The 1153433-nt window shown below is 42.0% G+C and overlaps 3 protein-coding genes, 2 long non-coding RNA genes, 2 other non-coding genes and 5 pseudogenes across 12 annotated transcripts; 4 read left to right on the top strand and 8 right to left on the bottom strand.

Moving 5' to 3' along the window:
• Positions 1 to 63381: 63381 nt before the first annotated feature.
• Positions 63382 to 66076, bottom strand: LOC143675604 (asparagine--tRNA ligase, cytoplasmic-like; annotated as a pseudogene).
• A 227455-nt stretch (positions 66077 to 293531) lies between these two features.
• On the bottom strand, positions 293532 to 346542 carry DDX1 (DEAD-box helicase 1). 3 transcript variants are annotated; one of them, XM_077153241.1, is made up of 27 exons: positions 346371 to 346520; positions 345201 to 345357; positions 344112 to 344163; positions 343732 to 343795; positions 342842 to 342871; positions 342139 to 342235; positions 337273 to 337320; positions 334660 to 334743; positions 334382 to 334461; positions 333746 to 333826; positions 333099 to 333171; positions 331362 to 331438; positions 330496 to 330610; positions 330135 to 330273; positions 325344 to 325404; positions 320544 to 320642; positions 319532 to 319621; positions 318467 to 318655; positions 313465 to 313516; positions 306937 to 307083; positions 297396 to 297487; positions 296046 to 296118; positions 295846 to 295918; positions 295707 to 295749; positions 294845 to 294940; positions 294541 to 294661; positions 293532 to 293866 (listed from the first exon to the last, which is right to left on the bottom strand). In XM_077153241.1, the coding sequence occupies exons 3-27, from the start codon at positions 344159 to 344161 to the stop codon at positions 293736 to 293738; spliced, it is 2205 nt and encodes a 734-aa protein (XP_077009356.1). In that variant the 5' UTR covers positions 344162 to 344163; positions 345201 to 345357; positions 346371 to 346520; the 3' UTR covers positions 293532 to 293735. The 3 variants fall into 3 exon arrangements, with proteins under 3 accessions (XP_077009356.1, XP_077009355.1, XP_077009358.1); XM_077153240.1 differs by lacking the exon at positions 345201 to 345357 and having other exon boundaries at positions 346371 to 346542; XM_077153243.1 differs by lacking the exons at positions 343732 to 343795; positions 345201 to 345357 and having other exon boundaries at positions 346371 to 346516.
• A 62-nt stretch (positions 346543 to 346604) lies between these two features.
• LOC143677377 (uncharacterized) lies at positions 346605 to 349086 on the top strand. The gene is made up of 2 exons (XR_013172548.1): positions 346605 to 347252; positions 348342 to 349086. It is a non-coding gene; the product is annotated as an uncharacterized LOC143677377 (long non-coding RNA).
• Positions 349087 to 357663: 8577 nt separating this feature from the next.
• On the bottom strand, positions 357664 to 360312 carry LOC143677373 (vacuolar protein sorting-associated protein 26A). 2 transcript variants are annotated; one of them, XR_013172546.1, is made up of 2 exons: positions 359209 to 360312; positions 357664 to 358381 (listed from the first exon to the last, which is right to left on the bottom strand). XR_013172546.1 is itself a non-coding variant. In XM_077153239.1 (2 exons), the coding sequence occupies exon 1, from the start codon at positions 360279 to 360281 to the stop codon at positions 359298 to 359300; it is 984 nt and encodes a 327-aa protein (XP_077009354.1). In that variant the 5' UTR covers positions 360282 to 360312; the 3' UTR covers positions 357664 to 358381; positions 359287 to 359297. The 2 variants fall into 2 exon arrangements, 1 of the variants encoding a protein (XP_077009354.1); XM_077153239.1 differs by having other exon boundaries at positions 359287 to 360312.
• A 13766-nt stretch (positions 360313 to 374078) lies between these two features.
• NBAS (NBAS subunit of NRZ tethering complex) lies at positions 374079 to 959614 on the top strand. 3 transcript variants are annotated; one of them, XM_077153235.1, is made up of 52 exons: positions 374080 to 374388; positions 375792 to 375846; positions 377273 to 377309; positions 379621 to 379698; positions 380039 to 380086; positions 380688 to 380731; positions 394354 to 394487; positions 397961 to 398094; positions 399410 to 399508; positions 446761 to 446899; positions 481053 to 481121; positions 503496 to 503624; positions 524939 to 525002; positions 526788 to 526981; positions 532681 to 532938; positions 533651 to 533776; positions 537190 to 537341; positions 538255 to 538395; positions 538701 to 538779; positions 550030 to 550134; positions 550498 to 550634; positions 571265 to 571348; positions 580716 to 580869; positions 611174 to 611359; positions 612812 to 612985; positions 629977 to 630110; positions 634278 to 634340; positions 636723 to 636845; positions 651176 to 651278; positions 654326 to 654555; positions 658393 to 658505; positions 666093 to 666206; positions 674266 to 674379; positions 676110 to 676267; positions 677271 to 677360; positions 695917 to 696084; positions 699098 to 699211; positions 699470 to 699590; positions 721004 to 721080; positions 721924 to 722061; positions 755361 to 755590; positions 769279 to 769389; positions 803180 to 803430; positions 804170 to 804504; positions 869266 to 869484; positions 872992 to 873194; positions 875306 to 875395; positions 891982 to 892177; positions 925905 to 926044; positions 931418 to 931562; positions 936064 to 936192; positions 959207 to 959614. In XM_077153235.1, exons 1-52 carry the CDS (start codon positions 374266 to 374268, stop codon positions 959480 to 959482), a joined length of 7128 nt encoding a protein of 2375 aa, XP_077009350.1. In that variant the 5' UTR covers positions 374080 to 374265; the 3' UTR covers positions 959483 to 959614. The 3 variants fall into 3 exon arrangements, with proteins under 3 accessions (XP_077009351.1, XP_077009350.1, XP_077009352.1); XM_077153236.1 differs by lacking the exon at positions 666093 to 666206 and having other exon boundaries at positions 374079 to 374388; XM_077153237.1 differs by lacking the exons at positions 374080 to 374388; positions 375792 to 375846; positions 377273 to 377309; ... (9 more) ...; positions 524939 to 525002; positions 526788 to 526981 and adding an exon at positions 531789 to 531902.
• Positions 403311 to 404197, bottom strand: LOC143676735 (homeobox protein OTX2 pseudogene; annotated as a pseudogene).
• LOC143677376 (uncharacterized) lies at positions 520358 to 531698 on the bottom strand. The gene is made up of 2 exons (XR_013172547.1): positions 531541 to 531698; positions 520358 to 520561 (listed from the first exon to the last, which is right to left on the bottom strand). It is a non-coding gene; the product is annotated as an uncharacterized LOC143677376 (long non-coding RNA).
• Positions 601117 to 603076, bottom strand: LOC143676132 (centrosomal protein of 76 kDa pseudogene; annotated as a pseudogene).
• Positions 630117 to 632693, top strand: LOC143677375 (ATP synthase F(0) complex subunit g, mitochondrial pseudogene; annotated as a pseudogene).
• Positions 635866 to 636658, top strand: LOC143677374 (large ribosomal subunit protein uL6 pseudogene; annotated as a pseudogene).
• LOC143678451 (U6 spliceosomal RNA) lies at positions 654643 to 654749 on the bottom strand. Its single transcript, XR_013173261.1, has one exon. It is a non-coding gene; the product is annotated as a U6 spliceosomal RNA (small nuclear RNA).
• A 177236-nt stretch (positions 959615 to 1136850) lies between the features above and the next one.
• Positions 1136851 to 1136921, bottom strand: TRNAG-ACC (transfer RNA glycine (anticodon ACC)). The gene has a single exon. It is a non-coding gene; the product is annotated as a tRNA-Gly (tRNA).
• Between the last annotated feature and the right edge of the window lie 16512 nt (positions 1136922 to 1153433).

Raw genomic sequence — 1153433 nt, 5'->3', positions numbered from 1 at the left:
CCTTAATTTACTATCACAACCACCGTTACCCACCCTGTGTCCTTTTTTTCTTGAGTTACAAATCCAGAATATGTACTAGAAATGTGTAATTATTTTAAAAATCTAACTACTTTCAGTAAAAACAAACAAAAACATCTCTATCAAACTTTCACTGGAAAATGGGAAGGCAGGGTTTTTTCTATGTTAAAATGAAAAAAAGAATGCTTTGCAGGAATGCAATGTTTTTAGCTTTTTCAATGGTCAATTACAGAAGCCCCTACTTCTAAAATCTGGGGTCCCAAGCAGATATTACTTTGTTTCTTGAGTAAGGCATCATCTTTTTTACACTTTAACATATGTATCTTTTTTACACTTTAACATACGCTATGTAGTCCATTAACCAAAGATGACTTGCTGTCAGTCAGTAGGAAGGTGATTTTTGCAAAAGGAATGTGTCATGCTGACACTTGGACTTCATTGTTGCAGCTGGAAAATGGCCATGAGTAGAGCAGAAAAGCAAAAGGAAAAACGTAGATTCTCCAGGAAAGCAAAACTGTGGCTGGGATTCCTGCCCTAGGCACTGCCAGGAAAAGCAACTGGATTTGGTTCTCATTTGTTCTGACCTGATGTCTCGATTTCCATATTTTACTCTTATTTCCATGGTGTTTGTGTCACAGAGGTGTCCCAGATGCTGGCAGCCCGCCATCAGAGTCCAGGTATCATCCTGTTGATGCCTTGAGTTGGACATTTTCACAGCCTAAGAAAGTCCTGGGGGCCAGGGTCCAAAATCTGAACGACCTCTGAAGGCTGTAGGCAGCTGGCAGTGGCCTCTACTGCATACCCATCCAATCTCTCTGCTTCCGGCCTGTGCCCAAATGTCTTCTCCTTCCAACAGCTTCTCCGTGAGCTGGAGTGGGGGGTCTCCTTGTGTCCTTCTCATCTTTATTGCCTGCTCAGTAGGAAGCTCTACAAGCAATAAGGTTTTTTTTTGTCATTGTGGTAATGCAAGGTGTGCTCCCTTGGCAATGGTTTAACATAGTTCACAAGAGTAATTGTGAAAACCTTGTGTCTGATGCTCCTTTTTATCTATCGCATGGACAGATGAATAAACACATAGGGATTAAAAATAAATAATGATGGGGGAACAAATGTCAAGATAAATTTAGTAGATTGAAATGCCAGTGATCAATGAAAGGGAGTGATAAGGGCTATAGAAAAAAAATAGGGGCTTAAATATATTGTGTAGATGGAAATACTAGCAATCAATGAAAGGGAGGGGTAAGGAATATGGTATGTATGAGGTTATTTTTCTTTTTTCTTTTTATTTCTTTTTCTGGATTAATTCAAATGTTCTAAGAAATGATCATGGTGATGAATATACAACTATGTGATGATATTATGAGTTACTGATTATATACCAAGAATGGAATGATTATATGGTAAGAATGTTCGTTTTTGTATGTTGTTATGCATAAAAAAAAATAGTCCACAAGATAAGATAACAAGAGGAGGCAGTTTTTTCTGGGGGGGAGGGGGGCTGTTCCTGCCCCAAAGGACGCCAATGATGGGCCAGCACCCTGCCATCCGTTCCCAGTCTCTGGCGTCTGCATTCTTTGGGTCCCCCACACCACTCCCGCCCCCATTTCGTAGCTGGGCCACTGTCTCCAACAACAGCCCGAGAATCTGAGTTCCAAAGACGTGAGGCCTGTCGCCCTGCGAGACTGAGATAGTAAGTGGCTTCAGTGGGCTCCGAGGAGAGGTGGGGTGGAGAGCTGCGGCCGCCCCCTTTCCCATGCCTGCGTTTGGACTGCCCCCTCCCCCCATCCACAACCGCCCTGGGGAGACACCCATGCCCTGCTGGGTCAGAGGTTGAGGCCTGGGTGGAAAAGATCCCATCAGGGCTGGGACCCAGGGCTGGCGAATGGGCCCCATTTGCAGAATCAAGCAGACCCCGAGTCATGGGTGGGTCCCAGCTGCCGCTCCCCCCAGCCAGGCACAGACCGTGCACCCACGGAGGGAAAGGCCGAGTGGGCTCCTATGCAGTAGGAAACCCTCAGTGCGTCCAGTGCCCTGACCGCTGCAGGGTTCGTCGGGCTCTCGTCCCTCCTTGGGACCCCTCCTTCCCAACCCTTGTGGAATGAGGAGCTCGGATCCCTAAGGTGTGAGCCTAAAACGTCTGCACGCTCGTCCACCCCAGCACCCTGGAGCTCAAGGCCCGGGCCTCTCCCACTGCCGGAGGCAAATGGAAGCCTGGGGTCTGCACTGCTGACCAGCCCCAGCTCCCTGAGGTTGCCCATGTCAAGTGCTGCTCTGAGCAGCAGGCTGCAGAGGCCCCTCTTCACCCTCGGGGTCTCCCCTGGGGCCCGGCCCGCAGACCCACCCATTCCTGCAGTCTCATCCGGGCTGGAACGACCCCGCCCTCTGTCCTGTCTCTAGGTGCGTGTGTGTCTGTCTGTCTCCCTTCTTCCGTCCCCCTGCTGCTCTCTGGCGGAGTTCCCTTTTCTTCAGCCTGTCTCTGACTCTGTCTCTGACTCTCCAGACATGGGTCCAACTGCCACCCACAGGCTCGGTGGCTCTCCTCCACCTGTCTGCTTGCGCCCTGGGTGCCGTCTGCTCGCAGGTCTGCCTGTCAGGGGCTCTGAGCTCTGGCTGCCGTGGGTGCGCTTGTGGGAAAGGAGCTGAGTGCTGACAACTGGCCGACAGCTGGTCCCAGCCGGAGACAGCTCGGGCGGGCGTGGGCGTGGGAGCCGCAGTTCAGGGGGCAGCAGGGGCGGGGCTGCTGCATAGGGTACACAGGGCAGAGCCCCCACCCGCCGCCCCGGCCAGCACCTGGGGACAGCCCCAGTCCCTGCTCAGTGCTGGGCAGGCCCGTCCGAGGCCAAGGCAGCCGCCTCCCCGGCCAGCTCTGCGGGAGTGTAGACTGCCTGGTGGGCTCGTAGAGGGTGGGGAGGACGCGCGGGGGCACGCCCCAAGGGTGCTGCCTCTGCAAGCGCGTCGAGCTAGAGTGTGCAAGCACAAAGACTGCACAAGGATGCTGCCCCCGCTAGAAGGCAGAGGGCCTCTTAGGAGGGTCAGCGGATGCTATAGAAACAATGCTTATTACTACTGCCCCCTGGACAGCAAAACCTTCATTTTACCCATTTTGAACAGAAAGAACGCTAAATTGTGCTGCAAACACTGATTTCTTAACCGGGGACATGAAATGTAATTAAACCTAGGACCTACGCTGCTCCTGGAAGGGGCGGGGTGCCCACAGGGCTGGGATCCCGGCTCCCAGGGCCCTCTCTGAAGTTCCCGGGGTCTGGGCCTCTGCCTCCTCTTCCCTCCCCCAGACTCATGGCCCACCTGCCCGGCCTGTGGGGTCTTTTCCTCTGGCTCGCTGTTGCCAAAGTTCATGAATCCGAAAACCAGCGAGGCAGAGCAGGCTCTAGAGAAAATAGAGGACATGGCATTTGGGGGGTCTGCCTGGTGGCTGCCGATTGCTCAGAGGCTCCTGTCTTCGCATTTACCTGCTCTGGGCTGATGCATTCCCCCCAGCTCCCGCCCCCTGCCAGCGACCTTGGGAACAAGTGTCAGCACAGTCTGGCTCACTCTGGCACAGCTGGTGTTGGAAAGGGACAAGGAGGCATCAAGCGAACTCTTTAAAATCACAGGCGTGTGCCTAGAACTTTAGGAAGGCTCCCCACTGCCTTTGGCAAATCCGACAGCTTTCCCTGCCCACCAGCCTCCAGGCCGCCCAGCAGTCCTCCGGCCCCCAGCTCTGACCCTCCCCAGCTGGCCACACACCCCCGGCTGACGTCGCACCCCCACTGACCACGTGCTTCCACTGACCACACGCCCCCACTGGCCATGCAACCCCACTAGCCATGCACCCCCACTGGCCACATGCCCCCTCCCCTCCCCTTACCTCATGCCCCCTCCCTTACTCTTCCCTAATGCCCCCTCCTCTCCACTTCCTTCACTCCCTCACTGACCATGCACCCCTGGTTGACTGTGCACCCCCACTGACCATGCACTCCTCCCCTCCACTCCCTTCACGCCTTCATTGTCTATGCACCCCTGGCTGACCGTGCACTCCTCCCCTCCACTTTCTTCGTGCCCTCACTGACCATGCATCCTAGCCAGCCTTGCACCTCCCCTCCCCTTCCCTCCAGCCTTCCTTGCTCTCCCACCACAGGTCTTTGCACACCTGAGTCCACGTCCCTCAAATGCACTCTCCTCCTCAGGCCCAGCACCTCCCAAGGCCTCTCACCTCTGCGATGGAAAGTCAGCTCCCTTTATTAGCACTATCACAACTGGGAATGATTCTGGGTCCTTTCCCTTCGCCGCCTGCCCCCTCCCCGCACTAGACTGCACTTATGGAGAATAGCGGACATGTCCGTTTGGCTCACTACCTCCTCCCCGGCATCCAGCATAGCCCCTATTACCCCACAGGCGTGCCATGAACACGTGTGGGCAGAGTGAATTATTAAAAAGCAGTGTGCACCTCAGAAGGCCGTCTCACAAAGCACGGCCGCTTTCCGGAACGTTGGAAAGGGAGGGCGCGTGCCCCCATCTGCTGAGGTCCTTCTCGCCCACCTTGCAGAGGAGACAGAGCAGCTGGTTTCTCTCCTTCAAAGGGGTGTGATCCAGCCGATCTGGCTGCACGGAATATGACCCCCAAATGTGGGAGCACCAGGCAGCCGTTTGCTCTGCTTCCTTACCCGGGGGGCCGGGAATTGGATGGGGCACACTTGGGGACAGCTTGTCTCTGCTCGGCAACCCTTGGAGCCTCATCTGGAACACGCAGGCTTTGGGGATGGGATCGCCCATCACCCAAAGGCTTGCTCACTGGCCCACCCGGAGGTGGGTGCCTCGTCACGAGCTTCTCGGCGTGGGTTCTCCACGTGGGCTCCAGCACAGCGCAGCGGCTGCACTTGGAGACAAGCATCCTACGAGATCCTGGTAGGAACTGCCCTGCCTTTTATGAATCAGCCCTGGAGAGCACACAGTTTCACTGCTGCCTTATTCTACTCTGCAGGACAGTCACAAAGTCCCATCCACGTGCCAGGAGAGGGGAATGGACTTTACCTCTTGATAAGGAGTGGAAAGTTCTGGAAGGCCATTGAGACTGAAAGTACTTCTGTGGCCACTTTTGGAAAATACAGTTGGCTGCAAAGAGATAATAACTAGCCATGATCGCGGGTGAGCAGGGGCACTGAGATGCTCCAGCCCCTCCCTATAAGAGTAAGTGGGGCAACCTGCAACAGTCCTAGTGGGTATAAGGCAGAGAGCCAGGGAAAGCCACTTCAGTCTGACCACCTACTCACATAACAGGCCCTGGGCAGATACTTTGCATGTGTTGTGTTGATTAATGAGACAACATTTGTCAAGACTTTCACAGCTTACAAAGCATTTTTACACGTGATATTTAAAACTTCTCATTACCAACTGCCCAGCCCTGAAATCCCAGCTTCACACATGAGAAAACTGCGATTCAGAGCGAGGCCGGGAGGCCCACCCAGTTCACAGAGCTTGCACACGAGGCGCCTGCCGGGGCGTGTGACATTCGGTGTCCTTGAGGCCCCTGCCCCATGGCAGCTCTGATGACAGACACACACGAACAGGGGGTTCAGAGGCTCTGAGGAAAGAGGTTGACAGTTCAGTATCAGTTTGCACGTTGCAGCTGGTGTGAGAGCAGCACTTTGCTCCTGGGAAGCCCCTGTGATCTCTCTCAGACCCCCCCACCCCCCACCCCCAGCAGCTTCTGCAGTGCCCTCCTAAAGCAGCCATTCCAGCTTGGCCTCTGAATCAAATCATGACATGCTTCGGTCCGCAGAGCCGGGCACATGTTCTCCCAAGCGTGATTTCAAAAGGCCCTGGGTCTCCATACGCTCGAGTGAGATGAGGGAGATGAGAAGGTCACGGCCGGTGGGAGGGTCACGGCAGGTAGGGCTATCACCTGCAGCAGCGTCAGCTGGCCTCGGAGGAAACAGGGACGAGAAAGTCTGCTCTGCTGCCATGCATGGCTCCTGGGAGAGGGAGAGCAGGAGGTGGAAAACAAGGTCCTTGACTTTCAAGGCCCTTGCACGCCACAAGTGAACCCCTGGAAAAACCCACCCTCTTATTCTGGGTACCAACTCATGACTGTGCCACTGATGGGAAACCTGCATGTGTTGTTCTGATAGAGGTAGCTACCGCAGCAAATCAGCCAAAAACGCACACACCTCGAAGGACGTAAAAGTGTCTCTTATTTTCATTCATGGGCAGTGCAGAATGCGTGCGCCAGTGACTTCTCCAAGCACAGATTCGAGGCCCCCTCGGTGGCTGCTCCATCTTCAGCACAGGGTTTCAAAATGCTCAACTGGATCAAGCCAGTAGAAGGGGCACAATAGCAGGAAGGGGTGTGAAATTAGGAAGGGGCATCCGCCCCTGACTCACTGGGCCCAGAGGGGACCCTCGTCCTATCCTGTCCACTCTCATTCCTTCGGCCAGGGCAGCACGGCCAGGCAGCCCTATCACCAGGCAAGGGGGCTTGGGGGACGCAAAGGCAACTTTGAACAGCTTCCCTCCTGCCTCTGTCACTCTTTTACACACATATGTGTCTGCATACACATATGTGCACACACGTGTACGCATACACACACAGAGGCACACACATGCACTCACTTTTGGCACTCTAATGGTCAAAGGTTACAACCCTAGTGGGCCCCGGTCCACTCTAACCTTCCTGAGCTCGTCCGCCTGAGTCTGAGACCCTGACATGTTGCTCCCTAGAAGATGTCGGTGGCAGGTGGCCTGCTGGTGTCCCCTTCCCAGAGGCAGGACATAGAAGCCGACCCCAAAAGGCCTCTTGACTTGCAATCTAGGGACATGCCAGGAGCCACGCCATCCAGTGGTCTGACCCAGTTTTCTGGCTCCCTAAAGCGTTCTGTGAATATGGGTTATTCTCAGTACCAGCTGCAAGGAAGGCCCAAGGAACTGGGCCTGTTTCTTCTTTGGTCAGCATAGGAGACAGGCAAGGGAGAGGCGGGCACCCAGCTGGGGCTCGGCCCCTGGAGGCCGAGGTTTGAGGGACAGGGGCTGCAGCAGGTAGCTGTTCTCCTGGCAACACGGCCAAGGGGGTCGGCAGAGCCAAAGTCCCCATAGAGAAGGAGAAGTCAGAAGTCCAAGAAGCCAGAATCTGGGGACCCGAGGAGGAAGAGAGGACAGGAGGGAGGTCTGGGGAGGGGCATGGGAAGCCACAGGCAGGGGATCTGAACAGGTAAGAGGAAAAAACGGGGACGGTTGGGGGCAGCAGGACAGGGCTGCTCTGGGTTTGTGGCCAGGCCATGGGCATTTCAGCTTGACCAGTGACCAGGGATGGACTCGGCCAGTGTGAAGGAAGTGGGGCCTCCCAGGGGGCCAGGGCCGTGAGGCAATCTTCTGAGGTCGAGAGTCCCCTGGTCCCTCTCCCACACCCAGAGCCTGCCCCCTGTCCTGGGCCCAGCCCCTGCTGGTCCATGCCTGCTACGGCACCAGGAAAACGGGCATTTCAGTCCTTAAAATAAACACGGAAACCTGAAATGATCCACGCATGTCCGGTGTCTCATACACACCGAAAGAAGCGTATTTGGGGCTTATGGAATAGTAAAAGAGGCTGAAGAAAATGCTCCCCACACAAGGAGTTTAAATTCCCAAATGGCAGAGCAGATCTAGTGCATTTATTATTTATAACGCACTCAGAAGGTATCAGGTGCTGAATAAAATATAAAATCTTAGAGTACACCACTCTAGCTTTGCACGTTAAAGCGAAGATAGTTACTTCTTCTGCATCTAGAAGGGAAGATAATGGATTCCTGCTTTTGTGAAAGTATGAACACTTTATTTCTCAGGGAAAACAAAGCCCCGGTCACTGACTTCCACCCCTTCCGTGACAGACGGCAGCGAGTACTCTCCCTGGCCGTCTGTGGCCACGGCTTCCAGTGAAGGCCCGTGATGGACTGCAGCCCTTGGGAAACTCGCTTCTGTGGACCTCAGTGTTCTTGTCTGTGAAATGGGCCAATCGTGCCTGGGCTGTGGTGGCAGCTGAGGACAGTGGACGGGCATGCTGTGTCAGCTGAGGCTGGTTTGGGCTGAGTCGTGTCTGCTGCGCCAGCAGGTCCCCGGGGGACAGCCCCACCTGTACCGCCTGGGCCCCCCACCTTACCACCTGGGCCCCCCACCCCCACCGCCTGGACCCCCACCTCCACCACCTGGGCCCCCCACCCCCATTGCCTGGGCCACCTACCCCCTCCACCTGGTCCCCCCATCCCTACCTCTGGGCACCCCACCCCCTCCTCCTGGACCCCCCCTTCCGCCTGGACCCCTCACCCCTCCGCCTGGACCCCCACCCCCACCACCTGGGCCCCCACCCCTACTTCTGGGTCCCCCACCCCCACTGCCTGCACACCCCACCCTTACCACCTGGGCCCCCCATCCCTACCTCTGAACACCCCCCCACCGCCTGCACCCCCCCACCCCCACCTCTGGACCCCCCACTCCCACCGCCAGCCACCTTGGTTCCAGAGCCAACATGTCAGCAGCAGCAAAAGGTCCCAGGACCCTGAGCAGTGATTCCGTGAGAGCATCAAATAGCCAGTCAACACTCCACGCTCAGTGGCCCACAAAGGTTTCTTGTTCTTTTTCAAAATGTACTATTTGTTTAGTTGGATCATGAAACAAATCATACACTGCGATGGGTTGTTGCTTATATGTACTACAAATGAATTCTTAAAGTTTGTGAGAGCTTTTAACTCTCCTTTTTATGAGAGTATTTTTATTCTCTCTATGATGCTTTTTGAGTAGGAGTTTTACATTTTAATATAGTTATATTATTTATCTTTTTCCTTAAGATTTGTACATTTTGTGAGTCCTACAAGAAGTCTATTCTTTCTTTGAGATCAAAAATATGTTCTCTTTTATACTGTATTCTAAGTAGTTCATAGTTTTATCATTGATTTCTATATATGGAGTGGTGTAGAGGATCTAACACCACCTTTTGTCATATTTTCCCAACATCATTTATCAAAATTCCATCTTTCCCCTTCCGACTTGCAATGCCAGCACTGTCGCAATCAGGCTCTGTAAACATGCAGGCTGTTTCTGTGCTTGCTGGCCTGCCTTCTGGTCAGTCTGACTATCTCACACCGACATTACACCCTCCTGGTGGCCACGGCTTTGCAATAATTCTTTTTTTTTAGCTTATACTTTTTTTTTATTGATATAACAACGTACAAGCACATACATTCTTAACACACCAACACACCAACAGTCACAATCAATGGCTCACAGTATCATCACATAGTTGTATGTTATCACCATGATCATTTTTTACATTTGCATTACTTCAGAAAAAGAAATAAAAAGATGAAAGAAAAAGATAAAACTCATACATACCATCCCCCTTGCCCCCCATTGACCACTAGTATTCCCATCTATCCAAAGTATATCTTTTTTAATTTTAACATTTGTTCCCCCTATTATTTATTTTATTTTTTGATCCATATGTTTTACTCATCTGTCCACACTATAGATAAAAAGAGCATTAGACACAAGGTTTTCACAATCACACAGTCACATTGCAAAAGCCATATCATTATACAATCATCTTAAAGACACATCACATGGCTACTAGAACATAGCTCTACAGTTTCCGGCAATTCTCTCTAGCCTAATACACCTTAATCTAAAAAGGGGATAACTATAGAATGTGTAATAACCTCCAGGATAACCTCTCGAGTCTGTTTGGAATCTCTCAGCCATTGACATTTCATTTTGTCTCATTTCTCTCTTTCTCCTTTCAGTTGAGAAGGTTTTCACAATCCCTTGATGCTGAGTCCCAGCTCATTCTAGGATTTCTGTCCCACATTGCCAGGAAGGTCCACGCCACTGGGAATCATGTCCCACCCAGAGAGGTCATGTTGGCTGAGAGAGAGATAGGCCATATCTGAGCAACAAAAGAGGTTCTCTGGGGGGTGATTTGTAGGCCTAATTTTAAGTAGGCTTAGCCTATCCATTGCGGGGATGTTTCATATGAACAAACCCCCAGATTGAAGGCTCAGCCTACTGATTTAGTTTCCCCACTGCTTGCAAGAATATCAGGAGTTCTACAAATGAGAAAGTTGAATTTTCCCCCTTTCTCACCATTCCCCCAAGTAGCTTTACAAATACTTTTTTATTCACTGTCCAAATCACTTTGGGATTTATTGGACCATCACTCTGGACAAAAACTACAAAATCTCATGTCCTAGTCAAGGTTCCATGTACTTACAGTGTTCAATTAAACTGTCCATATAAGTTATATTAGGAAATGCACTAGTCAAAATATAATATAAATTTTGTACCAAATAAACATTTTTTGCTTTAGTCTCACACATAAGTTAAATTTTTAAAATATGAATTACCATCTATTTTCAACACCCTGCAATGTTGACATTCTTTTGTTCTTCCTCATGCAAAAGCATTTTTGAATTTGTACATTTAGTCACTATCATTGTGCACTCTAGGCATTCCTAGATTATAACATCTCAGTCTTTATTATCTATCTTTTCTTCTGGTTTCATTTGTGCCCCCAGCCCTCCTCCCTCAATCATTCTCACATTCAGCTTCATTCAGTGTACTAGCATTGTTGTGCTACAATTAGGAAGTATTGTGCTATCCATTTCTGAATTTTTACAATCAGTCCTGTTGCACAATCTGCATCCCTTCAGCTCCAATTATCCAATCCCTACCTTATTTTTATCTCCTGATGGTCTCTGTTCCCAAATGAAGTTCTCCAAGTTCATTCACTAATGTCAGTTCATATCAGTGAGACCATATAGTGTTTGTCCTTTTGTTTCCAGCTAATCTCACTCAGCATAATGTCCTCAAGATCCAGCCATGTTGTTCCATGCTTTATGACTTTATTCTGTCTTACAGCTACATAATATTCCATCATATTATATACCAGCACTTGTCACTTTCTGTTTTATTGAATTTGGTCATTCTGGTGGGTGTGAGATGATATCTCATTGTGGTTTTGATTTGCGTTTCCTTAATAGTCAGGGAAGTTGAGCATCTTTTCATGTGCCTTTTACCCATTTGTATTCTCTCTTCTGAGAAGTGTTTGTTCATGTCATTTGCTTATTTTGTAATTGGGTTGTTTGTCTTTTTGTTGTTGGGTTGAACAATCTCTTTGTATATTCTGGATACTAGACTCTTATCTGATATATCATTTCCAAATATTATCTTCCATTGTGTAAGCTGTCTTTTTATTTTCTTGACAAAGTTCTTCAATAGTTCCCATTTATCTATTTCTTTATTCAATGCTCATGCTTTGGGTGTAAGATCTAGGAAACTGCCTCCTATTTCAAGATTTATATTTCCCTACATCTTCTTCTAAAAGTTTTGTGATCTTAGATCTAATGTTTAGGTCTTTGATCTATTTTGAGTTTATTTTTGTATACAGTGTGAGATATGGATCCTCTTTCATTCTTTCGCATGTGGGTAGCCAGTTCTCCAAGCACCATTTATTGAAGAGACTGTTCTGTCCCAAGTGAGTTAGCCTGACTGCCTTATCAAAGATCAATTGTCCATAGATGAGAGGGTCTATATCTGAACACTCTATTCAATTCCATTGGTCAGTATATCTATCTTTATGCCAGTACCATGCCGTTTAGACCACTGTAGTTTCGTAATATGCCTTAAAGTCAGGTAGTGTGAGACCTCCAACTTCATTTTTTTCCTCAGGATATTTTTAACTATTTGGGGCACCCTGCCCTTCCAGAAAAATTTGGTTATTGATTTTTATACTTCTGGAAGTAAGTTTTTGGGATTTTAATTGGTATTGCATTGAATCTATAAATCAATTTAGGTAGAATTGACATTTTAATTACATTTAGTCTTCCAATCCATGAACATAGTATGCCCTTCCATTTATTTATTTAGGTCCTCTGTGATTTCTTTTGGCAATTTCTTATAGTTTTCTTTGTACAGGTCTTTTGTATACTTAGTTAAAATTACACCCCTAAATATTTTATTTTTTGGTTGCAGTTGTAAATGGAATTTTTTTCTTGATTTCCTCCTCAGATTTCTCATTACTAGTGTATTGAAACACTACAGATTTTTCTTTATTTTTTTTTTTTTTTTTTTTTTAAAGAGGGAGGAAGGGAAGGAAAGACAGAGAGAAGGAAGGAAGGAAGGGAGGAAGAAAGGGAAACATCTTTAAACATTTTCTTGTTTTATTGTATTTTGTTTGTTTGTTACATGGGCTGGGGCCGGGAATCGAACCGAGGTCCTCCGGCATAGCAGGCAAGCACTTTGCCCGCTGAGCCACCGCGGCCCGCCCCAGATTTTTGAGTATTGATCTTGTAACCTGCCACTTTGCTGTACTCATTTATTAACTCTAGTAGTTTTGCTTTGGCTATTTCAGGGTTTTCAGCATATAGTATCATATCATCTGCAAACAGTGAGAGTTCTACTTCTTCCTTTCCAATTTTGATGCCTTATTGTTCTAGTTTGCTAGCTGCTGAATGTAATGGCTTTTAAAAGGGGAATTTAATAAGATGCTAGTTTAATAAGTTCTAAGGCCAAGAAAATGTCCCAATTAAAACAAGTCTGTAGAAATGTCCAACCAAAGGCATCCAGGGAAAGATACCTTGGTTCAAGAAGGCCCATGAAGTTCAGGGTTTCTCTCTCAGGTGAGAAGGCACATGGCAAACACAGTCAGGGCTTGTCTCTCATCTGGAAGGGCACATGGTGAACACAGCATCATCTGCTAGCTTTCTCTCCGGGCTTCTGGTTTCATGAAGCTCCCTGGGAGACGTTATCCTTCTTCATCTCCAAAGGTCGCTGGCTGGTGGACTTTTACTTCTCATGGCTATGTCATTCTGCTCTGCTCTCTCTAAACCTCCTTCATTCACGAAATGTTTCCTCTTTCATAGGACTCCAGTAACTTATCAAGACCCACCCAAATGGGTGGAGACATGTCATCACCTAATCCAGCCTAACAACCACTCTTGATTAAATCAGATCTCCAGGGAGATGATCTGATTACAGTTCCAAGCATACAGTATTGAATAGGGATTATTCTGCCTTTATGAAATGGGGTTTAGATTAAAACATGGCTTTTCTAGGGGACATACATCCTTTCAAACCAGCATACTTGTCTTTCTTTTTCTTGGCTAATTGCTCTGGCTAGAACTTCCAACACAATGTTGAATAACAATGGTGATAGTGAGCATCCTTGTCTTGTTCCTGATCTTAGGGGGGAAGTTTTCAGTTTTTCCCCATTGAGGATGATGTTAGCTGTGGGTTTTTCATATATTCTCTTTATCATGTTGAGGAAGTGCCTTTCTATTCCTATCCTTTGAAATGTTTTCAACAGGAAAGGATGTTGAATTTTGTCAAATGCCTTTTCTGCATCAATTGCAATGATCATGTGGTTTTTCTGCTTTGATTTTTTGGTATGGTGTATTACTTTAATTGATTTTCTTATGTTGAACCATCCTTGCATACCTGGGATGAATCCTACTTGGTCATGGTGCATAATTCTTTTAACGTGCTGCTAGATTCGATTTGCAAGAATTTTGTTGAGGAGTTTTGCATCTATATTAATAAGAGACATTGGCCTGTGGTTTTCTTTTTTTCTTTTTTTTTTTTGTAATATCTTTGTCTGGCTTTGGTAGGAGGGTGATGTTGGCTTCATAGAATGAGTTAGGTAGCTTTCCTTCTTCTTCAATTTTTTTTTGAAAAGTTTGAGTAGGACTGGTACTAATTCTTTCTTGAATGTTTGGTGGAATTCACATGTGAAGCCATCTGGTCCTGGCCTTTTCTTTTTGGGGAACTTCTTAATAACTGATTCAATTACTTTACTTGTGATTGGTTTGTTGAGGTCATCTATTTCTTCTCGAGTCAATGTTGGTTGTTCATGCCTTTCTAAGAAGTTGTCCATTTCATCTACATTGTCAAATTTATTAGCATAAAGTTGTTCGTAGTACCCTCTCATTACTTCCTTTATTTCTGTGGGGTCAGGACTTATGTCTCCTCTCACATTTCTGATTTTATTTATTTGCATTCTTTCTCATCTTCTTCTTGTCAACCTCACTAAGGGTTCATTAATCTTATTGATTTTCTTCTAGAACCAACTTCTGGTTTTGCTGATTTTCTTGATTGTTTTCATGTATTTATTTCTGCTCTAATTCATTATTTCTTTCCTTTTGCTTGTTTTGGGGTTAGTTTGCTGTTCTTTCTCTAGTCCGTCCAAGTGGCCAGTTAATTCCTTGATTTTTGCTCTTTCTTTTTTATGATGTAGGCATTTAGGGCAATAAATTTCCCTCTTAGCAATGCATTTGCTGCATAAATTTTGATACATCGTGTTTTCATTTTCATTTGCCTCAAGATATTTACTGATTTCTCTTGTAATTTCTTCTTTGACCCACTAGTTGTTTAAGAGTGTGTTGTTGAGCCTCCATATATTTGTGAATTTTCTGGCACTCTGCCTATTATTGATTTCCAACTTCGTTCCTTTATGATCTGAGAAAGTGTTTTGTATGATTTCAATCTTTTTAAATTTATTGAGCTTGATTTGTGACCCAGAATATGGTCTATTCTTGAGAGCAATCCATGAGCACTTGAGAAAAGGTGTAACCTGCTGTTGTGGGGTGTAAGGCTCTATAAATATCTGTTAAGTCTAGCTCATTTATTGCATTATTCAAATTCTCTGTTTCTTGATTGATCCTCTGTCTAGATGTTCTGTCCATTGATGAGAGTGGAGAATTGAAGTCTCCAACTATTATGGTGGATGTGTCTAGTTCTCTTTTTAGTGTTTGCCTCATGTATTTTGGAGCACTTTGGTTTTGTGCATATATATTTATAATTGTTACGTCCTCTTGTTGAATTGTTCTTTATTAATACATAGTGTCCTTGTCTCTTTTAATTGTTTTACACTTGAAGTCTAATTTGTTGGATATTAGTGTAGCTATTCCTACTCTTTTTTCATTGTTACTTGCATGAAATATCTTTTCCCAATCTTTCACTTTCAACCTATGTTAATCCTTGGGTCTAAAATGCATTTCCTGTAGACAGCATATAGATGGGTCCTGTTTTTTAATCCATTCTGCCAGTCTATGTTTTTTCATTGGGGAATTTAATCCATTAACATTTAGTTTTATTACTGTATGGGTATTACTTTCTTTTACCATTTTGCCTTTTGGATTTTATATGTCATATCTAATTTTTCTTCTTTTTACCTTTACTGATAGTCTTCATTTCTATACTCTTCTCCACATCTTTCTCTCCTGTCTTTTCCTATCTGTCTCTAGTGCCCCCTTTAGTATTTCTTGCAGAGCCAGTCTTTTGGTCACAAATTCTTTCAGTGATCTTTTGTCTGAAAATGTTTTAATTTCTCCCTCATTTTTGAAGGACAATTTTACTGGATATAGAATTCTTGGTTAGCAGTTTTTCTCTTTTAGTAATTTAAATATATCATCCCACTGTCTTCCTGCCTCCATGCTTTCTGCTGAGAAATTTATGTATAGTCTTATTGGGCTTCCCTTGTATGTGATGGAGTGCTTTTCTCTTGCTGCTTTCAAGATACTCTCTTTCTCTTTGACATTTGACATTCTGATTAGTAAGTATCTTGGAGTATGTGTATTTGGATCTATTCTGTTTAGAATATGCTGCACTTCTTGGATCTGTAATTTTAAGCCCTTTATAAGAGTTGGAAAATTTTCAGTGATAATTTCCCGCATTTGTTCTTCTCCTCCTTTTCCCTTCTCTTCTCCTTCTGGGATACCCGCAACATGTATATTCATGCACTTCATGTTGTCATTCAATTCCCTGGGTCCCTGCTCATGTTTTTCCATTCTTTTCCCTGTATTTTCTTTTGCTTGTCAGATTTCAGATGTCCTGTCTTCCAGTTCACTAATCCTATTTTCTGCCTGTTTCATTGTTTTCTTTTTCATCTCTTCTACTGTGCCTTTCATTCCCATAAGTTTTGTGATTTGTTTTTTCAGACTTTAAATTGCTTCTTTTTGTTTGTCCCTTACCTTCTTTATAGCCTCCCTCAATTCATTGATTTGATTTTTGATGAGATTTTCCATGTCTGTTTTTTTCAACTCCTGTATCTCATTTGAATTGTTGGTTTGTTACTTTGGGCCATATCTTCGATTTTACTAGTATGATTCGTTATTTTTTTAATGTTGTCTAAACATTCAATTTCCTTAATTAGTTTATTCTGGAGATTTTTTTCAGTTTTTTAACTAGAACTTTCTTGCTGAATGACTTTGTTGTCTAACTGTTCTTTGACATTCAGTTCAGCTTATTCTAGATCTTTAACATAGGTTTTGTTTAACAGATCAGAATTTTTCAGGTCTGATTTTATTGTTTCTTGCTCTGCCTGTATGGTGCCTTTTTTTTCCCCTGTAGAAGGGTCTAATTAGATGTTATAGACCCTAGTCAGATTTTCCCAGACCAGACTGGCCTCCTCTCAGGAGGAAAGAGTCACCTGTATCTGTTTTCCCTGAGGGTGAGATCCAGCACGTTGAAAAACTTCCCTATGAAGTCTCTAGATTCTGTGTTTTCCTATCCTGCCCAGTATGTGGCTTTGTCTGCCTGCAGGTCCCACCATCATAAAGTGATGCAGTACCTTTAAATTTAGCAGACTGTCCCTGCTGGGGTGTGGTTGAGACAGAGGAGAGGTTGAAGGCTGGTCTTAACTGCTTCACTTTTCCAGTCCCTGGAATCTGAATTCCTTGAGGGAGGGATTCCACCTGAGCTGGGCCCACTCCTCTCCTGGGGAAGGCACAGCCTCCAGGGAATTAACTCCTTTCACCTGACCAGCTTTTTTAATCTCTCAAACAAGCTTAATTCTGCCCTTGCTTGGAGCAGTTGGAGCCTGAGAAGCCTTGAAATTGTATCCAAAGAGTAGTGAAGCCATAGAAACATAGCCACACACACACAAAAAAAGAAAATAAAATCCTTTTCAGAGCAGGAGCCCCATACCTCAGGTTTGCCAATCAAGGGCTTAAGTTGGTACGTTGCTCTGTGTATTCTAGGTCCCTTGTGCCCCCTTTTCTCCTTCAGGGCCCAGACCTTTTCAAGTATTTTGGGCTGTCCAATGCAGAAAAACCTGTTTTGTTTTTCTTTTTCCATCAGCCCTGCCCCCTGTGCACTGGGGCAAAAACCAGCAACCTCAACTTTTACTCGAGGTTCAGCTGAGCTGTGGGTCAATCTTTAGTAGTCAGAATTTGTTCATTAATTCCGTATTGGAGCTTAGTGGAGCTCAGCCCCTGCTGCTGGTAAAGTCTCTTTCCTTTCCCCTTTGGGAAGCAGCAGACTGTGGGGGAGGGACGCTGGCTCTGCAGCTTGGGGGACTCACGATTTTGGGAGCTCTTAGTTCGTCCAGCTTATCCAGACTGGGGTACGCTGTGTGTCTGGTCACTGATGTGGCCCCAGCAGCTGTTCTGTCCTGGTCCTGGCTATTTGCTAGCTGCTCTGGAGAATGAACTAATCCCACACCTCAGTAAGCCTCCCTCCTTTTTTTGTACTAATTCTTGATATTTGGTAAGCCATGCCAAATCCCTAACTCTGTTCTGCATCTGCAGGACTATCTGGGTATTTTTAACTGTTTTTTGTTCCATATGCATTCTAGAATCAAATCCTGCTCTGAAATGAAGACAATTTCTACCTCTCTGTGTGTCACAGGGATTTAGTCAAATGATGTGTGTAAAGTCTGTGCTGCCATTAATGGAGTGACTTTGGAGAAAGTCCTTTTTCTCCCTGGGCCTGCTCTCAACGTGAGATGACAGTCCAATCTTCCCAGTTTTGTGGGAATGTGGGCAAAAGGAGAGGCATGAGAATGCTTCCAAACTGTCAGGTGCATCATAACTTTGGATTACTTTTCCAAGAATTATCAAGCAGTTATTGAGCTGATCACAAAGCCTTCGGATGGGTGATAACTGACACCGATGACTTCACCTAATGCTGTGCAAACTTAGGGAATTTTAGGTGTCTCATTCTTGAGGTTGTTCCCTTAAAAGGTGTTTTCTAGAGTGCACGGGTGGTAGAATGGTTACCTTTCATGCCAGAGACCCGGGTTCGATTCCCGACACATGCACCCCACCCCAGGACAAAAAAAAAAAAAAACATTTTCTAGCTTCATTGATACATGAAGGCCTTTGCATGCGTGTGTTTGTTTTAAAAACACCATACACTCCATCCAAAGTGTACAATCAGTGGCTCTCAGTGCAAACACACAGCTGTGCTTTCAACACCACATTCAATTTTAGAACATTTTCGTGCTCTGAAAAGAAAAAGTCCATACTCCTTACACCCTGATGGTACTGACACTCAGCTTTGGTGCGGTGCCTCTGTTACGATAGCTGCAAGAACATGAGAATATTATTGCTAACTATAGTCCATGGTTTACATTAGGTGTATTCCCCCCCATACCACCCTATTATTAACACCTTGTATTTGTGACATGCATTTGTTCTAGTTTATGAGAGAACATTCTTCTTTCTGTACTACTAACCCCTTTCATCGTCCATGACAGGATTCCCTGTGATAGGCGTACAGTCTCCTGTTTCATCACCCAGCACATCTTCTGGTGATATGTGTGACCCTAAACCTCCCCTTTCAACCACAGACACACACACGATCCTGCAGTGTGTACCACCACCTTTGTCCAATTCCAGACATTTACAATCAACCTTAATTAAACATTCTGTACAAATTAAGCATCGGTTCCCCATTTCCTATCCTCATTCTATCTTCTGTCTAGACATTAACTCCATGAGTTTGCTCATTATATTGAGCTCATATTAGTGAAATCATACTATATTTGCCCTTTTATGTCTGGCTTCTTTCACTCAACAGAATATCTGCCAGGTTCATCCATGTTGTCCCCTGTATCAGGACGTCATTCCTCTTTGTGGCTGAATATTACTCCAATGCATGTAATATACCACATTATGTCTATCTATTTATCAGTTGATGGATGCTTGAGCTGCTTCCATCTTTTGGCAATTGTGAATAATGCTGCTATGAGCATTGATGGCATACACAAACAAAATGTCAGTTTGCATCCTTGCTTTCAGTTCTCCTGAAAACTGAAATCTCCTGAAATCTCTAGTAGCGGGATTGCTGGATCATTTGGAGGTTCTATACTTAGCTTCCTGAGGAATAACCAAATTTCATCCACAGTGGCTGCCCCTACTTTCTGCATTCCCACCATCAGAGAATAAATATTCCTATTTCTCCACATCCTTTCCAACCCTTGTAGTTTTCTGTTCATTTAATAGCAACACCGTAGTGTGTGTGAAATGATATGCAATAGCGGTTTTTGATCTGCCTTTCTCCAACAGCTGGTGAAGTTGAGTATCCTTTCATGTGTTTTTTTACCTGCACATGTTTTTTTATTCTAATCACACTCATGCTTACCTCACTGAGATTGTATGGAAGGAGTGGTTCCAAATGCACTGAGCTGTAACTGCAGGAATTTGGGTACCAGAAAAACTAGATAAGGGGGCACAATTGACTTTGCTTCCCAATTCCAGCTGCCCTTGAGATGCTTTGAAGCATGGCCAGCAGCCTGCAGTTCCTATGCCTCCTGACCAGGCACCTGCTCCTTCCCCTGGACTGACCTCTCGGCTGGAGACAGCGAGGCCGCTTGGATATTTGCCTGCAGAGCCTTCTGAAGCTGTTGGTTTGTCGTGCTCCTGCTGCTCCTCAGCCAGTCCTGGAACAGCCCTGGGGAAAAGGAGGCAGAAGAACGTGGAGTTAGGGATTGAAGAGCCTGATTCCACACCCAGCTCGTCCCCTTCTGCATGGTGTGGCCGTGGGCACATCGTCTCTACTCTCTGCTGCATTTTCCCAAATGGGAAAATACCCCTTACCTTCTGCGAGGACAAGCGGTCAAGCACAGGGCGCCTAGCACAGTGCCTGGGGTGCTCTGGATGGTCATTTTGGCCACACACACACACAGAGTAAGTGTGATTGAATCATTGAATGAGGGAGGGAAAGTGTGAGGGTTGATTTGGTGATGGTGCTAAGTAGTGGTCAATTGTCTAGTGGTGCGAACACTGTGATATGTGTACAAGGGGCATTTGCAGTGGGAGATGAAGCTGGAAGGGAATATTAAGATCAAATTTGAGGAGACTCGAATGGTAGGCTTACAGATTCGGATTTTATTCTGGTGGGGTCTGACTCAGCAAAGTCCCTCTCCACCACTTAGCTTTCTAGCTAAGACCTTGGACACTGTCAGAGGTGCCTACAGTTAGGTCCAAGCATCTCAGGAATTCACTCCAGTCTGCCTCCCATTCTCGAACTTTCCAGCTCATGCTGGGGTTTAACTTCACTTATTGCTTTAAGTCTGATTATCCTTCAAATGGACTCACCATGCTGAATGATGCCTGGCTTTCATTGATTTGCATCACCCTTGAATTGGGCCTCACTTCTTATCAGCAAAGCCTGTGGGCATATCCTGTTCTTTCCCAACCCACTCATCTCCTGGGACCTAGTTTTTCCATCCCAGGGCTCTTTCCTGCCTGGGGGAGAGGTGGAGAGTAGGCCTTGGGAAGCCCAGGGTGATTATCTGATGTGATTGAGAGGAGTGAATAGTCTATTCAGACATCCAGGAAGAAATTAATCAGCTGTATTGATTGGTGTGGGAAGGGGGAGGTACAAAACGGGAAGGTTCCTTGTGTGTGTGCTGCAGAGAGTACACGTGGGCTGACGTCATCCCCAGTCCATCAGGGAGCTGGAAGAGGAGAGGCTTGTCTAGCCAAGTTCTCTTGGTCACTAGAATCTGAACTTCTATTGTCTAGGGGTTCAGCTTGTCCAGATATATCTTAAGATCTGAAGACAGAGATTTACTTTTGTGGGGCCTGAAGCTTTTGCAATTTGGGAGATCCTTTTTAAGAAAAATAATATAACATTTACAAATAAAAATATTATGTACGAAAGTGCATATTTACTCTGAAGGAGAAAGGAAATCACAGCAAATTGCAAATCATAAAAGTATTAAAATATCACAAAATCCAGAAAAATAACTTAATATGCTTTATTAATTAATTGATTCACAACCTTCACAATACCTGTTTTAAAATACCCTTAGTTTGCATCCTCTTCATATTTCAATGATTTACTAATATTTTCTATTGAGGGAAATATTATATATACAATTGATCAAACTCCAGGTTTTTTATTGCCGATTTAGAATAGTTTCTTTCAGCTTCACAGCTGAGTTACAGAAGTCATGTAAAGTTTTAAGCAAGGTTGGAAAGCCTCTACCTACTTTTTTCATATGTTGATCTATTATAAATATATTTGCTATTGGTGGTGCTGCAACAGACTTGAGACCTCTAAACAGAAGAGTTCTGATGAAATTTTATTTCGTGCAATTTCTATTGAGAAGAAGGGAAAAAAGTATAGGTGAACTTATAATGGGTAGGCTGCATTATCTAGAATATAGCTGATGGGAAAAATTCCATTTTGCTGAGGCATCAATGAGAACTCGCCTATAATTTCACACGGTGCTAATTGGAAGAGTTTCCCACAGACTAGTTCGGGGCTCTGCATATATCAAACCTTTTTTTTTTTTTTTTAACATCACCAGCTACAACTTATGATGTTGCACAGATATGTACATATCATGATGGAACCTCTGGCACGCTGGATGTCAGAAGGCGGCATGAGTTTGCACAGTGGTGATGACAGGATGGCTAACCGTAACTCACTATACCCAGAAGTGACCCCAAGCCATGTCATGTTTTTCTACTACACCTAACTGTATCCTCCATGCAACCTCTTAACCCACAGTCACACCAGTACCATCTAACACAAGGAAAATACGATGGCAGGGAAGTGGATGTGAAAAGTCTAACGGCATTAGTAACAGACAAGGGTTAATAGATCTTTTTTTTGAAAAATGTTACCAAAACACATAACCATGCCAGTACCTTCTTAGGCCTAGGAAAAGGCTGGGAAAGAGAGACCCTAAAGCTCCAGCTCAAGCCTGCCTCTGCCGCAGAGGTTCCTTCTTCACTTCAGCACTCTGCAAAATGACTGAGAAGGACTTTTCCATGCCATTGAGTGAGATTCACTGAGAGTCTGATTCTTGTCGTATCTGGGCAGCTCAAGAACTCACATCCAAGATCACGCTCACCTTCACATGTTTGGTAAATAGAGGCTGGCTGTTGGCTGAGAGATAGTGGCAGCTGAGGGTGTGGGATGTCTCCCTTCTCTCCACATGGCCTCTGCACTGGCTGCTTCAGCTTTCTCATGGCAAAAGAGTTGGCTTGTGAGAGTGAATATCCCAGGAGAGAAAGCGAGGCAGAGCTCATGCCAACATTTCGAACATGCTTCAGAAAGCATACATTGTCACTTTCACTATATTCCATCGGTCAGAGCAGCCACAAAAGCCCACCAGGTTGGAAGGGAGGGCACTCCACCCCATCGCTCAGCTACACTGCGAGAAGAGCACGCGAGATGGGAAATGCTACGGCCACCTTAGGCAAGTGCAATGCGACACATTTCTCCCACGGGCCATAACAATTCACTACCAACCTACGTGCAAAATATGCTCATCCCCTCCCCGCAAGCCCCCAGATGTCACCCCATTATGCCATCCGCTTGAAATCGATGGTCTCGTCATGTAAACCAGACCCAGGTACAGACGCATTCTCAAGTGCAGTCTCCTCAGTTCTCCTTGGGCATCACTTCTCTTGATTTGAGGATTCGTAAATTGCAGAAAGAAGCTTCCTGACTCCCCTGCAGCCAGCATGTAATTGGGACAGGTGTAGGACCCTACAATGAAGGCTTCCGCTCAAAACGGGTAGAAAATGAGAGCCACACAGCAGCCACTGGTTTCTGAAACTCAGATGGGTACACGTTGCCAATTCCTTGAGGAGTGATCAGTTTTATTACCTGGGAAAGATTCTCCCTGGTTTTGGCTCTACCTTCTGAATCATTTTTCTCTTTCTATAATGTATAACCTGTTTGCATATGGGTAGTTTTCTCAGCCTGTTTTCAAGCAATGGAAGTTCAGAGATCTATAACGTTTTATTTTGTACTATCTCTTGTCTTTTTCAGTCCAGACTGATAAAATTCTTTTATAACTTTGTGGATTTTTTATAAATCAATTTATGATCCACACCATTAGACAAAAGCCATGCTGGCATATCTCCTGGAGATAAGCTTTTCTTTGCCTTGGGCTCTTTGTGGGGCTGCAGGGAGATAGCCCCATCAACATTTTCAGAAGCACATTTGTTCAACACAGAGAAACTTCCTAGGCCTTTGGTGTGCTCGAAGGGGTCCATGGGGCTCCACCTTAAATCTGTCTGGGGTCTCAACAAAGGGTTTGGAGCCACCCCCATGGCTTTATTTTTTAAAAATTTATTCTGTTCTTATTAGAGAAGTGTGGGCTTACAGAACAAACATGCATAAGACACAGGATTTCCATACACTACCCCACTATTGAACTCTTTTTACAATTGATCATAGCACTTTTCTTTAAAGTTGAGAAATCCTCACACACATCCATTCCATACTCGGTGTACAATCAATGGCTCACAATATCATCACATAGTTGTGTATTCATCACCATGATTGTTTCTTAGAACATTTGCATCACTCCAGAAAAAGAAATAAAAAGAAAAGAAAAAACACATACATCCCATACCCTTTACCTCTCCCTTTCATTGACACTAGTGTTCCCATCTACCCAATTTATTTTACCATTTGTCCTCCCTATAATTTTTTTTAATCCATATGTTTTACTCATCTGTCCATACCCTAGTTAAAAGGAGCCCCAGACACAAAGTTTTCACGATCATACAATTACATTGTAAATGTTATATTTTTATACAATCATTTTTAAGACTCTAGGCTACTGGAACACAGCTCAACAGTTTCAGGTACTTCCCTCTAGCCACTCAATAACCATAAACTAAAAAGGTATATCTCTATATAATGCAAAAGATTAACCTCCAGGATAACCTCTCAATTCCACTTGAAATCTCTCAGCCACTGAAACTTTATTTTGTCTCATTTCTCTCCTCTCTTGTTTCGTCAAGAAGACTTTCTCAATTTATTGATACTGGGTCCCAGCTTATCCCTGGATTTCTGTCCCACATTGCCAGGGAGATTTACACCCCTGGGAGCCATGTCCCACATAGGAAGGAAAGCAGTGAGTTCAATTGCCAAGTTGGCTTAGATCAAGAGGCCACATCTGAGCAACACAAGAGGGTCTCTGGGGGTGACTTTTAGTCCTAATTATAAGTAGGCTTAGCCTCTCCTTTGCAGGAATAAATTTCATAGGGGAGAACCCCAAGATCAAAGGCTCAGTCTATTGATCTTGTTGTCCCCACTGCTTGCAAGAATATCAGAAATTCTCCAAATAGGGAGGTTGAACATTTCCTCTTTTCTTCCCATTACCCCAAGGACACTTTGCAAACACTTCTTTATTCACTGCCCAAATCGCTCTGGAATTTATTGGGCCATCACACTAACCTGGACAAACCTACAAAATCTCTCGCTTATTCAAGATTCCATGTACTTATGGTGTTCAACTCAGCTGATCATACAAGTTAAATTAGGAAACGCACTACGCAAAATATAAATTTTGCACCGAATAAACATCTCTCCGTTTAGTCTCACACAGAAGTTGAAGTTTTAAAATGTCGACAATATCACCCTTTGCCCAGTCTTCTGATATACCTTAGCCCTATCCATTCATATCTCTACTCGATGTCTCATCATCTTTCCAACTTTTTAAACAGTTCCTGTGTGAGGTGCTACTGACTTTCACAGCTTCAGAGCTCTAACTCTGGGTCTCAGGTTGTCACATATACACCCGAAGTTTCTGGGAAAGACTATGTTATATACAAACAGCCCAGTATCTCAGAATTTAGAATTAACAGGTAACTGCTGTAAGAGCTTACAATCTAAGATGCTTTACAATAAGCCCCAACCTGAAAACCCATGCTTTAGACTTCCGTTCAACAAATTTTTATATTATCAGCAGCCCATATGATTGAGGAATAATAATGTTTGTCTTTTTGTTCCTGACATTTCATTCAACCTACAACTCTTTAGATTCGTTCACCCAGTTGGTTGCCTCACAACTTCATTCTTTCTTGCAGCTACTCAGTAGTCCATTGTATGCAAACACCACAGTCTCTCTTTCTGTTCCTCAGTCATCCTACCCTGAGGCCATCTCCACCCACTGTGGATGGGAACACTGCCGCCAGAAACACCATTCATGTCCCCACACTCAGTTCCTCCAGGTCTACACTAAGCAACGGCGGTTCAAGATCATCTGGCAAACCCACCCCTGGCCTTGTGTGGAGCCACCAGGCTGCCCTCTGAGGACCTGCACCTCTCACCTCCCTACCGACAGTGAACAGGTACGTCTCTTTCTGCACATTTTGTCTAGCACTTGTCTCTGTTCATTTTTAAACAGTTTTGTTCACACATCCTACAATGCATCCTAAGTGTATAGGCATGCCTTTGCCACCATACGCTATCTGAAGACATTTCCTTTTCTTCCACAAAGAATCCATACCCCTTTCCTGATCCCCCACCTGCTGACATTTAGTTTTGGCGTAATGCCCTTGTTACATTTGGTGGAAGCATATCACAATGTTACTGTTGACTATAGACCCTAGCTTGCCTTGACTCAACTTTTTCCCATATACAATCTATTTTCAACATCCTGCAAGACTGACATTCATTTGTTCTCCCTCATGCAAAATATTTTTTAATTTGTGCATTGAATCACCATCATTGTACACTCTAGGCATTCCTAAATTATACCAGCTCAGTCACTTCTTTCCTTCTGGTTTCATAGGTTCCCCCAGCCCTTCTCCCTCTATCATACTCACTTTCAGCTTCATTCAGTGTACTTACATCATTGTGCCACAGTCAGGTAGTATTGTGCTATCCATATCTGGATTTTTACAATCAGTCCTGCTGCAAATATGTATTCCATCAGCACCAACTGCCCAATCTCTATCCTATTTCTATCTCCTGTTAACCCGTGTTCTTAACTGAAATTCTCCAAGTTCATTCATTAATGTTAGTTCATATTAGTGAAGCCATATAGTATTTATCCTTTTGTTTCTGGCTAATTTCACTCAGCATAATGTCCTCAGGGTCCATCCATGTTGTTACATACTTAATAACTTTATTCTGTCTTACACTGCATAATAGTCCATCATATGCATATACAACAGCTCATTTCGTCACTCATTCGTTGATGGACATTTGGGCTATTTCCATCTCTTGGCAATAGTAAATAATGCTGCTATAAAAATCGGTGCGCCAATGTCCGTTTGTGTCCTTGCCCTCATGTCCTCTGAGTAGATACCTAGCAATGGTATTACGGGGTCATATGGCGATTCTATACTTAGCTCCCTGAGGAACCACCAAACTGCCTTCCAAAGTGGATATACCATTTGACATTCCCACCAACAGTGGATAAGTGTTCCTCTTTCTCCACATCCTCTCCAGCACTCGTCATTTTTTGTTTTATTGATAATGTCCATTCTGGTGTGTGTGAGATGATATCTCTTTGTGGTTTTGATTTGCATTTCCCTAATAGCCAGGGATGTTGAGCAGCTTTTCATGTGCCTTTTAGCCATTTGTATTTCATCTTCTGAGAAGTGTCTTTTCATATCTTCTGCCCATTTTTTAATTGAGTTGTTTGTCTTTTTGTTGTTGAGTTGAAGAATCTTTTTATATATTCTGGATACTAAATGCTCATCTGATATATGGTTTCCTTGACAAAGTTCGTTGATGCACAAAAGTGTTTAATCTTGAAGGGTTCCTATCTATCTATTTCTTTCTTCAATGCTTGTGCTTTGGGTGTAAGATCTAAGAAAGTGCCTCTTAGTACAAATTTTATGAGATATTTCTCTACATTTCTTTCTAAAAGTTTATGGTCTTAGCTCTAATGATTAGCTCTTTGATCCATTTTGAGTTAACTTTTGTATAAGGTATGAGATATGGATCCTCTTTCATTCTTTTGCGTGTGGATATCCAGTTCTCCAGAAGAGAGAGGTGAGTTGGCTTGACTGCCTTATCAAAGATCAGTTGTCCATAGATAAGAGGCTCTAAATCTGAACACTACTCAATTCCATTGGTCAGCATATCTATCTTTATGCCAGTACCATGCTGTTTTGACCACTGTAGCTTCATAATATGCTTTAAAGTCAGGTAGTGTGAGACCTCTCACTTTATTTTTCTTTCTCAAGCTATTCTTAGCTATTCGGCACCTGCCCTTCCAAATAAATTTAGTTATTGGTTTTTCTATTTCTGCAAAGTACATTTTTGGGCTTTTAATTGGTGTTGCATTGAATTTATAAGTGAATTTGGGTAAATTTGACACCTTAGCTGTATTTAGTTTTCTCAGATGATAGTGCATTTTAATCACTGTCTATTTATTGTCCTATTAAAGCCCATGGTATAACTTAGGGTTCACCATTTATGTAGTATAGTTCCATGGATCTTTTAGAATTTATATTGTATTACCATATAGGCAATCTAGTATCTTCCTTCTCCACCGCATTCAGATTTATATTTCAGTCTGTTAACTGCATTTCCAATGTTGTGTTGTGGTCACCACCGACTATTACTAAAACATGTCCAACATTCCAAACAGGAATCCTGTACATTCTAAACCTTAACTTCCCATTCCCTATCCCTGCCTCTACCCATCTCCTGGTCACCTACATTCTAGATTCTTACTCCCCGTGTTTGCTTATTCATTTTCCACTAATTTTTATAAAACATGGGTAAAATGCAAAAACTGCTCTTTAGACAAAATCCTTTGACTTCATTTTTAAAACATATTTTCCTGACTCTTAAGATCTGATCTAGGCATGGAAGCCATTTCTTTCTCTTTTTTTTAAAAAATAATTAATTATTTATTTATGATACGTAACCACATTCAAACATTCTTATCATATGCTCATTCTGTTCTTGTTATATAATCAATAACTCACACTATCATCACATAGTTGCATATTCATCCTCATGATCATTTCTTAGAACATTTGCATCAATTCAGAAAAATAAAAAAAATTCATACATACCACCCCCCTTACCCCTCCCCTTCACTGATCACCAGCATTTAAATCTACTAAATGTATTTTAACATTGTTCCCCTTATTATTTCTTTATTTTTAATCCATATGTTTTACCTGTCCATTGATAAGGCAGACAAAAGGAGCATCAGACACAAGGATCTCACAACCATACAGTCACACTGTGACAGCCATATCATCATACAATTATCTGGAAGCCATTTCTTAATTTGAGAATCATCTGCCATATGGACAGACTGGGAGTGGGAAATAGTTTTATTTTCAAACACAGTGAGTCCTGATCCCTTTTATATTTAAGCAGTCATCTGTTATTTACCTCTCTGCTCTTTCATTTTGTTATAGGACACTTGAAGAAATGAGCCTTCATGGCTCTCAATCTGTCTTGATCTCTGTGCTGCATTCTACATCATTTCTTTATATTCTAAGGCACCAATTTTCCCATTGGACTTTTGCCCACTCTGTAACTTCACAGAACTGGACTCCTATAGCATGTACTTTTTTGTGTCTGGATTCTCTCCTACTCAGTATAACAATTTTGAGATTCACCGTCGTTACTGCCCATGTCAATGTGTACATACCTTTTGTGTACATACCACAATTTGTTTAACTGCTTTCCTGTTTTTGACCGACAATTGCTTCCCCCCACCAACCCAGTTTGTTATTATGATGAATAAAGTTGCTTTGAATATCATTTGCAAGTCTCTTTTTGTGAATATTTGATTTCGTTTTTCTTGGGTAGTTACCTAAGAGTGGAATCACTGCATCAAAAGGCAAGTTGATGTTTGATTTTACAAGAACAAGCCCAACTATTTTCCAAAGTGTTTGTCCCATTTTACACTAATGTTTTTAAAAATATTTTGCCCATTCTACTTAATTTTTAGAAGTATCTCATTGTGGTTTAATCTGGAACTCCCCAATGATTAAAAATACATCTTTTTTTAATGTGCATATTAGCCATCTTCGTGAAAAGCTGCAGAAATTTTCTCCCTGTCCTTCCATTTAAAAAGGAACATGTTAAACATGTTTTTGAAAACATTCCATCACGATCACTTCACCCTGACACATTATCATTTATTTATATGTTAATTTTGTCTTGTCTACCAGAAGACTTGGCCACTTCGTTAAGTGCTTCAAAGCCAGTACCTAGAACGCTATCTGGCACCCGATCAGCACTGAATAACTATCTCTTCAAATGAATGAATAAAGTCCAATCCTTCCTTTCTCAATAGAATAATGCAGACTAAACTGAAATTTTATTTTGAGACTATATATGTCAGCTTTGTCCTCTGATATCCAGAATGAAGTGTTGGAATACCTGCCTAGAAAAAGGGATTTGAAAGAATTGCCTGTGCGAAAGCAACATTGGATTCTTACAAGTATAAAGAAAATGCTTCAGGAAAATTGTATCACTTTATTGAGATCTGAGGGCTATTTATTGTCATCAACCATTTTTCTTCTGGCCTGTTGAGCTTTTTTTTTTTAAGAGAAGTTGAGCACACTTCCTTCCCTAGAGTCACCCAATGAGTGAAGAGCCACAGGCACAGCCCTGAACAAGGAAAGTAATTTCTGAAAGAGGAAAAGGACGCTGTGTCACTCTTAGAGTTCTCTTGTCTTGACTTGGAATAATTTGATGACAGAATAAAATTGTTAGGGTTTACCCCTTAGATCGTAATCATGCTTGTTTTGAAGTGATTGGGAGAGAGGGTCAAGTATCCTAATACACAGTCTCTCAATCTATAGATCCAGCAATGTCCTTGAGTCACGTGGGAAGATGTGATTGCCTTTCCATTGGGGTCATAGCGTAAACTGTGGCTGAACCAGGTGCTGCTTCACCAGCTCGGTGAGTCCTTGGTGATTGACCCACACGGTCAAGAACTCCATTTGTCCTGTCTAGCCAGCCTGGGCTTCTGTCCTTGTGGGATCTCTGTAGGGTTCGTTTAACTTGGTACTCAATAACTTGGTTGAGTCTACAGCTTGAGCTATGAATGGCGATGCTTACACCTTTCTTAAAAATATTTGTACATTTGTCTACATGTGTAATACATGCTAAATTACAAATGAAATAACATATGCCTATCTACAAAATGGTTCCAACAGATTAGGGCATGGCAATGTCCTTCCAGCTTCAGAATTGCTTCCTGTGCAGGATTGCTGTCCACCTGCATGGTGCCCGCTGGAGTCTACACAGTGTGAGTGGCACCGGGTACAACTGTGTGGCTTGGTTGCCCAGAGGGTCACCTCTCTCTGGAAACTACTTTTCATCCTTGTCTGGCCAACAGCTTTCCAGTGTCAGTGCTGACAAGCTCCCTGTGGCATGCTCTCATATTCTCCATTTGCAAATGCTCAAAGATCAGTCTTTGAGAACAGATATCTTCCACCCAAACCATGGAGTGTAGCTTTTTCTCCGTTGCTTTGGCTGTGGATGTTCTATTGATCTCAGGATCTGATAACACTGTTAAAATCCAGTTGGACTTGTCATCATTGCTTCTGTGTGAACTATTACACTGTTACCTGGGGCTCTAACTGGGAGAAAGAATCTTCCAGGCTGCATCCTACCTGGAATATATCTCTCCTTAGTTACTCTTAAATCACCAGTTGTTTACAAAGTTTTACTTAAAAACTTCGGGCCACTGGCTATAGTTTTGCTATTTAATAGGTGAGTTATATTTACAAACCAAGTTAAATTTACAAACCAGACATGCCTCCCTTAGCATCTAATTTGTTAATATTTTTTATTAACATAATATTTGTTCATTTGTGCTTGCCATAATTTGTTGATTTTTTTAACTGAATTAAAATAGAAAAATTTAAAGCTAGGATAATAAAAAGATCATGGTTGACCTGTATTGGTTTTAGAGTAGAAACAATAGATCGATGCACATTGAATTAAGTGCTACATGATTTATTTGCTCCAGATGAACAACTAAACAAACATCCTCTCAGTTTGCATTTAATAGAAATCCCTAGGAAATTGATTGAAGTTTTACCTTAAAGATTTTCCTTCTGATCAGCAGGACTGTAGGATCTTAGAAGAATTCCCTGAATTGTGGAGATGCACTTCCTTGGAAATTTTTCACAACAGAAAAGCAATGACATGCTTTGAGTGGTTTGGCCACTTTTGCAAATGGTGAAATTTTGTTTTATTTTGATCATTCTGTTCTACATATATAATCAGTAATTCACAATATCATCACATAGTTGCAATTCATCGTCATGATCATTTCTTGGAGCATTTGCATCTATTCAGAAAAAGAAATAAAAAGAAAACAGAAAAAAATTCATACATACCATACCCCTTACCACTCCCTTTCATTGATCACTAGCAATGGTGAAAAATTTTGTTGATCACTAATAGAATAATTTATTAATATTTAATTTGAATGGCATTTTGCAGTTTAACTTGTCATCACGTAAAGCATATCATCTGAGCCTCACATTATTCTTAAAGCTATGTGGCTTTTTTTCATTTCCACTTTAAAGACAAGAGAAATTGAGTCTCAGAGACAGAAAACAGTTTGCCCACCTTCTCCCGGCTGGCAGGTGTCCCCATTCTAAGGCAGTATTCTTTCCACTACAACATACCGCCATTCAACGCTGTGAATGAAAATGGAATGATTCACATTAGCAGCCCGTTAATGCATATGCTGGGTGTCATATAGGTATTTGAAGGTCAGAGGTAGAAAGTAGAATATGACATCCCTCAAGGAATGCAGGGTCCCAGGGTGGATGCTGAGGTGGAAAACCAGTTACTGCACTGAGCGAGAAGCCCCTGGTGGAAATGAGTGCAGCTGCTGCGGGAAACACAGAAGACAATAATGGATGGTGGGGCAGGTCACAGCAAACCTCTGCACACAACGCCTTCCTTCCTCCTTCCACCTTCCTCTTCTTATCTCTTTAGAGCCTTAAGCACATAGCATGTGCTCAGAAAATATTTACTGGACGTAGAGATGGCCATATTGAACATGAGAAAGAATGAAGAAGATGACTCTCAGGTACCGGCGTGGGTAGTTATATCCCGAAGCTTTCCTGGCAGAGGAATCAGCATCCCACTGTGCCGTGAGGGGTCACCTGCTGTCTATCCAGTCTGTGTTTACTGGGACAGTGGGGGGTGGTTTTCACATCCTCCGGCAATCAGCAGAGCCATTTAACTGGGGAGGCACAGTTCTCTGGAACCCGCTTCCATGAGAATCAAGCCTCAGAAAAACACCGGTGTTTATTTGTCTCTTTGCATTGGCTTAAAATTACACTGCCTTTCTGTTCCCAGAGTGCGGTTCTTGAGGAACGATCTGTTCCTGAGAGATTCGTTGAGGACACCGAGTGCCAGGCCACATGCTAATTAAGGCTTGTCACGTACCATAATGGCACCTAGGCAGTACACCAATTAACGGTTACTTTAATTATGCCACTTACATGAAATTAATGAAGAGTTCAGCTGATAAGAAATAAAAACCTGTACATTAGAGCCACACAGAGCATTTGTCAAGTTTCTAATGGAGAAGCCTTTGAGAAATCTGTTCCTCCCCATTGCTTAGTTAAAAAAAATTTTTTTTTCAGGGAGGAGGTTGGGAGAGTGGCTTTTTGTAAAATGTGCAGGCAACATATGGACAAAGAGGACTATTCTTTGTAGTTGGAAGGCTGAAAGCACAGGATTTAATGTCTGAGACACCGAGTTCAAATCCTACATCTGCACCCTTCCAGCTGTGCTCTTGGCAACTAGGAATAGAAGAGAACTGCGTCCACCTGACAAAGGGCATCTACAGGAAACTGACAGCTAACATCAGACTGAGTGCTTCCCGCTAAAATCAGAAACAAGTCTACTCTCACCACTTCTATTTAACTCTATACACTGGGGTTTATAGCTAGTGCAGTGAGGCAAGGAAACAAAAAAGGCATCCAGATCAGAAAGGAAGAACTGAAGCTGTCTTTACCTACAGATAACATAATCATCTATATAGAACAGTCAATGGAATCCATAAAAACCTGCCAGAACTAACAAGTGAGCTTTTCAAGGTTGTGGAATATAAGATCGACATACAAAAATTGATTGCATCTCTAGATACCTTAGGCAATTTTTTTTTTTTTACATGGGCAGGCACCGGGAATCAAACCCAGGTCCACGGGCATGGCAGGCAAGCACTCTTACCTGCTGAGCCACCGTGGCCCACCCTCTTAGGCAATTTTTGAACCTCATTGAGTCAGTTTTCTTATCTATAAATTGGTGATGCAATCATATGGTTTACAGAGTTGCTCTTAGACTTAAGAAAGTATAGAATCGTAGGACAAGGTTCAATAAATGTTGAGTCAATCCCATTTTTGGGGTATACCAGATGGTGCTGCCAATGAACCTAGCTTGGTAGCTTACCTCCCAGACAAGCATGAAAGAATCAATGGCACACTAGAGGGGAGCTGTTCATCCCGGATAACACCTAGGGGGCCTTCTAAAGCTGGAAATCATGCAGATGGACTAACTGCTGATAGAAGTCCCCGTTTGAGAGCCCAAACTACCTAAATTTGCTCACTCTCCCTCTCATCTATATCCCTCTGCTTGTTCCAGTTTTCTTACTTCATGCTTGGACTTTCATAACCACTTCCTAAAAAGTCTTCCAGTTTCTGCTTCTTTGTTTTCGTTTTTAATTATTTATTTTTTATGGATATATATTATAGATTTGCATACCGTGTAACCATCCAAAGTGTACAAAGTGTTCACAGTGTCGTCTTATACCAGCTTCTGCTCGTGCACTTCTTCGGTCCGACCAATCCAGAGCTGCCAGAGCGGTCTCTTTAAAATGCAAATCTGAGCTCCACTATTGAAGCTCTTAGGGTACTCCACTGCACTAAGAACTAAGTCCAAGCTAAGCTAAGCCTCTGCACATATTTAGGCACTTCTTGGACTGAACCACTTACCTTTTTCCCAAAACACCAAGAGTGTTCTTGCCTCCTCCTCCATCTCTTCCTGCTTCCCAGAATCCCCCCAATTTTACTCTCCATCCCTGCCAACCCTGCCCCAACCATTCTACCAGCTGGATTCCAAAGAAAGTTGTCCATCCCTCTAACTTGGCACTCATCACATTTCATCTTCTGTTTACCCATCTTTGAGCAACTTGAGGACAGTCATACACTATTTGTCTCTGCAGAGGGCTTTGTGAATGTTTGCTGAAGATGTTTGGAATCCTTCTTTGCTTCCTGGCATGTCCCTTTCACTCCATCCAGTCCTGACAGGCCCTCCTTTCTGCATGAGGGCCACGCTCCTGCCCATCAAACCCTCTTATTTCTCCAGCCCAGCTGGAATAGCACCCCTTTCAGGAATCCCTCCCTGCTCCTTCTCTCCCTAGGGTTTGTGGTGGCCCATTTGGCTGTCTGGATTGTTCAGAACGGCTTCCTGGTTTTAGTCTTGGATTTCTGTTCTCCTCTTAGCCCCAGCTTACCAGCCTTGTCTGATATTCAGAATCACCCAGGGCACCTGTTAACAGCACAGACTCTTAGACCCTTTTTGGAGATGCTGATTCCCTGGCTCTGAGTTGGACCCAGAAGTGGAAATGAGTGTCCAGTGATTTGGGTCACTGGGAGGCTTGGGAAATGCAGCGTGACATTTGGACCGGCCAGGTAAGCTCGTCAGTCTCAGACGAGGGGCGAGTCATGCACTGTGATCTTTTCCTTCCACCGGGACTTCCAGATCTCAGGTGACTCCAGTTTCTCCATTTCTGAAGCCAGCAGGGGCTTAGGTTTCACAGTGTGTGCGCTTCTGCTCTAGCCGGCTGGTTCTAGGGATGTCGGGCACAGAGATGGGAGAGGAGGCGACTCTGCCTCGGGGAGAGACCATGGTTTGAGGGGAAGCCACTCTCATCCCAAATATCACCCGGAAGATAAACACCTGTGAGTAGCTAAGGGAAAAAATACATAAATGCTAATGTGTGGGGTTTTTTGTAGCAACGTCTATAAAACACAGAATTCCCATTTTAACCATGTCCATGCCTACAGCTCAGTGGTATAAACTGCATTTGCAATATTATACTACCAACACCACCCCTACTACCAAAACTTTCTCATCAACCTAAACAGTAACTCTGTACCCACTGAGCGCTCACTCACCCTTCCCACCCCCCAGTCCCTGGGAACCTGTAATCCACTCTCTGTCTCCATGTATCTGTGTATTCCAGGTATTCACACAGCTGCAATCATACAACGTCTGTCCTTCTGTACCTGGCGTATTTATTTACTCAACATAATGTCACATGCATCATGATGAATTGCATTTCTACGGATGAATAATATTCCACTGTATTTTCATCATCTATTCATCTGTTGAGGGACCCTTTCCAACTTCATTCTTTTGTGGTCAGAGAAGATGCTTAGTATGATTTCAATCTTTTTATAATTTATTGGGACTTTGTTTTGTTTCCTGTTCTGGAGAATGACCCTTGTGCACTTGACATGAATGCGTATTCTGTATTATTGGGTGAAGTTTTCTACATGTTTGTAGGTCTGGTTGGTTTGTAGTATTGTTGAAGCCCTCTATTCCTTATCAGTCACCTTTCTAGATGTTCTATCCATTATTACAAGTGGTATATTGAGGTCTCCTAGATTAATGCAAAAACTTCTATTTCTCCCTTTATTTCTGTCAATGTTTGCTTCATATATTTTGAGGGTTTATTTCTGAGCTCTCAGTCTGATTCCATTGGTCTATATGTCTGTTCTTGTGCCAAGACCATGTTGTTTTGATTACCGTTGCTTTGTAAAAGTTTTAAGATCAGTAAATGTGGGTCCTCCAACTTCATCCTTCTTTTTCAAGATGGTTCTGGCTATTCAGGCCCCTTTATGCTTCCATGTAAATTTGATGATTGACTTTTCCATTTCTGCAAATAAGGTTGTTGGCATTTTGATTGGGATTGCATTGAACCTGTAAATTGTTTTTGGTTAAATTAATGTCTTAACATTATTTAGTCTTCCAATCCATTTATTTAGGTCTTCTTTAATTTCTGTTAGCAATGTTTTGTAGTTTTCTGCATACAAGTCCTTTACTACCTTGACTAATTTTATTCCCAGACACTTGATTCTTTTAGTGACTTGTTTGATTCTATTTCATAATTGAAATTCTCATTTTGGTTATGCATCATTTTCCTGATATCCTTTGGTTCTTTGTCCACATTTTCCTTCAGCTTTTTTTAAAAAATGCTTTTATTGACAAATCTTCACACACATACTGTCCAAACATGGTATACAATATCCTTTAGCTTCTTGAGCATTTTTAAGACCGCTTTTTTAATATATTCAATGTCTTGTCTTCTTCATTAATAGTTTCTGTAACTTTCATTCTTTTGAACATGCCAACTATTCCTGATTCATCATATGCATTGTGAATTGAATCAGCAGTTATCTCAACGTGCGGGCTGATGGAAGCGGCGCGTGAGCGTGATCGATGGGGACCCCGGTTTCCACGGGAACCGAGGAGGGAGGCGAGTCTGATGGGCAGACTAGTGGGCCGGGGCGGAGCTTCAAGGTGCCGGCAGGGGACCCCCAAGTGCAGGCCCGGAAGCAGGGTGGCAGCGAGCGGGCGCAGGTGGGGAGAGAGGATGACCGCAGCCTCCACGTCTGCAGCTCAAACCTTCGTCCTGGGCCAGGGCCCTTGCGGGAAGCCAGGCCATCCCGGAGGCTGGATTTCTGCACCCGACGGCGCCTCCAATGCCAGTGCTCCCAGGCCCCCGGCCGACCCCCGAGTACACTGGGGGCCCAGCAGAGAGGGAAGAGACCGGGACCCGAGGTGTGTGGCTCGGGCCAGCCTCTGGGAGACCCTCCCCCGCCCTGCCACGGGCTCCCTGCCTGAGCTAAGGTGGGAACCAAGCCTACCATGGCTGGCAGCAGGGCCCCTGCCGCTGCCTCTGGGCAGACCCCTTCACCCCTCCAAAGGGGGCTTCCCAGCCCTGAACTGTGCATGGTCCAGGGTCCCTCCAGCCCCGCCCCTAGGACCATGATATTGCCCCAGGTGCAGCCATCTAACAGGGCTTCGGCCGGCAAGGAGGGCCCCTGGATGTTGGGGTGACCTCCAGCAGTGCAGTAAGGGCGGGGCATACACGGGGTGCCCTTGCCGTGACCTCAACGCCCCTCTCTTTTTGTGGGAGGCTCGGGCTGGCAGCATGCTTCCATGGGCCCAGCCCTTCCTGGGCACTGTTCTCACCCCAGGCAGCTGGAGCGAGGGTTCGGGGTCCCAGGCCCCACCGCGGGCCGCAGGCCAGGGTGCCTGAGCTGTGTCCCAAGGCTCCACCTCCGTTCCACGCCGTAGCTGCGCTCGGAGCCCGACTCCTGCTCCCCAGCCCAGGGGTCCCGACCCAGGGGGCCTCTCCCTGACCTCAGGCTGGGGTTGGGGTCCCCAGAGCCGGCTCTCCAGCCACACTGCCACCCAGTTCACCCACACGGCCTGGAGCCTGGCTGGTTAAGCGACTGGCAAGGGTGCTGAGTGACCCTCTGTGCCAGGGCTGGAGGCTGATTTCATTTGAGCCCCGCGCACAGCCGCCGGCCTGGGGAATGAAGGCTGAGAGGTGCACGCCGCCAGGGCCAGAGGCCCTGAAATCAGGCTTCAGCATAGGGCCGGCTTGGGACCCCCGATCGCTGGCCTCGGGGGGTTCCTGTGGAGGCCGCCCCCCCTTGGCAGCAGAGGCCCGGCTTTCCACCATCAATCAGTCTCCAGGCGGGCGGAATCATGGCCTGGAGGCATCGTGTGAGGACGCACCAGGGCACGGCGCAAGCAAGGGTCAGAGCTGGGAGGGACCCAAGGAGTGACCCGCAGCCCAGTCCCCGCAGACACAGGGACTGAGGCGGGAGCGGGCCACGGCGCTTCAGGGCTCTCGCGGGGTTTGGGCTGCCGGGTGGTGGCTGCAGAGCCGGAGAGGAAGCCCTCGGGATCTCTGCTTGGCTATAAACCTCTGGAGGGTGAAGTGAAGTGAGAGTGCTCCGATACCGCTGTCCCCAGTAAGCCTGGCGGCTGGGGGTCTCACAACAATGACATGGAGGGAAAAACCCAGAAAAGCACATGCAGTGTGCCCCACTTACACACGGGTGGAAAGCGGGAAGAGAACTGTGGTTTTAGAAGTAAGGCAGCAGTCACCCTGGTGGGAAGGTGCGGCTGGGGGAAGCAGAGAGATGCTGCTGGGTGCGGAGAGGTGGGGGGAGCTCGGGGGGGGGCTGCAGGGTGCAGCAAAGTGGGGGGAGCAGAGGGGGACAGCAGGATGCAGCGAGGTGGGGGTAGCAGAAGGGAACTGTGGGGTGCGGTGAGGTTGGGGAGCAGAGGGGAGCTGCGGGGTGCGGCGAGGTGGGGGAGCAGAGGGGAGCTGCGGGGTGTAGCGAAGTGGGGGGAGCGGAGGGGGCTGCGGGGTGCAGCAAGGTCCCAGTTCTTTCCCTGGTTCCCGGGTGTGTTTACTTTGTGAAAATGGATTGAGCTGTACACGTACGAGTTGTATACCTTTCGGTATGTATGTTATTCTTCAATAAAAAGCCTTTACAAATCTGAAAGCTGGAAGAGACCATATTTTTTGGCAAATATTTACTGGATCCTTGCCCTGTTCTGACCCTCTGCTGGGTGCTGGGGCGGGTGGGGGAGAAACCAGTCCTTCCCCACAGGGGGGTCCGGGAAGTGGGGAGAGGCTGAGCAGTATGGCATGTGCTCCACAGGGGGCGAGGCCAGGGCTGGGGGCGCCGGAAGGCTCCCGGAGGGAGAGGCCCACCCTGAGTGTCTGGATGTGACGTTTCCGTGGGAGCAAGGAAGGGGGAGAAGTTCTTGGCCCTGGAACGGCTCTACAAGTTCCTGAGGCACAGGGCGCAGGGGGCACCCGGGTAAGCCATGCCCCATGATTGGCGGTTTGCTATTAGCCCTCCAGGTGAGAGGCAGGTGGGTGGGAGAGGGCCGCGTGGGCCAGGACCCCCACACCTTGATGGGGGTCTCCCAGTGCCCACCCGGAGCTCCAGCCGAGAGCACCAGAGTTGGAATCACAGAGGGTGTCAGAGTGAGAGCAGAGCCTGTCCGGGTAAGATGCTGATGAGGTGTCAGGAGGAGGGTCCCTGGGTGGAGACCGGTGCCCTCTCTATGGGCAACTGGTTGGGAGTGTCCCGGTCCAGGAGAAGGTCCGGTGGCTGGGCCAGGGTGCTGGCAGCGGGTGGGGAGAGGTGCCACCTCCTGAGGTCCCAGAGGAGCAGATCTGGAAATAAGCCAATGAGCTTGAAGAGCTGGCAGAAGGAACAACACATGACGGTGTACCCTGGGCAGCAGGACCCTTGATGAGAGTGACCAGGACAGGGTGTGGGCTGGAGAGAGGGGCGACGGCACTTCTCAGGGAGCATGTGCCAGCAGGTGAGAGGGACACGTGGAGGACGGAGCCTCCCCGCATGCGGGCTGGAGGCAGAGCTTAGAATAAGGGCCGGGATAGAAGAACTTAAATAACTCACACAGAAAATCCTGACGCAGAACTGCCACCAAGTCATGGCGGTTGTCACCTCACCCCTGCTCTCCACTGAAGACTGCATAGCAGAGGAACTTTCCTTTACTATTGTCCATCTAATGAGGCATTTCCTAGGCATTTCCAAGCACATGTGGTCTTTGAAGATCATCCAGAAAATCTTGGAACTGTCCAAGGTGTGAACCTAGAGAGGAGCTGGGGACTGGAAAGAAATCTGTCTGCTGGGGCTCCAGGACGCGACCCAGGCATGGGTGTCAAGGCGGCTGGAACTTGTCAGACCTACACTCCACAGTCCGTGAGCCCTGGCCACCCGTCTGGGGTAGATGCTTTGCGCCGGCTCTGGGTGTGACCCTCAGGGGTACCAGAGACTCCCAACCCAGCAGACCCAAAGCGGGAGAGGGTTTAGACATCACCTCTTCCAACTCCCTTCTTTTCTATCTGGGGAAACTGAGGTCACTCACACGCCGCCCTGAAGATATTTACATGGAAGCAGCATGAAAGTCCAGAGGTCTCCAAGTTCCAGTTCAGAACATCGGCTAATGTGTCACTGGCTCTCCCAAGCCTCTGGCTTTCCCCAGGTAAAAGCGTCCAGTGTTCAGAAGACCCAACCAGGCCAGCATGCGCTCTGCCAATCATCCTTTGCTTTACATCCTGCACCTTCTCCCCAGTTGCATTAGGTATATGTGAGATGGGAAAACACTTTCCCATATGGTTCTCACACCTGAGGCTTTGATGGATGGATGGTGAACTGGGCGTTTCCTCAATTTTGGGGCCAGCAAAAGCCCTCTGAGCCCCAGGCCCATGCAGGGCCCTGGGCTGGGGATGGAAGCAGACACCATGCAATGGGCTAAGACACGGACACCATGCAATGAGCTAAGACACGGACACCATGCAATGGGCTAAGACACGGACACCATGCAATGGGCTAAGACACGGACACCATGCAATGAGCTAAGACACGGACACCATGCAATGGGCTAAGACACGGACACCATGCAATGGGCTAAGACACGGACACCATGCAATGGGCTAAGACACGGACACCATGCAATGGGCTAAAACACAGGCACCATGCAATGGGCTAAAACACAGGCACCATGCAATGGGCTGAAACACGGGCACCATGCAATGGGCTAAGACGCAGACACCATGCAATGGGCTAAGACATGGACACCATGCAATGGGCTAAGACACAGACACCATGCAATGGGTTAAAACACGGACACCATGCAATGGGCTAAAACACAGGCACCATGCAATGGGCTAAAACACGGGCACCATGCAATGGGCTGGAACACGGACACCATGCAATGGGCTAAGATGCAGACACCATGCAATGGGCTAAGACGCAGACACCATGCAATGGGCTAAGACGCAGACACCATGCAATGGGCTAAGACATGGACACCATGCAATGGGCTAAGACGCAGACACCATGCAATGGGCTAAGACACGGACACCATGCAATGGGCTAAGACGCAGACACCATACAATGGGCTGGAACACAGGCACCATGCAGTGGGTTAAAACACAGAGCATGGGCACATCCATCAACTAATTATTTTTCTTTACATTTTTTTAAATTTGGGGCACAATTCACATCCAGTAAACTGCATTATTTTAAAAATACATATTTTTAATTGACAATTCTTCACACACATACAGTCCATCCATGGTGTACAATCAACGGTTCACAATATCACACAGTTGTGTAAAAAATGCATTCTTTTTGATAGACACTTTTGAGTTTTGACAAATGTATACAGTGTGTAATCACCACCAAAATGAGGATGTTGAATCATTCCATCACCTCCAAAATTACCCCGTGCCCCTTCGTACCCAACTCCTCTCTGCACTCCCAGTCCTTGGGCACCACTGAGCGCCCTCGGAGCCTGTGCTTTGTCTTTTCCAGAATATCACAGACTCCGTTTAACGAATGTACCATTCGAAGTTCATTTGGGTTACTTTTAGTTTGGGGTGATTGTTTATTGCCTACGTTAAAGCCCTCTGACAGGTTTTTGTGACAATGTTAATATTCATTTATTCTGTATGAGAACCTGGGAGTGAGGTTGTTGGGTCATGTTTGCAGTTATAAGAAAACGCCAACGGTGGAGTTATATAGAGAAGATAGGGTTTAACAAATAAGCATGATTGCTGAATCATTAAATTGATATCTCTTTTAGTCTCCAGTATCTTAGAGCAGGTGGAAGTAAAAACCTAAAATGTGGAATTGTAACCCATACCAAACTCTGAAATCTGTTCTACAACGAATTGTTGTGCTGTACTTTGAAATTTATTGCTTTTTTGTATACATGTTATTTTTCACGAAAAAGAAAAAAATTCAATTGTGATGATAAAAAGTATTTATTCCTTCTAGCCTCCTATATTCTGGAGCAGCTAGAAGGAAAAATATGAGAGGATGGTATGGTAGCCCATGACAAACTCTGGGATTTGTCCTGTAACTACTTGTTGAAGAGTGCTTTGAAAACTACTGCTTTTTTCTTTCTTTGTTTTGTATATGTCTTATATTATACAATTAAAAAAGTTGAAAAAAAATTCTACACACACACAAGAAAGTGCCAAACTTTTTTTCAAGGTGGTGAGGTAGGCATTACCATCATGTGCATTTTTCAAACATTTTTTTAAACTAATTTTTAAATTTTTTTTAAATACCAAAAAAACACCAAAAAATGCAAACATTCGTAATTTTTGATCATTCTGTTCTACATATATAATCAGTAATTCACAATATCATCACATAGTTGCATATTCATCATCATGATCATTTCTTGGAACATTTGCGTCTATTCAGAAAAAGAAATAAAAAGAAAACAGAAAAAAGTTCATACATACCATACCCCCACCCCTCCCCCTCACTGATCACCAGCATTTCACTCTAAATTTATTTTAACATTGTCAAACATTTTTTTATTGTGAAATATTGCATATATACAAAAAGGCAATAAATTTCAAAGTATATTGTAACACGTAGTTATAGAACAAATTTCATAAGTTTGGTATGGGTTACAATTCCACAGCTTCAGGTTTTTCCTTCTAGCTGTTTCAAGTCACTGGAGACCGAAAGAAATATCAATCTAATGATTCAGCAATTATCCTCATTTATTAAATCCTATCTTCTTTGGTGTAACTCCACCTTCTCCTTTGATTCTTCTCCCACTTTTTAGGGGTATTTGGGCCACGCCCATTCGAACTTCCTCATGTTGGAAAAGGCTGTTGATAATATGGGATAGGGTGAAGAAACTAGCTGATGTTCTGGAGAGGCTGGCTCCTCTGGGTTTCAGGACTTACCAGGCCTAGGAACCCATTTGGAGGTTGGAGGTTTCTGGAAAGTAATCCTAGTGAGTGAAACTTTTGTAGAATCTCAGATAGAGCCCAAGTGTTCTTTAGGGCTAACAAGAATGGTTTTGGTTGAGTTTTGGCAAACTGTGGTAATTAGAAATTTCTAGCTGAAGCTTCCATAAGAGTTGCCTCCAGAATAGCCTCTTGACTCTATTTGAATGCTCTTGGCCACTGATACCTTATTCTGTTACATTTCTTTTCCCGCTTTTGGTCAGGAAGGCATTGTCAGTCCCACGGGCCAGGACCAGGCTCATCCCCGGGAGGCATGTGCCCCACATGCATTTTACAGATGCGGAGACGGAGGCACAGATGGAGCAGGTGACATGGCTGTGACCACACTCGGTGGCGCAGCATCCATCACGATGTATTCAAGGCCCTCTGGGTGGGTGTCCAGGGCTCCTGCTCAGTGTCAAGTGGGGACAGTTCCCTAGGCCATGGGGAGGGCTGAGAGAAATAGAGGAGAGGAGAAGAGAAGAGAAGAAAGCAGAGGAGAGCAGAAGAGAGGACAGGACAGTGGAGGGGAGGGGAGGAGAGAAGAGGAGAAGCAATCAGAGAAAGAAAAGCTCTGCTCCTTCGGGTGCCTCATGAGGGTCTCGACAGAAGTGGGGGTTGAGCCAGCCTACTGAAAGACAGAATGAGGAAAGCATGTCAGGCATGGGAAGGCGCGAGCCGCTGTGCAGAGACAAGCAGGCAGGAGCCCTGTATGTGATGCGCGCCATCCGGTGAGGCTCAGAAAGACGTGACGCTGAAGAGGTGAGCTGGGTCCAGACAAAGAGGCATTCATATAATAGCAGAGCAGGGAATGTAAAGGGGAGCTGCCTGGTTTGGAGACTTATAACTGCACCTCCGTGCTCTGTAAATGGAGATGCTGCCCCTTGTGGGGCTGAGGGGGTGAAAGGCTCTAGGGCGCATGAGACTGTTACCACCAGGACACACCAAAGACAGCGTGGGACTCGTACCTGCACCCAGTCCGCATTCTGCGATCGGCGAATGGAAGGAGAGATTACTTACCCATGAGCACGGCCTCCTTCCGATCGTGGCTGTAATCTGGGCTGTTAGAGACTCAGCCCCTGGCGAGGCACTGGCCCTCGTCAGCCACCAGCCAGTGTGTCCCTGGGGCAGGGGGGTCGCAGCCCGCAGGGGAGGAGGGGGCACAGCCAGCGCTGCAAGCAGACGTCGGTGGCAGAGGGGAGGGAGGGGAGAGCTGAGGCCCGGGGGTCTTCGGCAGTACCCTTCTCCTGTGGGTCTCTGTGGAGGGAGGGGTCTCGATGCAGCACAATGCTGCCGGTACCCCAGATCCCCACCTGGCTGGACACTCTAGTCCTGTCCTAACACCCAGCCTGGCGCTGGGGCCTCTGGCTCATTGGGCACGCAGCAGTCCAGCTACAGGGCACAGGGGCAGCCCGTCTCCCAAGACCCCTATGCCCATCCTCCGCCTGCAGCTTCCTGACTCTAAGCCCAGGCTCACACTGTTTCTTCTGCCTGGGCTTTCATTTTCCAAAATTGCCTGATGAAGCCCCCATATTCTTCAAGGGCTGGCTTACATCCCACCCCTTCTGAAAAGCTTTCCCAGGCCAGGCCCCATCAGAATTCACCTCTCCTCACCGGGTGCTCCAAGGCCCTGCTCAGGAACCTCCCTGCAGCAAGGCTTTGCAGGCCCAAGGGAGCACTTCCTGGGAGCACTGGCTCGGGAGCACTCCCCTGGAGTATTCACCTGGGAGCACTCACCCAGGAGCACTCACCCCGGAGCACTTAGGCAGAGTCCATGCAGCAGTCATCCCCAGGTAGCATCCCCCAAACAGGATTTTTGGGGCCAGACATTGGGGGCTCATATCCCAGCTCTCCTTCTCAAGGGCTGGGCCTCAGTTGCCTTGTTTTTGAAACAGGCCATGATACCCACCCCCAGGACAGCCCTTGTGCATCACTCATGCGCCACTCACGCGTCCTAATAAGGGGAACTGGCTGCTGCACTGCTGGTGTCGGTGCTGCCCTCACCTACTCCTGTTTCTTCACATGTAAAAGCAGCATCCTCTTTACCAAATGCCTCAAATGCTTTGAAGACTGGGTGGGAACGAATGCTCCGTGGCAACTTTCTTTATAAAACACCATCCCCCCCCAACTCTTTTTTTTTTTTTTTTGGTGTATAAAAGAAGCCCTTAATTCCTCCACATGCTTCCCCATCTGTTCCCCCGAATGTGATAATTAGGACACGAAGCCGCCACTCTGCAATGTGAGAACCCCGCCTGCCCAGCCCCTCTCAAGCGGCAGAAGCGGGGCAGGCCCGCGTGCTCAGACCGCCCCCTCCCGTCAGAGCGCCCCCTCCCCCGCCCCGGGAGCCCTGCCCCAGAGTGCCCGTGGGTCGCAAACCATGGCCTTCTCGCCGAGGCGCGGGCACCAAATGCCAGAATCCCAGGAGAGCTGCACTGAAGGGGGCTCAGAGACCTCCCTCCCTATGGGGTTCCCCCCCCCCCCCATGTTCTCCCAAATGTCTAGCGTGGGGAGTGGGACGAGTCCCACTTAAGGTTAGAAAACGGCGGTGAAGACGGGGCGGGGGTGGGGCACATGGCCCCGCCCTCCGTGGGCTGAGGGGCCGCGCTGGTCTCCAGCAGCGAAGGGCACGGACCTGGGATTTGGGCTCTTTACTATCAACTCAAAACGTTCGTGCAGCCGGCTCTGCCTCCTGTCCTCTCACCTGTCTCCACGTGGCAGAGTCCAAGCCTGCTGGAGTTCGGGCCCCTCCCCTCCAAAGCACAGCCGGGAGACAGGGATGCGGTGAGTGTCGTTTATTTGGGAAAGGAGCCTGGCAGGCTGGAGTAAGGAAGACACAGCTCAGAGGAAAAGGTAAATCAATTAGTCAATCAGGTGTGCCAATGAGCTGCTTTCCCCTGTGGCACACCTGATTGGCACACCTCATCCAATCAGTGGAGACACTGAGCAAGAGAGAGCACGCAGGATAGGAAGCTGCAGCCTTGTGCAATCTAGTCTCAAAGGGACACCATCTCCTATACACACATGCGTATACACACATGCATATATACACACGCACACACATACACACACATATCTGAGATGAGATAGGAATTGGCTCACAGGACCATGGAGATGGGCAAGTCTGAATTCTGTAGCACAGGCTACCTGTCAGGAATGCCGATGAAGCTGATGATGAATTCCCCAGGAGAAGCTGGCTAGCTGAAGTAGAAATAGAAATTCTTCTTTCTGACTGCTGAAATCATCAATTCTCCCTTCGAGGTCTCCATTGATTGGATGAGGAGATTCCTCTCGTTGCTGAAAGCAATTTCCTTTGTTGGTTGTAGATGCAATCAGCCATAGATGCAATCACCTGACTGATGATTTAAATCCATGAAATACCCTCACAGCAACAGGCCAGTGCCTGCTGGCCAGACTGCTGGGCACCGTCACCTGGCCGAGGTGACACGTGGAGTCAACCAGCACAGCAGCGCTACAAGAGGACAGGGTTCACGGAGCCATCTCAACAGCCCTGTTTGTCTTTCTCCATGATCCTTCCTCCCAGGGTACCTTCCGGGGCCATGGAGCAGCAGCATGAGTCCTGAATTCTGTGACTCGAAAGACCTGGGTTTGTATCCCAGGAGGCTTTGAGGAGGTCAGTCTGAGCCTCAGTTTTCTCATCTATAAAATGGGGCTTAATACAACTGTCCTGACCCCTGACCCGACCTGGTAAAGCTGCTGTGAAGACCAAATGGAAAAATGGGTAGGCAAGCATTTCCTACATGCAAATTTCTGAAGTAGGAGAAGGTAGATACAGATGGGAAGTTTACTTCAAATGAGGAGGCCTAACGGCAGACCGAGAACATATTCACATGCATCTCTGTTTCTGCAGCCCTGCTCTGCCGGTGGACAGTGGACGGGTCGGGACAGCAGGCCCCTGCCCCTCCTGCCAATACGTCACACGTGGACGTCAGAACCAGGCCTTTACTTTGATCCTTTTCACTAAAATTCCCAAACCAGAGAGTCTGACAAGCTAACTTTTAGACGGGTGAGGAAAGTATACATACATTTGCATTGTCATCCAGACTCTCCACAAAGCCGTTTTCTGAATTTTTAAAAAAAGGAAGTGATTATTTTTTAAAAAGTTAAGCATTATGATCAGAAACCCAAAACTGTTAAAAAAAAAAAAACAATGAAAGAAACTGCTCCGATAATAAATCTCTTTTTAAATAATGAAAGAAATATTTCAATATAAAAACAGTAAATGTGTATAAAACACAGTGAGATGAATAGGAGATAAAATCAACTGTGAACCTTTTAGTAAATTTCATAAAAGTGTGAATTTGATGAGTCTGGTTTGAAAACACTTTATGAAATGTGGAAAAAAAAAACCCCATGTGAGTATGTAAGAAAACTATAAAATGGCTGATGCCAGAATTAAATGGGAAAACTGAAGAAGGAAATTCTCTCGTGTTCCTCCACGAGGCCTGCCCGGATCTGAGAGGTTTCCCTCCCTTTCGCGCCTGCCCCGTACTTGTCCCAACAGCCTGTCTTGGGAGAAACGAAATCCACCATTAATAACCCACAACCGACCAATTAGGTGCCGCTGCAGAGCTGAAATTAGCTGAGATTTTAGATGTTCCAGTTCGGTTTAGGAAACAAACGAGACCAGAAAACCCCATTTTGCGTAATGAGACACATTTAACATCATTAGTGGCAATTAAGATAGCGCGTTAATGACTCTGTTTACCTCAGTGAGAAAGCAGGCAGGGTGGAGGTGGGGTCCGGAGGCGGGAGAGATTGCCCTCCTCTCCCCAGAGGGGATGTTGGAAAGTGGAAGGGGCTCAGGGAGCAGCAGGTCCAGACGAGGAAATGGGGCTCAAAGCACAGAAGTACTTACCTGCCCCCGTGCGAACCCTACTCTGAGGCCCTTCCCGCTTCCCCCAGCTGCCTCGGTGGCAGAATGCATGCACGGGCAAACCTCGGAGGTAATCATGCGTCCCGTCAGTGGCCACCTAGCCCAGCCTGACAGGCCAGCTTTCCTGGAGAGCCTGCACTAGCCCCACTTCTCAGATGAGGAAACTGAGACTGGGAGAAGCGAGATATTTTCTCCCAGCAGCCCAGGCTTCGAGCCCTACTCTGTGCTCTGTGCATTTCGTCTCCTGCCCCAAAGGTCACCTAGCCCAATGCCTCCCCGCACGCCCATACAACCACCTCCTAAGTCTCCTGGAGGAGGTGTGGAGAGGGGAGACAGGGCTCAGAGAGCACTTTGGGCCTGATGTGGCCTCCCGCCTCTGCCTGGGCTGCCTGACACTTCTTGTAGCTGCCGGGTTGGGAAGGGGGTCAGCTGTGGCCTTCCTGAGCTCAGGGATGGGAAGACAACAGGGAGATAATTAAGGGGCAGGGAGTAGCTGGAGTAGCTGGGAATTTGAAGGGAGTAGCTGGGAATTTGAAACCACTTTTCCTGAACATCTGGGTGCCGGGCCCTAAGGGTTGAAAACCCAGGACATTCCAGGCATGGGGCCCACACAGCACCCAGAAGCAGGATGGGGTGAGGCTGGGGGCTCTGGGAACCTCAAATGTTTGCCTCAGGGCCTATCTCCAGCCCACTGTGCAATGGGGTGTGAAGCGATGCAGCCCTTCGTACGACACCAGACCAATGTCCAGATCCTTTTAGCATCGCATCCTAACACCACGTGACCCAATTTTATAGGTGGAGGAAGAGACTTGGAAAGTGGGGCAAGTGATTTGCTCTAAGGCCCGTGCAAACCCGAGTGAACTAGCCAAGCCTGATTCTTTCTGTTTCTGGTCCAATGATCATGATCATTTTCTCTCCGGCGCCTCGAGCTCCTGCCTGTCATGCGAGTTTGGACATGTGTCTGCCGTCCCCAGCTCTCCCCACCTCCAGCCCCCGCCCCCACCCCTCGAGACGGAACTCCTTATTGTCCCAGAACGAGTGTCGGGTCGCGGCTGACAGCCGAGCTCCCGTGCTTGTTGTGTGCACAGCAGCCCAGGTCAGCACATGTGTTCCAGCCACTTCCACCCCCACCCCCTCCCCAGCACCCACAGGGAATTCTGCGAAGATAATCATCTCCAACTGGGGTTTTGCTCTGTCCTCTGGTAAGACAAGCTCCCCTTTAGAATAATAAGGTTGTGCTATTGAAGGCTGGCTGGGAAATATTTTTCAAACAAGCAATTCGCGTATGTGTTTCACATATGCCGCTCATTAAGGTTTTAAGACCTTTTGGTCTTCACAATAAAGCTTGTTTTCTTAAAGGCTGAAGTCAGCAGGCTCTCCATTAGTACCTGCACCCTGCTACCCTCTTCAGATGGGACCGAGATCCTGGGAAGTGCTGAAAGGGGATCAAAGGAGCCCACGGCTCCTCGCCCAGTGGAGGAAGGCATGGTGACCCCTGAAGTCTCCGTCCCACCAAGAGCGGGGGGTCCTCCTGCCCCATTCCCCTTCGTGCACAGGCCCCCTGGTTTAGAATACAAAGCTGCATCTTCCTTTCAGGGATTCTCCACGTAGGCAGCACTTAAGACGCACCAGGGGACAGTTAAAAAACCGCTTTTGCCTGGTGCCCAGAAATCCTGACTCAGTGGCTCTGAGCTGGGTCCCTGGCACTGTCCAGCCAGGGCTGAGAACGTGGTCACCTCGGGGTTGGTGAGGCAGGGCTGCGGGGAGTGAGGGCAAATGGGTATCTTCTCCCGGTTCTAGAGATGGGAAAAACAAGGTCCCATGAGCAGATACCATGTGGCTGAAAGCAGCCAGGACTTGGACCTGAGACCGGTCCTGGTAAAGGTGACGGCTGCCTTTTATGCAGCTTTGTGCACCATCGACCAGACCCAGAAATCAGAATTATGCTCTCCACTTTGCAGAGGGAGAAACCGAGCCTCTGAGAGTTTGAGCACACTATCTAACGCCCCACCAGATACAAGGAGCTGATTCCAAGGCTTGGGGCAAACAGGTAAACTGGGGCACAGGGACTTGGCCATCAGGCTCCTACCTCTGGGCCATGTGTCCTTTCAGGCCCATTCTTAAAGACTCTCTGAGGTGTTCTAAGGATCTTATGCAGAAAGGAGCCACAAGTTCCATGGACTGGCCCCTGACGTGTGCCAGACGCTCTGCTGTTTCCCTACTGTTTTTTGCATGGGCAGCACCAGGAACTGAACCAGGGTCTCCGGCAAAGCAGGCAACAATTCTGCCACTGTGCCACCATTGCCTGCCCTGTTTTCCCTACTCTTTTCGGGGTGTTGGGGGGTACATGGTCCGGAAAGCAAACTGGGGTGTCTTCCCATAACTTATAAGCATCACTGTCCCCATTTTAAAGGCAAGGGAACTGAGGCACGGAGTTGTTGAATGGTCTGCTCAAGGTCCTGTCGCTGGCATATGTGGGAGTCCAGTGAGCCCTCCCCATGCCCACAGGCCTGCCCCTGTGGTCAGGACGGCACGCGTAGCCTGCCCAGGCCCAGGAGGGGCTCCCAGCCGACGGGGAAGCAGGAGGACAATCAAAGGGGGAACCACTTTCACTGCCTTGGCTGGATGTCACTGTTTTTGAAGTCACTGTCAGACTGGTCCTAGGGCATTCTCATTTGTTAGGTTTACACGAGGACCCCACTAAAAGTGGGCTCCTGCTTTAGCTATGAATTAAGGACTTCATTCTTTTTCAACGTATTTCACTCAAACCGTTCATTGCATCTGAGTGTGTTCTCACTGTGGCCCGGGGGTCAGGCCAGGGTGGAAAACCACGACTCAAAGCAAGCCCTGCCCAGGTCAGGGGAGCGGGGTCAGACCCATGGCATGACTTGGACGGGTCCCTTGACTTCCAAGAGTCTCAGTTCTTACCCAAATGGGGGACTGTGATCTCTCTACCCTAGTCTCTTCAGGTTGCTATGAGACTCAGGATGAGAGGACGAAGATAAAGCATTGTGAACCACAAAGGGTTCTGCAAATTGGAAGGTGTGTTGCTAAGGAAAGTATTGCTATTAAAAAATGAAAATTGTTTCCCCGCTATAGTGTGAAATGTGCATCACTATTCTCTGGGAAAAAGTGATCGACAATTGAGGGCAAAATACATATTTGCTCGGCAACCCCAGAATCCATTCTTTCCATGCCTGAGATCCTACTGTGTCTGGGGCAGATGGTGACCAGACAATGGCTTGTGAGAGACGAGGTTGAACCAGATGAAGACCACAGCAGAGGGAAGAGAAGAATGTTTGTGGGTGTCCAGAGCACCCAGAGGTGGCGAGGGGCGGTGAGCAGCTTCCTGGCAGAGATGGGATCTGGACTGGTCAAGAGAGCACTTTCCTCCTATTCGCCCTTGTCCTCAGCCTTCACCTTCACCCAGGGCGCCCCCTGCAAGGTGACCCTGGCAGCTCTCAGACAGGACAGCAGCCGGGGTGCCAGCGGAGAGGCCTTTGGTCTGGAAGATGTGCGCGGGCATGACGGGAGGACTTGGCTCACAGCCAGCTCTGTGCGTGCACCCCAGGAACCCCTCACGAGGGGGCCTCTCATCTCAGGCCCTCAGGTGGCCGTCCCCAGTATTCGCTCACTCATCCGTCCATACAACTACCCTTCTCTCCTGCCCGCAGGTGCCATTGAGTCGTGCATGTCTGACCAGATGCCGTCCTCGCACTCTGCAGTCAGCAGGCGTGGGTGGCGCCAACACCTGGGGTTCACCTCTCTCCTTCAACAGCATGTCGCCAAGGACCTAGCTGGCCAGCGCCTCGTGTACCGTAGGGCTCTTCAAAAGCCAGCAGAAGTTCAGTGCCCCACTGCCCCGCGGTCCGTTCCTCGATCCAGATCACCTCATCGGAGAAAGGGCCATTCACCCCTGGCAGACGTTACGACTCAACGAATGGACATAAGATGCACCGTCTTTTCCAAGTCTGTGCACATGCAGTGTAAACTCCAGATTCATGTAGCTGTTAGGGCCAGAGGGCTGACGGGGCCAACTCCCGTCCTGCTGATGAGAAAACCAAGGCGTGAAGAGTGGACAGTGAAGTGCTGGGTCACTGCGAGGAAATCCAGTGGCTGGTCTGCGCCCAGGTTAAAATATGGTTTAGGACATGCCAAATGAGCGTGGGCAAATTCCCTTCCGACCTCATGTTCTTATCTACAAAAGGGAAAGTTTGCTATTGCTGTCTCACTGTCCGTCCACCGTATTTTCTAGGTTTCTGTACAAAACAAAGACCACCTGCTTCCTGCTTAGAATGGAATGAGTGCATTGGTGGATTCTGCTAAACCACAGGGCCGCTGCAGCTTGGAACCTCAGGTGGGCTGGCCTGGGGCCCTGTGTCAGGCTGAAAGCACAGGACTTCCACCGTCAGAAGCCATGGCCCGTGGCACCCTTCAGAGTCATGGCGTGTCCGAGTTTGACCCCAAGGCATCCACGGGCTAGGAAAGCAGCCCTACAGGGATTCCTGGTCCTAAGAGACTGCAGGCCACCCTCGCAGCATCCAGCACCCACTCTCTGGGACTCTTTTTTTTGCTTGCTTTTTGCATGGGCAGGCACCATGAATTGAACCCAGGTCTCTGGTAAACAATGGGACTCTCTTCTATGACAAGGAAATGGATTTCTGAGTCAACCCCTGGTTCGTGTGGTCTGCAGGCATCCCACTCCTCGAGCCGAGCCGCCATTCCTTCCAGCAGCACCAGGGGCTGGATGCTGTTTGAGATGCTTTAGGAGATGCACAGAAACCCAGATTGACCAGCCACGGGACAAAAAGCCCATGGAGGACGGGACTGTGCCTCCACCATAAAAACTGTTCACTGGGCGGGTTACCCATTCGGGACCTCCTTACGGGGTGTGGGTCCCTGTCCAAGCCTCACTTTTTGTATGTTTAAAGTGAGAAAACTAGTGGCACTGACCTGAAATGACTCTTGGGAAGGCGCGACCAGAAAAGCTAAGTGAAAGAGGCACGTCGCAAACCCCAGGGACCCCAGCGCCGGCTCTTGTCAGTGCCACGTGGCCTGAGAGCAGGTGGAAGGGCAGAGATGCATGGAGCCGGCTCTCAGAAGCAACGCTGGAGAAGACACAGCGAGGGTCCCGAAGCCAAGCCCAGCTGCCAGCTCCTTTGCTTGTTGCCTTTTCGGTGGAAAAACTGGGGCCAATGAGAGCCACTCACCCAAGAATTTTGGAGCAAAACGAACCTCCCCCTTCTGGGCTTGGTGTGGGTGCTAGACCCACCTCCAGAGCCTTTACAGTGCGCTGGGGGTTTTCCATGCCTGATCCCACTTGATTAGTAATTTGAAGATGAAGAACTGCCGTCCCACGGCTATTTAGGCTCTGGAATCCCGGGCTCTGGGAGGGCTCAGGTCAAAGGCTTTTCCCATTATTAAAGTGTCCAAAATGACAGAAAGCTCCAGCCCCGCTGCCTGACCCCCCTCCACCTCTGCCTCGCCCCCCGCGTGCCCCAGCCGGCTGGCTTATTCAAATAAACAGTCTCGGGACCCAACGGAGCTCCTCCGAAGCTGCAGCAGAGACCCTAATTGTAGTTCAATGAGTCATGGGCCTGCTCTCATCTGGGCTGTGGGCTGAAGCCATCTCATGTGCTCCTGCTGGCCAGAGACTGTGGCCACTGGGTGCCCTGCTCAGAATAGATGTTACCTGGCCCTGGGAGAGGGGTTGCCAGTGCTCCCTCCCCACGTCACCCCCACCCTGAGCGCATACACCCTCTGCAGAAGAAATCATGGATGTGAATGCTCGCTTGTCTTTAAGGATTCCCCTGCCCCGTGAGGAAGAAATGAAGGAAGGGCGGGGGGCACAGGTGCTTGGGGGCTGGAGGGGAGGCCCCCAACCTGGCTCCACCTGGGGTTACGGGAAGAGCTGCTGGCACAAGGTTCCCGGAGGAAGGGCTGTGGGGCAGCTGCCCAGGGACAGAACCCAGCACCAGCCCCTCGGCCAGGCGTCCCCACATCGCGGGGACCGGAAAGGGCTTCAGCCATCAATCAGCACAGACTTTCGAGGCCAGAAGTCCAGAACTGAGGCATCAGCAAAGGGAGGTTTTCTCCCAGCGACAGCAGCATCCTGGAGCTGGCCCCCGGCACCCAGGGGGTTCCTACTTTGTTCCGTCGTGCGGCCTCAGGGCACATTGCACTGTCCTCTCCTTTCTCCTCGGGGTTTGTTAACTTCCATCCTCTCCCAGTGTCCCACATCCTTTGCTTACAAGGACTTCAGCTCAGGGCCTGAATTTCCAAACTTGAAATTCTCTTGGTCACAGAGAAAGGCAAATTTTAAGCGACTTGTTAAGCGTTAAGGCTTCCTCTGCAAACAGGAAGTCGCCCAGCCCGGGAGGCCCTCCCGCTGTGTCCTGGCCCAGCAGTTGCTTTTCTCCCTTCAGGTTCCAGCCTCAGGGGATCAGGAAAGAGAATGGGGTGGGGGGAGATCATTGACTGAATGCGGGCGTGCTAACGACAGCCCGTTTTACCATTTTGATCGATAATTGTTGTTCTGGAGGAAACTCAGACATAGGAGGGCGGTGACTTGGCCGGGGGCACACAGCTGGACAGCGGTGGCCTGTCTACATCAGCAGCTCGTTCCTCACTGGCTGGTCACTTCGCCAGGGCTGGCGGGGGGCCAGGTGCCATCAGGTGCTGGGGGTCGGCAGGGGACACACAGGGATCCGCTGCCCGGAGATGAGACTCCAGCCGGGAGACAGGCTGTGCACACCGTGTAAGACCGAAAGCCATGCCTGCCCTCCGGCACGCACACCCTCGCAGCACACACGTGTGGCCTCCCCGGGCTCCCTGGGCCCCCCTCTTTTCCAGGGGCCTGGCCGTTCAGGCTCCATCGTGCCCTCCATAAACCCAAACTGCTCCTTTGGGGGTTCGCACCATCCCCACAGAGGCAGTCAGGGCTTCAAAGAAGAGCTCTGTTCTCTCCCGACGCCTGCAGAGCAGCTGTTCCAGGCAGCCCTGGAATTCTCCCCAAACAAGGCGGCCCCTGGGCTCCCCTGTCCTTCCTGGAGGTACCCTCTGAAGTTCCTGGCGAGGAAGTTCTGGTTCAGATACGGGTTACCCAAATAGCCGCGGCTGCTCCCAGGGTGGGGGGAGATTTACAGGAAGCAGGGAGGGGTGGCACTTCCAGGAGCCATAAATCTCCCGCCTGAGGCCGGGAAGGAGCGAGCAGCCGGCGGTAAATCAACTGCCCTGAGCACCGGAGCCTCGGCACGTGGAGGCCAGGCCTGGGAGGGAAGGAAGGAAGTCGCTGTCAGGCCTGGGGAATGATGGGGACGGACGCCGGACCCTGAGCCTTGGATTCCCTGTGGACCAAAGACGTTGCTTGTTTTTAGTCCTTCCTCTGGGGTCTTGTCCGCAGACGCTTCTGTCCCCGGGAGTGAGTAGCCGAGGCTCGGTGGACGGACTGCTGGGCAACGGCGGTTTTCCTGGGGTTCTCCTGGGGGGCGTCCCACCCTGGGGGCTGCTGTCTCCCAGCTCCTTCTCCTCATTCTGCCTGTTCCTGTCCAGAGCCCTCAAACCCATTTGTTCTCCCAATTTCCCTCAGGTTTACTTCCTTCATGGACTTACGTCTGTCCGAAATGATCTTGTTTGTTTGATCACGCGCTGACCGCCTGTGTGTCCCCACTATGGCAGCACCACCGGAGCTGGCTTCCCATCACTGCCTCCCCGCTACCTGGCAAGGGTTTTGGCATAGACGAAATGCTCCATAAATATTTATGGAATGGCAGAATTGATGAATAAATAGACGCCTAGAAGTCACCGGCCCTCGTCTTCGTCTTGCATCATGAATGGCAAAGACACAGGTGGTGGGGACGTGCACACAGCCCGAGTACACAGGATGCTGGGAGAGGTCTCCCTGGAAGTGTCCACCCACCTAGCGCACACCCCAGACCATTAGCACGGACTTCCCTAGCACCAAAGCCACGGGTGACGTGCAAGGGCAGAGCGGCTGCACCAGCTCACTGACTCTCAAATTCGATTCCTGTTCCAAGTCGTGCTGCTCGTCCAGGCAAAGCCCATAGCTATGTTTTTCGGGATGGAACGACCCAAAGTCAAAGAAGACAAGCAGAGAAACAGCGGCTTGGGAACTCCCCTTCGCTGGCTTGCCTCCGCCGCAGCCGGATGATTTAGCACTGTGAAGAGGTGGCCACTTCCAGGAAAAGCCTCGGACTCCACTTCCTGTCCCTCCAGCTCAGTCAGATGGCATCCAAAAGGCAACCCTTGAGAAGCCTGAGTCCAGTCCAGACCTGCGGCGTTTGCTCAAGGTGGCTGGGCCGGGAGAAGCAGGAGGAGTCTCCCCACAGGTGGAAGCCTTCCACCCGCACAGCAGCAGCTTGGAAAGGTGAGAGGCCCCGAGCACCAAGAAAGCAGAGCCCTCCAGAAAGCAAGGGGTATGGCTGAGCTATCAAAATGGACAAACCTCAGCCAAGGGACCAGACTCTGAGACTGCACGAGACTTGGAGGGCATCTTGCCAAATCCCATAGATATTTGTACCGCCTCTGTTTTTGGCCTTTCTTTCCATGAGGGTCGCCTGGAATCAGCTTGAACCATCTCAGCCAGCAGACTGGGCATGTTGGAGAGCTCTGAGATACCCATGAGTTCCTGATATTCAACCAAAGCCTGGCTCTCACGGCCTCCCAACCACAGGTCTTAGTTTGGCCCCTGAGAACCACAATTTTATCTTATGTTAGAGTTGAGGCAACAGAAGGAAGAAAACTTGCTCAGATCACTCCACAAATTCAAGGCAGACCTGGGCACAGAAACCAGCTCCCCTTATACCAAGGTCGGGTCCTTCCGGTTTCGTTTTGTCAAATCTGTTTACAAAAGAGAAAAACCAACGGAGTTGTATTTCTTCCAACTTGGTTTTGAATCTCTGAAGATTTCCTGGTGAGACAGAAGGCACGTGGGAGGCTGGAGGAGGGGCTGTGCTGCCATGGCGATGGGAGGTGTCAGGGAAATGTGACAGGAGGAAATGCATTTGCACAGAATGAAATCGGGGGAGAGGGAGCAATTTTCAAAACTCCCAGCAATTAGGGAAAAAAGGCATCTCAGGAAATAAAAAATAACCCTTGCAGGCATGTTCCTTCAGAGCGTGTACAAGAAGCCCACACATCTATTACGTAAAGTAAATAGTCTCGTTACCTGATTTTCTGCATAATTGATGGGCATATCAACATAATCACTCCGGTATTCATTAACTGATCTTGAAAACTAGTTTTAACACTTGCCATGCACACCCCCAAAATAATGCAAGAAAGCCAGACCCCTCTGGAAGGAATTTATTTCCATGCACCCCAAACGGGTCTGCACAGATAGTAGTTCCCTTGGAAAACTGCTTGTCTTGCTCGGTGATGTTTGTGTCTGCCCCTCTGCACCACACAGGACGAACCCACCCTGTCTCCTGTCAGGCTGCCAAGGCTTCCTGCCGAATGCGCAGAGACCTGCTGCCCCAGGGCGCTGGGGAAGGGAGCGAAGGGAAGGTTCCAAGGGGCGGGGTCCCCTCCCCGAGACAGGGTGATGTCCTCCCTCCCTGGAGCCAGGCAGACCTGGGTTCTAACCCCAGCCCTGCCGCTTCCTTGTTGCGTGACCTCAGTTCCAGCCCTTCCATGACATGGGCCAAGGGTGGTGCGAGCTCATGAGCGTGTGCACGTGGAGAACTTCACAAGGGGCCAAACCCACAGCCACACCTGAGAGATAAGCCATGGCCGCGGGTGTGTGCGGACGCCCCCTTTCCCCCAAGCACCCCAGGCTCTGCGGAGGGACGGTTGTCACAGAGTGTCACGTGCTCAGTGAAGGACCACGAACTGGGAGGAGAAGCCCGTCATTACCTCGGGGAGGGGGAGTCAGGGCGGGTCCCACGGAGGTGGCTGTGCCACATGGGAATTGGAAGGATGAACGTGAGGAAGGTGAGGCAATCCAGGCAGGGGGTGGTGCTGCGTGCACACAGCCTGAGGGAGGGGACGGCGGCCCACGCGGGCACCCCGGAACTGGGCCAGGCTCTTCCTTAGAGAGAGGAGAGAAGGCTGGACTCACGCCGCCCAGGGGCCAGAGATGACAGGCTGGGGGTGTGCATCCACTCTGCAGGGCCTGGCCTCCGCACCCCTGGGGACCCCTCCCCCACACCCCGGCTCCTGCTCTGAGGGTCAGCCTGGCTTTGCCCAGAGACGAGCTCCAGGGGCCCGAATTAAGGGCCTGGCTGAGCAGCAAAGCAAACAGAAACTTGGGCCCTGGAACCAAGGATTCAAGCACAAATAGGGAAACTGAGGCCAGAGGTGGGGGCTCTGGAATGCGGCCCCTGAGGTGCAGGCGGCAGGTCCAGGTAGGAAGTGGAACCCGCGTCCCGCCTCCCCGGCCACGTGCTGCCCAGGTCCAGGAGACGCCGGTCGCACTGCCCAAGGTAGGGGTGTGCAGCCCCGGAAGCAGCCCCGCTCCCAGCTGCCCAGGCAGTTAACAAAGGGCTCTCTCTGGGAGATGCCAACATCGTGCGGACCTGGCCTGATTTTGTGACGTCTCATCTGGTGTCAAAGCCGTGGTAGGCTGAGAGCTCATGTGGCCTGAGTCAGCACCGGGCGCCCGCGTGGAGCCCAGACCCAGCCCGACCCCGTCCCGGGCCGGCAATGCTAACCCCATACTCTCTGAAACGGCCCCCGCCAAGCCAGGCCAAGCACCCCCAATTCTGAAACAGCCGTTGCTAATCCACTGATTCCAAATGCATGCATCCTGCAACAGGCCTGCTGCAAGGAGGCCGAGGGTCCTGGCACAGAGGCCGCCTCAGCTCCGGCCCTACTGAGTTGCATCCCGACGAGAAGCCCGAGGCCAGAGAGGCACACAGCCACCGGCAGCTGCAGAGCCAGGACCCTGGTCTGGACTTCCGGTCCGGGGCCCTTCCCCAACCCCTCCGGACGCCTCGCAGGCCCCCTCCTCCTCGCACATGGCCACTGCCTTGAAGACAGCAGCAGAGTAACCGCCTTGTCTGAGGGTCGAGGAGTCTCCCAGGAGTCTCCCAACCTCGCCGAGTCATGCTGCCGCCATTCATTCCCTTGTCGCTCACAGACAAAGTGTGCTCCGTTGCCCAGCTCCTCCACTCAGGGGGGCGCTTCCTCTGCGTCCTGTCCAGTGGGCCCTGGGAGGAGGCGTGGGCACGTCCGCTTGGAGAATGAGGATCCGAGGCTCAGAGTGGGTGGCTGTCCTCGGAGGACACACAGCCACCGCGGCAGGTCCCCGATGCTGGAAGCCAAGTAGACGGAGGAAAACCTCAGCGCTTGTGTCACCTCTTCCTTCGCCCTTGGACTCGTCTCCTAGGATTCAGAGTATGAATTCTTCCTTCAAAATATCCTGCTCACATGTGCCGCCCGACTTCTGCAACTGTGCAGTTTGAAAACAATATGAAAATCAGCATTTCATCAAGATGTAAAGCTGCTTAAGCAAGATCTAAAGTCCCTCAAATTACCCCTCCAGGATCAAGTGGAACAAAAGATGCCTGAATTTCAGCATTTGCTTATAAAAAACTGAAATCTACATCCACGAATCTCTGGAACCTAAGCCCAAGCAGAGGCAACTGAGGGACTCTGTACCCTGTGAGCTTTTCAGAGCAGAACGCACCTCAGTGCAATAGTGCAGCGAGCTGGGCTGCTGTGTGGCCCCAGGCACATGCCTTGCCCTCTCTGGGCCAAGCTTTGCCATCACCCCTTGAGGAGGCTGGATCAGTGCCTTCTGTTCTCCCCAGCCCTGACAACTGTGAATCCACTTATGAACTAATGTGTGCTTGGAGCGGTCAGGCCTCCCCTGCGGGCATCTCGTGGTGGCCCTACTCCAGCCGCTCCTCTTCCTGGGGATTCCATCCTACGCGCATCCACGGGGCTGAAATCTGGGCCCAGGGTGGGCTGATGGCCAGTGACCTGGGGATGCCAGCGCAGGTCACACCCACAGCCATCCCCGGCCTACGGGGCCCTCCCTGTGGGGACGGAGCTCCATGGTCTCTGCAGACCCCAACCTCTCCGACCTCTCTGTGATCTGCAGCCCGAGGCCCCTTCCTCTCCGGAGGGTCGGATACGTCACCCAGGATTTGGAGGAGGGAGGGAAGTGGCATTCCAGCATCTTGCCAGGGCCAGGAGATCACCCTGAGGACCCAGGGAAGGGGCTCTGACCCTGAAAGCAAGGCTCCACAGAGCCTGCCCCTTCTGGAAGCCAGCGCTGGAAGCTAGGTCTCCCGCTTTCCACCCCGCAGCACAGGGCAGTGGCGTCCACGGCACGCGACCGTTTCCAGGATCTGCGTTGGATGACGTGTGTAAAGCACAGGGGGGACCCCAGAGTTGTGTACTGAATTGAGACGGAGGCTGGCACTTGCTAACCAACACTTGAGGAGCACACTAAATTGAAGGCAAGGTCTCCTCGTCCTTTACCCCTTTTCTTTTCTCCTCCTCGCCTCTGTCAGCACCTGCGAGCTCAGAGCAAGTGGGAGGTGGGTGAGTTTTCTCTGTGGGAACAGGCCTCTCGTGCCTGGAGTGTGCAGCCTCCAGGACCCCGTGTACACAAAACAGCCTGTTTGTTTGCTTAAATATTTGTATCAAGAAATGTCCACACACATACGGCCAAGAATATCATGCAATCAGTGGCTCACAATATCATCACATAGTTGTACAGTCTTCACCATGATCAACTTCAGAACATTTGTATCACTACGGAAAAAGAAATAAAAAGAAAAAAGAACTCATACATCCCACACCCCTTACCCCTCCCTCTCATTGACCCACAGTGGTTCAATATACTCAAATTTTACTTTTTATCTCCCCCTATTAATTTTATTTATTATCCTTATTTACTTTTTTCTTTTTTTACTCATCTGTGTGGGTAAAAGGAGCATCAGATACAAGGTTTTCATAATCATACAGTCACACTGTAAAAGCTGTGCAGGTATATGGTTTTCTTCAAGAATCTAAGCTCTTGGAACACAGTTCAACAGTTTTGTGTACTTCTCTCCAGCCACTCCAACATACCATAAAAAAAAGGGCTATCTATATAATACATGAGAATAACCTTCAGGATAACCTCTCAACTCTGTTTGGAATCTCTCAGCCACTGACACTTAATCTTGTCTCATTTCTCTCTTCCCCCTTTTGGTCAAGAAGGTTTTCTCAATCCATTGATGTTGAGTCCCAGCTCATCCTAGGATTTCTGTCCCATGTTGCCAGGGAGGTCCACACCCCTGGGAATCATGTCCCACATAGACAGGGGAAAGGCAGTGAGTTTGTTTGCCGTGTTGACTGAGAGAGAGAGGCCACATCTGAGCAACAAAAGAGGTTCTCTTGGGAGTGAGTCTTAGGCTTAATTTTAAGTAAGCTTAGCTTATCCCTTGTGGGTATAAGTTTCATATGTACAAACCCCAAGAGTGAGGGTTTGGCCTATTGATTTTGTTGTCCTCTCTGCTTGTGAGAATATCAGGCCTTCTCCAAATGGGGAAGTGGAATTTTCCCTTTTTCTAACCATTCCCCCAAGGGGACTTTGCAAACACTTTTTAAAAAAATGATTATTGTGGTAACAGATATAAAACGTAACATTTCCCCTTTAATCATGTGCAAGTTCAGTGAAGTTAATTTCACTCACAATATTGTAATACTGTCACCACCATCTTTTTCCATCACAAACAGCAGCTCTGAACTCATTAAACACCAGTTGCCCCTTCTCCAACCCACCCCTCACCCCTGTAACCTATAATCTTCTTTCTGTCACTATAGATTTGCATATTCTTAACATTTAATGTAAGTGAGATCATACAATATCTGTCCTTTTGCATCTGGCTGATTACACTCAACATGATGTCTCTAAAACTCATCCATACAGTCACATGCATCAGAACTTCTTTCTTTGTTAAGGCTGAATAATATTCCATTGTGTGCATATACCACATTTTGTTTATCCATTCATCCACTGAGGGGTATTTGCATTGCTTCCACCTTTTGGCTATTGTAAATAATGCTGCTATGAACACTGGGGTACAGAAATCTGTCTGAGTCCCTACTTTCAGTTTTGGAAGTATATACTTAAAAGTGGGGTTGTCGGGTCATACAATGATTCTGTGGGTAACTTTCTGAGGTACCACCATCTGTGGCTTTACCATTTTACATTCCCACCAACATGGCCAATGTTTCTCCGTGTCCTTGCCAGCACTTGCTATTTTCTGCTTTTTTTTTTTTAACAATAGCCATTCTGGTAGGTATGAAGCGGTATCTCACTGTGTGTGTTTTTTATTTTACATGTGTCCATTTATTGATTACTGGAAATACAGCCTCTTGAGAATACATGACATGCATTTTTGGGAGGGAGAAATTAACCAAATCTGAAAAGAAATCATTCGATAAGCCTGCTGCGAGTTAATAAGTGACATAGATTAGATCTGAGGACAGGGTGAGGACAACTCAGGCACTTACAGTTGTCATTAAGGTCCAGCTACAAATTATTTAAAAACTCATTTACATGGGGCAGGCCACGGTGGCTCGGGCCTGAGGACCCGGGTTCGATTCCCGGTGCCTGCCCATGTAAAAAAAAAAACCTCATTTACTCTTAATTACTTAGGAAGGTCAGTCTGCCTCTTTAGCATAAACCAATCTAGGAGAGATGTGACTCATTAACTGCTAAAAAAGAATCATGCTCTTACTTTAAATTTTTGAAGACAATGCCATTTTTACAAATTCTTCTGTATTACTTATATGCTTTAGAATTATAAGCAGCTAAACAGGTTTAGAAAAGATCAATAATCGTTGCAAAAGACTATTAATTTGATCCAAGGATCTACTGTTGAATTATATCCAGTTCTAAAATTAGCAAATTTTCACACCTATATTATCAATTTTTCCCCAAGATTTTTTTTTTTTTTTTGGCATGAGCAGGCTCTGGAAATCAAACCCAGATCTGTGGCATGGCACGCGAGGATTCTGCCACGGAACCACCATCACACTGCCTTCCCCAAGATTTTTAACTCATTGACAGAATAAAATGGTATAAATTAAATTCCGGTTACACTTAAAAGGACAGAAAGATTAGGTTATTAGGATGCCTTAGTGCATCATTTAAAACTGTTTAATTAAAATAACATGGAGTATCTATATAGTGAAGTGCTGAAAAGAATCCGTATCTGCAGGGCTACATGCCAAAACTTTTTAATGGATTTTGTTTTCTTAAAATGACAACATCAGGAGGATGCAATGCTCGTTCAGGTGTAGAATTCTTGCCTGCCATGCAGGAGACCCGGGTTCAATTCCCTGTCCATGCACTTCCCCCCAAAACAAACAAAACAAACAAAAAAACTCAACAAATGGTGCTGCAATAGCAGGATAACTCACATGGAAAAATAATGAAATACGACTCCGCCATACAGCATACAAAAAAAAAGACAACATCAATATCACTTGATGTTCAAGTGATTTGCACTACTTTTTATGGTAGCAGGGATAGAAAACAGAAGAAGAAAGCTGAAAGTTATACCCCAATGGAGCAGTAAAAGAAGGAAGATTTTGACGTTATTTTTAAGAGGCAGCCAGCTCATTTCATGAACCGTGTTCTTTCCTAATGCTTCAGGAGGACGGGTCATGGCTTGCAGTGCTGGACACATCGAGGCTATAAGCACAGCTCTCTGATGTGATACCTATTCGAATCCAAGTCAAGAATCGTTCCAAGCCTAAGCCGTATCCTCCATGAGAACATATCCTCTCTGATCTATGTACCAGTAATAGGGTGTGGGGTAATCCCTTCCCTTTTATAGCCTGCCAGCATTCCTTCGCTATCCCAGGTGTGCACTGAGCCTCCCACAATCTCACCAGCATCGGGCATCGGTACGCCAACAGGCTCGGTGAGACGGAGTCCTCAGGACGTCACCACATACAGGATTTGCTTCTACAGGAAATCAGTGCAACAAGGTTGGCCCATTAATGGTGTCTACCATCAATCTCTCAGGAGATGTCTTCTCCAGATTCATAGAACGTTCCACCCTCTTTCTTTACACTGTGTTCTTTTAGCCACACAATGGCTTTTGGCCGGATCTGCCATCTTTCAGTAATTCGCCTGGATGACCAACACAAAGGGGGAGAGGAGAGGCAGCTGTTGCATGTTTTCTAGGCCTTTCAGGAAACATGGAGCTGCTCCTCTGGCCACATTCGTGCAAATCTACAGGAAAGGCAATATCGTAGACGTCAAGGGAATGGGTACGGTTCAAAAAGGAATGCCCACAGATGTTACCGCGGCAGACCTGGGCAGGTCTGTGATGGTACCCAGCATGCTGTTGGCTTTGCTGTGAACAAACAAGTGGAGGGCAGAATTCTTGCCAAGAGAATTTATGTGCATAGCGAGCACGTGAAGCACTCTAAGAGCCGAGACGACTTCCTGAAACGTGTAAAGGAAAATGATCAGGAACAAAAGGAAGCTAAAGAGAAAGACCCCTGGGCTCAGCTGACGCTCCAGCCTGCCCCACCCTGGGAAGCACACTTGGTGAGAACCAGTGGAAAGGAGCCTCGGCTTTGGAGCCTATTCCCTCTGAATTCATGGCATAAGAGGTGTAAAACAAATAAAATACCGGTGGATTGAAAAGATGCTCGTTGCAGGTGATGTCAAGGCTCTATCTACCACGCACAAACCACGTCCTCCTGTCGGTTCAGAAGCCCCTCGAAGGCCGGGAAAGGCCCTCTGCTTCAGTGTGAGTGTGTTCTGCCAGGTGCCAGCGTGTCCTGGGCTGATGAGCTCCGTAGGACGGGGTGATGCAGAACGCATGGTCCAGAGCTGGGAGGGAGGTCTCTAGGTGCAGCTGAAAGGACTGAGTCAAAACGTGTCCTCCCCAAACAGTCACACTTGAAAAGTGTAACGCCACCTTCCACTTGTGTGTGCACTGATGTCGGAGGGGTAGCTTCCTAGCATCCCCTATCACAGAAGTGGTCTCTACAGCACCTGGTGACCGAGGGCTGCGCTTTTAAGATTTTGGACATGTTTTCTCCTCTGTAGTTAAGTGGGGCATCATCATCAGGCTCTTTTTTTTGTCCCAGCTGCTTGAGAGAATATCAGGAACTCTCCAAATGGGGAAGTTTAGTATTTCCTCCTTTCCTCCCAGGGTTCCCAGGGGACCTTGCAAATATTTCTTCATTCACTGCCCAAATTACTCGGGGATATATCGGAATACCACGCTAACCTGGACAAGCAAACAAAAGCTCACACCCTCGTCACGACCCCATGGACCCATCAGCATCGGAGTCTTTGCCCCTCCAGCAGCGCCAACCCGATTAGTGCCCGGAAGTCACACTCAGCTCCCAGCCCCCTGGAGCCTGTCTGCCCTCTGGCGTGAGATTTAGAGCTCCATACACAGGGACACTGCTCTCAGAGGACAGAACCAGCCTGTCGTAATGCTGTCACAGCTCGTCCGACACGGCCCACTGCATGAACCCCTACCATCCTGCACCACCAAAACCTTTACATTCTTTCCTTGCCTGTGCAGCCTGTCGGCCCAGTCAAACACCTTTACTCTTTGGCCCCTGTGGGCTCCTAATGCATCAGTCTTCACACATTTTGGCTCTGGATAACTTGGATCTTTTTTTTTTTTAATATTTTATTATCAAATCTTCACATGCATGCAGTCCATATATGGTGTATAATCAATGGCTCACAATATCATCACTTAGTTGTATATTCATCACCATGATCATTTTTAGAATATTTGCATCACTTCAGAAAAAGAAATAAAAAGAAAAAGCTCATATATCCCATGTCCCTTACTCCTCCCTCTCATTGACCAGCAGTATTTCTATCTACTCAATGTATTTTACCCATTATCTTCCCTATTATTTGTGTATTGTTTATTAGATTATTTTAAATGGTAATCTTCTTTGCTGCTTCCAGTTTCCTTTCTCTTCACAAATTGTCTTCTGCCTCTTTCTTTTCCCGGTATTGACTCTTCATTTGTTCCCTATGCCACATTTAAAAAAATATTCTTCACCTGTGATTTGGAAATAACATCCCACCTTGCATTTTGCTTTTGTGAATCTACATAAATGGTAGGGAACGGTTCTTTTCTTACAGGCAGCAAAGCCTGTAGACCTATTTTATTTTTTATTTTATTTATTTATTTATTTAGCTTTTAAAACAGGGGATTTATTTTAAGATACAAGTTTACAGTTCTAAGGCTGTGAAATTGTCCAAATTAAAAAAAACTGTAGACCTATTTTCAAGGGTTTCTCTTTGTTCCATCACTGGTAGCATCATTTCTTTCTCCGTCCGAGACACGCAGTTCTCCTGGCAGCATCCCGGGGGGAGCCTGGTCACCTCCAAGGACCTCGTCTTCCACGCCCCCACGGCCTCGTCAGCCACCTCACCGTGGTTTTAGATGATATTTCCCTAATGGCTAATGATGTTGACAAATAGCTTTGTTTTTTTATGTTTTTTTTTGCATGGGCAGGCTCCGGGAATCGAACCTGGGTCTCCAGCGTGGCAGGCGAGAACTCTGCCATTGAGCCACCAGTGCATTGCCCAATAGCTTTGGTTTTGAGCCATTTTAGGTGACTCCAGGCAAGTCACTGATTCTAGTTAAGGTGCCGAACCCACTTGTTCAGGGGACTGATGACAAGGCCAGGACAGTACCCTCGCCGGGTGGCTGTGGCAGTAGAGGACTTGAAAGAGACGACTCGGGAAGTCACGGCCAGGCCAGGCTCATCTAAAGCAGCAGTCCCTTCCTCTCTGGGGCATGTAGGCTCCAGGGGAGGGGCAGGGGATGTGGGGAGAGAGCTGCAGCCCTGGAGGTGGCCACAGAGGAGACCTGAGACCTCACCTGGCCCACCTGTCCACCCTAGGTGCCCGCTGGCATTATTTAGACAGGATCTAAGCATGTCTTTATATCCTAATCCCTTTCCACATTTTCAGAGAGTATTTCTCTGTTGGTTCTCAGCAGCAGACAGTTTGCCCTTACTCTGTGCTGGACTGTGGGCTAAGAACTTGAGGCTGGGGACAGAAGGCAATAGTCCCTGCCCTCTAGAAGCCCCCAGCCTGGATTCCTCAGTGCTGCTTATTCACGGGCTCTGTGGAAGGCACAGACACCGCTGTGCTGCAGGGCAGAGCTTTTCTCCTGGGGTAGGGCCAGGTGCAATGGAGCACCAGAGCCGAAGGTTGACAAAGAAAAATACCTCAAAGCCCGGCCCTTCCCACACCCCTACGAGGGCTGGCCTGAGGGCCTGGGCAAGTCCCCAACACACTTGAGGGGTGAGGAAGGGGGCAGGTAGGCTGACAAACCCTAGCAACTAAAGCAGCCACAGGATTTTCCCCGGCAAGGGCAGAGAGACATGGGTGGAAGTCAGGGATTCAAGAAGCTGGGTTTTAGGAAGAGATTGAAATTGCTTTATTATAGAAGGATTTCCGGAGGCTCTGCCAGGTGTTACGAATGCAATCTCCCTTCGCTCAGACCCTGAAGTCAAGATCTCATTGGTTTTAAATTATGGTGCCTGTGGGCTGTGGGTCGTTGGATGAAAGGTGGCATGCAGACAGGTTTCCAGGGGCCCTTGGCCATGGACAGGTGGCATGGTTTGCCTTAAGCTCAAGTATAGCTAAATGCATTTCCCCCCAACCCCCAAATACGAGCCCTAAAAGCAGGATTCTTGCCTTACTGTTTTGAACCCTCATTCCCAATAGAAGTTCAAAAAGTGTTGTGTTTATTTGCTTTCTTTTGTTTTACTATTTTTACTGAGAATTCTTCACACACACACAGTCCATCCACTGTTCACAATTCATGGCTCACAGTATCATCACATAGCTGTGTTTTCATCACCATGATTATTTTTAGAACATTTGCATCACTCCAGAAAAACAAATAAAAAGAAAAATTTATACATTCCATACCCCTTACCCCTCTCTTTGACCACTAGTAATTCAATCTACCTGTTTTTTTATTACCCCTTAACACCCTCCCCCATTATTTATTTATTTTTATCATTATTTTTTTACTCATCTGTCCATACCCTGGATAAAAGGAACATCAGACATAAGGTTTTCACAATGACACAGTCACATTGTAAAAGCTGTATAGTTATACACTCTTCAAGAATCAAGGCTACTAGAACACAGCTCAACAGTTTTCAGGTGCTTCTCTCCAGCCACTCCAATACACCATAAACCAAAAAGGGATTTCTATGTAAGGCATAAGAATAACCTCCAGGATAACCTCTCGACTCTGTGTGAAATCTCTCAGCCACTGAAACTTTATTTTGTCTCATTTCTCCTTCCCCTTTTGGACAAGAAGGCTTTCTCATCACAGGGTGCCGGGTCCCGGCTCATGCTGGGAGTCATGTCCCACATAGAAGGGGGAGGGCAGTGAGTTCACCTGCTGAGTTGACTTAGAAAGGCCACAAGTGAGCAAGAAAAGAGGTTCTCTGGGGGTGACTTTTAGGCATAATTGTAAGTAGGCTTAGCCTCTGCTTTGCAGGGATAAGTTTCACAGGGAAGAACCCCAAGATAGAGGGCTCAGCCTAGTGAATTGGTTGCCCCCACTGCTTGTGAGAATATCAGGAATTCCCTAGATGGGGAAGTTGAATATTTTCTCCTTTCTCCCCAGTCCCCCAAACAGACTTTGCTGATCCTTTTTATTCTCTGCCCAAATGACTCTGGTATATATCAGGGCATCGCACAGTAACCTGTGCAAACCAACAAAATTTCACGCCCTATTCAAGATTCCACGTAATTATGGTGTTCGAATAAATTGACCATACAAATTAAATTAGATAATGCGCTACCCAAAATAAAAATTTTGCGCCAAATAAACACGTCTCCCTTTGGTCTCACACTGAAGTTGAAGTTTTAAATAAGGACCACATCATCCTTTACCCTGAGTTCTGAGTTACCTTAGTCCTATCTAGATCAGCTTCCTTCACTTCTCTAACTGAAGTCAGATCATTTTTTCAACTTTTTAAACAGTTGCTAAATGGGGAGAGAGCTGGAGGGAGAGGGGCCAGGGAGCCCACTGGGATAGCGGCCGCAGAGGGAGGGCACACCTAAGGGTTCAGGTCCCTCGACCCGCCCTGTGGAGATGTCCTGTTACCTCCCTGGACACATGTGCAGCCAGGGTCCCATCAACTCTTTCCTTCTATTGAGACGGGGGCAAGGCTATGCCGCATTGGAGAGAGGTGTGCCCAGGAAGGCCTCGGGCAGAGCCCCGGATGGGAGCAGACCCCGCTCCCCAGGGGACCCCTCTATGCCCCAGCTGGGGCCTCTCTCGCTCCCCTTCCTTCTGGCGAAGAGGCAGCTGAGCGCCCAAGCGTGGCTGCAGGCCTGCTTTCCCCAGCAAAGCAGTGATTTCCTCCAGCACTTCCCCGAGTCCTCAAAGAAGGGCAATTTGAGGAAGCGGACCTGCTGGGTAACAGATCTCTCTGTCAACACGACGAGGGCAAGAGAGGCCGGGCAGTTACCAGCAACAGCTCTGCCACCCCAGCCTCAGCGCCGAGTTGCCACAGACCCTGAGTTAAAAGTAGCAGCTCCTTTTTGGCTCTCAGCAAATGAGTAGGAATGCCTTCTGACGGGGCCCTGGGTGGGGGCAGCTCCCGGCAGTCTGGAAGTGGCCCTGGCTGCCCCGTCCCCTCAGCCCCGGCCTCCAGGGCAATTCCCCTCAGCCCCCCCCCCCCCTTCCCCAGGACCCCTGCGCCTGGCCCACGCCCCAATCCCAGCCCACCCGGGAATTGTGTCCAAGCTCAGCGGCACCTCGAACAGGCGGGGGTCCCCCAAGGCGGGTGCTGTCAGGACAGCCACAGCCTGGGCCCTCCAGTGGTGCCCGAAAATAAACCAATATGCCTTAAATGAACTTTGTCTTTCTTTTGTCCCCCACCCAGCCCCCCACCCCCACCCCCACCCCCATGGAGAAGCATTTATTGCCTGAGAGTGACATACAGAAAATTAGACTTATAAACTGTGCTTAAAACGTTGTAGTTTCCAACTTTTTTTAAGGCGAATCTTAATGCTAACAGGTGGTGAGATGTGTGTCTTGACTCGAGAGGGTGTTTTTCCTTTTCTAATTAGCATGCGGTGACACCACAGAAAGCATTTGTGGCGGGGGGGTCCTTGCACGCACTGGGAAGAGGGACGGCTTGAGGGTTCACGGCACCGTCTTCCTACAGGGACTGAGCCGACACCTCACGTCCAGCCCACCAAGGGGGCCGGAGGAGCCCTTCTGCAAAACCCACAGCAGAGGCTTGTGCGGCTTTGGAGGTTTCCCTTTCCGTACCGGCTCTAGCACTCTGGCCTTCCAGAACTGTCCAGCCGAGTCTGCTGCTCTAGTCAGGAAACGTCCGGGTGTTTCCCGCGGCCACTGCCTCCTCTAGGCAGCTGCTCCCCAGCTGCACCTGCCCTCCGGACCCCCCACTCTGGGGGCCTGACCGCTGAGGGCCTCTGGACTGTGGGTGGCAGCTGTGCCCGCAGACACGCTCTCTGCAGAGTTGCTACAAGAAGGGCTCGTGCACGCAGCTGGGAAACACGCTGCTCGAGGCGGGGACTGGAGCCTATGGCCCCTGCGCCGTCCCTGGCACCGCCACGGGGACACAGTGGACACTGCCTCCACGGCTGGGTTTGCGCCTGTCCCCATCGGGGGGAACGATGGTGTCTTGTGGGAGAAGGAAGGGGAGAGGACAGCCCTCACGGCTCCCTGGAGGAGCTCGAGGCTCACGTCCTGTTGTCTTCAAGAACGGGAATAAAACACGTGAACTCTCCCCATCTGTGGAACAGACTGGCCATTGTCCCCAACTGTGCTGGTCTGAATCTGTGGTGGACCCCAGAAAAGCCATGCCCTTGGATCCTCACTCAATATTGCTGGGTGGGAGCATTTTGATTATTTCCATGAAGATGTGACCCACCCAATTGTAGGTGGTAACTTTTAATTAGATGATTTCCATGGAGGTGAGTCTCCACCCACTGAAGGTGGAGTTGCTTGCTGGAATCCTTTAAAAGAAGAAACATTTTGGAGAGAGCCCTTTTTTTTTGGTAAAGCCACGAGAAAGCCAGCAGATGCCACCACGTTAGCCATGTGCCCTTCCAGCTGAGAGAAATGTTGAACGTCGTTGGCCTTCTTGAACCAAGGTATTTTTCCCTGGATGCCTTAAATTGGACATTTCTATAACCTTGTTTTAATTGGGACATTTTCTACCCCTTAGAACTGTAAACTAGCAACTCATTAAATTCCCCCTTTTAAAAGCCATTCTGTTTCTGGTATACTGCATTCTGGCAGCTAGCAAACTAGAGCACCCACCCTTCGCCTTTCCCTCCTAGGCACACAGTATTCCCTATTTCCAGCCTCCCTCGCCATCAACTGTGGCCATGGGAGCTGGCCTGCCCGACAGAACAGGCATAGACAGGCGAGTTGTCACCTCCAGCCCTGGCTTGCAAGACACCCCTACCCCGTGCTCCCCAAGGCTCTCCCTCCTCCCAGTAGAGGTGGGGGGCTCCGTGGTACCCTAAGGCTCCAGAGGAGGCTGGTGGATTTCAAATGGAGCTGACTCCCAGGGACATCTGGCCATGCCTGGAGACACTGTCGCTGGCATCTCATGGGTAGAGGATGCTGCTAAACCCTCCCACCCAAGGCGCCCCCACAACAAAGACTCATCAGATCCAAAGGGCCCGTGGAGCCCGGCTGAGAAACCTGGCTACGGTGGAAGGAGCTGCAGCCTCTGAATGACAGAGGATGCTCGCCAGTCTGCGCTGGTCTGCGTGGGAGACACAGTAAACCTTTATTGCATTAAGCCACTGAAGTTTGGGGGTCCATTAGAGCAGCCAGCCTGCGAGGACGCCAAACTGGCCATCCCTGAGGTGGGAGGGGGGTCTGTACGACACTCCCCTGAATCGGAATCCGCTTCTCATCTCTGCTCCTTACCACGCTCCAAAACCTTCAAGCGGCCGCTGCACCCCACTTCGAAGACCTTATTTGAGCCCGTGGGTGCCAGCTGAACCTGAAGGCAGACGCGATGTCAGTCAGTACCAGTCCTTCTGCAAATGCCTGTGGGAGGTGCCGCAGGCCGTATCAAGACCAGGTGGGAGCAGCCACGAGAGACCTGCTTTCTCACTCGTCTGCCCGCAGCTTCCATGGAGGGAGCTCACACCAGCCACAGGCAGCGTGATCCTGTGAATGCAATTAATGCTGCTGGACTGTGCTTGAGCACGGTTCAAGGGGGGAGCTTTCAGTTGTATTTGTTACCATGGTAAAAAAAGGAAAAAAACAGAAGCAATCAGAAAGCACCCCTGACGCACGCCTACCATCTTCATACCTTTTTGGATGTATAACCCAAATACCCACTTCTGTCCTCTTCCACCGTGTACCAGAGCCCTCCCCCTCTCATGTATTCTGCGTCCTTTTCCCAGCAATTTTCTCCTCTCCTGCATCATAATTTTTCTCTCTTAATTGGAATATTTGCATCTGAATTCAAACTTACTATATTTTCCATCTGGAAAAGAAAATGATCTGGTTCTACAGCCTCTTTAGCTATCCCTCCACTTCTCTGCTTGCCTTTACGGCGAAACTCTGTGAAAGGGTTTCCCGTAGTTATTTTCTCCAATCTTATTCTTACTCTCTCTCTTTTACTTTTTTTTTTTTTTTTTTTGGCATGTGCAGGCTCCGGGAATTGAACCTGGGTCTTTGACATGGCAGGTGAGAACTCTGCCACTGAGCCACCATTGCACCACTCTGTCTCTTTTACTCTTTATTATTTTTGAAAGGGTTGAATTTCTGTTGTTGTATTGAAAATAAGATTAACTGTATAAAAATATGATAGACGTTCCATTTTAGGAGGAATCCCCCTCCTTTGCTAAAAGCGAAATATTTGTAACTTTCCATTCTCTCTTACACTCACTTCAATCAGCGTTTTGATTTCATAATGACTCCACCCAAACAGCTAATGCCAAGGTCAACAACAGCCTCCAGGCTGCTAAACCCAAGGGTCAGTTCTCAGATCTCTGCATGCTTCACCCATCGCAGCCACGGTTGTGGCTTCTCCTTCCTGAAGCATGTTAGTCGCTGGACACCGCTTTCCCTTACTCACTTTCTACCTCTCGGGATGCTCCTTTTAAACCCTGGGGTCAGCTATTCCCAACTGCTTGACCTCCAAACAATGCACTGCTCCCAGGCTCAGCTCTTAACCCTCTTTGAAGAAATTTCAACCCAGCAGCAAGCCTTCAAATATATCCACCTGCTGCTGCTCATTCCTGAACTTCAAGCTCAAAACCGCTAAATGGAAATCTTACGAGCAGCTCCAGTGTCCCAGGTCCAAACCCACTCCACCCTTAGTCTCCCCCATGCCCCCAAGTCGTTCAGACAATGCAGCAAAATAATCAAACCCGTGCTTTAGAAAGACCACTCTGAAGCCACAAAATAAAGAAAAAGAGAAAAAAGTGCTATTCTCCAGAATGTTTGATGCTTTGAGTTCTGACACGTCCACAGGACTTTATTAGGCTCCCCATTTTCCGTGGGCCTCCGAGGAAGGGTGTTCTAGTTTGCTAGCTGCTGGAATGCGTATACCAGAAACGAAATGGCTTTTAAAAAGGGGAATTTAATGAGTTGCTAGTTTACAGTTCTAAGGCCGAGAAAATGTCCCAATTACAACAAGTCTATAGAAATGTCCAGTCACAAGCATCCAGGGAAAAGATACCTTGGTTCAAGATGGCCGATGAAGTTCAGGGTTTCTCTCTCAAGTGAGAAGGCACATGGTGAACACAGTCAGGGCTTCTCTCTCAGCTGGAAGGGCAAATGGCGACCATGGCATCATCTGCTAGCTTTCTCTCCTGGCCTCCTATTTCATGAAGCTCCCCGGGAGGCATCTTCCTTCTTCATCTCCAAAGATCACTGGCTGAGGGACTCTCTGCTTCGTAGTGTCACTCTCTCTGAATCTCTCTGAATCTATTTCTCCAAAATGTTTCCTCTTTTATAGGACTCCAGTAAACCAATCAATACCCACCCAAATGGGTGGAGGCATGTTGTCCCTTAATCCAGTTTAACAACCACTCTTGACTAAGCCACATCAACCAGGGAGATGATCTCATTACAGTTTCAAATATACAGTATTGAATAGGGATGATTCTACCTTTATGAAATGGGACTTATATTAAAACATGGCTTTTCTTAGGGGGCATACTTCCTTTCAAACCAGCACAAAGGGTGAGGAGCAAAACACTTATGGAGAACACCACTCCCTGTCCACACACTTACATCTGGTTCGCCTCCCCATCCCATGCACGTGGAAAGCAGCACGGCTTTAGGGAAGTCGTGCAACCGGTCTAGCCGAAGAAAGGTGGTGGAGGGACGTGTCACGTGCGAGCCGAAGCGTCCACAAGCTGGCGTGCAGGAATGAGCCTGGCACCGCTTGTAGAGATGGGGGTCATCAGGGGGCAGAAAGGGTCTTGGTCCCTGAGTCTGCATGGCTGTGTAAGCTGTGCACCATCCGGGGACAGTTTTGAGAGTTAAATGATGCGAGGCTGGCAGGGGTAGAGTGGGCAGCCCCAGAGAAGCTGAGGAAGCACAGGGGAGCCTTCGACCTGCCCTGGACTCAGGATAAGTGACTCCGTTAGGCAACACCGCTGAACTTTCGGGTTCTATCTGTTGAGGCAGCTAGGGAATCCTTGCCCTGGTTAGCACCCACACAGTGTCACACGTCCTGGGAGACAGGTATTCTCTCCCCAGGCTGATGCCAGAGGAGCATAGCGTTGGGTGGTCACCCCGCCCAAGGTCACAAAACTAGTCCGAAATCCAGCTTTGTCTGGTCCCAAAGTTCATCCCCTTCCTACACCTCGCGCTACCATCATTGCTGCCGAGCGAGGACTCCCTAACTCCCAAAGGACTCCAGGAGAGGAGGCCATCGTTTTAAAGTGGCATGTCTGCTGCTACCCACTGCTACTTACCCCTAGGAAGGCAGCGTCCCGGCTTCACCTTTCACCTGCAGGGTTCTGAAAGGAAGTGCCCAGATTTCTTTTCCTTTTTTTTTTTTCTCTTAAGATCAAACAGCCCTCCGTCGGTGACTTTAACTTATTTATGGGTTTGATTCTTTTCCCCAGGATCATTTCCTTTCCACTCCTGCCGGAAGCCCCGGTCTGCACTCCTCCCGAGGTATCAATAAAACAAGTCAGACAGTGGCAAGTGTGCTGGGAAGTTCTTGGCTGCTGCTGATGAATTTGGCTTGTGCTGGGAGCAGATGTTCGCATCCAGATCCCAGACAGTTGCCGGCCCTTTCACATCTGTTCTGTTTTCAGAGGACAGAGTCGATTTCCAGCTCAAATGAAAGAGGAGGAGTCAGGATTCGTCCCCACTACTGTGCGCCTGTGCTCAGGACATGCTGAGCTCTGCTGGCTGAGCAGACCAGCCCCATGCCCAGCCCAGGGCCCACTACGCCACACGGGGTTGAGAGTTTCCAGCACTTTCTGGGGTGGGGATTGTTAAATTACTGCTGCAAGCCCACTGTACATGGTCTCTTTTGTAGCACAAGTTAACACACTCTCAATATCTTTTGCCATTTCGTAGAGTTCTAAATTGAGAAACAAAACAGAACAAAAACAACTCAATGGAGAACTTTCAGAAAAGTATGTAGTCAGAGCACACTCTTCAGATCTTTTTGTTTTAATATGTATACCGTTTGTTTTTGTAATTTATAAGACTTGCAAATTACAGAAAAGTAAAACTTTGTCTCAGAACAAATCCAACAAATTAAATTGAGACAATAATCCTAATTTCTGAAGGCTTTCTTTTTAATTCCTTTTATTGCATAGTATAATATTTATACAAAGCAAAGAAATAAAGAGGCATAGTTTTCAAAGCACTCTTCAACAAGCAGTTACAGGACAGACCCCAGAGTTTGTCATGGGTTATCATACGATCCTCCCATATTTTTCCTTCTAGCTGCTCCAGAATAAAGGAGGCTAAAGGGCTTAAGTAGTTTTTTATCATCACAATTGACTTTTTTCCTTCATTTTTTTGTGAAAAATAACATACATACAAAAAAAGCTATAAATTTCAAAGCACAGCACCATAATTAGTTGTAGAACACATTTCAGATTTTGACATGGGTTACAGTTTCACAATTTTGGGTTTTTACTTCTAGCAGCTCTAAAATGCTATAGACTAAAAGAGATATCAATTTTAATGATTCATATTCATTTGCTAAGTCCTATCGTCTATGTATAATTCTACCATCACCTTTGATCTTTCCATCCCTCTCTTTAGGGGTGTTTGGGCTATAGAAGTTCTAAAGTTTTGATATTGGAAGGTCCTGTCACTAATATGGGGTAGGGAGATGGAACTATCTGATGTTCTGGAGAGGCTGGGCTAGGTTTCAGGACTTATCTGAATCAGGGACCCATCTGGAGGTGGTAGGTTTCTGGAAAGTATGTAGTACATGGAACCCTTGTGGAATCTTATATATTTCCTAGGTGTTCTTTAGGATTGGCTGGAATGGTCCTGGTTGAGGGCTGACAGGTTATGACAAGTAGCAAGGTCTACCTGAAGCTTGTGTAAGAGCAACCTCCAGAGTAGCCTCTCGACTCTATTTCAACCCTCTCTACCATTGATACTTTATTAATTACACTTCTTTTCCCCCTTTCAGTCAGGATGGAATTGATGATCTCACAGTGCCAAGTCTGGATTCATCCCTGGGAGTCATCTCCCAAGTCGCCAGGGAGACTTTCACCCCTGGATGTCGTGTCCCACGTCGGGGGGAGAGCAATGATTTCTTCACGTCTTCTGTAGCCAAGATTCTGGTCCCCAACAGGGCAAAACTGCACAACTAACTCCTCTCAGGGCACGTGGCCCTGGCGAGGATCTTGCCACCCACTGCCCTACGTCCACCACATTGGCTGATATGGATGTTCAGCTTTTCCCCAGGTGTCTGGGTAGACAGCTTTCCCTTCTAGTGTAACCCATCAAGTCATTCCTCCTCGGTCTCTCATTTGCCCATTATCTTGTTCCAGACAGGAAGGTGACCTGTGGCAGGACCGGGCTGCGGTGGGAGGTCCCGGGAGAGAGAGCAGTTGAGAGAGAGCTCGTTCATGCACGAGCTTGGGGAAGAAAACCGAACGCCAGGCGGCCCTGATGCAGAGTCATGTAAAGGGTAATCCGGCACAAGGCAGCAGGGCAGAAAGTGGAGGAGCCGCGGCAGGAGCTGGGAGGGGGAGGGAGAGAGAAAGTAGGAGAAACACCCCTGACCAACAGCCAGGAGGCCATGCGTCTCGGGCCAGCTTTGCGCGACCCGGTGCTCTGCCTTGGCCAAGTCACCCACACCGGCCGAGACCGAGTTTCTTCAGCTGGAGAAGATGTTCACAGAGAAGATGCCTTCTGGGTGGGCCACGGTGGCTCAGCAGGTAAGAATGCTTGCCTGCCAAGCCCGAGGACCCGGGTTCGATTCCTGGTGCCTGCCCATGTAAAAAAAAAAAAAAGCATAGAGAAGATACCTTCTGCTCTGTTTTCTCAGAAGCTGGTTGTGAAAATCGAATGACCTGATAGGAGAGGAACAGACTTGTTAGTGGTAGCTCTATTCGAATGTCTAGGTCATTTTACTATTATTTCTGGGTCACTCTAAGAGTTTGGGGAGACTTTTGGGTCTGGTGAATGCATTGGGACTTGTTTTCTAGCTGCTGGAATGCAATATACCAGAAATGAAATGGCTTTTACAAAGGGGAATTTAATAAATTGCTAGTTTACAGTTCTAAGGCCGAGAAAATGTCCCAGTTAAAGGAAGTCTATAGAAATGTCCAAATTAAGGCATCCAGGAAAAGATACCTTGGTTCAAGAAGGCCGATGACGTTCAGAGTTTCTCTCTCGGCTAGAAGGGCACATGGCAAAGTCCGCTAGCTTTCTCTTCCAGCTTCTCGTTTCATGAAGCTAACCGGGACGTGTTTTCCTTCTTCATCTCCAAAGGCTGAGTGGGTTCTCCTCATGACTTTCATCACTCTGTCGTCATTCTCTGCTCTCTCAGAATATCCCGTCATTCTTTTTTATAGGATTCCAGTCATCTAATCCAGTCCCGTGTAGAATGGGTGGAGACACGTCTCCATCTAATCAACTTTAATGCCCAGTATTGATTGAGTCACATCTCCGTGGAGATAACCCAATCAAGTTTCCAACCTGTAGTACTGAATAGGGATTAAGAGAAATGGTTGCTCCCACAAGACTGATTAGGGCTAAAACAAGGCTTTTCTAGGGTACATAAATCCTTTCAAACCAGTACAGGGCTGAGTCACCTGTATTTTGGTCTTTGTGCGTGTGCATGAGTGCATGTGCACAGACATTAATTTTTCAGCTCTGCTCAAAGCTTGGGTCAGCAAGGGTTTGGGTCCTGAGCAAGGATGGGCTGGGAGCCTGGGGCTGGAGGCCCTTTAGGATGAATGGAGCCTGAAGAACAGCCTTCCTTCCGGCTTGGCTTACAGCAGCCCCAAGGCCTGTGGCTGTGTGCCCGGGGCCTGCGGTTCTCCCCTGCCCCTCTCCACCCTTCTTTGTGGTTGACTCCCGGCCGTGACTGCCCTCTCTGCAGAGCCAGCTCCTTGGCATGTGGCCCCCGCGGGTTCCAGGTGTGCTGCGGGGCATCTGTGCCTGTGACCCTGCCCAGGGCCAAGCTGTCTCCACAGGCTCCATTTCTAAAGCACCCCCAGCTCCCATCCCCAGAGTTCGCCCAAGCTCGGGAAGGCTCAGCCCTCAAGCGCACCCTGGGGCAGCTGCTGGCCTATGCCACCTTCAGGCAGCGCTCAGCTGCTGGAGTCCGGAGGGAACCCACCGGGCGGGCTGCGGGTCCACAGAGCCTCCTCCCTGCCACGCGCCGGCCTGGGACCCTGGGAGGCATGGGGCGCTCCTCTCCTGGTATGGGCACAGCCTCGCTTCACCACCCTGGCACCCCGGGTGCCCCCAAGGCTGCTGTCCCTTGGTGCCCTGGAGGACATGTGGCACAGGAGGGCAACCGTATCCTGTTTGCAAATCCCAGGAACTACCTGGGGTCTGGGGAGGTGTGGGCCCCAGACCTGCTGCTGGCCCTTGCCTCACCCTGGCCAAGTCCTGTCAACCCTCCAAGCCTCTGGGTGCCTACCTGAAAAATAGGGTGTTCATTTCCGCCTCTCAAGATGGCGTGCAGAACCTCACTGGCCGAGGCTGAGGCAGCGCCCGTGCCGTGCTCGTGAGCTGTGCAGGGGGCCACCTTGAAGCAGGGCTATTAGCCCTCGGCCCGCCCTGCCCTGGGGGTGCTCGGGAGGTGGGCATGGTGGCTGCAGCGCGCACGCGGAAGCCCTTCACCCGTGCAAGTCTTCCCACAGCTTGGCGTGCTTCCTCAGGACATCGAGCAGTCACTGAAATGATTCTGAAGCCCTGGTCTTGCTCTCTTTGGGGTGCAGGGTGGAGGCAGTGCAGGGGCCTCATGCAGAGGGTCCCACGTGGGAATCAAGCACTCTCATGCGGTGGGCTTCCCCTCAGAGTGCAATTTCCCAGGCTCAGTGAACCCACGAAGGCCTCACACGCGTGTGTTTCTGATTCTGGCACATGTGCTGACATCACCGAAATGGCGCGCCTGGGTGAAGTGTCACACCACCAGGAGAGCACGAAGGCAGGGATTTGGGTGCCAGAAACAGAGGACAGTGTGGTCTGGGCTGACCTTGCGCCTGAGCCCACCCCCAGCCTGTGGCCCCTGTGTCCTCACCTGGCCTGCTGTCCCTCCAGGGCCGGCTAAGACGCCCCGGCTCGGGGCCCGGGGACGGGCCTGCCCGCAGAGCCCTCGGAACAGTCCACATGTCATCTCGCCAGGAACTGCAGGGTGGGAGGCAAACCTGGGGTGGGAGTAAACGGCCTGGATTTGAGACTGGCTGGGCCCCTCCTGGGCTCTGTGACGGTGGCTGCTGCCTCCCCTCCTGTGTGGCCAGGATGGGCGGGCTGGGTGGCAAGCGTGCACACACCTCCTGACGTGTGTGCATTTCTGCATGCACAGCACCCAGCGCCTCCCATTGCAGCTGTGCTCACGGCTGCCGTGCCTCGGCACCCAGGGCAGACGCAGGCAGAAGGAGCTCAGGTCAGCAGGACGGAGGCGGCTACGGTACTCACACTTCTGACCTGAGAGGACACCAAGCCCGACCCGGAGCCACGACCCATAGGTGTGGGGCTGGGGGATGTGGAGGGAGGAAGGCACCACAGCCTGGGGGGCATCTCCAAGGACGGGAAGGGTTGCCCCAGCCTGGGGAGAGGAAGGAGCAGAGGCTCAGGACACTGGCTGTGTGTCCCCCTCTGCGGGGAGCCCTCTCTCCTTTCTTCTCCCAGGACCCCTCGCTCATCCCCTGGCCTAAGCCAGGGGTTCTCCCCAGGAAGCCTCCTCTGCCCCCAGACAGCCGCGGGGGTTCCCTCATAGCTCCACTAGCTGCAATGAAACCGGCTCAGCCCGCGCTGCCTGCTGGGGGCCAAGATGGACAGCAGAGCCACCAAGGGGCCCCTCACTCGGTCAACTGGGACAATGGTGGCCAGAGAGGGAAGTGGTCACGTGGGGCTGGGTGGCAGTCCACAGTGGGGCTCAGCCACGTGGGGCCAGGGTTTCCTCCCCACGGGAGCCGGGGCTGGACGGGGACGGGCACGCAGAACCTGGTGCAGCGGGGGCGCTGTCCACACACTCCGGCCAGATCAGCTCCTGCCTGGTCCCCTGGGGCTGCCGGGGCTAATGGCACAGCCTGGTGGCTTCAAAGGGCAAGAGGTCATCGCTGACAGTTCTGATGCTGGAGCTCGTGCACCGAGGGCCAGCAGGACCTCCTCAGGCCTGGGGCTTTCTACTCCTTTTGCCTCTGGATGCTCCAGGTGCCCTTCACCTCCTTGGCTCCGGGCCACAGCTCCCGTTCTGCCTCTGTTGCCCCCTTCTCTCCTCCCTGCCTCTCCCCTCCTCCCTGCCCCTGTCCTCCTCCTTGTCCCTCCTCTCCTCCCTGCCCCTCCCCTCCTCCCTGCCCCTCCCTGCCTCTCCCCTCCTCCCTGCCCCTGCCCTTCTCCTTGTCCCTCCTCCCCTCCCTGCCCCTCCCCTCCTCCCTGCCCCTCCTCTCCTTCCTGTCCCTCCCCTCCTCCTTGTCCCTCCCCTCCTCCCTGCCCCTCGCCTCCTCCCTGCCCCTCCCCTCCTCCCTGCCCCTCACCTCCTCCCTGCCCCTCCCCTCCTCCCTGCCCCTCCCCTCCTCCCTGCTTCTCCCCTCCTCCCTGCCTCTGCCCTCCTCCTTGTCCCTCCTCCCCTCCCTGCCCCTCCCCTCCTCCTTGCCCCTCCTCTCCTCCCTGTCCCTCCCCTCCTCCCTGCCCCTCCCCTCCTCCCTGTCCCTCCTCTCTTCCCTGCCCCTCCTCTTCTCCATGCACCTCTTTCAAGGACCCCTGTTGCTGGATTTGGGGCCCACCCTGCTCTTCCAGGATGAGCTCATTTTGAGATCCCAAATTTAATTATGTCTGCAAAGACTCTTTTTTCCAAATAAGGTTACATTTCCAGATTCCAGGGGTCAGGAGGTGGACCACTTTTGGGGGGCCACCATGCGACCCCGTACAATTTTCCTCAAATGCCTGCCCACCCGCCCTTCCCTCCCCAGCCAAGAACAGCGTTTGGTTCAAAAGTGTCAGGGCTTCCCTCTCGTTCCTCCTCTGCCTCTCTCGTCCCTTCTCCCTTTCCTTCTTATACCCTTCCACCACTGTTCATTCAGTGCCCAGGCAAGGACCAGCAAGTCTCAGATGAATCAGGAAATCCTTGTCTTCAGGAAGTTCACAATCTAACGGAGAAAACAACATGTAAACAAGTCCTGCCATCCAGTGTTTCGTGCTGTAATAGAAGGAGACTGTGGAAGCAGAGGGGAAAGCACGTAACCCAAGCCAGGCAGGGGTGCAGGTAAGCTGGAGGACTTCCTGGAGGAGGTACTGTCTAAGCTGAGTCTGGGGGAGTGGTTGGGATCTCTCAGACGGCAGAGAGGAGAAGCTGGGGAAGGACACTCCAGGGAGAGAGAAGGGAGGGTGCCAAGCGTTATTGGGGTGTGAAGGGCTGTGGAATGGGGCGGAGACGAAGGGTCCAGCTGGAGAGCAGATGCGCAGGGAAAAGCAGAACCAGGGGAGCCTTGGGAGGGCTCCCGGGTCGCAGCCTGAGGGTCACGCAGGGCAGAAAGCTGAGTGCGGCCCGGGGGGAGGGGCCACCCAGGCTTCAGGTGGGGGAGGCCGCAGATTCTTTCTGTAGAAGATCACGCGGTTGCTAGCAGAGGGGGGTGGAGAGCCAGCCCCAAGGCTATGACTCCCCAGGAGTAAGCTCTGAGGGCCTGGCCGGGCCAGTGGAGTGTGGTGAATGAGAGGCAAATGGTGGGTGCTGGAGGGGAGGGGGTGGTCTCTGCAGAGAGACCTGTCCCAGGTGACGGCAGGCTGGCAGTTCCACAAGACAAGGAGACCCTTCCTGGGTGACCCCCACTGCAGAGGGAGCTGGCTGTTTGGGGGCCCTGACAATCACCCCATTTGCTCCTGCTTACCTGGCATTCCCCTGAGAACCAGGCACCCCACCTTTCAGGGCGGTGCACAGGTGCCTGTGGCATCTGATGCCGGTGACAGGGCTTGGTCCAGGTGGGAAGGCTGATGCAGCATCCTTTAGAGTCCCTCTGCCCTACCTGGAGCAACCAAGGAAGACTTCCTGAAGGAGGCGCTGTGGCAGCAGAGGCCTGGGGAGGGGCGAGACCCCTCAGCAGTTTTTGGGGGAAGGAGCGCTGAGGCTCACGTAAAGACAGCTATTTCATCTTCAGTAAAATGGGAGGAACGACTCCTTCACTTTTGGCCTGAGAACGCTCAGTGGTACGAAGCTGTTGCAGAATTCTTCTCTGCTCTCCAAGATGGACCCGCAGAATCAGGGCTGCAGGGGCTCACAGGCGAGAGGGCTATGACTGCCAGAGCAGTCCAGGAGGGCTTCACGGGGGAAGAAAGGTCCGCACGAGGGAAAAGGCTGGCGGGCGTGGAGCCCAGCGAGGGCCACGTGGACCACAGGCAGGGGGCCGCCTTTCTCCAGGGAATGCAGTCCAGCCTCTCCTCACCCCCTGCTTGCTTTGCATTTCCAGGTCTGTGATTTCCTAATTTACTTGGCTTGAAATTTGTGTCAAACTATTTTTTCCCCCCAGGTGTGACTGAAATCAAACCTCTCATGCTTGTTCCTTCCTGAGGGAAATTAAAGGTGATTTCGGCAGGAAGATCACAGATTTCCAGAAGGGGCCCCCGCGTGCGCTTGGAGCCCGCCCAGCGGCTGGAGTTCGTGGTGACCGCGCCAGCTGCAGCTGGTTAGGGTTTCCGTGCCTCCGGCCGCCAGAGCTGGGGTGACAGCTCTCGTGGGGGCTCGACCGGGTAAAGGGGTGCTGGACGGGGTGGAGCCAGGGCCTGGGGAAGGCCCCTGCATGCAGCCTCTGCCCGGAAGTCAGCAGAAGGTCAAGGCGAGTGCCTGGGTGGAGATCTCAGGTCCCGAGGCCTCCTGGCGCTTGTGAAAGGGCTCCCGGAAAAGCGTTCCCCTCCTTCCCTCCCCTGTGGCCCCGGGCAGTCGCATGGCCTCTTCTCTACTTGTGGGATAGGAATGGCACCTCCCAGAGGGCAGCGACGGTCACACCGAGGCAGAGGTGTCCGTGGCGCACCCCGGGCTGGCTTGTCGTGGCCACCCAGACGCTGCTGGGACCTCCGCTCAGACCCAGAGGAGCTGCATTATGTTCCTGCTAGAGAAAGTATAAGCGTACAGAAAAACCATGCAGAAAACACAGTTCTTGTACCGCCCCCCATTATTTGTTCATCTCTTTCTCCACATTTTCTCCAGCATTTCTTTATCTCTATTAATTTTTTTCCCTTTTCTCTTTTTTGGGGGTGCATGGTCCAGGAATCGAACCCAGGTCTCCTTCATAAGAGGCCGGCATTCTAACCTCTGAACCACCCACGTACCCGATTCACTCTGTTCATTTTTAAACAATTTCATTCATACATCAGACAGTTCAGTCTCAGTAAAGAGACATGCCCTCGCCACCATAATCTATATGAAGACATTTCCTTTTCTTCCCCATGGAATCCATAACCCTCCCCCATCTCCCCTGCTTGTTGACGTTGAATTTTGGCTCAATGCCTTCTTTAACTTCAGAGGAGGCGTATGATAATGTCACTGTTGATTACAGACCCTAGCCTGCATTGTTTATACCTTGCCCTGTGCCATCCATTTTCAACACCCTGCACTGCTGGCATTCATCTGTTCTCCCCCAGCAAAAATGTTTTTATATTTGTTCATTTAATCACTGTTGTCCACACTATGTATTCCTAAGTTATACCATCTCAGTCATTATCCTCTATCTTTCCTTCTGGTTTCGTATGTGCCCCCAGCCCTTCTCACTCAAACGTACCCACATTCAGCTTCACTCAGTGTACTCATATTATTGTGCTGCAGTCAGGTAGTATTGTGCTATCCGTTTTGAATTTTACATTCTTGTGACATGATCTGTATCCCTTCAGCATCAAATGCCCAATCTCGACCCTCTTTGCATCTCCTGATAACCTGTGTCCTTAACTCACAAATTTCATTCATTAATATCAGTTCATATTAATGAGACCATACAGTATTTGTCCTTTTGTTCCTGGTTAATTTCACTCAGTATAATGTCCTCAAGGTCTACCCATATTGTTACATGCTTCATAACTTTATTCCGGCTTACAGCTGCATAATATTCCATCGTATGTATATACCACAGCTTGTTTAGCCACTCATCTGTTGATGGACATTTTGGCTGTTCCCATATCTTTGCAGTTGTAAATAATGCTGCTATAAATGCTGGTGTGCAAATGTCCTTTTGTGTCCTTGTGCTCATGACCTCTGAGTAGATACCTAGCAATGGTAGAACCGCCAAACTGCCTTCCACAGCGGCTGTGCCATTTGACATTCCCACCAACAGTGTTTGTGGCTCTTTCTCCACATCTTCTCCAGCACTGCCATTTTCTGTTCTATTGATAATGGCCATTCTGGTGGGTGTGAGATATGTCATTGTGGTTATGATTTGCATTTCCCTAATAGCCAGGGAAGTTGAACATCTTTTCATGTGCCTTTTAGCCATTTGCATTTCCTCTTCCGAAAAGTGTCTGTTCATGTCTTTTACTCATTTTTAAAATTGGGTTGTCTTTTTGTTGTTGAAGAATTGCTTTTATATATTCTGGATTGAAGAATTTATTTATATATTCTGGATATTAAACCCTTATCTGATATGTGGTTTCCAAATATTGTCTCCCATTGCTTAGGCTGCCTTTTTACTTTCCTGAAAAAGTTGTTTGATACACAAAAATGTTTAATTTTGAGGAGATCCCATTTATCTATTGCTTTTTTCACTGCTCATGCTTTGGGTTAAAGGTCTAGGAAACCACCTCCTATTACAAGAGTTGTAAGATATTTCCCTACATTTTCTTCTAAGAGTTTTATGGTCTTAACTCTAATGTTTAGGTCTTTGGTTCATTTTGAGATAATTTTTGCACAGAGTGTAAGATATGGGTCCTCTTTCATTCTTTTGCATATGGATATCCAGTTCTCCAAACACCATTTATTGTACAAGCTGCTCTGTCCCAGTTGGGTTGGCTTGACCACCTTATCAAACATCAATTCCATAGATGGGTCTATATCTGAACACTATTCAATTCCATTGGTCGGTGTGTTTGCCTTTATGCCAGTACCATGCTGTTTTGACCACTGTAGCTTCATAATAATGCTCCCAGTCAGATAGTGTGAGACCTCCAACTTCGTTTATCTTTCTCAAAATATTTTTAGCAATTCAGGGCACCCTGCCCTTCCAGATGAATTCAGTTATTGGTTTTTCTATTTCTGCAAAGTAAGTTGTTGGACTTTTAACTGGCATTGCATTAAATTTATAAATCAATTTGGGTAGAATTGACGTCTTAACTATATTTAGTCTTCCAATACATGAGCACAGTATGCCCTTCCATTTATTTGAGTCTTTCACGATTTCTTTTAGCAATTTCCTACAGTTTTCTGTGTACAGGTCTTTTATAACCTTAGCTAAATTTATTCCTAAATATTTTATTCTTTTGGTTGCTATTGTAAAAGGCATTTTTTCTTGATTTCCCGCTCAGATTGCTCATCACTAGTGTGTAGAAACACACCTGATTTGGGGGTTTGATCCTGTGCCCTGATGCTTTGCTGTGCTCATTTATCAGCTCTAGTAGCTTTGCTGTGGATTTTTCTGGATCTTTGACATCATGTCATCTGTAAGCAGTGAGAGTTTTACTTCTTCCTTTCTGATTTGGATGCCTTGTATTTCTTTTTCTTGTCTAATTGCTCTGGCGAGGACTTCCAGCACAATGTTGAATAACAGTGGTGATAGCGGGCATCCTTGTTTTGTTCCTGATCTTAAGGGAAAGTTTTCAGTTTTCCTCCATTGAGGATGATGTTAGCTGTGGGTTTTTCATATATTCCCTTTATCATTTTGAAGAAGTTGCCTTCTATTCCTATCCTTTGAAGTGTTTTCATCAAGAAAAGATGTTGAATCTTGTCAAATGCCTTTCCTGCATCAATGGAGATGATCATGTGGTTTTTCTGCCTTGATTTATTGATATGATTTATTACATTAATTGATTTTCTTGTGTTGAACCAGCCTTGCATACCTGGAATAAATTCCACTTGGTCATGGTGTATAATTCTTTTAATGTGCTGCTGGATTCAACCTGCAAGTATTTTGTTGATGATTTTTGCATCTATAGTCACGGTCTGTAAACTTTATTTTCTTTCAGTATGTTTGTTTGGCTTTGGTATGAGGGTGGTATTGGCTTCATACAATGAGTTAGGAAGCTTTCCCTCCTCTTCAAAGTTTTTGAAGAGTTTGAGCAGGATTGGTTCTAATTCTTTCTTCAATGTTTGATAGAATTCACATGAGAAGCCATCTGGTCCTAGACATTTTTTGGGGGGAGCTTCTTAACAACTGATTCAATCTCTTTACTTATGATTGGTTTGTTGAGCTCATCCATTTCTTTTGAAATCAATGTTGGTTGTTCATGCCTTTCTAGGAAGTTGTCCATTTCATCTATGTTGTCTAGTTTATTAGCATATAGTTGCTCATAGTATCCTCTCATTACCTCCTCTATTTTTGTGAGGCCAGTGATTATTTCCTCTCTTCCATTTCTGATTTTGTTTATTTGCATGCTCTCTCTTTTTTATTGTCAGCCCAACCAAGAGCCCGTTGATTTTGTTGATTTTCTTAAAGAACCAATTTCTGGTTTTGTTGACACTCTCAATTGTTTTTATATTTTCAATTTCATTTATTTCTGCTCTGATCTTTGTATATTCTTTTTTTCATTTGCTTTGGGGTCAGTTTGCTGTTCTTTTTCTAGTCCTTCCAAGTGAACAGTTAATTCCTTGATTTTTGGCTCCTTTCTTTCTTTCTTTCTTCCTTCCTTCCTTCTTTCCTTTCTCCCTCCCTCCCTCCCTCCCTCCTTCCCTCCCTCCCTCCCTTTTTTTCTGAGCAAGCACCAAGAATTGAACCCAGGTCTCTGGCATGGTATGCAAGAATTCTGCCTGTTGAGCCACCATGGCCCTCCCTCTTTCTTCTTTTTTGATACAGATATTTAAGGCAATAAATTTCCCTCTCAGCACTTCCATTACTGCATCCATACATTTTGATATGTTGTGTTTTCATTTCCATTTGCCTCAAGATATTTACTGATTTCTCTTGTAATTTCTTCCTTGACTTACTTGTTTAAGAGTGTGTTGTTTAGTCTCCATATATTTATGAATTTTCAGGCAGTCTGACTGTTATTCATTCCCAACTTTATTCCATTATGATCCAAGAAAGTGTTTCGTATAATTTCAATCTTTAAATTTATTGAGCCAACATATGATCTATCCTTGAGAATGATCCATGAGCACTTAAGAAAAATGTGTATCTGGCCATTGTGGGGTTCTGTAAATGTCTGTTAAGTCTAGTCTATATCGTATTATTTAAAAATACTGTTTCCTTATTGATCCTCTGTCTAGATGGTTTATCCATTGATGAGAGCTCTCATACCAAAGCCAGACAAACATACTGAAAGAAAAGAAAGTTACAGACCATGACTATAGGTGCAAAAATCATCAACAAAATACTTGCAAATTGAATCCAGTAGCACATTAAAAGAATAGTCTCCAGCTATTATGGTAGAGGTGTCTACTTGTCCCTTCATTGTTATCAGAGTTTGCTTCATGTATTTTGGAGCACTCTGGCTTGATGCATAAACATTTATGATTGTCATGTCTTCTTGTTGAATTGTTCCTTTTATTAATACATAGTGTACTTCTTTGCCTCTTTTAATTGTTTTACATTTGAAGTCTAATTTGTCAGATATTTGTATAGCTACCCTTGCTTTTTTCTGTTTGTTGTTTGAATGTAATATCTTTTCCCAACCTTTTGCTTTCAACCTATTTTTGTCCTTGGGTCTAAAGTGAGTCTCCTGTAGACAACACATATATAGGTGCTGTTTTTAAATCCATTCTGCCAGTCTATGTCTTTTAATAGGGGAGTTTAATCCATTAATATTTAATGTTATTACTGTAAAGGCAGTACTTTCTTCTACCATTTTGTTTTTTGGATTTTATATGTTTAGTTTGCAAGCTACTAGAATGCAAAATAACAGAATTGGAATGACTTTTTAAAAGGGCCATTTATTAAGTTGCAGGTTTACAGCTGTGAGGCCATGAAAATTTCCAAATTAAGGTACCAACAAGAGGTTCCCCTCACTCAAGAAAGGCTGATGAAGTTTGGGGTTTCTCTTTCAGCTGGAGGGCACATGGCAACATCTGCTAGCTTTCTCTCCTGGCTTCTTGTTTCACAAGGCTCTCCCAGGGGTATTTTCCTTCTTCATCTCCAAAGGTCTCTGGCTGCATGTGCATCTTGTTTTGGTGACTCTGTTGGTTCTGATGGTTCTAAAGCTTTTTCCAAAATGATTCCCTCTTAAAGGGCTCCAGTAAGCAACCCCATCTTGAATGGGTGGAGACATATCTCCATGGAAACCATCTAAGCAAAGAATACCACCTACAACTCGAAATAAAAACATTTCACCTAGCAATATTGAATGAGGGCTAAAGGACATGGCTTTTTTGCAGTGGACAATAGCTTCAAATCAGCACATATGTCATATCTAATTTTTTTCCTCTTTTTACTTTTATTGAGAGTATTCATTTCTACACTCTTCCCCACACTTCTCTCTCCTGCCTTTTTCTATCTGCCTGTAGTTGTCCCTTTGATATTTCTTGTAAAGCCAGTCTCTTGGTCACAAATTTTCTCAGTGATTTTTTTGTCTGAAAATATTTTAACCTACCTCTCATATTTGAACGACAGTTTTGTTGGGTATAGAATTCTTGGTTGGCAGTTTTTATCTTTCAGAATCTTAAATATATCATACTACTACCTTCTCACCTCCATGGTTTCTGCTCAGAAATCCACACATAATTTTATTGAGGTTCTCTTGTATGTGATGGATTGCTTTTCTCTTGCTGCTTTCAAATTCTTTTTTTGTCTTTGACATTTGACAATTTGATTAATAAGTGTCTAAGAGTATGTCTGTTTGGATTTATTCTGTTTGGGGTACACTGCACTTCTTGGATCTGTGATTTTATGTCTTTCATAAGAGATGGGAAATTTTCAGTGATTATTTCCTCCATTAATCTTTCTCCTCTTTATCCCTTCTCTTCTCCTTCTGGGACACCCATATAAATTTGTGCACTTTATGTTGTCATCCAATTCTCTGAGACCCTGCTCATATTTTTCCATTACTTTCCTTGTATTTTCTTTTGTATGTTGGATTTCAGATGTCCAGTCCTCTAGTTCACTAATCCTTTCTTCTTCTGCCTCTTCTATTCTATTGTAGGTTTCCATTCTTTTTTCCCCATCTTTTCTATTGTGACTTTCATTACCGTAAGTTCTGAAATTTGTTTTTTCAAACTTTCAAGTTCTTCTTTATGTTCACCTAATATCTTCTTTTTGTCCTCCTTCAACTGGCATAAAGCACTGTTCACCAGGCCTTTTCACACCACATGATGCCCTTCCTTCAGAATCCCCCCCAAGCCCTCCTGTCACCCAAAGGAAACTTGAGGAAATATATTCTGCAAGGGGTGCCATAAAGAGGGGGCCTCTAACCCAGACTCCCATTAACAAATTTGCTTCAGACACACAGCTAGGCCAATCTCTCCCTGTTGCCACTTCTTGCTCCCAGCTTTCACCCAGCATTATCCATCCTCTCTTTGCTCCTGGTGTCTTCCAATAGGCTCCTCTCAGCTCTCCACTGGGGCAGGCTGCTGCAGTGGTCATGGACACGGTGGGTTGGATGCCCACTGAACCACCTAGCCCTCAGAACTCAAGTCATTGCTGGTTTCAGCTGTCAGGAGGGCTGCCTTATGCTTAAGGGGGCATAAACCCTGCTAATGCAGAGGTCTGGAAGCTTCAGGGAAGAAGGCCCCAGCTTGTCACAAGGCATGGCTTTCAGCAGTTGGAATGGCCCGACATCAGATGGGCTTCCTCAGGGACAAGCAAGCTTCCTGCTCCTAGAAGCATAAAAGCAGGACCTGGGTGATTCCTTGATAAGAATGCTGCTGAGGGCCTTCACCAAAAGGGGAAAGAGAGAAATGAGACAAAATAAAGTTTCAGTGGCTGGGAGATTTCAAACAGAGGCAAGAGGTTACCCTGGAGGTAATTTTTATACATTCTATAGATATCCTTTTTTAGTTTATGGTATATTGGAGTGGCTGGAGGGAAGTACCTGAAACTGTTGCACTGTGTTCCAGTAGCCTAGATCCTTTTTTTTTTTTTTTTTTTTACATGGGCAGGCACTGGGAATCGAACCTGGGTCTTCTGGCATGGCAGGCGAGCATTCTTGCCTGCTGAGCCACTGTGGCCTGCCCAGTAGCCTAGATTCTTGAAGAAGATTGTATAAAGATATAACTTTTACAGTATGACTTGTGATTGTGAAAACCTGTGTCTGATACTCCTTTTATCCAGGGTATAGACAGATAAGTAAAAAAATAAGGATAAATAATTAATATGGGGGATAAAGAGCAAAGAATTGGGTATATTGAAATACTAGTGGTGAATGAGAAGGAGGGGTATGGGATATGGTATGTATGAGGATTTTTGTTATTTTTTCTAATTTCTTTTCTGGAATGATGCCAATGTTCTAAAAAATGATCATGGTATGAACACATAACTATGTGATGATATTGTGAGCCATTGATTGTACATCATGTATGGATGGTATGTGTGTGAAAATTTCTCAATAGAAATACTTTTTTAAAAATAAGGGTGCTGCCGAGGGACTTGGCACCAGCTAGAGGGTACAGGGCTGCCTCCAAGGATGTCGCATCCTCCAATATCTGACTCATCTGGTTTGCACCAAAAGAATTCCTGCACTTGCTCCTGCCCTGAAGCCCACATTTTGATTGCTCCTGAACCACCACCTTCTATATTTTGTTATTTTTATTTTAATTCCTGCCAAGCCCTTCTCTTCTTACACCTGAGGCCATTCTTCTCTCCCAGCTGTGGGCAGGAAAGAGCTCCCTGGGTGCAGCCCAAGGCCGAGCATGGATGGCCGACACTTGAGTTGTGTGTCTTGTCCAGATGCTCTCCCTGGCCGCAGCGTGGGCCTGGGTTCTGCCTCAGGATGTGTGGCTCCTCCATTTCAACATTTGTATTCATCAGGGTTCTCTAAAGAAACAAAACTGACAGGAGATATCTGCAAATATGAGATTTATAAATGTGTCTCATGCAACCATGGGAATGCAAGAGTTCCAAGTCTGTAGGCCATGCCATGAAGCTGGCAGCTCCAATGAAGGGTGTTGATGACCTCCCCGGGAGAGGCTTGCAGGCTGAAGAACAGTGAAAACTCTCTCTTCTTCCTTAAATATCTGCAACTGATTTACTGATTAGATTCTCTTATTTGAGGAGATGTGCCCTTAGTTGATTGTAGATGCAATCAGCAACAGCTGCAATCAGCTGACTGGTGATTTAATATGCCAACCTTCCAGCTGACTTACCAGCCATGAAATATCTTTGCAGCAATGGTCAGTCCAGTGCTTGCCTGACCAGACAACTGGACATCATCACTTGGCCAAGTTGACAGCCAAACCGAACCACCACGGCCCACCCCTTGTCAACTTGGCAGCTATACATATCAACTGGAAACATGCTTAATACCTAAAAACACAACAAAAATCTCTAAAGAACACAACAAATATATGCCATGCCTAACAATATTCAACTGTCCTGTGTAAAGCCAGAAACAACTAAATTTCTCCAGAATTGGGTGCAAGTCCTTAGGTGACATCCAGTCTTGAACTTGATATACTATAACATGAACAATACAATTTATTTCATACGATGAGAAGAAAACAAGACATTTGTTGCATATACAAATAAACTATACGTAAACCAAAACAAGGAGGAAATATTCATACCATTACAGTCCTCATTTCAGAAACTTGTCACGTGGTCGTAACAAGTGACCATCTTCCATTACCCATTCCATGCTTCCATTATCCTCAGCAAGCACTTCAGCTGGCCATGGTTCTTTGCCAGGTGGTGTGAACCAAACCTTCATTCCTGAAGTTTCTGGGCCATTGGTAGTCCTGCCTGGATTGGGTTGTTGCAGTTTTCTGTTGACTTTAATCACAGGGTATGGTAGTACTAAAAGACACCCTAGGGGATCTCCTTAATTCCAGGAAATCTCTTCTTTGCTTCCACTGTGTAGTTGCAGACCTATTTCCCCTTCATAGTCAGGGTCAATCACACTGGCTAGTTCAGTATTCCTTTTTCTTGCCTGTTGATTCAGTGGCACGAGAAGCTTAAAGTGGCCAGGTGGCAGTCTTAACCTCCTGTTCAGTGGAATCATTGTTGTGTCTCCTGGTGAAAGCACTCCTGCTTTTGGAACTAAGACGTGTAGACTAGCAGAGCCTAAGGTTTCAGGGACAGGAAGCAAAGGTTTTCCTAGTGGACCACTAGGGGTGATGGTAAGTGCTGTCACCCCTTGATTCTTGGACCCGTCAATCCTGGCTATGGGAGAAGCAGCACCATACAGCAGACGCTGATTCAGAGCACACACAGTCTCCTGGAGAACGTTACCCCAGCCCTGCAAGGTACTTCCACCTAATTGGCACCAAAATTGGGTCTTCAAAAGGTCATTCCACCATTCCATCAACTCAGCTGCCTCTTGATTATGGGGCAAGGGTCAGACCAGAGAATTCTATGAGCATGTGCCCATTTCCACACTTCATTTGCTGTGAAATGGGTTCCTTGATCAGAAGCAATGCTGTGTGGAATACCATGACGATGGATAAGGTGTTCTGTAAGTCTACAGATGGTAGCTTTGATGGAAGCATTGCATGCAGCAAAGGCAAACCCATATCCAGAGCACGTGTCTATTCTAGTGAGAACAAATCACTGCCCCTTCCATAATGGAAGAGGTTTAATGTAATCAGCTTGCCCCCAGGTAGCAGGCTGGTCACCTCGGGGAATGGTGTCTTATTTGGGACTGGGGGGTGAGTCTCTGCTGCTGGCAGACTGGGCACCCAAGAGTGGCTGTAGGCAGGCTGGCCTAGGTGAGTGGAAGTCCATGTGGCTGAGCCCACACATAACCTCATCCCTACAGCATCATCACACACCTTTAATATTCTTCTTATTTCTGTTCAATTTATAAATTGGAAAACTCATGCAGTTCTTTGGAATATACGGTACCTCCTCATGGGTCACACTTTGTACTTCACCTTTTGGGGCCTGTTGGGACTTTAGTTATAGGTCTTCAAGAAAAGAAGGGATGTGGTGGTGGGTCATGAAAAGAATTAGAAGTGTCTTTCAAGCGAGTGACCTCAGGGCCTTACATTGCAGTTTCACCTGGAGAAACAGGATTCATCACTCTAGACAGAGGAGTGAGGGCTTTCCCTGATGGGAGGTGGTTACAGGTTTGGCAGGCACTAAGGGCTAATCTCTTTAGGGGTATTTGGATGGCAGCCTCCTCAGGGTAGACTGGAGGCTGGAAGCTCTTTCCTCGGGGCAAGCTGGAGATGTGGTAACTAGCTCCTCAGGACAGCGCCTTACAGGTTTCTCTAGCAGAAACTCAGCAGCATCCAGGTTTCCATGTCCCCACTGTCATCATTAACCCATATGTCCCCATATCCCAGGTTTCAGGATCCCACTCCTTTCCAATCAATGCCCTCACTTTAATAGCAGGCAACCTGCAAGGTTGAGATTTTTTATTTATGTTGTAGATCTGCTACTCACACAACAAGACTCAGGGTCTGGTTTTCAGAGATCTCAAGTCTGCAGCCACAGGAAATAAAATGTTCTTTCAGGGCACACATAGAAACGTGAACAATTTCATACAGCATTCAAGTTTCAAATTTGAAGACTTCAGCTCATCCTTTTCCCTCATAACTGTATCCAGCATATCTGCGAACAATCAGCCAATGTCATTATACCGCTTAACTCCACAGAACCCCATTAAGATGTCAAAAACACTGTCACCCAGAGCCTTGCCTCATGTAAGTGTACAATTAGCAGAATCCATCTAATGGTGATATTTTGCATATCTCTCTTTCCAACTCACCCCATGACTGTCAGTGCCATCTTGATTATTGGAAACAAAGTCATTAGTGCCTCTGTGTCTAATCAGAGTAGAAAACCAATTGCAAAAACCCATTTTTAAGAGTCTGTTTCTCAAGAACAACTCCCTATATCAAGTTGTATTAGTCAAGATTCTCTCGAGAAATAGAACCAATAGAAGATATCTGCAAATATGAGATTTATAATAGTGTCTCATGCAATCATTGGGATGCAGGAGTCTCAAATTCATAGGGCAGGCTGCGAGGTGGCAACTCCAATGAAAGGTCTTGACAAACTCCACAGGAGAGGCTGGCTGACTGAAGAAGCAGTGAAAATTCTCTTCTCCCTTAAAAGCTTCCAACTGATCAGATCAAATTCAACTGATTAGATTCCTTTGTTTGTAGGAGACATGCCTCTTAGTTGATCATAGATGTAATCAACCATAGCTGCAATCAACTGACTGATGATTTAACAAACCGGCCTTCTGGTTTATCAACCAGCCATGAATTATACTTGCAGCAATGGACAGGCCAGTGCTTACCTGGCCAGACAACTAGGCACCATCACCAGGACAAGTTGACACCAGAACCTACCATCACAGTGCTCCTCTAAGAAAAAGCTTCATCTGTCAAGTAAAAGAGAATGAGCTCACCCCAAAATGAATGGCCAGCTTCCTGCCCTTTGCAAAGGCCTCATGTGCAGAGGAGAGAGCCTCTGATTTGGTACCAGGTCTTGAGTTTAAGTATTGCACCTCTGCACGCTCTCCCCATGCCATCCTTGCACACTCCTCTCCCCAAGTGCAAAGCGAGTTAAAGCAGCGAAGAGAAGGCTTCTCAGACCGAAGCAGCATTGGAGTCTCCTGGGGGCCTCTGGAGAGGTGGGTTCCAATTCCACAGGCCCAGGGTGGGCCTGAGAGGTTGCATTTCTGCCCAGCCGCTGGTGGGTGGCCCATGGGCTGGGACCAACATGTGGAGAGGTGGTAGTGGGGGCGAGTGGGGCTCCGCAGTCACGGTGCCCCAGCTAGGACCCCACTGAGTCATGTGGTGGTTTGTGCAACTTGAGAAAAGCTGGTCAGATGTACTGTGCCTCAGTTTCCCCATTGTGAAATGGAGATGCTATGGTAACTGCCACGTAAAACTACTGTCAGGTACTGCTAGTTTCGTACTTCACATGCCTGTTCACCCAGCTGTTGTCAGCCTGCATGCCTTCCTATAAATGCCAGAGGTGTGGTATTTAATTCCTGTACAGCTGCCTTCTCAGACTTGGGTTAGGAGGATTTGAATGAAACGGTTCAACTAATGATAGAGTTAAGACCAGGTTAGAGGCTGTGTAAACCCTCTACCGAGACTGCCTCACACTTAAGTGAGTTCACCCAGATTAACTGAGCTAACCCAGAAAGAACGCTTAGGACTAACATGCAGCGTTGTTGTTTGCTTGCTATTCAACACACAGACAAGTTAAGCACAAGGCCTCGCTCTGGCACATACTAGCTGCTCAGTAAATAAGACATCAAAAAGCAGGTGTGGGTGAAGCCGTGGATAGCTGGCTTGTTTGGGGAATGACTTCACAAATTAAGTGATTCCGGGCATGTAAAGGACGTCAGGGAGTCCGGCCAACTAGAGGTCAAGGACACTGAAAGTCACCCGGCCCAGCCTCCCTGATTCAGGCTGTCGACGGCAGCGAAGAGAGGCTGGCTCACGAGAGGGCTCCTGGCTCCAGGACACTAACAGCTGCATCTCCCGGTGCCCAGGGCTTCCTGGGCTGGGCTTTGCTCAAATCTGCAAAACCAGCCTCATCGTTGTGCAGGGGGCAGCATGGAAATGCTCAATCCGGCAGGTTTCTTGAAGTACGTCTCCTGCCCTGCTCAGCTGGAGCTTCTTGAGAGTCTCTGTCCTCCTGGCTGGCAGCTGTTTTATGTGCTCACCTGGGCTGGCACCCCGGGGAAACAGGGTCCCGGGTCTCCGTCGTCTTTGCCTGCACAAGCCTGACAGGCAGGACGCCGGGACGGGGGACAGAGGAAGTGAAGACGGGCCCAGCTGCCAGCCTGCAGTTGGGCAGCAACGAAGAGCTGGGGGACACTGCTGGAGGGCATGTCCACTTCAGCCAGCATTATGAGACCCCGGAGAGAGGAAAGCTGGGGGCCCTTTGCTCCCCAGGCACAACAACCATTCCTGCTTTCTAGATAGTGCTTCTGGGCGGGCTGTCCTCTCTGTGTGCCCAGCCGCCCGCCGGTGACACGGACCTGATGGCATGACATGGGGGGGACACTATTGGGAGGACGTGGAGCCAAGTTACGGGGTGCCCGCCATGAACCTGGGGCCCTCCCCGGCCAGCCTCCTGCCCCCCGAAGAGGCCCTGATGATGGCGGTGGTGACAGTATCGTTGGGCTCATTTCCCAACTGGCTGTCTGGGTTGTCACAGGTGGTGGATGACAGAGGCATGGCCAGGGCCTCGGAGTCCAGACCCGGCCCCATGGCAGCCCTTCCCCTGCCCCTCCACGGGCTGGGACAGCAGATGTCCCCTGCATAGAGCAGGCCCAGCGTGCCGCGGCCACTATCTGTGACCTCAGCCCCTGCACCGAGGAAGAAAATACAGGTCTCCCCGGCCCCGTGGGGACTTGACTGTCATCCTGTGTGTTGTGGACTGGCCTGTCTCCCCCAGACAGGTCATGCCTCAGCCCCGGCTGTGCATGGACCCTCTGCAGACAGAGCCTTCAAAGGAGGGGCTACGTTGAGGTGAGGCCACACGGGATCGGGGTGGCCTCCATCCAGTGTGACCGGACTCCTCAGGAGTAGAGGAAACTTGGGCACAGCTGGAGCAGGAGGCAGATGGGCAGACAGACAGCCTTGGGATGGAGGTGGAGATGCAGGTGCTGGCAGGCCAGATCCGAAGGCAGCAGACCCCAGGGCAAGCACAGCCCTGCCACCCCTCCTTGCTGTCCAAGTGGCCTCCAAAACAGGGCAAAGGCCACTTCCTGCCATTGAAGCCCCCTCCTGGGCTGTGGGAGTGGGGGTCCCCAACACTGCGCATCCCTCATCCTTCCCCCTGGGGGGTGCAGCAGAAAGTGGTTTATGGGTGGGCAGCCAAGAGGGGTGTCCTTCCCTGCAGGGGCACGGTGAGAGCTGCACGGCTCCCCAGGCTGGCTCAGCCATGGATCGAGGGCCTTGGTGGGACACCTGCTCCCCCGCCCCACCAAGGACCTGCCTCCCTCTCCCGGTCCCGACCCTCCCTGCCCACCCCTAGGACCCAGCATTCTAGCCGGGGCTTCTGCAAACTCAGTCCCAAGCTCCCAGAACACCAGGCCCTGGGAGAAGCATCTTCAGCTGAGAGTTGAGCCTGGAATGGGGAGGAGGTGCCGAGCTGGGCAGGTGGAGGTTGGCAAGATAGAGCAACAGCCATGCTCTAGGCCATCCCTCCCCAAGAAGGTGGAGGTCCTCTGCACCCCCAGGGTTCTCCTGCCTGTGACCCCTGCAAGAGTGAGCTGGTTGCTGTTCCCCTGAGGTGACGGGAGCCAGAGAAGCACCTCACTCCCCCACTGATGCTCAAGCCTGGAGGTTCCCGGGCCACCAGGGTCCACCACAGCCCCAGCACGGGGAGCCAAACAAGGCACATCAGAGAGGGGCAGAGACCCCCAGTGCCCAGAGCCGCTGCCGAGGGCAGGATCTGGAGCTGACCCCAGGATTCCCCACTCCTGAGTCTGGAGTTTTCTACCTGAACCTCAGCCTCTCCTGCTGATGTGCAAATGCCCAGCTCACGTGGACAGAACAGATTTCCTCAGTTCCTGTCTGGGACCTTGGTCCCACTCGCTGCTCTGTCCTGATGTCCCCACGAGCCCCACTGCCATGCCCCGTGCTTTCGACAATACGCAGGACAGAAATGAGATTTGGGCTCACACTGGACCACACTCACGCTACACAATTAGAGTCACAGGCAGAGCTTTCCCACATGTGCACACACGCACGCACAAGCACACACACACACATATGCATGCACACACAGGTACACACACGTGCATGCACACATGCACACACACACATACTCACACACACGCAACGATGAAGAACTGGGACAATTGACCAGATATTCATGCACGTCCTTGCCATCAGGCTGTATGATGCTTTCCAGAACATTCCGACTATGCCAGTCCCACTACTAGGCTCCCAGGTAGAGTGGTAAACCCTGTGGGCTCCTCACGTGAGGCTGACCTCAGCTGGTTGGGTCTGTTAGAAACACAAACGAATGATTTGATCAGATTAGGAGAGGGGTTGGCAAATTGTTTCCCACAGGTACAGATGGTAAATATTTTAGGTTTCATGAGCTTCATGGTCTCTGAAGCAACTTCTCAACCCTGCCATTGTAGCATGAAAACAGCCCCAGATCACAGGCAAACAAATGGAACATGGTTGTCTTCCAATAAAACTTTATTTACAAAAATAGGTAGTGGGTTGGACTTGGCCACGGGCCATGGTTTGCTGATCCCAGACTGAGAAGATCGGTTGTTCAATACGTGTTTTAGAAATATAAAAGAAAGGGGAGTAATTAGCACTGAATGGAAAGTCTTCTAGGGCAGGACGTTCGACAGGCAGAAGCTGGAGAAAAGGGCAGTGGAGGACTCTGCAGCCTGGAAATCAGCCTCAGGAAGGCCTGAAGGTGAAGTTGTGTTCAGGGAATGTTCTAGCTTGAATTGTGCTACGGTGGCAGGGGGTGGGGGCGGGGTAGGCAGCCAGCAACTGAATTTGGGGCCAGATGAGAAGGACCTCGGCAGGCCAGGCAAGGAGTCTGGAGGCACAGCTGAGTGGTGGGAGGCTGCATGCGGCGAGCGGCTGCTGGTGGGGTAAGAGCTGGGCCCATCTGGTGAAATCCCCATTCACCTATCATTCTCCCGCAGGGCGGCATGGAAACGCGCTGTCAGGGAGTCTGAAACTCAAGATTTACACCACGTCCCGATACTTTCTAAAGTCACAGCACCTCTCTGGGCCCCTCGGACACGAAGTGCCACCGCTTACTTCCTTGGCTCCTGGGAGGGTTGTGAGAGGAAAGGCAGTGCTCTGGGTTGTGAAGCACACGTCTGCACACGCATCTAACATTTGTCTTCGCTGGAGAGTCTGTAGTTACTTATTGAGCACCAAGTCTCAACTTGTGTTCTTTATGCACACCATCTTATTTAAACCCGAAAGCCATCCGGTCAGACAGTTATTGTTACTATCACCATTTAACAAAGAGATGAGTGGAGGAAGTCTGATTTTGTAATGCCTTCTGCATGCACGCTGCACTGGCCTAGATAGGAGGCAGCCAGGCTCTGGAAAGCCTCTGCTCCTGGAGGCTGAGTTTTCCATTTGCCAGATGGGAACGTGGGGAATCCCAGCAGGGAACAGAGCCTGGCAGGTCCTGTGGGCTCCATGAAAAGATTGCTGATGAACGAACACATGCAAATGCCCGGCGGCCTCGGGTCCCGGACCCAGCAGTAGGAGCTCTGCAAACCTCTTGGGCCTCTTTCCCTAGAAACCTCTGTCAAGGAGGTTCACTTCCATATGGCTACAATTGGCCCTTGGAGGAAACTTCACCCAAGGAGATGAGCCAGCTTCCTCCTCTCCCAGCCAAGGGTTCCGATTAGAACCAGCCCCTGCAGTGGGGCATCCAAGGCAGGGGCGAGGTAGAGATGAAGGACCCATCCTGGCAGGCACATGTAGAGCTATTCAGGGGCCTCCTGCATGGGAGGTGGTCTCCTCAGGGCGTAGGGACCACAGACCTGGAAACGAACTAAAGGCATGTCTGTTGGGAGCCCATTGCTAGTAGGGGCTCCAAGCAGTCGCCTGCGCGCCCGGAACAAGGGAGGCTGTGTGTGTAGCGAGTCGGGTGCAGACCTTCCATGACAAGCAGCAGGAGCCACAGCCTCTGGCCAGGGAAGGGCAGCGTGGGGGTGTGGGGCCAGAACAGAAAGAAGGGCCATTTCTGACCCAATCAAGTCTTGGAGGGAGTTGATATTCAGGTTGCTGAGGGGCTGAGGGTACAAAATGTCAGGATATTGGATGCCAAGAGTTTCCTAACACTCAGATCACACAATCAGCTCCCTCTGCTTGAAAGAACCTGGGGTTCAGCTCTCGTCTCCAGCTCCCTATTGGTAATCAAACCCCTCCTTATAACCACATATGGGCTATCGTGGCTCACATACTGCCAGAACCACGAGTTTACTGTGCCCCAAACCAGGATATAGGGTGCTTCAACATTTAGAATTTACTTACTGATAATAAGACATTATTTTGTTTCTGGGGCCTCCATCCCCTGGCCTCTGAGGCACCACAGGTAATGCATTTGTTCAGTGAATGTTCTACAGACATTGATCCAACACAGATAGATGAAGGAAGGATGGATGGACAGACGGATGGATGGATGGATGGATGGACGGACGGACAGACGGACAGATGGATGGATGGATGGATGGAAAGACGGACAGACGGATGGATGGATGGATGGATGGATGATGGATGGATGATGGATGGATGGAAGAAGGATAGATGGATGAAGAAAGGATGGATGGACAGATGGATGGATGGATGGATGAATGGATGGATGTCTGAGGCACCACAGGGAATGCATTTGTTTAGTGAATGCTCTACAGACCTCTACCCAACACAGATAGATGAAAGAAGGATGGATGGGCAGATGATGGCTGGCTGGCTGGCTGAATGATGGATGGATGATGGGTGGATGGAAGAAGGATAGATGGATGAAGGAAAGATGGATGGACAGATGGAAAGATGGATGATGGATGGATGGAAGAAGGATGGATGGATGAAGGAAGGATGGACAGACAGATGGATGGATGAAGGATAGATGATGGATGGATGGAAGAAGGATGGATGGATGAAGGAAGGTTGGATGGATGGGTACAGATCAGATTGAATGAATAGTCTGTGTGAGGCACAGAAAACAAAAACTGAGAGAATAAAAAGACACATGAGGCAAGGTTCCTGCTTTCAAGAATTAGGCAGCATGTTCTTCACAAGAAAAAGCTAACCTGTTTGTGCTTTCTTATGCCTAAATCACCCCCCGATCAACCTTTAATAGCCAGGACAAATGCCACTTTCTTGTGGAACCTCCCAGGGGAAAAAGAAATGACAGCTAGGTTAGGGAAAGGGCAGGAATGAATTGAATCTGGGAAAGAACTGCACTTGGGAGAAAAGGGGTCACCAGCAAAGCTCCTCCAAAAGGAATTGTTTGGATTGGGGCACACTCAAGTCCTAATCCCTGGTCCCACTAGTGTCAACTAATTTGGAAAGAGGGTCTCTGAAGATGTGATCAGTTAAGATGAGGCCAGCTAGATTAGAGTGGGCCCTGACCCACCGTGACTGGTGTCCCTCAGGAAAAGGGGGATTTGGACACAGACACAGAGGGAAAATGACCACACGAAGATGGGGGCAGAGTTTAGGGTTACGCTGATGCAAGCCAAGGCTCGACAACCTTCAGAGACTGGAAGAGGCAAGGGAAGGTGCTCCGCCGTGGGCTCCAGAGGGAGCTTGGCTGTGCTGACACCTTTACTTTGGGCTTCTGGCTGCAGGAATGTTCCAGCATCCCTGCTACGGTGGCTCTGTTGTTATCCTGTGTCCATCTTCCCTCAAGGCAATGCAAGGCCTGCCTGAGCTTCCTGGAGGGCAGGGCTGGGAGAGTGCTCTTTCCTTTCCTTCCTTTTTATCTTAAATTCCTAGAGTATGGAATGTGATAGAATCTTCCGCATCACAGAACTCCTCCCTTCTGGGTAGAGGAAGCCCAGAGAGGTCAGGAGACTGGCCCAAGGGCACACAGTAGGTCACAACAGCTAGAACCCAAAGAATGTGACTTTGGGAAAGATTCTCCAACCATGATGTCTATCCTTTTCTTGACAGCAAAGACTGGAAATGTGGTAGGAACAGGAAGTGGCTGTGAGCAGTGTGTGAGTGTGCCACTAAGGAGGACAAGTGTGGGGGGCAGGCAATGGTGGTGCAGTGGCAGAATTCTTGCCTGCTATGCTGGAGACCCAGGTTTGATGGTCCAATTCCATGCCAAAAAAAGAAAATGGATAGTCACAGGGTATTTCATCCAGATCGACACAATTGTTGGAATATGCAAGCAAGCTTTTTTAAAAATTACTTCTTCTGTCCCGACACATTTGAGGGGCACGAGGTGCTCTCCCAGGGGTATCCCTGACCCCTCGACAAGCATCCCATGTGATCAGAACAAACCAGTGGAAGGGTGCACGGGCTGCAATCAAGACACTGAGGAAGGGGGACGTGAGAAGCTGCGGGTCGGTGGAGCCCTCAGCTCCAAGGAAGCGGAGAGCAGGCCGAGAAGTGCCTGGCAGGCTGCCACCCCATTCGGGGAGGAGACTCCCTGCCTCCCCCCGACAAGGGCACCCCACGTCTTCATGCCCCAACAAGCCATCCCATGGTGGGCCTGGCATCTGCCCTGAGCGTAGGGCCTGGGAAAAAAGGAAGTCTTCTTCTTGCAACCAAGACTCAGAAGCCCCTCGATGTGTCACCCCAGCCAGCCCACTGGTCCTTAAATGACACAGTCACAGCCTGTGCCCACCCCTAGGTACGGGAACCCACCACCCTTCAAAGCCACTTTATCTGGCTTTTAGATTCAAGTGGATTTCTGATATTGAATTGGAATCTTATAACAACTTTCGTCTTTTGGGGGACAAACAAGATGCTCATAATCTTCAGGGCGGAGGTGATTCTTTTCAGTCCTAATCATAGAGAGAGCCTCAAAGTAGGAAAAGAACAAGTGTCTCAAGGCTGGCGAAAGGTACACGAGAGCTAAACCATCTTGGACGAGAAGCTAGCGGACTAAGGGTCTGGCACCACTGTTTCGTGGGCCCATCGCTTCCTCTCTCCAGGTCTTAGTTTCCACCTCTGAAAAAGAGGGTTAATTTGTGCCTCTTTCTCGGGGCTGTTGGGATGAGTGCATAGAGTCAGGGGCAAGACGGCACTTTGAAAGTAAGAAGTACTTTTAACTATGATGTGTGTCGTTACTAATATTGATTATTGTCATCGGTCTTTGTGGTAGTGGAAATAATTATAATAATGCACCCACCAGAAAGTTTCTATCCAACTCCTGGGAGTAACTGACAATACCAGGACAGGCTGAACTTTCAACCGGCAGTTACAGGAAGAGGGTGAGAAGCTCCAGCCCTGGGAAGATTTTCCCGACGGAATTTCCTCTGAAGGAGCAGGCTCGCTGGTGTAGTGAGCTCCCCGTCACCGGCCCTATCCAAGCAGCCTCTGGAGAAGCCTTTGTCTCCGATGCCACAGGGAGGAGCCTGTCTCAGGAGAGGAGGTTTGGCTGGCTGGAGGCTGAACTGGGGAATTCTGGGCACATTTCCAGCTTTGGAGGGGGTGAGCCTGAAACGCTTATCCCATTGCTTTCATGTCCACATCCACCCACCCCGGCAAAAAGGGGGTGCCACTTGAAAACCAAAGCCTGGGTTTCTGCAGGGTCCCACATACCCAGCTCCTCCTCTCTCCCTGGCCAGGAAAGGGTGTCTTGCCCCGGCCCGCCTTCCTGGGTAGGATCCAGCTGAGACACAGGGGTGGTCAGGCCCCCCCCAACCCCAGGCAAAGCAGCCCAGGCTGACTTCCTCGGTGCTATCTCCTTCCATCTGTAAACAGCAGCCAGCCCTCCCCAGGGCGGCCCCCACCTCACACGCGGGGTGACAGCGTGTTTGGACATTCAGGGACCCTCTCCCAGCCGCCTTTGTTCTCCAGGCTTAATGAAGGGGCTGCTAAAATCCCGGGTGCCAGATAAGATGACAGGGCAGTCTTTTAGGGTTATGGATGGTACACAGAGGTGACAGGACGAATTCCTGGGAGCAACAGTCTGGGGGCACTGCCTGCCTCCAAAGCTGCAGTCGGCGCAACTGGCACAAGTGCGGTCCTTGGGGTCTCCTAACAAGCATGTCTAACTCACGCCAAAAGATCGGGAGTGGGCAGGCATTTGGGGGGTGGGGGGTGGAATGGACACGAAGCCAAAGCTCAAACACAGCCAGGAGTGGCCATGCCCACCTTCAGCTGAATTCCTTCTAGACCGCGGGCCCCCTCGCCTTTCTCCCGTATTCCCGAGATCTACATTGTATGCTGTACATTTTAGTTCACAAAGTGCTCGTGTTGCCTTGCCTTGGCGTGCACAACTCCTTGGTGTGACGTTGTCTTTGAGCTTGGGCTAAACCCCTGAACGCCCCGTGCCTCGGTGCTCTTCGCTGGTTCCATGGAAAGTCTCAGCAGGCCGTGGTCGGCCGGCCAGGAGACGGCGTTTGGGAAATGCCAGTAAACGGCTGCCTTCCAAATGGGAGCTGGCATTTCTCTCCCTGTGGAGCGGCAGCTCAGGGAGGGCCGGGCCTCCTCTGCTCTGCTCACTGCTGCTCCTGACACCTCGAAACCCCAGGCACTGCGAGAGGTGCACAGTGCCCTTTTGTAGGCTGAGTGAATAACCAACGCAGGGACTCGAGGATCCTCAAGCTCCCCAGGGCGGTCCTGGAGTAGCTTAGGTTCCGATGCAGCAGGAAGAGCCCCACGAGGCCGTCGTTCTGGCTCAGAGGGCTTTGCACCCCGCAGTGCCTCCCGAGAGCTCTGGCCTTGGAAGGACGCCTGGCCTGGCTGTTCCTGGCAGCTCTGCCCAATCCCTGGCCTGGCCACACACCTGCTGCCACTCAGCTCCTCCAGGCCAGGTGCTAGGTCCCCACTGCTTCCACACCCCAGGCAGGCCTGCACGCGCACCATTTCAACAGGACCCCAGTACACATGCGTGTATACACGTGTGCACACATATGCACAATCACACACCCACATAATCATATGTGTGCATGCATGTGTATACAACAAACACATGCAAACCCCTCCCCCCACCAAGTATCGGCTGCTCAGGTCTGTCCAGTCTCCAGGGGTCCCTCAGGCTCTTCTCCTGCCCCAGCTGCCCTAGTGCTGGGGAGCAACCCCCCTTCTCCACCCTCAAAGACCAAACAACGACAACGGCCAAACAGCACCAGCGTTGGAGGATGACAAGACAGTCAAATTGGGGGCGAATGACACCGTTTTTTAATCTTCAAAGGTAAGCCATCTCTTTCTAGCCCTCTGCATTTTCCCAGTATCCTGCTCTCCCTTAGAGCTTATTGACATCCTTTTCAGATAAGACAAGCCAACTGAGCTGATGGACAGCCATTCCACGGCCAATGGCCAGGCGTGGAGTTGCTTTTCCCCCATTACTGGGAGGCCTCCAGTGGCCTGGGGAGAGCCCACCGGGGCAGCACAGGGGTAGACCAGGCGGCCATGGGCCCAGAGGCAGACAAAGGGCCGCTGGCCGCATCGGAGGGGCCGGGGTCAGCCTGATGTATTATGTAGCAGAAAACAGACGGTGACAGAGAACAATAAACACAGGCCTGAGAGGAACCTTCCGGCAACTGCCCTGTGGGTGGAGAAATGCCGCCCGGCCGCCATCCTCTCACCCAGGCACCCACTCAGGGACGTCCCCAGTTCTGCCCTCCGCCCATTGCCACACCCCGGGTCCCATCCTCTGCCTGAGCCTCTGGCGCTGGGTCCTGGCACCCCAAGCCCTCTGGGCACACTGGGGAGATTTATCGTCCTAAAGTACACCTGAGACCTTGGCCACTGCCTCTCCCAGGCCCTTGCTGGCCCCAGGTGGCCTTGTGTGTGTGGTGGGGGGGACGCTGGCTGCACAGGTTGGACCCCAAGGCCTGCCTCCCCAGGCTCACCCTCTCCCCACTGCTGCTTTCTCTTCTACACGCGCTCTGTCACCAGCCACCCGGCACGTGCTGGGCGCACTTGCCACCTTCCTGCCTCCATGCCTTCCCTCCCACCGTCCCCACTGATGCAGATGCCCCTACCTCTTCGTCCTTCTTCATCCACAAATCTCTCCAAGTTCCACCAGAAAACTCCGCCAGGCTTGATTATTTCTTCCTCCGGAGCACGTCACCCGCGCCTTCCCTGTCTGATTGGCTCTTGAATGTCCGTCCCTGTGTCACCCTCGGCTGCCTGAGCTGAGCACTGGGGCTTAGCCCTGGCCGAGCAGGCCCAGAGCCACAGGGGATGGAGGCATGCGGAGTGTCAAGGCGTGTCAAGGCCTCAGAGGGGCAAGCTGCCCACAGCCCGCCGTGCTGTCTTGTTGTCCAGAAAAGTACCAATGCAAAGAGCGATGAGCAAAGGGAACTAAGGAAAACCTGGGGTGCTCTGGGGGGCTCTGGAGTAGCTTCGCTGCTGAGAGGAGAGGGGTGGCTGCAGAGGAGCTGAGCGGACAGGAGGGAAGGCGGGGAGCAGAGGCGAGAGGGCAGGACGGGCTGAGCGGTGGCCACGACTTATCAATAACTTCACACGAAAGGAAAAGAAGTTGGCGAGTTAATGAGAGACAGGTGTTTGCTTGCTTCTTCTGTATTTTGCTTCATTCCAAACAATAGCGTTGAGAAAAATGAAAGTTCAGCCCAGAACAATCAAGGCAGTTCACATGAGGCTGAGGCATCGTGCACACAGCGTGGTGCACAGCAGGGAAGCAAATAGCAGGACTGTCTAGAAGCAGAGGGAAAGTGCCAGGACACCGCTCCCTGTTGGTCAGCACTGCAGGCTCGAGGCCCCAGCGTGTGGAAAGAACCCCTGCAGGCAGACAGTCCCTGCCACGCGCTCCACAGCAGGCCCTGAATCCCGGGTCAGACCAGTCCTGGGAAACGGGTCCTTCCACTCAGCACAGGGCTGCACTTTCCTGGCCGTGGGTGCCAGGCTGTGCCCCTCCTGCACAGGCAGCTGCCTGGTGGAGCTCACTGGCTCCTCGCCACGGGCCTGCAGGAGAGCCAGGTAGGGGGCAGCGGGGGTTGCCTGCAGGTCGCTGGACCCTGCAAACAGAGCAGGCATGCGTGCTGCCGCCTAGTACTCTGCCCTCCCCAGAACAATATGCAAAGAACTTTCTGGCTGAGAGTTGACCCAACGCTCAGGCTCTGCTCTCCCAGTATTGTTTACTTGGGTCAGAAAATCAGATAACTGGCCAGCAGGGCAGGGCAAGGGTGTGTTCCCAGTACCTGGGCTCTCAGCTGCTTGGGGGGGGCAGGGCCAGGCTCAGGAAGGAGTCAGCATACAGGGGACAGACCTCAGGTGCAGTGCCGCCACCCCGAAAGCCGAGTGTTGATGGGAAGGCTTCCCTGGGAAGCTGCCGGGACTTCCTGCGTAAGGGCTCCAGAGGGAGACTACACTCGGATGAAATTGTTGAACTTTTTTCTTTTCCAGGAACATCTGAACCCCAGTCTCTTTCGGACCCAGCCAGCTGCAGGAACCCAAAGTCCCAGCTTCTCAGATTCAAGACTTGCCTTCCAGGGCTGGCACCTTTGGCGGAGTCTCTGGGGGAATTAAAGTACACACATGGCCAAAAGGCAATTCACTGGTCCCCTGTCACTCTTCCATTGCTGCTCAAACAGATCCAGCCAACTCGGGGCGCCTTCCTTTCCAGTCCCACAAAGCACAAATTCATAGTGTAGTGTGCTCCTTCCTTCTACTGCTGGGCATTTTGCCATTCCCGACTTCCACGCTACACCCCTGTGACTCAGGGACCTCCAACCCCACACACTGAGTACTAGCATTGCCAACAGCACATCCCAGACACAGTCCACTGTGGGGGTTCTCAGGACAGGACAGCAGAGAGACTCGGGTGGAGAGGTGCTGGCCTGCAAGCTGTGAGCAGGCACCGAGACATTCTCCATGGGCTTAGGTGTAAGTCCTCAGTTGCCAGGCTGTCGTAGATTTAAAGCACGCACTTTTTGAGCATGTTGTGTGCCCAGGTACTGGTGACCATAGCGGAGCAGAGAGCACTCAGTACGCGGGCTGTGTGCATGGAGAGGGGATGCCGACCCCGTGGCCAGCAGCCCCCATGCTCGCCCACAAGTCCCAGGCTTTGCTGCTTCATCTGGAAAATAGAATCAATAATGAGAGTCTATACTGAGTACTTACCCCATGCCAGCGGCTCCCCACGTAGCACCCCCACTCCCCTGGCAGCACCCCTTTACAGTGCTGTCATCACCACCACAGGTACCAACGAGACGTGAGCTGTCTCACCCGCCATGAGGAGGTGCGGGCAGGGCTGGGGCTTGGACGCACTTTCAATACCGATCTGTAGCCCATGCATGTTCAGCAATGCGGAAAGTTCCCTCTCATTGGCTTGTTTATTTTTGTTTTGATTTGTTTTTCTGCACGGGCAGACACTGGGAATCGAACCCGGGTCTCTGGCACGGCAGGCGAGAACTCTGCCACTGCGCCACCATCGCACCGCCCACTGGTTTGTTTTGGAGAATTCCATGGCATGAGGAAAAAATGCCAGACGCATCGTAAGGTGTTGGTCAAATGTAATTAGTGTTTAAATTGTATTGGAAAACAAAGGCTGACAAGAGTAAATATTGAGGAGGAAGTGGCATTTCTACCATGCTTTTAATTTGGGATAATTTCTGAAGAGCACACTGGGGTATAATTCACATACCATCTGCTCACCCGTTGGTGCACAGTCCCGTGGCTTGTAGTAGATTTAGAGTGGTATGTCATCTCCACCAGGTTTTAGAACATTTTCATCACCCCAAAAAGAAGGGGGTGCAAGGGTAGTTCAGTGGTAGAATTCTCGTCTGCCATGCGGGACACCCGGGTTTGATTCCCAGCCCATGCCCTTCCCCCCCAAAAAAAGATCAACAAATGGTGCTGCAATGTCGGAATACTCACATGGAAAAAGAATGAAATGTGACCCCACCATGCAGCACACACAAAAAGAAACCCACTCCCCTGCGGGGGGACTGCCCTTATCGTCCTCCCCCTGGCCTCTAGACAAACACACTGATCCACTTTTGTTCTGAGCAAGTTGCCGATCTCACACACACGGCATCACCCGTGTGGCCTCTGGTCTGGCTTGTTCCACTGGGTGTCAACATTCTCAAGGCCCATCGCTGCCGTCGCTCTTTCCAGTTCTCTCTGCGTGCTGCTGAGCCACGTTCCTTCCTCGGCCCTACCTCGCTTTGTTCATCCAGGCATCAGTTGAACGCACATTTGAGTTGTTCCCACTTTTTGACTGTTAGGATATATGCATCCTTTTGGGAGGTGTCTACTCTGTGTAACCATGCCACCGGGCATATCTGGGACATTCCCGCCATCCCGGACAGCCGACGCATGCCCTCTTCTGCCCAATCCCTCCCCCGCCCAGGGCAGCTCTCGGTGGGGGTGCTGGCACCCCGAACCCCATCACGTGCATGTCCTTCCCGGTGACAACGCCCACGGGGCGGGGCCGGCTCCTCGCACCCAGCACTGCAGCCGCCACCTGCACCCGCGTCATGCCTGTGGGTCACTGGCTTACCAGGGGATTTTGAAAACTGAACAGTACTTCAGCAGCAGGTGACCCAGGAGGGTGAGGACACGCCGGGAGCAGGGCAGAGGCTACGGGGGGGTGAGAGGGAAGGCAGGCTGTGTCAGGAGCAGCCGCCACTCGAGTGGTCAGGGTGGGTGGCTTGGGGAGCTCTGGCTGAAAGCGAGGGGGCCAAGGGACAGGGCCAGCGCCAGGCTGAGCTGGGCGTACACGAGGGCTGCAGAAGAGGTCCCAGCCGTGCTACGGGGTGAGGACCTGTCCTCGCAGGGCCTGTCTCAGCCGTTGTCCCCTGACCCTGCGAGGCGGCCGAGCACCTTTGACAGGTGAGACCTGGAAGCTGGGGGGCGGGGGAAGGGCTCCTCCCAGCACACAGTACAAACTCTTCTCTCCAGACCTCCCCAGGGCCCCTTCCTCGGTTTGCAAGCCACTGCCTCAGTTTCCCTTCTGGACCCTTGCTCAGTGGTGCACCCCACAAAAGAGACGGCCAGCTTCACTCCTGCTCCTGGGGTGTGTGAGCCTGCAGCGTGTGTGAATGGTGAATGTGAAGCAGGCACGGGCACACCTGGACACTGTGGTGGCCACGTGAGGGGCCGCCCGGCCAGCGTAGACCCTCCCTCATGGGGTCAGGTCTGCGGCTGCTCAATTCCTCTGGGAAGGCAGGGACTGTCCCTTCGAGGTGAGGAAACTCCTCCACCCAGCCGAGACCACCTGTCTCCCCAGGGTGCCCCCTGCAGCACAGGGGGCTGCCCAGGACACTGACCACCTGCCTGCAAGGAGCTGAGGGCCGGGCCAGGGGTCACAGACACCCCTGGAAGCAAGCCCACACCGGACGCAAACATTTTCTTTGCAAGGCCCCACGCAGGCACCCCCTTCACCGAGATGCAAGGCCTGCAGGGACCCTCGCCCAACATGGAGAGATGCCAACCACGTGGACACTACTCTCAGGGAGGGGAGCTCTTGGCGCAGTCCGAGCATCCCATGGGCAGGACAGTGGTGCCTGCAGGGCTCCCAGCTGGGGAGGCATCAGGGTCGGCATTGCGGGCAGGACCCCGGCTCCTGAGGCTCCTCTGCATAAGAAGCCAGGAGCACCCCCACACTTCCTCCGGGGTGCCCAGCTCAGCCAGCTCCTGGCAGGGGACTCTCTTCCACTAAGCCACCCTTTCTCCAGCTGTGGCCTGCTTTACCCCAGCCCCTCGGACAGGGACACAGAGGGGAGCGGGTGGCATGGGGCATTTTTGCCATGCAAGGATCTTTTTTGTTGTCATTATTTTTACTGGAAAATCTTCACAAACATAGAGTCCCTACATGGTGTACAATCAATGGCTCACGATGTCATCGCATAGTTGTGTATTCATCACCATGATCTTTTTTTAGAACCTTTGCATCACTCCAGAAAAAGAAAAAAGAAAAATCTCATAGATGCCATCCCGCTTACCCCTCCCTCTCATTGATTACTAGTATTTCCATCTACTCAATTTATTTTGCCCTTTATCCCCCTATTATTTATTTATTTATTATCCATATTTTTTTACTCATCTGCCCATACCCTGGATAAAAGGAGCATCAGACACAAGGTTTTCACAACTACACAGTCACATTGTGAAAGCTTTATCATTATACAATCATCTTCAAGAATCAAGGCTGCTGGAACACAGCTCTAAGTTTCAGTTATTTCCCTCCATTCACTCCAATACACCATAAACTAAAAAGGGGTCATCTATATAATGCATAAGAATAACCTCCAGGAGAACCTCTCGACTGTTTGAGATCTCTCAGCCACTAACACTTTATTTTGTCTCATTTCTCTCTTCTCCCTTTTTAATCAAGTAGACTTACTTAATCCCTTGATACTGGGTCCCAGCTCATCTGGGAGTTCTGTCCCATGGTGCCAGGAAGACTTACACCCCTGGGGGTTCATGCAAGGAACTTGATGCTTTGAGGGGACCCCGGTGAGACCCTGCCTGCCCTGGAGAGCCGCAGAGAAGGCCCGTGCGGGCTGCAGCAGCCTCAGACCCGTGGTGCACTGTCTCACTCTCAACCTCATTCCCAAAGCCAGAGCTGCTGGGCTGGGCTGCAGGCACCTGTGCAGACCCCACCTCAGCACTCCCGCCAAGACCTTGACGCAGAGCAGTTTGGTAGCTTGCTGAAAGCGGTGCATGGAACCTTCCAGCCCAGGCTGAGCAGGCAAGTGCAGAGGGGCTGAGGGCTGGAGAGGGGAGGCCGGGGGTCTGCTCTGCCCCCACTGCCCCTGCCTCACCTTGTGCTCCATGTGGCCACTGAGCACAAAGCCTGGCAGTGCGGCCGCACATGGCCACCTGGCTGTCCCCGCTCTTATTTTACAGTCATGCTCGTAGGTTATCCCATAGCTTCCACCTCTGGCTTTGAAGTTCTTCACCTGCAAATTAAGGGGTGGGATTCCAGGATCCCACCAGCCTTTCCAGCCCAGTTTCCTGCTTCTTCGATTTTGTAAGCCTAAAATGCCTGGAGCTTACTTAATAGGTCTCTGAGTTTGAGTTCCGGCTTCCCCATGGAGATAGCTGTGGACATTCTCGTAAACCCTCAGGACTGCAGGATTCCCTGTCTAACAGGTGGGAGGGATCCCAGCAGAACCTTCCCCAGCAGGACGGCTGCGAGATTAAATGAGGTGGGTTCTAAAGGGCTGGCGCCAGGCTTGGCACGTGGCAGAGCTGGAGAGGTAGAACTGGCTGGCCTCTCCTCCCCCTGCCCTCATTTTCATTCTGGCCAGGCTCTGTTCCAGGGAAGCCTGGGAAGCGAAGGGCAGCAGTTCCTCCTACACGACGCTCGCGTTTGCAAACCCGAAGGGATGCGTGGAGGGGAAGGGCGGGCAGCAGTCGGCTGGGGCTGATGGGAGGGGAAGAGGCGGAAATGACCCCGGTGAGATTGCATCTGCTGAGCGCCACTTCGGGCTTGGGCCAGCGCCTTCCTGCTCCTTAACATCCGGAACCTGTGCAGGCAGGTGTTCTCGCCCCTGATGGCACACGCAGACAGTGAGGAGCAAGCGGGGAGCCAAAGACCCCTCGACTGCCAGCGAGCAAGGAGGAGGGCAGACTGCTTCTGGACAGCAGCCCGTTAACACTCATCACCAGTAAAGCCGGCAGTTTTCAAATGGCCAGACCCTGGAGGCCCCTGGTGGAGGCTGGAACTGCCTGATTCATTGCCTCAGTCCTGCCTCATTGCCTCAGCCCTGCCTCAGCCCTGCCTCCGCGTGTTCAGACACAGCCGAAGAGGAGCTGGAGGGGGCGGGAGGGGGCTTTGAAGTCTTGCAGACTTTCTCTGTCTCTCTCTTTCTCAGTCCAGAGACCTGCCCCTGCTTCCTGAATTGCACACAGGATCACACACTGCACCGGTCAACAGATAACTATAAACCTTTTTTTTTTTTGCCTGAACAGGCACCGGGAATCGAACCCAGGTCTCTGGCATGGCAGGTGAGAGCTCTGCCTGCTGAGCCACTGTGGCCTGCTCCAGACAGTCGTAAACTTTTATTTTGTTCATCCTCATTTTACAAAGCAGTTCTTGTGGCTGTTCTGTGCTCTCACCTAGGACTGAGAACTCTAGAGCCATTCCTTTCACACAATGCAATGTGTCATGTGGGCATTACCTGCCAAGGTCTCTTCTGGGCTCCCAGATTAAGCCAGCAAAAACCAAAAAGACAGACAAAAATGGACACATTCTCTGCTCGAATGGAGATTGCACTCTAGAAGAGAACTAAACTAGTACCTGTGGGATGCATCTCCGATGCATCAGATGGTGATCAGAGCTTTAGAGAAAAATAAACCTAGGTAAGAGGTGGTGAGGGAGGCTCGCGCAGAGGGGAGGTAGTGGCCGCATGGACGGCTGGGCCAGGGCCCCCTGCTCCAAGGACGTGGGCTTGCCCAGGACCGTGTGGTGTTAGCCCGGGAAGGCCATGCCAAATCGGGACAACCGGTCACCCCGAGAGCAGCAAGTGCAAAGCCCTGAGTCAGGGGTGGGCTTGGTCTCCAGGGGCAGCCAGGAGGCTGGGGAGATGGAGTGGAGGGAGCAAGGCCGAGAGCTGAAGGCGGCCAGGTAGAGGGCCGAGGCAGGACTGAAGAGGCTGGGGTGGGCTCCTCTCCTTCAAGTCCTCAGCATGCAGTAAGCTCCCCACGATCTAAGGGGCGGAGGCAGGGATTCAATGAGACGCGTACAGGGAGAACAACTGTCTTCTAGTGGACATCTGCATGCACCTCGAAACACCCCTAGAGTAGGTACCACAGCCGTCCTGGTTTTCCAGGAGAGGAGACCAAGAGAGGGGTTCAGGTACCAGCTCACACTCTCCTGGTGATGGGGCCACCCCTTTCTGGGGCCAGAATTCTCCCTAGCACCCCACTCCACTGCTCAGCCCTCACAGGCACGCTGGGTTCCTGAGACTCCGGCAGAACCGTGCAGCCTCCCCATTTTACAGGTGGGAAACCGAGGCTCTGGCTGGGAGGGGCGGGTGTGAGGTCACACACTGGGGAGCTCATTCAGGCAGGAACTGGCCGAGGAGCCCTTCTGATGCGCCCCCCAAGCTTGCCCCCTTCCACCATGACGTAGACTAACAGACCACTTCTCATGGCAGTCTTCTCTCGGGGTGGGGGGTGGGGTGTCCCAGGATCTCACGAGTCTTTCCTAACCCCGACTTTTTGGTTATTTGATTTTGTAATTGTAGCAGCCCTGGGGGTGACTCTCCAGGTTCCCGGGGACCTGGCTTCCCTGTTTCCTGCAGAGATAGCTTTCAGCGAGCTCTCAGATCCTTGGAGCCGCAGGCTTCCCTGCATCGTGCAGCTGAGACCCAGGCCCCCCACCCCAGGCTGGCACCTTCCTCTCCCCTCTGCCACCCAGGAGGCCACGGGGTCAGCGCCATCGGCACTGGGGGTGGGGGTGGGGGGTTCCCCAGGGAGCTCGCCTGGGCAGCCTTCCCTCCCCCAGGCTCCATGACTCTGCTGCTTCTACCCCAAGGGAGGGAGAGAATTATTTGTTTTTCCTGTTGCCCTGATTTATGGGCCACTTTGTTCTTTATCTATTTGCACAAGCCCGGTAAAGTGACCGGTTCCTTCCCAGAGGTCAGAGATTCTGTCAACACCTCAGGGTCACAGGTCAGCCAACCTGCCCCAGGCGGAAGGGGTTATAGGAGGTCACCTGGGAATGGGCCAGAAGATACCGACTTTGCTCAGACTAGATGGCTCCACCTCGGCCTCCTGAAGGCAGAGGGGAAGGAAGCACAGAGCAGCTCCTCGTGCCGGGTTCTGAGCTGGGTCCCCCTCACCCCATTTCTAACCTGAGCCCTGCCAGGAGGGTGTCAGGGTCTCCATTTTACCCAGGTGGAAACTGAGGTGTGGAGTGATGGGTGGCATGTCCAACACGAAACAGGCAGAAGAGGCACCGCTGGGCTCAACGTCAGGCTCCTGGACGCCAGCCCAGCCTCCTCCACCCTGCCCGCTCCAGCCCCAGGTAAATGGGCCATGAGGAATTCCCTGATCAGGACCGAGCTGGGCCTCTTCTACCTGGGGACTCCAGTCAGAAAGGCCAGCCTGGCTCATTGTCCTCCTCTCATCCTCCGCTCTGTCAGGAACCCCCATCTCCTCCTCCCCCCAGACCTCTCTGTGTCCTGCTCTGTTACAGGGTCTCTGGGTTGTGTCAATACGAAGGTCAGAGAGGGATAAACCAAAGCTTCTCCCTGGACAGACTTCACCCCAGACATGTGCAGGCAAGGTGGAACCCCCCGACCAACCTTGCTGAGCCCCAGTGGAGTGCTGCAGAGTAAGGAAGAGCAGTGGCTGGGCACATCCGGAGCTCCCTGAGAATGGCAGATGTCTCCCTAACGGCATGTGACCGTGGAAAGCTCCAGTCCTGTGCCTGAGTCTCCTCCATCAGGGCCACAGCGACTTCCCAGAGGTCGACTGAGGGTCTGATGGAGCAAGGCAGGCCAGTGCTCAGGGAACGGTAGGGAATGTCCATCTGCTCATTTCACAGAAATAGACCTTAGACCGTGCAGCAAAGAGGGGCAAAACCAGCAACACCTCAATGTGGTGCCACCAGAGAGCCCAGGAGCCCAGAGCTAAAAAGCGTTCCCTGTCTAACGCACGCCAGCATCATTGCTGTCTTCTCTTGCTCTGCAAACCTACCCGAAAATGGACTCCCCATGGACTCGCAGGAAGCTTTGGAAATCTGTCAGAAGAATCTGCCCAGCCAGCCAGTACTAGCCCAATGCAATCCAGTCTATTCCAACGCTTTCCAGTCAACCCACTGGCAGAGCCAGTTCAACTCATCAAACCCAACATAAACCACTAAATTCATGGCAAATAAAATGACAACTCAATTCAATTCAACCCATGCCAGCCCAATATTTCCATCTCAACTCAACAGATTTCATCATATTCCAATTAACACCCCAAACAATCCATCTGACGTAAGCCAATCCAGCGAATCCAACTCACCCTGGTGAGAACAAATACTCCAATCCTGCTAACCCAACTCAACTAATTCATACCGATGCGCAGGCAAATGTCCCTAGCAAATGCTGCAAGATAAAAATAAGAGAATCAAGTCTAGAGAAAATGGCACCTTCTGAAGTTTCCAAGCATGCCACTTCCAACCACTTTCTTAGATCCGTCTTCCTTGAGTTCACACTGCCTGTGTCCTCATTCCAGCTGCCACCGGAACCTCTCCTCCTCTTTCTCCTCACTTCCATGTCACCTTCGGTCTCTAAGCAGTCCTCTCCTCCTACAAGGAAAACTTCCCAGGAGATTTCAGTCACTGTTTCTCGTTTCATCTTTTCCCTTGGAGATACTTAGAGCCCTCCTAGCCCAAGAAGAAGCACTGCTTATACTCTATAACTCCTTTTATTTTTTTGTAAATGAGATCTTCCCCAGTTACAGTGCAGACTTCTGGAAACAAGGATCAGTGTGACAGTAAATTCTGCATAAGCCATTTAGTGATTTGGGGGAATTTTATTGGCAATTTAAACATGTACATTTTTTACTCTGCATGTAGTCTTTGCTTTGAGACTCCAAAATGATGAAATTCTACTGGAATTCTTTTACCTTACTCTCGCTCACCTCCCATTCATTCCCCACACTGTAGATAGATTATTTTGAGAAACTGCTCCTCCAGCTTTAAAATCCACGTGTACCTCCCACGTCCCTTGGAATCACTTGTGAGGTCCTTCACGGCATGCCCCCACCTCACTGCATCGACCTTGGCTTCCTCCACCCTTTTCTCAGCCTTTGTATTTGCTGTGACCAAAACATCACTCCCGTGATGGAAAGGTCATCTGTCCCTCCCGTTCTTCCAGTTTCTTCTCTTGTTTAAGATCTTAGCTGAAGAGTCACTTATTTTGGGAGGACTTCCACTTAGACAGTGCTTTAGTTTGCTAAGGTTGCCAGGATGCAAAACATCAGAGATGGACTGGCTTTTATAAAGGGAATTTATTTACTTACAAATTTACAGTTCCTCAGAGAAAAGGCAGGTAGTTTTCATCTGGGTTTCTCTGTCACATGGGAAGGCACACAGTGATCTCTGCTGGACTTCTCTCCTGGCTTCTGGATTCCAACGGCTCTCCCCAGGGTGATTCCTTCTGCATCTCCAAATGTATAATCCTGAGCTACTAAGCTCTCTTCTGACCTCTGCTTTTTCTTTCTTTTTTTTTTTTTAAACTTTTTTATTGTATAATATAACATGCATAAAAAGCAAAGAAAGAAAAAAAGCGATAGTTTTCAAAGCACTCTTCAACAAGTGGTTACAGGACAGATCCCAGGGTTTGTCATGGGCTACCGTACGATTCTCTCAGGTTTTTCCTTCTAGCTGCTTCAGAATATAGGAAGCTAGAGGGCATAAATAATTTTTTATCATCACAATTAACTTTTTTTTCTTTTTTGTAAAAAATAATGTATATACAAAAAGGCAATAAATTTCAAAGCACAGCACCACAATTAGTCGTAGAACATATTTCAGAGTTTGGCATGGGTTATAATTCGACAATTTTAGGTTTTTATTTCTAGTTGCTCTGAGATCCTGGAGACTAAAAAAGATATGAATTTAATGATTCAGCATTCATATTCATTTGTTAAATCCTATCTTCTCTGTATAACTCCACTATCACCTTTGATCTTTCTCCTACTCTTTAGGGGTATTTGTACAACAGCCATTCTAACTTTCTCATGTTGGAAGGGATTATCAGTAATATGGGATGGGGGATAGAACTAGCTGATGTTCTGGAGAGGCTGGGCCCTCTAGGGTACAGGGACCCATCTGGAGGTTGTAGGTTTCTGGAAAGTTACTCAAGTGCATGGAACCCTTGTGGAAGCTTATATATTGCCCTAGGTGTTCCTTAGGATTGGCTGGAATGGTCCTGGTTGGGGGTTGGCAGGTTATGATAGGTAGCAAGGTCTACCTGAAGCTTCTGTAAGAGCAACCTCCAGAGTAGCCTCTCAACTCTATTTGAACTCTCTCTGCCATTACTAGTACCCTTCTTTTCCCCCTTTTGGTCAGGATGGAACTGTTGATCCCATGGTGCCATGGCTGAACTCATCCCTGAGAGTCCTCTCCCATGTCGCCAAGGAGACTTCCACCCCTGGATCTGACCTCTATCTTTTAAGCCTCAATCGCTGGGGAAGGCACTCCCCTTAGCTGACCTCAGATGCAATTATTCACAGATGAAATTCACAGGCTGAATTTCAACAGAACAACTGGGCACCAGCATGTGGCCAAATTGACACCTGAACCTAACTACTACAGACCAGTTTCCCTTGCGATTTATCCCCACATCACCCTATCCTTACCAATTTTACTGCAATTTCTTATTTAATGACCTTTCCCCTATAGATGCAAATTCCAAAACAGCGAGAACTGCAACTGACTCCTTTTCCCTGGCACATCCTGTACACACCACAGATGTTGAACGAATGAGATAATTTCTATCACCTCTGACTTATTTATGAAAATGTCTCCATTTCACTTACTTGTTCAGTTTCATTTATTTTCTCAACAAAATTCTGTGAACACATTCCACACGCCAGATTCTGCCAAGAGTGATGAAATAAGATTTCCACCTCTTCGCGTTTGCTTAGAGCTATGTACGTCTGTAAAAGGAGCTTCCTATTTATTCAGATAGTAAGCTGAGTGCTTACTATTCCCCTGGGCTCTGTGTCTAGGCAGTGAGGACGCAGAGGGGATGAAGATACTGGCATTGCCTTCTAACATTTCTCTACCCACAGGGGAAAACAGACAAGTAGCAAACAAAGAGTCCTGATGAAGAAGCCAAGCAATGTGATGGGAGGAGGTTGGCTCTGTGAGGCTCAGAGGAAGAGCTGATTAGCTTGGACTGGATGGTAGGCAGCTTGGAGTCAGGCAAGGCTTCACAGAGGGAGAAACACTTAAAGGCTTTGGAGAATGCATAGGAGTTTGTTAGGCTGCCAAGGGTACAAGAACACTCCAGGTGAATGGAGAGTGGCCTGCGAAGGTTCTGGGCTGCGACACATGATGACGGTGATGCTGGGAACAGAGCGCAGAGTGCAAGAGAGAGAAAGGAGAGCAGCAGCGAAGACTGAGCTCCCATGAAGAAACAATGACTTCTGGGGGCGCAGTTCACCCTGGGCAGAGCCCAGTGCTGATCTATCGTCAGGAGGGTCTTGAGGGGAGGGGGATGGCTCTCGTAACAAAGAGACTCTCATGGTAGATGACAGATGGAGATTCCAGCCCAGGTTTTCCTGAGCCCAGAGAACAAGCTCTTTCCCCTACATTGTGATTTTCAGGGAAATCCCTGGCAACTATCAACCTATCTGGGCTTTGAAAGGTGAGTTTAGAAGCTTTTTATATTGTTTTTGAGCAAAGTTTCATTTTATGGAGGCTACTTCCAACTATGCTAAGTGAAGATCTGAGGCAATTATCCAGATAATTAATGTCACAAACACTCCCACGATATATTTTTCCTCTCAATTATTAGCATATTTCAGGTGTAAAGTGGTGGAGTTTGTGTCTAAATTATTTGGTTAATTGTCTTGCAGGTGTAGACCCATTCTTGGAGGGAGGAGCTGCCAAATCTCTGTGCCCAGCCCCCAGCCCCAGGCAGCTTGGCACAGGGAGACCCCTATGAGCAAGCCATTCGGTTAGAAGTAACAGTTGTTGTTATTTGAGAACATGAGTTGTTGGGAAATTGGCACGTGCACAAAAGCGGGAAATGTGCCCCGGGAACCGCCTTTGTGGACAGGCAGCACCAATGCGCTCCTGGTCATCACTTCACAACTGGCCTGGTAGGGAATCCGGCCCACGGAAATTAATACATTAGAGAATGTTTAAACATCAGAGAGGGAAGAGCTCTTGAAATCATCTAAGCAAACACCCCCCATTTCTAGAAGGGTCTGCCAGGCCAGAGGAGGCAGCCCCTTACCTGGGAATCACACCACAGGCAAAAGCAGAGGGAGCTGCAAACCAAGCTGACCTTCGTCTACCTGCCACCATGCGGAATCTTGTTTTTCTTTTTTTTACAGTGATGTTGTTGCTTTTTAAAATATTTTTATTGACAAAACAACATACAAGTGCAAACATTCTTAGCATATGAGCGCTCCATATTGGTGTACAATCAATGGATCACAATATCATCACATAGTTGTGTATTCATCACCATGATCATTTCTTAGAACATTTGCATCACTCCAGAAAAAGAAACAAAAAAAAAGATAAGACTCATACATATCACCCCTTATCCCTCCCCCTCATTGATATTTCCATCTGCCCAATATATTTTAACCTTTGTTCCCTCTTTTTTTTTCTATACCCCTTACCACTCCTTTTCATTGATCACTTGTATTTCAGTCTACTCAATTTATTTTAACATTTTCCCCCTATTATTTGTTTATTTTTAATCCATAGGTTTTACTCATCTGTCCATACCATAGATAAAAGGAGCATCAGACACAAGTTTTTCACAATCACACAGTCACATTGTGAAAGCTCTATCATTATACAATCATCTTCAAGAAACATGGCTACTGGAACACAGCTCTGCATTTTCAGACAGTTCCCTCCAGCCTCTCCACTATACCTTAACTAAAAAGGTGATATCTACACAACGTGTAAGAATAACCTCCAGGATAACCTCTTGACTCTGTTTGAAATCTCTCAGTCACTGACACTTTATTTTGTCTCATTTCTCTTTTCTGCCTTTCAGTCAGAAGGTTTTTCTCAACCCCTTGGTGCTGAGTCCCAGCCCATTCTAGGATTTCTGTCCCACGTTGCCAGGGAGGTTTACACACCCGGGAGCCATGTTCCATGTAGAGAGGAGGAGGGCAGTGAATTACCATGCTGAGTCTTACTCTCTCCTTTTGGCTCCTGTCACCTTCTCCTCCCCTGTGCCTTCCTGACCCTGCCCTACAAGCCCTCCATGAGGAGCAGAAGGGAAGGGATCATATCCAGACCTGATTCTCGAGCTTAGGTCCTCACATTCTTTTGGGTATCGTCAATGAGCCGGACATCGAATCTCCCAGAGGTGGACCTCATCTCCATTTTAGAGATAAGGGAAACTGAGGCTCAGAAAAGCCAGGCAGCTTTAGACAGAGCCCCCAGGTAGCAACTAGAACCCAAGTATGGTCAACGTGAAAGCTCCCACATCACTGGTTTTGCCACATGGCCTCCATTATGTTTGACGGCAACAAGGTGGAGTAGCATGCAGCAAGATTAGGAGAGGACACAGGGGGCAGGGATGGGACTCAAAGGAGTATCCCTGGCTCTGTCAAAAGTCACCATGTGGCCTTGGGAAAGTCCCTTCCTATCTCCAGGACAGTTTTCCACCTTTAAAATGATGTCTTTGGACAAGATACTCAAGTGTCCTCTGACTCCATTACTCAAGTCTTCCCTCCTAAAAATGACACTCTTTTCTGGGACCCTGAGGCAGTTTTAGGTTGATTGTGGTGGTTTGAAGTTGTATGTACCCTAGAAACACATGTTCTTAAATCTAATCCATGCCTGTGGGTGTAAATCCATTTGAAGTGGGACTTTTTGATGAGGTCACTTCAGATAAGGTGTAGCCCATCATTCAGGATGGGTCTTAACCCTCTTACTGTAGTCCTTTATAAGGAGAATGAAGAGAGAGAGAGAGAAAGAGAAGCTGAAATCAACAAAACTGGAAGAGAAGGGTGAGACCAGCAGTTGCCGCCATGTGCCTCACCATATGGCAAAGGAGCCCAGGATCACCAGCAGCCCGTCGTCAGGTTGAAAACATTGCCTCAGTGATGCCTTGATTTGGCCATTTTTTTGGCCTTGAAACATGAGTGACTAAATTCCCATTGTTTAACCTGATCTCTTTCATAATATTTGCTCTGAGCAGCCTAAACAACTAACTCATTGATTTAGTCCATCATTCCACATTCACCCCACAGATATTTACTGGGGACATACAACATGCCAGATAATGTAAGATTTTGCACCTACAAGCTCAGTTACTCCTCCTAATATTCTTATCTCACTTGAAGGAGAGAAAATTGAGATTTTAATTGGCCAGGCAGCTTGCCCACAGCTATCCAGCCAGGCTGCAGAAGGTCCCGGACTGGGGTGGACATCTTGTGACTCCAAATTCATGGCTCTTTCCCGCAAACCAGAGGGCCTTTCCAGGCTCGCTGCCCAAAGCACCTACCGGAGTGTCCTCATGGCCCAGCAGCTGAGCAGACGGCCTCACCTGGGGGGCAGGCCCCAGGCGCACAGGCTGACCTCTCCTTAGCCAGGGAGCCTTCCTCCCCAAGGCTACCGCAGTCCAGGTCATCAAGCCGGCCCCGGTATCCGGCCCCACGTCTGTGCGCTGGGGCAGAGTCTTTGCAGTGCTGACCCAGGGTCAGCCGAGAACCCACAGCCAGAGACGCTGCAGGCTGTGCCTCAGAGAAATGCACGCCAGCGTCCCCGCGGAGGCAAACAGACGCTCCCTGATGCAGGGCTCCCTGGAGAGAGAAGGGGCCTCCTTGAATTCTGCCACCCGCATACTGCACTCCCACACACGCCTTTCCGGGAGAAGCACAAACAAGAGGCAAATTCAGTTCAAGCACAATAAACGCACAAAAACATGTACCATTGCCACATTTCTGATCACAAATGGTAATTCCCCGTGCTCCTCTGACCTGGTCCCAGATCAAGCATTTGCTAAACGGGCAAAGCTGGTTCTGAGAAAAGCCCTGTGTCTTTCTGGGCTCTGATCTCTATGCACTGGAAGGAGGTTTGGATTAGCATCCAAATTCCTGTGGGCAAGACCAGCTTGCATTCCTGACCTCCATGACCTTCGGCAAGTCCTGTCCTCTCTCCGGATCTCAGCTTCTTCATCTAAACAAGAGCCTGGCAAGCTCTGTCCTGCCTACTTTCCTGAGCTACGTGAGGACCAAAGTGCAACTGAGCTGGGTTTGGAGCATGGATTCCAGCTCCGAAGCTGGTCCTTTCTGCACGATGCTGCTTTCTGTTCCTCCTTTGGGATGTCAAGGGTCACAGTGGGTACCCAGTAAAGCTGTTGAGTGGACCTTTGTCTTTTTTTCTTTGGCAAAATATCTGAAACCCCTTTCAATGTGCAAACTGTGATTCATGTCAATCCTCTAGGAGTCTTGGCAGGAGACAGCTCTTCTGAAAATGACTGATCCTACTTTTCCCATCTGCCTTTCAGCTGGAGCACGAGCTTCTGTCCTGGGCTCGACCAGTCAGCTGCACCTGCCTCGATTTCACTCAGGGCCAGTGACAAGGGAAGCGGGGACACTCTTGGTGGTAGTTGGGCATATGGAGAGGGAGGGGACAGTAGCGGCAGCAGATGGAGCCCCAGGGGTAGGTGGCAGTGACAACTCAGCCAGTGGCTGTGGCTGTTTCGAGAGTCCAGCGCCCGGGGCTGGGAGTATCAGTAGCACAAGCGAAGGGATCTACTGCTCGATGGAGGAGGCGCTGGGGTCCTCACCCTGCAACTGGACAATCTGACTCCACCCTGGGCCTCAGTCTCCAGCCCTCTTGGACTCTGAGCTGCCCTTTTCGCAACTCCGCTTTTATATGCATTTCAGCCAGCATCACCTCAATTGCTGGCAATTAAGAACTCTGACTGATAAAAATGCTGACCAATTGACCATTTCCCAAAAAAGGCTGAAGTTTTGGATTCCAGTCATGGTCTTGTTCCTGACCAACTGTGTGACTTAGTCTGCGACTCTCGGAGCCTTTCCTTCCTCTGCAAAGTGGAAGCGCTGATACCTGCGCTTGGCATTGCGCAAAAGAGGAAGGAGAGGACATAGGTGACAGCTCCTGGCACTGAGCACGCCGCATGAAAGGGATTGAGGAATTGTCTTTCCCTTCCCTCCCTGCCTCCCCGGGGGAGCTAGCAGACCTTCCGGACGAGGTTAGATAGAAACGGTGCCAGCCCATCCTTTATGAGGGCTTAAAGTGTGAATCTATTCTGAAAGGCTCGGATTTTCCAAACTCATCCCCCTGCTCGCAGGGCTCCCCATGTCTGGACAACCCACTCTGCATGCCGCAACCAGCACACACCCTGACCGCCCTACTTTTCCAACCCTTACTTCTTTATTCTTATTTTTTTTAATTTTAACTATTTTTACTGACAAACCTTCACACATAGTCCATACAATAAGTACAATCAGTGGCTCACAACATCATCACTTAGTTGTATATTCATAACCATGATCATTTTTAGAACATTTGCATCACTCCAGAAAAAGAAATAAAGAGAAAAAAACTCATGTATCCTATATCCCTTACCCCTCTAGTATTGACCACTGGTATTTCAATCTACCCAATTTATTTTACCCCTTATCCTGCTAGTATTTATTTTTTACGCATACTTTTTTGCTCATCTGTCCATACCCTTGTCCCCTAATTCTTGCCCCATCTCTTGCCCAATCTCTCTCAGCAGATCTTATGCTTTCTTTCCTCCAAGCCCTCACTCACAGCTGTCCACCATCTGCCGCTCCCTCCCTCCTCTTTATTTCCTAAACCCGATGCATCGATGCATCGTCTCTCCTCCCAGATCTTCCTGGCCTTCTCCCACCTGCACGAACTTTTCCCTCCACCTAACTGAACCCTCTCTCAGAAGCAACAGCTTTCATTCTTCCTGCAGGTGAAGGGATTAAACTAGAACTCCAGTTTGCTTATTGTCTTTGTGACATTACAGAAATGTTGCAGTCTTGTTGCTTACTGTTTTGGTTTGCTGAAACTGCCAGAATGCAAAATTCCAGAAATGGATTAGCTTTTATAAAAGGATTTATGAAGTTGCAAGTTTACAGGTCTAAGGCTATAAAAATGTCCAAACTAAGGCACCCAGACAATGATACCTTGATTCATGAAAGGCTGATGGCATCTGGGACACCTCTTCCTACTGGGAAGGCATGTGGTTGGCATCTGCTGGTGCTTTGGCTTCTGGTTTCAAACAGCTCCCCCAGGTGCCTTTTCTTTCAGCGTCTCCAAGCATCTCAGTCTGTCTGGGCTCTGAAGCTTTTTCCAGAATGATTTCCCCTTAAAGGGCTCCGGGAAGCAGATTAAGACCCACCTTGAATGGGCAGAGATGCATCTCTGTGAAAACCACTTAATAAAAAGGTCCCACCCACAACTGGGTGGGTCATATCTCCATGGAAACATGTAGTCTAAGAGGTCCCACCCACACAGGTCTGCCCCCCGAGATTGGATTAGGATAAAGAGCATGGCTTTTCGGGGGGCACACAGCAGTTTCAAACCAGCATACTTTATCGCACAATTTCTCCACTCTATACAAATTGCTGTTTCTTAAAAAAAAGATGAAGACCATTTTAGTGGGGAGGAAACAATCATTGCCTACAGATAATTAAGCATCTATTTTAGTGCCAGAGAAGGGAACAGGCTGAGGAAGTTGACAAAGATAATTCCACAAACAAACAAATGCCTCGTCTAACTTTCTCTTCAATTGCCAGCACTTCGCATTTTTCTCCTTCCTCTATGGAAAATGAGCTCTGCCAGCCTAGTTGATGTCAGGCCTTGAAGCAGTCAAAGTCACAGAGCATGGAGGGGTCCTGGGGTGCCATCCAGCCTGAGTCCTTACTGTACAGAAGAGGAGATTGCAGTCCCAGAGGGCCACTGCCTTCCAGAAGCCACTGGCCGGTGTCTCAGCAGAAAGAGCCCTTCTTTGTCCCCAGGCGCCCTCAGAGCCCTGGACCACTGGCTTCTGCCCTTGGGGGCCCTGTGCCTCTGGGTGCTGCTGCACTGGGCAGGGACACCCACAGAGAGGCCTTTAGTCTGAGCCTGAAGCTTCGGGGAGTGGCAAGGTCAGAATCGCATTTGAAAACTATTCTTGCTCAATGGCTTGTCTGGCGAATTTCACATCCAGAGCTCATCAGTTTTTTAAAACACCCCCTCCCCCAGACAGCCAATTTATGTTCAGTGCTAATCAAATGTGAGTTGGTATCATCATGTTTCCTTGAGGAGTTCTTCAGTTTTAAAATACACAATTAACAATGTACAAAGAAAAATGCATTCTACTTTTAAAGATTCTACACAAATTCCGTAACATGCTTTATATGCAGACTAAAATTTGCACTTATCGAACAAAAGTATTACACCCCAAAGTTCACACTGCTTTACTGTTTTACATTTTAAACAAACAAGCAGAAAAACTGTGTTCACATGAATGATAAAATGAAGAACCCAGGATTCATTTCTCCATATCTACAACAAGGATGTTGCTGGTGATTTCAAATCCGTGGTTAGACAGAGTGGCATGTGGCACATGGGGCCGGGAGAGAGGAGCTGAGCCAAAACGAGTTCCAATGACACTGCACCATTAGGAACTTGCTCACAGAAGCAGCACATTCAGCTCAGTCCTGAGTGCAGGGAGCCAGCTTGTACTCAGACGTTTGCCACATCTGTGTAGAGCACAATGTTTACCAAAGGATAAGCTATTGCTAAAAACCTATCATCTCTGTCTATCATCTCTCCATCCATCTATCATCTATCATATCTATCTATGTACCTGTCTGTCTATCTATCTATCTCTACATCCACAGTAACTCCAGCTACTGCAGGCAAAAAGGATGAAATCCAGCAAGGAGGCCATTGCAGTAATTCAGGTGAGATGAAGGCCCACGTTAGAGAAGGGGATTATTCGCAGACCTAGAAGTTCATGATCCATCTCAAACTTCTCCCCACTTCCCATATACATTAGGATCCCTCATACCCCCAACATTCCCCTGCCTTCATTTTTGCCCTTGCCATTCCTTTTGTCTGCAATGGCCTAACAAACTCTTATTCATCCTTTACAGTCTGAGTCAAATATCACCTCCTCTGAGAAGACTTCCCTGATTGTACCAGGTCAAAGAATGGTGCTTTTGCTCTCTGGGCTCCCACAGCACCCTGGAGCACTTTGATTACCCCACACTCATCACACTGGATTGTAATTTCCTGTGTAATTGTTCGCCTTTCCCATAATCTGTGTATTCCCTCTGGGTACGAGCACCCAACACGATCCTTGGCAGATAGTATGTTCTTAGTTTGTTTCATAAACAAATGCAGTCAGTTAAACATTTTTCAGATTTTTGTCTTGTTCTACAGTCCTAGAGTCCAGATGTGTGTCCAGTGGATCTACCGTCACATTTCCATCCTGCCTGAGGCATTGGAAAGTAAGTGAGCCCAGGCGTCAATTTGCTTTTCCCCCTCTAGACTCTCAGGGTAACCTCCCTTCTGTCCTGGTATTCCTGGAACACGTGAGCAAGAGAGATTTCTGTGCATGCAGGTGCACCCCAACCCACCCTCAGGCTGTGTCTCTAAGGGACTGCTCTCGGGGCCCCTCCAAGGGGGAGGGCTGCAGCTTTCAGATGCATGGCAGGGCCCCCCCCCCGCCGCCCCCACCGTGGAAGTGGCCTGTCTCGCTGCAGACTCTTCCCACCCGCAGGTGTGCACTGTGGAGAAATGCCCTCGTGGAGCCGACCCGAGGCCAGGAGCCAGGCACACAGATCCCACGGGCTCGCCGTCCCCGTGTACCTGCTCCAGGAGCATGTGCCAGCTACCCTCCAGAGAGGAAATGAGAGCCTTCGCCTAAAGAATCCGGCAGGTGCCAGACCCTCAGTAACATCACCTCTCCAAACAGCGTCAGTTTATAAATCCATCCCAAAGCATCAGTTAGGCACCGCGCAGCAGTGTTCTTTCAGTGATGGGCAAAGCTTCGGCAAAGCAATGGTAAAGGAAAAGCAATCGAGGTGACTGTCCATGACAGCATAATCTAAGCAGAAGAGGGGTGCTCTCAAAACCAGACCTCTCGGTTAAACCACACACAAAAAATCAATTAAATAAAAAACCAACAAAAAACAAAGTATAAAAATAATTGAAAGGACGGTGCAACTGTGACTCAGCGGCAGAATTCTCGCCTGTCGTGCTGGAACCCAGGTTCAATTCCTGGTGTCTGCCTAGGCCAAAAAATAAAAAAATAAAAATAAATAAATAAATTGAAAAAAAGATTAAACCATGAGTTAATTTTTTTTAAGACACAGATTTTATTCTAGAAAGGAGAAAATATACAGCATTAATAGACCAAGCATATGGATTCTGGAATACTAAATTAAGTTCTTTCTTTCTTGGGTAACAATTATATACATGGGTAAGAATTATATCCATGGCAAAATTGTTAGTGTTTTGCATCATGTCAAAAATAGACCAGTATTTTAGCCTGCGTGCTCCCTAACTTTTATCTAAAACTATAATTTTTGGACTTTCTATAAAAGTTACTTTTCAAATAATTCATTCATTATAATAATTGAGAGTAGTAACGTGAGGCTCCGAATACCTCATTCAGCCAAGCAGTGAAGGCAACAGACTTTTTCTTTAAACCTGCTCTGCTGCCTGAGTTTTTAGATACTAAAATAACCCCTTCTCATTTCTGCAGGGGAACCCCAAAGAACGCAGCATTTCTTGGCCATCACCACGAGATCCAGGCTGAATCTTCTGTTCTTCAGCGTTCAGACAAATGCCCTGGACCTGTACTCATGCTGGTGGTGACAGCCTTGCTCTCAGTGAGAAACCGCCAGCACAGGTGAGGGCAGCTGGAAGCCATCCTGGGTGTAGGAAGTACTGCTTGGGGCCTCTAGAAATACCGCAGGGATTAACGGGCTGAGGATGTCTGCCTTTTCTTTGACCCCAGCAGTTGTTAGGCAGGTGGTGAACACTTTAGATAGAGAAGACAACTCCTCACAGCACGATTGTCATCTGAGAAAGGGTTCTGCTCCTTTCTATGGCTGTCACTTCCTGTTTCCCGCCATGGAGAACCAATGCTGCTATTTTATGGACCAGTTTAATTGAGCAGGTAGTCAGTTCTGCTGGGCTCCAGATTGCAAATGCATGGATATCCTCCAATGAATTTGTATTGACTTGCTCCGTACTTTCTCCCAACTGCTTTTCTCCTTCTTCTTCTGCTGATGGCTTGGTGAGAGATGCCCTGATCCATTCATCGGTGATATTTCTTGCCCTGGTCAGCAACTCTGGTTTGGAGGATCTGTGTGGCTGGGAAAACAGCTCTGTTATCTCTCTGGTAAAGTCTTCATCCTCTCCATGACTAGGCTACCCCTGCCCTAAACTATTTTTGTTAAATCTGCACCCTCATATCCCAGGTCAACAGAAAGAGAAAGGGCCAGGACAGAGTGGCAGCCATGCTTCTGTCCATCCTGTGACACAGGCTTCCTACCAGGGGCCTTAAACAGCAGGGAAAGCACGTGCATCCGAAGCCATGAGCGATGTCAGCTTATCGAGATGGCAGAATGACTCGCTTCAGGGCTGTGCCCCCAGAGCAGCTGTGACCAACCAACAAAACTGGTGGGAAGATCTTTTCAAAGTCCCAGAAAACAGTCAAAGGACTGCAGTGACAGGCGATGATTTTTGTAACTGTCCTGGAAGTGTGAAAACATTTCAAAGTTTACTTAAAAAGATATTTTCGAGAAGGTGAGAAGACAAACTACAGAATGGGAGAAACTACCTGCAAATCCTGTACCTGAAAAGGGCCTAATGTCCAGACTCTAAGAAGAATTCTTACAACTCAACCATAAAACAAAACAAATAAGAAAAGGGTGTTTTCGTTTGCTAATGTTGCCAGAATGCAATATGCCAGAAATACTTTGGCTTTTATGAAGGGGATTTATTTTTTTTTATTAATTTTTAATTTTTTTCAAAAAATAGCAACAAACAAATGCAAACATGCTTAGCTTATGATCATTCTGTTCTACATATATAATCAGTAATTCACAATATCGTCATATAGTTGCACAGTCATCATCATGATACTTTCTTAGAACATTTGCATCAATTCAGAAATAGAAATAAAGACAACAGAAAAAAATTCATACGTACCATACCCCTTACCCCTCCCTTTCATTGATCACTAGCATTTCAATCTAAATTTATTTTAGCATTTGTTCCCCCTATTATTTATTTTTATTCCATATGTTCTACTCATTTGTTGATAAGGTAGATAAAAGGAGGATCAGACAAAAGGTTTTCACAATCACACAGTCACATTGTGAAAGCTATATCATTACACAATCATCATCAAAAAACATGGCTACTGGAACACAGCTCCACATTTTCAGGCAGTTCCCTCCAGCCTCTCTATTACATCTTGACTAACAAGGTGATATCTATTTAATGTGTAAGAATAACTTCCAGAATAACCTCTCGACTCTGTTTGGAATCTCTCAGCCATTGACACTTTATTTTGTCTCATTTCACTCTTCCTCGTTTTGGTAGGGAAGGTTTTCTCAATCCCTTGATGCTGAGTCTCAGCTCATTCTAGGATTTCTGTCCCCAAGAAGGTCCACAACCTTGGAAGTCATGTCCCATGTAGACAGGGGGAGCGCAGTGAGTTTGCTTGTTCTGTTGGCTGGAGAGAGAGGCCACATCTGAGCAACAAAAGAGGTTCTCTTGGGGGTGACTTTTTGGTCTAATTTTAAGTAGGCTTGACCTATCCTTTGTGGGGTTAAGTTTCATATGAACAAACCCCAAGACTGGGGGCTCAGCCTATAGCTCTGGTTATCCACACTGCTTGTGAGAATATCAAAAATTCAACTTGGGGAAGTTGAGTTTTCCCGCTTCTAAAAGGGATTTATTAAGTTACGAGTTTATAGTTCAAAGACCATAAAAATGTCCAAACTAAAGGCACCCAGAGAAAGTTACCTTGATTCAAGAAAGGCTGATGGGTCCAGAATACCTCTGTAAGCTGGGAAGGCACATGGCTGGCATCTGTTAGCATTTTCTCCTGGTTTCTGGTTTCAAACAGCTTCCCCAGAGGCATTTTCTTTCTACATCTCCACATGTCTGTGTCTGTGCTTTCTCCAAAATGTCTCCCTTTTTAAAGCACTCTAGTAAATTAGTCAAGACCCACTTTGAATGGGCGGAGTCACATCTCCATCAAATCAAAAGGTGACACTCACAATTGAACATGTCACATCTCCATGGAAACAAAATAATCAAATTTCCAGTCTAAATAATAGTCCTGGCCCCACAAAATTGGATTAGAAAAGAATATGTCTTTTCTGGAATACATAACCATTTCAAACCAGTGCATTCCACCCTCTGGACCCCCAAAAGACACGTTCTTTCCATATACAAAATACATTCATTCCATCACAATATTATAAAACCCTTAAGCCATCTCAGTAACAATACAAATAAAATACAAAGTCAGAAATAGTACAAAATCTCATCAAAGTCAGTTACAGGCATGGTCTGTCCTAAGGCATAAATTTTCCTCTGGCTGTTGACTGTGAAACTGAGAACAAGTTACCTGCTGCCAATACACAAAGGAGGGACAGTCATAGGTTACAGGTTCTCATTGCCATAGGGAGAAATTGGAAGGAGCATAGGGGTCACTGGACCCAAACAGTTCTGAAAATTAGCAGAACAAACTCCAGTAGATTTCAAAGTCTGAGAATCACTTATCCTTAGGGCTTGATACAGTGGCAGTCCCACCCTCTCTAAGGGCTTACACATCAGCCCCGTTCTCTCCAAACATTGGAATGAAAGTTGCAGCACTGGGGGGCATTGGGTAAAACTTTTCTTCTGCTCCACTCTCTCCAAGCATCTCGGTGGCACCCAGACTCTCTGCCATCTTCAGGGCACACATTCAACCCCTTCAGAAGAGTGGGGTGATGGCCAAGCACCCCCAATCTCAAGGAATGTGCTCCACCATCTCCAAGGCCTGGGATACCAGAACTCTTCCTGAACTTTGAGGAAGAAGAACTGCCCTCTGCCGCTGGGACAAACTCACCTCCTCCATACTTACAGGTGGACCTGCTTTCCTGGCCTGAGATTTCTTGAGTTTCATGGTTCTTCTTTTGAAATAATTTTCCCTTCAATTGTCCTTTTTCTGTCCCTTTTAGTCCAGACTGGCAGTGGTTTCATTTATATAGGTCTCACAGGAAACTTGTTGATTTTCCATGCAGTATAGACAGATCACATCCTTGAGATAATATGACCTTCCATAAATACCTTCTGGATAGCTCCATTTCCAACTCTGGCTTTTTCTGAAATGGTTGAGTGGTTCCACGTTTGGTTATATCCTCATGTGGGGCACTATTCTCTGGAGTCTCCCTTTCTGAAAGCCCAGAATTTTCCAGTCATCAATTTCTGTTTTCTTTGTACCCAAGAGTTCAGTTCTTAGCTTATCCCTTTCCTGTCACATTTTACTATCAGCTGCAGGGAGCAAGCAGGCTACATTTTTACATTGAGTTTGGAAATTTTCTCAGCTAAGTATCCCAGGTCATCCCCTTTAAATTCTAACTTCAATCCAACAGCAGTATTCAATTTTGCCAAATTCTCTGCCACTTTAAAACACAGATCACTTTTCACTCAGTTTGTAATGATACATTCCTCATTTCTGTCTAAACCCTCGTTGGGGGCATCTTTGAAGTCCACATTTCTACCAAATCTTTGAAAGCAATTCAGGCCTTTTCTATCAAGAATTGTGATGTACAATTCTTCCAGAATCTTTCCCTTATCCAAGTAAAGAGTCATTCTAACATGTTTGGTATTTGCAAACTGCAGTATCCCATTTCTCTGGTTCCAAAATCTGTTTTAGTTTTCTAATGCTTCCAGAAGGCAATACATCAAGATGGGTTGGCTTTTATAAAGGGGATTTATTAAGTTACAAGTTTAAATTCTAAGATCATAAACACGTCCAAACTAAGGCATCCAGAGAAAGATTCCTTGACTTAAGAAAGGCTGATTGGTAAAGGGCACTTCTGTCAGCTAGGAAGGCATGTGTCTGATGTCTGCTGGTTCTTTGGCTTCTGGTTTCAAACAGCTTCCTTGAGGGTGTTTTATTTCTGCATCTCCAAACGTCTCTGTCTTTGTCAGCTAGGAAGCAACTGTGCTTTCTCCAAAATGTCTCCCCTTTTAAAACTCCCCAGGAAACTAATCATGACCCACTTTGAATGAGTGGAATCACATCTCCTTCTAATCAAGAGCTCACACGACAATTGGATGGGTCACTCTCCACGGAAACAATTGAATCAAAGTTTCCACCCTAAACAATGTTCTGACCTCACAAGATTGGATTAGGAAAAGAACATGGTTCTTCTGGAGTACATAACATACTCAAACCAGCACCATGGCCAGAAGACTTAGATATTTCTTTAAAGAAGATATACAAATAACCAACAAGCACGTGAACATATGCTCAACATCCCTCGTCATCAGAGATGTGAAAATCAAAACCACAATGAGATGCCACTTTACACCCACGAGGATGGCCACAGTAAAAAAAGGAAAATAACAAGTGTTGACAAGGATGTGGAGAAATTGGAACCCTGTGCACTGCTGATGGGAATGTAAAATGGTGCAGCTGCAGTGTAAACAGTCTGGCGGTTCCTCAGAAAGCTAAACCTAGAATTGCCATATGACCCAGCAATTCCACTCCTAGGTATATACTTAAAATAACAGGAAACAGGTACTCAGATACCTGTACTGACTGGATAGACAGATGTGGTACACATATACCCAGTGGAATATTACTCAGCCTTGGAAAGGAATGAAGACTGACACATGCTGCATTGTGGGTGAACCTTGAAAATATGACACCAAGTGACAGAAGTCAGATACTCAAGGTCATGTACTGTATTTGGAACACCCAGAGAAATAGAAAGCAGGTCCCAGGGGCTGCTGGGCAGGGGAATGGGGAGTCACAGCTCAATGGGTGGGGGGTTTTGTTTTGGAAAGGTGGAAAGGTTTTGGAACAAGACCGATAGGGTAGTGCTCACACAACACTGTAAATGCACCAAGTGCCTCTGAACTGTTCACTCCAAGATGGCTAATTTTGTGCTTTGTGAATTTCACCTCGTTTTTAAAACAGAAGTGGCAAACCATGTCAAGGGCTTCCTGTGGGAGAAAGAAGTGAGGTGAGGGGCATACAGGTATTCTCTTTTTTAATAGAGCATTCTAGAACAATAAAAAAAATCATGGCCTCTGAATGACTGTATCAATTCTCAGGTTTGTATTGACTGACTCCCTGAAGTCAGGAAGCTGGCAAACGCAAAAATAGTGAAACAGAATTAAACCATCACTAAAAGGAGCTCCCTGGTTTCCTCTGGGCTGACACTTACAGAGGTTGAAACTGACCAACGACACAGAAGTGTTTCAAGTCATTTGCTCTTGGCTGGAAGGTTTCGGAAGGGTCTACCGTGAACTAAGCACTTATAGATGTTAAGCTGTGGGGTTAGCAGCATTTGTGGTGGGTGCCTGTGCAAACTCCTGCTCAAGAAAAGAGCTGCTGTTGCAGCTGAGACACACTGGGAGCTTACCTTGTGCCAGCCACTGACATTCTCACATCGAATCTTTTTAAAAATGCTGTTGCACAGATGAGGAAACTGAGGCACGGAGAGGAAGGTGAGGCCGCCATGGACGGGCTCCCCTGCTCAGCCCGAGACCCACTGCCGCATTTAACCACCATCGCGACGTGCGGCCCTGTGCCCCATGCCCGTTTTTAAGATGAAGGATGTGAGGAAACGGACGTTAAGAAATGGGCGCAGGGCCACGGTGGCTCAGCAGGCAAGAATGCTTGCCTGCGATGCCAGAGGACCCGGGTTCGATTCCCGGTGCCTGTCCATGTAAAAAAAAAAAAAAAGAAAAGAAATGGGCGCAAGGTCCCACAGCAGCAAGCACAGAGCTGCCAACCCAAGTGTGTGCCACGGCAAAGCCTGAGAGATCTGAGACCAGGAGACCTCTCGAGACACTGCCCTCCAGCCCCGTGTTTTCACAACCAGGGCGCCTGGGACCCAGAGGGGTCTTGCAAAGTGAGTGGCGGAAGGCAGGCTTCTGAGACACCCACCGTTCAGTGCTGTCTCCATGGCAGCAGTCTTCTCAGGGCTCCTGCTCTCTGCGGCCTCCTTCCAGCCGTGGCCCTCAGGGTCCGACATGGACCATCTCGGTCGGTCCTCAGGACACCCAATATTAGCTGCCTCTTCTGTGAATAGTCTCGGCCACACTTCCAGAAAGACGCTCTGCTCTGTACTTGGAGTTCGTAAAGAGGCGTGTTGCCTCCTGAGGGAGCCAGGCTGCAGTCACCAGAACAGAACAATTTTCCCATCCGATGCCTATTTGTTGACTGCCTTCCAGGTGCAGAGACCACCACCCCCTGCCCCCATGCCAGGTGCAGCGTAGGGTGCTGCAGCCATGACGCAGGACACATCCCGTGCAACCACGTCCCTAAATTCCCTCCTGACACGGACGTGCCACAGGCCTGCGGTTAGGAACACGATGGGTAATCGCTTGTGAGGTGCTTTAATTTTCATGAATTCTGTGCACCCTCACTAGTTCACTTGATTTTCCAATAACTTTATAAACTGTTGTGTTAGTTCTTCCCTTTGCAGAGAGGTGAAGTGGCAGCTCCAACCCTGGGGGCCCGTCCATGCTGACCTCTAGGCTCCTTGGGGACCTCCCCAGCTGCTCCACTTTGGACAAGCCAGGTAGTCCCTTTGACCTTCCACATTCCTGTCTGCAGTGGAGATAGGGAACACTATCTCCTGTGATGCTGGGGTGTGCTGGGACACAGCCAGGAGCCAGCCCACTGCCAGGTGCCAAAGAGGTCCCCAGGAAAGGCAGTGCATGTTATTTCTGATCTGAATGCTCCCTGAGTCAGAGCAGAGGGGGAGGCAAGCTCCCCAGTGTTCCCCAAGGGGTGGCTGGAAGGAGACCTGTGTTTCCATGGTGGGTGGCCTGGCCCAGCCATTGTGGGGGGATGTCACCATACCTGCATACCCAACCACGCATCACCCCTGCCTCGGGGTGAAGGGAGCTGGCCTGGGCCAGACACCCCCATACCGTCCCCAGCTTCCTCCATCGGGACCCCATGCCTCTCGGGGGAGTTGCTTGCACACATCTCCCCCACCCAGTGCCCCGCACAGGCACCTGTCAGCTGTGCTTGGCATTGCACACCAGCTCCGAGCCCCCTGTCCCGGGTTCCCCAGTCCCATCCAGGGAGCACCCCAACATAGAGGAAGGGCCAAGCACCCGGCTCCTGTGGGCCCTGCTTTCATGGCCTCAGGGCTCCCCCAACCCTCTCCCTGAGTAAATCTTCCCTCCCAGTGCCTCCGTGTGTGCATCTGCACCCTGGGGTGGAACTGGCAGCTCTCTGGGCTGCTGTGAAGGTGCAAACACAGGCATAATTAAGGATGCCCGGCCCCCGGAGGCGCCCAATCAGGGCCATCCATTAAGAGTAAGGAGAGGACCCTGGCCTCGGCCTAAGACCCTGGACCGGACATGCCTCGTCTCCTGCCCCATTCCACTCCCTCTCTGCGTCACCCCACACTGGGCCCCAGCCGTCCACAGTACACCCTCCAGCACACCCCAGCTAGCCGCCACTTCCTTAATGTCCCAGCCCCTCTGAGCTCCGTCGGGCAAGGCCGCCTCCACGTGCCACCCCCTACCACCCCAGGACCTGGTGCCATGTGTGTCGCAGGTCTTGGCTGCTCCCCACTGCCCACCCACCCTTGGGCTGCAGTCCCTAGGCCATAGTTCATAAACATTTGGGTCTCAGGAACTCCTTACCCTTTAAAATATTGAAGTCTGCTTGCATGGGTCATTTTAGACGCCATCCATTGCTGCACAGAAAATCACTCCAAGATTCAGTGGCATCAAGCAGCACCCCCAGGTTGTCTCACAACTTTCAGCTAGTTGTCTTCCACGAGGCTGGTAACCATCTCCTCCAAAGGCTCACTGGGGAAAAGGCCCCCCCAAAGCCCCTGTGCATGCCACCAGCCTGTCTGGCCCCTGCGGCTGGATGCAGGCTCTGGCCTGGCAGCCACTCCATGGGGCAGCTGGTATCTCGCAGGGAGAACCACAGTAAATGATGCCCAATGCCTCAGATTCCAAATCCCCAAATCTGGAGGACTTCAGGCTGATGCAGTTTACGCATTAGCATCTCCAGGAAAAGGAGTGGGGATCAAGACAAGGAGGGGTGCTCCTCGGAGAAGTTAAATTCTCCCGAGTTCAGCCATAGCTCCAGGCTGGGCTGGGTGGCCTCTGAGCTCCTCGAAGCCTGGGTCAGGAACCAGGATGCAGGGACACGATGGGCATCCATGCAGGCAGGAGCACACTCTTGGAAGCTTGCCTGAGAACGTGTCTCAAGTCTCCACAACTTGGAGAAGCTACCTCATCTCTCTATGCCTCATCTTCATCTGTCACGCATTTGCATCCTTTCCATGAGTATTCCAGAGGTTCATAGTTTAGAAGGAAGAGAAACAATGAGCTCCTGAGCTTAGAACACATGAGGGGAGCTGGGTGCTGGGAAGACAAAGCAGGGCAAAGGGGATGGGGAATGGGCACAGCGGGTATGATGGAAAAGATGGTCTGGACAGACCTCCAGCAGGCAGTGTGAACGAAGAGCATGTGATGGTCTTGCCTCTGCCTGGGGACATGGGGTGGGCACCAAAGGACACAAATGGGACCCAACCCCCCATCTATTCAGAGAACGCCACATAAGATGCCTGACAGGGGCAGCAGCTATGTGCTTACCAAATGCTCACTGGGCAGAGGGGGGGCGGTGCCACTGTCACTAGCCTGCTGGGTGGGTGAGGTCCTTGGGGCATCCAGATGTCCCCCTCTCCTCCAGGGCCACGTGTAGCCCCTTAGCACACAGTGACGGCTCCTGCAGGGGCCACTGCATCTTCCAAGGCCTCCAGCCCACGCCCTGCTCACAGGCCACACAAGGCTTTATCTGCTGCTTCATGCACCCCATTGTGCCATTTTGAAGCTATAATGAACCACAGAAAAGCAAAGTTCCTTAGCCCTCATTCAATATTGCTGGGTGGGAGTTTTTTGATGATCCATGGAGATGTGATTCACCCAATTGTGGGTGGTAACTTTTGAGTTGATGGTTTCCATAGAGATGTGTCTCCACCCATTCAAGGTGGGGTTGCTTACTGGAGCTCTTTAAAAGGAAACAATTTTAGAAAAAGCTTTAGAGCCATCAGAACCATCAGAGCAGACAGAACCCTGGGAAAGCCATGGGAAAAGCCTGGAGAGAAAGCTAGCAGACATGGCCACATGCCTTTCCAGCTGAGAGACAAACCTGAACTTCATCGGCCTTCTCGAACCAAGGTATCTTTCCCTGGATGCCTTAATCTGGACATTTTTGTAGCCTTAGAACCGTAAACTTGCAACTTAATAAATTCCCGTTTTCAAGAGCCGTTCTGTTTCTGGCATATCACATTCTGGCAGCCTGCAAACTAACACATCCAGCTTTGTGGGTGCTGGCCATGTACCCACACCCCCTGCAGTCCCCCCCAAAGACGTTCCCAGTGCTCGCTCTGTCAGCCAGTGTGTGCTGCAAGCCGCAGTGGACGCCTCTTCTGAGCTCCTTCGTTTTACCACTAAGGACACGAGGCCCAGGGAGGGGAAGGGGCAGAAGCTGCAGAGACACAGCCAAAGAGGGAGATACACATAGCAGATACGCGGGGTGGCAGCAGGGACGAGGCCACACCTGACCGCCCCTCGGCTGCAGCGGCACTGGAACGTGCTGTCACAGGCAGCAGGGGGCATTGCCCTCCGGCCCAGATGCACGGTTCCTGGGGTGGACCCAGACCCCGGAGCCTCACCCACTTGGGCCCCTGCTCATCATGGCTTCTCCTGTGTTGGCTGTCCATCCTGCGGCCAGGAAACACACACTTCACACTTAGCCGAAAGGGACAGAAGAACTCAGGGGGCAAAGCAGAAGTCAAATTGTCATATTTTTCTAAATAAGAATGTGCTGAGTTGTTGCCAGAGATTTAAAAAATGACAAGAATGGATACTGTGTATTTTGCTGCTGGAGAACAAAAATATATTTTTTGGAAGGTGTCCTGAAGCTACTCCCCGCATGACACATCAGGAAACAAGGCGTCCCAGTGAATGTCCTCGTGGCACTGAGAGACAGAAGGAAGCGAAGGCCAGAAGGCTGCAGGTCTGGCACAGGGTCTGGGAGCCCCATGGCCTTGCCCATGAGCCTGGGCCCCCTGAAAGTGTCTCTCTGCTCCTGTCTGCAAATTTCCTGGCCCCAGAAAGCTCGGGGAACTGGGGTTTATCCTCTGAAGTATCCTTCAGGGCACGCGGATATGAGCTCTGATCATGGATATGTGCACCCCAAGAAAGGAGGGGGAAGCAGAGAGTGACACCTGCAATGGGGAGGCCCCCAGACCCAATGGACCCTTCCCTGTGGTGGGCAGCCAGCCACATGCTTTCCAACCAAGTGTTGCATCCCAGATGAGGCTCTCGGGGCAGAGATGAGCTGCTGGCTTTTTTTTTTTTTTTTTTTTTTTCAGTTTCTTTTTTTTATTAATTAAAGAAAAAAAGAAATTAACACAACATTTAGAAATCATTCCATTCTACATATGCAATCAGTAATTCTTAACATCATCACATAGATGCATGATCATCATTTCTTAGTACATTTGCATCGATTTAGGAAAAGAACTAGCAAAACAACAGAAAAAGATATAGAATGTTAATATAGAGAAAAAAATAAAAATAATAATAATAGTAAAAAAAAGACACAAACAAACAAACAAACAGACAAATAAAAAAAAAACCTATAGCTCAGATGCAGCTTCATTCAGTGTTTTAACATGATTACTTTACAATTAGGTATTATTGTGCTGTCCATTTTTGAGTTTTTGTATCTAGTCCTGTTACACCGTCTGTATCCCTTCAACTCCAATTGCCCATTATCTTACCCTGTTTCTACCTCCTGCTGGACTCTGTTACCAATGACATATTCCAAATTTATTCTTGAATGTCTGTTCACATCAGTGGGACCATACAGTATTTGTCCTTCAGTTTTTGGCTAGACTCACTTAGCATAATGTTCTCTAGGTCCATCCATGTTATTACATGCTTCATAAGTTTATTCTGTCTTAAAGCTGCATAATATTCCATCGTATGTATATACCACAGTTTGTTTAGCCACTCCTCTGTTGATGGACATTTTGGCTGTTTTCATCTCTTTGCAATTGTAAATAACGTTGCTATAAACATTGGTGTGCAAATCTCCGTTTGTGTCTTTGCCCTTAAGTCCTTTGAGTAGATACCTAGCAATGGTATTGCTGGGTCGTATGGCAATTCTATATTCAGCTTTTTGAGGAACTGCCAAACTGCCTTCCACAGTGGTTGCACCATTTGACATTCCCACCAACAGTGGATAAGTGTGCCTCTTTCTCCGCATCCTCTCCAGCACTTGTCATTTTCTGTTTTGTTGATAATGGCCATTCTGGTGGGTGTGAGATGATATCTCATTGTGGTTTTGATTTGCATTTCTCTAATGGCCAGGGACATTGAGCATCTCTTCATGTGCCTTTTGGCCATTTGTATTTCCTCTTCTGGTAGGTGTCTGTTCAAGTCTTTTTCCCATTTTGTAATTGGGTTGGCTGTTTTTTTGTTGTTGAGTTGGACAATCTCTTTATAAATTCTGGATACTAGACCTTTATCTGATGTGTCGTTTCCGAATATTGTCTCCCATTGTGTAGGCTGTCTTTCTACTTTCTTGATGAAGTTCTTTGATGCACAAAAGTGTTTAATTTTGAGGAGCTCCCATTTATTTATTTCCTTCTTCAGTGCTCTTGCTTTAGGTTTAAGGTCCATAAAACCGCTTCCAATTGTAAGTTTCAAAAGATATCTCCCTACATTTTCCTCTAACTGTTTTATGGTCTTAGACCTAATGTTTAGATCTTTGATCCATTTTGAGTTCACTTTTGTGTAGGGTGTGAGATACAGGTCTTCTTTCATTCTTTTGCATATGGATATCCAGTTCTCTAGGCACCATTTATTGAAGAGACTGTTCTGTCCCAGGTGAGTTGGCTTGACTGCCTTATCAAAGATCAAATGTCCATAGATGAGAGGGTCTATATCTGAGCACTCTATTCAATTCCATTGGTCGATATATCTATCTTTATGCAATACCATGTTGTTTTGACCACTGTGGCTTCATAATATGCCTTAAAGTCTGGCAGCGTGAGACCTCCAGCTTCGTTTTTTTCCCTCAAGATACTTTTAGCAATTCGGGGCACCCTGCCCTTCCAGATAAATTTGCTTATTGGTTTTTCTATTTCTGAAAAGTAAGTTGTTGGGATTTTGACTGGTATTACGTTGAATCTGTAAATCAATTTAGGTAAGATTGACATCTTAACTATATTTAGTCTTCCAATCCATGAACACGGTATGCCCTTCCATCTATTTAGGTCTTCTGTGATTTCTTTTAACAGTTTTTTGTAGTTTTCTTTGTATAGGTTTTTTTGTCTCTTTAGTTATATTTATTCCTAGGTATTTTATTCTTTTAGTTGAAATTGTAAATGGGATTCGTTTCTTTATTTCCCCCTCAGCTTGTTCATTACTAGTGTATAGAAATGCTACAGATTTTTGAATGTTGATCTTGTAACCTGCTACTTTGCTGTACTCATTTATTAGCTCTAGTAGTTTTGTTGTGGATTTTTCTGGGTTTTCAACGTATAGTATCATATTGTCTGCAAACAGTGATAGTTTTACTTCTTCCTTTCCAATTTTGATGCCTTGTATTTCTTTTTCTTGTCTAATTGCTCTGGCTAGAACCTCCAACACGATGTTGAATAATAGCAGTGATAGTGGACATCCTTGTCTTGTTCCTGATCTTAGGGGGAAAGTTTTCAATTTTTCCCCATTGAGGATGATATTAGCTGTGGGTTTTTCATATATTTCCTCTATCATTTTAAGGAAGTTCCCTTGTATTCCTATCTTTTGAAGTGTTTTCAACAGGAAAGGATGTTGAATCTTGTCAAATGCCTTCTCTGCATCAATTGAGATGATCATGTGATTTTTCTGCTTTGATTTGTTGATATGGTGTATTACATTAATTGATTTTCTTATGTTGAAACATCCTTGCATACCTGGGATGAATCCTACTTGGTCATGATGTATAATTCTTTTAATGTGTTGTTGGATTCGATTTGCTAGAATTTTGTTGAAGATTTTTGCATCTATATTCATTAGAGAGATTGGCCTGTAGTTTTCTTTTTTTGTAATATCTTTGCCTGGTTTTGGTATGAGGGTGATGTTGGCTTCATAGAATGAATTAGGTAGCTTTCCCTCCGCTTCGATTTTTTTGAAGAGTTTGAGGAGAGTTGGTACTAATTCTTTCTGGAATGTTTGATAAAATTCACATGTGAAGCCGTCTGGTCCTGGACTTTTCTTTTTAGGAAGCTCTTGAATGACTGATTCAATTTCTTTACTTGTGATTGGTTTGTTGAGGTCATCTATTTCTTCTTGAGTCAAAGTTGGTTGTTCATGTCTTTCCAGGAACCCATCCATTTCATCTAACTTCTTGTATTTATTAGCGTAAAGTTGTTCATAGTATCCTGTTATTACCTCCTTTATTTCTGTGAGGTCAGTGGTTATGTCTCCTCTTCCATTTCTGATCTTATTTATTTGCGTCCTCTCTCTTCTTCTTTTTGTCAGTCTTGCTAAGGGCCCATCAATCGTATTGATTTTCTCATAGAACCAACTTCTGGTCTTATTGATTTTCTCTATTGTTTTCATGTTTTCAATTTCATTTATTTCTGCTCTAATCTTTGTTATTTCTTTCCTTTTGCTTGCCTTGGGATTAGTTTGCTGTTCTTTCTCCAGTTCTTCCAAGTGGACAGTTAATTCCTGCATTTTTGCCTTTTCTTCTTTTCTGATATAGGCATTTAGGGCAATAAATTTCCCTCTTAGCACTGCCTTTGCTGCGTCCCATAAGTTTTGATATGTTGTGTTTTCGTTTTCATTCACCTCGAGGTCTCTACTAATTTCTCTTGCAATTTCTTCTTTGACCCACTCGTTGTTTAAGAGTGTGTTGTTGAGCCTCCACGTATTTGTGAATTTTCTGGCACTCCGCCTATTATTGATTTCCAACTTCATTCTTTTATGATCCGAGAAAATGTTGTGTATGATTTCAATCTTTTTAAATGTGTTAAGACTTGCTTTGTGACCCAGCATATGGTCTATCTTTGAGAATGATCCATGAGCACTTGAGAAAAAGGTGTATCCTGCTGTTGTGGGATGTAATGTCCTATAAATGTCTGTTAAGTCTAGCTCATGTATAGTAATATTCAGATTCTCTATTTCTTTATTGATCCTCTGTTTAGATGTTCTGTCCATTGATGAGAGTGGTGAATTGAAGTCTCCAACTATTATGGTATATGTGTCTATTTCCCTTTTCAGTGTTTGCAGTGTATTCCTCACGTATTTTTGGGCATTCTGGTTCAGTGCATAAATATTTATGATTGTTATGTCTTCTTGTTTAATTGTTCCTTTTATTAGTAGATAGTGTCCTTTTTTGTCTCTTTTAACTGTTTTACATTTGAAGTCAAATTTGTTGGATATTAGTATAGCTACTCCTGCTCTTTTCTGGTTGTTATTTGCATGAAATATCTTTTCCCAACCTTTCACTTTCAGCCTATGTTTATCTTTGGGTCTAAGATGTGGTTCCCGTAGACAGCATATAGAAGGATCCTGTTTTTCAATCCATTCTGCCAGTCTATGTCTTTTGATTGGGGAATTCAGTCCATTAGCATTTAGTGCTATTACTGTTTGGATAATATTTTCCTCTACCATTTTGCCTCTTGTATTGTATATATCATATCTGACTTTCCTTCTTTCTACACTCTTCTCCATACCTCTCTCTTTGTGTCTCTATGTGTCTTTTCATATCTGACTCTAGTGCTCCCTTTAGTATTTCTTGCAGTGCTGGTCTCTTGGTCACAAATTCTCTCAGTGACTTTTTGTCTGAGAATGTTTTAATTTATCCCTCATTTTTTAAGGACAATTTTGCTGGATATAGAAGTCTTGGTTGGCAGTTTTTCTCTTTTAGTAATTTAAATATATCATCCCTCTGTCTTCTAGCTTCCATGGTTTCTGCTGAGAAATCTACACATAGTCTTATTGGGTTTCCCTTGTATGTGATGGATTGTTTTTCTCTTGCTGCTTTCAAGATCCTCTCTTTCTCTTGGACCTCTGACATTCTAACTAGTAAGTGTCTTGGAGAATGCCTATTTGGGTCTATTCTCTTTGGGGTGCGCTGCACTTCTTGGATCTGTAATTTTAGGTCTTTCATAAGAGTTGGGAAATTTTCAGTGATAATTTCTTCCATTAGTTTTTCTCCTCCTTTTCCCTTCTCTTCTCCTTCTGGGACACCCACAACACGTATATTTGTGTGCTTCATATTGTCATTCAGTTCCCTGATCCCCTGTTCAAATTTTTCCATTCTTTTCCCTATAGTTTCTGTTTCTTTTTGGAATTCAGATGTTCCATCCTCCAATTCACTAATTCTAGCTTCTGTCTCTTTAAATCTACCATTGTAGGTATATATTGTTTTTTCCAGCTTTTCTACTTTGTCCTTCACTCCCATAAGTTCTGTGATTTGTTTTTTCAGTTCTTCTATTTCTTCTTTTTGTTCAACCCATGTCTTCTTCATGTCCTCCCTCAATTTATCGATTTGGTTCTTGAAGAGGTTTTCCATTTCTGTTCGTATATTCAGCATTAGTTGTCTCAGCTCCTGTATCTCATTTGAACTATTGGTTTGTTCCTTTGACTGGGCCATATTTTCAATTTTCTGAGCGTGATCCATTATCTTCTGCTGGCGTCTCGGCATTTAATCAGATTTCCCTGGGTGTAAGACCCCGCAGGTTGAAAGATTTTTCTGTGAAATCTCTGGGCTCTGTTTTTCTTATCCTGCCCAGTAGGTGGCGCTCTTGGCACTCATCTGTCTCGGGTCCCACCAGTAAAAGATGCTGTGGCCCCTTTGACTTTGGAAAACTCTTGCTGTAGTGGGGGCTCGCCAGCTGAAGCGGCTTGGGGGAACGCCTGTCCAAATTTCCCAGCCGGCCCGGGGCGCCAAGTGTGACGAGGGGGCGCCAGCCACCACGGCATGGGGAAGTGTCTATCCACCGTTCCCAGCCGGACTGGGAAGCCACGTGTTTGGAAGGGACCCCGGTCACCGTTCTCCGCGGCTTGGGGATCTCCGATCCAATTCTCCCAGCTGGTCCGGGGGGCCATGCGTTGGGGGCGGGCGCCAGCCGCTGTGGCTTGAGGGGACTGCCTGTCCAATTGTCCCAGCCAGCCCGGGAAGGAGGGAGGGAGGGACTCCGGCTGCCTGCCGCCCCGGCCCGGGGAAGCTCGCGCCCCTTGGTGATCTCACCGCAGCGGGTTCTCCCAGCCAGTCAACCATTCCAGAATGGGGTACGCTGTCTTCTTGGTCTCTGTTGTGGCTCCGGGAACTGTTCTGTATCATTTCTACTTCCCTAGTAGTTGTTCTGGAGGAGGAACTAAGACCCGCGCGTCTTACTAAGCCGCCATCTTCTCCGGAAGTCCCCCAGCTGCTGGCTTTTACAGAGAGAAACCGAGGCTCCTGGTGCCTCATTCTGCTCTCCCTCCAGCACCACTCGTGCCCACCCACGGGGGACAAAGAGGCAGGAGCCCTGCCTCTCGGAGCACACAGCCTGGGTTCAGGGGGACACCCTTCCCCCACCACCAATCAGTGCTTCCTGGGGCCACTGCCTGCTTTGCAGAGAGGTGATCTCCTGCTCCCCAGATAGTAGGCCCACCCAGGACTTTTGGGGTACAGGGAATGGGAGAGAGCTTAGGGGAAAGGGAGTAGAAAAGAGGCTGCTGTTCTTGGTGGGAAAAAGATTGGCCGTCTCACGCCTGAGGGTGGAGACATGCGGAAAGCCAATGTTCTTTCTTTGGTCCTAAATCAACCTCTAGCTCTTTGGTGCTGCCCAAAGCTCAACCAGAACTGCTGGAAATGGGGTTTTCCCTGCAAGCCCAGAGGCCAAGGCAATGACCACAGCTCCTGATTCTGCCCTCTCACCACATACCGGGGACTGCCGGGGCTGCACAGTCAGTGTCTTCGGTTATATCTGCAGCTATAACCTGTGTCTTTGTGATCAGCCTCACCGCACCTTATGAGGTTGATTTTGTCCTCATTTTACAGATAAAGAAATGGGGGTTAGAAGGAGGAGCATCCCACACCCATCATAGGTCCGCTCATTTAGCCGTAGGCACATTACAAAGTGAAACGTGCCCACCCTATTTTGCTCCTTTTTGAGGCCAGTGAACACCTTTCCTACAGTCCCTTCCTGTTCTCCAGCAAGTGAAATGAGTAAACTGTTCCATGAAGGTGAATCTTGCAGGTGACTGAACTTTTCCATTTCAGACGATAAGCTTTCTATATTTTTAGCCACTTGGTTTGGAAATACAAATGAGATGAAAAGCAAAGTACACAGTCGTGGCCGACTTTGGCTGTGTGCCTCCAGCTCCCACAGGGGCAGACTCACCTATCAGCATCCGCTGGGGACCCGACATTGCTCGGGCCAGCAGCCCCTGCCTGTGCCAAATGGCCCCAATCTGCTTTTCCAGAGCGTAATTCTGTTTTCTTTCCTGTAACCTCTCTCTCCGGGTTTCTCAGCTTCATCTCTCAGGGATCTCTCAGGGTATCCCCAGTGCCTCTAAACCCCTCTTCATGCTCACAAAGGAAGAGCTTATGTTTTCCAGAAGGAGCCAGAGAGTCAACCTGATTAAGTCAGTGATTCTCATGTCACACACAATTCTAAGCCTCAAACCCTGACAAATGAGCCTGAGGTTAGCCTGTTTCCACTACACAGGGAAGTGCCTTGAGCTTTATGGGAGTTATTTTTATTGCTAGGCTGGGGCATTTTCTGCTTGTTTTGGGGGTTTGGGTTATGCTGTAGAGTTGAGAGTTTCATCAATCTGACCCTCAGCCGAGCAGAGTGCTGATAAAATTTTGTGCCTTACAAATTGCACTCCTGGCTGGGTAGAAATGGGAACCCCAAGCATGTCAGGTTGGCACTCATTGTGCCCAAGATGGAGATGGGCTCAGGCTCTGATGGGAGGCAGAGTTGGGTGTGAAAGGCAAGGCTGCCCCAGGGAAGCCAAGCCAGACAACAGACACTCCAAGGAGGACAGCAAGGAGCAGGCAAAGGGGATGACCTCTGGGAAGAGGAGACCAAAGCAAGAGTGAGTTTCTGGGAATCTCTCTGTTGGGCTCCAGCTCGCCAGGGAATGCTGTCCCACGAAGCCCCTGGTGTAGCAGAAGGGCTGTGCGACACCACAGGTGCCCTGGCACACCGAGCGCAGGTGGCCCAACATTACAGCACCTCGTAAAGAACAACAGGCTTTACACGTACGTCCAGTATCCACCTAAAGGCGAAGTGTACTCAGAAAGCCTGCAAAAGGGTAAGCTCAGTGTCCAGGGGGATTTCCCAGGCTGTACTCCATGAGCAAACAGCTCAGCTCTAGCCTTAGCTCACATACACTTTACTGCAAAACAGAAATCCTGCAACTCACCAGAGCCACCCTCCTAAAAAGGCAGTTTCCTTGAGCGTACCCCTTGGAGAGCACCATACCACCTCCATACCTCATCCCGAACAGCTTGTCAGAGCACCCCTTATTCCACCTCTTCCTTGAAGGGAGTCCCAGTGAATACAAATAGCTCCATTTCATCACATTGTCTGTGTTTATAAGCCCTTTATAAATTGGTCCACGGCTAGTCCCTAGTGCTCTCCAGCTCTCCCACCCTTCATCCCGCTTGGTTGTGGGAGCCAAGTGCAAAGTCTAGTGTCTCCTTAAGTGCTTCCCACGCTTGCACACATGTGTACACACGTGCACTCATACGTCAGTACACATACACACACACTTTCTAGAGTCTATTCCCAAATGTTTGAGCTAAAAGAATCTCATAAAATTATTTTATTCCAATCTCCCATTTTACAGCAAAAGGCACACAATCTCCAACAGGTCCAGAAATGCATCCGAGGTCATACCCAGGAAATGGCAGAGCTGGGGGCTGAGCCCAGGTTCATCTGTGTTAGAAACCCTCACTGTCCCTTAGCGTCACTGGCCACATCTTGGGCGATGGGCAGGCACGGAAGAGCGGTTAGTGTCCTGTTCTCACAGCACCTAGGACACAGAAGGTCACCTCCCGTGATGCTAGGTGGATTGGGTGTGTTGAGGGAAGTGAGCCTGGCTGGGTCTGCAGAGCTGGAGCCCGTCAGTGCCTGCTCCCTTCGATCAAGCCCCATCTTGGATGCTGAGTCAGGCAGGGGCCAGGAGACCTAGCTATGGGAAGCGGGAAGCAGTAGGGCGGAGGTGGAGGGGTTTACATGCAGAAGTACCCCAAACAGAAAACAAGCCAGAAAGAAGTGTATTTTGGTTCAAGCAGATAAGAGTTTAATAGTGACCCACCCATTTCAGGGTGGCAGGAGGATGTTACAGGGGAAATCTGAGACCTGAGGTTGACTAGAAAACGTCAGGGCAAGATCTCTTCCCATCCCCCGATTTCACGGCACCTCGAGAAGCGAGGCCATGATTCATGGCACCCAAGCTGGGCCAGCCTCTCCAGGGGAAGGAAACTCATGTTTCCAAAAGACCCTTTGCACTAGGATTCATGCCTAGTCTTCGTCTACCTATGTACATATCTTATCGAATGTCACACTGACCTGGGATGGGCCCTTTCAGCTCCTCTTTTCATATAGGGAAACTGAGGCTGGAAGAGCCCAGGGAGGGTCAGAGCCTGGATTCCAGCCAAGGCCAGCCTGAGTCCTCTGTGTGTACTTCCTTCCGTGGGCTCCACAGGCAGCTGGCCCTGAGCTGCCTCCGAGTGAGTCCTCAGGGCTCCTAAACGGAGGAACTGGAAACTGAGTCATCTGTGTGCAGCCAGGACCTGATTACAGCTGGGCTAAGTTTAGATTTCCTCACAATTGCTCGTCTGAATATAGAACAGCCCTGGAGGATCATGCTGGCAAATGTTCTGTTTTTGTTTGATTTGACCAGAAAAAGGAAGAAAGAGAGGAGATGAGGTGATGGGCCATCTCCATCCACCCAACACTTGGCTCCTCCCCAGGCTGCAGGAGGTGCTGATGGGGGCAGCGCTGAGAATTCCAGGGGCTTTCCCAGTTGATATTCAGGGAAATATGTGGTCTTTGGCTTCGGTATTGGAGAAAAATAGAACCTCCCTTTGTTAGGGGCTCTGAAGTCTCTGGAGCATGGTGAGTACATCCAGGCCAGCCAGGTATGGCAGGCCAGCCAGGTGTGCTAGCCAGCCAGGTGTGCCAGGGTAGCCAGGTATGTCAGGACAGCCAGGTGTGCCAGAGCAGCCAGGTGTGCTCAGCAGGAGAGCTGGCCCCCAGCCACTCCCACCAACCCCCATGCACATGTAGACCCCGTCGGTCACCCCCTACCCCAAGCTCCTGCAGGACCCCTCCCGAGACAGCCAGCAGACTGCGGTGCTTGCACAGTGGGTGTTTTAGATATTGCAAAAAACAATGAAAATGATCAATGTAGCGCTGCTGAGAATATCAGATTGTAAAGCAGTGTGTATATGCAGGCAAGTGGTCCTCACGGAAAGCAGGTGTCGCCACGTTCTTGGGGTATGACACACGGGGAAGCAAGGCCTGCACTTCCACGGTGAGGTGGCCCTAAGCCCTCCCTAACTACTTGTAACCGAGCCTCATCTCTTCCCCACAGCATCATGTGTGACCTTGGGGGGGAGGAGGTCACGGCCTGCCTCTGCCTCATTTGTTTCATCTGTAAAATGGAAATAAATACCTGCTTCAGGGGATTGGCCTGCAGATTAACCAGCTGAGTCGGGCTCTCCAGGGCGTTTGCAGCTGCATTTCTGTGACAAGGACTAAAAGGCATGAAAATGAAACCACACGGAGGGGCCAAACCAAGGACCCCGAGGGCAACAATAATCAAGGAGAAATGGGTGCCGCTTCATGGAAACCCGAGCCCTGTGGCAGCCTTGTCTGGCCAGCACCCAGGGTGTGGACAGGCCGGTGGCCGTGGGCCTTGTATCTGAGCTCCAAGAACCCAGGGGAGCCTCGGCCCTTGGCTGAGCTGACAGGGCCTGGGCTGGGCCCACGTCGGCCTCGGTGAAGGTGGAGGGGCATCAGAGAGAAACAGCCACGACAGGCAACCAGGGTAACACCATGCTACAGCCTAGGAAACTGAGGCTCAGAGAGCCCGAATCCAGGGCGCCGGGTCCCGTGGCCGACGAGGGGGTGGGAATCCACCCGGACTCCAGCTTTTGCCCTGTGCTGGGCAGCGCAGAAGCACAGGCTCTGAGGGAGTAAATGGCAAGGAGTTCCCAGCTTCTGATACTTTTCAAAGGCCTTTGGAGAAGGAGAGAACAGGATGGGGACTGCTTGTCCAGGGCCTCCCATTCACCAGCCCCTGCGAGGGCCTGGGGTGAGCCACGGGGTTCCCTGAGACCCACGGAGTGGCCTTCAGACGCCACCTCTGCTTTCTCCCTCGGGCAGCAGGTATGGGAGAGAACACCTCATGGTGAGCAAGAGGCCAGTGGCCGTGGGTCTAGCTGTCTTTGCTCATAAATCCATGATGTGCCCTGAACCCAGTGCCCTCAGCCACCAAATTAAAAGGCTGGAGGAGGTGACGCCACGGGCTCCCGTGAAGCTGGAGAGCTCAGCTTCCACAGAAAGTCCCCGGATCTCATCTCCATGTGGGCGGGTTTGGGGGTCTCTAGCTTTGATCCATCCCCTCCTCCTGCACCCCTCTTCTCTCACCCCATCCAGTGAAAGGAAGCAGCCAAAGCCCCCGCTCATCCAGGTGCAGTCCTCTCCTTTCCTCACCTGCATGTGATTAAAGGGACGATAACATTCCCTGGGCCGGGATGGGGCAGGGCCCCTGCGCTGCAGGCCAGGCGCCCTCTGCAACCCTTAGCCGGCCGTCCATCACTGCTCCGGGCACATCTGCACCCCCATTCGAGGAATGCTAGGAATCCCCCCCAAACGCGGCAGCCCCTCCTCCTGCAAACTGCTCCCTCCCCACGAGGCATCCGTCACCCAGGCCTTTCAGGAACGCGCCAGCTCCTGGCACCGCCAGGCCCGGAGCTCGGCTGATCCCTCGGCACATCCATCACTCGGCTCCAGGGAGAGACCTGTCCCGACCTGCGAGGGGCCCAGACTATGACGGGGGAAATGGGGAGGTGGCCGAGCAGGACACACCCGGAGCTCCTGCCAGAGAGCTTGCCATGCCTGTTGGCAAAGGTCTCATACTTCTAGCAAAGCTGACACCAGGGAGCGTGGCTCATTCAATGGGGAAAAAGGTTAAAGGGCTGGCCTACTTGATGCTGCCGGATGTTTTCAGTAGCTGGACATGGGCTTCTCTCTCTAAAAAGGCAAAAGGCAAGTTCACTTCGGTCTCAGGTCACCTACAGCAGTCCACAAGGCCGGAGGGCACACGGTGGCCTGAGAAGCCCCTCGAGCCATCCCTTCCACTGGGCAGACATTGGGAAGTCTGTGCCTCTCAGTCCAGGCACCCAACCCCTTCCCTCCCCTCTGTGCGGAGCCTTACCCAGGGACACGCACCCCTGCCACCTGCGTGTCCACCCACTGGGTAGGACCCTGCAAAGGTCATAGCACACGCCCAGTAAGCCGCATGGCGGTCCCACACCCACCGTTGACCAGACACGTCTCAGAGACTGCCAGCAGTGACCGCTTAAATTATGTCCCAAGGAGTTCCGTCCAAGAGAAATTGAGAAAAGTCAGCAAAAATGATGGAGAGTTTGCAGACCCTAAAAGAACAGATCAGGTTTCTTTCACACCTAAACATTGGAATATTTCCTTTCTTTATGTCAGTGGCTATTTTACGGCTGGAGAGCCAAGCACAGTAGACTATTCTCATTTTGTAGGCACCATGCTAGAGATAGAGCCTGCTGCAGTGAGCTAGATACAGTCTCCTCTCTTAAGGAGATGGGTGCACAGACAGGCAGTTACTGAACAGGGTGAAAAGTTCTGTGATGGCCTGAGCACAAGGTTGGGAAAGGTATACAACCCAGACTGGTCAAGAGGGAGGTATTCCAGGAAGGCTTCCTGAAGGAGGGTACATCTAAGCTAAACCCTGTGGGAAGGCAGGAGTAAGCCAGGCAAAAGTTATCCGGGTAGAAGGAACAGAGAGGCACATAGAACTGTCCATTGCTCAAAAGAGGGCTCTCAAAAGGCAAAGTGTCAGCCTCCACGGCAAGTCCACTGTGGGCAGGTGGATATCCAGGGAGCTGGCTCAACCCTCCTGCTCCCCATGCCTCCCCAACCCCCACCCCCACCCCATCCCCCGTGGAGTTAAGTGGCCACGAGCACAACCCTGGACACAAATCACCAAAATGCACAAGGCTCTCTGGGCCTGTCCCGCCTCGGGCAGGAATGCAGGAAGGGCGGAGGAGTTAATTTTAGATTGTATTGTCAGGCCAGTCCTGGCAGAGCTGGGAAGGGCCTCTGGCCCCGAGGCCTGGGGAGGATGTGGACTTTGGAAGGAGGCCAGGGCAGCCGCGGGAGGTCTTCCCAAGCAGGGCCCTTCCTCAGTGGGGGCAGGACACTTGGGTGTGTGTGGCTGGGGAGTGGAGGGTGGCACCCCAGGTCCAGCTCTGCGCAGGCCTAGGACACCCCTTGCCCATGTCACCGACACTGAGGACCCCCCACTTACTGACAGGGTGCACGTCAGTGGGCAACAGAACAGGCCACAGGGCGTGGACGGGAATGCAAGGGACCCTGCACTGAGTCACGCGGCAGAGGCAGGGCTGGGTGGTGGCCGGGGCGGCTTGGGGCGCGGCAGGCTGGCTTCCCAGCATCCCCGGGCAGGAGCCGTGTGAGCTCGGGCAAGGCCCCCGACCGCGGGGTGCCTGTGTGAACTCACCTGTGGAATGAGAGCCCAGGTGTGGCGTGCACCTCGTGGGAGAGCATGCGGCGTGAGCGAGGGCCTCCAGGTAAAGGGCTTGCAGAGTGAGTGCCCCAAAAATGTCAGCCGTGTTCATCTTGTTCTTAAAAAGACACAAGCAGGGAATCCTGAATCCTGAGCTGTGGTCTCAGGGCCGGCCTCTTCCCATCTCTAGGGCTGTATTTCATTATCTGAAAAATAAAAAGGTTTGGGCCAAATCAGTAGCTCTTCCCCAGAGGCAGGGGCAGGAGGTGATTCTTCAAACTGATTTTTCAGGCATCTGATGGGAGTCATAACACATGGAAATGGTTTGGAAGTGGAAAGCGGGGGGGGGGGGGGGGGGGGGGGGGGGGGGGGGGGGGTAGAAGAAAGAGGTGGGGGTGGGGGAGAGAAGGAGGAGGAGGAAGAAAAGTTTGAGAATCTCCTGGACGATCTGGAGCATTTTGAGGGAAGAGGGTTGGCGTGGTCCGAGCAGCGCCGAGCTCTTGCATGCTCTGTGACTCTTCCATGGGGTGGCCCATCCCCAAGGCCTCACTGTTTGCACATCTGGGTGCAGCAGTGAAGCTCCCCCACCCGTGGTGAGATGCTCCTGTGGACGTTGAGGGGAGCTGCAACGTCCTCACACCAGTGACCTACGGTCCCAAGAAGTGGGATGCGGGGACCCAGGGAAACTGCCAATGTTTCTGAGCCCCCGGTGGGCTCCTGGCCTGTGCAGGGACTGCATCTCTGCCTTCTTCCAGCCCTTTTCACCCTTCTGACCCCGAAATAGCCTCAAGGTTCATTCAGGTGTGGTCTCCCCGGGATCACCTTCTCCAATCCCTGACCCCAACCCCTGCTACAGCATGCCTCTCTCAAAGGCAGAGGTCCAGTAGAGACGCTCCCATGAGAACCCAGCCCTTCCTTCTGTGTGGGAGGAACCCCCTTTCCAGATGAGGTTTGGATTTCCCACGCTTGACCAGTCTGTTCTCAAAGCCCGTCGTGTGATGAGCCACTTCGACAGTGGAGACCTCACGGCGTGGATGCATCCAGGCCCCAAGAGACGTGGGTTCAGCCAGTGGGCAGTGGGCACAGGTATGTCATATGTAAGAGGCAAATGAGGTCCCAGGTCTAAGTATTATGGCATAAGCAGACCAGAGTCTCCCACTGAAGGCAACTGCAAGATCTGGTCAGAATGCACGGCCCAATTTCAAAGGAGACCTCAAAATTCATCCCACAGTAATACGTAGGACTTGGCAGATGGAAAATCAGCAAGGATAAAGAATTGAACAGAACCATCGACCAACTAGGCGTACCTGACATTGTGAGCAGTCAACCAGCCATCGTGTGCACATTCATTCCAGGTGTGCATGGAACACCACCAAGATACACTATATCTTGGGTCATTAAACAAAAAAAAAACAAGCTCAACAAATACAGGAGAATTGACATTGTGCAAGGTATGTTCTCTGATCATAAGATACACTATATCTTGGGTCATTAAAAAAAAAACAAGCTCAACAAATACAGGAGAATTGACATTGTGCAAGGTATGTTCTCTGATCATAACAGAATTAAAGTAGAAATCTATAACAAATAAAACAAGAAAATCTCCAACCACTTGAAAATTAACAGTATACTTCTAAGTTATCCGTGGTCAATGAGGAAGTCTCAAAGGAGATTAGAAACTATTTTGAACTGAACATAAATTAAACTACCACATATCAAAATTTATGGTATGCAGCTAAAGCATGCTTAGCAGAAAACTCATATCATCAAATGTTTGTATAAGAAAAACCTCAATTCCATAACCTAAACTTCTACTTTAAGAAACTAGAAAAAGTGTGGGAGGCAACTCCCAGGGATGAGCCTGGCCCTGACATCAAGTAATCAACAACTCCATCTTGACCAAAAGGGGGAAAGGAAGTATGACAAATAGGTATCAGTGGCTGTGAGAGTTCAAATAGAGTCGAGAGGCTACTCTGGAGGTCACTCTTACACAAGCCTCAGTTAGACATTGATCCCTATCATAGCTTGCCAAACCAACCCCTAAAAAAACATTCCCGCCAATCCTAAAGAACACCTGGGGCAATATGTAAGAGTCTACAAAAGTTCCATGCATAGGGTAACTTTCCAGAAACCTACAACCTCCAGATGGAAGAGATAAGTCCTAAAGTCTAGAGGATGCAGCCTCTCCAGAACATCAGATAGTCCCATCCCCCTATCCTATATTATTGACAGTTCTTCCCAACATGAAAAAGTTAGAATGGGTATAGCCCAAATACCCCTAAAGAGTGGGAGAAAGATCAAAAGTAATGATGGAGATATACAGAGAAAGTAGGGTTTAACAAACACGTATGATTACTGAATCATTCTATTGATATTTGTTTTAGTCTCCAGTACCTCAGGGCAGCTAGAAGTGAAAACTAAAATCTGTGGAATTGTAACCCATACCAAACTAATTGCTGTAATGTGCCTTGAAATTTATTGCTTTTTTGTAGATATGTTATTTTTCACAAAAAAAGAAAAGATTTCTTCTAGCCTCCAGTGTTTTGGAGCAGCTTGAAGGAAAAATATGGAATATTGGAATGGTAACCCATAAGAGACTCTGAAATCTGTAACTACTTGTTGAAGTGTACTTTGAAAATCATTGCTTTTTCTTTCTTTTCTTTGTATAGATGTTATATTTAACAATAAAAAAGATTTTAAAAAAGAAGAGCAAAGTAAACCCAAAACAAGCAGAAGGAAGGAAATAAATATAAGAATAGAAACCAACAGAGTTGAAAACAGATCAATAATGAAGATCATTGAAACTGGGTCATTTAAAGGATTACTACAATTGACAAACCTTTACCAAGAAGAGCAACCTCAACATATTCGGAATCCTTTGTTTCCATTTCAACAGTGTCCAGAGCATCTTCACTGGAGGTAGTTTTCATCTCAAGAAACCACGTTCTCTGCTCAACCATAGGAAACAACTCATCCTTTCAGGTTTTCAATTTATAAAAAAAATGCGATATCTGCCAAGTGCAATAAAACAACGTATGCCCGTGCAGTGAAAGACTCAATGCTTTCCTGCCGAGATGGGGGATAAGGCGAGGATGCCCGGCCCCCTGGTCCTATTGAACACCGCACTGGAAATCCTCGTCAGCCCAGGCGGCGCTCGAGTCCATGTGTCAGCTGTGCCCAGGAGTGTTTCCAGCTGTTTGGTCAAACAAGCACGGGCCTGATTGTTACTTGGAGGGTATTTTGTTGGTTTAATAATCAGTAAGTTGATTGTATCTATGGGTGGTGATACCTACAACAAACAAAGGAGGTACCTTTAGCAATGAGAGACATCTCATCCAATCAGCTGAGGCCTTGAAGGGAGAACTCATGATTTCAGCAGGAGAATTTTCATTACTACTTCCACTGGCCAGCTTCTCCCCGGGAATTCCTCAAAAATCCTCATCAGTTCCCAGCTTGTGGGTGTCCTTCAGAATTCAGACTTGCCAATTTCTATAATAATTGTCATAACATTTGCGAGATTTTCCCCAGTTCATTTTCTTTGGGGAATAGTGACTAATTCAGATTTTGTTACCAAAAGTGTTTATTGAAAAACAGAATCTTAAAGGATGAGATTCCTGAATTGATCCTGTGTTGTTTTTCAGAATTGATTCTTCAGTCTGATTAGATGAAAAGCTGCTAATCTACTCTATTTCCAATGATGGAGATGGCACTGATGGTCCATGGAGTGAATTGGCAAGAGAGGTACATAAACTATCACCTTGGGTGCTTCTACTCAAATGCTTATAAGAGGCAGGACTCTGGGTGCCTTAAAAGAGTTTTGTGGAGTTAAAAAGTATAATGATGTCGGGACTTCCTGGAAGATGGCGGCTTAGTAAGACGCGCAGATCTTAGTTTCTTCTCCAGGACACCTACTAGGGGAGTAGAAACGATACAGAAAGCGCCCAAAGCCACAACAGAGATAAAAAAGACAGCGTACCCCATCCTGGAACGGCTGGCTGGCTGAGAGAAGCAGCTCGGGTGAGATCGCCGAGGCGCGCGGGCCTTACCGGGCGGGGTGGCAAGCGGCCGGAGTTACTCCCTTCCCCCTTCCCGGGCCGGCTGGGAGAATTGGAGAGGTGGTCCCCTGAAACCAAGGCGACTGGCGCCCACACCACGCGCAGCCCCCGGACCAACTGAGAGAATTGGATCGGAAACCCCCAGGCCGCGGAGAACGGTGACCCCGTGACCCCCGGGGAACGTGCACTCTCTCGGGTGGGCCGCTGTCGCTGGCGCCCTCCCGCCACGCTTGTTGCCCAGGGCTGACTAGGAAATTCGGACGGGCTCTTTCCCTGGCTGCGGCGACCAGCAACCCTCCCTGCGTTCGGACCCCAGGCCGGCTCAAGCCGCTTCGGCTAGCGAACCCCCAGGACGGCGAGAGTTTTCCAAAGTTTAAGGTCCCACAGCACCTTTTACTGGTGGGACCCGCAGACAAACGTGTGCCACGAGCGCCACCTACTGGGCAGGATAAGAAAAACAGAACCCAGAGATTTCACAGAAAAATCTTCCAAACTTTTGGATCCAATACCCAGGGAAATCTGTCTAAATGCGCAGACGCCAACAGAAGATAACGGATCACGCTCAAATAATTGAAAATATGGCCCAGTCAAAGGAACAAACCAATAGTTCAAATGAGATACAGGAGCTGAGACAACTAATGCTAAATATACGAACAGAAATGGAAAACCTCTTCAAAAACGAAATTGATAAATTGAGGGAGGACATGAAGAAGACATGGGCTGAACATAAAGAAGAAATAGAAAAACTGAAAAAGCAAATCACAGAACTTATGGAAGTGAAGGACAAAGTAGAAAAGATAGAAAAAACAATGGATACCTACAATGATAGATTCAAAGAGACAGAAGATAGAATTAGTGATTTGGAGGATGGAACATCTGAATTCCAAAAAGAAACAGAAACTATCAGGAAAAGAATGGAAAAATTTGAACAGGGTATCAGGGAACTCAAGGACAATATGAACCGCACAAATATACATGTTGTGGGTGTCCCAGAAGGAGAAGAGAAGGGAAAAGGAGGAGAAAAACTAATGGAAGAAATTTTCACTGAAAATTTCCCAACTCTTATGAAAGACCTAAAATTACAGATCCAAGAAGTGCAGCACACCCCAAAGAGATTAGACCCAAATAGGCGTTCTCCAAGACACTTACTAGTTAGAATGTCAGAGGTCAAAGAGAAAGAGAGGATCTTGAAAGCAGCAAGAGAAAAACAATCCATCACATACAAGGGAAACCCAATAAGACTATGTGTAGATTTCTCAGCAGAAACCATGGAGGCTAGAAGACAGTGGGATGATATATTTAAACTACTAAAAGAGAAAAACTGCCAGCCAAGATTCCTATATCCAGCAAAATTGTCCTTCAAAAATGAGGGAGAAATTAAAACATTCTCAGACAAAAAGTCACTGAGAGAATTTGTGACCAAGAGACCAGCTCTGCAAGAAATACTAAAGGGAGCACTAGAGTCAGAACCGAAAAGACAGAAGAGAGAGGTATGGAGAAGAGTGTAGAAAGAAGGAAAGTCAGATATGATATATATATAATACAAAAGGCAAAATGGCAGAGGAAAATATTATCCAAACAGTAATAACACTAAATGTTAATGGACTGAATTCCCCAATCAAAAGACATAGATTTGCAGAATGGATTAAAAAACAGGATCCTTCTATATGCTGTCTACAGGAAACACATCTTAGACCCAAAGATAAACATAGGTTGAAAGTGAAAGGTTGGGAAAAGATATTTCATGCAAATAACAACCAGAAAAGAGCAGGAGTGGCTATACTAATATCCAACAAGTTAGACTTCAAATGTAAAACAGTTAAAAGAGACAAAGAAGGACACTATATACTAATAAAAGGAACAATTAAACAAGAAGACATAACAATCATAAATATTTATGCACCGAACCAGAATGCCCCTAAATACGTGAGGAATACACTGCAAACACTGAAAAGGGAAATAGACACAAATACCATAATTGTTGGAGACTTCAATTCACCACTCTCATCAATGGACAGAACATCTAGACAGAGGATCAATAAAGAAATAGAGAATCTGAATATTACCATAAATGAGCTAGACTTAACAGACATTTATAGGACATTACATCCCACAACAGCAGGATACACCTTTTTCTCAAGTGCTCATGGATCATTCTCAAAGATAGACCATATGCTGGGTCACAAAGCAAGTCTTAACAAATTTAAAAAGATTGAAATCATACACAACAGTTTCTCGGATCATAAAGGAATGAAGTTGGAAATCAATAATAGGCAGAATGCCAGAAAATTCACAAATACCTGGAGGCTCAACAACACACTCTTAAACAATGAGTGGGTCAAAGAAGAAATTGCAAGAGAAATTAGTAAATACCTCGAGGCAAATGAAAATGAAAACACAACATATCAAAACTTATGGGATGCAGCAAAGGCAGTGCTAAGAGGGAAATTTATTGCCCTAAATGCCTATATCAGAAAAGAAGAAAAGGCAAAAATGCAGGAATTAACTGTTCAATTGGAAGAACTGGAGAAAAAACAGCAAACTAATCCCAAAGCAAGCAAAAGGAAAGAAATAACAAAGATCAGAGCAGAAATAAATGAAATTGAAAATATGAAAACAGTAGAGAAAATCAATAAGACCAGAAGTTGGTTCTATGAGAAAATCAATAAGATTGATGGGCCCCTATCAAGATTGACAAAAAGAAGAAGAGAGAGGATGCAAATAAATAAGATCAGAAATGGAAGAGGAGACATAACTACTGACCTCACAGAAATAAAGGAGGTAATAACAGGATACTATGAACAACTTTACGCTAATAAATACAACAATTTAGAGGAAATGGACGGGTTCCTGGAAAGACATGAACAACCAACTTTGACTCAAGAAGACATAGATGACCTCAACAAACCAATCACAAGTAAAGAAATTGAATTAGTCATTCAAAAGCTTCCTAAAAAGAAAAGTCCAGGACCAGATGGCTTCACATGTGAATTCTACCAAACGTTCCAGAAAGAATTAGTACCAATTCTTTTCAAACTCTTCAAAAAAATCGAAGTGGAGGGAAAACTACCTAATTCATTCTATGAAGCCAACATCACCCTCATACCAAAACCAGGCAAAGATATTACAAAAAAAGAAAACTACAGACCAATCTCTCTAATGAATACAGATGCAAAAATCCTCAACAAAATTCTAGCAAATCGTATCCAACAACACATTAAAAGAATTATACATCATGACCAAGTAGGATTCATCCCAGGTATGCAAGGATGGTTCAACATAAGAAAATCAATTAATGTAATACACCATATCAACAAATCAAAGCAGAAAAATCACATGATCATCTCAATTGATGCAGAGAAGGCATTCGACAAGATTCAACATCCTTTCCTGTTGAAAACACTTCAAAAGATAGGAATACAAGGGAACTTCCTTAAAATGATAGAGGGAATATATGAAAAACCCACAGCTAATATCATCCTCAATGGGGAAAAATTGAAAACTTTCCCCCTAAGATCAGGAACAAGACAAGGATGTCCACTATCAACACTATTATTCAACATCGTGTTGGAGGTTCTAGCCAGAGCAATTAGACAAGAAAAAGAAATACAAGGCATCAAAATTGGAAAGGAAGAAGTAAAACTATCACTGTTTGCAGACGATATGATACTATATGTCGAAAACCCGGAAAAATCCACAACAAAACTACTAGAGCTAATAAATGAGTACAGCAAAGTAGCAGGTTACAAGATCAACATTCAAAAATCTGTAGCATTTCTATACACTAGTAATGAACAAGCTGAGGGGGAAATCAAGAAACGAATCCCATTTACAATTGCAACTAAAAGAATAAAATACCTAGGAATAAATTTAACTAAAGAGACAAAAAAACTATATAAAGAAAACTACAAAAAACTGCTAAAAGAAATCACAGAAGACCTAAATAGATGGAAGGGCATACCGTGTTCATGGATTGGAAGACTAAATATAGTTAAGATGTCAATCCTACCTAAATTGATTTACAGATTCAATGCAATACCAATCAAAATCCCAACAACTTATTTTTCAGAAATAGAAAAACCAATAAGCAAATTTATCTGGAAGGGCAGGGTGCCCCGAATTGCTAAAAACATCTTGAGGAAAAAAAACGAAGCTGGAGGTCTAGCGATGCCGGACTTTAAGGCATATTATGAAGCCACAGTGGTCAAAACAGCATGGTATTGGCATAAAGATAGATATATCGACCAATGGAATCGAATAGAGTGCTCAGATATAGACCCTCTCATCTATGGACATTTGATCTTTGATAAGGCAGTCAAGCCAACTCACCTGGGACAGAGCAGTCTCTTCAATAAATGGTGCCTAGAGAACTGGATATCCATATGCAAAAGAATGAAAGAAGACCCATCTCTCACACCCTATACAAAAGTTAACTCAAAATGGATCAAAGATCTAAACATTAGGTCTAAGACCATAAAACAGTTAGAGGAAAATGTTGGGAGATATCTTATGGATCTTACAATTGGAGGCGGTTTTATGGACCTTAAACCTAAAGCAAGAGCACTGAAGAAGGAAATAAATAAATGGGAACTCCTCAAAATTAAACACTTTTGTGCATCAAAGAACTTCATCAAGAAAGTAGAAAGACAGCCTTCACAATGGGAGACAATATTTGGAAATGATATATCAGATAAAGGTCTAGTATCCAGAATTTATAAAGAGATTGTTCATCTCAACAACAAAAAGACAGCCAACCCAATTACAAAATGGGAAAAAGACTTGAACAGACACCTCTCAGAAGAGGAAATACGGATGGCCAAGAGGCACATGAAGAGATGCTCAATGTCCCTGGCCATTAGAGAAATGCAAATCAAAACCACAATGAGATATCATCTCACACCCACCAGAATGGCCATTATCAACAAAACAGAAAATGACAAGTGCTGGAGAGGATGCGGAGAAAGAGGCACACTTATCCACTGTTGGTGGGAATGTCAAAGGGTGCAACCACTGTGGAAGGCAGTTTGGCGGTTCCTCAAAAAGCTGAATATAGAATTGCCATACGACCCAGCAATACCATTGCTAGGTATCTACTCAAAGGACTTAAGGGCAAAGACACAAACGGACATTTGCACACCAATGTTTATAGCAGCATTATTTACAATTGCAAAGAGATGGAAACAGCCAAAATCTCCATCAACAGAAGAGTGGCTAAACAAACTGTGGTATATACATACGATGGAATATTATGCAGCTTTAAGACAAGATAAACTTATGAACCATGTAATAACATGGATGGACCTAGAGAATATTATGCTGAGTGAATCCAGCCAAAAACTAAAGGACAAATACTGTATGGTCCCACTGATGTGAACGGACATTCGAGAATAAACTTGAAATATGTCATTGGTAACAGAGTTCAGCAGGAGTTAGAAACAGGGTAAGACAATGGGTAATTGAAGCTGAAGGGATACAGACTGTGCAACAGGACTAGATACAAAAACTCAAAAATGGACAGCACAATACTACCTAATTGTAAAGTAATCATGTTAAAACACTGAATGAAGCTGCATCTGAGCTATAGGTTTTTGTTTTGTTTTGTTTTGATTTTACTATTATTACTTTTATTTTTTTCTCTATATTAACATTCTATATCTTTTTCGGTTATGTTGCTAGTTCTTCTAAACCAATGCAAATGTACTAAGAAATGATGATCATGCATCTATGTGATGATGTTAAGAATTAATGATTGTATATGTAAAAAAAAAAAGTATAATGATGTCAGCTGGTTGCTCTTAAATATGCTAGGTACAGTTGTTAAAGAAAGGGATGAGTTCAACACTTCGAATTTATAGCTTGAAACCGTGTGAAAGAGTGTGAGGTTAGGTCTCTGATTTGAGATCTTTCTTCTTTGCAATGTCTGTGAATCTATAACTATTTCAAAATTAAAAGTTTAAAAAAATCCTACTAAAGGAATGAAAAGAAAAAGCCCAGACTAGCCTGGAAAAATAGTGCAAGTCACATATCTGAAAAGGGACTTTCATCTCACTATACTGGGAACTCTCAGAAGATAACAAGAACACAAACAACCCAATGGATGAAAGGATTTGAACACATATTTCACCAAAGGACATCTGAATCGCCAACACCGAAGTGAAGACGGCCAACATCAGCAGCTATCAGGGAAGTGCGAATTAAAACCACACTCAGACCCACTGTCTACCAGTCATGAAGTGTCGTCATTGGTGAGGGTGGGAAGGAACTGCATTCCCAAACACTTCCTGTAGAAACGAAAATGGTACAACCACTGGGGAAAGTCACCTGTCCATTTTTCAAAAGTGAAACACGTACCTTGCAGCAGAGCCAGACATTCCACGTCCCGTTATTTATTCAGGAGAAGTCAGAGCGTTTGTCCACACTGAGACTCACACAGCACTGCTTGCAGCAGATCTATGTGTAGTCATTAAAAATAAAAAACAGTATGGCATGTTCACAGAATGAAGCATTTTGCATCTGTTCTAGTTTGCTAGCTGCCAGAATGCAATATACCAGAAACAGAATGGCATTTAAATAGGGGAATTTAATAAATTGCTGGTTTACACTTCTAAGGCTGAGAAAATGTTCCAATTAAAACAAGTCTATAGAAATGTCCAATCAAAGGCATCCAGGGAAAGATACCTTGGTCCAAGAAGGCCGATGATATTCAGGGTTTCTCTCTCAAGTGGAAAGGCACATGGTGAACGCAGTCAGGGTTTCTCTCTCGGCTGGAAGAAGCACGTGGTGAGCCAGGCATCATCTGCTACTTTCTCTCCTGGCTTCCTGTTTCATGAAGTTCCCCGGAGGTGTTTCTCTTCTTCATTTCCACAGGTCGCTGGCTCATGGACTCTCTGCTTCGTAGTGCTGCTTTTTCGGAATCTCCCATTCTCCAAAATGTTTCCTCTTTTATCAGACTCCAATAAACCAGTCAAGACCCACCCAAATGGGTGGAGACATGTCATCACCTAATCCAGTTTAACAACCACTCTTGCCTAAATCACATCATCCAGGGAGATGATCTGATTACAGCTTCAAACATACAGTATTGAATAGGGATTATTCTGCCATTTTACAAAATGGGATTTTGAGTAAAACATGACTTTTCTAGGGGGCATACATCCTTTCAAACCAGCACAGCATCCAAAAAATAAAATGAAGAATATCTCTAGGAAATGGTATGTAATGAATTCCAGATACAGTGTTAAGTTGAAAACCAAGGAGTATAAATGAAAATATAATAACATGCTTATATTCATATAAGAAAAAAGGGAAATAAAGATAAAGAAATGTACTTATTTTTGTAAAAAGGAAATAGGGGGCAGGCCATGGTGGCTCAGCAGGCAAGAACTCTTGCCTGGAATGCCAGAGGACCCGGGTTCGATTCCCAGTGCCTGCCCATGTATTAAAAAAAAAAAAGGAAATAGGAGTTATAGATTAGACATTCATTAAAATGGTTACCTAAATGGGAACGATGGGAACAAGATGAAAATAAAACTTTTCTGGTTTCACTTTTCGTATAATTTTGGCTTTTCAACCAAGAAAATGTTTTACATATTCAAAAAATAGTGTTTAATAAAAATAAGGTAAAAAAACATGCAAAAGCTAGAAATAATCCCAACGTCCATCCACAGGCCACAGACAAATTCTGGTGCAGAAATACAGTAAATACCACACAGTGAAAATAAAGGAATCGTACCAGCAACAGCAGGGATGACTCTCAGAATAATGATGAGCAAAAGAAGTCACAGAAAAAATACTGTGTGATTCAATTTATATAAAACTCTAGAAAATGCAAATTAATCTGTAAGGATCAGGAAGTGCGAGGGTAGATCAGTGGGAGAATTCTCGCCTGCCATGCAGGGGACCTGGATTCAATTCCCAGTCCATGCACTTCTCAAAAAACAAACAGACACGCAAAACAAATGAACAAAAGCAAACAAAAAAAAATCCACCAAATGGTGCCGCAATAACTGGATACTCACAAGGAAAAATAATGAAATGTGACCCTCCAAATCAAAAGCCCTTCAGTGGTGGTCTGGGGGAGGGGGATTGGGGGGGGGTGTGAATTTGAAAGCTACTGGAATGTGGTATACCAGAACTTGAGTGGCCTTTAAAAAGGGGAAATCAATAAGACAGGCACCAAGAAGAGGTCACCTTCACTCAAGAAAGACCCATGGGTCAGGAACACGTCTGTCAGCTGGGCAGTCCCGTGGCTGGCACCTGCTGGTCCCTTGCTCCTGGGCTCCGTTGCTTTCAGCCTCTGTCCCTGTAGGGGTTCCTCCCTTGGCTTCTCCAGGGCTGGCTTTCTTCTCTTGGCTTCTCTTGGCTCTCTCCAGGTTCTGACTTGCTTAACATCTCATGGCGATGTTAAGCTGGGCTCCAAGCATCTCCAAACACCTGTGTCTCTGTTATCCGCATGTTCACATCCATGTCAGCTCTGCTGTGAAGGTTCTGTCAGGTCTGAGGCTTCTGTTGTTCCTGTCATTTCCATGGTTCCTTTCGTTTCTGTCTCCAAAATGCTTCCTCTTTCAAAGGATTCGGGTAGACTTATCAAGGCTCACCTGAAAGGCTGGAGTCCCATCTCCCCCTGAGCAGAGGTGACACCCACAAGTGGACAAGTCACATCCCTGCGAAGATAATCTAATCAAGAGCTTCTGCATACAATATTGAATCAACATGAAAAGGAACGTCTGCCCTACATGGTTGAATCAGGATTAAAACATGGCTTTTCTGGGGTACATCACATTTTCAAACCAGCACAGGAGGGAAACTAGGTAGTGATTGCAAAAGCTCTTTGGGATCCTGTGGGGTGACAGATGTGTTAAATGTCTTGAGTGGGGGGCTGGTTTTACAGGTATGTAAATACGCCATGAACTTGCCAGATGAAGGGGAAAGGTGGAGAGAAGGCAGCTCCAAGAACCGCTTCCCCCACCAGAACAACTGGTCAAGAGGCAGGAACTGTCTGAATCACTACCTGGAAACTCTGGAGTCCAGTAGAGCCCTGCACCCACAAAAGAGCGGGTAACACGTGTTCCATGCCAATGCAAGGTGTAATAATAGCGTGAGATATGAGAACTGTATGAGATATATTTATTTATGAGAGATATAAAATCTTTTATGCATGATTTTATGTAAACCCACAACTTCTCTAATAAAAAACTGATGAAATTATTCACTCTAAGCATGTGCCATTCTTGTATGTCAGCTAAGCCTCAATAAGACTCTTTAAGATATATTTTTTAATTAAATACTTAAAAACAATGGGCAAAAGACTCTGAACAGACAACTCACTAGCTAATGAAAAGAGGCTCACCACCACTAGCTGTGAGAGAAATGCAAATGGAACCCACCTTGGGGTACGACTACACACATATTAGAATGCTAAAATGGAAAATGCTGGCAAGGATGCAGGGCGACTAAAATTTCATATATTGCTGAAAGTGATGCGAAATGGTGCAACCACTCTGGAAAACAGTTTGGCAGTTTCCTGTAAGGTTAACCTGTACTTACCGGTCTCCCTGGGGTATGCTCTCCTGGGGCTTCACTCTAAACAATGAAAACTTCTGCTCACACAGAAGCCTGTGCATGAACTTCAGAGCAGCTCATTTCAAATCACCCCACAGCAGAAACAAGCCAAACGTCCTTCCATAGGTAGATAGATAAACTGTGGGCCCTTCCGTGGAGAATTCAGTAAGAGAAACGGAGGGAAACTGATGCACACAGAGGTTTGGACAAACCCTAGAGGTAGAATGCTGCATGACAGAAGCCAGTCTCGACAGGCTGCAGTTGATAAGATTCTATTTATAGGAGATTCCCCAAAAGACAAAACGAAGTGACAGAGAACAGATGGGTGTTTTCCAGGAGTTGTGGGTAGGGTGAGGGCATGGTGGCCGCATGGAACTCTAAAAGGGTAGGCACAGGAGGGTGTTTGGTGGGTTGGAGGAACTGCTCTGTGTTCCAATTAGACTAATAGCTAGGCAGATCTTGAAGTGTGTTAAAATACACAGAACTGCACACACACACAAAGTCAACATACTGTATGGTCTATAAAAAATAAAATAAAACTGGCTCTGCCTCCCAGCTTGCTGAGTGACCACCCCATGCCTCCAAGGTTTCAACAGATCTCACCAAATCCCATCTCCAGTGGAACCTGCCGTGGAAACGACAATGTTTATGCTTCACACATTTGCTGGGGATAAGGGCTACTTAACAAAGGGGGACCTGAGAGTACTCATGGAAAAGGTTTTCCCAGGAATTTTGGAAGATCAAAAAAGACCCTCGGGCTGGACAAAATAATGAAGGATCTGGACCAGTGTTGAGATGGCCAAGTGAGCTTCCAGAGGTCCCTCTCTCTAATGGCTGGGCTCACCAGTGCGTGCAGTGACTATTCTGAAGTACACAGGAAGCAGAAGGGAAAGACGGAGGCAGAATTGAGGAATTGATTCTCCCCACCCTCAGAAGAATTACCCCAAGAGCCACTTAAGGAATCTGCCCCACAGCTTCCCTCTGCATAAGGATTTCAAAACAGTTTGGATCCTTAGAAAACGTGCAAATAAAATCCAACTCCCATTTGACAAGCTGCAGAAGAAAAGTCAATTAAATGCCAGATAAGCTTTTAATTTTTGTATTGTTGTATCCTCTTGCCCTGAATAAACCGATTTCTTTTCTAATATCTAAATAAATGAATAAATGAATGAATAAATTAAAATAATTGAAAATTGGATGATACTAAAACAACAAGCAAGTGGAGAGGACAGGGCTTTCCCCTTGTGATGGGGTGAGCCCCTCAGCTACTTCATCTGTGAGCACACATGGCCTGGAAGCCCCTCTGGCTTACCTGAGAACCTGTGGGAGGTACAGGAGAAAGGAGAAGAGATGTCGGATTCGATTGGGCAGGAGGGAGGAGGCCTGGTGGGAAGGAGCAAGTAGAGGACACTCGCCAGAAAGAATATTCTGGGTGCACCCAAAGACCCTCTGAAGGGACAGGCCTCCAGCCAGGGGCTTTACACGCACCATGCCATTTAATCCACACAATCACCCAGAGAAGATGGAGACAGGTGCAGAAACTTACAGGTGTGGAAATTGTACTTCAACCTGGGGAAGCCCTGGGCCCAAGTCCCCACGGCCAGCAAGTGGCAGCTCAGGGATTTGAACCACCACAGGATTCCAGAGGTTATGCCTTTTTCTCTGCAAAGTGATTACTAGAGCTGGCTGCACATACAATCCCATGAGACCTTTTAAAAATGCCCATTTCAGCCTTCTTGACCAAAAGAGGGAAGAAAAATGAGACAAAATAAAGTCCCAGTGGCTGAAAGAGTTTAAACAGAGTCGAGAGGCTATCCTGGAGGTTATTCTTATGCATTATATAGATATCCTTTTTTGGTTTATGGTGTATTGAAGAGGCTGGAGGGAAGTACTTGAAACTGTAGAGCTGTGTTCCTATAGCTGTGTTTCTTGAAGACGATTGTATAATGATATAGATTTTACAATGTGACTGTGTGATTGTGAAAACCTTGTGTCTGATGCTCCTTTCATCCAGAGTATGGACAGATGAGTAAAAAAAAAATGGATAAAAACAAATAAATAAATATTAGGGGGGATAGTGAGTAAAATAAAATGGGTAGATTGAAATACTAGTGGTCAATGAGAGGGAAGGGAAAGGGGTATGGGGTGTATGAGTTTTTTCTCTACTTTTTATTTCTTTTTCTGGAGTGATGCAAAAGTTCTAAAAATGATCATGGTGATGAATACACAACTATGTGATGATACTGTGAGCCACTGATTATGCACCATGTATGGACTGTATGTGTGTGAAGATTTGTCAATAAAAACATATTTTTAAAAGCCTATTTCAGAGCTACACTCTAGGCCTTCTAAAAGAGAACTACCAGGCAGGGGACCTAGAAATGAGTCTTTCTAAATTTCTGGGTGATTCTGATGTGCCTGGCAGTTTTATAAAGACCGGAGCTTGTGGGCCACTGCTTTTGGGTCCACTTTCCCACTTGACTAATTCACATCTAAATCCCAGGCCAAATGCCCCCTCCTGCCTTGTGGCTGACAAATCTCACACCACTTCTGCCCCAAATGCCACAGCCCCTGCTCAGAAGAAGTCCACTTGTATAGTAGCTATACAAGTCACTTAATTGTGTAAATCTGGTAAGGATCAAATGCCGTATAAATATGGAATGCTTTCTGAGGCTCTACTCAATTCAATCCTTCGTGAAGCCCCTACTGACCACTAGCCCCAGGCCACATGTCTTGCTAGGCACAGGGTGCAGAGGTCATTAACCCAGAGTCCCTGTCTTTACGACCTTGAAGGACACACATCTCTCCTCCACAGACACCTCCAGAACCTCTTGTGTCTTCTACCTTCAACTGAAAGCCTCTAGGCTTGTCAGCATGGGGAAAGGGTACAGAAGATGGAAATGGCACAGGAGCTGCTGTTGTGGCCAGGCCAGGAAGGAGCCACCATGCTCCTCTGACTCGAGCTCTATCCTGTGTCCCTGCCTTGTTGAGAAGGAGGCAGGGAAACATCCAGATGTGTGCCTGAAGAGAAGAGGCAATGGTGATGGTTGGTTGGTGCCCTCTTAAATTACCTAGGGTCCTCTAGAGAAACAGAATCAGCAGGAGATGTCTGTAAATATAAAATTTCTAAAAGTCTCATGTAATTGTGAAGATGTAGAGTCCAAGGTCTGTAGGGCAGGCCACAAGCTGGCAGCTCCAATGAAGGTCCTCAATGAACCCCCAGGAGAGTCTGGTTGGCTGAAGCAGGAAGAGGGATTGTCTCTTCTAAATCCTCCTTAAGAGCCTTCTGGTGATTAGATGAAGCATCATTCATTGTAGAAGACACTCTCCTTCGGTGATTGCAATCAGCTATAGAAGCTGCCAATGTGGTCATGATTTAAGTCCATGAAATGTTGCCATAGCAACAGACAGGCCAGCACTAGTACACCCAGACAACTGGGCACCATCACCTGGCCACGTTGATGCAGGAACCTGACCATGACACCACTGCAGCAGAGGCTGGGTCCCCAGCCACGGGGCTCAGGTAAGTCATGGTCCAACTACCTCCCACTCAACTCCTGCAGCTGCCTTAGGCCATGCAATTGCCAGGGAGCCCCTTCCCCATGTCCCACCCCCATCCACTCCCCAAATATCCTCTTATCCTTAAGGAGACTGCTGTGGTGAAATGAAGTCCATTGAAATCGCAGAAAGAGAACCTGACTTGCATTTTCATCCAGCACAAAGAGGAAATAACATTTTTCCAGCCGGAAAAGTATCCTGTGATATATCAGTTGCTTCTCTAAGGTGAGGTTCCCCAGCCCACCAGAGCTGCCACCAAGCTGCCTCCACCGTGACCCCAAGTCTCCCAAGCCCGCCCCTTCCCTTGCCTGTACCTATGACAAGGGAGCCTTTGTCACAGACGGGCCAGCTGACCCAGGCCTGGGGAGGGGCCCTGGCCCCCTGTTGGGGAGAGGAAGCCTCTGCCCTCTGCCCTGAAGTCTGGTGCCATCTTCTTCCACCTGGCCCTACACAGCCAGACCAGGAATGGGGAACCGAGTGGAATCGGGCAGGCACCTCTGGAAAAGGTGACACAAGACAGGGCCATCAAGTAGCTCCAAATCTGAATTTGTTCCCCAGCAACATCACCCATGAGGTGGGAAACTCAGAACAATTTGCTTCAACTCTACGAACCTCAGTTTCCTCATCTGCAAAGTGGGTTAGAGTAAGACCCAACTGAGGAGCTGTGCCCATTGCCTCACGCCAGTGCCTGAGTGGTGTCACTGTGGCCGCCTCCCTCCAGCAAACTCCTTGCTTACTCCTGCTGAGGTAGTTAGGTTCAGGTGTCACCTTGGCCAGGTGAAAGTGCCTCCTTCTATTGTTGTGGACATGAACCAATGGCATGTGAACCTCATCTGTCACTGATTGCATCTGCAGTCAACTAGGAGGCATGCCTGCTGCAATGAATGATGTTTGACCTAATTGGCTGGTGCTTAAATGAGAGACTCAACGTAGCACAGCCCAAGCAGCTCAGCATACCTTATCTCAGCACTGGCAGCTCAGCCCAGTCCTTTGGAGATACAGAAAGGAGTCACCCCAGGAAAGTTGTTGGATACCCAGAGACCTGGAAAGAAGGGCAGCAGAGATCACCCTGTGCCTTCCCATGTAAGAAAGAACCTCAGTTGAAAGTTAGCTGCCTTTCCTCCGAAGAACTATACATCAACTAAATAAATCCCCTTTTATTAAAGCCAATCCGTCTCTGGTGTAGTGCATTCTGGCAGCTAGCAAACTAGAGCACCTGCGTTCATTCATTCATACACCTCTCATCAAGCAGGTCCAAAGCACCTAACATGGGCTGGGATAAGTGCTCAGCCTTGGAGTGTTTTCAGTCCCAGCCTCACAGGGCAAACAAGCCCATAAACAGTCACTACAATGCAGAGTGCCACGCCCTGTGACAGCATCTCGTCTCGGGGCTTAGGAGGCAGAGGAAGCGGAGAACAAGAACCTGTCTGGGGGAGGCAAGGGCGGGTCTTCTGAGCAGTTCTCTCAACGTGTCCTGCTCTCAGGTAGGCACTGTGGGGAATAGGGGCTTCCTGGACAAAAAAAAAACATGTGCAGAGACACGGCGTGGAGAGAGCATGGTACGTTTGCGTGGCGATAAGCTCACAATAGCCGGGACATAGAGAGGATGGGAATGGGGCAGGAGTGAGGGTGCCAGTCCAGAACCCCAAGGGACGAGTGACCCTGGACCTCGCGGTTCACACCAAGGGCTGTGAACTTGACCGGGAAGCAGGGAGGCACCCTGCAAAGGCATGAGCAGGCCAGCCACAAGATCAGATTTGCTTTTCAGAGAGGTCACCCGGCAGCCAGAGGGGACCCTGGGGGCCAAAGGGAGGAGCCTGGGGACGGGAGGGCTCTTGAGGAAGGCGTTTCAACAATGTGTGTGTGTGTGGGGGGGGGTATAGTGACATTTGGGCTGGGGAGAAGGGGATCGATTGGAAATGCTTCTCAATCCAGAGCAGTCTTGCCTTCTGCCACCTCCAGCGGTGTCTGCTGCAGCTCCTCGGGGAAATAACCTGCAACCGTGGGAAACTTCGCGCTTGGCATCACCCACCTGTTATGAGTCATGTAGTCTTCCTCGAGCGAGGCCATGAGTGAAAGTGTACGTGTAATCCCAAGAGGCTGTTTGGATTTTCCACCTTGCACATACCTGCTGGGATCCAGCTCCTTTGGAAAATTACGAAGCACATAAGCACTGGGTCAATTTCCAGGCCACAGTGTTTCCCGGCAGCCCTGAACTCATGGATTTTCTTCTCATTTGCTTCTACGCAGATGGTCCAGGAGTCTGTATCAGGAGAGGCGCCTAAGAACAGCCAGGTCCCCCCAGGAGTGCAGGTGTGTGTGTCTAACCCAGCCCCAATCCTCCTCCTTGACCTTGGGCATATGGAGAATTCCAGATTCCCTGGGCCTCAGTCTCCCATTGTGGAAGCGGGGATATGCCCAGCTACTCCCTCGGTCTGTTTCCCTGCCACAGAGGGGTCTGCTAAGTGACCAGCCCAGGACAAACGAACGGTGAAGGAACTGCCAATGCAGAGCAGTGACTTTCTCTCTGGCTGTCCACATGCAGAGGCTGGACAGGTCCTTGGAACCTGCTGGGGACTCTGACCTGGACAGAGCTGCCTCAGCCTACAGACATCCAACAACAGGCGGCTGCTCTAAAGCGGTTTCCCTCTGCCTTCCGGGGAAGCAAAAGCAGCCAGATGCATGCTTCAAAAATAAACCAGGCAGAGAAAAGAAGCAGAGAATCATGCATTTGCTTCCAAGCTGGTCTGAAATATTTGAAATGCGTAGAGTCTCAAATCTGTCAGGAATCAGCAGAGCTCTTAGAAGGTTTGTTTCAACATTTGGGGTGAGAAACAAAGGGGTCTGAATCTGTTCTTTAAAACTTCCCTGCAGCATTAGCCATGTTCTTCCATCAAAAGCCAAAGTCCAAGGACTACATGGGGTAGCAGCTTCCCTCCCGGGGGGCCCAACAGTGGGGCATCTGAAACCACTCAAAGCTTTCTGCTGTTTGCTTTACAATGACTGTGAAGAGAGGGTTTGCTCTGTACCCATATGAAAAGAGATCTTTGTTTTAAGCACATATTGTTTAGTGGTTTACACCACCCAACGGAGCCAGGCTGCCTGCAATTGAGCTGCTGCTGCCACTTCTTACTGGTGACCCTGGGCCCACTGACCTCCCTGTGCCTCAGCTGAAGACTCAGTACCTGTGAGGTGTAACGCCCGGTTCATGGCAGGTGCTATAAAAGTGCTGGTAAATTTGAAATGAACGGTGGGAAATCGGTCTTTAAGCTCCTGTGAGTACTATGAAAGTGGCTGTAAAGTCAGTAAAGTCAGAATTAAAGGTGGGAAATCAGCCTTTTAGAAGCATTCACTTGCATGCAATGAACTTTTTTTTACATATCAGTTCAATCAAACCATTGGTATAGGCTCCGTGCAGGTCTCTTAAGACGAAGTGTGACTGTCCAGGGTTGGGGTGCTGTGACTTGAATCAACAGCCCAAATGCATGCACAACCCCCAACGCCATCCAGCGCCCCCAGTTTTACCTGATGATAGCGTTTTCCTGGGACTCTCAGTTAACACGCAGGTTCTCATTTTCCCAACACGAAAGGTCTGACCAGGTTTTATTCTCACCCAAGCCTGGGAAGAGCTAATTCACGTGGGACTCCCTCCCACTCAGCAGGAATAATAGGGTTTGGCAGCTTTCCTGGTGCCAATATTTTGTCTACTCCTTCTCCTGTCCAACTGTCCAACACCCAATTACAGTACTTCCATGCACACACACACACACACACACACACACACACACACACACACACACACACACACACACCCTGGGAGATGCGGGATGAGAAGGCCTGGAGAAATCTGGAGAAAGCAGGTCATGGAGCCTTCCTGGTGCCCGTGGGCCCCCTTCTCCCCTGCACAACCAACCACAGCCCCCTGTAAGTGAGGCTCAAACCGTTCCTGGTTCAGGAATGAGAGGAGGATGTTGACAAGAAAGGCTCGCAAGCTTTTCCCATTTTCCTTTTCTTCTCTAAGACATTCTGCAAAGTAAGAGGCCAATCTGGACCATCGCCAATTGGAGAAGGTTAAGGGCGATGGTGTGGCCGGAGGTCCTGAGCTGCAGCAGAAGCAGCCTCCCCGGGCTGGTTTGGGGACGCAGGGTCTGGCCCCATGTCTCATTCCAGTCCCAGGCCCATGACAGTTCCCCGTCTGCAAAACGGGCTGATAGCCATGCGTGTCTCCCACCAAGGCAGCACCTGCAGGGCCCGAGGATGACTGAGAGGTTGAGATCGCCTGAGAATGACATCATGCAGTCACACAGGTGGCGCTGGAACCGGGCCAAGTGGACAGGCCACCCAGACAGGCGACCAGCAGCTGTCTCCCTCTGGCATGTGAGAAACGGACTCCGAGGAGAGGAGGCAAGTGGTCCCCAGGGGCCAGCTGAGCTGTGCCTGCAGAAACCCTGCTTCCTCTCCAGAGTGTGGAGGGGACAGGCAGCAGGCAGGCCTCCCAGGGGACACGAGACCAGGGGGACATGGTTTCTTTATGCAAACCATGGGCTTCCTGGACTGTTTCTTTTCTAGCCTTGTTAGAGAAGCCAAGATGAACTCCGTCCAGACTCTTCATTCATTCATTCATGCATTCATTCATTCTCCCAGCCAAGTATAAGAGGTGCCAGGGTTGGGTACAGAAACAAATAAGACCCTGACTCTGAATTCCAGGGAACCATGGCCTCTTGGAGGGAGCAACTCAAACACACACAACTCAGGAGCACAGAGTACAAGGGTATCGGCGGAGAATTAGCTTCCGGCACACTCAGGAGACTCCAGAGGAAGGGACCGGAGGTTGCCTGTGCCAGGGGCACCATCATTTGGGGACAAGGAGGGAAGTAGAGGACAGAGGTTCCGGAAGGCAGAAGAAAGGCGACGGATGGATCAAAGAGAGTCAGAAGGTGGAAGGCTGGGAAAGGGTGGGTGAGGGGCCAGAGCACAACCTCTAGAGAGGAGAGAAGCCCCTAGAAGTAGGTCACTGGCCTCAGAGCAGGTAACCAGGAAGTAGCACAGCCCACGAGAAGAATCCCACCCTTCCAGGGCTCCAGGCAGGTCATCTTGAAAGTGACATTTTCTAAAGTTTGCTTCTCCGAGAGGAAAAGAAGCAATAAGACTGATTTGTAGTGTCCACACGTACCTCTTGTGGAGTGCTTGGCTGCTCTCCTCCATCCCCACCCGTGCCTGGCCAAGAGCTGCATTGAGGGAGCAGAGGGGGCACCAGCCTAGCACACCTGCACTCTAGGCCCAGCTCTGGCACCTGCCCGCTGTGTGACCCTGGTCAACTCGCCTCCCCTCTCTGATGCCAAGTTGTCTTATCTGTGAAATACAAATGGTAACCTCTGTCCTACATAAAATACTCTGCAACTCAGCTGAGAGGATGAGCACTTAATGCATGGTAAGCTGTAAGGTACTGTGCAGCCTGAGGGATGGCCTCCAATGAAAGTCATGAGTCTGTCCTTGGCAGGGGACACTGACCAGTCAACCAGGGATCCCAGGACTGTGTGCTAAGTACTGTGGCAGCAGAGAGACCCCAAAGCCAGACAGGGCAGAGAGGCAGGGCATTGGGGGGTTCTCGGAAGAGGTGATACTAAGTGGGGTTCCCAGGACCTGTAGGAAATAAGCAGGTATAACGAAAGGTGGTGGCCCAGGCAGAGGACACTCCCACAAGGTACAAAGGCCAACACCACCCAAGAAGGTCATGGGTGAAACAGGTGGGCAGGCAAGTCCCTCAGATTCCCAGTGTGGGGAGCTTGGAATTTAGCCCCTAGCCGAGCAGGGAGCCCTGGCAGACTGCCACGGTCACTGTCAGGTTTGGAGAAGAGCTTCCCAAGAGGGACACGGGTGTCCAAGAGACTGATCCCTCCAGCCTCAGGCAGCCAGGCGAGGACTGGCACCTCCCGAGTCGCTCCCCTCCTGGAACCCCGCTGGGGAGCACAGGATTAGCAAGACCCTGCGGCAGCATGGAAGCAGGGCTGGGCAGTGAGCAGGGAGGCAGGAGCGGTGCCTGCCCGGCATGGGGCGCCCTCCCTGGCACCACGGAGGACATCGGTAAATACTGAACAAATGACAAAGGCCAGAGAGACCTGTTAGCAGCCGCAGCTCAGCCCCTGAAGACGGTTCCCGGCATGGCCACAAGCCGACTCTCAGCCCGGCATGGAGCTCCCAAGCCCCACGCATCTGCTTTGCTGCACCCGAGATCGCCCCTCTCTCCAGCCACGGATGCAGCCGTCCCTGAAGGGCCCCAGAGCCGGGACGGCTGCTGGCCTGCTGCCAAACCACAGCAACCGGCACCTGCCACCAGCCTGGACGTGCGTCCTGGAACTGGTCCCCACCACACAGCTGGGAAAGAGTGAGTCTGCAGTGTCTTCTCTCCTCATTACACCAGGCATGGCCTGCACCTTACAAGGCAGCCAACTCTGTGAGGGTGCTGCAGGGAGCTCCCACACCCCTGAGACAAGGGGATGGGAACAATCTCAGAGGTCCTCTTGCTTCAGCCTTCTGTGTGCTGGAGGAGCTGAAACTCTGGGGCTCCACTGCCTGGGTCACATCTCTGGGGCCCTGTGTGCCTTGGTTTCTCCATCTGTATACTGGGGATGATAATCCTAATCACCTGATAGCAACTGAGAAAATCGAGGTAATTACTGTCAAGTGCACATGGCACATGGTCACACCTAAGAAACATTAGCTCCAACAAGTGCTTGGTTAGCATGACTGTGACTAGTAGAGAAATCCCTCCTGGCCTCCTCCAACCACCTGCCTCCAGCGATCCTTGGCATCAGAAGAGGCCAATCCTCATCCAAGCTCCAACCCTGCTTTCTTTTGGACCCGGACGAACACAGCTGCTCAGATCTTCAGTCAGGCTCATGGCCCGCCTCACCTCTGGGAAGTGCATCTTCACGCCTGCAGAAGTCTTTGAAGGAAATATCTTGATGTCCCCACCTTCTCCAGCCCTGCTGAAAACGCAGCAGCTTTCAGAGCACACAGAGTCAGGTCTCCCCTCCCCTGTTCTAGATGCTGCCTCTCTAGTGATGTGGCCTGAAATCCCAACAGCCAACCGGACACCGTCCTGGCATGGCCGGCACTCAGAACTGAGCTGGCTCCCAGCTAGAACCTTCCAGGCCCTCATACACCATGCCCCTCACCACCCAGTCTGGGCCTGCGCAGTTGGACTTTTTAGACCCCAAGGCAAGACTTCACGCTCAGTGCGCTGGCTTTCACCGCATCGGCTCTGGCCCAACTTTCACCAAGCGTCATCCCTTTGCTGCCCTGCGGCTGTTCTCGGCCTTCAGTGCGTCCCCGTTGGCACAGGTGACCACTGTCACCTGACCCAGCCGCACACCGCTTTCCCATCCTTGTGGGAGGCCCAGGGAGGCCCCAGGTCTGCCATAATGTCCAGGAATCTGTGCAAAGGCTCCAGAGGGAAGAGGCGGCTCTGGCAGAGCGTAGGTGGCCTATTGGGAGTCGGGGTCCATCCCCCTGAACCCTGACATTGAGTGTGACCTTGAACGAGTATCCACTCCCCTGGACCCCCATCTATGAGACCTGCTATCGCAGGCCCTGCCTCCACCCCACAGTTCATCATCCCTCTGAATCACTCTTCAGTCCAGAGCTCGCCCAGCAGCCCCAAAGGCTCAGGACTCAAAGGGGCCCTCCTTCCCGTGACCAGGTGAGGGCACGTGCTCTAAGCGCTCCAGTCCCCGGGGCTGTGGTGGTGCCTGCGTTCCCTCTCTGGCTACCTCCGGCTCCTACTCTCACCGCCTCTACCACAGGATCTTAGCACGGCCTGGCACGCAGGCCTCCATAACCCTCGCCCCACCCTCTCTCAACGTGTTTACGTCCTCACCAACCAGAAAGATGTCGTTGAAGAGCATAATTTGTATTTTTCATTGTGAATACAATCGGTATCTTCCACATACTTTTAAAAAAATTATTTATTTTTAATTGTGGTAAAACACATAAAAATCATTTCAACCACTTTAAGTGGACAATTCTTTGACAGTAAATATGGTGACAATACTGTATAACTTTCACCTCTATTTACAGATATTTTCGTCAGTTAATTGCTGTCGCTTTGTTGTAAGTTTTAAAATCAAGGAGTTAAGTCCTCCAACTTTCTTCTCTCACAATATATTCTGGCTACCGGGACACCTTGCCTTTCCCTCTGAAATGCGAGGGCCAGCCTCTCCGTCCCTGCAGTGAAGGCGGCTGAAGTCTGATGAGCGTCGTGTTGACTCGGCAGGTAGCTTTAGGCCCCGTAGACTTTTCAATGTCATTAATGCAGGATGTCCTTCCATCCTTCCATTTCTTGAGGCTTTTTAATTTCTTAAGCAATGTTTGGTATTTCCAGTGTACAAGGCTTTCCTTGGTTAAATTCATCCATAGGAGTTTGTTTTTTAGCTGTTATTATAAATGGAATTGTCTTCTTGATTTCCTTTTTCAGTTGTTCATCACCGGTATGTGACAAACACAGCAGACCTCTGCATGCTCATGCTGCAGCTCTCATGTGTTAGTTCTAGCAGCGTTCTTGCGGACTCTTTGGGATTTTCTATCTGTAGGGCATATGCATGGCACAATCCCCCAACAAAGAAGGTCAACAGAGCTGAAGCTGAGAAACCTTAAATCAAAATGATGATACTGTGAATTAGTACATAGAGCAGATGCTTCTATAGCCACCGTGTCCGTAACCCTCACAACCAGCCCAGAAAGAAATGAAGGTGACTCCAATTTTAATTATGAGAAAACTAATCATTGGGGATGTTTAGTGGTCCCCGAGTTTATAAGCTGAAGGAACCAAATTTCAATCTCAGCCTGCTCGAGGCCAAAGCCCCTGCTCCTTCTACACGCCTTTCTGCCTCCCCAAGGTGGACACAGAAATGGGGCATTTCTTAGGGGGACTTGGCCTTTCTTAGGGGGTGTTCTAGTTGACCAGCTGCCGGAATGCAATATACCAGAAACGGAATGGCTTTTAAAAGGGGGAATTTAATAGGTTGCTAATTTACAGTTCTAAGGCTGAGAAAATGTCCCAAGTACAACAAGTCTATAGAAATGTCCAATCAAAGACATCCAGGGAAAGATACCTTGTTTCAAGAAGGCCGATGAAGTTTAGGGTTTCTTTCTCAAATGAGAAGGCACACTGCGAACACAGTCAGGGCTTCTCTCTCGGCTGGAAGGGCACATGGCAAATACGGCATCGTCATCTGCTAGCTTTCTCTCCTGGCTTCTGGTTTCATGAAGCTCCCCGGGAAGCGTTTTCCTTCTTCATCTCCAAAGGTTGCTTGCTCGTGGACTCTCTGCATCTCATGGCTACATTGTGCTGCTCTCGCTGAATCTCTTTCTCCAAAATGTTTCCTCTTTTATAGGACTCCAATAAACCAATCAAGACCCACTCAAATGGCTGGAGACATGTCATCCCCTAATCCAGTTTAACAACCATTCTTGACTAAATCACATCATCCAGGGAGATGATCTCATTACAGTTTCTTTTATAAGACTCCAATCTTCATCTCCGAAGGTCGCTGGTTTGTGGACTCTGCTTCCCTTAATTCATTTAAAAAACCATTCCAATATGTTTGGTATTTGCAAACTGCAACAGCAGCATCCCACTCTCCGGTAGGGTCATGGCCTTTTTTAGGGGGTTGCAACCTTTCTTAAGGGGTCATGGCCTTTCTTAGGGGAATTTGGCCTTTCTTAGGGGGTCGCAGCCTTTCTTAGGGGGACCCAGCCTTTCTTAGGGGGACCCAACAACTATGCTCTTGGAGGAAGGAGTTAAGCAGAGCAGACGGGGCATCTCCTACCCCAGGATGTGCCAGTCCCTGGCGTGCCCCCGGGGCAGCTTCCCGGGAGCATCTGCGTTGGCTTCTCCGGCCCTACTCTGACCCCACAGCCCAGCCCCTGCGCCAGCTCTGTGCTCGCGGTGGAGGAGGGCTTGTCCGAAGGCTGCCGTGTGGGTCTTGCACACAGCGTCCCAATCCTGAGCCTCGTCGTGGCTATGCGTGAATAAAGCACTCTCCACCCGCACTGCCTTGCTTCATTTCCTGCACACGCAGCCCTCCTCTTGAGAATGTCGTGGCGACGAAACGCTGGGGCGTGAACTAAATCCCTCTCTCCCTTCTACCCTGTTTGTCCGCTGGGAACGGGAGGCGGAGGATGGAGCGGTCCACCCCGTTCTCCCCACAGAGGCATTCCCCAGCCCGGAAATTGTGTAAATTCCACAGGTGACCACTGAAAAGGAGGGTCTGAGCCTGCTGGCCTTGGGGAATTCTAAGTTTCTCATGTCCAGTCCCAAAATAAACACGCGTCTGAGTTCAAAGAGGGGAGCCCGCCCCCAAGGAGAGCGCGCGGAGCTCGTGGCCCCGGAGCTGAGGGTGCAGCGGCACAGCGAGCAGAGCGGCTCCGCCGGCCCGGTTCCCACGCGAGCAGCGAGAGGGGAATGTGGGAGGCCCTACGTGGCCGAGGATCCAGCAAACCCTAAATATGGGACCCCTAGCTGAGGCCCCCACGTAGAGGCAGGGGGGACACAGGCCTGCCTGCTCCAAATCAGGCTCCCAGAGGACCCCGGGTACTGCTGCCTGCAGCAGGCTGTGCCCAGGGCGGGCCTGGGTTCCCCACAGTCTGAGTACCGAGTACGGAGTACTGAGTACTGAGGGCCTCCTCGCACTCTCGAAGTCACAGTCTGGAGGGTGAATCACGGGACCCATCCAACAGAACACACGGCCTGGACACTGAGGCGGCCAATGCCACAACCTGTCAAGTCTCACACCACTACCGCTGGGGGCCTCACACAGCAGCGAGGGAGCCTGCCGCCCGAAATCACCTCAGCCCAAAACATGCATCTTTTGGCTGCTCCAAACTGGGCAGAACTGCCCTACAGTCTCCTTAGCACAGCCTCAAGACCCTCCATTTCTGTCCGTGACCAACTTTCCAAACTTCTACCAGCCTCCTTTCCCCTATCCCTAAGCAACCAGTGACAAAAAAAAAAAGGCATCACCCCCCCATCTTGCCTTAGAGTGGAGAAGCGAGCTGATGACTGGTGGGCATCCAGAGAGCAAACAAGGAAAGCAGTGCACCCTGGGAATCATCGTGGAAGCTTGAGAATCACCTACATTTAATTTCATTTTCTTCTCAGCAGACTCCCTGCCTGGGATGTCAATGAGATTCAGCAGAAGAAAGGAAACTATGCTGAAGGTGGATGTTCCATAAAGTAGTTTGGCTTCCCCTAATAGGCAAGTTGGAAAAAATGGGTGGAAACAAAGATCACCTGCTAAGGAACAAAAGGAAACCCACCCAAGGCTGGCTAGTTCTCTACAATGAATCAGCTAGTACATGCCCAGGAATGGGGCACTGGGCTGGACGAACATGTGGTGCAGCCCAGCTGGGGAGGCGGCACCCTTGAGTGACAATGAAGCAGGGCCTCGTGAGGACCTGCAAAGCTGGGTGATGGGACTCCCCTGACAGGGTCCAGCACAGCAGCCAGAGGTGGGAAAGCCCCCTCCTTGGTCCAGTCCTAGATGCTGAGAATGAGATAAGGGGATGGACTCAGGAGCTTTTGTCAGCACAAGTTCAAAGTGGGCCAGCAGCGAGGTGATTTCCAGTAAGTGAAGGTGAGCAAGTGCTGCACTGATAAAACCACAAGGCCAAGACTGGGGGAAGAGACTGCCCTGGCTGACACAGGTTGGCCAGGTCACAGCTGTGGTAAGGGACCCACAGCATGGCCTGGCCGCATGCAGAGCTAAGAGCACTTCCCCCAGAGAAGAAAAAGGAAATGGGGTACATGTGGCAGGACCTATCTGCTGGGAAGCAGGAACCCTCAGGGGCAAGGTGAATGAAATATAAAAGGGGAGTGTTTTAGCTCAGTGTAAAAGAAGGAGGTCTGGACACTTGGAATGGTCCACTTGGAGAGGTGGTGAGCTCCCTGTCCCCAGAGGGTAACCAAGCCACCTAAGTTGCCGGGGGAGGGGACTTCCAACAGCTTGCCCTGGTGCAGAGTGATTGGATGGACCAAACAGTGATTGGATGGACCCTCAGGTGGGTGAGCAGGTCCCTCCTGACCCAGGCCCCCAGCCCCCTCTGCCAGAGGGTCTCCCCTCTGCCTGGCCAGCACAGGGAAGGGGGAGTCTCACTGACTCCTCATCTGCCCCCGGGATACCAAGATCGCCTTAAAGGGGAAGGCAGGTTGCAAAGATGGAATTAATAACAGGAACGTGCTTGGAAAGAAATGTCCAAGGCCCACGCAGAGGCGAGGGTTGTCTTTAATTCCAGGCCCAGGTGGAAGTCTCGCGGCGAGCGTGACATTCTCATCATAACAATTCTGACAAGAGAAGGACCCCCCAAAGAATCAGGCTCCGGACCTTTCAAGGAAAAGACATGGAAGTCTTCAAAGAGAGATAAAGTAATTTGTATTTATATGAAGTCAGCAAATTCTCTTTTCTCCCCTCCCATGTTCCCACAATGTAGGCTGTTAAAAGAACCATATTACAAAACAAACCACTCTAAATAGAGAGAGGAAATCAATCCCAGTTTAGACCTTGTTTAAAGAAATCACTTCAAATCCCACACAAGAAAAACATACACCGGGTCTGATAAATACTCGGGAAGTCGGCGGGGCTGGGGGAGCCTGAGGCCATCTGGGATGGAAACCTAAACACATGCGTGGGGAGGGGGCCTGTGGCCATCTCAGGGGCCTTGGGGGCAGCCGGGGGGGGGGGGGGGTGGCTGGTGGGAGAGGCCCTGGCTCTGTCCAAGCCGGGCGGACCCCAGGGCGGCGAAACTCCCCAGGAGAGGGGAGGCACACCTGGGAGGGCGGTGTGGGAGGCAGTACCTGCCTGGGTCCTGGACCTGGATACGGAAGGTGGTCACAGCCTCCGGGGGCTTGCACAACTCCAGAAGGATGGCCAAACTGCAGGCCAGGGAGCCCCGAAGTGGTGGCTACTCTGACCTGGCACGAGACCAAATGCAGGTGAAGGTCCAGCCCCTGGACCACTCCAGTGGGAAATGGTGGGTGCTGAGCCAACAGGCGTCCCTTTTCTGAGCTTTTCCTACATGGTTCTTCTCCATGTGGCTCCATCTGTGTGGGCCCAGTCCCTGGACCACCCTTTCCAGCCCCCATAGCTTTCAGTCCCACTGACCTCCCTCCTTTCTCCATTTCTCCCTCAGCTTTGTCCTGGTCCCACGGTTCTCTGCTTGGAAAATCTCTCTCTTCTCATCTTAACCGGTTCCTCCCGGGCCTGTGGAGCCTGAGACACAGCCCCAGGCAGCAGGCTGGCCTCTCTGGACCTCCGTGTTGGTGTCACAGCCCGGCCCACTGTCTTTGCCCAGGGCTGCAGGGGCTGGGGGCACAGAAGGTGTCTCCGCTCAGCGCTCCCTCGGAGCTCCCCACAGAGGCTGGCAGACAGTGGGAAGACGGAGGCAGGAGACGGTGAGGGTGGGGAGGCTGAGGGAGAGGTGTGGGGTGACACGCAGAGCAGAGGCCACAGTGGAAGCAAGAGCTGGCGCCGGTAGCCCCGCAGTACCCTGCAACCATCCTCAGTCCCCAGCTGCCCTCCCCCACCCAAACAGCCCACTACTAAATCTCATATTGGGACCTGTCCTCTGCCCACCTTGTCCTATTCCTCCAGGAAAGCTTCCCGATGCCTTGGCCTCACCTTCCTCGCATGTGACGCGGCTCCTCTCCTGCTGCCACTTGGCATGGTCACAAACCAGGCATGTTCTGGCTTAGGCTCTCCTCAAAGATTTCCAAGGAGCCCCTGCAGAGAGCTCTGACCCCTGTGCACCCCGAGATTCTTGGTGGGAAGCATTCTCGCCAGCAGGGAAGGAGGAGGGGTGGACCCCTGCCCATGCCCGGACAACAGGTCTCTGGGCAGATGGCAGAGTCGCTTTCCTGACTCTCCGCAGGCTCCGTGTGGTTCCCAAACATGCCCGACTTAGCAGCAGCCGCCCTGTGCGCCCTCCGCCCAGGAATACGAGAGAGTCCTAATCTGGAGCCCAGGGTGGTGCGCCCAGTTGGCCACAGAAAGCTCTAAGACGAGCAGTTGGATTCCTGCTAGCACATCCTGATCATGTCTCCATTTTAGAATCGATTGCTCTTGTACATGCACAGTCCCTCTGTCACTAGAAATATTTATTTATTTAGCTTTCGGCTGAGTTATGTGTGAAACTGGAAAGACTGCTGTGCTGCAAAGGACTGGGAAAGTTCCTGGCATATGGTGGATCCCCAAATATTTGCTGAAGGAGAGAAATGAATGAATGAATGAATGAATGAATGAATGGATGGATGAGACCCTCCCCCGGGCTATGCTAGCCATGCTCCACCCCAGCACCCTGTGCTCCCTACAGCCTGACCCCTCCGGAGGTCCTCAAATGCACTCAGCTTCCTCCACTGGCCTGTGAGCACCACGAGACCAGGCATCAGCAGTGGCCGATGCAGAAGTAATTGCCTAAATAGCTCATGAACGGGTCCAGGCAGGACAGGGAGGAGATGTCTGAACCTGAATCCTGGTCCCACCAGTCACTGGGAGACCCATGCCCTCGGGCCTCGCCCCACTAGGCGTCTCTTTCCTCACCTGTAAGATGAGGTGCGGATCTCTGAAACCCCATCCCTGACACCTCCACGGCAGCGCTGAACCCATTTTATTGCGATCATTTGTTCATCCATTTGTCTCTCCTTTGAGACCGTGAGCTGCTCAGGGTCAAGGGCCATGGGGCTGTACCCCCATGTACCCCCAAAGGGCACGCCCTTCGTGGACAAAGCAGCTCCGGGTCAAATCTTGTCCTCCTTGCATCTGAGTAGGAACCTGCACTCAAACGAAAATTTCTGCGCCAAGACCTGCACTTGGCCCTGGGGAGAGAGAGATGGAAGTGGCTGTTCTTAGTCCTTAGCAGCCTCCCAGTCCGCGGAGAAAGGCAGAAGGTCACGTGATGGAGGGCTAGCTGTGTAATAAGAAGGGCCAGTGCTCCCGCCCGAGAGAACCCTGTCTTGCTCCTGAAAGTTTCAGGAGGAAAAAAACTATCTTTTGCACTTGAAAACTGCAGAGAGAAAAATAGTTTGCACTTGTACAAAGCTCTCTGGGTTTAACAGGTCCTTGCAATGCCTTCCCGGGTGGAAAGTTCATGCTCTAAAAAGCTGAGCTAGGGTTGGGTCTGACCCCTCCTTTCCCATGGCGGCTGATTTCCTTCCCAGACCCAGGGATGGAGGAGGCAGCCAGGAGGGGCTCCGTGCAGGAGGACGGGTGCTGGTGAATTGTGAGACCTTCCCAGGCGGCCTCTCCCTAGAAAGAGGGAGCAGGAGAAGACTTTTTTAGATTCCCAGATGGCTCACAGAACCAGGAGGAAGGAAGGTCACAAAGCCCCTCACTCCTGCTGATCCGTGGGTCCAGAGCCCGCTCAGATGTCTGGCGTCAGGGAGGGTGCATGGGTGGGCTCAGCAGCAAAACCCACTTTAGTCAGTTTGGGGAGACTTCATGGCAAGAAGTCAGAAGTTTCATAGAATGGACAGGAGACTGGGGAGCCAGCAGGAGCCCAGGGAGCCCCAGGGCCCAGGAAGCAGGGGGTGGGGTATGCAGCACCTCCCTCCTGGCCCCCCTTCACCCACCCCTGTGACTCTCGTCTGCTCCTGCAGGAGACCCCAGGGATTCCCGGTCCTAGCGACAGCGCCTGCTTCCCTGCTTCCACTGCACTGGGAAGGGCAGAGGAGAAGCCGCTCTTGAGCTTCCATGGTGGAAGGTAGAAGGTGAGCTTGGATGTAGCCTTCCACCAACACCACACACCCAGGGACAGCAGCTCCCCAGGAGGAAATTGGGGTGCTCCCAGGAATGGGACAAGGATGCCGGCAGTGAAAAATGTCCAGGAATGACTGGCCTTTCTGTGCTCCAGCCGGTGTTGAGAAGTCTGAGATTCTGACGTCCATCCGTGGTGGCGACAAGAGTCGCTCACGAAGTTGAAGAAGTGAACCAATAAATAAATAGATCTGTAAAGTGGAGCTAATAATAGTTCCCCCCTCAGAGTATTGTGAGTGTTAAATGAGAAAATATGTGAAAAGAGCAGAGGGAAGCATCCAGCACAAGCAAGCACTGAATAAAGGCTAAGAATTCATACTGAATTTAGTTCATCAGTTCCGCCCCAGTGTGGTGTGCACACAATGCAGGCAGACGAGGCACCAGAAAAGGAGCTCAACCAATTGATGTTTATTAAGTGGGGAAAGAAGAGTGTCCGATGTCACGCCCATCAGTCTGGCAGGAATTAAAAGTCTGATGACACCAAGTGTCACTGATGGTGCAGAGCTAGGAAAACTGACATATCCTGCTGTAAATGCACGCAACCATTTTGGAGAGCGATTTGGTGATAGTCAAGCTGAAGGTGGATATACTCCACTCCTATATATATATATATATTTATAAAGCATATATATATACTTTTTAAATTCACAAATGTACAACTTAAGATATGTAAGATTTACAAAGCAATTTGGTTTGGGGAGGAAATCTCCAATATATGAAAAACTGTACTGCAGTAACTTGAAAAATGAATAAACTAAAGCCCATATCTGAGCACAAATGAATCACACAAACAATTTAAAATTACTTCCTTCAAGACCTTTCTGCCTGAGGCAACTGGTTAAGAAATGATCACATATAATCATGGCTATTTTCTTGTTTTTCAAGAAGAAAGGGCAGTGTATTTCAGGCTTTCCATGAATTCAGAAAAAGCCACTCACTCTCCATAATGAATTGTCAAGGTTTCTAGATAACATTTACAACTTAGAGACAAAAGCCACCAACAAATGTGATTGCCTCCTGCGATTGTAGGTCAATCTTGCAGCAGCAGGGACGGGTATGCCTCCGTCTTCTGCAGGAAGCACCGCTGTGTGACCTGGAGACTGGCGGCTCCACCGCGAGCGTCCCTGAGCTGGCCACCCCAGCTCCCTCCCAGACCCGGGGGACAGTTCTAGTAGAGCATCAGCAAAGCTTGTCAACCTTCTCTACCCCTAAACCACCCCCATTCCTCGGGGGCTCGGCCCTGAAGTGTCTCAGCTCTGAGAGTCTGGCCACGCACTTCACAGCAAGTCACACCCCCTCGTGTCCTCTGTCCAGCTCAGATGGCCGTGCAGGGCAGGCAGCGACGAGGCCAAGATGGCGTCAGTGTGGACACAGTTCCGCATGGAGTCTGCAGGGCGGTGAAGGGCAGCTAGCTCGCCCGTACGAGGGGCGCTACTGGAGTGCACCCATGTGTCTGCCACGGAGGAACTCTGGCGGGCTCAAGCAGAACTGTTTCCAGAGGAACTGGAGTAGGTGCATTGAGCTGACAATTTCCAGAATTCCCCAGGTTTTGTAGGTGTTGGAGGCTTGCATATGCTGATACCTCTGATTGGAAGGCCAGGAAAGGAAAGTACTGTGGCCCAACTGTTGTCTCATGTTCATCGTTCAATTCAGCTCAATACATGTTTTGTCCAGGGTGTCTCCCTGACCCCTGCTCTTTGAGTGCTCTGTCCTCTCCTTCCCTGGACACATCACCTCCATCACGACAAAGGGCCCTGGGGCATCTCCATGCTAAATCCTTGTTGAATGCTTTTGCTAGAAAATTAGGGAGGGAATTTGACGTTACTTGGTGACCATCCAATCACCCAGTTAATAAGTGTCCTCTCAACTCAGCAGGACTGGTCTTGCATAAAGAAAAACAAACCATTGGTTTCGACCTAAAAACCTAAAGTAAATGATGGGTGGGAGACCAAGCACAAACGTGAAAGTAGGTGGCTTAGAAGAGCCCAGAATCAAGGTTCATAACCTGAATTCTTTAAGAATCAGCTGGAAAAATATGTGTAGGTTCTCTGCATAACAAAAGGGTCCATGTACATATGCACATTGTCCAAAGGCCAGTGGTTACCAGTAGGGCCACCAGCCCAGGGAAGCACACCCGGGCCAGGCTTAGCGGCCTTTGAAACAGAGTCCAGCGTCCCACGAAGCAGCACAGCCCCAGCCTCCTGGGTTCCCAAGGAGCATGGGCTGGAAATTCCAACCACGGACACTAAGCTGGTGGGCATTGGGTGCTAAAGAGCGGTGGTGCCAGAGCAGGTGAGAATGTTGCAGCTAGTACATCCCAAATCCCTGGGTCTGCTCCTATGGCCACCCCTTACTCCCAACCCCAAGAAACCGGAGTAGCAAATTGAGCCCTAGGAATGAAGAGTCCCTCTGGCCCTGCCCCCAGCTCTCTAAGCATCACCCCTAGAGTCCCAGGACAGGTTCTTCCAGAACCACTTAACGTGCAACAAAAATGATTGCCACTGAAAGATTAACCGTGTCTCCTCACTCGTGTGAGTTGCACACTCATGGTGACCCTGTGTTTTTATAGTATCCCGGGGTCACAGACGAGCTAACTGGAGTCCAGAAATGTGTTTTCCCTCACACAGGGAGATGGAACCCCCCCAAGGGCTAACGCTGGTCCCCGCCCCCCTGTCCAGCCGCAGCTCTGACCCGCAGCGTGGCCTTGAAGCATGGTTCCCACAGACGCCCTCAGAACCCACACTCATCTCTCCCTCAGATTCACAAGTTGCTTCAAAGAAAGTTAAACGAGGACAATAACGCTTCCCAGCTTCCTTCGCTGAGGTGTTTTAAGGACCTGCTGAGAAAATATGTGTGACAGTTCTTTGAAAAGCACAGAGTGCTGCAGAAACACGAGACGCAGTTGCAGCCGCACGTCTGCTGGGTGGGGGGCTGCGCGGCCCTTTTCCCGCGGACTGCGGAGGAGAAGGAGCAGGCCCCTTCCCCAGGGCCACCGCCAGCCGCAAGCACGAGAAAATCCTCCGCAGAGCCAGCTCCAGGCTAAATGGGGAGAACTGCCTGGAAGGGGCCCTGTTTTCCTCCTGCCCGCCCCTCCCCCGTGCGGGCGCTCATTTCGCTCTAGAAGTGGAAACTGAATCACCGCACTGCAGGATGGAAAATGGAAATGAGCATCTGCGCGAGGTCGGGACCCAGCCCCGGCACCCCCGGATAGGAAGAAGGCACGCCCAGCCCTCTACCAGGGGCCTACTCGGACCCTAGACGGGAGAGCCCACTCCGTGCGCAAACCTCACCCTAAAGGAGAGAGAGGAGGAAGAAAACCCGGATGTGCCTCTCTAAACAGGGATGTCAGCTCAGGAAGGAGGGGCTGTGCAGCTGCCCTTCTGGGGGCTCTCGACGGCGCAGGGATTGTTTAAAGTCTGTTGTAAACACAGGCCCGGAGCAGGGGTGCGTCGGGGAGGGGCACACACTGCAGAGGCCGCCCAGGCCGCCCTGGTGCAGCCGCCGTTCTGCTCCTGTGCGCTGGCAGGGCGGCCGGGGCTCTGCAGCTCACAGCCTAGCGGGGGCCAGGTGGGCTCACCCCCAGGGAAATGTGGCCCCGCGCCCGGGGCGGGCCGTGGGAGCAGGGGCAGGCAGGGCTGCTGCGAGGGAGCTGAGGTGCTGCGGTGCTCAGGCCGTGGCCCCAGGAGCAGGCACTGGCACCCCATCAGGGCTCAGGCTCCAAGTGGACACCATGCTGGCCTTGACCACAGCCGACCAGCAGAGCGTGCAGTCAGAGCAGCCTGTGTGCCCCTGGCCTAGAGAGCCAAGTGGGGGACACAAAGATGCCCAGGGGACAGGAATTCCTTCTCAAGCCACAGCTCTGACCAGCCTATTCCCAGCTGGGCAGCGGCTGGGCTCCTATGCCCCTCCACGTCTGAGGGAAGCTCTAGGGGGCTGGGAAGAGAGAAGGAAGGCATGCAGAGGGGGACACCCATGGCGGGAGCCATCCGATGTGGTGGGAAGGCAGAGCTGGACAAATGCACATCCATCCTGGCTCCTAGCGTGCTCGCCGGGGACTGCAAGCCACTCAGCCACGGAGCCTTCACTTCCACCCGGTGAACTGGGCGTGAAACACCTGAAGTGGAGAGGCGTCTTCAGGGCAGGACAGCCCGTTGTAGATTCAGTCAGTCTACTCAAAGCTCACTCGCCTTCTGCCCTGGAGACGCTCGGGCTTAGTAAGAAAAAGAAGATCAAGACATAACTATATTTTTGCTAATTAAAAAGTGCATATTCAGATGAGAGTAGCACTGGTGCTGTTGAGAAGTTCGGTGGTGGCTGTTCCTGTAAACTAAGATTCACAGAAGATGCTGGGAAGGGGAAGGGATCTGGGATGTAGTTTTTTTCTTTTTATTTCTTTTTCTGGAGTGATGCAAAAGTTCTAAAAATGATCATGGTGTAAATACACAACTATGGGATGATATTGTGAACCACTGGTTGTATACTGTGGATGGACTCTATGTGTGTGAAGATTTTTCAGTAAATAAATATATCAAGTGCATATTATATTATATATTATAAAGTACTGTGTATTATAAAGCACTTAGTACCTTAATGGACAAGTACGCATGAAAAGCAATCACTTAAGGCAATTCCAGTTGATGCATTGGCATGTTTTCTTCTAGTTTTTAAATGTATTTTTTGTGAGTGGCTGTCCATTATTGCATATTAGTTTTCAGGTATTGCGATGACAATTTGCCACAAACTTGGTAGCTTAAAACAGTACACATTTACCCTCCGCAGTTTGGGAAGTCTGAATTTCCCCAGTGAGTTCTTCTGGCTTCTCTGCTAGGGGCCTCACAACCCAAAGGCAAGGTGTCGGCCAGCTGTGCTCTCCTCCAGGGCTCTGGGGAGACCCCCCTGCCCGGCTCACTCAGCCTGTTGGCAGGACTCAGCCCTCGAAGTTGTAGGGCTGAGGACCTGTTTCCTTGCTTGCTGTCAGCCGGGACTGCTCGCCACTCCGAGTACCTGCCTGTGCCCCCTATGTCTTTTAAAGCCAAAAAGGACATGCCAAATCCATCCCAGGCTTCCCATCTCTGACTTTTCCCTCTGCTCTGGCTGCACAGCACTTTCTGCTTCTGAAGGGCTCGGCTGGGTGGCTGAGGCCTACCGAGATGCCCTCCAATGCAGGTTCCAAAGGATTATGTATCATAGAAAAGCCATGTTTTAATCCTGACCCAGTCCTGTGGGAGCAGCCTTTTCTTTTAATCCTAATTCAATAAAATATTGAGAACTTTGATTAGATTGTCTCCAAGCCAATGAGACATGCCCAGTTGTGGGTGTGGCCTTTTGATTAGATGGAGATGTGACTCTATCATTCAAGGTGGGTCTTGATTAGTTTCCTGGAAACCTTTAAAGAGAAAACATTTTAGAGAGAGCCAGGAAACACAGAGCCAACAGAAATTTCAGAGGAGAGCTGACACAGATGCTGACACTCGGAGAACAGAGATGCTGGGAGCCCAGCAGACGTTGCCATGAGATGTTAAGCAAGCCGGAACCTGGAGAGAGCCAAGGAAGGTCAAGAGATGAAAGCCAGCTCTAGAGAAGCAAAGTGAGGAACCCCCACAGGAACAGAGGCTGAAAGCAGTGGAGCCCAGGAGCAAGGGACCAGCAGATGCCAGCCACGTGACTCCCCAGCTGACAGAGCTGCTCCAGGCCCATCAGCTTCCTTGAATTAAGGTGTCTCTCCTTGCATGCCTTAGTTTGGACATTTTTATAGGCTTGGAAGTATAAACTTGTAACTTATTAGTTTCCCCTTTTTAAAAGCCACTCCAGCTCTGGTATATCACATTCCTGCAGTTGCGAACTTCCCCTCTACCTTGAAACGGAGTCGGGCCTCAGGAGCAGCGTAGGGCCACAGTCCTGGGGCTGGCTTAGATCCCACCCCCACCACGTGTCCTGCCCTGTTTTCACCCCTTCCTTGCCCCACACCACAGCGGCAGCCAGCGTCGCTCATCGTCATCACTTCCCACTCCGGCTACTCCTGGCTGTTTGGACCGTCCCTGGTTCTGGCTGGTCAGTTCTGGCTGAACCGTTCTTTACTCTTTGACCATCTGCCCAGCTGCTGACGACAAGGAGCCTTTTCTCCGTCAGTGCCATTCTTTGCACGCATTGAACCACTGCTTAAGATTCCTTTCAAGGATATAGCATCATCTATTTAATAGTTTTGCCAACAGCTGCAATGTAAAGAGGACAGATTTGATTCAAGAGGGCTAATCAGCCACTGGCACAAGGAATAGGAAAACCAGCTTGGTGTCCCGTGTGATTGCCCTGTCACACGTGGGACGGCTGCTGGCAGGGAGGCGGGACAGCGGCTGCAGAGAGTGCGGGTGGGGGGGCTCCAGCAGGAACACGGGTGGGAGAAACGTTAGCCTACTCCCAGCTCTACTGGGCACTGCGCCCAGTCAGCCTTCAGTTATTACCCAGCAAATACTGAACACCTGTCGTGTCCTCAGCATGACTCTGGCCCCTGGGGGTACAGAGAAATAAGGGTCTTCCTTCAAGGAGCCCACAGCTTAGTAAATAAGGGAAACACGCACACAGAAGGGAAAGCCCAAGTCTGGGTCCTCCGAAGAGGCTTCACACGGGCTGCCCTGGAGGAACAGGGGAGGGGCTGTGGGGCTTCCAGGGACAGAGGGCGGACCGAAGGCAGAGGAGAAAGCCTGTTCCCGGCACATCTTGCCCACGAACCCAGGACAGCCAGTTTCCTCCTGAGGGGGTGAGACTGGCTGAGAGCAGGTGAGAGGGCCGGTGAGAGGGCAGGTGAGAGGGCAGGTGAGAGGGCAGGTGAGATGGCAGGTGAGAGGGCCGGCACAGCCAGCCTCCCCGGCCACATGTGGAGGGCGCTGTGGAGGGGAAGGTGCTGCAGAGGGCGAAGCTGCTGAGACCCTGATGAAATGGCCAGGTGCGGCGTGAGCGTCCTGACCTGGGTTGGGAGCAGAGAGGGGCCGGGGAGAGGTTTGAAAGAGGCGTTTGCCGAGGCGGGGCCTGATGGTGTGCGATGGGGAAGGAGGTGTCTGGAATGATGCCCAGATTTCTGCTCATCAGACGACAGATTATTCTAAGGGTCCCCAACTTCGAGAAGAGGAACGTGCAGCCATGGCTTAGCTTAACCCGAGGGGAGGCTTCAGTTCCTCCCAGAACCAGGAGCAGCTGTGGCTCAGGCTGCCGGGATGGGTTTGGCCTCCGGACTCTGGCTGCGTCCTCTAGTGACCACAGTGGCCGTCTCTGTCCCGAAAGGGGAAGCTGAGAGCATCACTGCCATATGCCCTCTACGCCCCTTGGGAAGAAAAAGCCAGTGAGTATTTCCTTAATCACAACAGCTCCTGCCTTGGGAGCTGCCAGGAAATTCCAGCAGGAAACTCCCATTTGGAAGTGTTTTGTTTGGATTGGAGCATGTTTATTCCCTCCAAGGGCAGCGTGCTGGCCGGTCGGGGTGGGGGGGCTGTGCCTGGAGCTGGGGGTGGAGGACCCCGGCCACGCCCGAGGGCAGGAGGGGCCAGGCCACCCTGCAATGCAGGGAGAATGCTGGGCCCAGGGAGGCAGAGGCAAGTGGGAGGGCATAAGGTCCGCCTGGAAGTGTCCAAGACTGTCACCCCAAGTGGGCTCCGGGATCCAGGACCAGCCGCTTCAAGGAGTCCCAGCTGCCTTTTAATTTGGCTTGGGGATTCCTGCACCCAGATGGGCTCGGTTCCTGAGCCGCTGTTCCAAGCTGCCGTTTGGGCTGATATTTACTTTACAGGGGAGATCCAAGGGCCATGAGTCAGCACCAGCCCGTGTTTCGCATGCTCACACTTAAAAGTGCTTCCCAAACCAACTCCGCCTCAGTTTCCAGGAAAGCCATACCCAGGGCCAGAAGAGTGTTCCAAGTGCAAGACCGAATGGCCATGCCACCCCTCCCTTCCCCGCTGCCCTGGGGAGACCGAGGGGACCCTGGATGAGGGTTCAGGGTTGCCGTGCGGGGACTTTTCTCAGAGAACCCTCCGTCCCATCCGGGAGAGCAGAGGCTGTCAGCCCTCCCAGGACTGCACAGGCCTCCCAAGTTTCTCCTTCCATGGGCATTTTAAATGGGTCTTTAGAAGCCACGTCTTCTGGGAGAGCGCGGTCCATGCTGGGAGAGCAGCCTTCAAGGTGCTGTGCCCACCTCATCCCAGGTGTGGGAGCGCGAACCAGCCCCCCTTCACAGGTTGGGGTCTAGCGTCCAGCATGAAAAGGGTCAAATCCACCACCAGAACTCTCTTCTCTCAACACCCCAAGATTTCAAAATGGTCCCTGAAACTCAGTGAGCTCTAATCTGCCACTCCGGTGGGTCCACTGTAGCAGAGCCTCAGAGAATGCACTGCCCCTTGCCAGCGGCACTTTGGTGTTATCAGGGAGACACGTCCGCCCTCACAGTCCAAAGGGAGGAGACCTCCCACCCACCGGGCCCCCAGGGTCCTGCTTTCCAGGGCTGGCAGCGGGGCTCAGCTCTGCGGATAACAACCATTGTGCCACGTGCACAAGGGGCTTTTCAAAGCTCTTACCTCCCGGAAATCTCAAGGCAATTTTGGCAGGTAGTTCAGGCAAAATGATAATCCCATTTTATAGATGATTAAAGGGCAGTGGGTGAACCCCACTTGCTCAGAGTTGCTCAGCTAACAAGAGCTGGGCTTGAATGGAAGCCTCTGTGGTAATGCTCCTGGCGCTCTCTCCAGCACCCTGGCTGCCCTTCTGGAGTGAAGTGGGACAAGAATACAGTGGGGAGGCAGACAGGGATCTTGTCCTTAAAACCGTTTTTTCTAAGCGGAGGTAAATGTTGTCAGAAAACATGTTTTCCATTGACTACCTAGACAGCTGCCTCAATGGCTAAGTAAGTATCTGCTTAATTGAATGAAGCCCATTAAAAAGCAATTAACACTTTAGTGACTTCATTAATCAGATGGATGCTATCTCAGGTCGGTTCTTGCTTTATAGTTAATTGAGCTTTTCATGCTTTGTGTCAATTGATTCAATTCCATTGACAGCTACTCAGTGAGGTTTATCATGTCAAGCTCTGTCCCAAGAGCTGGAGAAACAGAAATGAATAAATGAAACCCTGCATCTGCCCTCAAGATCCAGGGGTGGGGACAGGCAGGTGACAAGCCTATTACAATATATAGTTCAACAGCACCAATATGAAGAAGGGGTGGTGAGCACACAACGAGGGAAACAGCGAAGTCTTTGGGCCAAAACACTCAGGTGGCATTTCTCCAGGAAGTGACATCGGAGCTGGACTTTTAGGGTCAAACTAGAGTTCACCAGACGGATGAGAAAATGGCCCCATTGTTGGCACGTGCAAAGGTCCAGAGGTAGTGGAATGTTTGTCACCGAGTTACCTTTATTGTTTCAGCTGCAGGTAAAGGAAGATCCAACTAAAGATGGCCATGCCTGAGGACAGGAGGGGCCAGGTCACCCTGCAAGGCGGGGAGAATGCCGAGCCCAGGGGGGCGGAGGCAAATGGGGGGGCATAAGGTCCTCCTGGAAGTGTCCAAGACCATCACCCCAAGTGGGCTCCGGGATCCAGGACCAGCCGCTTCAAGAAGCCCCAGCTGCCTTTTAATTTGGCTTGGGAATTCCTGCACCCCAAAGAGCTCAGTACCAATTCCTGAGACACCGGGGTTTCAAAGAGAGACGGAGTTTACTACTACACACGTAATAGGAGAGCATACGGCCTTATGGCACAGAATCTGTCTCCTCGAACTGCAGTAATTTGGGTATTTTTATTAGAAAAAAAGTTGGGCAGTGTTTCAGATAATGGACACAGTGGTCCCAGATGATGTAAGTAGAGGTGTTCTGACTATTGGGCATGCGCAGGTTGATTACATGCTTAGTCACTGAGTGCATGAAGGAAAGTGGAGAAATGAGGCCTGGGGACTTGTAGGCTAAAGTCTAAGCTATTGCGCATGTCAAGAGGACCCACTTAGGTTAAATCCTGTCTCACTCATCAAGATAATTTGGGACTTGGGGTAGGTTAGTTCTGGGCGGAACCAAGACCCTTCATTAGCAATAGGGACTATTTTTAATGATTACAAGACTCTAAATTTGAAAAAACAGATACCTAGGTACGAATGAAGGTTAGCCACAAAGGTTTTACCATCACAGGGGCAGAAGATAAGGGCTATACAACCACTATCAGAGATCAAGGCAGCCGGATTACAATTCAGAGATTTCAGGTATTTCCCTCTCTACTCTGACATGCCAGAAAGCAAAAAGGAATATTTATATAATGATTCATAATCAAAATCATTCCCTAAATCCTGATTTCTTGGTTATAAGACCACTTGCTCCAAATGGCACGGACACACAAAGGTCCATGAGCCCGTGATGTGCACAAGAAGCAGCATTTCTTGGGGCTTCACGGTTTATTTGTTACCACAGCAGAGCCTGGCCTATCCTGATGAATACACTGGTCAAAGCAAAGCAAAATGAACAAACACACACAAAGGCACTGCTTAAATGAGAGGTAAGGTGGTTATAAAGACGGTAGGCTGTGGAGCCATACAAAGCGGAAGTTGAGTCCTGGCATTGTGTGGACTTGGGAAAACTGTTTTGCACCTCTGAACCCCAATCCCTTCTACTTAAAATCAGGTATAAACACCTCTGTTTCAGAATTGTTACTGTGAGGTTGAAGTGAGAGCAGGTCTGAAAAACTCTTGGCACATGGGAGACACTAAAGTTTTAAAATACAGACTTGTTTTCTGAGACTCAGGGATTGTCAGACCTGGGCACAGGCTTCTCTGGGGATGGCCAAGACTGAAACAGAGTGAAAAGAATGTAAGGCTTTCCTCCAGTGAGAAGGTCCCCTTGGTGGCCACTCAAGCCTCCCTGGGCTTCAACACCCATCTCTCTCCCAGTATGCTACGGTTATGGTCCCTTCTTTGCATCACTCGACTTCTTGCTTCTGTCAGCACGTCTCCTCTTTATGCCTTTAACCTTGTAGAAAGGGCCCCTGTGATTGCACTGGACCCACCCAGATGATTTCCACACTTCAGGAAGATTTCCCCATTTCAGGATCCCTCAACTTAATCACACCTGAAAAGTCTTTTTTGACAGATAAGGTAACATACCTGTAGGTTCTGGGGACAGGTCATAGACATCCTGGGGGGTGGGGGTTGTATCCATTATTCAGTCTCCCCAGCATCTGCATGTGGAAAGCGTGTCCTTGGGTTGCCACCACACTTGGAATTAAATCCAAACTCTGCGTACCGTGGCCTGCAGTCCTTGCCCCTGCCTTCCTTTCCAAACCCATTTACTAGTCCTCTTTCCATTGGTTCAAGCCATACCCACCTTTCCATTTCTCTAATAACTTAAGGGTCTTGGCCTACCAGGTGGCCTGAGAACACTTTGCCTCAAATCTTTGTATCACTGGCTTTTTTTTGCCAATGGCCTTCAACCCAAACACCACCTCTTGGCGAGGCCTTCACTGACAACCCAGACTAAATGAGCCATCCCCCTTACTGCCATTTTCCTGTTTTGTTTTCTTCATAGCACCTATCATGACTTTCTTACTTATTTTTGTGTTTGCCTCTTATCATCTGTCTACATTGATTAGGTTGGGCGCTTCCCATGAGTACAGACCATAAGATACAGATGAGTATCTTATTTTCTACCCAGCACCCCTAACCCCCCAAACAAACCAGGCATATACTTGGAGAGCAATAATTAACTATCAAATAAATGAATATGCATGAACAGTTCTAGACAAGTAAGCAGCATGCATCAGGGAAGGTCTGTCAGGAGAAAAGAGAGCCCTGCAGCAGACCTGAAGTTCAGAATTAAATGCTCCTTCCTGCGAGGACTGGAAAGACGAAGGCAAGGCGCAGAAATACAGTAGAGCCATCACTATCACACTGTCATACTGGGTGATTATTAATGCTGTGAGGAGCTACAGTTTAGCTGCACACACTGAGTACCCATTATGCGTCAGGACCACCAGAGCAACCTATACTATTCACAAGAGTCTATGGCTATTATTCCTACTTTTCAGTGGCGAAAACTGAGACTCAGCCAGATTTAAGTAGTCTTCAGAATGTCACACATCTAAGAACAACAGAACATGATTTAACCCCAGGTCGTCTGAATGCTTGTCCACTGTGATGAATTACCTCAACACACCAGAAGACCAGGTGTGATTTAAATGGAGGTCATCATGGAAAATGCCCAATATGGGAGTGGGCTGTGGAATACAAAATAGAAGCATGTCTCTGAACTGGCAAGCAAGAGGCTTATTACAGAAGCCACTCAAGTGTGACAGCTTCAGTTTCTCAACTGATATGTCAGACCACACCTTGAACCTTCCTTATGCCACTAAATGTAAATTACCATATCACGAAGATTTTTGTCAAAACTAAGCACATGTCCTGTCATGGGAGTTTTGCCAGAGAGAATTTTGAGCTGTGCAGGTGTCTGATACAGAGTTGAGTAAAATATAATTTGATGCTAGAAAAGAACAAGGGGAATTCTAGTTGATGAAGATGACAGTATAAGATACTCCAGGATTCTGTTTCCCCCCAGAATATTTGAATAACTAGCAGAAACTGATAAAGCCATCTTCCCCAAAACTGGAGAAAGAGTTAAATGGTTGCAGTAACTGGGTTAGTGCTGAAAAAGGGAAACATAGATGTGTCGGTTTGAAACTGTTGTGGACCTCAGAAAAGCCATGTTCTTTAATCCTCATTCAATATTGTTGGGTGGGATCTTTTTGATTAAGTTGCTTCCATGGAGATGTGACCCACCCGATGGTGGGTGGGGCCTTTTGATTAGTTGGTTTCCATCAAGATGTGTCTCTACCAATTCTAGGTGGGGTTCCTTACTGGAGTCCTTTAAGACAATCATTTTGGAAAATGCTTCAGAGTTGAAAGAGCTGAAATAGAGAAATTTGGAGACATAGAAAGAAAATGTCTCCTGGGAAGCCATCTGAAGAAGCTAGGAAAAAAGCTAGCAGGTGCTGCCGTGTGCCTTCCCTGCTGATAGAGAAACCCCAAATATCATCAGCCCTTTCTTGAGTCAAGTTATCTTTCTCTGGGTGCCTTAGTTTGGACTTTTGTACGGCCTTAGAACTATAAACTTGCAACTTAATGAATTCCCTTTATAAAAGCCAAACCATTTCTGGCATATTGCATTCCAGCAGCATTAACAAACTAAAACAGCAGCTTAAAACTGCTTCTGGTGCTCCAACATATTTCCCTGACAGCTCTGGGACTAAATCCCAGAGTTACACATGAGCATATTAAAATATACATGTACAACAAAAGATTACAAGACAAATAAAGATACAGGAAGTGACCTATCCAAAGAAACAAGATCAAACTTCAGAAACCATCAATGAAGAATACTAGATTTTAGACATACCAGACAAAGACTTTCGAAAAAATCATCTTTAATATGCTCAAAGGGATAAAGGAAAACATGGAAGAAGAAATAAAGAATTTCAGAAAAATGATGAATGAACAATATGAGAATCTCAGTAGACAGAAATATTTTAAAGAAATCAAACAAAAACACTGGAGTTGAAGACCATACTAACTGAAATAAAAATGTATCGATAGGTTTGAACAACAAATTAGAGCTGGAATAATAAAAAATAAGAGAACTGAAAATTAAGACAATTGAATGATTCAAGCTGAGAGGTAGAAAGAAATAAGAATGAAAAAAAATAAATGAAAAGTAAGAGAATTGTGGCACCCCATCAAGCAAAGTAACATGGGAGTCCCGGAAAGAAAACAGAGAAAGGGAAAGAAAGAATATTCAAAGAAATAATGACACAAAAATATCAAATTTAGTAAAAGATGTGATTATACACATTCAGAAGTCCAATGAACCCCAAATAGGATAAATTCGAAGAGAACCATGCCCATACACATAGTTGTCCAACCCTCAAATGCCAAGGCCAAAGAGAAGTGTAAAGAAAGCTGCAAGAGAAAAGCAATATGATAGGAACAAGAAAGTCACAGTAAGATTAAATATTGATTTAGCATCAGAAACCATAGAAGCATGAAGGCAGTGGGATGAAATATTTAAAGTACTGAGAGAAAACAATTGCCAGCTATGCCAGTTTGAAACCATTGTGTACCCCAGAAAAGCCATGTTCTTTATCTTGGTTTAATATTGTAGGGCGGAGTCACTTACTAGAGTCCTTTAATAGGGAAACATTTTGGAAATAAGCTTCAGAGCCAACAGGAGACCCAGACATTAAGGAGATGCAGAAAGGAAATGCCCCTGGGGAAGCTGTTTGAAATTAGGAGCCAAAGACTCCAGCAGATGCTAACCACTTGCTTTCCCAGCTGACAGAGGCATTCCGGACCCATCGGCCTTGGTTGACCCAAGGTATCTCTCTCTGGATGCCTAAGTTTGGACATTTTTCTGGTCTTAGAACCGTAAATTTGCAACATAATGAATTCCCCCTTTAAAAGCCATTCCATTTCTGGTATATTGCATTCCAGCAGCTTTAGCAAACCAGACCACCAGTCAATAATTCCATATCCTGCAAAACAACCTTTTAAAATGAGGACAAGATTAAGATATTCCCAGATAAACTAAAGCTGGGTGAATTCATCACGACTAGAACAGCCCTACATGCAATGCTAAAGGGAATTCTTCAGTTTGAAAGGAAAGGTCTCCAGTAAAGATAACCATATGGGTAATTATAAATGGCAGTATTATTGTATTGTAATTTTTGGTATGGAACTCAACTTTTTACTTCTTACAGCTTTTAAATCACAAATGCACAAAAATAATGACAAATCTATGGTTGTGGACATGCAATGTATAAAAACATAAATTGTAGCAAGTACAACAAAAAAGGTGGGGGAATGGAGGGATATAGGAATGGTGTTTGTACATGCTATTGGTAGTTACCAACTAAAGTTAAATTGGTAGCAAATAAGACATGATAGTTATAGATTTATGATGTTAAATTTAAGCCCCATGTAATCACTTAGAAGATATCTGAAAATATATACAGAAGAAAATGAGAAATGACTCAACAAAGTACACTACCAAAAAATAAAATAAATATAAAAGTAGTCACTAATGGAAGAATTGGGGGACAAAAAAGGTGCAAGACTTACAAAGACTAAAACTGATAAATATTTCACTGGATTGACAAAAAAAAAAAAAGAAGATGCAAATAACTAAAATCAGAAATGAAAGTGGGGTTGTTATCGCTTGCAAGCTGCGGGAATGCGATATACCAGAAACAGAATGGCTTTTAAAAAGGGGAGTTGATTAAGTTGCAAGTTTACAGTTCTAAGGCTGTGAAAATGTCCAAATTAAGGCACCAACAGGAGTTGACCTTCACTCAAGAAAAGCTGATGAAGTTTGCAGTTTTTGTCTCAGGTGGAAGGGCACATGGCAAAGTCTGAGCCTTCTCTCCCAGGTTCTTGTTTCATGAAGTTCCTCCAGAGGTATTTAACTTCTTCATCTCCAAAGTCTCTGGCTGTTTGGGCTCTCATGGCTCTTGTTAAAATGGTTCCTTCTGAAAGGGCTCCAGTAAGCAGCCCCACCTTGAATGGGTGAAGACACATCTCCATGGAAACCACCTAATCAAATGTTACTACCCACAACTGAATGAGGATTAAAGGACATGGCTTTTCTGGGAGCCACAATAGCTTCAAACCAGCACAGGAATCATTATGACCAACCCTGCAGAAATAAAGAAGGACTTTAGGGTGGGCAACGGTGGCTCAATGGCAGAGTACTTGCCTGCCATGCCGGAGACCCAGGTTCAATTCCCAGTACCTGCCCATGCAAAAAAAAAAGTAATAATAATAATAATAGAGGACTATAAAAGAATACTGTGAACAATTGTATGTCAACGTATTAGATAACCTAGATAAAATGGACAAATTCTTAGAAACACATGCACTACCCATATTGACTCAAAATGAAATATATCTCAATAGACCAGTAACCAGAAAAGAGATCGAATCAGTCATCAAAAATATCCCCCAAAAAGAAAATTCCAGGACCAGATCGCTACACTTGTGAATTTTACCAAACATTTCAAGAAAAATTAACACCAACCCTGCTTAAACTCTTCCAAATAATTGAAGAGAAGGAAACACTTCTTAAATTGTTCTGGGAGGCCAGCATCATCTCAATACCAAAGCCAGATAAAAACACCACAGGAAAGAAAAATTACAGACCAGTATCTGTTATGCATATAGACACAAAATTCCTCAACAACATACTAGCAAACTGAATCCCACAGCACATTAAAAGAATTGTACACCAAGACCAAATGAGATTTATTCCAGGAATGAAAGGAAGGTTCAACATAAGAAAATGAATAAATGTAATATACCACATTAATATAATGAAGAAATTTAAAAAAAAAACATGTGATCATTTCAATTGAGGCAGAAAAAGCATTTGACAAAATCCAGCACCCCTTCTTGATAAAACTCTCAGAAAACTAGAAATAGAAGGAAACTTCTTCAACATTTTAAAGGCTATTTGTGAAAAACCTACAGTTAACATCTTATACTCCATAGTGAGAGATTGAAAGCGTTCCCTCTAAGATCAGGAGAAGACAAGGATGCCCACAGTTGTTATGCAGCATTGTCCTAGAAGTTCTAGCCAGCTATTAGGAAGGAAATAGAAATAAAAGGCCTCCAAATTGGACAGAGAGAAGTAAAACTTTCCCTATTTGCAGATGGAATGATCCTACATAAAGAAAATCCTGAAAACTCCACCACAAAGTTACTAGAGCTAATATACAAATTCAGCAAAGCGGTGAGAAACAAGGTGAAAACCCCCAAATCAGTAGTGTTTCTATACACCAGTAACGCAGCATTAACAAACAGACCCCCCACCTTCTAAACAAAGGACCATCTCTCACGCGAGCGCCTCGTGCATTGCGGCGCAGCTCTGCCCCACGTGACTGTCACTTGAGGAACCAGGAGATGGAGCGACCTCTGCTTGGGCATAGCTTGGAGGAAGGAGCTCATTGCATGGCACACACTGGATAGCCAGGATGTCACTCAGGTGACACACGTCCCTTCCACTCACACATCATTGGCAAAGCAAGGACCCCTGGCCAGGGAAGGTAGCGAACATATAAGGATGATAACAGCAATCTTCAATACTTTTGGAAAAAACAAGTTTTGGGAGGCGCTCGCTGGCTCGCTTACCGTGGGATAAGCACACGTATTCATGCACATCCACACGTGTGTACAGAAGGTTTTAGAACCTGGCCGGTGCCTGTGGTGGCTCCGTCCTTGGAGCTTCTTGTTTCTTTACCCACTTCTGCCCTTTCATTCCCTTTGCCTCTCTCTCTTTCCAGCTGCAGCTTTCTGATGATCACTGGTGGTTCACAGTCTAGTCGATCCAGAGATTCAGAACATCAGAGCACATCCTGACAGACCAGCTGAGAGTCTAACTTCACCCCCACGCAGTGCGGCTTCAGGGAGGTCCTTTGTCATCTCTGAGCAGCCGATTTACCAGATTAAAATAGAGTCATAAGATGCAGCTCACACACTTGTTGTCAAGATCGATCAAGATAAGCTATGCAGAGTCCTAGGAGAATACCAGGAATTTAGTAAGGGCCCATTCAATGCAAGATAATATCCCCATGATTAAAATATTAATGAGTATAAAAGTAGAGCTGGAATCTTCTCTGTAATATTTCTGCATATTTTAATCTAATCTTTGATTGCTTACTTCTAGGAGCAGAACATTCTCTATTTTTCAAGCCTCCCTTTCTTAGAGAGCTCCAAATCTGGCAGTGTCCTTCCTAAATTGTACCAGCAGCTGAGGCCACACAGAGCAAGGGAAATATTTCTCTGATACAGTGACGCTCGAGGTGTGAGAAGACGGAAAATCCCCTCTTCCTCCAGCTGTTCATCCTGGACTTGCTGAGAGACCCCAGCTTGCTCTTATCCTTGTATCTTAGCATCCTGCCCTTGGCCTCCCCAACCCTGTTAGTCATTCACTCTTCAACAAATCACTAAAGAGGACCATGCATCCATCCCCACCTAGCCGTGATAGGTGGGCTCATGTCCAAGAAGACCTTCGATGCATGGACTCTCTTCCAGAAGAGATGACCATGGCAGGACATGGCTCCTCACTGGCCGAGCTCCTACCTCTGCCCAGCCCACGCCAGGAGCCGGTCACCAGGAAGCCATCAGATCTCTCCTCACAGATCTTTCAGCCCAGCAGGGGGTGAAAAAAGCCATATCGTTGCACATCTATGAAGAGGAAATGCTTGATTTAGTTTAAATGAATAAGAAAATACCTATAAGTCAGCCACCACGTGCAGGGCTCTGTGCCAATCAATCACCCAGAGCTGAATGGACATAACAATGAAGCCGAGGGTCATAGTTGCCCGGGGAGTGTGGTGGGTTGACTGGTCCTCGCCCCACTCCAAGGATGCGCCCATGTCCTAATGCCTGGAATTGTGACCTCATTTGGAAAAGGGGTCTTTGCAGATGTCGCTATTTAGGGACCTAGAGATGAGACCATCCTGGAATGTCCAGGTGGGCTTTAACCCAGTGGCCAGCGTCCTCACAGGAGACAGCCAGAGGAGAGACACAGGGGCAGGAGGAAATGTGGTGTGGGGACGAGGCAGGGATTGGAGTGATGCCGCCACAAGCCAGGGAAGGCTTGGAGCCAGCAGACTGGAGAGGCCAGGAGGGGACCTCCCCTCGAGCCTGCAGAGGGACATGGCCCTGCAGACACATTGGTTTCAGGCTTCCGGCCCCCAGAACTGGGCACCGTTACATTTCTATTGTTTTCAGCCACTGGGCTATGAGAATTTATTATGGCAGCCACAGAAAACTAGCACGGAGATGAGGGCGGGTACATGTGAAAAGAAACCCAGCAAGAGGAGACAATGCATGACAGGAACCCAGTGAGTGAACGGTCAAGATGACCCAGATGAGAAGATGCACACGGTTGTCTGGGGAGGCCTGGAGAGCTTCCTGAAAGAGGTGGGCCCGTGCTGTGGAGAAAGGGCAGCAGCCTTGCAGGATAAGATGTGGCCTCCAGTCCTGTGAGGTCAATGGGAGGCCCACAGTCTTGGGCAGATCTCCTCCCCAGTCACGGTTATGCCCGTGCTGGAACGTAGGCTGCTCCAGGCTGGGAACAAGGCCAAATGAGGGCATTGGCCCAAAGGAGTTTTGAAATCTAGAAAGCGTTATTTAAATGCTGAGAGAAGCAAGGTGATGATGGTGTTGGTTACCTAGCAGGCATCGCTAAAGATGGAAGCAGGATGGGTAAAGGGGCAGGGCGGAGGTGCTAGAGGTTGTAGCTAAGGCAAAGGCAGAGGGGGGAGGTAACTGTGGGATGGCACAGCAGGGTGTTGTCAGGAGTGGTAGTGGGGGTCATATTTGTAAATATGCTAAAATCTGTAAAATCATGTTAATAGTGATGATCGTGGTAGCGGTGGAAGCAGTAGAGACCCTAATGGCATTCAGAAGCCAACAAAGCAGCAGCTGGGTCCCTTCCAGAACTGCCCATGTCTCTCCCATCCTTAGATCTGGATACTAATTTTAAGTGCTTCATAGATCAGCGCACTCTTCCTTTTGGAAACCTTACCTGTTTTAATTTCCCAGCTGAGAAAACAAATCCCACTGCGTGGGTTGTTTAACAATGGGAATTTATCAGCTTACAGTTTCAGAGGCTAGAAGGCTTGCTGCCTTCTGGCTGGCTGCAGGCAATCTTTGGAGTTCCTTGGCTTTTCTGTTACATGATGGCATCTTCTCCTTTCTCTTTGGGGCTCCACTGACTTCCAGCTTCTGAATGCACCCCCCCCCCCCCCCCCCGCCGGCTTCTTCCAAGTCCGATTTCCTTTTCTTAGAAAGCCTGTAGCTGTTTTGGATTAAGATCCACCCTCATTCGGTTTGGGGACACCTTAGCTCATAACATCTTCAAAGGTCTTATTTGTAAATGGGTTCACACCCACAGGACCTGCCGGTGGGGCCTGGCAGCCCATTTGTGGGGTCATGGTTCAATTCCTAAAAACATGCTGTTGGAAAGAAACTGCTTGATTTAACTCACAATAAGGAAACGTTCAATCGAGTGTAAGTTTATAATTCTAAAGGAGTTGCAGCTGACTAGTTGAAAAGCTTTGTAGATGTTCAATTAAATACTGATTAAATTCAATTTTGCTATTTTCTTTATATAGTTTGGTGCAAATACATTTTTTTCAGATCTCAAACATTTCAATAGGCCCTTAAAAAGCATACAGAGCGAAGACACTTGCTGTGGTGGGATGGCAAAGCAGCCTCGGTTCTGGTTCCTTGCACACCCACCCAGGGATTGATGTGAGGATGTGGCAAGAGGTGAGTCTCAGACACATGTTGGACAAAGGACCAGGCTAGTTTTGTACCCTCTCTCCACTTACACAAAAGGCCCAGAAATGCCACACACACACATGCACACAATGCATGCACACACACATGCTCATGTGCACACACACATGCACATGCACCCACACACATGCACACGTGCACACACTCCACATGCACATGCACATGCACATCCCTGCACCCATGTATGCACGCACATGCACACATATGTATGCATGCACACACATGCGCATGTGCACACATGCGCATGCACCCACATACATGTACACTCATAGCAGACACTCCACATGCACATCCATGCACACATGTTTGTACACATACATGCACTCATGCACACAAAATGTATGCACAGACACGCATGCACCCACACACATGCGTACACTCCACATGCACATGCACACCCCTGCACCCATGAATGCACACATGCATGCACACATGCACACACATGCATGCATACATGCATGCACCTACATACATGTGCACGCATGCATACATCCCACATGCACATCCCTGCACACATGTATGTGCGCACATGTGCACTGCACATGCACCCACACATATGTTTACACACGTGCACATAATGCACCCCACACATGTACACACATGCGCACACTCCACATGCACATCCCTGCACACATGTATGCACACACACACATGCACATGCCACACATGCACATGCACTCTTGCAGGTCCAGAGGTTAGGAGACCTAAATGAAGCCTGCCGCCACCTGTGACTGGCACACCAGGCTTTCCAGAGACAGGGGGCATCAGAGCCCAGCTCTAATGACACAGGCCTGCTGAAGGCACCCACAGCACCATGGACCATAGCATTTTCCTTGAAAAACAACACAAATTTTTTTAAAGGAGATGCAACAGAAGGACAAATGACAAGGGGTAGCAAGAAGTCCTACTCTCTGCCCCTGAGCAGATGTTTCTGGGATGCCCTGCTGGGAAACACCCCTGAGCTTGGAGGCCAGTTCCCAGAGGGGGTCTCAAAAGTTTGGGGGTCTTGGGAAGTGAAGGTCATGACAAAGGCATGAAAGAATCGGGAGCTGTCAGCTTCAAGAAGGTGCAAGGGCTTCCTGAGAGATTTGCAAACTCGCCCGTCTCATATGGCCTGGAGTGCTCTCATGCAAGGGCAAGTGGAACACATCTCAGTAGCTGGCGTGGGCTGGTATCTCGGGTCTGGAAAGAGTAAGAGTAAAGACTTGCCAATGGTTCCAAGTCTGCTGCGAGGGAAAGCCCCAAATGCTGAGCATGGCACTTATAAAAATGTTGTTAAATTAAGCTTTCATGAGGGGCCTCCACCTTACTCTCCTGCCTCAGCTCCTTTATCTCAATCTCTTGGAGCTCTTCATTCCTTCCAACTCACCCTGCCTGCACATGCCACCTGTTTCTGTCTGTATTGCTCAGCTCCACTTCTGGACCAACCTAATGTGTCAGGGTACCTCCTCTTGGAAGTCCACTGTGATTTCCTGAGGCAGGACTGGTCAGACCTTCTGCTGGGCCCCCATCACATCTTAGGCATCTTTACATCATTGTGCTTATTTTGTTGAATTGCAACTTTCCATTCACATGTCTGTCTCCATCACGGATGGGTGATCTCATCCAAACAGAATGTTTTATTCATTTAATTATCCTCACCACCATACCTGGTACTTGCCTTCCAATGAGTTCACAGTGACTACATGAGGAGTTAGTGAATAGGGAATATATTAACTTATTAATACATGAAAACATAAATGAATCACTGAAAGAATGAGTGGAGGAGCAATTACTTCAAAAAGGATGCCACCTTTTGCTATTAAATTCCCCATGCACACCTGGGCCTGTAAAGAGGGGAGGGGACTGTCCTTGCCTGGGAAGTGACTGCTCTGGGCTGCGGAACGGCTTTGCGGCTTCCCCTGACCCTAGCCACATACTGCAGACTGTGTGGCTGCTTCATTACTTTGTGCTTAAGGAAATGCCACGCAGCTCTGCACTTGCCTTTTCAAATTTCACAAGTTCTAAATTCTCTCCCAGAGTGTTGGTTTTTGGTTGTTTTTTTTTAAAATAGAAATGAAAGTAATATTGGGTGGTGGGGTGTAAGAGAGACTTTCCAGCCAGCCACCTATGAGTACGCCCTGGACAATGAGGGGCCGGGGCTGCCCATTGGACCCATTACCCATTGGTCACAGAGTCTTTTCCGTAATTGAAGCCCGAGTCTTTCAATGGGTGGTGTGTATTCAGGAGCCCCAGACTTAGAGACCAGCTAGATGAGGATTTATGTTCTAGCTTTGCCACGTACAAGCTTGGGCCAGTGCCTTCCTTCCTGGGAGCCCGGGGTGGGGGAGCGCTGGTTCTCCTCTGTGAGCACTGGAGGACTTCCTTCCTCCACCCTCTTCCGTGCAGCCAGCCCAGCCCAGAGCCCACACCCAGTGAGGGCCACGGAGCGAGAGGATGGGTGAATGGAGTATCAGCCACTCATTGGCCTGTTTCAGCTGAGAACTGGGACCCCTCCTTCCCAGGTGTGAGGACTGCTGAATGAGAAGGAGAGTCCTGTGGTCTGAGTTGGAAGGCGGGCTCCAGTGTACAAGCCACCGGTTTACAAGGATGGTGAATAAATCACCCCTCACCCAAGCAGCCGGGACCCACCCAGGGCCAGAGCTTTGGGGCCTATAGGCCGGCTCTCCACTGAGCAAGGGATCCACAACAGCCGGGCCCTGTCACCCCATCCCCCCTACTGCACATCTAGGCCATGCCATGAGTGCCCAGGACCCTGGAACTCCACCCGAATCATACTGAGCCATTCCAGGGTCCATTCTTCCAAAGGCTGACCTAAGACACGGGTTCCTAGGTCTCCAGGGTGGAGAAGAGTCATCAGGATGCAGAGCTGGGGCTGCGAGCCAGGACGGAGTGGAACGATTCAGAGGCAGGGGCAGGGGCAGGGCACGGGCCTACCCTGAAACGCTGCCTCCAGCTGCCCAAATGCCAGAGGAGGCACGATTTGCAAAGCTCTCCCACCCCCCTCCTCTCCTCACTCCAGAGGCTGGTGCAGAGAGGCGGCTGCCACCTCCCAGGCAGCCAGCGCTTGCTAAGCAACCAGGAGCTCTTCTGTGCTTTCCCTCTGGAGCAGAGCTCTCTGGTTGCCATGGAAGCCGTTTTCTAACACTCTTTCCTGCCAGCCATCAGGGCTTTCTTGTCAGAGCGCAGGGCCTCGTGCGGTCCAGCCCTGGGGAGGGCACGCTCATAAGCAGGCAGGGGGCGTGGTGGAGCTGCAACACGCCGGAGAGGCTGCCCCCGGTGCAGGAGAACCTCTCCCTGGTGACTCTGCCAGCCCTGCACACCCAGAGTTGTCCTCTGGCTCTCCCCGCTGAGACCCTTGGCTCCTGGCCCTCTGTCCTTCCTGCCCAGGCCCACTCCTTCACCTGCGGCTTCATCCAGCCTGTCAATGACGCTGGAGCACCAGGCCTGTCACTCGGTGGAGCTGGAGGATGAAAACAAGCAGCTCTTCTCCACTAGGCCTCCAGGTGAAGCGTCCTCAGGGGCCAACCCTGCTGGCCTGGGCCACCCTGTCCCTGTCCTCCACGTTGGCCCCTCTGCTATCAAAGTGGCACGTGGGCCACGGCCCTAGCGGACAGGGCTCAGCGGACTCCAGTCTGAAGCAGACCCACCTCGCTGGGCGACTGGGGGCCAGCACCCCCTTCCCTAAGGAAGAGCACATGCCTGGTGGCACGAAGGCTGGTCCCTGGAGGACAAGGAGGAGAGGACACGTGAGCACATACCGCTGCACCTCCTCCACCCAGGATGGGAGGAAAATGTGGGGGAAGGAGACCTGGAAAGGAGCTTCTAGAAAGCCTGCCCTGGCCCAAGGGAGGGGCTCTCGCCACCTGCAAGCTCTGTGACCTTGGGCAGACAGCCTCCCTGCTCTGGGGCTCGGTTTCCCTGTCCTGAGCATAGCGATGAGAGCTGAGGGAGGAGCTCATCACTCATGACACAGGGAGCACAGCACGAACGTGTGTCCTGCCTTGGCCAGCTGAGTTCTGTCCTGTGTGTAAGGGTGGGCCCTGTGGTCAGCGTGGGGGGCGGGACAGGGGCATGGAGCTGTGCGTGATGACAATGTGTGGTGACCTCGTCCATGAAAGCACCTGATGACAGCACATGGTGGCCTTATCTGTGACAGCACATGACAACAGCACATGGCGGCCTTATCTGTGACAGCACATGATGACAGCGCATGACAACAGTGCATGGCAGCCTCGTCCATGACAGCATGTGAAGACAGCACATGGCGGCCTCGTCCGTGACAGTGTGTGACGACAGCATGTGATGGCCTCATCCGTGACAGTCTGTGGGGACAGCACGTGGAGGCCTCATCCGTGACAACACATGATGACAGCAGTGAACAAAAGCTGAGGGAGTTCATCACCACAAGACCTGCCTTACATGCAATGCTGAAGGACATAAGAACAGACAGTGGTTCAAAGAAATAAAGACTTCCGGTAAAGGTAAACATTTGGGTAATTGTAAATGTTAGTCGTTATTGTATTGTGTACAATACTTCCTACAGGTGCTAAAATACAAATGCATGAAAAATAATAACTCTATGGTTTGGATATACAATGTACAGAGATATAAGAGACAAAATGTACAAAAATACGTGGGGGGATGACAGGTGTGCCAGTGTGAAAGGATCACGTGCCCTAGAAAAGCCACGTTTTAGTCCTGATCTGCCTTGTGCAGACAGTGGCTTATTTTAGTCCCTATCCAGTACTGCAGGTTGGAAGCTTGATTCGATTATATCCCTGGAGATGTGACTCACCTAACTGTGGGCATTAACCTCTGATTAGAAGGAGATGTGACTCCATCCTTTTGAGGAGTCTTGATTAGTTTATGGAATCCTTTAAGAAGGAACCATTTTGGAAAATGCTTCAGAGCCACAAGAACCCCGAGAGCCCACACAGCAAGAGAGCTTGGGAGATGAAGAAGGAAAACACCCCTGGGGGAGCTTCATGAACCAAGAAGCCTGGAGAGGAAGCTAGCAGACGTCACCATGTTCACCATGTGCCTTTCCAGTTGAGAGAGAAACCCTGAACTTCATTGGCCTTCTTGAACCAAGGTATTTGTTCCTGGATGCCTTAGATTGGACATTTCTATAGCCCTGCTGTAATTTGGGTATTTTCACAGCTTTAGAAGTGTAAACTTGCAAGTTAACAAATACCCCTTTTTAAAAGCTAGCTGTTCTGATTCTTGTATGTTGCATTCCAGCAGCTAGCAAACTAGAAGAGGGGGGTAAAGAAACAGCACATGTATATGTGTAGGCTATTGAAGTTATTTTGTTATCAAACCAAATATGATTGCTTTATATTATTTAAGATGTTAAATTTTTTATTGATATATATTATATATTCGCATACCATGTAACCATCCAAAGTGTGCAATCAATGGTTCATAATCTCATCATATAGCTGTGCATTGATCATTACAACCAACTTTTTAAAAATTTTTTGTGAAAAATAACATATATTCAAAAAAGCAATACATTTCAAAGCACATCACAACATCTAGCTGTAGAACAGATTTCAGAGTTTGACATGGGTTACAATTCCACAATTTTAGGTGTTTACTTCCAGTTGCTCTAAGATACTGGGACTAAAAGAGATATCAATATAATGATTCAGCAACCACACTCACTAGTTAAACCCTACCTTCTCCGTATAACTCCACCACCTTCTTGGATCTTTCTCCCACTTTTCAGGGTATTTGGAGTATAATGCCCTAGGTGTTCTTTAGGATTGGCAGGAATGATTTTGGTTGGGGTTTAGCACGCTATCATAGGTAGCAGTGTCTAACTGAAACTTGCATAAGAGTAACCTCCAGTGCAGCCTCTCAGCTCTATTTGACTCTCTCAGCCACTGACACACCATTAGTTGCACTTCCTTTCCCCCTTTTGGTCAGGAGGGCACCATTGATCCCATGATGCCAGGGTCAGACCCATCCCCGGGAGTCATCTCCCACGTCGCCAGGGAGACCTCCACCCCTGGATGGCTTGTCCCCCAGAGGGGGAGGGCAATGATTTCACTTGCAAAATTGAGCTTAGAGAGAGAGGCAATAGGATGTTAAATATTAACCCCAGGGTAACCACAAGGAAAATAGATGAAAAAATATATATATCAAGATAAAAAACAGAAGGCACTTGATATGGTACAAGACAAAAAAATCAAATAAGTAGAAAAGAAAGCATTAGTGGAAGAACTGAGGGACAAAAAGATAAAAGCCAAAAACAGTTTCATGGGACAAAGATAGCCCTAATATGCTGATAAATGAGTCAATTCAAAACGAAGACATAACAATTATAAACATACATGTACCTACAGCAGAACCCAAAAATACATTAAACAAATACTGACAGATTTAAAAGGAGATATTGCAGTTCTACATTAATAGAAGATTTTAATGCACCACTCTCAAAAAGAAAAGAAACATATAGAGAGAAGAGCAATAAGAAAATACAAGATTTAAACAATCCCTCAACCAGCTCCAGTTAACAGACACGCATAGAATACTTCACGCAACAATAGCAGAGCACATTTCTCTCGAGGGCCTGGGTCCTTCTCCAAGAGAGACCACATCTCAGGTCACAAAACAAATCTCAGCGAATTCAAAAAAATATGTAAAGCATACAATGTATCTTCTCTTACCACAACAGAATGAAGCTGGAAATAAAAGAGGAAGAAATGGAAGATTTACAAATATATGGAAATGAAACAATGTACTGTTAAACAACCAAAGGATTAAGGAGGAAATCACAAGGGAAATTAGGAGATATCCTGAGACAAATGAAAACCAAAATGCCACATAACAAAACTTAGTAGAGGCAGCAAAGGCAGTGCAGAGAGGGAAATGTATAGTTCCATATGTTTACATTAAAAATGAAAAAAGATTTCAAGTCAGATACCCAACTTCAAAATTTGAAGTAGAAGATAAGAGCAAACTAAACCCAAAGCAAATAGAAGGAAGGAAACAACAAAGATTAGAGTGTAGATAAATGAAATGGAAAACCAAAAAAAAAGAATCAACAGCAAGATCAATAGAATCAACAAAACCAAAAACTGGTTCTCTGAAAAGATCAATAAAATCGACATTCAGCAAGACTGATGAAGAAAAACAGAGACAGGACACAAGTAATGAAAATCAGAAATGAAAAGAAGACATCACTTCCAACCCCAGTGAAATAAAAAGGACGGGAAGAGGATTCTAGGAGCAACTGCACACCCATAAATTAAATAACCTAGATGGAGGAACATTTTTAGAAACACACAGACTACACTGAATCGAGAAGAAATAGAAGATCTTGACAAGCCAATTGTTAATAAAGAGATTGAATTAGTCATCAAAACCTCCCAACAAAATGCGACAAAATGCCCCTCCATAAATTATGGACAACAGTTAATGGTACTACTTTAATAATTTTTTCCATTAGTTGTAATAAATATAACTACTGTTAAAAAAAAAAAAAAGAATTACAAAAAAAGTGCTATCATCAATTGTAACAAATTTTCCACACCAAAGCAAGTGTCGGTTGTGGAAAGGTGTGAGAATCCTGTATTTTAGACATGATTGTTCTGTAAAATCCACAACTTTTCTAATAAAAAAATAAAAATTAAAAAATTAAAAACTCCCAACAAAGAAAAGCATAGCACCCGATGGTTTCCCAGGGGAATTTTACCAAATATTCCAAGAAGAATTAACACCAATTCTGTTCAAACTCTTCCAAAAATCTGAAGAGCAGGGTACACCCCTGAATTCAATCTATGAGGTCAACATCGCTGTTTTGGTTTGCTCATGCTTCTGGAATGCAATGCACCAGAAATGGTTTGGCTTTTATAAAGGCAATTCATTAAGTTACAAGTTAAATTCTAAGGCCATAAAAATGTCCAAATTCAGGCATCAACAAGAGGATACCTTCACCCAGGAAAGACTGATCATGTCCAGGCTTTCTCTGCAGCATGGGAAGGCACCTGGCTGTGTTTGCTGGACTTTTGCTTCCGGGTTTTGTTGCTTTCAGCCCCTGGTTCCAGTGGTTTCCTCTCTGAGCTTCTGTCTGTCTGCAAGCACCTGAAGTCTCTGTTCTCTGTATCAACTCTAACTCTCCCCCCACCCTCTCTCAGCTCTTTCAAGGACTTCGGAAAGCTATCTAAGACCCACCTTGACGGGGGGGGGTTCACTGCTCCATGAAAATAATCTAATCAAAGGATCCCACCCAAATAATAGGTCTGCCCTTACAAGGTTAGATTAGGATTAAAAGAACATGTCCCTTCTAGGGTACCTGAGAGTTTCAAACCAGCACAATCACTCTCATACCAAAGCCAGTTAAAGATATCACAAGAAACGAAAATTATATCTCTATATCTCTTATGAATATGGATTCAAATATCCTCACAAAATACTGGCAAACTGAATTCAGCATTACATTAACTGAACCCAACACCACGTAACAGAATGAAGGGGGTAAAACTGTGTGATCATCTGAAAAGACATTTGACAAAATCCAGAACCCCACCTTGATAAAAACACTTCTTGGATGTGTTAAAGGGCATATATGAAAAACCCAAAGCTAACATCCTACTTAATGGTGACAGACTGAAGCTTTCCTTCTAAGACTGAGAACAAGACAAGGATGCCCACTGTCACCACTGCTATTCAATATGGTACTGGAAGTTCTTGCCAGGGCATTAGGCAAGAAAAAGAAATAAAAGTTATCCATATCAGAAAAGGAGAAATAAAACTTTCCCTACTTGCCGATGATATGATTCTATATGCAGATTCCTGAAAAATCCACAGTAAAAGCTCCTAGAAATAATATAGGAATTCAGCAAATTGTCAATGTGGTGGTTCAAAGCTGTCTTGAATGTGCTCTTAAAGTTAACCCATTCTGGTAGGAGTGAAACCATAAGTAGGATCTTTTGATGAGGCTACTTCAGGTGAAGTGTGACCTACCTCATTCAGGATGGATTTTAATCCTCATACTAGAGGCCTTTATAAGAAAATGAAATTCAGACAAAGAGAGAGAGGCATGGATGCAAAAAGCTCAAATCAGTGAAACCCATATGAGAAGGGAGAGACAAGTAGAGGTCACCGTGTGCCTAGCCACGTGGCAGAAGAGCCAAGAATTGCTGGAAGCAGGTCTTCAGGAAGAGAGCATCGCCTTGATGATGACTTGATTTGGAAATTTCCTCAGCCTCAAAACTGCAAGCTAGTAATTCCCATTGTTCAAGCAGAATCATTTCAGTGCAAGAAACTAAAACAGGAGGGGTGTAAGATCAATAACCAAAAATCAGAAGCGTTTCTATACGAAAGCAATGAACAATAGGAATAAGAAGTAAAAAAAATCCATTTACAATAGAAATTAAAAGGATCAAATATCTTGGAATAAATCCAACCAAGGATGCAAAGGACTTATACACAGAAAACCACAAATCATTGCAAGACAAACCAAAGAAGACCTAAACAAATGGAAATACATTCCGTTTTATTATTAATATGTATTAATATTGACTAAATATTGTTAATATGTCAGTCATACCCAAAGTGACTTATATAGTCAACACAATTACAGTCAAAATTCTAACAACCTTCTTTGCAAAATTAGAAAAGCCAGTCATCAAATTTACATGGAATGACAGGGGCCTCAAATATCCAAAACCATCTTGAAAAAGAATGAAGTTGGAGGACTCACATTTTCCAGTCAATGTTATTACAAAGCCACAATAATCAAAACAGCATGATACAGCCATATCGACCAAAGGAATCAGATTGAGAGCTCAGAAATCAAACCTCACATTTATGGCCAACCGATTTTTTTTTTTAATTCGGATGCATGGCCCAGGAATTGGACTGAATCTCCCGCATGGCAGGCATCTTGCTGCACTGGACCACCCACACACCCTGTGGCCAACTGATTTTTGACAAGGAGAAACAGACCACTCAATTGGGAAAGAAAATTTCTTCAACAAATGGTGCTGGAAAACTGGGTCGCCATCTGCACAAGAAAGGAGACTCCCTACCTCGTACCTTATACAAAAATAAGAATGGATAAAAGACCTAAATTTAAGAGCCAAAACTATCAATCTCTTAGAATAAGATGTAGGGAAGCATCTTCAGGATCTTCTGTTATACACCCAAATACAAGCAAGAAAAGAAAAAAATAATAATTGGGACTTCCTCAAAATTAAAAACATTTGTACACCAAAGGACTTTATCATGAAAGTAAAATGGTAGCCCACTCAGTGGGAAAAATATTTGGAAACCACATATATGATGAAGGTTTAATATCCAGAATATATAAAGCAATCCTTCAACTTAACAACAAATCCACAATAAAATCTCCTAGAAATAATATAGGAATTCAGCAAATTGTCAGTGTGGTGGTTTAAAGCTGTCTTCGAACAGTTCAACAACAAAAAGACAAAGACTTGAATAGACTTTTCTCCAAAGAAGATGTGCACATGACTAAAAAGCACATGAAAAGATGTTCAACATCATTAGCAGGGAAATACAAATCAAAACCACTTAGAGATACCATTTCTCATCCACTAGAATGGCTACTATTTAAAAAATGCACACACACTGAAAATGACAAGTGTTGGAGAAGATGTGTAGAAATATGAATACTCACTTATTACTGGTGGCAATGTAAAATGGTGTGGCCCCCATAGAAAAAAGTTTTGTAGTTTCTCAGAAAGTTGAGGTTAAATTACCATATGACACAGAAATCTTACTATACACCAAAAGAATTTAAAGCAGGGACTTGAGCAGATATTTTCACATTGAAATTCATAGTGGGATTATTCACAATTGCCAAAAAAAGGAAACAACCCAAGGGTCCATCAACTGAAGAATGGATAAACAAAATGTGTTTCATACTTACAATGGAATATTTTTCAGCCATAAAAAGGAGTGGTCTGTTACACATGACAGCATGGATGAACCTTGAGGACATGATGTTGAGTGAAATAAGTCAGACAGAAAAGTAAAAATATTGTATGATCTCACTATCATGAAATCAAATAAGCAAACTCATAGAGTCAGAATCTAGAAGGTAGGTTACCAGGGCATGGGATGGGGATAGGGGATGGGAAGTTAAGGCTGAAAATGTGCAGAGTTATTTGAAGTGACGGAAATGATTTGGAAATGGATGGTGGTGATGGTGGCACAATGTTGTGAACATAACTAACAGCACATAAATATATATTTGAATGTGATTAAAAGAGGAAATGTTAGGTTGTATATAGGGTAACAGAATAAATTTAAAAAAAAATCCATGGAACTTCACTATACAAACAGTGAATCCTAAGTTAACCCATGAACTACATTACTAGCATAATTATAAATATGTGTTTTCATTAATTATAACAAGTGTACCTCACCAATGCAAGGTGTTAATGATAGAGTGGCCGTGCCAGTATGAAACTGTTGTGTGTCCTGGAAAAGCCACATTCTTTAATCTTCATTCAATACTGTTGGATGGGATCTTTTGATTAAGTTGTTTCCATGGAGATGTGACCCACCCAGTTGTGGGTGGTGCCTTTTGATAAGGTGGTTTCCATGGAGATGTGTCTCCACCCATTCAAGGTGGGGTTGCCTACTGGAGCCCTATAAGAGGGAACCATTTTGGAAAAAGCTTCAGAACACAGAGCCCACACAAAGACCTTTGGAGATACAGAAGGAAAACGCCTCTGGGGAAACCTTATAAAAAAGAAGCCTGGAGAGAAAGCTAGCAGATGTCTCCATGTGCCTTCCCAGCTGACAAAGGTCTTCAGAAGCCAAAGACCCTATGAGATGCCAGCCACATGCCTTCCCAGCTGACAGAGGTGTGCTCGATGGCATCAGCCTTTCTTGAGTGAAGATAACTTCTTGTTGGTGCCTTAATTTGGACATTTTCATGACCTAGAATTGTAGGCTTGTAATTAAATAAGTCCGTTTTTTAAAAGCTGCCCTGGAAAATAACACACACACAAAAAATCAAAATTAAATAAATAAAAACCACTCCGTTTCTGGTATATTGCATTCTGGCAGTTTTAGCAAACTAAAACAGTGGTACGTGGGAATCCTGGATTTTATGTGTGGTTGTTCTGCAAACTCACAACTTCTCTGATTTAAAAAAAAATTTTTTTAATGAAGAAAGAGCTGGAAGACCCAAAGCAGGTGAAACCCGGCTCCCCGGGTGTTGGTTCTCAGGCTCTATGCCTGCCCCCAGAGATGGGTGCCAGCAGGAGGACAGATGTCCAGTGCATTTCCAGCAGGGAGCCACATTAATCAGTCATTTCCTTCTGGCTCATTGACAATTTGGCCAAAAGTGCCTGTTAAGAATCAGTTTTCCTTCTTAAAAGCAGAATCAGAATTTTCAAGTGAGAGGTACCTTCGTTCAATAAACGAAACAAAACACAGCAATTGTAAAGTGGTGCAGTTACAGTAACAAGGACAATCGTGACTGACTTCTCAAAAGTCAGAGTTCATTGTTAAAAATTTGTTTTGAATTTGAGACTGAAAAGCTTTGTGTGGAGAAATTACAACAAACATAGCCTTCAAAAGATTTCTTCATTTTAGAAGAAACAACTCCTTTTCTCGATTCCTCAGAAACCCAAGTGAATATTTGAAAATGTACTTTTTTAAGACCCAGCTTCCTCCTGAGAATCCAAGGAACTCCACGCTGAGAAGCCCCAAGGACTTCGAAGCCCCGGATTCCAGATGGTTCTGTGCTCCTCCCCACAGTGAAATGCGCAGGGGCCCCTGGAAATGCACAGGACAGCTGTCCTTCCCCTGGCACCCATCCCTGGGGGACAGGCACAGAGCCCCAGAACCAACACCCAAGGAGCCGGATTTCACCCAAGGAGTGACTTCTGGCTCTTCATTTTTTTAAAATACAGTTTTATTAAGATACACTCACACACCATACAAACCATCGGAAATACACAATCACTGGCTCACAGTATCATCACGTAGTTGTGTATACATCCCTATGATCAATTTTGGAACTTTGAAGTTCTGTAAACACTTCTTTGTGAGATGTGAATGTTAATAGTTCTCACTCTGCAGGGGTACTACGAGGATAAATGACACAATTCATGCAAACCTTTAAAATAGCACCTGGGCTTTCAGGAAAAACCATGGACTCTATGGATCACTGGAAAAAGAGAAGTTCCCAGGCACCAGATCTGGTGAAAAATCCATGAAATGGTATCCCTAGCTAAGCATGAGCTCTCTCCAAACCTTGGAACTGGGCATGAGGGCATCTGCACCAGCCTGACAACCTGTAAGTATTTTAGTTTGTAAAAGCTGCCAGAATGTGATATACTTGAAACAGAATGGTTTTTTAAAAGAGGAATTTATTAAGTTTGCGAGTTTACAGTTCTAAGGCTGTGAAAATGTCCAAACTAAGGCAAGGCTATGAAAATGTCCAGATGAAGGCATCCAGGGAAAGAGACCTTGATTCAAGAAAGCTAAGGATGTTCAGGGTTTCTCTATCAGCTAGAAAAGCACATGGTGACATCTGCTAGCTTTCTCTCCAGGAATCTTCCATAGCTTCCCCAGGGCTGTGTCCGTTCTGTTGGCTCGGAGGATTCTGGTGGCTCTAAAGCTTTTTCCAAAATGGTTCCCTCTTAAAGGGCTCCCGAAAGCAACCCTTCCTTGTATGGGTGGAGACACAGCTCCATGGAAACCATCTAATCAAAAGTTACCACCCACAACTGGGTGGGTCACATCTCCATGGAAACAATCATAAACCTCCCACCCAGCAATATTGAATGAAGATGAAAGAGCTTGGCTTTTCTGGGTCCACACAAGATTCAAACGGGCCCCCAGGGTCTCAGGTAGCCCTGCATGCCTCTGCTGCCCCCCCACCCTGAGGGCTCCGGCCCCCCTTCCTCCTAGCCCGAGCTCACAGTTTCAGGACCGTTTCCCCCCATCCCAGCCCGCCCCACCCTGGTTCTTCCTCCCCAATTTCAGCTCAGCTCATCAAAAGCTCTCTGTTGGGACTTCCGGAGAAGATGGCGGCTTAGTAAGACGCGCGGGTCTTAGTTCCTCCTCCAGAAAAGCAACTAAAGAAACAGAAACAATACGAAACAGCTCCCGGAGTCACGACAGAGACCAAAAAGACAGCGTACCCCATTCTGGAACAGCTGAACGGGCAGGGAGAATCTGCTGCGGTGAGCTACCCGAGGGGCGCGCGTTTTCCCGGCCGGGGCGGCTGGCGACTGGGGTCCCCTCCACGCACGTGGCTCACCGGCCTGACTGGGAACGTTGGATAGCAGGGCCCTCCCGTCACGCTTGGCGTTTCGGGCCAGCTGGGCAATTAGGACCGGCACTCTCCCAAGCCGCGGTGGCCAGCGACCCCCACCTCCACGCGTGGTTTCCCGGGCTGACTGCGGTGCAGACAGACGAGCGCCACGAGCGCCACCTACTGGGCAGGAAAAGAAAAACAGAGCCCAGAGATTTCACAGAAAAAGCTTTCAACCAGCTGCGTAACACACCCAGGGAAATCTGATCAAATGCCCAGACACCAGCAGAAAATAATGGATGACGCTCGGAAAATTGAAGATATGGCCCAGTCAAAGGAACAAACCAATAGTTCAAATGAGATACAGGAGCTGAGACAACTAATGCTGAATATACGAACAGAAATGGAAAAATTCTTCAAAAACCAAATCAATAAATTGAGGGAGGACATGAAGAAGACATGGGCTGAACAAAAAGAATAGAAAATCTGAAAAAACAAATCACAGAACTTATGGGAGTGAAGGACAAAGAAGAAAAAATGGAAAAAACAATGGATACCTACAATGGTAGATCTAAAGAGGCAGAAGCTACAATTAGTGAACTGGAGGATGGAACATCTGAATTCCAAAAAGAAACAGAAACTATAGGGAAAAGAATGGAAAAACTTGAGCAGGGGATCAGGGAACTGAATGACAATATGAAGCGCACAAATATACGTGTTGTGGGTGTCCCAGAAGGAGAAGAGAAGGGAAAAGGAGGAGAAAAACTAATGGAAGAAATTATCACTGAAAATTTCCCAACTCTTATGAAAGACCTAAATTTACAGATCCAAGAAGTGCAGCGCACCCCAAAGAGAATAGACCCAAATAGGCGTTCTCCAAGACACTTACTAGTTAGAATGTCAGAGGTCAAAGAGAAAGAGAGGATCTTGAAAGCAGCAAGAGAAAAACAATCTGTCACATACAAGGGAAACCCAATAAGACTATGTGTAGATTTCTCAGCAGAAACCATGGAAGCTAGAAGACAGTGGGATGATATATTTAAATTACTAAAAGAGAAAAACTGCCAACCAAGACTCCTATATCCAGCAAAATTGTCCTTCAAAAATGAAGGAGAAATTAAAACATTTATAGACAAAAAGTCACTGAGAGAATTTGTGACCAAGAGACCAGCTCTGCAAGAAATACTAAAGGGAGCACTAGAGTCAGATACGAAAAGACAGAAGAGAGAGGTATGGAGTAAAGTGTAGAAAGAAGGAAAATCAGATATGATATATATAATACAAAAGCCAAAATGGTAGAGGAAAATATTATCCAAACAGTAATAATACTAAAAGTTAATGGACTGAATTTCCCAATCAAAAGACATAGAATGGCAGAATGGATTACGACCCAGCAATACCACTGCTAAGTATCTACTCAAGGGACTTAAGGGCAAAGACACAGACGGACATTTGCACACCAGTGTTTATAGCAGCATTATCTACAATTGCAAAGAGATGGAAACAGCCAAAATGTTCATCAACAGACGAGTGGCTAAACAAACTGTGGCGTATACCTACGATGGAATATTATGCAGCTTTAAGACAGACTAAACTTATGAAGCATGTAATAACATGGATGGACCTAGAGAACATTATGCTGAGTGAGTCTAGCCCAAAACTAAAGGACAAATACTGTAAGGTCCCACTGATGTGAACCGACATTTGAGAATCAGCTTGGAATATATCATTGGTAACAGAGACCAGCAGGAGTTAGAAACAGGGTAAGATAATGGGTAATTGGAGCTGAAGGGATACAGACTGTGCAACAGGACTAGATACAAAAACTCAAAAATGGACAGCACAATAATACCTAAGTGTAATGTAACTATGTTGGAACACTGAATGAAGCTGCACCTGAAATATGGTTTTTTTTTTGTTTGTTTGTGTGTTTGTATCTTTTGTTTTTGTTTTTTTCTTTTTCCTTTATATATATATATATATTATTAGTATTATTATTTTAATTCTCTTCTCTATATTAACATTCTATATTTTTTTCTGCTGTTTTGCTAGTTCTTTTCCTAAATCGATGCAAATGTACTAAGAAATGATGATCATACATCTATGTGATGATACTAAGAATTACTGAGTGCATTTGTAGAATGGAATGATTTCTAAATGTTGTGTTAATTTCTTTTCTTTTTTTTGATTAATAAAAAAATTAAAAAAAAAAAAAAAAAAAAAAGCTCTCTGTTGGCTGCTAGCTGCAGGAGGAGCCCCTGTGCCAGTCCAGGCCCTGAATTTGAGTCCTTAGGTTCACTGCTCGGGGACTAAGCCCTCGGCTGCCAGCGGTGTCTGTGTAACTTCAGCCTACAAGGAGCGGAGGGTGGCAACCTCTTGGGGGCGGGTGCTGTAGGATCCTAGTCTTGAAGCTTTGTTCACAAATTCCTGGCAGGCTCATTTGAGAGACCGGAGGGGAAGAAGATTGGATCTGGAGGCAGCTGGAAGCGCTCCCCGACCCCTCCCTGCCTTCGCTCCCTGTCTGCCGGGCTCCAGCTCTGCAGACGCATCCACTGCGCCCCAGGAGAAGAGCTGGAGCGTCCAGGCAGCTTCTGGCCCTCTTCAAATCATATTTAAGGACTTGTATTGCATCAGCTTCGCCAAGGTGGAAGGCATCTCCCAGAATCTCCTTCCCTATGTGCTCCTAATTTAGGGCTGGCTAAGAGGAGAAATGTGGGCAGGATTTGGAAAGAGGCCATGAAAGCACCGCTGTGGCTTTTATTTGTGCTGCGGGGGTGGGGTCTGACTGCAGCTCCCTCGCCTCTCACCAGCGCTCATGCTCCCCGCAGGCGAGGGGGGCGGTGGGCTCCCTGCACTCCTGCCCCCCAGCTTTCCAGCTGTAGCCTCTGCAGACCCTGGGCCAGCTCTGGGGTGAGGACCACCAGCCTATCCTGGGGTGGGGGACAGGGGCAACAGACACGCATGTGACTTGTCCTTGGCCTGCTGATTTCAAGACCAGCTTCTTACGTGACCTTGGAGGGGATGCTTAACCAGCTCCCACTGTCACACAGTCTAAGTTAAGTTTTTAGAAAATCCTTTCTCTGTATCATTCATCGGGGGTCTACTTTTCTGTTGAACCCATAACTGATACAGTCAGTCCAGTGACGTGACTAAGGAAGTGACTTCTGGAGCCAGCCACCCACCCCTGTCACAGCCTAGCTATGCTAGGCCCTGGGTCGCTGTCTCACTCTGGGACTCAGTTTCCTCATCTGAAAAACGGGAATAGTAATATTGTAGCTACCTCAGAAGAAGTGCTTGGAATCACATTTCCCACCTAGGAGATGCTCCGTGAGCATCACGATTATCGTCTTTCCAGTTTGGCTTTTAGAGAATCGTGGTGAGATTGGTGCAGTACTGCGTTCAGAAGTCAGGGAAGGGAGACTCGGCTGAGAAGCAGCCGCACCTGCGCCAATGCCAGGTCGGTTGGTTCCCAACGGCCTGGGGCAGGGACCCGCTCACCCTCCCACGTCTTGACTCTCATCCTTTTGGGAAAGGCTTCTCTTTGGAAAGCTTCCGCTTCTCTCACTTCATAAGAACCCTTAATCATTTCAATCAAGAATGGAAATAGTCAACCACTTAGGCCTCTTTAGACAGATTCAAAGATCTTGCAGAAAAGATAATTTCCCCCTCGGTACTGAATCCTTTTCTGAATAGAGTAAAACTTCACTCATGACTAATCTGGAATTTCAATTAATCAACAAGTATTTATTCAGCACTCTTCTGTGTCCACTGTTGCGCTAAATGCCGAGGGATAAGCGGGCACCTGTGCTGGAATGGGAGATCCCATGACTCGAATTCAAAAGATGGACTCTGCAGCGTGGAAATGGGGCACCCTGCAAAGGACAGTGCATTGGGACCTGTGCCGGCTTGATGGTGGCTCCAAGCAGACATGTCACACCCTAATGCCTGGCCCTGGAAACGTGACCCAGTTTAGAGACAGGGTTTTTGCAGCTGGACTTGAGCTAAGAATCTTGAGATGAGAGTGTCTGGATTGCTGCTCTATATCCAGCCCCCAGTGGAGAAGGGAGACGACCTGGGGTGGGTGGGCTGTGGGGACAGGAGAAGAGGCGGAGGCACACAGCCACAGGCCGAGAAACACCGGAGCGGCCAGGTATGGAGGTGTCTTCCCGAGGCCTTCGGAGAAGCCCGGCCCTGCCCACACCTGCATCCAGGTTTCCAGCCTTGAGAACTGGGTGAGAATAACTCTTGGTTGTTTGGAGCCACCAGGGGTGTGCTATCTGTTATAGCAGTCCTGGGGACTCACACACGCTATCTATTGCTGCATAACACACGTCCAGACTCGGGGGCTGAAGGCCGTGGAAGTTTATGCCCTCAGTCCTGCATGTGGGGTGCCCAGGAGCAGCAGGGTTGCTTCTCTGCTCAGGTCCACAAGGTGGAGTTCAAGACCTGCCCAGCTCGGCTCCCATGGGGAGTTTGAGGTCCACTTCTGGGCTCAAGTGATCAGGGTAGAACTCAGGTCCTGTGGTGGTGGGACTGAAGTCCCCGACTCCTGGGGGCTGTCAGCCAGGGGCCCTCTCAGCTCCCAGAGGCCATTTGCCCCCAGCAGTGGAAGCCTGTCTCCACACCTTGAATCCCTAGAGGTCTCTGACCTCCAGACCAAGATTGAAGGAATCTTTGGGCTGACTCCACTCCTCTTGCTTAGTCAACTATGCAAACTCCATTTCCAGAGTCTCAGCAGGGACCTGGGGGCTTGGCAGGGGACCCCTCCAGACTCCGCCTTCCATACACACACTCGTCCAGATTTGAGATTGGATAACAGATGGGGGCATGGGGTCATGAAAATGCCAATGTAGTTAATGCCACTCAATTGTCCATTTAAAAGTGTTTAAAATAGGAAGTTTTGATATATATATGTTACCACAATAAAAAGTTTGAAAGAAAAGATTAAATGTGATAATGGTTGTAAAATTGTCTTAAAAATAATGATACAAATATGAAAGATTCCTAGTTTCAAAAAATCCAAACTTATTTTAAATTTTAAAAAAAAAGGAAATTCAAAGGGCAAAGACCCCAGTCTCTGGAAGAGATGTAAAAGCCTAGATGGGAAAAAGGCCAGAGTGAGAGCCCAAAAAAGACCACAAAGATGGACTGAAACTGTAACAAAAGTTAAAGCCAGGAACTGGTCTGAATGTCTCAACTAAGTCCTCATGGCAACCCCATAAGTTGCCACTCCCATTAGCTCCTTTATAAATAACAAAGTGGAGATGCAGGGAAGTTAAGGAATGTGCCCAAGGCAGCACACATGGGGTAAGGAGTAAAACTAGGAGTTAAAACCAAGCAGCGAGCTTCCAGGAAGATGGCAGACCCGAGTGGAGTGAGTTCACTCGTGCTCCATGAAATAAGATAGAAGATGGGGAGAAAAGGTCCAGGACTGCAGGTCCCAGGTAGACCTGGCTGCAGCTGCCCCTGGTGAAACAGCCGCCCTGCCCAAGCAGGCCCCTTGTTGACACACAGACCTTCAGTCCTCCAGCCTGGTAGGGTGGGACTGAGGGAGAGCGAGACTCTAGTGTGCCATCTGCTAGTCAGATATGGGTAGGAGTTGAGGTTGGGTTTCCTGAGTGGTAGTCAGCCTTTCTGCCACTGGACTACCTGTGCACCCTGGCCTACCTCATACCAGAGCCTCAAGCTGAACTGTATCCCCTACACAAGATCTGGACCTTGATTGGGCAAAGAATACCAACAAACAAAGGGTAAAAGGAAATGTTCAGCAAACACTAAACAAATACAAAACTTTAGAAGAATGAAACAAACCAACTTGCATAATAACCATATCAAGATAAATGCCCAGAACACAACGGAAATTCACAAAGCATATGAAGATCCAAGCAGAACTGGCTCAGCCAAACGACCAATTCAAAATTCCAAAGGGGACACAGAATATGGAACAAGTACTCGGGGATATTTATAAATAAATAAAGGATATCAGGAAGCCACTAGAAGAGCATAACAAAGAATTTGAGAGGTTAAATAGAAAAATGGTAGATCTCACAGAAATGAAATATACAATAGACCAAATAAAAAATATACTGGAGATACATGAAAGCAGATTTGAAGAAGCAGAAGGATGATAAGTGAGCTAGAAGATAGAACAATAGAACTAGAGCACATGAAAGAACAAATGTCAAGAAAGGATCTTAGGGAAATGATGGACAATAAGAGGTGTAAAAATATAAGAATTATTGGTGTCTCAGAAGGAGAAAAGAAGAGCAAAGCGTTGGGAAAGTTAGTTGAAAATATAATTGGATAAAATTTCCCAACCCTTATAAAAGACATGAATATGCACATCAAAGAGGCCCAGTGAACTCCAAATAGAATAAATCTGAACAAGCTCACTCCAAGATACATGCTGATCAGACTGTCAGGTGTTGAAAAGAAACAGAAAGTCCTGAAATCAGCACAGGAAAAACAATCTACTACATACAAGGGAAAACACATAAGACTGACTTTGGACTACTCAGCAGGCACCATGGAAGCAAGAGGGCAGTGGCATGATATTTTCAAGATCCTGAATGAGAAAGGCTTTCAGCCAAGAGTTCTTTATCCAGCCAAGTTATCCTTCAAAATTTAGGGGGAGATTAAAGTCTTCAAAGATAAAGAAAGACTGAGAGAACTAGTCAATAAGAGACTAGCTCTACAAGAAATATTAAAGGAAGCCCTGTCAGCTGATAAAAAAAGACAGGAGAGGAAGGTCTGGAAGGAAGTACAAAATTGAAGAATATGAGTAAAGCTGATTTAAAGGAAAGAGAGAGAGAAGGAAAGTAATATACAGATCTGACAGATAAAAACTAAAGGACAAGATAGTAGAATCAAGAACTACTCTTACAGTAAATACTTTGAATGTTAATGGATGAAACTCACCAATTAAAAAACAATTCACTGACAGAATGGATTAAAAAACACAATCCTTCTATATGCTGTTTACAAGAGACACATCTTAGACTCAAGGACCCAGTTAGATCGAAAGTGAAAGGTTGGATAAAGATCTTCTATGCAAGTTATAATCAAAAGAAAGCAGGAGCAGCCATGCTAATATCAGACAAAAAAGACTTTAAATGTAAAGAAATCATAAAAGACAAAGAAGGACATTATATATTAATAAAAGGGACAATTTACCAGGAAGAAATAACAATCATAAATGTGTATGCTCCCAATCAAGGAGCTCCAAAGAACATGAGGCACATATTAGAAAAACTGAAGGGAGTTATAGACATATCAACAGCAATAGTGGGAGACTTCAATACACCACTCTCTGCTATAAATAGAACAACAACACAGAGGACCAACAAGGAAATAGAGAACCTAAATAATAAGATAAATGAATTAGATCTAATAAACATATTTAGATCATCATATCCCAAAGCACCAGAATACATATTCTTTTCTAGTACACATGGAACCTTCTCCAGGATAGAACATATACTGGGACATAAACTGAGTCTCTATAAATTTAATAAGATTGAAATTACCCAAAACACTTTCTCTGACCACAATGGAACAAAGTTGGCGATTAATAATCACCAAAAAAACAGAGTTTGCACAAATATATGGAGAATAAACAGCATACTCTTAAATAATCAGTGGGTCAAGGAAGAAATTACTAGAGAAATCAATAAATATCTGGAGATGAATGATAATGAGAATACAACATACCAAAACTTATGGGATGTGGCAAAGGCAGCACTGAGAGGGAAGTTTATTGTCCCAAATGCTTATATTTAAGAAAGAAGAACAAGGGTGGGCAATGGTGCCTCAGTGGCAGAGTTCTTGCTGGCCATGCTGGAGATCCAGGTTCAATTCCCAGAGCTTGCCTGTGCAAAAAAAAAAAAAAAAAACAAACCAAGAGTGAGCAAAACTTGAGGATTTAACTGCTCACCTGGGGAATTTAGAGAAAGAACAGCAAACTAATCCCAAGGCAAATAAAAGAAGAGAAATAAAAAAGGCTAGAAGCAGAAATAAACAAACCAGAAAACAATAAAACAACAGAAAGAATCAACAAAACTAAAAGTTGGTTCTCTAAGAAAATTAATAAAATTGATGTTCCCTTAACTAGACTAACAAAGAAGAAAAGAGAGAGGACACAAATAAATAAAATCATAAATGAGAGAGGTGTTGTTACAACAGATCATGAAGAAATTTTTAAAATCATAAGAGATTATGATTAAGGGTTATGATTAAGGGTTTGTTGTATGCCAACAAACTAAATAACTTAGATAAAATGGTCAGATTCCTAGAAACACATAAGAGATTATGATAAGAGATAAGAGATTATGATTAAGGATTATGATTAAGGGTTTGTTGTATGCCAACAAACTAAATAACTTAGATAAAATGGTCAAATTCCTAGAAACACATGAATTACCTATAACTTGAAAAGTAATAGAAGATCTCAACAAACCAATTACAAGAAATTCAATCAGTCATCAAAAATCTTCCCACAAAAAAGCCCAGGGCTTGATGGTTTCACAGGAGAATTTTATCAAACTTTTCAAAAAGAACTGACACAAATCCTGCTCAAATTCTTCAAAAAATTGAGGAAAAAAGAATGCTACCTAACTCATTTTATGACATTAACATCACTCTAATACCAAAATCAGATAAAGATGATACAAGAAAAGAAAACTACAGATCAATCTCCCTAATCAACATAGATGCAAAAATTATTCACAAAATACTAGCAAATTATATCCACTGCCACATCAAAAGAATTATGTGTCATGATCAACTGGGATTCATACCAAGAATGCAAGGATGGCTCAACGTAAGAAAATCAGTCAATGTAATTCAGCACATTAACAAATCGAAAGGGAAAAATCACATGATAATATCAATTGATGCAGTCAACAAAATCCAGCATCCTTTCCTGATAAAAACGCTTCAGAAGTTAGGCATTGAAGAAAACTTTCTCAATATCATAAAGGGCATATATGAAAAACCCATAGCCAGCATCATACTTAATGGTGAGAAATTAAAAGGGTTCCCCTTGAGATTGGGAACAAGTCAAGGATGCCCACTGTCACCACTTTTGCTCACATTGTATTAGAAGTCCTAGCCAGAGCAATTAGATAAGATAAAGAAATAAAAGGCATCCAAATAGGAAGGGAAGAAGTAAAACTTTCATTATTTGCAGATGACCTGATCCTATACTTAGAAAATCCTGAGACATCTACAATAAAACTACTTGAGCTAATAAACAAAGTCAACAAAGTGGCAGAAATACAAGATTAATGTACAAAAGTCAGTAATGTTTCTATACACAAGCAATGACCTCTCTGAGGTTGACAACTAAGGGAAAAATTCCATTCAGAATAGCAACCAGAAGAATTAGCTTTCTAGGAATAAGCCTAACCAGGGACGTCAGAAACTTAGTCACAGAAAATTACAAAAAAATATGAAAAGAAATAAAATATAATCTAAATAGATGGAAAGATATTCCATACTCATGGATAGGAAAGTTGAATATCATCCAAATGTCAATTCTAGCCAAACTGACCTACAGATTCAATGCAATACCAGTAAAAATCCCAACAATCTACTTTGAAGACTTGGAAAAACTGGTTATCAAATTTATACAGCTGGGAAGGAGACCTTGAATAACTAAAGATATCCTAAAAGCGAACTGGGAGACCCATCACTTCCTGACTTTAAGGCTTCCTGTAGAGCCACAGCGGTCAAAGCAGCACAGTACCAGTACAAAGACAGAAGGACTCACCGCTGCACTCAGAATCAAGAGCACAGAAATTGACCACCAAATTTATGGACATTTGATCTTAAATAAGGCCCCTGAATCCACTAAACAGGGACAGAATAGTCTTTTCAATAAATGGGTATGGGAGAACTGGATTTCAATATCCAAAAGAATGAAAGTGGATCCCTACCTTACACCCTATACAAAAATTAATCCAAAGTGGATCAAAGACCTAAACGTAAGAGCCACTACCATAAAACCATTTGAAAAAAATGTAGGGAGACATTTCAAATCTAGTAATAAGAGGTAGCTTCTTAAACTTTACACCTAAAGCACAAGTTGTGAAAGAAAAAATAGATAAACAGGAACTCCTTCAGATCAAGAGCTTCTGTGCCTCAAAGGGCTTCGTTAAAAAGCTGAAGAGGCAGCCAACTCCATGGGAGAAAATATTTGGAAACCACATATGACAACACGGATGAAACTTGAGGACATAATGCTAAGTGAAATAAGTTGGACACAAAAGGACAGATACGGTATAATTCCATTACTATGACTCTGATAAAAGCCATGGTGTGTAGAAGCAGCTAGAAGGAAAAATCTGAGTTGAGGGCATGGTAGCCCCATGACAAACTCTGGAAACTGATCTGTAGCTGCTTGTTGAAGTGTGCTTTGAAAATTATTGCTTTTTTTCTTTCTTTTCTTTGTAAAAAATGGTTTAAAAAAAAGCTATAGCCAGTTATAGTAATATTAGATAAAATAAATTCCTGAAATAAAAAATTTGAAAATATTTAGTATCATACATTACAATCCCACTGACAGCTACCCCTGCCTCCTTTCCTTTCCAAACACGTAATGTTCACCTTCTTTAAAAGTTGTGTACATACTAGGGACCCTCTCCCCACTCTCTAGCCTCATGCTATCTCTGGGTATCCAATATTTTACATTTTACAACCCTGGGTCTACACATTCTAGTTAGTTCGTCTTCGTGAAGTCGTACAGTTATGTGTCTTTTTTTGTGTCTGACATCTCCGGAGTGTGCAATCTCAACAGCTCTGCTGTGGCTGCCGCTCGCCAAGGGAAAAGGAATTGCAGGTGGAGCTGTAGGTGCTGGGGTGGGACGCAGCCAGCAGGCATAGGGGGCCCTGTGGGGGTTGAGAGAGCAAGGTGCGGAGAGGGAGAGGGGTGGGGGGCACCGATCGAGGGGTCCAGCCACCTCCCCCGTGGGCAGACATGTCTGAGTGCCACTTCCTGTAGCTGTAGGCCTGACACGGGCTGACTCAGCCTGGATGGAACAAAGCTCTTTGTGTGGCTATGGCCAGGCAGCCCAGAGGCCACAGGAGTCCTAAGAAGCCAACTCCATGTCAAGCCAGTTTCACTCCCAGGACATGAAAGCATTCAGGCCCCTGGACATGACGGCTATGTGGCCAGCTGGTGTTGCCAGCTCCCCTGGGGGACTCCAGAGCAGTGTCGCTCTTCTAACAAGGGGACTTTGAGAGATGGGGACCTCACTCTGCGGCCATGGGACCTCTGGCTAGGAGGGTTTATCTCAGAACGTGGCCCCTGGGCGCAAGGAAACCCACTTGTGCCATGGAGAGTCCCTGCTGTGGGAGAGACCACCCTTAGTGCCGCCCGGCCAGCAGGCCAAGGAGACCTGCTAAGGCAGCGGTCGGCTCTGTTCCACCAGCCCTCTGCCTCTTCCCCTGTGGCCCAGAGATCAACCACCCTGCTGGGCCCACCCAACACAGACATGAGTCCCTGTTACGCGGCTAGGTTTGCAGGTGGCTGGTTATACCTGTCACTGGAAGTGGGGTGGTGCCATCAAAAAACCTAACAGTGTGACACTGGTTTTGGGGCCAGGCTGCTAGGGGGGCTCAGGGAGGGTGTGAGTGAAAGCCTCAAGGGCTTGGAAAGAGCTCTGACAAGGACTTCCAGGAGAGTGATGAGGAAGTTACTAGAAGCCTGAGGAAATAGGGTCCTTGCTGCATCGTGGTGGAGAGTTTGGCCGTGCTGTGGCCCGCAGTGATAGGGAAACCAGGAAGGAACCTCATAAACTCAGTGATCTAGGTAACGGGAGTTCCAGGGAAAACAGGAACGTGCCACCTGGTGTCTTCCTGCGGGCTGTGGTAGGACGTGGATGGAGACACACAAGCTAAAGAAGCCAGGCTTGCTGGGTTAAAATATAAAAGGGTTTTTCATTCCCAGACTTTCTAGATGGCAAACAATTCTCAAATGAAGAACCCAGCCATCAGGGACTGTTGCCAGCTTCTGTCAGGCAGTGCCTCTGGGCTCTGCTAAAGCCAGTCTTTATGTCTGGGGAGCTCTTCCCAGCCCTGCCCAGCTAACCCTATCCACCCTTCAGAATTCTTCTTAAAATAACGTGTGAGGGCTGCGGGACTTCTGGAGAAGATGGCGGCTTAGTAAGACACGTGGGTCTTAGTTCCTCCTCCAGAACAGCTACTAGGGGAGTAGAAACGATACAGAACAGCTCCCAGAGCCATGACAGAGATCAAGAAGACAGCGTACGCCATTCTGGAACAGCTGACTGGCTGGGAGAAACCGTTCCGGTGAGATCGTCAAGGGGCGCGGGCCTCCCCGGGCCAGGGCGGCAGGCGGCTGGAGTCCCTCCCTCCCTCCTTTCCGGGCTGGCTGGGACAATTGGACAGGCTGTCCCCTCAAGCCGTGGCGGTGTTGCCCCCCCACCACGCGTGGCCCCCCAGACCAGCTGGAAGAATTGGATCGGAGATCCCCAGGCCGTGGAGAATGGTGACCGGGGTCCCTTCCAAACACGTGGCTTCCCGGTCCGGCTGGGAACGGTGCACTCCCCCGGGCCGCAGCGGCTGGTGCCCTCCCGCCACGCTTGGTGCCACAGGCCCTGCTGGGAGATTTGGAAGGGTGCTCTCCCGGGCTGCGGCGACCAGCGACCCTCCCCACGTTCAGATCCCCGGGCCGGCTGGAGATTCGGATTGGCACTCCTCCAAGCCGCTTCGGCTGGTGAACCTCCCCCACGGCGAGAGTTTTCCAAAGTTAAAGGACCCACAGCACCTTTTACTGGTAGGACCCGCAGACAAACGAGTGCCACGAGCGCCACCTACTGGGCAGGATAAGAAAAACAGAACCCAGAGATTTCACAGAAAAATCTTTCAACCTGTTGGGTCCAACATTCAGGGAAATCTGATTAAATGCCCAGACGCCAGCAGAAGATAATGGATCACACTCAGAAAATTGAAAATATGGCCTAGTCAAAGGAACAAACCAATATTTCAAATGAGATACAGGAACTGAGACAACTAATGCTGAATATACAAACAGAAATGGAAAACCTCTTCAAAAACGAAATCGATAAATTGAGGGAGAACATGAAGAAGACATGGGCTGAACAAAAAGAAGAAATAGAAAAACTGAAAAAACAAATCACAGAACTTATGGAAGTGAAGGACAAAGTAGAAAAGATGGAAAAAACAATGGATACCTACAATGATAGATTTAAAGAGACAGAAGATAGAATTATTGATTTGGAGGATGGAACATCGGAATTCAAAAAAGAAACAGAAACTATAGGGAAAAGAATGGAAAAACTTGAGCAGGGGATCAGGGAACTGAATGACAATATGAAGCGCACAAATATACGTGTTGTGGGTGTCCCAGAAGGAGAAGAGAAGGGAAAAGGAGGAGAAAAACTAATGGAAGAAATTATCACTGAAAATTTCCCAACTCTTATGAAAGACACAAAATTACAGATCCAAGAAGTGCAGCACACCCCAAAGAGAATAGACCCAAAGAGGCGTTCTCCAAGACACTTACTAGTTAGAATGTCAGAGGTCAAAGAGAAAGAGAGGATCTTGAAAGCAGCAAGAGAAAAACAATCCATCACATACAAGGGAAACCCAATAAGACTATGTGTAGATTTCTCAGCAGAAACCACAGAAGCTAGAAGACAGTGGGATGATATATTTAAATTACTAAAACAGAAAAACTGCCAACCAAGACTTCTATATCCAACAAAATTGTCCTTCAAAAATGAGGGAGAAATTAAAACATTTTCAGACAAAAAGTCACTGAGAGAATTTGTGACCAAGAGACCAGCACTGCAAGAAATACTAAAGGGAGCACTAGAGTCAGATACAAAAAGACAGAAGAGAGAGGTATGGAGAAGAGTGTAAAAAGAAGGAAAATCAGATATGATGTACATAATATAAAAGGCAAAATGGTAGAAGAAAGTACTACCTGTGCAGTAATAACACCAAATGTTAATGGACTGAATTCCCCAATCAAAAGACATAGACTGGCAGAATGGATTAAAAAACAGGATCCTTCTATATGCTGTCTACAGGAAGCACATCTTAGACCCAAAGATAAACATAGGTTGAAAGGGAAAGGGTGGGAAAAGATATTTCATGCAAATAACAACCAGAAAAGAGCAGGAGTAGCTATACTAATATCCAACAAATTAGACTTCAAATGTAAAACAGTTAAAAGAGACAAAGAAGGACACTATCTACTAATAAAAGGAACAATTAAACAAGAAGACAATCATAAATATTTATGCAATGAACCAGAATGCCCCTAAATACGTGAGGAATACACTGCAAACACTGAAAAGGGAAATAGACACATATACCATAATAGTTGGAGACTTCAATTCACCACTCTCATCAATGGACAGAACATCTAAACAGAGGATCAATAAAGAAATAGAGAATCTGAATATTACTATAAATGAGCTAGACTTAACAGACATTTATAGGACATTACACCCCACAACAGCAGGATACACCTTTTTCTCAAGTGCTCATGGATCATTCTCAAATATAGACCATATGCTGGGTCATAAAGCAAGTCTTAACAAATTTAAACAGATTGAAATCATACACAACACTTTCTTGAATCATAAAGGAATGAAGTTGGAAATCAATAATAGATGGAGTGCCAGAAAATTCACAAATACGTGGAGGCTCAACAACACACTCTTAAACAACGAGTGGGTCAAAGAAGAAATTGCAAGAGAAATTAGTAGATACCTCGAGGTGAATGAAAACGAAAACACAACATATCAAAACTTCTGGGACGCAGCAAAGGCAGTGCTAAGAGGGAAATTATTGCCCTAAATGCCTATATCAGAAAAGAAGAAAAAGCAAAAATTCAGGAATTAACTTTCCACTTGGAAGAACTGGAGAAAGAACAGCAAACTAATCCCAAAGCAAGAAAAATGAAAGAAATAACAAAGATTAGAGCAGAAATAAATGAAATTGAAAACATGAAAACAATAGAGAAAATCAATAAGACCAGAAGTTGGTTCTATGAGAAAATCAATACGATTGATGGGCCCTTAGCAAGATTGACAAAAAGAAGAAGAGAGAGGATGCAAATAAATAAGATCAGAAATGGAAGAGGAGACATAACTACTGACCTCACAGAAATAAAGGAGATAATAACAGGATACTATGAACAACTTTACACTAATAAATACAACAATTTAGAGGAAATGGACGGGTTCCTGGAAAGACATGAACAACCAACTTTGACTCAAGAAGAAATAGATGACCTCAACAAACCAATCACAAGTAAAGAAATTGAATCAGTCATTCAAAAGCTTCCTAAAAAGAAAAGTCCAGGACCAGACGGCTTCACATGTGAATTTTATCAAACATTCCAGAAAGAATTAGTACCAACTCTCCTCAAACTCTTCAAAAAAATCGAAGTGGAGGGAAAACTACCTAATTCATTCTATGAAGCCAACATCACCCTCATACCAAAACCAGGCAAAGATATTACAAAAAAAGAAAACTACAGACCGATCTCTCTAATAAATATAGATGCAAAAATCTTCAATAAAATTCTAGCAAATCGTATCCAACAACACATTAAAAGAATTATACATCATGACCAAGTAGGATTCATCCCAGGTATGCAAGGATGGTTCAACATAAGAAAATCAATTAATGTAATACACCATATCAACAAATCAAAGCAGAAAAATCACATGATCATCTCAATTGATGCAGAGAAGGCATTTGACAAGATTCCACATCATTTCCTGTTGACAACACTTCAAAAGATAGGAATACAAGGGAACTTCCTTAAAATGAGAGAGGGAATATATGAAAAACCGACAGCTAATATCATCCTCAATGGGGAAAAATTGAAAACTTTTCCCCTAAGATCAGGAACAAGACAAGGATGTCCATTATCACCACTATTATTCAACATTGTGTTGGAGGTTCTAGCCAGAGCAATTAGACAAGAAAAAGAAATACAAGGCATCAAAATTGGAAAGGAAGAAGTAAAACTATCACTGTTTGCAGACGATATGATACTATACGTCGAAAACCCGGAAAAATCCACAACAAAACTACTAGAGCTAATAAATGAGTACAGCAAAGTAGCAGGTTACAAGATCAACATTCAAAAATCTGTAGCATTTCTATACACTAGTAATGAACAAGCTGAGGGGGAAATCAAGAAACGAACCCCATTTACAATTGCAACTAAAAGAATAAAATACCTAGGAATAAATTTAACTAAAGAGACAAAAAAACTATATAAAGAAAACTACAAAAAACTCTTAAAAGAAATCACAGAAGACCTAAATAGATGGAAGGGCATACCATGTTCATAGATTGGAAGACTAAATATAGTTAAGATGTCAATCCTACCTAAATTGATTTACAGATTCAATGCAATACCAATCAAAATCCCAACAGCTTACTTTTCAGAAATAGAAAAACCAATAAGCAAATTTATCTGGAAGGTTAGGGTGCCCTGAATTGCTAAAAGTATCTTGAGGAAAAAAAACGAAGCTGGAGGTCTCGCGCTGCCAGACTTTAAGGCATATTATGAAGCCACAGTGGTCAAAACAGCATGGTATTGGCATAAAGATAGATATAGCGACCAATGGAATCGAATAGAGTTCTCAGATATAGACCCTCTCATCTATGGACATTTGATCTTTGATAAGGCAGTCAAGCCAACTCACCTGGGACAGAACAGTCTCTTCAATAAATGGTGCCTAGAGAACTGGATATCCACATGCAAAAGAATGAAAGAAGACCTGTATCCCACACCCTATACAAAAGTTAACTCAAAATGGATCAAAGATCTAAGCATTAGGTCTAAGACCATAAAACAGTTAGAGGAAAATGTAGGGAGATATCTTATGAAACTTAAAATTGGAGGTGGTTTTATGGACCTTAAACCTAAAGCAAGAGCACTGAAGAAGGAAATGAATAAATGGGAGCTCCTCAAAATTAAACACTTTTGTGCATCAAAGAACTTCATCAAGAAAGTAGAAAGACAGCCTTCACAATGGGAGACAATATTTGGAAATGACATATCAGATAAAGGTCTAGTATCCAGAATTTATAAAGAGATTGTCCAACTCAACAACAAAAAGACAGCCAACCCAATTACAAAATGGGAAAAAGACTTGAACAGACACCTCTCAGAAGAGGAAATACAAATAGCCAAAAGGCACATGAAGAGATGCTCAATGTCCCTGGCCATTAGAGAAATGCAAATCAAAACCACAATGAGATATCATCTCACACGCACCAGAATGGCCATTATCAACAAAACAGAAAATGACAAGTGCTGGAGAGGATGTGGAGAAAGAGGCACACTTATCCACTGTTGGTGGGAATGTCAAATGGTGCAACCACTGTGGAAGGCAGTTTGGCGGTTCCTCAAAAAGCTGAATATAGAATTGCCATACGACCCAGCAATACCATTGCTAGGTATCTACTCAAAGGACTTAAGGGCAAAGACACAAATGGACATTTGCACACCATTGTTTATAGCAGCATTATTTACAATTGCAAAGAGATGGAAACAGCCAAAATGTCCATCAACAGACGAGTGGCTAAACAAACTGTGGTATATACATACGATGGAATATTATGCAGCTTTAAGACAGGATAAACTTATGAAGCATGTAATAACATGGATGGACCTAGAGAACATTATGCTGAGTGAGTCTAGCCAAAAACTAAAGGACAAATACTGTATGGTCCCACTGATGTGAACCGACATTCGAGAATCAACTTGGAATATGTCATTGGTAACAGAGTTCAGCAGGAGTTAGAAACAGGGTAAGATAATGGGTAATTGGAGCTGAAGGGATACAGACTGTGCAACAGGACTAGATACAAAAACTCAAAAATGGTCAGCACAATAATACCTAATTGTAAAGTAATCATGTTAAAACACTGAATGTTTTAACTGTTGGTGGGAATGTCAAATGGTGCAACCACTGTGGAAGGCAGTTTGGCGGTTCCTCAAAAAGCTGAATATAGAATTGCCATACGACCCAGCAATACCATTACTAGGTATCTACTCAAAGGACTTAAGGGCAAAGACACAAATGGACATTTGCACACCATTGTTTATAGCAGCATTATTTACAATTGCAAAGAGATGGAAACAGCCAAAATGTCCATCAACAGACGAGTGGCTAAACAAACTGTGGTATATACATACGATGGAATATTATGCAGCTTTAAGACAGGATAAACTTATGAAGCATGTAATAACATGGATGGACCTAGAGAACATTATGCTGAGTGAGTCTAGCCAAAAACTAAAGGACAAATACTGTATGGTCCCACTGATGTGAACCGACATTCGAGAATCAACTTGGAATATGTCATTGGTAACAGAGTCCAGCAGGAGTTAGAAACAGGGTAAGATAATGGGTAATTGGAGCTGAAGGGATACAGACTGTGCAACAGGACTAGATACAAAAACTCAAAAATGGACAGCACAATAATACCTAATTGTAAAGTAATCATGTTAAAACACTGAATGAAGCTGCATCTGAGCTAAAATAAATAAATAAATAAAATAATAACGTGCAATACCAGTTGAACCCCTTCCTGTCATCACAGAGACGTGGAACCAGGGCTCGGAAAGTTTGAGGCACTTGCCCAGCATCTTCACTAGGAACTGGCACAGTCATGTACAAAATGGAGAAGCCAAAGCCTATGTGAAGCTGCCTACTCCATTCTTTTGAGATTTAATAATGTAAAAAATGATACAGTAAGTATAATTAACTTTTTAATGCATCTTGCAGGTTCCCAGGGGGCTCAGTTATGTCCATAATGTTTATGGTTTATTTTTGCATGGACAGGCACCAGGAATCGAACCCAGGTCTCCAGCATGGCAGGTGAGAACTCTGCCTGCTGAGCCGCCATGGCCTGCCTTTTTAAATGTATTTTTAAAGCAGGAAGCAAAGATAACAAAATGTTTGGATTTGGTAGAGTTGACTAGTGGATAAATATTTGTTTGTGTAAGTATAGTTACCAAAAAAATCTTCCCAACTTTTTTTTTTTTTTGCTAAGACAATTGACTTTAATAAAGCCTATGGAATCAGCTCTAACATATTTCATGTTCAAATTATTTAACTCAAAGATTATAGGATAGTTTACAAATGTAATTTCTTGCTTTTTTGTATGCAAGTAATCTTAAGAAGTCAGTTATAGTATAACACAAATATTTTAATTCTCCCTTTCTGAAATGCTATTTTCTTTTTCATATTTTCACTTCTGGCCTGGTTCATAAATTTTTCATAAATTCAATTGTGGCATAAGTTCCAGTTCAAATTCTACTATTTGCACTTATATCTCATTAGCACTTTCAGTCTGAAGATTATGATGTGAATAATTCTCATTATTATTTTTAATGGCTATAGTATACTATAATTATTTAGCAATTCTCCTACTATGGCTCACTTCATTTCCAGCGTTTTGTTCTCATGGAAACACTTTCATAAACATCTTTATGAATACAATTTTTTATTTCTTTTGAGATATCTATATCAATATAGTCTATAAAGTATATCATACTATTCTCAGATTAGTATTATGTCAATTTATAATGGACAAGTGCATATTTTCCCTTGCTCCATCCATACTGAATATTTTTGTTTGTGCATTGCTTGTTGTTTTGTTTGCTAAAGCTAACAAAATGCAATATACCATAAATGAACTGACTTTCAACAATGGGGATGTATTAGCTTACAAGTTTACAGTTCTAAGGCCATGAAAATATCCAAATGAAGACATCGACAGGATGATGCCAGGTCTCTGAAGACAGGCTACTGGCGATCTTGGGCTTGTCTGTCACACAGTGACGTCTGCTGGTCCTTCTCTTCCAGGTCTCCTTCCTTCAGCTTCTGACTTCAGTGGCTTCCTCTCTTTGCTTCTCTGCCTTTCTCTCTTTTAGTGTCTGTCTATCTGAGCTTCGGGTGCTGGGTGGGAATCTTTTTCCTGTGTCTCACCCTCTTATAAAAGACTCTAGTAAGAGGATTAAGACTCACCTTGAATGGGCTGGGCCGCATCTCAACTGAAGCAACCTGATCCAAAGGTCCCACCCACAACAGGGCTACACCCACAGGAAAGGGCTAAAAGAACAAGATCCTGGGTTCAATTCCCGACCATGCGCTCCCCAAACAAGCAAACAAATGAAAATTCAGAAAACCGTGCTGTAATAAGAGGCCACTCACATGGAAAAAATAGGAAATGTCACCCACCTCATATGCATATGGGAAAAAAAAAAAACATGATCTTTTCTGGGCTACGAACAGCTTCAATCCATCACACTAATATAGCAATTTCTTCCATCTTTGGTAAACCTGCTTAAACAGTGTGGGTTCAAGAAATGTTTTAGGGGGCCAATTACCCATAAGTGAATGAAGGGATTTCATAACTGGCAGATTATGCAAATTAACAAGGAAAGAAGTCCCAGCTTTTTCTATTTCCACCATTTTGGATTCTTTAGTCTCCACACACCGTCCTCGCACGATGGTGCAGTCGCCCACTTCTGCCTCTTCTTGGCACGGGTGGGAAGCTAGCTGGAGCTGGAAGAATGGGAGGAGAAGGTCTGACGGGAAAGTCCAGACGCAGGGTGGGGGGTCCTCACAGAAAGGGCAGAGCTCTGCTTACAGACGACCTGCAGCAGCCTTTTCGTGTGTTCATGGGAGTAGGATTCAATTTAATTGAGAGTAAGAGTGGCTTACTTCAACAGACAGATATTTTATAAGAATATCCTTCCTGATTTCTGGGAAGATGGCAGGATAGCATGAGCTGAGTTTATTCCTGCTCCATGGAACAACTAGAGAGATGATAGAAAAATGACCAAAGACAGCAGTTCCGGGGTATGAGTGACCTGAGAGGGTTTCTATACTATCCGGGGTGGGGGGGGGGGGGGAGAAATCACGATTAAGATGATGCAATGAGTTTACGCACATCTGGGTTGGCCGTGTCCCCTGGGGAGACCATCCCTCTCAGCGCCATAGCTGGGAGCTCCCGAGGGGAACCCGGAAGCCAGCAGACTTGGTTTCCCTGCACACAGAGACCTGTGGGGCCCAGTCCCTGCCCCCTACCCCCAAGGCAGGCTGCTGTGGGTTCCTGGTTTGGGGAGAGCCTGGGAGGCCCTCTCTTTAGGAGGAGGGGTGGACATAGAGCTGAGTGGATTTGACCACTGGCTGGTGAAAGAGATGCCCCAAGTCCTGCTGCCTCCATGCTCTCTCCATGGGGCCCTGAGGGTTCACAGCATGCCTGGGTGGAGAGGTGGATGGGGCACTGAGCTGCACTGCCCCATGGGGCACTCCCAGGCTGCCTGTGGACAGGAGCAGCTCAAACTCTCAGCCCCACAGTTCAAGGCCATTTCATGCGGGAGCCTGGGGCCCACCAAACCCACCGTGCCCACACTGGATTTTCCACCAAGCTGCATACTGCTCCCCTCCAGCCCTGGGGTTGGTGACTCTTAGCACACAGAGACCTGTAGACCTGGCTGGACTTGCACCGGTTGGGTCCCAGCTAAACTGACTGAGGTAGTCACAGAGAGGCAGGTCTGAGGGGAAGAGGGGACCCAAGAGCACCATCTGCTGGGAAGATGCCAGTAAGTGCAGTCTGGCAAACTGCCTTTCTCCCTAGCTTTTAGCATATCTTCAAGTAGAACTGTACCTTCTGCTTGAGGTCTGGTGGGGGATTATTGACAAACCAAGTACAAAAGGAGACCATCAGCACAAACATGAAGAACAAGAAAATCTTACTCAAGCAAAGGAAATCAACTTTCAAAATAACCTTATAAAGATAATCAATTTGAAGGCAGTAGAAAACCACAAAGCACATGAAGATGCAAAAAAATACAGACCAGCCAAATGACCAAATTAAAACACCAGAGGAGACACAGAACTTGAAACAATTAATCAAAGATGTTCACACAAACCTCATGAATGAGTTCAATCAGTTGGCTAAAGAGACAAAAGATATCAGGAAGACACTAGAAGAGCATAAAGAAGAATTTGAAAGAATAAATAGAAAAATAGCAGATCTTGCTGAAATGAAAGATACTGTAGATCAAATTAAAAATATGAGAGACACAACAACAAATTTTAAAAAGCTGAAGAAAGAGCACGTGAACTAGAGGACAGGAAGACTGAATTCCAATGTGTGAAAGAACAAATGGCAAAAAAGGTAGAAAATTTTGAATTGGATCTTAGGGAAATGATGGAAAACATAAAGCACACAAATGAAAGAATCATTTGTGTCCCAGAAGGAGAAGAGAAGAGTAAAGGGCTAGGAAGCATATTTGAAGACATAATTGAAGAAAACGTCCCAACCCTTATAAAAGACCTAGAAATGCAATTCAAGGAAACCCAATGAACTCCAAATAGAATAAATCCAAGTATACTCACTCCAAGTAACAAACTAATCAAACTGTCCAATACTGAAGAGAAGCAGAAAATCCTGAAAGCAGCAAGAGAAAATGGTTCAGTACATCCAAGGGAATCACAAAAGACTCAGTTCAGATTTTTCAATAGGCACCACAGAGATCAGAAGGCAGTAGTATGACATATTTAAGATTCTGAAAGAGAAAAATTGCCAGCCAAGAATTCTTTACCCAGCCAAGTTTTACTTCAAAGTGAGGCAGAGATTAAAATTTTCATAGATGAACAAATGCTGAGAGAATTTGTTAGCAAGAGACCAGCCCCACAAGAAATACTAAAGGGAGTTCTGTTGGCTGAAAAAAAAAAAAAAAACAGGAGAGAAAGGTCTGCAGGAAGGCACAGAATTAAAGAATATCAGTAAGGGTAACTTAAAGGATAAGAACAAAGGGAAAAAATAGATCTAATGAATAGAAACCAAAGGATAAGAAGATATATTCAAGAACTGCCTTTGCAGTATTAACTTTGAACGTTAACAGACTAAACTACCAATTAAAAGATATAAATTGGCAGAATGGATTTTAAAATATGATCCATCTATATGCTGTTTAAAAGGGAATCATCTTTAGACCCAAAGACACAAATAGAATGAAAGTGAAAGGCTGGAAAAAGAAGTTCTACTCAAACTGAAACCAATAGGAAGCAGAAGTCGCTATACTAATATCAGACAAAATAGACTTTAAATGCAAAGAAGTCATAAGAGACAAGGAAGGAAACTACATATTAATAAAAGGGACAATTCACCAAAAGGAAATAACAATCATAAATGTTTATGCACCCAATCAAGGAGCTCCAAAAGCACATGAGATAAACATGGGCAAAACTGAAGGGAATGATAGATATTTCAACAATAATACTGGGAGATTTCAACACACCACTCTCTTCTGTAGATAGAATAATCAGACAAAGGATTAATGAGGAAACAGAAAGCCTAAACCATATGAAAAATGACGTATAACCAACAGACATATATAGATCATTATGCCCCTAAATACCAGGATATATATTCTTCTCTAGTGCTCGTGGAACATTCTCCAGGACTGTATTAGTTAGGGTTCTCTGGAGAAACAGAATCAACAGGAAATATTCGTAAACAAAAAATTTATGAAAGTGTCTCACGTAACCATGGGAACACAGAGTCCAAAATCCACAGGGCAGGCTGTGAAGCCGACGATTCCGATGGAGGGTCTGGATGAACTCCACAGGAGAGGCTCTCCAGTCGAAGCAGGAAGAAAGCCTGTCTCTTCTGAATCCTCCTTAAAAGGCTTCCAGTGATTAGACTGAGCATCACTCATTGCAGAAGACACTCCCTTTGGCTGATTACAAATGGAGTCAGCTGTGGATGCAGCTGACATGATCATGATCTAATTCTATGAAATGTCCTCATTGCTACAGACAGGCCAGCACTTGTCCAACCAGACAAACAGATACCACCACTTGGCCAAGTTGACACATGAACCTGACCATGACAAGGATATATCATACGTTGTGGCACAAAGCAGGTCTTAATAAATTTTAAAAGATTGAAATTATTCATAGTACTTTCTCTGACCATAATGGAATGAAGCTGGAAATCAGTAACCAAAGAACAGGAACTTTAACAAATATATGGAGATTAAATAACATACTCTTAATCAGTAGGCCAAAGAGGAAATTGCTAGAGAAATAGGTATATATCTGGAAATAAATGAAAATGAGAGTACAACAAATCAGAACTTATGGGATGTGGCAAAGGCAGTGCTGACAGGAAATTTTATTGCCCTAAATGCCTTGTTAAAAAAGAAGAAACTTTTTAGAAGAAAGAACAAAAATCATGGAGTTAACCCCCAACCTGGGGGAACTACAGAAATAACACCAAACTAACCCCAAAGCAAAAAGAAGAAGAGAAATAACAAAAATTTAAGCATTGGAGAAGAACAACAACAACAAAAAAAAAACAATAGAAAGAATCAATAAAACCAAAGTTGGTTCTTTGAGAAAATCAATAAAATCAATGGATCCTTAGCTAGGTTGGCAAAGAAAAAAAGAGAGGTTACAAATAAATAAAATCAAAAATGAGAGAAGGGTCATTACCAGGGACCCTGAAGAAATAAAATAATAATAATAAGAGGATACTGTGGACAACTATATGCAACAAGCTAGACAAGTTAGATGAGATGGACAAATTCCTAGAAACACACAAACAATCTACACTGACTCGAGAAGAAAAAGAAGACCTCAACAAATCAATCACAAGTAAAGAGATTCACTCAGTCATTAAAAATCTTCCTACAGAGAAAAGCCAAGGCCAGATGGCTTCACAGGGGAATTTTAACAAATGTTCCAAAAAGAAATAGCACCATTCCTACTCAAACTCATCCCAAAATTTGAGGAAAAAAGAACACCACCCAAGTCATTTTATGAGGCTAACATCAACCTAATACCAAAACCAGATAAAGATACTGCAAGAAAGGAAAAAAAACTACAGGTCAATCTCCCTAAGATGCAAAAAGTCTCAACAAAATACTTGCAAATCAAGTCCAGTGGCACATTAAAATAATTATACATCATGACCAAGTGGGGTTTATTCCAAGCACTCAAGGGTGGTTCAACACAAGAAATTCAATCAATATATCAAATTATATATTAATATATTCAATACAATATATTAACAAGGTGAAAGGGAAAAATCACAAGATTATCTCAATTGAAGCCAAAAAAGCATTTGACAAAATTCAGCATCCCTTTCTCATAAAAACACTTCAAAAGGTAGGAATCAAAGGAAACTTCCTCAATATGATAAAGGGCACATATGAAAAACCCACTCCAGCATCATTCTCAATGGTGAGAGACTCCTTTCCTGAGATTGGGAAAGAGACAAGGATGCCCACTGTCATCACTATTATTCAAAATTGTGCTAGAAGTTTTAGCTAGAGCAATCAGGCAGGAAAAAGAAATAAAAAGCATCCAAATGGGAAAGGAAGTAGTAAAACTTTTATTATTTGCAGATGATATGATCTTGTACTTGGAAAACCTTGAGGAATCTATGACAAAGCTTCTTGAACTTTGAATAAACAAATTCAGCAAAGTACAGAAAGACAGAATACAAGATTAATGCGCAAAGATCAGTAATGTTTCTGTACACAAACAGTGACCTAACTGAGGAGACAATTAAGGGAAAAAACTCCATTCAAAATAGCAACTAAAAGAATCAAGTACCTAGGAATAAATTTAACAGGGGGTATAAAGGATCAGTACATTGAAAACTACAAAACATGGTTAAAAGAAATGAGAGAAGAGCTAAATAGCTGAAAGGGCATTCTGTGTCCACGGAAAAGAAGGTTAAACGTTTTGAAGATGCCAATTCTACCTAAATTGATTTACAGATTCAATGCAATACCAATCAAAATTCCAACAACCTACTTTGAAGACTTGGAACAGCTAGTTATCAAATTTATTTGGAAGGGAAAGGGACCCTGATTAGCAAAAAAAAAAAAAATCCTAAAAAAGAAGAATGAGGTGGGAGGACTTATGCTTCCTGATTTTAAAGCTTATTATAAAGGCACAGTGGTCAAAACAGCTTGGTATTGGCACAAAGATAGATATATTGATCAATGGAACTGAATTGAGACTTCAAAAATAGACCACCAGATTTATGGTCAATTAATTGATGGTCAACAAGGCCCCCAAATCCACTGAACTGGGACAGCATCGTCTTCTGAATAAATGGGCCTGGGACAACTGGGTATCCACAGACAAAGGAATGAAAGAAAACCTTTACCTCACATCCTATCCAAAAAATTAACTCAACGTGGATCAAAGACCTAAGTGTGTAGAGCCAGTTCCATAAAAATCCTAGAAGGAGATATAGGGAGACATCTTCCTGACCTAGTAGTAAGAGATAGCTTCTCAGACCTTATACCCAACATACAAGCAATGAAAGAAAAAATGTACATAAATGGGAACTCCTCAAAATCAAATGCTTCTGTGCCTCAAAGGACTTTGTCAAAAAGGTGAAGAAGCAGCCAACTCAATGGGAGAAAACATTTGGAAACCATACATCTGATAAGGTGTACAATATATATACAATACGTCTTTATACAATATATATAAAGAAATTACACAACACAACAACAAAAGAACAAACAGCCTAATTTTAAAATGGGCAAAAGATATGAATAGACATTTTTCCAGAGGAAATACAAATGGCTAAAAAGCACATGAAAAGATGCTCATCTTCATTAGCTATAAGGGAAATGCAAATGAAAACCACAATGAGATATCACATCACACCTACAAGAATGGCTACCATTAAACAAACAAGAAGCTACAAATGTTGAAGAACATGTGAAGAAATCAGAATACTTATTCACTGCTGATGGGAATGTACAGTGGTACAGCTGCTGTGGAAGACAGTCTGGTGGTTCCTTAGAAAATGAAATATCAAGTTTTCCTATAACCCAGCAATACCACTACTTGGTAAATACCCAGAAGAGCTGAAAGCAGTGTTACAAACAGATATTTGCACACCAATGTTCATAGTGGCCTTAGTCACAATTGCCAAAAGATGGAAACAATTCAAGTGCCTATCAACAGATGAGTGGATAAACAAAATGTGGTATATACATACAATGGAATACTATGCAGCAGTAAGAAGAGATGAGGTCCTGAAGCATATGACAATGTGGATGAGCCTTTAAGACATGATGCTGAAGGAAATAAGCCAGACACAAAAGGATAGATGCTGTATGATTTTGCTTATATGAATCCCCTGGAAAATGTAAACTCAGAATCTTAAAAATGTAGAATACAGGGAACTTAGAGATGAAAACTAGAGAATGGGAAACAGTTACCTAATAGGTACAAACTAGTTAATGAGATTGAACTTAAACGTATGGGAATGGATAAAGGTGATGGCAGTGAATTAGTGGGTTTATAGTAACAATGCCATATTGAAGGTGAATATGATCAGAAGGGGGTGTTTAGAACCTTATACCTTACTGATTAGCACTACAGATATAAAATAAACAGAAAGATTCAAGTGCTAGAGAAAATGTGGAAAATGAGGTTTACCTATTCAATATTAGTAGGGTAGCAGAATGGGGCAGACCCTTTAAACAATTACGTAGTTGATCCACAGGAAGCTAAATATAGGGTCGTCATGTGAATAGACAGTCCATTACTGGGAATATACTCAAAAGAACTGAAAGCAGAGACTTGAATAGACATTTTCACACTGATTTTTATGGCCTCATTATACATGCTATATCCAATGGATGGAGGTGGCCAAAGGGTACACTGACTGAGAAGCAGAAGGGCAAATTGTGGTGTCTACATATAATAGAATATTGTACAGCTACAGAAAGGAATGCAATCATGAGACATGCAAAGAGGCAAATGAACCATGAGGACATTATGCTGAGAAAAATAAGCCAGAAACAAAAGGACAGCTATTGTATTGTTTCTTTTAGAAAATACTTATAAGAAAATTGGAACCTAGATTCTAAGTTCTTACAGCAGTCACATTTATCCCTGAGCTTTAAGTGTTATTTCTAGATTCTGAGATACTGTGCTAAATGTACGTAACACACCTAAGATCAAAGTTGGAGTTCTGCAGCTCTGAAAGTCAGCATTGCTCCATACAGCAACCATTAAGGAAGCTGAAAAAGAAAACAGGCTTCAATTAGAGATAAGAACAAAGCTAATCTGCTTGAGATTAAGTTGAATCAGAATACAGAGTAAGGGATGTTATTGTCTGTATTCTAGAACTTTATCTACTGTATGAGACCAAAGGAAGAGAGATTTATTTTGTCCAAAACCTAAATTTTCTGTAGCACACAATCTTAACCTGTCTGTCCAGCTCAGTTAAACAACCTAAATACATGGAGTTTAGAACTGGGAATGAGGTCTTGTAATTCTGAATAGCTTAATGTAATAATCAGGTACATCCCAGAGTATGTTGTGCAAATAATTAAAAATTATTGGTAAAAGTCCCTTGAAGGACTGGAGAAAAAAAATGAAGCTATTAAACTTTCCTGCCTGGGAAATCCTTGATATTTTCTCAAGTATTAGAGATTGCCAAGTTAATAGGCCAAGTCCTTGAAACTTATTTCTGTAATGGAGAAGCTAAGCCTACCTATAATTATGCCTAAGAGTTACTTCCAGAGAACCTCTTTTGTTGCTCAGATGTGGCCTTTTTTTCTCTAAGCCCAAATTGCAAGTAAAATCATTACACTCCTCCTTATGGGGGACATGATGTCCAGGGGTGAAAGTCTCCCTGACAATGTAGGACATGACTCCTAGGGCTAAGCCTGGCCCTGGCACCATGGGATCAACAAAGCTTACCTGACCAAAAGAGGAAAAGAAATGTAGCAACATAAGGTATCAGTGGCTAAGAGATTTCAAGTAGAGTCAAGAAGCTATTCTGGAGGTTACTGTTATGCAAGCTTCAGCACAGTATGCCATGCTCCAACCAACAGTACTCCAGTAAACCCTAAAGAATACTCAGGACTCTGTCTGAGACTATATAAAAGTTTCACTCACTAAGTTTATTTTTCAGAAAACTAAAACCTCCAGATGATTCCTAGGCCAGACAAGGCCTGAAACCCAGACTTACCAATCTCTCCAAGAGCATCAGCCAGTGGCATCCCCTACCCCATAATGCCAGTACCCCTTTTCAACATGAAGTGAGAGTGGTCATTGCCAAAATATCCCTAAAGATTGGGAGAAGGAGTTGTAACAGAGAAGATAGGATTTAACGAGTGAGTATGATTGCTGAATCGTTACTTCTTTTTAGTCTCCAGTGTCTTGGAGCAGCTAGAAAGAAATACCTAAAATTGTGGAACTGTAACCCATCCAAACTTTGAAAATTGTTCTATAACTAATTGTTAATATGTACTTTGAAATTGATTGGTTTTTTTGTATACATGTTATATTTCACAGTAAAAAAAGTTTTAAAAAAAGCACCAAATATATCATTTCTGACACTGAAAGAAGGTTTGATCTGTTGTTCCCCCCACAATACTATCAAAAAATTCTCAAACTCATTTTAAATAAATAAAATATTTTTATTCATGATACTGCTACTGAATTGAGCTTTGTTTTTCAAAAAATATTAAAGAAAGCTCCCCCCACACACACCTAAATTCTTCTCACTAACTATTTTCAGGAAGGAAAGGGATGGAATTGCTATGACTTCAGAATCAGGCAAGGGCCCCAAGGGTGGGCTGCAGCTTCCCAGCCCTGGGGCGAAGCAGGCAGAGGGATGGGGGAATCCGGGCCTGAGTGGTGCATGCCCAGGGTGTGTCTGAGGGCTGAGAGCACCAGCCTGAGCGTGTGGAGCCCAGGTTCCAGCACCCACCCCGGCCTCACCTTGCTTGGGGTTGGGTAAGTCACTTCCCTGCCCTGGGCTTTAGTTTCTGCAGAAGTAAACCACAGTTGGTGACTACTGCCTTGCCTTCTTCCCTGGATGATATGCTTGGAAATGTTTTGTTAACCCAAGGAGTAAGTAGCATAAAATAGGAATGATGAGGGTGATGTTTCCATATTTATTCGGAAAACCAAAATGCCAAGGTTTTTTGTCCATAAAACGAAAACAATTGAACAACTAAAATCTTTGTTTTTGTGTTTTTGACAGCCCATCACCCATTGTTAATAGACCACAGAGTCTCCTGGACACACTTCAGTTTGGTGGTGTCCGAGTTCTCCGATCCTGCCCCCAGCCTGGGAGGCCGTCAGCAAGGACACAGAGGGTTCACAGTCAACTGTCCTTTACTATTCAGTCACTTTTTCGGAGATAAATTGGCATTTTCACATCACAACCTGATAAGACTGATAGGGTCTCTTTTCCTCCCTTGTTCCTCATCCTCTACCATCACCAAGGCCAGAAGACTGAGAAGCAATTAAGAGGAAAGTGGCCCAACGTTGAAACCCTGGGTCAGAGGAGGCAGCTGAGGACCTGGGAGGGACACCATGGCCTGTTAGAAGCACATTAAATCCAACTCATCACACATCCACTGGGGCCCACAAAAGATATTGAAGTCATTAGGATCTGAGCGAAAACATCTCCTGATAGGCAAAGGTATAGTCCGAGTATTTTTTTCTATCTCCTAAGTGGACCCCTTTGTCAAAACAAAATGCTTCTCATCACTACTCCTGCGTCACTGAAATTGTTGTAGGAATTTTGGTGTTATTAAATGTAGTGCTGTTCAAGACAATATAGATGGGTCATTTCTGGAATGAACAAAATCACTCGGCAGTTTCAGGCACTAAGAAAGAGGTCAGTTGTTCTTTTTAAAAAAAAAAAAAAAACCTCAAAGAGCTCATAAAAGCTCATAATCCATTGGAAAACCCAAGAAAATAAATGGTTACATTATGTTATGCTTGCATAGAGTGCTGAGGAAACCGCAGGCAATTCTTATTGTATGGAGGTGGTATGGAGGGTTATTGGAAAAGCACCAAGAGAAGGTGTATCAGTTGGCTAATGCTGCTGGAATGCAATATACCAGAAATGGAATGGCTTTTAAAAAGGGGATTTATTAAGTTACAAGTTTACAGTTCTAAAGCTGTAAAAATGTCAAAACTAAGGCAACCAGAGAAAAATACTTTGACTTAAGAAAGGCTGGTGTCTGTCACATGGGGAGGCACATGGCTGGCATCTGCCGGTCCTTGTTCCCAGTTCCATTGCTTCCAGCTTCTGATGCCACTGGTTTCCTTTATAAGCATCTGTGGCCCTTCGCTTAACAAATCTGGGACACAAGTCTGGGTTCTGGCTTGCTTAGCATCTCTTGGGGAGGCATCTGGTGAAGTCTGCTGGGCTGCTGGTCTCTGCATCTCCAAACATCCATGTCTAGATGTCTGCACTCTCTGTTAGCACTCCAAGCATCTCCACGTGTCTGCATCGCTGTTGGCTCTCAAGCAACTGTGTTTTCTCCAAAATATTTCCTATTTTAGAGGACTCTGGTAAACTAATCAGGACTCACCTTGAATGGGTGGAGTCACATCTCCATCTAATCAAAAGGTCACACCCACAATTGAGAGGATCAGTCTCCAGGGAGACAAATCTAATCAAAGATTTCCACCTGCAATATTGAATTAGGATTAAAGGACATGGCTTTTCTGGGGTATGCAACACCTTCAAACCAACAAAGAAGGTGATATTTAGGCTGGACTTTAAAACACAGCTCAGCATCTGCTAATGATGCACGAGAGCAAGGAGGGTTTTCCACACAGAGGATACAGTACCAGCAAAGGCACAGAGGACTGGACACGTATGGGCCACTGAAGCAAGAACGGTATGTGTGAGGTGTGTGGGATGGGGGAGTAAGTCGGGAAAGCCTCCATAGTGCTGCAGTGACAAACACCTCCCAAATCTCAGTCACATGTAACATCGGGAACTGGACAGGTTACCTATCCATCTCAGTCAACTATGGCTCTTCTCATCAGTTCAGTCCAGGACCCTGGCTAAAGGGGCAGCCTCTGTCTAGTCCAGTGGCCGCTAGCTATGGTTGGCTGTTTAAATGTAAATCCAAGTCAACTGAAGTTAAATACAATCTAAAACTCAGTTTTCCCGTTGCGCTGACCGCATTTCCATTTTCCACGGTTACATGTGGCTGCCATATTGAACAACACAGGTGTCCTAAAACGTTTCCATCATCGCAGGAAGTCCTGTGGACAGCCCAGTCTATACAGAGGTTTGCAAACTATGGCCCATGGGCCAAATTCAAAGCCTATTTTTCTAAGCAAAGTTGTATTGGAATGGTCGAGCTCATTCATGTATATATACTGCCTATGGCTGCTCTTAGAGAACAGCAACAGGGTTGAGTCACTGTGACAAAGCTGAAGAGGTTTGCAGGAAAAGTCTCAATGCCTGGATTAGGTCACTGCAACGGTTATTGTGGTGGGGTGGAGGAACCCAGTCCCAGCCCACATGCTACCTCTGCTCACAACTCACTGGCCAAAACAAGTTCTGGACTTGTTTAAATGTAAATCCAAGTCAACTGAAGTTAAGACATACAGACAGAAGGTGCAGCATTTTCCATTTGCCTGGAAGGAGGGGAACTGGAAACCTGGGCGCGCTGAGGACCACCTCAGTGGGACGTGCTGGGCACAGGGCGAAGGGCCCAGAAGTGTGAAGCTCATACTAGAGGGACGGGGCGTTATCAGAGCTTTCTGATGATGAAAGGGGTCAGTGCTGGAAGGTAGAGAAGGAAATGGCAGGAGGTGCTAGAGAGACAGGTGAGGGCACCAGTCCATGAGCTTCCATGGGGTTGGGTGCTTTCAGAGGGTTACTTGGTAGTTACCTTCCAAGGTAGCAGCCGTAACGTGGCAGTAGCCCCTTCCCAGGGCACCCAAGTATGGACAGCAAATATTGGCACGAGCGCTTCCTTCTCCTGTGCCTGGCGCTCTAAGGCCCTGCGCATGGTGACTCATTTATCCCCCGTAGACCTGAGAGTGGAAACCATTTTATTGCCTCTTTTCTGCCTGAAGAAACTGAGGTATGGAGAGATACATAACCCGCCATGGTCACGGCACAAGTAGGTGGCGATCCAAGACTTCAAACCCACGTGCCGGCTGCTCCAAGGACCCTGCCCCCAGCACGGAGGCCACCTGAAGCCTCCGGCTGGCTGCCCCGCAGCCCCGACCCGGCTCTGCAGACTGCGGAAAACCACGCGGATTTATGGGCTCCGCGGACTGCTGCCTGTTACACTCCCAAAAGCACATGGAGTGACTTTGTCTGGAAATGTTTTACAAGCCCCAATTACACCTCCTACATTCCCTCCGCAGCACAGCCCAGGTCCTGGCCAGGACCTTAAAAGAAGTTTTTCTTCTTTCTAAAGCCTCTTAACTCTCGGCCCCCCGAGAGGGCCGCTGCTCCCCGAGTCTGGGAAAAGCCAAGCTCCCGTTCCAGCCCACGGGGAGTTTTTAGACGGACCGTCATGTCTCAATCCTGCGCTTGCTCTTTTCACGAGACTCTTTAATTAGGTTCAGAAACATGTTTATGGTCCTGAGAAGCAGCCCGTATTATATTAGGGAAGTTCAAAGCCCGCTTCCCCCGGGCACTAGCAGAACATTTCAGCCAACTCAGGGGCCTGGCCCCCCGCCAGCTCTGAACAAAATCAGACAGTGGGCACCGCCCGCCGCCCGCTGCCCGGCTGCGCAGCCTCGGGCACACGTGGGATCCAGGCTGGGCAGCCCCTACGTCCACCCACCCTGACCCTCTGCTTACCCCGAGCCGCCCTGGGCTTGCCTGGCCTCGCGGGGCCTCTGCACCCTAAATAAGCAATGGGCTCTACTGCTAAGGCCTGTGCGGGTGGGTTCCCAGCCACTGCTCCCTTCCTCTGGCCGTCCTCTCCGGCGTCCAGCGGAGCTGTGTCCTTAGAAAAGGCGGCCACTGATGTGGGTGGGGGCTGGTCCCTGCCGCCCGGAGCTGCACTGCTGGACCAACGCCCCCAGCCCCTGCTGAGACCTGGGCTTCATCAGGAGGCGAGAAAACCCCACGGGGCCAGGAAATGCAGCCTTGCTCTGAGGAGCACCCCGCAGGAGCCCCCACCCCGCAGGAGCCCCCCTCACCCCACGGGAGCTCCCCCACCCCACGGGAGCTCCCACCCCACGGGAGCCCCCCACCCCACGGGGGCGCCCCCACCCCACGGGGGCGCCCCCACCCCACGGGAGCACCCCCACCCCACGGGAGCCCCCCCCACGGGAGGCCCCCACCCCACGGGAGCACCCCCCACCCCACGGGAGCCCCCACCCCACAGGCGCCCCCACCCCACGGGAGCCCCCCACTCCACGGGAGCCCCCCACTCCACGGGAGCCCCCCACCCCACAGGAGCCCCCACCCCGCAGGAGCCACCCCTACCTCGCAGGAGCCCCCCCACCCCACAGGTGCCCCCACCCCGGCCTCACGATTCACAGCCGGGTCGCAGCGCCCACTCGCTTCCCGGAAGGCATGTGGCCCTTCTGCCTGCGCAGGAGGAGACGGAGGCCGGCGAGGAGAGAACCGCCTGGGGCGCGGTCCGGTGCCGCACAGAGCCCAGCCGGGGGGAAGCCGAGGGCCTTCGGCCCGGCGGGCAGCACCCAGAGCCCAACACTGGCGGCGCCTCCCGCCCATCCCTGCGCCCGCCTGGGGCTTTCCCTCCGCCTCCGGCTGCTGCTCCCGGGCCGCCCCCTGCCCCCCGGCACAGGTCACACGGCCGTCACCGGGCCTCTGGGTCTTCCCCCAAAACCCACGATGCCACCGGACTGCGAGAGAAGCCGCAGGCGAGCCCCAGCTGAGGGCACCCTCCGGAAGCCTGGCCTGACCCCAAACAATGACAATCGGAGACACGTGGCACCCCAGGGCGCTGAAGGAGACGTGAAGAGGAGTGTGGTGGGGGGCGGGGGGAAACCCAAGAGCACAGGAAGGGCACTGGGTCCAAACGCGGGAAAGCAAGTGGCGCAGGGGCTCTGGCCAGGATGCTGTGACACGTTCCGCCCAGACGCAGGAAAGTGACAACAGGGACCCTGGGTGGGCGTGGGAAACTCTGAACTATCAGCACAATTTTTCTGTTCTAAGAAATAAGGTCTATTCTTTGAAAAAAAATTAATAAAGAAACATTTTTTTTTATCTCAGACAAAAACAAAAATTACGCAGCCAGCTACCACCCTGGTCCAGGGGCCTTTTGTGCGACTCCGCCCTCAAGCACTCTGGGGGAGACGCTGGTTCTCGGTGCTGGGAGCACCCCGTGAACCAGGGGTCACAGGAGCGCGTGGCCCACGCTTGGAGCTGAGAATTGAGGGCCCTGCTTGCCCGTGGAGGGGGCCGGCCCTGGGCAGGGCAGCGCTGCCAGGTGGGGCCTGGATGTGAGGGACACAGAGGGGTAAAGTGCTGGCACTGCCCGCCCCGCGAGACCCTGTCCACCACGCGGTCCCCTGGGCCCCCAGGCCTGGGTCTTCAGCGTGCCTGATCTCAGGGTCCAGCCGCCCGTGGGGGGGAGCCCTGCATGGATGAGGAGCAGCCCCTGCGCGCACGAGCCCTTGGGTGCACGAACCCCTGGGTGGATGAGCCCCTGCGTGGACTAGAATCGTGTGGGCAATCCGCTGTGTGGAGAAAACCCTGGGTGGATGATAAACTATGTGGACCAGCCCCTAGGTGGACAAGCGGCTAATGGACAAGCCCCTGGGTTGACCAGCTTCTGGGTGGACCAGCCTCTGGGTGGACCAGTCCCTGAACGGACAAGTCCCTGGGTGGTCCAGCCCCTAGGTTCATGTGAACCAGCCCCTGCTAGCACCAGCTGGGCAGAGACGCACCAGGAGCCCTTCCCAGGGAACCTGCTCTTTCTCTAAGGCAGGTGCACAGGGCTGAGTGTTCCTCCCTCATGGCTCATGCCTCTTTTCTTTCTATGCCAGTGGCTTCACTTCACTTATACGCCCCACAATGCCCCATGGGGAGTGTGCAAGCCCAGGGCTGGGGCACTCTCAGGGTGGCGGACCCCACGTCTTCTGGTGACTGTGGCAGAACCATTCCTGGGATGGCTTTAACTAGCCGCAGCTCCTGGTTCCCCTGGAGGCCACGGGTCCCACCGGGCAGCACCACCCAACCTCGGCCTCCTCACATGGCCGTCCTCTCTCTGCCCGCCTGTGCCCAGAGTTCTCCTCTGCAGCAGGACGCCCGGCCTGCCCCCTTCCTCCAGTCTGAGACCCTGTTCAGGGGCCCGAGCACCAAACAGGGCCCTCGAGACCACTCGAGGCCACTCGAGGCCACAGGCTGGGGCTCAGTGCCTTTTTTGGGGAGGACACATCCGGTACGTAACAGTCACCATGGCCAGTTTTAGAATGTTTCCATCACCCCACAAGGAAATCCCCAACCCTCCAGCAGCCTCCCCGTTCTCCTAGCCCCCCACCCCCCACCCCCCACCCCCGCCCGGCCCTCGTGAACCACGACTCCTGTCCCTAGGCACCCACCTGTTCGAGACATTTCACATTATCAAAATCCTGTGGAGGGGGTTTTGTGACTGCTCCTCTCCCTCGGCACCCCATTTCCAGGGTCCCCCCACGCCGAAGCCCGGGCCTCTTGCCTCTCTCTGCACTCCCTGCCCCCCATTTCCCACACCCCCTCCCTGCTCTCAGGGGGGCGGTGGCCGCTGGCTCCCCGCTGTCCAGGCTCCCCGGCCCAGGTTCCCCCTCCCCCTGGAATGCTCCACTTAATCGGGGGCAGCCCAGCCCCAGCCCACCGCCTCCTACCCCAGGAAACACACATCTTCGTCCTGGCCATGATCTGAAAGGTTTTAAGACAAACTGACTTGCTGCTGACAGCCCTAATTCCTTTCTTCCTCTCCCGTGCTCCTGTCTCTTCTCTCTCTCTTTTTTTTTCTCACTGGCAAGAGTTTTTAGATGCTGCGCGTCCAGGCTGTCTGCCCTTGCCCTCCAGATGTCACCTCGGAATGGCGAGTGACGTTAAGCGCTTACGGACTCCAACTCGGTTCCAACTGCTCTTGCAGTATGTCATCTCCACGCCTCAGGGTTTGCATTTTATAAGCAAGGACGCTGAGGCTCGCAGAGATGCTGGATTTCCCAAGGCCACTCACCAGTGCAAGGCAGAGGCAGGATTTGAACTCCTGGCTCTGTGGCTGCTTCTGCCTTGCCCCTGGGACCAAATTCCATGACCAGCCAGCCGTGGCTCTGCCAATTTCTTCCAGGGCCTCAGCCAAGGCGGGGACACCACGGGCTCCGCAGCAGCGCAGGCGCCTGGAAGTTCCATCAAGGCCAGCTCGGAGTTCTCCCCGGCCTCTGCGAAGGAAAGAACACAGAGGGACGTGTTTAAAGAGCTTTCTAGAACCTTGTTAATAGCCATTTATGACAACCGTCATCGGTATGCTCACTGCTTCTCTCTCCACCCTCCTCCCGTGGCTCCAAAGCCTCAACAAGCACTTCCAAGCTCCACCACGTCACATCAGAGTCACTTCGCAGTTAGGAGAGCCACATTCCCCAATACATCCCTGCTAAACCCCCAAACCCTCATTTTCCACCTCTCAACATCTCTCCAAAGAGGAGGACTGAATGAAAATATTCACCAGCTGGAGCTAAGCACTGGGGAGCTACCGGAATATAGGATGGGGTGAGAGAAGAGGGCTGGGCAGTGCAGCCCCTAAACACCAGCCAAGGAGCCGAGGTTGTATCCTGGCAGCCCTGCAGAGCAAGGAAAGACCCCACAGGGTCCACGGGGTGAGCAGACCTGCTCGCTCGGTCAGAAAGCATGCATTTTACGGATCCGGGTCTGCGCAGTAGCTGGTGAGAGGCCTGCAGGGTGGACTGGGAACATGAAGCACACCGCGAACACACAGCTGCTGCTGCGGGTAGCAAAAGGGGCGCCACAGTGAACACGCTCAAATTCCAGGGAGCCAGGACAGGGAGGCTCTCCACCGGGCTATGAGACCTGCCTGAGTCTAGCTCTCAGCAACCCAAGAAGCCAACAGGGACGGGAAGGGGGGAGGAGGAGAGGGGAGGGAGCAGCCCCAGAAGTGGGCTGGCAGGTCAAGTCGACAGAGGCAGCGTGGAGCCTCGGGTGGGGCGGCTTCCAGATCAGGGACGTCTGCTGTGACGACTGGACAGCCAGTCACTTGTCAGCACTCGCGGTCTGGCGGATAGGGGCTTGGCGTGTCTTGACCAGACAGTCTCAGGAGCCCTGGGGCTGACGGCTGGACTGGGGCTGAGGGACCCACCATCCAGGCGGCCCCCTGCACATTTGGCCGCTCCATTGCACGTGCCCCCGCGGGGCTGCTGACCTGTCCTCTCAGCACGACACCTGCCAGCGCAGAGGCAATGACTCAGAGGCCAGCGCACACCTGCGGTGCTTTCCCAAAGCCTCGTGCCGGCACTTCCACCACAGCTGTCAACCACATCCGGCCGGTTCTGATCCGCTGTGGGAGGGGACGACCCGAGAGGTAGGGCTTGGCGGGGCCCTCCTGGAGGCTGGTCACCGCTAAGCGTGTTTAGCAGGCCCTGGCCAAGCATTAGGAAAGCGCCGACACTGGTGAGAACCTGTGATACCTGTCACCTCAGTGACACTTCAGCAGCTCCAGCAGGCACAGGGCCAGCACTCACTGAAAAGGGCTGGGTGAACAACCCCGAGACACAGATGTGATCACCCAGAACTTGCCACACCCCAGCCCCCTTTATTTGTGATGAATAAGAAAACTGAGGCCCAGAGCTGTCAAGCCACTTGCCCAAAGTCACACAGCCAAGGTGGATGCACTGAGTTCAAGGCCAGGCAGGTCTGGCTTCAAAGCCAGGGCGCTGGCAACCCGCTGGGCTGTCTGGGTAGACCTGGTGTCATTGGAGAGGACGGTTCCCTACCTCTCAGAGCCAGGTCTCCAGCGTATGGGACCCCAGGAGGACTCTTTTTGAGGGGGAAAGCTAAGGCACCACAGGCTGGGGTATCTCCCCCAGGCAGCCAGGCTGGGTGCCCTGAGCAGACCAGGGAAGGCATTAAGTCACCTGTCTGAACATTTCCACCTCGTCTGACCTCAGCAGGTACTCCTGATCCTCCCCCTCAGGAAATATTTCCACCTCTGTCTGACCTCAGCAGGTACTCCTGACCCGCCCCTCAGGAAATATTTCCACCTCTGTCTGACCTCAGCAGGTACTCCTGACCCTCCCCCTCAGGAACTTCTGGTCAGAGCCAGAGTCCCCAGTAAGACCAAGAGGAAGGACAAGGCTCGGAGGACGGCCTGAGCCCCGACTTCAGTGGAACCTTCCTTCCCAGTGGGGCCTGGACCCCAGTTCTTATTGTACCCTCGCAGAACCTTCCAGGCCAGACATCTGGCAGCACGAAGACGTCTTACAGCCCCATCTCCAACGGCACCCCTGAGCTACCACCCAGCTCAGTCCAGGAGACCCTTCCTCACGGAGCCATGGAGGGAGCATGGGTGGGGGGGTCATACTACCCGGGGCTCTGCTCGCGTCTCCGATCGTGCCCCACACAGGCAGGCTCAGGTCCTACTCCTGGCCCTGGGAATGGGAGCTCATTCCCACTGGGGTCTAGAAGAGCCCGTGCCTTAAGCTGAGGCCAAACTGAATGAGGTAGAGCCCTTAAAAGCACAGGAAAGTTCTACACAGTAGGAGACAGAAGGAAATGGACGAGCAGGTGATGGGGGCGGGAATGAGCTATGGGTGGGTTGCTGGCAGGTCACCACTGGAACTTTTCGGACGTCAAAGAAAGCGTGATCAGACGTCCAGCACCTAGGCCTGCTTTTTAAGTCCCCAGTGTGGGGTTTGTCACAGCAGCCCTCGGGGAATAAGCCATGGATTTGCTGTAGCTTGGAGAGGAGGGTGACTGCTGAGCTGCAGTGGCCTTATCTTTCAGACTAGCCGGCAGTTTAAAGGACCTGCCATCTCAATCTCCATGGGGGGCAGGGGCCCTGACGCCTACTCCCAGCGCCCCTCCCTTGTTGGTGTAAGACTAGGAGCTCCAGGGTCCCCGGCTGGGCTCAGGGAGTGAGGCTGTGATTTTGCCCTCCTGCCTCCTGCCCATCCCTGGGGCCGAGTGGCTTCTAGCCCCTACGGCTCCAGCATGAGGCATCATGACCTCTCAGGCATGGGCAGAGGGAGCCGCCTCTCACCCGCCACCCTGCAGCGCACAGCTTCTCACACCCTGCTCGCTCCTCAGAGCCGCCTCCCCTTCTCCAACCACGCAGGTCAGACTCTGATTTGCAAACAAGCGCTTGCGTCCAGGTCCCCTGGTCTGGGGTGTCCTTCCCCGCTCCTCTGAGCCGTTCACACCGATTTTCAGGACAGCTCACATGCCCGAGTGCCCCTCCACACTGCCCCGGCGCACCTGCCTCTCTTCCCACTTCGCACGCGGAAACCGTCCGTGTCCGTGTCTGCTCATCTCCCAGCACCCAAGGAGCTGGGCTGTCTCCTCCATTTCCCTGGGGCTAGGCGTGTAGCTCGTGTCCAGCAGGCCCTCACACGGCCAGTGAAAGAAGGAGTGATTGGCCTGTTTCTGCGGGTGTAAGGCACTGCAGGGAGACGCCGTAACTGTTTCTGCCGGTGCAAGGCACTGCAGGGAGACAGCGTAACTGACAACCACAGACATGAAAGCTGAGGACCCGGCCCTTGGCAAGGAAGTGGGGCATGAAGCGCACCTCCACTAGTGGGCGTTGGCAGTCCAGGTGGGGGGAAGGGACTTAGGCAGCAAAGAGGTTCGCACCCCAGGCAGTGAGCCAGCTCCCCAACGAGCAAGCACCCAGACGCGGGGGAGGAGCCCAACCTGCAGACCAGGCGGTCCAGGGATGCTTCCCGGAGGAGGTGGCGCTTGGGATGAATTGCAGAGATTTTTAAAGAGATATCTCAGGCACAGGAACCAGAACGAACACAGCAGAGATACAGGAAAATGACTTCAGAAACTGTCCCAAGAAAGCAAAAAAAAAAAAAAAAAAGAGATGTAACCTGCCTGAGCAGAGCGTTCTGTGAGCAGGGAAGCTCTTGTGGGGCTTTTCATGTATTGGAAATGTTGGGTTTTATTCCAAGAAAGTACGCACAGCCTGATCCAAGGCCACCCCCACCAGGCCTGCCCCCAACTGTCTGACGTTCCATTGCTCAAACCCAGCAGTTAAGCAAATTGTCTCCTTAATACTTTGATTTCAGTTTAGTTTGAGATGTTTTCTGCTTAAAATTCTTCAGTACTTTTTACTAACGGAGGGACGGTGGCTGGGGTGGAAAGCGAATGAGCCAGGCTGACTTGGGTTCGAAGCCCGACCCCACCCCTGTCCAGTGGAGGAGCTGCCCTGAGCACCGTGTGATAAAGCCGTCATGCCCGCTGTCCCTGCTGACCCTGCCTGGAGCAGGTTGCGTGCCAGGGACTGTTCTGGTCACTCTACAGCAGCCTCATACCGGAATCCCCGTCCTGCATACAGGGAAACTGACGCACAGAGGAGGACGCGCGTTCCAAATACATGGCAGTGTTGGGATTGGAACCCAAGACTCCGTGGTCTGCTCACTGAGACATTCTCTGAGCTTCACCGGCCTCGTGTAACATGTGGAGAATAATCGACAGCTGTCCGCTGCTGCTCTTACACGACCTGAAGTCGTACAGCACCCTGAATGGACCTGCAGGAGTGAGCCAGAGCCCCGTTCACGTTTCCAGGAGCCTCACCCTCTGTTATTTTAATGTGAGTCAGGCCCAACTGCAGCATGAGCAGACTTTCCAGGGTAATTCACCCTTTGCATTTGTTTTAAATATTTTTTCTTCTTGAGAATGTTTCTAAGGAACCATTCTGTGCATTTACCTATTTCTCGCTCCCCACAGATTCTTTTCTTCTCCCGTCAACTGTTCTGACATGCAGCCTTTGGTAGGCAGGCGTGCAGACAGCTGCTGCCTTGGAGAGTGCCGGCCCGGAAGCTCTGTGCTCCTGTCCCCTCTCGGAGGCCGGAGAGCTTCGTGGGCCTGGCCTTAGACTAATGAAGACCAGAGTTCTGCTGTGAGCACTTGCAGAGGGGATGGAAAGTTCACACTGAGACCACCAAGTCTTTTCATTCCAGATCTTAACCCCTTGGCCCCCGGCGCAGAGGAGAATGGAGCTGAGTTTGCCAGGCATCTGAGTCTCTTGCAGGCAAAGACACGTTCCTTCCACGCTTGGAATTTGATGTCTGCAAAATAATAAACATAAAACTAGGTAGCACTTTTTCTCCCCGCCTGCTATGTGCTGCACACTGGCTGAGATGGCTCCCACAGACACTGTCATTGAATATTATGTCCTCACATGGTCTGCTCTATGGGGCCCCCACCCCACCCCACCCCACCCAGTTTGTTTGTTTTTTTTTCAGAACCTTCACTTTTTTTTAAATTAAACTGTTTTGGAACAATGAAAAAAATATTACATTCTCCCCACTCTCCACAGGGACTAAGCCCTGATCCTGCCCCCCGCCCCAGCCCCATTTCACACGTGAGGAGAGGGGTGTCTCTGCCTTTGGTGACCCTATAAGAGAGCAGCACCTGGTGCTGCCTCAGGAAATGCTCCAGGAAGTGGGGGAATCGCTCCCAGAGACAAACACGGTGCTGCGAGCTGTACTCCTACCAGCACGAGGTGGCAATGCTCAGCCACCCGGGGCCCAGGACACGTGAGCACGGGGATGCACGGGGGTCTTCCCTGTCTGCCTCGCCTGCTCCCCAGGGCGGCTGTGTCTCCACCACCAGGGTACGGGCAGATGGAGGCCAAACCTGGGCGTTTTAATTCACCATCATGGAGTACCTACTGTGTGCCTAGCGCAGTGCTCTCTGCGTATCATCTACCTTGTGAGGTTTCAGATGAAGACAATGAAACTCAAAGAGCTGACACTGCAGAATCTGTCTGCTGCTTGCTGCTGTGTTTCCAGGACCACTTGTTGAATCTATGAAAGAATGAATGCATGAATGAATGAACAAAGGAACTGAGCCGAATGAGCAGTCAGCTGGCAGTGTGGGAACTCGAAGTCGCTGAGAGCAGCTCTCTCCCAGGGCACCCAGTACAGACGATGTGGAGATGGCTGAGCAGACCACCCTTTCGAAGGACATAAGATGAGCCGATCAGCCTCATGGGAAGCTCATGGTCTTGTCTTGGCAGGAGCACTAGGCTAGAGCTCGGACGACCCAGGCCCGGCTCCACCGTGGCCATGGCCTGGCGGGCTCAGTTGGACAGGTCTGTTTCCCTGTGGCATCCTCAGTTTACCCTCCTACAAAATGGAACTCTAGTGCCTGCCTGTTCCCATCCAGGGTTACGAGGGTGGATGAAGTAAGGTGTGGAAGGGGTTGGAAGGGTAGTCCCACGCCCGTCAATCCTGTCCCCTCTGTGTCTCTATCTTCCCATCTGGTTGAGTGTGCAGTGGGCACTGCCATCTCACAGGCCAGGATTGTGGTCAGCAGGAGTTTCACACTGCAAAACCCCGGGGGCTCCATGTATCCCATAGCCTATGTGAATGCACACACGCACACACGTACTACACACACACACAGAATTGGCCAGTGCCCAGAACCTGGCCATTCTAGACCAAGGCCTATTTGGGGAAGGCCATGTACTCAGTGTAATGCCAAGCGAGGAGTGAGGAGATACCCCGTGCCCCCAGGAGCTCTCAGAGACGGGGTGCAGACTTGCAGAGTGGAATTGGTGGCACCTTCCTTCACCCTTCTTCCTGCAGATCTTCCAAGAGACCAGCAGACCAGAGGCGGCGAAGATTCCTGCCCTGAGAAAGTCTGGACTGGTGCTCTCCGGCCTCCGAGCCCTGGGCTCAGCCCTGCTCTTCTCCTCTGACGGCAGGTGGGTCCTTGGATCAGTGGGAGGGTGGGGAGATTCTAAGGAGAGGTCTTCAGCTGGGCCCCTGGTTCTGCCCACCCAGCCCTACCTCGGTTCCTGGCACACTGCAGTGTGGGACAAGGGGGTCTGAGAGCAGGGGGAACCACCCCCCAGAGTCATTAGACTCATGGGATAACCACTCAGGGCCAAACCTGGGGCCGAGGCTCCCCACCTCCTGCCTTTCTACCACCCTGCAAGGCTCCCTCTGGCTGTGCAGCCACTGGGCTTGGCAGGGGCACCCAGGAAAGAAATCTCAGCCGGGCTCAAAACACCCAGACAAACGAAAACGACTCCCAGCCCTTCCCTTGGGTAGGATGATTGGAATCTGGAGAAAGACGGGAAGCTGCATTTGTTCTTGAATGTCTGGCAACACCCCGTTCGCCAGGGAAGTCCCGGCCCCCACCGTGCGCCCTGGGAGGCCTGGGCTGGGTGCCCAGACACCGCACATCCCTTCTTCGGTGGGGCACTGACTGTACCCGGCTCTTTCCACGCGCCCCACCCCCGGCTCTAAGGTCTCGGCGGAAGAGGAAGAGCCGCGCATCCTGCCAGGCGCTTCGGGGTCCTGCCGGCCTGCGCGCGCCTCTGCTCGGCAGGGGGGGCGGACGCCCGGGGAGGGCGGTAGGCGCGGCCCGGGGCTCGCTGGGCTCGGCTCCGCGTGCCTGGCAGCCTGGCACGCGGCGAGGGCAGGCGGCTGTCGCCCGCCCAGGGCTGCGCGGCACCGAGGCCGTGGCACGCGGGGATCCCCCTCTGGCCGGTGGCGGCCCTGGCGCCGGGTGCCGCGGCCCTTCCCGAGCGCCTTCCAGGAAGCGGAGTTGACCGCGCGCGAGCTCTGCTGCCGGCCGCCGCCCCTGCGGGACGACGCGGGGCCCGCTGCGCCCCAGCCCGGCTGGCCTCCTCCGGGGAGCCCCTGTCCCTGCGCGCCCAGCCGGACCCTGACCCTCGGGGGCCCGCGGAGAGCGGGGTGTTGGCCGCCAGGCGGGGCCGCAAAGCAGAACCAGATGGGGAGCCCATTACCGCTCTACAAAGGAGGTGGCCCCGCTAATAAACGTATTTACTGGGTTAAATAAATACGCGGAGGGCTGTTAAAAGCCTGGCCCTGTGACTCCGAGTCACCGACATTTTTCACTTGTCAGAAAGGGGCTTTGGGAAGCTTTCAGGCGGCCTGCCTTCCTGCCCGTGTTTACACGTCCACTCTCCCCAGCACCGAGAAGAAAGGGCCTTTGTCCAGAGCGGGAGGGGGGGGGGGGGCTCCAAGCGGGCAGGGGGCACCCGCAGACCGCGTGGGCCGGGCGCCCTAAGGGTGCCGTGAGGAAATGCGACCGCCCTAGGGAAGCGTCTTCCAAGGAAGAGTCTGCCCAGATCTTAAAAGCAGCATTTCTCCAAACTGACACTGCAGTAGTTTTGAATTTTCATTGCTAAATCCTTAAAAATATATTTATATAGATATATATAAATACATACACATATATATAGTAGAAACAAAATTTACCATTCTAACAATTTTAAAGTATACAATTTAGTGGCATTTGGTATATTTGTACAACCACCATCCCCATCTAGTTCAAAACATTTTCATCACCCCTGTGCCCGCTTTGGGAGGGACACTCCTCATTTCTCCCATTCCCAGCCCCCGGCAACCACCAATCTGCATCTCTTTGGGTTCGGCTATTCTGGACTTCCTATAAATGGAATTATGCAATGTGCAGCCTTCTGTTGTCTCTGCGTCTGTCTCCTCCACTGTGAGTGTGTTTTCCAGGGTCAGCCGTGTGGCTGCATGCTTCAGGACTCCCTTCTTTTAATGGCGGGTAAGAGCCCGTTGTGCGGCCCTACCCCATTTTATTTAGCCAGTCATCGGTTGATGGACACTGGCACCAGAGCACAAAAGCCTTTTGACCATTTTGCGCAGTGAAGCCAGAAACATTCACGTACAAGGTTATGTTTGAACACCTGTTTTCAATTTGGGGGTACACACCTAGGACTGGAATTGCTGGATTGTGTAATTATTCCATGTTAAACTTCTGAGAAATTCCAAACTGTTTGCTGTATCCTTTTGGGCCTGGTAGGAAGTGGAGGCATGCAGAGACATTTTTTCATTCAACATTTCAAATTCTGATAGGACGGTGAGTCCACGCTACAAGGACAAGAGAGGAAAGGAAGGCCAGCATCTGACAAGGAACGTCCGTGAAATGCATGTCAGCGCACCCAATTCCCACAGTCCGCCGAGGTAGGAACTTCTGTCCTCATCTCACAGGTGAAGGAAGCAAGGGACAGCAGGAAACAGAGGCAGCAGGGATCCTTCAGACCGAGAAATCTGTTATTCTTTCCACTTCTCCAGTGATTTGAGAATTTAGAACTGGCAGGAGCTCCCAGCGTCCCAGAAAGATCTCAGCAAGGCGGTAAATTAATTTCTCTAAAAACCACGGCTCAGCTAAGGGCAGGCCAGCCCTGTTCTGCCGTGCATCCCAGGGAGGCCACAGGAGAGGGGACCCAGGGGCTTGCGGGGGCGTCCAGGCTGTCACCCGCACAGGCACACGCATACACACACCCATGGGCAGCTGCTCTTAACCAAAACGGTTTACCTTCCTCCAAGAGGGGATGTTATGACATGGAAAGAGTATTTGTTGATTCTAGAGAGCAGGGCAAATTTTGCATGCATTCTCCAGGGCTCCTTGTTGTCTGTACACGGCATTGCTTGCAGAGCCTTTTGATGGGATAAGCTACCAAAATCAAGCATTAGGTTATCATTTCCATTTTCTGCTCTGCTATATTATTTGCTTTATCTTCTCATCTAGATTTTGTTGTCATACCCCAGGTAATTTCTTTCAGTTGAATTTAACTCCAAGTTTTGTTTTCTCTTTAATTGAATCCTCCAGCTTCTTGCATGTCAACGACGTCACCCCCTAAATGCCTCTCTATGCCTCTAGGGATAATACTTTATCTCTCTAGCCACCCATCAGTTTCTATGGTCTGACACGTGCAACAGAGACAGGAGATGAAGCCCCAGTTTGGGCATCGTGGGATCTGGGCTTCAAAACTCAACTCCACGGGCAGGGTGCTTAAGCCAACCACGTAGACTCACTTGCCTCCATTTCTTCACCTGTGACAATAATGTAAATCATGCAGGCTTGTTATGATAATTGAATTGATTAGTGCATTTGCTAAAAGCCCAACACATAGCTCGCCTCTTAGCTCGGTGTTAAGTATGCAACATTCCATTTTCTCCCTTATTTGGTGGGGGTGGGGGGGGTGGGGAGGTGGGGGAACAGGGCAAAGAAAAAAACAACAAAATATTTTGAATTGAATTTATCCAATAAAATCTGGGACACATTGCCCCTGTATATATGCACAGAGATCACAATCTTTATTAAGATATTACAGCTCCATTATAAACTAACCCTACTGTAGCCCAGATTATAAGTAGTCAAAGACGTGGGTAAGCAGCCAGTTAGGAGTCTGGCCAACTGAATAAATTGAGAATTCAAAAAAATTCAGGGCTGCCTTCTATCCATAGGTGCATGTAGGTGAGAAAGAAAACCGTCCAGGGCTTCTGGGCTGGAAGCAACCTTCTAGCTTGGGTACACATTATTTAACTCCTCTTGGTGGGGTGAACTAGTGAGGTTTCTGAGGCACACGACTTCCTTTGGGAATAGAAAAAGGGAAATGGCAGGAAAGGCCTTTTTAGATAATGAACAGAAGTTTCCCATCAACCTGATGCGTGTCAGATTCTCCAAAGATGAGCTGCGGACAGCAACTCCCTTCTTTCAAGTCCTGTTTACGGTTGGTTAAGTAAGCAGCAGGGTGATCTGTCACCTCTCCTCTGCAGCCCTTGAGAGGAGAGGGCAACAAGCCAACGCTGACGTGAAATGATTTGGACAGTAAGTAAATAAATCCCACCTTGATAAGCTGGGATCTGTGGCTGCTCTCCCACGGGCCCTAAACATTTTGATTAAGGACTGATGAGGGCTTCCCAGGGGGAGGCCAGAGGCTCCTCTTCCCCGGAGGTCTCTGCAGACAGAGCCATGTCTCAGCTGCGGGGAATGGTTTCGGTAGAAGGGGTCAGCGGGGAAGGGGACGAACTGGATGACCTTTTCAGGTCTCTTCCACAGTATCCAATTCCCATCAAGGCAACTTAGTGGACCTTGGAGTCTGGTGGAGTGGAGGACTTGCCCCACGCGGTGTTGGGTCAGTGCGTGGATGGCTGGATGGCTGCGAGGGTGGTGGAGGGAGGGAGCCCCAGGGTCGCTTTGCCCAACAAGTTCTCACAACCCTAATGACATGATAGACCCGCTGTCCAAAAGGCAGATGTCACAACATCAACACAACATCACTACTCTTGTGGGAATGACGTATCTCTTCCTGTCTGGAAAATCTCCTCTGTTCTTGATGGAAACATTTTTTTTAATGAGACGTGGAAATATTTAATTATGTTCAGCCCTCCCTAGGTTTATGCCTACTTCCCAATCACTAAACAGTCTAAAACATTGTCCCAAACCAAGAAGCCACTTCCCTTAAAATGCCCCAGACTGAAATGCCTGAAACTATTGAACTGTAATCCAATAGCCTTGAATCTTGTAGATGATTGAATAACGATAGAGCTTTTGAGGTGTGACCTTGTGACTGTGAAAACCGTATCCAGTCTGTGGACAGATTGAGTAAGAAAATAAAGACAATGAACAAACAAATAATAGGGAGGGCCGGGGGGATAGGATGCTTTGGGTGTTCTTTTTTACTTTTATTCTTTTTTATTTTTATTTTTTGAATAATGAAGATGTTCAAAAATCGATTGTGATGATGAATACACAGCTATAGGACACTGCAAACCACAATTATATAATTTGGATGATTACATGGTATGGGAATATATAATATGTCTCAATAAAATTGCATTTTAAAGAAAGCCCCAGCTAGCAACTTGTATTCTTTTGGTGTTTTGAACTCTTCCAAGCTCTGCCCCGCTTTGTGTCCCGCACGAAGCTGAGAGCTGCCCTTTGACACTCCGGTTAGCAGCGTGCGCAGTTCCCGAGACAGCCAACTGCCTGGACTAGACCCTGGCTTTACACTTACCGACGCTTAAGATCCCGGGCAGGTTATTTAAGTGCTCTGTGCCTCAGTTTCCTCATCTGGGGGAATGATCATAATATCTAATTTACAGGGTGGACTCAAAGTCCCAGTGAATCAATCCGTGTAAAGCACTTGGGACAGTGAAGATTTCTTCTTATTCCTGGAACTCATGGGAGATTTAAAAGGAAGGTAAACAGGTGAGACTGTTCCCACGCGTCAGGTGAAGAGGCTGGAGATTCCCCGGGTCATACTGCAAGGCACAGCTAAGGGCAGGTGAGAGCCCAAGGGTCTTCTCCGTCCCAGTCCAGGCTTTCCCACCACAACAAAGACACTGGATTCATGTTCAACTGCCATGGGTTACGACTTGAAATTCGATATTAAGTGTGATAACTGGGGTCCAAAGTTAATTATTACTGAAAATCCAAAGGGAACTTTGCTTGAAAATGAGAATTTCAGCTTTCTCGTGGACACAGAGCAGAGACCCACAGGTGGGCCTCATTGAGCAGAATGGAGGGGTCCCCGCTCCCTCCTCTTCCTCTCCTGTCGGGAGTTTGAGTACAACAGTGCTTTTTACTTTTTGTTTGTTTGCTTGGTTTTTTCAACTCTTGTTTTCATTAACCAGAAATTTATTTACTTTTCAGAAAATGAAGTTTAGTTTCTTTGGATTTTATAGTGTTGAAATGGAGGAAAATAGGGGAAAAACAAAAGAAGAAAATTAACAGTAGGGCTATCCAAAATTCTACCACTCAGAGATGATCATAGTTTTGGTGTATTACTTTCATATCTGTTTTTCCACGCATCTGAGGAGCATATATATATTTCTTTTTCTTTTACATAATTCAGATCTTACAGATAATTACCTTGGTGTTTGCGGTAGTGTTTTTAGGGTGGTGGGGTTGTTTATGTAACGTGTTACAAGAATTCTGTTCATTCATCTTTCCATCGCTTTGGAAGCTAACTCTTCATAGTACAAATTAAATAACAGGGCACAGTGGCCAAAGGAAGCTCTGCTAGGGGTTGTCCTGGTACTTGGGTTTGGTACTTGCTAGCCGTAGCAGAGTACTTAAATGTGTGTCTCGATTTCCTTTGGGGAAGGCAGGGGTAACAGGAGCTCACGCCTCACAGGGTTGACACGAGAACTGAATGGTTGGTGTGTGTAAAGTTCTTAGAATAGGGCCTGACGTACAACAAGCCTCAGTAAATGTTCGCTGGAAGCAGTGGTGGGATCCACTTGGAACTGGGTGTTTTCATTTTGTTAGTCCGGACTGGAGCTCCATGCCATGTAGGGTTTTGGTTGCAAACAACAGACACCAGGCTAATTTAAACAGAAAAATAATTTAAAAGGATATTGAGCAGGAGGGCTGTCTTCCCATAGGAAGGACACGCAAATAGGAAGGACATTGGAATAACCACACAACCCTTGCCTGAGTGTCTGCTATGCTCTGGGCACTATGGCTGCTGTAGACACCACGAGAATTTCATTCATCCTCGTGGAAGTCAGTGTTCGGGCTTGTTCTCCTTCTGCATGGTGGGAAACTGAGTTGAGTCCCAGAAGGATGAAATGACGTACCCAACTCTACCAAGATTCAAACCCGCATCTGACCAACTCAATGGTATAGCCTTTTCCATTCATTCACTCGTCCGCTATTGTAGAGTGCCCTCTGTGTGTCGGGCCAGCGTCTGTCTGGTGAGCGCAAGCATAGCCCCAGGCCTTGTGGAACTCACAGTCTAGTGGGAGGGAAAGATGTTAATCGAATTATCATATCTGCAGCTGTGATGGGAGCACTGAAAGGTGCGTGGTGCTCTGAGAATCTGTCTTGAGGATTTGACCTTGAAAGAAAGGTCATTACTCTGAACTGAGCAAAGCTTGAACTGAGGTGGGAAGAGTGAGTGGAGTTAATGGGCAGAGGCTGAGGTGAAGGGGTGGGAGAGGGGTGGGGAGGAGTGATTCAGGCAGAGAAAATAGCAAAGGCTCTTTGGGAGAAGGAAACATGGGGCTGTGGGAAACTGACAGATGCCAAGGGGTGTATTTGAAATGGGGAAGTGAGAAGGCAGCTGTGGTGAGAGGTGAGATGTGAGAGAGGAAGGGGCCAGGCCATGCAAGTCTCTGAGAGCAATTAAGGAGCTTTGACTTTTCCCTAAGATCAGTGGAAGTCATTAAATAATTGAAAACAGGATAATTAGATTTCGTTTCAAAGCGATCACTCTCCTTTCAATGGGGAGAATATACTGGGCTGGGCTGGGAGCAAATGTAGACAGTTTCACCAGTCAGGAAGCTAGAGCAATAGCCCAGGCTGGTGCTGATGGCATCTTGGACCGTGGTTTTGGTGGATATGGAGAGATGTAGACAGACCTGGGAGAAGTTTCCGGAGCTTGGTGACGGGTTGACTATAAAAAGAGAGGACAGGGACTTCAGGGATGATTCCAAGGCTCTAGTTTGTGCCACTCAGGCAATGATGGTGCCATTCACTGATGTGAATATTGGGAAACATAAGATTTGAGAAAGGTGGTCATCAGTTCAACTTTTGGACAACTTATGTGCGAGGTGCCTTTAAACACAGGAAAGATGTTAGGCAGTAAGGTAGGGAAGTCTGCAGTTCATAAGAGATGTTCGGGCTGGATGTATATGAATGGGCATCATCTGTGTATACTGGTAAATGGACATGCGTTATTCATTACTCATGTTTGGAAAATCTCTCATCTTATGAAGCAAAGCCCATCTCCCACTGCAGGAGCTGAAGAGACCAGCTTCAGAGCCAACCCTCAACAACTTCGCTCTAGGGCCATATTTCCCAGGACTTCCATGGTACCACAAGTTCCTGATTGGATTAGTTTCTTCTACCAAGCAGGGGCAAGTCTTTTCCCTATTTTATAATGAGGCTAAGCAAAACGAGGCTCAAGGGTCAAAAAGAGAGTCTGTATGCTGTTTGCCAAAGAGAAGGAGAAGTCAGGCGGAGCTGGCCCTGCGGCACTGGAGAAGCCCTCTTGCTGCCCAGGGCTCACCTTTGCTCCACCCTACTTGAGGTCATGGACCTCAGAGGTATCTCCAAGGCCCCTCCACCTCTAAGGGTCCCCGGTCGGCCCTTGTCCTTAGAGCTCTGGGACCTGGCAGCCAGAACATGTCCTGGGTGATTGAGATAAGGGAATTATCCTACTGGGATGAGAAAGCAGTTTTTATTTTCTAGCCCTGAATAATTGAGATTGTTCTTCCCCAAAGCTATAAATATGTTCCTCAAAATAGCAAGGAGTTGAAAGAAAGTGAGCACATCAGCAAATCTAAAACAAATTCCCTCCCCCCACCTTTTTTTTCCCTCATTAACAGTAGGATTTTTTTTAACTTAAATTTTTCTTCAGTATGAACTTTGCTTCATTTTGCTTATCTAGACTAATGTAATAAAATAATCCCAGGGGGGTGGAACGGTTGCCGATAATTGAGACAAAACAGAAGCCATTTGGGGCCTGGGAGGTTTCTCCTGGATAATAGACCGGCACCGGCCAAGGGAAGTTTCAGCAACAGTGGACACGTTCTGTCCTGCCAGCCACCTCCGACATGGAACACTTGCAATGTGGCTCATCCAATTGAGGAATTCATTTTAAAATTTCCATGAATATAAATTTAAATGTAAACAGCTACTCGTTACTGTAGTGGCCAGGGCCGAAGGTATTTGTACCTGGGCCTTCCCTACAGGGGCCACGCCTGCCACACAAACCGGGAGCCACAGGTAAGGCTGCATCTCCGGAAGCTAATCTCTGGAGCTTGCTTCAGGAGGGAAGACTGGGGAAGGGGGAAAAGCACCCCCTTTCCAGGGCTGTGTGTGGGTTTATTAATTGTCTACATGATTGCTTTTGTAAGGGGACTCCCTCTCTGAACCCAGAATTAGGAGCTCTGAATTTGAAGCCATTTATTAGGCTTAAATTTATGTGGTGTGAAATCTGTTAGATCATTTGCTCGTCAGTAGGGTGTCTAGAAGAAAGGCCCATCTGCAAAGGGTTTTCACGGTGAGGTCACTGGTGTAATCAGAAACATACCACGCCTGGCCTCCAGCGAAACGTGGTGTGCTTTCAAGTAAATTTCGATTTTGCAAAGTGGCCTTTTGAAGACCTCGCTATTGGTAACATTTCCTCTCTCAGCGAAAAAAAAAAAAAGAGACCAATTATTTTTCACTATTTCGACTTAAAGACAGACCGGTGTCCCCAAAGCCCTGCCCTCCCTCCGCCACCGCCCCCCTCCCCCGGCCCCCTCCCTCCACCCACGTCGCTGCGCCCTAAGCACGCCTGCGTCTGTCTCCCTGCATACCTGGGCCGGGCAGTAGCCCCGGGTCTATCCTTCCCTCTGAATTGCTCCTCGTGGAGCCGGCAGCGAGATATTTCTAAAAGAGGAAGGTGGACATGTCCCGCTGTTGGTTAAACCCACGTGGGGGCCCCGTTGTCTGGGATGGCGGCCCCAGCTCTGAGCAGGCAGCCCCAGCGCTGGGGCGGCACGTCCGTGTCCGCTGCCCAGGTCCGCGTGTGGGTGCTGCGGTGCCACCTCCAGGCCTCCGCTCCCCGCAGCCTCCCCGGGTCCTGCCAGCTCCAAGCCCATGTCCCCGGGCCAGGGTAGAGAGCTGAGTGTGACCGGAGGCGAGGACCAGGCCATGGCCCAAGGTGGCCGGAGTAGGGTGAGGCGAGGGCCACGGGGAGACAGGCACCAGAAATAAGGGAATCTCGGGTGCCAAGGGCGTAAAAGTCAGGCTCTCGCAGGGGCGGGGGTCCATCGGCATGACGAAGCTTCACCCTGATAAAGGGAAGAGCCAGCCCGAGAGGGGTTTTATTCCTATTGCTTACTTGTTTTTGGAAACTGTCAAAAATGTTCAAGGTAGAGAAAACAGCATCATGAACTTCTAGGCTTCGACACAGGTTAGCTGATTCTAGAACATTCTCTTCATCCGTGGAGGGCAAGGGCGTACGCTAGTAATAACCATGGGTGCTGGGCAGCTGTGCCCTCCCAGCCTCACCCCCCCGACCCATGCCTTCCCCTGGGGCTTCTGCAGGGCTCAGGAAACTGCCGCCAAGGACTGGGGGCCACGCAGCCTGGGACGTGAGCCCTGTGCCCTGAGAGGCTCCTGCCGGCTCAGGGACGCCACAAGGACCAGCTTTCCATGGCTCTTGAGGGTGGGGGTGTGCTAAGGGCCCCAAGGCTGTGAGAAGCCCGGGGGCCTGGACCAGGCATGTGCTGCTGGCCTGGTGCTTACAGGGCCGTGAGTCTCCAGAGAGGACTCAGGCCGTGGGCCCTGCAGAATGGAGGGGATGGGCCTGGGGCCAGTCAGGCCCGGGCAGCGAGAAGGGACGCCACCTCTGCGGGCACCCCAGCAGGGGGCAGGGGTGAGGGGGAAGTGGCAGGGGCAGGGGTGGAGGTGAGAGTTAGGGGCCAGTCAGGGGAAGGGGGGCAGGGGGCAAGGGCAGGGTCGGGGAGAGGGACAGGGGTGAGGGAACAGGGGAGAGGGAACAGGGTGAGGGGCAGGGGCAGGGAACCCAGGGGAGAGGGGTGAAGAGATGAAACCCCTGAGACCTGGCAACCGTGGTCAGCCAACGCTCCCTCCCATCGAACCTCCGGAATCCAGCCCTGCACCCCCCGTGGCGACCCTTTAATGGCGACCACCTGGCACCTGCCATTTGGTGGCCTGACACTGGCCAGGCCTCCTCGGGCACCTTTCATGTGACATTCCTTCCCCCGCGGCTGCACAGAGCGGGCGGCCCCTGCCTGTGGCGCTGGGAGATGAGAAGCAGGCCCTGGGGGTGGGGAAGAGGCAGTGGGGACAGCCCAGCCTCCAGGGCAGTGCGGGCCCCTCAGAGCCAGGGGCTCCCTCAGAGCCAGAGACTCCCTCAGACCCCAGAGGCTCCCTCAGACCCAGGGGCTCCCTCAGACCGCAGAGACTCCCTCAGACCCCAGAGACTCCCTCAGACCCAGGGGCTCCCACAGACCCCAGGGGGCTCCCACAGACCCAGGGGCTCCCACAGCTTCCCCAGGGGTTCCCTCAGACTCAGGGGCTCCCACAGACCCAGAGGCTCCCACAGTACCCTGGGGGCTCCCACAAACCCCATAGGTTCCCACAATCCCCAAAGGGCTCGCACAGACTTCAAGGGGCTCCCACAGTCCCCAAGGCCTTCTTCAGACCCCAGAACCTCCCTCAGAGCTCCCACAGACCCTGTGTGCTCCTGCTTCTGTGGGGCACAGAGGGGCTGGCTCCCCAGTGTTTACTCGGCAATCCCGGAGCCCGCCAAGGCTGTGCATCCTGGCCGTCAGAGCTGCAGCCACAGTGGTCACCCGATGCCATCCTCACCCCCAGCTCCTCGGGTCACTGGCAGGGGCTGTCAGCCTGCCCTGGGCTGCCTGGAACCCTTGAAGAGTCTCCACATCTCAAAGGGTGTGCAGAACCATTCATTCTCCGCCTCTGGAAACCACGAGGGAACAGCATTCGGCATCATGGCCAGTGGAGAACTGCTCCAGGTCGGCAGGTGACCCCCTACATAGGTCTCGTACAGCCAAGTGACCTTGAGGCTGGAGGAAGAGGGAACTGGGGTTGAGCGGCCAGGCTCCAGCCTGGGCCCTGGCACTCACCAGCCAAGCTTCTTGGCCTAATGGGCATTCTCTGACTCCTCTCTGATGGGTGAGTGAGCCATCTCTACTCTGCAGAGGGTTTTGGCGTTTAGATGAGACGAGGCTGCAAAAGTGCCTCGTGGAGGCCCAAGCAGAGCAGGGCCCAGGTGGAGAAGGGCCTGAATGGAGAAGGGCACTCCCGAGCCTCGGCCCAATTCCAGCTGTCCCCTGCACGTGGACTCAGCCTCATCATCCCAGCATTGCAAGTGGAAAAGCTCCTAGCGGAAATGAAACAGCTTGCCCAGCCCACTGAAGCCACCCGGCCACCCAGGCAGGGGCAGGGTGCATTGACTCTGGCCTTGCTTGGCTCTCACTGGCCCGCTGTGGAAATGCTCATCCTCACAGGAGCCCACCGCAGGGCCTGGATGCAGGAGAATCCAAGCCGGCAAGACAGGCCTGGGCAGACTCGGGGTGCAGAGTCCCCTCGTCCCCAGGGCCGCGCGGTGGGGGGCCAGCCGGGGGTGCAGGGTGTCCGTGGGCAGCTGTGAGCTGGCCGGACGTTTGAGCCGGTCCTCTTTGAGGGGTGATGTATGCTGCTCGTCTCTCCCGGGGTGCCCCACCTGACTGCTTAGCCCAGCTGGGCGTGGCCTGTGGCAGCTGGGCACTGGGCGGGGCTGCCCTATGGCCAGGAGGCCAAGTCTGCTCATCTGCCTGCCGTTTCCAGGGTGGAGGGGACCCAGGAGCTCAAAACCAGGCCCCAAGGTCCGAAGCCCAGGCCTGGAACTTGCCAGCCACCTAACCCAGGGTGTGTCAGGGAACTGCTCTGAGCCCCCTTCTCCCTATTTGTAAAGTGGAGGTGATAGGACCTGCTTTAAAGAGATTTGGGATAGTAAAAATAGCTAATGAGCCTGGAGTTCATGGTTTATGGTTGGCACGCAATAAAATGTACCTAGAGTTTCTTATTTAGTCGGAAAACCTGGCCCATGACACCTGCGGCGTCCTGGAGAGGACGTCGGTCAGCACTTAATTCAAGTTGCCCTCCGGACCTGAAGCGAGGCTTCCGGGGGCTTTTCCACGTGGCAAGCCAGTGATGCCAACATGGAGGGTCTCAGCAGCCGGCGAGCCCAGGGCAGGGGCTGAGGGCAGGGTTCGAGCGGGGGGCCGGGGACCTGAGCTCCGCTGCTGGCTCTGCCTCCCACCTGCTGTGCCCCTCAGCCTCGTCGGCCCCCACCTCTTGCAGGAAGGTGGGTGAGGAAGGGGTGGGAGGCGAGGCTGAAGAGAAGCCCGCCATGCCTGGAGCATGTAAATCACTGCATGATGCCCAAGAGATTTAGGGGAGCGGCAAGAGCATGTCACTGAGGAAGGCTGGGGAGTGGGCCGGGGGTGCCGTCTGGGAAGTCAGATACCAGAGCGCGCCAGGCCTGAGCACAGAGACTCCTCGTTCGCTCACACCAGGTCAATGCCATCTGCAGGCCTGGCCCGGCCTCAGCTCACTGAACCAGAGCCCCCTTCTGGCCCCCCAGTCTGGTGTTCCAGCTTTTTGTGCTTTCCTGTGGGTGGCTGATGTCCCTGGCCTTGTCCCTTCTGCCTGGAGCACCCTTGGAGATGAGAAAACGGAGGGAAAGACCATGTGCCTCCTTTCGGGCTCAGTGAAGGGCTAAGCACAGTGGGTACTGGGTGGCTGAGCAGGCCACGGAGGGAGTGTGCAGCTGAGCTGGGGGAGACAGGGCTGCAAATAGAAGGAAGGGAGGCAGTACAAGAGAGGGCAGAGCCTGCAACGCACCCGAGAGCAAGGAGGCGACCTCGGCCTCGGGGGGCAGGAGGGGCACAGGCCACAGTTCCTGGCACTTCCTACTTCCCGTCTCTCTGCTGAGGCCGCAGCTGTGGCCCTGCTCACAGCACATCCCAATTCTCAGGGCCAGCCAACTGCCAGCACCTCCTCGACAGAGGGGCACTGGACTGCAAAGTCAGACGATCCTTCATGAGTGGACAACACAGGGCACTGGGGCAGAGGACCGGAGCTGCTGCGTGGAGGCAAAACAGGTGAGCCACCGATTCGGGGTCTGGAAACCAAGTATTGCCCAAGAAGAAAGAAAGAAAAAAAAAAAGCAGCAGTTGAGCTTCTCCCAAGGCTGGACACTCACCAACCCTCAGAGCAGCCGAGACCACGTCCACAGAAGGCAATGTCCACTCGGGGCAGGGGCTTCCTGCTTCCGTCCCGACCGGCCGCCCCACCCCGCTCCCTGGCTGGCCCTGGGTCCATCTTGGATAGTCCTGAGCACACGTGGGGCCAAGCGAGCAGGTCATGGGCCCTGGCAGGCGAGTGGGAGGAGAGTGGGAAGGGCACCTCAGGCCTGGGACAGGGCCACAGGGCCCATTTCTGAGGGACGTCGGGGGGGCAGAGTCCCATGTGTTTAGCCCCAAGGACAGCTGGGGGCAGCGCAGGGATGCAGGAACCCGTCTCGGCATGACCTGACCTTAATCTGTGGTGGTCCGAGCTGGACCAGCAGTGGCGACCCCCTGGAGAGGCTTCCCATCCCCGCAGTAGGCAACGGGATGCCCAGTGCCTCAGGCAGGCAGGAGAGGCTGGGCCTGCGTGGGGTGGGGTGACCACGCTGCCCCTCCTTCGTCCTTGAGGCCCTGTCGTTGCGAGGATCCTCCAGCTGTGAAAGTCTCGATTCCAGTGTACGCTGGACCCATCTGGATAGGGGGAGGCGACAGTGGTGGGTTCTCACTCAGCAAAATGGATCTGCTCATTTGTTGAATGCTTTGGGCCGCCGTCACCGTGGAAACACGCCCTCTGACCACACCTGCCCAGGTCCTGGGTCCTCTGCAAGAGGAAGCATTTTCTCAGGGTCCTCGCCAGGCACCGTGTTCCTGGTCTGAGGGCACCCCGGGACAGGCCCTGGGCCTGGCACTGCATGGGGGCCAGTGGCAGAGCCGTTGGTGTTGGCCAGAGACAACCGTGCCTGGCCTGCAGGGCCCCAGGTGGGCCCTCCTCAGGGCAGGAGGGAGCCAGGTGCCCCCAGAAGACAGGGCCACCCAGGAATGTTAACAAGGGCTGCCGGCAGGCAGGACCACTGCAGTGGCTGTCGGCCCTCTGCCACCAGCCTCGTCTCTCCTCCGAGGGTGCTCGGCATTCCCCCAAAAGACACCTCCCCACACCTACCCTGAGTCACAGGGAGCTGCACCCAGGGCACAGCGTCCCTCCAGGGAAGGACTGTGTGTCCCCCGGGGGGAGCAGCTGAGCCACAAGCATGGCGGCGGGAAGCTACATGACCTCTGCTGCCTGTCCCTGCCGACATCCAAGCCCTTCTCTGCGGACAGTGGTTCTCAGCTTTGAATTTAGGGAATTGAGACCCAAAACATGATATGTGGTTTGGCTTCAGGTCTTCAATGGACCAAACTCATAAGAGACAAGAGGTGCCCTAGGTGGGTAGCATAAAGCTTTTCAGAAAATTTCGTTCAGTGAACAGGTGGGAAGCAGGTGGTGGCCAGGCCGCTTTCCCATTCTCCAGGTTCTAAAGCCCATTTCACTCACCTCATCAAGCAGAAGCCCACGGCGGAGGCCTCCGCAGCTCATTCCGCCTCCCAGGGCCACGTGGTCGTGCAGCCCTGCAGCACCGGCCATTCCTGATGGCAGCGTGGCTCCTCCTCCACCCGCCGTGCGGGAGCATGCCCTCATGCGGTCACCACCCACAGGTCCTGGGTGATACATGTGTCCTTGGTGGATGTACTCAGATTAGAGGTTCCGCTTAATTTGTCCCCAGGGAAAATTCCAAATCCTGAAGAATCCCATGTGTGGGATGAGTCACCCACGCAGGCTCAAATTGTCACTTGGTCCGAAGAGACTTGGTGCTTATTTAACAGCCTCTCTTCCCTCCAAACTGGGTCCTGCTTCTATCTTGCTCACCACCGTGTCTCCACCGTGTAACACATTTTTTAAAAGTCTGTACTCATCTCTCCAAACATATCAACCAGTTCCATTCCTCTAACCCCGTAATGTCAACACCCTTCCTTTCCAAAATGAAGAAGTTAAAATGGTCATTGCCCAGATATCCTTGAAGACTGATATCAAGTGAGAGGGAGGAGGTGTAACTGAGAAGTTAGGACTTAACAAATGATTATGACCACAGACTCATTGCATAGATATTTTCTTTTTAGTTTCTTTTTAGTTTCTAGTGTATCAGAATAGCCAGAAGGAAATACTGGAGACTGCTGAGCTGTGACCCAGCAGCCCTGATCTTTGAGAATGACTGCACAGCTATAGAAAAGAACGTCCACCGTGTTTGTGTAGGTCTGCCTCTAGAGGCTTATTCTGCCCACTGGACTGCGTTCTCAGCCCTAACGGCACTACACTGCCTTAGCTGACTCACCTTTACTGCATATCTTTAAAGTGGGTAGAATGCAATACTAGGGGTCAACAAGGGGAGTGGGGATGAGGGGTATGGGATGTTTGGGATTTTCTTTTTATTTCTTTTTCTGGAGTAATGCAAATGTTCCAGGATTGATCATGGTGATGAATGTACAACCATGCAATGATACTGTAAACCATTGACTGTATGCTTTGGATGGATTGTATGAATATATCTCAGTAAAATTACATTTGGAGAAAAAAAAAGAAAGCCTGTTCTGAACGACTGAATGAATGGTAGGACCTTTAATGACACATATGAGTTTGAATTTTAGGAGGCCACATAAGCATGGGGGGCCATTCATCTCACTGATTCTTAGAAACACACCTGGGGACAGCCAGGTGAAGGCAGAGGTCCAGGATGTGAAAACATGACGGCGTGTCGGCTGTGCTGGTCCTCATGACTGCTTCTCAGCTGGACACCACCCTCAGCCCCACCCCAACCTCTGAGCACTGTGCTCAAAACGAACCTCAGAAAGGAGGTGAAGTGTCATCGTGCACACTCCAAAGGGTGTCGAGTGCTGCACATTGCTCTTGAAAAGGCAGACGAACTTCACTTTTCCCATCTCTTCTCTGACTCTCTGGAGTTGAAACAAATTTGTGGGTACACCCCTGCACTCAGGGAAATGGTTTCCAGCAGGCTGAGGACAGAGTCATCATTTACCCACTCAAGGATGGTGCACTGAGCATGCAACCGGGCACTGGCTGACTGTGGTCACCCTGGAGGATAGCTCAGCTCTGTCCAGCCAGGCCAGCCCTATGCCACCAAGCCAGGGACAGAATGGGATCCTGCTGTGGGATGCTGGGAGGTGGCAGTGATTGGCAAAAAAGCAAATACTCTGCAGTCAAAGAAACCAGGGCTCAAATCACAACTTGACACTCACTAGCTGTGGATTACCTAGGCTCTTTAAAACACATTTGCATCAGCAAATGTCCACAATACCCTCATGTTTCTCAAGACCTGCCTGTTATGGATATTTGTTGTTTGACCTCTCAGTCTTCATAACCCTTTCTTCTAAATACAGCTTCCAAGTGTCCTTGGAGAAATGTCCCTCTTCCTTCCTCATCCCATTAGAACTGGATGGGCTGCCCTCCCAGCTCTAGGATGGAACTAGCATATACCCAGGCCTTGGTCAAAGGTTCCCCAAATCCCCAGCCACAGAGATTGGTCACAAGTAGGCAGATGATCCAAACTGTTCAAACTGTCCTAAGGCACTCTGGGTCCCGTGCAACAATAGCTGTTTTTACTGGACAGGGAGGCCCTGAGTCTGGAACTGTCAAAGGTCACTTATGTAGCCAAAGAAAGAAGCCAGTGCAAGACGGCAGCAGGGTCAAGGGATGGAGAGAAACTGAGTCCCACTGTGTCATGAGCACCCTCGGATTAAGTCCTGTCTGAGGCCACTTGCAGTCTTGGCATCTCACTTACAGAAGCCAATGCATAACGTATGTATGTGTGTACGTACATAGGTATGTATTGCTTAAGCCAGTTTAAATTCAATTTTATGTCACTAGCAATCTAAAGATTCCTAACTGATGCATATCAAAGTCTCTCACTTTCTTTCTATAGCATTTGAAGGAAGTAAGAATTGCTCTGAAGGTATTTCCAAGGATTTTTTTTTATTATGGTGCATAGTGGCATAGACGGCTAGGTCTATGCAACTGATGAGGTAAATCGACATTCCAATCTCAAAAGACAAACAACTACTTATCTGTCAGGACTCGCCACTGTCCTCTCTACCTAGAAGCCTTCCTTAGACCCTGGGGCTGGGCTTTGGGTTCTCTATGTTCCCTCAATCGTCACACTTGACTCTGCCTTGTCCTTCTCTGTCTGCTTGTCCATCACTCCACTGTGCCACTATGCACCCTGGAGAGCTCGTGCAGGAAAGGGCGTGGGGTATTGTCTGTGTTTGCCTGGCCCTCAGTCCAGGGCCTGGACAGGCAGTGAGGAAGCCTGAGATAAGGCATCACCACATTTTATAGTGCTATTTAGGGAAAGTAGTCATTTTTTTTTCCTAATTGCAAAATGAAATTTTGGATCTATACTCAGCATTTTGAAAAATGCAGGTGTGTCAGATATTCTGGTGGCATAACAGAGGAGGTATAGAAAAAGTTGATCAAGATACAAGTGCCACTTCATCATTTCACTGAAAAAATAGTTGAACTCTTTTACCATATAGAAATTGGAAGTGGTCCATTTTAAAGTTAAAATTAGGGGTGCAAGGGTAGTTCAGTGACAGACTTCTCTTGGCCAGCTGGGAGACCCGGGTTCAATTCCCAGCGCATGGACTTCAAAAAAGAAAAAAAAGTCCACAAATGGTGCTGCAATAATGGGATAGTCACATAGAAAAAGAATGAATTGTGACCTCCACCATAAAAGCATATAAAAAAGCAAAAAAAAGTTAGAATTAACTTATATTTCCTTGTCTTTAATTCAGGTCCCTTTACTCCCGTCCCCATCACTTCTTCCCCCGAAAGCAGGCGGGCAGCTCTGGGCAGTGGAGACGTTCCCATGTGAGTGTCAGAAGGCTGAGAGAAGGAGCAGGCCTTCCTCCCACTGAGCAGAAGTGAATGGCTGTGTCTCTAGCAAACTTTTCCTCCAGCTCACATTCCCCATGGGTGGTGAGGCAGAAAATTCATAAGAACAAAGCTCTTGCCCTAAAAAGATGGGGTGTTTTATTTCATTTTAGGGTCAGTTCCACATTTGGGGCTTCCAGTAGAGTCAGCTTTATATTAAAAAGGAGCTGCTGCATACCAATCAGGGAAAAAGAACCACACACATGGATGTGCACAGTACTCCCCCTTCCTCTAACATGTTTCCATGGGAAATGCACACACAAAAAGCAGGCCCTAAAGGTGCAGGGTGTGGCAGGAAAAGCACTGGGCTTGAGGGTCCAAGAAACTGGATTCCCACTTCTATTAGCTGTGACTCCTTGGACAACTTCTGACGGCCTCACTTACTCCTTCTGTAAAACGGGTAGATAGCCTGTGCCCTGCCTTCCTCATACAGTGATTGTGAGGCACTCTGTCGACTCCCCTGCCCCCCAGGCCACGTCTCCCCAGCCTGAACGTGTGGGAGCATTCTGGAAGAGTCCAGCTGGCGTCACCTTCTCCTGCAGCCATTCATACACACCAACATGCACTGGGGTTAGAGCCAACATTCTTTATCCTTCACTCCTCATGAAATGTCAGAAAGCTAGAGTCCCAGGAAGCCAGGTCAGGCTCCACTAGGGTGCTACTCCATCAGCCTTAGACAAGAGCTGGCACCTTGGGTTCTCTGGGATCAGTGTTTCCTTTGAGCAAGACCAGGCCCTCCCCACCAGGCATGGTAACCGGCGCCCAGGGCTTAGGACGCAAGAGAGGTAGACGTGCACCCCGGCGCCAGGTCAAGGTGATGGGGTGTCTCACTCCAGTCAGAAGCCCTGCCGCTCCCTGCTCCAGGGTAACAAATTCAGTCTCGGGGCTTGAGGTATAACATGGCTCTTATCTGGGCCAGATCCTTGAAGCTGAAGGGTTTATTTTTAAGGACAAGCAGTTTGTTGTTTTCAGCTTTTCTCATCAGAAATAGTGCAATTCAGCTCAATCTGCATTGGAAGCATAATTTATCATCCCACAGATGGCTGACTACAAGCGGGGAGGAGGTTGACGTTTCACTTGAGTCTCAGCGAGCATTCCCTGAGCTCCTGCGTGTGCCAGCAGAGCGAAGCTGGGCAGCCAGGTGAGTGGGGCGGGCTCCTGGGCCTGGAGACACTGATCTGGGTGGGCAGGCACATCTGGGCTTTGACAGCACACAGCCCCACTTTGGAATCCTGGCTCTACACTTACTATTGTAGTCACCTTGGGAAAATTACCCCACCTCTTTTCTAGCTGAACGTTTTGTCAATTTGATTGATTTTTCTTTTAAACCAACTCTTGGTTCTGTTGATTTTATTGTTTTTCTATTCCCTTTTCATTAACTTTCATTCTATTCTTCCTTCCTTCTGTCTGCTTTGGGTTTAGTCTGCTCTCTTTTTTTATCTAGTGTCTCAGATAGAAGGTTAGGTTACTGATTTGAGATCTTTCTTCCTTTTCAATATAGGCATTTACTGCTATAAATTTCCCTCTAAGCACTCTTTTGCCTGCATCCCATTAAGTTTTGGCATGCTGTGTTTTAATTTTTGTTCATTTCAAAGTATTTTGTAATTTCCCTGGTGATTTCTTTGAACCATTGGTTATTTAGGGATGTGTTGTTTTTCCACATATTTGTGAGCTTCTTAAAGTTCTGTTATGGAATGCAAATTTTGCTCCACTGTGTTCTGAGAACATACTTTATATCATTTCAATCTTTTCATATGTATTGAGGTTTATTTTATGATCTAGCCTATGGTCTGTCCTGGAGAATGCTCCACATGCACTTGGGAAGAGTGCTATAGATGCCTGTTTGATTTTTTTATCCGTTATCAAAAGTGGGGTATTGACGTCTCCTATTGTTGTTGAACTGTTACCTCACTCCTTCGAACCTCTGCTTTGCAGAGGAGAGAATGCAAAGCCTTGCAGCGCAGTCTGCCACGCAGGGTCTCATAATCAATTTACAAAGCATAGGACAGTGGAGGCAAGGAACACTTCCCCTACAGTAACCAGGTAGTTCTGGACTAAGCCACTACACTTTTGGTTTCAGCATAATAAACCCATCTCAGAGAGATGGATGAGACTCAGTGCCTGCTTACTTTCGAGGCCTCGTTTTCAGGATTTGCAAATCTCCTGTCCAAAGATAAAAACTGTCTAATTCAAATTTCTCATCCTAATTTTGCTGATGCTTAAAATTCCTTCACAATAACTTCTTGTGATAATCCATCCATCTCTCCATCCTTCCAAATCAGCAAATGTTTACTAAGTCACCTTCTCTGAGGGTACTGAAACTGGACCTGCCCTACTGAGCAATAGACACTAATATATAAACAGGTAGATAAAATATAAGGAGAGGACTGCTACAAATTAAAGGAACAAGAAGCTTGGAGAACAAAGAAGGATGGGACCTGTCAGGTGGGGGAAAGAGGAGGCCAAGAAGCTTCCCAACAAATGTTAACAAAACTGAAACAATCCTCTCAGGTGGGAGGGGACCCAGGGGAGGGAAACAAGGCAAACAAGAGGATGTTACACAAAATGAGTCATCCAGTCTCAAATAACCAAGAATTGCAAAGGCAGAAAGTTCTTGGCTTGAAATTTTGCCAACTCCAAAGCTGCAAAAATAACCATGATGAACACACATATTTCTGCACAAGTGTTGGTCCACTAGAACCCTGAAATCTCAGCCTCATGAAATTGGAACTTCAGACTCCAGATGCTCAGGACACTTAGGGTTTGGTCAAGGTTTCCCTGAAGGAGCTTAAAGTTGTCTTTTCCCACTGAAAGTACCCCTGGTCTTCCACCCTGTCCTAGCTAGATGAGACCATGGAATAACAATTCCTGCCCTGAGGTTATGGAATGCAAATTACTACCTGAGGTTAGTAGTCACTAGGGGATTTTCTGTTTTGGATCTCAATCTGCACAGAAGAATTTTTGTTTCTGTCAGATAAGTTGATAGACCCTTTCCATAGCACCAAAAAATAAGTCGATCAATAAAATTTGTTATATACCCACTACAAGGAAAGAAATAGGAAGTGTAGCCCAGAAACCCTTCACTGGAAGAGGCATTGATCCACCTGGAAACTTAGAGAGGGAAAAAAAGAATATGAAATAGCTTTAAAAAATGAAAGGGCTACATTGTGAAGCACAAGGGTAAGTCAACATGTGTGTGCTGGGAGGCTCCCCGGAGGCAGAGCTGTCGAGCAGAAGGCATGGACCCTGGGCCCAACAGACTCAACTGCAAGACTTTGACTTGACCTCTCTGGGCTTCAGCTCCCTCATCTGCAAGGTCCACACACAATCGCTGCAGCAAGAACCAACAGGATGCAGTCGGAAGTGCCGGCCGCATGACAGTCATGTGACCTTACATAGGTCTCCAGCCTCCTGGTGCCTGGGCCTCCTCGTGTGTGAACAAGGACATGAGGAGGACCTAGCTCCCAGCTGGCTCTGATGGGCGAACTCTTGGAAAGATGCCTGGCACACAGCGGGGAGTTAATAAGGGTTAGCTACTGCTGCTGCCTGTGGCGAGCTGAGGCTCACTGGCTTGAGGAGTCAGAGAAGTGGGACCAAGTCTTAGAGAACATGAAGTGCCTGAGTCAGTCTGGACTTCATTAAGGCAATAAGGGCCCACTGCAGATTCTTGGATGGGGGTGGACATGAATTAATTATACATTTAAAATGGTGGATGCTAAATGAATTCTTGCCGTAGCTTTAGATTATACCTTAAGAGACTGATCTTGAATACTGGCTTAAGCGTCCACCTGCTCCCATCCCCAAGACGGTATTCTTTGGAAAAAAGTAGAAAACACAGGACAGATCCCACCTGGTCAACTTCCCAGATATCTCTCAGTTAAAAGCTGCATGAATTCATGTGGCCAGCAGGGAGGCCCTGGGAGAATGTCCCTGGGGATGCCCGATCATCCCGGCTGTTCTGAAGTGAGCCAGCTCATTGTCTAAGCCCACACTTCCTGCCCTCACCCCCATACATACTCACACAGAGGCAGGCAATGTCGACTGGGGACCATTCCACAAATCTCTAACATGCTTTCAAAGGGCAATGCCATAATTCCCTGGATCAGCTGTCAGTGGCAGGAAGACTAGTGGGCGTCAGTGATTTGTTAACATGATAATCCACCCCGTATCATTCAGATTTGGGCTTTGAGAGACAGGCAGAATCAAAGGAAATGACTGAAAAAAAAGCATTCTTAGTTCTGGAGATGTTAATGAGAATGGCAATTAGCATAAAGAGCAAATTTTACATGTGTGGAAGTTCTTTGTACAAATTCCCAAATGCCGGGTCCACGAGAAAGCTGGGTGGTGGTCTTTAAGTGCTGTGGGGCAGGCATGTAGGGCCAGCTCATTAAAAAAAAAGTCCTAAGGCATATTTCTTGGCCTTCAGGATCCAGGAAAAAAGAACCAGAGCCTCTGACAGACGCACTGGGAAATAATTTCTTTGAATCCGTGATGTGACTAAGAGAAAAAAAGGAAGTCAGGTAATCCTTAACTGACCCCCAGCGGTCAAGTGACACCAGCACAAGTGTTGCACTGTCTGTAGGTTTTCACAATGTGACATTAGCGCCACCTGGTGTGCTCAACTGGGAAACGATAAACCACAAAGCTGGCATGGGTGGGCCTATTGCATCTGTTATTTGTAGCAAAGTATTGCCTTGGTACTGGATTATGAGCCAGCCACAGTAGGAAAATAAATAATAAAATTTAAGGATGGAAGCATATGATGGAATTTGTACTATAGCAATAGAACATCAACATTTTAAGTGATTTAGTTTTTAACAGTATGTGTATAATCCAATGTCTCCAGACCCTAGCCTCTAAGAACCAAGCAAAATACCCCGAGCTTCCAGCCTGGGTGACTGAAGATTCATCGATTCCTTTCCAAATAGATACAAGAACTCTTGGGAGTGCTTACTAACCCTGACCGTCACCAAGTCTGGTTGTCACTCTTCTGACATTTGTAGTTTAGACCCGTTTTAGGAAGCTTTCTTGTCTCCCCTGCAAATATGTCACATTTTCCGGACTCCAACACCACTTTGTCCAAGCACAGAGAGAGCCCGCCGTTTAATACCTAAGCCATTCTAATAGACCTAGTTGCTAAGCTAGGTAGCAAACATTGTAGAAAAAGAAGACTAAAAGTCATCATCAGACTGTTTCATCTCAACTGGCCCCATCCCTAAAAGCCGTCTCTCCAGACTCCAACCTTGATCTTACTAATTCCCACTCTAATCAGGGTTTTAAGTCTCAGATTCCCGAGACCTTAACGAGCACACACACAGAAACACAGACACACACACAAAACTGAAAAGTCCATAACATCTAATCATGACCCCAGAGAGTTGTATTCTCTGGTTGCCTCTTCAAAGTCCTACTCTGACGGGAACAAACATCTGTCCTTTGATTGGGATTTGATTTAAGGAAACACTTAACAGCCAACCAGAGACTTTTCTGGTATACGAGGCGATATAAAATATCGGGTTGACCCAATAACTTCCAGAGGCCTATAAATTGCAATCTTTTAAATATAAACAAAGTGGAAATGTCTAAAACAAAAAAAAAATAGATAGACCAAATAGTTTTTTAAAAACTAAAGCATCCTTGAAAGATGTCTAAATCCCCAGTGACTGTTTTTAAGGAAACTAAACTCAGCTAGCTAAAAAATTTATTTAAAAAATAATCTTATTAGTTTATACATCTATGTATCCATCCTTAAAAATGACATATGATGCACTTATCAACGTCCCCCTGCAATAACCTCTGCTGCATAGTGTTCTAGCAAGGGTTCCAGCTTCAGCCTCAACTGTATTTAAACTTAAGACATCCATTGGGTTGGCTGGGCACATGAAGAGGACACACATGGACTTGAGACAGGACCAAGAACCTGTCAGGCTCCATCGGCAATCACAGCAGCATATTAGATCTCCTGGGGCACCCAGCCCCTACCCAGAACATTTAGGTCCGAACATCTGCAGGTGAGGCTCAGGCACTAATATTTCCTGTTAAAGCTCCATAGGCGAGCCTACTGTACAGCCAGGGTTGAGAACCAAGGCGGGAAATCTTCGATACAAAAGCAGTGGACCAGCCCTGTGGAAGGGACCAGTGGTTCTAGGACAACATACATATGCCCTCAGACCTTTTGAGTCCTCTTGCCTAAATCTTAGAGTAAACCATGACAGTGAGAATTAAAGCTAGAAAAGCCTCTTCTCTATTTTCCCAAATGGTGCACGGAGGACCCTCTGCATTGTAATCACTGAGGAATTTACTAAAATGCAGACTCTTGGATTCCAACATGGGCCCAAGGCTATCTGCACTGACTTGGCTAATGAGAAGTCAGTACTTACTAGAATTAAACCCAGGCTCCCCTGACTGATAGTTCTTTCAAATTCCCCATACTTTCGATCACTAAGAATGGAATCCCTATCAGGAAAAACTAGAACTTTAGATGATTTTAAATGAAGGTAACTATTTTAAGCAACAGAACAGAAACAGTAAAAGTTCCCCTTCCACTCCTCTCACCAAAAGAATTTTTATCAACTACTTTGGAGAAGTAATGTAGTATCCCTCCCTTTTCTTCCTGTTCCACAATACTTTTCCCTTCTGACAAAAATTCCTTTTCCCCCTATAAAGTCATTTGAAATAAATTCCTGGGAATATTTTAGAAATTATCATCTTTAAGGAAATGATAAAGTTATTGAAAAGTTTCCCAGATCTCATTTACATTTATTTACCTATGTTATATTTCTATGACATTATTAGTCATAGAAATATGACTTAATGCTTTTGCCCATGTAGAACTGACTGGGAATCAACTTTTTTTTTTTTTAAATCTGGGCAGTTCTGAAACTGCAACCAACCTTATCTAAAACCATCCATAATATAATATGATGGCAAAGGGGGACAGAGGTGGGATGGAAAAGTTAACATCTAAGATGTTAAAGATATACGATCACTTCTCGTCAGCACTAATTCACATATAGTAAGAAGAAACTATAGGAAACAAACAAAAAGCAACAGTTATACTTGTCTTTAAAATATATTAAAGAATTCTTCCTATATTGCCAGTGTAAATGTCAACCTGTAAAAGAAGGAAATCTAGTGATGCTGACCTTTAAAAGTGTCCATCCTCTTTAATTCAGTAAATGATTGAGAAATCAGTCTGATAGAGAACAAAGATGCTCACTGCAGCATTACATGTAATACAGAAAAGGTAAATGGTCTAAATACTATGGGCATGAGCATCTCCCAACTACTGGACCACATGCTGAATGCTTAGCATAATCCTGAACGGTGTGAATTATTTCCACCATTTCTATAAATAGAAACTAGAGATATTAAGACTCTTGTCTTCAGTTATACTTCAAGTATGGGTTAAAGATGGAATTTGAATCCAGGCCTAACTTGTCTGAAATTCACATTCCGTTCAGTTGCCCTCAATGTTCACAAGCAGTAAGACTGCAATGGTTAGATAAATCATATTAAACTCAATATTAATGCAGCCATTAAAGTATTTACCACTTATATTAAATGAAGATACAAAATTGAATATATAGAAGGGTCTAAACTACATAACTAGTGCCTGCCTGCCCATGCAAATAAACTACATACCCAAAAATTTACACACAAAAAGTAAACCACAACATTAGCAGTGGCTGTCTCTGGGAGTGGGACAGTAACAAGTAGAGGGAAAATTTCTCTAATCCAAAGTCCCCCAATTTTTGTTTATAATAGGAAAAGGTACATTATGAATGAGATACAGAAGGGTACTGGCAATATTATAACCAAGGCAACTAGTTAGAGTCCTTTAGATTCCAGTTTTGTTAAGGCAAAGAGAGCATCTGACCTTTTTATTTGGTTTCTTATGCTTTTACAAATGAGTCTGTCCGAGTAAGGGGTTCAGAGTATCTTCCACATTAGCAACATAGTGACTACAAAACCTGAGTTAAAGCAGCTCACTTGAATTCATTAAAATTGGAAACTAAAGAAAAAAGTAAAAAAATCCGCAAATGCAAAACTACTGCAGTCACTATGCATGAAATGTATAATTCTAGCAATCAAAGTTTGAAGTTGGCTTCAAAGAGAATGGTTAGTAAATTAAAGACTATTTTAGGTAAGGTGCTATGACTCGTGAAGACTTCAGGCCATGTCTATCATGTGCTGAAGCTGGGGAAAGGCATGGATTTCCACTTGGTGAGGGGGAACCAACACAGGAACTACAGCCATGAGATCAGTGAATACCCTGAAAACTTCTCACCCTATAAAGGACAAAGCTATGAGTCAGAAATACAACCATTTGATGGTTGCTCTTTAACATTTTCTGGACTTGTGCTTCCTATTGGTTGGGGTGGAGGCTAAACTTCTAGAACAGAGGCCTAAACACACAGAGTGGAGAAGCATGGGTTTCTCTAACAGCGAACCCAAAGCAGGTGGGCAGCTCTTTCACAAGATCATCTAGCTCCTTTGCCATCCTCTAGGTATTGCACTTTCCTAACTGTGGCTCACTGACAATCCCACATCCACACTCTAGCCTGAGAGACAAGGGAAAAGGATAGGAAGGACGTAACCCAGCATCTTATCACTTCTGTTCACATCCCACTGACCAGAATCGAGTCTGCAGCTGGGCAATCCAGCACTACCTCAAATGCAGGAGGTTCAATTACCAAAGAATTGGGAAGATGGGTGGCAAACAGCATCTCTCAGGACTCAGTGATGTGATCTTCATCACACCGTAACAATTCTTCACACCTTTAGCATAATATAGAGTTCAAAGATTTGAATCTGGAAGCAGGGTGAAGAATTAAGGGAAGCACTAATGGTGATGGGGGAGAAAGGAAGGACAAGTCAGATCTCTCAGCAATCCCTTTGCTGATTTGGTCATGTGACTTCCTCTGTTGGAAACTCTGCCTCCTGGTATTTCCAGGTGGACAACCATTTAAAGAAGGGAAACTGAACAATCTCCTCCACAGTCACCCATCTTTACCCAGCACTCCTCTCCGGCCTACCCATTTGGACCTGAGAATCATCTTCCAAAAGTAGAAAAAACTACAACTAGTAAACCCAAGTTTTATTTCTGGTCTAACCAGAAGCCACGTGAACTTGTACTCCTGTGTGCCTTTTAAAACAAGGACATGAACAGGATGACCATGAAGATCCTTTCCAGCTCCAATATCCAAACAGTCTGAATCGGACTCTTTTCCAGGCTTTCATATCAATTAAGAATACATTTCTAAACTGTGTTCCAGAGGCATTGCTTCTTGAAGATGATTGTATAATGATACAGTTTTCACATTGTGACTGATTGTGAAAACCTCTGTCTAATGCCTGTTTTATATAGGATATGGACTAATGAGTAAAATACACAGAAAAAAAGAAATAATAGGGGAACAAAAGTTAAATTGGATAGATGGAAATACCAATTGTCAATGAGAGGGAGGGATAAGGGATATGGTATATATGAGTTTTTTCTTTTTTCTTTTTCTGGAGTGATGCAAATGTTCAAAAAAATTACCATGGTGATGAATACACAACTATGTGATGATATTGTGAGCCACAAACCATACACCATGTATGAAATGTTTGTATTAGCAATGTTTGCATATTAAGTAAAAACAAACAAAAAAACAAAACTCATTTCTAAAGCATCAGTTAATGTATTTGATTGCTATTGGCACCTTTCTTTGAGATTTGTTAAAAGCAAACCAAAGAAAGAGGTCTAGAGATAACGGAAAGAACTATATCCTCATAATCATTTATCTTAAGGAAACTAAAGAAAGAAAAAAAAATTTCCTCAAAGAAACCGCATTACAAAACAAGAGTCACAAGGCACAGAAGAACAACCAGTTGTATGTATTTAAATTTTCTGTTCTTCTAGTATTTTGGGCATAAGTCATTATTTAAGGAAATATATGCCAATAAACTGAGCTTAAGTTTGATTTTTTTAAGGACTTAGAGGAACAGCAGAATAGTTTTTATCTTTATAGGCATGTAAACTCTGTAAAGGTTTTTAAAAGAAAGGTCATCCTCAATGCAAATGTTCCAAGAAATGATCATGATGATGAATTTGCAACTATGTGATGATATTGTGAATTACTGATTATATACGTAGAACAGAATGATCAAAAATTACGAATGTTTGCGTTTGGTGTTTTTTTGGCATTTAAAAAAAATTAAAAATTAATAAGAAAAAAAATAAAAGAAAGGTCATCTTCAAAGATACAACTTCACTGTCACCATCACCAAAATCAGTCATCAATCCTTAGACATGGAACTTTTTCAAACTCACTAAAAAATCCAGGCTTCCAAACTAACCAGTCCTTCTACCTCAGGATCATCCAATTTCCTTTCATATTAGGACTCTCCTCCAGCTTCAATATATGAGGCTCTCACATACTTAGCATAATACAGAGTTATAACCAACTGAAGTTAGTCTCCATTTAGAAACATTCCCAAGGAAAAAGTCTATTCTTGGGATATTCGCTAGTGGTTCCAAAGCTGTTCTGCCAAGTTCATATACTCATGAACTCTACTTTATACACCCTTAGCATTCTTAAAAACAAACAAAACAAAAAATTCTCAAGATATGCTTAAAACAAAACACAAACCTACATGAAAATATAGTCATCAAATTTATTATTGTCATTAGGCTGCAATTTTATGAAGAATTCTTAAAACTAATCTTTCTTGACATGCAAGAGTTAGCATTAATAGCTTAAGTTACTATAAATACTGCTGCTTGGAAGCAGTACAACTGTTTTAGAGTTTTAAGACTAGAGACTTGTACTACATGAGTCTAATTTAGTGCATCTTAAAATCAGAAGGTTCTGAACAGCTGGTTAGGAAGGTAGCCAAGATGCAGGAAAGATGTCTGTGCCTCCTTTTCAAGGGCAGCCAATTCTTGAACCGTAGGTGCCAAAATATCCACATGGCCTTTATAATTTCCACCTGCATCACACACACAAATTACAAAGTAATGTAAATTATATGCTTGAAATAACATGTCAACAATACTTTGGCTCAATTATTTCAGTTTAAACACTGCTTCTAGAAATAATAATGTACTACTGGACAAGTTACTTCTAAAACTTTGAGCTTTAAAATGCTAAATCGATTATTTCAATATAAATGAAAGATCAGGCCTTACCAACAGCTGTCCCTATTCTTCTACCCATCCTTCACTACCCTCTCCTTAGCTGGAGACCACTAGTTTATCCTGAACCTTTAAAATGTCCAGAACAAGTTAGAGCAGTGCATTCCAGGCAGGGAAAAGAGTATGTGGAAGCCCCAGCTCATTTATCATTGCTCTGATTTTTCTTCTAAGCCTCTGCTCAAAATTACCATTATATCCTTCTTAAAAATTTCATAAAACATTCAACTATTCCTAAGACATTAAAACCTCAAAAAAAGTAGCTAAGCTGTTGCTCTGCATTCACATACACATCATGCAATAAAAATAACGTGAGACAGTATGGACCAAGTGCTCTAAGCGTAACAAGGAAGGACCAAGTAACAAACTAATAATACACACTTAAAATAAAATTGCATTGCTGTCTTCTTAATCTAAAGCTCAAAAGGCAAATTTGCTTTTAAAATAAAATTTTAAAAAATTAAAAGCTTACCACCAATAGCCCTTTTTTGACCATAGGTAACTTTCCCATCAAACTCATCCACTGGTACCTTTATATCTGGCTCAACCTGAGAAATGGTACAGTTCAGGTGTTCTTCTATCTCAGACAGCAACTAAGAAAGGGAGAGGAAATTAAAGTAGTTTCAAATAAAAATTTCACTTTCACAGAGTTGCATTTTAACAGCATTAAATAAAACCACGAAGGCTACAATAGTTAGTGTGGAAATAATTTCTTAATTAAGCAGTTACTTAACCAATTTTAACAGGCTTTTTGTCAGTCTTATCTAAAGTCTTACTTGCATCTCATTGTACCATATAGTACAGCCACCATCTTCCTTGAGTCTTGTGTTGTAACACCCCTTTCCACGGCTGCTACACACATGATACCAAACCTAAATGAAAGAAGGAAAAAATAAAGCATCTTATGGAGATGGAATCCTGTTACATATATCTTTATTCTAAACTTTTATTTTTTATCCTTAATGTAAAAGAAAAATAGATTACATATATGGTACATCATCCAATTACCCTTTATCTAGGAGTAAATAGGTCTTCTGAATGAGTTCTTTTTGAGAATAATATAAAAAATTATTTTTTCTAAAATCAGTGACACTTTTAGGAGGGGATTCTCAGATGAAACAAGGATAAGAAAGTAAATACTATAGAATGCCATATTAAAGGTTAGTACTAAAAATAAAGTGCATGCAATAAAATGGTTTAGTCCTCAAAAAAAAAAAAAAGGCAAACATCTTCTATAAAAGAATAATAAAGCAAACAAAGCAAATTTGACAATTGGTTAATTTGGGTAATGGATATATAAGAATTCTTTATTCTTTCAACTTTTCTCTGTATCTGTAATTATTCTATACAAGTAAGTATTACATATATCTTCTATACCACAATGCCAGAGATGATTTAAATAGTTTTTTGGTGGTAATGGTTACATTAAAGCTACTGGGAAAAACTGCATTTTACATTTTTTCTCTCTAAACTTCATCCTATGGAGAAAATCACTATAGAGAAAAAGAAGCCATAAACACTCATTTATATTCCATATGCAACTGAATTCAATTTAAATGGAAAAATCAAACTCTTTTATTTCTAACATCTAAAATCACAATATACACAGTGAATATAACAGAGCACTGAAAACATTACCTTCTCTTTTTCTGTTGCCACCAGGGAAATGGCCAGACCCATTCTGAAAGATTTTTAAATTCTTTATTAGACTTTACTTCTGAAGTATATAGCATTAAAATTGAAAAAAAGAAAATAGAAAAAAGAAATACAGTAGTACCTTTCAGCTCTTCCAACCCTGCCAATTCGATGTACATAGTTTTGTTTTTCATCAGGCAGAGTGACATTTATAACTGTAAATAAAAACAATTTTTAACAATTGACATTAGTTTCTAAATCCATAATATTTCAAATTTATTACATGGCTTTACTTAAGGTTCCATAAAATTGAAACTGCAGGCATAGAAAGATTCTTTTTACCATAAGGAACACCATGGATATCAATTCCTCTAGCAGCCACATCTGTGCAAATCAAGAATCTTACATCTCCTTTCTTAAGAGAAAAATGAGAAAGGAATTTGTTAGTACACATAGTAAAAATCTGACACAAATCCTATCCTTCCACTAAATGGGACCTCTAATAACCAACATGTTACTATTAGATTAGAGGTCCAGATACCCATAATTAACTGGACTGAGTACTGAATTTAATTTTAAGTTATGACCTGCTAAGAAATGTCTGTTAAGGTGAATAAATTGAATTCATTTTTGCTTTACTTTTTCTTACAACAAAAACATTTCTTAAATCATTCCTAACATTTGACTATACCTTTAGAAATCCTAACTGGTTACTAAAGAGAAGGACAGAATAAAACATAAAAACATAAACATTATCTTAATGCTTATAATAAACAAATTTGTAATACTAGGTATTTTACATTGAAGTTATGCCTTTTGTAACATAAGACAAAATACTAAAGAGGAGGAAACAGGGACTGAGCCCCTGGTAGTCACCAAAGAAATACAAATTAGCCTGCCAATGTCATTTATGCCCCGAGGAGCAAAGTTAGAAATTTAAGGGAGGGGAGAAGAGCATACTGACTTTGGCCTGGTATGACACTCATGATGATGAAATAGGGTGGCACACATGCTGAAATAGCCCATGAAGTGAGTTTGAACACTCATCAATTATACCCAGCATGGAAACATAATCCAAGGTCTCTTAAGTACTACTTCTTACCTTTTTTTCACAATGTAGGACCCAAAGAATATGGTATTTGCACTATACACTGTAAATTCCTTGTAAATCAATAAGACTGCTTGAAGACAGAGGCACTGGCCTTGAGCTCCAAATGGCTCACACCCTACCTACCTACACAGCTGGATATATAACTGTGCGCTAAAAGCACATAAGTGGAAAGGTCTGCCCCAAACATAAATGTCTCTTAACTTTACAAAACCATACTCTGATACCTGTTTTAAATTAGTCTACAAGTTTTCTATAAGTATTACGACAAAACCTGCAAAAGGGTTTAACTATCCAATGATGATACCCCTAAAAATTTAACTGAAGGAATTCAACGGAAACTTTCTTATATTGAAAATTTTTATTACAGTAATGTTATGAGGCTACAGAATGCATAATTTACCATTAGAATGTCAAAGAGACCTAATCCCTGCAACAATGAAAATATAGCAGTTAAGGTGGAAATATTTTGAAATTTCTAGGACACTTTAAAGTGCAAATTATTGCCTACTTTTAATCAGTTCGCTAGAATCAGTTCTATCCTCTTAAGTATTAAGGAAATGAAGCCTACTAAGCATGAGTACCTTAAATCTTTCCAAGTTTTGCTTCCTCTCATGAGGTTTTCTGTCACCATGAAGACAGACACATGAGTACTGGTGCCCTTTTTTATCAGGTCCTGGTGAAAAGCACATTGAACATTCACTTAAAAAACAACATGCCTAAGATTACATCAACAAGCCAGTGAAATTCAGACCACACTACTACCTCACAACTCTATGGAAATCTCTTGCCATAAACCATGGTTAACACAATTTTCATCATAGAAGAAACGTCATTAACATTGCGCAGGTTCGAATCTGTTGTACCCCAGAAAAGCCATGTCCTTTAATCCTCATTCAATATTGCTGAGTGGGAGCTTTTTGATTGTTTTCATGGAGATGTGACTCATCCAAATGTGGGTGATAACTTTGGATTAGATGGTTTCCATGGAGGTGCGTCTCCATCCCTTCAAGAGCGGGTTTGCTTACTGGAGCCCTTTAAGAGGGAACTTTTTTAGAAAAAGCTTTAGAGCCCATGCAGTCAGAGACCTTTGGAGATGGAGAAGGAAAACACCCCTGGAGGAGCCTCAGGAAACAAGAAACCTGGAGAGAATGCTAGCAGATGTTGCCATGTTCACAATGTGCCTTGCCAGTTGAGAGAAACCCTGATCATTAGCCTCCTCAAACCAAGGTATCTTTAGGCCTTAGACTGAACAATTCTATACCCCTGCTTTAATTTGGACATTTACACAGCCTTAGAATTGTGAACTTGCAACATACTAAATTTCCCTTTTTAAAAGCCATTTCATCTCTGCTACATCACATTCCAGCAGCTTTCAAACTAGAAAAAACATGAACTCCATGAATCTTGAACAAAGCATGAGACCTCGTTGGTTTGTCCAGCTTAGTGTGAAGCCCTGATATATCCCAAAGTAATTTTGGCAGAGAATGAAAGTATTTACAAACCGGGGAAAAAGGAAGAAATATTAAATTTCCCCATCTGGGGAATTCCTGACATTCTCACAAGCAGTGGGGACAACCAATTCAATAGGCTAGGCCCTCGATCTTGGCACTTGCTCCTATGAAGGTTATTCCTGCAAAGGAGAAGCGAAGCCTACTGATAACTATGCCTAAGAGTCACCCAGAGAACCTCTTCTGTTGCTCAAATGTGGCCACTCTCTCTAAGCCAACTTCGCAGGTGAACTCACTGCCGTCCCCGCTATGTGGGACATGACTCCCAGGGATGACCTGGGACCTGGCAGTTTCAGTGGCTGAGAGATTTCAAACAGCATCAAATGGTTATCCTGGAGGTTATTCTTATACATTACACAGATAACCCTTTTCAGTTAATGGTGCATTGAAGTGGCTAGAGGAAGTACGTGAAACTGCTGAACTGTGTTCCAGTAGTCTTGATTGTTGAAGAAAACTGTAATTATATATGTTTTACAATGTGACTGTGCGCTTGTGAAAACCTTGCATCTGCAGCTCCTTATGACTAAAAAAAAAGGAATAGGGCAAGATAAATGATAAAAATAGGGTAGACTAAAATACTATGGGTCAATAAGAGGGAGGAGTAAAAGGTATGGGATGTATCAGCTCTTTTTAACTTTTTATTTCTTTTTCTGGAGTAATGCATTTCTAAAAATGATCATGGTGAAGAATATGCAACTATGTGATGATACTGTAAGCCACTGGTTGTATAATATGGTTGGACTGTATGTGTGTGGATATATCTCAATAAAAGTATTTAAAAAAAAAGAACTCCATGGAGCATTAAAATTTATTTTTTTTAATGGATTTACTTTTGGCATCTTAACTACATTTAGCCTTCCTATCCGTGAGCAGGGAAAATCTTTCCACCTATTTAGATGTCCTTTGACTTCTTTTAACAATGTTATGTAGTTTTCTGTGTACAAGTCGTTTACATTCCTAGCTAAATTCATTCCTAAGTATTTGATTCTTTTAGTTGCTATTTGGAATGGAATTTTTTCCTTAACTGACTCCTCAGGTAGCTCATTGCCTGTGTATAAAAATGTTGCTGATTTTTGCACATTAATTTTATATCCCACCACCTTGCTGAATTTGTTTATTAGCTCAAGTAACTTTTTGCTGTAGATTTCTCAGGATCTTCCAAGTATACTATCATATCATCTGGAAATAATGAGTTTTACTTCTTCCTCTCCAATTTGGATACCTTTTCTTTGTCCTGCCTGATTGCTCTAGCTAGAACTTCTAGCACAATGTCGAATAATAGTGGTGACAGTGGGTATCCTTGTCTTGGACCTGATCTTAGGGGGAAGGCTTTCAATCTCACTCCATTGAGTGCGATGCTGGCTATTGGTTTTTCATATATTCCCTTTATCGTATTGAGGTAATTACCTTTGATTCCTATCTTTTGGAATTTTTTTTTTAATTTTTTATTAATTAAAAAAATAAAGAAACAAAATAAAACAACATACATAATCAGTAATTCACAATATCACTTAGTCGCATATTCATCATGTCTTAGAACATTTGCATTAATTCAGAAAAAGAAATAAAAAACAATAGAAAAAGAAATAAAATGAACATAGGAAAGAAAAAAAAAAAGATTATATCTACCATACCCCTTACCCCTTGCTTTCATTGATCACTAGTATTTAAACTAAATTTATTTTAGCATTTGTTCCCCCTATTATTTATTTTTATTCCATCTGTTCTACTCCTTTGTTGACAAGGTAGATAAAAGGAGCATCAGACACAAAGTTTTCACAATCACACAGTCACATTGTGACAGCTGTATCATTATTCAATCATCCTCAGGAAACATGGCTACTGGAACATAGCTCTACATTTTCAGGCAGTTAGTTCCCTCCAGCCTCTCCATTACATCTTGGATAACAAGATGATATTTACTTAATGCATAAGAATAACCTCCAGGATAACCTCTCGACTCTGTCTGGAATCTCTCAGCCATTGACACTTTGTCTCATTTCACTCTTTTCCCCCTTTTGGTCGAGAAGGTTTTCTCAATCCCTTGATGCTAAGTCGCAGCTCATTCTAGGGTTTTTCTCAATCCCTTGATGCTGAGCCTCCGTTCATTCCAAGATCTCTGTCCAACGTTGCCAGGAAGATCCACCCCCCTGGGAGTCATGTCCCACGTAGAGAGGGGTAGGGTGGTGAGATTGCTCATTGTGTTGGCTGGAGAGAGGGGCCACATCTGAGCAACAAAAGAGGCTCTCTTGGGGGTGACTCGTAGGCCTAAATTTTAAGTAGACTTGACCTATCCTTTGTGGGGTTAAGTTTCATATGAACAACCCCCAAGACTGGGGGCTCTGCCTATAGCTCTGGTTGTCCACACTGCTTGTGAGAATATCAAGAATTCAACTTGGGGAAGCTGAATTTCTCCCTGTTCTCACCACTCCCAGAAGGGGGCTTTGCAGATACTTTTCCACTCACTGATCTTAATCACTCTGGGATTCATTGGGGCATCATTCTGGACAAACCAGCAAAATCTCATGTCCTACCTGAGATTCCAAGTACTTATGGCGTTCAGTCAAACTATCTACATAAGTGATATTAGGAAATGCACTAGTCAAAATATAAATTTTGTAACTAACAAACATTTTTTGCTTTAGTCTCACAGGTGACATTTTAAAATATTAATTACCACCTGTTTTCAGTATCCTGCAATAATGACATTCCTTTGTTCTTCCTCGTGCAAAAACATTTTTAAAATTGTACCTTGTATATTTCACTATTATTATACACTCTAGGCATTCCTAGATTATATCACCTCAATCTTTAACATCTATCTTTCTTTCTGATTTCATTTATGTCCCCAGCCCTGCTCCCTCTATCATTCTCACATGCAGCTTCATTCAGTGTTTTAACATAATTATATTACGGTTAGGTAGTACTGTGCTGTCCATTTCTGAGTTTTTGTATCCAGTCCTGTTGCACAGTCTGTATCCCTTCAGCTCCAATTACTTAATATCTTACCCTATTTCTACCTCCTGATGGTCTCTGTTATGAACAAAATATTCCAAGTTTATTCACTAATGTCAGTGCATATCAATGAGACCATACAGTATTTGTCCTTTAGTTTTTGGCTAGTCTCACTCAGCATAATGTTCTCAAGGTCTAGCCATGTTGTTACATACTTCATAAGTTTTTGGAATGTTTTTATCAGAAAAGGATGCTGTGTTTTGTCAAATGCTTTTTCAGCATCAATCGAGATGATCATATGATTTTTCCCTTTTGATTTGTTAATGTGCTGTATTACATTAATTGATTTACTTATGTTGAACCATCCTTGCATTCCTTGTATAAACCCCACTTAGTCATGGCTTTTAATGTGTTGTTGGATTCCATTTGCTAATATTTTATTGAGGATTTTCGCACCTGTGTCCATTAGGGAGATTGGCCTGTAGTTTTCCTTTCTTACAGCATCTTTACCTGGTTTTGATATTAAAATGATATTAGCGTCGGTAGTTTCTTTCTCCTCAATTCTTTGGAAAAGTTTGAGCAGGATTGGTATTAGTTCTTTCTGAAATGTTTGATAAACTATCCCTATGAAGCCATCTGGTCCTCAACTTTTCTTTGTAGGAAGATTTTTGATGACTGATTGAATCTCTTGTGATTAGTTTGTTGAGATCTTCTATTTCTTCCTGAGTCAGTGTAGTTTGTTTGTGTGTCTCCAGGGATTTGTCCATTTCATCTAAGTTGTCTAGTTTGTTGGCATATAGTTGTTCATAGTATCCTCTTATGATTTCTTTTATTTCTCCAGGGTCTGTGGTTACACACCCTTTCTCTTTTCTGATTTTGTTTATTTGCATTCTTTTTTTCTTTGTCCATCTTGCTAGTGGCCCATCAATTTTATTGATTTCCTCAAAGAACAAACTTCTGGTTTTATTGATTCTTTCTATTCTTTTTTTCTCCCATTCATTAATCTCTGCTTTAATTTTTGTTATTTCTTTTCTCCTAGTTTGCTGTTCTTTCTCAAGTTCCTCCAAGTTTATTGTTAAGTCTTCAATTTTTGCTCTTTCTTGTTTTTAAATATAGGCATTTACAGCCATAAATTTCCCTCTCAGCACAGCCTTTGCCACATCCCATGAGTTCTGATAAGTTGTATTCTCCTTCTCATTCGTCTCCAGATAGCTGCTAATTACTCTAGCAATTTCTTCTTTGACCCACTGGTTGTTTAAGAGTGTGCTATTTAATTTCCACATATTTGTGAATGCTCTCATTCTTGGTGGTTATTGAGATCCAGTTTCATCCCACTGTGAGCAGAAAAAGTGTTTTGAATAATTTCAATATTTTTAAATTTATAAAGACCTGGTTTGTGTCCCAGCATATGATCTATCCTGGAGAATGCTCCATGAGCACTAGAGAAAACTGTATATCCTTGTGTTTTGGGGTGCAATGACCTATATATATCTGTTAGGTCTAATTCATTTATCAAGTAATTTAACTTCTCTATTTCCTTGTTAATCTTCTGTCTGGTTATTCTATCTATAGAGGAGTGGCGTATTGAAGTCTCCTACTATTACTGTTGAAACATCTATTACTCCCTTCAGTTCTGCCAATGTCTATGTCATTTACTTTGGAGCTTTAATTGGTATACTTTTCAGAACATTTTAGAATTCACCCTCACCTATCTGCAGGAGCAATAAATAAGTATGCCAACAAAAATGCATAATAAGAGGAAAATATGTTTACACCAGAAATGTTACCCATCACAATTAAAACTAAGAATAAATTAAGAATATTTGTGTTTCTTTCTTGTAATTTTTTTAATAAAAAAATTAAAAAAAAAAACTAAGAATAAAAAAGCAGGCAAAACATGCCCTCGATCATGAGGCTTACTCTTGTGAAGCTTATGTAGACAGCAGAGAAGCTTATACTACCTATAGGCATGCCTAAGAGTTACTTCGATGTAGCCTCAGTCTCTCTAAGCCCAACTCTGCAAGTGAAATCATTGCCCTCCCCCTTACATGGGACATGACATCCAGGGGTGAAAGCCTCCTTGGTGAGTGATGTGGGAGATGACTCCCAGGGGTGAATCCAGCCCTAGCATCAGGGGATCAACAACTCCATCCTGACCAAAAGGGAATAAAGTATCAGTGGCAGAGAGAGTTCAAATAGGTTCAAATAGAGTCAAGAGGCTACTCTGGAGGTTGCTCTTAAGCAAATTTCAGTTAGACATTACTACCTATCATAACCTGCCATTCCGGCCAATCCTAAACAATCAGGACCATTCCAGTCAACCCTAAAGAACACCTCGGGCAATATAGAAGATTCCACAAGGGTTCCATGCACTAAGCACCTTTCCAGAAACTTGTAATATCTAGATGGGTCCCTGATCCAGATAAGCCCTGAAACCTAGAGGGCCCAGCCTCTCCAGAACATCAGATAGTTTCATCTCCTTATCCGTTATTAGTGACAGACCCTTCCAATATGAAAAAGTTAGAATGGCCATAGCCCAAACATCCCTAAAGAGAGGGATGGAAAGATCAAACATGATGGTGGAATTACAGAGTGAAGACAGGATTTAACAATTGAATACGAATGCTGAATCATTAAAATTATATCTTAGTCTCCAGTATCTTAGAGCTGCTAAAAGTAAAAACCTAAAATTGTGGAATTGTAACCCATGCCAAACTCTGAAATATGTTCTACAACTAACTGTGGTGTTGGGCTTTGAAATTTATTGCTTTTTTGTATGTATGTTATTTTTCACAAAACAAGAAGGGAAAAAAGTCGATTATGATAAAAAAAAAAAAATTTAAGCCTTCTAGCCTCCTATATCCTGGAGCAGCAAGAAGGGAAAATCTGAGAGGATCGTATGGTAGTCCATGACAAATTCTGGGATCTGTCCCGTACTACTTGTTGAAGAGTGCTTTGAAAACTATTGCTTTTTAATTTCTTTGCTCTGTACAGATGTTATACTACACAATAAAAAAGCTAAAAAAAAAAAAAAAAAAACCAAACAGGCAAAAGAGATTATTCTTGGAAGAACGAAAATAGCTATCGTGAAGTTCATGTAAGGACTAAAACACCATGTCCCATGGGGCTGTCCTCCTAGAGATTTTTGAGGTAACTTACTTATCTGGTCTCTAGGCCCAAAACATACCAGAGGCAGCAAATCAGAAGGATGGAAAGGTGGTAATATAGAAGGAGGTGTGATGACTGCCCACCCTAAAAAAGCAACTCTTCAATAGACAGTGACAATTCACAGTAAGGGCAAACAGCCTTCTAGAACTGAACACGCCCCCTGTAGGTACCACCATGACAGAGTGCAGAATAAAAATGATGCTACTTAAATTATTTCCTATAGTGAATCAAATTAAAAGAATTCAAGTAAATATAATATATTTTGGAAGATAACTAGCCAGAATGGCTAATAAAATAATTAATTATGCAGGGGTAGAAATAGGAGCTGACCAGAATTTCCAGAGGTATACCACTGAAATTTTATCACATCCCAGATTCAAATGTTTTTAGAAAAGTGGGTGAGTGGAGTCCTTTATTCCCCTCTCTTAAACCCCTGAGACCTGGCATACACTGTGCTGTTTTAGTTCTCTAGGCAAAGGTAATCAGAATATTTAGAGAAGGAATGTAAATGGAATTAAGGAATATGGCTTCACTTCACCATGTAATCAAATCCTTTCAAAAACAGGAGAGACAGGGAGAAAATGCTTATCACAAAACAGTCACTGTTAACTAAAACCAAGTAATAGTATCTGCCAGACCTTGATAAAAAAATTTTTTGAAACATTCAGTGAAATAAAGCATTAACAACTACTAATGAAGTTTTTAATTGTTCTAATTTTCTTTATTCTTTGGAATTTTCTATCTCCTTGATCTACATTAATTAGAAGAAAAATGTGTTAAAGTGTTCCCCCTCTGTGATAAGGGATTTGTATGTATTACCTTGTATATATGTCATCTTTACTTATATTTTTCCAACATTTATTATGAATATTTCAAACACATACCAGAAATGAACAGTTTTAACAATGAACTGTCCACCCACCACCAAGATTCTACCATTAACATTTTAATACATTTAATACTTTATCACCTCTCTCTCTCTATCCTTCCATTAGCTCTTTATATTTGATATAATTCAATGTAAATCACAGTATCAGTACATAGTTCAACATGTACATCATGAAGTAAAATTCAGTATTTTTTTGGTTTTTCTTTTGAGGTAAAATTTGCTTGCAAGGAAATGCACAATCTTAAGCCCACACATTTGCTGAGCTTTGACAAATAAACACTTCTGCGTAACCCAAACCTCTGTTAAGATAAAACATTATTTATATAAAAACAGAGAAAATTAAAATCACTACAAAAAGTACCACACCTATTTCCAATCACTACTCCCACCCTCCCAGGGGCAACCAGTTTTGAATTTTTCTTTTCCTCCATAGATTAGTTTTGATTGTTCTAGAACTTCATAAAAATGGAATATACAGTATATGCTCATTTGTAAGGATTCTTTCACTCAGCATAACGCTTCTGAGATTCATTCATGGTTGCTGTGTGTTTCAATAATCTGTTCCATTTTTACTGCTGAGTAGTATTCCACTGCATAAATATGGCACAGTTTATTTAGCCATTTTCCTACTAAAGGACACGAGGTTGTTTTCAGTTTGGGGCTATTATAAATAAAGCTGCTACGAACATTCTTGACACATCTTTGTCAATACATGTTTTCATTTATCTTGGGGAAATACTTAGGGGTTAAACTGAAAGTCCATAAAATAGGTATACATTTAATTCATAAAACTCTGTAAGACCTTTTACCAAAGTGGTTGTGCCATTTACAGTTTTACCAAATACGTATCAGTTTTCCAGCTGCTTCACATCCTCACCAAAATTTGGCATTGTCACTTTTTTTATTTAGCCACCCCAAAGAGTATATAGTGGCGTATCATTGTGATTTTATTCTGCATTTCTTTAATGACTGATAATGTTGAATATCTTTTGATGTTAATTTATATGTCTGAAGTTATATTATAGGGAACATACAAAAAAGAGTTACCTAAGTGTGTGGATGCATCTATGTGTGTAATTTTTCATTACTTTTCCTTTCAATCTTTCTATGTTCTCAATTTTTAGGTATGTCTCTTTTAAATGGCTTATAGCTAGTTGTTATCCAGTGCAACACTATGACATTTAACAGAAGACATCAGGCCACTTATATTAATAGTGTTTACTCATATTCAGGATTTCCCCACCATCTATTTTACTTTGTAATTTCCAACTATTTTGCATTTAGGTGTACATATGTGTATATTTAAACTCTTTCTTTCTTAGCCTTACTTACATTACCCTTGAAAATTTAACATTAAATTTAAGCAAAAACTTTTCTTGCAAATGATATACAGGATTCATCTTCACTGTAATAAAAATGTACTATGTGGAAAATCCGCTCCTTGTTTTTCCTAGGCCTTACTGTATGGCAAAGTAATAGATAAACACAGAAACAGTACTCCATCATCTCTTAAGTACATGCATTCTAGACTACATCAGCACAAGACCAATAATCTACTAAATGAGGAAATAAACACAATCTATTTCAAGCAAAAAAAATTACCTCCTCCTTGTTGCATAAAATACTGCTCCAAGTTATCACAGTCGATTTTAGTTCTACAGAAGATGATTGCTTGATCCATTTTGTGTTCCTTGATTGCCCGGACAGTGTACTCCCCTTTCAGGATTTTAATAGCTTCAGACCACATCTCTGGAATACCACCACAACCACCACCACAACAACAAAAACAAAAACAAAAAAACAGAATTTCAGTATGATGTTGCCATAAAAACACATATTTATAGTCCTATGCTTATGGCTTAATTATCCCCCAAAAATTCTGCTTTAATACAACCACTGGGGACTCCTAAAACTATAACAAGGCCTAAGAATTGTTTCCTGGAAACCTCTTTAGTTGCTCAAATGTGGCCTTTCTCTCTCTCTAACCCTAACTCCACAAGCAAAATCATTTTCCTCTCCCCTATGTAAGACATGACATTCAGGGGGTAAAAATCTCCCTGACAATGTTGAGCATGACTTCTGGGGACAAGTCCAGCCCTGGAACCATGGGATCAACAATGCTTCCTGGCAAAAAGGGGGAAAAGAAGTGTAATAAAATAAGGCATCAGTAGCTAAGAGAGCTCAAATAGAGTCAAGAGGCTATTCTGGAGGCTATTCTTATGCAAACTTCAGTTAGATAGTGCTAATTGTCATGGTTTACTAAACCCCAACCAACATTACTCCTGTTAACTCTTAAGAACACCAAGGGCTCTAAATGAGACCATAAAATTTTCATGTCCTAAGTCTGCTTTCCTGGAACCTATAATTTCCAGAGGGTTTCTAGCCTAGATAAAGTCTAAAACATGGAGGGAATAGTCCCTCCAAGACTGACAATTAAATACACGCCCCTATTCTTTAGTGTTGACACACTTTCTCAACATGAGAAAGTCAGAACAGGCATTGCTAAAGATTCCTCTAAATTGGAAGAAGGATCAAAGGAGGAGGAGGTACAACAGAGAAAAACAGAATTTAACAAATGAGTATAACTGCTGAATTACTATATTGATACTGTTTCTAGCCTCCAGTGTTTTGGAGAAGCTAGAAGGAAAAATCTGAAATAGTGGAAAGGTAACTCAAAAAAAAATCTGAAATCTGTTCTGTAACTACTTGAAGTACACTTTAAAAATCATTGTTTTTTCTCTCTTTTCTTTGTATTTGTCATATTTCACAATAAAAAAATGTTTAAAAAAATTGATAAACAGACCTGATTGTAGGTCAACTGATATGGAGTCATAAGACGCTCTAGGGTCTTATTCTCCCACAGAATCTCTGAACAACTAGGAAAAACTGGCAGAGTCATCTTGCTCAAAACTCCAGAAGACAGTTAAAGGTTTGCAGTAACTGGGTGAGAACCCAACAAGAAAATACAACTTTAAAAAATGGTATGAGGAACTGGCGGTGCCTTTGCTTGCCCCTCCAGAGCATGGTATAGAGCCAGCCTGCACATCCATTGTAGGTCTCTGGCCTTGCTGTGGAGGGAGAAGAGTGATCCCTATGTGCAAACTGTGGTGCCTGTATGTCTGTGTCAAGTAATCAGGTGGCAGTCTGGAAGACCGAACCAGGAAGTTTCTTTCTGGTTTGCCCTCTCAGAACTTGTCCTGTGGGCATAAGCAGCTTGGGGCAGCTAAAGGAGTAAATGAAACAATTAAATCAAAACAACCTGGGAAAAGGATTACCTGCTTCAAGTCATACAACAGAGCACCCTAGAGTTTGTGCATAAGTGTGTGTGTGGAGGGAGTGGGTGGTCTACTTCATAAGGAATAGAAGGAACAATCCTATAAATGGGGGAGTTTCTAAGGCCACAAGGGCATGCCCAGGACAAGATACATACTCAGAAAAGACTGAAAAGGACCCTGTGTTTTCACTCCGGCTGATCTTCAGGTGGAGGGCTAGGCTCTAAAGAAGAACACCAGCCAACACAGAGCAAATCTGCAAGACTTTTGCTAGCTCCTGGCACTCAAGGAAATTTATGTCCTATTACTAGCTGTGAACAAACTTAAGGAACAGAGGGCTAAGGTACTAAATCCCAGAGTCAACACATCAAAATATTAAAATGTATAGTTGGCAACAAAAGATTACAAGACAAAGAAAGAAACAGAAAATGATGACTATCCAAAGAAGCAAGAAAAAAATTCATAAAACACTGACAAAGACAAGATTTTAAACACAATCAGAAAGACTTTTAAAAAATGATCTTTAACATGTTCAAAGAGCCTTTTAAGGGGAAAAAGAGAAAGAACTAAGGAGATCAGAAAAATGATGAATGACAAATATGAGAATCTCAATAAAGAGATAGAACAAAACAGAAATACTAGAGTTGAAGACCACACTAACTGAAATAAAAAATTCCCTAGAAGGAATTTCAAAAGCAGCTGAGAGATGGCAGAAGAAAGAACCAGTTAAGATCAAACACAAAACAAAGCTGGAAATGATTTTCAGCTAAGGAACAGGAAAAAAAATAATGGAAAAATGTGAACAGAGCATAAGAAATGGGAGACCATCAAGCTTACCAATATTTGCATTATAGGAGTCACAGAAGGAATATTCAAAGAAATAACATTTAATGAAACTTATAAGTATACAAGAAACCCACCCAGCTTGAGAACCACAACCAGACATCCTGTTTGACAGGATGCAAACTGTCAACAGAAGACTTTAATAAACAACAATGAATAATGGATAAAGCATCTAGAGAGAAGATCAGTAAGGAAACAGAAGACTTGAATGATACTATAGACCAACTAGACTTAACAGACATATACAGAACATTTCACCCAACAGCAGCAAAATACACATTTTTCTCTAACACCTATATCCTTTCTCTAGGATAGGCCATACTTTAGGCCACAAAACAAGTATCAATCAAAAATACTGAAATCAAACAATGTATCTTCTCCAACCACAACAGAATGAAACCAGATATTAATAAAAGAACAAGAACTGGAAAATTCACAAATATGTGCAATTAGTGCACTTTTAAACAACCAATGGGTCAAAGAATAAATCCAAAGGGAAATTAGGAAATATCTTAAGGCAAATATAAATAAAAAGTCAACATACGAAAATTTAGGGAATGTAGAACTTGAAGGAGAGGAGCCAACTAAACTTAAAGCAAGCAAAAGGAACCAAATAACAAAGATTAGAACAGAAAAAAGTTAAATAGAAAAAGAATAGATAACAAAAGCAAAAATTACTTCTTTGAAAAGATCAACAAACCTTTAGCTAGAGGGACAAAGCAAAAGAGGGACACAAATAATTAAAAGCAGAAATGAAAGGGGAGACATTAGCAATGACCCCAAAGAAATAAAAAGAATTATAAAAGGATACTATGTACAAATGTAGGCCAACAAATTAGACTACCCAGATGAAATGGACAGATTCCTAGAAGTACAAAAGTACCTACATTAACTCAAGGAAAAACAAAAGGTCTCAACAACCAATATAGAGATTGAAACAGTCATCAAAACCTTCCAGCAAAGAAAAGCCCAGGAGTAAATGGCCTCACTAATGAATTTTACCGAACATTCCAAGAAGATTAACACCAATCCTTCTCAAACTCTTCCCAAAAAACTGAAGAGAACACTTCCTCATTCTATGAGGCCACCATCATGCTAATACCAAGGCCAGAGAGCACACAGGCATATGCGAAAGAATGAAGATGGACCCTATGTCACTATATAAAAAAATCAATTCAGGGTGGTGTGTTGGTGGGCTCAGTGGCAGAATTCTCGCCTGCCATACCAGAGACCTGGGTTTGATTCCCAGTGTCTGCCCATGCAAAAAAAAAAAAAAAAAATCAATTCAAAATGGATCAAAAATTTTAATGTAAGAATCAAAATTACAGTCCACTCCTAAAAGAAAACACAGGAAACATCTTCAGAACCTTGTGTTAGGCAATAGTTTCCTAGACTTTACACCAAAAGCATGGGCAACAAAATAAAAATGGATAAATGCAACCTAGTCAAAATCTGAAACTTTTGTGCATCAAATGACTTTATCAAGTTTTGTTGTTTGTTTTGTGTTGGAAGAAATGAGGATGCTCTTATCTTGATGGTAGTGGTGAATACATGACCATGTGATTATACCAAGAGCCACTGGCTGTATATACGGCATAGAAAGTATGGTGTGTGAATAAAACTGTTAAAAAAACAACATGAAAGCATCTGCGGTGGGAGATTAGGGGCATGCTAGAATTCTCTGCATGGGTTTTGAATTGTTCTTGCAACTGTCCTGTAAGTTTGAAATTATTACAAAATTAAAAGTTAAAAAAAGTGACTATCATGAAAGTAAAAAGACAACCTAAGGAACAGGAGAAAATACTTTAAAACCACATATCTGATAAAGGTTTAACATACAGAATATATTAAAAATCCTACAACTCAATAACAGAAAGAAAAATGACCCAATTAAAAAATTCAACTTCCAGAAGTGGAGATTTCTTGATATTCTCACAAGCAGTGGGGACAACCAAAGCTATAGGTTGAACCCCCAATCTTGGGGTTTGTTTATAAGAAACTTAACCCCACAAAGGATAGGCTAAGCCTACTTAAAATTAGGCATAAGAGTCATCCCTAGAGGACCTCTTTTGTTGCTCAGATGTGGCCTCTCTCTCAGGCAACACAACAAGCAAACTCACTGCACTCCCCCTTCTCTACATGGGACATGACTCCCAGGGATGTGGACCTTCCTGGTAATATGGGACAGAAATCCTAGAATGAACTGGGGCTCAGCCTCAAGGGATTGAGAAAACCTTCTCGACCAAAAGGGGGAAGAGAGAAATGAGACAAAGTGTCAATGGCTGAGAGATTTAAAACAGAGTCAAGAGGTTATTCTTACCCATTAAATAGATACCACCTTTTTTAGTTAAGGTGTAACAGAGAGGCTGGAGGGAACTGTCTGAAAATGCAGAGCTGTGCTCCAGTATCCATACTTCTTGAAGATGATTGAATAATTGATATAGCTTTGTGAAAACCTTGTGTTTGATGCTCCTTTTATCTACCTTATGGACAGATGAGTAAAACATATGGATTAAAAATGAATAAATAGGGGGAACAAATGTTAAATTTAGTAGATTGAAATGCTAGTGATCAATGAAACGGAGGGGTATGGGGTATAGTATGTACAAATTTTTTTCTGTTTTCTTTTTATTTCTTTTTCTGAATTGATGCAAATGTTCTAAGAAATTATCATGATGATGAATATGCAACTATGTGATGAAAAAAAGTGTTATTTTATGTTGATTGGTTTTATTAACAAAATTTAAAACGAAAAATGGGAAAAAGATTTGAACAGACATTTCTCCAAACAAAAAATATAAATGGATGAAAAGAACATGAAAAGATATACAATATTATTAGCCATTAGGGAAATGCAAATCAAAACCACAAGATTTCACACCCACTAAAATTTTTCTTAAATATTGTTTACTTTTTTTTTTTCAAAGGGCAGGCACTGGAAATCAAACCCAGGTCTCTGGCATGGCAGGCGAGAATTCTGCCACTGAGCCCACCAACACACCACCCCAAATATTGTGTAAAAGGACAAATTTTAGGTTGTATATATATTACCAGAATAAAAATTTCAAAAAAAAAAACCAGAACCATGTAACATAAACAGCCTAATGTAATCTATGGACAGTTAATAGTACAAGTACAATAAAAAATTTGATAAACAACTATTTGAAGATCATTTTGGTATCTTCTGTAAAGTTCTAACTAAAGGCATTTTCCTTTGTTACCCAATATTCCTTAAATGAAGAAACTACACAACATTTGTCCTGGAACTCAGGACCCTGTATAAAGTCTCTCAGAGAAATTTGCTGGTTTCTTGTGATCATTGAGAATTATATAGTTCAAAGTATTTTTGAGAGATGCCAGGAGACTAATAGCTAAATTCAGTGATAAATTATAGACTAATTCCTTTAGGTTGACCTGTTATCAGCTTTTTCCCCACTTGTGTGTGTGTGTGTGTGTGTGTGTGTGTGTGTGTGTGTGTAGGTACTTTCAATCTTCCTGCCCTAATTTTTGTAAGTCATCTCAAATCCTTCATGTGAGTAGACAGGGCATAAATTCAATGAAAGAATACAATTCCTTTTCAAAATCATTTAACACAGACTTTTCTCCCCCAAATGTATTTAATATATCAGAATTGAGTGTGCAAGTATTTAATATTTTACATGGACAGCAAAAGGAAACATTAGAGCATGATTCTGATTTGAGGGCCACCTGTGGGCAAGTGGTAGGAAAATAAATGACTCTGATGAATCCAGGCCAGTGGCTCCACCAGAGACAGAGTTAGCAAGATCAAAGTCACACATCTTGTTTGCGCACAGCTCTTAGAGACAGCCAGGTCCATGAGCTTCTCCCCCAGACACCTGTTCAGAGGTAACAGAATCCACTGCAGCAGAACTAGGCACATCCCAGACGCTCTAGGCTCTGGCACCCTTGTGCACTGGTGAAGCATGTAAGAAGAGCTGGAAGAGTAGGGGTTCTCAACCTTCCTCTTATGTCAACATAGATTCTTATAACTTACCTGGACTGTTAGCACCAGGTCTTGTGTTATCTTTTGCATGTACTTCATCAGTCTACCAAAAGTAAAGGAGAAAGATGGGTTGAGGATGATTAAGTAATGATGCAGAACAAGTGTCATTTCTTTTTAAAGGGAGAATTATATCTATTTTTAGACTATTTCAGATACATCTTGGCAAAATCATTCTTTAGGTTTAAGAATAATCTTAAATTGTAGGTGTAGGACTAATCAATTTTAAACGTAATAAAAATGCAAAGGTCGACTTCCGGGTCAAGATGGCGGCTTAACAACGTGCACATTTTAGGTCGTCCTCCAGAACAACTACTAAATAACCAGAAACAGTACAGAACAGCTCCCGGAGCCATGATAGTGACCGGACACACAGCGTACCCGTCTGGACCAGCTGAACCGGCTGAGAGCACCCCCCCAGAACCGTGAGTTCCCAAAGCTAGCGCCCCTCCCCCACAGGCCGCTTTCCAGAGGGGAAAGGAAAGGACTTTACCAGCAGCAGGGACTGGGCACAATCAAACGCCAATTGTGGAACTTATTAACAAATTCTGACTACTAAAAATAGGTCCCCAGCTTAGGTGAACCTGATCATACTGGAGGTTGCTCATTTTTGCCCCGGCGCCAAGGGGGCAGGACTGACAGAAAAAGTGGGGGGAAAAAAAAAGAAGGAAACAGGTTTTTGTGGCCATGTATCTACAAAGGCTTGACTGCCTCTGCATACAGCAGCAGGACTTTTCAGGCTGCAACTGCCCCAGGCATAGGCAGAAGTGAGCTCTTTTGGGGGCTTATCTGGAGCTGGTGCCTTCCCCAGGGGAGGGGTGAAGCCCCACCCAGGTGGAATTCCTCCATCAAGGAATTTGAAGCCATTAAAACCAGCCTACAACCTCTCCTCTGTCTCCACCACGCCCCCAGCAGGGAAGAGTCTGCCAGAGTTAAAGGTACCGCATCATCTTATGCTGGTGGAGCCTGCAGTCAGACAAGTGTCACATACTGGGCAGGATAAGAAAAACAGAGTCCAGAGACTTCACAGGAAAGTCTTTCAACCTGCTGGGTCTCACCCTCAGGGAAAACTGACCCAGGGGACTCTTTCCTCCTGATAGGAGGCCAGTTTGGTCTGGGAAAAACTGGCTGGGGTATATAATATCTAAGTAGACCCTCCTAAGTGTGTGTGGGGGAAAGGCACCACGCAAGCAGGGCAAGAAACAAGAAAAAGAGCTGAAAAATACTCCTCTGTTAAACAAAACTTAAGCTAAAGGTGCAGATAAAGCTGAACGGAATGTCAAAGAACAGATAGACAACAAATTCATTCAGCAAGAAAAGCCTAGATAAAAGAAGTGAAGGCAATCTCCAGAATAAACTAATTAAGGTAATTAAATGCCTAGATGCCAGCAAAAAATAACAAATCACACTAGGAAAACTGAAGATATGGCCCAGTCAAAGGAACAAACCAACAATTCAAATGACATACAGGAGCTGAAACAATTAATTCAGAATGTACGAACAGACATGGAAAACCTCATCAAAAACCAAATCAATGAATTGAGGGAGGATATGAAGAAGGCAAGGAAAGAACAAAAAGAAGAAACTGAAAGTTTGAAAAAACAAATCACAGAACTTACGGGAATGAAAGACACAGTAGAAGAGATGAAAAAAGCAATGGAAACCTACAATGGTAGATTTCGAGAGACAGAACACAGGACTTCTGAACTGGAGGATGGAACATCTGAAATTCGACAAGAAACAGAAACTATAGGAAAAAATATGAGCAGGGACTCAGGGACTTGAAAGACAATATGAAGCACACGAATATACGTGTTGTGGGTGTCCCAGAAGGAGAAGAGAAGGGAAAAGGAGGAGAAAAACTAATGGAAGAAATTATCACTGAAAATTTCCCAACTCTTATGAAAGACGTAAAATTACAGATCCAAGAAGTGCAGCATACCACTGCACATATTCACTGCAAAGAGAATAGATCCAAATAGACATACTCCTACTGATTGCATATGTAGAATGGAATGATTTCTAAATGTTGTGTTAATTTCTTTTTTCTTTAATTAATAAAAAAAAAGACATACTCCAAGACATTTAATAATCAGAATGTCAGAGGTCAAAGAGAAAGAGAGGATCTTGAAAGCAGCAAGAGAAAAGCAATCCATCACATACAAGGGAAGCCCAATAAGACTATGTGCAGATCTCTCAGCAGAAACCATGGAGGCGAGAAGACAGTGGGATGATATATTTAAATTATTAAAAGAGAAAACTGCCAACCAAGAATTCTATATCCAGCAAAATTGTCCTTCAAAAATGAGAGAGAAATTAAAACATTTTCAGACAAAAAATCACTGAGAGAATTTGTGACCAAGAGACCAGCTCTGCAAGAAATACTAAAGGGAACACTACAGACAGATACGAAGACAGAAGAGAGAGGTGTGGAGAAGAGTGTAGAAAGGAAGACTATGAGTAAAGGTAAAAAGAAGGAAAATGAGATATGACATATAAAATCCAGAAGGCAAAACAGTAGAAGAAAGTACTACCCATGCAGTAATAACACTGAATGTTAATGGATTAAACTCTTCAATCAAAAGACATAGTCTGGCAGAATGGATTAAAAAACAGGACCCATCTATATGCTGTCTCTACTCAAAGGACACAAGGCCAAGGACACAAATGGACACTTACACAACAATGTTTATAGCAGCATTATTAACAATTACCAAGAGATGGAAACAGCCAAAATGTCCATCAACAAACAGTTGGCTAAACAAGCTGTGACATTTACATAAGACAGAATATTATGCAGCTGTAAAACAGAATAAAGTTATGAAATATGTAACAACATGAATGGACCTTAAGGACATTATGCTGAGTGTGATTAGCCAGAAACAAAAGGACAAATACTGTATGGTCTCACTGACATGAACTGACATTAGTGAATAAACTTGGAATATTTCCTTGGTAACAGAGACCATCAGGAGATAGAAATATGGTAAAATATTGGGTAATTGGAGCTGGAGGGATACAGATTGTGCAACAGGACTGAATATAAAAACTCAGAAATGGACAGCACAATATTACCTAACTGTAATACAATTATGTTAAAACACTGAATGAAGCTGCATATGAGAATGATAGAGGGAGGAAGGCTGGGGCATAAATGAAATCACAAAGAAAGATAGACGATAAAGATTGAGATGGTGTAATCTAGGAATGCCTAGAGTGCATAATGATAATAACTAAATGTACAAATTTAAAAAATGTTTTTGTATGAGGAAGAACAAAAGAATGTCATTACTGCAGTGTGCTGAAAATAGATGGTACTTAATATTTTAAAATTTCAACTAATGTGTGACACTAAGGCAAAAAATGTTTATTTGGTACAAATCTATACTTTGACTAGTGCATCTCCTAATATAACTTATGTAGATAGTTGACTGAACACCTTAAGTACGTGGAACTTTGTATAGGACATGAGATTTTGTTGGTTTGTCCAGGTGATGCCCTGATGAATCCCAGAGTGATTTGATCAGTGAGTGGAAAAGTATTTGCAAAGTCCCCTTTGGGGAATGGTGAGAATGGGGGAAAACTCAATTTCCCCAAGTTGAATTCTTGATATTCTCACAAGCAGTGTGAACAACCAAAGCTATAGGCTGAGCCCCCAGTCTTGGGGTTTGTTCATATGAAACTTAACCCCACAGGGGATAGGTCAAGCCTACTTAAAATTAAGCATAAGAGTCACCCCAAGAGAACCTCTTTTGTTGCTCAGATGTGGCCTCTCTCTCCAACCAACACAGCAAGCAGACTCATCCCCCCACCCACCTCTACGTGGCACATGACTCCCGGGGGGTGGATCTTTCTGGCAGCATGGGACAGAAATACCAGAATGAGCTGAGATTCAGCATCAAGGGATTGAGAAAAACTCTAGAATGAGCTGAGACCCAGCATCAAGAGATTGAGAAAACCTTCTCGACCAAAAGGGGGAAGAGTGAAATGAGACAAAGTGTCAATGGCTGAGAGATTCCAAACAGAGTCGAGAGGTTATTCTGGAGGTTATTCTTACACATTAAGTAGATATCACCCTGTTATCCAAGATGTAATGGAGAGGCTGGAGGGAACTGCCTGAAAATGTAGAGCTGTGTTCCAGTAGCCATGTTTCTTGATGATGATTGTATAATGATATAGCTTTCACAATGTGACTGTGTGATTGTGAAAACCTTGTGTCTGATGCTCCTTTTATCTACTTTGTCAAGAGATGAGAGGAACATATGGAATAAAAATAAATAATAGGGGGAACAAATGTTAAAATAGATTTAGTTTGAAATGCTAGTGATCAATGAAAGGAGTATGGCCTGTAAAATTGTTTTTCTGTTTGTTATATTTTTCTGTTGTCTTTTTATTTCTTTTTCTGAATTGATGCTAATGCTCTGGGAAATGATCATGATGATGAATATACAACTATGTGATGATATTGTGACTTGCTGAGTGTATGTGTTGGGAATGTTTGTTTCTTGTAATTTTTTAAATAAAAAATTGAAAAAAAAATGCAAAGGTCATTTTTCAGAGTATTGTGCATTTATAACAAACATAACCCTATTTACAGAAAGGTAAATCCAATGGTGGGGAAATGACAAAAAACAGCCACATGAAACTGTTAAAGGAGAACAAGGTACATCAAGAAGATGCTTTAGTTCCTATTAAAATGCTACTAAAAATAGAAATAATCATATCTGAAATTAGAACTTTACATAGATAATGCTATCGATAAAATTTTATCAAGGAAGCTGATCACAGAAGTAATTTTATATGGAGAACAGAACAAAAAGTGGAGTCCATCACTTATTCAGTGCTTTAAAGGTCTAAGCTTTCACAGCCGACACACTGTATTTCTTTTTCCTTTGGTACAATATTGGATTACTTTAGGCATCACTACGAGCTCAAGATTAAGGTTGTATTGAGTTGATTCATTTCCACACCAACATCAATGTCATAAGGCACTTACCCTAATGTGGTTTTTCCCAAGCCTCTCCCAGAGCCTGTCTGCTTTGGGGTTCACCGGGACAACAACATGGTGTACAGTGTCTGGAACAGAGTCTTCTCCTTTCAAGTCCACCCACGTGGGAAAATGCATTATCTTCTCAGACAGTTTCTTTACATCAAAAGAATGCAAGGTTGCAGAGCAAACAATAACCTAAGAATATGAAAATCAAAATTTAAACTTTTATTTTAATAATAATTATTATAAAACACTAATACTGATATAGCACCTGGGCACAAAGTATCCTAAATCTGGAATCTAAAGACCAGTTCATTACCTGTTCTTTGTAGTACTAACTAGCAATGTGATTTTGTGTAACCTGTTCTCTCTGAGCTTCAGTCCCCTACTGTCACACAGAAATCATGTCACCTATTCTTCAAGGTCCCATGAAAACTAAGACGATAGTTCATCATAATTACATGTAACCCCTTCTCTTAAAAGACTCTCCATCTGGGTGGGTCACGGTGGCTCAGCAGTTAAGAATGCTTCCCTGCCAAGCCCGAGGACCCAGGTTCGATTCCCGGTGCCTGCCCATGTAAAAAAAAAAAATGAAAAAAAAAGAAAAGACTCTCCATCTCTAACTCTTCCTAAGAAAAAAGGATAAGATAAATAAGAACAATATTTTAAGAATAATTACTTAGAAAGCAACTGTTTGCCAGCGGCTCAAGGTATTTCCCCCCTAAACAGGAAGTAGTACTAATAATCCAGAATATAAACCCTTAGGTGTTCTACGGGGAAAAAACGTAAAACTAAGAATTTTTCTACTTATAGCCTACTGTACCTCTGAAGCAATTTCTTCCTCCTTTAATTCCAAGAGAGTATTTAAGATTTTTTTCTTTGTACGTACATTTTAATCAGGTAATAAAGAAATGTTTTATACAGTAGCTAACATAATCAGAAGACATTAAAACAAAAATATTTCATACTGCTCGTAAACCTAAATACCTGAAACAAAAATATTTCATACTGCTTGTAAACCTAAATACCTGATTTCTACATGCATTTTAAGGGACATTCATCATGTTATACCTGAAGTCTTTTCCCATCAGATGTAATCTGAGGAATCTGATTGTGGATCCTGTTTATAAAATCGGAATAGCCTTGAGAAAGAAGTCCATCCTGCATAAAAAGCAAAGAAGAACAATTTTTTTAAATCAGTATTTAAAACTTTCTTTTCTAAATCAAACGTTAAATGTTAAGGAAACAAAGTCATACGTCTACATAACCTCATACTTTCAAAAAAATTAATTTCTATTGGATATTTAAAAACAAGTTAAGGGCGGGCCAAGGTGGCTCAGCAGGCAGAGTTCTTGACTGCCATGCCAGAGACCTGAGTTCGATTCTTGGTGCCTCCCCATGCAAAAAGAAAAAAAGGAAAATAAAAAAGTTAAAATTTCAACTTTAAATTCCCTGTGACTAAAATATGAAAAAACTGTCAATAAACAATCCAGAAACCATAGACAAAATTCCAAAATGGCTTCTATCAACATTACTTCAGCTAATACCACCTATCATATATACTTAATATAAAAAAAAAAAATCAGTGCTAGTTTAACCCATTTTGAAAATAATTTGGAACAATGTCTCAGAAGTCTTAAATACATTAATATCTTTCTGGGTAGTCCACATTTGCAACTCTGATATAAAAAAATTATTTGTAATGTAGAAAAAAATGAGTTACAAAGCTATTTGGAATGAAAAACAAAAACAAAACTACATTTCTAGTAACGAGGATAGTTATATAAAAGAGGAAGTAGCTATATGATAGACTATAGATGACCTTTAAAAATTGTTTACAAAAACTCTTTCGAGACCTGAAAGAATACTATGCTATTACATTAAAAAAATTTTTTTTCTGGGTGGTGCAGCCTGCCATGCTGAAGACCTGCATTCAATTCCCAGAGCCTGCCCATGCCGCCTAAAAAAAAAAGATTTTTCCAGATTCCTCATAGCTTGATTTCAGCTACATAAAACAATATATAAATATTAAAAAAGGTGAAAAATATACCACACTGGTAACAGTGATTATATTTCAACATACAGCTTCATCCAGGACCAGGAATCTAACTTGAGATAAGTTCAGCTTTCCAGTTGACACCAAATCATCTAGTCTTCCTGGTGTGCCTACAACTATATCTACCTGAAAAATATCAAAAGAAACATCTGAAACTGAAAAACGATTATAATCACCTTTAAACAGCAACCAACAAATGTTTAGTATAATAAAAATATGCTTACTGATGTAGTCAACTCTGAATTCTATAATTATGTAAAAAAGGAATTATAGAAAATACCATACATTGCATTTAATTTGAAATTAATGCCAAGATTTCTGCAAATGAATTTTGACATCCTTAACTGTTATATATGGTCTGATATGTAAAATTTGTATTTGAAGCAAAAACTTGGTGAATTTACATGAACTCTAAAATTAAACAAGGATTTAAAACTCACTAATAAGCTGTGTGACACTGATTTAATGTCTTCTAGCCTCAGTTTCCTCATTCTGCAAATGCAGTAATACCGTCTATTCTCTAAGAGTGATGTGATAATTACGAGATAAACTGCATAAAGTACTTTAAAGCCAAGAGTTCCAGGTACTCAATAAATTTGATTATAATTAATGATAATGATGATTTGACTGTTCAGGAAAATAGTAAAAATACTATTTGTCATGTGCTTATAATGAATAGGCACCAAGACAAGCATTTAACAAGTACTGTATCATTTCATACTACAACTAAGGTAAATAATTATTATCATTATCCCTAATTTTAGATGAGGAAACTGAGAGTGGTCAACTTACAAGGATTCAAACTACACAGCTGGTAAGTTAACAAACTGGGATTCAAACTCAGGGTCCAAACAGGAGAAAAAAATCTAATCCAAATTAGAGCAAGTTTTGTTAAGCTTTTTTTTAATAAAAATTTTAAACACATACAAAAGTAAATGGTACAACAAAATCCCATGCCAGTTTCAACAATTAACACCATTTTTCTACCCAAATTTTTTAATCAAGTTCACAATATGGTGATCAGGAATATGGGCTTAGGAAGCAGCTTGAACTATGAGTTATATGATCTTGAGTAACTTACTTAATATTCAGTGTTAGCCCTTTTTCTAATCTGTAAAACTAGGGAAGAATACCATCTCAGAGGGCTATTGTGAGAACTGAAGAAAATGTATGTGAAACATTTAGCAGAGTCCATTTCTAGAAAGCACTAAAAAGATGGTCTTTATAAAATAAAATGTAAAATTTGCCACTTCAGCCTTTTTTTAAGTGTACAGTTCAGTCATATTACATTCACAATGGTGTATAATCATTATACTATCTATTTCCAAAATTTTTCATTATCCCAAACAGAATCTCTATTCATCAAGCAGGAACTACATATTCCCTTTTCCTTCCAGCTCCTGGTAACCTCTAGCTGCCTTCTGTCTCAATCAATTTGTTTATCATATAAGTAGAATCATACAGTATTTGTTCTTTTGAGTCTGGCCTATTTCACTTCGCATATTTTCAAAGTTCATCCATGCACCATGTATCATAACTTCCATGCAGCATTTATCCAAACTTCATTCCCTTTGACAGCCAAATAATATTCCATGGTATGTATATAACACATTTTTGTTTATATATTCATCCATTAGTGGTTACCTGGATTTTTCCCACCCTTTGGCTGTTGTGACTAATGCTACTTATGGACACTGGTGTCTATGGATCTGTTCGAGTGCCTGTTTTCAACTCCTTTGGGTATATGCCTAGGAGTGGAATTGCTGGGTCATATTTTATGTTAACTTTTTCAGGATCCACCAAACTGTCTTCCTTAGAGGCTTGATCATTTTACATTCTCACTAGCAAAAGATGATGTTGCCAATTTCTTACCATCACTTACTATCTTCCCTTTTATTAAATTATGGCCATCCTAATAGGTATGAGGTGATAGTTCATTATGGTTTATTTTAGTTTTTGTTTCTGAACGGGCAGGCATTGGGAATCAAACCAGGGTCTCCAGCATGGCAGACGAGAACTCTGCCACTGAGCCACTGTCGCACCGCCCTCATTATGGTTTTGATTTGCATTTCTCTGACTAATGATTTTAGCATCTTTGTGTTGTTGTTGGCTATTTAGCTATCTTTTTTGAAGAAACATCTATTCAAGTCCTTTGTCCATTTTTAATAAGATTACTATCTTTTTGTTGAAGCTTATTTTTAAAGATGTAAATGGGTATGTATGTGAGCACAAATAACATACTATATAAAGTCATTCAATAAATTAAACAACTCAAAATTTCTACTCTTTACTGTTAGGCATAAAAAACAATCACAACCATGTATGATTTTTTAAACCTATTCGATGATCCTTTTAGTCTATCCTAGACTGGGATATCCTAAACTAAAATGTATAATCTTTTCAGTCTATCCTAGACTACAAACATAAGCATAGTTTCTCCTAACAAATGTTTCCCTCTAGTCTTATTACTTCAATATCTCACCCCTTGACAAAAACAGAACACTGTGCTAAAGGGACTTTAGATTTGGTCCAATAAGAGGCATTTATATTCCCATTAAAAAAATAGAGATTCTTAAGGTTTCATTTGTACTGATAAACAGAAAGTCACAGTCTAATCTACAGAAACTGTCTGGAAATGTAAAGACAGAACCTATTCAATATACTGAGCCTATATACCTAGTAGTAAGACAGATGCTGCAAAACAACAATAAACAAAAGATTCTGATTCTGTAAGATATAATGTCTCTTTAACAGGGAATTCTGTCCAACCATGTGAGTTTCCTTCCTCCTCAATTTCAGTAGGTAAAGTCAGCATGAAAATAGACATAGGGTCTCTTGAGTTTATAAAACAAAACAAAATTTAAAAAGTGGGTTAGACTGGAAAAGCTTCAGAGAACTCTTTTCATGACTTGTACAGCACTAACCACTCCATCAGGCATCAGCTGCAGGCAGTATATAACACCGCATGCATACGATTTAAAAATTGAAAGATTCTATTCTCTCAGGCCAAAGCTCTCTTCTACCCTAGCGTAAGGCACAAAACAGGGCTAAGAAGGGCTTATTAGATAGTGGAAGATAATGAAAAGAGAATTGTAAGATGAAAAGAAGCAGAAAGGGAACATATTATAATCCTTAAGAAAATAATAGAATTGAATCTTGCCAAGAAAGCTATGGAATAACATTGCCTTCACTTTGCCATGAGCTTCAGCCATTACCAAGCTTTGAGATATAACTGAAGAAAGCACATCTAATTCCTTAAAAGCTCTGTAGATGGAAAATCTGAGTTGAAAAACAATATAAATGGGAAAAATGGGTCTGTTTGAAGAATCAATATTAGGAATGAACTGATTAAAACCGTTTTACAACCACTACAATAAAATAAATACAACCTTCTAAGTGAAAACATCAAAGCAACATTACTCAGCTGAGGATAATAACTACAGTAATATTAATCTCAATTCATAATACCTTGCTCTCTAAATGTCATACCGGGTCAAATCTAAAGTTCATTCAGCAAAAAATTTAGTTTGATAGAGGCACCAATGGAATTCTGGGGAAGACAGAGCTGTCTACAATGAATAAGTATCAGGTAGTAGACTTACAGGAAAAAACATTTAGGAAAGGAATGAAAGGGAAATTTGTAAGGAAAAAGTTATTTCATATATAGAACGTACTTTATGAAATCCTACTTTTATATAACACGCATTTAGATTCACAGAATTGCTGAACATAGGAAAGTTAAAATTTCCCAAACTTCTTCCCCAATAACAGGGATCACAGAGCCTTATCTTTGCCCTGCATAACTGCAGGTCTGAGCACAAGCCTTTGTCCCTTTGCATATATCTGAACACACCTCCCTTCTAACTGGACCCCCTATTTTCAGGCTTATCATCTTTAAGGGTCACTGAAACCATTATCCTTCTGTAATGGTTTGAAGCTATTATGTACACCAGAAAAGCCAAGACCTTTATTCCTCATTCAATACTGGTAGGTGGGATCTTTCTTATTGTTTCCATGGAGATGTTACCCACCCAATTGTGGGTGGTAACTTTTAATTTGATGGTTTCCATGGAGATGTGCCTCTACCTATTCAAGGTGAGACTGAACACTGGAGCCCTTTAAAAAGGAATCTCTCTGGAAAAAGCTCTAAAGCCAACAGAGCCCACACAGCCAGAGACCTGTGAAGATGAAGAAAGAAAATACCCTCAGGGATGACATTTGAAACAAGAAGCCAGAGACCCCAGCAGATGTCCGCCATGTGCCTTTCCAGCTGACAGAAGTGTTCTGGACCCATCAGCCTTTCTTGAATCAAGATATCTTTCCCTGGATGCCTTAGTTTGGACAGTTTCATGGCCTTAAAACTGTACTTGCAACTCAATAAATTCCCCCTTTCAAAGGGAATTTCTGATATACTGCACTCCATTTCTGATATACTGCATTCCAGCAACTTTTACAAACTAAAACACCTTTTATGCAATCCACTGTATCTCCATTCCTATTCTTAACTCCAATTTCTTCTTTTTCATTTATTTCCAAAACAAATTACTCTTAATTCATAAAATCTAGAAGAAAATTCCCAGGTCTTCAAAGAGTAAGTAAAAATAGCCCATGTATGCTGGAATTTTATAAGAACAGCTTCAAAGAGACTACTGTTCTATATAATTCTGGGGAAAGGAAAGGTGTACTTTAAAGATGTATTTGAACAAATATATACTTTTCTGACCTACTAATTTCAGTCCCATTTAATTTTTCTTGAAACACAACAGAACATACTGTCTAAACACAACAACCCATAACGTTACCTTTAAACTTAAAAGCACAACTTACCCCATTATCCAAAACAGAAAGCTGATCCCGTGCTGCAACACCTCCAATTATCAGAAGTTCCCTGAAAATAAATATCAGACATTGTAAATATTTTCTACATTATAAGAACTAAAGTCTACTTCACAATGTTTGAACTGTAACCATTTCTTTTAGGTGGAAATTAAGGTTGAGTATGTAATCGAGAAAGAATCCACAACAAAGTAAGCTGAAGAAGGTTGAAAACAAAACAGTTTATTCTCAGTAGACATATATGAAGCTAGAATTAAGTAAAGTAACTGAAGAGAATGCGAAAGCCTAGAACAGAGAAAATTATTCCTCACCTGCATACCCTTTTATATTAGGACATATTCGACATTCTCTAAAACCTATAGGTTTCAACTTACCTTTCAGACAAACAAGCATATAATGTGTATAAAATATTTCTAAAAAAGTGTATGCAAAAAAAAAACAAACAGCAAAACAAAAAAAAATCGCCACCAGGAAGAATAAACAGAAATTTGGGGATGGTGGAAAAGACTTACTTTTTGTAGAAAACCCTCCTGTGTTGTTTGAATATTTTTATTTCAAACACTTCTAAACTTTTTTTTTGGTTAAAAAAAATTGTCTCATGCCAAGATAATTCAATGCAGCACATTAAGAATAAAGAATACTCTTTTCAACAAATGATGCTGGAAAAAGAGGATGTGCACTTGCCAAAAAAAAAAAAAAGACTTTTACCCCTTCTTCACACATACACATTTAACATACACATATACAACTGACTCAAAATGAATCAAAGGGGGTGCAATGGTAATTCAGTAGAAGAATTTCCACCTGCCCTGAGGGACCTGGGTTCAATTCCCGACCCATGCCCTTCCCCCCACCCCCCCCCCAAATTCAACTATTGGTGCTGCAATAACAGGACAGTCATATGGGAAAAGAATGAAATGTGATCCCCACCATACAGTAGACACACACAAAAATTCACATCTTCAACATTAAAAAAAAAAAGGATAACAGGCCTAAATATGAGACATAAAGTATAAAACTCTTAAAAGCAAACACCAACATAAATTTTCATCACCTTGGGTTTGGATACAACAAACACAATCAACAAAAGAAAAATAATTGGTCTTCAAAATTAAAAACTTTTGTGCTTCAAAACATACATCAGGAAAATGAAAGCAAAATTTACAATAGCTACAAATAGCTCATAAAAAAATATAAAAGGAAAAAGAAAATGAAAGGACAGCCACAGAATGGGGGAAGATATTTACCAATCAGTTCCTAGATCAGTCCTACCTAGGTAGGGACTTGTCCAGAATACATAAAGAACTCTTACAACTCGACCATAAAAAGACAATCACCAAAGGGAAAAATGGGCAAGGATTTCAAGAAGATATTTCTCCAAAGATGAAATATAATGGCTAGTAAGTACATGAAAAAATGTCCAACATAATTAGCTATTTGGGAAATGCAAGTTAAAATCACAATGAAGATACAACTTCATATACATCTACTAGAATGGCTAGAATCCAAAACAAACAAACAAAAAAGAAAGTAACAAACACTGTCAAGAATGTGGAGAAATAGGGTGGTGCGACAGTGGCTCAGTGGCAGACTTCTTGCCTGCCGTGCCGGACACTCAGGTTCGATTTCCGGTGCCCGCCCATACAAAAAAAAAAAGGAATGTGGAGAAATAGGTATCCTTCTACATTGTTGATGGGGATGTAAAATGGTTCAGTTAGTGTGGAAAACTGGCAGCACCTCAAAATGTTAAACATGAAGTTACTAGATGACCCACTAATTCTACTCCTACATATATAACCAAGAGAAATGAAAACGTGTTCATATAAAAACTCACACACAAATTCATAGTATAACAGTCAAAAAGCAGAATCAACTCAACTATTCAAATACTAATGGATAAACAAAATGAGGTGTAGCCATACAATATAATACATTTCAGCAACAAAAAGGAATGAAGTACCAATACAGGCTACAACATAGACGAACCTTGAAAACTTAATGCTAAGTGAAAGACGGTCGCCACAAAAGCCCATATAGTGTATGACTCCATTTATATAAGAAGTAGATTAGTGATTGCCTAGAAATGGGAGGGTTGGAAGGAAATGGGGAATGACTGCTAATAGGTTACAAGGTTTCTTTTGGGGACATTCTTTTGGGGACAAAAGAATGTCCTAAAATTTATTTTGGTGATGGCGACAGAAATATGTGAAAATACCAAAAACTAAAAATAATAACAATAATAACAACAACTGTACACTTCAAAGGATGAATTGTGTCATATTTGAATATCTCAATAAAGCTGTTTGTGAAAAAAGACTGTCATCTCTATAAATAACAGACAAAATTACTTCCTCAGGCAGCCATAAAACCTTCAATCAAAATTATCTCCAAGTATTTTACTTTATTAAATTTATTCTTATTTGATAAGTCATTTTAAAACCACTGGAAAACTCTAATTAAGAGGATTACATGTCAACACTGCAATTATTTAATATCATAAATTTAAGAGGCCCCTTTGAGTCTTATAATTCTGTGACTCTGACTAAAGATAGGCTTCATGGTTGCCTACCATTGTCTTACGCAATTTAGAAAGCAAAACTAAATAAAATAAAAAGCTTTCTTATCTATGAATGTCCATCATCTCAACATATGCCTATCACCCACCTATCACCCTAGAACCATCATATTTCCCAAATCCAGCAGTACCAGATGCAACTGGCTACATAAGAACCACCTAGGTGAGCTTCTTTTCTTTCTTTACAAAGCAAAAAAGGCTCTAATTCCTGTTACCTGGAAATTCTGACTAGGTATATTTGGGGAAGGGAAACAATAAATTTAAATTTTTTAATAAATTCTAACTTCCCAGGTTTGACAATTATTGTCCTAAATCTATCATCTCTTCTCCTATAATACTTTACTCTTGCCCACATTCCTGATCAGATATGTTCATGCCTATACATTTAGCAAAAGGTAAATACACATACACATGACAATCTACGTTGTATGCAAAGCCCTGTTCAGGTATATAAAAGAACAGTCTCTTACTTGAGGGGTGTAAAATGATTAGAAAGACTAAAACTATTTGTATTTTTAAAGATGAACAATGATACAGGACAGTATGCAAGCATGAAGCACTGGTGCACACAGTGGTATGAGAGGGAAGAGAGGCTGGGCTGGGACACTAGGTCAGCGTCACAGAGAGATTAGGACTTGAGGTGGGTTTAAAAGAAGGAAAAGGTTCATTTTTACTGAACGCCATGAGTAACCCACAATTTTACCATTTTAACAAATAAATTGATTTTCTTGTTTCTTTTCCCCTTTCAGTCCTTGTTCATAAACATGCTAGTTTTAACATAATTAAAGCAGAAAAATCTATTCATATTAGCACTCCGCATTTTGAAGATTTCTGAGTCTCTCACACTGAGCAGATATCCTGGATGCTGTCTCTCTCTTTGGCACAGTATACCCACTCCCAACTTAATTCCGGGAAAGCAAATAACTACATCTCATTGTTGTATCCCTGGTGCCTCTATGACTTCACACCTAACAGGTATTCAAATATTTCTTGAATGAGTGGCATGCATGAATCCTCAAAACAAGTTAGAAATTATTTTACCAAAAAAAAATAAATTATCCCTGAATAAATTTCTTCAACATGTAAATTCAACACTAAGATGGGCCTTCAACAGTATCAAAAATCCAAACCTTCTGGAGTTAGATTCAGGGTGATTGTTGCAGAACTTTATGAAGATATTAAAAACCACTGAATTGTACTTTTAAAGGGTATATTTTGTGTCACGTGAATTATACTTGATAATAAAAATAATTTGGAGAAAAAGTAATAAAAATTGGCGGGCCGCGGTGGCTCAGCGGGCAAAGTGCTTGCCTGCTATGCCGGAGGACCTCGGTTCGATTCCCGGCCCCAGCCCATGTAACAAAAAACGGAAAAACAAAATACAATAAAACAAGAAAATGTTTAAAGATGTTTCCCTTTCTTCCTTCCTTCCTTCCTTCTATCCTTCCTTCCTTCTCTCTGTCTTTCCTTTAAAAAAAAAAAAAAAAAAAAGTAATAAAAATTAAATGTTCAAAGCCACTAACAGAGTAGTTTCCTTAAATGGTATGATTTCCTTCAAATTAAAAGGGATTGTTACTGAGCAAGAAGTCGCACCAGATCACTAACTTCTGGTGTGCCCCCATGCCCCCCACAACGGCAAAAAGCCCCATAACTTGATAGTGAACAGTCTAAATGTCAAATGTTAGAAAAACACTACTTTGAGGCAGTCTAGAATCAACCTGGCCTTGTTTACAAACAAGCTGGAAATGGAGCCACACATTTTCTACGTAGAGAAGTGATGAAATGAACCTAACACTGAATGAAATGCTCCCTTAAAAAACTTAACTTTTACTCTGATACTGTTTCACAAACCATGACTCTTTGTATAAGAAACACAGGAAAAAAATCTCAATTTGTATTTTTTAAAAAAAAAATCAGATATCACCAAATAGAGTTTTATATAAAAACTAATTTATATCAAAGTTGAATACATGCATATACTCACACATGCACGTGTGTGTATACACAATGAATTTCTACTTCATTTTTTTCTACCTAATCTTCTTCCAAACACCTCACACCAGGCAGTGTGTGAGAATTCTCGCCTGCTGAACCAGAGACCGGGTTCAATTCCTGGAGCCTGCCCGTGTCCAAACACACAAACAACAACATAAAAAACACCTCACACCTAAGAACAACAGGTATTTAAGCAAAAAAGGAAGCTTTACCTTAATTTAGGATTATCAATATATTTCTTAAACTGCTTGACGTTATTCAAGGTTTGTTCGGCTAACTCTCGAGAGGGTTCAACAATGAGAGCTTTTGGAGCATTGGGGAGAAACTTTGTTTGTGCCACCTGTGCATTACCTAAAAGGAAGAAAAAAGATGAAAATATTCAAATCACACCCCAATATACTCTTAGTTGTAAAACTGGAGTGCAAATATTTCAATATGAAAATTTTAATAATAGCCAGCAAGTAAAGTGGGAGGTTAGGAAGATAAATCTAACTAAATTCTCTATAAGAAGCCTTACACTGGAAGTTTTCACCAATGCCTCATTCTAGAATTCCTTATCCAATCAGTTAATACCTGTGTGCTGTGATTTGACAACATAACTATCCGGTGCCTTGGAAAGTGCAACAAAACCATCTTTTGGTGGAAACTTAAATTCCTCTTCACCGAAGTTAAATTTTAGTTCAGCATTCTAGTATCAAATAAAGGAGAAAAGTAAAATTCTTATCCCAAATAATTCACAAATAGCAAGCTAACCAATACAAAATAATGCAGGTCAAAGTAACTAACAATCAAACAAAATTTTTCAAAATAGACGTTTTTCTTTTCTCCTTGGGAACATTTATTGAACAAGGACAATTCCAGATGGATGGGATCCAAACCCAGGGACAGTCATCAACCATCTGTGACCGTGGAAAGGGTTCAGTATGCCATCTGGCCATCAGCACAAGGCCCCAGCCAAGACCAACCCCTCTCCTAGCTGCACCATCTCCACCTCCAGGCTTTGCAGGTTTCAGCCAGAGAGAGACGGTAAGAGGTGGTTCAATCTGACGGATAATAGGATGGCTTGTATATACACTGAACCAGATCTTTTAGTGGAATGTCCCCAACCAGGCAGGGCCAATGATCAGTCCCTGGACATGAGGGGCAGCAACACCCGGCTGGGCATGGTCACTAGCCACAAGTACTCTGCCCCATGTGACGATGAGGGAACCAGGCAGAATAGATGCTGTATGCCACCAGAGTATACTGCTAGGGCCACAGCTATAGCTTTATAACAGCAAAAGCAGCAGCCAAAGGAAGAGGCACATAAGGCAAGGTCTGGGTGGGTCTTAACACAAGCATCACCCTCCTGGAACAGCAGCCACACACTGCGGCTTCAAGTGCATGTAACTGGACTCAATCTGCAGCCACCGCCCCTCTCAAATTAGATTTTTAATTACCTTCAAAACACAGGCAGGAAAGAGAGCTTGGTTCTTCATATGCTGGGGAATTTCAAAAGCCAGACCAAGGTCTTTTCCTTTAAAGAAAAAAATAAAAGAGAAAGAGTAAGGGAGAGAGAGAAAATCAAGAGAACAGAAAAGTATGTCTACGTGATCACACCATCAAATTTACCAGCCTACCTGAATTCAAGCTTTCCCTCCTGTTACCGTAGATAAATTATGGTGCTTCCTATCTAAGACTAACTTCACGTTTTTTTAACTGTATGCCTGAAAATTGTCCCCTCTTCAACATTTTTAACCTTTCCCTTCTACTTGCTCACTGCCATCAGCATGCAAACTCACTATAATAGCAGCTTCCATATTAAAACACAGATATACCTCCCCTGAATACACACCCCCTCCATTTAATGTTCCATTTTCTTCTCCTTTTTATAGTAAAACTCCCTGAGTTTTCATTTTCATTGTATCCACTTCTCATCCCATTTCATGCTGAACAGATTTCCAATTAGGCTTCCCAATCTAACCCCTCACTCCACCAAAAAGCTTTTTGTCAATCCCATCAATGATCTTCATTTGGTGAATCTAATGATTGATTTTCAGTCCTCATCTCTAGACTAGACCCATCAGCAGCACTGCTCACAATTTCCCTGGAACATTTTTTTCACCTGGTCTACAGGACCCCATCCTCTCCATTCTCCATCTACCACAATGGGTTTCCTCCTCTTTCTCCACTGCCAGATTCTTCTCAATCTGCTCACTTCTAACCACAGGAAACACCAGGCCTCTGATCTCTTCTGTTCTTTATCTACTCTCATTCCCTAGGTGATTTCATCCAATTCTATGGTTTTAAATATCATCTATCATCTCTTGACTTCTAAAATTTTATTTCTAGCCCTGAACTCTTCCCTCACCTCCTGACTTGCACATTTAGCTCCTTACTTCATTTCATCACTTAGCTGTCAGAGTATCTCAAACCAGAATCGAATTCCTAGCTGCCAAATGGCACCACCACCACCACCCAAGCCCGAGTCTATTTTCAACACACCACCAGAATGATCCATCTTAAAGTTAAATTCAAGTGATGGTACTCCTCTGCCCAAAAACCTAATAGCTTCCCATCTCACTCAAAGACCAAAGTTTTATCATGGCTTACAAGGCCCTCCATTACATGGCCTTACCACCCCACTGACCTCATCCTCTACCACCCTCCCACCCCATGCTCTCTGTGCTCCAGACACACTGATCTCTTTACTGTAATACATGAAGCATGTTTCCACCTCAAGACCATTCATTCACTGTTTCCTTTGACTGAAATGTTCTTCAAAGAAATCTGCATGATCCATCACCCAACTCATTCAGATTTCACTCAAGTGTACCCTTAGCGGAGAAGCCATCACTGACCACCTTATATAAAATAGCAGACTCCAGATTACGCTCTCCCCACTCCCTCACTCTGCTCTATCCTGTCTTGCACAACACTTGTTAACACCTAACTTACGATTTGCTGTGTCTCCCCCAACCATATGTAAGCCTGACAGGAAAAGGTGTTGGTCTACTTCGTTTCCTACTCTTCTGTATCTCCAGCATCTACAAGGGTGCCCAGCACATAGCAAATGCTCACTAAATATTTGTTCAAAAGAAAGGCAGGGAGGGAAGGAGAGAGAATTGAAGGGGGGTAGGAGGCGTAAAAAAACACAACTGCTGAATATCATGTAAGAAGGTCTACAGAAAATTTACCATTTTTGGAGAACTTGACATGCCCTTTATCTATATCTAGGTAACATCCAATGGTATCATGCATAGTGAATTCCTAGAAAACCAGAAAATCAAGTGCTGTTAAAAGAAGCAAAATCTTAAAAGTTCAACTATAGTTGCCTTAAAGGAATGTCTTAGTTTCCCTGCAGCTATAATACAGGTGTTAAAATGACTTTATAGGATACCATAAATATCTGTTAGGCTTTTTAGTCAACATGGTATGAGGGTCATATGCATTTCTATATATTTAGGCACACCAGATCAACTATATTCAAATTTACCAAGATAAAAAACAAAAAAAGAAACCAGAATAACAAATCTATTCAAGTCAAAGCCAAATTCAAAGCGGGGTGAAAGAGAAGACAAAGTAATATAGTTTGGAAGGGCTAATAAATAGCATAAAAGAAATACTACTACTACTACTACTACTACTACATATTTATCAACTTTTATCACATTACTTCACTGAAGCCCAAATCTGAACTTTCTGTGGAACATACACAGAAAACCCACTTTGTCATTAGAATATTTCAACATCCTCAGTCATGCCATGAATGACCAAATAGGAACACACAAAAAACTAATCATAAACATAATGCTATATTTAAAGTAAAAATATAATAGCTTACCTCTCCATAATTATCGAATTGTTTATTATGGGATTTTTTTCCTGTTCCACCAAAGCCAAATCCAAACTTGTCAGTGCCTAGGTTTTAGAAAGCATTTTACTTAAGAGTTAAGAGTAAATATAAAATTAAAAGCCCTTAAAAAGAATAATTTTATTTACAATATATTACAAACTCACCAATTCAAGAAACCAGAGAAAAAATTTCATGTAAGTTTCCAAGCAGCACAAATGACTGAACTGTGTTCAGCCTACGGACACTATGTGATGTTATGGACACAACTGAGACTGCACCCCACCCTTTGCTCTGGCCACTAAGAAATTCAGATGCAAATTTACAATAACTTCAAGTATGTACACAGCTTTCCAGTATTCTGTTGTATGTGTTCGCATACTAATGTTACTGTAGCTTCATTCATATTCTTAAATCTTACTGCCCCTTATACTGTTATATGTATTTTTTTATGAGCTGCTTCTAGTATTTGTTGGAATAGGATGGAGAATAGACAAATAATGTTAATTCCACGGCCATAAAATATAAACTTTGTAGTAGTTAAATTTGCATTGCAATCCAAAATAAAATGTCAACAATCCAAAATGTAAATCAATAAATTCAGTTATTTTAGAGACGCTTACCTAGGTCTAAAGAAGCCTGCATCGTAGACCACCCAACTCGACATAAACCTTGATCATGACAGGATACTTCATAGTAGTGTTTTCCTATAAAGGCAAAACACTTTGAGATTTACATAAATTATTTCGCATAAATGAGTCATTCATTTACCATGTAACCGCTTTTAAAAACCTTTTCAGATCTTCAACTTAAAGCTATATAATACAAATAACTGCATATAAATAAGTTCACATAAATAATACATTACATCAAAGTTTATACAAGTACAAATGCTACTCACATACCTTTCATTAGTCCTTTAGTAGCTCTACATCCATGCCATTCCTTTACTTCTCTGCTTTGACAACAAAGACCATCAGACCCAATTGCTGGATTTGAGAAAAAATACAGAAAAAGAAGTCAGTATAGATTTTATAAATCTTGCATTCTGAAATAAGCATCATTCCATCTCACTAAGCGGTTAATACTCTCATCACTTGTTTCAACACTGTAGAAACGGAGACTTGCTCATTCCTCAACAGTAGCAGTATTTCACCATAAATAATGGCCCTTGTCCATCCCCTGCATGCTCGTGGCCACATTGGGCCTGGTTTCTATACTGTTAACTGTTAACCAGGATAAGATTCTACAGCAACAAGTCTAGTCAAGGAATCAATACAGCCCTAACCTAACCTGCATTTAACAGCAGCTGTGTCACCAATGCAAATGTATTTAGACAACTCTGTTCTCAGAGTCTTTTAAAGAAATGTGTATTCAAGGATGATACTGCACCTATTTCTCAGTATTTGCTGCTTTGATTTTATGCATAACTTAGAGCTGAGTGACCACCACATTAAAAGTTAAAAGGAACTGTCTCTGTTATGTTCCCTAATCCATGGATCTAGAAACCACATTGGCAAAAGAATGATGTTCTTACTATGTGCTAATATTAGGACTCTAAAAAGTGAGGTTCTGTATCATTTATTTATCAAGCTCAGTCCCCATGATATCAACACGGTAGGTGCTTATTGACTTTAAGAAAAGCAATTAGCTTTGGTCACTCCTGGAAAGAAACTATAAATTCCGTTCTACTTCATGTTTGCAACTCAAATTCAGCACCTGAATGTAAAATTTTCAAAAAAAGCAACTTTTCTTTTTTTTTTTTTTTTTTTTTTTTTTTTTTTTTTTTTATAAAGGAAAGACAGAGAGAAGGAAGGAAGGATAGAAGGAAGGAAGGAAGGAAGAAAGGGAAACATTTTTAAACATTTTCTTGTTTTTATTGTAATCTGTTTCTCCGTTTTTGTTACATGGGCTGGGGCCGGGAATCGAACCGAGGTCCTCCGGCATAGCAGGCAAGCACTTTGCCCGCTGAGCCACCGCGGCCCGCCAAAAAAAAGCAACTTTTCTTAATTAAAAACAACTCACCACACACTTCACTTATCAAAGATAAAATTATTTATTCAAAGTATGAATTCTTACTAATGGGTACCACATTATATAAAATTGAACCTCTTTTAACATTCTTTATCCATGGCAAGTCCCTAAAACTTTCAAATTTCAAATACTTTATGCATATAAACAGATATAATTTTTAAAATATAAATTAGATATTGTGGAGAAAAGTGATCTTTTTTTTCTGCATGATCTCTCACGTCTACAACTATATTTTTCTGCACGGTTTCTCTTGTTCATCAATGTATGACGAAAATGCTATCAATTCAACTCTATAGCTCTGACTCAGTTTTTGTGATGTCTGCACAAAAGTCCTTGGATGCACCCTAATGTTTGTTAACCATTCTTCTAGCAACTGTATCACTTTATTGGCAGTTTTTTTTTAATTTTTAAAATTTTTTTATTTTTTTAAACATAACAACAAACAAAAACATTCTTACCATATTGTTGGCAGTTTTTATCTCTACAAAAAATGTTGCCAACAAACATTTTTATACTTCTATCCTTGTATACTGGTGCTTTTATTCCAATGGGCAAGCCCCTCCAGGAATATTTCTTTTTAACTTGATAAGGTAATGCCAAACTGCTTTTCAGAAATAATAATTCATATTTCCATGGGCAAAATCTATTTTATTCTTTTGATTTCTTACCAACTGGATGCTTATAAAACGGTATCTCACTGTAACATTTCCTTCTCCCTACCTTTTTACTGAGTTTGATCTTTGCAAGTCTACTGGCTATTTGAATTTGCTCTTTTGTGAATGACCTATTCATATCCTTTGCCCATACTTCTCACTGGATGTTTATTTCTTATCAAAACAGATGATAACTTATCTGTTAACAACATCAAAATTTTACCAGTTTAAAAGGATTCTTAATCTTTTAACAGCATTACAAATATTCTTTCTTATCTATTATTTGCCTACTGTTTTTTTAAAAAAATATTTTTCCTCATAATTATTCTTCAATTTTATACAAATGTACCCTCTCTTATAATTTCTGAGTTTCCTTCTGGGTTAGCAAAGGTCCTCCATTCCTAAATTGTATATGTAGTTTTCTATATTTTAAAATTTATTTTTTTTGTTTATCTTAAACCTCAAATATATCCGGAATTTATTTCTAATTGTAGTGTGAGATAGAAGTCCCTTTATATTGTTCCAGATGGATCAACTGTATCAGGACCCTTAACTAAATAAATCATCCTTTTCCCTCTGAAATGAAATGCAGTGTTTTCCCTGTATATTAACTTCTTGTATATACTAGATGTTATTTCCACTATATCCCACTCAGCTATTTGTCTATTTTTATATCAATACTACATTATTTGATTGCAGTGACTACACCCTAATATCTGGTAAATTGAGTATTCCTTTACTATCCTTTTCATAGTTTCTTTATATTCGCAAACATTATTCAAGACAAATTTCTGAATTACAATATCACTTGGTAAAAATCTATTTACTTACCAAAAGCAGATCCTCTATCATACGGGTTCATTTGCCATTTGTTGAGCACTAACAGAATGAAATAAGAAAAATGACATACATGTCAAATTAAAAATTCTCTATAAAACTATGCAAATATTTTGTATTTTATATAATCCCTTAATTCTCCTTGATTCGATATGGTTCTAAACATTATTTGGAATATACAACTATAACTCTTGCTGTTTTTATTAAGGGGAAAAATGATACTGAAAACTGAAACAATATGCCAAAGATGATAATCACTAGCCCACCTGAGCCACAAACCGCACCTCTTCACTTGTTTCATGAGTTTTGTATGAGGTGACAACGATCTTTGTCATATCCCTGGGGCAGTGATAAAATGAAATGTGGGTGGCTAAACAAGCTAAGATCATTTTGGAAACAATCAACCTGCAACATTTCAAGGTCTAATCAACTATATTTTTTACCACTATTAGAAGAAAAGCAAGTCTTTTATCTTAATTCAATATTACACTCAAAAGTCACAAATTTTTTTTCCTCATTTATATGGGATCGGCACTTTCCTTTTCTGAAATATGTTAAAAGTCTATGGATAGGTTTGTCCAGAGAGATGTCCTGATAAATCCCAGAGTGATTTGAACAGTGAATAAAAAAGTATTTGCAAAGTCTCCTTCGGGAAATGGTGAGAACGGGGGAAAATTCAACTTCCCCAAGTTGAATTCTTGATAGTCTCACAAGCAGTGTAGACAACCAAAGCTATAAGCTGAGTCCCCAGTCTTGGGGTTTGTTCATATGAAACTTAACCCCACAAAGGATAGGTCAACCCTACTTAAAATTAGGCCTAAGAGTCACCCCCAAGAGAACCTCTTTTGTTGCTCAGATGTGGCCTCTCTCTCCAGCCAACACAACAGGCAAACTCACCACCCTCCCCGTCTGCGTAGGACATGACTCCCAGGGGTGTGGACCTTCCCGGCAATGTCGGACAGAAATCCTAGAATGAGCTCAGACTCAGCATCAAGTGATTGAGAAAACCTTCTCGACCAAAAGGGAGAAGAGTGAAACGAGACAAAGTGTCAATGGCTGAGAGATTTCAGAGTCGAGAGGTTATCCTGGAGATTATTCTTACACATTAAGTAGATATCACCTTGTTATCCAAGATGTAATGGAGAGGCTGGAGGGAACTGCCTGAAAATGTGGAGCTGTGTTCCAGTAGCCATGTTTCTTGAAGATGACTATATAATGATATAGCTTTCACAATGTGACTGTGTAATTGTAAAAACTTTGTGTCTGATGCTCCTATTATCTACCTTGTCAAGAGACGAACTAGAACATATGGAATAAAAATAAATAATAGGGGGAACAAATGTTAAAATAAATTTAGTTTGAAACACTAGTGATCAATGAAAGAGAGGGGTAAGGGGGATGGTACGTATAAATTTTTTTTGTTTTCGTTTTATTTCTTTTTCTGAATAGATGCAAATGTTTCAAGAAATGATCATGACGATGAAGATACAACTATGTGATGATATTGTGGATTATTGATTATATATAGTATAATGGAATGATCAAAAATAGAAATGTTTGCATTTGCTTGGTGTTTTGTTGGTATTAAAAAAATAAAATTAAAAAAAAAAGTCTATGGATAATCAAGGAACTGTTAATAGCCAAAGAGAATCCTACTTGTTTCCTAGCCTAACTTCTCACCTAAAGCAAACTGTTCCTGGGCAAAAGATATTCATCGTCCACCTAGACATTTTGAACGACAGACAATTTTCTTTTGAGGTTCTCCCTTCTATTGTTGGGTCAATCTAGCTATTAGGAAGTATTTTAAGTTAAAAAGACATCTTCATCTAGATTATTTCCTCTCCAGAGCCCTTTTATGATTTAACAGTTATCATATCTCCTTTTTTTTCGAACCCCTATTCTATGCATAAATATCTAGTTTCTTTATTCCTCTTAGGACATGATTTTTAATCCTACTCTCTTTTGGACATATTCTCCTTTGTCACCATCTCTCAAAAAAGATGGCATATAAGAATTCCATATATTAATTGTAAAAATATTTGTATCTTTATATTTTCCTGAAATCAGGAAAATATTTAGTAACATGTCATTATTATAGCAATGCAGATATTTGTAAGACTTTCTACTTGATATTTTGAGAACAATCACAGTTTTGACAGATGATCAAATTATATCTAAGTTAGTATTTAATACTTAGAATTTAAGAATTTTGCTATCTGAATCTGTAGATTTTTTCCTTGTTGCCTTAATTTTAAATTGGTTTATGAAACTTACTGCACAAACACAGGCTTCACAATGATTATATGGATACTTTATTTAAATACATCTATGGTTAAGCTAAGATGTCCATTTTTGGTGGTTCTAAGTGTATTGTTTGTTTTCTTAAAAAACAATATATAATGAAAAAATTAAAAAATAAATAAAAGATGGCATATAGCCACAAATTATGAAACTGATTTTAGACCAGTCCACATAGTCTAAAACTTGTTTACATTCCATTATCTACCTCACAATTTAGTTACAAATGAGTTCATTCTATGACTTGTGTGTACAATGTTACTTTCAAACTGAGAACAAAAATGGTTGATATGCCAAGTTCACTCCACTTAAACAATTGCTATTTTGTCACAATCCTGTTTTATATCATGAAACAAAGTGACTTAAAATATGGACTTGCTTTGTTAAAAATATAACAAAACCATAAAGTAATCAAGATAGAACAGAATTTAGAAACAATTTAACAGAAATAACACAATGAGGTTCATGGTAGAGACAGTACCAGATCACTATCAAAAGGACCATTCTCCATGTAGAGAAACTCTAAACTTTACACTTTGCATCCCAACTTCTCGGCTCCTATCTTTTCTGAAGAGGAAAAAGTACGTGTCTCTTCCCTATGTTAGGAAATACGTTCCACCCCCATGGATTTCTACCCATCAATTATTTGTAAAACCTTTCCTAAATGATGATGGTGGCCTGAACTTAGGTGATAAGAGTGGGACGGATAGACGTGGACGAGAGTAAAAAGAAGTCAAATAGGAAAAGAAATTAAAAAGTACACATGGAGCATAGTACTTAGGTAGTGTAAGGGAAGGCTCCTAATGCACTGGATGGCGATTAAGTCTCTAAATTACAGTATGTGTACAAACAACAATGATGTATTGCCTACGGTGTATTAGTAGGGGAGACTGTTAGCTTTAGGTGGCACTCTCTACAGCGGGATGACGTGTGCTGAACTCTATGGGAAGCTACCCTAGGTCTACAGGCTAGAGAAGCCCCTGTAGAGGTGTATGACCTAATGAGACAATGATGGCTAGAGAAGCCTTATGAGAGGCCATCATTTGCCCAAATACTGGTGTCTGGAAACAGGATATTAGAAAAACAAAACACCTACGTGAATACCACATTTTATGAAGTTTACCTATGTAAGACAGATTCTCTGATGAAGAAGCAGCCTAAAACAGACCACGTTCATCGGCAGTCTGCTTCCCCTTCACAGAAAGAGACCCCTGATACATGCCAAGGAAACAAGCAAGCCTCTGCCTAGGAGATGCGCTACAGATGTGCATATATTGCTGTGTGTCTGGAACCTAGCCCATAAAACCCCAGTGTGTGGATCTAAAGTACACTCCTATAGGAGTGTACATACTGCTTTGAGTAAGAATATACTGAAATCAGAATGCCTGTTTGTAGTTTCAGTGCAACAATATATTTTTCTAAAAATGGAGACTTTGTTATGGAGGTGTGAAAGTACAATTACTGTAATGCACAAATTCACTGGCCTATATATTTCTGATATTTACCTTTATATTGAATGTTTTGAAATGTTTCACTGTGTAAAGAAATAAAATGTTGTTAATGAACCTAACAATGACCTAATGTTAGAAGGGAGAGAAAAATGAGGGAATTTTAATTATTCTAACAAGTCATTAGTTAACAGTTAAAAGACTGAAGAATCCAAGCGATGTGACAGAAATTCCTATCACCAACTTTTCTTTCATCTGTAGAAGTTAGGTAGGTCAATTTCATTTGGTCATATGATAACTCTGGCATGTTTTTCCAAAGCCCACATATCAATCCAGGCATGAAGTTCATTTCTTAAAAGGCTAAAACCAGGGTGGTGCAAGGGTAGCTCAGTGGTAGAATTCTCACCTGCCAGGCAGGAGTGCCGGGTTCAATTCCTGGACTCTGAACTTCCCAAACAAACAAACAAAAAGCCTAAAAACCCTTAGAGACGTATAAATAAGTTCCAAAAGATAAATCAGTGGGATTTAATTATAGTTTCTCTAGTAACATTATGTATATTAAGAAATAAAAATAGAAAACCTGAAGTTATATTTGGGTGACACTGTGACTTTTATCATACCAAATTACCATCCCCATATGCATTGCACATTGTAAAAAGTTTTAGTTTTGATCAGCTGGGAATTTTCCATTTATGCCGTAGGTGAGGTTGCACTGAGATAATATAGTAAGTGAATAAATGTCTTGCCTACCACAAAAAAAAAAACCAAACAAATCTTTCCTAAATACCTTGCAAAACTGTGTACCAATTTACTTTTAATATTAGGCAGAAAAAATTATCAGGTTAAGAAAAACACTCAAATAACTAAATATAATCTCCAAAATGTCAGAATTGAACATTTGCACCAGTGTTTCTCAAAGAGAATGAGCCGGACAACCCTTCATTGTTTAAGATCTGAATGGCATTTAGCATCTCTCACCCTTAGGGCACCAAATGCCAATAGGATACTGTAGCTATTGACAATAAAAATGCACAGCCATCCCTCACATTTCTAAATGCTAGGGAAGAGAATCACTCATTTATACAAGAGGAAAATATTACTATATAAAAATTACCTGAAGCACCAGTTTTAATAGTTGTTTTTCCTTTTTTGCCTTCCTGTTGGTCTTTCAAAGTTTCATAAACTATCTGGATAACAGGAATACTGAAAGCCTATTAAAGAAAGAAACAAAAGTTCTCTATATTAATATAATGATACTTTATAACTGAAATAAATGGCAAAAAAAGTTTTACATGTATATACATTAAATAATTACCCATATTCTACTTTGTTATTCCAATTTCATTTTCCTAAACACAAAATAGCAGCAAAATGATAGAGGTGATGGAAAAAAAAAAAACAGGAACCAGATAACAGTCCAAAGTAATAAACAGTGCAGACTTATAAAATGAACCTAAACTAAAGAGAAAAAATATCTAGCTTTTTTAGACAAACTAATCTTGAGATTAGGCTAACAGTAGACTAACCTCCAGAATTTCTTTTAGTATGATAGCTGTTGAATTACAATTCCGAAAGTACAGTAAAGATACTGTAACTCATTTTACAAAACCAGTTCAGAGCTACATTCTTAAAGCAACAGTCTTTCTTAGATCTTACTTCAGAATAACTGGCAACAACAACAAAAATTTACCCCTAGCGGCAAGTAATCAATTCTTTACAGACAGGAGGCAGTTGTTTTACTAAATATTTCAAAGTATACTGCTCAAAACTGCTTTGAAATTCAATTATTTTACAAAACAAATCAATTTGTTACTTACACCAGTTTTCCCACTTCCTGTTTCTGCAGCCTATGTAAAAAAAGAAAAATTTAAATTGGCAATTAAAATCAAATTAACATGACACAATGTAGAAATTTTTAACACTTAACTAGTATATTTTCATACTGCTTCAAGATTACCCAGATTTCCTCAATCAACTTTCACTATTGCTAATCCTGACAATTTTCTCTCCTTCCCTCAAGAATCTGCCGTTTTTTCTTTCCATTACTACCATTTAAGTTTAGACCCTCATCATGCGCATCATCTGCATGAAAGCATCCTAACGGTATCTAATCCCTCAGAACTATATTATAAGCTGCTACCAAATTAGTCTTCATAAAACAATTTAACCATGTAATTTCCCCCATTTAAAAAGCTTCCAGTACCTACTACTGCTAAAAAATACATAATTCTTTAACATGACATAGGGCCCAAATAATCTAAGCCAGTATGTACTTTCCATTTTATATTAAATTATACCTCCCCAATCACATACATATTTTATGCCATAATCTAACTGAACTAACTACTCTGAATCATCCTGCATTCTCCCATTCACTTTTATTCATGCTCTTTCTGTAGAGTACCTAGACTTTTCCTCTAAAATCTTCCCTTATTAAAAATCTACTTTCTCTAGGCAGAGTCCTTTATGATTCCTCAAGCAGAAAGATACCTGGACCCTTACTCGAAGCTTCTCAAGGCCAAAGACATGTCATGTCTTATTGACCTTATATTGCCCACAGCTTCAACCTAGTACTTTAAATACAGTATATATCACAAATGTTTGTGAATAAATAAAATTATTTTGGTGAAGATATCCTTTTTAAGTCTATAGAGTTCTAAAAATAAGCCTCAGACAGCCCCAAGCTATCTCACCAAATTTAACATACCATGAGCACATCACCTCCTCCTAGGATCAATGGGATAGATTCAGCCTGGATATCAGTTGGGAGACTAAAAGAATCATATTTTTAAGAATTTTAATGAATAAAAAAATATAGAGACATTAAAATAAATTACCTAAGCAAATGAAGTCATGTGAAACTATAAGCTTAAAAGGACATTTGATTTGATAAATACAACCAATCTTTTTAAACTAGGAATAGATCAAAGTTTCAGAAGCAAACTTCTATCATTCAAGGGAATCATAAGAAAAAACAAATTTCACTTACTCATCTAGACTTACCTCCCAAAATCTGATAAAAACATTAACAACTGCTTAAATCATAAAAACAACTATCACAGGTACATTCAAGTTTCATGTACTTACAGCCAATCCATCTCTTCCACAGCTTGTGCAATTTCAGGCATAACACCCATCTCTGAAAATGAAAAAAAAAATTAAAAATTAAAAACACATATTAAATCTAATACAAATCATAATGCTCTTAAAATTACTGTTCACAGACAGGGGAAAGGCTTTGAAGTATAGTTTTGGCTTATACAGTACCTACTAAGTGTGGCATCATTGAAAAGAGCCTAAGCTGTGGAGAAAGAGCTTCAAAACAAGCTCTTGCTTACAAATTACTGCAGTCTGACACTGCTTGCAAAACAGCCACCAGTGAGTATTTTTAGCAAATTTCAGACAATGTTATTCCATTCTGGTCATATTCTCTGCATGTTATCTTTTCTTTAAGTATAACATTTTAACACATAAGAGAAAAAGAATAATATTCATGAGCTCTTTATTTAAATCTACTTTAGTTTTTAATTCATATCAGACTATTCTTCCAGTCCTTTATTCTACTACTCCTGAAATCTGTACACAATCCCAAAGAGATTAACCTATAAAATGACAACCTAGAACTCCTCTACAGATCTTGGCTCCAAAATATTGCTTTAGGAAAGAACTGGGAAAACAGAAAACAAAACCCAGCAATCACTCAAGTATATTTCCCCTTGACTCCTATTCTAAGATGCAACCAAAATGGTCAGAAATCGTCCCTCATGACTAGAAATTTGGAATTTCTAATATTCTTAATAATCTTATGGCAGAAAAAAGGAGAACACAAAACACTGTAATATGTGAAGTCATCTTAATAGGTTAAGAACCCTAAAAAGCAGTAGGGGCCTTGCAGATGCCACCGTATGCAGCAGCCCCACTCCCCTGCAGTCATGATCAATCCCAGTGTGCTGCCCACCAGCCCTTGGGCCACAGCTCCTTCAAGCTGTTTGAAGACAAAGTTCCAAAGAGAGCTAAAATTTTCATACTTTGGGCGCCTGGGAGAAAGGATTTGACTATAAGGGTTCCTGCTGTCACAGATTTATTCCTCACAGTCATCACCACACTGGCGGCAAGGCCACCTACGGGGAGAAGTTTGGCAATGATAACATCATACTGAAGCATACAGGTTCTGACCTCTTGTCCATGGCCAAAGCTGGACTCAACACAAACAAATACCGGGTTTTTTTTCTTTCATCTGCACTGCTAAGACTGAGTGGTTGGATGGAAACACAGGGTCTTTGACAAGATGAAAGAGGCATGGTCATCATGGAGGCCATGGAGTGCTCTGGGTCTAGGAATAGCCAGAACAGCAATATGATCATTACTGCCAGCTGTGGACAAGTCTAAAATTTTATTTGTTTTGTCTTAACCGCTGGAATGTACATTCCTTCTGTTTATAGCTCAGAGGAGCTACCTGCCCCGGTCTGTTTCAAGTATTCTAATAATATTTGTGCTCTCCCTGCAGTTTTTTGGGTTCTACATTATCTTTCCCTTCCAGTCTAGCTGGATCGCAGAGTTAAGTTTAAGATTATGAAATAAAAACTTAACCACAAAAAGATGGTAGGCCTAACCTGATACATTTATTGGTATATAAATTCATCAAACTTAGAATTCTCAAGACTACAACTTAATAAAATCGTAGATGCCTAAAGAAATTATGATAAAGAAAGGGGAGAAACGACAACGGTGGGGTTAGAGAAGCCACTTCAAACCTTGTTTGTAATAAAGAAAGGCACATAAACAATTTTCGAAACTTCTGCTGGGTTAGCGTGCATCTGCATGAAAAAGCTTCACCTTCAGGCTCAATAGCGAACGCTGATGGTGACAGAACTGCGTTTAAGTAGTGAATACAAACCGGATTTAGGCACAAGACTTTCCTTTGTGGTGCACCCTACAGGCTCGGTAGAGGGCCGTGACCACCCCCACCGGCCCCTCCACCGCCCGCTGGCGCTCAGCGCGGCCCACCTCGGCCGCAAGCGGAACCAGGGCCCAAGGGCTGCGCCACGTCAGCGGGCTGGCGGCCCGGGCGGCCCCGGCCACCGCCTACCGCGTCCCGCCCGCGGGTCTCAGGGCAAGAAAGCCAGCGGAGGCCGCAGAAAGGAGGCCGCAGAGGGCTGTTTCCGGCTTCTCTGCGACCCACGCCGCGCTGCCCGGACCGCCCCGGCTGCCGCCAGAGTCCAGCGCGGGGCCGTAGGGCTCGGACGGGGCGCGGCCTACACGCCACACGGCCCCGGTCCGCTCGCGTCCAGCCCCCCAGGGCCCGACGGCCCCCGGCGCCTCCCGCCCCCACCCCCACGGACACACCCGAGAAGGCCGCCATCTTCGCCCGTCCTTCGCGCCGCCACTCGCTCGCCGCCGCAAACTCCCAAGGGACAGCGCGGTTCCGGCCCGCGGCGCTCGAGGTACGGGCGGGCGCCCAGCCAGGGGAAAAGGGTTCCGAGGGAGGAAAGGCCCGCCCCTCGGGCTGCCGCGCACGCGCACGCGCACCCGAGGCCGGGCGCCCTGGGGGCGGGGCCCCGCCGACGAGCGTCACCGTGAGGCGCGCGCCCGGGAGCACGGGTGTGGACGCTGCGCGGATGCCGAAGCGCCGGTTTTGTGGTTGGGGCTGACCGCGTGGCTGCCACGACCTCGCCCAGGCGGCCGGGCTTCGGGCGTGCGGGTGACCTGCGAGGGTTTCTGGACTCGTTGCGCCGAGAACTGTGTGGCGAGTGCCTGGCGCCCGCGGCGCGTTTCCTAGGAATCCGTGACTGAAGTCGCTGCGCACCGAGGCCCGTGCACCTCCCGCATTTGCTGTGGCCGTTTTAGCCTCCGAGCTTCCAGCACGGAGCGCGCAGAGGCTCCCCGCCCGTGGGCACCGGCTCGCTCACGTTGCAGGCCCGGAGGGAGGCCGGAGCGCGGCGTTCGGAGTCCACCCCTGCCCCGCGGCGGCGCGCACGGGCCCTGCCCCACCTTCCTTTCCGGGCCCTGGCACCTCCTCTCCTTGTTCCGCCCACCTGGATTTCATTCTGCTCGGCAAGGACTCCAGGAATAGGAAGAAGACCCATCCTGGGCTGCACTGTGGCTGAAGGAGACGCATCGGAAGGGCATACGTACAGTGGGGTCAGACCCGCATAGCGGATTCACAGTGAGGCCATGCCTCTCCCGGGCACACGCGGCCCCAGACCCTAGTAGCACTGATCATTTCAGGTTTGTTTGATTCCCTGCAGTTTTGATTCCCTTCTCTTTGAAAAGAGAGAGGAAAAGTATATGAACAATGACTCCTCCAACAAGTCTGTTCCACCTCTGTTGGGAATACTTCCCAAGTGGGGATTAGAATCCCTTTACAGATAAGCAAAGAAAGGTTCAGGAAAGTTAAGTAACTGATGTGCTTCATGGCAGGTGGAGTTTGCTCTGTACCATCTGCAGCCTGCCACTGGATGTCATGGAGAAGATGTGGCTGTAAAGGGCAGGGTTAAAAATATCCAGATGCACACCATGCCGGAGACCCGAGTTTGATTCCCGGTGCCTGCCCTGGCAAAATATATATATATATATATATATATATATATATATATATATCCAGACTCCCTGGGTTGGAATTCTAGCCCTGCCTCTTGCTGTTTGTGTGACCATTTTCTGGACTTCAGCTTACTCTTCTGTAAAATAGTAATAAATAATAGTACCTATCTCAGAGGACTGTTAGGTGCACCTAGAACCATGCATAGCTCACAGGGACACTATATAGAGTGCCAGCTCTATTATTATTAGACATGTCTCAGAGCTGTCCTGATATGCCAGAGGCCAAGGACAGTACTTTCAGGCCCGCAGTTGCACAACTCCAGGGGTAGCTGTTCACATGGCATTCTATATTCTTATTATATTTTATTTAAATGATACCGGAGAGCTATGCAATGTAGCAGTTCTGGTGGATGCCAAGTACCCACATTCCAAAGGAGGTTCAAGACCGTATGTTATGCAGGACTTGCAAAAAGTATGTGTGAAATTTGGTTTTGCGCCTTTTGATTACTTTCTTAAAGGTTTGAAAAGAGTGAAGGAGCAAGTCGAGAGGATTTCTCTGGAGAAGGTTGTTGAAGCACTATGGCGTTTTCACGGTGTGAAGAAACCAATGAGAGCTTTTCATCTCCAGATTTTAGGAAGCATAAGGACTAGTATGACAAGCTGTGGCTAGAAAGGTCCCAGGCAGCAAGGCAGGAAGGGGGGAGGGCGGGCTGCTGTGGGAGCAAACTGCATTCCCACCAACTGTGGGGGGGAAACTGATTTTCTTCTCCTCCCCAGGAGCCAAGTGGACGTGTGAAGGAGAGAGTGAGCCTGGAGCTTTCTTCAAAGGCAGTGTGTTCAAGAGAGCTGTCTGGAGAAGCTAACTGATCCAGCAGATAGCAGACTCCTAAATAACCCTGTTGTTTCATGACTATCAACTGAAGGAGAGCTATCACCTGCCTCATGCAAGTCACACTTGAAGATTAGCAGCAGAATACCCTCCAAGAGAACCACAAAAAGTCCCTGCTCAGCTTTGACCACCTTCAAGCCAGAGAACAGCAGTCACATCCCTCAGTGCTGGGGACAGGAAGCTGGGAAGGCCAGACTTGCCTCTACTCTGTCCCTGCGTCCGCACCCCCTCCCCCAGGGCCCTCCTCGGGGTCAGAACAAACAGCTCAGAAGAGAAGAGCAGAGAGAGGAGGAACTGACCACACCCTTCACCTCACCTCAAGCTTCCAGCTTGGAATGGGCCAGCCTGGGTAGGGAGCAAGCTATACTATTGCTTAAAGTTGTGAATTGTGCTCATTACACTAGACTTTGTAGTTTAATTTCCACATAAGGCTAGAATTGTGGCGAAAGTAATCAGACAACTTTTGTTTTCTGAGAATGACCGGAGAAGCTCTGAAACACACTAAAATCTTCCTCTAGGACAGAGAAAGAAAGAGTCCAGAGTCTGGGGAATGAGTCAAGCTTTCTGTGTGTACCCTCTCAAGCCCAGCTCATTTAATCTATTGCTCAAATGAATATAAATACATAATTGTTATGTGTGTGTGTGTACACGTGTGCTGTAATTCACGGGTAATAATGTGATCTTTGGAAGGCAGGGCAAGTCAAGGCAGGGAAATGGCAAGCAATCTCCACCCAACCAAGAAATGGAGGGTGGGTGACTCTCAGACCTCTGTCCTCCTGCTCGAGTTTCCTCAGGCTTATTATATGGGCATCAATTAATGGGACATTCCTGGAATTCCTGCCCAGTCCCAGAAACCCAGTGATGGAGGCATCTAGGCTGGAGGTCAGGTACCACCAGGTGGCGCGAAGCCACAGCTGAGACATGAGAAAATTAGACCGGACTCAGAAAATCTCCAGTACGGGCTTTCTCCACTAACCTTACAATAACCCCACATGTCATGCAGTCAGATGCTTGGGACCCTATTTTTTATTTCATGATGGAATTTTACTGCATTATCCATGCACCCAGGGAGATTGTGCTAGGTATTTTCAAGTAAGTTGTACCCCACTGCTGAGAAAATAGTTTTTCAACTGCTACAAGAAGCCTTAGAAAAGTGCCCATCAGAATCCAGGGCAGTGAAGGGAAGATGTGCCTTGAGAAGGACTCTGTAGATTGGCTACCCAAAAGCCACACAAAGTCCCATTTCCACTTGTCCTTCTCTATTATAGAGGCTGAGAAGAAAACGAACAAACCAAACCTCACTTTTCCAGACTCCTTGTGGAGACAGCCTACCATGAGACCAGGTTGGGGCTCCCAGGAACACTTAACTCGTTTTTCCTCTTCTTCCTCCTGGAGCCCAACACTAGAAGGGCGATAATCAACTTGCAACCTTGAAGATGGAAGCTTCCTACTAAGGATTTGAAGCAGAAACATGGAAGGAGACTGGCTCCTTGATGGTGAATCTGAGCTAAGGTACCAGCCCGGGTTTATCTACCCCTAGACTTCTTGAGGTGTGAAAAGCCTTAACTTAGATATGCCACTGATCAGTTCTCTCTTGCTTGAAGCCCAGCACACTTCCAAATGGGTACAGAAAAGAAAGGCTCTGAAACGCACCTCATTACAGCGTTTGTATAATGAATCATCAGAGAAACAAACAAAAATGCTAAAATAGAGCAACCCGCAAACTATTGTGGCTACAAGAGGAGACATCCTTGAAGGCACCATCAAAAACTGTCCTTGAATATACAGGCATTTTCTCACGACTAAAAATGGAGATGAAGTGTGCCACATCCATTGGGGGATGTGACCCTACACCCAGCCTGTGGAATGTAAGTCAAATCAGGTTGTTTGCTTTGTCCTTTCAGTCCTATCCCAGCTCCGTCTGGGACCAGATAAAGCAGATTATCTAGTTCCTGAGGATCCAGCCACCAAGAAGAAGGAAACAGTAAGGAGAGACATTCTCTTCCTCTGAAACATGTTGATTAGAAAATACAACAGTTTCACTATATAAACTCCTCCAAGTCCTTCCTTACAATTCATGGTACAAACCCTCCCATCATTTCACACCATAGCGAACATCTTCACCCTCCTCAATTGCTGTCCACGAAGTTTTCCTTGAGCTGATGTCCCTCAGATGTACATGTTAGGAGAATAGAGGACTCAGAAGAATTTGCTCTGTGTGCTGGTTTGAAAGGATGTATTATCCCCTAGAAAAGCCATGTTTTAATCTAAACCCCATTTCATAAAGGCAGAATAATCCCTATTCAAATCTGTATGTTTAAAACTGTGATCAGATCATCTCCCTGAAGATGTGATTTAATCAAGAGTGGTTGTTAAACTGGATTAGGTGATGACATATCTCCACCCATTTGGGTGGGTCTTGATAAATTTCTGAAGTCCTATAGAGGAGGAAACATTTTGGAGAATGAAAGTGATTCAGAGAGAGCAGAGCAGAATGACATAGCCACGAGAAGCAGAGTCTACCAGCCAGCGACCTTTGTAGATGGAAAAGGAAAATGCCTCCCGGGGAGCTTCATGAAACAGGAAGCCAGGAGAAGAATCTAGCAGATCATGCCATTCCAGCCGAGAGAGAAACTGTGACTGTTCACCATGTGCCTTCTAACTTGAGAGAGAAACCCTGAACTTCATCGACCTTCTTGAACCAAGTTATCTTTCACTGTATGGATGCCTTTGGACATTTCTATAGACCTGCTCTAATTGGGACATTTTCTTGGCGTTAGAACTGTAAACTAGCAACTTATTAAGTTTCCCCTTTTAAAAGCCATTCTGTTTCTGGTATATTGCATTCCGGCAGCCAGCAAACTACAACACTCTGGATACAGAATTCTGCTATGAGTGGGCTTGCTACAGCCAACCTTCCCCTTTGACTTGGTTCTTAGTTAGCAAGACCCTGAGTCCACCTCCTTAGGACAGTTTACACTGGTCTTCCATGTCCAGGCTCTTGTTTACTTCTAGCTTTCTTACCTATTACACCAAGTTGTTTCTCACTACTGTGGATTTTCTCTGCCTAGAATATCCTTCCCCTTTTAGTTTTTACTGTCTTTTGTTGCATAAAAACTAGCCCCCAAATTAGTGACTTAATACAACAACCAATGTATTTGCTCATGATTTCGCGGGTTGGGAATTTGAGCAGAGCTTAACTGGGTGTTTCTCCTGCGTCATGTGGCAGTACTGGGGTTATTCACTCAGCTACATTCAGCTGGTTGTTGGACTGGGCCTGAAGATCTGAGAATATGTCACTGCCATGTGTGGGGCCTCGGCACTCTCATATATAGTCTTGCTCTCCACATGGCCAGCTTGGACATTTGCACAGTATGGTAGCCCCAGGGAATACAGACTTCTCGCGTGGTAGTTGGGTTCCTACAGGATGTGTTCCAAGAAAAGAAGGCAGATGTTGCATAATCTCTTAAACCAGACTTAGAAGTTGCACAGTGTCATTTCTGTCACATTATGTTAGTCAAGATGAAACAGGACTAGCTTGGATTCATGAATCTATTGTTAAGATTCAGCTAAGCTGGTAACTTGTGTCAAATCCTGTTTATTGCCAATCCTCATGTAGCAAATACTGCTAGTTTGCCCAAATATTTTTTTCTATTTTTCCATAAATCCTTGACTCTTAGCTGTCCATAAGACTGCCAGGAATAAAGACTCTAGCTCCCAGCCCCCAGTAATCAGTTGTGGCTGCATGCCTGCGTTCTGACCAACACCGTGTGTACAGAAGTATCGTGTGACTTCTGAGAAGTTTCCTAAAGGGAGGTGGAATACACTTCTTGCTCCTCCTCCTCCTGGAAGGAATAGGGATATAATGGCTAGAGTTCGACTGGCCCTATTGAACGATGAGAAGAGTATCATATATGAGGGTGGTGGAACAGTAAGAAAGGACCCCAAGTCACTGACACCATGGAGCACCATACCCACAAAAACTGTCTCTCTATAGTTCTTACATGAGAGATAAGTAAATATCTGTCTTCTTTTGTTTGGGATTTTCTGTCTCATGCAGCCAAATCTAATTCTAATTTATATATTCCCATTAGTTATCTATTGCTGTAAAACAAATTGCCCCCAAATTCAGTGCTTCTGTGGGACAAGAATTCAGGAGCAGTTCAGCTGAGTGGTTCTTCTCAGAGCCACTCCTGCAACTGCCAGCGGGTCTGCTGCCTGTAGTGCAGTTGTCTGCAGCTTACGGGGCTGGAGGGTTAGCTCCTGAAGAGAATTCACTCACATAGCTAGCAGGTCCATGCTGGCCTTCGTGGGAACCCCTGCCTTCCCTACATGAACTTCCTCAAGGGCTGCTTGAATGTTCTCATGATGAGGCAGCTGGTTCCCCACTCCCCCACCCCAATCCCCAAGGCAAGCAATCCTGGAAAACAATGCAGAATGAGTGATGTCTTTCATGGGTATCAATCCTGCAATGTCTTGTTGCTCACAGGATTCAGCCTGTGGAAACACGATGTAAAGGTCTGATGCCAGGAGGCAAGGATCACTTGGGGGTCATCTTTGTGCGCTCTCCCACACCCCCTGCCTCACTAAGAGACTGCTGGATCCATTCAAGGAGCAGGTGGTGATTCCTTGATCTCAGGAGGATGCATGGCCATACAGTACCCTCTGGAATAAGCCACGTTCCTTCTAGACCAGTCATTTTTGGCATATAATTTCTTAGCTTAGCTTTCCCTGTTTTTCACAATTATCTGATTCAGAGCAGTTTAAGGCCAGGGAGGCTCACATTTAAGCATCCTCTTTTTTCCCTGAATTTCCTACAGCTTCTGAGCTGAGCAACACTCATTGAATTTTATGCCTCTGTCAAAATAAACTGTCAGAAACTGGCCCAGATCTACTGGAATGCAACATGCCTCTCCCTGCCCTGGCAGTCACCCGACAGTGCAGGGACCGCAGGCCCCCTGCACACAGACATAAATCCAGAGATCTATCACTCCGTAGCCCCTGAGGAAGTGGCCACCAAGTCCATCACTCCAGATAGATGGGGAGGGGGAGCAAAGGGCAATCTGGATGAGTCTCAGAGGGACTATAAAACAGAGAAGAGATCTCCCTGGCCATGTCAGCCTCGTTATAAACAATGTGGGCAGGGGCACGATTTATGCCTGGTGCCACCTGGCTGGTGGGTGAGACCCCGTCCCCCCATCCTGCCGTCCTGGTCATTTCCCATCCTCCCCGATGCTGGTGGCTCTTGGGGAAGTGGTGCTGCACCTGGAGCCAGAGCAGGAGGTCATGGGCTGTTAAAAACAGACTGTTCGCCAGCTGCCTAGCATCTGCCAGGGGCCCAGGCTCCATCTTCCGGGGTGGGGTGGGGTGGGGGGTGTGGGGAAGAGCCATTTGATACTGCACACAGGGTACAGGCTTGCGTTCTCAGCCTTCCTCCCCCGTGCTCACTTCTCTGTGCCTCCTGCTGTCTGTGAAACGGATCACAGTGTCTTTTATTAACAAGGCCCACGATTTCTTTAGCAGGCTGAAACACAGCAACTGGCTATATTTAAAATAGGGAGCAGGCGATAAAAGGGATGGCCAAGGATTCTTCAAGATGCATAGAGAAAATAATTCTGAATATAGACTCATACACTGCTTGGCCTTAAGCTCCTATGATGTTACAGTAATAAAAATGGGAATTCACAAAGGCTGTTTCGAGTATAGCTCTGAATAGTGATGTTCCAGTTACTACAGATGCAAAACAAATTTCCTAAAGCTTAGCAGCATAAAACATATCTTTACTAACAAAAAATGAAAACATAAAAAATAAATAAAACATATCTTTACTATGCCCCGGGCCTTTGTGGGTGAGAAGGAAAGGGCTTATCCCTGCCCCACAGTGTCCAGAGCCTCAGCGGACAGGCTTGAGTGCTGAGACTGAGGTCACCTGCAAGCTCCCTCCCCTACGTGGCTGGCAGGTGGTACTCATGTCCCTGAGCCCATACCTTGGCTGTCGTCAGCTGTGCCAGCTGTGGTCTCCCCAGGGCTCTGTCACAATGTGTGTTTGTGTTCCGAAGGCGGGCTTCCCAAAGGCCTTGTGACCTCTAATGCAAGTGTTGGAAATCAAGCAGTGCCTCTTCTTTCCGCTTTATAAATTATGGCAGTGACAAAATTCTGCCCAGGTTTGAGGGAAAGGATCTCGGACCCTACCTCTTAGAGAGAGTTTTAGTTTGTAAAGCTGCTGGGATGCAACATGCCAGAAATGGAACGGCTTAGAAAAGAGAATTTATTAAGTTGCAAGTTTATAGTTCTACAGCCATGAAAATGTCCAAGGCACCAACAAGGGTAACCTCCTCACTCAAGAAAGGCTGATGCTGTCCAGAACCCCTCTGTCAGCTGGGAAGGCACCTGGCTGGTGTCTGCTGGAGTCTTTGGCTTGTGGACACCTCTGTCAGCTGGGAGGGCATGTGGTGATGTCTGCTAGCTATCTCTACCAGCTTCTGCAGTGGCTTTCCCCTGGGGAAATGGTACAAAGGGCAATGCCAGGACATCATTAGAAAAGCATGTGGGACTGGATATGAATTGTGCCATCTGCACGAAGTACAGTCTGCCAAAGCAAACAGATGTTAACTCTGCTGACTTGAAAGCACGTCTTCCTGGGGAAGAAATGGAAACATTTACTGAGACCTGTGGGTGAACAATGCACCATATATTACTCATTTTCTATGGCTGGTCCTTTTTTTAAAAAACTCTTTCACAAGGTTCCCTTATTTACTATTCACCCAAGAAAACTTCCTAAGTGCCTCCTATGTGCCAAAGACCTTGATAGTGTGGTTGAAACATGAATACGATACACTTGTTTGCTTTCAAGATGATTGAAGTCTTTCAACTGAGGCTAAATCTAAGCACATAATTATTATATAAGGCAGAAATGAGGTGGTACTCATATTTTCAGAGTGTCATGGAAATTCAGAGTTAACACCAAAATGCTGACCCAGGCTAGAAGGGCCATGGAAGTATTTTTTTTTTTAAGAGGAGGTAATATCTGATATCTTAAGTGAATTTTAAAAGGTGGATTAAACTGAACCAGATGAAGAAGGACTTATAAAGATTTTGGGGCACGAAAGGAGGGGAAGCTTTCTAAGTGGAGAGGAGAGCATGAGAGTAGCAGAGGGGGAGACACAGGGTGGTGAGCCTGGTGTATTGGTCACTCTTACTCTAGAACGAATTACCCTGCATCCTGGCAGCTAAAACAACATACGCTATGTCAGGGCCACTCCTGAGAGGTTTGTCAAGGGAAGGGAGGAAAAGGAGTTACACGACTTGACTTTTGTTTCTAATCCGAAATTTTTGGATTTTCACACTATCTGCATTTAATATTTTGTTGTTTAATACTATATCCTTGACTTCAGTTAATTGTAACATGCTATACTGTTATAATGTGAGCAGACTTTAATTTCTGTTGTATATCTGATGAGGGTTTGGACTTTTCCTTAAATTCCTTTTCCAATTAGTAATCATGAGGTCCAATACAACATTCAAATTAAAATGAATGAATTAAATAAGATTTCAGAATAGAGAGAAAAAGAAACCATACAGTGTGTCATACCGTTTCAGGGGTTCAGAAATCCAGGAGAGCCTTAATTAGGTAGTTCTGGCCCAGACTCTCTCATGAGGCCCCGGTCAAGCAGTCAGCCAGGGCTGCACTGTCTGAAGGGTCACCTATGGCTGAAGGACCCCCTTCCAAGGTGGCTCATTCCCACACCTGGCACGTCAGGGCCACTTGTCGTCAGGGGCCTTCACCACCTGTACCCGCCCATATGGTGTTGGGTGTCCTCGCACATGGCAGCTGTCTGCACTTGGGGCGACAGGTCCGAGAGAATGGCTTAACTTCTGAAGTCACAGGATCACCCTGGTCACACAGTTCCGGCCGATTTAACGTGGGAGGGAACTGCACAAAGGCAGGAGGAGCCCCAGGAGGCCGAGGCTGGCGGGGGCCACCCTGGAGTTGCTTACCACACCTGGGAATATCAAATACTTCAGTTTCTCCGATGGAAAATCCAAATCACAGAATAGACGGAGATAAGACCGAAGAGTTCCGACGTAGGCTAGGTCAGAGAGGACCTTGTATGCCCGATTCAGAAGCTGGGTTATTAAACTCATGGTAGATGAGTGGTTTTCAGGCTTCAGTGTGCAGCTGAATCACCTGGATGGCTTTTAAAAATCCGGACATGGAGTCCTCCTCTGGGGTTCCGATCAGGAGGTCTGGTGCCAAGCCAACCATTTGTGGTCCCCACAAGTTCTCAGGTCATGCTGGCGCTGCTGGTCTGAGGACCCCATTTTGAGAACCATTGCAGTGGGCAAGGCAGATTTTATGCCAGTGAGCTGACCAGATTTTCATTTTATATGACTCTTTGTAGTGATTGCTTGAAGAATAGATTGCATGGTCACCATCAACAGACTACCGCAGCAGCACAAATATGATGTAGCTGAACCTTGAATTAGGGCAAAGAAAGTCTGTCTGCCAGGACAGGAAAGGACAAGCAAGAGGAATACTGTTCGATTAGCGTGGTTTGATAATCCACTGGATGTGGCTAACGAGGAGCAAATGAGCAGGAGAAAGGCAGCAGCACAGCTCCCAGGTTTCTAATGGGGACAACGGGATGTGTTGTGCAAACATCATCAGAAAAGACTGAAGAAGGGCCAGCAGGTTGACGGGACAGGTGCATGTGGGATTTGGTGTGAACATAGGACTGTGAAACCACTGGTATGTGAGACTGAAGCTTAGATTAGGTACTTTGGGTGGAGCGAATGATTTGAGAGTCATCAGCGAATAGGTGGAGGTTGAGACCCTGGCACTGAAGGGTTCAACAAGAGGGTGTGGTGGGAGAATGGCAGGAGCCTAGAAGGAGTGGAAAGAAACCACCTGGGGATCCATTAAGACTGTAGACTCTGATGCAGCAGGTCTGGGGTGGGACCTGAGATCCCACGTCTCTACAAGCACTTAGTGGCACCAAAGTTGCTGGTCTGAGCTCCACTTTTGGAGTTACAATACCCTGGCGTTCAGGGAGAAAGGACTTTAAGAAGACAGATGTGACTATAAGGACTCTTGGAAGAGTGTGTTATCCCAGAAGCCAAGAGAATAGAAATTTCAGAAGTTTGCATGATTATTTGTGCAAAATGCTTGGACAGTTTAAATGGGAAGTGAATACTTTTTTTTTTTTTTTTTTTTTGAGAACAAAGCTATTTTAATCATTCAAAGAGCAAGCTCAGTATGTTTCAATTTATTTTTTACACGTCATGGTTGCACAATTTGAGGCTGGTTAAATACAAATAGTTTTCAAAATTTCTTTGAATATTTTTAATTACTACATGTAAAGTGATCACGAAAATATTTGGCATTAAGTTTTAAAATTCTGAACAGGCACTTACATGAAGGGAAATGTTACCATTCACAGATGTCTATATTTAAAATAGATGCTCCAGCATAGAACTTTTTGCCAATAGAGAAGTTGTTTATCGGCCATTTTATCAAAGTGCCATTGTAGTAAAACAGGTTAAGGAAATTAATTTGGATTATTTAGCTTACTCAAAGTATTACCTGACAAGGTTTACTCTGAAGTGTATAAAAAATATTGGTACAAAAACCAATGAGCCATAAATGAAAGTAGTTTCCACACAGCAGGCTTTGTTTTGGTATCTGCATCCCACATTTACTGCATTTGAGATCAGATCCCATGCACAGAATCAGATGACTGCAACCTTCTTTTTCAGAGACGTTGAATAAATGACTTGAATTTAATGTTAAAAAAATTAAAACAGGTGGAAAGATTTAAATTTGAGGTTGAACTAACCAATGTTCCAGTTTAACAAACATGAAATTGTCCAGATCTGGAAAATACATGCTTCACATATGCTCCTGAGTCCCCCATCCCAAAATTTTCACCTGAAATGTGAAGAGAATAAATTTGTGAGGCCAAGAAAATAGTGCATATATGGCAAAAAGATTCCTTAAATTAAAAAAATACACATACACATTTCAGAGTATTTATGGAAAAATTACACAGTTTAACAAATTTTAAAACACCAACATAGGGTCAATTCCACATTACAGAAAACATATAGTGGCAATACTGAAAAGTAGCAGAATGGTTACTTTTGGGGGAAAAAAAAAGACAATGATTACAGTAACATGCCACATATTCCCTTGAAAAAAAAATTTAATATTCATATGACAGAAGACTTCTAAGAGGATACAAATTCAGGAAGCCATGGAATGGTAGACTCAGAGGCACCTACAATTCAACACTTCACTTATGTGTTTCTCAAAGTTATGTAAAAACAATTTAGTTGTTTTAAAAAATTGAGATGCTGTTTTAAATCTCTGCACAATATAAGGGCTATTCAGGTTTTCTCATTTTACTTGGACATAAAATATGTTTCTGCATGAAAAGAGTAAGTACTCATTCGCATGAAAAGGGAGAAAAATATTTATAATCAACACTAAGCAGAAAGAAAGCAAAATTATAAATAGCCAGCCTACTCAGAGGAAGATCTTTAATATTTATGCTTAAGTATATGAGTGCTTATCATCAAATCAAAGTGCAGTTAATTAAAAAAAAAAAAAAGGAGGCAGCTTAAGAAAGTTCCAGTGTCTCAAAGAAAGCACTTTTTAAAATGTATATACACGAAGAACATTTAGTTATATCATAAAATATATGCAGCACTGTAGGATAAAGGAAGACTATTATAAATGGAGTTTTTGCCTTTTACCCCTACATGCCGCAACCATCTTCAACCTGCTGAACTTAATCTCAATAGTTACAGGAGTTTTTTGTTTTTCTTTCTTACTCCCATTCAGTTCACATTTCAGGCTGTTCAGCAGATGCCTGTGATTCTGGAGATTCAAATCGCTGGTGAAAGTTTGTTCTCTGTTTCCTCAGTTTTTCAGGTGCTTTTCTCCATAAAATGATCTCCTGCTGCTTGAAGTACCTTCTGTCTTCCTCATCAACAAGGACTAGATTCAAAAAGTACCTTACTGAAAATTTTTTGTTCACATCTCTCATTGTTGGAGTTGGGTCATATCCCGCTAAAAATAGTCTTATTGGAATTGATTCACCTTTTACTGGTGCACCATCCATTATTTCATATTTGGCAATTGTTTCTGTTTCTGTTGTTGTACTAGGTCCAATCCCTGTGATCTCTTTTTTGATCAGCTGTAACTCCATATGTTGGATTTTTATTCTTACTAATAAAAAGTAAATTTTTCCAACAATCACATCCTTTAAATGATACTTTGATTTATTATATTCAAATTCTATGTGTAGACAATCTTCAATGCCCACTTCCATTTTAATAGAATTATTTACATCAGGATAGGTGGCAAGCTGGTGAACAATAAGATCATACTCTTTTACCAAGTCTGTCAGTCTTCTTACTATTGTCACTTTAAGAAAATACCTCAAGCGAACATTGGCACCAATATAAGATTCATATGGCTTTTCAACTTGCATGAATTCAAAGTCATAACTTCTGCTCTGAGTCAGTTCTCCAGGCAAGGCCAATTCTTTCACTAGGTTTACAAATTCATGAGTATTACTCTTGTCATTGAAAAGTTCAATTTGACCTACAAATTCAATTCTAATTCCTTGGTGCTCTAGCCTCTTCCCAGGTTGCTTAAAGGCTAGGTTTACCTTTCCTGAAACAGATTCTCCATCATAGAAAAGATAGTGTTTTTCTACTTTCCCATCTTCAGTTTTCATTTCTGCCATTTTCCTGGTTTCCCCATCATTAAGGACAACATCGATCTCACAAATTGGACCAAAAAAGCCTCCAAGAAAACTCATTGTCAGCGCCGCCGCGTCCCCCCCACTTCACTCCTCTTCCCTCAGGAGAACTCCCAGTCCCGGCTCCCACCGCCCCAGCGCCCCGTCACGTGACCCGGGCGGAAGTGAATACTTTTAATGAGTAGATCGTTATCATGAGAAATTTGGATAAGGAGGTGAAGGGAAATTGAATGGAACTTAGGGATGGGTGTGGGGTCAAGAGATGGTGTTATTTCTTAATCACAAAAAAAACTTTAGCATAGTTACCGGCTGGGGGCAGTAATCAGGAAAGAGGGAGCTGTGGGAGGGGATGAGGGTACCAAAGATGAAACCCTGCTTTAGAGACGGAAGAAGGTGTTAAGATAAGTGAGGGAGAAAGACCTCTCCTCTCTTAGCCCCAAAGAGCTGGAAGAGGCAGTGAGGTGCGCCTCTACTAGTTGGCCTGGGTCGGAAGTAGTCTCGGAGAGGCATAGACCTGCCCTGGGGTCAGCATGCCGTGATAACCAGGCCCTATTGTACGGCTTTAAATTCATTCTTATCTACATTAAAGTTCCAGGGTCCATGGTTTAAACACTAAATTATAAATGTGCTGTTAAAAAATTTCTTCCAAATAAGTGACAATGAAGACATAGCACATATTCTTTCTATTAAACATGTTAAAATTTAGGGAGAAACAATGTTACTGACATCTACAGAAAAATAAATTTCAAGGGGAAAATGACTTAAGTTTGAAATGCAGATTCCTGAGCTGCACTCCAGATGTAGTGAACCAAAAATCTCTAGGGCATTTGGAAGGCTGGGGGGAGGGGCTGTCCCAGCCTCAGTGCTCCCCCACTGACCCTGCTCTCTGCCCTCCAGGGGCCTGTCTCCCTCCGAGGCCTCTCCCCCTGGCCTCTCTCTCTCCAGGAGGGTGGCCTGGCCTTATTCCTGTCAGCTCAGGAATCCACAAGGAGGAAACAGAAGCTGCCAGACCTTCCTAATGCCTGGGCTGGAAGAAAAGCAATCACGCCCAGACCCAGCCCCTGCTCAAGGGAGGAGCAACAGCTTCACACCTTGATAGGAGGAACACGTGCATACAGGGAGAGGTGGATGTTGTGGGGCCATCTCTGGAGTGGACATAGGACTCTGTAGAGAGGCTGAAATGCTTGAAGTTCTTAGGTCTAGACTTCCTTTCTGTTCGTGGTGCCCATTGCAAACCAACAGCATTCTTTCTATACCTGCTTGCCCTCTCCCCCAGTTTTCACATTAGAAACCTTGCCTAACATAAGCTAAAATGACAAGAAGACACGCTCGCCTCAACCACTTGTTTAAAGAAACTTGTCAGCTGCACATTGTACTTGATTGCTTAGGCCAGTCATCTTCAAGTAGATCAGAATTACTACAGAGAGCTCATCCAAGGTGGATAGCTCAGGCATCTTGGTTCCCTCCATCTGAAGGGAGACCCAGGAATCCACACTTAAAACATGTTCCCTAAGTGATTATAATGCAGGTTAATCCATGGAGAGATTATTTTAGAATAGATTATTATTTTAGGGCTTGCCAACTGAGTCATGTTGATTTAGTGGTTTTCTTCTAACCTGGCTATATTAATCAGGGTTCTCTAGAGAAACAGGAGATACCTCATAAATATGAGATTTATAATGGTGTCTCATGCAACCATGGGAATGGAAGAGTCTAAAATCCACAGGGTAGGTTGTAAAGTTGGCAGCAGCTCCCATGGAGGGTCTAGATGAACTCCACAGAGGAGGCTCACTGGCTGAAGAAGCAATGAAAGAGTCTCTTTTCTGCCTCAAAAGTCTTCAATGGATTGGATTATCTCATTGTGGGATGCACACCTTAGTTGATCGCAGATGCAATCAATTGACTGATGACTTAATATCCAGCCTTCCAGATTATTACCCAGTCACAAAATATCCTTGCAGCAACTGAGCAGATAATTGGGCATCATCACTTGGCCAAGTTGACACCAAAACCTAACCATCACAGTCTTATCTTCTACTCTTGAATGCTGATCCACTTTAGATCCCATTTTTGATGAAGAATCTAAGGCATAGAGAGATTAAGTCATTTGTCAGTAACAGCTGTGATTCCATCTCAGGTCTCTCTGGCTTAGTCTGTGCCAGAGGAAGGGGAGGAAACTGGAAAACTGTGCAAGTCAAATCCTGGGGAGATAAGACATGACATTTTAGAGATGTGCACTTGACTTCAAAACTACCGATTTTCTCTCTCAGATTTAAAGTAATTTCTAGAGCAATTTCTAACACAATGATACATGTAATTTAACATACTTTTTTTCTTAAATGGTTATTTAATTTTGATAGAGATTTGTGCCTCCCCTTAAATGCCTCTAATTTTCTTTTAGTAAATTCCTTCAGGGCTTAATTAGGTTGCAGGATTTCTCTTTTACTCACTTATCTCTTGCCTGTATCAGAATATAACAATCAAAAATTTTAAAAACAACTTCAAGAGTTTAACATTAGGTATACATTTTTATCTAAAAAGAAACCTAGAATGATAAGGGCTTCAATAGAAAACAATTTAGTGAAATTTCACTGAAGATCTAAGACTGTTAATAAGACTTAAGCATTCCTCTTTAATATTTAATATTAAATTTAATAATTCCTCTTTAAATACCTCTTAATCTTTGGTGTCTGATCTTGATGCTTTAGTAGCTTCTGCATTTTCATTTAGTACTTTGTGCTATCAAAACACATTATTAATTCTTCATCAGCTTCACTGAATCCTTGTTCTATTGGTTAATATTTCCATTGCAGTTATTTATTAAAGGAAAATGGAGGACAAACTGAAGGACTTGGCCGTAATTCAGTACAGTAGTAGGAAAAAAATCATAGCTCATGAATAGTCTGCTGTTCTAGTTTGCAAGCTGCCAGAATGCAATACACCAGAAATGGAATGGCTTTTAAAAGGGGGAATTTAATAAACTGCAAGTTTACAGTTCTAAAGCTGTAAAAATGTCCAAATTAAAGCAAGGCTATAGAAATGTCCAATCTAAGGCATCCAGGGAAAGATACAGGAAAGCCCATGACATTTAGGATTTCTCTCTCAACTGGAAAGGCACATGGCAGACATGGTGACGTCTGCTAGCTTTCGCTCCAGGATTCTTGTTTCATGAAGCTTCCCTGGAGCATTTGACTTCTTCATCTCCAAAGGTCTCTGCATGGGCTCTTGTGGTTCTCTTGACTCTGAAGATTTTTCCAAAATATTTCCTCTTTTAAAGGATTCCAGTAAACTAATCAAGAACCACCTGGAATGGGTGGAGTCACAACTCCCTCTAATCAAAGGTTAATACCCACAATTGGGCATGTCACATCCCCCTGGAGTTAATCTAATCAAGTGTCCAACCACAGTACTGAATAGGGATTAAAAGAAAAGGCTGCCTCTGCAAGGCAGATCAAGGTCAAAACATGGCTTTTCTAGGGCACATAATTCTTTCAAACCAGCACACCTGTTTACTGAGAAAAATTCTCCTTGAACCTGTACGATTTTGCTGGAGAAAAGAAATGATTTTTAGAAGTTATGAACTCTCTTTTAAGCAAAAAGGGTTAATGCATAACAGCCCCAACACAACTGTGAAAAACTCACAGTCAATAAAAATTTATTCTGGGTTTAAAATTGTGGAATTGTAACCCATACCAAACTCTGAAATCTGGCCTACAACTAATTGTTGTGCTGTGTATTGAAATTTATATATACGTTATTTTTCACAAAAAAGTGATGATAAAAAATATATATATTCCTTCTAGCCTCCTATATTCAGGAGCAGTTAGAAGGAAAAACCTGAGGTGATGGTATTGTAGCCCATGACAAACTCTGGGATTTGTCCTGTAACTACTTGTTGAAGAGTGCTTTGAAAACTACTGCTTTCTTCTTTCTTTGCTTTGCATATATGTTATATTATACAATTTAAAAAGTTTAAAAAAAAATTATTCAGGGCTCATCTTCCAGCTGGGCTTGCAGAGGTAAGAAGCCATTGTCCTGACCACAAAGAATTACAGTATTTTGATTTTGTAGTTGGCTTCTGAATTTTTGAATTATTGGTGTCATTAGCGACCCTGTGGTAGTTACCGTAAGAGGAATAACTGATTTCACTGGCTTTTGCTCCCAGCTGGTGACACAAGGTCCTCAGTCATTTGTAAACTCCTCTACCAGATGTTTCTGGGTGTCCCTGGAGCAGGCACATGTATGTTTGCAAACAAGGTCATTCCTTCTGGCTGCAGACCCACTTCTTCCTTTGGAGCCACTGTTGACCTTTCGCCTGTGGTCTGCTGAGCTCCTTGTGACTGAAGCAGGGACAAAGCCTTCCCACTTTGCGTTTTACCTCTTATGGGTTTAGAGTATTTAATTTCAAGCAATTTGTCAGACAAGACTCCCATACACATCAAGAGTGCAATCTAAAATATAAAAATAAAATGCAACTTTTTAAGTCAATGGATGAGTTTGTATGAAAGCAAAGGAAATCCTTAGAGACTCAGAAATAGGCAGGGGGCTCCATGGACAAAAGCAAGCATTTAAATCACTGGCAGCTTTAGGGGCATTTACCTATTCAGATGGCCAGAGCTTTGATTTCAGGGCTGAAAATAGTGATAGAGTTGAAGGTAGAGGCTGGGATGAAGCCTTGGACCTGTGCAGGAAAAGAAATTGGATCACCAATCACCCCTATATGAAGTTAGAACCTGCAAAAAGCAACACGATTAGTAAAAGTTTCCTGTAGGAGAAGCAGACAGCAGATAATCTTGTCTGCTCAGCCTTAAATCTGAGTGGAGATAAATAATCTCCTTTGAGAATTTGTGGCCACATATTGACCCTTTTGTAAGTTTGGGGCCTGAGTTTACATAATTTGCTTGGTACAAAAAAATTCAAAATTGTAACTGGAAATGGACCTAAGTTTTGCAGGTACCCTGCAAAGTAAAGGCAAGTTCACCCAGAGAGAAGGCACCCTCCACATGAGAATACAAAATATTCTTACAGATGGGATTCTAAAGCATATGCATCAATAACACACACACAAACACAAAACACTGCACATAGAAGTAAGCCATCATGGGCAAGAGTCAGCAGAAAAAAGCAAATATCTTCAAACACTTCAGGTATTATAAATATCAGGTACAAAATATAAATTCACCCCTTCTTAACATGAAAAAGTTAGAGTGGGCATTGCCCAAAGATCCCCTATAGATTGGGAGAAGATTAAAGGAGAAGAAGGAGGTATAACAGAGAAAATGGGATTTAACAAATGCGTACAGCTGCTGAATCACTCACTATATTAATATTTCTTCTAACCTTCAGTGTTTTGGAGCAGCTAGAAGGAAGAATGTGAGATGGTGGAATAGTAGCCCATGATAAACTCTGGAATCTGTTCTGCAACTACTTATTGATATGTGTTTTGAAAATTGTTGCCTTTTTCTTTCTTTGCTTTGTATATATGTTATATTTTACAATAAAAAGTATTTAAAAATATAAATTATGTTTGTAAGGAGGAACTGAAATACAAGAAGTAAGAAACTAACAAAAATGACCAGCATATCTGGTTTCTAAGAAAGAACTTCTGGCAGTAAAAAAAATCATATAATTGAAATGAAAAAGAATGACAGTTTAAATATGAAGCTGAAAATTCAATTAGTGAAATGGAAGATAGATCTGAAAAAAATCACACCAAATACAAAACCAAAAGGCAAAGAGGTTCAAGTATGAGAGGGAGGTTATGACATATGGGGGATAAAATAGTCCTTCACAGGTCTAAAGCCAATGGTGAACAAAGAATATTTGAAGAACTTAATACTGACAATTTTCATTAAGTGATGAAAACAAGTGAAGGGAAAAGGAAATAAATTATATTCAAACTTCTGAAATTTACTCTTTATAAAACAATGAGAGGCAGGGCATGGTGTCTCAACAGGCAGAGTTCTTGCCTGCTGTGCCGGAGACGTGGGTTCGATTCTCGGTGCCTGTCTGTCATGGTCAGGTTCATGTGTCAACTTGGCCAAGGGGTGGTACCTGTTTGTCTGGTTGGCAAGTGCTGGCTTGTCTGTTGCAATGATGACATTTCATAGAATTAGATCATGATCATGTCAGCTGCATCCATAGCTGATTCCATTTGTAATCAATCAAAGCGGAGTGTCTTCTTCAATAAGTGAAGCTTAATCTAATCGCTGGAAGCCTTTTAAGGAGGATTCAGAAGAGACAGGCTCTCTTCCTGTTTCAGCTGGCGAGCCTCTCCTGTGGAGTTCATCCAGACCCTCCATCGGAGTCATCGGCTTCACAGCCTGCCCTGCAGATTTTGGATCTACGTTCCCGCGGTCACGTGAGACACTTTTATAAATTTTATATTTGTGAGTGTTCCCTGTTGATTCTGTTTCTCTAGAGAACCCTAACTAACACACTGTCCACGAAAAAAAAAAAAAGAAAAGTAAAGATAAAACAAGGGGAGGTTGGAAAAGAGAATGGTGTGCATGTGTGTGTGTGTGTGTGCAGTTGTACATGCACACGTATATGTGAGTGCTGTGTTAGCATCACGATTATTGCATTACCTTGTTCTAATGGGAGAACTATCTCTTCACTCTAGGTTATATTTGCTTATTTGTTCTGTCCTTCCATGCATCAAATTGATGAAGTTTTCCTTATTTCCTTTGTCCCATCCTATGGTTTGGAAGATAGAGGTTGTGTTTCTATTCTTTCCTTTTTAATTGTATAATTAATAATATATGTTTTGAATAAAATCCAATTTAGTTATCTCAATCCTCCAAATCACGAAGGGTTTTATCACTGAACCCCCCACTCCCATATTCCTTGTTTGTACTATCTGGAATTGCAAATTTACCATGTTTTCCAATACTTTGAGAGTTCTCATAGATATCAAAGTCAGAAGAATTTTACTATGAACACTTGTGACCACCACCGAGATTCTATTATTGACATTTTTCTATACTTGCTTTATCATATATTCCTCTATTTGTATATCCCCCAACCCATTCATTGTTCCATTTTATTTTTTGATGCACTGCAAAGTAAATTGCAGAGCATCTACCCTTGTAGATCAATCCACTTATCAATCCACTTATCTGTCAAACCATCTATCAGTCTATCAATTCATTTTATGAACACTTGAGTGTGTGTGGTATACATCATGCTCCTTGAACACTTAACACTCCCTGTATATGTCTAAGAACAAGGAAATTCACTTCCATAATCACCTTTTGTACAATTAACAAGTTCAAGAAATAAAATATTGATATAAAGCTTATTGCCTATATTCCAATTTTTCCATTTGCCTCTAGAATGCCCTTTTGAGCCTTTTGTCCTCCATTATTAGAGTCCATCTGGGACCTTGTATTGCATTTAATTGTCATTGCCTTTGTAGTTGCCCATTCTTTTCTTTTTTATTTATTGTGGGAACATACATACATACATACAAACATAAACTTCCCCATCTCAACCATTTCCAAGCACACCATTCAGTGGAATTAATCACATTCACAACATTTTGTGCCCTTATCATCTTCAAGTTATTGATAAAACCGCCCATCTCCCCAAACAGAAACCCCACTTCCGACATGCATTAACTCTCCATTGCCCCTACCCCCATCCCTGGCAACACATATTCAAATTTCTGTCTCTACAAGTTTGTGTATTCTCCGATACCTTTTTCATAGTTACCATAGAAGTTAAATTGAACATCTTCAGTCTATATCACTCTTGTTTGTTTTGATACCAACTTAACTTCAAGAAAATACACAAAGTATGTTCCTACATCTCTCTACACCCCACCTTTCTGCAGTTCTTGTCACAAATTATATATTTAGACGTTTTGAGTCCAAAACCACTGATTTTATACATTTGCCTTTTAGGTCCTGTAGGAAGTAAAAAGTGGATTTGCACATCAAAAGTATAATATTATCGGCATGTATATTTACCCATGTCGTTACCGTTCCTGAAGATCTTTGTGTCTTCATGCAGCTTTGATCTACTGTCCAGTGTCCTTTCCTTTCAACTTGCAGAACTCTCTTTAGCATCTCTTGTGGGGCCAGTCTAGTGGTGACAAATTCCCTCAGCTTTTGTGTCTTTGGGAGTGTCTTAATCTCTTATTCCTTTTTGAAAGCAGTTTCGCTGACTATAGAATACTTGACTGCCAAATTTTTGCTTTCAGCACTTTAAATATGTCATCCCATTGCCTTCTTGCCTCCATAGTTTCCAATGAGAAATAGCGCTTACACTTAGAGGCTCCCTTGTATGTGACATATTGCTTCTCTCTTGCGGCTTTCAGAATTCTCTCTTTATCATTGGCACACAACAGTTTGATTATAATATGCAACAGTGTGAGCATATTTAAATTTATCCTGTTTGGAGTTTGTTGAGCATCTTGGATGTGTATTTTCATGTTTCTCTCTCACTAAATTTGGTAAATTTTCAGCTGCTCTTCCTTCAAATATTCTCTCTTCCCTTTTCTCTGTTTCTTTTTCTGGGACTGTCATAATGGATATGTTGATATGCTTGATGATATCCCATAGGTTCTTTAGGCTTTGTTCACCTTTCTTCATTCTTTCTTCTATTTTGCTCCTCAGACTGGATGGTTTCAATTGTCTTATTTTCAGGTTCTTTGATTCTTTCTTCTGCCAGCTCCAATCTGCTGTTGAACCCCTCTAAGGACTCATTTGAAGGTTGTAGATTTTGTAGAGTTACCCTAGTGCATGGAAACTTTGTAGAATCTTCTATAATGTCCTAGGTATTCTTTAGGATTGGCAGGAACGGTTTTGGTTGGGGTTTGGCAAGTTATGATAGGTAGCAATGTCTAACTGAAGCATGTGTAAGAGTGACCTCCAGAGTAACTTCTCTACTCTATTTGAACTCTCTCATCCACTGATATCCTATTTGTTATTCTTCTTTTCCCACTTTTGGTCAGGATGGCATCATCAATCCCACAGGTTTATCCCTGGGGGTCATCTCCCACGCCTCCAGGGACACTTTCACTCCTGGATGTCATGTCTCACATAGTGGGGAGGGCAAAGTTTTCACTTGCAGAGTTGGGCTTAGAGAGAGAAAGACCACATCTGAGCAACAAAATAGATCCTCCGGAGGTGACTCTTCCGCATGCCTATAGGTAGTCCAAGTTTCTCTGCTATATACATAAGCTTCACAAGAGCAAGTCTCAAGATTAAGGGCTTGGCCTATTGATTTGGGTGTCTATAATGTTTGACACAGTATCTGCATTTTCCCTAGTGGTAAAGATTAATAGTTCCATAATTTTCCTCCCATCCCTCAGGGAACTTTGTTAATACTTTTTGATTATCTCTTCAGTATACTCTGGGGTGTATCCAGGCATAACATCAAACCATACAGGATTAAAGGCCCTCATTCTTATTCTGGTCTCCCCATGTTTGCATTGTATAAATGATCTATCCAGACAGGTTGAGTTAGATTATGTGCTACAGAAAACCTAGGTTCTGGACATAATAAAACTTTCTTCCTTTGGTCTTAAAGAGTAGGTGAGGTTCTAAAATACAGGCAGTGTCTTCCTTATTCCCGCAACCTGATTTACCTTAATCCCAACCCGATCAGCTTCATTCTTTTCGATAAATACCAGGTTATACATATATAAAACAGCCCTCAAAATCCAGAAATAACAATAATCACTTTATCAATGGTTTTGAAAGCTTTCTCCCCTTGCCTGAGCCATTACTTCCTATTTCTTTGTGTACTCTGTAATGTTTTGTTGGAACTTGGACATCTTCAAATTTTAACAGGTTATCACTGGAATTTAGACTTTTTGAGTTTAGAGAATAGCTACAGGCCAAAGGGTGGGTCTTTGCCATCATTTCTGCGTGCGCCTCTTGTCTCGGGCATGTGCGCCATCCCTATGAGTGTCCCTTCTACACAGATACAAATATCCCCTTGTCCCTGGGAATGTTTCCTCACAGTCCAGGGCAGTGTGTGTCCTGGAGCAGGCAGAGCCTTACCCCAACTAGCCAGGACTTGATGGCCCCTTCCTCCCCCTCCCTGTCCAGGAGCCCTGTGGACTGCCTTCCCCCTGCAGGGCAACTTTGACACGGAGAGCCTGCAGTGAACATCCTGATCCTGCTGCCCCTCAGGCTGCTGCCAGTCAGAGTGAGCCACACACACTTACATGCACAAGGTTACTCTGCTCCCTCCAGAAGGGGATCGGGGACCGCAGTGGGCCAGCCAGGGCAACAGGTGTCACATGGTTCACAGAAAAATCATGCGGAAAATAGTCACCATATACACCCCCTGCCCTGGTATTAACACCTTGCACCAGTCTGGCACATGCCACAATTGATGAAAGAATATTATCACAGTTGCATGTTTAACTCTTTCTTGACTCTGCACTTGCTCTGTGTTTGCAAGCCTTCAACTATTTTCTGGAGCTTTGAGAAAGACATTTCTGCCAGTTCTTGCTGGTTGTTCCTACCTTTGTTTTTAAACAGCACAAAAGGCTAGTTTCACTTTTAAGCCAATAATCGATTAATTTACAGATGTATTTACTTTATTTTAGTCAGTTTCTTTCCTTGGCTGCGTATTGCTGCTGCTTTTTTGCATTTGTCATTGTGTATGCCACTGGTCGGTCCTGTTCCCCAAGTTGCTGCTCCATATGATTTGTAGGGAAATTGAGGGGTGGGGCAGATAGTGCATTTGAATTGTCTAGCAAATTAGAATGAATGAGTTTTAAGTAAAGGGCTGGAAATTCTTTCTAGGCTAATACCATATGTGAACTTTATGTTACCTGTTTTGGCTACCAGGAAATATAGGAGTGTTAAAGTATTTATGGAGGGATTGACTGGGATTTTCTGGGGGAATTACAGTGCTTTCTACTGTAAATTGCTCTTGATATTATGTTATTTTTATGATTAAAAATCATACTCTTCATAAAGGACCAGTGCAACATAAAATCAGTAAAAATCTATGGCATCTATAATAAATAGCATTTAAGTATCCAAATTCAATCTTATTAGGTAGTTTCATATTTAAAATGAAACAACTTCATATAATTAACTAATGTCTTTGGACTCTAATGTGTGGAGGGATGAAAAGGTTAAATGCTGACTCATTAATGACTTTTGACTTAATGTGCTTTTCAGTTGATAGGAGATAAAATGCAGAGCTTGTACAAATGATAGCTCTACATGGAAGAACCGAGCAGAGAAAAACAATTTTAATGGCTCCATTCCTTCATGTCAGCTATTATGTACTTTTTGTCTAATTTTAAACTAGAAATGGCCGTGGCCTTGAGCAATGTGAACGAGAAGTGTATTTTAGCTCAGATGAGGCACACTTGATATGCTGAGTGTAGGAAGACATGGGAACATTTGTTTATTTTTTCCATCCTCTCCTTACAAGCTATAAAACATCAGACTACTACTCTTTAAAAATGGTAATTCACAGAACCCATTAATAATCTAACACTAGGCAAAACGTGTGTTTTGATTTTGGTGTTACTATTACCAGGGTGTGACCTTGGTTGAGTCACATGATGATTCAGAGCCTCATCTGTGCATATTTAGGGATATTAACACTTTCCTTTCAGTACAGTAGAGATTAGGTTTCATAAAGTAGGGGCATGGGACTAGGAGCACAGTAGATACACAAAATGCACCTATTATTATTACCAGTACTGTATCTATTTTGGAATTGTCTAAATTTTTAAATCAGTCACCTTACATTCCTTCCCTTCAAACTTTTCTGGATTTTACGTATGGTGAGAAGGCTTAACAACCTGCCCATGTGCTCAGAGCATCTCTGGGAGTAGAAGCTTCCTTCCAAGGATTTGTTCCATACTAAATGCACGGTCACTCTCCAAACAGTGTAGTGCTTTCCGTGACTTTAGAACACAAGCCTCCCAGAGGTCAGCCCGGCATGGTCTGACGTTTCCTGTTCTGTTATACAGACAACTGGTAAATCTGGTAAGAGTGAGGACGAATAAAGCAATTATCATAGCGTGACAATGGTAAAAGAAAAAGCAACATGCTTAGTTTCATAGGGCTGCCGTAACAAAGTTCCAATGTGGTGGATTAAACCAAGAGAAATTTATTGTCTCAAGGTTCTGGAGCCAGAACTCTGAAGTAAAGGTGCAGGGGAGAATTCTTCTTTGCCTCTACTCATGTTTGCCTGCATGGCATTCCTGTGCTTGCAGATTCTCCAGTCTCTGCCTCTGAGTTCATGAGGTCCCCTTCCCTTGTGTGTCTGTCTCTTCTCTCCCTATAAGGACACCGGTCATCATGGATGAAGGCCTCACCCTCCTCTAGTATGACCTCATCTTAACTTATTACATCTGCAAATATCTTATTTCCAAATAAAGTCACATTCATAGGTTCAGGGGTTGGGACTACAGCATGTCTTTTGGGGGGCATAATCCAACCCAAAACACACTGCATCTGTCACGGCCCCCTGCATATCATCCATGACTTATGGCCAGCTTGGCCAGCTACCCCTGGCTGCGGTTGTGTTGATCTGGTGGCAAAGAGAAGCAAAGAAGCAGAAACGCAATCAGAAATTCTACATGAGAAAGAATGAGAAAGGGAATAGCAGTAAAAAGGCAATGGCACTTGCTATGCACAATGGGTGGGGGCAGTAGTCCTTGTGGCACACCTCCACGCCTTGGCTTTCCTACTGCTTTGTGGGCTCTGCCCTACAACGTGACAAGTGCTGCCTGGGTTGGGGGGCTTGCTGGCATGTGGGGTGCAAAAAGGAGATGGAAGGTGTTTGCAGTTGGGGGCTTGATAAAAAGACAAAGCTACTGGAAGGAGAGATGCTTTGGGGAGACGATGTAAGAACAATTTGGAGAAGTCTTTTATTTATTCAACAAACATATTTTTTCCCTCTTCTCTGTGCCAGGCAGCGATCTAAACTCTGGAGATACCGCAGTGAACCAGACAGACAGAACTGCGCCTTGGGGGGACTTAAATCTTAGTGAGTGAGGACAGACAATAAACAAATACAATAAAATAGGAAATTACATACCATTTTAGATGATGGAGACAGTTGTGAAAAAAATAGAATAGTTAAGGGGGGTCTGGAATGCTGGATTTGGGGGAAGGGATTGCACATTTAAAAAGGAGCACTTGGGCAGGCTCAGAGGGAAGGTGACACTTGAAGTGGCTCTCGGAGGTGAGGGCGGAGTCCTGCAGAAGCATGGGAAAAAGCTTGGAGCCTGGGGAGCGCCCAGCCCAGCCCCGAAGTAGGCACGCATCGGGTCCTGGAGCGACCGCAGGGAGGCCCGCGTGCGGCCGGCGGCGCGGGAGCAGGAGGCGAGGTCCGAGGCGGTGTGGCGGCTGACCGGGCGCTCGCGGCCGTGCACTCCCGGAGCCGGAGTCCGGAGAGGCTCCTGCGGACAGCTCCCTCGCGAGGCGGACGGCTCTCGTGCTTCCAGGGGCTGCGGGGACCCGGGTCTGAGCTGTTCCGTGCGCCGTCCACACGGGCTCTCCGCCCCGAGGCCCGCCCGCGGCCCGTCCTTCCGCCGCCGGGCCGCCGCCCCAATCCCCGGCGCGTCCCCCTCGCAGCTGCGGGCCTGGCCGCTGTGTGACCCCGCACGCCCCCTTCCCCTACCCGAAGGGCTCTCCCGCCCCCGAGCCCCCTTCCTCGCGCCCCTCTGGCCCGGTGTGCGGGTGGGCGCCGCGCCCCGGACGCGGGCACTCGGCGGTGGTGGGCGCCTGCGGCGAACACCGAGCGGACCTGCCGCCTCCGGCGACACTCGCGTCGGTCCCGAAGCGCGGGCCGGGGCTCCACGGCTGCCGCCGCTCTGCGCACGACCACGGCCGCCTGTCCAGTCCACCCGCCCGAACCTACCTCAGACCCAAACCCGTAGGACTCCTGCTACCAGGAGGTGGGCCTTCCCGTCTCGAAAGGGTTAACGAGTCCTTTCTCCTCGGCGTGCAGCCGACTCCACCCCTCGCCTCCCGGTTCCGGAGCGGCCGCGCCCGGGGAACCCTGGCCCTCGCGGGATGCCGTAGTCGTCCGCCCGGCCGGGTCCTGGCCGAACATGGCGGCCCCCGCAGCGGGACCGGCTCTCAGTCACTACCCTGCGTCCCCAGAGGGCGAGGAGGAGACGATTCTCTATGACTTATTAGTCAACACCGAGTGGCCACCGGAGACAGAAGTACAGGTGAGCCAGGCCCGGCCGTCCCGCTCCGGCTTCGCGCCGGGCGCTCCTGGGCAGAGCCACGTAGCGGGGCCGCGTCGCCCTGTGCAGCGGGGCGGGGAGCCAGGCTGGGCGCCGTGTGGTCATCCTGGTCCTCCGGGACCCGTGCGCTGAGGTTTGGGGCCGCCGACGTGGTCCCTGCGCTTCCTCCGGAGCCCGGCGTTCGGCTGTCAGGGGTGGAGCGTCCTGCGCCCCGCGCTCGGTCCTCGGCGTTCCTGCCGTGCTGGGAAGGGAAGACCGCATTGGGGCCTCCCGGCACCTGGACGCTGAGGGATCCCAGCTGTGGGCTTCCCGTAGCCACCCGAGGACGCGTCCCCAGGCCCCGACGACACTGCAGCCCCTGCAGACTGCCGGCCTTACCCCTGCGTGCGTCCGACTTGCCCACATCGTGCGTTTTAATAAGCACGTATTTAAAGTGTGTTTGTGTCCCCGTGTGTCCGTGTGCGCGGCTCAGGTGATACAGCGACGGGGACACTTAACGGCCTGAGTGGCGCTTGCGGTGGTCCTAGAGGAGGAACAATCCAGCCAGCGTTTCTGCTAGCCTAGCGTAGTTTGCGCATGGTAGCGGTGCGAGCCGAACGCCGGGGCGTGCTCAGGGATTGCGGGGGCTTGGGCTTGCCGGTTGTTCCGTGGGGAGGGTCTCTGGAGAGTAGCAACCACGATCGCGCATGTATTCAGCAAATATTTTCTGAATGCCTAACGTGCTAGTCACTATTTTAGACTCAGAAGATGCAGCAAGAAGGAAAAGTCCCATCTTTTTCAGTCCCTGTGAATTCTCATTTATGAATTTTCTTTTTTTTTTATTGGACAAACTACTCATTCATCCACTAATTTTCCTGTACTGTTTTCTAGTTATTTTCCTTAACTTCCCTCCCACTGCATTTCTGCTTGTGTGAATGTATTTTGTTTCTGTTTGTCATGAATAGTGGAGATATCTTGGAGGTTATGCAGCTAAAATGGTTGGTTGGATAAGGATACATTTCCTGGTTAATTACAATTTTGTTTCAGGATAGATTTTTGAAAACAGTCACGCATAGCATCAACTTACATTGAAACCTTGTATTTTATTCTTCCTCTTTTGTATTGGTTTCTATATTCTGTGGATTTCACCTGTTATACTCCAAACTCTTGGAGGGCACCTACAGCTGATTCATCTTTGTATCCCTTCTGTGCTAAACTGTGTGTGCGTGTAAGGGCTGATCAGTTCAAGTCTCCCTTGTACTTTTTCTGACAGCAGGCTAGTACAACTCCCTCATTATTGGCGGGGCCTAATGGTATTAGTGAGGAAGCCTACATTGACATGTTATAGAAATATTACTGGAGAATCCTCAAATGTAAGTTTTTTTTTTTTTTCCAAATAATTGCAGCTTAGAGGCAACCGAAGACATGGTGCATCCTTTATCATCACAAAAGCAATTAGAGGTAAATACAGCTCTTTTTTTCCCATGTATAATAATGATATGGTAAACAGAACTTTTTTTTCCCCTCTCCCATTGCAGTTGTGACTGTACTATTTTAGAAAATTTAGGGATTTTGTAATGTGTTCTTTGTAGCCTGGTGAGAGTGAATAGCATAAATGTTAGATCTGAGTTTAGGTTTAACCATTATGGGAGTGTTTTCTACAAGAAATGAAAAACGGATCCAGTGTAAGTCTCGTAGAGGCTGTAGATGTTGTGTTTGAAAAGGGAGTGAGAGGCCATTTTAAGTGGTTTACATGATGTTTTGGATACATTTGGTGAGTTGTTTGACAGTTAAATAAAGGACAATTACAAATTTCACTAACCAGGACATTCGTTTCACTCTGTCAGACTTTACTTGTGAGTGGACAGGAGTCTGAGGAGGTATTGGGCCTCACTGAGCTGGTACCATGAGGGCCTTGTATATGTATTGATTAATTTAGTATTTTTACCCGACTAGCCGGGTAGATGCTGTTATTCCTTTGTGTTTTTACGTGAGGAAACTTTTCCAAGGTCATTTGGAATTTGACTGTAGGTCTTTCTGGCTCCAAAGTGGATTTGAGCTACAAATAAAGAGGACATTTCAGTTTCAAAGGGTTTGAGTACTTGAGATTAACTGTAATTTTGTCTTCTTATACTAGAAATACTAGCATATTTGCTTTTCATTATCACAAATTTGAATTTTTGAAATGCACAAAAGTAATAAAAAGTAATAAAAAATCACTGTGGAAAATTTAGAAATTATAGAGAAGCACAATTGGAACAGATTAGAACAAATAAATTACTCCTCATTTTACTACCTGGTAGTAATCACTATTATCCTTCTAGGCATATTCCTCTGGTATACACCTAACCACGTACATACACATATGCACCCATATACATACACAAACATTTTAAATGGGATTGTACAGCACATGTTACTTTGCATCATGTTAGAGAGTTTGTTTCCTGTGGACTTCCCCATTTTAGTTGTTATTTTTTTAAGAAAATCTTTGTTATCAAGTATAAGATAGTGTCTTGTTTTAAGTTTTACATATATACTTTGGTTTTATAGAGTAGTTACTATAACTTCTAATCCAAGGTATTAATAAAGCTTCTTAGATTAAATTTAACATTTCAAACCACATTTACGTTCTGTAAAAAATGCTTCAAATTTTTGAAGCACACACAGACTTGGAACATAATATAAACAAATACATGACCTTACAAGAGTTAGAGTGTATATTAGGTTATTTTTATTTTCTCATGTTGTAAGGCTGGTGTTCTCCATGTTTTTTTTTAATAGTCTACAGTACATTTTAGATTTCTCATCAATAAAGCCAACTTGAAAGTGATGCTTAAAGGACAAGCTGATTTGTATTTGACTTTGCTATTTCTTTTTATTACAGATCGTTTATTGTTTTTATGCCAGTACTTCTGGTACAGGTGAGTTTTCATTTCTTCAGAGAAGCAATATGAATGTTAAATACAAACAATATTATCCTTCTTAAATTTAAGATTTAAAGTTAAGTTTGCATAACTGAATCCTAGATCTGATATAGATGCTGACATTTTAGTCAGTTCAGTTTAGACAATTTGAATGTTTTGGCGTAACTTGACATGACATCTCAGTAGTCTTAGGGTAATCTTTTTTCCCTTAGTTAATATTAAGGCTATCTCAGGACTTCTGCTTTCCAGTCATAGTGCTGGTTTTCGGCTTTAAAAGGAATAAAAATTGTTATTCCGACAAAAGCGTAATTTGGCTTTTAGATACAAAAATAGGAATTGCTTTGTAGAATTATTCATCTCTAATTGCTTTTGCCTTGAGGACATCTAATCTTAAAAGCTCTAGAGATAAAATAATCTAATAAAGGAGACCTTTGGCTCTTTTCTAGGTCTAGATCCAGTGTTTTCCTCCTTTTACTCTCTAGATGCGTGTCTAGAGAGGCGAGTGATAAGGGAGAAGGTAGAAAGGAAGGGAGGTAGAAGGAGACTGCTTTTCCTGAGTTGCTGGTCCTGTACACCCACGTCTGTTCAGGTTGTTGCCTGGCGGTCAGTCCCTTTGTTATCTGTGGGGAAGGAGGTCTCAGAATAGTCAACCCTTGATACATCTTGTCCTGTGTGTGAATGCCTGAGACCTGGCTTCAGTTGGTATCTTTTTAACCCCCTTTCTCCTGGGAGGTAACTTACCTTGAATGAGCTCTGTTGGAGATTGTACAGGTTGTGAACATGACATGAAGTGATTATCTCATCTTCCTCAGGATGTGTTACTGTCAAAAAGATTGTAGTTCTGCTTATGCTCTCAAATTTATAGTAAGTAAATCAATAGGTTTTGGGACTGATACTTGGTTCAAGTGGTTTTTTTCTTTTACTTTTTCTGTTCTTTAAAGTATTTTTTAAAATTATGAAACAGTATATGTGTACTGGGAATTACAGACAATAGTAAAATAAACCCATTTTTAACTATATATCTGAATTAAAATAGTAGCTGTTATTTTGCCATATTTGCTTCAGAGAGCCTCTCCTCTTTTTATGTAAAATGTATGGCTCAAGTCCTGCCCACCACCCCGAGTTTTCTGTCCTCCACTTCATCCTCATGTGGATGGGATCATTCATGTGCATACTCAGTATCATTTTTATAATGTTCCTGTGTCTCTTGATGGTAAATATTTTGTGTTTTAAAAATGAACATAAATATACTGAATGTATTTATTATGGTATATTTTTTCATTTTATTTTGTTTTCTAATTTCCTTGTTTTTCCTTTTTTTCTGTTTTTCTTCTGTGGAATTAAGTTTTCTTTATTTTCTTTCCCATCTATTTTTTCAATTTCTTTTGAAAAAATAATTTGTTTTGTTTTTCCTTTTTTTCTGTTTTTCTTCTGTGGAATTAAGTTTTCTTTATTTTCTTTCCCATCTATTTTTTCAATTTCTTCATGTACATATCTTCGAATTTGTGGCATCTGCTAACTCTCATTTATGGAGTATTGTTTCCTTTATTCTTTGTAACTGGTTTTATTGTGAACATATGCTTGGGACTTTCTTGTGCCACATGAGTGAAATGCAGTTGCAATGCAGTTTTGAATTTTCATTGGTGCTTTCATTCCCATCCCCCTGCAGGTCGGAGTCCCAGGATGGGATTAGATTTCTCACAGTCTCTCTGGGCCCATGATGCAGCTTTTCTAGTCCTTCTTTCACTGACAGTCCAGTCACTCGAGGATCCTGCTTTTGCAGGAGTCTCACTTCCAATTCCTGGCCTTTTGTCAGCTCACAATTTCTTTCCTGTCTCTGTGTGTTAAGGCTGTTTTGGGGTCCTATCTCTCTCTTCCCCTGTGCCCCAGTCTGGCTTTCAGTTACCTTTTTATTTCTCTCATTTGGAGATTTCCTTTTATTTCTTGTGAGCTTATCTGTATATTGGAATTTGTTTTTGTTATAGTTGAGCCACAGTCTCTATGTGTTCCTAGCAGGAAGGGTTTGGTGTAAGCTCACTCTGCACCGTATGGATCTTTTTCATGAAAGACATTTAGTTTATACCTTTCACCCATGTTTTCCTGGAAATGTAGATATTTCCAGAAAATTTCAGATCCTAAATTAGTAACTTTAGGTTTTGGGTTTGCCAGTACTCAAGTTTTATATTCTAATGGAGAAAAATCTTTACCTTTCTCTATTTTTAATGTTTGTAAATCTTTATAATATTTACCTACTTATATACGGTTTTCATAATTAGATTTTAAGCTACCTTATATGTTGTGCTTTCAGCCCTGCACCTTTTTTACTCCCTGATGGACTGGTTCGCTTGGTCAATAAACAGATAAATTGGCATTTGGTACTTGCAAGGTAAGAATGTGTAAAATTCATCCAATATTTCTTTATCTGCGTCAGCTTTTAAATTTCAATTATGGACATGAATTTTGGTGTCCTTGGCTTGTGGTCTTGATTTTTGTGTGTAAATTTCCTTGTTTAAATGTGTTAATTCAAGCTGTTTTGAATCATCTTGTGTGCTTTTACACTTAGTTGTCTAATTGTAAGGTCAAAAGTTGGATAATTAAAGCATGTGAAAATATTTGAAGATGATTTTATTTTAACTTCTTAAAATAATTCCAATTTTGCAATTTTGTTATGCTCTACTGTAAATATTCATGATGTAATCTTTCTTTCCCCTTTTAACCCATGAAAGCAATGGGAAGCTTTTGGCTGCTGTTCAAGACCAGTGTGTGGAAGTCAGGTAATTGTTGGTGTCATCGATGTTCAGGGTTTCCGCTGTATGAATGGTAACTAAGAATTTTAAAGGGGGGATGTTTAAAGGATTTTTACTAATAGTGCGCTTAATTTGTGAAATGTCACCAGTTTATATCAGTTAAAGGCTGAAGGATCCTTCCTCAGCGTAGCTTCCCCAGACCCCTCCATCTCCTGAGGATCTGTTTTCTCAGTCCGTGAGGAGCACCTTCCCGACCCCTGGAAGTCACTCTCATTTGACTAGTTACTGTGGAGTCGGCCAGGCAGATGCTTAGGAGTCACAGACTGTGGGGATGCAGACCAGAAGTTGTGTTGTGTTGAAAGCCCATGATTAGAACTCACTTCTGCTTGTATACTGTGTTCTTGGTATAGCTTTATTTCATACAAAATAAGGACGTTGGAAAAAGGTTTTGTTACTAATGAAGGGGTCTTGTTTGAGGTACAAACCATCTCTGTAAGAGAAGGAATGATTTACTGTTATGGCAGGGAATTTGGCTAGTTCAAAATATTTGTAGCATTTTATAGTCCAACGTGTTTATAATGTTGTTTTGGTAAAAAACTATTGTCTTAATTTTGTACCTGTTTTGCAGGTCAGCAAAAGATGATTTTACATCTATAATTGGGAAATGTCAAGGTAAGAGTTTCCAAAATATTTTTAAAATGAAAATCTCAAAACTATTGGTTTACAGTGTTTCTAAAAAGTCATAGTAGATAGTAAATAAATATTTATAAACAAGGATTATCATTGCTGCCTAGGAAAATAAGTTAAAAAAAACTTAATGGATTTCTTTTATTGTCTCAAATGTTTTATTTTAAAATGCGTATTTTGGAGGGATTTGAACTTGAAACTGCATTTTAAAAAAGTACAAGGATTTGTAAGTGTCTGTAGTCTTTTATTGTACATTAAATGTGTAGTCTTAATTACATATTGAGGGAAATATTTAGGTTTAAATCAAGGGTTGTTCAGTCACAAACTAGTAAACAAGTCTAGGGTTTGACCACTCTTTGATACATCCAACAAAAATTTACTGCATGCCCCATATGTGTGCAGACTGCTCTGCTAGGTACTGGGGGTGTGATTGTCAGTAAAAAGTCATGGTCCCTCACTGAAGAAGCAGGTAGGTACTTTCAAGTATATAATTACTAACTGTAGCACATCTGATGAAGGAAATGTACAGGGCACAGTGCAAGTTTTTAGCAAGGTACATGAGGTATGTGAGGGAATATTGTTGAAAAAATTTGATTTTTTTGAAAGCACTCTTAAGAATCAGTAGAAGTTGGGGAAGACAGGGATATTGTCTCAGTTTGCAGGAGCAGTGTAGGAGAAGGCAGAAGGGAACCATACAAGAGTTAAAATAAGAAAGAGATATTAGGTGAATCAATGGTGGACTCACCATTGAGCCTGTACCTGCTGTTCTGTCTTCCTGACTTTGTGTTAGTTGAATAAGGTGGTAGTCCCAAGAATAATAGCGATGATGATTGTTTTAGTTTGCAAAAGCTGCTGGAATGCAATATACCAGAAATGGAATGTTTTTTAAAAAGGGTATTTATTAAGTTGCAGGTTTACAATTCTAAGGCCAGAAAAATGTCCAAACTAAGGCATCCAGATAAAGATCCCTTGGCTCAAGAAAGGCCAACATCTGTCATATGGGAAGGCATGTGGCTGGCATCTGCTGGTCTTTGTTCCTGGTTCTTTTGCTATTAGCTTCTGATGCCAGTAGCTCCCTCTCTAAGCTTCTGTGGGCCCTCACTTAGTTGTTCCAGGGCAAGACTTTGGGTTTCATCTTCTCACGCTGGAGATTTGTTCTTTTCAGGTTCTGGCTATTTCTGTGAGTCCTTAGCACTTGGACTCAATTGTCCAGTGTTTGTTCCCATGTCAGCTCTGAACTCTTTCCCTTTCCAGGAGCTTTCTTAAAGACACCAGTAAACTAATTAAGACCCATGTGGGCAGAGTCACAACTCTAGGTAATCAAAAGGTCACACCCACAATTGGGTGTGTCATATCTCCATGGAAACAACCTAATCAGAAGGTCCCACCCTACAATATTGGATCAGGATTAAAAGAACATGGCTACCCCCACAAGATTAGGGTATGGGATTAAAAGAACATGTCTTTTCTGGGGTACTTAACAGTTTCAAAAAAGAACACGCATATATGGCCTGTCTTTATGAATATTCCACATACGCTGAAAAGAGTTTGGTGCTTGAGTGTGATGCAGTTATTAAATATAGTGTTTTATAAATATCAGTGGGTTTTGAGTTAGGTAATAGATCTGTTTAAGTTTTTATATCAGTGATTTTCTCTCTAGTTTTATCAGATACTAAGAGGAAGGTTGAAATTCCCTACTGCAATTGTGTATTTATTTGTTTTTTTAGCCCTTTAATTCTGTCCGTTTTTACTTTATGCATTTAGGAGCTGTAGTTTTAAGTGACTATACATATAGGATTTGTTTTGTCTTGATGAAATGGCCCCTATATTGTGATGAAATGTCCGTTTTTATCTTCAGTAATACTTCTTGTCCTGAAGTCTGTTTTCTCTGATATTAACATAGCACTCCAGATTTGTTATGATTAACATTTGCATGCTATGTCTTTTTCTTTCCTTTTACATTTAGTCTGTGTATTTGGGCTTAATGTACATCTCTTATAGAGAGCATATAATTGGGTCTTGCTCTTTTTTTTCCTAGTCTGACAATTTCAGTCATTTAATTGTAGTGTTTAGAACATTTACGTTTAGTGCAGTTATTGATCTGTTTGGGTTTAATTCTGCCATCTTGGTATTTGTTTTTCCAGTTTGACCTATTTGTTCTGTTTCCTTTTAATTTTAATTCTGTTTTATCTCCACTATTGCCTTTTTAGGTATACCTATTTTCTCTATATTTTAGCATTTGCTCTAGGGTAGCAATATTCATTTAAAAGATTTTTTATTACATGGTATACTTCCATTCCTCCCTACTTTTTTGTACTGTTGTCATATATGTTTGTTACATATTTTAACCTCCCACAATATGTTATTAGTTTTTTTGCTTTAATGTCAAATATCTTTTGATATTTTGTCAAATAACTTTTTAAGAAATTGAAAAACAATGACAAACATTTTGTATTAATCTCCATTTTCCATTTCCATCACTATTTCTTTGTGTAAAATTGAGCTTCCATTTGATACTGTTTTCTTTTAACCTGAGGAATTTATTGAACATTTCTTTTAGTGCAAGTCTTATTGAAGACAAAATCTCACTTTCTTTGTTTGTCTGAAAACATTTTTATTTGGGCTTCATTTTTGTAAGATACTATCTCTGAATATAGAATTCTAAGTTGACGTTTTTATAGATATCTTTCCACTGTTTTGCTTCTGAAAGGAAATCATTACTCATTGATTTTGTAGTTGTTTTCCCGAATGTAATAATTCATTTTTCCTGTAGCTACTTTTTTAAAATGCAATTTTATTAATACGTAAATTATAAATTCATATACCATATAATAACCAAAAGTATACATTTGGTCATTCATATCATCACCATAAAGCTTAGCATTCATCATCACAATCAATTTTTGAACATTTTCATTACTCCAAAAAAAAATAAAAATAGGAATAAAAATAAAAGTAAAAAAAGAACACCTAAAATGTACCATAACCCCCCATTATTTAGTTATTTATTTATTTTTGGTCTTTTTTTTCTTATCTGTTTATACACTGAATAAAAGGAGTGTCAGTCACAAGGTTTTTGCAATTACACGGTCACACCTTAAAAGCTCTATAAATTATACAGTCATGTTCAGTAATCAAGGCTATTGGATTACAGTTCAGCAGATTTAGGTATTTCCCTCTAGCTACTCCTATACACTGAAAACTGAAAATGTATATTTATATAATGCATAAGAGTAACCTCCAGAATGACCTCTCAACTCCATTTGAAATCTCTTAGCTACTGAAACTTTATTTCATTCTCTTTTGTCAAGAAGCCTTTCTCAGTCCCACAGTGCCAGGGCCAGGTTCATTCCCAGGAGTTGCGTTTCACCTCTGGCTACTTTAAAGTAGAAATTTGATTATGACATGCCTTTGAGTGTTTTTTTTTTTTCTCATCTGTTTATGCTTCTTTAAAGTGCACTGAGCCTCTTAGATTAGATTTGTAAATTTCATCAAATTTGAAAAGTTTCTGTCGATTATTTACAATTCAAATAAATTTTTCCTTTCTCTTCTAGCGCTCCAAATGTGTATATCTATTGTGGACTGATTTTTATTGCTTCTTTGGTCAGTGATGTTTTGTTCAATTTTCCCAGTCATTTTTGTTCCTCTGGTCTTTTGTTTGGATAGTTTCTATATATATCTTTAAGGTAGTGGAAGCTTAGCTTTTTTTTTTTTTCCTTCTACAATGTTTAATTTGCTTTTAAGCCTATTAGTGAATTTTTTATTTCAGATATTGTCATTTTCATTTCTAGAATTTGTTTGGTAATTTTATAGTTTCCCTCATATTCTGTTGAGATTTTTTCCCTTATTATGTTCAAGTATTCCCTTGAGTTAGTGTCTGTAATACTTGAAGAAATTTTGTTATTGTGAACTATAACATATATACAAAACAATACATGTCCAAGTATATTTTAACAAGTAATTATAGAACAGATTTCAAAAAATATATTTTTATTGTAAACTTAACAAGAATACAAATATTCTTGACATGGGTTCAATCAGTGGCTCACAGTATCATCACATCATTGTGTATTCATCACTATGATTGTATGATCATTTTTTTTTGAACATTTGTATCTCTCCAGCAAAAGAAATAAGAAAGAAAAAAAAAAAACTCATGCATGCCGTACCCCTTAGTCCTTCCTCTCATTGACCACTAGTATTTCATTCTACTCAATATATTTTAACCTTTGTTCCCCATATTATTTGTTATTTCTTATCCATATTTTTTACTCATCTGTCCATACTGTAGATAAGGAGCATCAGACACAAGGTTTTTACAATCACAGTCACACTGTGAAAGCTATATCATTATACAATCATCTTTAAGAAACATGGCTACTGGAATACAGCTCTACATTTTCAGGCCCTTCCCTATAGCCATTCTAATACACCATAAACTAAAAAGGGAATATCTGTATAATGCGTAAGAATAACCTCCAGGATAACCTCTTGACTCTGTTTGAAAATTTTCAGCCACTGACACTTTATTTTGTCTCATTTCTCTTTTTCCCCTTTTGTTAGAGACAATTTTCTCAATCCCTTGATGCTGGGTCCCAGCTTATCCTAGGGTTCCTGTCCCAGGTTGCCAGGGAAGTTTACACCCCTGGGAGTCATGTCCCACATAGAGGTGGGGAGGGCAGTGAATTCGCTTGCTTATGTTGGCTGAGAGAGAGAGGCCATACCTGAGTAACAAAAGAGGTTCTCTGGGGGTGACTCTTAGGCCTAAGTTTAAGTAGGCTTAGCCCATCCTTGCAGGGATAAGTTTCATAGGGGCAAACCCCAAGATTGAGGGTTTTGCCTCTTGAATTGGTTGTCCCCACTGCTTGCAAGAATATCAAGAATTCTCCAAATGGGGAAGTTGAATTTTTCCCCCTTTCTCCCCATTCCCCCAAGGGGACTTTCCAAGTACTTCTTTATTCAATGTTCAAATCACTCTGGGTTTTATTGGGGCATCACACTAACCTGGACAAACCAACAAAATCTTATGCACTATTCAAGGTTCTTATAAGGTACTTATGGTGTTCAGTCAAACTGTCCATATAAGTTAAGTTAGGAAATGTACTAGTCAAAATATAAATTTTGCATCAAATAAACATTTCTTGTTTTAGACTCACTCAGGAGTTGAAGTTTAAAAATATGAATGACTGTCTATTTTCAATACCCTGAAATACTGACATTCCTTTGTTCTTCCTCATTCAAAAACATTTTTAAATTTATATATTAAATTAAAATATCACTATCATTGTACACTCTAGGCATTCCAATATTATACTGTCTCAATCTTTATCATCTATCTTTCCTTCTGGTTTATAGCACACTTTTATTTCATTTTATTTTATTGTGAAATATAACATATGTACAAAAAAGCAGTAACTTTCCAAGTACATTTTAGCAAGTAGTTACAGAACATATTTTAAAGTTTGGCATAGGTTACAGTTCCATAATTTTTCATTTTTTTCTTCTAGCTGTTCCAAGACACAGGAGACCAACAGAGATATCAGTATAATGATTCAGCAGTCATACTCATTTGTTAAATCCTATCTTCTCTGTTATACCCTCCTCTTTAAATAACTATATACATAAAAACAGTAAATTTCAAAGTACATGACAACAATTAGTTGTAGAACAGATTACGGAGTTTTGTATGGGTTGCAATTCCACAATTTTAGGTTTTTATTTCTAGCTGTTCTAAGGTACCGGAGGCTAAAAGAAATATGAATATAATGATTCAGCACTCATAGTCATTTGTTAACCCAGCCTTCTCTGTATAACCCCACCATCACCTTTGATCTTTCTCCCACTCTGTAGGGGTATTTGGGCTATGCCCTTTGTAATTTTTTCATGTTGGAAGGGGCTGTCAGTAGTATGGGATGGGGGATGGAAGTACTTTATGATCTGGAAAGGATGGCCCCTCTGCATTTCAAGACTTATCTGGTTCAGGGACCCATGTGGACATTGTAGGTTTTGGAAAGTTACCCTAGAATATGGAATTCCTGTAGAATCTTACATAATGCCCTAAGCTTCTCTGCTATATACATAAGCATCACAAGGACAAGCCTCAAGATCAAGGATTTGGCCTGTTGATTTGGGTGTCCCTAATATTTGGCACAGAATCTGGGGTTTCTGAGCTCATTCTCTCATTCTTATTCTGAGCTCCCTGTGTTTGGATTGTTTAAATGATCTATCCAGACAGGTGAATTAGATTATGTGCTTTAGAAAATTTAGGTTCTGGACATAATAAAACTTTCTTCCTTTGGTCTCAAAGAGTAGGTGAAGTTCTAAAGTACAGGCAATGTCTTCCTTACCCCTGTATTCTGAATTACCTTAATCCCGACCCACATGCTGTCATTCTTTATGATAAATACCAGGTTATGCATATATAAAATAGCCCCTCAGAATGCAAAAGTAACAGTTGCCACTCCGGACTAAATGTGACCACTATAAGAGCTTAAAATCTAGGCCCCAGTTTTCTTGTAAGTATTTTCTAAATTGTACATAATAATTTAATAGCTTTTTTGAAGTCATTATCTGCCCATTTCTCAGTCTGTATCACTTCTGGGTCTGTTTCTATTGACAAATTTTTTTATTGTGGTTGTAAGACACATTTTCCTATTTCAAATGTTTAGTTTAATTTTAGGTTTTATGTTCAATGGAATGGATGCTATGTTATTGAGTGTCTGATAGTTTTCTTTTTTTTGTGTGTGTGTTTTATTTTATTTTATTTTTTTAATTTTTTTTATTAATCAAAAAAAAGAAAAGAAATTAGCACAACATTTAGAAATCATTCCATTCTACACATGCACTCAGTAATTCTTAGTATCATCACATAGATGTATGATCATCATTTCTTAGTACATTTGCATCGATTTAGGAAAAGAACTAGCAAAACAGCAGAAAAAGATATAGAATGTTAATATAGAGAAGAGAATTAAAATAATAATACTAATAAAAAATATATATATATAAAAAGGAAAAAAAAACAAAAACAAAAGATACAAACAAACAAACAAAAAACTATATTTCAGGTGCAGCTTCATTCAGTGTTCCAACATAGTTACATTACACTTAGGTATTATTGTGCTGTCCATTTTTGAGTTTTTGTATCTAGTCCTGTTGCACAGTCTGTATCCCTTCAGCTCCAATTACCCATTATCTTACCCTGTTTCTAACTCCTGCTGTTCTCTGTTACCAATGATATATTCCAAGCTGATTCTCGAATGTCGGTTCACATCAGTGGGACCATACAGTATTTGTCCTTTAGTTTTTGGCTAGACTCACTCAGCATAATGTTCTCTAGGTCCATCCATGTTATTACATGCTTCATAAGTTTAGTCTGTCTTAAAGCTGCATAATATTCCATCGTAGGTATACGCCACAGTTTGTTTAGCCACTCGTCTGTTGATGGAGATTTTGGCTGTTTCCATCTCTTTGCAATTGTAGATAATGCTGCTATAAACACTGGTGTGCAACTGTCCATCTGTGTCTTTGCCCTTAAGTCCTTTGAGTAGATACCTAGCAGTGGTATTGCTGGGTCGTAATCCATTCTGCCATTCTATGTCTTTTGATTGGGAAATTCAGTCCATTAACTTTTAGTGTTATTACTGTTTGGATAATATTTTCCTCTGCCATTTTGGCTTTTGTATTATATATATCATATCTGATTTTCCTTCTTTCTACACTTTACTCCTTACCTCTCTCTTCTGTCTTTTCGTATCTGACTCTAGTGCTCCCTTTAGTATTTCTTGCAGAGCTGGTCTCTTGGTCACAAATTCTCTCAGTGACTTTTTGTCTATAAATGTTTTAATTTCTCCTTCATTTTTGAAGGACAATTTTGCTGGATATAGGAGTCTTGGTTGGCAGTTTTTCTCTTTTAGTAATTTAAATATATCATCCCACTGTCTTCTAGCTTCCATGGTTTCTGCTGAGAAATCTACACATAGTCTTATTGGGTTTCCCTTGTATGTGACAGATTGTTTTTCTCTTGCTGCTTTCAAGATCCTCTCTTTCTCTTTGACCTCTGACATTCTAACTAGTAAGTGTCTTGGAGAACGCCTATTTGGGTCTATTCTCTTTGGGGTGCGCTGCACTTCTTGGATCTGCAAATTTAGGTCTTTCATAAGAGTTGGGAAATTTTCAGTGATAATTTCTTCCATTAGTTTTTCTCCTCCTTTTCTCTTCTCTTCTCCTTCTGGGACACCCACAACACGTATATTTGTGCGCTTCATATGGTCATTCAGTTCCCTGATCCCCTGCTCAAGTTTTTCCATTCTTTTCCCTATAGTTTCTGTTTCTTTTTGGAATTCAGATGTTCCATCCTCCAGTTCACTAATTGTAGCTTCTGTCTCTTTAGATCTACCATTGTAAGTATCCATTGTTTTTTCCATTTTTTCTTCTTTGTCCTTCACTCCCATAAGTTCTGTGATTTGTTTTTTCAGATTTTCTATTCTTTTTGTTCAGCCCATGTCTTCTTCATTGTCCTCCCTCAATTTATTGATTTGTTTTTTGAAGAGTTTTTCCATTTCTGTTCGTATATTCAGCATTAGTTGTCTCAGCTCCTGTATCTCATTTGAACTATTGGTTTGTTCCTTTGACTGGGCCATATCTTCAATTTTCCGAGCGTCATCCATTATTTTCTGCTGGTGTCTGGGCATTTGATGAGATTTCCCTGGGTGTGGGACCTGGCTGGTTGAAAGGTTTTTCTGTGAAATCTCTGGGCTCTGTTTTTCTTTTCCTGCCCAGTAGGTGGCGCTCGTGGTGCTCGTCTGTCTGCCGGGCCCACCAGTAAAAGATGCTGTGGCTCCTTTAACTTGCCAATCCGAATCTCGCAGTCGGCCCGGAAACCGCGCGTGGAGGGGGGGGTCGCCGGCCGCCACGGCTTGGGAGAGTGCTGGTCCAAATTGCCCAGCTGGCCCAAGACGCCAAGCGTGGCGGGAGGGCCCCGCTATCCAACGTTCCCAGTCAGACCGGGGAGCCACGTACGTGGAGGGGACCCCAGTCGCCAGCCGCCCCGGCCGGGAAAACGCGTGCCCCTTGGGTATCTCACCGCAGCGGATTCTCCCTGCCCGTTCAGCCGTTCCAGAATGGGGTACGCTGTCTTTTTGGTCTCTGTCGTGGCTCCGGGAGCTGTTTCGTATTGTTTCTGTTTCTTTAGTTGCTTTTCTGGAGGAGGAACTAAGACCCGCGCGTCTTACTAAGCCGCCATCTTCTCCTGATAGTTTTCTTTATTAGAGTATTGAATTTTGTTCTGGGTAATAGTTCATTTCCTTGTGAACCAGCCTACTTTTTAAGTGTTATTTTTAAGTATTGTAGGATCTGGTTTAGAATTAGCTTTACTTTGAAGGTGAAGTGTTTCTGGCCTCTCCTGAATTCAGCGAAGTCTCTCCATTATGACTGCTTGGAACTCAAATATTTCCAAATCCTCTCCATGCTTTGGTAGTTGTAAAATTTTGAGAATTTATTTTCTCCATAGCCTTTTGTATTAGTTAGGGTTCTCTAGAGAAACAGAATCAATAGGGAACACTTGCAAATATAAAATTTGGAAGTGTCTCACGTGACCATGGGAACGCAGAGTCCAAAATCTACGGGGCAGGCTGTGAAGCCGATGATTCCGATGGAGGGTCTCAACGAATTCCACAGGAGAGGCTCGCCAACCGAAGCAGGAAGAGAGCCTGTCTCTTCTAAATCCTCCTTAAAAGGCTTCCAGTGATTAGATTAACCTTCACTCATTGCAGAAGACACTCCCCTTGGCTGATTACAAATGAAATCAGCTGTGGATGCAGCTGACATGATCATGATTTAATTCTATGAAATGTCCTCATCACAACAGACAGGCCAACACTTGCCGAACCAGACAAACAGGTACCACCACTTAGCCACATTGACACGTGAACCTGACCATGACACTTTGTAAAGTCTTTCTCTGTGTGCTGTTTTTTGTTTGCCCAAAGACTCAAGAATTCCTCTAAGCAGGTTTTTGAACTTCAGTATCTGCCTCACTTCCTTTTCTTTGGCATGGTACCTTAAAGTTTCCAGTCAACTTAGTAGTTTCAGACTCTAAGATGTATCTCTTCTTTTCATTGAGATTACCATGCTCTCTTTGGGATCCCACTTGGTGTGCCCTTATCCTGAACATGCGTTTTGGAAGAGAGCGCAGGTGACATGGAGCTCATGCTGTTGGCATCCCCTTCTCTTAGTGATCACAGCCTTGTGCTGTCCATAGTCCCATGTCTAAAAATGGTTGTTATGTTTGTTTAGGGTGGGAGCCTCACTCTGAAACCTGTTATTTTTTTTTCAATTACAAAAGCAGTAATTACCATAAAAATTTAAACAATGTACAAGTAGAAAGAGTAAAAAAAAATTATCTTTTTTCTTAATTTGTATTCTTAATGAGAACTTCTATTAATGATGTCATATAAAACATTCTGTGCTTATGTGAGCCTATATGTACATGGCTTGCCTTTTCTTTAATAGAAAGGAATCATACTATTCTTCGGCCCCCTTACTTTATTGACAATATCCTGCCGTGGCAGATGTCTGTGGTTGTGTATCAATCTTTTTAAAATCAGCAGAGTATTCCATTGTAAGAATGTGAGTCATATTTCATTTATTATGCACCACTATAGTACTAGGCACTAGCAATGGAATGATGAACAAAATAGACATTTTGGAATTTACAGCTCTGACATTTTGGAATTTACAGCTCTGACATTTTGGAATTTACAGCTCAGTGAATAAGATTGACAATAAAAAGTAGACAAATGTGTAGTTACTCTTTAAGATAAGGGCTGTGAAGGAAAGGAAATAGTTGGAACAGTGGAGGATAATGGGTCTTAGCGGCTACTTTGGGTGGTCAGAGAATGCCTTCCTAAGGAAGTGATAGTTCAATTGAGACCTGAATGATGAGAAGGAGGTGGCTAAGCATTCAGGGCATGGGTATTACAGCACGGAAGACAGCATTTACAAAAGTTCTGGGGTGGAAAGAGCTTGGCAACTGGGCAAGCTTAAGGGCCTGAGGGTGGTGCAAACGTGAGAGTGTATTAACAGTTTTACTACATATGTATAAATCACCAATTTGTGGGTTAACTTTGTGAATAATTAACAGAAAACTCTGGTGGCACTTACTTTGTGAAAATCTCTCCTGTTCATTCCTTTTTAAAAACTCACAGGCAGCTGGAAAAAATCCAGTGATAAAGTCTTTATTTTCACATTGTTATTTGAAATCTTATCTTGTAATGAAAACATATCTTTATCTGGCTCAAAATAGGTGCTGAGTTTTCTGGAGCTACAGGTTATGCTTAGCAGTAATAATAAAAACAAATCCCCTTTAGATGATACTTATCTAGACATACAAAGTGTGGTGCGTAAATCTATTTATGCTATCAAAATGAGATAGGAAAATCTCTTACCATAGGTAAACCAATAATAATGGAAAATATTTTCTGTGTTTCTTTAGTACATGAATATTTTTCAGAGTTTTCAATAGTCCTCTTGCTGGTTTTTATGTAGCGTCTGTGCTTATTTGGTATTCTACTCTTGTGTTGTTTATCATTTTGTATCTATAGCTTCCTTCCAAGTTAGAGTTTTTTTTCTTTTCTTAGCTGTCTGAAGATAGGGAACAGATCTTTTTTCTTCATTGTGTTCTCATTTAAAAAAATTGCTTTTCTAGAGTTTATTCAATGTTTTGTTAGGCTTTAATAAAATCCATTAGATCCTCTAGGTTCAAGGGCCTTTCTTGTATTTTTTTTTTGCATGCTTTTTGCCTATTGATAAATAGCCAAACTGAAGAAGCTTATTGATATACTTTCCTCATATGTAGAACAGAAGTTACAGAGGTAATTGGGAAGTCTGAATTCTATACAATACCTCTCTGTTAGGTGGAGAGAACATTTTGATTACAGAACTCACATTTAAATGTTTGGTAGTCCTTGTAGAGTGGAGCTCCCTTGTTCTCTGTTTACCTTGCCCTGTTAATATAGATTTTTCTGAGAGACTGAGTCTTCTCTCCTTAGTGAAATGCTAATTAATCACTTTGTGTTCCAAGTGTTGGGTTGGCACTGTTGAATAAGACCTCTTCTCTTGATTTCAAGGCACTCAGAGCCTTGTAGGGAATTCGTCGTATAAATAACAAAGCATGATGTGTTAAGTAATAGGAAAGACATGTATATCACATACTTTGGACCAGAGAAAAGAGAACAGTTTTGAAGAATGTGAAGGAAGGAGGAGACTTCTTTCACAGAGACTAAGCATGTATGATTAACTTATTTGTCAGATGGTTGTGGTATGGGTGGGTTATTGGTATGTGAAAGGAAGTGACAGGAGGTGAAAGGGCCTTTTATGTATGTTGTGTTTGGACTTGGTTTTGAAAATGAAGAGCCATTGTGTATTTTAAAGCAATAGAAGGACATGCTCTGTTCAGATTTGTATTAGAAAGATATTTTTGGACAGTTTGGAGGAAGGATTAAAGGGGAAGAAACAGAAGGAAGCTGTTGTAAGAGTCTAAGCGAGAGATGAAACCTAAACTGAGATATCAGCAGAGGAAATAGAGAGAAGGCGATGAAATTTCTGAGTTTTTGAGACAATTCTAAGGCTAAGTCTAACCGTGTTGTAATGAAATGTGCACTGTTTGGAAGGGCAGCATGCTTTGGCTCTTGGTTCTGCTCTTGATTCATGGTGTGGCCTTGAGGCTCTTAATACTTTGGAATTCCCATTGTAAAGTGAGGACACTGGTCCTAGCCTATTGCTTCATTCCTGGAATTTTAGAAAAGAGGAAACTGAAGCAGAAAAACAAAACTAAATTGAATTCTGGGCAGACCATGGTGGCTCAGCAGGCAGAGTTCTCGCCTGCCATACTGGAGAACCGGGTTCAATTTCCGGTGCCAGCCCATGCCAAAAAAACAAAAAACTGAATTCTGTTTGGAGTGTCACTGCCCCTTTGTCTTCTTTTACAGCCGATAGCCTTTATCTCTATTGTACTAAAAAATTGAGAACACACAAAAAATCCAGGTATTGAATAATGAAGGTGCTGATGGTCAAAATCTTTAAACTGTAGAATTGACTAAGAATGGTTCTTGCTGTACCTGCCTACGGAATGATATATATGTACAGGTTTTTTTTCCTCTTCTTTTTTTCTTTCTAATATTGTGTCAGCCTAGTTCCACTCAGTCTCTCCTTGGCACCTGTATTTGATATGTTTGAACGTTGTCAATTGAAATGTTCATTTTTAGCTTCTAGAAGTGCTGAGCTCATTGGGTTGGACTTATTTTCTTCCCATTCTTGATCCTTTTGATCTCTTTCAATTGCATAAGTAATTGGAGGTAGATATTCCTGAGCCTTGACCCTGGAATATTCCACATTTGGCTGGCCCTGGTGTCAACAGGCTTTGCTCTTAAGTCCATTAGCAAACTCCAGCAGAAGTGGGTTTCTGAGGACTGGTTTTTTTCTATTGAACTGAAGGATTAGAGATGATGCAATGAGTTTGAATACTTGCTTTAGGTGTGATAAGTATGTACTAACTATTATTGTTTATAATATATTGTTTAAGAGCACATCTTTTCTTTCCGTTCTAGTTCCGAAAGACCCGAAACCCCAGTGGAGGCGGGTAGCATGGAGTAACGATGGTACTCTGCTGGCCTATGCAGAAAGCACAGGAACTGTGAGGGTGTTTGATCTCATGGGAAGTGAACTCTTTGTCATTTCCCCGGTATGTACATAGGATAAGCTGGGAGCAGTTTTTTTTGCATGCCTTTCGTGAAATATTTACTCTTTATGTGTTGTTGTAAACTATCCAGATGTAAGCTGCCATAATTAAAACATGGTGTGAAGTAAATACTACATAGAGGTGCAGAAAGCTATTACAAAGTTCTGATGAGGGGAGAAAGTCAGCGAGCTGATGCAGCAGGAACAGCTTGAGAGGAGTTAGAAGTCATGTTTCCCTAAAGGGGTAGAAATTGAAGGGGAGAGTGGAGGAAAAAAATGGTCCTAGTAGCTTGGATTTGTATTAATGATTGATCTATATCTCTCATTTAATATTCACAATACCCTTTGAGTTAGGTTGGGTAGATATCCTCATTTTACAGTTTAGAAAACTGAGACTGAAGGAGAGAAATGACTTTTTCCGTGGTAACCCAGTTAATGAGCGTCTCTTCTCGGATCTAGTGCTTTTTTGTTGGTATTGTTGCTTCCTTCCTCAAATGAACAAGGTACAGGGGCAGATAAAACAATGATTCTAGCTTTGACTGTATTTTTTAATCACCTGGGGGCCTTTTTAAGAAAAGAAAAAGAAAAACAAACAAATTACTGGATTGCCCAGGCTCCACCCCAGGTATTCTGATTTCAGTGATCTGGGTGGGGCCCCGACATTATTACTGTCTACACAGTCTTCAGGTGATCCTAAGAAGGAGTTTAGTTTGAGAACCACTGATAAAGATAATGGTTTCTGTTAAGAAATATCGAATAGAAAAACTCAAAAAAGTACGTCAGACTAATATTACAGATATTGTGGAAGTCCTTCAGACTAAACTAAGGAGTTTGGATTATTATTTTCTAAACCACTGATGTCTAATGAAAATATAAAAGCTATAAAAATAATCTCCTATGAAATTCTAAATATCTAACAGTTGCATTAAAAAGGTTAAAAGAAACAGGTGTAATTTATTTAGCAATCTATTTTATTTAGTCCAGTATATCTAAAATATTATCATTTCAACATCTAACTAATATAAAAATGTATTAATGACATTTTACATTCTTTGGTAATAAGTCTTTGATATTTGGTGAAGGTTTTACATTTATAGTGTATCACAATTCAGACTAGCCACAAATCTGGTGTGTTTAGTAGCCATATGTGGCTGCAGTACTACATTCGATGTTTTTAGACAATGAGGAGCTGTTTAGGGTGATGAACGCCATTAGGTGTGCTTCCCAAAGTGCACATGCCTTCAGATCTTGAGCAGTATAGCTTGATATTTATTTTTAACTTTTTATTGTACAGTATAGCATATATACAAAGCAAAAAAAAATAAAAAAGCAATGGTTTTCAAAGCACTCTTCAACAAATCCCAGAGTTTTTCATGGGCTACTGTCAGATCCTCATATTTTTCCTTCTAAGTATAGCTTGATATTTAGTTGATGGAAAAATGTTGGCATTGAGTGAGTGTTTTAATATCCTTTCCTTTGATTGAATTACTGATTAGGCAAATAGAGATCATTTGGAGACTTAAAATTTTTATATTTCTTTATTTTTTTAAATACCAAAAAACACCAAACAAATGTAGACGTTCCTATTTTGATCATTCCGTTCTACATAGATAATCAGTAATTCACAATATCATCACGTAGTTGCATATTCATCATCATGATCATTTCTTGGAACATTTGTATCTAATCGGAAAAAGAAATAAAAAGACAACAGAAAAATAAAATGAAAACAGAAAAAAAATTTACATACCCTACCCTTTACCCCTCCCTTTCATTGATCACTAGCATTTCAAACTAAATTTATTTTAACAGTTATTCCCCCTATTATTTATTTTTATTCCTTACTCGTCTGTTGACAAGGTAGATAAAAAGAGCATCAGACACAAAGTTTTCACAATCACCCAGTCACATTGTGAATGCCACATTACCACACAATCATCTTCAAGAAACATGGCTACTGGAACACAGCTCTACATTTTCAGGCAGTTCCCTCCAGCCTCTCCATTACGTCTTGAATAATAAGATGATATCTACTTAATGCGTAGGAATAACCTCCAGGATAACCCTTCGACTCTGCTTGGAATCTCTCAGCCACTGATACCTTGTCTCATTTCACTCTTCCCCACCTTGGTCGAGAAGACTCTCCCAATCCCTTGATGCTGAGTCTCAGCTCATTCTAGGGTTTTTCTCAATCCCTAGATGCTGTGTCTTAGCTCATTCTAGGATTTTTGTCCCACGTTGCCAGGAAGGTCCACACCCCTGGGAATCATGTCCCACGTAGATGGGGAGGGTGGTGAGTTTGCTTGTTGTGTTGGCTGGAGAGAGAGAGGCCACATCTGAGCCACAAAAGAGATTCTCTAGGGGATGACTCTTTGGTCTAATTTTAAGTAGACTTGACCTATCGTTTGTTGGGTTAAGTTTCATATGAACAAACCCCAAGACTGGGGGCTCACCCTATGGCTTTGGTTGTCCACACTGCTTGTGAAAATATCAGGAATTCAGCTTGGGAAAGTTGAATTTTTCCCTGTTCTCTCCATTCCCTGAAGGGGACTTTGCAAATACTTTTTTATTCACTGTTCAAATCACTCTGGGATTTATCGGGGCATCACTCTGGACAAACCAACAAAATCTCATGTCCTGCTCAAGGTTCCATGTACTTATGGTATTGAATTAAGCTGTCTACATAAGTTATATTAGGAAATGCACTAGTCAAAATATAAATTTTGTACCAAATAAACATTTTTTGCTTTAGTCTCACACATAAGTTGAAATTTTAAAATATTAATTACCATCTGTTTTCAGCACCCTGCAGTAGTGACATTCTTTTGTTCTTCCTCATGCAAAAACGTTTTTAAAATTTGTACATTTAGTCACTATCATTATACACTCTAGGCATTCCTAGATTATACCATCTCAATCTCTATCGTCTGTCTTTCTTTCTGATTTCATATGTGCCCCCAGCCCTCCTCCCTCTATCATTCTCACATTCAGCTTCATTCAGTGTTTTAACATAATTGTATTATAGTTAGGTGGTATTGTGCTGTCCATTTCTGAGTTTTTACTTTCAGTCCTGTTGCACAATCTGTATCCCTTCAGTGGAGACTTTTTTTCAGCATAGGTTACTATGCAGTGGAAATCAACATTTGGAGGTTTATTTCTGGAAACAGGCTGGCAGAATTCTTTGATGTTCATTGCCGATACTGCTTTTTTTGGACAATGGAAGTGCGGTCTGACAGGAATTTACTTACTTAGATGAACATATCATCCATAGAAGCCTCTGTGGGGGAGGGCTGGACTGGACTTTGGTGTCTAATTCTGGGCACATTTACTTGTGTGATTCTTGAGTACATGGAGCAGTTCTGGGGCTATTTTATTTGAGGTGAACCTTGAAAGTCAGTGTCTTGGATGTCCTCCAGTTACATGTTTTAATTTTTATCTAGTATTTTTTTAGTAACTGAATTTCCCCCTCTTCTGCAGGCATCTAGTTTTGCAGGTGATTTGAGCTATGCTGTTGCTGGATTAATATTTTTGGAATATAAAGCAAGTGCACAATGGTCTGCAGAACTCTTGGTCATCAATTACCGTGGAGAACTTAGAAGTTACCTTGTAAGGTAAAACTGTACTTCATATGAGAAGCCCTATTTAAAATAAATTGTATTTTTGTGGTTAATGTCAGACTTTGTTTTTGTTTTTTTTTTTCTCTCCAGCATTTTATTATGAAAAATTATACCTCTAGTTAGATTCTATAATTAACATTTTACTGTACTTGCTAAGTCACATTTCTGTCCATCTATCCACCTCTCTTATCCAGTCATAATTAATCTTTTTTCTGCATTTCATAGTAAATTGATATAACATTAAAGTTCAATGTTTGTTTACAATATTACCTTAAAATATGCATATCTTTAATTAAAGTTCAGTTTTTTTTACAGTTTTTTTTTCTTTTGAGGAAAATTTACACGCAATAAAATGTACAGATTTAAATGTCATTCACTGAGTTGTGACAGATGCATACACTTGTGTGATTCAAACCCCTATCAAGATACAGGGGCGGTGCAATGGTGACTTAGTGGCAGAATTTTTGCCTATCATGCCAGAGGCACAGGTTTGATTTCCGGTGCCTGCCCATGCAAAAAACAACAACAAAAAGTTATAGGTGGCCATTGCGGCTCAGCAGGCAAAATTCTTGCCTGCCATGCCGGAGACCTGGATTCGTTGCCTGGTGCCTACCCATGCAAAATAAATAAATAAATAAATAAAGGTACAGCCCATTACCATTGTGCCAGAAATGTCCCTTGTGCCACCTCCCAGTAAATCTCTGTCTCCGCCTTCTCCAAAGCAACCACCGTTTAAATTTTTTTTCCATCAAAGATTAGTTTTGTCTGTTTTAGCAAGTCAGATTAATGGAATGATATATTATGGATTCTTTTGTCTAAATCTTCAGTATAACGTTTTGTAATTCATCCTTATTGTTACATTAGCTATAGTATATTCCCTTTTATTGCTGAGTAGTATTTCACCGCATGTATATTTCACAGTTCGTTTATCCATTCTTCTGTTGATGGACCCATACATTTCGAGTTTTGGACTATTTTGAATAAAGCTGGGAAGACTATAATTATATGTCTTCTTATGGATATATGTTTTCATTTTTCTTGGGTTGATATCTTGGAGTGGAATTGCTGGGTCATAGGGTGGATGTAATTTATTTTTAAAAGAACCTACCAGACCTTTTTCAAAGTGGCTGTATCACCTTTACTCCCCCCCAGAAATATCTCAAGTTCTAGTTGTTTTATATTCTTGGCAATGTTTGATATGTTTGATTTTATCTGTTCTTTTTTTAATTGCAGATATTTTTGTGGGTGTTTAATGTTATCTCATTGTGGTTTAATGGTATTTATTTCTTGTTTCCTTTCTTAAATTTAGTGTTGGAACAAATCAGAGCTATCAAGAGAGTCACTGTTTCAGCTTCAGTAGTTATTATCCTCGTGGAATCACCGCAGCTATTTACCATCCTGCTCACAGGTCAGCAACTGCTTGTTCTCGTAGTTAAGGGAGTATTAAATGGGTATAAACGTCTGCACATTGATCCAAAGAGAAGAAACTGTGCATTGTGATTCTTATTTTGACTTCTTTGTTTCTTCCTCTTGTGCATAGTTATCTTAAATGTCTGTCATATTGTTGTTGTTGTCTTCTGGTCATTTACGCTTATCATCTGACTGATGGAATTGCTCTGAGCCAGCTGGAATACTGGGAATATTGGTTGAAGGGTTTCTTCTCTCTTAATGCTCTGAACTACTTTTCTTATTTGTGAAATGAGAATAATACGTGAGATAATGTATTATGAAATAATGAGAATAATAAATGAGAAAAAGTAACTCAGAGCATTATTAAGAACGTTAATGAAATACTGCATATAGAGTGCCTTCACTTTGAAGGTCCTCAGTAGACATTACTTCCTTTCGCTTTTCCTCCCTCTGTGTTAGGTCTGCACTGATGGTTGCACAGTTGGCTTTCAACAGCTGCATCCCATTCTCATATATGCCTCTTTTCTAGGCATTTGCCATTTGCATTAAAGGTTACTAGAAACTTTGGGCCTTTTCTATTTCCAGTGATTTGTCCCCTTTTATTTTGTTACTTGAGAATGGAATTTACTTAAATTTAGCCAAGCTAACTGTTTGGTTCTCTAAATGGGAAAGTATTAAATTTTGAATTAGATTAGCCTAGCTTGAGCTCTTAATTTTAGCATTACTCTGTTTCCATAAGCAAAATCCTAAATTTTCTGACCCTCAGTATTCTTTTTTCCCTAAGTCTTTTCATTGAAAATTTATGTGTTTTGAATTCTGTTCAATCATAGGTCTGATCTTATTTTTTGTTCAGAATTTTGTTGTGAAATTTTTATACTACAAAAGTTTATGTGGGGCAGGCCACAGTGGCTCAGCAGGCAGAGTTCTCACTTGCCATGCTGGAGACCCAGGTTCATTTCCTGGTGCCTGCTCATGTAAAAAAAAAGTGTATGTGTGTATGTGTGTGTGTGTGTGTGAGGTATAAAGAATAAAATGATCCTATTTGTACTTATCATATAGCTTAAGAAATGGAACATTACTATAGATTTGAAGACCCCTTTTTGCTCTTCCCTGATCCCATCTCATCTTCTCCCCCTAAAGATAACCATTGTCTTGAATTTTGTGTTTATCCTTCCCTTTCTTTCTTTATAGTTTTTATTCAGCTTAAATCCTCTCAGATTTTTCCTTCTAGCTGCTCCAGAACATTGGAGGCTAGAAGGAATAATTTTTTTTTATCATCGTAATCGACATTTTTTTTTTCTGTTTTGTGAAAAATAACATATACAAAATGATAAATTTTAAAGCACTGTACAACAGTTAGTTGTGGAACAGATTACAGAGTTTAGTATGGGTTACAATTCCACAGTTTTAGGTTTTTATTTCTAGCTGCTCTAAGATACTGGAGACTAATAGAAATATCAGTATAATGATTCAACAATCATACTCGTTTGTTAAACCCTACCTTCTCTGTATAATTCCACTATCACCTTTGATCTTTCTCCCACTCTTTAGGGGTATTTGGGCTATGGGCATTCTAACTTTTTCATGTTGTAAGGGGCTGTCAATAATGAAGGGTAGGGAGATGGAACTAGCTTATGTTCTGGAGAGGCTGGGCCCTCTAGGTTTTAGGACTTATCTGGTCCAGAGATCCATCTGGAGGTTGTAGGTTTCAGGAAAGTTACCCCAGTACATGGAACCTTCATAGAATCTTATATATTGCCCTAGGTATTCTTTAGGATTGGCTTTAATGGTTTTGGTTGGGGTTTGGCGAGTTATGATAGGTAGCAGTGTCTAACTGAAGTTTGTGTAAGAGCAACTTCCAGAGTAGCCTCTTGACTCTATTTGAACTCCGTCAGCCAGTGATAACTTATTTGTTATACTTCCTCTCCCTCTTTTGGTCAAGATGGCATTCATTGTTCATCGCACGGTGCCAGGGCCAGACTGATCCCTGGGAGTCATCCCCCAGGTTGCCAGGGATACTTTTACCCCTGGATTTCATGTCCCATGTAGGGAGGAGGACAATAATTTCACTTGCAGAATTGGGTTTAGAGAGAGAAAGAGGCCACATCTGAGCAACAAAAGCGGTCCTCCAGAAGTAACTCTTAGGCACGCCTATAGGTAGGCCAAGCTTCTCTGCCATATACATAAGCTTCACAAGAGAAAGCCTCAACATCAAGGGTTTGGCCTATTGATTTGTCTATCCCTAATGTCAGATACAGTAACCGGGCTTTCTCCATGGTAAAGTTTAAGAGTTCCATATTTTTTTCTCCCATCCCTCAAGGAACTTTGGAAATACTTTTTGATTATCTGCTTAATATATTTGGAATACATCCAAGCATTATATTAAGCTATACAGGGTTAAGGGCCCTCATTTTTATTGTGAGCTCCCTGTGTTTCGATTGTTTAAATGAGCAATCTAGATAGGTTGAATTAGATAATGTGTTAATTACCTTAATTCTGACCTGGTTGCCTTCATTTTTTATCTCTGAATACCAGGTTATACATCTAAAAAACAGCCTCTAAAAATCCAGAAATAATACTTGCTACTCTGGACAAAATGTGACTACTATTAGAGCTTACAATCTAGGCCCCTGTTTTCTTATAAGCATTTTCTAAATGAGACCATACAATAATTGCTCTTTTGTTTCTGGCTTATTTGGTCTCACCAAATGTCCTTCAGGTTCATTTGTTATGTTGCCTTCCTCACAACTTTGTTCCTTTTTATTTTTTTTTGTGCTAGAACCATTTTAATACAATTATACATATCTGCCAAATCCAGGAACAAAAGGTTTATGCATATATAACTTTTCCAGTTAACATCTGCAAGCATAAACGACAATGATCTCTGTTTATAAATTCTTAAATTCATCAGGGTCAGAGCGATTGACCAATGTCTCTTTACTGCTAGGTTTACCAACAGTAAATTACAGATGAATTAGTGTCCTTTTGTTTCTCTTCTCTTACTCCTCCAGAGACATTTTGTTGTGTACTTTCAGTGCAGCTCACCTCCAGCTAAAGGTAATCTTTTTAGATAAGTACTCAGTTGCTCTGAATTTTGCTTGTAATTAAAACCTATTTAATCACAGAAAAACCCCTGCAGAGGTGGAGTTCAAGGTTGCATACAATAACAGATCACAGTTTTGAAGTCTATCACAGATTTAAAACCACAGATGTACCATTTATATAAGACACACACTGATTGTCTCTTAAACTACATATTGACTGCTTATGAACATTATTTTTTTTAAATAAAGTAGTGCATCTAGGACAATCACGTCGCACTATTCACACAGCCTTGAAAAGTTTTTCAATGCTGACTACCAGTTGGTCATAAAACGTGATTGAGCTTGAGACACTGTCCATTCCTAATATTCAACCAAGGATTGGCTAAAACATTGGAACACCTCTGCTTAAGAAGGCTATGACCTTCCCTCTCCTCACAACTTAGTTTTGTTTTGATATTGTTTATTTTTGGTGGTGTTTGATTGCACATGGCTAGAATACTTTTGATTTTGCAAATTGGGGAAACCAGTGATCTAAAAACTATGAGCTTAAGTAGATTTGTTTGTCCATGTGAGGTTGCTCGTTGGTGGGCCCCTCTGAGGCTCTTCGTTTTTCCTTCTCTGCTTCCCAGAACTTTGATCAGAAGATGAGTCTGAGCATCACCCCATCTAACTCTTAATCAGTGCCTGGCTAAAACTGGAATGTCCAGCCCAGTACATTTAAAAATCACCCACAAAAAGAGGTTCTACAGCAGGTCTTCACAAAACCTGGAATTTCCACGAGGTTGTCTGATCTTTATAATCCATGCAGTCAGCGTTGAAGTTAAACTTCTGGGAGGCAGTTTGGTCCTTATAATCCAAGCAATCAGTGGTTGAGTTAAAACCCAAGCTTGAAGCTCCATATCCCTGGGTGGAGAGAGAAGCTGGGGACTGATTGAGGGTGGTGACTACATTGGTACCCATGGGGCTGAGTGTGGCCCCTGGTCCAGGAGGCTGGTGATGCATAGGGGCCAAATAAGATCCACAGTCCATGCCCCCAAAGTAGGAGGTTGCGCCAGCATATCCTTGACTGTAACCTGAAGCCTGAGTATAGGTCATGGGATAGGACCTCTGCATGCAGGAAGAGGAGGTGGACAAGGGGTCTGAGAGTGGGGAGATGGAAGCCGGGCTCCAGATAGACACCGGGGCACTGCTGCTGGAAAAGGCTGGGACTGAGATCCTAGAGGGGGAAGTGAATTGGCCACTTGTTCCACTCTCTGAACTCACTTCCCGAGCTGGAGATGTCTTCTTTTTGGCAGGTCTCAGTTTGTTTTGACCTCCATTCTGTTGTTGCTGCTGTTGTTTGTGGCACTTAGCCCTTCGATTCTTAAACCATACCTGCACCCTCGACTCGGGAAAGTTGATTTTCAGCGCCACCTCCTCCCGCATGAAGATGTCTGGGTACTGGGTCTTGGCAAACAGCGCTTCCAGCACGTCTAGCTGTGCCCGGCTGAAAGTCGTCCTCTCTCGGCGCTGTTTCCGGGGGGTGGCCGGGTACCCCACAGAGCGGTGCAGCAAGTCCATCCCCGAAGTGGTCAGACTCAGCTGTTGACTGCATAAGGCAGTTGCTTAGGATATATATATTCTTTTGTATGTATATACCACATTTTGTTAATCCTCTTATCTGTTGATGGGCACTTGGATTGTTTCCACCTTTTAGTGATTGTGAATATGCTGCTATGAACATTGGTGTGCAGATGTCTGTTTGTGTTTTTGCTTTCAGCTCTTCTGGTATATACTGAATAGTGCTATTGCTGGGTCATAGGGCAGCTCGATACTTAGTTTCCTAAGGAACCGCCAAACAGTCTTCCATAGTGGCTACACCATTATACATTCCCACCAACAGTGGATAAGTTTCCCAATTTCTCCACATCCTCTCCAACATTTGTAGTTTCCCGTTTGTTTAATAGCAACCTTTCTTATAGGTGTGAGGTGATATCTCATTGTAGACTTGATCTGCATTTTCCCTTGAAGCTAATTAAAATGAACATCTCTTCTTGTGCTTTTGAGCCATCTGATTTGCTCTTCAGAAAAATGCCTATTCATATCTCCAGCATATTTTATAGGTGGGTCATTTGTTCATTTGTTCTTTTGTTGTTGAGTTGTATGATTTCTTTATGTATACAGGACATCAAACCCTTGTACAATGTGTGACTTCCAAGTATTTTCTCCCATTGAGTTGGCTGCCTTTTTATCATTTTGGGCAAAGTCTTGTGAGTTGCAAAAGCATTTGGTTTTGAGGAGTTTCCATTTATCTATTTTTTTTTTGTTGCTTGTGCTTTGGTTGTAAAGTTCAAGAAGCTACCTCTTATTACTAGGTCTGGAAGATCCTTCCCTACATTTTCATCTAAAAGCTTTACTAATTCTTATATTTTGGTGTTTGATCCACTTTGAATTAATTTTTGTTTAGGGTGTGAGGTAAGAGTTTTCTTTCATTCTTTTGGCTATTGATATCCGGTTATCCCATGCCCATTTATTGAAAAGACTGTTTTGTCCCAGTTCAGTGGATTTGGGAGCCTTGTCAAAAATCACTTGACCATAGATTTGGTGGTCTATTTCTACACTCTCAATTTGATTCCATTGGTCATTGCTTCTGTCTTTGTGCCATTACCATGCTGTTTTGACCACTGTGGCTTTATAATAGGTTTTAAAGTCAGGGAGTATTAATATTCCCACTTTGTTCTTCTTTTTTAGGATACTGTTTGCTATTCAGGGTCTCTTTCCCTTCCCTCAGTTTTGAAGGGACAATTTGGCTATGTACAGAATTCATGGCTGGAAGTCTTTCTCTTTCAGGATCTTAAATATATCATACCATTGCCTTCTCACCTCTATAAGTACCAGTTGAGTAGTCTGAACTCAGTCCTATGTAGTTTCCCTTGTATATAGTAGATTGTTTTTCTCTTGCCATTTTCAGGATTTCCCGCTTCTCTCCAGCCTTTGACAGACTGATTAGTATGTGTCTTGAGGAAGGCCTGTTTGGATTTATTTTATTTGGAGTTCCTTGGGCTTCTTTGATTTGCATATATATGTCCCCCATTATATCTTCAAGTAATCTTCCTGTCCCTTTATTCTTGTCTCCTCCTTCTGGGATACCACTAATTCTTTGCTGCGTCCCATAGGTTTTGATATGTTGTGTTTTCATTTTCATTTGCCTTGAGATATTTACTGATTTCTCTTGTAATTTCTTCTTTGACCCACTGATTGTTCAAGAGTGTGCTGTTGAGCCTCCACATATTTGTGAATTTTCTGGCGCTCTGCCTATTATTGATTTCCAACTTCATTCCTTTATGATCTGAGAAAGTGTTTTGTATGATTTTAATCTTTTTAAATTTGTTGAGACTTGCTTTGTGACCCAGCATATGGTCTGTCTTTGAGAATGATCCATGAGCACTTGAGAAAAAGGTGTATCCTGCTGTTGTGGGGTGTAATGTCCTATAAATGTCTGTTAAGTCTAGCTCATTTATTGTAATATTCAAATTCTCTGTTTCTTTATTGATCCTCTGTCTAGATGTTCTGTCCACTGATGAGAGTGGTGAATTGAAGTCTCCAACTATTATGGTATATGTGTCTATTTCCCTTTTCAGTGTTTGCAGTGTTTGCCTCATGTATTTTGGGGCATTCTGGTTTGGTGCATAAATATTTATGATTGTCTTCATGTTGAATTGTTCCTTTTATTAGTACATTGTATCCTTCTTTGTCTCTTTTAACTGTTTTACATTTGAAGTCTAATTTGTTGGATATTAGCATAGCTACTCCTGCTCTTTTCTGGCTGTTATTTGCATGAAATATCTTTTCCCAACCTTTCACTTTCAATGTATGTTTATCTTTGGGTCTAAGATGTGTTTCCTGTAGACAGCATATAGAAGAATCCTGTTTTTTAATCCATTCTGCCAGTCTATATCTTTTGATTGCGGAGTTCAATCCACTGACATTTAGTGTTATTACTGCATGGGTAGTACTTTCTTCTGCCATTTTGCCTTTTCAATTTTATATGTCATATCTAATTTTCCTTCTTTCTGTACTCTTTTTTTTTTTTTTTTTTAACATGGGCAGGCACCGGGAATAGAACCCGGGTCCTCGGGCATGGCAGGCAAGCACTCTTACCTGCTGAGCCACCGTGGCCCACCCTCTTTCTGTACTCTTCTCCACACCTCTTTCTTTTTTTATTTTTTTTTTATTTTTTTTTTTAATTAATTAAAAAAAGAATTAACAAAACAATTAGAAATCATTCCAATCTACATGTACAATCAGTAATTCTTAATAACATCACATAGTTGCATATTCATCATTTCTTAGTACATTTGCATCGATTTAGAAAAAGAAATAAAAAGACAACAGAATAAGAATTAAAACAATAATAGAAAGAAAAAAAACAAAGAAAACAAAAACAAAAAACCTATACCTCACATGCAGCTTCATTCAGTGTTTTAACATAATTGCATTACAATTGGGTAGTATTGTGCTGTCCATTTCTGAGTTTTTATATCCAGTCCCGTTGTACAGTCTGTATCCCTTCATCTCCAATTATCCCTTCTCTTTTTTTTTTTTTTTTAATTAACGGAAAAAAAGAAATTAACCCAACATTTAGAGATCATACCATTCTACACATGCAATCATTAATTCTTAACATCATCACATAGATGCATGATCATCATTTCTTAGTACATTTGCATTGGTTTAGAAGAACTAGCAACATAACCGAAAAAGATATAGAATGTTAATATAGAGAAAAAAATAAAAGTAATAATAGTAAAATCAAAACAAAACAACACAAAACAAAACAAAAACCTATAGCTCAGATGCAGCTTCATTCAGTGTTTTAACATGATTACTTTACAATTAGGTATTATTGTGCTGTCCATTTTTGAGTTTTTGTATCTAGTCCTGTTGCACAGTCTGTATCCCTTCAGCTTCAATTACCCATTGTCTTACCCTGTTTCTAACTCCTGCTGAACTCTGTTACCAATGACATATTTCAAGTTTATTCTCGAATGTCCGTTCACATCAGTGGGACCATACAGTATTTGTCCTTTAGTTTTTGGCTGGATTCACTCAGCATAATATTCTCTAGGTCCATCCATGTTATTACATGGTTCATAAGTTTATCTTGTCTTAAAGCTGCATAATATTCCATCGTATGTATATACCACAGTTTGTTTAGCCACTCTTCTGTTGATGGAGATTTTGGCTGTTTCCATCTCTTTGCAATTGTAAATAATGCTGCTATAAACATTGGTGTGCAAATGTCCGTTTGTGTCTTTGCCCTTAAGTCCTTTGAGTAGATACCTAGCAATGGTATTGCTGGGTCGTATGGCAGTTCTATATTCAGCTTTTTGAGGAACCGCCAAACTGCCTTCCACAGTGGTTGCACCCTTTGACATTCCCACCAACAGTGGATAAGTGTGCCTCTTTCTCCGCATCCTCTCCAGCACTTGTCATTTTCTGTTTTGTTGATAATGGCCATTCTGGTGGGTGTGAGATGATATCTCATTGTGGTTTTGATTTGCATTTCTCTAATGGCCAGGGACATTGAGCATCTCTTCATGTGCCTCTTGGCCATCCGTATTTCCTCTTCTGAGAGGTGTCTGTTCAAGTCTTTTTCCCATTTTGTAATTGGGTTGGCTGTCTTTTTGTTGTTGAGATGAACAATCTCTTTATAAATTCTGGATACTAGACCTTTATCTGATATATCATTTCCAAATATTGTCTCCCATTGTGAAGGCTGTCTTTCTACTTTCTTGATGAAGTTCTTTGATGCACAAAAGTGTTTAATTTTGAGGAGTTCCCATTCATTTATTTCCTTCTTCAGTGCTCTTGCTTTAGGTTTAAGGTCCATAAAACCGCCTCCAGTTGTAAGATCCATAAGATATCTCCCAACATTTTCCTCTAACTGTTTTATGGTCTTAGACCTAATGTTTAGATCTTTGATCCATTTTGAGTTAACTTTTGTATAGGGTGTGAGAGATGGGTCTTCTTTCATTCTTTTGCATATGGATATCCAGTTCTCTAGGCACCATTTATTGAAGAGACTGCTCTTTCCCAGGTGAGTTGGCTTGACTGCCTTATCAAAGATCAAATGTCCATAGATGAGAGGGTCTATATCTGAGCACTCTATTCGATTCCATTGGTCGATATATCTATCTTTTTGCCAATACCATGCTGTTTTGACCACTGTGGCTTCATAATATGCCTTAAAGTCAGGCAGCGCGAGACCTCCAGCTTCGTTTTTTTTCCTCAAGATGTTTTTAGCAATTCGGGGCACCCTGCCCTTCCAGATAAATTTGCTTATTGGTTTTTCTATTTCTGAAAAATAAGTTGTTGGGATTTTGATTGGTATTGCATTGAATCTGTAAATCAATTTAGGTAGGATTGACATCTTAACTATATTTAGTCTTCCAATCCATGAACACGGTATGCCCTTCCATCTATTTAGGTCTTCTGTGATTTCTTTTAGCAGTTTTTTGTAGTTTTCTTTATATAGGTTTTTTGTCTCTTTAGTTAAATTTATTCCTAGGTATTTTATTCTTTTAGTTGCAATTGTAAATGGGATTCGTTTCTTGATTTCCCCCTCAGCTTGTTCATTACTAGTGTATAGAAATGCTACAGATTTTTGAATGTTGATCTTGTAGCCTGCTACTTTGCTGTACTCATTTATTAGCTCTAGTAGTTTTGTTGTGGATTTTTCCGGGTTTTCGACGTATAGTATCATATCGTCTGCAAACAGTGATAGTTTTACTTCTTCCTTTCCAATTTTGATGCCTTGTATTTCTTTTTCTTGTCTAATTGCTCTGGCTAGAACCTCCAACACAATGTTGAATAATAGTGGTGATAGTGGACATCCTTGTCTTGTTCCTAATCTTAGGGGGAAAGTTTTCAATTTTTCCCCATTGAGGATGATATTAGCTGTGGGTTTTTCATATATTCCCTCTATCATTTTAAGGAAGTTCCCTTGTATTCCTATCTTTTGAAGTGTTTTCAACAGGAAAGGATGTTGAATCTTGTCGAATGCCTTCTCTGCATCAATTGAGATGATCATGTGATTTTTCTGCTTTGATTTGTTGATATGGTGTATTACATTAATTGATTTTCTTATGTTGAACCATCCTTGCATACCTGGGATGAATCCTACTTGGTCATGATGTATAATTCTTTTAATGTGCTGTTGGATACGATTTGCTAGAATTTTATTGAGGATTTTTGCATCTGTATTCATTAGAGAGATTGGTCTGTAGTTTTCTTTTTTTGTAATATCTTTGCCTGGTTTTGGTATGAGGGTGATGTTGGCTTCATAGAATGAATTAGGTAGTTTTCCCTCCACTTCGATTTTTTTGAAGAGTTTGAAGAGAATTGGTACTAATTCTTTCTGGAACGTTTGGTAGAATTCACATGTGAAGCCATCTGGTCCTGGACTTTTCTTTTTAGGAAGCTTTTGAATGACTAATTCAATTTCTTTACTTGTGATTGGTTTGTTGAGGTCATCTATGTCTTCTTGAGTCAAAGTTGGTTGTTCGTGTCTTTCCAGGAACCCGTCCATTTCCTCTAAATTGTTGTATTTATTAGCGTAAAGTTGTTCATAGTATCCTGTTATTACCTCCTTTATTTCTGTGAGGTCAGTAGTTATGTCTCCTCTTCCATTTCTGATCTTATTTATTTGCATCCTCTCTCTTCTTCTTTTTGTCAATCTTGCTAAGGGCCCATCAATCTTATTGATTTTCTCATAGAACCAACTTCTGGCCTTATTGATTTTCTCTATTGTTTTCATGTTTTCAATTTCATTTATTTGTGCTCTAATCTTTGTTATTTCTTTCCTTTTGCTTGCTTTGGGGTTAGCTTGCTGTTCTTTCTCCAGTTCTTCCAAATGGATAGTTAATTCCTGAATTTTTGCCTTTTCTTCTTTTCTGATATAGGCATTTAGAGCAATAAATTTCCCTCTTAGCACTGCCTTTGCTGCGTCCCATAAGTTTTGATATGTTGTGTTTTCATTTTCATTCGCCTCGAGGTATTTGCTAATTTCCCTTGCAATTTCTTCTTTGACCCAGTCGTTGTTTAGGAGCGTGTTGTTGAGCCTCCACGTATTTGTGAATTTTCTGGCACTCTGCCTATTATTGATTTCCAACATCATTCCTTTATGGTCCGAGAAAGTGTTGTGTAAGATTTCAATCTTTTTAAATTTGTTAAGACTTGCTTTGTGACCCAGCATATGGTCTATCTTTGAGAATGATCCATGAGCACTTGAGAAAAAGGTGTATCCTGCTGTTGTGGGATGTAATGTCCTATAAATGTCTATTAAGTCTAGTTCATTTATAGTAATATTCAGATTCTCTATTTCTTTGTTGATCCTCTGTCTAGATGTTCTGTCCCTTGATGAGAGTGGTGAGTTGAAGTCTCCAACTATTATGGTATATGAGTCTATTTCCCTTTTCAATGTTTGCAGTATATTCCTCACGTATTTTGGGGCATTCTGATTCGGTGCGTAAATATTTATGATTGTTATGTCTTCTTGTTTAATTGTTCCTTTTATTAGTATATAGTGTCCTTCTTTGTCTCTTTTAACTGTTTTACATTTGAAGTCTAATTTGTTGGATATTAGTATAGCCACTCCTGCTCTTTTCTGGTTGTTATTTGCATGAAATATCTTTTCCCAACCTTTCACTTTCAACCTATGTTTATCTTTGGGTCTAAGATGTGTTTCCTGTAGACAGCATATAGAAGGATCCTGTTTTTTAATCCATTCTGCCAATCTATGTCTTTTGATTGGGGAATTCAGTCCATTGACATTTAGTGTTATTACTGTTTGGATAATATTTTCCTCTAACATTTTGCCTTTTGTATTATATATATCATATCTGATTTTCCTTCTTTCTACACTCTTTTCCATATCTCTCTCTTCTGTCTTTTTGTATCTGACTCTAGTGCTCCCTTTAGTATTTCTTGCAGAGCTGGTCTCTTGGTCACAAATTCTCTCAGTGACTTTTTGTCTGAGAATGTTTTAATTTCTCCCTCATTTTTGAAGGATAATTTTGCTGGATATAGGAGTCTTGGTTGGCAGTTTTTCTCTTTTAGTATTTTAAATATATCATCCCACTGTCTTCTAGCTTCCATGGTTTCTGCTGAGAAATCTACACAAAATCTTATTGGGTTTCCCTTGTATGTAATGGATTGTTTTTCTCTTGCTGCTTTCAAGATTTTCTCTTTCTCTTTGACCTCTGACATTCTAACTAGTAAGTGTCTTGGAGAACGCCTATTTGGGTCTAATCTCTTTGGGGTGCGCTGCACTTCTTGGATCTGTAATTTTAGGTCTTTCATAAGAGTTGGGAAATTTTCAGTGATAATTTCTTCCATTAGTTTTTCTCCTCCTTTTCCCTTCTCTTCTCCTTCTGGGACACCCACAACACGTATATTTGTGCGGTTCATATTGTCCTTGAGTTCCCTGATACCCTGTTCAAATTTTTCCATTCTTTTCCCTATAGTTTCTGTTTCTTTTTGGAATTCAGATGTTCCATCCTCCAAATCACTAATTCTATCTTCTGTCTCTTTAAATCTATCATTGTAGCTATCCATTATTTTTTCTATGTTTGCTACTTTATCCTTCACTTCCATAAGTTCTGCGATTTGTTTTTTCAGTTTTTCTATTTCTTCTTTATGTTCAGCCCATGTCCTCTTCATGTCCTCCCTCAATTTATCGATTTCATTTTTGAAGAGGTTTTCCATTTCTGTTCGTATATTCAGCATTAGTTGTCTCAGCTCTTGTGTCTCATTTGAGCTATTGGTTTGTTCCTTTGACTGAGCCATATTCTCAATCTTTTGAGCGTGGACAGTTATCTTCTGCTGCTGGCGTCTGGGCATTTATTCAGATTTCTCTTGGTGTTGGACCCAGCAAGGTTGTAATATTTTTCTGTGAAATCTCTGGGTTCTGTTTTTCTTATCCTGCCCAGTAGGTGGCGCTCGTGGCACCCGTTTGTCTGCGGGTCCCACCAGTAAAAGGTGCTGTGGGACCTTAAACTTTGGAAAACTCTCGCCGTCCTGGGGGTTCGCTAGCCGAAGCGGCTTGAGCCGGCCCTCGGTCCGAACGCAGGGAGGGTTGCTGGTCGCCGCAGCCAGGGAAAGAGCCCGTCCGAATTTCCTAGTCGGCCCTGGGCAACAAGCGTGGCGGAGGGTGCCAGCGGCAGCGGCCCGCCCGAGAGAGTGCACGCTCCCCGGGAGTCACGGGTTTGGAAGGGGCCTCCCCCACCCGTCACCGTTCTCCGCGGCCTGGGGGTTTCCGATCCAATTCTCTCAGTTGGTCCGGGGGCTGCGCGTGGTGTGGGCGCCAGCCGTCTTTGTTTCAGGGGACCGCCTCTCCAATTCTCCCAGCCGGCCCGGGAAGGGGGAAGGGAGTAACTCCGGCCGCTTGCCACCCCGCCCGGTAAGGCCCGCGCGCCTCGGCGATCTCACCCGAGCTGCTTCTCTCAGCCAGCCAGCCGTTCCAGGATGGGGTACGCTGTCTTTTTTATCTCTGTTGTGGCTTTGGGCGCTTTCTGTATCGTTTCTACTCCCCTAGTAGATGTCCTGGAGAAGAAACTAAGATCCGCGCGTCTTACTCAGCCGCCATCTTCCAGGAAGTCCCTCCACACCTCTTTCTTTTGTGTTTTCGTATCTGTCTCTAGTGCTCCCTTTAGTATTTTTTACAGAGCTGGTCTCTTGGTCACAAATTCTCTCAGTGATTTTTTTTGTCTGAAAATATTTTAATTTCTCCCTCATTTTTGAAAGACAATTTTGCTGGGTATAGAATTCTTGGTTGGCAGTTTTTCTCTTTTAGAATAATTTAAATATATCATCCCACTGTCTTCTCACCTCCATGGTTTCTGCTGAGAAATCTACACATATTTTGGGTCTTATTGGGTTTCCCTTGTATGGGATGGATTGCTTTTCTCTTGCTGCTTTCAAGATCCTCTCTTTCTCTTTGACCTTTGACATTCTGACTAGTCAGTGTCTTAGAGAATGTCTATTTGGCGTACGCTGCACTACCTGGATCTGCAATTTTAGGTCTTTCATAAGAGTCGGGAAATTTTCAGTGATAATTTCCTCCATTAGTTTTTCTCCTCCTTTATCCTCCTCTTCTCATTCTGGGACACCTGTATTCATGCACTTTGTGTTGTCATTCAATTCCCTGAGTCCCTGCTCATATTTTTCCATTTTTTTCCCTATAGTTTCTGTTTCTTGTCAGATTTCAAATGTTTGGCCCTCCGGTTCACTAATTATCTTCTGCCTCTTAAAATCTAACATTGTAGGTTTCCATTGTTTTTTTTCATCTCTTCTACTGTGCCTTTCTTTCCCATAAGTTCTGTGATTTGTTTTTTCAGACTTTCGATTTCTTCTTTTTGTTCATTCCTTGCCGTCTTCATATCCTCCCTCAATTCATTGATTTGGTTTTTGATGAGGTTTTCCTGTCTGTTCGTATATTCTGAATTAATTGTTTCAGCTCCTGTATCTCATTTGAATTGTTGGTTTGTTCCTTTGGCTGGGCCATATCTTCAATTTTCCTGGTGTGATTTGTTATTTTTTGCTGGTGTGTAGACATTTAATTACCTTAATTAGTTTATTCTGGAGATTACTTTCACTTCTCTTACCTAGAGTTTTCTTGCTGGATGACTTTGTTGTCTGTCTGTTCTTTGACCTTCAGTTCAGCTTTTTCTGGACCTCTAGCTTAGGTTTTGTTTAACAGAGGAGAATTTTTCAGTTCTTGTTTTCTTGTTTCTTGCCCTGCTTGTAAGGTGCCTTTTCCCTCCCCACCCTTAGGAGGGTCTACGTAGGTATTATAGACTCCAGCCAGGTTTTCCGGACTAAATTGGCCTCCTATCAGGGGCAAGGAGTCACCTGTGTCAGTTTTCCCTGAGGGTGAGACCCAGCAGGTTGAAAGACTTTCCTGTGAAGTCTCTGGATTCTGTTTTTCTTATCCTGCCCAGTATGTGGTGCTTGTCTGCCTGCAGGTCCCACCAGCAAAAGATGATGTGAAACCTTTAACTTTGGCAGACTCTCCTTGCTGGTGGCCTGGTGGAGACAGAGGAGAGGTTGTAGGCTGGTTTTAATGGCTTCAAATTACCAAGCCCTGGTTGGGCTTCACCCCTCCCCTGCGGAAGGCACAGGTGGGAGACAGCCTTGAAAGCAGCCCGTTTCTGCCTCTGCCTGGGGCAGTTGCAGCCCGAGAAGTCCCGCTGCTGAATCCAGAGGCAGCCAAGCCTCCGTAGAAACACAGTCACAAAAACCTCTGTTTCTTCTCCTTTCCTCTTTTTTGTTAGCCCAATGAGCGACCTCTGCCTTGACCAGGTTCACCTGAGCTGGGGGCCTATTTTTAGTAGTCAGAATTTGTTAATTAATTCCACAACTGGTGTTTGGTTGCGCTCAGCCTCTGCTGCTGTTAGAGTTTCTTTCCTTTCCCCTCTGGGAAGCAGCCTGTGGGGGAGGGGTGACGGCCACTGTGGCTTGGGGAACTCATGGTTCTGGGGAGGCTCACAGCTGGTCAAGCTGGTCCAGATTGGGGTACGCTGTGTGTCTGGTCACTGATGTGGCTCCGGGAGCTGTTCTGCACTGTTTCTGGTTATTTAATAGTTGTTCTGGAGGACGAACTAAAACACACACATTGCTAAGCTGCCATCTTGGCCATACCCTTGATACCAGTAATTCTTATATTTGCACATATTTGTTTTGTCTATCCTTTCCCTGAGATCCAAGTCGGATTTTTCCATCTTTTTTGGCATTTGCTGTTTTGAGTGTTCGAAATCAGTTGTCTTGTCCTCTCGCTTACTTATTCTTTCTTCTGCGTTTTAAAATCTGTTTTTGTGTGTCTCTAGCATAGATTTTATTTGGTCTACAGCATCTTTAATCTTTGTGATATCTATTTTTCTATTTATTCTTTCAAATTCCTCTTTATGCTGTTCTAGTATCTTTTTGATCTCCTTTATGTCATTAGCCATACCATTCGTTTTATTTAGTAGAGTTATATGAACATCTTTGATTAGTTGTCCCAAATTCTGTGTTTCCTCTGGTATTTTAATTTGGTCATTAGGCTAGGGTATATCTGTCTGCATCTTGACATGCTTAATGATCTTCTGTTGTATCACGGCATGTAAATAACTTGATTGGTAAATATCTTGATTGGTTTACTTTGTAATGTGATTTTCTTCAGTAGTATAAAGCTTTGTATTTGTGGGATGGTTGTGAAACAGGATGCAGGATGAGGGGCGGGGCACAACAGTGTGGTGATACGTTGCAGTGCAGTATAGGCAAAGGATGGGGGCGCTGCGCTTGTACCTCTGAGCATGGGGTGCTGGTCACAGTGTTGTAGAGGTATGGTGCGGGGGCTGTGGGTTTGGACTGAGCCTCATGCACACCTTGGAGCACGGGAGTGAGGTGCGGCGTGGGAGACACAGAGGTAGAGCATTCCCAGTCCCAGTCCCCCCATCTGTGCACTCCTGAGGGCTCTGGGCTTCAGTTTGGAAAGGGGTGCACCAGGCCGTTGTACCATCTGGACGGTCTCTGGTTCTCTGCGTCTCAGTTCTTCAGCTTTTCTAACTGGGGCCTCCCTATGTGATTTAGAAGACCCTCCTGGGTCACTTACACCCTGGAATTGTTGTCTCAGTCACCTTCCCATCCCTTCTCTAGCTGTTCCTTGGAGCAGATGTGAACTCAACGTATCCTATTCCACCATCTTCCCTGGAACCCTCTCTTCCACCATCTTCCCAGAAGCCTGAATCCAGCCCTTTTGCAGTATTTTGTGCTGTCTGACTCATAGAGGCTTGTTTATTATTTTTTTGTGTGTATGTGTTTTGTTTTTGTCAGCCCCACCCCCCTCTACTGGGGCAAAAATTCCTAGTACCTTAAAGCTTATTCCAAGTTTCTGTGGGCTGGGGGCCTATTTTCAGTAGTAAGAATTGTTAATTAGTTCCACAAGTGGAGCTTGGTTGAGCTAAGCTGTTGCTGCTAGTAGAGTTTGTTTTCTTTCCCCTTCTGGAACCATACTGCTGCGTATGTGATGGAGGGACACTGGCCTCTGTGGCTTCGGGGCCTTAGAGTTCTGCATGAGGTTTCAGCCAGTTCAGCTTGTCCAGACTGGTGTACATTGTATGTCCAGTCGCTGATGTAACCCCAGCCCTTGTTCTGTACTGTTCCTGGTTATTTTCTGGCTGCTCTGGAGGGTGAACTAAATTCCATACCTCACTGAGTGCCATCTTGCCCCTCTGTTTTTGACTTTGTATAAGTGGAATCACACAAAAGACATGCAAGTCTTGCTTTGTAGCACCCTTTTTTCATGCATCTTTACTATTAAAATATTTCATTTTATGACTACATTGCCTACTAGCCATTTTCTTGTAGATGGAAATTGGTTTGTTTCCAGTTTTTTTTTTCCCTAAAAAAATGGAAGTGTTGTAAAAGTTATAAGTCTCTGGCACGTCTTTCCCTCCTTCCCTTCCTCCTTCCCTCCTTCCCTCCTTCCTCTTTCCCTCCTGCCCTTTCTCCTTCCATCTTTCCTACTATACCTCTACCTACCTATCTACCTACCTACCTATCTATTTTCTGAATACTTGAGAGTAGATTGTTTACACCATTATTCTGAAAGACTTAATACATCCATGTATATTGTTTAAAAACAAGAATATCATTATGTATCCATCTTAAGTACAGTTATCAAGTTCAAGAAATTTAGCATTGATATTAAGATTGCAGTCTATATTCCAGTTTTTTCATCTGTCCCATTAATGTCATTTTGAGCCTTTCTCTTCCATTATTAGGTCCTGTCCAGGATCATGTACTGCATTTAATTGTCACTGTCTTTTCAGTTATTTTTTCCTTTCCTTCTTTTTTTTAAAATTATGGTGACATATATGCAACATAAACTCTTCCCATCTGTCCACTTGCAAGCATACCATTCAGTGAGATTAATCACATTCACAGTGTTCCAGTATGCTCACCGTCTTCCATTGCTAGAATTTTCACATTGCCACAGTCAGAAACCCTATACCCCCTTATATATTAACTCTGCATTCCCTTGCCCCCCCGCCCCTGGAAATGAGTGCTTTCTGTCCCTGTGAACTTGCATAGTCTCCAACATGTTACCATTGAGCTTAAATTTAATGCACTAAATTTGTAATAATCTTGTTTGCTTTGATACCAACTGAACTTCAACAGCATACACAAACTATATTCCTATGCTCTTCTGTCCCCCTACCTTTATGTAATTCTATATTTATATATTAAAAGTCCAAAACTATTGATTTATTATTGCATTCTATGCATTTGCGTTTTAGATCCTATAGGAAGTAAAATGTGGAGTTACAAACCAAACATACAGTAGAACTGGCATTTATATTTATCTGTATTGTTAACTTCACCATAGCTCTTAATTTCTTTATGTGGCTTCAATAGACAATTTTGTATTGTCTGTAATCTTTTGTTGCATACTGAATGTTTAATATTTTATAGTATTAACTTTCTTGGATTAAGTTCTGAGCTGTTTTTTTCTTAAGTTTGTTTAACAGGTAGTGATATAATGGAGTTTTCTTCGAGTGTTAGGAGTGAAAAGAAACAAACCAGTGCAAAAACCATTTCACAGTCTTTGCAGATTGTGTGATGTTGGCTGATGCTGTCTTTCAGAAGTTAGCCCCCGTATCAAGAACTTAAGCCTCAGGTGAATGTGAAGTACTGGGCCCTAACTGTCTTTTCTTGAGCCCACATTTTGTCTTGCCTCTGTCTAATCTTGGACTTGGACTTGCTAGTGGCCTTAGGGATTTTTCTCTAATAGTAATCCAAATGCCTGTGTTACTCTTAATGAAATAGCCCCCCCCCCCAACCCAGGTACTATATTGTATAACTTAAAACAGGTAATCCTTTGCTCCAGGGTATTTTTTTAAATGTAATTATTGAGATTTAGTATATATTCTTTCACTGTATAATCATCCAGTGATTGTACAGCCAGTGGCTCACAGCATCATCATATAGCTGTGCATTCATCATTACAATAGATTTTTAAACATTTTCATTACTCCAAAAAAAAAAAGATAAAAAGAATAAACATAGAAGTAAAAGGAAACTAGAGGGCCGGCCACAGTGGCTCAGCAGACCAGGTTCTCGTCCACTATGCCGGAGATCCGGAGTTGATTCCCAGTTCCTGTCCGTGCAAAAAAAAAAAGGTGAACTAGAGCACCAAGAATATCCCATATCCTCTCTCTGCCCTGTTACTGCTTATTTTTTGTCCTTTTTTTATTACTCATCTGTCTATACACTGGATAAAGGGAATGTCAGTCACAAGGTTCTCATAAACACAGTCACAGTGTAAAAAGCTTTATAGTTATTCAGTCATCTTCAAGAATCAAGGTTATTAGATTACAATTTAGCAGTTTCGGGCATTTCCCTCTAGCTACTCCACTACACCAAAAACTGAAAAGGGATATCTATATACACCATAAGAATAACCTCCAGATTGACTTCTTGGCTCTACTTGAAATCTCTCAGCCACTTCTCATTCCCCTTTTGTCAAGAAGGTTTTCTCACTCCCATGTTATCAGGGCCAGGCTCATCCCTGTACTCATGTCCTGTGTTGCTAGGGAGATTTACATCCCTGGGAGTCATGTCCCACGTAGGGGAAAGACAGTGAACTTACCTGCAGAGTTGGCGCAGAGAGAGAGGCCACTTCGGAGCAACAAATGAGTTTTTCTGGGGGTGACTCAGGCATAATTATTAGTCGGCTTAGCTTCTCCTTTGCAGAAGTAAGTTTCATAAGGGCATTCCCCAAGTTCGAGGGCCTGGCCCATAAAACTGGCAGTCTCCAATGATTGAGAGACTAGCAAGGGCTCAGTTTCACAGGTGTGGAAATTTAATACATCCACCTTTTGCCCGAGTTCCCCAAGGGGACTTTGCAAATACTTTTTAATCTTCTGCCCAGATTACTCTGGGATGTATTGCAGCATCACACTAACCTGAAAAAACCAACCAGATCTCACTCCCTATTCAAGCTTCCTGTTATGGTGTTTGAATAAACTGACTATACAAGTTAGATTACATAGTGCGCTATTGAAATTATAAATTTTGTACCAAGTAAACATCTCTTCCTTTGGTTTCACACAGAAGCTGAAGTTTTAAAAGGCAGTCAGTATCATCCTCTACCCTTTAGTGCTTTACCTTAGTCCTACTCAGATCATCTTCATTTGTATCTCTAGTTGAAGTCTGATTGCTTCTTCAGTGTTTTTGACAGTTGCTGTTTGGAGTAATGCTGACTTTCATAGCTGTAGAATTCTAGTTCTGAGTCTCAGGTGTCACACAAATACCTGAAATTCCAGGAAATAATCAAGTTACACATAAAGAGCTTAGCATCTCAGAATTTGAAAATAACAGTTACAACACTGGAAAAAATGCGACTGCTGTAAGAGCTTACAATCTAGGAACCTTTACAGGTTATCAGCCTTCACCTGATAACCTGTGCTCTCGAATTCACTTCTCAGTTTGCAGATTATAGTTAGTCCATATTAGTGAGGCATAATAATATTTGTCTTTTCATTTCTGGCTTATTTCCTTCAGCATACTGTCCTTAAGGTTCATTTACCTGGTTTTGTGCCTCACAGCTTCGTTCCTTCTTGCCGCTGCATGGTATCCCATCATATGTAGTGCCTACTTCCAATCTTTAGTCAGTGTACCCTTTATCTACCTCCATTCATTGCAAATCCCTAACACTGCTGCCATAAACACAAATGTGCAACTATCCATTCGTGTCCCTGCTCCAAGTATACACTGAACTAAGTGCTTGTGGGGTCATACAGCAACCCTACCCCTGGCCTCCTGTGGAACAACCACACTGCTTTCCAATGGGGCTACACCTCTGTACTTCCCTTCCAACAGTGAATAGGTACATCTCTCCTCATTTTCTCCAGTGCTTGTATCTCTCTGTTCATTTTTAAACAGTTTTATTCACACATCACTCAATCCAACTTAAGTAAAAAAGAATCAGTGGTTCCTAGTATAATCACATAATCATACCTTCACCACCACAGTCTATATGAGGATATTTCTATTTCTTCCACAAAGGAACCTATACCCCTTTCCCAGTTACATTTAGCTTTGACATTTAGTTTTGTCATATTGCCTTTGTAACATTCAATGGAAGCATTTTACGATGTTACTGTTAACTATAGACCCTAATTTGCATTGATTGTATTTTTTCCCTACCATTCCATTTTTAATACCTTGCAATGTTGACATTCATTTGTTCTCCCTCATGCAAAAACATTCTTATATTTGTACATTTAATCACTATGATTGTTCACACTAGGCATTACTAAATTATACTGTCCCAATCATTCTCTTCTGTCTTTCTTTTTGGTGTCATACATGTCCAGGCTGTTTCTTACTTAATTGTTCTTATACTGCTTTAGGTGTTTGCAAGCTTCTTCTCCCTGGTGTTCTGGGAGGGGAGCCTGAGACGAGTTTCCTGGTTGAGTCTTTTAGACTGTCACCTGATAGATTGGCACCCACATACAAGCGCCACATTATGATCATAGGGATCACTCTCTCCCTCTGGAACAGGACCAGGAACCCGCATGGAGTACAGGCTGGCTCCACACAGCACTGGGAAGGAATAGAGGGTAGGGAAGGACCCAGCAAGGGCACCAGGAGCTTCTCCTATCTTCTTTTAAAGCTGCGTTTTCTTGATTTGCCTCTCGCCCAGTTGCTGTCAACCTTCAACTATTTTCTGGAGTTTTGAGGAAGATGGTTTTGCCAGTTTTTGGTAGTTGTTCAAAGTATTGGTGGAGGAATGGCATCTTGGAGCATCCAGTGCTGCCATCTTGGTCTACTGAACTCTCATCTCTTTTTTAAACTAGTGATGTTTTTAGTTTCATTTGTTTATTTTTCATTTCTAGACCTTCTCTTTAGGTCTTTTAAAAGTTTCTCAAGAAGGGAGAACAGGGAGTTAAAATGATTATTCAGAAAACCACAGGTTGTTTTGGGGATTCAGTATGTGACACATAGTAGGTATTCAAGGTATGATGGATATGATTATTATTTAAGATTTAAAAAGTATAATATTGTCAGTTTGTTCCTTTTAATTTGTGTGGTTCTATTGATTAAGAGTCCAGTCTTATATCTTTAAGAATTAGGGAAATCAGTTTCAAAAGTTGGGCTAATTAAAATTTTTTGTAAATTGGAAAAGAATATACTTAATACAATAAATAATCTTAAATGGTAGTAGGTCTTTTATTTTAGAGTAGATAAGTGATGGCATGCAAAGTTAGCTGTTTTTACAGTTTATAACGTTGAATGTAATTGTATATGCTGTAAATAGACATTTTCTTAAATTGAAATTTCCTCTGATTATAAAAGAAATACATTACAGGAATAAAAAAATTATGCTGTTTTAATTTTAGCATTGTTGCCTCATATAAAGTGTGGCTTTTAGTTTTAATATTTCAGACTTTATATTTTCATGTGTAGCTTTCCTATTAAGTCTTGAATTTGGCTTGCATCTAGAAAGAGGTTAAAATTTATTTCAGTTTGGCATGTTCAGCTCCATGTTGTGAATTTTGCCAAAACTGTGCAGTGCATGTATTGAGCCCATGACACTTTAATTTTGGGTTTGCTTTCCATTGATGCTAACGTACTTTATGTTTAAATCTTCTTTGGTATGTGTTTTATTATATTCAAGCATGACTCTTGGCTCTTTTAAGGCCCTTTTTGGTTTTGTTCAACTGGACTTTTTGTTTGTTAGTTTTAAAGAATAGTTATTAATATCTCAGTTCTTCAACACAGGCATACTTTTTTTTAAGTTAAAATTTTAATATGCTGTTCCTAAAAAAGCATATGTGCCCTGTTAGTGGGATTGTCTCTTTTAGGAAGATTGATGAGGTAGAAAGTCTATTCTTTTTTTAGCTGGCTATTTTCTATTGCTCTCTTATTTATCATGTTGTGCTATGTGCAATGCAATATACCATGTTAGGGGATATGGGAGACGTGAAGAGGGAGGACAGTCCTGCCTTTAAGATCCCATATTCCTGAATGAGAAATAATATACATATATTACTATAGATTTATATATGCTTTTATGTCAAATATATATTTGTAAGGTCTAGTATACATTTATTTCTCTATTTAAATCCACATATCAATAAATCAATTGGAATGCAAGCTAGAAAGTTGCAGTCTTACACTGGAGCAGATACAGTGATTTGGGGACCCAGATGAAGAAAGATCAGGGAGGCATGGTAGTTGCCACTTGCATTTGCTCTGGGGAATGGATAAGATGTGGGCATGATGGGCATTCCGTATGAAGTGAGAACATGAACAGTGGCAAGAGGAAGGAAGCCGCAGAATATTTTTGGGAAATCGTAAAGAGTGTAGTTTGGCTGACACAGTAGAGTTTATGTGGAAGGGAGGGGAGAGATGATGGTCCTGGTGGGGAGGTAGGGGTTGGGAATGCAGGCTGTGGCTGTTAATTGTGAGCATTAAGTGGCAGCCCATTCTTTAGGGAACTCTGCTGTTTGAGAGGAGGAAAAATGATCAGTTATTCTTTGAGGAATGTTGATTCAGTTCAGATATACTAGAGCTGGGTGACTGATTACTGGATAGCACAATAGTTTAAGCCACCGTCAAGAAAGGTCTCCCTGTTACCTTGTGATAAGTGATTAAGTGCTATCCTGCTTTTGTGCAACATTATGGACACTTATATACCGCATTTTTTTTTTTTTTTTTTTGGCATTAACGGGCTCTGGGAATTGAACCCAGGTCTCCGGCATGGCAGGTGAGAATTCTGCCACTGAGCCACTTTTACACCCCCCTATATACCACATTTTATTGTTAGTTTTTTTTTTTTTCCTGTATTGATGAACAGATCTTATATTCCAGTTAGAACGTCATACACTTGAAAGCAGAGACTGTGTAGAGTTTATCTTTGTAAAAACCACTGCATCAGAGCTCTTTAATCCCTCTCCCAGTGTGAGTGCCTGGGATAGGTAACTCTAATTTCCACTATAGAGAAGGAAAATTCTTACACATCTTTCTTTTTTTCTCTTTTCTTTTTCTTCCTTTTCAATTTTTACTTTTTTCTATCCTCCATACTTTGTGTTTTTTTGTCACTTTTGAAAGAGGTGTATTTTACATCTTAATCCTTAGCTTTCTTGTTCTTGTTGTTAATTTGTTTTATTTATTTCATACTGACTACTCCATTGTCTTGTTTTATTACAAAGGTCAGTTTTGATTTCTTTTTTCCCTAGTAGTATTACAGGTGTATAAGTGTGTTCACGTGGGACCATAGGTTGCAAATTACCACATACCTAAAATGTAATAAACATGTTTATATGATAAAAATTTGTCGTACGTCACATTGTATTTATTATTCCTAAAGTTTTTCCTTTTTGACTTCGAATGTAAGCAATTGAGGGTATATTGTCTTTGGTGGGGAAGTGGAATCCTTATTTCAGTGCAGTTTCTAGAAAATTGTTATGTATTCTTGGTTCTGTAGTACATACGACTCTTGTTAACACTCAGCTTGGAGATGGATGACTGCATTACTGTTTCTGAGTGAAATTTGTTCTAAAGCGAGGGGTGGGCCAAAATGCTTTTTTTCTGCATGACGAAAGTGTTGCTAGGTTGTTTCTATTTTCCATTATGTGGTCTTCTAAAAATGAAACAAGCTCAAATATTCACCACATTTTTTATTTTTTTGTTACTTTTGTCATGTGAGCATGTGGTATTTATCATCCTGAAGGACTGTATAAATGTAAAATAAATCAACCATACTGGAGTTGAGATAATTGGTAATATACAAACTCACGGTTTCATGAAATTCGTCATCTTTCCTGATGCTGTATATACTGTCGAAGAGAGACTGAGGTGGTAAATTGGATAGTATGAAAGAAAAATTATTGCGAAGCCTGCTAGTTTTGGCTACTTTCTCTTTTATATATTCTGAATCCCAGGCTAAAATATATGTTATTTCCTCAAACACTAAGACTATCTCATATTCCAGCCCTTCTCCCACTCCTACACTGGTCTGCTTTCTGTCTCTATACTTAACTGTTCTCTTCTTTTTTATTGTTTTTGTTGTGGAATGTGCCTTTTTCCTTATCTTGCAGAAACTGCCTTCCTTCTATTGGCTTTAGCTCAGACTATACTGTGCTGGAGAGGAATCCTTTAATTCCTTTGCATTCTTTTTTTTTTTGGCATGGGCAGGCTCCGGGAATCAAACCTGGGTCTCTGGCATGGGAAGTGAGAATTTTGCCACTGAGCTACCCTTGTACCACCCTCCTTTGCATTCTTGGTGGGGACAGCATTAAACTTTTCATACATGATGGTTACTCTGCTCGCTGGTGGAGATTCAGATGTAGTTCCTGCCATCTAGAAGTTTATAGTTGAGTTTGTGGATCCTGTATTCACAAATAAAGGCATTTACTGTGAATTTAAGTTCAATAGAACACTTTGTCTGTATTTTTATATAGCACTTACCACTTTCAATAGAATTTGCCTTTTTTTTTTTAGGTTTCATTCTTAAATTATAAATTTTTACAAGCAAAATGTGGCTTATTCAAAAGCTTTGAATCTCCAGCAGTTCCTGGAAAACTGCATAGATAATTAATATTTGAAGAGGACTACTAGTTTATATCTCAAAAAAGGTCAAAAGACAGAATATATCCTTCTCTCTCACGAGAGAAGAAGTTTCTGGCTGCTTTTGGGAAGCCTCCCATGCCTAAACTCTTTATGGACTCTTTGACACTGATTTAAGTATATAATTCAGTGATTTTTAGTAAATGTATGTGTTGTGCATTCACTTAAAATTGGGACATCTCTATTACCCCATTAAGAGCCTGTATCTGTGAGTTTTATGGAATGTAAACCAAACCTCATTGAACTGTATAAATAAATAAATGAATAAGGAAGATAAAAAACAAAGACTATAAATACCTCCATTTGAACACTTTTATCTTTATGATAAGAAGGATGTTCATGTTTCATAAGGCTAATCCAGATGTAAGGTGATTTTTACTGCATGCCATTGTTGTACAAAAGAAAAATCCAAGCACTTGGATTTTTTTTTTTTGTCAGTTCTGCTTTAAGACAGATATATATTGTGCAGAAAGAATGTGAGACGAAATTTACTGGTAATAATAACATAGGATGTCTGCTGCCTTAGTAGATTACAGTTGGACAGGAGTGAACTGGCTAAAGAGTAGTTATCACTGCTGTTCTGGGAAAGACTCAGAACGTGAAAGATGACAATCTCTAGGAAACTGTTCATACTCGAACACGTTTGTTTTGAGGGTACCGTGGACTACCTTTAGGTAGTGATGTGGTAGGAAGCGTAAAGAGCTGTGCTTACTTGTGGATAGTGATCCAATCATCTCATATGGATTTCCTTTTTCCCCCTAAACAAAATGTTAAACATTTTAAATACAAGTCCTTTACAGTGGTGGGATACAGGGGTATTCCAAATAAATAGCTAGTGTTTAGTGGAGGGTTCAAAATGTTTGTTGTGTGACTGAGTAGTAGAATGGATAAGAGTGCAGGAGAATATGCAGAGGTGCTTCAGTATCTCCTTAATGCATCACCCTTGTAACTTGCTTAAATTTCAAATTATTCAGAAGATAGTATTGAAAGTTTCTACCCAAGGTTATGGGCAAATTTAATTCTCTTGTTATGAGGTGACAGTTCCATCTCAACCTGTGAGATGCTTTTGGGAGCTGTTACATTGCTGTAAAGTGGCCTGTTTTGCCCTCTAGTTCCTAAGGTCCTAGGTGTTCTGTGAGAATCAGAGCTTGATATTTGAAAAGATGTTTTACACCGACAGCTGAAAGAGCAGTTAGGAATAAATTACATTGGGAAATTTTCTATAAATTCTAATTAGAGAAAATTAATAATTTTATGAAGGATTGCTTGTAGAGAAGGAATGAGAACTTTAGTTGTGGTTACTGCTGATTATCTCCCACTGTAAAGAGAGAATGTGTATGGCGTTTGGTAATGTTTAAGTTTTGGCATTTAAGAGATTAATGTGTAGCTTTATACTGGGAAGTATGAATGTTAGTAATTGAATTAACCTTGTATTTGGGAGTTTTCAATTTGCCTGTCAATTTTTCATTCCTCCAACCTGAGAAAATTCAGCTTTTCCATTGTAATGTGAAAGCAGCCATAAGCAGTGTATAAATTAATGAGTGTGGCAGTGTTCTGATAAAACTTTATTTACAAAAATAGTTGATGGTCTTTGGGCCAGGGGCTGTGGTTTGCTGACCCCTGCTCTTGATAACTCCAGGCATATGTAAATTCTTGCATTTTTCCAAATGTCTTCTTTAAAGCTTTTCTGCCTTCTTGTTCTTTCTGCTTCCTGGAATGTTTTCCTTGATCCCACCCCCTCTTGTTTTTCCATTTTTTAAAAACTTTTGTTTTATATCTGCCTATCTGCTATGTAATGTTTGGTTGGACTGACCCTTGACAGTCCACTTTTATGCTGGTAAGAATGAATAAATTAATTTCATTAGGAGGTGGTCATTTACTTGGCTATGGCCTCTCTTGGACTAGGACCCTGCCTTAGGACTCTGTGACCAGTGCCCAGCACAGTGCTTTGCATAAAGTATCAGTCACTTAATGTTGGTTCAGTTGTTACATTTATTGACTTTGTCAAAATACATAAAAGTAAGAAAGCAATACTGATGCATTAGAATGTCAGCTCCATGAGGGAAGAGACTGTGTTATTTATAGTTCTGTTATTTATAGTTCTGTTTTCAGCACATAGTAAAAAGTCTGGCACATAAGAGGTGTGCATTAAATCTTTGTTGAGTAAATGAACTGAAAGCCCCATTTTGGAAGAATTAGAATTTAGAATTTATGAGCTCAGGTGGGAAAATAATATATGAATATAAAAGCCTTAAACAGGCTTCTTCAAACTTTTCTTAGCTGAAAATACAGTCTGATCTAATGTAAACTCCATGAGAGTTGGGAAACCTTGTTTTTCCTACATAGTATTTTCTACACTGCTAGCAAATTTTAGGCACTCTCCAAAGTGATCTTGAATTGACTTAAATCAACGATTATAATAAATCAACAATTATAATAAAGTAAACTAACTTTATAGAGCATCTTCTAATTACCAGATACTTATATGCACTGAATCTCAATTGCTACAATTTTGTGAGATGGTGTCCTCACTACTGTAGATGGAGAAGTAGGCTCTGTGTGGCTAAGACAGCCTCCTACAAAGGTGTAGCTATTAAGTGATAAACTCATGCCTTCTGATTTCCGAGCCTTGTAAGCTTTTTCTATATATGGGTTTTTTTTTTTGTTGTTTGTTTGTTTTTTTTTGATTATACCATCTCAGTCTTTGTATTAGTTAGGGTTCTCTAGAGAAACAGAATCAACAGGGAACACTTGCAAATATAAAATTTATGAAAGTGTCTCATGTGACCGTAGGAATGCAGAGTCCAAAATCCACAGGGCAGGCTGCGAAGCCGATGACTCCAATGGATGGCCTGGATGAACTCCACAGGAGAGGCTCACCAGCCAAAGCAGGAATGGAACCTGTCTCCTCTGAGTCCTCCTTAAAAGGCTTCCCATGATTGCATTTAGCATCACTAATTGCAGAAGACACTCCCCTTTGGCTGATTACAAATGGAATCAGCTGTGGATGTAGCTGACGTGATCATGACCTAATCCTATGAAATGTCCTCATTGCAACAGACAGGCCAGCGCTTGCCCAATCAGATGAACAGGTACCACAACTTGGCCAAGTTGACACCTGTCCCTAACCATGGCAGTCTTTATCATCTTTCTTTGTGATTTAATTTATGTCCCCAGCCCTCCTCCCTCCATCATTCTCACATTCAGCTTTATTCAGTGTTTTAACATAATTGTATTACAGTTAGGTAGTATTGTGCTGTCCATTTCTGATTTTTATGTTCACTCCTGTTGCACAATCCGTATCCCTTCAGCTTCAGTTACTCAATATCTTTTTTTTTTATTAATTAAAGAAAAAGAAGAAATTAACACAACATTTAGAAATCATTCCATTCTACATATGCAATCAGTAATTCTTTTTTTTTTGATCATTTTTTTATTGATTAAAAAAAGAATTAACAAAACAATTGGAAATCATTCCATTCTACATGTACAATCAGTAATTCTTAATAACATCACATAGTTGCATATTCATCATTTCTTAGTACATTTGCATCGATTTAGAAAAAGAAATAAAAAAATAAAAAGACAACAGAATAAGAATTAAAACATTAATAGAAAGAAAGAAGAAAAAAACCTATACCTCACATGCAGCTTCATTCAGTGTTTTAACATAATTGCATTACAATTGGGTAGTATTGTGCTGTCCATTTCTGAGTTTTTATATCCAGTCCCGTTGTACAGTCTGTATCCCTTCAGCTCCAATTACCCCTTCTCTTTTTTTTTTTTTAATTAACGGAAAAAAAGAAATTAACCCAACATTTAGAAATCATACCATTCTACATATGCAATCAGTAATTCTTAACATCATCACATAGATGCATGATCATCATTTCTTAGTACATTTGCATCGGTTTAGAAAAACTAGCAACATAACCGAAAAAGATATAGAATGTTAATATAGAGACAAAAATAAAAGTAATAATAGTAAAGTCAAAACAAAACAAAACAAAACAAAACAAAAACCTACAGCTCAGATGCAGCTTCATTCAGTGTTTTAACAAGATTACTTTACAATTAGGTATTATTGTGCTGTCCATTTTTGAGTTTTTGTATCTAGTCCTGTTGCACAGTCTGTATCCCTTCAGCTCCAATTACCCATTATCTTACCCTGTTTCTAACTCCTGCTGGTCTCTGTTACCAACGAATATTCCACGTTTATTCACTAATGTCAGTTCATATCAGTGAGACTATACAGCATTTGTCCTTTCGTTTTTGGCTAATCTTACTCAGCATAATGTCCTGAAGGTCCATCCATGTTGTTACATACTTCATAGCTTTATTCTGTCTTAAAGCTGCATAATATTCCATCATATGTATATGCCACAGTTTGTTTAGCCACCCTTCTGCTGATGAACATTTAGGTTATTTCCATCTCTTGGTAATTGTAAATAATGCTGCTATAAACATTGGTGTGCAAATGCCCGTTTGTGTCCTTGCCCTCATGTCCTTTGAGTAGAGACAGCATATAGATGGGTCCTGTTTTTTAATCCATTCTGCCAGTCTATGTCTTTTGATTGGGTAGTTTAATCCATTAACATTCAGTGTTATTACTGCACAGGTAGTACTTTCTTCTCCATTTTGCCTTTTGGATTTTATATGTCGTATCTAATTTTCCTTCTTTTTACCTTTACTCATAGTCTTCCTTTCTACACTCTTCTTCACACCTCTCTCTTCTGTCTTTTCGTATCTGTCTCTAGTGCTCCCTTTAGTATTTCTTGCAGAGCTGGTCTCTTGGTCACAAATTCTCTCAGTGATTTTTTATCTGAAAATGTTTTAATTTCTGCCTTATTTTTGAAGGACAGTTTTGCTGGATATAGAATTCTTGGTTGGCAGTTTTTCTCTTTTAATAATTTGAATATATCATCCCACTGTCTTCTCGCCTCCATGGTTTCTGCTGAGAAATCTACACGTAGTCTTGTTGGGCTTCCCTTGTATGTGATGGATTGCTTTTCTCTCACTGCTTTCAAGATTCTCTCTTTCTCTTTGACCTCTGATATTCTGATTAGTAAATGTCTTGGAGTATGTCTATTTGGATCTATTCTCTTCGGGGTATGCTGCACATCTTGGATCTGTAATTTTAGGTCTTTCATAATAGTTGGGAAATTTTCAGTGATAATTTCCTCCATTAGTTTTTCTCCTCCTTTTCCCTTCTCTTCTCCTTCTGGGACACCCACAACATGTATATTCGTGCACTTCGTGTTGTCATTCAATTCCCTGAGTCCCTGCTCATATTTTTCCATTTTTTTCCCTATAGTTTGTTTCTTGTCAGATTTCAAATGTTTGGCCCTCCAGTTCACTAATCCTATCTTCTGCCTCTTGAAATCTAACATTGTAGGTTTCCATTGTTTTTTTTCATCTCTTCTACTGTGCCTTTCTTTCCCATAAGTTCTGTGATTTGTTTTTTCAGACTTTCGATTTCTTCTTTTTGTTCATTCCTTGCCTTCTTCATATCCTCCCTCAATTCATTGATTTGGTTTTTGATGAAGTTTTCCATGTCTGTTCGTATATTCTGAATTAATTGTTTCAGCTCCTGTATCTCATTTGAATTGTTGGTTTGTTCCTTTGGTTGGGCCATATCTTCAATTTTCCTGGTGTGATTTGTTATTTTTTGCTGGTGTGTAGACATTTAATTACCTTAATTAGTTTATTCTGGAGATTACTTTCACTTCTCTTACCTAGGGTTTTCTTGCTGGATGACTTTGTTGTCTGTCTGTTCTTTGACCTTCAGTTCAGCTTTTTCTGGACCTCTAGCTTAGGTTTTGTTTAACAGAGGAGAATTTTTCAGTTCTTGTTTTCTTGTTTCTTGCCCTGCTTGTAAGGTGCCTTTTCCCTCCCCACCCTTAGGAGGGTCTACGTAGGTATTATAGACTCCAGCCAGGTTTTCCGGACTAAATTGGCCTCCTATCAGGGGCAAGGAGTCACCTGTGTCAGTTTTCCCTGAGGGTGAGACCCAGCAGGTTGAAAGACTTTCCTGTGAAGTCTCTGGACTCTGTTTTTCTTATCCTGCCCAGTATGTGGTGCTTGTCTGCCTGCAGGTCGCACCGGCACAAGATGATGCGGTACTTTTAACTTTGGCAGACTCTCCTTGCTGGTGGCCTGGTGGAGACAGAGGAGAGGTTGTAGGCTGGTTTTAATGGCTTCAAATTACCAAGCCCTGGTGTCTGAATTCCTTGAGGGAGAGATTCCACGTGAGTTGGGCTTCACCGCTCCCTGGGGAAGGCACAGGTTCCAGACAAGCCCTCAAAGGAGCTTGTTTCTGCCTCTGCCTGGGGCAGTTGCAGCCTGAGGAGCCCTACTGCTGTATCTAAAGGCATTCAGGCCTTTGTAGAAACACAGCCAGGAGAACCTGTTTCCTTTTTTTTTTTCTTTTTCCGTCAACCCTGCCCCATTGGTGCAGGGGCAGAAATGAGTGACCAGGTTCACCTGAGCTGGGGGCCTATTTTTAGTAGTCAGAATTTTTAAATTAATGCCACAATTGGCGTTTGGTTGCACTCAGCCCCTGCAGTTGGTAAAGTCTCTTTCCTTTCCCCTGTGGGATGCAGCCTGTTGGGGAGGGGCGCCGGGCATTGGCCGTCACAGCTTGGGGAACTCATGGTTCTGGGGAGGCTCGCAGCCGGTCCAGCTGGCCTTGGCTGAGGTATGCTGTGTGTCTGGTCACTGACGTGGCCCCAGGAGCTGTTTTGTACTGTTTCTGGTTATTTAGTTGTTGTTCTGGAGGACGAACTAAAATGCGCACCTTGCTAAGCCGCCATCTTGGCCCGGAAGGAAAAAAAACCCTCTTATATATGGGGTTTTTACAAACCTCAGCCTACGGATCAAATCTGGCCTATTACCTGCTTTCGTATGGCCTGTGAGCAAAAACTGTTTTTCACATCATGGAAAAAATCAACTAAGAAGAGTATTTTATGATACATAGAAATTATATTAAGCTCAAATCTGAGTGTCCATAAATAGTTTTATTGAAACAAGCCATGCTTTTCTTTGTTTGTTTCTTTCTTTTTTAACATATTGTCTGTGGCTTTTCTGCACTATAATGAATAAACTGGGTAGGTGAGAAAGGGATTTTATGACCCATAAAGATTAAAATATTTAACTACCCTTTAAGGGAAATACTTGCTGACCCCACTCCTACCATCCAGATTTCTGAGTGTGGGCCCAATTCTCCTTCTCCGTGGAAGGTAGAAAAAAAAGGTTACTGAATGTTAAAGATTTTCCCATACTTTTGGATTCTAAATTCTGAATTATAGTTTAAGGAATTCATATGTAGGTACCGAAGATTTTTGATACATTATGTGTCTGATTATCAGGTTGTCAGAAGAATGAAATAATGATTTCATTAAAAATTCCTGTCTTCTCTTTATACCACTTATCATTGCTGAGCAAGTGTTGGCTTAATAATCTGACGCTTCTGAATTTGACTTACAGTGAACCATGTTTTTCAGTGCTCAGGTTATAGATTCAGGCATAATGTAAAGCAGTGGTTCTGAAAATCACATGCCTGAGCCAGCAGCATCAGAGTCACCTGGGATAGTGTTAGAAATGCAGATTCTTGGAGCCCACCCTCGGCTCTTGAATCCAAAGCTCTGGTGGAGTCCTTTAACGGGCCCACTGGGTGATTCTGATGCTTGCTCACTTTCGAGAACTGCTGACTTAGTTCGCAGTATTTATCTCTTATTGGCTCTTTACTAAAAGAGGCAAGATGCAAGTCTTGACCTAGGAAGATCTTTGTGTAAAAGAGTGTTTTTTTCTCTTCTCTCTCCTCCCCCACTTCTCTGCCCACCTCTTATTCTCCCTTCCTTCTGCACCCCTCCCCTACCGCTGGTGTACACCTTAAGCATGTTGGTCATTGGGAAAGTGTACCAAAGTGTATTCCCCTTCCTCAACTTTAAGGGTTAGGGAGTTTCAAGCCACTAGATGGCAGATTCTTCCAACAGTTGTTATTTTGAAGAAACTTAAAATTCTTGGAATTGCCTTTTGATATGACTTTTCACTCTCACAGTTCATAAGTCTCACATACATTGTGATACTTAGGGGGTGTTTATGCTTTTATTTTCTTTTCCTCATATCCTTGACCCCCCTACACCCCCCCTTTTTTTTAACTGCCCCTTGCTCTTCTCTGACCTTTGCTTTTTTCCCTCCTCATTTGGTTTATTCCTTCTAGTATTTTTTCCTTTCCCTCCATCAGTCACAGTTTTTTTATTGTGAAATAAAATATATATGCAAAAAAAATAAAGTGAAAAAAAGTGATCATTTTCAAAGTACATTTTAGCAAGTAATTACAGAAGAGATTTCATGTTTTTGGATTTTTTCTTCTGGTTGCTCCAAAACACTGGAGGCTAGAAGTATCATACTTGTTTGTTAAATCATGTCTTCTCTCTTATAACTCCTTCTCCTTTGATCTTACTCCCAATCTGTAGGGGTCCTTGGGCTATGCCAGTTCTAACTGTTTCATTTTGAAAAGGGATGTCAACAATATAGGATGGGGGATGGAATTAGTTGATGTTCTTAGAGAGTCTGGCCCCTCTGAGTTTAGGGACTTATCTGGCCTAGGAACCCATCTGGAAGCCAAAGATTTTTGGAAAGTAATCTTAGTGCATGAAACTTTTGTAGAATCTCAGATAATGCCCTAGGTGTTCCTAATGATTGACAGTAATGGTTTTGGTAAACTATGCAATTAGCAATATCTACCTGAGGCTTGTATAAGAGTAGCCTCCAGAATAGCCTGTTGATTATTTGAGCTCTTCTAGCCACTGATACCTTATTTTGTTACATTTCTTTCCCCCCTTTTGGTCAGGAAGGTGATGTTGATCCCATAGTGACAGGGCCAGGTTCATCCCTCGGAGTCATATCCCATATTGCCAGGGAGACTTTCACCCTTGGATATCATGTCCCATGTAGTGGGGAGGTCAATAATTTTATTTGCAGAGTTGGCTTAGAAAGAGAAAAAGGCCTCATCTGAGCAACAAAAGAGGTCCTCTGGAAGTAACACTTAGGCTTACCTATAGGTAGGCTAAGCTTCTGTTTTACATAAATAAGCTTCACAAGAGCAAGCCTCAAGATCTTGGGAGCCCTAAATTTTTGAGAGAGTACCAGGTACTCCCTGGATGGAAAAGTTTAATATTTCCGTATTTTTTCTCCAATACGTTTTTTAATAATCAGCCCATGATAGTCTGGGATGTCTCCAGTAGTACAGAATTCTATATAGAATTATAAGACTTTGTTCTCGTTCTGGACTCCATGTGTTTTGTTTGTTTAAAATGATTAGCTTGTGTGTTATAGAATATTTAGATTCTAGGCACAATAAACCTCTTTGCTTTTGATCTCATACCGTAGTGAAGATTTGCAGTACATACACTATCATCTTTTGCCCTGTATCCCACCAGGTCAGCTTCATTTTTACCTCTAACTGAAACCTGATCTCTTTTTGGTTACTTTGACTGTTACTGTATGTAGCAAGGCTGACTTTCAGACCTGTAGACCTGCAACTCTGAATCTTAGGTGTCACAGAGGTACTCAAAGTTCCAGGGAAATACCAGCTTATACACATATAGCTCAGTGTCTCAGAATCTAGAAATGTATTTACAACTTCAGACTAAGTGTGACTGCTGTAAGGGTTTACAATCTAGGCTCCAATATTTTCTGAAAGAGACCTTAGCATATTTGTTCTCTTGTTTCTGGCTTATTTTGTACAGCACATTGTCCCCAAGGTTCATTTAGTTCGTTGTGTGCCTCCCTAGTCACAGTTTATTTTTGTTGTTTGATACCTATACTCCTGCTTTGAGTTTTACTCTTAGAATGTCAGAGCTAGAATGGAGTTTCCTCCATCATTTGGCTCAGTCCTTTTATTTCTCAGGTGGGAGAGGAGAAGCCTAGAGAGGTTGTGTCTACGACAAGGATTTGGTCTTACTTATCTCTGAGACCTATAGTTCTTTGCAATACAGTGTCCACACAGGTGTTTCTTTAGTGAAACAGCTGTGATATATGCTGCAAAGGATTCAAGCTAGATACAGTCTGAGCTAGACACAGTCTGTGCACAGATGGTTCAGAGTCTCGTAATGAAGGCGTGGTTTAAAGACCTGTTACAACATAGAACGCAGAGCGTGATAATGCCTGGGAAGTGAGCAAGGTTAACTATTTTGTGTTAAGGACATTATTGAATTTTCTGTCCAGTTACTTATTCCCTGTTTTCAATATATATTTATTTTTAATTTTAACATTTGTTACCCCCTATAATTTATTTATTTTTAATCCATACTTTTTACTCATCTGTCCATACCATAGATAAAAGGAGCATCAGGCGCAAGGTTTTCACAAATCACACGATCACATTGAGAAATCATCATACAATCATCTTCAAGAAACATGGCTACTGGAACACAGCTCTACAGTTTCAGGCACTTTCCTCTAGACTGATATACCTTAATCGAAAAAAGGGAATATCTATGTAATGAGTAAGAATAACCTCCAGGATAACCTCTTACGTCTGAAATCTCTCAGCCACTGACACTTTATTTTGTCTCATTTCTCTCTTCCCCCTTTCTGTCAAGAAGGCTTTCTTAGTCCCTTGATGCTGAATCCCAGATCATTCTAGGATTTCTGTCCCATGGTGCCAGGAAGGAGAGTGGTGAATTTGCTTGCTGTATTGGCTGAGAGAGAGTTAGGCCACATCTGAGCAATAGAAGAGGTTCTCTGGGTGTGACTCTTAGGCCTAATTTTAAATAGGCATAGTCTATCCTTTGTGGGGATAAGTTTCATAGGAACAAACTTCCAAATTGAGGGCTTGGGCCTATTGATTTGGTTGTCCCTACTGCTTATGAGAATATCAGGAGTTTTCCAAATGGGGAAGTTGAATTTTTCCCCTTTTTCTCCATTCCCCAAGGGGACTTTGCAAATACTTTTTCATTCACTGTTCAAATCATTCTGGGATTTATCAGGGCATCACTTTGGGATTTATCGGGGCATCTCTCTGGACAAACCTACAAAATCTCGTGCCGTTTTCAAAATTCCATGTACTTATGGTGTTCAAAATTCCATGTACTTATGGTGTTCAATTAAACTGTCCACATCAGTTATATTAGGCAATACACTAGTCAAAATAGAAATTTTGTACCAAATAAACATTTTTTACTTTAATTTCACACATAAGTTAAAGTTTTAAAATACGAATTTCGATCTATTTTCAACACCCTGCAATATTGACATTCCTTTGTTCTTCCTCATGCAAAAACATTTTTAAATTTGTACATTTAGTCACTATCATTGTATACTCTAGGCATTGCTAGATTATACCATCTCAGTCTTATTGGCTGTCTTTTCTTTGGGTTTCATTTGTCCTCCCAGCCCTTCTCCCTCTATCATTCTCACTTTCAACTTCATTTGGTATACTAGACATTATTGGGCTACAAATAGGAAGTATTGTGTGATCCATTTTTGAATTTTTACAATCAGTCCTGTTGTACAGTCTGTATCCCTTCGGCTCCAATTACCCAATATCTACCTTATTTCTATACCTTGATGGCCTCTGTTCTTAACTGAAATTCTCTAAGTTCATTCATTAATGTTAGCTCATATCAGTGAGACCATACAGTATTTGTCCTTTTGTTTCTGGCTAAATGCACTCAGCATGATGTCCTCAAGGTCCATTCATGTTACATGCTTCATGACTTTATTCTGTCTTAAAGCTGCATAATATTCCATTGTGCATATGTGTATACCACAGTTTGTTTAGCCACTTGTCTGTTGATGGATATTTGGGCTGTTTCCATCTCTTGGCAATTGTAAATAATGCTGCTATAAACAGTGGTGTGCAAATTCTGTTTTTGTCTTTGCCCTCAGGTCCTCTGAATAGATACCTAGCAATGGTATTGCCGGGTCATATGGCAATTCTATACTTAGCTTCCTGAGGAACCACCAAACTACCTTCCACAGCGATTGTACCATTTGACATTCCTACTGACAGTGGATAAGTGTGCTTCTTTCTCCATATCCTCTCCAGCACTTGTCGTTTTCTGTTTTATTGATAACGGCCATTCTGGTGGGTGTGAGATGATATCTCATTGTGGTTTTGATTTGCATTTCCCTAATAGCCAGGGAAGTTGAGCATCTTTACATGTGCCTTTTGGCTATTTGTATTTTCTCTTCTGATAAGTGTCTGTTCATGTCTTTTGCCCATTTTGTACTTGGGTTGTTGAGTTGAACAATCTCTTTATATATTCTGGATACTAGACCCTTATCTGATATAACATTTCCAAATATTGTCTCCCATTGTGTAGGCTGTCTTTTTATTTTCTTGACAAAGTTCTTTGATGCACAAAAATGTTTAATTTTGAGGAGTTCACATTTATCTATTACTTTCTTCAATGCTTGTGCTTTGGATGTAAGATCTATAAACTACCTCCTATTATAAGATTGAAAAGATATTTCTCTACATTTCTTCTAAAAGTTTTATGGTCTTAGATCTAGTGTTTAGGTCTTTGATTATTTTCAGTTAAGTTTTGTATAAGGTGTGAGCTTTGGATCCTCTTTCGTCCTTTTGCATGTGGATATCCAGTTCTCCAAGTACCATTTATTGAAGAGACTTTTCTGTCCCAGCTGAGTTGGCTTGACTGCCTTATCAAAGATCAATTGTCCATAGATAAGAGGGTCTATATCTGCACACTCTATTCTATTCCATTGGTCAGTATATCTGTCTTTATGCTAGTACCATACTGTTTTGACCACTGTAGCTTTATAATACACCTTAAAGTCAGGTAGCGTGAGACCTCCAACTTCAGTTTTCCTTCTTAGGATACTTTTAGCTAATTGGGACACCCTGCCCTTCCAGATAAATTTGGTTATTGTTTTTTCTATTTCTGAAAAGTGAGTTGTTGGGATTTTAATTGGTATTGCATTGAATCTGTAAATCAATTTAGGTAGAATTGACATCTATTTAGGTAGAATTGAGTCTATGAACATGATATGCCCTTCCATTTATTTAGGTCTTCTGTGATTTCTTTTAACAATTTCTTGTGGTTTTCTTTGTATAGGTCTTTTGTCTGTTTAGTTAAATTTATTCCTAAATATTTTATTCTTTTGTTTGCAATTGTAAATGGAATTTTTTTCTTGATTTCCCCATCAGTTTGTTCATTACTAGTGTATAGAAACACTACAGATTTTTGAGTGTTGGTCTTGTAACCTGCTACTTTGCTGTACTCATTTATTAGCTCTGGTAGTTTTTTCTGTGGATTTTTCAGGGTTTTTGACATATAGTATCATATCATCTGCAAACTGTGAAAATTTTGCTTCTTCCTTTTCAATTTTGATGCCTTGTATTTCTTTTTCTTGTCTAATTGCTCTGGCTAGAACTTCCAACACAATGTAGAATAACAGTGGTGATAGTGGACATCCTTGTCTTGTTCCTGATCTCAAAGGGAAAGTTTCCAGTTTTTTCCCCATTGAGATGATGCAAACTGTGGGTTTTTCATATATTCCCTCTATCATGTTGAGGAAGTTTCCTTCTATTCCTGTCCTTTGGAGTGTTTTCAACAAGAAAGGATGTTGAATTTTGTCAAATGCCTTTTTTTGCATCAATTGTGACGATCATGTGGTTTTTCTGCTTTGATTTGTTGATATAGTGTATTACATTAATTGATTTTCTTATGTTGAACCATCCTTGCATACCTGGGATGAATCCTACTTCGTCATTGTATATCATTTTTTAATGTGCTGCTGGATTCAATTTGCCAGAATTTTGTTGAGGATTTTTGCATCTATATTCCTTAGAGCGATTGGTCCGTAATTTTTTTGTGGTATTTTTGTCTGGCTTTGGTATGAGGATGATGGTGGCTTCATAGAATGAATTAGGTACCGTTCTGTCCTCTTCATTTTTTTTGAAGAATTTGAGTCCGAATGGTACTACTTCTTTTTGAATGTTTGGTAAAATTCACATGTGAACCATCTGGTCGTGGATTTTTTGTTTTTGGGAGTTTCTTAATGACTAATTCAATTTCTTTGCTTGTGATTGGTTTGTTGAGGTCACCTGTTTCTTCTTGAGTCAGTGTTGGTTGTTCATACCTTTCCAGGAAGTTGTCCGTTTCATCTGTGTTGTCTAGTTTATTAGCATAAAGTTGTTCATAGTATCCTCTCATTACTTCCTTTATTTTTGTGGGGTCAGTGGTTATGTCTCCTCCTCCATTTCTGATTTTATTTATTTGCGTCCTCTCTCTTCTTCTTTTTGTCAACTTTGCTAAGGGTCCATCAATCTTATTGATTTCCTCATAGAACCAAGTTTTGGTTTTGTTGATTTTTTCGATTGTTTTCATGTTCTCAATTTCATTTATTTCTGCTCTAATCTTCATTATTTCTTTCCTTTTGCTGCTTTGGGGGGATTAGTCTGCTGTTCTTTCTCTAGTTCTTGCATGTGAACAGTTAATTATTCGATTTTTGCGCTTTCTTCTGTTTTGATATAGGCATTTAAGGCATAAATTTCCCTCTTAGCACTGCCTTTGCTGCATCCCATAAATTTTGATATGTCATATTTTCATTTTCATTTGCCTCTAGATATTTACTGATTTCTCTTGTAATTTCTTCCTTGACCCACTGGTTGTTTAAGAGTGTGTTGTTGAGCCTCCATTTATTTGTGAATTTTCTGGTGCTCTGCCTATTATTGATTTCCAACTTCATTCCTTTATGATCTGAGAAAGTGTTTTGTATGATTTCAATCTTTTTAAATTTATTGGGACTTGCTTTGTGACCCAGCATATGACCTGTCCTTGAAAATGATCCATGAGCACTTGAGAAAAAGGTGTATCCTGCTGTTGTGTGGTGTAATGTTCTATAAATGTCTATTAAGTGAATTTTATTTATTGTATTATTCAAATTCTCTGTTTCTTTATTGATCCTCTGTCTAGATGTTCTGTCTAATGATGAGAGTGGGGAATTGAAGTCTCTAGCTTTTATGGGTAGATATGTCTATTTCTCTTTTCAGTGTATTTTGGAGCACTCTGACTCAGTGTATAAATATTTATGACTGTTATGTCTTCTTGTTGAATTGTTCCTTTTATTAACGTATAGTGTCTTTCTTTATTTCTTTTAGTTGTTTTACATTTGTAGTCTAATTTGTTGAATAGTAGTATAGCTATTCCTGCTTTTTTCTGATTGTTGTTTGCAAGAAATATCTTTTCCCAACCTTTCACTTTTAACCTGTGTTTGTCCTTGGGTCTAAAATATGTCTCCTGTGGACACTATATAAATGGGTCCTGTTTTAATCCATTCTCCCAGTCTATGTCTTTTGACTGGGGAGTTCGGTCCATTAACATTTAGTGTTATTAGTGTAAGGGCAGTACTTTTTTTCTACCATTTTGTCTTTTGGATTTTACATGTCATATCTAATTTTTCTTCTTTTTACCTTTACTGATAGTCTACTCTCTTCACACCTCTCTCTCCTGTCTTTTCCTAACTGTCTCTAGTGCTCCCTTTAGTATTTTTTACAGAACTTGTCTCTTGGTAACAAATTCTCTCAGTGATTTTTTGTCTGAAAATGTTTTAATTTTCCCCTCATTTTTGAAGGACAGTTTTGCTGGATATAGAATTCTTGGTTGGCAGTTTTTCTCTTTTTGTGTCTTAAAAATATCATACCACTGTCTTTTCACCTCTATTCTAGTTTGCTAGCTGCCGGAATGCAATATACCAGAAACATAATGGCTTTTAAAAATGGGAATTTAATGAATTGCTAGTTTACAGTTCTAAGGCCGAGAAAATGTCCCAATTAAAACAAGTCTATAGAAATGACCAATCAAAGGCATCCAGGGAAAGATACCTTGGTTTAATGGCCGATGAAGTGCAGGGTTTCTCTCTCAAGGGAGAATGCACATGGTGAACACAGTCAGGGCTTCTCTCTCAGCTGGAAGGGCACATGGCAAACATGGCATCCTCTGCTAGCTTTCTCTCCTGGTTGCCAATTTCATAAAGCTCCCTGGAAGGCATTTTCCTTCTTTATCTCCAGGGGTTGCTGGCTGGTGGACTCTTTGCTTTGTGATACTGCTCTCTCTTGATTTCCCATTCTTCAAAATGTTTCCTCTTTTATAGGACGCCAATAAACCAATCAAGACACACCCAAATGGGTGGAGTCATGTCGTCACTTAATCCACCTTAACAACCACTCTTGACTAAATCACATCATCCAGACAGATGATCTGATTACAGTTTCAAACATACAGTATTGATTAGGCATTATTCTACCTTTATGAAATGGGATTTTGATTAAAACATGGCTTTTTTAGGGGTTATACATCCTTTCAAACCAGCACAACCTCCATGGTTTCTACTGAGAAATCTACGCATAGTCTTATTGGGCTTCTCTTGTATGTAATGGATTGTATTTCTGTTGCTGCTTTCAAGATTATCTCTTACTCTTTGACATCTGACATTCTGATTAGTAAGTGTCCTGGAGTACTTCTATTTGAATCTATTCTGTTTGGGGTACACTGCACTTCTTGGATGTGTAATTTTAAGTCTTTCATAATAGTTTGGAAACTTTTAGTGATAATTTCCTTCATTAAGTTTTCTCTTCTCTTTGTGGGACACCCACAACACATGTATTCATGCACTTCGTGTTGTCATTCAATTCCGAGTCCCTGCTCATATTTTTCCATTCTTTTCCCTATATTTTCTTTTGCTTGTCGGATTTCAAATGTTCTATCCTCCAGTTCATTAATCCTATCTTCTGCCTCTTGAAATCTAACGTTGTAGATTTTCGTTGCTTTTTTCATCTCTTCTACTTTCATTCACATAAGTTCTGTGATTTGTTTTTTGGACTTTGGATTTCTTCTTTTTGTTCATCCCTTGCCTTCTTTATATCCTCCCTCAATTCATTTTTTTTTTTTGATGAGGTTTTCCATGTCTGTTCGAACATCATGAATTAATTGTTTCAGTTCCTGTATCTCATTTGAACTGTTGATTTGTTCATTTGACTAGGCCATATCTTCAATTTTCCTAGTATGATTCGTTATTTTTTTGCTGGTGTCTAGACATTTAATTTCCTTAAGTAGTTTATTCTGACCATTGTTTTCACTTTTTTATCTAGGATTTTCTTACTGGATGGCTTTTGTCTATCTGTTCTTTGACATTCAGTTCACCTTGTTGCAGACCTCTAGCATAGGTTTTGTTTAACAGATCAAAATTTTTCAGTTCTTGTTTTCTTGTTTCTTGCCCTGCCTGTAGGGTGCCTGTGGTAGTTAGATTCAGTTGCCAACTTGGCCAGGTGAGGATCCCTAGTTTTGTTGCTGTGGACATGAGCCAATGGCATGTGAGCCTCATCTGTTGCTGATTACATCTGCAGTCAGCTAGGAGGCATGCCTGCTGCAATGAATGATGTTTGATTTAATTGGCTGGAAACTTAAAGAGAGAGGTCAACATAGCACAGCTCAAGTAACTCAGCATACCTCATCTCGGCTCTCGCAGCTCAGTCCATGCCTTTGGAGATGCAGAAAGAAATCACCCTGGAGAACGTTGTTGGAATCCAGAGGCCTCTAGAGAAGGCCAGCAGAGATTGTCCTGTGCCTTCCCACATAAGAAAGAAGCTCAGTTGAAAGTTAGCTACCTTTCTTTTGAAGAATTTATACGTTAAGTAAGTAAATTCCCTTTTATTGGAAGCCAGTCTGTCTCTGGTGTGTTGCGTTCCGGCAGCTAGCAAAGTAGAACAGATTTGGTACTGGAGGAGTGGAGTGCTGCTGCAGTTTGCAAATACCAGATATGTTGGTACGATTTTTTGAATGGATAAGGGGAAGATTTTGGAGGAACTGAGGAGAGAATGATGGAGGAACTGAGGAGAGAATGATGGGGAAGTCCTCGAGTGCTTGAAGAGACTGTTGGTGTAAATGGAATCTCTGCCAATCTGGACAAAGGGGGACACAAAAGGGGCAAATTGGGGTTTATGGAGTAAGGGCCATGGAAGTTCAGGTCTGAAGCCAAGAAAACTCAGACCAGGAGAGTGGACCCACCCATGTACATGGAGAGGGTGAGTTTGCCCTGGAGGGCGAGGATAAATCTCCCACCTCGTTGCAGTGGAAGAGTCATCCAGCCTCAGGCCTTGGAGAAGGTACAGCATGCTCCTTGGGGACTGGGGAGAGTCAGGCTGCCACCACATGGAGGTGTTGAGCGTGTGCCCTGGAAATGGCAGAGATCCCAGGTGTGGCTCTGATGCTTGTAGAGGGTGGAGCCAAGAAAAAGGTGGTCCTCTTAGTCTGTCCCCCCCCCCCCCCAGGTTGATTTGGAAAGAGGCGGGCCACTGCATAGGCCCTTTGTAAGGGTGGGTCTGCCATTTTCTAAAGCTGGAGGATAAATAACTTTCAGACTTTGAAATCCAATGAAGTTTTCCTGGCAGGTTTTCAGAACTGTTTGGGTCTTGGACTCCTGTGTTCCTTCCAGTTTCTCCCTATGGAAATGAAAACATGTGTCCTGTGACTGTCCTCCTTTGCATATTGGCACTAGATAATTTGTTTTGATATTCATAGGTCCACAGCCAGAAGAGAATTTTTTCCACTTTAGTATCATTTAAGGTAATGAATATAGTTACCAAGTTGACGGGGTGGACATGTGGTAGTTAGGGTTCAGTGTCAACTTGGCCAGGTGAAGATGCCTAGTTTTGTTGCTGTGGACATGAGCCAATGGCATGTGAACCTCATCTGTTACTGATTACATCTGCAGTCGGTTAGGAGGTGTGCCTGCTGCAACAAATGATGTTTGACTTAATTGGCTGGTGCTTAAATGAGAGAGCTCAACGTAGCACAGCCCAAGCAGCTCAGCATACCTTATCTCAGCACTCGCAGCTTAGCCCAGGCCTTTAGAGATGCAGAAAGGAATCACCCCGGGGAAAGTTGTTGGAACCCAGAGGCCTGGAGAGAAGGCCACAGAGATCACCCTGTGCCTTCCCATGTAAGAAAGAACCTCAGTGGAAAGTTAGCTGCCTTTCCTCTGAAGAACTATATTTTAACGAAATAAATCCCCTTTTATTGAAAGCCAGTCTGTCTCTGCTGTGTTGCGTTCTGACAGTTAACAAAGTAGAACTGTGCCTTTTTTTATCCTTAGGAGGGTCTGCTTAGATATTATGGACTCCAGTCAGGTTTTCCCAGACCAGATTGGCCTCCTCTCAGGAGGAAAGAGTCACCTGCATCAGTTTTCCCTGATGGTGAGACCCAGCAGGTTGAAAGACTTTCCTATGAAGTCTCTAGACTCTGTGTTTTTCCTGTCCTGCCCAGTATGTGGCTTTTTCTGCCTGCAGGTCCCACCAGCACACAGTGATGTGGTACCTTTAACTTCAGACTCTTCCTGCTCAGGGTGTGGCTGAGTCAGAGGAGAGACTGTAGTCTGCCTTGGATGCTTCAGGTTTCCAGACCCTGAATCCCTTGAGGGAGGGATTCCACCAGAGCTGGACTCTACCCCTCTCTTGGGGAAGGCACAGCCTTCAGGGAATTAATTCAGGTCCTTTCACCTGACCAGCCTCTTTGTCTCTCAGCCAAGCTTAATTCCACCGTTTCCTGGGGTCTTTGGAGTCTGTGAAGCCTTACAGTTGTATCCAAAGAGTAGTCAAGGGTTCTGGGAGGGAGCGCAGCCGTTCCAGCTTGTCCAGACTGGTGTACGCTGTGTGTCAGGTCACCGACGTGACCCTTGAAGGTGTTCTGTACTGTTCCTGGCTATTTACTAGCTGCTCTGCAGGATGAATTGAATTCCACACCTCACTAAGCTGCCATCTTGCCCTGTTTTTCACATGTTGGAAGCACTGCATTTCTTTTAATTCTCTGAACACACCATTTTCACTCTCATTGTGTGTACCATGTTTCCTTGACTTAGAAAGCTATTCACTTGGCTTTTTGTCCATCTGGAAATTTGTTTGGAGGATAAACTTTTAGTGGTGCCCCTCTGCAAAATCTCCTCAAATCTCTTCTACCCGGGTGAACAGTGTTAATTACAGGTTAGCTCTGTGAATTTGCCTAGGAAAGAAATAGCCTAAGTGGATTGCTCCAGGCCATCTTCTCAAAATGTGTTGCTTATGATTTGCTGTAATGTAAATTTAGCATATAAAGGAACAGGAAAAGCCATTGAGCGAAGGTCAAAAAGTTGTGTTTCTGAGAGTAAAGTATATGAGCAAACCTTTATGGACTTTGAAATACTGATTTTGGGTTATGTTCTGTTATCTTACCTAGAAAGTTTTTGCTTACTTTTGAAATATTTTTGTGTGTGAGCATATGAGGATTTGCTCCTGTCATTCACTTTGGTCAAGGACAAAAAATAGAAAGTACGTAGCCAGATGAGAAGAGAGACGTTGATTTTAATTGGGATCTGGCAGATCGTTTGAGTCCTGTGCTTGGGAAATAAACAAAAGTGTATTAGTTTTCTGTTGCTGCTCCATCAAATTACCTCAAACTTAGTAGCCTAAAATAAAGTATATTAGCTTTCTGTTGCTGCTGTAATAAATTACCTCAAATTTACTGGCTTAAGATAAATTTATCATCTTACAGCTCTGGAGATCACAAATCTGAAATGGGTCTTACTGGCTAAATTCACTGTGTCAGCAGGGCTGTGTTTCTGGCGGGTGTAGGGGAGAACCAGTTTTCTTGCCTTTTCTAGCACCTAGAAGCTGCCCAGATTCCTTGGCTCCTAGCCCCTTCCCTCAAGACCAGCAACGGCTGGTCAAGCCTTTGTCATGTTGTATCCCACTCACACGGACTCTTTGCCTCCCTCTTGTAGATAGTTCACTGGTAATTGAAGTCTACCCTTTAATATGTCAGACCTATTAATTCCAAACATCTTTTTTAGGCAAGTGATTAAAATATCTCTTACACAGTTTTCTACCACATTTACTGAACATATCTTAAAAATTATGACTATTTGGTTTCTATTGTTAAGCAGCGTAGTTTCTTTTATGATTACACAGTAATGTTTTTTCATTTCTCATATATGTTAGGCTGCTTATCCTTTCACTAACTGGCTTCCAGTTGCTAGTGAAAGGTGTGCAGAAAAGCAAACTAATTATAATGTGCAGATAGACTAAACAGATCTTATTTCTCTGTAGTGTTTACTGTGTAGTTCTGTCCCATCCACAGCACTCCTGGCTCTCCTTTCTTTCTAACATCTGTAAATGTACCTTCATTGCATCTGAAGTGCTGCTGTAGTTGATGTATATTTATCTGGGTGAAACTATACATTTATTGATTAAATGTACTGGGGTTGATACTGACATTTTCTTAAATATTTTAAAGTGGCCAACTTTTTTTCCTCATTTTGAAGTTCCCATCTGGATTTTAGGTGCCCAAAGTTGTTTAAGCCTTACCTCTGTATATGTGGAGGTGAAATTCTAATTAGAAACCACGTGGTATTCTTTTGGTTGTTTCCTCTAACTTTCTAGAGTTAGTATGTGATAATTTTATTTTAGTTTTCTTTAAGTAGATTGTTTCTGCTGTTTTTGTTTTGCTCTTTTCTTGTTCATCAATTATTTTATTTTCTGTTTTAGGCTTTTACTAGTTGGTGGATGTGAAACTGCAGAAGTGGGCATATCGAAAGCGTCTTCCTGTGGTCTTTCTTCCTGGAGAGTCCTTTCAGGATCACCTTATTACAAGCTTGTTGCTAATGGTGGAGACAGGGCCCCTGCGGTAAGTATTGTCATAGCATTCCTCTTTGCTGATAGGCTTAGATAAAAACAGAACTTTGTGAGATGCAGAGGAGAGAATGTTTTGCCTTAAATTAAGAAAGTACATTATGCTCATTACATTTTAGTTCTTCTTTGGAATATCAAAGTCAACTACAACCTATTCTAGGTAACCTTATCTCATTTCTAATAATAGTATTTTGAGACATGAGAAAATGACCTGACAGTAGTCCCTTTATAGGCAGTTGTTCACTTAGAGATGAACATTTATTAATCACTTTTTACATTATGTGCTTTTACATGGATTAGTTAATTTAATTCTCTGTTTTTTGAAGTAGATATTACCCTGAGTTTACTGATGAGTATGGTTAAGTAACTTTTCCTAGGTCATGCAGCTAGTAAGTGATAGAACTATATTGCAAACTTGGGCAGAAATTGACCAGTCTAAATTCTTGACTTCTACAGTGTACTGCCTTCTATATTGTTCCTTATGTATTTGTACTGGTCATCTATCCATCTACCTATCCCTCTTTCTGCAGCTATTTCTTGAGCCCATCTGTTTTGTGTCAGGCAGTCATTTAAGCTATGACAGTCAGGTAGGTTGGGTTCTCTTGTAATAGTAGAAACAATTAACATAAACAAATGAAAATCATAAAATTTCAAGACTTTCCTGGGCAGCTTGTTCCAAGTGTTGACTCATGAATTTAGACTGATAACTTCTTGAGGTTTCACTATCTCAGTTCATGGCCTGCGGAGTGGGGAGAGAGGGCTATTAGGTGGGACAGGCACTTTTTACTATCTTAGACCTAAAGTGGCATCCCTTCTGTTCACAGTGATGTGAACATAACTAACCACATGGCCCCTCCTAATTTAATGGAGCTTGGAAGTATAGTTTTCTTTGTGTCCAAGAAGGAGATAATGGGGTATTGGGGAATACTCATTTTGCCTACCTGGTAGACCCTATAATATTATGTATCTTGGCTATCTGTGTAAACTGATTGAAAGCAAGCACTTGATGCAAATTGGCCATCCTGCACTTGACACGTTGCCTGGTATCTAGTAAGTACTCAGATATTTTTTTGAGTGAGGGGGTAAACCAAGAATTTATAGGGAAGCACCGTATAAGTGAATGTGTTTTGTTGTTTGTTTCTATGAGTGTATTTGTCCTGTTATTTCTGTCTTAAAATATATTGATTGAAAATGCAAAAACATTGAGGGGTTAAAGGTTTTGGTATTGAAAAGAAACTAATGAAGAAGAGGTTTGACAAAGAAATCTTTAGCAGTTATAGTAAGCTTCCATTAAATTCTTTTCTCTTGTTTCTGGCATGTGCTGAAATGTTGATTGTGAATTTAGATGAAGTGGTAGTGTTTTTTCTGTTTTTAATTTTTAAATGAGGTTGACTTTTTAAAATGAGGTTGGTTTATATGGCACCAGACCTTGAAACAATTCATATTTTTAGATGAATTTATATTGTGCTATGCTTTGTGCTTTTCCTTTCATTCATTATCCATTGATTTACTCCATAATCCATTTATTTTTTCTGTAGGTTCTAGAAAGGAGAATAGCTTGAGGAATATTAGCCCTATTTCACAGATAAGGGGCCATAAGCTCCTGAAATTGTAACTGATCTCCGTGAAATAAGGGGCCAGGGGATGGAACCAGGTCTTTTGATTCTTTTTTAGCACCTTTTTCTCAGCACTATCACCATTAATAATGTAATGATTATTGCATAACCAATAAAAGGAAGTGAGGTAGGAGCTACTTGTACATATTGGACATGAATTATCTCATATTTGCAGAAGTTTAATCATGTTAGTCATGTTTATTTTTCTGATTTAATTCATACCCCAGCTTGTAGTCTTGCTTGTGAGAAGTTACAGGGCAGATCTTGGAAAGAATATGAAGAATTTTCTCTCTTCAATTTGACTGAAACTAAACATTATATCTGTAGCTTACTTTTATGGTTCAATCATGTTTTTTTTTTTTTTTTTTTTTTTTTTTTTTGGGTGCATGATCTGGGAATTGAACCCGGGTCTCCAGCATGAAAGGCAAGCATTTTCCCACTTCAATCACATATAATTTTTAAAAGTAGGTGTATATACACACATGGGAAGATAAAGCATATGTGGTGAACCACAGGTGAAAGATAGTCGTGTTTCTTTGTACAATCATTTCAAGTACCTAGCTGTGAAATTTTTCAAAATTTAAGAATTGAAGGAAAAATAACACAAAGATAAGTGTGGAGGATGCAAGGAGAGGTAAAATAGGCAAACTGTGAAAGTCCTTTTCTTTTCAGTGTATTGTGATCAAGTTTGTAAGGACAGTAGTTTGGGAAAGAGAACGTCATGGAGTCCTGTTGTATATTATGAAAAGTTTTTCCACCTTGGATTCTTTGAATTCTTCTGCACTTGCGCTTTGATCAGGTATTGAAATCTCCTCTGCTGTGTGTGCTCCTTCCTCTTCTGGCCTGAGGTTTCGATATCGGAGTCTTTTAAAAGATAACTCTGTGTGCACTGACAAGATAAGTGGGGAAATATATTGAATTACAGATTGAATGCTCTGCTGTATGATTAACTTCTTGAAATGCTGCAAGTATTTTTAATTATGTTAGTGGCTTTTAAATATGTTTGCAGCTGAATTTACAATCATTCTACATAGGCTTCCCTTACCTCAAAGTAATTTGAGGTTATAGAAGTAGCTCCTCTGGTCAGGTGGCAAATGTTCTCCTGGAACCTTCTCTTGTTTGTTTAAGGTTGCTGTTGTGTTGGAATAGATATTGAGTAAAAAATGCTTCTGGCACAAATATCCTAGTCTCTCACAAGGCTGCTAGGTTCTAGAAGAGACTATGCAAAATTCAGTATACGCATTGACCAAAGTTTCCAAATTAATGTTAGTGTCACCTATATGAGACAGTTTTATTTATCCATTTGTTCAACATTTAATCACTGCCCCAGGTATTAGGAATATAAAGTTAGCGAGAGCAGCCCTCAAGGGGTTTACTGTATATTGGCAGAGGCAACTATGGCCACGAATAAGTGCAACAAGCTATAACTGGTACCAGGTTAGAATTCAATAACTGAGAGAAAGGAAGGAATTTAAATGCTACCTCGTCATTTACCACTTGTATATTAATGCTTTTGCCAGGATCAAATGAGATAATTAGTATATGTGGAAGCACTTGATGAACTATTAAAAGATATTCAAGCATTAAGTATTATTATTTGTATTTTCAAGATCAAAATTTTTGGGAAAATGAACAAAATTGTATTTTTAATGTTATTTTTGCTGGCTTTTCTGTGAAGAATATTGTGAAAAGAGTACAGACTTTGTAGAATCTTATTTCCTGGGGAAATCCTATGTCCCTGAGAAAATAGAAGTAGACAGAATATTACTTTCATAGAAACTCATCACCTCCCTGTATTTGTACCTGTATGCCATATATTTTCTTTTCTTATCACAAATAAACTTTATTTCCTCTAGCTAATGCCAACCTCTCCTTTTGTCTTCTAAATCCCAGTTTTGCTTATTGAAGGATATTTTTCTTACAACATGTATTTTTTACCATTAGATTTATCAGCAACATAATATTCCTTTATATAGTCCATCTTAGAAACATACTCTTTAGATCCCACCTTGCTTTCCACGTATCACCCCATTTCATTCCTTTTATAAGACTGTTTCTAACAGTTGTCTATCCTTGCTGATTCTAACTCTTGCCTTTCTGTTCTCTCTTGAATTCAGTTAAATTAGGAATATACCTACCTCATTTCACTAAAACTATTTTTACTGATGTTATCAGTGACTTCCAATATTTTATTTTAACATTTTCATTCTGAAATATAACATATATACAAGGCAAAGAAAGAAAAAAAACAACTTTTGAAGCACACTTCAACACATAGAGAAAAAAATCCGAGTTTGTCATGTGCTGCCATTCCACTATCTTAGAATTTTCTTTCTAGCTGCTCCAAAACACTAGAGACTAGAAGAAATATTAATATAGTGATTTAGCAGTCATAACTCATTTATTATATCTTCTCATTCTCCTTTAATCCTTCTTCCAACTGTAGGGATGTTTGGGCAGTACCTTTTCTGACTTTTTCATACTGTGAAGGGATGACAACTTTACTTTTTTTTTTTTTTTTACATTGGCAGGCACTGGGGATTGAACCCGGGTCTCTGGCATGGCAGGTTAGAGCTCTGCCTGCTTAGTCACCATGGCCTGCCCCATCTTTACTTTTAAAGCCTATTTTATGTGATATAGTATGGTTACTCTTGCACATAACATCTTTTTCCATCCTTTCAATTTCAGTCTGTTTTTGTTCTTGGGTCTAAGCTATGTCCTTTGGATAATATTGCTTAATCCATTCTGCTAATCTGTGTCTTTTATTGTTGAGTTCAAAGTTATTACTGTAAGAGCAGTTCTTGAATCTTCCATTGGATCCCTTAGTTTTCATTTGTCAGATTTGTATATTCTTTTCTCTGTCTTTTTATCCTTTGAATTACTGTTACTGGTCCTCATCATCTCTGTCTCCGAGGGAGACCTCCCTCTCCTGTCTTTTTTTTTTGTTTTTCAGCTGACAGGACTTGCTTTAGTTTTCTTGTATGGCAAGTCTTTTGTTGACTCATTCTCTCAGTCTTTGAGGATTTTACTTTCTTCCTCAATTTTGAACGTCAGCTTGTCTGGATAAAGAATTCTTGCCTGGAAGCCTGTCTTGTTCAGGATCTGAAATATGTCAGACTGCTGCCTTCCTGCTTCTGGGGTGCCGGCTGAGTAGTCTGAACTCAGTCATAGGAGTTTTTCCTTGTGTGTCGTAGATCACTTTCTTGTGCTGCTTTCAGGGCTTTCTGTTTCCCTTCGGCATTTGACAGTTTGGGTTGCATGTGTCTTGGAATAGTCCTATTTGGATTTATTCCATTTGAGGTTCATTGGGCCTCTTTGCTTTGTTGTTTATGTCTTTTATAAGAGTTGGAAAGTTTTCTCTAATTATATCTTCAACAAACTTCCACAGCCATTTACTCTTGTCTTCTCCTTTTGGGACACCAGTGATTCTTGTGTTTTTGCACCTCTTGTCGTCCATCATTTCCCTAAGATCCAGTCCCATTTTTACACCTTTCTTACCGTTTTTTCTTTTGTAGCATCTAGTTCAATTGTTCTGTCTTCTAGCTCACTTACTCTCCTTTTGCTTCTTCACGTCTGCTATCGTATGTCTCTAGTATATTTTTGATTTGGTCTCCTGTATTTTTCATCCCTGTGAGATCTGCTATTTTTCTATTTAACCTTTCAAATTCTTCTTTATGCACTTCTAGTGTCTTCCTGGTATCCTTTATTTCTTTATAAATATTCTAGATCAGCTGTTCCATATTCTGTATTCCCTCTAGAGTTTTGATTTCATCGTTTGGCTGGACCAATTCTGTTTGGGTATTCATGTACTTTGTGATTTTCTGTGGTGTTCGGGGCTTTTGATTATCTTAGAAAGGCTATTTTGCAAGTTGGTTTCCTTCACTCATCTAAAGTTTTGTATTTACTTGGTTTTCCCTTTTATAGTTAGTTTGTCAGTAATTCTCTGCTAAACCAATGACCTGAAGTTCTGCTTCAGGTCTGTAAAAGGCTAGGCATGGGTATTTCAGTGCCAGAATGCCTGCCTGCCACATGGAAGACCCAGGCTTGATTTCTGGCCCATACTCCAAAAAAAACAAAAACAAAAACAAAAACACAGATATGGAAGAAAAAAAAAAAGCATAGGCCCCAGAGTCAGAAGGAGAGACCCCAAGGTATATTGGGAATGAACTCAGACTGGTGCCCACAGCAGGGAGAGAAAAGAATTGAAAAGACAAACAAAATAAAAACAGAAAATTAAGAAATAAAAAAAGTCAGTAAAATAGATATAGATAAAAATAAAAAAATAAAAATTAATACTATTGGTAAAATGTATGAAAAATTTATTTTAAAAGGTAGAAAAAACAGAAAAAAGGCAAAAAAAAAAAAAAAATCTAGGCTGATGGGGAATTTGCCAGCTGGCACATACCACTTCTCCCAGCAGGTGCGCTCTTGGGTCACTTCCTCCCTCTGCCCTGCCCTTCCTGACCGCAGTGGCCAGCTGGGAGTCCAGTGTCCTTGTTGGGGGGTGATCCTGGTCCTCATCAGTGGGACGGCTGGGCCTGGTACAGGACAAAGGAATGAACAGCAGCCTTCCAGGGGAGTAGCTGACCCGCAGCGCCTGGTGGGTCCGCTGCACACTGCTCCTGGTGGGCCGGCTCTTCGTGGCAGCTGCTCACAGCTCCCTGAGGCCCGGCTCTTTGTGGTGGGTGGTCCCTTCTGCCTCTGGACTCTTCACATGTGCCCCTGGCCATGGAGCCCCCTGTGAAGGTTTCCCCAGCCAGCATTTGGGCAGGCTGGAGTGGAGGGAGGTCAGTTCCCTCCGATCTACAACTGTCTGCTCACACTGTCTGCCCCTGGTGGGAACCATGGCAGATCCAGCCCACCCTGCTTTCTCTGCCGTGATCCCCCACTCTTCCCCCTGCCCTGATAACCCTGCCTCTCTCCTTCCAGAAAAGTCACTGAAGATCCCCTATGATCACTTACTCCCCCCACAGTCACTCACCCCTCCATGCTCATTCATTGTACACAATCACTTACCCTCCATGATCCCTCAGGTGCCCATTGTCCCTCGCCCCCCACAATCACTCACACCCCCACTGTCACACCCAACTATCACTTCCTATGATCACTCACCCTCATGATCACCCACCCCCATGATCACTCACTCCCCCCATGGTCACACCCCCCCATGGTGGTCACTCCCCCCCACCATGGTCACTCAACCCTCCATGATCACTCAGCTCCCTCATGATAATGCATCTCCCATGATCACTCCCCCCACCCCACAAGATCTCCAACCCTCATCACTCATCCCCATGTGATCACCCCTTGGTACCACAGTCCTGATAATTTTCTCCCTGTCCCCTATTTTCTCCCACAGAACAGAGGTGAACTCAATCCATCCCACTCCCGACCTCCAGTATTTACCTACTTAGTTTTATTGGTATTCTTTAGCTTTTTCCTATTGCCTATACAAAAAAATCAGCGTATTCTGTTTTCTTCTTTCCCCTTTCTTCCTCCTTCTTCTTTAGTTGCATTATTTCTACTTTGTCAAAACACATAATATTTGTACATTAGTTTTCACTCTCATCCCCACTTTTTAGACCTGTATTTTAAGATGTTCACCATCGCTCCTTTTGTTGACATTTTTCTGGTTATTATCTCTTGATTTTGGATGAAGCCTGTATCCTTTAGTAGATTTTTTGAGAACGGCTCATGGGTGAAGAGTTCCTTAAACTCTCAGATGTTCAAAGTTGTTTTTCTAGCCTTGATATTTGAAGGAAAACTTGGCTTTTAAAGTATAGAATCCGTGGTTCATCTTTTTTTCATTGACTCTTTTAAAAATGCTACTCTATTGTTACCTTGTTTTGTTGGATTTGAAAAGCCTATTCTGAGTCAAATTATTTTCCCTTTGCAATAATTTGTCCATTTTGCTTGGAGGCATTGAAAATTTTCTGTCTTTGAAATCTGTTTTCTTAGAATTCTTCTTGGAGTTGGCTATTCTATGTTAATTTTCCCAGATACTTGCTCATAGATTCAGGTCTTTCTCTGTTTCTGCAGTATTGTCTTGAATTATGTGTGTATGTATATATATTTTAAGTAGGAAGACGCTCACTTTGTTCTTTTATTTTTTTACATTAGAGGAGTGGTAGATTTATAGAAAAATTTTAAATAAAATGCAGAGTTCCTGTATACCACCATATTTTAAACACCTTGCGTGAGTGTGATACGTTTGTTATAATTCTTGAAAGAATATTTTTATAGTTGTGCTATTAATTATAGTCTGTCATTTACAATAAGGTCCACGGCTTGTGATGCATAGTCCTGTTTTTTTTTTTTTTTTTAATTAGGGAAGTTGTAGGTTTACAGAACATTCATGCATAAAATATGGAATTTGCATTTATCACCCTATTATTAACACTTTGCGTTAGTGTAATAATTTATAACAACTCATGAAAGAACATTTTTATAATTGTACTATTAACTAAAGTCCATTGTTTACAATAACAATAGGGTTCACTGTGTTGTATAGGCCTATGATTTTCTTTTTTACAAATTTTTGTTCTCGGTAAAAAAAATATATACAATGTAAAATTTCCTCTTTTAACCACATTCAAATATTCAATTCTTTACTGTTAATTATGTTCACAATGTTGTGTTCCCGGCACCACCATCCATTACCAAAATTTTTCTGTCACCTCATATAGATACTGTGCAATTTAAGCATTATCTCTCCTTCCCTACTGCCACCTCGGCCCCTGGCAACATATATTCTAATTTCTGACTATGAATTTGCTTTTGCCGATGATTTCTTATCAGTGAGATATACAGTATTTTTTTTTTTTTCTGTCTGGTTTATTTCACTCAAATAATGGCTTCAGGTTTCATCCATTATGTTGCATGAATCAGAACTGCATTCCTTTTCATGGCTGAATAATATTGCATTGCATGTAGATACCACATTTTGCTTATCCATTAAATTGGTTGATGGACACTTGTATTGCTTTCCATCTTTGGCAGTTGTGAATAATGTCACTGTGAATATTGGTGTAAAAATATCTGTTTGAGTCCCTGCTTACAGTTCCGTTGGATATATACCTAGGAGTGGAATTGGATTGCAGGGTCATATGGTGATTCTGTACTTAACTTTCTAAAGAACCTCTACACTTCCTTCCACAGCAGCTGCACCATTTTACATTCCCGCCAGAAATGAATGATTGTTGCTATTTCTCCACATCCTTTCCAACTCTTGTAATTTTCCTTTATTTTTTAAATTTATTTTTATTTTTTAATAATAGCCATTCCAGTGAGTGTGGAATGGTATCTCATTGTGGTTTGGTTTGCAGTTCTCTAGTAGCTAAAGATATTGAGCATCTTTTCTTGTGCCTTTTGGCCATTAATATTTCTTCTTTGGAGAAATGTCTATATTTAAGTCTTTTGCCAATTTTTTAATTGTATTTTTGTTGTTTAGTTGTATGATTTCTTTATATATCTTTATTGGATATGTGGTTTCCAAATATTTTTTCCCATTGAGTAGATTGTCTTTTACTTTCATGGTAAAGTCTTTTGATGTGCAGAAGTTTTAAATGTTGGCCCCAGGAGCTGTTCTGTACTGCTTCTGGTTATTTAGTAGTTGTTCTGGAGGACAAACTAAAACATGCACATTACTAAGCCGCCACTTGGCCCCTGGATCCAGAAGTTTTAAATGTTGATGAGAATCCACTTACTATTTTTCTTTTGTTGCTTGTGTTTTGGGTGCAGAGTTTCAGAAATCATTGTGTAGCACAAGGTCCTGAAGATGCTTCCTTATGTTTTCTTCTAAGAGTTTAATAGTCCCGGCTCTTATATTTAGGACTTAGATCCATTTTGATCGATTTTTGTATATGCTATAGACATCCACCCACTCGTTTTTTTTTTTTTTTTTTTGCACATGGACATCTGTTTTTCTCAGCATATTTGTTAAAGAGACTATTCTTTTTCCTAGTTGAGTGGGCTTGGTACCCTTGTCAAAAATCAATTGGCCATAAATATGAGGGTTGATTTCTGAGTTTTCAGTGTTATTCCATTGTTTCTATATGTCTGAATTTGTCCCCAGTGCAGTATTGTTTTCATTATTGGTGCTTTATAGTACATGTTAAGATTGTGAATTGTGAGTCCTCACGATTTTTTTTTCAAGATGTGTTTGGTTATTTGGGGTCCATTACCCATCCATATAAATATAATGATTGTTTTTTCCATTTCTGTAAAGAAGGCTTTTGGAATTTTGATTGGTATTGTGTTGAATCTTTAAGCCACTTTAGGTGGAAGTGACATCTTAACAATATTTAGTATTCCAGTCCATGAAATTGGAATGTCCTTCCATTTATTTAGGTCTTCTTTGATTTCTTTAAATGATGTTTTGTAGTTTTCTGTTTACAAGTTCTTTACATCATTGCTTAAATTATTCTAGATATTTGATTCTTCTACTTCCTATTGTATATTTGAATTTTTTTTCTTGACTTCTTCAGGTTCAGGTTTGTTTGTTACTAGTGTATAGAGACACTGCTGATTTTTGGCTGTTGATCTTGTACCCTGCCACCTTGCTGAATTTGTTTATTAGTTCTAGTAGCTTTGTTGTGGATTTTTCAGATTTTCTATATAAAGGATTATGCTGTTTGCAAAACGGGGAATTTTTACTTCCTCCTTTCTAGTTTGGATTCCTTCTTTTTCTTCCTTTTGTCTAATTGCCCTTGCTAGAATGTCTAGTATGATGTTGAGCGTTAGTGGTGACAATGGACAGCTGTGTTTTGTTTGTGATCGTAGGGGAAAACTTTCAATCTTTCACCATTGAATATTATGTTAGCTGTGGGTTTTCATATATGTTATTTGTCATGTGAGAGTTTTCTCCTAGTCCTAGATTTCCGAGTGTTTTTATTAAGAATGTGTGCTGGATTTTGTCAAATGCCTTTTTTGCATCAATTGAGATGATCAAATGTTTTTTTCCTTTGTTCTGTTAATCTGGCAGGTTTATTGATTTTCTCATGCTGAACCACACTTGCATAATTGGAATAAATTCTACTTGATTATGGTGTGTGATTCTTTTAATGTACTGTTAGATTTGTTTTGCTAAAATTTTGTTCACTTCCATTACAAGGTTAAATATTAGTTCTGTTTCTTGGTATTATTTTTCTTCTTCAGTGTTATTATATATCTGATAATTCTAATGTCATTCCTTCTTTAACTGTCTTCTAGTTCTATTTTGTTTTTTTGGGACCCTTTTTACTTTTTTCTTTTATCTCATTTTCTTTTTTCATTTTTTTAAATGTTTCTATTGATAAATCTTCACACACATACATTCCTCACATGGTGTACAATCAGTGGTTCCCGATATCATCACATAGTTGTGTGTTCATCACGATGATCATTTTTAAGAATATTTACATCACTCCAGGAAAAGAAATTAAAAGAAAAGGAAATAAAACCTCATATACCCCTTACCCTTCCCTCTCATCGACCACTAGTATTTTCCATCTACTCAATTTGTTTTACCCCTTATTCTCCCTATTTTCATTTAATTTTTTTCCATTTTTTTTACTCATTTATCCATACCATGAGCATCGTATGCATGATTTCTGAGTCAAGCCTACTGTAACACAGCTCAACAGTTTCAGGCTCTTCCTTCGAGTCACTCAAATACACCATAACCTAAAAGGAATATTTATATAACGCATCAGAATCCTCCAGGATGACCTTTTGACAGTTTGAAATTTCTCAGCCACTGAAACTTTATTTTGTCTCATTTCTCTCTTCCCCTTTTTGGTCACGTTGACTTTCTCAATCCCTTGATGCCAGATCCCAGCTCATCCTGAGAGTTCTGTTCCACATTGCCAAGGAGTCATGTCCCACATAGTGGAGAGGGCATTGAGTTCACCTGCCAAGCTGACTTAGAGAGAGAGAGGACACATCTGAGCAGCAGAAGCAGCTCTCCAGGGGTGCCTCTTATTTGTAATCATCAGCAGGCTTAGCCTCTCCTTTGGAGGAATAAGCTTCATAGGGGCGAGCCCCAAAATTGAAGGCTTGGTGTGTTGAACTGGTTGACTTCACTGCTTGTAAGAATATCAGGAATTCTCCAGATGGGGAAGTTGAATATTTCCTCCTTTCTCCCCAGTCTCCAAGGGTTCTTTGCAAATACTTTTTAATTCCCTGCCCACATTATTCTGCAATGTATTGGGGCATCACACCAACCTGTAAATCCAATAAGATCTCACGCAGTATTCAAGATTCCATGTCATTATGGTATTCAAGTAAACTGACAATACAAGTTAAATTAGATAATGTGCTACCCCAAATATACATTTTGCACCAAATAAACCTCTTTCCCTTTGATCTCACACAGAGGTTGAAGTTTAAAAATATGGTCCATATCATCCTGTACCCAGTATTCTGTTTTACCTTAATCCTATCCAGATCAGCTTCATTCATACCTTTAGATGAAGTCTGATCACTTTTGAGCTTTAAGCAGTTGCTGAATGGGGTAATGCTCACTTTCATAGCCTCAGTGCTCTACCTCTGAGTCTCAGGTGTCACATAAATACCCCAAGTTTCAGGGAATGACCAGGTTATATACACGTAGCTTAGTATCTCAGAGTTTTGAATATATCAGAACTCCTAAATATATGTAACTGCTGTAAGAGCTTATAATCTGGGAACCTTTAAAATAGCTCCTAACCTGATAACCCATGTTCTCGACTTCAATTCTCTGAGTTTGTATATATTATAGTTAATCCAAATGAGTGAGGCATAATAATTTTGTCTTTTCATTTCTGGCCTGTTTCATTCAGCATACTGGCCTTAAGGTTCATTCACGTGGTTGCATGCCTCTCAACTTCATTCCTTCTCACAGCTACTCAGTAGTCCATTGTATGTAAAAACTACAGTACCCTTTCCCATTCTGCAGTCATTGTACCCTTAGGTCACCTCCATCCATCACGAATTACTAACACCATTGCCATAAACACCAGCCTGCAAATATCCATTCCTGTCCCCACTCTCAGTTCCTTCAAGTATATCCTTACCAATACAGTTACAAAATCATATGGCATCCCCACCCCTAGCCTCCTCTGGAACCACCACACTGCCCTTCCAGGGGCTGTACCTCTCAGCTTCCCTACCGACAGTGAATAGGTACATCTCTTTCTCCACATTTTTTCCAGCATTTGTATCTCTCTGTTCTTTTTAAACGATTTTATTTGCACAGCATACAATGCAGACATGCCTTTGCCACCCTAATCTATATGGAGACATTTCCTTTTCCATACCCATACTCTCCGTATAACATTTAAAAAAATTTTTATTTTCTTACTATTTTTATTGTGAAATATATATACAAAAAAAGCAAGTATATTTTAACAAGTAGTTATATAGAAGATTTTAAATATTTGGTATGGGTTACAGTGCCACGATTTTTCATTTAGCTGTTCCAAGACACGGAGAGCGACAGAAATACCAATGTAATGATTCATCAGTCATACTCATTTGTTAAATCGTCTCTTTTCTATTATACTCCTCCTTCTTTTTAAATAACATATATACATAAAAGCAGTAAATTTCAAATTACATTGCAATAATTAGTTGTAGAACAAATTTCAGAGTTTAGTATGGGTTATAGTTCCAGAATTTTAGACTTTTATTTCTAGCTGCTTTAAGGTACTGAAGCCTAAAAGAAATATCAGCATGAAGATTTAGTACTCATACTCATTTGTTAAACCCGATCTTCTCTATGTAACTCTACCATCCCCTTTGATCTTTCTCCCACTCTTTAGGGGTGTTTGGGTTATCCCCTTCGTAACCTTCATATTGGAAGGGGCTGTCTGTAATATGGGATAGCTGATGCTTTGGAAAGGTTGGCCTTTCTGCATTTTAGGATTTATCTGGTTCAGGGACCCTTCTGGAGATTGTAGTTTTGGAAAGTTTCTCTAGTGCATGTAACCTTTGTAGAATCTTATATAATGCCCTAGGTATTCTTTAGAATTGGCAGGAATGGTTTTGATTGAGGTTTAACAAGTTACAGTTACAATAGGTAACAATGTCTTACTGAAGCGTGCATGAGAGTGGCCTCCAGTGTAGCCTTTCGACTATTTGAAGCCACTAGTACCTTATTTGTTACACTTCTTTTCCCCCTTTTTGTCAGGATTGCATTGTTGATCCAGTGGTGCCAGTGCCAGACTCGTCACTGGGAGTCATCTCCCTCACCGCCAGGGAGACTTGCATCCTCATTTTGAGGAGTTTCCATTTATCTATTTTTTCTTTTGTTGCTTGTGCTTTGGATGTAAAATTCAGGAAGCTACCGCCTGTTACTAGGTCTTTAAGATGTTTCCTTACATTTTCTTCTAGACAGTTCCTTATTCTTATATTTTGGTGTTTGATCCACTTTGAGTCAGTTTTTGTATGGGGTATAAGGTAAGGGTCCTCTTTCATTCTTTTGGCTATTGGTATCCAGTTCTCCCATGTCCATTTATTGAAAAGACTATTTTGTCCCAGTTCAGTGGATTTGGGGGCCTTGTCAAAAATCAGTTGACTATAGATTTGGTGGTCTGTTTTCGCACTCTCGATTCAATTCCATTGGTCAATACTTCTGTCTTTGTGCCAGTATCATACTGTTTTGACCCACTGTGGCTTCGTAATAAGTTTTAAAGTCAGGAAGTGTTAATCCTCCCACTTTGTTCTTCTTCTTTAGGATGCTTTTAGCTATGTGGGTTCTCTTTTCTTTCCAGATGAATTTGGTAACTAGCTTTTCCAAGTCTTCAAAGTAGGTTGTTGAAATTTTGATTGGTACTGTGTTGAATCTGTAGATCAATTTGATAGAATTGAAATCTAAACTTTATTTAACCTTTCTATTCATGAGCAGTGTCTTTCCACCTATTTAGATCTTCTTTGATTTCTTTTAGCAATGTTATGTAATTTCTATATATTAATCCTTTACGTCCCTGGTTGAGTTCATTCCTAAGTATTTCATTCTTTTAGTTGCTGTTTTAAATGGAATTTTTTCTTGAACTGACTCCTCAGTTAGTTCATTACTTGTGTATAGAAATGTTGCTGATTTTTGCAGATTAATTTTATATCCTGCCACCTTGCTGAATTTGTTAATTAGCTCAACAACTTTGCTGTTCATTTCTCTGGATTTTTCAAGTGTATTATGTCATCTGCAAATAATAAAAGTTTTACTTCTTCCTTTATAATATGGAAGCCTTTTATTTCTTTGTCCTGCATTTTTGCTCTAGCTGGAACTTCTACCACAATGTTGAGTAATTGTGGTGACAGAAGCCAACCTTCTCTCGTTGCTGATCTTAGGGGGAAAACATTCAGTCTTGCTCCATTGGGTATGATGCTGGCTATCAGTTTTTCATATATGCCCTTTATCATATTGTGGAAATTCCCTTTGATTCCTATCTTTTGAAGTGTTTTTACCAGAAAAGTATGTTGAATTTTGTTGAATCCTTTCTCAGCATCATTGAAAATGATCATATGATTTTTCCCTTTCAATTTGTTAATGTGCTGTATTACATTAATTGATTTTCTTGTGTTGAATCATCCTTGCATTCCTGGTATAAACCCTACTTGGTCATGGTGTGTAATTCTTTTAATGTGTTGTTGGATTCGATTTGCTAGTATTTTGTTGAGAATTTTTGCATCTGTGTTCATTAGGAAAATTGGCTTTTTGTTTTCTTTTCTTATATCATCTTTACCAGGTTTTTGTATTAAAATTATATTAGTTCATAAAAAGAGGTTGAGTTCCTTTTTCCTCAATATTTTGGAAAAGTTTGAGCAGGATTGCTATTTGTTCTTTTTGGAATGTTTAATAAAATTCCATTGTGAAGCTATCTGGCCCTGGGCATTTCTTGGTGGGAAGATTTTTCATGACTGATTGAATTTCTTTACTTGAGATTGGTTTTATTGAGATCTATTTCTTCCTGAGTCAGTATAGCTTGTTTGTGTGTCTCCAGGAATTTGTCTGTTTCATCTAAGTTGTCTAGTATTTTAGTACATAGTTGTTCATAGTATCCTCTTATGATTTATTTTATTTCCTCACGGTCTCTGGTAATGTACCGCTTGCCATTTATGATTTTGTTTATTGACATCTTCTCTGTTTTTAATCTTTGTCAGTCTTGGTAGTGACCCATCAGTTTTATTGATTTTTCTCAAAGGCCAACTTTTGGTTTCACTGATTCTTTTTATTCTGTTGTTCTCTCATTCATTTAACTTTGCTTTAATCTTTGTTATTTTTCTTCTTCTGTTTGCTTTGGGATTAGTTTGCTGTTCTTTCTCAAGTTCCTCCTGGTGAGCAGTCAGTTCCTCGATTTTTGCTCTTTCTTGCTTATTAACATAAGTACTTTGGGCAATAAGTTTCCCTCTTAGCACAGCATTTGTTGCATCCCATAAGTTCTGATAAGTTGAATTCTTATTTTCATTCTTTTCCTTATAGCTACTGATTTCTCTAGCAATTTCTTCTTTGACCCACTGGTTGTTTAAGAGTGTTATTTAATCCCCATATACTTGTGAATATTCTCGTTCTTTGGTGTTTACTGAGATCCAGCTTCATTCCATTGTGATCTGAGAAAGTATTTTGAATAACATTTTCAATGTTTTTAAATTTATAAAGACCTGTTTTGTGCTGCAGCATATGATCTGTCCTGCAGAATGTTCCATGAGCACTAGAGAAGAATAAATATCCTCATGTTTTGGGGTGTAATGACCAATATATGTGTGTTAGGTCTAATTCATCTATCAAGTTGCTTAACTTCTCCATTTCCTTTTTGATCTTCTGTCTGGTTTATCAGTTTATAGAGAATAGTGGTGTATTTAAGTCTCCCACTATTATTGTGAAATATCTATCACTCCCTTCAGTTTTGCCAATGTCTGTCTCATGTACTTTTTTTTTTTTTTTTTAAAGGAAAGACAGAGAGAAGGAAGGAAGGAAGGAGGAAAGGGAAACATTTTTAAACATTTTCTTGTTTTTATTGTATTCTGTTTCTCCGTTTTTGTTACATGGGGTGGGGCCGGGAATCGAACCGAGGTCCTCCGGCATAGCAGGCAAGCACTTTGCCCGCTGAGCCACCGCGGCCCGCCCTGTCTCATGTACTTTTGATCTCCTTTATTGGAAGCATTAACATTTATGATTGTTATTTCTTCTTTTTTTTTTTTTTTTTTTTTCAAGACAATCGTTTTGTTTATTAAGTTCACATACCATAAAACTAACCATTTGAAAGTGTACAATTCAGTGGCATTTAGTACATTCACAAATTGTACTAAATGGTTGTACAACTATCACTTCTATCTAGTTCAAAACATTTTCTTCACCCCAAAAAGAAACCTATACCCATTAAGCAATCACTCCCCATTCCCCCCAACCCCCAGCCTCTGGCAACCCTTAATCTACTTTTGGTCTCTGTGGATTTGCCAGTCCTGGATATTTCATATAAATGGGACCATATAATATGTGTCATTTGTGCTGGCTTCCTATACTTAGCATAATGTTTTCAAGGTTCATCCATGTTGTAACTTGTATCAGTACTTCATTCCTTTTTTTTTTTTTATTAATTAAAAAAATGAACTAACACAACAATAGAAATCAATCCATTCTACATATGCAATCAGTAATTCTTAATATCATCACATAGGTGTATGGTCATCGTTTCTCAGTACATATGCATCGATTTAGAGAAAGAAATAGCACTACAACAGAAAAAGAAATAAAGTGATAACACAGAGAGAAAACACAAATAAAAATAAAAAGTACAAAAATATATAAGAGAAAAAAAACAAAACAAACAAACAAAAAAAACTATAGATCAGATGCAGCTTCATTCAGCGTTCCAAGATAATTACATTACAATTAGGCAGTATTGTGCTGACCATTTTTTTTTTTTTTAGACGTCATACCATTCTACATATGCAATCAGTAATTCTTAACATCATCACATAGATGCATGATCATCGTTTCTTAGTACATTTGCATCGGTTTAGAAGAACTAGCATTATAACAGAAAAAGATATAGAATGTTAATATAGAGAAAAAAAATAAAAGTAATAATAATAAGAACAAAACAAACAAAACAAAACAAAACAAAAACCTATAGCTCGGATGCAGCTTCGTTCAGTATTTTAACATGATTACTTTACAATTAGGTATTATTGTACTGTCCATTTTTGAGTTTTTGTATCTAGTCCTATTGCACCGTCTGTATTCCATCAGCTCCGATTACCCATTATCTTACCCTGTTTCTAACTCCTGCTGAACTCTGTTACCAATGACATATTCCAAGTTTATTCTCGAGTGTCGATTCACATCATTGGGATCATACAGTATTTGTCTTTTAGCTTTTGGCTAGACTCACTCAGGATAATGTTTTCTAGGTCCATCCATGTTATTACATGCTTCATAAGTTTATCCTGTCTTAACGCTGCATAATATTCCATCGTACGTATATACCACAGTTTGTTTAGCCACTCGTCTGTTGATGGACATTTTGGCTGTTTCCATCTCTTTGCAATTGTAAATAACGCTGCTATAAACATTGGTGTGCAAATGTCTGTTTGAGTTTTTGCCCTTAATTCCTTTGAGTAGATTCCCAGCAATGGTATTGCTGGATTGTATGGCAATTCTATATTCAGCTTTTTGAGGAACCGCCAAACTGCTTTCCACAGTGGTTGCACCATTTGACATTCCCACCAACAGTGGATAAGTGTGCCTCTTTCTCCGCATCCTCTCCAGCACTTGTCATTTTCTGTTTTGTTGATAATGGCCATTCTGGTGGGTGTGAGATGATATCTCATTGTGGTTTTGATTTGCATTTCTCTAATGGCCAGGGACATTGAGCATCTCTTCATGTGTCTTTTGGCCATTTGTATTTCCTCCTCTGAGAGGTGTCTATTCAAGTCTTTTTCCCATTTTGTAATTGGGTTGGCTGTCTTTTTGTTGTTGAGTTGAACAATCTCATTATAAATTCTGGATACTAGACCTTTATCTGATATGTCGTTTCCAAATATTGATTCCCATTGTGTAGGCTGTCTTTCTACTTTCTTGATGAAGTTCTTTGATGCACAAAAGTGTTTAATTTTGAGGAGTTCCCATTTATTTATTTCCTTCTTCAGTGCTCTTGCTTTAGGTGTAAGGTCCATAAAACCGCCTCCAATTGTAAGATTCATAAGATATCTCCCTACATTTTCCTCTAACTGTTCTATGGTCTTAGACCTAATGTTTAGATCTTTGATCCATTTTGAGTTAACTTTTGTGTAGGGTGTGAGATATGGGTCTTCTTTCATTCTTTTGCATATGGATATCCAGTTCTCTAGGCACCATTTATTGAAGAGACTGCTCTGTCCCAGGTGAGTTGGCTTGACTCCCTTATCAAAGATCAAATGACCATAGATGAGAGGGTCTATATCTGAGCACTCTATTCGATTCCATTGGTCGATATATCTATCTTTATGCCAATACCATGCTGTTTTGAGCACTGTGGCTTTATAATATGCCTTAAAGTCTGGCAGCGCAAGACCTCCAGCTTCGTTTTTTTTCCTCAAGATGTTTTTAGCAATTCGGGGCACCCTGCCCTTCCAGATAAATTTGCTTATTGGTTTTTCTATTTCTGAAAAATAAGTTGTTGGGATTTTGATTGGTATTGCATTGAATCTGTAAATCAATTTAGGTAGGATTGACATCTTAACTATATTTAGTCTTCCAATCCATGAACACGGTATGCCCTTCCATCTGTTTAGGTCTTCTGTGATTTCTTTTAGCAGTTTTTTGTAGTTTTCTTTGTATAGGTCTTTTGTCTCTTTAGTTAAATTTATTCCTAGGTATTTTATTCTTTTAGTTGCAATTGTAAATGGGATTCGTTTCTTGATTTCCCCCTCCGCTTGTTCATTGCTAGTGTATAGAAATGCTACAGATTTTTGAATGTTGATCTTGTAACCTGCTACTTTGCTGTACTCTTTTATTAGCTCTAGTAGTTTTGTTGTGGATTTTTCCGGGTTTTCGACGTATAGTATCATATCGTCTGCAAACAGTGATAGTTTTACTTCTTCCTTTCCAATTTTGATGCCTTGTATTTCTTTTTCTTGTCTAATTGCTCTGGCTAGATCCTCCAACACAATGTTGAATAATAGTGGTGATAGTGGACATCCTTGTCTTGTTCCTGATCTTAGGGGGAACGTTTTCAATTTTTCCCCATTAAGGATGATATTAGCTGTGGGTTTTTCATATATTCCCTCTATCATTTTAAGGAAGTTCCCTTGTATTCCTATCCTTTGAAGTGTTTTCAACAGGAAAGGATGTTGAATCTTGTCAAATGCCTTCTCTGCATCAATTGAGATGATCATGTGATTTTTCTGCTTTAATTTGTTGATATGGTGTATTACATTAATTGATTTTCTTATGTTGAACCATCCTTGCATACCTGGGATGAATCCTACTTGGTCATGATGAATAATTCTTTTAATGTGTTGTTGGATACGATTTGCTAGAATTTTATTGAGGATTTTTGCATCAATATTCATTAGAGAGATCGGCCTGTAGTTTTCTTTTCTTGTAATATCTTTGCCTGGTTTTGGTATGAGGGTAATGTTGGCTTCATAGAATGAGTTAGGTAGTTTTCCCTCCACTTCGATTTTTTTGAAGAGTTTGAGGAGAGTTGGTACTAATTCTTTCTGGAATGTTTGATAGAATTCACATGTGAAGCCGTCTGGTCCTGGACTTTTCTTTTTAGGAAGCTTTTGAATGACTGCTTCGATTTCTTTACTTGTGATTGGTTTGTTGAGATCATCTATCTCTTCTTGAGTCAAAGTTGGTTGTTCATGTCTTTCCAGGAACGCATCCATCACCTCTAAATTGTTGTATTTATTAGCGTAAAGTTGTTCATAGTATCCTGTTATTACCTCCTTTATTTCTGTGAGGTCAGTAGTTATGTCTCCTCTTCCATTTCTGATCTTATTTATTTGCATCCTCTCTCTTCTTCTTTTTGCCAATCTTGCTAAGGGCCCATCAATCTTACTGATTTTCTCATAGAACCAACTTCTGGCCTTATTGATTTTCTCTATTGTTTTCATGTTTTCAATTTCATTTATTTGTGCTCTAATCTTTGTTATTTCTTTCCTTTTGCTTGCTTTGGGGTTAGCTTGCTGTTCTTTCTCCAGTTCTTCCAAATGGATAGATAATTCCTGAATTTTTGCCTTTTCTTCTTTTCTGATATAGGCATTTAGAGCAATAAATTTCCCTCTTAGCACTGCCTTTGCTGCGTCCCATAAGTTTTGATATGTTGTGTTTTCATTTTCATTCGCCTCGAGGTATTTGCTAATTTCTCTAGCAATTTCTTCTTTGACCCACTCGTTGTTTAGGAGTGTGTTGTTGAGCCTCCACGTATTTGTGAATTTTCTGGCACTCTGCCTATTATTGATTTCCAACATCATTCCTTTATGGTCCGAGAAAGTGTTGTGTAAGATTTCAATCTTTTTAAATTTGTTAAGACTTGCTTTGTGACCCAGCATATGGTCTATTTTTGAGAATGATCCATGAGCACTTGAGAAAAAGGTGTATCCTGCTGTTGTGGGATGTAACGTCCTATAAATGTCTATTAAGTCTAGTTCATTTATAGTAATATTCAGATTCTCTATTTCTTTGTTGATAATCTGTCTAGATGTTCTGTCCCTTGATGAGAGTGGTGAGTTGAAGTCTCCAACTATTATAGTATATGAGTCTATTTCCCTTTTCAGTGTTTGCAGTGTATTCCTCACGTATTTTGGGGCATTATGGTTCGGTGCGTAAATATTTATGATTGTTATGTCTTCTTGTTTAATTGTTCCTTTTATTAGTATATAGTGTCCTTCTTTGTCTCTTTTAACTGCTTTACATTTGAAGTCTAATTTGTTGGATATTAGTATAGCCACTCCTGCTCTTTTCTGGTTGTTATTTGCATGAAATATCTTTTCCCAACCTTTCACTTTCAACCTATGTTTATCTTTGGGTCTAAGATGTGTTTCCTGTAGACAGCATATAGAAGGATCCTGTTTTTTAATCCATTCTGCCAATCTATGTCTTTTGATTGGGGAATTCAGTCCATTGACATTTAGTGTTATTACTGTTTGGATAATATTTTCCTCTAACATTTTGCCTTTTGTATTATATGTATCATATCTGATTTTCCTTCTTTCTACACTCTTTTCCATATCTCTCTCTTCTGTCTTTTTGTATCTGACTCTAATGCTCCCTTTAGTATTTCTTGCAGAGCTGGTCTCTTGGTCACGAATTCTTTCAGTGACTTTTTGTCTGAGAATGTTTTAATTTCTCCCTCATTTTTGAAGGATAATTTTGCTGGATATAGGAGTCTTGGTTGGCAGTTTTTCTCTTTTAGTATTTTAAATATATCATCCCACTGTCTTCTAGCTTCCATGGTTTCTGCTGAGAAATCTACACATAGTCTTATTGGGTTTCCCTTGTATGTGATGGATTGTTTTTCTCTTGCTGCTTTCAAGATCCTCTCTTTCTCATTGACCTCTGACATTCTAACTAGTAAGTGTCTTGGAGAACGCCTATTTGGGTCTAATCTCTTTGGGGTGCGCTGCACTTCTTGGATCTGTAATTTTAGGTCTTTCATAAGAGTTGGGAAATTTTCAGTGAAAATTTCTTCCATTAGTCTTTCTCCTCCTTTTCCCTTCTCTTCTCCTTCTGGGACACCCACAACACGTATATTTGTGCGGTTCATATTGTCCTTGAGTTCCCTGATACCCTGTTCAAATTTCTCCATTCTTTTCCCTATAGTTTCTGTTTCTTTTTGGAATTCAGATGTTCCATCCTCCAAATCACTAATTCTATCTTCTGTCTCTTTAAATCTATCATTGTAACTATCCATTATTTTTTCTATGTTTGCTACTTTATCCTTCACTTCCATAAGTTCTGCGATTTGTTTTTTCAGTTTTTCTATTTCTTCTTTATGTTCAGCCCATGTCCTCTTCATGTCCTCCCTCAATTTATCGATTTCATTTTTGAAGAGGTTTTCCATTTCTGTTCGTATATTCAGGATTAGTTGTCTCAGCTCTTGTGTCTCATTTGAGCTATTGGTTTGTTCCTTTGACTGGGCCATATTCTCAATCTTTTGAGCGTGGACAGTTATCTTCTGCTGCTGGCGTCTGGGCATTTATTCAGATTTCTCTGGGTGTTGTACCCAGCAAGGTTGTAAGATTTTTCTGTGAAATCTCTGGGATCTGTTTTTCTTATCTTGCCCAGTACGTGGCGCACGTGGCACACGTTTGTCTCAAGTGTTTGGAATGGGTCTCCCCCAGTCACCGATCTCCGTGGCCTGGGGCTTTCGGATCCAAATCTCTCCGTTGGTTCAGGGGCCACGCGTGGTGGGGGCGTCAGCTGCCGTGGCTTGAGGGGACCCTGTGGCTGGTTGCGGGCCGCAGCGGGCCTGGGGGATTCCCCACCGGACCAGGAAGCCTCCCGTGGGGGGGGGGCTTCCGCGGCTTGGACAGCCGTCCTATCTGAGACTCGTATCCGCGGACTCGAAGCAGAGACTCGAAGCCGCCCGCAAAAAAGGGGTGCCACCTGCCTCGGCTTGGGAAACTTGCTTCTCCAATACTCTCAGCTGGCCCGGAAAGGGGGGAGGGAGTAGCTCGGACCACCGCAGCTGCCGCTGATCGGGAGATCGCACGCCGCTCGGGGGTCTCACTGCAGCCGATTCTCTAGTCTCGCAGTCAGTCTAGCCAGCCCAGACTTTGGATAGCCCTCTGATCCGAGACTTGTAGTCGCGGACTCGAAGCCGCCCGCAAAAGTGTGGCGCCGGCCGCCTTGGCTGGGAAGCTTGTCTCTCCGAGTCTCTCAGTCAGCCCCGGAAGGAGGGAGGGATTAGCCGGACCGCCGCAGCTACGGCTGCTCGGGAAATCGCCCGCCGCTCGGGGATCTCACTCACCGCAGCTGAGTTTCGCAGTCAGACTAGCCAGCCCAGACTTGGTTACGCTGTGTGTCCATTCCCTGCTATAGCCCCGGGAGTTGTTTTGTACTGTTTCTGTTCACCTATTAGTTGATTTGGAGTCGGAGGAACTAAGACGCATGTACCTTACTAAGACGCCATCTTGGATCTCTTGTTATTTCTTCTTGCTGAGTTTTTCCTTTAAGTGATATGTAGTGTCCTTCTTTGTCTCTTATGATGTTCTTACATTTAAAGTCTATTTTATTTGATATCATTATAGGTACTCCTGTTTTCTTTTGGTTACAACTTTCGCAGAACATCTTTTTCCATCCATTCACTTTCAATCTGTTTGTGTCCTTGTGTCTGAGATGAGTCTCTTGTAAGACTCATCTGAGATGAACATATATCTGAATTATATTTCTGCCAATCTGTATATTTTAATTGGTAAGTTTAGTCTGTTAACATTCAAAGTTATTACTGAAAAGTTGTTTCTTGAATCCACTGTCTTATCTTTTGGATTTTAATAACCATGTCTGTATGTTATTTTCCTTCTTTCTGTTTTTATCCTTTAAGGTACTGTTACTGGTACTTTTCAGTCCTGTGCCCTTCAGAACTCTCTCTCCTGTCTTTTTTTTTTTCAACTGGCAGAATTCTCTTTAGTATTTCTTGTAGGTCTGGTCTCTTGTTGACACATTCTTTCAGGATTTGTTTGCATGTGAAAATTTTAATCTCTCCCTCAGTTTTGAAGGACAGTTTGGTTGAGTATAGATTTCTTGACTGGAAGTCTTTCTCTTTTGGAATCTTAATACCACTGCCTTCTTGTCTCCCTGGTGCCTGTTGAGTAGTTTGGATTCAGTCTTATGTGGCGCTTTCAGGATTTTCTGCTTCTCTTCAACATTTGACAGACTGCTTAGTATGTGTCTTGGGGCAGGCTTATTTTGGATTTATTCTGTTTGGAGTTCCTTGAGCTTCTTTGACTTGTATATTTATGTCCTTTATAAGGGTTTGGAAGTTTTCCCCCATTATATCCTCACGTAATCTTCCTAGCCTTCTTCTGGGACACCAGTGATTCTTATTTGTATGCTTTGTTTTGTCCATCATTTCCCTGAGATCCAATTCAAATTTTTCTATCTTTTTGCCATTTATTATTTTGACTGTTTGAAATCAGTTGTCCTGATCTCTAGTTCACTTACTTTCTTCTGTCTGTTCACATCTGCTGTTGTGTGTCTCTAGTACGGTTTTTATTTGGTCTGCAGAATCTTTTAATCTTTCTGATATCTGCTATTTTTCTATTTATTCTTTCAAATTCCTTTTTATGCTGTTCTAGTGTCTTCTTGCTCTCCTTTATATCATTAGCCATCCCATTTATTTTATTTTGTGGCGTTATATGAACATCTTTGATTACTTGTTCCAACATCTGTGTCTCCTCTGGTGTTTTAATTTGGTCATTATGCTTGGCTATATCTGTCTGCATTGTGATATGCTTAAAAAGTGATCTGTTGCTTTCATGGCATTTAAATACCTTGATTGGTTTGCTTTGGAAGTTCATTTCCTTCAGTAGTCTAAAGCCTTGTATTTGTAGGTTGGTTGTGGGGCTGGATGTAGGCACGGGGCGGGCACAACAGTGTGGTGATGTGTTGTAGCTCAGGTATAGGTGCATTTGGGGATGCTACCTGTGAGTGTGGGTGCCCAAAGTCAGGGAAAGATGTGGCAGTGCAGGTGCATTGGTCTGGGGTTAAGGCCCTGGTATATGCTGGTCTAGGGTGTGAGGCCCTTAGTGTGCATGTGTAGAACTAGGGCAGTGGGTTGATGTTATGCCTGAATGTGTTGCAGGTGGATGTGGCTGGCCCAGCTGGGCGGGTCAGTGCCCTCCCCAGAGCTGCGTGGCGTGACTGGGGGCTGTGTGCATGCACAGATCTGGGAGTGCCTTAAACTGAAATATTAGTGCTCAGATCTCCGGGATTTGGGGTGGGGCTGTGAGAATGTGTGGGTTGGTGGTGGGTGTAGTCTCAGTATGAAGGTAAGAGCCCACAGCCTTTAAGTGCTGGCCATTGCTTGCAGGGACAGTGAGTGGGAAGTAGGGCTCAGGATGGGTGATGTGAGACTTCACTTGTGCAGGACTAGTGGGTTGGACTGTGCTTTGGATGGGGTTGTAAGGTGGGTTCAAGTGCTAGGTGTTGGTGTGGCATGGGTGCTTGGAGAGCAGGTAATGGGGGTGAGTGATGGAGTTCAGGTGCATGGGGTATGGGATGAGTTCCGGGAAGAAGGTGAAATAGGATAGATCAAGTTCAACCCTGCTCCTAGGAACAAGCTAGAGAAGGGATGAAAGGGCAACTGAGATGACTACTCCAGAGTGTAAGTGACCTGGGAGAGTCATCTGTACCTGCAGCCCTGGTTGCAAAAGCTGTAGAACTGAGAAGCAGAGAACTGGAGACTGTCCGGTTGGTGCAAACAGCTTAATGTGGAAGCCCAGAGCCCTCAGAAGTGCCAGACTGGGAAGTGAGGACCAGGAAGGAAGCCAAGCCACATTCCTTTAATATGCTACCCTCACCAGTACAGCCCCAGCATCTTTGTTCATTTTGAAACAGTTTTATTCACACATCATACAATCCAAGTTCAGTGTATAGACTTGCCTTTGCCACTATCATTTAGCTGAAGAGATTTCCTTTTCTTCCACAAAGAATTCATACCCCTTCCCCCTTCCCCTACCTATTGATATTTAATTTTGGCGTAATACCTTTGTTACATTTAGTGGAAGCATATTACAGTGTTATATTTGACTGTAGAACCTAGCTTGCGTTGATTGTAATTTTTCCCATATCCCATCAACTTTTTTTTTTTTTTTTGCATGGGCAGGCACTAGGAATCAAACCTGGGTCTCTGGCATGGTGGGCAGGAATTCTGCCACCAAACCAGTGTTGCAGCACCCCATATCTCATCTATTTTTAACACCCTGCAATATTGACCTTAATTTGTTCTCCCTCATGCAAAAATGTTTTTTTTTTAAATTGGTACATTTAATCACCATCATTATCTGCTCTAAGCATTCCTAAATTGTGGTTTTGATTTGCCAGTGAAGTTGAACATCTTTTTTTTTTCATCTTCAAGATGCCAATAGTATTTTTTTATTTTTTATTAATTAAAAAAAATTACAAGAAAGAAATGCAAGCATTCTTAACATCTGCCCACTCTGTTCTACATACACAATCAGCAGTCTACAGTATCATCACACAGTTGCATACCCACCACGAGCACCTCATTTGCATCAGTTCAGAAAAAGAAATAAAAAGACAACAGAAAAATAAAACGAAAACAGAAAAAAAAGAAAAAAATTATACGTACCATACCCCTTAACCCCCCCTTCATTGATCACCAGCCTCCCAAACCAAATCTATTTTAACGTTTGTTTCCCCATTATCCATTCTCACTCCATGTGTTCCACTCGTCCGTTGACAAGGTAGACAAAAGGAGCACCAGACACAAGGTTCTCACAATCACACAGTCACACCATGGAAGCTATATCACCATACAGTTATCATCAAGAAACATGGCTACCGGAACACAGCTCCACATTTTCAGGCAGTTCCCTCCAGCCTTTTCATTACATCTTGGATAACAAGGTGATATCTACTTAATGTATAAGAATAACCTCCAGGATAACCTCTCAACTCTGTTTGAAATCTCTCAGCCAGTGACACTCCGTCTCATTCCACTCTTCCCCCTTTTGGTCGAGAGGATCCTCTCAATCCCTTGATACTGGGTCTCAGCTCATTCTAGAGTTTTTCTCAATCCCTTGATGCCGAGTCTCAGCTCATTCTAGGATTTCTGTCCCACGTTTCCAGGAAGGTCCACACCCCTGGGAGTCATGTCCCACTTAGACAGGGCGAGGATGGTGAGTTTGCTTGTTGTGCCAGCCGGAGAGAGAGGCCACATCTGAGCAACAAAAGAGGTTCTCCTGGGGATGACTTTTAGGGCTAATTTTAAGTAGGTTTGACCTGTCCTTTGTGGGGTTAAGTTTCATATGAACCAACCCCAAGACTGGGGGCTCAGCCTATAGCTTTGGTTGTCCACACTGCTTGTGAAAATATTAAGAATTCAACTTGGGGAGGTTGAATTTTCCCCCATTCTCACCATTCCCTGAAGGGGACTTTGCAAATACTTTTTTATTCACTGTTCAAATCACTCTGGGATCCACTGGGGCATCACTCTGGACAAACCAACAAAATTTCATGTCCTACCCAAGGTTCCATGTGCTTATGTTGTTGAACATCTTTTTAATGAGCCTTTTAGCCATTTTAATTTCCTTTTCTGAGAAGTTTCCATGTTTTATGCCCCTCGTTAAATTGGGTTATTTTTGTTTTTGTTTTTGAGTTGAAGAATCTCTTTATGTATTCTGGGTACTGAGACATTGTCCAAAATGTCATTTCCAAATATTGTCTCCCATTGCATAGGTTGCTTTTTTACTTTACTGACAAAGTTCTTTGATGCACTAAAGTGTTCGATTTTGAGGAGATCCCATTTATCTATGTCTTTTCTGCATGCATGCTTTGGGTGTAAGGGTTAGGAAGCCACCTCCTATTATATGATTTTCTGAGATATTTTCCTACATTTTCTTCTAACTGTTTTATGGTCTTAACTCTAATGTTTAGTTCTTTGATCCATTTTGAGTTAATTTTTGTATAGTTTATACAATATGGATCCTCTTTCATTCTTTTGCACATGAATATCCAGTTCTCCAAACACCATTTATTGAAGAAGCTGCTCTGTCCCAGGAGGGTTTGGTTGACTGCCTTACCAAAGATCATCTGCCCATAGATGAGAGGGTCAGTTTCTGAGCACTCGATTCGATTCCATTGATCAGTATATCCATCTTCATGCCAGTACCATGGTGGTTTGATCACTGTAGTTTTGAAATATGCATCTAAGTCAGATAATGTGAACCTTCCCACTTAATTTTTCTTTTTCAAGATATTTTTTAGTGATCTTCTAAATAAATTTAGTTATTGGTTTTCCTATTTTTGCAAAGCAAGTTGTTAGGATTTTAATTGGTATTGCATTAATCTATAAATCAAATTTGGGTAGTATTATATCTTAATTATATTTAGTCTTCCAATCTATGAACATGGTATGCCATTCCATTTATTTAGGTCTTCCATAATTTCTTTTAGCAATTTCTGTATTTTTCTATTGATGAGTCTTTTGTATCCTTAGATGAATTTACTCCTAAGAATTTGATTCTTTTAGTTGATATTGTAAATGGTATTTTTTTAAAAATTTATTCTTTAGATTGCTCATCACTTGTGTATAGAACCAGTACTGATTTTTGGGTGTTGATCTTGTATCATGCCACTTTGCTGTACTCATTTATCAGTTCTAGTAGCTTTGCTGTAGATTTTTTTGGGATTTTCAACCTATAATATCATGTCCTCTGAAATCAGTGAGTGTTTTATTTCTTTTACGTGTCTAATTCCTCTGACTAGAACTTCCAGCACAATGTTGAATAGTAAAGGTGACAGTGGGCAGGTTTGTCTTGTTGCTGATCTTGGCAGGAAAGCTTTCTGTCTTTCCCCATTGAGGATGATGTAGCTGTGGGTTATTATACTCCTTTTGTCATGTGAGGAAGTTCCCTTCTGTTGCTATCCTTTGAAATGTTTTCTTCAGGAAAGATTGTTCAATTTTGTCAGATGCCTTTACTCCATCAATCGAGATGATCATGTGGTTTTTTCCATTTTGAATTATTGATATGGTGTAGTATGTTAATTGATTTTCTTATGTTGAACCAGCCTTGCATACCTGGAATAAATCTCAGTTGGTCATAGTATATGATTCTTTTTATGTGCTGCTGGATTCAATTTGCACATATTTTGTTGAGGATATTTGCATCTATATTCATTAAAGAGATTGATCTGTAATTTTCTTTTCTTGTAGTATGTTTGTCTTGCTTTGTGATTAGGGTAATGTTGGCCATAGAATAAATTAGGTACTTTTCTCTCCTCTTCAGTTTTTTTCAATAGTTTCAGCAGGGTTGGGTAGTAACTATTTCTTTAATGCTTGGTAGAATTCAAATGTGGAGCTATATGGTCCTGAACTTTTATTTTTTGGGAGCTTCTTGATGACTGAGTTGGTCTCTTTAGTTGTGATTGGTTTGTTGAGGACGTCCTTTTTTAAGTCATTGTTGGTTGTTCATGCCTTTCTAGGAAGTTGTCCATTTCATCTTCATTGTGTAGTTTATTAACATATAGTTGTTCATAGTATCCTCTCATTACCTCCTTTATATCTGCGGGGTCAGTGTTATGTCCCCTCTTCCATTTCTGTCTTCCATTTCTGATTTTATTTATTTATATCCCCTGTCTCTTTTCTTTCTTGTCAGCCTAGTGAAGGGTCTATCAATTTTACCGATTTTTCTCAAAGAACCAACTTCCAGTTTTGTTAATTTTCTCAATTGTTTTCATGTTCTCAATTTCATATAATTCTGTTCTGATCTTTGTAATTTCTTTCCGTCTTATTTGCTTTGGGGTTAGTTTGCTGTTCTTTTTCTAGTTCTTCCAAGTGAGCAGTTAATGCCTCCATTTTTTGCTCTTTTTTCTTTTTTTAATATAGACACTTGATGTAATAAATTTCCCTCTCAGCATTGTGTTTGCTGCATCCTATAAGTTCTGATTTGTTGTGTTTTCGTTTTCATTTTTCTCGAGTTATTTAGTGATTTCTCTTGTCATTTCTTCCTTGAGCCACTGGTTGTTAAAGAGCATGTTTTTTACCTCCATATATTTGTGAATTTTCTGTCCCCTTGCCTGTTACTGATTTTCAGCTTCATTCCATTATGATCTGAGAAAGTGTTTTGTATAATTTCAATCATTTTAAAATTTATTAAGACTTGCTTTGTGATCCAGCATATGGTCTGTTGCTGAGAATGAGCTGTGAACACTTAAGAAAAATGTGTATTCTGGTATTGTGGGTGTAATGTTCTGTAAATGTCTGTTAAGTTTAGTTTATTTATTGCATTATTCAAAATCTCTATTTTTTGATCCTCTTTCTAAATGTGTCCATTGATGAGGGAGAGAAATTGACTCTTCCAACTGTTCTTGTAGAGGTGCTTACTTCTCCTTTCAGTGCTGTTTGTGTTTGTGTCACGTATTTTGGAGCACTCGGGCTTGGTGCATAAATATTTATATGTCTTCTTGTTGAACTGTTCCTTTTATTAATAGATAGTGTCCTTCTTTGTCTCTTTCAATTGTTTCCATTTGAAGTCTTATTTGTCAGATATTAGTATAGCTACCCCTGCTCTTTTCTGTTTGTTGTTTGGATGATATTTCTTTTCCTAACTTTTCACTTTCCACTGACTTTTGTCCTTGGGTCTAAATGTAGTGTCCTGTAGACAGCATGTTGATGGAACCTGTTTTTTAATCCATTCTACCAGTGTATATCTTTTGATTTGCCAGTTTAATCCATTAACATTTAAAGTTATTACTGTAAAGGCAGCACTTTCTTATACCATTTTGTCTTTTATATGTCATACCTAATTTTTGTCCCTTTTTCCCCTTCACTAATATTCTTCATTTCTACACTATTTTCCAGATCTGTCTCTTCTGCCTTTTCCTATTTGCCTGTAGTGCTCCCTTTAGTGTTTCTTGTAGAACCAGTCTCTTAGTCACAAATTTTCTCATTGATTATGTGTCTGAAAATATTTTAATCTCCCCCTTCTTTTTTTTTTTTCCTTTTTCGCATGGGCAGGCACTGGGAATCAAGCCTGGGTCACCAGCCATCCCCCTTGCTTTTGAAGGATAGTTTTGCTAGGTTTAGAATTCTAGGTTGGCAGTTTTTCTCTTTCAGTATCTTAAGTATATTATACCACTGCCTTCTTGCTTCCATGGTTTCTGCTGAGAAATCTACACATTGTATTATTGAGCTTCCTTTGTATATGATGGATTGCTTTTATCTTGCTCTTTTCAGAATTATCTCTTTGTCTTTGACATTTGACAGTCTGAAGTATTAAGTGTCTTGGAGTATGTTTATTTAGATCTAATCTGTTTGGGGCATACTGCACTTCTTGGATATGTAATTTTATGTCTTTCATAAGAGATGGGAGATTTTCCGTGATTATTTCCTCCATTTGTCTTTCTCCTTTTCTTTTCTGTTCTCCTTCTGGGACACCCATCATATGTTTATTTGTGTGCTTCTTTTTGTCATTCAGTTCCCTGAAACGCTGCTTATATTTTTCAGTCCTTTTCTCTATATTTTCTTTCGTGCATCAGATTTCAGATGTCTGGTCCTCTCGTTCACTAATCCCTACTTCTCCCTCTTCAAATCTATTGTTACAGGTTTCTGTTGTGTTTTTCATCTCTTGTATCTTTCATTCCTATAAGTTCTGCAATTTCTTTTTTATTTCCTTCAACTCCTCAATTTCATTTTTTTAATGTGCAGTTGATTTTTTTCTTTTAATATTTTTATTGACATATCTTCACATATGTACAGTCCATACATGCTTACGATCAGTTGGTCACAATATCATCACACAGTTGTGTTTTCATTACCGTGATGATTTTTTAGGACATTTGCATCACTCTAGGAAAAGAAATAAAAAGAAAAAAAAAACCTCAGGTGTCCCATATGCTTTGCCCCTCCCTCTCATTGACCGCTAGTATCTAAATCTGCCCAATTTATTTTACCCCTTATCGCCTCTATTATTTATTTATTTTATGCATTATTTTCTGCTCATCTGTCTAAATGATGATATATAAAAGAGCATCATATACAAGGTTTACACAATCACAAATCCCATTGTAAAAGTTTAACATTACACAATTGTCCTTAAGAATCAAGGCTGCTGGAACACAGCTCAACAGTTTTCAGTTAGTTTCCTCCGTCTACTCCCATATGCCATAACCTAAATAAGGATAGCTATGTAATCCATGAAATAATGTCCAGGATAACCTCTCATTTCTGTTTGAAATAGCTCAGCCACTGAAATTTACTTTGTCTGGTTGCTCTTTTACCCCTTTCGGTCAAGAATTCCTTCTCAGTCTTTTGATCCCATGTCCCGGCTTATCCTAGGAATTCTTTCCCACATTTCCAGGGAGATTTACACTCATGGGAGTCATGTTTCATGTAGGAGGGAGGGAAGAGAGTTCATCTGCTGATTTGGCTTAGAGAGAGAGGCCACATCTGAGCATCGCATTAACCTGGGCAAGCCAACAAGATCTCACTCACTTTGCAAGATTCCGTGTATTTAGGGTTTTCAGATAAACTGATGATACAAGCTATGAAAGTCAGGAGTACCTCATACAGGAGCTGCTTAAAAAGTTGAGAAAGGGATCAGACTTTGACTAGACATATGGTTGAAGTGGGTCTGAATAGGACTGGCATCAGTCAGGATATAGGGGAAAAGATGATATCATCTGTATTTTTAAACTTCAATTTCTTTGTGAGATCTTAGTGAGAGATATTTATTTGGTGAAAAATTTATGTTTTGGGTAGTGCTTTACCTAATTTAACTTGTATGATCAGTTTGTTTGAACACCATAAGTACGTAGAATCTTGACAAGGGTATGAGAAATTGTTGGTTTGTCCTGGTTTGGGTGATGTCTTAATATATCCCAGAGTAATTTTGGCAGTGTAAAAAAAAAAAAATATTTGTGAAGTCCTCTTTGGGGACTGTGGAGAAAGGAGGAAGTATTAAATTTCCCCATTTGGAGAATTTCTCATATTCTCTCAGGTAGTGGGGACAACCAAATCAATAACCCGAGCCCTTGATCTTGGGGTTTTCCCCTGTGAAGCTTATTCCTGCAGAGGCTAGGCTAAGCTTACTCAAAATTATGCCTAAGAGTCACCCTCAGAGAATGTCTGTTGTTGTTCAAATGTGGCCTCTCTCTTTTTTTCCTGTTTTGGTGAAGAAAGCTTTATCAGTCCCATTATGTCGGTTCCTGGCTCAACCTGGAAGTCCTGCCCCATGTTTCCAGGGAGATTTACACCCTGGGGGTCATGTCCTAGGTAATGGGGAGGGCCATGAGTTCAACTTCAGAGTTGGGTTAAAGAGAGGGACCACATCTGAGCAACAAAATAAGTTCTCTGGGAGGACTTTTATGCATAATTATAAATAGGCTTTGCTTCTTTCTCCCCTTTCACTTTTGTTAGTGTAGTTTTAAACCTAAAGACAGGGTATAAAGCAATTTTCTATTATATTTATTTCGATTACTGGTTTCTAAATGATGATTTTTTTTTTTTTTTTTGGCCCCTCAAGCTTGGGATCAGTCCTTGAATGAAATTTCTTTTTAGAGTTTTGACCCTTTTTGTTGTGTTATTAAGATAAAATTGTAACCTGGGGCAGACTCCTTGAGAGCTTTTAATGGATTCTAATTTGCATTGTGCTAGAGTTGTTACTTATGTATTTAAGAAATCATTTGCTTGTTGTAAGATTTTACCCTTTGGTGATTTTCTTTTTAAACAAAGCACAATTTTACCAAATTATACCGGACAGCTATTGGTGTTTTTCTTAGCCATTAAAAAAAAAAAATAGTAGTTTTGCCTTAGGTTTCATTACATGATAAAAGGCTTTTATGCACTGAGTCGCCACTGTATTAATCTTTTCTTTCTGTGGTATATGTTTCTTTTGTAGGTACCAAAGACACTGGGGTTTTTGAGAATGTTAAGTGTCAAGTTTGGCAGTCGCCAGGGACAAGAACAGGTAGTGTAAATTGACTTCGCTGTGCTTTTCAAACATTTTCACTAGTGTACTCCTAAGGGCAAAGTTGAATAAACCTTGGCTGTTCTCTAGGGACTGATAATTATACACTATGTGAGTAGTAGTTAGCAAAAACTCAAGGATTTCTAAGCTTGAGATTTGTGTACTTTGCTATCTATCAATTTTATCTCAATAACAAAAAACTCACTTTTTAAAAAAAAATTTGAAGAATGAACCCAGTCCATCCAAGGAAGTCCACTGTAAGCTTTACATGTCTTTGAAAATTCTGTCATTTTCAAGTTACTGTGAATTTTGTTAACTTGTCCATAGTGTATTCCTTTTTTTGTTTGAATATTCTAAATTTATAAAGAATTATAAAATTATAAAGAATTCTTCCTTTGATCTTTGAGATTATTGATGCCCCAACAGGAAATGAGTTGAGCCATGTTGATCCCGTGGCCTCAAGAACCATGGTTTCTGTATGTGCTGGCTTGCATCTATTAAGGAAAAGCCAATTCTTTAATCCTTATTCAATATCGTTGGGTGGGATCTCTTTTGTGTCGTTTCGTTTTTGTATGTATGGGCCAGGAGTTGAACCTGGTTCTTCCGCATGGCAGCAAGCATTCTACCACTGAACAACTATGCACCCATGGATGGGATGTTTTTTATTGTTTCCATGGAGATGTGACCTCCCCCGTTGTGGGTGTTAACTTTTGATTTGATAGTTTCCATGGAGATGTATCTCCACCCTTTCAAGGTGGGTTTGCTTATTGGAATCCTTTAAGAGGGAAACATTTTGGAAAAAGCATTTAAACCAACAGAGCCAAGACAGCCCATGGAGATGCAAGAGGAAAACACCCTCGGGGAATCCGTATGAAACGTGAAGCCAGGACAGAAAGAATTTAGACATCACTATGTGCCTTTCCAACTGGTAGAGTGTTATGGACTCATAGGTCCTTTCTTTAGAGTTAAGGTATCTTTTTCTGGATGCCTTAATTTGGACATTTTCACAGCCTTAGAACTGTCAACATGCAACTTAATAAATTCTGTTTATAAAGCCGTTCTGTCCTGGTATATTTCATTCTGGCTGCTTACAAACTAAAACACTGCCTTCTGTATTTGCATTTAATTTATTTTAAGTCCTACTAATCAGCTATGTGTTTTGACTTAAGGTAAATCATGAGCCCTGGATTTGTTTGCCATTCTATCTGTAGAATGGAATAGTAACACTGCTTCTTATATTCACTTTCATTTTTAATCTCATACACACATACATGTGTGCACACACAGTTTTCCATTTGGCATTTTCTTTAGTCATTTCATGGAGTTGTCTTCATAGAATTCACATATGAAGCCGTCTGGTCCTGGACTTTTCTTTTTAGGAAGCTTTTGAATGACTGATTCAATTTCTTTACTTGTGATTGGTTTGTTGAGGTCATCTATGTCTTCTTGAGTCAAAGTTGGTTGTTCATGTCTTTCCAGGAACCCATCCATTTCCTCTAAATTGTTGTATTTATTAGCGTAAAGTTGTTCATAGTATCCTGTTATTACCTCCTTTATTTCTGTGAGGTCAGTAGTTATGTCTCCTCTTCCATTTCTGATCCTATTTATTTGCATCCTCTCTCTTCTTCTTTTTGTCAATCTTGCTAAGGGCCCATCAATTTTATTGATTTTCTCATAGAACCAACTTCTGGCCTTATTGATTTTCTCTATTGTTTTCATGTTTTCAATTTCATTTATTTGTGCTCTAATCTTTGTTATTTCTTTCCTTTTGCTTGCTTTGGGATTAGTTTGCTGTTCTTTCTCCAGTTCTTCCAAATGGATAGATAATTCCTGAATTTTTGCCTTTTCTTCTTTTCTGATATAGGCATTTAGGGCAATAAATTTCCCTCTTAGCACTGCCTTTGCTGCGTCCCATAAGTTTTGATATGTTGTGTTTTCATTTTCATTCGCCTCGAGGTATTTGCTAATTTCTCTAGCAATTTCTTCTTTGACCCACTTGTTGTTTAGGAATGTATTGTTGAGCCTCCACGTATTTGTGAATTTTCTGGCACTCTGCCTATTATTGATTTCCAACTTCATTCCTTTATGATCCGAGAAAGTGTTGTGTATGATTTCAATCTTTTTAAATTTGTTAAGACTTGCTTTGTGACCCAGCATATGGTCTATCTTTGAGAATGATCCATGAGCACTTGAGAAAAAGGTGTATAAATGTCTGTTAAGTCTAGCTCATTTATAGTAATATTCAGATTCTCTATTTCTTTATTGATCCTCTGTCTAGATGTTCTGTCCATTGATGAGAGTGGTGAATTGAAGTCTCCAACTATTATGGTATATGAGTCTATTTCCCTTTTCAGTGTTTGCAGTGTATTCCTCACGTATTTTGGGGCATTCTGGTTCGGTGCGTAGATATTTATGATTGTTATGTCTTCTTGTTTAATTTTTCCTTTTATTAGTATATAGTGTCCTTCTTTGTCTCTCTTAACTTCTTTACATTTGAAGTCTAATTTGTTGGATATTAGTGTAGCCACTCCTGCTCTTTTCTGGTTGTTATTTGCATGAATCTTTTCCCAACCTTTCACTTTCAACCTATGTTTATCTTTGGGTCTAAGATGTGTTTCCTGTAGACAGCATGTAGAAGGATCCTGTTTTTTAATCCATTCTGCCAATCTATGTCTTTTGATTGGGGAATTCAGTCCATTGACATTTAATGTTATTACTGTTTGGATAATATTTTCCTGTAACATTTTGCCTTTTGTATTATATATATCATATCTTATTTTCCTTCTTTCTACACTTTACTCCATACCTCTCTCTTCTGTCTTTTCGTATCTGACTCTAGTGCTCCCTTTAGTATTTCTTGCAGAGCTGGTCTCTTGGTCACAAACTCTCTCAGTGACTTTTTGTCTGAGAATGTTTTAATTTCTCCCTCATTTTTGAAGGATAATTTTGCTGGATATAGGAGTCTTGGTTGGCACTTTTTCTCTTTTAGTAATTTAAATATATCATCCCACTGTCTTCTAGCTTCCATGGTTTCTGCTGAGAAATCTACACATAATCTTATTGGGTTTCCCTTGTATGTGATGGATTGTTTTTCTCTTGCTGCTTTCAAGATCCTCTCTTTCTCTTTGACCTCTGACATTCTAACTAGTAAGTGTCTTGGAGAACGCCTATTTGGGTCTAATATCTTTGGGGTGCGCTGCACTTCTTGGATCTGTAATTTTAGGTCTTTCATAAGAGTTGGGAAATTTTCAGTGATAATTTCTTCCATTAGTTTTTCTCCTCCTTTTCCCTTCTCTTCTCCTTCTGGGACACCCACAACACGTATATTTGTGCGCTTTATATTGTCCTTGAGTTCCCTGATACCCTGTTCAAATTTTTCCATTCTTTTCCCGATAGTTTCTGTTTCTTTTTGGAATTCAGGTGTTCCGTCCTCCAAATCACTAATTCTATCTTCTGTCTCTTTAAATCTATCATTGTAGGTATCCATTGTTTTTTCCATCTTTTCTACTTTATCCTTCACTTCCATAAGTTCTGTGATTTGTTTTTTCAGTTTTTCTATTTCTTCTTTATGTTCAGCCCATGTCCTCTTCATGTCCTCCCTCAATTTATCGATTTCATTTTTGAAGAGGTTTTCCATTTCTGTTCGTATATTCAGCATTAGTTGTCTCAGCTCTTGTATCTCATTTGAACTATTGGTTTGTTCCTTTGACTGGGCCATATTCTCAAGCTTCTGAGCGTGGACAGTTATCTTCTGCTGCTGGCGTCTGGGCATTTAGTCAGATTTCCCTGGGTGTCGAACCCAACAAGGTTGTAAGATTTTTCTGTGAAATCTCTGGGTTCTGTTTTTCTTATCCTGCCCAGTAGGTAGCGCTTGTGGCACACGTTTGTCTGCGGGTCCCACCAGTAAAAGGTGCTGTGGGTCCTTTAACTTTGGAAAACTCTCGCTGTCCGGGAGGTTCGCTAGCCGAAGCGGCTTGGAAGAGTGCCAAACGGCCCGGGGTCCAAACGCGGGGAGGATCGCTGGCCGCCGCAGCCCGGGAAAGCGCCTATCCGAATTTCCTAGTCTGCCCGGTGGCGGGAGGGCTCCAGCCGCAGCGGCCCGCCCGGGAGAGTGCACGTTCCCGGGGAGTCACGGGTTTGGAAGGCCCCCCCCCCCCGTCGCCATTCTCCGCGACCTGGGGATTTCCGATCCAATTCTCTCAGTTGGTCCGGGGGGCTGTGCATGGTGTGGGCGCCAGCCGCCGCGGTTTAAGGGTACCGCCTGTCCAATTCTCCCAGCCGGCCCGGGAAGGGGGAAGGGAGTGACTCCGGCCGCTTGCCGTCCCGCCCGGTGAATTCCACGCCCCTCAGCGATCTCACCAGAGCGCGTTCTCTCAGCCAGCCAGCCGTTCCAGGATGGGGTACGCTGTCTTTTTCATCTCTGTCGTGGCTTTGGGAGCTGTTCTGTATCGTTTCTACTCCCCTAGTAGCTGTTCTGGAGGAGAAATTAAGATCCGCGCATCTTACTAAGCCGCCATCTTCTCCGGGAGTCCCAGTTGTCTTCATTTTGCACTTGAAGAATTCATGAAATACCGCCATGCAATGTGTTCTTTCTGATTTACCACATTGCCTCTTTTGGTCTTCCTGTTAACCATGTTAGTACATAAGAACATGAGTTTGCCTTTTTCCCAGGATCCGTTTCCCATTCTCATGAATAATATCTGAAGAAAACCTTTCTCTTTTAAATACGTTTAAAGGGTTCACTGTTTTCTCATTCTATTTATTATAGTTGGGGAAGAATGTGCGATCTCAGCATTTTTATATTCTTCAGTCAGTCAGCTAGTGCAACTCTGAGCCAGACCTGTTGGTAGGGCTGAGGGTAAACTGATCAGTAAAATGCAGTGCAGCTCCGCAAGGGGTCTGCAAAATAGTGGGAGAGATAGAGAAGCAGTTATTAAACAGTGCAGTTTATATGATCTATTACCTATTCCATAGTATAATACAGTGTATAGAATATATATGTGAATATATGATAATGATATCTGTTATATGATATAATAATATAAAATATAGTTAGTTGATTTGGTATACTAATAAGCAAATGTAGCTTTGTTCAATCAGTATTAAAAAGTCTCTTTATTCTCAGTTAGCTTATGGGAATACAAACTTGTGTGTCACCTTGACTCTTGCTTATTGGTTGTGCTTTTTTGTGGAAGTCAGCTATTTCTCATTCTTGTCAGTATCCTCTGTGATTGGATAAAAGGAGTGAGAGAGGAGCAACTAATTTTCTTGTGTTTTGCTCCTTTGGGCACATTGTACCAGAATTCTTAAATGTTTGTTCGGACTTTTAAAAAAGATTGTTTACAGGTAAGTGATGTGGGTAAATGTAAGTGCAAGTGCTATTGTATTTTAGGTTTGAAATTGTAATTTTTACTTCCTATGGAATCTAAAGGCAAATGCCTGAAGAGCAATGGTTAATCAGTGGTTCTGGACTTGTAATATATAAGTATGTAATCTGTGACAAGAATTATATAAAGGTGGGGGATGGAGAAGTATAGTAACATAGTTTGTATAAGCTGTTGAAGTTGATTTAGTATCGAAGCAAATGAAGTTGTTATAGATTTAGGGTATTAAATTTAAGCTGCATAGTAATTAGAAAGAACATTATCTGTCAGAGGATATGCAAGATCATAGTCAGAAATTAGACTACAGGTTGCCAGCAGTGGGTGGGGGACAGGAGAAGTAGAACTGAAAGTTAAAATTATATTCACATGATTACTTTTGGTGGTATTTTGATGCTATAACATAACACAAAAGTATTGATGACATAAATGAAAACTACTTCTGAAAAGTTTTGTGAAGGAATTTGAGACAGAGGGACATCTTTGATCTGCTAATACAAAGTCCATTAAAAGGGCCATAAATGGATTGCTAGTAGAAGACAGTTGTGTTCAGGGTCTACTGCACAAAAGCTCTTCATAAACCATCTCTTCCCCTGTCCCATGGTACACACCTAATGATGCTACCCTACCAAATAATTGACTTAGCTCTACCACCTTCAGTGTACTTAAAACTCTGAAGCAGATAGTAAAGTCATTTTTTTCTATTAAGTGATATTTCATTATGTGAATTCCTTTATGTTCATGTTGTGCATTTTTTTCTAATAAGAGATCGTTTATTGCCTTACCAATTAAAGTTTTATAATATTGCCAGTTTAGTAGTAATCTAGGCCAGATACTATACTTTTATATTTTAATTATTTAATTTAATCGTCACAATAATCCTATAAGGTATAGTATTATGCCAACTTTGTAGATTAGAAGCTGATTAGAAAAATTAAAGATCTTGTAACAAGTATCAGCTGAGGTTTAGACATAGGACTATCTGACTCTAGTGTCTATGATATTTTTAATGATACTGTGTTGTTACCATATTCTCATGTGGACCCTTGTGAGAGGAAACTTGATATAACTCAGTAGATAGGTAGGTAGATATAAAACAAGTTGATTAATCTATTTCCTATTTCTATAAGTGTGTATATATATATTTACACTCAAATACTTTATTCAGTAAATGGTTTTCCTTATCACGCATTTATAATCAGAATAGCTGCACAAGATCAGTGATGGAAAGTTATAGCGTATTTAAGGAAACAAGTGGTGTTCCTCTAAATATGTTCTGTTTAAGAGATGTAGTTGTAAAATTTCTGTTCTGTAAAAAATTTGTTATTACAGCTTTCATTTTTTTAAGTCTTTGAATGTAGTATGTTCCCAGTTATTCTTGATGACATAGAGATACAATTTATCTACCTTGATAACGTATAAGAAAATCTAATTTTTTTATCTTTAAAAGCAAATTTAAAAATCTACTCCAGGTGTTACTAGGAAAGGGAGTGGACAAACAAATTAAAATGTTTTCTGTGGCTTTAGAATGCTATAAGCATATTCAACTCCTTAATATATGAAATATTATTTTCCTCCATTTTCAGGTTTTTAATACCTTTTAGATGCCAGCAGTTCCTAAACTGTCATATTTGCCCAGACCTTTCTACAATTTTGACTTACATATCCAGTTGCTTACTTGACAGCTCTAGTAGAATATTGTGGTGGTTTGGAGCTATGTACCCCAGAAAAACTTGTTCTTAATCTTAACCCATTCCTGTGAGTGTGAACCCATTGATAAGGTTACTTCAGTTAAGGTGTGGCCCAGCTGGATCAGGATGGGTCTTTCAGCCTGAATTAACCGCAGGGTGGAAATCAGTGGAATTTGAAGAAAAGGGAGAGGCCAGGAAAGGCCACCATGTGCATTGCTGTTTGACAGAAAAGCTGAGGGCCAAGATTCATCAGCAGCCAGAAGAATGTCAGTCTTCTGGAAGAAAGCATCACTTTGATAATACCTTGAATTTGGACTTTTCCTAACCACAAAATCTGAGCCAATAAATTCCCATTGTTTTAAGTCAACCCATTGTATGGTATTTACTTTAACAGCAATTTCAAACCTAACATTTCCAAAACAAAACTCTGATTTGTGTCTTCTTTCTGTGTCTAACCTCATTCTCTCTCTCAGATGGATTACCTCAGTAATTCCACCAGTTGCTCAAGCCAGAGAAATGAAAATATCCCAGATATGTCTCTGCCCCGATCACCAATTTTGTCTAACACCTTTTGCCTTCAGAACATACCTGGTGTCTCTCCACTTCTCTTTCTGTGGATATCACTACCTTATGATAATTTTTCATCTGTCCCCCTTTAATAGAAACAACTAGTTCCCTTTCCATCCCAGTAATTTAAAAGAAATGTGAACCAGATAAGCTCATTTTCATTTTTTAAATCTTCAGTGGCTTTTCATTGACTGGAAGATGAACAACAACTAAAATTGTTAACATAGTCTAACAGGCATTTTATAATCTGGCCCATGCCTCTCTCTTCAGACCCATCACAGCACTAACTCCTTCTGTTGTAGTTACATAAGTCTTCTTTTGGCTCCTTAATCCTGCCATATTCTTTTCTTTGTAAATGCTATTTTCTCTTTTGAGAATGGTCTTCCTTTATCTGTTCCCATGACTTAATTTCTTCCCATCTTGAGGTGTTAGCTCAATCATATCCTCAGAATCCTTCTCTGATCTCTCAATCTAAATAAGGTTCTTATTGTTATTTTCTCTTACACCCCACCCCCTGTATTTTGCCTTCATAGCAATAACCAGAATCTTAACCATATATTTATTGGTGTGGCTTTACGAAGGTAGACCTTCATCTGTTTTACCCAGCCTCTGGGATATAGTAGGTGCATTGGATGATAACCTACTTTGCAGTGAGAAAATTGGTTAGAAAATTCCTACTGGCCCTTTTTTTTTGGCCTCTCCTTTTTTCTCCTTCCCTCCCTTCCTCCTGAACTTTTTTTGTTTTTTGCTATAAAATATAATGCAGATGGTTGCATGGTATGTGAATTTTTCTCAGTAAAATTGATTTTAAAATATAATACAGACTCAGGAAATTGCAAACAGCAAATACATGGCCTGTTGACATTTCTGGGGGACAGCTTTATTCAGATACAATTCACACACCTTACAGGTCACTGTTTTAAAGTGTATAATTCCATGGGTTTTAGTATATTTAGAGAGTTGTGCATTCAAATTTAGAACATTTTTATCACTCCCCTCAAAGCTCCCTGCATCCCTCAGCCATCACACCTCATCCCCAACCTAGACAACTGCTAATCTACTTCCTGTCTTTATGAAATTGCCTATTCTGGACATTTTATATAAATGGAATCATAGAATATCTAGTCTTTTGTGACTAGCTTCTTTCACGTAGCATAATGTTTTTCAAGGTTCGTCTATGTTGTAGTATGTTTCAGTACTTCATTGCTTTGTATTGCTGAATAATTTTCTTTCGTATGCATATAGTCTTGTTTTATTTATCCATTCATCAGTTGATGGATACTTGGGTTGCTTCTATCTTTTGCCAGTTGTGAATAATGCTGCTATGAGTATTGGTGTGCGAGTGTCTGTTTGTATCCCCGCTTTCAGTACTTTTGAGTACATATACCTAGTAGAGGATTGCCAGGTCATAAGCAAATTCTGTACTTAAGTTCCTGAGGACCCACCAAACTGTCTTCCTTTTACATTCCCACCAACCGTGAGTAAGTGGTACTTCTTACGTTCTCTTCAAATCTTGTGGTTTTCTGTTTGCCTAATAGTGGCCATTCTAATAGATATGATATGTATTTCATTCTGGTTTTGATTTGTATTTCCCTAATAGCTAGTGATATTGAGGGTCTTTGCATGTGCTTTTTAGCCATTTGTATTTCTTCTTTGGAAAAATGTCTATTCAAGTCTTTTGCCCATTTTTTTTTTATTGGATTGTTTATCTTTTTATTGCTGAGTTGTATTTCTTTGTATATTTTGGATAGTAAGCCCTAATTGGATGTGGGTTTTCAAATATTTTCTCTAATTGAGTAGGCTGCATTTTTACCTTTTTGACAAAGTTCTTTGCACAAAAATATTCAATATTAAGAAAGTCTCATTTATCTATTTTTTTTCTTTTGTTGCTTGTGCTTTGGATATCAAGCCCAAGAAACCTCTGCCTAACACAAGATTTTAAAGCTGCTTTACTATATTTTCTTCATGGAGTTTTATGGTCCTGTCTCTTTTATTTAGGTCTTTGATCCATTTTGAATTAATTTTTGTATAAGGTACAAAATTTTTGTATCATTCTTTTGGATGTGGATATTTAGTTCTGCCATCACCACAAGTGAGACAGACTCTTCTGAGTGGATTCGCAGACTTGTTGAAAATTAATTGATTTTAAATGTGTAGGCCTATTTCTGTACTCTCAATTTAGTTAAATTGATGAATATGTCCATCTGTATGCTAATATCATGCTGTTTTGACCACTGTAGCTTTGTAATGCAATTTAAAGTCAGACAATGTGATCCCTCCAATTTCATTCTTCTTTATCAAGATGATTTTAGCTGTACAGGACCCCCTTGCCCTTGCAGATACATTTGATGATTGGCTTTTCCATTTCTTCAAAGTAGTTCATTTGTATTTTGTTTGGGATTGCACTGAATCTGTAAATCAGTTTGGGTAGAATTAACATCTTAACTATATTTAATCTTCCAATCTGCGAATATGTAATATCCTTCCAACTGTTTAGCTCTTCTTTGATTTCTTTTAGTGAAGCGATGTTGTTTTCTGAATACAGGTGCTTTATATCCTTGGTTAAATTTATCCCTAGATATTTGATTGTTTTCGATACTATTGTAAATTGAATTTTTTCTTGATTTCCTACTGAGATTGTTCATTGCTAGTATATAGAAACATTGCAATTTTTTGTGTTGATCTTTTATCCCACTACGTTGCTGAACTTGTTTATTAGCCCTCGTAGCTTTGTTGTAGTTTTTTTTTGACTTTCTAAATACGTGATCATACCATATAAAGTGAAAGCTTTATATCTTCCTTTCCTATTGGATACCATTTATTTCTTTTTCTTGCGTAATTGTCATAACTAGACCTTCTAGCCTGATGTTGAATAGGACTGGTGACAGTGGGCATGCTTGTCTTGTTCCTGATCTTAAAGGGAACCTTTCACTGTTGGGTACTATTAGCTGTGATTTTTCATACTTGCCCTTCATCATGTTAATGTGTGTAAGTTTTAACGTGGACATATCTTTCAGTTTCTCTTGGGTAAGTACCTAGAAGTGGAATTTCTGGGTCTATATGGTAACACTATATTTAACCATTTGAGGGGCTGCGAGTCTGTTTTGCAGAGTAGTGGCACCATTTACACTTCTACCAGCAGTGTATGAGAGTTCCAGTTTCTCCACATCCTTGTCAATACTTAACCTGCTTTTGATTATAATCATCTTAGTGTATATGAAGAAGAATCTTTTTTTTTTTTTTAACATTTTATTATATAGTATAACATATATACAAAGCAAAGAAATGAAAAAGCAATAGTTTTCAAAACACTCTGCAACAAGTAGTTACAGGAGAGATCCCTGAGTTTGTCATGAGGTGCCATTCGATACTCTCAGATATTTCCTTCTAGCTGCTCCAGAATATAGGAGGTGAGAATAGTTAAATATTTATTTATCACCACACTTGAACTTTTTGTGAAAAATAACATATATGCAAAAAAAAGCAATAAATTTCAAAGCACGTCACCACAATTAGTTATAGAACGTATTTCAGAGATTGACATGGGTTACAATTCCACAATTTTAAGTTTTTGCTTCTAGCTACTCTAAGATACTGGTGACATAAAGAGATATCAGTTTAATGATTTAGCATTCATATTCATTTGTTAAATCCTATCTTTTCTGTATAACTCCACCATCACCTGTTAATTCCAAGGATTTGAATTTGAACATGTCCTTGTAGGGGACACAATTCATCCATAATGTCACCCAACTTTGCATCACTAACAATTTGTTTTATCTTTTTTAAAAATACATTTTTCTTAGTGGTTTTATTGAGATAAATTCACACACCATAGAATCCACTCAGAGTATATAAACAGTGGCTCACAGTACCATTATATAGTTATGCATTCATCACCATAGTCAATTTTAGGACATTTTCATTCATTTTTCTAGTAATATGTATTTTAAGTTTCATTTTATCTTCAGGCTCTTCCTCCATATATTCTTTTTCCCCCCTTCAAATCTGTTTGTGGAAGAAACTGCAATCCTTGACCTATGAAATTTCCTATTGTGTAGATGTTGCTGATTACATCCTTAAAAATGTAGTTTCAGTTGTTCTTTTGTCCTCTTTTGCCCATTTGCTTTGGTAGATTGGTAGTTGAAATTATAAGTTGAAATTATAAGATCAATTCACGTTTTTTTTTTCTTTTAATTTACTGACAGACAACTTTATAGGTGGTGGTGTGCTTTTCTGTCAGGAGGTTCTTAATCTCTTTTTCTCTCTCTCTCTTTGGTGATATTAGCGGCAGTTGATTCTTAAAGCCTAGATTCTCTGAATAAGTAAGGTTCTAATTCAGTCATTTATCCATTTAATTTTCTTCCCCTTTATCTGTGTTCAAAATAATAAGTTTGTTCCTTATCTTCTGAAGGTAAGGTTTTTTTAAAGCAACATTTTGAGCATGTGTTCTTAAACATATTTGATGTTTTAGTCCATGTAACTTTTTATCCTTATTGATACTCATAATTTTCCTAATTAAGTTTGTTCCCAAGTTCCTTGGACATTGTAGTTTGTTATATCTTCCTTGCTATCTGATACGACATTTTCCATGTTCAGTTGTGTATTTCCTCCCCTACATCTGGATTTAGTAATTTCTCTAAAAATCCTTTTCCTCCTCCTCCCCGTCTTCGTGTTTTTCTCTATGATGCCTCCATTTGCTCTGAAAGTGTTTTCTGTTTTGTTTATACATGCTTGACTTTCAGTTTAGATTTCATTTCAACAGTGCTGTTTTCCGTTAATTTATAATTCTTTTTGAGTTCCATCACCTCATTTCTGATAGTTCATTATCACAATTCATATTGTTTATTTTTCATATCATTTTTTTTATTAATGGAAAAAAAAAGAAATTAACACAACATTTAGAAATCATACCATTCTACATAGCACTCAGTAATTCTTAACATCATCACATAGATGCATGATCATCGTTTCTTAGTACATTTGCATCGGTTTAGAGGAACTAGCAACACAACAGAAAAAGATATAAAATGTTAATATAGAGAAATGAAATAAAAGTAGTAATAATAGTAAAAAAAAAAAAAAAAACCCTAAAGCTCAGATGCAGCTTCATTCAGTGTTTTAACATGATTACTTTACAATTAGGTATTATTGTGCTGTCCATTTTTGAGTTTTTGTATCTAGTCCTTTTGCACAGTCTGTATCCCTTCAGCTTCAGTTACCCCTTGTCTTACCCTGTTTCTAACTCCTGCTGGACTCTGTTACAAATGACATATTTCAAGTTTATTCTCGAATGTCCGTTCACATCAGTGGGACCATACAGTATTTGTACTTTAGTTTTTGGCTGGACTCACTCAGTATAATATTCTCTAGGTCCATCCATGTTATTACATGCTTCATAAGTTTATCTTGTCTTAAAGCTGCATAATATTCCATTGTAGGTATATACCACAGTTTGTTTAGCCATTCTTCTGTTGATGGACATTTTGGCTGTTTCCATCTCTTTGCAATTGTAAATAACACTGCTATAAACATTGGTGTGCAAATGTCCGTTTGTGTCTTTGCCCTTAAGTCCTTTGAGTAGATACCTAGCAATGGTATTGCTGGGTCGTATGGCAATTCTATATTCAGCTTTTTGAGGAACTGCCAAACTGCCTTCCACAGTGGTTGCACCCTTTGACATTCCCACCAACAGTGGATAAGTGTGCCTCTTTCTCCGCATCCTCTCCAGCACTTGTCATTTTCTGTTTTGTTGATAATGGCCATTCTGGTGGGTGTGAGATGATATCTCATTGTGGTTTTGATTTGCATTTCTCTAATGGCCAGGAACATTGAGCATCTCTTCATGTGCCTCTTGACCATCCGTATTTCCTCTTCTGGTAGGTGTCTGTTCAAGTCTTTTTCCCATTTTGTAATTGGGTTGGCTGTCTTTTTGTTGTTGAGTTGAACAATCTCTTTATAAATTCTGGATGCTAGACCTTTATCTGATATGTCATTTCCAAATATTATCTCCCATTGTGTAGGCTGTCTTTCTACTTTCTTGATGAAGTTCTTTGATGCACAAAAGTGTTTAATTTTGAGGAGCTCCCATTTATTTCTTTCTTTCTTCAGTGCTCTTGCTTTAGGTTTAAGGTCCATAAAACCGCCTCCAGTTGTAAGATTCATAAGATATCTCCCTACATTTTCCTCTAACTGTTTTATGGTCTTAGACCTAATGTTTAGATCTTTGATCCATTTTGAGTTAACTTTTGTATAAGGTGTGAGATATGGGTCTTCTTTCATTCTTTTACATATGGATATCCAGTTCTCTAGGCACCATTTATTGAAGAGACTATTCTGTCCCAGGTGAGTTGGTTTGACTGCCTTATCAAAGATCAAATGTCCATAGATGAGAGGGTCTATATCTGAGCACTCTATTCGATTGCATTGGTCGATATATCTATCTTTATGCCAATACAATGCTGTTTTGACCACTGTGGCTTCATAATATGCCTTAAAGTCCGGCAGCTTGAGACCTCCAGCTTCATTTTTTTTCCTCAAGATGTTTTTAGCAACTCTGGGCACCCTGCCCTTCCAGATAAATTTGCTTATTGGTTTTTCTAATTCTGAAAAATAAGTTGTTGGGATTTTGATTGGTATTGCATTGAATCTGTAGATCAGTTTAGGTAGGATTGACATCTTAATTATATTTAGTCTTCCAATCCATGAACACGGTATGCCCTTCCATCTATTTAGGTCTTCTGTGATTTCTTTTAGTAGTTTTTTGTAGTTTTCTTTATATAGGTTTTTTTGTCTCTTTGGTTAAATTTATTCCTAGGTATTTTATTCTTTTAGTTGCGATTGTAAATGGGATTCATTTCTTGATTTCCCCCTCAGCTTGTTCATTACTAGTGTATAGAAAAGCTACAGATTTTTGAATGTTGATCTTGTAACCTGCTACTTTGCTGTACTCATGTATTAGCTCTAGTAATTTTGTTGTGGATTTTTCTGTGTTTTCTACGTATAGTATCATATCGTCTACAAACAGTGATAGTTTTACTTCTTCCTTTCCAATTTTGATGCCTTGTATTTCTTTTTCTTGTCTAATTGCTCTGGCTAGAACCTCCAACAGGATGTTGAATAATAGTGTTGATAGTGGACATCCTTGTCTTGTTCCTGATCTTAGGGGGAAAGTTTTCAGTTTTTCCCCATTGAGGATGATATTAGCTGTGGGTTTTTCATATATTCCCTCTATCATTTTAAGGAAGTTCCCTTGTATTCCTATCTTTGGAAGTGTTTTCAACAGGAAAGGATGTTGAATCTTGTCAGATGCCTTCTCTGCATCAATTGAGATGATCATGTGATTTTTCTGCTTTGATTTGTTGATATGGTGTATTACATTAATTGATTTTCTTATGTTGAACCATCCTTGCATACCTGGGATGAATCCTACTTGGTCATGATGTATAATTCTTTTAATGTGTTTTTGGATACGATTTGCTAGAATTTTGTTGAGGATTTTTGCATCTATGTTCATTAGAGAGATTGGTCTGTAGTTTTCTTTTTTTGTAATATCTTTGCCTGGTTTTGGTATGAGGGTGATGTTGGCTTCATAGAATGAATTCGGTAGTTTTCCCTCCGCTTCAATTATTTTGAAGAGTTTGAGGAGAGTTGGTACTAATTCTTTCTGGAATGTTTGATAGAATTCATATGTGAAGCCGTCTGGTCCTGGACTTTTCTTTTTAGGGAGCTTTTGAATGACTAATTCAATCTCTTTACTTGTGATTGGTTTGTTGAGGTCATCTATTTCTTCTTGAGTCAAAGTTGGTTGTTCATGTCTTTCCAGGAACCCGTCCATTTCATCTAACTTGTTGTATTTATTAGCGTAAAGTTGTTCATAGTATCCTGTTATTACCTCCTTTATTTCTGTGAGGTCAGTAGTTATGTCTCCTCTTCCATTTCTGATCTTATTTATTTGCATCCTCTCTCTTCTTCTTTTTGTCAATCTTGCTAAGGGCCCATCAATCGTATTGATTTTCTCATAGAACCAACTTCTGGTCTTATTGATTTTCTCTATTGTTTTCATGTTTTCTGCGGGGATAGCTTCAGCCGGTTGCGCAGCCGGGCGGTTTCGGCTCCAGACTTCGGGTGGTTCGGGGGGCGAGCTCGCTGGGATATAACCTGTGGTAAGCCGGGCCTGCTCGCCTAGTGTGGCGAGGGGTCTAAAGGACTTGAGCCAGAGGCCAATTAATCAGTACAAAGCGTCTTTATTGTTACATGGGACAAGCTTAGGTACCGAAGCGGCTCAAGTGCGCTAAAGACCCCGAGGCTACAGGGAGCTGAGGTTATATACAGTTGCACAAAGGGAGGAGTAGGGGAGAGGGTAGGGGGTTCGGAGAGCCAATTACACAAGCTAAAAGGTAGTTGCTAGGCAAGGGCAGCAGAAGATAGCTAGAGGCAAGGACAGAATAACAAGAAGGCTTGTAGTTTTGAGATAAGCTACTGAGACGGGAGGTTACTGACGAGAGGGGGAAGGGAGAACAGTGAGTTAGGCTACAGACATGAGAGACAGGGAGAGAAGGTAGAAATGATTGACAATTTTTAAGTATGACTAGGCTCCAATCCCTGAGAAATATGCCACATTTTCAATTTCATATATTTCTGCTCTAATCTTTGTTATTTCTTTCCTTTTGCTTGCTTTGGGATTAGTTTGCTGTTCTTTTTCCAGTTCTTCCAAGTGGACAGTTAATTCCTGCATTTTTGCCTTTTCTTCTTTTCTGATAAAGGCATGTAGGGCAATAAATTTCCCTCTTAGCACTGCCTTTGCTGCGTCCCATAAGTTTTGGTATGTTGTGTTTTCATTTTCATTCACCTCGAGGTATTTACTAATTTCTCTTGCAATTTTTTCTTTGACCCACTCGTTGTTTAGGAATGTATTGTTGAGCCTCCACATATTTGTGAATTTTCTGGCACTCCGCCTATTATTGATTTCCAACTTCATTCCTTTATGATCCGAGAAAGTGTTGTGTATGATTTCAATCTTTTTAAATTTGTTTTAAGACTTGCTTTGTGACCCAGCATATGGTCTATCTTTGAGAATGATCCATGAGCACTTGAAAAACAGGTGTATCCTGCTGTTGTGGGATGTAATGTCCTATAAACGTCTGTTAAGTCTAGCTCATTTATAGTAATATTCAGATTCCCTATTTCTTTATTGATCCTCTGTCTAGATGTTCTGTCCATTGATCAGAGTGGTGAATTGAAGTCTCCAACTATTATGATATATGAGTCTATTTCCCTTTTCAGTGTTTGCAGTGTATTCCTCACGTATTTTGGGGCATTCTGGTTCAGTTCGTAAATATTTATGATTGTTATGTCTTCTTGTTTAATTGTTCCTTTTATTAGTATATAGTGTCCTTCTTTGTCTCTTTTAACTGTTTTACATTTGAAGTCTAATTTGATGGATATTAGTATAGCCACTCCTGCTCTTTTCTGGTTGTTATTTGCATGAAATATCTTTTCCCAACCTTTCACTTTCAACCTATGTTTATCTTTGGGTCTAAGATGTGTTTCCTATAGACAGCATATAGAAGGATCCTATTTTTTAATCCATTCTGCCAGTCTATGTCTTTTGATTAAGGAATTCAGTCCATTAACATTTAGAGTTATTACTGTTTGGATAATATTTTCCTCTACCATTTTGCCTTTTGTATTATATATATCATATCTGACTTTCCTTCTTTCTACACTCTTCTCCATGCCTCTCTCTTTTTTCTTTTTGTATCTGACTGTAGTTCTCCCTTTAGTATTTCTTGCAGAGCTGGTCTCTTGGTTACAAATTCTCTCAGTGACTTTTTGTCTGAGAATGTTTTAATTTCTCCCTCATTTTTGAAGGATAATTTTGCTGGATATAGGAGTCTTGGTTGGCACTTTTTCTCTTTTAGTAATTTAAATATATCATCCCACTGTCTTCTAGCTTCCATGGTTTCTGCTGAGAAATCTACACATAGTCTTATTGGGTTTCCCTTGTATGTGATGGATTACTTCTCTCTCACTGCTTTCAAGATCCTCTCTTTCTCTTTGACCTCTGACATTCTAACTAGTAAGTGTCTTGGGGAATGCCTATTTGGGTCTAATATCTTTGGGGTGCGCTACACTTCTTGGATCTGTAATTTTAGGTCTTTCATAAGAGTTGGGAAATTTTCAGTGATAATTTCTTCCATTAGTTTTTCTCCTCCTTTTCCCTTCTCTTCTCCTTCTGAGACACCCACAACACGTATGTTTGTGCGGTTCACATTGTACTTGAGTTCCCTGATACCCTGTTCAAAATTTTCCATTCTTTTCCGGATAGTTTCTGTTTCTTTTTGGAGTTCAAATGTTCCATCCTCCAAATCACTAATTCTATCTTCTGTCTCTTTAAATCTATCATTGTAGGTATCCATTGTTTTTTCCATCTTTTCTACTTTATCCTTCACTTCCATAAGCTCTGTGATTTGTTTTTCAGTTTTTCTATTTCTTCTTTTTGATCAGCCCATGTCTTCTTCATGTCCTCCCTCAATTTATCGATTTCGTTTTTGAAGAGGTTTTCCATTTCTGTTCGTATATTCAGCATTAGTTGTTTCAACTCCTGTATCTCATTTGAACTATTGGTTTGTTCCTTTGACTGGGCCATATTTTCAATTTTCTGAGCGTGATCCGTTATCTTCTGCTGGCGTTTGGGCATTTAGTCAGATTTCCCTTGGTGTTGGACCCCACAGGTTGAAAGATTTTTCTGTGAAATCTCTGGGTTCTGTTTTTCTTATCCTGCCCTGTAGGTGGCGCTCGTGGCACACGTTTGTCTACGGGTTCCACCAGTGGAAGTTGCTGTGGGTCGTTTAACTCTGGAAAACTCTCGGCGTAGGGGAGGTTCGGCAGCTGAAACGTCTTGGAAGAGTGCCAGCCGGCCCGGGGTTCCGAACACGGGGAGGGTCGCTGGCCGCTGCAGCACGGGAGAGCGCCCGATTGAATTTCCTAGTCGGCCCAGGGCACCAAGCGTGGCGGGAGGTTGCCAGCCGCCGCAGCCTGGGAGTGTGCACTGTTCCCAGCCGGACCGGGGAGTCACGTGTTTGGAAGGGACCCCCGGTCACCGTTCTCCGCAGTCTGGGCATTTCCGACCGAACTCTCTCAGTTGGTCCGGGGGGCCTCGTGTGGTTGGGGCGCCAGGTGCTGCGGCCCAAGGGGATTGCCTGCCCAATTCTGCCAACTGGCCTGGGAAGGAGGAAGGGAGGGACTTCGGCCGCTTGCCGTCCTGCCCGGGAAAGCCTGCTCCCCTCGGTGATCTTACCGAAGCTGTTTCTCCCAGAAAGTCAGCCCTTCCAGGATGGCGTACGCCGTCCCTTTGATCTCCGTCTTGGCTCCGGGACCTGCTCTGTATTGTTTCCACTCCCCCAGTAGTTGTTCTGGAGGAGGAAAGGTGAGGGTGACAAGGCTGTCGAGACCGCTGGCGAAGGAGCCGGTGAAGGCGGAAGAGGGCACGGTGGTGGTTGGAGAGCCGCCGGAGCAGGAGGGGGAAGAGGGGAGAGGAGGGCCGGTGGACAAAGACGGGAGAGGAGGGCGGGCGGGTCTGCTGCTGCTCGTATATTTGAGTATGGTTAAGAGAATAACTTTTAGGTTGTATATATGTTATTGGAATAATAGATAAAGTTAAAAAAAAAAGTTTAAAAACAAAGCCTTTAAAAACAAACCCTTAGAACTGTACAACATAAACAGCGAACTTCAGTGTACTATAGTTCAGAGTAGAATTATAATATTCTTTATCAGTTGTAATAGAGGTTTCACACGAATGTATAGCTTTAATAATAGTGAGAATGATGTGTGTGAAGAGCAGGTTATGGGTCCTCTATTTTCTGCATGACTTTTCTGAAAACTCACAACTTCTTTAATAAAAAAATTAAATAAGCAATTGGTCATATTATTGACAGTCCCTTCCAACATGAAAAAGTTAGAATGACCATAGCCCACATACTCCTAAAGAGTGGGATAGAAAGATCAAAGGTCATGGTAGAGTTATACAGAGAAGGTAGGGTTTACCAAATGAATGTGATTGCTGAATCATTAAATTAATATCTCTTTTAGTCTTCAGTATCTTAGAGCCGCTAGAAGTAACAACCTAAAATTGTCGCATTGTAACCCATACGAAAGTCTGAAATCTGATCCACTACCAATTGTTGCACCGTGGTTTGAAATTTATTACTTTTTGTCTATATGTTATTTTTCATGAAAAAAGAAAGAAAAAAGTCAATTGTGGTGATAAAATATTTGTTCCTTCTAGCCTCATATTCTGGAGCAGCTCAAAGGAAAAAAACTGAGAGGATGGCATGGTAGCCTATGACAAACTCTGGACTCTGTCCTGAAACTTCTTGAAGAGTACTCTGAAAATTGCTGCTTTTTTCTTTCTTTGCTTTGTATATATGTTATATTATGCAATAAAAAAAGTAAAAAAAAAAAGCAATTGGTAACATTTTAATTAATACATTTCTTAAGTTTCTAGAAAAGAAGACTTAAGAAGGGGAGGGAGGGAAAGAAGGACAGAGCGAAAAAAAGGAAAGAAGGAAGAATGAAGGAAGGAAAAATGAAAAGTTAAATGGTGACTATTCATTTTATTGTTTTCTTGGTCACAATTTTATTAAGTTATTCTCACTATTTAGTATATATATCTATAAAACAAACAAAAAAGAAAGTAAACATCAAAACTGTCATTCTAAAACAAAAAAATTAAAATATTTATTGCCAGGCAAATGACACAAAACAAAGATTCGTGTATATATACGCTATCCCTGCTTTCAGAGCACTTTAACTGAAGTTGTTTCATGGAGTATTTGTATTGCTTGGGAGTTTACCTTACAGATTATAGATGAAGAGATAGTCAGGTGATGTCAGGTGATGAAGAAATAGGTGGTGAAGACAAGAAGTGTACTCAACCATAATGTCCAGTAAGGTGCATACCTGTGTCTTCTAAAGTGGTGTGGGCCCTGATTGTAGGTGTAACTGGTGTGCAGGGGAAGTGACCTGGACTGGCATGAAGACATCTGCCTTCCAGTTCAGGTTCTGCTGTGGACATTTGAGTCATCTTGTGCAAGTATCTTAGCCCTTCTGGTTCTATATGTCTTTCTCTGTAAAAACAAAGGGTTAGCTTGAGAAACCTGCAAGTTTTTTAGCTAATAAAAATCTACCCTTCTGAGGCCCATGCTACATAAAACCATGAAGCTTATTGACTTTAAAGTCATGAAAGTAAAATGTCAGTTCCTTCATCTTCTACTCCTCCCGTTATCTCCATCACAGAGGAAAGGATATGATATATTTAATTGTTGCTTGAAATCGTTTCATTTACTGCTTTATTCTCCTAGGCCTTTATATTCTGGGGTTTTGAGACAGACGTTTTAAGTCTGGCAAGTCCTTGTGAAGAAATTAGAGGATGCTAATCTTTTATCTGTCTAGTCTTGCTGTAATGCTCCCCACCTCCTAGAACTGTTCCATTCACTCTTGATGGCTATTGTACTTTGTTCATTGTTGATGTGAGGTTTAAACTCAAACGCTTCAGAGGTCAGGCAGATGATATAAATTAGTGAGTGAAAATGAACCAGGTGTGATAATTTTTTTTTTTTTTTTTTTTAGTTTATTTATGTTAGTTTTTGGTTCTGCAGCTGATATTGGCCTTAACCTTGAGGTTACTATCAGTAATGATGAGAGCTTTGGCCAATTGGAAAGCTTGTGACCCTGCTGAGTGGGCATCTACTACACAACTACCTGATGGTCATTTGTGTGATAGAGGTCTTGTGTTGCCAGATTTTCTAAAAGTTCAGGAGAAATATGGTTGTAGGCTCCCATTTTCTGGTTCCCGTTTCATTCTTTGTAAGTGCGATACCGTAGACACAGTCCTGGAAAAAAAAGGTTTGAATGGGAAATAATTAGATGTCCAGTTAGTGTTTCTTTGATTCTTCTGCTTCTGTTATCACCTGCTTGTAAGCAGGTGATGTCTCTGTCTGTATGGTTTATCTTATTGTGCCAACTGAGGAAACCTGGAATCTGCTAGGAAAGGACTAAGGTTATTTAGACTAGTAGGACTGGACAAACCAGTCTTCCTCTGTGTACTCTTTGATTGGTCATATAAAATTAGTGTGAGATTTCTCTGTTCTCTGGCAACAATTGGATTCCTTAAATTGGATAGTTTGACAACAAATCTGGAAAATCATTGACATTAATAGTGTACTTTTCCCCCTTGCCTTCCTCTCTTCCTGTCACCCTTTGACTCTTTGTTCCTCCATCTAATGTTCCTTCGTCTCTCCCTTCTCTTCCTTTCCACAGTATGAATTTTGAGCTATCCATGATGATAGCCTATTCCAAGCATTGTGCTAATGTAGAATCTTATATAGATAGGGGCTCAGATTTCAAGGAGTTCACAGTCAGTCAAGGCCAATCTGAAAGGCGTTGAGAACTCATATTTATTGATGTGTGATATGATGGAATATTTTTTTAATACTCATGTCTTTGGGTTTTGGATTATGTGTAAATTAACTATATAGCAGGTAAACTTTTTAAAGACAGGATTCCTATTTCTATATGCTATGGCATATTTATAATGTTGTGAAGCAGTTGGAACCCTTAATTAATACAAGTCATTTAATAACACCTTGAAGAGTGTTACTTAGTCCTGGAAGTGTTTTCTATTAGGCTGTAAGCTCCTTGCGCTGATTTTATTGTAATGTAATTTTTTGTAGGATGGGATCTTTAAGCTGAGCCTTTCTCCACATGGGACACTCCTTGCAGCCATTCACTTCTCAGGGAAACTGAGCATCTGGGCTATTCCATCTCTGAAACAACAGGGGGAATGGAATCAAAATGACCAGGTATGTCTCTTGGTTTTGATTATTCTTAGCACAATATTATCTTAGGGAGAGTACTGATAATACTAACTTCATGATGTTAATATTTTACTATTGCACACATTTATTATTTATTCTTATCATTGCTAAGCTATCCTATTCTTTAGTTAAATTAAAATTTTATCAAGGCAGTAGGACAGATTAAGAATGGAGTAGCACTGTGTACTGATTTTAATTTGTATTGTAATAGTCTCTGTATACTTAGTGTAATTCGATCAGGGAGCTCTCTGTTTATTTCTGTTTTGTCATTCCAAAACTATAGAATGGAGATGTTCATTTTTTTCAGCAGAAGTCAACTCATATTATCAAGAAATTTGGAGGGAACTTCTATGAAAACATATAAAATAAATATCCTACAGGGCTCACAATTCTTCTGAAATCTTGTAATGTTATTATATGGGGTTTACTTAAGGCTCTAAGCGAGTTATCTCTTCTTCACTCTAAAGGTGGGTAGTAAGACAGAGAGAAAGATGGAATGGTTTGTTTTTGGAATATGAAATGGAATGATGGGTTTTTTTGATGTTTTGTTTTTTGTATGCTGTATGGCAGGGGTCACATTCCATTCTTTTTCTGTGTGAGTATCCTGTTACTATAGCACCATTTGTTGAATTTTTCTTTCTTTCTTTGCTTAATTGTTTGTTTTGGGAAGTGCATGGAAATGACAGGTTTTAAGGTTTAAGTAATTTAGTTGCTTAATGGAATAAATATCTGCATCTATTGTATTTAAAATCACAGTAGGAAGAGAAACAAAAGAAGAAAAATCAACTACAATACAAGACCAACAAAATATAAATAAAATTAAATAAGAAGGGTAAAGTTTGCTCACCTAATTGTGATATATTGATGGTTTTAGAAAAAAAACTTTTGCCAGGTGGGCGAAGTTTATTTTGTAATTATTATTATGATTACTTTGCATTTCAAGACTTTAAATATTAGTATTACCCCACTCCACATTTTGTTATAGGCATTTTTTAATACCATTTATTTTGTATTATCAATCCGAAAAAACATAACAAGCATGAACATTCTTAACAAACAAACATTCCGTGTATGTTATACAATCAGTAGCTCACAATATCATCACATAGTAGTATATTCATCACCATGATCATTTTTAGAACATTTGCATCGCTCCAGAAAAAGAAATAAAAAGAAAAAAAGAAAAAACTCACACATACCATACTCCTAACCTCTCCCTCTCATTGACCAGTAGTATTTCCATCTACTCAATAGATTTTAAATTTTGTTCACCTATTTTTTCTATACCCCTGTGTTAGTTAGATTCAGTTGTCAACTTGGCCAGGTGAGCATACCTAATCTTCTTGCTGCGGACACAAGCCAATGGTACATGAACCTCATCTGTTGCTAATTACACCTGCAGTCAGCTAGGAGGCGTGTCTGCTGCAGTGAGTGACATTTGACTTAATTGGCTGGTGCTTAAATGAGAGAACGCAATGTAGCACAGCTAAGCAGCCCGGCATTCCTCATCTTAGCACTAGCAGCTCAGCTCAGGCCTTTGGAGATGCAGAAAGAAGTCACCCCGGGGAACCCAGGGGCCTGGAGAGAAGACCAGCAGAGACCATCCTGTGCCTTCCACGTAAGAAAGAACCTCAGTGGAAAGTTAGCTGCCTTTCCTCTGAAGAAACAACAAAAGAAATCCCCTTTTATTAAAAGCCAGTCCATCTCTGGTGTGTTGCATTCCAGCAGCTAGCAAACTAGAACAACCCCTTACCACTCCTGTTGGAACCCAGGGGCCTGGAGAGAAGACCAGCAGAGACCATCCTGTGCCTTCCACATAAGAAAGAACCTCAGTGGAAAGTTAGCTGCCTTTCCTCTGAAGAAACAACAAAAGAAATCCCCTTTTATTAAAAGCCAGTCCATCTCTGGTGTGTTGCATTCCAGCAGCTAGCAAACTAGAACAACCCCTTACCACTCCATTTCGTTGTTCACTAGTATTTATTTATTTATTTAATGTCTTTTTCATTTTTTTTTGTTCACTGGCGTTTAAATCTACTTAATTTATCTTAACATTTGTTCCCCCTATTATTTAGTTGTAATCTGTATTTTTTACTCATCTGTCAATATTGTAGATAAAAAGAGCATCAGACACAAGGTTTTCACAGTCACACAGTCACACTGTGAAAGCTCTGTCATTATACATTCATCTTCGAGAAACATGGCTTTGGAACACAGTTCTACAGTTAGTTTCAGGCACTTCCCTTTATCCTCTCTAATACACCTTGAACTAAGAAAGGGATATCTATAAAATGTGTAGGAATAACCCCCAAGATAACCTCTCAACTCTGTTTGAAATCTTTCAGCCACTGATACTTTATTTTGTCTCATTTCTCTCTTCTTTCTTTCGGTCAAGAAGGCTTTCTCAATCCCTTGATGCCGAGTCCCAGCTCATTCTAGGATTTCTGTCCCATGTTGCCAGGGAGGTTTACACCCCTGGGAGTCATGTCCAGAGAGGGGAGGGTAGTGAGTTTACTTGTTGTGTTGGCTAAGAGAGAGGCCACATTTGAGCAACAAAAGAGGTTCTTTGGGGGTGACTCTTAGGCCTAACTTTATGTAGGCTTAGTCTATCCTTTGTGGGGATAAGTTTCATATGCTCACACCCCAAGATTGGGGGCTCAGCCTATTGATTTGGTTGTTCCCACTGCTTGCGAGAATATCAGGAATTCTCCAAATGGGGAAGTTGAATTTTCCCCCTTTCTTGCCATTCCCCTAAGGGGACTTTTCAAATACTTTTTTATTCACTGTTCAAATCACTCTGGAATTTATTGAGGCATCACTCTGGACAGACCTACAAAAGCTCATGCCCTATTCAGAGTTCCATGTCCTTATGGTGTTCAGTTAACCTGTCCATATAAGTTATATTGGGAAATGCACTAGTCAAAATATAAATTTTATACCAAATAAACGTTTTTTTCTTTAGACTTACACAAAAGTTGAGGTTTTAAAATACAAATTAACACCTATTTTCAAAACCCTGCAATATTGACATTCCTTTGTTCTTCCTCATACAAAAATATTTTAATTTGTACGTTTAGTCACTATCATTGTACACTGTAGGCATTCCTTCATTATACCTTCTCAGTTTTTATCAGCTGTCTTTCCTTCTGATTTCTGCATCTGGTGAAACAGGATTAGTTGCTCCAGACAGAGGAGTGAGGACTGTTTCCCCAGGGGAGGCAGGTACAGGGTTAGTAGGCACTGAAAGGTTCACCTGTTTAGGTGGAGATTGGATGGCAGACTGGAGGCCAGGAAGCTGTTTCTTCTAGACAGGCTGGAGGTTGGGAAGCTCTTTGCTCAGGGCAGTCCGTTACAGGTCTATCTAGTAAAAGCCCAGCAGAGTCCAGGGATTCCATCTCCCCATCACCATCATTATCAAGCCGTATATCCCTATCCTACGTTTCCATTATTTTACAATCGAAGCCCTTTAACAGTAGACAAGGTTGAAGTTTTAGTTTATGTTGTAAATCTGCTACTCACATGATGAGGCTCTGTGTCCGTTTTTTAGAGATCTCAAGTCTGTGAGCACAGTAAATAAGATTTACTTTCAGGACTCACATGGAAATTTTTGCATCGCTCTTATGGCACTTAAGGTGCAAATTTGAAACCTTCAGCTTATCTCTTTAACTTATCACTGTGTCCAGCAAAGCCAACTAACATCATTATACCTCTTAATTCCACAAAAATCCTTAAAGATGTCAAAAATACTCTGACCTAGAGTCTTTCCTTGTATAAGCACATAATTAGCAGAATCTAATGGTGATATTTTACATATCTGTCTTGCCAACTCACCTCATGGACTGTTAGTGTCATCTTGATTGTTGGAAACAGAGTCATTACTGCCTTTGATTCTAATCAGAGTAGAAAACTAATTGTAAAACCTCATTAAGATTCTATTTCTCAAGAACCACTCACTCCAATACCAAGCTGTATTAGTCAGGGTTCTCTAGAGAAACAGAACCAATAGGAAATTGTAAATATCAGATTTATAAAGGTGTTCCATGCAGCTGTGGGAATGGAAGAGTCCAAAATCTGTAGGGCAAGCTGTGACACTGGCAGTTCTGACAAAGGCTCTGGATGAACTCTACAGGAGAGGCTCGCTGGCTAAAAAAGCAGTGAAAAATTCTCTCTTCTCCCTTAGAAGTTTTCTGCTGATTGGATTATCTCCTTGGTGGGAGGTGTGCCTTAGTTGATCGCAGATATAATCAGCCACAGATGCAGTTAACTGATTGATGATTTGATACACCAGCCTTCCGGCTTATTAGCCAGCCATGAAATATCCTTGTAGCAATGGTCAGGCCAGTGCTTGCCTGACCAGACAACTGGGCATCATCACTTGGCCAAGGTGACACCAGAACCCAACCATCACGTATGGTGTCATGCTATCTGCGAATAATGACAGTATTACTCCTTCCTTTCCAGTTTGGATGCTGTTTATTTCTTTTTCTTGCCTGAGGAAAGCTAGAGCTTCCAGTACAGTGTTGAATAATATTGGTGACAGAGGACATCCTTGTCTTGTTCCTTATCATATGTGGAAGGTTTTCAGTCTTTCACCATTGAGTACATTGGTGGCTGTGGGTTTTTTTATAAATGTTCTTTATCATATTGAGGAAGTTTCTTTTGATTCTTACCTTTTAACCATTTTTATCAGAAAAGCATGTTGAATTTTGTTGAATGTTGTATTGGCTAGGGTTCTGTAGAGAAACAGAATCAGCAGGAAATAGCCATAGATATAAAATTATTAAAGTGTCTCACATAACTGTGAGAACATAGAATCCGAGGTCTGTAGGGCAGGCCACAAGCTGGTAATTCCATTGAAGTTCATAGTGAACTCTCACGAGAGGTTGGCTGGGCAATCGTGGGAATGTAAGGGTCCAAGGTCTGTAGGGCAGGCTGCTAGCTGGTAACTCCGATGAAGTTCCTCAACGAACTTTCAGGAATGGCTGGCTGGACAGCCGTAGGAATGGAAGAGTCCAAAATCTGTAGGGTAGGCTGTGAAACTGTAGACTGCGATGGAGGGTCTGGATGAATTCCGCAGGAGAGTCTTGCTGGCTGAAGCAGAAAGAGACTATCTCTTCTGAATCCTCTTTAAAAGCCTACCAGTGATTAGATCAAGCATAACTCATTGCAGAAGACACTCTTCTTAGCTGATTACAAATACAATTAGCTGTGGATGCAGCCGATGTAATCATGATTTAAGTCCATGAAATCTCCTCTTCGCAACAGACCAGGCCAGCACTTGCCCAACCAGACACCACCACCTGGCCAAGTTGACACATGAACCTCACCATGATAAATACTTTTTCAGCATCAGTTGATGTAAATCATGTTATTTTTCCCTTTCAGTTTGTTAATGTGCTGTATTACATTGATTGATTTTCTTGTGTTGAACCACCCTTGCATTACTGATACAAACCCCACTTGTTTTTGGTATAGAATTCTTTCAATGTGTTGTTTGAGTCTATTAGCAAATTTAGTATTTTGTTGAGAAGTTTTACATATATATTTATTCGGGAGATGGTCCTGTAATTTTCCTTTCTTGTAGCATGTTTATAATATTTTGGTATTAGAGTGATGTTAGCTTCATAAAATGCGTTAGGTAGTGTTCCTTTTTCCTCAGTTTTTTGGAAGAATTTGAGTAGAATTGGTTTTAGTTCTTTTTGAAATGTTTGATAAAACCCCATTTTGAAGCCATCTAGCTCTGGGCTTTTCTTTGTGGGAAGATTTTTGATGGCTGATTCAGTCTCTTTACTTGTGATTGGTTTGTTGGCGATCTTCTGTTTCTTCTCAAGTCACTGTAGGCTGATTGTGTGTTTCTAGGAATTTGTCCATTTCACATAAGTTTTCTAGTTTGTTGTCGAAAGTTGTTCATAGTATCTTCTTAGGATTTTTTTTTTAGAGTCTGTGGTAATGACCTCTTTATCATTTCTGATTTTGCTTAATTGCGTCTCTTTCTTTTTTCTTTGTCTACCTAGCTAACTTTCTGTCAATTTTATTGCTTTTTCTTTAAGAACTAACTTTTGATTTTATTGATTCTTTCTGTGGTCTTTTTTTTCTTCTGCAGTTTATATATTTCTGCTTTAATATTTATTATTTCTCTTCCCCTGTTTGCTTTCATGTTAATGTGCTGTTCTTTAATTCCACTGAATGAGCAGGTAGTTCTCGATTTTTGCTCTTTCTTCTATTTTCATATAGGCATTTAGGACAATACATTTCCCTGTGTGTTTGCTGCATCACATAAGTTTTTATATATTGAACTTTCGGTTTCATTCGTTGCCAAATATTTTCCAGTTTCTCTAGCAATATCATCTTTGACTCACTGATTAAGAACATGTTATTTAATCTCCATGTATTTGTGGAAGTTCAGGTTCTTTAGTGGTTATTGATTTCTAGCTTCATTATGTTGTGATCAGAGAAAATACTTTCAATAATTTCAATCTTTTAAAATTTATTAAGACTCATTCTGTGTTTCAGCATATGATCTAAGCTGAAGAATGTCCCATGTGCACTAGAGAAGAATGCATATCCTGGTGTTTTGGGTGAAATGATCTATATATGTCTGTTAGGTATAATTCCATACAGAATTGTTTAAATTCTGTATGTCCTTGTTGACCCACTGTCTGATTCTCCCAATTATAGGGGAAAACAGTGTATTGAAGTCTCCCACTATGATTTTTGAAACGTCTGTGGCTTTTCTTCAGTTTTGCCAATGTTTTCCTCATATACTTTGGAGCTCCTTGATTGGGAGCATAAATGTTTATGATTGTTATTTCTTCTTGGTGAATTGTCCCTTTTATTCATTGTAGTAGTGTTCTTTCTTGTCTATTATGATGTCTTTATATTTAATGTTTATTTTTTCTGATATTAGTATAGCTTCTCCTGCTGTCTTTTGGTTACAGTTGGCATGGAACATTTTTTTCCATCCTTTCTCTTTTAATCTTTTTGTATCTTTGGGTCTAAGATGACTGTCTTGTAAGCAGCATATAGCTGGATCATATTTTTAAATTCATTTTGCCAATCTGTATTTTTAATTCATAAATTTAGTCCATTAACTTTCAAAGGTTTTACTTTAAAGGCATTTTTTAAATCTACCATCTTATTCTATGGTTTTTATTTGTTAGATCTGTATATTCTTTTCCTTCTTTTTCTTTGTATCCTTTGAATTACTTTGCTGGTACTCTTTAATTCTGTGCCTCTTCCAGACCTCCCTCTCCTGTGTTTTTTTTCTCAACCAAAGGAACTCCCTTTAGTATTTCTTGTTGACACATTCTCTTAGCCTTTGTCTGTCTGTGAAAATTTTAATCTCTCTCTCTCTTTTACAGGATATCTTAAATGGATAAAGAATTCTTGGTTGGGAGTCTTTCTCTTTCAGGATCTTAAATCTGTCATACCACTGCCTTCTCCCTTCCATGGTGCCTGTTGAGTAGTCTGAACTCAGTGTTATGTGGTTTTCCTTGTATGTGGTAGATCACTCTTCTTTGGTATTTTCAGGATTTTCTCCTCTTCAACATTTGGCAGATTTGTTAGTGTGTCTTGAAGTAGGCCTATTTGGACTTAATCTCTTTGATTTGCTTATTTATGTCTTTTACAAGGGTTGGGAACTTTTCCCCATTTTCTCCTCAACTAATCTTCCTAGCTCTTTACTCTTTTCTCATTCTGGGACGCTAATAATTTTTATATTTGTGCACTTTGTGTTGTCCATCATTTCCCTGAGATCCAGCACATTTTTCCATCTTTTTTTGCCATTTGTTCTTTTGAGCATTCAAATTGAATTTTCTTTTCCTCTAGTTGTTGTATTCTTTCTTCTTCCTCTTCCAATCTGCTATTTTGTGTGTCTAGTATATTTTTAATTTGTCCTACAGCATCTTTCATCTCTGTGATTATCTATTTTTCTACTTATTCTTTTAAATTTTTCCTTATGCTCTTTTATTGTCTTCTTGATATCCTTTCTGTCATTAGCTAACGAACTCAATTTATTTAGGAGATTTGTATGAGCGTCTTTGATTAGCTGGTCCAAAGTCTGTGTTGTCTCTGGTGTTTAATTTGGTCATTTACCTGGGTCTTATCTGCCTGTGTCTTTATGTGCTTTATGATTTTCGGTTGGCAGGGAAGAGCACAGGGTGGGGTGCAGGGCCAGGTGTGGTTGCATATGGCGTGGCATCCTTGTTTCCTTGTCCCCACCTCCCCATCCGTGCACTTCTGAGGGCTCTTGGCCTCTGTGTGGAAACGGGAGTGGTAGGTTCTGTGCACAAGTTTGATGGTTTCTATGAGGAGGGAAGGCAAGTTTGCTGGCTTTCGGGTTCCCCAAAGGAGCTCGGGCTGTGAAGCTGAGGAGGCTGATCTCCTAAGCTAGCTGTTAGGGCGGGCACTTTCTTAGGTGCCGCCGCTTTTTCCTAGTGGAGTCCCTACCCAACCCTCCCATCCTGTGTCTCTGTGTCCCAATTCCTCAGCTGTTTCATCCAGGACCTCCTTATATAGTGTAGAAGACCCTCTCAGGGTACTTGTACCCTGGAACTGCTTTTCTCATTGTTTTTCTGTCACTTCTTTCTGTTTTAGCTATTCTTCATCTTTTCTCCTTATTGATATATGTTTTTTCCCTTCAATTCATTCACCCTCATTTTAATCCAGTTGCCATAGCACTTCCAGGCTTTCAGTCATTAGATATGGATTTGCTCTATAATGAAGAGAGATTCCTCAACCTAACCACCTTGGGAGCTTAATACAAAGGCTGTTCTTTCTTTCTCATCTAAAAATTAAAGCCAAGTTGACTTATTTTTTCTCTGTAGTATTGGAATGGATCAGCTCTCAGAACTGTTTGCTTAACACATTAACTAGAGACATCATACATAAGTGCTTCTTCCTCCAAGCTATTAAAGAAGTGCCTGATTATGGAAGCATAGACTACTTTATACATCTTACATTTCATAATATTTAGAGTTTACAAGGCATAATTCATGATGTATGTGTTTTGTGTCCGTATTCCAAATAAAGACATTATATAGATAATTGATCCAAAGGAATTGTGTATTTTTTTTGGTTATGGTGTAGTGATACAGTTTTAATTTCTTCCATTTAGGATGATCCTCTTTCTATATATGAGAAATTTCATAATTGAGTAAAATACTTTTTAAGTGATGAAAACTTTGAAAGCATTTTTTCTGGTTTTCTTAAACCTATTTCTTTCACCTATTAGGAGTATTGATCAATTGCCGAAGCACACTTTATATTTCATCTTGTGAGTATCATGGACTGTCATATACGTCTAAAGGGTGCTCACAGCAACATCGCTCAGTCTACACTCTTGTTTCCTGATGTCCTGGACACCTTTTTTACCTACAAATACAAATTGCATCTGTTTTAATCTTCATTGGCATCCCCACTCTAACTTGCTAGCTCCTTAGGGTTGTTAATTATATGAGTTGTTACAAAACTATATAAATCAGGACTCTTTACTTATTGAAGTTATTTTTATTAACTAGATACTCTAGTGCTTCTATTAAAAAAAGGCCTCTAAAATTAAGAAACCGTGACACCTGGAAATGACTAAGTATAAGTACCCAGTAGTTTGAAAGATGCACCCAGAAAAATAATGGGGCAGAAAAGGCGGAGCAGTCAGAAATGGAAATCTAGGTCCATGATAGCAGGAGATTCAGGTCAGAAGTCCTAGTAAGAATCTTGTCAACAGAAATGCCCTGAGAATTTGGAAGGCAATTCATTAAGAATTGCATAACCTGACTGTTTTCTCTCTCTTTTTTTAAATGTAGTTTTACGGAGGTATATTCACACACCATATGGTCCATCCAAAGTATACAGTTGTTGCTTCACAGTATCATCACATAGTTGTGCGTTCATCACCATGATCATTTTTTGAACATTTGCATTTCTCCAGAAAAATAAGTGGGGAAGAGAACAAACAAACCCAAGCAGTCCATATCATTTTCCCTACCACTAGTATTGGAGTCTACCCAAGTTTAAGACGTACAATAGCAGTAGGTTAACTAAGGGAGTATAGTGTTGTAGTATTTCTGACAATGCTGTATAAATATATGTATATATCTACTTATATATATATCAGTAGATTAGAACAAAACATTTGGAAATAGACACATACAAACATGGACAACTAACTTTTACATAGTTTTATAATCATTATCTAAAACTAGGCCTACTTGATTACAGTTCAACAACTTTAGGTATTTCCTTCTGGCTATTCTAAAAATACACTAAAAAAGAAGTATCTATATAATGAATCAGTAGTCACAATCATTTGTTACAACCTAATTTCTCAGTTATTCCTTCTTCCTCTCATTTGATCTTCCTCTCAATCTTGAGGAAAATATAAACTTACTAAGTTAAACTTTTGTAGAGACTTAGATAGAGCTTAGGATTTTCAGGATACCATTGCTTGGGGCTTGTCATACTGTGATAGTTTGTAATATCTGGCTGAAGCTTCTGTAAGAGTAACCTCCAGAATGACCTCGTGACTCTATTTGAAATCTCTTAGCCACTGCAACTTTATTTTGGTCTATTTCTTTCCCCTCTTTTTGTCAGGAAGGCGTTTTCCGCCCCAAAGTGCCAGGCCAGGCTCATCCCTGGAAGTCAGGTCCCACGTAGGGGGTGGGCAGGGAGTTTATTTCAGAGTTGGCTTAAAGAAAGAGGCCACACCTGAGCAACGAAAGAGGCTCCCTGGGGTGGCTCTTAGTATAATTATAAACAGGCCTAGCTTTGCTGTTACAGAAATAATAGTCACAAGGTTAAGCCTCAAGATCAAAGGCTTGGTTTGTTAAATTGGGAGTCCCTAATGTTTGAGAGAGTATCTGAAATTCCTTGGGTAGGGAAATTTTATGGTTGGTCTTTATTCCCCAGTCCCTCAAGGGGATTTTACAAATACTTTTATTTTCTACCCATGCTATTCTGGAGTGTGTCTGGGTATTTCATTAACCTGTAAAGAATAATAAGATCTAAATCCCTATTCTACATTCCATGTAGTTAGGTTGTTTAAATAAACTGACCAGACAAGTTAACGTGCTACAAAAGATTTAAATTTTGGACCAAATAAATCCTACAGTTTTCACATGAAAAAGTTTTAAAATACAGATAGTATCATATTTTCCCCCCTATTCTGATTCACCCTAGCTGTAACCAGGCCCATTTCATTCTCATCTCCAATTAGAGTCTGATCCTCCAGAATGACCTCGTGACTCTATTTGAAATCTCTTAGCCACTTCATCCTCTTCAGAAGTAGCTGTGCGGGGTACTTTCAGAACTGCAGAACTCCAACTCTGAGTCTCAGTTGTCACACTGATACCCAAACCACCAGGTCACATACCAAAAACACAGCATCTCAAATTTTAGAAATCACAATTAAAATTCAGGAGCAGATATGACTACTGCAAGAGCCCATCATCCAGGATCCTTTATAATGAGCCCTACTTGAACATTCTGTACTCCTTAATCCATAATTACCAATTTTCTACCTACTTTTCATCCCATGACAACCCATGCACTCAAATTCAGTTCTTAGAATTTTTTTCGCTCATTGTATTTAGCTCATGTCAGTGAAACCATACATTAATTGTCCTTTTGTTTCTGACCTGTTTCATGCAATATTATGTCCTAAGGTTCATTGACCTGGTTGCATGCTACATGATTATATTCGCTCCTGTAGCCGCTCAGTTTTCCATTCTATGTGTACATCACAATTTGCCACTACCTTGCCCACTGCTGCTCAGATTCCTATACTGTCATTGCAGAGCAGGGACTGCCAAGCCTTTCCTTGTCATGCTGCTGCTTAGCATGTGGAGAGACTAAGTCCCCAACCTGATTTAGCTTCAGAATAAATTTACGTCCAAATTGGAAAAACAATGAGGATTTAATTTTATCTATTCTTTTTTTTTAAATCCTAAGGTTATGGTCAAAATGCACACTCCTCCATTTACCTGTCACTTTTCTAGTCTGGTCATTAGGCTACTATATGCCTGGACCCTCCTCTGCTGCCCCCTACTATTGACTTCCCCTTTTTATTACACTTTCTGAAACTCTGTTCTGTGTATGCAAAATCCTATGAGGTTTCAACCTCTTCACTAAACACTCGTGTTTCTTTCTTTACACTTAGTTAAGACTTATGTAACTCTGTGGTGTCAGGGAACACTGTATGTAATCTTCTTGAAGTTCTAACAATTTCTCTAATAATAATGTAAATTATTACTTACTGAGTACTTACTTTACCCCAAGATTATATAGCAAGTAAGTAGGAGAGCTGAGATTTGACTTTGTAGTTCCCTGACTCGTGTCTATGCTCTTTCCATGACCCTGTGGGAAAATAAAAACATTTTTAAAAGGTGGGAGAAAAATATAAAGTATTTGTTAGGCTAGTGGGTGCCATCATGTCCTGCCCACACTTTTATCCCCTACAATACTTGGTACGTTTTTAGTTAGTTTAATAACCTCTGCTATTGGAAAGGTTAGACATATGTAATTGGTTAGGTAGGCTAGAATTATTCTTTATTATTGGTTTTTCCATGGATTCTTTTTATTTCATGATCTTTAAAAGCACAGAGACTAACCCTTTTTTATCAGCGGTTATTATACTCATGTCTTCAGCCCTCTTAAATGGGTTGAATTCTTGACCTGGTTATAAGTACTAGGCACTGTTCTCTCATTGGAAAACCCTTGGCTTTACAGTTGGTATCTGGAGTACCTGTGGTGTAGTGAGGCATGGGCTGATGATGGTAACTCATTGTCCAGCAAGGGCAGTTTGAATAGCTACAACCTCCTTGAATCTTTTACCTGTCTCCTGAGGATTAATCACATTAGATTGGGCATTTTAGATTAGAACTTTAGCAAATGAAGGAAGTCACTAAAATCTATTGTACTGAGTAAGTGCTGTAAAGCTTGTTTGTAACAGTACTATAAAGAATAAGTTGTTGCTCTATTTATAACAACATGGTGATGAAATCATAAAGGTCAACTATTTATTGAATCTCTACCAAATGCTAGAGCAGAAAATACAGTAAGTCACAATTTTTGCCCTGAAGGTGTACATAATCTTGCAGGGAAACTATAAAGAAATATTACACTAACATATTTTAATGTTGTGGAAAGATAAGCGTAGAATGCAGGGAATTCAGCTGGTGCTGTTGAAAGAACAACTGCTGCAAATAAATAACATTTGTGTAGTAGATTTAGTAAGACTTGGCTATTTACAATACAATTTTCACGTTTTTCATTTGTCTCACAACAACTTTATGGAGTAAAAAATGTTTCATAGATAGAAATAGTTCTAAAGAGGTTAACTTGAGATCACTGATGTTAGAGTCAGTATATCATTTTGACTCAGGTCTTCTAACATTCATCCTTTAAGCTTTTTTTCAGAGTATTTGCTTATAACATTCACATTTTGAAATGATTACTTTTATTTGAGCAAACTCGGTAGAAGCATATAAGATTGATGGAAAACGATAGAGAGATATCACTTTGCAGTTTCTATGACTGTGCTGATATTACTAAGTAGGCGTGTTATAGTGTTATTTCTCAAATGTGTAGGTGTCATCGTTGTGTATCCTCATCACTGGAGTTCCATTAAGGGAAAAGCTTAAGACCTGGGATGCACACCTCGTGGGGGCAGCAGCCTCTCTTTCCCGTTCCTCTAGTGGCGGCTGTGTGTCCTTGGGTCAGCCACGTGGTAAGGAGCTTTGCCTCTCTCTGTGGCTGCTCTGGGAGCCGAATGCACACCAACAGCTTAAAATAGGTTATGTGGTAATTTATAGGATGTGGTATACAGTATGTCCTGTATAGTTAAACGTTGCCTGAGAAGAAACTAATGTTACTGCTGCCCTACAAAATCTTAAATTCTTTACCAAAATTGTGAATTCACTCCTTTGGGGGTTTCTTTATATAATTTGCTACTTTATTTGTTTTCATAATTAGTGCTTTGTGTGATTTGGTATTTTCTCTGTAAAATCTGATGTTTAAAGATAGTTGTAGAACTGCCTATTACGATTTACTTCTATCCACTTTTGAGTTGATTAAATACTTTAGCTTTCACTGTGAATATGAAAATCCATCTGGCTAAAAATCTGTATATATTAAATTTTGTTCATGTCTTCAATATAGTGGAATTGCGTTAAGTGATTTTCATCTCACACATTTCCCATACATTATATTTATATCTTTACATCTTATTTTAGCTTTAATTTTTCTCTCAGAAAGATTTATTACTTGTCTATTTGTACTTATTTCTAGTACACAAAACTTCCCTTTTTCCATTTTAATTTTATTTTCTCTTTGACATATAGTAGTGCTAAACTAATAATGTTTGTTAGATGAGTGAAGCAGTGAAGGATAGGTGGGAAAATGGCCTTTTATGTGCTTCATCTTTATATGAGCCACAGCTATTTTCAGAACATTCCTAGACTGTGAGCTTCTTGAGAATAGGCACCGAAGATCACCCACAGGGTCTAATATAGAGTTTGGTTTATTAAATATTAATATATGTTTGTAGAATGAATAAATGTTTCAGATGTTACTTTTATACTGTGGGGGTAGGGTCTCTTATATTTTGATTTTAGAGGTTAAAAAAGAAATCACCAAATAAAATTCTTTAAATCTAAATAAAATATTGCTTTAGCCATAATAACCCTTCTATCACAAAATCTAAACTGTATTCCTAGGACATCGCCCTTCGGGCTGCCAGTGTGCTACAACATGGTGGTGTCTCCTTCTGTTTCCAAATGTGTGGTGTTCTAGTTTGCTCGCTGCTGGAATGCAATATACCAGAAACAGAATGGCTTTTAACAAGGGGAATTTAATGAGTTGCTAGTTTACAGTTCTAAGGCCGAGAAAATGTCCCAATTAAAACAAGTCTATAGAAATGTTCAATCAAAGGCATCCAGGGAAAGATACCTTGGTTCAAGAAGGCTGATGAAGTTCAGGGTTTCTCTCTCAAGTGAGAAGGTACATGGTGAACACAGTCAGGCTTCTCTCTCATCTGGAAGGGCACATGGTCAATATGGCATCATCTGCTAGCTTTCTTTCCTGGCTTCTGGTTTCATGAAACTCCCCAGGAGGCATTTTCCTTCTTCATCTCCAAAGGTTGCTGGCTGGTGGACTTCAGCTTCTCATGGCTATGTCATTCTGCTCTGCTCTCTCTGAATCTCTCATTCTCCAAAATAGGACTCCAATAAATCAATCAAGACCCACCCAAATGGGTGGAGACATGTCATCCCCTAATCCAGTTTAACAACCAGTCTTGACTAAATCACATCATCCAGGGAGATGATCCGATCACAGTTTCAAACATACAGTATTGAATAGGTATTATTCTACCTTTATGAAATGGGACTTATATTAAAACATAGCTTTTCTTAGGGGGCATACTTCCTTTCAAACCAGCACATGTGGCATGTGCTGCAAGGAGGAGTGACATGGAGCTCATTTCTTGGAGTAGATTGGCAGGGACCAGAAGCAAGTGCCCTGGGCTGTGCTTTCATGTGGGTCATGGATGCATGCGGAGGAGGTTGGGATCTTCCTCAAAGGCTGCAAAATGTGTATTTGGTGTCATAAAGCACAACCAGATCATGGTCATCTCACAGACAGCATTTGGGGTTGAAGGATAGTAAGTGGGGGACACCTTGAATGGCACCAGGGGAACAGAAGGGATGTCAACTCAGAAAACAGTGAGGAATGCTTGTCAGGAATGAAACGTTCAACTAGCTAGTTTGGCAGGCTGAAGCAGAGTTTTGAATTTTGTGTGTGTTTTTGTTCTTACCATACTGTACAGATAATTTCACCAAACTTCCACCTTTCATGGGGTTAAACATTTAGTTCAGATATCTAAAATGAATTTGCTGTGTACTTCTAAGGCAAAAATGCAGATGGTTAAACTCTGATGTCTTGTACTTGAATTAAACTGAATTACTTTTATCCTTAAATAAACTTACAATTTTTCAACCTTTGTACTTTTGTTCACTTTGTGCTCTCTGGCTCTCTGCCTCCGTGAATTTTTCCACATCTAAATTGTATTCTAATCTTAAAAGCCATAGGGCTTTCTTTGTGACCAATACCATTCATTGTTCTTTGTATCCCATATCATTTTTCTCAAGCCCCAATACAAAATGATCTGCAAACTTTGAAGACCCCAGCACTTTTGGCTATATTTTTCTTTGGGAATGTATCAGATTTGACTTTGGGTTATATTCACTTTTTCATTTTCTAACTAAATTGTAAGCTGCTTGAGTATAGAGCCTGTGATGTCTGAATTTTTTTTTCCTATCTCTTAAAATGTAAGTGCACAGTATTTATGACCAAATAGCAGGAAAAAAACATCCTTTTGAGAGTCTTCCCACTAGTACTAGTATCATAGTGGGAAGACTAGTACTATGATAGCTACTTTCCCTGCTGCTTAAACATTTACCTTAAAACTTAGTGATGCAAAACACTGATTCATTTACTCATTCAACAGTTAGCTTCTGTGACAGGTGAATACTGTGAAAACAAGGACTACTGACAGAGTTTAAAGTTAAATTTGCAAGAGACACCTATATTTAATCTATCTACTGGGAATAATATGCTCCAAATTATCTGGATACTGTGGTTCCATTAGACTAGTAGTACTTGTTCATGGTACCCACCCCACCATTAATTTTTATAGAAAAAAAGCACACTTTGACTTCTCAAAATACTTATGTCAATGAAATTATTTTTCCTTTAATTTTTCTCAAGACTTCTTGTCAAGTTATATAGTGACTTAACATGTCTTTACATTTCCCAGGGCTGAGTCGTTGTTGTATGAGGGGCTTACAGGTTTTCTCTCTCCCTTTTCTTTCCTTTCCTGCTTTTCCTCTCCTCTCCTTCCTTAAATTTTTTTTCTTTATGAGAGAAGTTGTCTGTTCACAGAAAAATCATGCAGAAAATACAGAGTTCCCATATATTTATATATGAATATCCAATTTTCCCAATACCATTTGTGGAAGAGATCATTCTTCCCCCATTGAGTGTACTTGGCTCCCTTGTCAAAAATCAGTTGGCAGTAAAACTCACCACCCTCCCCCTGTCTATGTGGGGCATGACTCCCAGGGATGTGGACCTTCCTGGCAACGTGGTACAGAAATACCAGAATGAGCTGAGACTCAGCATCAAGGGATTGAGAAAAATCCTAGAATGAGCTGAGACTCAGCATCAAGGAATTGAGAAAACCTTCTCGACCAAAAGGGGGAAGAGTGAAATGAGACAAAGTGTCAATGGCTGAGAGATTCCAGAGTCAAGAGGTTATCCTGGAGGTTATTCTTATGCATTAAGTAGATATCACCTTGTTATCCAAAATATAATGGAGGGGCTGGAGGGAACTGCCTAAAAATGTAGAGCTGTGTTCCAGTAGCCATGTTTCTTGATGATGATTGTATAATGATATAGCTGTCACAATGTGACTGTGTGATTGTGAAAACCTTGTGTCTGATGCTCCTTTTATCTACCTTGTCAACAGATGAGTAGAACATATGGAATAAAAATAAATAATAGGGGGAACAAATGTTAAAATAAATTTAGTTTGAAATGCTAGTAATCAGTGAAAGGGGTAAGGGGTATCGTATATAAATTTTTTGTTCTGTTTTTGTTTTATTTTTCTGTTGTCTTTTTATTTCTTTTTCTGAATTGATGCAAATGTTCTAAGAAATGATCATGATGATGAATATGGAACTATGTGATGATATTGTGAATTACTGATTATATAGGTAGAATGGAATGAGCATATACTAAGAATGTTTGTGTTTCTTTCCTGTAACTTTTTTATAATTAATAAAAAAATTAAAAAAAATCAGTGGTCAGTAGATTGAAGTGTTTATTTCTGAATTCTCAGTTCAGTTCCATTGATCTATATGTCTGTCCTTGTGACAGTACCACACTGTTTTGCTTGTTGTAGCTTTTTAATAAGCTTTAAAATCAGAAAATATGAATTCTCCAATTTTGTTCTTTTTTTTAAAGATGGTTTTTGCTGTTCAGGGTTTCTTACCCTTCTATCAATTTGATGATTGACATTTTCATTTCTGCAAAGCAGGCAGTCAGAATTTTTAATAGAATTATATTGAATCTGTAAATCATTTTGGTTAGAATTGATATCTTGATGATATTTAGTGTTCTAGTCCACGAACCTGGATTTTCTTCCCCTTATTTAGATTTTTGATTTATTTTAACTGTGTTTATTGTTTTCTGTGTATTAATTCCTTACATCCTTAGTGAAATTTATTCCCATATAATTTGATTCTTTTAGTTGCTATTATAAATGCAATTTTTTTCTTGATTTCCTCTAGACTGCTCATTACTAGTGTATAGAAACACTTGTGATTTTCACTTATTGATCTTGCACTCCAGCATGTTGCTGAATTTATGTATTAGCTCTGGTAGCTTTGTTGTGGATTTTTCAGGATTTCTATATATAGGATCATGTCATTTGCAAGTAGGGAAAACTTTACTTCTTCTGTTCCTATTTGTATATCTTTTATTTCTTTTTCTTGCACAATTTATCTTGGCTTGTTGAATAATTTTTCTTTTTCCTGATGTTAGAAGGAAAGCTTTCAGTCTTTGACCATTGACTATGATATTAGCTGTGGGATTTTCATAATTGCCCTTTATCATGTTGAGGAAGTTTCATTCTATTCTTAGTTTTCTGGGTGTTTTTTATCAAGAAGGATCAAGTTGGATTTTGTCAAATGTATTTTCTCTGTCAATTGAGATGATCATGTTGTTTCTTTTCTTCATTCTATTAATGTGGTGAATTATAAAAATTCATTTTCTTAGGTTGAACCACTCTTGCATACCTGGGATAAATCCCACTTGATCATGGTATATAATTCTTTGAATGTGCTTTTGTATTTGGTTTCCTAGTATTTTGTTGAGGATTTTTGCATCTATACTCATAATATACTCATAAAGGATATTAATCTGTAATTTTCTGTTCTTGTTGTATCCTTATCTGGAATGAGTTAGAAAGTGTCCTCTTCAAATTTTTGGAAAAATTTGAATATTGGTGTTGATTCTTCTTGGGATGTTTGGTAAAATTCAGCAATGAATCCTACTGATTGTGGGGCTTTTCTTTGCTGGAAGGATTTTGATGACCAACTCACTTGTTACTGGTCTGTTGAGATCCTCTTTTTCTTCTTGAGTTGAAGTAGGTTGCTTTTGTTTTTCTAGGAATATGCCTATTTCATCTAAATTATCTCATTTGTTGGTATATAGTTGTACATAGGGTCCTCTTATCCTCTTTATTTCTGTGGGGTTAGTAGTAATGTCCCCCCTTTCAGTTCAGGTTTTAATTATTTGCATCCTTTCTTTTGTCCTTTGTCAGTCTTGCTAAAGATTTATTTGTTAATTTATCATGTCAAAGAACCAACTTTTGGTTTTGTTGATTGTCTCTATTTTTTAATTCTCAGTTTTATTTATGTCTGCTCTAATTTTTATTTTCTTCCTTCTGCTTGCTTTGGTTTTGCTTTGGTCTTCTTTTTCTACATCCTTCAGTTTTGAGGTTAGATCTATGCTTTTAGATCTTTCTTTTTTTTTTTAATGGAAATATTTAAGTGCTATAACTGTCCCTCTTAGTTTTGGAATGTTGCATTTTTATTTTCATTTACCTCAGGATAGTTTGTAATTTCTTTGTGATTTTCTCTTTAACCCATTGGTTGACTATGTATGTTGCTTACTTTCCATTTATTTGTGAATATTCCATTTCTGCCTCTGTTATTACTTTCTAGCTTTATTCCATTGTGGTTGGAGAAGATACATTGATAATTTTAGTATTTTTGTGTGTATTGGAGATTGTTTTGTAACCTGATATATGATTTATTCTAAAGAATGGTTCTCTCGTCATTTTTTTAAAGCTGCAGCTCTCTGTTTATTGTAGTTCTAAGGAAGATGATCTTGTCAGTTTCTGTAGTTGTTGAAAAATTTTGTGTTGAAACAGCATCCTCGAGCATTTAATGCCGACATCTGGGTCAGCTGGAAGTCCTCCTTTCTTTTGATAAAGGTTGCTTAAAATTTTAATGTTTTGTTCTCAATTCCCCTTGTATACTTCAGATTGCAAATAGAAAGGCACATGTCATCTTATAAATAAATGGCAATGTGAATAAAGTGCTGTCGGAGTCTGCAAAACTGGTGATTCTGAGGCAAACTATAGTGCCTTATAAAAGATTGAATATTTTAGTTTTATTGATTATTTGTGATAATATTTACCTGTTTGTATTCTAATTCTTTGAAATTTAATCATCATTTTATTACTTTGTAAACTCTGATAATGCATTACCATTTGTGGTAATTTTTTTTCTGGTATATTTTAAAGAAAAAACCTGTTCTCAGTACTGCTATGAGTAATTTTATTGTAATAGTGGAGAAAGCAAGACTGTCATTTTTTAGTCCATGAGAGGGAACATCCATTATAATGCTGTAAAGTTGGCAACAGTGACAAATTGATAGGAAAACATTTTTACTTATTAAATGAAAAAGCTCATTTTATTTGAATTAAGTATAGCATGGGGTTCTTCACATTTAAGATTTAAGATTAACACTGAAATTATTTTTTGTTGGTCTTCCCCCATACCATTATAATTCTAGAGAATAAGTAATTAACAGTGCGCCGAGAGTTTGTCTGACATTGGTTCAGTCTCAATTACTTTATTATATTCCAGGGAAATTGATGTACCATTACATTCTCAAAGGTGGACGTGTTGCTATGAGAAGAGACTATGGATAGATTTAATTTGATGATTGTTCGATTCTATTTTTTACTTAATAAATTTTGTCTTCGAAAGTAATATAGCAGTACCTAGAGCTGTGGAAACTGAGGTCTTCAGGGATGCTCAGCTTGTGGGCAACATCCAGGTCCCCATCTCATTAAACCCTTGGCTCAGGCCAGTGTTTATTCACATCCACACAGCTGCTTTCCCCTCGTGTGTACGAGTGTGTGTATGTGTGTTTGTATATAATAAATTGTTAGTGAATCTTGCTTTTATTTTTATTAATTAAACCTTGCTATCTAATTGTTCTTATGTATGCTATTTTCTTTATTAAATTGAGTTACAGTATCTTTATGTGCACATTTTAAGTGTAAAATTAATTGGCTTTTCACAGGTATCATGGAGAGAGACATATCTTAGTTATTACTGATAGATAGGAGAAAAGCATCATCTCTGTATATTGTTATTTAGTAAATCCATAGTTCATGATGATTTTCTCACATATTTCACTGAAGAAGTCATGTACGTGTTTTTCATATTTAGCCAGGCTATGATGACCTTAATCCTGATTGGAGGCTCTCTATTGAGAAAAGGAAAAAAATAAAAGGTAAGTGTATGAAATATCGGGCCTTAAGAGAGAATATCAGGAGGCCTCTAGGTGATATAATAATATTGTTGGTGTCTAGATGCTTCTGCTTTGTTTTGGAAGAAGTACCGAGATTTTGTAGCGAAAAAGACAGCAGATCTGACTTTCTGATGACCAGGTGTTAATATATTAGGCTTTCCCGCAGGCTGAGCCAGAGCCCAGGGTGTGTGGTGTGGCTTTCCTGCCACGGGGCATCCGAGAATCAGTGCACTGACTTTAAAATCCACAGATATCATTCACTTCAGTGTTCCTGGGGGAGATGCCTGAAAGGATTCCTGAAGAAATATATATAGAGTTAGTTATACTTAAGTTACACAGCCCCGATAAAGGGCAGGGATGGGTGGGGGATAACTAGTGTGGCAGAGGTAGGGCTTTTTATTTCTTTTTATACCTTTCCATGTTTAAAGATTTTTTTTTTTTAAGTTAACATATTTTATTTTTATAAATAGAAATCAGATTTATGTCTAAATCAAAGTAATGGTGATTATCTAATAGGTAGATTAACACAAAAATATATCCAAAGGTTTACTTTGGGTTAAATTTTTCTTTTTCTTTTGGTGAAACTCCCAAAGTTAAACATCTTAGCATTTTTTTTGTGTCTTTTATAAAATCAGTAATAAGATTCAAAAGTGTATTACAATATGCTTTTAATTCTCATTTAAAGAATGTTATAATTAAAATCATGTATCATGCTTTTGTTAAATAATTCATTCAAAATATTCATTCGAGAACTTTATTTTTTGAGAAAATTGTCAAAGCAGAAGGTCGAAGTCATATTTAAATTATTTGCTCCTTTTCCTTCTCCTTCTCCCTTTACCTTAGCAATAAGCCCTAGGAAATCTACTTTCCAAACTTTCTTGGAATTCCTTATTTATATAGCTTGCCTAGGCTTAAATTAAGTTAAATGTTGAGTTGTTATGATCTGTATGTTTATTAATATTATGGGCTGTTCTCGTGGTGATGCACTCCTATTTTAAAGTTTACGTCTTCTCATTCTAATGTTTATATATATATATTTTTTTTTTTTTTTCTTTTTTTGAATGTATGTTTTACCGTTATATGTACTACATTTAAACCAGATCATATCCTTTGGGGGAAAAAATGAGTTATAAGAAGCACAATACAATTATAATAAATATGATGTCATTTCCTTTCCTGAATCCCTCAGTTTGGTTACAGTTCATTTTCATCCTTAAAATTTCTTTCTGGCTTTGGATGTTTTTGTACTGACTGATTTGCTGCAAGTTTAAGAGCAAATCAGCACTGGAAACTGTTGCATAGCTGTCTTATATTCCAAAGTATATAGTTCTTTCATATTGTTTGCCTGAAAATCTATATATGACCATTTTCCAAAACCTTTTATAATTTTCACAATGAATACACTTTGTACACACCTATATTTGATGTGATTATGTTGAAAATGGTGACATATTTTTCTTATTGGTATATTGTTAACTTTTTTGAGCAGAACCTTAATTTTTGTACCTCTGTGTCTCAAAAAACTTGGACTTTTTCTTGGCAAATTTTTGGCACTCAAATGTTGATCAAAGGAATTACCATTTTTACTTCATTCTTGAGTAAAACTTTGAATGGTAACTTATGTTTTATTTTTCCTTATTGTTTAGTTTACCTCTAGGGCTCAAACAATGCAGATGAATATGGCATTTGAATTGATTATTGAACTAAGGATTGTATTTAAAGCACATTTGCAGGTGCATTTACATTAATTTATTTTTTGCCCTTTAGATAAAGAGTCCTTTTATCCACTGGTAGATATAAATTGGTGGGCAGAGAATGCGGTGACTCTGGCTCGTTGTTCTGGTGCTTTGACTGTTTCATCTGTGAAAACATTGAAGAATTTACTGGGAAAATCCTGTGAGTGGTTTGAACCATCACCTCAAGTCACTGCTACCCACGAGGGAGGATTTTTAAGTTTGGAGGTAATGCATTCCATTTACAGCAACCGGTGTGTAGAGACATCGTATGTCTCACCAAAATCTAAAAATCTGATTTTTTTCTTGTGATCCTGTCTTTGTAAACCTAAATCTATGATTTGAATCACATATTGGGTGTAGTGTTAAAGAAAAATCCATTTGGTCTATGAATAAAAAAACTGACCATTGTAAAAGAATGAAGAAAATCTGTAGATTTTTGCTTTCCATAAAATATTTTTTCTTCACTGAAATGATAGATCTCTTTTTTTTCTATATTAGTCATCTTAAAATGTGAAATGGTTTTACTCCTTGAGAAATACGGACTTTAACCTATTTTCATGAAATCTGGAAACTTAAAAATTTTCATTTTGAGTAAAGAAAAAGTGTCTATCATGTCAAAAGACTCGAAAATAGAAGCATGTAGAGTTATGCGTTGATCATTTAAAATACCTATTTTTAAGTCATTCATGGGCTTTGACTTTTAATAGCTTTCATTTAATTGCAGATTGACAAATATTTTTTGACATCTTTTTCTTGTGAAATATAACATATATATACAAAAAAAGCAATAGATGTCAAATAGTTATGAAACAGGTTTTAAAATTTGGTATGGGTTACGATTCCATAATTTCAGGTTTTACCTTCTAGCTGTTCCAAGACAATATCAGTGTAATGATCCTGCAATCATACTCATTTGTTAAATCCTATCTTCCTTCTTCTTTGCTATAACTCGTCCTTCTTCTTTGATCTTTCACCCAATTTTTAGGGATATTAGGGCTATGCTCATTCTAACTTTTTCATGTTGGAAAGGAGTATCGACAATATAGGAAAGGGAAATGGCATTAGTTGATGTTCTTGAAACGGCTGACCCTTGGGCCTAGGAGCCATCTGGAGGTTATAGGTTTCTGGAAAGTAAACTTAGTGCATGAAGCTTTGTTAGAATCTCAGATAGAGCCCAAGTGTTCTTTAGGGTTAACAGAAATGATGTTGGTTGGGTTTTGGCAAACCATGGCAATTAGCACTATCTTGCTGAAAGCTTCCATAAGAGTAACCTCCAGAATAGCCTCTCAACTCTGTTTGAAATCTGTTTTTTTTTTTATTAATTAAAAAAAAATTAACTAACACAACATTTAGAAATCATTCCATTCTACATATGCAATCAGTAATTCTTAATATCATCATATAGATGTATGATCATCATTTCTTAGTACATTTGCATCGATTTAGAAAAGGACTAGCAAGACAACAGAAAAAGAAATAAAATGATAATATAGAGAAAAAAATAAAAATAAAAAATACAAAAAATATATATAAAAACAAACAAGCAAAAAAACTATAGCTCAGATGCAGCTTCATTCAGTGTTTTAACATAATTACATTACAATTAGGTAGTATTGTGCTGTCCATTTTTGAGTTTTTGTATCTAGTCCTGTTGCACAGTCTGTATCCCTTCAGCTCCAATTACCCATTATCTTACCCTGTTTCTAACTCCTGATGGTCTCTGTTACCAATGACATATTCCAAGTTTATTCTCTAATGTCGGTTCACATCAGTGGGACCATACAGTATTTGTCCTTTAGTTTTTGGCTAGACTCACTCAGCATAATGTTCTCTAGGTCCATCCATGTTATTACATGCTTCATAAGTTTATTCTGTCTTAAAGCTGCATAATATTCCATCGTATGTATATACCACAGTTTGTTTAGCCACTCGTCTGTTGATGGACATTTTGGCTGTTTCCATCTCTTTGCAACTGTAAATAATGCTGCTATAAACATTGATATGCAAATGTCCGTTTGTGTCTTTGCCCTTAAGTCCTTTGAGTAGATACCTAGCGATGGTATCGCTGGGTCGTATGGCAATTCTGTATTCAGTTTTTTGAGGAACTGCCAAACTGCCTTCCACAGTGGTTGCACCATTTGACATTCCCACCAACAGTGGATAAGTTTGCCTCTTTCTCCGCATCCTCTCCAGCACTTGTCATTTTCTGTTTTGTTGATAATGGCCATTCTGGTGGGTGTGAGATGATATCTCATTGTGGTTTTGATTTGCATTTCTCTAATGGCCAGGGACATTGAGCATCTCTTCATGTGCCTTTTGGCCATTTGTATTTCCTCTTCTGAGAGGTGTCTGTTCAAGTCTTTTTCCCATTTTGTAGTTGGGTTGGCTGTCTTTTTGTTGTTGAGTTGAACAATCTCTTTATAAATTCTGGATACTAGACCTTTATCTGATATGTCGTTTCCAAATATTGATTCCCATTGTGTAGGCTGTCTTTCTACTTTCTTGATGAAGTTCTTTGATGCACAAAAGTGTTTAATTTTGAGGAGCTCCCATTTATTTCTTTCTTTCTTCAGTGCTCTTGCTTTAGGTTTAAGGTCCATAAAACCGCCTCCAATTGTAATTTTCATAAGATATCTCCCAGCATTTTCCTCTAACTGTTTTATGGTCTTAGACCTAATGTTTAGATCTTTGATCCATTTTGAGTTAACTTTTGTATAGCGTGTGAGATACGGGTCCTCTTTCATTCTTTTGCATATGGATATCCAGTTCTCTAGGCACCATTTATTGAAGAGACTGTTCTGTCCCAGGTGAATTGGCTTGACTGCCTTATTAAAGATTAAATGTCCATAGATGAGAGGGTCTATATCTGAGCACTCTATTCGATTCCATTGGTTGATATATCTATCTTTATGCCAATACCATGCTGTTTTGACCACTGTGGCTTCATAATATGCCTTAAAGTCCGGCAGCTTGAGACCTCCAGCTTCATTTTTTTTCCTCAAGATACTTTTAGCAATTTGGGGCACCCTGCCCTTCCAGATAAATTTGCTTATTGGTTTTTCTAATTCTGAAAAATAAGTTGTTGGGATTTTGATTGGTATTGCATTGAATCTGTAAATCAATTTAGGTAGGATTGACATCTTAACTATATTTAGTCTTCCAATCCATGAACATGGTATGCCCTTCCATCTATTTAGGTCTTCTGTGATTTCTTTTAACAGTTGTTTGAAATCTCTTAGCCACTGATTCCTTACTGTGTTACATTTCTTTTCTCTTTTTGGTGAGGTAGGCATTGTCAATCCCACAGCGCCAGGGCCAGGCTCATCCCTGGGAGTCATGTCCCACATCACGCCTGAGTGTCATGTCCCACGTAGCAGGAGGTGGGGAAATGATTTCACTTGCAGAGTTGAGCTTAGAGAGCAACAAAGAAGGTCCTCTAGAAGTAGCTCTTAGGCATAACTATAGTTAGATTAAGCTTCTTCCCTACATAAATAGAACCTGCACAAGAGCAAGCCTCAATATCAAAGGCTTATTATTAGCCTATTTACTTGGGAGTCCCTAATGTTTGAGACAGTTACCAGGGATTTCTCTGGTGGTGGAGTTTTAATAGTCCGTATATATTTTTCCAGTCCCTCAAGGGACTTTGCCAATACTTTAAAAAATATATATTTTATTGATAAATCACACACATATAGTCCATACATGGTACACAATCAGTGTACCATGATTGTGATCACTCTAGATAAATAAAAAGAAAAAACTCATACATCCCATAGCCCTTAGCCCTCCCTCCTGTTGACCACTAGTATTTCCATCTACCCAATTTATTTTACCTCTTATCCCCCCATTATTTATTTATTTTTATCCATACTTTTTTACTCATTTGTCCATAATCTGGATAAAAAGAGCCTCAGACAAAAGGTTTACACAATCATACAGTCACATTGTAAAAATTATGTCTTTATTCATTTGTCTTCAAGAATCGAGGCTATTAGAACACGGCTCAACTGTTTCAGGTACTTCCCTCCAGCCACTCCAATACACAGTAATACACAAGACTAAAAAGGGATAGCTACATAATGCATAAGAAACCTCCAGGATAACCTCTTGACTCTGTTTGAAATCTCCCAGCCACTGAAACCTTATTTTGTCTCCTTTCTCTCTTCCCCCTTTTGGTCAAGAAGGCTTTCTCAATCCCATGATGTTGGGTTCCAATTCATCCAGGGAATGATGTCCCATGTTGCCAGGGCTATTTATACCCTTGGGAGTTATCTTCCATTTAGAGGGGAGGGCAGTGTGCTTACCTGCCAAGTTGGCAGAGCAACAGAAGAGGTTCTTTGGGGTGACTCTTAGGCCTAATTGTACATAGGCTTAGCTTATCCTTTGCAGGAATAAATTTCGTAGGGTGAAACCAGGATCGAGGGCTTGGCCTAATGATTTGGTTGTCCTCACTGCTTGTGGGAGTATCAGAAATTCTCCAAATGGGGAAGTTTAATATTTCTTCCTTTCTCCCCAGTCCCCCAAGGGGACTTTACAAATATTTCTTTATTCACCTCCCCCATTACTCTGGGATGTATTGGGGCATCATACTAACCTGGACAAACTAATAAAATCTTTTCCCTAATCAAGATTCCATGCACTTATGGTATTCAGCTAAACTGACCCATAAATTAAATTAGGTAATACACTACCCAAAATAAAAATTTTGCATGAAATGAACATTTCTCCCTTTGGTCTCATACAGAAGTTGAAGTTTTAAAATATGGATGATATCATCCTTTTACCCTGTATTCTAATCTGCCTTAGTCATATCCAGATTAGCTTCCTTCATGTCTCTAGTCGAAGTCTGATCATGTTTTCAGTTTTTAAAATAATTCCTGTATGGGGTACTGCTGATTTTCATAGGCTCAGAGCTCTAATTCTGAGTCTCATATAGTCAGATAAATACCTGAACTACCACGTTTTATATAAACAGCTCAGCATCTTAGAATTTAGAAATACATTCTAAGCTGTTATGAGCTTAGAAATTCTAAGCTGTTATGAGCTTATGACTACTGTTATGAGCTTACAAACTAGAACCCTTTACTATAGGCTGCCAACTGACACATGCTCTCAACTTTTCAGTTCACTGAGTTTTTATATTACAGTAAGTCCACATGAGTGAGGCATGATATTTGTCCTTTTATTTCTGACATTTCATTCAGCATACAGTCCTTAAAGTTAATTCACCTGTTTGCAGCCAATACTTTTTAATTATCTGCCCAGTATACGCTGGGATGTATCTGGGTATTATATTAGGCTATACAGAGTTATATGTTCAGACTGACAAGTATTTTTCACTCCAAAGTTTGCAACTCAGTCTTCAGATGGTCTTTTAAAGGAATTTTTTGCTTGAACTCTGTGCCAATTCTGTGAAGCCTTTAGTGGCCAGACTTTTAGACTCAAAACTTTGTAAGGCTTTTACATATTTTTAAAAGATGGTGTGTGTGGGGGGGAAGAGTTATTTTCACTAAAGCAAATGTATACCTTCATCTTCATTTTTTAAACAGATGAAAACAGAAATCTTATTTCTTTATATCAGGCATGGAAATAGCAAAAGTAAAGAAATTAACGTTTTCAAGTCCTTTATTTCCCTTAAAGAGTTACCAGGCATATGTTTACAAGATCACTTGGGTTACCTAATATTAAAATAGAGTTGAATTTTTGGAGATTTGGAGTTGATAATATATATGTGCATTTTTGGAGTTGTTTGATGATGGATAGGATGTTTGCTGTGGGTCTTTTGAATTTTTTTATTAGCCTGGATCACATGGCTAATGTAATGAATCAAACCACAGTAGAAATGAAGCTTTTTTTCTGTCATTAACTCCAAAATTTGTCTTTAGTTCCTCACTGTTAATTTAGCTTCTCCTTTTTCAATTTAGTGTGAGATAAAGCTTGCCCCTAAGCGGTCTCGTTTGGAGACTAGGGCTGGAGAAGATGATGAAGGAGAAGAGGATTCCGATTCTGATCATGAGGTATCTGCCAAAGCTCGCTACTTTGGCTATATAAAGCAAGGCCTTTACTTGGTGACGGAAATGGAGCGGTTTGCACCACCGCGGAAACGCCCACGTACCATTACTAAAAACTACCGCCTTGTGAGTTTGCGTTCTACAACTCCAGAAGAACTTTATCAGAGAAAGGTGAGAAAGTATCATATTACTACCAGAGTTCAAAGGCATCAAATTACATATTTTTTTAATTTCTTGAGGAAAAACTATTTTTTTAAGAAAGAAAGAAATTTAAAGATTATGAGATCATTGACATGTTACAAGCAATGATATTATGAAAGGCTTTTGAAAATAATGTTGGTCTTTGTACCTGAGTAATGAAAATAAAATGTATTCACTTAGTAATCAGTTGAAGGCTGGTTATCCACTTTATGGCTTACTCTGATCTTTTTGTTACCCTTCATATGACCTTGAGTGCTTTCTTTATGTTTCACTTTTGCTTTCAACTCAAGACTTCAGATGGTAAGGAATGAAAGGAAGGCCTCTTTCCAGGTAGGGGTTTGCTTAGGAAGCAGTTAACCCAACTCTATTATCTAGTTATTTGTACTGTTCCTGAAGTGTCATGGGAGGACTCCTTGTGTGGGAGTCAGGCTACTATGCTTCTAGTCCTTTTTTTTGCTGCCATTTTGCTCTATTAACTTGGGCATTGCACCTTCTGCCTCTCTTCTTTCTGTGAAAGTGCTAAAAGAAATGCCCGCTCCATCCTCCCACAACGGGTATGTGAGCCTGGCATATGAGGACATTGTATAGATTCAAGGATTGCCATTGTGCGTGCATCATGACTCTCCAGTGACATTCAGTTAACTCAACAGTGTGACATTTCTGTTTGTTTTCCTGCCTAAAGATTGAAAGTGAAGAGTATGCAGAAGCCTTATCCTTGGCTCATACCTATGGCCTGGATACTGATCTGGTATATCAGAGGCAGTGGAGAAAGTCAGCAGTCAACATTGCTTCAATTCAGAATTATTTGGTATGTTTTGACATTTTGGTAACGTAGTAAATTTTAAATTCATGGAATATCTTTTAGTTGTCAGCTTTCATTTTAGGGGATTTAACATTGCTCACTTTTCTCTAGTTATTGAAGTGGGCTTTAATCAACTGAAAAAATTGTCTTGTTATCAAATTCTTTTCCTTTGTACCTGGACATTGGCCCTGAAGACGTGGACAAATAGTCACTGATAAACCAGCAAACTACCTCGTCATGGCCTAGTCCTTTCCCTTACCCTACCTTAGTTACCTCTCTTTACCTGTATCAGTTGAGATCCAATCATATACCAGCAACATGCAATGATTTGAACAGGGAAAGTTTTAATAGGAGAATCATTACCTAGTAACAAGTTATTACCTGCAGAGGGGTGAAGGGAACTCTCAAGAATACCCTGGACTAAAACAGAGTACCCAAGGAAGAAATGGACCTTGAAGGAGAGTCTTCTTCTCAAGACTGATTCACACCTCATTGGACAAGCTCATTGCTTGCAGCACATTGGATGGAGGTGAAGTTCTCTGGTTTGCCTTGGGCCAGAGCTGGTCCATAGTTGCCAGGGTTGATAGGGAAATGTGGGCAAGCTGTAAGTCTCCTGCTAGAGTGCCAGTCAGCTGGTATTGGGGGACAGAAAGCCTTCTGGACTCGCAAGCAGGAAAGCCGCATCAGAGAACATGCAGCTCAAGGCTGGTAAGTAAGAAACCATGTCTTATATAGGCAAGATGAAAAGCCTCACCAAAATATAGGTGAGATGAGTCTGGGAAGTATGCCATTCAAGGACCTGGGAGAGTGGCTGGAAATCTGCCTGCAGGAGTGTCACTGAACCCCAGTGGGAAGTTGTCTGTGGTGGAAGGAAGGGGGAGAAATGAGTGTCATTGGATATCTGACATATGAGTTAAGGCTGTCATGTCATGTGAGGAAGAAGAAAAGAACCAAGGCATACAGATTCAGAAACAGAGGATTTTTCTTCTGCAGTAGTGTTTCAGTACCCTCTATTGATAATGCTTCATACTGTGTCAGCTGCACAGGAAGCCTGCTACTGCAGAACAGACTTTGAAGGGTAGATTTGAGGTTGAGAGGCAATAAGGTAACTGGCATATCATCCTTTCCAAATGCCCCCTTTCTCCTTAAATCCCACAACTGGACTCCTGTGTCTTGCTGTCCATAGTTAAACTTGTTAACTGTGTTCTAGTTGCAAGTTGCTGGAATGTGATATACCAGAAATGAAATGGCTTTTAAAAGGAGGAATTTATTAAGTTGAGGTTTACAGTTTTAAGGCCATGAAAATATCCAAATTAAGGCAAGGCTATGATAATGTTCAATTTAAGGCACCAACAAGAGATTACCTTTACTCAAGAAAGACTGATGAAGTTCAGGGTTTCTCTCTCAGCGGAAGGGCACAAGGTAAAGTTTGCTTGCTTTCTCTTCAGGTTTCTTGTTTCATGAAGCTCCCAGAGGGCATTTTTCTTCTTCATCTCCAAAGGTCTCTGGCTGTGTGGGCTCTAAGGCTTTTAGCATTTTTCCAAAATGGTTGCCTCTTAGTGGACTCTAGTAAACAACCCCACCTTGAATGGGTGGAGACACAGGTCATCTAATCATTTAGATGATTAAAATATCTAATCATAAGTTATCACCCACAATTGGGTATGTCACATCTCCATGGAAACAATCAAAAAGCTTCCACCCAGCAATATTAAATGAGAACTAAAGACCTTGTCTTTTCTGGGGTATATAACAGATCCAGACTGGCACAATTTGTATGTTTTTTTTTTTATTTTTAAATTTAAAGAATTTTTATTTTAGCCTTTATGTTTTGACTCTTGTTACCTTTGTGAGGAAGTACTTGGACTCATGGCATGCTTATCAAAGGCTGTAACTTCTGATCTGACGTGTAGAAAGGACCTTACAAGTTTTAGGAGAGACAGAGCAACTATTTTTTTTTTATTGGGAAAATATTTAATTCAGCTAAATATATAGCCACTTAAGAGTAGAAGTCCTATGCTAGGGATAGTGTCAGTTACAGCAGAGATACTATATTCTTACTGAGAAGACAGTCCTAAAATATTAGTAACCACACAAAAAGGTTTCAGATAAATGCTGTAGGAATTCAGAGAAGGTAGCAGTCATTGTAAGCTCAGTGGTTCTGGAAGACTTTGTTTAATGAAGATGTTTTGAACAAGCATCTGAAATGATTTAAAACAGGTCTTCCAAAGTTAGAAGTGAGGAAGGTATTCTTTGTGGGACAAACGGTATGGGCAAATTGAAAAAAAAGTGAGCATGACTCATGAAGCCAGTGATTAGGACACAGAATCTTTCTTATTCACTGCTGTGTCCTTATGTGAAGTTCAGTGTCTGACACACAGTTTGTACTCAGTAATTATTTCTTAGATGAATATGTGAGCTCTGTAAGTAAATCAGTTTGCTAGAACTGATATTTGATGATAGTGAACTTTGTGAACTAGGATTAAAAAGATATATTGATTTGGGTTTAGGAGAACATTAAAAGCTTGTGATGACTTAGAATTTTAATCTTTTGGGTAATGGGGAACTGTTGTGGATTTTTGACTGTAAGTTACAGCAGAAGAAACTGTAGAAGATGAGTTGGCATGAAAAGAAAGTGGTGGTGGGAACTTGCCAGGGCAAGGGACTTTGTAGTGCCCCAGGTGTTACATGTTGATGATTTGGATTGGTATGGAGGCAGTAGGTATGGAAAAGGGATAAAGTTGAAGAAAGAATTTGCAATGTGTATATAAAAGAATATTGGGCATGAGTCAAATATTACTGCAAATTCATAACCATAAAGGCTCTTTCTAGGAGGAGGGTCAGTGAGGGATTTTGAATGTAGTCCAAGCAGTTCAGAGAGAGAAGTAGAACCTTGGGCTTTCCAAAGAATAGCAAACTGTGACTTTATAATGATTAAATAATCATCTATACTATGTGATTCATCTCATGGTCAAGTAAATATAGAACTTTGATGTGCCATACACAAAGTCAAACACTAAGTATAAAATGTTTATTTCAATAGGATGTATCGTATCTCCCCTTTCTGTATTATTTCCTACTCTACTACTAACTGGTCTACCAAACTAGTTACTAACCATAGGAAGTTGGAAGACCTTTCTATATTCCTGAATTAGAGTACTAACCTTTACGTTTCAGTGTGACTCATTAGAAGAAGAAAGAAAGTAGTTGGAATCTTATTCCCTGCATCTGATTCTGATCAGTGTCAGGGAATTAGGATTTTTTATTTTAACTTCTCTAGCAGCTACCTCTGGCTAGGTATTGAAGTAGCTGTGGTACCTCAGATATAATTTTACAGTTCTGGAAGGTGTTGTAAAATGTCATGGGTTCTTTAATGCCTCTGTATTCTTTTTTTTTTTTTTTTTAAATTTTCTTTGTAGAGTAAAATAAAGAAGCGGTCCTGGGTTCTTCATGAGTGTTTGGAAAGAGTTCCAGAAAATGTGGATGCTGCGAAAGAATTGCTTCAGTATGGATTAAAAGGCACAGACCTGGAGGCTCTTTTAGCAATAGGGAGAGGAACAGATGATGGCAGGTTGGTTATAGAAAGATTTGGATCCAAAAGTATGTAACTTTGTGAAGACTTTTAAACTGAGCCATTGAAAGTGATGAACTTTTCTTTATTTAGGGTTATTTTATAAGGAAGCAATTGCCTTTAACTAGTACTTTCTTTTTGAGGTCATGGCTTTTTTTCCTGTGCTTTAAGTAGGTTTGCAGGCTCTACAAACATTGATTGGATGCTGGCCATATCTAAACTGTGGGCTTCAGGCACACACCTGGGCTTGCTTACTAGTCAGATGAGCACCATCTACAACTCCCACCTTTACTTTCCTTATCTGGAGCATTCATAGAGTTACTATGAGTAATTAAAGTGTATATATATATATGTATATATATGTATATATATATATATATGTGTGTGTGTGTGTGTGTGTGTGAAAGCACCTTATAAACTTCTGAGCACCATATAACTGCCAGTTAATAATAAAGGTATTTAAAAGAACCCTTGCTTATCAGACATTTGGAACTTCTTTTGAGATATAAATGTGATAGTATAAATGATAAATATTTTAAATGAGGCTAACATTCATTACCATTTCAAGACCTCAAATAGAAGTAATTCAAATTATAAATTCTGTTTGTAACATTTTCTGTGTTGGCTATTTTACACTGGGTGAGTATAACCCTAAATACTTTCCTAAATAGTTTCCATTTTCTTGATTTTTAAAAATTTCCATCTCAAATGACTACTGATGGTTCTTTTCTTTTTCTTTAGGTATAGTAAATTAATCACTTTGTTTATAATAGCAAAAGTATTCTTTCAAATAATTAGTTTCTGTGGGAATAAATTTAATAAAATCAGTCAAAATAGGGATACGTGAGAATGTCACCATATGAAGTTAAAAAAATGTATCAAGATATATTTAGATTTTCTTTTCTTCTTGCAGATTTGTATTACCTGGTGAAATAGACATTGATAATATCTCTTATGAGGAGATTTCATCACTGGATGAAGAGTCTGCTGGGAATAAAAAGGAAAAGGACCTTCAGAAGCGAAAAGAATTGCTTAAATTAGTGAACTTTTCAAAGTAAATGGCTTATTACTGTTCATTTGGTTACTTTTCAAAGTAAATGGCTTATTACTGTTCATTTGGTAAAGTGAAATCTTTAAAATACGTAGTCATTCTAGAATGTTCTTTACTAGTGATAATTGCTCTAAATTATTTCAGCAATTTAAATCAAATGCATTTAATATGATTTTGTCCTTGTGCCTTTGAGAACTGTTCTATGAATTGCAGCCTCAATGGAATATTAATATTAGTCTATTTAAACTCCTAGAGACGCATGATTTTTTTGTGAATGTAAGTGGCCTGATGTAGCTATGTTAAAACAGGTTAACACTGGAGCAAAAAGAACTTTGCCGTTGTAGACGGAAATTATTAACCTATTTTGATCGACTTGCAACATATGAGGTAAGAACTATTTTTAATCAAACCAATTATGCCATTTGGTGTATTTTAAAGTTTATAGCTATCCTAATACCTAAGGCTCTTATGCTTTGGAAAAATTCTTTTCTTATAGAAGGTGAGTATCTCTTCCATACCAGTTTTGGTGAGAATTAGAGATAGTGAAAGGTCAGAGATTGGTTAGATTAGGGTATAGAAATTCTTTAAATACTTTAGCCGTGTATTTAAAGAAGCAGTGCTTCTCTGTTTCCTAGATTTACAGTCCGTATCATTTGCTTTCATTTGATTTTTTTATTTCAAGCTAGTGGCATGTTGACCAAATTTCAGAATGGACTGGATTTTAATGATCTCAGTCTGGACATTTCTGACAGGTTTTATTTTAATAATTTTTTAGTGGATTGACTTTGGTTGATTGAACTTTGGTCCTAACTAGGGTCAAAATTGAACTTGAACTTTTAAATAATATATTTCACATTTAGTTCTTCAGGGACAGAAATACACGTATCCCCATGTTGGGCATTTCAGTGGCAACTCTGTACTTTGAGACCAATTAGGGATTGCTAAAGGTGTAAGTGGAAATGACCAACCTTTCAATAAATGCACATAGCTTACTTTGCTTTCTCACATGATCGTAATGGCTCCTTACCCATGCTTTAAAAAAAATTTCCAACCACTGAAATTTGACTTCTCGTGGAGATCACCTCCTCATTTGTGTTACACCCGGCTCTTGTGGGCTTCCTTCTCTCATTACTGGCACACAGTAGATACTCACAGATGTCATTTCCAAGTCCAGAAGAGTGAAAGTGCAGATAACTCCAGAAGCATTTGACACCCTTATCCTTGCCTCCAATATAGATTAAAATGATTGCAGACAAAATATTACTGTAAAAGAGGGCTATTTCTGTTGTTATTAGGAAACATTGTTTTAATCCTAATCCCATTTTGTAAAGGCAGCCGTTTCTTTTATTCCCTATTCAGTGTTGTATGTTTGTAAGTGTCATTAGATCATTTCCCTGGAGATGTGATTTAATCAAGAGTGGTTGTTACACTGAATTAGGCTTAGGAGTGCTTCCACCCATTTGGCTGGGTCTTGATTAGTTTACTGGAATCCTATAAAAGAGGAAACATATTGGAGAAAACGAGATATTTGTTGAGAGCAGAGAATGCCGCAGCACCACGAAGCAGAGAGTCCACCAGCCAGCGACCTTTGGAGATGAAGAAGAAAAACATCTTCCAGGGAGCTTCATGTTACAGGAAGCCAGGAGAGAAAGCTAGCAGATGACGCCATGTTCACCATTTGCCCTTTCAGTTGATTGTGTTTGCCATGTCTCACTTGAGAGAGAAATCCTGAACTTCATCGGCCTTCTAGAACCAAGGTATCTTTCCCTGAATGCCTTTGATTGGGCATTTCTACAGACTTGTTTAATTGGGACATTTTCTTGGCCTTAGAACTGTAAACTAGCAACTTACTAAATTCCCCTTTTAAAAAGCCATTCCATTTCTGGTATATTGCATTCTGGCAGCTAGCAAACTGGAACAATTGATAATCAGTGTATCATTTAACGCAAAGAAGTTCTGAGAAATGTTTGATAGTTTTATCTATAAGTACCACAAATTTGTATGGTGATCAAATGATTTTAAACCACGTCTTTTAGTCTGAATTCTGTGATATTTTAAGGTAAAATATAAAAGCAATTTGTAAATCACAGAAGTCTTTCTAGATATAGTTTATTATTTTTAACCTTAGTTTCACTGATCATATCTTAAAACGTTACTTAAAATGGTCAGGTTGACTATTTTCTTTTATTTGTTGAATTGTTTAATAATTAAATTGCCCAAGAAGACTACATAGGAAGCGGTATTTCAATTAGTCCTTACAAAAGGGAAGGCAGATTTAGAAGACTGGGGGAATTAGAAGGGGTGCTCCAAAATGTAAGCTCTGTAAACATAGGCTTAGAGAAGGTAAGTGGTTTGTCCAAATAAGTGGGAAGCAAGGACTCAAAACTAGGTCCCTCTGATTCAGTAGCCTTTGTTACTTGAACCTAGTCAGGGTAGCCTGAGGATAGGATGTGTTGAGTCGGGGCGAAGTAGTAGAAATGATTAAAATAGTTAGTGACCATTTTTTGGAAGGTCTTTCATGCCATGTAACAAGGTGAATTAATTATTTTTTTTTCAGAAGTGGAATGAGCTGAAAATAGAACTGAAAGTGGAAAGTGAAATAGCAGAAGTGGGGACAGCTCTGAAGTATTTTCTTTTATTAATTAAATTTTTTTTTAAAAAAATAACATTCTTAACATATCATTCCATTCTGCATATATATTTAGTAATTCACAGTATCATCACATAGTTACATATTCATCATCATGATCATTTCTTAGAACATTTGCATCAATTCAGAAAAAGAAATAAAAAGACAACAGAAGAAAATTCATACATACCGTACCCCTTACCCTTCCCTTTCATTGATCACTAGCATTTCAATCTCACTTTATTTTAACATTTGTTCCCCCTATTATTTATTTTTATTCCATATGTTTTACTCATCTATTGATAAGGTAGATAAAAGGAGCATCAGACACAAGATTTTCACAGTCACACAGTCACATTGCGAAAGCTGTATCATTATACAATCATCTTCAAGAAACATGGCTTACCAGAACACAGCTCTATATTTTCAGGCACTTGCCTCCAGCCTCTCCACTACATCTTGACTAACAAGGTAATATCTGTTTAATGCGTAAGAATAACCTCCAGGATAACCTCTCGACTCTGTTTGGAATCTCTCAGCTATTGGTAGTTTATTTTGTCTCATTTCTCTCTTCCCCCTTTTGGATGAGAAGGTTTTCTCTATCCCTTGATGCTGAGTTGCAGCTCATTCTAGGATTTCTGTCCCACATTGCCAGGAAAGTCCATACACCTGGGAACCATGTCCCACTTAGCCAGGAAGAGAGGGTGGTGAGCTTGCTTGTTGTGTTGGCTTGAGAGAGAAGCCACATCTGAGCAACAAAAGAGGTTCTCCTGGGGGTGACTCTTAGGCCTAATTTTAAGTAACCTTGACTGATATATCCTTTGTGGGGTTAAGTTTCATATGAACAAATCCTAAGATTGGGGGCTCAATTTATTACTTTGGTTGTCCCCACTGCTTGTGAGAATATCACTAATTCTCCACTTGGGAAAGTTGAGTTTTCCCCCTTTCTCACCATTCCCCCAAGGGGACTTTGCAAATACTTTTTTACTTACTTCAAATCACCCTCAAGTATTTTTATTGTGAAAGGAAGAAGAATAGAGAGTGGTAGGTGGAAAGGGGTAAATGGGATTAAGGGTGCTTTTTTCTTCTTTTCTTAGAAGGAAGAAAGATTCTGTTTGTACGCTAATGGGAATGAACCAGTAGGAGGGTGAGGAGGGATTTATTGAATGAAGAAAGAGGGATAATTGCATGATTGTTGAAGTTGAGAACAAATGGGATCTAGGGCATGGGTGGAATTTTGTGAGTTATTTGGGGGCATAGATAATGTCTTTAATCCTTTGTCATTGGAAAGGAAAGAGATGTGTATTTGTACAGATACAGGTAGATTTTTTTTTTGAGTGGTTTGGAAAATGAAGAACTTCCCATTTTATAGTGTCAGTTTTAAAAATAATATATGGAGTGGTGCAGTGGTGGCTCAGTGGCAGAATTCTTGGTTCAATTCTTGGAGCCTCCCCATACCAAAAAAAAAGAGAAAGTTTATAAAGTGAGGTTTTCAGCAGAGAATAGGGGTTAGAGGGTAGGATATTGGAGGTCTAGAGAGAGAAATATGGAAAAGTTCCTAATAAAGAATAGGAAAGGAAACTACTGAGGGAAATGTAATAGCACTGATAGGAAGTGTCTATTTGGATTCTTTTTGTCTTGAATATATCTAGTTTTAAACTTACTGTAAAAAAATTCAAACATTCATTAAAATGTTAGGAAAAGTATAATGAACCCTTCTGTACCCATTGCCAATGTCAATCATTGTCATCATTTCCCAGTGTTGTATCTTTTATTTCCATCTTCCTACCCTCGCCTTTTCTTTTATTTATGTAGTTTAGAGCAAATCCCAGACGTCTTATCATGTCACTCATATATACCCAAGTATGTATCTGTAACACAAAGGGGTGTTTTTTTTTTAACTTTTTTTTTATTAATTAAAAAAAAAAAATTAACAAACAAAACATTTAAATATCATTCCATTCTACATATACAATCAGTAATTCTTAATATCATCACATAGTTGCATATTCATCATTACTTAGTACATTTGCATCGATTTAGAAAAAGAAATAAAAAGACAATAGAAAAAGAAATAAAATGATAATAGAGAAAAAAAAACTATACGTACCATACCCCTTACCCCTCGCTTTCATTTACCACTATTTCAAACTGAATTTATTTTAACATTTGTTCCCCCTATTATTTATTTTTATTCCATATGTTCTACTCTTCTGTTGATATAGTAGCTAAAAGGAGCATCAGACATAAGGTTTTCACATTCACAGAGTCTCATTGTGAAAGCTATATCATTGTTCAGTCATCATCAAGAAACATGGCTACTGGAACACAGCACTACATTTTCAGGCAAATTCCCTCCACCCTCTCCACTACATCTTGAACAACAAGGTGATGATATCTACTTAATGCGTAAGAATAACCTCCAGGATAACCTCTCTACTCTGTTTGGAATCTCTCAGCCGTTGACACTTTGTCTCATTTCACTCTTCCCCCTTTTTGTCGAGAAGTTTCTCTCAATCCCTTGATGTTAATTCTCAGCTCATTCTAGAGTTTTTCTCAGTCCTTTGATGCTGAGTCTCAGCTCATTCTAGGATCTTTGTCCCACGTTGCCAGGAAGGTCCACACCCCTGGGAGTCATGTCCCACGCAGAGAGGGGGAGGGTGGTGAGACTGCTCATCATATTGGCTGGAGAGAAAGGCCACATGTGAGCAACAAAAGAGGCTCTCTTGGGGGTGACTCTTAGGCCTAAATTTTAAGTAGACTTGACCTATCCTTTGTGGGGTTAAGTTTCATGTGCACAAACCCCAAGACTAGGGGCTCAGCCTATAGCTTTGGTTGTCCACACTGCTTGTGAGAATATCAAGAATTCAACTTGGGGAAGTTGAATTTCTCCCCACTCTCACCATTCCCCAAAGGGGGCTTGCAAATACTTTTCCAGTCACTGATCAAATCATTCTGGGATTCATCGGGGGATCACTCTGAATAAACCAACAAAATCTCATATGCTACCTGAGATTCAAAGGGGTGTTTTAAAAAACAAAGAAAAAATCATAGTCACAGTTACACTATTATTTCTTAGAAAATAATAACTCATTTCATCTAATATCCACTTCCTGTTCCAGTTTCTCAGATTATCTAACAAATGTGTTTTTTATTAAAAATTTTTTTTACAAATGCCTTTTCATAGTTGGTTCATTTGAATCAGGATCTAAGGAAGGTTGAGATTTTACATTTAAAGTGAGAACTGACCATGGTTTTGTGATGTTTCTCTAGGTACGTTTTGGGGTTCATGGTTGGGTTTGACGAGGGATGGGGTTTTGCCATGTGAATAGAGAAGAGGCCATGGATTGAAGAAACCCCTTTGTAATGGTCGACCAAGGACTTAAAGCTGATTAGAATGGATAAAAGTCTTTTAGAGGAGATAGAAAATGAAAATGAAGACGGATCAATAGATTGGATGCCTCATCCGAGTTAGAAATTGTTGGAATGCTACTAGCTGAGCAGAAAGAGCTAAAATAGGTGGCCACAGAGTGCTAAACATGGAAATATTCTAGAGAGTGCTTTTCTGGTGGTGACAGAGCTCCAGGGAATGGCCAAGGATGTATATCTGTAATGAAATAAAGGAAATGATTGTTGTGAATGAGGAACCAAGGAAACGAGAATTATTTTTGAAATGCTTTCTTCCTTTGGTTTTTATGAGTATGCATTTAATTCCCCTACCCCACCCCCATCCCCCCCTACTTCCTGACTCCTCTTCCATCTACTTTTCAGATGTGGATTCCCTTTGCCTTCCTCATCCCTTAAATTATGTTCATCTTTAAAACTCCTCTCATCTCACCCTACTTATCTCCCTTTGAATAATATTTTCTTATTTGTTAATAGCTATAAATCATATCTATCTCACATGTTACTCAAGCACCCCTGGCATATATATCTATTTCTTCCTGATAGCTCCTTTTAGATGTGGTGTAGTCCAAACTCAGTACCTTTACAAGTGAACTCTTCTCAGTTCTTTACCCTCCCTTACAAGCCTCTTCATTCTTCTCTCTTTCTTTTCTCAGATAAATTAATTCAGTCAGCAAATCATTATTGGTGATTTAGTATGTGAAAGGTATGTGCTAGATATCTGGAACATAGCATTACATATGGCAGACATGATTTGTTTTTATTTTTTGGCTTTTATAAAGAAAACATATTACTTTATAAGTTTATAGTTCTAAGGCCAGAAAAATGTCCAAACTAAGGTAGGTATTCAGGAAAAGATACCTTGACTCAAGAAAGGCCAATGTTTATAAAATGGGAAGGCCTGTGTCTGCCATCTGCTCCTGCTTGTTTCCAGTCCATTGCTTCCAGCTTCTGATGCTAGTTGTTTTCTGTCTAAGCATCTCTGTGTCTTCACTTATCAGCTCCCTGACACGACTCTGGGTTCTGGCTTGCTTAGCATCTCATGGAAAGGCACATGGCAATGTCTGTTGGGCTCTGCCCATGTCTTGGCATCTGCTCTCTCTGTCAGCACTCTAAGCATATCCAAACATCCGTGTCTCTGTTAGCTCTGAAGTAGCTGTTCTCCAAGCATCTGTAGCTGAGGTTTCTCCATAATGTTTTCCCTTTTAGAGGATTCTAGTAAACTAATCAATACCCACCTTGAATGGGTGGAGTCACATCTCCATCTAATCAAAGGCCACACCCACAGTTAGGTGTGTCACATCTCCATGGAAATAATCCAACCAAAAGGTCACACCTACAACTGGGTGTGTTGCATCTCCATGGAAACAGTCCAATCAGAATTTCCCACCCTCAACTATAGGTCTGGCTCCACAAGATTGGATCAGGATTTAAACATGGCTATTCTGTGGTACATAATATTTTCAAACAGGCACAAGTACTGTTCACAAATGTTTGTTGACTTAATCAGTGACCATGTCTGGAGCAGCTAAAATAGCAGTTTGCTGTTTTAAAACTGCAAGCCCATAGCATAGCCAAATTTCCTATACCTATTTGTGTTTGAAAAATATTTAAATTTGTTTTTTGAGCAACAAGTTCATGACTTTCCTTTGTGATTATTATCAATCTAGGTCTTTTTTTCCCCATCAGAAAAATTGTGATTTTTATCTACATTTTTCATGCCTAATTGTTTTTCTTCATCTGTATTCTAATACACTAAATATTATGATAATCAATCTGGATAATTTTCAGTAAGTTACTTTTCAAGCATACTAGCTGTTCTTCAACACCCAGAATTCAGATAAAACGCCAGTATTTGTCATGTTTGTCATCATTCAGAAGTATCAAGTTACTTGGGAGCAAGTTTGTGGTAATTATCATTATTTATCAAATGAGATAATACATACATGCATGAAACAATTTTGCAAGCCAAAAAGGCAGTATGAAAAATATGGGCTGTTATTGTCATCCATTAAAAAAAATTTCCAAAGTTAAAAAAAATTCATTAAAACCATCATAAAACATTAATTAAAAAAATATTTTTGTTGAGAAATCTTTACCACATACATAGTGTATAGCCAGTGGCTCACAATATCATCCCATAGTTCTATATTCATCACTGTGATCACTTTTAAAACATTTGCATCACTGCAGAAAAAGAAATAAAAAAAATAAAAAGAAAAAATGCATACATCCATACCCCTTACCCCTCCCTCTCATTGATCACTAGTATTTCAATCTACCCTATTTTTTACCCTTTATCATCCTCTATTATTTATTTATATTTTGTCCTTATTTTTTTCACCCACCTGTCCATACCCTGTGTTTTAGTTTGCAAGCTGCTGAAATACGATATACCAGAAACAGAGCAACTTTTAAAAGGGGGAATTTAATAAGTTGCAAGTTTAAAGTTCTGAGTCCATGAAAATGTCACAATTAAAGCAAAACTATAAAAATATCCAATCCAAGGCACCAGTAAGAATTTTCCTTCACTCAGGAAAGGCCGATGAAGTTCAGGGTTTCTCTCTCGTTTGGAAAGGCACATGATGAACATGGTGACAGCTGCTAGCTTGTCTCCAGTCTTCTCATTTCATAAAACTTCCCCAGGGACATTTTCCTTACTCTCCAAAGGTCTCTGACTGTGTGGGCTGTTGTGGTTCTTGTGGCTCTCTAGCTTTTTCCAAAATGTTTCCTTTTTTAAAGGATTCAGGAAAACTAATCAAGACCTATTTGGAATGGATGGAGTCATATCTCCCTCTAATCAAAGGTTAATACCCACAATTGGGCGAGTCACATCTCCATGGAGATGGTTTAATCAAGTTTCCAACCGGTAGTACTGAATAGGAATTGAAAGAAACAGTTGCCCCTACAAGACTGGATCAGGATTAAGGCATGGCTTTTCTAGGGTACATAAATCCTTTCAAACTGGCATACCCTATGCTCTGGTTCACTAGCTGCTGGAATGCGATATACCAGAAAAAGAATGGCTTTTAAACGGGGGAATTTTTTAAGTCACAACTTTACAGTTCTAAGGCCATGAAAATGTCCCAATTAAAGCAAGTCTATAAAAATATACAAATTAAGACACCAACAAGAGGTTACAGTTACCTTCACTTTAAAAAGACTGATAAAGTTAAGTTTTTCTCTCTTAACTGGAAAGGCATGTGGCAACGCGATGACGTCTGCTAGCTTTCTCGCCAGGCTTCTTGTTTCATGAACCTCCCCCAGGGTTGTTTTCCTTCTTCATCTCCAAAGGTCTCTGGCCATGTGGGTTCTCATGGTTCTTAAGGCTCTGTGGCTGTCTCCGAAGTGTTTCCTGTTTTAAAGGATTCCAGTAAACTAATTAGTTAGGACCTACCTCAAATGGGTGGAGTCACATCTACCTCTAATCAAAGGTTAATACCCACAAATGGGTGTATCACATCTCTGTGGAGAAAATCTAATAAAGTTTCCAACCTACAGTACTGAATAGAGATTAGAAGAAATGGCTACCTTCACAAGATGGATCATTATTAAAACATAGCTTTTCTAGGGTACATAATCCCTTCAAACCAGCACACCCTGGATAAAAGGAACATCAGATACAAGATTTTCATAATTGAATGACCCCTTTGTAAAAGTATATAGTTATACAATTATCTTCAAGAATCAAGGCTACCGGAACACAATTCAATAGTTTCAGTTCCCTTTAGCCACTCTAATGCACCATTAACTAAAAAGGTTATCTGTAGAATGCATCAGAATAGCCCCCAGGATAATCTCTCAACTCTGTTTGTAATCTCTCAGCCACTGAAACTTTATTTTGTCTTATTTTTCTCTTCCCCCTTTTGATCAAGAAGGCTTTCTCAAATCCCATGACATTGTTTCCTAGCTCGTCCTGGAAATTCTGTCCCATGTTGCCAGGGAGATTTATACTCCTGGGAGTCATGTCCCACATGGTGGTTGGGGGGCAGGTCAGTGAGTTCACCTACTGAGTTGGCTTAGAGAGAGAGGCCACATCTGAGCAACAAAATAGATTCTCTGGGGGTGACTCTTAGGCTTAATTATAAGTAGGCTTAGCTTCTCCTTTGCAGGAATAAGTTTCATAGGGATGGAATACAAGATCTAGGCCTCAGCCTGTTTTGTTGGTTGTCCCCACCACTTTCAAGAATATTAGGAATTCCTCAAATGGGGAATTTCTCCCCAGTTCCCCAAGGTGACTTTGCAGATACTGTTTTATTCTCTGCATAAATTACTCTGGGATATATCAGGACATCACACTAACCTGTACAAACCAACAAGAACTCATGCCCTATTCAAATTCCATGTAATTATGATCTTCAAATAATCTGACCATACAAGTTAAATTCAATAATACGCTAACCAAAGTATACATTTTGCATCAAATAAACACCTCTCCCTTTAGTCTCACACTGAAGTTGAAATTTTTAAATATAAGCCATGTTATCTACCCTGTGTTCTAATTTACCTTAGTCCTATGCACTTCAGCTTTATTCATAACTCGAGTGAAAGTCTGATCACTTTTTCAACTTTTTAAACAGTTACTTTGTGGGGTACAGTTGACTCTCTTAGCTTTAGTGCTCTAAATCTGAGTCTCAGGTGTCACATAAATACCCAAAGTTTCAGGGAAAGACCAGGTTATATGCAAATAGCTCACTATCTCAGATTTTATAAATGACAGTTACAACTCCAGAATGTATGTGAGTGCTGTGACAGTTTACAATTTAGAACCGTTTACATTAGACCCCAACATGATAAACCCATGTTCTTAACTTCAGTTCTCTGAGTTTATATATTATAGTTAGTCCATATGAGTGAGGCACGATAATATTTGTCTTTTTTTTCCTGCTTTTCACTCAACATACAGTCCTTAAGTTTCATTCACTTAATTGCATGCCTCACAACTTCATTCCTTCTTGCAGTCACTCAGTAGTCTGTTATAAGACATGACTTCTTGACTCATACATTGCATCAGGGGACTCCATAGCTAACTCGTATTTGTCTTTTATGTTTCAGCTTGGGTACCACTGTGGGAAGCCTTTCCTGTCCTCTCATAACTAGTTTTGGTATCCTTCCTATGTGTTCCTCCTTACTTGTTCCTGTTTGCTTGCTTGTCTTCCCTCCTAGATTTTAAGCTATTCGGGGTGGGAGTGGGGTACCTTTCAGAGTGCCCTTGGCACATAGTGAAGGCACCATTAATATTTGTTGAATGAATGAATGGTTAAATCTGCATTTAACATAGATCACTCTGGCAGTCTTCTCATACAGAGCTCACAGGTGCCCATAATTCATGGCCATGTTCCCTTTTGCTTATTTATTTTTACTGGGTGATTAGTTTGGGTTGCCCTTTTATAATTAATTTAATTTTTGCTGCCTGTTTTTTTTTTTAACAGTGTTTAAAAATATCGTCATTTTCAAAATGAAGATAAGAATGTAGGTGAAACTAACTGTTTTTTTCAAATTAATTCGGGACTTGTTCAGGCAGGCATTGATGTAAAGCTTTTTAATATTTTCTTGTCACCAGTATTTTAAAGCATTTTCATTAAGTCACTGTTTTCCCTCAGGAAATCCTAGGAGTGCCTCATGCAGTGGAACAGAGATATGATGCTGAATTCTTTAAGAAGTTCAGAAATCAGAATATTGTTCTCTCAGCAAGAACTTATGCTCGGGTAATTTCTGTTTTCAAAATAAAGTAATTTATGATTTTTAGCAATAACTCTTTGAACCATGCAATTAATGTTCTCACATTATTATACCATCACATTTTCTTTTTTGTCATTATATTAATAAATATAGAGAAAATGGCATAATCTAAAAAAAATTGTGTTCATTATTTTGAGTTTATAAAGAATTTTTACAATATTAGATTGAGAAACTTGATACACATTAGGGAAAATAAGATATATTTCCTATCACTTCTTATCAGTACTTCATAAAATGTTAGTTTTAAGTTTTTGAATATTGTCATCCAAAATCAGTCCAGTATTTCTAAGATTCACAATGGAAACTTGCCTCTTACCTTTTGTGTATAGGAAAGTAATGTTCAGGCCCTAGAAATCCTTTTTACTTACCATGGATCAGACCTGCTTCCTCATCACCTTGCAATTCTCTCAAACTTCCCAGAGACGACTTCTCCATATGAGTATTCTGTTTTGCTTCCTGAAGCCTGGTAAGTAAATATCTTAACTGAACTTCACTTCTTTCTAAATGATAATGATTTTTTATTCTATGCTGAATATGTTAAATTACAAAAAAATAATTCAAACTTTTCTTTTTTGGTAATAAAATTATTTCAACCTTATTTTTAAGTGATTCTGAGGCCAAAATATGTCTAGTAGAGCAGGATCACCTTAATGTTACCAGGAAGTAACTTTCTCTTTTGAAGCCTCTTGATTTTACTGCCATTTCCTCAGTATGTACTATTCTCTGGTTAATTAACCAGTTTTTGGTATCAAAACATCTGTTTCCCTTAGCTGTACCTTTTAGATAGAAATTGGAGTATAATTTTGATAACTTTAAGTGGTATGGCCCAAGGATCCAGGAATGTCTGAATTCTGCTTTGCCCGATTAACTCTTTCTCCCTCTGACATCCCAGAGGTTGCTATACATACAATGAACAAGGACAAATGGGAAATGAAAGCACCACTTTACTCTTAGACTAACACATTTTATCTCAGTTCAAGGCTGTTTGATAAAGAATTTGTTAAATATGTTAAAGATATAGCCGAAATCTCTGAAGTATGACCCCCAGTCCCAGTTTTACCAAGCCCTTCGGCTTCTGTAGGCCAGAACATGTATTCTTGAGAATTAAGAAAATAAAGTGTATTTGCCTCAGTGCCTGCCTCAAGGAGGGAGAAGCCATTAGCCACCCCACACCCCCAGCCAGAATAGTGCCTGGGGGAAGGGAGAAGAGCCAGTTTATGTCTGGTGTCCTTCATGTACTGCGTGGAGGCAGAAGGCAAAGGACTAACAGGCCACAACTCTGTGTGAGGCCTTTAAAATGCAGTGGGCTATTGTATGCCATTAAAAGTAAAACCACAGAGTCATAACCTCTTCTGTGAGGTCCTTCATAAATTACTCCTTCTTTTGTATTCTCATAATCCTTTGGTAATTCCTGTGGTAGAACACTTTTTCATTGTATTATAGTTAACCATTTTTTATTTCCGCCTTTCTCTTGTTGCTTTATTGAGAAATCCCAAACTGACTTCTAGCAACTGTCTATTCTTTATTTTTGGGTCCTCAGAGACTAGGGTGGGGCTTGTGTTGTGGTACTTTGAAAGTGCCTGTTGACTAGATGAATTTGGTCCATCTTGTGCCCATTTCCAAAAGGGATTGAAGGATATTCTCATGGGAATGTCGTAGAATGAACTCTAACCTGTTAGCCTGGGAGGAGTGCCAGGTTAGTTTTTTTATGAGGTCCAATGGCCTTAAAGTTTCAGTTGCTTTATCAACCCATAGTTAAAGCTTTTTACAAGAATTTCTTCAACTTAATGAATGTGTACGTCAGTAATCATAGAAATTATTTCCTTTAAGAAAATTCAGTTGGATTTGAATACTTATTGTTTCCAAATCATTTGGAATTCTTAGGTGAGATGATCACAGGGTCTCTGTTTAGCTAGAATTTCTCACAGGTGAAATTATGCATCAGAAATTCAAAATTTGAGGTATGCTCAAGTTGTTCCATAATGTATCAATCCAGTAGAATGAATTTGTATTTTCAAAAGAAGCATTCAAACCAGTCATACCGTATAGTTAATGAAACCACAGATTTATTTGGGTTTCATCAGTTTTTTTACTTATATCCTTTTTGTATTCCATGATTTATTTAGTCCAGGATACCATGTTTCATTTATACTTCACTTACTTTTTTTTTAAATATTTTTATTATAAACAATGAACAGACAGACCAGACATACCTACATTCTTGACATAGTCATTCTTGACATGCGAACATTCTTGACATGGTTATGGTCAATAGCTAACTATATCATCACATAGTTGTGTGTTCAACACCATGATCGTTTTTTGAACATTTGCAACTCTCCAGCAAAAGAAAGAAAAAAAAAAAGAATTCATACATGCCATACCCCTTACCACTCTGTTTCATTGACCACTAGTATTTCATTCTGCTCAATTTATTTTAACCTTTGTTTCCCCTATTATTTATTTTTTTATCCATATTTTTTATTCATTTGTCCATGCCGTAGATAAAAGGAGCATCAGACACAAGGTTTTCACAATCACACAGTCACACTGTGAAAACTATATCATTATACAATCATCTTCAAGAAACATAGCTACTGGAACACAGCTCTACAGTTTCAGGCACTTCCCTCCAGCCTCTCCATTACATCTTGGATAACAAGGTGATATCTACTTAATGCATAAGAATAACCTCCAGGATAACCTCTCAACTCTGTTTGAAATCTCTCAGCCACTGACATTTTATTTTGTCTCATTTCTCTCTTCCCCCGTTTGGTCAAGAAGGCTTTCTCAGTCCCATGATGTCGAGTCCCGATTCATCCAGGGAGTTCTGTCCCATGTCGCCAGGGAGATTACACCCCTGGGAAATTTGTCTCATTTCTCTCTTCCCCCTTTTTGTCGAGAAGGTTTTCTCAATCCCTTGATGCTGAGTCCCAGCTCATTCCAGGATTTCTGTCCCACGTTGACAGGAAGGTCCACACCCCTGGGAGTCATGTCCCACATAGAGATGGGGAGGGCAGTGAGCTCGCTTGCCTTGTTGGCTGAGAGAGAGAGAGGCCACATCTGAGGAACAAAAGAGATTTTCTGGGGGTGACACTTAGGCCTAATTTTGAGCAGGTTAGCGTATTCTTTGTAGGGATTAGAGTCATAGGAACAACCCCCAAGACTAAGGGCTTGGCTTATTGATTTGATTGTCCCCACTGCTTGTGTGAATATCAGGAGTTCTCCAAATGGGGAAATTGAATTTTCCCCCTTTCTTGCCATCCCCCCAAAAGGACTTTGCAAATATTTCTTTATTCGCTGTTCAAATTACTCTGGGATTTAGTAGGGCATCACACTGGACAATCCTACAAAATCTCATGCCCTATTCAAGGTTCCATGTATTTATGGTGTTCAGTTAAACAGTCCACATAAGTTAAATTAGGAAATGTACTAGTCAAAATATAAATTTTGTCCCAAATAAACATTTTTTGCTTTAGTCTCACAGAGAAGTTGAGGTTTTAAAATATTAATGGGGATCTATTTTTAACACACTGCGATATTGACATTCCTTTGTTCTTCTTCATGCCAAACAGTTTTTAATTTGTACATTTAGTCACTATCAGTGTATACTCTTGGCATTTGAACATTATACCATCTCAGTCTTTATTGTTTGTCTTTCCTTCTGGTTTCGTTTGTGCACCCAGCCTTCCTCCCTCTATCATTCTCACATTCAGCTTTATTTGGTGTACTAACATTATTGTGCTATAATTAGGAAGTATTAAACTGTCTAATTTATGAATTTTTACAGTCAGTCTTGTTGCACAATCTGTATCCCTGTAGCTCCAATTACCCAATACCTACACTATTTCTATCTCCTGATGATCTCTGTTGCCAACTAAAATTCTCCAAGTTCATTCATTAATGTTAGTTCATATCAGTGAGACCATGCAGTATTTGTTCTTTTATTTCTAGCTAATCTCACTCAGCATAATGTCTTCAAGGTCCATCCACGTTGTTACATGCTTTATGGCTTTATTCTGTCTGACATCTGTGTAATATCCCGTTGTATGTGTATACCACAGCTTGTTTAGCCACTGGTCTGTTGATGGACATATGGACTATTTCCATCTCTTTGCAGTTGTAAATAATGCTGCTATAAACATTGCTATGCGAATGTCCATTTGTCTCCTTACCCTTATGTCCTCTTAATAGATACATAGCAATGGTATTGCTGAATCATATGGCAATTCTATACTTAGCTTCCTGAGGAACCACCAATCTGTCTTCCACAGCAATTGTACCATTTTACATTCCCACTGCCTTCCACAGCAGTTGTACCATTTTACATTCCCACTGAAAGTGAATAAATGTACCTCTTTCTCCACATCCTCTCCAGCACTTGTTGTTTTCTGTTTTAAATTGATAATGGCCATTCTGGTGGTGTGAGATGATATCTCATTGTAGTTTTGATTCTATTTCCCTAATAGCCGGGGAAGTTGAGCATCTTTTCATGTGCCTTTTAGCCATTTGTATTTTGTCTTCTTGGAAGTGTCTGTTTATGTCTTCTGTCCATTTTGTGATTGGGTTTTGTCTTTTTGTTGTTGAGTTGAACAGTCTCTTTATGTATTGTGGATACTGGACCCTAATCTGATGTGTCATTTCCAAATATTGTCTCCCATTGTGTAGGCTGTCTTTTTGCTTTCTTGACAAAGTTCTTTGATGCACAAAAGTGTTTAATTTTAAAATTATTTTTCCCATTCATCTAGTTCTTTCTTTAGTGCTCATGTTTTGGGTGTAAGATCTAGAAATGGCCTCTTATTACAGGTTTTATAAGAAATTTCCCCCTAAAAGTTTTATGGTCTTAGATCTAATGTTTAGGTCTTTGATCCATTTTGACTTAATTTTTGTATAGGGTGTGAGATATGGATCCTCTTTCATTGTTTTGTATGTGGGTATCCAGTTCTCCAAGCACCATTTATTGAAGAGACTGTTCTGTCCCAAGTGAGTTAGCTTGACTGCCTTATCAAAGATCAGTTGTCCATAGATGAGAGGGTCTATACCTGAACGTTCTATACGATTCCATTGTGTCAGTATATCTGTCTTTATGCCAGTACCGCGCTGCTTTGACCACTGTAGCTTCCTAATACGCCTTAAAGTCAGGAAGTGTGAGATCTCCAACTTCATTTTTCTTCTCAGGATATTGTTAGCTATTCGGGGTACCCTGCCCTTCCAGATGAATTTGGTTATTGTTTTTTCTATTTCTGAAAAGCAAATTTTGGGGATTTTAATTGACATTGCATTGAATCTATAATTCAGTTTAGGTAGAATTAACATCTTAACTATATTTAGTCTTCTAATACATGAACATGGCATGCCCTTCAATTTATTTAGGTCTTCTGTGATTTCTTTAAGCAATTTCTTGTAGTTTTCTTTGTACAGGTCTTTTGTATCCTTAATTAAATTTATTCCTAAATATTTTATTCTTTTGGTTGCAATTGTAAATGAAACTTTTTTCTTATTTCTCCCTCAGATTGTTCATTACTAGTGTATAGAAACACTGTAGATTTTTGAGTGTTGTTCTTGTAACCTGCCACCTTGCTGTACTCATTTATTAGCTCTAGTAGTTTTGCTGTGGATTTTTCAGGGTTTTTTTCAGAAGCTTGGTTGAGCATAGCCCCTTGCTGATTGTTAAGTCTCCTTTCCCTCTAGGAGCCAGCCTGCGGGGGATGAGCACTGCCCTCCATGGCTTGGGGGATCTATGGCTCTGGGTGGGATCGCAGCTGGTCCACCTTGTCCAGACTGGTGTACACTGTGTGTCCGATCACTGATGTGGACCCAGCTCTTGTTCTGTACTGGTCCTGGCTATTTCTTAGCTGCTCTGGAGGATGAACTAAATCCCATACCTCACTAAGCCTCCATCTTGGGCTCTATCCCTTTAGTTAATTCTTAATCCTAAGGTATTTCACTATCACCACATTCAGTATGTGTTCTTCAGTGATATGAAATACTGGCAAACCTGATCTTATAATGCAGTATAATAAATCATATTTGTGAGTGACCCATTTTAAGCTGAATTCCTGTTTTTGCTGGATGTGATATTGCAAATTTGAGCTTCATAAAAAGTAAAAATTAAAACAAAGATTTATGTTTATAACTATTTGTTATATATAAAACATCAAATGCTGAATGAAAAAGTTAGTACATGCATGTTTTCTTTGGAGAATTTTTCTGTATTGACTGTTTTAGTTTATTTTTGTACTACTATAACACTGGATTTGAGGATGCCTTTCTTTTCAGATAACTTTCCTTGTGGCATCAGTATTCTTAACTGTTCTGAGGTCCTACAGTGTTTCTTGTTCAGTATTGGGGTATCTATGTAAGAGTCAGGTGGTGATGGAGGTGGAGGTGATGGCTGTTCTTAGAGTGGAGGGGGTGATAGTTGAGGGGTGGTGGTTATGGTGGTGGTGGAGCTGGTATAGGTGGAGGTGGTGTTGTTAGAAGTGGTATAGGTGGTGCTGGTGCTTGTGGAGGTGGTGGTGGTAAAGGTAACAGTGGAAGAGGAGAAATATGAGGATACAGAAGAGAAGGTAGTGGTAAAGGAGGTGATGGAGGTGATGGTGGAGGTAGTAGTGGTAGAAGATGGTGATGATGAGGTTGAGGTGGTGGTGCTGGTAGAGGTGGAGGTTGTGCTTGTGGTACTGCGGATAGCGATGCTTGGGGTGGAGATGCTGGTGGGGGTGTTCCATGGTAATAATGACGGTGGTCGCAGCGGTGGCAGTAGTAGTGTAAGCGCTGTTCTTAGTGATGCTGGCAGTAGGGCTAGGGGGATAGAGAGGGGCAGATTGTATGCCAGAGACTTCCCTACTCATTTTTGCCCTTTTTTTGTTGATTCAAGCGCTTCTGTGTAGAACAGGTTTTCTCAGTTTTTTAACCATTTTTCTTGAAAATTCTTCAGTGCTTCTCCATTGGAGTTTGTGACTTCTCCTAAACTGAACAAGTTCTCTTCTGAAATCATCCTTTGCTCCTGGACAAAAACTTGTTTCTTGGTTTCAATCCTGTTTTTAAGCATTTGGAAAAGAGAGTGCCTTGTGGTAATTGTTGCTTTTTTCTATCTCACAAATCAGATCACATTTTTTTGTTACTGTTGTTTCCCTTGTCTAGGTGTCCTTTTACTCAGGATGGTATCAGCAGTGTTTATTACAGTTTTTAGATATTTGCAAATAGGAATTGTGGTCATTGATATGGTATTATGTATCATAAGATAGATTTTAAAAAGTTAACAAAGTTGGATGTATCTAGTATTTCACTACTTAGGAGAAACCATCTTGTTGGTTTTAAAAATAATGATGCTTTTTACAATAGTCAGTATTTACTGAATGCTTACAATACACTGGATACTGTTCTAATGGTTTTATATGCATTCACTGAGATAAATACTATTATTATCCCTAATAAGGAAATTGATGCAGATTGAATAACTTTATCAGGATTACACAGCTTTGTAAGGTTGGTATCACAATTTTAGCAGAGGTGAGAGTTCTAAGAGCATAATCTTTATTATTATGGTTTAGATCCAAGAAAATATTTGGTGTAGGCTTCGTTTGGTAGTATTACAATGTTGTTTTATTTTGTTAAAGCTGCCAGGATGCAATATATCAGAAATGGGTTGGTTTTTACAAAGGGGATTTACTAGGTTATAAATTTACAGTTCTAAGGCTATGAAAATGTCCAAGTTAAGGCTTCCAGAGATTACTTTCATTGAGGAAAGACAAGTCATGTCCGGGGTTTCTCTGTCACAATGGAAGGTACGCGGTGATAGCTTCTGTCCTCTTTGGGCTTCTGGTTTCAAATGGTTCTCAGCATCTCCAAGTGTCTGTGTGTGGATGCTTTCTCCAAAATCTTCCTCTCTTAAAGGACTCCGGTAAATTAATTAAGACCTACCTTGAATGGGCCGAGGTCACATCTCCAGTGAATCAACCTAATCAAGAGGCCCCATCTCTAATAGTTGTGTACCCACAAGACTGGATTAGAAGAACATGGCTTTTCTGGGGTCATAACAATTTCAAACCAACACAAATATATACTAAATAGATGAGGCAGCCAGATGAGTCCTGGAGATTGAGCTAGTGCTGGGAGGAAAAGTATCCAAACCTTGGAGTAGTATTCTTTTTGCTCTATCACCTTGTCTCTCTTTATCATGCTACTGGCATCTCAGAATGCTGGTAAGTTTCATGGTCGTTTATTAGTCTCTACTCTGTTTTCTGAGTCATGTAATAATGGAATTGAATCCTGTTGGTCCAGAAGAGAGCTCTGAAGGATGCCTTTGGATAATTTTTTTCAATGTGGAATTGAGTGATGGCTAACTTTTTGACTGGTTTCCCATAGTGTTTCAGATCAGTTTGACTAGTTCAGTGATGTTAACCACAGCATAGGCTCAAATTATTGTAATTTTTTTCCTTTATGTTTGTTCTCTGCTATATAGAAATAAATATAACTCCACATCTTAAAACCAATGCATAAGAAGTGGCAATTAGTAATAATACACTGTCTATTTGGCCTCTTGTTTCCAAGGCCTAGAAAACAAATAAAAGGACTTTTTGGAATTAATTCTTGATAGAATTTCTTTGAAATAAAATGTTAATATTTATTTAAAATGTTAATAAACCAGTATGGTTTATTGTTTGGAATAAAACAACCAGTGTTCTAATATAAATGATCCTGAAATTAAGCCAAAGAACCCATTATTTTGTAAAAAGATCATTTAAATTTACCATGCACTTGGTTTTTTTAACGAGTATGAGGCATTTAAATGTTAAGACTTCTTAGGCAAAGTGGGAAAAAATAGATGAAATAAAATATATGTAAATGCTATTTTGTGTTTATAGAGCATTAGAGTCAAAGTGTTAGTTTTCCGTTTAACCCAACTTTCTATGGTTCTAAAGAAGGAGCCATATATATATATATATATATTTTTTTTTTGTACCAGAATTTCATCTAACTTGTTCTATAGTTGATGTATTACATGGGTAATATTTTAGTTGTTAATAGAATTGATGAAAAAGATTTTCTCTAATTTTATTTAGCATTCTGTAATTCTGCTCACCTTATAAAAGAGTAAGTCAGTGATAAAGTTTAGGCATTTTTTAAGGTAAGAACTAAGCAATTATATTGAAGTGGAAACAAAGGTAAGATTTAGGGAAGTACTTATTCTGAAGTCTCTTTTCCCCTCTAAAGTATAGTGAGATATCCAGCTATTTAGATAGTCAGTGTACACCATTACTAGTATAGCTTAACTTTCTGTTTTCACCCTCAGATGTACCGATTCTATATTAGTGTAACTCCTTGGTATATCTGTTTTTTATGAAGAAATTCTCCCTTTTCATTGCTGTGTCCCAATATGGATTTTTATAATAACTGTAAGAGCACTTAAAAAAACAATAGCAACAACAAAAACCATGTAAAAAACCACACCAAACATGCAAAAACCAAACCAAACCAAATTTGCTTTGTTATGCTGTCATCTAAGTAATTCATGTGACAGTTATGAATTAATTTTGCTACTGCATAAATTTGACTTGGTGGCTCTTAAGTAGTAAGCAGGAAAGTGATGGAAATACGATGGGTTTGTGGATTTGGGCTAGTTAATGGCCTCTGTCCTTTCTAGGGGTAGGAGAGCATGTCAGCTGTGATAGTTAGGTTCTGGTATCAACTTGACCAGGTGATAATACCCCGTCATCTGGTAAGGCAAGCACTGGCCTAACTGTTGTTGCAAGGATGTTTCATGCCTGGTTGATAAACTTGAAGGCTGGTTTATTAAATCATCAGTCAGTTGATTGCAGCTGTGATTGATTACATCCGTGATCAACTAAGGGCACAGCTTCTGCAAACAACCTAATCCAATCAGTTGTACTGATCCAATCAGTTGAAGTCTTTTAAGGGGGGCGAATATTCACTGTTTCTTTAGCAGGCAATCCTCTCCTGTGGAGTTCCTTAAGAGCCTTTATTGGAGTTGCCAGTGTTACAGTCTTCCCTGCAGATTAGGGCTCTTGCATTCCCACAGTTATGTGAGATACCTTTATAAATCTCATATTTACAGATACCTCCTTTTGGTTCTGTTTGTCTGGAGAACCCTTACTAATACACCAGCTAAAAGTATAAACTTTGGATTCAGACTAGTTGTGTTCAAATTCTAGTTTTACTACTTATTATGAGGATGGGCATGTTTTCTATTGTGGTATGAAGAAGGTAATATCACCTACTACATTAGGTTTGTAGGATTAAATGAGGTGCTCAATGTAAAAAGCATTGCAGACTCTCTTGTCCACAGTAAGAGATCAACAAATGCTTTTAAGATTTTTGTTGTTGATCATCACTATTTTATATATGAATTTATATATGAATTATATATAAAATTATGAGATATACAGTAATACTGCTAATTATTATTATTGGATCTGTGAGGATCAGCACATTTAGAAAAGGCTAGTTGTGGTGTGCCTTGAAAAGGGCAAAAATACTTTATTAATCCCAATACTTTTCAGGCCTACCTTTCTCTGTGGACCTCTGAGCAGAAATTGTCTTTATGTGATTTGCTGAAAGCGTATATTTATTTAGTGCCTTGGGCAGCTCCTACCCCACAGCCATGCTGTTTCTGTGGGCCTTGCTAGACGGCCCCCTCTGGCACTCTGTTTCTGCATGCCCTGGGCACATGGCTCCCTCTGAGACCCCACTTCTGTTCATCCTGGGCAGCTCTGATCCTGGCCGGCACTCTGCTTCTGCAGGCTTGGGCAGATGGGCCTTCTCTATACACCCTGCTTCTGCACACCTTGGGTGGCTCTGACCCCCGATTTCACCTCACTTCCGCAGACTTGGGTGACTGGCCCCTTCAGATACCCTGCTGCTGCCCCTTGGTCCACTCTAGCCCTCACCCCCACCCTGCTTCTGCAAGCCTTGGGGGGACTGGCCAGGAGGAATAGTGGCTCTGAGTAGGTGGTAGGGGCCAGTCGGACTCAATTCTTGTTCGTCCAGGCTGTTTTGTGATGGACTGTGTTCCAACCATTGAAGATCCTACACAAAGTGGTGTGTGACAAGTGATAGGGCAGCCAGTGAGATACTCAATACAGCAGGCAAGAAGTGTTTGCAGCTTCTTGTGAGAAAACAGTGTACGAGAACTGCCCGGGCTTCTCTCTCTTATTGGTCTCTTCAGTCATAGAGGCAGTTTTGAAGACAACTATAAATTTCAAAGACAGATTCTCAGAGTAAAGTTATCATGATGAATTTCTTACAATTTTTAAAAAGTATTTTTTTATTGTAAAATGAATTTCCTATGATATTTATTGGTAACAAAGCAGCTCTGAGTCATCAAAGATGGGTGACAGGCAGAGCAGAAGTTAGCATAGCAACATAAGGTAACACATGTGGAGGCCTCAGCAGTAATTAGGATGAGCTTAGATCAAGCTTTCTGTGAATTTGGCTGGGTTATAAGGAAACTTCAGTTGCAGGAATGTCCTCTTTCACCAGAGCCAGCATGTAAAGAAAAGGACAAGAAAGGCTGCCCTTGTGTCATTTTCTAAGAGTGAATTTTAGATACCAAATGCCTGGAAGAGCCCTCATCATTTCTTTTTTTTTTTTTTTTTTTTTTTCACATGGGCAGGCACCGGGAAACGAACCCGGGTCCTATGGCATGGCAGGCAAGCATCCTTGCCTGCTGAGCCACTGTGGCCCCTCATCATCTCTTTTTACAGATTACCTCTTGTTGGTAACTTTTTATCCTTAGACAAAAACAAGTCTAAGAAATGATCACCATGTTAGCCTTAGACAAAAAGCTGGCTAAGCCTTTCCATGAAGATAATACCATCATCATTCAGGACAGATTCAAAAGAAACACTAAGGCTGTTTCTAAGATTATCCAGTGCCTTTAAAACATACATTCGTAAATACAGACACATTTTAAGGGCTTACATTTTAATAGAGAAAAATCAATTTTAGAATCCAAGCTGTTTGCCAAGCTGAAATCTTGGGTTGAGGTAATTTTTAACTTCTGGAATCATATTGCTTAATGTCACTAAATAGTAACTTAGACTTTTTTTTTTAATGTGAATTTTTGCACATCTTTAACAATTTTTTTCTCTTTTTTATTAATTAAAAAAATTAACAACTAGCAAACAAAACAATAAGATATCATTCCATTCTACATATATAATCAGTAATTCTTAATATCATCACATAGTTGCATATTCATCATTTCTTAGAACATTTGTATCAATTTAGAAAAAGAAATAAAAAGACAACAGAAAAAGAAATAAAACGATAACAGGGAAGAAAAAGTTATACATACCATACCCCTTACCCCTCGCTTCCATTTACCACTAGTATTTCAAACTAAATTTATTTTAACATTTGTTCCCCCTATTATTTATTTTTATTCCATATGTTCTACTCTTTTGTTGATATGGTAGATAAAAGGAGCATCAGACACAAGGTTTTCACAATCACAGAGTCACATTGTGAAAGCTATATCATTGTTCAATCATCATCAAGAAACATGGCTACTGGAACACAGCTCTGCATTTTCAGGCAGTTCCCTCCAGCCTCTCCACTACATCTTGAACAACAAGGTAATATCTACTTAATGCGTAAGAATAACCTCCAGGATAACCTCTCGACTCTGTTTGGAATCTCTCAGCCATTGACAGTCTCATTTCACTCTTCCCCCTTTTGGTCGAGAAGGTTCTGTAAATCCCTTGATGTTAATTCTCAGCTCATTCTAGGGTTTTTTTCTCAGTCCCTTGATGCTGATTCTCAGCTCAGTCCAGGGTCTCTGTCCCACGTTGCCAGGAAGATCCACATCCCTGGGAGTCATGTCCCATGCAGAGAGTGGGAGGGTGGTGAGACTGCTCGTCATGTTGGCTGGAGGGAGAGGCCACATCTGAGCAACAAAAGAGGCTTTCTTGGGGGGTAACTCTTAGGCCTAAATTTTAAGTAGACTTGACTTCTCCTTTGTGCGGTTAAGTTTCATATGAACAACCCCCAAGACTGGGGACTCAGCCTATAGCTTTGGCTGTCCACACTGCTCATGAGAATATCAAGAATTTGACTTGGGGAAGTTGAATTTCTCCCCACTGTCACCATTCCCCGAATGAGGCTTTCAAATACTTATCCACTCACTGATCAAATCACTCTGAAATTCATCGGGGCATCACTCTGGACAAACCAACAAAATCTCATGTCCTTCCTACCTGAGATTCCAAGTACTTATGATGTTCAATCAAACTATCTACATAAGTTATATTAAGAAATGCTCTTGTCAAAATATAAATTTTATAACAAATAAACATTTTTTGCTTTAGACTCACACATAAGGTGACATTTTAAAATATTAATTACCATCTATTTTCAGTATCCTGCAATAATGACATTCCTTTGTTCTTCCTCATGCAAAAACATTTTTAAAATTTGTACATTGTACATTTCACTATTGTTATACACTCGAGGCATTCCTAGATTATACCATCTCGATCTTTAAAATCTATCTTTCTTTGTTATTTCTTTTATGTCCCCAGCCCTCCTCCCTCTATCATTCTCACATGCAGCTTCATTCAGTGTTTTAACATAATTACATTACAGTTAGGTAGTATTGTGCTGTCCATTTCATCTTTAACAATTTTTTTTTTCATATTTTTTTTATTAATTAAAAAAGAATTAACAAAACAATTAGAAATCATTCCAATCTACATGTACAATCAGTAATTCTTAATAACATCACATAGTTGCATATTCATCATTTCTTAGTACATTTGCATCGATTTAGAAGAAGAAATAAAAAGATAACAGAATAAGAATTAAAACAATAATAGAAAGAAAAAAAAAAACAAAAACAAAAACAAAAAACCTATACCTCACATGCAGCTTCATTCAGTGTTTTAACATAATTGCATTACAATTGGGTAGTATTGTGCTGTCCATTTCTGAGTTTTTATATCCAGTCCCGTTGTACAGTCTGTATCCCTTCAGCTCCAATTATCCCTTCTCTTTTTTTTTTTTTTTTAATTAACGGAAAAAAGAAATTAACCCAACATTTAGAGAGCATACCATTCTACATATGCAATCATTAATTCTTAACATCATCACATAGATGCATGGTCATCATTTCTTAGTACATATGCATTGGTTTAGAAGAACTAGCAACATAACCGAAAAAGATATAGAATGTTAATATAGAGAAAAAAATAAAAGTAATAATAGTAAAATCAAAACAAAACAAAACAAAACAAAGCAAAAACCTATAGCTCAGATGCAGCTTCATTCAGTGTTTTAACATGATTACTTTACAATTAGGTATTATTGTGCTGTCCATTTTTGAGTTTTTGTATCTAGTCCTGTTACACCGTCTGTATCCCTTCAACTCCAATTGGCCATTATCTTACCCTGTTTCTACCTCCTGCTGGACTCTGTTATCAAGGACATATTCCAAATTTATTCTCGAATGTCTGTTCACATCAGTGGGACCATACAGTATTTGTCCTTTAGTTTTTGGCTAGACTCACTCAGCATAATGTTCTCTAGGTCCATCCATGTTAATACATGCTTCATAAGTTTATCCTGTCTTAAAGCTGCATAGTATTCCATCGTATGTATATACCACAGTTTGTTTAGCCACTCTTCTGTTGATGGAGATTTCGGCTGTTTCCATCTCTTTGCAATTGTAAATAACGCTGCTATAAACATTGGTGTGCAAATGTCCGTTTGTGTCTTTGCCCTTAAGTCCTTTGAGTATATTCCCAGCAATGGTATTGCTGGGTCGTATGGCAATTCTATATTCAGCTTTTTGAGGAACCGCCAAACTGCCTTCCACAGTGGTTGCACCATTTGATATTCCCACCAACAGTGAATAAGTGTGCCTCTTTCTCCGCATCCTCTCCAGCACTTGTCATTTTCTGTTTTGTTGATAATGGCCATTCTGGTGGGTGTGAGATGATATCTCATTGTGGTTTTGATTTGCATTTCTCTAATGGCCAGGGACATTGAGCATCTCTTCATGTGCCTTTTGGCCATTTGTATTTCCTCTTCTGATAGGTGTCTGTTCAAGTCTTTTTCCCATTTTGTAATTGGGTTGGCTGTCTTTTTGTTGTTGAGATGAACAATCTCTTTATAAATTCTGGATACTAGACCTTTATCTGATATATCATTTCCAAATATTGTCTCCCATTGTGAAGGCTGTCTTTCTACTTTCTTGATGAAGTTCTTTGATGCACAAAAGTGTTTAATTTTGAGGAGTTCCCATTTATTTATTTCCTTCTTCAGTGCTCTTGCTTTAGGTTTAAGGTCCATAAAACCGCCTCCAGTTGTAAGATCCATAAGATATCTCCCAACATTTTCCTCTAACTGTTTTATGGTCTTAGACCTAATGTTTAGATCTTTGATCCATTTTGAGTTAACTTTTGTATAGGGTGTGAGAGATGGGTCTTCTTTTTTTTTTTTTTTTTTTTTTTTTTATTTTTTTTATTAACGGAAAGAAAAAAAAAAAGAAATTAACACAACATTTAGAAATCATACCATTCTACATATGCACTCAGTAATTCTTAACATCATCACATAGATGCATGATCATTGTTTCTTACTACATTTGTATCGGTTTAGAGGAACTAGCAACACAACAGAAAAAGATATAAAATGTTAATATAAAGAAAAGAAATAAAAGTAGTAGTAATAGTAAAAAACAACAACAACAAACAAACCAACAAGCAAACAAAAACAAAAAAAACCCTATAGCTCAGATGCAGCTTCATTCAGTATTTTAACATGATTACTTTACAATTAGGTATTATTGTGCTGTCCATTTTTGAGTTTTTGTATCTAGTCCTGTTGCACAGTCTGTATCCCTTCACCTTCAATTACCCATTGTCTTACCCTGTTTCTAACTCCTGCTGAACTCTGTTACCAATGACATATTTCAAGTTTATTCTCGAATATCCGTTCACATCAGTGGGACCATACAGTATTTGTCCTTTAGTTTTTGGCTGGATTCACTCAGCATAATATTCTCTAGGTCCATCCATGTTATTACATGGTTCATAAGTTTATCTTGTCTTAAGGCTGCATAATATTCCATCGTATGTATATACCACAGTTTGTTTAGCCACTCTTCTGTTGATGGAGATTTTGGCTGTTTCCATCTCTTTGCAATTGTAAATAACGCTGCTATAAACATTGGTGTGCAAATGTCCGTTTGTGTCTTTGCCCTTAAGTCCTTTGAGTAGATACCTAGCAATGGTATTGCTGGGTCGTATGGCAATTCTATATTCAGCTTTTTGAGGAACCGCCAAACTGCCTTCCACAGTGGTTGCACCCTTTGACATTCCCACCAACAGTGGATAAGTGTGCCTCTTTCTCCGCATCCTCTCCAGCACTTGTCATTTTCTGTTTTGTTGATAATGGCCATTCTGGTGGGTGTGAGATGATATCTCATTGTGGTTTTGATTTGCATTTCTCTAATGGCCAGGGACATTGAGCATCTCTTCATGTGCCTCTTGGCCATCCGTATTTCTTCTTCTGGTAGGTGTCTGTTTAAGTCTTTTTCCCATTTTGTAATTGGGTTGGCTGTCTTTTTGTTGTTGAGTTGAATAATCTCTTTATAAATTTTGGATACTAGACCTTTATCTGATATGTCGTTTCCAAATATTGTCTCCCATTGTGTAGGCTGTCTTTCTACTTTCTTGATGAAGTTCTCTGATGCACAAAAGTGTTTAATTTTGAGGAGCTCCCATTTATTTATTTCCTTCTTCAGTGTTCTTGCTTTAGGTTTAAGGTCCATAAAACCACCTCCAGTTGTAAGATCCATAAGATATCTCCCAACATTTTCCTCTATCTGTTTTATGGTCTTAGACCTAATGTTTAGATCTTTGATCCATTTTGAGTTAACTTTTGTATAGGGTGTGAGAGATGGGTCTTTTTTCATTCTTTTGCATATGGATATCCAGTTCTCTAGGCACCATTTATTGAAGAGACTGCTCTGTCCCAGGTGAGTTGGCTTGACTGCCTTATCAAAGATCAAATGTCCATAGATGAGAGGGTCTATATCTGAGCACTCTATTCGATTCCATTGGTCGATATATCTATCTTTATGCCAATACCATGCTGTTTTGACCACTGTGGCTTCATAATATGCCTTAAAGTCAGGCAGCGCGAGACCTCCAGCTTCATTTTTTTTCCTCAAGATGTTTTTAGCAATTCGGGGCACCCTGCCCTTCCAGATAAATTTGCTTATTGGTTTTTCTATTTCTGAAAAATAAGTCGTTGGGATTTTGATTGGTATTGCATTGAATCTGTAAATCAATTTAGGTAGGATTGACATCTTAACTATATTTAGTCTTCCAATCCATGAACATGGTATGCCCTTCCATCTATTTAGGTCTTCTGTGATTTCTTTTAACAGTTTTTTGTAGTTTTCTTTATATAGGTTTTTTGTCTCTTTGGTTAAATTTATTCCTAGGTATTTTATTCTTTTAGTTGCGATTGTAAATGGGATTCGTTTCTTGATTTCCACCTCAGCTTGTTCATTACTAGTGTATAGAAAAGCTACAGATTTTTGAATGTTGATCTTGTAGCCTGCTACTTTGCTGTACTCATTTATTAGCTCTAGTAGTTTTGTTGTGGATTTTTCCGGGTTTTCGACGTATAGTATCATATCGTCTGCAAACAGTGATAGTTTTACTTCTTCCTTTCCAATTTTGATGCCTTGTATTTCTTTTTCTTGTCTAATTGCTCTGGCTAGAACCTCCAACACAATGTTGAATAATAGTGGTGATAGTGGACATCCTTGTCTTGTTCCTGATCTTAGGGGGAAAGTTTTCAATTTTTCCCCATTGAGGATGATATTAGCTGTGGGTTTTTCATATATTCCCTCTATCACTTTAAGGAAGTTCCCTTGTATTCCTATCTTTTGAAGTGTTTTCAACAGGAAAGGATGTTGAATCTTGTCAAATGCCTTCTCTGCATCAATTGAGATGATCATGTGATTTTTCTGCTTTGATTTTTTTGATATGGTGTATTACATTAATTGATTTTCTTATGTTGAACCATCCTTGCATACCTGGGATGAATCCTACTTGGTCATGATGTATAATTCTTTTAATGTGTTGTTGGATACGATTTGCTAGAATTTTATTGAGGATTTTTGCATCTGTATTCATTAGAAAGATTGGTCTGTAGTTTTCTTTTTTTGTAATATCTTTGCCTGGTTTTGGTATGAGGGTGATGTTGGCTTCATAGAATGAATTAGGCAGTTTTCCCTCCACTTCGATTTTTTTGAAGAGTTTGAGGAGAATTGGTACTAATTCTTTCTGGAACGTTTGGTAGAATTCACATGTGAAGCCCTCTGGTCCTGGACTTTTCTTTTTAGGAAGCTTTTGAATGACTAATTCAATTTCTTTACTTGTGATTGGTTTGTTGAGGTCATCTATGTCTTCTTGAGTCAAAGGTGGTTGTTCGTGTCTTTCCAGGAACCCGTCCATTTCCTCTAAATTGTTGTATTTATTAGCGTAAAGTTGTTCATAGTATCCTGTTATTACCTCCTTTATTTCTGTGAGGTCAGTAGTTATGTCTCCTCTTCCATTTCTGATCTTATTTATTTGCATCCTCTCTCTTCTTCTTTTTGTCAATCTTGATAGGGGCCCATCAATCTTATTGATTTTCTCATAGAACCAACTTCTGGTCTTATTGATTTTCTCTACTGTTTTCATATTTTCAATTTCATTTATTTCTGCCCTGATCTTTGTTATTTCTTTCCTTTTGCTTGCTTTGGGATTAGTTTGCTGTTCTTTCTCCAGTTCTTCCAATTGAACAGTTAATTCCTGCATTTTTGCCTTTTCTTCTTTTCTGATATAGGCATTTAGGGCAATAAATTTCCCTCTTAGCACTGCCTTTGCTGCATCCCATAAGTTTTGATATGTTGTGTTTTCATTTTCATTTGCCTCGAGGTATTTACTAATTTCTCTTGCAATTTCTTCTTTGACCCACTCGTTGTTTAAGAGTGTATTGTTGAGCCTCCAGGTATTTGTGAATTTTCTGGCATTCCGCCTATTATTGATTTCCAACTTCATTCCTTTATGATCCGAGAAAGTGTTGCGTATGATTTCAATCTTTTTAAATTTGTTAAGACTTGCTTTGTGACCCAGCATATGGTCTATCTTTGAGAATGATCCATGAGCACTTGAGAAAAAGGTGTATCCTGCTGTTGTGGGATGTAATGTCCTATAAATGTCTGTTAAGTCTAGCTCCTTTATAGTAATATTCAGATTCTCTATTTCTTTATTGATCCTCTGTCTAAATGTTCTGTCCATTGATGAGAGTGTCATCTTTAACAATTTTGATGTCACTTTGGCTAACCATACATTATCTAAATTCAATCTTCAAAATTCAGTTGAATCTACAAAAGTGAAACATATCAGACCTCCACTAATGCTTCAGCTTTTGTTCTTCAGCAGCCAAAATACAAAAATGCCTTTTATTTATAGATTCCAAACCGCTAATAAAGCCTTTATTATTTTTCCTACTCTCAAACGTGATAATAGTCTAAGATGCCTAATATTTGGCTTCACTTTGGACTTAAGTGTTTTGTTGTAAACTCTTTTCACAGCCATACTTAGGGTAGCAATAAATAATTTCTGTCTGTTTTCAAGTGTTTCTAGATAAGGGATTAAAAAAAAAAGCTAGCACTTTTTTGTTTGATATAATATAAACTATGTTCTTTCCAGGGTCAGGGATGATTAAGGGAGAACCGTGGCTTAAACATTTGGCTCACTAATTACTGCGATGGGCTTGCTTGCTGACTAACCCGTCAGCACCGTCCCTTCCCCGTCGGCACCGTCCCTTTCCAGACTAGCCCATGAGACACTGTGTACCCTGCGCTCCTCCTCTGCTCCTGTGCCCTACGGTGGTCTCCTGTGACCGTGTGCACGAAGACTAGTCTCTTCAGCAAAATAGTTTTCAAAATTTATAAATTTCTCTAGTGCAAGGCATATTTCCTAACCGAATAGTATAAGAAAGTACCAGCACAACCTAGTAATGTGAAAAAGTGTAATCCTTTTCCTTGCGCTGTTATAAATTATGAGGAAAATACTATTATTATTCAAAAGTGTGAGAGGAAATGTTTTATTGAATTATAAAAACAAGGCCCTTGAATTATTAAAATAATTCTTTGCCTTTATTTTTAATTCATCATGTTTCAGGTGTTTTGTGGATTCATGGAGTGTTAGAGCTGAAAAGAACCTTAGAGATAATGTTTAAAATGCTTCACTCTAGAAAGTCCCAGAGATGGCACAGCTAATATTTTTTTCTCTTGTCCATGCCTCCTGAATTATAGCACATCACCGTCCTGTCTCTACTTGCTTTTCCTTTTTCATTTGTTCTTAATTCCATCCAATCAGGCGTTATCCTTATCTTCTTCAGATCCCCCCTGAAGTATTTCTTCACTTTTGCTATTACCCATCTTATAGATCTGTGTTGTCCAACCTGGTGGCCACTGGCCACATGTTGCTATTTCAATTTTAATTTGAATGAATTAAATCAAATTAAAATTCACTTTTTAAATAGAAACTACCACATTCCAAGTGCTTATTAGGTCCATGAAACTATTGATTACTGTATTGAATAGCACAGAATAGCACAGATATAGAACATTTCTATGATCATAAAATATTCTTTTAATAGCACTGCCATAGACTGAAAGTTTTTCTAGGGCATAGGGCCGTTTATTATGGTATGTGAATTCTAGTGCATGTAATATAGGTTCTTGATAAATGTTTTTAAAACTTGTGAATGAACACAACTCCTACCATCTTTCAGTTACTTGTCTACATTTTTATTTTGAATTTTTATTTAACCATTTTATGAAGGAAGGGAAGTCAGCAGTTCGATATTTTCCTTTCACTTAATTCACTGTGTACAATATGTCTCATGTACCATTTAATAAATCATAAACAGGAATCTTGGAGGTTAAAGTTGTAGAGATGCTTTTTGCAGTCTTTTATAATCTTTGTGTCGTTAGTTGTTGAGATGATTGTTTGTATTATCCTCAGTTTGTGTTAACTGCTTATGTATTTTTTTAAATTTAAGTTCTGATGGTGACTCCTTGGTGATCATTCCTTGGCACGAACATAAACACCGGAATAAAGATTGGTGCGAGGAGCTGGAGTGCAGGTAAGTATGAGCCAGTGTCCTCCATTCTTTGTGGAATGGATGAATAGGTGGTCTGAGTAAAGTATGCTTTTTTTACTTGGTGGCGGTCTCTGAGTTTGACAAGTTTTCACTCAGTTTGTGTTAATTTTTTAAATGGGAAAAATATTAAAATGCTATAAAGGAATGATTTAAAAATGATCCTCAAATCACATCTTTTCATTTTGAGATATTCTCTTTTTATTCTTTGACATATACATTTGGAAAATAATGGGAACTATTTTTTATAGCGATAATCATGGTATGAATGTAGTTTTGTTCTTGAATTAGTTTCATCTTTCATTTTTGTGAGGTTGGCCTTGGAAAGCCTCAGAATGCCGAGGCAGTCAGTACTGCAGAAGGCGGGGGCGGGTGTGGGGCTGAACGTTCATGCGCGGGGCTGCGGGGCCCCTTCGTCTCTGGCTCCTTCTCGTCGCTTTTGAACCAGCGGGCATCCAGATTGAGCCAGAAGACCCCAGATTTCTGGACACTAAGCACAGCATTTAGTAGGGGTGAAGTGATAGTACTAAAAATTGAGGCATTCAGTGAAAATCAGTGACCTTCTAGTTGTAGCTAGAAAATAATAGCACAAATTAAAAAAATGACTATAATATTCAAATTCTAGGCATTCCAGAAAGATACTACAAAGGTTATAATAAAAGGTGAGAAATTATAAGAAGTAATCCAAAACTATTAGCTAGAGTTGAGAATTATGACTTTCCAGATTGAAATGCTCACATGACCCTCCAGAATTTCAGTGATAAAATCTTTGAAAGAGGAAAAACATGCCACAAAAAGAAGAATTGAGAATCAGAATGACCTCAGACGTCTCAAGAATGACACTAGAAGTTAGAAGACAATGGAGAAGTCCTTTCAAAAGTTTAAAGAAAATTTTTTTGTAATCTAACTTTCTATATATCTGGCCAAAATCATCAATCAAGTAAGAGGTTAACCATGTAAGATCTAAAAAAATGTGTTTACCACAAAGCACACCTCATTTAGAGGGCCACTGTAAGATGTAGTTTATGAAAACGAGGGTGTAAAGCGAGAACAGAAAGTCCACTGGATTGGAAATAGGCTCTCACACGGGCAGTGGCAGAAACCAGGCCCTGGATAACACCTGTGCTCTGTCAGGGAGAGCAGCCTCTCCAGATCGTGGAGGAGTGTGAATGACTTCTAGAGTCAGGGCTCCTGAAAATCTAAAAATAGAACTGGTATGCTATCTGATACAGTTGACCATTTAGAAAATATTGTTTCTATTTTGCTATTGATCTAGAGCATTTGAAAAAAATAATAGTGGGTGCCTATAAATAGATGGGAAGGGGAGAGGGACAACTGGCAGTTGTTAACTTCAGAAAATAAAAATTAAGAAGAATAGTCACCATTGTGTATTATATTCACATAATGATAATTATGTAAATGATTAATGGTTGAATCCATATTGTGGTATATCCAAATGAGAGGAAGAGGTTTAAGGGAAGTTGAGTAATTTTCGTTTAAGAAATCTAAAGTGTTTAAAGAAAATAAACCAGGAAACAGTAACAAACACAAGGAGGTAAAAACCAAGAAGCAAGTTGAAAGGCTTAGATGTGGTGACAGGGTGGTGGGGTGGCGGGTGATGACAGAGACAGTGAGGGCTGTGGACAGGATTGTGTCTTGACTGGATGTGAGTCCCTGTACACTTTCTACTTGCTGCGAGTGTTTTCATACCTACTGTTATCTGTCAAAAATAAATAGATAGAAGCTTCCCCACTAATGTGATAGTCCCAGGTGAGACTTGCATATGCCCTTTATGTCAGTGGACAGTGCTGGGAGCTTCTCTTCATTTTGTATTCAGGCAGTTTTGATATCCGAATTAATGGAATATGTAATTCTTAGTTACTTTTTCTACTACAGTATTTTAGTATTATAGCAGTTGAACAACCTGCTAACTTTTTGCTATTATTTTTTTCTTTTTATGAATTCACAACTCTGTAAATTTATTAAAAGTGATTGGATTGTACACTTAAGACAGGTGAATTTTATGTTTTGTAAATGATAAATCATTAAAACTTTAAAATCGATTATATTTTTAAATATTAGCAATACGCAATTGGAAATTGAAATAGAAAAATACAATTTTGAAAATATCAAACATAAGAAATAGAGATATAATATAAGAAAATATGAACAAGACATGAACACTGACAACTACAAAACATTGCTGAGTGAAATTGTAGAAAACCTAATTAAATGAAGATATATACTGAGTTCATCAATCAAGACTCAGTTTTGCTTAATATATTAGCATCCTTTAACACAGGTGATCTCTCCTTGCCTTCTCCACTTGGATTCCAGGAATCAATCATTTTGGTTCTGTTATGTCACTCTAGCTCCTGAACAGTTATTTTTATTCATTCTTCTCATTTTCCTGAACTCTTTGTTTTACAGTGGCACAGGGCTCAACTTTGGATTTTCTCTCTACTGTATCTACTACTCTTTACGCCCTGAGATAAGTATGTAAGAAACCCTGGCCAGACTACTGAATGATGAAAGAACATTCATAGAGAAACCCCATCTTTCCAGCTACCCTGCCAAATCTTTGGATGTATTGTTGAGGTGATTTTAACCTCTCCACCTCCAGGTCAGCCTATCAGATGAGTTGAACTTCTTGAGTAATCCCTTGCAAAGTTAGCCAAAGGACTACCCAACTGAGCGTAGCCCAGTTTTCTCACCCAGAATTGTGGACCAAAAGTGGCTTTCGATTTAAACCACTAGATGTCGGGATTGTTTGTTTGTTAGCAGTCGATAACTGACATAGGCCTTTCAAGAACCTCCAGCCTTCTTTGACTTAACCTTCAATCCTTTCCTCATTTTTAATTTTGCTTTAACAACACAAGATTGCTTGTTCTTTTCTAGGCATAAAAATCATACTCCTTCCTTACAACATTGGCATTTGCTGTACCCTCTGCCTACATTACAAGACACATCCCAGATATTTTCTGGTTTTATTCTGTTAGGCCCTTCAGATCTATGTCCAAATGGCATATTATCATTGAGGCTTCTCATGGCCATTCAAAATTAAATAGAAGCTATACCTCAGAGCTCTTCATCCTTCATCCCTTTTTTTTTTTTTTTTTTAGCTTTTTTTATCGTATAGTATAGCATATATACAAAGCAAAGAAATAAAAAAGCAACAGTTTTCAAAGCACTCTTCAACAAGTCGTTACGGAACAGATCCCAGAGTTTGTCATGGGCTGCTATATGATCGTCTCAGATTTTCCCTTCTAGCTGCTCCAGAATATAAGAGGCTAGAATGATTAAATATTTTTTTATCGTCACAATTGACTTTTTTCTTTTTTTTTTTGTGAAAAATAACGTATATATAAAAACCTATAAATTTCAAAGCACAGCACCGCAAATTATATGTAGAACATATTTCAGAGTTTGACATGGATTATAATTCCACAATTTTAGGTTTTTGCTTCTAGCTGCTCTAAACTACTGGAGACTAAACGTGATAATAATTTAATGATTCAGCATTCGTATTCATTTGTTAAGTCTTATCTTCTCTGTATAACTCCACTATCACCTTTGATCTTTCCATCCCTCTCTTTAGGAGTGTTTAGGCTATGGTCATTCTAACTTTTTCACGTTGGAAGGGTCTTTTACTAATATGGGGTAGAGAGATGGAACTATATGATGTTCTGGAGAGGCTGGGCTAGGTTTCAGGACTTATCTGGACCAGGACCCATCTGGAGGTTGTAGGTTTCTGAAAAGTTACTCTAGTGCCTGGAACTATTGTGGAATCTTAGACATTGCCCCAGGTCTTCTTTAGGATTGGCTGGAATGCTCCTGGTTGGCAGGTTATGATAGGTAGCAATGTCTAATTGAAGCTTGCGTAAGAGCAACCTCCAGAGTAGCCTCTCAATACCTCCAGAGTAGCCTCTCAATTCTATTTGAACTCTCTGTCATTGATACTTTATTAGTTACACTGCTTTTCCACCTTGTCGTCAACATGGAATTGTTGATCTCACGGTGCCAGGGCTGGTTTCATCCCTGGGAGTCATCTCCCATGTCGCCAAGGAGACTTTCACCCCTGGATGTCATGTCCCATGTAGGGGGGAAGGGCAATGATTTCACTTGCAGAGTTGGGCTTAGAGAGAGTGAGGCCACATCTGAGCAACTTGGAGTCCTCCAGAAGTAACTCTTAGGCATGCCTATAGGTAGTCTAAGCTTCCCTGCTACCTACATAAGCTTCACAAGAGTAAGCCTCATGATGGAGAGCTTGGCCTATTGATTTGAGTATCCCTAAAGTTTGACACAGTATCGGGGGATTCCCTGATGGTAAGGTTTAATAGGTCCATATTCTTTCTCCCATCCCACAAGGGACTTTGCCAATACTTTTTGATTATCTGCTTAATATACTTTAGATGTATCCAGGCATTGCAATATTCTATACAGGATTAAAGGACCTCTTTCTTATTCTGTGCTCCCTGTGTTTCAGTTGTTCAAATGAGCTTTATAGATAGGTTGAGTTAGATTATGCCCTTCAGAAAATTTCAGTTCCAGACCAAATAAACCTTTCTTCAAAGAGTATGTGTGGTTTTATAGATACTGTCTTCCTTACCCCTGTGTTCTGAATTACTGTAACCCCAACCTGTTTGGCTTCGTTCTTATCTCTAAATATCTCTAAATATCAGGTTATATGTATAAAACCAGCCTCTCAAAATTCAGAAATAATCACCACTCTGGACTTAATGTGTCTACTCTAAAAGTTTACAGTCTAGGCCCCTGTTTTCTTATAAGCATTTTCTAAAGGTGACCATACCATTCTTGTTCTTTTGTTTTTGCCTTATTTTGTCTCACCAAATGTCCCCAATGTTCACTCACATCATTGCATGCCTCATGATTTTGTTCCTTTTTGTAGCAGCACAACATTCATTCATAAGTATACACCATTGTTCGCCAATCTGCTTCTCAGTAAGTGCATCCTTCAGCCACCTGCATTCATTAGGCGTCACGTACGAGGCCCACAGTCCATCAGCATTCTCAATTTTAGATAATTTCATTGTTCCAAAGAGGAAGAAAACCAAATTTCATTGTTCCAAAGAGGAAGAAAACCAGTAGACACACCCTCACCAGATAGAAAATTAAACCTCCTCTTAACTCTTGTCCCTCCCCCCACTAATAACCTCTACTGTTGCTGTGGTAGTGCTGATGATTTCCTTTTGAACATAGCTCATAGCATGCAATAGCATTTTCCCCCTCTACCCTGGACTTGAATACTCTTTGTACAAGAATCATATAGTTGATGTAATTCTTGCAAGAACTAATTCATATTTCTAATGTTAATCAGTGGGTCACATAGATCTATACAACCCCTTTCAATCTTGTTCGTCCTCAGTATGGTAATATAACTTATAGACCCACTAGAGAACCTCCTTCACTCCTGTCTATTCCCTTACATTGGAGCTTAACCTTATTAGCTAATGGTTTACCCATCTCTAGCTTCTATGTATCTCTAAGTCCCCTATATTCTGTATTATAAGCTTCTGATTACGCCTTTTTGCTGGTCATACAAGTAGAATCATACAGTATCTATCCTTTATGTCTGGCTAATTTCACTCAGCATTTTGTCCTTGAGGCTCATCCATCTTGTCATGTGCTTCAGGATATATTTTGTCTTACTGCTGCATAATATTCCATCGTATGTTGGATCCATTCATCTGTTGATGGGCATTTGATTTGTTTCCATCCTTTGGTGGTTGTGAACAATGCTGCTATGAATATCGGTGTGCAAATGTCTGTTTGTGTCAGTGCTTTCAGATCTTCTGGGTATATAGTAAGTAGTGCTATTGCTGGTTCATAGGGGAACTTGATATTTAGTTTCCTAAGGAACTGCCAAACAGTCTTCCATAGTGGCTGTACTATTACACATTCCCACCAGCAGTGCATAAGTGTCCCAGTTTCTCCACATCCTCTCCAACATTTATAGTTTCCTTTTGTTTAACAGCAGCCATTGTTATAGATGTGAGGTGGTATCTCATGGTAGTCTTGATCTGCATTTTCCCTTATAGCCAATGAAAATGGGCATTTCTTCATGTTCTTTTGAGCCATCTGTATTTGCTCTTCCAAAAAATGGCTATTCATCTCTTTAGCCCATTTTAATAATTGTTTGTTTGTTTTTTTTGTAGTTGTGTTGTACAATTTCTTTGTATATACAGGAAATCACACCTTTGTTTGGTATGTGATTTCCAAATATTTTCTCCCATTGAGTTGGCTGCCTCTTGCCCTTTTTGGCTATTGATATCCAGTCCTTCCATGACCAGTTATTGAAAAGACTATTTTGTCCCAGTTTGGAGGATTTGGGGGCCTTGTCAAAACTCAGTTGACCATAGATTTGGTGGTCTGTTTCTGCACTCTCGATTTGATTCCATTCATTGATCAATACTTCTATTTCTCTCCATTGAGTACTATGCTGACAATCGGGTTTTCACATATTCTCTTTCTCATGTTGAGGTAGTTACCTTTGATTCCTATGTTTTGGAGTGTTTTTATCAGAAAAGGATGCTGAGTTTTGTTGAATGCTTTTTCTATTACTTGCTTTTAAAACCATTTTTAATTTAATTTTCATCTTTATCGAAGTTGTAAGTCTCTGAACGTAGTTTATAGAGTTAACATGTTCTACTCAGTTTGTTAATAAAGATAAAAAACCAAAACCCATTGTCCTTTGTTCCTTTTCCTCCATATCCTGCTCTCCAGAAGCAGCTCCTTTCAATTCTTGTAGTGATTATTTTGATACTTCCATCCTTATCTCTGAAGAACATAATTACATAGTTACTTCTTGATTTTCATACTTTTGGTAACTGTGCTGATGTCCTAGGATGAAAGGTAAAGGTTTAATTCTCGTCACTCCATGTACCGTTCTGCTCCTTGAGTGTTTTTGCCTTTTTTCTTTTCTTTTAAATCTTTTAAGGACATTTCATTGGCATTTCAGGAGAGAGTCAAGCTTAATGCATGGCATTTATTGGCAATATTTTAGCTAGACGTCCTTGTTTAGCTATTGGAATGAGAGATCAAAGGTAAATGATTTGGAAAAGGTTGAAAAGTTCATGGCAAGCAATATGCAGAGCAAAGAATGACATTGAAGATGATACAAATTTTCAGTAGTACACACCATATGTTATTGCTTATTCATTTAATTAGTTTCCATTTTCTGCTAGGTTCGAGGATACAGTCCTGTCTTCATGAAGCAGAAAAGATGCTTCTGCTGCTGGCCACGCTGAAAGAGAAAGGGAGGGTACCTTGGGGTTATGTAATAGGAAGATTTATATGGGGTGGAGGTCAAGGGGGATATTCCTGTGAAAGTTGTAAATTCTGGAATTTGAAAGGTGCATAAGATGTAGTACAGTGGAGGATGCGTTTGGCAAATGGGAGAAGGGTTTGTTTTAACTAGAGGAAAGAGTATGTTGGAAGGCTGAAGGCTTGACCCTCTTCAAGGAAATAAAAGAAGATATTGTATCACTGAAAAACACAACAAATGAGATTGGACCACGATAACATTGAATATTTTAAGACTGGTTAGAAGTTGTAAAAGTATTTTAGGCATGGGGATAATATAATCAGGTTTCTATTTTAAAAGAAGTAACTATTGTCTGAGGATATCATGAATTCGATTTTCCACTTCTTGCATTTGAAGTGACTGTAGAACATCTAAAACATATACATGGAAGATTTTGGAACTCCTAAGGGAAATCTGATTTAGTGTTGAAAATATCAGAATTATTATTATTATGCCTATGGTAATTTATTTTGTAGAATAGAAGAGGAAGCCTAGAGAGGATGTACTAAGAGCAGGAAAGAGAAGAGAGCTGGCGTGCTGGTGTTTAATGGGCAGATACAAGAGAATGTTCTTGCAAAGGTGACTGGAAAGGAACCGCCAGAAAGATGAGAAAAATCATGGGAGTTTAGTATACTGGAATTAAAGGGAAGCTTGTTTCTAGAAGGAGTAAGTGATTAAATTCTGTCTAATGGAATGAAACAAGTATTAAAGGAACTCAGAGCTACTGGTGGCTGCTTTTTCTTGCTAATGGGGCAAATTTAAAGGAAAGATTCCAGAAAGAGTGATGTGGCTTTTTGTTTGACAATGGTAAGGAAAAATAACTGGTGAGAATGTAAATGGTACTTATGAGACCAGTAGAGTAAAAGACTGTTCCATGTGGAGGCCAGCCCATTGCAAGGCCATTTATATGCACCATAGGCTTCTAGAGCTTGGAGGTGGATGCTCAGGTAGTTTTGACATCCGCTTTGTGCTTAGTCTTGCACTACAGTTATCAGTGACTCTAATGGAACAATAACTAAATAGAAAGGAAGCCCCTGTTCTGTACCTGGCAGCATGCTCTGTGTGCCTTGTTTACATGGCTTTGAATCTTCACAAAATTCTTCCATAGTGCTATCCCCATTTTTTTTGTTATTTGTATATGAAGATGTCATTTTCAAATTGAATTTGAACAATGTCCCTTTTTTATAATGTACAACAAATATCTAGTGTGAAATTTTCAAAATATGATAAAATAATTATGATGGAATAAGATAATATGCCAAATAAATTGCCTGTAGCATAAATAATACTGCCTGTAGCATAAATCATACTATCTCAATTTTTTATAAGAAGAAAATTAATCTTAGACTACTAAATAATTTGTGCGAGTTCACAGCTTTCACTGATGAACGCCCTTTTCCTTACAATAGTATCAGTTAGAGCGCCTGCTGTTCTCCACCTACTTCAGACAGGTGCGTGTCCCTGGTGGGTTCAGTGTTCTCCCACCTGTCCGTCTGAAATGCCTGAGTTTGGGTCAGTGCTTGGTCCTGGTATTGCAGGTGTGAGTGCAGTTCTGTGCTGCCAACACGTAGCAGGGGATATTATCATTTATAATAAGTTCCTCTCTTTAAGAATGTGTGAAGTAAGATTTCTTGATTCATACTTGAGTAGGAATCACCTGGGGGTATTTTTCCTAAAATGGGCATGACTGAGCTGTCAAATGTGGGTCTGATTTAGTGGCCTGTTCTGGCGCCCACCTGTGTGCATCTCTGTAAAAGGTGATTTTGATTTTTTAAATACTTATCTGATTTGTTTGTGTAATAGTTGTTTTGAGTTAGTATCCACTCTGATTTTTTATATCAGGAAAGCCAGTTGGAAAATAAATTAAAAATGCTAAAATGTCCCATTTACCTTGTGAGTTATGCACATGCCTGTGAGAAAACACACATACCTAATCCCTGCCCCTGTAACCTACTCTCTCCCTGTCTGTCTATTTCTCTCTCTCACAAAATCAAAATTTTTATTAATTGTTCCTTTTGCACTTTTCAGAATGGTGTTTGAGCCAGGTCTCCACGATGACAGCGAATTCTTATATGCTGGGCAGCCTGAGTTGCTCCGGTATAGGACAGCCCAGCTTGCAGTGGAGAAGGTTACGGACTGGTATCAGACCAGAGCTGAGGAAATAGAGCATTGTGCCCGACAGGTGAGAGGGAAATGACAGCGACTGTTCAGTGAAGAGAGCAGTACTGCTTTGGACCCATGGCTCTTGACAGTGCTAGGAACTGTGTATGATTCACAAGGGGGGGGAAAGGAATACTTCTTACTTTGTTCATTGATCCACTGCCTGAGAAGATTGTGTGACTCTTTTTGGATTCTTAAAGAGCAAATACATATAAGAAAAGCTGTGAACACTTGCATTAGTGTGGTGCATTTGTTAAAATTGTTGAACCTACATTGATTCATGATTATTAACTGAAGTCTATACTTAGATCAGGATTCATTCTTTGTGTTTTACAGATCCATGGGTTTTGAAAAATGTACAGTGTCATGTATCCACTGTTAGAGTATGAAACAGAATAGTTTCTCTGCCCTAAATATCCCCTGTGCTCCATCTGTTCAGCTCTCCCACCTCTTTCCCTCCCTTCCACTGTACTGCCCCCAACTCCTGGTAACTACTGCTCTTTTTATTGCCTCTGTAGTTTTGTCTTTTCTAAAATGTTAGATGGTTGGAACCACAGAGGAGTAGCCTTTTCAGACTGGCTTCTTTTACCTAGAAATAAGCACTTAAGTTTCTTCCATGGGTTTTCATTTTTTTTTTTTTTAATACATGGGCAGGCACTGGGAATCGAACCCAGGTCCTCTGGCATGGCAGGCAAGCGTTCTTGCCTGCTGAGCCACTGTGGCCTGCCCTTCATTTTGTTTTTAAAACTCTTATCATTTTGAAAAATTTCAAACTTAGACGAAAGTTGTAAAACTAATACAGAAACTATTACATAGAACACCAGTGAATCCCTCACCTAGGTATCTGTGTTTACCAACTATTAGCAATTTGCCACATTTATTCATTCTTTCTTTCCCTTCTCCTCCTCTCCCCTCCCCATTCCCCCCATGGGTCATTTCTTCTTATTTAATAAGAATGAATAATATTCCATTGTATTGATGTACCACATTTTGTTTATCCATTTACCTTTTGAAGGACAGCTTGTTTCAATTTTTGACAATTACAAGTGAAATTGCAGTAAATATTCGTGTGCAGGTACATTCATTTGAAAATAAGTTTTCAGCTCATTTGAATGAATGCACAGAAGCACCATAGGAAGCTGGTAAGCTATGTTTAGCTTGTAAGAAACTACCAGTGTCCTTCACAGTGGCTGCACCATCTTCATTCCTACCAGCGATGGACGAGAGTCCTCACTCCTTCACACCTTGCCAGCATATGTTGTTTTTTCCCACCAGCGATGGACGAGAGTCTCGCTCCTTCACACCTTGCCAGCATTTGTTGTTTTCAGTGTTTTGGATTTTAGCTGTTGTTACACTTACATGGTAGTTTCTCATTGTTATTTTAATTTGCAGTTACCTAATGAGGTGAATTTTGAATGTCTTTCATATTCTTACTTAACCGCTGTATATCTTTTTTGGCAAGGCATCTTTTAAAATCTTTTGCCCATTTTGTAATTGGGTTTGTTTTTAATACTGATTCAGTTTTAAGAGCTCTTTGTATACTTTGAATACAAGTCCTTTCTCAGCTGTTTTGAAGCATTTTCTCCCATTTTGTGGCATGTCTTTTCATTCTCTTAACTATATGTTTTACAGACCAGAAAATTTTAGTTTCAGTGAATTCCAACAGTTTTTTCTTTCATGGATTATGCTTTTAGTATTGTATCTAGAAATTTATTGCCAAACCCAATGTCACTTAGATTTTCTCCTGTTATGTATTAGAAGTTTTATACTTTTGTGTTTTCACATTTAGATTTATGCTCCATTTTGAGTTAATTTTCATAAAAGTTGTAAGGTGTGTGCCTAGAGTCGTTTTTCTTTTCCATGTGGATGGATGTTTAGTTGTTTCAGCACCATTTGTTGAACGGACTGCTCTTTCTCCACTGAATTGCCTTTTTTTGTCCCTTTGATGAAGAACAGTTTATTGTATTTGTGAGGATCTGTTTCTGTACTCTATTCTGTTCCTTTGATCTATTTGTCTATTCTTTTGCCAGCCCCACGCTGTCATGACTGCTTTGGCTTTGTGGTAAGTAGGCTTGAAGTCAGGGGGTGTGATCCTGCCACCTTCTTCCTCATCATCGTTGTTGTATTGGCTGCTCTGGATCTTTGCCTTTCAACGTAAAATTTAGACATCCAAAAAATAACTTGCTGTGATTTTGATTGAAGTTGTGGTGAATTTGTACATCAGGTTGGAAAGAACTGACAAAGAATTTTAAGTCTTCCTATCCAGGAATATGGAATATCTCTCCATTTATTTGTATCTCTTTGATTTCTTTCATCACAGTTTTATAGTTTTCTCCTGTAAATCTTACACATTTTTTGTTAGAGTATACTTAAATATTTTCATTTTTTTGGTGTTAATATAAGTTGTTATATTTTTAATTTCAAATTCCAAGTTTTCATTGCTGCTGTATAAGGGATATAATTGACTTTTGTATCATAATCTTATATCTGCAATCTTGCTGTAATTGATGATTTGTTCCAGGAGTATTTATTTATTTATTTATTTATTTATTTATTTGAGTCTTTGGGATTTTCTGCATAAACAATCATGCAGTGATTATGAATAAGGACAGTTTTATTTCTTCCTTCCTTATTTGCATACCTTTTTCTTATCTTACTGCATTAGCTAGGACTTCCATATGATGTTGAATAAGAGTGATGGGAGAGAATATCCTTGCCCTACTGGCTTTCCACAAAGCACATAAGCATGCAAACATACAAACAAATAAATACGTTTAAAAGGAGGCTGAAATCGTGGTGAGATTCAAAGGTGTTCTTAAAGTATCTGATCTTTTTCTTGGTCGGTGTTGGGATTTGGAATTTCATGACTAAAGAAATCCTTGTTTGAGTAAATGCACACAGTTGTTTAGCAGTTTCTGAGCTGGGAGAGTCCTTTGAGGATTATTTAGTTCAGTTCCATTCTTTAGTTGTGGAAAATGAGTTCTGAAAGTTAAATAAATTACTTATGACTTATTCTGTGTGGTAGAGCTGATCGCTAGAACCTTAGTCTCCTGGTTCACGTTCTGTATGTCCTTCAAAGCCAGAGAGCTTTCTGAACTTTATGTTTGTGAAGTCAATCAGTAATTCCTGGGCATCTTGAATTCTTTTTTTTTTCAAATTGTTTTTGATTAATCAGGAATACTTATGAAGAAAAAATAATTTTTGTTTGCTTTTTTTAATTGATTGTATTCTTTTATCTTTTTATTTAAGACTACTCATTTCGAGGTATAATTTTAACCCTTTTAGGTAGTGACCTTTCATGTGGCTTAAGCAATAAAGTGATATCTGACATAGTTCTATCTTTTTCATTTGTAGAGATTTAATTGATGTGGGATTTCTTTTTCCTTGGTGTCGAAACATGCTTCCAGCAAAACTAGTTTGTTGGTTTAGGAAAAATGTTAATAGTGGTAAATTTTATCCAGTGACTGCTTGGGGTGTGTGGTATAATTCTGTAAGTTGCACTGGAACCTAGTTTCATTTTAGGTGTCAGCAATTTAAATTGAAATATATTTTTTAGTTCAGTAAGTACTGAGAAGGCAGCAAATTCAGAGATTTTACTAGGCAACCAAATCTGAATCAAAATTGGTGATTGTATTACAAATCGCTAATGTGCTGTTTTCCAAGTATTACTTGAAGACAGGTGTGTTTTATGCATCAGGCTTTTTTTATACTTTCTGAAAATTCATCTGAGAGATTTTTTTAAAACAAAATGGTATGAATGTTAATGTATCCTTTTAGATTTTATCTGTATTTTTTAATACTAGTCATTAAGTTGAAATATTTTGTCTGCTGAAGAGATATCAGATTACTCTTGGTTTGTTAGGTGCGTTATGCCTTACCTCCCTATGCTTTTTTCCCTCTTGTGTTTTTTTGAACTGCTTTTACCAGTTGAAATGCCAGTTCTCTTCTGTTTGTTTCCCTTGCTCTTTACAGGTCTTTGAGTGGGCTTTGGCACTGTTGTTGGTGTCACAGTGTGCTCTCGTTCCCGTTTTGCTCTTTAATTTCGTGTCTTTACCATATTCCTTGCATGCCACCTCTTTCCTTAGCCTTCTCAGGAAATTATGTGGCACTGTATTTCATTGGACAGTTTAAGAACTTACTTCCGTAGGCACTTATCCTACCGACTTTGCTCAGAGGAAGAGGTCTCTTTTCTCGTGTCCAAAGCTACTTCTTCACCTGTGCTCCGGAGTCCACATTCCCACCTACTCAGGATTGCTCTATCAGTCATCTCTCTTCTTTCCCATCAATCTTCAGTTCTCCTCTACTGCATCTTTTGTTTTTCCCTTTCTTTTCTTTTTTAACATATAAAAAAGTTCAACTCCCTCCTATTTATACATAGGAAAAAAAAAAAGATAGTTGTGCCTTCTTCTGGGTTCTGTGTGAGGTGTCTTCTGTCCATTGCAGCTCAGCTTAGAAATCATCATTCTGCTCTTCAAATTCCCTTTCTCAATTTTTGTTCATGCCTCTTTTCCGTGGAGCCTGGCTTTTCCTACCTTTTGACTGAAACTGTACCCATTTTCTCTTTTATCAAATTCCTTTGATTTTTATGTAATGCCATTGTCCTTGAATGTTTTTCACTACTTCCTCTTTACTAAAATATCTTCTACTTAGGCTTCTTTTTCTTATCATTGTCATTATTTTAGCCATTCACTTTAAGTTTCCTCCCTACGATTCATTTTATTTGTTTTCTCCCTGAGTATTGCTGCTCTGCTCACTAGCTGAGACCTACAAGTGTGCCCCATGAGGACCCTTCCCCTCCAATACTGTGCTGTGATGTATGTGCTGACAACCCCCAACTATCTCCAACCAATGACATATCACTTAGCTACAGATTTTATTTGCTTGTTTTTGAAGTTGCTTTTGGGTATTGGCACTGAGATGACTTTTAAAATAAAATATTAGGCTATCATTTTTGGGAGTTTTTTTGAGCAGTTTACAATTGATGAATTCAGTAGCATCCGAGTTGCATGTGGAAAGTGTAAGCTTATGGGGACAAATGCAGAAACAAATGAGGAAGTATTCTGATTGGTTGAGTTTTACATTTTGCATAGGTAGTATTACAAAATGGAGAGCATGTAATACATTGATTAGGCATGGTATGTTTGTCCATTCTGATAAGCATCTTTTTCAGGAACCAAACTGGTTTATTACCACTAGGGGTTGCTAATCTTCATTGTTTCATTTTCTGGAAAATCTTCATTGTTCCATTTTCTGGGAAAGCACCCCTTGCAGGTCATTTGTCTTTTTTGTTTGTTTAATTTTTATTGAAAAATATAATATATATACAAAACACAGAAAGAAAAAACAATAATTTTCAAAGCACACTTCAACAGCTAGTTATAGAACAGATCCTAGAGTCCATCATGTGCTAGCATTCCACCACCTCAGATTTTTCCTTCTGGCTGCTCCAAAGCACTGGTGGCTGGAAGGAATATTTAATATAGTGATTCAGCAGACATACTCATTTGTTAAATCCTATTTTCTCTGTTATACCTGTACCTTCTCCTCTTATCCTGCTGCCAATCTATAGGGTTGTTTAGGCAATGCCTGTTCTGACTTCTTCATGTGGAGAAGGGGTGTTGACACTAAAAGATGGGGGTGGGGGGATGTAATCAATTGATTATTTTAGAGAGGCTGGTTGCTCTGGGTTTTAGAATTTATCTGATCTAGGACCTCTCTGGTAATTATAGCTTCCAGGAAAGCAAACCATGTACATGAAAACTTTATAGAGTCTCAGTTTGAGCCCTTGATGTTCTTAAGAGTCAATAGGAGTGATGATGATTGGGGGTTAGCAACCATGGCAGTTAGCACTCTCTCAGTGAAGCTTGCATAAGAGTAGCCTCCAGAGTAGTCTCTTTATTCTATTTGCTCTCTCTTGACTGCTTATACCTTATTTTATTACGCTTATTTCCCCCCTTTTGGTCAGAAAGGTGTTGTTGATACTGCAGAGCCAGAGCCACTTGTCCTGGGAGTAATATCTCATGTTATCAGGGAGACTTTCACCCCTGAATGTCATATCCTACAAAAAGGGGGGTGGGGGGAAGTGTAATTATTTTCCTTGCAGAGTTGGGCTTAAAGAGAGAGAGAGAGACCACATCTGAGCAACAAAAAAGGGTTCCTGTTAGCAATTCTTAGGCCTTGTTATAGGTAGACTTAGCTTCTTGTCCTACAGATATAGGTTTCGTAAGGGGAAGCCTAAAATCAAGGGCTTGACCTATTTTCTTGGGAGACGCCAATGGTTGAGAGGGTACCCAGGGTTTCCTAGATGGGAACATGTAATAGTTTTATAGTTCCATATATAAATATGTATATATGTTTCCCATCCTCCCCTCCTTGGACTCTCAAGGGAATCTACCAGTGCTTTTTTTGAGAACTATTCATACACAGTACTTCAGTGGCTCGAAATATCATCACATAGGTGTGAGTTCTTCACCATGATCATTTTTAGAACATTAGCATCCTTCAAGAAAAGAAAAAGAAGAAAAAAGAACTTGTACATCATGTACCCTTGCCCCTCGATCTCATTGACCCACAGTGTTTCAATCTACTCAATTTTTACCCTTTATTTCCTCCTATTATTGATTTATTTATTTATCCTTATTTTTCTCTTGCTCATCTGTCCATACCTTGGATAAAAGGAGCATCGGACACAAGGTTTTCATAATCACAAAGTCACATTGTAAAAGCTATATAGTTATACAGTCTTCAAGAATCCAGGCTACTGGAACACAGTTCAACAATTTCAGGTACTTCCCTGTAGAGCCACTCCACTACACCATAAACTGAAAAGGGATATCTGTATAATGTGTAAGAATAACCTCCAGGATAACCTCTCGACTCTGTTTGAAATCTCTCAGCCACTGAGACTTTATTTTGTCTCATTTCTCTCTTTCCCTTCTGGATAAGAAGGCTTTCTCAGTCCCATGACGTCAGCTCTCGGCTCATCCCCAGGAGTGTCAGGAAACGATTAAGTTATATACAGATAGCTCAATATCTCAGAACTGAGAAATATGAGTTAAGATTCCTAAATATATGTGACTGCTGAAAGAGCTTACAGTATAGGAACCTTTACAATAAGCCCCAACATTGTAACCTAAGCTCTCAACTTCATGTCTCTGAGTTGATGTATTATAGTTAATTCATATGTGTGAGACGTAATAAATATCTTTTTGTTCCTGACACTTTATACAACATGCTGTCCTTAAGGTACATTTACCTAGTAGCATGCCTCACAACTTCATTCCTTCCTGCAGGTGCTCAGTAGTTCGTTGTTGGTAAATACCACAGTTCCCCCTTCCATTCCTCAGTCCTTATACTCTTAGGCCACTTCCATCCATTGAGAATGAATCTCGAAAACTACGGCCATATGGCACCAGTGTGCGAATATCCATTTGTATCCCCACTCTCACTTCCTCTAGGTATATACCTAACAACTGGGTGGCAAGATCATATGACAACACTACCATTAGCCTCCTGGAACCACCACGTTGTCCTCTCTGCTTCCCTACCAACAGTAAATAGGGGTAGCTCTTTCTCCACATTTTCTCTAGCACTTGTTTCTCTCTGTTCATTTTTTTAAAATTGTGAAATATTCCAAATATACAAAAAAAAAAACCAAAAAAATTTTTAAGTACATTTTAACAAGCAGTTATAGAACAGATTTTAAAATTTGGTATGTGTTGAAGTTCCACAAGTATTTGTTTGTTTCTTTTAGCTACTCCAAGACACTGGAGACTAACCGCAATGTCAATATAATGATTCAGCAGTCATACCTATTAGTTAAATCCTGTCTTCTCTGTTATAGTATATCAAGGACTTAGTGTTGGTTTTTTTGTTTTTACTTTATTATCATCACAATTGACTTAAAAACATTTTTTTATTTATGATACATAACCACATACAAACACAAACATTCGTACATATGCTCATTCCATTCTTGTTATGTAGTCAGTAGCTCATACAACCATCACGTAGTTGTATATTCATCATGATGATCATTTCTTAGAACATTTGCATCAATTCAGAAAAAGAAATAAAAAGAAAAGAGAAATAAATTCATACATACCATACCTCTTACCCCCTCCCTTTCATTAATCACTAGCGTTTCAATCTACTAAATTTAACATTTGTTCCCCCTATTATTTATTTATTTTTAGTCCATATATTTTACTCGTCTGTTGATAAGGTAGATAAAAGGAGCATCAGACACAAGGTTTCCCAATCACACTGCCACATTATGAAAGCTATATCATTATCAATTATCTTCAAGAAATATGGCTATTGGAACACAGCTCTACATTTTCAGGCAGTTCCCTCCAGCCACTCCATTACACCTTAACTAAACAGGTGATATCTATTTAATGCATAAGAATAAACTCCAGGATAACCTCTCAGCTCTGTTTAGAATCTCTCAGCCATTGATGCTTTATTTTGTCTCATTTCACTCTTCCCTCTTTTGGTCGAGAAGGTTTTCTCAGTCCCTTGATGCTGAGTTCCAGCTCATTCTAGGGTTTCTGTCCCACGTTGCCAGGAAGGTCCACACCCCTGGGACTCATGTCCCACATAGAGAGGGTAGGATAGTGAGTTTCCTTGTCATGTTGGCTGAGAGAGAGAGGCCACATCTGAGCAACAAAAGAGGTTCTCTGGGGGTGACTCTTAGACTCATTTTAAGTAGGTTAGTCTATCCTTTGTGGGAATAAGTTTCAAATGAACAAACCCCAAGATTGAGGGCTGGACCTATTGATTTAGTTGTCCCCCCTGCTTGTGAGAATATCAAGGATTCTCCAAATGAGAAAGTTGAATTTTCCCCCTTTCTTGCCATTCCCCCAAGGGGACTTTGCAAATAATTTTTTATTCACTGTTCAAATCACTCTGGGATTTATCAGAGCATCACCCTGGACAAACCTACAAAATTTCATGCTGTAGTTAAGGTACCATGTATTTATGATGTTCAGTTAAACTGCCCATAAGTTGCATTAGGAAATGCGCAGTGAAAATATAAATTTTGTACCAAATAAACATTTTTTTTGCTTTAGTCTCACACGTAAGTTAAAGTTTTAAAATATTAATTACCATCTATTTTTAACACCCTGCATTATTGACATTCCTTTGTTCTTCCTCATGCAAAATATTTAAAAATTTGTACATTAGTCACTATCATCATATACTCTAGGCATTCCTAGATTATACCATCTCAGTCTTTATTGTCCATCTTTCCTTCTGATTTCATTTGTGCACCCAGTCCTTCTCCCTCTGTCATTCTCACATTCAGCATTCTAACATTATTGTATTACAGTTAGGTAATTTGTGCTTCCCATTTTTGAATTTTTACAATCAGTCCTGTAGCACAATCTGTATCCCTTCAGCTCCAGTTACCCAATATCTACCCTATTTCTGTCTCCTAATGACATCTAGTCTTAACTGAAATTCTCCAAGTTCATTCACTAATATCAGTTCATATCAGTGAGACCATACAGTATTTGTCCTTTTATTTCTGGCTAATCTCATTCAATACAATGTCTTTAAGTTCCATCCATGTTATTACATACTTCATGACTTTATTTTGTTTTACAGCTGCATAATATTCCATTGTATGTATATTCCACAGCTTGTTTAGCCACTTGTCTGTTGATGGACATTTGGGCTGTTTCCGTCTCTTGGCAATTGTAAATAATGCTGCTATAAATATTGATGTGCAAATGTCCGTTTGTGTTCTTGCCCTCATGTCCTCTGAATAGATACCTAGCAATGGTATTGCTGGGTCATATGGCAGTTCTATACTTAGCTTCCTGAGGAACCACCACACTGCCTTCCACAGTGGTTGTACCATTTGACATTCCCACCAATAGTGGATAAGTGTACTTCTTTCTCCACATCCTCTCCAGCACTTGTCATTTTCTGTTTTATTGATAATGGCCATTCTGGTGGGTGTGAATTTTATCTCATTCTGGTTTTGATTTTCATTTCCCTAATAGCCAGGGAAGTTGAGCATCTTTTCATGTGACTTTTAGGCATTTATATTTCCTCTTCTGAGAAGTGTCTGTTCATGCATTTTGCCCATTTTGTAATTGGGTTGTCTGTCTTGTTGTTGTTGAACTGAACAATCTCTTTATATATTCTAGATACTAGACCTTTATCTGATATATCATTTCCAAATATTATCTCCCATTGTGTAGGCTTGGAAAGGCTTCACCTTTATACTTTCTTGATGAAGATCTTTGATGCACAAAAGTGTTTAATTTTGAGGGGTTCCTATTCATTTATTTATTTCTCCACTGCTCATGCTTTGAATGTAATAGGAAACCGCCTCCTATTATAAGATTCATAAGATGTTTCCCTGTATTTTCTTCTAAAAGTTTTATGGTCTTAGATCTAATGTTTAGGTCTTTGATCCATTTTGAGTTAATTTTTGTATGGGTTGTGAGATATGGATCCTGTTTCATTCTTTTGCATGTGGATATCCAGTTGTCCAAGCACCATTTATTGAAGAGACTGTTCTGTCCCAGGTGAGTTGGCTTGACTGCCTTATCAAATATCAGTTGTCCATAGATGAGACGGTCTATATCTGAACATTGGTCAGTATATCTATCTTTATGCCATAACCATGCTGTTTTGACCACTGTAGCTTCATAATACTCCTTAAAGTCACATAGCTTTATCTGACCTCTGAGTCTCATTTTTCTCTGAGTTATTTGAGACCTCTGACTTCATTTTTCTTTCTCAGAATATTTTTAGCTAATCGGGGCACCCTACCCTTCCAGATGAATTTGGTTATTGGTTTTTCTATTTCTGAAAAGTAAGTTTTTCGGATTTTAATTGGTATTGCATTGAATCTGTAAATCAATTTAGGTAAAATTGACATCTAAACTATATTAAGTCTACCAATCCATGAACATGGTATGCCCTTCCATTATTTAGGCCTTCTGTGATTTCTTTTGACAATTTCTTGTAGTTTTCTTTGTATAGGTGTTTTGTATCCTTAGTTAAATTTATTCCTAAATATTTTATTCTTTTGGTTGCAATTGTAAATGGATTTTTTTTCGTGATTTCCCCCTCAGATTGTTCATTACTAATGTGTAGAAACATTACAGATTTTTGAATGTTGATCTTGTAACCTGCCACTTTGCTGTATTCATTTATTAGCTCTAGTAGTTTTGCTGTGGATTTTTCAGGGTTTTCGATGTATAGTATCATATCATCTGCAAACAGTGATAGTTTTACTTCTTCCTTTCCAATTTTGATGCCTTGTATTTCTTTTTCTTGCCTAATTGCTCTGGCTAGAATTTCCAACACGATGTTCAATAACAGTGGTGATAGTGGACATCCTTGTCTTGTTCCTGATCTTAGGGGGAAAGTTTTCAGTTTTTCTCCATTGTGGATGATATTAGCTGTGGGTTTTTCATATATTCCCTTTATCATTTTAAGGAAGTTTCCTTGTATTCCTATCCTCTGAAGTGTTTTCAACAGGAAAGGATGTTGAATCTTGTCGAATGCCTTCTCTGCATCAATTGAGATGATCATGTGATTTTTCTGCTTTGATTTGTTGATATGGTGTATTACATTAATTGATTTTCTTACGTTGAATGATCCTTGCATACCAGGGATGAATCCTACTTGGTTATGATGTATAATTCTTTTAATGTGTTGCTGGATTCGATTTGCTAGAATTTTGTTGAGGATTTTTGCATCTATATTCATTAGAGAGATTGGTCTGTAGTTTTCTTTTTTTTGTAATATCTTTGCCTGGTTTTGGTATGAGGGTGATGTTGGCTTCATAGAATGAATTAGGTAACTTTTCCTCCACTTCAATTTTTTTGAGGAGTTTGAGCAGGGTTGGTACTAATTCTTTATGCAATGTTTGGTAGAATTCACATGTGAAGCCGTCTGGTCTTGGACTTTTCTTTTTAGGAAGCTTTTGAATGACTGATTCAATTTCTTTACTTGTGATTGGTTTGTTGAGGTCATCTGTGTCTTCTTGAGTCAAAGTTGGTTGTTCATGCCTTTCTAGGAACTTGTCCATTTCATCTACATTGTTGTGTTTATTAGCATAAAGCTGCTCATAGTATCCTGTTATTACCTCCTTTATTTCTGTGAGGTCAGCGGTTATGTCTCCTCTTCCATTTCTGATCTTATTTATTTGCATCCTCTCTCTTCTTCTTTTTGTCAATCTTGCTAAGCGCCCATCAATCTTATTGATTTTCTCATAGAAGCAACTTCTGGTCTTATTGATTTTCTCTATTGTTTTCATGTTCTCAATTTCATATATTTCTGCTCTAATCTTTGTTATTTCTTTCCTTTTGCTTGCTTTGGGGTTAGTTTGCTGTTCTTTCTCCAGTTCTTCCAAGTGGACAGTTAATTCCCGAATTTTTGCCCTTTCTTCTTTTTTGATGTAGGCATTTAGGGCAATAAATTTCCCTCTTAGCACTGCATTTGCTGCGTCCTATAAGTTTTGATGTGTTGTGTTTTCATTTTCATTCGCCTCGAGATATTTACTGATTTCTCTTGTAATTTCTTCCTTGACCCACTCGTTGTTTAAGAGTGTGTTGTTGAGCCTCCACGTATTTGTGAATTTTTTGATACTCTGCCTATTATTAATTTCCAACTTCATTCCTTTTGATCTGAGAAAGTGTTGTGTATGATTTCAATCTTTTTAAATTTGTTGAGACTTGCTTTGTGACCCAGCAAGTCTATCTTTTTTTTTTTAAAGGCATAAAAAGCAAATTTATTTTACAATGTATATCAAAACAGCATTTGAAATATATGTGTTAATATGGTCGTTATGGTAGGAAGCCCAGCCTTAATTTTAATATGGACTTGATCTTAATATAATCAGCCTCTTCATATGTGCCTCATAAATAGTTATAAGCAATTTTCTTTCTGTTGATAGCTCTATATGTAATTTTGGCAACCTAATAAAAATATCTTAATTCTCATTTCATAAGAAACATCTGTTTTTCTTTATCAGTGAAGAACTGGTTCAAGATAATATTTTCAGATTTTTAAAAGAAATTAGAAATTATCACAAAAAACATAAATTTTTGGATTCTTTTAGATTTTAGTTTTTATAAAAACAACAAAGCATTTGCAGTGGTGAATTAAAACGATGAAAAGGATTAATAACTTGTATAGCCAACTTGCACACAGTTCCTTTCTTAAGGAAACTCAAAGATGAAGGAAGTGAATCAGAAACCAGGTACAAGACGCCAAATGGACAGCCAAACCTATCACCCGTATCATGCAGCTTCTTAAGTCGAATTGCTATAGTCTTTCCAGGGCTCACTTTTGCTTCCCCTTTAAAACTTGCTCAATTTTAAGATAAGTATCAGCGTAGAGTCCCTCACATAGGTTTGTTTTCAGGAGCTTCACAGAATGATTCTCTGATTTACATTAGTCATATACTCAGATGCTTTTACCACCACAATGAAAAAAAGATGGGGTGGGTAGTAAGAAAGTAGAATCCATTCAGGGTAGTAATTAATCTTCTGAACATGAAAAATCAGCAACAGATAGTCAATATGAACTATAGAAAACAATTTAGGAGTGTAACAAATGTTTTTTGAAAACACCTAACTCATTTTTATAATGAACAGAACTGCGAATATTTATAAATTATTTGCTACTTCCATGTAAGGTTTTTTTTGTTGTTAATAAAAGGTTGCAAATAGGACTTCCGGAGAAGATGGCGGCTTCGTAAGACGCGCGGATCTTAGTTCCTCCTCCAGAACAGCTACTAGGGGTGTAGAAACGATACAGAACAGCTCCCGGAGCCACGACAGAGATCAAAAAGTCAGCGTACCCCATCCTGGAATGACTGACTAACTGAGAGAACCCACTCCGGTGAGATCGCCAAGGGGCGCGGGCTTCCCCGGGCCGGGGCGGCAAGTGGCCGGAGTCACTCACTTCCTCCTTCCCAGGCCAGCTGGGAAAATTGGAGAGGCGGTCCCCTCAAGCCGCGGTGGCTGGCGTCCCCACACACGTGGCCCCCCGGACCAACTGGGAGAATTGGATCAGAGATCCCCAGGCCGCGGAGAACGGTGACTGGGGTCACTTCCAAACACGTGACTTCCCGGTCCGGCTGGGAACGGTGCACTCTCTGGGGCCGTGGGGGCTGGCGCCCTCCCGCCACGCTTGGCGCCCCGGGCCGACTGGAAGATTCGGAGGGGCGCTCTCCCGGGCTGCGGCGGACGGCGACCCTCCCCGCGTTTGGATCCCCGGGCCAGCTGGCACTCTTCGAAGCCGCTTTGGCTGGCGAACCTCCCCCAGGGCGAGAGTTTTCCAAAGTTAAAAGATCACAGCACCTTTTACTGGTGGAACCTGCAGACAAACGTGTGCAACGAGCGCCACCTACTGGGCAGGATAAGAAAAACAGAACCCAGAGTTTTCACAGAAAAATCTTTTAACCTGTTGGGTCCAACACCCAGGGAAATCTGACTAAATGCCCAGATGCCAGCAGAAGATAACGGATCACGCTCAGAAAATTGAAAATATGACCCAGTCAAAAGAACAAACCAATAGCTCAAATGAGACACAGGAGCTGAAACAACTAAAGCTGAATATACGAACAGAAATGGAAAACCTCTTCAAAAACGAAATCGATAAATTGAGGAAGGACATGAAAAAGACATGGGCTGAACAAAAAGAAGAAATAGAATAACTGAAAAAATAAATCACAGAACTTATGGAAGTGAAGGATAAAGTAGAAAAGATTGAAAAAACAGTGGATACATACAATGATGGATTTAAAGAGACAGAAGATAGAATTAGTGATTTGGAGGATGGAACATCTGAAGTCCAAAAAGAAACAGAAACTATAGGGAAAAGAAGGGAAAAATTTGAACAGGGGATCAGGGAACTGAAGGACAATTTGAACCGCACAAATATACTTGTTGTGGGTGTCCCAGAAGGAGAAGAGAAGGGAAAAGGAGGAGAAAAACTAATGTAAGAAATTATCACTGAAAATTTCCCAACTCTTAAGAAAGACCTAAAATTACAGATCCAAGAAGTGCAGCGCACCCCAAAGAGATTAGACCCAAATAGGCGTTCTCCAAGACACTTACTAGTTAGAATGTCAGAGGTCAAAGAGAAAGAGAGGATCTTGAAAGCAGCAAGAGAAAAACAATCCATCACATACAAGGGAAACCCAATAAGACTATGTGTAGATTTCTCAGCAGAAACCATGGAAGCTAGAAGACAGTGGGATGATATTTTTAAATTACTGAAAGAGAAAAACTGCCAACCAAGACTCCTATATCCAGCAAAATTGTCCTTCAAAAATGAGGGAGAAATTAAAACATTTTCAGACAAAAAGTCACTGAGAGAATTTGTGACCAAGAGACCAGCTCTGCAAGAAATACTAATGGGAGTACTTGAGTCAGATACAAAAAGACAGAAGAGAGAGGTATGGAGAAGAGTGTAGAAAGAAAGAAAGTCAGATATGATATATATAATACAAGAGGCAAAATAGTAGAGGAAAATATTATCCAAACAGTAATAACACTAAATGTTAATGGACTGAAGTCCCCAATCAAAAGACATAGACTGGCAGAGTGGATTAAAAAACAGGATCCTTCTATATGCTGTCTACAGGAAACAAATCTTAGACCCAAAGATAAACATAGGTTGAAAGTGAAAGGTTGGGAAAAGATATTTCATGCAAATAAGAACCAGAAAAGAGCAGGAGTGGCTATACTAATATTCATCAAATTAGACTTCAAATGTAAAACAGTTAAAAGAGACAAAGAAGGACACTATGTACTAATAAAAGGAACAATTAAACAAGAAGACATAACAATCATAAATATTTACGCACCGAACCAGAATGCCCCAAAATATGTGAGGAATACACTGCAAACACTGAAAAGGAAAATAGACACATATGCCATAATAGTTGGAGACTTCAATTCATCACTCTCATCAATGGACAGAACATCTACACAGAGGATCAATAAAGAAATAGAGAATCTGAATATTATCTATAAATCAGCTAGACTTAACAGACGTTTATAGGACATTACATCCCACAACAGCAGGATACACCTTTTTCTCAAGTGCTCATGGATCATTCTTAAAGATAGACAATATGCTGGGTCACAAAGCAAGTCTTAACAAATTTAAACAGATTGAAATCATACACAACACTTTCTCGGTTCATAAAGGAATGAAGTTGGAAATCAATAATAGGCGGAGTGCCAGAAAATTCACAAATATGTGGAGGCTCAACAACACACTCTTAAACAACGAGTGGGTCAAAGAAGAAATTACAAAAGAAATTAGTAAATACCTCGAGGCGAATGAAAATGAAAACACAACATATCAAAACTTATGGGACGCAGCAAAGGCAGTGCTAAGAGGGAAATTTATTGCCCTAAATTCCTATATCCGAAAAGAAGAAAAGGCAAAAATGCAGGAATTAACTGTCCACTTGGAAGTACTGGAGAAAAAACAGCGAACGAATCCCAAAGCAATCAGAAGGAAAGAAATAACAGAGATTAGAGCAGAAATAAATGAAATTGAGAACATGAAAGCAATAGAGAAAATCAGTAAGACCAGAAGTTGTTTCTATGAGAAAATCAATAAGATTGATGGGCCCTTAGCAAGATTGACAAAAAAGAAGAAGAGAGAGGATGCAATTAAATAAGATCAGAAATGGAAGAGGAGACATAACCGCTGACCTCACAGAAATAAAGGAGGTAATAACAGGATACTATGAACAGCTTTATGCTAATAAATACAACAATGTAGATGAAATGGACAAGTTTCTAGAAAGGCATGAACAACCAACTTTGACTCAAGAAGAAATAGATGACCTCAACAAACCAATCACAAGTAAAGAAATTGAATCAGTCATTCAAAAGCTTCCTAAAAAGAAAAGTCCAAGACCAGACGGCTTCCCATGTGAATTTTATCAAACATTCCAGAAAGAATTAGTACCAACTCTCCTCAAACTCTTCAAAAAAATCGAGTGGAGGGAAATCTACCTAATTCATTCTATGCAGCCAACATCACCGTCATACCAAAACCAGGCAAAGATATTACAAAAAAAGAAATCTACAGACCAATCTCTCTAGTGAACATAGATGCAAAAATCCTCAATAAAATTCTAGCAAATCGTATCCAACAACACATTAAAAGAATTATATACATCATGACCAAGTAGGATTCATCCCAGGTATGCAAGGATGGTTCAACATAAGAAAATCATTTAATGTAATACACCATATCAACAAACCGAAGCAGAAAAATCACATGACCATCTCAATTGATGGCAGAGAAGGCATTTGACAAGATTCAACATCCTTTCCTGTTGAAAACACTTCAAAAGACAGGAATACAAGGGAACTTCCTTAAAGTGATAGAGGGAATATATGAAAAACCCACAGCTAATATCATCATCAATGGGGAAAAATTGAAAACTTTCCCCCTAAGATCAGGAACAAGACAAGGGTGTCCATTATCACCACTATTATTCAACACTGTGTTTGAGGTTCTTGCCAGAGCAATTAGACAAGAAAAAGAAATACAAGGCATTAAAATTGGAAAGGAAGAATTAAAACTATCACTGTTTGCAGACGATATGATACTATACATAAAAAATCTGGAAAAATCCACAACAAAACTACTAGAGCTAATAAATGAGTACAGTAAAGTAGCAGGTTACAAGATCAACATTCAAAAATCTGTATCATTTCTATACAGAAATCAAGAAATGAATTCCATTTGCAATTGTAACTAAAAGAATAAAATATCTAGGAATAAATTTAACTAAAGAGACAAAAAACCTATGTAAAGAAAACTACAAAAAACTGGTAAAAGAAATCACAGAAGACCTAAATATATGGAAGTGCATACCGTGTTCATGGATTGGAAGACTAAATATAGTTAAGATGTCAATCCTACCTAAATTGATCTACAGATTCAATGCAATACCAATCAAAATCCCAACAACTTATTTTTCAGAAATAGAAAAACCAATAAGCAAATTTATCTGGAAGGGCAGGGTGCCCCAAATTGCTAAAAACATCTTGAGGAAAAAAAACGAAGCTGGAGGTCTCGTACTGCCTGACTTTAAGGCATATTATGACTCCACAGTGGTTAAAACAGCATGGTATTGGCATAAAGATAGATATATCGACCAATGGAATCGAATAGAGTGCTCAGATATAGACCCTCTCATCTATGGACATTTGATCTTTGATAAGGCAGTCAAGCCAACTCACCTGAGACAGAACAGTCTCTTCAATAAATGGTGCCTAGAGAACTGGATATCCATATGGAAAAGAATGAAACAAGACCCGTATCTCACACCCTATAGAAAAGTTAACTCAAAATGGATCAAAGATCTAAACATTAGGTCTAAGACCATAAAGAAGTTAGACGAAAATTTAGGGAGATATCTTATGAAACTTACAATTGGAGGTGGTTTTATGGACCTTAAACCTAAAGCAAGAGCACTGAAGAAGGAAATAATTAAATGGGAGCTCCTCAAAATTAAACACTTTTGTGCATCAAAGAACTTCATCAAGAAAGTAGAAAGACAGCCTACACAATGGGAGACAGTATTTGGAAATGACATATCAGATAAAGGTCTAGTCTCCAGAATTTATAAAGAGATTGTTCATCTCAACAACAAAAAGGCAGCCAACCCAATTACAAAATGGGAAAAAGTCTTGAACAGACACCTTCCAGAAGAGGAAATGCAAATGGCCAAAAGGCACATGAAGAGATGCTCAATGCCCCTGGCCATTAGAGAAATGCAAATCAAAACCACAATGAGATATCATCTCACACCCACCAGAATGGCCATTATCAACCAAACAGAAAATGACAAGTGCTGGAGAGGATGCGGAGAAAGAGGCACACTTATCCACTGTTGGTGGGAATGTCAAATGGTGCAACCACTGTGGAACGCAGTCTGGCGGTTCCTCAAAAAACTGAATATAGAATTGCCATACGATCCAGCAATACCATTACTGGGTATCTGCTCAAAGGACTTAAGGGTAAAGACACAAACGGACATTTACGCAGCAATGTTTTTAGCAGCGTTATTTACAATTGCAAAGAGATGGAAACAGCCAAAATGTCCATCAACAGATGAGTGGCTCAACAAACTGTGGTATATACATACGATGGAGTATTATGCAGCTCTAAGACAGAATAAACTTATGAAGCATGTAATAACATGGATGGACCTAGAGAACATTATGCTGAGTGAGTCTATCCAAAAACTAAAGTCTATCCATACAAATACTGTATGGTCCCACTGATGTGAACTGACATTCGAGAATAAACTTTGAATATGTCATTGGTAACAGAGTCCAGCAGGAGTTAGAAACAGGGTAAGATAATGGGTAATTGGAGCTGAAGGGATACAGACTGTGCAACAGGACTAGATACAAAAACTCAAAAATGCACAACACAATAATACCTAATTGTAAAGTAATCATGTTAAAGCACTGAATGGAGCTACATCTGAACTATAGGTTTTTTTTTTTCTGTTTTTCTCTTTTTTTTTTGACTATTATTAGTTTTATTTTTTTCTTTATATTAACATTCTATATCTTTTTCTGTTGTTTTGCTAGTTCTTCTTCTAAATCGATGCAAATGTACTAAGAAATGATGATCATGCATCTATGTGATGATATTAAGAATTACTGATTGCATATGTAGAATGGAATGATTTCTAAATGTTGGGTTAATTTCTTTTTTTTTCTTTAATTAATAAAAAAAAAGTTGCAAATATCCCTAGGGCCATTAATATACCACAAATGTTATAATCCTGCAAAGAATATTTTCACGCGTTTAATAAGTCTGTTATGAGGTTAATTTCTCTAGATTTGTATATAATAATCCTATTAAAACTATGAAAATTAATTATCATGTTGATTTTACTATGGCTCAAACCCTTAGAGAAATATCTTTCTGATTACTATTAATGTAAAGAAAATTAAGTCAATTTATATTCATATTTAAACTTCTGAATACCCGTAATCAAAGCAATATTTATTAAAATAGGCTATACACTAATTTTAAACTAAATTTCACAAGATTTATACAAGTTTCTCATCCTTAATTTTTGAATATACACAGTATTGTTTTTGCAAACATTATCAATCAGATATATACAGATCCGAAATATGGCATCCAAGCCATAAGTGATTTTAAGCTAATGAACTTCTCAACAGGTAGTTGTGTACAATGTGTAAAATTCCAAAAACACACCGGTATAACAATCCTATAATACCGAGTGATATTTACAAGGAAACATGATCCAACCATCACATGCAGATTCGAGGTAAGTAAACACTCGGACATGAACTGCCAGTCACACTTGGTCTCAAAGACAACAGATTATTTCTTCACAGAAAGGAGATTGAAGACATGTAGCAAATGCACGCCTTGCGTTTCTGTATACAAAATGTATTGCGAACTCTTTAAATGTGTGACCATCAGGCACAGCCCTTCTTATCACATCTTGAAATTCTTCATTGCCTGCAGATATGCTTGTCGTATGTTCAAACTCATAAGAAGCCAAAGCTGGCGATAAAAGATAGGAAAGCTGATCTTCCCAAACAGTAGTGAGGCCTAGATCCTTCCTGTGTTCTGACACTAGAAGCCTTAGCTGCATTTCCATTTCATTGCTTGTTCCTGAGACGTCAATAATGGACTCACACACAGGAGGAAAGGGTGGAAGTGATGTTATAGCTCCTGGAGCACACACAAATTTAATTGCTTCCTCACTGATGGGTTTCCATTTGGATTCATCATTCAAATCAAATATGTAGACTTCTACTGAGTCTGAGGGCTGACGATTTCCCAGGAACATCTCATGATTGAAAACACAACCAATTGTTCGATATGGGTACAATGGTTTGGTCTGTTCAGCAAGTGGAGGTTCATCAGGGTTGATACGTTTATGGATGTACCTATGTCCTGTTAAACTCTCCCAGAAAGTGATGGTTCCATCAGTGCCACAAGTTATAACCCAGGCATGGGGTACTCCTTTAGCCTTTGTACCCACGCAGACACAGGCCTCTAGTCCATACCCAAGAAGCAGGGTGCACAAAAGGTTTGCATGATCTTCACAGTCACCCTTGTTTCTACAGAGAAAGGCCAGCAGAGTGCACCAGTGTTCCTGTTTACCTCCTCCTCCAATAACGGGGGCTCTTTCATAGCCAAGGACATTAACAGATCTTGTCCCTTGCCTTGGAGTATCCAGAAGTCTTCCAGCTCGAAGTGGTTTAACATAGGAACAGACTGGCCTATTTATCCCATTTTCATCTTGTGCAAAAATCTTAACCAGCCGTGAGTTGTGTGAGGGTCGAATTTGTAAATATTCTCTCCGCCACTGTTTAGCATATACAAGAAACAATCGCTCTCTCTCTGCAGTTTTGTGATGTTCCAAAGCAAGCTGAGTGTTCACTACTTCTTGAGATAATGTTTGATTGAGTGGAGGGTACATCTCAAGTTTTATACTTAAAATTCCCACAGAAACTTTTGATTCTGTGCCTACACCCTTAAGTTCCACAGTAAGATTGGTCACTCCATTTTCTCAGCCCAAAACTGATCGCCATTCAAGAAAATAGGATGCTACTAAAGTAGTCTCACCAAAAATGTCTTTTAATTAGCACCATATGAATTGGATCACTTACTGATAACATTGTTGTTGAATCAGCCATTCTAGTTCCATCACCTAAGCTTTCCCTGTGTACTTCAAGTAAAAAGCCATCATGAAAATCTGGTTCGCAGGCACATGGAACAGGTTTAGAACGAAAACGTTGGTTTCGAAAATGCAAACATAAAGTAAAGGTGGAGCAAACTTGTCCAGGTAAAAGTTCAGGTTCTTGCAGATGTTCCAAGAAAGCTTTTCCACCCAAAACTTTTTTTTAACAACATTGATTGTCTATCAGTAAAACAAGCAGGTCGTTTTGGAGAGGAAGGGAGTTCTTGATCAACATTGTCAGTAACAAAAGTAAGTTCTTTCATCACATCATCAATGATTCCTTGATGTCTAAGGGCTTTGATTAAATCCTCTGTTGATAACTGCTGTTGATCAGGTGCTAATTCTTCACGTATAGTCTCAGCAAGGATTTCTCTTATTCTGCCATGGACATCCATCTTGCTCAGCTGCTGGTGGATGAGCTGCTTCAGCTCGGTGGCCTTCTCCGGAGGCAGCAACATGCTGACGGAGCCCGGGCCGCGCGGAATCGCGCCTCGCCCAACCGCCTTCCGCATATGGTCTATCTTTGAGAATGATCCATGAGCACTTGAGAAAAAGGTGTATCCTGCTGTTGTGGGGTGTAATGTCCTATAAATGTCTGTTAAGTCTAGCTCATTTATTGTAATATTCAAATTCTCTGTTTCCTTATTGATCCTGTGTCTAGATGGTCTGTCCCTTGATGAGAGTGGGGAATTGAAGTCTCCAACTATTATGGTAGATGTGTCTATTTCCCTTTTCAGTATTTGCAGTGTATTCCTCGTGTATTTTGGGGCATTCTGATTCGGTGCGTAAATATTTATGATTGTTATGTCTTCTTGTTCAATTGTTCCTTTTATTAGTAGATAGTATCCTTCTTTGTCTCTTTTAACTGTTTTACATTTGAAGTCTAATTTGTTGGATATTAGTATAGCTACTTCTGCTCTTTTCTGGTTGTAATTTGCATGAAATATCTTTTCCCAACCTTTCACTTTCAACCTATGTTTATCTTTTGGTCTAAGATGTGTTTACTGTAGACAGCATATACAAGGGTCCTGTTTTTTAATCCATTCTGCCAGTCTATGCCTTTTGATTGGGGAGTTCAGTCCATTAACATTTAGTGTTATTACTGTTTGGGTAGTACTTTACCATTTTGCCTTTTGTATTTTATATATCATATCTAATTTTCCTTTTTTCTACACTCTTCTCCACACCTCTCTCTTCTGTCTTTTTGTATCTGACTCTAGTTCTCCCGTTAGTATTTCTTGCAGAGCTGGTCTCTTGGTCACAAATTCTCTCAGTGACTTTTTGTCTGAAAATGTTTTAACTTCTCCTTCATTTTTGAAGGACAGTTTTGCTGGATATAGAATTCTTCGTTGGCAGTTTTTCTCTTTTAGTAATTTAAATATATCATCCCACTCTCTTCTCGCCTCCATGGTTTCTGCTGAGAAATCTACACATAGTCTTATTGGGTTTCCCTTGTATATGATGGATTGCTTTTCTCTTGCTGCTTTCAAGAGCCTCTCTTTGTCTTTGACGTCTGACATTCTGACTAGTAAGTGTCTTGGAGAACGTCTATTTGGATCTGTTCTCTTTGGGGTGCGCTGCACTTCTTGGATCTGTAATTTTAGGTCTTTCATAAGAGTTGGGAAATTTTCAGTGATAATTTCTTCCATTAGTTTTTCTCCTCCTTTTCCCTTCTCTTCTCCTTCCAGGACACCCACAACACGAATATTTGTGCGCTTCATGTCATCATTCAATTCCCTGAGTCCCTGCTCATATTTTTCCATTCTTTTCCCTTTAGTTTCTGTTTCTTTTTGGATTTCAGATGTTCCATCCTCCAGTTCAGTAATTCTAACCTCTGTCTCTTGAAATCTACCATTGTAGGTTTCCATTGTTTTTTTCATCTCTTCTATTGTATCTTTCATTCCCACAAGTTCTGTGATTTATTTTTTCAGACTTTCCATTTCTTCTTTTTGTTCATTCCTTGCCTTCTTCATGTCCTCCCTCAATTCATTGATTTGGTTTTGGATGGGGTTTTCCATGTCTGTTCGTATATTCTGAATTAGTTGTTTCACCTCCTATATCTCATTTGAACTATTGGTTTGTTCCTTTGACTGGGCCAGATCTTCAGTTTTCCTGGTGTGATTTGTTATTTTTTTCTGGCGTGTGGACATTTAATTACCTTAATTAGTTTATTCTGGAGATTGCTTTCACTTATCTTACGTAGGGTTTTCTTGCTAGATGAGTTTGTTGTCTATCTGTTCTTTGACCTTCAGTTCAGCTTTTTCTGGGCCTGTTGCTTAAATTTTGTTTAACAGAGGGTAATTTTTCAGTTCTTGGTTTCTTGTTTCTCGTCCTGCTTGGAAGGTGCCTTTTCCCTCCCCACCTTTAGGAGGGTCTACATAGGTATTACCGACTCCAGCCGGGTTTTCCTGGACTAAACTGACCTCCCATTGGGGGGAAGGAGTCACATGCGTCAGTTTTCCCTAAGGGTGAGACCCAGCAGGTTGAAAGACTTTCCTGTGAAGTCTCTTGGCTCTGTTTTTCTTATCCTGCCCAGTATGTGGCGCTTGTCTGTCTGCGGGTCCCAGCAGCAAAAGATGTTGTGACTCCTTTAACTTTGGAAGGCTCTCCCTGCTGGGGGTGTGGTCGAGACAGAGGAGAGGTTGTAGGCTGGTTTTAATGGCTTCAAATTACCCAGCCCTGGGGTCTGAATTCCTTGAGGGAGGGATCCCACCTGAGCTGCTTTTCACCCCTCCCTTGGGGAAGGCGCAGGTGGGAGACATCCCTGAATGCAGCCTGTTCCTGCCTATCCCTTGGGCAGTTGCAGCCCGAGTAGTTCCGCCGCTGAATCCAGAAGCAGCGAAGCCTCCATAGAAACAGCCACAAATGCCTCCGTTTTGTCCCCTTTCCTCTTTTTCGGTTAGACCAATAAGTGACCTCTGCCTTGACCAGTTTCGCCCGAGCTGGGGGCCTATTTTTAGTAGTCAGAATGTGTTTATCAGTGCCACAATTGGTGTTTGATCGGACTCAGTCCCTGCTACTATTAGAGTGTCTTTCCTTCCCCTCTGGAAAGCTGCCTGTGGGGGTGGGGCTGCTGGCCGCCCGCCGACGCGGCTTGGGAAACTCACTGTTGCGGAGACTCGCAGCCGGTCCAGCTGGTCCAGACTGGGGTACACTGTGTGTCCGGTCAGTATCGTGGCTCTGGGAGCTGTTATGTACTGTTTCTGGTTATTCAGTAGTTGTTCTGGAGGATGAACTAAAACGCACACATTGCTAAACCGCCATCTTGGCCCCTCCTCCCACCATCCATTTTTAATCCCTTGCAATGTTGACATTCATTTGTTCTACCTCATGTAAAACCATTTTAATGTTTGTATCTTTAATCGCCATCATTGTTCTCTTTAAGCATTCCTAAGTCATGTCATGTGCAAACAATGGGAGTTTTACGTCTTTCTTTCCAATGTGAATGCCTTTTTTCCTTTGTCTAATTGCTCTGGCCTGAACTTCCACCACAGTGTTAAATCATAATGGTGTCAGTTTGTGTCCTTGTCTGGTTTTTCATTTTAGAACAAAGCTTTCATTCTTTCCCCAGTGAGGATGATAAATTCTTGGTTGTCAGTTTTTCTCTTTAAGACTCTTTTAGAATCTTAAATATATTATACAGCTACCTTCTCAGCTCCATGTTTTCTGCTGAGAAATCTACCTTTAACCTCATTGAGCTTCCCTTATAAGTGGTGAATTTCTTTTCTCTCTCTGCTGTCACAGTTCTCTCTTTGTCTTTGACACTTGGGAATCTGATGAGTAATCTCTTGGAGTATGGCTATTTGGATCTATTCTGTTTAGGGTATGCTTTGCTTAGATGTGTGATTTTATTTCTTTTATAAGAGATCCAGAATTTTCAGTGATTGTTTCCTCTGTTAGTCTTCCTCTGCCTTTTCCCTCTTCTTCTTCTTGAACATCAAGAACGTGTATATTCCAGCATTTCATCTTGTCATTCAATTCTTGGGAACCCTGCTCGTGTTCTTCCAGTCTTTCCCCTATATTTTCTTTTGTGTGTTGGATTTCAGATGTCCAGTCCTCTACTTCACCAGTCCCTTCTTCTGTGTCTTCAAATCCATTGTTGTATGTTTCCAATTTTTTTTATCTCTTCTATTGTGGCTTTTATTCTCATATATTCTGTCAATTGCTTTTTCCCACTTTTGAGTTCTTCATATTAGCCCCATGTCTTCTTTATATCTTCCCCCAACTCATTAATTTGATTATTGATGAGATTTTGCATGTCTGTTTGAACATTCTGAATTAGTTGTTTCAAGTCCTTTGTCTCATTTGAAGTATTGGCTTTTTCCTTTGTCTGGGCCATATCTTTCATTTTCCTAGTGTGGTTTGTTATATTTTGCTGATGTCTGGTCATTTGATTTCTTTAAATAGTTTATTTTGTATGTTGTTTTCACTCTTTTCCCTAGGGCTTTCTCGCTGGGTATCTTTGTTCTTTAACTGTTCTTTACATTCAGTTCAACTTATTCTAGACTCCAGCATCAATTTTGCATTTAATTGATCAGAATTTTTCAGTTCTTGTTTTTCTGTTTCTTTCTCTGCCTATGTGGAACCTTTATTTTGGAGTTCGGGGGTTCGGGGGAGTATTTCCTCAGGTTTTATAGACCCCACTTGCATTTTCCCTTACCACACAGGCCTGCATCTGAGTAGGAGAGAGTAGCCAGCATCCCTTTTCCCTGACGGTGGGATCTAGCAGGTTGTTCGACTTTTCCTGTGAAGCCTGTAGACTCTGTCCTTTTCTTATCCTGCCCAGCATGTTGTAGTTGTCTGCTGGCCACTTCCTACCAGCATTAAAGTGATGTGGTACCTTTAATTTCCGCAGACTGTGCCCGCCAATGGTGGTTGAGACGGAGGTGAGATGAAGCGAACTTTGTCTTAATGTGCTTTCCCTAGTTAGTATATAGTAAATCACTGTTCTTGTGTTGTTTTCAGCAGTTTTTGTTTCTCTTCAGCATTTGACAGTTTGTTTAGCATGTGTCTTGGAGTGGACTTATTTGGCTGTATTCTGTTTGTAATTCGTTGGACCTCTTTGATTTACGTATTCATGTCTTTTATAAGGTTTGGGAATTTTCCCCTGATTTTATCTTCAGCTAACTTTCCCAGCTAACTCTTCTCTTTTTCTTCTGGGACACCAGTAATTCTTATAATTGTGCGACTCTTGTTGTCCATCATTACCTTAAGACCCAGTTGCGTTAATTCCATCTTTCTTGCCGTTTCTTCTTTTGTAGCCTCTAGTTCAATTGTTCTGTCTTCTAGCTCACTTATTATTCTCTTTGCTTCTTCAAATCTGCTATTGTATGTCTCTAGTGTATTTCTAATTTGGTCTACTGTATCTTTCATCTCTGTGAGATCTGCCATTTTTCTCCTGGATCTTTCAAGTTCTTCTTTATGCTCCTCTGTTATCCTTCTGATACCCTTTATTTGTCTGTAAAAATTCTGTGTCCTCTCCAGAGTTTTGATTTGGCCATTTGGTTGGCCCATTTCTGTTTGGATCTTCACATGCTTTGTGATGTTCTATTGTATTCTGGTCATTTGATTGTCTTAGTAAGTTTACTTTGTAAGTTGCTTCCTTTTACTTGTCTAATGTTTCAGATTTACTTGATTTTTCATTGACGATTTCCTGTTGTGTTTTGTTTGTCAGTAATTCCCTGCCAAACTATCACCTGGGTGGATCTCGTGCAGTGAGTACAGTTCTACTTCAAGTCTGGTAAAGGCTATGCAGAGTGAAAGGATAGTTCAATGGCAGAATGCCGACCTACCATGTGAAAGGCCTGGTCTTCGTTCTCGACCCATGCACCCAAAAAAAATATATAAATAAAAACATAATAGAAATGTGAAAGGATAAAAGAAAAACCCATACCTCAATGATAGTAGGCCCCAAAGTCAGAAGTAGACACCCCAAGATATACTGGATGTGAACTTAGACTGGTGCCCACAGAAGGGTAAAGGATAGTTGAAACAAATATGTTGTAATATAGTAATAATACTAACAAAATAAAAAAAACCCCAAAAAATAAGAATTCAAAAATCCATGAAATATAAATAAGTAAAATATATATTAATAAAAAATATAAATAAACAGCCATAATGCTACTGGTAAAAATATTAAGAGTAAAAAAATATAGTTAAAAAAGGAGCTAAAAAGGATTAAAAAAACCCGAGGCAAATAGTTTGCCAGCCTTCATTTACCACTTCTGCCCAGGGGGTGGTACTCCTGAGGCCACTCCTCCCACAGCCCCTCCCTTTCTGACTGTAGTGGTCACCTAGAAATCCAGCTTTCTTGGTGGGGGTGCTTACAGTCCCTGTTGATGGGATGGCTGATACTGGCACAGAACAGGGAAGCAGTGCCTGGGGCAATTAGCTTATCCAAGGTGCCTGGTGAATTTACCCTATATGCACCTGATGGGCCGGCTACTTGGAGCATCTGGCTGGGCGACCACCCTTAGAGCCCAGAGGCCTGGCTTTGAAGGCTGCAGATGGCCAGGCCTGCCTCCGGTGCCCCCAGGGAGGTTTCCATAACCAGCCAACTGGGCCTGGCTGGAAAAGAAGAAGGTCAGTTCCCTCCAATCCACACATCTCCGCCTCCTGCTGTCCCCCCTGGTGATTCCAACCTATCTAACATACCATGCTCTCCTCACCCAAATCCCTGGTCTCTCTCTTCCCCAAGTATCGCTGAAGATCCCACCATAATCACTCATCCCCCTGGGACTGCAGTCCCTGTCTTTCTCTCCCTGTTCTGTCTTGTCCCATGGAGCAGGGGTGAATTCACTCTAGCTCACTCCGCCATCTTCTTGGAGAGGTCATTTGTTTTTGTCTTCTGGAAAGTACTTTCATGGACAGGGTTCTCTCCAGCATCACCTAGTGAAGGTGGCTATTTTATTTTACTTAAACACCTCAGAATCAGTATGTTTGATGTAGAATTAATTTTTGCTTTCTCTAAATGTGCTCTTTTAATCATTGCTTAATGAAGAGCCTCATGTGGTACCCCACTGTTTACATGAGACACCTAGGTTATATTCTGTCCTCCCCTCCTCCTCACGCCTCCTCTGATCTGCCACTTTTGCTTCCTGGTATCTCATTTCCTTGTTATATTCATCTCCTTTATGTCTTCAGTGACACTCCCTCAGTTTTGCTCTCCTGTATCTTTTCCTCAGCACATAAGAAATGTTCAACAAGTATCTGCACCATGTGAACAAATGAGTGAACAAATTAGTGATTACACACGTGAGTCACTGTATTTCGGTTAGGATTTTTCTAACTGCAGTTCTCCTACAAATCTACTATTTTTAGTCCAGTCTATTTTCATCATTCATCTTTCATTCATAATTCAATAAGTATTTACTGAGTAGTTTTCCTTCAGTAAATCTACATATGGAAGGAAATAAAAAACTTAGGCAGAAAATCTGTAGAAAATCCTTTTGTGGTATTGTATTTCATAATAAACTGCAAATGATATTTTTTTATGATCTGGCCCCTCTCTTGTACTCTAGCCATGTTTTTCATCATGTCACTTCACATCTTTCTCTTTATCCATATGGACCTACTTGTACTTTCACAACATATTGTGTATGTTCCATGCTGTTCTTCCTTTGTTTTTCCTTCTTTACCTAAAGAGCACCTGTGATCCTTTAAAGCTCGTTTTAAGTAGTCCCTCCTTTGGAAAACTGATACTCCCATGTTGGGCAGGTGTGTATTCTCTTCTTTGAAATCCCAATCATTGACAGCCGTTAACCTCACTCACTGATTTACTGGATGGTCTTTCCCTACTAAATTGAGAGGTCTTTGAAGGAAGAAACTGTAGTTTATTCAGTCTTGTATTTCTAACACTTAGAATGTGCTTAACTCATAGTAGTAAATCATCGACTAGTCTAGGAATAAGAAAGTGAGCCATTCTAGTGTGAGGGAGGCCACAGTACACAATTTTGCCATAATTCAGAGGAAATGATCAAGCGGGTGGGGTCAAATTGCTGTTGATTGAGCATTTACAGGAAAACCATTCTTTGGCTTGCTGTCAGTGAAGGGTAAGGATTCACTCTGAGAAGGAGTGTTTGTACTCAAGTTATCATCAACAAATATTTATGGTAAACCTGTATGGAGATCACTGCGGAGGCATAGAAACTGAATGGGAGTTATAAAAGCAACCTTAGAACCAGAGTGGTATCGTGAAAGTAGGGATAATTTGGCATCATTACTAACTAGCTGTGTCATTTTTTTCCTGCCTGTTAATATAGTATCTTGAGAATTAAATAAACAAGTAACACTGCTTTGTAAACTGCTTAAATGCTTTACACATTTAAAAGTATTGTTTCTGTTATCTTTGTCTTCAGTATTACTTGATGGTGTTTAATTCCTTTGATAGAGATTGATGCTGAAATATTTAATAAAGAACTCTGTTTTCATAGTAAATTGAAGTATGTGCTACTGATAACGTGATTTTATAAAAAAAGAATTAGATTCTGTACTGAAAAATTTTAGTTTTGAGTATATGAGAAAGATCTAATACTCTGAAGGACTTACTGTCACTTTTCAATTTTAGGTTGATTGTGCATTGTCACTTATTCGACTTGGAATGGAGCGGAGTATTCCTGGTTTGCTGGTTTTGTGTGATAATTTGGTTACTTTGGAAACACTGGTTTATGAAGCTGGGGGTGACTTGACCTTGACCTTGAAAGAACTCCAGCAGATGAAAGACATTGAAAAACTAAGGTTACTGATGAATAATGTAGGTTTTATTTTAACTTTCTTGTGAAGCGTTGCCTATGTACATTGTAATATGTGTCTCCAAGCCAAAGATGAAATGTTCTCCACACATGAGAACTTAGCAAATGAAGGACAGTTCCTTGATTTTTTTTTCCCAGTCAAATGTAATGGGTAAATTACTAAATATATCCAAAATAATTTAGGCTGTTTTTGTAATTTTCTTGTCCTTCCTTCAGACTGTCATTGTGGGATTAATCCTGCTTCCAACCCATAATTGTGTTAAAATTCCCAATTACATATTTCAAGGGCTCATAAAAGCAAAAAGTACTGGAGTCTGAGGACTGAGTGGTTATGTGGCAGCAGTGTCCTGGCTTCAGGGTTACGTTTAGGAGAACTTGCCCAGCGACGCTTATATATATTTTTTTACTGGGTCAACTTGTACTTTCTTCTGAAAGTCAGGACCTGGTTTCTCTTAAACCCAGGGTATAAAGAGACACCTTTAAAGGTGAGAGTGATGGTGTCCTGCTGGTGCTGGCTTTCAGGAAGGGCTCTTTCAGTCCTGTAGTCGTTAGGCTGCTCTTTGAGTGGGCTTGATGAGAGGGTAGAAGTCATGGCAGCCTCATGGGTTCTCTTTTCTTTTCCTCAACTCTTCTCTTTTTCTGTGACATTCCGTCTCTCATGCCTTTTATTTCTTTTCTTCCTTTCTCTCTTCCTCTCATCATCTAACCCCTTTCTTATCCATACCACTTTTCATACCTCTTCTGTCTCTATCTTTTCTTTCTTTTCTTCATGATAATGTATTGGATGAAAATTTATTTGTGCCATATATAGGACTCCTTTTAAGAGATTCAAGTGTGTCTCCTGTGATATTCAAGAGAAGGGATTGTGTAATTTTTGTGATACTTATTAAACTTATCTATGCCATTTATAGTTTTCTAAGGGTGGATGTAAAGGAAGAAAACAAAGAGGAAAAGGAAGTGAGAAATCCTAGGTCTTCATAGATCAGACTCCATTCTCAAGTGGCTCCTTTTCTGGAGCTTATTTTTACTTGTCCCTTTCCCTTTTTCTCTTTCTTTCTATTGGTCTGTAGTCTCTCTGACATGCTTTCCACTCTTTCTCTTCCCCCTGCCCTCAGGTAGAACCTCTCTTACTCTGGAGGGCTTCATGAATGAGTAATAATCTTGTATTTGCCTTTCAGAGCTGGGCTTAGGCTACTTGGGAACTCTAACAGATTACAGCCCTGTGGAGGTGGGTCACAGGGATATTTCTGCTGTTAGCTCTACCAGCTCCAGGCAGAAGGTGATTCTCTGGCCTCTGTCTGCATGTGCGTTGTGACAAGAGGTCTAGCATAGAAGGAAATGGGCTCTCTCTCTTTAGCATCAGCTTGCTTATCTGTGAGCTTATCTGTCTGGTATAGTGAGTGATTTAATTTAATAACTACTGCTTGGTTTTTTTGGTTATATTATCTTTTCAGTGTTCTGAGGACAAGTATGTGACCAGTGCGTATCAATGGATGGTTCCTTTTCTTCACCGTTGTGAGAAGCAGTCTCCTGGTGTGGCTAATGAACTGCTAAGAGAATATTTAGTAATGTTAGCTAAAGGGGACTTAAAATTTCCACTGAAGATATTTCAGCATTCCAAACCAGATGTAAGTAGAAACTCTAAGTTCTTAAAAATGTCTGAACTTTCTTTTCTACACAATTAGATTTTGCTTATTAATTTTTATAATAGGCTTTGCAAATACTTTTCCTGTAAACAAAAGAAAAATAATTGTCATTTTATTCTTTTAAAATGTTTTGACAGTACAATCCAAAATGTTTTGCAAGTTTATAAAATTATGTTTGCTTTGATTAATTCCAAAGTTTGTTGATTATGTGTTGGAAACTGGTAATACCAAAAAGCTAAGTATTGAAGTTTTACTTCGGGCAGGCACATGACTTAAGTATTAAGTCATTTAATCCTTGAAATAATCCTATGAGGTATATACTTTTCCTATCTTGATATTACAGGAAAGGATACTTGTATATAGAGTGGTTAAGTCATTGCCCATGGCCCCACAGTAAGTGGAGAAACCTGGATTCATTTGTGTATCTTCTGGTTCCAAAGCTTGTATCCTTAATCATTTTGCTGTTCTCTCCCAGCTGTAGAGTAAGAGTTCTGCCCTTGAGACCTTGAAAATATTTGTGAAAATCTTTAAGCTCTCATAAGAGGATCACAGATAAGCAAATTGATGTTATTAATTATTTGTAAATAGCTCATATTTGCTTCTGACTATTCATAGCTCATATTTCTAAAAGCTTCAGATGGATGATCAATTCTCTTTGTGTGAGCTTAGCATATTTTTGCAAAGTAAATAACCTCTTAATTTGGCCTCAGATCAAATATGCTGTTTCAAGAGATAGTGGCTCTGTATTGGAGAGGCCTCAGGCAGGATGGTCTGTGCGCGGGAAGCACCGATTTACTATGAAGTTCGAAGCGTTAGATGGAGGTTGAAGCAGAAGCCATTTAATGGGAAGCCATTCTAAATTCCAACTAAGTCTCCTTCTTTGTACTAGCTTGTTAGTATTTGAAGTCCAGTAAGTACATGGTTGTAGACCAGAACGACCAAGATAGAAAGGAAAGATTGGTCAGTTAACTTTAATTTTAGAGACTTTTATGAAAAAATTGTCTGTTAGAATATATTTGTTCATTGGCTCTTTAAAATTATCCATCTTTTCATATGCAATTTGTACTTAGAATTCAAATTTCAAATTTAAGATAGTTTACTGTGAGCAGAGGGTGGGTTGTTTATGATAGTAGAATACTGTGGCAGAGTCAGTATAGATTGAATATGAATGTTTTATGAGTTAGAAAGGAAGAAATGACTTTAAGTTCTTTCCAGTAATCTTGTTTGTGATTCTTCTTCCTCATGGAGTCTTGTAAACCGTTTGTATATAGCCAGCTTTTTGTTGGTTTTACTTGGCAATTTAGCATGCGCCTTTTGAATGAAGCATCTAGCCATTTGCCTTTACTGAGGTACGAAGCCATCAGAACAGGGAACAGTGGTGTTGCTGTGCTCTTCCTTTCCAGTCCAGCCTCTGGGCTTCTCTGTTGGTGCTGCCACCTCAGCACGAGTCTGATTGTGGCATGATCTGTGTGGAATCTCCCGTGGCTTACTGCTGCCAGCCTCTGGGGTAACTGTTGACTCTGTGGTGTGAAGGGCTCTTGCTTCCAGTCTGCCTCGTCAGCCTCCTTTTGCATGCACTGGTCCACTCACATTGAATAGCCACTTTCTCACCCTCGCTGGACCCTTCAGGGCTCTCTGCCTTTATTTCGGATGTTCATCTCCACGTCCCTTAACATCTGCCTGCCTGTTTTTTTCATGGACAGGCACCAGGAATCGAACCCAGGTCTCTGACATGGCAGGTGAGAACTCTGCCTGCTGAGCCACCGTGCCCTGCACCCTGCCTAATTTTTGAGAGCTGCCTCTCTAAGGTTCTCTCTACTCTGAAGCTTTTCATGATTTATCTGATGTTGTGATAAGACGTGGTACTCGCCTTATCACACTGTGTTGTGGTTCTTCATTCACCTGTTTGTTTTTCCCTCTCCAGTATCAGCTCCTGGTTTCTTTCCTTTGTTTTCTCTCTGTTTCAGTCACCTCTATATTACCAGGGACTAGCCTGCTGCCTCGTAGAGAGCAATTTGGGCAGGACAGTGAATGGATGATTTAAACTGCATTTCATTATGATGCTTTACATCATTCAATTGTATTTATTTGTTTTTCTGTATGAGATTGGGCTGGGAGCATTGTCTGTGTTTTTCTTGACTGTTTATAAAAAGAATGACCCTTGCATCTCTCGTCAATCTTGCAGAAAGTATTTGTAATAATATAACAGAGGAAATGATTTCTGTGTTAGTTATGCAACATCAGCAACTGACATCTAAATTTTGGTAGCTTACAACAGCAAACACTCATTTCTCACAACTGTACACATCAGCTGTGTGTGGAATTCTACTTTATTCCATGCCTCGTTCATTCCAGGACAAAGACTAAAGGAGCAGGCCCCTGTTGTATCTTGTGGTACAAGAAAAAAGAACTACGTAGAACCACTCAGTGACTTTTGGAAATTCAGTTAGAAAGTGCCTCCAGTTACTTTTTCTCGCGTTTAGAGGCCAGAGAAAGTGCCATGATCAGATGTGGTGTTAATGGGCAGAAAGCGAGACTGGATGCCTGGGAGCCACAGCACAGGTGAGCAGGGTCACAGCAGGGAGGGGGGTCCTCCCCCTGGGAGAGGGACTAGATGCCTGGGAGCCACAGCACAGGTGAGCAGGGTCACAGCAGGGAGGGGGGTCTTCCCCCTGGGAGAGGGACTAGATGCCTGGGAGCCACAGCACAGGTGAGCAGGGTCACAGCAGGGAGGGGGGTCCTCCCCCTGGGAGAGGGACTAGATGCCTGGGAGCCACAGCACAGGTGAGCAGGGTCACAGCAGGGAGGGGGGTTCTCCCCCTGGGAGAGGGACTAGATGCCTGGGAGCCACAGCACAGGTGAGCAGGGTCACAGCAGGGAGGGAGGTCCTCCCCCTGAGAGAGGGAACGGATGCCTGGGAGCCATAGCACAGGTGAGCAGGGTCACAGCAGGGAGGGGGGTCCTCTCCCTGGGAGAGGGAACGGATGCCTGGGAGCCACAGCACAGGTGAGCAGGGTCACAGCAGGGAGGGGGGCCCTCCCTCTGGGAGAGGGACTTAGATGCCTGGGAGCCACAGCACAGGTGAGCAGGGTCACAGCAGGGAGGGAGGTCCTCCCCCTGGGAGAGGGACTAGATGCCTGGGAGCCACAGCACAGGTGAGCAGGGTCACAATGATAAAGTAAAGCACCTAGAAACTTGACCTTATATATAACTGAAGTTGGCTACCACATTTGCCTTTTGACTACCAACTCTCCCTCCCTTCTATGGCGTCTAAAGCGCTTGCCTCTGATTTGGAGCCATTTCTCTTTGTTGCGATCAGAACTTGAGAAGAAACTCAGGCAAGTCCCTGATAAAGAGGAACCGGGAACAAATCTCCTGCCTTCGCATGTTATTTGCTGTCTTCCAAACTTCTAAACTAGCGATTTTTGAATGAGCTGTGCATCAGAACCACAGGAATGTCTTTAAAATTTGGTTTTCTTGGTTCCTTCCAGATGTAATAGATCAGAATTCAAAGGGTAGGGACCTGGTGTATACATGTGATAAGATGCTCAGGGATTGTGATGCAAAGACTTGGTTATAACAACTGCTTTAAATATAAATTTCTTCTTTTATCAAATGGAAATTCACAATATAATATAAGTTTGTTAAGCACCAACTTTTCAGTTTCTATTCTGATTACCTTATTCAGTGAGCAATTTTAAAAATGACTTTTCTCCTTTAATGCTTATTTATTGTAGAATCTATAGAAAACTCAGAAAAACATAGAGATGAAACACACACTTTCTATTTGTGGTAATATGGTAGTTCATCTGAAAACTCCTGTGCTAATTATTTAGAAATACTCGTTAATACTATTATTAAAAAAAATCTTTTTAGGTTCATAGCTGAGCTAATAAGAAAATAAGGGAAATTCTTATAAGCCAAAAGTGAAGAGGGTTGTGAAAGTCAGAGAAAGAGTCTGTGAGAAGAAACCTAGTGGCTTCTCGGAGTAGATAAGGTGGGAGGGGCTGGAGCAGTTACAGTCTCGAAACCCTGTAGAGGCATGAATTTTATCACTTGTCTTGAGATCGAGGATAATCGCTGAAGTGGTGAATTAGAGTTGAGACATCTTCATAATGCCAAGGACCTCTCTTTCTGTCTGTCTGTCTTTCTGTCTGTCTGTCTGTCTCTCTCTCTCTCTCTCTCCCTCCCTCCCTCCCTCCGTCTCTCTCTCTCTCTCCCCCCTCTCTCTGTCTCCCTCCCTCCCTCCCTCCGTATTTATTTATCACATGATCATTCCATTCTTGATATATAATCATTAACTCACAATATCATCCCATAGTTGTATATTCAACATCATGATCATTTCTTAGAACATTTGCATCAATTCAGGAAAAGAAATAAAAAGAAAGCCGAAAAAAATTCATACATACCATACCACTTACCCTTCCCTCTCATTGATCACTAGCCTAGATTTCAATCTACCAAATTTATTTTAAGATTTTTTCCCCCTATTATTTATTTATTAATCCATATGTTTTATTCATCTATCCATAAGGTAGATAAAAGAAGCATCAGATGCAAAGTTTTGACAATCACATAGTCACATTGCAAAAACTATATCATCATGCAATCATCTTTAAGAAACATGGCTACTGGAACACAGCTCTTCATTTTCAGGCAGTTCCCTTCAGCTTCTCCATTACATCTTGAATAACAGGGTGATGTCTACTTAATGCATAAGAATAACCTCCAGCATAACCTCTCGACTCTGTTTGGAATCTCTCAGCCATTGACGCTTTGTCTCAATTCTCTCTTCCCCCTTTTGGTCAATAAGGTTTTCTCAACCCCTTGGTGCTGAGTCTCAGCTCATTCTAGGATTTCTGTCCCATGTTGCTGGGAAGGTCCACACCCCTGGGAGTCATGTCCCACATAGATGGGGGAGGGCAGTGAGTTTACTTGTCATGTTGGCTGAGAGAGAGAGAAGCCACATCCAAGCAACAAAAGAGGTTCTCTTGGGGGTGACAAGCCCAAGTTTAAGTAGGCTTAGCCTGTCTTTGTGAAGTTAAATTTCATATGAACAAACCCTAAGGTTGAGGGCTCAGCCTATTGCTTGTGAGCCACTGCTTGTGAGAGTATCAGGAATTCTCACTTGGGGAAATTAAATTTTCCTCCTTTCTCACCATTCCCCCAAGAGGACTTTGCAAATGCTCTTTATTCACTGTTCAAATCACTCTGGGATTATCAGGGCATCACTCTGGACAAGTGTACAAAATCTCATGGCCAGTGTCCTTTTTGGTTGCATCCTCGATAAAAGTGTAGGAAACTAAAAGCATGCCCCTCGGCACATGGAGACAAAAAGCATGTGTATGTTGGTGAGTACTCCGAATTAGAGATATGTGCATATGAGTATGTGTATGTGTGTGTGTATGTAGGAAGGTGGGGTGGGGTAAATTTCATTTTTGTGCATTTATAATATCAGTCTTGTGTGACATGAATTTGCAGTTTGAAATTATACAACTATAGGGTTTGTCATAAAATTGGATGTGAGCTAGTGTTATCTAATTTGTTTGTTAGCTGCAAAAAGCAGAACCTCTCTGAGAGACTCCTTTCATTCAGACTGCACAGAATTCTCCCAGATAAACTCTGCTGGAAATGGCTTACAAAACACAAAAAGGATGAGCAAGAGATTGAGTAGAATGTGTCAGCGAAGATGGTGGCATAAGCCACTCCAGAGTCCTGTTTCCCCACAGTATTTTTAAAAAAAAAAAACTAGTAAAAACAGCAGAGCCATCTTCCTCAGATCTCTTGCTGGGTCCTGTGCACCCCATACCCCGTGTGTGTGTGGATCCAGCCTGTGCTCCCGTTGCGGTTCCCCAAGGAACGTCCTGGGGTGTCTGTATGGCAGTGCCAGTGGGTCCGCAGGTGGCAGCCCGGAAGACTGAACCCAGAAACTTGGCCCTCCCAGAATGTGCCTGGAGGCAGAAGCAGCTTGTGAACAGTTAAACCAGTGTAAGAAACAATTCAGTGTAAGCAGGAACAGAAATTACTTTGAAATGAAAAACCTTTAAACTGAAAGAAACTTTTCAACAACAGCAGTAGATCCCAGAAAACAATGAAATAATATTTTTTAAATGCCAATGAAAATTAACTCTCCATAGCTAATGGTAGCTTACCATTAATTTAATTCTTCTACATGTTATATACTGCCTGAAACACTTTACATGTATTAACTCTTTCAATTTTTACAACTTTTAAGATGTAGCTGTCATTATTCACAATTTATACATAAGAGAAAGTCACAGAAGTCAGTATTATGTGCTTACTGAGTGGTGGAGTGAAGACAGAAACATTGGCAGTCTAACTTCAAAACTTTTAGGCCATCTCAGTATACTACATCTGTAACCCAGTATGTCTTTCCTTGCTACACTATCACACACACATGGGTAAAAACAAAAAGAGTTTTTAGCTAAATGGAAATGAAGTTTTTCATTTATAGAGCCTCACTGAAGAAAATTATTCAAAGATGTGTTCAGGAATAGGGAAATTATGTCCAAAAGAATGAGATGTAAGAAGGAATGCTGGAGTGGGGGAAAGAATTATATATAGGAGAATTGATAAGTATGACAAAAATACAAAAAACACTCAGTGTATGAAACAGTAATATTGAAAAAATGTGGGAAATGTTAAAAGAACGGTACCGCTGTGACAATAGTAAAATGGAATTCTCTAGTCAGTCAGAATGATCCAAGGGTCTGCATTGTTCATCTTATGGATGATGCATTAACTTCAAACTTTGAGCAGTTACCTATGCATGCTGCTTTGATTTTCTATATTTATTCTGAAAGTGTAGTGCACGTAGGAGGTGGAATAGTGGCTCCCACGGGTGTTCACATCCTAATACCTGAACATGTGAAGATCTTACTTCACGTAGAAAAATGGGTTTTTACAGATTTGATTGAGTTTAGCACCTTGAAGTATGACTTTCCAGGATTATTGGGGTGGGCCCAGTACAGTTATATGGATCTGTAAAAGCACTGAACCTTTCCTGACTGGTGCCACGTGGATGCAGTGTGCTGATTTTACCATTTAGAAATGGGCTTTGCCAGAAGCCAGAAAAGACAAGGAAATGGATTTTTCCTGAGAGCACCCAAGCAGAACAAACACACTGCTGGATTTAGCCCAGTGAGACCCATTTTGGAATCCTGATCTACCTAACTCTAAGATGATAAGTTTGCATTGTTTGAGGCATCCAATTTATTATAATTTGTCGTGGCAGCTTAGAAATCTAATACAGTGTAAACACAGAAAACTGCAAAAGGAATTGTGCCGTTCTACAAATTTTCCTTGGGGGACACCTGTGTCTCTGTAACTTCAGTCAAGAACCTTCCAGCATATTGCCCTCGTTCGGCCAGTTACTGCCCTCCTTTGTGCCTTTGGCCAGTTACTGTTCTCCTTTCTCTCCAAAAGTTTGAAAGTCTTGAACCTGACTCTTTTTGAACCTTATTTAAATGGAATCATATTGTATGATTTGGATTTTTTCATTCTACATTACTTTTGTGAGGTTCATTTATATTGTTGCATTTAACTATGGTTTTTTTCATTTTCATTGGTGAATTGCATTGCAGCACCACAATTTATTTGTCCATTCTACTACTGATGATCAGTTGTTTAGGTTGTGTTCAGTTTTGGGCTATTATAAATAATGTTGCAGTGAATTTTCCTTTATGTGTCTCTTGATATAGTAAACATACATTCATGTTGGCTATATATCTAGGAATGAAATTTTTATGTCCCTAAGGTATGTTTATGTTCAGTATTGGTAGTAATGCTGTTTTCACAGAGTTGTTTCCATCAGGGGTCAATAAACTTTTTTTTTTTTTTATTTCACATGCTTGACAATATTTGCATTGCTTTTTAAATTATAGCCATTATGGTATGTTCAAAGTGGTATCTCATTGTGGTATTAATGTACAGTCCCCTAATGTGGAAATTAACCCCTTTGTCAATTTTATGTGTTAGATATAATTCCTACTCTGCTTTGCCACTTGTACTTAAAAAGATATACTTTATTTTAATAAAGTCCTATTTACTAATCTTTTCCCCCATTCTGTTTGGTACTTTTTTTGTGTTCTGTTGAAGAATTGTTTTCCTATCCCAAGATCATAAGGATTTTGTCTGGTACTAACTTTAGAACAGTGCTTTCCAATGGGAATATAATGTGAGCTGTGTATGTAATTTCTAAATCTTCTAGTAGCCATATTTATACAAGTAAAAAGAAAACAGGTAAAATTAATTTTAGTAATATATTTTATTTAATCAATTATATCCAAAATAGTATTATTTTAACATGCAATCAATATAAAATTAAATAGATATTTTACAATCTTTTTTTATTCCAATGTCTTCAAATTTCTGTGTATATTTTATATTGACAGCAGATTTCACTTTGGACTAGGGAAGTGCTTATAGCCACCTATAGCTGGTGGGAGTCTTGTTCTACTAGCTTCATCGTTCTGCCTTCCACGTTTAGATTCACGGTCCTGTGATTTGGTGTATGGTGGGATGCAGTTGTTGTTTATATCCTGGTAGATATCTGATTGAACTGTCATGTTGAAAATTCTTTCCTCCAAATACGTATATGCAGGTATCTTTCTGGATTCTTTTTTTTGGCTATTAGTTTATTCTTGTGCCAGTGCCACATAGTCTGAATAATTTTATCTTTACTGTAAATCTTGATATCTGGGAGAGTAAGCCCTCTCACCTGGTTCTTCAGGAGTTCCTTGGCTATTCTTTTTCCTTTGCAATTCCTTATATATTTTATAATCAGCTTATCAAATACCCCAAAATAAATCTTTAGAGATGTTGATCGGGCTTCATATAATTTGTAGTTTGCTTTGAGGAGAAATGATATTTTTATATCGTCTTCCAGTTTTTGTGCATGTTTTCCCTCTTGATTCGGACTTAAGCCTACCTTTTTAAATTTATTATTTATTCCACCTCTTCTGTGTTTCTTTCTCTTTTCCATTTATGTTTTTTTAAATTCTATTTTCTTTCTATTAAATTGCCAGTATATGTGCTTCAATTATGTTTTTTATGGTTATTCTATAAGAAGAGATATTGCCAAATTATCTTATTTGAGTCTCATGTAATTTATGACCTTTACCACTCAGTTCCTGCCAACATAAATATCTTAGAACATTTTACATCATTTATCCTCCCCCTTTTGTTATTGTTGTACATTTTTTCTCCAAATGTTATACCCCCAAGAAAGATACTATTGATTTATACTTTTATATTTATATTTTATTTGTGCTGTTTTTTTTTGATCTTCATTCCTTTCATTTATATATTTATGTGCAGTATCATATTGTTTTTACTTTAAGAATGACTTTTAGAATTTCTTGTAGTTTAGATCTGCCTGCAATGGGTTCTCTTGTTTTGTTTGTCTCAAAAGGTCTTTAATTCATTTCATTTTCAAAGGATATTTTAGCTGTGTGTAGATTGCTGGATTGGCAGTTGAATTCTACGGTTTACAGATGTCATTCCATTATCCCCTGGCTTCCATTTCCCCAGTTTCCCCTTGATAATTCTATCTATGTCCTTGCATTTATTCTGCTTGGTTAACAAGGGTTCTTGAACTTGTGACTTACTATTTTACATGAGGTATGAAAAATTTTCATCATTATTTCTTTAAATATGTTCTCTTCCTGCATCTCTCTGACCTATTTTATGGTATTCATTTTCATGATGCCCCTTATGTCTCTCTCCTATTCTTTATTTTTCTGTTTTGTTGTTGTTCTCTGGTTCTCAGACTGGATATCTTCAGTGGACTTATCTTCCTGATTACTAATCCCCTTTCCAGCTCTGTATAGTCTGTTTTCTACTTATCTATTTCATTCTTAATTTTATTTATAGCATATTTCAGTTTAAAATATGTATACTCTTGGCCATATTAATTGCAGTTATTCAAAAGTCTGTGTCTGATAACTTTAGTATTTGACTTAATTTTATGTATGTATTATTCTGTGCTTTTTCTCTTGGTCATATCTTTTGCTGTGCTTCGTGCTTTTGGACTGAATTTGTTTTCGAAAAATTGTAAAAGCTCATAAAAATATTTAACTTTGGCATTCAGATTTGGATTTGCATTTTAGATATAGATTTGGATTAGATTCAGCTTTTTATTAATTTGACAGGTTATTATAGAAAGTGAAGATTATTTTAATCTGATTAAGGATTGAACTGTTTCAGATTTCAAAAAGACTGCCGTATTTCCTGTTTTCCCCTATTCCTAGGGGGTACCTTCAGAATTCTAAATTGGAAGCATTGAAAGTTTATTAGTCCCCTTTTTGGCAAATCCTGAACTCCTATCCCAGCAGTGAGTATTGGCTGAAAGCTTTCTTTAACACCTTAAACTCTTGGCTGCAGTTTTCTGCTTCCCTTCTATTGGCTTTTGCTCCTTGGGGATTGAGAAGTGCCTCTTACAGTGCACTCACTATTCAATACAGTGATCCCTTGTCATGTTTGGTCATATAAATTAAAATATAATCCAAATAAAACTCAGTTAATCATACTCATTGGCTTCCCAGATATGGGCATGTGTGCTGTTCCAAGTACTTTGCAGTTGCAGTCCATGTAGCGATGAGTCACCTTGTCCATATGTATTTTTGTACTTGTTGTGTTTCTTCAGGGTATATTTCCAAAACAAGACTATTGGGTTTGTTGGCAAGTATTGGGTCTGTTGGCAAGTGTGTATGTGTGTGTGTGTATATATATATATTATTATATATATATATATAATATTAAAATTGTGTTGGTATTGACAAATTTCTCTCCAGAAGGCTTGTTTCAGTTTGCATTCCCACTACCAATGTAGAGAGTGTGCCTGTTTCCTAAAAGACTTGTGGTCAGACTTTGTTGTCATATTTTTTAATTTTTGCCAGTCTAATATGTGAAAAATGGTATTTTGGTGTTGTGCTAATTTGCATTTCTCTAATTATAAGTGAGTTTTAAGATTTTTCTCATATGTTTAAGAGATTTCTATTTCTGTTTTGTGAATGGTCTGTTTCTATTTTTTTTTCCTATTGTTCTCTCAGTTTTTTGTCCCTTTGTACCATAAATCTTAGAAATTTTTATATGTGGTCTTATTAGCATTTGTCTGTTGTGTATGTTGCAGTTATTTTCTCCCAGTCTTTTACCTGTCTTTTAACTTTGTTTGTGGTATGTTAGGTTATGTAAATTAAAAAGAAAAATTTGTGTAATCAAATCGATCAGTCTTTTATTGCCTCTGTGTTTTGAGTCATGCTTAGAAAACCTTTCCCTACTCCAAGGTTAAAGAAGAATTCACCCACATTTTCCTTTAGTTCTTGCATGGTTTTGTTTTTACTTTTAGATCCTTTAATATGTTTTTAGTTTATTCTTTTGTGTTATATGACATATGGATCTAATTTTAGATTTCCCCAGCACCATTTATTAAAAAGTTTTTCTTCACCTGGGTGATTTGAGATGCTACCTGTGTCATATACCTAATTTCCTTATTTATTTTGGTCTAATTCTGGAGTTTCTATATTACTCTCCTCGTCTGTTTCTCCATTCATGCATTAGTAGTGCACCATTTTAATTATAGAGACTTTAGAGTCCATTTTAATTGTTTAGTAAGGATAGTATATCCCCCCCCCAACCCCCGCCACTGCCTGGGGTTTTTGCAGCTGTTCCTGAATATTTGTTTTTCTACAAATGGAATTTTCTCTATCCTTATTTCTTCAAATTGCTTGTTGTTTGTATGGATGAAAGTTTCTGATTTTATGTGTTCATTTTGTATTCTTTTTCACTGATTTCTTTTATTGTTTGTTTCTGGGCGGATATCCAGATATACTGGCTATCATTTGTTAATTTCTGGTTTGTAGGTCATAATTAGAAGAATTTTATTATTATTATTTTTTTAATCATGATTCTCTTGCAGTTGACCTTGCTATCTGTGGCCTGGAAGATAATCTGCTGCCCATGGTGGGGAAGAGTCATTTCTTTATCTCTTTAGGAACTCTTTTCTGTTGGCACAAGATGGGGCAAATGGTGGAAGCAAGAGGAAGTGTATTTTCAATTATATGAAGTTGGAAAACTTGCAGGGATTCTAACAGGGCTAGAATGCAAAGTTTCTTTGAAATTTGAGCTTTAGGGATTCACAAGAAAGATATGCTGAATGGTGTAAGAAGAGAACAAAATACCACAGGGATACAGAGAGGAGCGGGATTTATATAGGAGAGTAGTATGAGAATTTATTCATTGGACTAGCATTTCTTCAGCATGTGCCTGGGACTGTAAACATTTCAGAAGTTTAATAGAATTTGAAGTCAAATGGAGGTAAAACTGGATTATTAGCCAAGCTTTAAATGTGGCAAGGCTAAGTTATTTAGAAGACATTCCAGGTAGGAGTGGACTAACAAGGGAGACGTAATCAGGTTAATAGCATGTTTAAGAAAAGTCAAGTAATTTAATTTTGGTGAAATAAACTGTGTAGAATGGTAGTGGAATAAACTGTGTAGAATGGTAGCGGAATAAACTGTGTAGAGTGGTAGCGGAATAAACTGTAGAATGGTAGTGAAATAAACTGTGTAGAATGGTAGCGGAATAAACTGTAGAATGGTAGCGGAATAAACTGTAGAATGGTAGTGAAATAAACTGTGTAGAATGGTAGTGGAATAAACTGTGTAGAATGGTAGTGGAATAAACTGTAAAATGGTAGCGAAATAAACTGTGTAGAATGGTAGTGGAATAAACTGTGTAGAATGGTAGTGAAATAAACTGTGTAGAATGGTAGTGGGCCTTAGGACCACAAGTGTCAGTTAGCATCAGGCCACAGAGGAATGTGAAAGGAAGACGAAGAACTTATTCTTCATCTTTCACATTGAGTTGCTGCTCCAGGTTGTTAACACAAGACTTTGAGGACATGATTGAAGGTGAACTGTAGGGCAATTCCATGTCTGTGGGCTGTTTAATGGCACTTTAATGTCTGAGGAAAGGAATTACAGGAAGCAGGATTCAAGTAAAACATCAAGGAGTCTCTGCTTTCTGTTTCAGGTGGTTTCCCAAATTGTTTGACTGAAACTGGTTTCAGCTTTTACATTTCTTTTATTTATTTATTTTTCTCATCAAACTTTGTTTTAATGGGTCTCAGAATTCTGTGACAGATTTTTGGTCGCTGTTTCCACTTAAAAAGTACTGATTTTAAAAACTTAAGTACTTAAAATTACCACACGAAAACAAATGGTCCACAAAACATTCCTTTCCTTCTGAAGGTTTTCAGATGCATTGTTATCATTAACCAGTTTTTTGCTATTATACTTAAATGGCCAATTGAGACGAGCAGTTCTGAAACAGTTCTTCTACCACTGGTTAAGGCTAGGATGGCAGGTGTTATGGGCAATGTTCATGTAGCTTCCTGAGCTTTCTGGGCAGCCTTGGTGACCTTCCCTGCCCCAGCAGCCTTCCTGTCCACTGCCTTGATGACACCCACAACAACTGTATGTCTCATATCATGAACAGCAGAGCAACCCAGAGGAGGACAGTCAGAGAAACTCTCAACACACACGGGCTTTCCAGCAACCATATCAACGATGGCAGCATCACCAGATTTCAGGAATTTGGGGCCATTTTACAGCTTCTTGCCAGAATGGAGATTAATCTTCTCCTTCAGTGCAGCAAGCTTTCAAGCAGTGTGATCTTTGTGACAGTCCAGCACAGGATCATAGCCAGCACTGATTTGGCCTGGATAGTTGAGCAGTGAAGCCAGCTCCTTGCATTGGTGGGTCAGTTTGCTGTCATCAGCCACATTGCAATGACAAGCATCTTTTTCAATGTTCTGGACATTGAAGCCCACTGTTCCCAGGATGAGCTTCACTCAGAGCTTCATGGTGCATTTCAACAGACTTGACTTCTGTTGTAATGTTTACTGGAGCAAAGGTGACTACCATGCTCAGTTTGGGAACACTCGACCCAAAGGCACAAAACCAGTACCACCAATTTTGTAGACACCCTGAAAAAGCAGACAAAAGGACGTGTCAGCTGGACGAATAGGTGGCAGAATGAACTTCAAGCAGCATGATTCCACTGGCGTTGCCATCCTTGCCAGTGCCTTTCCATCCCTTGAACCAAGGCATGTGAACATTTGGCTCCAGCAGGCTGTCACCATTCCAACCTGAAATTGGCACAAATGCTACTGTCAGGGCTGTACCAGTTTTCTCAATGTAGAATGCTGACTTCCTTAACTATTTCCTCATCTGTCTTCTGACTGTAAGGTGGTTCAGTGGAATCCGTTTTGGCAACACTAACTATTGGTTGTTTCATACCGAGTGTGTAACCAGGAGAGCATGCTCTTGGATCTGCCCATTCTTGCATATACCAGCTTCAAATTCACCAACATTCAGGACAGCACAGTCAGCCTGACCTGTGCCTGTATTCATGTTTTTAATAAAGTTTCTGTGTTCTGGGGTGTCAAGGATGGTCACATAATAATACTTGCTGGTTTCAGATTTCCACAGGGAGATATCAACAGTGATACCATGCTCACTTTTTGAGCTTTTGCTTTATCCAAGACCCAAGCATACTTGAAGGACACCTTTCTCGTCTCAGCAGCCTCCTTCTCAAAATTTTCAGTGGTTCTTTTGTCAGTTCCACCACATTTGTAGATCAGACAGCCATTTGTGGTGTACATGCCTGAATCTACGTGTCCAATAACGACAATGTTTATATGAGTCTTTTCCTTTCCCTTTTTGGCTTAAGATAGAGCATGTTTTCACTGCACCTGTGTTCTGGCAGCAAATGTGTTGCAAAAAAGGAATTCTTAAGTTTCTTGAGATATATTCTTGCTGTATTTGAGTTGTTTATCACCATACCTGTCCTCCATCTTTTACCTTGTTCCTGCATGTATGATTCCTCTGCAAAATCATGAGAACTGGTATTGCAGGGTTTGGGCTCTAGAGCCAGTTACTTGGATTTGGATCCTGGATTTACCGCTTACTAATTCAACCTTAGACAAGTTATGGGCAATGCTGCCATTTTCTTTTAATGTTAAGTGGAATAATACTAGTGCTAATCTTATAGGATCATTATGAGGATTTATAAAGTAAGAAATCAGGAAAAGTTAGTTATGTTTATTAATTAATAACACTTTTTGTTATTATGCCTTGCTTGTCCCCATTCACCAGGTTTCTACTTCACAACCTTGGAAAACTCTTTGTCAGATGTTAATGTCAAATGCATGATATGTTTTTTGTAATTCCTTGAAGACATATCTAAAATCCTTTAACCCAATTGGTTTAGGAAACTATACTTTATTTCCCTGATAACCTTGAATGCTCCTTTTTTACATCCATTGATGTAGTGATTTTCAACTGAGAAAATGCCTTTGTTTGACATCTTCTTTCCTATCTGTTTGATAGTTTCTACTAAAATGTTGAAAGCCAGTAGATCATTATTATGGAACTGATCTTAAGCTTATTTTATTGTTAAAAATGTCTCCAAGAGCTGTATTCCAGTAGTCATGTTTCTTGAAGATGATTGTATAATGATATAACTTTCACAACGTGACTGTGAATGTGAAAACCTTGTGTCTGATGCTCCTTTTATCTATGGTATGAACAGATGAGTAAAAAATATGGATTAAAAATAAATAAATAATGGGGGAACATGTTAAAATAAACCGAGTAGATTGAGACACTAGTGATCAATGAAAGGGAGTGGTAAGGGGTATAGAAAAAATAGGGGGAACAAAGGTTAAAATATACTGAGTAGATGGAAATACTAGTGGTCAGTGAGAAGGAGGGGTAAAGGGTATGGTATGTATGAGTTTTTTCTTTTCATTTCTTTTTCTGAAGTGATGTACATGTTCTAAGAAATGATTGTGGGGATGAATATACAACAGTGTGATGATATTATTAGTCATTGATTGTACCTCAAGAATGGAATGTTCATATATTATGTTGTTTTGTTTTGTCAATAAAAATATATTTTAAAACAATGTCTCTGAGAGAATAGTCTCAAACTTTCACTCTGTTTTTATGTGGTGCTAATTTTATAAACATTTTCATGTAGTTATTTATTTCATCCTCACCGTGACCCTATTAGGGAGGCTTTATAGCTAGCTGCCCAGTTTGATAGATGAGGAAAACAGTGCTCAAGTCTGTTAAGTAACCTGACTGCAAAACCTCTTAAGGGAAGAGCCAGAATTTGCACTGAGGTAGTTTGGCTCTAGAGGGCTTAAACTCTTTACAACCTTTAAACTTTTACAATCTTTAACAAACTGCCCCTGAAGTCTATAATAGGAAGCTTAGAAGAAAAAAATCAAGTTGATTTTTATAGCCTAGAAAATGCTCCAAGAATGGGAATCCCTGGTTTGCCATGGACAATGATACATCTTATGCAGAAATACTATGCTATACATAGTATCCATCTTTCTGTGTCATAGGCACGGAGTGTGTTTTGTGCTCTCTGTGGTGGTGTGGTTAAAAAAGTGTATGACTGCATTTCAAGCTGAATTCTTTTGAATAAAATGCCAATACTGTATATTTAAATAAATATTTCAATATATAATGCACATTGAAAAAAAGCAGGTCTAATACCTGTGAATATTAGCTATTTTACATATTTTGTAATTGAATGAAACAAGTAAAATTTGGTTTTAGAATTACAAATGCTTTTAATGAATTGCCTTTGTAATTCATTGTGTTTCTCCTATTTTATTTTGAATGGATCATAAATCGAAGAGTATGTTTTTAGCAGATGCAGAACTTATGGGTTCCAAATGATCTTTTCTGGCTGATCCTGTAACTAGAGTGTGATTTCATTTAGAATTATTAAAGACCCTAAAAGCTAAATAAAAGTCAAGATTTGCTCTTATAGTTGATTAATTGCACTATTTAATATTCTATTGACAGTGGCGCTGGGATATGGAAATACTGACTGTCAATCTATTGACAACATGCTTTATGTTTTTCTAGCTACAGCAGAAAATTATTCCTGATGAAGACCAGTTGATGGCATTAGCACTAGAGTGCATCTACAGCTGTGAGCGAAATGACCAGCTCTCTCTCTGTTATGATATACTAGAATGTCTGCCACAACGAGGCTGTGGGTAAGTGTCCAGAGGGTGACAATCTGGTGTTGCTGTGTTTTTTCATTCTAACACTTTAAGCAATAATGTTGCCTTTCTCCTTCTCCCAGAATGTTCATTATAGTGAGTTTTGGAATATGAAAAAATATAATGAAGAAAAAATAAAATCATCTGTAATCCTGCTGCATAGAGACAGACTTTTGTTCTTCTACCAATATATGAGAAGTCAGTGTAATTTTGTCAATTTTGATAATTATCCATTAAAAAACAAACAAAAATATTACCACCACTATCACAACAAAAAAACTATTTAACTGAATACTTAATACCATGTCTTTTGTTTTGAATTGTGTATTTTTAATTCAGCATTGTAATTATTTGTAGGCCAGTTGTATTCTATGAATTACATAGAAGCTCATAAAATTACATAGTGGGTCTTGCCTCTTGCCGCTGTATAATCAGTTCATTTAAGTGGTGATGTAGTTCTTAACTGGGCTTAAGTTTGAAAGATAATTTATATAATATTTTTTAGGTTATTTAGTTGAATGCAAATCAAATTTATATTCATTCTTTGGAAGTCAGATAACAGTAATCATCTAACCATTGTTTTAAAATCTAGCATGTATTATAAGTTTCTCATCTAGGGAAGTTAATTCTAGCACGTGAAAGAACTCTGGACAAGGCGCCGGAGGACCTGCCTGTGCCCGTGTGGCCTCAGCCAAGGCTGGTAGTCCCTGCAGCCATCAGTTTCGCGTCTGCCAAGTGAGACCGTTGACAAGAAGGCCTCTTTGCTCTCTTTCTCTTTCCCTTTGCATCCTCTTTTTCTCTTCTCCCTGTCTGCTTTTGTCCTTCTTTTCCCTCTCAAGAAAATTTTATTTTTTTGTGAAACAAATGATAGAAATCACCAATTTTGCAGCCTCCTATGAAATAAGTCTCCTGCCATCACTCATTGTACTGAAATCAGATGAGAGACTGATGGGCAGCAGGGTATTCACGTGGCACAAAAGTATTTCCCAGTAACTGTTAAATAGCACCATGAAGAGACAGACTGCCAAATACAGAATGTACAGTGTTCTACAAATCAACTGGTTTGGTCACTCTGAAAAATAGTGTCATAGGGTAGAGCAAATTGACAGGTGGGGCATAGTGCTCTAAAGTAGAGGGATCCAAAGGGTCATAAACCTCTTCACGTTTTTAAACATACAATGATTCATGAACATTGTTAATGTCGGGGTATGATAGACTTGTAACAGATGAATAGCTCTTTGCTTCCCCGTGTTTCTCTTGTTCTGTGATCTGAATTATCTTTTTTGACAAACCAAGCCTTTCATTGTAGGCATCCTTGGGAAATTGCCTGATGTGTAAGCAGCTGGTTTATTTCTTAAGTGAAGAAATACTGATCCCCACCAAATGAGAACTGATCTATCAGCCTTATTAATGGGGAAGCTAAATGGAGACAATAGGAGGATCTAATGCTTCCCTTCCTCGGTTTAGATTTGGGGTGTTCGTGGAGGGAAAGGTAAATCAGAATAGACTCGGAATCAGTTTGTTACCCAAGCCTGTGGAGGTACAAACAGGCTGCCCCCCACCCCAGTACAGCACCGTACGCTGTAGCGAGTATGTCTCTGAGCACTGCGGCATCTTGAGCTGTGGGGCAGCTCAGGATCATCTGGACAGATGTGGACCAAAACATCCTGCCCAGTATTAAAAATCTTCAATCCAATGGATGTCAGGTGTCCATAGTCAGATTACACTTCTTCAGAGGGCAGCGTGAGATGCAGAAAGTCCTTCCTTAATTTCCTAGAAAGCAGGAGAACTGGGGAGTTTCTTCCTTTCTGGGTCAGGCTAGGGGTTTGATAAGAGGAGGAAATTGTTCCTTTGTAAGCTTGATGTCTCATTTTTGGTTCCTCAATTAATATGGCAAAATAATTTACTTCCAGCTGAAGTGTGCAATTTAAAAAATAAATGTATCAGACTTGATTTTCCAATAAAATAAAACACCTAAATATCAGAGTTTATCTGTTACTTTTTAAACAGTAGTTTGCCTTCCACTAGGAGATAAGAGGCTTCATGGAATGATGATGTTAAAAGAACATTTTTGATGTTAGATATTCCAGTTTGGGAATCAGTGTATTTGTTTCCAAAGACTGTGTATGTTAAGAAATACCTCTCATCCTAGAGTCATGGCCCAGTTTGTCCGAAACCTTGCTGAGAAGGCTCTGGCGCTGGCCAACGCTGCTGTGACTTACTCGAAGCCTCCATGGGCCACATTTTGGCATTATGCCAAGGTTAAGCTGGTTCCTCCTACCCCTGCTGAGATCCCTACAGCTATTCAGAGCCTAAAAAAAATAGTCAATAGTGCTCAAACTGGTAACTTCAAACAGCTCACAGTTAAGGAAGCTCTGCTGAATGGGTTGGTGGCCACTGAGGTGTGGATGTGGTTTTATATCGGCAAGATCATAGGCACGCGTGGCATCATTGGCTATGATATTTGAAGACCAATCTTTAACATCTGACTATGTTTGGCTTATTATTGAGTATTGTTGGACCATGTGTGATCAGGCTGCTATCTGAATAAATAAGATAATGTGTGAAAAAAAAAAATGCCTCTCTTGAGTATGTGTACTAGAAGCTTTTCTTGGCCTCAGATGAATGATTTCTGATTTAACAGGTATTTTTGTAGTATATATAAACCAGTATAAACCAAAGAGTTAGCTTGTTACTTTTATTGTTCCATCTATTCCTTAATGATTGCTTTTCACATTTACAATATTATAAGGAATTTGTAATTACAGATTAACCTGGTGGTAAAATAGAAGGACTTTAAGTATTTTCTATGGTTCTTTTATTATTCATGCCAAGTTTGTCAATTTATGTTCTTCCTGTGATTAGTTGTTTATTTTCGGTTATTGAAAGAGTTATTTACAAAATGGAAGTTATATTTTTCTCTAGTCCCATTTAGGAAATGAAAAAATCATTTATTTAAGCTAATTAAAATTTTGTGCATCTTACTAGGCAGCACCTCCCACCTGACTGAAGAATCTTAGCCATTATGGTTGTGAGTGGCAGATCTCCAGGGAAGAGCATTGGTCTTTCAAATGGATAACGTTTGAATGCTACAAAATGACAGTTTAAAAATATCATTACTGAATGTAAATGTTAATGGAAATTAGGTCTGATAAACGACCTTTTGAAGGACTTTACAGTCTTTCAAAAAGATGGGATAATCCTTGCAAGTTGTATGGAGTAATGCCACATAGGTTTACATCAGGTCAGATTGGCAATTTTAAATTAATGAGGCTTTTGTAGCCAAGTCATGACGTTTTACATTTACCAAACCAAGACAAGTATTTTTATTTGGGTTCTTCTTCAATAAAATCCTAAGATTTTGCTAAATCCAACTGGGTGTTGGATCGGCAGGCACCTGGAAGTGGGGGTGTGGGGGTGCTCTTTTGGGGGCATTCCTGCTGTGCGCATGCAGAGGTCACCTAGGCTCAGAGAGGCTTCTGTAGCAGTTGCCGAGCTTTTCTACTGAGAACCTGAATTCACTGGCACATAGTTGGGCCATGTTAAATCTGCCCTACCAGCCACATGTTTGCACCTAATCATTTTAGCCATGGTTGTCTTTCTCCTAGTCTCCTGTCCACTTTCTTCCACAGAAAGGGTGTGCTTATTACCTCCACTGCTTGCTTGGGATTATCTGTTTGATGGGTTTATGTCTTCCTGGTTCCTTAATGGTGAAATGCACTTGTTTCCCTTGGGCAGAGGAAATTATGACATGGAGGACTCCCCCGAGGACACAGAATCTTAATAGAAACTCCCCAGGGGTCGGAGAATGGTGTGGACAGGCCTAGGAGACAGTCAACATACAGGATTGCGCTCTTCTGTTTTATTTGTTTGAAAGAAGAATAATAAATGAAGGCTTTACCCTTAACTCAGGCTCAAAAAAAGGGCCGATGGATTATTTATTTTTTGCCATCAAGCAGAACCGAACCGAAAACTAGAAACTGGCAAATCTGTAAGAGAAGATATTGGTGTCTCCCATATTTTTTATCCTAATCTCTTGAGACATGAAAGATGCTGAAGTATAGGGGAACATGATTCCCTTTTTGCACTTAATTGAGATTATTATTTTATGTAAAAACCACTTTTAAAACTTAATTTCAATATTTTTTTTAACCCCTTTAGTCATAAGACAGAATCAACCGCAGCTCTTCATGACATGGTAGACCAACTGGAACAAATTCTTAGGTGAGAAAAATAATCTTTTGACTTTGTGCTGATTAACAGGGTCTTTCTAAGAAAATGTTACCTTAAGTCTGCCCATAGTCATTCTGACCTATTTGCTTGAGTTTCTTGGGAATGCATTTTCTCGATAACAAATACACTGCCAGCTTACTGTGGTAGCATAGTAAAGGAATAAGAATATGGGCTTTGAAGACGATAAGCCTAAATTCAAATCCACATGTTGCCGCTTACTTGCTATGTGATTTGCGCCTAGGGGTTCTTTAGTGTTTAACTCATGAGATTGTGGAATTAATATTAGATTAAGCATTGAATGTTCTTCATCAATGATAAGTTTACAAACAATGTTAATTCCTACAGCAAGCATTGAACCTGTTACCAAAATGTTTATTATACCCCTATCTTTACACTGCAGGACAAATTACATTTGAATATCTGGACTTTTTCATATTGCACTAAAGTCTGACATAACTCAATGACAACTTCTTTGTTGTCATAGTGACACCTTAAACTTTCTTTTGGAGCTTGAAATCCTCCCAGTTTGCCATTTAGAAAGTCTAATATTATTTACAAATATTTGTTTTTATATGTCTGTGTAAATATGAGTGTAGTTTTTAAATATGTGCATTAAAAATAAAATTTAAAGAAAAATATAAACCTTGTTCTTCCATTGTATAATTATTGAGATTATAGACAATCACATCACTTATGTAAATGGTTGCATATATTTTAAACTATAGTAATTTGTAGTCTACTAACTAGAAGTGGTAGTCATTCAAATTAAGGGACTTTAGTTTAAAAATATTTCAAATTTTATTTAAGGGAACAGAATGTGTGAGTTTCATAAATAATTTACTGTATAATTTCTTTCCTTAGAGATCTTTATTATTACCTAGTCCAATATTTGCTACTCCGTTTTCTGAAAGTGATGCCATTGTATTTCCTGAAAAATATTTAATAAATCAGGCTTTTCCTACTATAGATTGTCTTGTTACCTATTCTTCCCCAACATCCCTGAAAAATTCAGTATAGTTTGATTAAAGCTTGGTAACTTAGGTCAGTACAGATTCATTTCATGCAAATCTGAATAGTTATCTGCATAGTTACTAAATACTGTCCAACCATGCCATGCATGGTGATTAATTCGTAAATATGAGATTCGGTGAGACCGACTATGTGTAGGCATAAACGGTGCTGATGAATATGGAATTGGTCATCTCGGGAAGATCCATATGAGACCCAAAGAACTGTGACACATCTGTTCTTAGAAAATGATGTTTAAGGGAGAATTGAGCCCTATGATCTCTCTGGAGTCCTTCAGTTCTAAAAATCATTTGCTTGTAACTTTTCCAGCAGCCTGATCTATAACCAGATACTCAGTGGGATTGTTAAGTAAATCTTAACAATCCCAGTGAGTATTTGAAATTATAGACTTGGTTTAATTGACTTGATGGTTTTAGAGTAGAATGAAATTGCAAAAAAAGATTGTGAGATAGAGATATCACATGCTTTTTTTTTTCATATCACTTAGCCCAAGTATATTGTACTAAAAGTCAATGGGGGGGTTCTCTTTGCCGCATTTGTTGCGAAAATGAAGACCATTCTCAGCAACCAGACTGTCAACATTCCAGAAAATGTTGACATCACGCTGAAGGGACGCACAGTTATTGTCAAGGCCCCTGGTGAACCCTGCGAAGGGACTTCAATCATATCAGTGTAGAACTCAGTCTACTTGGGAAGATAAAGAAGAGGCTTGGGGTGGACAAATGGTGGGGAAGTAGAAAGGAGCTGGCTACGGTTTGCACTATCTGTAGTCATGTACCGAACACGATCGAGGGTGTTACACTGGGCTTCCGTTACAAGATGAGGTCTGGGTATGCTCACTTCCCCATCAACGTTGTTATTCAGGAGAGTGGTTCTCTGGTTGAAATCCGAAATTTCTTGGGTGAAAAATATATCCGCAGGGTTCGGATGAGGCCGGGTGTTGCCTGTTCAGTATCTCAAGCCCAGAAAGATGAGTTAATTCTTGAAGGAAATGACATTGAACTTGTATCAAATTCAGTTGCTTTGATTCAGCAAGCCACAACAGTGAAAAACAAGTATATAAAAAAATTTTTGGATGGTATCTATATCTCTGAAAAAGAAACAGTTCAGCAAGCTGATGAATACGATATAAGGAGTTGTATAACAATGGAAACAAGATACCAGACCTATTTGATTTTAAAGATGCAATTAAGTTCATCTGTTAAAAAAAAAAGTCATTGGGGGAAATGATTTGATATATAATTTCTTTATTTTAGGAGGATAAATTTAATATGTAAAATTGAGTCATACACTGTTTTTTAAATTTGGTAGCAAGACTTTAAATAATTCTTCTTTCACTTACAGTGTGTCAGAGCTTTTGGAGAAACATGGACTTGAGAAACCAATTTCATTTGTTAAAAACACGCAGTGCAGCTCAGAAGAGGCACGTAAGCTGATGATTAGATTGGCCAGGCACACTGGCAGAAAGTGAGTAATATGGAAAATTAATTGTTACCTATACACGATTTAACAGAAATCAAATGCTTTGTTTTTTATCTTTTTTTTGACAGTTTCTTTGAGCTATAACTGACATACTGAATCTGTACCTTTTTAAAATGTATAATTTGATAATTTTTGAAATATGAATATATTTTTGAAACTATAACTGTAGTCAAGATAATGAACATATATATCTACCACTCCCAAAAGCGTTCTCTTGCCCCCTTTTTAAAATTTTATTTTGTTAATTAAAAAATTTTTTAAACATAACAAACAAAAACATTCTTACCATGTGATCATTCCATTCTACATATATAATCAGTAATTCATAATATCACATAGTTGTATATTCATCATGATCATTTCTTAGAACACTTGTATCAATTCAGAAAAAGAAAACAGAAAAACGTTCGTACATACCATACCCCCCGTCCTCTTCATTGATCACTAGCATTTCAATCTACTACATTTATTTTAACATATGTCTCCCTATTATTTATTTTTAATCTGTATGTTTTACTCGTCTGTTGAAAAGGTAGATAAAAGGAGCATCAGACACAAAGTTTTCACAGTCACACAGTTACATTGCGAAAACTACATCATTATACCGTCATCTTCAAGAAACATGGCTACTGGAGCACAGCTCTACATTTTCAAGCAGTTCCCTCTAGTCTCTCCATTACACTTTATTTTTGTGTATATTTTTTTCTGCATCAGTTCTGATAAAATAAATTTTATTTTTCTGGGAAATTGTCCATTTCATCTTCTCCATTACACTTTAACTAACAAGGTGATATCTATTCAATGCAGAAGAATAACCTCCAGGATAACCTCTTGACTCTGTTTGGAATCTCTCAGCCATTGACACTCCATTTTGTCTCATTTCGCTCTACCCCCTTTTGGTCGAGAAAGTTTTTTCAGTCGCTTGATGCTGAGTCCCCTCATTCTAGGATTCCTGTCCCACGTTGCCAGGAAAGTCCACACCCCTGGGAATCATGTCCCATGTAGAGAGGGGGAGGGCAGAGGCGGTGAGTTTGCTTGTCGTGTTGGCTGAGAGAGAGAGGGAGGCCACATCTGAGCAACAAAACAGATTCTCTTGGGGGTGACAATTAGGCCTAATTTTAAGTAGGCTTAGCTTATCCTTTGTGGGGCTAAGCTTCATTTAAAAAAAGCTTTTAAACCGTTCCTTCTGCTTATCATTATAACCCTCCCCAACCCTTCCCCCAGGCTACCACTAATTTGATTTCTGTTACTATGTATTACTTTGAATTTCTCAAAATTTTATATAAATGGAATCATACAGAGTTTTGTTTTGTTTTGTTTGTTAGACTTTTTCACTTAGTGTAGTTATGTTGTGATTCATTAATGTTGCATTGTATATTAGTTGTTCATTCCTTTTTTATGTTATTTCTGAGTAGTTTTACATTGTGTGTTTGTCTATTCACCTGTTGAGGAGATTTGGGTCTTTTTTTAAACCAATCTGGCAATCTTTGCCTTTTAATTTAAGTAGTTAGGTCTTTTATACTTCATTTGATTTTTTTTTTAATGTTTAATTTGATTTTGCTGTGATTAGTTTTAGCTGTCATATATATCTACTTTTGTTTGTTTTCTCTATTCTTTATTCCCTTTTATCCCTTTTCCTACCTCTTTTTGCACTGAGTATTTTTGTTCCCTTTTATTTATTCACTTTTGTTAGCTATAACTTTGATTTGTTGTTTTCATGGTTATTTAAAGTTTAAATTATATGTCACCTTCATGTACTATTGCATGCCTTCCTTTATAATATAAAGGAAGTTTACCTTTATGTTGTAGCATTTTACCACTGTTTCTTCCATCCCACTTTTTAGCAGTGGTCATACATTTTATTATTACATATATTATAACCCTCTCACATTGTTATTTTCAAACAATGATCTTTTTAAATGATATGGATAATAGGGAAAATATTTTATATTTACCCTTGGAGTTACAATTCTTTTGTATTCTTCTTTCTTTAATGTGGGCCCATGTTTGCATCTAGTATCATTTTCCTTTTGATTCATTCTTTCAGCTTTTGTTTGTTTGAAAAAGTCTTTCTCATTTGTCTTTGAAAGACATATTCCCTGGGTATTGCATTCAGATTTGACAGTTTTCCTTTAGTACATCACGTGTAGACAGTACTTACACTCCCGCACTGTTGCTCTGCTTGCATTGTTTCCAGTGAGAAATTTGCTGCCATCTTAATCCTGTTTCCAATGCATTAATATGTCTTTTCCCTCTGGTTGTGTTTTTTTCTGTTTGTTACTGGTGTAATCAGTACAATTTTGGTGTTCCTTGGTATAGTTTTCTTCATAATTCTTATGTGTGGAGTTTAAGCTTCTTAGTTGTTTGTTTTATAATTTTCATCAAATTTGGAAAAATTTTTATTGTGTCTTCAGATATTTATCTCCTCATTCCTGCCCTTTCTAGGTGACCACAGCGCACTATGCTCTTATTTTTCAATTTCCTCATCTCTTTGTGTCTCATGTTTGGATAGTTTCTATTGCTCTAATTGTTCCCTAATCTTTTTTTTTTCTTAATGTCTAGTTTGCATTAAAACAGTGAATTTTTCATCTCACACAAGTTTTTCATTCCTAAAATTTATGTATGAGCCTTTTATTTAAATTCCATGCCTCTAATGAACTTTTAAAACATTTTACACAGTTATAGTCTATTTTTTAACATTCTTGTCTGCTTTTTCTAACATCTTTGTCTTTTCTGGTTAAGTTTTAAGTGATTTTTGTCCTCATCTGACATTTGTTCCTGCTTTTTTGTATGCCTGATGATTTTTGATTGGATACTTTCTGTATACTGAATATTTTTCCACTTTTATTAATATTCTTGAGCTTTTTTTCTAGGGTACAGTTAGTTTACTTATAAAGAGTTTAACCCTTTGCTTCTGGCTTTTTAAAATTTGTTACTTGAGACTGCAGATGTGTTCTTTCTAGGGCTAGTTATTCCCCACTGTTGAATCAAGATGCTTTCATGTACTTTACCCAAAGCCATATATCTTGAAGTGTTCCAGCTTGCATGAGTTGAGCATTGTTTCCTCTTTACCTAATTCTTTCCCTAATTTCAACAATTTTAACATATATGTGCTGTATTATGTACCCCGGAAAAGCCCTGTTTTAATCCTGATTCAATCTTGTGGGGGCACCATTTCTTTTCATCATAGCCCAACATTGTAGTGCAGGAATTTTTCATTAGAATATCTCCACCAAGATGTGGTGTGGGTGTGACATTTTGAGTAGATGGAGATGTGACGGGCTTGATTTGTTTACTTGAATCCTTTAGAAGGGTAGGCATTTTGAAGAAACCTCAGGTCCAACTGAGAGAGCAGATGTAGATGCTTGGAGAACAGTTGCTTCATAGAACAGAGACATGAATGTGTGGAGATGGTTGGAGCTCAGCAGATGTTGCTGTGTGCCACTTCATGAGATGTTAAGCAAGCCAGACTCTGAGGAGAGCCAAAGGAAGCCAAGAGATGAAAACCAGCTCTGGAGAGGCAAAGTGAGGAATCTCCACAGGAACAAAAGCTGAAAGCAATGGAACCCAGGAGCAAGGAACCAGCAGATACCAGCCATATGCCTTCTGAGCTGACAGAGTTGTTCAGGATGGGGGAAGATAACCCCTTGTTGGTGCCTTAATTTGGACCTTCTTCTTGGCCTTAGAACTGTAAACTGGTAATTTATAAAATTCCTTTATTAAATGCCATTCCATTTCTGGCATATGGCCTTCCAGCAGCTTAACAAACTAATAGTTCTCTTATGCAGCTGATCTTTCCTCTCTGGTACTTCTCTATCTGCTTTGGTTTTCCTGAATCTCAGCTCTGTGTCCTCCATTCTGGGAGTCCATAGGCCTTTGCTTGGATCTCCCTTCTTGCACTGTGGCCTAGAAACTTTGTCATGGTGGTATGCTTGGGAAGACCTTGGACTGCTCTCATTCATTTCTTACCTCTCAGTGATCATTGCCCCTTGTCTGATACCCATGATCTTTCAGTTATTTAGTTGTTTCAAGCTGTATGTTTAATCTAGGCTTTATTGCTTCATCTTATCTGGAAGTTGAATTCTCTTTTGAACTGTGTGTTTCATGTTTTCTAAATCTGTGGAAGGAAGTCATATTAGGGAGTTTGGGGTCACTTCCATCCTGCGCAGGACACTTGACTTGGTAATCATACTACCTGAATTCTAGTGCTAATTCCACAGTATATCAGGGCCATTTTTTTAAAAATTGTATTGGTATAGAACCTGCATATAGAAAGGAGAGAAAATTAAATTGTACTTTATGAATTTTCATAAAATGAACATACATCTGTCATGGTCAGGTTCATGTGTCAACTTGGCCAAGTGGTAGTACTTGTTTTACTGGTTGGGTAAGTGCTGGCCTGTCTGTTGCAATGAGGACATTTCATAGAATTAAATCATGATCACATCAGCTGCATCCACAGCTGATTTCATATGTAATCAACCAACAGGAGTGTCTTCTGCAATGAGTGATGCTCAGTCTAATCACTGGAAGCCTTTTAAGGAAGATTTAGAAGAGACAGACTCTCTTCCTGTTTCGACTGACAAGCCTCTCCTATTGAGTTCATCCAGACCCTCCATCAGGAATCATTGGCTTCACAGCCTACCCTGTGGATTTTGGACTCTGTGTTCCCACAGTAATGCGAGACACTTTCATAAATTTTATATTTGCGAGTGTTCCCTGTTGATTCTGTTTCTCTAGAGAACCCTAACTAATACATCTTGGTACCAGGAGTGGTCCTTAAGAAACAGAATCTTAGAAATGGGTTTTTATGAATGGTTTTCTACTCTGATGAACTCAAAGGTGCTAAGGACTCTGATTCCCATAATCAGAATGACACTCCCAATCCATGGAGTGAGTTGGCAAAAGTGAGTCAAAATATCACCATCCTATTCTCCTAATGCTTTGCTTGTACAAAGTCAGGGTCTGGGGGATAATGTTTTTGACACCTTTACAGAGTTTTGTGAAAATGGAAGGTATAAATATGTTGGCTGATTGTTGTTAGATGCACTGGATACATTAATGAATGAAAGGGATGGGCTTAAGGCTTCAAACAAGAAGCTTAAGTGCCGTCTGACAGATGTAGAAGTTTCTATGAGTGTCCTGAAAGAAAATCTTATTTTCTGCAGTTGTAGACTTGAGAGCTCTGAAAATCAAACTCAGAATCTTACTGTTAGAGTAGTAACTTTACAATGTAAACTGAAATCTCAGTCTTGCATGGTGTCTGCTGTTAAAATGAAGGCATTGATTGGAAAGGAATGGGACCCTGAAAAATGGGATGGTGACATATGAATTGATAATGATGCCAATGGACAGGTTGAAATCTTAGGTCATGCTGAGTCTTCTCTAGATAACCCTGTAATAGTCTGCCTTGAGGACATAGCCGCCCCACCTCCAGCCTGCCATGAGGACTTGGTGACCCAACCTCCTCCTGAAGGGATTAGCCCTAGAGTGATTAATCCTGTTTCACCAGATGAAGCTGCAAATGAATGCCCTGAACCAAATGGCTTCGAAGATATTTCTAATTCTTTTCATGACCCACCCCCACCACCCCTCATTTCTTCCAGACCTATAACTAGACTAAAGTCCCAACAGGCCCCTAAAGGTGAGCTACAAAGTATCACACATGAGGAGGTGTGTTATACTCCAAAGGAACTGTGTGACCTTTCCAATTTATGTAGACAGAAATCAGGGGAATATGTGTGGCAATGGATTTTAAGGGTATGGAATAATGGTGGGAGGAATATAAGGCTGGATCAGGCTGAATTTATTGATAAGGGCCCACTAAGCAGTGATTCTGTGATCAATGTTATAGCTTGAGGGGTTAGAAAAGGTATTAACAATTTGTTTGGATGGTTGGTTGAAACATGGATCAAGAGGTGGCTAACATTACCTGAGATTGAAATGCCACAACTGTCCTGGTATAATGTAGATGAGGGGATCCAGAGGCTTAGAGAGATTGGAATGTTAGAGTGGATTTATCATGCAAAGCCTGCTCTTACACCCCAGGAATGTACGGAGGATGCACCTTTTACCAGAACAGTGAGGAATAAATGTGTGAAACTAGCCACATCATCCCCGAAGAGCTCTGTGGTTGCACTTCTCTGTACGTCAGATATTGCTGTAGGGACTGCTGTCTCTGACCTGGAATCCTTAAACACAGTGGGGATGACAGGATCCTGAGTTGGCAGAAGCCAGGTGGCAGCACTTAATAGCCAAAGACAGGGTAGTCATAGCTATTATAATAGACAGCAAACTCAAAGCAGGAGTCAAAGTTATATGACTCGCAGAGATTTGTGGCATTGACTAGTAAATCATGGGGTATCTAGAAATACACTAGAAGGGCAGTCTATTAAATTCTTGTTTGAGCCATATAAACAAAAGAGTTCTAGGTCAAATGAACAGAAACACGCAGTCATGGCCCCTCAATCAAGTTCCAGACTTGAGATAGTTTACAGACCCAGAGCCCCTTGAATGAAGGGGAGGCCAGGTCCCTTGATCACTTGGAGACCAGGTGATCAATGAAGTTTTAGCTCAGGTCTGTCTCACATTGGGTCCAGTGTGCCCCCAAACCCATTCTGTAGTTATTTCCCCAGTTCCAGAATGTGTAATTGGTATAGACATACAGCAACTGGCAGAATCCCCACATTGGCTCTCTAACTCATGCATTGAGGGCTGTTATGGTGGGAAACGCCAAGTGGATGCCACTAGAACTGCCCCTACCTAGCAAAATAGTAAACCAGAAGCAATACTGGATTCCTGGAGGGATTGCAGAGATTACTGCCACTCTTAAGGACTTGAAGGATTCAGGGGTGGTGAGTCCCACCACATCCCCATTCAAGTCTCCTGTTTGGCCTGTGCAGAAAACAGATGGGTCTTGGCGGATGACATTGGATTATCGTAAGCTCAACCAGGTGGTAATTCCAATTGCAGCTATTGTTCCAGATGTGCTATCATAGCTTGAGCAAATCAGTACATCCCCTGGTACCTGGTATGCAGCTATTGATCTGGAAAATGCTTTTTTCTCAATAGCTATTAGTAAGGACCACCAGAAGTAGTTTACTTTCAGCTGGCAAGTTTAGCAATATGCTTTCCCTGTCTTACCTCATGGATATATCAACTCTCCAGCCCTATATCATCATCTTGTCCCCAGGGACCTTGATCATTTCTCCTTCCCACACGATATCACACTGGTCCATTATATTGATGATATCATGTTGATTGATCCTAGTGAGCAAGATGTAGCAACTACCCTAGACTTACTGGTAAGGTGTTTGAGTATCAGAGGATGAGAAACAAATCCAACTAAAATACAGGGACCTTCAACCTCAGTGAAATTCTAGGTGTCCAGTGGTATGGGGCATGTTGAGATACCCCTTCTGAGGTGAAGTATAAGTTGCTGCATCTGGCCCCTTCTACAACCAAAAAAGGCACAATGCCTAGTTGGGTCTCTTTGGATTTTGGCGACAACATATTCCTCATTTGGGTGCGCTACTCCAGCCCATTTATCGAGTGACCAGAAAAGCTGCTAATTTTGAGTGTGGACCTGAACAAGAGGAGGCTCTGCAACAGGTCCAAGCTGCCGTACAAGCTGCTCTGCCACTTGGGCCATATGATCCAGCAGATCAAATGGTGCTGAAAGTGTTAGTGGCAAATAGAGATGTTGTCTGGCGCCTTTGGCAGGTCCGTATAGGAGAATCACAATGCAGACCCTTAGGATTTTGGAGCAAATCCTTACCATCTGCTGCAGATAACTACTCTCCTTTTGAGAAACAGCTTTTGGCCTGCTACTGGGCCTTAGTAGAGATTGAATGCTTAACTGTGGGCCACGAAGTTACCATGAGATCCGAGTTGCCTATCATCAGCTGAGTGTTGTCTGACCCACCAAGCCATAAAGTTCAGTGTGTGCAGCAGCACTCTATTGTAAAATTTAAATGGTATATACTAGGTAGGGCCAGAGTCGGTGCTGAAGATGCAATTAATTTACATGAAGAAGTGGTCCAAATGCCCATGGTCTCCACCCCTGCCACATTACCTTCTCTTTCCCAGACCAGAGCTATGGCCTCTTGGGGAGTTCCTTACACTGAGTTGACTGAGGAAGAGAAAGCTCAGGCCTGTTTACAGATGGTTCAGCACGATATGCAGGTACCACCCAAAAGTGGACAGCTTCAGCACTACAACCCCTTTCTGGGATGTCTTTGAAGTACAGTGGTGAGGGGAAATCCTCCCAGGGGGCAGAACTTCGAGCAGTGCACCTGGTTGTTCATTTTGCTTGAAAGGAAAACTTGCTAGAGGTATATATGTATACTGACTCATGGGCTGTTGCTAATGGTTTGGCTGGATGGTCAGGGACTTGGAAAGACCATCATTGGAAAATTTGTGACAAAGAGTTCTATGGAAGAAGTATGTGGATAGACCTTTCTGAGTGGGCTAAAAACATGAACGTATTTGTGTCCCATGTGAATGCGCACCAGAGGGTGACTTCAGCAGAGGAAGGTTTTAATAATCAAGTGGATAATATGACCCATTCTGTGGATACCAGACAGCCTCTTTCTCCTTTCATTGCCCAATGGGCTCATGAACAAAGTGGTCATGGTGGTAGGGATGGAGGTTATGCATGGGCTCAGCAACATGGACTTCCACTCACCAAAACTGACTTGACTACTGCCACTGCTGAGTGCCCAGTCTACCAGCAGCAGAGACCCACACTCAGCCCCTGATATGGCACCATTCCCCGAGGTGACCAGCCTGCTACATGGTGGCAGGTTGATCACATTGGACCACTTCCTTCATGGCAGGGACAACAATTTGTTCTAACTGGAATAGACACATACTCTGGATATGGGTTTGCTTTCCCTTCATGCAGTGCTTCTGCCAAAACTGCCATCCGTAGGCTTACAGAATGCCTTATCCATCGTCATGGCATCCCACACAGCATTGCTTCTGATGAAGGAACACACTTCACAGCAAATGAAGTGAGGGAATTGACACATGCTTATGGAATTCTCTGGTCTTACCATGTTCCCCATCATCCGCAAGCAGCTGGATTGATAGAACAGTGAAATGGCTTTTTGAAAACTCAATTATGGTGCCATCTAGGTGGCAGTAACTTGACAGGCTGGGGTAACGTTCTCCAGGAAGCTGTGTATGCTCTGAATCATCGTCCGCTGTGTGGTGCTGTTGCTCACATAGCCAGGATTCATGGGTCCTGGAACCAAGGGGTGGAAATGGGAGTGGCACCACTCACTATTACCCCTAGTGATCCACTAGGAAAATTTTTGCTTCCTGTCTCTGCGACCCTGAACTTTGCTGGCCTACAGGTTTTAATTTCAAAAGGGGAAATGCTTCCACCAGGAGAAACAATAATGATTCCAATGAAATGGAATCTAAGACTGCCACCTGGTCACTTTGGGCTACTTATGCCCCTGCATCAACAAGCCAAGAAGGGGATTGCATTATTGTCTGGGGTGATTGACCCTTACTATCAGAGGGAAATAGGACTGCAGCTATACAATGGAGGTAAAGAAGACTTTTCTTGGAATATAGGATATCCCCTAGCACGTCTTTGAGTACTACCATGCCCTGTGATTAAAATCAATGGAAAACTGCAACAACCCAATCCAGGCAGGACTACCAAATGTTCTGAACTTCAGGAATGAAGCTTTGGGTCACCCCACCAGGCAAAGAACCATGGCCAGCTTCAGTGCTTGCTGAGGGTAAAGGTAACATGGAATGTGTAGTGGAAGATGGTAGTGATAAATATGAACTTCGTCCACGTGATCAGTTACAGAAACAAAACTGTGATGCTGTTTTGTTCCTGTTATACTATTTAAGTTGTAAGATATCAAGTTGAAGAATGAATATTACCCATGGACTTGCCCCGTATTGTGGAGAGAATTAATGTGTTTCCAGTTATATGCAGGACTGTTGAGTATTGTTAGGAGAAAGAAAAAAAAATTGCATGTTAATATATTTTTTTTTTTAGAAATTAGGTATGGTTTAAGGTGATTTATATATCTGTCGTGTTGACAAGGGGAGGACTGTCATGATATGGTTCATGTGTCAACATGGCCACGTGGTGGTACCTGTTTGTCTGGTTGCGCAAGTGCTGGCTTGTCTGTTGCAATGAGGACATTTCATAGAATTAAATCATAATCATGTCAGCTGCGTCCAGAGCTGATTCCATTTGTAATCAGCTGAGGAGAGTGTCTTCTGCAGTGAGTAATGTGCAGTCTAATCACTAGAAGCCTTTTAAGGAGGATTCAGAAGAGACAGGCTCTCTTCCTGCTTTGGCTGGTTAGCCTCTCCTGTGGAGTTCATCTAGACCCCTCCATTTTGATCGTCGACTTCACAGCCTGCCCTGCAGATTTTGGAATCTGTGTTCCCGTCATCACGTGAGACACTTTTATAAATTTTATATTTGCGAGTGTTCCCTGCTGATTCTGTTTCTCTAGAGAACCCTAGCTAATACAACACCTGTGTAGCCACCACTGAAGTATGCATGCCTTGGTTACAGATCAGAGGACTCGGTAATGTAAAATGTCAGATTTTCCCAAACTGCCCTCTTTTTTCCTTCCTCGTTAGTCACCATTCCTCATCTTTCTGAGACTAAGAGCTGCATGTGCAGTATCAGCACAGTGACCGCTACGTGGTGATCTCAGAAAGTATTGTTGAGTCACTCTAAGAGTTTGGTGGATGAATGACTTATTTGTTTTTTATTCCCACTGTCTCATTGTGTATTAGGTATTATGTCCTCATTGTTTCAAAAGGCAAGTGTAGTTGCCACTCTTCACTTTATTGGAGACCTTGAATATCAGGTTAACAGGAATGTGCAGTATTTCCAAGATCATGCTGACTCTAGCCTAGGACCTTCTCTTCAACAGGGAAGCATCACCATTGCAACTAGGTCATCCACCATCCTCCCACTGAGTCCCATAAATAGTATCAGCAGCTACTAAGGTGATCTGCTTCCTGTGATTATGTGAGAGAGATACAGAAGAGAATATGTTTACCCTTTTCAAAGTATTTGGCTTGCAATGCAATTAAATTATTTCTTGTATTCTGATGTGCTGGTTTGAAAGTATTATGTACCCTAGAAAAGCCATGTTTCAGTCTTGATCCAGTCTTGTGGGAGCAGCCATTTATTTTAATCTTGATTCATCACTGTAGGTTGAAAACTTGATTGGATTATCTCCATGGAAATGTGATGCGTCCAGTTGTGGGTGTGACCCTTGATTAGATGGGGATGTGATACCACCTATTCCAGGTGGGTCTTGATTAGTTTAGTGGAATCTTTTAAAAGAGGAAACATTTTGGAGAGTGTCAGAATTAACAGAAGCCCCAGAGCTTGACAGAAACGTTACAGCAGAGCTGACACATATGAATATACATGGAGAACAGAGCTGCAGATGTCTGGAGAAGTTTGCAGCCTAGCATACGGGTACTGTGAGATGTAAAGCAAGGTAGAACCTGGAGAGAGCCAAGGGAAGCCAAGAGATGAAAGCCAGCTCTAGAGAAGTAAACTGAGGAGCCCCCACAGGAGCAGAGGCTGAAAGCAAGGGATCAGCAGATAACAGCCACATGACTACCCATTTGACAAAGGTGTTGCTCACCCATCAGCCTTTCTTGAGTGAAGATAACCTCCTGTGGTGCCTCAATTTGGCTACTTTAACTTCCTTAGAAGTATAAACTTGTAACTATTAAATTACCCTTTATAAAAGCTGTCCCATTTCTGGTGTACTGCATTCTGGCAGCTTTCAAACTTAACACAGCTACCATGGCTTGGCCTTCAGCAGATATTTGTATGAACATTCTAAATGGTGGCAGATCTCATGGAATCTGTCACAAATCAAGTTTTCCGATTTTGAATACTATATACCATTTCGTCCTAGAAGATCCACCTCTGCTCCAGTGCTACCCCTCATCATGTTTGTATTCAGGGTTTGTTCTGTTAATTTTGGAACCTCATATGGCTCCTTCAAGTTCTGCTTAGTTCTTATTGCCCAAATGTAACCTGAGAAAGGACAGTGTAAATAATGTCTTATAACTTATTTTAATCAGAATCTCTATTTAGTGCTGGTCAAACAAAAGAAAACTTTAGTACCATCTGTCCCATGCTGATGGCTTCCAGAAGAACAGCTGGGCTATGGGAACTTGAATTCTGTTCAACAGTGCCTAGGTATGATTTTGTCAAACTAGCACAAGGTGAACACCTGCTTCTTCAAACTTTCTGCTGTTCCTCTTCCTGCAAGAAAGATCTGAAAGACTCTCCGGTTCTTTGAGGTCCACTAAAAGAGTTCATATACTATTACCAACGGAAACAGTTCATGTGTTACCCTGAAATACATGCAAATACAGCTTTATTATTATTGTTTTGGCCATGTGTGCTGAAAAAATAATGTTCTTTTCTGTCATTGTGTGTGGAACAGGAGTAATTGTTCATTTTGTGTAATGAACATCAAATGCCATAGGCAAATGTAGCATGTACTTCTTAAAAAATTTCTGGACAAAAATTTCTAAAGATTGGATTTTTCTCAGGAATAATCTGCAATGCATGCTTTCCCCTAGCAATAATTATTATACAGAGAGAGTCTGTTTGTTCTGTTTTTAACACATAGCATTTGGAAACAGTGTTGATTTTTAACGACATTATGAAAGATCAAAAGAAAAAGATGTTTGAGAAGAAACATTAATCCAATTGTTTATCTGACTACCAACAACAAGATAAACAAAAAACTGCCTTTTTCAAAGAATAAGATTCATATTATATAGAACTTAACTAACGTGAAGAGAATATTTAATATGAAGAGAAACATAAATGATCATTCAAATTTATGTTTTTAACAAACATGAACTCTTGAAAGAGGCAGAATTAGGGCACATTCTTCCTCTTAGTACGATATTAGTAATTGTGTGTGTGATTACAGAAAATGAACTCTGTTGGTAATCTTCAGATTCATTCACATTTATTGAATACCTTTTATATGCTCGAAAAATGGATTTTTTTTTCATATATTGTAGTTAATCCTCCTCTTATATAAAAAGGAAATCTGAAGTTGAGAGAGATTAACAATCTTACTTAAATCTGTAAAGGTAATTGAGCTCGTTAAAAAAATTTACTAAAATCTGTAAAGGGTATCTGAAGCTGAAAGAGATTTAAAAACTTACTTAAATCTGTAAAGGTAATTGAGCTCGTTTTCAGAGTTAATCTCATGTATCCCTTCTAATCATTCTCTGAGCTGCTGTGCTTGGAGTGAGGAAACTGAAATTCAACAACATTAAATGAATTGCTCAGGGTCACACAGTGAGTTCATGGCTGTGGGTGGAAGCACCCACAAAGCCCTTTCCCCTGTCATAGGAGGATCTAAGCTATTCACCCCTGAACTCTGGAACCCTGGAAGCCAGCATGAAATGACATGTGATCAAGTAGATTGTGTGGGCTCACTGCTTAATATCAGATGGATTCCTCACTGGCACACTGGATCTGAACTGGAGAGCTGTCAATGGATTAGAAGTACCTGCTGTAGACGGTCTTGTTTGTTGACTGATGTGTCCCTTGAGGGTACCCTGAAAACTGTGCCTGTGTAATCCTTCAGAAACTCTTGTGGGCCTCCAGGCTTCTTCCAGGTCAAACGGGGCCACTCTTATGGCTTCCCACATGTGGCCCAGTCTCCTTACACTTGGACCATTCCCTGGGAAAGACGACTTCTGGAGTCCTCTTTAAATTGCCTCTGAAACAGCGGTCAAGGCCACCCTGCTGTGGCTCTTGTCCCGTGGTCTGACACCTGACATGGCCTGCGGCCGTCTTCTGGTCTGAATGTTGAGTCCAAGTAAATACCCTCACTGTTAGGGATTGTGGAGTGATAAAGATGGAATTCAAAACTGATTCCCGTGTCTCCAAGGGTTTTTTTCTGCTATATCATAACTGCTTTACCTCACTGTGATTTATTTTACCTTAGAAACTCACAGCTTATTTACCTTCACATTTCTAGCTGGTGCTCTTCCAGTTTCGTCTAGGCAGCCTGTGACAGAGCAAGCTTTGGCAGCATCTGTAGTATTGCAGCATTGTTGCCCAACTTTTCCCTCTATTTTAAATCCAAGTTTTAGGATTTAAATCCTAGAAATTCCCATGAGGCATATTTCAGTTGATCATTTGGGAGCTTGTGTGGCATGTGGAATAGCGGTACCAATTCTTTTTTTTTTAATTTTCAGTTAGTTGAAGAGAGATTTAATGAATTGTTTTCTTTTCCTCCTCTTTCTCTTATTTTTTTTTCCAGGCAGCCTCCTGTCAGTGAGTCTTACTGGAGAATGTTGTTGCAGGACATGTTAGCCATGCAGCAGAATGTTTACGTGTGTCTTGATTCTGATGCTTGCTATGAGGTAACTCTGTATATGTAATTTATTTCCCTTTAATTTAGACATTTTGGTAGTTACATTTTGTTTATTGGACACACTTATAGTCTTCACTATAAGCTTCATTATAAACAATAATATTAAATAACAGCTAATACCTGATCAGTGCTTTATAGTTTATTGAATGCTTCTGTACCTCACCTCCTATGTTGCATATCTCCCCTATCTAGTTTCATTGCAACACCCATTTAGTGGGTTAAGTCTCAGGTAGAAAAATATGAGTCATATTTGGCACCTCTTTCACTCCATAGTTTTGATAGTCATTGAACCTATTAAATATACCTGAGAAATACCTTTCATATCTGCCTGTCTTTCTCCTCTGCCACTCAGGGTCCTCACCATCTCTGCCAAGTTGTAGCAGATCTCTAACTCGTCTCTGTACTCCCTTGTCTCTGCCAAATTGCAGCAGTCTTCTAACTTGTCTCTCTACTCCCTTGTCTCTGCCAAGTTGCAGCAGTCTTCTAACTTATCTTTCCACTCCCTTGTCTTTTTCTAGTTTACACTCACCCAGAGCATTCTTTTAAAACAAACCTTTTCATGACGTTGCTCTCCTTAAAATGTGTTGCTGATTCCAGATCAGCAATGAGGAAGTAGCCATACTTTTCATAGCCTGACGAGCTCATATCCTAGCCACTCCCCAGGTATCCGACATTCCAGCTCCGTCAGATCACTCATGAGTCCCTCCTGCCTCTGCTCTGTTATGTTTCTGGGACTTTCTGCATGTTGTTCTCTGCCTGGAATGTCCTCTTTCTCCCTCTCTTACTTTCTTCTTCTAGCCCCTTTCTTTAACAGGCAGTTATTGTGTTTCTTTCATTTGGGCGGGCATTCCTCGGCAGTCATTTTCAGATCATGCGCATCCCCTAGTGTGTATCGTGCTGTCCAGAACATAAAGGATACTTAAGAAATGTTTGTATTACCCATAAACTACACCTGGTTTACATGGAAAAATGATCCAAGTAACCCAATTTGAATGATATGCAATATTTAAGAGATTTCTAATTTGAGTTTTTCTTGTTAAATAAGCCAGTTACAAATTCTATGAAATATTATTCATGCCCCTTTGCTTTCATATTACTGAGCGTGGTCCATGGATGAAATGAGAGTTGTAAAAATGGACCTCTGTTTTATATGATTATTTAGTGTTTAGTTCAAGCTGATTTTAAGAAAAGAGCTAGGTGCATTGTTTTAGAGACTATCGAGAAATCCATGGTTTTGTATTTCTATTTCAGATTTTTCAATGCTTGAGTATGTGTAATATTGCTTTTAATGATTTCAGTATCAGACTATGTATGACTCCTAGAAACTTCTCTTTTTACATTTAAAGCAAAACTTAAATCCCATTTCAGGAATATTCTATATGCACACCTAACTGTCATTAGTATGTTTGAAGTAGTGTTTTAAGTTGAAGTCGTGCTACTTTGGTATTTTCCTGTTTCTGACTCCACTTGAAAAATGGCAATAAGTACATTACACTTGAATTTGCTTCTATGTGGAGTAGTCTATCACATAAAGTTGACTTTATTTATTTAAACTTTTTTTTATTAGTTTTTGATATTTTAATGACTTTGGCTTCTAGTTTATCTTGAAAAGGTGTTTGAAAGCATCTTATGACAATTTTTGAAAAGGTTCTAGAAAAGACAATTTATATTTGATTAAGTTAAATTTTAAAATAGTATTTTAACACCTTTTAAATTATGCTATGCTGTCCTTTGGAATTTTGGCCATTAGGTTTTTTTGTCTTTGCATAATAATGGGAAAACTAAAGAGCATAATTTTGAAAATGTTAGTTAACGATTTCTATACAGCTTGTAGAATAGAAATTTATATTGCTCATTTTAGCAAAACATTTTAAGTTTCAGAATGAGTGAGTTGTATTTTTCAATGTTGGACAATGTAAGTCTTTGGCTTACTTGGAGAATCAGAAGAGCAGAGCAACTGTCATATAGAAGTCATTTGAATTAGACTTGGAGTAAGACATTTTCACCTAACAGATGAGTAGAATTTGCTTTCTGTTACAGTCTTTATTTCATAGCTGATTGCTTTGATCATTGGTATGATCAGACATATGAATAAAGTCTATCTAAAAATGTATCCCCCAGGAAGCTTAGCACAATGAAATGAAAATAGAGAGATCCTGTGGACCTATTGGATGACTTCTAGTTCTGAGGTCTTTCTTCTCCATTAAATCCTCCCCCCCTTTCTTTTTATATCTGTTGTTTCCATTTCTGTGCTAGTCTAATCCAATAGTGGAATGATAGGGAAGGGCATTTTTTGAGATGTCCTTGTGCTAATTATATTTTAACATTATTAGTGTAGGTTTAAAAGGATCTATTCATTTAATTACTTTATTGTAATAAGTATATAATGTTCTCAGGTACTTTTTAATTAATTGATGCTATTAGTTTTCTAGCAGAATAAAATGGTCTTTTGTATGACTGATTTCCATCAGTGGCTCTTGTTTTATTTAAATATTTTTTATGTTTGCTGGTTGGGAAAGACCCAATGCTATACTATATATTTTGATTTTAATGATAGGTTTGAGTATAACGTTTGTAACTTGACTATTTATTGGTAAAACTGAATTCAGATGCTTTCAGCAGTTTCATGAACTATATGTATTGTATTCAAAGATTTTCTTTTAAATATTAGCCTTCTTACACTAAAATATTATAAATAACCAGAGTGGATCCTGTTGATTGTGGGACAGTGTGTCTAATGCATTTTGTTTGTTAATGACAATGAGTTGTAGATACTTTACTGAAATATTCATGTAACACATTAAATATAATTATACATAATTTTCGTGAAATTAATTTTTTCTTCTTCCCAAAGCATAGATTTTTAAATTTGAAGTGAAATTCACATATCATAAAATTAACCATTTTGAAGTATACAATTTACCTCTAGGATGGATATATTTTTAATTTATTACATTTGGATTTCAGAGCCTTCATTTTGTTGAGAATTGAATCTTTCCGTCTTTGACACTAATTTCAATGTCTTTTTTTCCCCAGATATTTACAGAAAGCCTTCTGTGTTCCAGTCGCCTTGAAAATATCCACCTAGCTGGGCAGATGATGCACTGCAGTGCTTGTTCCATAAATCCACCAGCTGCTTTAGTCCATAAAGGGAAAACCCAGTACAGAGTCAGTTATGAGAAAAGTGTTGACTTGGTTTTGGCTGCCAGCAGAGAGTACTTCAATTCTTCCACCAACTTCACTGATAGCTGCATGGATCTGGCTAGGTAGAATAACTCCCCATTCGTCTCCAAGAGGGATTTTGGGCAGTCAGGATACACATGCCTACTGTTACTTTTTTTTTTTTTTTTTTTGTAAATATGGAATGCTTCATGAATTTGCATGTTTTCCTTGCACAGGGCCCATGCTAATCTTCTCTGTATCGTTACAATTTTAGTATATGTGCTGCTGAAGCAAGCACCCTACTGTTACTTTTGTTCTTTACTTTACAAAATCTGTTTATCACAAGTTCAGATTAACTAAACTGTTTGGGGCATGGCTATTTATTGCTTAAATATAGATAGATAGCTAATTATGCTATGATAGTCACAACTTCCTCTTGACCCTTCTTTCCTACCAAGCCTCCCACAGTTATTTTTGCTGATTGTAAGATTAGACTTCTTCTGATGGAAGAGATTCATGTGATAGCTGCCAATTCAAGTTCTGGAAATTTTTAGCACATTTAGGTGGGGTCTGTTGCCTTCCTATGGCTTCTGCTCTATTTAGAGACAAGGGTGCTTATTAGATAATAAAGCTCAAAATTTCCTTCCAGGTTGAAATTTCTAGGCCATGAGCCATTTCCTCACTTGACCTAGAAATTTGTACTGATATATTTGAGTCTACTCTTCTTGTGTAACATTAGAAAAAATGTGCGTTCATTGTCTAAGTCCATACTTATATAAAATTATGTTGATTTCTTTTCCAAGAGAATTTTTCTGATGTAATGTTATTTTTTATAAACTTAAATTTTATGGAATTAAAGGAACCCAATAAGTATGGATCAAGAAATAAAATATGTTTCACCTCTGTGCTAATGAATCTTAAAAGCTTCCAAAGCTCACCTTCCTTGTTCAGAGTTCCAGCAGTGGGCAGCTGGTCTAGTTGGGACACATCCTCTCCTCTCCAGTCTGTCCCATTTCCTGCTGTCCTTACCCGTAGCTGTCCCAGCTCTCTTCTCATAGAGTCTTGTTCCTCTGTAGTTTCTTCTTCGCTTCAGACCCTGGAAGTCTTGGTTTGTGTTTTGTTTTTCTTTGTCTGAACTCTCCTTTCCAGGACCCTGCTTAGTTCATACTGAGAGCTGAGCTGATCCTCATTCATTTCTAGAAAGTTTTTTTTTCAACTTGTTTTCCTTCTTCAGGGCAATTAGCAATTTTTCTGAGGCCCCGAGTTTCTCATGTAATCTCTGAATTTTTATTTCTCCATCAAAGAACCTGAAGTAAGCTGACAAGCTCGTTAGTGTGAGGTGCCTGTGGGCTCTGCAATGCCCTTGTTTGTTTTTTTCTTACTGTGCCCCATTCTTCAACTTCATGTGTTGAAGTTTTATCCTGACTTCTCCAGTTTTCTAGTTAGTAATGTAGAAAAGATTCTACATTTTATTTGAGGGTGAATTCTCTACTTTTTATTTAAATAAAATAGGGAGGTATTTTGAGCCTAATCCTTCTGAAACTGTATTTTGCATATATGCTTGTATATAATTTTTACAAAAATGTGCTGGTACTATGCATTCCTTTTTTTACCTGTTGTAGTTTTTGATTATTTTTATCTTTTTTTTTTCTAGTATACCTTTCTTTTTATGACATGCTTTTGTTTTCAGTTGTTTATTAGGCCAATAAATATTGATTTCATCTGTAAAATCAGGAAAGTAATAGGACCTGCTTCATTGGGGGACTGCAAATATTAGACAGGATTGCATAGTTGCATAGAAAGGGCAAAGTGAAATTGTCACATGAAAATAGTGTACATGTTGCCAAACTGTTCCAGTTGAAATCTCTATTAATAGGATATCAAGTGTCCCTTCACACTAATTGTTAGTCTCTCTAATTTTTGCCAGTTGAATACCTGCATCTGCTATTATAAATTCTGAGCTCCTTCCTAGCCTTTACATATTTTTCCTCTGGATTCATCTTTTTACTATTGATTCTTAAGGGCTTTTTGTGTATAAAGGACCTTTGCCTGTCTTAGATGTTTCCAGTTTGTTGCCCAGTTTATATTATATATGATTTATTCTTTCCGAAATTAAAAAAATGATCATTATTCTGCTCTGTTATAGTTTCTATTTTTTGTGTTATCCTTTGAAGGAAGTTTAATTCCCAAGACTGTTAAAAGAGTTCCTCATATTGATTTTTAGTACTTTGGTGGTTTAAAATTTTTTATTTAAATTTGAGGTCCATTTGTAAATTATCTGATGATACCTGTGATAGCTATTTAACTTTACTTCCGCCTCCCCAATAATGGTTGGTAGTTGTAGCAAAACCTTAAAAAGCAAAAGAAACTTTTTTCCCTCCTGATGTCTAATTTCAGAGAGAATCATGTTTTCTCAAACTGTGTTTTTGAACTTGATAGAGTTGTTTAAAGTAGTTAGTAAATGTTTTTCTTTTCTCCCAAGGGATTGTATATTTATTTCAGATGATGAAAATATCATACAGATTTGACACTGGGATTTATATTTGATCTTAATCTTTTTGGCTGGTGTTTCTCCAAGATCATGTTAAAATCTGTACTTCCTATATTTCGTCTTTGTTCCAACAGTTTCTTTTCCACAAAGAAACACCTTAATTTTAAAAAGATGCCATGTATTTATAATACAGCACTAAACTGATTGTGACCTGTGAGCTTGGCTGTATTTAAATGGTCACAGTTAAACTGGATATAGAAAACAGTTCATGCATTTTTAATAATCCGATTGTTACATTATAACTAGTTTTTTTATGGAGGAAGTAATACACAAGATGAAATATCAAACAATACAAAATGGATATATATTGAAACATCTCCCTCCTCATTGTAGTTCCCTTAATGCTATCCCTAAAATATGTTTTTTAATCCTTTTCTTTTATAGCCTTCTAAAATATTTTATTGAATACTACCCTCTTCTTTCTTAAATCACATAGGAGCTTACTATTTATATATGGCTTTCTTTGTCTTGCTTTTTAACATTTACAATCGATATTGCGATACTGATGTTTTTTCCATGAGTCCATATAGGTCTATTTCATCCCTTTTTAGTGATTGTAGAAAAGTCTATTTGGCTTTTATACAGTTTAATTAGTTCTCAATTTGGTGGATTAAAAAAAAAAAAGACTACAGGGTGGTTCAGGGATAGCTCTGTGGTAGAATTCTCACCTGCCATGTAGGAGACCCGGGTTCAATTCCTGGAGCCTGCCCATGCCAAAGGAAAAAAAAAATGATTACAAGCCATGTGGTAGTGAACATGCATAGTTATGTGGCTTTGGTCATATATGAGCCTATCTGTAGTTTAAATTCCTAGAGCTGGAATTCCTGAGTTCAAAGTTAGGAACACATAAATTTTTGAAAGATTCTAAGAATAGGTTATACATCTTTTACATTTGATCAGCAGTATATATGAGTGCTCAACTGATTTAAATTTGCAAAACAAGCTAGTAGTATATTTACTACTCAGTCATAAGATACATACTGGGGCTATGTGTGTTTGTCTGGTGATAAGTGATGGTGGTGTTGTTTAGCCCTTTACGGTCTGATATCTGCCTGTGTAGTCTCATGTCCCAAGGTTCCATCTGCACACTGTTAGAAAATAATTGTATTCATTAATTCAAACATAGTTAGTACACTTCCTCTCAATTAAAAAAAAATGCTTAAAATATTCCATGGATATCCCAAGGTCTTAGATTAGCAAATCACCTTTTCCTCTAGTTTAACTTGGTACTGCTTTACCAGTTGATTCCTCACTGATCAGGAAAAATGTCTCTTTTGAAGTTTTGCAAGTCATTTCTTTTTTGCTTTGAGAGACAAAATTGTGGACAAATCAAGACACCCTGATTTTCCTTGACTGATGACTGGAAATTATGTGTCTCCCTTCCTCCTAGGTGCTGCTTACAGCTGATAGAAGATGGACCCTCTGCCATTCAAGAGGAGCTGGATCTTATCCAAGCCCTGGAACGTCTTGAAGAATTTGGAGTAAAGATCTTGCCTTTGCAAGGTGAGTTTTGTTCTTAATGTTGTACTGTTATTAACTTATTTGCATTAATTTACTAGTGTTGCTTTAGTAGTAAGGATAATAAACAAATGGAAATTGTGGGGATTATATTGCACTGCTTCTCCTTTTAAAATATTTGTAATGTTTTCATAACTAAAATAAGTTTTTTTAAAACTAAAAAGTAACATTGGTTATTTAGTCCATTAATAGTAGAGCCCCCTCCTGCATTTTGCAAATGAAGTCATAAGTAGAAACCTAAAATAAAAAATAAAGCCAGCATTTTACTATACATGTATTTTTTTAAATTCACAGTTCTGTTACTGAAAAAGTAACTTTAGTAAACAGAGCAGTGAGACTATGCTATAAAACACGGACGAGTGGTTCACATTTATAGCTATTTGGATGTGCAGTTTATTTCTCTACGTTGTTTCAGTTGCATAGATTTTTAAGTAAATCTAAATGACAATAGTTATTTTTTACTTTTATGCCTACTTTACAATTTCAGAATATTCTTTTATTGAATTGGTTCTGTTTCAAAGAGGAAATGATAGGAAGGTCTTGTTTATGATTTATCAGTGTGAACTTTGCTCCAGTTCCTTTAACCAAATGTAAAGTCACGGAGGCACCATCCAAATTAGCACCCAGCTATGGCCATCTGCTACCACAGACTTTGTGCTCTGATGACAGTGTGCGTCTCCCTTGGTGCCGAGGTAGGAGGCAGGTTTTCTGTTGCCCTGACTGAAGGGGGCACCTCAGTTCTTAGCTGTGTGCTTGACTGGCTGGCTATGCCAACTGTTATGTTCATTCCTAATTCTTAACTCTGGAAATGTTCAGAACTGGATAGGGGTGGTACAGCTCGGTTCTTTACATCTCTAGTAAGATTTCACCAACATTTGCTCTTCTCCTTTTTTTATTAAATTTCTAGCACCTCCAAAGATGGCCTATTGCACATTCCTTGGGGACTTTGTCTTCTGTAATGTCTTGAGTTAGAAGTTATGGCCTAGCAAACACATTTTTGTAGGTTTTCTTTTTCCTTGTGGTTTTACTAAAAGTTAAAGTTCTTCTCTATCAGATAAATGTGTTAGACTTGGAAGCAATAGTATTCCTATTACCTTGAATATCAGTGTTAGAAAATAACTTGAGGGTGGTTTCAAATATCCATCAGCACCGTAAACTGGTGTTACATAGGTGATTGTTAAATCACTAGAAAACTTTGTTTAGCTCTACCATTTATATGATATTTTATGTCAAAGCTTCTTAAGATTGTGAAGATTAAGCAGTTGCTAAAATGCAATTTTAATTGTTTCTCATGTCTTAGATTATTAATTACCTTTCCTCAACATTTGATGTGTTAATTGCAGTTTTCAGTCAGTAGAGAGTTCAAAGCACTATGAAACTTTTGCTCTGCTCATATCTCTTATTTAAAAAAAAAAAATTGACAAAGTTATTTCAAGGCATTATAGCTTTGACTGTGTATATTTATTTGCATGTGTGTTTTAGCTACCTATATTTAATTCAAGGAGCTTGATAAAGCACAAAATTTTTTTCCCTGCAGTTCCCCAAATGCTGTGAGTTTTGAAATGTTGAGCCCTGGTTTTCCTATGGTACTTAGCAATAGCTTTACTGGTAATATTTACATATTAGCTGCTGAATTTGATTATGTGTAACCAGATAATCCTGTTATAGCTTCTGAGGAATTTCCAGACTGAGGAGTGCTTTAAGAAAACAGTAGCTTTCCTGTCTTGACAGCTTTTCAGCCTGATACATTGATTTCGAGTTTCCTATTAGAATGGCTGTCTGGAAACCTTCTGAATGTGCTTCTCGAGGATTGCCTTTTGTGTACTGTTTGTTGTGTTCATCTCACAGCTGCAGTTTAGGTCTAAGCTGCTTTTGAATTCATCAGGATTACTGGACAAATGAAGTAACTTGATACTTTGAAATTTATGGTCCAGGTGTTTTTATTTTAGTCAATGTGCAGAGTTCATTTTGTCATTTCACTTTGTTTCAAAGCCTTCTTTGCCTTTACTCCAGGAGGCGCTATGTCTCGTGAGATGAAGTCAGGTTGTACCAAGTAAATTAAAATGAATGAGTTAATAGCAAACAGGAATGGAAATATGTAAAAATGATTGCTTGTATATGAGTCTCCTATGAAGTGTGTGTGTGTACATGTGTGTGCTTTTCCGTAGTTTGGGTGCTTTTTGTTTGTAAAAGTTTTCTTAGTCTTCAAATTAATGAATGTAGGATATTGCAGCTGTCCTCCATGTTCTTTCTGTAATTAGGTAAATCTCTTTCTCGGACTTACAATTGTGGCTAAACCCATCCTGGAGCCAGAGTGCTGGGATTGAATTGTCTGCCTTTAATTGCTAGATAACTATGGTAAAGTAACTTAACACCTCTTTAAGCTTGTAGAATTGCTTATGAGGAGTATATTTCAGTGCCTGATATGTAGTAACTACTTGACAAGTACCCAATATCATTTTTAAAATTTTATTTGAAGCTATTTTCTAAATGATGGTAGAGTAAGTGTGATCTTACCTGGTTTCTCCATCTCTCTCCCTCCCTTCTCTTCATTTATTCATTCTTCCTCTCTCTTGTTTTTTTTTTCCTTTCTCCTCCACAGTCTGATATTCCCGTCTTTCTATTCCTTCTTCTTTCCAATCAGTAAACATTAATTTAGGCACTTACTCTATTGCAGGTATCTGAAAATATGGGGGTGAGTAAGGCTCAGTTCCTACCTTTGAGGAGCTGATACGCTGATAATAAGGTAGAGTTACAGAGTTACTGTGTTCTTTGGCTTGTGTCCTGTGTCTTTGAGCTTTACCTTTCTCAGGTGGGCAGAGCAATAAAACACACCTTAGCCAGTCATGAAGGTAGTATTCTGAAACACTGAGAATCCTTCCATTGGAGGAGTGCATACTTCTAAGAATTTCTGTGAAATTTGTCAGTAGGAATAAGAATAGAGGCTAACGTTTATCGAGTGATTTTTATGGTCTAACTACTTTATATGTATTCATTAGTTTTTGCCAGTACCCTATGGGGTAGTGACGGTTATTCTTTCCAGTGTTCAGCTGATGAAATCAAGAAATAAGGTGGTTAAGTAGCTTGCTTAGAGTTACACAGCTAATTCGAGGTGAAGCTCTGATTCATACCCAGCTAGTCTGACTTCGAACCTCTATTTGTAAGCTGTGGGCAATACTGTCCCTATGAAGAGGTGCAAAAGTGAAAGACTTACTGAGAAGGAAGTTCTGACTTGTCCACTCAGTCGTCAGTTAAGTGAATGACTTCTGTATATCTTCTTTCTGGCCAGCAGAATTCAGATTTGTACTTCAGCAACATCACAAAACTAAGTGGGATGTGTGAGGCCTTAGGGGTCATTCCTGTGTGACCAGAACCCCTTTACACCTGTGGCTTGCTAGGCATTAACTTTCCCAGCCTTGTAAAAATGTGATGAAAGTGTTTGGTTTGGCATGTAACTGGCGGATCAGAAAAAGCTGATTATTTTCCTTCTGCTTTTTTTCCTTGTGGGTATGTGTGTTTTTGGTAGGGTGTTTTACATTTGAGATATATTTGTGAGATCCTTTTTATGGACATTAATTCCATTTTGAAAGGAATTTAAGGAGTTCAACACCTTCTCCTTCATGGAAAGATAATACTTAAGGTTTTAATTCATTTAACAAAGACATCACATTTTGAAATATATTTTAAGGTCAGGAGTAAAAGAGAAGTGGTATAGCGATTTTCCAGAGGCTCAAAAAATACATACATGCATACGTGTGTACATACATACATAAAGTAAAAAATAATTTGAGCATAGTTACTACAGTCCATTAGAATGCTACATATAAATTTATTTGATATACTTGAAATATTGGTAGTGTGCTTTACTTAAGAGCAACAGAGAGACAACCAGACTTGAATTGAATGTTTCATTAAATGCAAGTTTAGAAAAAAGACAAATATTATCATGCCTCACTTATATGGATTAACTATAATATACAAACACAGAGAATTGAAGTTGCGAACCTGGGTTATCAGGTTGGGGCCTATTGTAAAGGTTTCTAGATTGTAAACTCTTACAGCAGTCACGTTTATTTCGGAGTTATAACTGATATTTCTAAATTCTGAGATTGAGCTTTTTGTGTAAACCTGCTCGTTCCCTGAAACTGCAAGTATTCATGTGACACCTCTGAGACCCAGAGTTAGAGCACTGAAGCTATGAAAGTCAGCATTACTCCATTTCAAGTTTAAAAAGCTGAAAAAGTGGTCAGACTTTGTCTAGAGATATGAATGAAGCTGATCTGGATAGGACTAAGGTAAATCAGAATACAGAGTAAAGGATGATATGGCCCATATCTTTTTCAAACGTCAATCTCTGTGTGAGATCAAAGGAAGAGAGGTATATTTGGTACAAAATTTATATTTTGGGTAGCACATTATCTAATTTAACTTCTGTGGTCATTGTACTTGGACACTGTAATTACATAGAATCTTGAATAGGGCATGAGATTTTGTTGGTTTGTCCAGTTAGTGTGATGCTCCAATATACCCCAGAATAATTCGGGCAGAGGAGAATAAAAAATCGCTTGCAAAGTCCCTTTGGGGGCTGGGGAGAAAGGAAGAAATACCTTCCCCATCTGGAGAATTTCTGATATTCTTGCAAGCAGTGGCAACAACCAATTCAGTTGGCTGAGCCCTTGATCTTGGGACTCCCTCCTGTGAAGTTTGTTTCTGAGAAGTAGAGGGTAAGCCTACTGATAATTATGCCTAAGAGTCACCCTTGGAGAGTGTCTTTTATTGTTCTCTCTGTAAGCCAGCTTGGCAGGTGAATTCACTGCCCTCACCCCTACATGGGACATGACTCCCAGGGATGTAAATCTCCCTGACAGTGGGACCTGATTCCCAGGGATGAGTCGGGGACCAGCATCATTGGAATAAGAAAGCCTTCTTGACCAAATGGGGGAAGTCTCAGTGGCTGAGCAATTTCAAGCAGAGTTGGGAAGTTATCCTGGAGGTTATTCTTACGCATTATATAGATGTCCCTTTTTAGTTTGTGGTGTTTTGGAGAAGCTAGAGGAAAGTACCTGAAACTGTTGAACTATGGCCCATTATCCTTGATTCTTGAAGAAAACTGTTTAACTAATACAGCTTTTACAATGTGGCTATGTGATTGTGAATACCTTGTGTCTGATGCTCCTTTTATTCAGGGTATGGACAGATGAGTAAAAATAAAGGCTGTGGGGATAAAAAAAAAGATAATGAGGGGGAGATAAAAGAGTAAAGATTGGGTAGATTGAGATACTGTGGGTCAATGAGAGGGAGGGGTAAAGGGGTCTTGGATGTATCAGTTCTTTTTTCTCTTTTATTTCTTTTTTCTGGAGTGATGCAAATGTTCTGAAAATGATCATGATGAAGAATACACAACTATGTGATGATATTGTAAGCCACTGATTGTATAATATGATTGGGCCATATGTGGATATTTTTCAATACAAATATTTTTTTAAAAAGCAAGTTTAGAAAAAATATTCCACTGCTGTGTGTGGTTTTAGTTCCTTACCCTGATTTTATTGAGCTAGAAGGAGGGTAGTAATGCAGAAATTAGCTTGCTCAGAGTTATGAAAGCTAGAGCCTCTCCAAGAAGATTATGTATTTACAATGATGATTATATCCTTGTCAAATGATATTTTGAACATCAAATTAGAAACATATAAAAATGTATCTGTCCCATAGCATATGTCATTAAATCTGAAATATTGCCTAAGTGATTCACATTTTTTTTAAGTGAAATATATGCTAGGGGAAAAAGTTGAATAGTTTCAGAAGGCAAGGGAGAAAAACAGTTTTTTGAATGACAAAATTAAGGAAAAGTTTGAAGTGTACTGCATCAATCAGTTTTTGTTTGATTGTGCTGCAATTAAAAAAAAAGTCAGTGGCTTATGATAGGTTTATTTCTAGCTCACAGTTCATGCTCCTATGGCCAGCCACATTCTCCTAGTAGAGAGAAAAGGGCAGTAGTAGAATCCCACAGTCACTCTTAAGAGCGTTTGCTCACACATGGCTTCCATCACATCCGTTCACATTTCAGTTGCTTGAGAAGTCACCTGGCCACATCTGATGTTAATGGGTGGGTGTTTAGGGTTTCAGTAATTGCTGTATATAATCAAGAACAGTGAGGCAGTCTGCCCCAGCAGTATTTGGAGTGCAGCAATTGACTACAGGGATTATGACGTAATAATTGAGGTCTGTAGTACCTTCCATTTTATGGCAAAAGACCACAGCAAGATTATTGTAACAGCAGATACATGTATTTCTAACAAAGAACCCAAACTTTAGGAACTACTTACCAGAACATTTAGGAATAAAAGGATATGATGTTTGCAACTTATTCTCAAATGGGCTGAGAAATAAAACAGGTGTGTGTGCATCTCCCCCCTCCACCCCCCAGAAAGAGCACACAGGCATGTGACAGGACCAGAGCATTGACACTTGGCCAGTCTTGCCAAAGGGGTACACAGGAATTCTGGGTACCATTCTTGTAACCTTTATTTAGTTTGGAATTAAATCATAATAAAAAGTTCCCAAGGAAAGAGTTCATTCTAAAGAACAATCACCACCCCATTTCTTTATTTCCCCCAACCCTTCAGCCCTCTCTCACCTACCTAAGAAAAGTTTTAGAAAGCACATTGGGCAGGGATCTGGATAGCTCTGAGTTTAGGATACATAAAAGAGAGAAGGTGTGAAAAACAGACATTTTATGGAGCTGGGTTGAATTTTGGACCCATCAGTATTTTAGTGACCTTGGCCAAATTACTTAACCTTTCTTCACCTCAGTTTTCAGTTCTGCTTTATTGGATTAATATAGATAAAAGACCTACAGTAGTGCCTAGGACATATTCATCTCATACCAGCTGCTAGCACCATCACTATTTCTTGTGTGGCCTCCCAGGTAGTGCTGTGCTGCTTAAAAGTTGATACCCCCACCCCAAATAGGTGCCATATCTTCCTTACATATGATCTCTTTATTTTAAACCTATTTAAAAAAAAAAAACATGGGCAGGCATCGGAAATTGCACCCAGGTCTCCGGCATGGCAGGCAAGAATTCTGCCATTGAGCCACTGTCGCACTGCCCTTAATTTCTTTATTTTAAATGCTGTTAATTGACTTGTGTTGTGAATTGATTTGATCAGATATGTTTTGTTTTCTTAACATTTAGCCAAGTGAGAAGATTGGGCCCCAAAGATTAACAAATTAGACCAGTAAGCACTTTGAGAACCATATCTTTTAAACTGGGGTGATGTTGTATGGATACCTAATGGGTATTTGGAACCAGGAATAGGTTTTGGGATTTGAGGCAGGGATGGAGATGGTTGTAATAGGAAGTATGTGACATTTTCAAAGACAAACACTATGTTCTTTAAAAATTGTCCTGAGAGTTGACATAGCACTTGAAAAGGTGATACATTTTTTTGTGCTGCAGAATTGCAGTTCATTTGCTATGCTTTACAAGGTTGGTGATAAAGAAAGGAACCACACTGTACGTTAGTTATTTAGAAGCAATAATAATTAAATTGTTTTCCCTTTTTTTGTAGTGAGATTGTATTCTGATCGAATCGGTCTCGTCAAGGAGTGCATTTCCCAGTCCCCCACATGCTACAAGCAGTCAGCCAAGCTCCTGGATCTCGCGGAGCTGCTGAGGGTAGCAGGTAAATCTTTTCAATGGTAAACTGCAGGGGGAGGTTTCTGTGTTAGTCTTAATGTCATGCAAGGCAAGCACTAAAACTTTGCTTGTGGTTGTCAGAGAGCAAAGATTAGTTTTTTCCTAGAAAGTCTGGCATTTTATAGAGATGTTCACCTATATTGATCTGCCGAAACTATCTGTTCTTAGTATGAATACAGGCTTATTCTGGATGCCACAAAATAGTTGTGAGATCAGGAATGCTCATCAGTGTTACTATTTATACCTGAAAGCTTAAGTATTAGGACTAGCCAACCTTGCCAGTTCACTTGAAGGCCCATACTTGGTTTTGTGTTTTTTTGAACCTGAATAGTCTGTTAGAAAATGCCATGCCTTTTACTATTTGCTGTGTTTTCACATATGCTATCTCATTCCATCCTTGCATAAATTCCATCCTTGGTGTTATTTATTCCTGTTTTACAAGGGAAGTGGAGTCAGAGAGGTTACATACTTAACAGGGTTACGTAGTAGACATGGCTTTCATGGTTTATTTTTAACCACACTGTTCTGCTTATCAGAGCCTGTGAACACTCTTTTGGCTTTTGCTGATCTCTACAAGAGCAATTGTTGGCCTTTTTTGTTGGACAAGCACAAGCAGTGGTTTGAAGTTATACTAGTATAGTTCTTGCTATAGAAAAGGACTTTCTCCTTTTCTCTCTGTATTCATTCCATTTATAAAGGACTCTAGTAATCTGGTTAAGACCCAACCCGAACGAGATGGGTTACACCTTAACTGAAGTAGCCTCATGAAAAGATCCTACTTACAAGGTTTATACCACAGGAATGGATTAAATGTAACATATTTTTCTGGGGCACATCAGCTTCAAACCAGCACACCTAGCTACTGCTGTCCGGGAATTTAGAATCTTAGAGGATTGAGGAAATAAAGAATTTTGCTGCAATACAGAATAGGTAGTGCATGGCCTCTGTAAACACATGTGATAGACCTTGAAGTATGCTGTCTCAGTTTTCCTGAGCTTCTGTCACATATATCACTTGCTGGGTTGGTTTAAGCAACAGGCATTTATTGGCTCACAATTTTAGAAGCCAGAAGTCCACCATCAACTTACTGATCAGGTTTGCTTCCTCTTCGAAGACTGTGGCATTCTGGGACTGCCAGTGATCTTTGGGGTTGCTTAGTTTCCCGTTACGTGGTAATGTCTTCTCCCATCTTTGTTTTCCCAGTTTTCTGTTGACTTTTGGTTTCTGGCTCTTTATAAAGCCTCTTGTACTCCAGATTAATCTCCCTCTTCATTCAGTCGGGCCACACCTTAACAAAAAATAACATCTTCAAGAGGTTCTATTTGTAGTGGATTCCAATTTATAGGAATCCAAGTTTAAGAGCATTCTAAATTAGGGTATGCAATTCAATCCATCATAAAAGCAATGCTATGGGAAGTCAGAGAATCCAGACTTCTCACATGAGGATTTCTAGAGTCATTGTTGTAAGTAACCAGCAAAAGCTGCATATTTTTTTCTAATTTAGTCTTGGGCAGCTTCATTTCCATTGCATTTTACCTGTGGAGGCTCTCATATTGGTGTGCCCATGTCCACAGAGAAGTTTCAGTAGACTTCACTGAAGGTTTTATGGGGGCTGGGTGATCTTCCAACATGATTCACTCACATGGCTGTTTGTTAGGCAAAGGCCTCTGTTCCTCACTGGCTGTTGGTAAGAGTTTCAATTCCTTATCACATGAACCTCTCCATAAAGCTTCTTAAGTGTCCTCCTGCCATGGTAGCTGGTTTCCCCCAGAGCGAGTGATACATATGAGAGCAAAGAGGAGGCTGTAATACCTTTTTTTCTTTCATAATTGATGTTTTATTGGTTGTTTTGAAGATCAGCACACAGACATTGTACACAATTTTTATTAAGTATGGAAAACTAAAAAGCCATGTAGCTATAGTTCTTTTCTAAAGTTATTCTAATGACTTTTCAGCTTAAAATTTGGAGGCAAGTTTTCCCTACAAGGATATCAAGTATATCCCTGTTTTAGTTTACTAGCTGCTGGAATGCAATATACCAGAAACAGAATGGTGTTTAAAAAGGGGAATTTAGTAAGTTGCTAGTTTACAGTTCTTAGGCCAAGAAAATGTCCCAATTAAAGCAAGTCTATAGAAATGTCCCATCAAAGGCATTCAGGGAAAAATACCTTGGTTCAAGAAGGCCGATGAAGTTCAGGGTCTCTCTCTCTCAAGTGAGAAGGCACATGGCAAACACAGTCAGGGTTTGTCTCTCATCTGGAAAGGTACCTGGTGAACATGGTCAGGGTTCCTCTCTCATCTGGAAGGGCACATGGCAAACACAGCATCCTCTGCTAGCTTCTTCTCCTTGCTTCCTCTTTCATGAAGCTCCCTGGGAGGCATTTTCCTTCTTCATCTTCAAAGGTCACTGGCGGGTGTACTCTGCTTCTCGTGGCTATGTTCTGCTGTGCTCTCTCTGAATCTCTCATTCTCCAAAACATTTCCTCTTTTATAGGTCTTCAGAAACTAATCAAGACCCGCTCAAATGGGTAGAGACACATCTCCCCTAAACCAGCTTAACAACCACTCTTGATTGGGTTACATCTCCAGGGAGATGATCTAACTGCATACAGTATTGACTAGGGATTATTCTGCCTTTATGAAATGGGATTTAGATTAAAACATGGCTTTTTTAGGGGACATACATCCTTTCAAACCAGCACAATCCCTGTACTCAAATGTTGATGTTCTAGTTTGCTGGCTGCCGGAATGTGATATACCAGAAACAAATCGTTTTTATAAAGGGGAATTTAATAAGTTGCTAGTGTACAGTTCTAAGGCCGAGAAAATGTTCCAGTTACCACAAATGTCCAATTGCAGGCATCCCAGGAAAAGATACCTTGATTCAAGAAGGCCGATGAAGTTCAGAGTTTCTCTCTCAAGTGGAAGGGCACGTGCTGAAGACAGTCAGAGTTTCTCTCTCATCTGGAAGGGCATATGGTGTAGATGGCATCATCTGCTCACTTCTTCTCCTGGCTTCCTGTTTCATGAAGCTGTCTGAGAGGCTTTTTCCTTCTTTATCTCCAAAGGTCGCTGGCTGGTGGGCTCTGCTTCTCGTGGCTGTGTCATTCTCTGCTCTCTCAGAAATCTCTCTCATTCTCCAAAATATTTCCTCTTTTATAGGACTCCAGAAATTTATCAAGACCCACCCAAATATGTGGAGACATGTCGTCACCTAATCCAGTTTAACAACCACTGTTGATTAAATCATATCTCCAGGGAGATGATCTGATTACAGTTTCAAACATACAGTGCTGAATAGGGATTAGAAGAAATGGCTGCCTTTTCGAAATGGGATTAGGATTAAAACATGGCTTTTCTAGGCGACATGCATCCTTTCAAACCGACATAGTTGATAAGCTGTTACATTGTAAGTCCCACTAATTCACAACGGTATCACACACACAACATACTCACATTTCTAATCTTTCACAGCATTTAAAAAAGTTATTAGGAAAATTGGACAACCACAGCCGAGAATGTTACAGAGTGCACACAGTTCTGACAGTGAAGGCAAGATCAGGGAACAGTTTTAAGAAATAATTCTACTAAGAAACATGGGAATAAAGGTAATTTAAAATGTTTAGTACTTATTAAATGCATGAGTATGACTCCAAATCATCATTTAGTATGCGTTGTGTTATAGGATAGGAAAACTGTCACTCACCTACCCAATGGAATGTCAACATCCAAGCCAGTCAAAGCTTCCCATAAGTCAATATCCCACTGTTTTCTGGTTGTACGGAAAAATAAACCACCAGCAAATGATTTTCCCTCTTAAAAAAAGCATTTACACTTTAAAAGTGGAATGTGGTGGGATTTCATTCTCTTTCTTAAAAAATGTTTCTTCTAGGAGGAATAGAAAGATCAAAGGTGATGGAGGAGTTATACAGAGAAGATAGAACTTAACAAATGAATATAAATGCTGAATCATTAAATTGATTTCTCTTTTAGTCTCCAGTATCTTAGAACAGCTAGAAATAAAAACCTAAAATTGTGGAATTGTAACCCATTTCAAATTCTGAAATCTGTTCTATAACTAATTGTGGTGCTGTGCTTTGAAGTTTATTACTTTTTTTTGCATATATGCTATTTTTCACACACACACACAAAGTTTATCTTGATGAAAGAAATATTTATGCATTCTAGCCTCCTATATTCTGGAGCGACTAGAACGAAAAATCTTAGAGGATCATGTGGTAACCCATGACGAACTCGGGTTTCTTTTCTGTAACTCCTTGTTGATGAGTACTTTGAAAACCCTTACTTTTTTCTTTCTTTGTATATATGTTATATTATACAGTAAAAAAGGTGACAAAAATATTTCTTCTAAAGCTAATAAAAACTTGCATTTACAAAATAGTTGATGAAAATATTCATCAGTATTTGTATAGGAAGGGAGAAATAGGGACCACTGATAAGACATAAAATCCAATATTAATGACTTCTTTTTCTCCTCCTTCATCAGACACTTAGCTCTCCTCATTTTTAGTTTCTCCATTTTCCGAAGGTAAATCTTTAGTTTCTTGGTTAGCCACTTCAGCTTTTTTTTTCCCTTCATTCTCCTCTTCCCTTTAGGTTGCACTTTTTTGCTTGAAGAACTGTCCTTTCCCGCTGCCTTTTGTGGTTTTGTTTACACTTTTGCAGGAGCAGATTTAGCAGACAGCCTTACTGACCTCCTCTTGGGCTCTGTCTTCCCCACCTCGTCGGCAGGGCTGACCATCCTCTTGGGAATCTCAGCCATGGAGCAGGCAGTATGCTGGGTTCTGCGGGCCGTGGGGCACCTGAAGCCTTTGCAAAGCTGGGCTGCTGGCTGCTGCCCCTCCTTCCGCTTCTGGAGCTGCTGGGCTGTAGTGCCTTCTATGACCTAGATTTGGAAGTCACATACCATGACTTCTGTCCATTGTTCAGCTGACACACAAGGGGAGGGCAGTTAAGTTTCATTTCTTGAAGAAGTTACCAAAGAATTTGTGGATATATTTTAAACTCTATTTCAGATACTCAAAGCTGTGTCATGTCACCATTAGTCTTCTCTTCTTCAGATAATTTTCTTTAATAACGTTCTCCTCTTGCTATAATCTGGCTATTCCTCCTAAGAATTTTTGTTGTGCTTGGCCATTTTCTAAATCGCATTTTTACAGACCTATTTTTGGTTATATTTTCCTTTTAATCATTGCTCAGTTCAGTTTTATCAATTTGGTACTTTTTAGAATTAAAAGCTATTAAACATTTGAACTTTGGCTTTCATGATGATTATTTTACCTGTCTTCATATAAACTTTACATTAACAACAATAATAATTCTCATTTTACCCTCATGTATTTATTTCAGTTGCTTCTTACTGTATTGCTTAAAGGCAGAGGTAGTAATTGCAGGAATAGAAAAGTTGAACAGTTTATTGAGGATTTCGCAGTTAAGAAGTAAATCCTTTACCCTTAACCTACCTTTCCACCTTTTGGGATGTGGGATTCATGTCATTTACTAGACTTTTGAATCTGACTGTTCGCAAAGAAATGCATTTTAAATTTGAGATTAGATGATAATATAAGAGAAGGAATGTATTCAAGAGAAGAGGTTGTGTATGGGAGTTTAAGTTTAGTCATGGTTCAGGTACCTGGTCCATCAGTGATGATCCAGCTAGAGAAGCACAAGCAGTAGGAGATATCTGTGTGAAGAGACTTATCAGAAGGCATTGGTTCACGCCATGGTAGGGGGTGGCTGAGCGTGTCTGAAATCCATAGGCCTGTCAGTTAGAAAAGAAAGGCGAGGAGCTGGGTGGAACTCCAGAGGCCTGCACTTGAGCTGTTGTTGTCCACAGGCACAATTTCTCTTCCCTCCCTCTCCTTCTCTCTCTTTCTGGGAAACCAAATATCTTCACTTTTCTTTCAAGACCTTTCATCTGATCTGGTCAGGCCTCCCCAGATTATCTGGGACCTGCTCCCTTGATGTTGATTGACTTTAATTACAACCACAAAATACTTTTCAGAGCCGCATCTGTATTAGTGCTTGATTCAATAGCTGGGGACTTTACACTAGCAATTTAACACTGAAAAAAATCCTACCTATTACTTTCATTTTGTTTTAATGTATTCTAAATAAATGTAAGAATTTCAAAAGTATGTTGGCGATAGGTTTTATATTAAGTGACATGTGCATTTATTATTGAGAAACTTTGAAATTTTATTCCATTTTCTCTATTTCATATAATGTTATTGAGGCATGAGTGTGTTTTCCTATTAATAATATTGTGAATCTTAGTACTACACCATCCCTTTCTTTTGTAACCTGTTTAGACTAGATTTGGATCATTATGTGTCTTGGATTTGACTTAAATTTCTGAAGCACAGAAAGGACGTTGATGGGGACATCCTTTAGAAGTTTCATTCAGCTTTTTCTGTGATGTTTATTAGCCCATGTTGTAGCTTACAAGGTGCAAGGGCCATATACATAGTATTTTCTTTTTTTCCTGGAAATATTGAAAATAATTTTAAGTTTTCATCACCTTGTTAAAATATAGAGGCTTTACCTTTTTTTTTCTTTTTGGCCTAAATATTCAAATTGCATTGTATTTATATTGTAGCTTAGAATTATTTAACTTATAATTGATAGTTATATTTTGAGTTAAATGTATACCCATTTCATCTAGAAAATATTTTTTGAGCCCCCTTGGTGCTGCGTACTGAGAGTTCAATAGTGAGCATGTCCTTTTCTCAGAGAGCTTACATTCTTACTGAGGAGGTAAAGATAAGTCATGCTTAAGTTGGTATATAAGAGAAAAGAAAGGAAAGGAACATATAGAAAGGGCCCCTAAAGCACACAGTTAAATGAAGAAGAGGGCAGGACAATGTCAAAGAAGGAAGTGACATCTAAGCTGGCCTAAGGATATTCTCGGAAAAATAATTTAAGATCTTTGTTTTAACATAAACTGAATTTTGGTATGTGTTCTCAAGAGTCCAGAAGCTCACTATGATAAAAGATAAGTACTGTCAGTGAAGGTACAAAATTATATTCGTGTTCAAAATTTTTTCTTCCTCATACTGGTCATATATTACTTAAAATTAGAAGAACATCCAAAGGGCAAAATGAAATAGTAAAAATGTTTAAAGTCCCGAATGCTTAGAAATGAGACTAGTGTGAACCAGTTTATTATTAATGATATTTTGATGGGTTTATTTTAAAAATTATTTACCATATAGTACATTAGTGAACATATAATTTTTATTGGCATACAGAAAATGATATTGTCCAATACTGACAATTTTATTACCCAAGGTAAATGTGTGTTAATTTATAATAATATAAAGTAATATGTATTATTCATTGTTTATTTATACTTTTCATCCTATTAGCCTTTGGGAGGAAAAAATAGCAAAAATCATTGTGTAATTTAACGCAGGAAGTGTATTGGGTGGCATGTAACTTTATAGTGATTCTGTTTGACTAGTGAACTAATATAAGACTTTAGAATAAATTAAAATATATATTTTACCACCACTCTTGGTACACATTCATGTGTGTGGTCGAAGTGCACAGATGCTCTGGATAACCCATGTATTATAGTTTCTAAATCGAATGGAGTTATTAAGATGAGAAATTATGTTGCTTCACTAATGTCATCCATTCATTTATCTATAATTCACTGTGTCTTGATCCTTTTATGACCTGTTTTCTTTTGGATGCAGGGACTTCTTTTTCCCTTAACTTAGTAATATCAAGCCTTCTCTGTAAGGCCGTAGACCACTCTAGTTTTTTTTTTTTTTAATTTGGTCACCAGTTTTTTGTTTAGGAGTTGACATTAATCAGTGATCTCTTGGATGATTGAGGACTAAATTCATGCTTAATAAATAGATTGGAAGGTCAAAGTTGTTGTGACCTTTTTTCCTATAATTTTAAAATTCAGTCTGCTCTCTGTTTTGTTTTTGAGTTAATTTGGAAGTTAGTGTTAATGAGCCCTTTTATCAATCTGTTGCTGCCGTAATCATTAAATCATTTGTACGTGTTTACAGGTGAAGATGCAGAAGAAAGACGTGGACAGGTTTTAATCCTTTTAGTAGAGCAAGCACTACGTTTCCATGACTACAAAGCAGCCAGTGTGCATTGTCAGGAGCTGATGGCTACAGGTGAAGTAGACAGCTTACTTAGCACTTTGCTCATGTCCTCTTTGTGTGTTGAATAATGGAAAAGATCTGTTCTGAAATCAATTGGCCTGATTGGTAAGCGAGCCACATTTTGTTTATAAGGCTTGAGAAACATTTTATGGGTATTGATAAGCCTGTATGCCCTGTGCATATTAATATGTATATATATATTTATATATTAATATAAATACATTATGGAGTTCAGGGGCTGTATTTTATCTAAGATTTTGTTGTGCTTTCTATTCCATATTAAAAATATGTTCATAATTTTAAGAATGATTTTATATAAAATATTTTCACGCCATTTTATATATTTATATACAAAATAACATTTTGATGCTTTGAAGTATTTAAAATCTGTGGCTATATAATCAATATCTCTCTCTGCTCTTCATTTATTTTCAGATAACAAAACTTTTGAAATTAATATTGAGAAATTGGAAGTGGTTTGCAATCCTAAAATTTTCCATATTGAAATTAAATTGAGGTTTCTGGAGAATAAGCAAATTTTATTGTGGAATGAGTTCTCTATTAAAGAACACATCTCCCCATGGAATAGGAAGTAATATATTCTTGTCATGAACTCCATGCTAGGTTATCTACTTTCTGTGGCTGTCCCTGAATTTTATAGGAAATTCTCTACCTACACAGCAAGTGATTAAGAGCTCAATGCTTTACTGCATGGTAACTCTTGGAACTGTAAACGTATGATTAGTGCCCTTTTTGCATGTATACGTCTATGAAAACTTTCAAAACTCTGAGAAAAACCAATGTTTTATAAACTCATCATCTGAAAATTGGTTTCATTAAAAACTGTGTTCTTTAATATAATAATGAGTGGATTTTTTGTAACATTAAGCTCAGAATAATTGTTATTTTTCTGAAAAATGATTATTGTATTGAGCCTAAACTTTTTCTTTAGAGAGCTTTGTAATAAATTTTATTATTCTTATAAGGGTGAGGCATGGATTAATTTTTACTTTATATACTCAGGGAAGTTATTCTAGACTATCATTTTGGCACTAACGAAAAAAATACAACTCCTTAAAAAAACAGTAAAAGTGTGTTTTAGGAATTCAGGGTATAACATTATGTAGGAAAAAATATCTCTGCTGTGTGTCAGGGGTGAATGTTCTATTTTGGCACTCTGTCCTTGCATCTCTATATTCTTCTAGGAAGTGAATGATTTCTATATAAGTATCTATAATAATTTCTTCTTTTCTAGCACTTTTCAATTCACAAAGTACTTTCAAATAGAAATGCTATTTAATCCTTTCAATGAGAAAGGCTTTAGTAGTCTTATCTCTTTGTAACAGTGAAGGGAAGTTGGTGTTTAGAACCCTCTCTAGTTCACACAAGGTTGGATCATACATTGAATGAAGTCTCCTGAATTCAGATATCCTAATTTTTACTGAATATCAAAGCTTAGTAAAATTATTTGTAATCATTGTCAGTTAATCTGAAATTTGATTTTGTCAGAAAACTCTCTCTAGAATAGTGCTGAACTCTCTGGATAATTAACCAACCTAATCTTTCTTTTCTATCTTAGGTAGTTATATATTTCTGTTTTTATAGTACTGTGTGCCGCTGAAGACTAGAATTTTGCTTACATAGTATAAGACCCAGGCAGAAATCCATTGTACTTCTCATCCTGTATTGGAGATTTTTCTTTTTCTGGAAATCAGCATTTTTTTTTCTTGCCAATTTTGCAGGTTATTCTAAAAGTTGGGATGTTTGTAGCCAATTAGGACAATCCGAAGGTTACCAGAACTTGGCCACTCGTCAGGAGCTCATGGCTTTTGCTTTGACACATTGTCCTCCTAGCAGCATTGAACTTCTTTTGGCAGCTAGCAGCTCTCTGCAGACACAAGTAAGTATTCATTATAAAATAAATCCTGAATTTCATGAAACACATTTTGGGGATATGTGGATCTGAGATATGTTGTTGTCTTTTTTTAGAAAATAAGATGATAATTTTGGGGGTGCGAGTGTAGTTCAGTGGTAGAATTCTCACCTGCCATGTTGGCGAACCAGGTTCGATTCCTGGTCCATGTACTTTCCAAAAAACAAGCAAAACAAACAAAAGCAAACAAACAAAAATTCAACAAAATGGATACTGCAATAATGGGATACTCACAGGGAAAAACAATGAAATGTGACCCTGCCATACAGAATACAAAAAAAAAAAAAAACCCAACAATATGGTAATTTTAATTTATGAAGCAAAAATAGCCTATCACTTATGTGGAAAGGAATTGAAGATACTAGAATATAAAATAGTATGGTTGGCTTTCTCAAGTAATGAAGTAATGGTACAAGGCTGGTTTGACATAGAGAGCAATATTAGGAAATAAATTATTGAATAAAATGGGAAAAGCTAATATTGACAAGAATAAAATATAAAAGAAGTGGTCATATAAAATTTATATGGGAAGCCATAGGAGTTGAAGCCCGTGATTCTCAGAAAAGGAGGGCGGGAGCTTGTGTGGTAGCACTACTCTCCTAGTGTGTGTGAGTGTGGGTGGCAGTATTTGGTTGGGAAGATGCAAAATGCCCTAAAATGCGCAGAATAGAGTTGCACAGGGAAGAATTGTCATCCCAAAATGCCAGTAGAGATTTGGAGTTCACATTTGCATTTCCCATTTACTCATTACGTTCCATATGAGGTTTTCACTATTGAGTTCCCCTTCTGAAACTGTTCCATCATTGTGAGGTTGTTCATGAAGTCCTGAAATAAGCCTATTACTAAATGCTTTTTTATGAAATAGCAGTTTTTCTTCTTGAAAAGATTAATTTCCTAATTTTAAGCCGTTAGTGTGAAGGCTTTTCCATTCTTTTTCCACCTAGATATAATTATTGTGTTCTTACTTCAGATTCTTTATCAAAGAGTGAATTTCCAGATGCATCCAGAAGCAGGAGAAAATATCAGTGTTTCACCATTCATTAGTAAAGCACTACAAGAGGTAAGTCAAGATGAGAGGAGGAAAGAAGTTGGAAGGTAGCTTTAAATATAATGAAATGAGACTCATCTAACCTTATGTATGAGAGTGGTTTTGTGCATATGTGTGAAACGAAACATTTATATTGAAAAGTGCACGAAACAAAAAAGTCCAGTACAATTAATTATCTCAAAGAAGATATCCATGTAATTACTATAAAGTCAATAAAGAGTACATTCCCGGCCTTCTCCAAAACCTCCCCACCCCCCCCACACACACCTTTTGCCAGTTTTATTCCTAACCCTGCTCTTCTCTCTCAGAGATCACCACTGTTTATCCATGCCATTATATGTAGCTACAGTTCATTCATTTTTCTTGTTATATAAAATTAATTGCTATATGAATTGTTTTTAATTTCGTTTTACTAAGAATAATGCTATCATTATTTTGTACATACCTATAGTGCACATGTGCATACATATTTCTTGGAATATGCCTAGCCTTGGAATTGTATATTATAGGGTATGTAGATGTTCAAACTTCGTAGATAATGCCAAGTGATTGTACTTTTATACACTCTCAGTGCAGTTTAAAGCATTGACAGTTACTCCAGTCCTTATTGACAGTATTTTAGATTGTTAGTTTTCCAAATTTTACCTGTTCTCTTAAGGTTTAATGATATCTAGTTTTGATTTGAATTTTTCTGATTATGAATGAGATAGAGTTATCTCATGAGAGGTCTTCTTTTGTGAAGTACCTGTTTCAGTTCTCTAATCCATTTCCTGTAAGATTTTTGCCTATTTCCCTTTCCTCATTGAGATTCCTTTGAATAAAATTTGTCTGAACCAAGTATGTGTGTGTCTCAGGATAGTCCATCCTTAGAGAGAAAGGAAGACATATATACCCAGTGACATCTGTCTTTTATTGGTCAAAGTTTACCTCATGGGATTTAACTTTTCCTGACTGTTCCTAGCAACATAGAGTTGGCATTTTATAAGAGTGGCCAAGTTTTGATCATTCTAGCTGAATAAATAAAAAAGTGTTAATCCTCTTTATAAGTTGTTTTTACACAGAATTTTTTTAAATGGTAAGCTTTAACTTTCAAAGTATAAAATGTCATTTATCTTCACATTAACTTCTGACACCAACTCCTGTGCAGTTCCGACTCTATCTAGAGTAGGTGAGACTCCACAGATTAAGGGCACAGTCCTTAACAAGATGACCCTTCAGATACCAGCTGCAAGTTTGGTGATTGTCAGGCCATCTGCACTTCTGACCAACTGGCTATAATTCAGGGGTTCCCACCACCCCTTCAGGTTCAGTAATTTGCTAAAATGACTTATGGAATTCAAGAAAGCACTGTGTTTGGAATTACAATTTTACTGTGGTGGAAAGGATAAAACTAAGAAGAAACGCTTAGGGGAAGGTCCAGGAAAGTCCCCAAATGTGAAATGCCTGGTCCTCTGGAGTCAGGATACATCATCCTCTTAGCACATAGATCTGAATTATCTGAAAGGGAAGCTTTCTTGATCTTCAGTGTCAGTGTTTGTATTTGGGCCTCGTTTCGGAGTCAGGGTTGGTTGAATAAATACACACATGGTTCAACTCGATCTCTGTCTTCCCCTTTTCCCTGGAAGTCTGCTGATATAATGTAGCTCAAAATTCCAATCCACAGTAACATGGCTGGTCTTTTTGGCATGGTCACTCCTCACTCTATATTCTAAGAGTGGCTGACACCACTGAGTCATCTCCTGAGCATAAACTCAAGGTGTGGTCTGAAGCCTACCACGAATAACAGAAGACACTCTGTCTTGGGAAATTCCAAAGGTTTAGAAAGCATCATTCAGGTAATGGGGACAAAGACCAGTCAAATTTTTATTATGCAAGAATTTTCTTAGTAACTAAAACTAGGAAAACATCTTGTTGTGAAAAGTGAGCTGTATCTTATTGTTTTGTGCATTTTTAGTTGGATGTATCATTTTGACAGACTCGTTAGTAGTTGTGTACTGTATAGTTATGTTTAGAACTCTTGGGTATAAGGCTTAAGTTGTAGAACCTCTTGGTAGAGTTAGGGTGAAGATGATTAGCTTTTGATCAGAATGGAGTATGTATGACTACCCCATTTTCAAAACTTTCCTTTATCTTAAAACTCAGTCTGAGAAACATTATTGAATACAGATGTATATCCACAGTTTATTGCTAAGTGATCTGAATATTCCAATATTTGTAAGGTGACTTTTTACATTCTGCAGCGGTACCTTCATGACAGTGCTAACAATAGAACTTTCTACAGTGCTAGGAATGTTCTATATCTTGTGCTTTCCAGTCTGGTAGCCACATGTAGTAAGCACTTGAATAGTCTAGCTAGTAGGTTCAGTTTAAGATTTGATTTAGTTTTAGTTAAATTTAAGTAGCCACATGAGGCTCCTGGCTACCAGACTGGATAGCACAGCTCTGGAAGATCAGACATCTCATGGAGTACTGTGTTCTGTCATGAATACTGCACAGAATACCTTTTTCTGTTTTTTCTATGGATGGAATCTATAGGATTTTCTAGGGCCCTGAAGAGTATGGCCACATTTTGTTCCTTGGAATGTTTCTGAGCTGTAGTTGTATCGATGGTTACTATTTGGCTTTCCCTCATTGGCTGTGAAAGCACATTAAATTCTATGGTGTTTTCTGCACAAGATTCAGAACAGTTCTTATGTTAGCCAATGATCACTAAATGTTCTGTTTTGAGGAGGAGTTCGCAAATTTTACCATCTTTCAAGGCCAATTGAAGACCCATCTTTCGTGAGATCTTTGTTAGCTTTTCCCGCCCTGCTCAGCCTTAACTCCCACTCAGTCTCCCCAGCCTCGTTTCCTTTTATGCCTTCTCACACGCCCTTGTTCCTTCCACACTGACTGTATCGCTACTCTATGATGAGGCTGTTTCACACCTGAAATATTATTTAGTATTTTCTTTCTACCTGGGTTGTCACCTTTTCCTTGTGTGCTGATAATCTTTCTTGCCCTCTTATTCCATCTATGGTTTCATTTTCTGTGCAGTGTTTTCCTTCAGTCCTAGAATTGTTCCATCCCCTGTGTTCCTCAAGCATTCTCTCATTATTGTGTTTCGTCGTGTGCATGGTGTGGTATTGTATCTCATGGTAACTGGAAGTGTGTAATTCATCTTCATTCTCTCCATGGGGTGCTTGTTACATAGTAAATGCTTAGTAAAATCCCAACTGCCTGAAGATTCGTCTGCAGAAAACATGAACTAGGAAGTTGATTTTAGCCTAAAAACATAAGACATTTTCCATTTAACTCTAATGTAAGGATTATGATGACTATTAAGATCCCGTTATGTTTTGGCCAATGTAAGGGGTATATCATTTCTCTTTTTTATGGAAGTTCAGAGTGCTCCTGCTGAGCTCAGCTCCTTGAGGTTATTCTAAATCCTCATCAATTTTTTTTTTTTTTTTAACTTTTCTTATTTTATTTTTTTACATGGGCAGGCACTGGGAATCGAACCTGGGTCTCCGGCATCACAGGCGAGAACTCTGCCACTGAGCCACTCTTGCCCTAACTTTTATTTTTTATTGTGAAGTATAATATATATACAAAAAAGCAATAACTTTCCACATACACTTTAACAACTAGTTATAAAACAGGTTTTAAAGTTTGGTATGCGTTATAGTTCTACAATTTTTCATTTTTTCTTCTAACTGTTCTAAGACATTGGCGACCATCAGAAATATCAGTATAGTGATTCAGCAGTCATACTTATTTGTTAAATCCTATCTTCTCTGTTATACTCCTCCTTCTTTTAAAATAACATATATACATAAAGGAAATAAATTTCAAAGTGTATCACAACAATTAATTATAGAATAGATTTCAGAGTTTGATATGGTTACAATTCCAGAATTTTAGTTTTTTTTTCCTAGCTGCTCTAAGGTACTGGAGGCTAAAAGAAAGTGAATTCTCATCTTTATAAAATCCATGAAAAAGGCTTTTGTGATTTTTGGAGTTCCTGCTTTCTCTCCTGTAATGAATTAAGAGTGTCATCTGGCCTTTTGGTGGCTTCGTTGGAGTAGGACATGCTGTGTTATATTGCTTTATTATTGGAGCAGTGCTGCATATATTGCTCCATCAAAATCTCTTTAGTAAATACAGGAGACCTCCAGCAGTCTTCTACAAGTTCCACTTAGCAAGGAAAAGGAGGTCTTCCAAAATGATTGTATTTGCTATTTTTTTAGCCTCTTAAATGCTTTCTTGTTTTCCGTTTTACTTTTGCAGCAAGTTGTAACAGATCTAGATCTCAGTAGTGATAATCCAAACCTTCAATGAACACTTTATGGCTTTGATTCATGAAGCATGTTTCAGAAGATTATAGCTACTATTATTAGATTAAAATATAGTCCTTGGCTATAATATGCCTTGTGTTATGCATAAACAGTCGATATAATAACCACATTAAATTATAACATAAATGAAAACTGACTTTCTGCATGATCTGCTCAGTACACAAGACTTTTATTACTTCAGTTGTAAAAAGAATGATTTTTAATTTATATATTCGAGGAAAGTAGAAATGTAGTTGTTATTCAGTGGTACTTGCTTTAGTGAACATGTTGCCTTCAGGTTTAAAGATACTACTCTTGTTCCTGTGAACAAGATGTTTGCTTATAAAAACAGTCAAAAATCCCCAATTTGTGAATAGCTTTCCACATTATGCATTTCAAGTTTGTCATTAGTGGTGGTTATTAAGCTTTTTAGATGTAACACTGTTCTACCACTCAGAGTATATGGACATTTTCTTTAGCTGGCATTACATATATCACTTAGCCACTAGTGATTTGTCTAGATGAATCTAATTAGAATCAGAAATGAATTGTATACAAGGTTCCCATTAAAAAGTAACTTTTACTCTGGCAGAAATTGTTAGGAACATTTAAGTGGCTCCAGATTTATACAACAGGACTAACTGATGTTCAGAATTGGATATGGCCTAACATAATTTGAATTATGTTTTTTAATTGTGAAAAATAGCATACAAAACAGTACATTTCAAAGCATATTGCAAAAATTAGTTATAGAACAAATTTCAGAGTTTGGTATGGGTTACAGTTCCACAATTTTAGGTTTTTCTTTGTAGCCACTCTAAGACACTGGAGACTAGAAGAAACATCAATATGATGATTCAGCAGAAATGCTCATTTGTTAAACCCTACCTTCTTTGATAACTCCACCATCACTTTTGATCTTTCTTCCACTCTTTAGAGGTATTTGGACTATGCCCATTCTAACTTTTTCATGTTGGAGAGGTGTGTCTGTAATATTGGATAGGGGGATGGAACTAGTTGATGTTCTGGAGAGGCTGGCTTCTCTATGTTTCAGGGCTTGTCTGACCTAGAAACCCATCTGGAGGTTGTTAGGTTTCTAGAAAGTAATTGTAGTGCATGGAACTTTTGTAGAATCTCAGATAGAGCCCTAGGTTTCTTTAGGCTTAGCAGGAATGGTTTTTGCTGGGGTTTGGCAAACCACTTAAATAGCAATATCTAACTAAAGCTTGTGTAAGAGTAGCCTGGAATAGCCTCTGACTCTATTTGAACTCTCAGCTACTGATACCTTATTTTGTTAAAATTATTTTACTCTTCCTGGTCAGGCAAGATTGTTGATTCCAAGGTGCTAGGGCAAGGCTCATCCCTGAGAGTCATTTCCCATGTTGCCATGGAGACTTTTACCCCTGGATGTCATATCCCACTTAGTGGGGAGAGTAATTATTTTCCTTGTAGAGTTGGGCTTAGAGAGAGAGGCCATATCTGAGCAACAGAAGAGGTTTTCTGAAAGTAACTGTTAGGCATAACTGTAGGTAGGCTAGCCTCTCAGCTACATGAATAAGTTTCACAAGAACCAGCCTCAAGATCAAGGGCTTGGCCTATTCACTTGGGCCTATTTTCTAATTAGGCTGAATCCCTACTATTTGAGCCAGTATCAGGGGTTTCTCCAGTGATAAAACTTAATAGTTCCATGTTTTTTCTCCCATTCCTCAAGGGACTTTGCCAGTACTTTTAAATTATCTGCTCAACATACTCTGGGATATATCCAGGCATTACATGAAGCCATACAGAATCACGAGCCCTCATTCCCATTCTGATCTCCATTGTGTTAGGGTTGTTTAAATGATCTATCCAGGCAGGTTGAGTTAGATTATGTGCTACCGAAAATTTAGGTTTTGAATGAAATAAACCTCTCTTCCCTTGGTCTCAGAGAGTAGGTGAAGTTCGAAAATGCAGACAATGTCCTCCTTTTCCCTGTATTCTGATTTACCTTAGTCCTGACCCAATTGGCTTTGTTCTTTTTTTTTTCTTAATATTTATATTGCTAAAACAACATGCAATATATGTTATCCTGTACAATAAAAAGTTAAAAAAAATAACAACATGCAAACACAGACATTCTTGACATACAAACATTTCGTACATGGTGCACAATTAGTGGCTAACAATATCACCACATAGTTGTGTATTCATCACCTTGATCACTTTTTTAGAACATTTGCATCCCTCCAGAAAAAGAAATAAAAAGAAAAAAGAAAGACCTCATACATACCACACCCCTTACCCTTCCCTCTCATTGACCACTAGTATTTCCATTTACCCAATTTATTTTAACCTTTGTTCCCCTATTAATATTTATTTTCTATCCATTTTTAAAAATGTTTGTATTATAAATAACGAACAAATATACCAGCATTCTTGACATATAAACATTCTTGACATGGTTGCAATCAGTGCCTCACAGTATCATCACATGGCTGTGTATTCATCACCATGATCATTTTTTTTTTTGAATATTTGCATCTCTCTAGCAAGAGAAAGAAAAAACTCATACATGCCATACCTCTTACCACTCCCTTTCATCGGTCACTAGTATTTCAGTCTACTCAATTTACTTTAACCTTTGTTTCCCCTATTATTTATTTAGTTATTTATTTTTTCTTTTTGTTTTTTTGCTTGTGCTTTGGGTGTAAAAATTAGGGTATTTGTTTATTTTTTATCCATATTTTTTACTCATCTGTCCATACCAGAGATAGGAGGAGCATCAGACACAAGGTTTTCACAATCACGCAGTCACATTGTGAAAGCTCTATCATTATATAATCATCTTCAAGAAACATGGCTACTGGAACACAGCTCTACAGTTTCAGGCACTTCCATGTAGCCACTCATTAGAGTGGCTACACCATAAACTAAAAAGGGATGTCTGTATAGTGCATAAAAATAACTTCCAGGATAACCTCTCGACTCTGTTTGAAATCTTTCAGAAGTTCTCTGGGGGTGATCTTAGACCTAATTTTTAATAGGCTTCGCTTGTCCTTTGCAAGAGTAAGTTTCATAGGGGCAAAGCCCAAGATTGAGGGCTTGGACTATTGATTTGGTTGCCCCCACTGCTTGCGAGAATATTGGGAATTCTCCAAATGGGGAAGTTGAATTTTCCCCCTTTCTCACCATTCTGCCAAAGGGACTTTGCAAATACTTCTTTATTTACTGTTCAAATCACTCTGGGATTTATCGGCAGATCACACTAATCCAGACAAACCTACAAAATCTCATTCTTATGGATAAGAGTGTTACGTCATTATAGGTTTAATTTGCATTTCTCTAACAACTGTATAATAATCTGATATCGAGTGTTTTTTATGTGCTTGCACATTCATATATCTTTGGTGAAATGACTGTCTAAAAATGTGACCATTTTTAAACTAGATTGTTCATTTTCTTATTCAGTTATATGATTTCTTTTTGTAGTATAGGAGTGATACAAGTCCTTTTTAACTGTGTCTGGTGTCACCTGTTGAGATTTCCCCTGGTCTCCATATACAGTTACAACAGTCCTTCCCCCCACATCACCACTTTCTTTTCCTTCCTTCCTAGCTCTTGTCACATCACTTCTCTCAGATATTCCTCTGACACACTTTATATTTATTTTCTGCTGATATCTTCCGGTAGTGTAAGCTCTTTGAGGTAGAAACCATGTTTGTTTTTTTTCACTGCTGTATTTCTAGCATGTAGAACAATGCCTGTCACAAATAGATGTCACAGGTTTTTGTTGGAGAATAAATGAGTAGAAGAGGAAGGTGAGACAGAGATATGGTGGGGATAAATTGTTCTATTGCATGGAGAAGTATGTTTGAATGAGGTTCACCTTTAAGAGTTCTTAGTTCTTTAGTGAGGATTCTCATGTTGTAGATGACTTTCACCTCTATAGCCAGCCGTGACTTTGTACAGTGTCTTAAAATGAATTCTTGGATCCTTAGGGACCCTATATAGCTGCCATATCATGCTTTATTCCTGCTAGATATCCTTTTCTAACTGAGGACACCCTCCCTGAGCCCTACCCATCCTCTGTGGTAGCCGGTGGCACTGGTTTTTACGTAGTTTATACATCGCCTTATTTGCCTTTCTCCCTGGGGTCCTGTGCGCTCCTTGAGAGCAGGAGCCATGTCTGGACTTCTTGGTGACTCTCTCGCCTCTCCCTGGGTCTGGACCGTAGTAGACGTGCCAGAGATAGATGTTCAGTGGATTTATTTTATGGGTACGTCTAGAACCCAAATCATTTATCAAAAACGATTGGAAATAGGGAACTAAGGCTCAAAATGTGGCAGTGTTTCTATTTGGGACAATGGAAAAGTTTTGTTACTGGATGGTGGTGAAGGCAGCACAACATTGTGACCGTAATTAATAACCCGAAATTACGTATTTGAATGTAGTTGAAAGGGGAAATTTTAGGTTGTAAAGTTACTAGAATAAACTTTTAAAAAAAAAAATCCATGAAATTGTACAACACAGACAGTGAACTCTAAGTTAAACCATGGAAACAGTGATAAAATTGTGCTAAATAAAGTGATAAAAATTGGGACTTCAATTATAAAATAAAAATATACTTAATACGCATCTATTTTTTCCAAAATGCATGTTTCTTTACCCCGCATACTAGGAGATCCAGGAATAGGTTGGAGGTTGCTGAAGAGCCTGCCAAATTTGATGTATCTGTGTGTTTATTTGTGTCCACGTGTGCTCGTAATCATGTGTATTTATTTTCCTGGAGAAAGGATTCCTATCTTTCTTCAGAAATTTATAGGAGTTCATGACTCCTGAAGGTGAGAACAGCTAAATTGTAGCCTTGTCTGTCTTAATTAGTAGATAAGCTGAAGTGGAGTGAGATTTTTACAGGGATTTACTACATGGGATATTTTTCTGTTGCTTCTTATGTCAAGTATGTCTAAAAGTAATAAGGACTGCATTCGTAATATTTTTATTTCAGTAAGAAATCTGCTCTAAGTTTTGGTTGTAGGGAAGTTCTTTGGACTATTTTAGGACATGTTAGGGGGAAAGGGATAGTGGTTGAACTCAGCTCAAGCTTGGTTTGTAATCCTCATCTTGTTTTTATGTATCACCAGCTCAACTTGGAATAGGCAAACAGGTTTCTCAGAAATTAACCCTTTTATTGTTGATACCAGCGAAAGCTACTGCTTAAATAGATTATTCATGATTATCATCATCATCATAATTGGTAGTGTGAAACTCTAAATATAAAAACTGCTGGTATAATCATTTGAGGGATAAATTTTGCCTAACCTTTTTTTTAATCCTATATATGAAGCGAATATTAATGTTTTCCTCATTAATAACTCTAGTCATAATATAATATTGGCAGATTATGCCCAAATTAAATGCTTCTTCTTTGGTCCAAATGAACCCCTTGTTTTATTTTTTCTTTTGTAATTCTCATTAGGCAAGGCTCTTACAGAAGATCTTTTTATCACTTATATTTCTGAACCTGTAAATTTTATTTATCTTCTGAAAAGACTTTTAAGTTTTATATGTTTTAAATTTCATATCTTGAGCTAACCCATCCATATGAGAAGAAGTAAAGTTTAGGTTCATTTTATAAAATAAAATAACTGTTTATGACCTACCTTTTCTGGATCTTTCAGTTGATTTGATTTACCTCTGAATTAAGTTGTATTCTGTTTAAGCACCATATTTCTAACTATGTTTATGTTTTTAGTTCTATACCTGATGTAGTGGATGATAATTCAGATCATTTGGAACACCCTCTCAATTAAGAAGATTCTAAAAATGAATAAAGATTGAAAATGTGAATGAAATCTTATTTGAATAACATTTAGCTACTATAGACATTACATATTAGGGTTTTGAAAACTTATCTTCAAATATTTACACAGAGCAGTAAAACCAGGCCTTTTATAGATGTCTACAAATCCAAACTGCAGAATAGGGCTTTTCACATTCTCTTTTGGTAGGCTTATGAATTAAACGTGGTCCCTGCCCTCGAAGTGTCACTGTCTACTTGGAAGGACAGACATATATATTATGGTACACACATTGAAAGTGTGTCTGTAATTCTTTCAGTTCATAGGAGAGGGATAGTGCACTGTCTAACACAATGCTAAAGAACAAGTAAACTGCACATTTGGTGGCCTGATCAGGTGAGGGGAAGAGCAGGCACCCCTGGCCAGCTGGCTATAGGTGTCATAGTCAAGTCCTCTGACCCTCGGTTCACTTATCTTTTGAATGGGGCCTCTGAAGCCCACTCTGTGAGTCACTAGGTCTTGGTGAGGTCCATAGGAAAGGCCTGGTTCAGTACCTGAGGAGACAGTACATGGCAGCCACTCTCATTCCTGTATTTATAGACAAGCTTCCCAGGCTTTCCTGTCATCCTGCCTCTAGGCCCTTACCTGCCTCTCTCTGTGAATCCGGCCCTCCTACTTCTTCCTCAACAACTTCTCTTGCTCGTGTTTGCCTTCCCTGTATCTAACCTCACATAAGAATCTTAACGTTGGCCTGTGTTCCTGACTTCCGTCCTGTTTTCTTCCTTCCAGATCTTTCCTCAGACCCCGCTTAGTTACGGTAGACTTTCTTCATTAGGTAATCGGATTAAGAGTCCTTGCGTTGCTCTGCTTATCTGATTTACCTCAGGCTGTTTTCACCTTTAGACCAATGAGAAATAAAACCTTTTTAACTTGATAGTTGAATTCAGATGGAAAAATGCCCTGTGGTGACCTCATTCTGTCCCCTCTGTCATTGCTGTAATACATTCCTTGATTTTCTAAACCCTCAGACTAAGAAACCTAATCCAATTTAGAAACCTAACTGGATTCCTGGTTCTTGGAACACTACTTCTAAACCATGGGTTTGATTATGTGATTCCTTTGCTTGGAGTATTTCCGGGGCTGCCCGTTGCCCAGGGTTCCCATGGAGGCCCCTGGGGGTACAGGTGTCTCAGGCTGGCCACTGCCGCCTTCATCCTCTGCCCTGCCGTGCGCTCCTGTCTTTGACTTCCTTGAGTCACTTATGGCTGTTGCCATTTTGTTTCATGCCTCTTGTTTTTATGTAAGGTACTCCTCTGCCTGAAATCACCTTTTCCTTTGTGTCAGCCCTAATTTATTTCCACTGGATATTACTTACATTACGTATGAAGCCTTCTGTGATTATACCTCCAGGCAGAGAAGGTATAATTTCTCTCTTTACACTCCCATAGTACTTTGTATGTCCTTCTGTTTTGGAGCTTGCTGTTATTCTGTAATTGTCTCTCTGCCTCCCTTCCTAGTTGTCAAGCTTCTGGAGGGCAGAGGCCATATGTTACTTATTTTATCACCTGTCTAGTCCGGTGTACAATGCGTGAGGCCCAGTCGAGTCACTCAGTGAATGCTTCTTCCGTAGGTGAATGAATTACAATTTGTTTCTCTTATTTTTTTTTTCAGTTGTAGCTTTTTAAGTAACCAAAAAGTATAACCAAAAAACTGAGAGACTTACTATATAATGTATGGTATATATGTGTGTGTGAGAGTGAATGCATAGTTATCACATATTCCTTCTGAGATTTATTTCGGCAAGTGATCCTTCTGAAAATAGTGTTATTACTGGGTGTTACACAAACACAGTACTAGTGCCATGGAGTGCAGAGTTTATTTGGGGAAGAAACCTAGAAGCAGAAAGAAGCTGAACACATATGATCTCAAAAGCTTTCAGTAGCCCACAGAGAAATGTGCTTATGCCAAATTTGGTGAGTTACATGCACAGTGAGAAGAGATGTCCAGAAGGGAGATGGAAACTGAAGACACCACCTCTCCCACCATGTGACATCAGGAGCTCATTGGCTGGGGTAATTGCCTTATTAGAAAAGAGGAGTCTCTGGAACTCTGAAGCCAGAATCAACTTGTTTTTTATTGAGTTGTGTTAGACCTCATGAGGCAGCTGCCTACTATAAAGAAGTTAAAGAGAAGAATTCTAATACCCCTACCACTCAAACAGCTATTTTTCTTTTTTTGTGTTCTTTTCCAAATTTTATGCATATTATACATATAGAATACTTTGTAAAGTCCTGGCACATAGCTCCTGTTCAAGAAATGGCAGCTATCATTGCTATTGCTGTTGAAAGAGTAATTGTTTATTCTTATCTGGGATTTTCTACCTTGTCTTTTCAGAACTGTTGGCTAAGGAGCTTTGCTCTTTCATTCTGTCTCACTTTCACCTCCACAAAGGAGGATGAATAACTTCCTTGGTTTCTGAAATTGTGAGAAAAAGTGAGAGTGTAAGGCTTAGCCTTACCTTGTTCCCTCTTGGTTATACCTGTCAACAGAAAGGGTGCATTCTGCTCTGGTCTTTGTTCTTTGTGGCCAAGCACATGTGGGTTGTTATTGTTATCACTTTATGGTACTAAGGCTGGGAAATCTGGTGTGTATTGTGCATTTTTAGCACATCTTAGCTGGACTGACCACAGTTCCCTAGCCCTGTGTGGCTGGTACTTCCCATATTGGACAGCAAAGGTTAGAAGCAGTTCTGGAAGTCTATTTAACTCAATTTCCCATTACTGGACAGATATAGTGATTTATTGTGAGATATATCTGCTCTTTAGACCCAGTTCCTCCTTGAAAAGGTTACTGTATCGTGTAGACTTGGGAGAAGGTTTTAGAAAAAGCCTAATGCAAGCCATAGATTTAAGCCATGTTCTTCATTCCAGGTATGTGAGTAGGAAAGATGACATTTTTGATCGCTTTGACTCCTGCCTGTATTTCTATCTCTCTCTCTCTTCTAAATCAAAGTTCAGCCATACATAATAGAAAGCAGTCTAGCTATTGTGTGTTGAGGGTGATTGTTTATGGGGAATTAAAGACCTGGGAAACCATTGCAAGGACTGGGAGAGCAGGCTTTAGCTCACTTTTAAGAGAACCCCTAGAACAGCACTGTGGAGCTGACCTGAGGGAGCTATGATCTGCTAGAGGAAGATGGGGACTCAGAGAGCCCCTGGCATAATTGTACCCAGTGTGCCACTACCTCTGTCAAGGCACAAGCCAGCCAGATGGAAGCCCATACCTTCTTTTAACCCCACAGATTTTGAGCCCTGGGACCTCTCTTACTACAGCTGCAAAAAAAGCAGAAAGAAATACTGCTTGCTGATAGAAATCAGAACAAATAGAAGTGTGATATTTACTGGAGTTCCACTCCCCAAATATTTCATGCAGCTGTATCTATTTGAAGAAAACAAAATCATATATGGAGCCTAGCTATGTGGGAGTTTGGGAAATGTAGTCTTCAGATCTTCAGCCACTAGCAACAATAAGAAAACCTGTAAGGGGACAGAAAGGAATTGAGTGAGCCAATCTCAGTTTCTCCCATAATCTGAAACCCAGGAAAGACACTAACATTTTACTTTAAAAATCTTAATTATTTTTTTTAAGATTGCACTTGTAGTGCCCAAACAATTTAACAGAAATTTCCTTTATTAATTTATCTATTTTTCTGTGTTGTTAGTTGTCTTCATAATTAGGTAATATTAATATTGCACTGACTTATTATTTGTCCTAATGTGCAGAATTTGTATTTGTCCTAATGTGCAGAATTCCATTGGAAACACAATTTTTTTAAGTGTTAGAGGGATAATTTTAAAAATTTTATGGAAAACCTTAAACAACACCAAATTGAGTATATTTTAAGAATTTATTAATATACCTTAAAAACAGTTCTCTTTAGAAGTAGGAATAAAATTCACACTGGTTTTCTATAAACTATATTAAGTATCCTAACATGGTATATTAACTTTCTATTACTGCCGTAACAAATCACCCCATACTTTGTGATTTACAATGTGCAGGTGTATTATAATTTCCTATAGGTCAGAAATTTGGGGGATTTGGTTGGGTCTCTGCTCGATTTTACATGGTGAAGATCAAGTCCCCATGGGACTATGTTCTTTTCTGAAGGGTCTCAACGATAATCCTTTTACATGCTGATCAGATTGACAGAATTTAATTCCTTGCACTTGTTGGACTGTTGGCCCCATTAGCCTTGCTGGCTTTGAGCCAAGTGTTGTTCTCAGGTTCTAGAGACCACCTGCGTTTCTTGCTTTGTGGTCCCTCATCCCTTTCTTCCAACTTCAGAGCCAGCAAAGATTGGTCATATCCCTCTCAGGCTTCCAGTCTCTTCTGCCTTGCTTCCCGGAGCATCTGTCTTATGTTCTCCCGGGCCTCTGCCTGGAGCTCATGAATAGGTTGGGCCCACCAGCTAGGTCAGGATAGTGTCTCATCTCAGGGTCTTGTTGCGTCTGCAGAGAGCCATCTGCCAGTCCCAGGAATTGGGACCTGGATGTCTGTCTCCCACACAGCCACCATCAGTCTGGTCTAAAACATTCCATTCATCCTACGTGTTCTGTCATGTGATGGTGTCTGGTAATTATCGGGTGAGTACATGATTTTTAAAAAATTAAGTAGTATGTTAATTAACGGTGTGATGTAGTGCTAAATAGCCAAACCACATCCTTCTATTGGTAGTCAAAAGCCTGTTGAAATTGAAGTATGAAGCCATTAATTGTTGTTTTATTTAACAGGGATACTTAAGGAAAGATAAATAGAAGTAGTCGGATAATGAACCAAAATCTTTTTTTTGAATTTCATTTTTTGTAGAGCAAGTTATATTTTTCTCTAATGAAAAACAGATGTGCTCTTTGTCATTTATATTTAAAAGGCTATCAATGTATTGAAATTTTTCTCGACATGTAATCTTCCAAATTAGTAAATGGAGCATTAGGATTTTAACTGATTGCTTCAAGATTGGAAGGAGGTACCACATATAAACCTTTAAACACTATTAATCATACATTTGTTTGGATGAAAAACAGTGCTTTTTTAACATTTAAAGGTGCTTTGTCTGACTTCTTTCTGCCTTTGGGCTACAGAAGTTGATTCACATGAATAATTTATTTCTTAATTATTAATTAATATAAGTAATACATAAAATTGTTTTGTCAGAGAAACAAACATGAGCATCTCATTATTGAGGTATTAGATTTGTGAAAAATAAAGAACCCAATGTTTGCTTTATAAATATTTTTGAAAGGGATTACTTGACTAATATACTATTTTTTTTCTTCCCCAGTTTTCTTTTTTAAATGGTTCAGGGAGGAACACTATGCTAAAATTAGACCAAAAGTAAAATAGTTTTACAAACCTAGTAAAATAATGTATCCTTGAACATATCTGTCTGGACCTGGAGTTTACTTTATGCAAAGGTTTTTGCTTAGAATTTAATAGAGACAAGACTGGGTAGGTTAATATTATTTTCTTTAGTAATCTTTGATAGTTTGTGTCTTTCAAGAAATCAGTGTATTTCATCTGAGTTACATTTGCTGGCATGAAGTTGCTCATACAATTTCCTTATAATCCTTTTAATAGGTGTAGAATCTGAAGTGATATCACCTCTCTAATTTGTGTCTTTTCTCCAATTTCCTGACCAGTGTGACTAGAAGTTTATCAACTATACTGATCTTTTCAAAGAACCAGCCCTTCAATTCATTGATTCTTTTTCTTTACTGTTTCTCATTCTTCTGTTTCATTTATTTCAACTCTTACCTTTAGTATTTCCTTTTTTGTGTGTTTTCTTGGGTTTTTATGCTCTTTTCCTAGTTTCTTAAGGTGGAAATTGAGGTTAGTGACCATTTTTCTTTGTCAGTATTGCCATTTAGTGAAATAATACCCCCTTAAAGTATTGCTTCAGCAGCATCTCCCAAATACATGTATGCTTGATTTTCATTTTCGTTAAGTTCAAAATACTTTCTACTGCCCCTTTTGATTTCTTTTTTTCCAGAAACAATATGATCTGTGTCAAAATATTTTGGGGATTTTTTCAGAAATCTTTCCGTTACTGATTTCTAAATTAATTTTGTTGTGGTCATCTAACATATATTATGTGACTTGAATGTTCCTTATGCACAGGGAAGAATATGTTTTTTGGTTGGTAAAATGTTCTGTTTAAGTCAATTAGATTACTGTGGCTATAACGTTCAAATCTTCAGTATCCTTACTGGTTTTCTGATAGTTCTGTTATTGAAACCTTCTACTTGTAGGTTTTTTTTTTTTTTTCTCACAGTTTTGCTTCTTGTATCTTGAAGTTCTGTTGTTATATGCATATATTTTAAGATTGTCATATTCTTAATGAATTGACTCTTTTATCATTATTAAATGGTCATTTTAAATTTCATGGTAATATTCTTTTTTCTGAAATATACTCTGATAATGGATATAGCCATTCCATTTTTCTTTTGATAAGCATTAGCATGGTACTTGTATTTTCCATTAACCTATATTTGTCTTTATATTTAAAGTATATTTCTTATAGGTAGCATATAGTTGGGTCTTACTTTTTATCCATTCTTGCAGTCTCTTTCAGTTGGGATGTTTAGACCATTCATATTTAACGCACTAGTTTGCATGTTAGTTTAAAATCTGTCATCTTGCTATTTGGTTGCTTTAGTCCCCTTGGTCCTTGTTGTTTCTTCCTCCTCCTCCTCCTCCTCTTCTTTTGCTTCCTTTTTGATTAATTGGATCTTTTTTATGATTCTTTTTATCTCCTTTGTTCATTTGTTGACGTTTTACTTTAGTGGTGCTTGAATGTTTATAATATACATTTTTAACTTATCACAGTCTGTATATAAGTCGCATTTTGCTACTTCATATATGGTTTAAGAAATTTACAATAATGTACTTCCATTTATACCCTCCCACCCTGCGTGCTATTATTTTAATATATTTATATTTACATATATATTACACCCCACTATACATTGTTTTTGTTTAAGCAATCATTTACTTTCAAAATAAATTTAAATAACAAAAAACTCTTATATTTTTATCTACGTGGTTGTTATTTCTTGGTTTAAACTCTTATATTTTTATCTACGTGGTTGTTATTTCTTGGGTTCTCCATTCTCTGGTGTTGATCCATATTTCCATTTGAGAGCAATTACCTTTTGCATAAAAGATTTTCTGTAGTTTGGGTCTGGTGATTGTGAATTCTTTCAGTTTTTGCATCTCTGAAAACATTTTTATTTCACCTTTGTTTTGAAAGATATTTTTTCCTGGGTATTCATTTCTAAGTTGACTGTCTTTTCATTCAGTCCTTTAAAGAAGTTTCCCCAGTATCTTCTTGCCTGCATTACTTCTCAAGAGAAATTTCTTGTCAGCCTTATCTTTATTACTCTGAAATATCTTTTTTCCTCTGGCTGCTTTTAAGATTTTTTTTCTTTATTAGTGATTTTGAGAAATTTGATTATGATGAGTCTTGGTGTGACTTTCTTCATGTTTCTTGTTCTTGGGGTTGTTGAATTTCTTGGATCTGTGTTTTCTAGTTTTCATTAAATTTGGCAAATTTGGAGCATTGTTTCTTCCACTGTTTTTTTCTGGACCCCCACATCAGTGACTCTTACTGCACGTGTATTGCCCACTTGAAGTAGTTCCAGGCTCACTGCTGCAGTCTTCTTTGTATCACTGTTCCTTTTTTTTTTATGCTTTCTATTGCAAGTGTTTCACGTTCACTAATCTTCTGCAGTGGCTCACATACTGTTAATTCTACCCATTGTTCTTGTTATTTCCAGCAGAGTAGTTTTCATCCTTCAATGTTTGATTTAGCCATTTTTACATCTTTTATACCTCTGTTTAGTTACTAAAGCCTAAAGTGTTTGTTCTCTGGCCCTTTAAGAAAATTTGTTGAAGCTTGATCTAAAACATCCTCTCTTTGGAACATTCGTGTAATTGGAAGAGAGAGAGAGAGAAAAGAGACTCATACTAGCAATCATTCATTGCCTGCTACACGTTACACGTGCTTTTGGCTTGAAATCCAGTCTCTCCCTCCTCTGAATTCCTCCCTGCTCTTAGATTTCTCCCTCTTCTTTCCTTGTTTTTTTCCTCTTTTCTTACATTCAATTTTATTGAAGTCCTTCTGTGTGGCTGGTACTGTTCTTGACTCTGGGGAATAGCAACAAAGAAAGCAGCCAAACTCTTGTTTTCCTGGAGCTGAGATTCTAAAGGGAAGTATGTGGATAGATAGCAAACAACTAAATGACAGATGAGCCAGGGAATTTAAGTGTGGTTAAGTGTTGTGGAGACTGTAAAAGAGGTGAAATTTAAAAATTTGTATTTTTATGTTTTATATTTTTAAGCAGTCACATTATCACTTTCTTATGACAGCACATTTTTGACTATTGTCATTTTCTTTTTGTTTTTTTTAAATTATAGGCTGAAGTAAGTGTTCCAGGCAGTAGCTCAGTGGACTTCTTGCAGTGGACCACTGCTACCACCAGGAAAGTTCTCTCTAACACGGCGACCACCACCAAAGCTGTGCTGCAAACCGCCAGCGACGGGCAGTGGTGGAAGCAGTCTTTAATTTACCTGAGACCCCTTCGGGTAAGTAATATGTTGTTTTAGAATAAATGTTGTGATTTATGTCAATTCATTAGCATGGCTCTTCAGTTTTCACTGTTTCTCCATTTTTTGCATCTCTTTTTCTACTCTGGATTATTGAAATAATTCCTTAAGAAATCTAGCCCTCCTATAGATAGGCGGTGGTAATCCCAAGGAGTGCTTGCAAAGGCGCTTGTACAGGTTGAGGTGAGGTGCAGTTATATGTCAGAATTAAAGTTTTGTGAGACAAAAGGGAAAATGATTTTATTAATGTTTAATCAAATATAGCTTTTGCTATATTCCTTTGGCCTCGTGGTCCAGCAGGTCAGCTGGGGCTCCCAGTAAAGAGTACAGCGTAGTGGATTCTTTATCCTCAGCAGACAGTTCAGACATTAGAGCATTTGAATTTTGCTTTCTGTGCCATCTCAGCCTTTTGCTTCCCTGATGTCTTCTCTGTATTCTCACACTGCCATCCTTTAGTGTTTAAACTATAGAAAAATGACCTAGAGGAAAAAGATATTTATCAGTTCTCCTCAGACGTCCACTGAGGGTCCTGCTCATTCATTCAGTGAGCAGACATTTAGCATTGAGTGTTGTGCTGGTTACTGTGGACAGGGTGGAGTAATACTTCAGTCTAGTTCCTTCACCTGTGGAGTTCCTGTTCCAGAGGGGGAAGCAAAGAAACACAGACATTCTGTTATGTAATGTCAGTTGGTAATGAGTACTATGAAGATAATTGTTGCAAGGGAAGGATGATATTTGGGGGAAGAAGTGCTGTTTTGGATGGAAAAGTTGGGTTTCTTCAGAGGGAAATCATTTTGAGCAGAAACTGATTGAGCCGGGTGGACAGGTGCAAAGTCCTGAGAATGGGCCATGCGTGACACCACGGTAGAACGCGAAGGAGGCTGCTGTGGGCAGAATAGAGTGGGTGGTGGGGAGGGGAAGGGTGAGGAGATCAGAGAGACGGTGGAGGGGCCAGTTGCACAGAGCCTTGTGGACTGTGGTAGGGACCATTAAGTTTATTCTGATTAAGGTGGGAAGATATTGGAGAATTTTAGGCAGTGGAATTCTGTTCTTCGACTTTACTTTTAAGATCGTTGAACTGTGCTGTGGAGGGATGGCTTTTGGGAGTCAGGAGGAGAAGCAAAGAGGCAGATCCCTAGGGCTCCACTTCAGGTGGGCAGTCAGGGTGGCCTGGACCATGATGCAGCAGGAGTCCATGGGGCGGGGTTGGTTTGCGAAGAGGCAGATCCCTAGGGCTCCACTTCAGGTGGGCAGTCAGGGTGACTTGGACCATGATGCAGCAGGAGTCCATGGGACGGGGTTGGTTTGTGAAGAGGCAGATCCCCAGGGCTCCAGTTCAGGTGGGCAGTCAGGGTGACTTGGACCATGAGGCAGCAGAGGAGTCCATGGGGCGGGGTTGGTTTGCGAAGAGGCAGATCCCTAGGACTCCAGTTCAGGTGGGCAGTCAGGGTGACCTGGACCATGCCAGCAGAGGAGTCCATGGGACGGGGTTGGTTTGCGAAGAGGCAGATCCCTAGGGCTCCAGTTCAGGTGGGCGGTCAGGGTGACCTGGACCGTGATGCAGCAGGAGTCCATGGGGCAGGGTTGGTTTGCGAAGAGGCAGATCCCTAGGGCTCCAGTTCAGGTGGGCGGTCAGGGTGACCTGGACCATGATGCAGCAGGAGTCCATGGGACGGGGTTGGTTTGCGAAGAGGCAGATCCCTAGGGCTCCACTCCAGGTGGGCAGTCAGGGTGACCTGGACCATGAGGCAGCAGGAGTCCATGGGACGGGGTTGGTTTGGGGATTTATTTTGTAGAGCTGGTGGTAGACTGGGGTGGGTATGTGGGAAAGAGGAGAACCAAGGATAACTAAGAATGGATTAAGAATCCAGCAGTTAGAGGAATGAAGATTCACTTTACTGAGCCATTACATGCTTGGCTTTAGGGTATGTCGGCCTGCCTCCCATCACTGCCTGTATTGCACTAGGTTAGGAGTGTGGTTACTTTTCTGTGTCAGTTGTTGGACTTTGAACTATTTGAAAGCTTATGTGTTAGGTAAGGTGTTTGACACAGTGACTAATACGTAGTTTTTAATAAATATCAGCTATAATTTTTAGCATTTGATGTAGCAGCTTCGTTATTTCTCTGTTCTATGCTTGGCATAAAATAAGTACTCAGTAAACGTTGGAGAAATGGATGAATGTGTTATTTGGCTCTTCCAGTAAGGAACTTTCCAGTCTATTTGAGGAGAGCAGAACAGAAGTATTACCATATTAGGGATATTAAAGTTTTTGCTCATAAGTGTTTGCTCATGCTGATGATGAGTCTTGAAGGCATTTGTAGAATGATAGTTGTTGAGGAGGTGGTGGACGTCATGGAAGAGACATGATCACGGCTTGCCTTGATCTGGTAAGGTTTCAGCAGATTAGGTCTGAACTGGGCCCGGAAAGAGGGGCAGGATTGAACTGAACCATCAGCCTGGGCAGTACCCTCAGAGTGGGAGAAAGGCAAAGAGGAAATAGGACACAGAAAGCAGATCAGTTCGATTGTGGTGGAGAGTTTGTAAGCAAGAGTAGCAAAAGATAACATGTTAGCACATATTTGGGCCTAGATTGTGGAGCACCTGTATTGTAATTCTGTGTAGTTTAGATATATTGTTGACTGTTTGCATTGTTCAAAGCTACTAAGAGGTGTTTGAACTGGGAACAATATGCACAAAATGTTTAAGATGATTTCACTGGCTGTCGACTGTGTATAATAACATCGACTGCTCCAGTGGTCCTGATGCATTGATGTCAGCGTGACTAGGAAAACCAGAGAGCTCTGCAGGATGGGGTCGACCTGCTGCCCTTAGAAGCTCTTTCTGTTCCCATCTCTGCTGGGAACCCGTGTCACTCTGACACTGTCTCTCACTTTAGATCTTAGAAAGCACGCTGTCCAGTATGTCCTGTAATCAGCCTCCCCCAGCCCCTGTCTTTTTTTTAATACACTGTTCTTAACTTTGCTGTATTAGGGGCAAGAATTTGGTGGTGTTTATCGAACAGGAACTGTGGGCAATGAAGGCCTAGATAAGCAAGGTTGTCATCTGTTTTATGAGTCTGTCATCTCTAATCCTTTTGTCACTGAGGTAAGGACACAGATTTAACTGTCTCGCTCTTGTGGATATTTTAGTATAAACAAAATCTAAAGTGTTCCAGAAAATATGCATTCATTTTGTGCTTACTCTTGTGATATTTCGCATTTGTTGTAACATATCACAGGATTAAAATAAGATTTCATTTAAAATTTTGTGTAGAATTAGATGCTTCAGTATGTAAGAAGTTATTGAAGTTACCAGAAGACATGTGTCACTCAACTAAATTCTGTAAATGCCTCTGTTTTATAGTCTGAAGTGACCTATGACCCCTCTCAGAACCTCCCTGTAGAAAGCTTTGCAGAAGTGTTGCTCAGGACGGGAAAATTGGCAGAAAGTAAAACCAAAGGAGAAGTATTTCCAACAACAGAAGGTAATAAAGTAGATTGTTGTTACTTGACAATGTGTAACCTATATCAGAATAACTATAGTAAGTAAGAATACGTGAATGAATGAGAGTTTGTATTTTCAGTAATTTTGAATTGCTTAACTCGACATAATCATCTATTTGTTCAGTTTTAAAAAATTTATTGAGTGACCTACCATTTTCTAGATACTTACTAACATAGAGGATTTAAAAGGATAAATAAGATATAAAAATTAGATCTCTGTGTTTGAGTTGCTAATTATGTAAAGTGATTCTCTTAATGAGTAGTGTAAAGTGTCAGTAAATATTCATTTCTTTCCTGCTTTTGTGTAAGAACTCTTAACTGTTTGCTTCCTAGAATGTAGATGAATTTAGCATTTTAAGGATTTTCTGTGTGGCATTATATCTTGCCATATAGAAAATTCTTGAAATGAAACGTAGGCAAATTTACCAAATACAGCTTTCATTTTGTACTTTCTTTCTCTTTAACCTCCTTACTTCTTTTCAAGGTTCTGGGCACTTTTCCCATTTTCTTTCAATTCGCTCCCTCATGCTTCAAAGGCTGCTTTTGTTTCCACCCCCCACCCACTACCCCCATCCTCTCTATTTTCCTGGCATCCATAAAGAGGAAGGGAGGGAGGGAAAAGCTGCTTTTTTGGTAGTCCAATCCACAGCATCCACTAACATATTATTGTTCGCCCCTTCCCTCTACCGGTGTGCCTGGCCAGTGCCCCATTTTAACTGAGCATATTATTGTGTGGAATAAAGTTTGAGTGAGTTCTCTTATGGGAAAAAGGGGAAAATGTATACTGGGAATAAAACTAACATTTCCCCCCACCTAATACTATGGCCTAGATTTAGATATTCTTTTCTTTCAATCAATATTTATATGCAGTTGGGAAGAAGAGGAGCTGATACCACTTCTGTATCCAGTATACAGGTCCCTTGAATACTAGAGGTTTCCATGAAATATACCTTTTTTTTCTTGTTCTAAGATCCATGTTTTTCCACCTTATTTTTGAAATCAAGGTATATCTTCCAGTTGCTGGGTACATGTATAATTTAGTTTTCTTTCTCCAGAAAGCTATTATTAATTATATATCTTACAATTGATGAAGATAAAGGGAGTAGTTGTGATGTTCTTCATTTTCTTTTTTTAATTTTTTTTAATTGATTACCCATGGATTAAATTAGGGTTGGTTATCAGGGTAGTTGTACAGACAGAATCTGAGACCTTAAGAAAATACTGTATTAAAGATGTGAGAACATCACCTGGTGATTGACATGATAATAGGCTGAAATAATTATCAGAAAGTTTGCAACATTGGTTCATATAATATTTTCCTTTCTTTAGTTTGTTGAATATGAGTACCTCTAAAATAGGACTTCTTAAAAAGGGAACCATGTGGGAGAGGTCTGAAAGATGGATGCCTGCACGGAGTAGAATCTTTTAAAGGAGTCCTCAGGTTGTAAAGGCTTCTGACATCCCCAGATGTCAGGGTTTGGAGATAGTTGGAGAGTAATTGAGGCTAAGTCCTTTGTGGGCCACAGGTTTCCAGGTTATTAGGCCTCCCCCTTTCACAGGGTCTTAGAGTAGTTGGCTGTCTCTGTTTTGGTTGGAAAGTAAACGAGGAAGCATCACAGTGATCTTGAAACATGAAGCCGAAAGAGATTTTTTGAGGAGTTATGTGCGGTAGTGGAAGCACACTTGATGGTCAGTCAGGGCCTCTCCTTCCAGCTCTCTGTGTAACCTTGTGTGCATTAGAAGGACTGATCCTGGGAACCTGTGTGCTAGGCTTGCCTTAGAAACTTAGAACATAACACTGAGGAAGATAAGCTCCCTGTCCTCAGAGGGCTTACAGTCAAGGTGAGGAGACAGACAGATTCACTTTCGAGCTCAGCTACAGTAGGCATTGTGATTGTAGAGGGGTGACAGCACAGTGAAAGGACGGCATGAGAAACCAACCTGGGGTGGTGCTATTTGACCTGGATTTTGAAGAATGAATAAGAGTTATTCTAAATGAAGAAAGTAGGGCAGTTGGGAGGGAGAGAGGTCAGGAGACGGAGAAGGATAATATTTTAGGAAGAGGGAATAAAATTCACTAAGACAAACAAGATCAAACCTTGTGATTTTTCAGAGATTTGTAAGTTATTCTAGTATCTGTATAAAAGGGTTTATATGGGCACACAGTGAAGAAATGATGTCACTTTAGGCAAGTGGAGAAATGTAAGACCTTATGTGCTAAGTTAAGCATTTTGAACACTCTGTGGAAAGCTACAGGGATTTCAAGCAGAATAATATAATTCAGCTTTTCTTTTCTTCAGTTTCCTTACCTGTTGAGCATGCCAGGTTTGTCTGTTTCATGGTTGGACTGCTGCTCTCTACTTGCTGCCTGATGGGGCTCCCTCTTTTCGTAACTTTGCTCAGACTCTCCTGCATTGTCTTATTGCCACCACTTGGTACTTGGTCACTCCAGTTCGCATTTCACCTTGTTGAACTCCAGTAGTTTTTCATCCTGGTTGTGTATTAGATTCACTTAGGTAATTTTTAAAAAATATTGAAACCTAGTTTCTACTTATTTCAGAATCTCTGGAGTGGGGCCCAGCGTCAATTTTTTTTTTTTTTTAGTCCCTCAGGTGATTCTATTGGGATGCTATTGCTTAAGCCCCTTTGGAAAGTTTCCCTTACACTATTAAATCCTCCCTAACCATCATGTCTGTTCTTCAAACTAACAGCTTCCTCTCAACCTCTTACCTGTGGCTTGGAGAAGGCTGCTTATAGTTTTTACATCTGTTATCTGCTCTCTTTAACCTGAAGAGCAGACCCCAAGTGCCTTATCTATTTCTGGGACTTTTCTTTCTCCACATCCGGGGAGGGTTTGCTACATGGTAGGTGCCTAATACATGTCTCTTCTCAGGGATGAGGACGAGTCTGTATGTGCGTTGCAGTTGTCATGCTCAGGGTTGGGCGTATGCTCTTGGTTCACTTGAGTTCAAGTGTCCAGGGTATGTGGGCTGCTCTTGGCAATGTCAGTGAGACTTTAGCTGGAAGGCAGGGATTCTCTCTGTCCAGGAGTCCCTTCAGATCGTCTTTTCTGACCATCAGATTTTAAGATTCCATTGAGGAAAAGAATCCAAGTTGATTAAATATTGAAAAAGTTATTTTAAAATATTGTTGAATTGAGCGAGATAATCATACCAGAGCACCTACTATATATATTAAGGATGGATTTTTTTAATATAGAGGTAATTTAAATAATCATCATTGTTATTTATGTTTGGCTTTGTAATTTATGAAGTTTTCTCATGTACACTTTTGCATGTGATAGCTCTCAATCAGTCTGTCTTTGACTATTTTATAATATCAAATATTTGTTAGAAACAGCATGGACTTGAAGAATACCATACATTAAATGACCCAAACTTGAAATCATGGTAGAATGTGATCCCTGACTTTCGTTCATAAGTAGATCGTAACACAAACTAAACTTGCCTACATGATCTTACTTTTTAGAATTCTGTAATCAAGTTGATGAAATGTTATTATATGGAGACTTGTTGAAGGAAATTGATCATTATTTATTTAGCTAACTGAATGATTTAATGGCTAATTATTTCCAAATCAATAATATGAGCAGCTTTTCTGTAAATTTAGTTCTGGAATTAAATTTATCATAGCATGCTTTCTAGAGGCACTCATTTTGCACAGAATTAGTGCTTGGAGACTTAGGCATAGATTCCATGTGTGTTTTATTTGTTTGGTAATTGCATTTTAATTTTATAAGAAACTGCCAAATTGTTTTCCAGAGTAGCTTTGCCATTTTACATTCTCACCAGCAATCTATTAGTGATCTAGTTTCTCTGCATCTTCTCCAGCATTTGATGTTGCCACTATTTTATTAACTTTTTTTTATTAATTAAAAAAAAATTAACAACAGAACCTTTAGCTACCATTCCATTCTACATATGCAATCAGTAATTCTTAATATCATCACATAGTTGCATATTCATCATTTCTTGGTACATTTGCATCGATTTAGAAAAAGAAAAAAAAGGACAACAGGAAAAGAAATAAAATGATAATAGAGAAAAAAAAACCTATACGTACCATATCCCTTACCCCTCGCTTTCATTTACCATTATTTCAAACTGAATTTATTTTAACATTTGTTCCCCCTATTATTTAGTTTTATTCCATATGTTCTACTCTTCTGTTGATACAGTAGCTAAAAGGAGCATCAGACATAAGGTTTTCACATTCACAGAGTCTCATTGTGAAAGCTATATCATTGTTCAATCATCATCAAGAAACATGGCTACTGGAACACAGCACTACATTTTCAGGCAATTCCCTCCAGCCTCTCCACTACATCTTGAACAACAAGGTGATATTTACTTAATGCATAAGAATAACCTCCAGGATAACCTCTTAACTCTGTTTGGAATCTCTCAGCCATTGACACTTAGTCTCATTTCACTCTTCCCCCTTTTGGTCGAGAAGGTTCTCTCAATCCCTTGATGTTAATTCTCAATTCATTCTAGGGTTTTTCTCAGTCCTTTAATGCTGAGTCTCAGCTCATTCTAGGATCTTTGTCCCACATTGCCAGGAAGGTCCACACCCCTGGGAGTCATGTCCCATGCAGAGAGGGGGAGGGTGGTGAGACTGCTCGTCATATTGGCTGGAGAGAGAGGCCACATCTGAGCAACAAAAGAGGCTCTCTTGGGGGTGACTCTTATGCCTAAATTTTAAGTAGACCTGACCCATCCTTTGTGGGGTTAAGTTTCATGTGAACAAACCCCAAGACTAGGGGCTCAGCCTATAGCTTTGGTTGTCCACACTGCTTGTGAGAATATCAAGAATCCAACTTGGGGAAGTTGAATTTCTCCCCACTCTCACCATTCCCCGAAGGGGGCTTGCAAATACTTTTCCAGTCACTGATCAAATCACTCTGGGATTCATCAGGGCATCACTCTGGACAAACCAACAAACTCCCATGTCCTACCTGAGATTCCAAGTACTTATGACATTCAATCAAACTATCTACATGAGTTATATTAGGAAATGCCCCAGTCAAAATATAAATTTTGTAACAAGTAAACATTTTTTGCTTTAGTCTCACACATAAGGTGACATTTTAAAGTATTATCATCTATTTTCAGCACCCTGCAATAATGACATTCCTTTTTTCTTCCTCATGCAAAAACATTTTTAAAATTCGTACATTGTACATTTCACTATTATTATACACTCTAGGCATTCTTAGATTATACCATCTCAATCCTTACCATCCATCCTTCCTCCTGATCCCACATATGTCCCCAGCCCTCCTCCCTCTATCACTCTCACATGCAGCTTCATTCAGTGTTTTAACATAATTACATTACAGTTAAGTAGTATTGTGCTGTCCATTTCTGAGTTTTTATATTCAGTCCTGTTGCACAATCTGTATCCCTTCAGCTCCAATTACCCAATATCTCACCCTTTTTCTATCTACTGATGGCCTCTGTTACCAAGGAAATATTCCAAGTTTATTCACTAATGTCAGTTCATATCAGTGAGACCATACAGTATTTGTCCTTTTGTTTCTGGCTAATCACACTAAGCATAATGTCCTTAAGGTCCATTCATGTTGTTACATACTTCATAACTTTATTCTGTCTTACAGCTGCATAATATTCCATCTTATGTAAATGTCACAGTTTGTTTAGTCAACTGTCTGTTGATTGACATTTTGGCTGTTTCCATCTCTTGGTAATTGTTAATAATGCTGCTATAAACATTGGTGTGTAAATGTCCATTTGTGTCCTTGGCCTCGTGTCCTTTGAGTAGAGACAGCATATAGATGGGTCCTGTGTTTTAATCCATTCTGCCAGACTATGTCTTTTGATTGGAGAGTTTAATCCATTAACATTCAGTGTTATTACTGCATGGGTAGTACTTTCTTCTACTATTTTGCCTTCTGGATTTTATATGTCATATCTCATTTTCCTTCTTTTTACCTTTACTCATAGTCTTCCTTTCTACACTCTTCTCCACACCTCTCTCTTCTGTCTTCGTATCTGTCTGTAGTGTTCCCTTTAGTATTTCTTGCAGAGCTGGTCTCTTGGTCACAAATTCTCTCAGTGATTTTTTGTCTGAAAATGTTTTAATTTCTCCCTCATTTTTGAAGGAAAGTTTTGCTGGATATAGAATTCTTGGTTGGCAGTTTTTCTCTTTTAATAATTTAAATATATTATCCCACTGTCTTCTCGCCTCCGTGGTTTCTGCTGAGAGATCTGCACATAGTCTTATTGGGCTTCCCTTGTATGTGATGGATTGCTTTTCTCTTGCTGCTTTCAAGATCCTCTCTTTCTCTTTGACCTCTGATATTCTGATTATTAAATGTCTTAGAGTATGTCTATTTGGATCTATTCTCTTTGGGGTATGCTGCACTTCTTGGATCTGTAATTTTAAGTCTTTCATAAAAGTTGGGAAATTTTCAGTGATAATTTCATCCATTAGTTTTTCTCCTCCTTTTCCCTTCTCTTCTCCTTCTGGGACACCCACAACACATATATTTGTGAGGTTCATATTGTCTTTCAATTCCCTGAGTCCCTGCTCATACTTTTCCATTTTTTTTCCTATAGTTTTTGTTTCTTGTTGGATTTCAGATGATCTGTCCTCCAGTTTTGAAATCCTATGTTCTGTCTCTCGAAATCTACCATTGTAGGCTTCCATTGTTTCTTTCATCTCTTCTACCGTGTCTTTCATTCCCATAAGTTCTGTGATTTGTTTTTTCAGACTTTCAGTTTCTTCTTTTTGTTCTTTCCTTGCCTTCTTTATATCCTCCCTCAATTCATTGATTTGGTTTTTGATGAGGTTTTCCATGTCTGTTCGTACATTCTGAATTAATTGTTTCAGCTCCTGTATGTCATTTGAATTGTTGGTTTGTTCCTTTGACTGGGCCATATCTTCAATTTTCCTAGTGTGATTTGTTATTTTTTGCTGGCGTCTAGGCATTTAATTACCTTAATTAGTTTATTCTGGAGATTGCTTTCACTTCTTTTATCTAGGGTTTTCTTGCTGGGTGAATTTGTTGCCTATCTGTTCTTTGACATTCCGTTCAGCTTTATCTGGACCTTTAGCTTAAGTTTTGTTTAACAGAGGAGAATTTTTCAGTTCTTGTTTTCTTGTTTCTTGCCCTGCTTGTGTGGTGCCTTCCCCCTCACACACACTTAGGAGGGTCTACTTAGATATTATAGACCCCAGTTAGATTTTCCCAGACCAAATTGGCCTCCTATCAGGAGGAAAGAGTCACCTGCATCGGTTTTCCCTGAGGGTGAGACCCAGCAGGTTGAAAGACTTTCCTGTGAAGTCTCTGTACTCTGTTTTTCTTATCCTGCCCTGTGTGTGGCTCTTGTCTGACTGCAGGTCCCACCAGCATAAGATGATGTGGTACCTTTAACTTTGGCAGACTCTCCCTGCTGGGGATGTTGTGGAGACAGAGGAGAGGTTGTAGGCTGGTTTTAATGGCTTCAAATTACCAAGCCCTGGTTTCTGAGTTCCTTGATGGAGGGAGTCCACCTGAGTTGGGCTTCACCTCTCCCCTGGGGAAGGCACAGACTCCAGACAAGCCCCCAAAAGAGCTCACTTCTGCCTATCCCTGGGGCAGTTGCAACCTGAAAAGGCCTGCCACTGTATCCAGAGGCAGTCAAGCCTTTGTAGATGCACAGCCACAAAAACTTCTGTTTCCTTCTTTTTTTTTCCCCCATTTTCTGTCAGTCCTGCCCCCTTGGCGCCAGGGCAAAAATGAGCAACCTCCACTTTGGTCAGGTTCACCTAAGCTGGGGGCCTATTTTTAGTAGTCAGAATTTGTTAATTAGTTCCACAATTGGCATTTGATTGTGCCCAGTCCCTGCTGCTGGTAAAGTCCTTTACTTTCCCCTCTGGGAAGCAGCCTGTAGGAGAGGGGTGCTGGCCGCCATAGCTTTGGGAACTCACGGTTTGGGGGGTGCTCGCAGCTGGTCCAGCTGGTCCAGACTGGGGTACGCTGTGTATCTGGTCACTGAAGTGGCCCCAGGAGCTGTACTGTACTGTTTCTGGTTATTTAGTAGTTGTTCTGGAGGACAAACTAAAATGCACACGTTGTTAAGCCACCATCTTGACACGGAAGTCCGCCCTACATTTTTCTCTGTTTTATGGTCTTAGACCTAATGTTTAGATCTTTGATCCATTTGAGTTAACTTTTGTATAGGGTATGAGATACGGGTCCTCTTTCATTCTTTTGCATATAGATATCCTGATCTCTAGGCACCATTTATTGAACAGACTGTTCTGTCCCAAATGAGTTGGCTTGACTGCCTTATCAAAGATCAAATGTCCATAGATGAGAAGGTCTATATCTGAGTACTCTATTTGATTCCATTGGTCAATATATCTATCTTTATGCCAGTACCATGCTGTTTTGACCACTGTGGCTTCATAATATGCCTTAAAGTCAAGCAGCGTGAGACCTCCAGCTTTGTTGTTTTTCCTCAAGATACTTTTAGCAATTCGGGGCACCCTGCCCTTGCAGATAAATTTGCTTATTGGTTTTTCTATTTCTGAAAAGTAAGTTGTTGGGATTTTGATTGGTATTGCGTTGAATCTGTAAATCAATTTAGGTAGAACTGACATCTTAACTATATTTAGTCTTCCAGTCCATGAACATGGTATGCCCTTCCATCTATTTAGGTCTTCTGTGATTTCTTTTAACAGTTTCTTGTAGTTTTCTTTGTATAGGTCTTTTGTCTCTTTAGTTAAATTTATTCCTATGTATTTTATTCTTTTAGTTGCAATTGTGAATGGAATTTGTTTCTTGATTTCCCCCTCAACTTGTTCATTGCTAGTGTATGGAAACACTACAGGTTTTTGAATGTTGATTTTGTAACCTGCCACTTTGCTGTACTTGTTTATTACCCCTAGTAGTTTTGCTGTGGTTTTTTCAGGGTTTTCATTGTATAGTATCATATCAACTGCAAATAGTGATAGTTCTACTTCTTCCTTTCCAATTTGGATGCCTTGTATTTCTTTTTCTTGCCTAATTGCTCTGGCTAGAACTTCCAACACGATGTTCAATAACAGTGGTGATAGTGGACATCCTTGTCTTGTTCCTGATCTTAGGGGGAAATTTTTCAATTTTTCCCTATTAAGGATGATATTAGCTGTGGGTTTTTCATATATTCCCTCTATCATTTTAAGGAAGTTTCCTTGTATTCCTATCGTTTGAAGTGTTTTCAACAGGAAAACATGTTGAATCTTGTCAAATGCCTTCTCTGCATCAATTGAGATGATCATGTGATTTTTCTGCTTTGATTTGTTGATAATGGTGTATTACATTAATTGATTTTCTTATGTTGAACCATCCTTGCATACCTGGGATGAATCCTACTTGGTCATGATGTATAATTCTTTTAATGTGTTGCTGGATTCGATTTGCTAGAATTTTGTTGAGTATTTTTGCATCGATATTCATTAGAGAGATTGGTCTGTAGTTTTCTTTTTTTGTAATATCTTTGCCTGGTTTTGGTATGAGCGTGATGTTGGCTTCATAGAATGAATTAGGTAACTTTCCCTCCAGTTTAATTTTTTTGAGGAGTTTGAGCAGGGTTGGTACTAATTCTTTCTGGAATGTTTGGTAGAATTCACATGTGAAGCCGTTTGGTCCTGGACTTTTCTTTTTAGAAAGCTTTTTAATGACTGATTCAGTTACTTTACTTGTGATTGGTTTGTTGAGGTCATCTATTTCTTCTTGAGTCAAAGTTGGTTGTTCATGCCTTTCTAGGAACTTGTCCATTTCATCTACATTGTTGTATTTATTAGCATAAAGTTGTTCATAGTATCCTGTTATTACCTCCTTTATTTCTGTGAGGTCAGTGGTTATGTCTCCTCTTGCATTTCTGATCTTGTTTATTTGCATCCTCTCCCTTCTTCTTTTTGTCAATCTTGCTAATGACCCATCAATCTTATTGATTTTCTCATAGAACCAACTTCTGGTCTTATTGATTTTCTCTATTGTTTTCATGTTCTCAATTTCATTTATTTGTGCTCTGATATTTGTTATTTCTTTCCGTTTGCTTGTTTTGGGGTTAGTTTGCTGTTCTTTCTCCAGTTCTTCCAAGTGGACAGTTAATTCCCGAATTTTTGCTCTTTCTTCTTTTTTGATATAGACATTTAGGGCAATAAATTTCCCTCTTAGCACTGCCTTACCTGCGTCCCATAAGTTTTGATATGTTGTGTTTTCATTTTCATTCGCCTCGAGATATTTACTGATTTCTCTTGTAATTTCTTCCTTGACCCACTGGTTGTTTAAGAGTGTGTTGTTGAGCCTGCACGTATTTGTGAATTTTCTGGCACTCTGCCTATTATTAATTTCCAACTTCATTCATTTATGATATGAGAAAGTGTTGTGTATGATTTCAATCTTTTTAAATTTGTTGAGACTTGCTTTGTGACCCATCATATTGTCTATCTTAGCGAATGATCCATGAGCACTTGAGAAAAAGTTGTATCCTGCTGTTGTGGGGTGTAATGTCCTATAAATGTCTGTTAAGTCTAGCTCATTTATTGTAATATTCATATTTTCTATTTCTTTATTGATCCTCTGTCTAGATGTTCTGTCCCTTGATGAGAGTGGGGAATTGAAGTCCCCAACTATTATGCTAGATGTGTCTATTTTCCTTTTCAGTATTTGCAGTGTTCGCCTCACATATTTTAGGGCATTCTGGTTCGGTGCATAAATATTTATGATTGTTATGTCTTCTTGTTGAATTGTTACTTTTATTAGTAGATAGTATCCTTCTTTGTCTCTTTTAACTGTTTTATATTTGAAGTCTAATTTGTTGGATATTAGTATAGCTACTCCTGCTCTTTTCTGGTTGTTATTTGCATGAAATATATTTTTCCAACCTTTCACTTTCAACCTGTGTTTATCTTTTCGTCTAAGATGTGTTTCCTGTAGACAGCATATAGAAGGATCCTGTTTTTTAATCCATTCTGCCAGTCTATGTCTTTTGGTTGGGGAGTTCAGTCCATTAACATTTAGTGTTATTACTATTTGGGTAGTACTTTCCTCTACATTTTGCCTTTTGTATTTTATATATCATATCTAATTTTCCTTCTTTCTGCACTCTTCTCCACACCTCTCTCTTCTGTCTTTTCATATCTGACTCTAGTGCTCCTTTTAGTATTTCTTGCAGAGCTGGTCTCTTGGTCACAAATTCTCTCAGTGACTTTTTGTCTGAAAATGTTTTAATTTCTCCCTCATTTTTGAAGGACAGTTTTGCTGGATATAGAATTCTTGGCTGGCAGTTTTTCTCTTTTAGTAATTTAAATATATCATCCACTGTCTTCTTGACTCCATTGTTTCTGCTGAGAAATCCACACATAGTCTTATTGGGTTTCCCTTGTATGTAATGGATTCCTTTTCTCTTGCTGCTTTCAAGATCGTCTCTTTCTCTTTTACTTCTGACATTCTGAGTAGTAAGTGTCTTGAAGAATGCCTATTTTAATCTATTCTCTTTGGGGTGCGCTGCATTTCTTGGATCTGTAATTTTAGGTCTTTCATAAGAGTTGGGAAATTTTTAGTGATAATTTCTTCCATTAGTTTTTCTCCTCCTTTTCCCTTCTCTTCTCCTTCCAGGACTCCCACAACACGTATATTTGTTTTGCTTCATATTATCATTCAATTCCCCGAGTCCCTGCTCATATTTTTCCATTCTTTTCCCTATAGTTTCTGTTTCTTTTTGGATTTCAGATGTTCCATCCTCCAGTTCAGTAATTCTAACCTCTGTCTCTTGAAATCTACCATTGTAGGTTTCCATTGTTTTTTTCATCTCTTCTGCTGTATCTTTCATTCCCATAAGTTCTGTGATTTGTTTTTTCAGACTTTCCATTTCTTCTTTTTGTTCATTCCTTGTCTTCTTCGTGTCCTCCCTCAATTCATTGATTTGGTTTTTGAAGAAGTTTTCCATTTCTGTTCCTATATTTAGAATTAGTTGTTTCAGCTCCTGTATCTCATTTGAACTATTGATTTGTTCCTTTGACTGGGCCATATCTTCAATTTTCCTAGTGTGATTTGTTATTTTTTTCTGGTGTGTGGACATTTAATTACCTTAATTAGTTTATTCTGTAGATTGCTTTCATTTATCTTACCTAGGTTTTTCTTGCTAGATGAGTTTGTTGTCTATCTGTTCTTTGACCTTCAGTTCAGTTTTTTCTGGGCCTCTAGCTTAAATTTTGTTTAACACAGGTTAATTTTTCAGTTCTTGTTTCTCGTCCTGTTTGGAAGGTGACTTTTCCCTCCCCACCTTTAGAAGGGTCTACATAAGTATTACAGACTCCAGCCCGGTTTTCCTGGACTAAACTGACCTCCCATTGGGGGAAAGGAGTCACCTCCATCAGTTTTCCCTGAGGGTGAGACCCAGCAGGTTGAAAGACTTTCCTGTGAAGTCTCTTGGCTCTGTTTTTCTTATCCTGCCCAGTATGTGGCGCTTGTCTGTCTGCGAGTCCCACCAGCAAAAGATGTTGTGGCTCCTTTAACTTTGGAAGGCTCTCCCTGCTGGGGGCGTGGTGGAGACAGAGGAAAGGTTGTAGGCTGGTTTTAATGGCTTCAAATTGCAAAGCCCTGGGGTCTGAATTCCTTGAGAGAGAGATTCCACCTGAGTTGCGTTTCATCCCTCTCCTGGGAAAGGCTCAGGTGGGAGACATCCCTGAAAGCACCCTGTTTCTGCCTATTCCTGGGGAATTGTAGCCTATGTAATCCCGCTGCTGAATCCAGAGGCAGCGAAGCCTCCATAGAAACAGCCACAAATGCCTCTGTTTCGTCCCCTTTCCTCTTTTTTGGTTAGCCTCAGAAGCGACCTCCGCCTTGACCAGTTTCGCCTGAGCTGGGAGCCTATTTTTAGTAGTCAGAATTTGTTTATTAATGCCACAATTGGTGTTTAGTTGGACTCAGTCCCTGCTACTGTTCGAGTCTCTTTTGTTTCCCTCCGGGAAGTCGCCTGTGGGGGAAGGGTTCCGGGTACTGGCCGCTGCGGCTTGGGGAACTCACTGTTGTGGAAAGTTGCAGCCGGTCCAGCTGGTCCATACTGGGATACGCTGTGTGTCTGGTTACTATCGTGGCTCCGGGAGCTGTTCTGTACTGTTTCTGGTTATTTAGTAGTTGTTCTGGAGAACGAACTAAAATGCGCACAATACTAAGCCGCCATCTTGGCCCCTCCTCTCCATGTGGTTTTGTTGTACAACTGGTTATAAAATGCATAGTGCTCAGGGTTTGGGAACCAGCATTGCAAATTAAATTCAGTCTATTGCTAATTGTAGGGCAATTCTTCTTTTCTGCTCTTAAATATATTTTACATGGTCATGTTATGTCACAGTGACTGAGTTCTGCAGCCAGCATGACTGTTTGCTGGATCCTCATGGAACCCTGTGTGATCAGGCGACTTCACATTCCTCTCTGTTGCTTTGTCAGATGTTGCTTCAAGTTGTCTGCAGGTTCAAAGACTGAGAAATTTCCTCTGGATACACTTTGATTTCCATTTTGCAGCAACCTGTGATTCTCAGTGAGGGCTGCTAAGGAAGACTTGAAATCCTGGGGTGGAAGGAGGACCGATACCCCTGCTCTCCATTTCCCTCAGCACTTCAGTTGTTGCTAGTCAGCTGGAGTCATAGAGTTTGAGCTTTGATCCTCAAAAAAGATGGTATAAGATAACTTCAACAACAGGATCTGTTAATGCTTAGGGAAGAGAGATGATCCCTTTCCTCCTCAACATGAGGAATGTCTGGGAGGGTGGATGCACTGAGGTGAACAGTGTCCCCCCTCCATCCATGTCCATCAGCAACCTCAGGATGTGACCTAATTTGGAGATATGGTCTTTGCAGCTGTGATCAGTTAGGATGCAGTTGTACTAGATACAGTGGGCCTTAAATCCAATAGGACTGGTGTCCTTATAAGAGGAGAGAAATTTGGGCACAGACACAGAGAGAGAGAGAGAGAGAGAGAGAGAGAGAAGGAAGACAGCCACATGAAGAAGAAGGTAGAAGTTGTAATGATGCTTCCACAAGCCAAGGAATAAAGGGGGCTGCCAGAACCTGGAAGAGGCAAGAAGGATGCTCCCCAAGAGGCTTCGGAGGTAGCATGCTCATGTCTTGATTTCAGATATCGAGCCTCCAGAGCTGTTGTTGTTAGCCACCCAGTTTGTGGTGCTTTATCAAAGCTGCCCCCAGAAAGTAAGACTGCAAGTACGCTCACTACCTGTAATTCTTCCAGGCTTGAGCTGCTGGAAGATCATGGATGCCAGGTAGAAGGCATGTTTGTCCAGAAGTGCCTTTCAGGAAATCCCCTTTGAAGAATAACTAACTAACTGACGAGGAACAGGAGCATTTGACACAGTTATAAGAGAGGATGTTTTTCTCTTACCCCCAACATTTTATTAAGAAAATTTTCAAATGCATAGAAAAATTGAATAAAATTCTACAGTGTACTCTCATATACTCTTCACCTAGATTCTATTAGCATTTTAATATACCACTGTACATGTATTTCCACTGCATTGTCACTCCACCTAATCCAACTAATTTTTTTGACACATCGCCAAATAAGTTGCAGACATCACAGTACACTTCACCACTAAAAGTGCACTTTACATATCTTTAAGTAATATTAGTTATGTTTTTGTGAGATAGAGTTATCTCATAAAATTACACGCTAAGCTGCAAAAAGTCTCAAGTGTGCCACTGGATGAGTTCAGACACGTGCAGCCCTGGGTGCCCCTCCGTCCTCGCGTGGCTCAGAACATTGCACCCGAGTCCACACTTCTTCCCTGGAAGCACTCACCCCACAGCTGGTGTGCTGCCTCCCCCCACCATAGAATATTCTTCACTGTTCTAGAACTCCATTCATGTAATCATACATTTTGTATTCTTGCACGTAGAACTTACATATCTTACATTTTTCAGTATTTTTTTTTTAATTACTGAGCAATAGATTCTGTTATGAATGCACTACCTTTTGTTTATGCTTTTTACTATTAAGGGGCATTAGGACTATTTCCACTTAGGGCTATTATGAAAAAGCTGCTGTGAGCTTGCTTGAATAAATCTTTTTGTAGACATATGTTTTTATATCTCTTAAGTAAATATCCAAAGGTAGAATTGCTGCGTCAAAGATTATGGTTTAGTTTTGTAAGAAACTGTCAGATGTCCCTTAATTTTCCAGCTGTTGTGATTTTTCTGGGCTGTGGTTCCTTAGGATTGCAGTTTTTTTCTATCTGAGTTTTACCTGTCAGGCATGTAGCAAGACAGGGGCCTACTCTCAGAGTAAAAACTGTGAAAATGGGAAACGCACTAGTGCCATTTAGTCTTCCAAATGGCAGCTACTATCCAGTTTCTCTCGCGCTTTAGTAGCTCTCGAGTGCTTTCTGAAATTTGTTTTTAGAGTTTATAGTTTTCAATTGCAGGAGGGTTGTTCCAGTAAGAGAACCCAATCACAGAGTAATTTAAATAGACTTACTACTCTGGATTTCACTGTGGTTCATTAGATGATAGTGGAGCTAAAGTTTGAACCACAGTACCCCAGAGAGAGGAAATAGAGAGCCAGGGTGCCTTTTCCTTAGTATTAATTCGGATGCGTCAGTTCATATCCATAAAGGCTTCCCCTGTGAAGGAAATTTGGGACATTCCCTAACTTTAAGGGATTTTTATCTTGGATGATTAGAGTAGATGTCAAGAGGCCTCTAGAGAACGGGCCAAATTGATGTTCAGTGGGTGAACTGCACCATCTAAAAGTAGTCTGGATGGAAATGCTACAGTGGTAACTTGTTTTAAAGCAAAGGTTTGAAAAACACATGGCACTTGGGCAATAGCTATGAAAATTGCAGTTGATGTGTTGTGCAACCAAGCAAAATTCTACGTGTAGGAATGTATTCTATGAATGTATTCACACACATTTTAAAAAGTGGCGTGTGTTCTTTGCAGCATTAATTATAATGGCATAAGGTTGTCAATTATCTGATGTGTACTAATAAGGAAAGACCTCTGTCTCAGTTTAGATCTCTAACTTCCATCTTTGCAGATTAACTGGCTTTCTGAGTTTGGGTGATTTACATAAGCTTTCTGAGTCTATGTAAAAGCAACATAATAGCATCTCCCTTCCAGGGTTTTTTTTTTTTTTTTTTTGACTTTTAGAAAACTTCTTGCAAAGCACCTATTTCATATCTGGTTCATCAGAGTAAGTATTTTATAAATTGCAGGGTACTTTTGTTTCATGATAATCTATTGTTGTTGTATTAAAGGAGTGACACGAACAAAGGCAGAGAGTGTAATATAAGTCATTTGGGTGCCATACAAATTTGGCTGATACTATAGGCAAGGATAAGGAAAATTAAAACTACAAATTAAGGTTGGCCAATATTTATGGGACCCTTGAATGTCAAGTAAGGAGTTTTAACTTTCATTCTTTGAAGAATGAGGGACCAATGAAGGTTTTATTCCTTTGATTTTAGTTTTGTTTTGTTTTTGCTTCTACATCTGGAGAATGATACTGTTATACAGTGCTTGAATAAAACTAATATGGCCCTACTGTTTGACGAATGAGTTGGAGGGAGGAAGACTGAAGGCAGTAAGCAGGGTAGAGGTGAATGTTGAAAAAGTTCAGTTTTTAAGCAACAAAAGCTTAAACTAGAGTTTGTAGCACTGAGAAAAGAAGGCGTGTGTGGAAGAGTTTTCTGAGAATGAGTTCACAGGATTTGCATACCACTTAATATTGGGAGCAGAGGAGAGCAGAAAGTCCAAAGATGGCTCTGAGGTTTCATTTTTGGCTCACTGGGAGAATAGTGTGATGTTTTCAGAAATAGGAAAAATATTGGTTGAAGAATTATTAATTTGCGGGATATTCGAGTGGTGATATCCAACAAGCAGTTGTTAATGCAAGTCTTGGGAGAAGGATGAAGCATGGAGATTGATATTGGGAAATTACACTAAGGGGCCAGCTGAATTTAAGGACAGCTAAATTATCTAGGGGAGAAAATGTAAAGTGGGATTAACAGATAATGGTGAAAACAGCTAGCCAAAAACTCACTGAGCAGTCAGGAAGGAGCAAGAGCATCTGGTGTCACCCACAGAGAAGAGGTTCCCTTGAAGAACTGGTGCTGCAAAGCTCACTGTCCTTGATGTGCAGGGAGGAGATAGCCGGCAGTGCCTACCACTGCAGTGAGACTGGAGAGGAAGAGAAGAGAGAACCTGGCTTTGGTGACCTTTAAAGGCAGTGTCCTTTGGGACAAATGGATGGAAGCCAGGTTTTAGGGACTTGAGGAAAGAGTGATTGTCAAAGTAGTGGCTGCAGTGGAGGCAGACCACTCATCTAAGAAGTTAACCGATGAAGAGAAGTAAGGGACCATAGAGTGTTAAAATTTTTGGAAAGCGGTCTAAGAAAGAATATCTTTTATCAAAACTAGTGTGATTTATTTGTGTATTGGCTAGGGTAAATCAAAATGAAGAACTTGTGACTCTAAATCCTCTGTTTTTAAAATAATAAAAACACATCTAAATGTCTTTCAGAGTGAGGTTGTGAGGTGTAATTAATTCACATGATTGTCCAGTACTCAGAAGCAGCTAAGTAATAATAATAAATATGGTAGCATAACTATATCAGTTAATCAGTTGTGACTGTTTAAGTCTGCTGGTTTCTTCTTAATGAAATTAGTGTATGTGCTTAAATGCAATTGTTGATCCATTAATAGTTATGATTTATATAAAATGGAAGGTAATTGTCTCTGTTATCACTATGGTTCCTTTCAATGAAAGAGCCTATTATCAGTCATCTCTAGTTAAGTAATCAAAACATGTCCTAACTGAAGAAAACTGTTTTTTCCTCATGTTTTCAGTTTATAGAGGTGGAAAGGGGACTTACTGGGGATTTTCTATATGCTAGAGAGATGCTATTCACTTTATATAATTTACCTCCTTTAATACTAACTTGTACACAGGAGGACAGTAAAGCTCACATCCAAAATCTAAAATACTTTGAAGACCAAAAGGATTTCCTATGGTTTGTTTGGCCTCAAAACTTGAACTAAACTGACCTGAGGCTATTTTAGTGTTTGCTTATCCCTCTTAGTGTGAGTATTCAAATGTTTATCAGCCTAGATATTATTGTCTTTGATTATGGGGTGCTCCCAGATACAGGAGTATTGTGTCATACAAGATAATATCTAGCATCATTCCCTAAATATTCAAAAATTCTGTATTCTGAGAGACAAAGTCACACAGTCAATCAATGGAGAACCTCAGTTTGATCCCAGGTGCTGAAGCTGGTTTCCTTCCCACTGCCCTGTTCTACCTGATACTGTAGGCCAGACAGTCATTGTCTATTTCTGGATCTCATTTTAGTTGTATATATGAAATAAAGTCCATGGGGACGTTAGTCACCGGCAGGAAACATGTTTATTTTAGGGCTATGATTTTCAGTGCTTAGTGGAAATGAAACGATGGTCCTTTAGAGTTCCCTGTATCATTACTTTGAGCTCATGAAAAATACTATTTTCTGTTTTTACTGGTATATAAACCTTGCATTCCATTACATATATTCATGAAATGCTGTGACCATTTTGTCAGTTGTATCTACAAAATACAATATTTGTTTTAAAACAAGCCTTCTGGAACATATGTTTCCACATGAAGGTTTTCCCCTTCAAAGATAGCCTATGGGCTATGTCATCAGTGCTCTTTTATTCCAGCTGTGTCATCAGTGCTCTTTTTTGTTTTTGTTTTTATTTTGTTTTGTTTTGTAATTACCTTCAGTTCTGCAGCGTTTTCTTTTATTTTTTTTTCTTTTTATTAGAGTGCAGGTTTACGGAAAAATCATGCAGCTCCATACATTCCCGCTATTATTAATAGCTTGCATTAGTGCAGTACATTTGTCACAATTGATGAAAGAATATTATTATAATAGTACTATTAACTGTAATCCATGGTCTTTTGAATATTTAGTGCATTTTCATCCTTTGAGATTGCTTTGACTTTTTTAAACAGCAGAGTGCACATTAAATGAAGTGAAAGATTGTTGAGATAATGGAAAAAAAAAGTTAAATGCAACTGGAAGATAGTGACGATCAGGGATTGGTTTTCCTAAGAGGGCCTGACACTGGCTCCAAACACAGCTCCACGAGAGCTTGTTTCTCCAGTAGCAGGGGCAACAGCCATATACTCGGAATGGAGGCTTCTACAAATTTTGATGAGTAGGTTCAGATGTGCTTGTTTGAAAATAGACCTCTTTCATGCATAAAGACAGAAAACTATATGAAGAAAATTAAAATGGGTGGAAGAAAAACTAGGTGAGGTGGCAATTGAACATAACCTTATAGAAGATTATAAGGAAGAAAATTAATAGGAAAAATTATTGGTATATGAAACAGTTTTTGTTTGTTTTAATTAAGGGTCCTCAAGAATTGTTAGGCAGGTATAGAATGGTAGAATGTATGGGACAGACATAAGTCAAAATGGCAGTACTGGGATTTTATGTGTGTGTGTGTTTATTTTATAGTATGTAATTTCTTGACTAAGTTAAATCCTCCTCCTTGACTAAGTAAATCCTCCTTTCTAAGTAAATTTTAGAAAAGTCTAAAATTTTCATCAGATTGAGTTCACATGCTTTTTCTTGCTTTATTTTTCCATGTCCAAAGTTTAGAGATTAGCCCCTTTTATCCTTTAGTTTTTAATTGTCTTCCAGGATGCATTCACCAATCTTATACCTCTTTTTTGCTCTCATAATTTCTTGCATAAAATTTGATTTGGGACCTTTGCATTGAATTTTTAAAATTGTTTATTTGGTAACTTTCTTTTTCCCTAGACTATTTATTCTTGAAGGGTGGGGACTCTGGTTCTTCCTTAGGCCTGTCTCTGGTTCAGAGAGGATTTTTTTTTTTAACATCTTTTATTGTAAAATATATATACAAAGCAAAGAAAGAAAAAGCAATAATTTTCAAAGCACACTTCAGCGAGTAGTTACACAACAGATCCCAGAATTTGTCATGTGCTACCATTCCATCATCTCAGATTTTCCCTTCTAGGTGCTCCAAAATAGTAGAGGCTGGAAGTAATATTTATACCGTGATTCAGTTGTCATACTCATTTGTTAAATCCTGTTTTCACAGAGAAAGTTTTTGATCATATGAATGAAGGAATGAATTTGAAATGGCTTTCAGACAAGTATCTTTTGATTAGAAAACATCTGTAAAACCATATGATTCCTTGGGAGGCCTGAGGCTGATTGGCAGGTCATTTGATTTATAAGGTCATTTGATTTATAAGAACACATGAGAAATGAATATTTTGAGAACTGGTACTCTCTTCTTTGTAGAGTCACAGAGAAGGAGGAAGCTCAGTTTTTTTTTCACCTGCGCATCACCCACAGGAAGTTCTAAGTCCTAGGTCACCCTCTGACATTTCCCACGCTTGTAGATTGCCTTCACCCTACCCTCATCTCCGTCTCCCAGACTGTGGAGAAGCTAAGGTTTATACAAATGACTTAAAAATTGTCCTCAGACAGACATAAATAGAAAGGTAGATCTTCTGGAAAAGCATATGGTGCCTTTCCAAGGTCGAAATGTCATTTACATTGGATGAGTCCCGTGGTCTTCTCCTTCACTGGTACAGACGATGAAAGTCTGTGTCTTAAAACCGAGCTTTGCCTTGTGGTTGAGCTTGCCTCTATGCACTTGTCATGAAAGCCCTGAATGGAGGGGGGCATCTTTACCCAAACTGTATATAAGCAGAGGTCTTTGGGGCAGTGCACTCTCTTTTCTTCTAGCTATGACGTTACAGGTGTGGCTTATATAAAAAGTTTGCTACTGGGGATCTTTTAAGACATTATATGAGCAAAGCAAGAGGCTTGATTTTATTTATTTATTTATTTTTGGAGTGCAGTAGAGACTCTCTTAAAAGTAGCAAAAGCTACTTAGTGTTCTTAAAAGTAGCAAAAGCATTTTGTTCTCATTGTAGTAATGAGATTTACCCTAAATTTGCATCCACTAAGCTGTTTTGTGCTCTGATCTTTGGCCCTCCTAAGATCACCCTGCATGTTATTGTTATTTACACACATCATTTTCTGGCCTGGCCAGGCCTGGTCTTTAAGTGCAGCAGATGCCACCGCTGCACCTGCACACAGGCCCTGCAGCTGGCATCACAAAATGTCCTGCCTGAGGGAATGGGCAGCACAAGGCCTGAGCTCAGGCAGGCTGATCATTTAGCATAGTCCCATGGGACCTGCATGTTGAAGTGCTGAATAGGTTTCTGTATCAGATCTTAGAGGGGTCTCTGAAACTGACGTCTGTTGAACTCATATAGGACTAAACATATGGCACTTAGTAACTATGAATGTTTTTTTTTTTCTTTCCACATTCAGTTCTCCTACAACTAGCAAGTGATGCTTTACCGAACGACATGACCTTGGCTCTAGCTTATCTCCTTGCCTTACCGCAGGTGGGCTTACCCTTACTAATGAAGAAAAACTTAAGAATGGGTAAACTAAAATCTGGGCTGGGGATTTTCATCAGTGAAATTGTTTATTAAAGGTTTTGATGCTTACTGATAGCCCTTGGGTGCCGAAAGGACCCTACTTGGTATCCATATATGTTAGGGTTCTCTAGGGAAACAGTGACAGGAGATGATGATTATTTTATATATATAAGATTTATTATAGGAATTGGGCATGCAGTTATGGGTGGGGCTAGTCCCAATTCCAGTCAAATAAAGTAAACGAGGACTTGATTGGGAACACAGATGAAGGTCGTGATGAATTCCCCAAGAGAAGCATGCTGGCTGAAATGAGGTGGAAATTATTCCTTCTTACTGTTGAAATCATCAGTTCTCCCTTTAAGGCCTTCAGCTGATTGGATGTGATGTCTCTCATTGCTGAAGGCTCTCTCTCTTCAGGTGTTGTAGATGTAATCAGCCATAGATGCAATCAATTTACTATTTAAATCCACAAAATATCCTCCCAGTAACAATCCAGCTCATGCTTGCTTGGTCAAACAACTGGGAACCCTAACCTAGCCAAGTTGAACATGAACTTACCCATCACACCAGGAGTAAACTTTACAACGTTAGTTGAAGTGCCACTCTTTAAATCCACTTTTAAATGCATAAGATCTACCTTTACGGTGTCTTCTGAATTTTACTTTAGCCAACTAAGTTGAGCATAAGTTTAAGCTGATATGATGGAAACTTTGAACCAAAATCCTGCTGTAATGACTAGAAATGTAATCAGTTTTAAGCTTGTTAATTTCCTCTCAGCTGAGTTAATTCTTTCATGTTCCCTCCTAGGTGTTAGATGCTAACAAGTGCTTTGAAAATCAGTCCCATTCTGCTTTATCTCTCCAGCTAGCAGCTTATTACTATAGCCTACAGATCTATGCCCATTTGGTACCATGTTTCAGGGACAAGTGCCATCCGCTTTACAGGGTAAGTCCTCGTTATTTCTAGAGTTAAAGCTCTTCTAAAATAGTCAAAATGCATGTTCATGCTCTGTGCATGAACTGATGTGCTTTGTATTCAGAGTGTATTCCAAGTGACAGAAAGCCCTTGCTTTTTCTCTATTAGGTGCAGTTGCTTGTCTGGGCATCAATATATAATAAGAGTTTCTAATAGTTATTGTGAAGGTTGATCTTTCTCTTTATCTTTTTTTCATTTACTTTATTTGACAGATTTCTTAGTTAAGAGGGTGAAGTAGTCAGGAGGCTAAATGGAGAGTTGACTTTTTAATTCATTGTCCCATAGGAAGTTGGCTCTATGTAATTTAGGAGAGTGGGCAGTGTGATTCTTCTAGCAATGCTGCATTTTTTTTTTAAGTCGGAGATATGAGAGTAGTAATTGGATAGATGGACTGTTGAGACGTATTCTATCTACTTACCATCAAGCTGCAGACCTACTTCATATAGCTTTATTGTTAATTTCTAAGTGAAAACACCTAAGTGTGGACACAAGTCACAAGTACCTTCTTTTGTGGGCACAAAAGTGTTGCCCAATGACCATTAGGAATAACAAAGCTCTCTAGAGTCTCTTGTAAGGTCTGCTTCTCATTATCAGCACTGGGGAATGAGCCAGTTTTTGTACTGGATCATTTCAAGGTGATCACTTTAAGAGTAGATAAGCAAATAGATCAAATTTTTCAAATCCACTGTTTGCACCAACCAAGGTCCAAATGTGACTGCAGCAGGACCCCTCTTCTACTGATTGAGGCATGCAGTGAGGAGATAATCTTTCAAGTGCATCGAGGATCTAGCTGCCTCAGTCATCCAAAGCCTGTTTCAGAACCTTTGAGCATGTGAAAATGTCACGTGTTGACAGTTGGCTATGGCTGTCATCCATGTAATCTTTATTTTTTAAAAAAGTGAGCAAGAAGAGAGGGTGAATTACCCACAACACAGGCCACTCTCCCAGGGTCGTCATCAGCATTTAGGTGTGTATTTTCTTAGACATAGTTTTATTAAGGTCACAATACCTGGCCAAGAAACAGAATTTTTTCCTTTTTATCTTTTTGTTGATTTAGAATATTGATTTGTTTGAGAATCATGGCTGTTTGTTTGTGGTAGCTACTGTCTACTTTGTGCAGTTACTTTATTCTATACTCAAATTTTTTTTTCTTTTTATATCTCAGATATATTTTTACATGGAATAAGAAATGTACATTGACCTAAAAGTTATAAATTGAGGAAGTGAAATGGTATGCGTGGCAAGTTTGTTTCTGGAATAGCGTGCTTAATGTTTCTCGATTATGTCTAATTGTATGGTTGGCAAAGTGTGTTTATGACATGTTTATTGGTGTCTGCTTCTAAATACCTTGGTCTTTTCATTAGTGTTCTATATGTACAGAAGCAGCTAATAATTTGCCCCAAAGCGCAAGCATATTGAGACACTAGGAAGCTTTACTTTGACCAAAAGCATCATACTTTGCTGTAGAACTTGACTTTTTTTTTTCTAAGTCAATTGTGTCCTCAAATTGACTGGGTTTTCTAAATGGATACTATTGAAATGGGATCCAGGTGCTGAAATGGAATCTCCCTCTTTCATTCCAGTTTATATCATGCCAAGTGCTATGTCTTTCATGTATTCAGATGATTGAAAGAACATTTGGTGATTGATCTCATCTGTCATTAAAGATTCCCCAAGCACTTCAAACGTGTCGTCCTCTCCTCCTGGGCACTGGGATAGGAGGATGGATATGGCGTGGGGCCTGAACTCAGTGAACTCACTGTGTACTCTAAATCCATTGGAGGCAGTTATAGAGTGAGTTCAGGCAGCTGCCACGGATTCCTGAGGATTGATGCAGGTCAGAGTACCAGTTAGAACTCTGAAAGCCACAGAGCTTACTTCAGAGCCACATTTGTGGTCTTCAGTGTCATTTCTTAGAAATCTTAATAACGGCAGTCTTCTTGGGGGAAAATTCTAGTATAACATCCTTTCCTGTTTTTTTTTTTTTCCCCTGGATAGCAATTTTACTATGTTTCCAAATTTAGAGAAAAAATCCCAAATCACATGGTGTTTGTGAAGAGTTAAGTTAGGAAAAAGCAATTCATTTCCATCTCGGCGTTTATATCTAACCATCACTGTTTCTTACCTCAGCTAACCCCCTTCACTCTGTAAGAAACCCCATTTAAAATTTCTACAACTAAGGTTTGCAAAGAGATATAGTAGAACATGGAAAGATAAGTGTTTGAAGTGAAGATATGTCCATGTTACCCTGGGGTTTCTCCTAGGTTCACAGCAATTCTTTTCACTTGGTAGAGAGTCTTAGAGTTTTATTTCCAGGTTTAACATTTTGTATAGCCTTTCCTCCATTTTCAGCATTTATTGAAGGCGAATTTAGAGCTTGGCCTTGTAGTGTGAAGAGCAATAAGATTTGATTCAAAATCTCTTTTTCCCCTTCATTATCCCAACATCTGTCTCTTCCTTACAACTTCCGTCAACCCACCATCACTGCCCTTTAACTCTTGGTCTTTTTGTTATCACTATTTTCCTATCAAACTGTCTTTTCCTTGGAAGGTGTTTCGTGGAATTGCCCGTCTCTCCCTGGCCATTGGTCTCTGATTCTGGGTGGCTGAACCATCAGCTCACCCGTGACATGTTTCTGACACCCACCACTATTCCCTTTTTTTAGGCCGAGTGGCATAGGGCAGCTGCTGCTCAGGGTATCTGCGGCTGATAACGTGGGGCTGCCTAAACCCATGATTTCTAACTTTTCATTGCCCTCCAGTGGTACCAGGCAGCCCAGGGCTAGGTCTCCAGCCTGTTAGTTCTTCAAGGGCTTCTTGGCAATTCTGTGCAGTGTATGCTTGTTGATCTGAAAGGAGAAATGAAAGTTAGAGTCCAGGATATTTTTCATATGAAGATGTAAAAGCATTCTTTAACTCTGATAGGTAAATACATATGGTAAGGGAGTATGTGGGAGAGATTATCCAGCCTCAGCATCACCTTAATTCACGCTTCCAGAATCTTCACCTAAATTCCTGTTAACAGGCCCCTAAGCATCAGCCTGTCTTCATTTTTATTACTTTTATGTAGTTTTCCCACGCATGTGCTAGAGTAGTCTTTCTAATATGAAGGTCTTGCCATTCTACTCTCTGCTTGAAATTCTTCAGTGTCAGTGTTCTAGATACTGAAAAAAACAGTAATGAACAAATTTCTTTTTGTTGCCTACCCATAACACTTACTGAAGCTTAACTTTCACTCAATTGTTGTGTTAACTTGTCTCTAATTCTATTATCTCTCCCCATACTCCCTTTATACCCCCATGCTTATGTGCCACAGGAATGGTAACTCAGAGCACTGTGTTGACTAAAAGTACTGATATAATTTGTGGGTTATTTTTGATAAAAGGCTGGGGCATCTTGGAGGGAAGCTCTCTCCTGAGCCAGCCATCAGGGGCTCCTGGAACTCAAAAGCTTTCGTAGATGGCCTTAGGAAATGCCCACCTCTGCCTTCACTTTCCTTTTGTTTATAACGTAATGATGATTGGCAAATGGTCAGTTGCAGAGAATTTTCTCCTCTAGTATTTGTCCTAATCAGCATGTTTTTATGTTAAAAAATAATGCACAAGTAGTATACAATAAGAAGCCAGTGTTTCCTTTTTGTATCCTTTCAGAAATAATTTATGGATATACGTATTTGTATATTTATTTTTACACAAATGTAAGCTATGTACAGTTTTTTGCACCTTGATCTCTTTTAGCTATATCTTATGTTCATAATGATTATAAATGCATTTTGTAGTGTTGTTTTCCTTGCATTCTTTTAAAAAAGTTTTCAGAAGATAAAATCAATTTTTCCTGCTAGGGCTGCAAACACAGCAGGGGATGAAGTTCCAAACTTTATGGTAGACTATCTCTAAAATGTTTTTTTTTAAGTTATGTATTGAAAATACTAAGTAGAAAATTATCTCAAGCAGAATAACAACCTGAGGGGAAATATACCACCCGTTTAAAACTTTCCAAACAGTATTACAAAGAAACGAAAACTATTAAACCAGAAGAGATTTATTACCTCTAGGAGGAAGCAGTCATTGAGCATTCAGTTGTCATGAATATTTATGCATATTTTGTTTTTACAGGAACTTGACCATATCCGTTAAAGAAATTTAATTTTATTTGTCCCCCTGAAGAACTACACTGCCATGGTTTGGGGAAAAAATAGAATAACTTAACTTTCCTCATTATCCTTTTTAAACTGTTAATACCTTTTTATGTTGCTCGTTTTTGCAGCCTGTGATGTTTTATAATATCACTTTGAATTCAGAGTGTGGAAAACTTTGAATCTACCCATAAAGTCCTTCAGAAGCTTCTTGAAGGTTAAAAGCTTTCACACCCATGGATCATCTAATTAGATTTAGAGGGGAAGAAGAGAGAGAAGAGGAAGAGAGGCTTGATTGCACTCTGAAAAACAGCAGCAACATGCTAGTGATTGCTGTGGAGCATTCGTGTAGACCTGTCCGGTCTTGTCCAGAGGTCAAGGGAGCATGTCCGGGGTATGGAGACCCATAGGGTAGAGGCTGGAAGCCTGTTGGCCTTCGGGCTGGGTGGCCACAAGCTGGTCATCTTTCAGCCAGGAGCAGTGCCCAGTGCCACTCGCTGGGCTGAAGTGAGGGTCACGTGGAAATGGATATGAAAGGGTTTTAGAAACTTTAAAATGTCACTTGCAGGGATGAATGAATAAATTTATGAAATGAAGTGTTGGGTTGAATCAGAGATGCTTTGGAATATTTTAAGAAAACAGTGGTGATAAGCTCATGATAAGAGTTGTTATTAAATCAAATATTAGAAACAATCATAACCAGTTGAATTCTTTGAGGAAGGGATAGAGAGTAGTAGTGACAATGCTAATATGACAACTTGCATAGGAATGCAGTATGCAGAGCATGTTCATCCATCCATTAATCCATTTAATCTTAATTAGGACCCTATAAAGAAGAAATTACGACTTCAGTTTCAGTAATGAAAAACTAGAAGCTCAGGAAGAAAAAACTAGTAATCAGGCTCTTTGATACCACTGCCTAAACCACCCCCCCCCAATAATTAACTTTAATTTTTCTTGGAAGCCTTTGTGAGAAGTTGTCCTTCTCATTAGTAGTTTGATTTGAAGTATTAAAAATCGGTCTTCCAATATACTTACCAAATATTTGATACTTCTTAAATTTGAAGGCTTAGAAACCTCTCAACAAGGAATTAATTGAATTGCCCCACATCCCCACCATGTTATAACAGAATATTGAAAGGAGATATACTTATGTCAAGGAGTTGAACAGGAATGGTGCTCATGTTCATGGTTCTAAACATTTTCTGTAATCAATCATTAGCAAAGAAAAAGAGAGACTTGTCATTACAGCTAAAGGAAAGTATCCCGTTGAATATCTAACTTTGTTCCGTGTGTGCATTTGTGTTCATATGAAAAAAGGGACAAGAGGAAGAAGATAAGTGGGGGGAAAAATCTATCTGGACATAATATTGAATGACATTATTAAAAGCTATCATTGAAAGGTGATCATTTGTGAAAGAACCAAGACTTATTTACATTAGTGGGAGCTGTGTATCCACTGGTATAAGTCAAGAGGCTTATAATTTTTTTTAACTTTATTGTAAAATATACCATACATACAAAACAAAGAAAGAAAAATTCAGTAATTTGCAAAGCACACTTCAACAAGCACCTACAGAACAGATCCTGGAGTTTGTCTTGGCTACCATTCCATCTATCTCACATTTTTATTTCTAGCTGCTCCGAAACACTGCAGGCTAGAAGGAATGTTAATATAGTGTTTCAGCAGTCACACTCATTTGTTAAATCCCATTTTCTCTGTTATACCACCTCCCTCTCCTTTATCCTCTCCCACTCTGTAGGAATCCTTGGGGAATGCCCGTTCTGACCCTTTCACGCTGAGCAGAGGTGTCCACACTGAAAGACCAGGGATGCAATTAATTGATAATCCTGGGGAGGCCGGTCCCTCTAGATTTCAGGATTTATCTGACCTGGGAACCCTCTGGAAATTATATGTTCTGGGAAGGCAAATCTAGTGCATGAAAACCGTATAGAGGCTCAGTTTGGGTCCCAGGTGTTGGTTAAGAGCCAACAGGAGTGATGTTGATTGGGGTTTAGCGATCTGTGACCATTAGCACTATCTAAGTGGTTGTTAGCTATTGGTCATAGCATGTATTTTTAGTTTTCCTCCTATAATCCCTCTACCATTGACCCCTTGTTCACTATCGAGCTATTGAAGCAGTTCATATGAGAACTTACTTATAATCATAAATTTAATCATTGGGAAACATGGCACTTTATATACCCTTTCAGTCATATTCACCTTCAATATGGCAATGTTACTTATAAACCTGCTAATTAGTGATAATTACTTCTTTCCATTCCCTTGCATTTAGATTCAGTTTCTTTGGGTAGCCTTTCCTCTGTCTCTAGCTTCTGAGTACCTCTCGGTCTGCTATACTCTACTTTGTAACCTCTGAGATTACCTTTACCAGAGTCGTAATAGTGAAATCATATAGTATCTATCCATTTGTGTCTGACTATATCATTCAGCATTAAGTCCTCAAGGGTCATCCATGTTGTAAGAGGCTTATAATTTTAAGAGCTATCCCTCCCTGCAGGCCACATGTAAAAGGATGGTTTTTAGGAGGATTATGCTGGGAAGGCACAGCCCTGCTCAGCCACAGTAAACACCTCTCCCACAGGTTGACAGTATTAATTGAGATTCACTGCATGTGCATTTAGTACTATGCCTTTTCGATACTGAATACTGAAATATCACCTATTTCTTAAACATTTCTTAGGAAATACAGTTTTGATATACAAAAAATATGAAATAAAAATTGTTCATAGAGGGACTAGATAATTTCTGCTTGGTGAAGGAAATAGGGTAACGTGTAAACTGTGTAGGAATCTATTGGCTATAATTTGTTGCTCTGAAATTATATTTTTTAACAAAGAAATCTGTTCTAAATATTTAGATGAGATGAGACATAGAACTTTTCTAGTTCCACGCCTGGAGGGATTTATAAACATTTCTAGATGGATTTATAAAGATTTATTGCATTTAAATGTGGATTGAATTTTTATATATTCATAGGATTATAGGCTTAGAAAGGTGATCATGTGGTGATGCTCCTTTGTTTTATGTCTTAAGAACCTGAGGTCCAGAGGCATCAAGAGAAGGAATTAATTGCTCCCTCTGTGGGATTCCAGAGCTCTTGATTTGTGACTCTGTAGTGGTGCTCCTGCTGAGAGCTGTTTGTGAGCTGTGTGTTTGAATGCCTGTGTTAGTCCACTAGTTTTGAATTCCTTGAGAGTAAGATCTGGGTCCATTTTGCCTTCATAACAATAATGGAGAAAAAGAGTGCTTTAACGTACTTGATTTGTGATCATTGATAGTCTTCAATGATAGTTTCCTCATTGTAGGTGAGGAAACAGAGCTAAGAAGCAGCTTGCCCAGATTGCATTTCTACTAAGTGTGGGCTCTAGAGTACAAACAAGTATTAATGACTTCACAACCACTTGGGTTAAATATGCCCCCCCCCTTTTTTTTTTGCTTGTGCAAGAAATGCTACTATGTTCTAGGGAAGGCAAATATGTGAAATAGAAATGGGCCCTTCCTCTGGAATTTGCATTTTAATGTTATGAAGAGAAGGCAATGTGAAGTAAATGATATGATGATTGTACAATTAAAGTATGTTCAGTTTATGTCTTTGAATGAGTTCCATACTCCCTTTCATTTGTGGAGCACTTGCTTTATGACAGGCCTTGGCTTGTATATTTTGTAAACATTATCTGTTAGGCTTTCCACATCCATGTAAGCTGTCTGTTACTTTTGCCATTTTACAGCTGAGATGATGATACTCATAATTGTTGTTTGAACAAGACCACACACCTAGTAAGTCTACTGCCTTGTGCTTACTTCACTATGTCATGTCATCTTCATTGGCAAAAGAGATAACACGTTCTTTTTTTTTTTAACTTATTTATTGAATGATATATATAAAAAGCAAAGAAAGGAAAAAACAGTAGTTTTCAAAACACTCTTCAACAAGTAGTTACAGGACAGATCCCAGAGCTTGTCATGGGTAACCGTACTATCCTCTCAGGTTTTTCCTTCTAACCGCTCCAAAATATAGGAGGCTATAAGGAATAAATACTTTTTTTTTTATCATGGCAATCAACTTTTTGTATGTGTGTGTGTGAAAAATAACATTTATACAAAAAAGCAATAAATTTCAAACCCCAGCACCACAATTAGTTATTGAATGTATTTCAGAATTTGGCATGGGTTACAATTCCACAATTTTAGGTTTTTACTTTTAGCTGTTCTTAGATACTGGAGACTAAAAGAGATAAATCAATTTAATTATTCAGCAATCATATTACTTGTTAAATCCTAACTTCTCTGTATAACTCCACCATCGCCTTTGATCTTTCTGTCCCTCTCTTTAGGAGTATTTGGGCTAAAACCATTCTAGCCTTTTCATGTTGAAAGGGGCTGTCATCAATATGGGGTAGGGAGATGGAACTATCTGATGTTCTGGAGAGGCTGGGCCCTCTAGGTTTCAGGATTTTTCTGGTCCAGGGACCCATCTGGAGGTTTTAGGTTTTGGAAAGTTACTCTAGTGCATGGAAGCTTTGTAGAATCTTTTATATTGCCCTAGGTTTTTGTCATGATCAGGTTCATGTGTCAACTTGGCCAAGTGGTGGTACCTGTTTGTATGATTGGGCAAGTGCTGGCCTGTCTGTTGCTATGAGGACATTTCATGGAATTAAATCATGATCACATCAGCTCCATCCACAGCTGATTCCATTTGTAATAAGCCAAGGAGAGTGCCTTCTGCAATGAGTGATGCTTAATCTAATCACTGGAAGCCTTTTGAGGAGGATTCAGAAGAAGAGAGGCTCTTCTTCCCTCCATTGGAATCGTCAGGTTCACAGCTTGCCTTGCAGATTTTGGACTGTACATTCCCACAGTTATGTGAGATACTTTTATAGATTTTATATTTATGAATATTTCCTATTGGTTTCTCTTTCTCTAAAGAACCCTAACTAATACAACTTGGTATCAGGAGTGATTCTTAAGAAACAGAATCTTAAAAATGAGTTTTCATGAATGATTTTCTACTCTGACTGGATTCAAAGGCACTAAAGGACTCTGATTCCCATAATCAGAATGACACTGCCAATCCATGGAGTGAGTTGGCAAAAGAGATAGTCAAAATATCACCATTGGAGTCTTCTAATGCCCTTTCTGGATTGTCCTTGAAGAACTTCAAGGCAGAAATTCGAGCAGTGCACCTGGTTGTTCATTTTGCTTGGAAGGAGAACTGGCCAGAGTTGCCTTTGTATATTGACTCGTGGGCTATTGCTAATGGTTTGGCTGGATGGTCAGGAACTTGGTGACAAAGAGGTCTGAGAAAGAGGTATATGGATAGAACTTTCTGAGTGGGCTAAAAACATGAAGATATTTGTGTCCCATGTGAGGGTGATTTCAGCAGAGAAAGGTTTCAGTAATCACGTGGGTAAGATAACCCGTTCTGTGGATACCAGTCAGCCTCTTTCCCAGCAACTCCTGTCATTGCCCAATGGTGGTAGGAATGGAGGTTATGCATGGGCTCAGCAACATGGACTTCAACTCACCAAGGCTGACCTGACTACAGCACTGCTGAGTGCCCCATCTGCCAACAGCAAAGCCCCACACTCAACCCCGGACATGGCACCATTCCCTGAGGTGACCAGCTGGCTACGTGGTGGCAGGTTGGTTACATGGGACCACTGCCTTCATGGAAGGGGCAGTGATTTGTTCTAACTGGAATAGACACATACTCTGGATATGGGTTTGTTTTCCCTGCGTGCAGTGCTTCTGCCAAAACTGCCATCTGTGGGTGTACAGAATGCCTTTTCCATCGTCATGGTATTCCACACAGCATTGCTTCTGATCAAGGAACACACTTCACACAAATGAAGTGCGGGAATGGACACATGCTCCTGGAATTCTCTGGTTGCCCATCATGTGGAAGCAGCTGGATTGATAGAACGGTGAAATGGCCTTTTGAAAACTCAGTGATGGTGCCAACTGGGTGGCAATACCTTGCACGGCTTGGGTAATGTTCTCCAGGAAGCTGTGTTTGCTCTGAATCAGTGTCCACTGTATGGTGCTGTTTCTCCCATAGGCAGGATCCATGGGTCCAGGAACCAAGGAATGAAAATGGGAGTGGCACCACTTTCTATTACCCATAGTGATCCACTAGGAAAATTTTTGCTTCCTGTCCCTGCGACCCTGAATTCTGCTGGTCTACAGGTTTTAGTTCCAAAAGGGAAAGTGCTTCCACCAAGAGAAACAATAATGATTCCATTGAACTGGAATCTAACACTGCCACTGGCTCACTTTGGGCTACTCATGCCCCTGGATCAACAAGTTAAGAAGGGGATTACATTACTGGCTGGGGTGATTGACCTTGACTGTCAGGGGGAAATAGGACTGCAACTACACAATGGAGATAAAGAAAAGTTTTCTTGGAATATAGGAAATCCCCTAAGGTGTTTTTTAGTACTACCATGCCCTGTGATTAAAATCAATGGAAAACTGCAACAGCTCAGTCCAGGCAGGACTACCAATGGCTCTGAAATTTCAGGAATGAAGGTTTGTGTCACCCCACCAGGCAAAGAACCACAGTCAACTGAAGTGGTTGCTGAGGGTAAAGGGAACATGGAATGGGTAGTGGAAGAAGGTAGTGCTAAATATGACCTATGGCCACGTGATCAGTTACAGAAACGAGGACTGTAATGCTGTTTTGTTCATGTTATACTATTTAAGTTGTAAGATATCAAGTTTAAGAATGAATATTACCCAAGGACTTGCACCCTATTCTAGAGAGATTTAATGTGTTTCCCGTTACATGTAGTACATTTGAGTATTGTTAGGTGAAAGAAAAATGTGTGTTTTATTGTTTTTTTGTTTAAAAATTAGGTATGGTTTAAGGTAGATGTGTATAGCTGCCAAGTTGACAAGAGGTAGAGTGTCATGGTCAGGTTTGTGTGTCAGTTTGACCAAGTGGTGGTACCTGTTTGTCTGGCTGGACAAGTGCTGGTCTCTCTGTTGCTGTGAGGATGGGCATTTCATAGAATTAAATCACGAGCACATTGGCTGCATCCACAGCTGATTCCATTTGTAATCAGCCTATGGTAGTGTCTTCTGCAATGAGTAATGCTTAATCTAATCACTAGAAGCCTTTCAAGGAGGATTCAGAAGAGAGAGGCTGTCTTCCTGCTTTAGCTGGAGAGCCTCTCCTGTGAATTTTGTCCAGACCCTCCATCAGAATTGTCAGCTTCACAGCCTGCCCTACAGATTTTGGACTCTATGTTCCCATGGTTACGTGAGACAAATTTATAAATTTTATATTTACAAGTATTTCCTGTTGATTTTCTTTCTGTAGAGAACCCCAACTAATACAGTGTTCTTTAGGATGGACTGGAATGGTTTTGATTGGAGTTTGGCAAGTTATGATAGGTAGCAATGTCTAAGTGAAGCTTGCATAACAGCAACCTTCTGAGTAGCCCATTGTCTCTATTTGAGCTCTCTTTTCCATTGATACTTTATTAGTTGCACTTCTTTTCCCCCTTTTGGTCGGGATAGAATTGTTGGTCCCATGTTGATCCCATAGCACCATGGGATCAACAATTCCATCTCCCACGTGACCAGGGAAACTTTCACCCCTGGATATCATGTCCTATGTAGCGGGGAGGGCAATGATTTCACCTGTAGAGTTGGGCTTATAGAGACTGAGGCCACATCTGAGCAACGAAAGTGGTCCTCCAAAATTAACTCTTACGCATACCTATAGGTAGGCTAAGCTTCTCCACTACCTACATAACCTTAAGAAAAGTAAGCCTCAAGATCAAGGGCATGCCCTATTGATTTGGGGTGTCCCTGAAGTTTGACACAGTATCAGGGGATTCCCTGATGGTAAAGTTTAATAGTACCATATTTTTTCTCCCATCCTTCAAAGAACTTTGCCATAACTTTTTGATCATCTGCTTAATATATTCTTGGATGTATCCAGGCATTCATTGCATTAAGCTATGCAGGATTAAAGGACTTCGTTCTTACTCTGGACATGCTGTGTTTCAGTTGTTCAAATGAGCTTTTCAGATAGGGTGAGTTAGATTATGTGCTACAGAAAATTTAGATTCCAGACAAAATAACCCTTTTTTCCTTCGGTCTCAAAGAGTAACCGTGGTTCTAAAATATAGGCAATGTCTTCTTTAGCCCTGTGTTCTGAATTACTTTATCCCTGACCTGATCGGCTTCATTCTTATCTCTAAATACCAGATAATATATATGTGTCTGCTAAAGCAGTTTACAATCTAGGCCCCTGTTTTCTTATTAACATTTTCTAAAGGAGACCAAACAATAATTGTTCTTTCATTTCTGGCTTATTTTGCTTCACCAAATGTCCAAAACCAGCAGGTTCATTCACACTATTGCATGCCTCATGACTTTGTTCCTTTTTGTAGCAGCACAATATTTGATCATATGTATCCATAGTTGTTCACCAGTCTTCTTCTCAGTCAGTGCATCCTTCAGCCACCTGCATTCATTAGGCATCATGTATAGTATCCATAATCCATCAACACTCTCAATTTTGGATAATTTCATTGTTCCCAAAAGACAGATAACCAATAAACATACCCTTACCAAATAGGAAATCTAAACCTCCTCTTAATTCTTATCCCTCCCACCATAATTTACCTCTGCTGTTGCTGTGGTAGTGCTGTTTTCGTGTTAAACGAAATTGCTAGTATGCTATAGCAGTTTCCCCCGGTACCCTGGGCTTAGATACTCTTTGTACACGAATCATACCCTTGAAGTAGTTCTTGCAAGAACTGATTTATAGTTTTAGTGTTAATCAATAGGAAACATAAGTCTGTACAACCCCTTTCACACTTGTTCACCTTCAATATGGTAGTATTACTTACAGACCGACTGGAGAATCGCCTTCACTTCTATCTATTCACTTACATTTGAGTTCAACCTTATTAGCTAACTGTTCACCCATCTATAGCTTCTATATATCTCTAAATCCCCTATGTTCTGTATTATAAGACTCTGATTTTACCTTTACCACAGTCATAAAAGTGGAATCATACAATATCTATCCTTGTATCTAGCTTATTTCACTCAGCATTATATCCTCAAGGCTCATCCATCTTGTCATGTGCTTCAGGGCATCATTTCATCTTACTGCTGCATAATATTCCATTGTATATATGTATATATACCACATTTTGTTAGTCCACTCATCTGTTGTTGGGCATTTGAATTGTTACCATGTTTTGGCGATTGTGAATAATGCTGCTATGAACATCAGTGTGCAGATGTCTGTCTGTGTCACTGCTTTCAGCTTTTCTCGATGCATCAAGTAGTACTGTTGCTGGGTAATAGGGCAATTCGATATTTAGTTTCCTAAGGAACCGCCAAACTGTCTTCCATAGTGGCTGTGCCATTATATATTCCCATCAGTAGTAGTGCATAAGTGTCCCAATTTCTCCACATCCTTTCCAACATTTATAGTTTTCTATTTCACTCAGCATTATATCCTCAATGGCTATAGTGCTAGCCATTCTTATAGGTGCGAGGTGGCATCTCGTTGTAGTCTTGATCTGCATTTCCCTTATAACCAATGAAAATGAACATCTCTTCATGTGCTTTTGAGCCATCTATATTTGCTCTTCAGAAAAATGCCTGTTCATATCTTTAGCCTATATTTTAATTGAGTTGTTTGTTCTTGAGTAGTATGATTTCTTTATGTTCAGGATATTATACCTTTGTCCAATATGTGATTTCCAAATATTTTCTGCAATTGAGTTAGCTATGTCTTCACCTTTTTGACAAAGTCTCTTGAGGTGCAAAAGCATTTGATTTTAAAAAATTTTATATTAACGTTTGTTCCCCCATTATTTATTTATTATTAAACTATATGTTTTACTCATCTGTCCGTACCATAGATAAAAGGAGCATCAGACAAGATTTTCACAATCACACAGTCACACTGTGAAAGCTATGATGCAATCATCTTCAAGAAACATGGCTACTGAAACACAGCTCTACAGTTTCAGGCACTTCTCTCTAGCGTTTCTAATACACCTTAAAGTAAAAAGGGGATATCTATACAATGCGTAAGAATAACCTCCAGGATAACCTCTTGACTGTTTGAAATCTCTCAGCCATTGACACTTTATTTTGTCTCATTTCTCTCTTCCCCCTTTTGGCCAAGAAGGCTTTCTCAATCCCTTGATGCTGAATGCCAGCTCATTCTAGAATTTCATCCCATGTTGGTTTACACATCTGGGAGTCATGTCCCACATAGAGAGGGGGAGGGCAGTGAGTTTGATTGCCGTGTTGGCTGAAAGAGATATTCCACATCAGAGCAACAGAAGAGGTTCTCTGGGGGTGATTCTTAGGCCTATTTTTTTTTTTTTTTTAACATGGACAAGTACCAAGAATTGAACTTGGGTCCCCGGCATGGCAGGTGGAGCTCTGCCTGCTGAACCAACTGGGCCCTTAGATCTGATTTTAAGTAGGCTTAGCCTATCCTTTGCGAGGATAAGTTTCATATAAATAGACCCTAAGATTGAGGGCTTGGCCTATTGCTTTCCTTGTCCCCACTGAAAGCATTTGATTTTGAGGAGCTCCCATTGATCTATTTTTTCTTTCTTTTGTTGCTTATGCTTTGGGTGTAAAGTTTAGGAAGCTACCTCCTATTACTAGGACATGTAAAAGTTTCCCTTCATTTTCTTCTGGAAGCTTTATAGTGCTAGTTCTTACTGGAAGCTTTATAGTACTCGTTCTTATATGCAGGTGTTTGATCCACTTTGATATTGTTTTTTTTGAGAGCCAGAGTGTTATTGATTTATTTATTTATTTTAATTAATTAAAAAAAGAATTAACAAAACAATTAGAAATCATTCCAATCTACATGTATAATCAGTAATTCTTAATAACATCACATAGTTGCATATTCATCATTTCTTAGTACATTTGCATCGATTTAGAAAAAGAAATAGAAAGACAACAGAATAAGAATTAAAACAATAATAGAAAGAAAAAAAAACAAAAACAAAAAAAACCTATACCTCACATGCAGCTTCATTCAGTATTTTAACATAATTGCATTACAATTGGGTAGTATTGTGCTGTCCATTTCTGAGTTTTTATATCCAGTCCCGTTGTACAGTCTGTATCCCTTCAGCTCCAATTATCCCTTATCTTTTTTTTTTTAATTAACGGAAAAAAAGAAATTAACCCAACATTTAGAGATCATACCATTCTACATATGCAATCATTAATTCTTAACATCATCACATAGATGCATGATCATCATTTCTTAGTACATATGCATTGGTTTAGAAGAACTAGCAACATAACCGAAAAAGATATAGAATGTTAATATAGAGAAAAAAATAAAAGTAATAATAGTAAAATCAAATCAAAACAAAACAAAAACCTATAGCTCAGATGCAGCTTCATTCAGTGTTTTAACATGATTACTTTACGATTAGGTATTATTGTGCTGTCCATTTTTGAGTTTTTTGTATCTAGTCCTGTTACACCGTCTGTATCCCTTCAACTCCAATTGCCCATTATCTTACCCTGTTTCTACCTCCTGCTGGACTCTGTTACCAATGACATATTCCAAATTTATTCTCGAATGTCTGTTCACATCAGTGGGACCATACAGTATTTGTCCTTTAGTTTTTGGCTAGACTCACTCAGCATAATGTTCTCTAGGTCCATCCATGTTATTACATGCTTCATAAGTTTATCCTGTCTTAAAGCTGCATAGTATTCCATCATATGTATATACCACAGTTTGTTTAGCCACTCGTCTGTTGATGGACATTTTGGCTGTTTCCATCTCTTTGCAATTGTAAATAACGCTGCTATAAACATTGGTGTGCAAATGTCCGTTTGTGTCTTTGCCCTTAATTCCTTTGAGTATATTACCAGCAATGGTATTGCTGGGTCGTATGGCATTTCTATATTCAGCTTTTTGAGGAACCGCCAAACTGCCTTCCACAGTGGTTGCACCATTTGACATTCCCACCAACAGTGGATAAGTGTGCCTCTTTCACCGCATCCTCTCCAGCACTTGTCATTTTCTGTTTTGTTGATAATGGCCATTCTGGTGGGTGTGAGATGATATCTCATTGTGGTTTTGATTTGCATTTCTCTAATGGCCAGGGACATTGAGCATCTCTTCATGTGCCTTTTGGCCATTTGTATTTCCTCGTCTGAGAGGTGTCTATTCAAGTCTTTTTCCCATTTTGTAATTGGGTTGGCTGGCTTTTTGTTGTTGAGTTGAACAATCTCATTATAAATTCTGGATACTAGACCTTTATCTGATATGTCGTTTCCAAATATTGATTCCCATTGTGTAGGCTGTCTTTCTACTTTCTTGATGAAGTTCTTTGATGCACAAAAGTGTTTAATTTTGAGGAGCTCCCATTTATTTATTTCCTTCTTCAGTGCTCTTGCTTTAGGTTTAAGGTCCATAAAACCGCCTCCAGTTGTAAGATCCATAAGATATCTCCCAACATTTTCCTCTAACTGTTTTATGGTCTTAGACCTAATGTTTAGATCTTTGATCCATTTTGAGTTAACTTTTGTATAGGGTGTGAGGCATGGGTCTTCTTTCATTCTTTTGCATATGGATATCCAGTTCTCTAGGCACCATTTATTGAAGAGACTGTTCTGTCCAGGTGAGTTGGCTTGAATGCCTTATCAAAGATCAAATGTCCATAGATGAGAGGGTCTATATCTGAGCACTCTATTCGATTCCATTGGTCGATATATCTATCTTTATGCCAATACCATGCTGTTTTGACCACTGTGGCTTCATAATATGCCTTAAAGTCAGGCAGTGCGAGACCTCCAGCTTCGTTTTTTTTCCTCAAGATGTTTTTAGCAATTCGGGGCACCCTGCCCTTCCAGATAAATTTGCTTATTGGTTTTTCTATTTCTGAAAAATAAGTTGTTGGGATTTTGATTGGTATTGCATTGAATCTGTAAATCAATTTAGGTAGGATTGACATCTTAACTATATTTAGTCTTCCAATCATGAACATGTATGCCCTTCCATCTATTTAGGTCTTCTGTGATTTCTTTTAGCAGTTTTTGTAGTTTTCTTTATATAGGTTTTTTGTCTCTTTTGTTAAATTTATTCCTAGGTATTTTATTCTTTTAGTTGCAATTGTAAATGGGATTCGTTTCTTGATTTCCCCCTCAGTTTGTTCATTACTAGTGTATAGAAATGCTACAGACTTTTGAATGTTGATCTTGTAACCTGCTTCTTTGCTATATTCATTTATTAGTTCTAGTAGTTTTTTGTGGATTTTTCCGGGTTTTCGACGTATAGTATCATATCGTCTGCAAACAGTGATAGTTTTACTTCTTCCTTTCCAATTTTGATGCCTTGTATTTCTTTTTCTTGTCTAATTGCTCTGGCTAGAACCTCCAACACAATGTTGAATAATAGTGGTGATAGTGGACATCCTTGTCTTGTTCCTGATCTTAGGGGGAAAGATTTCAATTTTTCCCCATAGAGGATGATATTAGCTGTGGGTTTTTCATATATTCCCTCTATCATTTTAAGGAAGTTCCCTTGTATTCCTATCTTTTGAAGTGTTTTCAACAGGAAAGGATGTTGAATCTTGTCAAATGCCTTCTCTGCATCAATTGAGATGATCATGTGATTTTTCTGCTTTGATTTGTTGATATGGTGTATTACATTAATTGATTTTCTTATGTTGAACCATCCTTGCATACCTGGGATGAATCCTACTTGGTCATGATGTATAATTCTTTTAATGTGTTGTTGGATACGATTTGCTAGAATTTTATTGAGGATTTTTGCATCTGTATTCATTAGAGAGATTGGTCTGTAGTTTTCTTTTTTGTAATATCTTTGCCTGGTTTTGGTATGAGGGTGATGTTGGCTTCATAGAATGAATTAGGCAGTTTTCCCTCCACTTCGATTTTTTTGAAGAGTTTGAGGAGAATTGGTACTAGTTCTTTCTGGAACGTTTGGTAGAATTCACATGTGAAGCCATCTGGTCCTGGACTTTTCTTTTTAGGAAGCTTTTGAATGACTGATTCAATTTCTTTACTTGTGATTGGTTTGTTGAGGTCATCTATGTCTTCTTGAGTCAAAGTTGGTTGTTCATGTCTTTCCAGGAACCCGTCCATTTCCTCTAAATTGTTGTATTTATTAGCGTAAAGTTGTTCATAGTATCCTGTTATTACCTCCTTTATTTCTGTGAGGTCAGTGGTTATGTCTCCTCTTCCATTTCTGATCTTATTTATTTGCATCCTCTCTCTTCTTCTTTTTGTCAATCTTGATAGGGGCCCATCAGTCTTATTGATTTTCTCATAGAACCAACTTCTGGTCTTACTGATTTTCTCTACTGTTTTCATATTTTCAATTTCATTTATTTCTGCTCTGATCTTTGTTATTTCTTTCCTTTTGCTTGCTTTGGGATTAGTTTGCTGTTCTTTCTCCAGTTCTTCCAATTGAACAGTTAATTCCTGCATTTTTGCCTTTTCTTCTTTTCTGATATAGGCATTTAGGGCAATAAATTTCCCTCTTAGCACTGCCTTTGCTGCATCCCATAAGTTTTGATATGTTGTGTTTTCATTTTCATTTGCCTCGAGGTATTTACTAATTTCTCTTGCAATTTCTTCTTTGACCCACTCGTTGTTTAAGAGTGTGTTGTTGAACCTCCACGTATTTGTGAATTTTCTGGCATTCCGCCTATTATTGATTTCCAACTTCATTCCTTTATGATCTGAGAAAGTGTTGTGTATGATTTCAATCTTTTTAAATTTGTTAAGACTTGCTTTGTGACCCAGCATATGGTCTATCTTTGAGAATGATCCATGAGCACTTGAGAAAAAGGTGTATCCTGCTGTTGTGGGATGTAATGTCCTATAAATGTCTGTTAAGTCTAGCTCCTTTATAGTAATATTCAGATTCTCTATTTCTTTATTGATCCTCTGTCTAGATGTTCTGTCCATTGATGAGAGTGGGGAATTGAAGTCTCCAACTATTATGGTATTTGTGTCTATTTCCCTTTTCAGTGTTTGCAGTGTATTCCTCACGTATTTTGGGGCATTCTGGTTAGGTGCATAAATATTTATGATTGTTATGTCTTCTTGTTTAATTGTTCCTTTTATTAGTATATAGTGTCCTTCTTTGTCTCTTTTAACTGTTTTACATTTGAAGTCTAACTTGTTGGATATTAGTATAGCCACTCCTGCTATTTTCTGGTTGTTATTTGCATGAAATATCTTTCCCAACCTTTCACTTTCAACCTATGTTTATCTTTGGGTCTAAGATGTGTTTCCTGTAGACAGCATATAGAAGGATCCTGTTTTTTAATCCATTCTGCCAATCTATGTCTTTTGATTGGGGAATTCAGTCCATTAACATTTAGTGTTATTACTGTTTGGATAATATTTTCCTCTGCCATTTTGCCTTTTGTATTATATATATCATATCTGACTTTCCTTCTTTCTACACTCTTCTCCATACCTCTCTCTTCTGTCTTTTCGGTTCTGACTCTAGTGCTCGCTTTAGTATTTCTTGCAGAGCTGGTCTCTTGGTCACAAATTCTCTCAGTGACTTTTTGTCTGAGAATGTTTTAATTTCTCCCTCATTTTTGAAGGACAATTTTGCTGGATATAGGAGTCTTGGTTGGCAGTTTTTCTCTTTTAGTAATTTAAATATATCATCCCACTGTCTTCTAGCCTCCATGGTTTCTGCTGAGAAATCTACACATAGTCTTATTGGGTTTCCCTTGTATGTGATGGATTGTTTTTCTCTTGCTGCTTTCAAGATCCTCTCTTTCTCTTTGACCTCTGACATTCTAACTAGTAAGTGTCTTGGAGAACGCCTATTTGGGTCTAATCTCTTTGGGGTGCGCTGCACTTCTTGGATCTGTAATTTTAGGTCTTTCATAAGAGTTGGGAAATTTTCAGTGAAAATTTCTTCCATTAGTTTTTCTCCTCCTTTTCCCTTCTCTTCTCCTTCTGGGACACCCACAACACGTATATTTGTGCGGTTCATATTGTCCTTGAGTTCCCTGATACCCTGTTCAAATTTTTCCATTCTTTTCCCGATAGTTTCTGTTTGTTTTTGGAATTCAGATGTTCCATCCTCCAAATCACTAATTCTGTATTCTGTCTCTTTCAATCTATCATTGTAGGTATCCATTGTTTTTTCTATCTTTTCTACTTTGTCCTTTACTTCCATAAGTTCTGTGATTTGTTTTTTCAGTTTTTCTATTTCTTCTTTATGTTCAGCCCATGTCTTCTTCATGTCCTCCCTCAATTTATCGATTTCGTTTTTGAAGAGGTTTTCCATTTCTGTTCGTATATTTAGCATTAGTTGTCTCAGCTCCTGTATCTCATTTGAACTATTGGTTTGTTCCTTTGACTGGGCCATATTTTCAATTATTTGAGCGTGATCCGTTATCTTCTGTTGGCGTCTGCGCATTTAGACAGATTTCCCTGGGTATTGGATCCAAAAGTTTGGAAGATTTTTCTGTGAAATCTCTGGGTTCTGTTTTTCTTATCCTGCCCAGTAGGTGGCGCTCGTGGCACATGTTTGTCTGCGGGTCCCACCAGTAAAAGGTGCTGTGGGACCTTAAACTTTGGAAAACTCTCGCCGTCTGGGGGTTTCGCTAGCCGAAGCGGCTTGAGCCGGCCCGAGGTCCAAATGCAGGGAGGGTTGCTGGTCGCTGCAGCCCAGGAAAGAGCCCGTCCGAATTTCCTAGTCGGCCCTGGGCGACAAGCGTGGCGGGAGGGCGCCAGCGGCAGCGGCCCGCCCGAGAGAGTGCGCGTTCTCCGGGAGTCACGGGTTTGGAAGGGGCCTCCCCCACTCGTCACCGTTTTCCGCGGCCTGGGGCTTTCGATCCAATTCTCTCAGTTGGTCCGGGGGGCTGCGCGTGGTGTGGGCACCAGCCACCTTGTTTTCAGGGGACTGCCTCTCCAATTCTCCCAGCCGGCCCGGGAAGGGGGAAGGGAGTAACTCCGGCCGCTTCCCACCCCGCCCGGTGTGGCCCGCGCGCCTCGGCGTTCTCACCCGAGCTGCTTCTCTCAGCCAGCCAGCCGTTCCAGGATGGGGTACGCTGTCTTTTTTTTATCTCTGTTGTGGCTTTGGGCGCTTTCTGTATCGTTTCTACTCCCCTAGTAGCTGTCCTGGGGAAGAAACTAAGATCCGCGTGTCTTACTAAGCCGCCATCTTCCAGGAAGTCCTCCTTTGATATTGTTTTTGTATAGGGTATAAGATAAGGCTCCTCTTTTGTTCTTTTTGCTATTGATATCCAGTTCTTCCATCCCCAGTTATTGTAGAGATGATTTTGTCCAAGTTCAGAGGATTTGGGGGCCTTGTCAGAAATCAGTTGACCATAGGTTTGGTGGTCTATTTCTGCACTCTCGATTCTATTCCATCAGTCAATACTTCTATCTTTGTGCCAATACCATGCTGTTTTGACCATTGTTGCTTTAAAATAAGTTTTAAGGTCAGGCAGTGTTATTCCTCCTACTTTATCTTTCCAAGTCTTCAAATAGGTTGTTGGAATTGTGATTGGTACTGTATTGAATCTGTAGATCAATTTGGGTAGAATTGACATCTTAACTATATTTAACCTTCCTATCCATGAGCAGGAATGTCTTTGCATGTATTTAGGTGTTCTTTGATTTCCTTCAGCCATGTTATGTAGTATAAGTCCTTTATGTCTCTTGTTAAGTTCATTCCTGAGTAGTTGATTCTTTTAGTTCCTATTTTGAATGGAATTTATTTCTTACCTGACTCCTCAGTTAGGTCATGGCTTGTGTATAGAAATGTTGCTGATTTTTGCACGTTAATCTTATATCCTACCACCTTGCTGAATTTGTTGATTAGGTCAAGTAACCTTGCTGTAGATTTCTTAGGATTTTTCAATAGGTTCATGTCATCTGCTAATAATGAAGGTTTTACTTTTTCCTTTCCAGTTTAGATGGCTTTTATTTATTTTCCCTGCCTGATTGCGCTAGCTGAAACTTCTAGTGCAGTGTTGAATAATAGTGGTGACAGTGGGCATCTTTGTCTCATTCTTCATCTTAGGAGGAATGCTTTCAGTCTTTCTCCATTGAGTACAAAGCTGGCTGTTGGTTTTTCGTGTATTCCCTTTATCATATTGGGGTAGTTATCTTTGATTCCCATCTTTTGGAGTGTTTTTATTAGAAAAGGATGTTGAATTTTGTTGAATGCTTTTATAGCATCAGTCAAGATGTTCATGTGATTTTTTCCATTTCAATTTAATGTCCTTTATTACATTAATTGATTTTGTGTTGAACCATCCTTGTATTCCTGATATAAACTCCACTTGGTTGTGGTGTATAATTCTTTTAAATTGTTGTTGGATTTTATTTGCCAGTATTTTGTTGAGAATTTTTGCATCTGTGTTCATCAGGGAGATTGGCCTGTAGTTTTCCTTTCTTACAGCATTTTTACCCTGGTTTGGTATTAAAATGATGTTAGCTTCATAAAGTGAGTTAAGTAATAATCCTTTTTCTCCAGTTTTTTGGAAAAGTTTGAGCAAGATTGGTGTTAGTTCTTTTTGGAATGTTTGATAAAATTCCCCTTTGAAGCTATCTAGTCCTTGACTTTTCCTTGTCGGAAGATTTTTCTAAAAGAACCACCTTTTAGTTTTAATGATTCTTTTTATTGTTCTTTTGTTCTCCCATTCATTGAACGCTGCTTTCATCTTTGCTGTTTCTCTTGTATTTGCTTTGGGATTAGTTTACTGCTTTTTCTCACCTTCCTCCAGATGAGCAGTTAAGTCCTCAAGTTTTGCTCTTTCTTCTTTTTTGATATAGGCATTTAGGCAAAAAATTTCCCTTTCAATATGGCCTTTATGGCATCCCATGCATTCTGATATTTTCTATTCTCATTTTCATTCATCTCAAGATAGTTACTGATTTCTCTAGCAATTTCTTTTTCGACCCACTTGTTGTTTAAGAGTGTTATTTAATCTCCATATATTTGTGGAAGTTCTCATTCTTTTCTGGTTATTGATACTTGGCTTCATTCCATTGTGGTCAGAGAAAGTCCTGTGAATAATTTCAGTGTTTTTAAATTCATAAAGACCTTTTTTTTTTTTTGCTCCAGCATATGATCTATCCTGGAGAATGTTCTATGAGCACTAGAGAAAAATGTATATCCTGGTGTTTCGGGGTGCAATAACCTATATATGTCTGTTAGGTCTAATTCATTGATCAAGTTGTTTAACTTCTCTATTTCCTTGTTAATCTTCTGTCTGGTTGTTTTATCTATAGAGAAGAGTGGTGTATTGAAGTCTCCTACTATTATTTTTGAAACATCTGTCACTTTCTTCAATTTTGCCAGTCTCTCTCATGTACTTTGGAGCTCTTTGATTGGAAGCAAAGCTACTCCTGCTTTCTTTTGATTACTCGTGTGGAAATTTTTTTCCATCTTTTCACATTTTATCTATTTGTATCATTGTGTCTCAGATGAGACTCTTGTAAGCAGCATATAGCTGGATTATGTTTCTTTTTTTTTTAATTTTTTTTTATTAATTAACAGAAAAAAAGAAATTAACCCAACATTTAGAAATCTTACCATTCTACATATGCAATCAGTAATTCTTAACATCATCACATAGATGCATGATCATCGTTTCTTAGTACATTTGCATCGGTTTAGAAGAACTAGCAACACAACCGAAAAAGATATAGAATGTTAATATAGAGAAAAAAAATAAAAGTAATAATAGTAAGAACAAAACAAAACAAAACAAAAACCTATAGCTCAGATGCAGCTTCATTCAGTGTTTTAACATGATTACTTTACAATTAGGTATTATTGTGCTGTCCATTTTTGAGTTTTTGTATCTAGTCCTGTTGCACAGTCTGTATCCCATCAGCTCCAATTACCCATTATCTTACCCTGTTTCTAACTCCTGCTGAACTCTGTTACCAATGACACATTCCAAGTTTATTCTCGAATGTCGATTCACATCATTGGGACCATACAGTATTTGTCTTTTAGTTTTTGGCTAGACTCACTCAGCATAATGTTCTCTAGGTCCATCCATGTTATTACATGCTTCATAATTTTATCCTGTCTTAAAGCTGCATAATATTCCATCATATGTATATACCACAGTTTGTTTAGCCACTCGTCTGTTGATGGACATTTTGGCTGTTTCCATCTCTTTGCAATTGTAAATAACGCTGCTATAAACATTGGTGTGCAAATGTCCGTTTGAGTTTTTGCCCTTAATTCCTTTGAGTACATTCCCAGCAATGGTATTGCTGGGTCGTATGGCATTTCTATATTCAGCTTTTTGAGGAACCGCCAAACTGCCTTCCACAGTGGTTGCACCATTTGACATTCCCACCAACAGTGGATAAGTGTGCCTCTTTCACCGCATCCTCTCCAGCACTTGTCATTTTCTGTTTTGTTGATAATGGCCATTCTGGTGGGTGTGAGATGATATCTCATTGTGGTTTTGATTTGCATTTCTCTAATGGCCAGGGACATTGAGCATCTCTTCATGTGCCTTTTGGCCATTTGTATTTCCTCGTCTGAGAGGTGTCTATTCAAGTCTTTTTCCCATTTTGTAATTGGGTTGGCTGGCTTTTTGTTGTTGAGTTGAACAATCTCATTATAAATTCTGGATACTAGACCTTTATCTGATATGTCGTTTCTAAATATTGATTCCCATTGTGTAGGCTGTCTTTCTACTTTCTTGATGAAGTTCTTTGATGCACAAAAGTGTTTAATTTTGAGGAGTTCCCATTTATTTATTTCCTTCTTCAGTGCTCTTGCTTTAGGTTTAAGGTCCATAAAACTGCCTCCAATTGTAAGATTCATAAGATATCTCCCTATATTTTCCTCTAACTGTTTTATGGTCTTAGACCTAATGTTTAGATCTTTGATCCATTTTGAGTTAACTTTTGTGTAGGGTGTGAGATATGGGTCTTCTTTCATTCTTTTGCATATGGATATCCAGTTCTCTAGGCACCATTTATTGAAGAGACTGTTCTGTCCCAGGTGAGTTGGCTTGACTGCCTTATCAAAGATCAAATGTCCATAGATGAGAGGGTCTATATCTGAGCACTCTATTCGATTCCATTGGTCGATATATCTATCTTTATGCCAATACCATGCTGTTTTGACCACTGTGGCTTCATAATATGCCTTAAAGTCAGGCAGTGCAAGACCTCCAGCTTCGTTTTTTTTCCTCAAGATGTTTTTAGCAATTCGGGGCACCCTGCCCTTCCAGATAAATTTGCTTATTGGTTTTTCTATTTCTGAAAAATAAGTCGTTGGGATTTTGATTGGTATTGCATTGAATCTGTAAATCAATTTAGGTAGGATTGACATCTTAACTATATTTAGTCTTCCAATCCATGAACACGGTATGCCCTTCCATCTATTTAGGTCTTCTGTGATTTCTTTTAGCAGTTTTTTGTAGTTTTCTTTATATAGGTTTTTTGTCTCTTTTGTTAAATTTATTCCTAGGTATTTTATTCTTTTAGTTGCAATTGTAAATGGGATTCGTTTCTTGATTTCCCCCTTCGCTTGTTCATTGCTAGTGTATAGAAATGCTACAGATTTTTGAATGTTGATCTTGTAACCTGCTACTTTGCTGTACTCATTTATTAGTTCTAGTAGTTTTTTGTGGATTTTTCCGGGTTTTCGACGTATAGTATCATATCGTCTGCAAACAGTGATAGTTTTCCTTCTTCCTTTCCAATTTTGATGCCTTATATTTCTTTTTCTTGTCTAATTGCTCTGGCTAGAACCTCCAACACAATGTTGAATAACAGTGGTGATAGTGGACATCCTTGTCTTGTTCCTGATCTTAGGGGGAAAGTTTTCAATTTTTCCCCATTGAGGATGATATTAGCTGTGGGTTTTTCATATATTCCCTCTATCATTTTAAGGAAGTTCCCTTGTATTCCTATCCTTTGAAGTGTTTTCAACAGGAAAGGATGTTGAATCTTGTCAAATGCCTTCTCTGCATCAATTGAGATGATCATGTGATTTTTCTGCTTTGATTTGTTGATATGGTGTATTACATTAATTGATTTTCTTATGTTGAACCATCCTTGCATACCTGGGATGAATCCTACTTGGTCATGATGTATAATTCTTTTAATGTGTTGTTGGATACGATTTGCTAGAATTTTATTGAGGATTTTTGCATCTGTATTCATTAGAGAGATTGGTCTGTAGTTTTCTTTTTGTGTAATATCTTTGCCTGGTTTTGGTATGAGGGTGATGTTGGCTTCATAGAATGAATTAGGTAGTTTTCCCTCCGCTTCGATTTTTTTGAAGAGTTTGAAGAGAGTTGGTACTAATTCTTTCTGGAATGTTTGATAGAATTCACATGTGAAGCCATCTGGTCCTGGACTTTTCTTTTTAGGAACCTTTTGAATGACTGATTCAATTTCTTTACTTGTGATTGGTTTGTTGAGGTCATCTATGTCTTCTTGAGTCAAAGTTGGTTGTTCATGTCTTTCTAGGAACCCATCCATTTCCTCTAAATTGTTGTATTTATTAGCGTAAAGTTGTTCATAGTATCCTGTTATTACCTCCTTTATTTCTGTGAGGTCAGTGGTTATGTCTCCTCTTCCATTTGTGATCTTATTTATTTGCGTCCTCTCTCTTCTTCTTTTTGTCCATCTTGCTAAGGGCCCATCAGTCTTATTGATTTTCTCATAGAACCAACTTCTGGTCTTACTGATTTTCTCTGTTGTTTTCAATTTCATTTATTTCTGCTCTAATCTTTGTTCTTTCTTTCCTTTTGATTGCTTTGGGATTCGGTTGCTGTTCTTTCTCCAGTTCTTCTAAGTGGACAGTTAATTCCTGCATTTTTGCCTTTTCTTCTTTTCTGATATAGGCATTTAGGGCAATAAATTTCCCTCTTAGCACTGCCTTTGCTGCGTACATAAGTTTTGATATGTTGTGTTTTCATTTTCATTCGCCTCGAGGTATTTGCTAATTTCTCTAGCAATTTCTTCTTTGACCCACTCGTTGTTTAGGAATGTATTGTTGAGCCTCCACATATTTGTGAATTTTCTGGCACTCTGCCTTTTATTGGTTTCCAACTTCATTCCTTTATGATCCGAGAAAGTGTTGTGTATGATTTCAATCTTTTTAAATTTGTTAAGACTTGCTTTGTGACCCAGCATATGGTCTATCTTTGAGAATGATCCATGAGCACTTGAGAAAAAGGTGTATCCTGCTGTTGTGGGATGTAATGTCCTATAAATGTCTGTTAAGTCTAGCTCCTTTATAGTAATATTCAGATTCTCTATTTCTTTATTGATCCTCTGTCTAGATGTTCTGTCCATTGATGAGAGTGGTGAATTGAAGTCTCCAACTATTATGGTATATGAGTCTATTTCCCTTTTCAGTGTTTGCAGTGTATTCCTCACGTATTTTGGGGCATTCTGGTTCAGTGCGTAAATATTTATGATTGTTATGTCTTCTTATTTAATTGTTCCTTTTTTTAGTATATAGTGTCCTTCTTTGTCTCTTTTAACTGTTTTACATTTGAAGTCTAATTTGTTGGATATTAGTATAGCCACTCCTGCTCTTTTCTGGTTGTTATTTGCCTGAAATATCTTTTCCCAACCTTTCACTTTCAACCTATGTTTATCTTTGGGTCTAAGATGTGTTTCCTGTAGACAGCATATAGAAGGATCCTGTTTTTTAATCCATTCTACCAATCTATGTCTTTTGATAGGGGAGTTCAGTCCATTAACATTTAGTGTCATTACTGTTTGGATAATATTTTCCTCTATCATTTTGCCTTTTGTATTATATATATCATATCTGATTTTCCTTCTTTCTACACTGTTCTCCATACCTCTCTCTTCTGTCTTTTTGTATTTGACTCTAGTGCTCCCTTTAGTATTTCTTGCAGAGCTGGTCTCTTGGTCACAAATTCTCTCAGTGACTTTTTGTCTGAGAATGTTTTAATTTCTCCCTCATTTTTGAAGGACAATTTTGCTGGATATAGGAGTCTTGGTTGGCAATTTTTCTCTTTTAGTAATTTAAATATATCATCCCACTGTCTTCTAGCCTCCATGGTTTCTGCTGAGAAATCTACGCATAGTCTTATTGGGTTTCCCTTGTATGTGATGGATTGTTTTTCTCTTGCTGCTTTCAAGATCCTCTCTTTCTCTTTGACCTCTGACATTCTAACTAGTAAGTGTCTTGGTAAACGCCTGTTTGGATGTAATCTCTTTGGGGTGCGCTGCACTTCTTGGATCTGTAATTTTAGGTCTTTCATAAGAGTTGGGAAATTTTCAGTGATAATTTCTTCCATTAGTTTTTCTCCTCCTTTTCCCTTCTCTTCTCCTTCTGGGACACCCACAACACGTATATTTGTGCGGTTCATATTGTCCTTGAGTTCCCTGATACCCTGTTCAAATTTTTCCATTCTTTTCCTGATAGTTTCTGTTCCTTTTTGGAATTCAGATGTTCCATCCTCCATATCACTAATTCTATCTTCTGTCTCTTAAAATCTATCATTGTAGGTATCCATTGTTTTTTCCATCTTTTCTACTTTATCCTTCACTTCCATAAGTTCTGTGATTTGTTTTTTCAGTTTTTCTATTTCTTCTTTATGTTCAGCCCATGTCTTCTTCATGTCCTCCCTCAATTTATCGATTTCATTTTTGAAGAGGTTTTCCATTTCTGTTCGTATATTCAGCATTAGTTGTCTCAGCTCTTGTATCTCATTTGAACTAATGGTTTTTTCCTTTGACTGGGCCATATTCTCAATCTTCTGAGCGTGGATCGTTATCTTCTGCTGCTGGCGTCTGGGCATTTAGTCAGATTTCCCTGGGTGTCGGACCCAACAAGGTTATAAGATATTTCTGTGAAATCTCTGGGTTCTGTTTTTCTTATCCTGCCCAGTAGGTGGCGCTCATGGCACACGTTTGTCTCACGTGTTTGGAAGGGATCCCCCCAGTCACCGATCTCCGCGGCCTGGGGATTTCTGATCCAATTCTCTCCCTTGGTTCGGGTGGTCGCACGTGGTGGGGGCGTCAGCCGCCGCGGCTTGAGCGGACCCTGTGGCTGGTCGCCGGCCGCAGCTGGCCCGGGGAATTTGCCACCAGACCAGGAAGTCGCCCGCGCGGGAGGGTCGTCGGTCACTGGCAGCCGCGGCCTGTGGGATTCCCCACTGGACCAGGAAGCTGCCCGCGGGGGAGGGCCACCGCGGCTTGGGTAGACCTCTGATCTGAGACTCATAGCCGGACCAGAAAGCCATCCGCAAAAGAGGGGCGCCAGCCGCCTCGGCTTGGGAAACTTGCCTCTCAGAGACTCTCAGCTGGCCCGGGAAGTAGGGAGGGAGGAGCTCCGGCCTGGATTATGTTTCTTAATCCATTCTGCCAATCTGTATCTTTTAATTGGTAAGTTTAGTCCATTAACGTTCAAAGTTATAACTGAAAAGAAGTTTCTTGAATCTCCCATTTAATCTTTTGGATTTTATTTGTCAGGTCTTTATATTCTTTTCTGTGTTTCTCTTTTTAATGCCTTCAAAGTTATTCTTACGGGTACTCTTCAATTCTGTGCCCTCCAGACCTCCCTCTATTGTCTTTTTTTTTCAACTTGTAGAACTCCCTTTAGGATTTCTTATAGGTCCCGTCTCTTGTTGACACCTTCTCTCAGGATTTGTTTGTCTATGAAAATTTTAATCTCTCCCTCAGTTTTGAAGGACAGTTTGGCTGGGAGCAGAATTCTTGGCTGGAAGTCTTTCTTTTTTGCCTTCTCCCCTCCATGGTGCCAGTTGAATAGTTTAACATCAGTCTTATGAGGTTTCTGTTGTCTGTAGTAGATTGTTTTTCTCTTGCTGCTTTCAGAATTTTCTCCTTCTCTTCAACATTTGACAGGCTAATTAGTATGTGTCTAGCAGAAGGCGTATTTGGATTTATTCTATTTGGAGTTACTTGAACTTATTGACTTGTAAATTTATATCCTTTATATGTGCTGGTAAGTTTTCCTCCATTATCTCGTCAACTAATCTTCCTACCCCTTTACTCTTCTCTTCTCCTAGGACACCAGTGATCCTTGTATTTGTATGCTTGTTTCATCCATTATTTCCCTGAGATACAATTCAAAATTTTCCATCTATTTGGCCATTTGCTGTTTTGAATATTCAAAATCAATTGTCCTGTCATCTAGTTTGCTTATTCTTTCTTGTGCCTCTTCAAGTCTGCTGTTGTGTGTCTCTAGTATGGCTTTTATTTGTTCTACAGAATCTTTAATCTGTTTGATATCTGCTGTTTTTCTATTTATTCTTTTAAATTCCTCTTTGTGCTCTTTTAGTGTCTTCTTAATCTCCTTGATGTCATTATCCATCCCATTTATCTTATTTAGTAGAGTTATATGAACATCTTTGATTAGTTGTTTCAAAGTCTGTGTGTACTCTGGTGTTTTAATTTGGTCTTTAGCTTGGGCTATATTTGTCTACATTGTGATATGCTTAGTGATCTTGTTTTGTTTTCACCACATGTAAGTATCTTGACTGATTTACTTTGGAAGTTAGTTGATTTCTTTCAGTTGTCTAAAGCCTTGTGTTTGCAGGATGGATGTTTAATAGGATGGAGGCCATAGTGCGGGGCATGGCAGTGCGGTGATGCATTGCAGCACAGGTATAGGCACAGGTTGGGGAAGCTATGCTCCTGCCTATGAACATGGGTGCCATGTGGTGAGGGAGAATGTGGCTATGTGGGTGCATGGGTCTGGGGGGCGTGGCCCTGGTGTATGCTGTCGTAGGGTGCAGAGTCCTTTGTGTGTATGCGCAGAGTTAGGGCAGTGGGTGTGCATTATGCTTGCATGAGCTGGTGGTGGGTGTGACCTGGCTGTGCAGGGCACCATTTTCCCAGAGCAGGGGGGCATGACAGGGGGCCATGCACATGCACAGGTCTAGGAGTGCCGTAAACTGATGTTCCCCTGCACAGAGCTCAGGGGTGGCGGGGTGGCGCTGTGTAACTGTATGGCCTGGGGGTGGGTATAGCCTGGGTATGAAGGTAAGCACCCACAACATTTATGTGCTAGCAACAGTTGCAGGGATCAGGGAGGGGAAGGTAATGCTCAGAAAGGGCACAGAAGAGGTGGATTGGGCTGCAGTTGGGATTGGGGTGTGGGGCAATTATGTGTGCAAGGGGTTGGCATCGTGTGGGTGCTTGGAGTGTGGGGAGTCGGGGCTCATGAAGGGTTCAGGTACATGGGATATGGGGTGAGTCGCCATTCACGGGGCTGCACTGGTGAGAACAATGCATTCAAGGAATGCTGCTCAGTTTTTTCCCTAGTCCCCGTCTCCCCATCCACGTCTCCACGTCTCCCCATCTACACACTCTTGAGGGCTCTGGGCCTCCACATTAGGCTGTTTGCAGTAGCTGGAGAATCTCCAGTTCTCTGCTTCTCATTTCCTCAGATTTTGCAACCAGGGCCTCCATATGTGGTGCAGAAGACTTTCCTAGGTCATTTACACTCTGAAATAGGTATCTCAGTTATCCTTCTGTCCCTTCTCTAAACTGTTCCTTGGAGCAGGGCTGAACTTACTTGATCTAGCCTATTCCACCATCTAGGGTACTGAGAGGTGTAGATGGGCTGGACCAGATAGCTGCAGAGATGGCTCTGCTGGTGAAGAGAGGTACAGAGAGCTTCCCCAGAGGGTTCAGTCAATAGGTAGTAAGGGGTTTGGGTTAAATGTCAACTGTTAGAGTTACTAAGAACTAGGCATGGTATCCCCTTTGCCTAAATCCGTCATCAGAAATAGCATCCTTATACAAATGATTCTGAAATCATTCTCTAATTACACTTTAATTTGTTCTGTTCACTCCATCCTTCCACCCAGATTGCCTTTGACATTTTGTTTTGCATGGGTAGGCACCGAAACTTAAACCCGGGTCTCCTGCATTGTAGGCTAGAACTCTGCCTTCTGAGCCACTGTGGCCCGGCCCTGCCTTTGACTTTTACAATATGAAATTTTTATCATTTTGCTTCTCTACTTAAATTGTTTTAGGTACTTCTTATTTCCTTCATAATACAGTTAAGATGCTATAGAACACCCTTCTAGGTCTGGTCCCTCCTTAGCCTTACCTCTTGCTGTGCTTCACTGAGAGTGATCGTTCTGGAATGTAGACCCTGCTTTTAGGTTTAAGCACATATTCTACCCTTGGCTCGAGTTTGCCTCCCTATCTTTTGTTTGGCTTTTTACTATGGTTTCTGGAGTGGTTAGCCTACACATGAACTCGTCTGAGAAGACTTCCTTGACATTTGCCCAAGCCCCAATCCTCTGTAGTCCCATAGCGTCATATCTTTACTTGTATCACACCTTTCACAATTGCTTGCTTGATTGTTTCTCATAGTTGACTGAGTGTCTGGAGGAAAGGGAATCACATCTTCATGATACTTCACCTAGTACTCGTTAGGTGCACAGAATATTCGTTGAATGTAAGCTGAAGATCTTGTAGATAATTTGTGGGAGAATTAGTATTCAAAGCTAGCTCTTTCAACTTGTCACATATGTATGGTTTTGGAAGAAGGACTTGGTGTATACACCGAGGTGAGAGAAAAATTAAGGTTGGTGAGCATGATTTTTTCTCAAATCCACCTACTGGAATCTAGGAAGTTTTCTTTAATTGTTTTTTGTCAGTATTCCCAGATTGTTCCTTAGTAAGATCAAGAGAGAGAATGTCAGGCTAGTTTGGTAATATGGACTCAACAGTGATAAATATCATTCAACAGTGATAAATATCCTATGCAGAATAATGCCTAGCACATTAGAAATACTGACAGCTTACCATAATTAGGAGTATGTACTGTAAACCAAAGGCAGTTTTTAGAAGGTTTTCCTAATTTGCTGTTATTACAGTACATACCATGTCTTCCCAGAAATTGGGAGTGATCGAGTTAGTGCTGTTTAAACATTAGACTCCCTGTTAAATAATTCCAAAGTCATGGCTGAGCTGCTGTTGCTTCATTACACCCAGGCCAATTTAAAAATAAACGAATGTGTCCAGTAAGTCATTTACTCTCCTTTCCTGACAGTTGTTGGAGTCTTTTTTTTTTTTGACACATTTTTGTATAATGTATGTAAAATATGTTTTTTTCCCATACCTTTCACAGGCTGATCCGAAAGAGCTCATCAAGACAGTCACCAGGCATGTGAGCCGACATGGGCAGGAGGCCTGGCCCGAGGACCTTGCTTCCCTGGTGAGGTACCTCCACCACTACAATGAGCGCCTGCTGGACCTCACGCAGGCTCAGGTCCTGCAGGGCCTCCGCAAGGGTGTGGATGTGCAGCGCTTCACCTCTGACGGCCAGTACAAGAGGGAAACGATCCTGGGTTTGGCAGAGTAAGAGAGACCTTTGTCTAATGTGGGGTGGGTTTAAACGTGGAAGAAGTTGTTGAAGTAGCAGGACTCTTAATCATAGTCTTTTGAACACATATATTCATGGTTGCCTGTTTTCACCAACTCTTCCATTTATGAGGCATCCTAAATGGATCAGAAGGTGTAGGTAACATTTTGAGCCTGCAGATTTAAAGAGTAAAAATCGGGATTTGGGGGGAAATGAAGTTTCCCATGATTTTGATAGCCCAATACCAAGATTGTTATCGTGTTACAGGTGATAGTGCACCAGCAGAGATGGAAAGCATGAAGTTCATTGTAGAAATTTAAAAACAAGAATACGTTTTATTCTTGGCTGGAAATCTTACTTTTCAGAATATGTGGCAGTTTAACATTTCTTTAGTATATTAAAAATTAGATATCGTTGACTTAATACCAGAGCAAAACTCAGTTTTGTGGCTTCAGGTTATCCTTATCTGTTCTGGGCAGATAGAGAGAGAGAAGCTTTCACTTTAAAACAGGAGAGAAAGAGAAGAGAAGAGAAGAGAAGAAGAAAGGCATCTCTCTGCCCCGGGCATTTAGAAAAAAGAAGCTAACCAGCTCCAACAGTCCTTACCCCTTTGAGAAGAAGAGTAGGTCCTGTGTGAGACGTCAGGAGGAGTTCTTTTCTAGCTTGAGAATTCTCCTTGGTTTTAATGCTGGTCTCTGTTTTCTGTTTTGGTAGTTCAGTTCAAATGAGGTCAGGAAGGGAGAAGGTATATTTGCCTACACTGCTTATTAAGTAGAAGTGTTTTGTTTTTAACATAATTCATTAAGTGCTTTCCGTGGGCCAGGCATTGTGTTAGGTGCTCTGCAAACTTAATTTTATAAACATTTTTTTCATCCACAAAGACAACCCTATAAGATAAAATGTTATTGCCCTTTTATAACTCAGAAAAAAAAAAAAAAGAGGCTTTTGGATGTTACTGGCCAAGTATATAGCTTGTAAAGACCACAATTGATTTCAACCTAGTTCTGCCACACATCAAAACCATCACAGCATCACTACAACATGGTATGCCTTCCCATACACTGCTTTTTGCATTTGAAAGGAAGCACTGGTGTGCAATTCAGTTTAAGTGCCAGCTTTTGAAACTAAGGTTAAATTGTGCCTTCAATAAATGGTTATTTCTCTTTCCTAATAAATTACTTTAAAATCATAAAGTTAGTCTTGATTATGATAGTGGTGTTTGTTCTTTTGCATCATTATTGTTTAAATTCTTGAGAAAGTGGCAAAGTAGCTATGGTACCCTGTAATAATCATAGAGTATCCTGGACTTTTTTGTATAACTAGAGGACACCCTGAATTCTCTTTAGAATAAGACATGCAATAAATAGAGCAAAGAAAAGTGGTGGGAAGAAACTATAGCTGGTCTCAATTACAAAGAAAAACATGGAGTGTTTTTTCCCTTCCCCTCTGTGGTCATGGAGGCTCAAATTGCCATAAGCCTGTTTAATGTCAAATTTGAAAATGAACAGAGGTTCACCCTCCTCTTGTTTTGAAAAGAGGAGTCCTAGAACCAGAGAGCTTTAGAGAGCTGTTCCAGGTCACAGAGTGAGGAGTGGAACCTAGTTTCTGAATTCGAAGTCCAGGTGGTTTTCCTTTGAGCATTTTGTAATTCTTGATGCTAAGCTCAAGGTTTCTTAGAAGAGGTTATTATGTAGAATAACAGTTTATAGTTCTTGCCCGCCATGCTGGAGATCCAGGTTCGATTCCCGGTGCCTACCCATGTAAAGAAAACAAGTTTGTAAGGCAAGATATGCCTTATTTCATCAGTTACTTTTTGCTTCATTTTTTGTCTTTTCTAAGGATCCAGCTAGCATATGCTACTTCAAGTATTTCCTAGTATGTAAAAAATCTCCACAATCTGTTACATAGAAAAATATATGGCAGTTTTCGTATGACTTGTTTAAAATGCCTCAAAGTTTCCACAGGTTTAATTCTGCGATGTGATGTCCGTGTCTTGTAGGCAAGGCTTCCAGAAGGCCCTGCCTACCTCCATGTTGCAGCTCTACTTCAGTTTATACACAGGCGCCGTTACTTATTTCCTCAGGGTGTGCTTGTTTAAATGGCGCTTGTCTTCTGTAAGGGCATCATGTCTGTCCATTGCTGTCTCTATGTCCTGGGTCATACATATTGGGGGCCAGGCAGGGCAGCTTTGAAGAGGACGTAACATGATTTGGTTCCTTCACATCTTCTTTATCAAACACTTAATGAGCCAGGTGATGTGTAGAAATGATAAATTAGTGATGGTCCCTATCCTTAAAGAATTCCTATTCTGTTATGTAGAGATAGATATTCAACAAATACTTTAAGAAATATTTTTTAATTGACTGTGAGCTAAGGCAGGGATTGACAAACTTAATCTAGCCCTCAGCCTGTTTTTTGTTGCATGCGCAAAAATGATTTTCACATTTTTAAATGTCTTGTTGGAATCAAAAACAAAAAAAAAACCAAAAATTTACTACAGAAATTTTGTCTAGACAGTCAGTATTCTAGGCCTTGTTGAAGGCCTATCCCTGGCTAGTCTAACATATGAATGTCATGGTTTCTTTGGCTAAGGTAAATACAATCATAAAAATAGATATTTCATTGTCATTTCTGTGGTTTTGCCCATACCATTTTCCCACATGAGAATTTCATCCTCAAGTTTTTCTAATTCTGGGAAATGTGAGTCCAGCAATGGTCTTTCCAAAATGACCTCACTGTGGGCACTCTTTGTTCTCTTTTTTAATATTTTTATTGATAAACAACATACAAACACAAACATTCTTAACATATAAGCATTCCATATGTGGTATATAATCAGTGGCTCATGATATCATTACATAGTTGTATATTCATCACCATGATCATTTCTTAGAACATTTGCGTCACTCCAGAAAAAGAAATAAAAAGAAAAAACTCATATATCCCATACCCCTTATCCTTCCCTCTCATTGACCACTAGTATTGCCATCTACCCAATACATTTTAACTTTTGTTCCCCCTATTATTTGTTTATTATTTTTTTATCCATATTTTTTACTCCTCTGTCCGTACCCTAAAGGGAGCATCAGACACAAGGTTTTCACAATCACACAATCACATTGTAAACATTATACAATCATCTTCAAGAAACAAGGCTACTGGAACACAGCTCTGTAGTTTCAGGTACTTCCCTTTAGCCATTCAAATATACCCTAAACTGAAAAGGGATATCTATATAATGCATAGGAATAACCTCCAGGATAATCTCTCGAATCTGTTTGGAATCTCTCAGCCACTGACACTTTATTTTGCCTCATTTTTCTCTTCCCCTTTTTGGTCAAGAAGGTTTTCTCAGTCCCTTGTTGCCGGGTCCCATCTCATCCTGGGATATCTGTCCCACGTTACTGGAAAGATTTACACCCCTGGGAGTCATGTCTCACGTAGTGGGGAGGGCAGTAGGTTCACTTGCTGTATTGGCTGAGAGAGATAGGCTACATCTGAGCATCAAAAGAGGTTCTGCAGGGGTGACTCAGGCCTAATTTTAAGTAGGCTTAGCCTATTCTTTGCAGGGATAAGTTTCATAGGAGTGAACCCCAAAATTGGGGGCTCGGCCTTCTGATTTGGTGGTTCCCATTGCTTGCCAAGAGTATCAGAATTTCTCCAAATGCGGAAGTTGACTCTTTCCCTTTTTTGCCCCATTCCCCTAATGGGACCCTGCAAATACTTCTTTACTCACTGTCTAAATCACTCTCGGATTTATCGAGGAATTACGCTAACCTGGAGAAACCAACAGAATCTCATGCCCTGTTCAAGATTCCCTGTACTTATGGTGTTCAATTAAACCGACCATACAAGTTAAATTAGGGAATGCCCTCCCCAAAATACAAATCCCCCTTTAGTCTCACATAGAAGTTGAAATTTTAAGATATGGATGATATCATCCTTTACCCGGTCTTCTCATACGCCTTAGTCCTATCCAGATCAGCTTCCTTCATATCTCTTCTTGAGGTCTGATCATTTTTTCAACTTTTTAAAAAACAGTTCCTGTAAGGGGTACTGCTTACTTTCATAGCCTCAAAGCTAAGACTCTGAGTCTCAGGTGTCACATAAATACCCAAAGTTTCTGGGAAAGACCAGCTTAAATACAAACAGATCAGTACCTCAGAATTTAGAATTAACTGTTACACCTCCTAAATATGTGTGACTGTTGTAAGAGCTTATATATGTATCTTTTTACAATAGATCCCAACCTGACAAGCCATGCTCTTAACTTTAGTTCACCAAATTTTTGTATTATACTTAGTCCATGTAATTAAGGCATGATAATATTTGTATTTTTGTTCCTGACATTTCAGTCAACATACAGCTCTTAAGATTCATTCATCTAGTTGCATGCCTCACAACTTCATTCCTTCTTGCGGCAGCTCAGTAGTTCATTGTACTCTTAGGTCACCTCCATTCATTGTGGATCATTATGGATCATGATTACTGCCACCAGAAACACCAGTGTGCAAATGTCCATTAGTCCCTTCAACTTAATGAACCACACTCAGTTACTCCAGGTATGTACTGAGCACCGGGATGTCAGGATCATACGGCAAACCCATCCCTAGCCTCCTGTGGAACCACCACACTGCTCTCCAAGGGGCTGCACCTCTCATTTCCCTACAGGTGACCAATAGGTACATCTCTTTCTCCACATTTTCTCTAGCACTTGTTTCTCTCTGATTATTTTTAAGTAGTTTTATTCACAGATCATACAATCCAGCCTAAGTGTATAGACATGCTTTTGCCAACGTACTCTATCTGAAGACATTTCCTTTTCTTTCAGAAAGAATCCATACCCCTTTCCTAACATCTCCCGCCACTACATGTTGACATTTAGTTTTGTTATTTTCAGTGGAAGCATATTACGATGTTATTGTTGACTGTAGAACTTAGCTTACATTGATTGTACTTTATCCCATATAGCATCTGTTTTCAACACCCTGCAAAACTGACATTCCTGTTCTTCCTCCTGCAAAAACGTTTTTTAATTTGTACATTTAATCACCATCTTTGTTCACTTAGGAATTCCTAAGTTATACTATCTCAGTCTTTATTCACTATCCTACCTTCTGGTGTCATACATGCCTCCGGCCCTTCTTCCTCAACCACACTCAAACTCAGCTTCATTTGGTATACTTACATTATTGTGCTACAATCATGTAGTATTATGCTATCCATATTTGAATGTTTGCAGTCTGATTGTACAATCTGTATTCCTTCAGCACCAGTTGCCCAATTTCTACCCTGTATCTATTTCCTGATAACCTACATTCTTTTTTTTTCTTTTTTTTTATAGCTCAGATGCAGCTTCATTCAGTGTTTTAACATGATTATTTACAATTAGGTATTATTGTGCTGTCCAGTTTTGAGTTTTTGTATCTAGTCCTGTTGCACAGTCTGTATCCCTTCAGCTCCAGTTACCCATTATCTTACCCTATTTCTAACTCCTGACGGTCTCTGTTACCAATGACATATTCCAAGTTTATTCTCTAATGTCAGTTCACGTCAGTGGGACCATACAGTATTTGTCCTTTAGTTTTTGGCTAGTCTCACTCAGCATAACGTTCTCTAGGTCCATCCATGTTATTACATGCTTCATAAGTTTATTCTGTCTTAAAGCTGCATAATATTCCATCGTATGTATATACCACAGTTTGTTTAGCCACTCTTCTGTTGATGGAGATTTCGGCTGTTTCCTTCTCTTTGCAATTGTAAATAACGCTGCTATAAACATTGGTGTGCAAATGTCCGTTTGTGTCTTTGCCCTTAAGTCCTTTGAGTATATTCCCAGCAATGGTATTGCTGGGTCGTATGGCAATTCTATATTCAGCTTTTTGAGGAACCGCCAAACTGCCTTCCACAGTGGTTGCACCATTTGACATTCCCACCAACAGTGGATAAGTGTGCCTCTTTCTCCACATCCTCTCCAGCACTTGTCATTTTCTGTTTTGCTGATAATGGCCATTCTGGTGGGTGTGAGATGATATCTCATTGTGGTTTTGATTTGCATTTCTCTAATGGCCAGGGACATTGAGCATCTCTTCATGTGCCTTTTGGCCATTTGTATTTCCTCTTCTGAGAGGTGTCTGTTCAAGTCTTTTTCCCATTTTGTAATTGGGTTGGCTGTCTTTTTGTTGTTGAGTTGAACAATCTCTTTATAAATTCTGGATACTAGACCTTTATCTGATATGTCATTTCCAAATATTGTCTCCCATTATAACCTACATTCTTAACTTAAGTTCTCCATGTTCACTCATTAATGTTCGTTTACGTCAGTGAGACCATACAGTAGTTGTCCTTTTGTTTCTGGCTAATTTCACTCAGCTTAATGTCCTCAAGTTCCATCCATGTTGTTACATGCTTCATGACTTTATTGTGTCTTAAACAGCTGTGTAATACACCATCATACGTATATACCACAGCTTGTTTAGCCACTCATCCATTGATGAACATTTGGGCTGTTTCCATCTCTTGGCAATTGTAAACAATGCTGCTAGAAACATTGGTGTGCACTGTCCATTTGTGTCCTTGTTCTCATGTCCTCTGAGTAGATACCTAGCAATGGGATTGCTGGATCATATGGCAATTCTGTACTTAACTTCCCGAGGAACCGCCAAACTGCCTTCCACAGGGGTTGCGCTATTTTATGTTCCCACCAACAGTAGATAAATGTGCCTCTTTCTCCAAATCCTCCCCATCACTTGACATTTTGTTTTTTTGATGATGGCCATTCTAGTGGGTGTGAGATAACATCTCATTCTGGTTTTGGTTTGCATTTCCCTAAAGGCCAGTGAAATTGAGCACCTTTCCATGTGCCTTTTAGACATTTATACTTCCTCTTCTGAGAAGTGTCTGTTCATGTCTTTTGCCCATTTTTTTAATTGGGTTGTTTGTCTTTTGGTTAAGCTGCAGGATCTCTTTATATATTATGGATACTAAAGCCTTATCTGATATGTGGTTTCCAAATATTGTCTCTCATTGCATAGGCAGCCTTTTTACTTTCTTGGCAAAGTTTTTTTATGCACAAGAGTGTTTAATGTTGTTTTTTCTCTTAAGTGTTTTTTTAATATGCTATATGGTGGGGTCACACTTCATTATTTTTCCATGTGAGTATCAAATTATTGCAGCATCATTTGTTGAAATTTCATTTGTTTGTTTGTTTTTTTCGTGAAAGTGTGTAGACCAGAAATCGAACCCCAGTCTCCTGCATGGCAGGTGAGAATTCTACCACTGAACTACCCTTGCACTTTAAAGTGTTTAATATTGAGGAGTTCCCATTTATCTATTTCTTTCTTCAGTCCTCATGCCTAGGGTATAAGATCTAGGAAACTGCCTCCTATTACAAGTGTTATATTACCCTACATTTTCTTCTAAAAGTTGTATGGTTTTAGCTCTAAAGTTTAGGTCTTTGATCCATTTTGAGTTAATTTTTGTATAGGGTGTGAGATATGGATCCTCTTTCATTCTTTTGTATATGGAATCCAGTTTTCCAAGCCTGATTTATTGAAGAGGTTGCTCTGTCCCAGGTGAGTTGGCTTGACTGCTTTATCATAGATCAGTTGTCAGTAGATGAGAGGGTCTACCTCTGAATGGTCTACGTCTGAGCACTATTCTATTCCATTGGTCAGTATATCTATCTTTATACCAGTACCATCCTGTTTTGACCATTGAAGTTCCATAATATGCTTTAAAGTCAGGTAGTGTGAGACCTCCCTTTTCATTTTTCTTTCTCAGGATATATTTTAGCTGTTTGGGGCACCCTGTCCTTCTAAACAAATTTGGTTATTGGTTTTTCTATTTCTGCCAAGTAAGTTTTTGGGATTTTAATTGGTATTGCATTGAATCTATAAATCAATTTAGGTAGAATTGACATCTTAACTATATTTAATCTTCCAATCCATAAACATGGCCCTTCCATTTATTTAGGTCTTCTGTGATTTCTTTTAGCATTTTCTTCATATAGGTCTTTTGTATCCTTAGTTAAATTTATTCCTTAATATTTTATTCTTTTGGTTGCAATTGAAAATTGAATTTTTTTCTTAATTTCCCCCTCAGAGTGCTCATTCATTGCTAGTGTATAGAAACACTACAAATTTTTGAGTCTTGATCTTGTAACCTGCCACTTTGCTGTACTCATTTATCAGTTCTAATAGTTTTGCTGTGGATATTTCTGGGTTTTCGACATATGGTATCATGTCATCTGCAAACAGTGAGAGTCTGACTTTTCCTTTCCAACTTTGATGTCTTGTATTTCTTTTTTCTTGTCTAATTGCTCTCCCTAGAACTTCCAGCACAATGTTGACTAACAGTGATTACAGTGGACCACCTTTCCTTGTTCCTGATCTTAGTGGGAGAGCTTTCAGTCTTTCCTCATTGAGGATGATGTTAACTGTAGATTTTTTATAGACTCTCTTCATCATGTTGAGGATGTTCCCTTCTATTCCTATCCTTTGAATTGTTTTCATCAAGAAAGTATGTTGAATTTTGTCAAATGCCTTTTCTGCATCAATGGAGATGATCATGTGGTTTTTCTGCCTTGATTTGTTGATATGATGCATTACGTTAATTGATTTTCTTATTTTGAACCATCCTTGCATACCTGGAATATATCTCACTTGGTCATGGTATATAATTATTTTATTGTGCTGCTGGATTCACTTTTCAAGTACTTTCTTGAGGATTTTTGCATGTATCTTCATTAGAGAGATTGGTCTGTAATTTTCTTTTCTTGTAGTATCTTTGTCTGGCTTTGGTATGAGGGTCATATTGGGTTCAATAGAATGAGTTAGGTAGCCTTCGTCCTCTTCAATTTTTTTGAAAACTTTGAACAAGATTGGTACTAATTCTTTCTTGAATGTTTGGTAGAATTCACATGTGAAGCCATCTGGTCCAGGACTTTTCTTTTTTGGGTGCTTCTTGATGACTAATTCAGTTTCTTCACTTGTGATTGATTTGTTGAGGTCGTCTGTTTCTTGTTGAGTCAATGTTGGTTGTTCACACCTTTCTAGGAAGTTGTCCATTTCATCTACATTGCCTAGTTTATTAGCATACAGTTACTTATTGTATCCTCTCATTACCTCCTTTATTTCTGCAGGACTAATGGCTATGCCTCCTCTTCCATTTCTGATTTTATTTATTTGCCTCCTCTCTCTTTTTCTTTTTGTCAACCTTGCTTAGTGTCTATCAGTTTTATTGCTTTTCTCAAAAAAAAGCAACTTCTGGTTTTATTGATTTTTCTCTGTTGTTTTCATGTTCTCAATTTCGTTTATTTCCACTCTAATCCTTGTTATTTTTTTTTTCTTTTTGTTTGCTTTGCGGTTAGTTTGCTGTTCTTTCTCTGGTTCTTCCAAATGAACAGTTAATTCCTTGATTTTTGCTCTTTCTTCCTTTTTGATATTGGCATTTAAGTAAATTTAAGTAAATTTCCCTCTTACCACTGCTTTTGCTGCATCTGGTAAATTTTGATATATTATGTTTCCATTTTCATTTCTTAAAGGTATTTACCAATTTCTCTTGTAATTTCTCCCATGACTCACTGGTTGTTTAAGAGTGTGTGGCTTAGCTTCCATTTATTTGTGGATTTTCTGGCCCTCTGTCTGTTATTGATTTCCAACTTTGTTCCTTTGTGATCCAAGAAACTGTTTTCTATTATTTCAGACGTTTTGTGTTTAAAATTGAGACTTGCTTTGTGACCCAGCATATGGTCTATATCCTTGAGAATTATCCATGACCGCTTGAGAAAAAGGTGTATCCTGCTAGTTGTGGGGTGTTGTGTTCTGTAAATGTCTGTTAAGTCTAGTTCACTTATTGTATTGTTCAAATTTTCTGTTTACTTTTTGATCCTCTGTCAAGATGTTGTATCCGTTGATGAGAACAGGGAATTGAAGTGTCCGACTATTATGGTTGCAGTGTCTGTTTCTTCCTGAAATGTTTTCAGTGGTTGCTTCATGTATTTTGGAGCACTCTTTGTTGAATTGTTCCTTTTGTAGTGTCTGTCTTTATCTCTTTTGTTTTACATTTGAAGTCTAATTTGTTGTATGTTAGTATAGCTACTTCTGCTCTTTTCTGATTGTTGTTTGCATGAAATATCTTTTCCCAACCTTTCACTTTCAGCCTATTTTTATCCTTGTGTCCAAAATGATTCTCCTGTAGACAACATATAGATAGGTCCTGTTTTCAAATTCATTCTGTCAGTCTGTGTCTTTTGATTGGAGAATTTAATCCAATGACATTTAGTGTTATTACTGTAATGACAATACTTTCCTCTACTATTTTTGCCTTTTGTATTTTATATATATATAGAATTTTTTTTCTCTTTTTTACCTTTACTGATAGTCTTTGTTTCTACACTCTTCTCCATACCTCACTCTTTTCCCTTTTCCTTTGTACCTGTAGTGCTCCCTTCAGTATTTCTTACAGAGCCAGTCTCTTATTTGCAAATTCTCTTGGTGATTTTTTGTCTGGAAATATTTTAATTTCCCCCTCATTTTTGAAGGGCAATTTTGTTGGATATAGAGTTGTTGGTTGTTAATTCTTCTCTTTTAGAATCTTAAATATATCATACCCTGGCTTTGCACCTCCATGATTTCTACTGAGAAATCCACCCCTGCCTTTGCACCTCCATGATTTCTGCTGAGAAATCCATACCTAGTCTTATTGGGCTTCCTTGGTATGTGATGGATTGTTTTCTCTTGCTACTTTCAAGATTCTCTCTTTCTCTTTGACACCTGACAGTCTGATTAGTAAGTGTCTTGGAGTACGTCTATACTGATCTATTCTATCTGGGGTACACTGCACTTCTTGGATCTGTAATTTTATGTCCTCTATAAGAGATGGTAAATTTTCATTGATACTTTCCTCCTTTTCCCTTCTCTTTTCCTTCTGGGATACCCACTATATGTGTATTTGTGTGCTTCATGTTGTCATTCAGTTCCCTGAGACCCTACTCATATTTTTTCCATCCTTTTCCCTATATTTTCTTTTGCTTGTTGAATTTCAAATGACCAGTCCTGTAGTTCACTAATCCTTTCTTCTGCCTCTACAAATATATCATTGTTGGTTTCCATTGCATTTTTTCATTTCTTCTACTGAGCCTTTCATTCACATAAGTTCTGTAATTTGTTTTTTCAAACTTTTAATTTCTTCTTTTTGTTCACCCAATGCCTTCTTTATATCCTTCCTCAACTCATTTTGAATTTTGATGAGATTTTCCGTGATTGTTCGAACATCCTAAATTAGTTGTTTCAAGTTCTGTTTTTCATTTGAATTGTTGATTTGTTCCTTTGATTGGGCCGTATCTTCAATCTTCCAAGTATGATTTGTTATTTTTTTTTGCTGGTGTCTAGGCATTTGATTTCCTTTATTATTTATTCTGGAAGTTGTTTTCCATCTTTTACCTAGGATTTTCTTCCTCTGTGTCTTTGTTTGCTGTCTGTTCTCTTACATTCAGTTCAACTCATTCTATACCGTAGCATAGGTTCTGTTTAACTGGTTAGAATTTTTCAGTTCTTGCTCTGCATTTTTGGAGCTTTGTTTTTTGAGGAGGGTGTCTTCAGATATTATAGACCCCAGTCAGATTTTCCCAGGCCGGACTGACCTTCTTTCAGGAAGAAAGAGTCACCTGCATTATTTTTTCCCAGCAGGTGACAGACTTTCCTGTGAAGCCTCTTGACACTGTGTTTTTCCTATCCTGCCTAGTATCTGGTGCTTGTCTGTGGCTGGCTTCCTTCCAGGGTAAAATGATGTGGTGCTTTTAACTTCAGCAGACTCTCCCTGCTGAGGCATGGTTGAGACAAAGGTGAGATTGTAGGCTGGTATTAATTGCTTCAGTTTTCCAGTCTCTGAGGCCTGAATTCCTTGAGGGAGGAATTCCACTTGAGCTGGGTCTCACCTTTCTCTTGAGGAAGGTGTACAGCCTTTAGTGATTTAACTCCTTTCACCTGGCTAGTTACTTTGTTTTTCAGACAAGCTTAATTCCACCCTTGCCTGGGGCAGTGCTGGAGACTGAAAATCCCTGCAGTTGTATCTAGTGAGCTGTTAAGTAGTCGGGTCAAAGCTCACACACACAAAATAAGCAAAAAATGCACCACCCCTGCTACTTTTGTTTTGTCAATCAAGGGCTAAGTTGGTACATCGCTCTATGTATCTCCAGGGTCTATGTGCCCTCCCCCCCCCTTTTTAGGGCCCACACCTTTTCAAATATTTTGTGCTATGTGATTCAAAAAGCCTCTGTTTTCGTTATGTTTTGTTGTCAATCAGCCCCTCCCTCTCTCTGCAGGGGCAGAAACTCCTAGTACCTTTATCTTTTATTCTAGGTTTATCTGAGCTGGGGCCTATTTTCATAGTGAGAATTTGTAATTAATTCTGCAGTTGGAGCTTGGGTAAGGCAAGCCTTTTCTGCTAATAAAGTCTGTTTGCTTTGTGGGTACCAGGCTGCCATGCTCGTGGGGGAAGGGCGCCAGCCTCCACAGCTTGGGGAACCTAGCAGTTGTGAGTGGGATCTCAGCTGATCTAGACTGGTTTACGCTGTGTGTCTGGTCACTGATATGGCCCAGCAGTTGTTCTGTACTGTTCCTTGCTATTTAGTAGTTCCTCTGGAGGATGAAATAAACTTTACACCTCTCTAAGCTGCCATCTTGCCCCTCTCTCTGTGGTTACTTCTTATGTACCCCAGTATGGGCACTCCTTAGTATTTTCGTGGACTTCCTCTCATGCCTAGAGACTCTCAGTTCTGGTGATCCCATTCCATTGGCTTTCCCTGGCCTCTGTAGTAAAGTGGCGGTCCCTTAGCAGGCTTGACAGCCCTTTGCATTCCTAGTTGTAACCTCCTTTTATTCTCCTTGGCTCTCAGAACCTCATCTCTTCTCCCTCTTTACAACCTCTCTCTAGTTAATACTTATTTAGCCTTCAACCTTTAGCTCAGATTAGTTCCTTTCTCATCTATATTCCCATACGACTCTGTAGTGTTCTCTTTTAATACTCTCACCATTTGTATTTAATAGGGCACCTTCCCTTACTCTATCTGTTGATCAGGAATTTTTTAAATTTGTTTCTATCTCCTAAGAAACTAGCATGATACCTGGTTTATGTAGAAAACATAAAAGTTCATTGAATGCTTAACTGCTTTCTTAAATATTTTGTCATACATATCTTTTATACTGTTTTTATTAACTGTAAGTTCTAGAGTGGAGACCAGAATTTTTTATCTTAACGCTACTGACATTTTAAATAGGATAATTCTTTTTTGGGGAGATGGTCCTGTTCCTTATGGAATGTTCAGTAGCATTCCTGTCTCTAAACACTATCCCCAGCCCCTCTAGAAGCCTGTAGCTCTCTTCTCCATCCCCCTGGTTGTGATGATCAAAAAGGTTTCCTAAAATTACCGAATGTCCCTTGGGAGTTAAAATTATCCTTGGTGAGAAGCACTGGTCTAGGCAATACCCTGGTAAATTGAACGCAGCACAATAAAGGAGCATTGCCATTCCTTGAAAATGCTTTTCCTGGATGAGTGTTCAATGTCCTATTATGGCCTGTGCTGACTGAGCTTGGGAGCAGGCCTAATGAGCGTTTTCTGTGCTAACGGATGTCCTGTGCTTCTCTTCTCTCCTTCCATGTGACCATGTTCTTCATCTTGAAGAACCCTGGAGGAGAATGTCTACAGCATTGCTCTTTCTCTGGCACAGCGTTATGGTGTCCCCCATTGGGAAGTTTTTATGACCCACTTAGAATTCCTGTTCACTGACAGCGGGTAAGTACACAGTTCACATGCAAGTTTATTTCCTCTTCTCTCTTTTCAAAGACTATTTTAAAAGTCTTAAAGTTGAAGTTATAAAGTACAATTTAAAATTTTCTTTTCAGCTGTGGAGGACTAGTATCATGCGAGTTCTCTCCTTAGACATCTGTGATTCTAACAATAGCCAATTAATTTTTGCTTTTCATTAGCAGTATTCCTAAGCTAGACACTAGTTTTCATTCATCCATCCACATGCTTTTATGAGAAATCACTTGTGTTCCAGGTACAGTGTTAGACATGAGGATTCTCATGGGATACAAAAGCAGACACCTAGTTGGCTTGAAACTTACAGTCTAATGTGGGAGACAGATGATAATAAAATTAGGATATAAGCAAAAGTTAGAGGTTTCCGGCCAAGATGGCAGCTTAGTAAGATGCGCGATCTAGTTCGTCCTCCAGAACAGCTACTAAATAACCAGTAACAGTACAGAACAGCTCCTGGGGCCACGTCAGTGACCAGACACACAGCATATCCCAGTCTGGACCAGCAGGACCAGCTGCGAGTCCCCCCAGAACCGTGAGTTCCCCAAGCTGCCGTGGCCGGCGCACCTCCCCCACAGGCTGCTTCCCAGAGGGGAAAGGAAAGGGACTTTACCAGTAGCAGGGGCTGAGCGCAACCAAATGCCAATTATGGAATTAATTCACAAATTCTGACTGCTAAAAATAGGCTCCCAGCTCAGGTGAACCTGGTCAAACTGGAGGTCACTCATTTCTGCCCTGGCGCCAAGGGGGCAGGGCTGACAGAAAAAGAAAAAAAAAAAAGAAACAGGTTTTTGTGGCTGTGTTTCTACGAAGTCTTGACTGCCTTTGGATACAATGCCAGAACCTCTCAGGCTGCAACTGCCCCAGGCATAGGCAGAAACAAGCTTATTTGAAGGCTTGCCTGGAGCCTGTGCCTTCCCCAGGGGAGGGGTGAATTCCAACTTAGGTGGAATCCCTCCTTTAAGAAATTCAGACACTAGAGCTTAGTAATTTGAAGCCATTAAAACCAGCCTACAACCTCTCCTCTGTCTCCACCACGCCTCCAGCAAGGAGAGTCTTCCAAAGTTAAAGGTACCGCATCACCTTGTGCCAGTGGGATGTGCAGGCAGACAAGTGCCTCATACTGGGCAGGATAAGAAAAACAGAGTCCAGAGACTTCACAGGAAAGTCTTTCAACCTGTTGGGTCTCACCCACAAGGAAAACTGATACAGGTGATTCTTTCATCCTGACAGGAGGCCAGTTTGGTCTGGGAAAATCCAGCTGGGGTCTATAATACGTAAGTAGACCCTCCTGAGGCTGGGGGGAAAAAGGCACCCTACAGGCAGGGCAAGAAACAAGAAATGAAGAACTGAAAAATTCTCCTCTGTTAAACAAAACCTAAGCTAAAGGTCCAGGAAAAGCTGAACTGAATGTGAAAGAATAGACAGACAAAAAATTCATCCAGCAAGAAAACCCTAGGTAAAAGAAGTAAAAACAATCTACAGAATAAATCAGTTAAGGTAATGAAATGCTGAGACTCCAGCAAAAAATAACAAATCACACTAGGAAAATTGAAGCTATGGCCCAGTCAGGGGAACACCAACAATTCAAATGAGATGCAGGAGTTGAAACAGTGATTTCAGAATGTACTAACAGATATGGAAAACCTCATCAGAAACCAAATCAGTGAACTGAGGGAGGATATAAAGAAGGCAAGGAATGAACAAAAAGAAGAAATCAAAAGTCTGAAAAAACAAATCACAAAACTTATGGGAATGAAAGGCACAGTAGAAGAGATGAAAAAATAATGGAAACTTACAATGTTAGATTTCGAGGCACAGAAGATAGGATTAGTGAACTGGAGGACGAAACATCTGAAATTCGACCAGCAAAAGAAAATATAGGAAAAAAAATGGGAAAATATGAGCAGGAACTCAGGGAATTGAATGACAGTATGAAGCGCACAAATATATAAATTACAGATCCAAGAAGTGCAGCGTACCCCAAAGAGAATAGATCCAAATAGATGTGCTCCAAGACACTAACTAATCAGAATGTCAGAGGTCAAATAGAAAGAGAGAATCTTGGAAGCAAGAAGAGAAAAGCAATCCAACACCTACAAGGGAAGCCCAATAAGACTATACATAGATTTCTCAGCAGAAACCATGACGGCGAGAAGACAGTGGGATGATATATTTAAATTACTAAAAGAGAAAAACTGCCAACCAAGAATTCTATATCCAGCAAAATTGTCCTTCAAAAATGAGGGCAAAATTAAAACGTTCATAGATAAAAAACCACTGAGAGAATTTGTGACCAAGAAACCAGCTCTGCAAGAAATACTAAAGGGAGTACTAGAGACAGGTACAAAAAGACAGAAAAGAGAATTTTGGAGAAGAGTGTAGAAAGGAAGACTATGAGTAAAGGTAAAAAGAAGGAAAATTAGATATGACATATAAAATCCAAAAGACAAAGTGGTAGAACAAAGTACTACCCATACAGTAATAACATTAAATGTTAATGGTTTAAACTCCCCAATCAAAAGACATACACTGGCAGAATGGATTAAACTCCTCAATCAAAAGACATAGACCAGCAGAATGGGTTAAAAAACAGGACCCATCTATATACTGTCTACAGGAAACACCTCATAAATCCAAGGATAAACATAGATTGAAAGTGAAAGGTTTGGAAAAGATATTTCATGCAAATAACAATCAGAAAAGAGCAGAAGTAGCTATACTAATATCCAACAAATTAGACTTCAAATGTAAAACAGTTAAAAGAGACAAAGAACGATACTATGTATTAATAAAAGGAACAATTCAGCAAGAAGACATAACAATCATAAATATTTATGCACCGAGCCAGAATGCTCCAAAATACATGCAGCAAACACTGAAAACACTGAAAAGGGAAATAGACACATCCACCTTAATAGTTGGAGACTTCAATTCCCCACTCTCATCAATGAACAGAACATCTAGACAGAGGATCAATAAAGAAACAGAGAATTTGGATAATACAATAAATGAGCTAGACTTCACAGACATTTTTTAGAACATTACACCCCACAACAGCAGGATACACCTTTTTCTCAAGTACTCATGGAACATTCTCAAGGATAGACCATATGCTGGGTCACAAAGCAAGTCTTAATAAATTTAAAAAGATTGAAATCATACAAAACACTTTCTCAGATCATAAAGAAATGAAGTTGGAAATCAATAATAGGAAGAGTGCCAGAAAATTCACAAATATGTAGAGGCTCAACAACATGCTCTTAACCAGTGGGTCAAGAAAGAAATTACAAGAGAAATCAGTAAATATCTCGAGGCAAATAAAAATGAAAACACAACATATCAAAACTTATGAGACGCAGCAGAGGCAGTGCTAAGAGGGAAATTTATTGCCCTAAATGCCTATATCAAAAAAGAAGAAAGGGCAAAAATCGAGAAATTAACTGTCCACTTGGAAGAACTAGAGAAAGAACAGCAAACTAACCCCAAAGCATGCAAAAGGAATGAAATAACAAAGATTAGAGCACAAATAAATGAAATTGAGAACATGAAAACTATTGAGAAAATCAACAGAACCAGAAGTTGGTTCTATGAGAAACTCAATAAGATTGATGGACCCTTAGCAAGTTTGACAAGAAGAAGAAGAGAGAGGATGTAAATAAATAAGATCAGAAATGGAAGAGGAGACATAACCACTAACCCCCGCAGAGATAAAGGAAGTAATGACAGAATACTATGAACAACTTTATGCTAATAAATGCGACAATGTAGATGAAATGGACAACTTTACAGAAAGGCATGAACAACCAACTTTGACTCAAGAAGAAATAGACGACCTCAACAAACCAATCACAAGTAAAGAAATTGAATCAGTCATTAAGAAGCTCCCCAAAAAGAAAATGGCTTCACATGTGAATTCTTCCATACATTCCAGAAAGAATTAGTACCAATTGAACAGGATCGGTACTAATTGAAGAAGAGGGAAAACTACCTAACTCATTCTACGAAGCCAACATCATCCTCATACCAAAGCCAGACAAAGATATTACAAAAAAAGAAAACTACAGACCAATCTCTCTAATGAATATAGATGCAAAAATTCTTGACAAAATTCTAGCAAATTGAATCCACCAGCACATTAAAAGAATTATACATCATAACCAAGTAGGATTCATCCCTGGTATGCAAGGATCGTTCAACGTAAGAAAATCAATTAATGTAATACACCATATCAACAAATCAAAGCAGAAAAACCACATAATCATCTCGATTGATGCAGAAAAGGCATTTGACAAAATTCAACATCCTTTCTTGTTGAAAACACTTCAAAGGATAGGAATAGAAGAGAACTTCCTCAAAATGATACATGGAATATATGAAAAACCTATAGCTAACATCATCCTCAATGGGGGAAAACTGAAAACGTTCCCCCTAAGGTCAGGAACAAGACAAGGATGTCCACTATCACCACTGTTATTCAACATTGTGTTGAAAGTTCTAGCCAGAGCAATTACATGAGAAAAAGAAATACAAGGCATCAAAATTGGAAAGGAAGAAGTAAAACTCGCTGTTTGCAGATGATATGACACTATATGTCGAAAACCCCGAAAAATCCACTGCAAAACTACTAGAGCTAATAAAGAAGTGCAGCCAAGTGGCAGGTTACCAGATCTGCCCTGGAAAATCTGTAGTATTTCCATACACTAGTAATGAACAATCTAAGGGGGAAATCAAGAAAAGAATTCCATTTATAGTTGCAACCAAAAGAATAAAATATTTAGCAATAAATTTAACTAAAGAGACAATAGACCTTTACAAAGAAAACTACAAGAAATTGTTAAAAGAAATCACAGAAGACCTAAATAGATTGAAGGGCATGCTATGTTCATGGATTGGAAGACTAAATACAGTTAAGATGTCTATTCTACCTAAATTAATTTATAGATTCAATGGAATACCAATTAAAATCCCAACTTCCTTATCAGAAATAGAAAACCAGTAACCAAATTTATCTGGAAGGGCAGTGTGCCCAGAATAGCTAAAAATATCCTAAGAAAAAAAAATGAAGTCAGACGTTTCACGTGAGACCTGACTTTAAGGCGTATTATGAAGCTACAGTGATCAAACAGCATAGTACTGGCATAAAGATAGATATATTGACCAATGTAATCGAATAGAGTGTTCAGGTATAGACCTTCTCATCTATGGACAGTTGATCTTTGATAAGGCAGTCAAGCCAACTGACCTGGGACAGAACAGTCTCTTCAATAAATGGTGCCTAGAGAACTGGATATCCATATTTAAAAGAATGAAAGAGGACCCGTATCTCATACCCTATACAAAAGTTAACTCAAAATTGATCAAAGACCTAAACATTAGATCCAGGACCATAAAACTGTTAGAAGAAAATGTAGGGAAATATCTCATAAGTCTTATACTTTAGACTTTCCACCCAAAGAGCATTGATTGAAGAAATAAATAAATAAATGGGATCTCCTCAAAATTAAACACTTTTGCACATCAAAGCACTTCATCAAGAAAATAAAAAGACAGCCTACACAATGGAGACAGTATTTGGAAATGATGTATCAGATAAAGGTCTAGCATCCAGAATTTATAAAGAGATTATTCAACTCAACAACAAAAAGACAGACAACCCAATTATAAAGTGGGCAAAAGACTTGAACAGATACTTCTCAGAAGAGAAAATACAAATGGCCAAAAGGCACATGAAGAGATGCTCAACTTCCCTGGTTGTTAGAGAAATGCAAGTCAAAACCATAATAAGATATCATCTCATACCCACCAGAATGGCCATTATCAATAAAACAGAAAATGACAAATGCTGGAGAGGATGTGGAGAAAGAGGCACAGTTACCCACTTCTGGTGGGAATGTCAAATGGTAGAACCCCTGTGGAAGGCAGTTAGGCGGTTCTTCATAAAGCTAAATATAGAATTGCTATATGACCTGGCAATACCATTGCTAGGTATCTACTCAAAGGACATGAGGGCAAGGACACAAATGGAAATTTCCATACCAATGTTTATAGCAGCATTATTTACAATTGCAAAGAGATGGGAACAGCCAAAATGTCCATCAACAGACAAGTGGTTCAACAAACTGTGGTATAGACATAGAATGGAATATTATGCAGCCGTAAGACAGATTAAAGTTATGAAGTATGTAACAACATGGATGAACCTTAAGGACATTATGCTGAGTGAGATTAGCCAGAAACAAAAGGATAAATACTGTATGGTCTCACTGATATGAACTGACATTAGTGAATAAACTTGGAGAATTTCGTTGGTAACAGAGACCATCAGAAGATAGAAATAGGGTAAGATATTGGGTAATTGGAGCTGAAGGGATACAGACTGTGCAGCAGGACTGATGTAAAAACTCAGAAATGGACAGCACAATACTACCTAACTGTAATACAATTATGTTAAAACACTGAATGAAACTGAATGTGAGAATGATAGAGAGAGGAGGACTAGGTATACAGATGATATCAGAAAGAAAGATAGATGATAAAGATTGAGATGGTATAATGTAGGAATGCTTAGAGTGTGCAGTGATAGTGACTAAATGTACAGATTTTAAAAATGTTTGTGCATGAGGAAGAACAAAGGAATGTCATTACTGCAGGGTGCTGAAAGTAGATGGTAATTAATATTTCAAAATTTCAACTTATGTGTGAGACTAAAGCGAAACATCTTTTTTTGATATAAATTTTATATTTCGACTAGTGCATTTCCTTATGTAACTTATGTGGACAGCTTAATTGAACACTGTAGTACATGGAACCTTTAGTAGGACATGAGATTTTGTAGGTTTGTCCATAGTGATGCCTCAATAAATCCCAGAGTAATTTGAACAGTGAATAAAAAAGTATTTGCAAAGTCCCCTTCGGGAAATGGTGAGAAATGGGGAAAATTCAACTTCCCCAAGTGGAGAATTCTTGATATGCTCACAAGCAGTGGGGATAACCAAAGCAATAAGCTGAGCCTCCAATCTTGGGGTTTGTTCATTTGAAACTAAACCCCACAAAGAACAGGCTAAGCCTACTTAAAATTAGTCCTAATAGTCACCCCCAGAGAACCTCTTCTTTTGCACAGATGTGGCCTCTCTCTCAGCCAACACAAGAAGCAAACTCACTATGATTCCTCTCTCTATGTGGGACATGACTCCCAGGGGCGTGGACCTCCCTGGCAACATGGGACAGAAATCCTAGAATGAGCTGGATCTCAGCATCAAGGGATTGAGAAAACCTTCTTGAACAAAAAGGGGAAGAGCAAAATGAGACAAAATAAAGTGTAAATGGTTGAGAGATTCCAGAGTCGAGAGATTATCCTGGAGGTTATTCTTACACATTAAATAGATATTTAATTATCTATTTAGTTTAGTTAAGTTTAGTTAACTTAACACCTGTTTAGTTAAGATATAATCAGAGGCTGGAGGAAACTGCCTGAAAATGTAGAGCTGTGTTCCAGCAGCCATGTTTCTTGAAGATGATTAGATAATGATACAGCTTTCACAATGTGACTGTGATTGTGAAAACCTTGTGTCTGATGCTCCGTTTATCTTGTTATCGATAGACAAGTAAAATATATGGATTAACAATAAATAATAGTGAGAACAAATGTTTAATTTAGTAGATTGAAATGCTGGTGATCAATGAAAGGGAGAGGTAAGGGGTATGGTATGTATGAAATTTTTTCTGTTTTCTTTTTATTTTTCTGATTTGATGCAAATGTTCTAAGAAATGATCATGATGATGAATATACATGTATGTGATGATATTGTGCATTTTTGATTATATATCAAGAATGGAATGATGATGTGGTAAGAATGTTTGTCTTTGTATGTGGGTATGTTTAATAATCAATCAATTAATTAAAATAAATATATAAATAGTAGGGGAAACTAATGTAAAATAAATTTAGTAGATTGAAAAAAAATTAGGTTATAAGCAAAGGTTAAATGAAAACTATTTAAGTACCAAGAGAACCTGATTAGGGAGAATTGGCCCTGTTAGGAAAGACTTTCCTTAGCAACTAATGTTTGAGGTGAGACCTCAAAATTAAGTCAGAACTGACTATATTACAAAGAGAAGGGAACTGTTTTCTAGGTAAGTATAAAGGGCCTGGGATAGGAAGGAACATAACGTGTATGTGGCCTGCCGCATGGGCAGTGTGGCTGAGAGCCAGAGGGTTGGGGCGAGCATTGTGTGAGGTGTGCCTGGGAAGGATTTCCAGGCTCGGACCATGCAACAAGACTGTGACACTCTTTCAGAGAGCTCTGGTCTTTCCCTGTAAGCACTGGAAGACTGTGTAAGGATTTGATGAGGGAGAGAATGATCACATGATCAGAATGCATTTTGAAAAGGTGAATTTGGCCACCATGTTGGTAAGATTCTAAGGCAGATGGGACAGACACATGGGCCCGTTGGGGGCTTCGTGACAGGTGACTGGAGTATGGAGTGGAGAGAAAGAAGTGACTATGGGTTTCAGAGATATTTAACAGATGAAAGAGATAGTACTTAAAAAATTAGCTATAAGGACAAACTAGATATGAGAGTGAGTGAAATGGGTGGCGTCATGTCATTCAGCAAATCAGGGAAGACTGGTTGAGGAAAAGTTCATTTTAAGGGAGCGTGAGGAAACGGAAGGGAATGGAGAAGTTATTTACATCCAGACCCCAAGAGGGAAAGAAAACAAGACCCCAAGAGAAAAGATCAAGTAGGCCAGTGAGTATTATAGTTGTAAATCGAATGAGAACATTGAGCTGGAAATGCTGATGTGGGAGTGATATGCACGTAGATGATAAATAAGCCATGTTTCAGATGATACTACTTTGGGAAAAGATAAGAGTTGTAAAGGAGAAAGACTTAAGGCAGAACCTTGAAGGGTCCACATTAATGGGAGAGGAAGAGGAGCCCACATGAGACAAAGGAAGAGCAACCAGAAAGGAAGACAAGCAAGGAAATCTCATGTTAGGGAAGCTATAGGAAGGGAGAGAGAGCAGGGAGTTTTGAATGGGTCAGTTGCTGCTGAACAGTCAAGAAATGCTTATAATTTAGCATCTTTAATTTTTATGTCATTCTGAAATTTGACTTTCTTAAATATATCTTAAAGTATTTTAATCCTCTTTAAATCCTTTTTAAATGTTTTTCAAATTGCTACATCGGTGATAGGGTTATCTATGGTAAATATTGATCTGACTCCACCATTTATGAAGCATAGTAATATATTCATAGATTATTCCTATGGTGTGCAAGTGTTGGTATTTTATTAAATATCTTTTTTTTTCTTTACTCTTATGTAAGAGAATATCATATCTGTACAAAGAGAATGCTTCATTGGTCTCTGACTGTATTATAAGTTATCAGGCAATAGAGTCATGTGCCGAATAGTTTACAGCACATCATTATGCCTGACACAGTGGGGATATGCAGAGGCAGGGCCGGTGATAAAAGCACGAGACTGTTATCTCCTGGTATCATCATTTGTGACAAAGTACCTTACGTCGATATGTCAAGTGGTGAATGCTGCTACTTGTTCTTTTTTTAAATATAAAATACATACAAAGCAAAGAAAGAAAAAGCAATAATTTTCAAACCACATTTCAACAGGCAGTTTCAGAATAGATCCCTGTCTTTGTCATATGCTACCATTCCACCATCTCAAATTTTTCCTTTTAGTTGCCCCAAAACATTGGAGGCTAGAGGGAATATTAATATAGTGATTTGGCATTCATACTCATTTGTTAATTCTTGTTTTCTCTGTTATACCTCCTCCTTCTCTTCTGATCCTTCTCCCAATCTATAGGGATCTTTCGATAGTGCCTATTATGACTTTTGTACATTGAGAAGGTTGTAGACACTAGGATAGGGGGATGTAATCAATCTGTAATCTTGGAGAGGATGTTCCCTTTGCATTTCAGTATTTTTTGGTGCTACCTGTTCTTTGCTTGAAAGGCAGTGACTTACCTTACTGTTATTTAATTAAACTTGGTACATAGGTGTTAAAATCAGCCTTCTTAAAACTATGGAAATTACCCAATATTGATTTGTTGATTCAATGACATTGTGAACTTAACATTCTGAGCCATAAGAGAAATAATGTTCTTTCCTTTAGGGTCTGTTTTACTCTTACTTTAAAAAGTCATTTTCTCCCATGAAATCCATTTTCCCTGTAATTCTACATTATCCTACTTCTTGGTTGATGTTGAGATACTATCTGCCTCAGCGCATTCAGGCATGTTCACACAGGTTTTAGGGAGACCATGTTATGCCATAGAGTATAAGCTCCTAGATTCATGTAGTGGATCAAATCCTAAGTGTGTCACCTTTTACCTCTATGTTCCCTATCAAGATAATTCACTCTCTGAAACTCAGTTTCTTCAACTGTAAGGAAAAATAAAAATTAAATGACTTAATGGTAAAACGTTTACCTACAATCCCTGACTTATGGTTGGTACTTGATTAATGGCAGCTATTGCTGTGATTTTGCTCCCATAACAAAGAGATATTCTCATAAACATCCATATTTATGTTCCTTATTTCCTTTCCTGACATCCCTCTACCCATTTTAAAAAGCAGAGATAGCTTTGGGTGGCTATGAGTGCCTGGTGTTAGTTCCAAATGGCCAACCTGGCTTGCTTAAACTCTTGGTTCTCCTGACCATACTTAGCTGTCTAGGCTCAGGACCGAATAACCACTGACTGCAGCCTTCATAGTTAAGTTTACTTTGGGGCTGTTCCATGCCCTATGATTCATACAGACACCATGAACTACAAGTGCTCCGTGCAGCTTGATGGTGAGGGCTGGTACTGTGGATCAATCCAAGTTTGGTAGCTGCTGGAATGCGATATACCAGATACAGAACGGCTTTTAAAAAGGGAAATTATTAAGTTGAAGTTTGCAGTTCTAAAGCTGTGAAAATCTCCAAATTAAAACAAGTCTAATTAAGGCACCATCAAGAGGTTACTGTCACTCAAGAAAGGCCGATGAAGTTCAGGGTTTCTCTCTCAACTGGAAGGGCACATGGTGAACCTGGCGAAGTCTACTAGTTTTCTTTCCAGGCTTCATCTCCAAAGGTCCCTGGCTGCATGGGCTCCCGTGGTTCTCGTGGCTCTCTCTTGGTTCTTCTGGCTCTCTCCAAAATGTTTCCTCTTTTAAAGGATTCCGGTAAACTAATTAAGACTCACCTGGAAAGGATGGCACCACATCTCTGTGGAGATCATCTAATTAAGTTCCCAACCTATAATGCTGAAAAAAGATTAAAAGAAATGTCTGCTTCTACAAGATAGATCAGGATTAAAATACCGTTCTTCGAGAGTACGTAATCCTTTCACACCAGTGCACCAAATTTCCATCATCCACTGCTTGTAGTCCCCAACCTTGAACAGTGTGCTCCTTGAGAAAGTCTCTTAATTGCCTTTTCTGCAGTTTTCCCCATGACAGAAGCCATTACTTTTACCTGGCAGAGTTGTGAAGGTAAATTGGTGGCTCTGTAGTATCATTGCAGTTATTCCTGAATTTCTCTCCTCTACTTTTTATTTATTTTTTTTCTTTTTATATGGGCAGGCACTGGGAATTGAACCCGGGTCCTTGGGCATGGCAGGCAAGCACTCTTACCTGCTGAGCCACCGTGGCCCGCCTTCTCCTCTACTTTTGAATTCTCCAGATACCTTGAGTATCTTTAAGGTTTGGATGTAGGACCATTTTGAAATGCCAGCAGATGGAAGCCCCCCACCCGAACCCCCCACAGACAAAAAGCCAAAAAAATATATAGGTTGTAGTGCCATGGAAGAAGACACAGAAGGAGCAGACAGGGAAGGCCTTCAGCGAAGAGTTAACATTTGTGAAGAAGGAAAGAGGAAGGGGCATTACAGGCAAAGGGAACAGCCTGGGCTCTGGTGCTGGGCAGGACTGATCTTGGTGTTTCTGAGTAACTTAAGCTTCCTTTGTGATTGGAGTAAAGTAAGCAAAGGAGGAGAACGAAAAAAAATGTTAACTTTTGACTGTCGGACTTAACGAACACATTCGATCTTCTCCCTTCATATTTAAACAGCAGATCTGAAGGGCAAAGCGCCTCGTCACCCAGGGGATTACTCGTGATTGTGACACTGTCCTCGTATTGGGTAGCTTCAGATACATAGAAAGGGTCCTGGTCAGACGGACTCAGATTGTGCTGGGTTGTGTTTTTACTCCAATTCCATATTCTGTGGTAGGATTCTTTTGGCTTCAGGTCAAAGGTGGGCAAGAAAAAGTTATAGCTGTGAATTAACCATGATGCACGTATCACTTTATGAATTGAATCAGAACATACACAGAATCTATGCCTGAGGGTTGTTGTGAGTCACATGGTCAGCTTTGTGTCCATGTTGCCACATAGTAAGGAATCGAAGTTTTCACCTTCTCTTCCATTTTGTTCTCCCTTAAAGTAGCCAGGTTTAGTTGATGAATTTGCATGGTGCGGTTATGTGTATGGAGAGAGAAGGATGTAATCCCCTAGGATTTAAGGTAGCTTAGCATATTAAAGATATATCATTGAAATTTTAAACTAAATAAAAATTTAGGACCAGGAAAAATACACGTTGGAGGAAGGTTGATTGTAGAAATTCAGGTCACAGATCTCACTGTTATTAAAATTTATCCATAAATGTGTTCTTTTTGAATTTTTTAATTGTATATTATGATATATATATATATATATATATATATATATAAAGCAAAGAAATAAAAAAAGCAATAGTTTTCAGATACTCTTCAACGAGTCATTACAGGACAGATCCAGGAGTTTGTCATGGGCTACCATGTGATCCTCTCTCATTTTTCCTTCTAGCTGCTCCAGAATATAGAAGGCTAGAAGGCTTAAATATTTTTTTATTATCACAATTTACTTTTTTCCTTCTTTTTTTTGTGAAAAATAACATACATACAAAAAAGCAAAAAATTTCAAAGCACAGCACCACAATTAGTTTTAGAAGATATTTCAGAGTTTGGCATGGATTACAACTCCACAATTATAGGTTTTTATTTCTAGCTGCCCTACAATACCGGAAACTAAAAGAGATATCAATTTAATGATTCAGTAATCATATTCATTTGTTAAATCTTATCTTCTCTGTATAACTCCACTATCACCTTTGATCTTTCCATCCCTCTCTTTAGGGTTGTTTGGGCTATGGCCATTCTAATTTTTTCATGTTGGAAGGGTCTGTCACTAATATGGGGTAGGGAGATGGAACTGTCTGATGTTTTGGAGAGGATGGGGCCTCTAGGTTTCAAGACTTATCTGGACCAGGGACCCATCTGGAGGTGGTAGGTTTTTGGAAAATTACCCTAGTACCTGGAACCCTTGTGGAAGCTTATATATTTCCTAGGTGTTCTTTAGGATTGGCTGGAATGGTCCTGGTTGGGGGTTGGCAGGTTATGATAGGTAGCGAGGTCTAAATGAAGCTTGTGTAAGAGCAACCTCCAGAGTAGCCTCTCGGCTCTATCTGAACTCTCTCTGCCATTGATACTTTATTTGTTGTGCTTCTTTTCCTCCTTTTGGTCAGGATGAAATTGTGAGCTCATGGTGCCAGGTCTGGATTCATCCCTGGAAGTCATCTCCCACATCACCAGGAATACTTTAACACTTGAATGTCAGGTCCTACTTAGTGCACAGGGCAATGATTTCACATGCAGAGCTGGGCTTAGAGAGACTGAGGCCACATCTGAGCAACAAAAGAGCCCCTTCAGAAGTAACTCTTAGGCATGCCTATAGGTGATCTGAGCATCTTTGCTGCCTATATGAGCTTTGCAAGAGTAAGCCTCATGATCAAGGGCATGGCCTCTTGATTTGGTGTCCCTAAAGTTTGACACAGTTTCAGGAGATTCCCTGATGGTAAGGTTTAATAGTTCCATGTTCTTTCTCCCATCCCTCAAGGGACTTTGCCAATACGTTTTAACTGCTTAATGAACTCTAGGATGTATACAAGCATTACAGTAATCTATACAGGATTAAAGGACCTCTTTCTTATTCTGGGCTCCCTGTGTTTCCGTTTAAACAACTGAATGAGCTATACATATAGGTTGAGTTAGATTATGCGCTACAGAAAATTGCAGTTCCAGACCAAATAAATCTTTGTTCCATTGGTCTCAAAGAATATGTGTGGTTCTAAAGTTAACACTGTATTCTGAATTACTTTAAACCAACCAGATTGGTTTCATTCTTCTGTCTAAATATCAGTTTTTATATATATGTGTAACAGCCTCTCCGAATCCAGAAATAATAATCACCACTCTGGACTCAATGTGTCTCCTATAAATATGCTTACAGTCTAGGTCCCTGTTTTCTAAAGAAGACCATACCATTGTTGTTCTTTTGTTTCTAGCTTATTTTGCCTTGTCAAATTTCCCACATGTTCATTCACATCATTGCATGCCTCACGACTTTGTTCCATTATGTAGAAGTACAACCTTCATTCATAAGTATGCACCACATCGTTTGCCAATCTTCTCAGTCAGTGCATCCTTCAGCCACCTGCATTCATAAGGCATCATGTGTAGTGCCCAAAGTCCACAGTCTATGAGCATTCTCAATTTTAGATAATTTCATTGTTCCCAGGAGAATGAAAACCATCAATCCAGACCCTCACCAAATAGGAAATCTAAACCTTCTCTTAACTCTTGTCCCTCTCCCCCATTATTTACCTCTGTTGTTGCTGTGATAGTGCTGATGTTTTCCTTTTAAACATAGTCCATAGCATGCAATACCAGTTTTCCCCCTGTACCCTGGACTTAAGCACTCTTTCTACGTGAATCATACCTTTGAAGTAATTCTTGCAGGAGCTCATTCATATTTCTAGTGTTAATCAGTAGGACACGTAGGTATATACCGGATATCAAACCTTTGTCTAATATGTGATTTCCAGATATTTTCTCTGATTGAATTGGCTGCCTCTTCGCTTTTTTGACAGTCTTTTGAAGCACAGAAGCTTTTGATTTTGAGGAGTTCCTGTTTATCTTTTTTTTTTTTTTCGTTTGTTGCTTGTGCTTCGGGTGTAATGATTAGGAACCTACCTCTTGTTACTAGGTCTTGAAGATGTTTCCCTATATTTTCTTCTAGAAGCTTTATGGTGCTAGTTCTTATATTTTGGTTTTTGATCCACTTTAAGTTAATTTATTTTGTAAGGTGTAAGATAGGGGTCCTCTTTCGTTCTTTTGGCTATTGATAGCCAGTTCTTCCATGCCCAGTTATTGAAAAGACTATTTTGTGTGACTTCAGAGGATTTGGGGGCCTTGTCAAAATTGATTTGACCATAGATTTGGTGGTCTGTTTCTGCACTCTCAATTCAATTGCATTGCTATGTATCTGTCTTTGTGCTAGTTCCATGCTGTTTTGACCACTGTGGCTTTATAATAGATTTTCAAGTCAGGGAGTGTTAATCCTCTGATTTCATTTTTCTTTTTTAGAATGCTTTTTGCTATTTGGGGTCTCTTTCCCTCCCAGTTGAATTTGGTGACTAGCTTTTCCTATTCTGCAAAGGAGGTTGTTGGAATTTTGATTGGTATTGTGTTGAATCTCTAGATCAGTTTGGGAAAAATTGACATTTTAACTATAGTTAGCCTTCTTATCCATGATCAGGGAATATCTTTCCACCTATTTAAATCTCCTTTGATTTCTTTTAGCAATGTTCTGTAGTTTTCTGTGTCCAAATCCTTTACATCTCTGTTTAAGTTCATTTTTAAGTACTTGATTCTTTTAATTGCTATTTTGAATTGATTTTTTTCCTTAACTGACTCCTCAAGCTACATCATTTCTTGTGTATGGAAGCATTACTGATTTTTGCACATTAATTTTATATTCCATCACTTTGCTGAATTTGTTTATTTGCTCAAGTAACTTTGCTATAGATTTCTCAGGATCTTCCAAGGATAGTATTATATCATCTGCATATGATGAAGAGTTTTATTTCTTCCTTTCTAATTTGGATGCCTTTTATTTCTTTGTCCTTCCTGATTGCGCTAGCTAGAACATCTAGCACAGTGTTGAATAATAGTGGTGACAGTGGGCGTCCTTGTCTCATTCCTGATCTTAGAGGGAAAGCTTTCAGTTTGTCTCTGTTGAGTACTAAGCTGGCTATTGGTTTTCATGTATTCCCTTTATCATATTGAGGTAGTTACCTTTGATTCCTATCTTTTGGAGTGTTTTTTTATCAGAAAAGAATGTTGAATTTGGGCGAATGCTTTTTCAGCATCAGTTGAGATGATCACATGATTTTTTCCTTTCAATTTGTTAATGTGCTATATTATATTAATTGATTTTCTTGGGTTGAACCATCCTGGCATTCCTGGTATAAACCCCACTTGGTTGTGGTGTATAATAAGTCTTTTAATGTGTTATTGGCTTAAATTTGATAATATTTTGTTGAGAATTTTTGCATCTGTGTTCAGTAGGGAGATTAACCTGTAATTTTCATTTCTTGTACATTCTTTATGCAGTTTTGGTATTAAAATGATATTAACTTCATAAAATGAGTTAGGTATCATTCATTTTTCTTTAATTTTTTGGAAAAGTTTGATTAGTGTTAGTTCTTTTGGGGAGATTTGTTAAAATTTCCCTGTGAAGCCATCTGTCCCTGGGCTTTTCTTTGTAGGAAGATTTTTGATGATCAGTTGACTCACTTTACTTGTGATTGGTGTTTTCAGATCTTCTATTTCTTCCTCAGTCAGTGTAGCTTGTTTGTGTGTATCCAGGAATTTGTCCATTTCATCTAACTTGTCTCATTTGTTGGCATATAGATATTTATAATATTCTCTTGTAATTTCTTTTATTTCTTCATTGTCTGTGGTAATGCACCTCTTCTCATTTCTGATTTTGTTTATTTGCATCCTTTCTTTTTTCCTTTGTCAGTCTTGATAATGGCCCATTAATTTTATTGATTTTTCTCAAAGAACCAACTTTTGATTTTATTGATTCTTTATATTGTTCTGTTGTTCTTCCATACATTTACCTTAAATTTAATTTTTGTTACTTCTCTTCTTCTATTTGCTTTGGGGTTAGTTTACTGTTCTTTCTCAAGTTCCTCCAGGTTTGCTGTTAAGTCCTTGATTTTTGTTCTTTCTTATTTTTTCAATATAGGCATTTACACTAGTAAATTTTTCTCTCAGCACAGCCTTTGCTGCATCCCGTTAATTCTGATAAGTCGTTTCCTCATTTTCATTCGTCTCCAGATTGCTACTGATTTCTCTAGCAATTTCTTCTTTGACCCACTGGTTGTTTAAGAATGTGTTATTTAATCTTTATATTTTTGTGAAAGTTCTCTTTCTTTGGTGATAATTGAAATGTAGCTTCATCCCATTGTGATCAGAGAAAGTGCTTTGAATAATTTCAATGTTTTTAAATTTATAAAGACCTGTTTAGTGCTCCAGCATATGATCTATCCTGGAGAATGTTCCATGAGCTCTAGAGAAGAATGTATATATACATTGTTTTGGAGTACAATGACATATATATATGTCTGTTACATCTAATTAATTGATTATTCTGTATGGTTGTTCTATCTACAGAGGATAGTGGTGTATTGAAGTCTCCTTCTACTGTTGAAAAGTCTATCACTCCCTTCAGTTTTGCCAATGTCTGTCTCATGTACTCTGTAGGCCCTTGATTGGGAGCATAAACATTAATGATTGTTATGTCTTCTTGGTCAATTGACCCTTTAATTAGTGTATAGTGTCCTTCTTTGTCTCTTATGATATCTTTACATTTAAAGTCTATTTTGACTGATACTAGTATAGCTACCCCTTCTTTCTTTTGATTACAATTTGCATGGAAAATCTTTTTCCATCCTTTCACTTTCAATCTATTTGTATACTATGTCTCAGATGAGTGTCTTGTAAACCACATATAGCTGCATTATGTTTCTTAATCCATTCTGCCAATCTGTATCTTTTAATTGGTAAGTTTAGTCCATTATCATTCAAAGTTATTATTGAAAAGGTATTTCTTGAATCCGCCATCTTGTCTTTTTAATTTTATTTGTCAGATCTATGTAGTCTTTTCCCTCGTTCTCTTTTTAACCTTTAAATTACCCTTATTGGTACTCTTCAATTCTTTGCCCTCCTCCAAACCTCCTTTACCTGCCCCCCCCCCCCTTTTTTTTTCAGCCAGCAGAACTCCTTTTAATATTTCTTATAAGGCCAGTCTTTTGTTGACAGATTTTTTTCAGGGTTTGTTTGTCTGTGAAAACTTTAATCTCTCCCTCAGTTTTGTAGAACAATTTCACTGGGTATAGAATTCTTGTCTGGGAATCTTTCTCTTTCAGGATCTTATGTATATCATATTATTGCCTTTTCACCTCCATTATGTTAGTTGAATAGTCTGAACTCGGTCTTATGTGGTTTCCTTTATATGTAGTAGATTGTTTTTTCTCCTGCCGCTTTCAGAATTTTCTGCTTCTCTTCAACATTTGACAGACTGATTAGCATGTGCCTTGGGGAAGGCCTATTTGCATTTATTATGTTTGGAGTTCGTTGGGCTTCTTTGACTTGTATATTTATGTCCTTTATAAGGGTTGGGAAGTTTCCCCCATTATATCCTCAACTGCTCTTCTCAGCCCTTTACTCCTCTCTTCCCCTTCTGGGACATCAGTGATTCTTATATTTGTGCGCTTTGTTTGCTTATAATTTCCTTGAGATCCAATTCAAATTTTTCCATCTTTTTTTGCCATTTATTGTTTTGAATCTTTGAAGTCAGTTATCCTGTCTTCTATATTGCTTATTCTTTTTTCTGTCTCTTCAAATCTGGCGAAGGCTTCACGTCTGAAAAAGTGAGTACTCTTATTCCCTTTTCCAGAACTGCTGTAATTTAAGAGTCTGATACAAATACCTGACATACAAGTGCTCAAGAAAAAAAAAGGTAGGTATTATTGTTAATTCCACATGTAATTTTTGAATCATTCTTTTTCAAGTCACTATGGTTATCAATTATTGTACATATAGTCATACCTCATTTTCTTGTGCTTTATTTTATTGTGGTTTGCAAATAATGCGATTTTTAATTTTTTCAAATGGAAGGTTTGTGGCAACCGTGTGTTGAGCAAGTCTGTCAGTTCCATTCTTCCCACTGCACATGCTCACTTTGTTTCTCTGTGTTACATTTTAGTGGTTCTTACAATATTTCACAATTTCTCTCTATTATTATATCTGTGATGGTGACCTATGATCAGTGTTCCTTGTTACTAATTGTTTTGGGGTGCCACAAAATCATACCAATGTAAGATGGCAAACTTGATTGATAAATAGTGAGTGTGTTCTGAGTGCCCCATCAACTGGCTGTTCCCCCAAGCTCTCCCTCTTCTTGGACCTCCCTATTCCCTTAGACACAACGTTGTTGAAATTAGGCCCGTTAATAACCTTACAATAGCCTCTAACTTTTCAAGTGAAAGGAAGATTCACGTGTCTTTCACTTTAAATTAAGCTAGAGATGATAAAGCTTATTGAGGAAGTCCTGTTGACAGCTGAGATGGGCTGAAAAGCTAGGCTTCTTGCGTCAGATGTGAAGTTTTAAATGCAAGGAAATTAAAAGTGCTACTACAGTGAGCACGTGAATGATAAGAAAGCAAGACTAACCTTATTACCTATATGGAGAATAGCAAACCAGCCACAACATTCTCTATGCCAAAACACAATCAGAGCAAGATCCTAACTTTCATCAATTCTACTAAGGCGAGAGAGGTGAGGAAGCTGCAGAAGAAAAGTTTGAAGCCAGTAGATGTTGGTTCATTAGGTTTAAGGAAAGAAGCTGTCTCTATTAACAGAAAATGCAACATGAAGCAGCAAGTGCTGATGTAGAAATTGCCGCAGGTTATCCTGAAGATCTAGCTAAGATCATCGATGAAGGTAGCTACACTAAACACAGATTTTTAGTGTAGACAAAACAGACTTCTGTTGGAAGAAGATTCCATCTAGGACTTTCCCAACCAAAGAGAAATGATCGTGCCTGGCTTCACAGCTTCAAAAGCCAGGCTGACTGTCTTGTTAGGAGCTAATGCAGCTGGTGACTTGACGTTGAAATCATTATTCATTTACGGTTCCGAAAATCGTAGGCCCTTTAAGAACTACGCTGAATCTACACTGCTTGTGTTCTATAAATGGAACAAGAAAGGCTATATAACACCACATCTGTGTCCAACATGGTTTACTGAATATTGGAAGCCCACAGTTGAGACCTACTGCTCAGAAATAAAAAATTCCTTTCAAAATATTACTGGTCATTTGCAGTGCACCTGGTCACCAAGAGCTGTGATGGAGCTATACAATGAGATCAATGTTATTTTTGTTCCTTGCCAACATAATACCTGTTCTACAGCCTATGGATCAAGGGTTCATTTAGATTTTCAAGTCTAATTACTTAAGAAATAAATTCCATAAGGCTATTGATGCCATAAATTTCTCTGATGGATCTACCCTACATCAACTGGAAACATTCTGGAAAGGATTCACCATTCTGTATGTCATTCAGAGCATCTGTGATTCATGGAAGAATGTCCCAATGTCAACAATTATAGCAATTTGAGAGAAGTTGATTCCAACCCTCATGGTTGGCTTTGAGGAGTTCAAGAAGTCAGTGGATACAGTCATTGTAGGATGTGGTGGAAATAGCAAGAGAACTAGAGTTAGAAGTGGGGCCTGAGGATGTGACTGAATTGCTGGTATCTTATGGTAAAACTTTCATGGATGAGGAATTGCTTCTTATGGATGAGTAAAGAAAGTGGTTTCCTGATGTGGAATCTAGTCCTCGTGAAGATGCTGTGAACAGTGTTGAAATGACAGCAAAGGATTTAAAATACTACCTCAACCTTGTTGACAAATCAGCAGCAGGGTTTGAGAGGACTGACTCCAATTTTGAAATCCTTCTGTGAGTCAAATGCCATTAAACAGCATCACATGCTACAGAGACATCTTTCATGAAAGGAAGAATCAATCAATGCAGCAAACGTCATTGAAAGAAATTGCCACACCCAGCCCAACCTCCAGTGACTGCCACCCCACCCAATCAGTAAGCAGCCATCAACTCCGAGGCAAGACCCTCCACCAACAAAAAGATTACGACTCACCGAAGTCTCAGATGATGGTTACTATGTTTTAGTAACATATTTTTAACTAAGGTATGTACATTGTTTTCTTTAGACATAATGCTATTGCACATGTAATATAGTACAGTATAGTATAAGCATAACTTTTATATGCACCAAGAAACAAAAAAAATTGTGACTCACTTTAATTGAAATACTCATTTTTTGTGGTGGTCTGGAACTGAGCTCACATTATCTCCAAGGTGTATGCCAGTGTTCATATCATAAAATGTGTTAAAGACACAAACAGCATGATTGTGACAAGAAACAGACTCTGAGGTGCCCACTGATTCTGTCATTGACTGTCTGGGTGACCTTGAAACAATTAAATTCTGTTTTATGTCTTGCAAAGATTCTTGGCCAAACTGTTGGCATAAATTCTGTTTTATGTCTTCCAAAGATACTTGGCTAAACTGTTGGCCATGATTAGTGTAACCACATGTTCCCTGAGTATTTGTATGTTTAGCTGTCAAGGAGCTATGCTATTACATTCTATTACATTACATTCATTTTGAAGCATTTATTTGGTAGATATATTGGATTATTCTTCTCATATGGGAGGGGATAGAATTGTCTTGTTTCACAGGAGTCAATGGTAAAGCCACTGTTCCACCCATAATTACAGTTTTTAATTTGGATTGATATGTCTTCATGTTTTTAGGATTAGTCTTTCAGAAAAAAGCTCACAAATTTCTGCATCTGAACTTCATACAACACAAATTTCAGTGGGAAGATACAGGTTTTATTGGATAGAAGCAGAAAATTAAACCTGAAAATCCCAACTTGGAATCAGTCTCCACCCCTTATTAGTTGTGTGACTTTTGTCTGTGCTTCAGCTTCCTAGAATAGAAATAATGTGACCTTCCACAGTGGATAATAATGTGAGGATTAAATGCAATAAAAGAAGCAAAGGTGCTACAGGTTATCTGTAAATTTTAATTTTTATCCCTTTCCCCTTTTCCTCTTCATCTTTTCCCAGTGTCCCTTTCACTTCTCCCACTCCCATCTACCTCTTATCCCCTTCCTCTTTCCCATTCTCTTCCCTTCTCTCCTCTAAGTATTCCTTCCAGTCAACTAATGGAAGTGCATTATCGCTCAATCTGAGATTGAATGAAAAAAAAACATATTTAAATACTTTTTTTCTGTATATATGTGTATGTCCTTTCAATACCATCTTCTTTTGAACCACATTTTAGGGTCATTCCCAAAGTTAAACCATCACACCACCTCTTAAATCATGAGGTCAGCACTAATATTTCTCTTATGAATTAAGTACGACTAATGCTGGTGTCTTCCGCTGGTTCATCTCTGGAAGTTAAATATGCATTAGAAGTGTAGGCTGCTTTATATCTCAAACCAGCATCAGGAAAAAGCACTTACATTATTTTTAAGGGTAATCATTTATTTGATTAGTGAAAAGTCCACTGTGGTTTTATAGTGTTCCTCCCTGCTTTCTTGGATCTGGGGTTTTTTGGACTGTTTTCTAAACAAAGATTTCATTTCTTGTTCCAAAGGGAAGATAACAGCTTATTTCAATGGAAACTATTGAAATAAGTTATTGATTACTAGCATTTATAAAGGATTTTAGGAGATTGTAATTTACCAAGGAGAGAGGTTTTGGTATTTATCATGTGTCGGTAAAGGTATTGCAGTAAGATATCTTGATGAGATTATTAGGTGAAATTACACATCAGGTCAACTCAGTTTCAGGCACAGAAGAGTAAGTGAGTAGATATGGAGGAGAAGTAATGTCCACGGGAAAAGGCTGTGTTCAGAATCAGGTCAGACACAGCTGAGCTAAACTAAACTAAGGATTTAATTGACATGCGGCCATTTTGCAGATGAATCTGTCTTGGATGTCCTGTTTATTGGGGTGTTAGCTATGAGGTGTGAAAGGAGAACTCTTTAAGGTGATTGCTGTGGAAGAAAGCTAAGATCTGTGTTACAGAAAGAACCCTGTGTTTGGAATGATTGCTAGTGAGTACTAGACCCTCGGGAGTTGATGGCAAGTCTTGTGTTGGGGTGAAAAGCTCATGCTTGGAGTTCAGACACAGCCGGCCCCTTAACCTCTTGAGTGACAGGATCTTCATCACTAAGTGGATAGTCATCCCGTTTTAATTTACTTGGCGTGGTAATTACTGTAGTAAATGCAGCTTGTTTTCCTTCCTCCATTGGGCTTGTTCTGTATGCAGACCTTTGTCAATGCACAGGCATCTTTCTGTAAATGTGATTTTGTTGAGATAGATTCACATCATATAATCATCTAAAATTTATAATCAGTGCTTCACAGTATCATTATATAGCTGTACATTCATCACCATACTCATTTTTTGGATGTTTTCATTATGCCAAATATATATATATATATAAGAATAAAAATGAAAATGAAAAAAAAACCACCCAAAACATTGCATGCCCTTTATCCCCACTAGCATGTATTTATTTTTTGTTCTTATTTTTTAACTTATCTGTCCATACGTTGGATAAAGTGAGTGTCAGCCACAAGCTTTTCGCAATCACAAGGTCACACTATAAAAGCTATGCAGTTACACAGTCGTCTTCAAGAATCAAAGCTACTGGGTTACAGTTCAGCAGTTTCAGGTATTCCTTTTAGCTATTCTGATACACTAAAAACTGAAAAGGGATATCTATATAATGCTTAAAGAATAACCTCCAGAATGACCTCTCGACTATTTGAAATTTCTTAGCCACTGAAGCTTTATTTTGTTTCATTTTTCTTCCCCCTTTTGGTCAAGAAGACATTCTCAGTCCCATGATGCTGGGTCCAGGCTTATCCCCAGGATTCATGTCCCACATTTCTAGGGAGACTTATACCCCTGGGTGTAATGTCTCACATAGGAGGGAGGGCAATGAATTTACCTGCTGAGTTGGCTTAGAGAAAGGCCACAAATGAATGACAAAAGAGGTTCTCTGGGTGTGACTATTAAGCATCAGTATAAGTCAACTTAACTTCCCCTCTGCAGAAGTAAGTTTCATAAGGGCAAGCCCCAAAAGGGCTCAGCCTATTAAATTGGTAGCTCCCAATTCTTGCCAGGATGTTAAGAATTTTGATTAATATTAATTAATTTAATATATTTTAATGTTATTAGAAAATATATTCTTACAACATATAATAATATATAATTAAATGATTATAATATACAATAAAATTATAATAGAGTATTTACTATATTAATACATAATAAATTAATATTAGAATATAACAAATTTCATTTTAATGTATTGTGTATTAGTATAAAATATAAATATATTTTAATATACTAATTAATATTATAGAAGCTTAATATGTCCATACTCTTTCCCTGTCCCTCAAGGAGGCTTTGCAAATACTTTATTTTCTGTCTAGATTACTCTGGGATATATTGGGGCATTACACTAACCTGTACAAACCAACATGATCTCACTCCCTATTCAAATTCCCATGTAATTATGGTGTTCAAATAAATTGACCATACAAGTTAAATTAGATACCTGTGCTACAGAAAATATAAATTTTGCACCAAACATCTCTTCCTTTGGTGTCACACGAAGTTGAAGTTTTATAATATGGTCAATATCCTCCTTTATCCTTTAGTCTGATTCACCTTAGTCCTAACCAGATTAGCTTTATTCATGTTTCTAATTGAAATCTGATCACTTTTTCAGCCTTTTTAGCAGTTGCTGTATTGGGTAACGCTGACTTTCATAGCTGAAAGATTCTAGCTCTTAGTTTCAGGAATCACCCAGATATATACCCAGAGTTACAAGAAACAACTCCCTTATACACAAAGAGCTCAACGTCTCAAAATTTAGAAATAACCATTTCAAATCAGGAATAGATGTGACTGCTATAGAAGTTTATGATCTAGAAACCCTTTTAATAAGTCTTCCCCTGAAAGCCTGTGCTCTCGGATTCAATTCTCAGAGTTTGCACTTTTTAGTTTGTCCATATAAGTGAGGTATTAAAATGTTTGTCTTTTTGTTTCTGCTTGTTTCACTCAACATACTGTCCTCAAGGTCCATTCACCTAGCTACATGCCTCACAACTTTGTTCCTTCTAGCTGCTCAGTGTTCCATACATTGGAACATATGTGTATACATACAATGGTGGCTGTTATGTATACACCACCATTCACCCCTACATTCATCAATTGATGTACACTTAGGCCAACTCCCTTCATTGTGAATTGTAAATACTGCTGCCGTAAACACCAGTGTGCAAAAAATGTCCATTCCTGTCCCTGCTTTCAGTTCCCCATGTATATACCTCATAATGGGTTTGCAGGATCTTATAACAATCCTATACTTAGCCTCCTGTGGTACCACAGCACTACCCTCCAGAAACCCTGCACCATTCTACTTCTCTATCAGCAGTGAATAGACAAGAGAACATCCGTCTCTCAACATTTTCTTCAGCATTTGTATTTTCTGTTTGTTTTAGAAACACTTTTATTCACAGACCATACAATCCATCCTAAGTAAGCAATCACTGGTTCCCAGTATAATCACATAGTTATGTACTCACCACCACAATCTATGTAAGGGCATTTCCATTTCTTCCACAAAGAAAGAAGAAGAGAAAAAAAAAAGAATAAAATACAAAATAAAATAAAAGGGATGAACAATACCACTAAGAATCCCATACCCCTCCTTTATATCCCCCTCTTATTGACATTTAGCTTTGGTATATTGCTCTTGTTACATTTGCTGAAAGCATATTACAATGTTACTGTTAATTATAGACTCTATTTTGCATTGATTGCATTTTTTCCATATATCATCCCATTTTCACACCTTACAGTGTTGACATTTGTTTGTTCTCCCTCATGTGAAAGCATTCTTTTATTTGTACATTAAATCACTATCACTGATTACTCTAGGTTTCACAGAGTTACAGTCTGGGTCTTTATCATCTATCTTTCCATTTGATATCATACATGCCCCTTGCCTTCCTCTTTCAAGCATACTCCCACTCAGATTTTGTTCAATGTACTTACAATAGTGTGCTGCCATCAGATAGTACCTTACTATCTATTTCTGGATCTGTATAATCAACCATGTTGGACATTCTGTACTCCTTCAGCATCAGTTGCCCCATCCGTACTCTCTATCTCCTGAAAACCCATGCTCTCCAATTTGACTCTCAAAGTTTGCTCATTAATATTAGTTTGTATTAGTGAGACCACATAATATTTGTCCCTTTATTTCTGGCTAATTTCACTCAACATAATGTACTCAAGGTTGATCCAAGTTCTGGCCTGCTTCATGAGTTTATTCTTTTTTATACCACTGCAAAATATTCCATTGTATGTACATACCACAGTTTATCTGCTTGTCCGTTCTTCGAAATTTGGACTGCTTCCATCTCTTGGCAATAGTGAATAATGCTGCTATGAACAGTTTGCATCTATTCACTTCCTCCAAATACATACCTAGTAATTGGATTGCTGGATCATTATGGCTTCCTGAGGAGCTGTCAACCTGCCTTCCAGAGTGGTTGCACCATTCCACATTCCCACCAATAGTGTGTAAGTGTTTTGCTTTCTCCACATCCTCTCCAGCACTTGTAATTTACTTTTCTTTCTTTTTTTTATTGGTAATGGCCATTCTAGTAGATGTGCAGTAATATCTCATTGTGGTTTTGATTTGCACTTCCCTAATAGCTAATGAAGTTGAAACTATTTTCTATGTTTTTGAGCTATTTGCATTTCCTTTTTTGGAAAAGTGGCTTTCCATGGTTTTTACCCATTTATTTATTTATTTATTTATTTGCTGTATGGTGGGGTCACATTTCATTATTTTTCTACATAAATATTCCTTTATTGCAGCACCATTTGTCAAATTTTTGCATTTGTTTTTGCTTTCTTTCTTTCTCTGTTTTTTGGGAAGTTCAAGGGCCAGGAACCAAACACGGGTCTCCCACTTGCCTGTTTCTAAAGAATATTTTTTTTGAGAACTCTTCACACACATATATTCCATACATGGTGTACAATCAGTGGCTCATAGTAGCATCACATAGTTGTGTATTCATCACCATGATACTTTTTTAGAGCATTTGCATCACTCCAGAAAAAGAAATAAAAAGAAAAAAACTCATACATCCCATACCCCTTAGACCTCCCTCTCCTTGACCACTAATATTTCCATTTACCCAATTTTACCCTTTTCTCCTCTTATTGCTTATTTATTTATTTTTTATCCATATATTTTTTTACTCATCTGTCCATACCCTGGATAAAAGGAAGATCAGACACAAGACTTTCACAATTACACAGTCACACTGTAAGATTAGTATCTTTATACAATTGTCTTCAAAGCATCAAGGCTACTGGAACACAGCTCAACAGTTTCAGGTACTTCCTGCTAGCTACTCCAATGTACCCTAAACTAAAAAGGGGTATCAATATAATGCTTAAAGAATAGCCTCTAGGATAACCTCTTGACTCTGAAATCTCTCAGCCACTGAAACGTTATTTGGTCTCATTTTTCTCTTCCCCATTTTGGTCAAGAAGGCTTTCTCAATCCCTTAATCCCGAGTTCCAGTTTATCCTGGTATGTCTGTCCCAATATTGCGAGGGATATATATACCCCTGGGAGTCAAGTCCTATGTAGGAGAGAGGGTAGTGAGTTCATCTGCTGAATTGGCTTAGTGAGAGAGGCCACATCTGAGCAACAGAAAAGGTTGTCTGGGGGTGACTCTTAGGCCTGATTTTAAGTAGACTTAGCCTATCCTTGAAAAGTATTCCTGCAAAGGATAGGCTAAACCTACTTAAAATTTTGCCCATTTTTAAATTGGGTTATTTGTTGTATTGTTGCTTTGTAAGATCTCTCTCTGTATTCTGGATAAAACTCTTATATGGTATGTGGTTTCCAAAAGTGTTTCCCATTACATAAGCTGCCTTTTTACTTTTCTGACTAAGTCTTTTGATGCACAAAGTATTCAGTTTTGAGGAGATCCCATTTATCTGTTTCTTCTTTTATAGCTTGTACTTTGGGTGTAAAGTTTAGGACACAACTTCCTATCACACAGTCTTTAAGATATTTCCCTATATTTTCTTCTAGACATTTTATGTTCTTAGCTATAATGTTTAGATCTTTGATCCATTTTGAGTTAATTTTTATATAAGTTGTGAGACATTGGGTATGGTTATCCAGTACTCCAAGTACCATGTATTGAAGAGGCTGTTCCTAGTTGTGTTGTCTTGGCTGCCTTATAAAAGATCAGCTGTTACTAGATGAGAGGATCTATTTCTGAGTACTCAGTTTGATTCCATTGAGCAGTATATGTGTCTTAATGCCAGTACCATGCTTTTTTGACCACTGTTGCTTGTAAAATGCTTTAAACTCAGGTAGTGAAGACTTCACCCTTAAATCCCTTTTCAAGATATTTTTATCTGTTTGGTACACACTGCCCTTCCAAATAAATTTGATTATTGTTTTTTTCTCTTTATGCAAAGTAAGTTATTGGGAATTTAATTGTTACTGCATTGACTCTAAAAATGAATTCGGGTGGAATTGGCATCTTAATTATATTTAGTCTTCCAGTCCATGAACATGGCATTTCCTTCCATATATTTAGGATTTCTTTGATTTCTTTTAGCAATTTCATGTAGTTTTTTGTGTATAGGTCTTTTGTGGCCCTGGTTAAATTTATTCCTAAATATTCGATTCTTCTGGTTGTTATTGTAAATGGTGTTTTCCTCTTGATTTCTTCCTCAGACTACTCATTACTAGTGTATAAAGTACTACTGATTTTTTAGTGTTAATCTTGCCCCCTGCCCCGTAGCTGTTTCATTTATTAGCTCTAATAGCTTTGCTGTAAATTTTTTGAAATTTTCTACATAAAGTATCATGTCACCTGCAAAAATGAAAGTTGTACTTCTATCCTATTTGGATGTTTTTTATTTCATTTTCTTGCCTAATTGCTCTAATTAGAACTTCCAGCACAATGCTGAATAACAGTGAAAGCGGTGGACATCCTTGTCATGTTCCTGATCTTAGAGGGAAAACTTTGTCTTTCCCAGCTGAGCTTGCTGGTGACTATTGGTTTTTCATATATGCTCTTTATCATATTGAGGAAGTTCCCTTCTATTCCTGTTCTTTGAAGTATTTTTGTAAAGTGAGAATGCTGAATTTTGTCAGATGCCTTTTTTGCATCATTTGAGATGATCTGGTGGTTTTTCTGCATTGATTTACTGATGTGCTGTATTAATTCATTTTCTTGTGTTAAACCAGCCTTGTGTACCTGGAGTGAATCCCATTTGTTTATGGTGCATTATTCTTTTAATGTGCTGCTGGATTTGGTTAGTGACTATTTTGTTGAGGATTTTTGCATCTGTGTTCATTAAAGAGATTGGTCTGCAATTTTCTTTTCTTGTAGTATGTTTGGCTGTCTCTGGTATTAGAGTGATGTTGGCATCATAGAAAGAATTAGGTAGCTTTCCCTCTTATTCAGTTTTTTTTTGAAGGATTTTGTTCGGATTGGTACTAATTCTTTCTTGAATGCTAGGTAGAATTCATATGTGACTATCTGGTCCTGGACTATTCTTTTTTTGGAAGCTTTCTGATTACTTATTCATTCTCTTTGTGATTGGTTTTTTGAGTTTATCTGTTTGTTCTTGAGTCAGTGTTGGTTGTTCATGCTTTTCTAGGATGTCCATTTTGTCTACGTTGTCTAGTTTATTAGCATATAGTTTCTCATAGTATTCTCTATCTCCTTTATTTCTGTAGGGTTATTAATTATATCCTCTCTCCCATTTCTCATATTAATTATTTGTAGCCACTCTTTTTTTTTTTTTTTTTTTTGGTCTCCCTAGCTAAGGGTCCATTGATTTTATTGATTTTCCCAAAGAACCAACCTCTTGTTTTCTTGGTTCTCTCTATTGTTTTTTATGTCCTCAATTTCATTTATTTCTTCTCTAATCTTTGTCATTTCTTTCCTTCTGTTTATTTTGGGGTTTGTTTGCTGTTCTTTCTCTCGTATGTCCAAGTGAACAGTTCATTTCTCAATTTTTTTCTCTTTCTTCTTTTTTAATATATGCCTTTATGGCAATAAGTTTCCCTCTTAGCACTGCCTGTGCTGCATCCCATATTTTGATATGTTGTGCTTTAATTTTAACTTGCCTCGAGATATTTACTGACTTCTCTTGTAATTTATTCCTTGGCCAGATGTTGTTTAAGTGTGTATTGTTTAGCCCCCTTATGTTTGTGGATTTTCCGGCCTTCTGCCTGTTATTGTTTTCTACCTATATTCCATTATAATCCAAGAAATTGTTTTGCATAATTTCAGTCATTTTATAGTTATTGAGACTTGCTTTGCGACTCAACATGTGGTCTATCCTAGAGAATTATCTGTGAGCACTTGGAAAGAACTGTGTGCCTTCCTGTTGTGGGGTGTAGTGTTCTATCAATATGTATTAAGTCTAATTCATTTATGATACTATTCAACATCTGTTCCCTTACTGATCCTCTGTGAAGATATTCTGTCCATTGATGAGAGTGGTATATTGCAGTCTCCAACTATTATGGTAGAGGGTCTACTTCTCCCTTCAGTGTTATGAGTTCTGTTTCTCATGCATTTTGGGACACTCTGGGTTACTGTATAATATTTATGATTGTTAAGTCTTCTTGTCCCTTTATAAATACACAGTGTACTTCTTTGTCTCTTTTAATTCTTTTACATTTAAAGTCTGATTTGTCTGATATTAGTATAGATTCCCCGCTCTTTTCTGCTTGTTGTTTGCATGAAATATCTTTTACCACCCTTTTATTTTCAATCTATTTTTGTCCTTGATTCTAAAATGAGTCACTTGTGGACAGCATATAGATGGGTCCTGTTTTTTAATCCATTCTGCCAGTCTGTGTCTTTTTAGTGTGAAATTTAACCCATTAACATTTAATGTTATTATTGTAAAGGTACTCCTTTCTTCTACCTTTTTGTCTTTTGGGTTTTACATGTCATATCTTATTTTTTCTCTGTCTCTCTTTTTATTTTGTTCATAGTTTTCATTTATACACTGTTCCCCTGACTTCTCTCTCCTGTCTTTTCCTGTCTGGCTACCATTTACCACTGCTGTTACTCAGCTCTTTGTGCCCCTTTTCTTGGGGCCCAGCCCTCTTCTGGTATTTTTAGCTCATCCAATTTCAAAAGCCTTTTTTCGTTTGTTTTTCTGTCAGCTCTGCCTTCTCTCTGCTGGGTAGAAACTTCCTGGTTCCCTGATGTGGTCTCACTCTCTCTAAACCCAGCCTGCAAATGAAATCTTTGCCCTCCCTCCTGTGTTTGGGACTTAACACCCAGGGGGGAAAGTCTCCCTGGTGGTATGAGAGATGACTCTTAGGGATGAGTCTGGTCCTAGTACCATGGGATCAACAATTCCATCCTGACCTAAAGGAGTAAGAGAAGTGTAACTAATAAAGTATCAGTGGCTGAGAGAGTTCACATAGAGTCGAGAGGCTACTCTGGAGGTCAGTCTTACACAAGCTTCAGTTAGACATTGCTCCCTGTGGTAACTTGTCAAACCCCAACCAAAACCATTCCAACCAGTCCTAAAGAACTCCTAGGGCAGTATATAAGATTCTACAAATGTTCCATACACTAATGTAGCTTTGCAGAAACCTACAACCTCCAGATGGGTCTCTGGACTAGATAAGTCCTGAAAGCTAGAGGTCTCAGCCTTTCCAGAATATCAGCTAGTTCCATCCCCCACCCCATATTATTGGCAGCCTCTTCCAACATAAAAAAGTTAGAATGGCCATAGCCCAAATACCCCTAAAGAATTGAATAGAAGGAGCAAAAGTGATGGTGGAGTTATACAGAGAAAGTAGGATTTAGCAAATGAACATGATTTCTGAATCACTAAATTGATGCTTCTTTTTGTCTCCAGTATCTTAGAGCAGCTGGAAGTAAAAATCTAGAATTGTGGGATTGTAACCCATACCAAACTCTGAATTCTGTTCTACGACTAATTGTGTTGTGCTTTGAAATTTATTGCTTTTTTTGTATATGTGTTGTTTTTCCCAAAATGAAAAAAAAATTGGTGTGAAGATAAAAATGTATTTATTCCTTTTAGCCTCCTATGTTCTGGAGCAGCTAGAAGTAAAAATCTGAGATTATGGTATGGTATCGCATGATAACTCTGGGATCTGTCGTGTAGTTACTTGTTGAAGAGTGCTTTGAAAATTATTGCTTTTTTTCTTTCTTTCCTTTGTATATATGTTATATTATACAATTAAAAAATTAAGCCTAAGAGTCACTCTGAGAGAACATCTTTTATTGCTCAGATGTGGCTTCTCTCTCTAAGCCAACATGCAAGCGAATCCATTGCCCTGCCCATCTACGTGGGACATGACTCCAGCGGTATAGGCCTCCCTGACAGTTGGGGAGAGAAATCCTGGTATGTGCTGGGACTTGGCATCAATGGATTGAACAAAGCTTCTTGACTGAAAAGGTGGAGAGAGCAATGAGACAGAAGTGTCGATGACTGAGAGGTTTCAAACAGAGTCAAGAAGTTAGCCTGGAGGTTATTCTTATGCATTATACAAATATCCCTTTTAGTTTATAGGGTATTGGAGTGGATAGAGGAAAGTACCAGAAACTGTGGAGTTGTGTTTCAGTAGCCATGTTTCTTGAAGATGATTGTATACAGCTTTTACAAAGTGACTGTGTGATTGTGAAAACTGTGTCTGATGTTCCTTTATCTAGCTTATTGGCAGGTGAGTAAAAAATATATATAAAAAATAATGAGAACAGATGTTCACGTAAATTGAATAGCTTGAAATACCAGTGTTCAATGAAAGGGAGTGGTAAGAGGTGGTATTTATGAATTTTTTCATTTTCATTTATTTTGCTGGAGAGAAGCAAATGTTGAATAAAATAATCATGGTGAGGAATAAACAACTATTTGATGATGTTGGGAGCCATTGAGTGTACACTATGTAAGGCATGTTTGTATGTCAAGGATGTTTATCTGTTTATTTGTTAAGTATTGACAATAAAAATTTAAATAATATAATGATATTTAGCTCAGGGTGGAAATATCAATATGTTTTTATTCAAGTTGGGTTATTAACATAATTCAAGTTAAAGTACAATGACTTATACTTTCCTATTTTACTTTTATTAAATACATTTTTAATCTTGGTCTATGGAATATCAATTCCAGACCCTTGGATATAAATTGTATGCCTAAAAGTTTAGATTATTTCTTCCCTTTATCATCCTCTAAAATCCTAATATAATAAGTGTGTCTACATTTCTGCATTGAACGCAGAATTTGAATTTTTCCTGTAATTTGAATAAATGATGTGTAGTGCTTCAAGGAACGAAGCTGTACAGACCCTGTGATTTCTTCCCAGCCCTCTGTGTGCACTGAAGCCAGCTCCCCAGGGCCACTGTGTACTCGCAGGAGGGGCCGCCACTCGTGCAGTGTAGCAGTTAGCATTGGGCATGTCTGCTTCCCTGTTTGGAGGTTACTTGGTCCCTGGTGGTGTGCTGTCCTGTAATAGGTGGGAAGGAGGCATGTGTGAGAAGTAGCTTTCTTCCTACAATTAAAAAAAAAAAAAAAAAAAAACACTTGGTTTAATAAAGGAAGGAAGTGTTAACTCGGTTTCTTTGCTCTTAATTTCAGTTTGTCCACAGTGGAAATTGAAAATAGAGCCCGATCCCTTCGTCTTTTTGAGACCTTGAGCACTGAGCCTGGGGCCTTTCAGAAGCACATGGTCAAGTACATTTACCCCACCATTGGTGGCTTTGATCACGAAAGGCTGCTCTACTACTTCACGCTTTTGGAAAGCTGTGGCTGTGTAGACTCTGGGACATATGCCATTAAACCAGAAACCCACATCCGGCTGCTGAAGAAATTTAAGATAGTTGCATCAGGTAAGGTGATCACTTCCTGCTTGGACTCCTCCTTTTTAAATTAAATCTGGGGATTAATTTTCTGTACACAGTCACCTTCATGCCTTGTGGCTGGCGTAGATCTGAAACCACAGAATGGTGAAGCTAATGGACTTTAGATATTATCTTTTTCCTCACTTACAGTGGAGGGAATTAAATATAAGAGTAAATTCTTTTGAAAGTCACACAGTGCCTTATGATTGACCTGGTACTAAAATCCACAGTTTTTAACTTCTACTCTAGATGTTTTTCCCACACACACCATTAGTTACACTTTATCTAGTAAATGACAAGGCGGAGATACTTTCAATAGGCAATTTGCCAGAATTTCACTTCATTGGAGTCTATATATTTAAAAATAAGTGTGGAACTCTTAAAATAAGAGCCTTTGGATCTTTGATAAATACTGGAAATCTTTGAAATGGTATCTGTGTGTCTTTATACTCAAAGCTAAGAAGTGAAACACATTACTACCTCGCAGTATGTATGCTATACAGATGTACCACCTTTCTAGGATTGCTCAGTGGATTAAGTTATAGTCTGAAACTCAGATATTCTGAACTAACAGACAAACTAAACCATCTACTATAACTAAATTGGTAGATAAATCTTTATTCATTCAGTCTCATAGTGAACTGCACAAATGTGTGAAAGTTCCTGTTTATTTATGTTGGAATTAAATCCTTAAACTATTCTCTTTCTTTTCTTTTCTTTTCTATAGATCTTAATTACAAAAAGCTGATAGATGGAAACATGAGTCCACTTGAAGCATTAGAGCCAGTTCTTTCAAGTCAAAATATCTTATCTGTTTCCAAACTTGCTCCCAAAATCCCAGCAAAGGATGGACTGATGCTTTCCCCAAGCTCTCTGTACACTGTCTGGTTACAGAAATTGTTCTGGACTGGAGACCCTCACCTCATTCAGCAACCCCCCAAGTCTGTCCCAGAGTGGCTCCATGCCTACGATGTTTGTGTGAAGTACTTTGATCGGCTCCACCCAGCTGACCTCATCACTGTAGTTGATGCAATTACATTTTCTCCAAAAGCTGTGACCAAGGTAATGAAAAAGATCCTTTCAAGTAGATTAAACTCTTTAGAAGAGATGAAAATTGCTTTTTAAATTCTGTATATTTTCTTTTATGTCCTGTCTTGAAATTGGAAATGTTTACATCTGTTTACTGTTTTACTTTTTGCTAAGCATGAGATATTTTCACTGAGAAATAATTTTCCTGTATTACAGATGTGCACGTAATCTAAATCAGACATGACTGTTCTAATTTACCCATATATTTTTACATGCTATACTCCTCATAATATGAGTTTTATGGTAAATACACTCTCCTATTCTTTCTCATTGAGAAATGGAAAGAATGTCAATGCCCATCCTAGATTACCTGGGTTCAGAGGCCAGGCTAACAGCTTTGCTTGTGGTTCAGTTGAACCCTTAGAACATTTCGCATGCATACCATGCAGTATATGACTTGGTGGCAGACTTACCCATGGGGGTACGTGTCACATTTTATGTCTACCCCATGCTCAGGTCTGAACCCTTTGACTGGACCCTAATCCCAGCTCTCAGCCCTTCAACAGTGTATACTTTCACTGTTAATTGATGATGTGGGTCATTCGCCCCTTCATACCCTATGTTCTGGTTTGCTAGCTGCCGGAATGCAATATACCAGAATCGGAACGGCTTTTAAAAAAGGGGAATTTAGTAAGTTGCTAGTTTACAGTTCTAAGGCCGAGAAAATGTCCCAGTGAGAACAAGCCTATAGAAATGTGCAATCAAAGGTATCCGGGGAAAGATATCTTGGTTCAAGAAGGCCGACAGCGTTCAGCATTTCTCTCTCAGCTGGAAGGGCACATGGCGGACATGGCGGTGTCTGCCGGCTTTCACGTGGCTCTACCAAAAGGGACTCTCTCCAAAATGTTTCCTCTTTTAAAGGATTCCAGCGAGCAACTCCACCTTCAGTGGGTGGAGATGTACCTCCATGGAAATCATCTAATCAAAAGTTACCACCCACAATTGGGTGGGTCACATTTTCATGGAAACAATCAAAATGCTCCTACCCAGCAATATTGAATGAGGATCAAAGGGCATGGCTTTTCTGGGGTCCACCACAGATTCAGACCAGCACACCCTAACACCCAGATAGTCCTGCTGAACAAATGCAAATTTCTTAGGGCTTGGATTCGGAGCATTTTGTTTTCTGGAAAATCTCCTCGCCACTGGTCTCATCTGCCAAGCTGTATTGTCTTTGGAACTTCCTATTTGTTTTCTATTGCCATCTTTACTACTGCTGCCTTTTTTCCAAAATTGCCAAATCTGCCCAGTGCCCTTTCTTAAATATTATTATTATAGTTAATATAGTGCCAGTCTACTTGGAAAGGCTAAGGATGACAGATCTTTCATTTGAAGGGTGATAGAGGTAGATGTTCAAACATCTTTGGAGAATTCTAGTTTTAGCTAAGTCACCAGATCATACTGTGAATAATGAAAGGCTTTATTTGCTTATTATTACAATTCAAGTAATTCAGTTAGTAACTTGGTTTTAAATTTTACTACCACTGCCATAAAAAGGAGATAGTCATTTTTGTTGTTTTTGTGTAGGAAAATAAGAATGATTTAAATGAGAGGTAGCATGATATATTTGAAAAGAGAAGAAATTTGAAGTCGGTAAAGCTGGATTTCAGCTCTGATCTTGCCACTCCTCAGCTCTGTGGCTTAGTTTAAAAGACCTCTGGGACCCCTACCTGCTTGAGGTAGAGGCCGTGGCTGCATCATCCGTGTTGTAGATGCTATTATTACTTTTGTCTTATGGTGAGGACACCAAGGCTCTAGGAGGTTAAGAAACTTGCTTATTTGGTTAGAGAGGAACCACAATTTGAACTTAAGGAGATTTATTCCAGGGCCTTTGCTCTTAATCATTGAGCTGTACTGCCTCTGGGAAGACATGGGATAGAACAAGCATGTGGAACCAGAATACAGACAGAGAGAAATGGAGTCACAGAGCTCCAAGTATTTTCAGTCTAAGCCTGCCTAGAGCAGGCTGAATCTCAATGAGAAAGGTCAAACAGGAACCTGGAAATGTAGGGGAAGAGGTAATAGTACAGGCAAATGTCAGTTTAGAATTTCAAAGAAAGAAAAGTGGTTATAAGTCCAAGTAAATATTAACATTCTGGAAGGGAATTGAGGAGAAGTGATTGTACCAAGCTGGGTGTTTGATACCCAAGGAGGTAGCTTCAGAGCTGGAACCTGTGAAATGGCTGAAGAGATTACACAAACAATCAGACCAGCAAAGAAAGGAGAAGAATGTTCACTGTAAGGCATTTTCCCCACCTCAAGCAAAGAAGAAGACTTGAAACATTTTATGCGAGGGCAGGAACGAAGCCCAGCGTGGCCAGCCAAGGCTATGTGGTAATTGTGAGCATGTTTATCAGGTGGACAGGCAGTTTTAGACGTCCTGCAGCAGTTTTATTCATGATTTAATGCTGAGTAGGCTGTGAAGTCTACTCCATTTTAGTTTTTATTTATGATGTTTTAAGTCAGATAATTTTAAATTGTAGCACATTCTCATCAACTTGGTTTCTTAATTTATGCCTTCAAGCTGTCCACCCCACACCTGGAATTGTAGGGCACAACTGTGTGTGCAATTTTTTTCATCAAAAATTTTCTGAGGAGCCAGTAAAGCTTAAAGGTTATCCCATCATGGCACTGATTTCTTTTAACTCAAATAATAGATACTTATGCATAGATATTTTTTTTGTTGGTGTTTTAATATTTTTATTGAAATATCTTCATGCACCATATAGTCCATCCAAAGTATACAATCGATGGCTCACAGTATCATCACTCAGTTGTGTATTCATCACCATGATCATTTTTAGAACATTTGCATTGTTTCAGAAACAAAAATAAATAACTCATACATCCCATGCCCTTTACCCCTCTCTCTCATTGACCACTAGTATTTCAGTCTACCCAATTTTTTTACCCCTTATCCTCCCCCCTGTTATTTATTTATTGTCCTTATTTTTTTATTCATCTGCCAGTAGCCTGGATAAAGGGAGCATCAGCCATAAAGTTTTCACAATCACATGGTCACATTGTAAAAACTGTATAGTTGTAAAATCATCTTCAAGAATAAGCTCTACTGAAATACAGTTCAATAGTTTCAGATACTTCCCTCCAGCCTCTCCAATACACTAGAAACTAAAAAAGTATATCTGTATAATGCATAAGAATAACTTCCAGGTTAACTTCTCAACTCTATTTGAAATCTCTCAGCCACTGAAACTTTATTTTTTCTCATTTCTCTCTTCCACCTTTTCTTTCTCCAAAAAGGCTTTCTCCATCCCATGATGCTAGGTTCATCTGCTGGAGTCATATTCGATGTTGCCAGGGAGATTTATACTCCTGGGAGTTGTGTCTCACCTAGGGGGGAGGGCTGTGAGTTTACCTGCTGAGTTTGACTTATAGAGGCCGCATGTAAGCAACAAACGAGGTTCTCTGGGGGAAACTCTTAGGCATAATTATAACTAAGCTTAGGTTCTTCTTTGCAGGAGTAAGTTTTATAGGGGCGAACCCCAAGATCTGGAGCTCAGCCTATTAAATTGGTTGTCCTCAATGCTTGCAAGAATATCAGAAATTCCCAAGGTGGGGAAGTTTAATATTTCTTCCTTTTTCAGGGGTTTTTTACAAATACATTTAAAAAAAAATTTTTTTTAAACAGGGTAAAAATGATTTTATTTTATTTTTTAACTTTTTTTTTATTGTATAGTATAATATATAAAGCAAAGAAATAAAAAAGCAATAGTTTTCAACAGATGGTTACAGGACAGATCCCAGAGTTTGTCATGTGCTGCCATAGGATCCTCTCAGATTTTTCCATGTAGCTGCTCCAAAATATAGGAAGCTAGAGGGTTTAAATGTTTTCTTATCCTCATAATCGACTTTTTTCCTTCTTTTTTTGTGAAAAATAACATATATACAAAAAAGCCATAAATTTCAAAGCACAGCTCCACAGTTCATTGTGGGCCATGTTTCAGGGCTGCCCCAGGTGGTGTGAAGCTCTCCCAGGTCAGCTGCCATCCTGAATTGCCGCCGCAGTTGCCCTCCTGTCCCTTCTCTAACTTTTCCATGGAGCAGGACTCATCTCCAGCTACTCTAGTCAGCCATCTTCCTGGAAGTCCTCCCCCTGTTTTTTGTTGTTTTTTTTTTTTTGCATGGGCAGGCACCAGAAATCGAACCCAGGTCTCCGGCATGGCAGGTGAGATCTCTGCCTGCTGAGCCACCATGGCTCGCCCCAACCCCCTCATTTTTGACAGAAAAATTTGCTGGGTATAGAATTCTTGGTTGGCAGTTTTTCTCTTTTAGTATCTTATATACCACTGTCTTCTCGCCTCCATGGTTTCTGCTGAGAAATCTATGCATAGTCTTACTGGGCTTCCCTTTAAGCCCAATAACATGGATTGCTTTTCTCTTGCTGCTTCCAAGATTTCTCTCTTTCTCTTTGACATCTGACATTCTGATTAGTAAGTATCTTGGAGTACGTCTATTTGGATCTATTCTGTTTGGGGTACGCTGTACTGCTTGGATCTGTAATTTTTTAAGTCTTTCATAAGAGTTGTGAAATTTTCAGTGATAATTTCGTCCATTAGTTTTTCTCCTCCTTTTCCCTTCTCTTCTCCTTCTGGACACCCACACCCGTATATTCGTGCACCTCGTGTTGTCATATTTTCCATTCTTTTCCCTGTATTTTCTTTTGCTTGTCAAATTTCAAATGTCCCATCCTCCAGTTCACTCATCCTGTCTTCTGCCTTTTGAAATCTAACACTGTTAAATTTCCATTGTGTTTTTTTTATCTCTTCTCCTATGCCTTTCATTCCCATAAGTTCTGTGATTTGTTTTTTCATACTTTCAGTTTCTTCTTTTTGTTCGTCCCTTGGCTTCTTTATATCCTCCCTCAGTTCATTGTTGATTTTTGATGTGGTTTTCCATGTCTGTTTGTATATTCTGAATTAATTGTTTCAGCTCCTGTATCTCATTTGAATTGTTGGTTTGTTCCTTTGACCGGGCTATATCTTCAATTTTCCTACTATGATTCCTTATGTTTTCCTGGTGTCTAGACATTTAATTTCCTTAATTAATTTATTCTGGAGATTGTTTTCATTTTTTATCTAGGTTTTTCTTGCTGGATGACCTTGTTGTCTATCTGTTCTTTGACATTCAGTTCAGCTTATTCTAGATCTCTAGCTTAGGTTTTGTTTAATAGATCAGAGTTTTTCAGTTCTCTTTTTTCTTGTTACTTGCCCTGGCTGTATAGTGCCCTTCCCCCACCCCACCCCCTTAGGAGGGTTTACTTAGGTATTATAGACCCCAGCTGGATTTTCCCAGACCAGACTGGCCTCCTGTCAGGAGGAAAGAGTCACCTGTGTCAGTTTTCCCTGAGGGTGAGACCCAGCAGGTTGAAAGACTTTTCTGTGAAGTCTCTGGACTCTGTTTTTCTTATCCTGTCCAGTGTGTGGTGCTTGTCTGCCTGCAGGTCCCACCAGCATAAAGTGATGCGGTACCTTTAACTTCAGCAGACTCTCCCTGCTGGGGCGAGGTGGAGACGGAGGAGAGATTGAAGGCTGGCTTTAATCGCTTCACTTTTCCAGACCCTGGGGTCTAAATTCTTTGAGGGAGGGATTCTACCTGAGCTGGGCCCACCCCTCTCCTGGCGAAGGCACAGCCTCCAGACAAACTCTCAGACAAGCTCAATTCCACCCTTGCGTGGGGCAATTGGAGCCTGAGAAGCCTTGCGGTTGTATCCAAAGAGCAGTCAAGCCGTACATACACAGCCACAGTAAAGAAAAGAAAAAAAAAATCCTTTTCAGAGCAGGAAGCCCGTTCCTCGTATTTATCCATCAAGAGCTTAAATTGGTGTGTTGTTCTGTGTATCTACAGGTCCCATGTGCCCCCTCCTTTCCTTCAGAGTCCAGACCTTTTCAAGTATTTTGTGCTGTCTGATCCAAAAAAAAATCTCTGTTTTATTTATTTATTTATTTTCCCCTTATCCTGCCACTTCTATGCTGGGGCAAAAACCAGCAACCTCAGCTTTTACTCGAGGTTCAGCTGAGCTGGCGTCCTATTATTAGTAGTCAGAATGTGTTAGTTAATTCCACAGTTGGAGCTTGGTTGAGCTCAGCCCCTTGCTGTGAGTAAAGTCTCCTTCCTCTCCCCTCTGGGAAGCAGCCTATGGGGGAGGGACACTGGCCTCTGCACTTTGGGGGACTCATGGTTCTGGGTGCGACTGCAGCTGGTCCCGTTTGTCCAAATGGGGTACGCTGTGTGTCTGGTCACTGACATGGCCCCAGCAGTTGTTCTGTCCCGTGCCTGGCTATTTACTAGCTGCTATGGATGACGAACTAAATTCCAAACCTCACTAAGCCTCTATCTTGGACCAGGAACTGTTGATTATTTACTTAGATTGGATAGTATGATGTGTGAATAAAACAATTTAAGAATGAACAGAAACAAGTAAGTCATGGAGAGAATGTGGCGAGAGAGACGTACCTATCCGCTGTTGGTAGGTAAGCAGAGTGGTGGTTCCACAGGAGGCTAGGGCTGGAATTGCCATGTGATCCTGCAACCCCACTGCTAAGTGTGTATTTGGCAGAACTGACAGTGGGGTCCCAAATGGACATTTACACACTGGTGTATGGATGGAGGTGGCCTAAGGGCATACTGACTGAGGAATGGAAGGGAGAACTGTGTGGTATATACATACAGTGAACTACTAAGCAGCTGTGAGAGGGAATGATGTTGTGACACAAGCAATGAGGTTAATGAGGGTTATATTTTGAATCGAATGTCAGAAACAGAAAGTTAAGTACTTCCATGCCTCACTTATATAAACTACAATATAGAAACTCAGAGAATTAATGTCAAGAGCATGGGTTAAAATTTCCTAGATTGTAAACTCTTAAACCAGTCACATTTATTCCGGGCTTGTAACTGTTACTTCTAATTTCTGAAACACTGAGCTATTTGTATATAACCTATTCATTCCGTGGAGCTTTGGGTATTTGTGTGACACCTGAGACTCAGCGTTAGACTACTGAAGCTATGAAAGTCAGCATTACTTCATACAGCAATTTTTTAAAAGCTGAAAAAATGATCATATTTCAACTAGAGATATGAATGAAGCTGATCTGGATAGAACTAAGGTAAATCAGAATACGGAGTAAAGGATGATATCATCCATATTTTAAAGCTTCAGCTTCTGTGTGAGATCAAAAAGATGTTTATTTGGTGCAAAATTTGTATTTTTTGTGTGAATAATATCTAGTTAAACTTGTGTGGTCAGTTTAGCTGAACACCGTAATTACATGGAATCTTGAATAGGGACTGAGTTCTTATTGGTTTGCACAGGCCAATGTGATACCCTTATATATCACAGAGTAATTAGAGCAGAGAATAAAAATGTATTTGCAGACTTCCAGGAAGATGGCTGACTAGAGTAGCTCGAGATTAGCCCTGTTCCATGGAAAAGTTAGAGAAAGGACAGGAGGATGATTAAGGTGGTGAATCAGGAGTGTGGTTGACCTGGGAGAGCTTTCTGCAGCACATTCAGCAACCCTGGTTACAGAGCTAGGAAATGAGAGGCAGAAAGCTGGAGCCTGGCATGGAGGCACGGAGGCACAGAGCTACAGAGCCCATGGGAGTGTACAGATGGGAAGACAAAACTAGAGAGTAAGTGAGGCCTTGTTCCTTGGGCACGTGTTCTAGTCTGCTAGCTGCTGGAATGCAATATACCAGAAATGGAATGCCTTTTAAAAAGGAGGATTTAATAAGTTGCTAGTTTCAGGCTGAGAAAATGTCACAATTACCACAAGTCTGTAGGAAGGTCCAATCAAAGGCATCCAGGGTTCAAGAAGTCTGATGAAGTTCAGGGTTCCTCTCTAGTGAGAAGGCGTATGGCGAATACAGTCACAGTTTCTCTCTCAGCTAGAAGGGCAAAAGGTGAGCACGGTCAGGGCTCCTCTCTCATCTGGAAGGGTACATGGCGAACGCAGCATTATCTGCTAGCTTCATCTCCTGGCCTCCTGTTTCATGAAGCTCCCCGGGAGGAATTTTCCTTCTTCATCTCCAAAGGCCGTTGGCTAATGGACTTCTGCTTCTCGTGTCTATGTTGTTCTGCTCTGCTCTCTCTGAAACTCTTATTTTCCAAAATGTTTCCTCTTTTAAAGGACTTCAGAAACTAATCAAGACCCACCCGAATGGGTGGAGACATGTTGTCACCTAATCCAGTTTAACAGCCACTCTCGATTACATCATATCTCCAGGGAGATGGTCTAATTACAGTTTCAAACATACAGTGCTGAATAGGGAGTAGAAGAAATGGCTGCCTTTACAAAATGGGATTGGGATTAAAACATGGCTTTTCTAGGGGGCATACATCCTTTCAAACCATTACAGCATGCTACCCTCAACAGTGCAGCCCTGTGACTGATGACTCTTTCCACACCCCACTCCCCTGATCCCCGACACCTGCTCCCATTCCCCGTGCTCCAGGCAACCCCACCCTACCAGTCCTCAGTGCACATACCTGCCCCACACAAAGTGCAGCCCAGCCCACCTCTTCTGCGCCCCCACCAAGCACTATCTTCCCCTCCCTGTTCCCTGCAGACTGTTGCCAGTGCGTAAAGATTGCAGGCACTAACCTCCATACCTAGGCTAAACCCGCCCCCTGCCCATAGCCTCACCCTGCCCTCCCTGAGCTCAGCGCAACAGTTTGCGGCCCTCCCAGGGCCACACATGTGCATGGGCCCCCAATCATGTCATTCACCTCTTGGAATTGCACTTAATTGCAGTCCTAGAACCACACATGCTCACAGCCCTCAGCCTCACTTCTCAGCTCTGAGAAAGCGCCTACCTGCACAGCTGGGTCACATCTGTCCCCAGTCCACAAAGGTGTAATGCCAACCTGCTGCCATAGTGTTATGCATGTGCACAAAGGGCCCCATGCCTTAAACCAGTGCACGCCAGGATTACACCCTGTTCTAGTCTGCTGACTGCCGAAATGTACTATACCAGAATCAGAGTGACTTTTAAACAGGGGAATTTAATAAATTGCAAGTTTACAGTTCTAATACTGAAAAAATGTCCAGTTAAAACAAGTATATAGAAATGTCCAATCAAAGGTATCCAGGGAAACGCAGACAAACGTGTGCCACGAGCGCCACCTACTGGGCAGGATAAGAAAAACAGAACCCAGAGATTTCACAGAAAAATATTACAACCTTGCTGGGTCCAACACCAAGAGAAATCTGAATAAATGCCCAGACGCCAGCAGCAGAAGATAACTGTCCACGCTCAAAAGATTGAGAATATGGCTCAGTCAAAGGAACAAACCAATAGCTCAAATGAGACACAAGAGCTGAGACAACTAATGCTGAATATACGAACAGAAATGGAAAACCTCTTCAAAAATGAAATCGATAAATTGAGGGAGGACATGAAGAGGACATGGGCTGAACATAAAGAAGAAATAGAAAAACTGAAAAAACAAATCGCAGAACTTATGGAAGTGAAGGATAAAGTAGCAAACATAGAAAAAATAATGGATAGCTACAATGATAGATTTAAAGAGACAGAAGATAGAATTAGTGATTTGGAGGATGGAACATCTGAATTCCAAAAAGAAACAGAAACTATAGGGAAAAGAATGGAAAAATTTGAACAGGGTATCAGGGAACTCAAGGACAATATGAACCGCACAAATATACGTGTTGTGGGTGTCCCAGAAGGAGAAGAGAAGGGAAAAGGAGGAGAAAAACTAATGGAAGAAATTATCACTGAAAATTTCCCAACTCTTATGAAAGACCTAAAATTACAGATCCAAGAAGTGCAGCGCACCCCAAAGAGATTAGACCCAAATAGGCGTTCTCCAAGACACTTACTAGTTAGAATGTCAGAGGTCAAAGAGAAAGAGAAGATCTTGAAAGCAGCAAGAGAAAAACAATCCATTACATACAAGGGAAACCCAATAAGACTTTGTGTAGATTTCTCAGCAGAAACCATGGAAGCTAGAAGACAGTGGGATGATATATTTAAAATACTAAAAGAGAAAAACTGCCAACCAAGACTCCTATATCCACCAAAATTATCCTTCAAAAATGAGGGAGAAATTAAAACATTTATAGACAAAAAGTCACTGAGAGAATTTGTGACCAAGAGACCAGCTCTGCAAGAAATACTAAAGGGAGCACTAGAGTCAGATACAAAAAGAAAGAAGAGAGAGGTATGGAGAAGAGTGTAGAAAGAAGGAAAATCAGATATGATATATATAATACAAAAGGCAAAATGTTAGAGGAAAATATTATCCAAACAGTAATAACACTAAATGTCAATGGACTGAATTCCCCAATCAAAAGACATAGATTGGCAGAATGGATTAAAAAACAGGATCCTTCGATATGCTGTCTACAGGAAACACATCTTAGACCCAAAGATAAACATAGGTTGAAAGTGAAAGGTTGGGAAAAGATATTTCATGCAAATAACAACCAGAAAAGAGCAGGAGTGGCTATACTAATATCCAACAAATTAGACTTCAAATGTAAAACAGTTAAAAGAGACAAAGAAGGACACTATCTACTAATAAAAGGAACAATTAAACAAGAAGACATAACAATCATAAATATTTACGCACCGAATCAGAATGCCCCAAAATACGTGAGGAATATACTGCAAACACTGAAAAGGGAAATAGACTCATATACCATAATAGTTGGAGACTTCAACTCACCACTCTCATCAAGGGACAGAACATCTAGACAGAGGATCAACAAAGAAATAGAGAATCTGAATATTACTATGAATGAACTAGACTTAATAGACATTTATAGGACATTACATCCCACAACAGCAGGATACACCTTTTTCTCAAGTGCTCATGGATCATTCTCAAAGATAGACCATATGCTGGGTCACAAAGCAAGTTTCAACAAATTTAAAAAGATTGAAATCTTACACAACACTTTCTCAGACCATAAAGGAATGATGTTGGAAATCAATAATAGGCAGAGTGCCAGAAAATTCACAAATACGTGGAGGCTCAACAACACACTCCTAAACAACGACTGGGTCAAAGAAGAAATTGCAAGAGAAATTAGCAAATACCTCGAGGCGAATGAAAATGAAAACACAACATATCAAAACTTATGGGACGCAGCAAAGGCAGTGCTAAGAGGGAAATTTATTGCTCTAAATGCCTATATCAGAAAAGAAGAAAAGGCAAAAATTCAGGAATTAACTATCCATTTGGAAGAACTGGAGAAAGAACAGCAAGCTAACCCCAAAGCAAGCAAAAGGAAAGAAATAACAAAGATTAGAGCACAAATAAATGAAATTGAAAACATGAAAACAATAGAGAAAATCAATAAGGCCAGAAGTTGGTTCTATGAGAAAATCAATAAGATTGATGGGCCCTTAGCAAGATTGACAAAAAGAAGAAGAGAGAGGATGCAAATAAATAAGATCAGAAATGGAAGAGGAGACATAACTACTGACCTCACAGAAATAAAGGAGGTAATAACAGGATACTATGAACAACTTTACGCTAATAAATACAACAATTTAGAGGAAATGGACGGGTTCCTGGAAAGACATGAACAACCAACTTTGACTCAAGAAGACATAGATGACCTCAACAAACCAATCACAAGTAAAGAAATTGAATCAGTCATTCAAAAGGTTCCTAAAAAGAAAAGTCCAGGACCAGATGGCTTCACATGTGAATTCTACCAAACGTTCCAGAAAGAATTAGTACCAATTCTCTTCAAACTCTTCAAAAAAATTGAAGTGGAGGGAAAACTACCTAATTCATTCTATGAAGCCAACATCACCCTCATACCAAAACCAGGCAAAGATATTACAAAAAAAGAAAACTACAGACCAATCTCTCTAATGAATACAGATGCAAAAATCCTCAGTAAAATTCTAGCAAATCGTATCCAACAACACATTAAAAGAATTATACATCATGACCAAGTAGGATTCATCCCAGGTATGCAAGGATGGTTCAACATAAGAAAATCAATTAATGTAATACACCATATCAACAAATCAAAGCAGAAAAATCACATGATCATCTCAATTGATGCAGAGAAGGCATTCGACAAGATTCAACATCCTTTCCTGTTGAAAACACTTCAAAAGATAGAAATACAAGGGAACTTCCTTAAAATGATAGAGGGAATATATGAAAAACCCACAGCTAATATCATCCTCAATGGGGAAAAATTGAAAACTTTCCCCCTAAGATCAGGAACAAGACAAGGATGTCCACTATCACCACTATTATTCAACACTGTGTTGGAGGTTCTAGCCAGAGCAATTAGACAAGAAAAAGAAATACAAGGCATCAAAATTGGAAAGGAAGAAGTAAAACTATCACTGTTTGCAGACGATATGATACTATACGTCGAAAACCCGGAAAAATCCACAACAAAACTACTAGAGCTAATAAATGAGTACAGCAAAGTAGCAGGTTACAAGATCAACATTCAAAAATCTGTAGCATTTCTATACACTAGTAATGAACAAGCTGAGGGGGAAATCAAGAAACGAATCCCATTTACAATTGCAACTAAAAGAATAAAATACCTAGGAATAAATTTAACAAAAGAGACAAAAAACCTATATAAAGAAAACTACAAAAAACTGCTAAAAGAAATCACAGAAGACCTAAATAGATGGAAGGGCATACCGTGTTCATGGATTGGAAGACTAAATATAGTTAAGATGTCAATCCTACCTAAATTGATTTACAGATTCAATGCAATACCAATCAAAATCCCAACAACTTATTTTTCAGAAATAGAAAAACCAATAAGCAAATTTATCTGGAAGGGCAGGGTGCCCCAAATTGCTAAAAACATCTTGAGAAAAAAAAACGAAGCTGGAGGTCTCGCGCTGCCTGACTTTAAGGCATATTATGAAGCCACAGTGGTCAAAACAGCATGGTATTGGCATAAAGATAGATATATCGACCAATGGAATCGAATAGAGTGCTCAGATATAGACCCTCTCATCTATGGACATTTGATCTTTGATAAGGCAGTCAAGCCAACTCACCTGGGACAGAGCAGTCTCTTCAATAAATGGTGCCTAGAGAACTGGATATCCATATGCAAAAGAATGAAAGAAGACCCATCTCTCACACCCTATACAAAAGTTAACTCAAAATGGATCAAAGATCTAAACATTAGGTCTAAGACCATAAAACAGTTAGAGGAAAATGTTGGGAGATATCTTATGGATCTTACAACTGGAGGCGGTTTTATGGACCTTAAACCTAAAGCAAGAGCACTGAAGAAGGAAATAAATAAATGGGAACTCCTCAAAATTAAACACTTTTGTGCATCAAAGAACTTCATCAAGAAAGTAGAAAGACAGCCTTCACAATGGGAGACAATATTTGGAAATGATATATCAGATAAAGGTCTAGTATCCAGAATTTATAAAGAGATTGTTCATCTCAACAACAAAAAGACAGCCAACCCAATGACAAAATGGGAAAAAGACTTGAACAGACACTTCTCAGAAGAGGAAATACGGATGGCCAAGAGGCACATGAAGAGATGCTCAATGTCCCTGGCCATTAGAGAAATGCAAATCAAAACCACAATGAGATATCATCTCACACCCACCAGAATGGCCATTATCAACAAAACAGAAAATGACAAGTGCTGGAGAGGATGCGGAGAAAGAGGCACACTTATCCACTGTTGGTGGGAATGTCAAAGGGTGCAACCACTGTGGAAGGCAGTTTGGCGGTTCCTCAAAAAGCTGAATATAGAATTGCCATACGACCCAGCAATACCATTGCTAGGTATCTACTCAAAGGACTTAAGGGCAAAGACACAAATGGACATTAGCACACCAATGTTTATAGCAGCATTATTTACAATTGCAAAGAGATGGAAACAGCCAAAATCTCCATCAACAGAAGAGTGGCTAAACAAACTGTGGTATATACATACGATGGAATATTATGCAGCTTTAAGACAAGATAAACTTATGAACCATGTAATAACATGGATGGACCTAGAGAATATTATGCTGAGTGAATCCAGCCAAAAACTAAAGGACAAATACTGTATGGTCCCACTGATGTGAACGGACATTCGAGAATAAACTTGAAATATGTCATTGGTAACAGAGTCCAGCAGGAGTTAGAAACAGGGTAAGACAATGGGTAATTGAAGCTGAAGGGATACAGACTGTGCAACAGGACTAGATACAAAAACTCAAAAATGGACAGCACAATAATACCTAATTGTAAAGTAATCATGTTAAAACACTGAATGAAGCTGCATCTGAGCTATAGGTTTTTGTTTTGTTTTGTTTTGTTTTGTTTTGATTTTACTATTATTACTTTTATTTTTTTCTCTATATTAACATTCTATATCTTTTTCGGTTATGTTGCTAGTTCTTCTAAACCAATGCAAATGTACTAAGAAATGATGATCATGCATCTATGTGATGATGTTAAGAATTAATGATTGCATGTGTAGAATGGTATGATCTCTAAATGTTGGGTTAATTTCTTTCTTTCCGTTAATTAAAAAAAAAAAAAAAAAAGAGAAGGGATAATTGGAGATGAAGGGATACAGACTGTACAACGGGACTTGATATAAAAACTCAGAAATGGACAGCACAATACTACCCAATTGTAATCCAATTATGTTAAAACACTGAATGAAGCTGCATGTGAGGTATAGGTTTTTTGTTTTTGTTTTTTTTTGTTTTTTTTCTTTCTATTATTGTTTTAATTCTTATTCTGTTGTCTTTTTATTTCTTTTTCTAAATCGATCCAAATGTACTAAGAAATGATGAATATGCAACTATGTGATGTTATTAAGAATTACTGATTGTACATGTAGATTGGAATGATTTCTAATTGTTTTGTTAATTCTTTTTTTAATTAATAAAATAAAAAAAAAAAAAAAAAAAGGTATCCAGGGAAAGATACCTTGGTTAAGAAGGCCGATGATGTTCAGGGTTTCTCTCTCAAGTGAGAAGGCACATGGTGAAGTTAATCAGAGCTTCTCTCTCAGCTGGAAGGACACATGGCGAACATGACATTATCTGCAAGGTTTCTCTCATGGCTTCCTGTTTCATGAAGCTCCCCAGAAGGCATTTTCCTTCTTCGTCTCCAAAGGTCGCTGGCTGATGGACTTTATGCTTTGTGGTGTTGCAGCATTCTCTACTCTCTCTGAATCTGTCTCATTCTCTAAAATGTTTCCTCTTTTATAGAACTCCAGAAACTAATCAAGACCCACCCAGATGGGTGGAGACGTGCCTTCACCTAACCCAGCTTAACAACCACTCTTGATTAAATCACATCTCCAAGGAGATGATCTAATTAACAGTTTCAAGCATGCAGTGCTGAATAAGGATTAGAAGAAACGGCTGCCTTTACAAAATGGAATTAGGATTAAAGTATGGCTTTTCTAGGGCACATACATCATTTCAAACCAGCACACACATCCCAGACCAGTACGCCTGCACTACATCCTCCCTAGCCACTGGTTTCCCATGTCACAAGCATCAGTGTTACATCCCCAGCCTGTTCCTAACCTGCCATGAAACAGATCACCGTACTGAGTGCTCCACCCCAGGCCCTGCTCCCTGCTGTACAGCCATCCACAAACACGAGACCTCAGACTACTGAAAGAAATCAGCTGCCAAAGTACGTCAATCAAGGTATTTACATGCGATAAAGACAGCAGAAGATCACTAAGCATTTCACAATGCAGAGAGATACAGCCTTCTGTATAGGAAATAGATAAGTTAAATAACTTGATAAATGAATTAGACCTAACAGACATATATAGGTCATTGCACCCCAGAGCACATGGTTATACATTCTTCTCTAGTGCTCATGGAACTTTCTCCAGGATAGATCGTATGCTGGGGCACGAAACATTTCTTTATAAATTTAAAAATATTTAAATTATTCAAAGCATTTTCTCTGATCACAATGGCATGAAGTTGGATCTCAGTAACCACCCAAAGAACGAGAACATTCACAAATATATGGAGATTAAATAACACACTCTTAAATAATCAGTGGGTCAAAGAAGAAATTGCTAGAGAAATCATTAGCTACCTGGAGATGAATCCCAATGAGAATACAACTTATCAGACCTTGTGGATGTGACAAAGGTTGTGCTGAGAGGGAAATTTATTGCCTTACATGCCTATATTAAAAAACAAGAGACCAAAAATTAAGGACTCTATAGCAGACTTGGAGGAACTTGATGAAGAGCAGCAAATAACCCCAAAGCAAATAGAAGAAGAGAAATAACAAAGATCAAAGCAGAGATAAATGAATGGGATAACAAAAGAGCAATAGAAGGAATCAATAAAACCAAAAGTTGGTTCACTAAGAAAATCTATGAAATTGATGGACCTGCTCAAACTTTTCCAAAAAATTGAAGGAATAGGAACTCTACCTACCTCATTTTATAAGCTAATATCATTTTAATTCCAAAATAAAGCAAAGATGCTATAAGAAAAGAAAACTACAGGACAATCTCCTTAATGAACATAGATGTAAAAGTATTCACAAATCGAATCCAACAGCACATTAAAAGAATTATACACCGTGACCATGTGTAGTTTATACCTGGAACGCAAGGATGGTTCAACTCAAAATCAATTAATGTAATATAGCACATTAACAAATCAAAAGGGAAAAATCACGTGATCATCTCCATTGATGCTGAAAAACTGTTAAACAAAATTCAACATCCTTCTATCATAAAAACACTCCAAAAGATAAGAATCAAAGTAACTGCATCAATATGATAAAGGGAATATATGAAAAACTGATAGCTAACATCGTATTCAATGGAGAGAGACAGAAAGCCAATGCACGAGGTTATACATTCTTTTCTAGTGCTTATGGAACATTCTTCAGGGTAGACTAAATGCTGTGGCACAGAACAGGTCATTATAAATTTTAGAACATTTCAATTATCAAAGCACTTTCTCTGATCACAACAGAATGAAGCTGGATCTCAGTAACCACCAAAGAATGAGAACATTCACAAATATATGGAGATTAAATAACATACTCTTAAACAATGGGTCAAAAAATAAATTGCTAGAGAAACCAGTAGCTAACTAGAGATGAATGAAAATAATGATACAACTTATCAGAACTTAGGGGATGCTTTAAAGACTGTGCTGAGAGGAAAATTTATTGCCCTAAATGCCTATATTAAAAAACAAGAAAGAGCAAATATCAAGGACTTTATAAAAGTATACTTTACTATACCTGGAAGAACTTGAGAAAGAACAGCACACTAACGCCAAAGCAAATAGAAGAAGAGAAGTAACAAAGATTAAAGCAGAGACAAATTAATGGGAGAACAAAAAGAACAGCAGAAAACAGGGGACTAGATTGTAAGCTTTTCGAGCAGACACATTAAGTCCAGAGTGGTGATTATTTTTTCTGGACTTTTAGAGGCTGTTTTATATATATAACTTGCTATTTAGAGATAAGAATGAAGCCAAACAGGTTGGGGTTAAAGTAATTCAGAACTTAAGGGTAAGGAAGACAGTGTCTATATTTTAGAACCACATATTCTGTTTGAGACCAATGGAATAGAGGTTTTTTTGATCTAGAACTGAAATATTCTATAGTGCATAATCTACTTCAACCTATCTGTATAGCTCATATGAACAACTGAAACACAGGAAGCATAGAACAAGAAAGAGATCCTTTAATCCTGTATAGATTATTCTAATGCCTGGAAACATCCTAGAGTATATTAAGCAGATAATCAAAAAGTATTGGCAAAGTCCCCTGAGGGAGGGGTGAAAGACTATGGAACTATTAAACCTTACCATCAGGTAATCCCCTGATAATGTGTAAAACTTTAGGGACACCCAAATCAAGAGGCCATGCCCTCGATCATGATGCTTACTCTTGTGAAGCTTATGTAGGTAGCGGAAAAGCTTAGACTACCTATAGGCATGCCTAAAAGTACACCTGGAGGCCTCTGTTGTTGCTCAGATGTGGCCTCAGTCTCTTTAAGCCCAATTCTGCAAGTGAAATCATTGCCCTGCCCCCAATGTGGGACTTGACCTCCATTGGTGAAAGTGTCCCTGGAAACATGGGAGAGGAATCCATACCTGGCACCATGGAAACAACAATTCCATCCTGACAAAAGGCAAAAAGGAAGTATAATTAATAAAGTATCAGTGGCAGAGAGAGTTCAAATAGAGTCGAGAGGCTACTCTGGAGGTTGCTCTTACACAAGCTTCAGGTAGACCTTGCTACTTATCATAACCTGTCAGCCCTCAACCAGGACCATTGCAGCCAATCCTAAAGAACACCTAGGAAATATATAAGGTTCCACAAGGTTTCCATGCTCTGGAGTAACTTTCCAGAAGCCTACAACCTCCTGATGGGTCCCTTGTCCAGATAAGTCCTGAAACCTAGCCCAGCTTCCCCAGAACATCATCTCTCTACCCCCTATTAGTGAACGACCCTTCCAATATCAAAAATTTAGAATTACCATAGCCCGAAGGACCGCAAAGAGAGGTATGGAAAGATGAAAGGTGATGGTGGAATTATACATAGAAGATAGGACTTAACAAATGAATATGAATGCTAAATCATTAAGTTGATATCTCTTTTAGTCTCCAGTATTTTAGAGCAGCTAGAAGTAAAAACCTAATCATGAAATTGTAACCTATGTCAAAGTCTGAAATATGTTCTCCAACTAATTGTGGTGTTGGGCTTTGGAATTTATTCCTTTTTTTGTATATATGTTATTGTTCACAAAAAAGGGGAAAAAAATCTATCGTGATGATAAAAATGTATTTAAGCCCTCTAGCCTCCTGTATTCTGGATCAGCCAGAAGGAAAAATATGGGAGGATCATATCATATAGCCCATGACAAACTCTGGGAACCATCCTGTAACTACTTTTTGAAGAGTGCTTTGAAAACTATTGCTTTTTTTTATATCTTTAGTTTATATGTATGTTATACTATAAAATAAAAAGGATTTAAAAAATTTTAAAGGGGGCGTGGGATTAAAACCCTTTTAGACCAATAAACCTCTGAGAGAATATGTGTCCAAGAGACTAACTGTGCAAGCAATCCTAAAGGGAGTACTACGGACAGATGGGGAAATACGGGAGAGAAAGTTGTGGAGAACAGTATAGAAATGAAGACTTACTAGTAAAGGTAAAAGAAGAAAAATTAGATATGACATATAACATCCAAAACGCAAAACGGTAGAACAAAGTACTGCCCTTATAGTAGTAATATTAAATGTTAAAAGGATTAAACTCCTCAATCAGAAGACATAGACTGGTTGAATGGATTTTAAAACAGGGCCCATCTAAGTCCTGCCTATGGAGACACATTTTAGACCTAAGGATAAACATAGGTTGAAAGTGAAAGGTTGGGAACAGAAATTTCATGCAAACAACAACCAGAACAAAGCAAGAGTAGCTATACTAATATACAGCAAATTAGACTTCAAATGTAAAATAAAGAGTACAAAGAAGGACACTATGTATTAATAAAAGGAGCAATCCAACAAGAAGACGTAACAATCATAAATTTTTATGTACTGAGTCAAAATGCCCCAAAACACGTGAGGCAAACACTGAAAAGAGAAATTGACACATTTACCATAGTAGTTGGAGACTCCAATTCCCTGTTCTCATCAGTGGACAGAACATCTAGACAGAGGATCAATAAAGAACAGAGAATTTGAATAATACAGTAAACAAACCAGACTTAACAGACACTTATAGAACAACACTGCACAATAGTAGGCTACACCTATTTCTCAACTGCTCGTGGATCAAGATCAAGGATAGACATTATGCTGGTTCGGAATGTAAGTCTCAATAAATTTAAAAGATTGAAATGATATAAAACACTTTCTTAGATCATGAAGGAATGAAGTTGGAAATCAATAGGCAGAATGCCACAAAATTCACAAATAAATGGAGGCTCAACAACACACTCTTTTTTTTTAATTTAATTTAATTTTTTTTAAATACAAAAAAAAACCCCACAAACATCCCTATTTTGATCATTCCATTCTACATATATAATTAGTAATTCACAATATCATCACATAGTTGCATATTCATCATCATGATCATTTCTTGGAACATTTGCATCTATTCAGAAAAAGAAATAAAATGAAAACAGAAAAAAAATTATACATACCATACCCCTTACCCCTCCCTTTCATTGATCACTAGCATTTCAAACTAAATTTATTTTAACATTTGTTCCCCCTATTATTTAATTTTATTCATCTATTCTACTTGTCTATTGATAAGGTAGAGAAAAGGAGCATCAGACACAAGGTTTTCACAATCACACAGTCACATTGTGAAAACTTTATCATTATACAATCATCTTTAGGAAACATGGCTACTGGAACACAGCTCTACATTTTCAGGCAGTTCCCTCCAGCCTCTCCATTACATCTTGACTAGCAAGGTGATATCTACTTAATGCGTAAGAATAACCTCAGGATAACCTCTCAACTCTGTTTGGAATCTCTCAGCCATTGCCACTTTGTCTCCCCCTTTTGGTCGAGAAGGTTTTCTCAATCCCTTGATGCTGAGTCTCAGCTCATTCTAGGATTTCTGTCCCACAATGCCAAGAAAGTCCACACTGGGAGTCATGTCCTACGTAGACAGGGGGAGGGCGGTGAGATTACTTGTTGTGTTTGCTGGAGAGAGAGGCCACATCTGAGCAACAAAAGAGGCTCTCTTGGGGGTGACTCTTAGGCCTAATTTTAAGTAGGCTTGACCGATCTTTTGTGGGGTTAAGTTTCATATGAACAAACCCCAATACATACTAGGGGCTCAGTCTGTAGCTTTGGTTGTCCACACTGCTTGTGAGAATATAAAAAATTCAGGTTGGGGAGGTTGAATTTTCCCCTTCAACAACACACTCTTATACGAGCAGTGGTCAAGGAAGAAATTACAAGAGAAATCAGTAAATATCTCGAGGCAAATGAGAGTGAAAAAAACAACATACATAATTTATGGGATGCAGCAAAGACAGTGCTAAGAGGGAAATTTATTGCCTTAAATGCCTACTTGAAAAAAGAAGAATGAGGACAAATCAGGTAATTAACTGTTTACTTGGAAGAACTAGAGAAAGAATAGCAAACTAATCCTACAGCAAGCAAAAGGATGGAAATAACGAAGATTGGAGCAGAAATAAATGACATTCTCATTTAAACAATTGAGAAAATCAACAAAACCAGAAATTTGTTCTATGAGAAAATCGATAAGATTGATGGACTCTTAACAACGTAGGCAAAAAGAAGAGAGAATGCAAATAAATAAAATCAGAAATTGAAGAGGAGACATAATTATTGACCCTGCAGAAATAAAGTAGGTAGTGAGAGGATACTATCTGCCAGTTTATGCTAATAAACTAGACAATGTAGACAACTTCGTAGATAGGCATGAACAACCAACATTGACTCAAGAAGAAATGGATGACCTCAAATAAATCACATGTAAAGAAATTGAATTAGTCATTAAGAAGCTCCCAAAAAAGAAAAGTCCAGGACCAGATGGCTTCACATGTGAATTCTCCCAAACATTCAAGAAAGTATTAGTACCAGTCCTGCTCAGACTCTTCAAAAAGATTGAAGAGGAGGGAAGGCTACCTAACGCATTCTATGAAGCCAACATCACCCTCATACCAAAGCCAGACAAACATACTACAAGAAAAGAAAATTACAGACCAATCTCTCTAATGAATATAGATGTAGGAATCTTCAACAAAATTCTTGCAAATTGAATCCAGCAACACATTAAAAGAATTATACACCGTGACCAAGTAGGATTCAAACCAGGTATGTAAGGATGGTTCAACATAAAAAATCAATTAACTTAATACACCATATCAACAAATCAAAGCAGAAAAACTACATGATCATTTCAATTGATGCAGAAAAGGCATTTGACAAGATTCAACATCCTTTCTTGTTGAAAAGATTTCAGAGGAACAGAAGGGAACTTCCTCAACATGATAAAGGAAATATATGAAAAACCCACAGCTAGCATCATGCTCAATGGAGAAAAACTGAAAACTTTCCCCCTAAGATCAGGAACAACAGAAGGATGTCCACAATCATGATTGTTATTCAACATTGTGTTGGAAGTTCTAGCCAGAGCAATTAGACAAGAAAAAGAATGCGAGGCATCAAAATTTGAAAGCAAGAAGTAAAACTCTCACTTTTTGCAGATGATATGGTACTGCATGTCGAAAATCCCAAAAAATCCACAGCAAAACTGCTAGAGCTAATAAATACAGCAAAGTGGCAAGTTATAAGGTCAATACTCAAAAGTCTGTAGTGTTTCTATAGGTAGTAGTAAGCAATCTGAGGGGGATAGCAAGAAAAAAATTCCATTTATAGTTTCAACCAAAAGAACAAAATATTTAGGAATAAATTTAACTAAGGATACAAAAGACCTATAGAAGAAAAATATAAGAAATTGCTTAAAGAAATCCCAGGAGACCTAAGTAAATGGAAGGGCATACTGTGTTCATGGATTGGAAGACTAAATATAGTTAAGATATCAGTTCTACCTAAATTGAATCATAGATACAATGCAATACCAATTAAAGTCCCCAAAACTTACTTTTCAGAAAGAAAAAAGAAAAAAAAACAATAAAATTTATCTGGTAGGACTGGGTCCACCGAATAGCTAAAAATATTCTGAGAAAGAAAAAAATGAAGTCAGAGGTCTCACACTACCTGATTTTACGGCATATTATGAAGCTACAGTGGTCAAAGCAGCATGGTACTGGCATAAAGATAGATATACTGGCCAGTGGAATCGAGTAGTGTTCAGATATAGAGCCTCTTATCTATGGACAATTCATCCTTGATAAAGCAGTCAAACAACTCACCTGGGACAGAACAGCCCCTTCAATAAATGGTGCCTAGAGAACTGGATATCCACATGCAAAAGAATGGAAGAGGATCCATATATCACACCCTATACAAAAATTAACTCAAAATGGATCAAAGACCTAAACATTAGATCTAAGACCATAAAACTTTTAGAAAACGTAGGGAGATATCTTATAAATCTTGTAATGGGAAACCATTTCCTAGAAGTTACACCCAAAGAACAAGGACTGAAGAAAGAAATAGATAAATAGAAACTCCTCAGAATTAAACACTTTAGTGCCTCAAAGAACTTTGTCAAGTAAATAAAAAGACAGCCTACACAATGCGAGACAATATCTGGAAAAAATATATCCGATAAGGGTCTAGTACCCATAATATATAAAGAGATTGTTGAAATCAACAATGAAAAGACAAACAATCCACTTACAAAATGGGCAAAAGACATGGACAGATACTTCTCAGAAGAGGAAATGCAGATGGCTAAAAGGCACATGAAAAGATGCTCAACTTCCTTGGCTATGCAAATCAAAACCACAATGAGGTATCATCTCAAACCCACCAGAATGGCCATTATCAATAAACAGAAAACGACAAGTGCAGGAGAGGATGTGGAGAAAGAGGCACACTTATCCACTGTTGGTGGGAACATCAAATGTTACAACCACGCTGGAAGGCAGTTTGGTGGTTCCTCGGGAAGCTAAGTATAGAATTGCCATATGATCCTGCAATATCATTGCTAGGCATGTACTCAGAAGACATGAGGGCAAGAACACAAAAAGAAAGTTTGCACACCAATGTTTATAGCAGCATTATTTACAATTGCCAAGAGATGGAAACAGCCCAAATATCCATCAGCAGACAAGTGGGTAAAGAAGCTGTGGTATATACATATGATGGAATATTATGCAGCTGTAAGACAAAATTAAGTTATGAAGTGTATAATAACATGGATGGACCTTGAGGAGATTATACTGAGTAAGATTAGCCAGAAAGAAAAGGACAAATACTGTATGGTCTCACTGATATGAACTAATATCAATGAATGAATTTGGGGAATTTCAGTTGGTCGCAGAGACTATCAGGAGATAGAAATAGAGTAAATATTGGGTAATTGGAGCTGAAGGGATACAGATTGTGCGCAGGACTGATTGTAAAATCTCAGTTATGGATAGCACAATACTACCTAACTGTAGTACAATAATGTTAGTACGCTGAGTGAAGCTGAATGTGAGAATGATAGAGGGAAGAGGCCTGGGGGCCCAAATGAAATCAGAAAGAAAGAAAGATGATAAAGACTGAGATGGTATAATCTCGAATGCCTAGAGTGTGTAATGATAGTGACTAAATATGCAAATTAAAAAATGTTTTTGCATGAGGAAGAGCAAAGGAATGTCAATTCTGCAGGGTGTTGAAAATATATGGAATTCGTATTTTAAAACTTTTATGTGTAAGACTAAAGCAAAAAATATTTATTTGGTACAAAGGTTATATTTTGACTAGTACATCTCCTTGTATAACTTAAATGGACAGTTTAATTGAACACTGGAAGTACATAGAGCCTTGAGTAGGGCATGAGATTTTGTAGGTTTGTCCAGAGTGATGCCCCAATAAATCCCAGAGTGATTTGAACAGTGAATAAAAAAGCATTTGCAATGTCCCCTTGGGGGAATGGTAAGAAAAAGGGAAAATTCAACTTCTCCATGTGGAGAATTCTTGATATTCTCCCAAGCAGTGAGGACAACAAAATCAGTAGGCCAAACCCTTAGTCTTTGAGTTTGTTCATATGAAACATCCCCGCACAGGATAGGCTAAGCCTACTAAAAATTAGGCCTAAGAGTCACCCCCAGAGAACCTCTTTTGTTGTTCACACATGGCTGTCGCTCAGCCAACAAGGCAAGCAAACTCACTGCCCTCCCTCTCTTTATGTGGGACATGACTCCCAGGGGTGTAAACCTCCCTGGCAAGGTGGGACAGAAATCCTAGGATGAGCTGGGACTCAGCATCAAGGGATTGAAAACACCTTCTCGACTGAAAGGGAGAAAAGAGAAATGAGACAAAATAAAGCGTCAGTGTGTGAGAGATTTCAAATAGAGTGGAGAGGTTATCCTGGAGGTTATTCTTACGCATTATATAGGTATCCCCTGTATAGATTAAGGTGTATTAGAGAGGGTAGAGGGAAGTGTCTGAAACTGTAGAGCTGTGTTCCTGTGGCCATGCTTCTTTAAGGTGATTGTATAATGATACAGCTTTTGGAAAGTCACTGTGTGATTGTGACAACCTTGTTCTGATGTTCCTTTTATCTATGGTATGGAAAGATGAGTAAAAAATGTGAATTAACAATAAATAAGTAATGAGGGAACAAATTTTAAAATAAATTGTGTACAGGGAAGTAGTAGTGGTCAATGAGAGGGAGGATAAGGAGTATGGTATGTATGAGTTGTTTTTTTTTCTTCTTTTTCTGGAGTGATGCTGTTGATGTGATGATATTGTGAGCCATTGATTGCACACCAAGTATGAAATGTTCATACATTAAGAATGTTCATATTAGTGTGTTGATTGGTTTTATTAATAAAAAATAAAAATAAAGCAATGGTTCCTGGTATAATCACATATCCATGACTTCACCACCACAATCTGTATGAAAATATTTCCTTTTCTTCCGCAAAGAATCCCATACCTCTCCTCTATACCCCTGTGTCTTTATTGGGATTTAGTTTTGGTACATTGCCTTTATTACATTCGATGGAAGCACATTACAATGGAAACATATTAACTGTAGACCCTAGTTTCCATTGATTGTATTTTTTTTCCAGCATACTGCCCCATTTTCAGTACCTTACAGTGTTAACATTGATTTGTTCTCCTCATGCATAAACATTCTTATATTTGTACATTTATTCAGCATCATTGTCCACTCTAAGCATCGCTATGGTATTCTGTCTCAGTATTTTCTGTCTTTCCTTCGGGTGTCATACATACCTCCAGCCCTTTTTACTCAACCGTATTCACGCTCAACTTCATTCAGTGTACTTATGTCATTGTGCTAATAATAATTTATATTATAAATTATTTTGAGAATTGATTTTCTACAGAGTCAGGCAAGTTATAGAGAGGTGAGACAGATACATTTACAATTAATTTTTCAACTTTTATCTAGCATTCCTATTTTTCCTCATTTTATTACTTGGCAAGTTTTAATGGCGTATTTAGAGAGTAGATTGATAAAGTTCAGAAAAAGTGTAAGTTTGAAATCATATATGTCCTACAGAAGGAGAATATAAAATTCAAATTGAAATACAACCTGCACATGTCAGAGGACATATTTATAAAAGGAAATGTTGCTGGATTTGCCCAATTTTGCAAAACGCCAGATGTTCCCATCATTTGTACATGGTGTTAAAAATGTAAAGTAAATTTGTATTATTCATACACAGTGTACATTTTCGAATGTGTACCCACATTTAATTTAGCAGGAAGAACTTGTAGGGTTATTTTAGGATTTAGAACAAGAACAATAAACAGTTCAGATTTTAGAATTCGGGGAGGAGTATCCCCAAAACCTGAGTTTAATACCCAGTAATGTTAAATATACCAGAGAAGGCTCTTTGCCTTCATGATTACAAGCATTCGTTTGCCATTTTCATGACCAGAGTTCTTAGATATTCTTGGGAAAATATTGACAAAATGTTATGGTGTCACATAAGCAGAGATTTGCCTGGCATTTGAGGTGTTGAGTATGTAGAAGGGAAAATGATGCTAATGTTTAAAGTAAATTCGATCCAAATCTAATTTGACTGAGTTAGGGTAGAGTTGCCCTCCTGCTGCTTTTCCATTTCAGCAGTCAGAAGCAGATTTTCCTAGAAGAAACAGAGAGCAGGTTAGTGCATTAGAAACTCAGGAAAATTGTAAAAAGAACCAGAAGGGCAGGTCAGAACACTTTGGCGCAGACATGATGTTAGATAAGGGGGAACTTATACTTCATCTCACTGGAAAGACATGACTAGCAAAAGAATGTGCTGTCCTTACAGTCAGGCAGAGCTCAAGATGGAAGAAAAAGGATTAGCCAGCCATAATAAATTTCGTTTCCCAATCTTACTCATTCCTGAGGAGAGAGAGGGTGAGAAGAGAAGCAGGACCTTTCTACCTCATACAGCCTGCCTTTGGATTCTTTGGGAAAACTGCCTGCTTTGTGAACCAGGATATAAACTTTAAGAGGAGAAAATAGTTACCCCCTTCCATATCCGAATGGATGTCAAGCTAACAACAAACCGTAAGACCTTAGAGATTACCTTCCTTCTTACAGAAATCACTGGACGTACTGTGGACAATAGTGGTAATAGCTATGTACTCTGAGCTGCTTTGTACCAGGCAGTGACTGGTCATTTTGCCTCATCTCTTGTAATTGTCACATTGGCCCTCCAACATGGGTATTATCGTCTCAGATTAGAAAGGAGTAAACTGAAGGATAGAGGTTAAGTCATTTGTGTAAGGTTGGAAGCAAGCTGGTAGCAAAGCCAGAATCCCAGTCCAAGTCTTGTTTGCTCAGGAATTTGAGGTCTTCAGCAAATGATAATCCTTTTTTTCCTGAGACAGGAGCCCTCTGTTTTCTGAGGCAGCCCGCTCATTTATTGGATGCCTTTATTTGTTATTTTCTTATATGGAGTTTACAGCTGTCTCTTTGATTTTGTCCTTCTTTCTGTAACAGCAAAGAAATACAGCCTCTTCCTTCTCAATATGAGTATTCTTCAGGTAGTGGAATAACTGGAATAAAAATATCATGTATCCTCCAAGATGTTTCATCCTCATTTCCTTCTTCATTCTTCTAATGACCTAGTTGCCATAGCTTTCAAGTCTAATCACCTCTTTGACACTGTTTATCTGTGTTCCTCTTTAAGACATTTCCCTCTTGTGTTAATTTTTTATCACTACTGTAACAAATTGCCATAACCTTAGTGGCTTAAGCAATGCGCATTTGTTGTCTTCCAGTTCTATAGATTGGAAGTCAGACAAGGGTCTCATAGGACTAAATCAAGGGAGAGGTAGGACTGCATCCTTTGGAGGCTCGGGGGAAAGAGTCATTTTATTGCCTGTTCCAGTGTCTAGAGGCCAACCTCATTCCTTGGGTCATGGCCCCTTCTTCTGTCTTCACAGCCAGCAATTTTGCATTGCTTTGGTCTTTTGTATTCACATCTTTCTCTCTCAGCAAAGTCAGGGAACATGCTCCACTTTTATGGATTCTTGTGATTAGATGGGCCTTCCTACATAATTCAGGATAATCTCCCCGTCTCAGGGTCACATCTGTAAAGTCCTTTTTGCCTTGGAAGGTAAAGTCGCAGATTCTGGAGATTAGCATGTGGACATCTTCGGGGGCTTTAATTACAACTGTCATACCCCTACCTATAATTAAATTTTAGACAGCTTTCTAGAAAGACTGTAGTAGAAACCAAAATGGAAAAATCGTAAAAATAATTTTAAAAATTTAATTCAGAACTGAATTATACTATTATATACATATTTTTATTTGTAAATAGATTTTAATTTATGTCAGAGATAACATTTTTACTTTAGAGCCAGATAAACCATGTCACTCTATTTGTAATTATTGATATATACAGTAAACTACATTGACCTTCATTTGGGTATATATAACTTAATATATAACTTAAGATCTTATGATTGTCGTAATTTTTTTAATTGAAAGCATATTTATCTAATCAACATTTGTCTTAGAAGTTAATGTCTGCTGTTCTGAAATTCCTATCCCTAGTTGGAAGGTGGCAAATTCATATTCTAGCTTTTTTCTTTTCAAAATTATATGTTGATCATTGTTGTTATTTTCAAATCATAATATAAATGATACAAATGTTTACTCATAATTTTGTTTTTTTAAAAAAAGTCTCAGAATAACTGTTTTGCTCATTGACCTCTGGTTTTGGCTTACTCATCATTTGGTTCCTTAAGTTCTAAACAAATGAATTTTATTCATTTCAAATACAGTCAGCATATGTTTACTTGAACACCTCTCTGTTGGAAGCAAATAATAGACTTCCATGGTTCTTTACTTTGAGAAACTCAGTTTTGGGGGGGCAAATATATAAATTCATACCATTTAACTATCATTTAATATAAGAAGTAGCTGGTTAACATATTAATAAATATTGTGTAAGAGCAAAGGAGGAGGTAATCCGTTAAATACTTACTGGATGGATGTCTTCCACATTCCAGGCTTCTATTTGCCAATAATGATACCTAATAACGATTATTGCAGTTTTCTTCAGTATGAGATGTATCACTCTCACCCTGCCTTTAGCTTACTTGGATTGGTATTATAGTTGTGAACACTCTCCTTTCATACCTTTAGTTGAACGCCTTTGATTTTAAGAAAAATTTATTTTTCTCAGAATAGGGCATGCTCATCAAACTAAACTCTCACCTTGGAAAACAAAAGAAAGTAGCTCCTTAAAATCTTTTACTTTTCACGATACGTCACATAATCTTAGAACTGATGGCATCTGTGGTAAAAGAGACTAGCAGGACACCTAAAAGACAACAGAAATAGAGAACTAAGGTGATGTGTCTCTGTGGCGGCAGCAACCTGGACATGGTTGCATGTGTAATGCGATTGGAAGGGTAAATTGGCATGCCCTGGGGATCGGTCTAAGATCCTAGTACTTCATAGTCCTTACTTTTAGATGTATGCATGGCGCAGAATGAAAGTGTAGAGCTGCGCATGTGGTTAGCTGTACATGCAAGGTTGGCCACTGAAAGAAATTCCCACTTTTGTCTTTACTGTTGCAAACATACCAACAGACTCCCTGCTTTAGAGATTATGTGGTAATTCAGCTCCTTCAGGCTGTGAGGAGCTCACCCAGTCTGGTTACTGCAGTTAATGCGACATGATGGTATCAGCACTGAGAGTGTGAGTGGAAGGAAACCATCTCAGCAGCTGCACAGCAAGACTTCCACAACTGAGAAGTTAGAACATGATGGTGTACACCTGTCATTCTGCCTCACCTCCCTTCCTCTCCCTTCACTCTCTCACAAACACACCCTTATACCCTCGTGCTCACATTGAAATTTCCCAAAAGAGGATGCATTTTGGTTGTGCGTCTCTATCCAATGCAGAAAAACCTTGCAAGAGTAGAGCTCTGTGTCAAGCCGTTTCATAGGTCTTACTCAACCTCTCCATCGCTGCCTTTGGCTCTAGTGCTGGTCCATGGTCTGGTAGCTGTGATCAGGTTTTGAAAGATTCTGCTGCCAAGCAGGTAACCTATTTTTAAAGGGCCCATTCTGGCTGCTTCCTCAAAAGGGGATTCACCCTGAGTATTGTGACCTATAGTACCTCAGTGCTGCTGTATAATGCCAGTTAATAACTAGTGTTTCCCAAAGTCTATCCTAGCCATCCAGGTTGCACTTGAAATCAAGATTCATGCCCTGCCTCGGTCCCCGAGTCTTGTTTCCACTGCTTCCCTTGCCTGAGAGTGTTGGCTGCAAGAGCCTATCTGTGGCCAGCTGAAAATGCATTCCCTTCTTGTGGCTGGAAAATTATCACAAATTGGCTAAGACAGTAATTTATTGAGAGACTGAGAATTGGTCAGAAGCCTGTGTGTGAGGTACAGTCCTAAATGAGAATGCTTTCTGCTCTCGAGAAGGAGAAGGAGTCCGGCAGGCTCCCGAACTGTCGGCGTTTTTCTGCAGTCCTTGCAGACCTCTTGGGTAATAAGCTGGAGGAAGGAGCACGCATTCTTCCTGGGAAGCATGTGGGTTCTACATTCACAGGGTTTGTAAATCTCGGGGACGACAGAGGAATACTTAAACTTTCTGAGAATAATGTGCAGCAAATACCAAAGCATATTTTAATGTGAAAAAAGCAGTTGGGGGAAATGAGTCTGAAAACAGCCTCCCTCTGAAATGTTCTTGTTTCCCTGACAGCCACAGCCCTGCACTCACTCCCTGTTCAGCTGTGAATCTTCAGCGGTAGGCACTCTCTTTACGGTGTCATCATTCATTCCTCCTGTATGCCCCCTCCTTTCACTTAAGCACCTTTCAGACTAATAAATGAATTTATTTCCTACTTGCTCCAGCCTGTGCAGTGAAGGAATTTGTCAGAAAAGGGCAGACCCTCTCTTCTCAGCCCACTGCTTTTCCAAGTATTGCTACCCATAGGAAGATCCCTATCTAACTGCAGCTGTCTCAGGATGCCAATTGCTTCTGCCTTCTTAGCAGCCATGGGGAACTGTTCATAGATGAAGATAGTAAGCAAATCCATCAGTGAAAGAGTCCTAACTGATAGATCATGAGCAGATGTGGGAAGGTAGAAGTGGTTAATTCTTGAATTGGTGGGGCCAGGAGGTAGAGCCAGGGAAGACTCCATAGTGGAAGTTATTTCAGTTGAATCTTGATAAATGAGGATATTTGTTCTGAGTACCACAGTGGGCAAAACTAGAAGGGAGAGAAACATTGTAGGCCTATTGAGCAATTGTAATAAAGTCATAGAATCACCTAGTACCTTCTGTTAACTACAAAGGATGTGGTATAGATGGAGGAATAGAGAAATGATGAAAATCCTATAGTGGTGACTCGTGTACCTGGATAAAGGTCTTAGATTTTATCCTGGGAATGAGTCATTTAGATAAAACTGTGAGCCAGGTAGTGATATAGTCAGAGTTTCACTTCAGAAATATCACTGTGGTGAAGACTGCAGAACGGAACAGGGGCCACCATCTTAAAAACAGAGCGGCCCCATAGTGGAGGCTATTGCAGTGTTCTGTGGGAGAGGTGATGATGGAGCAACTGAGGCAGAAACACTAAAACCGAATCTGTTTGTGCTAAATACCATACTCTGCCATGTTACTACGTGTGTTTTTTTCATAATGCATTTTAAAATATTTTGAGCAAGCCCCACATGTTATTTAACCTTTGTCCACTGAATCACTTAGCAGAATTCTTGATCATAGTGGTTTTGTCCTGTCTGGTTTGATGAGGGTTTTTTCATGCCATCCTTGTATGTCAAAGGCTATGAGAGAGACCATTTTGCCTGCCAGCTGTTAAAAATCCTCATTAGGAAAACAGAGCAGAGCTTTAAATCAGTAGTGACCCAGGAAAATCTGGGGAGTTTCATATTTTTACACTGTAACCTTACTAAATGTTGAATTAAATTAAATAGAGCTGTCACAGTTCTATCATGGTAGCATGGTGATGTAGGTCCATAGTCAGATTCTTAGGTCCCATCCGGGCTTAGCCGCTTCCAGTCAGAATGACCTTGGGGAAACAACTCTTGTTTTCTCCTCTATGTAATGGAGAACATAGTCCCGACTATAATAGATATAGGTTAATGTTAGGATAGTTTCAGACCAAGTAAAAACCCAGTTACGATTGGTGTACCTGACCAGCGAGTTTCCTTTCCCGTGCAGCTCAAAGGCCCAGAAGTAGGCAGATACCAGGGCTGGCTGATTGGCCGTCGATAGTGCCGAGGAGCCAGTTCTTTCCATGCCGCCTCTCACTTCTCTGGGGTTCGCTTCATCCTCAGGCTCTTTGCTCATGTGGTCATGGGATGGCGACTGGGGCTGAATTGCTTCCTAATGTGCATCTAGGGGGTAGAGGAAGGGAGTTCCTCACCTGTGCCAAACCACAGTTCCAAGTTTTCTGCTCATCAGGTCACCCGGCACCAATTCCTGTGGTCCCTAGTACTCTGGGTGTGAATTTGTTCCTAGATAGTGTGCCTAGGTTTCCTGAACTGGTCACTGTGGTAAGAGGGATGGGATTACCCTAGATGTCTTAAGGTATTTGTGTGTTTCCTCTTCTCTAATAAGAATCAGTTTTCAGATTTCTGCATAATTAAGTTGGGGAAATAAATTTGTTTTTTAAGTCAGGCATACTTGAGTCTGACTTTTAGCCTACTAGTTCAGTAAACTAGTATTCCTTGAGCACCTGCTGTGTTTCAGGAACTGTGTCAGTTAATGCGGATCATTGCCATTAGCAACAAACGGACCCCCAAATGTTAGAGGCATACAGCATGGAGGTTATTTATCACTCATGAGTCCACTGCAAGTCCGTTTTTGCTTTCATCTCTGCTGTCTTCATTCTGGGACTCAAGGTAAAGGAATAGCCCCGGCCTGGGATATATTAGTCATGTGGCAGAGAGAAACAGCCATGGCACAAACCGTGGTAGCTCTTAAGGTGTAGCTCGTAAAGCACGTGCTGTGAAGTGGCATGTGACACCTCTAGACAGTATTTCATAGGTCAAAGCAAGGCATATGACCAGTGCTGGAGAAAAATAAAACAAGGTGCCATAAATTCAAGACTAAATGAAACTGATACAGTTCTTCCTTTATGGAGTTTACGTTCTAGAGGAAGTAAACAAAAATGCTGGTTAGCAGGGAAACGCATAATTACAACTTTTGAAAAATACATGGAGGAAAATAAACAAATGGTTGAGAGAAAGAGAGAATAATAGGGCATACCTCCTTTAGGTAGAATATCCTGGGAAGGCATCCTTGAGTAAGGCATATTTATGTAAGACCTAAAGGATGAGAAGGAATAGTCTTTTAAAGAGTAGGAAGAGAATATTCCAGACAAATCAAATAGTGCATGCCAATGCCTGTGATAGAAAAGCGTTTTGAGAAGGTGAAAGAAGAACCAGAGTGGCTAGAACAGTGTGAGAGGAAGGAGTCGCTCCTGGTATAATCAGAAAGACAAGCAGATGGCCTTCTGAAAAATGAGTGCTTCACAGTGGCCCTGGGACCCGCAGCATGGGCCACCGAGCTGAGAACCTGTTGGGAAGGTGCTTCAGGCAGCCATAGTTTCTTCCATAGTTACCTTCCAGGGCTTCTGGCCTTGCTTTTCTCATATAAAATATAAGAGCACAGAACAGAAATGCTTTTTATCTGTTTTGTTCATCAACTTCTACTCTGGAAAAACATATATCTGATGTGTAAACCTTCTGTTGATCGATAACTTTTGATTCCTGTTTTTCATATAAATTCAGTGGTGCTAGTATGAAAATACTGTTTTCCAGAGTAGAAGTTGATGAACAAAACAGATAAAAAGCATTTCTGTTCTGTGCTCTTATATTTTATATGAGAAAAGCAAGGCCAGAAGCCCTGGAAGGTAACTATGGAAGAAACTATGGCTGCCTGAAGCACCTTCCCAACAGGTTCTCAGCTCGGTGGCCCATTACATGCCTGCATATGTTCTGAAGATTTTAAAATGGAAAATGAAAATGAGTGCTTTCAAATGTTGGTAAAACCTTTGTACACACAATCACAATGGATGCGGGTAGCATAAAGGATGGATCGTAGTAACATTTTGCTTCATTTTTGACATTCTTCATGGCCTTTTCCCCTAAGGTAAAGGTAACCTTCAAGCTGTTTAAATAGTTAAGGATATATTGCTTATGTCATTGCTGAAAGTGACTAGTAAAAAACATAGGACCATTGACACTTTGCTGAATAATAATATTTCTCTGGTTATTGTACAAGGCAGAAGGAAGAGGTACAGTGGCCTTACCTATTCATTGATAGTTAAATCAAAAGCGTGTAATTATGTTGATGTTTTTGTTAAGCGTATAGGTGAGCCTGATGAAACATGCATTCTTATTAATGTCTTTAATGTCTAATTATATATAAGCAAAATATTTTAATTCGTTTGCTTTTCACGTTCAGTTGCATAGTATTTAAGATACTGTTTCCTAATATTCTATATTTTTATAATTTGAAAACAATGCTAATATGCTATACTAAGCAATGAAGATACAAAGTAAAAAAAGAATATGATACGAGTCCTGCTCAGGTGGGCTTTAAATCTGGTGAGGAAAGTAGACATATAAATAAAACATGTGGCATTCATTGGCTGCACAGAGGTACGGTGATTAACTGTTAAGATATTAGTAAAACATAAAGTGATTTTTTTTTAATGAAGTCAAATAAAGATGACTTAGATGTCTCATTTATAGCCCTGATGTTTTCAGGCCCCTGAAAGTCATCATGTTGCCATTGGAGCAGATTTATAGGTGTTTTACAACTAGGATTTATAGCCTCTTAGTAGGTCCTATAGTTTGTGATCAGCATTTAAAAAAATAAAAGACTGTAAGATAGAATAGAAAATATCAGAATGCATCTCATCATAGTACTAACTATATTATCTCATGAAAGTTTTGTTTGCTTTCCATGTATATATTTATATTTGAGAGAGAGAGAGAGAGAGAGAGAGAGAGAGATTGGGGTTGATAGTTTATTTCTGTCATTCTTGGTCAAAAAGTTTGAAAACCGGTGGGTCAACTGTCACTTGACAGGCCCCTGACTATGTACATTAGGAGAAGTACATCCTTTAGGAGTCAGCATAAGGTAACATGTTAGTGCTTTTCCTTTTTTTACATATATCATTTAAAATCTCAACTGCCTTCTTCCTTCACCCCCTGCCCTCTTCTCCGGATTCTTGCAGTGCCCTCCAAGCGGCCATCTCCCGGTTCACCACCAGAGCATTGGTTGAGTCACTCAAAGGTTGAAGTCCTTAGAGTTATAACAGTGGGTCACAAACTTCCACTGCCATTGCCATTAACCACACAGAGTTTCTGCAGAATACAGGCTTCTTTCACTCAGTGCTACTGCCTTTGCCAGCCCCACAAATTGAGTCAGTAAGTCTAAAGAGGACCTGGGATTTTGCATTGTTAGAGCAGTATTCCATCAATTCCAATATGGGTTGTCCAGAAATCACATTTCAAGGAAACAGGGCTCTACAGCACTGAACTCGAAACATTTTTTCTCAAGTATGTAAGAGAGTTTAAAATACTATGGCTTTCCCTCACCCGCTTGATATCTAAAACCATAACTGAAAATGGTTACCAAGGAGAATGCAAATTCAAGCATATTTTAAATACTGACATGTAAAGTAAACTTGTTATGCAGCTCTGTTTGATCCAGGGAAATCTAGCATAACATAGCACTTTGATATTTCCTATTAACCATTTGAAAAAATACAAGAACGTCTTTACCAGTAAGAAAGGTTTCCTTTTCCTCAAGCTCTTAATTTCATTCTGATTCTTTCGTATAGTTTTACCATAGTGCAGTGCTTTTATGTTACAAGTCTTGTTTCTCTGCATCAAAAGTCTACAAATAAAAATTAACACTTAAAAAATTTCTTGTGACCATATTAGTCTAATATTAAAAAAAAATCTTGCGGTTTGAGTTATTGTTTTAATTATTGGAATATATTTTTGATCAGAGCAATATAGGTGTGCTACAAACTTTGAGGGATAAATATTAACATTTTAAAAATTAGTGTATGTGCCCTTGGATGATACTAACGTGTTTCTAGGTTAAGATTAGTTTACCGTCTACTCTTTTCTATTTTACATAAAATAGACATGATTACTTAAAAATCTTGCTCACATAAATAAGTACATGGTGAAAGAGTTTTGTCACAGCAGTGCCCCTTGATTCTTCCCTCTAAGGTAAAAGCTAAAAATCACATAGTAATCTGCCATTAAAAAAATTATTTTTAGTGATTTATCAGCTAATTCAGTATTATCTTTCATAAATTTTGTCAAAAGCAAAGAAGTAGAAACCTTGTATCTTGCTAGAAAAAATTGGGGTCCTCTTACATACCAGTGTTTTGAATTGTCCCTTTGGTGTCTTGGAGCATTTAGAACCTGGGACAATGTGTCGGTCAGATTCAGATTCAGATTCAGGAGGAATCTGAAGCATGTGGGGTCAGGAGAGCTGAGGAGGAGAACAGGTTTGACATCTCCGCTGCTGGCGTGTCCTCATGAATATGGGTTAAAGAGTGATTAGAGAGGGGGAATGTTTAGAAATTGATTACCTTGAAACTGTCTATGCCCGTGTGCCCCTTTGAAAGGCTCTGCCTACAGTAAGGATACAGACCTGCCATTGAAGCCCATGGGCCTCAGATGCATATTTCCCCCCTTGGCATCCTTTCTCCTCCAGGCGGGCCCCTTGCCTGAACTCACACACAGCTTTTTCCTTACTCCTAGAACAGTGACTTTCCATGTGGTGTAGGAGTGAGAGTGGGAAAGGACGGGTGGCTAGTTTTTCCTAGCTGTGGGATATTTTGATCTTTCAAAACACTGTTCTCCCTCCTTCTCCAATAAACTGCTAGCTCCTGCTCTGTTCTGCTCCTCCAGCCCCAGGGGACTCTGGGAGGTAGGGAGCCACTGCTCTAGTGGAGTATAGTGTATGCCTCAGGGTTCTTGAGCCCAGTAAAAGGTGGAGTGCCAGGCCTTAGAGCATTCTTTCTTAATAAAGCCTTTCCTTCCTTCCTCATACAGTGCTCTCAACCTAAAATCCCCTCCCTACCCCACTTTCCTTCAAATCCTGGCCCAGGGGTCACCTCCTTCCAACCTTTTCTTCCCTTTCCAACACAGTAATAACTTAGTTTATTTTTTTTGGCACATTTTATGAGTATTTATTTCTGTGTTTGGCTTTCCCATTAGGGTGCATGTCTTCAAAGACAGAGGTTGGATCTTGATTTGACTTTTGTGTCAAGGATCAGATCTGGTACATCATAAGTGTTAAAGTGAGCATGAAAAGGAGAAGGGAGGGCTAGAAAAAAGTAGTAAATTTTACTTTTTATTGCTATTGTGTGAAACCAGGAACAAGGCTGCAAGCCTCCAGAAACATTATGTAGAACCAGAACAAACTGGGTTGAGGCTCCAAAGTATCAGGAAGTAGGTTTTATTCGTCTGTGGCCATAGGGTTCAGCTGAGTAGGCTTTGAAAGTTGAGCCCCCAACAGGAGTTGTCACAGGGTTTTAAGGGAAGCACTTGGCTACATGCCAAAGTACAGAAGGGAAGGGGTCTCTACAGGAACTTTTCTTATCCTGCTTACATGCAGTTTCGCCCATTCCCGGGCAAGTGAGACTTCTCAAGGGGGAAAGGGGAAATGGCCTGAGTAAACAAGGACCTGCCTGTTGTGACAGGAAATGGCGTGGGCTAACAGGGGCTGCCTTCTACATTGGGAACCTAAAAAGAGAGGATATCTCTCTATCTTTGATTAAAGACATTTTTTCAACTTCCCAAATTAACTGTGATTAAAAAAGGCATGAAATAATTTTTCCCTTGACTTGCCTATTATTTTATATAGTTGTAAATATTATATAAACTGATTCCACCCCTTACTGTAGGTAGTAACTGAATTTTCTTAAGTCACCTGCTACTTTCTGTCTTCACAATTATGCTAAGTTCATTTTGAAAAGGAAATAATGTCTTCATGAAGATTATGGTGGTGAAGGCATTATGCCAAAACTGAATATCAGTAGGCAGGGGCATGGTGAAGGGCATGGGTTCTTTGTGGAAGAAAGGGAATGTGTTAAGATAGATTACAGTGGCGAAGGCAACTCTGTACATTTAGGTTGGATTGTATGATGCCTAAATAAAATTGTTTAAAAATGAACAGAGAGAAACAAGTGCTAGAGAATATGTGGAGAAAGAGAAGTACCTATTCACTTTCAGTGGGGAAGCAGAAGTGCAGCCCCTTGGAGGGCAATGTGGTGGTTCCACAGGAGGCCAGGGGTGGGGTTGCCATAGGATCTTGCAGCCCATTGCTGTGTGGGGGGACATGAATGGACATTTGCACACTGGTGTTTAAGGTGGCAATGTGCCTGATTTGCAATGAATGAAGAATGGAAGGGGGAACTGTGGTGTGTACATACAGTGAACTCCTGTATGGTGCAGCATTGCCAGCTCAGTATTGCTATCTCAAGTTCATTCTTAAGATGCTCATGCAGTATGGCAGAAGCTCTTTTATTTATTTCTTATGAGAAAGACACTCACAGGAACAAGGGCGAACAAGTGCAAAGCATGGGGTCGTGCAGGCTCCTTTTGTCTTAGTCCCTAATGCAAAGGAGTCCCTCACCCAGTTTGCCATTGGCAGGCTGCTTAGGGGTTACAATCTGGTCTTGGAAACTAGCCAATTAAAAAGTGAGTTTTCTGTATCTTATTATCATAATTACTCATTTTTATTTGACCAACCACAGATGAAGGTATGTTGAGTCCTTCATTTGTGTATTTAGCTGCCCCTAAAGAGGACCAATCAGGTAAGCCTCATACCTGACCAATCATAGACGAAGGTATGTTGAGCCATTATCATGTTGTTTCAGGGTCAGGGGTGGAGTGGGGGGGAGGAATGTGGGCCAGGTTAGAAGGCTAAAGTTACTTCCTTATTTAAGTGCAAGGAATCCACCATCCCTTACACTACTGAGCATCTGCAAGAAGGAATGAAGTTGTGAGGCATGCAATTAGATGTATGAACCTTAGGGACTGTATGTTAAATGAAATGTAACAAAAAGACAAATATCATTCCTCAATCATGTGGACTAGCTATAATATAAAAACTTGGTGAACTGAAGTCAAGAGCATGGGTTATCAGATTGGGACCTATTGTAAAGGGTCCTCGATTGTAAGCTCCTACAGCAGTCACATATATTCAGTAGTTGTAACTATTATTTCTAAATTCTGAGATGCTGAGCTATTTCTTTAAAATCTGGTTGTTCCCAGAAACTTCAGATATTTTTGTGACATCTGAGACTCAGAGTTAGAGCTCTGAAGCTATGAAAATCAGCAGTACCCCAGTACCCCATACAGCAGGACTGTTTAAAAAGTTGAAAAAGTCATCAAACTTCAAGTAGAGACATAAAAGAAGCTGATCTGGATAACATTAAGGTAAATCAGAATACAGGGTAAAGGATGATATTATCCATATTTTAAAACTTCAATTTCTGTGTGAGACCAAAGGGAGAGATGTTTATTTGGTACAAAATTTATGGTCAGTTTAGTTGAACATCATAAGTACATGGAATCTTGAGTAGGGCATGAGGTTTTGTTGGTTTGTCCAGGTTAGTGTGATGCCCCAAAATATCCCGAAGTAATTTGGGCAGTGAATAAAGAAAATTACATACCTCTGTCTTCCATATACAGATTTCCTTTAGTGGCTTCCAAATCTCCATCTTTCACGCTCCATACCTAACCTGGCATTGAAGGCCATTTACCACTCATTCTATCTCTCCAACTATAACGCTTTAATGCTTTAGCTCAGGGGTCAGCAAAACATTGTCTAGAGACCAAACCCACCCCACTGCCTGGTTTACTAAAGCTCAAGCTAAAATGTCTTTAAAATTTTTAAAAATATTTTTAAAACTTAACAAAACAAGTAAAAAGAATATTTGATAGAGAACATATGGCCTGCAAAGCCTAAAATATTGGCTGTGTGGCCCTTTACGCCTCCACTCAATCTAAACTTATGAATAACAAGCTTTCTACCTGTTCTTTGCTAGTCTATCTTCTTGAAATTTTAGCGTTCATCCGTTCTGTGCGTCCTTGGTTGCTTTTCTTTTTTTTGGTTTCAGCACCTTTTTTTATTTCATTTTTTAAGATGAAGTTACAACTGTTGGCCTACAGGAGAATATTTAAGGTAATATTCCTCGAATAAAGTGCTATGATGGATTCTCACATTAATCGCCTTTGATTCCCACAGATTTGTTAAGGGATCACTATACTAGTGAAGACTCTCTGCTCTGAGATTTATCTTTCAAGGAAGAAATACAAAGATCAGAGAAAACTGTATGATTTTTTTTTTTAAGGCTTACTTTGTAGTGAATTGAAGAATTACAATAAACAACTCAGGAGAAAAAGATGTAGGATTCAAATTAGGGAAATTTTTGTTAACTTAATCCTTAATTTTTGTTAAGTTAAAGGAAATTTTTGTTAGATTAAGTTACCCTCTCTCTCCAGGTAAGATAGGCATTACAATAATTCACTTGCTCTTAAAATAGGAGGAAGGCAACAACCTACAGTGAAAAATGCCTTACACAGGAACTCAGAAAACCTGGGTTCTTTCCCTGGCTTTGCCGTTGATGGATTCTTAGACAATAACGTAAGTTTTTTCAGTCAAATAACTTAAACTTTTTTTTTTTTTTACATTTTTTTATTAATTAAAAAAAATTAACTAACACAACATTTAGAAATCATTTCATTCTACATATGCAATCAGTAATTCTTAATATCGTCACATAGATGTATGATCATCATTTCTTAGTACATATGCATCGATTTAGAAAAAGAAATAGTAAGACAACAGAAAAAGAAATAAAATGATAACATAGAGAAAAAATAAAAATAAAATATACAAAAATATATAAGAAAAAAACTATAGCTCAGATGCAGCTTCATTCAGTGTTTTAACATAATTACATTACAGTTAGGTAGTATTGTGCTGTCCTTTTTTTTTTTTTAAGAAATCATACCATTCTACATATGCAATCAGTAATTCTTAACATCATCACATAGATGCATGATCATCGTTTCTTAATACATTTGCATCAGTTTAGAAGAACTAGCAATACAACCGAAAAAGATATAGAATGTTAATATAGAGAAAAAAAATAAAAGTAATAATAGTAAAAACAAAACAAAACAAAACAAAAACCTATAGCTCGGATGCAGCTTCATTCAGTGTTTTAACATGATTACTTTACAATTAGGTATTATTGTGCTGTCCGTTTTTGAGTTTTTGTATCTAGTCCTATTGCACAGTCTGTATCCCATCAGCTCCAATTACCCATTATCTTACCCTGTTTCTAACTCCTGCTGAACTCTGTTACCAGTGACACATTCCAAGTTTATTCTCGAGTGTCGATTCACATCATTGGGACCATACAGTATTTGTCTTTTAGTTTTTGGCTAGACTCACTCAGCATAATGTTCTCTAGGTCCATCCATGTTATTACATGCTTCATAAGTTTATCCTGCCTTAAAGCTGCATAATATTCCATCGTATGCATATACCACAGTTTGTTTAGCCACTCTTCTGTTGATGGACATTTTGGCTATTTCCATCTCTTTGCAATTGTAAATAACGCTGCTATAAACATTGGTGTGCAAATGTCCGTTTGAGTTTTTGCCCTTAATTCCTTTGAGTACATTCCCAGCAATGGTATTGCTGGGTCATATGGCAATTCTATATTCAGCTTTTTGAGGAACCGCCAAACTGCCTTTCACAGTGGTTGCACCATTTGACATTCCCACCAACAGTGGATAAGTGTGCCTCTTTCACCGCATCCTCTCCAGCACTTGTCATTTTCTGTTTTGTTGATAATGGCCATTCTGGTGGGTGTGAGATGATATCTCATTGTGGTTTTGATTTGCATTTCTCTAATGGCCAGGGACATTGAGCATCTCTTCATGTGCCTTTTGGCCATTTGTATTTCCTCGTCTGAGAGGTGTCTGTTCAAGTCTTTTTCCCATTTTGTAATTGGGTTGGCTGTCTTTTTGTTGTTGAGTTGAACAATCTCATTATAAATTCTGGATACTAGACCTTTATCTGATATGTCGTTTCCAAATATTGATTCCCATTGTGTAGGCTGTCTTTCTACTTTCTTGATGAAGTTCTTTGATGCACAAAAGTGTTTAATTTTGAGGAGTTCCCATTTATTTATTTCCTTCTTCAGTGCTCTTGCTTTAGGTTTAAGGTCCATAAAACTGCCTCCAATTGTAAGATTCATAAGATATCTCCCTACATTTTCCTCTAACTGTTTTATGGTCTTAGACCTAATGTTTAGATCTTTGATCCATTTTGAGTTAACTTTTGTATAGGGTGTGAGATATGGGTCTTCTTTCATTCTTTTGCATATGGATATCCAGTTCTCTAGGCACCATTTATTGAAGAGACTGTTCTGTCCCAGGTGAGTTGGCTTGACTGCCTTATCAAAGATCAAATGTCCATAGATGAGAGGGTCTATATCTGAGCACTCTATTCGATTCCATTGGTCGATATATCTATCTTTATGCCAATACCATGCTGTTTTGACCACTGTGGCTTCATAATATGCCTTAAAGTCAGGCAGTGCAAGACCTCCAGCTTCGTTTTTTTTCCTCAAGATGTTTTTAGCAATTCGGGGCACCCTGCCCTTCCAGATAAATTTGCTTATTGGTTTTTCTATTTCTGAAAAATAAGTCGTTGGGATTTTGATTGGTATTGCATTGAATCTGTAAATCAATTTAGGTAGGATTGACATCTTAACTATATTTAGTCTTCCAATCCATGAACACGGTATGCCCTTCCATCTATTTAGGTCTTCTGTGATTTCTTTTAGCAGTTTTGTAGTTTTCTTTATATAGGTTTTTTGTCTCTTTAGTTAAATTTATTCCTAGGTATTTTATTCTTTTAGTTACAATTGTAAATGGCATTTGTTTCTTGATTTCCCCCTCCGCTTGTTCATTGCTAGTGTATAGAAATGCTACAGATTTTTGAATGTTGATCTTGTAAGCTGCTACTTTGCTGTACTCATTTATTAGCTCTAGTAGTTTTTTGTGGATTTTTCCGGGTTTTCGACGTATAGTATCATATCGTCTGCAAACAGTGATAGTTTTACTTCTTCCTTTCCAATTTTGATGCCTTGTATTTCTTTTTCTTGTCTAATTGCTCTGGCTAGAACCTCCAACACAGTGTTGAATAATAGTGGTGATAGTGGACATCCTTGTCTTGTTCCTGATCTTAGGGGGAAAGTTTTCAATTTTTCCCCATTGAGGATGATATTAGCTGTGGGTTTTTCATATATTCCCTCTATCATTTTAAGGAAGTTCCCTTGTATTCCTATCTTTTGAAGTGTTTTCAACAGGAAAGGATGTTGAATCTTGTCGAATGCCTTCTCTGCATCAATTGAGATGATCATGTGATTTTTCTGCTTTGATTTGTTGATATGGTGTATTACATTAATTGATTTTCTTATGTTGAACCATCCTTGCATACCTGGGATGAATCCTACTTGGTCATGATGTATAATTCTTTTAATGTGTTGTTGGATACGATTTGCTAGAATTTTATTGAGGATTTTTGCATCTGTATTCATTAGAGAGATTGGTCTGTAGTTTTTTTGTGTGTGTAATATCTTTGCCTGGTTTTGGTATGAGGGTGATGTTGGCTTCATAGAATGAATTAGGTAGTTTTCCCTCTGCTTCGATTTTTTTGAAGAGTTTGAAGAGAGTTGGTACTAATTCTTTCTGGAATGTTTGATAGAATTCAGATGTGAAGCCGTCTGGTCCTGGACTTTTCTTTTTAGGAAGCTTTTGAATGACTGATTCAATTTCTTTACTTGTGATTGTTTGCTGAGGTTGTCTATGTCTTCTTGAGTCAAAGTTGGTTGTTCATGTCTTTCCAGGAACCCGTCCATTTCCTCTAAATTGTTGTATTTATTAGCGTAAAGTTGTTCATAGTATCCTGTTATTACCTCCTTTATTTCTGTGAGGTCAGTAGTTATGTCTCCTCTTCCATTTCTGATCTTATTTATTTGCATCCTCTCTCTTCTTCTTTTTGTCAATCTTGCTAAGGGCCCATCAATCTTATTGATTTTCTCATAGAACCAACTTCTGGTCTTACTGATTTTCTCTATTGTTTTCATGTTTTCAATTTCATTTATTTCTGCTCTAATCTTTGTTCTTTCTTTCCTTTTGATTGCTTTGGGATTCGGTTGCTGTTCTTTCTCCAGTTCTTCTAAGTGGACAGTTAATTCCTGCATTTTTGCGTTTTCTTCTTTTCTGATATAGGCATTAAGGGCAATAAATTTCCCTCTTAGCACTGCCTTTGCTGCATCCCATAAGTTTTGATATGTTGTGTTTTCATTTTCATTCGCCTCGAGGTATTTGCTAATTTCTCTAGCAATTTCTTCTTTGACCCACTCGTTGTTTAGGAGTATGTTGTTGAGCCTCCACGTATTTGTGAATTTTCTGGCACTCTGCCTATTATTGATTTCCAATTTCATTCCTTTATGATCCGAGAAAGTGTTGTGTATGATTTCAATCTTTTTAAAGTTGTTAAGACTTGCTTTGTGACCCAGCATATGGTCTATCTTTGAGAATGATCCATGAGCACTTGAGAAAAAGGTGTATCCTGCTGTTGTGGGATGTAATGTCCTATAAATGTCTGTTAAGTCTAACTCATTTATAGTAATATTCAGATTCTCTATTTCTTTATTGATCCTCTGCCTAGATGTTCTGTCCATTGATGAGAGTGGTGAATTGAAGTCTCCAACTATTATGGTATATGAGTCTATTTCCCTTTTCAGTGTTTGCAGTGTATTCCTCACGTATTTTGGGGCATTCTGGTTCGGTGCGTAAATATTTATGATTGTTATGTCTTCTTGTTTAATTGTTCCTTTTATTAGTAGATAGTGTCCTTCTTTGTCTCTTTTAACTGTTTTACATTTGAAGTCTAATTTGTTGGATATTAGTATAGCCACTCCTGCTCTTTTCTGGTTGTTATTTGCATGAAATATCTTTTCCCAACCTTTCACTTTCAACCTATGTTTATCTTTGGGTCTAAGATGTGTTTCCTGTAGACAGCATGTAGAAGGATCCTGTTTTTTAATCCATTCTGCCTATCTGTGTCTTTTGATTGGGGAATTCAGTCCATTAACATTTAGTGTCATTACTGTTTGGATAATATTTTCCTCTAACATTTTGCCTTTTGTATTATATATATCATATCTGATTTTCCTTCTTTCTACACTCTTCTCCATACCTCTCTCTTCTTTCTTTTTGTATCTGACTCTAGTGCTCCCTTTAGTATTTCTTGCAGAGCTGGTCTCTTGGTCACAAATTCTCTCAGTGACTTTTTGTCTATAAATGTTTTAATTTCTCCCTCATTTTTGAAGGATAATTTTGCTGGATATAGGAGTCTTGGTTGGCAGTTTTTCTCTTTTAGTAATTTAAATATATCATCCCACTGTCTTCTAGCTTCCATGGTTTCTGCTGAGAAATCTACACATAGTCTTATTGGGTTTCCCTTGTATGTGATGGATTGCTTCTCCCTCACTGCTTTCAAGATCCTCTCTTTCTCTTTGACCTCTGACATTCTAACTAGTAAGTGTCTTGGAGAACGCCTATTTGGGTCTAATCTCTTTGGGGTGTGCTGCACTTCTTGGATCTGTAATTTTAGGTCTTTCATAAGAGTTGGGAAATTTTCAGTGATAATTTTTTCCATTAGTTTTTCTCCTCCTTTTCCCTTCTCTTCTCCTTCTGGGACACCCACAACACGTATATTTGTGCGGTTCATATTGTCCTTGAGTTCCCTGATACCCTGTTCAAATTTTTCCATTCTTTTCCGGATAGTTTGTTTCTTTTTGGAATTCAGATGTTCCATCCTCCAAATCACTAATTCTATCTTCTGTCTCTTTAAATCTATCATTGTAGGTATCCATTGTTTTTTCCATCTTTTCTACCTTATCCTTCACTTCCATAAGTTCTGTGATTTGTTTTTTCAGTTTTTCTATTTCTTCTTTATGTTCAGCCCATGTCTTCTTCATGTCCTCCCTCAATTTATTGATTTCATTTTTGAAGAGGTTTTCCATTTCTGTTCGTATATTTAGCATTAGTTGTCTCAGCTCTTGTATCTCATTTGAACTATTGGTTTGTTCCTTTGGCTGGGCCATATTCTCAATCTTCTGAGTGTGGACCGTTATCTTCTGCTCCTGGCGTCTGGGCATTTAGTCAGATTTCCCTGGTTAGTCGGACCCAACAAGGTTGTAAGATTTTTCTGTGAAATCTCTGGGTTCTGTTTTTCTTATCCTGCCCAGTAGGTGGCACTCGTGGCACACGTTTGTCTCACGTGTTTGGAAGGGATCCCCCCGGTCACCGATCTCCGCGGCCTTGGGATTTCCGATCCAATTCTCTCCGTTGGTTCAGGGGCCGCGCGTGGTGGGGGCATCAGCCGCCATGGCTTGAGGGGACCCTGTGGCTGGTTGCTGGCCACAGCAGGCCTGGGGAATTTGCCACTGGACCAGGAAGTCACCTGTGTGGGAGGGGCGTCGGTTACCGGTTGCCTGGCCTTTGGAATTCCCCACCGGACCAGGAAGCCACCCGCGGGGGTGGGCCACCGCGACTTGGATAGCCCTCTGATCATTGATTCCTAGCCGCGCACTTGAAGCCGAGACTCGAAGCCACCCGCAAAAGAGGGGCGCCGGCCGCCCCGGCTTGGGAAACTTGCCTCTCCGAGACTCTCAGCTGGCCCGGGAAGGAGGAAGGGAGTAGCTCCGGCCACCGCAGCTGCCGCTGCTCAGGAAATCATGCTCCGCTCGGGGATCTCACCGCAGCCGAGTCTCGCAGTCACACACTACGCTGTGTGTCCATTCCCTGCCCTAGCCCCGGGAGCTGTTCTGCACTGTTTCAGTTCACCTAGTAGTTGCTTTGGAGGAGGAGGAACTAAGACGCACGTACCTTACTAAGCCGCCATCTTGGCCCTGCAGAGCCTTGGTTGCTTTTCTGCGGCTTTTCTCTCTCTATACTCTCTTTGCTTTCTCTGTGCCTTGAATGGGCTGAGTCATTTCTCAATTGAAATAAACTAACCTACAGTTTTCACCCACAATAGATCTGCTCCCACAGGAATGGAGTAAAAGAGCAAAAGAATGTGCCTTTTCTGGGGTACATAACAGCTTCCAATCATCACAGGTAACACATATACGTCATAAAATTTCCCATTCTTAACCACAGTCAAATATATAATTCAGTGGTGTTATTACGTTCACAATGAGTGTTCTACCTTCACCACCATCCATTAACAAAGCTTTTCCATCACCCCAAACAGAAACTCTTTACTAATTAATCATTAACTACCTATATTCTACCCAGACTCTGCCCCCTGGTAACCTGTATTCTAGTTTCTGACTTGATGTATTTGATACTGTAGTTATTTCATATAAGATCATAGAGTGTTTGTCTTGTTTTGCTTCTTTTTTTTTTAATAGTTGATGTTTTATTGAAAGTGAAATCATATCTCATTGTGGTTTGGATTTGCATATCCCTAATGGCTTATGATGTTAAGCACACTTCATATACCTAACGGCCATTTATGTATCTTCTTTGGAGAAATGTCTATTCAAATCATTTACCCATTTTTAAACTGAGTTGTTGGTCTTTTTGCTGTTGAGTGATAGGATTTCTTTATATATTCTGGATAGTAAACTCTAATCAGATATGTATTTTTGAAATATTTCTCCCTGTTACATGAATTATCTTTTTACTTTCCTGGTACAGTCCTTTGATACACAGTTTTTAATTTTCATAAAGTCCCATTTTATCATTTTTATTGTTGTTGTTGTTAGGCTTTTGGCGTAAAGTCTAAAAAATCATTTCCCTGTGTTTTCTTCTTGGAGTTTTGTGGTGTTGGTGCTCCTATTTAGGGCTTTGATCCATTTGTAGTTAATTTTTGCATATAGCATGAGGCGGGGTCCATCTTGATTCATTTGCATATGTATATCATTTCACAGCATCATTCGTTAAAGAAGCTATTCTCTCCCCATTGAGTGGACTTGGTGCCCATGTCAAAAATCAATTGGTCATTAATGTGAGAGTTTATTTCTGAACTGTCAATTCTATTCCATTGGTCCATATTCCTGTTCTTATACCGTTACCATGCTGTAGTTTTGTAATTAGTTTTAAAATTGGAATGTGTGTGTCTTTCAACTGTGTTCTTGGTTAAATTTATTCCTAGATTTTTTATTCTTTCATTGCTGTTGTAAATGAATTTTTTTCTTGATTTCCTCTTCAAATTGTTTCCCATTTGTGTATAAAAACGCTAATGATATTTGCATGTTTCACTTGTCCTCTGCCTATCTGAGAATTCATCTATCAGCTGTAGTAGCTTTGTTGTGAATTTTTCAGGACTTTCTGTACAGATCATTTTATCTGCAAATAGGGAAAGTTTTGCTTATTCCTTTCCAGTTTAGATGCATTTTATTTCATTTTCTTGCCTAATTACTCTGGCTTGGCTAAAAGTTCTAGTACTATGTTGAATAATAGCAATGACAGTGGGTATCCTTATCTTGCTTCTAATGTTAGGGGGAAGGCTTTCAATCTTTCACCATTGAGTGTAAAATAAGCTCTGGGTTTTTCATATATGCCCTTTACTACATTGAGGTTTCCTTCTATTTCCTATTTTCTGAGTGTTAGTTTCAAGAAATAGTGGTGAATTTCTTCACATGCCTTTTCTGCGTTCCTTGAGATGATCATGTTTTTCTTTTCCCCTTCATTCTATTAATGTGGTATGTAACATTGATTAATTTTCTTAATCATGGTATATCATTCTTTTAATGTGCTTTTCAGTCACTTGCTAGTGTATGGTTGAGGATTTTTGCATTTATACTCTTAAAGGATATTGTTTTTTAATTTTTTTTCTTGTGCTTTATTTGGCTTTTGTATTGGGTCATGCTGATCTCATAGAATGAGTTGGAAAGTATTCCATCCTTTTTAGGTTTTGGAAGAGTTTCAGCAGGTTTGTGTTTATTTTTCATTGTTTGGTAAAATTCACTGGTGAAGCCAAGTGGTCCATGGATTTTCTTTATTAGGATGTTTTGAATGACTGATCCAATTTTTTTTTTTTTACTTGTTATTGGTCTGTTGATATCTTCTGTTTTCTTCTTGAGTCAGTATAGCTAGTTTGTGTGTTTCCAGGAATATGCCCTTTTTGTCTAGGTTATTGTTTTGGTTTGTTAATGCTGCCAGAAATGCAATATACCAGAAATGGGTTAGTTTTTATAAAGGGAATATATTAAGTTACAAGTTTACAGTTCTGAGTCCATAAAAATATCCAAACTAAGGCATCCAGGAAAAGATACCTTGAGTTAAGAAAGGTCAATGGGTCTGGAACACTTCTGCCAGCTGGGAAGGCATATGGCTGTCGTCTGCTGGTCTTTTGGCTTTTAAACAGCTTCCCTAGGCCATTTTCTTTCTGCATCTGCAAACATTTTGGTCTTATGTTGGCTCTAAAACCTTTTTGCAAAATGTTTCCTTCTTAAAGGACTCCAGTAAGCACCCCCACCTTGAATGGGTAGAAGCCACCTAATCAAAAGGTCCCACCCATATTTGTGTAGGTTATATCTCCATGGAAACGATTTAATCAAAAAGATCTTACCCAACAATATTGAATCAGGATTAAAGAACATATCTTTTCTGGGGTACACAACAATTTCAGAACAGCACAGTTATGTAATTTGTTGCTTTGCAATTGTTCATAGTATTCTCATAATTTTTTTTTTCAGTAGGGTTGGTAGATATTTCCCTTCTCATCTCTGATTTTTAGTTATTTGCATCCACTCTTTTTTTTTTCTTTCTCAGTCTAAGTAGCAGTTTATTGATTTTACTAATCTTATCAACGGACCAAATTTTGGTTTAGTTTGTTCTTCTTTTTCTAGTTCATTCCTCTTGTCAGATTAGAGCTCTGATTTGAGATCTTTTTTCTTTTTTAATGTAAGCTTTTGGAGCTGTAAGTTTCCCTCTCAGTACTGCCCTTACTGTATCCCATAACTTATGGTATATGCTGCTTTTGTTTTCATTAGCCCCAAGGTGTTTTCTGTATACCTTCTGATTTTTGTTGTTGTTGAAGAGTGTGTGGTTTCAGACAATTCCTGCCTTTCCACTATCTGTTTTCAAGGAAAAGTAAGTTCTGGAGCTCCCTACTCCATCATAGTCCTAGAAGTCTCCCCACACTAGTACAGAATGTCAGCAGTGGGGAGTATGTTCAGACAGTGTACTGTTTACATGGCTTTTTGTTGTAAACTTGTATCTTCTCTAATTAAAAAAATAATGATAAAAGAGTGTGTTTAATTTCCACGTGTTGGTGAATTTTCCATTTCTCTCTCTGTATTGATTTCTAGCTTCATTTCGTGGTGTTTGGAGAAGGTACATTGTAAGATTTTAGTCTTTTGAAACGTATTGAGAGTTGTTTTGTGGTCTAAGTTACGGTCTATCCTGGAGAATGACCTGTGTGCACTAGAGGGGAATGTATATTCTGCGATTATTCAGTGAAGTGCTTACTTATGTCCATTAGGTCTGGTTGATTTATATGGTTCAAGTCTTATATTTTATTAATGATCTTCTGTCTAGATGTTCTAACCTTATTGAAAGTGAAATATTGAAGTCTCTTACTATTAGTGTAAAATTACCTGTTTTTCCCTCAAAACTCTCAGTATTTGTTTCATATATTTTGTGGCTCTGCTGCTCAGTGTATCTATATTTATAATTACTGTGTGTTGATAAATTGACCCCTTTATCATATATTGTGTCTTCCTTTGTCCTTTATTACAGTTCTTACTAAGAATCTATTTTTTCTGATTTTAGTGTAGTTATCAACCTCCCTTTTTGCTTAGTATTTGCGTGGATTCTTTTTTTCCCATTTGTTCATTTTCAGTCTACTTGTGTCTTTGAAATTAAGGTGAGTCTGTTATAAACAGCATATATATCTTTATTATCTCTTCTGTCAATCTCTGTCTTTTGACTGGAGAGTTTAATCCAGTTGCACTTAAGGTAGTACTAATAATGCAGGGCTTTTTTTCTGTCACTTTACTTTTTGGTCTTTGTATTATACTGTTTTTGTCCTTCAGTTCTTCCGTTACTGCCTACTTTGATATTTATTTGATTGCTGTTATTGTACTATTTTGAGTCACTTTTTATTTCCTTCTGTGTATATTTTTCACATATTTTCTTTAGGGTTACTGTGGGGCTAAAATTTAGCATCTTAAATATATAGCTGTCATGTTTGATTTGATACAGATGTAACTAATAGCATACAAAAATACCCTCCCTAAATACTGCCTTTTCCCCATATTATTGTTATAATTGGTACAAATTTTGTCTTTATACTTTCTATATCCAAAGCCATGGATTTGTCATTACTTTTAATGCATTTGCGTTTTAGAACCTGTAAAAGGTGAAAAGTAGAGTCATGAACCAAAAATACTATACTATAGCTCTGGCATTTATAATTACCCATAAAGTTGGCATTACTGGAGATATTTATTTCTTCATACTACTTCAGTCCACTCTCCAGTGTCAAATCCCTTTGGTCTGGTGGTTCCCTTTATCATTGCTTGTAGGCCAGATCTTGATGAACTTCCTCTGCTTTTGTTTATCTGAGAATGTCTTAGTGTCCTTCTCATCTTTGAATGACAGTTCTGCCAGATGTAAAATTCTTGTTTGCGGTTGTTTCTTTCAGCATTTAAAACTTGCTCCTTTGCCTTCTTACTTTCATGATTTCTGATGAGACATTGGCATTTATCTTACTGTGGACTTCTTGTATATAAAACATTGCTTTTCTCTTTCAGCTTTGAGAACTCTCAACTCTTCCTTGGCAGTTGACAATTTGAGTATTGTATGTTTGGGCATGCTTCTCTTCAAGTTTATCCTTTTTCGGGATTCTTTGACTTCTTGAATGTGTGTGTTCCTGCTTTTTAGTTGGCTTAAGCTGATGAAATGCAGAATTGCAGAAATCGGATTGCTTTTACAATGAGGATTTATTAATTACTAGTTTACAGTTTTGAAGCTGTGGAGATGTTCGAATCAAGGCATCATTAGATGACATCTTGACTCCTGTCTCACATGGAAGTTTCATGGCTTCCATCTTATGGCTGTTTCACCTTTGGCTTTCTGTATGGGGTTCTGACTTTTTCTTTCTGAGATCTTTGACTTTTCTTTCCAATTTCTCTGGCTTTTCTCTCTCAGCTTCTCTGGGACATTTTTTGTATTTTCTCTGTCTTTTGGCCTCTTAAAAGGATTCCAGTAAGAGGATTAAGACCTGCCCTAAATGAAATGAGTTATATCTCAAATTACAATCCTATTCATCAGAGATCCTCCTTACAATGGGTTCTCACCCACAGGAATGGATTAAATTTAAGAACATGATCTTTTCTGGGGTACATATATCTTCAAACCATCACAATGTATTTCATTAAATCTGGGAAGTTTTCTGCCATTATTTCTTTATTCCTTCCACCCCTCTTTGTCCTCTTCTGTTACGCTCACAGTGCATACATTGGTACATTTGATGGTGTCCCACAGGCCCCTAAGGCTCTGTTCACTTTCTTTTTTTTTTTTAACTTTTTTTATTTTATAATATAACACATACAAAGCAAAGACATAAAAAAGCGATAGTTTTCAAAGCACTCTTCAACAAGTAGTTCCATGACAGACAGCTGAGTTTGTCATGGGCTAGCATACGATCCTTTCAGATTTTTACATCTAGCTCCTCCAGAATATAAAAGGCTAGAAGTCTTCATTTTTTTTATTACTGCCATCAACTTTTTGTGTATGTGTGAAAAAGAACATATATACAAAAAAGTAATCTCTCACAAAACACAGAACCACAATTTAGTTGTAGAACACATTTCAGAGTTTGACATGGGTTACAATTACACAATTTAAGGTTTTTACTTCTAGCTGCTCTAAGATCCTGGAGACTAAAAGCAATATCGATTTAATGATTCAGCAATCATATTCATTTCTTAAATCTTGTCTTCTCTGTATAACTCCACCATCACCTTTGATCTTGCCATAGGTGTGCTTTAGGATGGGCTGGAATGGTCCTGGTTGGGGTTTGGCAGGTTCTGATAGGTAGCCATATCTAACTGAAGCTTGCGTAAGAGCAGCCTCCAGAGTAGTAACTATATTTGAACACTCTCTGCCACTGATACTTTATTGGTTACACTTCTTTTTCCCCTTTTGATCAGGATAGAATTGTTGATCTCATGGTGCCAGGCCTGGATTCATCCCTGGGAATCATCTCTTGCATTGCCAGGGAGACCTTCATCCCTGGATGTCATGTCCCATGTAGGGAGGAGGGCAATGATTTCACTTGCAGTGTTGGGCTTAGAGAGACTGAGGCCACATCTGAGCAACAAAAGAGGTCCTCCAGAAGTAACTCTTAGGCATGCCTATAAGTAGTCTCAACTTCTCCACTACCTACATAAGTTTCACAAGAATAAGCCTCATGATCGAAGGCATGGCTTGTTGATGTGGGTGTCCCTAAATTTTGGCACAGCATCGGGATTTCCTGATGTTAAAATTTAATAGTTCTGTATTTTTTCTCCCATCCTTCAAGGAACTTTGCCAATACTTTTTGATTATCTGCTTAATATACTCTAGGATATATCCAGGCATTACCTTAGGCCTTACAGGATTAAAGGACCTCTTTCTTATTCTGGGCTCCCTGTGTTTCAGTTGTTCAAATGAGCTATACAGATAGGATGAGTTAGATTATGTGCTACAGAGAATTTAGATTCCAGACCAAATAAGACTTTCTTCCTTTGGTGTCAAAAAGTATGTGTGGTTCTAAAATACAGACATTGTCTTCCTTACCCTTGTGTTCTGAATTACATTAACCCCAACCTGATTGGCTTCATTTTTATCTGTAAATATCAGGATAGATAGATAGATAGATAGATTAGATAGATTAGATATAACATCCTCTCTGAATCCAGAAATAATAATCACCACTCCAGACTAAATGTGTCTACTATAAAAGCTTACAATCTAGGCCCCAGTTTTCTTGTAAGCATTTTCTAAAGAAGACCATAACATTGTTGTTCTTTTGTTTCTGACTTATTTTGCCTTACCAAATGTCCCACACATTCATTCACATCGTTGCATGCTTCACGACTTCATTACTTTTTTGTAGCAGCACAACATTCATTCATAAATGTACACCATCGTTTGCAAATCTACTTCTCAGTCAGGGCATCCTTCAGCTACCTGCATTCATCAGGGATCATGTATAGTGCCCAAAGTCCACAGACTATTAATACTCTCAATGTTAGATAATTTCATTGTTCCCAAGAGAAAGAGAACCAATAAACACACCCTCGCCAATTAGGAAATCTAAACCTCCTCTTAACTCTTGTCCCTCCCCCCATTATTTTCCTTTGCTGTTGCTGTGGTAGTGCTGATATTTTACTTTTAAAGATAGCCCATAGCCTGCAATAGCAGTTTTCCCCCTGTACCCTGGACATAAATGCTTTGTACACGAATCATACCTTTGAAGTAATTCTTACAAAAACTAATTTATATTTCTAATGTTAATCAACGGGACACGTAGGTCTGTACAACCCCTTTCATTCTTCTTCACCTTCAATATGGTAAGATTACTTATAGACCCACTAGAGAACCACCTTTACTTCAGTCTATTCCCTTACATTGCAGTTCAACCACTGTAGCTAACCATTCACCCTCATGTATCTCTAAGTCCCCTGTATTCCGTATTATAAGCCCCTGACTTTACCTTTATGATGGTCATAAAAGTGGGATCATATAGTATCTATCCTTTTATGTCTGGCTTATTTCATTCAGCGGTATGTCCTCAAGACTTATCCATCTTGTCATGTGCTTCAGGATATCATTCCGTCTTACTGCTACATAATATTCCATCATATGTATATACCACATTTTGTTAATCCACCTGTTTGTTGTTGGGCATTTGGATTGTTTACATGTTTTGGTGATTGCGAATAATGCTGCTATGAAGATTGGTGTGTAAATGTCTGTGCCGTTGCTTTCAGCTGTTCTGGGTATATTCCAAGTAGGTCCTATTGCTGGGTCATAGGACAACTTGATATTTAAAAGGAACCACCAGTCTTCCACAGTGGCTGTGCCATTATACTGTCCCACCAGCAGTGCATAAGTTTCTCAATTTCTCCTCATCCTCTCCAACACTTATAGTTTCCTGTTTGTTTAATAGCAGCCATTCTTATAGGTGCGAGGTGGCCATCTCATTGTAGTCTTGATCTGCATTTCCCGTATAGCCCATGAATATGAATATCTCTTCATGTGCTTTTGAGCCATCGGTATTTGCTCTTCAGAAAAATGCCTATTCACATCTTTAGCCCATTTTATAATTCGGTTGTTTGTTCTTTTGTTGTTGAGTTGTATGATTTCTTTGTGTATAGAGGGTATAAAACCTTTTTCTGATATGTGATTTGTAAATATTTTTTCCCATTGAGTTGGCTGCCTCTTCACCTTTTGAAAAAGTCTCTTGAGATACAGAAGCATTTGATTTTGAGGAGTTCCCATTCATCTGTTTTTTCTTTTGTTGCTTGTGCTTTGGGTTTATAGTTTAGGAACCTACGTTCTTTTACTAGGTCTTGAAGATGTTTCCCTACATTTTCTTCTAGAAACTTTATGGTGCTGGTTCTTATATTTAGGTTTTTGATCCACTTTGCATTAATTTTTGTATAGGGTGTAAGATAGGGTCCTGTTTCATTCTCTTGGCTATTGATATCCATTCCTTTACCTTTCATTCCTATCTTTTGAAGTGTTTTTTTCTATCAGAAAAGGATGTTGAATTTTGTCAAATGCTTTTTCAGCATCAATCAAGATGATCATGTGATTTTTCCATTGCAATTTTTTCCAAGTGATTAACTCCCTTTAGTACTTCTTACATGGCCGGACACTTGTTTACACATTCTTTCAGGATTTATTTGTCTGTAAAAATTTTAATCTCTCCCTCATTTTGAAGGACAATTTTGCTGGGAACAGAATTCTTGGCTGGAAGTCTTTCTCTTTCAGAATCTTAAATATATCATACCACTGCCTTCTCGCCTCCATGGTGCCAGTGGATTAATTTGCTCTCAGTCTTTTGTGGTTTCCCTTGTAGGTATTTGATTGTTTTTCTCTTGTCTCTTTCAGAATTTTCTGCTTCTCTTCAACATTTGACTGACTGCTTAGTATGTGTCTTGGGAAAGCCTGTTTCGTTTTATTCTTTTTGGAGTTTGTTGGGCTTCTTTGACTTGTATATTTATGTCCTTTGTGTGGGTTGGAATGTTTGCCCCTATTATATCGTCAGCTACTCTTCCTAACTCTTAACTCTTCTCTTCCCCTTCTGGAGCACCAATGAGTCTTATGTTTACACACTTTGTTTTATCTGTCTTTTCCCTGCAATCCAGTTCAAATTCTTCCATTTTTCTTTTTTTGCCATTTGCTGTTCTGCATGTTTGAAATCAGTTATCCTGTCACCTAGTTCGTTTATTCTTTCTTCTGTGTCTTCTTATCTGCTATTGTATGTCTCTAGTATGTTTTTTATTTGCTCAGTAATATCTTTAATCTCTGTGATATCTGCTATTTTTCGATTTATTCTTTCAGTTTACTCTTTATGTTCTTTTACTGTTTTCTGGATCTCCTTTATGTCATTAGCGATTCCACTTTCATGGTCTGGGAAACCCCACTTATTTTAAATTGTAGAATTATATGAACATCTTTGATTAGTTGTTCCAGTGTTTGTTTCTTCTCTGGTGTTTTAATTTGGTCATTTGGTAGTTATATCTGTCTTCATTGTGATATGCTTAGTGATCTTCTGTTGTTTTCTTCGCATGTAAATATCTTGATTGATTTACTTTGGAAGTTGAATTCTTTCAGTCGTCTAAAGCCTTGTCTTGTGGGATGGGTGTTTAGCACGATGCAGAGTATGTGGTGGGGTAGAACAGTGTGGTGATGCATTGCAGCACAGGTGTAGGTGGTGTTTGGGGATGTTAAGCTGGTGCTTGTGAATATGGGCACCCAACAGCCAGGGAGGATGTAGCTATGCGGGTGCACAGGCCTGAGGGGCATAATCATGGTGTGCACTGATGTAGGGCATGGGGCCTTTTGTGTGCATGTGCAGAGCTGTAGCAGTGGGTTAGCATTTTGGGCAGGGGTCAGATGTGATCTAGCTGTGCAGATCAACACTTTCCCAGAACTGGTGGGCATAACAGAGGGTTGCACACATGCACAATCTAGGAGTGCCAAAAACTAATGTTCCCAGACTGAAGGGTGTGATCGGTGGCCATGCACATGCCTGGCTCTAGTAGTGCTGTAAATTGATGTTCCCAGAGCTGAGGGGCATGGCTGCTGGCTGAACGCATGCACAGGTCTAGGTACACCATAAACTGATGCAGAGAGCTGGGGGTGGGGGGTTGAGGCTGTGTGACACTGTGGACTGAGGGTAGGTGTAGCCTGGGTAAGGAGGTAAGTGCTTGCAAACTCTGTGCTCAGTCAACAACCTGCAAGGAGCAGGGAGGCAGAGATAGTTCTTGGGAGGGGTATAGGAGAGATTAATCGGGATGCATTTGGGCTGGAGGTGTGGGGTGGGTATGCACATTGAGGGTTGGTGGAGCAGGGGTGCTTGAAGTATGGGGAGTGGGGACAGGTGATAGGGTTCAGTTGCATGGGGTATGGGGTGAGTTGCAGGTCATGGGACTGTGCTGGTGAGGGTAGTGCATTCAAGGAACACAGCTTGGCTTACTTCGTAGTCCCCGTCTCCCTTCCATCTGTACGTTCCTGTGGGCTCTGGGCTTCCACGTTAGGCCCCAGTTCTCTGCTTCTCAGTTCCTCAGCTTTTGCAACAGGGGCCACTCTATGTGGCACAGAAGGCTCTCCCATGGCATTTGTACTATTGAATCGCCATCTCAGTTGCCCTCCTGTCCCTTCTCTAACTTTTTTTCTAATAATGGATCAGCCATTATTTCCTGTTTCTTTGTAGTTTTTGGAAGCTCACTGTAGATCTTAATATTTTAAAGTGTTAACTCTGGGATTTAATCTCTCAGCTGTCTGCTTCTTAAGATTGTATCCAGCTGGCAATATGACAGAGATTTCATTGAGAAGTAAGAGCTGACAAAAACAAATCAACTAAGGCAGAGAAACACCTTTTATGGTCTTGGCAAATTGGCTTTGTGTTTGCTGCTACTGTCTTCCAGAGTTTAGTCTTATCAAGACTATCAGCCCGTGGCAACAATTTTGTATCTTCTCCATCTTTTCTGAGGCAGCATCTTATCCACAGTTTGTGCTCATGTCCTTAAGAATGCCCTGTTAATTTGAAACCCTCACCTTCTCTTCTCCTCAGGATATAGTGTTTCCTCTCCATGTAGGTACTCTCTTATATGTCATGAATTTGGTAATCCTTTGTCCCTGCTGCTTTGATTTTATTGTTCTCTAAACTGCTTCTGCTTTCTTATAAGCTGCTTCTGATTGCCGGCCAGTTCTAGGAGGCTGATCCAAAGATGAGTGTCCTGGTTCAGTCTTTCAGGCTGCCAGTGATTGGCATCGGCATATAGACACTCTAATGTACATAGGGGGTTTTCAGCTCCTTCTGCAACAGATCCAGAAACCCACAATGGAAGCTCAGCCTGCTCCATATGCTTCAGGGAGGTGGTGGGAGATGGGCCTGTAAGGGTGCCATAAGCTTCTCCTTCTGTTTTCAAGATGCATTTTCTTTATTCTGTTTTTGCCAGGTTACTGCCACCCTTTAATGTAGTTTTCCAAAGTTTTGAAAAAGATGGCTCTGCCAGTTTTTACTTGTTGTTCAAAGATTCTTTGGGGGAATGGTACCATGGAGTATTTTATGCGCTATCTTGGTTTGCTGAAAGCCAAGTCTGAGTATAATTTTGAAGATAGATACTAGATTTGCTAGTGGATTAGATGTGGATTGTAAGGGAAAGGGGTCATGGATGACTCAAATTTTCCCCTTCCCACCACCCATCTCCCAGGCTGGATATGATTTCTTTGTGAACCTGGTTCATGTTTAATACAGATTTATTGACTGATGGGACAATTACCTCTCATGCCCAGCTGCAAGTTCTGTTAAAGCATAGACTTCAATATTAAATCTAGATTCAGTAATGCTGAAGATGTAGATTTTTAATGTGTAGAAGTAGTTGGATTCTGCTTCCAGTTAAGCTAGATACTGAAATATGACTAGAAATTTACCTGACAAAGAGGGAAAGGAACATTTTGTTGAGATAGAACGAAGCCTGTAATGACGCTAAGAAATTGTCCTAGTTTGCAAGCTGCCAGAATGCAATTTACAAGAAACAGAACGGCTTTTAAAAAGTGGAGTTTATTAAGTTGCAAGTTTATAGTTCTAAGCCCGTGATAATGTCCCAACTAAAGCAAGGCTATCAAAGTGTCTAATCTAAGCTATCCAGGGAAAGCTACCTTGGTTCAAGAAAGCCGATGAAGTGCAGCACTTTTTCTCTCAAGTGGTAAGGCATGTGAAGAACATGGCAATGTCTGCTAGCATGCTCTCTAGACTTCTTGTCTTATGAAGCTCCTCAGGGGGGCATTTTCCTTCTTCATCTCCAAAGGTCTCTGGGTGTGTGGGTGCTCTTGGTTCTTGTGGCTCTGTCTCTCTCCAAAATGTTTCCTCTTTTAAAGGATTCCAGTAAACTAATCAAGACCCACCTGGAATGGGTGGAGTCCTCTCTTCCTCTAATCAAAGGTTAATACCCAGAATTGGGTGCTTCACATATCCTTGTAGATAATCTAATCAAGTTTCTGATTTGCAGTGCTGAATAGGGATTAAAATAAACAGCTGCCTCCACAAGATGTATCAGGATTAAAATATGACTTTTTTAGGGTACATAATCCTTTCATCCCAGCACAGAAATGACGAAAAGTTCACCATCCTCTCTCATAACTTACACCAGGTATGGGATATGTTCTATGGGATACAACTGTAGCATGAGACTTGACCATTAGCTTGGAAGTACCATGTTATGGAATTTGGTGGGGCCTTCTAAACTTAGTGTAAACAGTAATTACATGACATGTATTTGGAAGGTAAAGAACAAGTGGAGATAAACTCCATCTTGTATCAGTTAGTCAAATTAAAGTTCAATTTCCATGGGCAAAGCATCATGTAGGTTGTTTTACACATTCTTTTGCTTAATTTCTACAGATGACATCGTGGAGTAGATGGCACTTGTCACATTTTACAGATGAAAAAGTTGAGTCATGAAATACTTTATCAAGCTGCATAATGTCATTCAGCTAGTAAAAATTGAACCCTGGTCTTCTTAGTGTACTTTCTACTTACTGTACTTTCTAGGGTTGGTTGACAATGGAAACTTAAATTTTGAACAGAGAATCACATCTGGAACTAACTCAGTGGTATAAGACCCAGTCTTTCAACCAGAACGTTACCCTCTACCCCATCCTATTCCTTCCCCTAACAGTCCCAACTCTTCCTGCCTGTCTGTTTTTGAAGCTCTTCCAAGCTCTTCAGTAGGCTGGACAAGTATAAACTTGGCTAGCTAGCATATTCAAATAATTCCCCCAAACCCTATTTCTTGATGCACCAATATAAAAATGAATAGAATGGAAAGATTCACTATACCATGTTACTTCTTATTCTGTTTTAATTTTGTTCAGCATTTGGTGTTGAACCAACATGCCTCCTATGTATTATGCCCTGTTGGGGATCTGGTGGAAGCCGCGGGGATCTGGTGGAAGCTGTGTAGCTCCAGCTTTTGCTGTCACTTACATGGTGAATCCTTCCTGTCCATAACCCCCAATGGGGTCCAATCTTTCCACTCACATAAGACTGGGGGCTGGTGGTGGTCAGGCTGTTGAACTAAGCACAGTTCTAGTAGTGTGTATTTATAGACATCAGGAAGTCGTTCTGGTTTATTTGGGAGAAGAGACAATAATTGGTGCTTGCCCTCAGAGGTGCGTCTGAGGGTTCTTAGGATGGAGATGCTCAGGGCAGCAGTTGGGTATGAAGTGTCAGCCAGAGAATTTGTTTTGGAGCTGCATTTTCAAGCAAGTACTTAGTTACCCTTTAGTGCAAATAGTAAGATGCCTTTTCTTTGCTATTTTTTTTTTTTTCAAAAAATAGCTTAACTTTTTTTTTTTTTTCACATGGGCAGGCACTGGAAATCGAACCCGTGTCACTGGCATGGCAGGCGAGAATTCTGTCATTGAGCCACCTTTGCACTGCGTAATACCTAACTTTTGAAGTGTTTTTAATCAGCAAAGGATGCTTTTTCAGCATCAGTCAATATGATCTTGTGATTTTTCCCTTTTGATTTGTTAATATGCTTTATTACTTTGATTGACTTTCTTACGTTGAACCACCCTTACATTCCTGGTATGAATCCCACTAGATCATGATGCATATTTTAATGTGGCATTGGATATGATTTGCTAGTGTTTTGTTAAGAACTTTCACATCTATATTCATTAGGTACGTTGGTCTATAGTGTTGTTTTCTTGTATCATCTTTATCTGATTTTCATATTAGAGTGATGTTAGCTTCATAAAATGAGTTAGGTAGCATTCCTTTTTCTTCAAATTTCTGGAAGCATTTGAACAGGATCGGCATTAGTTCTTTTTGAAATGTTTGATAAAATTGTCCTGTGAATCCATATGGTCCTGGGCTTTTTTTGTTGGAAGATTTTTGATGACCGTTTGGATCTCTTTACTTGTAACTGAGTTTTTGAAATCTTTTATTTCTTCTTTAGTCAGTATAGATACTTCATGTGTTTCTAGGAATTTGTACATTTCATCGAAGTTGTCTAGTTTTTTGGGCATATAGTTGTTCATAATATTCTTATGATTTTTAAAATTTCTTCTTGATCTGTGGTAATGACCCCTTTCTCATTTCTGATTTTGTTTATTTGTGTACTCTCTATTTTTTTCTTTTTCAGTCTATTTAGGGGACCATCAATTTTATTGATTTTCTGAAAGAACCAACTTTTAGTTTTGTTGATTCTTTCTTATTGTTTTATTGTTTTCCAGTTTGTTTATTTCTGCTTTAGTCGTTATTATTTGTCTTCTTTTATTAGCTTTGGGGTTACTTTGCTGTTCTTTATCTAAATTCTCCAGATGAGCAATTAAATCCTCAAGTTTTGCTCGTTCTTGTTTTTTTTGTTTGTTTGTTTTTGGGGGGAAGGGGTGCATGGCCCAGAAATCAAGCCTGGGTCTCCCACATGGAACGCAAGCATTCTACCACTGAACCACCCAGGCACCTGTTGTTCTTGTTTTTTGATGTAGATATTTAGAGCAATAAATTTCCCTCTCAGCACTGCTTTTGCTGCATCCCATAAGTTTTGATATGTTTGTATTCTCCTTATCATTCATCTCCAGATACTTACTGATATCTCTAGCAAGTTCTTCCTTGACCCACTGATTATTTAAATGTGTGTTGTTTAATCTCCGTATATTTGTGAAAGCTCTGGTTCTTTGGTGATTATTAATTTACAGCTTTATTCCATTGTGATCAAAGTGCTTTGGATAATTTCAATCTTATTAAATTTATAGAGATTTAGTTTGTGTCCCAGGATATGATCTATCCTGGAGAACATTCCATGTGCGGTAGAGAGAATATAACCTGATGTTTTGGGATATAATGATCTATATATGTCTATTAGATCTAATTCATTTATCCTATTGTTTAGGTTCTCTATTTCCTTCTTTATCCTCTGTGTGGTTGTTCTGTCTATAGCGGAGAGTGTTGTATTGAAGTCTCAAACTATTACTGTTTATATGTCTATAGCTCCCTTCACTTTTTCCAGTATGTGCCTCATGTATTTTGGAGCTCCTTGCTTGGGAGCATATACATTTATGATTGTCATTTCTTCCTGGCTTTGTCCCTTTTATTAATATATAGTGTCCTTCTTTGTCTCTTATAACATCTTTACATTTAAAGTCTATTTTGTTTGATATTAGTATATTTACTCCTGCTTTCTTTTGGTTGCAGCTTGCATCCTTTCACTTTTGATCTAACTGTGTCCTTGAGTTTAAGATGTGTCTCTTGTAGACAGCATATAGATGGATTGTGTTTTTTGATCCATTCTGACAGTCTGTATCCTTTAATTGGTGAGTTTAGTCCATCAACATTCAATGTAATTACTGTAAACACAGTTCTTGACTCTACCATCTTGTTTTTTAGTTTTTTTAATATTTTTAAAAATATTTTCATTATAAACAATGAACATACATACAAACATTCTTGATATACAAACATGTTCGTTTGATATACAAACATGCTTGACATGGTTACAATCAGTGGCTCACGATATCATCATATAGTTCTCTGTTCATCACCATGACCATTTTTTTTTGAACTTTGCATCTCTCCAGCAAAAGAAAGACAAAAGAAAAAACTCATACATGCCATACCCCTTACCACTCCCTTTCATTGACCACTAGTATTATAGTCTACTCAATTTATTTTAACCTTTGTTCCCTTATTATTTGTTTATTTTTTAAACTATATTTTTTACTCATTTGTCCCTACTGTGGATATAAGGAGCATCAGATGCAAGGTTTTCACAATCACACAGTCACATTGCAAAAGCTATATCATTATACAATCATCTTCAAGAAACACGGCTACTGGAACACATCTCTACAGTTTCAAGCACTTTCCTCTAGCCTCTCTAATACACCTTAACCTAAAAAGGGAATATCTGTATAATGCATAAGAATAAACTCCAGGATAACCTCTCAACTCTGTTTGAAATTTCTCAGCCACTGACACTGTCTCATTTCGCTCTTCCCCCTTTTGGTAGAGAAGGTTTTCTCAATCCCTTGATGGCTGAGTCCCAGCTCATTCTAGGATTTCTGTCTCATGTTTCCAGGAAGGTTCACACCCCTGGGAGTCATGTCCCACGTAGAGATGGGGAGGGCAGTGAGCTCGCTTGCCATGTTACATGTGTAATAAAATTTTAATATAACCTTGTTGTACAGTTATATCCTGATTTCTGGAATTTAACTTTTTATGATTAAAAAGCATTTTCCAAATTGCTGTGCTGTTTTTTATAGCTCTTGTTTTACTCAGTACATAATCTATCTAGCAACTTAGCCAGGAGCAGCTTAAAATTTCTCTTATCAGGCACTTAGGTTGCCTTTGAAGTTTTACTTTTATAATCTTATTACAGTTAAAATCTCCATGCCTATAGGTATTTTCTTCTTTGGAATTACTTTTTTATAACAAATGATCAGAAGAGAATGTTCTGGTTGTAGCAATGTCTCATCATCCGTCATGTACTGTAAACTAGCAATCTCAGAGTACCAGTTCCATGACAGCAATATCTGCATTGGTATATTATTGTCATTTCAAAATCTACTTTTACTAATTTAATGGTAAAAATGGTACCTCACTGTTTTGTTTTCTTCACAGAAGAAAGAATAGTATGACAAAACTGCTAGTCATTGATTAAAATTGTATATATTAAAATTTCGCTTTTGATATATATGCCATATGTAATGACGTAGTAACGTGTATCTCACTGTTGCTTAATGCCTTTGTTTTAAAGCTCTCTGTGGAAGCACGCAAGGAGATGACGAGAAAGGCTATTAAGACAGTCACACATTTTATTGAGAAGGCAAGGAAAAGAAATTCAGAAGATGATGTTCAAGAAGCTGGTGATTCTAAAGTTACCTTTGCGGATACCTTGGCTCATCTGGAAAAATCCCTTGCCCACCTGGAAACCCTCAGCCATAGCTTCATTGTTTCTCTAAAGACTAGTGAGCAGGTAATGAAATGAAAACATCCATATGCTTGCTCAGCCGGGTAGTGTCAGATAGTGTGTTCTTTCATTTGCCCTTTTAGTCTACATTCCAGCAGTTTGCATAGGGTTCTCAGTCTTGCACATATCCTTGAAAAGGGTCCTCAGCCCTTTCCCCTTAACCACTTAATCATCCTTTAATTGTCTATTCACATTTCACTTCTTTCCAAAAGGATTTTAGACCACTGAACACAATTAACTCCTGGCAGGAGAGGGTTAGGGGATGGGCAGAGAGGGGGGTGGTGAGTGTAGTTAGCTGGAGTTGAATGCTGGTTAGCTGGCTGGGGGCTGATGTTGCAGTAGTTCCTAAAGCTGAGAAATAATCAGTGGTTTTTTAAGTTCTGCTAGCTGGTAGCTGCTTTGCTCTCCAGTTGATGATATTTTTTTCCTAATTTCAGAAAAATTCTGAAATGCCTTCCATGCCTGCTTCAATAGTTGTGTGTGTATTTATTTTCAATACATATACTCTCTATCCAACTTTTATGTTGCATGTTTCCAGGATAGCTTCATTATTGATACTAATTTCCCAGCTAGGTAAGGTGTCCCTGGTTGATCTGGTGATGTTAACTCCTCTTGGTGTCCCCAAACCCACCATCATGATGTTCCAGTAGCCCTTGCCTGTGGCCAGGTTTGAGGACCAGTATGCAGAGGTTGTGCAAGCAAAGCTGAAGCTCTCCAGTCTTTGGGGCTTTTGTTCAGGATTGTAGCAGTATTATGGTTTTTAGAAATTCTTTTATATAATTGAAAAGTGGACAAATCAACAAGTAAATGACTTTCATAGAGGTGGAAACAATGCCTAGATATACAAATAATATTTCATTTACTGTTTAAAACTATGGTAAGTGAACCTATTAGGGGCTACTAATCACCTCTTTCATTTTTCATAAACCTAATACATTTATTGGATTTTTGGTTTGTAGATAAACATTCCTCATTAGGAACGTTGTGAAGAATTGAGATAATGAGCAAATGGAAGACTTCAGAATTTGTATGAGGCACAGAAATGCAAAACCCTCATTGAAAGCATGAGATGAATTCTAAAGTTTAATGACAGATTTAATTTCATTTTGTGTTTTTTGGTGTCTATTAGCCTATCTAATGATGGTATGAGCAACATAGATGTCTTTTCATCAAACAAATTGACGTTACCAATCTTGATTTTATTCTGCTAATATTTACAATGTTACAATCCATAATTACGTTACTGGATAAAGGCCGTGGATTCATTTACCCAAGGTGCTCAGTAACCAATTCCTGAGACTCTGGGGTTTCAAAGAGAGAAAGAGTTTATTACTGCATGCATAGTAGGAGAACAGACAGCATAATGGCCCCAAATCCGTTTTCCCAAGTTTAGGACGTTCAAGGATTTTAAGGATTTTAGCAAGGGGAGATGAGGTCATTTCAGATAGTAAGTCCAAAGCAGAAAAGGAAACAGTGTTAACATGAGTTGAAAGGAAGAGAGGCAGAGCTATCTTTTAATAGCAAAGCCTAGTGGATAGAATTTAGAAATGTAAGGGGCTGAGGCTAGTTAATGACTGACTTCATTAGCATTAGGGCCTACAAGAAAATGACCAGATAAAGGGCATAACAGCTCTTACAGTCACAAAGACACAAAGACACAACAGGAGGGGGCATTTTACAATCCTTTCAGATATCCAGACTGCTTAATTATAGTTTAGGGTTTTCAGGTTTTCGCCTTTGTCTACTCCAATACCCCAAAAAGCAAAAGGAACATCTATGTAATGATTCAATAATCAAAATCATCCCTTAAATCCTGATTTCTCAGTTAAAATGACAAGTACTAGGGTAAAATTGGATCTTCAAGCAAAAGTTATTTATACTTGTCATTTAAAATTTTTTAAAATATTTGTCTTATTTTTTCTTAATCAAATGTAAACTACATTCAGATCCAGAGACCTGGCCTAGCTCTCCTTGTCACCGGTTATCTTACAAGGCTATAATAATATACCTGAGTCAAGAGGTCTAACGGAAGTGGTCATTAACGGAAGCATCGTTTTGTTTCTATGAGTCTATGATTTAAAGGCACCATTTGGGTCCTTGTAAATACCATCCAGTCAGGTTATGGGTGACCCACAATATGGGATTCTTTTGGTTCCTAAATTGAACATTATTTGATTTTATTAAGGTATCTTTCAAAGCAATGTCTGGAAATAACCTTTAGTCCCATATGCTTGTCTCTTTGAAGTTCAGACCTTGAATTTAACCTCCTTATTTTGATTGTATACTCAGTACAAAGCATCTTACATACTCATGAAGGTCGGTGTGTTGTATGTTAAAGACCTTCAACCTTGCAGAGCCTTGGTTCCCTCTTCCTTTAGATGGAAATATTAGTAATTCCCCTGCCTGACTCACAGGGATTTTTTTTTAAATAGAAGATTTCAAAATGAGAGAATACATAAAACCCCATGTGCCCAATCCCCAGCTTCAATAACCATCAAAACAAGTTCAGTCTTATCTCAGCCGTGCTCCCCCATCCCCTTGATTTCCTGTGGATTATGTTAAGGCATATCTAGTCATCTTTTTATTTTGTATATACATCCATCTGTATCTCTAACAGATATGTGTTTTTAAATATAACTAATACAACATTTTCACAATTAAAAAGTCTATGTTTATAGTAATTCTGTAATATCATGAGATATCCAGTTAATGTCCAGATTTTCACATGATTGTTTTGAAAGACAAAAGAGTATATTCAGGATTATTTGGTAAACTGTTAAGGGCCTAGTAAGTCAAGTATGCAGGAAAGCAACTGCTTGTGTCCTGTTAAATTATTTGTTGTCACATTTTTTTTCTACAGGTAGTATCAAAGAGAATAGGAAGTATAGTGTGGGGTGGATAGGGTACACTTTTGGATTCTATTCCTGGCTAATTAATCACTTGCCACGGGACTTTGGGCAAATTACTTAACATCTTTAATCTTCACTTTACTTTTCAATAAAAAGAGGCCGATCAAAACTAAGTCTGGGGCTCTCTTAATATTCACATAGATAATATATATATACAGCACCTGGGTTTATGCAGTTGCTACTGGTAGCTTATGACTGTTGTATAGTCAGTGCATAATGGAAATAGTAATAGTAGAAAAGCTCAGGCTCATTGATCAGTTCCCTGGTCATAGCAGTGTGAAAGGACTGACTTGCATATGGTCTTTCCAAATGCTCACAGACTTCTCTACTTACAAGAATCTGTGGTCCTCATGCTCCTCTTACAGATACTGATATTTGAAGTTAGAAAGACCCAGCAGCTGCTAAAGGCTCGCTGGCCTTTAGCATGAGCTTGTGCTCTGGGCTGGGTAGGTCTGATGCCTAAGTAGTGAGTTGCTGCCACGTGTTCTTGAGTGTGCTGTTGGTGGGTGTGACATCCTGAGGCTCTTCTGCATAGATTTCATTGTGCACATGTAGCATGTTGAGTTCCTGTTGATATTAGGTGTCAACTGCCTTGTCTTTTCAGGAAGTTCTGCAGCAGTATGGCAACCTCTATGATCAGTCCCGATCTGAAAAAGGAAAAGTTCATGATCAAGCTGTGGCCATGTGCATGGATGGTCAGCCTTTGAGGATGGTCCAGCAGCTGCTCGAGGTGGCTGTTGGTCCTCTTGACCTCTCGCCCAGGGAGGTGGTGCAGAGCGCCATCACGAGGATAATTTGTGCACTGAGGTGAGCTCTCAGAGGGTCACGAGGGAACAGGAGGGGGCATTTGACCAGTAATGGTGCCTGTTCCATGGTCATTATGAAAGTAAAATAAGACCATGGATGCAGCAACATTGGATAATCTCTCACTCTTGTAAAGTACTTCATAGTTTATCAATAGAATTTTCAGTCGTGTTTTAAAATATCTTGAGAAAGGAGAACCTGGAAAACGTTTCATCAGTGGCACAGTGTGAAACATGTTAAGAAACTAGCTAGCTTCTGACATCCCAAAAGAGAGAAATTATTCTTAATAGAAGGGAAAGCTCAAAATGGCACATGAAACAGATCAGGTAGCTAAGTGTCAGACTGCTGTGTGATTTTGTGTGGTTATTTCCAGATCTTGCATTTTGTCATTCCCCTTTTTTGAAGCTATGGGAAAATAGTTCCTAGAAGGTTCTTTTGCAGTACACAGGCAAGGTTAGTGATACATTGAAGAAGTTAGACATCTGTTAAATGTTTTTTGAACATTATTCACCTGCAGTTCATGGCACAAAACTTATAATTGAGAAATCCTAGCTTGATGTCAATATGCTGGTGCCTTTGTCAGAATGCATCCAAGTGGATTAGGAAAGAGGGAAAAGTTAAGCAAAGAAAATAATGAGGCATCAAGTACCTTCTGTGAATAATGCAGTTAGGCTTAGAGATTTAGTTACATTTAATTTATTCTCCTTTTAAGCATTCTTTGTAATTCTCTATTGCTCTTGAGGAACTTTTTGATTAAGTGCATGTCACTTTTCTTCAGCTGAGCTGAAATCCAATGAACCATCACCAGTTTAACTGCCTCAGCCTCTTACAGTTTTTGCCTTCATGCTCTGCGCTACCTGGTGATCTTACATAGAGAAAGAGACAAAATAACATGCAATTTATTAGCAAGAACATATACTAAATTAATAAAGCTTTGTTCTGTTACTAAGCTGTGATCATTTTATTTGTTAATTTAAGAATGACTCTCCTCTTTCATATCATGATAGATATTTGTTTGCCCCTTTCATATCTTTTGATTCTTAGATATCTTTTTGTTATTTCTTCAACCAAGCTTTAGGTGAAGCTCACACACAGAAAAGAAACATTTTGGAAAATTATTGCTTTGATGAATTTGGCTTATTTCCTAAAAATTGCATGTGTTCATTAATTAAAATAAAATATGGCCTGTGATATTTTTATACTTATTAAATTCTGGCATAAATTATACTTCTTTCTCCTTCTCTGTGTGTAGTTCTGTTACTAAAAGTTTGGTTCTGATCTAAAAAATGCTTGGCTTGTGAAGACACTCAATAAATGTGAATTAAAGGAGAGGAAACTTGAGGAATCCAGCTATCTCTTTTTTTTTTCTGAAGATATCTGGATTCCTCAAGTTTCCTCTCCTTTAATTCACATTTATTGATCTTCAAAGGAAAGCAGATTGCTTTTGACACTGTCCATAACATTATCTTTTAGGACTTAAATAAGATTTAGTAGGTACAAAATGACAAAAGCCTGAAAATAACTGAATACAGTGATTCAATCACATCACATAATTTATTTGGAAAACTCATCTAAAACTTGTTTTTCCTCTTCTGCATTTTCAGAATTCACTAGAGTTCCAAACACACCCATCTCTAAAATGGACATAATAAAAGTATCTGTCTTGTAGGGTGTTGGGATTCTTAAATGACAGAATGTATGTAAAGCACTTAGCAGTACCTGGTACCTAGTAACTACCGGAATTATATTGGTTTAAAAAGGAAAAAGCTCAACTGGAGAATTTAAATCATTATTACAGTGCTCAAAGTAGCTCATGTATTCAGTGTTCAAGGAATGTTTTATGAATGACAGAAAACCAGTGGATTTTGTTCTCTTGATGGGAAAGCATACGTATATTAGACCATGAATTCCTTGAGGTGAAGTTTCATTTGCACATTAGCATATGGTATATAGGGCTTGGCACGCTTGTGGGTGGCACATACCACAAAAAGCTACAAACTGGCAGTAGACTGAGCCAAAATCCAGCCAGGTTCATCTGAGTGTGAATGCCCAACTTATTTCTGAGGCTCGAGAGACCTTCTGCTGAATCCGCCCTTTTCTCTTTCCCTTTGCAGTGAGGGCAGTGCTGATCTTGGTGGGCCAAGGGACCCACTGCAGGTCCTGGAAAGGGTTGTTGCAGCCATTCATGCCAGTGTGGATAAGGGGTAAGAACAACATATTGTGAATTTTTATTTTATGGTTCTCCTCAATTTCTTAGAATTACCTTCAGTATTCATATTTATGAGGATTCCAAGACAAAGCAACTTTTTGGATGTTTTCAAAGGAAAGCCGAGGGCTTGCCCTCGCTCTCAGTCTGGCCGTGTGGCTTCCTCACCTGTACACTGACCTGCCAGCCCTGGGAGCACTCATGCCCTCTCGTCTCAGCCTTGTTTGCCTGCAGGTCACTGTGCCTCTCCCTCCTTCACAGGAAGGCCCTGGTGAGGAGACTGCTTTGAGCTTCTTAGAAGAGAAGGGACTCGTACTTCAAAGGGGTTTACTGTATTAACTGTGGAAATTCCTACTGTGTGTACATTACATTATTTTACAAATCTTTAAGTTAGGTCCACCCTACCTGAGAACTTGAAGTGTACAGACTTCACAGTCTAGGGAAGTGTGAACCTCTGATACCGTTTTTAGAAAGAATTCAGCCTCCATGTGGAGAGTAGCGATAGCAGTAGCAGCAGACACAAATTACAGTACTTCCTCAGAAGTTACAAAGGCCTCTCGTGTATTTATTCTCTTTGTCAACACTGTAGGGCCTCTTTCCAGATTTCTATTTATTTTAATTGAAAATATGATAAAATAATGATGAAGATATGTTTGAGTAAACTCCCCACAGTACCATTTAATAATTGTTTTTTATTTGCATATTTCCTTCCAGTTATTGTTCAGATTCAGATATATTTTCATATAGCTTCTATCAAAATACAGAAATACTTTTATATTCTACTTTACTTGATACTGTAACACTTTCCATGTCTCTTTGCAGATCTAATGATTATTATCTTTAATGGCTGCATACATTGTTGCCATTTTTAGATAAGGATACAGAGAGAGGAGTTGGCCTGCCTGAAGTTATAGACCTGGGAAATGCCACCAGGATTCCACTGACTCTAAATCATAGTTTAGTACATGGAAGTCTTTCTAATTTCCGTGTGTTGCTTTGTGTCCGAGGTTTGAGTGAAAGAACAGAGGATCAGCTACATTGGTGACTAAAGAAAACCGCTGTGAGCAAGACATCCTGCTCACTTTGGTTGTGCTTTTCACCGTGTCCTAAACCCTCTGCTGGTGGGTCTTACTTTGGTAGGAGAGTAGCTATGGATGGCTACTTTGGGCCCCTTTGCTTGAAGAGAAATTTAATTATTCTCTGGGTTCACCCTGTGTGTGTTCAAGCTCCACTGAGATGCGAGGAGTCAGACACGGATAAAAACAAACTCTCACACAGAGTGCCCACAACTGCACGTGGGAACTGGCTTGCCCTTAGTGAGCGAGGTGCTTTACAGAGATGACGAGGGGAAGGTGATGCATTCTGCCTGAGGAAGCCAAAGCGGAATACAAAAGAGTTGGCATTGATCTGGGCAATGAGCAAGCAGTCTGTTAGAAAGAGGAGTCGGATAATGTTATTCCAGGCCAGCCGAGGGAAATGCCTGAGCAAATACACATGCAGCAGGCATCAGAGCCAGCAGAGATGCTCTGGGGGCAGACGCACAGCTGCCCTTGAAAGGATACATAGAGCTGCTGCTGCTCCGATCTCAGCCATCAGTTGGCTCTCGGCTCCTCACTCCCTGGAGAGCAGCTGTCAGCCGGGCCCGTGAAGGTAAAGCAACTTCAGGTCCTGGCTCGCATGATGAAAGGGACTTAACAGGCACTGTTAAGTGCCTTTCCAGTGGGGTCCTCTCAAGAAGAGTGGAAGGCAGTGTTTTTCTCCATAAATTCCAGACGTAGCTAGAGAAGACTCCTACTTGGGTCTCTTGAATACTGACTATATTTTAAGCTTCAGTTTTCAAAGAGGAAGGCATTAGAGAATGGAGAAACAGAACAAGATCTTACTTTTTATTGTATAAATACAGAATTACAAGGGCTTTACAAAGAAAAAAAACTTCAATGAACTTTTTTTTTGCTTAAAAAAGAAACAGAAAGTCAAAATCATTTTTATTTTTTTATTCCTGGCTAGTGTTTTTTTAATCTGCCTGACACTCATTGTTTTGTTTTGTTTTTTTTAGGTAGAAAGGAATTTATTAAGTTTCAAGTTCACAATTCTAAGGCTATAAAAATGTTCAAACTAAGGCTTCCAGGGAGGGATACTGTTTTAATCTGCCAAAGCTGCCATAATGCAACACACCAGAGATGGATTGGCATTTAATAACAGGCTTATTTAGTTAAAATTTATAGTTCTTCAAAGGAAAGGCAGCTAACTTTCCTCTGAAGTTCTCTGCTATGTGGAAAGGTATACAGTGATGCCAGCTGGCCTTCTCTCCTGGCTTCTGGGTTCCAATGGCCTTCTGTAGGGCAGTTCCTTTCTCCATCTCCAAACATCTGATCTGAGCTGTGAGTGCTGAGATGAGGTATGCTGAGCTGCTTGGGCTGTGCTGCTTGAGCTCCCTTCTGACCTCTCATTAAGCTTTCAGCTAATTAGATTAAACCTCACTCATTGTGGAAGCACTCCCCTGAGCTGGTCCCAAATGCAATCAGCCACAGATGAACTCCACATACTGATAATTAAATCCACAGAAACAGGACAGTGGGGTATCATAACTGGCCAAGTTGACACGTGAACCTAACTACCACAGATACCTTGGCTGAAAAAAGGGCCAATGATATTCCGGGTTTCTTTGTCAGATGTTGTCATGGTCGGGTTCATAGGTCAGCTTGGCCAGGTGGTGGTGCTCAGAGAACTTTACTTTTTAAGAAATGTGTAGGTAGTCATGAAAGATGATGAACAAGATCTGGTGCCTGATTTCCCCTCCAAACGGTGTGCCAGTAGAGTCAAATAGTGGAGCCTTCTCCTGGTAACTCCCAGTGGGGTCTTTGATGTGACTTGGGGATTCAGGCCCTTTTAAATTAAGGTCAGGTTATTTGTTACCTGGCTTGACACAACTGCTTAAACCTTATATGCCCCAGCACACACCCTTTTCCTGGCAGATCAAACCTCCATCAGTCCCAGCCCTGTAATCTCAACATCTTCCACCCTCTGTAGTGTCTATTGAAATAGTAAGTAACTCTTGCTTATACAGTCAGTGATCACACACACACACTTGCGTGCTCTTGGGTTTTGCAGACACTATCCTATTATATTTCCTTAGAGCGATCACATGGAAAAGTAAGAATTGAGCTGTGGTATTAATGCTACCACAGTGTTTAGTTTTCTAGTTAACTTAGAGACAGTTATGTCATTATCCACATGTGTTCCTCTGACTTTTTATATCAGTAGCCTTTGCTATTTAACTGTACCCTGTTTTATAAGTATCATTATCTACATTGTAAAGATTAGGAAGTTGAAGCTTAGCGAGTTCAGGGTCACCCAGGTAAGGACATTGTTCTAGTTTGCTAGCTGCTGGAGTGCAACACACCAGAGATGGATTGGCTTTTAATAAAAGGGGATTTATTTTTGTTGGTTCTTCAGAGGAAAGGCAGCTAACTTTCCACTGAGGTTCTTTCTTACGTGGAAGGCACAAGATGGTCTCTGTTGGTCTTCTCTCCAGGCCCCTGGGTTCCAACAACTTTCCCCGGGGTGACTTCTTTCTGTATCTCCAAAGGCCTGGGCTGAGCTGCTAGTGCTGAGATGAGGAATGCTGAGCTGCTTAGCAGTGCTACATTGCGTTCTCCCATTTAAACACCAGCCAATTAAGTCAAACATCACTCATTGCAGCAGACACGCCTCCTAGCTGACTGCAGATGTAATTAGCAACAGATGAGGTTCACGTACCATTGGCTTATGTCCGCAGCAACAAGACTAGGTATGCTCACCTGGCCAAGTTGACAACTGAATCTAACTAACACAACACCAGAGACGGATTGGCTTTTAATAAAAGGGGATTTATTTTGTTAGTTCTTCAGAGGGAAGGCAGCTAACTTTCAACTGAGGTTCTTTCTTACGTGGGAAGGCACAGGGTGATCTCTGCTGGCCTTCTCTCCAGGCCTCTGGGTTCCAACAACTTTTCCCGGGGTGATTTCTTTCTGTATCTCCAAAGGCCTGGACTGAGCTGTGAGTGCCGAGATGAAGTATGCTGAGCTGCTTGGGCTGTGCTACGTTGTGCTCTCTCATTTAAGCACCAGCCAATTAAGTCAAATGTCATTCATTGCAGCAGGCATGCCTCCTAGCTGGTTGCAGATGTAATCAGCAACAGATAAGGTTCACGTACCATTGACTCATGTCCACAGCAACAGAACGAGGTGCCTTCACCTGGCCAAGTTGACAATTGAATCTAACTACCACAGACATGCTATGAATAGCATAGAATTCTCTCCCCATATTATGTCCACTACTTCTAACATAAAGAGCCAGCAGTAGAGTGTAAGGCACTGCATCTCAAGCCTTATTGGGAATAGGACTTGCCAGAATTGCATTAAAATGTTGATTTTGAATGTGTGTGTTGGGGTGGAGCCTCAAGTTCTGCATCTCTGACCAGCTCCCGAGTGCTGCCTGCCAGGGACCAAGGCCGTCCAGCACTGCTCCCCTCAGCAGTGTTCTTGCCTTTGCTTGGTCTCCTTTTCTGATCCCTGTCTTCATGCCACGTTAGAAATTTCCTCACAGGAATGACACACAGGTGTGATGAACCAGAACATCAGTGGTTCTCAAAAGAACATACGGAATTAAATCCACTCAGAAAACAGGTAATATCATGAAGGATTCCTCTGTGTACTGCTCCAAAGGGAAGAATGGTTTCCTTCAAAACTATTGAGCATTTGTGTTGATTTTTTGTTTTGCTTACATTACTACTTAATCACAGTATCAGTTTCATGTTTATTGAGCAGTGTCAGATAATTAAGAATTCATTGAACTCTTTGCTATTACCTAAGAATTTCATATTACTTTTTAAGCACAGAAAAGACAATAAAAAAACCAAAACAAAACACTAGAGCAAACTGAATCAGGTTTCTCCTTACTCTTTATGCTCTGTGCAGCATAAATCATCATATATTCTCTGAGCAGCCACCAAGCCTGAGGCATTGCGTTTTGTGAGAGCCCATCCTGCTAAAGCCATGGCCACAAGCCAGGACAGTGCACTCCCTGTTCCCACTGTGGCATCTTGTAGGGCCCCCACGTGCCATGTTTTCACGATGTGGCCATGATTTCTAACTCGTAACAGCAAGATGCGCCTGTGTTTTGATAAGGGTACCCCAAGAAGATATTCTCAATTCACATGCATTTAAGAATAGCAACAGAAGTGAAATTAGTGTTTCTCAGAAGCTAAATCTTGACATTGGAATTATACATTTACCCAAATTAGTCCCTGTCTGGGAATTTTTTTTTAATGTAGCTTGATTATAACAATTATTTTAAAAAGTCAGTTTTTCCCTACTACCCTACTGCCATGCTGTCAGTGAAGTACATATTAATTTGTTTGTGGTTCTCTCTTTTGCCTACCTATTTCATGGGAGCTGATTGCCGCTGATAGCTTCAGCCGGGCCGCGCGACCGGTACACTGGGTGGGTTTGGGGCGAGCTCGCAGGGAATTAACCTGGGTAAGCTGGAGCCGGCGCTTTCCCCAGCCGGCGGTCGCGAGAAAAGTCTTCACTGAGGCCAGATTCGGGTTAACGCTTTTATTGATACACACCGGGATGGGCCACCCGGGAACCCGAGGAGTGAGACGTCTGGGGTCCGAAGACCCCAGGGCTCGGACGACCCAGAGCGGGGTAAGCATGGGGCTTAAGTACTCTCGGGGAGGGGTGGAGTCTTGGGCGCACACGTCAGGAAGGGACAGCCAATCACACAAGGCAGGAGGCAGTTGCTAGGCTGAGGGCTTAGGTTAGGTATAGAGGAGTGAAGAGAATAACAGGAAGGCTTGCAGTTTAGTGGTGAGCTACGGAAATGGGCGGTCTACAACAAGAGGGGGAAGGGGGGAACAGAGAGGGGGGTTACAGGTACAGAGGGCAGAGAGTGAATGTAGAGAGGGAGAGAAGGATTAAAAAATTTTAAGCATGGCTAGGCTCCAGTCCCTGAGAAATATGCCACAGCTGATAAATAGAAGACATTCTCCTGGAAAATGTCTGCCCCATTCAGCTCTTTATATAGTGAGAAGAGTATCCATAGAGCAGGAGACCCAGCTGCTGCAGCCCCAGCCTGGGGTGGCCAGTGTGAGCATATCACACAGGCCTTAAAGAGGAGCTGGGAAATCCTGACTGTGTGTGTTGGGGCGGAGGCAGGGATAGGGAGAAATGCTGGCATATACTGAACAAGACAACCAAAAATTTGCTTGCTAGTGTATACTTTATAATAGAAGATTTGACAAAGTGACTTTATATTCCATTTGGGTACTCAGATTCTATGACATTTATCGTCTATATACCAAAAAAATCTCAAAAGTCTCTGTGCTTTCTTGTTTGAATGCAGTTTTTCTTTCTCCCATTCTCAAGAACAATAATATTTCATGTAGTATATCCTCATAAAGTTTTTCATATTTATTATCTCTTTAATGTACCTTAATCATTTCAATTTTAAATGGGTTGATCTTTGAATGTATATGCCATGCAGAATCTGAAAGCTCTCTTACCAAGGACCAGCTTAATTATGTTCTTAAAATCTGTCATTTTGCTTTGCATTCAATAATTACCTTTGTTTGGTTGTCATTTCTCTTCCATCCGTTTATGCTTTGTGGAATGTCCTCCTCCCAGGCTATATTACATAGTAGGGAAATGTAGACCAACATGCCCACCCTATCCCAGAAACCCCACATTCTCAAGTTAATCTGTTATTTAGTCTTACCTCAGTATCAAATTAGTGAATGTATTTTTGTTGTTGTTGTTTTCTGTTAATAGAGGTACTTATGTATTTCGGTAGCTACTATATTCCAGTGGTTACTTGTGTGGACCAAAGTTGAGTGTGCATGTGTGTATTTGTGTTTCCTTTATTAATCACTTTTTTTTACAAGTAAACTAAATTACTTTATGTCAGTATAATAACCTCCCCTTCCAAATCCTCATTATAGGGAAAAAGATGGAAGCAAATACCTATACTTTTATAATGAAACTATGGTACATTTTCCCTTTATCTTCTTTATAACTTAAAAAAAAATTATTTGTATATGTTTAGAGTGAATTAAATATGTTTTATAATAATGCTCTCTTTTTATTTCGGTGCACATTAATCCTGTCCTTACTTTCATAAACTATTATCAAAATGGAATCACTTTCCTTCTCTTCTTCTTATTCTGTTTTGTTTTTTTTTACATTATAAAAGTCACAATTGGTTACTTTCACTATGAACTTTTTATCATGAAAAATTTCATATCTGCAGAAAACTTGCAAGGATAGGAAAATTAATACCCATATACTCTTTTTTAATGCAATTTTGTTGATATATTCACATGCCATATAATCATCCAAAATCCACAATCAATGGCTCAAAGTATCATCATGTAATATGCATTCATCACCTCAATCAATTTTAGAATATCTTCATTACTTAAAAAACAAACAAAAATTAAAAAGAGCACACAAAACAGCCTACACCTTTTATACCCCCTATTTATTTATTTATTGTGCTAGTTTGAAGGGATGTAGTCCCCTAGAAAAAAACATCTTTTAATCAAAATCCCATTTCGTAAAGGCAGAATAATTCAATACTGTATGTTTGAAGCTATAGTCGGATCATCTCCCTGGAGATGTGATTTAATCAAGAGTGGTTGTTAAGCTGAATTAGGTGACTACGTCTCCACCCATTTGGGTGGGACTTGATGAGTTTCTGTAGTCCTGTAAAAGAGGAAACATTTTGGAGAGTGAAGGAGATTCAGAGAGAGCAGAGCAGCACGGCATAGCCACAAGAAGCAGAGTCCACCAACTAGTGACCTTTGGAAATGAAGAAGGAACATGCCTTCCGGGGCGCTTCACGAAACCAAAAGCCAGGAGAGAAAGCTAGCAGATGACGTTGTGTTTGCTATGTGCCCTTCCAGATGAGAGAGATACCCTGACTGTCTTCACCATGTTCCTTCTCACTTGAGAAACCCTGAACTTCATCGGCTTTCTTGAACCAAGGTATCTCCCTGTATGCCTTAGATTGAACTTTTCTATAGACTTGTTTTAATTGGGACATTTTCTTGGCCTTGGAACTTTAAACTAACAATTTATTAAATTCCCCTTTTTAAAAGCCATTCCGTTTCTGGTATATTGCATTCCGGCAGCTAGCAAACTAGAACATTTATGTATATATGTATGTATGTATGCATGCACATATGCACATGTATGTATATACGTATGTGTGTCTTTATTTGCTTACTCATCTGCTCATTCACTGGATTACAGGACTGTTAGCCACAAGGTTTTCACAGTCACATGGTCACACCATAAAAGTGATGTAGTTATGTAGTCATCTTCAAGAATTAAGGCAGCTGGATTACAGTTCAAAAGTTTCAAATATTTCCTTCTAGGTATTCTAATCCACTAAAAGTTAAAAAGGGATATTTATATAATGCTTAAGAATGAATACCCTCTCAACTCTGAAATTTCTTAGCCACTAAAACTTTATTTTGCTTCATTTCTTTCTCCCCTTTTGGTCAAGAAGACTTTCTCGGTCCCACAATGCCAGGACCAGGCTCATCCCTGGGAGTCATGTCCCTTGATACCTCTGATAATCAGTCTCGCATAGAAGGGAGGGTAGTTAGTTTATTTGCAGAGTTGTCTTAGAGAGAGAGGCTGCATCTGAGCACTGAAAGAGGTTCTCTGGGTGTAACTCTTAGACATAAGTATAAGTAGGCTTCTCCTTTGCAGGAATAAGTTTCATAAGGGCAAACCCAAAGATCAAGGGCTCAGCCTATTAAATTGGTAGTCCTGAATTCTTATGAGAATAACAGAAACTTCCAAGCAGGAGAATTTTAATATTTTCACATTTTCCCCCAGTCCCTCAAAGGGACTTCACAAATACATTTTTGTTTTCTACACAAGTCATTCTGAGGTATATTGGGTATTACACTAACCTATACAAATAATATCTCATTCCCTATTCAGTATTCCGCATGATTATGTTGTTTGAATAAACTAACCATACATGGTAAATTAGATAGTGTGGTACAGAAAATACGAATTTTGCACCAAAGAAACATCTCTTCCTTTGGTTTCACACAGACGTTGAAATTTTAAAATATAGTCAGTGTCATCCTTTACCCTGTATTCTGATGTGCCTTAGTCCTAACCAGATCAGTTTCATTCATACCTCTAACTGAAGTCCGATTCACGTATCGGCTTCTTTAGCAATTGCTGGATGGAGTAATGCTGACTTTCAGAGCTGCAAAACTCTAACTCTGGGTCTCAAGTGTCACACAGATACCCAAAATTCCAGGAAATGACCAGATTATGCACAAAGAGCCCAGCACCTCAGAATTTAGAAATAACAATTAAAACTCAGGAAAAGATGTGACTGCTGGAAGAGCTTACAATTTAGGAACTGTTATAATAAGCGTTATTGAACATTCTGTACTCCGTAATCATTGATTGCCCAATCTCTGTCTACATTGTATCCCCTGATAACCTATGCTCTCATATTCAATTCTCAGACTTTACACATTATACTTAGTCCATATTAGTGAGGTCATACAGTATTTTTCTTTTTGTTTCTGGCTTATTTCACTCAACATAATGTACTCAAGCTTCATTATCTAGTTAGATGCCTCACAACTTTATTCCTTCTTGCAATTGCTCTGTAGTCCCTTATATACGTGCTGCTCCATAGTCCATTGTATGCAATACCACAGTCCACTCTTCCATTCATCAGTTGATGTAGCCATAGGCCACCTCTGTCCATTGTAAATCGTGAGTATTTGCCCCAGTGTGCAAATGTCCATTCGTGTCCCTGCTTTCAGTTCTTCCATGTATATATCTAATAGGGTTGCAGGATCATATAGCAACCCTATACTTAATCCCCGGTGGAACCACCACATTGCCCTCTAGAGGGGTTGCACCATTCTACATCCCCACCAACAGTTAATAGGTTCATCGCTCTGTCCACATTTTCTCCAGCACTTGTATCTTTCTATTTATTTTTAAACAGTTTTATTCATACACTATACAATCAATCCTAAGTAAACAGTAGCTCCCAGTATAATTACATCATTATGTGTTTATTCACCACCACAATCTATAAGAGGACATTTCAGCTTCTTTTGCAAAGAAAGAAAAAAAGGGGGAGAATGAAGAATAAAAAAATAACAGAGAAACAACACCGAGAATCCCATAACCCTCCCTTATATCCCCCTCTTATTGACATTTAGCTTTGGTTACAGTTAATGGAAGCGCATTACAATGTTCAGTTAACTATAGACTCTAGTTTCCATTGATTGTATTTTTTCCATATACTATCCTGTTTTCACTACTGGGCAGGTGTAAAGTGACGTGATGCCTTTAATTCTCAGCAGACCCTGTCCCTTCCAGGAGTGGTTCAGGCAGAGGTTGAGGTAGAAGATGGGCTTCAACTATTTCTGTGTTCTAGATGCTGGGGTCTGAGTTCTCTGAAGTAGGGCCACTACTTGAGCTGGGCATGCCCCCCCTCTTTTGGAGGGAAGATATGCCCTTTAGGGAATTATCTCCTTCACTTAACTTGTTACTTTGTTTTAGTTTGTAAAATCTGCCAGAATGCAGTATGCCAGAAATGAAATAGCTTTTTAAAAAAGGAAATGTATTAAGTTGCAAGTTTATAGTTCTTAAGTCATGAAAATGTCTAAAGTAAGGTAAAGCTATAAAAATGTGCACACTAAGGCTTCCAGGGAAAGATACCTTGGCTCAAAAAGGCCCATGATGTTCAGGGTTTCTCTCAGCTGGAACGGCACATGACAGTGTTTGCTAGCTTTCTCTCCAGGCTTCTTCAACAGCTTGCCTAGGGGTGTCTTCTTTTATCATCTTCAAAGGTCTCTGGCTCTGTGGTTTCTATTGGCTCTGTTGGCTTTTTCCAAAATGATTCCCTCTTAAAGGGCTCCAGTAAGCAGCCCCACCTTGAATGAGTGGAGACACATCTCCATGGAAACTTTCTAATCAAAATTTGCCACCCACAACTGGGTAGGTTACATCTCCATGGAAACAATAAAATAGATCCCACCCAGCAATATTGAATGAAGATTAAAGAACATGGCTTTTCTGGGTACATTATAGCTTCAAACTGGCATACTGCAATTGTTTTTTCAAGCTTTTGAGTTCTTAACTTCAATTGTCAAAGTTCATTCAATGTTAGCTCAGATTAGTGAGATGATATGGTATCTGTCCTTTTGTTTCTGGCTGATTTCGCTCAACATAATGTCGTCCTTGTTACATCCTTCATGATTTTATTCTGTCTTACAACTGCATAATATTCCACTGCATATATATATCACAGCTTGTTTAGACACTGTTCTGTTGATGGATATTTGGCCTGTTTCTATCTCTTGGCAATTGTAAATAATGCTGCTATAAACATCAGTGTACAAACATCCATTTGTGTCCTTGCCTTCACTTCCTCTGAATATATGCCTAGTAATAGAATTTCAGGATCATATGGCAGTTCTATACTTAGCTTCCTAAGGAACTTCTCAGCTGCCTTCCAGAGTGGTTGTAGCATTTCACATTCCCACCAACAGTGGATAAGTGTGCCTCTTTCTCCGTGTAATCTCCAGCACTTTCTGTTTTGTTTTTTGTTTTTGATCATGGCCATTCCTAAGTGGGTATGAGATAGCTCATTGTGGTTTTGATTTGCATTTCCCTAATGGCCAATGAAATCTAGGTCAAAATACCCATGTTTATGCCATTACCATGTTGTTTTGATCGCTATAGCTTGATAGTATGCTTTGAAGTCAGGTAGTGTGAGTCCTCCCACTTCATTTTTCTTTCTCAGTATATTTTTAGCTATTTGGGGCACTCTGTCCTTCCAAATAAATTTGGTTATTGGTTTTTCTATTTCTGCAAAGTAAGTTTTTGGGATTTTAATTGGTATTGCATTGAATCTATAAATCAATTTAGGTAGAATTGACATCTTAACTGTATTTAGCCTTCCAGTCCATAAACATGATATGCCCTTCCATTTATTTAGGTCGTCCATGATTTCTTGTAGTTTTCTTTGTATAGGTCTTTTGTATCCTTAGTTAAATTTATTCCGGAATATTTTATTCATATGGTTGCAATTGTAAATGGAATTTTTTTCTTGATTTCCTCCTCAGATTGCTTATTACTTTAGTGCTTAGTCCAGGTTTATCTGTGTTGGGGGTCTGTTTTCAGTAGTCAGAATTTGTGAATTAATTATGCAGTTAGAGCTTGGTTGAGCTAAGCCCTTGCTGCTAGTACAGTGTGTTTTGATCAACAACAAGGGACTATGACCCAGACATTTGGAGAAACAGAAAGGAATTGCCCTGGGGAAAGCCTTTGGAACCCAGAACCAGGAGAGAAGGCCAGCAGACATTGCCGTGTGCCTTCCCATTGACAGAGAAGCTCATATGAAAGCTACCTGCCTTTCCTCTGCCTTTCAATTTAGAACTGAATAAATCACCTTATTAAAAGCCAGTCCATCAGAGGCAGGGCAAAATGGTGGCATAGTGAGGTGAGGAATTCAGTTCATCCTCTAGAGCACTAGTCAATAGCCAGGAACAGTGTAAGTGTCCTTGATTCACTAACTGATAATTTCTTATCATCACTCTTGTTCTCTGTCTCCCCCTGTGTGTATGTGAATTACTGAGCACATAGAGTGACTATGAATTTTAGAATCTAAGATTTAAATCAACATATAAATTATTTAGCAGCTGAGATCTTCAGGAGATAGTTTGTAGTGTATAACTAGGCCCAGATGCTCTTGGCAGCTTCTGTTGAAGTGTGCCTTTCATTCCCACATAGTCTCACCGAGCCTCGGTGCAGGCCAGCACACACGTGCATGGAGCTTGTCTAGAACACGGAGCTCCTGTCACACCTGCTTCTAGTTCAGGAATAATTTCTCATTATTTTATTTTGTATTTGAGCTTATCAACCAGAACTTAGAACAGATTCCCCCAAAATGTCAAATGTTCCTCACTGAACAGTAAATTCTAGTGTAAAGAAGTCCAACTTAGTGCCTTTCTCTATCACGCTAGTGTTTGAATCACTTTGACTTGCTGCCACAGTGTTCTGGAATCTGCCTCCAGTTTATTCAGGAGCATTGTATATTGATCGACAACCCCACGAGATACCCTAACTTCAAGTGTTGTCTCCACTACTCACTGGTGACCTACAGCAATTTATTTAACCCCTCTATGATTCTGTTTCCTCATCTATAAATGGAGATGGTAACAGCACACATGAAAGAGAGAGTTATGATTAAATGATATAATTCACAGTACATGTAAGCCTTCAAAATAAGTTACTATTCATATTGTTTCATTCTTCATCATTTTCAGCTTTTGTGTTTTCAGGCCTTCCAACTAACTGGTTTCCATGACTCCAGCTTCTTCTCATTGTAATTCTATTCTCACCCCCCTTCTTTCCCCCTCGCTTGGATGGGAGCATCAAAAAATCAACTTCATAGTACTTGAAAATATGCTTGAAACCATGGCCAAAAGTGGGCTTCAAATTCCTTCCCTTCTGAACTGTATTAATCAGACAACTGCAAGTCTCCAGAATGGCCTGAGTTTACATCTGTCTTTACAGCTCCATGCAATGACCTGATTACAATGTTTCACTATTCAAAGATCCTTCAGGATTCCCATTCCATAGAAAATAAGACCAGATCTTCTCAGTGATAATGACTGCCATTAGTTATACTTAGTTACATGCCAAATATGTTGTTAATGGGCTTTGCATTTGTTTTATTTCACTTAATTTGATTCTTAGTAAACCCATGAGGTAGGTGTTGTCCTTCAATATACAAAGGAAACTGAGGCTCAGAACCATTAAACATCTTCTTAGTCAAGGTCACACTTCTACTGAGTAGTAAATCTGAAAACTGAATCTAGAACTGACAACTCCAAAGCCTGTGCTTTTAAAGAATTAAGTAATACAAGTCATACTGCCTGTTTCAGTTTGTTAAAGCAGCTGGGGTACAGTATAACAGAAATGGAACAGCTTCTTTAAGGAAATATATTATGTTACAAGTTTATAGTTAAGAGGTCATTAGAATGTCCAAACTAGTGCATCCAGAGAGAGATATCTTGACTCAAGAAAGGTCAGTGTCTGTCACCTGGGAAGGCACGTGGTGGCTATCTGCTGATCCTTGTTCCTGGTTTCATTGCTTCCAACTTCTCTTGCCAGTGATCTCCTCTGTAAGCATCTGTGGGCCTTCACTTAGCTGCTCCAGGTCACAGCTCTGGGTTCTGGCTTGCGTAGCATCTCATGGAAGGCTCATGGTGATGTCTGTTGGGCTCTGCCTGTGTCTAGGCATCTGCTCTCTCTGTTGATACTCAGAGCATCTCCCAACATCCGTATGTCTTTCAGCTCTGAAGTGACTGTTCTCCAAGTGTCTGCATCTGAGGTTCCTCCAAAATGTTCCACTTTTATAGGACTCTACACCCCCTTTGAATGTGTGAAGTTATCTCCATCTAATCAAAGGGCCACACCCACAATTGGGTGTGTCACATCTCCTTGGAAGTAATCTAACCAAAAGGTCAAAACCACAACTGAGTGTGTCACATTTCCATGGAAGCAATCCAGTCAAAGCTTCCTATCCTAAGTAATGGCTCCAAAGATTGGATCAGGATAACACATGGCTTTTCCGGGATACATGATAGTTTCAAACTGGTGTACTGCCATTTCAGCCTTATATTCGAGCATTTGGTTTCCTAGCTCAGAAAACCTCTCCTGCTTTAGTTCTCTGTCTTCCATTTCATCACCCATTCATCCTTTAATACCTCCCTGGATATACTATGCCCCTAGAATATTCCTTTTTTTCTTGCTATCCTCTTTGTCTGGATTATCTTTTCACCAACTTTCTATTTAAATACATCCTGCTTATCCTGTATGATCCCGTTCATTTTCCGAATCTGTGTAGCCTTCCCTGATTCTACCCACTCCTCCTCCAAAACAGTTCTTCAAATTTATGAGTAATTTGGAGAGCAGCCACTTTTCAAAAGTCTTTCTGTTCCATTGTATTATTAGATTTTTGATGGCAGAGATCTTATACTTGTCCTTTCTTTGTCATCAAATACAGAAGGTGCTTTGATGATGCTGATGATGGTGATGGCTGCTATTTATTTAGTACCATCCCTGTGCCATGTAAATGCTCTATAGACTTGTCTCAGGACCTTTGTCTAATTGACCATGGAATGATAACATCCATGGTTTTTTCCAAAGTTGTTAGGTTAGGATGGGACCAGAACTCACAGTTGGGTCCATCAATCCCCACGGATGTTGTTTGTACTACATCATACCATTTGTACTCTTTGCACACAGTAGGTATCCGGGGAAATATCTGATGCATTCTTTCTTTTTGCTATTTCTGATATATTTTAAGAAAGACACTCTTAGGTAAAATTAAGAAATGACTTTGCACATTTAGGAAATGCTGAAGCCAGTTGCCCGCAAATTTAGGAAATGCTAAAGCCATTTGTCCACAACATTTCTTTTAATCCTGAATGCAGATAATTCTGTTCTGTAATATAAATTGCTGTTAAAGTATATTTGACAGATACATCATGGAATATATACTAAATAACATGTTCAGTGACATTATAGAATCCTCATAAGTTTTTTAAGAATGTCTTGGCATCTCATTAGGGCATGGAATTTAGTTTAAGGTGGGTTATTCTGGGACTCAGTCTAGGTAATTTATTATGAGACGCCTTATAAGGATCTGGGTACCACACAAATTTCTGCATGATTCCTTGTTGTGGCATGGATGGCCACAGGTTTGTGGAATGAAGCTTCTATACAGATAACTTCTTAATAGTCATTCATAGTGATTCATTGGTCTCATCATCAAATAAGCCATCTCCCTTGAGATTCCAAAAGAGGAGATGCCAGTATTAGATAGAACTTTGTACAAAATGTCACCTTCTCTGAACTCTTTTAAGTTAATTCCACAGTTGTATTGTAACTAAGCATTCACATTTTATCTTTAAGGTAATATAAAATTTGACCCTCTAACCCCGTATTAAATTCGAATCACAGTGAAAAGTCAGTAAACTGTGGTGGAAAGAGCATACGCTTTGTGGCTTTGCTGCACAGTCTGTTACAGTTATTTGCAGGCATGTAACACCACATCCATGAACTTGTTTCCTCATCCCTAAAATGGAATCAGTAGCACCTCCTTTGCATCATTAGTGTCAACTTGTAGTGTATATAGGAGAAAACATTAGAACGATGCCTGGCACTATTATTATCACTAACGAATATGTGTTCACATTAAACTTTGGGTTCAGGAAATATACTAATATTAATGATTACTTTTAATCTGTTTTACGCAACTCATTTTAATGACATTATTTTAAAATTACATTCATTTTATATCGTTTTTAAATACCTAAGATGGTTTGGTTTAGGCCATTTAAAATCTAAATTCTTCTTAAGAGGAAAAAAAAGCAGCCACCCAGCAAACAAGTGTTTGAGTCCTTGACTGCCTGTGTTTACTGATAAAAGTGAAGACTTGAGAGTATGTCTAACCCTTGACTCTGACTTGCAGCGAAGAGCTCGTTTCTCCCGAGGACCTGTTGGCGTGGCTGCGGCCTTTCTGTGCCGACGTGGCCCTGCCCGTGAGGCCCCGCGTCCGCGTGCTGCAGATTGTGGAGCAGTCCTTCCGTCTGACCGAGGAAGACAGTCGGCTCCTTGTGCTCTTCAGGACGGAAGCCATTCTCAAGGCTGCTTGGCCCCACAGACAGGTAAGAGACCTGACTGGTATTGTGTTTTCCCCAGTGCAGCCCTCCGGAGCCATCTCTTAGTTACTTTAAAGTGATTTAAAGTGAATAATCATCTTACTAATCTAAGCTTTCCAATCTGTTCATCAGCCCAGCCATAGCGTAATTGAATATGTGCAGCACAGTTATTTCCCCATATAGTTGAATATGTCTATGCTTAGTAGATGGTGTCTTACTCATTTAGCATGCATGTATCATTTTTCTCTTCATAGGATGTAGTCAGGATTTTTCACAGGATGAATTAATTGTGGTGGCTCACTCTTCCCCTGGAGAAATGCTAGTTTAAATGGAAATGCAGTGTGGAGTTGAGCTCATTTGTTTCTTTCATGCTCTGGCCAGGCAATAAAATGCCCATCCTTCTCTTCTGTGCCCACAGCTACTTAATGTGGCACAAATAATCAATCTTATTCCTCCTGCCATCCTTCAAGGCTTGTTCAGTCCATCTCCTCTCTGGAACCTTCCCCAACCATTTCAAACTTTATTGAACCTTGAATCCCAAATAATTGAGCTTTGACTATGTATTACTAGTAGTATTTTAATTATGGTTATTATTTAAAGTCTTTTCTCCCTACTTCCCTTAAAACTCTAAAGGCGCCAGATGTTGTCTTAATCATCTTTTGAATCTTTTTAAGCATGCCATGCACATGGTCAGTGGTTAAATAACTTGTTGATTGGTAAATGGGAGCACTAATTTCTAAATCAAAGAAATGTGTTGGCTCTTAAAGCTTGGCATAAATTCTAAGTTAACATACCTTAAGGATGTAGGATTCCAGGATCAACAAACTGAATAAAGTGTTTCAACATTTAGTGTAGGCCATCTATCCAAAAAGGCCAGAAAACAAAACTTCCCAGATGATTCAGTCCATGAAAGAGTTTCTTGGAAGTCTGACTCCAACTTAATTTACCTTTTAATTTTAAAGTTTTGCTTTATAATTTATATTTATATCCTTGTTAATACATCTAAAGTACGCACTTCTCTTTTTAAAAAATGAGTCAATATTCAACATGAAAAAGGTAGAATGGGCATAGCCCAAAAAAGTAGGAAAAAGATCAAAGGTGATGGTAGAGTTATACAGAGAAGATAGGGTTTGACAAATGAGTATGATTGCTGAATCATTATATTGATTTTTTTTTTAGTCTCCAGTATCTAAGAGCAGCTATTAAGTAAAAACCTAAAATTGTGAAATTGTAACCCATACCAACCTCTGAAATCTGTTCTACAACTAATTGTTGCATTGTGCTTTGAAATGTATTGCTTTTTTTGTATATATGTTATTTTTCACACAAAAAAGTGATGATAAAAAAATAAATATTCCTTCTAAGGTTCCAATGTTCTGGAGCCAATAGAAGGAAAAATCTGAGATAATGGTATGGCAACTGTATTAGTTAGGGTCCTCTAGAGAAAAAAATCAATGGGAAACACGACAAATATAAAATTTATTAAAGTGTCTCATGTAACACTGAATCCAAAATCCGCAGGGCAGGCTGTGAAGCTGATGATTCCGATGGAGGGTCTAGACGAACTTCACAGGAGAGGCTCGCCGGCCAAAGCAGGAAGAGGGTCCCTCTCTTTCTGAATCCTCCTTAAAAGGTTTCCAGTGATTAGATTAAACATCACTCATTGCAGAAGACACTCCTGTTGGCTGATTACAAATGGAATCAGCTGTGGATGCGGCTGATGTGATCATGATTTAATTCTATGAAATGTCCTCATCACAACAGACAGGCCAGCACTTGCCCAACCAGACAAACAGGTACCACCACTTGGCGAAGTTGGCACTCAAACCTGACCATGACAGTCCACCCCTTCTCAGCTTGACAGCTATACATATCACCTTAAACCATACCTAATTTCTAAATAAAAAACAATAAAACACACATTCTTTTCTTTCACCTAACGATACTCAACTGTCCTGCATATAACTGGAAACACATTAAATCTCTCCAGAATAGGGCACAAGTCCTTGGGTAATATTCATTCTTAAACTTGATATCTTAACAACTTAAATAGTATAACATGAACAAAACAGCATTACAGTCCTCATTTCTGTAACTGATCACGTGGTTGAAGTTCATATTTATCACTACCTTCTTCCACTACCCTTTCCATGTTCCCTTTACCCTCAGCAAGCATTTCAGCTGGCTGTGATTCTTTGCCTGGTGGGTGACCCAAGCCTTCATTCCTGAAGTTTCAGAGCCATTGGTAGTCCTGCCTGGACTGAGCTGTTGTAGTTTTCCATTGATTTTAATCATAGGGCATGGTTTAGTGCAACCATGCCCTAGGGGATCTTCTATATTCCTGGAAAACTCTTCTTTACCTCCATTGTGTAGTTGCAGTCCTATTTCACCCTGATAGTCAGGGTTAATCACCCCAGCCTATAATGTAATCCCTTTCTTGCCTTATTGATCCAGGGGCATGAGTAGCCCAAAGTGACCAGGTGGCAGTGTTAGATTCCAGTTCAGTGGAATCATTGTTGTTTCTCCTGGTGGAAGCACTCCCCCTTTTGGAACTAAAACCTGTAGACCAGCAGAGCTAAGAATCATAGGGACAGGAAGCAAAAATTTTCCTAGTGGATCACTAGGGGTTATAGTGGTGCCACTCCCATTTCCACCCCTTGGTTCCTGGACCCATGGATTCTGGCTATGGGAGAAACAACACCATACAGTGGGCACTGATTCAGAGCATATACAGCTTCCTGGAGAACATTACCCCAGCCCTTCAAGGAATTGCCACCTAATTGGCACCATAATTGACATTTCAAAAGGCCATTCCACTGTTCTATCAATCCAGCTGCTTCTGGATGATGGGGAACATGGTAAGACCAGAGAATTCTATAAGCATGTGTCCATTCCCGCACTTCATTTGTTGTGAACTGTGTTCCTTGATCAGAAGCAATGCTATGTGAATACCATGATGATGGATAAGGCATTCTGTAAGCCCATGGTGGTAGTTTTGGCAGAAGCATTGCGTGCAGGGAAAGCAAACCCATACCCAGAGTATGTGTCTATTCCAGTTAGAACAAATTGCTGCCCCTTCCATGAAGGGAGTGGTCCGATGTAATCATCCTGCCACCATGTAGCTGGCTGGTCACCTCAGAGAATGTTGCCATATCAGGGGCTGAGTGTTAGTCTCTGCTGCTGGCAGATTGGGGACTCAGCAGCGGCTGTAGCCAGGTCAGCCTTAGTGAGTGAAAGTTCATGTTGCTGAGCCCATGCAGAATCTCCATCCCTACCACCATGGCCACTTTGTTCCTGAGCCCATTGGAAAATGACAGGAGTTGCAGGGGAAAGAGGCTCACTAATATCCACAGAACGGGTTAGCTTATCTGCTTGATTATTAAAACCTTCCTCTGCTGAAGTCACCCTCTGGTGCACATTCACATGAAATACACGTATGTTCATGTTTTTAGTGCATTCAGAAAGGTCTATCCACATACCTCTGCCCCAGACCTCTTTGTCGCCAATCTTCCAATTGAGGTCTTTCCAAGTCCCTGACCATCCAGCCACCATAAGCAACAGCCCATAAATCAGAATACAAACGCACCTCTGGCAAATTTCCTTCCAAGCAAAATGAACAACCAGGTGCACTGCTTGAAGTTCTTCCCACTGGGAGGATTTCCTCTCACCACTGTCCTTCAAGGACACCCCAGAAAGGGGTTGTAGTATTGCAGCTGTCCACTTTCGGGTGGGACCTGCATATCGTGCTGAACCATCTGTAAACCAGGCACAGGTTTTCTCTTCCTCAGTCAATTCACTGTAAGGAGCTCCCCAAGAGGCCATAGCTTTGGTCTGAGAAAGAGAAGGTAATGTGGTAGAAGTGGAAACCATGGGTATTTGGGCCACTTGCTCATGTAACTTACTTGTGCCTTCAGGACCTGCTCTGGCCCTATCTCGTATATACCATTTCTATTTTACAATAGAGTGCTGCTGTGCACGCCCAACTTTATGGCTTGGTGGGTCAGACAACACCCAGCTCATGATAGGCAACTCAGATCTCATGGTAACTTGGTGGCCCAAGGTTAAGCATTCAGTCTCTACTAAGACCCAGTAGCAGGCCAAAAGCTGTTTCTCAAAAGGAGAGTAGTTATCTGCAGCAGATGGTAAGGCTTTGCTCCAAAATCCTAAGGGTCTGCATTGTGATTCTCCTATAGGGGCCTGCCACAGTTTCCAAACAACATCTCTATTTGCCATTGACACTTCCAGAACCATGGGATCTGCTGGATCATATGGTCCAAGTGGCAGAGAAGCTTGTACGGCAGCCTGGACCTGTCGCAGAGCCTCCTCTTGTTCAGGTCCCCACTCAAAATTAGCAGCTTTTCTGGTCACTCGATAAATGGGCCAGAGTAGCACAGCCAAATGAGGAATATATTGTCGCGAAAGTCCAAGAGACCGGCTAGGCGTTGTGCCTGTTTTTTGGTCGTAGGAGGGGCTGGATGCAGCAACTTATCCTTCACCTTTGAAGGGATATCTCGACATGCCCCACACCACTGGACACCTAGAAATTTCACTGAGGTGGAAGGTCCCTATGTTTTTGTTGGATTTATCTCTCATCCTATGACATGGAAATGCCTTACCAGTAAGTCTAGAGTAGTTGCTAATTCTTGCTCACTAGGTCCAATCAATATGATATCATCAATATAATGGACCAGTGTGATGTCTTGTGGGAGAAAGAATGATCAGGTTTCCTGTGGACAAGATTATGATATTGGGCTGGAGAGTTGATATACCCCTGAAGTAGGACAGTGAAAGTAAATTGCTTTGAAAGCAAACTGTTTCTGGTGGTTCTTACCAACAGCTATTGAGAAAAAAAGCATTTGCCAAATCAATAGCTGCATACCAGGTACCAGGGGATGTATTGATATGTTCAAGCAATGATACGGCTCTGGAACAGCAGCTGTAACTGGAGTTACCACATGGTTAAGCTTATGATAATCCATGTCATCTCCAAGACCCATCTGTTTTCTGCACAGGCCAAATAGGAGAGTTGAATGGTAATGTGGTGGGATTCACCACCCCTGCATCTTTCAAGTCCTTAAGAGTGGCAGTAATCTCTGCAATCCCTCCAGGAATCCGGTATTTCTTCTGATTTACTATTTTGCTTAGTAGGGGCAGTTCTTGTGGCTTCCACTTAGCCTTTTCCACCATATTAGCCCTTAGTGCTAGTGTGGGGATTCTGCCAGTTGCTCAGTATGTCTATTCCAGTTATCCATTCTGGAACTGGGGAAACAACTACAGAATGGATCCAGGACCCCACTGGACCCACTGTGAGATGGACCTGAGCTAAAACTCCATTGATCACCTGGCCTCCATAGCCACCACTCTGACTGGTGGACCACAATGACATTTTGGGTCCCCTGGAATTAATGTCATTTCTGAACAAGTATCTAATAATCCCCGAAATATCTGATCATTTCCTTTTCCCCAATGCACAGTTACCCTTGTAAAAGGCCATCAGTCTCCTTGGGGAAGGCTTGGAGGAAGATTAACAGTATAAGTTTGTGGCAGTGTAACAGCGTTCACCCCGAAAGGAACCTGGCCTCCCCATCGTTCAAGGGGTTCTGGGTCTGTAAACTGTCTCAAGTCTGGTAATTGATTAAGGGGCCATGACTCTGTGTTTTTGTAATTCAGGTTAGACTTCTGTTCACTTGACCTCGAACTCTTGTTTATATAGCTGGAAGAAGAATTTAGTTTAGACTGCCGCTCTGTTGTATTTCTACGTACCCCATGATTTATTAGTCAGTACCACAAATCTCTGTGAATCAGATTATTTTGTGTCCTGCTTGGGTTTGCTGTCTATTATAATAGTCATGTCCACTCTGTCTTTGATGATTAAGTGCTGCCACCTGGCTTCTGCTAACTCAGGATCCGGTCATCCCCATTGTGTTTAAGGATTCCAGCTCGATGACAGCAGTTCCCACAGTAATATCTGACCTACAGAGAAGTGCAGCTACAGAGCTTTTCAGGGATGATGGCACTAATCTCAAATTTATTTCTCACTGTTCTGGTAAAAGGTGTATCCTTTGGACATTCCTGGGGTGTAAGAGCAGGCTTTGCATGATAAATCCACTCTAGCATTCCAGTCTCTCTAAGCCTCTGGATCCCCTCATCTTATTATACCAGGGCAGTTCTGGCATTTCAACCTCAGGTATTGTCGGCCACGTTTTGATCTATGTTTCAACCATCCATCCAAACAAACTGTTAATGCCTTTTCCAACCCCTTGAGCTATAACAGTGAATGCAGAATCTCTGCTTAGTGGGCCCATATCAATAAATTCAACCTGCTCCAGCCTTATATTCCTCCCACCATTATCCCACACCCTTAAAATCCATTGCCACACATATTCTCCTGATTTCTGTCTATATAAATTGGAAAACTCACACAGTTCTTTTGGAGCATAACATACCTCCTCATGTGTGATACTTTGTACCTCACCTTTAGGGGACTCTTGGGACTTTAGTCTAGTTATAGGTCTGGAAGAAATGAGGGGTGGTGGGGGTGGGCCATGAAAAGAATTAGAAATATCTTTCAGGCCATTTGGTTCAGGGCATTCATTTGCAGCATTGACATTTCAGTTTACATTGTAAAGTTGCTACTCTAACAATGAGATTCTGAGTCTGATTTTCAGAGATCTCAAGTCTATGGCTGCAGGAAATAAGATTTTCCTTCAGGATACTCATAGAAACTTCTGTTATCTGTCAGACTGCACTTAAGTTTCTCGTTTGAAGTCTTAAGCCCATCCCTTTCACTCCTTAAGGTATCCAGTGTATCTAACAACAACCAGCCAACATCTCTATACCTCTTATTTCCACAAAACTCCGTAAACGTGTTGAAAATGTTACCCCCCAGAGCTTGGCTTCATATAAGTGGAACATTATGAGAATCAAATGGTCATATTTTGACTATTTCTTTTGACAACTCTCTTCATGGATTGGCAGTGTCATTCTGATTATGGGAATCAGAGTCCTTAGTGTCTTTGAGTCCAGTCAGAGTAGAAAACCACTCATAAAAACCCATTTTTAAGATTCTGTTTCTTAAGAACCACTCCTGGTATCAAGAGGTATTAGTTAGTGTTCTCTAGAGAAACAGAATCAACAGGAAACACTCACAAATATAAAATTTATAAAAGTGTGTCATGTAACCAAGGGAACATAGAGTTCAAAATCCGCAGGGCAGGCTGTGAAGCCGGTGATTCCGATGGAGGGTCTGGACGGACTCCACAGGAGAGGCTCGCCAGTCGAAGCAGGAAGAGAGAGTCTGTCTCTTCTGAATCCTCCTTAAAAGGCTTCCAGTGATTAGACTGAGCATCACTCATTGCAGAAAACACTCTCCTTGGCTGATTACAAATGGAATCAGCTGTGGATGCAGCTGATGTGATCATGATTTAATTCTATGAAATGTCCTCATTGCAACAGACAGGCCAGCACTTGCCCAACCAGACAAACAGGCACCTCCACCTGGCCAAGGTGACACATGAACCTGACCATGACAAACTTTGGAATCTGTCCTATAACTACTTATTGTAGAGTACTTTGAAAACTGTTGCTCCTTCCTTTCTTTGCTTTGTATATTTGTTATATTATGCAATAAAAAAGTTAAAAAAAATGGGTCAATATTAAGAATATTGGCACATATATTCTTATATCCCTGTGTTTGATAAACAGGTAACTATTTTTATCTATTCTTCAGAGTAGAGAAATTAAGATTCAAAAGAGGCTTATCAGAGAGTCTCTAGTCTCCCAGACTTCTTGAGATGGATTGTAATAAAAAAGTCATTAATATCTAAATAATTCTCTCACTTAAACCTTAAGATCTCACCACAGTATTTAGTTGCAACACTCTGCCTTTAATTATACCAGAAGACCTCCGGCAACCTATTTAAAAAGGAGTATATGAACACAAAAGCAATTGGCTGTCAAATATTTTCAGGTTACCTCGCCTCATCTTAGAGGTTAGAGCTATGCTTTCTTTCTTTCCTTTTTCTTTTAACAAATAGCAAGTTTCACATAGCATTCCTGAAGTAAACTCTAAATTTAGACTTTTTTTTTTTAATTTCGTAAGGTGGAATTTTAGATTCTGACTCCCAGCCTGAAGCAAATGTACTTGCTTGACAAAATCTCCATTTTTCAACCTTGTTCAAATTCATCTTCCTTGATGGCTGGAACCTGACAGAACGATGAGGCTGGTTTCTTTGTTTGGAGGCCAACACTTCATGCTATGTCAGATCTATATATTGACAATATTGTAAAATAACGTGGAAACCGGGAAAAGAGGAAACATCCATCTTAGCTGTCATGGTGAAGCCCTAGCATGAGCGTTGATATTTGGGCCTAGACTCTTCAGAAGGAATGCCACCATAGCCACTGTTCTTTTAAGCATTTCTCAGTTTACTCAAAGAAAACGTTTCAACTTCTATATGAATTTAGTGATTTTGGAATATTTCTGAGATTTTTATGTCTTTATAGCTTTTCTTTTATGAAAACAAGCTTAGATCTGTTACTGAGATTCCTTTTTCATGTGCTTTTCTAAACTGTCTTGACTTTATCTGAGTGCATTCTGTTGTCACCTAATTTGTAAAGTTCACATGTGTAACTCCTCATTGTACCATATTTCCTCTCTGTTGGTGCGTAAGTTTTCAGGTCCTCGAGAGATCATCTCCCAGAAATTTTTTAACTCTAGTGAAAGTAGTCTCATATCCTGCTCCCCTTTTATCCTCTCCCCACTTTCATTCTCCTTGTGTTGGAGCATTTTCCTGTGGATGACTACTTCCCTGTTCTTGGCACTAGTGATCTTGGTTTCTTTCTTTCTTTCTTTTTTAACTTTGTCCTCCCTATTATTTGTTTATTTTTTTACTCATCTGTCCATACCCTAGATAAAAGGAGCATCAGACCCAAGGTTTTCACAATCACACAGTCACATTGTGCAAGCTATATCATTATACAGTCATCTTCAAGAAACATGGCTGCTGGAACACAGCTCTGCATTTTCGGGCACTTCCATCTAGCCACTCTAACACACCACAAACTGAAGAGGGTTATCTATATAATGTTTAAGAATAACCTCCAGATTAATCTCTCGACTGTTTGAAATTTATCAGCCACTGACACTTTATTGTCTCATTTCTTTCTTTTCCCTTTCAGTCGGGAAGGTTTTCTCAATCCCTTGATTCTGGGTCCCAGGTCATGCCAGCATTTCTGTTCTATGTTGCCAAGAAAATTTACACCCAAGGGAGTCATGTCCCATGTCGGAGGTGCGGGGGTGGGGAGGGCAGTAAGTTCACTTGCCCTGTCAGCCTAGAGAGAGAGAGAGGCCATATCTGAACTACAAAAGAGGTTCTCTGGGGGTGACTCTTAGGCCTAATTTTCAGTAGGCTTAACCTATCCTTTGCAGGGATAAGTTTCGTAGGGACAAACCCCAAGATCGAGGATTCAGCTTGTGAGAATATCAGAAATTCTCCTAATGGGAAAGTTGAATATTTCCCCCTTTCTCTCCATTCCCCCAAGAGGACTTTGCAAATACTTCTTTATTCACTGTCCAAATCACTCTGGGATTTATTGGGGAATCACACTACTGGAGAAACCAACAAAATCTCGTGCCCTATTCAAGATTCCATGTACTTATGGTGTTCAATTAAACTGACCATACCAGTTAAACTAGGAAATGCGCTAGCCAAAATATGAATTTTGCACCAAATAAACATCTCTCCCTTTAGTCTCACAGAAAAGTTGAAGTTTTACAATATGAATGATATCCTTTACCCAGTTTTCTTACATAACCTTAGTCCTATGCAGATCAGCTTCATTCATATCTGTACTAGATGTCTTTATCTGGATTTCTTCAAGTATTTATTAGTAGAAATGTGAAAACCACCATAGTATCTTAATTATGATAGTCCTCTTTGGTCTTCTTCAAGATATGAGTGCTCCTTAGTCTCCTTTAGAGACCAAGTGTTCTATGTTGGCCTAGCATTGCTGATTCAAATCTTTTTTAAGAGGGCAAGTACATTTCACTGTGAACTATACCTTATAATTATAAGTAACCTCTTGATATTTGGAAAATGAATGCATAAAAACTGTTGTTTCTGAATGAAAACACCCAGAACTGCTGGGATGTGACAGAACAATGCTCATAGTTTAAATTTGAGATAGTCTCTGTTGTTTTTTTTTCAAAAATCATCTTACTTTTTATATGCGTAGTAGAATCATGGAACTTATGGTTATAATCATATGTGTGTCTCCAGCCTCCCTCCATTTACTTTTATAATCTTGTAGAAGATTCTTAAGCTTTAGGGGAACCTTGAATTAGAGGGGATAGAGAATGGTTTGTTCACCTCATCTGTCATTTCTTCCACGTACTTTAAACTGTAGTTTTCATCTCTGTATCCCAAATACCTGGAAGACCCCAAAATGTTGAATGTATAGTCTTCCTTTTTCTTCACTTTCTCCTTTTCCCCTCTCCATTCTCAAAGCTGATTTATCTAATATAAGGATAGAGATGGATTTTTACAGAGTGGTGATAAGAATAGATAAGGTTATTTTGATATTTAGTTACCAGAAAATATGGGACTCCTACCTTTACGGTGGCTGGTGATCCTCTTAGGGAAGACTTTGCATGTATATAAAGAGGAACTTAATTTAATTATCCTTGAGATGCCCAAGGTAGTAGCCCCACAAATCAATGTGTTGCTGGGAAAACAGCCAGCTCCTACAAAATTAAACACGTAATCTGTGGAGCTTGCCACCTTGCTGGTTCTCAAAGAGAGAACAATTTCTCCTTTTCTAATGATTAGTTAACAGAATTAAAAATTCAGAGACCCTCAGTTTTCAATAGCATGAGATGCCGTCCTTTCCATTCCAGCAGTGTGCCTCAGCTGGGATAGCTGGAATGGTTAGGAGAGGGGTTAAATGTGTTGGATTGCTCCTATGGTACAGTTTATCTCAGGTTTTCAGGTTTTGTAATTTACTAGTTAATTGGTGCATGAAAATATGAGTCAAAATGCTAATGTTTCCTTAAAAAAATTCTATACCCCATCACCTTAAACTTTTTTTTTTGGCTTTTTTTTGTGTGTGTGTGAATATTTTTTTTATTAATTAAAAAAAAAATTAACAACAAACAAAACAATAAGATATCATTCCATTCTACATATATAATCAGTAATTCTTAATATCATCACATAGTTGTATATTCATCATTTCTTAGAACATTTGCATCGATTTAGAAAAAGAAATAAAAAGACAACAGAAAAAGAAATAAAACAATAATAGAGAAAAAAAGTTATACATACCATACCCCTTACCCCTCGCTTTCATTTACTAGTAGCATTTCAAACTAAATTTATTTTAACATTTGTTCCTCCTATTATTTATTTTTATTCCATATGTTCTACTCTTTTGTTGATATGGTAGATAAAAGGAGCATCAAACACAAGGTTTTCACATTCACAGAGTCTCATTGTGAAGGCTATATCATTGTTCAGTCATCATCAAGAAACATGGCTACTGGAACACAGCTCTACATTTTCAGGCAGTTCCCTCCAGCCTCTCCACTACATCTTGAACAACAAGGTGATATCTACTTAATGCGTAAGAATAACCTCCAGGATAACCTCTCGACCCTGTTTGGAATCTCTCAGCCATTGATACTTAGTCTCATTTCACTCTTCCCCCTTTTGGTCGAGAAGGTTCTCTCAATCCCTTGATGTTAATTCTCAGCTCATTCTAGGGTTTTTCTCAATCCCTTGATGCTGAGTCTCAGTTCATTCTAGGATCTCTGTCCCATGTTGCCAGGAAGATCCACACCCCTGGGAGTCATGTCCCACACAGAGAGGGGGAGGGTGGTGAGACTGCTCGTCATGTTGGCTGGAGGGAGAGGCCACATCTGAGCAACAAAAGAGGCTCTCTTGGGGGTGACTTTTAGGCCTAAATTTTAAGTAGACTTGACCTCTCCTTTGTGGAGTTAAGTTTCATATGAACAAACCCCAAGACTGGGGGCTCAGCCTGTAGCTTTGATAATCCACACTGCTTGTGAGAATATCAAGAATTCGACTTGGGGAAGTTGAATTTCTCCCCGCTCTCACCATTCCCCAAAGGGGGCTTGCAAATACTTTTCCACTCACTGACCTTAAACTTTTTTCCTCATTTTTATGTGAAAGAAATTATGTGGCTTAGAGTTTGGTCTTTTAAAATTTCAACCTGTCAGAATTTGTGGTTGTAACTGATCACCAGAATGAATGAATATAAGACATCTTCTAGCCTCATTACAAATTCATGTATTTTGCCTACTTTGAAACATGCAAGGACACATTAACACTTCTGGTCAGAGGCAAGTTTGGCTTCATTTTCCAAAACATTAACAAAATATACTCTTCACTGTCCACAGTCTAGACCTAGGATAGTGGCAAAGGTGCAGTATGCCGAGTGATATTTAGGTTCTTTCAAAAAGTTTATCTTAAATGTCTTCAAAGCTGAGACTCACTGACATGAAGAGTTGCTTATCCAAATATAGGATAATAGTTGATGTTTAAAATCTATACTTACATATTATATTAGAAATATATAATAAATTCCTAATAACCGTGAAATCATAGATTCCTAAAATGAAAGGAGACTTGGAAAAGCATCCTGGTTCAATAGTTACATTATATAGTCACAATTCTTTTTATCGGATGTGAATGTCCATAAAGGAAAACTACTTCACATTTTAGCTCAAATATCCCTTCTTCTAAAATGCCTAGACACCGTAAATTAGCCACCCACTCACAGTCTCCTTTATCACCGTTTTAATTCCCTGCAGATCACTTACGCTAAGTAACGTCTTCCTATGTATCCTTCGGTCTTTCTGTTGTATGATATCCTTTGTCTTTCATTAGAATATAAATTCCATGAGAGCAAGGCTCTCACAGGCACTCAATAAATGTTTGTTGATTGGATGAACATTAAATATTGAAAAAACTTGTCCAAGATCACCCTTATAATGACAAGATCAGCTCTCCTAGCTTAAGTCTGTTCTTGCCATTAATGATAAGAGATTAGACCACTCTGCTTCCCCGTGAAATGCAAGTGGAGTGATTCACTTGGAACGATGGAAAGATTCGCTTCCGTTGAGATCTGGTGCTTTGAAGTTGATACAGTTTTATATCCCTTTACAGGCTTTGCTGGCAGTATGATTTCTGACCAGGCAGTTGTTTCTCAGGTGGAAGATGTTTGTCCAGACATGAGCAAGGAGATTTGAAATGCTGGAATAGAACTCAAGGTGCCTTTATCTCCAAAATGTACTGCTTACATCAGAGGGGACTGATTTGGCAAAGCATAAAGTATCTGCGCTTGTTTTCAAGAGCCAAGTACATGTTTTTGCTTCTCTTGCCATTCCTGGTGTCCAGACTTCACGTTCCCATTGCACCAGCCCCCTTCCCACCAGTACTCCCTGAGCTCCTGAACAGACATTTCCAGGACTACCCTAGGTCTTTACTCCTAGTTTGCACACATCACCTGCACTGTGTGAATGTAGGCTAGGTCTTTCCTGGCCAATTGAATGAATTGCCTCCCAATTTCTCACCTCTTTCTGTTACCATGTCCAGTGAGAACAGCTTCTAAAAGTTTACCTCCCAACTATTTTTTTTTTCCTCTTAAGCATCAGTTGAGGATGCTTAATTTGAAATCATGAGAATCCAAAGGAACATATCTGCTCAACCCCTAGGGATGGTCTAGAATTTACTCATGTTTTTCTCTTTGCAGCATCATTTTTCTAGCCTCAAGAGCGCTAATCTTTGTTCTCAGTCTTTCTGTGTTCACACCCAACCCATTGGATCCCTGAGTTTACTTGTCCAACTTACAACTCTGTTTCTGGTCTTCTCACGCTTTGATTTCTCTTCCCCAGAGATCTTAGTTAATCCATGGATACAGCAGTCCATGGAAAACCTATAAAAGGTTCAGCTTGAACAGACAGGAGTCCAGGATTGCTAGAGATAAGCACCAGTACTTTCTTAATGCTCCTGTGTATCTACTGAAGCAGGATTTTTATTTGTTTTGTATTTTGACTACCTTTATACAGGAACATTTGTTGTGTTTACAAAAGAAATTGCCTAGTGACTTTGCATCTTCAAATCAGGTGTCCTCAGAGAAGGCTCTCAGAAGCAGTGGAATAGCCTGCCCTCGTGGGGAAGGGGGGGTGTGGCCACCAGCCCTCCCATTCCGCGTGGTGATCCTGTACCTGTTCGTAGTTCTTGTCTGTCCATAAAGTACACTTAATGCACTGATGTCTGTTTCAACTCATAAATAACTGAAGATGCCTGTAGGAAGATGCAAGTTCCAGGAGAGATACCCCAGTTTAAGTTATCCACGTCCGCTTTCAGCAGACACAGAGAATTCTGAGGTTAAAGCTACCCACCTTTGAGTACAGGTGACTCAGCTCTCTTTTTCAGACTCAGTGTCTGATAAGGAGGCTGCAGCTACTTGAAAGATGACTTGCAGCAAGGGCTAAAGTCATCTAGTTCAACAAGGAGAGAAACAAAGCTTCTCCAAAACCTGATGATGTTTAATTAGTGGTATCAGTGTGAAATAGTCATTAAATATTTGAGTACCTAGGCATTTTCACCTTCCGGGATTTTGTTTGATGCTTATTGAGAGAAACAGGGGTATTAAAAGAAATATATGTTACTTTATTGTTCACTGAGGGAAGGGACAGACTAAAAGGAAAAGTGGTAAAAAAAAAAAAAAAAATAGCAGTTTCCGTAGAGTTTATTTTCCCTAATCTATGGAAGGCATGCTTACAAATCATTTAAAGTATATTTATACACAAATAAATGAAGCTTTTCAATGGAATGAGTTAAGCCACACTCCAATTATCTTAAAAAATTCATACTTCTTTTTATATGTTTGTGCTGTTTAGTCTATAGACATAATTCTTATTAGAAGGTTAGAAGGACTCAGTACAAATTCAGCTTTCTGCTTTTTCTCTAGCAAGTTATGTGAATGACAAAATAAATTATATTTATTACGTGCCTTACCATGTGCCAACCTCTTTACTAGCTGTTTATTCATGTTATCTCATTTAATATTTATAACGGCCATACAGACAGTTTGCAGAAATAACTAAGGCTCACAGAGGTTCAGTGGTGTGTGTATATTGACGGGGGGTGGGAGCAGTTTATGGCAATCTCATACTTTTGATTTTTCTGAAAACCACAATTTTTCTAATTAAAAAAAAAGTTCTCAGAATGTTTCTGTTTTAATTTGCTAAAGATGCCAAATACAACATACCAGAAACGGAATGGCTTTTAAAAAGGGGAATTTATTAAGTTGCAAGTTTACAGCTCTAAGGCCTTGAAAATGTCCCGAGTAAGGCATCCAGGGAAAGATACCTTGATTAAAGAAAGGCCAGTGGGTCCAGAACCCCTCTCAGCTGGGAAGGCACATGGCAATGTCTGCTAGCGTTCTCTCCTCATTTCATAAGGTTTCCCCAGTGGCATTTTCCTTCTGCAACTCCAAAAGCCTTTGGCTATGTGGGCTGTTTGTGCTTTGTAGCTTTTTCCCAAATGGTTCCCTCTTAAAGGGCTCCAGTAAGCAACCCCACCTTGAATGGGTGGAGACACATCTCCATGGAAACCATCAAATCAAAAATTACCACCCACAACTGGCTGGGTCACATCTCCATGGAAATAATAAAAAAGTTCCCACCCAGCAATATTGAATGAAGATTAAAGAACATGGCTTTTCTGGGGTACCCGACAGTTTCAAACTGGCACAGTCTCCGAAGTAAACATTTTTCTGTGTTGCTCTGACTTTATCATCATTGTTTCAAAAGCTATCATTATTTGGAAAGCTGCCTATATAATCAGGTTGATCTCTCGTCATTAATTTTGCAGTTCCTTTAGGGAGATATGTTGAAGCATTTGAAAGCCACTTAAAGTTAGTTTTATCTCTATGTTAAATATATTCCAGAACCATTTTACACTGTAGTTGTTTGTGCACATGTGAGGTCTCTGTAGTTCTTATAGTTGTATGAAATCTATCTAGTTCTTGGAATTTATCTTTTTAATATCCACTTAGTCTTTACAAGTGAAGAGGGAATCTGGTTCTTTCCTAGCCTACATTATGCTTTTCATGTGTTCCAGGCCATTAAAATCCCCACGGTATTTGTCCTGATCTCATGCTTTCACAGCTTCTGTGAGCCTCTGAGAACCGTTTGTTTTAACTTTTGTGATCTCAAAGTAGTGCTTACCTCCCTAATTTTTTTTTTTCAGAGAGTTTTCAGATTTATGACATAGTGATTTCACCATAGCATTGTTTACATTTTCTAACACTTAATGAGCAACATTACTAGTTATGGTATACAAATATGTGGGTGATAACCATATTCTAGAAAGTAGATAATATCATTATTTTTGTTGTAGTATTCATAAAAGAAATGTATATGGATTACCTGCTATGCTCTGTGTTCTCTGCTGACCACTAAGATTTAATCATAGCCAAAATCTTTAACACTGAAAAATTTGAAAGCATTTCTATTGAAATTCAGAGTAAATTAAAGGTGCCCACAATCATTAATTTTTAGCATGGTTGTGGACACTTAGTCAAAGCAGTAGGAGAAGAGATAAAGATAGTAGTTCTAACTGTTTTTAAAAAAAGAAATAAAAATTAGCTTTATTTGATTATTTGTATATTATACTATTCTAATTTCTAGGAACCCCAAGGGAAGTCCTGAAAATGAATAGTATTATTTAATAAAGAGAATTCTTTAAAACAACTAAATAAGTGATAAAAGAATGCATGTAATAATATATGTGAAAATAACTCTCATAGTGCCAGGTATAAGGGATTAGTAAATATTAGTATAATTTTGAAGGCTTACCTTTTTAAACTTAGTTTCTTGGAATTTTTAAAAATAAATTTTAGGGTAAATATTTCTATTCAAAAGAAAATATATTAGCTCTTCCATCATCTAGAGAACCATGTTTAGGAACCTTCATTTAATACTCTTTTCTAAGAGCAGAGTTTGATATTGAGGGACTAGTCTTAAACTCTTCCCCAAAAGGATGAGTTATAAACACGTCAAAAGCCTGAAGGGAGACAGTTTTCTATGGGACTGTCATGATTCTGCAAGTCTTAAAACTAAAGGCACTTCCCATCTTTGTTACAGTCCTTTCAAAGATGCTTTTAGATCAGAATGCCTTGGAAGACAGAGATTGCATCTTCCTCTGGAGCAGAGGGCAGACATGCTTCCTATCCAGTATAAAAGAAGCGGACACCCTAACCTCAGGGTTCTTCCTTGTAGCATGACCCACTGTAGGTGCAGGGGTCACTGGCTCTCTGCATCACCTGTGGGAATTGGGGCTTATGGAACTATCACCAAAAAATGCTGATATTATGACTACTGCGAATGCTGTGAGGAGAAGAGACCCTTCTTTCAGACCTAAGAGTTTGTCTTCTTCCAGATTCTCTTAAACTGCAGTATGCTAACTTGTTAGATTGTCAGAGGGTGAAGTCTTCACAGTTCTTGACAAAAGATTCATTACACAGGTGTTTTCTTCAAGAATGAATCTGTGGCCTTGACCCAAAGGGATGATTATAAGGCGTGATGGAAAAGGACCTCTTCCCCATCCTTTATCAATATTAAGATGTCTTAGATAGAGGAAGTTGTACTTATTTTTGTTTATATTCAGGAGGGATATTGGCCTGGAGGAGAAGTTGTACAGAAACTTTTTCAGAAGTTTGAAATATGTTACTTTTCTTTAAGCAGTGGGGAGATAAGCCATATCTCTTATTGTTAGGAAAAGTAAGAAAGAACTAACTTTAAATTTAGTTCTCCTAAATTTAGGAGAACTAAAATTCTTGGCATATAACCTAGATAATAAACAAGTTCAGAAAAGGTGTCAGTATGGAGGAAGGACGTCCAAGCAGAGCCCTGGAAGGCCCCCATTTAAAGCAAAGGGAATAACATTTATTGAACGTTTATCTAGACCTAGCGCTATGCTTAGGGGCTCCATGCCTTGTCCCATTTTAAGTTTTCTGGTAACCCTATGAAGGGGCTCTTCCTTACCCATAGATGTTATTATTGAGGGAATTCAGGCTCAGCTGTATGTCAAGTTGTTGGAAACTCAAACTTATCACCCCCACTTCATTACAGCCTCCACTGTAAGCCATAAAGGAATCTAGTAACCGTTGACCCTTCTCAGTGTCACACTTCTCCGTCTTGGAACTATGGACTGTTAGGGCTTTGAGAGGCCTTTAGAAACACCATTTCTAATGTTGCCCCTCCCCAGCCCCACCATTTCATATTCCAGCAAGAAGAGATTTTCTGAGATCATAAACGTGGAAGAAAGCAAAAGCCTTTGATCTTAATTGGTCACTCTGATGGGTGTCAGGTATCTGAGTATTTTTGTTTACTTTACCACTTGAAAATGTAGTCTTACATGATGTACATTTATCTATAGATAAATATCTGAAGTGAGTATATTCTGTCCATCTGTGGTGAGGTGTGTCTGTGGTATAGGTGCTCCCTGACGCCTTATGAAATATTTCTTTTGATTTTTACATATCTATTTCCTTGGGTGTTTTGTATCAGATATCTAAGGGATATTTTAAAATACCCTGAATGTGCTGAATTTGGCTCTGACCATTCCCCTTAATTTTTTTTTCTTCCTGGCAAAATCCTTTCCATCTTTCTATCTATACGTGTGTGTGTGTGTGTGTGTGTGTGTGTGTGTGTATCAGTGGTGTTTATTGTTCTATTAAAAAATAATCTTCAGAAAAAGGTTTCACATTGGACTTTCATAATAAACAGTTGCTAGAAGCTAAGTTTATTATGTGCAGTTCTCTACCTTTAACTTTTCAAGAGACATCTCAGAAGGTATACTTTTCATGCTTCCAGATTTTCTCCCTTTTCTCCTAGCCCAAAGGAACTATGTAGTAGTCCCGAACATGTAGCCATTCTCCTTTTCTGGGCCCCAGCATATTTCCTTCGCCATATCAGCCACAATTCACCTTCGCTTACCACCAGCTAGGAGTCAGAGCCCCCCACTGAACACCCCTAGGGCAGCCTTCAGACTTTTCTTCTCCCTCACCTTCCTGTGTCCAAACCTTCTCTTCCTTCAAAGCCTTTCTCAAGACCACCTTTCCTCATCTCCTGAGCTCGTTAACTTCTCTCTTCCTATAGCACTGTGATCTGTTTGTCCTATAAGGCCTTTATCAAATTCAGTGCTATGGTAAAAGCTTCTTAACTACTTCATGAGTCAATTACTGAAGCCTGTTAAAGTAAGTATCATAAGAATTGATAGAGCAGAGCCCAAGCATTTTATGTGAAACCAAAAATATGAAAGAGTATGACTCTGCCAAATGTTTACTAAAGTGGAGTGAAGAATGTTTATTTTTGAGAATATCAAGTATTGTAAATTCATTTTTGAGTTGATTTCTTTAAAGTTGAACAAGAATTTGCAAAGCAGTTTGAGTACAAAATTCTCTTAGATTTCTGTGATTTTTCCCAATGTTGTACAGCTGTTCTGCCTATACAATGTTCTGTACTATAACAATGTTTTATGTAACTAGTTTTTATTGTTTTTTCCATATCCAGGACCACTGCATTCTTTCATGTGACTGAACTGAATTTTAAGTTTTTCCAAAATATGCAACTTAGTTTTCATAGCTGAAGTTCTTTCCTGTTGCATTTAAGTTTCATCCTTTTATATAGTATGGAGTTAAACTGCATGTCTTAGAATAAGAAAGTCAACGGGTATAAACAGGTTTGGGACCAAATACAACTGACTCTTTTTTTTTTTTTAATTCATTTATTAATTAAAAATAAAAAAAATAAAACAACATACATAATCAGTAATTCACGACACAACTGACTCTTAATCAGCTTTTAACTCAACTGGTGAGACTGGAAGTAGCAAGCCTACAAGGGGTCATCCCCCTAACCCGGAGCATTCCAGTGTCATGTACCTTGGCATGTTCTCTGACTCTTACAGCTACATACCGCGAACTTCCAGGGGTGGGGAAGGAGCCATGAAGCCAGGTGGTCTGCTCTTTTAGATGAGAGGATTTTTTAATCCTTGAAGAAGGTTGAAGAAATTGTCTCAGCCTACAAAATACCTAAGGCTTTCTTCTCTTCAATATTCAACTTATTGTATTTGCAGAGCAACTAATTAACACTTTGTCACATGATTTATATGACCATCTAAATGAAGATAGTAAAAATGTCTACTTCTCATATGTTCATTTTTGTATGTTCTACAATATATTGGAGAGAACAAATTTATTCAAACTGCTGATCTCTATAATTATCTTTTCATGAAAATTACCTCCCATTGGTTCCCATCTATATGTATTCAGTAAACCAATTTGCAGTTCCAGTCAAAACTAGAACGGAACATGGAGAACACTTGACTCTTTTATTCCAGAGGCTATGTTGAAGCAAGAGGGATGTTTGACAGTGATAACTCAAATTGTTACAGTCAGATAATTGTGGTCATTGAAGAAAAACATTGAGTCCCTGAGTATCAGAGAAGCTTAAAAGAGGAAAATGAACCACAAGTCAGAGATGAGGAAAATAATAATGGGATTCTTAGGCATTATCAGGAGTGGATTAGGGCAGGATGTTTAGGAATAAAATTGAGAGTAATGAGAGGGCTAGGGTTTCCCCTGTTAAGTGATGTGTAGTGTGTGGGTAGAGATAGTTTTCTCATTCAGGAGGAAACTTAGTGTCTTCTTAAGTTTAGGTTCACTAACTTGGCCTAGAATTAAATATCTTCCACTAAATGTGTTTAAGATTTTAAAGTTATTGACTTAGCAAGAAGCAGCCTATTGGAAGTTTGGTTTTTTTTTCCCTTCAGAATGTAGATTATTCTTGGACAAATGGTTCTCAAATACTTTGGTCTTAGGAACCCTTGACATTCTTCAAAATTATTAGTTATGTATAACTATTGATATTTGCAGTATTAAAATTAAAATTGAGAAAATTTTTAAAATATATATATATGTTATTTTAAAATACAAACTCACAATGTGCTGACAAATAACTTTTTTTATAAAAGAGCTATATTTTCCAAACCCAATTAAACTTAGAGAGAAGACTGATGTTGTTCAACATTTTCACAAATCTCTTCAATATACAGCTTAATAAAAAAAAAGCTGGGTTTTCATTATCTCCATCTGCATTCAATTTATTGTAATACGTTGTTTTGCTTGAAGTATATGAAGACAATCCAGCCCAAAGGTGGCATGTAATTGAGAAGAGGTGGGGCATTTTCATAACTTTTTCTGTAGAAGATGGCAGCTTAGTGAGGTATGAAAGTTGGGTTGTCCTCCAGAGCAGCCAGGAACGGTGCAGAGTAACTGCTGGTGGGACATCAGTGACCGGACCCACAGCATACACCAGTCTGGACCAGATGGAACTGCTGAGGCCTCGCATCTAACTGTTAAGTCCCCCAAGCCACAGAGGCTGGCACAGGCATGGCAGCCTGGTTCCCCTAGGAGAAAGGAAACTGACTTTACTAGCAGCAAGGGCTTAACTCAACCAAACTCTAATTGCATAATTAATTTTGAAATTCTTACTACTGAAAATGGACCCCCAGCACAGATAAACCTTGAAAAAGCACTAAAGGTACTAGGAGTTTTTGCCTTGGCAGAGAGGGAGTGGGGCTAATGGAAAAAAGGAAAAAACCCAGAGGCTTCTTAAGTAGGATAGCATAAAATACTGGAGAAGGGCTGGACCCCAAGTAAAGGGAGCACATAGAGCCTGGAGATACACAATACCCCATAGTAACTTAAGCTCTTGATTGACAAACCCAAGGAGCAGGGGTCCTGTTCTGAAAAGGCTTTTATTTTTGCTTTCTTCTACTTCCTAACAGTTCATTAGATAGAACTGCAAGCACTCTCTGGCTCTAGCATTATCCCAGGCAAGGGTCAGAGTTAACCTTGTCTGAGAGACAAGGGAACTAGTCAGGTGAAAGGACTTAATTCCTGTGTTAGATTCAGTTGTCAACTTGGCCAGGTGAGCATACCTAATCTTGTTGCTGCGGACATAAGCCAACGATACGTGAACCTCATCTGTTGCCAATTACATCTGCAGTCAGCTAGGAGGCATGTCTGCTGCAATGAGTGACCTTTGACTTAATTGGCTGGTGCTTAAATGAGAGAACGCAACGTAGCACAGCCTAAGCAGTTCGGCATTTCTTATCTTAGCACTTGCAGCTCAGCCCAGGCCTTTGGAGATGCTGAAAGAAGTCACCCCGGGGAAAGTTGTTGGAACCCAGGGGCCTGGAGAGAAGACCAGCAGAGACCATCCTGTGCCTTCCACGTAAGAACGAACCTCAGTGGAAAGTTAGCTGCCTTTCCTCTGAAGAACCAACAAAATAAATCCCCTTTTATTAAAAGCCAATCCGTCTCTGGTGTGTTGCATTCCAGCAGCTAGCAAACTAGAACAATTCCCTAAAGGGTGTATCTTCCACAAGAGAAAGGTGTAGCCCAGCTCAAGTGGAATCCCTCCCTCAAAGAATTCAGGCTCCAGTAACTAGAAAACTGAAACAATTAAAGGCTTCCTACAACCTCACCTCTGTCTCAATCATGCCACTGGCAGGGAGAGTCTGATTAAAGAGACCACATCACTTTAAGCTGATCGGAAGCCAGGGGCAGACAAATGCCATATGGTGGGCAGGATAAGAAAAGCACAGAATCTAGAGGCTTCATAGGAAAGTCTGACAACCTACTGGGTCTCACCCTCAGGGAAAAATGATGCTGGCTACTCTTTTCTCCTGAGATGTGGGCCTGTCTGGTCTGGGAAAATCTGACTGGGGTCTGTAATATCTGAGGAGACCCTCCTCAAAAAAAAAAAAAAAAAGGCTCCAAATAGGCAGGGCAAGAAGCAGAAAAACAGAAACTGAAAAAATCTGATCCGTTAAACAGAACCTATGCTAAGATCTAGAATAAGTTTAACTGAAGGTCAAAGAAGAGATAGAGAACAAAGCCATCCAGCACAAAAATCCAAGGTAAAACAACCTCCAGAATAAATTAATTAGGAAATCAAATGCCTAGATGCCAGCAGCAAGAGAAAAGCAATCCATCACATACAAGGGAAACCCAATGAGACTGTGTGTGGATTTCTCAGCAGAAACTATGGTGGTGAGAAGGCAGTAGTATGTTATATTTAAGGTCCTAAAAGAGAAGAATTGCCAACCAAGAATTCTATGTCCAGCATAACTGTCCTTCAAAAAATGAGGGGGAGAAAAAAATGAGGGGAGATTAAAATGTTTTCAGACAAACAATCACTGAGAGAATTTGTGGCCAAGAGACCAGTGCTGCAAGAAATATCGTAAAATATTAAAGGGAGCACTACAGGCATATAGGAAAATGCAGGAGAGAGAGGTTTGGAGAAGAGTGTAGAAATGAAAGCTATCAGTAAGGTAAAAAAAGAAAAAACCAGATATGACATAAAATCCCAAAAACAAAATGGTAGAACAAAGTGCTGCCTATACAGTAATAACATTAGATGTTAATGGATTAAACGCCCCAATCAAAAGGCATAGACTGCCAAAATAGATTGAAAAACAGGACCCATCTATATGCTGTCTACCGGAGACTCATTTTAGACCCAAGGACAAAAATAAGTTGAAAGTGAAAGTTGGGAAAGGATATTCCATGCAAACAATAGTCAGAAAAGGGCAGGAGTAGCTATACTAATATCTGATAAATTAGACTTTAAATGTAAAACAACTAAAAGAAACAAAGAAGGATACTATGTATTAATAAAAGGAACAATTCAACAAGAAGACATAACAGTCATAAATATGTATGTGCCAACCCAGCGTGCTCCAAAATACATGAGGCAAATACAACACTGAAGGGAGAAGTAGACACCTCTACCATAATAATTGGAGACTTCAATACCCCCACTCTTATCAATGGATAGAACATTTAGACAGAGAATAAATAAACAGAAAATTTGACTAATATGATAAATGAACTAGACTTAACAGACATTTACAGAACGTTACACCCCACAACAGCAGGATACACGTTTTTCCCAAGTGCTCATGGATCCTTCTCAAGGACAGACCATATGCTGGGTCACAAAAGAAGTCTCAATAAATTTAAAACGATTGAAATCATGCAAAACACTTTCACAGATCATAATGGAATAAAATTGGAAATCAAAAACAGGCAGAGGGCCAGAAAATTCACAAATATATGGAGGCTAATTACACACTCTTAAACAACCAGTGTGTCAAGGAAGAAATTACAAGAGAAATCAGTAAATATCTCAGGGCAAATGAAAATGAAAGCAGTTTATCAAAATTTATGGGGTGCAGCAAAGGCAGTGTTAAGAGGGAAATTTCTTGGCTTAAATGAATATATTAAAAAATAAGACGGTGTATGAGTGGTTCAGTGATAGAATGCTCGCCTTCCATGTAGAGACCTGGGTTTGATTCCCAGGCCATGCACTCCCTTCCCCCCATAAAAAGCAGCAAAGAAAGAGCCAAAAATTGAGGAATTATTTGTTCACTTGGAAGAGATAGAGAAAGAACAGCAAACTGACAAAAGGAGAGAAATAAGGAAGATTAGTGCAGAAATAAATGAAATTAAGGATTTAAAAACTGTTGAGAAAATCAACAAAACCAGAAGTTGGTTCTTTGAGAAAGTCAATAAAATTGATTGACCTTTAGTTAGGTTGACAAAAAAAATACAGAGAGAAAGGATGCAAATTAATAAAATTAGAAATGGAAGAGGAGACATAACTACTCACTGCAGAAATAAAGGAGGCAATAAGAGGATACGATGAGCAACTATATGCTAATAAACTAGATGACACAGATGAAATGGGCAGCTTCTTAGGAAGGCATGATCAACCAACATAAATTGAGAAGAAATAGACAACCTCAACAAACCAATCACAAGTAAAGAGATTGAATCAGTCATCAAGAAACTTCAAGAAAAGAAATGTCCAGGTCCAGATGGCTTCACATGTGAATTCTACCATGCATTCAAGAAAGAATTAGAACCAATCCTGCTCAAATTCTTCAAAAAAAATTGAAGAGGAGGGAAAGTTACCTAACTCATTCTGTGAAGGCGACATCACCCTCATACCAAAGCCAGACAAACATATTACAAGAAAAGAAAATTACAGACCAATCTTTCTAATGAATATAGATGAAAAATCCTTAACAAAATACTTGCAAATTGGATCCAGCAGCACATTAAAATAATTATACACCATGCCAAATGGTATTTATTCCAGGTGTGCAAGAATGGTTCAGCATAAGAAAATCAATTAACATAATACACCATATCAACAAATTGAAGCAGAAAAACCACATGGTAATCTCAATTGATACAGAAAAGGCATTTGAAAAAATTCAACATCCTTTCTTGATGAAAACACTTCAAAGAATAGAAATAGAAGGGAATTTCCTCAATATAATAAAGGGAATATAAGAAAAACCCACACCCAACATCATCCTTAATGGGGAAAGACTGAAGCTTTCCCTCTGATATCAGGAACAAGACAAGAATGCCCACTGTCACCATTGTTATTCAACATTGTGCTGGAAGTTCTAGCCAGAGCAGTTAGGTTTACAAGTAAAAGAAAAGGCATGCAAATTGGAATGGAAGAAGCAAAACTCTCACTCTTTGCAGATAATTTTTTCTGATAATTGTATTATTCTTTAATACTATACCAAAGCTCTACAAGTGATAGTTTCTTAAGAGTTCATTGCAATGTGGAATTTGAAGTCATATCAACAAAGTTTTTGTACTGTTACAAAAAATAAAATCCATTGGTCTATCCGACACTCTGAATGATCTTTTAACCATTCATGGTTTTGTAATATCATGCATTAATCAGTTGGAAAGAATTGGTTCACCAAGTTGTACACATATTCCAATTATTGAGTCATTTCATTATACATCAGCAAAAATTCACATTTAGTAGTATCACTATTGAGCGATCTCATCAGAAAAGTCCTGAAGTTATTGAGAAGCTCTCAAGCTCATGGTGGTGGATACAGGTTTGAAGACTAGCTATTTGCTAAAATATGAACTAACAATTCAGTGGCCCTGTCTCAAAATGTGCCTGTATGTACACCTTTGGGTTGGGCCTAGCGTAAGTTCTCACTAAATGTTGGTTGAATTAATGAGTTAATAAATGAATGATTTATTTCTTAAAGAAATGAAAGTAGCCTCAGGGAGTTGTAATCATCAGATTTGTGGAGACACTAATAAGCACTATTGATTGTCGATCTGATGTGAGTCTTTGTCTCGTTTAGTTCTCAAAAGTTGAATGGTCAATTCTGATCATTGTATCTCCAGTAGAAAAAGTAGATAATCAGTAAATATCTGTGGAGTTGAGTGAATGCAAACTTATAAAGCAAGTATTATTAGCGCATCTTTTCGTACCACTGCTGATTGTAGTGGGGGGGGGGGGGTAGTATGGGCAGTGGCTGGAATGGAAACCAGGATGATATGATTTTTCTATAAAAAATATTGTAACACAAGAATCTCCATTAAGTCCTACCCAAGTAGCAGCTGAATTGTGGGAGCCTTTGTATATTGAGAGACCTGTTTATAATACTTCTAACTAAAATTCAGACTTCCAGATTGTTTCCTTCTTCACCTCTAAAATACCGATCAGCCCAGTTATTTTCATTTTAAGTTAGAGAAAGTGAATGGATCCTTTTTATTCAATAGATTTTGAAAATTTTTATTTCATTTTGTTTTGTGTTGTGTTTTTGTTTTGTTTTCACCCAAAATAATTATTAAAGCCATTTTGTGATTAATTAAGGTAAGATAAGTTACCAAAAATTCAGATCCATCTGTTAAATGAGCTTACCAGCTTCCCCTTGTTCTCATGCACATTTATATCTTAAAGTAAAAACAAGAACATCCTACTATAAAAGCAGTATGTGTTCAACCCAGAAAAGCACAAAGAAGAGAACAAAAATGATAGTCACACTAATCCTCTTATCCACATTTAACATTTTATTGGTATCTTCATAACCATCATTCTATGCAGGCTTTTTAGAAATTGTGTCACATTATATGTAGCCATTTTTCTCAAAATATGTCATTTTTAGTCTTCTCTTGTTTTGTAACATGACTTATTTTCTGCTTTTTATTGAATTGATGTTTTTCTCTTTGAGTTTCTTCTAATCTCTTTGATTTTCATCTTTCTCGCTTTTTTAATTTAAATTTTATTAAGATTGTAGATTCTTATGTAGAAATAGTACAGAGAGATCCGTTGTACACTTAGTGTTCTCCAGTGATAACATTTGCAAAACTATAGTATAAAATCACAACCAGCAAACTGACATTGATAGAATCCACTGATCTTATTCAGATTTACCCTGTCTTACTTGTTTTCATTTGTGTGTATTTGCATGTGTTTGTGTTTAGTGCTGTACAGTCTCAACACCTGTCTGAGTTTGCATGTCCACCACTACAGTCCAGAGATTGATGGTCCTAACACTGTAGGGATACTTCTGCTGCCCTGTTAATTAACACGTCCACCTCCCTGTCCCTCAACCCTGCCAACCACTTATCTATCCTTCATTTCCAAAATTTTATTTCAAAAATGTTACATACGCTGAAATCTGTTCTATAAACTGTTGAGTTGTGCTTTGAGATTTATTGCCTTTTTGTATATATGTTATTTTTCACAAAAAGTGTGATGCAAAATGCACAGCTATATGATGATGTGAACCATTGATTGTACACTTTGGATGATTACATAATATGTGAATATATAATATGTATCGATAACAATAAATTTTTTAAAATGCTATATAAATGGAACCATACAGTAATTAACCTTTTCTGATTGGCTTTTTTCACTCAGCTTGATTCCCTAATTTGTTCAGGTTACGGCCTGTATCAATAGTTTGTCCCTTTTTATTGCTGAGTAGGATTCCATGGTGTGTGTTGTGTGTATTATATACATACATACACACCACAGGTTAAGCTGCTGAAGGACATCTGAACTGATCCAGTTTTTGCTTATTACAATAAAAGTGCTAGGAACATTTGGGAACTGATTATGTGAACTTAAGTTTTTATCTCACTGGATAAATACCCAAGAGTGCAAATAATTTATCATATGATAATTACACTGTTAGTTTTATAAGAAACTGCCAAATCACTTTCCAGGGTGGCAAAATCATTTTATATTCCCAGCAGCAGCATATGAGTGATATAGTTTGTCTATATCATCACCAGTATTTGGTGTTGTCATTTTTTATTTAGGCATCCTGATAGATGTGTTGTGATGTTTCATTGTGGTTTTGATTTACATTTCCCTAATGGCTAATGATATATTGTACATCTTTTCATGACCTGTTTTTCCATTTGTATATCCTCTTTGGTGAAATGTTTTTTCTGTCCTTTGCCTATTTTTTAATTGGATAATGAATTTGGGGAATTCTTTATATTTCCGGAGTTCCAGTTGTTTGTCAGATATGTGGTTTACAGATATTTTCTTCCAGTCTATAGCTGGTCTTTGCATTCTCTTCACATAGGATTTCTCAGAGCAAAAGTTTTAAAATGTGATGTCCAATTTACTGTGTATTTTTCTTCTTTTATAGTGTCAGGTCTATAATCCTCTATGCCTAGCCCTCAAGATCTGAATGTTTCTTCCTATATATTGTTTTTCTTTAAGAACTTTATAGTTCTACATTTTATACTTAATACATTTGAGTCCATGATCCATTTTGAGTAATTTTTTTTTGTATAATCGACAACACTTATATGCATGATTACACTGTGCCAAATTTTCTGGCACAAAATTAACAAGATGCACCTTGGTTAAATATCAGTGTGATGTATTTATTTCTGAGTTCTCTATTCTATGCCACTGATTGTGTTCTGTCCATTACCACAATGTCTTACTTACTGTAGCTAAATAAAAAGCCATGATATTGGGTAGAATTATCCCTCCCATTTTATTCTTCTTTGTCAAGGTCATTTTGTGTATTCTTGGGCCTGTGTCTTTCCATATATATTTTAGAAAAGCTTGTCTTTGTCTATAAAAAACCTTGCTGAGATTTTGATAGCTGGGTTAAATTGACATGTTTACTATATTGAGTCTTCCAATCTGTGAATGCACTGGACCTCTTCGTTATGTAGGTCTTCATTGATTGCTTTCTTCAACATTTTGTTATTTTCAGGCTATAGTTATATTTAATACATATTTTCTTCAGAATGATTATAGATGGTATTAGGTTTTTATTTCACTTTTCATATGGTTATTGTTAGGATGTAGAAAGGTGATTGACTTTTGCTTTTGATCTGTTTTCGTACAAATTTGCTGTCTCATTTATTAGTGCTAGGAGCTTTTTTTTGTATTTCTTAGGATTTTTTGTGTAGACAATTGTGTCATCTGTGGGTAGAAACAGTTATATTTCTTCCTTCCCAACACATATGCCTTTTATTTCTTTTTTCTTGTCTTATGGCAATGGCAGAACTTCCAGTATAGTGATTGAGTAATAAGAGTGCAGGAGAAGACAGCAGTGCCTTGGAGTTTAGTGTAGAAGCCTCACTTCCATGTAGGTCCCTTTACCTTCCCCATTTTTGAATTTCATTGCTCTGAGTAGGAAATGGTGTTATAATTTTTGTTCAATTATTAAATATGATTTATAAAAACTCAGTGGAAAAAGATAATCTATTTACCCATATCTCTGCTCTTTCAATTCTTCCTTCTGATGCATCAAAGCTCCTCTTATCATTTACTTTCTTTTTGGAAAGCCTGCAAGCAACAGGTTCTTTTAGTTTTCTTTCATCTAAGAATGTTTTTATGTCCTTTTTATTCCTAACAGGTAGTTTTGCCAGATAAATAATTTGCTGTCCTAGGGTCAAGGAGTCTGGAGTCCATGGGGACAATACAATGTCAGTGTCCAGTCATTTGTTACTGGAAACCTTTTACCAGCAACTGCAGTAACTCTTGGTGAGGAAGGGGAGTGCAGGCCCAGCAGGAGAGAGAGTCTGTCCCTGGCGGCTTGATGTTGCCCAAAGTGCTGGTCTACCCTCATGTCAGAGACGCTCTTACTGCAGTCGGAGGGGAGCCAACCTGGGAGACTCTGTACTGCGAGGTCATGGCAGGAAGCAGTGGGTCTGGGTGCTTCTCTTCTGCTAAGTGGTCAAACTTAAAGGTGAAACTTTGTCTGCTGCAGTAGTAGAGAATTTAAAACTGCTTTCTTATAAACTGAGTAACATAATTTGAAATCCTTTATGATATTAGGAAGTATGAAAGTATGAATACACAAATTAGATAATTCTGTAAGTTACTATATATGTCACATTTGTATTTTAAATATAGAGGTCTACATGGAAAAATAAGTTACTCAAAATTGAAATGATTAGTGAACATTCAAAAGAAAATGTTTCCTGACAAAGACACACTCTTCAAAACTGTGTGTGTAAGTGAGAAAAGTGTTCAAAGAACTTTATTACACACATTTTAGAAACAGAAAGTGGTATTTGCACATTGCTATAGAAACAAACACATGATGGTTTAATTTATACTCTCTTTTCTCTCTGCTTCCTCTGTGATGCAGTCCATGTCCTAAAAATTTATAAGCTGTTAAAAAGAAATAAATTCAATCTAAATGACACTGAAACCATGAATAATTTTTTCTTAATCTCTTCCTTTTAATGGGATGCATGACATACTGAAAATAACCCATATAGGATCTGCATTTCATTTAAAGGAGAAACCTGCTTATTACTAATTATGCTGCAATCAGTTATAGAAACTGGAATATCAACGCTACTAAGAATGTTAGAGACCTATCACTAAGAGTCTTAAATATTTTTAAGTGCTGAACCTTTTGTACAACTAAACACATCTATGGACACTCAGATCACTAATGCTGGAAGAAAAGGTAAACCATTCACCATTGCTTTTCCCAACTGCAGACCTCAAGTCTTTCATACTTCTGAGACTGCAGTGATTTGAAGAACCCATTTTCCAGATACATATGAGGTCCAAAGAGAGGAGTTCACCAAAGTCACATACTAATCACAGGAGGCATCATTAGGACTAGGTATAATGACAGTTAAACAAGCATTCTGGGTCTCTCTTAGTAATTTCTAACGGCTCCAAAATTGTTTGAGAACTCCATGAATATTTAATCTCCTTCTATGCTTAAGTATCTTGTAAATGATGAACTACCTTCATTTGTTCATTTGTTTGTCCATTCACCATTTATGAGCTCATTCCCTCGCTCTGTCAGTCTCAAGTAGAGGGACAGATCAGTGAACAGACGAAAGCCTCTGCTCTCATGGAGAAGAAAGGCAGAAAGCAGATATGCACCATGCCACACGGTTGTCAGTGCAGAGGGGAAGCAAGGCAGGTGGAGCAGTTGCCCCACACAGGACAGTTGGGCAAGGCCCCCTCTGGGAAGGGGCTTTGGAGAACACGAAGGGAGTGGGTTCTGGAGGAGTGCAGGCATCTGGAGGAAGATTGTTTCAGGCACAAACAACTACCAAAAAAGATAAAGAGAAAAAAGAATGAACATGGGAGTATACATGATGGACGCAGGCAGTACCACCAAGAGGGGACGAGGCCACGTAGCCTGTCTTGCATTTGAGGTTTTTTTTAAAAAAAAAAAAAAAGTTTCTTTATAAATAAGCTAGAGAATATTGCCAAACTCCCATTAGAATACCAATTTAAATAATTTCAAGCTTATACTAGCTTTTTTATTCCTCTAGGTTCAGAACATCCTGATCTAATTATAATTATGCTTACACTCTGGCCCTTCTGCTTGCCAGCCCGTGTGACCTTGGACTTGTCACCTGTCTCTGTACCTGTGAAGTGAGGTTAATGAAACCTGTGCTGTCCTCCACAAAATTGTTGTAGGTCAGGTGAGATTATGAAGTTATTTATGAATAATCATGAAATTATTTCAGAAATTACAAAATGCTTTCAGATTATTCCTTGAAGGAGTGACACAGGCCTTAAGTCTAGTTTAGGAAAATGTGTCAGTAAGTTTCCCATGGTAATTATCAGTTATTTCACTGCACCTATCCACTTTTATGAGAATGCAGAATTCACAACATGACTTTTTTAGATGGCTTCTTAGAATCAGAGCCTGAATGGCCATTAAATTAAATGTTTTGGAAACATGCATTAGTCCAGACAATTTAGCAAATGTATAGGTGCCCATCTATTCTCAATATTTTTTCAAGATATCATCATCTGATTCTTGTGATGTCTATATACCCAAATATAGGGTATCTTTATTGAGAAGTTACAAAACTAGAGAACCAGCTCTTGGTTTATTTTTCTACTTAAAACTGCTTTTTACTTAAAATAGTAAGCATTTTCATCTACAGAGGAATTGATGAAATAATTTGTTTTAGGGCTGCCACAGTGAAATAAAAATCATTCAGTGGTTCAATGAGAGGAAAAATGAGCATTCTGTTGTATTAGTAAGCTGCTGAAATGCAGTATACCAGAAACGGAACAGCTTTTATAAAGGGGAATTTAATAAGTTACAAGTTTACATTTCTAAGGAAGTGAAAGTGTCCAAATTAAGGCATCAACAAGAGGTCACCTTCACTTAAGAAAGGCCCCTGAGTTTAGAACAGGTCTGTCAGCTGGGCAGTCCCGTGGTTGGCATCTGCTGGTCCCTGCTCCTGGGCTCCATTGCTTCTAGCCTCTGTTCCTGTGAGGGTTCATCACTCTGCTTCTCTGGGACTGGCTTTCACCTCTTGGCTTCCCTTGGCTCTCTCCAGGCTCTGGCTTGCTTAACATCTTATGGGAAGGCACATGGCGACATCTGATGGACTCCAAGCATCTCCAGACATCGATGTCTCTGTTCTGTCAGCTCTCTGAAGTTTCTGTTGGCTTGCTCTCTTTTGGCTCTGTTGTCTCTGACATTTCTGGCTGTCTCTCCAAAATGTTTGCTCTTTTAACAATTCCAGTGAAATAATCAATACTCACCTGGAATGGGTGGAGTCATATCTCCATGTAACCAAACATCAGGCCCACAATTGGGCATCTCACATCTCTGTGAAGATAATCTCATCAAAAGATTCCAACCTACAGTAGTGAATTAGGATTAAAAGAATGGCAGCCCCCCACAAGACTGGATCAGAATTAAAACATGGCTTTTCTGGGGTACGTGATGCATTCATACCAGCACATCTGTATTTGACAGAACACATTAGAAATGGAAATGGGGATAATGGATATTTTGATTTATAGTGAAAAAATCATATGTCAAATGCACTGTAGTAAAATCTTTAATTTCAAATTAGAGAAATTTTCTAGACAACATGAAGGCTAAGGAATAATAACATTAAAATGAAAATTAGAAATTCATTTAGAATAATTTAAACTTTTAAAAAATTCACCTAATGTTGGTTATAGTGGAGTATTAGAATTTCAAATAAAATGGTTCAGTATTTTAACATAAGAAATGTTAAATTCCAATAAGCAGTTCTGTGGAAATCTGCTTGTTTGAATGTATATTGGTAATAGAATGTTAAGAATCTTCCTGTGATTTTATTGTTCTAAAAATTTTTATGTGAATATTTGAAATTGAGTAGAACTTAGAGCTTTTGAAGGGTTTTTTGGATGTTGGATCATTCCCAGCATGTTGTAAAAACTTCTCAAAACACAGTGTTTAATCAAAATAATCAAATTTGCATTCTCATATAAACAAGTTCAGTAGCTCTGCCACCATTTTCAAATGTGTATTTCCACTTACAGGTAAATGTAACTGACATTGAGAGGGAAGAGAGCCGCCACTCTCTCTTTATGGAACTCCTAGAATCCAGTCACCATGAGACTGAATTTCAGCACTTGGTTTTGCTCCTGCAAGCCTGGCCACCAATGAGAAGTGAATCTGTGTAAGTATTAACATAAAGTTAGCCTACTTAGAGTTCCTCATTCTGAGCATTAGTTCTAAAAATTCAGCCCCTTCAAAAGTTCAGAAAAGAAGAATAATTTATTTATAAGCTATGTTTTCCTTTAAAGGAAATTAAAATTATTTTTTTGAAATATAGAAGGGTCTCCATTTCTCTTTGCCCCTGAACCCAAATATTTGATTCAGAAGTCTCAGATAATATTCTGATTTATGGTATCAACAAAATTTTGTCCCGGTATGTTCAACAGAAAATTGTTTGCCTTTTCACACAGCTCAGAATGCTAACCTGAGAATCCATATGGAATAAGTGAATAATTCCTGGGTTTTGAGAGCACTACAATTTACATCTATTATTAATAATTCTCAGAACACATCCACAAGGGGTAGTGAGTTTATCCTAATTTACAGGTGAGGGAATTGAGGCTCAGAAGTTAAATAACTGTGGGCATCATACCACTAGTGAATGGAGGAGGCAGGCTTCTAGCCAACTACTGGCTACCTGCACAGCCCAGGTATGTTTCCTCTATGTCATGCCATTTGTATCATGTGGGGTATTTCTACAGTTCCTTGTGTTATCAGCCACCTAACCAACCCTTTTACCTTTGGAAGACTGTGGCCAGATTTCTTCTGCCTATATACTGGCTGTCATGAACTGATGCTTATCCGTGTCTGCCCCACCTGCCCATTTGCTTTGGGACCATTCTCACACTCTACTAGTAGACTCTTTGTCAGGCCACAGTGTATCTCCACTCATTGGAAGTTAAAGAAGGATGTTTTCCTTGAAAATAAATTATTTTTGAGCAGTTCAGGACTTGTAAAAACCATCTGGAGGAGACACTTTAATCCTAGGATGAGATAATTAGAAATTTTAGAGCAAACCCAAGGAAAGTTGTTGTTTTAATGTTGTTTTTTTAAATTGTAAATATGTATACAAAAAGAAAGAAAAAGCAATAATTTCCAAAGTACACTCCAACAAGCACCAAAAGAACAGATTTCATGGTTTGTTATGGGTTACAGTTCCACAGCATCAGGTTTTTCCTTCTCGCTGCTCCCAAACACTGGGAACCAAAGAAATATCAGTATAGTGATTCAGCAGTCATACATATTTGTTAAATCTTATCTTCTCTGTTATAATCTTCATTCTTTGCTCCTTCTCCTACTCTATAAGGATCTTTGGGCTGTGCCCTTCCTAACTTTTCATGTTGAAAAGGCATGTCGATAATATAGGATAGGGGGATGGAATTAGTTGATATTCTTTGAAAGGCTGGCTGCTCTGAGTTTCAGGCTTATCTAGCCTAAGAACCTTCTGGAGGGGTTCAGGAGAGTAAACTTTGTGCATAAAACTTTTATGTAGCCTCACTATATAGTCTCACTTAGAGCCCCAGGTGTTCTTTAGGGTTAATAGGCATTGATGTTGGTTGGGGCTTGGCAAACCCTGGCAATTAGCAATATCCAGCTGAAGCTTACATAAGAGTAGTTCTAGAATAGCCTCTCACTCTATTTGACCTCTGTTAGCCACTGATAACTTGTTTCCTTTCTTTTCTCCTTTTTGTTCCAGAACGCATTATTGATGTCAGAGTTCCAGGGCCAGGCTCATCCCTGGGAATCATCCTACATTGTCAGGAAAACTTCCACCCCTGAATATCGTATCCCCCTAGTAGGGAGGGTAATGATTTTCCTTGAAGAGTTGAACTTGGAGAGAAACCACATCTGAGAAACTAAAGAGGATTCCTGGAAGTAATTCTTAGGAATGATTATAGTTAGTCTTAGCTTCTCCACTACAGAAATAGGTTTCATAAGGGCGAACCTCAAAATCAAGGTTTCAGCCTATTGGCTTGGAGGTCCCTAATGTTTAAGAGCACACAGGGTTTTCCCAGGTGGGAAAGCTTAACAGTTCCATATTTTTTCTCTGGTCCCTCAAAGACTCGACCAATATTTTTTAACTATCAGCCCACCATAGTCTGGGATGACTCTGGATATTACATTAACCTGTACAGAATTACAAGGCCTCCGTTCCTGTTTGGGGCTCTGTGTGTTTGACTTGTTTAAATGAGCTATCCAGACAGGTTGGTTTAGATTTTATACACAATAAACCTTTCTGCCTTTGATCTCATACATAGGTGAAGCTGTAGAGTACATACACTCTCATCTTTGTCCTGAGTACATACACTTTCAATCTCTAATTGAAGCCTGATCTCTGTTTTCCAGTTACTTTAACTTTTATTATTCATGGCAGTGCTGACTTTCAGAGCTGCAGATCTCCAGCTCTGAATCTTAGGTGTCTCAGAGGTACTCATAGTTCCAGGGAAATACCAGCTGATACACATATACCTCAGTGTCTCTGAATCTAGCAATACACTTACAACTTCAGACCAAGTGTGGCTGCTAAAAGGGCTTACAATCTAGGCTCCAGTAGTCTTATAAATATTTTCTGAAAGAGATCATAGCATATTTTTCTTTTGTTGCTGACTTATGTTGCAGAGCACGTTGTCCCCAAGATTTATTCAGTTCATTGTGTGGCTCACAATGTTATTCCTTTCTATAGTTGCAGTATTCCCTCATGTATATATATATATATCTCACAGTTGGCCTTTTGGCTTCTCAGTCATTGTACCTCTGGCCCTCTCCATCCATTGGGTATCATGAATAATGTCCACAATAAACAAGCCGTATCTTACAGTGTCCTCACTTGGTTGTACAATCAGCAACACTATCAATTTTAGACAATTTTCGTTGGTCTGAAGAGATAGCCATTAAACACAGCATCACCAACTATCAAATCAAACTTCCCTTAATCTCATGTCCCTCCTCCCCAGTTATTTACCCTTGGTATTGCGGTACTGTTGCTGTCTTCCTGTTAAGTATAGGTCATAGCATGCAATACTAATTTTCCCCCTACAGCCCTCCACTGTTGACTCTTTGTACAAGATCAGAGCTTTGAAAGAATTCATGCAAGAACTTATTTATGCTTATAGAGTTAATCAGTGGGCTACATGACCCTGTACATCTTCTTTCAATCATATTCACCTTCATTATGGTAGTGTTACTTATAAACCCACTAATTACCTACCATCACTTCTATCTGTTCCCCTACATTTAAGTTCAACCTTGTTGGGTAATCTTTCTTCCATCTCTAGCTTCTGTGCACCTCTAGGTCCCCTGTATTCTACAGAGTAAACTTTTGAGATTATCTTTACCACAGTCATAATAGCAAACTCATATAGTGTCTGTTCTTTCGTGTCTGATTGATTACACTCAGTGTTATGTCCTCAGGGTTCATCTGTGTTGTCATATGCTTTGGGACCTCATTTCATCTTACTGTTACATAATATTCCATTGTATGTATATACTGCATTTTGTTTATCCACTCAGCTGTTGCTGAGCACTTGGATTATTTCTGTCTTTCAGCAGTTGTGATAGCTGCCGCTATGAATATCGATGTGCAAATGTCCACGTCACTGCTTTCAGCTCTTCTGGGTATATACTGAGTATTGGTATTAGTAGGTCATAGGGCAACTCAATGCGTAGTTTTCTGAGGAATAACCAAACTATTGATATCCAATTCTTCCATGCCCATTTATTGAAAAGACTAGTTTGTCCCAGTTCAGTGGATTTGGGGGCCTTATTGAAAGTCAGTTGTTGGTAGGCTTGGTGGTCTATCTCCACACTCTTGATTCAGTTCCATTGGTCTGTACTTTTATCTTTGTGCCAGTACCATACTGTTTTCACCACTGTGGCTTTATAGTAAGTTTTAAAGTTAGGGAGTGATAGTCCACCTACCTCACCCTTCTTTTTTTAGGATACTTTATTTAAAGTCTCTTTCCCTTCCAAATAAATTTGATAACTAGCTTTCCCAAGCTAGTAGGTTATTGAAATTTTTATTGGTATCACATTGAATCTATAGATCAATTTGGGTAGAATTGACATCTTAATTACATCTAACCTTCCTATCCATGAGCGCGGAATGTCTTTCCATCAATTTAGGTCTTCTTTGATTTCTTTTAGCAAAGTTTTATAGTTTTCTGTGTACAGGTTGTTGATATCCATGGTTGGCCTTATGCGAGAGTGGTGTTTTTTTTTGTTTGTTTGTTTTTTGCATGGGCAGGCACTGGGAATTGAACCCAGGTCTCTGGCATGGTAGCTGAGAACTTTGCCACTGAGCCACCGTGGCCCACCCAGGAGTGGTCTTTTTGTTTTGTTTAACCAAGTGTTTTCAGGTAAAAAAATATTTGTTTTCCTTGGTCTGTATCATTTGTGGTGAGATGACATGCTGACATCCCTATAATTTGTGGCAGAGATGACGTTACTAGTACTGGCTTTGAGTCTTAAACACAATGGCCCATGGTATTTCCATTTCAGTCTGAGGATGCACGAAATGGAATGCATTTGTTCTTAGGGAGGATTCTTAGTTTTCATCCAGTATATCATGACTGGCTGGTGAAAAATATATTTTGATAATTTGTCAAAGCTGTTTTGGCTGTGGGTTTGCATTCTGCTGCCAGCCCCACATTTGCTTCTCTGGGGAGAGAGCTTGTGGGAAAACCCAGGAGGGCTGAACTCATACTCTGAAAGAGGAGAGAGAGGGTGGGCTTATGTGTGAGGAGATTCCTCAGGCAAACGGACCCCCTCACAGACCTGTGAGGCCTCGAAGGGAACAGTGGCTGCCCTGGCGGACCCCCCGTGTGAGCTGAGACGAGGATGTGCTACCTGCCAAGACTCAACCTGCTCTCCCCTCATCCCCCATGCGGCAGTGGAATTCTTCCAAAGTAACAGCTACCCTTCGCTATTTGGTGTCTGGCATCTAGTAATGCAACAACAGACTCTAAATAAAGAGTAAAAGTTTTAAAAATTGCATAAAAATTGCATCTTAGCCCTGCCCTGGGCCAAAAATAATGATAATAATAGTAGACTTCACTTACTCTACAAGGAAAGCATTAAATCTCATTTTCCCAAATGATAAAAGAGTCACAGAAAGGTGGGGTGGCTTCCCCAGAACCATACAACTAGGCTGGGAGTATGTATTTAAAAGTCCCTTACCTGAGTCACACAAGTGGTAAATCACGGAGCCAGGATTGGAACCCTGGTCTCTCTGTCTTCATCGCCTGTCTCGTTCGGCTTTCACCCACTAGCTCCGTTCTCCTGGGCCCTGCCTGGTTGCAGAGTAAGCTGCTTTTTCTCCTTAGGACATTCTCCTTTCTACCAGATAGACCTGAAGCACACACGTCCTAGATTCTGGCTGCAGTTCGCCATGCACATTTTTCTCACAATGTGCTTTTTCTTTCTTTTTTTTAAAGATGTCTTATTATAATTGTGATAACTCTAATCATTTCCAATGCCTTGCATTTTTCTCCATCAGAACCAACATAAATAATAATCCATGGCTGCAGCTGACTATCGCGATGTTATCCAGATGCACAACGGAGAACAGAGAAGGTCTGGGAAATGAAGTTTTGAAAATCTGTCGCTCTTTATATAACACGGAGCACATGCTCCCTGCAGATGTAAGTGGGTAGTTCAAGTGATTTTCCTGGGGGGGGTCTTCCTTTTTTATTATAAGCAATATCACTGACTGTATCTAAGAAACATTTAATACAGTACCTTTATTGGTAAAGGTATATAATTTGTAATAGATCAAATGAAGAGGAGCAATGCTGAAAGTTTGCGTCCTAGTTTGCTAGCTGCCAGAATGCATTAGACCAGAAACGGAATGGCTTTTAAAAAGGGGAATTTAATAAGTTGCAAGTTTACAGTTCTAATACTGAGAAAATGTCCCAATTAAACCAAGTCTATAGAAATGTCCAATCTAAGGCATCCAGGTAAAGATATCTTGGTTTGAGAAGGCCGATGAAGTTCAGGGTTTCTCTCTCAAGTGAGAAGACACATGGTGAACATGGTCAGGGCTTCTCTCTTGGCTGAAAGGGCACATGGTGAACACAATGTCATCTGCTGCCTTTCTCTTCCTGCTTCCTGTTTCATGAAGCTCCCCGGGAGACATTTTCCTTCTTCATCTCTAAAGTGCTGGCTGGTGGACTCCCTGCTTCGTGGTGCTACAGCATTCTCTGCTCTCTCTGAATCTCCTGGCTTTGTCTCTTGGTATTCTCTTTTTATAGGATTCCAGTAAACTAATCAAGACCTACCAACCCAAATGGGTGGAGACACGTCTCCACCTAATCCAGTTTAACAATCACTATTGATTCAGTCACATCTCCAGGGAGATGATCTAATTACAGTTTCAAACATATAGTACTGAATAGGGATTAGAAGAAACGGCTGCCTTTATAAAATGGGATTAGGATTAAAACATGGCTTTTCTAGGTTACATACATACTTTCAAACTGGCACAGTTTGCTTTTGGGTATCTTTCTTTTTGTTAGAACTCCAAAGCAGTAATCCTTAAAAAGTCCAGAGTATACAACACAGTTTTTAATTCATTCTGGGTGCCCTTTTCAGTCTAACTCAAATTTCTGTCCCGAAGAGTCACGTTAGGTCATGTGTTGTCTCAGAATCAGTAGAGTAGAAAAGTGAGCTTTAGTGCTCCTCTTGGCAAGAAACTAGCCACTCTGATTTTTACATGCTTTTTTTGTCATCATTATGATGAAGTTGCATAACCACAATATTTATTCTCAGAACATGGTAAAAGTTCAGTCATCTCCATTTTGACCTTTGTTCTCTTTTTGATTACATCATTTGAGTATGACAGAGTTGTATGTGTGTATGTGTGTATTTATAAATAATTTGGTCATTCTAAAATAAACACATTAATAACAACTCTCACTGTAGTTGTGACTTAGTAATGTACTATTTGCACAATTTACATATCTTATATTTAAAAATTTGGATAATGTCATTAAATTGATTAATTAGGTTCAGGTTTCTACCATACATGAGATAAATTTGAAGATAAAATTGTAAATATGCTTCTTTGAATCCTTATTGTAATCACTCAAGGAAAAGAATCTCATTATGAATGTACAATGAATTGTTTTCCATATGAGAGACTGGCTAAGTGTTTTTTGATTGAATTTTAAATTATTTCATCCATTTTAAAAAATCTTCCAACCACCAAAATGACAAAATTATTCTGTAATATATTTAAAGCACGATCACCAAATGTATCCTGCCCTACTAATAGGATCTGTTACGTGGGCTGTGCCTGGCCTGTCTGCCTGCCACCTGCTCTGCTACATTCTGCGCGCCTGCAGGTGGGGCCACCCTTGGTGCAGTCCAGCACATTGCCTAGGTAGGGACTCAACACAATTTACTACCCACACCCAGCCATGTAGTATGTAAGCACCGTGGTTTCACATTTGCCCTACATATAGATTAAGACCAATGTTCCATCAGGACCAGCTACCAGAAGTGTCCTGGTACTAGTTCTGTGGAATCTGGATTAGGAGCATATTATTTGGGATTTAGCATTACTGTATAAAAGGCTGGAGGTGGTGGCAGCACTTCTGTTACGTTAACTCATTGGCTGTCCGCCACCACTTGGTAAGGGGTGCCATGACCCCATCAGCCAACCAGTGGGCTCCGCATCAGCCAGGCAGTAAGGGCTGGCCCGGGCCCCATCTCCTTATAGGACTGAGTGCCCCGAGTGCAGGGGCTCCCATTGCAGGGCAGCAGCAGGAGCCCTGAGGGTACGGACACTCCCCCATTCATGCCCCCAACCATGCCACAGTATGCTGTGGAGCAGGAGAGAGTCCCAGGCTTTCTGGAGCCCCAGATAAGGTGCTTAGACTGCATGTGCTCAGAGTTCTCCGCCCATTCGGTAGCTGTTCTACAGTCTATCCCCATGCTTGAAAGGAGAGTGAGCTGAGTGTTCTCAGCTCATAGCACATTATTCCCTAACTTTCATTAAGTCTGTGATTATCTTCGTGTGAGGGGAACAGCACCAGACCGAACCCCTCACCCCAGTAGTGAAGTGGATCATTATTACTTGTCTATTCCAGTATGAAGAAATGACAGATCATTATTATCCAGTTCTGTCCTCAGAGTGCCTTTTCCTCATTTCCCTTATACTGCCTCAGCTTCTGTCTTTTAATTGGGCACATTTGTAGATTTTTTTTTTTTGATATCTTGATTAAAGGAGCTTTGCGAGTGTTATGCACTATTTTTGTTGATTGCTAAATGTACAGATATGAATTAAAAGTGCTATAAAGGAAGGAACATTATTACAAAGTGAAAATGTCAAGTTTATTTTACTGCCTTTGCAAGTTGCATAGTTTAATTTTAGAGTTTCATAATACTCTGTATGACTGTGGTAGTAAAAGTATCCATGATTCATTGTTTGTCTGTTTTGTATTTTTAATTCAATGCCTTTGGTTGTCATACTCCATGGTTTATTAAGCAGGTATGCCTAATTGTCCATTGACGAGATACTTAAATGGACTCACCTTCCTCTTCAATCCTATTTTCCTTCCCACACTAAGAACCCATACTCGTACATTTTATTTTTCCTTCATGACTGTTCCAAAGGCCGTTCTGGTTTTCCCTTGCTGCTCATGCACTTGCTCACTTCAGACGTGGTGGTTCTGCGTGTGGAAGTGTCACCAGCAGGGTGGCACAGTGCTTCACATGGGTTGTGGGTCCCCAGTCTTGGAAGTTGTGTTCATTTCTCCTCAGCTGGTATCCATGGAAATATTCAGAGCTTCCTCAGGAGTAGGGGCATATGTAGAATAGTAAATTGGCGTAAAGCAGGTTCCTGGCATTTACAGATTTAAACTTCGGAGTCTGAGCTGCTGGCTGTGGTGTAGGAGGCCCAGGACTTGGCTGAGGCACAGGGCGGACGGAGCTGCGGGGGCTCCAGGCCTCGAGCGGGAGTCCGCGCCCAGCTGACGAGTGCGCCGCTCTGACCCAGCAGCTTCTGAATTGCAGCTTAATTGGTTTCCTTATGGTGGAGGCACTTTCCATAATGCCGAAAGTTTGATTTTTAGAATCAGATGGCTCTCACGTTTTTTAATCTTCTACACCCTGCCTTGCTCATCTGATCACTGGGGACAATAACAGCATCCACCTCAGTGGATCTTAGGAGAAAACTAAATGGTGCAGTGCCTGTTGGAACAGAGTATAAGAGGCTGGTGGTGTCTAGCGCAGAGCAGCTGCAGTCCTGCCACGTGCAGATTGTGAAGCCGAAATGCATGGTCAGCACCCTGGAGATGGAACTTCAGGCCCCTCACGACCTGAAAGACTCGGAACACACACCAAGGGAGGCTCAGCTCCCAGCGCCCCAGGTGCAGGGTGTGTACACCAGAGCTCCCGGCGGACCTGGTGCTGTGGAGCCAGGACAGCCAGTGCTGCAGGGTGTCATGTTCCAGGGCCTCCTGCAGAGTGAAGGCGGCAGCCCACGCTGGAGCCCTGTACCAGGTGCCTGGCATCTGCAGTCCACACACACTTCATGGCCAATACTCCTGCTGCAGACCCTGAGTCACGTTTGGTGCTGAGTGCTCCAGGGCTAGCAGGAGGGTGACGTGAGGACCAGGACCATTCTCAGACTAGTGCTGCTCCTCTGACACCCATCAGCCCTGGTGCATCACCATAAGTCACCATATAGCAGGAAAACAAATGCCCAGGTCGTGACCTGGCTCTGAGCCCCACCCACCTGGTCTTCTGTATCAAGGACCTTCTCTTTAGTTTGTCTTTGTCCTGATGGTCTGCGCGATTAACTATGAAGGTCGCACATGAGAGATTTGAGCTTTCAAAGTCTCATATGAGCTATGAAGGTCTCTTTGCTGCCTGGACCTTTCTTATAGTTCCTAAAATCCACATAGGGAGTCGATGCAGTCATTAAAAGTAGTGTTGTAGATGAGTATTTGATACTTGGAAAGATGCTTACCATTTCCTGTGATGTGAACAAAACAGGCTCCAAACGCTCTGTAGTTCGCCACCGTGTGTGCTTCATACACACATTTGTCATAGGGAAAAGTATGGGAAGATAGAGCCAGAGCAGCTAGTGATTGGAGGTGTCTCCTCACGTTCCATCCACTCAGTCTTCCTTCTTTTCAGTGTGTGAAGGAACTCTGTTTGCTGCTGCTCAGCCGCTCTCTCCTGCTTCCATCCCTGAAGCTTCTTCTTGAGAGCCAGGATGACGGTCTGCACACCATGGCACTGGAGCACATCACAGGGCTGGTGAAGGTATGTACCTTAGAATTGGCCATTTCTTACCCTTCAAAGTAGATGAACTAGGATTTCCATTCTCATAAAGAATACCCGTTATTTATTTAAGACTACTTTGCTACAATTCTCTTTGACCACAGTGCCATTCATATTGTGTCTATCCATGTGTTTGTTCATTCTGCAGCCATTGGCTCCGCTATGCCCATGAGCCTGCTCTGTTTAGATGCTAAGTTACAGAACAAACAACAGACCAGTCTTTCGAGAGAAGCAGTATATTAGTCCTTCTTGGAGAAAATGTCAAAGTAGTCAATAAGACTTGTCCTCTTGCCCTTTGAACTTTGGGTCTAGGGAACCCTACATGAGGTGGGTTTTCCTTCCTTTAATGTGTGTGTTTAGTGGTCTGTTAATTAAAGGTGAGAGAGTGGCTTCAAGTAGCGTGTCCTGACACCCTCTTCAATCTCAAACTTTGAATTCCTCTGGCAACTTAAACCACTCTTGAAAGCAGCTTCTTCACTTGAGGAAAGATGTACTAAATTTAAGTCTTGAGGTTTCTCCCTCAAGATTATTTGTCTTATTATTGTGATTAAGGAAGAAATTTTCACTTCTGTTTTAAATTTTACTCCTTAGAATTAGCTCAAGGGTTGTATTTTAACAAATTTCTTTATGTGATCCTTACTGAAACCCTTCTGTGGGGAGAGCTTCCATTTTAATTATTTGTGTGAGTGTGTGTACACATACTGTGCACATAGAGACAAAAGTTTGTATTTTATATGTGTGTCTGTGTTTATTTTTTTTGCAAAAATATAACAGGATGTCTTCTAGAGACCAGAAAGGGAAGGAAAATCCCAGAGCAGAGGTGCATGCTTGCCGCATAAGACAGTGATGAGATTGATAGAAAGACATCATGAACATAAAATTTCATTTAAGACAAAAAAAATACAGAAATAAAAAAGTGAAAAGAAATCCTAATCTTAACATCTCACTATTTTGATTAGTTGCAGAAACTTGTATAGGTGATTACAGAAAATATAACAATTGAAATGGAAACAGTCATCTTGAACAAAATGAGCAAAACCTAATGCCTGTACTGTTTAGATATGTTTTCAAAATAATGTAAAACTTATGCAAAGATTTTATTAATATACTCCATTATTACTGATAATTGCATAATAACAGGTAGCTCGTTGGGAACTGAGAGGACTTGTGTGTTGGTAGGCTGTTTATGCTAAAATAAAAGTCTATTTATGCTAAAATAGAAGTTACATAACCTTGAGAATTTACATGAAACCAAATTATAGTGAACTTTTTTTTCTTAGCCTATTTTTCCTTGTAAACCCAGAAATAAGGAAGAAAAGAAAATAGGGCTGCAAATCTTCAGTGCATTGTTTCCCACCCCCATACACTGGATTAGTGTCATTGCTTTGGCATCCCCACTCAATTTGCCACGGCCTCTTTGTGAGTAAAACAGTGCTGTGTTAGACGTGGCCTTTCTGTATTCATCAGATAGGGCTGTCTTTTTATACTCCTGAATTTCAAAGGCAGGTCAGTCAGTTCCCATTTTAAGAATTCTTTATTTCAAATGTGCCAGTCAAAACTGAACTAGAAGTTGGTCTCCCTAACTCCTAACTAGTCTTTGTACACACACAAACATGCACATGCACACACACACACATATACACACACACCGACCATCAGAATAAGAAACCACACACAACACCCAGCCAGTTTTTAAACAGCACTCATTTACCTCCATAACACTTTGTATTGTACTTTGCATGTGCAGCATTGTGCTAAGACTCTTGTTTTGAAACTGACTTACAGACATACGGTGCTTTGCCTTGTGTTTATGATATCACACGCAATTTCTCTGCCCTTCAGATGCAAAATCAAACCCAGATGTATAAATTGTTGAGTTGCTTCTTGTCTACCTCACTGAAACCTTTACCTTTAGGAAATAAAAAGTGAGCCTCAATTCTAACTTCTCTACACTAAGTTGAGTGTTCATCATAGACCAGCCCATCTGTGCCCTTAAAACGTGTCCCTCAAAAACGCCGTAACCTCAGGCTTTTAGCATCCTCCAAAGAGCTATTTAAAGTTTTTCAGAGTTTTTTTTAAATATATAAGTTTTTTTTATTTTAAGATCATTTTAAATTCACATGCGCTTGTAAGAAGATAACACAAAGAGCTCTTCACCCAGTTTTCCTCAGTGGTAACATCCTATATGACTATATTGCAATATCATAACCAGGATATTGACTTTGATGCAATCTATTGGCCTTATTCATATTTCAGCAATTTCATGTGCACTCATTGTATCTGTCTGTGTTTATAGATCTGAGTAATTTTATCACATGTAGACGTGTGTCCTCTACTTCAGTCAAAACAGAGAAGAGTTTCGTCATAAGGGTCCCTCCTACCACCCTTGTATAACAGTAGCTACTTGCTTCCTCTCCTTCTCCCAATCTGCCCTCTATCTCTATAGCCATTTCAGACATACTATATAAATAGAATCATGCAGTATGTAACACTTTTTTTTTTATATAACAGCTTTATGGAGATATAATGCAAATACCATTTAATTCACCCATTTTATATTGCCTTTAGTTTTTTCAGAGTTGTACAAGTTGTATAACCATCAGTATATTCATTTTTAGAACATTTTCATCTTTTTTTCATTATAAAGAAACCCCTACTTATCATTTCTCCCCAAGTTCCCAAGCCCTAGGCAGCCACTAATCTACTTTATATCCTTATGGATTTGCCTTTTCTGGACATTTAATATAAATGGAATCACATAGAATATGGTGTTTTGTGATTGGCTCCTTTCACTTAGCATATGTTTTCAAGATACATCCATTTTATAGCATGTGTTCATACTTCATTTCTTCATCTATCGATAGGCATTTGGGTTGCTACCACTTTTTTGGTTTTGCTGCTGTAAATATTTATGTATAAATTTTTGTGTGGACATGTGTTTTTATTTTTCATAGGTATATGAAACTAGAACTGGAGTTGCTGGGAATTTTCCTTTTTTAAGTAAATTGTTTATTTGTTGTTATTATGTAGATATTCAAATAAATGCAGGCAGTTGGCATTTTATATTCTGTTTGACAAAATATGATCTCAGGGTGGTACCTTACTGGACTTATGAATTGTCATCCAACCCACCACTTCTGCCTTGTGTTTATTTAGATTTTCTACTTTTCAAACTGCTTTGATTCTGAGCTTCTCATTTTATCTTCAGAAGTTTCCCAGCAGATGGATGGCTCATACACTGCTAGTAGAACTTTAAATCAGTAAAACCACTTGGGAAAATTTGTAGGCGGTATCTACTAAAACTGAATATAGGCGTAACCTATGACCCGGAAATTCTATATCTAAATATTATTGAACCACCAGAAAAGAATGCATTTATCCGCCAAAAGGCATGAACTAGGATGTTCACAGAAACACTAGAATAGCCTAAAACTAGAAACAACGTAAATGCCCATCGATAGTAGGATTTTTTTTAATGTGATATAGCTCAATAATATCATACGAGTGCTATAGAATACTGTATAGTAATGGAAATTAATGAACTGCTACACACAACAAGATGGGTGAATATCATAAGCATGATGCTGAGAGAAAGAAGGTGGTAAACTTACCTTTGATAAATACTGCCATGATAACTGGTTATCTACACTCAAAAGAGTGAAATTGGACTCCTACCTCACACCATACAAAACATAACTCAAAATGAATCATAGACATAAATGTAAATCCTAAAATTATAAAATTCTTAGAAGAAAATATAGAAATCTTCATGAATTTGGGCTACACAATAGTTTCTTAGATATGACATCAAAGACAAAAATGACAGAAGAAAAAAATAGTTAAATTGGACATCATCAAAGCTAACAACTTTTGTTCTACAAATGATACCATCAAGAAAGTGAAAATACAACCCAAAGATTAGGAAAAAAAATTTGGAAATCATTATCATATAAGGGACTTGTACCCAGAATATACAACTTAATAATAAGAAAACAAGTATCCCAATGAAAAAATTGGAAAAGGGAATAAGTTGATGACATCATCAACATGGTGACATGAGACATCCCCTGAAAAAGTGTCCCCAGACATGCATTATGCACCTAATCAAGGTATACAAAGTACCTGAGGCAAACATTAGCAAAACTGAAGGGAGTAATAGGCGTCTCTATAATAATAACAGGAGAGTTCAATACATCACACTCTCCAATAGATAGAACATCTAAATGAAGGATCAGTAAGGACACAGAGAAACTGCAAAATAAAAGTGAACTCGATCTAATAGACATATATAGAACATTGCACCCCAAAACAGCAGGGTATACATTCTTCTTAGATGTACATGTATCATTCTCCAGGATAGACCACATGATGGGTCACAAAACTAGTCTCAATAAACTTAGAAAGATTGAAATCATACAAAACATCTTCTCTGATCATAATGGAATGAAGCCAGAAACCAATAGCAGTCAGAGAACTTCCATATATTCCACAAATATATGGAAGTTAAATAACACTTTGTGAAATAATGTGTGGGTCAAAGAAGAAATTGCAAGGAAAATCAGTAAATCTTATTTGAAATGAATGAAAATGAAAAACAACACATCAAAACTTAGGGAATGCAGTGAATGCAGAGCTGAGAGGGAAATATATAGCCCTAAATGCTTACGTTCGAAAAGAAGAAAGATTTAAAATCAAAGACCCAACTACATACCTGGAGGAACTAGAAAATAGAAGAGCAAACTAACTCCAAAGGAAGCAGAAGGAAAGAAATAAAAATTAGAGCAGAAATAGCGAAATTGAGAATAAAGAACAATGGAGATAATTTAAAAAATTAAAGTAGATTCTTTGAGATGAAGAGAATTAACAAATGCTTAGCTAGACTGACAAAAAAATGAGAGAAGACACAAATAAAATCAAAACTGTGACCTCACAAAAATAAGGACTCTAAGAGGATATTATGAACAGCTGCATGCCCACAGATTAAACAACCTAGGTGAAACAGGCACAGTCCTAGAGACACACAAACGCCCACACCGACTTTACAAGAAATAGAAGACCCCAGTGGGCCAATTACAAGCAGAGGTTGAATCAGTCATCAAAAACTCCCAAAAAAGAAAACCCAGGGCCAGAGGGCTTCATGTGAACAGTTCATACCAGTCCTGCTCAAACTCTTCCAAAATTGAAGAGGAAGGAACACTATCTAACTCATTCTGTGAAGCCAGCATTTCCCTAATACCAAAACTAGATAAAGACACTCCAAGAAAAAGAAAATTACAGACCAATTCCTCTTAGGAATATAGATGTAAAAATCCTCAACTAAAAACTTGCAAATAAAATCCAACAACACATCAAAAGAACTATGCACCATGATCAAGTGGGGTTTATTCCATATATGCAAAGGTGGTTCAGCATAAGAAAATCAAGTAATATAATAATACATCACATCAACTAAGCCCAAAAAAATCCACAACAAATCTACTAGAGCTAATAAACAAATTCAGCAAAGTGGTGGTATGTGAGATCAACAAGCAAAAATCAGTAGTGTCTGTGCACACTAGTAATGAGCAAGCTGAGAAAGAAATCAAGGGAAAAAATTCCACTTACAATAATAATAAAAGAATCAAATGTCTGGGAGTAAATTTAACCAATGATATAAAGAACTTATACACAGAAAACTACAGGTATTGCTAAAAGAAATCAAAGAAGACCTAAATAAATGGAAAGACATTCCATATTCATGTGTGGAAGACCAAATATTAAGATGTTAATTCTGCCCCAAAAGAATTATAGATTCAATGCAACCCCAATCAAAATTCCAACAGCCTGCTTTACAGAAACAGAAAAGCAAGTTATAAAATGTATTTGGAAGGGTAGGGGGCCTTGGATAGCCAAAATTGTTGTTGAGAAGATGAAGATGCAGGACGCTAGTGCAAGTCTGTCATTTCACAACCAGTCCACCCATGGCGGCAGTTTGCTGACCCATACGCATTCAAACGCAGGTTCATTAGGCCCCATCGACCTACAGTTGTGGTTTGGCAGTTTGAGCACATGCACAGTGGCTCCGTGAAGCAGTACGAGCCTGCAGTGGCATTTCAGTAAACCACACATATTCCCAGCCCAGGTCTCTAGGGTCTGATTACTGCTGCACCTAAGCAAAACTATTGGACATCATGCTACATTGACTCTACCTGGCTCCAGGGAAGATAGACTCAGCCTACTGATTTAGTCTTTTAACCCAGAGGCCACTGAGAACAGAAAAGATGCATAGAAGGGGAAAGTTGAGCCAGTGAATGGCATCACAAACCCAGGCAGAAAAGTAGAAAGATGGACCAGAGTGTGAGAGTGGAGCTGACCTTACTGCAGCTGTCATGGAAGAAAAACTGTATAAAACAAAGAACATAACCCAGGACTCCAGGGAGAGGACCTTGGGAGAGAAAATTCTTTCTTGGCGGAGAATTCGTGAATGTTACGGTATATGCCGAGGGTAAGGGACAGATTCATTGGACTTGAAAACTGAATGGTTAACCACAGGCTGTTCCACAGATTCTGTATAAACTGGGTTAAGCATTGAAGAACGCTCAGCACACAGCCAATCCTCACTAAAACCAAAAGCTAGAGAGAGGATATTTCAATTTACTAAAGCTGCCAAAATGCACTATATCAGAAATGGGTTGGCTTATTCAATGGGGATTTATTAGCTTACAAATTTACAGTTCTAAGGCCATGAAAATGTCCAAATTAAGGTATCAAGAGGGATATGCCTTCTCTGAGGACAGACTGCTAGCATCTGAGATTCCTCTGTCACATGGGAAGGCACATGCTGACGTCTGCTAGTCCTTCTCTCCTGGGTTCTGGCTTCGGTGGCTCTCTTTCTTTGCTCCTCTAGGGCATTTCCTCTCTTTGATCCTCTCACAAAGGAAGAGTCACTTGACAGGTCTGGGTCACATCTCAATTGAAATAACCTAACAAAAAGTTCCCACCCACAATAAGTCTGCACTCAAAAGAATGGATTAAAAGACCATGGCCTTTTTAGGGGTACATAACAACTCCAAACTACCACAGGGGAAAACTGACTTTCAGAATAATCAAAATAATCAAATGCCAAAACACAAGTTATACAACTAAACAGGAAGACACAGCCTTCGGTCTCTTTTTAAAGCGTTCTGTTTTTAAATCTCCACTGCTGCCTTCATCAGGGGTGGGTTGGAACAAAAGGACCCTCAGAGGCAGGACCCCAGTGATCTGAAGTTGCTAAACAAACCCATGATCAGTGATCAGCCCATGCCTAATCTAGATATTGGGAAGGAGATTTTACAAAGGAAAAAATTAAAACAACAGGAAAAGCACAAACATAGAGACAACTAATAAAAGATATTCAATCAAATCTCCCACATAAAAAAGTTCAATGAACTAAAAGAAAACATGGACTTAATACTAAAAGAAATCCAGAAGGTGATACATAAGGAAAGGGAGGAATTCCACATTTTAAAAGGGAGCCACACAGGAATTTAGGGATAAAAAATGTAATAGAGATAAAAATACACCGGACAGGGAGAGTTCTCTCCTGCCATACCAAAGACCTGGGTTCAATCCCCAGTGCCTGTCCATGCAAATAATAATAATAATAATAATAATAATAATAATAATAATAATAATACACTAGAGGTGTTCAACCTCAGATTTGATTAGGCCGAAGAAAAGATCAGCAAACTAGAACACAGAAAAATTGAAATCATACAGTCTGAAGAACAAATAGAGAAAAAAAAATTTTATAGTGAACAAAGCCTATGGGATCTGTGGGACAACATGAAGCGCGTCTTGTATGCATTGTGGGAGTCTTGGAAGTAGAGAAGGAAAGAAGAAGAAAGAATATTTGAGGAAATAATAAAAAACTTGGATGTGTACATGAATATACACATCCAAGAAGCCCAGTGAACTACAAACAAGAAAAAAACAGAGACCTACTCCAACCAATATTAACCAAATTGTAGAATACCAAAAAAAAAAAAAAAAAAAAAATAGGAATTCTAAGAGCAGTAAGAGAGAAGCCATTCATCATTTATGTTCATCTGAAACCATGTGGTTGTGAAGGCAGTGACACAACATAATTTAAAGTCCTGAAAGAGAAAAATTGCCAATCAAGAATCCGATAAAAAGCAAAAACTGTCCTTCAGAAATGAGGAGGAGGGGGAATTGTGGGGAGATGACAGAGTAGGAAACTCCGAGAATCAGTCCCTCCACCAGAACAACAGGCAGGAACTGTCAGAATCAACTATTTTGAAACTCCAGAGTTTCACTGTACAGCATCACAGAAAGAGCTCGAGGAAGAGGCCGCTAAATTACAGTAAAGACCAGTACATTGCTCTCTTTGTCTAGTGGTTCCTGACACCCATATCCCACTCTGACAGCAAGCTGCAGTGGGGCTCAGTCCATAGTGGAACTTGCTAATACCAGAAAAGGACATAAAATCTCCTTCCCAATATCTATATTAGGCATGGGCTGATCACTGATCATGGATTTGTTAAGCGACTTCAGATCACTGGGGGCCTGCCTCTGAGGGCCCTTTTGTTCCAACCCACCCCTGATGAAGGCAGCAGTGAAGAATTAAAGACAGAACGCTTCCTCAGAGTTGCACAGGACAGTTGAAGGTCTGCATTTGCTGGACGACGGGGTAAGAAAGTATACCTTTTGTGAGCTGTGGAATCAACTCCTGACACCCTTTCTGACTTCATCTTCCTCCCATCTCTGGAGCAGTGTGAAGGCAGCCAGCACTCCCTTTGGGGATCTCTGGTCTTATTCCAGCTAGGAAAGACTGACTTGGAAAACTGCTCTCCAGCATGCCCCTGTGCTGGTTTGAAAGGATTATGTGCCCTAGGAGAGCCATGCTTTAATTCTGATCCAATCTTGTGGGAGCAACAACTTCTTTTAATCCCTATTTGGCACTATAGGTAGAAACTTGATTAGATTATCTCCACAGAAATGTGACTCACTCAATTGTGGGTATTAACCTTCGATTGGAGGAAAGTGCGATTCCACCCATTCCAGGTGGGTCTTGATTAGTTTACTGGAATCCTTTAAAAGAGAAAGCACTTTGGAGAAAGATCCATTTGGAACCACGCGAACTACAGGAGTCCATGCAGCCAGAGATGTTTGGACATGAAGAAAGAAAATGCCCCTGGGGGAGCTTCATGAAACAAGAAGCCTGGAAAGAAAGCCAGCAGACGTCACCGTGTTTGCCATGTGCCTTTCCCGTTGAGAGAGAAATCCTGAACTTCATCGGCCTTTCTTGAGTGAAGGTAACCTCTTGTTGGTGCCTTAATTTGGACATTATAGACTTGTTTTAATTGAGACATTTTCATGGCTTAGAACTGTAAACTTGCAATTTATTAAATTCCTCTATTTAAAAGCCATTCCATTTCTGGTGTATTGCATTCTGGCAGCTGGCAAACTAGAACACCCCTCCCCTTCCCAGAATTTACCCTCCAGACAAAAAAGGAGCTAGATATAACAAAAGTAGTATAAGAAACAGTTAAGGCAGATGGCCTGAGGCAAAAGCTTACCTGTTTTAAGACCACAGTGGAACACCTAGGTGAAGGAAAGGGACTATCTCCTGGGAAGAGGAGAGAGCATTCAAACTCCTATAAACAGGGAAACTCCTAAACTGTCTAGCACAAGCCCAGGACAAGACAGAGCCCAAAAAAAGACAGGGAGAACCCTACATTCTTGGCATTTGCCTTGGACAGGTCTTTACGATAGGAGGGCTGACCCTCAAGAAAATCTCCGTCATATCATCAGCTGGTTATAAGCTCAAGAGACAGACATCTCAGAGAATAATCCCAGAGTTAACATTTTAAAGCTTTAAAATGTACAGCATGCAGCAAAAGATTATAAGACAAACCAAAGAAATAGGAAATGATGGCCCATCCAAAGGAAGAGGATAAAAACCCAGAAGACATCAATAAAGAAGATCAGATTGTGGACTTACCAGACAAAAACTTTTAAAAAATCATCTTTAATATGCTCCAGGAGATCAAGAAAAAAACAGAAAAAACTAAAGGATATCAGGAAAACAACCAATAAACAATACAAGAATCTTAGTAATGATGTAGAAATATTTAAAAGAAACCAAACAAAACTACTGGAGTTGAAGACCACAATAGCTGAAACAGAATTCCTAGAGGAATCCAGCAAATTGGAGGAGACAAAAGAATCAGCAACCTTGAAGACAAGACCCCTCAAATGAGTCAGGCTGAACAGCAAAAAGAAAAAGGAATTATAAAAAGTGAACACTTCTTGGACACCATCAAGTGTACCAATATGTACATAATGTTAGTCCCACAAGGAGAAGAAAGAGAGAGGGGCAAAAGAATATTCAATGAAACAATGACAGAAAACTTCCCAAACTTAGCTAAAGATATGAATAAACATATCCAAGAAGCCTAGAAAACACCAAACAGGATAAACTTGAAGAAAAATATACCCTGTCACATACTGATCAAACTGTTGATATAAAGGATGAGCAGAGAGTTCTGAAAGTGGCAAGGAAAAAAAGCAACATATTACATATGAGGGAGTGCTATCAGATTGCCAATTTCTCATCAAAAACCATGGAGGCAAGAAGACGGTAGGTTGAAATAATTTAAGTGCTGAAAGAAAACAACTGCCAGCCATGAATTTTATATTTGGTAAGACTTTCTTTTGAAAATGAGGGAGAAATTAAGACATCTTGAGATACATAAAAGTTGAGGAAAATCATCACCACTGAACCTGTCTTGCAAACAGTGCTGAAGAAGTTCTTCAGACTGAAAAGAAAGGGCACTAGAGAGTAGTTCAGAGTGACATGAGAAATAGACTCCAGTAAAGGCAACTACATGGGTAATTATAAATTCCAGTACTACTTTATTTTATTTTTTATTATACAACTCCACTTATTCCTTCTTGCTAAAAAGCAAATGGGTAAAATAATGATAAATGTATGGTTTTGGACATACAGTGTACAATGATATAATTTGTAACAAGTACAAAAAAAGTGGGGTGATCAGAGGGAGAAAAGGAACAGTGTATGCCTTGCTCTTGTTGTCCAGTTGTTATCAAATCAGATACGATAGTTATATATTTGGGATGTTAAATTTTTACCCCATGGTAACCACAAGGAAAATTAAGAATATATAGCTATTACTAATAGCACACAAAATAGTCTTCAACTCAAAAACTGTTATGAGGGACAAAGATGGTCATTATTTATTGGTGAAGGGGTCAATTAGGCAAGAAGATGTAATAATTATAAATATATGTGCATCTAACGGCAAAGCCCCAAGATATATGAGGCAAATTTTTACACAGCTGAAGTAAGAAAAACTGTTACACATTAGCAATAGGAGACTTCGCTATACCACTAACTAATGGGTAGACCATCTAGACAGACATTGAATCAGAGACCTGAGCAATGCTCAGAACCACTAACTAGACCTAACAGGCATGTGTAGACCCCTTCATCGGACAGCAGCAGAGCTCACATTCCTCTCAAGTGCACCTGTGCCCTTCTCCAGAGAGACCATGTCTTAGGTCACAAAACAAATCTCAATAAATTAAAAAATACTGAAATTGTATCTTCTCCAAACACAGAAGAATAAAGCTAGAAATCAAAAACAGAGGGAGAAAGGGAAAATTCCAAAATATGTAGAAATCAAGGAACACATTCTTAAACAACCAATGGGTTACAGAGGAAATAAAAAAGGGAAATTAGGAAATATCTTGAGGAAAATGAAAATACAACATACTGAAACTTATGTGATTCAGCAAAGGTAGTACTGAGAGGGAAATGTGTAGCTCTATAGTGCTTATATTTTAAAGAAAGGAAGATTTTAATTCAGTAACCTAACCCTAAAACTAGACAAAAAGAAGAGCAAACTAAACCCAAAGTGAGCAGAAAGAAATAAATAACAAAGATTGGAGCAGAGATAAATGCAATAGAGAATTTTTTAAAAAATGAGAGAATCAACCAAATCCAAAGTCGGTTCTTTGAAAAGATCAATAAAATTGATAAACATTTAGCTAGACTAAGAAAAAAAATTAAAATAACTAAAATCAGAAATAAAAGGGGAGACGTAACCACAAACCCCACTGAAATAAAAGGACTATAAGAGAGGATACTGAGTAACTTTACAATAACAAATTAGGGAACCTAGATGAAACAGACAAGTTTCTAGAAATGAACAAAATGCCTACATTGACTCAAGAAGAAATAGATGATCTCCACAAATCAATATCTGGTAAAGAGATTGAATCCATAATAAAAAACCTTCCAAAAGAAAAGTACAAAAGATGGCTGTTACAGCAGAATTTTACCAAACATTCCAAGAAGAATTAATTCCAATTCTGCTCAAATTCTTCCGAAAACTTGAAGAGGTGGGAACATTCCCTAATTCATTTCAGAAGGGCAACATCACCCTTATACCAAAGTCAGCTAGAGATACCACAAGAAAAAAATCCAGACCAATATCCCTTATGAGTATAGATTAAAAAATCCTCTCCAGATTACTAGCAAACTGAAACTAACAACACATTAAAATAATTGCATGCCATGATCCTGTGGGATTTATTCCAGTTATACAAGGGTGGTTTAACATAAGACAGTGACCACATAATGAGGATAAAAACCACATGATCATCTCCGTTGATGCAGAAAAGGCATTTAACAAAATGCAGTACTGTTTCTTAATAAAAACGTTTGGAAAGTGAGGAATAGGATGAGACTTCCTCAACATGATAAAGAGCACATGTGAAAACTCCGCAGGTTGCATCGTGCTCTGTGGTGGGAGACTGAGACGTTCCCTCTAAGGTCAGCGGTGCCATCACTGTTACTCACCATTGTACTGGAGGTTTTAGCCAGAGCACTTAGGCATGAAAAAGATATAAAGACTATCCACACTGGAAAGGAAGAAATAAAACATTCCTTCTTTGCTGATGACATGATCTTACATATGGAAAATTCTGACAATTTCACAGCAAAACTCCTAGAGCTAATAAATGAATCAACAAAGAAGAGGGGCACGGTGTCAATACCTGCAAATCAGTAGTGCTTCCATACATTAGTAAAGAAGAGAAGGAGAAATCAGGAAAAAAAATTCCATTTACAATAGCAACTAAAAGAATCAAATATTTGGGAATAAGCCTAATCAGGAATGTAAAGTACTTGTGCACAGAAAATGACAACATTTTGCTGTATAAAGAAACAAAGTTTGATGCATGATGACCCCCAAAGACATCTGTTGAGTGAAATAAGCCAGATACAAAAAGACAAATATTGTATAATCTTATTTGTGAGAAATACCTAGACGAATCAAACTTATAGAAGAAGTTCATGGATCACCAGTGGTAAGGAAGAGGGGTGGGGCAGGAAGCAGAAGTTACAGCCTAAAGGATAAAAACTTAATGTTTGAGGTGACTGAAAAAAGTAGGGAAAATGGATATTAGTGATGGTAGAATAATATTGTGAATGTAATTAATCCTCCTGAATTGTACACTTCAAAGTGGTTAAAATGGAAAATTTTGAGTTGTGTATTTGTTACTTCAATAAAAATGTTAAAAATTAAAAAAAAAAAAATGACAGAAGTTAGGGTTTCAATTATCTTTGCAAAGGAGGGTGAAGTGGTGCCTGGGCAGGGATGGCAGAGGTAGAGCTGCTGGGGTGCTGGCCATACTCTAATTTCTGATACAGGTAGGGGTTACCTGATGTGTTCACTTTTCAAAATTCATCATAAAGTACATTTATGAATTATGTACTTTTCTGTGTTATACTTCAATAAAGTGTTTTCTATAAAAGGGGGTGGGAACTCCCAGTGGGGTCGTAAAAGCAGATATCATCTGTATTTTTATGCAATAATGAGACCCAAAAATCTGCTTTTCCCAAAGAACACAGCAGCTTATCAATAGATATGATATGAAAATACTTGTACGATTTAAACCTTTGTTCTGAAATAATAAATGACTATAATATATCATTTCTCTCCCAACATCATTAAAAGGTTCTATCATACTTTTATAAGAGAATTTCAATAGATATTTTTGTAGGACTCCTGCACAGCTAATTTTTTTCCAACTTTTAACTTTTTTTTTTCATGGGCAGGCACCAGGAATCAAACCCAGGTGTCTGGCATGGCAGGCAAGAACTCTGCCTGCTGAGCCACATGGCCCTTAATTTTTTTTTTATTGTGAAATATAAATACAAAATAGCGATGAATTTCCAAGTATATTTTAACAAGTAGTTATAGAACAGATTTTAAAGTTTGGTATGGTTACAGTTTCACAATTTTTTATCTTTTCTTCTAGCTGCTCCAAAGCACTGGAGACCAAAAGAAATACCAACATAATGATTCAGCAGTCATACTCATTTGTTAAATCCTATCTTCTCTGTTATATACTTCCTTCTCTTTTTTTTTTCTTTTTTGTGAAAAATAACATATATACAAAAAAGCAATAAATTTCAAAGCACATTGCAACAATTAATTGTAGAACAGATTTCAGAGTTTGGTATGGGTTACAATTACATAATTTTAGGTTTTATTTCTAGCTGCTATAAGATACTGGAGACTAAAAGAAATATCAATATAATAATTCAGCACTCATACTTATTTGTTAAACCCTACCTTCTCTGTATAATTCTACCATCACGTTTGATCTTTCTCCCACTCTTTAGGGGTGTTTGAGCTATGCCCATTCTAAGTTTTCATGTTGGAAGAGGCTGTCACTTATTGGGTTGGGGGGGCGGAACTAGTTGATATTCTGGAGAGGCGGACCCCTGTGCATGTCAGGACTTATCTGGTCCAGGGACCCATCTGGAGGCTGAAGGTTTCTGGAAAGTTACCCTAGTGCATGGAACCTTTGTAGAATCTTATATAATGCCCTAGGGTGTTTGTTAGGATTGGCAGGAATGGTTTTGGTTGAGGTTTCTGCCCAGCTATTTTTGAGTCATGCTTGGTATTGCCGTGACAGATATACAACTTCTGCCGTCTTATTCTGCTTTTATTTTACTCTTCCCTCTAACCACAGGGGCCTAAGCTCATCAGTAACTTCACATCTCCCCTTTGCTGGCTCAGGGAACCCTCTGATAGGCTGTCCTTTCTGCACAGCGTGCAGATCCAGGCGGAAACTCCTCCACTTGCTCGCTGATAATGTGTATCATTTCACTATTTATTCAAGGACCCTCACGGCTTTATAGGCATGCACAGTTAAAGGACTGATGCTTAAGTGCTGATGCCGGAGGTTGCACAGTTTCTTTCTCTAAGCTTTTCTGAAATTGCATACCTCTGGGGTTTAGCATGGATTCTTTTACAAGTGGCGGGCACCCCCTTTCCTGAACCTGAACTAGAAAGTCCTGCTTTGAGAAGGTATTGTTGATGAATAGTTAAAACCCTGGTATTGCATAGTCTGCTCGATTACCCTGTCCACCAGCCTCGGTGAGATTTAGAATTCACATTCAAAAATTTATTCACTCAGAAAAGGGTACTGCTGCTGTTGTGTTTGGATCTTATCTCGAGAATGCTTTCTATTTAGGTAGAAAGTCTCTTGATTCATTTTAGTAGTGTATGCAGATACCTGTTTATAATAGTCTTGTATACTCTAAAGCTCCTGGTTTCATGATTCCAAATTCCTGGTATTTCCTGCTCTTTTTTGCCTCTTCCTTTTTGGGGCTACTCAATGCCTCCATTCCTACTCCATGTCCCAGGGGCTGTCTATTAAAGGGTATGTCATGGGGTTATAAGAGAAATGTTTAAGACCTTTAGCACCTAAATAAGGCTTTCTCCCTGATGCTAATCATAACAGCTACCATCTTTCTAATACCAGCTCTTTGCCAAAGCATTGTAAGAAGCATGGTCTCACTTAATCTTCTTAATAATCCTGTGAAAAGCTATTATTCTGGTTTCAGAGATGAAACAGAGACTCAGAGGTCACTCATCTAGTAATCACCCAGAGCTGAAATTTAAACCCCAGATCACACTTCAAAGGCCATACGCTGCCACAGTGCCTCTACTACTGTAATTAGAACAGCTTCCAGAAAATCATGGAAGGGCCATCTCCACAGAGAAGTGACATGGATGAGAGCATCTTGAGCCATGTATTAGTATTGAACAGGGCTAGAGCAGAGCCGCTGCAGCAGTCTGCACAGGGTAGGGCTTCCTTTTTAAACCCATCCAATGTCATGGCCTCTGGCTGAGCACTGCTGGGTGCTTGGACCATTTTTTAGCGTCTCTCATGGTAAGAGTCTACCTCCTAAATGAAGCCTGCGCCTCTTTATCTTTAACATACTGACCTTAGTTCTGCTCTTTGCAGTTCCACGTTACATCCCTACACATATGCAGTAAATGTGTCTCTTACCACGCTAATCTTTCCATGAAGGTGCACGACCCTCCCAACGTGATTTACACTGATGAGTGTCCAGCTTGGAGGAAGAACCATAAACATTGTCAAAATTTGTGCTCCCATCAACATTTGTCCAAAACCTTTCTTTCTTCATTCCCCTTTTAACCGCAGGTATCCAGCTAATACCTCTGTAGTGGGAGTCTGCTCCACTTGTAGTGTTCCCTTAGGGTTGCCACATCCATGTCCATGCTAGGCTTTCCCACACGCCTTCCGCCTTGGTATGCCATGATGACACAGACACCAGGTTGGAGCCTAGCACCCTTATTCGGTGTCTTTTGCAGTCTTTCCTTGGTATGGACCATAATGTCAGTGGGTTTCTTCTAAGTGTGTCCAAACCATATCAGGCTTAAGTGGTCCAATCATGTAAAAAACCAAGTGGTTACTTTCCCATATACCTTACAGGTACCAGTTGGTACAAAACAGTATTTTACAGTATTGTTTTTTGGCTCTTCTATATCAGCCTCCTTTAGCTCAGATAAAGCTTATCTACTCATTTCTAAATATCATTTCTACCTGAAAATGCTAAGATATACCTGTTTTACCCGTTGTCATTCGTCCCCAGCCTATGGTTAGTCTTCTTGATGAAGAAAGCCATCTTCTCAGCTGAAATGCCTCCAGTGACAGGTGTCTCACTCCCTACAGTTTGAGCCATTTGATTTCTAAGCAGCACTACTGTGGACAAATTAAGCACCTGTTGTGCAGAGCCTGGTACTGGGTTTGGGAGTGAGGAGTAGGTGGGATATTAGTAAAATATCATCTCTGTGTTTAAAATAAGTATCTTGTGGAAAGATTGGAATATGAAATAGCAACACAAGGTGTTCAACAAGGCTGGAAGGGAGGAGATGCAAGTCTGGACCAGGCTCAAGGCCCCCAAATGGGATATTTGTTATGGACATGGAGGGGATCAACTTAGATTTTCAGGGATTTTCTCCCATTGTTAGATCATTAGTCAGGTGATTGTCCTATTTTTAGTTTCAGGTGAGGTATGTTACTAAATCCCATGCCGGGGTTGGGGTGGTAGCACACTGAGAAAATGGAATTTGAAGAGCATTCAGATAAATATAGATGACAAAAAAAATTATCTACAGGCATTTTTCTTATGCCAAGTTAATGGAATGTGTTATATATGAAATAACTTATGGAATATAAGTTATGTCTGAACTGTTGTTTTATTTTTCTGCCCTTGCAGTTGGTATTTTCAATAGCATCTTTTAGTAATAGTATATATAAAAGCAAGACAAGGACCTTCCCCAAAGTAAACAGTGAAATAGTATTAAACAATCTTGAAAGTAATTGAAATGAGACCCTGAGCACATTACACTACTGGGATTTCAGCTGACTCATTACTGTAATTCCTCTTAGCTTAGTATAGATCCATAAAATCAAAGATCTTAAATCAGTGAAGGTTCATTGCCTATTGTTGAAACAGGAATTAAGCAGATTAACGTTTTAATGGATTGGAAGACAGTAATGCTTTGTGCGTTAATGGATTTCTTTCCCAAGATCTGCAAAGTTTCATTTATTCTCAAAAATAAATTTCCAAAAAAAAAACCCTCCAGCAAAGCAAAGTAGTCACTGACTGAGATGGCCATCATCTCCCTCCTTTATGATGCATGTGTTTATTTCTCTTCTGGAAAACCCTTTACTCCTGACTTGTTTGACTGCAGTAACTTCAGCTACTTACAGCACCCAATCGCTGCACCAGGCAATGTGCTAAGCACTGAAAAGCATCAGTTACCTCCAGCCCTCACAGAGAACCCCTACTTCAGATGTAGAAACCAGGCTCGGTAGATTGTCCTTGATGAGACCACTCTGCCGTCTAGCAAAGGAATCAGGATTGCAGATTAGTCCTACCCCAAAAGCCTGCCTTCCTTTCACAGCACCAGACTGCCCCGTCTCCTTCAGTTATTTGATCAACAGAACAAAATCTCCTAAACCTGGACCTGTCTCAGATTCATTTCAAACATCCAAACTGAGTCCAAAAATGACAGAATCTGTTTCCTTTCTCAAACCCTTATAGCACCCATCAAGCCAGTGTCAGGGAGAGTGGTTTTCCATAGACCACTTACCAAAGTGAATCCCTGGTGGATGAGAGGGTTAAATATTTTCTAAAAGTCAGAATATGTATCAGATCCTTGGAGGAACTACAACCTCTAAGCTATAAAGCAATGGACGAAATTATGAAGAAGTGGATCCACAAGTTTGACAATATAAAAATATAAAACAAACCAAAAAAAAAAAAACCCAAGCAGAATTGCAAAGAGCAGATTAGAATATCATTATAACTAAAATAAGGATTAATATTTAAGTTGTACAAAGGGCTCAGTCACATGTGAAAGGTGTTACAACTTTAGTAAAGGATTTGTTTGATCCTTTCCAGAAGAACAAATAAAAATAAGAAACATGGAAAAATATTCGCCCTTGCAAATAAGTAAATTCAAGAAAAAACCCTTGAAGTACTATTAGAGCTTTCCTAAAGTAGCAAACGGTTTTCTTTTTAAAGTAATAGCACCCAAAACTGAGACATTTATGATGAAACTGACAAACTCCTAAATGTATGTTACACTGGAAACTGGTTCAGTTTGAAGTCGTTGTGTGGTTCCGCTTGCATTCAAATCCAGAGCCAATGGGAATGTCAGACACTCTAACCAGTGATGCTGTTCCTGATAATTTATCCTGAGGAAATAATTCAAATAAAGAAGAAAGTATATGCATGAACAGTGTACATTATAGTGTTTCAATAAAGCAGACAATTAAAAGCATCTAAAACATTTATAGTAGAAGTGAAATAAGTCATTATAGCCATTCAGTAGACCATTTTGCAGCCATTAAAATTTTAAGAATGAAAACAGTGTACAAGCATTTCAGAAATTCTTTACATATAAAGCAGATAATGAATTGGTTTATATCATATGATTTTTTTGAAAAAAATCTGTTCATATGGACAGTTACTGGAGTAAAAAGGAAGATAAAATAGTCTTCTTGTGGTGGTCCAGATATAGATGGCTTTTTTCTTATATGCACACTATTTCTGCAGTTTTTCATGTTTCTTCCCCCTCCCACTCCAAAAATACATACATACATAAAGTAGATTGTAACGAATAAAAGGGTGGCAAAACAGTACCAGGCTTCTGGAGTAGATAGTGGCAGTTTTCTAGTGCGGTAAGTTAAAATTTTAGTAAACACAAGAAAAATGAAGACAAGCTGAGGCTTCACAGCTGAGCCTAGCAGCCCAGCAGTACATATGTATGCCAGTGTGCCCACAGCAGTCTGCTGTGGCGGGGGAGGGTTCAGTGTCAGGTGGTAAAGCGGGGTCTGGCCTTGTGCCCCCGAGACAGGTACAAGTATGTGGAGAGGCGTAGCCTAGACCTCTGTGACTTCTCTGACCCTTGGTGCCTCTTCTTTAAAAGACAGTTGTTGGGATATGTTATTACAAAACTCTCTCTCACTTTCTGTAGTCTTCCATTCTCCATTTTGTCCCAGATATGCACAGAACATTGTGCAGTATTTTCTTGCAAATAATCATTATGTTCTGACCATTCTGTTCCTCTTACAAAGAGCAGAGCCAGTAAGTTAAAAGAAATAAAATGAAGTCAGCTCTCTTCCTTTTCCCAGTACTCAATTAACAAGAAGCGAAACCAAAATTTACCCCAAAACCTTTCTATGGCCACTGCCCAAGTTCAAGTTCAGCAATCTCTCTGACTCTCCCTCTTTAGAGAACCTTTGAGAGGCGTCAGGGCCAAAAGAAAACAACAGTGTTTTGTTTGCATGACTTCAGCCAGAGGATCTCTCAACCAAAGAGTAAACTAAACTTTTGGAGAACAGACAGATTGCCCTGCCCTCTTGCTCACCCTGTCCCTTCCAGAACTTGGGCAGATATCTGAAAGCTGGATACCTCCAGCCAGAAATTGACTGTAAAGGTGTCAATGCACTGGAGAGAAACATAGACATCAAAGGGGACTCAGAGGAGTGGCCCCTCCCGGTGCTTGCAGAGGCCCTGTGTATTCCTCAGGCCGGAAAAATCCATCATTCTTTTTCTAGGAGTCTTTCAAGCTCCCAAAGGGAAGATTAGAAAGTAAACAGAAAGACTAATAAAGGTGTCTTAGCTTGAAGACTTATACAGGGCAACAAAGAAAGTATTGCCCTGCAGTATTTGGACTCAGTGCCTTTTATCTGTGTTTTATCAAACATTGCCCTGTGTATCCTGGCACATACTGTTCCCTCCGGGAGGGTCAGGTGGAGAGATTCTTTGTTTTTAAGGGTGAACTGAAATAGCAGCATGCACAGTAGTTCAGAAACCCCATGTGTCTGTGCAAGTACATAAGCTTGCATGGGGGCAGCGGTGCTCAGTGAGATGTTGGCCTGGAGGCCCTCGTGCATTCATGTATTCATTCACCCAGTCTTGCTGGGCTCCCAGCTTGTGGCCCCCCGTGTTGTGGGCATGGCACCTGCAGGGCTGAACAGGGAAGCCAGCTCTGTGCTCTGCAGGAGCCCCTGTGTGGGGTGGGGGGTGGGGGTTCAAGCATGGAGCAGACAAGTGAAGCAGTCAGCTGCGGGCTCCTGGCCCAGCTCCGTAGGACCAGCTTGCAGCCACATGGCATTGGGTACATGACTTTGACCACTCTGAGTCTCAGTTTCTTCGTCTACAGAATGAGACTGACTGCTTTACAGGGCTGTCAGGCTTGGAGATGAATGGCCGAGCCGGGGTCTGGAATGTGGGGGTCAGTGAATGGCAGAAGCTGTGAGGGTGAAGGCAGGCTCGCTGTGGGGCTTGGATTCTTGCTAGGTCACTATGGAGCGAAAGAGAAAGGAGGCAGATGGATGGAAAGAAGACATGTAGAGCTTAGATGTGGCTCCCAGTGGGGGGTATCAGAAGCTCTAGCCCTTTTAAATAGAAAAGCTAGTTTTTTCCCCTGGTGCTTTCCCTTCTGTCCAGCCCCTAAAAACAAAAATGCTAAATCAAGTTCGGCTAAGTGTCTTGGTGAGTCATGTGTAGAAGTCTTCATAAAATGGGAGGCCAAAGGAAATATGCTGAGGATTTTCAGAGGCACCCTTCAGTTCTAGAGTCTTGCTCTATTGGGATTCTCTGCAGAGATTATTTACTGTGGAGTGTGTGCTTTGCAAAACTGTGACAAAGCTTAATATACATCCACTTAGCATATAACTAATGCTGGTTAAAACAGATGACAAAGGAGAAAGATGATAAAACCTCTGTGCCCCCAAGAATCTCAGTCTGGCAGGGAAGACAGATACACAAAAATTCCTGAAGTACAGCATGAAAAGGCACATGAAAAGGTATCAGAGAGTATGGAGGGAGCAATAATCAGCTTGGCCAAGAGAGCTAAGGAATATGCCACCAAGAGGATGGCTTTGGAGGACATGCTTAGGCTGGTAAAGGCTCTGGAGGTTATAGGAAAGAGAGGCTATCTGGCTGTGAATCGAAACTTTTCTTCTTGTAACTTCTTTGTGCCTTAATTCCTGCCACCAGCAGACAGTTGACCTTCTCATCTGCATAGCCTTCCCGCCTGTCTAGCACGTGTACAATTTTATGCTATAGCTGATCTAAATGTTAACCGCCTTTGAAATCCACTTGATTTCTGATGTTTCTACAACCAAAATGATTACAAGTGCACAGAGCATTAAGAACAGGTCAAGAATCTCTTGTATGACACCTCATTGTAAAGGAGAACCTCTGAGTTTTGCTATCTGTTTAGTGTTGATTACTTACTAGAATGTGGACAATAAGGAAAAACAAAAAATATATAACTTAAGTCTCGGAGTCAAAGGAAAAATGTGCATAATTAAGAAGATAAGATTAGAGAGAAGGACAGCACAGAGAATCCACAAGCCAAAAGCACTGATAAAACCCTTTTTTAAAGGGGTAAGTTTGGCACTGAACTTTCTGGAGGCTAAAGAACAACTTAAAAACCCACTGTTGGTTATTGTATTTATAATCTTGAGGTTGAGGGAATATTACTTTCGCAAAGGAGTAGGAATAAAGATTTCCATGTTCTGAAAAGAATTTTTTTCATGTGGTTCTACCTATGGAAGAGATTTGGAGTTAAGGAATGTGGGCCGGGGTGAAAGTACCTGTGAAATGGTAAGAGCAGTGTGTAAAGATCCCAGATTCAGACTCTGGCTCTATGATGTATCATGATATTAAGAAAGTTTTTACACAGTTCCCTTTCCTGAACTGTAAAATCACTAAGTGGAAGCGCTGACTTTATAGGGTCAGGCGAGAAGACACAGTGAGAGAATGTGTGTACAGTATTTGTGCAGTTTCTGGCACTCTGCTTATGGGTGCTTATGGGAGCTGCAGCAGTACTTCCAGGAAGATTCTTTGGACAGGCTGGGCTTTCTTAAAAAGGAAGCAGTGCCTGGCCTCCTGTCTTTTCTCAGAGATGCCTGTGTCCTGCACATGCTTTGTGGAGCAGTCCCTGATAGACCCAGGAAAAGCTCTTTATGCTGAGGGAGCAGAGAGTAGGGCATAGCAAACTAGTAGTCTGTGTGGTGAGTCTCTGAGAAGAACTAACCCAGTGCCTCTCTCGTGTTTTGTCTGTCTTATTTCTGGAAGGTGGACGATTCAAATTGTGATCAAGAACTCCTTTCCCTTCTCCTGGATGCCAAACTGTTAGTGAAGTGTGTCTCCACTCCCTTTTATTCCTGTATCATTGGCCACCTCTTGGCCAACCTCCAGCAAGGGCGCTGGGATGCTGAAAAGCTGGCCAGGCACCTGCGAGAGGCCGGGCATGAAGCGGAGGCTGGGTCCCTGCTGCTGGCTGTGCGAGGCGTCCCCGCGGCCCTGAGGACCTTCAGTACCGCCCTCCACGCAGGACAGCACTGGGTGTGACGTGCCTTCCCATCGGGCCTCGCCGCGGTCCCCCGCCTCCCAGCTCCAGGACACATGCTGTCCCCAGAGCCGCAGCTGTAGCTACTGATTGTCTGCAGCCAGCAGATTGCAAATAAAGCTGTTTATAAATGAGGAGCAAGCTGCCATTTTTCTTTTTAAACTAACTTTTTCTTTCCTGCTTTATATACTTTCCGGTTGACTAATGAGGTGCCTTAGTAGGAAAGATTAGTCTGGACAGATCATTTCCATCTCTACATAAATGAGGTGATTTTATATTGGGTCATCTTATGTTATATGGAGTAATTTTTAGGTAAGTTTAAATCATTTGAAAAGACTACCTGAGATCATTTTCCTTATGGTTTGTCCAAGCCCCAGGCTGAAGGCGACTCGCTGTGGGTCCTTGGCAGGGAGCCTGTTGGGCTGTGGGGGGTGGGGGGTGCAGCTGGTCTCTGCATATCCCTGTCCCTGCCCCTGCTGTGCCGGGCACATGCTGATGGGACCCCTTCCCTCCCAGAAGGTCAGCCTGCCACAGCCTTAGCCCTGCCTCTGTCTAGTTCTGTCAGTTTATGTGCAGAATCTGTCCAAGAGAAGGTCTGACCATCTTTGTGGGAGCCATTGGCATAATGGCTCACTCCCCTGACTTCAGACCCATCGTTCACCCCAAGAATGAGCTCCTTCCCAAGACTTCACATCACCTGGAATTTGGGAGCAGCCTGCCCTAACCTCCGAGATACTCTGGAGGGGAAGGACAGCATGTTTCTCCTAAATCAGTAGCACCTGTCCAGAGACAGTCCACAAGGCCTCCCCAGACCTCTGGCGGCACCGGACACAGCTGAGGCAGCAACTGTGCTGCTCTCGTGGGCGCGGTCACCAGTTGCCTGGGTTTCCACTAGCCTCACGTCTCGCCTCCTTCGGAAGCATCAAGGAAGCAGGCTCTGACGTAGGGTGATCCATTTTAAAGAAATCCCTCCAGAGGTCTTTCTCTTCAAATTGCAGAATTAATGGACTCTTGGGTTAGATGGGCCTTAGGAATCATTTGTATAAGCCCCAGCCTTTATGGACCAGTAAACCGGAGGCCCAGAGAGGGTTGAAGTCATCTGCATGAGGGCAGCAGTGTACTTCGGAGCTCCGTGTTTCCAGCCGCCTTCTTCCCAAGCTTGTTAGAAAGGGGCTCCCTCGTCCAAACTGCAATGCCTTGGCCCAGACCAACGTCCTGGCTCATGAGAAACAATCTGTGGGTTTGAGTCATTTCTATGGGGGAGGGAAAAAGAGAGGAAGAGAAGAGAAGGGAATTTGAGTGGAAGGCGTTGGTGGCACTGTCGTATTTTCCATTCTCCCTCCAATCATGAATGAATGCCGTCATGGCAGAAGGGAGTCCTAAGGAGTCCTTTGGTGGTTCCCAGCTGTCTGCTGCTGTCTCAGCCTCCCAGTTGGGGTTGCGCTGCCTCTTCTCCTTTGTCCAGACCCCTTCCATCTCTGACACAATGCTCAGGGACCTTCGCCCCAGATTCCCCACGGGGTGGATGTGCGTTAGCATTCTCCTTAGGCAATTCCGATGGTGTCAGCTTGCCAGATTGAGGGTGTCACTGGCTTCTAAGGAGTTCATGTCCATGTCGAAGGTCATCTGGGCCAGTTATTGGTCATGGCTGCCAATAGAGGCATCCGAGGAGACTGTGAGGCATGCTGATGCCTTAGCCCTCCCTCAGTTAAATCAGAATTTCTGGGGCTTGACCCTGACCAGCTAATGTGCAGCCAGTGGAGGGACCCAGTTCTTTGTTGGGGCCCCATCTGCTGCTGCTGCCCAGGGCTCTGCCCACGTGAGCCTGGCCCCCTGTCCCCTGTGCTCTCTGGGAACGGAGGAGGCTAGGTGGTTGGTTCTGGGAGTGGCCTGTAAACGCCAGTTTTCTTCTGGCCAATATGTTCAGTATGAGCAGAACTAACTTTATAAAGAAGGAATCCAATTTAAAAGAGAAATGAGAAGTCCCTTGGTTTATTTAACCTGCAGCTAAATTTAGACCTGGTGTCTGCGAGGTGGCTTCTCCATCGGCTTGTTCCTTGGGTTGGGGGATAGGCAGCAGCGCCTCCTCACCTTGAAAACTAGGTCTTCTCTTTTAGAAAGGAAATCATGATGATAAATGCAGCAGGAGAATGTTCAAGCACAAGTTGCCCTATTCTTTGGAGAGAGGCTGCATTTTTCTCCAGTTAACTGTAGACACAGCAACTCTGTTCTCATTTAGTGCCAACAGCTGGGGATGCAGTATCTCTCCTTAATAAAGCGGAACTCATGATGAACTGAGGATGGCTTGTAAAGCAAGGAAATAGGAGGAAACTACTTTTTCCAGCCTTTAAAAGAAAAGGCCTTTTCCCGTCTGTGTGCCCACAGTGGGTGCCGTCCCCCGGTGGTGGGGGGTGCAGCTCGGCTCAGTTTCCCAGGCTCTGGTGCACCTGGAGTTCTAACCCGAGATGGCCACGCTGAGAGCACAAGGTGGGAGCCAGGAGTGACACGCCATCAGGCTGCAGGCTGGTGCGTATAGGATGAAGGGATCGCCGGATGCTGAGCTGGAGCTGGGCTGCCGTAGCGTGTCTCCTTCCTGGGGACTGGCAGGGCTCCAGAAGTCCTCCGGGCACCAGGAGCCACTCTCAGAAACCCGGGCCCTCGGCACCCAGGGTGGGGAGGTCAGACGGCCAGGGCGCAAGGTGGGCCCGGACACTCACGTCCTGGCGGGACTGCATCTGCCACTATGTCACGTACAGCAACTTCTCTAGGTAATTGTCACAGTTACGTTATTGCTAGATATTTTTTTTAAACCACATCTCACAGAGCAGAGCGAAGCTCGGAGACATTAAACAGTATCCCCGAATCACATATCCAGTAGGCTGGCAGCACTGAGATTTGAACTGGGCAGTGCCCTGGCCTCAAACCCACTCATTCCACATCCCAAGCCATGGACGTGTGCTCTGTAACCAGTGGCCTAAGCTCCTAGCATCTTGCGTATGATCTTCATCCATCCAAAATGTAGGATTGCTCTGTGGCCACCCTGGAAAGGTTAGGGTTCTGGGCTCCAGACGGCAGGTGCCCGGACCCTCTCTGCAAAGCTGAGACTCTGGCCAAGAGCGAGAGCGCAGCCCCGGTCCCTGGCAGCGGAGGCCGTGGGAGCCCACAGCCCCAGCCCGCCGTGCCAGCCTCCCGCCAACTTGGCCAGGTTCCAGGGCTGGGGCTGCGGCAGGCGCAGGCCGTCAAGAACCCTGACCCATTCCAGGTTAGGGCAGAGGGATGCAAGCGGAGAGGAGTGGGCTGGCAAGGGCAGGGGCTGACACTCAGAACCTGCCAAATATGGGCTCCCTTGCATGCTGTGGGGACCCCCAGGGAACTTGCTGGCTCTCGGTTCTGGAGAGTTTTCCCCCATCGTGTTTTCTTAATTCTTTTTAATCAGAAATAATTGAATGTTGAACTTTAGCAAATGCACTTTCAGTACGGGGATACTCATGTTCTTCTTTGACCAGTGGAAGAGATTAATTGAATTAATAGCTCTCAGTGTTAAACCACTTCCATTTCTCAGAGAAGTCCTAGGAGATTATGGTGAACCCTTCGTTTAATGTACCGCCGAATACAATTAGTGTTTTATTTAAAGGCTTTGGGGGTGAGATTGGCTAGTTGTAAGTGTGCGCTTGTGCACTCTCGGTCAAGGTTTGGGATGTAGTTATACTAGCTATAAAAGGAAAGGTATTTTTCAGTTCTTTGTAATAGTCATATATGTGGGTCGTACGTATCTTAAAAATTTGAAAGAACATATTCAAACCATTTGGACTCAGTATCTTTTATGGAGATAATTCTTTGAATACTTTTTTCTTTTTTTCATGGTAATTGGTCTGTTCAGATTTTCTACTTTTTGACTCAATTGGAATAATCAGTATTTTTCCAAAACATCTCTCTTCCTTGAGATGTAAAAAATAGCATAGAATTATAAAAAGTATGCATCTTTATGCTTTACTCTTGTATCTTTGGTTGTATATTATTTTTAGCATTTCTAATTTTTTGATAGAATTTTCTTTCTTTTTTGATTAAGCAAATAGGTCTTTCAGGTTTTGTTTTTGATTTGGGAGCAACTGAAAGGTTACCTTTGGCTCTGTCTCCATTTAACATTCCCGTTCCTATCCATTTCTAGCAGCCTGGAAAAGTTGTTACGGAGTTTTTGTTTTGTTGCTTACTAGACTCCTACTGTTAGCTCTGGTTCTGGCATTTCCCTCACCCTGTCTGGGCACCATGACCCCCAGCGGCCCGCCCAGACCCTCCTCCAATCTGCAGCCTTCCCTCTGCGGGGCGGGGACGGCTCTGCCAGGACCCTCACTTCTGCCCTGGTCCTGCGGGAGGGAAAGCCGAGGTTCCGCCTTGGCAGGTGCCGGCCCCTGCCCTCAGGCTGCGCGCCGAGGGGGTCCCTCCCTGCTGTTCTCTGGTGTTTCTGGTCGGTTCCGTGGGGGCTCTGGGCTAGACCCCTGCACTCCTACCATGCAGACTGTGTCTTCCCTGGAAACCTGCATATCTGGTTTAATTCTTGCACCCCCCTGGGAGCTTGGTGTAATTTGTCTGACCTGATGGATGAGGAAAGTGAGGCAGGGAAAGAGCAGACCTCTGGCGTGGTGAGGAGGTGAACTGCTGCCTGACCCAGTCCCATCCCCAGGCGCGAGCACCCCCCCCCCCCAATAGTTTCTGACTCCTCTGCCAAGAATCTCCCAGGGTGGAGGCCTTCAGGCCCTGGGCCAAAAAGGTGGACACTCCCCAAAGGCAGGACACAGGGACGGCCACCCACCCCGAGCAGTGAGCATGCACGGCCTTCAGCGGTGCGCGAGGCCAGACAGCCGTGGCCGTGGCTGGCAGAGGCTGGCTGAGGGCGCGAGGAGGGCCTGCTTACCCCATCGCCTAACCAGGCGCCCAGGACTCCGGCACCTCCCCGAGCCCCTCTCTCCAGTGCTTCTCGTTGCCTGAGCTTCTCTGCGGCTGGTGTCATCGCTCCTACCGAGGGCCCTACTCCAGTGGCCGGGCCGTGGCCACCCTCACCTTGGGCGCAGCTCCGTGCCTCAGCCACCAAAGAGGGGCCATCCTGCTCGGGCTCCCCTTGGGTCGCGTGCTGTGGTGGGGTGAGGTGCGGTACCAAGAGGCTGGAGAAGAGCAGGGGGCTGGGGCCCTGGCAGTGCCCCCAGCTGAGATCTCCTCGGCTGGTGGGAGGGAAGAGGCGCCAGGGAAAGTGCTCTCAGGAAACCCAGGAAGGGAATGGGAGGCGGCGCAGCCAGGACCCCACCTGCTCAGGTTCTGACACGAGGCAGCTGTGGTGTGGCAGGAAGGACAGATCCAGAAAGTGGCTTCGGCCCTGCCATCTCCCACGGTGTCACCCCTGTCCCCCTGAGGCCTTCCTCACTTTCAGACCTGCTGAAAAGGAGAGGAAAGCCAGCCCAGGCCCTTGGCCCTGTCCCTCCTTTCGGGAGCACCTGCAGGAGTTGCCATGGCGACGGGACCCCACCCAGGCTCATAAGTGTCTCTGTCTCCAGCGAGCTGCGTTCAGACCCATCAGATTCCGCTGGCCTCACTTTATCCAGAAAACGTCTTCAAAGGATCCTATTTATAATGGGCTCTCACCCACAGGGATGCAGATGAAGATGAAAAACATGTGTTTATTGGTGGTGCCTCGTTCAGTCTAGCACTTTGCCCGCCAAAACTTGCACTCAAGGAGGAAAGAGGGCTTAGGAAGTTATTTCCTAGACTGGGCACCAATTAGAGCTAAGTTTTTTTTAACTTGAGGATCCGCTGATCCCTGGGTTGCACAGATGGGCTTCAGAGGGTCCAAGGAATCCCTGAAATTTCATGCAAAATTGAACTGAATATACAGGGGGGAGGGGAAGGATGCTCATGGCTTTCTCCGAATTCTCAGAAAACACAGAAAGCTTAAGAAACACTGGTAAGGAAACTTTTCGAGGGTGACAGAAGTGGCTGGATTCATGACATGAGGACCTGGGAATTATGTTCCATGGAGCCTGTGCACAAGAGGCCACGGCTCGGTGGGTGTGAGCCCAAAGGCCTGGGCCAGGCTGGCCTTACTCCAGGTAATCAGGGAAAGCAGAAACCCCTTTGGCAAAGCCAGCCCCACACAGGGCCCTCATGGAGTCTCCTGCACCCTGCCCGAGAAGTCCCATCTCCACAGCTGCCTGGAGCAAAGGACCTTGGGGTGGGGAGTCCAGAAGCCCCACAGCGCTACCTTCTCCTCATCATGGCCCCCATGGGGAACAGCCTTCTCTTGCTTAGGTTGGCTCACTTCTAGGAAACAAAAAGACTGAGAAGGCAGCATTTTTCAGGCAGGAAATGGTTGCTTTTTATTCCTGCAAGCGTCTAGTGAGAGTCAAAGTAAAAGCCACCTCTGTGGAAAAGAACAGGAAATAAAAGGAGCTTTTATTACCCCGAGTTCTGCCTTGTTGGAGATGCTCACCTTTCCATCGTGAGACATCAGCCTTCTGGGTGTCTTGGTGCCAAGAAACGCCTGCTGATGAGTTGATTTCTCCTCGTAGACCATCTGGCCACAGAGCCACGTTCTGCAGGAATGCTTATGCAGTGGAAAGGGAACAAGCAAACGGGCGGAAGCTTTCAACAGTCAGTTTTATGCATGTATGGCAATTACTTCTGCAAGAAGAGGAAGGAGGATTTACGATGTCTAGAAATGCAGAGCCCTACAAATAGTGTGCCATCAAATTCCGCATCTGCAACACAGCCTGGCTCTGGAGTTGGGATCCCAGCTCTCTGGCGCCCTGGCAGGGTCCCTCTGCTGCCGAATTCAGAGGAGGGGCACCCAATTCCCTCTGAATCCCAGGTAAAGGGCACCAACCCCCCGGGGACAGGCAGAGGGAGCTAGGGGTGTCCTCCACTGCAGAGTGGGTGCTCTGGAAACCCCCCACAAAATGCAGATGGAACCAAGACCCCCTCTCTTTACTGAAACCCTTGGAGTGCTCCTCTTTCCCAGTGCTTAGCTGGCAGCTTCCTGATAAGCAAAGCCTTATTCCCCCTTAGAAGCTCTTGTCTGAGATGAAGGGGAAGGAAATGAACAAACATTTATCCCATCCCTAATGTGTGCCAGCCAACCTTTAGGTGCTCCATGTACATGTTTTTCTTTCAAACTAAAAATAACTCTTGGAGGGCAAAGATTTTCATCCTTATTTATAATGAAAAATGGAGTATTGGAGAGGCCAAGTTCTGGCTTAAGGATAATCATGTAGATAATGGCAGAGTGGTTTTTTGCTATATCATGTTGTAAATATTTCATAAACTTAATTACTGTGCAGCAGCCAGTGAGCAGTATCTGAGGGCCTTGGAAATCTCCTCGGGAACCTCCCAGCCCAGCCCTCTTCCTGCTGCAGGGAGCCTCGGGCAATGAAGCAGCCTCTGCCCAGGTCTTTGCCCTGGGCGTTGGGACCTTCCCCAACAGCCGATGTCTGCTTCTCCTCTTGAGAAGCAGCTTCTCCTGTGCTGGCGCCGAGGGAACCAACGATGGTCCTCCAGGGCCAGCTGTGACAGGGGCGGTGGCTGCAGGGCCGAGAGATGGGCAGCAACTGTGCGAGGCTGCACCCAGTGAAAGGTTTGCCGAATCGGGGAGGTGAGCAACAAGTTCTTTCTGAGTTGACTATATGTGAGAAGGTAGAAGGTCCACCAGAAACCAGAAACGATCTTTCTGGCTGGAGCTCTGCAGAAGAGGGAGGCAGAGGAGCTGGAATGGAAGTTAAAGGAGGGGCATTTGCAGTCCCAGCAACGAGGGCACAGAAGACCCCCTGCCCACCTTTGGCCACAGCGTCCCCCACGGAGGCCCCTGACCAGTAGCTGCAGTGACCTTGCTCCAAGTCCAGGGAGTTGGGGAAATCACACCTGAAACCCACTTCCATCTGTCAATTTCTTAAATTAGGTGGTAAATTCCTTCGACTGTCTGAACAAGAGAGTGCCCAGTTTATTGTTTTCAAACCTGGCATAAATCAAAATAAAGGTAGGCCAGCTTCCGAGGCTGCACCGGCCGGGCTACAATGCTTCGGCATAATTGTCGTGTGTGAGCCGCGGGCCAGAGTTGGCCACTGTGCTTGGAGCCTCCGTCTCCACCCAGCCCTTGCAGTGGCAGCGCTGGAAGCTACAGGCTCCACGCAGCACCACCAGCCTCAAAAGTCCTTTGCTCCCAAGCTCCTAAAACCTTAATGATGACACACATTAGCACAGCAGTTCTTAGTTTATGAAAACACTTTTATGGACATTATCTGGTTTAAATTATTCCTTACAACCTCCCTGTAATTCACAACTCCCCTGTAAAGACTTATCCTCATTTTAACACACATGAAGTTCAAGATCGAGAGAGGTTAAGTGCACGTCTCGAGGTCACGGTGGCCGAGAGTGGCCTTCCTGCTGCAGACCCCGCTTGCCAGCGCATGGCAGGTGACAGAGACCCTGAGGCCCACAGGGGCCCCTTGTAGGAATAACCTGGTTCTGAAATTTTAAAGGGACCTGGAGGTCCTCAGGCCCATTTTGCTTCTCAACTCCACCTTCATTTCTAGAGCAAGGCTGGCTGTGTTAATGTTAGTGTTAGTTGAATACTTGTAGTGATGGGGAGCTCACTTGCAGAAAATTCACTGCATTGCTGAACAGCTCTGCTTGGAAGCTGAGGCAAATCAACCTTCCAGTGATGCCCATTGGAAGCGGGTGTGTCCCACACCAGCCTGCTGTTCAGCCTTCAAAAGGGGCAGCTCCACTGTCTCAGTGTCCAAGGCTCTGCTGAGCAGATGGGACTTCGCCTGAAAAGACATCTGCAGCCTCCCCTCCCCCATTTGCTAAAACATACTCTAGCAAGTGTTTTGGTGACACAAGCTATGCTCTGCCCAAGTGCAGTCCTGAGCCAAGTCGGAGGCTTAGTTTCCCCGGCCACCTTCCTGCACCACCCATCTGCTCACGGGAAGACAGCTGAAGGGAACTGCGGACAGCCTACTGGGCTGGAGGCCTGAGCACTGGTCTGCTCTCTCTCAGCCCTCAGTCTTCATTTCTGCTCGCTTGAATTGGCTCTGAGAACCCGGCGGCTTCCTCCAGCATCTGGCTGTGCCAGCCAGGCCTCTTACATGGCCTCCTGTCCTCACTGGGCCCCTGGCCTGGCCCCTTGTGCTGCTGTGGGGACCATTCTCACTCCCACCAGGGTGGAGGGGTGGGGGGTGAAGGCTGCCCGGCCTGGCCCAGCGGGGCCCCTGCCCGCTCCTCTGGTTGCAGACGTAGAAGGCCCCGTGGCCTTGGCTCAGGCAGGACACAGGTTAGAAGGGACACAATGCACTAAAACTTGCTTCAACAAAGGGCTGTCTGAAAAGAAGACAGCTCGTGCGGACTCCCAGGAAGACCTAAGCGAGATGGGCCGAGCCGCGCATTGCTCTCTGCTCGGTGCCCTGAGCATCTTGGCTCAGCTACAAATGCGCACAGCAGGGGCCTGCCTTGGTCCCTTCTTCAAAAGGGTCAGGGCGCTGCTGCAGGGTGAACTGCGCCCCTGAAGAATTGCCGTTGAAGGCCTGGCCCCAGGCCTTCGGGATGGGACCTAATTTGGAAAGGACATTGCAGATGGCATGGTCTAAGTTACGATGAGGTCATCCACTGGGCTGGCGTCCTTCTGGGAAGGGACACAGACACTGGCAGAGGCCGAGAGTCCAACGCTGGCACACAGCCTCCAGCAGAGCCCCGGAGGTGCTCAGGGCTCCAGCCTCAGAACTAGAGGCGATCTGTTTCTGGGGTTTTAAGTTGCCTAGTCTGCGGCTCACTCTCACGGCAGCCCCAGGGAAGTTAGTGGCTGAACCCCCCTCCTCCACAGGTGGACCCTGGTGGAGGTTGTCTGCTGTTGGGGCGCCCTCGCTCCCCAGTTTGCAGCCATTCGGTGCCTCTGTGGCCTGTGACCCTGGGAGGGGTCCTTGTCGTGGGACTCTCTTCTCGTGTGTCCTCAGGAAGGGTTTGGCTGTCACTGGGACTCAGTACAGGAGGAAGCTAGGATTCCAGGAGGTTCCCTGGCTGGCCTGAAGACACCAGACCGTCGGTGGCAGAAACCTGAACCTGACCCAGCGTCCTTTCCCTGCCCCAGGCTCATCCCCGAGCTCACCCAGGTCGAATCTTCCGGCACAGGACTTCGTAGACAGCTGACAGGGACAGGACAGCCATGCCCTGAGGAAGCCTGGGCTCCAAGAACCCTTCCAGCAAGTTCTCTCTTTAATGTTTGTAACACTAACCATAAGCCCTGAAGGAGTTTGGGGGACGGGGGTTGCTGGGGTGGGGCCGGGGGGAGGGCTTCCTAAAGCAGGTGGAAACGGACTTTAACTCGACAACCAGAATTCGCCCAGGTGGACAAGCTCCCCTGCAGGCAAAAGCAGCTGGAGCCAGCGTGTCCCCGGGCCCAGGGGACGGTAAGACCCACAGGCATGGGATCCAAGACGGTTCCTCTTTCCCAAAGTGGATTCTCCTCAGCCATTTACCCAGGTGCTGTGGACTTGGATAAAGAAATAAACCAAATTCCCAAGCTGCAGATTCTGGTTTTTGAATTCCTTCTCCTCTGTGGGCCTCATTATTCGTGACAGGGCTGGGACTTTCAAGCCGGTCTGCATTGGAGGCAGGCCTGGGCCTGCACGCGGAATATGGGCTCGGCGGGGCTTTAGGGGCAGCTGCTGGGGGGTGTTTCCTTCCTCTGGTGTTGGGGACCCGAGGCCACTCGTGTCCCGGCCTGAACCCCGTCCAGCTCCCACGGCTCCAGCCGAGTGCCCGGTCTAGAAAGACCCCTGTGCTTCCACTGGAGACTCCCAAATCCGGGCCCTCCCACAGATGCCGCTGGGGTCGGAGGTGCTGACCCCGACCTCTCACCCCCCGCCTCCACACAGCGCAGACTGAGCCTCCGTTTCCAGGGCCCCGAGACCCATGCCACGCCGGCCACAGCAGTCCACTTCTCAGGTGTGAAGGCTGAAGTGTGCGGTCAGGGTATTAGCTGTGCCTGCTCCAAAGTCTGGTGGCCACCAGCTCCAGGCCCTGCCTGTGTCCCCTGGCTGTCTGTCCCTCTGCTGTGTCCTCCTCCAGCCCCCACGGGCTGCCATCGCCCTGGGTTCGGCCGCCCGCCACCGCTCAGCATCTTCAAGGGTCCCATTTGCAGATGAGCTCCCCCCAGCACCCCAGACTAGGCCCACGGCCCCCTCCCACCCAGGGCTCCTGGCTAAGAATGGCCCTCCCCCCACCCCGCAGGACTGCCCTGGGTAAGGGGCGCCTCTGCCCGTCTGTGGGCCCAACACCCTGTGTGGGGAGGGCAGGGGCTGAGCGAGATGACAATGACAGCAGCCTCTGTGCAGCCGTGCTGCCTGCTCAGGCCAGCAGTGAACTGTCTTCACCTCCTTCCGTGCCAGGTTCCTGTGGCATCCCTCCTGAACCCCGCAATGCTGAGTGCCAGGCCTCCAAAGACGCACAGCTGCACTGGGGCGCTCACTCATCACTCATCCAGGGGTGCCGCAATGATACCCCTCGGCACTCCCAGCCTCCGCCCCGTGTCTTGCGTGTTATATAAATGGAAGACGATAAAAGGTGGTCCCCAGAGCTGCCCTCGCCCAAGTGCAAAGGGAAAATGACCTTCATTAGTTGATTTAAAGAATCGATTGGTGATGGACCAGCACTGGAAGCAGTTGAGATGCCTTTTGAACGAGTCATCTCTCCGGGCAGTGTGTCCTAGGGGACAGCCTGCTCGGTGCCTGCCGGCCTCCATGGGGACAGCCTTGGCTCCCAGAAACGTCCTCCCAGGGCCTGCTCACACCTGTCCAGCACTGTTATCCAGGGTTTCATGGAACCTATTGGCTGCCTTATGTTGAAAGAGCAGTAGCTGTAAGCTTTTCTGCTCTTAAATGCATACAGCCACAGGGAGGCTCTAAGCAAGGCACAGGAGGGACAGACAGATACCCTCCCTGCCCTCGAGGAGACACACAAGAAGCAAGAGGAGGAAGGGGCTTCACCCGAGTGCTGAGCACTGGGCCCCTTAGCTGGGGCCTGCCCTGCCAGGCCTCTGTGCGCACTGCCTGGCGGCCTAGCACCTGCCATCACACCAGCATCCTGCAGCCTGTGTCTCCCTGAGCTGCACATCCCGGTTCTCTCTGCACCTCGGGCTCTGACCTTAGGTGGTGCCTACAACTTTCAGCCAGCAGGCGCCTCATGGCCTGTTACCTCCTTAGTCCTCATGGCCACTTCTTAGGCCACAGAGTCCACTGCTCCGGAGGGCACCGACCCATCCTTTTCCATTCAGGGCTGTTGGGTCTGTACTGAGTCTCTTTATACATTTCCTACCCCGGCGGTCTGCCTTCCACAGTCAGTCAGCACAGGGGTTTCCTCCGGCCTTGGAGAAGACATGCATCACACATTATTCTGAAGTCAGGTTTCACTCGAATGACATCGACTGCCACACTCAAGTATTTACCATTAACAACAAGCATTTTATGTGCTCCTGTGTGCTAGGCACAGCTCGAAATGTCATAGTCCATTTTATTCTCATGGCAACTTTACAAAATAGATAGCATTATTATCCCACCTGCAGATGGGGAAATGAAGGCACAGAGAGGTTAAGAGCTTGCCTGCAGCCACACAGCGAGTGCTGGTGTTGCTGAGATGCTTCTCAGGCAGCCTGATGCCCGAGTTTGAGCTCCCGGCCAATCCCTGGTGGCAGGGGTCTCTGCCTGTGCCACTCCCTGTGTCTCTCACACATAGAACGGCTCTCAGTTCATCACAGTACTCAAGGAGTATTTGCTGAAGTAGCAAATGGATGACTGAATGAGCGGTGAGTCCTTGGGGAGTCTCAACCAAAGGGTGCACATACATTTAGGCCAAGCATGAGAGTCCCTTGCAGGGCTTGTAACGAGGCCCTGTGCTGGGCCTAGCTGAGAATTTCTACTTCACTAGCCCAGCTTGAGAATTTGCAGTTCTGAAAGCTCCCAGGTGCTGCCAGGCACTGGTCAGGGGCCACGCTTTGAGAAGCGTCAGTTTTGAAAGGGATCCCTTCCTCACTCTCCAACGAGACCCAGATACCTGGCGCCCCCCGGTCCCTGGTCTGTGCCATCCAGCCAAGGCCAGGCCCGGCTCAGAGCCTCCTGCACGGGCAGCGTCCTTCAAGCGGTGACAGCGGCGGCCACAGAACGCTGAGCCTGTCGGGGCCAGGGCCAACTGGATGCAGAGTGGAGATGAAATGAGGACAAGACGTCCACTTACAGTCACACACGACACTCTGGGCACAGATAGTGACATACATACAGCACACACGCCTTCTAAGCATGGAGACGGACACGTACACCTAGGCAAGACACAAACACACACACGTCTGGGCATGGTGTAGACACACATGCAATGCACTTTTCTCTAACTCCGTGAATGTTGTCCTAAAATGCCATGGGTTCTTCAAAATTGCATAGTAAGAATCCTAGGACTTTTAGGAAAATAAAGTAAAAGCAGACCATTCAAAACCTGTGGTGACCCCAAATGTTGCAAAATCAACAAAATTAATAACAAAAAGTCCTCAGAGGATTTATTTGGGTCCCGACTGCTCTTTGCCCCCATCCATGTGGGCTGCCGGTCTTCGCGGCCTCCACACCCCGGGGTGGTCCCTCCTTCCTTGACATTAGGTTCTGCAGAGGCTCCACTGAAAGGAGGCCTTTTTGTCCACATTTCAAATCTGATCTGGACTAGCCTCCCCCATCAGCTCCCTGTCTGCTCCAGGGGCTCCTCTCCACTGCGCCTGCAGGCAGCTCCGCTGCAGACAGCTCAGAGGGCGACGGGTGAAGCTCCCCGAGCAAGGCTCTGCCCGGGCGGGTCCTACGTCCCAGGGGAGGCAGGGGACGCCATCTATGGGTGCGGGCCAGCGCTTCAACTTCTTCCCTGCTCCCGTCCTGAGGCAGGCAACCCCCAGGCGTCACCCCAGGGCAGTCGGTAGGACTGAAGTGGTCAAGTGTCTTGCGCACACACACACTCCCGCCCATGCACTCCCATTCACACCAATGTCTATACACACACTCCCGCCCATGCACTCCCATTCACACCAATGTCTGTACACACACTCCCGCACACACATTCCCGCAACACGTACTTATGTGCACACATGCCTATATACACCCACTTCTGTACACACGCTCCTGTATATAACCTGTACATGCTCCTGTACACATGTACTCTCATATGCAGTCTCCTATATTTACCCCACTCACAGTCCCATACACACGTGTACACACGCTCCTCCACACACCCGTATTTAAGTATACATACACCCGCACACACACTCCCGTACACACACATATACATGCACTTGCCTGAACACACACTTGCATGTACATACACACACCTGCACACACACTTCCATACAGAGAACCTGCACACGTTTCCGTGCACATCATTGTACACACACATGTACACACCCCTGCACACACACGCGCGCTCACCTGTGCACTTTCCCGTACACACACGTGTACGCTGTCCTGCTGTTGGAAAGGAAGGCGCCCTTTCCTCGTCCGCTCCTCCTCACCCCTGAGGAAGCCGCCCCCGCCCTCCAGAGCCTAAACGTCTGGAAGCAAGGCCCCTGCGGTGGCACAGCCCCCGTGTCCCAGCAAGGGTCCTGCCTCGGAGCTGGAGGAACCCCAGAGTCCACACCCCTCCTCTGCTTCCCGACCCCACCCCCGGGAGGAAGCGGGTGCTGGGCAGAGCCAGGTGGGGAAACCAGCAATGCCCCGGCCTGGGGCCCTGAGGACCTGCCCAGGGTTGGGTCTCCTGTGCAGCCCAGCGAGCTGCCTCTCCTGGAGGGAAGAAACAAAAACAGCCAACCCCAGGGCCCTTCCTCAGAAACAAATGCGGTGTTTTCTTTATGTGGGTTGGGAGCATGTGTACAGGTGTGTGTGTGAGACAGTGCACACGTGTGTATGGGAAAGTGCACAGGTGTGTGTTGTGGGAGTGTGTGCAGGGGTGTGTACGTGTGTGCACAATGAATGTGTATGGAAATGTGTGCAGGTTATCTGTACGGAAGTGTGTGTGCAGGTGAGTGCATGTACATGTGTACATGTCGGGGGAACCAGGGATTGAGGGTGCCCGGGCCCCGGGGTTGAGGGCAGGGTCTGGGCCAGCCGGGGCGCCTAGGGCGAGCTGACCCGCGGGCGGGCCGAAGCTCCCTGGGTCCGGTGCTGTGCGGGCACCTCCCGCGCAGCAGGCGCACAGCTGAGCCCCACCTGTGCCCGGGCGCCGGGACCCGAAGGGCGCCGCGTCCATCCAGGCTCATCCGGCCCTCCCTCCGCGCCCTGAGGCTCGGGCCGCCCGCTGCGCAGGGAGGGCAAGCGGCTTTGCGGGGCGAGGGGTCCTGGAAGGCCGCGCACACCACGAGGGGGACAGGCACGGAGGGCTTCCGGAGGCTTCTCCGCCACGCAGGTGACACTCCGAGAGCAGGCACGACCCTGGGCCCATCTCCAAGTGCCGAGGAAACCGTGCAGAGGGCGCTCTGGACTGATCCGCTGCCCCGCAGAGCCGGAGCAGGGGACAGGGGCACATCCGGGCGCGCTGGCCCCCCTCCGACCACACAAACTCTCGGGCGGTGGCAAGGCGGTCCTGCCCAACTCCCAGCGCTTCCGCGGCCTCCTTGGTGTCGGGGACGCGCTCGGAGCCCCGGGGCTGTGCCTGCCGTGCACTGGGTGCCCGCGACGTGCCCCTACAGTCTGCTCGCCAGGGACACGGGGCCTTTTCGGGCCAGCGTCCGGGAGGAGGGTCGCCGCAGCCCGCTTGGCGCGGAAGTGGCCGCCCGCAGAGCCGCCAGCGGTCCCCGTGCAGCAGAAGGTGGCAGGGAGGCAGCCCGGAGGGCTGCGGTGGGCCGAGCCGCGCGTCCCGGGGCAGTGGGTGATGGCTGCACTGCAGCTGGGGAGCGCACCCGCCTCCCCGCCCCCCGGCCGCCCTCGGGCTGCCCCCGAGTATTCCCCCGCTTGCAGATGTCCGAAGCGGGTGGCCGCGGCGGGAGCCAGGTACCACCCCCCCGCTGTTGTTATCCGGATGTTGCTGTTTCTGAAGCAAATGCCCCCAGCAATCAGGGACTCTAGGTGATCCCGGGTCGAGTCTCCGACGTGAATTTAGTGATTGCCAACCCGCGGCAGTGGAGCTGTTTTTAAACCTGTCCACTACTTCACAGTCCATGGGAATTTGAATTTCAAGAGCTGGTTATTTCTCTTTGCAGGAAGGGGAAAAAAAGCTGTACAGACATCATAAGCCCTGCGGGGCGCAGCCTGCCTGGCTTAGGCACTGCAGACCTGGACTTCTCGCTGGCATCCCCTGCCCAGTCTTGTCTGCAGAAGGAGTTTAGTATGGCAAATGAGATACAAGTTTTGAGTTCTAGTCTTTCTGCTTTGCTGAAGTATACGAAGGGTCCCTATTATGAAAAGAATCAACTGGTAATTCAGAATATGTTCACTTTATGCATAAAATGTCCTGGTTCTTCCCAGACTATGCACCCCCCCCCCCCACACACACACCCCAAAGAAAGCCTTTGGTTCTGTATTAAGATGAGCCCAGAAAGCTGATTCATGAAACCAACTTTCAATCACTTTTAACAGGTTGTTTGAGGAGTGTGCTGGTTTGAAAGGATGCATGTCCCCTAGAAAAGCCATGTTTTAATCTAAATCCCATTTCATAAAGGCAGAATAATCCCTATTCCATGCTGTTTATTTGAAACTGGAATCAGATCATCTCCCCGGAGATGTGATTTAGTCAAGAATGGTTGTTAAGCTGGATTAGGGGATGGCATGTCTCCACCCATTTGGGTGGGTCTTGATTAGTTTCTGAAGTCCTATAAAAGAGGAAACATTTTGGAGAATAAACAATTCGGAGAGAGCAGAGAATGCTGCAGCACCACAAAGCAGAGGGTCCGCCAGCCAGTGATCTTTGGAGATGAAGAAGGAAAACACTTCCCGAGGAGCTTCATGAAACAGGAAATCAGGAGAAAAAGCTAGCAGATGATGTCTTGTTTGCCATGTGCCCTTCCAGCCAAGAGAGAAACTGTGACCATGTTCGCCATGTGCCTTCTCACTTGAGAGAGAAACCCTGAACTTCATCGGCCTTCTTGAACCAAGGTATCTTTACCTGGATGCCTTAGATTGGACATTTCTATAGACTTGCTTTAAATTGGGACATTTTCTCGGCCTTAGAACTGTAAACTAACAACTTATTAAATTCTCCTTTTTAAAGCCATTCTGTTCCTGGTATATTGCATTACGGCAGCTGGCAAGCTAGAACAGGCCCTAAACCGTTCAACTAGATCACGAAGCTGGTAAATGTCATTTAACCTTGTGATTTGCAGGTTGCTGGCCACATCTGAGCAGCTGCTTGCTTTTGTAAATAAAGTTTTATTGGAGCACAACCAAACACATTTATCCACATATTTACATATTCACACGACAGCAGCACACTCAGGTGGCCCTGGAAGCTAAAAAGTTTGCTGCCTGGCCCCTTAACACATCTGCCAGCTCCTGACTGGGCCAGCCCTGATGGAGGCACGTCTGCGGACGGGAAGAGGCCCCACGGCCTCCTCCAGATGCTGGGGTCTCCTGGGCTGGAGAGGAGGCTGGAGCCAGGGGTGTGGGTGGGGACTGGGGGGTAGGGGCGTAGCGGGGTGGGAGAGGCTCTCCCAAGCCTTTTGAAAGAAGTGTCTCTTCCTGGTTGGAGCCAGAGCAGTAAGCCTGGGGGCGGCCCCGCCACCCACGCTGCGTCCCTAGGAACACATAATCAAGTTTTAAACGAGGTTTCCTGAAAGCCGAGTCTCGGCCCAACCTTCCCCAGGCACAGCAAGGAACAAATCTAACCATCTCCTCCTCGACTAGACAGTGTCACCTTAGGAATCCGATGGGCGTAAGAGCTCCTGTTGGAGAAACCCTGCATGATGATATGCTGACAACGGCCCTAGCTTAGAGCCACTGACTGAAATGAGCTTAATTCTCCATACAAATGCGGGCTGCCAGAAAAGAAATAGCTGCTTTCAGGTCTCAAAATCTATTTTATCTCCCCTAATTAGGAGAATATGTAAAGCAGGAGGGGGGAGCAGCGTTCACTTTGCCATAAAGAAGCAAACCCGGTGGTTTATAAGATCCCGTTTCCCCACAGGCCCTGCCCGGTATAGGAGGCCATGCATAATTCAGGACCCACTTGCTCCTGCTTGTCCCAGGCACATCCTCTCAAATTGCATTTAGAAAAATGAGGCTCATCTCCCAGCTTTAAATAGACTACTAGGAAAAGGGTAGATAAGAAGTCATAAACAAGCAGAGGATGTAAGCCGCTCCTCTGCAAACAGGGACAAGAGGACAAGTGCAAACATGGAAAGGCCACAAGCCTGCGCCCGCAGCCCGAGGTAGGGGGTACAGGGGCCAACCGGGCTCCATGTCCATCTCCTCACTGTGCAAGGAGGCCTGGGCCCCCGAGACGTGAGGCCGCCCTCTTGGACCTCCCTTCTGGGACCTTAGAGGAGTGTGCATGCCTGGGGCCAAAAGAGAGCGGCCAGGGCTGGGGGTAGGGGCGGGAGCCTCTCCCAGCCACCTGCAGCCTTGCTCACATGGTGGGTAGGGCCTGTCCGTAAACCCTCCCCATCGCAGAGCCGTGACTCAAACAGAGAGAACTTCCCCCCCTCCAAATTGGAAATAACTTTAGTGTTTCGCTCCTACTCATGAAAGTAATGCAGACTTGTTTTAAAAATTTAGCCAATACTCAACATGCAAAAACACGCATTATTTCTACAAAAAAAAAAAAGAAGTGGGATCCTACAAACCACCCTGCTTTGTTACCTGCTAACACACCCACAGGTAGCTTCCTGTGGCCTGAGGAGTCAGCCCCAAACTGCTGCGAGGCATCCGGTGGCTGGCACAGCCTGTCCATTCTCAGTGTTCCGTCTCTCCGAGCTCCTGGCCACGTGCCGTGAGGCCAGCCTGCTTGGAGAGCTGCCAACTCTCTCTCCTTCAGAGCTGCAGCCGGGTTCCTGACTGCACCTTTGCTGTAGTGAACCTCCAGGTAATTATGAATATTAGAATAGTTTTCATCTTTTACGATTGCTCCAGGTGCCCCCTCTTGCGAGAAGACTTTCGTGATTTCACATCCAATTCTTCCTGCATGGGGTTGTCCCAAGTGGTTGCCTCTCTCTCTCCTAGAAGAGCACTGTTCACAGGAACCACAGGCCACTCCCATTGGCCTCTTCCGAGTCGGAAGCCTGTGACCTTCCCCAGGACAGGGTGCGTTTCATATCTTCACATTTGGACTCCTAAGCCACCAGCAAAAGCACACATGCCTACAGTAGGCTGCACTGTCTCCTGAGCTGATGCTTGGATTTAAATAGATTTTAATATCAAATCACATGATGGATTTTATTTCTTCAGAAAAAAGATGGTTGGCATCTTTTGATAACTTGGTGAGTTTTTATCATAAAAGTATTCTTATTGTAGATGGTAGATAGAAAATAGAGCAAACTGTAAAGGATAATTGAAAACAATCCATACCCCCCTCTCCCTGCAGAGGCAATCGTGATTAGCACTGAGATGCTTTCTCCCAGTTGTAGCTTTAGTGGGTGTCCTGGTTTGGAGATATTATGTACCCAGGAAAGCCATGTTTTTATCCTGATTCAGTCTTATGGAGGCAGCTGTTTCTTTTAATCCTGATTCAATAATATAGGTTGGAAACTTTTAATTAGATTATCTCCATGGAGATGTGTCACACCCAATTGTGGGTGTGATCTTTTGATTAGATGGAGATGTGACTCCACCCATCCCAGGTGGGTCTAGATTAGCTTACTGGAATCCTTTAAAAAAGGAAATGCTTTGGAGAGAGACAGAAATGACAGAAGCCTGAGAGCCGACTGAAACTTCAGAGCAGAGCTGATACAGATGCCAACACTTGGAGAACAGAGACACAGATGTATGGAAATGCTTGGAGCCCAAGAGACATCATCATGAGATGTTAAGCAAGTCAGAACCTGGAGGGAGCCAAGGGAAGCCAAGAGATGAAAGCCAGCCCTGGACAAGCAAAGTGAGGAACCCCACAGAGGCCGAAAGCCACAGAGCCCAGGGGTAAGGGACCAGCAAGGGACCAGCGTGCTTTCCCAGCTGACAGAGCTGTTCCAGATGCATCGGCCTTTCTTGAATTAAGGTATCTTTCCCTGGATGCCTTAGTTTGGACATTTCCATAGGCTTGGAACTGTAAATTTGTGATTTATTAAATTCCCCTTTATAAAAGCCATTCCAGTTCTGGTATACCACATTGGCAGCTGTCAAACTAACACAGTGGATGTCCACCCATTTGTCTGATGTTTCCTGATTGTGTAACACAAAGCACTTGAGATATAAAAATGCTTACAGAGTTGCTGACTTTGCAATATTAACATTATTTGCCTCATACTTGATAGTTAAGTAAGAAAATAGTTTGTGCTTTTCATTTATAATGTCTCGTGGCCTTCCCCACATATCCATCTACACCTCCTTATTTGGGCTTCGTTGGAGACTGTGATGTGGACAGAAGGGGGGATTGGGGCTCAGGGCATGAAAGAGGCAGCCGGCCACACAGCTGGGGGGTGCAGGAGGCGCAACACAGGCCAAGTGGTTGGGCCCCAGATGTCACGGCAGCTGATTCATCAGAGCCCCCACCGCCACCTCCCACCAGTGATGGGGACACTGGGGTGCAGCCTGGGAAACTTGAAGCTGGGGAACGATTTCAGCTGGCTGTGTCACAGGGGGTCTGCTCCATGCTGGGAAGGCCTATGGAAGCCACGCTCAAGAAAGAACTGGTCTTGGGGACTTCTGGGAAGATGGCCAAATAGAATAGCTCAAGATCAGCCCGGCTCCACGAAAAAGTTAGAGAAGGGACAGGATGGCGACGGAGGCAGTGATTCAGGAGTGCGGCTGACCTGGGAGAGCTTCTCACCACATGGGGCAGCCCTGGTTGCTGAGGCGGAGGAACTGAGAGGCAGAAAGCTGGAGCCTGGCGCGGAGGTGCAGAGCCCATGGGAGTGCACAGATGGGAACAGAGGACTAGGAAGTCAGCCGAGACTGGTGACTCACCCCACACCCCATGCACCTGAACCCCATCACCCACCCCTGTTCCCCGCACTCCAGGCACCCCCACCCACCAGCCCCCAGTGCACATACCTGCCCACACCCCACCCCAAATGTAGCCCATCCCACCTCTCCTGTACCCTCCTGAGCCCTGGCTCCCCCTCCCTGTTCCCTGCAGGCTGTTACCAGCACATAAAGGCTGCAAGCACTAACCTCCATACCTAGACTCCCCCTGCCCTCCACCCGTAGTGTCACACAGCCTCCCCCCTTCTGCCCGAGCTCTGCTTATCAGTTTAAGGCACTCCCAGGCCCACACATGCGCACGGACCCCAATCACATCATTCAGCTCTGGGAACCTCAGTTTACAGCAGTCCTAGAACCGCACATGTGCACAGCCCTCAGCCTCACTTCCCAGCTCTGAGGAAGTGCTAACCTGTGCAGCCGGGTCACATCTGCCCCCAATCCATGAAGGCATAACACCGACCTGCTGCCACAGCTCTGTGCAAGCGCACGAAGGGCCCAGAGCCTTAGACCAGTGCACACCAGGGTTACACCCCCCAGACCAGGGCACCCGCACAGCTACATCCTCCCTAGCTGCTGGGCACCACGTTCACAAGCATCAGTGTAGAATCCCCAACCTGCACCCACATCTACCCTGCAACAAATCACCACACTGAGTGCCCCACACCATGTCCTGCTCCCTGCTGTATGAGCATTGTGCATACACAAGGCCTTAGACTACTGAAAGAAATCAACACCCAGAGTAAACCAAGATATTTACATGCCACAAAGACAGCAGAAGATCACTAAGCATATCACAATGTAATCAGATATAGCCCTGCCTAATGACCAAATTAAAACACCAGAGGAAACACAGACATTGGAACAACTATTCAAAGATGTTCATACACCTCTACTAAATAAAATAAGTGGGATAGCAAATGACATAAAGAAGATCAAGAAGACAGTAGAAGAGCACAAAGAGGAATTTGAAAGAATAAATAGAAAAATAGCGATACCACAGAGATTAAAGACTCTGTTGACCAAATGAAAAACACACTAGAGGTACACAACACCAGATCTGAAGAGACAAAAGAAAGAATAAGTGATATAGAGGACAGGATAACTGACTTCGAAGACTCAAAACAGCAAATGGCAAAAACGATGGAAAAATTTGAATTGGATCTCAGGGAAATGATACACAAAACAAAGCACACAGATATAAGAATCATTGGTGTCCCAGAAGGAGAAGAGAGGAGTAAAAGGCTAGGAAGAGTAGTTGAGGATATAATGGGGGAAAACGTCCCAATCCTCATAAAGAACATAAATATACAAGCCACAGAAACCCAAAGAACTCCAAACAAAATAAATCTAAATAGGCCTTCCCCAAGACACCTCCTAATCGGTCTGTCAAATGCTGAAGAGAAGCAGAAAATCCTGAAAGCAGCAAGAGAAACATAATCTACTACATACAAGTGAAATCAAATAAGACTAAGTTCAGACTACTCAACTAGCACCCTGGAGGCGAGAAGGCAGTGGTATGATATGTTCAAGATCCTGAAACAGAAAAACTTCCAGCCAAGAATTCTATATCCAGCCAAATGTCCTTCAAAACTGAGGGAGAGATTAAAGTTTTCACAGACAAAGAAGTCTTGAAAGAATTTGTCAACAAGGGACCAGCCCTACAAGAAATACTAAAAGGAGTTCTGCTGGCTGAAAAAAAAGACAGGAGAGGGACGTCTGGAGGAGGGCACAGAATTGAAGAGTACCACTAAGGGTAATTTAAAGACTACAAAGAGAAAGAGGGAAAAGTACCTATAAATCTGACAAATAAAACATAAGATGATGGAATCAGGAAACATCGTTTCAGTAATAACTTTGAATGTTAATGGACTAAATTTACCAGTTAAAAGATATGGATTGACAGAATGGATTAAGAAACATAATGCAGCTATATGCTGCTTACAAAGAGACTCACCTTAGACACAAGGATACGAATAGATTGACAGTGAAAGGATGGAAAAAGAATTTCCATGGAAGTTGTAACTGAAAGAAAGCAGGAGTATCTATACTAATATTGGGCAAAATAGACTTCAAATATAAAGATATCATAAGAGTCAAGGAAGGACACTATTTACTAATTAAAGGGTCAGTTCACCAAGAAGATATAACTATCTTAAATGTTTATGCCCCTACTCAAGGAGCTCCAAAGTACATGAGACAGACATTGGCAAAACTGAAGGGAATGATAGATGTTTCAATAATAATAGTTGGAGACTTCAATACACCACTATCCTCTATAGATAGAGCAACCAGACAAAAAATCAACAAGGAAATGGAGAAGTTAAATAACATGATACATGAATTAGACCTAACAGACATATATAGGTCACTGCACCCCAAAGCACAAAGTTATACATTCTTCTCTAGTGCTCATGGAACATTCTCCAGGATAGATTAAATTCTGGGGCACAAAACAGGTCATTATAAATTTTAAAACATTGAAATTATTCAAAGCACTTTCTCTGATTACAATGGGATGAAGCTGGATCTCAATAACCACCAAACAAGAACATTCACAAATATAAGGAGATTAAATAACACACTCTTAAACAGTGGGTCAGAAAAGAAATTGCTAAAGAAATCAGTAGTTAACTGGAGATGAATGAAAATGATGATACAACTTATTGGAACTTAGGCGATGAGGCAAAGGCTGTGCTGAGAGGGAAATTTATTGCCCTAAATACCTATATTAAAAAATAAGAAAGAGCAAAAATCGAGGACTTAAGAGCACACCTGGAAGAACTTGAGAAGGAACAGCAAACTAACCCCAAAGCAAATAGAAGAAGAGAAATAACAAAGATTAAAGCAGGGATAAGTGAATGGGAGAACAAAAGAACAACAGAAAAAATCAATAAAACCAAAAGCTGGTTCTTTGAGAAATTTAATAAAATTGATGGGCCACTAGCAAGACTGACAAAGAAAAAAAGAGAGAAGATGCAAATAAACAAAATGAGAAATGAGAAGAGGTCGTTACCACAGACCCTGAAAAAATAAAAGAAATCATAAGAGGATACTATGAACAACTATACACCAGCAAACTAAACAACTTAGATGAAATGGACAGATTCCTGGAGACACACAAAACAAGCTACGCTGACTCAGGAAGAAATACAAGATCTCAACAGACCAATCACAAGTAAAGAGATTCAATCTGTCATCAAAAATCTTCCTACAAAGAAAAGCCCAGGGCCAGATGGCTTTACAGGGAAATTTTATCAAACATTTCAGAAAGAACTAACACCAATCCTGCTCAAACGTTTCCAAAAAATTGAGGAAAAAGGAACTCTACCTAACTCATTTTATGAAGTTAATATCATTTTAATACCAAAACCGGATAATGATGCTATAAGAAAGGAAAACTATAGCCCAATCTCCCTAATGTACACAGATGCAAAAATTCTCAATAAAATATTAGCAAATTAAATCCAACAACACATTCAAAGAATTATACACCATGACAAAGTGGGGTTTATACCAGGAATGCAAGGATGTTTAAACATCAATTAATATAATATAGCACATTAACAAATCAAAAGGGAAAAATCATATGATCATCTTGAGTGATGCTGAAAAAGCATTGCAACAAAATTCAGCACCCTTTTCTGATAAAAACACTCCAAAAGATAGGAATCAAAGGTAACTACCTCAAAACAATAAAGGGAATATATGAAAAACCAGTAGCCAGCATCGTACTCAATGGAGAGAGACTGAAGCCTTCCCCCTAAGATCAGGTACAGGACAAGGATGCCCACTGTCACCACTATTATTCAACATTGCACTAGAAGTTCTAGCTAGAACAATCAGGCAGGACAAAGAAATAAAAGGCATCCAAATTGGAAAGGAAGAAGTAAAAGTGTCATTATTTGCAGATGATATGATACTATACTCGGAAGACCCTGAGAAATCAACAGCAAAGTTATTTGAGCTAATGAACAAATTCAGCAAGGTGGGAGTATATAAAATTAATATGCAAAAATCAGTAACATTTCTATACACAAGTAATGACCTAGCTGAGGAGTCAGTTGAGGAGAAAATTCCATTCATAAAAGCAACTAAAAGAATCAAGTACTTAGTAATGAACTTAACTAGGAATGTAAAGGACTTGTACACAGAAAACTACATAACATTGCTAAAAGAAATCAAAGCAGATCTAAATAGGTGGAAAGATGTTCCCTGCTCATGGATAGGAAAGCTAAACATAGTTAAGATGTCAATTCTCCCCAAATTGATCTACAGATTCAACACAGTACCAATCAAAATTCTAACAACCTACTTTGAAGATTTGGAAAAGCTAACTACCAAATTCATCAGGAAAAGAAAGAGACCCTGAATAGCTAAAAGCATCCTAAAAAGATGAAGGAAGGGGAGAATTAGCACTCCCTGACTATTATAAAGCCACAGTGGTCAAAACAGCATGGCACTGGCACAAAGACAGAAGCACTGACCAAAGGAATCGAATCGAGACTGCAGAAATAGACCACCAAATCTAAGGTCAGCTGATTTTTGACTAAGGCCCCCAAATTCTCTGAACTGGGACTCAATAGTCTTTTCAATAATTGGGCATGAAAAAACTGGATATCAATAGCCAAAAGAATGAAAGAGGACCCCAATCTTACAAGCTACACAAAAATTAACTTAAAGTAGATCAGACACCTAAATGTAAGAACCAGCACCATAAAGCTTCTAGAAGAAAGTGTAGGGAAACATCTTCAAGACCTAGTAATAGGAGTTAGCTTCCTAAACTTTACTGCCAAAGCACAGGCAACAAAAGAAAAAATAGATAAATGAGAACTTCTCAAAATCAAATGCTTCTGCACCTCAAAAGACTTAGTCAAAAAAGTGAAGAGGCAGCCAACTCAATGGGATAAAATATTTGGAAATCACGTATCAGACAAAGGTTTGATTTCCTGTATATGCAAAGAAATCATACAATTCAACAACAAAACAAACAACCCAATCATAAAATGGGCTAAAGATATGAATAGGCATTTTTCTGAGGAGCAAATACAGATGGCTGAAAAGCTCATTTTGTATATATGTTACTTTTCACAAAAAAGAAGGAAAGAAGTTAACAGTGATGATAAAAAAATATTTAAGCCCTCTCTAGTTTCCTATATTCTGGAGCAGCTGGAAGGGAAATTATGAGAGGATTGTGTGGTAGCCCGTGACACACTCTGGGATCTGTCCTGTAACTTCTTGTTGAAGAGTGCCTTGAAAACTATTGCTTTTTATTTCTTTGCTTTGTATATATGTTATACAATACAGTTGAAAAGTTAGAAATAACTGGTCCGTATACACTGAAGACACTTCTGCCACCCGGGACCATGTCGGGTGCTGGGTGGGGAACCCCAAGATTAACTGGGCAGAGTGCGACACCGGCCCAGGTGGAGGCAATGGAGCCCTGGCTCCAGCAGCCCTCAGCATAGAAGTTTCTGCGGCACTTGCAACATGGGCGTTTTATTCATTCATCAACCTTATACATGCAACACAGTAGTATGTGGTGTGTTAACTATAAAACATAATCAAAGTGCAAAGTTTAAAAGGATGAGGTGATAAATAAAGATCAAAATATAAGTGAGGGTTCTAGTACTTTCTTGCCCTGTGATGGCGCCTCGTGCCCACACACCAGCTTTGAAACCCATTGGGTCCGAAGATGAAGACACAGGGTATTGGCGCAGGCGGCAAGGTGGGCAGAGGAGCAGATGCCCCCAGCCCCTGCCCTGTGTAAGCCCTCCTCTCTGCAGGTGTTTGGTGCCCACAATTGGGATGGGCCAGTGCCAGGTGGAGGGGAATGTCCCTTGGCACTGGGGACCCCCCCCCCAGAAGCCAGTGTTCAGGATTCTGCAGCACTGAGTGCTTGTGGGGTGAGGTGCTGCAAGCCAGGGCACCCAGGGAGCCAGGGAGGGGGATGAAAAACTCAAGGGGGCTCACAGAGGGGAAGGGGTTCTGCCTGGGGAAGTTTGCTCAACCCATTGGCCCTGTGCTGAGCAAGGCTCTGGGAATGTCGGGGTGATAGTGAGGGGCTCCAGAAAGGCTTATCAGAGGAGCTGAGGGCAGGGCCCTGAGGAAGGGCCCCAGGTGAGTGGAGCCCCTTGCATGGAGCCCCTTGTGTCTGGCCAGGGGAAGCTGTGGCCTGTGCTCATGGGTGCGCCCCCCCAGGGGTGGGGCTGGCAGAGCCCAAGGGCCCTGGCTCTGGGGTCTGCCCCTGCGGCAGATGCTCGCCCTGGGCACCCTTCCTGGAACCCTGGAAATTTGTTCCCAGAGACTCTCCCCTGAGCGAGCCCAGCTGTGGGTGCTGAGCAGGGGAGCTGCCCACTGCAAGGGTTATAGGAACTCCTCACGCCAGCAAGTGAGGTGAGCTACTTAACTCTCCCAGGGAGATTAGAGGAGGAAGACCAGGGAAGAGGGTTTTGGTGCAGGCGCTGAGGCTGCACGCTGCAGCTGGCTGGGGCTCGGTGATGGCCGTGCTTTGGAAGGGAAGAGGCACCATCCCTTGGCTGAAACCCCAGGACCAGGGCACCTGGAAACCCAGAATTTTTCAGATTTTGGGAATGCATTGCGGTGCATGTCTTCCAGGGTGTCATACCCCCAGCAGCTGTGCGGTGGTGAAGTCCAGGTTAGGCTTTGACCAAAGAAATTAGGAAAAACTCAGTTTCCTGAGCTTTGTTAATTTTGGAACTGAGGATAAGAGCTTGTGGGTTTCTATTCCCTTAGGAACTCCCTGAGGCATTCTCTAAGTCTCCCGCTGGGCTTTTGCAAATTTTCCCAGACTGGTGGGTGATATGAGTTTAGCACTGTCTACAAGCAGAGGGGGCTTGGCTGGGCTGGGCACCACACTGTAAGGCACATGCAAAGCCCTCGGGGGGGTCACAGAGCCCCGCATGGGGGCATCTTGAGGTGCAGTGCAGTCCTGGGGCCTGTCCCCGAGCAGCTGTCTGGGGGGCCCAGGTGTTCAGGGCCCCTCTGCACCGCGTTTGGCGTCATCTTCATTGCAGAAGAGCCTGCGCTTTGAAGAGCAAGTTCTGGAAAGGTGAAGGGAAGGGTGGGTGGTGGTTGAAAGGCAAGTCCAAGCCCGGGTGAGGCCGTGCGGCTGCAGAGCCAGGGTTCAGGGGAACGGGCTTCATTCCGGGGCGCTCACCTCGAAACCACCTGTCCAAGAAAATACGGGCCTGTTTTGTAGCCGGGCCTCCGTGGCTTTCAAATCGCAGCTTCGTGGCTCTCTTGCAGGCCAGGAACTGCCGTGGTGACCCGGGAAGGTGGGAGGTGATTTGAGCAGCAGACAGCGCCCGTGAGAGCTCGAGAGCTCACCTGCCGGCTCGGCTCCGTACGCCACTACACCTGTTCCTTTTCAGTGTCTCTTTGGGGAGGAAAATCTCATCCAAGTGGCAAGGATTTTTTCAGTTAAGTGAGTGAAGTCATCCAATTTTAAGCAGCTGAGAATGTGATGCCCAATTTCTTAAGGGAAATCCATCTCGGTGCACCAGGTCCGAGACAGGCACGTCCTTGCGGATTGTGGGCCTGTGCAGGGTGCAAAGCAGGGGCCCTGGGCAGAAACTATGAAGAACCCCACAAGGGTGAGAGCGGAACCCCAGACCAAGCCTGGGGCCTCTGGGAGCTGGGGCCCTGCGTGAGTGTCCAGGCGCTGCCAGGAGGGGCCTGATGGACAGACAAACCAGCACGCTGTGCTCTGAGCCATGCGAGCCCATGGCCAGGTCTCAGGACTGCATCTCACCAGCTTTTTGGCATCTCCATGGTCTGCTTTGTAAAGTGGGGCTAATAACCAGTCCTGCAGGGATACTGCAAAGAGCAAATGAAATAAGACTCGCAGGTGCTCGGCAGAGTGTGGGGGGGTTCTGGTAAGAGCTCAGCCAAGGTCAGCTCTGCAGTGAGGGGGACACCCTGCCCTGCCCGTGTCAGCATCCACCTGCTGCCGTGGTGGTGGCCACCAGGACCCCCGTCCTCCTCGGCACTGACTGGGAATCTGGGGTATCGGTGCCCCCAGCTCCTGCGCCCTTCTGCTGGAAAAGCCCAGAGTCATGTGTTTTACAGGAGCCCTCAGTTTCCCCTTGGCCTTCCAAGGTGCTGGCTCCACCATACATTCTTTCCTGACCACAGACCCTCCCTGCCTCTCTTTCCCACTTGTCTGCAAATGCCCCTTCACCTTGTCCCAGTGCGTGCTTCCAGAAGAGCTCAGCCCAGGACCACATCCCCCCTTTCCCCGCCCTTAAGGGAAGGGCAGATGAGACGTGAGAGACGGGTGGGGGCTGCTCCCACACCCTTTGTGACTCAGTGTCCAAACCGTCCATTCCCAGGGGGGCTGGCAGGGTCTCCACTTTGCCGTGGAAGCCCTCTGCTGAGCTCACCATGCAGACAAGAGGGCTCAGCCACAGAGGGGGTCGGGTCCTGCCGTGCCCGTTAGGTCCGATGGAAACCTCAGAACTTTCCTCGTTCCCAGCCTTGGCCTCAGGCAGAGTCAGGCCGAACCTGGTTCTTTTGCATGGTCCCCGAGTTAGCACTCAGCATCTTTGGTAATACCAAAATTTCAGTAATTATCTTGCAATATAGATTTGAGTATAGAGGGCTTCAAGTTTTGTTTTCAGGTTATCTTAAACCTTCTGCTTCAACTCATCAGTCTTATTTGTCTCAGGATGATTTAGGGGAAATTCTGGCTTTTTCTCTCTTTCCTTCTAAGACCTCTGGGTTCCTTTGGTAACGTGTCTCCTGATCTGATGGCAGGAATGAGCACCCGTTCTAGTTTCCTGGGCAGCTGAAGCAAATAGCACACAGTGGGTTGACATCAACAATGAGATTGTTCAGGTTTTGAGGCTAAAAGAAGGTCCTGATCAGGCTGATGCTTTCTTTGGAAAGACTGGCCCTCTCTTCTGGCTGCTGGAACCGCTGGCCCCTGGCAGTGCCCACGGTGCCTCTCACCTCGCCCTCCTCTTCCAGGTTCCGTGGAACATCGGCTTCTGTCTTTCCGCGGTTTTCTGCTTCATTCTGCTCATAGAGGGCTCAGTAATAGGATTAAGACCCACCCTGGGCCACAACTGCCCTGAAGTCACCTCACCAAAGCTCCTACTTACAATGGGTTCATACTCACAGGAACGGACGAAGTTTAAGAACAGGTTTTTCTGAGGCACAGATAGCTCCAAACCACTACACCCCTGTTTTTGAGAAATGGCGGAGACTTTCTAAACAGTTAAAAATGAAAGTCTGGTCTTTCCCCCCAAAATGGGGGAAGGTACCCTGCAAAAGTTGCAGTTTTAAGCAACAACAAAAATAAGCTGGTTGTGGTCCCCAAGAGATAACCAAAGAGAACTGGACAAGTATGCTATAAATAGCCAGCCTATTGTTAGCTCATACTTCCTAAGAATCTTCCCTTGTATTAAGGAAATTAAATGTCAACCAAATATTTTAACTTCCCCCTTAGGATCCTTATTTGCATTCATAAGCCAGTGCAACTTTATTAACCACCTACAAATCCTTACATCAATTTGAGATCTCACTGCTCAGACACCTTCTCTTTCAATAGGCCCATTGTATGGATTTCTGGTAGTTATTGGTGACTTAGTTTCTTTGGACAGGACATGCCAACATTGTGTTTGGTAGTGGCGACAGCAGCATTTCTCAGACATTAGCTGCAGAAGGGTGTTTTAGTGTTCTGGCTAAAATGTACTAAGAGCTAAGGATACATTATGCTTGTACTTTAGGATGTCAAACCAGGCCACTGAACCAGAATGTAATTCCATTAAAAACAAAGAGGAAAACCCAACCTTCTTTCTGGTACACATATGGGCTGGCTTGAAATTGAGAAATAATTGCATCTTGTCCACATTTGGCTTTATTTCATGACAGAAGATGAATTAGATATTGAGCAGAATTATCAGCTGAGTGAAAAACAGATGCTCTTGCAGCCAAAAAAGAATAAAAGAGGTTGAAAGAAGCTGTGAATAGACCACTGAAGAGTGACAAAAAGCATTCAATTAGGGGAAAAGGTCATATGCAGAGAAAGGCTCAGTCCTGGAGATACCATATGTGGACATAAAATAAATCTCCATGGGTGTGTTTAGCAACCCTGTGTGTGCAGTGGAGAGAAAGGAAGCTGTTGGGATGGGTATGTTCTCATCCACACAGTTTCCTTCAGGTTTAAATTTATATTCTGACTGTGGTGGCTTGGAGATATGCACCCCAGAAAACAGAAAAACATGTCTTTCCTATGGACGTGAATCCAACGAAAGTAGGACCTTTTGATGAGTTGACTTTCAGTTAGGATGTGGCCCAACAGAATCAAGATGGGTCTTAATCCTATTACTGGAAACCCCATAGGGAAGGTCATGGAGAGAAGCTACCGGGAGCAGTGAGAAGCTGGAGGTCAACACAAGTGGGAAGAGAAAGGAGAAGAGGTCTCTCCCTGGATCTGGGGAGGCTGTCCCAGCAGCACACACACCTTGTAGGTTGGGTCTTGTGGTGGTGAAGTTCCTGTGTCGACTTGGCCAAGTTTTGTTGTCCAGTTGTGTGGTCAAGCAACCTCTGGCCTGATTGTTACTGTGAGGATATTTAGTGCCTTAAATCATGAGTCAGTTGATTGTATCTCTTACCGATTACATCTGCAATCAGCTAAGGGGATTGCCTTCACCAATGAGAGAAGTCTCATCTAATCACTTGAAGGACTTAGATGGAGAACTGATGATTTTGGCAGTCAGAAGGAAGGATTTCTGTCTACCTCAGCTGGTCAGCTTTTCCTGGGGAATTCATCAAAAGCCTTCATCCGGGTTTGTAACTTACTGCCTGCCTTACAGAATCCAGACTTGCTATATTAGTTAGGGTTCCCTAGAGAAACAGAATCAACAGGAAACACTCGCAAATATAAACTTATAACAGTATGTCACATGACCACAGGAATGCAGAGGCTGTGAAGCCGATGACTCTGATGGAGGATCCGGACAAACTCCACAGGAGAGGTTCGCCAGCTGAAGAAGAAATAGCACCTGTCTCTTCTGAATCCTCCTTAAAAGGCTTCCAGTGATTAGATTAAGCATCACTCATTGCAGAAGACACTCCCTTTTGGCTGATTACAAATGGAATCAGCTGTGGATGCAGCTGACGTGATCATGATTTAATTCTATGAAATATTCTCATTGCAACAGACAGGCCAGCACTTGCCCAAGCACATAAACAAGTACCACCACTTGGCCAAGTTGACACATGAACCTGACCATGACACTTGCCAAACTCATTGGCTATATAAGCCAGTTCCTATAATAAGTCCTTAGCTTATCAACATAGTGTGCTCTGAGACCAGGTCTTGAACTGGTGCTGGAAGGGCTGTTCCTGAGCTCCCAGGAGGTGCATCCCCAGAGAATGGAGTCCTGTGTTAGGATGCAGCCAAAGAACTGTTTGCTGCAAAGATGAGTGTGTGGCTCATGGATCCAATCAGCCACCTCAGAGGAAGTCAGGATTGAGATGCAGTTATCCAGGAAGGATCTCTGGAAGATACCTTTGTTTGATAGCTGGGACCTCCTTGAATTTCATGGAAAACCAACAAGGGCTTTGAGAATTTTGTATGAGCAGAAGCACTGCCAGCCTGGACTGAGAGAGACAGAGATGGGGCAAAGTGAAGGTCCAATGACTTCAAAGGCAGAACCATGGAAGCAGAGGTCTGGGCTGAAGAGACCACTGGCCAAGAGAGAAGGACCACAACCCCAGGGTTTGGATTTGGCAGATCTTCTCTTCAGGCATTCAGGAGAGAGAGTGGCTGCCACCCTGGTGCTTGGAGACGCTGGGCTTATGGTACAGAATTTGGAGAGAGCATGGCCTCCGTCCCGGCATTTGGGGAGACGTGGCCTCTATCCTGGTGCTTAGGAAGGGTAGGGCTACTGCTCCATCAGGCTTGGAGGACAAAGCTTCAATCCACAGGAGACCCTCAGAACTTGACATCAAATGGAATTTGTCATGCTGGGTTTCAGATTTGTCTGGGACATCTGCATAAGAGGCTCTCAATTGTATATTTCACAAATACTAGCACTTAGTAGACCCCAGGCAAGGTTCTAAGAACTTTGCAAATATTAGCTCCATTAGTCCTTAAAACTACCCTATGAGGTGGATACTACTATCATTCCCATTTACAAATGAGGAACGCAAGGCAGAGAGAGGTAAGGAACTTGTCCAACTTTCCATGGTGGTTCAGTGGCAGAACTGGGGTTCTAAGCCATGCTGCCCACAAGGGCTGCACTTAGGAAAGGGAAGCTTGCTTTTCAGTCTGCCCTTCACATAGGCATCTTCATGCCCTTGCTCATGTGAAGTAGTGCATAACTGTCTACCCTTGGCTGGAGTGCGGGGACACTTGTCACCTGCACCACACCCGATATTCCAGTCGAGATCTGCCCTCTCTGGTGGAGTCACTTTATCTTAAGTCATAAGATGGGGGTTCGCTACCCACTCAGAAGTGTGGAGAGGCTCACCTGAGAGGATGCATGTGCTGGTTTGAAAGTATTATGTACCCCAGAAAAGCCATGTTTTACTCCTGATCCAATCTTCTAGGAGCAACCCTTTCTTTTAACCCTGACTCAATGTTGGAACCATTTGATTAGATTATCTGCACAGAGATGTGAGATGCCCAATTGTGGGTGTGAACTTTTGGTTAGATGGAGATGTGATGTCACCAGTTCTCAATGGGTCTTGATTAGTTTACTGGAGCCCTTTAAAATAGGAAACATTTTGGAGACAGTCAGAGCCTACAGAAATGGCAAAGCTGACAGAGAGAGAGTTGACACAGATGCCCACACTTGGAGAATAGAGACACGGATGTTTGGAGGTACTTGGAGCACAGAAGATGTCACCTTGAGGTGTTAAGCAAGCCAGAGCTTGGAGAGAGTCAAGGGAAGCCAAAAGATGAAAGGCTGCCCTGGAGAAGCAAAGTGAGGAACCCCCACAGGCTGAAAGCAACAGAGCTCAGGGGCAAGGGACCAGCAGATGCCAGCCAAGTGCCTTCCCAGCTGACAGAGGGGCTCCTGATTCATCTGCTTTCCTTGAATTAAGGTATCTTTCCCTAGATGCCTTAGTTTGGACATTTTTACAGGCTTAGAAATGTAACTCATAGGCTTAGAACTTGTAACTTACTGAATTCCCCTTTTTGAAAGCCATTCCAGGGTGGGCCACAGTGGCTCAGTGGCAGAGTTCTCATCTGCCACGCTGGAGACCTGGGTTTGGTTCCCGGTATCTGCCCATGTAAAAGAAAAAAGCTGCTCCAGCTGGGTATACAACATTCCAGTGGCACTGTGTCACCCGAGCCTCTGTCTTGCGGGTGCTGTGAGGGTCTTTATAGACAGTGGGATCCCAGGAAGGCCACTCGGCTTCACTGACCCAGCCTGGGACGCAGCAGCTCTTGACCAAGGCATGGCCCCCAGGCTAGGGGAAAGCACAGAGGCCTCCCCCTGCCGCATCTGTGCCTTCCATGATAACAGCCTCTTCTCTCTCAGTGATAAATATGGCTGGTGGTAAAGTCTGCCCTTACCACCAGCACCCCTCAGGCTTTGCCTGCTTGTCTTCCTAGAGTCCAGGCCTTTGGACTCCAAATCTGTGTGCACCCCAGTGCTTCTCTGTTTCAGCGGTTTATTGCTGCCTACAAACGACCCAACCATATTCATTATTGCTCATGCTTGTGGGTCAGGACAGAGTGGAGATGTCTCGTCTCTGTCCCCCACGGTGGCTGCCAGGGTTGGGTCCACTCAGGGGGCTTCTTCCTGGCCCCCGGGCGGGGGTGATGGCAGGGGAGGCTGCATCTCTGTGCAGCTTCACAGGGCCATTTCACATGGCCTCTCCAAGAGGCCAAGCTTCCCCGGGGCGGCTCAGGGCCCCACAGACCCAAGAGCGGAAGGCACTGGGCCTTCGTGAGACCCGGGTCTGGCTCGTGCTGACCCACTCACAGCCTTCCATGGGCCAAACGCAGGTGTGAACACAGGCACAACGATCCAGAGGAGCTATCCTCAGATTCTGGTGAGGATGCCAGCTTGGCCGTCTGACTGCAGTGAAACTCCAGGAGCTGCCCGATGGCTTTGAGCCTAGCAATACCCCAATGCTCAGCCAAGAGCCCCTGCTCTTGCTGTGTACATGTCCACCCAGCGGGAAGCACCCCCCACCCAGCAGAAAGGGCCCCCCATCCAGTGGGAAGGGCCCCTGTCAGTTGGACCAGCTGCCTGCCAAGCCCTCAGCCTCCTGGGGTTCACCCTGGCCAGGTGGGAAATCACTTAAACAAGCTGATCCCATCCCCCTCTCCCCTACTGCTGGAATCATGCTCACTCCCTCTGGTCAATACAGAGCTCCTCCCACATTCCCATGGTGCAACCGACAGCACCCCCTGGGTGGCCCCGTTTGGCAAGTGCAGCTCATGCCCTGTGGGTGGGGCAGGTGCCGGTTTGCCCAGGTGAGCAGGCTCAGGTCCCTAGGGCAGCATTTCCCACACCGTGTTCCTAGAATGTGCACCCCAAAGCGGGGGAGGGGCCACAGACAGCAAGTCTAGGAAAAGCACGCGTTGGAATGCCTCTGTAGCACTTCAGCACATCAGCTCACTAAAGGCTCAGAGGAGGCCTGCAGGTAAGGAACCAGCCTGTCTAACTCTGTTTAGACGAGTCCTTCCTACGCTTATCACTAGATCTTGTCCTTCTGCAGGCCAAGCGTCAGGACCTAAGTTTAAGGAGCGCCCTTGGCCCCGGCTCCCTTAGGAAAACCAGGAAGGCCAAGTTTAGCCGTCAGGTCCAGAAGGAAAGAACAGGGTCCTGGACAGGAGATAAAGTGAGGCCTGCAATGTACAGCCAGTGGGCAGGGCCAGGCACATCACCAAACTGACCAGCCAGGTATGGAGGGCAGAGCAGTGCCCCTAATCAGCACTGTTCTGTGGGGCAGGAGGTCGCTAGCCCAGACCTCCAGCCTCCAGCTTCCAAACTCCAGCCTCTATCCTGCAGCCTCCAATCTCCAGCTTTCAGCTTCCAGCCGCCACCCTCCAGCCTGTGTATGAACCACCCCATGGGCCTTGCCACCAGCCAGAGAGCCTCTCCCTTAGCCATTTGATGTCTGACATTTTGCAAAGAGGCACAACTTCCTGTACTCTGTCTGATTTATGGAGCATTGGGTTGAAAATTGGGTCTTGTTAGCATCAAATGGGGAAGGAGGCAGGGGAAGAAACCACCAGCTAGCTAATGAGAGCGAGAGAAAGAGCAAAGCATTATTCACCTTTTCCTAATCTCCTTTGCTAGCATGGCAAAGTGAGTTTAGCATACATATTTAATGTGATTTTTTTTTGCTTATAAAATATCCAACCTATATATGTATTAAATTAAGTCCTTGAAATGAAGAAGAAAGCTAACTGGTTTCATTGCATCTTTTAAAAAAATCCTGAGACTTTTTCATCTGCTAACATGATGTAATAATCCTTATACTGTGTCCCTTCTGCTGAAAATGCCAATGAATTTGGGGTGTAAAAGCACTTTGCAAACTGTGAAGTGCTGCACACAGGTAAGGCAGTAATACCCTCTTAGCATGACTAATGCCCTTCCAAAAGGAAATTTCCCTTTGAGCTTTTTCTGGGGGCTGCTACTGTTGCCAGCGTTGATTTCCTGGGTTCTGGGCTGCGCTGCAAGAAAGAATTCAAGGGCACAGCTCAGATCAAGCAAGCAGGGAGAAAGCTTGTTACATGCCCAAGCAGGAAGGGCAGGCGATCGCTCTCACAAGAGAACAGGGAAAGGTTTACTTTTGTAGCTTTTCGTTCCTTTTGTAATTTTTATTGCTATTTTACCACCTCCCTCTTCTTCCTCCTTGGTTGATGTTGATTGCAGATGACTCACTGAGGCGGGTCGGTTGGTCCTGGTGCTGTTGGCTGCTGCTCTTCTCAGAGACGTCTTTCTTTCTCCTTGAGGGCTGACTGCATCTTGGAATTTGCCCTTTGCTCGTCAGCCAGCCGCGGCCCCAGTCCTAACCCCACCTCACTCCCCCGTCCGTGAAGACCAGAACCGTCATTCCAGCAGGCTCTGAAAACTCCCAGGAAGCAGGTCACTGAGAAACACTGAGAAACACGGAGGAGAACCTCGCTGGGCTCACACTGGCCTGGCCTCACAACCCTCTGGGGTTTTTGTCCTTGTGGCCCCTTGGCTTGTCTTCTGCAGGTACATGACGCCACGTGTGAGGAGAGGAGTGATTTTATCTGCTTTTCACACGTCAAAAACGAGTGAGGGCAGGGGGTGCGAGGGTGGCTCAGTGGTAGAATTCTCACCTGCCATGCAGGGGACCTGGGTTCGATTCCCGGTCCATGCAGTTCCCAGGAAACAGACAAGCAAAGCAAACAAACAAAAAACAAACAAAAATTCAACAAATGGTGCTGCAATAATGGAATACTCATGCGGAAAAATAATGAAATGGGACCCTGCCATACAGCATACAAAACAGAAAACCAAAAATCAAAAAAACAAGTGAGGGCCGAGAGTGGCCCTGAAGTGCTGTGTGTGGACTGTGACTCGGCTGAAGGACAGCTGTGGCCAATGTCCCCCCATGGTTTTGGGTGCTCGTTAACTGAGACCCTCGGTTGGCAGTACTATTCCATTTTAAAAATGGAATGTTATATGGCTGAAATGTGCTGGGCACTTCTGCAGATCTTATTTTGCTTAACTAAATGTAATCAAATCGTGTCCCCAAACCCCATGAGATAGGTTTAACACAACTCTATGAAGTCATTTTGTCCCCCCAAGTCAAATGCATTTTGGGAGGACAAAATGTAGTGTATTAGCTACATCTCTTATATACTTTAGCATTTACCCCATGCTAAATGTCCTCTTCCTCACATGTATTAAAATCACTTTGCCAACGCCATAAAATGGCAGAACTGGATTTAGAAACCAGTTGCTAAATCCTTCTTTGTTTCTAGGACCAGCCAGGGTTTTCTTCAGAGAATGACCTGGCGTGCTGACGGCTCGGACTCAGAAGACCCTCAAGTGTGTGCCTTCGCTCCTGACCCTTAGAGTTCGCCAAGACAGACCCTTATGGAATATGCATTTATTATAAATATCCTTTATTTTTCAAAGAAGCAGACATGCATAAATAAAAGGCCATTAGCGCTGCCACGCTTACCTCGCAATGCAGAGAGGTAGTTCCTGGCTCCATTCCTTGCCATCCCCACTTGCGCTACCTCGAAGGCAGCCACTTCCGATTCTTTCAGCAATTTCTTCTCACATTTACCATCACATTTCTGAAGAAGATGCTGATTCTACTATTTCTTTTACTGTTTAATAGAACACACTGCAAAACCCAGCGCACAGTGTAGGAGCCCGCTGTCAGGACCTGGGCTTGGAAGTGACCCCAGACGCCCCATGTCGCCGTCCGGGTCGCAGCGCCCTCCGCCCCACATGCACGGCCGTCATGGCCGCCACTTACTTTTAGTTTTATCACCAAAGTGTTTATTTTAGTTTGGAGGGAATATATCTATTCGGTCTCTTTTGATCTATAGGTCCCTCTCCCTCTCATTTGGTTTTCTTGCAATTTATTTGTGGAAAATTCCAGATTATTTGTCCTGTTGAGTTTCCCACAGTCCAGTTTTAGTGACTGAATCCCCATGGAGTCTAATGTTTTCCTCATTCTTTGTAAATCCCATAAACTGATACTTGGATTTGCTATCTATGAAATAGCAAATCTATTTCATAGATAGTGTTGGGTTCTTTCACCAAGAGGCATGAGATGTCCTGTTCTCTCTTTGGGCGATATCACCAGTCATTAGTCCCCAGTGTCTATTCATTAGGAATTGCAAGGGGGTGACATTTGGGTTTTAGCATTCTTTATTCATTTATTGAAATACTTCTCTGAAGGGAACCTTTGCCTCATGCAGTTAGTTACCCAGTACAGTTTAAGGAACGGCAGGACAATGCTTGCTTCTCTCTGTATTTACCAGTTTTCAAAATAAAAATTTAGGGCAGGCCATGGTGGCTAAGCAGGCAGAGCCCTCGCCTGCCATGCCAGAGACCTGGGCTCCATTCCCGGTGCCTGCCCATGCAAAATAAATAAATAAATCAAGACTTAGTTCCTGAGAATCCTCCAAAGGTGATCAATTTTAGAGAGAGGGAAACAATCATTATGAATTTATGGATTAAAATGAGTTTCATTTCACTGCATTCATTTTCCTTGTTGATGCTCAAATTGTCCTGTATTTGGTCCATGGAAATTTCTCGTTGGTTCCTGTGCCCTCCCACCCCGTTTTTGCTGTGCCTTTTTGATATGACTTAATAATCTTTAGGAGTTTCCTGACTCCTCTTGAAGCCTCCCGGACCCAGACATTTCCTTAAGACGTCCTGGATTAGTTTTGGTTTTAGTGGGAAACAGTGTTTTAAAACCACACCATAATTGCTAGAGATCCTCATTTCTACCAGACTGGTCGTTTCAGTGTATAGAGCCAGGATGTACACGCAGACACACAAACACACAAGTCCATACTGATGATACCCTTCCCTCAATTCAGATTTAGAACAGCAGGATTCCTCCTTAACCATATCCACTTAATGTAGGTATCTCTATTATTTTCAGGCAGAAAACCCCAGTTCTCAAGGTCCCCAGAGAAGACTAGAGTCAGATATTCTGTGGGAGGGCACAGGAACCAACGAGAAATTTCCATGGACCAAATACAGGACAATTTGAGCATCAACAAGGAAAATGAATGCAGTGAAATGAAACTCATTTTAATCCATAAATTCATAATGATTGTTTCCCTCTCTCTAAAATTGATCACCTTTGGAGGATTCTCAGGAACTAAGTCTTGATTTATTTATTTATTTTGCATGGGCAGGCACCGGGAATGGAGCCCAGGTCTCTGGCATGGCAGGCGAGGGCTCTGCCTGCTTAGCCACCATGGCCTGCCCTAAATTTTTATTTTGAAAACTGACACACACGTGCTAAAACCAGCACTGCCAGCCTCACCATCCGTGTGATTCCTGAAAATAGTTGAGGAATTTTTGCATTTTTTTGCATCTGTCCTTCCTATTCTCTCCTATTTTTTCATTATACCCTATCTACTACGTGAAAGCACATGGTCACAACTTAGGCTCTCTTCTTTTCCCCCTCATTTAATCTTAATTCTCCATGCAAACATACATTGAATGCTCACCACCAGAATTCATGGCAGTGTCTGGCCAGTCATTTTGGCTCTCTGTACCTCAGTCTCCTCAAGAGAGTGATGGTTCCTGAGTTGTCTTCAGTATTTCTACTTGAGAGTTAGTTTGGCCGAATATATAATCTTTGGTTCATAGTTTTGTGTCCCTTGGAAATCTCAAATATGTTACTCCACTTGCTTCTGGCATTCAGCATCTCGGTCAACATTTCTGATGACAATGTGGTTTCACTGCCCTGATAAGTCACCGGATTTTTTTCTCTGAATTTCCCAAAAGATGCTTCATTATAACCATTCTTGTATGATCTTTTCAACCAAATGTATTTTCTCAAGATGTAGTTTCAAGTACACCTGTATTATTTCAGGGAAGTTTTCTTGAATTATAGTTTTTAGTACTGCTCTCTTCTCTTATTTAGGTATTTGGTTTTTTCTCCATCAATGCATGTTGGATCTTCATTTCTTGCATTTTCTAAATTTGGCTTTTTATGTGGAATACTTTTCATCTCTGCATTTCTTTTTTATTTCTCACAGTCCTCTCCTTTTACTCTTCTATTTATCTCAGGCCTTTTTTACTGTGTGTGTTCACGCCTATGTCCCTGCTTGTTTAGTCTTCTTTCTATAAAATGATTTTTTAAATGTCTCTTTTCCAGAGTGCTTTTACCTCAGTTCAGAGTTTTCTCATCCAGATTTATGTTATTCATTTATATCTTGTACTGTTTTCTAAATGTCTTTTAGTTTGTTTTGAAATATTAAGTTATAGCTTTAATCCATTCTGTGAATTTGCGTTTCTGGGGATCTTCATTATCTACAGGGATGTTATTCTTCTCTTTGTTTCTTTTTTCCTTCAACCTTTCTGCAGTTCGTCTCACCTTGATCCTATTCTGATGATCATTTTTATCTGAAAGTTGTCTTTTCTTTACTAGAAAGCAGACCTTATTTAGGAGAGTTTTTCTAATTTTATAGCTCTGGGGTTTTCCTCTTCGATTGTTCTTGTGAACAATTTAAAAAGCAGGAGACTTATTTTCTGAGTTCTCTTGGTCCTGTTCTCCTTTCCCACTTTTACCTAAACCTCACTTTTCCTTTATTACCCGTGACCTGCCCAGTGTGGGTTCTATGCCCAACAGTCTTTCTTCAATGTGGGTCTTTGTCCTGGACAGTAATTTTGGCTCATTATTTCGAACACTTCATAGGTCTCAGACTGCTTCATATCCTCCAGGCTTTATAGAGGTCACCTCGCAGTCACTTTCCACTGGGGGGACAAACCCCTCTCAGTTCCAGCTACTGCCACAAGTTGGCATTCCGAACTTTCAAGTGACTACTTAGTTCTCAGGTCTCCCAGCTGCCTCACTGTTTCCTTCTGCACAGATCGTGGGCTTTTGGAGCTGTGCGTGGCTCGTCTTCACTCATAATTTGGTGTTTGTGGGATACCTAGTTTTTTTGCATGTGCCGTTTATGTTGCTCGATTTTGTTTTCAGAGGGGGATTTGGGAGATTAAAGACAACACGGTGCAGGTAGAATATTGCCCCCCAAAGACGTAACATCCTCACCCATGAATCCTGAGACCAGATCACGTCACACCAGATGTGGCCTTGGAAATGTGGTAAGTTAAGGGTCTCGGTAGGGGAAGTCACCATCGTTCATTCAGGTGGACGGAATGTACTCGCAAGAGGGAGGTGTCACGTCAGGGTGAGGGAAGGGGCCGTGCAGGAGCAGAGTTAGAAAGAAACAGCACCACGGGCCAAGGGATGCAGGAGTCCAGACGTGGGAGCGGCAAGGAGGCAGGCTCCAGAATCGATTCAGTCCTGCTTATTTCAGCCTGCTAAAACCGACACAGGCTTCTGACCTCCAGAACTGTCAAATAATGACTTTGGGCTATTTTAAGTGATTAAGTTTGTGATAATCTGTCACATCACCAATAGGAAAATATTACACACAGATACTGATGCCACCTTCCCAGAATCCTCTACTTCATTTCATGTTTTGTCATGTTGAGGCATTATCTGTTGACGGTGGGTGAGAATGTAGCTTTCTTACAAGCCAGCGCCCAGTGCCACCTCTCTTCTTCCCTCTGATCTTCCATATAATTATTTCACAAAGTCAGTGTTAATTATTATAACTATGTTAGGCATCACTGAATTGAATAATATATTATGTTCATGTTTCTTCTCTTGTACAGAGAAGAAAAAAAATAGTTTTGCTTTTCCCCCAGAAACAATTCTGTATTGTATTTACATTTTTTCCCCTGCATTAAATGCTTCCTTTAAGTTCTTGTTTTGCTCCTTCTCTTTCACGTTAGAGACATTTCTTCAAGTGCTTGCTTATCTCTGGTTGTGTGCTCATATTTACAAGTGGACGCAGACTTTGGGTGGAGTTTTCTCTGTGTATTTGTGTTGGGGAGCGGCATGTCAATGCGTGGGCCTGTTGGAAGCAGGCTTTTTCATTGCAACACCCTAAATGCTAATAAAGATAGGTCCTTTTTCCAATGTTGAGCATATTTTTAGAGAAGAATCCTCTACTCTCTTGCATGGGAGGCATTTTCTTGCACAAGCAAAAGGTTCTGAGGGCTCCTTTATTTGGTGTGGAGGTGCCCATATAAAGCCCTGTTTTCAGCTCAGTGCTTCCTTATCTCTCCTGGAAAACAGACTGTGCCTCTCAAGTTCAATTTGTCTAAAAGCTAACACTGTGTTTGTTCTGGCTTAATAGTACATGTAACTTACTTACACATAAATGTTTATTATCTTAAGTAATACATAGTTATGTATAACTTACTTATACATAAACGTGTATTATCTCAGTACATGCAACTTACTTATGCAGAAATGTATGCAGAAATGTATAAGCTACATGTACTATTCCCAGTCAGCTTATTACATATTAAAGAGCTTATTCCTACTTCTTTTTTTAAGAAAAAATAAACACAGATGCTCTAATATTTTCTTCTATCCCAATAAATCTTCTTGTATACCCTTCCCCTGGGGCTTGTGCATTTGCTCAAGAGGATAAGTGACTGTGGAAGGGGAGGCTTCTCCGCGTAGGGTAGAGGCTGGAGGTCTGGGAACATCCCTTGCTACGTTGACTTTCTCATCTCCATCCTTGGTCTTGAGAAGACATGGCACCTGGTAAGGCGCTGCAGGTGCTCATGTCTGCCGGCGTTGGGCTGCAGCTTCCCTCGGCCCCTCCTCCATCCACTTTCCGGCTTAAAAAATTAATTGATTTCCTTATTTCCAATAGTATCCCTTTTCTGAACTTTAGGGAGTTATACCTTTTTTACTGTCATTTTTGTGACCTTTGGAAAGGGAAAGAGATAAATGCATGTGTTCCATCTGCCAGGAATTCATTACATTTCTTATTAGAGCATTTGTAGGTTTTCGGAAAAAACACGTAGAACACAGAGTCCCATATACCCACCCACCTCGCTCACACTGTTTCCCTCTTAACATTTTGCAACATGTGCTACTTTTGTTACAGTTGATGGAACAATATTATAATTATGTTGTTAACTTTAGCCACTGTTTAAATTAGGGTTATATCTTTGTGTTATACAGTTGTCTGGGGTGTGTGTGTGTGTGTGTGTGCGTGTGGTGTGACATGCACAATCTAAAATTTCCCTTTTTATCCCTATTCAAATATACAGTTTGGTGATCATTACACATACAAAGCCTCCACCACCCCAGGCAGCTCTCCCACCTGTTAATCTTTAACTTTCCATTCCCCTACCCTATTCAGCCCCTAGTAACCTACCTGTGTTCTGGTTTCTGAGCTCATGAATATCCATATTCTGCTTTTTCCAGGTAAGTGAGATCATACAGTGTTTGTCCCTTTGCGTTTGACTTATCTCACTCAACAAGATGTCTTTAAGGTCTGTCTGTGTTGTAGCATTCATGCCTTTTTACAGTTGCAATTTTGCATGCTACACCACTGTGTATGACAGACTGTATATACCATGTTTTTTAAATCCATTAATCCCTTGATAGACACTTAGGTTGCTTCCACTTTTTGGAAATTGTGAATAATGCTGCTATGAACATTGGTGTACAAATATCTGATCAAGACCCTTCTTTCAAGATTTTTGGGTATGTAGGTAGAAGTACAATTTCTGTGTCATGTGGTAATTATGTACTTAATCTTCTGAGAAGTTGCCAGAGTATTTTCCACAATGCCTGCCACCATTTAACGTTCCCAACAACAATCTACGAGTGCCACTTTTTCTCCATATCCATTCCAATGCTTCTTATTTTCTGAGCTTTTAAAAACTTATTTTAATATTGACCATTCAAGTGGGTATGAGATGGAAATCTCATTGTGGTTTTGATTTGCATTTCCTTCATAGCTAACGATGTTGAGCATCTTTCCATATGCTTATTGGCTATTTGTATATCTTTTTTTGGAGAAATGTCTATTTTAAAGTTGGGTTATTTATCATTTTGTTTTTGAGTTCGACGATTTTAAAAAATGTATTCTTGATATGAAACCCTTATTGGAAATGTGGTTTCCAAATATTTTCTCCAATTCTGTAGGTTGTCTTTTTATTTTCATGATGAAGTCCTATGATGCACAAAAGTTTTAAATTTTTATGAGATCTCATTTATCTATTTTTTCTTTTGTCGCTTGTGCTGTTGTTGTAACGTCTAACATATAATTTCCTAAAATACTTTCTGAAGATGCTTTCCCATGTTTTCTTCTAGGAGTTTGATACTTTCAGCTCTTATATTAAGGTATTTGACCCATTTTGATTTAATTTTTGTATATGGTATAAGGTAGGTGTATTAGTTAGGGTTCTCTAGAGAAACAGAATCAACAGGAAATACCCATAAACATAAAATTTATAAAAGTTGTCTCATGTAACCTTGGGAACATAGAGTCCAAAATCCGCAGGGCAGGCTGTGAAGCTGACAACTCTGATGGAGGGTCTGGACGAACTTCACAGGAGAAGCTCACTGGCTGAAGCAGGAAGAGAGCCTGTCTCTTCTGAATCCTCCTTAAAAGGCTTCCAATGATTAGACTGAGCATCACTCATTGCAGAAGACACTCCCCTTGGCTGATTACAAATGGAATCAGCTGTGGATGCAGCTGATGTGATCATGATTTAATTCTATGAAATGTCCTCATTGCAACAGACAGGCCAGCACTTGCCCAACCAGACAAACGGGCACCACCACCTGGCCAAGTTGACACATGGACCTGACCGTGACAGTAGGCATACTCCTTTTTTCCCTAGTAAACTATTTAGTTCTTATCTGCCCAAGGCCAGCTGTTGCAGGCCCTGAGGCTCCAAGGCTACCAGAGGGGATGGAGGGAGAGGGGAAATCACTTTGCTCCCAGGGCTGCCTATGCCCTCCTGCTCCCCACAAGGAGCTGGGGAGAGATGAAGCCAATGTTTGTGTCACTGAGTATCTCTCTGTTTCCAGGTGAGCTGATTTTTCACTATAAATAGCCATGTTGTTGCAAAAAAGGAAACTGAGGCACACTGAACAACCTTCCCTCATTTGCCAGTTCAGGGTTTAGACTCCCGCCTCCCTATCCCAGCAGCAGGAATGACATGCTGCCTTTTGCTGGGGGAGGGTTTCAGGAGCCCATGTGGTGGCCTGTGTCGAGGGAGGCTGGCCAGGGTTAAGGGCTTGGGGTCAGGTAGTTGGAGGGAGAGTGTAGCTGGAAGAGTAGTTGCTGGGTGGGGAGGGGCCCAGCAGTGACTAGGGGACCCCAGCCGAGGCTCCTTAATGACACAGTGGGGGATAGGCAGACTCCTCTGCTGTCCAGCTGAGGAAACTGAGGCAGAGACTCCTCCAATCTTTAAGAAGGAAGGGGCCTCCCAACACCTATTTAGGCTCACTCATCCTCTCTGTGAAGACACTGTGGCCCAGAGAGTTGGAGTACCTGCTCGGCACTCACTCAGCATTTAGACTGAGACACAAAGGGTGGAAGGTGGCAGGGCTTGTTCTCTGTCCCTAAAGCAGCTGAGTGACCTGGCCACCGAAGCCCCTTCCACTTCTTAGCAAACCAGAGGGACACGCTCCACTTACCCTACCTCAGCGGCTGGGAGAGGAGGTGCCGGGCTCAGGTGCTGGCTTCCTGCTTTCCTCTGCTCATGCGCCTGAGAAAGGCTCAGTTTTAGTACCTGGCCTCTTTTTCACCCAGAGGGAGCTAAGCGATGGAGCAGAGAAGAACAGCCAACAAGGATGGGGAAATCTGGAAGCAGGGCCCGAGGGGATGTCTGTTCCCGCCACCCCGAGGGTGCCCAGGTCTAGAGAGGAGCCCTCAGCCACCATGTGGTGTGGATATAAAGGGGAAACTGTCCTTGCCCTGAAGCTGGTTGTCCAGTCCATGGAGCGGTTCCCAGCCAGTGTTCATCAGCACCAGAACTCCTGGCCACACACTGTCTCCCTGGAAGAACGATTCTGGCCGTTCTTTTAGCAAATTCTTCTTGATCCAGACAAGGAGATCCTGGATGTCCCAGGGCTCCCGTTCTGGCAAGGTGACCTGGCGCTCGTCTACACCATCAGATAAGAGCTCTGCACCACCTCAAGCCACGTCTTCACTGACAAGCGTGCACCGTCTCGGAGAAACCAACCTCCTCCTCTACTTTTTTTGTGCAAATGAAAATCCAGTTTTCCCAGCACCATTTATTGAAGAGACTATTCTTTTCCAATAGAGTAGTCTTGTCCCCTTTGTGAAAAGTCAGTTGGCCATGGATGTGAGGTTGATTTCTGAACCCTCAATTCTATTTCGTTGGTCTTTACGTCTGTCTTTGTATGATGCCATGCTGGTTTGGTTACTGAAGATTTGTAATTAGTTTTAAGATTGGAAAGTGTGAGTCTTTCAACTTCATTCTTCTTTTTCAAGATGATTTTGACTATTTGGGGATTCAGACCCTTCCATATTGATTTAATGACCAGCTTTTCCCTTTCTGCGAAAACAGTTGTTGAAATTTTGATTGGGATTGCATTGAATATGTAAATTGCTTTGGGTAGAATTGACATCTTGACAATATTTAGCCTTCCAACCCATGAACATGGAATGTCCTTTCATTTTTATTTAGGTCTTCTTTGATTTCTTTTAGTAATATTTTGTAGCTTCCTACAAAACGGGTTTTCTGTTAATTCTTTTTGGAATGTTTAATAGAATTCATTTGTCAAGCTATTTGTCTTGGGCTTTTCTTTGTTGCAAGGTTTTTGATGATGGAGTCAATCTCTTTACTTGTTATTGGTCTGTTGAAATCTATTTCTTCTTGAGTCAAGGAAGGTAGGTTGTGTGTTTCTAGCAAATTTGTCCATTTCACTTAGATTATTTAATTTGTTGGTCAGAGTTGTTCATAGTATTCTCTTATAATCCTTTTTATTTCTGTGAGGTTGGTAATAGTATCAACCCACTTCATGAGTGATTTTAATTATTTGCTCCCACTTACTTTTTTCTTTGTCAATGTATCTAAAGTTTGCCAATTTTATTGGTCTTTCCAAAGAACAAATATTTGGCTTCACTGATTCTTTCTATTATTTTATTATTCTCCATATCATTTATCTCACCGTCATCTTTCTTGATGCTTTCTTTCTGCTGACCTTGGGTTTAATTTGCTTTTCTTTTCTAAATCCTCCAGTTGTGAGGTTAAGTCTCTGATTTGAGATCTTCTTTTTAATGTAAGCATTTAGAGCTATAGATTACCCTTTCAGCCTTGCCTTTGCTACATATGGTATTTTGTATTTTTGTTTTAATTTCATTAAAGTATTTCCTGATTTCTCTTGCCATTTGTCCTTAGAGCCATTGATTGTTGCATTGAGTGTATTGTATTTGTGGATATTCCTGCTCCCCCTTTGTTATCAGTTTCCAACTTCAGTCCATCAGGTCAATGAAGATGTGCTGTAAAATTTAAATCTTTTAAAATAATTGTGATTTGTGTTGTGACTTAATATGGGGTCTATCCTGGGGGTCGATCCTTGTGCACTTTAGAAGAATGTGTAGTGTGCTGTTTTGGGGTGCAGTATCCTGCTTGTCTGTTAGGTCTGGTTCAAGTATAGTTCTGTGGCCAGCCCACATCACACTTTGTGTTTTTGCACATGTGGTGGATTTTTTCCCCTTTGATTCAGCATTTATGGAGTATTTCTCCAGTCTTTATTGTCCTTCAGAGTTCCAAGCAAATTGAGTCTGCTCTATTTCTTAGCTGTCGCTAAGGGGTAATGTTCCTTGGCTTTTCGTAGCAGCCATCTTGATGACTTTGCCAGAAATAATTTTACGTATTATGATATGATGCTTAAGTGTTTAAAAGAAATCTTGCATTAACATAGCACCTCACATTTCCAAAGCACTTTGGACCTAGTTCTTCATTAGCACATCCCAAGATATAAGCAGCAGAGATCATTGCCCTCAGTCACTAGCAGCAACACCGAGACCTAGAATAGTGAAATGACAGTGGCGGAGCTGTGCCAGGTCTCAAACTTATGACTTCTGCTTGGTTTTACTTCTTAATCCAGGTCTAGTCATGAACTCAAGAATATTCTGTACTCTTCCAAGAATTGTAATTTTGTGAAACTCACTGGCAGACACTAAAGTCTATGACTCTACAGAAGAGACCCCATTTTATTAGAGAAGAGGCTTTTAGTTGACTACAGAAATGTACATATGACCCTCCAAATGCATTTTTAATAGTCTCTTTATCTGGACATTAGCCAAAGTTTGCATCTTTTAGCAGCAACAGATTTGCTACATAGGCCAATTTCTTCTTTAAGAATTCCCTTAAGAATTCTTGCAAAGATTTGACCTTAACCACAACTGTTCCTTTAGCTCCTTTTTTTGCAGCAAATTGATGCTCCAGTTTGTAGTTCTGAAGTCTGCATGGAGGGGTATTTACCAGGTTTTAATTGATTAGATTGCCTTGGAGAGTATTTGGGGTGATTTTATGAGCTATCTTAATCTCACTTGGCTGCTTGGATGTTAAGACTTGAAAACGCTTTCTCAGACACTGACTGAATAAAATGACTACCTCATTCTTGCTCATTATTCATTGGTTGTATTTTCAGCCTGACAGGCCATAGGCAATCAATTATGGATTTTGAAACTATGAACTCCACATTGACAGATATAAGCTCATTCTTTTCCTTTCAATAGCTCTTGCGTTAAGTAGAGATGTCTTTGTGTTTGTAGCCAGGTAGCCTTGCCAGCTTCCTTGCCTCACCTTTCTTCCCCACCTCTGGGGGATGCCTCACCCTGCTTTAGACTCTCAAGCTTTCCTGAATCAGATCAGCATAGAGATTAGAAGGATCTAAGGAAACCTTTACCTATTTTCTGGGGATTTAACAGCAAGTCGTCCCCCTTGCTGAATCAATGAAAGAAAGCAAGATGACGTAGTGGAATGAGCACAAGATTTTGGGTTAGATAAATTTGGATGTGTATCCCATATCCAAACTTACAAGCCATGGGAACGTATATAAGTAATTTACACTCTATGAGCCTCAGTCTACTCATAGTGCAAAAATAATAAAACCCACATTGTTGAGTAGTTATAAAGATTAAATAAGATAAATTAAAATGCCTATCACAGTTTTATATAAAGTTAAACATACACTTTCCATATGACCCAGGAATTCTACTTCCTTGATGTTTTTCAAGAGAAATGAAAATGCATGTCAACACAAAGACTTGCATGTAAATGTGTAAGTCATATACATTTTTATAAGTAGTGTCACACAGTTTTATAATTGTTCCAATTTGAAGGAACCCTAAAATCCATCAACAGGTGAATGAATAAACAAATTATGATGTATTCATGCAATGGAATTCTACTCAGCAATAAAAGAGAATGAACTGCTGACCCATTCATTAACAAGGATGACTCTCAAAAACATTATGCTGAGAGCAGGAAGCCAGACACAAAAGGCAAAACACACAGGAGACACATCTCACCATGAGTGACAGCAGATCAGTAGTAGCTGGGGGCTATCCCCCGGGCAAGGGCCAGGGGTGGGACTTGATAGGGAAGGGGCACAAGGAGCCCTTTGGGGAGACTCTAGTGTTTCCACGTCTTGATTGCAGTGGTAGCCCACGGGTATATTCCTTTGTCAAAACTCACAGAACCACACACTAAAATTGTGTGCACTTTACTGCATGAAATTATACCTTCATAAAGTTGTTTTGAAAAATGTCTGGCATAGCACCTGGCACAAAGTGGGTGCTCAAGAAATACTGCATCCCTTCTCCCTTTGGTGGGTACCTGGGAAGACAGCATTACTTGGCAGTCTTGGGAGCAGTAGTAACATGTTTTCAGTATCTCTGTTGTATTCCTCCAAACTTTTGCTACACTGCCAACTTCCAACTGCCAGTTTCTGCCACCCTGTGCATGAGCACACAAACTTTCCTACCTGGGTTGGAAATTCTGGGAAGTAGGACACTGAAGCTGCCCTCAGGAGCAAGGACTTTTAGAGGTTGGTGTATCAATATCCCAGTTCTTTTGCCTGCAGGTGGATAATTCTGAGTTGTGTGTTTTACAGAATTTCCCAGAGTTTTCCCTCAGGTAAAACCCAAGTCATTCACTGTCAACTGGATTAATACTTTTTCTCTTCTGCATCATCAGCTCACTCCCCTTCTAGGATTCTCTAGCAGCCAAATAAACCTGTGCACCTGAGTCCTCAGTCCTGGCCTGATTCTGGGTGAACCCAACTGAAGGTAGACTGGAAAAAAATGCTCCAGTGAACACACACTCACCAAACAATGGAAGGAAGATTAATTGAGGAAGAGAGAGTCATCTTGACGTTGGAACCAGAGAGGTTCTTGGAAGAGTTGGATTTTGACTTGGGCTTTAAAGGATGCATACAATGTTGACAGATAACTCTTAGGAGACTCAGATCACAAAAGAGGAAGGAGGAACGAGAGTGAGGGAGAAAGAGAGGAGAGAGGGAGAAGGAATCGTGAGAAGCAAGACTAAATTTCACATTTACCGAGCACCTCTAGCAAAGCAGCTTGCACTCAAGCTGGGAGACAGGCATCCTGTTTTCAGGGACGTCATGGTTTAGTGAGGAAGTGAGACGATTAATAGATAAAGCACTTGTCACTGTGATTTAATGCATCCCAGGGGCAGTCTTTTTCCTCAGAGTGGTGCACTTTCACGCCCAAGGCTCCAACAGGAGGAAAAATTGAGGTTTTGAAAAGCTGTCCCCGGGCACAGCTCCCAAACTCAGAGTGGAAGCCGCAGTCTTAGCTTAATGGCTTTGGCTAAATCCGTGTTCAGCGCTTGATTTAGAGCTTGCAGTGTTAATATTTTGCTCTTTGGGCCAATCCTCTGGTGATTTTAATATTTCATTTATTGACTGATTTAACTTTTAATAGTATCCAAAGCCATCTCATTAGAGTACAGTGCTGAAAGAGTGCCGCTGTAATAGCTCGCCCGTTGTTCTAGTAAATTCAATTTCGACAGACGTAGCCCAAGGCAAAAGGCAATTGTAATCTCTGAAATATTTTGCCATTCTATATTCCAAACAAGTCTTCGCCTCCTCCGTGTGCATGACTTGGAGATGGGCTAAAAACTTCAAAAGACTAAGGGCAGAAACGTGACCTGGGCGAGGGGGACGGACACTGGTAGGTTACATCCGTATCTGGGGCGTCCTTACGGGGCTAATCTCAGAATCCTTAGTACTGGTGCAAAGTTTGTGACATAAGATAGAAACTTTGTAAATGTTTGTTTGAATTGAACAGACATTTTGTTTCCAGGGATGCAGAAAATTCTGAACTACAGTTTTTCATGGTGACTTTGATGAATCCATAGAGGATAGTTTCTTAACACCCAGTGGTGGTAAGCTGGGAGACAGTTTAAAGTGTTGGGTGACAAAGAATCAGTATAAAAAAGATTTTGCTATGCTGCGACATCCTCAATCTAAATTTTAAAAATGTAGCAGATAAACATCCCTATAACAATGTTTGTTCTTGAAAGAAAAAGACCATCTTGTAATTTTGTGTCTCCAGAGCCTAGCAAGGTTAGATGGACAATAAGTGTTGTTGCATGAATGCATAACAGCGAGTCCCAAGTTCCATACAAAAGCCAGTTTCTCAAAACTTCACAGTAGGGGAGATATGAAAGGTATGACTTAGTTGCACGTGAAAGAAAAATATTTAAGAACTTCAATTGATGGTCAGTTCAACAATAAGAGACTTTTATGGCCATCACAAAAGCTGTTTTTATTCTTAGCCATGCTGGTGGAAGGAAGAAGCTCTGCTGACCACAGAGCTAAGAGTGCTGCCCTGGTCAGACCTTACCTGTTCCTCTGCCTTCAGTCCTGGGACCCCTGCCATCCACCTCCTCTTTAGTTCTTGAATGAAAACTCTCAGGTGTGACAACACAGCTTCTCCGGGGATATGGAAATATGAGTTTGAGTGTTCATTTAATCTACAAGCATTTATTGGGCAGCTTCTCTACCAGGCATCTCAATGATACAGAGGAACCTAAGGAGTGGTCTGTGATGCCAAGGAACTCACAGTACACAGTGGAGTTAGATATAAGGACTATTACACCAAGTGAAGGATGTAGAAGGCCTAGGAAAGTATACGACAGTGCTGGCTTGGACATATGTATACCAGAAAAGCATGTTCTCAGTCTTAATCCAGTCCTGTGGTTGTGAGGCCATGTGAAGAAGACCTTCTGGTGAAGCTACTTCAGTTAAAGTGTTCCAGCTCAGTCAGGATGGGTCTCAACCCTATTTCCGAAGGTCTTACAGGGAAGGCCACAGAGGGGAGAAGCTGGAGGGCAATGGAACCAAGAAGCTGGGAGAGAAACCACATGATGGCTGTGTGTGCCGGTTTGAGAGTGTCCTGTACCCTGGAAAAGCCATATTTTAATCCTGATCCATACTGCAGGTAGGAATATTTTGATTGGATTATCTCTACAGAGATTTGACATACCCAATTATGGGTGTGACTTTTGATTAGATGGAGTTGTGATTCCACCCATTCCAGGTGGGTCTTGATTAGCTTACTGGAATCCTTTAAAAGAGGAAACATTTTGGAGAAAAGACAGAAACCGCAGAAATGACAGACACTTCAGATCCAACAGAAACTTCACAACAGAGCTGACACAGGTGTAGACACATGGAGAACACAGACACAGATGTTTGGAGATCCTTGGAGCCCAGCAGATGTGGCCGTGAAATGTTAAGCAAGCCAGAACCTGGAGAGAGCCAAGGGAAGCCAAGAGATGAAGGTCAACCCCAGAGAAGCAAAGTGAGGAACCCCCACAGGAACAGAGGCTGAAAGCAACAGAGCCCAGGAGCAGGGTACCAGCAAATGCAGCCACGGGACTTCCCAGCTGACAGAGGTGTTCCTGACTCATCATCCTTCCTTGATTTAAGGAATCTTTCCCTGGATACCTTAGTTTGGACATTTTTATAGGCTTAGAACTGCAAACTTGTTACTTATTAAATTCCCCTTTACAAAAGCCATCCCACCTCTAGTATGTTGCATCCTGTCAGCTTGCAAACTAACACACTGTGTGGCAGGAAAGGCCAGGACCTCGATTGCTGGCAGCCAGCCCCAGTATGCCACAGTCTCCCGGGAGAAAACAACACCTCAATGGTAACTTGATTTGGACTTCTCCTCCCTCAAAAGCATGAGCCAATAAATTCTGATGGTTTGAGCTGAACCATTCCATAATATTTGATTTAGCAGTTTGGAAGCTCAAACAAGCAATTGACACTTAAAATGTGATTGTGACTGAACAGAATAAAGCTCCTCAAACTCTGATGTAACTAAGCATCACCTCCCAAGAATCGATAGGTCTGGGGTGAGGCCTGGGACTCTGGGTTTTAAGATACCCCCCCGTGCAATCCCGAGGACGTTGAATATGATCCTCGCTTTGGAGCTGGGTCATCTTTAGGGCTTTGCTCACAGTCAGAAAAGGGGCTTGGCTTGTGGGGAGGGGCAGGGAGGACACTCTAGCCAAGGGACAAGACCGAAGGTGCAGAGAGAGGCTGTGGGGAGTGGGCCCACGTGACGTTGTGTGGCCCCCAAGATGCTGCTGGCAATGTGACCGGCTGGAGGACAAGCCCCCCTCCTTGCCTGTCCCCTCCCCTCCCTTTTCCTACTCAGGGCACCACAGCCCCCACCAAAACTGCACAACCAGACAAATCAGACCCCTTCCCTGTGGCCTGATGATTTTGGCACAAGGCCTGTGAATCATCTGGCTGGAGCAGGGGCGTATGAAAGGGGCAGGGAAGACACAGTGGAAAAAGACAAGTTGGAATCAGCCACTGCATGACTCGTTCGCTCTTTCCAAAATGGTTCCAAGTTAGTCTGGTGTGAAGATGCCAGTGAGTAGTATGGGGATTCCCAGTCGAGCCAGCTTACTCTTGAGTGTTGGCAATGCTCAAGAGACTGGCAAGTCCCTCAGCTTCATGAGGGACTCATGGATTCTCTCCCTCTCCATCATGCCTTTACTGAGCACTTAAATTCAGGACACGGCAGAGCGGAGCTGCTAAGCTGAATAAGAGTTCTGCCCTGTGGGAGCTCACTGTCAGGGAAGGGATTAATATAGGAGCAGAAATAGCTGCATTTTCAGGTAGAAAAGGCCCAGCGTAACCCAGAATCTTTCATTTACTAAATACATGTTAAGTGCATATCTGAAGGTGATTTGTCTTGCCCCCTCCCACTGCTGTGGAATGGGCTGGGAGAGCCAGTGGCATGCCTGGAGGGAGGGTCTCCCCGTCGCGGGTGCTGTCCTGAGCGACGTGCCTGGACCTGCCCCCTCCGCCCCGCCTTGCTGTAGCCCCACCACTAGCCCGCTGCCTGCTCCCCGTCTCCTGCCCTTGGTGCATTGACCTTGAGGTTCAGTATTCCGGGTGCTCACTTCAGGTCTCCTTGGGTGACGCCCCTGTGGCCCAGCCTAAATGTCACCCCGGCGATGAGCCCGTACCTTCCCCTGCTCCACCCCAGATTAAGGTGGGAAGGAAATCCTAACTCTGAAAAGCATATATACCCACGTACATATGTGCAGATATAAATGCACGTCACTGTACTGGCAGGTGATTTATCTTACGTACTATATACAAAAAACAGAAAATTTAAAAGTTTGAGACACCCATAACAAAGATTACATTCTAAATTATTAGTACTACAAAATCCTTTTTTGCTGCCGCTGGAATTGTTAATTTGTAAAGTCAATTTATGACTGGCTGTGCTTCATTTTTTTGTTTTAACAGTTTACCATAGAGCAAGGCATCCCAGTTCTGAGTGCAGTTTTCAACCGCCTGGTTCTTGTGGTGTCCGAGTTAGTGGATTTCTTGCCGGGTTAGTGGATTTCTCGCTGAGAGGAGTGACGCAGGTGGGAGAAGGCCGGGGTGGCGTGTTTGCCACATCTTGGCTTTTACTTTTCAGTGCCATCCACCAATTATGTAAAGGCTTTTTTTTTTTTTTTTTTTATGAAATTGGGATAGTAAATTTCCTTCTTCCTGATGTCAGGCGGCTATTCTTGCAGACTAATTGGAAGATATTTCACTTTTCCACTTTTAAGCAAGTGAGTCCAAAGCTCATAGAAACCTCACACGGAACTTCTATTTAAGGGCATGCAAGTGTTGCTGTGGTTGATACACCAGTTTTGGCAGGAAGATAGTGAGGAAATGTCAAAAACGCTCTTCTACACACAAATGTCGTTGGAAAAGCAGTTACTTTCTCACACACTCTTTACAGTGACGGGGCAGACTAAATGTGCTTGAGTTTAAAAAAATATCTCCCAGTGGCATGCTTATGAGAGCCATCGCCACCCCAGGAAAGGCCCCCAGATCTGACTGACGCTTTGTCTCTTTGTAGAGGAAAAATGCCCAACCCATCTTTGAGTCCAACAGCCATTTCAAGGGCATTGTGTGTTCCAAAAGGTTGTGGCCACACCTCACATTTTCATGAAGTTTGGTAAAATTCTGCTATTCCCATATCCTTTCTACCCCTTAGGTGTAATCACCTCGCTGACACCTGTGATCGTCTCTTGGCTGTGACTACTTTCTATAAATGACGGGGAGAGGAGATGTCACGCACGCATCTCTGTAACTTCGCTCTGGAATCCTTCCTGATTCCCGCGCTTATGTTTGTAGAGCGTTCCCATAAAACACTGTTACCATTACAAAGTTAATGGTTGGGACTGTACCTTCTCCAGAACTTCCTTGGATGGTTCAAATGACTTCGCTCTTCTTACACCAGCACCAGGACACCCCAAGCCCACAAGCGGGGATATTAGGATCATCTGCAATTTAATCAACTGTGTAGCAAAATATTGATTCTACGTAATAATTTGTTCTAATTTAGTCATCTCCCCCACCAAATTTTGGCAGTTTATTCTGCATCTTCCAAATGTATTTCCTTCCAAGGCATGTGCTTTAATTTGATGCATATTGCATGCTGCAGCTGTGTGCAATTTCTACCATGTTATTACGGCAGTGACAATAAGAGGTTTTCCTTTGTTTTTTAACGTCCTATTGTAAAAGGTGCTTTGCTTTGCATTCTTAAAACCCAACGTATTTACATTTAGGGCACATGGCTCATCTTTAAAACTTTTGGGGGGACTGACTTGTAATGTCATATGATTCTAAGGTCACCTTTTACCCTGCCATGTAGAAGAAAAATAGCTCATCCTCAGAAGTCCAGCATTTCTACTTCCCATTTGCTTGTGCCCGAATTCTTATTATTACCTTCTCTTGGAAGTTCCTTTGCAGGAATCCTTTAAACCCCTTATCCAGTAGAAATAAACACTAGATAAAATACTGTGCATCTTACCTGGTGACATAAGATGCAGTAGGAAGCAATGTGGTTTCTGTCCCGTGAGCCAGCAACACAGCAAGGCAGCTCTGCACAGCCTTCCGGCAGTTTCTGAGTGCCCTGGACACGCGGGGACATTCCCAGTGTGTCTCTGGTACAATGTAATATCTTTTTTCTTTTGCATGGGCAGGCACCGGGTCTCTGGCATGGCAGGTGAGAACTGCCACCGAGCCACTGTTGCCCCACCCACGTTCTTATTTTTTAAGATAAATAATAGCGGTTTAATATTCTCCCCTCTTGGCATCATGGGATGAGTATAGCCCATTTCTGAGGTCACTGAGTAAATAATTCCTCCTCTGTGCCTCCCCCCTTGTATTGCTACTTTTAAAAAATAAAGTAAAATTTTATCTGTGCACACACTATAGAGGATTGTTGGGAAATAGAGAAAACACAATAATATAAGAATAACCTGTGGTCATCGGTGACTCCCTAAGATTCTGTCTTAGCCATTGAAACCAGTTAAGTTTGCACTGTTTATGCAACATTCCATCACAGGGTTGTTTAGTTCTGTTGTGTTACTAACAAATTCCTGAACCTCTAGCCGCTCCTGGTAAATATTTAGGGAGCGTGGCGTGGGCACCTAGCGTGGACTCTGGGCCTTCCTGCGACCCAGCGCACCCTTGTGAAATAAGGGTCCTAAACGCAAATTTTAGAGCTTGTCAGATAGTTTACATACAGCACCTGGCACAGAAAGGTTTCCAGAAAATGGTTCTTACCATAGCACGGAGGCCAGCGAGCCTCGGCCTACAGGCTAAACCCGGCCCACTGCCGGCGCGGCTCAGCAGCCACCTATAGCGCGCGGCCACACTCAGCCCCGGCCGCTCTGTCCCTGGCCACCCGGTCACTGTCAAGAGGCAGCCTTGAGTACTTGTGAGAGGCCGGAGGGTCTGCAGGGCCTAAATAGTTACTCTCTGGTCCTTTGCAGAGAAATATTGCCGGCTCCTGGAATAGAGCGTGTTCACTCTTTCTCTTCACAGCCTTGGCGAAGCCGAACAGGGTGACCCTCAGCTGCCCCTCTCCAAGGGCTGCAAAGAGGGGCTGGGCACCGTGCCCCCCTGTGCCCTCACGCTCCCCACACCTTCTGAGACTCTGAGCACAGCCCGTCCTGCAGGGCCGGGGGCACGTGCCAGGGGCTCCCTTGTTGCCCCCCAACCAGCACCACCTGCACCCCGCAACCTGAGACTGACTGTGTCGAGACCCTGGACACTGCCCCCCGCCCTGGCCTGGGCTGACTATTCCCGAGTGTGTGCCCCCTGCTGGCTCCCCCAGGGCCAGGGATTCCACTTGAGCTGCTCACCGGGTGGCTTGCGTTCTTCCCTTCCCAGCCTCACGTCCACCCTCTCTGCCAGCACTTCTGGGGTCCCCCGTTCCAGGCCCTGCCCTGGGAGTGGCTCCTGCTCCCCTCTTTCTGGCTCCTTCCTCTTGGTCTCACCTCACTCGGACACTTTGTTGTGTTCCGCTCGGGTGGGCTGCTGGAATCAATGCACCTCTGCTCAGCAACAGCCGCTTTTACTGTGGGTGAACCAATGGACACCTGCGGGTACCCAGTGGTCTGTGAGGCCCGGGGGCGGGGTGCTCCAGGGGTGCGGCGAGCATAGCCCCCCTGGACTGCCTGACCCTGCTAACTGCCGCCCAGTGTCAGGGGCTCCCAGCACCCGGCGTCTCCCTGGCCCAACCCTGGGGCCTGGACGTCAGGGCTGCATACGGAGAGCCGGGAAGGCCGGAAAGGAAGAATGGACTGTTTCTGAGCACCCAGCAGCCCCAACTGCTTGCCCTGTTTCCTCATTTTGATTGACTTTGCAGGGAGGGTCTCTGCGGCTCACTCAGTGGCTTCATCAGGGGACACTGGCGGTGACACTGTTTGCTGAGAGCTGGTTCTGGATGGCAGCGGGCCTGGCATGTGGCAGGAAGGCCTGGCAGCTGTGGAATTCATCGCCATCTCTTTGCCCGGCTGCTAAATGGGGGAGCAATAGTACTTCTTGTTTCAAAGGGCCGGTGGGTCTTGAAGAGGCAAACCAAAGAGATGAGGTTTGGAAAACCCTTGGGTTAAGAGCAGTTGTTCACTCTTTTGTTGCTCAGATGTGGCCTCTCTCTAAGCCCACTCAGCAGGTGAACTCACCACCCTCCCCGCCACGTGGGACATGACTCCCAGGGCTGTCACTCTCCCTGGCAGTGTGGGACAGAAATCCCAGGATGATCCAGGATGAGAAAGCCTTCTTGACCACAAGGCAGAAGAGAGAAATGACACAAAATAAAGTTTCAGTGGGTGAGAGATTTCAGAGTTGAGAGGTTATCCTGGAGGTTACTCTTACACACTGTATAGCTATCCGTTTTTAGTTGATGGTGTGTTGAGGTGGCTGGAGGGAATCACCTGGAACTGTTGAGCTGTGTTCCAGTAGCTTTGATTCTTGAAGATGATTGTATAAAGATATAACTTTTACAATATGGTTCTGATTGTGAAACCCTTGTGCCTAAAACTCTTTTTATCCAGGGTATGGACAGACAAGTAAAAAAAAATATGGATAAAAAATAAATAAATAATAGTGGGGATAAGGGGTAAAATAAATTGGGTAGCTAGAAATACTAGTAATCAATGAGAGGGAAGGGTAAGGGGTGTGGGATGTGAGTTTTTTCTTTTTCTTTCTTTCTCTGGGGTGATGCAATTGTTCTAAACAGTGATCATGGTGATGATGGTGTGAGCCACTGATTGTGCACCATATATGGACCATGTGTGTACAAAGATTTGTCAATAAAAATATTTTTTTAAAAAAGAGCAAATGTGCAGGTTCATGTGTCTGACCTGCTTTATAGTTTTTGTTTCTTTTAACAAGAAATCTCGGAAAAGGCTTTATTGACAGCGCTGTCTGCATTATCTGAAGTATTTCTATCTGTAACTGTGCATCTCTACCCCAGGATGAGGCCACGGCTCTCTGCCATACCCTGCCCCAGGCACAGCCCCTGGTGGAGGTAAAAGCGGAGCTCCCAGGCCGGCCTCGCAGGCGCCGGGTGCCGAGGCCAGGAAGGCCGGGCAGACGTTGACTGCTCTTTCTCCAGCCCCAGGGGGTGACCTTCCAGCTTCTTTCTGCCTGCCCCGCCTGGTGGAGGCGGAGAGGAGCGGTCGGACTGGAAGGAACCTCCTCTGTGGTAAGTCCGCACTTTCCAGGGAAGCGTGAGCGCCTGCGTCAGGGCCTGAGAGATGGTGCCGGGCCACCAACGGCACAACTGGACCAGGGAGTAAGGGAAGTGCCAGTGCCTGGAAGGAAGGTCCAGCTCACCCGTGGCTCCAGGCAGGGTGCGGGGAGGAGGTGGAGCTCAGAGCCTCCACGTGAGGGTCCATGGTAAAGGTCCCCTTTATTTCCTCCTGCCCACGCTGCTCTCGTGAGAGAGAGCAACCTACAGAAGGAGCGGGGAGGCGGACTCCATCTCCTGCAGGGTGGAGAGTCTGCTCAAAGTATTTGGAATTCTTCTACTTGGGAGGTTTGTCTCTTCTCTCCCATTTATTTGTTTATTCAATCGCCTGTTTATATAAGTGGGCAACACTCATTTTATACTTTGAGTTATGATCCTCCACCACTTTGTTTGTTTTATTGCTCCATTGGGTGCTCCTCCATTTGGCTCCTGTGTCCCTTTGAGATTTGCAGCATCGGAGAGCTTTTTGCTTTGTTTGTTTTGCTTTGTCACTTCTCTACTTCCTGACACTGTAAGATGCCCCAGGCTCATCTTGCATATTTCTTCTTCCAGGAGGACAACTTTTAAAAAGGAACTTTTCAATATGCTCATTGGAGAAAATTATGAATAGACGGAAGCTTTAAAAGAACAAATAAAAATCATCTACTTCTCAAACCAGAGATGACTGTAAATATTTTAATATTGTCACTGTGGCCTTCTTTAAAAATCTCATTTTAAAACCATAGTTGAAGTAATATTACAGGCAGTTCTGCATTTTGCTATAAACATTTCTCCACTTTGCTAAAACCCTTTGTAAAACAACTTTAATGACCTCAAAATATTCTGAAAAATGGAAATACTGTGTATTAATCAGGTTCCAGGTGGAAACTAGAACCCACTCTAGGTATTTTCGTACAGAGTGTTTGCAGCAGGAAATCGGTCATACGAGTTAAGCAAGAACCAGGGAGACAAGCAGAGGATCCAGCGGGCAGGAAGGGACCCCCCAGCCATCAGCAACCATGGGATTCACTCTCCGGAAAAGAACAGGGGCTGCAGCGTGGGGGCAGAGGCCAGTGGGGAGGGCACCAGGGAGGGACCACAACACGTTCAGAAGCGCCCCAGAGTGGGAGCGCCAGACCCCACCTACTCCCCTCTGCCTGCCCTTCACCAGGGCCCCAGCTGGCAAAACCTGACAATGCTCCCGCCCAGCTCCCACCCTTCCATGGCTCCCCGCTGCACAGGAAGTCAACCCCTTGATCTGCCACAGAGGGCCCTTGCCGGGTGGACTCCAGCTTAAATCTCCATCCTCTCCTGCCTCTGCCACCCTCTCCTTCCCAGGACACCCAAGCTGTGGGCGCAGCAGCCTTTCTCATCCCCTCCTGTCCAGGTTTTTTTTTTTCTTATTGTGAAATATAACATATATACAAAAGAGCAATACATTTCCATGTACATTTTAACAAGCAGTTATAGAACGGATTTTAAAGTTTGGTGTGAGTTACAGTTCCATGTATATATTTTTTTTAAGTTTCTTTATACAGTTTTATTTTCCTTTTTTAAAAAATACTTTTATTGAGAAATAATCACACACATATAGTCTGAAAACATACACAATAAATCACTCACAATATCATTACATAGTTGTGTACTCTTCACCAAGATCATTATTAGAACATTTCTATCACTTCAGAAAAAGAAATAAAAAGATAAAAAAAGAATTCATCCCTTCCATATACTTTACCCCTCTTTCTTGACCCTCAGTATTTCAATCTATCCAATTTTTACCTTATCCTTCCTATTATTTATTTATTTGTTTATTTATTTATTTATCTATATGTTTTTACTCATCTGTCCATACCCTAGATAAAAGAAACATCAGGCACAGGGTTTTCACAATCACACAGACACACTGTAAAGGCTATACTGTTATACAATCATCTTCAAGAAACAAAGCTATTGGAATCAACAGTTTCAGGTACTTCCTTCCAGCCACTCCCAGCACCATAAACTAAAAAGGGATATCTATCTAATGTGTAAGAATAACCACCAGAATAACCTCTCGACTGAAATCTCTCAGCCACCGAGGCTTCATTTTGTCTCATTTCTGTCTTCCCCCTTTCGGTCAAGAAGGCTTTCCCCATCCCACGATGCCGGGTCTCGGCTCATCCTGAGAGTTCTGTCCCAGGTGGCCAGGAGACGTGCACCCCTGGAGTCATGCCTCACGTGTGGGGAGGGCAGTGAGTTCACGTGCCGAGTTGGCTTACAGAGAGAGTCTTCCTAGGCTCTACCCTCGCCCCCTGGTGAGACCAGCCCAGTGGGAGTCCTGTCCACGGCACCTCCCTCTCCCCACAGCCCTGGGCTCACCCCCTCTTCTGGGGTTTTGAGAAGGGATTCCATAAAATGATAAGTGAATATAGAAGTCAACGATGGTTTCCTCCTTCAGATTAGCCAAACGCCCAGCTGCCTCCCCCCTGTCCTGGACCCTGACATCGGGATTGGCGCCCACTGGCTCTCATGCCCACCTGCCACTCCAGGAGCCCTTCTGAGGTGACCACAGCAGAGCCAGCTGCCGGGAGCATTTCAGAACCGTGACGATGGCCGGGCACCCTGGCTGAGGGAGGCTTGACTCCCGGGGATCTTCCCAGCCCACTGGTCCCCATATGCCAACCTCCACTGACCTGATGCCCGGGGTGGCCAGGTTCAGGCACCAAGCAAGGGGCTCAGGTCACACAGGTCCCAACCCAGGCAGGCTCTGCAGCCAGCCCCAGGCTCAGTCTCTGAGATGCACTTTCTTTTCCATGACAGTACGTTCATGGCTCTGCAATATCTGATTTAGATGTTTTGGAGGAGGCATAATTAAAGTGGGTGGCACCTGCATGGGGGCAGGGGACAATTTCCATAACAAACACTGTTATTCCCAGAGGGATGTGTTTGACCTGTTTCTTTTGTTCTGTTGATGTCTTTGTGGCGATGTCATAAAAGGAAGGTTGCAGCTTCTCTTTCTGAGCTGGGGGAGGAGAAGCTGCCCCTCCATTACCGGACAGGGAGTCTGTCCTTCCCAGACGGTCACCAAGCAGCCGGCGGGGCTGGGAGCCCGGCTGAATGGGGAGTCTGGGCAAACGACTGTTTTTTTTGGTATGCTTTTTGTTGGGGGGCGATGTCACATTTTATTCTTTTTCCGTGTGAACTCTCCCTCCCCCCATACAGCATTATCGCAGCACCACTTGTTGAATTTTTTTTTGTTGTTTTGGGGAAGTTCATGGCCAGGAATCGAACTCAGGTATCCCGCGTGGCAGGCAAGAATTCTACCACGAAGCTATCCCTGCACCCTCCTAGATGGCTTTTGATGGGCCCTACTTATAACATTGTCCTTTGGTGCGTTCTAAAACGGGTCACATCCAACATGAAGTTGATTCCTCACTTTGGTGGGAAATGAAGATGGCTATCTTTTTGGAATTATTGTTAAAAATTAACGAAACTCACCAAGTCCCTTAATTGAGTAGTAAGAGACATGGTTTATTTAAAAAGCCATCCATTATAGTTAAAGTGTTTAAACCAATTGCCAACTAGAGCTCTCCAGCAAGCCTCAACCGATGCACGCCTCATGTGTGAATACACAAAGCGTGTCCTGAGCACGCCCCAGCACCTTCTTATTTCAGCTTCACTTCCAGGGTGACTGAGGCCCCCCTCAGTCATTTTCTCCCATGGTTTCTTCCGGCACCGCCTCACGCCATGAGATTCGTCAGCGTCCTTGTCTGTCTGTCCACTTGGTGGTGCCTGGAAATCAGGGTTGTGTCCGTTGCCATCTCACCTGCACAGGCCAGCTGGGAGGAGGCACGTGGAGAAGTCCAGCTCTTAGGTTTAGGGGCTCAGGAGGGGTCAGCTTCAAGTGCACTGCACTTCCTTCTCCTCCCTAGGCCCCCGGCCCCAGTGCAGGGCCCCCACCTGGGAAGGGACAGAGAGAGAGCCGATGTCACGCATACGCCTGCCTCGCAAGGCCAAGGCCGCCAGCCCTTCCTGCCCCTGCCCGGTGGTGGCTGTTCCTCACTCGGCAGATGTGTCCCAAGGGCCCAGCAGAACCGGGGATGCCACTCTGGGAGGAGCAGGTCGCAGTGCTCGGCTCTGTCGGTGCTGATTGTGCCATGCGGGGCAGGCCGGTGCTTTCCACCTCGATTCGAGCCCTGAGACAGCGCATCCCAAGGACCCACGGGCGGCTGTGGATGGTCAGTGGGCTCACCCAAGCAAAGCACTCAGGCCTTGAACTTAGGAATTATTCAATAAATAAACGCTTGCATTCATTATTACCATATGCCCGATAGAGGCCAGGCTCTGGAGGGACAGAGAACAGGATGCCATCCTCGAGGTCTGGTCACAGGGAGACTGTGCTTTCACACGTGCGCTTGTCCCTGGGGTTTCTTACGCTCTCCCCACGGAAACGCATGGGGAGCGAGGCGTGGGACAGCAGTGCCGGCTCACCGTCTGTTGTGATTGCACCCTGACGTCAGCGTCTACTGCCACGGGCCCGACACAGCCATCTGTGCCATGGGGCAGTGATGCTGAGGGCTCTCCTGAATATGCCACAAGTCCCCAGGCCAGGACTCCTCGATTAAATACAATCCCTGATCCCCAAGCCCAGGCCCTGCCCTCTGGTGTGCGTTTCTCTCACTTGGCTGTGCTGTGTGGTGAGGATGCGGCTGGGACTTGGCCCTGGAGGGACCTCTGGGCAGTGACAACCTGATAAAGCCTGAGGTACCCTGACGGGCCTGTGCTTTTCCAGAAAAGGGGGTGCCAAAGGTGGAGGCAAGGGCGCATGCCGTGGGAAGACAGAATTCTCCCAGCTCTCACCCGACTCCCAGCAGATCGCGCAGGCTCTGACAGAGGACATCAGGCAGGCGGCGGGGGAATATCCGCAAACACCCTACCCGACCCCTGCACCGCCTCCTTCCTTCCTCACGCCTCGTGGCACCCCCCAGGGGCCAGCCAAGGCCAGGGCCTACCCCGGGCACTCGGCGCTTCGGCTTTCTCCCTCCCCTGCCTTCCCAGGGTCACACTGCCACTCACGCTTTTAAAACTCATTTCCCTTCCTGAACCGAATGTTCCCTGCTGACCTTCAAACCCGCCTGGGGCCCCACCACCCGAAACACACATGCCTTTTCTGGGTTCGCATGTTAGATAACCACCGGCGTGCCCTCGCACCGGGACAGCGGCGGTTCTGGACAGTGCCTCCTGTACTCACGGCCTGGATTTCTGCATCCCTGCTCACCCTCAGTCTCCTCTGGCAGCTTCAACTCTGGGTTGCTGAGGCTGGTGGATGCTTCTCAGCCGCAGCTCACGTGACCTCTTGGCAGGATTTTCTCTGATGCTCAGTTCTTTCTCCTTAGGACAGGCTCTTCTCTTGGCTTCCATTCAGTCACACCCTCCTGGCTTTCCTTCTACCCCATTCGGCTGCTTCTGCTCATCTCTTGGTTCCAACCATTAAATACTGGAGGTATCCAAGGAGCAATCTTAGAGCCTCTTTTCCTGTCATTGTTTACTCCTTTCCCAGACAGTCTCATCTAATTGATTACTTCCATGTTAATTAATTGATTACTTCCATGTTAATTAATATATCAATAACTCCCAAGTTTATACCGCTGATACGGAACCTGTTTTTGAGCACCACGTCTCCATACCTGCTCACTGGAAGCCTCAGCTTGGATGCTTCAAGGGCAGAGATGCGAAGCTGAGAGCAGTCTGCCCCTCTCCTTCCAGCCCTGGGTCTCCTGCAGGTGAGAGGGAGCCAGCGGGCGGTGCTCAGGCGCCTGCAGCACCAAGGCCGGTCGCGCTGGACTTGGATAAGCTGGCCTGATGCATTCATGCAACATTTAAAGACAGACGGGGGTAGATGCTGAGTTCTGTGTCTGCTGTTTCTGCGGGCGAGTCGTGGAGACACTGGATTTTTCTGCGGTGGTGTCCAGTGTCCAGTTACTAGCATTATGGATGCTGAGAAGCAGCTCTTTGTTTTCTCCTACTAACTGGGCAGGAATGGCTCTGACGACACCGTGTGTGGTTGTGTCCCTGCCTCAGTGGTTCCACATCCTTCCTCCTCCCAGAGCCTGCTTGTGGCTGACGCAGCAGCCACGTCAAGGCTGGTTCTGTGGCCTGGGGGTTGTTCCTGGAAGCCCAGTCTGAAGAGCATTCCTTTTGCACTTCTAAACATTTATAAGCCCTCAAAAGGGTCCATATCTTGAAAGCTAGTGGGTGAGGCCAGATAGAAAGTACGTGTAGGGACTGGGCAAGATCGGGGAGCCAGGGCATGCCAGCTGTGTTGAGATCTGTTCATAAAGTGTTTCAAAAATGCAACAAATGGTTTCCCATGACAGGGCGTCTGCGCGAGAGGTCAAGATCGCTGCAGCCGTTGAGGCTGAGAGGTGGCTGAGCCGTTCAGGGAGGTCCTGTGGTGTCCCCAGAGCCAGGGACAAACACCTTGCTGTGTCTGAGTAATTTGCATCCCCATGAGCATTTGAGAAAAATCCCATTTAAGTGCTATGCTTTGGGTACAAATACAGTGCAATGCTTATGGAACTTGTCTTATTCTTCCTCTTAACGCCGTCAGAATTACCAGCAGTGGCTACTGGCTCTAAAAGGGAATTCGACCTCCTATGATTTCAATTCAACTTAAGAAATAATCATGCCATACGCAAATCCGTGAAGCCAAAAATAAACAATTTTTCATTTTCTTTATTTTTTGGAGCCGACTTCATATAGAGTCAATTACCCTGAGTAGATTACGTTTTCAGTTCAGACTAATTACCCATGAATTGGAGACAGTGGGGGACGCTTGGCGGGGTCGGTGGGTGGGTGCACTGAGCCAAGCAAGGAGGCACGTTCCTGCAGAAGCAGGGGTCTGCCAGGATGCAGATGCAAAGCCAGAAGGAAAGCAAAGTCTGCAACATATTTGCAAAACAAAATGGGGTGGGGGTGGTGGCGGAGGGTGACAAAAAGCAGAAGCAATTAATTTTGTTTCTTTGGGAGCTAATTTATGCATCTTTACCCTGAACTCTTAAAGTGCCTTTCTTTGTTTCAGGTCCAATACTCATATTCTGCATACCTAATTAATTAGAACATACTTAGCCCAGGGTGCATAATTTATCATGCCAGGATCATAAAACCATCTTAGGTAAATTTTTAAAAACATTTGCAAATCAGCTCGCCACCCGTCATGCCTGTCCTGCCTCCGGAGTGTGCAGGAGTCCTGAGCGAGGCACTGGAAAAGGACTTTTCCTTGCATGGAGATCTGTACCATCAGGTTGTGGGTATTTTACACTTGAAATGGAGAAGCAGTGTGGCGGATTTGGAATATCTGGGGTCTAGTCGACACCTTGCAACTTATCTGTGTACCAGGGAGATCTGTGACTCCTGCCGATGGCCTCAGTTTCCCCATTGTGAAGCAGGTGGCGGCTGATGATTGGGTGGCAATGCGTTTTCATCCCAGGGGGCCTGGGCTCACTCTCCCACAGGACCCTGGCTCTGCAAGGCCAGTGCTCTCCCACCGCAGCCTTGGGCACCAAAGCAGGGACACAGAAGAGGAAGAGAACCCTGATTCCGTGGACCCACTCTGAATTGTTCAATCAGAAAAAAAACCGAGAAAAAAAGGCAGTTTTGACTGCACTATAATTTGCTTTGTTTGTGTTGGGTTTGGCGCTTGTTTAAATTGCCGTGTGGGGCCCCGCAGTCTTTCCAGTGCTCAGGGCCCCACCGGGCTTAACCCAGCCCTGGTTGCCAGAAGGCTCCATGCGGATTGGGAAGGCCAATGACGGCTTCTCCCGGGAATCCAGCAGCACAAGCGCCACAAGGCTGGAGTGTGGAAACCTGTGGAAGGCCTCTTTCCAGTGTTACGGAGCTACTGAAGGAAAGCCTCTTCTCGTGGTTTCTCCTAGTAGGGAGTGAGATTTTCTCAGTGTAAATTCAGCCACCGCGCGGCTGACTGCAGCCACGCTAGCTTCCCCCAGACGATGTGCAAGCTCCGGTGGCTTCTGTCCGATGCTGGAGGTCCCGAGATGAGGCTGTGTTTTCCTGTTGTGCTTTTCCATTGAGCTTAATCTCTTTATGTCCTGCTGATTTTCAGCAGTGGCAGTTGGGGGCAAATGTAAAGGGAGGCACGTTAGTTTGTGAGCTGACGGAATGTAATATACCAGAACTGAAATGGCTTTTATAAAGGTGAGTTTAATAAGTTACAAGTTTACAATTTGAAGCCTATGAAATGTCCACGCCAAGGCATTCCGGGAAAGATACCTTAATTCAAGGAAGGCCAATGGATCAGGAGCAGCTCTGCCAGCTGGGAAGTCCCGTGGCTGGCATCTGCTGGTCCCTTGCTCCTGGGCTCTTTTGCTTTCAGCCTCGGTTCCTGTAGGGGTTCCTCACTTTGCTTCTAGGGCTCACCTTCATCTCTTGGCTTCCCTTGACTCTCTCCAAGTTCTGACTTGCTTAACATCTCACGGCAACGTCTGCTGGGCTCCAAGCATCTCCAAACACCTGTGTCTCTGTTCTCCAAGTGCTGGCATCTGTCAGCTCTGCTGTGAAGTTTCTGGCAGCTCTGTCATTTCCATCATTTCTGACGCTCTCCAAAATGTTTCCTTTTTTAAAAAACAATTCCAGTAACCTAATCAAGACCCACTTTGAAAGGGTGCAGTCGCATCTCTGCCTAGTCAAGGGTCACACCCTCTGCTGGGCATGCCACATCTCTGCGGAGATGATCTGATAAAAACTTTCACCCTACAGTATTGAATCAGGGCTCAGATTGAATCAGGATTAAAACATGGCTTTTCTGAGGCACATAGTAGATTCAAACTGGCACCGAATGTTCTCCTGTTTCTTTTTGGGACTGCCCTGGAGCTGTCCCCTGGGAGCGCCTGGCTGACACAGGCCGCAGCTCTCGGCCCACGGCATCCTCCGTGGCCTGGAAGCGTGTGTCTCAGGTCAGTGCTGTACACCGACCACAGCCAGCGCCGCGCCGGGCCAGTCTCCCGGAGGGAACGCCGCTGAATGCTACCTGCATGTGGGTGGGGGGCTTCCGGTGGGGAGAGCTGACATTCGCCCCCTTCCCAGATAACCACCAGCACGAGAAGCGGCCCTGCAATGGGATTAAGTGGACACGCGTAGAGAGCGGCAGCGGCGCTCCATGGTCTGGGTCAGAGGTCACGGTCGGAGGCCCGGGTGTCAGTTCTGGCTCTCAGACATGTTTTTGGGTTGGCAGAATGCTGAAAAAAATGGACTCCATTGCCGACCTTTTCGCATTAAAATTTGATGTTCAGCTTCTCTTGGAACGTCTGAATTCCCAGCAACTGCTGAGTCAGTGTTTCTCCATGGCAACGGTCTCTGGGTCTGTGTGGAGGCGGCTCTGAGCCCACCCACCACAGTCCCCACCCCTGGGCACTTCACTTCTCCTCCTCTACCCTCCCCCCACACACTTACCTCTTTTCCTCTACCTGCCTGTCCAGGGATGTGCCAGCACTGTACCCGCTGCTCTGCAATCAGGGGTCAGCAGGTCTTATTTTAATTGAATTAATTGCATCATCTCAAGCGAGTCCTATCTACCCCTTAGGCCTCGGTTTTCCCAGATGCACCCTGAGGAATTGGATTAGATAGCATGCAAAATCTCTCTCAACTCCCATACTTTGTGATTCTGGGATAACTAGGAATTTTTAAAACAACTCTTCCTGGTATGCACGGAATGGCAATTACATTTCCTTGGCCTTGAAGAATTCTAAAATGCACAGAGCACTAACAAGGTCATGTGTGATTGGACACAATGAGACCGAGATCAGGCCTTCCGGTAGCTCAGAGTATTTTGGGGAGTTCAGAAGACCCGCCACTTGGTCGAAGGGGGGGTCTCCAGATCGGCCAGGAGCTGCAGGCTGAGGGCTGTCTGGGAATGGACACTCCCAGAGTCGGCCCAGCACAGCTCGGACGGCCTGCCCACCGCCCTGATCCTCGCAGCTGCTCTCCCCTCCTGGCCGGCGCCAGGGCGTGGAAACAGCCCTGCACTAGGGGTTAGCCCGTGCGGATTCTGACCGAACGTCACTGATGGATTGCATGGTCTGGCTCACGTCCCATCTCTGTTCCCACGTCTGGACGGCCGGAGGAAATGTCTTCAAGCTCTACCATCCTCGGCAACCAAGGTTCAGCCCATGGCTCTGTGGGCAACACCGAGAGGAACTTGGCAGAGTGGCCAGTCTCCCTCCTGAGAAGGTTTGCAGGGCTGGGAGGGCATCTTACGCAGAGCCTGCAGGGACTCGTCACTAAACCGTGGCCTCTGGTCTCTGGAACTCTCCATCTGGTTGGAAGATAAAGCATACTTAAAGACTCTACTGGAGGGGAGAACACGAATGTCGTTTGTCTCCTTTCAGGAATTTTCATGCTCAATAGCTGGGCCTTTATAGAGGAACAGAAAGAAATCATTACAAAAAAAAAAACTCCAGAGAAGTATATAAATTAGGTTAAAATGTGTCCCTTTCCTGCCAGGCTGATTTGTCCCAAACACAGCTTTTCTGACTTCCTCAAAAAATCTCTGTCCCTGTAGAGCCTTGCATCAGGTTCAGACTTTTTGATGTGCCAGTCCTGGCCCTCTGGCTTTGGACTTCACAGCAGGTGTGATGGCCTTTTCCTGCACACCAGTGAGAGGCCCTGTGACCTTCCATCCTCATGGGGGCCATCCTTCCCGCCTCAAACAAGCTTCGTCGTTCCTGCTCACCCCACCTCTCCTTCTGCACAAACCCAGGGCAAACTCTGGGACTTCACTTGTGCAATTTTGGCCAGTGCTGAAATTATCCTTGACCCCTGAACCCATAGCCTTCACTTTCTCCTCTCAACTCCCTCACGCTCGGCTCTTGCTCTTCAGTTCTTGGGTGGGTGCTGCCGTCTCCCTCCTTTTGACTCCTCAACTCTAAAGCAACCCCCTCCACCAGAGAGTTAGGGACTTTGCTTGCAATGACAGCCCGGAAGTATGTGTTGGGTGAATAAGCAAGTGAGTGAGTGAAGGAAGGAGTGGTTGGAGGAAAAGAGCTAAAGGGTCAGCATTAGCTCTGCCATGGGGCTGCCCTCCAGCATGGTGCAGCTTCTCTTCTTGTGTTCACCAGTGACTCGCTGGCAGGCTTTCCTCTCCCTTCCCTCCCCATCAGTGCAGCTGCCAGCAGTCTCATTTCCATAGCCCACAGGACCAGCAGCCCTCTACTCAGACCAACAGGGCCCTGATTGCCAAGGCTGTCTCTTTTGATGCTACAGAGGTTGACCAGCTAGACGTGCCCTAAAGCTGCTTCCTATTTTCCTTTCTCTAGCTGCACTGCTTTTGAAGAAAGCTGGACTGGCCACTTTGTCTTCCTTTGTTATGAATATCTGCAGTCAAATGTTGAAGCAGAGCAGACAGAGGCAGGAGGATGCCTGGCCAGAGGCATCACATCAAGGTGCCCATGGCTTACCTCATCTCACTTCTTCTAGAGAAGTGCCTAGAAGCTATGCAAATGCTGGCTTTAATGAGGAGGCAAGAATGATGCATAGTAACCAAATCAACAGATTTTTAAATACTTTTGGAGTGGTTTGCAGTACTTGAGGATAATTTGTTCTGTTTAACATTGTACGTTGAAAATTCTGCAACTTTAATCACACCCCAATAAACCAAATCCTCAGGCCTCTGCAAAAGAGAGGAAAAAAACGAAGGGAGGACGTGCAGTGTGGCCGCACGTATCTGTAAGAACGCTGACCACTGCACGTGGGCTGGGGAGAACAGCTGCTCCTGGACGCGCTTCGAGGACGGGCCCTCTGTTAATGAATGAGCGTCGGAACCTGTGCTTCACTCCCAGGAAAGAATTGAAGACGCACAGTGGACACCTCAGGGCAGCGAGGTGGAGCTCATCCCATATGCTCCTAGGACCATTCTGACATGGTCTTGCTGCAAATACGCCACTTGAATACCAGGTCAATTGATTGATGAATGCTTGCTACGCTTACTGAGTGTGTTTCTGGGAGACAGGAACAAGGGTTGGGAGCAATCATGCCCACTTACTGTGTTAGAGGCTTTTCCCTTTAGTGTAACCAGCAAGGCTCCTCTCTGCATTTTCTCCCCGTTTCACAGATGTTAAGGTGGAGGCTCAGAGATGCCGAGTGACTTATTCCAGGCTGCGGAGCTGGTAAGGGTAGAGCTGGTCTGACAGGTAGGCCATGCTGACGGCCAAGCCTCCCCACCCCCACCCCTCCAGGGTCTGACCTTTTCGAGAATGAACTGACCGCTCTTCAGGCTGACATACCATCCCCGAGATGTCTGGGTAGGGCTTGCCCTGATGCAGTCATCTCAATTTGGAAGACCTGTGATTCAGTTGTGAGGGATGAAAATGGTGTGATGATTCTGTACGTTATGTTTGTAAAAGCTGCCTCTACCTGTTTCAGACATCTGTTCTGTCTTCATCACAGCATGATTTTGAGACAAAGTAAAAAATGCAGGAGAGGGCAGACAATTTTAGCCCACAACAGTTTTCAATTTTAGAACACTTTTGCAAATGGTGCTGAAGAAGGTACATATTCCACATGGAATAGAGGAGAACATTTTGTTCTTTCCAAACAGAAAGAAAAATAACAGAACCCAGCCTTTATTTAGAAAGTGCTAAGAGGTTGCCTTTGGGTAAAGTCAGTGACCAACTTTGGGTGCTCATGCTGTGCCCGGCACTGAGTACCACACTCGGGGGCCATGGGCCTGCATCTGTGGACACCTGCATCTGTGGATACCTGCACCTGTGGGCACCTGCACCTGTGGGCACCAGCATCTGTGGGCACCTGCACCTGTGGACACCTGCACCTGTGGACACCAGCATCTGTGGGCACCTGCACCTGTGGACATCTGCACCTGTGGACACCAGCATCTGTGGACACCTGCATCTGTGGACACCTGCACCTGTAGACACCAGCATCTGTGGACACCTGCACCTGTGGACACCTGCACCTGTGGGCACCTGCACCTGTGGGCAGCTGCACCTGTGGACACCAGCATCTGTGGACACCTGCATCTGTGGTCACCTGCACCTGTGGGCACCTGCACCTGTGGACACCTGCACCTGTGGGCACCTGCACCTGTGGACACCAGCACCTGTGGACACCTGCATCTGTGGACACCTGCACCTGTGGACACCTGCACCTGTGGACACCTGCTTCTTTGCCGAGCACTGTTGCAGAAAATGGCTCAAGAATAAAGTGGCATTTGAAAAAACAAAATCTCGCCCTGTCACATGAGGCCGGGGAGAGCTGTTAGTTGCCCCACCTTCACTGTGCTCTGGGGGCTCCTGTCTGCTCCCATGCTCCCGCCTTATTCCCCACACTCCTGCCGTCTCTGCTTCCCAGTCATTAATTTCGATGCCTACCGCAGTGGTGAGACACTCGTAAATAAAAGTGTCAGAGGACAGATAACCCCTCTGGAAGGAGCGGGAAGGTTGCTCATCAGTTCTCTACCTAGTTGTAAGGTCCCATCTCTCATCTTCAATTCTTACCCAGGTCTGAGTTTGGGCCCTGGCCCCACCGTTTATGAGCTGACCTTGTCTTGGTTCCCTCAGTTGTAAAGTGGAGAAACTGGCTCCTATCACACACACCTGCTGGAGAGATTAAAGGAAAGAATGGGTGCAAAGGGTTGAGAGGGCCCCAGTGAGGGATAGCCCTTCTGATTTCATGCTCTCTCCAAGCTTGGGGGAGTGAGCTGTTGGGCCTGGCGCTGGCCCGTGAACTGATGCATATCCCAGGGCCTGAACCTGATTTGTGGGGACTTTGCTGAGGGAAGCTGGGAGAGGAAGGAGCAAGGGAAAGCGTGCAAGCATAACGGAAGAAGGCTCCAGGAGCCTTGTGGGATCAGGAGCTGGGGATGCCAGAAGCAGAGGGGGAGCTCAATTCAAGGCCCGGGGAGGGTGGAAGTCACTTCCGGCTCTGATATTGTGAGTCTAGGTGTCAGCTGTTACCTGACTCAGAACAGGACAGCGACATAGCAGGTCATGGGCCAGTGGTGTGGGGTCTCTGTCGGGGTAGAGGCCAAGGCTCGCCCGCTCGCCCCCGTATCCTGCCCCTGCCCCCAGCCCAGCACCTTGCACAGCTCAGGAGCAGTGACACAGCGGATGCTGGTGGGTGAGTGAGTGAACAGTTGAATGGTGGAGAGGAAAGGCTGGGGAACAGGGCACTGAGGTTAAGGAACTGTGGGCTGCAGAGTCACAGGCAGTGTCAGACCCTGGGCCCAGCAGACGTCCATTACCAGGTAAACTGATCGGTCAGCTCAACCACCACCCTCACCAGACAAGAGCTCCCATTGTGAGCATGTATTCGTTCCTTGCCAAGTTCTGTATTCAATCACCTTATTTTATTTAATTCCTGTAGTTCTCCCATGAGAGAGTTATCATTATCCTCGTTTCATGGATGTGGAAACTAAGGTCCAATACCTTTCCTAGGTCCACACATCTAGTGAGGGGAAGAGCCATGATTTGAGCCCACGTGTGCCCGGCCCCAAATGGTGCCCCACACTACAGCATTAGACCACTGGCTATGAGTGGACAGAATTGCAAGAACTCAAAAGAGTTGTGTGGCACAGGCACGTCTGGTCAGAGTCGTACTCGCCTGGCCTCGGGGACCGAAGGCTGTCACCCAGCAGGGAGAGTGGCAGGTTTGGCTGTGAGCTTACGAGGGAAAACCAGCTGACGGTAACTCCATGGCGTAGGGGTGAGCAGGCTTTCTGGGCCCACCGCACATCTCTCCATAGTGACCCTGGGGAAGGGTGTGGCTTTGTGAGCGACTCTTCCCAGAAGGGCACTCTTGGATGGTGCCTTTGCACAGACGAGAACATGGTGTCAGCAAAGCCAGTTGGCTGTCCTCGAGTCAGAGACCTTGGCTGTGCATGCTGCCTGTTCTTTAGGAAGTGTGGTAAGAACACGCATATGGATATACACATGCAGGCCAGAAAGGTCACCTGTGAGTTCCTCAGTCCAGTGGTCCCAGCTTAGCCCAGCTTTCTGGACACTGCCAAGGTGCCAGATCTGAGAGGGAAGCCATCTGGTCTTCCAGACCAGCCCATCTGAATTCCACTGAGAAATTTCAGTTGATGCCACATGGAGCAGAAGACTTACTCAGCTGAGCCCTGACCAAGGTTTTGACCCATAAAGCCATGAGGCATAATAAATGTTTTCTTCCAAGCTGCTGAGTTTTGAGGTGATTCATTAGGCAGCAAGAGATAAGCAGAGCTGTTGTCCTGAGGCCACCTTTTGGCCCAGACTGGGGAGGGCTTCAAGTGTGGTTGGGTGAGAACAATGTTCCTGGGAAGGGGCTGAGGTATTCATGGCACACAAGAGCATTTAGGGGTGGCTGGTGCTCTGAAGCTGACTGTCCATGTATGGAGGCCTCACTATCCTTACACAGCTCTGATAGATCTCCAGGCACAAGTGGGACCCTTTGGGTTTAGAGGGACAAGACGGCCTGGATGATCTGGCCTTCTGGAAAAGGGCTCTCTTCAGCCAAGAACCTCCTTGTCCATAGGTCTGGGGGACAGAGCCCTGCTCTCCTGCTTGGCTGTCACATCACTGGGCTGTCTGTGGGGTGGTAGGACTGGTTTCTGGGGTAGAAGGTCACCTCATGGGGTGAGGATGGGGCTTGCTTCTTCTTGGTCCTCCTATTTTCAATGACCTCCTAGGGTCATTTGTGACCTTCTGTTTATTGCTCTATATTGAAGTCAAACAGCAGTGAGGAAAGGGTTGTTGCTTTGTGTCATGGTCAGGTTCATGTGTCACCTTGACCAGATGGAGGTGCCCGTTTGTCTGGTTGGGCAAGTGCTGGCCTGTCTGGTGCAATGAGGACATTTCATAGAATTAAATCATGATCACATTGGCTGTATCCACAGCTGACTGCATTTGTAATCAGCCAAGGGGAGTGTCTTCTGCAATGAGTGATGCTTAATCTAATCACTGAAAGCTTTTTCAGGAGGATTCAGAAGAGACAGGCTCTCTTTCTGCTTCAGCCAGCAAGCCTCTTCTGTGGAGTTTGTCCAGACCCTCCATCGGAGTCCTCAGCTTCACAACCTGCCCTGTGGATTTTGGACTCTACATTCCCATGGTTATGTGAGACACTTTTATAAATTTTGTATCTGCAGATATTTCCTGCTGATTCTGTTACTCTAGAGAATACTAGTTAATGCAGCTTAGTACCCAGAGTGGCGCGGTTCTTAAGAAACAGAATCTTAAAAATGGGTTTTTATGAATGGTTTTCTACTCTGACTGGACTCAGAGGCACTAAGGACTCTGATTCCCATAATCGGAATGATACTGCCAATCCATGGGGTGAGTTGGCAAAAGAGATAGTCAAAATATCACCACTGGATTTTTCTAATGCTTTTCTTGTACAAAGCCAGGCTCTAGGGGATAATGTTTTTGACACCTTTATAGAGCTTTGGGAAAATAGGAGATATAGAGATGTTGGCTGGTTGTTGTTAGATACACTGTATACATTAATGAGTAAAAGGGATGGGCTTAAGGCTTCAAATGAGAAGTTTATGCACCATCTGACAGATGTAAACATTTCTGCATGTCCTGAAGGAAAATCTTATTTCCTGTAGCTGTAGATTTGAAATCTCTGAAAATCAGACTCAGAATCTTATTGTTGGAGTAGCAACTTTATAAGATAAACTGAAATCTCAATCTTGCATGGTGTCTGCCATTAAAGTGAGGGCATTGATTGGAAAGGAGTGGGACCCTGAAAAATGGGATGGTGACATATGGATTGATAATGATGTTGGGGGTGAGAATGAAACCCTAGACCATGCTGAGCCTTCTTTAGATAACCCTGTAATAGTCTGCCCTGAGGACATAGCCGCCCCACCTCCAGCCTGCCTTGAGGAATTGGCCACCCAACCTCCTCCTGAAGGGATTAGCCCTAGAGAGATTAATCCTGTTTCACCAGATGAAACTGCAAATGAATGCCCTAAAGCAAATGGCTTGGAAGATATTTCTAATTCTTTCCGTGACCCACCCCCATCACCCCTCATTTCTTCTAGACCTACAACTAGACTAAAGTCCCAACAACAGGCCCCAAAAGGTGAGGTACAAAGTATCACACATGAGGAGGTACATTATACTCCAAAAGAACTGTGTGAGTTTTCCAATTTATATAGCCAGAAATCAGGGGAATATGTGTGGCAATGGATTTTAAGGGTGTGGGATAGTGGTGGGAGGAATATAAGGCTGGAGCAGGCTGAATTTATCGATATGGGCCCACTAAGCAGAAATTCTATATTCAATGTTATAGCTCAAGCAGTTAGAAGAGGTGTTAACAGCTTGTTTGGGTGGTTGGTTGAAACATGGATCAAAAGGTGGCCAACATTACCTGAGGTTGAAATGCCAGAACTGCCCTGGTATAATGTAGATGAGGGGATCCAGAGGCTTAGAGAGATTGGAATGTTAGAGTGGATTTATCATGTAAAGTCTGCTCTTACACCCCAGGAATGTCTGGAGGATGCACCTTTTACCAGAACAGTGAGAAATAAATTTGTGAAACTAGCACCATCATCCCTGAAGAGCTCTGTGGTTGTACTTCTCTGTAGGTCAGTGTGGTAGTTAGATTCAGTTGTCAACTTGGCCAGGTGAAGGCACCTAGTTCTGTTACTGTGGACATGAGCCAATTGTAGGTGAATCTCATCTGTTGCTAATTACATCTGCAGTCAGCTAGGAGGCGTGTCTGCTGCAATGAGTGATGTTTGACTTAATTGGCTTGTGGTTAAATGGGAGAACGCAACATAGCACAGCCTAAGCAGCTCGGCATTCCTCATCTCAGCACTTGCAGCTCAGCCCAGGCCCTCGGAGATGCAGAAAGAAGTCACCCCGGGGAAAGTTGTTGGAACCCAGGGGCCTGGAGAGAAGACCAGCAGAGACCATCCTGTGCCTTCCACATAAGAAAGAACCTCAGTGGAAAGTTAGCTGCCTTTCCTCTGAAGAACCAACAAAATAAATCCCCTTTCATTAAAAGCCAATCCATCTCTGGTGTGTTGCATTCTGGCAGCTAGCAAACTAGAACAGTCAGATATTACTGAAGGAACTACTGTCACTGAGCTGGAATCCTTAAACACAATGGGAATGACGGGATTCCGAGTTGGCAGAAGCCAGGTGGCAGCATTTAATCGCCAAAGACAGAGTGGCCATGGCTATTATAATAGACAGCAAACTCAGAGCAGGCATCAAAATTATCTGACTCACAGAGATTTGTGGCATTGGCTAGTAACTCATGGGGTACCTAGAAATACAATAGAGGGGAAGTCAACTAAATTCTCGTTTGAGTTGTATAAACAAAAAAGGTCTAGTTCAAGTGAACAGAAGTCTACCTGAATTACAAAAACACAGAATCACGGCCCCTTAATCAATTTCCAGACCTGAGACAGTTTACAGACCCAAAGCCCCTTGAATGAGAGGGAGGCCAGGTCTCTTTGGGGGAGGACTGTATTGCACTACAACCCATTTATACTGTCACACTTCCTCCAAGCTTTCCCCAAGGAAGCTGATGAACTCTGATGGCCTTTTACCAGGGTAACTGTGCATTGTGGAAAAGGAAGTGATCAGATATTTTGGGGATTATTAGACACTGGTTCAGAAGTGACATTAATTCCAGGAGACCCAAAATGTGACTCTGGCCCACCAAGCAGAGTGGGGGCTTATGGAGGTCAGGTGATCGATGGAGTTTTAGCTCAGGTCCATCTTACAGTGGGTCCAGTGGATTGTTCTGTAGTTGTTTCCCCAGTTCCAGAATGCATAATTGGAATAGACATACTGAGCAACTGGCAGAATCCCCACATTGGTTCTCTAACTCGTCCAGTGAGGGATATTATGATGGGAAAGGCTAAGTGGAAGCCAGTAGAACTGCCCTTACCTAGCAAAATAGTAAATCAGAAGTAACACCAAATTCCTGGAGGGATTACAGAGATTATTGCCACGCTTAAGGACTTGAAGAATGTAGGGGTGGTGATTCTCACCACATCCCCATTCAACTCTCCTATATGGCCTGTGTAGAAAACAGAGAGGTCTTGTAGGATGATAGTGGATTATCATAAGCTCAACCAGGTGGTAACTCCAGTTGCAGCTTCTGTTCCAGATGTGTTATCTTTGCTTGAGCAAATCAATATATCCCCTAGTACCTATTATGCAGCTATTGATCTGGCAAATGCTTTTTTCTCAATGGCTGTTAGTAAGGACCACCAGGAACAGTTTGCTTCCAGCTGGCAAGGTCAGCAATATACTTTCACTGTCCTACCTCAGGGGTATATCAACTCTCTAGCCCTATGTCATAATCTTGTCTGCAGGGAACTTGATAGTTTCTCTCTCCCATAAGACATCACACTGGTCCATTAAATTGATGATATCATGTTGATTGGACCTAGTGAGCAAGAAGTAGCAACTACTCTAGACTTATTGATAAGACATTTGCGTATCAGAGGATGGGAAAGAAAAATACAGGGGCCTTCCAACTCAGTGAAATTTCTAAGTGTCCAGTGGTGTGGGGCATGTTGAGATATCCCTTCTAAGGTGAAAGATAAGTTGCTGCATCTGGCTCCTCCTATGACCAAAAATCAGGCACAACATCTAATTGGTCTCTTTGGATTTTGGCGGCAACACATTCTTCATTTGGGTGTGCTACTCTGGCCCATTTATCAAGTGATCAGAAAAGCTGCTAATTTTGAGTGGGGACCTGAGCAAGAGGAGGCTCTGCGACAGGTCCAGGTTGCTGAACAAGATGCTCTGCCACTTGGACCATATGACCAGCAGATCCAATGGTGCTGGAAGTGTCAGTGGCAAATGGAGATGCTGTCTGGAGGCTTTGGCGGGCCCCTATAGGAGAACCACAACACAGACCCTTAGGATTTTGGAGCAAAGCCTCACCATCTACTGCAGATAACTACTCTCCTTTTGAGAAACAGCTTTTAGCCTGCTACTGGGCCTTAGTAGAGACTGAACGCTTAACCATGGGCCACCAAGTTATCATGAGATCTGAGTTACTTATCATGAGCTGGATGTTATCTGACCCACCAAGCCATAAAGTTGGGCATGCACAGCAGCACTCCATCCTAAAATGGAAATGGTATATACGAGATAGGGTCAGAGCAGGCCTTGAAGGCACAAGTAAATTACAGGAGGAACTTGGTCTCTGTTCCTGCCACATTACCTTCTTTTTCCCAGACCAGAGCTATGGCCTCTTGGGGAGTTCCTTACAGTGAATTGACCGAGGAAGGGAAAACTTGGGCCTGGTTTACAGATGGTTCATCACGGTATGCAGATACCACCTGAAAGTGGACAGCTGCAGCACTACAACCCCTTTCCAGAATGTTCCTGAAGGACAGTGATGAAGGAAATCCTCCCAGTGCACCTGGTTGTTCATTTTTCTTGGAAGGAGAACTGGCCAGAGGTGCATTTGTATACTGACTCATGGGCTATTACTAATGATTTGACTGGATAGTCAGGGATTTGGAAAGACCATAAGTGGAAAATTGGTGACAAGCAGACCTGGCAAAGAGGTATGTGGATAGACTTTTCTGAGTGCACTAAAAACATGAATATATTTGTGTCCCATGTGAATGTGCACCAGAGAGTGACTTTAGCAGAGGAAGGTTTAAATAATCAGGTGGATAAGATGACCCGTGCTGTGGATACTGGTCAGCCTCTTTCCCCAGAAACTCCTGTCACTGCCCAATGGTCTCATGAACAAAGTGGTCATGGTGGTAGGGATGGAGGTTATGCATGGGCTCAGCAACATGGACTTCCACTCACCAAGGCTGACTCGGCTACAGCCACTATTGAGTGCCCAATCTGCCAGCAACAGAGACCCACACTCAGCCCCTGATATGGTACCATTCCCTGAGGTATCCAGCTGGCTACATGGTGGGAGGTTGATTACACTGGACCACCCCCTTCATGGAAGGTACAGCAATCTGTTTTAATTGGAATAGACATATACTCTGGATATGGGTTTGCTTTCCCTGCATGCAATGCTTCTGCCAAAACTACCATCCGTGGGTTTATAGAATGCCTTATCCATCATCATGGTATTCCACACAGCATTGCTTCTGATAAGGAACACACTTCACAGCAAATGAAGTACAAGAATGGACCTATGCTCATGGAATTCTCTAGTCTTACCATGTTTCCCATCATCGAGAGGTAGATTGATTGATAGAACAGTGGAATGGCCCTTTAAAAACTCAGTTATGGTGCCAACTAGGTGGTAATACCTTGCAAGGTTGGGGTAATGTTCTCCAGGAAGCTGTATATGCACTGAATCAGCATCTGCTGTATGGTGTTGTTTCTCCCATGACCAAGATCCATGGGTCCAGGAACCAAGAACCATTATTACCCCTAGTGATCCACTAGGAAAATTTTTACTTCCTGTCCTTGTGACCCTGAGCACTGATGGTCTACAGGTTTTAGTTCCAAAAAGGGGAGTGCTTCCACCAGGAGAAACAACAATAATTCCATTGAACTGAAATCAAGACTGCCATCTGGTCACTGTGGGCTACTCATGCCCCTGTATCAACCAGCCAAGAAGGGGATTACATTACTGGCTGGGGTGACTGACCCTTACTATCAGGAGGAAATAGGACTGCAACTACACAATGGAGGTAAAGAAGAGTTTTCCTGGAATATAGGAGCTCCCCTACGGTGTCTTTTAGTACTACCATGCCCTGTGATTAAAATCAATGGAAAAGTGCCACAACCCAATCTAGACAAGACTATCAATGGGTCTGAAACTTCAGGAGTGAAGGCTTAGATCACCCCACCAGGCAAAGAACCACGGCCAGCTGAAGTGCTTTCTGAGTATAAAGGGAACATGGAATAGGTAGTGGAAAAAGATAGTGATAAGTATGAACTATGACATGTGATCAGTTACAGAAATGAGGACTGTAATGCTGTTTTGTTCATGTTACACTATTTAAGATGTAAGATATAAAGTTTAAGAATCAATATTACCCAAGGACTTACACCCTATTCTGGGGAGATTTAATGTTTTTCCAGTTGTATACAGGACAGTTGAGTATTGTTAGGTGAGGAAACAATGTGTCTTTTATTGTTTTCTATTTAGAGTTTAAGTATGGTTTAAGGTGATGTGTATAGCTGCCAAGTTAGCAAGGGGTGGACTGTCATGGTCAGGTTCATGTGTCAAGTTGGCCAGGTGGCTGTACTCATTTGTTTGCTTGGGCAAGTGCTGTTCTGCCTATTGCTATGAGGACATTTCATAGAATAACATCATGAGTACATCGGTTATATCCACAGCTGATTGCATTTGTAATCAGTCAAGGGGAGTGTCTTCTGTGATGAGTGATGCTTAATCTAATCACTGGAAGGCTTATAAGGAGGATTCAGAAGAAACAGTCTGTCTTCCTGCTTTGACTGTCGAGCCTCTCCTGTGGAGTTCGTCAGCTTCACAGCCTGCCCTACCCATTTTGGACTCTGCATTCCTATGGTTACGTGAGACACTTTCATAAATTTTATATCTACAGATATTTCCTGCTGATTCTGTTTCTCTAGAGAACATCAGTAATACACCTTGTTAATATGACAGCCATAAAAAATCAGGTCCAAGCTTTTGAATTATTGTTCGCATCACTATTTCCAGACTTGTTCATGGTTGAGTGCTCTGTGCCTGGCCTGAGCAGAGGAGCAGGAATACGGGAGGGTAGTGGAATCTGTCCTGCCCTCAGGCAGCTCCCCTTTGCCTTCTGCAAGAAGGTTGAGACTCCAAGCTGAAGACTTCTACCTGGGGGTGAGTGCCCCAACAGGGGAAGGCACCAAGGGCTGCAGGAAACAGGACTTCTGCTGAGAATGCCTTGAGAGTGGATTTGATAGAACAGTTATAATGAGAAGTTCAGAAACTGGCAGGTCTCATTCTTTAGGTCCTGCCACGTCAGCGGTCAGGGGAGGGTTGCTGGTGAGAGAGTTGGGTTCCTAGAAGACTCGTGGAAATATCTATTGGGAGGAGGGGTGCCTTGGCAGAGCCCAGTGCCTTCAGAAATGAGCCACGGCTTCCACCTGATTTCTTAGGGGTCAGAAAATGACATCAATGAGAGGGACATGGTGCCTTTAGTTACTCTAACGGGTGCTCGTTAGATGCTTTTACCCCAATGTTTGTGAAGGAGAAATGATCATATCTTGTTTCTCAGATGAGAAAACTGAGGCTTGGAGAAGTTAAATGTCATGATTTAAGCTGTAGAACTAGTAAGTGGCCAAGCTAGACTTTTCATTCCACCCCTGGCTGTTGTGTCACATTTCCTCTTTACAGAAGAAGCCAGTTGGGTCGGAGTTAAAGTCTCTGATATAATCTGGCCCTTTGTGATTTTTCAGATTTTCACAGTCAGATTGTCCTGGATTTGGAGGGGATTCTGAGTTACCTGGTCAGTCCAAATGTCACTTGCAACTTTTCTGCATTTTTGCTCCTTGAGGAGTGATTAGAAAAGCTGTTGCAGAGGGGGCCTTTGCTTGCATTCAGTTTCTATTTTGCAGAAGCCTGATGAGCATAACAAGTTGCAGTATATTCTGCTTTCTTTCACTTACATAGTAGACATTGCTCATATTTCCCTCCACTTTCAATAGGATTGAAATTTGTTGGGATACAAAAGTGTGTATTCTCTTTGATCTTAATTTTGTTATATGGCCAAGAGGACTGGAAAGAAATAGATCCAAATGTTGAAAAGTTCATCATCTGTGGATTATGGGATAACTACTGGTCTTCATTTCTCTGTTTATGTTTTTTTCACTGTGTGGTCCAAAATTTTGTTACAGTGAAAAGCCCATTATTTGGAAGTTTCAGATAGCCCGGCAGTCTGCCTCTCAGGTCTAACAACTTCAAACCCTGCCTCAACCCAGGAGTCAAACAACAGTAAGAAAAGTGCTGTTGCTTTGGTAGTACAAGAGCCATAAAAAATCACATCTAGAGACAGGCTCCTCCCCAGAGGAGTGTGGGGGAAAGTGCCCGAGAGCAAAGCGTCCTTGTGTAATTCACACATCCGGTGAGTGCTGCATGGAAATGCTGTTTCTATCACCATATCTCCCAGGGATGTTGGAAAAAATTAGAGACAAAGTCAACTGTTTTCTTTAACCTTTCAAGAAGAAAGGATATAGGACAAAGTGTTATTATTTATTTCTAGCAGCAAAAGAAGGTGTTTAAAGACGTGTCATGCTATTTTTTATCAATATTTTCATTATTGTTTATATTAATGATGCTGAGTTACACCCAGCAGGCCAGGATCCACACCAGTCGTGGAGGGAGTCTGCATATGTGACCTTGTCACTCTTGGGCTTGAAACCCTTTCAGAACTTCCCATTGCTTGTGGATACATTCAATTCTGTGTTAAGACACTCTCAACTGCTAATGTTAAGCCTCAGCAAGGCCAGTAAAGACTCAGAGTCTTTGCTAAACTTGGCCCTGTGTCCAAAATATCTCCTTTCTTCTTCTTAACCTTGAAAACTCCTATTCAGCCTTCAAAACCATGATCTGGAGCCCTCCCCTGTGAAGCCTTCTGGGCTTTATCTTCCCCTCCCAAATGAATCACAGATGCTTCAGTACAACTTCAGCACCTCATACAGACTCTCTCTGTTAGGTGAACTCTAAGGGTCTGTATTTGGCTGCTCACTTTTCTGCAACCTCAACTCGGATGGGAACCCCTTGAGGCTGGTCTTATCATTGTATTCGTGGGATATGAATGTCACAGAAGATTCACACCAAAGATGTTTGTTGAACTGAACCGGTGAATTACCTATGGGAGAAATATCAAGATTCCAGTGATGTGAGCCCCAGAACAACTTATGGAAGAGAGAAACATCTAGATTGAAAAGCAGAAATTTATCTGTGTAATTTATGATTTCGTTCTATACCATAAATAAGGTGTTTTGTGTGAATCCCAGTGCAATAACCATCGCCACTCCTGTTAAAAGCTCTGAACAGGGACAAGATGGCAGCCTAGTGAGGTGTGGGATTTTGTTCGTCCTCCAGGGCAGCGAATAAATAGCCAGGAACAATACAGAGCAGCTTCTGGAGGTACATAAGTGACCGGACGGACACACAGTGTATACCAGTCTGGACAAGCTAGACCAGCTGAGACCCCGCACAGAACTGTAAGTCCTCCAAGCTGCAGAGACTGGCACCCCTCCCCCATGGGCACAGCAGCCTGGTTCCCTGAGGGAAAAGGAAACAGACTTTACTAGCAGCAAGAGCTTAGCTCAACCAAACTCCAACTGCGGAATTAATGATCAAATTCTGACTACAGAAAACAGTCCCCCAGCTCAGCTAAATTTGGAATAAGAGTTAAAGTTACCAGGAGTATTTGCCCCAGGAAAGGGAACAGGCTTGGTGGGGGAAAGAAAAAGAGGCTTTTTGAGCTGAACAGCACACAATGCTTGCAAAGGGTTGGACCCTAAAGAAAGGGGGTACATGAAACCTGGATATACACACAGCAGCTACACACCAACTTAAGCTCCTGATTGACAAACCAGAGGAGCAGTGTCCTGCTCTGAAAAGGATTTTTTGTTTTGGCTTTGTTTCTATTACTTAACATCTCATTAGGTAGAGCTGCAGGGCTTCTCAGGCCCCAGCACTGCCTCAGACAAGAGCAGGATTAAGCTTGTCTGAAAGACAAAGGCACTAGTTAAGTGAAAGGAGTTAATTCCCTAAAGGCTGTATCTTCCCCAAGAAAAAGGTGGGGCCCAGAAGTAGAATCCCTCCCTCAAGGAATTCAGACCCCAGGGACCAGGAAACTGAAGCAATTATTGCCAGTCTGCAATCTCACCTCTGTTTCCTCCACGCCCCGTGCAGGGAGTCTGTTGAAGTTAAAGGCACAACATCACTTTACGCTGGTGGGAAGTGGCAGGTAGACAAGCACTACATACTGGGCAGGACAGGAAAACAAGTCTAGACACTTCACAGAAAAGTCTGCCAACCTGCTGGGTCTCAACCTTAGAGAAAACTGATGCAGGTGACTCTTTTCTCCTGAGAGGAGGCCAGTCCAGTCTGGGAAAATCTGACTGGGGTCTATCATATCTAAGTAGACCCTCCTAAGAAAAAAAAAAAAGAAAGGCTCCATATGGCAGGGCAAGAAACAAGAAAACAAGAGCTGAGACATTCTGATCTGTTAAACAAAACCTATGCTAGAGGTCTAGAATAAGTTGAACTGAATGTCAAAGAACAGATAGAGAACAAAACCATCAAGCAAGAAAATCCTAAGTAAAGAGTGAAAACAACCCCCAGAATAAACTAATTAAGGAGAGTGTAGAAGTGAAGACCATCAGTGAAGGTGAAAGGAGAAAAGCTCTGTGCAATCGTAAAATCCTGCTCCAGGTCTCAGAAATGAAGCCATGGGTTAGACATTCAAATGCACAGGTGCTTGAAGAATTGCTGGCTTAGTGTATCTATACTGAGAAGCAGCTAGAGATTTTCTGTCAGTCTGCCCTGTGGGGCGGGATATTTTGAAGAAGCCTCTGGCTACAACTTGACTTGAGCTTGGCCAACAATGATGAAGGTGCTACGACCTGCTGCTGGGTGAGATGGAATCACCTCCAGTGTGGAGGTGACTGCAGAAGGGCTTCTGGCTTACTGGTAAACCAAGAGTCCACCTCTGACGTTATTAGAAAGTGTCAAAGCGAGCCCTGCACAGTCATCTCAGGGGAAGGAAAGCTTATTCTAACTGTAGCAGGGAGGATAAGTCAACAATAGTTGCTCTCAATTCCGATTAGCACAGAGGCAGCATGATTTTTTTAAGGGCACAAAAGGTAAGGGAAATGGGGAATGACCAAGACGGGTCTAGAGGGAGCCTGAGGGGGTCTGTCTGGATGGGGCTGATGGAAGAGGGTCAGGCAGTTGTGTAATCCTTCTGAGAACAGCACATTGTATGGTTGAACAATATTGCACTACCTTAGGTAAAACCAGGATGGGTTGGAGTCCACGCAGGGACATGGACTAGCATCAGGGAAGTCCATACGAAAGTCTGAATATGTCTCTAGTGCAAAATTTGGACTAGCACGTAGGGCCAAACAGAGTCTTTGGCAAGGATTCAAGAACGCAATGAGCATTTGCTTCACAGATTTCTATCATAAGTTTCATGCAAAGTCCTAGTCCAAGCCTGACTTTGGGAGAGAGGTTTGCACACAAAGTTTATATAAGCTGATCTTCCTTATTCTCTAGAATTCAGCCTCCTTCAAATCAGCAGGACTGAAATGGCACCATGTCAAGAGGGAGGGGACTTCCATTGTTTTGTTTGCATTGGCTTGTATTCTTCCCTCATTGATTTTGAGAGATTCTAGATCCTCGTCTGCCGAGCAGACTCCATTTTTGTTGTTCTTACTATTTCACAACCAGACACTTGGGTTTTTCCTGCCCCAAATCAAAGCTTTTGTATCCAGTAAGATAAAGTAAGCACTCATTTTCCCAACTCTTGCTTTTGTTGTGGGATGGAGGGTGGGGTGAATAGGGTGAGGTCAACCGAGCAGGAAGACTTTTCACGAGGATGGGCTGCCCTTAGAGCAGAGGGCTTTCGGGCACAGGCACTCGTTCCAGGGTGGGGGGGTGGTGGTCTGCCTGTTCAAACATAACCTGCCTCCAAGAACTGGCTGGAGGCTAAGGGGGTATTGTGGATTTATAATTCTCTGTCCTTAAATATTTATCTATATTTTTAAAATGGTAATGCTTTTTTTTTTTTAAAAAAAAACTTCACTTAGCACAAATTCATGGAAATAAAAAGTAAAACACTCACTCTTCCCAATTTCTGCCAAGCAAACCTCTTCCCCAGGATAACCACTAGTTGCTGATTTCTGGATACCTCCTGGGATAATCTTCGCATGCGAGTGTATATGTCAAGTTTTAAAAAACATATACATGGCATAATACTATACATAGTGTATCAGCGTCCCACTAGGAAACCAATGGCACACAACTTAGGATAAGAGATGAGAAATGGATTCACTATAAAGATACGGATGACTGATGGAGCAGAAAAACAGGAAATGCTGGTGGCATCAGGGCCATTACTGTCTCTAATCCTGAGGCTAAGGGGAGGGCACAGGCACGAGAAGGCGAGGAGAGTGGTGAGTAGAGCACAGAACTGCCTTTCAGGAGAGGGCACAGTGAGGGAGCTTGAGACTAAATGCCTGCACCTCTCTCCTCCGCCCCTTTGAATATGCTTCTGCGCCTCCAGCCGTGGCTGGTCCGACAGGAAGCCAGAGGTTAGGTCTGCTGAGGAGTCAGCCCGGGGCCAGGAAGCAGGATGCTGGAGTGGGCACTGGAGTGCCAGGCCACGTGCTGCCTGCAGCCAGCTCCTTGATTTAACAGCATGTTGTAGATGTCTTTCCAGGCAGCTACCCAGCTCCGTACTTTAAAATGACTCCACCTTATTCAACTGCATGCATTTGCTGTCTCCTACCAAAAAACACTTATGTTATCTCAGGTCATTTGTTATTGCCAACGCAATGCGCATCTTTGCGTAGTTACCGTTTATCTGCACAGTGACCTCTGTGAAGCAGAACTGCCGATTTGAGGAGTACCTGCATTTTAGATGGGGATCTATTCTATCAAATCATCCAAACTTAAAGTTCCACCATCCGCTTTTCTCTCTGCCCTCACCATACTGGTTTTTATCAATCTTTGAATCCTTTCCATTCTTATAGATAAGAAGTATATTTTGGGTTTCTTTTATTATGAGTTCAGTTGACTTCATTTATATGTTCAGATGCTATTTTACTCATGTGTGGTGTGTGTATGTGTGTTTGTGCTGCCAGGAGTCTGTCAGTCAGTTTTCTATTGTGTATTTCATGTTTCCATATTGGTTTGTAGGAGCATTTTGTATAGTAAGGAAATTAACCCTTTATCTGCCATACGAATGTCATTGTCTCCTCATTCCCAACTCCGATTTTTATTTGTAATGAATTTTGTCTTTTTTTTCTTTGATGAAGGGCTATCCAAAAGCTATTTGTTTTTATAGACTCCAATTTGCTGATGTTTTTCTTTATGACTTCTTATTTTCATAGCTTGCTTATATTTTCCTTCTTTATGTTTTATTCTGTCAAAGATAAACTGAGGCATTTAAAAATTTTTGTAAAAGTTCAGGCAACAAATGATTCACAAAACAGGCAGTGCCAAACCGAGAGTGGTAAGGAGCTCTGCTGAGGACATGGAAAGGGGATGTTCATAGAGGGCTAGTGTGGAAGCCAGCCAGGAGACGTTCTGATTGGCTGATGAAGTTCCCATTTTACCTGGCAGGGGATCTTACAGAGTGGTGGGCCGATATTCAATGGTTAGTTTGGTATACTTGTTCATTCTGATGAGCACTCTCTCCTGGAAGAAACTGGGTTATAACCAGGTATTGCTTGTAGGGTGCTTTCCATTGTTCCATTTTCCCTGAAAGTCCCTGCAGGCCAATTGTTTTTGTCTTCTGGAAAATTTTTTCTCAGTAAGGGGTCCCTTCTGGCAATGCCCATGCTGGTTGCCATTTTATTTTAGTTAACATTTCTTACATTCCTTTTTTTCTCCTTTACCTTCATGTGTTTTATCTTCAATGCAATTGGAATTAATTTCTATGTAGGAATGAGATAGGAATCCAACCTAATTTTATTTAATGGCTGGTCAACTTTCCCAACACTGTTGATTCAGTTATCTTTTCGTCTTTGGTTGGAAGTACTTCCCTGAACATTGTTAGGTTCCCATATGGACTTGGATTTATTTTTGAGCTCTTTGGGCTATTCTGGTGGTCTGCCTATCTCTGAGCTGATATCAAATGCTTTAGCTACGATAGCTTGATAAAGTATTTTAGTGTCTGGTGTTAGTCTTTCTCATCATCCACCAAAGATTTTTTTTATTTCCCCTGATAATTTTTAATTGTTTTCTTTCTGATGATCTTTAAGATCATTATGTCTAGTTTTCAAAATATCCTGTTAAAATTTTGACTAACATTTGCAAGTTATTTCAGGGAGTATTTCAATACTGCCAGTAGCAGTATTGCGTGAAAGGCAACACATTGGCAGCTGGGATGTCTACGAACAAGGTGATGGATTAAAGCACATAAAATGCATCCATGGAGAGGAAGTGCTGGTGTTATATGCATTAAGACAGATTACTCTCCCACGCATAATATTAAGTGAAAAAGGGTGAGTCACAGAGAATGACAATGTTATATGATTTATGTATGTATCTGTGCTGGTTTGAAAGGAAGCTCCCTAGAAAAGCCATGTTTTAATCAAAATCCCATTTCATAAAGGTAGAATAATCCCTATTCAATACTGTATGTTTGAAACTGTAATCAGATCATTTTCCTGGATGATGTGATTTAGTCAAGAGTGGTTGTTTAGCTGGATTACGTGATGACATGTCTCCACCCATTTAGGTAGGCCTTGATTGGTTTATTGGAGTCCTATAAAAGAGGAAACATTTTGGAGAATAGGAGACTCAGAGAGCAGAACAACATAGCCATGAGAAGCAGAGTCCACCAGCCAGTGACCTTTGGAGATGAAGGAAATGCCTCCTGGGGAGCTTCATGAAACAGGAAGGCAAGAGAGAAAGGTAGCAGATGACGCCATGTTCACCACGTGCCCTTCCAGATGAGAGAGAAGCCCTGACTGTGTTCACCATGTGCCCTTCCACTTGGGAAAGAAATCGTGAACTTCATTGACCTTCTTGAACCAAGGTATCTTTCCCTGGATGCCTTTGATTGGACATTTCTATGGACTTGTTCTAATTGGAACATTTTCTTGGCCTTTAGAACTGTAAACTAGCAACTCATTAAATTCCCCTTTTTAAAAGCCATTCTGTTTCTGGTATATTGCATTCCAGCAGGCAGCAAACTAGAACAGTATCTATGTATTTAAGTGTGTATAACCTAAAATAGTATACTATATTTTGCATATTAATAATATATTTAAGTGTAAAAGTAAAAGGAGATGCACAGAAATGGTGAACAGAAATCCAGTTCATGGTTTCCCACAGTCGGATAGGGAGGCACAGAGCCCGGGAGTCCACAGAAGAGCCTTCACTTCTGTTGGTCTTGTTTTTTTTTGTAAAGCTGAGTGGTATATGCTAGAAGGTTCAGGGTTTTATTATTTATGCTTTTTTGTTTATCTTAGATGCTGAAAACTGATTTTTAATTAGAAAAGTCTACTGAGTACATAAGATGTCATAAATTAAATGGACAGACACATTCATTCTCAGATGAGAAAAGTCAATATCGTAATATTTTCAATTCTCCATGACTACTAGTCAAGCAGTATGTTTATCATTTCTCTTGACAAATTGTACTGAGACTGAATAATATTTATGTAGTTACATGTATATAAATCTATAACACAGAGCCAAGGTTGAAATTACCTGATTATTTAAGGAGGACCTTTTTCTGTATGGAAGAAATTACAAAGAACTAAATGGATTTGAGTTGATAAAAATTGAAAAAGAAAAAAATGAACCAATTTCTTTATTACCAAAACATGATAAGAAATTCAAAAGACAAATGAAAAAAACTAGAAAAACAATGTTTACAATGAACATGCAAGGATTCATACCCTTAACATGTAGAAATACCACACCACTCAATAAATAACCCTAAAATGCCATTGAACAGTGAGCAAAGGACCTAAACAGGAAATCCATTGAAGAATAAATACAAATGGGCCAATAAATACACAGATTATTAAAATTAAAACAGAAATGAGGTTTTTTTTTTAACCTTTTAAGCAGGCAAAGATTAAAGACAGATAAAGAATGTGTCTGCAGTGATAGGCAGACCCTCCAATGCACTGTTCCAGGGGTTGCATCTGGCATGACTTTTGGAGAGCAATGAAAGATCCTTTCTCCAGAACCATAAGGAAGTTAACTTCTGGGAATGGTAACCCCTTCCAGTGCCCCATCCTGAGAAAGTGCTCAGAAATGCAGACAAATAATTTGTTCGAATAGCTGTCCTAGTCTGCTTGTGTACTTACGCCACACAATTTTGAAGAACAAGCATTTACTCATTACCCTGATAATGTTTTCACTGCCTCTCTGCTGCTCTAAACCGGTGCCTCCAGCTTTGTGCTTTGCTTTGCCTTTTTAGTAAGCATGACAGGTATCAAAACTTTGACATTAATTATCATATGAACAGACATAGATCTAAGGCAGCAAGTACATGTTTATGTGTTTTTGCTCTTATTAGATTATGCACAAACCTGGAATGGGACTTCCTGTCTTGGGAGGATGATGCTTTCTTCTGTAGACCCCTAGGATGGGAGACTAAGGATGCATGGAGCAGACAGAGAGGGCAGATTTGTGCAGAGACTATGAGTACACCTAAGTACATAGACACAAATCACGAGGTCCCTCAAAGCCAAAATGTAAGGCAGTTGCCCTGTTCTGCATTTTGAAGAAGAAATAAAGAGAAAAAAATATATAAGCAAAATTCAAAGACTTTGCATTACCTCCTTGAATGAAATGTGAATCTTAACCTCTTCATCCAAGATGGAGAGGTCTCTCTGAGCACCGGCATGTATTGTCTTCAGACCCTGTGTTCTGCTTTTACCTCCTGGGTAAACCCAAAGGCTCTCTCTGTGAAAATGATGCAATCAACCCTTGCTGGGAAGAGAAAGAGAAGGAAGGAGAAGAAGGAGAAGGAGGAGGAAGGGGAAAGGGAAAGAAGGAAGGAGAGGGAAAGGGGGAAGGGGTGGGGCAGGGGGAGGGAAAGGGGAAGGCGAGGAGGAATTTATTATTTCCCGGATATAGAAACCTCAGAAAAGGTAGAAATCTTCAGACCATTTAGCCAGTGTGTGCCACAAGCCTTTTTACTTTTTAGAAGACTAACAATCAGAGGACTCAGGAAAAATAACTCCATTCAGGAGGGGTGAAAGGGACTGTGTCCTTTTCTGTGAGTGACCCAACACTATTTTTACAAGGAGAGTAGAGAACACAAAACCACATTTGCCAAACTCCTTTGGATCTTGGGCTACGGATGTGATTTAAGTTAGGTCATTATAAAGCAATTGTGCAAGACCTGGAATTGGAACAGAGTCAAGAGGGGAACAAGACAGACGGCTAGACACCCATTGTGCTAGTGCGGATTGTCAGGAGTGGCTTGACTCTGAAGTCATCACCTGTCATGGCCCCCCCTGGCTCAGCACTTGTCCTCCTAACTCTAGAATCCTCTGATTGCACCAAAGGCAGCAGCTTCGTGGCAACTTCGCCTGCAATGTGGTCTTGGGACTCATTCGTGGAAGCGTAGCCTTGAGTTATCTCCTCTTGAGTGACTCTGCAAGTTTAATACTCTGCAATAAATCCACTTCTTTTTAGACCAGCTAGAGTATGTCAGTTCTCTGTCATTAGATGCTGATTAAATCAGGGTAATAGTTCAATAAGGTAGTACTGAAAAGAAATGGAGTGAACTCCTATTATGAGACTGATGCCTGGTAGGGGTGAAGTGGCTATGCTACCTGTTGACTCTCTCGTAGGCGTTGGCAGCCCCTGCAGGTGAATTGCCTGCCAGATCTTGGCTTTTCAGCTTGCTGAATTCAGGCTGAAAGATTTTGCTGAATTTGTTTCATTTGCTTTTTCTTTGTTTCTTTTTCTCGGTGTCTCAAAGACCTTACTCTCACTGAGAGACTAAGGAGCATATTTTATAATTGAAAAGCACAGAAATGCTTCCGCCTGCCCTTTATTAGACAACTGGCAGTAGCTCTGATGATCATTAAGAACATGGCTAGAAGAAGGAGTGGTTTTTTCTCATTTAATGATCATGGGAAGCCACGTTTTATACCATGCATGTCTGGGGAGCAAAAAACGAAAACCAATACATGCAGAGCTTGGACTCAGCTTCTTCCCTCTCTGTCTGAAGCTGGATCGTGGAGGTTCAAAGCTGTAGAACCAGAGAATATGGAAATAAAGGAGACACCATTTTCTCCAGCAGTCATTATTTCATGGAAGAGGGGACCAAGGTCTACAGATGGAAAATGACTTTCCCAGAGTCACACAGTGAATTACTCAAAGACCTAGGACTATAGTCTTGTCTCACATCTATTCTGGGTCCAGTTTAGGATAAAGTTACCACAACAGAAGTCTCCAATCTGGATTGTGGCCTGAACTGGTGACCAAGACAGGACAAGCAAGAAGGTCTGGGAGCCTAAAGATATTAGTAATCTTCCATTGACAGCTTTGCTCAAAATTGTAGACTCCACCTACTTGGTGAAGTCTTTCTTTGGAGCCTATAATCTTGATGTGTGTCCTGGCCTCATCTGATGAGTGTCCTGCCCAGATTTTTTGGAGCAGTGTTGCCCAGATCTGAGGCTCTTTTACTCAAGACCTAGAGCTCCTCAATGTATAGAATGCTTCAATCTTTTATACTGGATGGTGGAATTTCAGGGATAGGAGGACAATGAGCTTAACCCCTGCTGAGTGGTCAGCCAGCTTCTGTTAAAAGCAATCTGGATATACCTGCCAGGGATGGTCACACCTTCTGCCACTCAGGATGTCCTGAGATATTTGGTAGGCATGGGACTGTTCTGCCTGGAGAGGTAGCCAGCTACCTTGCACTTTCGTGGTGAACTGGAGAATGATGAACACCATTACCATAGACTCTGGGGTCCAGACTACAGTGGGGAGGCCAGATACTTGGAAAATCGGGAGTGTTTTCCTATAGGGAAATTCTGGGTTCAACTCGTTGATTTTATAGAAGTGGGAAGTGTTATTGACAACCTACGTAACCCAGTTCAGAATCTCTCTCCAAGCCAGGAATTTTGAAAGCAGCTCCTTAATCGAAATGTCAGTGGGCCCCACAAAGTGATCTCTTGATCTGGTAGCCTTATCTTGATCCTGTCCTAGGCTGGTCACAGAGACCTTCAGGATGCAAGAGAAAGACTGAATCTAGCCTTGGAGCACTGGAGTAAGGAAGTCCGGGTTCTTTAGTACCTGTAATTAGAAACAACAGGAATTTAATAGCTCATGGCTTTGAGTCTTGAAGTCTAAAGTTGAGGTGTCAGCAAGGCAATGATGTCTCCGTAAAGACTGAGGCATTCTGGCGCTGGCTGCTGACTGTCCTTGTGGACTGGCCTTGGCTTTTCCATCACATGCAGTGCACTTAGGGGCTTCTCCTTTCCCTTCCAGACTCAGCTCACTTCCAGCTTCTGGATGCTCCCTGAGGCTTCTCTGTGCCCGATTTCCTTTGCTTGTAAGGCCTTCAGCTGTATTGGATTAAGTGCCCCCCTCGTTCAGTTTGGGAACCCCTTAACTCATGACATCTTCGCAGGTCCTCCTTTCACATGGGTTCATCCTCATGGGACCAGGGTTTGGGACCTGAACATGCCTATTGTGGGGGACGTGATTCAATCGCCAGCAATGATAGATCTCAATTATAGCAACAGGTGTGTCCCCTCCCTGCAACTAGAACTAAAGTCAAGACTGAGGATAAAGGAACTGTAGATGGTAAACACTCTTAGGCTTCAAGTCTTTAGTGTGGGGATAATGGGAAGAGCACTGAAAAGGAATCTGGAAATCTGAAATTTAATACCATGGTGCGTAACAAACCACCCCGAAATGTGACTCAGAACAGCATGGCATTTGTTATATTCATGGATTCTTTGGATCAGGAGTTCTGGAAGGGCTAAACTGGGTTGTTCTCACTTGGGGTTCCTCATGAGGATGTGGTCAGCTGTTGACTGGAGCTTCAGTCATCTGAAGTCTTGCTGAAGTGAAAGGGTTCCAGCTCACTCACATGGCTGCCACGTTGGCACTGGTTATTGACAGGGCCATGATGCCTCTCAGCATAGATCTCTTCACTGGGGCTGCACGAGTGTCCCTCAATCCATGGTGAATTGGTTCTCTCAGAGCTAGTGATCTGCGCCAGTTTGAAAATATTATGTACCCTAGAAAAGCTATGTTTTAATTCTGGCTCAGTCTTATAGCAGCAGCCGTTTTTATTAATCCTGATTCAGTACTATAGGTTGGAATCTTTTGATTATATTACCTCCACACAGATGTGACACAGCCAATTAATTGTAAGCATGACCTTCGATCGGATGGAGATGTGACTCCACCCCTTCCAGGTGGGTCTTGATTAGTTTACTGGAATCTTTTAAAAGAGGAAGCATTTTGGAGAGAGTCATAAATGACAGAAACCTCAGAGCCAAAAAAGTGAGAGTGAACAGAGAGAGAGAGAGCTGACAGAAACTTCAGAGCAGAGCTGACAGGTGCTGACATTTGGAGAAAAGAGACACAGATGTTGGGAGATGCTTGGAGCCCTGCAAATGTCAACAAGCCAGAACCTGGAGAGAGCCAAGGGAAGCCAAGAGATGAGAGCCAGATAACTGAAGTGAGGAACCCCCAGAGGGACAGAGGCTGCAAGCCCAGGAGCAAGGACCAGGAAGGGACAGCATGCCTTCCCAGCTGACAGAGGTGTTCAAGATGCATCAGCCTCTCTTGAATTAAGATATCTTTCTCTGGATATCTTAGTTTGGACATTTCCATAAGCTTAGAACTGTAAACTTGTAACTTATTACATTCCCTTTTGTCAAAGCTGTTCCAATTCTGGTATATTGCATTCCAGAAGCTAGCAAACTAATACATGATCCAAGAGATCTGCAAAGCCTTTTGTGGCCTAGTCTTGGAGATCAAAAACAGTGATTTCTACTTTATTCTATTGGCAAAGGTCCTCAAAGTTCACGCTTGGCTCATGGGGATAGAAAATAGATCTTACTTCCCAGTGGAAGAATGTCAATGCTACATTATAAGAAGAGCAGGTGGCATGGATATATATTGGTGTGGCCAGGTTAAAAAAAGCTGTGTGCCATGCCAGCTTGGCCACTAGCCTACTGTGTGTTTTTGATGCAGTCTTTTACCTCTCTGAGCCTCAGTTTCTCCATCTGCAAAATGAAGAATTTCAGCAAGAATCAGTGGATTTTAAAGTGTATGTGAGAAGGTCTGTAGGGGATGCTGCCATATAAAGGGAGGGGGTAGGAGAAAGCTTTTTCATTATCTGTTTTACACTTTGGTCTTCCAAATAACTGTTTGAACAGAATAGGTGCAATTAACTCATGCTTTGTGAAATATTCTAATATAGCCTCTTCTGTGCTTGCCATGAGGTACCTAAAGGCAAGGTCATAACCAGTGTGAGGGAGGATAATGTTTTCCATGGAAGGGAATTGATGTCCCAGTGGAGAGAGGTTGTCCTTAGCTCAACAGATGAAAACGGCTTTTGACCTGGCAGAGGGAGGGACTTCCTCTTCTTTATTGAGTCTAGCCTTGGATGCAGAGATGACGTTGAATGTTTCTGCTTTTGTTGGGGAGCGTCTCTTGGCACACTGAATCAGGCATGGAGCCAACAGCATCCAAATAACTTTGTTTTTCATGGGCATATAGGAAAAATTCAACCTCGTCCAAAGAAAGGTCTGACCTTTGCCCTCTGCTACTGGAAGGTGGTTTCCAGGCAGACGGAATGTCCTGCCTAACAGGAGTGTTTTTGTTTCCCTGGGGGCTTTGGACAATGCCAAAAAGTCTGAACATATGATTATCATGGGGGGTTGACGCACATGAATCAGCTACATCCCTGGTGGGGTTCAAGACCAAGGTCAGTCATGTGGGCAGTCAAACCTGGTGCCCAAGTGAAAACTCTGAAGGCCGAGGCTCAGGTGTCCTCCCGTGGCGGGCAGTCCTCCACGCGCCTTGTCACGTGCCGTCACGAGGGAGTGAGACAAGTGGAGGTGCCATGTTCAGAATTCTTCTGGGCCCTTCCCTGTGCATCTCTTCCCGGGGCTGATGTAAATCTGAATTTTCTTCCCCATAATGAACCATTTGTGAGGATAACAGCTTTCAGTGAATTCTAATTCTGTAAGTCCTTCTAGCAAGTTATCTGACCCAGGTGGCCTTGAGTACCCCCAATCTTACGGATAATTCCTGTTAACTGGGGACATCAGCAAGCAGCCAACATTAGGGCCAGCCGCTGTGGAGCCCCTAGCCTCAATGTTGGATGTATTTTGCTCCCATGTTTGCTACAAGAAGGGCCGGGACGGACCCTGTACACATGAAAGGAGCTGTGTCTTCCACTCCCACTCCCCGCAAGCCCGACTCCGGACATGAGTTGTAAACACTGAGCGCACAGCTGGACCACTTGGAGGTTAGCGTCAAGGATGAAGGAATTTACTGTAGGGCCGTTCTTCCAATGCCCTGGTCCTAGGATGGGAAAACTTCCAGGAATAAATAGGACACTACACTGCAAGTAGGCCCTGGGGAAGAGAAAGCCAGGAGACATTTGGGTCACATTTAAGAAACAATTAATTGTTTTAATAAAGTGTGTTGCCAGGTGCTACATGGCATCTTCATGCCGGGGTTCCAGACAAAAGGTGGGACACCTGGGCCAGGAGTACTGTGCCTCACTGACTCTACGAGAGGAGTCCCAGAGATGTGTGTGGGCCAGCAGAGCAGCAACCCAAACTTCCACTCCAGGCATCCCTGCCTCGCCAGCATAATGCTTATCGATGTTTATTTTATTTCTCTTATAAACACTCACCAACAAGCCCAAACATTGATCTACCTTTCCTTTTGCCCATCATTGTTTATGCAGATGCTGTCAGCTAGGAAAGAACACTTTCAAAGGTACTATCTTTTTCCTCTTTCAAATTGACTGAAGATTTTACAGAGATACAGAGGTGAGAAGAATCTCCTGGCTTTTAATCCCCATGAAAGTTGAAAAGTAGTTTTAATAGTGTCATTTGCCGTTTCCGCTATGTCTTTTCAGGATCCTTTTTTTTTTTTTTTCTGAGCCTGACTGAACCCTCGATAATATCTTCAGTTCCTGAAGTGAGCCTGACTTCGGAGTTCAGTGATCTGAAAGATGGAAATATTTCAGAAGAAGAACTCATTAGCGTGACTCAAGAGACTTGTAGGGTAATCGTTTCAAGATGGGGTTTTGAGAACAATACTGGGCTTTTGTCATGACCGAAGGAATCTCTTCTCTGGCAACGTGACAATTTCCAAAGCAGCCTCACTGCTGGGCATGGTAATTGGAGCTATTTTAGGGAGCCCAGGCATCCCGTCCCGCTGCAGGGGTTTTGACAAATTAGACATAAAGAGGCTGCATGAGTGTGTCCTCACCTTCCTTCCCCGGAGACTGCCGTCAGGATTTACAGGCACCATCAGTGTACTCTTTCTCAGGTTTGGCCCCTGGTGGGGCTGCCAGGCCATCCGGCATGTCGTTTAGGAAAGCGGGTCAGATTGGCTATTACCCTTACAACCAGCTCTGTTATCGCTACTCCCAGCTACTAACCCATTATAGGAATACGATGAATAAAAACCCCGCTATTTAATAGACACTGGGACCTGAAAATGAAAACGATGTCCTCTCTGACCAGGAAAAGAAGCCCGATTCCAGGCTACCCCATGAGGAGGTGGCAGAGGAGGCTTTGGACCCACCCCTCTAGCCTCAGCCTGTGGGAGTCCAGGTCTCTGTAGAGATTCATGCCCAGAACCTTCCAAGGAGCCCTTATCTTCCTCTGTGCATCCAAAACTGACATCTTCCCCCCCACTTTGGGTGCCTCTTGAATTGTAGCTGCCACTTAACTCAGCCCAGCAGGACAGAGGTGATTCACCCGTGTTAACCCACTCGTGCTCTCAACAGCCTGGGAAAGCAGGCGGTTCAAAACTGAGAGAGAAATAGAAGAAAACAAGGTCTAGGGAGTTGGCTCTGCCTGAGCCTCCATTCAGATGCTGGTCTCTGATTCCAGCATCTGGCAACGTCAGCTCAGGGTGCCTCATTTTGAACTGGGTTGACAATGAACACATCTATATCTCACATTCTAGGAGTAATTCTAGAAATTATTGATGTGCTTGTCAAATGAAGGAACTTGGAGGCTGAAATTCTCTCCTTCTACTTTCCAGCTCCCCCACCTACCTCGTAGAGGAGAGGGGGGGCAGAAGAAAGGTAGTTGAGCTTTCTATTCCTTATGTAGTAATAGATCAGCTGGGAAAGAGGCAAAGATAGAAAGTCATTCTCTCCGCCTCCCCGAGATCTTCCATCACTGGAGTCTCCCGGAGGTGCCTCCCTGCCTCAATCTTGCCTCCCTGCCCCACACACGTGCTCTGGATTGAGTGCTCAGCTTCCATCTGCTGTTTAGCTTGCATGTTGCTCAGATTGAAGTTCCACGGGCAGGACCTTGTCTTTTGTGTTTTATTATTTACAAAGTTCAGTCTGCCTGTGTGGGGCCCTTCGCAAGCTGCAAATGTTAATCCGCGTTTGGGTTCCAGCCATAACAAATTGTGATCTGACAGCGTCTGAAGCCTCAAAGTGTGTGAAGCCAGAATGCAAACCCATCATCCTCACGGCCCTGCATGATTTCCATTCATTGCCCTAATAGACTGGCTCCTCTCTTTGTGTGCCCTGTAGAAGAAAATCACTGATACATTAATGACCGCTTTCATTCGGAGGCCCGAGCATTTCTAAACATTTATTTTGGATTTCACGACAAACTGGGGGATCATTGCCTATAAAAGGATGGTGCTAGGTGAGATTCTGCTTTGGGGTTTTCTGATATCTTTCCTCCAGCCCAGCGAGGGTGAAGCATCAGCCCTACCCACTCCATTTCCCAGCTGGTGAGAGCCTGGTAATGTGTGATGCTCCAAGAAGCCACCTCCAAGCTCAATGGCTGAGATGTACTTTCTGGCCCAACAATTTGTCAGGTGAGATTGTAAAAGTGAAGTCCTAGAGGGATGTTAAAGGATGCATCTTCTACATCTTCTACAGCAAAGCCCAAAAGCACTCAAACTGTCAATAAGGGGTGATGGCAGTGGGCCTGGAACTGTGAGGGTTTAGCTGGGTTCCAGCTCTGGAGCCTTGCTGGGATGCTTGGCTTTGTGGACGGAATCCCCAGGGTCTCTGGGCACATTTTAAGGACAGATGGCCACTGCTTTCTTTGGTGCTGGATGCTGGTTCTGTGCCCCGCCTGGGCTGAGTACATTTGGCAGGTTCAGTCATGTCACACTCTTCTTTAAATCTTGCTCATCTTCCCATGTGAAGTCACAGATGGAGAATTAAAAACCAAGAGTTGCAGCTATGTCCACCAAAAGGAACTTTGGAAACAAACAGTTCCCATAGACAGCCATCGAGAGTGTTTCCTCTTGGGTTGAGACTGCCCACACAAATGGAAGGAAGATGGACTGCAGCTGTCCAGTGTGTGCCCACTGGGCTCCTGGGGCAGCTGCTCATGGAATTTCTCCCCCTTGATGAGTTTCCCTGAGAGGCATGGACATCACCATGTCCATGGAGCCCAGGCCTGGGAGTCGGGAAGTGCCATTTGGGAATGCCATTTGGGAAGTGTCATTTGGGAATGGCATTTGGGAATGCCATGCAGCCATGCGGGCCTCCTCTCGACAGTTGCAGACAGGTGGCAGTGCAGGCTACAAATGTGATCACACGTGTCTCCCCGGGTGACAACTGCGTGCAAAACTGCCGTCTGCACAGGACATACACATGCCGAGCCTGGGACTGGGCAATTTACATATCTGATTTGGCTCAAGCTTCATGATGGCTTTGACAATCAGTTATTATGAGGCTCAGAGAAAGCGGTTCAGTCAAGGTCATAAAGCTAATAAGAAAGCCCCTGACCTGGGAGGTCTTTTCACGACACCAGCTGCCTCTCAGCCAACATCTTGGACCTAGCTGAGTGCATGCTTCAGTGCCTGCATCAGTGCCTGCATCAGTGCCTGCATCAATGCCTGCATCAGTGCCTGCATTAGTGCCTGCATCAGTGTATGTGTGCGTGCGTGTGCACATGTAAGGAAAAGGACTTGGTTTTAAGCCATGGCAGCAAGTTTTGGGCCTCTGTTCCAAGCTCCCCAAGATGCAGTTTTATTATTTCCATGAGCCCCAAGCCATCCCTTTCACCCTTTTTCAATAACAGGTAGTAGTGGTTTTTCTTGCTATATAGATGAAAACATTGTGAACTTTTGCACTTAGTTGCAGAATAATTGAGCCCCATCATATGTCAAAAGTTGCAATTTCTTATACGCTTGAGCATCTTGTGTTCTGTTGGACAGTGGGACTATTTCTGTTTGCTGAGAACCTTGGGGGAGGGGTAGTCGTGTCCCTCCCTCTGTCCCTAAGCCAGTGTCTGGCTTTACCACACTAATCGTCCCAGGCACTCGGAGGTAAAGATTGTGAGAATCACCCCAATATTGCAGTCAAACAAACCGAGGCGGAGGTTACAATGCTGGTCTGAAATCACCTGTGCAGACATGAGCCCATCTGGGGTTCCACTCTGACCCGAAGTCCTATCTTCTTCCTGCTGAACTAATGGGTCAGGTGCCTGTCTGCCTTCCTACCCTGTGATGCCCAGATGCACCCAACCCCTTGAGCAGGAAGGGTACAGCCAGGCCCGTGTGTGCCTGGCTCATTGCTGGTGGAAGCCAGGGTTGCAAAGAGAGTAAACAGGACTCAGCAGGCCCCTGTGTTTGCATTCCCCCTTGTTTCAATAAAACAGACAGCATGATACAATGCACCGAGTTCATGAAGCCAAGGACTCTCTCTGCTGCTCTCATTAAAAGAACGTTTCACTCATGCCTGGATGATGGTTCTGAGGCTTAAGCTGGATGGGACCCGGTGAGGAGAGCCACTGTGGAGATGGGATGTGGTTCCAGAAGCCACTGCAGGGTAGTGGGCGCTTGTGACACAAGTTCACACCCTTTATGGGGCCCTGCAGTGTCTTCAAGGTGGCCATACCGACCTGACTTCATGTGCTGTATGCAGGGGTGAGCACCCCTTGTGCAGGCGATGGAACACAGGATGCAGGTGACTGGCACGTGGCCCGGCACGCTGGGGCCGAGCTGGCGTCTCGGGGCACCTCTTTGTCACCCGGATGTGCTCAGCACCTCACACGGCCAGGCCTCTCAGTAGGGCTGAGCCCGGGCAAGTTCCCATGACCGGAAAGCTCTTTTGCGTGCCCGAAACCTCCTTTTGTCCTATTCAGTCCCCCGGAGCGTCACAGAATCACTTGGCAGCCCAGGCCTCTCAAACGTCGCTTCCTCCCAGCAAAGCAGATGCGAGGTGTGTCTCTGCCTTGTGCCTTCCTCTGGATACACTGGGGAGCAGAGCTAAGCGGGTGGGCGTGCAGGGAAGCTGTGCAGGGGGCGGGGGCGGGAGGCCCAGCGGTGCCCTGGGTGGGGCATGCGAGAAGCCCGTGCTCCCCCCATCCGGAGTCAACCCATTTCCCCAAAGGGTTGGCGGCCATCCAGAGCACAGCTGTGGTGAATTTGCACGGTGGGAATAGGTGTGTACTGGGGTCCCTCACTGCCCCCCACCCCCCTTTCAGCTTCATCATAGCAGCCAAATGGCCCCAGCATCACGCGCTGCACAATTTGTGCTGGTTCCCCAGGGTTCCCATACGATGTCGTCCTAATAAAAGTCACTTCCCGACACCTGCGTGCACCCACCTGTGTGCACCCACCTGTGTGCACCCACCGTGCGCACCTCCATCTGCGTGCACCTCCATCTGTGTGCACCTCCACCTGCGTGCACCCACCTGTGCGCACCCACCATCTCGTGACGGGCCCAGCCTGCGTGGATGTTGAGTGAGGCCAGAGAGGGGGCATGGGCACACACAGCCGCTTTGTGGGGAGGGAAGTGGGGTCTTTAGGATTCGGAGTTAAGGATAAAGGGCAGGGGCTGGAGAGGGAACTGAAGGGGCTCAGGCTGCCACCGATGGAGACGCGGGTGTTGCGGTCAGTGGGCTGGGGCCCTGGCGCGGGGCCGGGAGATCGATGAAGAGTCGGGGCAGGGTGGACGCATGAGGGGGCCAAGGAAGACGGCACATTGCATAGGGGGAGCCTGAAGCACCTCCAGGCCCCCATCCCAGTCGCCTTCCATCCCTGCTGCCGCTTCCTGAACTGGGCTGAGCTGGCCGTGCACGGAGCTCATCTCTATCCCACCGGCCCAGGCCCGGAGCAGCTTCAACCCCGTTAACCCCCCAGAATGCCAACAGCTCCCCATCCGGGGCTCGGTGGTACATCTTTAAATTCAAATGGGCAGACGAGGATTTTTTTTTTAATTTGTGTATTTTTAATTAGATGGCGTCTTTCAGGGTTTCTCAGCCGGGGCACCGTGACACCTTGAGCCAAGGAGCTCCCTGCTGTGGGCCGTCCTGGCTCGGGGGGAGTTTGCCGGCTCCCACCAGGGGCCCCCGCCTCAGCTGTGGCCAGCAGACTGCCTGCAGGATTGCCACATCCCCGGGGGGCAACATCTCCCCTTACCTCCTCCACTGAGACCCACTGATCTTGTCACGTGATTTTAAATTCTAAGGGTCCCAAAGGACCCGGAACAGGCTTTCCCTCCCCCTACCCAGAAGCTGCCCCTGGGGAAGATTTTCTCCTTCTCCTCCACTGTCCCCCAGCCTGGGGCCTCCACCCTGGACCGGGTCTGCAAGGCCAGCAAGGACCCTGCCGGGAAAAGGACGACAGGCTGTCCTCGGGGTCTCAGGCTCCTGAGCCCCAGGCAGCACCCCTGCTCCCCAGTGGGTGCCCCTGCTTCCTGCTTCCCGCTCTGGTGCTGGCCCCCTGCTCCTGCAGGCCCCTCCCTCTGGCACCCACCCACCAGCCCTCCCTCTAGCACCCACCTGCCGGCCCTGAGGGTGCTTTCCTGGCCCTTCCCTGGCTCCCATGCGCCTTGTCAGGACCTACAGCTCTTCCACCAGCTCAGCCTTCCCGGAAGGGAAATCTACCTCGTTCAGCCTCATCCTGTGGGGTAGCACTGAGCGCCTATGGAGGGAAAAGAGAGCGGAAGTGGGCGGAGGAAGGGGGGCTCTCTACTCTTTTCCTTGCCACCCACCTGGGTTGCACCTGGCCCACTGCATTGGGCTCTGCTCCCTGGGAGGCCCCTCGTGTCTTCTCGGACTTTCTCTCCTTGACCCTTCAGCAGCAGATGGCATGCTGGCTGCATCTGCCTTCTTGGGATCCTCTTCTCCCTTGGTTTCTGTAACTCCATGTCTCCTGGCTTTCAGCCCTCCCCATTGCCGCTGGGTTCTTCTCAAACCTTTTACAGTGCATTTTTCTCTGGCCACTCCTACAATATGAGTGCTTACGCATGACTCATTCTTGCTTTCCCCACTTCTCATTCTACAACACTGCTTTGCAGGGCTCCTCAGTCCCGGGTCTGCAGGGTGTGAATGGCATTTACCTAAGAGCAGGTGGATTGACTCCTGTCCCAGAACCAGAAGCTGGGTCTCCGTTAGACACTTTTCCTTGCTCCGGGGCTCTAGAAAGCCTTTGCAGATCCTAGTGGACATTCCAAATCTTCAAGATTCACATTTATTTGGTCCCCAAACTATTTTCTTAGGTCTTTGCTTTTGGAGTCTCTAATGCATCCATGCCATTGACCATGAGCACTGGTTTCCCCATTGGAAAGTGGGAGCAAGGATGGCCCTGCCTGAGGGGTGGTTGTGAGAGTTAAAACTCTTTGGGTGCAGGGTCCTTGCGTTGAGAATAAGAAGAGCCATGTAATGTGGACAAGATTGGTTACCTTCTCATTTTCAGGTAAGTAAGGAGGCTGGGGAAGCTTTAGTGCCTTCTCTAAGCCACACACGAAACACTGGTGGAACTGGGCTTGAGCCCAAGTCTTCTGACACTTCCATCTCTGAAACCAGCAGACACGGCCTGGACACGAATGCTTTAACTCACTAGCTGAGTGCCTAGCCTCTCTGAGCCTTAGTTTCCTCATCTATAAAATCGGTGATCGTACCCCTCTCCAGGTGTGCTGAGAAGATAAAGAGAGATGAGGTGTGTAACAGGCTAAGCCCAAGGCTGCCACACAGCGGGAACTCAATCAACACTGTGTGGACCATTTCTAGAGAGTGTGCATTGAACCAAGTCGAGGGTGTGATACCACGGGGACCGTCCGGCCTCCACCGCAAGGCCATCATCTCTGCTGGCTGGGGGCATAACATCTCGGGGCCCAGCAGCTGCTTCGTTGTTACTTCCTGGATTTGAATTTGGGCCCGAAAGGACAGGTCTGGACTCTGCTGCCCCTTCCCCACCTTCATTCTCTAATTGGCCTTGAGGCTGCTGTGCAGCCCGAGGGGACTTGGAGACCACCCAGGGGCCCTGTGCCCCTTTTTCCGGGCAGTCAGACCCCGGCACTGGCAGGAGGAAGGAGCCAGCCCCCATCTGTCTCTGAGGACTGGGCCTGGAGAGATTTGTGCCTACGGGGAAGTCTGAGGGTTTGAACCTCTTTCCAGGACACCGGCTGATGTGTTTGGACCCATAGAGTGACTTACAGAACTTCCTCTCCAGCTCCCTCACCTGGGGGTAAACGAGGGTTCCGAGAAGGGGAGGACTTCTCAGGGTCACAGAGAGCGACTTGCAGGCAGGGCCAGGCTAGAACTTGTCCCTGATTTCCCTCACGCCCCTGCTCTTCGCAGGCCATGTTAGCTTCTTGACTTTTTTTTTCATAGTCAATACTTTCCATATTTCACTTTTACTATCTAAGATTTCAGCAGATCATTTGTACAATGTTCAGTGGAGATAGAATGACCTCTAAACTTTTTAATCGTATATAAAGAGCTGCCAATCATGGAATGTCTGGCTTATTGTAAATTATGGGCATTTTATCATAAAAATATCCCATCTCTTCTTCTATTACTTAGTGGAATAAAAAAACCAGAGTGATTTTTTTCTTTTTTTTTTAGGTGCATGATCCAGGAATCGAACCCAGGTCTCCTGCATGGAAAGCGAGCGTTCTACCACTGAACTACCCAGGAACCCCGAACAGCAGAGTGGTTTTAGACCTACCATTGTCCATTTAGAAAAACACACTATGAGAATAAACTTCTTAACACTTGCAAATCCATGTTGTCCTTTTCTTCCCTGACACTGATTGTTTGTCCATTTTTCATCCCCTTCAGAATTTTAAACTACCATAATATATACACATGTATATATGCTTTGTATGCTGTATGGCGAGGTCACATTTCATTCTTTTTCCATGTGAGTATCCCATTATTGCAGCACCGTTTATTGAATTTTTGTTTGGTTGTTTTTTCTTTCTTTTGTTTGCTTGTTTGTCTGTTTTTGGGAAGGTGCATGGACCAAGAATCGAACCCGAGTCTCCTGCCCGGCAGGTGAGAACTCTACCACTGAACTACCCTTACACCCCTTTAAAATAACATAATATATTTTTATGCTTCAAAGTCTTTTATTGGTCACCCTATCATTCAGCCCTGCCACAAAAATATGTACATACCTTGACATTTAAATTTTTAAATTTCCTTATCTGTTAGGGCTAAATGTTAGCTTTTGTTTCTGTATTGGATTTACTATTACAGTGATTATTAACCTGCAATTTATCATCCCAACACATGCATATCTCACATTTTTGTACCTAAAAATTTAACTAAATATAAAGTTATGAACTAAATATAAATAGTAAATTCTATTGGAAACTTTGCCTTAGTGACATGTTTTACGGTGTTTTACGGCGCCGCGCTTCGAGGAGACTTCTGGGCACTGAAGCAGAAGCAACACGAGCATGGGAAGATCTGGAGGTGGGGGGTGTTTCTTCCTCTTGTTTAGGGGGTGAAGGACGACTGTGAAAGGGGAGGTGGGAGATGAGAGCCACCATGATGGGTTCACTCTCCCGAGGGTGTGCTCTTGGGCAGACATTTGGGAGCCCACGAATGGGCAACTGACTCCGCCCACATTCCCCACGCCCTGGGTGTCCCGAGAAAGCCACCAGGCACCTCTGGAGGTGTCTCAGCACAGTTTGAAAGCCTCGGAGTCATGGGAAGCCCATGACCTGGGTGTGGTCGGGTGTCCAAATGGCCCCTCTGCAGGGATGCCACACAACCAGTGTTAATGCCGGCTTCTTCCCACTCATTCAGTAGCAGCCTTCTTCTCTTCTCTACTATTTTGTGTGTAAGGGCATCTCTCAGAGCCCTGGAGGAGGAAGAGTCAGCCCTGGCCTGGGACCTCAAGAGGCCCACACAGGGAGAGGAAGGAGACCAGCCCACGATGTCCATGCTCCATGGTTGGGAGGCACAGAGGCTGCGAGAGCACCTGCAGAGAGGGGAAAGGAAGCACGTCTGCAAGGGAATCACCTCGCTTTAATCTGGGCCTTGCAACATTTGGAGAGAGTAGGCGAAGAGCATTTCCAGAAAGAGGCAAGGATGGCAACAAAAGCCTGGTTTGCGCCTCATTTGGCGCCTGCTGTCCATCAGTCACTGACTCACTGGAATTCTATGGTGGCACTTACGACACATCCAATGATAGGTGATAAAATGCCCAAGACAATATAGGTACTTTAATTTCGGCACATTTTAATGCAATCAACCTAATTACGGTGATGGTTTAAGGGAAATAGTCTGCCATGTGTAACAGTAACAGCTTCTTTCTGACTGCTTACTTTGCGCTTTTATATGTATGTCAATTCAACTTCATTATTAGAAGAGCAAACAGAGGCCCTTGGAGGGCCAGGGCTCTCCCCAGGACCTCAGCTGGTGAGTGGCCGTGCGCCCTCCACAGCCAGGTGTGTTCCTGCACGCCCCACAGCTGCCCCCGGCCAGTCCTGCTTCTCTTCTGCTTCTCTTCGCTCTCCCCTTGGGAAGCTCCGCGCAGCTTTAAGTCCTGCACACATTTCTCCTGACATCCCCTGCAGCAGTCATCACGCTGGCTGGAACTGGAGGACACTGGCTGCCTGGAGCACAGACAAACCTTCAAGGGGCCACTGCTGGGCACCGGCAGGCAGGGCACATGATCCTTTTGCAGCTGCCAAGGAACCAGCCATTCATTCTGTCACTCATTTGAACAAACACTTATGAGACCCCATTATTTGCAAGACTCCCTGCTAGAGGCTGGGCACATGGAGAAAAATGTCCAGACCATGCCTGAGGGCTTCATTTGGCAGGGAGGGTTTGCACAAGTGGACAAGTAACACCCAAGCGTGGCAAGAGCTGGGCTGAAGGAGGGCCTGGCGCTGGGAAAGCTTGGAGAGGACGCCCCTCAAAGAGCTTGCACCTACCTCCTTCATTCACTCCTGCCCCCTTCTTCTCTGGACGCCTTTGGGGGTGTTAGGCTCTCTACAGACCACAGAACAGGGTTCAGGTTACGGAATGTGCCAAAGGGTGCATAGGACACAAAACCTGGGGTCCGTCCACCTGCCCCGAAGCCCGTGGCTGTGAGCACACCAGTTCTCAGCACACTGAGCCGTAGTGGCTCCCGGGCTCCGAAGGGGCGTGTGAACTCTGCGGCGGGAGGGCCTGTCTGCTGCTGCTTCACCACCCTTCCCGCAACCCCCGACTCTTTCGATGCTTTTCTGGTCTGAACCGAATCCTGGTCCCACCCTGTGCCCAGGCCCTGTGCGCCCTGTGAATGCTTGCGGGCTTCAAGGGGGAGCTGCGGGGCCCACGGGCTGCTCCACGATGTGCGACATGCAGCAGCTCCTTTCCAGACTCCCAAATTGGTGAATTTTTAAATTTGTGATTATTATTATTTTTTGGGGGGGGGGCATGGTCTGGAAACCGAACCCGGGGCTCCCGCATGAAAGGCGGGCATTCTACCACTGAACCACCTGTGCACCCCCAAGTCGGTGAATTGTGAAGCGATCTTGCCCCAAAGCTTTGGATAAAGGGCTGTGGACCTATGGCGGTGAAAAGCCTCATTACAAATACACACACACGAACATGGGGCGACGCAGGGAGTGATTTTTTTAAAAAGTACAGAGGAAGTGTTGTGGGACTCGGAAGGGGGGCAGCTTTCTACTTAGGGGTCTGCTGGGTCTTGACACCCAGAGTCATTTTACTGAGGGGCCATGCGAGCTGAAGGAGGGAGCAGCGGGGAAGCCACCGGTGAAAGGGAGCTGGGGTTTCGCATAACATTCCCAGACCCTAAGCCTGAGGCCCAGAGGGCGGCCGGGCCCGCCGAGGCCACCTGTGCGCTTAGAATCATGGTTGGTGCTGAGTTCCAGGTCTCGGGGCTCCAGGTCTGGGCACCCAAGGGCTCCGGCCAGATGGTCCGGGGCTGCCAGGAGCAGACAGCGGCTATTGCACCCGCACCCACCGCGTGGAGGACAGTGGCCCTGCAGCTCGGTTGTCCCCTCTGTGGCTCCCCCGATGCTTGCTCGCTGCCAGGCCTGTCACCCGCCTGTTTCCAGGCCCGGGCAGCCTCCCCTGGCTCAGCGGCTGCAGGCAGGGAGGCCGTGTGGCCAGCCTGGGAGTCCTTGAGCTGGGAGGCTGCGTGTGCCTGCCTGACTCCTGTGGCAGCCGCCCCAGAGGCAATGGGGTCAGGCCTTCCTTTCAGCTGCCCTCTCTGCCTTGATGGGGACTCTGCAGCATGTCAGAGAGAAACTGGCCTTGTTTTGGATGCACAGGTCTCTGTGCTGATGTTCAGAGAGCGGGTTGTTTAGGGGAGCCCAGGATGCCCCAAGGTCCAGCAAACCTCCTCCCTTGTTGGCGCTCAGGGGAGGCAACCCGGCATCTGGGGTCTGGAGAGTGGGTGAGTCTACTGTGTTTCGGTTCCCTGGGCATTTACTCCCGCTAGGAGTCGGCAGGTGATGTGTGTGTGTGTGTGTGTGTGTGTGTGTGAAGCATCCAGCTGAAGAAGGGAGGGACCTGGAAGGCAAGGCGTCTGGAGAGGACAGTGACAGCCGAGAGGCAGCAGCATGGTTGGCACCTGAGACACCAGGTGAGAGGTCCCCCGCAGGTGGCTGAGACGTGGCAATGGGGAGTCTGGAGGCAGGTACCACCTGGGCTCTGGGCAGGCAGGTGCTCGCCCCCGGACTGTGTGGGTGCTGGTGGCAGGGGAGCAGCTGAAGCTTTAAGACTTGGATGGAACTAGTGGACAAGGCATGGCCCCAATTTGGGAAAATGCTCAGCCCTATTGAACAATACGGCTCCTTAAAGAGAACCTCCTCTCTTCACCTGTGGCTTCTTTCCCACCTGCAAAGCCTCTTCACCTGGCCAAGCCCTACCCTTCCTTCGGGGGTCAGCTCAGGCATCACCTCCTCCAAGGTGGCTTCTCTGCCTGCCCCCTGCTCCTGGCCAGGTGTTCTCTTCTTTGCACGCCAAGCCCCCCATAGCTCCTTGCAATCACCTGCACTTGCCCCAGGCGGTGGGCTCCTTCAGGAGGGGGCAGGGTCTCATTGGATTAAATGCAGATATGTAAGCCAGCACCCAGTCAGAGTAGAGTAAATGGAGAGGTTGATGTGGGGCAGGGAACCAAAAGGGCAAGCAACTTTCAGGGCATGGGGTCTCAGGGACAAGGAGGAAGTAGAGTTCTTAGAACCCTGTTGGAATAGGGCAGGTTTTCTGGTTCTTGAGCCAGGTCATCTTCAGGTTGACCTGGGATGGGACGAGAATTAGCGCTTGATGTGGCATTGAGGCTGAAGTGGTCTTCAGGTGGAAAGGAGGGAGCTGGACTCTGGTGCCAGGAAGAGCCTAAAGCCAGCCTGCTTCCCCACATGCTAAAGCTCTGCAGGCAAGCCCCTGTCCTTGGAGAGAGGGCTGTGGTCTGGGCCAAGCAGAAGGTGTGCAGGTTTTAAAGTGGAAAGGAAGAGCAGGCGGGGCTGCTTCTAGGCTGGGCTCTGGTCCTTGGTGTGTCCCCTGCACAAGGCCCTCATGGGCAGGGAGTGAGCCTCAGAGCAGCCTGCTAGGATGGACTGGAAATGGATCTGTGCCTGAAGCCCTGCCCTGCCTCCTTGCCTCCTCTGACCCCTTTCTGCATAGCAGGGGTCACTTTCCTTCATCTGCCAGCTCATTCCTGCCCCAGGCTCTAGGGCCAGCCTTGTCCCAGAAGTACTTGGTGCATTGTAGCTTCAGGGTGGCAGGGGCAACGCTTGCTTGCTTACTGCTGGATCCCCAGTGCTGGTCAGAGTCCCTGGCATGCAGCAGACCCAGGCCCACTTGCTGGAAACATTCATTGAGTGCCTGCTGTGAACTGGACACCATGCTAGGCATCTTATGGAGGTTGACAAAATGCTTTGAGGTCAGATGCCCATTTTTCAGTTGAGGAAACTAAGGAAGAAAGGTTGTCACTTGCCCAAGGTCACACAGCTTGTAAGAAGCAGAGCTGGGATCAAATCCGTGTCTGGTGCTTGGAAAGACATTAGAAAGCTGTCTCCCTCATAGGTGTACAGGCTGCCTCATCTGTACCTGCGGCGCCCTTCCACCTGTGCCTCCTTCTCCTTCCACTTGAGATCTTACTTCCATCATCCTACCGAACTCAGAAGGTTTGTCTACTTTCAGGACCTCATCTACTTCGAGAGCTAGAGAGCAGTTGCTTGGCCCAGCAGATGCGCTCCACCAGCAGCCATGCTCCACCAGCAGCCCTCCAGCACCAGCAGCCCTCCAGCAGCAGCCCTCCACCAGCAGCCGCGCTCCACCAGCAGCCCTCCACCAGCAGCCCTCCAGCACCAGCAGCCCTCCAGCAGCAGCCCTCCACCAGCAACCCTCCACCAGCAACCGCGCTCCACCAGCAGCCCTCCACCAGCAGCCCTCCAGCAACAGCCCTCCACCAGCAGCCGCGCTCCACCAGCAACAGCCCTCCACCAGCAGCCCTCCACCAGCAACCCTCCACCAGCAGCTGCGCTCCACCACCAGCAGCCCTCCACCAGCAGCCCTCCAGCACCAGCAGCCCTCCAGCAGCAGCCCTCCACCAGCAGCCCTCCACCAGCAACCGCGCTCCACCAGCAGCCCTCCACCAGCAGCCCTCCAGCAACAGCCCTCCACCAGCAGCCGCGCTCCACCAGCAGCAGCCCTCCACCAGCAGCCCTCCAGCAGCAGCCCTCCACCAGCAGCCCTCCATCAGCAGCCCTCCACCAGCAGCCGCGCTCCACCAGCAGCAGCCCTCCACCAGCAGCCCTCCAGCAGCAGCCCTCCACCAGCAGCCCTCCATCAGCAGCCCTCCACCAGCAGCTGCGCTCCACCAGCAGCAGCCCTCCACCAGCAGCCCTCCAGCAGCAGCCCTCCACCAGCAGCCGCGCTCCACCAGCAGCAGCCCTCCACCAGCAGCCCTCCACCAGCAGCCCTCCATCAGCAGCCCTCCACCAGCAGCCGCGCTCCACCAGCAGCAGCCCTCCACCAGCAGCCCTCCACCACCAGCAGCCCTCCACCACCAGCAGCCCTCCACCAGCAGCCCTCCACCAGCAGCCACGCTCCACCAGCAGCCCTCCACCAGCAGCAGCCCTCCACCCGCAGGCTCCCTGGACCTGTCTGGCTGCTCTGCTGCCCACACCTACTGCGGGGGCCCAGGGGTCTCCCTGTAGCCCACTCCTGTCTCGCTGTGTCTTTGCCCAGCCTGGACCACCCTCCCTGCCCCTGCCTCCTGTGGAGCCTGTGAGGCCCTGGTGCTTAGTCATTGGTTAAACCCACTGACACTCATCGCTCTCCTGCTCACAGGTAGGGTTCCCTTGGCTGGAATAACTTTTTTTCCTTGTCTTGAACTGACTCATACTCTCCTTCTGCATGACTAATTAAAGATGAACTAAAAATAAAACCTCTCTCAGTATTAAAATGGCAAAAAAATTAAATACATAAAAATAGAAAGACACTCCTTTTCCATTTTCACATAGTAAGAGCCGCTTGTTGCTATTTCTAGAGGGAAGCTTTCTTTCAACCCCCTTCAAGACACTCTTGATCTGTAGAGTCAAAGAATGTTTGGAGTTTGTGTTTGTTGAGTGTTAAATCCCAAACTTCTATAATTATGTGCACACTGCCATTAAGAGAGTTTTCTAGTCTGAGATAGGCTTATGATTTTAGATTTTTCTCATTAATTTTTTTTATTAGAGCAGTTGTGGGTTTACAGAAAAGCTATAAAGAAAATATAGTCCCCACACCCTCCCTGGCAGCTTTCCCTATTATTAACATTAGTGTGTTACAACTGATGACACAATATCATTATAATTATACTATTAACTATGGACCGTAGATTATGTTTGTTAGCAGTCACTGTGTTGTACAGTCCTATGGTTTTTAAAATTTTTTTCTTCAGTAGCATTTATACGACCTAATATTTTCTTTTAACCACATTCAAATATACAATCCATTGGTGTTAATTCCATTCACAGTTTTGTGCTGCCATCACCACCATTCAACACTAAAACTTTTACATCACACCAAACAAGAAACAATGTATCAATTAACCATTAGCTCCCCATGCATACACCCACCCAAGCCCCTGACAACTTGTGTTTTAGTTTCTGACTCTCTGAATTTGCTAATCCTCTTGATTGCGTATCAGTAGATGACACAAATCTGTCCTTCTCAGTCTGGCTTATTTCATTCAAAATTACTTCTGACTAATTTCATTTGTCTTGTTGTCGAGTTCACTGATTCTTCTGCCAGCTCCTATCCTCTGTTTTAACCCTGTAGGGAGCTTTTTACTTCAGTTATTGCAGTCTTCAACTTGGTTTGGTTCCTTTTTAAAATTTCTGACTCCTTATTGAGATTCTCTTCTTACTCATTCACAATTTTCCTAATGTCCTTTAGTTTTTTCCCCTCGGTTTTTTCCTTCAACTCCTTGAGCACATCGAAGATCTTTTTAAAATGTCTTTGTCTAGTGTGCCCGAAGTCTGGTGTTTCCTGGTGGTGGTTTCTAGATGTCTAGCTTGTCTCTTTAGATGGGACATCATTCCTTGATTCTTTGTTTTTTAATCTTTTTGGGACACTTTACATTTTAATATTTTACTATGCTAACTCTGAGACCTAGTGTCCAAGCTGTCTGTTCCTTAAGTGTGTATCCAGGTAGTGCTATGACAAAGACTTCCTTGAGTGCCAGGAGCCAACAACAACAAACAACAACAACAAACAACAAAGCCAGTGCACAAATCACCTTTCCCAATCTTTGCAAATTGACTCTGCATTGGGCGGTGCCGCCTTTAGGGTCTATCCTTCCTAACCAGGAAGATCAGCTGGTAGCAAAGTCAAAGTGCTGTTTTCTCTGAGCTGAGTCTTACCTTAGACTAGTGCTTGTTCATGGCCTTGGGAATCCCCCGTCTACTGGAATCTGAATGTTTCCTGAACTCCCTATGAAACGGACCCCGCCCTTCCCCCCCACCTGTCACCCCACTATATTGTACGTCTTAAAGTCAGTAGTGCTTTACCCCAGGCTGCTTGGACTTAATTGCTTTAGCCGTCTACAAGCTGCTTTTACCTTCACCACAAGTTCTGAGAGGGCGAGCCAGAGACAGTAACCTGGTTCAGTCTTTCAGGCTCCACCTGGTAGGTTAGCACCCACATCCAGGCACCCTTGTAGGCAAAGAGGGTTACTCTGTTCTAATAAAAGGGGCCAGGACTTCTTAGAGACATACTTATTCTAGTGGTGTAGCAGGGAAAGTACAAGGTGAGTCTGGAGCATCTTGTGGTGCCAGAAATTAAGAAAATGTTAAAAAATACATGTAGATAAAAGAGGGGAACATGTATGTCAAAGGGACCCAGCAGACAACCAGAAAGAACTCAATGGTCAAAACTGGAACAATTTCAGCAACAAAATAAGTGACATAGTATTGAATTATAACCCAATGTATAAAATACATGAGTTCCTACTGATACAAATAAATGTTTGAATGAAAAAATAGGGAGAAAAGACAAATCTTCTTCCCAATTAGTAAATGTATAAGGAATGAAGGAAATAAAAACTCCTCATTAGAACAACACAGTCATAATGGCTGCAGCCAAGACCCGATTGAAATTCTAAAATTAGTGTGAGAAACTTTATGGAGAACCAGGACATTTGTAAATGCTTAAAATATATACCCCCAAATTTAGTAATTATTGTGGTGGTTTTAATATCTGACCGCACATTGTTTGGTACTCTTTCCTGCAGGACATAGAGGCTAGTAGCCTTCCCTTTACATGTGGGCTAGACTTAATAACTCTCTCCTAATGACCAGAGAAAGGAAAATCAATCACGACCTCAATCAGGCAAACAAAGCTAACATCATCAGCTGGCGTATTGATGACATGCTCTCCCTACAAGACGTCATGCCTTATAACATTCTTCCCCCAAATCTGTGACCTCAGTCTAACTGTGAGAAAACATTGCAAAAACCCAAGTTGAGGGCTGTTCTAGTTTGCAAACTGCCGGAATGCAACACACCAGAGATGGATTGGATTTTAATAAAAGGGGATTTATTTTGTTAGTTCTTCAGAGGAAAGGCAGCAAACTTTCAACTGAGGTTCTTTCTTACATGGGAAGGCACAGGGTGATCTCTGCTGGCCTTCTCTCCAGGCCTCTGGGTTCCAACAACTTTCCCCGGGGTGATTCTTTTCTGCATCTCCAAAGGCCTGGACTGAGCTGCAAGTGCTGAGATGAGGTATGCTGAGCTGCTTGGGCTGTGCTACATTGAGCTCTCTCATTTAAGCACCAGCCAATTAATTCAAACATCATTCATTGAAGCAGGCATGCCTCCTAGCCGACTGCAGATGTAAATCAGCAACGGACGAGGCTCACGTACAATTGGCTCATGTCCACAACAACAGAACTAGGCACGTTCACCTGTCCAAGTTGACAACTGAATCTAACTACCATAAGGGATTTTCCCTAACATTCCCAATCACTACTTTTCAAAAGGATCAGGGTTATGGAAGACAAGGGAGTGTTGAGGAACTGTCACAGATTGGAGGAGGCTACAGAGACGTGATGCCTAAATGCAACATCATATCCTGGATGGCGTCCTGGAACAGAAAAAAGGACATTCGTTGAAAAACCGGGAAAATTCAAATAAAGTCCATAGCGAGTTAATGGTACTGTACCGACGTCAACTTGGCCTTGATACATGTAGGAAGGTTATTGTAAAGTGTTAGCACTAGAGGAAGCTGACCAAGTATATATGTGATCAGCCTGTATGCTCTTTGCAAATATTCTGCAAATCTAAAATTATTTTAAAATATAATGTTTTAAAGGATTGGGGGTATGGCCAATGGGCCAGACAGAGCACACCCCTCTCAACCCAGGCTCAAACCTCTCACTCTCAGGCCGTACTAGTTTCTTTTCCCTGGGAAGTCATCAAATGCCCTGGCCTCAGTCTACTCATCTATGAAATGCCTCAGGGCTCTGAGGTGGAGCAGAGGCGAGTGCAGCACAGATGTGAAGTGCCAGCACGGTGGTCCGTGCACCTGTCATGCCCTTACTTACCTGGGTTCAGGTTTTGCTTCCAGGGCCATTTGTGCCCCTCTCGTGCTGGAGCCGACATCCCAGCTGGGCTGTGAGCTGCTGGTGTCCACAGCACCTCCCATTGCAAATGCCTGACACAAAGTAGGTTAGTGCCAATGTTTGCTTGATGAATTAGTAGGCTTTAACCTCATATTAACTATATTACTTTATTATTTAATGTCTTGTACTGAAAAGGATGTAACGAGGAGACTCCCTATTTTAAGGTAAGGTTCAAGAAGGTCTTAAGGGAAGGTCCCTTAGGAAGGTGGAGGCAGAGCTGAGCCCTCAGCCATCCTGCATTCTCTAAGGTTCTCCGTGCTTTCCTCCGTGACCCCAGTGAGGCAGGGACCTCGGGGTTGCAGGTGTCAGTCAGTAGCCTGTTGCAAGGTGGGGGTTGAGGAGGAATAGCCACAACCAGGAGATCTGGGCAGCCCTGGAGGATGCGCGACCCACCTCACTGAGAGCACAGTCACGGGACAGCAACAATTAGGGCCCACGGTTCAGGGGGCTCCTCTAAGTGGCAGGGGGCTTACACTTTTTTTTGTATGCTATATGTTTCATATTTCATTATTTTTTCCGTGGGAGTGCCCCATTATTGCAGCATCATTTGTTGAATTTTTGTTTGTTTGTTATTTGGGAAGTGGACGGACCAGGAATTGAACCCGGGTCTCCCACATGGCAGGCGGGAATTCTACCCCAGAGCCCCCTGCGTGCCCCCCAGGGGCTTACACTTTTAGGACTGTGAAAACTGGCTGTGGAAATTCTCTGGCCGTCACAGCTGTCTTTGCTCCCTTCTTTGTCCCCACCTTGAAGCTCTCCCTGAGGGTGGCCACCTCCGGTCACTAGCTCAGCGCCTAAGAACTCCCTTCTTTCTTTCTTCCTGAAAACCTCATATTTTCAGTTTCCAGTCTCCTTCCTGAAGCCAGGGCTGTAGAAGCCATTTCAAAGTGTTTATCACCTGCTGGGCAGGGCTTGAGGCCTGAGCTGGTCCGTGTGTGAGAAGCTCAGACTCCGAAGTGGAGAATCCAGGGCTCGCTGATACTGTCATCTTGGATAAGCTGCTCACGCTCTCTTCATTAATGCAATTTTATTGAGATACATTCACATGCCATATACTCATTCAAAGCACACAAACAATGGTCCACAGGATCATTGCAAAGCTGCACATTCATCACAGCAATCAAATTTTGAACATTTTCATTACTCTAAAAAAATAAAATAAGAATACAAAATAAAAATAAAAAAGAACACCCCATTCCTCTTATCCCCCTATTATTTATTTATTTTTTGTCTTACTCATCTGAATCATATACTGGATAGAGGGAGTGTCAGTCATAAAGTTTTCACAATCACACAGTCATATGGTAAAAACTATATTCTTATGCAGTCATCTTCAAGAATCAAAGCTACTGGATTAAAGTTCAGGTATTTGCTTCTATCCATTCTAATACACCAAAAACTAAAATGGAATATATATAATGCATAAGAATAATCTCCAGAATGACTTTTTGAAATCTCTTGGCCACTGATTGTTTCATTTCTTTCCCCCCTTTTGTCAAGAAGGCTTTCTCAATCCCATGATGCTGGGTCCAGGCTCAACCCTGAGAGTTCTGTCTCATGTTTCCAGGGAGACTTACACCCCTGGGAGTCATGTCCCATGTAGGGCTGAGGGCAGTGAGTTCACCTGCAAAGTTGGCTTAGTGAGAGAGGCCACATCTGAGCAACAAAAGAGGTTTTCTGGGGGTGACTCTTAAACATAATTATAAGTAGGCTTAGCCTATCCTTTGCAACAACTAGTTTCATAAGGGTAAGCCTTAAAATTAAGGGCCTAGCCTATTAAGTTGGCAGCCTACTTATGCTTTCTGAGCTCCAGTTTCCATATGCAGTTGATTCCTATAACCTGTCTCATCATGCAGTGACGAGTCTTAACTAAGATGATGTACATGAGACTGTGCAGGGCAGACCCTGGCATAGAGAAGCCATCTAGAACTTTCCTTCTCTCCCTCAGCTGTGATGGGACAGGGAGTTGAAAAGATGAGGCATAGCCTGTGTCCATCTGAAACCATCAATATTGGACATTAGGTCTCTGCGTCAGACGAAGGAAAGGTATTTGTAGTGGGGTGTGAGAAGGGCTTCTCAGTGTCTCTCAGGCAACAATTGAAATACAATGCAGAGCCCACTCTGACCACCTTGTAACTGGTGGTTTGGGAATTGCTGCCCACAAGTCCACAGGAGATGATTTTCCTGTCCATGCATCCTTGGGGTTTAGCTGACTTTGATGGGAGCTCCTTTAGCCCTGTTTTTGTTTTTTTTTCCATGACATCAAATCTTATTTTATTGAGATTCAGATACTGTGTGGCAAACCCAAAAAGCAGTACATACTTCATTTCCACCAGATTGTCAAAGGGCAGTACACATGTATAAAATATGTTTAAAAAAGGAAAGGGCAGGTGTACGGGTGGTTCAGTGGTGGAATGCTCGCCTTCCATGTGGGAGACCCAGGTTTGATTCCCGGACCATGCACCTAAACAAAAAAAAAAAAAGGAAACTTTTATTGTCTGACAGGTTCACAATAGTCAGTGGTTTCAGTAAGGTAAAGCATCATTTACAGTAACAGTCCCTAAAAGTAGATTCTCAGCCTTTCCTCAGTCTAAGGGTAGGGGGTGCAGAGAGAGGCTCATGCCCACTGCCCTCTGGGTCCTTAGGCCCCCCCATCACGAGCAGAGATGTGCTGAGACGTGACCCTGATGAAATGTGATTTTGTATCCAGATGCCACTGGTGCCTCATGAGAAGCTTCCTGGAAGCCTTCCCTGCCCCGCTGTGATTCCAAGTCACGAGATACTCTGCCTCTCTGCATATAGCCCTGTTTTGTATGGTTTTATTTTCTTGACTGTTTCCTCGCTAGACTGTGGGCTCAAGATTGTGTCCTATGGCTCTCTGCAATTTCAGCTCCTGGGATGGGGCCTGATGCTGTGCCACGGGTCAAAGGCTGCTCGCTGGATTGGGTTGTTCAATTCGAATGCTTCAGGTGGACTGGGAAAGACATGATTGAGATTTTGATATTTATTTTGAGAAAAGGTCATATTTAGAAATTGATCAATCTTTGCTAATTGGGCGGAATGGACTCCTTCCTTTGGAATCTGCTTTCGATCCATCATCCCTAAAGGAGCGTCTACTGGCAAATGACATTTCATGGCTATGTGTCAGCCCTTCCCCAACTGTGTTTTGCAGGCAGCAAATGCATATGTGTTCTACTTGAAATAGAAGGCTAAATGCTCAAAGCAAAGCCTTGGCCAAATTTGTCTCATAGGGATGCTTCCTGCACAGTGAGAAATAATCGTTGATTGAATAGAAGCATGGATAATTGTGCAAATATATTATGTTGTCTAACTTTGCAGGTTAGACAATGAGGTCACAGCCACCATCTCATTCAGCCGTCTCAGTACCCTGGGAGGCAGGTGACCACCCATCGTGCAGATGGAACAACCGAGGTTCATGTAAGTGAGCAACTTGCGCAGATCCAGGTCTGGATGAGGGATACTGGTTCTCTGACTCATGGGTGGGTTTCTTTCTCCTCTTGCGATGTGGTCACACCAGAAAAGAACCTGATCACTAGTTATTTTGTGAAATCTTAACTCTGTACTCTGCTGACCCCCTGGTTAGTATGTTTTGCTGCAGATGGCGTTTATTTTTCTTTCTATGGAAAACCTCACTAATACAATTCGCTATTCATTCTTCTGTATGTTTATACAGAGAGAATGCCAGCAGGAAAGAATATAGCTGAAATCATTGGCTTTAGTGGGGTTCCCCCAAAGGGACTTTGCAAATACTTTTGTATTCACTGTTCAAATCATTCTGGGGTTTATCGGGGCATCGCTCTGGACAAACCTACAAAATCTCCTGCCTTATTCAAGGTTCCATGTACTTATGGTGTTCAATTAAATTGTCCATATAAGTTATATTAGGAAATGCACTAATCAAAATAGAAATTTTGTACCAAATAAACATTTTTTGCTTTAGCCTCACACATAAGTTAAAGTTTTAAAATATTAGTTTCTGTCTATTTTCAACACCCTGCAATATTGACATTCCTTTGTTCTTCATGCAAAAACATTTTTTAATTTGTACATTTAGTCACTATCATTACACACTCTAGGCATTCCAGGATTACCTCATGTCAGTTTTTAGTGTCTATCTTTCCTTCTAATTTCATTTGTGCCCCCACCCCTCCTCCCTCTATCATTCTCACATTTAGCTTCATTCAGTGCTCTAACATTGTTGTATTACAGTCAGGTAGTATTGTGCTGTCCATTTCTGAATTTTTACAGTCAGTCCTGTTGCACAATCTACATCTCTTCAGCTCCAATTACCCAATATCTACCCTATTTCTATCTCCTGATGGTCTCTGTTCTTACCTGAAATTCTCCAAGTTCATTCACTAATGTCAGTTCATATCAGTGAGACCATACAGTATTTGTCCTTTTGTTTCTGGCTAATCTCATTCAGCATAATGTCCTCAAGGTCCACCTATGTTGTTACATACTTCATAACTTCAGTCTGTCTTACAGCTGCATGATATTCCATCATATGTATGTTCCACAGTTTGTTTAGCCACTGGTCTGTTGATGGACATTTGGGTTGTTTCCATCTCTTGGCAATTGTAAATAATGCTGCTATAAACATTGATGTGCAAAGGTCCTTTGTGTCCTTGCCCACATGTCCTCTGAGTAGATACCTAGCAATGGTATTGCCGGGTCATATGACAATTCTATACTTAGCTTCCTCAGGAACCGCCAAACTGCTTTCCACAGCGGCTGTACCATTTGACATTCCTGCCAACAGTGGATAAGTGAGCCTCTTTCTCCACATCCTCCCCAGCACTTGTCGTTTTCTGTTCTATTGATAATGTCTGCCACATTTTAATTAAGGTAAGTGCCTTGCTTTTAGACAATGCTGGTGGACGCGTCACAGATGATGGCGTGGTGTGAACAAGGCTTCTACAGGCACTGGGAAACCAAACGTTCTCTGTGCCTGGTTTTACTTCGATGCTCGTCCTATTGCGGTGGTCTGAGAGGCAGTCCCCAGGGTCTGCCTGCACTTTGCTGCAGCTGCTCTAGAAAACTCCACCAGCTGGGCATGGGGTGGAGGGTGGGGTCAGATCCTGTGGCCCAGGGCACGGGGCACCCTCAGGCTGGAGGCCTGTCATAGCAGCATTTGGGGGCACAGCCTGCTGTGTGAAACTACTGGGGTCTAGGGGCTGTCTGGAGGGAGGCAGAGGCCTGAGCCCAGAAAGCCACGTGCCCTGGGCTACAGGGCTGGACGATGGTCCAGAGGTCGTGGGGAGATAGTGAAGGGCATTTAGCGGGTGGGTGACTTGCCCCCACCTGAATGTTATGATACCGTCTGGCAGCTGCAGCTGTGCAGGCAGGAGGGGAGGTGGCTGCACCTCAAGCCCAAGAGGGCAGGGGCAGAGACAGAGGGGCAGCTGCAGCCGTCAGCAGCCCTTGGGGCCTGTGGTAGTTAGGTTCAGGTGTTAACCTGGCCAGGTGATGACACCCCCGTTCTGTTTCTGTGGACTTAAAGCATCAGTATGTGAAATTCATCTACAGCTGATTATATTTGTAGCAGCTAAGGGATGAGTGCCTTTCACAAAGAGAGAGGTTATTTTGATTAGCTGGAGGTGAAAAGAGAGAGGTCAGTACCTGCAGCTCAACATGGACATTTGGAGGTACAGAAAGGAATCACCCCAGGGAACTCAGAATCCAGGAGGGAAGGCCAGCAGATGCCACCGTGCACCTTCCCCTGTGACAGAGAAACTCGAATGGAAGCCAGCTGCCTTTCCTCTGAGGAACTATAACTTCTTTTCTTTTTTTTGTGAAAAAGAGCATATATACAAGGAAACCATAAATTTCAAAGCACAGCACAATTAGTTGTAGAACAGATTGCAGAGTTTGGCATGGGTTACAATTCCACAATTTTAGGTTTTTATTTCTAGCTGCTCTAAGATGTTGGAAACTAACAGAAATATCAACTTAGTGATTCAGCGATTATATTCATTTGTTAAAACCTAACTTCTCTGTATAACTCCACCATTACCTTTAATCTTTCTATCCCATTCTTTAGGGATATTTAGGCTATGGCTATTCTAACTTTTTCATGTTGGAAGGGGCTGTCAATAATATGGTGTGGGGAGATGGAACTAGCTGATGTTCTGGAGAGGCTGGGCCCTCTAGGTTTCAGACCTTATCTGATCCAGGGACCCATCTGGAGGTTGTAGGTTTCTGGAAAGTTGCCCTAATGCATGGAACCTTTGTAGAATCTTGTATATTACCGTAGGTGTTCTTTAGAGTGGTTTTGGTTGGAGGTTGAAAAGCTATGACAGGTAGCAATGTCTAACTGAAGCTTGTGTAAGAGTGACCTCCAGAGTAGCCTCTTGACTCTACCTGAAATCTCTCAGCCTCTGATACCCTATTTGTTATACATCTTTCCCCCTTTTTGGTCAGGATGGAGTTGTTGATCCCACAGTGCTAGGGCTAGACTCATCCCTGGGAGTCTTCTCCCAAGCCACGAGGGAGACTTTCACCCCTGGGTGTCATGTCCCATATAGGGGGGAGGACAGTGATTTCGCTTGCAGAGTCGGGCTTAGAGAGACTGGGGCCACCTCTGGGCAACAACAGAGGACTTCCAGAAGTAACTCTTAGGCATGCTGATAGGCAGTCTAAGCTTCTCTGCTACCTACATAAGCTTCACAACAGTAAAACTCCTGATTGAGGGCATGGCCTATTGATTTGGGTGTCCATAAAGTTTGACACAGTATCAGGGATTCCCTGATGGTAAAGTTTAATAGTTCCGTATTTTTTCTCCCATCCCTGAAGGGACTTTGCCAATACTTTTTGATTATCTGCTTAATATATTCTAGGATGTATCCAGGTATTACATGAAGTTATACTGGATTAAAGGACATCTTTCTTATTCTGTGCCCCCTGTGTCTCAATTGTTCAAATGAACTGCACAGACAGGTTGAGTTAGATTATGTGTTAGAGAAAATTTAGGTTTCTGACAAAATAAACATCCGTTCCTTTAGTCTCAGAGAGTATGTGCGGTTCTAAAACAACATCTTCTTTACTTCTGTGTTCTGAATTACCTTAACCCTGACATGATCAGCCTCATTCTTATCTCTAAATATCAGGTTATGTTTATAAAACAGCCTCTCAAAATCCAGAAATAATAATCACCACTGAACTTAATGTGTCTTCTCTAAAAGCTTACAAACTGGCTCCTGTTTTCTTGTAAGCATTTTCTAAAGGTGACAATACCATTCTTGTTCTTTCATTTCTAGCTTATTTTGTCTCACCGAATGTCCCATAGATTCATTTGCATCGTTGCATGCCTCACGACGGTTATTTTTTTGTAGCAACAAAACCTTCGTTCGTAAGTATACACCATCATTCATCAATCTACTTCTCCGTCAATGCATCCTTCAGCCACCTGCATTCATCAGGCATCATGTATAGTGCCAAAGTCCACAGATCATCAACATTCTCAATTTTAGATCATTTCACTGTTCCCAAGAGAAAGAAAACCAATAAACACACCCTCACCAAATAGGAAATCTAAACCTCCTCTTAACCCTTGTCCCTCCCCCCATTATTTACCTCTGCTCTTGCTGTGGTAGTGCTGATGGTTTCCTTTTGAACATAACTCACAGCAGGCAATAGCACTTTCCCCCTGTACCCTGGACTTAAACACTTTATACAAGAGTCATATCTTTGAAGTAATTCCTGCAAGAATCCATATTCCTACTGTTAATCAGTGGGACACGTAGGTCTACACAACCCCTTTCAATCTTGTTCATCTTCAATATGGTAATATTACTTAAAGACCCACTAGAGAACCACCTTCACTCCTATCTATTCCCTTCCATTGGAGTTCAACCTCATTAGCTAATGGTTCCCCCATCTCTAGCTTCTACATATCTCTAAATCCTCTGTATTCTGTATTACAAACCCCTGATTTTACCTTTACCATGATCATAAAGGTGGAATTGTACAGTATCTGTCCTTTTGTGTCTGGCTAATTTCGCTCAGCATTATGTCCTCAAGGCTCATCCATCTTGTCATGTGCTTCAGGACGTCATTTCATCTTACTGCTGCATAATATTCCATCGTATGTATATACCACATTTTGTTGATCCACTCATCTGTTAATGGGCATTTGGTTTGTTTTCATCTTTTGGCGATTGTGAATAATGCTGCTATGAACATTGGTGTGCAAATGTCTGTTTGTGCCGTTGCTTTCAGCTGGAAGAACTGTACATTTTTAACTAAATAAATCCCCTTATTAAAAGCTGATCCAGCTCTGGTGTGTTGTGCACTGGCAGCTTTTGCAGACTAGAACAGGGCCTGACAAGTGGTGGGGCCTGCGGCGGATGAAGCCGGGGCCAGGCTGCTCCCTGGCAGTGGACGGGGCACCTGCCATGCACCTGTTTCTGTGAGTCCCCGGCTGTGTCAGGTGAGTCTCCCCAAGCCTCCTCACGGGTGGCGCAGACGACCCCGTGAAGAGCAAGGGCACGTGCTCGTGTTCGGTCAAGTCCCACCAGGCGGGATCTATCGTTCTGTAGACCAAGCGGGTGGCAGACGTGGGGATGGCTGTGGGTCTCCAGCCGCCACCTGTCTCCGTCAATAAAGTCTAATTGGCACACGGCCCTGCCCACCAGTCTGCAGATGACCTCCGTCTGCCCTCAAGCTGCCTCGGCTGAGTCTGCAAGACCAGAGGTGCTTATCTGGCCCTGGGCTGAATAAACATGGCTGGCTTCTGGTTTAAGTCATGGGCTACGGCTTTGCCAAACGAAATCATTAGTCAGCGTGTGAAGGTTCCAGAATCTTCTCTACCTATTGATGGGGCAACTACCGGGCAGGCAGCAGGCATCCTCCGGGAAGCTTCATCGGGCCTGGCTCGCAGGGACTCCCCGTGAGGCGGGAAGTCGGTGGCTCTGCAGTCCTGCCGGGCATCTCTGGGGGCAGGAGGTGGCGGGTGCTGCCTCGTGCCCGGGCCGTGCCCACAGAAGGGCCTGGGTCAGGGGCACTGCTAAGAGCCTCCTCGGGACCCCGGCACAGATGCCTGGCGCTCCCTTCCCTTCCTCTCCGTTCCTTCCCGGCAGCTTCTGCAGCCTGCTTGCTGTTCATTTCATTTCCTTCCAACTTCTGGGAGTAATGATGCCTCTCTGCTTCCCTCCCCCCGGCAACTTTCCTTCTTCCACTCCAATTAACAACCTGGGTAAGAAGACGTAGAAACCAAACTAAATGACGGCCATTTTCCCTCTGACACTCAGCTCTGGCCACCAGCACATGCCACCGTCGCTTCTTTGGTCCGACACCGACCCTGGCACACGTCTGTGCTGTCCGGCTCTGAGGATGGCTGGATTCGGACAAGAACCGGGGGTGGGGGTGGGGTGGGGGGGACACCAGCAGCCCGGCCCCCCACCCTTGCCGCTCCCTTTCTTACAAAGGAAACCAGTGCGTACCCAGTTTTTATGTTAAGCCGCCTGCGATTCTAGCTCCGGTAGCACCAGGAGGATTTAGAAGCTGCATGCGCTACTGAATACTGTCTGTGTTTAAAGCAAATAGAGAAACATGTGAAGCACAAACACAATCACCTTCCTTTCTCACTTCACTTCCACTTGCTAAAATAAAGTCTGTTCCAAAGCCTACTCTGGAGCATGTGTTCTGAAGCCTGAAAACAGCCCCCCACCCCCACCCCGGCACTTTCCAGGCCTTAATTCCATCTAGCGTCGATGAGGAGAAAAGAGAGAAAGAACCAGAGCACAGGCGCTGGCAAAGGCCCTGGAAGCCACGCAGCAGGCGGCTCTCGCTGTGCAGATGGTGGAGGGCCCAGCTGTGCTCCCTCACTCGGATGCGTGACGCCGCAGTCAGCAGCTGCCAGGCAGAGAGGAGTCTGCCTTTGGTAGTTTGCTCGTGTGTGCACTCACTTGGGGTACGGTGGGGTACGGTGGGGCCCATCCTGCCTGAACTGGGTGCCCCTCCCACCATCTCAGGCCCTAGACAACTCCTGCCCAGCTCTGGCTGTTCCCTCCCCCACGCCCTGCTTTCCCCCTTCCCACTGCGGCCGCCACACACTCTCCCTCGGGGCGCCCCCACCTGCCACGTCGCCCCTCTGTTGCTCCCACCCTGTTGCTGCTTTTTAAATGTGAAAAGGGACAGATGGAGGGAACAGATGTGGGAGGGCAGAAAAACGCTTCTGGAGCTCAGGAATTGTACAGTCCTTTGCCCTGCTCCATGGTTCCTGCTTCCCTCTGGAGACGCCCCCCAGATGTGTTCGGGGTCCCTGCTGGCTCCTTCAGTTCCCAGGAAGACCCTGACCCTCCCACCATGCAGACCCAGCTCCCGGCTTCCTCCACCGCAGCCCCCAGGCAGATCTGCCCTCTCTGCGGTAGCTGAGCCTGGCTTCTGCAGAGAATGGGGTGAGTGCCAGGTTACGGCGCCTGACCCGATTCAAAGAGAACTCCTATTTAAGGCGTTTGGGGAGGGGACGGACTGAGCAAAGCCAGGCTCTGATAACTTTAATCTGCCGGTGATGTGTGGGTTATATTGGAGACGATGGAGCCTGGAGAGCAGAAACTAATTAGGCAATCGTTACAGGAAAACAAACGAATAAAGGAAAAACAAAGCTTTTGAGACATATGTGTGTAAGCTGTGCTCACTGCCAGGGAAGGCAAGGACAAGGTGGACCCATAGAGGCTCGGATGGGACCTTCAGGCCTGGCAAAGAGACGGGCCTTGGGGTTTATGGTGGAGAGGTGGCCTGAAGGGGAGAGGCCCCGTGACCACGGACCCCAGACCGAAGGCAGCGGTGGGGCTCGTGGAGTAAAACCTCAGCCTCCCAAGGAAAAGTTAGGGTGAGTTTAAAGAAAGTTTTGGTCCCTGGGCTGTGTGGTAAGGAGCCGGCTTGGTGCAGGCCAATGCAGGGAAGGCACCGTGAGGCTGTTCTCTGCCGGTCCCTTCCAATTTCTGAGCGACTTGGCTCTCTTTCCTTCTTCCGGAGCCCTGAATGCTCACAGTCTTCTACTCTTGAGGTTCGGGGTCATGCAGTGACCAAGTCCACGGGCACAGGCTCAAGACTCAGCAGAAATTCCCTTTAGCCCAAGCCCTAGGGCTCATCAGAACCCCCTCCCAGTTTCTGAATTCAGACTCGACGCCTCCCAAACAAGGTGCCGGAACCCCCACTTTCCATCTGTAGAAACTGGCCTGCAGGGGCTGTGGTGAGGAAGGTGGGAGATGAAGTGAGTGCCCAACATGGACGGACCACGGAATGCTGGACGTGAGGACAGGCGTACATGGGACGAGCGCTGCAGGCTTGTGGCCATCCCCGTCGCCTGGTAGAAATCTGCTCCCCGGGGGCTTCCAGAGCCAGCAAGCACCCTAAAGAGTGGAGCTGGGTCAGCCTGTGGGCACAGCTGTGGTCCCCGCCAGCTGTTTCCTCTCTCCCTGCCCCCCTCGCGCCAGCCTCTCAGGACACAGGGGGTAGCAGTGTACTCTTGAAGAGGTGTCCCTTGTGTCACCACCTGCCTACCCGGCTCATGGCTGTAAGCGGTCACTTAATTTGTTCCCCTTTGAGTGCAGATGCATTGTCACCTCCTCACTGTACGCAGAACTCGGAGCAGGGGCCCTGGGCAGGAAGCTGGGAAGCCGGGAAGCCAGGAGATGAGCAGCCTCCACGATGCCCTTCCTGAGTTCTTGGGGTTTTCAGAGCCTGCAGGACGGAACTGACCTCCAGCAGCGGCTGGGTCACCTGAGCTGGGTGGGCCAGGGGCCTGGGCCGGAGGCTGCAAGCAGAGCTCAGCTCACCGTGTGTCAGTGGGTTGGTTTCAAGGTCACAGAACTCTGGAAATCCCTCCCTTTACGTTAGATCCCCCTGACAGGCTCATCTGAAACCTCCTGCTTGAGCACAGAGTGCTGAGCTGGCCTGCATGCTGCCCCAGCTCCTGGGGTGGGATTTGGAGTAATCAGCCTTTGCATTTCCAGGAGCCCTTGATCTTCTTTGCCTTACGTGGAACCACAGATCAGCGTGTGAAAACCACATGGAACTATTTCTTTAATCCTACCCTCGCTGCCTCTGAGGGGATTCTGAAGCATAGAATGCTTCTGAGCTGAAGGCAGCTTAGGTTGTCAAGCCGAAATCCCGGTTTGCCTGCACAGGGAGCTGAGCCTCCCTTCCACTGCCCCTGCTTCTACCCCACTGGTGGCCTGTGCGAGCTGTTTTCACCACGCCCTCTTGTTCAGTCTGCAGTGTGGTCGTGTGAGCATGCCACGGCGACCCTGGAGCTGCCCCGCGGTGTGGTCGTGTGAGCGTGCCACGGCGACCCTGGAGCTGCCCCGCGGTGTGGTTGTGTGAGCGCGCTATGGTGACGCCGGAGCTCCCACCTTTCAGGACAGAACACCAGTTTCAGCGAAGGCAGAGGCAGCGTCCGATTCACGTTCACGCCTCCTGCCTCCACTGTCTCTGTCCTCACGACGGGCCACTGCTGCGGTGGACCTTTGCTCAGCATCTCCTGTGACAGTGGCGCTGTGTCTGGCACCAGAGCCGAGGTGGCGCTAGCACAGCTGCTATTGACGATGACGATTGGTCCTCTTATGGAACCTCCCGCGACTGAGCTTTCTGCATAATTTACATTATATTTTCTCTGTGATTGGTAAGACCCCAATAACTCAGGAGGGGCAGCCTGGGAGGCTGCTCTCTTTCCACTCCATCCTTCCGGGTGGCATGGCGTGGCAGTGGGCCCTCCTGGGACTTTGACCAAAGGAGACCTGAGTTGGGGATGGCTTTGCCTGGACTTGTAGGGGTGCAGTGATATGAGCTCGGTCCCTCTGGTGTCCAATTAAGGTACTGTGACCCATCCTGGTGAAGGATTTGGCATCCAGAAACCCTTCTGCTTGCTAAGTGGCATCATGGCACAGAGGTGAAAGGTTGGAGGTCGTGCTGAGGTCATACTGCAGATTGAATGTGTCTTGTGGATCAGGAGTCAGGCCTTTGGGGGCAGCAGGGAAATTGCAGCGCGGATGTGCAAACCTGTACGTGAGATGTTTGGTTCAAATCTAATAGTCAAACGGAAGACTTTCTCTTCCATTAGGAACACACTTGATGAGGAACCGTCACGTTAAATAATATATACACACGTGTGTATATAAGTATATGCATATTAATTGCATATACAATAACAAATGCACCAGACTTTCTAAATAAGAATCATATGAAATGGAATTTATCAGAAAACCTGGATTTGTAGGGCACAAACCTGCAGCATCACAGCAGTTAATTTTATGCAAATGATACGATAAACACATTTTAATCAACCGTGCTAGAGAAAAGACAGAATTATTTTTAAATTATTTCCATATAAGTAGATAAAACATATCATTATCATGCAAAAAGATCAAAGAATATGCAGCCACAAAATGTAGAAAAAGGATTATAGAGCTGTTTTTTTCTAGATGTTGTAGCATTTATTGTATTTGCTTTTAAAATTTTTAAATATATAATAATTTCATTTCTTGTTTACAAATGACCATTCATTTTTTAATATTCATTATCATGATCATTTCTTAGAACATTTGCATCAATTCAGAAAAAGAAATAAAAAGAAAACAGAAAAAAATTCATGCATACCATACTGATCATTCATTTTAATCCCACTTTGTTGTTGTTATTCTTTTTCTGTAAGAAGCTGCTCTTTACTTTAAGAGTTTCAGGTTACAAATAAGGTGTCTCCACCGCTGGCCAGGGAGCGAGCCTGTGGACTGCTAAGTGGTCTGAAGACGTGGGCCTGAGAGGTGGGGAGGGGCTGGACGGGGGGTGCAGAGAACTAAGTTTGGTTCTTTCCTGCCTTTCAGTGAGAAATGGGGGTGAAAGGTGGAGCTGGGACAGACCCTTTGAGCCCTCCGCATCCTCCTGCCGCAGGAGAAGACAGACTCGTGTGGGAGCGCCGTGTCGGGGCCACACCTTTGCATCCCTCTGGCCCACATACCAGCCTTCTCTGGTGAGGACGCCTGCCCACAAGGCCCCGGAGCTCCGGGGGTGGTGGAGGCACGAGCCTGGGTCACAGCACCGAGGGCAGAGAAGAGAAAACACGAAGCTCTGCTCCACGTTAGCCAATCGCCCTTTACCTTATCGCTTTGAACTCCAGAAAAGAATCTTTTTTTTCTGTCCCTTTGGGACTGACACTGGCGGGCTTCAAACAGATTCCCTGGCCCTGTAAGACCTCCTCTACTCCGGGCCCCGCCGACAGCTGCCTCTCCCAGAACCTTCCTTGTTTTTTGCCCAGCCTCCAGGCATGTTGTTCCCGCCCAGGTCCACCGTGGATGCTGGGGGTCCCCTGCCACCCCCCGGCTGTGCGCTCTTGAACAGTTCACAGCCTCAGGTTTTCCACCTCTGAAATAGGGGCACGGTGTTGGCAGAAGGCCTGCCCTCCCCTAGAGCTGCCGTGAGCAGCCATGGCAGCAGGGGTCCCTCCGGGATGGTTTCTTTGGCATTGATGTCACACCCCAGGAATGCAGGGTGGGTGCGCACTGTGCCACACGGCTTCACCCAGAGAAGAGCTCAGCTGGCCCTGGGGGCCAGGAAGGGGCACAGGACTCAGGGTTTGGAGTCACATCTGGGGTGGGTCCTTATCTGCCCTTTTATCTAGGTGACCTGGGGGGATGCACTTCACCTTGCAGGGCTTCCATTTTGTAAATTGCGGAGTAAAAATCACCACTTCAGAGAAGGGGTGAAGGAATTGCTGGAGTAACGCAGCTGGCGTGCCCACTGCACATCCCAGAGGGTGATCTGGTGAGTGGCTTTAGCTCTTGCTATCCAATTTGGAAAAACTTATAAGCACACTAGCTGGTTTTTATTGCATACCAGTGATTTTAATGGGCACAGGGGATACAAACACCTTCTCCAGATCCCTGGTAATCAAAGAAATGCAAATTAAAACAACTATGAGGCATCATTTAAAAATACAACAAACATATTGGCAAAACTCTGGAATGTGATAGTGTCAAGTATTAGAAAGTTTATGGAAAAACAAGTCCTTGTTTACTGTGGTTGGGAGTATAAACCAAATTTTGGGAGGGCAATTTCTCAATTTCTACTTAAATTTAAAACATGATATGTTTTCAATCCAGCAATCCCAGGCCTCAGTATTTACCCTAAGGAAGCATTTACATATGTAAATTGTGAAGCATTTGTGAGAGTTTTCATCTGCAGCATTGTTCCTGAGAGTGAAAACCTGGTTAAAAAGTAAAGAAAAAAGGACAAATTTCATCACTGGTGTGAGCGGCAATGCAGTCACAGAATGGGATGTTGTAACTTAAAAAGAATATGTTAGAGCTGCAAGCATTGACACGATGTCAGTGAGACACTCAAATGTAGAGAAAAGTATCACGTATGCTCCTAAAACACCCAGAAAACAAACCTCTTCAATTCGGTGTGCGTCTGTGTGAACACACAGGGAAGAAGCAAGTGGTACAAACTGCCACGGGGACTTCTGCCAGGAAGGGCTGGAAAGTGGGTGGGCATGGAAACCTGCCCTACTGTTTCTTCAGCCTTGTCTGGATTTCCAGTAAGGGACCGTTTCCATCCACAACCTGTGTCGTTAAAGGAGGAGGGGGGGGAGAAGGAGGAGACCGGCATGCAGCCCCTGCCGGGGGAGTCCATGGGGTGTGCCTGGGGCCAGCAGGGCGTGCCTGGGGTGTGGTCCCGTTGCACACGCAAGACAGCTCGTGGTGGGGTTTTTCCTTGGCTGCGTTTTGAGGCCGGAGCCCAAGAGGGTGCAGGGAGCTACAGGACCCCTTTTCTCCCCGGCGCTCTCTGAGAGTGAGGACACTGAGGCCCCGAGGCGCTGCGCCCCCAGCGCCGGTGCCCGATTCCCCTGGAACCCTGCGCTGCGTGCCGGTCTCTAGAACTTCCCTCCGAGATTCCTTGTCCCTTCTGGGGGCCGGCGATAGGCCGGTGGGTACAGAATCCGCACTCTGCATGAAAACATACATTGTCCGTTGTATTTCTCATCCGATGGTCGAGTGGCAGACAGGAGACTCAAGGCTGGGTTTCTGAAGCAGCGAGATCACGCCGTGGGCCTGGCCCCCAGGGAGCTCGAGTGATGCCCGGTAGGGAGCCTCAGCCAGGGGCCATGGGCAGACCCCAGGGGCCGCCACCGTGGGCTGGGCAGAGGCAGCTGGCATCTGCTAGTGGAGACAAGGAGCTGCCAAGCGAACGTCCTTCTGTGAACCCCACGGCCTGCCAGTGAAGAGCGGCCTGACTCAGAAGGTCACCAGGGCCGAGGGGGCAGCGCCCTGCACCCGGTGCTCAAAGCTGCCCTGCGGGGGGCTCAGAGGTGGGGAAGTCCCCCGTGGCTGAGGACCATCTGCAGATCCTTCCTGGCAGGGAGAGGGCCTGGAAGGGAACCCTTGCGGGGGTGCCAGAAGCCCTGAGCCCAGGGAATCTGTCAGTGCCAGGTCCACCCGCCAGCCTCCGTCAGCCGTCCCCTGGCAGAGAAGCTCGCTGCTGGCCTTGGCACTGCGTCCTCACCCTGCCCCTCCACGCCTGGCTGGCCTGCGCTCCTGCAGCTGAACTTGCAGCTGTCCCAGAATATGTCCTGCACGGCTATGTGGTTTATTTATTTATTTTGGGGGTGCGTGGTCTGGGAATCGAACCCGGGTCTCCAGCAGGGAAGGCGAGCATTCCTCCACGGAACCACACATGCACTCGCACTGCATACGCTTTTTGAGAAAACAAATTATGCTGGAGAATATCAACTTCCCCACTTCCCAGAAGATGGTTTTCTGAAGACAACAGACAGATGCTTAAATTAATTAAGAGCGAAAACCTTGTGAAGAAGCGTTTCCTCCCTGGTGAGCTGAGGAGGCTTGTGAGCCTTGAATTCTTTGTTTTTTTTTTCCATGCTGGAACGGTTGCCTTTCAGAGGACTAAATCCCTAACATTTTTTGAAGAGTGGATCCTTTTGAGCAGTATTCTGCTTGAATTCTCAGCCCTCATTGGGGAGAACGCTGCTACTACTGGACGTGGGGCTGGGATAAAAAGACGTACCACTCGCTCCATCCACCCTCTTCCCCTCCTCCCCTCCTCCCCTCCTCCCCTCCTCCCCTCCTCCCCTCCTCCCCTCCTCTCCTTTATTTCACAGGTAAACTGCCCCCCTGCCTCTCGCCCCAATCCCGATGACCCCTTGCCAAGCACACATGCCAAGAAAGTCCTGACCAGGCACTGCCACCCACCCCAACCCAGCTACAGTGAGTGCAGCCCCAAGGGCCAGTGACGGCTTTCTCCAGCTTTCTTTATCTCTCCCAAGTATGTGCTGAAATTACTCCTGTTCAGCTACTGTGTTTTACCTCATTTCCTCCCTTTTCCAATCCCAAGGTCCCCTTTTCTTTCGTTACTAACGAGCTTCATCTATAAAATAAGGATAACGATGGTGAACCCGCCTGAGGGCAGAGAGTATGTATGGAGATGACCATTTACGGCTCATTTCAGTGTAAGATTTATAATTCAATTACGGCTCTAAGGGTAGTCACACATTTGGGAGAGGCTCTTGGATGAGAAATTGTAGCTGGCCCATCCTAGGGGGACTTTCTTCCTGAGGCAAGTCTTACGTCCTGTTTTCTAGTAACTTGAAGTTCCCTTCAAGCTTTAAACGCAATGTTTAAACATTGGCAGCGTTTTATTATGAATCCTTTTGGGGGATGAGTAGAAATAGTGAGCTTTGTTACGTGCATTGAGCAGCTGTTTCCTGAGCACATGCTTTGTTCCAGGCTCTGTGGTTACAGATGTAGACAGGACATAGTTGTATCCACACAGCTTAAAGACTAATAAGGGAATAAATTCACTCTCTCAGGTTCCAGCTATAATCGTAGGTGCTGGGAAATTAGTAGTGGATAAAATAGATGAGCTGCTTGTGTCATGGAGGTTGTATTCTGATATGGGGAAAGAGAAAATACACAAATGAGCGGGTACATAAAAAGTAAACATCAGGTAGTGATGAGCACTATAGTAAAAGCAAAGCTGGGCAACGGGATAGAACTTTGTGAGAGCTGTCGTTAGGGAAAGATTTGCTCGTTATTAGGCTGACCTTGTAATGGCAAGCAGGAGAGCGCATGCTCCAGGTACAGAGGAGTGGGCTGGGGCAAGGGCTCTAAGTGGGATTGAGCCTGCTGGGTTTGAGGGCAGAAAAGGTGGGGTCTCAAAGCCAGATGTTGGAGGCTTGTGCATGCCAACTTCCGTGGGGCTGATATGCTAGGATATGGGCTTCAGGCTCTCTTCCAAGTGCGATGGAAATCTATCCAGAAACTGGAAACGGGAGCAGCATGATCTGATTTACGGTTTAAAAAGATAAAAATGCCCCAGCTTTACCAGATTTTTGGTATTCAGTTCATACTGGTTTCATAAAATGAATTGGGGATTTTCTGAGTACTTTACAATACTCATTCCCAAGTTTAGATATATCAGAATCACCTGGAAAGCTATAAGACTACAGAGTCCCAGATACCCTCAAGTAGGAGAGGGTCTGTGCCTCTATTTTTTTTCACCCAATTCCAAGGGAATTCTGATTTATACCAAAGTCTGGGAACCACTAATTTAGAAAACCATGGAATTATCTCATACTTAAAGGCTAAATAAAACGCAACTGTGAGCCCATCTGGTTCCTGAAGACCCTTTAATCATTTCCTGGTGTCTTCAGTGGTAACCAGCAAATCAGCAAAACTGTGAAACAACTTTGCTCACAAATATAAATGCGAATATTCTAAATAGTAGTCAGTAGATTCAGGCAATGTGTTAAACACGCACACACACACACACACACACACACACACACACACACATACACACACACACACACACACACACACACACACGATGATTAAACAGTTGTTTTCCAGTAAAGTAGGGTTCGATGTTAATGAAATGTTACCATTATCCATTGTATCAACAAAAACTGAAGAAGAAAATTTCCATAATTATAAATAGTGAATTGGAAGTTGATAGCGTTCAGCAGGAATTCCTAGTAAAGACCCTTAAGAAATGGAAACAGAATGAAACTACTCAAATATAGTAAAGGCTACAGTAACAACTGATTACCACTGTGCCGGTTTGAAAGTATTCTGTACTGCAGAAAAGCCATATTTTAATCCTGATTCAATACTGCAGGTTGGAAACTTTTGATTAGTTATGTCCATGGAGATGTGATACACCCAATTGTGGGTATGACCTTTTGATTAGATGGAGATGTGATTCCATCCATTCAGGGTGAGTCTTGATTAGTTTACTGGAGTTCTTTAAAAGAGAAAACGTTACGGAGGGAGTCAGAGCCTACAGAAACGACAGAGCCAACAGAGAGAGAGCTGACATGGATGCCGACACTTGGAGAACACAGACGTGGATGTTCGAAATTGCTTGGAGCCCGGCCAATGTCACTGTGAGATGTTGAGCAAGACAGAACCTGGAGAGAGCCAAGGGAAGCCAAGACATGAAAACCATCCCCAGAGAAGCAAAGTGAGGAACCCCCACAGGAACAGAGGCTGAAAGCATCGGAGCCCAGGAGCAAGGGACCAGCAGATGCCAGCCACGGGACCTCCCGATTGACAGACCTGTTCCTGACCCATTGACCTTCCTTGAATTAAGGAGGAATCCAAGGAATTATTTTTCCCTGGATACCATAGTTTGGACATTGTTTATAGGCTTAGAACTGTAAACTTGTAACTTATTAAAATTCCCTTTTCTGAAGCCTTCCCTCAGACAGAATGAATGGGTTCTGTTGATGACACATAATAATTCGGATCCATGCCAGGCCCAGGAGCTGACATAATAAGGCATCTTCCCCTTTGGGCGTGTCTCTTCCAGAGGACTCGTCACGGGGATGGTAATTACTCATATCTTGGTCTCGCCCACCGGACTCTGCATTCCTGCAGAGCAGGGTTGCTGTTGAATTTTTCTCTCTTCTGCCAGCTTCGTGCCCAGGCGCTGGTGCAGAGTGAAAGCTGGGTGAATGGTGACAAGGTGAATCCAGTAAAGAGTTAAAACTCATCTCTTTGCTTCCGAGTCGTGTGGTCTCAGAATATAATGCCAGTGCGATGGTAATGCTCTCTCTCTACCAACACATTTTGTTTTAGGTGTCTCAAAATAAAGGAGACACCACCTAGCCTCATTTTCGTTTATGAAAGTCTAAGCTCTGTGGACACCAAGCTGAGATGAACCAACTCCATTCTCTTTTTGTTCCCAACCTTACCTCCTTCGCCCTGGATCTCAGTCTTCTGTCCGTGTATCCTTCCCTCTCAAACTCCTTCTGTCTTGCTCCACCTTGATCTTCTTCCCTGTTCTTCCTTTCTTCAGCATGGACCTCTCCCCCAGGGTCTTTCTTCTGCCTCTGGGGTCTTGCTCCATCCATGATCTGTGGTTTTGTTTTGTCTTCAATTCCTCCCTTAGCCTTCATACAGATAGATATATGCGACTCCACGGAGAACAATCTTCCTTCACCTGTTCCCTCCCCAAGCCCCTCTTCTGTCCCTCCTCACCCTTCACCACCACGCTTATTTGTTTTTTTTAGATATTTTTATTGGCAAATCTTAACACACATACAGTCCATACATGGTGCACAATCAATGGTTCACAGTATCATCACATAGCTGTGTCTTCATCACCATGATCACTTTTTAGAACATTTGCATCACTCCAGAAAAAGAAATAAAAAGAAAAAAGAAAAAACTCACACATACCATACTCCTTACCCTTCCCTCTCATTGACCACTAGTATTTCCATCTACCTGGTTTATTTTACCCTTTGTTTCCCCTATTATTTATTTATTTATTCATATATACTTTTTAAAATTCATATGTCCATACCTGGGATAAAAGGAGCATCAGACACAAGGTTTTCACAATCACACAGTCACATTGTAAAAATTATACCTTTATACAATATCTTAAAGAATCAAAGCTGCTGGAACACAGCTCAAGTTTCAGGTATGCCATAAACTAAAAAGGGAGATCTCTATAATGCATTAGAATAACCTCCAGGATAAACCTCTTGTTTGAAATCTCTCAGCCACCTGAGATTTTATTTTGTCCTGTTTTCTTTTCCTCGTTTTGGTCAAGAAAGCTTTCTCAGCCTCTTGATGCTGGGTCCTAGCTCATCTGGGAGTTCTGTCCCACATTGCCAGGGAGGTTTACATCCCTGGGAGACATGTCCCACATACTGGGGGAGGGCAGTGAGTTCACCCGCTGAGTTGGCTTAGAGAGAGAGGCCATATCCGAGCAACAAAAGAAGTTCTCTGGGGGTGACTCTTAGGCATAATTTTAAGTAGGCTTAGACTATCCTTTGTAGGATTAAGTTTTATAAGGGCAAGCCCCAAGATCGAGGACTCTGCCTGTTGATATGACCTCCATGCTTCTTGGAGGATGAGTCCAAGTGTTTGCCCTATTGATTCCTCCCCTCACCCTTTACAATATGATAGGTTGTTGATAATTTCATAATTATCAAATCATAATTCCAAATCAAATCCTGTTCTCATTGTCTTCAACCGCTTTGAGGCATTTAAAACTATTTGACGTTTTCTCCTTTTGGAAACTCTTTTCCATTGAGGAAATCTCCAATAGCATGCTGGAGTGAGAGAGAGCATGGGCCCATGAGTCAAACAACTTTCACTTTTTATAAACTGGGGACAACATTATAAGGGCCACGGAGAGGGTGACGAGGTTGAAATGTGGGTTTGTGATTTCTGTGGTGAAGGGGCTTTCTGTCCGCCACTGCCTCAGGTCCTCTTGATTCCCAGTCCCTGCCCAATCCTGTCCCCATTCTATCTCCTTTCCCCCACAGCCTTCTCGCAACAATGTCCCGAATGGATGATGAAGGAAGAAATAATCAATATTTTGGCCTTTTACCAGGTATCAAGCAGACAGCTGTTAATATGAAACTTTTCACCAAGAAACTCTTGAATTTGGGCTTAATTATTTGCCTCATGTATGATTATGGTCAGAAAAAACCCCACATATTTTCTGCAATTTCAATATTGTACCTCAATTCATGCTCCTTTACAATAATCACTAATGACTCTATAAATGCCTACAGCAGGTCTGTGATTGAAGAGGACCTGCTTAATCGATTGTCAATTGAGCTATTTACTTATTGTGCATTCAGAGTGAATGTAAATTGGCTTATATTCCTTGAAAGGAATTATGCATGGCTTGATATATTAATGAAAATCATTCCTATTTCATTAAACTGCATGTTTTGAGCTGAACTAATCTGTGACTTATTGAAATGCAGGAGCCGCATTATTTTACATGCATAATCACAGCTGACAGGCGAGTTTACAGCAATCAAAGGCTGCAAGTTCTTGAATGAAACACCTTCCTATACCTGCATGAAATTCTGCATAAAATAACAAAAAGCCAAATGCATTTTTTAAGTCATATAAGAAATAAAGAAGAGAAAAAAGTCCACACAGAACAATTGCAAATCAACATTTTTTCAGGATAAAAATAGAGCTTTTATCTGATTCTCAGAAACTAAGATTGACTTCCGTGGGTGTTATTTGTAGAATGACTTCTCATAGTTGCACCCTTAAGAAAGAAATTCAGGAATGCGCTTGCCTAGCAATCAATATTGTTAATTGACTAATTATTTGATAAAGAAAGATAAAATGTAACCAACCCTCTCGTATACCTCTCGCAGTGAAATGCTTGAGCTCCATAAGAGCAAAACTACTGTTTGATTTTTTATGTTCATAAAACAGCAGCAATGACAGTAATAAAACAAGCCAATGCAGTGGAAAATAATAATAGTTAGATTTGATATTTTGAAGACCAGAAGAACAAGCCAAGATAATTTATTAGATGTTTAATGTCTCATAGTCAGATCAGTCGAGAGTAGATAAAAGGAGGGAATGTGGTATAAATGAGACAGCAAAACCACACACAGGAAATGGGCTGGAATCCCACCTCTGCCATTTACCAGCTATGTGCAATCTTGTCAGCTATTTGCACTTCTGGAGCCTCGTTTCATTTTCATCTATAAAAGAGGGATAATTGTGGCACCTGCTCTATCAGTTTCACAGGATTGTTTTGAGTATCAAATAAAACAGTGGATGGGACAGCTTCTCATGAAATTGTAACTTACCATGACGCTGGGTTCGCATTAAAGTGGGGAAGCAAGCTGAGGGCACAGGGTGCGTCCTGGGTTGAGGACCAATGTGCCTGACCACTTGGGCTGGGTGGGTATCGGCAGTTTGCCAGGGCTTCTAGAACAAAACAGCGCAGACTGTTTGCCTTGAATGATAACAATTTATGGGCTCACGGCTTGGAGGCTAGAAGTCCAAAATCAAGGGTTTGCTGAGATCTGGTGATCTGTCTCCTTTTGTCTCCTCCTGAAGCTTGCACAGACCGACTGTGTCTGAATGTCCACTGTTTAGAAGGACTCCAGCCTTACGGATTAAAGTCCACTCTGATGCCGATTGGCCTCCCCTCAAGGATCTTTGAAGAGCTTATTTATAAATGAATCCACACACAGAGGCCCGGACTTAGGGCTTGAACCTGTCTTTGTGGGGGATGGGACTCAGTCTACCACAGGTGAGCTACTTTCACATTGGCGTAATCATTTCAGCCACCAGACGTCCGGAGACCAGGACAGGGGAAGAGAAGGTGCTCTGTAGCCTCCCTTTTATCTTGCGAAGGTACAATGGGATGTGAAGGCTCAGCAGCTCTCCTGGAGAGTCAGAAAGAAGTCAGATCATACAAGTCAGAAGATGCCAGAACCAAGGGCTTATTTTTCTTATTTTTATGGTGGAGAGAGGTAGACATACCACTTGATATCACTGGGTCCAAAAATGTGGGTTCTGGGTCTGCAATTCCCTGTTGGGCTAGTTACGTTGACTGGTTTGTCCTGGAAGGCTGTCCTTTCTGGGTTTCTTGGTGGACCTGCATGACTCAGGCTTCTGAACAATTGAAATGGACCCACTATAAAGACAGAGCATACCTCCTCTCCCCCAGAGCCCTTTGCTCCCATTCTGAACGTGGGAATATTTAGAGACTCCTTTTTCATCTCTGCCAGAGACAATAACTTATGTTCTAGGTTTGACACCTTCCCCTCGTCTTCCATGAGAAGACTGCTTTACATTCCAGAGGGAAATAAAAGGGCCCCTCTCTCTCCCTGCTTCTCTCCCTCCCTCCCTCTCTCTCTCTCTCTCTCTCCAGAGTTGAGGATGGGCAGATGCTCCAGCAGCTCCTACAGAAGCTCTGAGTTTCAAAATTACGAGGGTCTTCTCCTGTGATGCGAACTCCCACCCATGCGGGGACACCCGCATTGCACTGTCCCTGAAGAGGTGGCCTGTGGGGATCAGCGTAAACCTCTCTGTGGGTAAAAGGTCTGTTTCTGATTCAGAGCTCTCTCTCCACACATGGACTGTGGCAGGCTGACTTGTTAACCTTCAAGTGGGAGCATCACTTATGCTCCATAGTTCTGGACTTAGCAATTAGATTCCTTCCAGCATTACTGAGCTACTCGAGGTAACAACTGCACACGTCTTCAGCTCGGACTCAAGAACTATTAGAATTAGTAGCAGTTCAAATTTAGGAATCTTTGGATGAGAGCTGGGGGCTTTTCTAGCATCCTTTGAAAAGAAGCAGGCCAATCTGCTTCTAATGGGTGTTTTCTACACCAAAGGGATAACTTGAGGTCGATGGTGACTTTGTGAGCCCAGAGTAAATGACGACCAGGTACGAGTGCACTCACTCGTTAGTCTGCGAGTCTTCAGCATCTCCATTGTAGAATTTCTTTGAAAATTGATCACCACGTCCATTTGGGATGACTGGGGACCACTTAAGAGAATGATTATTCATGTTGTTTCTCGTCTGTGCTGCAACCTGTGGGGAACGAGAGATGAGATTTTTACTTGCTGGCATGTGTCACCTGTTACTAACCAAAGACCATGTTTTCACAGACAGTTGGTGTGCTGGAGAGAACACTTGACTAAGAACCAAACCGTGTCAGAACTGGACATGAGCCGTGCTCTGTCACCACTTGGAAGGACTTGGCAAATCACGTTTCTGGTCCTCAGCTATGTTGCCTGTTAAATTGGGATGACTGAGCTGCTCAGGGGGAACTCTGTGGGGGTCAGATGAGTGACTAGGTGAGCCATGTTTTGTGCAGTATGACATGGCGATACCTGGCCCATACGAGGCTTTTATTCCCCCTGTGAGAATAATTTCGATATGATCTGGCAATGTGTTTTTTCCTGCTGCACTTCAGCACAAGGAGTGACAATAATACATTGTGTGTCTCATTTCACCACTTTTCTATTTCCTTTGTAAGTTTCAGGAAGGCATTTAAGTGTTTCATGATAGGAAATGAAATCATGCTATGCAAGTAAGCCAATAGTCTCAATTGGAGGTGTCCAATTTCTTGAGAAATTATAGGCCATCCAGAGTGATTGCTGAGGCACAATTTTTATCAATGAGACAATGCCTTACTGGAAGGGTTGTTAGGCTCTGGTCAAGAACACTGGTATCTAAATGCCCTCGGAATCTAAGGCACTTCCAGTAGGACCTGGGAGAGACCACTGGGAGAGAAAGGTTGTGTCATGAATTTGGGTTGGCATCAGGGCACGATGGGAGAGAACTGGAGGCCCATCAGGTTTTCCTTAGTGAATTAGCTGTAGAACAAACATGTCTTTGATAGAATCCTGTAGCACAGAAAAGTGGTATACTCTGCCCTCTAGAGAGTCAGAGCTGAGGAAGTCACTGACAGCAAGGAACCCAGGAGTTGACTCAGGAGATGAGATGATGATGATGACAGCAGCTATTTGGAGCTCCACTGCTGAGGACCTCTGCTGATTGCTGCTGCTGTTGGGAATGGCCCTTTGAAGTCACAATTCTTGGAAGGTGTAGCCATGGCCAACAGGGAAAACACCAATAGATGGGAGTTAGGTGATGGTGGTACATCTGTTATACAGGGACAACCTACTAAACTGGAGGGACCAAACAATGACCTGTTAAACTTCTTATTATGCATCAGTTACTTTTGAAACATTATTGTATAAATCTCTTATAGTTCTATAAATCAGGTATTATTATCTACCTTTTACAGGGGTGGGAAGTGACACTCGAGAAGTTTAACTATATAACTAAAATCATATAGCTAAGTAAATTGTGGAGCTGGGATTTGAACTTAGTTTGAAGGCCAGCAGTCAAGCTCCTTTCACTCTGAGTACATGTTGTTACTTAGTGGTCTTTAGCCTTTACTGTCACCATAGAGAGAAACATGCTGACTACCTGGAGTTAGGGAGAGATACTTTTTGTCCTTTACGCACTGTCCGCTAAATTGAAAGAATCACGATTTCCCACCAGAAAATCTGATGAGATTTAGAAGCTCAGAAACTCTGGGTTGGAATTCAGGCTATTAACAGGGATGCTTTATATTAAGTCTACCTATTGATTCCTGGAAAAAATACATAGCTCACAAAGAAGAAAACTTCCTCAGAGAAAAAAACATCAGTAAGAAAAAAAAAAATCCCCACTTTCTTCAAATAAAAGAGCGTAGGTTAAAAAGTCAGAATGGCAATGGATGGGAAATCATCAGATGTGCTTGGATTTTTAAATCTTGAGTAAGTGAAACTAATATTAAAAGAAGAAATCAAAAGCGTTGATAGAATTGGCTTCCTCCTGACCAAGCAGCATGCGACGGAATGAGCCTCAGCACCCACTGATGGCTTCTGAGTAGAATTACCCAGCGTGGAGGAAAAAGATCATGGCAGCACACAGTGGCTGGCCTTAGCTAATTGACTCACCTCGTGTATGACTTAGTTTCAAAATTAGTCCAAATTCTATAGAGATGAAAATCAGCACACATATTGAAAATGCCCTTGGAAGAGAGCAAAGTTGAATGACAAATGGTTTCGGGGTCTGTTTGGCATTATGTCCAGGGTCCCCCCGGGGGCAGCTGAGAATTCCAGGTTAGTTTAATGTCTACCCTGATGATGACAAAGGATGTAACAGTGCTTAATGATGCTTTAAGTAGATCTTAAATGGAGGCTCATGACCACCATCCAAGAGGAGAGAAAATGCGAATGAAATGTAGGGAAACGGAACGATATGGCTGCATTCTATGTAGCCTCCTACGGCTACATCCAAGACTAACAAAACTCAGAAAGCTCATGGGAAGAGCTCGCGTGAGTAAACGGAAAATACCTGTTGACCTGTCTCAAGCATTGCTGCCCGCTGGATGTGCAAAACCAGGGGGCTTTTAGAATTAGGAGTTTGCAGAGAAGGTGCTGGGAAAGCTGGCAGAGACACTTAAAAGTGCTCCATCAAATTTTTAATGATAGATATATAAATGTCTATTAAAGGAAGATTGATTTTCATTGAAACATAGAAATAAGGAAAAAAAAAGATTGGTTTTAGTCTTATCACCAGACAGAAATGCCGATGACATCAAGTGGCTCCTTCCTATTCTATTTCTACTGTAGATTATATTTTTGAAAGCATCATTGTGATCATATTATTCACACAATTCATATAATATCTTTTCAGTTACCATTATTTAGCAAGCATTTTTTCTTTTAAAAAGTTCTTCATAATTACACATTTTAAAAGTGTTATCATAACTCTTTGAATAGATACAATGTAATAAATCATGTCCCAATTATTATTTAGTTTTTTTTCCAATTTTTCACTCATTAAAAATGCCACCATGGATCTCTTTTAGCATAAAACCCATTTCCTGGCTTCCAAAATATTGCTTTGGATTAATTTCTAATGGTGGACTTTCTGGATCAAAGAGGAGGTTAATTTCTCGATTCAATCTGAGTATTTATTTCCCAAAAGATGTGTGATTTTGTCCCTTTCAGCATAATACTCTTTAGCATGGAGCATTCTTGTTTTTGAACTCTGTTAATTTAAAATTTAAAAGAATAATTTTGTATCATTTATATATATTAGATTGATTTAAGTCGGGAAATTTGCCTAAGTTGGTTGTCAAATCTATTTCTCCGTATTATTGCTTTTTTCATGTTCTTTCCCCATTTGTCTTGAATTGACTTCCAACTGGTTTCCTGGCTCTCGTCTACCCACCATCCATCACCAACATATTGCTGGAAATATTCCTCGATTATAACCCTCATCATGTTACCCTTTCCTCAAATCTTTCACAGGCTCTTCCTGTCTACTGCAGTAAATCCTTTGCCCTCCCTGTAAATCCACCATAATTTGGGCCTGAGCTAACTTTGCGGATTTCTTTCTCTCCACATCTCTGCTCCTGCTCAGTTCTTGAATCAGGTTGCATTACTTTAATTTTTTTATATATATATATTTTTATTAATTAAAAAAATTAACTAACACATTTAGAAATCATTCCATTCTACATATGCAATCAGTAATTCTTAATATCATCACATAGATGTATGATCATCATTTCTTAGTACATTTGCATCGATTTAGAAAAAGAAATAGCAAGACAACAGAAAAAGAAATAAAATGATAATACAGAGAAAAAATAAAAATAAAAAATACAAAAAATATATATAAAACAAAACAAAAAAACAAACAAACAAAAACTATAGCTCAGATGCAGCTTCATTCAGTGTTTTAACATAATTACTTTACAATTAGGTAGTATTGTGCTGTCCATTTTTGAGTTTTTGTATTTAGTCCTGTTGCACAGCCTGTATCCCTTCATCTCCAATTACCCATTATCTTACCCTGTTTCTAACTCCTGCTGGACTCTGTTACCAATGACATATTCCAAGTTTATTCTCTAATGTTGGTTCACATCAGTGGGACCATAGAGTATTTGTCCTTTAGTTTTTGGCTAGTCTCACTCAGCATAATGTTCTCTAGGTCCATCCATGTTATTACATGCTTCATAAGTTTATTCTGTCTTAAAGCTGCATAATATTCCATCGTATGTATATACCACAGTTTGTTTAGCCACTCGTCTGTTGATGGATATTTTGGCTGTTTCCATCTCTTTGCAACTGTAAATAATGCTGCTATAAACATTGGTGTGCAAATGTCCGTTTGTGTCTTTGCCCTTAAGTCCTCTGAGTAGATACCTAGCAATGGTATTGCTGTGTCGTATGGCAATTCTATATTCAGTTTTTTGAGGAACCGCCAAACTGCCTTCCACAGTGGTTGCACCATTTGACATTCCCACCAACAGTGGATAAGTGTGCCTCTTTCTCCGCATCCTCTCCAGCACTTGTCATTTTTTGTTTTGTTGATAATGGCCATTCTGGTGGGTGTGAGATGATATCTCATTGTGGTTTTGATTTGCAGTTCTTTAATGGCCAGGGACATTGAGCATCTCTTCATGTGCCTTTTGGCCATTTGTATTTCCTCTTCTGAGAGGTGTTTGTTCAAGTCTTTTTCCCATTTTGTAATTGGGTTGGCTGTCTTTTTGTTGTTGAGTTGGACAATCTCTTTATAAATTCTGTATACTAGACCTTTATCTGATATGTCATTTCCAAATATTGTCTCCCATTGTGAAGGCTGTCTTTCTACTTTCTTGATGAAGTTCTTTGATGCACAAAAGTGTTTAATTTTGAGGAGCTCCCATTTCTTTCTTTCTTTCTTCAGTGCTCTTGTTTAAGGTCCATAAAACCTCCTCCAATTGTAAGTTTCATAAGATATCTCCCTACATTTTCCTCTAACTGTTTTATGGTCTTAGATCTAATGTTTAGATCTTTGATCCATTTTGAGTTAACTTTTGTATAGGGTGTGAGATACGGGTCCTCTTTCATTCTTTTGCATATGGATATCCAGTTCTCTAGGCACCATTTATTGAAGAGACTGTTCTGTCCCAGGTGAATTGGCTTGTCTGCCTTATCAAAGATCAAATGTCCATAGATGAGAAGGTCTATATCTGAGCACTCTATTCGATTCCATTGGTCAATATATCTATCTTTATGCCAATACCATGCTGTTTTGACCACTGTGGCTTCTTATTATGCCTTAAAGTCTGGCAGCGTGAGACCTCCAGCTTCGTTTTTTTTCCTCAAGATACTTTTAGCAATTCGGGGCACCCTGCCCTTGCAGATAAATTTGCTTATTGGTTTTTCTATTTCAGAAAAATAAGTTGTTGGGATTTTGATTGGTATTGCATTGAATCTGTAAATCAATTTAGGTAGGATTGACATCTTAACTATATTTAGTCTTCCAATCCATGAACACGGTATGCCCTTCCATCTATTTAGGTCTTCTGTGATTTCTTTTAAAAGTTTTTTGTAGTTTTCTTTGTATAGGTCTATTGTCTCTTTAGTTAAATTTATTCCTAAGTATTTTATTCTTTTTTTTTTTTTTTTTTTTTTTTTTTTTAAAGGAAAGACAGAGAGAAGGAAGGAAGGATAGAAGGAAGGAAGGAAGGAAGAAAGGGAAACATCTTTAAACATTTTCTTGTTTTTTTATTGTATTCTGTTTCTCCGTTTTTGTTACATGGGCTGGGGCCGGGAATCGAACCGAGGTCCTCCGGCATAGCAGGCAAGCACTTTGCCCGCTGAGCCACCGCGGCCCGCCCTATTTTATTCTTTTAGTTGAAATTGTAAATGGAATTTGTTTCTTGATTTCCCCCTCAGCTTGTTCATTGCTAGTGTATAGAAACACTACAGATTTTTGAATGTTGATCTTGTAACCTGCTACTTTGCTGTACTCATTTATTAGCTTTAGTAGTTTTGTTGTGGATTTTTCTGGGTTTTCGACGTATAGTATCATATCGTCTGCAAACAGTGATAGTTTTACTTCTTCCTTTCCAATTTTGATGCCTTGCATTTCTTTTTCTTGTCTAATTGCTCTGGCTGGAACCTCCAACACAATATTGAATAATAGTGGTGATAATGGACATCCTTGTCTTGTTCCTGATCTTACGGGGAAAGTTTTCAATTTTTCCCCATTGAGGATGATATTAGCTGTGGGTTTTTCATATATTCCCTCTATCATTTTAAGGAAGTTCCATTGTATTCTTATCCTTTGAAGTGTTTTCAACAGGAAAAGATGTTGAATCTTGTCGAATGCCTTCTCTGCATCAATTGAGATGATCATGTGATTTTTCTGCTTTGATTTGTTGATATGGTGTATTACATTAATTGATTTTCTTATGTTGAACCATCCTTGCATACCTGGGGTGAATCCTACTTGGTCATGATGTATAATTCTTTAAATGTGTTGTTGGATTCGATTTGGTAGAATTTTGTTGAGGATTTTTGCATCTATATTCATTAGAGAGATTGGTCTGTAGTTTTCTTTTTTTGTAATATCTTTGCCTGGTTTTCGTATGAGGGTGATGTTGGCTTCATAGAATGAATTAGGCAGCTTTCCCTCCATTTTGATTTTTTTGAAGAGTTTGAGCAGAGTTGGTACTAATTCTTTCTGGAATGTTTGGTAGAATTCACATGTGAAGCCGTCTGGTCCTGGACTTTTCTTTTTGGGAAGCTTTTGAATGACTGATTCAATTTCTTTACTTGTGATTGGTTTGTTGAGGTCATCTATATCTTCTTGAGTCAAAGTTGGTTGTTCATGCCTTTCTAGGAACTTGTCCATTTCATCTACATTGTACTTATTAGCATAAAGTTGTTCATAGTATCCTGTTATTACCTCCTTTATTTCTGTGAGGTCAGTGGTTATGTCTCCTCTTCCATTTCTGATCTTATTTATTTGCGTCCTCTCTCTTCTTCTTTTTGTCAATCTTGCTAAGGGCCCATCAATCTTGTAGATTTTCTCATAGAACAAACTTCTAGTCTTATTGATTTTCTCTATTGTTTTCATGCTCTCAATTTCATTTATTTCTGCTCTAATCTTTGCTATTTCTTTCCTTTTGCTTGCTTTGGGGTTAGTTTGCTGTTCTTTCTCTGGTTCTTGCAAGTGGACAGTTAATTCCTGAATTTTTGCCTTTTCTTCTTTTCTGATATAGGCATTTAGGGCAATAAATTTCCCTCTTAGCACTGCCTTTGTGTCCCATAGGTTTTGATATGTTGTGTTTTCATTTTCATTCGCTGCGAGATATTTACTAATTTCCTTTGTAATTTCTTTCTTGACCTACTCATTGTTTAAGAGTGTGTTGTTGAGCCTCCACATATTTGTGAATTTTCTGGCACTCTGCCTATTATTGATTTCCAACTTCCTTCCTTTATCATCCGAGAAAGTGTTGTGTATGATTTCAATCTTTTTACATTTGTTGAGACTTGCTTTGTGACCCAGCATATGGTCTATCTTTGAGAATGATCCATGAGCACTTGAGAAAAAGGTGTATCCTGCTGTTGTGGGATGTAATGTCCTATAAATGTCTGTTAAGTCTAGCTCATTTATTGTAATATTCAAATTCTCTGTTTCTTTATTGGCCCTCTGTCTAGATGTTGTGTCCATTGATGAGACTGGCGAATTGAAGTCTCCAACTATTATGGTAGATGTATCTGTTTCCCTTTTCAGTGATTGCAGTGTATTCCTCACGTATTTTGGGGCATTCTGGTATGGTGCATACAAATTTATGATTGTTATGTCTTCTCGTTTAATTGTTCCTTTTATTAGTAGATAGTGTGCTTCCTTGTCTCTTTTAACTGTTTTACATTTGAAGTCTAATTTGTTGGATATTAGTATAGCCATTCCTGCTCTTTTCTGGTTGTTATTTGCATGAAATATCTTTTCCCAACCTTTCACTTTCAACCTATGTTTATCTTTGGGTCTAAGATGTGTTTCCTGTAGACAGCATATAGAAGGATCCTGTTTTTTAATCCATTCTGCCAGTCTATGTCTTTTGATTGGGGAATTCAGTCCATTAACATTTAGTGTTATTACTGTTTGGGTAATACTTTCCTCTACCATTTTCCCTTTTGTATTATATATATCATATCTGATTTTCCTTCTTTCTGCACTCTTCTCCATACCTCTCTCTTCTGTCTTTTCGTATCTGACTCTAGTGCTCCCTTTAGTATTTCTTGCAGAGCTGGTCTCTTGGTCACAAATTCTCTCAGTGACTTTTTGTCTGAAAATGTTTTAATTTCTCCCTCATTTTTGAAGTACAGTTTTGCTGGATATAGAAGTCTTGGTTGGCAGTTTTTCTCTTTTAGTAATTTAAATATATCATCCCACTGTCTTCTCGCCTCAATGGTTTCTGCTGAGAAATCTACACATAGTCTTATTGGGTTTCCCTTGTATGTGATGGATTGTTTTTCTCTTGCTGCTTTCAAGATCTTCTCTTTTGCTTTGACCTCTGACATTCTAACTAGTAAGTGTCTTGGAGAACGCCTATTTGGATCTATTCTCTTTGGGGCGCACTGCACTTCTTGGATCTGTAATTTTAGGTCTTTCATAAGAGTTGGGAAATTTTCAGTGAAAATTTCTTCCATTAGTTTTTCTCCTCCTTTTCCCTTCTCTTCTCCTTCTGGGACACCCACAACACGTATATTTGTGCACTTCATATTATCATTCAATTCCCTGAGCCCCTGCTCAAATTTTTCCATTCTTTTCCCTATAGTTTCTGTTTCTTTTTGGATTTCAGATGTTCCATCCTCCAGTTCACTAATTCTAGCCTCTGTCTCTTGAAATCTACCATTGTAGGTTTCCATTGTTTTTTTCATCTCTTCTACTGTATCTTTCATTCCCATAAGTTCTGTGATTTGTTTTTTCAGACTTTCCATTTCTTCTTTTTGTTCATCCCATGCCTTCTTCATGTCCTCCCTCAATTTATTGATTTGGTTTTGATGAGGTTTTCCATTTCTGTTCGTATATTCAGAATTAGTTGTCTCAGCTCCTGCATCTCATTTGAGCTATTGGTTTGTTCCTTTGACTGGGCCATATCTTCAATTTTCCTGGTGTGATTTGTTATTTTTTGCTGGCATCTGGGCATTTAATCAGATTTCCCTGAGTGTGGGACCCAGCAGGTTGAAAGACTTTCCTGTGAAGTCTCTGGGCTCTGTTTTTCTTATCTTGCCCAGTGTGTGGTGCTTGTCTGTCTGTGGGTCCCACCAGCAAAAGATGTTGTGGCTCCTTTAACTTTGGAAGACTCTCGCTGCTGGGTGTGTGGTGGAGACAGAGGAAAGTTTGTAGGTTGGTTTTAATGGCTTCAAATTGTGAAGTCCTGGGATCTGAATTCCTTGAGAGAGGGATTCCACCTGAGTTGCGTTTCACCCCTCCGGTGGTGAAGATTCAGGTGGTAGAGAGCCCTGAAAGCAGCCTGTTTCTGCGTTCGGGGCTGTTGCAACTTGTGTAATCCCAGCACTGAGCCCAGAGGCAACGAAGCCTCCATAGAAACAGCCGCAGAAGGCTCTGTTTCACCACCTTTCCTCTTTTTCAATTAGCCCAATTGGCGACTTCCGCCTTGATCAGTTTCGCCTGAGCTGAGGGCCTATTTTTAGTAGTCAGAAGTTGTTCATTAATGCCACTATTGGTGTTAGGTTGGACTCAGTCTCTACTACTGTTGGAGACTCTTTCCTTTCCCTCCGGGAAGTCGCCTGTGGGGAGGGGCGCCAGCCGCCGCGGCTTGGTGGACCGCTGATCTGAGGCTCCCAGCCGGCCCGGGAAGCCGCGTGTTTGGAAGGGGCTGCGGTCGCCGGCCACTGCGGCTTGGGGAACCGCTGTTCCAAGGCTCCCAGCCGGCCTGGGAAGCCGCGTGTGTGGGAGGGACTGGGGAGCCGCTGATCCGAGGCTCCCAGCTGGCCCGGGAAGCCGCGTGTGGGAGGGCCGCCGTGGCTTGGGTAATCGCTGATCCGAGGCTCCCAGCCAGCCCGGGAAGCTGCATGTGTGGAAGGGGCTCCGGTCGCCAGCCACCGCAGCTTGGGGAACCACCGATCCGAGGCTCCCAGCTGGCCCGGGAAGCTGCGCATGGAGGAGGGGTGCCGGCCGCCATGGCTTGGGGAACCACCGATCCGAAGCTCCCAGCTAGCCCGGGAAGGAGGGAAGGGCTCCGGCCACCAGCCACCGCGGCCCAGGGAAGCGCGCGCCTCTCGGGGACCTTACTGCAGCGGAGTCTCTTAGCCAGTCCAGCCAGTCCAAAATGGGGTACACTGTGTGTCTGGTCTCTGTCGTGGCTCCAGGAGCTGTTCTGTACAGTTTCTAGCTCTTTAGTAGTTGTTCTGGAGGAGGAACTAAGACCTGCACGCCTTACTAAGCTGCCATCTTCTCCGGAAGTCATTGGTTTGGTTGCATTACTTTTTGAGTGTTAAATGCATGCTCCAGTTTTAAGCCCTTGAGTCACTTTTCATGCTACCCTAACTTGGAACCCCTCTCCCTCTGTGAGTAGAAATTCTCTCCACCCATTAAGTAAAATTGGTAATAAATGTCTTCTTCCAGAAACAACTAGGCATATGGTCTTCCCCCCATAAACCCTTTTGCTCCTTGCTTGTTTCTTCAAAGCCAACCTTTATTCTGTGTGTCCTATACTTGCTGTATGTTCCATCTGCCCACCTCCATGTCACCATGCTAGAAGGGAGCGTCCCGGGGGCAGGGAATGGGTTTGGCACACTTGAGTGACCCCGCTGCCAACCATATTACTGGGTACCAAGCAGGAGCTCCGTGACTATGGAATTAAATGACCTCATCAGAGTTGTGCTGGGAAGCTCTTCTGGGATCACACATTTCTCAAATTCTGGCAGGTGGGTAGGCTGTGCTTTCTTTGATAAGAAAATCCAGATGAAAGTGACCCTATGCTCTGTCCCACATCTTTCTTTCAGCTTCCTGTGGGAAAGCAGTGAGGCAAGCACAAGCCCTCTGCCCTCCAGCTGGACTTCCTGGGCTCCAGCCAGCCTCAGCCCCTCCCTAGGGGATGGAGCTTCCTTTGGAGGCAGCAAGGGCCTCTTCTCCGAGCTGCCGAGAGACCACGTGAGCTAGTGAAAGCCAGAGGCCCATTGTCGGAGTGGGGCGCCAGTAAGCGAAAGCTGCTCTGAAGAAATCATCTGACCCCTTCTCATATTTAGTTCTCTGGATTTTTTTGTTTTGTAAGCACTAGAAACTTAGAGTTACCAAAATTCATGCATGAGTTGTAGCAAGTATGAGTAAAACAGTGTTCAATTGTTATCTGTTTTGGTGCAAAGGTCACCCTTTTAGCTGACTGTTGGTTCTCCGGGCTTGTCCCAGGGAACTCAGATCCCAGCTGAAAATCCAGGATAAAACTAATACAAGCCACTCTCTGATTCCTAAAATCGTTTCTTTTAATTAATAAATAATACACATAACTGGGATTCTTCTCTCACAGTTCTGCAGGGAACACATCAGCAAATGCCAGAATTTGGAAAGCTATTGGAGATTCTTGTTTAAAATGCTGAAAGACACAAATTCAGTAAAATTTTTCGGCATAAATACTGAAAAGGTGATTTGTGAGCAAGACCTTTTCATGATCTCTAAGTTGCTACATATATATATCTAAATAAAGTCTGGGAAACTGTAAATTCTTTGTATACGTTTAAAGGTCTGGAAATCAGTTATTTTGAAAACCGGCGTCCCATCAGAAAGCATAAATGAAAACTAGCAGAAGCCAAGGCTGTGCTAAGTGAACTAGAGTGCATGAACTGTCCTGGATTCTGAAGTAGACTTGAGTTTCTTGGTGGCCAGAGGCCAGAAACCCCATCTGCGAAGACTTGAGAGTCTGTTTGGGGTCTTTGGCACTGAAACACGCTCCTAAATGTTACACGTTCCAGTGGCCTGAAAATAGTTTAAAATATGTCCCAATTTTTGTATGCATTTAAAAATTAGATATCTGTAAATGACTGGAAATTGCTCAAGATGATTTATCTTTCAAGGGTGAAAGGAGGAAAGTGGATTTTCTGATACTGGGTCCTGCATTTGTGTTTCAGGAGCCTGAGAGTACTCTAATTAAGGCGAATCCAGCCATGAACTTGAGTAGCAGGTGTTTTAATGGGACGTGGCTTCTTAACCGCCAAGGCTATCTTGCCATATGTTTGTTGCCCTGGTTGGCGAGAACCCGACTCACGGAAGGGACAAGCGGTGGTGGCCTTGGGGGTGCTGTCCAGAGCCTTGAGGTCTCAGTGTGGGGAGGGGACTCTGTGGCTCCCGCACTTTCCACGCCTGGGCGCTGGGCAGCCCGAGAGAGCCCGGCTGTTGATGTCTCTACGTGTGGCTCGTCTTTAAAGAGAGAGAGAGGAAACTTTCCCGTCTGTCTTAATAAAATCACGTGGCCTTCAGTGGTAGAATTCTCACCTGCCATGCAGGAGACCTGGGTTTGACTCCTGGTCCATGCACTTCCCCAAAAACAAACGAACAGAAAGCCAACCAACCAAACAACAATTCAACAAATGGTGCTGCAATAGCAGGATAGTCACATGGAAAAAGAATGAATTGAGACCCCCGTCATACAATGTACAAACACAAAAGATGGAGAATCCCACGCCCCACCCTGGCACTTGCTATCCATCCCTGCTTCTCCTTCTTTGTAGCACTGTAACTGGATGACACAGAAGACATTTCTTGTCTTCTCCCAGTGGGAACCTAAGCTCCTGTGCACAGGACTTGTCACTTTACATCACCAAAGCACGCGTGGGACATGACAAGAACTTTCTGAAAATGTGAAAAACATGAAAGAAACAGGAAAACACGAACACAGTAACAGGAGCAGCTCCTGAAGCACCCTGATGAAGCTGACTTTCTTTCAAAAGCTGTTCAAAGGCACTGAGTTCCGAACTAGCGTTTTCTGCCTGGACTGCCCTCCTTTCTTCCGATGGCCAGTGCCCGCATCCTAAATGCCCAGTTAAAATGCCTCAGCCCCAGACCCCTGCCCTGGAAATGAATTCCTCCTTAACCTTCCTAGACTTGTTTTTTCTTTTAATTTCTTCAGTTTATTCATTTTAACAGATTTGACTGCTTTTTAAAAAATGTCCAAAATGTTAACAATAGCATATTAAGTCCTCTGTGCTAAGGGTTTTATATACACCAACTTTTTTTCTCTTTTCACTTGCTCTTATTTTACAGATGGGGAAAATGAGGTCCAGAAAGGGACTTAACATGCCTAAGCTCACCAGAAGATGGAGTGGGGACAGGTTGTCTGTGTCTCTCAGCCTACACCTATAACCCATGAGCTCTCATTTTACTATGCCTTCTTTTACTTGAATCTGAGACTAGTTTAATTTTTAACCCTTGCAAATAAACAACAGGAAAACACAAGCAAAGTGAATTAATGATAGCTTCCTGGAGATGACTCACAAAGAAAAATCCTGTAATGATAGTTTCCAGCTTTCTCTCTAAAAGAGATGCACTACTGATTATTCTGAATGAGATGGGGGATGCAGAGACGTCAAATTTATGTTATTTCAAAACATTTTATACTCAGTGTTTTTCCTAAATAAAGCAATTCCATTCAGAGTTCACCTCAATCTCTTGTCTCTCTCTGTCTCTCTGTCTCTCCTTCCCACTCCCTCTCTAACAGTAAGCTGAAGGGAAGGAAAACAAGGCAAATGGTTTCTGTCACATCCTCATTCTCGAGCTCCCTCACCGGACCTGCTGTCAGGCTCCTGGCCCGGGAAGCTGTTTCTGGTGTAATGGTCTTTGCTCGGGAGCACGGCTCTGTTGGAAATTCCCAAACTGACAGCAAGTTCAATCAGGGAAAGCAGTGAGGATGTGTCCCTGGAAAAATTAACATCTTCACCTGGTCAAGAAATAATTCATTTCATTCAATAAATGAATGAAAAGTTTTGTAATTAGCTTCAACTGTGTGGTCTTCCGGGTCCATTTTAGCAGTTTATGCCTGGCTGGGCGATGTGTATAACTGTACACTGGCTTAACACTGCACCGCGTTGTATTATTGCATTAGAGTGTATATTGTCTTGAAATGTTTTAGAGTATAATATTGCACTATAGCGTACTCATGGTGCAGCGATGCAGGCTTTCCCTTTTAGACTCAGAGTGTCATGAGGCTGAGACCCTAGCTGTTTCTCTAGCTCCTAAAGTGCCCAATACCTGCCTCACCCATGGTGAGCACTCCGTGGGTGATCGCGGAATGAGGGACCCTTGTGATGGTGTGCACGTGAGCACCTGGCTGAAGGGAGTCTGGGCAGTGGATGGCCAGACAGCAGAGTCCCGGCGGCTCCCGTCAGCCTGTGCCCCCCGTGGGCATGTCCAGTTTCTGGGAGCCCATGAGAGGCTGCACAGCCGCTCTGATTGGAGCAACCTGGAGTCGAGGGCTTGTGCCATGCCCAGTGCTCCACGCTGTGCTCTCAGACACAGAATTACACACACACTCACACACACACACACACGCAGACATGTCAACCCCACACCTGCTCTACTGGGCACTGTGTGATGTGCTCACACACACACATACGTGTCACCCCACCTGCCGGCTGGTCACCATGTCCTCGCTGCACTCACACACACACACACACACACACACCATGCCTGCGTATCTGTCTGGCGCCCTGTTATGGGGCCTCTGAACCTAGCTCCCTGTCTGTGCAATGCAGAGAGGGCCCTTCCCTGGCAAGCCCCCTGGAAAGCTGCAGGAGGAAATGGGGGTCGGAGCTGCTGCAAACGCCCCTGCAGTTACTGCCTTCCCAGAACGTTTCCATCTGAGGGCACATGAGAAATGCTGGTTGCTTGTTATTCCTCACCGCTGTTCATTTAACATTCATCAGCAGCTCCCGCACATTTTCTTTATAACCTTTATTGAGTCACATCACCTGACAGCAGAGACCAAAGGAGGTGGGCAGGACACTGGGCCTGGAACACAATGGGCTTCGGTGTAGGCTCCAGAGATGGCCGTGATTTGGGAGTGACCTCGCCCTGTCGGGTTGGCTTTGAGTCACCGCTTGCTGCAGGACCAGTGTCCCTTCTTCCTGGGGAGCTGAGGCCCCACCTTTTCTAAAACGTGATTTCTGTGCCCACTTGCAGGGCTCTGTTAAGCAGCTGAGAGAGCAATTGCATACACTGAAAACAGACTGTCCAGAGTCCCCCAGGAGGGCACCATTCCCAGGGATTGCTGTGTGTATTTTCAGTGCAGTCTGAGCTTTAGTGAAGTGACAAGGTCCCAGCCCGGTCTCGCTGTCGCCGAGCAGCCGGCCGCTTCCCGTGCAGGACACAGGCCTCCGGCAAAGGCCACGACGCACCGGACGCTTTACCAACAGCCACATCCTTAGGGCTCTTATTTCTTGGTTGCCCCCTTGGCTGGCTCCATGTGTGCTATTAGCCCTGTTTTCCAGACTCAGAATTTGCATCTCTGCTGGAGCGCACAGGCAGCGGAGATTGGGAATGAGATTCAAACCCGGGTCTGGGGGCTTTATGCCAGGATTCATGAGTAGGAGCAGCGGCCATAAAGGGGCTTATCTGTGCCACGGCCCCAGCAGCCCTGCCACCTGCTTGCATGGCAGTTCCCAGAGAGTGGCCCCTGGCTGCTGTCCTTGGCTCATTCCTCCATGGCCCCCAGACCCTATGTTCACAGGGTCATCGGCAAGCCGCCTTCTCCCCGGGAAGACGACCCCAAAGGCTGATTCCTGCAGCCCTTGGTGAAGACACGGCTTCTTCCCACTTCCCGGCTTGCCTGGGATGGCTGCTAAGACGGCACATGGAGGCTAAAGGGCTCTGAAGACTGTTCCCACCCTCCAGGCCCAGCGCCTCCTTCCAGGCGGGAGTGCCAGGTGCTGTGTTCTTCCCTGAGTGTTGGTAGGACTAATCTGATGACGCTCGGCGCACTGGGGCTCTCTTGGAAGAGAGTTTCCCTTGGAAAGGACGCTGCCCAGGATACCCGGGATACGCTCCCAGCTGTCCCCCTGTGAATGAAGTGAGCTCCATGAAAGATGTGAGGTTGAAATTTTAATTGGATAAAAGACAGGAAATTCTCAGAGATGGTTCCCATAGCAACTGCAGCATGTGTGTGTGTGTGTGTGTGTGTGTGTGTTTAGCAGAGAGGAAGCAGCTCATCTTAGAGGGCAAATAGAGAGTGTGGGAGTTGGGGCAGGGAGGAATCAAGTCCCCTAGGGTTGCCTGAGGCAGGGTGTACTGCCCCCTTCGACTGTTTCATTTTTTAATTTATTTTTATTTTTCTGCATGGGGAGGCACTGGGAATTGAACCCAGGTCTCTGGCTATGGCAGGTGACAACTCTGCCTGCTGAGCCACCGTGGCCTCCCCCACATTCTCTTTTTAAAAGAAGCACACTTAATATAGGACCAGATATTTGGACTTTGGAAAGACTATGAAAAAAAAAAAGAGTTTGTTTTCTCGTTGTTCTTTGGATAAGAATCTCTCTGGAAATTTCTGTGAGTCTCAGTTGGGTTAGGTGGGATGGAGAAGAACGGATCCTAAATACCCATGCAGCTCTGCTGGAGAGAAAACTGAGGGGTGGCAGCTTCTTTCTTCTGAGCCCGAGAGACATTGTGAACTTGTTTTACCTAAGGAAGGTATCTCTGATGGCATCGGCATCTGCCTCCACCCCTGAATTCCAGGCGTGCATGCACAAGAAGCACCGAGCAGTTGCCGGCCAGGGAGAGAAAATGTGGAGGCATTAGTGGCTGTTGTCATTGTGAGCGTCCCAGCGACCCCAGCCATGGACTTTTCTGTCTTCTCTGGGTTCAGACCCCAAGGTCACTTACTGAAGAGGTGCCAGGTGCCAGGTGCTGGGACCGGGACGGGTACGTGAGTCTTTTGTCTAACCCTAGATGAGGATGACTGAGAATGTCACATGGGTCTCAGGGCCTTCCGGTGGTGCTGGGGTGGGGCAGGCTGGGGAAGGCGCCGGGCGCACACCTGTGCAGGGTGTGACTGTCATGAGCAGGTGGAGGGGACGGTCTGTGGGGGCAGAGCAGCAACGTGTCAATAGGTGGCCACGGCCCACCCCTGTCAGGGCAGGTGAGACCTTGTCCACCCGCTGGACGGTGGGGCCAGGGAGGGACCTGTCCAGCTCGGGGCTGCTCCGTGCTGAGCGGTGGCCAGGTGCTGTCTCCAACCCAGCCAAGGGGCTTAGAGCAGATGCACCAGTGGTGGCAGGAGCGGTGGCGTACAAGCCTGGGCTTCTCGGGACCTCCTGGGGAGCTCGGTAAAAACGCAGCTGTCTCGTAATGAGGCTCTCGGGGGTGGGACCCAGAACCGAACATTCTCGCTGCATTTCTGGTTTTCAGAGCCCACCTGGTGCCCTGGCAGGGAGGGCAGTTATCACGGGTTTGGCCCCAGGGCCAAGAGAAACTGCTTAGCCTGGAGGGGCTTCAGCCAAGGTTCAAGGCGGGTGAAGAGAAGGAGAGAGGTGGGAAGCTTCATTCCCAGATGGGATCAGCAAGTTACAGAGAGGGGAGAAGACAAGATGGGGCGGGGACCTCATGCGGCTCAGGTCCTGCTGGCGGTTCAGCGATGCCCATGCTGCGCTGTCCGGAAACGGTTGGAAGAGAGCTGAGGGGCATCGGCTCTGGCCAGGGCTACTGGCCCTCTGACCTCCAGGCTGCCTCCACCTGCAGCACCTGTGGGACACTGAGAGTGTCAGAGAAATTCAGGAGGACCGAACCCTAGTAGTGACACCACATCTGCCACCCTTATGCCTCTGACCCCACTCCTGGGAGCCGCCCGTCACCACCTGCCAATATTCAGACCCTCCCTGTCGGTTCCCCTCCGTCTCTCTCTCCCTCCCTCCTTCCCTTCCTCCTTCCTTCCTTCCTTCCTTCTCTTCTCTGTCTGTCTCTCTCTTCTTCTAGTGGCAATTAATTTTAGGTTTGAAGTTGAAGGCAATTCAGTTCACTTAAACACACTCTTATGGAGTAGATATGATGAAAATACAGAAAACAATTAGGAAAATTCCCAGGTCTCAAGGAGCTCAGTGCAGGGAAAGAAAAAAAGACAAGTGAACAAATGTTCGGTGTGCTGGAAACTATGATAGATGCCCATTCCAATGTTTAAAAAGGCCTGTATTACAGTTATTTCTGTGCATGTTTTACCTCTGCCACCTGAGATAACTTTTGTTGCGCTCTGGGCTCAGGAAACAGGGAATGATATATGGGTGATCTCAACAGAAGATTCGTTAATCTGGGCTGGATTGAGTTCGATGTAACGATGTTTATATTAAATACAATATTTGATTTGATTTGAAAGATGTGTGGGAATATACTATATAGTGTCAGACTTGGAGAGAGAAACTTAGAAGAGTTTGAGATGGATGGAGCTTTATTTCTGGCAGTAACTGGGTTTTTAACAAAGAAGCGGGTGGCCAGAAGTAAAAATAAAATATAACTTGAACATTTTTAGATGACTCTGAATTAGAAGACTGACAGCACTTTGAAAGGGCAAATTGTGACACAGATTATCTGGGCCAGTTAGATAAAATTGAGTGAAATGATTTTCATTAGATTAAGATGTTGTCCTAGAAAGAAATACTACATTCAAATGCCCAGTGAGTCAGGAATGGCCAGAGGCTGTCTTAGGAAAAGAACAGTGATTTGGGGGGAGCAGAAGAACAAGAGTGAAAATACCAGATGGAAGGGAAGTCATAGGTTTTACTCTTCTGTTTCCTTCTGATGCCTTGAGCTGGCACACTTAGTCGTCAGTGTGGCACACTTACACAAGCCTGGAGAGGTCTGAGGCAGCCTCTAGGTCCACGGTGCCCTGACCTGTGGCTTGGGCAGTTTAAGCTCCCCAGTGCCAGTTTCCACGCATGTGAACTGTGGATAATGGGACCGCCAAGGGCTGCCGTGACTGGGGAGGGACAGACTTGTGTGTGCAGCCCACGTGCCCGTGGAACCCCTGCAGAACCGTGCCGAATACCTGAAGAATACCTTTGCAACACTCACGGAATACCCACAGAACACCTGTGGAACACCTAGGAAATACCTGCTGAACACCTGTGGAATACCTGCAGATTACCTGTGGAATACCTGTGGTATACCCGCATAGCACCTGCAGAACACGTGCGGAATCTGTGGAACACCTGCTGAACACCTGTGGATTACCTGTGGAATACCTGTGCAATACCTGCTGAACACCTGTGGCACACCTGCAGAATACCCGCGTAACACTTAGCACCTAGTGCTCAGGGAAAGGCCTCTCCTTCCCAGGTGACCTTTACTGGGGAAACTGTGGGCAGATCTGGGCTCAGAAGTGAGTCCCAGGAATGGCCTCTCACAGGAATTATGAATTGTCATTTTTTGTGCTTCAAGGAGCAGGTGTGGGCATCCTCAGAAGCGAAGTTTGGAGACCCGCATCTGGAACTGATGGGTACTTGGCTACTGAAAGCCACGAGCTCCAGGGAAGGGACAGAAGTGGGACCAAGATGCCTGGGGATAGGCCATGGCTTGCGGGGTGGGCACCTTCTCCCCACACCTGCAGATCTGCTCACCTGGGAAGCTGCGGCTCCCGGTCCTGCCTGGGGGGTGAAGGATACCGACTGGGGCATGCCTGGGGGCTTGGAGCAAAGGAAACCTCTGGATTAAGGAGAGACTCACATAAACCTGGAAAGTGTCTCTGCAGGAGGCAACCTTGTGCCATCTCCTGAGAATGGAGAGATCTCACTGGCTTTTCTGAAGCACTATTGGGCCTGACACAAGGCAACCATGATCTGATCACCAAAGCAGTACTCTGGAAAGTGTTAGGAATTGTGCAGGAAGCCGGCACACCCAGAGCGGCCCGGGCAACATGGACCTGTGGTGGCCCTGGTCAGGTGGGCTGGGCATAAGCTGGCCATGACCATGCCACTGTCCTGGGTTGCTCTCATGGCAGCAGCAGCGAGTCCTGTGCTCACCAAATGCACATCCCAAACTGGAGATGGCATCTGGCCGCCAATTGTGAGTTTCCCAGAGACCCTGCTAAGAGGAAAACCCACCAGGGTGTAGGAGGAGTCGCATGCATGTTTCCATTCGTGCGAGGGTTTGCAGTTCCTAGAGCATTGCTATACACATCGGGCCCAGCCAGCACCTCCCTCCAATCTCAAACCTCCAAGATGCACACCTGCTGCCTCTGCAACCAGCTCTGCAGTGCCTACTTCAAGGAAGTCCTCCCTGATCTTGGCCCACGCTCCCCACCCGCTCAATATGGGTGCCTCTCTCCTCAGTGATGCTTGGGCTGTGGACTGCTGAGCGAGGCTGATTCTCCTCTATAGCCGGAGCTGCCAGCATGGAGTAGGGCTCAGGGAAGAGATCTGGCTGGAGTCCTGGAGCTGGGCCTCTCCAACAGACACAGGCACACGGTTCCTTGGAGAGCTGGCGCAGGGGGACATCCCCATGTCACAGGACTGCGTGGGGTCTGTGGGCTGTGGCTCTGGGCTCCCAACCATGCCATGGCCACGGCTCCCACCTCATGGGGCAGCAGGTCCTCCCCACCAAGCGTGGCGTTCACAGGGTCGCTGGGTCACTGCAGGCTGGACAGAAAGACTTTATTCCCTGGAAGAGACATCAAACATTGAGATAGAACAGGGAAAGTTCTTGGGATTTATTTTAACGTTTATTGTATTGTGAAATATAACATATATACTAACAAGCACTAAATTTCCAAATATATTTTAGCAAGTAGCTAGAGAATAGATTTTAATGTTTGGTGTGGGCTACAGTGCCACAATTTTTCATTTTTTCTTCTAGCTGCTTCAAGGCACTGGAGACTAAAAGAGATATCAATAGAATCACTCAGCAGTTATGCTCATTTGTTAAATCCTGTTTTCTCTGTTATACTCTTCCTTTTTGGGGAAGTGCATGGACTGGGAATTGAGCCCGAGTCTCCCGTGTGGCAGGTGAGAGTTCTACCACTGAATCCCCCTGCACCCCCTTAAACTAACATAAATATTTTTATGCTTGAAAGTCTTCTTTTTTTTCTTTTTCTGTGAAAAAAATATATACACAAAAAGGAAATAAATTTCAAAGTACATTGCAATAATTAGTTGTAGAACAGATTTCAGAATTTGGTACAGATTACCAAATTCTACACTTTCAGATTTTTACTTCTAGTTACTCTAAGACACTGGAGACTAAAAGAAATATCAATATAATGATTCAGCAATCATGCTCATTTATTAAATCCTACCTTCTCTGTATAACTCCACTATCACTTTGATCTTTCTCCTACTCTTTAGGGTTATTTGGGCAATGGCTTTTCATGTTGGAAGGGGTTATCGATAATGTGGGATAGAGAATGGAACTAGCTGATGTTCTGGAGAGGATGGACCCTCCAGGATGCAAGGACCCATCTGGAGGTTGTAGGTTTCTAGAAAGTTACCCTAGTGGATGGAACCTTTGTAGAATCTCATAAAATGCCCTAGGTGCTCTTTAGGATTGGCAGGAATGGTTTTGGCTGGGGTTTGAAAGTTATGATAGGGAGAAAAGTCTAACTGAAGTTTATGTAAGAGTGACCTCCAGAGTAGACTCTCGACTCTATTTGAACTCTCTCAGCCACTGATACCTTATTCGTTACACTTCTTTTCCCTCTTTTGGTCAGGATGGTATTGTTGATCCCATGATACTAGGGCCAGACTCATCCTGGGAGTCATCTCCTATGCCGCCAGGGAGACTTTCACCCCTGGATGCTATGTCCCATGTAGCGGGAAGGGCGATGATTTCACTTGCAGAATTGAGTTTACAGAGAGAGAGACCACATCTGAGAACGAAAGAGGTCCTCCAGAAGTAACTCTTAGGCATGCCGATAGGTAGTCTGAGCTTCTCTGCTACATTCATAAGCTTCACAGGAGCAAGCCTCAAGATCAAGGGCGTGACCTGTTGATTGGGTGTCCCTAAAGTTTGACACAGTATCCAGGGTTTCCCCAGTGGTAAAATTTGATAGTTTCATACTTTTCCCCTATTCTTGGGATGTTTTAAAAGCACTATTGTGAATACTTCCCAAGCCAGGACCCCACCCCAGAGCTCCTATTTAATGGGCAGGGTGCCCAGTGTAGAGCCAAGTTTAGGAACTCCTGATGGGTGAGATTTGCCCAGGTCCTGTGGGGGCTGGGAACTAGGCACCCCAGAAAAACATGTTCCTGAATGTAATGCATTCCTGCGGGTGTGGACCATTGCAAGTAGCACCTTCTGATGAGGCTACCTCAGTTAAGGTGTGGCCCAGCCCAGGCAGGATGGATCTTAAGCCTTTTACTGGGGTCCTTTATGGGAGAATGAAATTGAGACACGGAGGGAAAAGCAACGTGGAAGCATGAAGCTGAAGGTCAAGAGAACCTGGATGGGTAGAGGTCAGCAGAGCCGCCCCGTGCACTCACGGCCTGGGAGCACCAGGCTTCAGGAGGAAAGTGATGCCTTGATGACATTGTGATTTGGACTTTCTCCTAGCCTCTAAAGGGGGACCAAATAAACCCCATGGCTCAAGTCAACCCATTGCATGCTCTTTGCAGCCAAGAAAACTAAAACAGGCGAACAACTTTCAACACGAAGGGTGTGCAGCATCACCACGTCTCCGACAGGGCCACATTGAGCGCGGTGCCGGCACCCTGCCCTGATGAGCTCGGCAGGACTCAACTCCCACTGGCTCATCAGTTCTCACAACCTGGGAGGAAAACCAGGCGCGGCAAGACCCTACAGAGCTGTGACATGAATCCAGGCTGTTCTACAAGTCCAACTTCAGTCCCTTCCCCGAGACTGATAGGAAAGTCCAGGGTTACTGGTCAGAAGGTCTGGTTTCTGGAGTCGGCCCTGGCAGCTGAGCTAGTCCCTCCTCGTCCACCCCGCCACCTCTCCCCTACGCTCCCAGCCTCGCCGCCTGCAGGAAATCTGTGTTCACCAGCTCCCGTTCCCATGCTCTGGACCCTGGGGAGCACTGTGTGTCCTTTTCCTTCCTCATGCCAGCTGTCAAGCTCCCACTTGCCCTCCAGGGCCAGGCTCGGCCGTCCCTGCTCCCCTCCAGCACAGGGAATCCCTCTCACGCTCCCCCCGCTCTAACTGTCAGCAGTGCCTATTTCTTCATTTGCTTCTTCTAGACTGTGAGCTCCTTAAGTTTGGGAACAATATCTTATTTTCTTGTATCCCCTAAAACACACTACGGTATCCAGTCTATGAGGTGCTCAATAAAGATGTCAAATAGAAACGGATAATAAAATGACTTTATCTGCTTTAGAAAGATGAAGGGCTTGGAAAACATAAAAATACTTGTAGAAGTTGAAAAGCATGATACTCAGAGTAAGATATTAATAATAACATTATTTTTATTGCTCTTATTTTACCCTTCTTCCAAGATGTAAACCTGCTTAAGCATTCCGTGCCTGAAATTTTCAACTGAGTAACAAATCCTCTTGCTGTTTTAATAATTTAATAACGTTAGTGGGAAATAGGGTCAGTTAGGAAAGATGAGAAGATAAAGACTAGAAGAAAAAAAGACATCTGTATCTTCACCACCCAAATATATACGAACATTTTGATGTGTTTCCTTCCAGCCTGTTTTATGCACACAGTGTTTTTTAAAAAGAATTGTAATGTTGCTGTTTAATGCCATTGTATGTCCTTTTTTTCATTTAAAATTGTAGCCTTTTCATTTCCTCTTGCTGTGATTACTTTTATCAGCACCTTTTTTTTAGCGACCTTGTATTGTTTCATGTGTGTGCAGCACAGTTTATGCCTGTGTTACCCTGCTGGGCGTTGAGCTCATGTTCCCTTTCACTCCTTTTCGAATGATGCTGTGGTGATAACTTTGTTCTAAAGACTTCAGTTTCTCTGAATTTAACATCATTTCTTTGGTCGCTTATCCAGAGGAGGATTCCCAAAAGCTTTGCACTACTTCTTCTACTCCAGTGATGCAACAGAGTTTCACTGTCCTATGCCCAGCTATAAGCATTGCAAAATTTTAATTTGTGGTTAATTAGATAGGTGGAAAATGGTCTTTCTTATTAAGTTGCATTTCATTGATTATTAGGCAGCATGAATAAGTATCACATGTTGAGTGTAGGCTTAGGGGTACTTCTGGGTTTTAAAAAGATTTTATTGAATATAAACTTCCCAAGCCACTCATACATCTCTTCCTTCTCTAAGAGTCTATAGTCCTATGACATAGGAATACTAATACCCAATTTAATAAGCATTCAGTGGGTGCCACCTGTCATGGTCAGGTTCACGTGTCAACTTAGCCAGGTGGTGGTGTCTGTTTGTCTAGTTGGGCAAGTGCTGGCCTGTCTGTTGCAATGCGGACATTTCATAGAATTAAACCATGATCATGTTGGTTGCATCCACAGCTGATTCCATCTGTAATCAGCCAAAGGGAATGTCTTCTGCAATGAGTGATGCTTAATCTAATCACTGGGAGCCTTTTAAGGAGCATTCAGAAGTGACAGTTTGTCTTCCTGCTTCGGCTGGTGAGCCTCTCCTGTGGGGTTCATCCAGACCCTCCATTGGAGTCCTCGGTTTCACAAACTGGCCTGTGGATTTTGGACTCTATGTTCCCTCGGTTAAGTGAGACACATATAAATTTTATATCTCCTGATATTTCCTGCTGATTCCTTTTCTCTAGAGAACCCTAGCTAATACAACAACTCTGTTAAATACATCATTCAAAAGATACTATTTACCGTTGCCATATATGTTTACACCTTTTTCCTCTTGTATGAATTAAAATAGTTTCCTACAGAGAATGATATAAATATTAGTTATTCTGTATATAGAAAAGCGGTTATAGAACTCCTTTTCTATATTTTGCATGGGTGTAGTCACATTACACATACCATTGCATTATCTGTCTCACAATATAGTGTAACACAAAAACTTTGCATTTTTCCTGTGGTCTTTATTATTTCAAGGGTTGTAGAATGTTCCATCAATAGATATGCAGTGTTTTAACCTTACTGTCTTGTTATCGCACATTCATACTGACTCTGATTTTATTTGATTGTTTTGGTGAATATAGCAGTATTCTTCCTTGAGATGATTTTCTTAAAATAAACTCCCAGAAGTGAGGTTACTGGATCAAATGGGCAAAACATTTATATGTCACATATTTTGTTAATTTGCTATTTCATTACTAATAGGAGCTTACCTGCTTGAACAGTTATAGGGAAATTGTGTGTTAACAGTTTGAAAAGTTGTTACTAAATTCATAGGCAAAAAATTTGCCACTTATTTAAAATTTGCATTTCTCTCATAACCAGATACATTAAGAATGAAAAAAATTGTTTTCCCAATTGTTCCTCTTTTGTGAATTAGCTCTTCAGTTTTGTGTTCCTTGGTTTGGTCTTTAGGCTTATTCACCTACTGATATCTTAGTCCCCAGTTGTTTTCATAATTTCCTTCCATTGACATTCTTGGTGGTTATTGGGAATGCTGAGGGAAGAATCCAAAGTAGCTATTTAAACCTTGTTCTTACAGATTCTACTTGTGTCAAGAGGGAAATATCATCAATAAGTCTTCTTAGTCAAAAGTAGAGTTTCACCAAAGATAATACTGCCCCCCATCCACCAGCACACATTGTCCTGACATTTTGGTGGGTGGGTTTGTTTAGATTCTGTTAGATCTTGTATTTAAATGGCAATATATAGATGGGCATCACAGTCTCTCCATTTAAGGGTGGTCTTTTCTTTCAAATGGACATGAGCCTCAGTGCCACCACCATTTAGGCTGATGAGGAAAGACCTGGTAAAATCTCCGAGGCAAAGCTTCTTGTTGCTTCATGTCGTTGGGCGCTTCACCGCGTTTGGGACAGATGCTTTACTGTTTCCATCCCAATCTTCTCAGCGTGCTGATGTGTACCAACGCTTCATACCTGACCCTTTCTCCAAAGCAAGGTTAGGCAAGTCTGGACAGATCCAGATGCCCACCAGTGGATCGGCTCATTGCCTCTGAGTGGGACTTGAGAACGCTGAGGGCAGAGAGCAGAAAGTGAGAGGAAGCTGGAAACCCCCTCCACGCTCATCAAAGTATGGATATTGGAGTAAGATACCAACTATGTAAAAAAATATTCAAAAAATAGGGCAGAAGACAATATACTCAAATGTATTTAGATGTTTCTCTGCTGTTGAGTGACTTGCCATTTTTAATTATCAGGTCTGGACATAAACTATCTGTGCTGGTTTGAAATGCTGTATGGCCCTAGAAAAGCCATGTTTTAATCAATGTGTACCAACAAATTGTTTAAAATTTTGTGTAAAACAAAAAAGCCATGTTTTAATCATGGCTTTTATGTTTTACACATTTTGTGTACACAATGTTGGTACACAAAATCCTATTTCATAAAGGTAGAATAATCCTTATTCAATACTGTATGTTTGAAACTGTAATCAGATCATCTCCCTGGAGATGTGATTTAATAAAGAGTGGTTGTTAAACTGGATTAGGAGATGACATGTCTCCACCCATTTGGTTGATTAATTTCTGGAATCCTATAAAAGAGGAAACATTTTAGAGAATGAGAGAGATTCAGAGAGAGCAGAGAATGCTGCAGCACCACGAAGCAGAGAGTCCACCAGCCAGCGACATTTGGAGATGAAGAAGGAAAACACCTCCCGGGGAGCTTCATGAAACTAGAAGGGAGGAGAGAAAGCTAGCAGATGACGCCGTGTTCACCATGTGCCCTTCCACTTGAGAAAGAAACTGTGAACTTCACTGGCCTTTGTGAACCAAGGTATCCTTCCCTGGATGCCTTTGATTGGACATTTCTATGGACTTATTTTGATTGGGACATTTTTTGGCCTTAGAACTGTAAACTAGCAACTCATTAAATTTCCCTTTTTAAAAGCCGTCCTGTTTCTGGTATATTGCATTCCAGCAGCTAGCAAACCAGAACACTATCTCTGGATGGTAAGATTATGTGTGGTACAGCATTTTTGCCTTTATGCTTTCCAAGATTTTATAATTAGCCTATAGTACTTTAATAAACACAATTGTTACATTAAAGCTATAATATAAACCTCCTTTTTTATTTGATGTTTTTACAAAAATTTGCTGAATGCTATTCATATAATCTCTATACTGCATTCAAACTTGATAGTCCATGATCCTATGACTGTGCATGTATATTTATCATACAAAAGAAATACATGCCAATATGAAGTCCTGCTGTGTCTGTATAATATACTTAATAAATTTTGCTCAAACTGGTAAATCTGCACAACAGCAAAGACTGTATTTGTAATTAGAAAGAACAGAAGGTAATGTACTATCTAACGGAACTCACCAACTGAAATATACAATCCTATTTTGTTAACAGATACTGTTACGTAAAATCAGTGCTTTAACAATCTTAAAGAATTTCAGGCATGAACAAGGCAGTCATGCAATTGATACTAAGTAAATTTGTTCTAAAGAAATAATCAGAATGTTCCTTTGTTGATGAAATTTTTTCTCATTTAAAAATGCATGTGCTCTTTTGAAAGATATAACATTTCTTGTGCTAGGCTATTTTGTTTTGTTTTGTTTTGTTTGTCATTGTTGTTTTAATCTGGATTTCTAGGATTAAAAAAATAACTAGCTGGTTATCTGAAATCATGTCATATCTAGTTTTAGGTCTGTGTTTACAGGAGGCAAAGATATAAGCGAATGGATTTTTAAAAAGGTTTTCTTTGTTCTAGGAATCTCAGAATTTACAATAAAAATGCATCACCTTGAACTTCTTAAGTTTTATCCTATGTATTTGAAGATTCCTTTATTGATCAAATAATGATATTTCTAGAGTGCATTTCTTGTATGTGGATAATGGAAGACTGTCACTTTATTAAGCAAATTTCATATTCGATTTTCTCCGTGGAAATAGATGTTTTCTCTACAGGTTGTTCTGGAGGAAGAATTCTTGATTATCTAAGCACTCATATTTTCTCATTACCAAGTTCAAGGAAATAAACTTGAATTATAAGCTGTGGTATGTTTCTGCAAATGGAGCAACTTGCTACCCATTTCTACAAGTGTGCATAAAAACTGGTGCTGGGAGACAGAAGTATTGATATGACATAGTTCTGTGAGATCCGTTTTAAAAATTAGGAAATGATGGAGCATTGGAGAAACTTACGGGATGTGTCATAAATGGAAACCTCCTTTTCTTTCCCTTGGTTGAAGGTTTTAGGTTGCAGGCCTGTGTTTATACACAGTGTCCTCAGGGGCGGAAGGCTTCGCCCGTTAGGCTAATTTTTTAGCAACGTTTGACTTGATGTTAAATGTATTCTCCATCTAAACTGTTGTGAGTTTAATGGGCCATTCTATGTGTTGGCAAGAGATGCTAGTGTGGGAGTTATAATGGAGCATTCCAATCCATATCTTTTTAGTTAGAGATTGAAAGTAGCTTTTTTTTTTTCAACTAGGCTGCCCCAAGGTACACCTGTGAGGAATTTAAACCTCTGAAAATGAGCAATTTTATTCTGCTCTGGGATATTTGTGAGCTAACGCCTAGCTGAAATGCTCAGTGAAAATAATATCTTGTTAACAAAGCGATTAACACCCACAATTTACATGCAAATTCTACCCAAAAGTATAGTGCTTCAAGGAGCTTTAATTATTTCAAGTCCTCACGTGGGTTACGGCAGTAGTTTCACTTATATCTACTCAGAGAACCTCAGAGAAGACTGTGTGTGGTTAATGTCAGAAACTGGTTAGAAATCACCTGTGAGCTTGAGGTTTCTCAGAATGTCCTGGAATAGGTGAGTGAACATGTTTCTTTCCAATCGCTATTCAAAATTAGTAATACAATTCTTAACTATACTTGAATTGTTGCATCGAAGTACTTTTGAATTAAAGTGTAAGAGATTCGGAAGTTCAAAATGGCGGCTCTCCATATAACCGAACCATTTAACAGACATCACTGGGTACCTTTATTAGGTACACCGCTGTCTTCTAGAGTTGAACACGTAGACCAACAATTCCAATCCCAGGTCCTCTGGTGCAGGTGTGCAAAAAGGATTCTTGTCCTTCATGATTTCTTAACTGAACTGCAGTTGTTGCTTCCATAGTCTGAGCTCCCAGGAGCTCAGGGAGAAATAATTTATCCTTCTTATACAAATTTCTCCCAAATCTTGCCTTCGCTCATCTTTTAAGTTTTGTAGACTTTGTCTGTCTTATTCTAGAACCTCTAGTTTTTGCAGTTGGGATATGTTTCTAGTGCTCCACTTCTCTCTTGTTACCCTCTTTTTCCAAAGCTGGTCCAAGTATGGTTGACAATTTTGATGTGCTTTTCTTTTATCATGTGTAAAGTTGGCTGTGTTTTCTGAATGAGTGTCACATCTTTCCTTCCTCTTTTTTTTAATATCTTGATTTTAAGACCAAAATTTGTTTTCAAGACTGGATCTATTTTTTCTCAAGTTTCTGAAGTTCCCTTTCCAAACAGCTTTCTGCAAATATACTAATTCTGAAAACTTCCCAACTTTTCACTGTGGATTACCACTGCCTCTGTCAAACCTGATTCTTTGAAACCTATTTTTCCAGACACGGGCTTTTAGATTTCACACTTTTGCTCGATTTAGAGTGATTTCATGAAGTTTTTCTATCATCCCAAATTCTGAAGGATGATACATGCATTAGATTTGATAGACCCCCCCCATCTGTGTGATTGTTTATAAAGTCTAGAAGAGTCCCCACCACTGTGGTTCACGTAATAGTCTGACTTCCTCAGATCCTGAGTCAACCTACTCATTGGGCCACATGGACAGAAGCAGGAAATCCATGTCCAGGATCTTTGAACAAGCATGCACAACTAATCGGTGTTCTGGATGGAAACTGACCAATTAGGTGATCAAATCAACTCTCCTGGGGAGGAAGGATGGGGTATGGGGGGAGGGGGGAGAGCATAGAGAGAGCCAGTTAGAGACAGAACCGAAGTCTGACTTCCAATCCAGTGTTCCATTCACTGTTCCTGGAGGCGCACGCTACTTCTAAAAGGGCTTACTTTACAGGAACTTTCAAATTCCACTTTGACTCACTTATTTCTTGTTTGAGTCAATGGTTTTCAGTAAAGATACACCCTTTGACGTGGTCACTTATTTCATGGCTGACATGAAAATGTGCCTTTCTTCATATGCTCAAGCTCTCATCTGATTGCAGAAGTACAACAGCCTCCCCCTGAAGGGGAGGTAAGACAAGGAGATGAGCCAAGGTCATATGGTGCCCGGAGGCAGGTGACAGAGTCAAGTCTAGGGAGGGCCAGAGGCAGGTCAGATGAAGGGCGTGGGGTAAGAGATGGAGCCAGAGAGAAGACAGGGAGTGAAAGAAAGCCAGGCTAATACAGGGGACCCAGGCCCAGGGTGCTGCGTGGGTGCCTAGGCCATTACTTCCAGGGCACATTGTGTCTGGGGTGAGCCCTACTAAAGAGCCAGGCACAGCCTAGATCCCAAGGTTACCACGTGCATGGAACATGACTAGGTTCGGTGAACCATGGATTCTGACGCTAGAAGGCCTTGCAGCCCATCCATGCTGCATCGCTGGGAATGCTGGAACTCACCTTAAACCCAGGAGACCTAATTCTGCTTCTAAAACTGTCCAGGAAGGGATTTCCAAGCCTCCCTCCATTATCCATTTCAACGCTTAACATCCCTCGGGAGAATAAAGTCTTCCTCAGCTCAACCTGTGTCTCCTTCTCTAAAAGTAAGAGCAGCGACAACGCCTTCTCTATACAGACTTTGACGGCCGTTAGTTTTCTTTCCTGCAAAAGATTTCTATTGCTTTTAACTTTTGTCCATCGATCGTGTTTGTTGATGACGCTGCTCTGTGTTCAGGTAATGGAGTGGGAACATACGTTTGTTGGACCCCTATAATGTTTCTGTTGCTTCAATCATTTCATGCTGTTGGTGAATTTGACTGGCTTGCCCTTTAAGACACATTATTATGTGCCATTTTATACATGAGGAAAGTGGGTCAGACTTCTCCTATGGACTTTGACTCACTGTTGACAATGTGAGAACGATTTCCACACATCAAATCTCTAATCTCTAGATTTTAGACTGTTTTCATTTTATAAAATGATTTTAGTCTTTATTAATGTGATTCATCCACATGGATACAACTAAATAAGACTAAAAAGCTAGAGACGTTGATGGTTGGACACAGCAGGTACTTACATGTTCTAAGTCCTTTATGCATACCCATTTAACAGTCACAACAACTCACTGTTATTTTCTTGGTTTACAGGTGGAAAAACTGAGATAAAGACAAGTTAAGTCACTAGCCTGGGCCACAGAGCCTCTAAGTGGCAGAGCCGAGCTGCAGACACAGGCCGCTTGGCACAGGGTGCTGGGTCACGTGCCTCTGCACACAGGAGGCACTGGAACCCGTCCTCCCCTCCGGACACCCCCTCCTCCTCCCTGAGACTTTGTCTTTCCGGTTCCCGCCCCCATCCACCTACTCTCGTTGTCCAGCAATCTCTAGCTCCTCATCCTCCACCTCATCATGATCATCTAACTGCTGATTATTTATGAACCAGGCTGTTTTTCATTATTACATTTACTTCCGATATTTTTATTTTCCTGGATTAAATAATAGCTTCGTTTTTCATTTGTCTAATTGTCTTTATATCTCCTCTTATTCCCCCCCCCCCCAGATATTCCATCCATCGTCATAGGCCTTTCAACTTTTTTCCCCCAAATGTTCAAATATAGCAGATAACTTATCAAATCCATGTTTTTTCCCTGAAATCCCCATTCTCCATTCCGATAGTGATCAGTTGTTTTCTGGGTCTGCTTCACGACTTCATCCTCCGGCTTTCTACAGTACTGGCTCTTATTTCCCAGACTCCATGCCGTCCTTTACTTCCTCTACTCCCTCGCTGTAGTAGTGCCTTCTAGCTATCTATTGCTGCATTGACACCAAACTCACTGGTTTAAAACAATTTATTATGGCCACCATTCAGTGGGTTAGCTGGGTAGTTCTGTGTCACTCGGTAATGACCGAGTGACACAGGGTGCTAGGATGTTTGCATCCTTAATCGGTCTGCAAAGTCCCAGAGGGCTCACGCACCCAGCTGGTGGCTGAAGTTGGCTGTTTGCTGGGAGCTCAGTGGGGCGGTCAACCGGAGCAGCTACACATGTGCTCTCCACGTGGCCTCCCCATGTGGCCGTCCCATGTGATTGGGTGTTTCACAGTGTGGCAGCTGGGTTCTATGGGAGAGCAGCCCAAGGTGGGATTTTCAAGGAGCCCAGAGGAAGCTGCAAGGCTCCAGTGATCTAGCTTTGGGGGTCCCAGAACATCACTTCCCCTACATTCTAGTGTCAAGCCGAGATTCCAGGGAAGGGCCTCGGATGTCCTCTCTTGATGCATAGAGAGGTCTAGTCGGATAGCCATCTTTCACACCAAGCTACTACGGGAGGGCAATGATAAGCTGCTGTCACAGAGAAACCCTGGCGTTTCAGTGACAAAACAATAACCTTTAATTTCCCACTTCCTTTTCTGTTCATCGTGGTGGGGGATGGCCTGAGTCCAGCCTGTCCTGTTTCCCTGTGACCACGCATACACCCTGTGCTTGGGACTAAGTTAGCCTGGCTCCTGGGACTGGATGACAAATGCAACCTGACTCCCTACTGGGAATGCCTGGAAAGAAAACACGTCCCCTAGCAGATGGGGGTGCAGGCACAGCCCTTCTCCTTCTGCCCGGAGTCTATGCAAACATCAACTGGAGACAGTCTGGCTGAAGCTGTCCCTTGTATGGAACCCAGCCCCCCGTTGTTGCTGGATCTGTTCCTGGCAGGGAGGGAGTGGCATCCCTCCACGGCAACACAAGACCTGTGTGCAAACCACCCCCCCGCCTTGGCCGGCAGACTGACACCCACTGGCCCCGGGGGAGCAGCATGCTGCGGTGAAGCTGACTATGCTTTTGAACTTGTCTCTTCTCCACCCAGTGCCTGGATGTGTTGTGCGTTTGTTGGTGGCCCCAGCACTGCATGAGAGAGGGGTGACAACTTTTCAGTGTCTTTCTGACCCACAGTTTGGTGCAGCAAGCAGATGCCGATGGCACCACATCCATAGTGAATTAGTCACTTTGCCCTTCCATCTTACAACTCCATAGGGGCCTTGGGTCCCCCTTTTCTTAGCTGGGGGCTGGGTCCAAAGAGGATGGAGAGACCACCTCTGCTTCTTAACCACCTCAGCCTAGAAATAGCACATGTTGCTTCTGTCCTCATACCTATTTTGCAAACTAATCACCTGGCCAAACTTTGACCCAAAGGGACTGGATAAAAACGTCTCTGCCTGGGTAGCAGTTTTCCAGCACAAAACTCCCTTTATGACTGGGAGATTCTGATTTTCAGTGGAAAGCAAGTTGTTTCTGTCCCACTTTTTGGCAGGAGCATAACTTCCAATGGCTTCTTGAGAAAGAACATTTGGGAAGAAAATATTTTGAGCTTTGCATATCTAAAAACACATTTATTCTAGCTTTGCAATTGATTAAGAGTTTGACAGGATACAGAATTTTAGGTCAAATGAATTTTCCCTCTGAGTTTGAAAGGCATAGCTTCACTTTTGATTAGGTCCGGGAATCTGCTGCCATTTTGATATTTTAATTCTTTTCTTTAACTATGAATTGCTTGTTTCCCTCTGTAAGGTTTGAGGATCATTGACTCTTCTCTTTGGGTTCTGATATCAGTTTTATATAATTTACAAACCTTTATAAAAAAACGTATAACTTGGTTTTCTCATTCTTTTGCTGGCCACTTGGTGGGCACTTTCATTTATGAGAATTTTTCTGCATTATTTCTTTGATAAATTTGTGCTTTTTTTTGCCTTTGCTTTTGTTTGTTTGTTTTGTTTTATTTTTCCCTCTCTTCTGCTCCTATTTGTCAGATATTGTATGTCTTGGTTTGACTATCTAATTTTCTTATGTTTCTATCCTCTCTGTATTTTTAGATCTATTTTCTGTGAGATTTCCCCAGCAGTATCTTTTAACACTTATATTCAATTGAAACGTTTTGGCTATCATGTGTTAAATTTTAACAAGAGTTCCTTCTTGTTTCCTGAATTTTACCTTTCCATAACACCTCATTCCTATTTATAGGATGTTTTGTCTTCTCTTCTCTTGTTGAATATATTAAACATGTTTTTTAAAATTCTATTTTTAAAATGTCTTACATCTTCTCTGTCTACTGAATTCTGACAATCTTCCTTTGGTCTCCATCTTTCATGTTAGAAGCCATTTTCACATGTCTAGTGATTTTTGCCTGCTCATTTATATTTAGGAATAAAATAATTAAGAATGAAATTACTGAACACTCATGGAAAACATGCAAGTGGACATAGCTCATTCTCTAATGAGCTTTCCTGTAGGGTGGCCTGACAGCCAGCTGTCCCTTTTGTTGGGAAGTACCTGGAAGTCAGGGCTTTCTCTGGGACATTTAGATATCTCCTAACGATAATTCCCTTGCTGGGGAGTAGAATGTGATGCACATAGCAAGGCTGCAGTGGTAAGACAGGGGAAGTGGGCTGGGACGGTGGTCGTCTCTTATTTCTTCTATCTTCAGCTCTTGTGTGGAAACCTGCCTTAAATCTGCCTGTTGTCTCCAAACAGTGAATTTCTGCTTTGATTTCTTCTGGCAGTAAAAGTCAAGGCTCCTTATGGGTGTAGCATGAAACAAGGTGGTTGCTGCCTGGCTATTCAGGGTTGGGAGAGGTACCTGAGGGCAGCCTCCAGCCCTGCAGCCCATCGCCATGCTCACAGCTGGGCTCTCCAGGGTGCTGCTCCGGAACTTTCCAAAGGCCTCGGATAAGTGTTCCCTTCTGCAGCATTGTGCCCTCCCTCCTTGGCTAAGGCAGTTGTCACCCCTCCAGCTGCTTGGTGCCTGCGAACTTTTAAAAGTTTATTTTATATGTTTATGTCTCCTCTCCTATTCTGTTTGCCCTTGTGGGTTTCGTAGCTTTTTTATTCTTTTACTCTCTGTGGCAGGGTTTTGAGAGAGAGAGAAGGACAGGGAATCCAGTAATCTCCGGGGTGTCCCACAGTCCAGGGGGGTCTGCTCGAAGCCCTGAAGTTGCCATTGGGATTATAGGTACAGGTCTGCCCTCGTTCCTAAGGCATCTCTGCCAAGGTGTTTCCAACTTCCCACGTGCCGGGAGCATCCTGCTCCCACCTGTACTGATTTTTTTTTTATGCTGTACGGTGGTGGTCACATTCCATCCTCTTTTTTCCATGTGAGTATTCCATTATTGGAGCATCATTTGCTGAAAAAAAATTTTTTTTTTGGCAAGAAAGTGCATGGGCCAAGAATTGAACTTGGGTCTCCCACATGGTAGGTGAGAATTCTACCACTGAACCACCCTTGCAACCCCTTGTACTGAATATTTTTTAAACTTTTTTATTGTATAGTATAACATATATACAAAGCGAAGAAATAAAAAGGCAGTAGTTTTCAAAGCACTCTTCAACAAGTAGTTACAGGACAGATTCCAGAGTTTGTCATGGGCTACTGTACGATCCTCTCAGATTTTTCCTTCTAACTACTCCAGAATATAAGAGCTAGAAGGAATAAATAATTTTTATCATCACAATCGACTTTTTGGTGAAAAATACCATATACACAAAAAGCAGTACATTTCAAAGCACAGCACCACAATTAGTTGTAGAACATATTTTGATTGTGAATAATGCTGCCATGAACATCGGTGTGCAAATGTCTGTTTGTGTCATTGCTTTCAGCTCTTCTGGGTATATACCAAGTAGTACTATTGCTGGGTCATAGGGCAACTCAATATTTAGTTTCCTATGGAACCTCAAACAGCCTTCCATAGTGGCTGCACCATTATACATTCCCCCCAGCAGTGCATAAGGGTCCCAGTTTCTCCATATCCTCTCCAACATTTATAGTTTCCTGTTTGTTTAATAGCAGCCATTCTTATATGTGTGAAGTGGTATCGTGGTATCTCATTGTACTCTTGATCTGCATTTCCTTTATAGTCAATGAAAATGAACATCTGTTCATGTGCTTTTGAGCCATCTGTATATGCTTTTCAGAAGAAGCACATTCATATCTTTAGCCCACTTTATAATTGGGTTGTTTGTCCTTCTGTTGTCGAGTTGCGTGATTTCTTTATGTACACAGGACATTAAACCTTTGTCCGATGTGGGATTTCCAAATATTTTCTCCCATAGAGTTGGCTGCTTCATCACCTTTTTGACAGTCTTTTGAGGTGCAGACATATTTGATTCTGAGGAGTTCCCATTTATCTATGTTTTCTTTTGTTGCTTGTGCTTTGGGTGTAAAGTTTAGGAAGTTACCCACTATTACTAGATCTTGAAGATGTTTCCCTACATTTTCTTTCAGAAGCTTTATGGTGCTAGTTCTTATGTTTAGGTGTTTGATCCACTTTGAGTTAATTTTTGTATAGGGTATAAGATAGGGGTCCTCTTTCATTCTTTGGATTGTTGATACCCAAATTCTCCTGTACTCATTTATTGAAAAGACTATTTTGTCCCAGTTCAGTGGATTTTGGGGCCTAGTGTTTACTAGGTCAAAAATCAGCTGACTAGAGATTTGGTGGTCTAGTTCTGCACCCTTGATTCGATTCCATTGGTCAATACTTCTGTCTTTGTGTCAGTACCCTGTTGTTTTGACCACTATGGCTTTATAAGTTTTACAGTCAGGGAGTTTTAATCCTCCCACTTCATTCTTCTTTCTAAGAATGCTTTTAGCTATTTGAGATCTCCTTCCCTTCCAGATGAATTTGGTAACTAGCTTTTCAAAGTCTTCAAAGTAGGTTGTTGGAATTTTGATTGTTACTGCATTGAATCTGTAGATCAGTTTGGATAGAGTTGACATCTTAGCTATATTTAACCTTCCTCTCCATGAACAGAGAATGTCTTCCCACCTATTTTGATCTTCTTTGATTTCTTTTAGCAATGTTATGTGGTTTTCTGAGTACAAGTCCTTTACTTCCCTAGTTAAGTTCATTCCTGAGTACTTGATGCCTTCAGTTGCTGTTTTGAATGGGATTTTTTCCTTAACTGACTCCTCAGTTAGGTCATTGCTTGCATATAAAAACATTACTGATTTTTGCACATTAATTTTATATCCCACAACCTTGCTGAATTTGTTTACTAGATCAAATAACTTTGCTGTAGATTTCCCAGAATTTTCCAAGTATTGTATCATACCATCTGCAAATAATGAAAGTTTTACTTTCTTCCTTTCCAATTTGGATGGCTTTTATTTCTTTGTCTTGCTTGATTGCTCTAACTAGAACTTCTAGCACAATGTTGAATGATAGTGGTGACAGTGGGCATCCTTGTCTTGTTTCTGATCCCAAGGAGAAAGCTTTCAGTCTCTCTCCATTGAGTACAATGCTGGCTATCAGTTTTTCCTGTGTTCCCTTTATCATATTGAGGTAGTTACCTTTCATTTCTATCTTTAGAAATGTTTTTATCAGAAAAGGATGTTGGATTTTGTTGAATGCTTTTTCAGCCTCAATTGAGATGATCATGTGATTTTCCATTTCAATTTGGTAATGTGCTGTATTACATTAATTGATTTTCTTGTGTTGAATCATCCTTGCATTCTTGGTATAAACCTCACTTCGTCAAGGTTTATGACTCTTTTAATGTGCTGTTGGATTTGATTTGCTAGTATTTTGTTGAGAATTTTTGCATATATGTTCATTAGGGCGATTGGCCTGTAGTTTTCCTTTCTTATGGCATCCTTACCTGGTTTGGTATTAAAATGATATTAGCTTCAGAAAATAAGTTAGGAAGAGTTCCTTTTTCCTCAATTATATTGGAAAAGTTTGAACAGAATTGGTGTTGGTTCTTTTCTGAATGTTAAAAAAAAATAAAATTTCCCTGTGAAGCTATCTGGTCCTGGGCTTTTATTTGTAGGAAGATTTTTGATGACTGATTGAAACTCTTTAATTTAATTAACTTATTGAGATCTTCTATTTCTTCCTGAGTCAGTATAGCTTATTTGTGTGTCTCCAGGAATTTTCCATTTTATCTAAGTTGTCCAGTTTGCTGGTGTGTAGTTGTACATAATATCCTTTCATGATTTGTTTTATTTCTTCAGGGTCTGTGGTAATGCACCCCTTCTCATTTCTGATTTGTCTATTTGCATCTTCTCCCTTTTTTTCTTCATCAGTCTTGCTAGTGGCCCATCAATTTTATGATTGTCTCAAAGAACCAACTTTTGGTTTTATTGATTTTTCTGTTGTTCTTTTGTTCTCCCATTCATTTATCTCTGTTTTAATCTTTGTTATTTCACTTCCTCTGTTTGCTTTGGGGTTAGTTTGCTGTTCTTTCTCAAGTTCCTCCAGGTGTGCTGCTAAGTCCTCATTTTTCGGTCTTTCTTGTTTTTTAATATAGGCATTTAGGGCAATAAATCTCCCCCTCACCACAGCCTTTGCCACATTCCTTAAGCTCTGATAATTTGTATCCTCATTTTCATTTATCTTCAGTTAGCTACTGATTTCTCTGGCAATTTCTTCTTTGACCCACTGGTTGTTCAAGAGTGTATTTAATCTCCATATGTTTGTGAATGCTCTCATTCTTTGGTGGTTATTGAGATCCAGCTTCATCCTATTGTGATCATAGAAAGTGCTTCGAATAATTTCAAAGTTTTTAAATTTATAAAGATCTGTTTTGTGCCCCAGCATATGATCTATCCTGGAGAGTGTTCCATGAGCTCTAGAGAAGAATGTGTATACTCGTGTTCTGGGGTGCAATGACCTATATATGTCTGTTAGATCTAATTCATTTATTGAGTAATTTAACTTCTCTATTTCTTTGTTGAGCTTCTGTCTGGTGGCTCTATCTATAGAGGAGACTGGTGTATAATAGTCTCCTACTATTATTGTTGAAACATCTATCACCCCCTTCAATTTTGTCAATGTCTGTCTCGTGTACTTTGGAGCTCTTTGAGTGGGGGCATAAACATTTAGGATTGATATATCTTCTTGGTGAATTGACCCTTTAATTAGTATACAGTGTCGTTCTTTGTCTTTTATGATGCTTTTACATTTAAAGCCTATTTTGTCTGATATTAGTATGGCTATCTCTGCTTTCTTTTGGTTATAACTTGCGTTTTTCCATCCTTTCACTTTCAATCTATTTGTATCCTTGTGTCTAAGATGAATCTCTTATAAGCAACATATAGCCAGATTATGTTTCTTAATCCATTCTGCCAATCTGTATTTTTTAATTGGTAAGTTTAGTCCATTAACATTCAAAGTTATTACTGAAAATGTGTTTCTTGAATCTACCATCTTATCTATTGGAGTTTTTCGGATTCATATATTCTTTTCCCTCTTTCTCTTTTTATCCTTTAAGCTACCCTTAGTGGTACTCTTCAATTCTGTGTCCTACCCCAGACCTCCCTCTCCTGTCTTTTTTTGTCAGCCAGCAGAACTCCTTTTTTGTATTTCTTGTAGGGTTGGTCTTTTGTTGATAAATCCTTTTGGGATTGTGAAAACTTTAATCTCCCTTAGTTTTGAAGGACAATTTGGCTGGGTACAAAATTCTTGTCTGAAAGTCTTTCTCTTTCAGGATCTTAAATATATCATACTTGTGCCTTCTCGCCTCTAGGGTGCTAGTCAAATAGTCTGAACTCAGTCTTATATGGTTTCTTCTGTATGTAGTAGATTGTTTTTCTCTTGTTGCTTTCAGAATTTTCTGCTTCCCTTCAACATTTGACAGACTGATTAGTATGTGCCTTGGGGAAGGTCTATTTGGATTTATTCTGTTTGGAGTTCACTGGGATTCTTTGACTTATATATTTATGCCTTTTATGAGGGTTGGGAAGTTTTCCTCATTTTATCCTCAACTATTCTTCCTAGGTCTTTACTCCTCTCTTCTCCTTCTGGGACACCAGTGATTCTTATATTTGTTCACTTTGTTTTGTCTGTCATTTCCCTGAGATCCAATTCAAAATTTTCCATCCTTTTTGCCTTTTGAGTCTTCAAAATCAATTATCCTGTCCTCTGTATTGCTTATTCTTTCTTCCATCTCTTCAAATCTGGTGTTGTGTGCCTCTAGTATGTTTTTTATTTGGTCAACAGAGTCTTTAATCTCTGTGATATCCACTACTTTTCTATTTATTCTTTCAAATTCCTCTTTATGCTCTTCTACTGTTTTCTTGATCTCCTTTATGTCATTTGCCATCCCACTTATTTTACTAAGTAGAGTTGTATGAATATCTTTCATTAGTTGTTCCAATGTCTGTGTCTCCTCCCTGTTTTAATTTGGTTGTTAGGTTGGACTATATCTGTCTGCATTGTGAATTGCTTAGTGATCCTCTGTTGCTTTCCTTGCATGTCAATACCTTGACTAATTTACTTTGGGAGTTGATTTCTTTCAGTGTGGTCATGCATTTCAGGGCAGGTATAGGCAGAGGTAGGGGATGTTATGCTGATGCTTGTGAATGTCAGCACCCAGTGGCCAGGGAGGGTGTAGATGTGTAGGTGCACTGGTCTGGGAGGCGTAACCTTAGGGTGTGCTAGCCAAAGGCATGGGGCCCTTTGTGTGCGTGCACAGAGTTGTAGCTGTAGGTCTGTGATATGCCTTCACTTGTTGGGAGCAGTTGTGACCTGGCTGCATATGTCAGTACTTTCTCAGAGCTGGGGAGTGTGGCTGAGGTCCATGTGCATTTGCAGTTCTAGGACTTCCCTAAACTGAAATTCCCAGAGCCGAAGGATGTGTTGGGGGCCTGTGCACATGCGTAGGTCTAGGAATGCTGTAAACTAGGGCACAGATTTTGAGGTGGGGGCAGGTGTAGCCTAGGTGTGGAGGTCAGTGCCCGCTGCCTTTATGCTCAGCCAACAACCTACAGGGAACAGGGAGGGGGAAGTAGTGAGTGCTCGGAAAGGGTGCAGGAGAGGTGGGTTGGGCTGCACTTGGGTGGGGGTGGGTACACGCACTGGGGGCTGGTGGGCCAGGGGCATTGGGGCATGGAGAACAGGAGTGGGTAACAGAGTTCGGGTGGGTGAGGTGTGGGTTGAGTTGCCGGTCATGGGGCTGCACTGGTGCAGGTAGCACACCGAAGGAAGGCAGCCTGGCTTACTTCTTAGTCCCTGGCTCCTGTCCGTGCACTCCTGTGGGCTCGGGCTCCACGCCAGGCTCCAGCTTTCTGCTTCTTAGGTCCTCGACCTCTGAACCAGGGCTGCCCCGTGTGGTGCAGAAGGCTCTCCCAGGTTGGTTGCAGTCTTGAACTGCCATCTCAGTCTCTCTCCTGACCTTCCCCTAATTTTTCTGTGGAGCAGGGCTGAACTCAAGCTGTTGTATTTGGCCATCTTCCTGGAAGTCCCCCACTTTGAACTGAATTTTAAACTTCCATTCCAGGGACAAATGAGGGTTTGCTGGAAGTTTCTGAGACTTGGAATGGGAACTCAGAGCGTGTGGTAGCTCATGGGTCAATGTTACTTTGTCATTTTTATTTCTTATGTAAGCTAGTAATAGAAAAAGCAAAAGATTTCTGGTTGTGAACCCCAGCATTGCCACTATTTGTTGCATGACCTAAGGCCATTTACCCCACCTCTTTGAACCTCAGTCTTCTGATCTATAATGTACTGATGACACTTATTCTGCAAGGGTGTGGTGAGGATTTAAGGTAAAAAGATAGAAAGTGGGCTGGTAGTGGGTGTTAATAAATTGAAGCTATTTTTATTCTTATAGAATTATTGCCCTAAGAATAAATGGAAAGTTTCTAGAGCAACTGACAAGTGTTCTTTCTCACTCCCCAACTACCAGACAATGACTATTTAAAGTAAAACCTCATTTAAATGCTTGAAAAAAGCCATCTCCTTATCTTTCCTATAAATCTTCTTCTTTGCTTCTCATAATGCGGAAATGAGCTCCAGGCTTGGAGACAGCAATATCAGGGCAGTATTTTATAATGTTATTGCACTTTGTATCCAAACATGCCCTGAGGATTTTATAAGCAAAAATGAAATTTCTTCACATCCCTGTGGCATAGGCATTTCATTACTAAATTTATAGACAGATAAACAGTGACTCACAAAAAAAATGAAAACTTTCTCCCCTAACCTTAGCCATGACTAATGGAATTCAGCAGAAAATAGCTCTCCATGCACCTACTATTTGAGTTTTGCCATCCAAATCCCCCCTTGAGTAGCCTGAGACTAGAGTGAAAGTGAGGTTAAAGAACTGTCTCATGAAGATACGGGGGGTAGGTTGGGAGTGGGATGGAGAGAAGGGGAGAAGGGACCTGGGGAAAGCTTTTTAGTTTCCTAGACTGCTCAAGTGAGAACCATGAAACGGCTTCACTCAAACAATGAGAGTTTATAAGCTTATGGTTTTGGGGCTGGAAAGAAGTCTAAATCAAGGCATTATCAAGGTGATGCTTTCTCCCCAAAGACTGTCCCAAAGGCTGCTATTCGTCCTGGGGTCCTTAGTTTGTCAGATGGCAAGGCACACGACAGAGTCTTCTGGTCCCTCCCTCTTCTTTCAGGTTCAGCTTCTTGCCTCCTGTGGCTCTCTTTGTCTGAATTTCACTCTCTTATAAAGGATTCCAGTAATAGGATTAAGACCCATCCTGACTGAGGTAACCTTGCAACTGAGAAATCAAGATTTAAGGGATGATTTTGATTACAGAATAATTATATAAATATTCCTTTTTGCTTTCTGGTATATTGGAGTAGACAGAGGGAAATTCCTGAAATCTCTAAATTGTAATTCAGTTGCCCTGATATCTGAAATGATTATAAGAGCCCTTATCTTGTGCCTTCGGGGCTGTAAGAGCTGTTACTCCCTTTATCTGGTCATTTTCTTGTAGGGCAGAGGCCCTAATGTTAATGAAAAATTTGAAGCCGGCTGTTAACTAGCCTCAGCCCCTGACATTTGTAAATCATATCAGCTAGACTCTACTATTGAAAGGTCATTTGTCTCTCTTCCTTTTGGCTCACACCTTTAGTACTGCAGTGATTGCTCTGCCTCCCCTCCTTTCAACTTATGTTCTCCTATTGAAACGATGATAATAACACTGTCTCCTTTCCTGTTCTGAATTTGCTATTTGAAATGACCTTATCTCCCCTTGCTAAAATCCTTCAAAATCTTGAAACCCCTACACTCGGGGAGACTCACCATGTCCTGAAAAGAACCATGTCAGAAAGGAGCACACAGAGTATATCAGTCAGGGTTCTGGAAGTAAAGGGGCAGATTGGAGCTAAGAGGCCATGCATTGACAACTGGCCCACAGAGTGAGGCTCGTGAGCTTTCTGCTTGGGGACACAGTTCAGACTGTGGGGTGGGGACATAGGGCACAATTTTGGGCCTCTAGGCCATCTGCTGTCCTACTACGTACCTAGTAATGAGCTTTTTCTCTCTTTGAAACCCTGGTGTCTCAGGAATTGGTAATTGAGCACGTTGGGCAAAAGAATCTATGGTGTTTGCCTGGTAACAACCTCATCAAAAGGTCCTACTTACAAGGGGTCCACAGTCACAGGAAAGGATTAGATTTTAAAACATCATGTATTTTGTGAGTACATACAGCTTTAAACCATCACAGGGACCCACTGAAATGCAATGCTGCAGAGACTGGGTATTACTGGAGTACAAAGGAAAAGGTGTAAATGGGAAGGAGTGAATCTAAGGAAAGAGAAGAAGTCCAGAGCCTTGATTCTCCTGGCAGGGAACTGTGCTCCTGGACACATCATTTAACTTAACAAGTGTTAATTGACTACTAGGTGTCAGCTGCCCTCAAAGGCAGCAGTCTGTTGATTTCTCTCTTTACCCAGAAAAGCAATCCTGGTTCTTTTAACCTTCCTTCATAGATCCAATATGCACATAGGTAAAATTCTTTAATTTCTATTAATGCAAAATTTGATTACATTTAATCAATCTTGATTAACCAATATATGTGCAAAGCTTCACTAGGTAGGATTTATGAAGGCTTCAAAGGTGAGTAAAGATACAATACTTGTCCCCCAGGGAAGAAGGTGGGCGCAACAAAATGAGCTGTAATGTGAGTCACACGATGGTGAATGCTTTGCAAGTGGTTTAAGAAATTATAGAGAGGTAAGGAAGAGAGTCACGTTGCCTTGTAAAGACCAGGGAAAATTTCTTGGAGGAAAAGACATTTAGGAATAAGTAGTATTTTGATAAGAGGAGAAGTGAAGAAAAGAGATAGGTGGAGAGATTAGCTTGAGTGTGGGAAGAGAGGTATGATGGAATGTGGACATTTATGAAAATAACGAGTGAAAAGTTATTACTTTCATTTCTCTACTAAGACTCTGCATTCAATCATTGTATGTATCTTTAAGTCTTCAAAATAATTATAATTGCTGTTTCATCTACTAAGTACAACATCTCTTTCATTCTAGATTTGTTTCCATTGACTTTGTTTTTATTGTTATGGGCCATATTTTCTTGCTCCTTGGCATGTCTAGTTATTTTTTTATTTGTATGCAGGACGTGGTGAATGTTACATGGTTAGAAGTCTGGATTTTGTTATCTTTCTTTAAAGATTATGGAATTTTGTTTTGATAGGCAGTGTATTTATTGGTGGTTCAGCTTGATTCTCTTGATGTGTGGGTTTAACTTTTGTTAGAGTGGGTCTAGAATAGACCTAACTTTAGAGATTGAGTAGTGCTACTCCCAAGACATAGCTATCTTTGGGACTAATCCAATTAAATGCCTGAAATTTTTAGGAAGGTCTATCCACTCGGACCAGTAGGAACCCCCAAGTCTCCCAGAATGAGTCTCTGGTGGACATTATAGAGTCTAGCCCTACATGTGCGTGGCTTAATAAAGGAGGCCACTTACACAGATTTTACACAGAAAGAGCTCTTTCCCTTCTACAGTGCAATATTCCCTCTTCTCCAGTACATTGGTCTGCAAATTCTAACCAACTCATTAGCCCCAAGTTCTGGTCTCTGTCTCATCTGCTCAGCCAGGATCATCTGCTGTACTTGTGCCCTATGTCCCCGCCCCACAGTCTGGACCGTGTCCCTAGGCGGAAAGCTCATAAGCCTCACTCTGTGGGCCAGTTGTCAATGCATGGCCTCTTAGCTCCAAATCTGCCCCTTTATTTCCAGAACCCTGACTGATACACTTTGTGTGTTCCTTTCTGACAGAGATCATAGTCAGTGCCCTCTATTTTTCAATGCCTGAAAAGAGTTGTTTGAATTTTTTCCCAGTTTTCCAGCTTTTTTTTGCAGTGGGAGGGCTAGTCTGGAACTGGTTACTTCATCATTGACAGAAGGATCGCTCCTTTAAGAACCTCATAACTCACATGTACTCTTAGGTGTTGCCAAACAGGAGCCTGGAATAAAAAAATATGACTTCTGGATCATCTTTCTCCCAATCATGATGGAACAATGGCTGACCCAGAGATATCAAGGTAGGTTCTCCCTGAAAGCTGGAAGTAATCCATTTTGCAATGTCAGCTATGCATGTACATTGGGCCTAAAGCTTCAAATTAGGGCAACGTGTTGGCCTGAGGTGTTCAAAGAAGGTGTAGTGATAGTAAAAAATGCATCAATATGGTACTTTTCCTGAGTGCCTCATGTTACCAGTCACCTGGAGAAATGAGGCCATTCTTACAGGCTGGTGAGCAGAACCTGGAGGCAAGAGCACTTAGAGGCATGCAATATAAAGATAGCTTGAAGGGCCTGAGAGCCACCTTTAATTCTTGAAGGGCTCTCATATGGAGGAAGGATCGAACTTGCTTTCAGTGAACCAAGTAATAAAAGGGTCAATCAGTTATAGGGAGGAATATTTAGTTCAATTGAAAAATTATTTTCTACTGGCCAGAGCTCTCCAAAGATGGAAAAGGCTGCAACTGGAGCTTCCTGTCAATGGAGAAATAATACTTGGCTATGTATTTTATATGCTGCTCTAACAAATCACCACAAACTGAGTGACTTAAAAACAAAAAGCACAACCATTTACTACTATCTTCCAGCCCTGTGGGTCAGTACTAGGAAGCTCAGGGGGCTGTTCTGCCTGGAGTCTCTCCAGGCTGAAGTCAAGGTGTTGGCCAGCTTGGCTCTGAACTTGGGGCTCTGGGGGAGAGTCTGCTCTGTGCTTATTCAGGTCATTGGCAGAATTCAGCACCTTGTGGCTGTAGGATTGAGGTCTCTGCTTCCTTGCTGGTTGAAACCCGGGATTTTAGTGGTCACCTGAATTCCTTGGCTTGTGCCCTCCTCCATCTTCAAAGTCAGCAAAACAGCATCACATTCTTCTAATGCTTCTGGTCTCTCTAACTTTCCTGCCATCTGCTGGAGGAAGTTTTCTGACTTAAGGGCTCATGTGGATAGATTAGGTCCATCCAAATAATCTCCTGTTTTTTAAGGTAGACTGAGTCATATCACATAGCACAATCATAGGAGTGGTAGCTCATCACATTCACAGGTCCCAAGGATTGGGGGTATGGAATTGTGGGGGTCATTTTAGAAATGCTCCTGGTGCAGGAACAATCCTATCAGAGAATGGATGTCCACTCTATAGGATCACACGCAGGTGTCTCAAGCATAGACTGGAACCCTAAAGACTGGCTGAACTTTAAGACACTTTTCAGTTCTGAGATTTTATGAGAATTTTATCTAAACAGGATTCACAGTCCTTAAGGGCTGCAATCAGAGACATGTTGGGGACACTGTTTACCTACAATAATACATTTAAATCATAGTTGTTCTAACTTTGGCTAATTGATTTGCATGGTAGCAGATATTGCTGGTTACAACTTTAGGCTCGCAATATCTCTTGTTTCCCCACTGCAGAGCCATTTTTCTCTAGTCCGCCTCATGACTGCTCCTCTCCTCCACATCGAAGGGTTCTGCTTACTCTTGCCTTCCTTTGTATGCATCATGGATGCTGGTAGGAGAAAAAGCTTTCATTCATTTATTGGATTTGTTTTTTGAGTCCCTTCTATGTGGTAGGTTATTTTCTAGTTTCTTCAGGGGTTCTAATGAGGAAGACATCTCTTCCATCAAGCAACTCATTGTATAGTAGGGAAAACAAGATGTACACAGTCAACTGTTCTGAAGACCAAATGTGGTGCTTTCAAAATGAATTGCAAGTGAATAAGTGGCTCAGTGGTAGAATGCGCACCTGCCATATGGGAGACCTGAGTTCAATTCTCTGACCATGCATGCACCCCAAAGAATTGTTTGGGGATTGTGTGCCATGGATAAAACACCATTGAGAAGTAAAAGGAGAGAGATGATTCTTTTGCCCAGTGGAATCTGAAAGTCTTCTGAGGAAGAGTTAGTTGGCTTTTGGTCTGGGTCTCGAAGGATAGAAAGGATGGGAATGCACACAAAGATGGGGGGTGTCATTTCAGGCAGGAGGAGCTGAGGGATGAAGCTGTTGTAGGGCCTTAAGTGAGTTATGTTTGATTCAGAGTCAACAGGGAGCATTTTGCTAAATGTGTAGTGAGGATAACCTCTTCTCCACAAACTTTACAGAAATCGGGCAATTTAAATTATTCACAAAGGATATATGCATGGATTGTAATGGTACACAATAAACTTTAACAGCAAGTAATAAACTAAACATATTCCTGGGAAGGAAACACACCCAGCTTTATCTTGCTTGTTCGGTTTCCTGTGCCTTTGATTCTTATCCTTCCTTTTCTGTAGTGTGAAACTTTTTTGTGTGTCAATGAAGCTCATACTTTGTGTGAACGCTTGGATACAATTTAAATTCTACTTTATTTTTTTTCCTTCCACTGCTTTACTGATGTCTTTTACAAAGAATATTTTGCATCAGATGGAATGTACATATTCAAAGCCAGTTTTACAATTCCTTTGTAAAATAAAGTAAAGCCGATTTCACTGCTTCAAGTATTCCCAAGTGTCATTCCTTTGAATGCCAGGCTTATTTTATATAAGAATTTTATATACCATAATTCAAAAGCAGTCACACAGGTTTCAGGTCTATTTGCTCTTTAGTGATTCCAATTTAGAGTACAGAGCTCATTTCACATGAAATGCTGTATTTATAGCATAGTGTTTGTGAGCCAAGGCCCTGAACCCAACTGCCCGATTTCCCTCCCACATGCCACTGCTAGGCCGGGGAAATCATCTGTCCTCGTCAGTACACTGGGAATAATAAAAGCAGCTAGAGTGTTTGTGAGCACTGAGTGGAAAAGTCTCCTCGTAAAGCACTTAATGCAGTGCTTAACAAGCAGTCCTTGCCTACAGTGAATGTCATACCACTATTATCACATCATGTAATGATGAAACAAACCGTTCCCCCCAAATTTATTTTGCCTACTGCCTTCTTAGAATGGTGGAGTCGGATAACTCCATGTGCTTTCCAGGGGTTTATGATGAGTTTGGGGATTCTGATGCTGACTCTCCATAAATGAAGGGTGAGAAATTGGAAATCCCTGAAAAAGAAGAAGGAGAAGAGCCAGGCTGAATGCTGGGTGAAAAGCCAGGGGCAAGGATCTTACCCCATTGGCCTCACCCCATGATCCCCATTATTTTCACGGAACAGCCCATCTGAGCAGTGTCTCTGAGAAACAGAAACATCCAATGGACCGTTTTACATTTGCTGAGTGTGTGACTTAAACTTACTCCTCTGTCTCACATATAAATTCCCTAAATTGATCGCTGAGATATTTCTGTACATTTTTATCTTTTGGGGGAACATGAAAGGAGCACTGAATACAGTGTGTGGGTGCAGTTTCCAAGAAGTCTGTGACAAGCAACTCTGGGTCATAATGAAAATAAAATAAGTTTGCTACTCTTAAAGAAAAAAGAAACCTCTATTTAGCTTTATAGCACTGTAATGAAATCTCTCCCATCCATAAAGCACCACCCCTGGAAGGAGAGGTAAGGGTTTTATGGAAAGGAACAGGTTTTGCTGGTTTAAAACATTGGGAAAGAGACTGGTCCTCTAATGGAAAACTGGACCTCAGGTGGGCAAGAGTAGAGACTCTAGACCATGGTCTCTTCGGTCTGGCCCTTGAGAAATGGACTGTGTTCCATCAAGGCAGCAATCTGGGTGCAAGTGGAAAGGTGAACTGTGTGAAATAGGGGGCCTGGGAGCCAGGTAAGAAGGCCTGGTAGGAAGCTTCATGCTTGAAGAGTGAGATCTTGTCAGACCAAATATAGCACCAGGCATCACTCGTTCCATAGTAAAGCCTGGTCAACCTCAACCCTCCTGTGCTACAAGGTGCTTAGAAAGGATCTCAATTCCTGATGGGTATCATTCAAGAGGGGCAATGCCTCCTGGAGGCTGGCAAGGTGGTGAGAGTAACTGGTGTGAAATCCCAAGAAAAAGTGAAGCTTCAGAATTATGGCAAGAAGATCGACCAGCTCTTCTTCCCACAAGGACATTCTTTCCATTGCCAACAGCGACAGATTTGAATTTGATTTGTTTTTCTCTCATTACTACAAATTTTAGCTCTTGCTGAACCAATTTCTTGAACTGTTTTCAAATTCCTACATCAAATGAACACTTGGCTCAATCCATTCACATAAAGACGCAAGTCATCATCAAATTCATCCTTGATTGTTTTGTTTGTCTAAGACCAACTCAAGAGCCATCTGTTTCTTCAATCTTTTCATTCATTTTCTTTTTTATTCCATTACCAGTATCAACCCATTGTCCTTCTTTCTGGCAACATGTCACAAAGAACGTCTTCAATTCATCGCACTCTTCACTGCTTATTAACAGTGCATGGGAAACAACAAAACCATGATGATTTGTAAGGCTGAGCGGTTAGCCAGTGTTACTCAGCAATCTCATGGGGTCATGAAATTCATAATTGGGGTCTATGCCAAATTATAAAAGACTACCTGCAGATTATGGGCTTCAGGAGTCATGAATACTCAAAACTGTGAGTACTAAATCCTCAAATACCCAGATTCTGCTGAATAAATCGAACCAGCTAAGCTCCTGTCCCCATGGACCATGCATCTTCACCAGCCATTCCCATCATCAGTGCTCATGACCCGTGGGATGGACTCTGTGGCTATCTAAAAAGGATCAATCATTTTCACATGTGATATCTAATTTATCCTCACAAGCTAAAAAAGGTTGGTGATTCACTAAGGTCATGTAGCTAGTAAGCTAAATCCAGGTCTCTATGATTCTAAAGACAGTGTGCCCTTCAAAGAAACTATCCAGAAAGAACCCTCAAATAGGAGGGACAGGACATTGCTAGGGGTGGATGTGGGGAGGTCTACATTTCCAGTGACTCCGCTTGATGAGAGGCCTAAGCAAAAGGCCTCCATACTTGTTGCCTACACCCTTGGCTATTGCCAGACCTGGCCTGTTCTGAGTCACTAAGTGTTTTAGAAAACAGGAGTGATACCTGACAAATGATATCTGTAAACAACACTTGAATGCGACCATAGAATCATAATGGAGAAAGGGCAGCGTGCTCTTGGAACTCTCCCCAATGGGTAGTGGGCTTCCCTAACCTCTTGTGGGGCTCATTTGACCCCTGGTCCACCCTTGGAGATTCCCTTCAGGCTCCTTTTTGTGAAATCCCACCCTCAGGTACTTTGGTCAACTGAGGTGACAGTGACTAATGTCTCTCTAAAGACTTCAGCACATCCAACTGAGGTGACAGTAACTAATGTCTCTCTAAGACTTCAGCACATCCAACTGAAGCCAAACGTGGAGATTTCTCAGGGATCAGCAACCTTGGGTTTGTACATGAAGGTCAGGGATGGCTTGGAAGCTTCCTAAAGGGTTATGAAATGACTACCTTCTGATAGACATATACAGTTTATATATTCTAGATATAAGTCCTTTAGCAGATATCTGACTTAAAATATTTTCTCCCAATCTATATTTTCAGTCTCCATAAAAGTATCTTTTCAAGAGCAGATGTGTAATAATTTGATGTTCAATTTACCACTTTTTCTTTTATGGACCATGTTTTTGGTGTCATATCTAAGAAATTATTGTCTAATAGAGACTAAATAGATTTTCTCCTGTTTTTTCCTAGAAACTTTATAGTTTTAGATTTTACATTTATACCTATGACTCATTTTGAGTTAATTTTTGTATATTGTGCAAGGAGGTAAGGACTGAAGTTCATATTTTTGCTTATGGATTTCAATTTTCCCAGCACCATTTGTTCATAAGACAACCCTTTCTCCTCTGAATTGCTTTTGTTTAAAAAATATATTGAGATATAATTCACATACCCTACAGTTTACCCAATTAAAGTGTACAAGTCAATATTTTTTGTTTATAGGCAACTTTAAAAAAAAATCTTTTTTTGAAATACTTTCAAACTTACAAGGTGATCTCAAAAATAATACAAAGCCCATATAGAGAATTTCAACAGACCTTTTCCTTCTCTCCAGATAGACACACCTATTTGAAAAATTTTGCCCCAGTATATAACATTCTATCCATCTGTCTTTCTGTCTATCATCTGTCTATACGTTTTCTGAACACTTGAGTGTAGGTTGTATACATCATGTTACTTGAGTACTTCAAACTACCGTGTTCACGTCCTAAGAGAAAAGGATATTCGCTTACATAGCCACTCAAATATAAGTTCAAGAATTTAATATCAATTTAATTTAATATTAAGTTCAAGAATTTAATATTGATATAAGGCTTAACAGTTGATATTTTAATTTTGTGATATGTCCCAGTCCTGTCCCTTTGAACCTTTTCTTCTCCCTTGCTAACTTTCATCCAGGATCATATATTGTATTTAACTGTCATTGTCTCTTTAAATGCTCTTTTGCTTTAATTGTAGAAGCATAATATACAACATAAACTTTCCCATCTCAGCCACTCCCAAGGATACCATTCCATGGGATTAATCACATTCACAAGACTGCAGTGCCTTCACCACCTCATATTACTAAAATCCTCCAATCTCCCCAAACAGAAACTCTACACTCATTGTACATTAC

This window comes from Tamandua tetradactyla, chromosome 3 (assembly GCF_023851605.1).
Source record: "Tamandua tetradactyla isolate mTamTet1 chromosome 3, mTamTet1.pri, whole genome shotgun sequence".
Classification (NCBI taxonomy): Eukaryota; Metazoa; Chordata; class Mammalia; order Pilosa; family Myrmecophagidae; genus Tamandua; species Tamandua tetradactyla.
Note: the sequence above shows the minus strand (reverse complement) of the source record. Positions and strands in the feature narration are given on the sequence as shown.

Bases quoted from the DNA above. Each gene is read 5' to 3' on its own strand.
- NBAS (XM_077153235.1), top strand. From the start codon at position 374,266: ATGGCGGCCCCCGCAGCGGGACCGGCTCTCAGTCACTACCCTGCGTCC. The intron at 538,780-550,029 runs GTAAGAACTATT...GTTTTCCCTCAG, and splicing joins ATCGACTTGCAACATATGAG to GAAATCCTAGGAGTGCCTCA. The intron at 651,279-654,325 runs GTAACTCTGTAT...TTTTTTCCCCAG, and splicing joins ATTCTGATGCTTGCTATGAG to ATATTTACAGAAAGCCTTCT.
- LOC143677373 (XM_077153239.1), bottom strand. From the start codon at position 360,281: ATGAGTTTTCTTGGAGGCTTTTTTGGTCCAATTTGTGAGATCGATGTT.
- DDX1 (XM_077153240.1), bottom strand. The intron at 342,872-343,731 runs GTATGTTAAATT...TTTTTTACATAG, and splicing joins GAGGAGGTGATGTGCTCATG to GCTGCAGAAACAGGAAGTGG. The intron at 294,662-294,844 runs GTAAGACTTTAG...TCCCTTTCTTAG, and splicing joins TATGGTACAATGAGATGCAA to TTGCTGTCTGAGATAGAAGA.